The sequence below is a fragment of the Pan paniscus genome, chromosome 4 (assembly GCF_029289425.2).
Source record: "Pan paniscus chromosome 4, NHGRI_mPanPan1-v2.0_pri, whole genome shotgun sequence".
Classification (NCBI taxonomy): Eukaryota; Metazoa; Chordata; class Mammalia; order Primates; family Hominidae; genus Pan; species Pan paniscus.
The window spans coordinates 102,978,555-103,992,944 of record NC_073253.2 but is presented as its reverse complement, the minus strand read 5'-3'; the positions used below and the strand labels follow the sequence as shown (position 1 = coordinate 103,992,944).

The 1,014,390-nt window shown below is 37.7% G+C and overlaps 2 protein-coding genes, 1 long non-coding RNA gene and 2 pseudogenes across 3 annotated transcripts; 1 reads left to right on the top strand and 4 right to left on the bottom strand.

Moving 5' to 3' along the window:
- Positions 1 to 119,529: 119,529 nt before the first annotated feature.
- On the bottom strand, positions 119,530 to 124,039 carry LOC129397800 (small ribosomal subunit protein uS10-like; annotated as a pseudogene).
- Positions 124,040 to 153,084: 29,045 nt separating this feature from the next.
- LOC117980343 (uncharacterized) lies at positions 153,085 to 329,213 on the bottom strand. Its single transcript, XM_063604582.1, has 4 exons — positions 328,551 to 329,213; positions 256,084 to 256,206; positions 237,660 to 237,762; positions 153,085 to 162,256 (listed from the first exon to the last, which is right to left on the bottom strand). Exons 1-4 carry the CDS (start codon positions 329,062 to 329,064, stop codon positions 162,205 to 162,207), a joined length of 792 nt encoding a protein of 263 aa, XP_063460652.1. The 5' UTR covers positions 329,065 to 329,213; the 3' UTR covers positions 153,085 to 162,204.
- Positions 328,861 to 854,215, top strand: FBXL17 (F-box and leucine rich repeat protein 17). The gene is made up of 9 exons (XM_024928895.4): positions 328,861 to 330,251; positions 342,958 to 343,080; positions 345,909 to 346,166; positions 362,373 to 362,504; positions 487,097 to 487,204; positions 524,956 to 525,086; positions 691,795 to 691,871; positions 832,066 to 832,208; positions 851,397 to 854,215. The coding sequence occupies exons 1-9, from the start codon at positions 329,268 to 329,270 to the stop codon at positions 851,535 to 851,537; spliced, it is 2,097 nt and encodes a 698-aa protein (XP_024784663.2). The 5' UTR covers positions 328,861 to 329,267; the 3' UTR covers positions 851,538 to 854,215.
- A 27,977-nt stretch (positions 854,216 to 882,192) lies between these two features.
- Positions 882,193 to 891,893, bottom strand: LOC117980168 (uncharacterized). Its single transcript, XR_004671340.1, has 3 exons — positions 891,759 to 891,893; positions 890,451 to 890,588; positions 882,193 to 882,471 (listed from the first exon to the last, which is right to left on the bottom strand). It is a non-coding gene; the product is annotated as an uncharacterized LOC117980168 (long non-coding RNA).
- A 93,761-nt stretch (positions 891,894 to 985,654) lies between these two features.
- Positions 985,655 to 988,034, bottom strand: LOC100992603 (ubiquitin carboxyl-terminal hydrolase 7-like; annotated as a pseudogene).
- Between the last annotated feature and the right edge of the window lie 26,356 nt (positions 988,035 to 1,014,390).

Sequence of the window (1,014,390 nt, the reverse complement as noted above, 5' to 3'; positions counted from 1 at the left end):
GAAGGAGGTAATAGTGATTCCTGTCATGGTAACAATGGGATCTAGAGAAGAGAAGGAACTCAGGATATGTTAAGAAATATTTTCATAATTACCTTGCTATTGGAAAATAATAGATTCTATTACACATAAACATAATTTTACCAAAAATATTGTAGATTTAATTCAACTCAATCCAACAATGATTGATTACATAATATATCCCAGGTTTTCTGCCTGTTGTATTACTCATACAGTATCCCTGCCCTCCAGAAATGCAGTATTATATTTGTGAAAATATCTGTGGTAATGAAATAATCTCCAACAAGGAAGAATTTTAAAAGTGTATTTTAAAAAGTCTTAAAAAATTAAAAATAAAAATAAATTTATCTCAGGCTATCTTTAAAAGAAATAATGAAACTTTAGGAAAAGGGATCTGTACTTGACTCGCTCTTTCTCTCCAATTGGTTAGCATGTGAAGAGATTCAGATACCTTTTCTTTTTGGTATATTGAAAATTCAGTTATAAATAATCATTGGGAACTCTGGAGTCCAATGTATAAAATTAAAACATAGTATTTCTTAAGCAATCTTTAGAAAGAGGCTCTACAGCATGTTCTGGAAAGAACGGAAACTTGGCAGTACAATATGCTCCCCGTCCCCAAAAAGTTATGCTGTTATGGGCTAAATTGTGTCCCGCCACCCACCCTCCCCCGGCCGGCAATTCATATGTTGAAGCCCTAATTTCTCTACCTTACAATGCGACTATATTGGGATATAGGACATTTGAAAAGGTGATTTAGAGGAAATTTAGATACACAGACTCTAGGGATGCTCACATACAGAAGAAAGATCACATGAGGACACAGAGAAGATGCCCATCTGCAAGCCCAGAGGCCTCAGAGAAAACCAATCCTGCCAACACCTTGATCTTGGACTTCTAGTCTCCAGAACTATGACAAAATAAATTTCTGTTATTTAAGTCACCCAGTCTGTGCTACTTTGTTATAGCAGCCTCAGCTAACTAATACATATACCAAGGCATTTATTCATACTCATAATGTCAGCTCAATAATATTTTTAATATAAAAGAAACATAGTCTTTTAAGATTGGAAGCAAATGAAAACAAAGCAAAACAGAAAAATTAAGAAATGAATGTAATAGATGTGTCCAGAAGTATTAGACCCAGCATCCAAGCCATAGTAACATGATACTTGCAAGAGGCAATGTCAAGGGATGATAACATGTCACTGAAGGAAATTTATCACATACAAGCTAAAATCAGACAATGTTAGAGGCTTAGTGTATTAGAGGCCACTCCAATAGTCTCAGTTTAATTTACTCACCTTTTTACAAGCCCTGTCTCCAAATACAGCCACATTCCGAGGCACTCGGCTTCAATACATGAATTTTGGGAGGACACAATTCAGTCGGTAACGCTTACACCTTGGGAGCTGAAGTATCTTTTTTTGGTGTTTTAATGTTCATGGAAGAACATGCATTTTCTTTGACAAAACTTGTCCTATTTTTCTTCCCTGAATATATAATATTTGCTGCATAGCATATTACCACAAACTTAGTGGCTTAGAATAATACTCATTTATTATCCCATATTTCTGTAGGTCAACAGTTCGGGTAACACATAGTTGGGCCCTCTGCATCAGTCTCACAAGGCTGCCATCAAGGGTTCTACTCAGGCTATGATCTCACTCAAGCTCCAGGTCTTCCATACTCACACAGGCTGTTGGCAAAATTTAGTCCCATGCAGCTATAGAACTCATGGTGGCCTTCATCTTCTGCAAAGCAAGCAGGTAAGCAATTCTCTGCCTTTGAATCTTTGCCAAGATAATGTAATCATGGGAGTGAAATCCCATCATATGCACAAGTTGCGTGCATATTCAAGCGGGGGAGATTATACCAAGTGTGTGTGTCAATTGGGCAGGAATTTTGGGAGCTGCCTTACGTGTGTGGTGTGGTTTGTTTCTTTTTATTTTTTGAGATGGGGGGTCTTGCTATGTTGCCCAGGCTGGTCTCGAACTCCTAGGCTTAAGCAATCCTCCTGCCTCAGCCTCCTGAGTAGCTGGGATTATAAGTACAGTGCCACCCTGGGGTCTCTTGGGGGCCATCTTAAAATTCTGCCTATCACAATAAGATAATAGAACAGTAATTATAATTACAGCATAATACATAATTTCATAATTGAAATTACATAAGTAATTTCAGTGTGATGAGTTTAAAAGTGTGTGTTAGGAATTTTCTAGTGGCAAATATCAGAAACCCAACTTAAGCACCTTTAGGCAAACAGGGCAAAGTATTTGAAAGATGTCGTGTATTTGGAAGAAGTGTGAATAACCACAGTGCTAGAATGAGATACTTAGGGACACAGAAACAACCAAACCAAGGCCTAGCCAGTAGCCATGACTCACTTTCTCTCTCTCCTATTTTTTTCTTATCCCTCAGTTTTACTCTTTCGTATTCTTCCTGTTACATGGCACGTACACATAAACATGCTAACAAACTCTGTAGAACAGTTTCTTCTATGTGGCACTGACAGTATTCAAGTTTCATAATTCATAGATGCTACTATGGAGGAGGGAAAAAATCTTATCAATTCCAGTTTGAAAAATTCTAGAGAAGGACTGTGATTGGCTCCTCTCTCATATATCAAATATCAAGATCAGACCCAGCGCTGTGCCTCACAGCTGTAATCCCAGCACTTTGGGAGGCTGAGGTGGATGGATTGCTTGAGCCCAAAAGTTCATGACCAGCCTGGGCAACATGGTGAAACCTGCCTCTACTAAAAATACAAAAATTAGCAAGGTGTGGTGGGGTACCCCTATGGTCCCAGCTAATCGGGAGGCTGAGGCCAGAGGACTACTTGAGCCTGGGAGGTCGCAGCTGCAGTGAGCTATGATCACTAGCCACTCCAGCCTGGGTGACAGAATAAGACCCTGTCAGAAAAGAAAAGAAAAGAAAAGGAAGGGAAGGGGAATGGGGCAAAGAAAAGGGAAGAAAAGGGAAGGGAAGAAAAGGGAAGGGAAGAAAAGGGAAGGGAAGAAAAGGGAAGGGAAGAAAAGGGAAGGGAAGGGAAGGAAAAGGAAGGGGAGGGAAGGGGAGGGGAGGGGAGGGGGAAATTGAGATCAGTCAAGTGTCAACAGTTGGCAGAATCATGCAAAAACATGACAGCTTCCACTGGAACTACATAGTTGAAGTGGCACAAAAGCACTTCTCAAGGGATGGGTGCTAATCTCTACTGTTGATTTCTGCTACAAGCAGCTACAGGGCTGCTTATGGCTTACTAACACGGGACAGGTAGTGTGGGGATTCTATACAGAGTTTTCTTTTTTCTTTCTTTTTTTTTTCTTTTGAGACAGTCTCGCTCTGTCACCCAGACTGGAGTACAGTGTCGTGATCTTAGCTCACTGCAACCTCCACCTCCTGGGTTCAAGTGATTCTCCTGCCTCAGCCTCCTGAGTAACTGGGACTACAGGTGTGCACCACCACGCCCTGCTATTTTTTTTTTTTTTTTTTGTATTTTCAGTAGAGATGGGGTTTTACCATGTTGGCCAGGCTGGTCTCAAACTCCTGTTCTCAAGTGATCCGTCCACCTTGGCCTCCCAAAGTGCTGGGATTACAGGCGTGAGCCACGTCACCTGGCCCTCTATACAGACTTTGTATTTCAAAACTTTAGTACCCTTCGGCTGCGTGCGGTGGCTCGTGCCTGTAATCCCAACCCTTTGGGCGGCTGAGGCGGGTGGATCACGAGGTCAGGAGTTCAAGACCTGCCTGGGCAAGATGGTGAAACCTCGTCTCTACTAAAAATACAAAAATTACCTGGGCATGGTGGCAGGCGCCTGTAATCCCAGCTACTTGGGAGGCTGAGGCAGAGAACTGCTTGAACCCAGGAGGTGGGGGTTGCAGTGAGCCAAGATCGTGCCACTGCTCTCCAGGCTGGGTGACAGAGCAAGACTCTGTATCAAAAACAAAAAACAAAAAAACTTTAGTACCTTCGATTATTAAATTTTTTCTAAAAGATTGTTTATAAGTTATATTTTCATAATTAAGATATACTAAATGTAGGGCCGGGCGCGGTGGCTCACGCCTGTAATGGCGTGAACCCGGGAGGCGGAGCTTGCAGTGAGCCGAGATCGCGCCACTGCACTCCAGCCTGGGCGACTGAGCGAGACTCCGTCTCAAAAAAAAAAAGATATACTAAATGTACTAGAAGTACTCACTATTTGTAGCAGGTTATCATGGAGTTTACAGTTGGATTTAAGGGAATCCATGTGCCTCAAAACTGTATGGGAAATTGGACAATTATATGATACAGATGCATGTAACAAGGCAGTTTATTGGGGGAAGTGGTTAAGACTCAAAGTTCTGGCTCTAGAGCAACCCTGCTTGGATTAAGTCGCAGCTCAGTCACTTGCTACCTGGATAATCCTACTCAGGTCACATAACCTGTATACTTCAGCTTTCCTCATCTGTAAAATAAGGATAATAATAAAAACAACTCTGAAAGTTTGTCTTGAAAATAAGTACACTAATATGTATAAAGGGTTTAGAATGGTAAGAGTTTAATAAACATTAGCTATTGTTATTTCAACAGCACTCTTTTGATTCCTAGTAGACTCCAAATGCCAAAAAGGTTAAAAATAACAGATTTGAAGAAATCTTTTTGTAAATTCTTTTTAAAATAAACTGACTAGTCACACCCACATGTATCTGTTTTCTGACTCTGGATGTTCATGTACTAGGCTTCAAAACCATGATGAAGCAATAATGACTGTGAAGATTATCTGTGTGAGAAAGACCTACCCAAAACTCTTATAAGCAAGGTTTGATTATAAAGAAGCCAAGGCATTCTTTATAAATCCTTTTCCTTGCAGAGTAAGTCTGAGCTTTTGCTGCCTATTTAATAATGATAATCAATGTCCACATTTAGAAACATCTCTTTAGTCCTTAGTCCATCATCAATGGTATGAAATACACAGAAATTACTTTCCTGATAGCATTCATAGATTGCATTTAGTCACTAATAATCTTTTGCTTCATCTCTTCTTCCTCAACTCTGGGGGAATGACTCAAAAGGTCCAAAGGGGTCTATGGGCCAGTGTTTCACTTCCTTCTAAACAAATGCCAGCTGGGCTTCTGCTTCTTCACAGGCTTTTGTCAAAGAATGTTATCATATGCACTACTGGTTCCTAATAAAAACTAATATATAGTGAGCGCTTATTTTATGCTCAGATATTTAACAACTGCTTTTACACACACCATCTCATTTAAGTCTTATAAAAAAGCCTGTGGGGTCGGCACTGGTATTATCCTTATTTACAGATGTAAAAAATGAGGCAGATAGAGGTCAAATCCATGATTCACAGTCTCACAGCTTTTTAGTGTAGGTATTGTAATTTGAATCCAGGTAATCGAATGCAATGGCCACATTCCTTAACCATTATCTATGCTGCCTTGCCAGCTAGGTCTGTTAATTCAGAAGGAGAAGAGTGATTGTGAGCATAAGGATGACCAACATCCATGCAAAATGACAAAACAGTAGAGAAGATCAGATCTTTTAAAGTAAAAAATAACTTGTGTGATAGACAAACCCAAGCTTGAAAACTTGCTCCACAACTTTCCAGCTACATGACCTTGAGGAAATTACTTAACTAAGTCTTAGTAATCTAGTTTTAAAACAAGGGCAATGACAGCACCAAGTTCACAAGGTGGTTGTGAGGATTAAATGGCATAATGCATGTAAAATGTCTATCAAGGTGGCTGGCATTTAATAAACACTGTATAAGTGTTGCTTACTGTTATTACTATTTTCAGTATTTTATTCTTCTTGGGCTTCTCAGCTTCAGACACCCTTTTTCTTTCTGTCTTTGTGGTCCAAGTACAGAGCTGTGTTGAACTAGGGTTGAATCTTACTAATACAAGCTCCAGGCAACCAGATCTTCACTTTCTTCCTGCAATTCTATTTGCCACCCACTATATCACTACTGATTTAGTGCCAGATTATAGATTTTCATCCACACATTTTAATTTAGAACCTTCCCTTTTATCTGGTTTTCAAGCATATCGTGTTAAAATTCCCAAATGATACCTTTAGAGTTTGCTACAAAGTCCTTATGATAGCTTTTAGAAAACTTGGTTGTTCTTAGGGGAACAATCATTGCTTTCCATTTCGTTACTGAATAGAAAATCTAGAAGAACAATATCAACTTTCAAATGAAATTATATGCCTGGAAAGGGAGTATAGATACAAAAAAAGGAGAGCACCTCATTATCACTCTTTCAAGCTGCTGGAGTGAAACTTGAGTCATTGCAAATTCCAACATCAAAAACTCTCTTGGATATACTAAAGAACATCATTATGCACATAGCGATAAAATGAGGACGTTATTAGAGGGAGCCACTACGAATAAAAGATGGCCAAATCAGATTTCTAAAATGAATAATACAATAAGCTCGTTAATAAGTATTGCGAAATAGCTCTAAAATTTCCAACTGAAACTGAATTCCTTGGAGTTTTTCACCAGCCAGGGGCATCACCTTTTTTTTTTTTCTTCTTCTTAAATTACCCATACCTCTTTGCTGGCCCATGCGAGAATTTTCTACCTATAACTGTCTAAACACAAAGCAACATTTGATTTCGGTATTCATATTTATCAGAGCACTCTTCAAAATAAGTGAAATTAGGCTTCTTTTTAAGCTGGGGAACCTGCAAACAGCTTTTGAATGAAGAATAAGCATATGAAGAAGTCATGCTTCACCATTTTGCTGTAATCTTCTAAACTGCCTTCATGACGTAGAAACTTCTAATTGCAGAACATTTAAGAATTATTGCATGTCACCTCAATAAACCTAATCATTGAAGTTTCTTTTTTAGCTGATAGTAGTACATTTAGAAATACACATACCAGTCAGTTCATTTTCTCTGGCCATTTCCATTTACCTCATACAGGCGTTTCAAGTGCGATCTGTCGCACTCACATTCAGAGATTTTGGCCCTAAGAACTGCTCATGTTTAATGTTTGTAGTTCCAACGGTTTAACTTTTTTCTCTCTCTTTTTTTTTTTGGTGTGTAATTATAAATGTCTGAATTAATTAGTTGAGTAGGCTACAGGGTAGATAATAGAGCTAGTGTTAGATCCTTTTTAAAGGTTTTTAGGCCTCTATGGAGGGGGGGAAAAAAGGCAGGCGGGGAGTCCCCACACCCCACACTCTGCCCAAAGGTTAGGAAATTGCGGTCAGGGGTTCCTTGCCTTGGCTTCCACCACCTGAAGGCGTCTATAGCAATAATTAGAATCAAAACCAAGGAAACAAGAAATAGCTGAAAATAAAACACGAACTAAGAAATGGTAGTTTATTTTCTTTTTGCCATGCAGCAAAGGAGGGTCGAATGTAAAGCTGATACAGTTGCTGGCTGAGCTTTTCCCGCGGCAGCCAGTGCGTGCTTCCTCCCCTTCTTCGAGACTTCTCCGTGCTCCTGCCCCACCTTCCAGGCTGAAGATTCCTGCAGGGCCTGCGCTTAGCCCAGACTCTGGCCAGGCCCGGCCCAGCCCGAAGGTGGGCGGCTCCCGGCGCAGGGCGGCCCAGCCCCAACCACTGAGAGGAGGACCCTCCGGCGTCCTAGAGTGGCCGCAGGCCGCGGCGTCGGGTTGGAAAACCAGGAGAGCATGGAGCTGTTTCGCTGGTACCGCGCGGTCTCTTGCGTTCCTGTAGCGGGCACCTGACTCCCCATGCCCGAGTACTGTCCTCAGGCGGAACGGCGTCTGCAGCGAGGAGCGGGGTTCCAGCAGGCTGGGCTGACGCGGTCCCTGGCATTTCCCGTGCTGGCCCTGGGTCGCCCTCGATGCTGCTTCCCGCTGGGAGCCTCCTTCTGACGGCGGAAAGGAGCTTCACCTGGGGCGGCCGGCGGGGAACGGAGAAGAATCCACCGGGAAAGTGGACGGGGCTGGCTCCCGGGCCTGGCGCTGCGGCTCTCGGGCCGTCAGACCTCCCGCGGGTTGCGTCACTTTCCTCGGTTTTCTAGACAGCAGTTGTGGGGTTGAATCCTTGCCGTGGTTTTGTAAGAATTAAATGAGATAATGAACGCGAACACCAATCATTGCTGTTTGTTGGGTGCTTCCTGTGGGCCTGGCAATATTAACAACACGAGCTCATTCATGCATTCATTCGCTACTCAGTGACTTTCCTATCAATACTGCAAGGTGTTGGAGATGAGCCCCCACCCTTTGGTCAGTAAAACTGCCAAGATCACCGACCTTGTGAAGACATTTGAGGATGAGAGGTTGGTTGGAGCCTGGACGTGGAGACAGACTCTAAATAGTTAACTACAAGACACATGTAATTACAACTTTGAGAGCTTATAGCGGGAGGCCCTTTTGGGAAGGGGGTGGAGATGGAGAAGAGGAAGAAAGAAAGGGCTTCCCTGAGGAAGTAATATTGCAGCTGTGACCTGACAGATGAGGCCGAACCAGCTAGACTCGTGTTTCAGGCCTCGGGAATAGCATAAGGACTCCAGCTGGCTCCTTCCGGGTTGAGTCCTTATGCTGAAATTGGTATTTGGTACACACCAGTAGTAGAACGCCACTCAATGCCTTATTCTCTTCCCCTTCTCTCAGCTCTGTCCCCTCCACATAGTAGGACAATGAAACTGGTAACTATTTTTGGTCCGAATAGTCTTTCCATTATTATCTGTTACAGTCCACCATGCAGGTTCTTCCTAACTCCTTTTGATCAAAATAGATATTTTTGAAAATGTGAAGAAAGCAGTATCGTATCTTGTATGGTTTCTCATTGCCTTCTAAGTCAGATATAAACAACGAACTTGCTTGAAATGTTCTCTATCAGACCAAGGACCCATATTTAATTCCAACTTACACTCTGCTGCACCCTTTCGCTAAATTCTTTAGTTGATGTTAACTGCATTTGGAACCCTGTATTCAGCGTTGAATTGCACATTCTGAAGCAATTGTGTTCTTACTCAGCACACTCATTTCTGGTATCCCAAGTATCTCCCTGCCTCCAGAACATGTTTACTCTTTAACCACTTCCTGATAATACAGTAGGCTACCATTACTCTAAATAGTTGCAGTTATTGAATATAGGCACATTTTTGAATTATAAGAATCCTATCCCAATCCAAGGTACAATTTGCTGATCGCATACTGATTCATTTTCCTCCCACTCCGGGTCCTTTCATCTGCTGTTCCCCCAGTCCAGATGCCAGCCAGGCATTTGAGAACCATCTGATGGTAACAGGATGGAGGCTGACTCAACTTCACTCCACCACCTGCCTTCCTGCCTTCAGGGAGATTTTGTACATAGCTTATCCTTTAAGTTCTTCTGCTTGTTACTGCTCACAGCACTGTGATTCTACTTTAGGCACCTTCTGTACATTAATATTCATTACTTTTTTTCTCCTCTTTCCTGTTTATGGTTAGAAAGGTGCTTCACCAATCTATTTTAGAACCAAAGAAGAGATCAAATTATAATAACATGAGCATAGTATTATGCTATAGGATACTAGTAAGAAACTCAGTTCCTCCTCTTTGTTCCCATAATATTTTGTGAATATGTCTATGATAGTATTTAATACATTGCATTATGACTGGTTGTTTGTGTCATTCTCCACTTATTAATTAGACTTCTTTGAGGATAGAGTTTTTAAATTTGTTTCTTCATTTGTTCTTTTACTTAGCTCAATGCCTGGCAAAAAAACAAATCATTGTTAAATCAGTTTTTAAGTGAAATAGGGATAAGTGGGAGGCTAACTTATCCAGTCTTTGAAAATGCCTAGCGATCCCCTTCAGAATCCTCACACATCGTCATCAATCTTCTTACCCTGTAAATAAATATACTTTTCTCACACATTAAAGATATTTGTAAAATAAATTTATTCAGTTTATTTTTTTTCTATTGCAGTGATATGTGTGTGTATATATGTATATAGTTGTATTTAAACTAAACAGGAGAAAAGGAGCAAGCCTGTGAAGTATTATTTCCGCATTTACCAGCAAGACAGTTATTTCAGAAGATTAAAATGTGAGAGATACAACTAGTGTTCAAACCCTGCTCTTTCTGATGCCACAGTCAACGTTCTTTCTTTGGTAGAAACCAAACTGTATTTTTCTTATTGTTCAAGTAATGTAATTAACTATAGAAAAATAAGAAATTACAGATTAACAAAATAAAGCAAAAGTAAGTAAAATTCATCCATGATTTCATCATTCTGAGCTAATAATTGTTAACATTTTTGTGAATACATATACATACACACACATTACATATGCACAGTTGTTTGGGGTTTTTTACAAAAAGGGAATCACTAATTTCAATCTTTTATAATCTACTTTTTTGCTTAACAATATGTGATAATTCCTTGATTCATTTATTCATTTATTCCAAGGTTTTTCATCCTGGGCACTGTTTACATATTGGGCCAGGTACTTCCTTGTTATGGAGGGTGATAAAAATTCTTTGCTTGACCAAACTTTATTCAGGCTCCTGAACCTTCTCCTAGGCCTGTCTGTATACTTTCTTGTAAAATCAGATTTAGCAACAAACTGTTTAGTCAGTTTAGCAACTGCCCCCCATCACCCGCATCCTTGATATATGATCACCATCAATATGTTCCTCATCCTCCAACATCCCTTAGATGAAATCTAATAACCCTAGCCTGTCATCAGCAAGAATCCTGTTAGGTTGTGTTAGCCAGAACCCTCCTTACCCTTGATGCTTCCTCTTAGCAGTTGTCCATTCACTTATCCTACCCTGCTCCTTCTCTATAAATTCCCACTTGCCCCATGCTATATACAGAGTTGAGCACAATCTCTCTCCCCAACTGCAAAATCTTATTGCAATAGTCCCTATACCTATGGCAATGATCTTGAATAAAGTCCTCCTTGCCATGCTTTAGCAAGTGTCATTGATTTCTTTTACAGGGCCTGTCCTATGCAATGTACAATGTTTAACAGCATCCCTGGCCTTTATCCACTATATGCCATTAGTACTACCCCTTCTTCATTGTGGCAAACATAAATGTCTCCAGACATTGCCAAATGTCTCCTGGAGGACAAAATTGTCCCTGGTTGAAGACACTGATTTATTCTATATTACATTAATCAATTTTCTTTTCTTGACACTTGCCTACCCAATGACTATTAGAAACTCAATAGTAAATGCTTTGCTTTTTGCATTTTGTTCTAGAAATAGTTAATATCAAATTAGCAGAAGTTTTACAAAATTAGATGTTTTAAACTCCTTATTAAACTCTGAAATAATGCTACCAGACTCTGGAATGTTCTCTCATCTTAGAATGTGCCCTCTTTATGACCTATGGATTTGTTGTTTAAAATTTAAAAGTTCCTTTGAGTGAATGAAGCATAAATTATCTTAAAGCAAAGGTATAGTAACATTATGAAAAAGAGTATTAAGACTGATAGCCTTTGGGAGAAGTGAATTTGCTAAATGAGTGACTTTGATCAAATTTTTATGCACAGATATATGTACTTCGTAGATTTTTATCATTGCAATGTCTTTTGTATCTTTGATTTTCAAAAGATTTCTAAAATCAGGACATTCTTACACAAAAAATTCTTGAACATCTTTCAAAGTTTAAAAAGTCAGAAGTTTTTAGAAGCTGTTATATTTTACTTTTTAAAAAATGTTTTTATTGTTAAATGAAAACATATTATAATAATTGCATAAAAACATAAGTATGCAGTTTAATGAATTACTATAATAGGAACACTGTATAATCACCAATCAAGGTCAAGAAGTAGAATATTGGTAGGGCTCAGAAGCACCCCTACCTCCATGCCCATCCCCATCCACAGCTTCCTCTCTTCTTAAATGTAGTCCCTTCCTGACATTTATGGGTAATATGTAGTCACATTTTTGTTCTGTTTATTCTCTATTTTTTATTTTTATTTTTATCTTAGAGACAGGGTCTCAATCTGTCACCCAGCCTGGAGTGCACTGGCACCATCATAGCTCACTGCTGATTCAAACTCCTAGGCTCAAGCAACTCTCCATCTCAGCCTCCCAAGTAGCTGGGATTACAGGTATGAGCCACCATGCCTGGTCCTTTTTTATCTTTTACCACAAAAATGTGCATCTGTTTACACTGGAGTTTAGTTTTCCTTGTTTTTGAAGTTTATATAAATGAAATTATACACTGCGTGGTCTTTTCTCTTTAGCTTAAAATTATGTTTATGAGATTAATCTGTATCATTGCATACATTACATTTTATTTGTTTGCACTGTTGTATTGTTTTACATTCTGTGAATGTATCACTACCCTTGATGAACATTTGTTTGTTTCTGGTTTTGGCTAATGACAATGCCTGTTGATACACATGTGCATACATTTTTGTTGCCTATGTATCTAGAATTAAATTGGTGCATTAAAGAGAACACATTCTACAAATTTATAGCAAAATACCAAACTGTTTCCCAAAGTGGCTCTCCACTTATATCTCCACCAGCAGTCTATGAGAGTTCTTGAATTTTCATATTCTTGGCAACACTTGGTATTTTTAGTCTTTTTTATATATATAGCCATTCTGGTGGGTTTGTAGTGGCTTTAATTTGTATTTTCCTGATTCATAATGAGGTAGAGCACCTTTTCATGTGTTTATGAAAAGATATCCTCTTTTTTGACATCTGGTCAAAATGTATCCTACATATCTGGTCAAGTTTCTCGACCATTTTTCTATTGAACTTACCTTCGATCTTTTTCTTAATATTTTGTAGTAAATATTTTCTCACTATGAGTTAGTTGTGTTTCATTTCACTTCATGACTTGTTTCTTTTTAGTTTTCAACTTTTCTAAGTACTCCGTATTAGGAGTATCTCTTATGCATAACATTTAATTAGATTTTGTGGCATAATTCTTCTGAGAGTCGTTTTGTTTTCATAAGCAAATTTATTGATATAATAGACATCCCGTTTGTGTTTCTTAGTTTTTATCTTTTATTATATGACTGATACCTTTTTATGTTTGTATTTTATATTTATATGTATTCCTTCTAAAAATGTAAAGAATTGCATTCAACATTGTTTTTAGCTAGATGTTCCATAACTTTCTTTTTCTTTCTTCTTTCTTTCTTTTTATTTTCTTTTTTGTTGTTGTTGTTGAGACAGGGTCTCCCTCTGTCACCCAGGCTGGAGTGCAGAGAAGTGATCGTGGCTCACTGCAGCCTCAACCTTCTGGGTTCAAGCAATCCTCCCACCTCAGCCTCCCGAGTAGCTGTGACTACAGGTGTGTGCCACCACACCCAGCTAATTTTTTTTCTTTCCTTTTTCGTAGATACAAGGTTTCACCATGTTGGCCAGGCTTGTCTCAAACTCTTGACCTCAAGTGATCCATTTGCCTCAGCTTCCCAAATGGCTGGGATTACAGGTGTGAGCCACCATGCCTGGCCCATAACTTTCTATAAAGTATTTTATTCTCTATTTCTTTTAAATATGCATACTATGCATATATATATATCTCCCCACTATGAACAATAGGTCCTTTTTATTTCTACTCTCTGCCCTCTAAAACCTGAGTTTAATTAAACTGTATTTTTTATATTCTTCTAATGTTTACTTCTGTATCTTGAAATGTGGTTCTATATTTATCACTTGATCTGTCAGCTTTAAAACCTAACTTTGTAACCTCAGCTGTCACATAGAGAAAATCAACATGTTACATACCTCCCACCTTTTTACCCTTTTCTCCTCTCCTCTTTTGTGAGTTATAAATTTTTCTATATTTACTATAGCCCTCATAGCTGTTTTATTCTTAGTTTTAAGTTAAATGGAATCACTGCTTTCCACTGGTACCGCTGGAAATAATATTAGTGTCCCAGTGTTGTTAGGAGGATCAAATGAAAAAGAATCAGCATTCGTTAAATTTTCCTGAGAATTTAGTGTATTGCAGGTCCTGTGCCAGGTATCTGGGAATACAGAGTGCAACAACATTGTCTCTGCTTTTAGGGAGCTCCCATGTTCATGGAAGTGACAAAGAATTTCAGTCCAGTGTGATAAGAGGTGTGATAGAGATAAGTACCATGTGCTCCACACCAGAGAGAAGGTGTTCCTAACTCAAGCTTGGGGATGGGGCAATGATTGGATTCCTGGAGGAGGTGCTACTGAGTTGTGTCTTGAAGCATGAATAAGATATGGCAGACTAATAAAGGTATGAAAGGAATTCTTGATCTAGACAACAGCAATGGCAGAGACATGAGAAAGAATCATGTTTAGAAATTTGTAGTAATCCTGAACATCTGGACTTAAGCTAGCGTGTGAATGGGGAAAAGAGAAGTGAGGGAACTGAAGAAATAGGCAAGAGGGCATTCATGAGGGCTGTATGGGACCACTGTGGGGTCTTAAGTATCAAAGTGAATGACTGGATTTGTATTTCTGACGAACATTGGCAGCAGCAAAGGTGTGGACTCAGTGAAGCCAGACTGGAGGAATAAGATGAGTTGGAAAGTCACCACTCTCATAATGAGGTGATTCTTTGTAAGACCGACACCAAGACTTTAAATCCTTCATGAGGAGAGACTGAAAATGGACTAGAATGAGATTGGTTCAGGCCAACTTCCACTGAGCTATTGATGTCCCATAAAAGAGGGTATTTAAAATGAAGTTACCCAGACTTTAGGAAATGAACTGATATTGGCCAATGTATTCCGATGTGATTATTTTTGGGAACCGGATCATATCCCTATTTGGATGGGGGGTGAGGGGAGGAATGGGGGATTGAGGTTTTTGTCTACAAGGAATGTCAGTCATACTGAGAATGAAAACTGTCAGGTTTCAACTGGGTAAGGGGAAAATTTCCTCCTGTTTCTGGTGCCAGAGTCAGTTTGGAATAAAGTCAAAAGTATGGAGAGTCCTGGGGCATTTCCAGAAGGGAAGCCACCCCTGGACAGGTAGATACTGGCTAAGAATAAGATCTCTGGGACCTTTGCATGGGTCTGGGCCTGTGTAGGTTGCAAGTAACTACCTCACTCTGCTTCCTTTCTTTTATTCCTAAACCAGCAGTGAAGTTGTGTCAAAAGTTACAGTCTGGACTCAGTTATACTGTGGGGAATTCAGGAAGGGCCTATCCCATGCTTCAGAAAGAAATGCAAAGGAGAGAGCAGTAAACTTCCTCCTTGAGACCAGGGTGTTGGTAACAGAAGTCATCTGCAGAAAGCCACACTCACCTGAGCCATCATTGTGATCTTACAGAAAGATATGGCAGCCTTAGAGCCTTAGATGGCACATGGTCCCTGGAGACCTGCTAAAGAGACCATATGGTGGAATCCTGAGAGTTCTCAGAAGCACCTGGTGAGTCATCTGATGAGGGCTGATTTCTGGAAATTAGTCAGGATTAAAGCCATTATACTTTGTGCAGTAAGAAAAAGTGTTTCCTTATTTTATAACCACAGGATAGTGTGATCTTGCATAGTGGGGTCACACAATCATCCATGAAAACAAGGATGAGGGCCAAATAATGCAGAGGGAGTGATGGAGGAATACTGAAGACGGAAAATCATCAGGGTATGGTAATATTGAAATCTAGGCTAAACATTTGAAAATCACAATCATAGATTTGAAAGTGGAGGCTATAGGTATAGATAATATTGCCAGGAAGACAGTAGTGAGAAAGTACTCCATAAACAGTAAAACATTTTCTAAATGTTAGCAATTAATTTCACATGCTAACAAAGTAGTCACATTATTTTATAAACACATCTCATACATTTTTATTTAGCATGAATATGTATGTATAGATATACGTGTGTGTATGTACATGCTGTTTCTATCTTATCTTTTTAAATCCTAACCTTTTAAAGACAAAAACCTTTAGTAAGTCCATTAAAGCTGTTGATAAATTTATTTAGTGTTAGAAGAAGGTCTCTCAACCTTGGTAGTATTATTTTGGTGTGGGATTGGATAATCCTTTCATGTGGGGGATTGTCCTATGTATTGTAGGCTGTTTAGAGGCATCCCTGGCTTCTCTACCCATTAAATGCTGGTGCCTCTACTCCAACTCTTACTGGTCCAGTTAGTGTGACAAATTAAAATGTCTCCAGACATTGCCAAATGTCCCCTGGAGGGCAACATCAACCCTGCTTGAGAACCATTAGTGGACTATACATTGCCATTAAACAGTGCTAAATATGAGATTAAAAAAAATTATTTTTTTGAGACGGAGTTTCGCTCTTTCTCCCAGGCTGGAGTGCCGTGATGCAATCTTGGCTCACTGCAACTTCCTCTTTCTGGGTTCAAGCGATTCTTCTGCCTCAGCCTCCGAAGTAGCTGGGACTACAGGCTCATACCACCATGCCCGGCTAATTTTTGTATTTTTAGTAGAGATGGGATTTCACCATGTTGGCCAGGCTGGTCTCGAATTCCTGACCTCATGATCTGCCTGCCTCGGCCTCCCAAAGTGCTGGGATTACAGGCATGAGGCACCACGCCTAGCCGAGATTAAAATATTTTAAAACAATGAATTTTATAATGGGAACATCTATTCAACATTGCTGTAATCATTTCTAATTTCATCTGTTCTGTATACAATGCTCAGGCATTAATAAGTTTCAAGCTGAAAGTCCTAAGGAGCGTATTAAAGGTAGTATCAGCAGAACAATTAATTTGCCTCAAAGTGATTTGAAAATTTGTCAGTATTCAGAGGAACCCTAAGTTGAAGTGTGATAATGCTTACTTGGTAAGCCTTTCCTTTTTCAGCAGGTTAAGAGTTTAAACAAGTGACAAGAAGATTATTTTTATTTCTTAACAAAATAAATGTTTAAAACATCTGTAAGAACTTTTGAATTACCATTTAGAGTTTAGTAACAGATATATTAAGCAGAAATCATTCTGTGCTATTCGTTTATAGTTGGACCACAAAAGCAACTCACTTGTAGCTTGATTGAATAATTCTGAATTAGGTTTGAAAATAAGACATTTTGTCAAACATATCACATAACTCAGAATTTATTTATAATTTATTCTGTACTTCTCACAATTACCTTGATTTAGAGAGAAGTTATCATAACAAACAAACAGGTGTTAGAAAAAAAACGGCCTCCTGCTGTGAGAGTCTGCTTGTATTTATGATTTTCTTTTCTTCTAGTTTAACCTCACTTCCAGTTTCCTGCCATTATCCAGAAAAGGAACACCACTAATTAAGAGGTAAATGGCAGTTTTATATTTTCATGGTTAAATAACACAGACTTTTAGTGCTTAAAGGAACTAGTGTTATACCCTTCATTATGAACACAAGAAAATGAGTTCTAGAATAAGTGACTTATTCCAGTGTCCATAGCTTCAGTGCCACATATTAATAGGGAGTCAGAAAGCCTCCTCAGATAACATGTGAAAGAAGTGTGCCCAAACACTACAGAAGACTGGAGAACAGGACTGTCTTGTAACATGACAGAAAGCATGTCAATTTGGGAGGCAGAAGGATTGCAATTCAAATGGCTCTATACCTATTAGCTGGCTCTACCCCTAAATGGCTGGATTATCGGAGGCAAGTTGGTTAACTTATCAGGTTCTCAGTTTCTACATTTGAAAAATGAGGATAGTGACAACTAATTTTCAGTTGTTGGAGAATTAGAAATAATATATGAATAATGTATATTGTAGATCCAAACACTAATCACAGCTGAGTTGTGTAGTAAATGCTGATTAATTTTAAATAGTATTCCTAAGTATAAAAATAACATACATGTAATATATCATATAGATAAAAGCTATATTTATATATAGACAAAAGTTTATATATATTTTGATATATATAAGCTTTTTTATATATTTTAATTTTAATGTAATTGATCAGTATTCTCCTTTAAGTAATATACACATTTGTTTTGTGTGTGTGTAAATTAAATATATTTCTTTTCCTGTTTCAATCTTCTCTTTGGTTTTTGAATTTAAGAAATGGGTTTGAATGTATTTATTTAAGTGGGCTGATGGTATATCACATGTAAACTTATTTTAATAAAGAGAGAACATATGGTTTTCATTCTTTTATAAAATTGTGAAATATATATACATAAGAATGTATGAAATGTATATACACTATATAAATAGAAATAACAAAGTGAACATTAAGTATCTACTGTTTCTGATACAAAATAAAACACTGTCAATAATTTTGTGCCTTTTCCTGAACACCGCTCCTTCCCTTCCCCCACCCCCCGCACCCCCGGCTTCCAAAGGAAACAGCTACACTCACTTTAATGATAATCATTTTCTTGCTTCATTTTAATATTCACTCAACCTGTGTATGCATCCCTAAATGACCGATTGTATCTGTTTTTGAACTGTGTATAATAGAATCATAATGTATATATTCTGTTTTTATTGACTTTTGTCACAATATTTTGTGAGATTCACACATGTTGCTAGATGTCCACTTTGCTTTCTGTATGGGGTCCCATTGTATGAGTATGCCACTACCTTTTCTACTACAATGCATATCTTAGTTATCTCCAGCTTTTCCATATGGCAAACCAGGCTGCCATGAATGTTCCAATGTATGATTCTTAGTGTACATGCACAAGAATCCTTCTAGAGCACATACCCAGGAGGATGAATGAGGGTAAAAGTATGAGTGTATTCAGTTCTATTAAGTATTGCTAACCTCTTTGCCAATGAAATTGTACTAATTAATACTTCTACCAATATGGATAGGAGTTTCCAATGTTAATATTTGATATTGTCAGGTTTGAGGTTTTAATTTGCATCTTTTTGATTACTTGTCAAATTGAGCATCTTGTTTGCATTAGCTTTTAATTTCCTCTTTTGTAAAGTCCCTGTTCTAGTCATCTGCCCATTTTTCTAGTAGGCTGTATATCTTGTTCTATTGTTTAATAGTTCTTTAAATATTCTCTATATTGGTCCCTTGTCAATATCTGACACATTTCTTTGTCTAATTTGTAGCTCGTCTTTTCATTCTCTTTATCATGTTTAAGTATTTTAGTTTGTTTGTTTTTGTTTTTGTTTGAGACAGTATCTCACTCGCCCAGGCTAGAGGGCAGCGGCATAATCGTAGCTCACTGCAGCCTGGAACTCCTGGGCTCAAGTGATTCTCCCACCTCAGCCTCCTGAGTACCTGAGACCACAGGCATGTGCCACAATGCCCAACTAATTTTTTAAATTTTTTGTAGGTACAGGGTTTCACTATCTTGCCCAGGTTGGTCTCAAACTCCTGGCCTTAAACAATCCTCCTACCTCGGCCTCTCAAAGTGCTGGGATTATAGGCATAAGCCACTGTGCCTGGCCAGAAGTTCCAAATTAAATGTAACCAGATAATCCTTCTTTTCCTTTATGATTAATGCCTTTGTGCCTCATTTGAGGAATCTTTCCTATCAAAGACTATAATACTTTTTGCACATTGTTTAAAAAATTTTTTCTTAGGTCAAAATCATAGGATGTTCTCTTACATTTACTTCAAAGTATTCATATTTTCCCCTCACATTTAGGTCTTTAATTCACCTAAAATCAATTTTAGGTGAATTAAATTATACTGTGAGGTAGGGAGTCAAAAAATTTTCCCCCACATGGATAATATATTTTTCCTGCATCATTTATTAAAGTCCATCTTCTACCTATTGATCTATGATGTGACTTCTATTATGTATTAGGTTTCCATATATGTGTGAATTTATGGGCGCTTGTTCTGATTCTTTAGTAATGTCTCAATTATCATAGATTTATAATGAGACTTGAGAATTCTCACCTAAGGATCTTGTACTTTGTTCTTCAAAACTGTCTTGGCATTGTTCATTTGTTTTGTCTGGTTTTTTATTGTATAATTTAGAATCAGCTTATAAAGTCTTATGAAATACTCTTGGTATTTTAAAAAACTGCATTGAATTTACAGATTAATTTGTGGGAAATTGACATTATAAGAATATTGAAACTACTTACTCATAAACACGGTATTGCTCTCTGTTTAGAAAATGTATATTTTTTCATAAAGATCTTACACATTGTTATAAATGAACATTGCATCCCCCTAACCCTCCAAATTCATATGTCAAAACCTAACTTCCATTGTGATGGTATTTGGAAGTGGGGCCTTGGGGAGGTGATTAGGTTATAGGGGTGGAACTTTCATGACTGGGATTAGGGCCCTTATAAGGACAGACATGCTGTCTCTTGGCCATGTGAGGATAAAAGGAGACAGCTGTCTACAAACCAGAAAGAGGCCCCTACCAAAACATCAAATCCGTCAGCACCTTGATCTTAGCTTCCCAGCCCTTCAAACGGTGAGAAATAAGTATCTGTTGTTGAAGCCACACAGTCCAGGGTATCTTGTTAGAGCAGCCCTAGTGGATGAAGACACACATGTTCTGTAGAGTCATTTCTATATGCCCATGTCAGACACCTTGTGTTTGCCTCTGCATGTCTACTCGCCACTCTTCTCTGCTTTCTTGTCTCTGCTTTGTTCTTTATTCTGGGAGGAGGCTTACTTGTAAGGACTATATCCATGGGCTCCTATCCTCTCTGGCTGTGATTGTATTCATCCAAAATGGAGCTTCAGCAGTAAATCAGAGAATGAATAGGAGGAGACTGAGGTCGGTGTATCACTGATGACTGCCTCTCTCACAAGGTTACCTTGGGTTGGCTATGTTCCTACACTGAGGGTTACTTCTCTGAAAGCAGTATAACTCTCTTTTTTGCTGGGTTCTTCTCTTCATCCCTATGGGCGGAATGATAACAGCTTCTTAAAAGATAAAGAATAGAAGTCCAAGGATTGGACATTAAGGGTTATTTAAGGTTTTGTCCCGGAAGAATTAAAAAAACCATTTTTCTTAAGTATGAGATGGTGCCATATTTCACATGATATAGAAATGTAGGAGAAATAAACACATGTGAAAAGCCTCTTAAAATAATAAGAATAATCGCTGAACACAAACTATATGCCTTGCTTTGTGCTAGGTGCTTTACATATTTTATCTCAGTCGATCTTTATGATAATCTTATTAGGTAGGTTTTATTGTCCCTTTTCACAAGTGAGGTTTTAAAAATGATTTCTAAGGTCACCAAAGCTAGTTAGTAAATAATAGAAGCAGGAGTTTAACTTAGGTCTGCCTAATTCCAAATCCATTCTATTAATTTTCTTGCTGTTCTGTGTACATTATACCATTAAATTAATACTCAAAGAATTATGTTCTTTTAGGATGTAGTTTCAGTTAAGTGATCAGGGTGTAGTTTCAGAGGAGTGATCTGGCTGGATGATCCTAAGAGATTAAATAATGAAGTGGCAAGGAAATAAAGATGGTAGTGGCACACCAGTTATTTGATAAATCTAATAATAAAAGGTTGGGGCTCAATGGTATGATTTGCTATTCATCTCATTTTTTCCACAAATTCTATACCACACAAAGTCTAACTTTTCTCACCCTGATAAATGCTTACTGATCCTCCCTGAGGAGTATTCTATCTACATTGTTCTAACAGTGATGCCCCAGTTTTATAGGGGTTTCTTATCCTCATAGGGAAAAAGAAGCTAGACAATAAGCTTCTTGGGGACAGAGTATCTCATTCATCTCTGTGTTCCAATCACAGAGCCTAGTTTGCTTCGAACTAAACATTATGATTTGGGCTGTACTATTTGAGTCTTGCTGCAGGGCTTGTTTATACTCATTAACATTAATACAGTGACTGTCTTCCAGGTCACCTTGTCCCAGCAACACAGAAAAAGATATTTATGTCTGCCATCCTTCTGGCTTTCCTTCCTAATAGCTCTCTTACCTAATATTTAAGTACAGACAGGGGCCATTTAACAAAAACCATTGAAGAAGTTTGGGGGAATAATCAGCTTTAACCTTGGATCACAACTCTCAAAAGAGAGCAATCACTGCTATCACAGGAAACAGAGAAATTCTCTGAGGATAGTAGTCAAAATGTAGAATGAAAACTAGTGCCCAGATTCATGGTGACCAGGTAATGAAATAGGTAACATTTTTTCCTCTCCATCTCAGATGAACAAAGACCAAGAAGAATTTAGGTCAGCCTATCTCTTACTCATGGCAGGCCTCATAAGAAAGGTATGGAACGTCCTAAAGAACAGAACACAGTTCAGCTAACTAAACTCTGCTTATGTCTTTTCATATATTTTTCTTGTTTTTATAGTATTTCATTTTTTTAATTTTTAATTTTTGTGGGTATATGGTAGGTGTAAATATTTATGGGTATAGCATTCTTCCTTCAGCTCACGTACTTTATGTTTTTAACATGTTTCTTAAAAATATCTTTACTGTAGAAAGTCACAATAATAACAGTTTAACAACAATTATTAAATCATGGTACACAAGAAGTGTTATTCAAATAATTGGGAAAAGTAAATATGGAAAATAAGAACTGTGAAGACTATAGTAAAAGTCTACTTGCAAAAGATCACATCTATCCAACTAACAAGAGGGGAAAGGAATCAGCAGAATATAAGTTGTACTTATGAAAGATTAATAATGGTAATAATAATGACAATTACAGGTCAACACTCCTACTTTGAGAATTGAAGTAAATGGGAAGCCATGAAAGACTGCTAAGAATAGAACAAAAATCTCCTATTTCTGGTTTAAACTTTGGAAAGTGAATTTAAAAAATAAAAAAAGAGTGATTTACCATAGCATGGCTGAGAGAAAGTGATGCTTTGAACAAGAACTCTGGCTGCTCGTTTTAGTCTCCATAATTGAATGGCATGATAAAGCATAGTACATGAAGAAAATATGTGATCTAAGTGATGTTACAGAGGTTTTTACAAGATTTAGAAGCCCAAAACTATAAGGTAAAAGACAGTTCAGGGTGAAGTTAGATGTCTTATGTGCTTAATAATAAAGAGAATATGAGCTATTTTTAAGTTTGGGAGAAAGTTTTCCAAGGCTAAGAATGTCTCACATTTCATTTGGCATGTTAGCTAGATGGATTTCCAAATAAGTAAAATATTAGATACTTTGTAATCTGTTTCCTTACTGCAAGCACTTTTTTCTCTTGAAGGTAGCCTGTTAAATTTGGGTGAAAAGATATTTATTCCTAAATAAAAGAGAAGAAAAGTTTAAAATTAATTCCATCTTACGGAAAAAAAACTATTAGTTGGTAAAAATTTGCTTGCAAAATATTGTAAAACTTAGTGTAAATAGTGATAAGGTCTAGTTTAATATAAATTCTAAAACAGTTTTCTTTGCTATTCATCTGGTTCATCTAAATGTTACTCTATTGACAATGTAGTTTTGAATTATAATAGTAGCACAATAAGAAAATTATCACAACAAAATGGAAATGAAAAGTGAATTCACACTTTATAATATTTTACATTGACTTGACCTGACATGATTCTCAATTTTAATACAGAAAAGTTAAAATTAGATCTCTAGTCCAGGACTGGACAGAAAATAGAAGATCATTAGCCAATCTAAAATGAAAATATATCCGATATATAATGTCTCAATGAAAACAAATGACTATTATTCCAAGCTCGGTAAAATAAAAACACTCCTATTTATATATTTATGCTCCCTTTCTCAGGCATTGCAGCCTTTAGCATCTCATAAATCCTAGCTAATTACATGTCAAAAGGAAAGGTTAATTATAAATTTAATATGCTTCCCTTTTCTATCTAATGAATCAACATCACACAATGGAGAATGCTAAGGGACTAGAAGAGAAAGGCAAATACTTTAAAATAGCTGCTTTAGGTTCCATTTGTGAAGAACTTCCTAAACAATGATGCTGCCCCTTAATGGAAAAGGCTGCCTCACTAGGCAGGCTATTTATTCAACAACCATTTATTGAGCGTCAACTATGTTCCAGGCATACTATGTTAGGATCTGGGTTGTATAAGGAACAAATATGCCTAAGACAATATTTTTGCTCCCAAGTAACTCACAACCCTGGAGTAATGAATGCCTGTTTTTGGAGCTCTTGTTCCTGCCGAAGCCTGTATGATACATGACCCCTTAGCTGCTGTCAAAGTAGTCCCTTACTGGAATGGCTGGTTGGGCTACAGACCTTGGGAGTTCCTTCTTGCCAAAGAGTTTTTGGTTTACTTCCAAAAAGAACTGTTAGACTTTTCTAAATACCATAGGATTTTGTAAATTTAAAGCAACATGTAATAAATATATCAAATATGTTTAATATAACAGGATTATAATTTCTTTTTACAATTTGAAAGAGAGTAACATGTCTTTGTTGATGTCCCCTAACTCAACAGAAGATCACTATGTTGTCAAAATTATCAGCATCATAATTTTGGCTGGTGATGCTAATATATTATGCTTCATTAAGCTGTGCTGCTCTAGGAACATCAATTTATCTTTCGTCTTTTTATTTACTTTATTTAAAAGACTATAGTATCAGTATTGACTTAATTCTCTAATGTGCTGTGAATAATATATCATTCTTTCAATGTATTTAAGTATACATCTACCTTCACTGTAGACTCCATGACTGTGTCTCACTCCAGGGAATTTTCTTTTTATAATGTGGAGAAGAAGAATATACATTCCCATAGGGAAATCTTTCACTAAAGATTTAACTGTTTGGCATTGTTGATGCAAAACAAACATTAGCATGAAAGCTTCACATGACACCACTAGTGGAGCTTAATGGCATCTAATTAATGAACCAGGTGCCGAGGCAGCCTCTCCACTGCCTAATTCTTTGTGGATAACATGTTGTATAAAATAATTTGGCTGTGCAATCTTTTTTACATACCCTATCTCATCTTCATAACAACTGTCTAAAATAAACTTTATAATCTTTCTTTGACAGAATAAGACATTTAATCTCCAAGGTAGGTTAAATTGTCCAGTGCTACAGAAAATAAAGACAGTCAGAGCCAGCATTTGAATACAGATCACTCTAAATTCATATTTCCCCTTTCCACCTAGCACTGCCTCTCCAGCAAATCTGTTTTCTAGCTCAAAATGGTAGTTCGACATTCAAATTAACCACCTGAATATTTAGAATGGCAGTCCTTAATAAACAATGAAAATCCAACTCAGTTGAATCACCAGTCTCTTCATAAAGCGACACAAGATAATATTAATAAAATATTCACCAAGATGTCAGAAATCTCTCAGTTCTGCTTTGCTGGGCTTTGAACACAGACCTAATGCAAACTTGTAGCCAGGTAAACATGCTAGAATATTGTGTAGACATGATAGAATATTATGGAGCTATTAAAAATGTCTGTGAATAAGAGTTTTTAATAACATAAGAAAATGCTTATGAGACTTGTAGTGGGTTGAATGGTGGATCCCAAAAGGGTATGTTCTTGGCTCCTCATCCCTAGAACCTGTGAATGTGACCTTATTTGGACAAAGGATCTTTTCAGATGTAATTAAGATCTTAAGGATCTTGAGATCCTGTATTACCTGGGTGGACCCCAAATCCAATGGCAAATGTCCTTATGACACTTATGACAGAAGAGAAGACACAGACACAGAGGAGAAATCAGTGTGAAGACCAGGCAGAGATCAGAATGACATGGCTTCAGACTGAGGATGCTGTCGATCATCAGAAACTGGAAGAGGCAAACAATGGATTCTCCCTAGATCTTCTAGCGGGAGTGCTGTGGCCCTGTCCACACGTTCATCTCAGACTTATGGCCTCCAGAACTTTGAAAGAATAAATTTCTTTTGTTTTAAGCCACAGAGTTTGTACTAATTTTTTTCAGCAACCACAGCGAACCAATACAACATGCTAAGTGAATAAAGTAGGACATGAAAAAGTATTTCCACTATAATTTCAACTATATGAAAAGATATATGGGAAATTTTAAAAGAAACTCATCAATATGTTGGCAATGACTGCCTGTAGGTGATAAAATTGTAATAGCCTTGTTATTTGCTTGTTTATAATTTCTGTATTTTTCAAATTTTCTAGAATGACTGTTATGTAAGGAAAAGTCTTAGGACAACAAGGAGACAACACAGCTTAAAGGTTAAGACTTATGGGCGCTGGAACTAGATGAACTACTTTTAAAAAGACCTGCTTCTTAATAACTATGCATCTTGATGATCTCTTTGTTTCTCAGTTTTCTCATGTGAGGAATAATAAAATCGACTTAAAGATTATTTGAGGATTTAGTGAATAATACTGTATTTTATCTATTCTGAAGAGAATATTTTTTCACACTTTAACTGATATTGCACCATGACTTACAATTGATTGTCTTACAATCACAGAATTGCTGTTGCTTACACATGTAAACTTGGCTGTCACTTTTCTTGTAGTTGTTTCATCAGTTGAATTATATACATTGTGGTGCTATACAATTTGAATTTAATTACCATTTAAAGTGCCTTAAAAATTACATTGATTCACCACGGAAACAAACATTACTGTGTATGGACAATGGCACCGAAGTAGAGCAGGAGGGTTTAAATTTGATATTTAGTAAAGCAAGTATTTGTCCCTGAAGGAAAGACTGCAATTCCACTTATTCATGCAAAACAACCCAAAGAGGAAACTGTGTTATATTTTGTGACTGAGGTATGAGCCTATCGTATACCAGCCAATGGCAAAGAAACTGTGTAATCTTAAGACTATATAAAAAAGAATTTCAAAGTGATGAGAGGCTGGTATGATCAATTCATGCCTTGTGTAGAACCATCATTAAAATGTCAAGCACCAATATGTCAGAAGTTTCCTATTTACTTTAGAAGTTGCTTAACTTTCAACGACATGTGGTTCAATTGGAGAAAAAAAAAATTATGTCTTGTTTGTGTTATAGTTTAGTGAGCAGTTTTTCAAAAAAAGTTATTTCTTAATGGTACATAGGGAAATGGTGCATCTTACAATCAATAACATCTCAATTTCAATGAAACATGATTCAAGGAAATACTTTATCACCATGCCCAAAACTTGGTAAGTACTTCCTAAATTTTAGTTATATAAGTAAGCAGGAAGAAAAGCCAATTATAAAGTTGTATGTGTAACTATCTCACTGTAAAAAAAAATCACCCAAGATTCAGAGGGAATATATAAAAACACAAGTGATATTTTTTAGATTCGTTGGTTGGTGGATGTTTTTTCTTTCTTTTTCAAATTGTTAGACTTATCATTTTCTCGTAATTAAAAAAATTTAATCAAAAAACGTATTTTGTAAACATGGTAAAAAAATCACAACAGTTTAAATTGTACATAGAGAAAATGTAAATCTCTCTCCCATCCCAGACCCCATTTTTGTTTTCCTAGAAGCAATTACTGATTTCATTTTCTTATATAACCTTCTTGAATTTTTCTATGTATAAACAAGCATATGTGTGTATGTATGTATGTTCATAAACACACTTTATTCTTATACAAATGAAAGTATACTTTACATACAATTCTATAGTTTTATTTGGACTGTAATGTCATAAATAGTATGTTGTTCCATAGCCCATATAAATCTTAATTCTTCTTGATATCCACATAGTATTAGTATCCATCAGGATTTAGTATAGGAAACAGAAATCACTCTAGGTATTTCAGATAGAAAGGGATTTAAAACAGGAAATTGGGTACTCACAAAATTGTGGATGGGTTCATGAAGCAGAAGACAGGGGTCTGCTACTGGATATTGATTTTAAGGGCACACTGCTGTGATCCACAGGTCAGCAAATTGCTGCTGCTTCCACTGCTTGAGCCCCACAATTGCCTCAGTTCCCCTGAAGCTGGTGACTAGACACTGACTGCTACATCTAGGCAGATGCCTCCAGGTTATGACAAAGCTGATAACTAGACACTGGAGCGCTGAGTCTAGCTGCAAACACTAATGAGCTGGCAGCTCATACAAAGGAGGCCTCCATTTACTTCCAACTTCCAAATATCGCACATATGTTTCCCATTGGTGGCAGCAATCTTTTTTCACTGGTGTGATTGTCAGAAAGGTCAATAAAAAAATCTTAAAATGTGAAAATGCTTATACAGCTAACAACAGCATGCAATCAGAAACTTAAGAATATGAGAGTTAGGCTCAGGGAAGTGGCTGAAGCCTGTAATCCCAGCAATTTGGGAGGCTGAGGCGGGAGGACCACTTGAGCCCAGGAGTTCAACACTAGTCTGGGCAACGTAGGGAGACCTCCTCTCCACAAAAACTAAACAAAATTATCTGGGTGTCCTGGCACATGCCTGTGGTCCCAGCTACTTGTGGAACTGAGGTGGAAGAAATGCTTGGGCCAGGGAAGTCAAGGCTGAAGTAAGCTATGCACTCAAATCTGGGCAACAGACCCTGTCTCACACAAACACACACACACACACACACACACACACACACACACACACACACGAACATGAGAGATAAAAGCATACTTAAGACATGAATGATTAGTGTAGTTTCCAATATTGGGTGTTACTGAGGAAAAAAACATATTTAATACTTGAATTACAATTCGGACAGGTTTCTTGAATACTATACTAGCTATACTGAATGAATGGCTAAACTCAGACTCCAATGCCTTTAGGCTAATGAGAGGCATTTTTTTCTTTCTGGAATTAGCATGTGAATGCACATGCTTTAGCATCTGAATGCCTTTGTGTTTGTTGAATGAATCAGTTTATTCTTTAGAATGTTTGGAAGAAAATATGCTTGAGAAACTAACCAATATTATTTTTTTCTTTTTATTTCTTTTACTTCTCCCTTCCTTCAGGCTATGTGTTGGTTTGATCGTATGAAAAATGTGGCAGAAAGAGAACTATCCTACGTATCTAGGTAGGCTTTCTCATCGGCCACCTAGAAATAAGATTCTGATGCCCCAAATATGGCACAGAAGTTGCAGAGCTGTGCTAAGCAGCACAATGGACCACTCTGCTATAAAACCAGATGGGTGGACAATTGATATCCAGAGGGGCCCACCTTGATCCTGGGTGCTGAAACTTTGGCCCAACTGGTGAGAGGTAGGAGTTGGAATGGGTCCTAGACTTAGGAAGCAAAACTCCCCCCAAAAACTACATTTGATTGCTGGCAAGATGGCTGAATAGGAACAGCTCTGGTCTGCAGCTCCCAGAGAGATTACGCAGAAGGTGGGTGATTTCTGCATTTCCAACTGAGGTACCTGGTTCATCTCATTAGGACTGGTTGGACAGTGGGTGCAACCCACGGAGGGCGAGCCCAAGCAGGGTGGGGCGTTGCCTCACCTGGGAAGCACAAGGGGTCGGGGGATTTCCAGTTCCTAGCTAGCCAAGGGAAGCCGTGAGAGACTGTACTGGGAGGAACAGTGCACTGTGGCCCAGATACTGTGCTTTTCCCATGGTCTTCACAACCGGCAAACCAGGAGATTCCCTCCCGTGCCTGGCCCGGTGGGTCCCACCTCCACGGAACCCAGCAAGCTAAGATCCACTGGCTTGAAATTCTCCCTGCTAGCACCGCAGTCTGAGGTTGGCCTGGGATGCTGGAGCTTGGTGGGGGGAGGGGCGTCCACCATTGCTGAGGCTTGAATAGGTGGTTTTACCCTCACAGTGTAAACAAAGCCACGGGGAAGTTTGAACTGGGCGGAGTCCACCACAGCTCAGCAAGTCCGCTGCAGCCAGACTGACTCTCTAGACAGGGCATCTCTGAAAAAACGACAGCAGCCCCAGTCAGGGACTTACAGATAAAACCCTCATCTCCCTGGGACAGAGCACCTGGGGGAAGGGGCGGCTGTGGGCACAGCTTCAGCGGACTTAAGATCTCTGCCTGACAGCTCTTAAGAGAGCAGCGGATCTCCCAGCACAGCGTTCAAGCTCTGATAAGGGACAGGCTGCCTCCTCAAATGGAGCCCTGACCCCTGTGTAGCCTGACTGGGAGACACCTCCCAGTAGGGGCCGACAGACACCTCATACAGGAGAGCTCTTGCTGGCATCTGGCAGGTGCCCCTCTGGGATGAAGCTTCCAGAGGAAGGAACAGGCAGCAATCTTTGCGATGTTCTGCAGCTCCGCTGGTGATACCCAGGAAAACAGGGTCTGGAGTGGACCTCCAGCAAACTCCAGCAGACCTGCAGAAGAGGAGCCTATTAGAAGGAAAACTAACTAACAGAAAGAAATAGTAGCAACATGGACAAAACGGACGTCCACTCAGAAATCCCATCTGAATATCACCAACATCAAAGACCAAAACTAGAAAAATCCACGAAGATAGGGAGAAACCAGCGCTAAAAGGCTGAAAACTCCAAAAATCAGAAGGCCTCTTCTCCTCCAAAGGATCACAACTCCTCGCCAGCAAGGGAACAAAACTGGTGGAGAATGAGTTTGACGAATTGACAGTAGTAGGCTTCAGAAGGTGGGTAATAACAAACTCCTCCGAGCTGAAGAAGCATGTTCTAACCCAATGCAAAGAAGCTAAGAACGTTGAAAAAAGGTTAGAGGAATTGCTAACTAGAATAACAAGTTTAGAGAAGAACATAAATGATCTGATGGAGCTGAAAAACACAGCCAAGAACTTCGGGAAGCATACACAAGTATCAACAGCCAAATCGATCAAGCAGAAGAAAGCATATCAGAGATTGAAGATCAACTCAATGAAATAACACAAGAAGGCAAGAGTAGAGAAAAAAGATTGAAAAGAAACGAACAAAGCCTCCAAGAAATATGGGACTATATATGAAAAGATCAAATCTACGTTTGATTGGTGTACCTGAAAGTGATGGGGAGAATGGAACCAAGGTGGAAAACACACTTCAGGATATTATCCAGGAGAACTTCCCCAACCTAACAAGGCAGGCCAACATTCAAATTCAGGAAATACAGAGAACAACAAAAAGATATTCCTCGAGAAGAGCAACCCCAAGACACATAATCGTCAGATTCACCAAGGTTGAAATGAAGGAAAAAATGTTAAGTGCATCCAGAGAGAAAGGCTGGGTTCATAACCCTTAAAGATAGAAACATTTCCCCTCTGTAGGTGGCTCCTAAAACCCTGGACATTTTACATACTGGAGTCAGATTCAAAAATAAACTATTTCCTTATATACCTGCCTCCTTTTTGAAATAACGTTCCTTATTTTTCTTATCGCCAGATATGGTTGCTATTTTTTTCCCTCAATTTGATCATTTGTTTTCCCTCTGGGACATAAAAGTTGTGATGAGGACTGGAAGTGGGATCTATAAACTGAGTAGCACAGAGCCTAGCACTTGACATCCATTCAGTCAGTGCAAAGACAGCTGCATTCTTTCATCAAAAGACCAATACATTTCTATAATACATATGTAAAGAAAGTTTTAACTTTTAAGCCTTTTTTTCACAGCTTGAGAAGACAATATAAATTTTCTTTTTAAATTATAAATAAGAGAAGAACTATAGCTTAAACAGGAAAGACTTTTAAAATCCCACGTAACAAGAATGGTGGTGTAAATAATTATCATGAACACAGTTCTGTGGGTCAAGAGTCTGGGCACAGCAATTGCTCAACTGGGTCTTCTACTCAGGGTTTAGCAGAGCTGAAATCAAGGCATCAGCAGGACAGGGCTCATCTGGAGGCTCTTGAGGAGATTCTGCTTTCCAGCTCATTCAGTTTGTTGGCCGAATTCAGTTTCTTTTTTTTCTTTTTTTTTTTGAGACGGAGTCTCGCTCTGTCGCCCAGGCTGGAGTGCGGTGGCACGATCTCGGCTCACTGCAAGCTCCGCCTCCCGCGTTCACGCCATTCTCCCGCCTCAGCCTCCTAACTGGGACTACAGGTGCCCGCTGCCATGCCCGGCTAATTTTTTGTATTTTTAATAGAGATGGGGTTTCACCGTGTTAGCTAGGATGATCTCAATCTCCTGACCTCATGATCTGCCTGCCTCGGCCTCCCAAAGTGTTGGGATTATAGGCGTGAGCCACTGCACCCTGCCAGAATTCAGTTTCTTGAGGTTATAGGACTGAGGTTGCCATTTCCTTGACATGGTTACCTTAATCTTCAAGTTAACAGCAGCACTTTTAATCCTTTTCATCTTGGAATATCTGACTTTATCTTCTACTACTAGCTGGAAAAATATCTCTGCTTTTAAGAGCTCACGTGATTCCATTGGGCCTACTTGGATAAGCCAATATAACCTTCCATTTTAGGTCAGCTGATTAGTAACCTTAATTACACCTGTCAAGTCCATTCTGCCATGTAAAGTAACATATTCACAGGAGTGACTCCAGAGGGAGAAGGTCATGAGGCCCAACATTCTGCCTACCACAGATGGGTTTGGAATATATTTCATAGGTGGAAGTGGAAAGATTTGCTTCAAAAAGTATTTAACATCATATCTAATGAGACATTTATCCCTTATCTAGAAACTTCTTCTTTTTCTTTTCTTTTCTTTTCTTTTTTTTTTGAGACAGGATCTCAGTCTGTTGCCCAGGCTGGAGTAAAGTGGTATGATCATGATCACGGCTCACTGCAGCCTCAACCTGCTGGGCTCAAGCGATTCTCCCATCTCAGCCTCCCAAGTTGCTGGGACCACAGGTACCCATCACCATGCCTGGCTATTTAAAAATTTTTTTGTGTGGAAATAGGGCCTCCTTCTTTTGCCCAGGCTGGTGTTGAACTCCTAGGCTCAAGCAATCCTCCCACTTCAGCCTCTCAGAGTATTGGGGTTACAGGCATGAGCCACCACACCTGGCCTAGAAGCTTCTTTGAGGCCCCAATCATTTCCTTGAGTTCTCCCCTTCATCAGTCCACAAATATCCTACTTGAGATCTTTGGGTGTGCAGAAAGAAGAGAAAGACAACTATCACTCAAGAAAAAATTTGAATTTGGGAATAAGAATTGTGGTTTGTGAGGCAAAAAAACATGATGAAATGAAGCAGGAATTTGTGAGTGTGGAAGTCACTTTTCCTGTGGCTCTCCTTCTGCCTGGGTGTGCTGGCATGAAGGAAGCAGAAGAAATGAGTAAAGAGAAAAATAATCTGGGACTTGGGGTCATACATGATATGTGAGGAGGAGAAACCAGAAGCATTTCATATTTAAAAAGGTAAAACAGCAAAGAAGATCCAGAAAGCCCTAAGCAGGAAGGGAACAAATAAAGGCAGAGACAATGTTAAGGCCACACAATATCATTGACTAACTTCTTTAGGAAAAAAAAATTATTAATATGTGTACATTTTAAAAAGAAACCATTTTCATAGAAGACATAATCTCACTACTTAGAATCAACCCTGTAATTTCCTAATGATAGTCAAGTATTTACCAAGTTCCTTGTCAAGTACGTTATATGCATATATACATACAAACATTGGAGGGAGGGGCTGTTATTATTTTTTATTTTATTTTATTTGTTTTTGAGACGGAGTTTCGCTCTTGTAGCCCAGGCTGGAATGCAGTGGCATGATCTCGGCTCACTGCAACCTCCATCTCCCGGGTTCGAGTGATTCTCTTGCCTCAGCCTCCCAAGTAGTTTGGATTACAGGCACCTGCCACCACGCCTGGTTAATTTTTTTTTTTTTTTTTTTGTATTTTTAGTAGAGACGGGGTTTCACCATGTTGGGCAGGCCGGTTTCAAACACCTGACCTCAGGTGATCTGCCCGCCTTGGCCTTCCAAAGTGCTGGGATTACAAGCATGAGCCACCACGCCCGGCTGAGGCTGTTATTTTTAGAAGGAAAAGGCCACATTGAAAACTGAGTGGACAGCTTGATAAATCTAAGATAGGAAAATTTTGCTGAACCAAAGGACCTTTTGGAGTGTTCTATTTTTTCTCACAAGCCCAGGACCTCTGCAAAAAACATCCAAAACAACTATAGAAAATGCACATTTTATTCTACTGTTTCTTCCAGCAGATTTGGATTTTTAGCGAGGAGCAATATCACATTCTTGGTCCAAATTTTAAAACTGCTAGGTCACTGTGTAGAAACAGATGACTAGGTTTTGCTTTCCATTGCCTTGGACCAGCTAAAACAATTGTGCCCTCTAGCCTATGAAGTCTGTACTGCAAAGGCCATTTCAACAGTGTTTGCTTCAGGTTTATCCTCAATTTTGGTTCTTGAAATCAAAAGTCATAAAAAATATGGTAGAGATTCACAAAGACCTCTCCAGTTTTCTCTTTCAGTTGTAAATAACAGAATAACTAAAATGAAAACAGCTTAAACAGTGAAGACTTTTAAAACCCCACATAACAAGAATTGTGTAATAATGTAATGGTGTAAGTAAAGCAATTAATCTCACTTGGGTGCATAAACTGACTATTGTGAGGTTCATTTACTTCCTTAGCTCTACCAGAAAAACAAAGTAACTATACTACACTTTTGTCTTCATATTTTAAAAACCTTACCTATTATAGGAAAATATTCCCTAAAATATTGCTAAGTAGGAAGTTATTGATTATTTCCTAATAAAGGCACACGACTAAGCTTATACTGATAAAGTCCGGAAGTTGCCTGCTTGACCTTTATTAATCACCTGGCATTTAGGATACTGATTTTTTTAAAGCTACATTTTAGTCAGTTAAAGCCACCTCAGCATCTTTAAAGAATGCTTTGATTTGATCTATTTCTACTTTTTCTTTGAGGAAATCAAGCTGGGAGTTCTGAGAGCACATTCTGTTTGTTTATTTGTTCCTTTTATCCCTTTCTGTCCTCTCTGCATGCTAGGGCACACCTCACCTTGAAAAGAACTCATCAGCCGCCCTCAAGATGGGAATTGCAATGCCTTCATCTTGAGCCACTTTTAACAGAGTTTCATTTTTTTTCTGCTTTGATTTTGAATAGTGCCTATGTTTGAACACACTAAACACATTTTGGCCAAGTTTCCTTCATAGAGTTGGAATTCAGATTGGTTGTCAGGTTATTTAAAATAACTTTCTGTCTGGATTGGATCACTGTTAATTGCTCTGATCAACTGCAGTACATGGTTAAGGTAAAAAAAAAAATATTGAGAAGAGACCCCAGTCAATCTGATCTTACTTCATAGACACAGACAAATGATGAATTTATTTTAGTTAGGGAGACCAAGGAAGGAAGAGGAGACATCATTAAAGAGTAAATGTTTCCAGCATTAGTTTCTGGGTCATTAAGCCCTAATGATTGATCTTATTTGGTTATTTTAAAGGCTACTTGAAAATAAAATGGAAGCAGTTCAGAATACTTCCTTTGTATACAGAAGATTTTGTTCATGGCAACAGCTATGTGTGCCTAAACATTTTGTGTCACACAAACTCCTGCATTTGACATTTCTATCAGAGAGAACAAATAAAAACCATCCTAGAGCTTTCAAACACTCAAGCCATGTTGGGGCTTTGAAAGATCTTGTCATTTCAGAAGTGAAGAAAGGGGGATGCTCTTAAGAGCAAGGGCAGCTTAATGGATTCCCCCAAAGCCCCAAAAGCACCTTCTCATGAGTTAATTACTCTAAAAATTTCTATTTTTTACATTGCCTAAAATTTTCATCAATAAGAAATCATTTGATTTATTAATACCAAAACCTCATATGAAGATAGTAAACACCTTTGGGATGGTTAAGGTAATCTCACCATTCACAAATGTATGTATATTATCAGATGAGATTGATTTAATAAATCTTTGGGACAATAAAGGGTATTTTTCTTAATTAAAAATTACAATGGAAAATTCAGTATCAGTCATGTTTAGGAGTTCTTCCTCTTCTCTAGTGTTATGTAAGAGTCCCAAGCAGCTTGTGCTATCCAAAAACCTTGGGGAGGAGAGCCTGGTATGAGCTCATCATAGTTGCACTGAGATCCTCATTATTTGTACTTATTACATGGCACTCTGCTGATTGTGGCACCTGCCCCTCTGCACCGAAGTCAGCCACTGGGTCCTCTGAGGAGGCTCTAAAGACTGAGGCATTCTGTGCTCAGCAAACAGGCATTCTTGCACCAGTCCCATCAGACATCCTTCTGAGTTTCTGTGTAGGGGAGGGCGCAAGTGTCAACTACAAGAACCTACCACCCCTTTACTTCTTCTAGGCTCTGGAAGGCATCCATACTTAGAACTGGGTTCTCTCCTCTCTTTCAATCAACAGAGCCCTCCCTATCCATACAATCCTGCGGTTAGAGAGAGGGAGGGAGAGACAGAGAGACAGAGACACAGAAAGATAGAGACACAGAGAGAGGGACAGAGAGAGGGACAGAAACTTTCGAAAACAAAGACTTAACCTTCTGAGCAAAGACAGCTTCAGACCTCCAGGATACCTGCCCTTTTGAGAAAAGAAAGATGAAAGCCCCTATTACGGAGAGCTGTTCTGTTCAAGTTATCTATTGCTATGCCATGAAAGGTAGCTGGGCCTGGGGTCATCTTGAAGGCCCTTCCACCATTTATAGCTGGTAGCTGTACTGGGGAGACTCCAGCAGCTAAGGCTAGAACAGTTGAGTTCCTTGGGTATCTCTCCCTCTATGTTGCCCCCCAACATGGTCTCAAGGAAACCTCAGGGCAGCTGGACTTCTTACTGAGTGGCCAAAGGCTCGCAGAGTGAGTATCCCAGGGGCACCAACCAAGGCTGCCTGGTCTTTTCTAGCCTAGCCAATAAGGGACTCAGTGTCACTTACAGTGTACTCTATTCATTGAGGCAGTCATGAAGATCCACTCAGTTTCAAGAGGAGGGGCCATGGACTTTACCTCTTGGTGGGAGAAGTGTGAAAGAATTTGTGGACATGTTTTGAAACCACCACAAGAGCAGATAAGAAAGAAGGAGGAGGAGGAGGAGGAAGGGAAGGAGGAAGAGGAGGAGGAGGAAGTGAAGAAGGAAGAGGAATAGGAGGTGGAGGAGAAGAAATTACTTGTTTTTCAGTTAGATTCTTTTTCTCCTCTATATCCACCCATGACCACCAGGCTGCTGAGAACTATCTCCCTCGCTTGGAAATCCTCTGTAAAGCTCTCCTGCTCTCACTTTTGGTCCCACTGTCCCAAATCCTGATCATCACTCTCTGCCATGCCCCTTTAGACTAAAGGCAGGTTGGGTTCTGTTTCAGATCACTCTCTGCAGTTCTGTGTACCGGCACCTATGGGCAAGTGATACTATTTCAGTCCTGGCCAGACCATGGGGGAAACCAGGTCCCAGCCGGGGGCAAGAAACAGCTCCAGTTTTCTGGGAGGAAGACTGGGAGGTGTTAGAGGCACTGAGGTTTGAAAAAGAGAGCTGTGCATATGCAAATGGCATTCTTTAATTCAGCAGTTCGCTGGGCTTTCTGCTCTGTGGCCAAGAGTTGGAGAAATGTCTCTATGCTTCCTGTCTTTCCTCTTGGAATCCCATGGTTTCCCTCACAGGACACAGAGTACAGACTGACTCTGTTGGTGCTGACGGTAGTTCCATATGGATTCCCTGTGAGCCTCCACTCTCACTTATAAAATGGACAGCCTTGCAGTATTAGGCATCTAAAACTCCTACTGTGATATGGGTCTGGCCCATATCAATTCTGTAGCAGTGCTTTTTCTTTAGCAAGATGTATCCTAAGCTCTGACCTACCCACTTACCAAAGAAATGGAATCATAAACCCACCATATATTGGATTTTACTTATAATAAGTGAGGGTCTTACCACATTAACACTGATTCAGAATCAACTTGCAGAACAGATTCTTTCTGACACTTCTAGTGAACTGGTTTTTTTTGTTTGTTTTAACAATTCACAAAATTTTGGCAGATTTTATTCATTTTGGATTTTAAAAATATTATTTTAACAAAATTCCTCCTCAAATAAGTGCTTATTCTTTACACATAATTCAGTGAACTACTTCTTTCAGCCTCAATAGGAAAAAAAAATCACGAAAGCAGTTCCATTTCTTCTTCTGCATATAATGAATCTTTTCACATTTCTTGTAGTTAATGTCTTAAAAAATAAAAATGAATGACAGCCTGAAACATGCTTCTCATATTCATCTGGGATGTTGTGTGGTTAATAGTCCAGCCTCACATTTGCATGGGACCAGCTGTCAAAGATGGCACTGCAGGGAATCCACTATAATTTTAAAACATGTTGCAAAGTCACATATGTCCATAAATCTACCTTCACTAGAATGCTTATGGGGACATATTATCATCAGATTTGAAAATAATCCTTTATTGCTTTCATTTTGAACTTCACCCTTTACTTGACTCAAATTATCTTTATCCGGTAATGAATGAGGGGCTTCATCATGAGTGAAGAAGTTTCCAGGAGCAATCTCATTTGCAAAACTTCTTAAAATTCTTGTCAGAGTCCATTTTGGACATAGGGCAATTTTCTCTGTTCCTTTTAAGAAAAATCTCTTTGACCTAGCTAATATCTCTGATATGTTACAGTTAACATGTGAGAAGAACAATAGTCAGAACCATAAATTCATTTAATAAGTGCAGATTAAGAAATTTGAAATCCACATATTGCCAACCATAAAAATATAGTGTCCTCATCTCACACATTGTAAAGATTGGCATACCCTACAAAGCTGTCTCTATCTGCTTAATAAAAACCATCTTTTACTTATATATAAAACATAGCCCTGAAGTTTGTTAAAAGGGAAGAAATGGAATTCAAGTCAAATACTTTCTTATTAGTTCCTAAAAAGTCAATGCAGTTACTATTAATTTATTTAATGATTTAAGATTAGGACAATATAAGTCATAGCCTTTATTCTTGCATATTCCTAAGAATAAGTATAAAATCTTAAATAAGTATTCATTCTCAAAAGAAAGTATAAAATAATATTTAGATGTGATTTAAGCCATCCTGCAGCACACCCACCCCCATTCCAAACCTTGGAAGAGTTTCCTAATATACAAAAAACGAGGTGACTAAAATTTTCAGACCTCTCTCCAAAATCATCCCACCAAATTAAATAGGTATGTATGTGGGGCAACATAATATTTCATATTTCTCCACAAATATATCCAATACTAAAATGAAAGCTAAATCCCAGCAAGGCATATAATTATCTATATCAGACACAGCGAAGTATAACATCCCATTAAAATAAAGAGATCTTTTTATTCTGAAGTTAGTTATGGCTCCTTATGTTAAACTTTCATCATATATCTGTGGAAGTAAATATATGAATACATATATAATTATAAATAATTTCTTCACATGCAAAGATCATTTATCTTAAAAAGTGAAAATAAGTTTCTTTTGTAGTTGAAAAAAAAAGCTAAGTTATGGGAACTTGAGTATGTTCCTTAAACCTCTCTGAGCCTCCATCACCTCATCTGCAAAGTGGGCAGAAAAATACTTTCATGTGGGAGAATTAGACAGGATGCAGGAGTAAGTGGTCAGTTTATTATTTCTTTAACTGGGATAGATGGGTCTTTTTCTCCAGTCCTGACCTTGATTAATCTCTGTGTAGAATAAGTTACCAGCACCCTCTTCTCATTCGCTATCTTTCCATCCCAGATCCCCCTCAGAGCCTGCCATTCCCCTACTCTGTACCTCAGTACTTGTCCAGTTCTGCCAAGGGGCCCCTAAGGGATGTTAGAGAAAACTCCATGTCTGGAATTGCAGATGTGTGGTTCCAGCATCAGAGGAGCCCCACCTCAGCCTTACAGATGGCTCAGCATGCTACTGAGTTCACTCACCATCAGGGGCAATTTCACTCACAACCCCTCTAGATTTCTACTATCCTCACTCCCCATCTCTTTCTCAGCGGATCTTGCCTCTTGTGACACTAGGAAAATGGAGACCTGGCCGGGCGCGGTAGCTCACGACTTTAATCCCAGCACTTTGGGAGGCCAAGGCAGGTGGATCACGAGGTCAGGAGTTCGAGACCAGCCTGGCCACCCCCTCTCTACTAAAAATACAAAAATTAGCTGGGCATGGTGGTAGGTGCCTGTAATCCCAGCTACTCGTGAGAGGCAGAGAATTGCTTGAACCCAGGAGACGGAGGTTGCAGTGAGCCGAGATCGCATCACTGCACTCCAGCCTGGGTGACAGAGTGAGACTCTGTCTCAAAAAAAAAAAGAAAAAAAAAAAGAAAAGAAAAATGGAAACCTAAAGGCAGGTGTTCAACTTCTCACCTCCTCCCTGGCTCCCATCCTAGCTCTGTTCTTCATTTCTTTGATTTTATCTGTTCTCTAATCAGTGTTTGATCTTTTCTTCTTCATTGATTTCTCCTCAGCTTATAAATGTAGCCAAGCTCAGCCAATCCAAAAAGAGTTCCCATCAACCCTGCTTTCTTCTCTAGCCATTTTCAACTCTCAATCTTTTTCCTCTTTCACTGTCAGTATTCTTGAGTGTCCTGGACAATCTTCATTTCCATCCCATATGGGTTTCATTCCAACTATGTTATTGGTGCTGCTATGATTAACAATGAGTGCATTGATGAATTCAATTTCTAGGAATGGAACTAGGCACTGAGGATACAGTGGTGAACAAAGCAGACATAATTTCTGTCTTCATGGAACATAAAATACAGTGGGGTGTCAGTTCTGATCCTTTGAGAAACAGTTCCCAAAGCAGAATTAGATGTGTAAGAGATTTATAGAGGGAAATGCCTGTGAAGAATAAAGGAACTGGAGTAGGCAAGGAGAGCCCTTAGATCACAGTGCAGGTGGGGTACCTGTGAAGAGAGAGAAGGAAGGAAGGGTTGGATGGGAAGGGCCAGAGGCCACAGTTCAGCTCTAAGAAAATCTCACATGTGCTGATAGAGCATCCTGGAGCAAAAGTTGCCTGTTACTGTTGCTATAGAATGAATGTTTGTCTGCCCTAAGTGCCTATGTTGAAATCCTATAGGCTTCATGCTCTTATAAAAGAGACTCTGGAGAATTCCCTTGCCTCTCTGCCACGTGGGGACACACTGAAACGAGAGCCATCTATGTGCCAAAAAGTGGGCTTGCCAGACACCACATTTGCTGGAAGCTTGATCTTGGACTCCCAGCCATCAGAACTGTGAGAAATAACTTTCTGTTGTTGAGAAGCCACCCAGCCTATGGTATTTTGTTATAGAAGCCCAAACAGACTGAGGGAGAAAACTGGCACTGAGAAGTGAGTGTGTTGTAATAAATACCTAAAAATGTGGAAGTGGCTTTGGAATTGGATACTGGGTAGAGGCTGGAAGAGTTTTGAGATGTGTGCTAGACAAAGCCTACATTTCAATGAGCAGATATTTAAAGGCAATTCTGATGATGGCTCAGAAAGAGAGGAAAGCTGCAGGGAAGGCCTCAATCTTCTCAGAGAAGATTGATCTAAGTGGTCATGAACAGAATGTTGTTAGAAATATGGATAGTAAAGCCCATTCTGATGAAGTCTCAGGTGGAAAAAAGGAACATGTTATTGAACAATGGAGGAAAGGCAATCCTTGTTATAAAGTGGCAAATAACATGGAGACATGTTCATGTCCTAGTGTTTTGTGTTTTGTAGAAGGCACAGCTGGTCCTAAGAGGCTGCACATATAGGCATCCATGCGATCTGGGAGAGGGATCCCGGAGCACCTGTGATGAAGATCTAAACCACCTGCCTGTGCAGTTTACTTCTGCCCTCTGGTCTTGCTTCTGGCTGCAGATTTTAAGCAGCACTGGCCAATTTTGCCCCATGGGATGCCATGCTCTATTAATTTTCTCCACAACTCCCTGGAGTCAAGCATCCTTGACTGCCCCTTTGTCTTTGTTGGTCAATACAATAATTGTGGGCTTCTGGCTTTTAGTGGCTAAGCACCACTTCTTGGCTCTATTTGTTCACTTCTTCATTATGAGTCTAGCTCTATGAACGCCTCTCTTACCATCGTCCCTGGCCTGCAGAGGAGGCCACCACTGAATATTCGAGCATTGCTGCTGCCCCTCTCACCAGTACATTCCTGATTGTCATAGCGAATGGCATATCCTCTGGGCCTCTCCATGGAATATCATCCTGTGGCAAGTCTTCTGGTTTCGTATACTATACCCACTCCAGCATCCCACTTTCTACAGCTTTATTACTCCCTCCTCCATCATGCACAGGGCAACTCAGTCATTTCCATTTTGCCTAGCATAGGGTATTATTTTTTCCAGGCTTCTAAGAGCCACCCTAGCTAAAAGTTTGTCCTATTCTTTTGAGTCCTTGCCAGGGTGGTGAATCTCATGTTCTGAGGAAGTGACACAAATTACTGAATTTCTACTTATCCAGTTTTATGTTCTATAATAACTCCCTTTATCAAGCACTCTTGAAATGCACTCCCAAGGGTATTTTCCCAGCTCTTGTATACACATGTTGGTTAATTTTTGCAACTCCTTCAGCAGAAATCTCCTTCCTTCATTTTCAGTTTCAGCATGTCCTCAGCTGGATTATGTTATCCTGACAGCCAGGATGTAGGCAGAATTAACCCCTGAAGAGGGTACCTATTACTTTATGGGGGAAAGACCTTTGCAGTGTCTTTCCTCTGAGGCTGCTAGCTCTTCCTCTGGAGAGATAGGCCCCCCTCTCTAATCTCAGAGGTTTCAGGGGCCTCTGCAGAGGTAAAACTTACAGAAGCATTTCCTAGATGTCCTCATTTCGTTTCAGAAACCAGGTTTTCCCAACCTCAGCCCTTACCTTAACAAATAGACCTGCTTTGGCTGAGCATTTAAGTATCTCTGGAGTTAGGCAACCTCATCTCTCAGACCTTAATTTTGCTCCTCAGCTCTGATTGTTCTACCACTGCAGGAGATAAGGGCCCTTTTGTAAACCATTTAAACTCACACTTAGCCTTTAACTGTTTGTTAACTCTCATTTCTCATTCTCCCCCTGTGAGGCTTCAATACAGCTTAGTAATAACCAGTCATTAACCAAAGTAGGCTTTCTTTGCCCCATATTTTTCAACTGCTTTAATCATCTCGCTGACAAGGGCATTTTCCTTCACTGGATGTTTCCTGTGTCATCACCTTCCCAATGTCATCCCAAACCACCTTTCCAACCTCATCTCCTGCCACCTGCCTTCTCTCATAAGCACTTTAGTCTCACAGTTCTGTAAGCATTTTTTGGGCTGCATCCAGTCTATACGGCTGTGGGGTTGTCTTGGCCTACAGTTTTTCATTGTTCTTCACTTCCTATAATCCATCATTGTTCAATGTTCAGCCCAGGCATTGTCTACTGGAAGAGTCACAGAGAGAACATGCATTTGCTTTACCAGCTCTACCACTTACTGCTGCAAGAATCCAGCAGCTTTCTCAGGATGTAAACCCCTTTGTGAATGCTCAAACTGCAGGCACTGTGAGTTTCCAGGTAAGCCCCAGAGTGCAGATCCAGGCTATGGTAAGGGTGTATTCAGGTGCCCAGATTGGGTACAAATGGGAGATGGATTGGGGTTGGGGCTTTTAAACATGCATCCAAGGATTTTAAAGGCCAAACTACCTCTGTAGGCCTTGGGAAGCCTCAATCAGTCAGAAGAGGTGTGATAGTGACTGCTTGAGTGGTGAGATGTGAAGCAGATGAACCAGTGGCACAAAGCAGGTCTGTTGTTAAGGTAAGGGCTGAGGTTGGGAAAACCTTGTTTCTAAAATGAAATGAGGACATCTGGGAAATGCTTCTGTGAGTTTTACCTCTGCAGAGGTAAAGTCTTAACAGTGGTTAAGAGCCAGAATGGATCTAGATTCAAATCCTGACTCTGCTACTCAGCTGAATGACTGTGCTCAGTTCACTTAAGCTCTCTGAACTTCAGTGTCTTCATGGGAAACCTGGAAACTAAGCCTGGCTGACACATGTAGTAAGGGCTGACTGATAGAGCGCATAGAAATTACCTGACATTCTGTTCACAACATCCTGGATAAAATGAAGAAATAACACTGACCAGTCTACATTCCCGTGCCAGGTGAGAGGCTCTCTTTAGGATAGAGAACCTGCCACAGGTGGCAAAAGGGATCTCCTGAGTGGATTCTAGGCCTGATGAGCCCAGCTGGCCTTCTTTGTCTCTAAAGCTCCTTGCTCTTTCTTTTTTCCTGACCCTTGATCTCCCTCTGTGCACTGGGTGCTCTGTTTCTGCCCAGGATGCTGAGCACAGTTCTCCCAGCTTGTGCCCAATGCACAATCTCATTTATTCCCTTACTTCATCAACAGTTACCTGCTCTGCCTCCCTTTGATTAGGGCCTTGCTGGGCATCCACCTAATTAATCTGGTGAAGCAATTTAGGGCAGGGCATTAATGGCTGATAATGCTGCATTCCTTCTAGGGACTCTGCTGTGTTTTAGTAAAAGTCTCCTTAACTTGATGCAAAGAAGTGACTAACGGGTTAATTTCAGGACACTTTTAGGGTCAACACTAGGACAACAACCTACATACCATCCAACTGGATGACCAAATAGGAGGGTGAGCAGAAGAAGTGTGGCTGAGAACAGGGCTCTACTGTCCCTTAAATCTGGTTCATGCTGCAGAGGCAACAGAGCTACTTCAAGGAGCATACCAAGCTGAACTGTGCAGGGGAGAGGGCCCAGACAAGTGCATTTTTGAGCGACTGCTTCGATCCAGGACTCAGCGTGTCTCACCTGGCCTAGCATAGAAGGCTCTTCTCTGGTCTCCCTGCCTCCTTGATGGGTCTCTCTCTCTCTAGTCTCTTTTCCATACCATTGCTGGGAGACCTTTAAAAGATCCATTCTGGAAATGCCATCCCCTTGCTCAAAATCTTTTGTTGGGTTCCCATTACCTTCGTGGTACAGCCTGAACTCCTCAGCCTGACATGCAAACTCCTCCTGCCAGGCTCCCTTCTCCAGGCTCATCTCCTGCCACCCACGGCACACACCCACACTCCAGACTGATCAAATGACTTACTGTTCCGAAAAGTCCTGAAGACCTAGCATTTGCAGTTCCCAGCACCTAGAGTATCTTCCTCCTCACCCTGTGCCCTGACGCCCCTGGCACCCCGCCTGTCATCTCCTCACTCTCCCTGTCTTTGATTGTCCCATGGACTCCTGTCTATTTTCCAAGATTCATCTCTTATCACATGCTGGTGATAGTGCCACTCTCCTTTCACTCTCACTGCACTCTGGCAAAGTGAGCCATTTTCTCTTTTGCCTACCAAGCATACCTCTGTTATAAAATGTATGCTTTAAAAAATATGTTTTACCCCACATTAGGTAAAAGTTCTTTGAGCATTTGGAAACTGCCAAATGCTTTGTTCGAATCCTGAGCTTCAGAGATTCAAGACAATCAATGTGTTCTGAACAAAATGAATATGGCCACGAATAACCAGAATTTAAATTTCATTTTGTATCCATCACACATAATTTATTTAATCTCTCATACCTCCATTTCCTTTTTTGGCAAAAGAAAATCAAATACCTACCTCTGAGGATGGAAGTGAGATTTTATGTATGTGAAGTGTCCTGTCTCAGGCTGCACACAGAATTGGCTGTCACATTGGGCTGCTGCTGCCACCTTTACCCACCTCGGTGTATATCTGGGTTGAGTTGCAGTACCTTTGAAGATACACCTCAAGAGTCAAGGGAGAAATCAAGAAACTCAGGGAAAACCAGAATTTGCCAGTGTCTTCTGTGTGCCTAGCCTTATGCCTTGGCATTTTACACACTGTTCCCAAGGCCCTTTCTGGGTGTCCGATTTGCTATCTTGCCTCACTGCATAGAGTTGGAGGGTAATAGTGGTTGCTCAATAAATATTTTAATTTAAATGAATGGGGTAGAATCTTTCCTGTGTTGATTAGTAGTCTACAGAGGACCCTTTTCTTCCACTGTACCTTCTTAGTAATTAAGTTACAGATTTTCCTTGAACAACTACTATTATGCTGACAGATTTATATGCCGTTACTGTTGATTGATTGAAGACTAGTCCTTCAGACTGGAATAAATGAGTTTGGCTCCCAGTTTTTGTCAGCTTTGTGAGTAAAGAGTTCAAAGAAATAAATCTCTACTGCAGTTGACATTTTCTCTATTAACAAGTAGAGGGAGTGAAAGAGACAGAGAGGGAGATTACTATATGTGTACAGTTACATACGGAGATAAATATCCCTCCCATTTGATAGCTATTCAAAGCACCCTTCTAGCCTGGTGTCCTGGAATAGCCTATTTGTTAAATGCTAGAAGAATCAAGTAACTCTACAAGATTCAAATTGCTACTGAATGTCAGTCTTAGAAATATATTGTCTGCTCAAATAAACTGACAAGCAAATCTTTTAGAAGCCAGGAGAAGACCTTCTGGATGTAAAAGGAAAAATCTAACAGAGAGCTCTTGGTTATGATACACTTTTAAAACAAAGAGAGGTGACAATAAAATATCATTTCCTTGGCTTTGTACAAATTCAGTCTGTCAGTACCTGGGCAAGATTATTACAGTCCTTCACTACCAGATCTGAATTGTAATATATGCTGTTACTTACTCCTTACGGAATGTTGTCTCTTAAGAAATGTTTCCATAAAAGGGTACTTATATAATGGCATTTTCCTGATATCTAACTTGCATACATTTATTTGTGATTAAGCAATTATTTATAGCATGCCTAGTATGGGCCAGGTGTGCTTTAGATACTGGGGATGTCACAGAGAACAAGACAATATTTACTCTCATGGAGTTTACATTCTGAAGGCTGGTGCTGGGGAGATGGAGAAAACATGGTTGTTAAATTGATGAATAAGAAAAATATTAGAGAGTAACAAATGTTATGCACAGGGAACATAAAAGCATCTACAGTGAGAATGGGCTTGGTGTGTTGAAGGATCAGAAGTCAGGTCAACGTAGTTGGAGTGAAGTGACAAATGTAGCAGTAGGAGATAAGGCGGAGCATTAGATGTGGAAAGTCTAGATACTGAGTTTGGATTTTATTGACAGTGCAATGGGAAGTTGCTGGAGGGATTTCTAACCTCAGTAGTGACAAAATCTGAAGAACATTTAGAAATGTGGTTATAGAACAGATTCCAGTGAGTCAAGAGTGGAAACAAGATTTGCACTTAGAAGGTATAGTTCTGGGTCAGGAAAGACATGATGGTGGCATAGACTAGGGAGATGCTAGTGAAGATGAAACCAGTGGGAAGATGCTACATATAAGTCACATATGGCTTCTGTTAACTGATTGCTCATGACGCTTTTCTAAACAAAATTTTAAGCATGGGAACAAACTCCTCTGTGAAACAATTCCAAACCTGCCAAAAAGGTGGCAAAAAATAGAATATGTTCGCTTTTTGGACATTTAAATGCTAAATCTAAGCCAAGCACCACAACTTACACATTATCTAGTTTAATCATCATTACAACCTATGAAGGAGATGTTATAATTATTCCTATTACACTAAGGATAATTGATGAGGAAACTGACACTTAGAGGACTGATGTCACACAGCTAATAAAGGGTATAATGAGGGCTTGTAATCCAGGCCAATTTCCACCAAAACCAGTGAATTTAACTACCAAACTAAACCACTCTCCAAGAATGAAATATACAAGTGATTCGCTATAAACATCTCCTCTTCCTTCATAGTTTTACTAAGGACTCTAAGTTCTATTGTTGACTTGTATCGGAGCAGGAAGTCTATGGCTGTGACTTTGGATGGAATATAACAAAAAGGACCAAAGAGTTGCCAGATGGATTGTACATTTCTCTTAAGCTCTAGCCTGGGTGCAAGCATCTGGCCAAGAATTTACAGAACAGTTTTCATGAGTCAAAAGCAGCTTAACAACCCAAATTTGTGTTCTAATTTGTGTCTCAAATTTGTGTTCTAATTTGAAAATCTTGTTGACTCTCTTTCAATGCCTCATAACCTTACAGTTCTTTTTCCATAGCCTCTTTTCATATCCTAGTCTAGGCCCTTATCATCTGGTGCCTAATGAAAGTAATATCAGTAGTGCCTTATAATTTACTGCCAAAAGCAATCCACAAATTCAACACATTCCCCAACAAAATACCACGACCATTCTTCACAGAATTAGAAAAAAAATTCTAAAATTCATATGGAACCAAAAAGGAGTCCACATAGCCAAGGCAAGACTAAGTATAAAGAACAAATCTAGGGGCATCACATTATCTGGTTTCAAACTATACTGTAAGGCCATAGTCACCAAAACAGCATGGTACTGGTATAAAAATAGGCACATAGACCAATGGAACAGAATAGAGATGCAGAAACAAACCCAAATACTTACAGCCAGCTGTTCTTTGACAAAGCAAACAAAAACATAAAGTAGGGAAAGGACACCCTTTTCAACAAATGGTGCTGGGATAATTAGCTAGCCACATGTAGGAAAATGAAACTGGATCCTCATCTCTCACCTTATACAAAAATCAACTCAAGATGGATTAAGGACTTAAATCTAGAACCTGAAACTATACAAATTCTAGAAGATAACATTAGAAAAACCCTTCTAGACATTGGCTTAGGTAAGGATTTCATGACCAAGAACCCAAAAGCAAATGCAATAGAAACAAATCTAAATAGCTGGGACTTAAATAAACTAAAGAGCTTTTGCACAGCAAAGGAATAGTCAGCAGAGTAAACAGACAACCCAGAGAGTGGGAGAAAATCTTCACAGTCTATACATCTGACGAAGGACTAATATCCAGAATCTACAAAGAACTCAAACAAATCAGTAAGAAAAAAACAAACAGGCCAGGCGTGGTGGCTCACACCTATAATCCCAGCACTTTGGGAGGCCGAGGCAGGTGGATAACCTGAGGTCAGGAGTTTGAAACCAGCCTGCCCAACATGGTGGAACCCCATCTCTACTAAAATACAAAAATTAGCTGGGCATGGTGGTGGGTGCCTGTAATCCCATCTACTCGGGAGGCTGAGGCAGGAGAATCGCTTGAACCCGGGAGGAGGAGTTTGCATTGAGCTGAGATCACGCCACTGCACTCCAGCCTGGGTGACAGAGTGAGACTCCCTCTGAAAAACAAACATACAAACAAACAAATCCACCAAAAAGTGGGCTAAGGACATGAATAGACAATTCTGGAAAGAAGATATACAAATGGCCAACAAACATATGAAAAAATACTCAACATCACTAATGATCAGGGAAATGCAAATCAAAACCACAGTGTGATACCACCTCACTCCTGCAAGAATGGCCATAATCAAAAAATAAAAAAAACAGTAGATGTTGGCATGGATGTGGTGATCAGAGAACACTTCTACACTGCTGGTGGGAATGTAAACTAGTACAGCCACTACGGAAAACAGTGTAGAGATTCCTTAAAGAACTAAAAGTAGAACTACCATTTGATCCAGCAATCCCACTACTGGGTATCCACCCAGAGGAAAAGAAGTCATTATACAAAAAATATACTTGCACACACATGTTTATAGCAGCACAATTTGCAATTGCCAAAATCGTGGAACCAACCCCAATGCCCATCAACTAACAAGTGGGTAAAAAAAGTGGTATATATATACGATGGAATACTACTCAGCCATAAAAAAGAATGAATTATCAGCATTTGCAGCAACCTGGATGAGATTGGAGACTACTATTCTAAGGGAAGTAACTCAGGAATGGAAAACCAGACATCCTATGTTCTCACTGATATGTGGAGCTAAGCTACGGAATGCAAAGGCATAAGAATGATACCATGGACTTCGGGGATTTTGGGGGTAAGGTGGGAGGGGGTCGAGGAAGAAAAGACTTCAAATAGGGTGCAGTGTATACTGCTTGGGTGATGAGTGCACCAAAATCTCACAAATCACCACTAAAGAACTTACTCATGTCACATACCACCTGTACCCCAATAACCTATGGAAAAATTAAAAAAAAAGATTGTCCTGCAAAAACAAACAACGCCCCCAAAACCAAAACCCTTTCACATATATTACATCAATTCTCACAACATTATGAAATAGATATCACTGCATTTTGTTGGTTTGTTGATAGATATATCTTTCTTTTTCTTAGTTTAACATATTTAAAATTGGAATGGGGTTATACCCAATGGCAACTTACAACTGCTATTGACATGAAGGCAGTTGTGGTGTATTTGTTATTGCCTCTATGAGCTCAGTCTGACATATTTCTCCTGGTAGTGTGAATGGAACTCAGTGTTCTCAATGTCTAGATTTCAATACACTGTTCTGGTTATTGCCTAAAAATGAGTTCTAAGTACGAGTTTTGGTTATTGCCTAAAAACTTTTCATGAACATCTTTGAATATTTTCCAACAACAAAATTTCCAAAATGAATGGAGCTTGAAAAAATATATTGCAAAGACAATAGTGGAGCACTCTTAAAAAACAGTGCATTGCCAATGCATCTATGGCACAGGCATAATGCTGTACACATTGAACATGGATGTGGACTACTGTGAATCAAAGAGTGATCCAGAAGAACTGCAGTATGGATGTCAAGAAGTTTTAGGAATACTTAACCCAAAGATTCTCAAACTTTCTTGGTTGATGGCACTTCTAGTTTCTTAGTACCTTTTTCACAGCACCCTTAGGCCAAGAGAAATATCTAACATTTCCATTTATTAGATAGGTCCAACAACTTAGTAGCCATTTGAAAAAATATTTTCATTTTATCCTTAAATAACTAGAATTACCTATTTATGGGATGGGTGTGCTTCTTGAGCACTGCACAACATCCCAAATCTTGGGATCAAATTGGACATTGCCATCTTCATTTCCTATTCCATTTTGTTTTTGCACTACTCACTTTTTAAAAAAACACAGCAATTGCCATCAACCCAAGCTTCACAAAATATAATGTCATCAAAAGGAATGTAGCCTGATCTAATGTTGGAATTGTCACTAACGTTGAGTTAGAAGTTTCTACCATATCTGAACAGATGTCAAGAATCATTGTGTTAAAAATATTATATCCCACAGCACTCCAGTAAGTGCCCAGTAGCTCCTTGAAGTGCTGTGGTACATGGTTTGGGAACCATGGCCTTGGGCAATCTATTTTGCTCATAGTTCACTTTTATGAATGTATAAGATAAATATATGATAAAAAGCAATGTCTAAATAAGTATAAAAGAGCAATTCAATAAGGATGAAATAAAAATTCCAAAGTGATAAGGAATCATTTTGCCATTGTTTTATTACAATTTTTCTTTCTTTGGGGTATATCTAAGTGCTTCTAATAACTGATGGCAACTTAGATTCTATTTTATAGATCATGCTAATCAAGCATTAGATTCTAAATTGATCTCCCTGCCTCTAGGCACTTATGCTATATTTTGTTACCAGATCAGCTGTCCTAACTCATAATTTTCACTATGTCACTTCCTTTTATCAAATTATTCAATAATTTGCTGTGGCCTCTAAGATAAAATTCAGATTTCTCAATGTGACAAGTAATGGTCTCTGCAATCTAAGATACCTACCTTGTATCCTTACTCTGTCTCTACCTTTCAGAGACAAGAGACTCTCAGCCTACATCTTCTGCTAATGGGTAAATCACTTTTCCACTCTAGGCCTCAGTTTCCCCATTTATAAGATGAGAAGTTGGACTCGATCACTGGTTCCTCGCTTTTTTGAAAAAAAATAATTGGAGACTGACATAGCGTTACTAGGTTTTAGCCTATGATTAAATCTAATATTTACCTAGGTACAGTTGGCCCTCCATATTCATAGGCTTCACATCTTTTGAGTCAACCAGTCACAGATAAAAAATATTTGAAAAAATGGATGGTTGAGTATGTACTGAACATGCACAGGCTTTTTTCTTGGCATTATTTCCTAAACAATATGGTATAGCAACTATTTACATAGCATTTACATTGTATTAGGTATTATAAGTAATCTAGAGATGATTTAATGTATCCCAGAGGATGCGCATAGATGATAGGCAACTACTACACCTTTTTACATATGGGACTTGAGCATTCATGGAGTTTGGTATCTGCAGGGGTCCTGGAGCCAATCCCCCACAGATACTGAGGGATGACTGTAGTCTGTTTTAATCATCTTGTGTTGCAAATACAGTGAATTATATCTCAACATAAATAATAAAAAACTGAATAAAGCTACCTGTAAAAAACTTCAGTCTATTGTCTTGTTGTTTTCATTTAACTATAGACTTCTTTATAGACTGTTAAGCACTGGTTCTTAGAACAGCATTTGGGACCAAAGGGCTAGACCTTTATTACTCAAATTGTAGCCTTAGATCAGGGACATCGCATCACCTGTAAGCTTGTCAGAAATGCTTCATCTCAGGTCCTGTCCTGGACCAGCTGAATCACAGTATGCATTTTAACATGATCCCCAAGTTATTTGTATCCATATTAGAGTCTGAGTAGCCTTGAGCTAGAGGCCATTCGGCACACGCATTCTCTATTATTTGTGATTCTCTTGTACAAACAACATAGCTACCTAACCATGACTTGCACTGTGACTTGTATCCAACTAGTCTTGTATTATTCCTCCGAGTTTTCTATTGCTGGCCTACCTCTGTGACTTCCTCCTATCTATTCTTCAATAGTTGGCTCAGCCTTTTTCTTTGCTTCTCTGTGTTCCAGCTCTGTGTGACTTTAGAAAACTTGATTTTTCAGTAAGTCAATTTCTTTGACCACAAAATGGGGATCATAATATCCATTTCATAACATTTTTGAAAAGATGAAATGAGCTAATAAATGTAAACTTTGTACCATGGTGCTTGGTGTAATAGCCCCTCCAAAAGGGGTAGCTGCTACTGTTATTGTCCTTATTCCTATTACAACGGTAATAATACAGCAGTGTACCAAATAGACAAAATCTCCTGCCCTGTGAAGATTACTTTCCAGTGCGTACTGCTAAATAAATGCTTGTCAGGCACTATAGTCATGCCTTAATTTGCCACATAGTCACTTGTAGGCTCAATGGGTCTTAGAGATTGTTGGAAAGCTAGTTGTGAGATTTTGTATGCCTTGCTTATGATATTTACCATATTATGCTTTGTATTATGGCTATTTAGGAGAGTATTTTCTCACTCATCAAATTCTAAGTGTATTGTTTCTATGTGCAGTCCCATGGCACTTGACAAACAGTAAGTATGCTTAGTGAATGAAAGCACTGAGGAAGCCTTTATCCTTTCATCATGAGACAGCTGTGGCAAAGGCTGTCTGAACAGCCATTGTGGATAAAGGTGTTCTCAGTTCCAATTAGTTGCTGTTCTCTCTGAATTACTCTGCTTGCCCCAGCTGTTTAATGTGGACACCAGTATAGCCTCACTATCTTTTTTTTTTTCTTTTAGAGACAGAGTCTCACTCTGTTGCCCAGGCTGGAGTGCAGTGGTGCTATTATGGCTCATTGCAACAGCAAACTCCTGGGCTCAAGCAGTCCTTCCCTCTCAGCCTCCCGAGTAGCTGGGACGACATGCATGTGCCACCATGCCCGGCTCATTCATTTTTTGTAAAGACGAGGGTCTCCCTATATTGGCCGGCTGGTCTCAAACTACTAGCCTCAAGCAGTCCTCCAACATCAGCCTCCCAAAGTCCTAAGATTACAGGTGTGAGCCACCTTGCCAGGCCCTCACTATCTTTAAGTTGTCTTGTCACAGATGCTAATAGCTTTAGGGAAAACTTCCAGCTAGAAAAAACAATGCTAACCACAGGCTGGTACAGAGTGCACAGACTTTTGATCTATTATACTACACGATGCATCCATTCTCTCTGATTTTCCAATGTGGCCCTTCCTGTAGTGTTAGATGACTATCATAAAAAAGATCTTGGAAACTTTAGTGTAAATATAAACTCTAAACAAATTTCAAGGAAATACAGAACTGCCATAGGGTTCCTTTTGGCCTTGTCTGCCCCATGATGTAATTGATACTCATTCCTTTTCCATTCATCACTCGATTTGTTTTGGCAAATCAAAGGTAAATACAACTTGTCTTCTCCCTATCAACCCTTTGGTAAGGTCAAGGCTGTGTGCTTGTGTGAATCCATTTCCTGAAACTAGCTCAATATAAGCAGAGAAGGCTTGGAAACCAAGGTTGTCTGGTTCACAAAAACAGCTTAAAAATCACCCTCCAACTGGGGTCACTCTCCTTAATGGAGTCTCATCGCCAATTTGCTGAATAGTTTCTCTTTCTATAACAAGCTCCAATAAAGCTGCATCTCTCATTGGAAACACTCATGTTCCCTGCATCCTCAAATCTACTATCTAAATCCAAGATGCTTGGGGACATCATTAATTCAGACATTTGACTGAACAGAGCCCTTTATCCCTTTTTTCCCCCAAGTAGCAAGTTATGCTAAATGCAGGGTAGGAAAACTCAATAACTCATAGAAAAGTCATTCATTTTACTTTCAAATTTCAATCACTAGGGTGAAGGGTCAGAAAAGGCCATGACAGAAATTCTTGCAGAAGAAAATCCCCCTGTTGCCCTGCAGCCAGTCATCTTCCTGCTGCATACATAAATCATTGCATTCTGTGGAATGTCAGTGCCAGCTGTAATCAGACTGCCAAAGAGAAGGGCTTTCTTCAGGGCTTCTGACTGAGACAGTTGTATTTATCTGGGCTTGGACTGACAGCTGAACGGCCCTTTCAAAATAGCAAGATTCATGAAAGAGTTGTTCCTATGCATGCACTTGGCACTGGCCTGGTCCCACTGTGGCAATGTGGAATCCACATTGCTGTGCATGGTCTCTGCCTGCAGCATACTCAGACCCCCTGCTTCCCTCTAAGGTGACCTGAGGTGGCTGTCCATGTCCTCCTGCTTTGCTCCTTTTGGTAGAATACCACAACATTTAAAAGACAGGGAGGATCCAAACTCTTGACCCTAATCTGTAGCAAATGAACAAAGTAGGAAGTCCAGAAAAATGGATTTTTCTCAACCAGATATTGTTGGACTTCTTAAAGCCTTTCCATTCTTTTCTGCTCTCTGCAGAGTCAGGAATGAGACTTATAGGCAGGCTGGAGGCTGGCCTCAGACCTGTAGAGAAGGACATACATTTGGCTTTGACCATCCCGTCCCGCATTTTGCTTCTCTCCCAGAGGGCACCACTTCCTTCTTATCACCTGTTTTCTCAGCTCACTCACACGTGCTCATATTCCCCTCCCCCAGTGCTCCAAGACTTGACTTCTCCCTGTTATGACCAGGCTGTTTCCCACCTTGGTTGGAACGAATGCTAAAATAGTGTTCTGCTTTATTCAGGAAGGCTGGGGGGAGGAGAGTGCAGCTCATGGGTTTGAGAGTTCCTGCTAACTTCTGCTTTCTGCACACCCAGAGCCCAGTGAAGGTCGTCACCCCATTGGGATCAATTCTGTCTACAGGAATCTCAAACTGAGCTTTTCCATGTGATTCTTGCAGGATGAGACAATGTCTGCCCACATTTCCGCAAAGAAAGAAGTTAAAGCACAAGGTGGGACCTCATTTGGCCAAAGATTCTCTAATACTATGTGCGTTGGACCCCCTGGGGTTCCCACAGGCGAGTCAGAAGGAAGGAACCTCACTCTCATGGTGCCTCTACTTATGGGGGAATGAGGTTTCTTTTACCTGCTTTTCAACCATGTTTCATATTTCCATGAAGCATCCGACCTTTGGCACCAGCAAGCATCTGTTTCTTGCCTATGTTGTAGGATCTGAGTGCTGCAAGGCAAGGACTTCCCTCTGGCTCAAAGCAACCACCCTCATATACCTGAGAGAGCCTTTTTTTCAGGTCAGTGATTCTCAAATTTAAGCATACACCAGACTCACTTGGAGGGCTTGTTCAAACACAGACTACTGGTACTAACCTCTGGAGGTACTGATTTAGTAGGTCTAAGGTACAGCCCAAGAATATGCATTTCTCATAAGTTCCCCAGTGGTGCTGATGCTGCTTTTGCTGGGACTACACTTTGAGAACCACGATTTTATCTAAACTGAGTTGTGTTAGTGTAGCAGAAGTTAGTGATTAACCATCAGCGAGGTCCCAGGAAAGGGCAGCCTCGAACAGGTGAAAAAGTCAGATGTTGGCCTTGGGTGTGATACTGTCTTTCTCTGACCTCACCATCAGCATAGACATTTCTTCTGCTCCTGATAAAAGGCAGCAAAACACATGGAGCCAACTTATTTGTTCCTGGCTCCCTCCCTCTTCCCATTCTTCCTTTCTTTTCCTTTTTTCTCTCCTTTTCTTTCTTCCTTTTGAAGGTCGCTTTATTGAGATACCTTGTATAAGAGGTATCTCAAAATTAGATTTACAAGCAAACCAGAATCCCACTTAGCAACAGATTTCAACTAAGGTTGGAAATGGAGGAGAGTCCTATGGTATGGAGGAGAGTCCTGTGAGGAGTGAAGTGAGAAATTCAAGAAGGACAGAAAGATTAAATCCTTCTCCAGCTTCAAACTCCTCTCTTGCAAATTAGGCAAGTTAAACACAATCAGGCAAGTTAAAGACAAAATATTGCTTTTGCACCATACGTATTTTACTTAATCTTTACAACCGTATGAAGTGGTATGGTCACTTAGCCTTTTTTTAGAAGAGGAAATCAAGGTTTCGAAAAGCTAATAACATGACCACAATCACACAGTGACTCTGCCCCAGAGGAAAGATCTTAGCCCATGTCTGGGATGACTTCCTTCACAAGAGCCACCACAATGAATGTGACAATAATGGTGTTGTGGGTGGGGGGTCATGGGGGATGATAATTCACAGAGGAACTATTTTGACAAGTAACTAGAGAATGGAGAATGGAAAGACTTATGCAGACCGGCTAACAAACTCAGAGGATTAGAATATGCATGAGGAATAAAAGGTAAGAAAATGGAAGGAAGAAAAGAAAACTTTCAATTGTTAGGGGAGAGGTCAAGAAAGAATCAGTCAGTTATACAAAGAACTGGTCCAGTACTCTTTCCTTATTTCTGTTATCATCCATAGTGGCCACCTGGGCAAAGCCCACATCCTCGATTTCTCTTTAGTACCTGTAGGGACCCCACATACAATCGCTGGGTGTGAACAGAGAAACCATCCAGACAAGCCACTCTCTGCTCCAGTGGCTCTTGCCCTCATCCTGGCTTTCTGCCTCCTGCAATCACCTTGGTGTTTACTGCTATTATCCTTTTGGATCTGGCTCTGCTTCTGGATTTTATTCCAACTTCATTTCCCAGCTGACTGATGAAAATCTCTACCGAGAGCACCACCTATCCTCAAACTCAGCACTTCCAAGCTAAACTGCTTCACGCCCAGACAACTCCTCCTGACTCTCCCATTTCTCCTGTTAACCGGACTTGAAAACAACAATCATATTTGGTGCCTCATTTTCTCTTCCACAGAATTCAGCCAATAACCAAGTTGATACAAACTTCTAAAATGTCTCCTTAATCCATTGCCCTTCAAATATCAAGGCCACAATTCTAGTTCAGACCCTTATTTTCTTTTCCTTTTTTTTCTTTTCTTTTTTTTTTTTTTTTTTGAGACAGAGTCTCACTCTGTCACCCAGGCTGGAATGCAGTGGTGTGATCATGGCTCACTGCAGCCTCAGCTTCCTGGGCTCCAGTGATACTCCCACCTCAGTCTCCTGAGTAGCTGGGACTACAGGCTTACGCTACCAGGCCTAGCTAATTTTTGTACTTTTGGTAGAGATGGGGTTTTGCCATGTTGCCCATGCTGGTCTTGAACTCTTGAGCTTAAGCGATCCACCCGCCTCAGCCTCCCAAAGTGCTAGAATTTCAGGCATGAGCCACCGCACCAGGCCGAGACTCTTATTTTCTTTTTAAAACATTATTACTGAATCATCTTTTCTGTCGCAGGCACTTTCAGTCCCTCTCAACTCTTATCTGTTCTCTACCTTGGGACCAGATCATTCTGGAACTACTCTAATCATGCTGCTTCTTTGCCTAAAATTTTTCAGTGGCTCAAGTGCATTTTCTTCAGATTGGTTTCAGAGCCTGGTGGGGACACCTGGTGTTTTTTCTACCCAACAGGCAGTTATTTATTTGGTAGGGCTTTAAGTTTCTTTACAGGTACCCATTCCTTCATCCCAGTTTGTCTGGCAATGATCCTTCTTCTTGGCTCTAGGAGTGAACACATGACGAATCCTCCTAGATCAAATAATTGGGTCAGGGATAGGCATAAATTAGTTAAGTCAGATAAATGAATCTCTATTCTGAGGCTTTTGTCTGAGCAGTTGAGAAAGAGCAGCTCATTTTCTGTTGAGGCTGCTAGAAGTCACTATGGTAAAAGATAAAAGTAGCTAGGATTACCAACTATAACACAGAGCCAACAGAAAAAAAAGAGGTGAAGTTTATTAAGCAAAGTGAGACTCCCTGGATCCAGCTATGAGTGAAGCCAGAGCACCTCCTTGACTTTGTGGTTTTTGTTTTTGTTTAGAGACAGGATCCTCGCTATATTGCCCAGGCTAGTCTTGAACTCCTGAGCTCAAAGGATCCTCCTGTCTCAGCCTCTTGAGGAGCTGCGATTACAGTCGCATGCCACCAACCCAGCGTTCTTGACTTTCCAGTTAAATAGGCCAATACCTGCCTTTCTGAGCTTAGTTCGATTTTAGTTATGTTGCAGTCACCTTTAGCCTAAAGAATCCTATAGCTTTCTTCTCTTTTTAAACAGCTCTTTCAATCCCTCTGTCATTTGCTAAACCATTCACTCTTGTCTCCAAGCATAATTATTTTATATATCCGTGCTTTTGCTTGTGTTGTTCTATCTGGGACACATCTGGGAGATGAAGGCATCTCCATCGGCCCAATCTTCTAAGATCTATTTTGGATGTTACTCTCACGTACGATGTCTTTTCTGCCCTTCAGCCACATAAAGTCTTATACCTATTTGAATCCCCCCATACCCTGCTGAGTCTTCTTTGTCATTAAATATTTAACATCTTTCACCAGTGGTCCATATTAGATGCTCAGTAAGCTAGTGTGAATTGAATCAGAGAAAAGGAAAATGAAGCTAATACTTGTTGGATTCAGTTGACTTAAGGTTCTGAGGAAAATAACAGGAAATAGCTGATTATCCTTTCTATATCATACCTAGCTTTCATTTCTTCCAGTAGACAGGTAGACATTTTTACTACTACTTTTTTAATCACATATGATGCTGTAAACTATAATTTTGCAGAATAAAAGCACTTTCATTTGAACCCATGGAACATAGCAGTAAGTCTGGTTATAGGAAGATATTTTATTTACTTTAACATTGGTTGCTTCTCTTTGTACATAAACTTTATTGTTTTTGTTGCTCTTATTCCTCTTTTGGTGTTGTTTTTTCCAAAGTCAATTTTGTAGATTTGTTTTACTAGCAATTTCAGTATTTCCGAGGCTGCTATATATTGCTTTCTTCTTTGGAATATTGCAAAATTCTTTGAGTCTTGTTCAAGTTTTAATGTGACATTATTTGAAAGGAATGTTTAGTTGTATTCAGTGTTATGTAACACCTGCCGGTTTATTCCCTGAGTAATTTACAGCTCCTCTAGGGAATAGGAAAGTAACCACAAGGTAATCTGGCAGAAGAGGGGTTCTTTCTATAAATGCCAACCTGAGTGGTTAAACATGAAAAATTCGATCAAACAACTTGAGCTCTTGTCTATGTGATGCCAAAGACACACTTTTTACCCCCAAGTTAAAATAGTTACTTTGATGTCACATAAACACAACTCATGGAATCAACATTGAATTTAAAAGGCATTGTAGGACTGAGATCCAGACCCTTTCCCCCTTGCTGCCACAGGCTGCATATACTTGAAGGGATGCTTTATAGTGCAGTAGAAAAAAAATCTAGGAGTTTATGTTTGTCTTAGTAAGTGGCTTAGAAAAGGAACTAGAGATAGTTTATGCTTTTTCCCATATTCAGCTCATATACCATTGAGAATTTTTTTTTCCAGATCTGAAGGGTGGGGGAACTTGTAGGTTTGGATTTTATATGTACATGTATGTGAGTTTCTGAATCAAGGTATTTCTGTTTCCACATGCTTTTTTAGCTGGCTTTATAAGTAATACACTGTTTCTACCTGATTTTTCAAGTAATACATATTCACTTACAAAAAAAAAAAAAAAGACTACAAGCCGGGTATGTTGGCTCATGCCTGTAATCCCAGCACTTTGGGAGGCCAAGGCAGGAGGATTGCTTGAAGCCAGGAGTTTGAGACCAGCCCGGGTAACAAAGGAAGACCCTACCCCCAACCTGTCTCTACAAAAAAAAAATTAATTAATTAGTTAAAAATATTCATGTTGTAGCATCTATCAGTACTTCATTTCTTTTAAAAAAGACTACAATAAAATATTATTTTATAGCCACTTTATTAATTAAATTAAGAGATTTGGCATTCCAAGTACTGGAGAGGATATAAATCAACAGCATCTTTTATATGTCAAGAGTTTAACTGGTTCAACTACACTGAAAAATAATTTGGTATTATGTTGAAGAGTTGAGAATTCATAAACCTTATGGCACAACAATTGTACTCCTTAGACTATGCCCAAAGGAACACGTACCAGGAATTATATACAAGAATGTTTACAGCAACCCTGTAACAGCAATAAGTAAACCAACCAACCAACAAAAACTGGAAACAATCGAAATGCCCAGCGACTAGGAAATGTATAAATTAACCACTGAATAATTAAGCATCAGTGAAAATGAATGAGTTATAACTACATGCAACAGGCTGTATTAATCCAAGTAACATACTGCTGAATAAGAAAAGCAAGTCTCAGAAGACTGCATACAACATGATGTCCTTTAGTAAAGTTCAAAAGCAATGTATACTAAACAAGATTTCATTTCAGCATACACACATATAATAAAAAAGAAAAGTAAGAGAATGACAAACCCCAATTTAGGAAAATGATTATTTATGGCAGGAAAGCAAAAGCATGCAATAGGGAAGAGTATATGGGAGGGTTGAATCATTGTTATTGTTCTAATTATTGGATTGTGTGGTAATTTGCGGGTGTTTGTTATGTTACCAAGAAATAAAATGAGACCATGCTATGAATGGGCCAATGATGGTAGCATGCCATTAACCAAGAATGAAGATGAATCCAATTCTGTGTACCTGAAGTCCAGAGTTTAAAAATAAAGGACAGTAATTGTATACAAGCATAATAAGAAAAATCCATATTACCTGAAAGTACTTTTCTCAGTTTTAGGTAAACAAGAACCAGCTTCCTTATCTCTTCTTGGACTGCCATTCTTAGTAGGACTTCCACTCTCAGGAAGGCTAAAGCCAAAGGCGCATGCTGACCGAGGCTATCCTCTTTTAAAAGGATCCTCAAAGTCCCATTTAGCTTCTATGAGGCTTTTAAAAATCTCTGCCTTTATTAATCCTGCTGGTTCCCACCAACTTCTCTCTATTCCCTTCTCTCTTTCACATTGCTTCTGTTTCTTATCTCTCATTGCTTCTGATTATTCATGACCTCAGTATCTTACCTTCTCTGTTATTTGGCTTTGTTCCCAAAACAAATGATTCATTCCAATGCCTTACATTGAGAACTCCTTGGGAGAGATCTATTTGGGAAAAGCTCATATATCAACAACCTAAAATGTCTCTAACCAGTAGATTGATTGCCTGCCCTGATTCATTCACTTGGGACCACAGGTAACAGCAAGGCAACTTTTGGGAAAATCTCGTTTGAGAAGGGCTGTGGGCATGCTGGACATTCCCAAACGTGGCCCATCTAGGACAAGCCAGCTCATAATGTACAGCAACATAGGCAGGAAGAGCATAGAGTGATTAGGAAGAGGGAGGATTTCTATCGCCTTATGGTTTCAGGGAACATTAGCAATTCATTTTAGACTAATGTGTAAAGGATTCTTAGAGGAGGTTTTTTTGTGTTTTGTTTTTTAAAGGAAAAGGAAGGAATTTCACATTGACTTGGGAAAGGCTTAAACAAAGAATTGAGGAGAAAGGAATGAGCCTGCAATGAACAGAAGTGGGTTGAAATATTAGGATGTCTGACATGGTAAGAGAAGAGAGAAAGAGAGTCTGGTGTAACTGGTAGAGAGAGATTGGTGACAATATTAATCAATCCATTCATTCAACAAACATTTGTTTTTGAATAGATACATGTACATGAATTAAAATATGTTAACCACTGAGAATAGTGCCAGGTTTTGTTCCAGGTCTTGCTATATACCAGTAAATAAAACCACAAAAATCTCTGCCCTGTGGAATTTATATTCTATTATTATTTAAGTTGGGTGCTTAAATAACTTGACTCACTTTATCTTCATGAAAGTACTCTGAAGTAGAGTCATCTATATGAGCTTGAGTGATCTACTCTCTGCCAGGCTCCACTCCAAAAGTTTTACACACTTTACTTCAGATACTCCTTACAACAACGCTATGAGTCAAGGTAATGTTATCACCCTCATTTTAGAGGTGGGAAAACTGAAGCATGTGGATAGGTTAAGTCACACAAGCAATAGGTGATAGAACTGGGATTTAACTAGTGGATCTAGCTTCAGAGTCTGTGATTCTTGTTACTTTGTGATGCTGCTTTTCTGCTGTGCTGTAATATTATTCAAGACACAGAGGTAGGTATTAAAACTCAGGTCTGACTCCACACAGTAGGTATTCTGGCTACAGTCATACACCATACAATTGAGACTTTGAACTTGATCTATAGAACCATTAGAAGTTGTTAAGGAGTTTCGTGAAGGAGGTACAATGGCCCAAACAGGGAGAAGTAGAAAAAGAGAAAGAATGAAGGTGGTAGATTCAAGTAGGAAGTTGCAGACATCTAGGTGAGGGTGAAGAGTGTACAGATCAATGACTAACATGGGAATAAAGAGGTCAGAATGAATTGAGTCAATATTAGTTGCCAGGCTGCAGGAAAGTATCATCAACATTTGGGAAATGGCCTGATTTCAGATATTCTAAAAGAAGTAGAATGGGTCAGGCGCGGTGGCTCACACCTGTAATCCCAGCACTTTGGGAGGCTGAGGTTGGTGGATCACGAGGTCAGGAGTTTGAGAGCAGCCTGACCGACATGACCCCGTTTCTACTAAAAATACAAAAATTAGCCGGGCGTGGTGGCGCACGCTTGTAATCCCAGCTACTTCAGGAGGCTGAGGCAGCAGAATTGCTTGAACCCGGGAGGCAGAGGTTGCAGTGAGCCTCGATCCTGCCACTGCACTCCAGCCTGGGTGACAGAGGAAGCCTCTGTGTAAAAAAAAAAAAAAAAAAAAAAGAAAAGAAAAAAAGTAGAATGAGATAAGCACAAGCTTTAACAATATTATATAAATACTGTATTATGAACTTTATGGACATGGCAAACAACACTTAAAAGAGGAAATTATATGAAATAAAAAGTGAATTTATCCTTTCTCTTTCTCCCCCAATACTAGTTTTTTAAAAATACAACTGATGATTATGATCATAACTCTAAATAATTAATTTCTGCATACATCAATTTAACAGTATCTGTTGATGCCTAATAATATGAAATGAGGAAATTAGTGCTCCCACACTATTTCTGCACTTCTGCTATCTTCCCAAATTCTTAGTTTTATCATGGCTTTTACACTGTTGTTGACATTTACATTCTACTTTACAACTGTAGTTGTCTTTCATGCTTTACATAAAGGACAATTTTTTTTTCAAAAATTAGAAGCCAAAACACAAAATGATAAATATTATGATAATGTTAATATTATTCCCTGTATAATCGACTAATGTGACTGGAACCACAGGAAAGAAATGTGGGTTATGTTACAGACTTGTGCCATTCAAAAAATAAATGTTCAGATACAAGGCATAAGTGGATTTTCTTTTCTTACTCTGTACCAATTATTCAAAATAATAGTATATCTAAGTTTGCTTCACACTCATCCTGTGATTTTCTGGTACAGTTTTCTGTTTTTCCTGACATTTTTAGTTGCCTTCCATCATTCTGATTCAATGAAGAAATATGACTTTTTCTATCACACCACTAAGCTTTCTGGCTTCTTTGTTAGTCCTCTTGAAATAGGAGGCTGCTCACATCCAGTTCTGATTTTGTATGATTGCTTTCTAGGATTGCTGCTCAGCTATCTTTCTGATATTACTTTCCTCTTGCATTCTTAGCTTAGTCTGTTCTATTGGATTCCATGTTGCCCTCTTCAGTGAATTCTTACATTTGTTTTTCTGTGGTATATCCTCAAATATTTTTGGAAAAGTAAATGGAAGTAAATTTTTTGAGTCTTTCAGTGCCTAGAAAAGTTTTTATTTTGCTTATACCTTCTTCTTTTAATAAATATTCTAGATGAGTCTAGGTTAAAAATAATTATCCTTCAGAATCTAAACGTATTGTTTCATTGTCTTTTGGTAACCAGTATTGCTGTTGAGGAGTCTGATGCCAATCAAATTTGAATTCCTTTGTAAATGACCATTTTTTCCTCTCTAAACTTTTAGAATATTTTTTAAAAATCATGAGGATGTGACTAAATATGCTTTTCTTTATTAGTCACACTTATAGGTTGTTATGAGAGTGAATGAGACAATCCATGGAAGGCACTTAGTGGATGGTCAACAATGTCAACAATGTTATTCATGCTAGTAGTAGTCATCCTGCTCAGTGGTGAATAAGCCTTTCAATCTGAAGACTTGTGTCTTTCATTAAGGAAAATGTTATTCAGCTATTTCCTCAATAATTTCCCCCATGGCATGTTCTCCTCATTATGCATGCCTTATTAGACAGATTTTAGAGTGCTCAGCTGTATTCTCTGTATCTCTGAACTTTTTAAAAATTTTTATATTTTTCATCCTTTTATATCTTTGTCCTACTTCTGAAAGATTTCTTTTACTTTATCTTTGCTATTTTATTATGTATTTTATTTTGGCAATCATGTTTTGGATTTTTTCTTTTATTATTCCTTTTTATAGCAGCTATTCCTGTTTATAGAAGCTATATCTCACTGGATTGATGCTAATTAGAATTCTCAAAAAATTCCTTCTTCCTCTACCCACCCACCCCTGCTTTTCCCTTCAGTTGTTTATGTCCTCAGCTATTTATTCCTCTGGGTAACTTTTTATTCTATTTGTTTCTCTCATGCCATGGATGAGCCTTGGTTTTCTACTCAGCTTTGTGAATTAAGGAAGAGGTTGTTTAATAATGATCGCTGATACAGGTTTCTCTGCTGCTGTATGGGTCTTTCCCTCACTCCAGGATTCCACTGTAATTTCTAGGTGTGTGGCTCGCATCGCTCCCCAGATGTGGGGACAGGGCACAGGAAGGATTACCCCCAGCCACACTCCTTTTGGTGCCAGAATTTTCAGGGCTTTACTCTGGAGCCACTTTTTCTTTAGAGACCAGCCCTACGGTTTGTCCCAAGGACAAAAATAATGGCAACCACTTCCAGTTTCAGCAGGGAGCAGAATTAAGGGACAGACCAGCAGAGCTGTTCTGAAGATACTTCTCCAGGTTCCATCCTGATTGCTACTCCTGTTCTTGCTTGTCTCTCCTTCTGACTTTTAGTTGGGAGCCTCTGCACACTGGGAAGAGAAGCTCCCACCTGTGCTTCATCCCTCTTGTGCACACTCTTGGCTATCGTTCTTTCAGTTTTAACTTCTCCATCAGTATAATCTACAATTCCATCTTCTAAAAGTCTATAAAAAATCTCTGGTCTGCTGATAGCTGCTCTTTCCTGCTTTCAGTATTATTATGGACTTATCTCCCTTCAGATATTTTTACTGTCATTTCTGTGGGACATGGGGGAAGGTAAATAAATACAGGTTTTCAATCAATTTCCTGAACCAGAAATATAGCTGCTACATTTTGATGGGCTTACGTTCACTTTCACTTGCATCCTTGAAAGCTATATATTTTCACAAAATGAACCTCCTTTTCTGGTATCATAGCAGCATCACAGTGAGCCACAAATTTTAGAAGAGGCGAATTTTGGCAAAGGCAAAGTTCAGCCACTTAAACAGGAAACTGGGCCAGTGAGATAATTTGTGGCCTCACTCTCTGGGGAAGGACACATCCCCTAGAAACTTAGCTAAATGACTGACCATCAGTGGATGTTTTCTGATATGCTTTGTGCCTAGGAAAGAAATGAAGAAGACTAATTCCTAGCCCTCTAGGAATTAATCTTTTTAGGATCAGTTAAAGTTGGCAAGAAAAATCTAGATTCTCAGCTCAGACAGGCCTGCAAATAGCATTTGTTGACTACCTTATTGTTGTCTCTTTTTTTGACTCAGAAGATAGTATTTATGTCATCATAACACAACCATGGAACAAGAAACAGAGTGCCTGTTATGCAATGTACTTAGTATGCAGTAAAATATTTGATTTTCTGGTGAGGATTGTAAGCCCCAGTGCTTGGTTTTCAACACTGGCAGCACATTAAGAACCATCTGCTGGACTTTGAAGTCCTCGCACCCAGCTCAGTAACATCAGACTCTCTGGGGATGGGACAAAGCCATCAGTATCCCTTGAAGCTCTCTGCAGTTGAGAACCATATCCCTAGAGAAATTCACAGCAAGCAAAGGGAAATAATGTCTGGTATGCAAAGAAGGGAATAGGATGTTTTTGGCATAAAAGAAGGAGGAAGACTTTAGAGTGAGAACATGAGCAAAAGTCCGGCTCTGGAACAGAGGCTGAGAGTATTCAGTAAGAACACAAGCTGGACAACAGTAGGATGCTCTTGTCTGAGAAAAGTACAAGCACATTTGGAAAGACAAATTTGAAAGAGGTATTTAAAAGTCAGCCTGCACACTATTAGAATGGCAAAAATCCAAAACACTGGTAACACCAAATGCTGTTAAGGATGTGGAGCAACAGCGTGTCTCATTCACTGCTGGGGGGAATGCAAAATGGAACAGCTACCTCAGAAGACAGTTCAGCAGTTCCCTATAAATCTAAACTCTTACCATACAATTCAGCAATTTCGCTCCTTGGGATTTGCCCAAATGAGTTGAAAGCTTATGTCAATGCAAAAACTTACATATGGAGGTGTATTAGTCCATTCTTACGTTGCTATAAAGAAATACCTGAGACTGGCTCATTTATAAATCGGCTCATGGTTCTGCAGGTTATACAGAAAGCATGGCAACATTTGCTTTTGAGGAGGCCTCCAGGAGCTTTTACTCCAATGTGGAAGACAAAGCAGGAGCAGGAAACTTACATGGCAGGAGCAGGCACCTTATGTGGCAGCAGCAGGACTGGGAGAGAGAACTCACTATTATAAGAACAGCACAAAGAAAGATGATGTTAAACCATTCATGAGAAACAGCCTCCATGATCCAACCACTTCCCAGAAGGTCTCACCTCCAACACTGAGGATTACAATTTGACATGAAATTTGAAGGGTGGGGGACACAGATCCAAACCATATCATTCTGCCCATGGCCTCTCCCAAATCTCATGTCCTTTTCACATTGCAAAATCTAATCATGCCTTTCCAACAGTCCCCCAAAGTCTTTACTCATTCCAGCATCAACTCAAAAGTCCACAATCCAAAGTCTCATCTGAGACAAGGAGAGTCCTTTCTGCCTATGAGCCTGTAAGATAAAAAAATCAAGTTAATTACTTCCAAGATACAATGGGGGTTTAGGCATTGTATTTACACAATGGGAGTAATTCCCATTCCAAAAGGGAGAAATCAGCCAAAAGAAAAACACTACAGGCCCCATGCAAGTCTGAAACTCAGCAAGGCAATCATTAAATCTGAAAGCTCCAAAATAATCTCTTTTGACTTCATGTTTCATATCCAGTGCACACTGGGGCTCCAAAGGCCTAGGGCAGCTCTGCCCCCATGGCTTTGCAGGGTTCAGCCCCTAGGGCTTCTCTTAAGGGCTGGTGTTGAGTGTTTGTGGCTTTTCCAGGTGCACAGAGCAAGCTTTCAGTGGATCTTCCATTCTGGGATCTGAAGGACAGTGGCCCTCTTCTCACAGCTCCACTAGGCAGTGCCCCAGTGGGGACTTGATGTGGGGGCTCCCAATTTTCCCTCTGCACTACCCTAGTAGAGGTTCTCCATGAGGGCTCTGACTCTGCAGTAGGCTTCTGCTTGGACGTCCAGGCTTTTCCACACACCCTCTGAAATCTAGGCAGATGGCCCCAAGCCTCAACTCTTGCACTCTGTGCATCTGCAGGCTCAACATCATGTGTAAACCACTAAGGCTTATAGCTTGCACCCTCTGGAGCAGTGGCCTGAGCTGTACCTGAGCCCCTTTTAGCTGAAGCTGGAATGACTCGGATGCAGGAAACAGTGTCCTGAGGCTGCTCAGGGAAGCAGGGCCCTGGGCCTGGCCCACAAAACCATTCTTCCCTCCTAGGCCTCTGTGCCTGTGATAGGAGGGGCTGCCACAAAGTCTCTGAAATGCCTTCAGGGTCTTTCCCCCATTATCTTGGCTATCAGAACTTGCCTTCCTTTTAGTTATGCAAATTTCTGCAGCCTGCATGAATTCCTCCCCAGAAAATAGGCTTCTCTTTTCTACCACATGGCCAGGCTGCAAATTTTCCAAACTTTTATGCTCTGCTTCCCTTTTAAATGTAAGTTCCAGTTTCAGATCATTTCTTTACTCATAGATATGAGCTATGCTGTTAGAAGCAGCCATGCTGACTCTTGAATGCTTTGCTGCTTAGAAATTTCTTCTGTCAAATATTCTAAACCATCACTCTCAAGTATAAAGTTCCACAGGTTCCTATAACAGGGTACAATCCAACCAAGTTTGCTAAAGCATAGCAAAAGTGACCTTTATTCCAGTTCTAAATAAGTTCCTCATTTCCATCTGAAGCCTCCTCAGCCTGGACTTAATTGTCCATATCACTGTCAGTATTTTTGTCATAATCATTCAACAAGTTTCCAGGACATTCCAAACTTTCCCTCATCTTCCTGTCTTCCTTTGACCCCTCCAAACTCTTACAACCTCTGCCCACTTAGTACCAATTTCCTGTATTAGTCCATTCTCACATTGCTATAAAGAAATACGTCAGACTGGGTACTTTATAAAGAAAATAAGTTTAATTGGCCCATAGTTACACAGGTTGTCCAAGGAGTCACAGCAGCAACTGCTTCTGGGGAGGCCTCCGGGAGCTTTTACTCATGGTGCGAGGCAAAGTGGGAGCAGGCATCTTACATGGCAAGAGCAGGACCGAGAGAGAGATGGGAGGTGCTTCACACTGTTAAACAACTAGACCTCATGAGAACTCACTCACTATCACAAGAACAGCACCAAGGGGGGATGGTATTAAATGACTCATGATAAACTGCCCCCATGATCCAATCACCTCCCACCAGACCCCACCTCCAATACTGGGGATTACAATTCAGCATGAGATTTGGGTGGGGGACATATCAAGATGTTCATTGCAGCTTTGTTCATTTCTTCTAAAATTTGGAAGCAACCAAGATTCCCTTCATTAGTGAATAAACTGTGGTATATCTACACATGGATTAAGATTCAGTGATAAAAAGAGAAATGAACTATCAAGCTAGAAAAAAAAAAAAAACCATGGAGGAACCAAATGCATGTTACTAAGTCAAAAAAGCCAATTTGAAAAGGCTACATACTGTATGATTCCAACTATATAACATTGTGGAAAAGGCAAAACTATGGAGACAGTAAAAAGACCAATGGTTGTGGGAGGGAGAAGAATAGATAAAGCACAAAAGATTTTTAGGCAATGAAATTATTCTGTATGATAATCATGAACACATGTCATTATACATTGTCAAAACCCACAGAATGCACATCAAGAACAAACTCTATACAAACTACGGATTTAGGATGATAATGATGTGTAAATGTATGTTCATTGATTGCAATAAATGTGCCACTCTAGTACAGGATGATGACAGTGAGGGAGGCTGTATGTGTGGGAGAGGAAGGCATATACAGGAACTCTCTATACTTTCTGTTCAATTTTGCTGTGATCCTAAAACTATCCTAAAAAGTAAAGTCTATTTTAAAAATTTTTAAAAAGCAAGTCAGGATAAGGAGTTGAAAGTTTAGACTGGAGCTAGTAGATTGCTCTTATCATTTCTTGAACAGGGAATAACATGGTTAAGAGGAATGTTTGAAGAATGACACTTTCCACAATGTATAGAGTGGATCACAACATCAGGAGGCTGTGGCAACAACACAGATGCAAGGTGATGAGAGAGGGAATGAAGGTTTAGTGATGACCTGAGATTTGGCAATTATGAAGGAAGACTTGATGATTGACAACTCCTCATTGCAAGACCTTTAGTTTTCTTTTAATTATTCCAATAAATGAAAGTAGTAGTGAAGTCATCTAAAAGGAAAGGCAGAAGTATGAATTAGGAGTTGAAATGTGCATTCAGTTCTGAAAAATCTGTTCTTCAGAACAAGGCTGGAAGGCTGCACATGGGAGGCACTTGAGTACATAAAAAAGCTGCTCTGTGAATTATTTTAAAAATCTAATTTGCAAAGGCCACTGGCATTGCTTGGGTGCATTTGTAAATCAGGCACTCGCTTAAGTCATCTTCAACAGCTAAAGTTATAATTTCCATGCAAAGGCTCAGAATATTAAAACGTTAATTGAAAAAGAGTACTTTGAAAATCCTGTTTGCAGAGTTCATTCAGCTGGGCAAGATAGGGTCAGGCCAGTTTTTCATCTGCAGAATAGGCTAAGCCTTTTTGCATGATTTCCCTGGAAAACAAATCCTTCATATGGCAAATGAATGACTCCTTGGTCTGTTTGCTTTATTAAAGGCTATCGTGGTCCTCTTTATTTATTATGCTCTCAGTTTCTGCTAAACTCAAACTTGAATATAAAATGTCCTGCATTATTTAATCTGCTAGCTATTGTTTATCCCCTCTCTTATGAAGCCAGGGCTGGCAGACTCAGCTTTTATTACAATGGCTGTAAAGTGTCTGTGGCATCTGTGACAAGGATCATCCTGGCAGGGCAGGGGTCTGCTGCTCTGTGCTCTTCTGCTGCAGGCTGGCAACTTGGGGTAGTGGGCACAGATGCTCCCCAAGCTCTCCCTTCTACCTCCCAACTGCTCCTGCCAAGCCTCAGATCACCTTTACAGAACAGAGGGTAACTCAATGTCAGCATCTCACGCAAGCTAATCTTTCCTCTGAGGCAGCTGACAAAAGCTGCTGAGAACAGGAGAGTGATTCTGGGTTCCCTCTCTGAAGGTCTTTGCTGATTTCAAGGTCAGGTAGGTAATGCACATGGTATCTTAATTACAGCAGATGCCACATTGTCTGGAATGAAATAGAAAACAGGGATGAAGAGAATTCACGTGCCTCATCTGGTCCTGATACTTTCCCTACATTATCACATTTTATCCCTCTCACATCTTATGAGATAAGAAACATTATTTTCCCTCTCCTTATAGGTGAAAAAAATGAAAGCATAGGGATATAAAAGAACCTGCAGGCAGGCATTCTGATAAGCAGTGATTAGTAAGTGCAGAACTTGGGAGGCTAAGCCAGGCCTGCCTAACTTCAGAGCCCAGGGCTTTTCCCTCCACTGATTCTTGCCTTGGAGTTTTCCAGGCCCACTTGGGTCCCCAGAATTCTGTGCCTCCTCTACCTGTACTTCCATTACTACATTACTTCCAAGTCCTTGCCTGAATGGCAGAACCTGAGGGCTCACCCATAAAGTTACTTCTCTGTCTCTCCCACAGACTGCAGGTCAGTTGGGAGATTTTCATTCTTATCACACACATCAATTTTTGTCAGTGGTAGGATTAATTTAGCCCATTAAGTACTTTCCCATTAGGCCTGTGGCTTAACTGAGGTGTCAAATTTTGATGTCTAATATTTTATGAATTACACTGATATGCTACTTCTTTGATTCCTTTTCATAGTCTGTGTTATGACCATCTGGACACCTCCTTCTCTTGGAGTTTTGGGATAGCAACAAAGCAAGTACAGAATACTGAACAGATCAATATAGTTAAGCACATTACCATAATCCACAGACATTAAAACATCAATACCTCATTCCCCTGACAAAGCTTATATCAACAGAAGGCTCCATGGCACAAGAGATAGATTCATTAGGCTTTCACCTCTGGGAATGGGTTTCAACAAGCTTAGGTCACTTACAAAGATGAGTTTCATGGTCTTAACTTTGCCAAACTTTGTTTATTAGTATTTGGGCTCCAATTATAATCCAATCAAGCCAATAGCTTTTCCTTACGAAAGGGACATTCTCCACATGCATCCCATCAAATGCATAATGTCAACATGAGAATTTATTTGAGCTGTGTGTGACCAGTCTCCTGTTCTACTAAAAATACTTGCAAACATTTAGACTGAGAAGCTTTGCATATAACCACATCAGTATGTTAATCCGAGACATGACGAATCATCATTATTTTATTTTTTTAAGAAGCAGGGTCTTGTTCTGTTGCTCGGACTGGAGTCCAGTGGCACAATCTTAGCTCACTGCAGCCTCAAACTCCCGGGCTCAAGCAATCCTCTTGGTTCAGCCTACCAAATAGCTGGGACTACAGGCACAAGACACCATACCTGGCTAATTTTTAATAATTTTTTTAGAGATGGAGTCTCACTACGTTGCCTTGATCTTGAATTCCTGGCCTCGAGCCATCCTCCTGCCTCAGCCTCCCAAAGCACTGAGATTACAGCCACCACACCTGGCCTCTTGAAGAATTTTAAAACTCAGTGAATATTTCTTGGGCACCTACTGTGTGCCTGGCACTGTTCAGGACACTGGAGACATAGTGGTGTGCACAAAAGACTAGGAGTTTATATTGTAGTTGAGGAGACAGATAAGGAAACATGTACATGAAGTCATCTCACGTAACTAACTATAGATGCTGGGAAGAAAACAGACATGATAATGTGATGTGGGGGCACACGAGGTAGGGTGGTGAGAGAAGTTTCTGAGGAGTTGGATCCACTGTGTAAAGAAAGTGGCCATGCAGGAAGTTAAGGGAAAGGTGCCCTAGATATAAAGAATAGCAAGTGTGATTGCCTTGAGGTGAGAATGAGTTTGTTTATATGAGGAATAGAAATCAGGCCATGGGGGCCTTAAAGTCAGAGAGGTTGGCAGGAACCAGATCATGCAGAGCCTTCCTGGCTGTGGTAAGAGACTTGGGGAGTCACTGGAGGGTTTAAATGAGAGAAGTGGCATTACTATTATTGTTATTTTATTTTAAATTTTACTACTTATCATTATCATTAATTATGACTCATTTTTTAAAAGTAAAAATTGTTCATGCTTTGGCAGGGATTCTAAACAGGGGGTGATTTTTGCCTCCTGGGGACATTTGTCCATGCCTGGAGACAGCTTCAGTTGTCACACTGGGGAGTGCTACTGACATCTAGTGGGCAAAGGCCAAAGATGCGGCTAAACATCCTACCATGTCTGGACTACCCCCTACAACAAAGAAATAGGCACCCTAAACTGTCAATCGTGACGTGGTTGAGAAACCCTGAGCTATGGCAGGGAGAATGGAGAACTGGAGAAGGGGAAAGAGTGGAAGCAGGAGGCTGGAGCAGAAACTCAGAAGAAATGTTGGTTATTTGGACTGGAACGGTAGCAGCAGGGCTGGAGAGAGTGACTCAGGATACATTTTGGAGATAAAGCTGATAGGACCTGTCAGTCAGTTAGCTGTGGAAAGTAAAGGAAAAGGAGTCAAGGGTTACTCTCATATTTTCAGTCGGAGCAACTGGGTAGACAGTAAGGTCATTTACCAAGATGGGGCACAATATGCGAGGAATAGGTTGAGAGGGGAAGATCAAGAATATTGTTTTAGACACATTAAATATGAACTCTGTTAAACTTCCCTGTGGAGATATCAAATAAGGGCTGAATATATGGTTCTGAAACTAAGGGTAAGGGCCAGTTATCAGCATGTAGATTAGGGGACAAAGTGAGGAAGAAGATCCAGTGGTGGGGACCAGGAGAGAGAGGTTAGGAAACCAGGAAACTACAGTGCCCTGGAAGCCATGGGGGAAAGGATTTGAAGAATGGTGCTGTTATCTGTGTTGAATGTTTCTGAGGAGCCAGTGAGGTAAGAGCAAAAAATAACCCCAGAATTTGGGTGTCCTGGCTGGCTTTCACCAAGGCAGTCATGACACAGAATATCGCAGCTTTGTTGGAGTGGACAGGATTGAGTTCTGATTGAAGTGGGCTTCAGAGAGCAAGGGGGTGTAGGAAATGTAATCAAAGAATATTACTTCTTTCAGTAAATATTGATGAAAAGAGAATCAGAGAAATAAGGCAGTAACAGAATTCCAATTATAGAACAACACAAAAAGTGTTATTTTAAAAAACAGAGTTCTTTTTTTGTAAGTCCCAATTTGTGACATTTACTTATGAAATTAACCAATAGAATTTAAACGAATATTTTCGTGGTGTTGCAGGTGTTGGTAAATAACACATGCATTTCATTCAAATTAGAACTCCGTTTTATAAATGAAATTCCAATAAAATTTTCTAGAACCACTGAAAAACCACTAAAACTTTAGAATGGTAATTTTTGGAAGAATGCATTTGGAAAACCACTATACAAAATTAGCTTTAACAGCAAAATTTCATACATCAACCAGTCAGTAGGGTAATAAACTTATACTCACAATAGGCCTTTCTCTTGGCCCTGAAATTATAGCAAGATTTCAATCCTGTTTTTTTTTTTTTTTATCCTGTTTTGTTTGTTTGTTTGTTTGTTTTGGAGATGGAGTTTCACTCTTGTTGCCCAGGCTGGAGTGCAATCTTGGCTCACTGCAACCTCTGCCCTCAGATTCAAGCAATTCTCTTGCCTCAGCCTCCCGAGTAGCTGGGATTACAGGCATGTGCCATCACGCCTGGCTAATTTTTGTGTTTTTAGTAGAGACGGGGGTTTCTCCATGTTGGTCAGTCTGGTCTCGAACTCTTGACCTCAGGTGATCCGCCCACCTTGGCCTCCCAAAGTGCTGGGATTACAGGCAAGAGCCACTGCGCCCAGCCAAGATTTTAATCCTGTTGCTGTCACTTCTTAGCTGTTTGACCTTGAGCAAGTTACTTAACCTCTTGACATGAAAGATTCTCCATTTATAAACCAGTCAAGGTGAGTGTGAAGATTAAATGAAATAATATATGCAAACATGTGTCCGGCATGGGGTCCACCTTCTCCTTCTTTCTGGCACCTCCACTTTAGAACTCTCTGACCAAAGTTAGCCTTGCAATGACTCTGTGTGGAACATTACACACAGCAAAGCTGATCATCATGGGAGGCTCTGGCTCTGGTTTTGTCCTCAGCTCACCTGTGATATCTTTGTACCTCATCTAGCACACATCCAGACCCAGAATGGACTTTGCAAACACCGGATGCCTATTACCTTGAAGCATCTAAATGATGTAAAACCAAGGAAAGATTCGTTTTTGTGGTTTTTGGATTTTGATGTATGAGATATTATAGAAAACTAAATATGTAAGCTGTGACAACTTCAATGAGAGAATGCCACCAAATTTTTAGATTAGGGTTTAGACACAGCCAGGACCATAAAATAGTTACTTTTTCCCAATCTTTCAACCACAAATAGAAGGTTTTTCAAAGGAAGGAAGATAAAAAAGACCAATAATAATAATAATAACTCTTGGATTATTTACACTAGTAGAAGTGAAAAAAGTACTTTCAAATTAAAAAAATTGCACTGACCTAATATTGAGATTGTTGAAGAGAAAAGAACTTACTTGTTGATTTGTGTTCTCTTTTCAGTAATGGGGACTGCTAAAAGAAATCCATACAGGAGACAAGGAAATTACAGTAATGAAATCTTTGTATAATTTAAGCTAAGCAATCATCTCCAGTACACCAAACCACAGGCTTCCCGTACTCATCAGTCCAGACAAATGACATATTCACAAATGTATCATTAGAGTTAGCAAAAGGTTTCTTGTTTTGTTTTTTATTTTTAGACATTGCTAGGGAATATTTATTTCTGTGCAATTCCTAAATTCTGTTAAGTCTTCAACTGATTTAAATGAACAAAAGACATCACTAAGTCATAGCCTAGAATTGGAAGGAAGCTTAAAAAAGCCAGAGGCCCAACTACTCCTCAGCAATGTTCATAACCACTGGTCATCCAGGCCTCCAATTAAACTCTCTAGAGATTTAGAAGTGACTGTCGAACTAGGCAGCCCATGCTGATTCCAGTCTACTCAGATGTCTATAAATTCCATCCTTTAAAGCCACACAGAAACAGGCTAATGCCTTTTTCCAGGCAGGCATTTCCTGTAACGCAACTCAACTCCTCCTAGTAGAGAGTGATGGCTATAGGAGGGAGGGGATGATTAGGAAGCGGTTGCTGTGGGTAGGTCACCAGGCACTGCAGGGCTCTTGCTTCTTGTGAGAGGAGTATTGGTGAGTGAGAGTGGACAATGCTCTCTGTTGACACTGACCATGTTTCAAGATGTAGTTTGAGCCTTACAGACAGACTGAAGGATGTATGCAATTTCAGTCCCAATTATAGCTGTCAACAAGTGAGTTTCACATATTTTCCCCTTGCAGTCCCAATTTCTCCACTACCACTCTGCATTTCTTAGGCTCCAGAAGTCATCTATGTGAATATTCTGGGATGTACTAATAGCAGGGAGATAATACCCCTGGATTAGGGTAGAGGACTGTCTTTGAGATTTTTACCTATGTCCAGCACCCTTCCTGGGCAGCTTCCGTGATGAATGAATTCTGTTTTCAAACATGGAGTGCACTTGGGCTTTCAAAAATATGAACGTCTTTTACTGTCACATGGAGTCAGTGGCAATGAGAATTAATCAGGATCTGATGGTCATTTCTGCCATGCAAACCTCCTTTATGTAAATAGAGAGAGCTTCCAAATTTCTTCAGGCTCAAAACAGGGTGCAGAAACTCCACAGTCCTCCCATATTACCAGCATCCTTAGTGTAAGGTTTCTGATACAGAAAATCTTCAAAGATTCCATTTTCAGGGGACGTTTCTTCATTTTGATCATGCTTTACTTTCCCTCAGTGTCATTTTTATCTGTCTTGGATTCATTTTACTTTCTTAAAAACTCTTTTTTTGAAAATGAGGTCTCACTCTGTTGCTCAGGCTAGAGTCCAGTGGCACAATCATAGCTCACTGTAGCCTCAAACTCCTGAGTTCAAACAATCCTCCCCTCTCAGTCTCCCAAGTAGCTGGGACCACAGGTATGTGCCACCATGTCCAGTTCATTCCTTTTATTTTTTTGTAGAGACAGGGGTCTCACTCTGTTGCCCAGACTGGTCTCAAAGTTCTGGCCTCAAACAATCCTCCCACCTTAACCTCCCAAAGTGCTGACATTACAAGTGTGAGCTGCTGCTCTTGGCCAATTTTTTTTTTTTTTTAAATTTTAGGTTATGTGGGTTACTTTACAGCCCTGAGACAAAGTCAATTAGTAACAATTAAGCAGTGTCTAGATTTAATGATTTTCAGAATTTTTATACTTACAACCCTTTAAAAGTTAAAAATATGTCATGCTTCCCAAAACATTATAGTAGTAGAATATTTAGTAGCCATTGATTGAGAAATTATCTAATGACTAAAGCAGAAGCTTTTGAACACATCCCAGTAGCAACTGAACAAGTCCACAAGTTTGAAAAATTGAATAGAAGTGAGTCACATTAATCCTTTTTAGGTAGTGCTTAGTATGCATACTCTTTAACTCAGTGTCTGCTCAGAAGTTTGCACCCACCCTTTCCCCATGTTCCCTCCTTCCCCCCTACAGACTTCCCCGAAGAATCGATATATTTCTTTAGCAGCTTCTTAATTCATAATACTTATTGGTTTTGCCCGGAATGCAAGCTAAAGCTTCTAGCTTGACCTAATTAGATTTTACCTTAAAACCACAGAAATTTGGAGCTGGAAGGAATAATAGAGGTCATCTAGTTTTACCTCCTTAATTCCCAAATAAGAAAACTAAGACCCCAAGGCTTACAAGCAGCTGCCCTGGGGCACAGAGAATAGGACAGAACCAGGTTCTTCTGGTAGCATTCTGGTCCCAGTCTCTGCCTGGATCTGGTGCACAGAGCTACTAGGCCTGCATCTGGAGCACTGGTCACTCCAAACGGCTAGAAGTTTCTCCAGTATCAGGCTGTGTCCTGCTGCTAGCATATTATTTGTGTAACTCCTCTTGCCCAGAATCGATTTCTCCCCACAATTACTTGGCAGCAATTTAGTTCATCTTCCAGACTCAGCTAGAGTAAAACCTTCCCATGAAGCATCTTTAGACCCTCAAATAAGACACCCCACCTCTTTTGTGCTTCTACTGTAGAAATAATAAGAATAATGGCTAACATTTACTGAGCACTTACTACATGCCAGTAACATTACATGTTACATCTCACTTAATCCTCATATTATGCCATAGGAAGTATTATTTGCCTTTAGCTTAAAAATAAGGAAATGGAAGCTTAGGGATATTGAGTAATTTGTATAAGTGTCAGAAGTGAGATGCTCCCTCTCACAGTGTGAGTCAAGTATCACACACTTAACCACTCTGTTATGTTGCTGTGTGTTGCACAACAGTTGTAGCACAGCATTCATAACATCTGAGCGTACTTATGTTTTGATGTATGTCTTTCATTCCCATTAGACTATAAGCACCTCAGAGAAAGGAATAATATTTTATGTCTTTTTCCTCCCCATACCTAGCAGTTTCTGTCACAGAGTATGTTCTCAATGTATATTTGTTAAATGAATGAATGCATGAATGAAATAATCACTGCATAGGCAGTTTTTAAAGTGCAGTTCCAAAAGAATTCATGCATAATGATCGTTTATAAGTGAGAGGGCAGAACTATTGATTTATCTGCATGAATGATGACTTCCCAAAATAGATACAAACTGTGGCAAAAATGTCAGATAATAGAAGGCTTTATATATTAGCAGAAGCAAATATTGCTATAGGCCAGTATGGAAACTTCAGATTTCTTCCTCTCTCAATCCCTTTCTCTCTCCCCAGGCCCCTCCTTGTTAAGGAAGAACACAGAGGAAGCAGAGAACATGGAAGTAGCATTAGAGTGGAATCAGGAGAGCTGGACCCAAACCCTGCAGTCACTTAGCTTCCGGTGAGACTCTGGCATGTGAGACGACCTGGAAAAACCACTCTTTCCATTTCTTCTAAGCAGGGATATGCTTCTAAATGCTCTCTAAGGCCTTTCAGATGCAAACATTCTGGAATTTGAAAATTCACCAGGTGGTCTGTGGGCTGATCCAAAATGAAAGTCGTTTGAAAAAAAAGTCTGTTATTTTGGGCTTCCCCAAAGCATATATTTTCTATATTGCAGATTTGAAGCCGCATTTTAAAAGACAGAAAATAAAGATTTTAAAAATTAAAACTAAACCTGCCATTCTTTTGCAGGGGCAAGGCCCCCAAAGATTTTGCATTTGTGGTGGTGGAAAGAATTAGAACAGGCTAGGCACAGTGGCTCACGGCTGTAATCCAAGCACTTTGGGAGGCTGAAGCAAGAGGGTCACTTGAGTCCAGGAGTTGCCTGGGCAGCAAAGCAAGATCCTGTCTCTACAAACAAATAAAAAATTACCTGGGCATGGTGGCATGTGCCTATAGTCCCAGCTGAGGTGGGAGGATCATTTGTTTGGGCCAGGGAGGTTGAGGCTGCAGTGAGCCATGATTATACCACTGCACTCAGCCTGGGTGACAGAGTGAGATCCTGTGTCAAAAAAAAAAAAAAAAAAAAAAATTAGAAGAGTTCTTACATATAGGAGGGTTTTAGCCAGAAAAAGCAGGAAAGGGGCTGAGCTAATCCCCTAGCCCATCTTGGTCTACCTGTCTGTCAAATGGAAGGGTGGGAGCTCATCAAAGTTCTTTTCCAGAGCAAACATTCCACGCTTTCATGTGCTCCTGAAATCAACGCAGGATCTCTCTTCACACCACCAGTGAGGGGGAGCCCCCATTTGGAAGCCCCTGCCACTGTGTTACTACTTCTTCCACTGCCTTTCTACTGATGTTGTGGCTTTGGTCATGTCCATCATCACTTTATGACCATTATAAGGTCAAATTCAATTGCTTCTGTTTTTGTTCGTTTGTTTGTTTACTTTGATCCCTATCTATATTTTTTGGGGGGATGCTTGTGAATTATCTTAGGAAAGGCAAATGCTCATGTATGTCATATTCTAGCCATAAATCAAGAGTCTGCACCTATCTCTTACAATCAGAAAAATACAATATGTATGCATTTAACATGGGACTTTAGCCAGGCATGGTGATGTGCATCTGTAGTACCAGCTACTTGTGAGGCTGAGGCAGGAGGATCACTCGAGCCCAGGAGTTCAAGACCAGCCTGGGCAACATAGCAAGACCTCATCTCTAAATAAATAAATAAAAAGGAAAAAATAAATAAACTGGGATTTCCCTTGGAATGAGTATTCTTAATTTTATAAATAAATGATTTGGTTTGACACTTGAAATTATCTTCATTTTTAATTTTCATGATTTTTCTCATGAAATATATTTTGCTTTAAAAAATAATATAGTGTTTGAAATTAGCCATAAATGTCCATGATTTAATTAATATAAGGTGCTATGACATTTTTAGTGATAAACTATGAAAATCACAGCACACAAGTTTCCCATAGATATTTTTGGAGAAATTATGTCAGCTGTTCTTATAAAGCTTCCTTTTATCCTTTACCACTTTCCTTTTTAAACTTGCTATATATATTTACAGAACAGCAAAATTTCCCCACAAGATGTTTTAATTTGCATTTCTCTCAATGACTAATCTGACATACCAGATAGGAGATTCTTATTTTTTCCATCACAGTAAATGCTAACCAAGTATTTTGTTTCTGTGAATTGAGAAATCTAGCAATAATAGACAAGAAATAAAGAGTCCAGTGTTTGCATATCCTCTTTCTCAAGATGGCCATATTTTTGAGATTATCCTTTTTGCAAAATGGTAGTCCACGTTTCCATTTCAGTAACTTTGCTGTAATGGAAAGTCATACAAGTGTTGCCAGAATCAATAGTTTAGATTCTTGTATCTGTCTCAGACAGCAGGGTTGCTGTATACAATGTATTTCCATTTGATATTACCAGAGTTTCTTATTTGTAGTTATCTTTTAGGATAGTGTGATCTGAGTTTACTCCCAAAGTGATACATGATTTTATTTTCTTGTTTTTTTTTTTAAAAAAAAGAAAAAAACACATTTTCTCATTTGTAAAACACTGAGTAATTATTCATTTTTTTTTTGTCTTTGTACCAAGAAGAAGGAAGCACTTACCCATTTCTGTCTTATCTGTCACATTAGTTGGCAAGCTAATCCTCCATGAGCTTCCATTGGATGTTTTTCTCCCAGCTATTTATAGTCAACTAATGGTCACTTTTCAGGAATTTTTGTCTGTGTTCCACATGTTTGATTGTAACAAGGCAGTTAACTGGCAAGAAGTTTCAACGAGGAGGCCCCTCAAAAACTGGCTTCAGCATTTTCCATAACTGTTGCTGCTTAGAAACAGGACTTGGGAAGTATTCATTCTGCACTTGTCACCAATGACAAACTGAGGATCTACAATAAATTGAGGCATCCCCATATGAATGGTAGTCCAGGTTCCTAAATGTAGACCACATGTGTAATTGCACTGTTTCTGCTGGTATTTACACACTTTAAGTAAATCTTGCATCTGGCCAATGGGATACATCATCCAGGAAATCCCTCATGACTGTGAGAATGGAAATCACTAAGTTCAAAGGGTAGCCAGGAGCTGAGGCTGAAGGAAGGCAAAAACTAAAAAAGAGAAAAATATTTCAATTTGTGAAATAAATGAGACAAGCAAATTGCCTGACTTATTGGTAGCTTTACTTTTGAAACAGTCATGAAGATTTCTTGGGAAGGTAGGCAGAAGGACCAGAGACTGAGAATGGGAGCAAGGCAGAGGTTAAACAGACATCTCCAGACTGAGATATGAGTAAAAACCATTTCCAAAGCTGGAGAGTGCAGGACTAAGTTGTCCATTCAGTAGCGTTTATTGAGTACCTATTGAATGTGTCACTGATTATATTACTATGCATTTCCAGCTCACTACTAAACAGATTGCTACTTTGCTGGCATTGCTGCCTTGAGTGGACAGGCATTGCTGTGTCTGTCTAGAACAGTACCCCTTCTTCTCTGGGGAATCATTCTTCACTCATTCCAACCATGTGGCTGTGTTGAGGGAGGCCACTCATCCTCCCTCTATGAGGAGTGGGTACCTAGCTCAGATAAGTCAAGCTTTATACCCATTCCTGCTTGCCACAGTGACTGTACGAGGTTTTATGACCTAGGTCAAGCCAATCAGAGTCCTTTCTCAGAATTTTTCTAACTGCAGCTGGTAGGGCAGATCCCTCTTTCATCCCTTGTCGTGAAATTGTCAGGATGTAAGCCTAAATCTGGCTATCATTAGAGTCTTATAAAGACAGCTGGCCTGGACGACCAAAGCTGACATTCAGAAAGAAGAGAAGTTATTTGAAGAAAGACACGGAGAAACATTGACCTGTTGGCTTTTGAGGTCTGTATCCAATCACCTGTAAGGTCAGATCCCAGGTATTCCATGGCATTATGTGGGCTAATTCACTTCTTCTCCAGAGAGTTAGAACTGTGTCTCTGCAACTTGCAACTGAGAATCTTGAGTATCCATTGAAATTTGTTCTTTTGTTAAGATGGTTGTCATGATAATACTAGAAGAGGTTTTAAATGGGAGGCCGAGGCGGGTGGATCACGAGGTCAGGAGATCGAGACCATCCTGGCTAACACGGTGAAACTCCGTCTCTACTAAAAATACAAAAAATTAGCCGGGCGTGGTTGCAGGCGCCTGTAGTTCCAGCTCCTCGGGAGGCGGAGGCAGAAGAATGGCGTGAACCCGGGAGGCGGAGCTTGCAGTGAGCCAAGATCGCGCCACTGCACTCCAGCCTAGGCGACAGAGCGAGACTCCGTCCCCCACCCCCACCCCCCCAAAAAAAAGGGTTGAAGAGGAAAGGCATATACTGGGAAGATGGAGGCAGAGGGTAGTGTGGAGAACTGCATTCCCAAGTCTCGGCCCCAGGAGAAATCACCAAGCCCTCAGTCAAGAGCAGAGAAGGCAAGGGCCAAGCCACAAGCCAGCGATTATAATCTGACAAAAAGAAGAGATTGCTGGTTTACCATTCAGTTGCTGGATCTGTTCTGAACTAGCGTAGATAATAGCTTATCATGGTTACGCTATTAATGCATTACCAAAGCACAAATGCTCAGGTCTATTTTCTGAATCCTGATTTGATATTTTGTAGTTTAAGAAGTCGCTCTACTCAAATAGTGCCAGCATTTAGCTCATCTGTCTTCTTTTCAGATTAAGCAGAAACCAGACACCAAAAAGAAAAATAGTAAAACCTTGAATATCCTGGAAGAGGCAGGAACAATAGAATGGAACAGATGTTAAGCAACAATGACACATTTTAGGCCTTATATTGATTTAAAGAAAGTAACTAAAAGTAAGTAAATATTCATTGGAAGATTAGTAACTGCAAATAACTGAAAACCCAACTCAAACTGGTTTGAGCATGACAGATAAATTATGCTTTACATCGTTTATGTGGGGGTGTTCAGGTGACATTGACTTGGGTCATATCCCTTTCTCTGTAATTCTCTAGGCTTTTCCAGGTTTTCAGTGAGGGCTTCTCTTAGAAAACACATACTTCACTTTTCTTTGTTTTTGTACAAGCTCTGTTAAGACTAAGCTTGCCTTTTTATTTTATGATCCTTCTGAAGACCACAGGCATTCTAACCCATTGAGTTTTGTCAGGTTTTCTAGTGCTACAGCCTCAGAGGGCATGTGGTCACAATCCCTGTGTTTAACCAGCTGATGTGCTATCACATGACAATGATCGCCAATTTCCTAGACTAGAATAAAGGTCCACTACCTTCTACCTAATTTTCATTCAGCAACCCTGGCAATTTACAGTCTGTTACTTTCAACTCCATATTCTTGGGAACAAATTCTGGGTCCATTAAGATGTATTTGGTTGGAAGTAACAGAACATGCAGAGTAACAGAACATTCAGCTTAAGCACTGAAAGTGCTTTATTGGCTCATGTAATACACAGTTTGGCTCACACTGGTAATACCAGCACTTTGGGAGGCTGAGGCATGAGGATGCCTTGAGGCCAGGAGTGTGCGAACAGCCTGGCAACATAGTGAGACCCAATCTCTCCAAAAATAAACAGTTTGGTGGTCATGTGGCTTTAAGCCTGGTTTCATCAGGGCTCTGGCTCCACTTCTCTGGAGTGCTTGGCTGTGCCCCTTCCCTGTGTTGGTTTGGGTTTCAGGCTGGCCTCCCTCATGGTAGTGGCATGGCTGCCAATGGCTAACAAGGCTACATGTTTCTTGTTTACAAATAATTTCTTTCTAAATTTCACAGTTTTTGTGTCATATTAGTGGAGAGGCAAGGGAGTTCTGGTCCACAACTAAGTTGTAGGTAATAGTTTCCCTTCCCTACATACTAACCTAACAAAATGTAAACCCTTCGCAAAATTAGGAGACAGGAAACCTCAGCCCACTAATTATTTTTTACAAGCATTTTTTTTTAGGGCACCTGACACTAAGCAGGTTTTTCTCTTATTAGACCCTAAGACCCATTTTTAATTCTTCTTGCCCTCAAATAGAAAAATTTTCTTGTTTCCAGATTGATGTCTGACAGCAAGGAGGATGTACGGTGGTTGGTAATAATAGGAAGACCTTGGGAAAGGGGCTGTGAAAGGGGCTGTGTCGTCAAGAACATGCCATTATCCTACTTCTTCCCTTATGGCCTATTATGGGCTAAATTATGCCACTCACTCTCACATTCATATCTTGAAGGCCTAATCCTCAGTACCTCAGAATGGAACTGTATTTGGATATAGGAACTTTAAAGACGTAATTAACTTAAAATGGATTTTTTAGGGTGGGCCTTAGTCCAATATGACTGGCATACTTATAAGGAGAGATTAGGACACAGGTAACATCGACAAAGGAAAGAAGACGGCTATCTATAACACACAACTTTCTTCCTTCTCTCTTCTCTTCTCATCCTTCCCTTAGAATTATCAGTAGAAAGAGGAACAGGTCATTCTTCAGAGGAGAAACAGCTACTGGGACAATGTTACCACCCACCTTACGCACACACCCTGGAATTTAGAGACCTGGTTGTATGAGGATGTCTGCTCCTTCACTTCTATGCCAGCTCTGCAGAGGGTCCCTCGACACCACTTCACACCCAGGATAGTCATATTATAGACTCATAGATCTTGTTACTCTATTTTTGCTAAGGCATAAACACATCATAGTTTTCAAGTTGAATTCAAGCCAGTTCCTTAAGAATGAATTTAGGTATTGGAATAGTTTATGTATAAACCTGTGTTTATTTAGTATGTCCAACCACATGTTCAATTGGAAAGGAAATAACAGGTTATGAGGAAGATATAGTCAGAGGAGTACCTATAAATATCCTAAGGCAGAGGCCTAGCCCTCTTCTCTGTGTCTGTGAAATGTGCAGAAATGTCCAGGAGAAGGCCTGGGGGAAGTCCAGGGAACATGCTCCCTCCTTCCTTAAATAAATTCTGGGAAATTCCCAAAGAAAAATAGCAGAAGGAGGAAAATTTGGAAAAGGCAACATAAATAACTCAGAAGTCACAGCAAACAATATTAGATTTGATGGTTCAAGCTTATAATTCTCTCCCCAAAGTGCCATCCTTTGAGAGCTCACATGGAACTATGTTTAAAACACCGCCTTTTCTGTCACTCTGCCCTTTGTGATTTAAATGCCACAACTAAGCAGAGTACAACCTGACACCACCTCAGTCTTGACAACAGATCAAGGACCACAGCATCTGCTGCTGGGTTGGGTACAGCTGTGAGTTCAGCTAGTGGACAACCAGTCTAAATTGCTCATGGCTGCTGTCTCAGAAGAGCTCTCACTTCTCACCCAGGCAGCTATCCTGTTTCCCAAGCTGCTCAAATGCCCAGCAATTTGATCATGTGATAAATATAAATAAAGTTTTTGGTTTTCCTCATCCTTCTTTATTATGAACACTGGGTGAAGCCAACTTAAAGGAGTAAGTGTTCACGGAAAAAAATAGTTATTGTGTTATCATTGTACAAAAAACAGGTGGGTGCAAATTCCTCACTTAATTGCTTTGTTTGGTTTGGTTCATTTCCTTCCACCCAGACCTTCTCCCTCTCTCCATAATCTCTTTTGTATTCTGCTCATAGATCTAGGCCCTCCTCCCCAAAGAAAGAAAGCTAAATTGTTTTTAGATAAAAGTGTCATCTGCCTCCCTCAAAATGGGAAATTCAATCATACAAATGATCGTACAAATGACTGTGGAGGCTGGTTCTCCATTTCCAATGTGGTGTCACTTAGAACGAGATGTTCCTCAGCATCTGTTGTGCACTATTATGGAGGCTGAAAGCCCATGCCACCAATCATAGCAAAGGACACCCAAAGCTGCTGGACTCCGTCCTCAAACAAATTACTTCAGGCTGTAAAATCTTAATTGTCAACAGCAACCAAAAGAGCAGATTGCATTTGGGAAGTCCAACGTACCATGCTTGGAGTACAAGCCAGAGACAGAAAATGGGAGCAGTGACTTGCTGTGTGGTCAGGGGACCAATGAGTGCCCCTTCTAACTGTGGACTCCTCTGTGAGATGAAGGTATAGGGGATCTGAGAGCCACAAGAGGAGAAGGGTCACAAAGCTTGGTTTCATGTCAGCTGGCCTCAGCCAAACCTCTACCCTCTCATTCCAACAAAATATTTTCCTGCGACTGCTGCCCTTCTCTGTTGGATATTGTTCTTTAGGTACATTTAGAACATGTTTTAAAGGTCTATCCCTTTTAGTAGATGCAGTTTAAGGACAAGTTTAATTTATGAAATACATATATCATACAGTCTTATGATTGAAGAAAAAAGGACTAATGATTTGAGATACCTGGCAGAGAATAATTCAGTGGAAATGTACAACAAAGTCATTCTAATGTGCTCAGATAACTATTATCCCCACAAGATGGCAGAGAATAAATTAAAGTGCATCAGCTTTTTCATTTGGCATCCACAAAGATGGTAAAGGGAAAGGGAATAAATATTTACTGCATATCTGTCTGGGGCCAGGTCTCATTGTAAAAGATCTTCATATACATTATCTCATCAAGTCCTAGAAAACCTTGTTAGGAATTATTATTTCCATTTTTACAGGTGACGATATTGAGGCTGACACTACTTAAATTGCCCAAATTTCTACAAAGAGAGTGAGTGAAGTAGAATCTGACCTAGCTGACTCTGTGTTCTTTTCATTACATATTTCAATTTTGGTTATACGATTTTAAGAAAGTAGATATCAGTAAATCTTTCCTATCTTGGGTCCGTTTGATTTTTAGAGTATGTGCTGTATGGAAATATTATGTCTTTGGAAGCAAATTACTCATAACTCAAGTAATATAAGTTTCTCCTCAGTATTTCCACTTCCACAGTCTTCTCTTCCCTTTTCCTATTCGCATGAGCAAGAAATTTGTAATAATAGAGTAAAATAGTAATGCTAGGAAATATGTGATCATAATCCTCAAAAAAATACTAAAGTTCTAGTCCAGGGGAACCCATGTAATTCCTCCCTTCATTGAAAATCATGAAGATACCATGGGTCATGACAGCAAATGAAAGTCATGAAGAGAAATACCAAAAAAGAAAAACCCCAACACACACACACACACACACACACACACACACATACACACACACACACACCCCTCAGGAAAAACTCTATGTGCCTCCTAGGCTTCCTGGTGAGCTCTGTGTAGAAAAAGAAATGTGAACTGAAGATCTCATATAAGAAGTAAATGATGGTTTGGCTGGCTTGGCCACTGCTCCAATTGCTGGTATGGGTCTGAGGGTTTGATTGAGGGAGCCCAGGGCTTACATAGCTAAGGGACAAACAAGCCAGCTTATGCTCTGCAGAAAAAATGTGGAAAAATCAAGGCCAAAGGGTTAGAGGTAGGATAGAAGTTGAAGGTGCAGAGACAAGTGGTGAGAGTCTGATAGAAGCAGAGATCAAGGCAAGGTCAGGGCAGGAACAACACTGAAGGCAGTGACCACAAACAGCCTTGAAGCATTGGTAAATCTTTCCCATGTTCGGATTGCTCAGTCTTTCAAGTATAGTGTATGTAATGTGGGTTGTATGTGGTGGAGTGGACAAGTACCTAGGATGGAGAGCCACAAAAATTATCCATGCATTCTATATGGAATTCTTCTTCTTGTTTTTATATTATTTTAGGGTGACTCTCCCCAGTGCCAATAACCAACACCTCCATTCTTCTTTGCAGAGAAAGCACTTTATCCTTTTCCTTTCTGTGAGGTTACTCCTACTGGACCTCTTCCTGATGCATACATGCTATTGCACTTCCATGTTACACATTTTCTTACCTTCCATTTTCTGCCATGTTTTCTATTATCTGTATTATTCCAAGTGCGATTTACATTTTTTACTGAGTACTGTAGTCATTCATCTGTCTCCTTTTCATAAAAATCCCTAAAAAAAAGTTGTAATAAATAAAATATATTTTAATAAATAAAATAAAAAATAAACAAAGTATTATTGCCTGTAAAGACAGAAAAACTTAGAACATCAGCATTCAGATAGTCCTGTAGCCATGGTGCCCAATGGAAACCTGTCCTCTTATACAAACATTCCCTTTTAATATTATACAAAAAATCTGGTGTATTAAAAGTCCCCCTGGAAAAACGAAGTAAGCACTACTACAAACTTGCTTTGCAATACCTAGGCAAGGGACATTGTGACTCAACTTTGAATTATAAAACACTGAAGGACAAAAATTGTTGGACCTGCTGTTGCACTTAAAATAAAATAAATGCAATTCTCAAGCTAAAAATCAGAAAGCTGTAAGCCAAAAGTGGGCCTGGCTTGAGGTGGTGTTATGCCCAGACCGTTAGTTCCCCAAAGAAGACCACCAGAGTCCAGAGTCAAAGCCAAGCGGCAAGGATCTTTACTACAAGTTCGAACCTGATCCCTCCATTCCACAGCATACAAGAGGGCCCTGAACAATGCGAGTGTTTGCTTTTTATAGCCTGAAAGTTACAGGGGAACAAAGGAATTCTTTTGGTTCCCGCTCTTTCAGTAAAACTTTGAACGGCTGTCCCCTTATCGGAGACTTTCCTGGTGGTGTTTGTACTGGGCTCAGGAAGTTTGAGAGATATATGGCGATATGTGGTGGGATGGGAGGATGGGATGTGTTTGTACTGGGCTTGTTTGTTTTGAGCCCGGGGCTGAGGAATGTGCCCGGCTCCTTTCAGTGGGAACCCCCTCAGACTATTTCTCCTCATTCTTCACCCCTTGTAGGAAAGAGCCACACTTGGGGCTATGTGTTCTTGGCCAAAGTACTTGCACTCTGCCTAGAGCAAAACACATTTTCTTCAAATAAGTGTGCCCTAAAGGGAATACCATGGAGGCAGAGGAACACTCTATCAAAACTTCTACTCCCTCTTTGCAAACTTCTTCAGAGAATCAGAGAGGTGTCAAGACTCAGGGGTCTTCAACCAGGTTGGTTTCAGCAAACCTCTCAATCAACTCTAAATTGCATTTGGGGTAGAAAACCAGGGGGTGGTATTTTTTTCTCCCTACAGCTCTGGGGCTTGCTTTGATTGAATATCTTGACTCACTAAGGCAGGTCAGACTCCAAGCTTCTTTAGGGTTAAAATGTGCCTGTGAACAGGTTGCCAGCATTCTGAGCCTGATTTTTCTTCTTCTTTTGAATTCAGAACACCTCCTGAGGTTTCTTCACTACATCCTCACACAGTCCCCTTAGCGGACTCATGGTTGGTCTGGTTAAAAGCTAGTCTGAACACTATCTTCGCTATCTGCTGTGGGCTGACAGACTCTAACTTTGTTGTGTTTCCAGATCTTTGTCTCTTACTGTTTGGAAATGGGAATATACAGCTGCAATGTGGCAATCAAAGTGGGGGAGGTGATCCTTTACATTCTAACACACAGAGACTTCCTAGTCAAGGTTACTTATAAATCAAATGGATGTCATTTCATAAACACCCCCAAACAACTGTATTTCATTATGAAAATGTGAAGCAGTGCTGTTAATTGGTATCTAAGGACTAAAATCAATTTAACTTACAGACACTCAGCTGCTACAACAGTTGTGAACATGTCTGAATGTTAATAAACACTGATTAGTATTAATACCATACAAGATTTTAAATGTGGCTGGCATGAAATTCTCAATCTAATGGACAGGGAAGCCTGTTGACAAAGATTTATTCTCTTTAGTCTCTTGTAGACAGAAATTTTCATAGGCTTGACAGCATCACCATCAGTTTCACAAGCGTACTATGGCACTTGGTTTTTTATAGACTATAACAATCTCATGAAAAGAAAGAGGGTTGAAACTCATTTGTCACTCAGACACAACACTGAAATGACACAGAGCAAACTAAGGAGCAGCAAGTGAAATGTGAAAATGAAGAGGAAAGAGAAAGTGAAGATGCACAGGCCATAATAATACAGAACAGCGGTACAGATGAGGGACTGTTCCCCAGAGAAGTTGACAGTAGCCATGACCTCCAAAACAAGTGATAATGCAGAGACACAGCTTACTTTTGTTACCTTTCAACACAATGTAAAGGAGCAAAATGAAAGGAAGAAAAATATATTGATTGGAATTGCAGAGATCGTCTGATTTTAGCAAGTTTCATGTGAACTCTGATTCTCTTTTCTCGCTCACCATTATTTGCCTTGACTATTCTGTATATAAAATGTCTCCACACTCAGAGTGGAGAGGTAAGGTCAGGATTAATATGATTCAGTGGGTTTTACTTGAATAATATCTCTGTTCTAGGATAGTTATATTTTAACTGAACACAGTTAAACACAAAAATATTTCAAAACCACTTCAACTTCCACCAGTCTCCACTGTAGGAAAAAGTATACAAAGAGGCTCAACAAATGTTTCACCTAAAAAAACAGGTGAAAAGAGAACACTACCTTTAAAAATGCAATCAAATTTAAATGACAGTCCATGAAAAATTTTTGTTTTGGAAATTGGCAATCAAATTCTAAAACTTAGATGGAAAGGCAAAGAGCCAAGCATAGCTAAGGCAATCTTAAAGAAAAACAAAGCTGCTGGACTTGTATTATCAGATACCAAGAGCTGTAATAATTAAGACAGTATGGTAGTGGCATAAGGATTGACAGATAGAGCAATGGAAGAGAAAAAAAAGTCCAGAAATACGCCTAAACATATATGGTTACCTGATTTATGACAAAGATGACATTGCAGTGCAGTGGGGAAAGAATAATCTTCTTAATAATTGGTGTTGGATCAAGTAGATACCCAGATGGGAAAAATAAATTTGTGCCCCACCTCTCACCATACAAAAAAATAAATTCTAAATGGGTTGCAGATCCAAATGTGAAAGGTAAAACAAAGTTTCTAGAAGAAAATGTAGGAGAATTTCTTCATGACTGTGACATGGGCAAAATTTCTTAACCATATAAAGAAAAAGATTGATAAATTGAACTTCAAGCACTGTGTATTAAAGGACACCACTAAATGGGTAAAACTACCACCCATGGTATAGGGAAGATATCTGTAATACAGATAACCAACCAAGGACTTAAAGCCAGATTATGTAAAGAATAATGCAAATTGGGAAAAACTCTAATATTTTATGGTGTTTTCTCTGCTCTCACACCACAATAATCATCAACATAGAAGACTTCTGGGACCAAATGTGTGTGTGAGAAGGCTCTCCCCACCACCAAGTGGGCAATCAGTTCCCCAGTGGACAGCACTGGGTGTCCCCCCATTCAGTTCCGACACTATCTACCTGGAGATAGCATCAGATCTCACAGGTTGAAGGCTCAGTCCCCAAGAATATCCACTTTCAGATACCAGTCTCAAGTCCTGGCCTCTGGAACTTCTGACCAACAAGCTTCAAGTTAAGCTTCCCACGACCCTCTCTTTGGGTTTGATTAATTTGCTGGAGTGGCTCACAGAACTCAAGGAAACACTTACATTTACTGGTTTATTATAAAGGATATTACAAAGGATACAGATGAAGAGATACATAAGGAGAGGAGGGGAAGGTGTGTGGAGCTTCCATGCCCTCCCTGGGAGCACCACCCTCTAGGAACCTCCATGTATTCAGCTATCCGGAAGCTCACCAAACCCTGTCCTTTTGGGTTTTTATGGAGGCTTCATTACATAGGCATGATTGACAACTTCATAGACATGTGACTGGACAAGAGTATGATCTCATACTAGAAGACTGTGTGGGGAAACCCAGCAAGACCTGTCTGTTCAGATTCTTCTTGTCCATTCTGTGCAGCATTCCTTCCTCCAGAGTATGGGGTGGGACCCTCTCTGGAATAAGGGTCTTTTGACCCACAATTAGATTAGAGTCCTGTTTTGAGCAGGTAAAAGGAGGCCAGGATAAAATTAGAGAGAGAGAGATTCTGTTTCCTGGGGCCTGCTCCTGAAGCCTAAAACACCCCAAAATTATAACAAAAGATTGTAACAAAGGCTATGGGATTTATGAGACTATAACAAAGGCTAAAGGAGTGATGAGCCAGGAACTGTGGACAAAATACATATTATATATATATAATATATTATATATTATACATATTTTATATAATACATTATATAATTAATATATAATCAACTGTATATTACATATTTATATAATATATAATTTATAGATAATATATAAATTAATGTATATGTAGATTTTTTCTTATTCATTTGTGTGATAGGAATGTATAGATGTATATATGAAAAAGACAAATAACCTAATACAAAAATAAGGTTTTACTTGGACAGAGAATATCCAAGTGGCCAACGAACATATGAGAATGAGCTCAACTTCATCATAAGCAAATGCCACACTGAAGAAAATAAAATATACTTATCAAAAGTAAAAGTTGGGTATTATCACCTTCTGGTACACCTAATAATTGGATGTTCTTTCTTCTAGGTCTTTCTGTTAGTACATATGGCCAACTGGCCTACTCTAGTGGGCAGTATGTACACAGGTAAGGAAAGTTGCACTTTTCTCCTTCTTGGCTTATGTGTATAACCATTTTTCCCAAGACAGGAATAATACAGGGCGATCATAGGAAAATAGAAAATTCCGGGCAGCAGTTTCACATGACTAGCAAAAGCAAACTGCTGAAATAACTGCAGAATCTAGGGGCTGAGAAGATCCTGAAAAACCAAGGTGTAGGCCAAGCTGGCTAAGACTGACTGGACCCACCATGGCACTAGATTTGACCGAGGATTCACCTAGGACTGCATTATGTGCTCATTAGCATACTAAACCCACACCCATCAGTACCATGACAGTTCTGGGAACACTCATTTTTGTTGTAAAAATGAGTGGCACGCCAGGTGCGGTGGCTCACACTTGTAACCCCAGCACTTTGGGAGGCCGAGGCGGGCAGATCACCTGAGGTCGGGAGTTTGAGACCAGCCTGACCAACATGGAGAAACCCCGTCTCTACTAAAAATACAAAATTAGCCAGGCGTGGTGGCACATGCCTGTAATCCCAGCTACTAGGGAGGCTGAGGCAGGAGAATCGCTTGAACCTGGGAAGCAGAGGTTGCGGTGAGCCGAGATTGCGCCATTGCACTCCAGCCTGGGCAACAAGAGCGAAACTCCGTCTTAAAAAAAAAAAAAATGAGTGGCATCACAGTTCCCAGAAATCTCCATCTTTTTCCAGGAATATTCATGAATATTCTACCCTTTGGTTAAAGAAACTCATAAGGATAGCAGCCCCAAACTGCCCTGTGTGTGTGGGAGTATGCCCACACTCCGCTTTGTTGTGTACTTTTCGTTTTGCAATAATCTCCATACTTTCTCTGTTTTCTGACTCATCCTTGAATTCATTCTCAAGGTGATGTCAAGAGCCTGGACACTAGTTGGGGTCGAGGTCCCACTGCCATTTCGGGACCTCCCCGAGCACACTGGTATCACTCCTATCCAATCTATTGATGCAAAGCAACAGGATCTATCAAGCACATATATCTTTGCTTTATAAGTGGGCTTCTGGGGTCCTAGTAATATACTTTCTATCTGGACATTGATTATACAGGTGTGTTCAGTTTGTAAAAATCATCCAACTGTGTACCCATAATTTGTTTACTTCTCTGTATAAATGGTATACACACATTATAGCTGTTATACTTCAATAAAAAGTTTTAAAAATCAAATAACACCTGAACCTAAAATCTTAATGGATCCTTATTCTCTGCTACAACCTACAGGAATATTGAAAGATCTGTTAATACAATGAACACACATACACTATATACTATATTCACCAATTAGTAAAATTTTGCCACATTTGCTTTCTCTCTTTCTCTCCATCCATATACACACTCATTTTATCTGAACCAGTTAGGAGTAAGCTGTGGACATCATTATACTTTACTTCTAAATTCTTCAGTGTATCTCCTAAAAACAAGAATATGACCACACAAACACTTGTAAAAGGAAAAAACAAACTACTTTTTCCTCTGTACTTTCACACTCAACACAGCACAGAATACTTCTTTTTATTTGTTTTAGAAGACAGTTTTAAAACTGTATATATTTATTGTGTACAGCATGATGTTTTGAAATATGTATACATTGTGGAATGGTTAAATCAAGCTAATTAACATATGTATTACCTCACATACTTATCATTTTTTTTTTGTGGCAAGAATGCCAAAAATCCATTCTTTTGGTGATCTTCAAGAATTTGTTATTAACTATAGTCACTGTGTTGTACAACAGATCTCTTGATCTTACTCCTTCTAACTGTAAGTTTTTATCCTTTGACCAATATCTCCCAAACCACCCTGCTCCGCCAACTCCTGGTAATCACCATTCTACTCTCTGCTTCTATTGTGTTCAATTTTTTTAGATTCCACACCTAAGTGAGATAATGTGATATTTATCTTTCTGTGCCTGGCTTCATTTAATGTCTTCCAGGTTCATCCATTTTGTTGCAAACGACAGGAATCTCCTCTCTTTTTAAAGTCTGAATAGTATCTCATTGTGTATATATGCCACATTTTCTTTACCCATTCATCCAGTTGTTACAGTAGTGTAGCTAGTCAGACAAGAGTGGGGCAGGAGAGCAATCCCCCAACCAGGAATGTCAGGTGACCATCAGGTGATGGTTAGGCAGTTGTTAACTCTTGTTAACTGTCTCTCAAAAATAGTAATTGTTCACAGCCAGGACCACGGAAAGGTAGTCTCCCAAAAGATATGAAAAACCTGAATCTGGTGATCAGCAGCTTCCCCAGAAGATCTCAGGAGTTGGTGAAGTGGGCTTACACATGTGCAGTAAGAGAAAAAATGGAGAAGCTTTACTGGTATATGACCTTACAGGAACACTCAACTGGTAAGGGAAGAACGTCTCAAGTGAGCATGCATACAACTTCAGTAAACACACTGCATGCAGCCCTTCCCAGGCGCCAGCAGGCCACTGTACATGTAGACAGCCCACCCCAAGGGAAGAATCAGGGGAGAAGTAACGCGACCCTGGAAGCATGCCAATCTATAAAACCCCAAGTCAAAGGTCAACCTGTGCACTTGATCTCTCAAGTTGCCTGCTTGGCCCTCTTCCAAGTGTACTTTACTTCCTTTCATTCCCACTCTAAAGCATTTGAATAAACTTTCACTCCTGCTCTAAAACTTGCCTCAGTCTTTCACTCTGCCTTATGCCCCTCCGTCAAATTCTTTCTTCTAAGGAGGCAAAACTGGAGGTTGCTGCAGACCTGCACAGATTCGCTACCACAGTGATGGACACCTAAGTTAATTCCATACCATAGCTATTGTGAATGATACTGCAATGAACATGGGAGTGCAGATGTGTCTTGACATACTGTGAAAAGATTTTTTTTTTTTTCTGGAGACGGAGTCTCGCTCTGATGCCCAGGCTGGGGTGCAGTGGCGTGATCTCAGCTCGCTGCAACCTCCGCCTCCCGGTTCAAGCGATTCTCCTGCCTCAGCCTCCCGAGTAGCTGGGACTACAGGTGCATGCCGCCACGCCCGGCCAATTTTTTGTATTTCAGTAGAGACAGGGTTTCACCATTGTTGCCCAGGCTGGTCTCGAACTCCTGAGCTCAGCCAATCCACCCGTCTCAGCCTCCCAAAGTGCTAGGATTACAGGCATGAGCCACCGTGCCTGTGAGAAGATATTTTAATGGTCCAGTTGCAAGGTATGATAAATCTAAGCACTGGCAGCCAGCCTGCGGGCGTAACAAACCGCAGGGCTCATGCACCTAGAAAGTCACGATAAGCGAACAGAATGTAAAGGAGGGGTCAGCCCATAAAAGGGAATAAAGTTTCATTATTGAAAAATCAAAACTTAAGCAGGGAAGGGGACCTGAGTATGATCTTATAAGGGGATAATGAAACTTGGGCGATGTCCGGGAAGATTGTAACCCCATAGTGCTCAACCAATGAGGAACTGGGAGGAGGGACTTGTGTGCTAGGAAATAAATTGCCTGCTGTAACTGCCCCAGGTGTGCCTGCCTACCAGACACCCGATCTTGCAAGACCGTCATTAAAAGTCTCACTTCCGCTATTCTTTGTGTCTCTGAGTACATTGTTTGGGTTTGGACAGGTGAGTGTGTTTCTCACAATACTGATTTCGTTTTTTCATTTTCTTTGGATATATACCCGACGGTGGGATTGCTGGATCATATGGTAGTTCTATTTTGAAATTTTTAAAGTCTTTTTGAAATTTTTGAAGTTTCCATAATGGGTATACTAATTTATATTCCCACCAAAAGTGTACAAGTGTTCCTTCTCTCCACATCCTTACCAATACTTGTTAGCTTTCATCTTTTTTATAATGGCCATTCTAACAGGTGTGAGGTGATATCTCATTATGTTTTTGATTTGCATTTCTCTGATGATTAGTGATTTTGAGGATTTTTTCATTTACTTGTTGGCCATTTGTATGTCTTATTTCAAAATGTCTATTTAGGTCCTTAGCCCATTTTTAAGTTGGGTTATTTGTTTTCTATTTAGTTGCTTGAGTTCTTGTATATTTTTGGATGTTAACCCATTATCAGATGTATGGTTTGCAAAATATTTTCTCCCATTCCATAGGTAGTCTATTCACTCTCTTGATTGTTTCCTTTGTGGTGCAGAAGCTTTTTAGTTTGATGCCATTCAATTTGTTTATTTTTGCTTTGTTGCCTGTGCTTTTGTGGTCATAGTCAAAAAATCTTCACCCAGACCAATGTCATGAAGCTTTCCCCCTATGGTTTCTTTCAGTAGTTTTACAGTTTCAGGTCTTATATTTAAGTCTTCAACGCATTTTGAGTTGATTTTTATGTATGATGTGAGATGAGGGCCTAATTTCATTCTTCTGCATGTGAATATTCAGTTTTTGCAACACCATTTATTGAATAGACTTTTCTTTCCCCATTGTACAGAGCACTTCTGTGACCATATGTGTAGGGATTATTCCCCACATGCCAAGCAATTCTCCAACTCTCTAAATGCCAGCTGGATGTCCTATAATTCACTTCAATTCTGACATTACCTGGAGAGCATTGGATACCACAGGTGAAGGGCTCACTGCCACAAGACTGCTCCTACTGTAGATGCCAATCACAAGTTCCAGGTTGTAGCCTGTGCTTCTGACTGAGCAGCTATAAATTGAGGTTCCTATCTCCATCTTCTTGGGTTTGATAATTCACTAGGATCACTTACAGAACCCAGGGAAACATTTTATGTACATTTATTGTTTTATTATAAAGGATATTATAAAGGATACAGATGAATAGCCACATGAAGAAATGCATAGGGCAAGGTATGGAGGAAGGGGTGTGGAGCTTCCATGCTCTCCTCAGGCATGCCACATAGCACCTCCAAGTGTTCAAGAGGTTTTATACAGCTTAATCTCCAGCCTCCTCACCTCCTCGCCTCCTTGCCCCCTCCCACCCTTTACTGGAGGTTGGGTGGTGGGACTGAAAGTTCCAACTCTAATCTTCTAATCCTTAGGTATTCATGGCAACCAGCCCCTTCACGGGCTATCCTAGAGCCCCACCCTAAGTCACCTCATTAGCAAAAACTTAGGCAAAGGGTGTTATGAATAACAAAGACACTCCTATTACTCAGGAAATTCCAAGAATTTTAAGAGCTTTGTGACAAGAATCAGTGACAGAGACTAAATATATTTTATGTTATACCACAGCACTACGTAACCAGAAGACCACTATTATACTGAAAATATTGAACAGTTCTTATGTAAATTCCATATTCAGATTTCTCCAATTGTCCCAATAATATCCTTTATAGATTTTTGTTTTCCTAAAGATCCGGGTCTCAAACAATTTGTTGTCAAGTCTCTTCAGTAGCAGTTGCTCTCCTTCTCCTGGCTACCTGGTGAGGGAGACATTCTGCATTCTCTATCTTGCCCCAGTCTTCCTCCAAAATGCCCACTGGGGTCTGTGCAGAGTAGCCTGGAAGTGCTTGTAAATATCCCTTGTACCTAAGGCCTCCAGTGGCTCTGTATTTTCAGACTTGCCCATACTCAACTTTTAGCAATTCATTAATAATTTTACCTTAAATCGTACTCACTTGTATAATGACCTCATCTTCCTCTGTGCTCTGCCAAAGGCAACCCACTGCTCATGCGCTGTCTCTTCCTGGAAGCATCCATTTTTAACTTATACTAGTTGCATACACTGGAAAACGTAGCTCTTAGATGGGTTCAAGAAAATGATGCCTTTATACAATATGTAACATTCACTTGATCTTCGGGTTGGAATGACACCTTCCAACTTTCCACATCTTAAGAAGCTGGAACTCAACTTGATTTTAAACATTTAATGTATTCTTTTTCACATTAGAATTTTGAATGTGAAACAATTTGAGCATCAAAATGATACCTTCAAGCTGCCTCTTGTGACATTTTGACATGTTGCCATTCATTCTTGAGCACTTCCCTTCTAGCATAAGATCTTCCATGCTCACACTGTACTTTTTCTGCTTCAGATCTGGAACTGGTCTTGTCTTTACAGATCTTTGGTTCCTTTTAGTGGGAAGTAGCAAGGGGAGACCTGAATGCTAAATGTGTTCATTTCCACGGAGTTGTCATTATTTCTAGAAACTTTTAGTGATAAAGCTAACAAATATATAATTTTAAAAAAATATTAGTTTGTACAGATACTGCCTATTCCATTTCCACACCACATTCCTCCTCTCCTTCTTTATTTCCTTGTTGTATTTTCCTTCCCACAGTAAGAACTCTGGTTCAAACATTGATGAATTTAAATTTAATCATCTGCTCTGTTTTATAACAAAATAATTTTATTTCAGAATCAGTATATTTATACTAGTATCAAGAACAAACCAACTAAGTAAAATCCAAAATTTCCTTGCAGTTCTGAGGGTGTATACTATATACATATAGTGTACTGTGTTCAGAAGTTGCTTGAATTGATTCATTTTTGGTGCTTATGTTAAAATTTGATATTCAAAATTTTAGCTTCATTTGTTTTTGTTTATATTCAATTTTAGGCCTTTTCATCCTTGTAGATATAAGTATATTTCTTAAAATATATAAAACATTACTTCAAAAGTAAAATGTATATTACAAGATATACTCAGGAGGTCTCACTCCCTTCCCTATTCCTTCCATTCTGTTCTCATCCATCACTTGCAGGTAATCAGTTCCATTAGTTTCTGATTTATACACACATTATACATACACACATTTACTTAAAGACCAGTAAAATAAGCAACCGGTTTTGCTAGCAGTTATCTTGGGTTTATGAGTGCAAATTTATTTACAAGAGAGGAAAATTCCTTTTTTTCTCATAAAGATGACAACTGACTTGAGAAATTAAAAGCTTCTTGGCCAGGTGCGGTGGCTCACACCTGTAATCCCAACACTTTGGGAGGCCAAGGTGAGCGGATCACCTGAGGTCAGGAGTTCAAGACCAGCCTGACCAACATGGTGAAACCCTGTCTCCACTAAAAAAAAAAAAAAACAAAAATTAGCCTGGCGTGGTGGCAGGCACCTATAATCCCAGGTACTCGGGAGGCTGAGGTGGGAGAATCGCTTGAACCCGGGAAGCAGAGGTTGCAGTGGGTCGAGATCGTGCCATCGAACTCCAGCCTGGGGGACAAGAGCGAAACTTTGTCTCAAAAAGTAAAAAATAAAAATAAAAAAATAAAAGTTTCTCAAAAATCTTTATGCAGAGAACTATGTTCTCTTGCATCATCTGTCAACTACAATTTTTTGTTGTATTAGAGCATAACAGAAAATATAATTGTTAAAGACTGTGATAAACATCAATACATTTCTTCCACTCTTTTTCCTATATTTTCTTTCCTTCCTCCTTTCTTTTCTTCCTTTATTACATGGATACTCTGTATCCTTCTATGTATGAGGTACAGAGATGAATAATACAGGTGAAACTCCTTCCCTTAAGAAAGTTATATTCTATTTGGGGAGACAGTGAATGAATAGAGCAGTATAAAAAGATGAGCTACCATTTCCCCATATTACTGTAGGCTGGTGACAGCAGCTGAAGTGAAGGATACCTATGAATACTCCGAGTTGTGTTAACATCTCAGTATTCACCTATTTGCCTTCTTCTTTTCCAGGTTGAACAAATAGAAGTTTGGAAGAGGTCATTAATGGTATGAAATTCCTTTTCTTCCCTTTGTTTAACCGGCCAAATTTGCTTTGACATATGTTAGAGATGGGAGCTTTGGGATTAAAGACTGTAAAACAGAAACTCCTTTACAAACTAACTTTGAATTTAGGAGTTTGGAGAGAGACAAACAAAACTATATGTTTGTGTAAGAGTATTGCCTCAGCCCCATCTCAGCAGAGTATCACTGCCAACAGATGGTGTCAGCAGTTACGGAGTTAAATTAGTCATAGGCATAGTGCTGTTTTTTGGCCCCATGACAATTTGTAACATTTGTCCTTCATTTCCAGATCTGTTACCAGATCATATAAAATCCCGTAAATTCAAAAGCATTGAATGTGCTTAAAAAATGATAGAAATCAAAGTGATGTTAGCTCCATATTGATGTTTATACATTGTTCATATAAATGTTACATTGTCCTTATAAATAAATGGACGTAGGATGAGACTTTAAAATCTAACCTGTGTATAACTATAAGAGTTTCTGAACTTAATTATATAAGAATTAATTCTGTGTCTTTACGATATACACCTTCCAGCAGCATTGGGTCCTAAAGTCATTTAGTCAGGAATCCCCTGTAGTCAAAATGGTCTTTGAAAATTCCTAAATGGGTTTGTGTATGTAACTGTACAAAAATTCGAAATTTTGAAGACTATTGAGTTAGTCTTTTAAAAATGAATGAAAATAACCTCTCAATGCATTCAAATCTCAGCATTCAAGTCATTCATCCTTTAAGATAATCATCAAATCTCTGGTTAGCATGGGGGATAGATGAGAATTCTAAGCTGTCTTTGCTTATCTTCAGGATGACTTTATATTTTAATAGCAGAAAGCACATTTATTTTTAACATTGTGGAATTAATGAGATATGTAATATGTGAAAGCATCCAGCCCAGGGCCCAGCACATAGCTGGTCCTCAATAAATAAATAGGGGCTGATTTTGAGTCTAAGATTTGTTTGATCAGGACCACATGCATACTGATTTTAAAAAGTAATAGAGAAGGACTCAGCCACCTGCTGCTTGCCATTTCAAATACGCATTTCTTGTGACTCTGCTGAACTGCTGTCACACTCATGGCTTTGGGAATTGGTGTTAAGCTCCCTTAAGTGGAGTCACAATCACCCAAGGGATAGGTTCTCAAATCAATATGAAAAATAAATGCATTTGGACAGCATGACTAAAGTATAGATGTCCTCTTATCTGTAGTTCAATGAACAATTCATTTTCTCCATCATTCCCAAATATTTGTGTTTCCTTTTCTTCCTTTCTCATCTCTGACTATCAGAGCCCATGAAGTCTTGCAGGATGCCCCTTGCTCATTTTTTAGCATTTTTTTCACAATAGGAATATGCAGACTCTAGGAGAACTCCTTGGCAATTATTTAACTTCCCAGTAATTACACAGAAACTATTAATAACATCCTTTCTTAATTTTACTCACTTGAGTATTAATTAATTTGCAAAGTAGTGTGGATTTTTTTCTGTATCTATATCTAGAGCTTAACTAAATTTGAAATATAGCCTGTTGAGAGAAGTGCTCTTCTTTAAATATTTTTATTATCAATTTTTATAACTAAATTGCCAACATATTCTCTGTATTAAAACACACACACACAATAGAGAAGAATTTAAAGTGAGATATCATAATCCTTATCATGCTGTATTAGTCCTTTTCCATGCTGTTGATAAAGACATACCCAAGACTGGATAATTTACAAAAGAAAAATATTTTATTGGACTTACAGTTCCACGTGGCTGGGGAAGCCTCACAATCATGGTGGAAGGCAAGGAGGAGCAGGTCCTATCTTACATGGATGACAGCAGGCAAAGAGAGAATGAAGAAGACGTAAAAGCAGAGACCCCTAGTAAAACCATCAGATCTGTTGAGACTTATTCACTACCACAAGAACAGTATGGGGGAAACTGTCCCCATGATTGAATTATCTCCCACTGGGTCCCTCCCACAACACATGGAAATTATGGAAGTGCAATTCAAGATAAGATTTGGGTGGGGACACAGAGCCAAACCATATAATTCTGCTCTGGCCCCTGCCAAATCTCATGTCCTCATATTTCAAAACCAATCATGCCTTCCCAACAGTCCCCCAAAGTCTTAACTCATTTCAGCATTAACTCAAAAGTCCACAGTCCAAAGTCTCATCTGAGATAAGGTGAGTCCCTTCCACCTATGAGCCTGTAAAATCAAAAGCAAGCTAGTTATTTCCTAGATAAAATGAGAGTACAGACATTGGGTAAATACAACCATTCCAAATGGGAGAAATTGGCCAAAACAAATGGGCTACAGGGCCCATGGAAGTCCAAAATCCAGCAGGGGAGTCAAATCTTAAAGCTACAGAATGATCTCCTTTGACTCCATGTCTCATATTCAGGTCACGCTGATGTAAGAGGTGGGCTTCCATGGCCTTGGGCAGCCCTGCCCCTGTGGCTTTGCACGGTATAGCACCCCTCGTGGCTGTTTTCACAGGCTGGTGTTGAGTGTCTGTGGCTTTTCCAGGTGCACAGTGCAAGCTGTCAGTGGATCTACCATTCTGGGGTCTGGAGGACCATGGCCCTCTTCTCATAGCTCCACTAGGCAGTGCCCCAGTAGGGACTCTGTGTGGGGGTTCCGATCCCACATTTCCCTTCCATACTGCCCTAGCAGAGTTTCTCCATGAGAGCCCCGCCACTGCAGCAAACTTCTGCCTGGACATCCAGGCATTTCCATACATCCTCTGAAATTTAGGCAGAGATTCCCAAACCCCAATTCTTGACTTCTGTACACTGGCTAGCTAAACACCATGTGGGAGCTTCCAAGGCTTGAGGCTTGCACTCTCTGAAGCCATGGCCTGAGTTCTACATTGGCCCCTTTCAGCCATGGCTGGAGTGGCTGGGACACAGGGCACCAAGTCCCTAGGCTGCACACAGCACAGGGACCCTGGGTCCAGCACACAAAACCACTTTTTCCTCCTAGGCCTCTGGGCCTGTGATGGGAGGGGCTGCCATGAAGACCACTGACATGCTCTGGAAAAATTTTCCCCATTGTCTTGGGAATTAACATTTGACTCCTTGTTACTTATGCAAATTTCTGCAGCCACTTTGAAATTCTCCTTAAAAAATAGGATTTTCTTTTCTGTGTCACATTGTAAGGCTGCAAATTTTCCAAACTTTTATGCTGTGCTTCCCTTATAAAACTGAATGCCTTTATCAGCACCTAAGTCACCTCTCGAATGCTTTGTTGCTTAGAAATTTCTTCCACCAGATACCCTAAATTGTGTCTCTCAAGTTCGAAGTTCCACATATCTCTAGGGCAGGGGCAAAATGCTGCCAGTCTCTTTGCTAAAACATAATAAGAGTCACCCTTGCTCCAGTTCCCAACAAGTTCCCCATCTCCATCTGAAACCATTTCAGCCTGGACCTTATTGTCCATTTCACTATCAGCATTTTGGGCAATGCCATTCAACAAGTCTCTAGGAAGTTCCAAACTTTCCCACATTTTCCTGTCTTCTTCTGAGCCCTCCAAACTGTTCCAGCCTCTGCCTGTTACCCAGTTCCAAAGTCGCTTCCATAATTTTGGGTATCTTTTCAGCAACGCCCCACTCTACTGGTACCAGTTTACTGCATTAGTCCATTTTCATGCTGCTGATAAAGAAATACCTGAGGATATGAACAGATACTTCTCAAAAGAAGACATTTATGCAGCCAATAGACACATGAAAAAAATGCTCATCATCACTGGCCATCAGAGAAATGCAAATCAAAACCACAATGAGATACCATCTCACACCAGTTAGAATGGCAATCATTAAAAAGTCAGGAAACAACAGGTGCTGGAGAGGATGTGGAGAAATAGGAACACTTTTACACTGTTGGTGGGACTGTAAACTAGTTCAACCATTGTGGAAGACAGTGTGGCAATTCCTCAAGGATCTAGAACTGGAAATACCATTTGACTCAGCTCTCCCATTACTGGGCATATACCCAAAAGATTATAAATCATGCTGCTATAAAGACACATGCACATGTATGTTTATTGCGGCACTATTCACAATAGCAAAGACTCGGAACCAACCCAAATGTCCATCAATGATAGACTGGATTAAGAAAATGTGGCATATATACACCATGGAATACTATGCAGACATAAAAAAGGATGAGTTCATGTCCTTTTTAGGGACATGGATGAAGCTGGAAACCATCATTCTGAGCAAACTATTGCAAGGAGAGAAAACCAAACACCACATGTTCTCACTCATAGGTGGGAATTGAACAATGAGAACACTTGGACACAGAGTGGGGAACATCACACACTGGGGCCTGTTGTGGGGTGGGGGGAGGGAGGAGAGTTAGGATTAGGAGATATACCTAATGTAAATGACGAGTTAATGGGTGCAGCACACCAACATGGCACATGTATACATATGTAACAAACCTGCACGCTGTGCACATGTACCCTAGAACTTAAAGTATAATTTAAAAAAAGAAAATTCTTTGTAAAACTATTAGATCATACTTGCAAATTTTATTATAAGTACCATATACCCATATCTCTTTTTCATTTGTTTTTGTCAATGAATTCTGAAAGGAGTAAACTGACATCTTCCATTAAAATTCTGGTTGATTTTTCCTTGTAAAATCTTATTAGTGATTGCTCAACATATTACAAATCTATTTTGTTAAATGCATACATTTTCCTGACTGGTATGACTTCTTGGTGGATGGTAACTTCTTGCTAAAATGAAATTTAACTCTTCATTTATTTTAGTGGATTTCATTTTTCAAATCTATTGATACATATTTTTTTTATAGCACTTGTCTGAACTATCTGTTTTTTCCCTTTATTTTCAGTCATCTTGTGCCATTTTGTTTTCTTGTAAATAGCATGTAATTGGATTTTTTTATAACCCATTCACCATTTTTGTATTACATACTCCAAGTTATTCCTTTCATCTTATGTTTCTATTGACTATGCTATTTTTTTCTTTTTTAAAAAATATTTCTACCATTTGCTGGCTTTACTGAATTTTTATTTTTTCCCTAATATTTCTGTTAATAATTTGGAAGTCACTCATATTGATTGTAGTCTTCTAGAAATTGTTTCTGTATATTTAAAGGCACATTTAAATAACTTCTTTTTCCCCCTCCTCCTTCACCTCTTCCTTCCTTCTCCTCCCTTAACTCTTGTCCTCTACCGCACCTTCTCCTTTTCAAGATATTTTCCATGTGTCTTCAGTTTTATGTCCTCTCTATTTCCCTTTCTCCCTCATTCCTCTCTCCTTTTTCTTTGTGTTCTAGGATATTTTCTAAACTTGATCATTTGTATGTCTGTTTTGTTTTCATCTTGATTCATTTTATTATTAAGCCTTTCTACTTTTTGTTTTTCAAATTACAACAATCACGTTGTCAATGAAAAGAGTCAAATTCTGTAAAATATTTGAAGAGATTTATTCTGAGCCAAATATGAGTGACCATGGCCCATGACACAGCCCTCAGGAGGTCCTGAGAACATGTGGCTGTTAGATATGAGTTCTAAATTTATTTTCAAAGAATTAATATGTCAGTATGTTCAATTCTTTGCCTTCTACTTTTAAACTTAACTTCCTCGTAAAGCAACCTTTTTGGATCACCTACTCCACCTTGACTCATTCTGATCACCTGCTCCATCCTAACTCATTCTGACCACCTGCTCCACCCTAACTCATTCTGATCACCTGCTCCACGCTACCTCATTCTGATTACCTGCTACCTGCTCTGCCCTGACTCCCGCCAAAGCACTCACCCTGTCGTTCTCTTTAAATTAGCCGCCAATTGGAATTAGTTTAGCCTATGCAGTCTAACTCTAGCCAATAGGGGAACAACACAGCAGCAGGGGCCACGTGACTCAGGGATAAGAACCCCTTCCCCTCCTTTGTCCAAATGTGCACTCACCATTGCTCCATCTGTAAGGGCACACCCTTCTATATAGAAGTAACTTGCCTTGCTGAGAATTAAAAAGAAAATTTTATATTCAAGTGCTATTTCTTTTGTGGCACCGAAACTTTATATATAACATGGCCAAGGTGGTTGGGGCACAGCTTGGTTTTACACATTTTAGGGAGGCATGAGACATCAATTAAATACATTTAAGAAATACAGTGGGTTAGTCTAGGGAGGGGAACTCAAATTCCGTGGGAGGTGTGGGGGGCTGAAGGGAAATTTAAACATTTTCTGGTTGACGGTTGAGTTTATCTAAACACCTGAGATCCATAGAAAGAAAATGTTCAGGTTAAGATAAAAGATTGTGGGCCAGGCATGGTTGCTCACACCTGTAATCCTAGCATTTTGGGAGGCTGAGGCGGGTGGATCACCTGAGGTCAGGAGTTGGAGACCAGCCTGGCCAACATGGTTAAACTCCCGTCTCCAATAAAATTACAAAAATTAGCTGGGTGTGGTGGCGGATACTTGTAATCCCAGCTACTCAGGAGGCTGAGGCAGGAGAATCACTTGAACCCTGGGGGTGGAGGTTATAGGTGAGCTGAGATTGCACCACTTCACTCCAGCCTGGGTGAAAGAGTGAGACTTCATCTAAAAAAAAAAAAGATAAAAGATTGTGGAGACCAAGGTTCTTTTGAAGTCTTACAGTGGCTGCCCTTAGAGATGAGATGACAAAAGTTTTCTATTCAGTGCATTAAAAGGTGCTAGACTTTTAGTAAATCTCTTTAGAATTGGGAGATCCTGGAAGAAAAAGATCTAGCTATGTTAATAGAGATTATTTACAGATGCAATTTTTCCCCCACAAAGGACAGTTTTGCAGGGCCATTTCAAAACTGGGAAATGAATGGGAAAGAAACATGATTTGGGGTAAAATATTTTGATTTTCTTCCTTGTCTCGTAATGTTATGCCAGAGTCAGGTTGGAAAGTAAGTCACGATATATAGAGTTAAATAAGACCCATCTGATGAGAATTTAGGGTTTGTAGGACCTGACTACCCAAACCCCTTCGATAGGAATTTGGGAAAGATAAAAATAATCAGAGGTTAGTTCTCAATGTTTTAAATTTAAAATAAACTTTTTCTGGCTTTTTCTTAAAACCAGTCTTATTTTATGAATACAAGATCTTCTTTAGCCTTTCTAAGAATACCAATAATTTTTTTTTTTTTTACAGTTCTTTTCTGCCCTTTGGATTCTCTTTCCTTTCTCAGGAATCATTTATTTTCTTTGTTCTTTTTTTTTTTGTTCATGCATTTGGTATTTGTATTAGTCTGTTTGGGCTGCTGTAACAGAATACCATAAACTGGTGGCTTAAACAACAAGAATTTATTGCTTACAGATCCGGAGACTAAGAAGCCCAAGATCAAGGTGCCGGCCAATTTGGTTCCCCAGTGAGGGCTCTTCTGGCTTGCAGAAGTCTTAAGCTCTGCTTTCTCTTTCTTTTCTTATAAGGACACTAATCTCATCATAGGGGCCATAATGACCTCATGTAAATGCAATTATTTCCCAAAGACCCCACCTTCAAATGTTGTCACATTTTGGGTTAGGACTTGTATGAATTTGGCGTAGGGGGACACAATTCAATTCATAGCGGTACCCTAGGTTATCAGTGCATTTTTGTGACTGAAAACACTAGGTCAAATAATAGGTATTGCATTAATTTTTTATTGCTGCATAACAAGTTACCACAAATTTATCAGCTGAAAACTACACAAACATATCTCACAATTTCAGTGGGTCAGCAGTTGGTATAAGTCAGTTGGAACCTCTAGTCTCGTTCCATCTGGAGGTGGGAGCATGTTGACTTGCTGGTTTTGCAAGTTATCAAAAATAAGGAACTGTGACACTAGGAATGAAAGTCCTTAGGAGATTTTATTCCAGGAAAAGCAGCTTTTCAAATAGGATATTCAATCAACATAAATTCTGTTCTGCCTCCTCTTAACTTCGTACACCCAGCTAGGAACTTTAGATAGGTAGTTCAAATTCTTTATCACACAGATCTTGGGTTTTAACCTGTGATCAAGCATTGCAGCAGCCTGTTGCTGAGGTGGATTGAGTTAGGAGGTCTCACTGGCCCTGCTGTTCTGCATCAATCTCTTTAATTAATTTTCCTGACAGCAGCGCCCCAGGGTCCCATCCTGAACTTGCCATTTGCTCAGTCTGAGCTTGAAGTTTGCTACATCCATCATTACCTCTGAAGGTGTAGTTGTTGCTGGTGGTGGTGGTTGTGGGGTTAGTGGTGTGTGTGTGTGTGTGTGTGTGTGTGTGTGTGTGTGTGTGTGTGTGTGTGTGTGTGTGTGTGTTTTTGAGATGGATTTTTGCTGTTGCCAGGCTGGAGTGCAGTGGCACAGTCTCGGCTCACTACAACCTCTGCCACCCGGGTTCAAGCAATTCTCCTGCCTCAGCCTCCTGAGTAGCTGGGACTACAGGCACGCACCACAACGCCCAGCTAAGTTTTGTATTTTTAGTAGAGACAAAGTTTCACCGTGTTGGCCAGGATGGTCTCAATTTCTTGACCTCGTGATCCGCCCGCCTCAGCCTCCCAAAGTGCTGGGATTACAGGCGTGAGCCACTGCGCCCAGCCATGGCTATCTTTTTCTCCATTTTGTCCCATGTGCTTTCTATTTCCTAGGAATTTTTCACAATTTTTGATCTGTTGATAGCACTTTCAAAATCTAATTTATTTTCTTGTGATTCTAAAGATTTATTCATTGCAAAATATGGTTTCACTTTTTTAAAGGGATTTGAGTGGGAAAAGAGGTAGATGCATGGCTCAGTCCAGCATTTTGCTCTAATCCCTCATTTTTGGTCTTCTAATTTTAAAATATCAAGATTTTTTTTTTACAATTAGGGTTAACTGTCTGCTGGTAGATAATTTAGTCAACTCTCAAGTTGTTTTCCTGCTCATTTGTTCTTTTTATCTTTATTCTTCCTTCCTTAGTTGTCCAAATAAAGAGGACAAGGAGAAGGCAAATACAAAAATCAAATATCACTTTTCCTTTTGTGTTCATTACTGTGAAAAAAGGCTGACTTTGGGTGACATTGCTGGCTGAAATAAAGCCCCTGCATTATTAGTGGGTTTCTTCTATGCCTGAATCCTTATTGGATGTGCAGGGGAGAGATAAGAATTAAGTTGGCATAAAACAGATTAACAGGAGAAAAACTATTTTTAATTACATATGTATGCACAGGAGTCCCACTAAATATCAAACATCAAAGAAGGGCCATATCATTGAAGATTTTATAGTATTCTGAGCCACAGAAAGGAAACAGGTCTTGGGCTTCTGAGAGGTGTTGGAGACAAGTTATGGGAGGGTGAGGGCAGGAAATGTGTGGTGAATAAAGGTTGCCTCATTATGGGGATAAGAAGTCTCTTACGTAATAAAAGTCTCAAGCAGCCCTTTTTCTGGTACAGATATTTTAACAATGTAGATTTATTTTATAGACATAAATTTCTTTTACAAAAGTCCAGCTTTTGAGAGCTACTCCTGCATCTGCAGTTTCTTAAAACAACCTGTTTGAAATATGCCACAAAAGTATATTTTGGAGTGGCATATTCTGGTCTTCTATAGTCATATTTTGGGGAGGTGTGTCCTGAGCCCTAACACATAGATAACTGAGGCATTTTCATTACTTACAAATGACTAGAACATTTTAATGAAACAAGCTTATTCAATAAGCCCTCAAAAGCAAAAATAAAGTGGAATCAACTTAGTAGCCTCTCTTAGGGAACTAATGTAAAAGTACTGAGAGAACCCAACCTTACAGAGAATAATGAAGTTTCCTAATTGGATAACAAAGTACAAAACATCTTGTCAAGAGATAACATGGCATAGTTTAGCCTATGATTTAAGGGAGAGATTTTAAAGAATCAGATTTTGAAAATCATACAAATATTTAAATCAAACAACATATGCAATTAGTATATGTGCAATTACACAAATACATATACAATTGATTGTCCAGCTCACAGAACAAGGTGGTCAAATTTGAACTACATTCAACTAAATCTATAGTAGACTTGTATGCTAAATGTATATAAGAGATCAGAGTATGAACTCAGATCCTGAGAGAATAGTAGTAACTGACATATAGGACAGGGGAGAGCCATTTCACATGTTCTTTCAGCAGAAATATAGTAGAGGGAAAAAAAATGTTTCAGAGAAAGCCATGGGTTGCAAAATGGGCCAGGTGGAAAGAATATTAATTCTAATACACAAGGCAAGCATTCGAGGGTGAAGGACTAGAGATTGTAATCCATCCTTTTCTATGCCAGATTGAGTGCCATCCATGCCATGCCAGGAAAATGTTCTTTTTTAGGGCCATGAACCCAGTGAAAAATTGAGTACCATCTATAAATTCTATTCATTCCTTTTTCCAGATCATTAAAGGCATTAAAGTAGACCAGACCCAACATGGACTCTTGCAACGCCCTACTACACATTGCCCTAGAGTTAATTATGCTATCATTAATCATTTGCCCATTGTTTATAATCACCCAAGCATTTTTAATATAACTAGATTCCTATTCAAGCCTGTTTTAAATTAATTTTGCAAATAAGATTTGGAGGTCCAGATACAATGATCCATTGGCACCTACATTAATCAATTATGCAGCGCTTTCTCTCTCTCCTCCTTAGGTGTTTTCCTGATAGAATATGCTCTCACTGCAGATCTGTGCTTTATGTTGGACATAGCTTCTCTTGTGCTCTAGTTGCTTACAACTTTTTCAATAGCTGCATGATAATTTTTTAATCTGTTGACATAAAACCAACCAGATGATATTGACCCAAATCATACTTATTGTTTAAAATATTAATTACATATCTGTCTTATTCCTTATTCACGTCTCTGCTCATGTCTTTATTTTTAGTAGTTCATGCTAGTTCTCCATTTGAAGTAACCTGTTGATGTATTTCTTTAACATCATCTAGTCCTTTTATGCTTGGATGTGTGTCATATACATTATCCTTTTGGATGTACTAAATGTTTTATTACTTTTTCAGACTAAGTTTTGGAGTTTTTTTTCTCATTACTTCCTACAGACTTTCTTATTTCTTCTAAAGACTTTCAAAAACAATCTTTTATCTTCCTTTTAAAATAAGTTATACATCTCTGCATTTATTACTGGACTCTATTCTTTTCCAGCTCTCTCTCTCTTTATCTTTAGCTAAAAAAATGTAGCGCACATAGCTACACATAGTTTAGAATCAAATAATTTTACAAGGTATGTAAGGAAAAATAATAGTCTCCCATCCCCACTCCAGCATTTCCCTCTTTGAGAGACAACAAATGTCAACACATCGCTGAATATTTTGATATTTACCTCTATGACTTGAATTAATGTGCTTGAATTTCTACCATTTGATTTTTATTTTTGGCATTATCTATTGCCTTCACACTACAGAAGATGGGGATTTTGTCATCTATACCATGCTAAGCCTCACCTGTTCCTACCACATATGTAGTTCCTTTCCTTTACCTCATTCTCTGCATAACTTTTATTAGATTAATATGAGGGTTTATTTTATTATGACTACATAAGTACTATCTGTAACTGAAATAAATTATAAACTCTGATAAGTTACTTTTACTTGATCGTTACTTTTACTGCACAACTTGTTTTATTCTCGAATTAATGATTATCTTCTTCTTTTTGATTTTTGTTTTACTTACCATTCATTTATCCCCTAACTTATGTTTTGATGAACGCTCCCCTCAAGACTGCCAGACTCATTAGATATTATCTTCATTTCATCTTCCTGCAGAAGGCCCTTCCAGAGCCTCTGACATATTCCAGTCTGAAATGGCGGCACTCTAGGTCTGATACTCAGCTTTCATCCTGGGATCCCCCTTCACCACTGTCCTGGGATTCATTTATCTCCTCTTCTGTTGGCTCTCCTGGTCCCTCAGTCTTGTGTTTTCCACTTTCTTGACTTATTCTCTAGGCTTTCTAAAACTGCAGGCATGGGAGGTGATTTTTTGGGGTAACCTTTATGTCTGAAGATGCTATACGGCCACACTTGTCCAACCTGCAGCCCACAGGCTGCCTGTGGCCCAGGATGGCTTTAAATGTGGCCCAACACAAATTCGTAAACTTTCTTAAAACATTATGAGATTTTTTTTTGCGGTTTTTTTTTTTGGTTTTGCTTTTTTATTTTTTGCTTATCAACTATCATTAGTGTTAGTGTATTTTATGTGTGGCCCAAGACAATTCTTCTTCTTCCAATATGGTCCAGGGAAGCCAAAAGATTGGACACTCCTGCAAGTTTACACTATCCTTATACAATCATTGACTGGGAATAGAGATCTAGATTGGAACCATTTTCTTTCAGATTGTTTAAGGCAATACTCTGGTGCTTTCCGTAATAGCTTCCAACATTGTTGTTGAGAAGTCTGAAGCATTAAGATTCCCGCTCTTTTAGTACTTAATGAGTTTTCTCTTTCTTTCCGGAAGCTTCTATTCCCTTTTCACTGTTCTCTGTGTTATGAAATTTTACAGTGATGAACCTTGATATAGATCTCTTTTTATCTATATGTGCTGTAGATTTGGTGGGCCCTTTAAATCTGGAAGCTAGTTAACGCAGTTCTAATACATTTTTACCCGATTACTTGTTGATTGCCTCCCTTCTATTTTCTTTCTTTCCTCTTTTGGAACTCCAGTTATTTGAATATTAACCTGAATTAATCTTCTAGTTTTATTTTCATTTTATTCTCTTTCACTTTCCATATTTTTACTTTTTGCTCTGCTTTCTATTTCCTTAATTTTATCTTTCAACCCTTCTATTAAGCTATTCATTTTTATCATATTTTCAGTTTCAAATATTTTATCTAATAAGTTTAGTTTCAGATTCTAATACATCTAATAGAATGTTCTTTTTTTTAAATGGCATCCTGTCTGGTTTCATTTTTACATCATCTTTTGCTACCTAAGCATATTTTCTCCAACATTTTATTACGAAAAATTTTAAACATACACAAATGGTAAAAGAGTAGTAGTATGATGAATAACCATATATATACTACCCAAATTCAATCATTGTTAACATTTTACTATATTTGTTTTATCTGTATGTATACATGTATATGTATAAATTTTTTGCCAAACCACTTGAAAATAAATTGTAGACATTGTGTCACTTAACCCCTAAATTCTTCAGTGGGTATAGGATGATCAGCTCATCCTGATCTGATTTTTTTTTTTTTTTTTTTGAGATGGAGTCTCGCTCTGTCGCCCAGGCTGCAGTGCGGTGGTGCGATCTCAGCTCATTGCAAGCTCCGCCTCCCAGGTTCATGCCATTCTCCTGCCTCAGCCTTCCCAGCAGCTGGGACTGCAGGCGCCCGCCACCACGCCCGGCTAATTTTTTGTATTTTTTAGTAGAGACTGGGTTTCACCGTGTTAGCCAAGATGGTCTCGATCTCCTGACCTCATGATCCCACCCGCCTCAGCCTCCCAAAATGCTGGGATTACAGGCGTGAGCCACTGTGCCCGGCCCCTGGTCTGATTTTTAAATGGAAAGTCTTGTGTCTTGAGAACTCGTCCACCCCCTCCCCATGTCCTAGCAAACCAGGACAGTTGATCATCCTAAGTGGGTGGCTCATAGTGATGACATTCTCCTACAGACCCACAGGACCATTATCGCACCTAAGGAAATTAATGCTAATTTCATAATATCATCTTGATGCCACTCTACATTCAAATTTATCTAATTGTCTATTATAGCATATATATATGTACGTGTGTGTGTGTGTGTGTGTGTGTACTGTCTCTCCCTCTCTCTCTGACATTGAGAAACCAGACCAGCTACTTATAGAATAATGTTTCAAATTATATTTTGAATTTTTCCAATTATTTCTTCTGGATATTATTTAGCTTTCTCCTCTAACAATGTTGTATACTGCATGCTAGTACTAAGGTCAGGAAGTTGAATAGATTGAGGTTAAATATATTTGGCAAAAGTGTTCCGTAGATTATACCATGTACCTCAGAGCGCATCACAGCAGGAGGTACAAAGTGTCAAGTTTCCCCACTATTAGTGATGTTAAGTTTGAACTCTCAAGTAAGGTGAAGATCAGCAGATCTCTCTACTGAAAATGAATGTCATTTCCTTTGCAGTTAGCAGGTAATCCACATGATGGTTATTTGGGGGCTCTGAAAATATTCTGTTCCCACAACATGATTTTAGCATCAATTAATCATTTTTATTTGGAACATTATTTCGAATGGGGTTACAAAATGCTGATTTGTCTAATTCACTCATTACTTGCAAATTTTTTAGCTGATGGTCTTCTGTAACAAAGAACTTAACCCTGAACTAGAAATAAAATAGAGGTTCTCATAAAGAGGCTCAGTAAATGTTTACTTTTTTCTCTTTCATTGCCAATTTTCAGTCAGGAATGGTGCTATTGCCTCCATTGGTGGCAAATAGGGTCTCTCTCTCTCTCTTTTTCTCTTTCTCTCTTTCTCTCTGTCCCCCCCATATCTGGAATTATAGATATTTTTGTTAATATAAAAGCTTTAAAAATTAGTTTAGTAAGATTTTCTTAAATTTCTGCCACATATAAAAAGATTGATTTTTCCTGATGATGTTAAAATGAACAATTTGTTTGATAATTTTCCTATTGCAGTAGTGTTTAATAAAGTGATTCCTGGCAGCTTATTTTCTAAAAACTCAAAACACCAGATATAATTCTGGGTATGTAAATATCTATCTCTCTACATGCAGTTCCTTTTCCCAAAATGGAACTAGAGTGGAGACATCTATCAATGTCCACCATTCCCAAACACCTTCGCATCTGTTTTTACTGTGTAGCCTGTCTCTGTCCGCTGATTTAAAGGGTAAAGCTGATTGGATCTGGCTAATGGGCATCTGTTTCAAATGCTGGTGAGCCCACCATAGCCTGTGTGTCCTGCCTCAAAAAGAATAACTGGGCCAATTACATTTCTTTCCCAGGAATTTGGCATTGGAAAACTGAGAAACTAAAGCAGTTAGCAGTAACACTGAAGTAGAGGTAGGGCCAGAGAGGCTTTGATAAGCCATGTTAAGCAACAGCCAAATGAAAGGCAAAAGTCCTGGGGAGGAGAAGCTGTAAGCAAAACAGAGAAGGCAAGTCAGGTGGGTCGATGAGCCAGGATAGTGTTTCTCCTGTTGTTCATCTCTGGGAATGGCACCATCAGGTATCCAGTAGCCCCAGCCTAATACAAGACATTGTTCTTGCTTACCTAGAGTAACAGGCTTACCTGCATCCCCTTCAACCATTTTCTTCAAGCTATTCTCCACCAAAAATATAAATCTTATCCTGTTATCACTACTCCCACCTCAACACTTACCCCTATAAATTCCATGAAGGACTTCCCATTTTTCATAAGAGGGAGACAGAACTTTCCACATGGCTTGTTCTGAAGTACTGTATAGTCTCCCCAGCATACCCACTTTGGTCTTCTTGGTGCCTTGTTCTCTCTCTGAGCCATTGGGACTTTCCACATACTGCCCCTTGTTCTTGGAGCACTACCGCCTCTTTCTTAGACAACTCTTATTCCCACTTTGGCAGTAGCATCACCTCTTCAAGACGCTCATTCCTCTCTTATAGCCTCTAATAGGTCTATGAACCCCCTCTTTATAGTGTACAGTTGAAATTGTTTATTTTATATTTGTGCCTGTTTAACATCTCTCTTCCCCATTATTCTAGAACCCCTGTGACCACTGTATCTGGTTATTGCTTACTATTTTATCTCAGTATCTAGCACAGGTATCAACACATGGAAGTGACTCAGGAAATAGCTATTAGACGAATAAATGAGAAGCAAAGAAGCCAGGGAAGAGGGAGAACATGAACTTGTTTCTCTTTCATTCTCTCCACTTCACATTTAATTCATTAGTCAGTTGTGCAGAATCTACCTGTAAAAATGTGGATTCACACCTGAATCTGAATACTTCTCATTACCACCACTTCTGCTAACCTAGTCCAAGCCACCATTAACTCTCATTTGTATTATTCTATTAACCTTCTTCTTGGTCTCCCTTCTACTGTAGGTCCCTATAGAGCAGTCAGAGTGGTCTCTTACAACACCAGTCCCACATGACCCCCTCCAATGCCTCCCATAACAAAGAGAGTCAAGTCTAAACTTTTTTTACACTCACGAGCTCTACATGATCCTTGGCTACTTCCTCCAGTTCACCTCCTCCATTTCTGTCTTCACACTACCCAGTCATGCTGGCCTGTTTGTTATTCCTTCAACATATGAAAACCATTCTGGCCCCAAGAATTCAAACATTTGTATTTTCTTTGCCTGGAATACATACCCCTACATTGCCTCCTCCAATCTTTCAGGTGTCTGCTCAAAAGTCACCTTCCCCAATAGGCCTTTTCTGACCACTCTAATAGTCCACCTGCCATCCTTGTCAATCTATGTCACCTTTTTGTTCTTTTTCTTCATAGACAATTTTACTTTCTCAGATTAAATCACACATTATTTTCTCATCTTCCCCAATGGAATATAATTCCCAGGAAGGCAGACACTGTATCAACGACCAGACACTGTATTGCTATTGTATTAGGCAAAAACCAGGGTCCAGAACAAAGGCACATAGAGGTTGCTTAATAAATATTATGGAATGAATAAATTAAAAAGAGAACTAGCACCAAGACAGTGCCCAGTACGTAGCAGTTGCTCAACAAATAATGTTATTACATTTCTAAAGATACTTAACTTTTGATATCATGAAAAAATTGAGACTAAATTCTCAAATTAAGACAAATATAAATGGCATTTTAAAACAAGTATATTTAATGGCAGAAAGAATAATCTTTTCAATAAATTATGCCAGGACAACTGGATATGTACAGGCAAAAGAATGAAGTTAGATCCCCACCATATACCATATACGAAATTAACTGAAAATGGATCAAGCACCTAAATATAGACCTGAAATCATACAATTCTTAGAAGAAAATATGATTATAAATCTTTGTAACTTTGGATTAGGCAATGATGTGTTAGACATGACACCCAAAGCACAAGCCATCGAAGCAAAAAAGTACATAAATTCGGCCAGGTGCGGTGGCTCATGCCTGTAATCCCAACACTTTGGGAGGCCGAGGTGGGCGGATCACCTGAGGTCAGGAGTTCGAGACAAGAGACCAGCTTGGCCAACATGCTGAAACTCTGTCTCTACTAAAAATACAAAAATCAGCTGGGCGTGGTGGCACACGCCTGTGATCCCAGCTGCTCAGAAGACTGAGGCAGGAGAATTGCTCGAACCCAGGAGGCAGAAGTTGCAGTGAGCCGAGATTGTGCCAGTGTGCTCCAGCCTAGGTGATAGAGTGAGACTCCTTCTCAAAAAAAAAAAAAAAAAAAAAGTAGATAAATTGGATTTCAGAAAAATTTAAAACTTCTTAGATTCAAAGAATACCATCCATAAAATGAAAAGACAATCCACAGAATGGGAGAAAATATTTGTAAATCACATATCTGAAAAGTAACGTTAAAGAAGTATTTATTGATACCTATGTAACCAAGTGTTTTTATCTGGAATGAGTACTGAATTTTTTTAAAAGATCTTTACAGGGCTTTTGAAGATAAGCATATGGATTTTCTCCTTAGATATACTAATATGGTGAATTAGGTAAATAGTTTTCCTAATACTAAATTATACTTCCATTTTTAAACCAAAAATAAAATTCTAAGCCTCCCAGTCATCTGGATGGATCACTCCTCTTGGCCAAGCACATTGCAAAGTTAACTTGAAAAACTAGTTCAGGCCATGATGGGTAGGGGGTGTTAGACATGCCTCATTATACCCTCCTCTCTTTTGGAATTACTGATAGAACAGGCTGTTTAAGTTTGATAAGAAACATTTACAATCTATTCTATCTGAAACCTGCTACCTGGAGGCTTCATTGAAACCTTGGTCTTTACGACCCCTTATCATAACCCAGACATTCCTTCCCATTTCTTCCAGGTCTTCAGATAATAACCCTTTCAACCAATTGCCAATCAGAAAATCTCTGAATCTGCCTATGACCTAGAAGCTACCCTGCTTCCAGTTGTCCTGCCTTTATGGACCAAAATGCATAGAACCAAGTTGTAACCTAACTACCTTGGGCTTATGTTCTCAGGATCTCCTGAAGGCTGTGTCATGGGCCATTGGTCACTCATATTTGGTTCAAAATAAATCTCTTCAAATATTTTAGACTGTTTTGGTTGACACATTCTTGAAGACTAGACTTTTGTAAATTTTCTCTATTTTAATGGCTACATGGTTGATTTCCCTTTGTTCTTCCCAACCTTGTGCATCTGTGTTTTCTTTTTTTCTTCCTAAGGTCAGTAATGTGGGTACTTTGTTGATATTTTTCAATTTATGAGGTTATTTATTGAAATTTTTGTTGTACTGTTTTCTTTTACCATTTCCAAATTTTTGCTTTTATCTTTTTTTAGTTTACTTTTTTCTAAATTAATTTTATTTTTATTTTATTTTATTAATGTAAATGAGGAAATGGCAACTTTTTTTGTAAAGGATCAAATAGTCTATAGCTTTGATTTGGTGGGCCATATTCTTCCTACTGCAACTACTCAATTCTGCCTTTGCAGTAGGAAAGCAGCCATAGACAATATTTAAATGAATGGCATGGCTGAGTTCAAATATAACTTTTCAAAACAAATGGCAGGTTGAGTTTGGCCCACTGGCTGTGGCTTGATGATCCCTGGTATGAGTTGTTAAAGCTATGAATTTTATTTTGAGAACAGTTTTAATTGTATCCCATAGATTATGATATGTAGTGATTTCTTTGGTTTTAGAGATTTTTGCAACATCAGTGTATTTTCCCTTTAACTCAAGCATTATATATTACAGTTTATAACTTGGTCAGGTAAAATGTACTTTTACAAAATTTTATTTCTAATTTTATTGCATTACAGTTAGCAAATGTTGTATTAGTTCTACCTCATGGAACTCATTGAGATTTTCTTTGTAAACGAATATATAGTAAAATATCATTCATGTTCCATAAATGTTTGAAAAGACAATGTATTTCTTATAACCAAGGAATAAAAATTGTTATATTTTCATTATATTTATTTTATGTTGTGCATATATTTGTTTCCTTGACCTGTCTTGAACTGAGTGAGATAAAGGTCTCCTTTTATTAGATATTTCTATTTCTCATTACATTCTTATATTTTCTGCCTTATGCAGCTGCTGTGTAATTTATGAATAGGTAATTATAACTGTTACAGTTTCATTGTGAATTATGGCATTATAAGAAGTCCTTCTTTGTCTTATTTATCATTTATTGCTTTTTTACTTGCATTATTCTTTGTCAGATATCAAAATCACAAACATTGCTTAAATTTTATTTTTATGCTTACTTTTGCCTTATATGTTTTCCCCCTTTCCTTTATTTTTAGTCTTGCCGAATCACTTTGTTTTAGGTATATCACTTTGGTGAGTTAGGCTCACTTATATTTATAAGTAAAATTGATATATTTGATCTGAGGGGTATGTATAATGTGTCTTGTGTTGACTATGTCTTTCAATATGCAATCTTAGCTCTTTTAAAACTTTTGGAAAATGTTTAAATACTTACAAAGGTTTGTGTTTTTGTTTCATGGTAGCCTTTATATTAATAATTCGGTTACTGCTTTTTATTCCCTGCTTTTTCTTATTTAGCTTCTTGTTATCACAAAAACTTTACACAATATGTTTTGATGGCCATCAGTTACCTCTGCAATAGTTAACAAGTTTTTTCTTCTTTCTCTCTCCTGCTTTCCTTAAGTATATGACAATTAATATATATTTATTTTAGTTCTCATATTATTACCTTGTCAGGAGAAATAGTTACATGCTTTCAAATTCTTTTAGAAGAGTTTAGAGTTCTGTATTTTTCTAGTGAACTACTTTTGCATAATAACTGACGTCAAACCTAGTGGTTTAAAAAAGCCTACCATTTTATTATATCTCAAGATTTTGTGGATCAAAAATTCAGACAGAGCTTGGATGGGTGATTCTTCTGCTTTAATGGCACTAACTAATGTCATTACACAGTATTCATTACACAGTATTCAGTTGGCAACTGAGCTGGTCTTAAGGATCCAAGATGGCATCACTTAGATGGCTCATACCATGGCAGGAATGGCTGCAAGGCTGGGTTTAACCCCTTCCTCTCCATATAATCTCAGGGCATCTTTATGAGTTCTTCCTAACAGGGTAGTGAGCTTTTTACATTGTGGCTTTAGGGCCCAAAGACCTAGTTTTTCCAGAGATGAGAAGTAGAAGCTTCCAGTTTACATCCTGGGCCTAAAAATGGACACAGCAGGCCTTCTACAATATTCTGTTGGTCAAAGTAGTCATGGAGCCCAGCTGCAAGAAGAGGTGACTTAAAACTCACCTGTCAATGAGAGAAGGGTCAAGAGAATTTGTAGCCATTTTGAGTCCACCACAAATATTCTCTGAACTATTGCATTTTAAAAATTGTTTTTCTATATTCTTAAAACTTGACTGATAATTTGGCTGGATATAAAATCTTTGACTCACATTTTCCTTAAGTTTTTTGAATATATTTCTCCACTATTGTCTTGCTTTGTTTATTGCTGTTGAGTCATTGATGTCAATTTTATTTTATTTTTTAAGTGACTGGAGAACTCAATGGACATTTAATTTTTAAGGTCTAAGAGTTTTACTAACACCTTCAAGTTTACTAATCTGGGAAAATTTTCCTGGTAAACAGTGGGTTCTTTTATATGTAAATTAAGAACTTTTTTTCTTTCAGAAAACTTTTCTTTAATTATAGTTTGAATATAGTTCTAGTATGTTGTATTGCATTATCTTCTAGGAATTTATATGTACTTTGGATCTTATTTTCCTGTTGTTTTGGTAGTTTTCACTTTTGTCTTCATTTCTACATTTCTTTTGGTTCTTTTACTTTCTAGACCATATAATTCTTACTGTACCAGGTCCTATGTATTTTCCATGGGTATCTTGTAATTTAGTTTTTATTTTAAAAATGATTCTGTCTTTTGAAACAAAAATTATTTCCATGAGTTTATTCAGATTGCATTTTAAATCTTTTTATTGCTTGCCCATTGCTATTCTGAATTTTTAATTTCTGATCTGTGGTGGTCCTTCACATTTGCAGTTGCTTTGGGGATTATACTTAGTTCATGGAGAATATTTTGTTACAGTTTTCCTCTCTTTCATAGTTTTGTTCTTTATTTTCCTTTGCTTTGTTTTTCATTGTTTTAATCTGCTAAAAAGTTTTTATTTTCATTATGTTTTTTTTTTCACATTATAACTTGCATGGATGCTGTTTTTTAATGACTATTTCTACTGTGTTTTTCAAATCCAGAAATAATAAGCAATTCTGTTCTAAGGAGGAGGGGATTTGACTAGTTTATTTCTTAGTGCAAGATTACCTTCTTGGCCAGGCACGGTGGCTCTCACCTGTAATCCCAGCACTTTGGGAGGCCGAGGCGGGCAGATCACGAGGTCAGGAGATTGAGACCATCCTGGCTAACACAGCGAAACCCCATCTCTACTAAAAATACAAAAAAATTTAGCTGCGTGTGGTGGCGGGTGCCTGTAGTCCCAGCTACTCGGGAGGCTGAGGCAGGAGAATGGTGTGAACCTGGGAGGCGGAGCTTGCAATGAGCCGAGATCGGGCCACTGCATTCCAGCCTGGGCGACGAAGCGAGACTCCGTCTCAAAAAAAAAAGATTACCTTCTTTTGTTGATATAATGCAGTTCCCTTAATAAATTATGCTTTAGAAAAATGTTTTCAGCTCTAATTTTTATGTTATATTATTTTAACAGGTCCTTATATTCAGCCACTCCCTTTGCCTTTATTGCCAATTTACAAAGGACATCACCTCCCTCTCAACCAGAAGTGGGGCTTTCTCAAAACTGACACCTCTGGTTTGTTTGTATTTTTAAGAGATGGGGGTCTCTCTTTTTTTTTTTTTTTTACAACTGGTAATCAATTTATTGAAATAGTTGACTTAAGCATCTGCAATGGTGACTTCCACCTCAACTCCTGGCTCAATACTGATGGAAGTAATCTGCTTAACAATCTCAGAAGGACTGTGCAAGTCAATAAGTCACTTGTGAATTCTCATCTGGAAACGATCCCATGTCTTAGAACCTTCACCACAAGGAGTTTTTTTTGTAGTGATTCTCAAAGTCTTGGTAGGCATTCGAACTGGTCCTTTCACTTTGAGATTCTTCTCCTTTGCGCGTCTAATCAAGTCAGCACACACCTTTTCTAGGGATTTTACACTGCGGCTCTTAGGGTGATTCGAATTCGGTGAATTGCCACCTCCGGCTCCACGGGTGTTTTTCCAGTATCCTTAAAAGCCATGGTTACTGCGTGGCTTCCTGACCGACTTGTTCCTCGGCGAGAGCGAACGGCGGTGAGTCAGGAGCAGGAGCGTGGCGACCTGAGATCCACAGCACCTACGACCACGTCCTTCCTTTTTCAAAACGCGGGGGTCTCTGAAAGGTTCAGCCCAGGCTGAACTTGAACTCCTGGGTAAGCAATCCTTCTGCCTCCATCTCCTATGAGCTGAGACTACAGGTGCACGCCACTGCACCCAGCTATTCTGATTTAACACATTTCCCAGCCCCTTACTTTTGATTAATTAGTAGCCAGGTCTCAGATTTGTCTTAGTATTTTCCCACGCAAATGGGATTCTCACCTTTTTGAGATGAACCCACTATACTCTCTTCTCTTCTGCATGATCTCTGCCTGACCATTAAATCTCTTGTGTGTCCTGGAGCTAATTCTGCTCGTCTTGGATATTTGTTTTTTGACTTGTATGTTTTCTCAGTCTCCTAGTTATGATGCAGGTGTGGGCTATGGGTAATTTTACTGCTACTTGTTCATCTGAATATTTTTATTATAAAGGATGTGCAGTGGTTTTCCAAAATAGGTAAGCACCATTTTCACTTAATCATATACTTGTATGTACACACACAGGCACACGCATGAACACTCTTTTTTGAAGTTTCTTCTCCCTGTGGAGTCTCTATTTCCTACAGATTGCTTTCTTCCGTTTCCTTGTTTTGATGCCTTTGTTACGTTGGAGGCTTTTTCCCTAATGACTGGTTATCCATAGAAGCTGGAGATTTCAGCATTCTGTATGTAAAGGTCACTCATTTGCCCTGTTTTCAGTGTTCCCTATTCTACATACCTTTTATTCTCTCCAAGTTAAGTCTTTTCGCGGTGGCTGGGCAGGATCGATAACTTGGCTGTGTGGAATGAGGGAGAGGATATGGCAATCTAACTGTTTCTTAAACAGACTCTCACCCTAGTCCTCATTTTAAGAACTCCTGCGGCTGAGCGCAGTGGCTCATGCCTGTGAATCCCAGCACTTCGGGAGGCTGAGGTGGGTGGATCACCTGAGGTCAGGAGTTCAAGACCAGCCTGGCCAACGTGGTGAAACCCCGTCTTTACTAAAAATACAAAAAAAAATTAGCCAGGCATTGTGGCAGGCACCTGTAATCCCAGCTACTTGGGAGGCTGAGACAAGAGAATTGCTTGAACCTGGGTGGCAAAGGTTGGCAGTGAGCTGAGATAGTGCCACGGCACTCCAGCCCGAGCAACAGAGCGAGCCTCTGTCTCAATTAACAACAACAACAAAAAAACAAAATACAAAAAACAAAAAGAATTCCTGCTAACCCTCTCTTCTACAAATACCTACTACTACCTATTTCTGAGGCTTTTTGGGATTCTATGGTATAAATCTTTCAACTCTCCTTGCTGCTGGCTTGTTATGTCATTTTCTCACATCTACCCTGATATTTAAGATTTATTCATCTGCTTTCTGGCTTCCAAGACATTGTTGCTGTTTTGCTCCTAAACTTCTCTCTATGTTCTTGTAGGTTGATGTCTTTTTCAATCCTAGGACTATTTTTTCATGAGGTTGCAAGAGTCAAAATAAATATATTTCTGTACCATGCCATCTTTATTGTCTGGAATTTTTATCTCAGGATATTTTTAAAAATTGCTTTTACTCTTGCTTACATTAGTTGGTATTACTTCATATGGTTTAATCTGAATCTGCTCTTATAAAATCCCAACTCCCCACTCCCCATCTTTCTGCAAAGCTTTTGATGAAAAAACATATTTCTATACTGCTGCACCCCCCACCTTCTTTTTACCGAATTTCCAATACCAGGATCCTCAGGGCTCCTAGTTGTACTTCTGATCATTACATTGGAGCCTCTTTGTCATATATTATTTTTCAGAAGAATGACAAATGGCTTTATTCTGATTATGATATCATTTGTTAGAGCACATATTTTTTCAAATTTGACACATATTTTTACGACATACAATCAAATCTCATTTCATTTCTAAACTCCATAGAAATTCCTGTTCTCTGACTTATGGGCCTTGGGTCCCTTCTTTTTAATATACTTTATCTGATCAGGAGATGCCCTATGTTTACTCTATCACAGTCATGACTGTGAGCAATGCAACTTTCTCATTACTATTTTAAAATCCACAAATAACGTATTGTATCAATATTCCTGGTTCAAACAAAGTTAATGGAAACAACAGTATGAGAAAGGTCCTTACACTCTCTTGACACCCAAACAAATACAACTTCTGAGTTTCTTACCAACATCTATGCATATGCATGGATACGTTTTTATAGTTATCACAGTGTAGATACAATTTTATGTTTGTTTTTCATTTAATGTCTCATAATAATTTTCCTTGTTGTTGAATAGTCTTCAAAATTTTAAATCTTAATGACTGCACAGTGTCCCCCAAAGATCACTGAAAAAAGCACAGGAGGCTGATAAGAGAGAAACCCATACCATTTCTCCCAAGCAAATCTAAATAATACAGTGAAAAATCTGGATGGAATTGCTTATGGGAAATGTACACTATCATACTTTCTTATGGTCTGATAACTGGCCCATATTAAGCTCCCCATTTTGACCCGTCTCACCTCTAACCACATCCTGACTGTGAACACGCTTAACTTCTTTCATAGCTTTTTGCCTTCATGAAGTATAACTGTAGAAGTCCTGGTATTCAGACACTTCAGCTTTGTCTAAGAAGCAGGTATGCAAACTGGAGCAACCCTCCTCAACCCCAGGTTAGGTTGGAGAATTGCCTCAGAAGATTGAAGGTATAGGAATGGGGAATCCATAGGCCACTAGACCTGGCCACGCTGACCCTATGGCATGGCTTTTCCTTACCTACAACACCACAAGTCCTTTTGTGGTCTCTCCTAGTCAGCTCTCCCCATATCTGTGTCCTCTGTATTGGTCCCTTTCCCCTCACATCCCACATTCAGTGCCAAGTATGTTTATTCTACATCAAATCATGTCTCCCATGATTGTCTCACCATTCTCCCTGCCATTACCCTGCCTCATGCCTTCAGAATCGTATCACTGATATGTTACAAATGCTCCTTACAGGATTTCATTCCTTCCCACGGCTCCCAAACACACACTCGCAAAACTTACACATATACAATGCTCCCCCAACCCCTGCCACACGCATACTCTACTAGCAATATGGCTATGAGTTATTTTTCTTAAGGCGCATCCAAACATGTCACTCCTCTTTATATATTAAAATAGGTTTACTGTGTAGTTATCACATGCCATTTATTATGGTTTACTTTGGAAATACAGAGTGTATTAGTCAGGGTTCTCTAGAGGGAGAGAACTAATATGATAGATATATATACAAAAAGGGGAGTTTATTAAGTATTAACTCACACAATCACAAGGTCCCTCAATAGGCCATCTGCAAGCTAAGAAGCAAGAAAAGCCATTCCGAGTCCCAAACTGAAGAACCTGGGAGTCTGATGTTTGAGGGAAGGAAGGGTCCAGCACAGGAGAAAGATATAGGCTGGGAGGCTAGGCCAGCTTCATTTTTTCACGTTTTTCTGACTGCTTTGTATTCTAGCCACTTTGGCAGCTGATTAGATGGCGCCCACCCAGATTAAGGGTGGGTCTGCCTTTACCAGCCCACTGACTCAAATGTTAATCTCCTTTGGCAACACCCTCACAGACACATCCAGGATCAATACTTTGCATCCTTCAATCCAATCAAGTTGACACTCAGTACTAACTATCACACAGAGATACAAGACAGTCTTGCCCTCAATGAGCATCCCAACTATCACGAGACACAAGTCACTGCAGTGCAATGTGGCAGATCTTAGGTTTGTGGCCCTTTGGAGGGCTACCCAACCCAAAACAGAGGCAGAGAGAAGCTAGAGAAGAATTTTTAAAGAAGAAAACACTTGAGATTTGGGAAGGATATATATGAATATTTAAATGTTCAAGTTTTACAATTTTAGCAAGAGTAATATAGGTTTATAGCTTCAGAAAAGCTTAAACACTACTAAAGACCTTATAATGTAAAGCAACTGTCTCCCTCAGTGGAATTCTCAGTACCCAGGGACAATCACTTTAAATTATTTCTGTTTGTAATTCTCTTAGAGGTTACTGCCATATGTCTAAATAAAACATTTATTATAACTTTTCTTGATTTGTTAGATAGCATCTTTTAACTTTCTGCTCTTATAGATGAAAATTTACCTCATTTTAACTACTTCTGCAGTGTAAAGAAAACTCCTCTCTCTCCTTACCTGGGGGTAATTAAAAATATGTTTGCAAATTATTTAAACTCTTCATTTCAGAAGATAAAATTATAGTCCCCTCTCCTTGAATGTGGGAAGGATTCACTGCTAACAAGTTGTGGTAGAAGTGATGTTATGTGACTTCTGCCTGGTCTCTCTTAGGATGGTTGGTCTTAGAACCTAGCCACCATCTTTCGAGGAAGCCCAAGCAATCTAGAGAGTCCACATGTGAATGTTGTGGCCTATATCCCCAGTTAGGTAGGTCCTCAGCCAATAGCCAGGATCAACTCCACTCCTAGACATATGAATGAAGATTCTAGCCCCACTCCCCTCCACGCCCTTCTACCCCATCTTCAAGCCTTCTTTCTGAAGCTCTGGATATTGTGGAACAGAGATAAGCCATCTCACTCACAGAAACCATGAGAGATAATAAAAGATTATTGTTAAAGGCAAGCCTCTTTAGTGAGTCAAACAGAAAAACACTTGACTCCCCTCTGGGAAGTATACTCAGACTTTCAGAAACACTGTGTTGACCTCCTTTTCAGAAATGAAGATGAGAACAAAAGATGCATTAATTAGCTTATTTCTTATGTCACCATCTGTTCACCTGATCATAACTCCCTGTGTTGTAACTTTGGGAAAATTTAACCAAATGTAGCTTGTACAAATAAATGGAGTTTACTGCTTCAAGTACATGAAAGGTCCAGCATGAATCCTGCTTCCACAACCTTCCAAGTTTAAGTCTAACAACAACAAAATATCCTCTCAGCGGATTCAGCAAAACATCTGAGTACATTTCATTGGCCCTGATTGGGTGTGTGTCCATCTGTGGACAAATACTACGTATCAGGGGAATGGAATGCTCTGATTACCTAGATGTAAGTCACAGGAACCTCCTTGAAGCACATGAATTGAAAATGCAGAAGAAGGTGATTCTGGGAAGGCATCAGAATTTAGTTAAAAAAAGAAAGATATATAGGTGGATAAAAATAACAGTTGTAAAGAACCTGAGTAATCTAACTCTCCTCTGCCATACAATTCCTTAATATTTCTAGTCTTACCACATAACCTGCCTGGGGCTGATGCCATCAGTCATCAAAGACCTGCTGGGAGCATAACCTGGTTTTGTGTCCAGCTCCCTTTCCCAAATCTTGGCCTTTATTTTGTGCTCTACCATTAACCTAGTGGCTCTTCCCATGAGGCTCCTCTTTTTTGGCTCTAAGCTAAATCCTAACTTTGGATATAAATTACAATAAAAATCTCTACAGACTGTAAATTTCCCTATGTCTCAGCCAATATACTTGCTTGATTTGCTCTTTTACAAGTTGAGGCTGGGTTCCAATATAAACAGAATTGAGTTAGCCTTTGAAGGCCACACTGATTGGATTTAACTTGAAGGTTCTTATAAAATTCCTCCAACCAGATGTTTCAGTCTCTGAAATTCTTAACCATATAGGAGGATGAGAGGAAGCCAGAGTGCAATGCAATGACACTTTTTATTTGAACAAGATAATTAAAAAGCAATCTGAGAATTGGGAATTTATCTTTACCACACATAACCTTTTCTCTTAAGAATCTGCTGTACATGGCTAAATTTTTATTTGCAACATTATAGAACTCAATTCAGCACAGTGCTTATTTGAAAGAAGTGTTTTAATATATTATTAATTTTCAATCATTAATAATGAAGGAATTTCCATATTATGACTCCATGAGTCAAAACACACAAGTCTTTTTCTTTCCTTCGAAGGCTTTTTTAATGTTAATTCTGCAATCATAGTTAACAAAAAATATTCTATTCTTCCTTTTTGAAGTTGTTTACTAAGTAGAACATAGATATTTTATCATACATACAGAGAATAACTAGCCAAGGAGTCTATTATGTACAATCATAAATACAGTAGTATAATATTTTTAAAATATTTACCTGCCTCTGAACTGCAAATATGCTTTGCTCAGTACAGTGGTGCAAATAAGATTACGAATCCAATAGAAGAAAAAGGCTTAAGTTTACATGCATTATCCTTTAGGAATTGCATAAAATGTAACTGCAGAAATGCACTTAGAATGATTTACTTTTCTTTGTAGTTGCATTTTAAAAGAATATATTTTTCTAATAGATTTTCTGCACAAATTTTACCAATATTTTATTTATTTTAAAAATGTATTATTAATATTATTTTTAACTGGCAAATAATAATTATATACATTTAAGGGGTACAACATGATGTTTTGATACATGTATCCAATGTGACATGATCTAATCAAGCAAATTAACATGTCCATCACCTCACTTATCTATTATTTTTTATGGTGTGAGACACTGAAATTTACTCTTAGTTATTTTGAAATATAGAATACGTTATTATTGACTATAGTCACCCTGATGTGCAATAGGTATCAAAACCTATTCCTCTTGTCTATCTGAAACTTTGTACCCTTTGATCAACAACCCCCCTTCCCTCTCTCCCCACCCTCTCAGTCTCTAGTCACCATCACTCTACTCTCTACTTCTATGAGTTTTACTTTATTAGATTCTACATGTAAGTGAGATCATGTGCTATTTGTCTTTCCATGCCTGGCTTATTTTGCTCAGCATAATTTCCTCCAGGTTCATCCATGTTGTTACAAATGTCCAAATTTCCCCTCTTTTAAGGCTGAATAGTATTCTATTATGAATACATACCACATTTTCTTTATTCATTCTCTCTCAATGGACACTTTAGGTTAATCCCTATCATGGTTATTTTGAATAATGCTACAATAAACATGGGAGTGCAGTTATCCCTTTGACATGCTGATTTCAGTTCCTTTGAATATATACCCAGAAGTGGGTTTACTGGATCATATGGTAGTTCTACATTTAGGTTTAGGTTTTGAGGAACCTTTGTACTGTACCAACTTACATTCCAATCTACAGTGTACAGGGTTTCCTTTTCTCTGCTTGTTATCTTTCCAACACTTGTTATCTTTCATGTTTTTGACAAAAGCCGTTCAAACAGGTATGAGGTAATATCTCAGTGTAGTTTTAAGTTGCATTTCCCTAGTGATTAGTGATGCTAAGCATTTTCCATGTACCTGTTGGACATTTGTATGCCTTCTTTAGAGAAAGTCTATTCAGGTCTTTTGCCCATTTTCAAATCAGGTTGTTTTCCTGCTATTAAGTTGAGTTCCTTCTATTTTGAATATTAACTCCTTATCAGATGTACCATTTGCAAATATTTTCTCCCATTCTCTGGGTTGTCTCTTTACTCCATTGTTTCCTTTGCTGTGCAGAAGCTTTTAAGCCCATGTGATCTCATTTGTCTATTTTTGCTTCTGTTGCCTGTGCTTTTGGTGTCATATCCAAAAAATCATTGCCCAGATCAGTGTCGTGGAACTTTTCCCTTATGTTTTCTTCTAGCAGTTTTACAGTTTCAGGTCTTACATTTAATCCAGTTTGAGTTGAGTTTTTTTTTTAATACGGTATAAGATGAGGATCTAATTTCATTCTTCTGCTTATGGATATTCAGTTTTTCCAACACCATTTATTGAAGAGACTGTTCTTTCCCAATTGTACACACAGAACATTCTGTGACCAGCTATGTAGAGAATTTTCCCCAATACTCCAAGGAATTCTCCAACTATTATGGATAATCATAAATCATATACTATTTTAAAAATATGTATCAACCTCTGAACTGTAAATATGCCTTATTGAGTACAGTGGTACAAATATGATTAAGGATTCCATAGAGGAAAAAGGCTTAAATTTACATGCATTATTCTTTAGGAACTGCATAAAATGCAATGGCAGGAATATTTTTAGAAAGATTTACCTGTCTTTGTGGTTACATTTTAAAAATACATATTTTTCCAATAGGTTTTCTGTATAAAATTACCAACATTTTAATTATAAAAGTATTTTTTGCTATCAGAAGACTGTTCCTTCATCTTCTATGTGCAGGAACCAAAATAACTTTGAGTTATATAAACTGAGGTTTTGGAGCTTTACATTTAAATTATATAATTCTATTTTAGCAAGGTTAACAAAAAGGAAGGTATGCTTATACCCTGATCGGTTATCTGATGTCACCTATGCCTCATGAAAGTAGAAACAGGGTTCAGCCATAGAGAGGGTGACCTTTTACATTTACCAGTTTGCAAAACCAAAGAAGGATTCTAAGTTGAATATAATTTTACATAGTTGCCAAACACACATTCAAGATCTTTTATTATTGTTGTTGTTGATGATGCATTCAGGGTTATTCCTTTCAGGTTGATGTCTACTGGTTGTCCACTTTTTGTTCTCTGTATGTTGACCCTTCACAACATAGGACACATAGTATTGGTCCTCCATATTGTGGGACTAATAAGATCTATAGCTGGGCCAATGACTGCTATATTGTGCAGGAAATCAAGCAAATCTTCAAATATAGTGGGGAGTGATGTTCAGGTCTCAGTAGGTCATTTGTTTCTATACTCTCTAAAATGATATTTTATTTGGTGGATCAATGATCCCATAAATCAATGTTAAATTAACTAGCCCGAGACCAGAAATGTGTCCTACTTTGACTACCAAACATTTCTGGATGCAAGTGTCAGAAAGGAATTCTATAATACAGATGAATGACCTCTCCCTGTTCTCCTGATGAGTCTGCTTCTATTCGTATTTCATTTTGGTTAGCAATGAAAGGAATTCAAAGGATGCTGTTAAGTATTCTACATATTTATTCTTTCTTCTTTTTAATAAAAGGGTGCCCTGTGTTTTAGCTTGGAACATCACTGCCTAGTTTGAGACTGCATTTCTCAGTCCTTATAACTAAGCGAAGCCAAATGGGATTCAGCATAATAGATTGAGATAGGAGCATACATGTGGGAAATTCTGGTCATTTCCATAAAGAGAAACCACTTCCTCTGGGCTCCTTTTCCCATTCCCAACATTAGGGAAATGGCAACTGGAGGAGCTGCCTTGGACCTACAGATGTAAGCTATGTATTAAGGATGGTTGGGCTGGCCCAGCAGCCTGGATTTTGGATGAGCGTGTGAAGTAGTGACTCCATCATTCACTCTATTTGGGGGTATCTTTGTTATGTCAACTTAGCCTGCATCCTAACTAATGGAAAATCTCTGAAAATCTTTATTTATTTATTTATTTTTTATTTTTTGAGACAGAGTTTCATTCTTGTTGCCCAGGCTGGAGTGCAATGGCATGATCTTGGCTCACTGCAACTTCTGCCTCCTGGGTTCAAGAGATTCTCTTGCCTCAGCCTCCCGAGTAGCTGGAATTACAGGTGTCAGCCACTCCACCTGGCTAATTTTTTGTATTTTTAGTAGAGATGAGGTTTTGCCATGTTGGCCAGGCTGGTCTTGAACTCGTAACCTCAGGTGATCCACCTGCCTCAGCCTCCCAAAGTGCTGGGATTACAGGCATGGGCCACCGTGCCCGGCCAGGAAAATCTCTGAAAATCTTAACCACTCTTAGAACCAGCATAATCACTGCCATTTTTATTGTCCTAATGAAAACACCTTTATCTATTGTCACCTGATTTATTCACTAATTAAATAAACTGCCCATGTCAATATTAGCATATCAACAGTGACAACATACAACATTGTAGGTGCAATACAACACGTGTTGCAGGTTACAATGACAACAGCAAATACGTGTAGGTCTGGAACAGTGCTTTTATGCCAAAGGCAAGTTTGAGTAAGGTATGTGTACAGACGTCACATCTCTTCACCAGACTCTGGAGTATCAGAGAGGTGACATACTACAGATCCTTTGGAACAGGCAGGAGTGCAATCAGGAAACTGGGGAATGGAAAGATGTGACTAAAGTTTGGAATCTCAAGTTGTATCTCTCTTGGAAATGTATTTGCTACTAAGTAACTGGTACTAAAATCTATTATATTTTGAAACTAAAACTGACAGTTTCAGTGAAACTTTAGGGCAAATATACCACTCTTTGAGGGCAAAAAGGCAGAGTATACATGCATCATCTAATTTGTGCCTGTGGGTAAAATTCATCACCTCTTCAGGCTGCCATGACCTATCTTCTGCCCCTCCTCCCTTTTATTCTCTAGAGCAAAGGCTGGCCAAGCAGAGACTGAGGGCAGCTGCAGGCTACCAGGAATTGCTGGCAGTGAAGCTGTCCTTAGGTTTTTCTGTGTTATTAGAATTCTATTTCCAAGGATTTTAATGCAGCAATAGAATATATTAAAATATTTCTATTACTCACTAGTCCTACTTAGCTACACACAAAAAGTTTATTCTATATTCAGGGTCTCTAAGTCTTAGAAGCTTCATAGACAAGAGTATTTCTTTCTATAATCGGAAAAGGAGGTGAACGTGAGAATTTCTCCTTAGAAAAGAAAATAGCCTCAAACATCTGAGACCTTCCTGCCACAAATTTACCCTCTCCTGAGAAGCTCAAATCTCCTCTCCAAATTTATGAATATGTAAAGAGGTTCTTGCCTTTCATGCCTGAGTACATGGGGCATGTACTGCTGAAAATCTCTGAAAAATAGACTTAATTAGCAAAGGAATGTGCCCGAAAACAGTCTTATAGGGACAAATCAAATGATTCTTTAACTTTATAAAGCCTAGCAAACTGAATGTCTCTTGCCCACAGATCTTGAGCAATACAAGTTATTCATTTTTAGTGCTCACATTGACAATTCACATTGGTGAAAATTATCATATTCCAGCAAGGTCAGTTAAATTAGCACTACTCTGACCTCTTTGCTGTGTGTCCCAGCAATCATTCAGTGTGCTAAGTCTCTAAGGGCAAGTCCTTGGGACAGGTCCCTGTGAAGTGAATGTCATCATCATTTACACCATAAAATCAACTGTTACTGTGTGCTATGTTTTGAGTTGAATAGATAGAATAATGACAATTTGGTCCTCTTATGAAACTTAGAAGCTAGTTGAGAAGCAAGACACAAGTATGACAAGCTTAACACTTTTCCTTACCTGCTAAGTAGAATAAGAGGTATACAAAAGTAAATTCTTAATAAGGTACCCAGCCCTGGGCTAAGGACTTTCCATGTACAGTCCCATGTAATCCTTTCTACAGCTTCTAAGGTATTATCCCCATTCTAGAAAACTCAGGTTTAGAGAAGCACTTTGATTAAATTCACACAACTAGTAGATGAGGGGTTTGGGATTGGAATCCAGACCTGTTTTCTCTAATGATTTTAGTGTAGTGGACTGATTAGACTTCTTGGGAGAGAAGTAACCTGATATGAGCTGAATCTTAAAGGACTGAGCATGTGGCTAAAAGAAGGACAAGAGCCTTCCAAGTTGGGTATGAGGTGCTTCAGTCTGGATGTTTGAGTCCTCCTAAAACTCATATGTTGAAACCTAACGTACAGGGTGATAGTATAAGGAAGTGGGGTCTTTAGGAGGTGATTAAGGCATGACAATGGAGCCGTCATGAAAGGGATTAGTGCCCTTATAAAAGAGGTCCTAGAGAGACTCCTTGCCCCTTCCACCACATGAGGACACTGCTAGAAGCACCATCTATGAACAAGGAAATGGACCCTCACCAGATACCAAATCTGCTGGCACCCTGATCTTAGACTTCCCAGCCTCTAGAACTGTGAGAAACAAATCTCTGCTGTTTATAAGCCCCCTAGGTTGTGGTATTCTGTTATAGCAGCCCAAATGGACTAAGAAGGAAAGAAATGACTGGAAGGTAGAAGCCTGAGGCTGGCCTGTCTGTCCTAAAGCTCTCAATCCTGGGGTATTATTACCTTCTTTCCTTTGCTATGGCATTCAGAGAGCTACAGTTAGTTGTTTCTAGAATACTCACTTTCTGCATTTACATTTTCTCTTTGTTTCACTGGTGGTCTAATAGTGTGAGTTAGCTTTGGGGTCAGAAAAACCTGCATTCCATAATTCAAAAGAAAAAAAAGTCCTCAGTTTCTTTCTATAGAACAGCATCTGAGTATTAGCATTTCCAATTGTGCCTAGGAGCCAAGAAATAGATAAACACATCAGAAAGTTGACTTTTCATTATGTCCTTGAGCAGCTCATTGCAATGAAAACTTTAGTCCAATTAGGGTTTATGCTGCAAACCTAAAGTTCCAATAAAGCTACTAAATTTGTAAAGAAGATTCTGTTTTAAACCTGCTGGAAATTTCAAGCTGGTATTTCCTAGGGTTTCTAAGATTCAGTTGTCTCCAAATTGGCCCTTTGTGTTATGCCCTAGGGCAGCACAGCAGAGTTGCAATTGTGTCTAATTAACCTCCTGCTAAACACAAAATGTCAGAAAGGCAAATCACCAAACTAGAGAGAGATGCTGGGTTGTTGTTATTTTCAATAAGGATAGAACTAGCTATCCTGTTTTAGATTTTTGAGGCAATTACTCTGAAATTTGGCATAATATTAGCATGATTTGCATTTCAAAGATGAGATTTGAATAGGTCTTAACTTTGATGAGGTCATATTTTAAAACCAGTGCTGAGAAAGGCATAGAGATTATTATAGCTGAATATTAATTTGGGAGGAGGTAAGATTTTTAAACTAAGTTTTGGATCCATGCAAAATTCTGTTGTCTGCATAACTCAAGGTGACTATCATAGCTGGGTTTTTTCTTTGTTCAATAATGTGGTAGCCTGGCAGGGAGAGCAAAAAACTGCCTTATAATTCAGTCAAGATAAGCTAAAGTATGCTTTAGTAACAACTCCAAAATCATAGTTGCTTTAAATACTAAAGCTTCATTTTGCAACCACACCACATGTCCATTGGGTCAGCTGGAACCTAGCTTAAAGGAGGCTCCATATCTGTGTTGCCACAATTGCCAATTTGTTTTCTATTGCTCTGCATCATATTATCACCAACTTAGCAATTTAAGAAAAAAACCACCTGCTTATTTTCTCACAGGTTTTATGGGTCAGGAATCCAGGTATGGCTTGAATTGGGTCCTTGGCTTCAAGATCTCTCACAAGGCTGCTATCAAGGTGTTAGTCAGGGTTGGGAGTCTCACCTGAAGGTTTTTCTGGGGAAGGATTTGCTTCCAAGCTTATGTGGTTGTTGATAGATTTCAGTTCCTTGCAGGAAGAGAATATGCTAGCAAGATAGAGTTTATAGTTTTATGTAATACAATAATGGAAGTGGCCTCCCATCACCTTTGCCATATTCTATTGATTTGTTGCAGGTCATCAAATCAGCCCACACTCAAGGGTAGGGGATTGCACATGGATGTGAATTCCAGGTGGCAAGGATTATTGGGGGCCATCTGAAAGTCTGTCTACCACTCACCAAGGCACACACACACACAAAAATGGACATAAGAGTTCATGCCCTGACTCTTAAAGACACAACATTTTCACTCCCATTTCATTGGCCACATCACGTCACAAGGCCATATGGCAATATCTGTCTTGTGTGTGGAGTGTGGGAAGGATGGAGGGTGGGAAGGATGGAAACCTACCATATACCTGGACAGAGGAGAAACAGAACATTTGTGGATAGCCCCAGTGACAATCAAATTTTGTCTATGAAATAAAATCACTTTGGTATCTATAGAAAGATTTACCAGTTACAAACATATCAGCGCATAGAAGAAGAAGTTAAAAATTAAATAGTATAATTTACTATTATACTCTTACACTATTGTCTTAGCTTGGTTTCCCTAGAGGCAAACTCTGAGTTGGGAAATTGAGTACAAGTAGTTTATTTGGGAAGTGATCACAGGGGAGTGAAAGTGTGAGGGGGAAGGGAAGGAAGCTAAAAGGAGTGTATCATCACAGTGGTTGTGACAGGAGGCAACTGGTGCTCTAACCCTCTGGGAACACTCCTAAGATTTATCCCACCTATGGGATTAGAGAAGTAGGATATTTTTCTTTTGACTCCCATCTATCATTGGCTGAGGCTATTCCCAGGGGCCTTAATTCTGAGCACTTCTGCCCTGCCCTTTAGACTGGCCGAGAGAGGGCACTCAGGCTAAGAGTTTCATCTGCTTGCAGTAGGACCCTGTCTACATGTACTGGCACAGCAAGTGATGAGGGTTTTTATGGCCTGTGCCCAATAGTATCTGCTACAACCGTTAGACTTGTCTTACGTTGTGCTGAAAATGAAAGGAACTGGATTTCAGAAAGAGGTTTTTATACCACTGAGTAATTTGATATTTGTGTCACTGAAATTCTGTGCTCCTCTCATACCTTGAGCTTGCTTCTAAGTGTGTCTGGAAAAAAAAGGTAGTAAAAAGTTATCCCTAAGCTTCTTAGTTGTAGATAACAATACTAGTTATTCATTACCATTATTTAGTAATAGTGATGAGTAATAACAATAAGCCTGAAAGTCCGTGCATGCTTTTATAATATCACCAGGGGACTATAGAAGAAAGGGGAGAAAGAGGGGGACAGTTTGTTATTATGACCAGTAACTTTCCTGACTTATCTACATATGGCTGTTGATGAGGTATCAAGGTAATAGGGTCAAAGGCATCAGAGGCTGGGGAACTCTGAGGGAGGTGGAGACATAGGAACAGGAAGATAACTTCATGACTTAAGGTAACTTCTGGCCATGTGTATTGGTTTACTGGGCTGCCATAATAAAGTACCATGAATTAGGTGGCTTATAAAACAGAAGGTATTGTCTCACAGTTGTGGAGCTAAAAGTCCAAGATTAAGTTATCAGTAGAGTTGGTTCCTTCTGAAGGTTTTAAGAATCTGTTCCATGCCTCTCTCCTAGCTTCTGATAGTTTGCTGACAATCACTGGCATTCCTTGGCTTGTAGAAACATCACACCAATCTCTGCCTTCATCTTCACATAGAGTTCTCCCTGTGTGCGTGTCTTTAGAGGTTCCCTTGACTGATCCCAACCTCAACTTTTATACTGATGGAAGTTCCTTTGTAGAAAAAGGACTTTGAAAAGCAGGGTATGCAGTGGTCAGTGATAATGGAATACTTGAAAGTAATCCCCTCACTCCAGGAACTAGTGCTCAGCTGGCAGAACTAATAGCCCTCACTGAAGCACTAGAATTAGGAAAAGGAAAAAGGGTAAATATATATACAGACTCTAAGTATGCTCACCTAGTCCTCCATGCCCATGCAGCAATATGGAAAGAAAGGGAATTCCTAACTTCCGAGGGAACACCTATCAAACATCAAGAAGCCATTAGGAAATTATTATTGGCTGTACAGAAATCTAAAGAGGTGGCAGTCTTACACTGCCGGGGTCATCAGAAAGGAAAGGAAAGAGAAATAGAAGGGAATTGCCAAGCGGATATTGAAGCCAAAAGAGCCGCAAGACAGGACCCTCCATTAGAAATGCTTATAGAAGGACCCCTAGTATGGGGTAATCCCCTCCAGGAAACCAAGCCCCAGTACTCAGCAGGAGAAATAGAATGGGGAACCTCACGAGAACATAGTTTTCTCCCCTCAGGATGGCAAGCCACCGAAGAAAGGAAAATATTTTGCCTGCAGCTAACCAATGGAAATTACTTAAAACCCTTCACCAAACCTTTCATTTAGGAATTGATAGCACCCATCAGATGGCCAAATCATTATTTACTGGACCAGGCCTTTTCAAAACTATCAAGCAGATAGGGCCTGTAAAATGTGCCAAAGAAATAACCCCCTGCCTTATCTCCAAGCTCCTTCAGGAGAACAAAGAACAGGCCATTACCCAGGAGAAGACTGGCAACTAGATTTTACCCACATGCCCAAATCTCAGGGATTTCAGTGTCTACAAGTCTGGGTAGATACTTTCACTGGTTAGGCAGAGGTCTTCCCCTGTAGGACAGAAAAGGCCCAAGAGGCAATAAAGGCACTAGTTCATGAAATAATTCCCAGATTCGGATTTCCCCGAGGCTTACAAAGTGACAATGGCCCTGCTTTCAAGGCTACAGTAACCCAGGGAGTATCACAGGCATTAGGTATACAATATCATTTACACTGTGCGTGGAGGCCACAGTCCTCAGGGAAGGTCGAGAAAATGAACAAAACACTCAAAAGACATCCAAAAAAGCTAGCCCAGGAAACCCACCTCGCATGGCCTGCTCTGTTGCCTATAGCCTTACTAAGGATCCGAAACTCTCCTCAAAAAGCAGGACTTAGCCCATACGAAATGCTATATAGATGACCCTTCCTAACCAATGACCTTGTGCTTGACCGAGAGATGGCCAACTTAGTTGCAGACATCACCTCCTTAACCAAATATCAACAAGTTCTTGAAACATTACAAGGAGCCCGTCCCCGAGAAGAGGGAAAGGAACTATTCCACCCTGGTGACATGGTATTAGTCAAGTCCCTTCCCTCTAACTCCCCATCCCTAGATACATCCTAGGAAGGACCCTATGCAGTCATTTTATCTACCCCAACCGCGGTTAAGGTGGCTAGAGTAGAGTCTTGGATACATCACACTCGAGTCAAACCCTAGATACTGCCAAAAGAACCCAAAAATCCAGGAGACAACACTAACTATTCCTGTGAACCTCTAGAGGATCTGCGCCTGCTCTTCAAACGACGACCAAGAGGAAAGTAACTAAAATGGTAAATCCCCCTGGCCCTCCCTTATCATATTTTTCTCTTTACTGTTCTCTTACCCCCTTTCACTCTCACTGCACCCCCTCCATGCCACTGTACCACCAATAGCTCCCCTTACCAAGAGTTTCTATAGAGAATGAGGCATCCCGGAAATATTGATGCCCCATCGTATAGGAGTTTATCTAATGGAATCCCCCCTTCACTGCCCACACCCATATACCCTGCAACCGTTATAACTCTGCCACTCTTTGCATGCATGCAAATACTCATTATTAGACAGGAAAAATGATTAATCCTAGTTGTCCTGGAGGACTTGGAGCCACTGTCTGTTGGACTTACTTCACCCATACCAGTATGTCTGATGGAGGTGGAGTTCAAGATCAGGCAAGAGAAAAACACGTAAAGGAAGTAATCTCCCAACTGACCCAGGTACTGACCCTAGCCCCTACAAAGGACTAGATCTCTCAAAACTACATGAAACCCTCCGTACCCATACTCACCTAGTAAGCCTATTTAATACCACCCTCACTGGGCTCCATGAGGTCTCGGCCCAAAACCCTACTAACTGTTGGATGTGCCTCCCCCTGCACTTCAGGCCGTATGTTTCAATCCCTGTACCTGAACAATGGAACAACTTCAGCACAGAAATAAACACCACTTCCATTTTAGTAGGACCTCTTGTTTCCAATCTGAAAATAACCCATACCTCCAACCTCACCTGTGTAAAATTTAGCAACAATATAGACACAACCAACTCCCAATGCAACAGGTAACTCCTCCCACATGAATAGTCTGCCTACCCTCAGGAATATTTTTTGTCTGTAGTACCTCAGCCTATCGTTGTTTAAATGGCTCTTCAGAATCTATATGCTTCCTCTCATTCTTAGTGCCCCTTATGACCATTTATACTGAACAAGATTTATACAATTATGTTGTACCTAAGCCCCACAACAAAAGGGTACCCATTCTTCCTTTTGTTATCAGAGCAGGAGTGCTAGGTGGACTAGGTACTGGCATTGGCAGTATCACAACCTCTACTCAGTTCTACTACAAACTATCTCAAGAACTAAATGGTGACATGGAACAGGTCGCCAACTCCCTGGTCACCTTGCAAGATCAACTTAACTCCCTAGCAACAGTAGTCATTCAAAATTGAAGAGCTTTAGACTTGCTAACCGCCAAAAGAGGAGGAATCTGTTTATTTTTAAAGGAAGAATGCTGTTATTATGTTAATCAATCCGGAATCGTCACTGAGAAAGTTAAAGAAATTCGAAATCGAATACAACGTAGAGCAAAAGAGCTTCAAAACACGGGACACTGAGGCCTCCTCAGCCAATGGATGCCCTGGATTTTCCCCTTCTTAGGACCTCTAGCAGCTATAATATTGCTACTCATCTTTAGACCCTGTATTTTTAACCTCCTTGTTAAGTTTGTCTCTTCCAGAATCGAAGCTGTAAAACTACAAATTGTTCTTCAAATGGAGCCCGAGATGCAGTCCATGACTAAGATCTACCGCGAACCCCTGGACTGGCCTGCTAGCCCATGCTCTGATGTTAATGACATCGAAGGCACCCCTCCCGAGGAAATCTCAACTGCACAACCCCTACTACACCCCAATTCAGCAGGAAGCAGTTAGAGTGGTTGTCGGCCAACCTCCCCAACAGCACTTAGGTTTTCCTGTTGAGAGGGGGTACTGAGAGACAGGACTAGCTGGATTTCCTAAGCCGACTAAGAATCCCTAAGCCTAGCTGGGAAGGTGACTGCATCCACCTTTAAACATGGGGCTTGCAACTGAGCACACACCTGACCAATCAGAGAGCACAGTAAAATGCTAATTAGGCAAAAATAGGAGGTAAAGAAATAGCCAATCATCTATTCCCTGAGAGCACAGCGGGAGGGACAAGGATCAGGATACAAATCCAGGCATTCGAGCTGGCAACGGCAACCCCCTTTGGGTCCCCTCCTTGTATGGAGCTCTGTTTTCACTCTATTTCACTCTTTTAAATCTTGCAACTGCACTCTTCTGGTCTGTGTTTGTTAAGGCTTGAACTGAGCTTTTGCTTGCCATCCACCACTGCTGTTTCGCTGCTGTCACAGACCTGCCGCTGACTTCCAACCCTCCAGATCCAGCAGGGTGTCCACTGTGCTCCTGATCCAGCGAGGCATCCATTGCCACTCCCAATCGGGCTAAAGGCTTGTCATTGTTCCTGCACGACTAAGTGCCTGGGTTCATCGTAATCGAGCTGAACACTAGTCACTGGGTTCCACGGTTCTCTTCCATGACCCACAACTTCTAATAGAGCCACAACACTCACCACATGGCCCAAGATTCCATTCCTTGGAATCCGTGAGGCCAAGAACCCCAGGTGAAAGACACGAGGCTTGCCACCATCTTGGAAGTGGCCCGCTGCCATTTTAGAAGTCGCCCACCACCATCTTAGGAGCTCTAGGAGCAAGGACCCTCAGTAACATTTTTACTCTCTTCTCCAACCTCTCTCACTATCCCTCAACCTCTTTCTCCTTTCAATCTTGGTGCCACACTTCAATCTCTCCCTTCTCTTAATTTCAGTTCCTTTCCTTTTCTGGTAGAGACAAAGGAGATGTGTTTTATCCACGGACCCAAAACTCTGGCACTGGTCACAGACTCAGGAAGACAGTCTTCCCTTGGTGTTTAATCACGCAGGGATGCCTGCCTGATTATTCACTCATGTTTCAGAGGTGTCTGACCACGCAGTGACGCCTGTCTTGGTCCTTCGCCCTTAGCGGCAAGTACCGCTTTTCTGGGGGGCAAGAACCACCTGACCCCTTCTCTCCATGTCTGTACCCCTTCTCTGCTTTTCTGGAAGGCAAGAACCCCCCAACCCCTTCTGTGTCTCTACCCCTTGTCCACTTTTCTGGAGAGCAAGAACCCCCTGACCCCTTCTCTCTGTGTGTCTACCCCTTGCCCACTTTTCTGGAGGGCAAGAACCCCCTGACCCCATCTCTCCATGTCTCTACCCCTCGTCCGCTTTTCTGGAGGGCAAGAACCGCCCCCCCCACCCCTTCTCTCCATGTCTCTACCCGTTCTCTGCTTTTCTGGAGGGCAAGAACCCCCTGACCCCTTCTCTCCCTGTCTCTACCCCTTGTCTGCTTTTCTGGAGGGCAAGAACCCCCTGACACCTTCTCTCCATGTCTCTACCCCTTCACTTTTCCGGAGGGCAAGAACCCCCCGACCCCTTCTCTCCATGTCTCTACCCCTTCTCTGGAGGGCAAGAACCCCCCAACCCCTTCTCTCCATGTCTCTACTCTCTTTCCTGGGCTTGCCTCCTTCACTATGGGCAACCTTCCACCCTCCCTTCCTCCCTCTTCTCCCTTAGTGTGTGTTCTCAAAAACTTAAAACCTCTTCAACTCACACCTGACCTAAAACCTAAATGCCTTACTTTCTTCTGCAACACCGCTTGGCCCCGATACAAACTTGACAATGGCTCTAAATGGCCAGAAAATGGCACTTTCGATTTCTCCATCCTACAAGACCTAAATAATTTTTGTCGAAAAATGGGCAAATGGTCTGAGGTGCCTTACATCCAGGCATTTTTCACACTTCATCCCCTCCCTAGTCTCTGTTCCCAATGTGGTTCCTCCCAAATCCTCCTCCTTTCCCTCCTGCCTGTCCCCTCAGTCCCAACCCCAAGCGTCACTGAGTCTTTCCAGTCTTCTTTTTCTACAGACCCATCTGACCTCTCCCCTTCTCCCCAGGCTGCTCATTGCCAGGCTGAGCTAAGTCCCAATTCCTCTTCAGCGTCTGCTCCTCCACCCTATAATCCTTCTATCACCTCCCCTCCTCACACCCGGTCCGGCTTACAGTTTAGTTCCATGACTAGCTCTTCCCCACCTGCCCAACAATTTCCTCTTAGAGAAGTGGCTGGAGCTGAAGGCATAGTCAGGGTACATGTACCTTTTTCTCTATCAGACCTCTCTCAGATCAGTCAGCGTTTAGGCTCTTTCTCATCAGACCCCACTAAATATATACAGGAATTCCAATATCTAACTCTGTCCTGCAACTTAACCTGGAGTGACTTAAATGTCATCCTGACTTCTAGCCTCTCCCCAGATGAATGGGAAAGAGTTTTTTCTCTAGCCCAATCTTATGCTGATAACCGCTGGCTTCACAAGCCAGACCTCCAGGAACACATTAGAGCTGTTCCCCGAGAGGATCCCCAATGGAACTGTCAGGCAGATTCCCCAGGTATAGCCAGGCGAGATTACATGATTTCCTGCCTAGTTGAAGGGCTTAAAAAGGCAGCTTACAAGGCTGTTAATTATGACAAGCTTAAAGAAACTACCCAAGGTGAAGACGAAAACCCAGCCCAGTTCATGGCCCACTTAGCAGCAACCCTTAGACGCTTTACCACCCTAGACACAGAAGGGCCAGAAGGCTGCCTTATTCTTAATATGCATTTTACCACCCAATCCACTCCTGACATTAAGAAAAAACTTCAAAAATTAAATTCTGGCCCTCAAACCCCACAACAGGACTTAATTAACCTTGCCTTCAAGGTGTACAATAATAGAGTAGAGGCAGCCAAGTAGCAACATATTTCTGAGTTGCAATTCCTTGCCTCCACTGTGAGAGAAACCCCAGCCACATCTCCCAGCACACAAGAACTCCAAACGCCTGAACCGCAGCTGCCAGAGGTTCCTCCAGAACCTCCTCCCCCATGAGCTTGCTACAAGTGCTGGAAATCTGGCTACTGGGCCAAGGAATGCCCACAGCCCAGGATTCCTCCTGAGCTGTGTCCCATCTGTGCGAGACCCCACTGAAAATCAGACTGTTCAACTCACCTGGCAGCCAGTTCCAGCGCCCCTGGAAGTCTGGCCCAAGGCTCTCTGACTCCTTCCCAGATCTTCTCGGCTTAGCAGCTGAAGACTGACACTGCCCGATTGCCTCGGAAGCCTACAGTACCATCACAGGTGCTCTGGGTAACTCTCACAGTGGAGGGTAAGTCCGTCCCCTTCTTAATCAATAAGGAGGCTACCCACTCCACATTACCTTCTTTTCAAGGGCCTGTTTCCCTTGCCTCCATAACTGTTGTGGGTATTGATGGCCAGGCTTCTAAACCTCTTAAAACTCCCCAACTCTGGTGCCAACTTAGAGAGCATTCCTTTTTAGTTATCCCCAGCTGCCCAGCTCCCTTATCAGGCCGAGACATTTTAATTAAATTATCTGCTTCCCTGTCTATTCTTGGACCACATCTCATTGCTGCCCTTCTTCCCAACCCAAAGCCTCCTTTGCATCTTCCTCTCATATCCCCCAACCTTAACCCACAAGTATAGGACATCTCTACTCCCTCCCTGGCAACCGATCACATGCCCATTACCATCCTATTAAAATCTAATCACCCTTACCCCACGCAACGCCAATATCCCATCCCACAGCACGCTTTAAAAGGATTAAAGCCTGTTATCACTCGCCTGCTACAGCATGGCATTTTAAAGCCTATAAATTCTCCTTACAATTCCCCCATTTTACCTGTTCTAGAACCAGACAAGCCTTGCAGGTTAGTTCAGGATCAGTGCCTTATCAACCAAATTGTTTTGCCTATCCACCCCATGGTGCCAAACCCATATACTCTCTTATCCTCAATACTTCCCTCCACAACCCATTATTCTGTTCTGGATCTCAAACATGCTTTCTTTACTATCCCTTTGCACCCTTCATCCCAGCCTCTCTTCGCTTTCACTTAGACTGACCCTGACACCCACCAGGCTTAGCAAATTACCTAGGCTGTGCTGCCACAGGGCTTCACAGATAGCCCCCATTAGTTCAGTCAAGCCCAAATTTCATCCTCATCTGTTACCTATCTCAGCATAATTCTCATAAAAACACACGTACTCTCCCTGCTGATCGTGTCCAACTAATCTCCCAAACCTCAATCCCTCCTACAAAACAACAACTCCTTTCCTTCCTAGGCATGGTTCGTGTGGTCAGAATTCTTACACAAGAGCTGGGACCAGGCCCTGTAGCCCAAACAACTTAACCTTACTGTTTTAGCCTAGCCCTCATGTCTGCGTGCAGCGGCTGCCGCTGCTTTAATACTTTTAGAGGCCCTCAAAATCACAAACTATGCTGAACTCACTCTCTACAGTTCTTATAACTTCCAAAATCTATTTTCTGCCTCATACCTGACGCATATACTTTCTGCTTCCCAGCTCCTTCAGCTATACTCACCCTTTGTTGAGTCTCCCACAATTACCATTGTTCCTGGCCCGGACTTCAATCCAGCCTCCCACATTATTCCAGATACCACACCTGACACTCATGACTGTATCTCTCTGATCCACCTGACATTCACCCCATTTCCCCATATTTCCTTCTTCCCTGTTCCTCACCCTGATCACATTTGGTTTATTGATGATAGTTCTACCAGGCCTAATTGCTACACACCAGCAAAGGCAGGCTATGCTATAGTACAAGCCACCAGCCCACCTCTTAGAACCTCTCATTTCCTTTCCATCTATCCTCAAGGAAATAACTTCTCTGTGTTCCATCTGCTATTCTACTACTCCTCAGGGATTATTCAGGCCCCCTCCCTTCCCTACACATCAAGCTCAGGGATTTGCCCCCACCCAGGACTCGAAACTCTTAACTCTCTCTTAGAGTAGATAGATGATCTTTGCTGGCAGAGGACCCTCCAATACTTTCACTCTGATGAAGTTCTGTTCTTTACTTTTATACTCACTCTTATTCTCATTCCCATTCTTATGCCACCCTCTACCTCTCCCCAGCTATCTCCACCACACTATCAACCTTACTCATTCTCTCCTAGCTGTTTCTAATCCCTCCTTAGCGAACAACCACTGGCTTTGCATTTCCCTTTCTTCCAGCGCCTACACAGCTGTCCCCGCCTTACATGCAGACTAGGCAACATCTCTGGTCTCCCTATACCTCTGAACTTCCTTTAACAGCCCTCACCTTTACCCTCCTGAAGAACTCATTTACTTTCTAGACAGGTCCAGCAAGACCTCCCCAGACATTTCACATCAGCAAGCTGCCACCCTCCTCCACACTTACTTAAAAAACCTTTCTCCTTATATCAACTCTACTCCCCCCATATTTAGACCTCTCACAACACAAACTACTATTCCAGTGGCTGCTCCTTTATATATCTCTCCACAAAGACCCACTGGAATTCCCTTAGGTAACCTTTCACCTTCTCGATGTTCCTTTACTCTTCAGCTCCAAAGCCCAACTACACACATCACTGAAACAACTGGAGCCTTCCAGCTCCATATTACAGACAAGCCCTCTATCAATACTGGCAAACTTAAAAACATTAGCAGTAATTATTGCTTAGGAAGACACTTACTCTGTATTTCACTCCATCCTTGGCTACCTTCCCCTTGCTTGTCAGACTCTCCTCCCAGGCCCTCTTCTTGTTTACTTATACCCAACCCCGAAAATAATAGTGAAAGGTTACTCACAGGTACTCGACGTTTTCTCATATACCATGAAAATCGAACCTCCCCCTCTACACAGTTACCTCATCAGTCCCCATTACAACCTCTGATGGCTGCCGCCCTAGCTGGATCCCTAGGAGTCTAGGAACAAGACACCCCTTTCAGTACTCCTTCTCATCTTTTTACTTTGCATCTCCAGTTTTTCCTCGCACAAGGTCTCTTCTTCCTCTGTGGATCCTCTACCTACATGTGTCTACCTGCTAATTGGACAGGCACATGCACACTATTTTTCCTTACTCCCAAAATTCAATTTGCAAATAGGACTGAAGAACTCCCTGTTCCCCTCATGACACTGACACGACAAAAAAGAGTTATTCCACTAATTCCCTTGCTTGTCAGTTTAAGACTTGCTGCCTCCACTACTGCTCTCGGTACTGGAATAGCAGGCATTTCAACCTCTGTCACGACCTTCTGTAGCCTTTCTAATGACTTCTCTGCTAGCATCACAGACATATCACAAACTTTTATCAGTCCTCCAGGCCCAAGTTGACTCTTTAGCTGCAGTTGTCCTCCAAAACCGCCGAGGCCTTGACTTACTCACTGCTGAAAAAGGAGGACTCTGTATATTCTCAAATGAAGAGTGTTGTTTTTACCTAAATCAATCTGGCCTGGTGTATGACAACATAAAAAAACTCAAGGATAGAGCGCAAAAACTTGCCAACCAAGCAAGTAATTACGCTGAACCCCCTTAGGCACTCTCTAATTAGATGTCCTAGGTCCTCCCAATTCTTAGTCCTTTAATACCTGTTTTTCTCCTTCTCTTATTCCATTTAGTCTTTCAATTCATACAAAATCATATCCAGGCCATGACCAATAATTCTACATGATAAATGTTTCTTCTAACAACCCCACAATATCACCCCTTACCACAAAATCTTCCTTCAGCTTAATCTCCCCCACTCTAGGTTCCCACACCGCCCCTAATCCCACTTGAAGCAGCCCTGAGAAACATCGTCCATTATCTTTCCATACCACCCCCAAAATTTTCACCACCCCAACACTTTACCACTATTTCATTTTATTTTTCTTATTAATATCAGAAGACAGGAATGTCAGGCCTCTGAGCCCAAGCTAAGCCATCATATCCCCTGTGACCTGCACATACACATCCAGATGGCCAGTTCCTGCCTTAACTGATGACATTCTACCACGAAAGAAGTGAAAATGGCCTGTTCCTGCCTTAACTGATGACATTGTCTTGTGAAATTCCTTCTTTTGGCTCATCCTGGCTCAAAAGCTCCCCTACTGAGCACCTTGTGACCCCCACCCCTGCCAGCCAGAGAACAACCATCCCCCCTTTGACTGTAATTTTCCTTTACCTACCCAAATCTTATAAAACGGCCCCACGCCTATCTCCCTTCACTGACTCTCTTTTCGGACTCAGCCCGCCTGTGCCCAGCTGAAATAAACAGCCTTGTTGCTCACACAAAGACTGTTTGGTGGTCTCTTCACATGGACACGAGTGAAAGTCATGATCCCAGATGTCGCAAGTTTGGCTTGAGGACTTGAGGGTAGCCTGCTGAGCAGCGGTTCTCAAGAGACTGGTACTTTCCTCCAGGATATGGTTGCTAGATTTAGCAAGTAAAAATACAAGACATCTAGCTAAAAAGGAATGTCAGAGGCAATTTTTTTTTTTTTTTAAGTAAAGCTAGATCCCAAATATTGTGTGGGATCTATTTATAGTGAAAAAATTATTTGTGTCTCTGAAATTCAAATTTAAGCATCCTGGACTTAATCTGGCAACCCTATTCTAGGGAGCTTTTTCATAATTTGTGGGGGGAATTTTTGTCATCAAAGTGATGGAGGGATGAGGGATGCTAGATATTGTGCATGTGTTGAACAATCTTACATGACAGAGAATTGTCCCGTAGCCACATGACTTTGCATATCCCCATGGACATTCTTGAAAACAAAGTATTTTGGGTTGGTTTTAATGTACAATGAATTTAACATACAATGGAATCTTAAGAATCAGAATGCAACAACTGTGTAAATTAAGGGATGATTTGACTTTTTGTTTTAGTCATTTCAGCTATTCCTTGTTCCAGAAAATCATTTCACCTATGGCAACAATGCTTGAGGTATTTCAGTTGCCAGTACACAACACCTGAATCATTTCTAGCTGTCACCATCATAATGATTCTATGTGTATGTGCAGGCACCCAGTTGTTCATTACTCTTGTAGTATTATTGAGCCCAACTTCTTACTTACTGAAATATTTGATTATAAATTACTTTTAGTTTATTTCCTTTTTACATTAAAATTAGGGTACTATATATTTAGCTCAAATTATTTGTATAGATGTCACCTGTGAATTTCATTTCAGGAAAGTAAGGGGGTCTTGGGTCTGCTACAGTTGATATCCAATGGTAGGGGGTCCTGATACCTCAGATTTGTCTACTATTTCACATGGGTGAAGTCCAGTAGTGGGGGAAACACTTTGATTGAAAATGGTTCTAAAATATTGGAGGAAAAATCAAAATGGCATGACTATGCAAACATATTGCAACCTCTTCATCTCTTCCTTTCTCACCTCTCTAAATCTCTCAGAGAAGCATAGAAATCAAATCTTCTTCTGCTTTGTTTTAAAAATGCTGTTTTCCCCCCTAAGCTTTTGGACACTAATTACATCATTGAATATCAAACTTATTTCTTTGCTTTAATCAAAGTTGTGTTTTATAAGTCCTGACATTTCTAAATGGAAAAGAAGTTTAAGCCCTGAGGCTGTTTAGGGTTTACTAATACTGATACTTCTATCAGAATAAGTAATGATAATGTTGATTAGAGCTTTACAAAAATTTATTTCTGAGGGAATACATTGTCTCACTAAGTAGAGGACAGACCCAGATCTTGAAGATATCCAAACATAAAGATTACAGTTCACATTTAGGCTATTAAGCAATTTGTCTGACAATTAAATTTCTATATGGTTCCTTGAACCACCATTATCATAATAAATGTCATTTGGGTAAAATTGGTATTGGAGATGCTATGAGGCTGTCTTGGAGAGAAGAAGGGGAAAAAATGGATGCTAGTGACAAGAGAGGTGACTAGGAAGGACAGCAATAATCTTGGATGGTCTGGTTACCAACTACTATGTAATAAACTCTCCCCAAAATTAGTGGCTTAAAACAATAGCTAATTTAATTATATCTCATAATATTAAGGATCAGGAATTCAGACACCTTAGCAATTCTGCTCCATGTGGTGCCCACTAGTTACTCTGCAGGGATATTCACCTGGTGGATAGTTTGGTCTGGAAGGTCCAAGACAGCTTCATGTGCATGTCCAATATCTTAACAAGGAGAGTTAGAGGCAAGGTTTGTCTGGGCTCCTTGTCATCTCCATGTGATCTTCTCTGCAGGGTAATTGATCTGGTTATGTAGTGTCTCAGGGTTGCAAGAGTGATCATTCCTTGAGATGTGAAGCGGAAGCAGCTGGTCTTTTGGCCTAGAAGCTAGTGCAGCATCATTTGTGCTATATTCTACTGGCCAAAACAGTCACAGATTCAGAGGAAGAAAAATGGACCTCACCTTTCAAGAGGAAAAAGATCAAAGAATTTGTGGCCATCCTTAATCAATCCTCCAGATTTGAAGGAAAAAAAGATAAGCCGGTTGATGGACACACATGAGACTACCCCAGGATGCAAAGAACCATGTTCATGCAGGAAAGAGATTGTGAAAAGAGACAGAGGGAAATGGCCCAGTGCAAGATGAAATGAAGTGTGGTGGATGGACAGAAGTACTGCTACCATGGTCCTGAAGAAGTCTGAAAACGGGTTAAATTCACAACATCATGTAGTATGACAGTATCATGCTTGTTAAAACGAAAAGGTACAGCAGGCTAATATTTTCAAATATTATACCGTGCATATTTTATTTCTGGAAGATTACTTCTCCAAAGCCCTCTTGAAAGTGAGGAAAGAACATAGCAGACAAAAGATTAAATGGTTCCATCTGGACTTCCAAGTTCACTTATAAAGTCCATTTCGCCAAAGAGTGTGAAAGTGTCAAGTTGTTTAAAATGAGCCTAAATATCAAGGAATCAAAGAATAGAGGTTATAAAATGGACCCCAAAATAGGAAGGATACAGCTATAATTGCTTTGTCGAGAACTGGGAGATACAACTCCGCTTGAAAAGCTATGTACTTTTTATATGTGAACAATGCAGAGCCATGAGGCATCTGGGTCAGGGAGGAGTTCATTACCAATATAAGCAGATCAACAGCCAGAATAACATTGCAGCACCAGTTCCCCACACCTAGCCCTACAGGAGATAAGAGCCATGAAATCTTTTTATGTGGGTGCCAGGGGACAGGAAACAATGGATTTTCTCCATTTACATACAGTAAAAAACCAACTGCCTCCCACTTCCCTCCCAAAATAAGAGAGGAAGTTAAAAAAAAAAAAACCTTTTGCTGCTTTCTGGTGGGGATGCAAAGGATCCTGGTTTCTCAACTTAACCATTTGGATTACAAATGAAATGTCTCCAGGAGTGTGTTCCCACCTGGAGAGGTCCTGATCCACTCTTTTAATATGTAAATTCCTAGGAGCTAACCTAGACAACTATCTCAGGACAACTGACTTTAGGGGAGATAAGAGAAGTTTTATTATCCTTTTATATCAGAGCTATTAGCTCCATCATTGAGGGAAACATTGGCTGCAGATCTAATCTTCATGGTGTGTGAAAATGTTTCCATGGGAAGTGAGAGCCAAATTTTTTTTTCCTCTTTCTATCAGTTACATTTCCAAGTTTCAGGAGGCTAGTGCATTTTACAAGAGCACTGATGAATTGAGGAAAGTTTCATATCCCCACAATGATACAACAGTAGTTTCCCAAAATGTATGATGGCAATAAAAAAAAACTTGCTACTCTGGGAGGTAGAGATGGGGTTTAAGAGGCTACATATACTTAGAGGCCAGAAGACAAGGATAAATATGGTGCCCAAACTGATCATTTTTTAATGCTTTTAGCTGCATGTACAAGTGGCCAGATCATAGTGGTATAAGTAAATAGGCATTTGTTTTTTTCTCCCCTAAAGAAGTCTGAACGTCTGTATTCAGAGAAGTAATCATCAGTGCAGATTCTTCCTAGCTTCCTTCTGCCCTCTTAGTATGTAGCTTGCTGGTTGCAAAGTGGCTGCTCTACCTCCTTCCATCATGTTTGTATTATAATCACTAAAAAGGGAAAAGAGCAAAGGCAAAAGGTACATGCCAGCTTTTTTTTTTAAAGTCCTTCTGAAAAGACTATCAAGTAATATCCATTTATATCTTATTACCCATCTCCAGCAAAAGGAAGTTCAAAAAGGTAAATATTGGTACTAATCACATTGGTACCATGAAGAAAAATGGGTTTCTTTCAGCAAAGAGAAGAGAAAGAGCTATTAGAAAGGCAACCAGTGATGTCATCCATCACCTGGGCCTCAACTGAGAAAGAAGTACGAGGCTATAAAAATCCCATATAGTTTAGGAGTAGGCTGACCACCCCACTTCCTATCTGGAACTGTAGGAGGAGGCTTCCTCTCAGTGTACTGGCATTGTCACCATGTGATGAAGTTGGGTAGAAAGGTGGAGGGGTGTGTTTAGGCAGAGAGGGGCCTGAGCACACTATGAGGTGTTGTCCAGAAGTTCACTTCCCCAGTAGGGTACTCAGAAGGAAGGTAAGGGCAGTGGACTAAAAGATGCCCCAGTCAGGGGTGAAGAGGATGCAGAAGACATGGACCTTGTCACTAGAGGCTCTGGCAGTGACCACAAACATCAGCATTATATTTCTGTTCAAGCCGCCAAACCAGGTGTGACCAGATATATCAGCAGCATAGAGCAACAGAGGCCAATATCTAAAGAGCCCAGTGAGGAAGACAACAGCAGAGGCCAGGGAAGACCTGCAGCAGGTCTGTAGACCAGACACACTACCCCAACACTATAATGGGATGTAAGCTCCCCTGCCCACAACTGTAATACTGATGCAGGGGTGGGTGGTAGGAAAAGCTATAATTTTTGAATTGTGTAATGATGAATCCTGACCTGAACCTAATAAATGAGAGACTAAATTTCAAACTGAATGTGATTAAATTACCTTTAATTTGCAAAATCAAGGTATTTTCCCCAACATCTGCAGAAATGATGAGTGGGGATGGGGTGGGAACTTGAATTAGTTGAATTTAATTGTGAGATGTAAAAAGTTAACATTTTTGCACACCTGAGCAGTATATAAACTTAAAATTGATGGTCACGGATAAAATTAGGATTATGGTGTAGAAGTTATTAAAAGTTAGAATTAAGTGTGTGACTATTTGTGATATCTAAGTAAAGTTATGAGCTGATTTAGCTAATTGCTTTGTCAATGAAAAGAGCCAAACTCTGTAAAATATTTGAAGAGATTTATTCTGAGACAAATATGAATGACCATGGCAAGAGGCACAGTCACAAGACGTCCTGAGAACATGTGTCCAATGTGTTTGGGATACAGTTTGATTTTATACATTTTAGGGGGCATAAGACATCAATAAATACATTGGTTTGGTCCGGAAAGGTGGAACAACTTGAGGGGCAGTGGGGTCGGAGGCATACATTGGTTTAGTCCAGAAAGGTGGAACAACTTGAGGGGCAGTGGGGTCCGAGGCTGTGGGATGGTGATAGGTCATAGGTAAATCTAAAGATTTTCAGATTGGCAATTGGTTGAAAGAGTTACATAATTATTTAAAGACCTGGAATTAATAGAAAGAAGTGTCTGGGGTAAGATAAGGGATTGTAGAGACCAAGGTTCTTATGAAGTCTTACAGGTGGCTGCCCCTAGAGATAATAGATGGTGAATGTTTCCTATTCAGAACTTTAAAAGGTGCTAGAGTCTCAGTTAATCTCTTCAGGATTGGTGATGGTGGTGGGGTGGGGGCTGCAAGGGGAAAGATCTAGTTTTGTTAATAGAGACGCTTTACAGATGCAAATTCTCTCCTACAAAAGGCTTTGCAGGGCCATTTTAAAATATGTCAAAGAAATATATTGTGGAGTAAAATACTTTGATTTCCTTCAGGGTCCTGCTATCTGTCATGTGATACTATACTAGAGTCAAGTTGGAATTTGGTAACTTACTGCTAGGGAGAATCTGTTCTGTCAGTCTTAGGATCTCTATTTTAATGTTAATGCTGGTCAATTGTGTTCCTGAACTCCAATGGAAAGAAAGTATAATGTGGCATGTCTGATCCCCGCCTGCCCTCTCCTGTAATGACCTGAACTAGTTTTCAGGTTTCTTTGGAATCCCTGTGGCCAAGAGGGGGTCCATTCAGTCAGTCTAGGGGCTTAGAGTTTTATTTTTGGTTTACACCTTTATTCAGGGCACAAACATTGATTGAGCCTCCTATGAACAGATGCCATCCTTCATGCTGATGGCCTGATCTTAAGTGGTAAAGTGGAGTTGCAGAAAGTCTCTGGGGCTCTCTGAGCATAAGGAGGAGAACCCCACAAAGGGGAGTGAAGCAAGACAGCTTCTGCATGTTCAGGTTCTGAGTCCAAGGAGACTCTTGTGGGTTGTTCAGCAGGCTGAGGAATTTTGGGGTAAGTTTGGGAGGAGATTGTGAAAGTTATTTCTGCCTCTTAAGACCTAGTTCCACCCAAAGATAAAAGAAGAGATAGAATGTCCCTCTGTACTTAGTTGTCACTGGAGAATTTGTAAGGAATTCTCAGGAAAAAGTGATAGGAGAGGGTAAGGAGAAGATAATACTAGTAATAAGTTAACTATTATCGGTTATGTATTTCTACCCTGTGGAAAACATTAACATAATTATTTATCTTCAATTTTCACAATAATTTTTGCAAGGTAGATATTTTGATTCCCACTGTAGCATATGAGGAAACAGACTCAGGGAGATTAAAGAACTTTCCCAGGGTCATGAATCTAGTAATGGTCAGGGGTTCAAACCCAGTCCAGGGAGTTTGATGCCAGAGCAGAGCTTGTTTTACTGTGCAGTGTGACCCCAGTACATGTGCCTACTTCACAGGCCTACTGTGAACACTTCTTGGACACTTGCACAAATTCTCTCATTCTGAGAGTAAGGAGAGATTATTAGAGAAAAGGAGTAGGGTTTTACCCCTTGTTCCTAGACTCCCTACTTCCCATTCTGCCAAAAAAGCAGTGGCTGTGGGCCCTTACACTAAGGTCTGGTTCCTAACCTCTAAAATCTGGCTCCATGAGTAGGAGGAACAGGATTGTCAACAGACAGTTTTGTGGTAACAGCAAAAGACTCTCCTGATTCCTACGAGATGTAGTCAGTCTTCTGGGTATAAACACAGTGATCTTCCTGGATTCATAACCAACTGCATTTGCATTTGGGATTTTTCCATTACATTATTTGAACTACTCCCTCTCAATTTCATAACAAGTGATGTCACCCCTGAGGCCACCAGGGAGCACAGGGATTTTATGTCTTAAATCTGTGTCCAGATTACAATAGTGTAGCTAAGTCACATTACAGTAATTGCAAATATGCAACTCATTATTTTCTTTGGATCACTGGAGTACAGCACTAAAAATTCTAAATTTCAATTTTTGGTTTATTTCTCAAAATAGAACTCATTACATCCAGAGTTTTATGAGTCTCTTTAGGAAGATAAGGACAGATCTCACCCTATCACCATGAAGAAAATAATCCCTGAAGGTACTCTGTGGCCTGCATCTCCCATACCTAACTTCCTTCTTTTGCCCAAATTCATAAAGGTTTGATGGTATGATCTTGGATGAAAAGAGGAGGATAAAAATGCAAGACAGGAAAGTTTATGTCACCAGCTGGCTTAATGAAAGATGCTTGGGAATTGATCCTCTAAATATTTTTGAGTTTTTTATATGTAACAAAAAATAATGTGGTATTTATTGGCATGTTTCATGAGTTAAATTTAAAACTTTATTGTCAGAGGCTCTTAACTGAAGTAATTTAAAACCTGGCCCACACTTGGTGTGGATTTATAATGGGAAAGTGTTGTCTTTTGTGTTGCCCACTAGACCCTCAAAAGTGACCCTGCATGAAGAAGGGAATAAGCCCAAAATGGTAGGATCAATGCTGAGTATCAAATCGCAGCAGGACAAGTCACAGCGTTTTAGGAGGCTGAGCATGGGCTTAATCTGAATTGACTCTGACAGGTGAAGTTTGTCAGCAATGGCTGGGTGCAGTGGCTCATGCCTGGAATCCTGGTATTTTGGGGGACCAAGATAGAGGATCACTTGAGACCAGGAGTTCAAGAACAGACTGGGCAACATAGTGAGGCTCTGTCTCTGCAAAAAAAAAATTAAAACATCAGCCAGGTGCAGAGGCACGTGCCTATAGTTCCAGCTACTCAGGAGGCTGATGTGGGTAGATCACTTGAGTCCAGGAGTTTTAGAATGCTGTGAGCCATGACTGCAACATCTACTTCAGCCTGGTGACAGAGCAAGACCCTGTCTCAGGAAAATTTTTAAAAAAGTTTGCCAGCAAGAGTTTCTGGAGCAGAGTGAGGCAAACTATACTTTGCTAGACAAGACTCTAGCCAAATGTGGGGGTAGAGTAGGATGGGTTCAGGGGACAGATTCCAGTCCCCCTGAGAAGGAAATGTAAGACTACATAGAGATTGGGGTAGAGTTCTAGTACCAGAAAGACAAACTACATTAAGAAACCGAAGCAAAAGCCAAGTCATAAGCAATGTATACCATTGGCTGAAGGGGAAAGTCTGAAGCCAGATAAGCCTGAGAATGGCTGGAGGCCTACCAAAGGTACCAGACCCTTGCCGCAGATGGGAAAGGGGTATTTAATAAGCATATGAGGTTGGTTCATGGAGGTATGAGCAACAAGGCTGCCGCATTCTACAACTCTAAGGGCATTTGAAGGTCAGCCCTTGCCACTACCCGGTAGGCACCCGGACAGGGACTCATAGGGAATATCATGTGGAGTTGTCCCATGCATTGACCCTGAGTGGGAGATATTTAGTTTGCACATTTAAAGTCTTTGGAACCTTTAGTCTGGTGCAGATGGAAGAGAGATCACTGACAGCAAATTTCTATGTATTTGTGCATATTTGAAACTTAGATTTAGAAATAATTCTAAAATGTCTTGCTGCAAGTTGAGCATAGCATATTGCTGAATGTGAAGGGTGAGTGAAGCATTTCACCTGAAAGCAAATTTTACTTGTCAGAGGCAAGAATCATGGATTTTTTGATACCTAAGTGCTTTGATTCTCATCTTCAGATTTATTTGTACACGTTTCTCACATGAGCCTGGAAAATGTTACACAGGGAGATCAACAACCATCTAAACCGTGAGGCCAAGCAGGGCCTGAAAATGTGAACCCACAGCATTTCCTTGCCAGAGATTGCAATGTCTGGCTAACGGAACACATTTATTTCCCTCCATTGCTGCATCTTCAAGGTATACCTGTCAGTCACTCCTCACAACAATAAACTACTGTTTTATTCTGGTGTCTGCCCTCCCCTTCCCTCAGATGAGAATGATAAACTATAATCTGAAGAGTTGCAAAGGAGCACAGAAAATAATTCTCACTCATTTTCTTCTAGCAGCTTGTTTGGCCCAGCTATGATTGATTGAGTTCGGTCATGATGACACAAAGCTGGAGCTGTGATCACTCAATGTCCCTTCATCAGAGAAAATAAATCAAAGGGAACAGCGCCATGTGGCAGGGAAGTGAGATATCCCAGAACAATTACTGTGGCAGGCTGGGAGAGCAAGAGTCTCCCACAGAGGCTGAGTCTCTCAATTTTATTTTCATGATCAGGTTAGCTACTTTTCAAAGACGTACTATGACACTCACAAGGGGAGAGCCCGTGTTACCTGGCTTAGTTAAATATACTGACAGTGAAAGGGTTAGGAACAGACCTTCCCCTCTTCTTTCCCTGAGTGAATTGAAAAGCACTTTGAAAATATATTTAGTGTCTTTGAACATTTCTGGGCTCACTGCTGGGTAGTGTTTCTAGAAGCCAAGTAGGGATATAGAAGACTTACTCTCAAAAGCAAGATGAATTGAGTAAAACTCATGATCTAAATATTCTTTCCTAGGTTGGGTGATGAGGCAGGGTGGGATGACAGTGTATCCTAGTTACCAGAAACCTTGGACTCTCCTTTGAGGCCTTCCTCTCCCTCTGTACCCCCTCCAATCCATCACCACACCCTAACAATATTACCTTCTAAATGTCTCTAGTCCATACACTTGTTTCCATCTCAGTCACTAGCACTTGACCTTCATCTCTCACCAGGATCCCCTACCACCACCATCATGCTGTCCTTGCTCCCATTCCTGTGCTCTCATAGTCCTTTCCCCACTTGGCAGCCAGAGAGGTGTTTTCATAACACCAATTAAGTTATACCACTGTCTTAATAAAATACCTTCATTGGCTCACTTTTGCTCTTCAAATGATAACCTAATTCTTGACTATGGCCTTCAAGGTCCTATATTATACGACTTCTCTCTCCCTCTGTTTTCACTTCCTGCAACTCATCATTCATGATCCTCCAAAACACACTGACTTCCATCTTGTTCCTTCTACTTTGCACTTGCTGCACTCTCTTCCTAGAAGGTGCTTCCTTCCAACCTTGGCTTCTTTGTACCATTCGGGTAATCAGATTAATGTCCACTCCACAGAGCATCCTTCCCAGCCACCATTAGATTTTCACTCTCTGCCAAATCAGACACATTTTATAGATTAAACATTCATCCATCATCCATTAATTGTTCATCTTCAACAGACTGAGGGATCTAAGAGAACAAGTATCTCACCCTTGTGTCTAGTAATAACTGGCACCTAATAGGTAGGCACTCAGTAGTGAAGGAATAACATTCTGGCTCTAATTTCCAGCCCCAAGTTGCTGAGTTGTTCTAGCTATTAGGCTACCCTGCTCCCAGTGTTACATTATCTGGATTTCCTCCAGTTCAAGGCACTACAAGAGATAGTTTGATATTATACTCACCTTCTGACCTATTCTGCTTTGACTGAGTTCTGCTTATGAGAGTGGACTTAGCCCATGTCTGACCAGGAATACCAATGATATCTAAGTTCACTAGCAAACAGTGGGAAGGGATGATATGATAGATTAAGAACACCACAAACTCACTAGCTCTCTTCTCCAGTATATGTCTGAGAATATTTATCCACTTGAATCTGGGTCTGCGAATGCTTTGGCTGATGGAATACACTGAGAATAACACTGTTCCAGACCTGAGTCTAGGACTTATGACACTAGTTGCTTTCATGCGCGTCCGTGTGAAGAGACCACTAAACAGGCTTTGTGTGAGCAACATGGCTGTTTATTTCACCTGGGTGCAGGCAGGCTGAGTCCGAAAAGAGAGTCAGCGAAGGGAGATAAGGGTGGGGCCACTTTATAGGATTTGGGTAGGTAAAGGAAAATTACAGTCAAAGGGGGTTTGTTCTCTGGCGGGCAGGAGTGGGGGTCGCAAGGTGCTCAGTGGGGATGCTTTTTGAGCCAGGATGAGCCAGGAAAAGGACTTTCACAAGGTAATGTCATCAGTTAAGGCAAGGACCGGCCATTTATACTTCTTTTGTGGTGGAATGTCATCAGTTAAGGTGGGGCAGGGCATATTCACTTCTTTTGTGATTCTTCAGTTACTTCAGGCCATCTGGGTGTATACGTGCAAGTCACAGGGGATGCGATGGCTTAGCTTGGGCTCAGAGGCCTGACATTCCTGCCTTCTTATATTAATAAGAAAAATAAAATAGTGTTGAACTGTTGGGGCGGTGAAAATTTTTGGGGGGTGGTATGGAGAGAGAATGGGTGATGTTTCTCAGGGCTGCTTCAAGCGGGATTGGGGCGGCGTGGGAACCTAGAGTGGGAGAGATTAAGCTGAAGGGAGGTCTTGTGGTAAGGGGTGATATTGTGGGGATGTTAGAAGAAACATTTGTCGTATAGAATGATTGGTGATGGCCTGGATATGGTTTTGGATGAATTGAGAAACTAAAAGGAATAACAGAAGGAGAAAAACAAGTATAAAAGGTCTAAGAATTGGGACGACTCAGGATATCTGATTAGAGAGTGCCTAAGGAGATTCAGCAGTCCTGCCAGCAAAGATTATTTATTTACTTCAAGAGTTTGTTATGCCCAGACCGTTAGTTCCCCAAAGAAGACCACCAGAGTCCAGAGTCAAAGCCAAGCGGCAAGGATCTTTACTACAAGTTCGAACCTGGTCCCTCCATTCCACAGCATACAAGAGGGCCCTGAACAATGCGAGTGTTTGCTTTTTATAGCCTGAAAGTTACAGGGGAACAAAGGAATTCTTTTGGTTCCCACTCTTTCCGTAAAACTTTGAACGGCTGTCCCCTTATCGGAGACTTTCCTGGTGGTGTTTGTACTGGGCTCAGGAAGTTTGAGAGATATATGGTGATATGTGGTGGGATAGGAGGATGGGATGTGTTTGTACTGGGCTTGTTTGTTTTGAGCCCGGGGCTGAGGAATGTGCCCGGCTCTTTTCATTCCCCCCCTTTCTTTTCAGGTATTTTTAGAGCCAATCTTGGGTCTTATAAGTCTGATTCTGTTTCAGCGTTTATAGGTTGGTATTGGGCTCTGAGGACCATGAGTTGTACAGTGTCAAACCTTTCTCTAACGAACCGCAAAATTCTGTTAACAACACAAGGTTCTACGGGAAGCAGAAATAGTAGACTCAGCAGGGGTCCAAGGAAGGGGGCTAACAGAGAAAACATAGATGAGTTCCACCATTGGTCTGCAGCTGAAGCAAACTGCTGTGTTCTTACTTCTGTGCTTAACTTGCATAACTGTTGGACCCGGTCTTCCACAAGCCCTGATTCATTTATGTAGAAACAAGTCTTCCTTTAGAAACATACACATACCCCCTTTTTCAGCAGTGAGTAGGTCTAAGGCCCTCCGGTTCTGCAAGGTTACCTGTGCTAGGGACGTGAGCTGCCACTGGAGGGAGGCAAGGGACTCAGCTGACTCCTCCATAGCAACGGCAAATTGTTGGTACAGCTTGTTACTTTCTATGAGGGTGTGACCTAGGGCTCCCCCAGCCAGTCCGGCCGCCATGAAGGATGCGGTGAGGGAGATTCCTGCAATGAGGGGGAGAAATATGGCTTGTGCAGGTCTCGGTCTAGGGTCTGGGTGAATAACAGCACTAGTCCAGTTACCGGTATACCCTAGGAACTCGCCGGCAGTAAGTAGAGTTAACCGGGGAACTAATGGGATAGGAAGACACAGTAGGTTGGTAACAGAGGGGCTTGATAGGTTTTTAGATAATGTTCCATTACACCAGAAGAATATGCCTGACGGAGCCCTTAAGGTGATATTAGGGGGCATTGCAGTGATGCTGCAGAGGCTGGAATTAGTTCCTGAGAAAGAGTAGGGAAACTTTTCTTGACTGGGGTTTAGGTATAGTGGCACGTTAGGGATAGGGGCATATGAGAGGTTTCGGTGGTTGTTAGCTTGGGCAGAGGTGGAGGATCCCCATGGCAGGGGGACAGCGGTTAGCGGTGGACGCCCTAGAGTGGCACACAGAAAGCAGCCAGACAGGCTGTGAAGTCCTGTAAGGTTGGCAAGTTCTAATCCTTCTTGCAATAATTTTAACCAGGAAAAAGGACGTAAATCTTGTGTCAGGCGGTTTTCTTGTCGCTGGATATTTCCATGGACCAGGGGCCGTACCTGCACTAGACCCCGCCACAGATAGAGGTGACTGCTAGGCCATGTGGAGGCGGAGGAGTAGTATACAGCCCCGTGTTGAGGCGTGGTCCAGCGGGAGTTCCAGGGGTCTCTAACTATCCATGTATATGAAAGGTCTCCATCTCGTCTGCGATGGAAGGGCCATCTGGGATCTATCTGTTCTTTTCCACCCCACCATTGGTATTTATGGATGTTACAATAGTTATAAGGGCAGCCGGCACTTTGGTGCCACCAATAGTGCTTACAATTGTATTCAGTCTGATCATACTCGAAGCATATTATTGGTGCCACTGGTTTGGCTACTGGGAAATTGGTAAAATTTAGTAAAATTCGGCTATTGCACCCTGAAGAGGGGCAATCTGCACTGGCCACTAGTTTCCCGGGCTTATGAGGTTGCCCAGGGTGGGTTTGGTTTTCATAAAGCCAGAATCTCTAGACAAAGGGATTAGGAGCTGGCTTTACGTTTTTCCCAGCGGCCACTAGGGCGACCAATGTTAGAGTTAGACTACCTAACTGCATGTTTGCAGTGAGCTATGCTGCCAGCGCAGGGTGAGTTTTAAGGGGTTGTTCTTAGCTCTGTCCACAGTCCACGTGTCCGGTGCTTCAGCCGCCGCCGTGATTGGCCCCAGAAGGTCGGAGGTTGGGTCCACTGGCTTGACGTGGGTGTAGTGGATCCATGACGCAATGCCTTCTACCTTCAGGGCGGTGGGTGTGGTCAGGAGTACTTGGAGTGGTCCTTTCCACCTGGGCTCTAGGGTCTCTTGTCCGTGTCGCTTAACCAGGACCCAGTCTCCCGGCTGGTACGGATTGGGTGTCGGTGGGGGACTGGTCTCATATAGCTCTTTCAGCTTGGGCCAGATTTCTTGGTGAATTTTCTGTAAGGCTTGTAAGGAAAATAAGAATTCAGAGACATTTTCTGTTTCAGACTTAAGCAGGTCATCTTTTAAGCTAGGAACCAGGGGTGGAGGTCTGCCATACATGATTTCGTAAGGGGTAAGGCCCAGTTTGTAAGGGGTATTACGGGCCCGGAACAGAGCATAGGGGAGAAGGACTACCCAATTAGCGCCAGTCTCTATAGTCAATTTAGTTAAGGTCTCTTTTAAGGTCCGATTCATCCTTTCTACCTGTCCTGAACTCTGGGGCCTGTAAGCGCAATGTAGTTTTCAATTTGCCCCAAGGATGGAAGCCAAGTCCTGACTTACCTTAGCGACGAAAGCGGGCCCATTATCTGACCCTATCTGGATGGGGAAGCCATACCTGGGAAGGATATCTTCCAGAATTTTCTTTGCTACGACCTGAGCAGTTTCTCTTTTGGTTGGGAATGCTTCAGTCCACCCTGAAAAAGTATCTACAAAGACAAGTAAGTACCGGTACCCGTACTTTCCTGGCTTTATTTCAGTAAAATCTACTTCCCAGTAGATACCGGGCCTGGTTCCCCTGAGCCTTGTTCCTGTTGCAGCTTGAGATTGGGGGTATGCGTTGTTAAGCTGGCAGACTTTGCAACTTGTCACGATACTGCTGGCCATCTCAGCTATATGTCTGATTTTGAGCTTGGAGCGTCTGATCAGGTCTATCATCCGCCGGGCCCCCAGGTGGGTGGTTCGGTGGATGTGTTCTAACACCTGTTGTCCTAATTTTTCTGGTAGGATGGTTTGGTCATTAGTATCAGTCCACCACCCATTCTGGATTTGTTTCAGGGGAAGTTTGTCAATCCACTGGAGATCTTGTTCTGAATATTCAGGGGAAGTTTGTCAATCCACTGGAGATCTTGTTCTGAATATTCAGGGAAATATGGCAAGTCCCGGGGGCCCGGGTCAGGGAGCTGGAGTGCAAGGAGTTGGCTGGGAGCCTTTGCCACATTCCTTGCAGTTTGGTCTGCCAGAAAGTTGCCTTGAGCAGTTGGAGTAGTTAGTTTCTGATGCCCTGGGCAATGTACAATGGCTAATTTTTCTGGCCTCCATAGGGCTGTTAGCAGGGCTAGGATCTCTTGCTTGTTTTTTATCTCTTTTCCTTCAGCCGTCAGTAACCCTCGTTCCCTGTAAATGGCCCCATGTATATGCGCCGTTGCAAAAGCATATCGGCTGTCTGTATATACTGTCAGCTTTTTCCCCGCCCCTAAGGTAAGAGCTTGGGTGAGCGCTATCAGTTCGGCCTTCTGGGCTGATGTCCCCGGGGGCAGGGGTTCCGCCCAGATTACCTCAGTGTCTGAAGTTACTGCCGCTCCAGCGTACCTCTGGCCTTGATGCATGAAGCTGCTCCCATCAGTGAACCAGATGAGGTCGGCGTCAGGAAGTGGGCGGTCCTGCAGGTCTTCTCGAACTCCGTGCACCTGAGCTAGTATCTTGGTGCAGTCATGGAGTGGGGCGTCCAGATCCGGGTTGGGCAGCAGCGAGGCAGGGTTTAAGGTCGTTGGGGGCAGGAAAATTATCCTGAGAGGATTTAGTAGTAGTCCTTTGTACTGGGTGAGGCGGGCGTTACTCATCCATCGATTAGGTGGCTGTTTGAGTACACCTTCGATGGCATGTGGAGTAACGACCCACAATTCTTGCCCCATGACAAGTTTATGAGCATCTTGCACCATCAGAGCCGTGGCCGCAATCCTTCGGAGACAAGGGGGCCACCCGGCAGCTACTGGGTCTAACTTCTTTGACAGGTAGGCAACTGGCCTCCGCCAGGGGCCTAAGTTCTGAGTTACTACCGCCTTGGCGACACCCTTATTCCCATCCACGTATAAGTGGAAGGGCTTGGTAACATCAGGTAGTCCTAGTGCAGGCGCGGAGAGTAGGGCAGTTTTAATCTGTTGGAAGGCCAACTCGGCTTCGTCTGTCCAATTAAATGGCTGTTGCCCCCGTGTTGCCTGATACAAGGGTTTAGCCAGTTCTGCGAACCCAGGTATCCATAGTCTGCAAAATCCCGCCGACCCCAGGAATTCTCTCACTTGTCGGGTGGATTGTGGCCTGGGGATCTGCAGAACAGTTTGTTTCCGGGCGTCTGTTAGCCAGCGCTGCCCTCCCTTAAGCAGGTACCCTAGATATGTTACCTCTGGCTGTAGATGCTCTTTCTGTACCACTGCTGCCAGGACCTTGGTCATTTTTTTAGTGGCCTTAAATTGCTTTTCCTCTGGAGTATCTCTGTTATTGTAAACCCGCTGGGCTATCTGAAGGAGGTCCTGAATCCGCTTTCCCTCCAAGTCTTCTAATTTCTAGAGTTTTCTCTTAATATCTGGGGCTGCCTGATTTACGAAAGACATTACAACAGCTGCCTGACTTCCTGGAGCCTCTGGATCTATGGGGGTGTACTGTGTAAAAGCTTCCATTAATCTTTCTAAGTAGGTAGCTGGGCTCTCTGTCTTTCCCTGCAGAATAGAATATACTTTAGCCAAATTAGTGGGCTTGCGAGCAGCTGCCCAGAGACCTGCCATTAGAGTCTGGCGATAAAGGTGTAGCCGTCCCCTACCTTCTGCCGTGTTGTAGACCCACGCCGGCCTGGTCAGATGAAAGGTTGTGTTTATGAGGTCGGGGTTGGCAGTCGGTTGACCGTCGTCCCCCGGGACCAGCTTTCTAGCTTCTATCTGTATTCTCTCTCGCTCTTCTGTGGTGAACAAAATTCGGAGGAGCTGCTGACAATCATCCCAAGTGGGCTGGTGGGTGAACATGACACTATCTAGTAAAGCCAGTAAATCTTTGGGGTTGTCTGAAAACCGAGCACTCTGAGTTTTCCAGTTATACAGATCACTGGTGGAGAATGGCCAGTACTGGAGCCTGGGGATTCCTGTGTCATCTGGGGGTCCTATTTCCCAAAGGGGTAAAGCCACCGTGGAGTCAGGCAGCTGAGGGGGGCTAGTCCGTGAAGTGCGCCCTCACGTCCTCCCCGCCGGCCCTTCAAAGTTACTTTCCCTTTCAGCGGGCCCGTGTGTGCCGGCCGCCTCCCGTCCGCCTGCTCCCTCCCGCAGCTCAGCCAGGGGGGCTGGGGCCTGGGGCCCGGAGGGGTACGGAGGGGGTTCTGTGAACAGTGGGTCCCCACTGTCAGGTAGAACAGGATGGGGGTGGGGCAGTTGGTTGCTTGGATTTTAGTGGTCGAGCAACCAGTGCCTTACAGGGTTCAGAAGCCAATTGGAAAGGGGACAGCCAAGGAGGCGGGTTCTCAACAAGGTCCTGCCATATGAGGATATATGGGACTTGATCTAAGTGGCCCGCACGCCCAGGTAGGAAAATCTTGGACTTTACCCTAGTGATGACAGCAAGTCGGAAGGTCCCTTCGGGCGGCCACCCCACATCAAAGGCAGGCCATTCGGAGCGACACAGAGTAATTAGCTTTCCTTTCCTGATTTCTATACCAAGATCATGGCCCCTTGCTCTAACTTCTTTGAAATTACTCGTAAGGAGAGATAGAGGAGTGCTCTGGGTATTACCCATCCTGTAATAATTTGTAGTCTCTTCCTGTAAAGGAATGTGGGTTTGAATCCCAGTAAAGGAAATCTGATCTGACTTATTAATGATATCTAATCGCAGGCGCACTTTGGCAGCCCTGGTCAGAGGCAGCTGCTGCCCGCCAAACCGGGGCAGTTCAGATCGCAAGCGCGCACCGGAAGCCCGTGTCAGAGTTAGCTGCCTGGATCGCGGTCGCACTGGGGCAGCCCAGATTAGAGACAGCTGCTGCCTGCCAAACCGGGGCAGCTCAGATCGCAAGCGCGCACCGGAAGCCCGGGTCAGAGTTAGCCGCCTGGATCGCGGTCGCGCTGGGGCAGCCCAGATTAGAGACAGCTGCTGCCCGCCAAACCGGGGCAGTTCAGATCGCAAGTGCGCACCGGAAGCCCGGGTCAGAGTTAGCCGCCTGGATCGCGGTCGCGCTGGGGCAGCCCAGATTAGAGACAGCTGCTGCCCACCAAACCAGGGCAGCTCAGATCAGAGACAGCTGCTGCCCGCCCAACCGGGCAGCTCAGATACGGCTGCTGCCCGCCAAACCGGGGCAGCTCAGATCAGAGACAGCTGCTGCCCACCAAACCGGGGCAGCTCAGATCAGAGACAGCTGCTGCCCGCCAAACCGGGGCAGCTCAGATCAGAGACAGATGCTGCCCACCAAACCGGGGCAGCTCAGATCAGAGACAGCTGCTGCCCGCCCAACCGGGCAGCTCAGATACGGCTGCTGCCCGCCAAACCGGGGCAGCTCAGATCGCAATATAGATCAGATGAGAGCCAGGGGACGTCTCCCACCAGTCTCCGCTGGCCGTCCTATAGTGCGTCCGCCAGGACTGTGCCAGCTCCAGTTTCAGACCTCGCGAGTCACAGATTCGGATTCAGAACAGACACAGACAGACAAACGGAGACGAGCCAGCTCACCTATCAGTAGATCGATCCTAGCAGATCCGTTGACCAGGGGTCTGGTGGGCTTGGGGAATCCTGGACGAGCCCCCAGATGTTATGCCCAGACCGTTAGTTCCCGAAAGAAGACCACCAGAGTCCAGAGTCAAAGCCAAGTGGCAAGGATCTTTACTACAAGTTCGAACCTGGTCCCTCCATTCCACAGCATACAAGAGGGCCCAGAACAATGCGAGTGTTTGCTTTTTATAGCCTGAAAGTTACAGGGGAACAAAGGAATTCTTTTGGTTCCCGCTCTTTCAGTAAAACTTTGAACGGCTGTCCCCTTATTGGAGACTTTCCTGGTGGTGTTTGTACTGGGCTCAGGAAGTTTGAGAGATATATGGCGATATGTGGTGGGATGGGAGGATGGGATGTGTTTGTATTGGGCTTGTTTGTTTTGAGCCCGGGGCTGAGGAATGTGCCCGGCTCTTTTCAAGTTAAGACTGGCAGTTTGGGGATAGCACCAGGAGATATCAGCTTTGATGGCTTGGAAAAACAGTGTAAACGGGCAGTGTAAACAAGAGCAGGGCAAGTATGAATAGTTGAGAATGGTGAATAGGAGTATGACTAGACAGAAGATAGTAGGTATGACAAGTTTTTTGGGGCACAGTCTAAGTTGGTCTGGTGTCTGGAATGAGAAGCTTCTATACAGGAGCTTAAATGGGCTGTACCCTGTAGCATTCTGAGGACCGGCCTGAATTCTGAGAAGGGAAAGTGGTAAAAGTATTGTCCAGTCCCTTTTAAGTTGGTGGCTGAACTTGGTGAGGTGTGTTTTTAAAAGACCTTTAGTCCATTCTACTTTTCTTGAAGATGGAGGACCGTAAGGGATATAAAGGTTTCACTAAATACTAAGAGCCTGAAAAACTGCTTGGCTGATTTGACTAATAAAGGCTCATCTGTTATCAGACTGTATTGAGTTGGGAAGGCTTAACTGAGGAATTATGTCTGACAGAACGGAAGAAATGACTGCGGTGGCCTTCTCAGACCCTGTAGGAAAGGCCTCTACTTATCCAGTGAAAGTATCTACCTAGTCTAAGAGGTATTTTAGTTATCTGACTCAGGGCATGTTGAGTAAAGCTAATTTGCCAGTCCTGGGTGGGGCAAATCCTCAAGCTTGATGTGTAGGGAAGGGAGGAGGCCTGAATAATCCCTGAGGAGTAGTAGAATAGCAGATGGAACACTGAGAAGTTATTTCCTTGAGGATAGATTTCCACGATGGAAAGGAAATGAGAGGTTCTAAGAGGCAGGCTAGTGGCTTGTACTATAGTATAACCTGCCTTTGCTGGCATGTGGCGATTAGGCCTGGTGGAACCACCATCAATAAATCAAGCGTGATCAGGGTGAGGAACAGGAAAGAAGGAAATTTGGGGAAATGGGGTGAATGTCAGGTGGATCAGAGAGATACAGTCATGGGGGTCAGGTGTGGTATCAGGAATAATGTGGGAGGCCGGATTGAAGTCCGGGCCAGGAACAATGGTAATTGTGGGAGACTCAACAAAGAGTGAGTATAGCTGAAGGAGCCAGGAAGCAGAAAGTATATGCGTCAGGTATGAGGAAGAAAATAGATTTTGGAAGTTATGAGAACTGTAGAGAGTGAGTGGAGCATAGTTTGTGATTTTGAGGGCCTCTAAAAGTATTAAAGCAGCGGCAGCCGCTGCACGCAGACATGAGGGCTAGGCTAAAACAGTAAGGTCAAGTTGTTTGGACAGAAAGGCTACAGGGTGTGGTCCTGGCTCTTGTGTAAGAATTCTGACCACGCTAACCATGCCTAGGAAGGAAAGGAGTTGTTGTTTTGTAGAAGGTGCTGGGGTTTGAGAGATCAGTCAGACACGATTGGCAGGGAGAGCACGTGTGTTTTTATGGGAATTATGCCAAGATAGGTAACAGATGAGGAAGAAATTTGGGCTTGATTGAAGTAATGGGGGCTGACTGTGAAGGTTTGCAGCAGTACAGCCTTGGTAATTTGCTGAGCCTAATGGGTGTCAGGGTCAGTCTAAGTGAAAGCAAAGAGAGGCTGGGACGAGGGGTGCAGGGGAATAGTGAAAAAAGCATCTTTAAGGTCAAGCACGGAATAGTGAGTTGTGGAGGCAGGTATTGAGGACAAAAGAGTGTACGGGTTGGGCACCACAGGGTGGACAGGCAAAACAATTTGGTTGATAAGGTGCAGATCCTGAACTAACTTGTAAGGCTTGTCTGGTTTTAGGACAGGTAAAATGGGGGAATTGTAAGGAGAGTTTATAGGGTTTAAAAGGCCATGCTGTAGCAGGCGAGTGATAACAGGCTTTAATCTTTTTAAAGCGTGCTGTGGGATGGGATATTGGCGTTGAATGGGGTAAGGGTGATTAGGTTTTAATGAGATGGTAAGGGGTGCATGATAGGTCGCCAAGGAGGGGGTAGAGTTATCTTATACTTGTGGGTTAAGGTGGGGGGATAGAAGAGGAGAACGCAAAGGAGGCTTTGGATTGGGAAGAAGGGTGGCAATGAGATATAGCTGTAGTCCGGGAATAGTCAGGGAAGCAGATAATTTAGTTAAAAGTGTCTCAGCCTAATAAGGGAACTGGGCAGGTGGGGATAACTAAAAAGGAGTGCTTAAAAGAGTATTGTCTAAGTTGGCACCAGAGTTGGGGAGTTTTAAGAGCTTTAGAAGCCTGGCCATCAATACCCACAACAGTTATGGAGGCAAGGGAAACAGGCCCTTGAAAAGAAGGTAATGTGGAGTGGGTAGCCTCCTTATTGATTAAGAAGGGGACGGGCTTACCTTCCACTGTGAGAGTTACCCGAAGCTTGGCGTCCGCGATGGTCTAGGGGGCTTCCGAGGCGATCGCGCAGTGTCAGTCTTCAGCCGCTAAGCCAAGAAGATCTGGGAAGGAGTCAGAGAGCCTTGGGCCAGAGTTCCAGGGGCTCTGGGAGTGGCTGCCAGGTGAGTTGAACAGTCCGATTTTCAGTGGGGTCCCACACAGATGGGACGTGGCTTAGGAGGAATCCCGGGCTCTGGGCATTCCTTGGCCCAGTGGCCAGATTTCCGGCACGTGTAGCAAGCTCCTGGGGGAGGAGGTTCTGGAGGAATGCCTGGCCACTGTGGTTCAGGCGTTTGGAAGTTGTTATGTGCTGGAGATGTGGCTGGGGTTTGTCTCACAGTGGAGGCAAGGAATTGCAACTTTTTTCTATTATTGTACACCTTGAAGGCAAGGTTAATTAAATCCTGTTGTGGGGTTTGAGGGCTGGAATTTAATTTTTGGAGTTTTATTTAATGTCGGGAGCAGATTGGGTAATAAAATGTATTTTGAGAATAAGACGGCCTTTTGACCTTTTAGGGTCTAGGGCTGTAAAGTGTCTCAGGGTTGCTGCCAAACAAGTCATGAACTGGGCTGGATTTTTATATTTGATGAAAAAGAGCCTAACGCTTCTGATTTGGGATAAAGAAAAAGAAGCATTAACCTTGACTATGCCTTTAGCTCCAGCCACCTTTTTAAGAGTAAGTTGCTGGGCAGGAGGGGGAGGGCTAGTCACGGAACGAAACTGTAAGCCGGACCAGGTGTGAGGAGGGGAGGTGATAAAAAGATTATAGAGTGGAGGAGCAGAGGCTGAGGAAGAATTGGGACCTAGCTCGGCCTGGCGAGGACCAGCCTGGGGAGGAAGGGAGAGGTCAGATGGGTCTGTAGAAAAGGAAGATTAGAAAGACTCAGCGACGCTTGGGGTTGGTACTGAGGGGACAGGAGGGAGGGAAAGAAGGAAGATTTGGGATGAGTTGCACTGGGCACGGAGACTAGGAAGGGACTGCTGTGTAAAAGAATGCCTGGATGTCAGGCACCTCAGACCATTTGCCTATTTTACGACAAGAATTATTTAGATCTTGCAGGATGGAAAAATTCAAAGTGCCATTTTCTGGCTATTTGGAACTACAGTCGAGTTTGTATTGGGGTCAAGCGGCATTGCAGAAGAAAATAAGGCATTTAGGTTTTAGGTCAGGTGTGAGTTGAAGAGGTTTTAAGTTTTTGAGAACACAGGCTAAGGGAGAAGGAGGAATGGAAGGTGGAAGCTTACCCATAGTGAAGGATGCAAGCCCAGAGAAAAGAGTAGAGACACGGAGAAGGGGTGGGGGGTTCTTGCCTTCCAGGAAAGCAGAGAAGGGGTTGGGGCATGGAAATAAGGGATTGGGGCACAGAGATAAGAGGTCAGGGTGCGGAAATAAGGGATTGGGGCACAGAGATAAGAGGTTGGGGTGTGGAAATAAGCGACTGGGGGGTTCTTGCCCCCTTGGGAAGCGGGACTTGCCGCTAAGGGTGAAGGAGAAGGGGTTGAGGGGTACTTGCCCTTGCCCCAGGAAAGCGGGACTTGCCGCTAAGGGTGAAGGGGAAGGGGTTGAGGGGTAGTGAGGGAGGTTGGAGAAGAGAGTAAAAACAGGCCGCTTACCGGATTTGAAATTGGTGAGATGTTTCTTGGGCTGATCGGTCTGAGGACCTGAGGTCGTAGGTGGATCTTTCTCACGGAGCAAAGAGCAGGAGGACAGGAGATTGATCTCCCAAGGGAGGTCCCCTGATCTGAGTCACAGCACCAAATTTCATGGGTGCCTGTGTGAAGAGACCACCAAACAGGCTTTGTGTGAGCAACATGGCTGTTTATTTCACCTGGGTGCAGGTGGGCTGAGTCCGAAAAGAGAGTCAGCGAAGGGAGATAAGGGTAGGGCCACTTTATAGGATTTGGGTAGGTAAAGGAAAATTACAGTCAAAGGGGGTTTGTTCTCTGGCGGGCAGGAGTGGGGGTCGCAAGGTGCTCAGTGGGGGTGCTTTTTGAGCCAGGATGAGCCAGGAAAAGGACTTTCACAAGGTAATGTCATCAGTTAAGGCAAGGACCGGCCATTTACACTTCTTTTGTGGTGGAATGTCATCAGTTAAGGTGGGGCAGGGCATATTCACTTCTTTTGTGATTCTTCAGTTACTTCAGGCCATCTGGGTGTATACGTGCAAGTCACAGGGGATGCGATGGCTTGGCTTGGGCTCAGAGGCCTGACAGTTGCTTCTATTTTTAGCCTCTGGAAACACACTCTCTTAGAGCCCTGAGCCACATGGAAGAAGTTCAGCTATCTTGCAAAGAAGCCATGTGGAGAAGCCCTGAAACCACAGGAGAGGAAGAAGGCCCTGGCTGAGCCTAGGCATCAGCCAACCCAACTAAGCTGCTAGACACATTAAAGAATGCTTCTTGGACCACCATAAATCCGAACAGCCACCAGCTGAAGATAACTTGAACATTGTATTCATTGATTGAGTGGCCCCAGTCAATGCCATGAAGCAGAAGAATTGGCAAGCTAAGCCCTGGCCAAAATTCTAACCTATAGACTTTGAACTTAATGAATTGAATATTGTTTTAAGACATTACATTTTGGGTGGTTTGTTAAATGACAATACATGACAGGACAAGCATGTAGACTGACTTTTGTACTTCAAAGAAGGTATGACTATCTACTCCCTTCCTACTTTGAAAGAATGGTTGCAATTGCCCAGCAATAAGATATACAACAAAACCATAATCAATACTTGGGAATGAAGGGTGGGTGATGAAGGTGGCTTCACACGTGGGGAGCAGATTCCTGTTTTTTAGGATGGTTGATCTAAACCACAATAATATCAAGAATATCTCATCAGGACAGCACATATATGAGAAATACCATTATAATATCCAGTTTAATTCCAATCCAATTTTCCTCCAGACCTAGCTGATAAGCCTATCCAGACAGCGTGTGAGGTGGTAATCATAGGTGTACTTTATCAGGTGCTAATAACAGAATCTGACCATGATTTCTAAGTTTATTTGAGGGCGTGCAACATTCTCAGAGATTAGTCCTAAAAGGCCTTTTGGCACCCTCTACCAACCCATCCACCAAATCCACTAACAGCAAAAAAGAGAAAATCTCAGCAATTTCTTTCCTGCAGAGTCGTCTTTCTTGATATTATCTAAACCTAAAATGCACTAGAATATATTTCTGTTTGTTTTCATCACTGCTGTGTTCTCAGTGCCTAGAACAGGGCCTGGGACATAGTAGACTCAATAAATATTGCTGATAAAATAAATTGTTGCATTAGAAAAAAATAAGACGCAATTCTGGGCAGAGGTGGTCACTCTCTAGAGGTATCAGACTACCAGCATCTCTTCAAGGCCTCAGGCATGTCCAAGTATGGTTCAGAAGAGTATCAGAAAATATTTTATTTAAAAAGTATTAAGTATATTTTATAACATTTAAGAAAAAAGAATGAAGAATAACATAACTAATATCCATGTACTACCACCTGGCTTAAGAGCTAATATATTGCCAACAATGTTCAATTCACCTAGTGTGGCCCTCCCTGGGTGCCTTCTCCATCCTGCCCCTGAAATATAATGACTAGACTTAATTTGGTGTTTATCAATCTCATGTATTTCTTTATAGTTTTATTATATGTATATGTATCTTTAAGCACCAATAGTGTTGTGTTGCATGCTCTAAATTGTATGTGTTATCTTACTGTGTAAGTTCTTCTGTAATCTGCTCTAGTTATATTTAAGTGCACACCTTTCAGAAATTCTATACACATACATGTGCACACGCATATGCAGACATACTGTATATGCTGTTTTGTAACTTCATTTTTTCTTTACAGTTTTTCATCCTAAGACATCTTGCAAATACAAAAAGTAATACAAAAAACCCAAGTTGGACAAAACTTAAGAAATTAAACACTGCACCCTATGTATTCCCTTCCTCCACTGCATTCAGGTCCTCCCCACATAGACATTTATATTTTCCATCCCCCCAAAATATCTAATATTAGTTTATATTTTTTAAACTTCATATTGCATTCTGTTCTGAAATGAAGAGGTGAAATTGTGACTTTTGAGCTTCTGGGCTTCCCGTAGGGGCAACAGTTCCAACTCCCCACCTGGTGAGTGCCACTGCACCATTACCTGGTCTCAGGTCCGCTCCCACCACCTTCCACTCACTCCCCACCATCCCACAGCCCCATTACACCACTATCCTAGTCTCTTCATTCTTCAGATTACTTCAGAGCACACTATGGGTATCACCACCACACAGATTTTTCTCCTCTCTTCATTTTTGACACTTGTGGATTTCCCTGTTTTATTGTGAAATCATCTATGCCTTTTTTTTTTTTTTTTTTTGAGACAGGGTCTCACTTTGTTTCCCAGGCTGAAGTGCGAGGTGCAATCATGACTCACTGCAGCCTTCAACTCCCAGGCTCAAGCTATTCTTCCACCTCAGCTCTGGAGTAGCTGGGACTACAGGCACACATCACCACAGCTAGCTAACTTTTTTGTTTTTTGTAGAGACAGGGTCTCCATGTGTTTCCCAGGCTGGCCTCCTACCTCAGACTCCCAAAGTGCTAGTGTATAGAGCGCCCTTGACATAAGTAACTCCATCTTAGAAAAAGACTCCATCTTACATTTCAAAAGGCACTTTGCCAACAGGGAGCAGATGTTTTGCGTGATCAATAAAGACTGCATCCAGCCAGGTAACAACGTAACCAAGCACACTCTTCCACTATCAGTCCTCACCAGAGGATTCTGTGGCCATAAAAAGAGCAGGACTTCTGCATCTCCTAACACCCATCGTTGCTGTCACTTGTGATAAGCACCTGGCATATGCCGCCGAAGGCTCTGCCCGCAACAAAGACTCCTCCCTGCAAGAACAACAGATCACCTGGGCCAGACCAGGATATTCTTTTTGTCTCATCACTCATGCTCGACTGGTTCACTAATCCTTTTTCCTATCCCCTTTCTCTTAATGTTAAATGTTTGTTGTGGAACATTTAGTCTATAATATTTATACATTGAATAAGTATACTATATGTATGGTTTGCAAAATTGACTGACTTGTGGAGTGACTTGAGCCCGTGTGCCTGTGGCTCTGACTACCGAGTGAACAGGAAGTACTAAGGAGAACTGCCTCCTTGGGAACTCCATGGAGCTCTTGGCTTTTGTAATTGAAATAGCATTAATAAAAGTCTGACATTGTGGAAAGACACAAATGTGCACGGACTTGGTTATCTCTGACTTGCATCCTTCACAATAGCTGGGATTACAGGCATGAGCCACCGCACCTGGCCTCATCTATGCATTTTAAAAGATGTTTATTCTACCATATGCAGTTTTTCTAGGTGTAGCAGGGGAGTTTTTCAGGATAAGAAACCTGCCAAATTTCTGGAAGTGAAAGTCTTGAAAGTTTCCTAAATATTCTAAATATGTATTGTAGTCAGCACAAATAGTAATTTCCCATAAGAATCTCACAATTTAAATAGCTGACAGATATTTATAAAACATCTGCTAGATTTTATTAGGGGTATGTCAATTTAATCTAAACAACTCACTTTGTTTCAGTGTTAATGTGTTTATATAATAATTTTTGTTTTCATAGATACATTTTACAGTTATTAAATAGAGAATAACAATACATGTCTAATAGTTTAAGAAAAAAAGTAACAGAGTTTTCCTTTATTAGAACAAAAATGAAAGGAATTATTTCATAGGCATTAGAATAAAAATGAAGGGAATTCTTTCATAGCAGTGTAGTAAAGAAAAGGGGAGAAAGGTTGTGCGGGGACAATCTTCAAACTGGTTAAGACAAGTTTAGTTAGAAAGAACATTCTGAGTTGGACTGACTAACCCAGATGTGAGGGGGCACCCATTATTTGGTAAAAAAAGATTTTGGTATGACCATACAAGCAAGTATACCCATTAGTTATGACCAGTGGAAAAATGGAACTCTGTAAATTTGGGAAGTTCTGTTCTAGAACTACACACTGAAGATCAAGTAGATATTATTTCATCTGAGGTTCATATTTTGTGGTCATGACTGCTTAGATATTTTTATTTTGCATTTATTCTCTTTTTATATTTGAAATTTCACCCTGACTTAGTAGGTATCCTAGCTAGCTTCTGACTGCTCCTCCCCCATGTTCTAGCCTCTTCCTGCTTCAGCTCCTGGAGGCTCATGCATTTCCACAGTAGTCTGTTGCCCCTGACTTACAATGTCAATGACAGGCACTAGGATGGGTAGAAGGAGAATGAGTTGCATATGAGATGAATGCATATGAGTACTTATTTCCACAGCATGCTCCCTGACAGGTCATCATGGGTTATCTGTGTTTCCCTACCCAAGGTCATGGCTCCTTCCAGGCAATATTTCCATACAGTTGCCATCTCCTGGTTATGGTAACTCTTGCCCCTTCAGGCTTTGAATGGTCCCCGTACCTCCTTGCTACTAGCTCCACACGCCATTGACACTGCCCACCTCTTTATTAAACTCCCTTCAAATTATCTAACTTGATTGTTCCATCCAATTCTTGCTGACTGATACAGTGGATAATTTTGGTGTGAAATGAGGCTGAGGATATTGGAAGGGAACAACCCTGCTGATATGGTCAGATACGTTTTTTAAAAGATTACTCTGGCTATAATAAAAACCAATTGTAAGAAAGCCAGAATGGATGTGGGTAGACCTATTAGGAAATTTTATCAGTTGCCCTGGAGAGACTAATACTATTTGTCATGGATTTAGATGAGGAGATGATGATGATTACTCCCAGGTTTCCAGCTTGCGTAACTGGATAGCATAGCAGCCGTAACATGGAGAACACTGGAACGAACCAGGTTTTCCAAGTAAAGGCAAGCAAGCACAGGGAGCAGCTCATTTATTTTGATTCTGAATATGTTTAGTGGAAGGGGCCTTCAGGACACCCAAGATGAGGGCAAGTGGCCAGCTGGACGTATGGGTCTGGGGAGCTTGGAAGATGTAAATTTGTGAGACATGTAGAGTGATCGGATGGCCTGAGAACAGAGTAAAGAGTGAAAAGAGGAGAGGGCTAGGAATGAAACTTGAGGAATCCCATCATATAATGACTAGTGAGAGGCAAAGTGTACAAATGAAACTGAGAAGGACTAGCCAGAGAGCAAAGAGGAATTCAGCTATCAAAATAGGTCTGAGTCCAACACAAATATCTGATAGCCTGGTGTGAGTTTTTCCAACTTTCAGATTCATCCCACCTGATGATGACAGCCAGTGGTTGCAAAGTCTCACCAGGTTTCTCTCAAACCTTGGAAAGCCACAGAGACAGGTGCGTAGGTCACAGTTTAGGAATACTGGCTCAGAGCCAGATAACCTGGGTTTGCATCGTAATTTCATCTTCTATCAGCTATATGACCTTGGGAAAGTTGCCTAACCTGTATCATTCCTAAAATGGAGATAAATTTATTACTTCCATCTTAGGCACTATGAAAAGTAGACAAAAATAATGTGTACAAAGTCTATAGCACAGTGTATGACACATAGTAAATTTTGGATGTTATTCTCATTTTTCATGAAAAGATTAGGGAATCCAAGGAAAGCAAAACAAAACAAAAGGTAAAAGAAAGAGAGATAAAACATAATGATAGAAAGCCCAGATCACATCTCAGTAGGTTAGAGAGACTGGGGAATGAGGAAAAGCAGGATGAGAACGGCAAGTAGCCCCAGTCTACTGGAATCAACAGGTCCCCTTCCAGCTTCCATACCCTCTAGTGCTTCTGCAAAAAAGCAGAGAAGTACCCGAAAAGGCATGTGGAAGAGGAGTGGGTAAGTGAAGGACTCAGGCCTTCTACCAATTGAATAATTAGGTTTCAAATGATCGAAAGCATATAATAAGTGTTTTTTTCATCATATGCAAATAAGCTCAAAAATGCATTTCTGCAACATCTGTAGAAAATATTGTGTATGTGGCTGACAATTGAAGTTTCTGATTCCAAACATTTTAGGAACCTACAGAGCTATTTCAGTTTCTGAAGTGACGGCTCTGTGAAGGTGACCAACTTGTCATGGTTTGCCTAGGATTTTCCTGGTTTTAGTATGGTTAAGTCCCGACAAACCCCTCAATCTGGGGAAACTTGAGATAGTTGGTTACTCTACTGGTATCTCCCTCTGATACTGAAGAAAAAAAAACCAAAAAACACTTCCCCCAACTAGTCTGACACCAGGAATTATAATTAACTTGCTGTTTATGAACAGAGAAGAGTGGATCCCTAAAGGGTATGATTTAAGAGGGTACCAAAAAATTTAGTCTCCAAGCCAAATTGTTCCTCATTTTTAGCACACTTTCTGCTCCCATTCCATTGATTGACCCTGACTGAAATTCTGAACTGGCTGACCCTTGGGCTGGGGCCACCTGACACTTCCTTGCAATGTCAATGCAGCCTTGGAGAAGCAAGAAAGCTCTTAGCAGGCATTAACATTTTACCTCAATATAATTTATCAAATTTGTCAGTTCCCTGGCCGACACTGGTGGAAATGGATTAAAATGATGTAAGTTTTAGGGGAGTATGTAGCAGGTCAAGAAAGAGTCAGATCATGGAGGAAATTGCACATGCATTGATTTAGATAGGGTACCATTGTAGAAACCTCTAGACTTCTAGACAAAAATTTCCAAATCTTTTTTCCTTGGAACACCTGTCCCAAGTTTCTCTCTGTAAAAGGACTCCTTGGCAAATTATCTTTGGAAAACCTGACATGCCTTCTCTCCTTTTTTTAGAGATTCAATATGCAGAGTAGCACAGTAAGAGCTCTGAGAAGCTCAGCATTAGATAATGCTTTTAAATTTTCTTTAACTCATCATTTTTCCATTTTATTTTATCATTAAGCCTTTTGCAATAGTATCTCTCAGAACTAGTATGCTGCAGAACAGTTTTTAGGAAAAATGCTATAATTTTTGAAGAGAAAAAAAATTCCCTCTGCACACTAGAGGTAAACCGATACTAAAGAAATAAAATAACCAGATAGAAGGGTTAAAAAAAAACTCATCTGCTTCACAATAGGGCCAAGCATGTATTCATTCATTCACTTCACAAATCTTTACGATAACTACATGTGACCACTGACTATGGGGCAGGCAGAGTTTCACATGCTGTAGATACAGGAAAGAGCCAGACAAAGACTGCCTTCATAGAGGTTTCATCCTATAGGGAGACTATACAATTGAACCTAGGCTTTTAATCCTCTTTGAACATGTATGTAAAATAAACCTTCAGACCATAAGGTGAGTTAAAAGTCCCTACTGGGGTTTGGACAATTACCTTGATAACTCCTGACCTTGTGGACCTAGATCTGAATCCCTAGTTCTGTCAGCCCCCGCTTCAACTCCTCTCAATGTCCTTGAACCTCAGCTTTCCTCCATGGAATTATCACTCTAGATGTCAGTATGCTGAGGCATCTTCAGCAGAGTAACCAGTTCCAGCCCATGACTGACAAATGCTAATCCTGACATCCCAGATGGATGGATGAGCCCTAGATCTTCAGGGGGCAGGGTGGTGTTAAAGTGGTAGTGCTGAGGGAGGTATTCAGCAGCAATGATATATATTGAATATTTGAAATGTCACATAAATTCACATAAATTGATGAAACATTCCATTTTATTAAACAGCAGGAGGGAGAATTACTCTAAAACTCAAACATATACTTGTTTCAAAAAGCAAGGGTTCAAGCCATGTCTATCCTAGTTCTTTTCAGATATTTCACATTTACTCCTTTCAAGGTAGCACATCTAAAGTATTTTAATTATTTAGTTATATAAATCTAAACAAAGGCAAGAGGAGATAGAAAATTAATGTTCTAATATGCACTGGGATTTGTAAGATGAAATCATTATATAAGACTCCTGGCTAGTGGCCAAAATAATATGTCAGTTGCAAAAATTAGAGTAAAACCATCTTCAATAGCTATTCTAAAGCTAAACCAAGTTAACAGATAAAGCACTTGACATTTAGTGACATTTTTAAAACTAAATAAATTTTACTCTTTAATTTCCTATAAGCAAAATTTCATTAAAAGTAAGTACAATGTTAATAACTTCCAAAAATGACAACAGGCTCCTTCATTTTAAATTACTAAAATATTTTTCATTTTTCATTTTATAACTTTAGGCAGTAGTGTCCTCATGGAGGTTTAAAAACTGGCTCTTTGGGTGGGGAGGAGGAGTTCTGATTTGTAGCATTTGCCAGTTTCCATGGTGTTAAATACACCCATTCACTGTGGTTGGTTTCAACCTACCAGTGTGATAGCATTTTGGAGCTGAAAGCTGCATATAATTAGCTTTCCTGAGTCAATGCAAGCCAATGAGAGTGGCCTACTGCACATCTGGACTAGATTTTCATATTCTGTGTACAGCTTTACTCAAATCCTTTTCTTAAAATTAAGGGAACTGCCACCAGGTGATGAGAAATGCATGGTTCCTATGTTTCCAGAAATACAAAGAAATTCATGTCATGAATCTTGAATTTTCGAAGTCTACATTAAAGAAAACCCACATCCCAAACTATAGCTCTTTATTAGAGTTGCTAAATTATGTAGAGACACTTAACATTTTTTTCTTAACAGGCAGTATAGCATGGTAGGTAAGAGAGTCGGAGTCCTGATATTGAGTTCAGACTCTGCCCCTCTCTACCTCTGTGATTTGGGGCTAGTTATTTTATTTTTATCTCTTTGTACTATTGTTTCATTACCTGTGAATAATAGAGCTAATTATCACATTAGCTAATAGAGTTATTGTGAGGATCAAATGAGATAGTCTATATAAAGGGATTTGCAACTGTGCATAGCACAGTGAGAATTTAATTGTATTAATAGTATTAATGTCATTGGCTAATTCTAATGAAATACATTCATCAAGTTGTTGATTGAGGGTTGGCTCAGCTGCAAAATATGCTGGGACTTTGGCACTCTAGGGTCAGTGAAAAGGAATGAATCTGGAGACATGCAGAGACTTGCCTGCTGAACAACCAGGGATGGTCTCCCAAGTCCACCACTTAGTGACTTTACCCCTCTATGTCTGAGTTCTCTTATATGTAAAACAGGCATAATAATAGCACATGGCCAGGCGCGGTGGCTCATTCCCATAATCCCAGCACTTTGGGAGGCTGAGGCGGGTGGATCACGAGGTCAGGAGTTCAAGACCAGCATGGCCGATATGGTGAAACCCCGTCTCTACTAAAAATACAAAAATTAGCCGGATGTGGTGGCGCGTGCTTGTAATCCCAGCTACTCAGAAGGCTGAGGCAGAGAATTGCTTGAACCTGGGAGGTGGAGGTTGCAGTGAGCTGAGATCTTGCCACTGCACTCCAGCCTGGGCAACAGAGCGAGACTCCGTCTAAAAAAAAAAAAAGCACCTAATTCATAGCATTGTAATGAAGGTTAGTATATATATATATATATATATATATATATATATATATATAAAGCACTTAGAATAGCATATTGGCATACAGTAAGCACTCGATAAACATTAGTTATTATTTTTTAAGGCATAGACTGTTGAACAGGAAGTGTACTAAAGTTGTGACTTGGCCAAAAGTACAAATGTCATCAAGTGATAGCAGTAGGCTCTAAATATTGTTACTGCTTCCTTGGTATGGATTCAGGAAATGGGGCAGAACAGTATATAAGGACAATTGCTTGAATAACTCATAGGAAAAAAGAAAAACAGAAATAGAGAAATGAGTCAGTGACTGAAAAAGATAATTTGATACCTTTTTCAATAATTTATACTAAATTGTTGTGATACCATAGCTTAATATTTCTCTAGCTTATTCTTCACATTGTATTAATAATTGTCTTCCAACTTGTCTTAAATCATCTCTGGGGATATGCTGCTCCTAGAAACTGCACGGTGCATTACAACCACATGGAGTCATTATGAAACATACTAATGCTTAGAAACTGGCTTAGTTATTCTAGGGTAGGACCTGGACATCTGCATTGTTTTCAAGTGGCCCAGATTATTTAAGTGTGCAGCTGGGCTGAGGACTTCTATCTTAGAAGAAGATGGTTTCAGAATTCAAATCAGTGGCCATTAAAAACCTTCTCACAGCTGCTAGCTTTGAGTATTGCAGCATGATGAATAATTCCTGTGACTATCCCTTTTTCTAACACTCTACTGAAATCAGATTTTAATTTCTCTTTCTTTCATTAAGCAATGGGGGAAAAAAGGAGTAAGAAAGAAGAAAAAATTTTTCAACCAACATTTTTGTCTTTATTCAACCAGTATTTATTGAACATCTGCTATAGGTCAAACATGGTGTTGACTTCTAATGAATAATGTGGATTTCATAGCCTGTTAAAGGAATTTGTGGCCTGAAGTTCAAAGAGTACCTCCTACCTGGTTAAAATTAATTCGCAGATTCTTTCGGTGAAACTTTTTTCTTCGATATTTTTTATTGTGGCAAAATGCACCTATCATAAGATTTACCATCTTAATTATTTTAAGCGTATAGTGCAGTGGTATTAAGTACATTCATATTGTTGTGCAACCATTAACACTATCTATCTCCAGAGCTCTTTTTTTTTTTTTTTCCGAGACTGAGTCTCGCTCTGTGGCTCAGGCTGGAGTGCAGTGGCACGAACTCGGCTCACTGCAAGCTCCGCCTCCCGGGTTCACGCCATTCTCCTGCCTCAGCCTTCCGAGTAGCTGGGACTATAGGTATGCGCCACCATGCCCTACTAATTTTTGTATTTTTTAGTAGAGACAAGGTTTCGGCATGTTGGCTAGGCTGGTCTCGAATGCCTGACCGCAGGTGATCCGCCCACCTCGGCCTCCCACAGTGCTGGGATTACAGGCGTGAGCCACCACGCCCAGCCTACAGAGCTCTTTTCATCTGGCAAAACTGAAACCCTATACCCATTAAATAACAATGCAATCACTCACCTCCACTGCCAGCCCCAGGCAGTCACCATTCTACCTTCTGTGTCTATCAGTTTGACTCCCCTAGGTACCTCATATAAGTAAAATCATATAGTATTTGTCTTTTTGTGACTGGCCTATTCCCCTTAGCATCATGTCCTCAAGGTTCAACCATGTTGTAGCATATATCAGAATTCCTTTCCTTTTTAAGGCTGAATAATACTTCCTTGTATGTATATATCACATTTTGCTTATCCATTCATCTGTTGATGGTCACTTGAGTTGCTTTCATGTTTTAGCGGTTGTGAATAATATTTCTATGAACATGAATGTACAAATATCCCTTTCAGACCTTTCCTTCTGTTTTTGAAATTTTGTTTAGAGTTGGGTCTTGATCTGTTTCACAGGCTGGAGTGATCATGGCTCACTGCAGCTCCAACTCTTGGGCCCAAGGGATCCTCCCGCCTCAGCCTCTGAGTACCTGGGGCTACAGATGCATGGCCACCACACCCAGGTAAGTTTATTTATTTTTTAGAGACGGGGTCTTGCTATGTTGCCCAGGCTGGTCTTGAACTCCTGACCCCAGGTAATCCTTCCACCTCAGCCTCCCAAGTTTGCTGGGATTACAGGCATGAGCCACTGTACCTGGCTGAAACCCTACTTTGAATTCTTTTGGATATATACTCAGAAGTAGAATTACTGGATCATACTGTCATTCTATTTTTAATTTTTTGAGGAAACACCATACTGGTTTCCACATTGACTGTGCCATTTTACATTCCCATGGGCTGTGCACAGTGTTCTAATTTCTCCACATCCTCACCAAACCTTGTTATTTTCTGTTTTATTGGTAGTAGTCATCCAAATGGGTGTGAGATGGTATCACATTGTGGTTTTGATTTCTATTTCCCTAGCGATTAGTGACATTGAGCATCTTTTCATGTGCTTGTTGATCAGTTATGTATATTCTTTTGAGAAATGTCTATTCAAGTCCCTTGTCCATTTTGAATCTGGTTGTTTGTTTTTTTGCTGTTGAGCTTTAGGAGTTTTTTCTATACATTCTGAATATTGATCCATTATTAGATATATGATTTGCAATATATTCTCCTATTCAGTAGGTTGCCTTTTCACTCTGTTAATGACATCCATCAATGCACAAAAGTTTTTAATTTTAATGAAGCCTAACATCTATTTTTTTCTTTTGTTGATTGCATCCTTGGTGTCATATCCAAGAAATCATTGACAAATCCAATGTGGTGAGGAGTTTGCCCTATAGTTTCTTTTGAGTTTTGTAGTTTTAGATTTTATGTTTAACTTCTTGATCCATTTTGAGTTAATTTTTGCATATGGAATTAGATAAGGATCTAGCTTCATTCTTTTGCATGTGGATATCCAGTTATTCTAGCACCATTTGTTGAAAAGACTTTCCTTTCCCTCATTGAATGGTCTTGGCACCCTTGCTGAAAATCATTTGACTATGTGTATGAGGGTTTATTTCTGAGCTCTCTATTCTATTCCAGTGGTCTATACGTCTGTCTTTATGCCAGTTATTTGGGTGAAATTTTGATAGGTGGAAGATTACTATTAGTATCAGTAGAGGATCAAAAGAAATATCAGAGCTATAGAAATTTGGGCCAATAAAATATTTTTAGACTGGCAACATGTAAGCCATATATTTATATAACCCAGCCTCTAGCCACCTCCAGTTTGTACCGGCATCTTTAGAAGGAGCAGCAGCAACAGAAATAGCCCAATACAGTCTCTGATGTCCTCTTTTCAACATTTCTCTTTCTGCATGCCTCTGTGGTTTCCTCCTTGCTTGATCTGCCCTTCTAACAATTCCAACAAGCAGGCTGATAAGAAGGGAAGATTTCTTTTTTCAGGTTTTGAGCTTACATTGGGAGGGATGAAGTAGCCAGTTTGATTATCAGTCATTTATACTTTAGTGTAAAATACAGAATGCTGATGATCTGGGGTACTGAGACCACTGAGACAGAACTACCAGGGAGAAACATCTACTTTGACATCTACTTTGCTGCAGAGTCAGGACTATAAAAACCTAGATATCTGTTCAGCATTTCTTCCACCCTATTGCTTCTTCATGGTGGAGCCAAGAGCAGGTGTTTTCGTAGAAGTTTGGCCAAGGGTTCTCAGTGCTTTGGGCTGGATTGTGAGTGCAAACAATGTGGCAAAGGATGCAAAACAGGATGATACTGATGAAAAGCATTGCCTGCCTTTGTATTTTGCAAACACGTAGCCCTTGATCAAATTCGACTAAGAGAGATGAATTGGGTATTTGGAAATACTGAACTAGTTTCAAAACAGTTGGTGTTTGTCCCATTCTTACTGAAGTTTGCAAGATGCTCTCAGCTATTCAGAGCACTCACACTGAGTACATATTTGAATATCAACACAGGATAATGCTATTCTTGTCCTGGGGATGATCAGAGGGTTTCAGGCTCCCGCTATTTCACATTCTGCTTGCTACAAAAAGAGAGAGGTGAAAATCTCTCACAGCAGGAGAAGCTCTTTCCTTGTCAGAAATTCTCACATACGTTGTTTCTAGTTATTCTCTTAATCACTGTACCCTTGGTTTTCCGATTTCATCATATTTTTGGAAAGTCTTATTATACAAAGGGCATGGCAGTTTAACAATAATGCTGGGCAAGAAAGAAGTCTTTGGTGTATTTGCTATGTAAAGCAGCAAAAAAAAAATCCCAGCTAAATTTACAGAATTAATACATTTTCTTCATGATTCTCCAGGGTTTCCACCTAAGGCAAAAATCAGTACTGAACAAATTTAGGCCAGAAGATATTGTACTTGGATAGCTTACTTGAATTGCCTGACTTGGGAGCTTTTTTGTTCCTCATTTGTGATTTTCATGGGCTACCAATATACTATAAAGTTAGGTATTTCTCATCTGAGTTGGGTGTGGGATTTCTTATTAAAAATGAAGTTATAACAGGAAGAAAAAATGTAATTGTACCAATCTGAGATTATGGCTGGAGTACATTTATTCAAAGAAGAGTTCTTTTAACAGCTATTAGTTATGGTCTAGGGTCAAAATTTCTGTATGCATGCCTTTTAAATCAAGATATTTGAAAGAGGCCTTTTTGATGCTGTGTTGAGTCTTGAAATTGTTTGAGTGCTGCTGCCAAAGACTCTCAGTGCTGAACTTGAAAAGATGTTTCAATGGACAATCATTTAGAACAGTTAGAGGAAATAAGCATTTGAATGAATCATTGACCCAAACAAGAAAATCTTCCATATTATTTAAAATGCATCAGAAACCCTCAAGTAATCATCAGCAAATGTGAGTTCAATAGAACATCCCTAGATCTTTGCTCCAAGAGCAAAATGGTGAATTATCCTTCTAGGGTCCATCAAAAATGAACATTCTTCAAGGCTCCTTTCATAGCACTTACTTTAGGGTGTGTTTTACCTTATCAGAGAATATGAGTAGGCGAGTGTTAAAATATGCAATCTAGCCAGAAACGTCATTATTCCCTACAATTTTCTGCTCCTGTACAAAATACAACTTTTTAATATTACTATCCAAACAATCCTACTAAATAAATGAGAATTAATCAAAATTAAAATGTTAATTGTCTATAGTCTCTAATCTGTCCAAAATGATTCACCTATTTGAAAGATTTATTGTTGAACTTCTTGCAATTAAAAATATGTCTATGAATGCTGAAAATATTATTATATTTCTTATCTGTACATGGGAGTCTTCACTTTGTATGTATATTACACCTCAATAAAATATAAAAATAGGTAATATAAGACATGTTCCATAATAATAAACTTGGAAAAAATATTTGCAGCTCATATCATAGACTAAGGGTTAATTGTCCTAATCTATATATAACTATATATAATTATATAGGCTATATATAAACCTCCTAAAATCAAAATGAAAAAGATCTATAACCCAAGAAAAAAATGTGCAAAGGATATGAACTTACAGTTCACAGAAAAAAGAAGTACAAGAGGGTCTTAAATATATACGATAATGTGCAATCCCATTTCAAGAGAAATATAAATACAACTTTATTGAAACAGAACTTTTTGTCTATCAGATTGTTCAAGGTCAGAAAGATTGTTAACACTATGTGGCAAAATCAAGGAGATCTTCAAGATTTTCTATATTACAGAGAGATGTGAATTGGCACCACTTTTATGGAGGATAATTTGATGATATCTATCACATTTACAAATGGATTTTCTTTGACCCAGCAATTCTACTTGTAAAAATTTAATCTATAGACATGTTCAAGCATTTGTAAGTTGACACATACACAAGGATATGTGTGGCAGCATTGCTTGCATGAGCAAAAGATGAAAAGCAACCTAAATGTCTACCAGTAGTGGACTGGTAAAATAATACTAAAGTCAAACAACAAGATACCCTTAGCCCCAGAAAAGAATGGGGATATTCTTTATGAGCTGATGAAACAGGAAATTTTCCCTGACCACTTCACGGGACTCATGAAAGAGGTGGCTCGTTTACTCAGCCTGCAGTTCTCAACCCCTCACAGGTGGGGAAGCATGCAGGTGAGTGGGTGCAGGGGCCGGCACAAGTGCTTCTGGGCGCTGGCAAGAACAGAACTCTTTGCGGCCCTGCGGCAGCATCTAGGGGGATACCCGCGACCCCTGGAGCCCCAGAGTGCGTGTGTTACAATGTGCGCTTTAGCTTTGCTGTTTGTGGACAGCTTAAGTGTTTAACATCTCAGTGTAACAGCCGTCTGTATCCTGAGCTCTTGCTTGGTGTCAGGAAGAATCAGGTCACACAAACGAATTGAAGATGGTAAACGCAGGAGATTTTATTGCTGATGAAAGTGGCTCTCAGTGGGATGGAGAGCTGGAAAGAGGATGCAGCCGGAAGGTGGTCTTCCCCTGGAGTTTGGCCGTCCCTGGCCCAACTCTTCTCTGAGGTCCCACCGTCAAGCTGTCCCTCTCAAGTCCAGCTGTTTCTCTCTGATATCCAGCTGCTTCTCTTCTCTCCTCTGCTGCACCACTGCCAAGTGGAGGCTGGGTTTTTATAGGTATAGGATGTGGGATGGGGCAGTCCAGGGTGGTTTTGGAAAAGGCAACATTTGAGCAGGAAAAGGAGGATGTAAAGTTCTCATTTTGGGCTGCGGGTCCAGGCTTGAGGGTGGGTCTCTCACCGGGGACCGCCCTCCTCTACCCAGTATTTCCCTGCCTCCTGTCCGTATCACTGACATGGAACGATCTCCAAGATATATTGCTGGGTGAAAAATAAAAACAGGGTACAGGACAGTGTATATAGTACATTATTATTCACAGAAGAGGGGGATATTATATATTAATATCTGCTTATATATGCACAAAATACGCCTAGAGAAATAGATCAGAAATTCATTATTATTATCATTGCTTGTTTTCTTGCTTCCTGTCTCCTAGAATGTCAGGTTGGAGGACAGAGAGATATTAGCACTGCTTTGTTCGGTACACCAATTAGAGAACGTGTTACACAGAGAAGATTAATACTTATTGAATATCAGCACTCAAACAGAAAAACCCAAACACACAAAAACAGGTTTTACACAAACCTCAACATAAGTCAACAGATACATGATTTTCAACAAATGAACTGAGAAACTCATATCATTGATTGCTCTACAGATGGTAACTGGGTGGCTTGGGAACTGAGGTTCAAAGAAGACTTTTCATTACATATCTTTCTGTACCTTTTGAATATTGAACTAAGTGAATATATTATTTCCAAAATAAAAGGATAAAAATTTAAAAATATGCCCATGAATTTCTGTCCTTCCAAGTAAACCTGAGATATCTTGCAAATAGAAATAGGTCAGAAGCATGGTGGGTACACGAGGGATCTTCTCCAGCCTTAAGGGGTCGGCAGGTCAGAGAAGTCAATGCATGTAGTATATTTTAGTTAAAAAAAATCCAGGGATTCTGTTCTGTTTTGTGTTGTGCTGATTTTTAGTGACTGTTCATGTTCCTAGTGAGTTATCATTGTTACTAACAAGGCAAATTATGGCCGGCTGCAGTGGCTCATGCCTGTAATCCTAGCACTTTGGGAGGCTGAGGAGAGTGGATCACCTGAGGTCAGGAGTTCGAGACCAGCCTAGCCAACATGGCAAAACCCCGTCTCCACTAAAATACAAAAAATTAGCCAGGTATGGTGGCATGTGCCTATGGTCCCAGCTACTCAGGAACTCAGAAGGCAGAGGCTTCAGTGAGCCGAAATCCCACCACTGCACTCCAGGGTGGAGGACAGAGTGAGACTCTGTCTCAAAAAATAAAAGGCAAATTACTAAAAAAGCAAAAATTTTGGTAGGGAATTATACAGTCTCTTTCAATACTAGTTCCATTACTCTGAGAAATCCTAGGAATCATTAAAGATTGTGGTTATTCAAATTCTAATTCAATCCTATATTTTTTGAAATATTGCTGTCTTTCTGAAGAATGGCCTTTATAGAATGCCCCAAAGAGAATTCATAGGACACAAGAAAAGACAGTCTTGGCATTAAGACAACCAGCTTGCTGGGTTGGTGTCATGTCTTATTTGGTCTTCAGCAGGTGTCTAACACTCTGTAAAAAATCAAAACTGTTTTTGGCAGTTAATTAGCCAATGGGGGTGCCGTACAGCCAATCTGGTTAAATCGTTAAAGTAGCTGAGAAAAATTAGACCACATGTAGCAATGGCCTTAATTTCTCATGATGTAAGATATATGCTTAGTGAAATTGTTTAATTGTTTCATACTATTGATATGAACAGGAGACAGGGAAATACTAGGTAGAAGAGGGCAGTCCCCAGCAAGGGCCCCACCCTCAAGCCTGGACCTGCAGCCCAAAGTAAGAACTTTACATCCCCCTTTTCCCACTCAAATGTTGCCTTTTCCAAAACCACCTGGCCTGCCCTGCCCCTATACCGTACCCATAAAAACCCCAGGCTCCACTGGCAGCAGCGTGGCAGAGAAGGAGAGAAGAGAAGAAACAGCCAGAAGTTGGAGAGAAGCAGCTTGACTTCAGAGGGATGGCTTGATGGCAGGATCTCAGAGAAGAGGTCCCTCTGAAGTCAAGCTGCTTTTCCAGGGGAAGACCACCTTCCTGCTCATCCCCTTTCTAGCTCTCCATCCCACCGAGGGCCACTTTCATCAGCAATAAAATCCCCCACATTTACCGTCTTCAATTCATTTGTGTGACCTGATTCTTCCTGGATGCTGAACAAGATTTCAGGATACAGAAGGCTGTCACACTGAGCTGCTAAACCCTTAAGCCATCTGTGGACAGCAAAGCTAAAAGAATGCACTGTAACACATGTCCTCTGGGGCTCTGAGGGTCATGGGTACTCCCCTAGATGCTGCCATGGGGCTGCATGAAGTTCTGCTCCTGCGTGTTCCCAGAAGCACTTATCCTGGTCCCTGCACCTGCTCACCTGTGTGCTGCCCCTCCTGCAAGGGATTGAGAGCTGCAGGCTGAGTAAATGAGCCACGTTTTTAATAAGTCCCACGAAGGAATCAGGGAAAATTTTGTTTCACTATTAGGATGGAGAGATCATTTTCAGTGATCACATTTGGTTTTTGACATGGAAAACCTGCACTGTCAGCTTCCCTACTTTTGAGATTTTGGGACTCAGACTGGCTTCTTTGCTCCTCAGCTGGCAGATGGCCTATTGTGGGACTTCACCTTGTGATTGTGTGAGTCAACACTCCTTAATAAACTTGCTTTCATATATACTTCTATCCTGTTACTCCTGTCCCTCTAGAGAACCCTGACTAATACAGACATTGGTACTGGGTAGTGGGGCACTCCTGTAAGGATACCCAAAAATGTGGAGGCAACTTTGGAACTGGGTATCAGGCAGAGGTTGGAACAGTTGGAGGGTTCAGAAGAAGACAGGAAAATGTGGGAAAGTTTGGAACTTCCTAGAGAATTGTTGAATGGCTTTGACCAAAATGCTGATAGTGATATGGACAATAAAGTCCAGGCTGAAGTAGTCTCAGATAGAGATGAGGAACTTGTTGAAAACTGGAGCAAAGGTGACTCTTGTTGTGCTTTAGCAAAGGCACTGGTGCCTTCTTGCCCCTGCCCTAGAGGACACATAGAAATATGTGGAACTTTGAACTTGAAAGAGATGATTTGGGGTATCTGGTGAAAGAAATTTCTAAGTGACAAAGCATTCAAGAGGAAGCAGAGCATAAGAGTTTGGAAAATTTGCAGCCTGACAATGCAGTAGAAAAGAAAACCCCATTTTCTGGGGAGAAATTTAAGCTGGCTACAGAAATTTGCATAAGTGATGAAGAGCCAAATGCTAATTGCTAAGACAATGGGGAAAATGTCTCTAGGGCACATCAGAGACCTTCAGGGCAGCCCTTCCCATCACAGACCTAGAGGCCTAGGAGGGAAAAATTGTTTTGTGGGCCGGGTCCAGGGCCCTCATGCTCTATGCAACCTCAGGACATGGTGCCCTGCATCCCAGCTGTGGCTAAAAGGGGCCAACACAGAGCTCAGGCCTTTGCTTCAGAGAATGCAAGCCCCAAGACTTGGTGGCTTATATGGGGTGTTGGGCCTGTGGGTGCACAGAAGTCAAGAACTGAGGTTTGGGAACTTCTGTCTAGATTTCAGAGGATGTATGGAAATGTCTGGATGTCTAAGCAGAAGTTTGCTGCAGAACCATGAGGTTCCCCTCATGAAGAAGCTCTGCTAGGGTAGTATGGAAGGGAAATGTGGGATCGGAACCCCCACAGAGTCCCCAGTGGGGAACTACCTAGTGGAGCTTTGAGAAGAGGACCACTGTCCTCCAGACCCCAGAATGGTAGATCCACTGACAGCTTGCACTGTGCACAGACATTCAACACCAGCCCATGAAAGCAGCCAGGAGGGGGCTGTACCCTGCAAAGCCACAGGGGTGGAGCTTCCCAAGGCTGTGGGAGCCCACCTCTTCCATCAGCATGTCCTGAATGTGAGACATGAAGTCAAAGGAGATCCTTTTGGAGTTTTAAGATTTTGAAATGGCCTCATTGCCTGAGGTACCACCTGTAGTTCTTTGTCTCATGAACAAGGAAATCAAGGAACACGAACTCCAAGGGAGAGGTCAGAGTAGACATTTAGTAAGTGAAAGAAAGAGAGAAAGCTCTCTGCTGCAGAAAGGGATCCCGATAAAGGGTTGCCGTTTTACAGTTGAATACAAAGGCTTTTATAAACAAGCTAGTGGGGAAAATGTTTCATTTGCATAAGGTGCAAAAAACTGGTTAGGACTAGGTATGTCATTTGCATAAGGTGTGAATTTCTGACCGCCCCCACCCTGCCCTCCTAGTGCGCATGTGGGCTCTTGGCCAGAGTTACTCCATGTTGTTCAACCTCCCTTACTGCACAAATGTTAGGGGGCAGAATTCTTCATTGCAGACATGCCTAGCCTAGTGTAGCTCCTCTTATCTTTGCAGCTGCAGACATGTTCCAAGTAAACCTCTCCCAGTGTAAGCTTCTTTATCTGGGTACATCCAAAAAAGGAAAGGAATGTGCTCACTGAGGCCCCACTGTATATATGTGAAATGTGCTGATTACACAGAAGGCATCCTTTTATGCTGGACCTTGCTTCCTTATCTGTGTGTGAAGTTTAATCTTTCAGGCTGCTTCTTTCATCAGAAAGGAAATTCAACTGAGGACTTTGCTATCTGCCTAACTGGTTCCTTCCTTTCTTCCTTCTCAATTTGACCGCCCTGCTGGATTTTGAACTTGCATGGGGCTGGTAGCCCCTTTGTTTTGGCCGATTTCTCTCATTTGGGATGGATGTATTTATCCAATGCCTGTACCCCTATTGTATCTAGGAAGTAACTAACTTGCTTTTGATTTTACATGCTCACAGGCGGAAGGGACTTGCTTTGTCTCAGATGAGACTTTGGATTGTGGACTGTGGAGTTAAGGCTGAAATGAGTTAAGACTTTGGGGGACTGTTGGGAAGAACCGATTGGTTTTGAAATGTGAGGACATGAGATTTGGGAGGGGCCAAGAGCAGAATTACGTGGTTTGGCTGTGTTCCCACCAAATCTCATCTTGAATTGTAGCTTTCATAATCCCCACATGTCATGGCAGGGACCCGGTGGGTGGTAACTGATTCATGGGGGTGGGTTTTTCCTGTGCTGTTCTCATGGCAGTGAATAAGTCTCATGAGATCTGATGGTTTTATAAAGGGTAGTTCCCCTACACACACCCACTTGCCTGCTACCATGTAAGACGTGCCTTTGCTCCTCCTTTGCCTTCTGCCACGATTGTGAGACCTCCCCAGCCATGGGGAACTATGAGTCCTTTAAACCTCCTTTTCTTTATAAATTACCCAGTTGGGTATTTCTTCAGAGCAGTATGAAAATGGGCTAGTACAGTAAATATTACCTGGAAGCACACAGTGTGCATCTGTCCCTCATGGATGATGCTAATTTTAATCACCTGGTCAAAGTGTTGTCCAGTTTCTCCACTCTATGGTTACTGGGGTTTTCCCTCAGTTGCAATCAATAAGAAGGCAGTAGAGAGGTATTATAATGCTATGGAAATATCTTGCTCCTCACTAAATTTCCTCCTAAGTTTGGCATGCATTGTTGATTCTTGTATAAACCAGTCTTTACCACGATGGTTGCAAATGATGATCTCCCAAATCCAGTATTCCCTTGACATTTATCAGGAAGTCCTCGTCATTGTGTGTTAAGCAAGAGAAGTCACTTATATTCTATTATCTATCTATCCACCTATTTACCAATCATCTATCTATCATTAGTAAATATTCATGAGTTCATATTTTTCAATGACTTATAACTCATTATTTTACTTAGTGATTTTGGTATTCAAATTTTCCCATATTTGGCCAGTAGGAACCTATTCAGCTGGCCTCTGTGCCTTTGTGACATGCCCCTATCATGTTTTTGAATAGTTCTTTACTTTCTGGAATAACAAGATGTTCCTGTATTACCTTGTACCTACCCTGCCCCTGCCCCTGCCCAAACACTGGAAGCCATTTCTCTGAAAAGTCTTTGTTGTTTTCTGTGGGGACTGATATTAGAGAATAAAATCTGGATGCTCAGTATACTGATTGGTACTGGTATGTCTTTGCTTCTTAGCCCTTTCAGCAGTTAGGAAATATATGCATGTATACCCCTACATACATACACATATGTACAAATAAATACAAACACATAAATATATACATGTACCTGTATACTGGCATTATGACAGCCAGCCTCCAAGATGATCCCCAGTGATCCTTGACTCTGCATATTCATAGTCTTAGGTACATACAACATTGGATGAGGTCTGGTCTGTGTGACCAACAGAACATGGCAGAAGTGATGGTGTGTCACTTCTGAGATTCAGTTGTAAAATACATTGGCTTCCATCTTGGTTTCTCTTTCTCTCTCTCTCATTATTTTCTCTGGGAGAAGCCAGCTGCCTTGTTATGATAGCCTATGGAGAGGCTCACATAAGAAAGAAATGAAGCTTTCTACCAATGACCATATCAGTGAGCTTGGAAGTGGATCCTTCAGCATCTATCAGCCTTTTAAGATGACTTCAGTCTTAGTCAATAGCCTGGTTGTAACCTCATGAGAGACAGTGAGTCAGAACTATCCAGCTAAGCTATTCCTGGATTCCTGACCCACAGAAATTGTGAGATAATAAGTATTTTAAGCTGCTAAATTTTAGGGTAATTGTTATGCATCAGTAAGAAACTACTACCACTACTACTACTACTACAACTACACACACACACATTTTGGAAATCGTGAGTACATACCACAAGAAACAATCCTATGGGAAGGGATTGATATCTAATCCATTTTATGGAACTGACCTACTGTGACCACCCCCACAACTGTACAAGTAAAATGTCAAGGTTAGGAGACCTGCCCAAGCATTACCAAAGTACTTAATGCCAAGGTTCTAATTAGAACCAAAGTCTTTTGGTTCCTAGCACTCCCCTTATCCTAAGGATTCATTGAATTTGTTCCACTGGTATGTATTCAATAACTAACTTAAAATTCAGAATGCTTTAAATAGGTTAATCATTTCTCAAGGCATTTATGTTTAAAACTTAAAAAATAAATTGAATCATTTCCCCTTCTTTTTATCTTGAAATCAAATGCTACAGGGCAGATTTTTATTCATAGTTCCTCTATTAAGACAAGGTATAATTTATCACATTTTAGTAACATTTTGATGTATTGCTTTTGAAGAAAACCATTTGCTAAGAGATTAGTAACATGATATCTGGATAAACAGTTGCCTGCAAGTTGAAAAGCAAAGGTTCTTCTCAATTAACTTATATCACATTAGGCATTTATGTCAAGTGGGTACTTCATGGAATTTGACATCAGGACAAACATTATTAATAATAAATCTATCTTTCAAGTACATTATAAAGTATAATTAGTTACTATCTGAAGACTGCTTTGTATGTAGAAACTGCTTTAAAAATTCCAAGTACTATTTCTCATTAATAACCTTGAATGCATTTGACATTAATCAAATGTGAGTTAATTTGACATGAATCAAAATTGGTCATGACCTAGGAGTGGTATAAAAGATGTAATTATAAAACTTGATGGTTCTAGCCAAGTAGGAAGGAATGAAAAATGGAAATAGATATAAACATTTGACAAAAAATTAAACACTAATTCAAAATAATAAAAAAGCAGCTCAGGGCTCAAGAAAAATAATAAAATTGTGGGGCGGGAACAAAATAAGACAACCATTTGACAATTGCTTTGGATTAAAGTGATACTCTTCTCTTGCAGAATTGATCATTTGACTTCATATGAAAACCTGAAAGGAATCAAGGCAGGAAAATAATTACCCTGATAAATCCTTGCAGTATTTCAAGTATTGCAAAATTCAAATAAAATTTTATTTTATTTCAAATAAAAATTCAAGAAATTTTTATTTCAAAAATTTCCAAAGGGTTATAGATGGGCATCTTTTATTTCACTGGGGTTAAGATGAGCTCCTTTTTAAAATGTTGCCCGGTAGCTTAAAGTTAAAACTATTGCTTATAAACTCTTACAGTTCAACAATAAAAAGTCTAATAAACCAATTAAAAATGAGCAAAGGAACTGAACAGACATTATTCCAAACAAGACACAGTTAAGACCTCATTTAATGTGTTTGTTAGGTTCTTGGAAACTGTGACTTTAGGAAAAATGGCATAAAACAAAACCATGGGCTAATTGATAAGAGCAAGAGTTTAAGTTTTTATGGTATATTTCTGGTCACAAAAACATCACCAAAATTCTAAATAAAGTCCAAGACACTTCTTATATTATACATGGAAATAAATGTGAGCTCTACACACATTTAGAAAAGATTAATAAAAACAAGATCATTATTTACCCACTTATTCCAGTTCAGGATCACAGGGGGCCAGAGCCTCTCCCAGTAGCTCAGGGAACAAGGCAGGAACCCGCCCTGGCCAGGATGCCATTCCATTGCAGGACACACTCATACACACACCCCCACTCACTGAGACTGAAACGATGCAGACACCCCAATTCACTCAATGGGCACAGCTTTGGGATGTGGGAGGAAACCAGAGTAGCCAGAGAAAACCCATGTAGACATGGGGAGAATGTACAAACTCCAGGCAGACAGTGGCCCTGGCTGGGAATTGATTTTGTTTTTCTTATCAACATTATAATGAAATGACATTGAATGAAAGAATGTTATTCGAGGATCTGTTATATACAAATGGCCAATAAACACATGGAGAGACATTCATTAGTCATTAAGGAAATGCAAGTTAAAACCACAATGAAATACCACTTTATACTCACTAGGATGGTTAGACCTGAAAAGTCAGGTAATAATAAGTGTTGGCAAAGATATGGAGAAATCAAAATCCTCACACACTGTTAATGGGAATGCAAAATGATATAGCCATTTTGGAAAATAGCCTAGCATTTTTTCCAAAAGTTAGAGATAAAATACTACTCCACAACTACTAGGATGGTTATAAATTTTTTAAATGAAATTAACAAGTATTGGTGAGTTTAGAGAGAAATTGGAACCCTCATATATTGTTGATGGGAATGTAGAAAGGTTCAGCCACTGTGGAAAACAGTTTAGTCATTCCTCAAAAAGTTATAGAATTACCATATGACCCAGAAATTTCACTCCTAGGTGTCTACCCAAAAGATTGAAAGCAGGGACTTAAGCAGATACTTGTACAGCAATGTTTAATTGCAGCATTATTCACAGTAGCCAAAATGTGGAAACAACCCAAGTGTCCATCAACAGATTAACTGATAAACAAAATGTATTACATAGACACACAATGGAATATTATTCAGCTATAAAAAGGAATGACATTTTGCTACATGCTACAACATAATGAACCTTGAACACATTATCTAAGTGAAATGAGCCAGACATAAAAGGACAAATATTATAAGATTCTACTAATATGAGGTACCCAGGATAGGCATATTCATAGAGATAGAAAGTAGAATAGAGGTTACCAGGGGTTGAGGGAAGCAGGAATGAAGAGTATTGGGGAAAATTCAGCCAGATATTGGGCAAAATTCACCCCCGATATTTCAGGTAGGTTCTTTTCTATTTTCTCTAAGCATCGGCCGAGTTGAGAAATAAAGGGACGGAGTACAAAAGAGAGAAATTTTAAAGCTGGGCATCCGGGGGAGACATCACATTTCGGTAGGTTCCGTGATGTCCCATGAGCTGTAAAACCAGCAAGATTTTATTAGGGATTTTCAAAAGGGGAGGGAGTGTATGAACAGGGTCTGGGTCACAGAAATCACATGCTTCACAAGGTAATAGAATATCACAAGGCAAATGGAGGCAGGGCAAGATCACAAGACCACAGGACCGGAGCGAAATTAAAATTGCTAATGAAGTTTCGGGCACCATTGTCATTGATAACGTCTTATAAGGAGACAGGGTTTCAGAGCAACTGATCTGACCAAAATTTATTAGGCGGGAATTTCCTCTTCCTAATAAGCCTGGGAGTGCTATGGGAGACTGGGGTTTATTTCATCCCTACAGTTTTGACCACAGAAGACGACCACACTCAAGGGGGCCATTTTAGAGACCCACCCTCGGGGTGCATTCTCTTTCTCAGGGATGTTCCTTGCTGAGAAAAAGAATTCAGCGATATTTCTCCCATTTGCTTTTGAAAGAAGAGAAATATGGCTCTGTTCCACCTGGCTCACAGGTGGTCAGAGTTTAAGGTTATCTCTCTTATTCCCTGAATAATTGCTGTTATCCTGTTCTTTTTTCAAGGTGCCCAGATTTCATATTGTTCAAACACACGTGCTCTACAATTTGTGCAGGTAACGCAATTATCACAGGGTCCTGAGGCAACATACATCCTCCTCAGCTGACAGGATTAAGAGATTAAAGTAAAGACAGGCCTAGGAAATCACAAGGGTATTGATTGGGGAAGTGATAAGTGTCCATGAAATCTTCACAATTTGTGTTTAGAGATTACAGTAAAGACAGGCATAAGAAATTATAAAAGTATTAATTTGGGGAACTAATAAGTGTCCATGAAACCTTCACAATCCACGTTCTTCTGCCATGGCTTCAGCCGGTCCCTCCGTTCGGGGTCCCTGACTTCCCACAACAGAGGAGTTATTGTGTAATGAGTATAGAGATTCAGTTTGGGGTGATGAAATGGTTGCATAATATTGTGAGTGTAATTAATGGCACTGAATTGTACACTTAAGAATAGTTAAAATTCCATTTTTTTCACATAACCACATTTTGGTCAAATTTTTTAATGCCAAATTTTATGTTATTTACCATAATTTTTAAAAATTAATAATATAATACACCAAAGCCATTAAATTGTACATTTAAAATTGGTGAATATTATATGTGGAGTATATCTCAGTAAAACTATTACTAAAAAACACACACACAAACAACTATGGCTGCTGAAACCAAAAATATCTCTTAAATGTTACTTACACACATGCACACAAATAAATATATTTGTATATTTCATCTCTAATCTCAAGCAAGCTTTCCTAAACCCCTCTAGTCCCATTAGAGTTAATCCTATCCATGCATTTCCTTCATAGCATTACCACAGTTGGAATTACCATGGTTGAAACTAGATGTCTAGCTCCATGAGAACAAGGGCTGTTAATTCATTACTTTTAATTCACTACTGCTTCCAAGTGGGTAGCATAGTGTCTGGAATAAAATTGTTGTTGGATGGATGGATGGATGGATGGATGGATGACTTATTGGGCTTAAAGTCTGCATGAATAGCTGTGAGTCTTGTTGGTTGATAATTTAACACTTGCAGAATTTATGGGTTAAACAGGACAAAGAGAGTTCAAATAAGGAAGTGAATATCACCTGATTCTTAAAATTGCCTTAAGAACTTACCCCAAGAGACATACTTATAAGAATACTGAATACAGTGTGAAACATTATTAAAGAAAGAGTCACCCAAATCTGATTTGAAAAGTAAGGCAAGAGGTTTCTAATGGTGCTATTTTGTAGTTGGATAAAAGATTCATTTATACATTATAAGAAAAATGAGTTTGGGAGATAAAATATTAAGAGGAACTTTAAACTCTAGAAACAAACAAAGATAAGCTATTGATATGAGAGGGAAACTACAGAAAGAGGTCAAGAGATCTGATTTATTTAAAGAAACAACATTTCAAGTAGAAAAACTCTAAAAAAAAAATCTAACTTGAGAGGAAAACAGACTTTAGATTGAAGAGGTCTGAAGAATAGTAAGGCAAGAGCAGAGGGCAAACTCAAACTGAAAATTGGAAAAATATTCCTGGAGCTAATTACAGTCATAAAGTGGAACCATTTCCCTAAAGAGGTAATTATAGTAAACTCAGTAGCGACGTTCAAATGGAAATTAAATGTTTATGGAAAACGTGGTGTTCATTTTTCTGATAGAGGAAGTTCTTCTGGCTGACTCATGAGTTCATTACCCTCTTCATTTTCTTCTATTTTTTTGCCTCTTATAAAGTTTTCCATTGTATCTGAGACTGGGTCTGACAAGTGTTTTACAATTGTGCGCTTGGTCAGTATTTTACATTTTATAGGTGACATTAGTTTAAATACCATATGTAAAACTTCACCAAAAAAACTAGGTCAGTGAAGGTATGCAATATCATTTCTCGGCTTCAATTCAGTGCAAGAAACTATCTCAGGCCAAAGCTTCCCAATCTAAAGGACACTGAAGACTAGTGAAATACTCAAAATCTCTTATTCAGATAGTTCTACATTCTATATTCCGTAGAAAAGTACTACATTTTTATACTTCAAGATACAAATTGTGATTTCTGGTTCAAATAGCAAATTTAGAACTAATGCTTATCTCTTCTCCCTCCCTAGACCTCAGTGAAATGATAGTAAAGAATTAAACCCATATCATATCAGTGGAGGAGAGATTCTGAGACATTTCTAGAAAATGAAAAAGAAAGAAAGTCTGTTGACAGATTGAATAAAGCAAAGACAAGACAACTCTGAGCTGTGCATGTGAAATCAGAATGCTGATATTCTGCAGAAGCTTGGGGAAGCAGGTACTATGAGAAAGTCAGATGGAAAGGGGAACCAAAAAGAGTGAGGGGGTGATGGACCTTGTGCCGCTGAATAGCTCCTCTCCCAGGTTCTTCTCTCTAGGATACCAAGAATTTCATTCCCAGGCAAAAAATCAGGGGGCTCTTCTCTTAGGAATTTAGTCAACTGTCAGAGGAGAATTAGAGTTATTAGAGTACATGTGTGCAGCCACTACCATTCTGACATTTGGAGGCCACTCCTGCGTTATGGCCAGCTCCCTGTCTGCCCCCACTCCCCGTGGATGTAGAGCTCCTGGTCAGCCATCCTGATGATGCTAAAGAACCAATGAGAAAAACAGCAAAGGCACTCCAGGCCAGCTCTTTGGAAATCAACACTGTCAGACAAAATCACAGACAGATTAGGAAACCATCACCATTGAGGGGAAAAAAAGGTATTATACAGATAAAACAAAAATCCTATGAAAACGGAAGAATCAGAAGTGGTCCTTGAGAAAAACAGAACGGATCCAAGACAACAAATAGCAAAAGTAAGGGGAATAGATGTTCTGACATTATTTAAAAAACAAAAAAACAAAAAAGAACAAAAGTAGGCCAGGCGCAGTGGCTCACACCTGTAATCCCAGCACTTTGGGAGGCTGAGGCGGGCAGATTACGAGGTCATGAGTTCGAGACCACCCTGGCCAACATGGTGAAACCCCGTCTCTACTAAAAATAAAAAAATTAGCTGGGCATGGTGGTGGGCGCCTGTAATCCCAGGTACTTGAGAGGCTGAGGTAGGAGATTGTTTGAACCTGAGAGGCAGAGGTTGCAGTGAGCCGAGATCACGCCATTGCACTCCAGCCTGGGCGACAGGGCGAGACTCTGTCTCAAAAAAACAAAAACAAACAATAACAACAACAACAAAACGAAAGTAAATGATTCTTCTATCAAGAAGAATAAATTAGAACTTCAGGGGGAAAAAACTTTGTAATAAAGCAAATTGAACTATGGCCAGATTTGGATGGAAAATATGAAGATAATTCAGGTAGACATATTCATTATAGGAATATTAGTCTTTGAGTGACCCAGGACATGGGTTCTAATTGTTCCATTATTGAAGAGGTTTTGTCTTATAGTCTTCAGGTCAATAGGCTCTATAGTTTGATCATTACTAGACTGTTCTGACTGGCTTGGAACCAAGCACTTTGCCTAGGTACTACAGTGTTCAGGAACTCCCAACTGCATGTATATGCAAAGTGGTGGAGACTGATGTGTGCCTTATACCTATACACCTCCATAATAATGAGTGTGTCACATCACTCTTCAGGTGGCCTCCACCACTCCCAGACTTTACTAGTTTCAGAGAATGTTGTCTTGAGCAGTCCAGAGAAGTAGGGAAACGAATTGCTGTGCCCCATAAAGGATTCTGCGCAATGAAATTTGACCTTTGGCTTTTCCATTCCCAGTTTTCTGTGCCATATAGCCCTATCTTCAAGTATAATTACAAGAGAGGTATGGCCACATGCCTTTAAGTCTTTATAAATGGTGACCTCTCCTGGCTACTAACGGTATGGCACATATACATAAAGCCTCTCTTCTGGAAAAGGATTATCTTAACCCCATACAAAATGTCTTAAGGATCTAGAGGACAAGTGGACAAATCAACAGAAGTATTTATTGATTTTACTCTAGTGTTGGTACATCACGCAAAGCTATTAAAAATACTTTTAAGAATTCTGAAAGATTCCTGCTGCATGATTTCTTGGAATAAACTATTATTATGACATAAACTATTATTATGAAAACCATTCATCTGTGCTTCATAAATGACAGGGAAAAAAGTCCACACTACTTATATCAAGCAAGATCTGACAATTAGGACTTTGTTAGACCAAAAGAATGAAAATGTAGTTTATAGGCTCTGGAGCTGGCAGTTCAGGGTTCGAACTTGATTCTGCCATTTACTGTCTGAGTGACCTTGGACATGTTACTATACCTGTCTGAGTTTCAAATTCCGTAAAATGAGATCACATACACTACTGTGGGAAACCAAAATAGGCCACCCCAAAATACACTTCTTTGGCATATTTCGAGATGGCTGTTCAGAGGGACTGCAGACACAGGAATAGATCTGAAAGCTGTCCTTTTGTGAGGGAGATTTGCATCTGTAGAGGAAATCTGCACTCATGAAGTAAACAGCAGATGCAAACATCCTTTCTCTGAGGCTCCCTTATCTGCCTTATCTGGTTTTAGAAAAGAAAACGCACAGGAAAAAGACTCTAAAGGTCTGGCACTTTAAAAGTTCAGATACAGAAACTTTTACTCCAGCCAGTCTGAGGGCTGCTCCCCAAGGAAATGCATCCGTATAACAGATAACCTTGGTATTTCCTCCCCTCATCTCCCCATAACCCCTGTAACCTGTGGCGACTTCACCCAGGAGCTCCAAGACTCTATTTCTCTCTGTACAGTGTAAAAACTTCAGTCATGTGACCCTTCGTTGAGTCTCATATTTTGTGTGGCTCCCATGCACATGTGCACATTAATAAATTTGTATGCCCTGTCTCCTGTTAATCTGTCTATTGTCAGTTGTTTTATAGACAGAAATTATCAAACCTTCAGAAGCAGGGGGAGAAAATTTCCTTTTGCCTCTACACTATTTACTGCATAGCTTGTGTGGGTTAAATGAAATAACATCGTTACGTAAAAAAACTTAACATAGTCCCAGGCACTTTTTTTTTTTTTGGAGATAGGGTCTTGCTCTGTCACTCCGGCTAGAGTACAGTGGGGTGATCATGGCTCACTGCAGCCTTAAACTCCTGGGCTCAAATGATTCTCCCATCTCAGCCTCCCAATTAGCTGGGGCCACCAGCATGAGCAGCCATGCCCACTATTTTTTTATTTTGTAGAGATGGGGTCTCCCTGTGTTGCCCCGGCTGGTCTCAAACTCCTGGGCTCAAGCAATCCTCCCGCCTCGGCCTTTCAAAGTGCTGGGATTACAGATGTGAGCCATCACACCTGACCTGACCATTCACTTCTATCAGAAAATAAAATTGGATACCGTATCCCCAAAATATTTATATTTCTTTAAAATTATATCCATGTAGCCCAATTTGTTACACACAATCCAAAAAATTAAAACAGAACTGTTTAAAGGATACAATACAGAATAAATATAGATAAAAGTTTTATTACTTTCTTCCTACATCCCAATGAGTTATCTTATGCAAATCCTTGCATACATGTACCCTACTATGGAGACTACTACAATAAAGGCACAAAATGAGAGGCATTTCCCAAAAGATCTAGGTTTGAATCCAAGCCCATAATTCTCCTCTGTAATCTCCTACTATCCCTCTCTAAACTTACCTTTCACTGCTACAAAAGGTAAATCCCATAGCATAAGGAGCTTTCTTTCTGCAATCCTGGTAAGCCACACTCACTGCAATTGAAGGCTCAGCTTCTTGGCTCAGGAGCCCTCCAAGAGGCCCCTTAGTGACCTCCCCAACACATGGGGTCCCATGTTAGTCTTGTCCTGCCTATAGCCAGGACCACGTGAGTATATGCTATCTTAGACTCTGTGATGGTTAACATTGAGTGTCGACTTGATTGGATGGAAGGATGCAAAGTATTGTTCCTAGGTGTGTCTGTGAGGGTGTTGCCAAAGGAGATTAACATTTGAGTCAGTGGACTGGCAAAGGCAGACCTACTCTCAGTCTGGGTGGGCACCATCTAATCAGCTGCCAGTGTGGCTAGAATAAAGCAGGCAGAAGAAGTTGGAAAGAGCAGAGTTGCCGAGTCTTCTGGCCTTCATCTTTCTCCCATGATGGATGCTTCCTGCCCTCAAACATTGGACTCCAAGTTCTTCAGCTTTTGGACTCTTGGATTTACACCAGGGTTTTCCAGGGGCTGTCGGACCTTCGGCCACAAACTGAAGGCTACACAGTCAGCCTCCCTACTTTTGAGGTTTTTGGACTCAAACTGGCTTCCTTGCTCCTCAGCTTGCAGAAGGCCTACTGTGGGACTTCAACTTGTGATTGTGTGAGTCAATACTCCTTAATAAAGTCCCCTTCATATACACATATGTCCTATTGAAGCAGCATCATTCCTCTGGGGTAATACCTGAGGTTTGCTGCCTCATGCCAAGGAAATCAAGGACACAGACACATGTGGAATGAGGTTAACAGCAGAGGTTTAATAGGCAAAGGAAAGAGAAAAGAGAATAGCTCTCTTTCCTGCAGAGAGAGGGGCTCCTGAGTGGGTCTTCTGGTTCTGTGGTGAAATGCGTGGGGTTTAATAGACTAGCTTGATGAGGCAGTGTCTGATTTACACAGCGCCCAAAGATTGGTTGGACCAGGTGTGACATTTACACAGTATGTGAAGAAGCTGGCTACTCCATGCTAATCTTTTATTATGCAAATGTATTTTTACCTGGCTGGTATCATGTTGTCTGCTCCTTACTGTACACATGGTTGATAAGGAAAAGGGAAGATGGAGCCACCATGTTGAACATGCCTGTAGCCCCCAGGTAGACTTTTCCTGTTGTCACAGCTGCTGACATTCACCCACGCAAGCTTCCAGCTTCCTTATCTATGTTTGCAGCTCAATTTTACAGGCTGCTTTTTGTTAGAAAATAAATGATTTGGGGGCTGCTTTTTAATAAAAGGGAAACCTTACCAAGGACTTCCTTTACCCTCACTATCTGCCTAATTTCTTTTTAACTCCTATATCACTATTAGTTCTGTCCCTCTAGTTCTGTCCATGACTAATACAGACTCTTTGGCTTGTATGTCCACATATCTTGTCTCTCCAGCAAGGCTATTGTTACCAAATGCAGGTTCAACCACTCGCAGCTTACAAAACCAACTAGCAAGGTTGAGGTATGGTAGGAGAGTGACTTTATTATAAACCAAAGCTAGCAGTGGGGAAAATGATCCAGGCTTTTGCCTTAATGGAACCGCTTCAAGTTTCCAGGTGAAATGCAAGGGTTTATGAAGGGAAAGTTTTGGCATAGAGGGTATGTAGGGGTGAGGCAGTGCAGGTCTACGTGACTTGTTCCAATGACTTTTCTTGAGTTATTGCCCCATATGGTGAATGGGTTGGCATCATCTCAGGCTCGGTTGGGTTGTAAATTAACTGTAGCCTTGAAGCAATCTCTTGGTGGGGGAGATTTCCACAGGTGCCTGTGTCAGAGGTGTTTGAACCAGAGCACCTCCGTCTTAAATAGGGGCTGCGTAAAATAAGGCTGAGACATATGGGGCTGCATTCCCAGAAGGTTAGGCATTCTAAGTCACAGGATGAGTTAGGAAGTCAACAGAAGATATGGGTCATAAAGAGCTTGCTAATAAAACAGGTTGCGGTAAAGAAGCCAGCTAAACCCCACCAAAACCAAAAAGAGTGACTTCTGATGGTCCTCACAGCTACACTCCCAGCAGTGCCAATGACAGTTTACAAATGCCATGGCAATGTCAGAAAGTTACCCTATATGGTCTGAAAGGGGAGGCATGAATAATCCACCTCTTGTTTCACATACAATCAAGAAATAACCATAAAAATGGGCAATCAGCAGCCCTCAAGGCTGCTCTGCCTATGGAGTAGCCATTCTTTTATTCCTTTACTTTCCTAGTAAACTTACTTTCATTTTATGGACTCGCCTGGAATTCTTTCTTGCGCGAGATCCAAGAACCCTCTCTTGGGGTCTGGATCAGGACCTCTTTCCAGTAACACCTGTAGTGTTTTAAGATAATTAGATACACTAACAATGTGAGGGGGCACCCAGTGGTTAAGTAAACACAGAGAAAAAAAAGAGTAAAACTTTAAAAACAGGGTACTCAGTTGCACTATCAGGCCTGAAGACGAGACCATGTTAGGTTTCTGGTGATCTCTGGCACCCAGATAGTCTGGATACGGAGGAATACGAGATCTTCAGAAAATATCTGTTGAAAACATTCATATGCAATTTATTTGTTTTTAAAAAGTATCCTGATGACTTCCTTGTCTAAAAACTTGTTCCACCACACAAACTAACCATAAAAGTAGAAGTTTCTTGCTACATGTTATCTACTTCTTAAAATCAAAACAATCTAAGAGGTAAAGAAAAACTTTATTTTTCAGATGTAGGAACCAGAATTTTGGGATATTACGTGAATTTACGTGTTTTAAAAATTCCAAAAGAAATGGTCAGAGTTCAAGATAATTCTTGATCAGAATAAAAATGGTTGGAGGGCATAGAGAGAGAATTTGGATATTTTCAAATGAGACTCATTAGGACAGGATAGCCTCCTTCTGTCTTCTTTGTCTCTGCACCTAATTTGTCTATAACTCTAGGTATTATTTTATGTTCTGCAAAAACAATAGGCTTTTAAAATCTGTCCAAAAAGTAAAAGAAAAGTCAACTGCCCTTGTTATATAAGGTACCCTGAGAATTGAACATAAGCAGTGCTAGGCTGTTAGATGACCTAAGTATAAGATGATGACTATCAGATAGAAAAAAATCAATTGCCTCTTTTTCCACACCCCAGAAAGTGCTCTTTAGGGGATAGATAAGTGCAGGCTGTAAATAGTTTATTACTTGGTAGTTCTTTCTAATGGCAGGCAGCACCAAGGCTGACAAGGTAACAAGTAGTCACTCATCCAAAGGTCACTTGCTCTGGCCCAGCAGCCTTTTCACTTGGAAATACAATCTGAGTCTAATGTTGATTCTAAAAGAGAGGTCATTATACCCAGAGCTCCAGGCATCAACTTTCATAAGATTTTTAAATTGTGCTTCTTTTAAAAAATAAGCTCAGACTTGTGGTATTTGTGCTTTATTGCTGGCGGAAAGAACTGATTACCATGGTTAGCGCAACTGCTTTTGTTGAGAAGTAGAAGCCAGGTAGTGGAAAATAAATCTTGTGGCTGTGTGTAGGAAGCCTAAAATAAAATTCATTGCTTTATTTCGCTTTTAGAAAGAAAAGAGATGGGGATGGGGCTCTGGTTCCTTTGGATTTCTGTTGTCCATGCAAGTGGATAGGGAGACATGGTGGGGTCTGAAGGGTGCTGCTGGGGAGAGGGTCACTGGGGATCACTAAGCAAAAGGGAAGGACCCCCAGATGGCTGCAGGCACTCTAGACCAGCTGGAAGCCCTTGTATAGTAGAAAAAGACTAGTTCTGAGCTACCCTGCACTTGGGCAGAAAGGCTAGAACCCCAAAGAATAAGATTTATATTTACAGTTTTCAAAAAAACTCTATCCTCGAGAGTAAACCCAAGCAATTCTACTGGGATGGAGGAAATAAGAACTTACATTAAAGATGTGATTTTCCTCCTAATCAAGGAAGGCACTCTTCTATTTCTGGCTTTAGTAGTAATGTTAGCAACGCTGCACACAGCCAGTTAAATTTCAGTTATTTGGCATTGATTTAGTTTTGACTCTTTGGGACCCAATTAGCTAAAAACTGAATGATGCTGATTATTACATATGGTAAGTTTTTCCTGGTTATGTCCCCTGTTTAATTTCATACACTATTTGTTTACACATTTTGTAATGTCTGCTTGACTATATCTCCCACAACTGTCTTCAGAATCACTCTTAAAATGGAGCTAGACTGGCTGCATATTTCATAATTCAGCCCATATTACTTGCAGAGGGAAAATGACTCAGTCCAATATATTTCCATGGCTTATGATTTGCTTCCATGGCTTATGTTTTGAAACCTAACTATTGGCAAATTATTCTGAATGTTCAGTAATTCCTTTGGGAAGTTTTCTTGATTATGTAAATACACTTCAGAAGTAGGTTATTCAAGCCAGCTTGGATTTGTGTGCTGTCTTTGTAATAACTCCATAATATATTACCCATAATTCTTTCCACTGGACAGCCCCCTACTTATGTCACACTGGAGTAATGCAGCTTTATCTTGGGGCCATCACCACTAAAATCTCTACTTCTCAGAGGTACAGCATTACAAGTCGTTTTGAATCACACCATGCTGAAATCAGAACTGCAGTTTCTGTATCTCCCTGAAGAAAATGTGTTCCTTAGTTTTAAGCTGACTAAAATGAACAAAGGGTCAGTTTGCTTCAAGGAAAAAAATGGAAATTTCGTGTGCCCTTTCTGTTATATCTGCCTTTTGTCACTTGATTTTCAGGAAGCTTCAGAGGGCAAAGGAAAAGTTTTCCTCTAACCCCTATGTAGACTATATATGACCAAAAGAAAAGTATTAAATTGAGTGACATGCAGGGCACAGTGGCTCACGCCTGTAATCCCAGCACTTTGGGGGGCCGAGGCGGGCGGATCACGAGGTCAGGAGATTGAGACCATCCTGGCTAACATGGTCAAACCCCGTCTCCGCTAAAAATACAAAAGATTAGCCGGGCATGGTGGTGGGCGCCTGTAGTCCCAGCTACTCGGGAGACTGAGGCAGGAGAATGGCGTGAACCCGGGAGGTGGAGCTTGCAGTGAGCCGAGATCGGGCCACTGCACTCCAGCCTGGGCGACAGTCAGACTCCATCTCAAAAATAAATACATAAATAAATTGAATGACAGAGCTAGGAAATCATGAGAATTCCAAAGCAAGATAAAGAAATAGAAAATATGAATGAGATATTAAGGGACATTGGGGATAGAAAAATCAGGTCCTATATATATCTAATTAAAGTTCCAGAGAAGGAGGAGACGCAATATTTAAATAAAAAATGGCTTAGATTCTCCAAGAGAATCACCTTGTCTATAAAGAAACATGAGGTATTAAATGAAGGGAGCATGCCAGTTACTGAGGAGAGTAGGTGAAATCAATGCACATCTGACAGCATTGTACTGAAACTGAGAATATTAAGATCACAGAGAAAATCCTAACAGTTACCAGAGAGAAAAGTCAGATTATAGGCTTAGATAACTCATCTCTGATGTGTATCCATATCATAAAGAAAAAAACCCAAAGATGTTACTGGAAATGCTGAGTCCTCTACCAGTAGTTGAGGTTCACAGCATTGTCCGCATATATGAGGGAAATCTATTTCTATATAATTTTGTACCCTACTATTTCACTGAATTATCTCAGTGTTTACATAGTTTTCCAGTTGATTCTCTTGTGTTTTCCACATAGAGAATCATATCACCTACAAATGACAGTACTTTTACTTCCCTTTTCCCAATGTTTATTCATTTGTCTTCTTTATCTTTTCCAATTGTATTAACCAGGACTTCTAGAAGAATGTTAAATAGCAGTAGGCATCCTTGCCTTGCTCATTAGCTTATGAGACCATTTCCAGGGTTTCCAGGGTACAATTTTAAACTAACATGACGTCCCTTTAAGGTGAAGATGTGTTCTTCTTCAACATGATAAAATGTATCTACTAATTCCTATCTTATTTATGGATTGTTTATGAAGAATGGATATTGCATATTATTAAATACATTTTCAGCATCTTTGAACATGATCATATACTTTTACATTTTGTTTTATTAATGTGATAAATTATTTTAATAGTTTTTTTCTGATGTTAAATTATCCCTGTACTTCTAGATAAAATGCCACTTGGTCATAATTTATTATCCTTTTAAAGTGCTGCTGAGTTTTGTTTGTTGATGTTTTATTTAGATTATATCATGATAAGAAAGATTAATCTGCCATTTTCTTTCTTTCTTTATTTTTGCTGTCATATTTAGGTTCCGGTATCAATGTTTTCTCATTTTATGAAAATTATTTGGAAGCTTTACTTCTTTTCCTATGTTCTAGGGCAATTTAGGTAACAATGGAACTATCCTTTAGGAGCTAAGTAGGATTTTATTGTGAGAGCATATGGACTTGATAATGGTTTGGGGGTTGTTTTTTGACAACATTCCATATTTCTCCTCTGATAATTCCTGATTATATTTTCAAATCTTTTCTGAGGTCACTTTTGGTAATTAAACTTTTTCCCATGAAGTCAATCATTTATCAAGAGAGTTTGCACACACACACACACACACACACACACACACACACACACGGCTTAAAGCAATCTCAAACTTACAAAAAGTTGCAAATCAATACAAAGAAATTTGGTTTTCCCGAATTCTTTGAGAGTAACTTGTTGACCTGTTGCACCATCATCCCCAAATATTAGTGTGATTTTCCTACAAACAAGGAAAGTATCCCTTATAATCACAATACAAGGATCAAATTCAGGAACCTAACATTGATATATTACTACTATCTAATCCTCAAACCCATTTAAGTTTTACCAGTTGTACTGAGAATGTCCTTTATAGCAAATAGATCTAATTCAGAATCATGTGTTCCATTTAGTTATCACATCCCTTCAATCTCCTCCAGCGTGGAAGGAGATATTCTATCAGTGACATTGATAATCTTGGCACTTTAAAACATTATAGGGCAGTTATTTTGTAAAATTCTCCTCAGTTTAGATTTGTCTAATATTTCCTTATGATTAGATCCTGATTGTCTTTGGCAGGAATATCACAGAAGTTTTTAAAAAAGGTTTTGATTTTATGTAGTTAAATTTATCACTTTTCTTTTAATTGTCTCTGGATTTTGAGTTATAGTTAGGAAGTCTTTCCCACCCTAATATTAAAAAGGTATTCACTCCCGTTTTCTGTTGACATTTAAGTTACTATAATTTTACATTTAGTTCTCTGAGGAATCTGGAGTTTATTCTTTGGTGTATTGTGGAATCTAATTTCCTTTCCACAAATGGCTACTCAGGTACATCTTTGACTCAGTGATTTGAGATGCCATTCTTATCGTACAGTGAATTTCTGTATGAACTTGGATATCTATCTGGGTTTTCTATTCTGTTTCACTTGCCTTTCTGTCTATTCATGCAACAGTACCACACTGCCTTAATTATAGAAGCTTTCTAATACGTTTTAATGCCTCATAAAAGTAGTCCTCCTTCATGCTTATCTTTTTTAGTGCTGTTTCTTTCCTCTTGGCAATTCTTTCATGCTTGTTTTTATATGCAAACTTTAGTATCAACTTATCTGACTCCATAGCAAAGCTTGTTAGTATTTTTATTGGGATTGCATTAAATTAATAAATTCATTTAGGGTACATGTCATGAGTTTTCCTATTGAAGAATAGTGGGTGTATTTTTCATTTCTTCAAGTCTATGTTTGTGTACTTGAGGAGTGTTTTAATGCTTATGTCATATGGGTTTTAGATATTTCTAAATGTTTGCCTCATATGGATTTTAGATATTTCTTGTTAACTTTATTCCTAAATATTTGTTACTATTATAAATGTGGTTTCTTCTCTCTGCCATTATGTAGAGGACTTTATTTTGAAATGGGACCCAAACTTGCCTCACCTCCACAGCTTCCCCACTTTCTTCTTCTATGTAACATGTTATCTACCCCAAAAACCATCCCACTACATGAACATCCATTCATCCATTCTTTCAGCAAGTTGAGAGGCAGCATGTGCTAGGCACAGGGCCACCATGTATGGTCTATGTAGGTGGTACACTGCCTGACTTCAAAGCACACCATGCACAGTGTGGGCTATGGCCCTTTAGAGGCCTGGTCAGGAAGCCCAAAGCATCATCTTTGATATCCATACAGAAAGGACATAAAAAGTTCTGTAGAGAGTGATTTGTTATAGAATTACATCTGGAAATATCTGACAAACTTTAGATACTTTGTTCTCTGAGGAGCTTCTATATTACTTACCATAAGCAGTTATCACCATGTAGTATGATTATTTGATTATGTGTCCATCTTACCCCATCTGAGTCCCTCTTTGAAAGGAACGAAGTCTCAATTAATTATTTATGGGTTAACCATTTGTGGCATATACTACTAGGTACTCAATAAATGTTTATTGAATGAATGAATGAATGAATTGTATTAATCACTAAAAGTCTATACTCTGAATAAAACATGGGTTGCCTCTTCTCGTGGCATTTTCCATCTCCAGAAAATTCAAAATGGAGAATTTTTTTTCCTCAGAGTAAGAAGAGAATGTAGTGTTTTAGACTTACTATATTAAAAGGTACCATTAAAGTGAGATTTTCCCCTAAAGTAGTATAGAGTATGACCACTCTTCATGGACTGTTAGATCCTCCCAGAACCTCTCTTTAGCAGATGTTTCAAGATACCAAAACCACTGGATTCCTTATGAGCCCTTGGCATGTTTTCAGATGTCACAGGATGTGGACTTGTCACTATCAAAATTCCTCTAGCTAGGAAAGAAGGATTTCTCTCTAGATATAAAAACCAAAGTTGTTTTTTATTTTTTATTTTGAAGAGTAACCTTTAGCTGAAACCCACTGTACTGAGCATAAGTGCATTCTCTCACTCTAGCTTTGCCCCTTCTAAAACCTTAAATTGAACTCACAGTGAATTTTTAAGGCTTCAGAAGAATAGAGTGTTTTCAGACATTTTTCTGGCTTTCTTTTCCAGGTAGAGTCGTTCACTTTTATTCTAAGAGTCATTCAATTTGGTAAATCTCTTCACAAATACCAAAAAATGTTTCATACCTTTTAGAAGCACAAAGCACTTTTCTTCCAAGAATCCTCAGGTAGTAGGCAAACAGCAGCAATATTCTTAGAAATGATTGTGAGGAAGTAAATGCTACTGTTACATCTCTTCTCTCTCAGAGAAAATGAGACATCAGAAGGTAAAGCAAAAAATGGCATAGGTAAAGGAAAGCTCCATGGAATGATCTAATGAAATCTAATCTCTCAAGTAAGTGCCATCAACCTTGCAGAAGCAATATCCTAAAGGTCATTCATCTTCCAAAGGGCTTACATTTTCAGAGTGTGGGGTTGGGAAATGTGAGGGAGAGGGGATTGTGTGATGACTAAGACCAACTCATTCTTGAAGAGTGAAGCAGGTGGCGAACTTTCAGCTCTCTTAGTTGGTAGAGAAAGCCATTGCTTCTCATGAAGCACAAGGAAAGGATATTAGCATGGCAACTCTTGAGAGGGAAAGAGGGGACAGTATTCTACCTTTGTGCTTTGAGAAAATGCACTTGAACTGATGAGATGGGCAACTCCTACACAAAAACAGCAGGAGACTTGCACTGGTGGCTAAAGCCAGGCTGAAGACAACTAAAAAGTGAGCCCTCTGTCACTCTTGGCTCTAAAAAGTATAGATTCTTGATTTTTGTCCTATTTTGAAAAAGATGTTTAAGAAATGTCACTTGCCAAAGTTTGTGGGGATGAACCTTCATCTTCATAATTTGGAAGAGAATTATTACATTTCAGCTCTCTAGAATCAATTTTATCTCTATTCATATGATAAGAACAATTAAATCATGACAATTATCTCCAAATATTAGGGACTAGCTTTTCTATTATTTCAGAAAAAAAGTCAACAAGTTAACAGGTGATCCTAACACAAACAACATGTGTTTAGGTATACAATTATTTCCACAATACTGTTTGAACCAAATATACATTTTTAGTTCAAAATGCATAGTGTTAAGATGAAAAAAGATTATTTTCAGTCTAAGATATTTTAAAACTGTCTGTGTTTCAAAATGTAAAAACTAAAACTTTTCTTCAGTTCTAGGGCATTATACTAATTCTTGAAAAACACACTTCATGAGACTCATTTAATTCCAAGAGAGAGCTGCACAGTCTGAGATCACTAGAGGTTTAAATACATGTAGAGTTGTTGTTTTTTAATTGCCTGCAAATTTAAATTAAGCCTTGATCCTGAGATTAAAGATTATTATAGTCTTAATATTAAAATCAATATTTTTAATGTTGTTTTCATTAATACTTTTTTCTTAGCTGAAAAAATAATTCATCTAGTTGTCTTTTAAATTATTGCAGTCATTCTTTTGACTTTGAACTTATGGTATCAGTGGGTGGTGGACACAGAAAAAATTACCATTTTCTCTGCTGAGATCAATTTTTTAAAACTGCATAACAATAATATGAATGAGTCTACTTTAACATAAATAAAAGTAACACAATCTTAAAATAAGCTTCATAAGGGATCCATAACTACCCCCTTATAATTTGAAAATAAGCAGAATATGCGAGACAACCAAAGAAATTCTAGATTCAAAACCCTTGTCATAACTATTGATTAGCAAAAATTGAACAGGGTATCTATAGCTAAATTCATGTGATTATGGTAAACAACTCTGATATTAGATTGTTTAGATTGTTTCTGTTCACCACTACATAGTCAATATTCTTTGTTGTTAAAAAACAGCTAAACCACCTTTGCCAACTTTAGAAATTCAACTTGTAACTTAAGTTCATGTCACAGCCAGCATCTCTATGATCAACAGCAGAAAACACGCATGTTCTCTGGTAATAAATATTAGCAAAGGGTGTGCACATTTCTGTTCTTCAGACAACTGTGTCAGTTTAATCTAATTTTAGTTCAATGATTTATTCATCTCTGGTTCTGCATCAGAGACAAAAATTACTTTATTTGATTAACCGTGAGGACTGGGAAGAAGTCTTCCATATATCTTAATATTCAATTCTAATGCATTCATTAGAAAGAAACAATTCCATAACCTCAAGTAAATTGTCTCGAATTGGAATGGTCAAAACAAAAATGTTAATACCCAAATAGAATTTAGTGTGTTACATAAGCATGCACAATCATCTAAAATTAAAACTAATCACTTTGTACCAGAAGCGGTAATAAAAGCCAAAGTTCTACCTCATTGTTCTCCAGTGAAGCATGAATAATTCATGATTCAGGTAAGCTTTCCATCTCCCTTGCGTCTTCCACAAGATTTTACCAATTTCATTATTCAAATTGTATCTCTTTAGAGCACTTTCACCATGCTAGAACTGAAATGATGCTAGACATCCAGCCCTCTGATATTATTTGTAGATCTGTCACTCTTGTAAAGCAGAGTATGACCAGGTCTTATGGTTCCCAGTCTTCCTGAATTTGGCCTGGTTCTTTTCCATACTCTTTAATACTCTCCCTGAATTCAAATCTTCTCTTTCTTTCTTTTTCTTTCTTTCTTTCCTTCTTTCCTTTCTCTCTCTCTCTCTTTCTTTCTTTTTTTTTTTTTTTTGGACAGGGTCTTACTTTGTTGCCAAGGCTGGAGTGCAGTGGCATGATCACTGCTCACTGCAGCCTCAATCTCCTGGGCTCAAGCAATCCTCCCACCTCAGCCTCCTGAGTAGCTGGGACTACAGGAGTGTGCCACCATGCCTGGCTAATATGTGTGTGTGTGTGTGTGTGTGTGTGTGCATGCACGTGGTGTTTTTGTTTGTTTATTTGTTTTGTAGAGACAGATTTTTGCCATGTTGCCCAGGCTGGTCTCAAACTCGTGAGCTCTAGCGATCTGCCCTCCTTGGCCTCCCCGTCATGACTACTTCTCTTTTATAGTCAAATGTTCCTCTGCCTCCCTCTTACAGGGAGGCTGCACACAGCCTCAAATCTTTTCTCATTCAAAAGTATGTGGTCCCCTCTATTCTTTCTAGAAAGCTGCTATATGGGAAAATAAAAATTATCCTCTTTTTTATAGCTGAAAACTCTTCTTTTAATAGCATTTTAATAGTGGTTTTTAACTTCATAATAAACACCCATATCCGTAGTGTCACTGGTTTCATCCATCACATATATTTATTCAGCAAACATCTACTGAACTCCCACTGTGGGTGATGTGCTAATGATAGAAGACTCTAACTCTGCCTTCAAGGAGGTGACAGATGAAGTGAACCAAACATTAACATACAGGTGTTGAGAGCTACTATTCCACACAGACAGGAGATGTGGAGAAAGTTTCCCAGACAGGGAGAACTTTCACTTGTTCTTGAAGGATGAGTAGGCGTATCCAGGTGATTGCAGAGGAAGGAGAATGAGAAAAAGAACTCTAGGAGGAGGATATGAACATCTATGAAGGTGGAGAGTTGCAAAAAGGCACAAAAATTTTAGCACAGGGCTCACACACTCCAATGTCTCCAGGCACCAGGCAGACAGTGTGGATGAGAAAATGCAGCTGAATGCGGGGCAGTAGGAACTGATGGGTACTAAGCCGAATGCAGGCCACTTTGAAGGCATGGGCCTATCATAGCCATGTAGATGGATTGCAGGTCCAGAGAGGTCAGATCTTCCTGGCTTCTCAAAATAAGCCAGAAATGCGAATTTTCATATAGTATCTTAAAATTTTTCATTCTTAGCAAGTTTTTTTTTTGTTTTGTTTTGTTTTTTTTTTTTTAAATTACCACTCTGTAGACAAAGTAAAACATGTCTTCTGTGGCAGGCTGAATAATGGTCCTGGAAGATACCCAGGTCTTAATTTCTGGAACCTGTGAATATGTTATCTTAAGTGACAAAAGGGATTTTGCAAATATGATTAAGGAGAAGAATCTTGAGATGGGGTGATTATCTTGGATTATCTGAAAGGGTCCCAAATGTAACAACACTTCAAGTGTCCTTAGAAGAGGGAGGCAGAGGAAGATTTGACTCTAAAAAAGAAGTAGACGTGACATGGAGGCAAGAGATGGGAATTATGCGAAGAAGGGTTCACAAGCCAAAGAATGCAGCCAGGCTTTGTAAACTAGAAAAAAAAACCAAAAAACAAAAAACTTTCCCCTGATCCTTTAGAAGAAACCAGCCCTTCTAATAACACCTTGAGCTTAGCCCGGTGAAACTGATTTTGAACTTGTGTGGCCTTCAGAACTATAAAAGGATAAATTTGTGTTTTTTTAAGACACCAAATTTGTCATAATTTGTTATAGCAGCCATAAAAAAGTAATATATTTTCTGATCTGATTCAGCTCCTGAGTTTTTAGTTTGTAATCTTTGCTTTAAGGCCACAGTTAGAGTTGTGTTTGTGTTTGTGTGCCTATGTGGAGAATGGCTGAAATTAGACTAGAGAGGTGAGCCTAGACTAGACTCCTGGTGTTATTCCTGTTTCCCTATTTTGTAAAAAAACATTTGTTTACATGTCATTCTCCTCTGCTAGACTATGAGTTTCTTTGGGACAGGAACTGTCTTATTCTCTTTGCATCTTAATTGCCTAGCAGAGTGCTCAGCACATGTTCTTTGCTTAATAAATGAATGAAATGCAAGCTTTAAAGGGAATCTGGAGCCAAACCACCAAGTGCTTGTTATTGCCATATCAAGGAATTTGAATTTTATCCTGAAAGAGATGAGGAACAAATGAAATGTTTTAAGTATAATGGGAAAATGAGCAGTTTTGCTTTCTAGAAACTGACAGTAACTTAGAGAATAGTTTAGAAAAGCACAAATGAAACCAGTAGATTGGTTAGAAAGCTGTTGTAATATAGGAATCCTATAAACTAAGACCAGGTTAGTGGCAGTGAGGACACAAAGAAGACTGATCAGATAATGGAGTTTAAAATGACAAGACTTAGAGGCTCCAAAGTTGGGAGAGCAGGCAAAGGAAAAGTCTTGGATGATTCTCAGATTTGGGGTGGTCAAAGTAGGATGGAAAAAAAGGAAGTTTGGGAAAGAAGATGAGTTCATTTTTTGACATGTTGAATTTGTAGTTCTTGTGGGATGCCAAAATGGAGGTGTTCCATTGATTACGTTTTCTTTGGCTTAACAGAGAAGTTTGGGGTAGAGATAGAGATTTTGTCAACCATCATTGTAGTCAAAGCCATGGATTTTGATAATGTACACAGAAAGTACATAGATTGAGAAAAGAAAAGAAGAGGAAATAGAGGAGAGGAGGAGAGAGGAAGGGGAAGGGAAGGGAGGGTTAGGAAAGGAAGGGGATGGGGGAGAGGAAAGGTGAGCCTCAAGGACTAGTGGAATTTATGAAGAGAATAAAGACGAGGAGCTCCTAAAGTAAACACAGAACAAATACAGAGAAAGAAAGAAAAGTCAAGGGAAGGGCATATCACAGAAACCAGAGACACACAAAAAAATACTAAAAGCAGGGACACAGTTATCAGTGTCAAACACTGGAGAATAGTTGAGATAACAAAGATTGAAATTTGTCCAAGAAATTTGGCAATTACAAAGATATAAGTACTCTTAGCAAGACAAGTTTCAGTAATGAGGCACGGTATGTAAGGGTCAAGCGGAAATCACATTACAATTGACTGAGCAGTGAATTCAAGGTGGAAATTTGAAAACAATGAGCAGAGGTGGAGAAATTAGCTCTGGACATAGATTGTAAAATGGAACTGGAAGTTATCTTGGGGGAAATTGAAGAGGTTCCTGCCTGATTAATTCTATTTTGTCTGTTAAGTGGGAGTTGAAATTCTTTCTTGAGAGTAATGGTGGGTTAGAAGACATGAGGAGAGTAGTGAAGGCTTGGAATAGTCACCAAAGTGAGATGGAGAAAGTGAGCTGACTAGGAGAATGAGGATAAATTACAGGCAGTGTGAAAGACCAGCGTATATTGCAGGCCATGAATCTGTGGAGGTTCCATATCAACCCAGTTGTATGATTTTTCTCCATGGCTGATACATGGCTGGTACAGTCAAAACAAGAGGCCAAAAGAGTTGAGGGTATTTATGTGTCATGGATCTCTGCCAGAAAGAAGGAAGTGAAGCCAGGACAAGACTGATGGCCTAAGAGATGATGATGAGATTAAGGGTCAGGGTGCTAGGAAATAGGCAGATGAGAACCAAAATGATAGGATGCTCTAGTCATATAACAACTTGTAAAGGTCTAATATTTCAGAGTTGGAACCAATCTGGTTGAAGGAATAGCTTTGAAGTAGGTGACTAAATGGGAGTAGGCAAAAATCCTTAGAGCCGAGGAGAGTAGAAATCCTAAGGCAAGTGTGATGCTAGAAGAGTATGTGTAGATATTGAGGTAACCCAGAAGGACTTCAGGTGGAGAAGAAGGCAACAATTTAATGAACTTTTGTACAGACCCACTTGTATCAGGTACTGCATTAAGGTATGAGACAGACTCAATATGAACTAAAAGAGCACACAGCGTTGATCAGAGAAAACTGGTAAATACACATATCCCATTTAGTATATGGTAGATAGTAATTGACATGAAATACCCAACTATAGTTGGCATACAAAGGAGAAAGTATAGTCAACAACTTGACAATTTCAGAGATTTCACCGAGGAGGTAACGGGTGCCAGAGTTACTGGGGAAATTAATTAGGAAATAGATAGATAGATTTAAGACAGCCAGTCCCTATGACATGCAAATGACGGATGCAGGCACCAAAAGTGTACAGGAGGAAAATGACATCCTCCTCCAACATCTCTGGCTATACTAAATCCAGGCTGTCTCCAACTAACCCATTAAGCACGACATCAACAGTCTTACTGGCCTTAAATGTCACTTTCAACACATCAGTTTCCTTATCAAATCCTTCCATTTTTTTTCCAGTTCCTACACCATTACGCCTAAACTCCTACATCACAGAGAGATAAATGTTGCGTAGGCTGTTTTACTTGTGCCACATTCCCTGTCCAACAATACTTCCCACCACTTATCTATCATGTACTCCTACAATATGTCATCTGCTTCCCTTCTCCTTGACTCATAAGCACTTATGCTCATTCCCACATTTTCTCCATGTAGTCTCCTCACTTGTAATATTTCTCCCAAACTTCTCGTCCAAATGAAGTCATCCTTCATGGTCTGGCTGAAGTTCCATGGCTCCCGTGGAATCTTTCCTTGAGTATCTCTGAATCACTTTATTGCATATCACTATCTTTAGAACTGTGGTATCTCCTGGTATTCTCTAATGGTTCATGTGTGTTAGACTTGTTTTCTCAAATGAGATCTCCTCAGAGACAGACAGATACATTGTTTTACCTAGACTCTGACAATGGTTTGTATTAAGCTGAACACACAGTAGATATTTGAGAGACAAATTAATATGATAGAAAGTATGTGAGTCAGGAGATCATTTTTCAAGTTCAAACTTTGCCTTTCAGGCTGAATTCTCTTTATTTGGGAATTGAAGAGCCTGGATGCATATCACTCAGACCACTTTTACCTCCTGAAACCTGATTCTACTAGATTCTAATTATTTTAGTTATTTGCCCAGAAGCCATGATAGTGAAAATAATGCACATCATATTGATTTGATTCTAAAATTCTATCACATCCCATGCACTGTATTTAATAGATGAAAAACTAGATATTCAATGTCTTTTTAATTGTAAGAGTTAAGCTCAGTGAAAGGTCTTATGTAGATATGCAATAAATATTTATTAAATTCATTCATTCATTCATTAAGCAAATATTTAATGAGCACCTATTATGAGTCAGCAAGTTTAGACTGTAGGACACCATAACAAACACGACAAACAAGGTATTTGCTCTTTTGGAGTTTATATTCTAGTGAAAGCAGACAGATATAATATATCTGTATAATATAATGTCAGGTGTCAGTAAGTGGTATGAAGAAAAATAAAGCATGAAAAAAGTATAGAGAATCATCAGGGTGGTTTTAGCTAGGACAGTCATCCTTATTTCAATTTCATACAGTGAAGACATGGATATTCTTGTGGACCTGGGCATAGACAAGTGCAGATAAAAACATATAAATAGGTATAGATATGCAGGTAAATATAGATCTAAACAGTCTAGATATAGCATTAATTGTAGTCCATGTACTCAGCTAAGGTGCTTCATAGTCACTAATTTGTCTTATCTTTTCAACAATATTTTGAGATGGGTATTACTTCACATTACCAATGAAAAAACCTGAGGTTTAGAGGCTTAAAATAACTTGCCCAAAGTTACTTAGCTATAAAGCGTCAGTAGTTGAAACCACACTGCATTTGCCTGTTATCTGCATAAGCAAACATATTAAGTTGATTTTCTTGCCCAAAAATATTCGAAATTAGTATAGGAAGGTAAATTGTTATGTATTCTGATTATGAGAAAGGAAATCTATCTTCATTTTAAATACGTCTTAAAAGAAAGCCATATCCAACATCATACTGAGTGGGCAAAAGCTGGAAGCATTCCCTCTAACAATGGGAACAAGACAAGGATGTTCAGTCACCATTCCTATTCAACATAGTATTGGAAGTCCTAGCCACAGAAATCAGGCAACAGAAAGCAACAGAAGGAAGGAAATGAGGAAGTCAAATTATCTCTCTTCAATGATGATATGATTCTACACCTAGCAAACCCTAAAGGCCCCTAAACCAGATAAATGACTTTAGCAAAGTCTCAGGATACAAAATTAAAGTACAAAAAATCAATAGGATTCCTATACACCAATAGCATACAAGCTGAGAACCAAATCAAGAGTGCAATCTCATTTACAACAGCCACATAAAAAATAAAATATTTAGAAATATATCTAACCAGGGAGGTGAAAGATCTCCACACAGAGAACTACAAAACACTGCCGAAAGAAATCATAGACAACACAAAGAAATGGAAAAACATCCCAAGCTCATGGATTGGAAGAGTCAATATTGTTAAAATGTCTGTACTGCCCAAAGCAATCTACAGATTCAACTGTATTCCTATCAAATTATCAATGTCATTTTTCACAGAATTAGAAAAAACTATTCTAAAGTTCATATGGAACAAAAAAGAGCCCAAATAGCCAAAGCAATCCTAAGCAAAAAGAACAAATCTGGAGGCATCACATTACCCAACTTCAAACTAGACTATAAGGCTACAATAACCAAAACAGCATGGTATTGGTACAAAAATAGGTACATAGACCAATGGGACAGAATAGATAATCCAGAAATATAGCTGTACACCTACAAAAACTCATCTTCAAAAAAGTCAACAAAAATAAACAATAGGGAAAAGACTTTCTATTCAATAAATGGTACTGCAAACCATATGCAGAAGAATGAAACTGGACTCCTATTTCTGACCATATGCAAAAATCAACTCAAGATGGATTAAAGACTTAAATGTAAAACCTCAAACTATAAAAATCCTAAAATAAAGCCTAGGCAACACCATTACGGACATCGGTCTTGGGGAATAATTTATGACTAAGTCCTTGCATTAGGCCATTCTTGCACTGCTATAAAGAAATAACTGAGATTGGGTAATTTATAAGAAAAGATATTTAATTGGCTGACAGTTTTGCCAGCTTTACAGGAAGCACAGTGCTGGCATCTGCTTGGCTTCTAGGGAGGCCACAGGAAGCTTACAATCACGGTGGAAGGCAAAGTGGGAGCAGGCACATCACATGGTGAAAGCAGGAGAGAGAGAGAGAGTAGGGAGAAGGTGCCACACACTCTTAAATGACCAGGTCTTGCAAGAACTCATGATCACAAAGACAGCAGCAAGCTATGAAGGATCCACCCCCATAATCCAAAACCTCCCACCAGATCTCACCTCCAGGATTGGGGATTATGATTCAACATGAGATTTGAGCTGGGACAAATATCCAAACTATATCATCCAGCCTCTGGCCCCTCCCAAATCTCATGTCCTTCTCACACTGCAAAATACAATCATGCCTTCCCAACAGTCCCCCGAACTCTTAGCTCTTCCCAGCATTAACTGAAAAGTCCAAAGTCTCATCTGAGACAAGGCAAATCCTTTCCACTTGCAAGCCGTAAAATAAAAAACTAGTTAGTTATTTCCAAAGACACAATGAGGGTATGGGCATTGGGTAAACATTCCTCTTTGAAAAGGGAGAACCCAGCCAAAAAACTGGAGCTATAGGGCCCACGCAAGCTCAAAACCCAGCAGGGCAGTCATTAAATCTTAAAGTTCCAAAATAATTCCCTTTGACTCCTTGTCCCACATCTAGGGGACACTGGTGCAAGGGGTGGGCTCCTAAGGCCTTGGGCAGCTCTGCCCCTGTGGCTTTGTAGAGTGCAGCCACCAAATCTGCTCTCACAGGCTTGAGTTGAGTGCCTGCAGCTTTTCCAGGCACAGGGTACAGGATGCTTGTGGATCTACCATTCTGGAATCTGGAGAATTGTGGCACCCTTCTCACAGCTCTGGGAGCTCTGTGTGGGGGCTCCAACTCCATACTTCCCATTGGCACTGCCCTAGTAGAGGTTCTCTGTGAGGGCTCTGCCCCTGCATCATGTTTCTGCCAGGGCACCCAGGTTTTCTCATAAATCCTCTGAAATCTAGGCAGAGGCTGCCAAGCCTCATTCATTCCTGCATTCTGTGCACCTGCAGGTTTAACAGCACATGGAAGTCACCAAGCCTTATAGATTATGTTGTCCAGAGCAGCAGCCTGAGCTCTACCTGGGCCCCTTTGAGCTGAGGCTTGAGCTGTAGTGGTCAGGATTCAGAGAGGAGTGTCTCAAGGCTGTGTAGGGCAGTGGGGTCCTGGGCCTGGCCCATGAAACCATTCAGTCCTCCTAGGTCTCAGGGCCTGTGAGGTTAGGGGCATACTGAGAGATTTCTGAAATGCCATTGAGGCCTTTTCCCCATGTTTTGGCTATTAGCACTGGCTCTTTTTTACTTATGCAAATCTCTCTAGAAAGTGGTTGCTCAACAGCCTGCTTAAATTCCTCTCCCAAAAAAGCTTTTTCTTTCCTTGCCACATGGCTACGGTGCAAATTTTCCAAACTTTTACATTCATCTTCCCCTTTAAATATGAGTTCCAACTTATTTCTTTGCTCCTACATCTGAGTATAGGTTGTTAGAAGCAGCCAGGCCATACCTTGAATGCTTTGCTCCTTAGAAATTTCTTCTGTCAGATAACCTAGGTAATCATGCTCAAGTTCAAACTTCCACAGATCTCTAGGGCATGAACCCAATACAGCCACTTTCTTTGCTAAGGCATAACAAGGGTGACCTTTCAGTTCCCAATAAGTTCCAGTTCCCAATAAGTTCCTCATTTCCATCTGAGACCTTGGCAGCCTGCATTTCACTGTGTATTACTGTCAGCATTTTGGTCATAATCATTTAACCAGTCTCTAAGAAGTTCTAAACTTTCCCTCATCTTCCTATCTTCTTCTGAGCCCTCCAAACTCTTCCAATCTCTGCATGTTACCCAGTTCTAGAGTTGGTTCCACATTTTCAGGTGTCTTTACAGCAATGCCCCACACCTGGTACCAATTTTCTATATTAGGCCATTCTTGCACTTCTCTAAAGAAATACCTGAGACTGAATTATTTATAAGAAAAGAGATTTAATCGGCTCACGGTTCTGCAGGCTATTCAAGAAAGCATAGTGGCATCTGCATCTGGGGAGGCCTCAGGAGTCATCCAATCATGGCAGAAGGCAAAGAGGGTGCAGGCACATCACATGGCAAGAAGGGAGCAATAGAGACAGTTGGGGGGTGTTCATATACTAAACGACCAGATCTCTCAAGAATTCACTCATTATCATGTGGATAGCACCAAGGGGATGGTGTTAAATCATTCATAAGAAATCCACCCCCATGAATCAATCCCTCCCACCAAGCCCCATCTTCAGTACTGGATATTACAATTCAACATGAGATTTGGGCAGGGATAAACATACAAACTCTATCAGTTCTCAAAAGCAAATGCAACAAAAAACAAAAACTGACAAGTGGGATATAATTAACAAAAGAGCTTCCACACAGGAAAAGAAAGTATCAACAGAGTAAACAGGCACCTAAAAAATGAGAGACAATATTCACAAACTATGCATCTAACAAAGGATTAATATCCAGAATCTATTAGGAACTTTAACAAATCAATAATCAAAAAAACAAATAACCCTATTAAAAGGTGCGCAAAGGACATCAACGGTTCTCAGAAGAAGACATATAAATGGCCAACAAGCATATGAAAAAATGTTCAACATTGCTAATCATCAGAGAAAGGCAAATCAAAACCACAATGGGATACCAACAGCAGAATGGCTACTAATAAAGTCAAAAATAATAGATGTTGGCAAGGCTGCAGAGAAAAGTTAACATGTACACAGTTCAGCCCCTGTAGAAAGCAGTTTTGTGATTTCTCAAAGAACTAAAACAGAACTACCATTTGACCCAGGAATCCCATTAGCGAGTATATTCCCAATGGAAAATAAATTGTTCTACCAAAAAGATACCTGCACTTGTATGCTTATCACAGCACTATTCACAATAGCAAAAACAGGAAACCTATGTGCCCATCACTGGTAGAATGGATAAAGAAAAATGTATATATACACCATGCAATACTACACATTCACAAAACAGAACAAAATTATGTCCTTTGCAACAACATGGATGCAGCTGGAGGCCTTTATCCTAAGCAAATGAACAGAAACAGTAAACCAAATATCACATGTTCTCTCTTGTAAGTGGGATCTAAACCCTGGGTACACATGGATATAAAGATGGGAACAACAGACACTAAGGTCTCCAAAAGGAGAGATGGAGGGAATGGGGCAAGGGCTGAAAAACTTCCTATTGAATACTACTATGTTTACTATATGGGTGACAGGATCAATAGAAGCCCAAACCTCAGCATCATGCAACATATCCTTGTAACAAACCAGCTCATGTACCCCCTGTATCTAGAATTAGAAATTAAAAGAAAAAGTCTTAAGGGATCAGAGACCCTTTGTATATTCAAGAATTATGGTGGAATATAATACAGCCATAAAAACCAATAAAACTGAATATGAAAAGCTCTATCTCCAAGATACATTATTATATGAAAAAGCAAAGTAAAAAATCGTTATATGTCATGCTGTTACTTGTGTTTAAAAGTGGATGGATTTTTTCACATTCTGGTATATGCATAGGATATCTCTAGAAGACTACGAAAAATGCTGGTAAGAGTGGTTGTTCTAGAGATGAATAAAAGAGAGGCTTACTTTTCGCTACGCATACTTTTCATAATTCTTGAAACCTTTCCTATGTCTATGTATTGTTTATTAAAAATAAATCTAAAATTAAAAATGTAAAATTGGAATAATTAATGTCAGTGAGACACCCAAATTGTTGATAGAATAATCTTGTGCAAGTAGATCCTTTTCTTAACAAGTCATACAAATTTTCAATAAGAGAGCTTTCATTAATGTGTGACGACACTGAAAATTGATGTTACAGTAAACTTGGCCTTCTTCAATAATTGTGGAACAATAATTCCATCACAAACAAAAGATTAATGGACAAGTGGATGATAACTGAAGAGTCGGAAGTGAGCACACAATCTGAGCACTACGGTTAATGTATAGGCAGTAATTCTCCAGCAGACATCAAAAAAATGACAGGATCCCAAAAGTTGCTTTAAGTATTAATATAATAGAATAAAAAGTTGATTTTTTAAAAAGAATCTGAACTTTCCTACTATATAGCATTTTCCCTTGAAAGTTTCAAATCTCTGCTGAGAATCTATAAGGTAACGTATTATTCACAAAAAGTGGTGGGAAATAAATGAGAAAATACCAGAAATCTCTTTATATAAAGTTATAAGAATGCCAAATGCAAGTATGATCTTTCATTTAATGTATTTTAAATAAGAAACACAGTTTATACTAATCATTTGCCCTTATGAGTCATAAAATGTAAGTTTTTACATGTAATAGGTATGTCATCTAAAAAAGTTTTATCTGACTTAAATTCATACCTCTCATTAATAGAAGGTAGAAAGCAGAGTACAACCTCTGTGTAATCCCCTGGAAATCAGACCTGTTATTAGCCATCTTTGGGTATCACCATTTGCTGTTCAATAAAACAGCAGCTGAGAAAGCATTTATCTGGCAATAAAAAGCTTTTTATATATTAAATGTGTCAGCTTTGTGTAGTTAGTCATATCTGCAATTAACTTTTCTTTACAATAAGCTTTGTGGAAAGATGTGGGAGTAAAGGTAACAAAATCAGAACAGGTTGATGTTCTGTGTCATTTTGTAGGCTAGTTTGGCCCCAGGAAGAGAAAGGTGCTGGGTTAACATGAAATTGAACATAGCATGATCTTTAATTTCTGAGACATTTACAAATAAATAACTGGTTTGATATTCACCAGTTCTGCATCCATGGAAATGTGAGCCCTTCACTTTGAAACTTCACTCACAGTGATGAGGCTACATTCAGTTTTCTCACTTCCTGATGAAGCAGATGGATCATTGATATGTCTAACTGCACTCAATAGTATACCCATTTATAGCAGAAATTTTCTTAACATAAAACTAATCTACTTGGCCTAAAATGAGGGCTCTGTCATACTTACCATTATTAGCATCCTGTTGTAACCAAACAACCCATATACCATTTAATCTCTTCTCTCTTTTTTAAATTAATTAATTAATTTTTTATTATACTTAAATTCTAGGGTACATGTGCACAACTTGCAGGTTTGTTACATGTGTATACATGTGCCATGTTGCTGTGCTGCACCCATTAACTCGTCATTTACTTAGGTATATCTCCTAATGCTATCTCTCCCCCTCCCCCCACCCCACGACAGGCCCCAGTGTGTGATGTTCCCCTTCCTGTGTCCAAGTGTTCTCATTATTCAGTTCCCACCTATGAGTGAGAACACTCAGTGTTTGGTTTTCTGTCCTTGCGATAGTTTGCTAAAAATGATGGTTTCCAGCTACATCCATGTCCCTACAAAGGACATGAACTCATCATCTATTATGGTTGCATAGTATTCCATGGTGTATATGTGCCACATTTTCTTAATCCAGTCTATCATTGTTGGACATTTGGGTTGGTTCCAAGTCTTTGCTATTGTGAATAATGCCGCAATAAACATACGTGTGCATGTGTCTTTATAGCAGCATGATTTATAATCCTTTGGGTATATGCCCAGTAATGAGATGACTGGGTCAAATGATACTTCTAGTTCTAGATCCTTGAGGAATCGCCACAGTGTCTTCCACAATGGTTGAACTAGTTTACAGTCCCACCAACAGTGTAAAAGTGTTCCTATTTCTCCACATCCTCTCCAGCACCTGTTGTTTCCTGACTTTTTAATGATTGCCATTCTAACTGGTGCGAGATGGTATCTCACTCTGGTTTTGATTTGCATTTATCTGATGGCCAGTGATGATGAGCATTTTTTCATGTGTCTTTTGGCTGCATAAATGTCTTCTTTTGAGAAGTGTCTGTTCATATCCTTTGCCCACCTGTTGATGGGGTTGTTTTTTTCTTGTAAATTTGTTTAAGTTCTTTGTAGATTCTGGATAGTAGCCCTTTGTCAGATGAGTAGATTGCAAAAATTTTCTCCCATTCTGCAGGCTGCCTGTTCACTCTGATGGTAGTTTCTTTTGCTGTGCAGAAGCTCTTTAGTTTAATTAGATCCCATTTGTCAATTTTGGCTTTTGTTACCATTGCTTTTGGTGTTTTAGACGTGAAGTCCTTGCCCATGCCTATGTCCTGAATGGTATTGCCTGGTTTTCTTCTAGGGCTTTTATGGTTTTAGTTTAACATTTAAGTCTTTAATCCATCTTGAATTAATTTTTGTATAAGGTGTAAGGAAGGGATCCAGTTTCAGCTTTCTGCATATGGCTAGCCAGTTTTCCCAGCACCATTTATTAAATAGGGAATCCTTTCCCCATTGCTTGTTTTTCTCAGGTTTGGCAAAGATCAGATGGTTGTAGATGTGTGGTATTACTTCTGAGGGCTCTGTTCTGTTCCATTGGTCTATATCTCTGTTTTGGTACCAGTACCATGCTGTTTTCGTTACTATAGCCTTGTAGTATAGTTTGAAGTCAGGTAGTGTGATGCCTCCAGCTTTGTTCTTTTGGCTTAGGGTTGTCTTGGCAATGCGGGCTCTTTTTTGGTTCCATATGAACTTTAAAGTAGCTTTTTCCAATTCTGTGAAGAAAGTCATTGATAGCTTGATGGGGATGGCATTGAATCTATAAATTACCTTGGGCAGTATGGCAATTTTCACAATGTTGATTCTTCCTATCCATGAGTATGGAATGTTCTTCCATTTGTTTGTGTCCTCTTTTATTTCATTGAGCAGTGGTTTGTAGTTCTCCTTGAAGAGGTCCTTCACATCCCTTGTAAGTTGGATTCCTAGGTATTTTATTCTCTTTGAAGCAACTGTGAATGGGAGTTCACTCATGATTTGGCTCTCTGTTTGTCTGTTATTGGTGTATAAGAATGCTTGTGATTTTTGCACATTGATTTTGTATCCTGAGACTTTGCTGAAGTTGCCTATCAGCTTAAGGAGATTTTGGGCTGAAATGGTGGGGTTTTCTAAATAAACAATCATGTCATCTGCAAACAGGGACAATTTGACTTCCTCTTTTCCTAATTGAATACCCTTTATTTCTTTCTCCCGCCTGATTGCCCTGGCCAGAACTTCCAACACTATGTTGAATAGGAGTGGTGAGAGAGGGCATCCCTGTCTTGTGCCCGTTTTCAAAGGGAATGCTTCCCGTTTTTACCCATTCAGTATGATATTGGCTGTGGGTTTTTCATAAATAGCTCTTATTATTTTCAGATATGTCCCATCAATACCTAATTTATTGAGAGTTTTTAGCATGAAGGGCTGTTGAATTTTGTCAAAGGCCTTTTCTGCATCTATTGAGATAATCATGTGGTTTTTGTCTTTGGTTCTGTTTATATGCTGGATTACGTTTATTGATTTTCGTATGTTGAATCAGACTTGCATCCCAGGGATGAAGCCTACTCATTCATGGTGGATAAGCCTTTTGATGTGCTGCTGGATTCGGTTTGCCAGGATTTTATTGAGGATTTTTGCATCAATGTTCATCAGGGATATTGGTCTAAAATTCTCTTTCTTTGTTGTGTCTCTGTCAGGCTTTGGTATCAGGATGATGCTGGCTTCATAAAATGAGTTAGGGAGGATTCCCTCTTTTTCTATTGATTGGAATAGTTTCAGAAGGAATGGTACCAGCTCCTCCTTGTACGTCTGTTAGAATTTGGCTGTGAATCCATCTGGTCCTGGACTTTTTTTGATTGGTAGGCTATTAATTATTGCCTCAATTTCAGAGCCTGTTATTTGTCTTTTCAGAGATTCAACTTCTTCCTGGTTTAGTCTTGGGAGGGTGTATGTGTCCACGAATATCTCCATTTCTTCTAGACTTTCTAGTTTATTTGCATAGAGGTGTTTATAGTATTCTCTGATGGTAGTTTGTATTTCTGTGGGATTGGTGGTGATATCCCCTTTATCATTTTTAATGCGTCTATTTGATTCTTCTCTCTTTTCTTCTTTATTAGTCTTGCTAGCGGTCTATCAATTTTGTTGATCTTTTCAAAAAACCAGCTCCTGGATTCATTGATTTTTTTGTGTCTCTATCTCCTTTAGTTCAGCTCTGATCTTAGTTGTTTCTTGCCTTCTGCTACCTTTTGAATGTGTTTGCTCTTGTTTCTCTAGTTCTTTTAATTGTGATGTTAGGGTGTCAATTTTAGAGCTTTCCTGCTTTCTCTTGTGGGCATTTAGTACTATAAATTTCCCTCTACACACTGCTTTAAATGCGTCCCATAGATTCTGGTATGTTGTGTCTTTGTTCCCATCGGTTTCAAAGAACATCTTTATTTCTGCCTTCATTTTGTTATATACCCAGTAGTCATTCAGGAGCAGGTTGTTCAGTTTCCATGTAGTTGAGTGGTTTTGAGTGAGTTTCTTAATCCTGAGTTCTAGTTTGATTGCACTGTGGTCTGAGAGACAGTTTGTTATAATTTCTGTTCTTTTACATTTGCTGAGGAGTGCTTTACTTCCAACTATGTGGTCAATTTTGGAATAAGCGTGATGTGGTGCTGAAAAGAATGTATATTCTGTTGATTTGGGGTGGAGAGTTCTGTAGATGTCTATCAGGTCCTCTTGGTGCAGAGCTGAGTTGAATTCCTAGATATCCTTGTTAACTTTCTGTCTCGTTGATCTGTCTAATGTTGACAGTGGGGTGTTAAAGTCTCCCATTATTATTGTGTGGGAGTCTAAGTCTCTTTGTAGGTCTCTAAGGACTTGTTTTGTGAATCTGGGTGCTCCTGTATTGGGTGCATATATGTTTAGGATAGTTAGCTCTTCTTGTTGAATTGATCCCTTTACCATTATGTAATGGCCTTCTTTGTCTGTTTTGATCTTTGTTGGTTTAAAGTCTCTTTTATCAGAGACTAGGATTGCAAATCCTGCCTTTTTTTGTTTTCCATTTGCTTGGTAGATCTTCCTCCATCCCTTTATTTTGAGCCTATCTTTGTCTCTGCATATGAGATGGGCCTCCTGAATACAGCACACTGATAGGTCTTGACTCTTTATCCAATTTGCCAGTCTGTGTCTTTTAATTGGAGCATTTAGCCCATTTCCATTTAAGGTTAATATTGTTATGTGTGAATTTGATCCTGTCATTATGATGTTAGTTGGTTATTTTGCTCATTAGTTGATGCAGTTTCTTCCTAGCATTGATGGTCTTTACAATTTGTCATGTTTTTGCAGTGGCTGGTACTGGTTGTTCCTTTCCATGTTTAGTGCTTCCTTCAGGAGCTCTTTTAGGGCAGGCCTGGTGGTGATGATATCTCTCAGCATTTGCTTGTCTATAAAGGATTTTATTTCTCCTTCACTTATGAAGCTTAGTTTGGTTGGCCACGAAATTCTGGGTCGAAAATTCTTTTCTTTAAGAATGTTGAATATTGGCCCCCACTCTCCTCTGGCTTGTAGAGTTTCTGCTGAGAGATCTGCTGTTAGTCTGATGGGCTTCCCTTTGTGGGTAACCCAACCTTTCTCTCTGGCTGCCTTTAACATTTTTTCCTTCACTTCAACTTTGGTGAATCTGACAATTATGTGTCTTGGAGTTGCTCTTCTCGAGGAGTATCTTTGTGGCATTCTCTGTATTTCCTGAATTTGAATGTTGGCCTGCCTTGCTAGGTTGGGGAAGTTCTCCTGGATAATATCCTGCAGAGTGTTTTCCAACTTGGTTCCATTCTTCCCGTCACTTTCAGGTACACCAATCAGACGTAGATTTGGTCTTTTCACATAGTCCCATATTTCTTGGAGGCTTTGTTCATTTCTTTTTACTCTTTTTTCTCTAAACTTCTCACTTCATTTCATTTATTTGGTCTTCAATCACTTATACCCTTTCTTCCAGTTGATCAAATCGGCTACTGAAGCTTGTGTATTCGTCATGTAGTTCTTGTGCCATGGTTTTCAGCTCCATCAGGTCATTTAAGGACTTCTCTACATTGGTTATTCTAGTTAGCCATTCGTCTAACCTTTTTTCAAGGTTTTTAGCTTCTTTGCAATGGGTTTGAACTTCCTCCTTCAGCTCAGAGAAGTTTGATAGTATGAAGCCTTCTTCTCTCAACTTGTCAAAGTCATTCTCCATACAGCTATGTTCCATTGCTGGCAAGGAGCTGCGTTCCTTTGGAGGGGGAGAGGCGCTCTGATTTTTAGAATTTTCACCTTTTCTGCTCTGTTTTTTCCCCATCTTTGTGGTTTTATCTACCTTTGGTCTTTGATGATGGTGATGTACAGATGGGGTTTTGCTCTATCGCCCAGGCTGGAGTGCAGTGGCGTGATCTCAGCTTACCACAACCTCCGCCTCCCAGGTTCAAGCGATTCTCCTGCCTTAGCCTCCTGAGTAGCTGGGATTACAGGCAAGTGCCACCACGCCTGGTTAATTTTTGTACTTTCAGTAGAGATGGGGTTTCACCATGTTGGTCAGGCTGGTCTCGAACTCCTGACCATGTTATCTGCCTGCCTCAGCCTCACAAAATGCTGGGATTACAGGTGTAAGCCACTGTGCCTGGCCTACCTTTGAATATTTTACTGCATTCTATGAACTAGTAAGTCGGGACTCTCATGGTTTACTCAATTAATGATATACATTTTACTTTCAGGAAGGATTTTTTGTCAGTCTGCTACTTTTTTATTGATATATAATCATTGTACATATTTATGGGGAACATGTGATTTTTGATACATGAATAATGTGTAATGATCAAATGAGGGTAATTGACATGTCCATCACCTTAGACATTTATCATTTATTTGTGCTGAAAGTATTCTAAATCTTCTATTTTGAAATATAAATTATTGATAACTAAAATCACCCTACTATGCTTTTGAACACTAGAACCTTTCCTTCTAACAGTATTTTTGTATCCATTAACCAAACCCCTCTCAGCCTCTAATAACCACCATTCTACTATCATTTTAGATTCCAGAAGTTTAGATCAACTTTCATTTTAGATTCCAGAAAAGTTTTGTTCTTTATGCTAAAAAAAAAAACAAGTGTGAACATGTGATATTTGTCTTTCTGTACCTGGCTAATTACAAATAACATGATGCATCCAGGCTCATCCATGTTGTTGCAAATGATAGAATTTCATTTTTTTGTATGGCTCAATGGTAATCTACTTTATACATATACCACATGTTCTTTATCCATTCACCCACTGATAGACACTTAGGTCAATTCCATATTTTGGCTAACATGAACACTGCTATGATAATCATGGGAATGCAGATATCTCTTCAAAATACTAATTTCCTTTCTTTTGGATATATACCCAGTAGCAGGTTTGCTGGATCATATGGTTGTTCTAGTTTTAGTTTTTTGAGGAACCACCATACGATTTTCCATAATGGCTGTACTAATTTACCTTCCTACCAACATTGCACAGGCATTCCCCTTTCTCCACATCCTTGCCAACATCTATTTTTTGTCTTTATGATACTAGCCACTTTAACTAGAGTGAGATATCTCACTATGGTTTTCATGTCCCTGATGATTAATGATGTGTTGAGCATTTCTTTTTCATATACCAGTTGCACATTTGTCTGTCCCCTTTTGTGAAATGTCTATTTAGATCAATTGCCCATTTTTAAATTGGACTATTTGATTTTTCCTGCTGTTGAGTTGTTTGCCTTCCCTATATATTCTGCTTATTAATCCCTTGTTGGAAGAGTAGTTTTCAAGCATTTTCTTCCATTTGTAGATTGTCTCTTCACTGTTTTGATTGTTTCCTTTGCTGTGCAGAAGCAACTTAGCTTAATGTGATCCTGTTTTTCTACTTTTGCTTTTGTAGCCTTTGCTTTTGAGGTCTTACCCCAAAAAATCATTGCCCAGAGCAATGTCCTAAGTGTTTCCCCTATGTTTTCTTCTAATAATAGTTTCATAGTTCTGAGTCTTACATTTAGGACTTCAATCCATTTTGATTTGATTTTTGTATATGGTGAGAGATAGGGATCTAGTTTTATTCTTCTGCATATGGATATCCAGTTTTCCCAGCACCATTTATTGAAGAAACTGTCCTTTCTCAAGTGTATGTTCTTGGTGTCTTTGTTTAAAATGAATTGGCTGTAAACACATGGAGTTATTTCTGGGCTCTCTATTTTATTCCATTGGTCTGTGTGTCTGTTTTTATGCCAGTACCATGCTGTTTTGGTTACTATATCTTTGTAGTATATTTTGAAGTCAGGTAGTCTGATGCTTCCAGCTTTGTTCATTTTGCTCAAGATTGCTTTAACTATTCAGCTATTTTGTGGTTCCAAACACATTTTGAAATTGTTTTTTCTATTTTTGTGAAAAATGTCATTAGTATTTGGATAGGAATTGCATTGAATCTGTAGATAGATTACTTTAGGTAGTATGGATGTTTTAAGAATATTAATTATTCCAATCCATGAACCTGAGATATCTTTGCATTTTTGTTGTGTCTTCTTTGATTTCTTTCATCAGTGTTTTATAGTTTTCAATGTAGAAATCTTTCACTTCTTTGGTTAAGTTTATTCTTAGTTATTTTATTTTTTGTAGCTATTATAAATGGGATTGCTTTCTTGATTTCCTTTTCAGATTGTTCACTGTTGGCAGATAGAAATACTACTGATTTTTGTATGTTGATTTTCTATTCTGCATCTTTACTGATTCAAGTATCAGTTTCTAAGCGTTTATTGGTAGAGATTTTAGGTTCTTCTAAATATAAGATCGTGTCATCTGCAAATAAGGATAATCTGACTTTTTCCTTTCCAATTTGGATTCCCTTTCTTTCTCTGGCTAAGACTTCCAAAATGATGTTCAATAAAAGCGGTAAAAGTATGCATCTTTGTCTTGTTCTATATCTTAGGGGAAAGGCTTTCAAATTTTCCCTCAGTATGATGTTAGCTGTGGGTTTGTCATATATGACCTTTATTATCTTGAGCCATGTTTCTTCTATAGTCAGTTTGTTGAGAGTTTTTATCATGAAGGGATATTGAATTCTTTAAATGCTTTTTTTGTTTCTATTGAGATGATCATATGATTTTTGTCTTTTATTTTGTTGATGCTGTGGTTCCCTATGCTTTGGGGGCAGCCTCCTTGATGTGCTCAACCACCTATTTCTCAGGGTGTAGGATGTAGCAGGGGCTCAGATGCCAAGGACACAGCTGTACTACTGGGTCCAGACAGCGTCATGATGCTGCAACCCTCTGGGTGGATGTGGGGGGATCTTGGTGGGGTCCCAAGGATGGGGAGGTATAGGGACTATTGGGCCCCAGGGCAGGATGAAGTCTAGTGTTGGCTATTCTTTCATAATGGCACCATCTTGCAGCAGCTTAGGGACCAGAGGTGGTACTCCTCACACATACTCTGTCTGGAGCAGTGTGCAGTCACATGGACTCCAGGCAGCTCTCTATACTAGGCTCAGGGATTGGAAGAACTGAGGGGTTTCACAAAAATTTTATTCATCTCTAATAAATTGTTAACCATGTTGTGAGATTTTTTTTTATAAGACTTGAAATTTAGGTCAAGAAAACCCAAGGGATTTACGTGACTCATTAACAAATGGTTAGAATAAAAATAAACTTCTTCTGAAATATAACAAAAAAAACACCATTTTTTTTCCATCACAGTGGTTTCAAAACAGGAAAGAAACTATTGGAAATTATTCCCTTTGACAAAACATAAAGATTGAGAGGGGAAAAACAGAATTATGAAAAGATGTTCTTTTAAAGTTGAAATTATAAAGGATCCACAATTAGAGAGCTATATTAGTCATATATCTAGACCGCATGTCTGAGACAAGAAATCTTGTGAAAAAAGTGCTTGAGCTAATCTAAAAAATCTATAGGTGGACCTGTTACTTCAACTATCATGTATGAAACTGAATCCTTTGAGCTCAAGTTGCCTTTGAAGCCCTACACAGATGTACATTAGTAGTAAAGGAATTGCTTTTTCCTACCCACTCCTATGTAATGTGACAATTTCCAGACATCTTTATACAAAGAAGGCTTGTTTGAGGAGAAACAAAGATATGTACAAAGAAGGACAAACATTTTTTCTCAAATCACTAGCCATCCTGTCTGCTGTTCTTTCATCCTTGACTGAATAGATGTCATCTATTTTCTACCAGACATAAGACAAGATGATTAAAATAATATAAAGAGGGTGTTAATAACGTCCTTCTCTTTTCTGTGCTGCATAAAGAAGGTAGATTTACCCAGAGCAGATACTAGCATACTTAGAGATGCTAAGCATATATACCCCCAAGTAGAGAACAATAAGTAATAGTATTTGATCAGCCCTCTCTCCCTCAATGCATGAGAAAGTAGTTACAGGTGATTAGAATGGTAAGTGATCCATGTGGTCCAGACTTTGAGTCATGGAAACATTAGAATGTGAGATGGCTTAGAAAGCATGAGAACATTAAGAGAGGTAGGAAAAAGTGCTTCACCTCAAAGCAACAGTTTAAAAGATTGCATATGGGCAAGAGTAAGCAAGGTATATTCAGAGAACAATGATGAGGCCAATGATTGTCTTGGATTGGTTGGGGGGGGATGAGTATTAATTTGGAAGAGCAACCAATACAAAACATAGAATCTAGATTTATTTCTTATTGACATTAAACACCCCCATTGGAAGATCATGAACAAAGGAAAATAGATTATGCATAAGTATAAAGCTTAGCTACATAGAAATTCCCTGAAAATTTAAATTTGTTACAAAAGCACTTCACTTAACCAAAGGTCATATCCTCATCTAGACATGGCTGAGAAAACCAGAAGTAAGCAAAAAGCAGCCTTGAGTATTCAGTGGGGAAAAAAAAATCACAAAACCACACACTAAGGTCACCCAACTAACCATTAGAAAACTCTCAGACTTTCACTTAAAGCTTATTTACTCTTGTTTTAGGGAAAATCTAATTTCCCTCTTCACTGCAGATTAGAAGCAAGAAATTAAAATGGGTAGCTTCTAGACACAGGCATCTGACAGTTGTAATATGTGATAGCTGACAGAATGACAATAAAAAAGGAGGCAGAAAAAGTATTCAATGCAGCCTTAAGTTGGGAGATGTGGGTAACTATTTACTTGAAACTGAGATCAATTATCTCAGTAAAAAAATCTTCATTACATTATTATAATGCCCCATTTTCACTCTCTAATAACTTTGTTCCTGTAACAGAAATTCATATTGTGCAATACTATCTAAAGGAGATAGCTTAAAAATGTGCCAAAAAGGGCAACCTTTCTCTGATTTTCTCACCAATTTCAAATGTTACATCCTTTTTCTTATAATAGTTCCCCATTATAACATGTGGTTTTACTTACACTAGACATGTCTAATATTTGCTTCAAGAGAGCTGAATGAAGGCTATTGTACAGCTACAATGTCTTCCTTGTAATGTTATAATCACATATTTGCAGGGAAATAAAAAATTCTAAATAAAAATGTTTAAAGGCATATGTAGTTTAAGAAAACATCTCTTTCTTTATTCCCTCCCTCCCTCCCGCCTTTCTTTCTTTTCTTTCTTTCTTTCTTTCTTTCTTTCTTTCTTTCTTTCTTTCTTTCTTTCTTTCTTTCTTTCTTTCTTTTCTTTCTTTCTTTCTTTCATTCACCAGGCACATTTCTTGCCAACACAATTCTTTTCTCATTGATTTCGCAGCATACAAACTGGTCTAAGTGAACATATAAAAATAGAAATTGCTTCAAGGCTGAATATAATCCTGATATAGCAGTCATACTTTGTTGTTTTTCTATATTAACTACTAACCCACAAAAAACTGACAACCTTCTAAGGTCTGGTATACAATCTTGCATTTGTACCTTAGGCTGCCAGATCCATGTCCAAATGTGGCTGGAGAAACAGATGAGGATGGTGTCATGGTGTGAGAATCCTGGGTTCCTCTCTGGGGCAATGTCGTGATGTCTAAAATTAATGAGAAATAATATAATCAATGCATTTTGAGTACTTATTATGCCCAGACATTGTTCTAAGCTCATTCCCCAAATAAACCTGTTTAATTTTTTTTTAAAGCCCTATTAGGCAGGACTATTATTATTCCTAATTTAAATATGAGGCAACCATGGCTGAAATGTTAAGTAACTTGGCCACAACCACAAAGCTAGAAAGCAGAGCCTAAATTCAAAAGTATGTCCATCACATGAGAGCAATTTCATACCTCAACTGGGATTTCCCCATCTATTTATTAATTATGGTACCTGTCAACCAACTAGTAAGATTTGCTTTAAGACTGTAGAGCCGACATCACGATGTAGCATGAGCATTTCCCCTAATCAGCACTCTCCACTACTCCAGTTTTATGAAAAGGTTAAAGGACAGAAATGTAGAATTCCAAAATACAGCACCAGCAATCTGCATTTCACTTTCTGATCTTCAGGGATATGCCAGCAATTGATTTCATGGCCCACTCTTCATTATTAACAGAGGTATTCAATATGACTATTTACTATACTATATTTCAATGTGACTATTTACCTATACATGGGAAGGCATGTATAGGTACATAACTGCCCTTGAGATTTAGTTTGTGGTCATGCCTACTGAATTATTCAAGATTCTTTTGGTTGCAAAGGATATAACCCTATCCAATTAACTGAAACTAATCTAAAAAGTGAAGGGTTTATTGCTGGCCTCAAGTGAAGCTAGATCTAGGTGCTCAAACAATGTAGTTTGTATGTTCTTCACTTCCCAGCTTGGCTTTCCCCCATGTTGCCTTCATTCTTAGGCTGACCTCAAGTGGTGTCAAAATGGCTACCAGCAAGTCTAGGCTTAGCTACCACAAAAAACAAAAGACAGTTTTCTTTCCCAATGGTTCCAGCAGAAAGTCTTAAAGTTATGTTCATGGCTGTAACTGCCCTGCTTAGGTCACAGGCCTACTCTTTAACTAGTCTTTATACTCAAGGCATACATTATACTCAACTGTCATGTACCAGTCACTGGCTCCAGAGCGTGGTTTAGCCCCAGTAGTATCATGGGCCTCAACTGAATCGGCGGAGGAGGGTCAATCCCCAAAGGAGTTGATTTTACCTCAATGTAAGGAAACAGATGCTAAGCAGGGATAAACCACAGATGACCATTATATCCATTTTGGCATGCCAGAAGAATAAGTTGCCACCTTGTCATGTGACTTTGAGGAGATTTGGGGAATCTCCATCACCATGACTTCCCTATGGTGAACTAATCTGTGGTGAGTCAAGGCAACAGTAAGCCAAAGAATACTAACAAGGTCTCACTGAATCATATCAGTGCAGATTGTATAGACACAATAATAGCAGCAGAAAACTTAGAGGCTATGGCAATAAGAGATGATGTGGCTATTTGGGCAAAGACAACCTTTAACACAGAGGGTAGAGATATTGCTGCCAAACAACTTTGCCACACAACAATCCACAGACCGAATTCACATGGATAATGCTTATTGTGAAAGTAACTGCAAGTCACGCATGCATCAGCCTTTGTAGCCTTGCAAATACTCAGAAAGCAATACTGTCATCAGTATCTTTAAATGCAAAGAACGCTGCATGAAGATAAGATGTGAAAGAGCTCCAGCAGTCTCCTGCACATGTTATTCTTATTTGATTCAATTTCTCATGCTGCATAGGTTTTCATTCATTGAAATTTGCAGTCACTCAGTTCAGACAGTTCTCTACTTATAAACACATTGTGTTAAGATACTTCATTTGTAAGTCAGTGCTTTTAAAATTGGAGCTCATTTTTACATTGAAAATTTATTATAAATTGTAACTGGATTCTCAGACTAACCTATGAGTAATTTGAATGTGCTTAGTATGATGCCTATCACATTGTAAACTCTTAATAGATTAAAGCTATTATTAGTTCTATGATAAGCATGAACAAAATCATCAAAATAATTTTTTAAAATAAAAAATACAAATTAAGGTAATAGCACTTAGAAAAATGACAGCTAGGAACGCTCAGTAAGGTAATATGAAAAATTAAGTCCTCAATTCCACTTTGAAGAAGGTATTTAATATATTTCAGCTTAAAGATTGTTTATTGTTACTAAAGAAGAATTTACAAAATTATTCTACTATCTTTTAGAATATAATGTTACTTAAATTATTATGTTTTAATTTTGGGATTCTATGTAGTTACAAAACTGAAATATTGGGAGTATAACTAGATCCATACAGATGGGAATAGTATTTAATAAATTGCTTTTTATTTACAAGAAATTTTCAGAACTTCTTTTTCCACATACTTATATCTGGATGCAATTCCACTTATAAATTGAGGACACAGTATACTGCTATTACCATAAAAAGAACTGTAATGGGGACACAGCCATAATTGAATTTACATCTTAATTATTTACACTCTTCTCTGTGCAGCCTGAATATTCTATGCTTCAGAATTGCTTTGCAGACAAAATATTATCCATGATTAGCAAGGCAAACAACTCTTTTGACACAGGTGACAAGTTCTTTTTGGTAACTTACTTCTCAGTAAAATATACTTTATTTAAGAATTAGTTCCACAAATCTATTATAGAATAATCTGATGCTGATTTCAATGTGTTTTCAATTACATAAATGCTAAAGATATGTAATCTCTAACATTTATCTTGCCACTTTTGTTTCAGTGACAACTTTGGGGAGACTTTTAAAAATTAAGTGTCTGTTTAAGAAATAAAAGTATAGGATCATGGGTATCTGAGAAATTTAATGAGCTAGCATCAATAAGACCACTTAATCAGGGCTGGGCTGCTATTTTCCAAGTATCTGCCACACAGCATGTCAAAAGAGATGGTATAGACACATTAGGACTGAACTTTGCTTCATTCTTTCATTCATTCAACAACTTATTGAGTACCTACTATGTATCAGGCATTTTTTGTTTTAGTTCTGGGGAGGTAAGAATAAACAATATGAATTCCAGTCCTCCATGGAATTTATGTACTTCTTGACAAAGACACACAATCAATTATTAGATACTTCTATTCTTCTGAGGGAGAAAAAAGCAGGGTGAGGATAAGGTTGGGAGAGGGGGCAGTGATCAGGGAAGGCCTCTCCAAAGAAGTGACACCTGAGAAGAGACTTTAATGAGGACACAAACTATGCAAAAATCAGAGAGACAATAGAGACGTGCAAAGACCCCAGGTGGGACATGCTCATTGTGTTAAAAAAACATCAAGACCATGGTGGCTAGAACCAAGTGAGCAGAGAAGAGGGAGTATGGTAGAAGATGAGGTCAGGGAAGTGGAGAGGGCCAGATCCTATAGGGCCTTGCAGATCATTTTATGGAGGTTGGGTTTACTTTAGTGGTGATGAGAAGGCATAGGCTGGGAATAGGAGAGTGACATGATATGCACTTTGGAGAAGAGGCTCTACAGAGGCAAGAAGTAGGACATTTCAGCAATTTAGGCAAGGGCCAATGTTATTACAATTTATTTATTTATTCATTTATTTGAGATGGAGTCTTGCTCTGCCGCCCAGGCTGGAGTGCAGTGGTGTGATCTCAGCTCACTGCAACCTCTGCCTCGTGGGTTCAAGTGATTCTCCTGCCTCAGCCTCCCAGGTAGCTGGGACTACAGGTGCGTGCCACCACACCTGGCTACTTTTTGTGTTTTCAGTAGAGAAGAGGTTTCACCATGTTAGTCAGGATGGTCTCAAACTCCTGACCTTGTGATCTGCCCACCTTAGCCCCCAAAGTGCTGGGATTATAGGCGTGAGCCACCGCGCCCGGCCATGTTATTGCAATTTTGTAACATTGACTCTTTACTACCTAATTTTCAGGATGAAAAACAAAAATTGTTTTTGTGCAAATGGTATGTCAGGAACACAAAAATCAGCTGTTTAATTTTTGTGGGGTGGTACAAAGGCAGCTGGAATAAAATGCCTGTTTTTATATTGACTGTAGGGAAAGTGCTTACCTCAACTGCCAATTTACGGAGGATCTCTGTGGATGGTAAATCAGAGAAGAGTGTGAAAGGTAAGAATATCTTGAAACACATCTACTACCTTGTCTCCCGTCCCCTCCGCCTGTTGACAGCCTGACTCAGGTGCCGTTATGAATTAAAAAGCAGGAGATGCACTGCAAGCACTGAACATCTTCCAAAGTAAAATGCTGCCATCTGGAGGCTTCTAGAGTACAAAAATGAGGAAAAAAAAAAATCTACCCCCACAAACACTCTGTTTCTGTTTGATGTTTCTATACACAAAGGATTTTATTTGGAAAAAAATTTAAAAGGTCATTAATTCGAAAGAAACAAGAATGAAATTGCCCAGTCTCACTCCCTTGCTTTGCCTGGCCCAATCTATTAAGTGGAACCTGTTTATGTTGGTTTTGAAACCTATTTAGTAGGCTGTAAATTTACTGTAGGTTGAAAGTTTGTATTCATTTCTTTTCCCTCTATAGCAAATAAGACTAGGCCTGGTCCCTCTGCAAATGGTCTATCTTCTCCATTTCTTCCATGATTACTGATCTATTCAGGTTTTCTATTTATTCCATTTTGATAATTTATATTTTTCTAGGAAAGCATCCATTTTTTCCAGATTTTTAAATATATTGTCATAGAGTTGCAAATAATATACTTCTATAAAATTTTTATTCTCTTATCTACCCACAGTTCCATATAATTTTTAACTTTAATATTATATCCTTTTACTTTCCTCTTTTATTGTAGGATTATGAGCAGGAGAATGACATATTTGGACTATGTCCCAGAGAGACAACACTGATGATAATGAATATAATCGGCTGAAAGAGAACACCAGAACACTGTTTAGAAGGCAACTATAACATCTCAGATTAGTGACGACTGACATCTGAACCATGGAGAAGATTTTCTAAAATAAAACTAGTAGGAATTTGTGACTACTGATGTGTTTATAAGACAAATATAAAAGGTTAGCATGATGCTACAGTTTCTTACCTAGGACGATTGGGATAATCATAACCAAAGGGGAGAGAAAAATAATTTTTTGAGGGGACATTTGACTTTGATGTGTCAGAAGGATAATCATATGTAAATGTCCCATCAGTCTGGAGTTAGAAATACAAGTCAAAGCTAGAAGTGGCAGATAAAGTTGTGAGATCGGCTGGAAAAAAATGTAGAGCAAAAAAAAAATTTGTATTAAGATGTCAATAACTGAAATGTTTTTGTAAAGTCTTACATTTTGGGGCAGCTGAACAAAATCTGGGTGCATATTACAGAAGCCAAAGGAGAAGAAAATTTTAAGAAGGAGAAGGTTTAGGAAAATCATAGCACAAAACAAGTAATACATTAAAATGATGATGATTTATACAACAGAAAGAATAATTTTTATATGAAACAAAGTAACATAAATTGGAAAAATATTTCCAATACATCTGACAGTCATAGAACTAATTTCCTCAATACATGAGCATTTAAAAGTCAATAAAACCCTAAAGGAAAATTTGATAAACTTCATTTTATCAAAAATTAAAACTTTTGCTCTGTGAAAGCCCTGTTAAGAAGATGAAAGAACAGTGTTCAGACTAGAGAAAACAGTCGCAAACCACATACCCAACAAGGAATTTTATCTAGAATATAAAGAACTCTCAAATCACAAAAGCAAAATAAACAAATGATCCAATTAGAAAATGGGCAAAAGATATGAAGAGACATTTTACCAAGAATGAAATAGGAATAACAAATAAGCACATGAAAACAAGTTCAACAACATTAGCTATTAGGAAAATGCAAATTAAAACCACAATGATAATCATTACACATCTATCAGAATGGCTAAAATAAAAAAAGGTGATAATACCAAATACTGGGTAAGATGAGGAGAAACTTTATCACTCATACACTACTGGTAGAATGTAAAATGGTACAACCACTCTGGAAAATAACTTAGCAGTTTCTCTTAAAAGTAAACATGCATTTGCCATATGACCCAGCTGTCACACTCTTTGGCATTCATCTGACATGAAAATTTATGTTCACACAAAAACCTGTTCATGAATGTTCACAGCAGTTTTATTTGCAGCTGCCAAGATTGAAAACAACCCAATGTCCTTCAATGGGTGAATAGTTAAACTCTGATACATTCATACAATGGAATACCGCTCAGCAATAAAAAGAATAAACTTGTATAATAAACAACCTGGGTAGATCTCCAGGCTATTATGCTTAGTGAAAATGCCAACCTCAAATGGTTAAATACTGTAAGGTTAAATTTATATACCATTCTCCAAATGATAAAACTATAGAGATAGAGAAAAGATCAGTGGATGCTAGCTGACAGGGATGGGATGGATACTAATATAAAGTAGCATGAGTCTCCAATGTCCATTATCCAACTCTTTATGCCTTTGCATACCCATAGCTTAGCTCCCACTTATAAGAAATACAGTATTTAGTTTTCTATCCCCGAGTTACTTCACTTAGAATAATGGCCTCTAGCTCCATCCAAATTGTTGCAAAGGACATTATTTCATTCTTTTTTATGGTTAAGTAGTATTCCATGGTTTATATATACCACATTTTCTTTATCCACTCATCAGTTGATGGGCACTTAGGCTGGTTCCATATTATTACAATTATGAATTGTGCTGTGACAAACAGACACAGGCATGTGTCTTTTTAATATAGCAACTTCTTTCTCTGTGGGTAGATACCCAACAGTGGGATTGATGGATTAAATGGTAGATCTACTTTTAATTCTTTGAAAAATCTCCACACTGTTTACCATAGAGATTGTACTAATTTACATTTCCATCAGCAGTGTATAAGTATTCCCTTTTCACCACATCCATGCCAATATCTGTTGTTTTTTGATTTTTTAATAATGGTCATTCTGGCTGGGGTAAGGAGGCATCTCATTGTGGCTTTAATTTGCATTTCCTTGGTGATATGTGATGTTGAGTATTTTCCTTCACATGTTTATTGGCCATTTGGATGTCTTCTTTTGAGAAATGTCTATTCATGTCATTTACTCACATTTTGATGGAATTATTTGTGTTTTTCCTTGCTGATTTGTTTGAGTTCCTTATAGATTCTGGATGTTAGTCCTTTGTTGAAAGCATACTTTGCAAATATTTTGTCCCATTCTGTGGGGTGTGTGTTTACTCTGATGATTATTTCTTTTGTTGTGCAGAAGGTTTTTTCATTTAATTAGGTCCCATTTATTTATTTTTATTTTTATTGCATTTGCTTTTGGGATATTAGTCATAATTTCTTTGCCTAGGCCAATATCCAGAAGAGTTTTTCCTAGGTTTTCTTCTAGAATTTTTATGGTTCCAGGTCTTAAGATTTAAATCTTAATCCATTTTGAATTAATTTTTGGTATGGTGAGAGACAGCAATCCAGTTTCATTCTTCTACATGTGGCTATCCAGTTTTCCCAGCACCATTTACTGAATAGGGTGTCCTTTCCCCAACTTATGTTTCTGTATGCTTTGTCAAACATCAATTGGTTTTAAGTATTTGGCTTTCTTTCTAGGTTCTCTATTCTGTTCTGATCTATGTAACTATTTATATTTTTATTTATTTACTTATTTATATTTATTTTTTTGAGACAGAGTCTCGCTCTGTCACCAGGCTGGAGTGCTGTGGCGTGATCTTGGCTCACTGCAACCTCTGACTCCCTGGTTCAAGGGATTCTCCTGCCTCAGCTTCCTGAGTAGCTGGGATTACAGAGCTGGGATTATTGGCACATGCCACCATGCCCGGCTAATTTTTGTATTTTAGTAGAGATGGAGTTTCACTATGTTGGTCAGGATGGTCTCGATCTCCTGACCTCATGATCCGCCCACCTCGGCCTCCCAAAGTGCTAGGATTACAGGTGTGAGCCACTGCACCCGGCCCTATGTAACTACTTTTATACCAGTATCATGCTGTTTTGGTTACTATAGCCTTATAGTATGAAGTCAAGTAATGTGATGCCTCCAGATTTGTCCTTTTTGCTTAAGATGACTTTGGATATTCAGGCTCTTTTGTGTTTCTATATGAATTTTAGGATTTTTTTCTAATTGCTTCAAAAATGATGTTGGTATTTTGATACGAATTGCATTGAATCTGTAGATTGCTTTGGGCAGTATGATCGTTTTCATGATATTGATTCTTTCAATCCATGAGCACACGATGTATTTCCATTTGTTTGTATCATCTATGATTTCTTTCAGCAGCGTTTTGTACTTCTCCTTGTAGAGATCTTTCATCTCCTTGTTTAAGCATATTCCTAGGTATTTTGTTTTTTTATTGCTGTTGTAAAAGGGATTGAGTTCTTTATTTGATTCTCAGCTTGGTTGTTGGTGGTGTATAGCAGTACTGCTAATTTGTGTGCATTGATTTTGTAACTTAAGACTTTAATGAATTCATTTATCAAATATAGCAGCCTTTTGGAGGAGACTTTAGGGTTTTCTAGGTATACGATCATAACATTGGCAAACAGAGATGGTTTGACTTCTTGTTTTCCAATTTGGATGCTCTTTATTTCTTTCTCTTGCCTAACTGCTCTGGCTAGGACTTCCAGATTATGTTGAATACAAGTGGTGAAAGTGGGCATCATTGTGTTGTTCCAGTTCTTAGAGGGGATGCTTTTAGCTTTTCCCTATTCAGTATGATGCTGGCTGTGAGTTTGTCATAGATGGCTTTCATTATTTTGAGGTATATTCCTTCTATACCTAGTTTGTTGAGGGTTTTTATCATAAAGTGATGCTGAATTTCACTGAATGTTTTCCTCCATCTGTTGAGATGATCATGTGGGTTTTGGTTTTTAATTCTGTTTATGCGATGAATTACATTTATTGACTTGCATATGTTGAACCATCCCTGCATCCCTGGGATGAAACCCACTTGATCATGGTGAATTACTATTATTATTATTGTTGTTAGTTGCTGAGAAAGGGTCTTGCTCTGTCACCTAGGCTGGAGTACAGTGGCACAATCATGGATCACTGCAGCCTTGACCTCTTGGGCTCAAGCAATCTTTCCACCTCAGCCTCCTGAGTAACTGGGACTGTAGGTGAGCACCACCACATGCATCTAATTTTTATATTTTTTTTTGTAGAGATGGGGTTTCACCATGTTGCTCAGTCTAGTTTTGAACTCCTGAGCTCAAGCAATCCTCCTGCCTTGGCCTTCCAAAGTGCTGGGATTACAGGTGTGAGCCACTGAACCTGACTTGAATTATCTGTTTGATGTGCTGTTTGATTTGGCTTGCTAGTATTTTGTTGAGGATTTTTGCATCTATGTTCATCAGGAACATTGGTCTGTAGTTTTCCTTTTCTTTGTTATGTCCTTTCCTGGCTTTGGTATCTGGGTGATACTGGTTTGATAGAATGTGTTAGGGAGGATTCCCTCTTTCTCAACCTTTTGGAATAGTTTCAGTAGGATTAGTACCAATTCTTCTTTGGTAGAATTCACTGTGAATCCATTTGCACTGGGCTTGTTTTGTTGCTGGAAATTGTTTTATTACCGATTCAATCTCACTGTTTGCTATTGGTCTGTTCAGGATTTCTATTTCTTCCTGATTCAAGCTAGGAGGGTTGTATGTTTCCAGGAATTTATCCATTTCCTCTAGATTTTTTAGTTTGTGTGCATAGAAGTATTTATAGCAGCCTCAAATCTTTTGTATTTCTTTTGATCTTTTGTACTTCTGTGGTGTCATTGTAATGTCTCCATTTTCATTTCTAACGGCTTGTTTAAATCTTCTCTCTTCTTGGTTAATCTAGCTAATGGTCTATTGATTTTTTTTATCTTTTCAAAGAACCAACTTTTTGTTTCATTGATCTTTTATATTGTTTTTATGTTTAATTGCATTTAGTTTTTCTCTGTTCTTTGTTATTTGTTTCTACTAGCTTTGGGTTTGGTTTGTTCTTATTTCTCTAGTTCCTTGAGGTGTGTGTTAGGTGGTCAATTTGTGACTTTGCAGACTTTTTGATCTAGGCATTTAGCACTATAAATTTTCCTCTTACATTGCTTTTGCTGTTTCCCAGAGGTTTTGATAACTTATGTCACTATTATTCATTTCAAAGAATTTTTAAATTTTCATCTTGATTTCGTTGTTAACCCAAAAATCATTCCGGAGCAGATTAATTTCCATGTATTTGTATTGTTTTGACTATTCCTTTTGGAGTTGGTTTCTAGTTTTATTCCACTGTGGTCTGAGAATATACTTGATATAATTTGGATTTTAAAAAATTTATTGACTTTATTTTGAGACCTATGATATGTCTATCTTGCAGACTGTTTCATGTACTAATGAGAACGTATATTTTGCAGTTCTTGGGTAGAATGTTCTGTAAATATCATTAGGTCCATTTGTTCTAGAGTGCAGTTTAAGTGCAATGTTTCTTTATTGACTTTCTGCCTTGATGATCTCTGTTTAGTGCTGTCAGTGGAGTGTTGAAGTCCCCCACTATTATTGTGTTGCTGTCTATCTCTTTTCTTAGGTCTAGTAGTAATTGTTTTATGAATCTGGGAATGCCAGAGTTAAATGCATACATATTTAGGACTGTAATATCTTCTTGTTGGATTTATACTTTTATCATTACATAGTGACTTTGTCTTTTTTTACTGTTGTTGCTTTAAACTCTGTTTTATCTGGTATAAGAATAGTATATTCCTTCTCACTTTTGGTTTCCATTTGCATAGACTATCTGTTTTTTTAACTCCTTTACCTTGAGTTGATAAGAATCCTTATATGTTAGATGAGTCTCTTGAAGATGGCAGATATTTGGTTTGTGACTTTTTAATCTGTTCTGCCAATTTGTATCTTTTGAGTGGAGCATTTAGACCATATATATTCAATGTTTAATATTGAGATGTGAGGTACTGTTCCAGTCATCATGTTGTTACCTAGACACTCTGTTTTTTCATTATTATTGTTTTACAGGCCCTGTGAGTCTTTATGCTTTCAAGAGGTTCTATTATGGTGCATATCCAGCTTTTGTTTCAAGATTTAGAACTCCTTTCAGCATTTTTTTGTAGGGATAATCTGGTAGTGACAAATTCCCTCAGAATTTTTCTTGTCTGAAAAAGACTTTATTTCTTCTTCATTTGTGAAACATAGTTTTTCTGGATACAAAATTCTTGGCTGACAGTTACTCCATTTAAGGAGGCTAAAGATAGGACCCCAGTGCCTTCCGGCTTGTAAGGTTTCTGCTGAGAAGTCTGCTGTTAGTCTGATAGGTTTTCCCTTATAGGTTACTTGACACTTTTGTCTAACTGCTCTTAGAATTCTTTTCTGCATGTTAAGTTTACATAGCCTGATGACTCTATATGCCTTGGTGAAGTCCTTTTTCCAGTGAATCTTTCAGGCGTTCTTTGAGCTTCTTATATTTGGGTGTCTAAATCTCTAGCAAGGCCAGGGAAGTTTTCCTCAATCATTCCCTCAAATAAGTTGCCCAAACATTTTGTTTTGTCTTCATCCTCAGGAACACCAGTGATACTTAGGTTTGGCCATTTTATATAATTACATATTTCTTGGAGATTTAGTTAACTTCTTTTGAGTTTTTTTTCTTTATTTTTTTCTGATTGGGTGAGTTCAAAAGGCTCATCTTCAAGCTTTGAAATTCTTTCTTCTAGTTGTTCGAATCTATTGTTAAAACTTTCCCACTGCATTTTGTAATTCCCTAAAATGTGTCTTTCATTTCCAGATGTTCTAATTGGTTTTCCTTTAAAATATCTAACTCTTTAGAAAATTTTTCATTCACATCCTGAATTATTTTAAAAAGTTTTTATGTTAGTTTTCACCTTTCTCTTGTATCTCCTCCAGTAATTTAATAAGTAACCTTTTGAATTATTTATCTGGTATTTCAAAGATTTCATCTTGGTTTGGATCCATTGCTAGAAAGCTACGGTGATCTTTGTAGTGGAGGGGGGCCAGTTATAGAACCCTGTTTTGTCATATTACCAGAATTATTTTTTTCTGATTCCTCCTCATTTGGATACAGTATTTCTTCTAATTATTTTAGAATTTCTTTTTTATTCAACTGTGTTTATTTTTAAATTTCTTTTTCTTTTTTTCCCCTTAAGGATGTGACTTTAATGATTATAGTTTATTGTAACCTAATTCAGCTCTGGGTGCTTTCAAGGGTGAAGACTCTGCATGAGTTTCCTGTTTATAGAGAGTCTTTATGATGGCTTCATCAGATGTTGGTTGTAGTAACAATATGCTCAGTGTTTGACAAGATTCGCTGTCTCCTGTGGGGTAGAATGGCAGAGATCTCTTGAAGCTTATCTCATTCCTCAGTGTGTGCAGTTATTTATTTATTATTTTCCCCCCAGTAGTTTATTTACTGGGTTAAACAGTTCAGGATTCAGGCCAGTAGAAATGGGGTCCATGGGTATGAATCAGCTGTGGCTAAAGCAAGTGGGTAAATGCAATACCCAATGGTGGGCTGAGGTCCCAGTCTTGACAGAGATGGCTGAGGGAGCTCTCAGTGAAACACACTGAGGTCTTTTCACAAGGGAGGGAGGTAGCCACCTCAGCTCTCCTGCAGGCCAGCAGGAAAGCAGTCTGCCTCCCAGTCACACTCCTGACCCAGTGTTCCAGCTATTTAGATCAGACAGGCACCTCTCTACATCTGTAGGAATGCTGATGTTCCATGCAGAGAGGGATCGTGACTCTATCACCTGTGGAAGCCTGAACTGAAGAGCAGTCCTCCTGTGCAGATGCAGTCACACTTAAGTGCTCCAGAAAGTCTGTCTACAAGTGCACCCACACCATGCTCCCACGGGAGAAGCCCCAGCTGTGTCCGCAGTGGTGGGCAAGGGTAAGAAGTTTCTTCTCCAAGACCCTTCATTAGCACCAGGGCTGCCTAACTGTTGGGGTAGAGCTGCAGACTTTCCCCACTGAGCCCAGTACCGCACCTGTGCCTCTGCTGAAAGAAACTTCCCACAAGCAGAAAGTTCTGGGACTCAATTCCAGTCATCTGGATTCTTTTGTCCCATGGAGTGCTCCCTTGGTGTGGTATACTCCCGCTTCTGGAATAGGAGTCCCTGAGGCCCAATTCTGCTGTTCCTTTGGGTCTAGCCACCCAGTGGGACCACAATAATCCACACTGGTGTTGGGAAATGTCTGCAAAGGATCCAGACATGTGAACTGTCCTCAAGTCTCCTAGCAGCAGGTACCAGCACCAGCTCTGATAGGGACAGCAGGGGAGTGATATAGACTCTGTGAGATTCCTTGGTTATAAATAACCTTACAGTGTTGGCTCTCAAATTCCAGCTATAGTAGTAATGAACTGGTCATGTGACAGACTTAGGACCTTCTGGTTATCTAGCCAGGGTGATTCAGGCAATGGTGATAGCTGAGGTCACATACAAGGTTTCTCCTTCCTGGGCACTGTGGTCTTCTGCAGTTTTCCACGTGGCTCATGGTGTAGGCTGTAGTCTGTCACTTCATTCAAAGGATCTGTGGTTTCTTTCAGTTTTCTCGTTAAGTTTGTGTGTTGCTTCTTGGAATAAAGTTCACACTGTGAATCTCTATATACTATTTTGTCTTTCTAAGTGGGACAGGCATGCTAACAATGCCTCCAATCCACCATCTTGAGGGGAAAAAAAGGGAAGTCTTTACCACCAAATTGAGTAGACTATTCTCCTTCCCTCTCCAACTTATGTTACTAGGAGGTAATCAGAATGCCTCTAGAGGGATTCCTAGATCCTATACAGGTGAAAGCTGACTCTTCTCTCCACTGATGGAAGGAAGAATAAAGGAAATGCCTGGTATAAGGAAACACCCCTTTCCTCTGCTTCAGTTGTTCTCCTCTATCCAGAGTGGCCTGGAGTGGCAGTCTAAAGAAGCTCCAGTCCACTGGGCGGAGCTCAGCAGAAATGGAGAGAGAAACTACTAGTAGCCATGGCCCCCATGTACCCCCTCATCCATCCCAGCCTCCCAGGAATTGAAAAAGGGTGGGTGTGAGGTTCTTCTCGCTGTGCATGAAGGGAAAGAGACAGATCTGGAGAAGGGGCCACAAGTCTCAGATGATAGTGAAGACCATCACAGAGACAGGATTCTGGCAGATCTAGGGGAGGCAGGGTCCCCAGGGATATCCCAAGGCCCTGTGGTACCTGATTTCAAAGCAGAAAGGCCCATAATGCTCTGTACTTCTCCTTCCCTTGCAGCGGGTACAGCCCAGCATTCAGAACGAATAATACTGCCTCAGCCGAGTATATTTGAACCCTATAGGGATGGGAGGGTAAGTGCAACTCTGGAAGAGAAAGAAGGATCCCCAGGAACTCTGGGATCCTGATGGGAGAAAAAAGAACTTCATGGGAAAGGGATTTTCCCCTGAGCTCTTTACATACCTTGCTCCTTTCTCTCAGGCCACAGCTCATAGGTCACCTCCTCACTGGGGCCCTCTATACTCCCTGATGAGAACACCCCCCTCCAATTCTTCCAGAATCCTGGCTATTGCCTTCTTTGGGTTCTGATCCCAAATTATCTTGTATATTTATTTCCTTTACTTATTTATTGTCTCTCTCTCTCTGAGGTGATACATGTGTTCCATGAGAACAAGGACCTTATCTGCCTTGTTCCCTGCTGTCTTAGCTTGGTTTACCCCAAAACAGATGCAGATTTGATTTTTTGAGAGGTAATCCTAGAAGTGAGACAGGAAGGAAGGAAAGCAAAGACAGTGTTGATGAGCAGATTACCACTGGGGGGGAACTAGGCCTCAATCCTTCTGGAGATCCTCTCAGAAATTATGGGAGATACTTCAGAATTGTCCTATTGAGGGATAAGGAAGCTGGGGTATATCCAACATCTCCCATCCTCATTGGTTGAAGATCAACCTTATTCAGTTCTGGTTGAGGATCCTTTCAGAGGTGTTAATGCACACACAGGCCTAGAGAACACCCTCAGCAGAGACACCTGAGAATCCATTGGCATGAAAAGGGACCATGTGCAGGAAATCTCTAGAGAAGGCTGAATGGATACGGACCAGGCAAGAACAAGTTATGCCTGTCATAACCTCAGCACCAAGATCAAGCTCTGGAATATGGTACATGCTCCATAAACACGAGCCAAACAAAAAGGAAGATTGAGAAATGAATGAATAAAAGAAAGGCTGAATGGGAGTCTAGTAATTCTATTACCTGAGAGGACTGGTTTTTCTTTCTTGGTGTTGGCCTTAATTTTGACCGAAGTTTTTGACTTTTACATCCTCCCTGTATGTATACTGGGAAGGGTCCATCCTAGTTTTCCTGGCAAATACTCCTCTTCCTTTTCACCTCTGCAACTGCTGTTTCATATTCCTCCTTCATCAGCGAAAGGTGTTTCCTTGTGCTCACCCATCTCTGAAAAAAATCACTTTCAGATTGACTTCATTCCTACTCATTTTTCAGTGAGAAAAACATTGCCAGATTTCTTGGAAATAAATATCGCATTACTTACTGATCCAGTTTTTTTCTGGTATGTAAGCTATTGCCTGTAAATTAGCTGGCCTACTTTTTAGAAGTTGCATTAATTCTTTTGGGGCGATTGAGTGCCCTTTAGTGCACAAACAGCAATAGAAGTTAAATTTACAACATGGCTGACTGGAACCATTACTCTAGATTAATGCATTCTAGGGACCACTTTCTTCTTTCCTCCTTTTTATATAGTTTTCATCTGAGTTATGGATAGGACATCTTGTCCTAAGCAAGTAAGTATTATATATTTGGGACATTTAAATTCTTGATTAATAATACTAAAAATCTTTTAACCTTAAATGAATATTGCCGGTGTGCACATTCTTTTTGCTTGTCACCCAGAGCTCTTGGTTCACATAAGCTTGGCTTAATTTTATTACATTGCAAATACTCAGTGAGAATGAACTTTAGCCATGAAAAAAAAATAATAACCCAAATATTGAAGGTGAGGCCTGGTGGGAGGTGATTAGATAATGGGGGTGTATTCTACCGGTTTAGCACCATCCCCTTGAGAGATCTGATTGTTTGGAAGTATGTAGCCCCTCCTCCTTTGCCCTCTCTTCTTCCTGCTCTGGCCATGTGATGACATGCCTTGCTTCCCCTTTGCCTTCCACCCTCATAGTAAGTTTCCTGAGGCCTCATCAGCCATGCAGAACTTTGAGCCAATTAAATCTATTTTCTTCATAAATTACCCAGTCTCAGGTAGTTCTTTATAGCAATGTGAGAATAGACTAATACAACTATTAAATAAACTTGTTTCTATTTAAGGGTCCTAGGATGGCTAATTTTATGTGTCAAATGGCTAGGCCATGGTACCCCAGTTTTTGGTCAAACAGCAGTATAGATGTTGCTGGGAAGGTATTTTTTAGATGTGATTAACATTTAAAACTATAGATTTTGAGTAAAGCAGATTAGTGTTCAAAACGTGGTTTGGTCTTATTGAATCAGTCAAAGGCCTTAAGAGAAAGCTAAGGTTTCCCAAAAAAGAAGGAATTCTGCCACCACATAGTCTTCAGATTTGAGACTGCAACATCAACTCTTCCCTGAGTCTCAAGCCAACTTGACTGCCCCTAAGATTTCAGACTTATCAACCTCCAAACTGGTGTGAGCCATATCCTTAAAATAAATCTGTGTGTGTGTGCCTGTGAGTGTGTGTAGGCATATTTTGCTTTATTGCATTTTGCAGATATTGTGTTCTTTCACAAATTGAAGGTTTGTGGCACCCCTGCACTGAGCAAGTCTATCAGTGCTATTTTTCCAATTGGATTGACTCAGATTTTGAAAGAAGTTCAGCTGTGGCTAAGATGCTATCAAACAGCATTGCAGACTACAGAGAAATCTCTCATAAAAGGAAAAGTGGGCCAGACGCGGTGTGGGCCAGATGAGGCGGTGGCTCACGCCTGTAATCCCAGCACTTTGGGAGGCTGGAGCGGGCAGATCACAAGGTCAGGAGATCGAGATCATCCTGGCTAACACAGTGAAACCCCATCTCTACTAAAAATACAAAAAATTAGCTGGGCATGGTGGTGCACGCCTGTAGTCCCAGCTACTCGGGAGGCTGAGGCAGGAGAATTGCTTGAACCTGGGAGGTGGAGGTTGCAGTGAGCCGAGATGGTGCCACTGCACTCCAGCCTGGGCGACAGAGTGAGACTCTGTCTCAAAAAAAAAAAAAAAAAAAAAAAACAAAAGGAAAAGTGAATTGACACAGCAGACTTCACTGTGGTCTTATTTTAAGAAATTACCAGCTGGGCACGGTGGCTAATGCCTGTAATCCCAGTACTTTGGGAGGCTGTGGCGGGCCGATCATGAGCTCAGGAGTTTGAGACCAGCCTGGCCAACATAGTGAAACCCTGTCTCTACTAAAAATACAAAAAGCTAGCTGGGCATGGTGGCAGATGCCTGTAATCCCAGCTACTTGGGAGGCTGAGGCAGGAGAACCGCTTGAACCCGGGAGGCGGAGGTTGCAGTGAACCGAGATTGCACCATTGCACTCCAGCCTGGGTGACAGCGTGAGACTCCGACTCAAAAAACAAAACAAAAAAAAAAATAAATAAAGAAAGAAAGAAAGAAAAGAAATTACCATAGCTACACCAACCTTTAGCAACTACTGCCTTGATTAGTCAACAGCCATCAACACTGAGGCAAGACCCTCTACCAGCAAAAAGATTACAACTCGCCAAAGGCTCAGATGATTGTTAGCATTTTTAGCAACAAAGCATTTTTAATTAAAGTATATAGATTATGTTTTTAAACATAATGCTACTGCACATTTAATAGACCAGTACAGTATAAATATAACTTTTATATGCATTGGGGAACCAAAAAAATTTTTGTGACTCGCTTTATTGCAGTGATTTGGAATAGAACCCGCGACATCTCTGAAGTATGCCTGTGAGTGTATTCAGACACACACAAAGTTGAGCATCACTAATCCAAAATCTGAAAAGCTCCAAAGTCCAAAACTCTTTGATTGCCAACATGATGCCACATATAGAAAATTCCAAATATAACCTCAGGATGGGTCACAGTCAAAACACAGGCCCACACCACCATTTATCCAGCATCTCCAAGGAAAAAAGGATCCTTTCAGCCCCATTCTTCATTAAATGGAACCAGATGTCTGACTCCTTACATATGCAAAAAATGTATATCTCATAGTCCATCAGTAAACTGAATGAAGTGGATATTGAAGAAGTTTTTGACATTGATAATGATGCTCCAGGCCGGGCATGGTGGCTCATGTCTGTAATCTCAGCACCTTGGGAGGCTGAGGTGGGTGGATCACCTGAGGTCAGGAGTTCAAGACCAGCCTGACCAACATGGTGAAACCCTATCTCTACTAAATACAAAAAATTAGCCAGGAGTGGTGGGGCATACCTGTAATTCCAGCCACCTGGGAGGCCGAGGCAGGAGAATCATTTGAATCTGGGAGGCGGAGGCTGCAGTAGGCTGAGATCACGCCACTGCACTCCAGCCTGGACGACAAGAGCGAAACTCCATCTAAAAAAAAAAAAAAGTAAGAAAATGAGGCTCCAGTTGTTTGTTCTTTGACTGATGGTGAAATAGCAGAAATGGTTCTGAATCAAGGTGATCATGATAACACTGATAATGACGATGACATTTGTTAATGCTGCAGAAAAAGTGTCAATAGACAGCATGGTGAAAATATGTGATGGGCTTACTGAAGGACTAGAGCAGTCTGCATTCATAACAGAGCAAGAAATAATGTCAGTTTGTAAAACCAAAGAGACAGCCAGACATAGTGGCTCACTCCTGTGATCCTAGCACTTCGGAAGGCTGAGGTGGAAAAATCACTTGAGTTCAGGAGTTTGAGACCAGCCTAGGCAACATAGTGAGACCTCATTTCTACAAAAAATTAAAAAATTATCCAGGCATGGTAGCATGAACCTGTCGTCCCAGCTACTTGGGAGGCTGATGTGGGAGGATCAATTGAGCTTGGGAGGTCGAGGCTGCAGTAAGCCATGATCACACCACTGCACTGCAGCCTGGTGACAGAGCAAGACCCTGTCCAAAAAAAAAAAAAAAAAAAAAAAAAAAATCAAAACCGAAAATCAAATAAAAGCCTTCTAAGCCAACAAAAGAACAAAAGTTGTTAATGAGGCAGATGACTGGAGGAAACATTTTAAAAAGCCATCCAGCAGAATATGCCTCCTCATTCCTAAAGGACCCACTTCCTCATCCCTCAACTGCTTCTGATTGTTTCTTCTCATCTTAAAAAATCATTTTAACTAAAAACACAGCATTCGAGCTGGGTGCGATTGTTCTAGCCTATGGTCCCAGCTACTCAAGAGGCTGAGGAAGGAAGATAGCTTGAACCCAGGAGTTCAAACCCAACCTGAGCAACATAGAGTGATTCCATTTCTAAAAAAAACAAAAAAACAAAAAAAACCCCCACAGCATTGTAGGTGGAGACTGACTGAAAGCCTGCTGTTGTTTGTTGTTTGCGTTAACAGCTGATACAGGTATTCTGGTAGTGCTACTGTGCTGCTTAGTTACCCTGATCTTATTATTTTTTCTCTGTATTAATGTTGTGTCATTTATTTTGCTGTTAAGTGCTTAGGTGTGAATAACTGTAAGAAAATGATTGCTTATCCATAGCATATTAATTCAGAGTCAAGAATGGTGGTGAGGCCAAACAACCGCAGATTATTTACAGGGATGGCTGAGATAATGACATCTTTGCTTTCTGATGGTTCAATGTACACAAATTGTTTCATACACAAATATATTAAAATATTGTATAAAATTACCTTCAGCTATGTGTATAAGGTATATACGAAACATAAAAGAATTTTGTGTTTAGACTTGGGTCCCCTTCCCAAAATATCTTATTATGTATATGTAAATATTCCAAAATCTGAAAAAGTCTGAAATCTAGAACACCTCCAGTCCCAAGCCTTTTGGATAAGGAATCGTCACCCCATATATACCCTATTTGTTTTATTTCTTTGGAGAACCCTTGTTCCTAAATTTCAAAGAAAGTAAATCTTTAGAGGAAAGTCTAATGTGAATTTTTATGTTTAGGAGGATTTCTTCCTTGATCATCCTCCATCGTTTCAGATACCATATTGGGTATTAAGAACACAAAGGAGAAAAATCATGGGCATTGCTCTGATATTTCAACATGATGAGACAACAGCAAAGGTACATGCAAGGGAGGAAGGAGGCTGGGAAGGCTTGACAGAAAAGTCACATTTGAGCTGGATCTTGAGAGATTACTAGGAGTTGGCTAACTGGCAAAGGAAGCAGGGATCTTCTAGACAGGTAGTTCATTTGGGTCAAAAATATAGCAGCGATCTCTGATATTCGTACATTTATTTAACAAATATTTAATGAATGTATGTTTTGTGTCAGAGATGGGTTTTGTCCCTAATTTTGATACATGTTTTTATATCCCCTTCCTCAGACTGGGGAAGATGGATCATATTTATCCTTCTAGATGGCTGCCTCTCATAGTTCTGTTCCCTTCAGAACAGAACATATCCCCAGGGATAAAATGGTGAGCAAAAACAAACAGAAAGGAGATGTTTAGAATTAGTTTTGTCAGCTAATGACAGAAGAACTAAAATAACAGTGGCTTATTAGACAGAATTTTATTGTTCTCTCATCTAAATGTCCATATCAATGATCTAGAATGAAGAGATAGCAATGTGCTTTATTTTTATCTTATTGTTCCATCAACCTCATTAGGCAGCTATTGCTTAGTGATCCAAGACGGCAGCTTCAGCTCTAGTTCTCTTGTCTATAGTATTCTAGCCAAAAGAGGGGGAAAAGGAAAAGAAGATGAGCATTCATCTTCTCTTTAAAGACACTTCTTGGAAGTTCCATACATCACTTTATCAATATCCCATTTTAAATAACTTAGTTCTATAACTAAAACTAGTTTTCATTCCCGCCAAACATATGCCCAGCTAAAAACTGAAGGAGAGACAAATATTAAGAGTCAATGGACTGCATTGCCGAAAGAAGAGAATCAGGTTGAATAACTCTGAAGACCACTCAAACTGAAAAACAGAGTTGATAAGCAGAAGCTAATTGTTGTTTTATACCTTCTAAAGTCTTTACTACATAATTACATTGTCTTAATGATAGCCATTTAGAGTTAGTTGTTTAGAAGCAAAGTATACTTGATTTAAAAAAAAACAGGTAGCCAATTTTTGTCTACATGAGTTAATTGACCCATGGTTATGGCAATTGGTTTTTAAAAGATGAATTTATGCCCAATGTTTATATCTTCATTTTTTAATGTTTTGAATCCTTCATATGATACATGTGAAGGGAAAACACAAGCGCTGAAAACACAAAATAAAAGCCAATAATAAGGTTTTGCTATTAGTTTTTCACTAATAGCAAAAGTCAAAAATGTTTTTAATTATTGTATTCAAACATATCTATGTGGTGGCACTTGAGAAGCAGCACTCAGACCTCCTTTCAAAGTACTTGCTGTGAGGAACATTATTGACTGTCATATCTCCACAAGCTTCACACGGAGGCCACACACTCTCCCCCTGCTCCCAGCCCATGACTAAGAAAATAGTCGAGATACTAGAAAAGTAACCTGTGAGATTTCCAAGCCTAGTCCTCAAAAGGTCTCATAGCTTCTGTTCTCAGTCTTCATGTGCCAACACCACAGGAAGAAGCCCAGGCAGCCTCCTGAAGAATAAGAGACTAAACAGAATAACTCAGTCAACAGCTGACACCAACCACCAGACCTAGAAGAACATCTTGAACCATCTAACTCTAGTGAAATTACCAGGTGACTTGTAACCACCTGAGCAATCCCAGGCAAGGCTGCAGAGGAACTATGTGGCTCAATTCCACCCATATTGCTGACTCACAGAATCATGAGCAAATTAAATTGTTGCTGTAGTAAGCTAGTAAATTTTTGAGCATCATATTAAGCAGCAATAGATAACTAATATGTACAATAAGTAGAAGGCATAGAGTGATTAAAGATTTAAAAAATATACATGACAAATACTAACAAGGTGAAAGTTCAGCTGTATATTAATATCAAATAAAATCAATTTTAATACAAAAGTTACTATTAAAGTTAAAAGGTCAATATAATTCTAAATTATGTACACATTATAAAAAGTTCTCAAAATATATAAAGCAGAAAAAAGGAAATGATGCAACTATAAGAAGTAGATAAATTCAAAATCAGCACAACTGTTTTAGTGATTAAAATAAGTCAAGTAGACAAAAAAATAAGCATAAAGGAGATGTAAGACCCTATACCCTGCGGTGGGCAGAATTCTAAGATGGTCCCCAATATAGCCCTCTGATATACACAACCCATATAATCTCCTCCACTTGAATATGTGCAGGACCTATGAATATGATGTGATAGTCACTTCCTTAATTACATTATATTATATCCAACTCCATCTTGCCAGACTAGAGAGATTCTCCTGCTGGCTTTTGGTAAAGTAACCTGTCATCAGGGAGAGGATCCTTTGGCTAGGACCAGAGTGGGCTCTAGTTGCTGAGAGCAACCCTTGGCCAACAACCAGCAAGGAAATGAAGACATCAGTTCTACAACCACAGGAATTGAAAACAGTTGACAGCGTGAATGAGCTTGGAAGAAGATCTTGAGCTGCAGATGAGAACATTGCTGGTGGATACTTTCATTTCAGTCTTGTTTCCCATGAGCCCATGCCCAGACTTCTGACTTACAGAAGCTGTGAGTTAATCAATGGGTGTTGTTTTAAGCCTCCAAGTTTGTATTAATTTGTTATACAGGAATAGAAAACTAATGCAATAGTGCCTCCTTCTGAGGGGAATACATTCAACAACCCCCCGTTAATGCCTGAAACTACAGATAGTACTGAACCCTATATAGACTATGTTTTCCCTATAAAAACATAGCATGCTAAAGTTTATAAATTAGGCACAGTAAGAGATTAGCAACAATAACTAATAATAAAACAATTATTATAATATATTGCAATAAGTTATGCAAATATGGTCTGTCTCTCCTAGAATATCTTATTGTACTGTACTCTGTTACGATGACTACGTGATGAGATGAAGTGAGGTGAATGACATAGGCATTGTGATGGAGCATTAGGCTACTACTGACTTTCTGTATTCCTGACTCTGTGTAACCATCCCTTACTTGCAGTAAATGGCTTGGTGTCACTCATTTCAGAGGATCATTTGCTGAAGTCTCCATATAGGTTCAATGCTTTCTGGTGCAAACCACATTGCTGCTGATTGCAACACATTTTCTGTTCATGTCTTCTATTCACAAATTTAATGGCTTTTCCATCTTAGCTAAGCACTTATTATGGACTGGGGCTGTAACTTTTTTTTTTTTTTTGAGAGGGATCTCGCCCTGTTGCCCAGGCTGGAGTGCAGTGGCGTGATCTCGGCTTACTGCAACTGCTGCCTCCCAGGTTCAAGAGATTCTCCTGCCTCAGCCTCCTGAGTAGCTGGGGTTACAGGCATCTGCCACCATGCCCGGCTAATTTTTTGTATTTTTAGTAGAGATGGGGTTTCACCATGTTAGCCAGGCTGGTCTTGAACTCCTGACCTCAGGTGATCCACCCTGGGGCTGTAACTTTTACAGTTTAAGTTGCAACAGCAAAACTAAGAGGAATTTATTTTTCCTTCTTCATGATTTCACAGATAGAAAATTCATTCTTACTGTATCTTTTAGCAATCTCAGCAATTTTTTTCTTTCTTTATTAAGTTGAGAACTGTCACCTTTTTATTTCAAGGAAGCACTTTATGGCTTCTCTGTAGCACATCTGAATTACCAGCATCACTACTCTTGCAATTTGGGGGCATTAATAATTAAAATAAGAGTTACTTGAACACAAGCACTGTAATACCGTGACTGTTGATCTGATATCTGAAAGGGTTACTAACTAACTGGTGGGTAGTACATACAGCATGGCTACAATGGATGAAGGAATGACTCACATCCCTAGTGGGACAGCAGGAGATTTCATCACTGCTCAGAATGGCATGCAATTTAAAACTTATGAATTATTTCTGGAAGTTTCCATTTAATATTTTCTGACTGTGGTTGACTGTGGGTACCTAAAACAATGGAAAATGAAACCACAGACTACTGTACACATTCAACAATTAGAGAAGCATATTCTCAACCATGCATGGAATATTTAAAAAATGATCACAAAGTCTTAGGGCAAGTTTCAGCAAATTTCAAATTATTGATGTCATACAGATTATGTTCTCTGATACAGTATGATTAATACTACAATCTATACATCAGTTTCAGGGCATCCAGAAGTTTTCAGTGCTCCAGGGTAGCCTAAAAGTGCTAAGAATGCTATACATGAGCAAAATCCTGACCTCAACAGAAAGAGGCCACCATGAGTGAAAATATTGGAGACAAATAACTGATGAACTCTGCGATGATGCCTGTGCCTGGAGAGTTCACAACATGGCAGGCACTAGCTGTACTTCCAAGTTGCTGGTCCAGGGTCCACAGCAGGAACAGCAATGACTGCAAGGACACTTTTCTCCCAAACATCCCCAGAAATGAGAAAGCCCCTTCCCTGCCACATCTAAAAGTTTCTGGAGAAAAGCAGGTAGGAGGGAAGAGACAAATACTGGTAGTGACCCAAAAGGGAATGAGTATCCCTAAAAGACTACTTAAATGGAAATAAATTGAGATACTATTGATAAGCAAAGTTTAAATATCGCTTAGTTTCCCTATTATGCAACATAGGTGGCTTGTGAGACTTTTTTTTCCACAGCTGAGAGGAGTGTGAGTGACAATATTTTAACACACCACACAATTACACAATTTTCTTTTAAATGAGTTTTAAAGATGTGTGTGTGTGTGTGTGTGTGTGTGTGTGTGTGTGTTTGAGACAGTCTTGCTCTGTCACCCAGGCTGGAATGCAGTGGGTTGATCACACTTCGCTGCAACCTTGACTTCCCGGGCTCAAGTGATCCTCCCACATCAGCCTCCCGAGTAGCTGGGACTACAGGTACATACCACTACACACAGTTAATTTTTTTTTTTTTTTTTTTTTTTTCAGTAGAGATGGGGTCTTGCTGTTTCCTAGGCTGGTTCTTGAGCTCAAGCAATCCTCCTGCCTCAGCCTACCAAAGTGCTGGGATTACAGGCATGAAGCACCATGCCCAGCCTACAAGAACAGTTTTTAAAATCAGTTCATAATATAGCATCTCATGGTAGGTATTTGCTTGTTAGACTTATCTCTATACCAGGACCTCAAACTCAACTGCTTAACAAAGACCAGGCAGGTAACATACATAAATGAAGCAGATTAAGTTTGACAGAATAGGATATGGCGGAGTCTTTGACAAACTGAGGAACACAAGCCCAAAATAAAACATCCCAAATTCTGTGGACTGGTTCTAGTCAATGAGCCACCATTTTTCATCTTCCATAATATGGAATACATATATATAGTTGCTATCTCTATAACAGCTTGATCAAATTGTATCATAATTAAATATTTTTTATATCTGTTTCTCCCATAGTGACAGCCTCCAAATGCTGGAACCTTGTCCTATTCATGTTTACATCCCCAGTATATATATCCTGGCATATAATAAGCCTGCAACAAATGTTTGTGGTGGGAAAGGTGAATGAAATAATAAACGCACAAGGGCCCATAGCAGCAAAAAAAAAAGCAAATGCATTAACTGAATGATAGTAAGGGTAATCAAATCAGGGACATGAACATGAAACAACTCACAAAAGTCTGCCTCTCTGTGATGTGACATGCAAACAGCTGACAGCTCTCTGCTTAATGACAGTCCGTGACCTGAGATTCTAGAAGCTTAGTGTTTGAAAAAGGGACTCATTTCTTTCATTTTTAATTAGGTGACCAGTGATTAGATTATTATTGCTAGAGACAGGCTGATTAAGAAGTCACTGACAGTCATTTGTCCTCCTCAGAGAGCTGTCACATGGGTACATTTACATAATGACAGCTTCCCAGCTGGGAGCTCTACTCTGCTTGTGTCACTTCTGGCGATAAATGCTGGTCCCTCACTGTTTAGGACTTCAGTAAATTTCTCCAAGCAGGCAGTCTTTTAGAGGAAACTTTGAATGAAAAATCTTAGAAATGGAAATACACCCTAAGGGAATTTACTAAGGCTTCTACATTTCTTTTTTTCCCTAGGAAGTTTCCTAAGGTAGTGGTTGTAGAGGAGGGTTCATCATTTCCATTTAAATGCTTGGAGGAATTGTTTAAAAGTATATCACCTTAAAGGTGATGGAGTTATAGGTGAGTGTGTGTATATATGTGTGTGTGTGTGGGTGGGGTGGTGGCGTATGGGGAAGGGGTTGAAAAGTGGGGGATGGGTGGAAAGTTCTCACCTAAATATTGTATCTGAAAAGCAGAGAAAGGCCTTTTCACTTAATAAACGTTTAAAACTGACAATCCCAAGCCCCTAGACTGCCTTATTTTAATTTTTTATTTTTAATTTTCAGAAATGTTTCAAGGATCATTGTGTTTCTCCATTTTTACATAAACAGTTGATTACATTCACAAAATAAAACATTCAATGATATAAGACAAAATGGAAGGGGAAAGGAAAAGGGAGAGAAAGCAGGAGGTAGAAAGGAAGAGGGAGAGAAGGAAAGAGGGGAGAGAGAATTCCTCTTCCGGTTATTTCATATTAGTGAAGCTGGGGTTATTTTCTAAATGGAATTTCATTAATCAAGTCCCCATGTTGAATCATAAAAAAGACAAATGGAAAAACAGAACTTCAAATACAGCCTTCAAAACAGCTCAAAAATATGAAATACTAGCTCATTTGGATTAAGTGTTCTAAATTAAAGAAAAATCCAATTATGCAAAATAAGAAAAACTGGTTTACAATGTTGCCAGCTAGGAGTACTTTTGGACTAACAATGGTATTCTACCTATGAGTCTGAAATTCTCAGAAATAGGTGAAATATTTTTCATGTATTTTATTTACATTATTAATTTGGTAAACCTATTTTTCCATGGGTATGCTCAATACAGTATCCAAATTGTAGGAGTACATCTAGATTAAAAAGGGCTTATTCCAAGAACACAAGGAGTTCAGCATCAGAAAATCTACAAATGCAATTTATCATAGAAACAGACTCAAAAAAAAGCATATTATTTTGCTGGTAATTGGGTAATTTGGGGAGGACTTGGTAGAGATAGTTCATCTCTGCTACACACAGCTTCAGTTGGGGTGGTTCAACTGCAGCTGGGCAGATCAACTTACTTGCTCGCTTACCTGGCAAGGAAGTTGGTACTAGTTGTCATCTAGAAGCCAAGATGAAATTTTTAGGGAGCCTCAGCTCCTCTCCAAAGGGCTACTTGGACTTCTTTCCAGCATGGCCACTGATTTCCAAGAGCAAGTGGTCCAAGGGACTTGGGTGGAAGCTGCAAGGCTTCTTATGGTTTAGTCTCGGAAGTCACAGAACATCACATCCATTGCATTCTCTAGAGTAAAGCAAGTCTCTAAAGCCAAACTAGATTTAAGGGGAGGGGACTACCTAATCTGATTTATGAGTGCCAGCCTTTATAGGAGTTATATGAGAACACTAGCTGCTTACACCTGGAGATCTGGGGGGGGGGGGTCTGTGGGATGGTATAGCACCTCCTCTGTCAGGGGGCAAAAGTCATTGATCCCATGGGAAGCTAAATCTGGATGTAGCTTCTCCAATCAATGGAGGAGGTAAGCTGAGTCTCAGTTAGCTTGTTGACAAGACAACCCATAGTGAGCACCACAATGAGTACGTTAGCCAATCCTCTCATAGCATTCAAGGTTTATTTGTCTACTTTCATCCATTATGCTGGACACTTCCTGGGCCCCTTCAATATTTCCCACCATCAGGTGTCTCTGTTCTCTCTCTCTCGGAATTCCTATTATTTGGACATTGAATTCCCTAGACTAGTCTTCTAATTTTCTTGTTTTTTTCATTCTTATTTTCCATCTCATATCTTTGTTCTGCTTATTGAGGGATTTCCCCCATTTTATCTTCCAATATTCTATTGAGTATCTTACCCTGCTATGTGTTTTTAACTTCGAAAACTTTGTTTTATTTCTTTAAAAATGGTTTAGCATCCAGAGGTATAAAGAGGAGCTGGTACCATTCCTTCTGAAACTATTCCAAACAACAGAAAAAGAGGGACTCGTCCTAACTCATTTTATGAAGCCAGCATCATCCTGATACCAAAACTTGGCAGAGACGCAACAATAAAAGAATATTTCAGGCCAATATCCCTGATGAACATTGATGCGAAAATCCTCAATAAAATACTGGTAAACCAAATCCAACAGCACATCAAAAAGCTTATCCACCATGATCAAGTTGGCTTAATCCCTGGGATGCAAGGCTTGTTCAACACATGCAAATCGATAAACGTAATCCATCACATAAACAGAACCAATGACAAAACTACATGATTATCTCAATAGATGCAGAAAAGGCCTTTGAGAAAATTGAACAGCCCTTCATGCTAAAAACTCTAAATAAACTAGGTATTGGTGAAATGTAACTCAAAATGATAAGAGCTATTTATGATAAACCCACTACCAAGATCATACTGAATGGGCAAAAGCTGGAAGCATTCCCTTTGAAAACTGGCATGAGACAAAGATGTCCTCTCTCAGTACTCCTATTCAACACAGTATTGGAAGTTGTGGCCAGGGCAATCAGGCAAGAGAAAGAAATAAATGGTATTCAAATAGGAAGAGTGGAAGTCAAATTGTCTCTGTTTGCAGATGACATGATTGTATATTTAGAAAACCTCATCATCTCAGCCCAAAATCTCCTTAAGCTGATAAGCAACTTCAGCAAAGTCTCAAGATACAAAATCAATGTGCGAAAATCACGAGCATTCCTGTACACTAATAATACACAAACAGAGAGCCAAATCATGAGTGAACTCCCACTCACAATTGCTACAAAGAGAATAAAATACCTATAAATACAACAGACAAGGGATGTGAAGAACCTCTTCAAGGACAACTAAAACCATTGCTAAAGGAAATAAGAGAGGACACAAACAAATAAAAAAATATTCCATGCTCATGGATAGGAAGAATCAATATCATAAAAAATGGCCATAGTGCCCAAAGTAATTTATAGATTCAATGCTATCCCTACCAAGCTACCATTGACTTTCTTCACAGATTTAGAAAAAATTACTTTAAATTTCATATGGTATTGAAAAAAAGCCCCTATAGCCAAGACAATCTTAAGCAAAAAGAACAAGGCTAGAGACATCATGCTACCTGACTTCAAACTATACTACAAGGCTACAGTAGCCAAAACAGCAAGGTACTGCTACCAAAACAGATATATAGACCAATGGAACAGAACAGAGACTTCAGAAATAATGCCACACATCTACAACCATTTGATCTTTGACAAACCTGACAAAAACAAGCAATGGGGAAAAGATTCCCTACTTAATAAATGGTGTTGGGAAAACTGGCTAGTCATATGCAGAAAACTGAAACTGGATCCCTTCCTTATACCTTATACAAAAATTAACTCAAGATGGATTAAAGACTTAAATGTAAGACCTAAAACCATAAAAATCCTATAAGAAATCCTAGGCAATACCTTTCAAGATACAGGCATGGGCAAAGACTTCAGGACTAAAACACCAAAAACAATGGCAACAAATCCAAAATCGACAAATGGGATCTAATTAAACTAAAGAGCTTCTGCTCAGCAAAATAGACTATCATCAGAATGAACAGGCAACCTACAGAATGGGAGAAAATTTTTGCAATCTATCCATCTGACAAAGGGCTAATATCCAGAATCTACAAAGAACTTAAACAAATTTACAAGAAAAAAACAAACAACACCTTCAAAAAGTGGGCAAAAAATATGAACAGACACTTCTCAAAAGAAGACATTTATGCAGTCAACAAACATATGAGAAAAACTTCATCATCACTGGTCATCAGAGAAATGCAAATCAAAACCACAACGAGATACCATCTCATACCAGTTAGAATGGTGATTATTAAAAAGTCAGGAAACAACAGATGCTGGAGAGGACATGGAGAAATAGAAACACTTTTACACTGTTGGTGGGAGGGTAAATTAGTTCAACCATTGTGGAAGACAGTATGGTGATTCCTCAAGGATCTAGAACCAGAAATACCATTTGACCCAGCAATCCCATTACTGGGTATATACTTAAAGGATTGTAAATCTTTCTACTATAAAGACATATGCAGATATATGTTTATTGCAGCAGTATTCACAATAGCAAAGACTTCGAACCAATCCAAATGTCCATCAATGATAGACTGGATAAAGAAAATATGACATATATACACAATGGAATACTATGCAGTCATAAAAAAGGATGAGTTCATGTCTTTTGCAGGGACATGGATGAAGATGGAAACCATCATTCTTAGCAAACTAACAAAGGCAGAAAACCAAACACCACATGTTCTCACTCATAAGTGGGAGTTAAACAATGAGAACACATGGACACAGTGAGGGCAACATCATGCGCTGGAGCCTGTCAGGAGGTGAGGGGCTAGGGGAGGGATAGCATTAGGAGAAATACCTAATGTAGATGATGGGTTGATGGGTGCAGCAAACCACCATGGCATGTGTATACCTATGTAACAAACCTGCACATTCTGCACATGTATTCCAGAACTTAAAGTATAATTTTAAAAAATGGCTTAGCATCCTTGTCTTCTTTTACAGTTGCAACATTTTATCACTCAGAGGATATTTTACAGATCATTTTTTGTTTTATATTTTCTTTTACCTGGTGTATTATTCCATTTTTGGGCAGCTGATAAAGACATAATCAAGACTACAATTTACAAAAGAAAGAGGTTTATTGAACTTACAGTTCCATGTGGCTGGGGAGGCCTCACAATCATGGCAGAAGGTGAAGGGCACATCTCACATGGTGGCAGACAAGAGAAGAGAGCTTGTTCAGGAAAACTCCCCTTTATAAGACCTCACATCTCATGAGACTTATTCAGTGTCATGAGACTAGCATGGGAAAGACCTGCCCCCATGATTCAGTTACCTCCCACAAGATCCCTCCCATAACACGTGGGAATTGTGTGAGTTACAATTCGAGATGAGATTTGGGTGGGGACATGGCCAAACCATATCATTCCACCCTTGGCCCCTCCCAAATGTCATGTCCTCACATTTCAAAACCAATCGTGCCTCCCCAACAAGTCCCTGTAAGTCTTAACTCATTTCAGCATTAACTCAAAAGTCCACAGTCCAAATGGTCATCTGAGACAAGACAAGTCCCTTCTGCCTATGGGCCTGTAAAATCAAAAGCAAGTTAATTACTTCCTAGATGCAATGGGGTTACAGGCATTGGGTAAACACAGCCATTCCAAATGGGAGAAGTTGGCCAAAATAAAGGGGCTACAGGGCCCACGCAAGTCCAAAATCCAGTGAGGCAGTCAAATCTTAAAGCTCCAAATGATCTTCTTTGACTCCAGGTCTCATATCTAGGTCATGCTGATGCAAGAGGTGGGCTCCCACTGCCTTGGGCAGCTCTGCCCCTGTGGCTTTGCAGGGTATAGGAACCCTCCTGGCTGCTTTCACGGGCTGGTGTTGAGTGTCTGCAGCTTTTCCAGGTGCATGGTGCAAGCTGTCAGTGGATCTACCATTCTGGGGTCTGGAGGATAGTGGCTCTCTTCTCACAGCTCCACTAGGCAGTGCCCCAGTAGGGACTCTGTGTGGGGGCTCTGACCCCACATTTCCCTTCTGCACTGCCCTAGCAGAGGTTCTCCATCAGGGCCCCATCCCTGCAGCAAACTTCTGCCTGGACATCCAGGAGTTTCCATACACCCTTTGAAATCTAGGCAGAGGTTCCCAAACCTCAATTCTTGACTTCTGTGCACTTAAAGGCTCAATATCATGTGGAAGCTGCCAAGGCTGGGGGCTTCCTCCCTCTGAAGCAACAGCCCAAGCTGTACCTTGGCCCCTTTTAGTCATGGCTGGAGCAGCTGGAACACAGCACCAAGTCCCTAGACTGCACACACCACCAGGGCCCTGGGCCTGGCTCATGAAACCATTTTTTCCTCCTAAATCTCTGGGCCTGTGATGGGAGGGGTTGCTGAAAAGATCTCTGACATCTCCTGGAGACATTTTCCCCATTGTCTTGGTGATTTACATTTGACTCCTCGTTACTTATGCAAGTTTCTGCAGCTGGCTTGAATTTCTGCTCAGAAAATGGATTTTTCTTTTCTACTGCATCATCAGGCTACACATTTTCTGAATTTTTATGCTCTGTTTCCCTTTTAAAACTGAATGCCTTTAACAGCACCCAAGTCACCTCTTGAATGCTTTGCTGCTTAGACATTTCTTCTGCCAGATACCCTAAATAATCTCTCTCAAGTTCAAAGTTCCACAGATCTCTAGGGCAGGGGCAAAATGCCACCAGTCTGTTTGCTAAAACATAACAAGAGTCACCTTTGCTCCAGTTCCCAACAAATTCCTTATCTCCATCTGAGACCACCTTATCCTGGATTTCATTGTCCATATCATTATTAGCATTTTGGTCAAAGCCACTCCACAAGTCCCTAGGAAGTTCCAAACTTTCCCACATTTTCCTGTCTTCTTCTGAGCCCTCCAACCTATTCCACCCTCTGTCTGCTACCCAGTTCCAAAGTTGCTTCTACATTTTCAGGTATCTTTTCAGCAGTGCCACACTCTACTGGTACCAATGTACTGTATTAGTCTATTTTCACACTGCTCATGAAGACATACCAGAATGTGGATAATTTACAAAAGAGGTTTAATGAACTTACAGTTCTACATCACTGGGGAGGCCTCACAATCATGGCGGAAGGCAACAAGGAGCAAGACACATCTTACATGGATGGCAGCAGGCAAAGAGAGAGAGCTTGTACAGGGAAACTCCTTTATAAAACCATCAGATCCCATGAGACTTATTCACTATCACAAGAATAGCATGGGAAAGATCCAGCCTATGATTCAATTACCTCCCACTAGGTCCCTCCCACAACACGTGGGAATTATGGGAGTTACAATTCAAGATAAGATATAGGTGGGGACACAGCCAAACCTTATCACCTGGATAGTTTCTGTTCCCTCCAAGTTGCTGTTTTCTGCTAGCTTCTGTCCTCATTTTCTATGGTAGCTTTCCTCCTATACCTGGCAATACTTGACTCATGTCCTTGACTGATTAAGAATTGGGGACTAAAAAGCTAACTAGAAGCTTTGGGCATGTGAATGAGGTCTGTCAAAACTTCTTTATAAATTTATCTGGATAAGCCATTTTGGGAGAAAGATCTGGTGTTGATATCTTTAGGTATTTCCTTCTGGCCTGGTCATATTTCCAAGAGTCCTCTGATACTCTAACTGGAGGGTGAACATCTGACTGTCGTTGTTCTAGAAGCCAAATAAGGGATGAAGCTATGGAGTCTGCACTCAGCATTCGGTTAAGTATATGGTCATTCATTCCCCCTGTTTTTGGCAAAGAACCTATGTATTCTCAACTGTTAATTCCCTTCCCCACCAGTCCCTATGCTTTCTCATCTATAATCAAGTTTATATAACAAACCTAAAATTGCTAAAGTACCATATATCTATGGTAGTTTAACTTCTACAGTTTTTTTAAAGTTCATTGGTGGCATAGTGCTGGGTCCTGGAAACACATTTCATGGATTTGGAAACCTGAATTTGAGTTTTCAAGGTCTCCTTGGCTCAAGCAATCCACCCACCTCGGCCTTCCAAACTGCTGGGATTACAGGAATAAGCCACTGTGCCCAGCCTCAAGTACAAATCCTTAAGATAACTTTTGCACAATATTTATGAAAATTGATCATCATATATATCATTCAAAAGAAAGACCTTCAAAAAAGTTAACACCTGCACTTTCTTTAGTAGGAAAATTCAAACTCATTTATAACAATTTCTAATTCATCCTTACTGACCTTAAACTTCATCAGTTTTACCAAAACTTAGAGAAAATGATACTTTAAATTTTCATTATAAGTTTAATAACATCAATTAAAACCACGAAATAACCATTGCATATGTCAATTTAATAAAGCTAGTATGTTATTAACAGCAAGCTAAGCCCCGTGGGATAATTTCTTCATTCTTTTGGTGACAGGTGAGTGTTTCAAAGAATTACCTCTTTCTTTTGGTAATTAAAGCCAATCAATATTTTTTGCATTTCTACAATGAAAATGAACTTCTTTTTATGTCTTATTGCTTAATTGAAGGATATAAGTCTTCCCTGCTGATAAAAATGTTTTGCCACTGAAAAACCAGCATTGCAGTATCTCTTTTTCATTTTCTGGTTGAAATTTGTCTTTATATAGCATGAAGCAAGAGTGACATCTGGTGATCAATAAGTTTATCACATACTACTATGCCCTTGGAAACATTTCATTTGTGTTTTAAGGCTTCTATAGAAACAAAAACTTTTAAGTGTGTACTTCTATATTTCATGAACTTCAAAAGTTGCTTTTAGGTAAAACATGTAGAAGATTACAAAAGTAGTAAGAGATGGGCTATATAATGAAAATCAATCAAGGGATATTTTCGATTTCACAAGAACCAAAAATGGCAACTGGATTTATCTTGTTTGATTGGTAGGAAAGAAGAAAGCTGCTTTTTATGCTAAAAAAGTATATTGATTCTTCTGAAAATATGGGGATTTTGCAGAAGATTCCTCCCACAATTGTTTTAATCCAACAATAAACAAAGCAAAGTAAAATGACAATATTATCAGCTCTGAACTAAGAGACTGTGTCTAATCTTGTCTAAAAACTCCACAGGTCATTAATAAAGGATAATTCAATTTAGATCAAGGCAAATGTAAATACCAGGGTCAAAAGAGCTTCCTTTCTGGAAAGATCAACGTGTATAGCAAGACACTGAAAAAAAAACAAACTTCTTTCAGTCTGACCATCATAAGAAAACTTGTCACTATAAAAAGAATTTTTAAATTGTCCAGGCATGGTGGTGCACACCTGTGGTCCCACATATTCAGGAGGCTGAGGTGGAAGGATTGCTTGCTTGAGCCCAGAAAGTCAAGGCTGCAGCGAACCATGATTGCACCATTGCACTCCAGCCTAAATGACAGAGTGAGACCCTGTCTCAAAAAAACCAAAAAAAAACCCAGAAAAAAACCCACAAAAAAACCCCAGCAATTACTTTGATGCTCTCCAGTTTGGAAGTACCACATCTGATGACAGGAGCACACTACAAAAAAAGACATGGAATATATTCTTTGGATCCTTAGCCAACATTCTAAGGCAGGAGCTAGAAGAGATACCAAGCCACAGAGGTTTTCTCCTTGACCCACCACAAAGTGGGAGAGAGGTGAGGATAATTCCTGAGGACCACTATCTTGTTCTTCAGTGAGAGTGTCAAGAAAAGGCAGATTAGTTCAGGGATGTAGGAACACATACACATATACACACACAAATGACAAAAAATCTGGTGACTATTCACCAATGTGGTTCACTCATCTTGAAGAGAAGAGCAAAACACACTGAAGATAGTCTGCCCTCCCATTTGGTTAGGAAATACTACATCACTGGCTCAACTCAGCTAGCCTCTGGTTCAGGGATTTCAGCAGAATTATGAAAGAAAAAGACAACAAAGATAAATTTCCCTTCATACAGTTGCCCATAGGCATAGATTTCTTTTCATTCATCTCATATAGCTTCATAATTGGATAGAGAATACAAACCAACAATGTGTAGTCTTCTAGTTCGAGCTCTAAGTGAAGACTCAGTGCACAGGGAAATAGGAAAAGTCGTAAGAATTCATATATAGTATTTTTGGGCAAATAATAATCCTGCATAAACTATCCTGATTCAAAGTTGAGAATAAAAAAACAAATTTTAATAGAATCTATGCAAAAGTTTAGCAAAAGGAAAAAAGAAAGTGAGCACCAGCATCCCAAGAGCATACACTGGAAGAAGTTTACTCCAGAAAATAGAAAAAAAAAATACAAAACACGGCTTAATAATGTCAGAGGATAAAATAAAAATAGAATAGATAGAATTAAGTATTTTAGGAGGAAGATACCTCAACTTAATCTGGAGCAAAATTTACCCTACAGAAAAAGTGAACTTATGACATTCGGACATGTTTAGGATTTCCACACAATGCAGAGGAAAGGGACAAAAGGATAAACATAATGTAGGAGAAAAAAAGATAATAGAAAGATAACAGAAAGCCAAAATATAAATATTTGTTATAAATAGAAGGACAAGCCTGATGGAACAAAAACAATGAAACTTTCATAAAATGGAAGCATACGTATCTGAGTCTACAGATCTAAGGTGATCACTGCATTACAGATACAAATTAATGTAACCAGAATAAGCTACTCCACAAAAATCATCTATACATATGTTTAGTATCCTATTTCTTTCATTTAATTATTGAGTTCCCTAATTGCTTTATTAAAAGGAAGTTCAGTATCTCCCTCTTGATGCTCCATTCTCTCACAGATCTACCCATGAATTCTCATGGCCATTACAATGCCCTAAAATTCAGAAGAAGGATACTCCAGCTTCCACATGTATGCAGGAATAGAATTGCATTATGATCAGCCCATCCTTGTAATTAGTGCAAACCAACAGGTTATTGAAAAGCAGCCCGTTAGGCAAATACACGGTAATAACGTGGCAGGCAAGAATCATAAATGGGTGTTAAAATTAGTGGGCAAAATGTAATGAGAAATAAGACAGTCTCAAAGACTCTCCTTCCAAGATATTTATTAATTGAAAATAGAAAAATAGAAAGTGTACATGGAAAAACCCTGCAGACACCATGTTAATCAGGTGATGAAAGGTAATGTCGTCCCTGGTAATATGATACACTAACATCATGTACCTCATGATATGATTCACTGAAAAGAGCACAAATTCATTTCTGTGGTTTTTGGCCAAAAATGCATAACTCCAAGTAATCATACATAATGAAATACTGGACTAATCCACGCTGAGGGACATTGTTAAAAAAAACAAAAACACTGACCTATAAGAACTCTTCAAAAGTGTCAAAGTCATGAAAGACAAAGGAAGACTGAGGAAATGTCACAGATGAAGGAAACTTGACAACTAATTGCAATATGTATCCTAGACTAGAAAAAGAACACTGGTGAGAAAATGACAAGATTATAATAGGATTGCAGTTTAGTTGATATTGTTCCAATGTTAATTCCCTGGTTTTGATAATTATATTATTATTATGTATATAACATCACTGAGTCCCAGTTGCCCACAGTAGTTACAGACTCTATAATGTATTCTTTTTTGACTTTCTAGCTTGCCTGTCTCACTTTTACCATTTATTCACTTGTACCTATATATTATGCAGGATGTTGTTAATATTAGTGGAAGCTGTGTAAACGGTATATGGAAATTTTCTGAACTATTTTTGCAACTTTTCTGTAAGTCTAAAATTATCTCAGAATAAAAGGGCTGCAGCTCATGCTTGTCATCCCTGCACTTTGGGAGACTGAAACAGCAGGATCACGTGAGGCCAGGAATTCAAGACCAGCCTGGGCAACATAGCAAGACCTCATATCTACAAAAAAAAATTTTTTTTAATTAGCAAGGCTACTTGGGAGGCTGAGGTAGGAGGATCACTTGAGCCCAGGTTTTGGAGACTGCAGTGAGCTATAATTGTACCACTGCACTCCAGTGCCTGGACAACACAGCAAGACCCGGTTTCTAAAAAAAATTATAATAAATTAAAATTTAAAATTAATTTAAAATAAAAGGGTTTTTAAAATTAATGCAATTCATTAGTCTTGAAACAGATCCCTGACCAGGGCACATTGTCTTTTGAATGGGAATGATCCATTCCCTCAATGCTAACCAGCTAAGTTTCTTTTACCCTTGGGCTCCTTGGAGAGAAGCTTTTTGTGCTAGCCCCTTTCATTTCTCATATACAGACACATCCCAGGGTTTCTGTTAAGCCAGGAGTGCTGGGATGGGATTGGTTTCTGGTTTAGGCCTTTCTCACAACATCAAAACCATGTCTGCCTTTTCCCCGCAGAGAATAATCCAAAAGGCAAGCAGCATTTTTTCTTTTTAATTATTATTATTTTTTTTTTGAGACAGAGTCTCACTATGTTGTCCAGGCTGTCCTTGAACTCCTGGGCTCAAGCAATCTTCCTGTCTCAGCCACCAGAATAGCTGGAACAAAATTATAATAGGATTGCAGTTTAGTTGATATTGTTCCAACGTGCACCACCACATGCCCAGCTATTTGTGATTCTTAAAATATAAAGGATCTGATGATTTCCCTTTCTCTGAGTTATTCTCCCATTACTTCAGTCATCTTAGATGTACTAGACATGGCTGCTTTCCCAGCCCATATCCCCTCAATCCAGTGAGTTCACTTGCACTTACTGTAGACAGCTTCTAGCATGCTGAGGTTTTGTATTAACTTTGTATCCTGCAACCCTGCTATAATTGCTTATTATTTCCTGGAGCTTTTTGTCAATTCTTTCAGATTTTCTACATTGACAATCATATCATCTGCTAGGCCTTTTATTTTAACTCATATTACACATTCTATATACCCTTCTTTATGTCCTTATTTTATTTTACCAATAATTTATAAAAAGAGAATACAGGGGTGAAATTACAAACTTTGTTTCTCCAGTCAATTTCTTCACAAAATAGAGTACACAGTCAAACCTTTATTTTATTTTATTTTTTGAGACAGAGTCTCGCTCTGTCACCACGCTGGAGTGCAGTGGCACAATCTTGGGTCACTGCAACCTCCGCCTCCCAGGTTCAACGGATTCTCCTGCCTCACTCTCCTGAGTAGCTGGGACCAAAGGTGCATGCCACTATGCCCAGCTAATTTTTGTATTTTTAGTAGAGAAGAGGTTTCACCATGTTGGCCAGGATGGTCTCAATCTCTTGACATCATGATCCACCTGCCTCGACCTCCTGCCTCAGCCTCCCAACGTGCTGGGATTACAGGTGTGAGCCACTGTGCCCGGCCAAACCTTTTGTTTAATAATTGACGAAACCATGCTTTGTTTCTCCTGAGAATAATCATCTTTAACTGATAATTGATTAGAAATTTTGTTTCTCTAGGGGCTTGTTCTCAAGGAGCTTCCATCTGGGGCAGGAATTTAGTTGCAGGTATAAACAGAAAAGTGAACATGATATCCCTTCAGGAAGGCTTGCTGATCACGCCTGGTCACCATACTCTAGGGTTTTCCCTCACCTTGCCAGGTGTAACCTGACTCTTGCTAACTAACTCTCTAGCTGCTATGATGTGTCCAACAAAGCCAGTTGGAGCTATATGCAGACCAGGTCATGTTCAAAATGTCTGGGACAACTTGGCACAATACTAGGGCCATAAAGGAAAACTTCACAGAGTTTCCCCAAAGCCCCTCTGTGGGGATGACCTCAGCTGCTGCCAACATTGAATCTGCCAGGAGAGCCAACAAAGTCTACTGCTGTACATGATTATGTCAGTTTAACCCTACATTGGAGTCTGGCTGGTGTTCTCTGCTGTCTAGCAACCACAAGTGAAAATGTAGGCCCCCAAACTCCCTGAAAGACCTCAGGACAATGGTTTGGTTTCTGGTTAGAGATGGTCAAAAGAGAAATATGAGAGGGATTTGGAAAGTTGTGAACTTAGAGTCAACAGTCAAGAAGAGGGAATAGCTATTCCTAGATGTTGACACCAGCTCCGTAGGATCCCACTCTAGCAGCTGGATGTGCCTGGCTTCCCCCAAGGTCTGACTTGTCCATATGTGTCAGTGCTTTAGAGCAACTGGTCTTTTCATAATCCTCCAACTCCTTTATTTTCCCCAGAACTTTACTGCCTAGCACTCCTCCCAATTGCGTACTGTCCAATTCCTAAAATAAATCCTTATTCTATATATTCATAGTTGTTCTGTTTTCCTGAATGAGCTTCATGGAAACACCTTCTCTGCAATAATCCATGACAGCAAAATGGGTGCTATGTACCCACTTGTTTCCCTGCATAACTCAGCTCCAAATAAATATTGCAGGAGTCTATATCTGATTAGTGGAATTTAATTCATGTTGGCATTCATGCAAATGAGGAAATCAGAAGTGTGTGGGTTTTGTTTTGCTTTTAAGTATTAAAATATGGAGATGGTATCTGTATCAGTCCTGTTTGGAATAGATGACACCCTTAAACTGGGTAATTTGAGGCTAGTTTAAGGTGTGGGTAGGGTTTGGGAAAGTAACAAGGGATCATTTCCTATACCAGGGATAGTAACCATAGAGATTGGTTATAATCTCTAGGCCTGAGGGGTAAATCCAGGAGATAGATAACATAGACAGGAGATGGGGCCTTCCACAGAGGGACACAGCTAATCCACTGTGACCAGTCAGAGGTAAATATATTGACCATTTTCTCTTCCTGCCTTTTGGACCACCTCTGGTGTCTTCTATGGCTATGCACTCTCCTACCTCAGGGCCTTTGCCCATGCTATGGTCCTCATCCCTCAGTGTAGTTAATTCCTAACTACACTTCTGATATCACATCAACTATTACTTGGATCCGTAATACTTTTTATAGTAGTTGGATGCAGTGGCTCACACCTGTAATCCTAGCTTTGGGAGGCTGAGGTGGGTGGATTGCTTGAGCCCAGGACTTTGAGACCAGCCTGCACAACATGGCAAAACCCCATCTCTACAAAAAAATACAAAAATTAGCTGGGCATGGTGGTGCATGCCTGTAGTCCCAACTACTCGGGAAGCTGAGGTAGGAGGATCACCTGAGCCCAGGGAGTTCAAGGCTGCAGTGAGCTGTGATTGTAACACAGCACTCCAGCCTGGGTGACAGAGTGAGACCCTGTCTCAAAAAAAGTAATAATTTGTAAATAATATTAAAAATAACGTTTCTTTCTGCCACAAAAAGACTTTGCAGCATAACCTTTGAAATAAATGTTGAAGACACTTCAGACACTGTGAAATTATTTACAATAGTAATTTTTAATTTTAAAATTCTACTTCATCATACAACAATGTTTATAAGATACAAGTGAATAAAAAATACATAAAAATAAAATAAAATGCAAGCTGAAATATTTTACTATTCAACAGTAAATTTTTTTGTTAAAATGAGTTTCTTTTTCTTTCTTTATTATACTTTAAGTTCTGGGGTACATGTGCAGAACATGCAGTTTTGTTATATAGGTATACATGTGCCATGGTGGTTTGCTGCACCCATCAACCCATCATCTACATTAGGTATTTCTCCTAATGTTATACCTCCCTTGATCCCCCACCTCCCAACAGGCCCTGGTGTGTGATGTTCACCTCCCTGCGTCCATGTGTTCTCATTGATCAACTCCCACTTATGAGTGAGAACATGCGGTGTTTGGTTTTCTTGTGATAGTTTGCTGAGAATGATGGTTTCCAGCTTCATCCATGTCCCTGCAAAAGACAGGAACTCATCCTTTTTTATGGCTGCATAGTATTCCATGGTGTATATGTGCCACATTTTCTTTATCCAGTCTATCATCGATGGACATTTGGATTGGTTCCAAGTCTTTACTATTGTGAATAGTGCTGCAATAAACATACATGTGAATGTGTCTTTATAGTAGAATGATTTATAATCCTTTGGGTATATACCCAGTAATGGGATTGCTGGTTCAAATGGTATTTCTAGTTCTAGATCTGTGAGGAATCGCCATATTGTCTTCCACAATGGATGGACTAATTTACCCTCCCACCAACAGTGTAAAAGTGTTTCTATTTCACCACATCCTCTCCAGCATCTGTTGCTTCCTGACTTTTTAATGATAGCCATTCTAACTGGTGTGAGAAGGTATCTCATTGTGGTTTTGATTTGCATTTCTCTAATGACCAGTGATGATGAGCATTTTCTCCTATGTCTGTTGGCTGCATAAATGTCTTCTTTTGAGAAGTGTCTGTTCATATCCTTTGCCCACTTTTTGATGGGTTTTTTTTTCTTGTAAATTTGTTTAAGTTCTTTGTAGATTCTGGATATTAGCCTTTTGTCAGATGGATAGATTGCAACAGTTTTCTCCCATTCTGTAGGTTGCCTGTTCACTCTGATGATAGTTTCTTTCCCTGAGCAGAAGCTCTTTAGTTTAATTAGATCCCATTTGTCAATTTTGGCTTTTGTTGCCTTTGCTTTTGGTGTTTTAGACCTGAAATCTTTGTCCATAACTATGTCCTGAATGGTATTGCACAAATTTTCTTCTAGGATTTTTATGGTCCTACATCTTACATTTAAATCTTTGATCCATCTTGAGTTGATTTTTGTATAAGGTGTGAGGAAGGGGTCCAGTCTCAGTTTTCTGTATATGGCTGGCCAGTTTTCCCAACACCATTTATTAAATAGGGAATCTTTTCCCCATTGCTTGCTTTTGTCAGGTTTGTCAAAGATCAGATTGTTGTAGATGTGTGGTGTTATTTCTGAGGTCTCTGTTCTGTTCCATTGGTCTATATATCTGTTTTGGTACCAGTACCATGCTCTTTTGGTTACTGTAGGCTTGTAGTATTGTTTGAAGTCAGGTAGCATGATGCCTCCAGCTTTGTTCTTCTTGCCCAGGATTGTCTTGGCTATGCAAGCTCTTTTTTGGTTCCATATGAAGTTTAAAGTAGTTTTTTTTCCAATTTTGTGAAGAAAGTCAGTGGTAGCTTGATGGTGATAGCACTGAATCTATAAATTACTTTGGTAGTATGGCTATTTTCACAATATTGATTCTTCATATCCATAAGCATGGAATGTTTTTCCATTTCTTTGTGTTCTCTTTTATTTCCTTGAGCAATGGCTTTTAGTTCTCCTTGAAGAGGTCCTTTGCATCCCTTGTAAGTTGTATTCATAGGTATTTTATTCTCTTAGTAGCAATTGTCAATGGGAGTTCACTCATGATTTGTCTCTGTTTGTCTGTTATTGGTGTATAGGAATGCTTGTGATTTTTGCACATTGATTTTGTATCCTGAAACATTGCTAAAGTTGCTTATCAGCATAAGGAGATTGTGGACTGACACCATGGGGCTTTCTAAATATACAGTCATGTCATCTGCAAATAGACACAATTTGACTTTCTCTCTTACTATTTGAATACCCTTTATTTCTTTCTCTTGCCTGATTGCCCTGGCCAGAACTTCCTATACTAAGTTGAATAGCAGTAGTGATGAGAGGTGACAGCGTGCTGGCAGCCCTCACAGCCCTTGCTCACTCTCAGTGCCTCCTCGGCCTTGGCACCCATTCTGGCCATGCTTGAGGAGCCCTTCAGCCCACCGCTGCACTGTGGGAGCCCTTCTCTGGGCTGGCTGAGGGTGGAGCTGGCTCCCTTGGCTTGCGGGGAGGTGTGGAGGGAGAGGCGTGGGCGGGAACTGGGGCTGCGCATGGCCCTTGCGGGTCAGCATGAGTTCTGGGTGGGCATGGGCTTGGCGGGCCCCGCACTCAGAGTGGCCGGCTGGCCCGCAAGCCCCAGGCAGTGAGGGGCTTAGCACCTGGGCCAGCAGCTGCTGTGCTCGATTTCTCACTGGGCCTTAGCTGCCTCCCTGCAGGGCAGGGCTCGGGACCTGCAGCCCGCCATGCCTGAGCCTCCCCTCGCCCCGCTGTGGGCTCCTGCATGGCCCGAGCCTCCCCAGTGATGCCACCCCCCGCTCCACAGCGCCCAGTCCCATCGACCACCCAAGGGCTGAGAAGTGCGGGTGCACAGTGCGGGACTGGCAGGCAGCTCCACCTGCAGCCCCGGTATGGGATCCACTGGGCGAAGCCACCTGGGCTCCTCAGTCTGGTGGGGACTTGGAGAACCTTTATGTCTAGCTAAGGGATTGTAAATACACCAATTGGCACTCTGTATCTAGCTCAAGGTTTGTAAACACACCAATCAGCACCCTGTGTCTAGCTCAGGGTTTGTGAATGCACCAGTTGACACTCTGTAACTAGCTACTCTGGTGGTGACTTGGAGAACCTTTGTGTCAACACTCTGTATCTAGCTAATCTAGTGGGGATGTAGAGAACTTCTCTGTCTAGCTCAGGGATTGTAAATGCACCAATCAGTACCCTGTCAAAACGGACCAATCAGCTCTCTGTGAAACAGACCAATCGGCTCTCTGTAAAATAGACCAATCAGCAGGATGTGGGTTGGGCCAGATAAGAGAGTAAAAGCAGGCTGCCCGAGCCAGCAGTGGCAACCCGCTTGGGTCCCCTTCCACAGTGTGGAAGCTTTGTTCTTTTGGTCTTTGCAATAAATCTTGCTACTGCTCACTCTTTGGGTCCACACTGCCTTTATGAGCTGTAACACTCACGTGAAGGTCTGCAGTTTCACTCCTGAAGCCAGCGAGACCATGAACCCACCAGAAGGAAGAAACTCTGAACACATCCGAACATCAGAAGGAACAAACTCCAGGCACACCACCCTTAAGAACTGTAACACTCACCGTGAGGGTCCACGGCTTCATTCTTGAAGTCAGTGAGACCAAGAACCCACCAATTCCAGACACAGTGAGAGAGAGCAACCTTGTCTCATGCTGGTTTTCAAAGAGAATGCTTACAGTTTTTGCTCATTCAGAATGATATTGGCTATGGGTTTGTCATAAATAGCTCTTACTATTTTCAAATACATTCCATCAATACCTAGTTCATTGAGAATTTTTAGCATGAAGGGCTGTTGAATTTTGTCAAAGGCCTTTTCTGCATCTACTGAGATAATCATGTGGTTTTTGTCATTGGTTCTGTTTATGTGATGGATTACATTTATTGATTTGCGTATGTTGAACCAGCCTTGCATCCCAGGGATGAAGCCTACTTCATTGTGGTGGTTAAGCTTTTTGATGTGCTGCTGGATTCAGTTTCCTGATATTTTACGGAGGATTTTCTCATCAATGTTCCTCAGGGATATTGGCCTGATTTGTTGTTGTTGTTGTGTCTGTACCAGGTGTTGGTATCAGGATAATGCTGGCCTCATAAAATGAGTTAGGGAGCATTCTCTCTTTATCTATTGTTTGGAATAATTTCAGAAGGAATGGTACCAGCTCCTCTTTGTACCTCTGGTAGAATTCAACTGTGAATCCGTCTGGTCCTTGAATTTTTTTCGTTGGTAGGCTATTAATTACTGCCTCAATTTCAGAACTTGTTATTGGTTTATTTAGGGATTCGACTTCTTCCTGGTTTAGATTTGGGAGGGTGTATGTGTCCAGGAATTTATCCATTTCTTCTAGATTTTCTAGTTTATTTGTGCAGAGGTGTTTATAGTATGCTCTGATGGTAGTTTCTATTTCTATGGGATCAGTGGTAATATTCACTATATTATTTTTTTATTGCATCTATTTGATTCTTCTCTCTCTTCTTTATTAGCCTGGCAAGTGGTCGATCTATTTTGTTGATCTTTAAAAAAAAAACCAGCTCCTGGATTCATTGATATTTTGAAGGATTTTTCATGTCTCTATTTCCTTCACTTCTGCTCTGATCTTAGTTATTTCTTGTCTTCTGCTAGCTTTTGAATTTGTTTGCTGTTGCTTCTCTAGTTCTTTCAATTTCAATGTTAGGGTGTCAATTTTAGATCCTTCCTGCTTTCTCTTGTGGGCATTTACTGCTATAATTTTCCCTCTACATGCTGTTTTAAACGTGTCAGAGATTCTGGTATGTTGTGTCTTTGTTCTCATTGGTTTCAAAGAACATCTTTATTTCTGCCTTCACCCAGTAGTCATTCAGGCACAGGTTGTTCAGTTTCCATGTAGTTGTGCGGTTTTGAGTGAATTTCTTAATCCTGAGTTCTAATTTGATTGCACTGTGGTCTGAGAGACTGTTTGTTGTGATTTCCGTTCTTTTGCATTTGCTGAGTGTTTTACTTCCAATTATGTGGTCAATTTTAGAATAAGTGTGATGAGGTGCTGAGAAAAAATATATATTCGGTTGATCTGGCATGGGGAGTTCTGTAGATGTCCATTACATCCACTTGGTCCAGAGCTGAGTTCAAGTCCTGAATATCCTTGTTAATTTTCTGTCTTGTTGATCTGTCTAATATTGATAGTGTGGTGTTAAAGTCTCCCACTATTATTATATGCGAGTCTCAGTCTCTTTGTAGGTTTCTAAGAACTTGCTTTATGAATCTGGGTTCTCCTGTATTGGGTGCATATATACTTAGGATTGTTAGCTCTTTTTGTTGCATTGATCCCTTTACCATTATGCAATGTCCTTCTTTGTCTCTTTTGATCTTTTTGTTTTAAAGTCTGTTTTATCAGAGATTAGGATTGCAACTCCTGCTTTTTTTTTGCTTTCCATTTGCTTGGTAAATATTCCTCCATCCCTTTATTTTGAGCCTATGTGTGTCTGTGCACATGAGATGGGTCTCCTGAATACAGCATACTGATGGGTCTTGACTCTTTATCCAATTTGCCAGTCTCTCTCTTTTAATTGGGGCATCTAGCCCATTTACATTTAAGGTTAATATTGTTATGTGTGAATTTGATCCTGTCATTATGATGCTAGCTGGTTGTTTTGCCCATTATTTGATGCAGTTTCTTCATAGTGTCAATGTTCTTTACAATTTGGTATATTTTTGCAGTGGCTGGTACTGGTTGTTCCTTTCCAAGTTTAGTGCTTCTTTCAGGAGCTCTCATAAGGCAGGCCTGGTTGTGATAAAATCTCTCAGCATTTGCTTGTTTGTAAAGGATTTTATTTCTAGTTCAGTTATGAATCTTAGTTTGGCTGGATATGAAATTCTGGGTTGAAAATTCTTTTCTTAAAGAATGCTGAATATTGGCGCCCACTCTCTTCTGGCTTGCAGGGTTTCTTCTGAGAAATCTGCTGTTAGTCTGATGGGCTTCCCTTTGTGGGTAACCCAACCTTTCTCTCTTGCTGCCCTTAACATTTTTTCCTTCATTTCAACCTTGGTGAATCTGATGATTATGTGTCTTGGGATTGCTCTTCTTGAGGAGTATCTTTGTGGTGTTCTCTGTATTTCCTGAATTTGAATGTTGGCCTGTCTGGCTAGTTTGGGGAAGTTCTCCTGGATAATATCCCGAAGATTGTTTTCCAACTTGGTTCCATTCTCCTCGTCACTTTCAGGTACACCAATCAAACGTAGATTTGGTCTTTTCATATAGTCCCATATTTCTTGGAGGCTTTGTTCATTCCTTTTTATTCTTTTTTCTCTAATCTTCTCTCTTTCTTTCATTAAGTTGATCTTCAATCACTGATATCCTTTCTTCATCTTGATCAATTTGGCTATTTATACTTGTGTATGCTTCACAAAGTTCCTGTGCTGTGTTTTTCAGCTCCATCAGGTCATGTATGTTCTTCTCTACACTGGTTATTCTAGTTAGCAATTCATCTAACCTTTTTTTCAAGGTTCTCAGCTTCCTTGCATTGGGTTAGAACATGCTCCTATAGCTCGGATGAGTTTGTTATTACCCCCCTTCTGAAGCCTACTTCTGTCAACTTGTCAAACTCATTCTCCATCCAGTTTTGTTCCCTTGTTGGCGAGGAGTTGTGATCCTTTGGAGGAGAAGAGGTGTTCTGGTTTTTGGCGTTTTCAGCCTTTTTGCACTGGTTTCTCCCCATCTTTGTGGATTCATCTACCTTTTGTCTTTGATGCTGGTGACCTTCGGATGGGGTCTTTGAGTGTATGTGCTATTCCTTTCTGTTTGTTAGTTTTCCTTCTAACAGCCAGGACCCTCTGCTGCCGGTCTGCTGGAGTTTGCTGGAGGTCCACTCCCGACCCTGTTTGCCTGGGTATCACCAGTGGAGGCTGCAGAAGGGCAAAGATTACTGCCTGTTCTTTCCTCTGGAAGCTTTGTCCCAGACGAGCACCTGCCAGATGCCAACCAGAGCTCTCCTGTACAAAGTGTCTGTCAGCCTCTAGTGGGAGGTGTCTCCCAGTCAGGATACACGGGGGTCAGGGACCCACATGAGGAGGCAGTCTGACCCTTAGCAGAACTTGAACACTGTGCTGGGAGGTCTGCTGCTCTCTTCCGAGCCATCAGGCAGGGATGTTTAAGTCTGCTATAAATCCCAGACTGGGGCTGCTACCTTTTTTTCAGAGATGCCCTGCCCAGAGAGGAGGAATCTAGCAGTCTGGCTACAGCAGCCTTGCTGAGCTGCAGTGGGTGCCACCCAGTTCAAACTTCTGAGCAGCTTTGTTTACACTGTGAGCATAAAACCACCTACTCAAGCCTCAGCAATGGCTGATGCCCCTCCCCCCCACCAAGCTTGAGCATCTCAGGTTGACCTCAGACTGCTGCTGTGCTGGCAGCAAGAATTTCAAGCCAGTGGATTTTAGTTTCCTGGGCTCTGTGGAGGTGGGACCCACCAAGCCAGACCTCTTGGCTCCCTGGCTTCAGCACCCCTTTCCAGGGGAGTGAATGGTTTTGTCTCGCTGGCATTCCAGGCACCACTGGGGTATGGAAAAAAATATAACTCCTGCAGGTAGTTTGGTGTCTGCCCAAATGGCCGCCCAGTTTTTTGCTTGAAACCCAGGGCCCTAGTGGGGTAGGCACCGGAGGGAATCTCCTGGTTTGCAGATTGCAAAGATCTTGGGACAAGCACAGTATCTGTGCCAGAGTTCCTCAGGCTCAGTCACTCACGGCTTCCCTTGGGTAGGAGAGCAAATTCCCAAACCCCTTGTGCTAGCCGGGTGAGGTGACTACCCACTCAGCTTCAGCTCGCTCTCCACGGGCTGCACCCACTGTCCAACCAGTCCCAGTGAGATGAACTGGGTACCTTAGTTGGAAATGCAGAAATCATTCGCTTTCTGAATCGATCTCGCTGGAAGCTGCAGACTGGAGCTGTTCCTATTCGGCCATCTTGCCAGCAATCTCTCTTTTTTATTGACACATGGTCTTGCTTTGTCATCCAGGCTGGAGTGCAGTGGCACAATTACAGCTCACTGCAGCCTCAAGCTCTGGGGCTCAAGCAATTATCCCAACTCCGCCTCCTGAGTAGCTGGGACTGTAGGCATGCGCTACCATGTTGGACTTTTTTGTTTTTTTGTAAATAGAGGATGTCACTATGTTGTACAGGCTGGTCTCTAACTCCTGGCCTCAAACAATATTCCCACCCCAGCCTCCCAAGTTCTAGGATAATAGATGTGAGCCACTGTGCCCAGTTTAAAAGTTTCTTAATGCATATCCTCAATTCTGTACTATCAGTGAATTTCTACCCTGGCTACACACATGAGGGTAAATGTCACCAGGGGATATTTTAAAATATAGTACTAGATTCCTACCCCAGATCAATTACATCAAAATCTCTGGCCTGGAGTGAGTGTGTGTGTGTGCGTGTGTGTGCATTTTAAATTCCTTCATATGAGATCATAGTTGAAAATCAATTACCTACACTGATGAGTTAGCTAAATAAGAGAAATTGATTCTTCTTTTCCTCTAGTTACTTAGTCACAAAGCCCTAAAATTGATTTTTTAATACTAAATTAATGCATTTACAAAATCTTTACATTGAAAAAAACTCTTTTCTTGAGGCATTTAGATTTCAATACCACAGTACATTTAGGAAACCTGTAATTTTGATAGAGTAATTTATTTAATACTTCTTTTTCTTTCTCCAACATTTCTTTTTTACCCTCTGAAGTATTTTATCTTAATTACTGAAGGTACTTGGAAATGGTTTAGAAAATCTTGCATGAAGACCTTTCTTTCTCTCTACTTATTTACTGTAACTTCTCTGAACTTTTTTCTCATGTTGTACCAGCTCTAAGGCCTGTTGCCCTTTCAGTAGCTTAGTTTAAAAGGTCAATGATGGGGCTCAGAACATCCTACCCCAAAATATGATGCCTTGGTATGATGTATATTTTAAACTGAAAGAATTTGAGAAAACTAAAGGATCACGAAAGTCTCTCTGACCTTTTCCCACCAATCTCCCCTAAAGCACGTCATAAAACCTAGGAAGGATTTTCTGACCTTTTCCTGAAGCAGGTCATAAGACCCTCATGTGAGTGATGTCCTCCTATACCTGGAAGAAAGGAGCATCCAGGAGCCAATCATTATCTGGAATGACACAATCCTTAATGCCATAATCCCAAATGCTGAAATCCTAAGTGATTATAATCCTGAAAATATAAGTGTGGAAAAAATAATTTAAAAATTTCTTTAAGAGATATTTATTTACATTTTTTTAAAGGGAATTTATTTAAAGGGAATTTATTTAAAGGGAATTTGAAAAATATATAAAAATGTAACAGAACCCTTCATAGGCCACTTGACACATTAAAATAGCCAATAATAATATACATATTTTTGTAAGCATAAACATTGAGGTACATTAACCACAGTTGCACAGGTATAACAGTTATGGGTAGATGAACCATATTCATAAAGAAATAGGTCAAAAAGGGAACTGTACAAACACATATTACTATGGTTGCTAGTTGTGTGCAAACTGCTTTGTAACTGCAGTTATTTGAAATACCATGACCAACAACCTAAGTCTTTTGACAAGATTGATCAAAAACTGTGATGGGGCCAGGTGCAGTTGCTCACACCTGTAGTCCTAACACTGGGAGTCTGAGGCAGCAGGATCCCTTGAGGCCAGGAGTTCAAGATCAGCATAGGCAACATAGTGAGACCCTGTATCTATGAAAAATTTAAAAATTAGCTGGGCATGGTAGCGCATTCCTGTAGTCCTAACCACTGGGGAGGCTGAAGTGCAAGGATCCCTTGAGCCCAGCAGTTCAAGGCTTTAGTGAGCTGTGATCTAGCCACTGCACTCCTGCTCTTCAGCCTGGGCAACAGAGTGAGACCACATTGCTAAAAAACAACAATGAACAAACAAAAAAAGTACAATGGGTGACCAACACATATGCAGTTGCCCCAAAAGCCAACATCTCCAGAAATTTTATCTTTCACAAATGCATGTGTACAAAACAACATCTCTTCATTTATTGAGGAAGTTTCAACATTTTTATGTATATACACGGTGCTTTCACACAAAGTGTTGTGATAATGCACTTTCATGCAGTCAAATTTGTGAAAAAAAAATGCATAAAACGAATGAGAACTCTCCAAAAGTCTCTACATACTTGATACCTCCAGTATTGGAAATGATGTTAAGATGATATACATAGCATAGCAAATTTCTTTGCTAGGTTTCCAGGTATTCCTTAATTCAGTCAAGTTGACGCCTAAAATTAAGTCCACAAGTCCACCTCTTCTCAACTTGGCACCCATATTCATCTCCTAAAACCGTACTTAATTTCAAAGACAATAAAAAGGTAATAGCTCTGCCTAACATGATGCAACTATCCTGTGATTGTGATTTTGGGGATTTTGGATGTCAGAGATTTTAAACTTTTGGGATTTTAACATTCAGAATTATGGTGTTCAGGATTGTGTCTTCCAAGATTATGATCCAAACCTGGAGCCCCCTTATCTCCAGAGACACAAAGATGCCAAGAAGAATTTAAACAAAGAGGCCTTGCTAAGTTTTCCGCAGTTTGTTACCATTAGATTATACCCGTTTTGTCTCATCATATTTAACTTCATGAAATCTACTATAAAGAAACATTCAGGCCTGGCATGGTGGCTCATGCCTGTAATCCAAATGCTTTGGGGGGCTCAACGTGGGAGAATCACTTGAGGCAAGGAGTTGGAGGCCAGCCCAGGCAACATACCAAGACCTCATCTCTTCAAAAAAAATTTTAAATCAGCTGGGAGTGGTGGTACATGCCTGTAGCCCCAGCTACTTGGGAGGCTGAGACAGGAGGATCTCTGGAGCCAAGGATTTTGAGGCTGCAGTGAACTGTGATCACACCATTGCACTCCAGCCTGGGAGAAAGAGAGAGATTAAAAAAAAGAGAGAAAGAGATTTAACTGTCTTTTTGGGTCTTCATTTCTTCATAAAGGCTCTCTTGTCATGTAAAACTTACTAAGTGAATTTGTATGCTTTCCTTCTACTAATCTCTCTTCATCAGTTTGTTTTTTTAAATTGTATTTTAAGTTTAATATGTTTAATATATTTATTAATATATTATATATAACATATAATGTTTTAAGTTTAATATATTTTATTATATTTTAAGCAGAATGTGCAGGTTTGTTACATAGGTATACACGTGACACGGTGGTTTGCTGCACCCATCAACCTGTGACCTACATTAGGTTCAGTTTGATTTTTAGACCTAGCCAGGGAACCTAAAATTGCTAAGCAAAACCTTTCCTCTTCTACATCAGATTGGTGTAATCCATATCCTCAAACATCTTAGGAAATTTTTACATAAATTTACTCTTTATTTCCACTAAAATTATTCTCTTTGTGTTGTCTTTCATTATTCTATTTATTTACCTGTAGTTTTTCTGGCTTTGTTTTTAAGATGTTTCATGGAGCTTCTCTAATCTCCCCAGGAGTATTTTTATTTCCTCCTACTCTTAAAGACCCAAGACACTATGCTTTTAAGTAAGTTCTACCATTTTATTCATTTTAGCTTTGCAGATCTTAAAGAGTCTTGGTGAAGAATTTAGGGGTTCTGGAAAATTATTTAGGAGAATTTTAAGAAGAAATTATTCTTTCAATTGCCAGTTTTATAGTCTTAATTACCTTAGTTGGTTTTTTTTTAAAATGAGAGGCTTCAAAGTAATTTGATTTTTCTTTTACTTCCTATTTTCTTTCTTGGCAGCCTGACTGTAAAAATAGAAGCTGAAAATTTCAGATGAGGCTCTGAGGAATTCTTTAAGCTGCCCTTGAATCTACTTCTTTCTCTTCTATCTAATAGAGGTTTTCTTCCCGCTCTGGGGTAGAAAGAGTTTTTAATGAAGTTTTCTCCCTCTCCTAGTAGCCTAGTTTTAAAATGAAGGGTGGATTTCTTAAACATGAAAATTTTCCTGAGCACACTTCTTCTTCTTCACCTTTAATAGATGCTGGCTTCTTGTAAAAAATCTGCTTTAGCATCTTAAAGGCACTGGGGAATTAATTATTGAGGAAGTTCTGCATGGAGCTATAGTCTTCTTTTCCACTTCAAGTACCCTGTTCTTTCTGCAAGCCTGAGATGGTGTTCTCTGATGAGGAACAACATCATGTAATGAGAAGTGTTGACTGAACCTAGCTCTGCCTTGTGGTTGTGAAATTGAAGTGAGATGAAAGAACATGGGTTTTAGAGTCAGAATACAGAGTTTGAGTTTTCTATCACAATCACTTGTTAACTGCATATTTATAATAGATTCACTTAGTCTCTTTCCGCCTCATTTCCTTCATCTGTTGCTGAGGGAATCACATCTATTCCCACAGAGTTGTTGGGAGAATTAAATTTTATGATGATGGGGTTCAGGCTGAATATTTTTGGCTGAAGGAATTTGAGAAAACATCAGAAACAGGAAGGTCACTCTCACCTTCCCCTTGCCCTTCTCCCCTGAATCAGGTCATAAAACCTCCTTAGGGAGGTCTGACCTCCCAAAGACCCTCATGTGAGAGGTGTATTCCCTTTACCTGGAGGAAAGGATCATCCTTGTCTCTGAAGACAAAGAGATATAAAAAGTAATCTGAAAAAAAAAAAAAGGCCTTGCTAAGTTTCCCCCAGTGTACGACATAAGATTCACTCTCTTTACCCAGTCATATTTCTCCATGACTCACCATTCTTCATTGAAACTACAATTTTAAAAACTCCGGTTTAACTGTTCCTTTCGGTCATTTCCTTACAAAGGCTCCCATGTCACATTTAATTTGTATTAAATAAAGTTGTATGCTTTTTTCTTGTTGCATATGTCAGCCAGGGACATATGCAGCTCCCTCAAGCTTTACTTTTGCATTCAAAAATGTTGGTTAATTTGGACAATTTGTGTTAAGCTACTTCCTCTTCATCTCCTTTCTTGCCCAATCTTAAAGGAATGAGGAAAGAAGTAGATTTAGTAAACAGCACTAGGGCTGTTCTTTGGAAAAATTGTAAAGTAGGTACTTGTGTTTAGGTTCTTCAGTGACTTTCTGTGCTGTCCCCCAAATTTCCCCATGCCTCCTGCCTCTCCCGGTTTCTTGCTCCCTCTCCAGGAACCAAGTGCCACACCTAGCTTTCTTTTTCAATTTTTAGATTCAGGAGGTACGTGTGCAGGTTTGTTACCTGGGTATATTGCATGATGCTGAGGTTCGGGGTATGACTGATTCCTTCACCCAGGTACTGAGCATAGTACCCAACAGTTAGTTTTTCAACCCTTGTCTCTCCTCCCTCCCTCTTGTAGTCCCCTGTGTCTGTTGTTCCATCTTTATATCCATGAGTACCTGATGTTTAGCACCTACTTTCAAGTTAGAATATGTGATATTTGGTTTTCTGTTTCTGTATTAACTTGCTTAGGATAATGGCCTCCAGCTGCATCCATGTTGCTGCAAAGGATATGATTTCATTCTTTTTATGACTGCATGCATTCCATGGTGAGTAGTACCACATTTTCTTTATCCAGTTCACCGTTGATGGGCACCTAGGTTGATTCCATGTCTTTGCTATTGTGAATTGTACTGCAGTGAACATGTGAGTGTGTGTCTTTTTGGTAGAAATATTTGTTTTCTGTTGGATATATACTTAATAGTGGGATTGCTGCGTCAAAACGTAGTTGTAAGTTCTTTGGGAAATCTCCAAACTACTTTTCCATAGTGGCTGAATTTAAATTCCTACCAACAGTGTGTAAGCATTCCCTTTTCTCTGCAGCCTTGCCAATATCTTCTGTTTTTAGACTTTTTAATCATAGCCATTCTGACTCCGACGTAGCTTTCTAGGACAATGATTCACAATGTTTTCAAACACTTTTGTTTACTTATTCATTAAAATAAATATGAAAATCTATGAACATTCTTGCTCATTTTTGACAACTAAAATTTTATCATGTATTTTTAAAAGTGTATTTATTGTTAATAGAAGATACAAAATCTTACATAGTTTTTACATAAAATGGGATGATTGAGTAAAATTGAAATCAATCTTTCAAGATAGGATTTGATGAAATGGTTCTAAACTACATTTTTGAATAAGTATATCCCATCTGAGGAAGTGATGTTAACTTTTTATCTGTGGGTTTTATTTCAAATACTTGATAGCGTCATGACACATTCTATTTGCATTTAAAGGAATAGGTATCATCATCTACACTACCTATCCTATTCTGAACTCAGAGTATTTCAACATAGGTCAAAACACCTTATTTCTCAGACCAAACTTTACCTTTAACAGACATATGCATAAGACATATGTGCGTTAATTAATCATTGCAAAAGGTTTTCTTGAACAAAATAAACTTTATATTTCTATTTTTGGTTCCTCAGAGATATTTAGGCTCCAGAGTCAACTGTTGTAGTGAGATTTGGGATGAGAGATGGGACATCAGTGTGCCCTTCTTATGGACTACTGGGAAGTCAGGCATTATAGGCAGATCAATTTTAGGAGAAGGTGCTTAGGAAGTTGATATCCCTTATAACTATTCATTTAAGTGTACATATTGTCATTTTTTAAAACCTTACATTTATTTTAAGCTTTACTTATATATATGAAATAAAAGGATTCATTCTGTTTAAAGAAACTTCAAGTACCATCAAGCTGGTGAGTCAAAGAACTTTGGAAGGTACTAGAAGTTGTCCATTGCTGTGGAAATTACTCAGTGATGGCTGTCATCTACTGCACAAAAGTAAGCTTTACCCTAGTTTTAGATTCTTTAGAAAATTCCACATTTAATAGCTTTATTTCTAGACAGACTTTCTGTTTTATTTCTGAGCTATAAAAATTTAGATGTGTTTTTCAGATTTCTTATAAAAGTGATTTTTCTCTTTTCTGTTTTACATACACTCATATTTTTGACCTTAAAAATTAAATACTTTTTTTTGAGACAGAATCTTGCTCTGTCACCAAGACTGGAGTGCAGTGGCGCGATCATGGCTCAATGCAGCCTCAACTTCCTAGGCTCAAGCATCCTACTGCCTCAGTCTCCCAAGTAGCTGGGACTACAGGTGTGTACCACGGTGCCCAGCTAATTATTTTATTTTATTTTTTTGTAGAGACAAGGCCTTCATATGTTGGCCAGGCTGGTCACGAACTCCTGGGCTCAAGTGATCTTCCTGCCTTGGCCTCCCAAAATGCTAGGATTACAGGCTTGAGCCACAATGCCCAGCCAAAAATTATATTCACTTAAGAAGATGTCAGTACATTTTCTTGCATATTTTTGTTTTAAATATATAAGTGAATATGTTACTTAAGAGATTTCAAATGGCAGTAATTTTTTTCTTCTGCCACAAGTTATTATTTCTTCTTCCAGTAGCCTAAAAATAAAAACCCAGTATAATATTGTAACAAATTATGATTTAGACAGAGGATGGCAAACTACAACCTGTGGGTCCAATTCAGTCCAACCCAAGGCTTCTTTTTTTTTATAAAGGGTCTCACTATGTTGCCAAGGCTGGTCTCAAACTCCTAGCTTCAAGCAATCCTCCCACCTCAGTCTCCTGAGTAGTTGTAGCTAAGATTACAGGCGAGAGCCATCACACCTGATCCAAGGCCTCTTTTTGTATGACCCATGAACTCAGAAAGGGTTTTACATTTTAAAATGGTTGGGAAAAAGGGTGGGGCCATGGTGGCTGACTAGAAACTGTCTTGTTTGGAGGCTCCCATCAGAAAAAAACATAATAAGTGTGTGAATCCTTCACTGGCAACCAAGATATCCAGGTTCTCTCATCAAAATTGGCTAGAAGGCTGATGTGACCCATGGAGAGAAGGAAGAGCAGTGTGGTACGGCAGCCCACCTGAGAGCCATATGGGGAAGGGGAACCCCCTCCTCCAGCAAACTGCTTTTTCCACGGAACTGTGCAACCCACGGAATCAGAAGACCCAATGCAACCAGGGCCTAGCGTCTCAACCCTGGAACTTGCAGATTCTTACAGCCTCTCAGCTGGAATCTGCTTAAGCCTACCGAACTCCTTGGAGGAGGGATGACCAGCACCGGCTGTCTGCTGTCTAAGCTGTTTGAGCTCTTTGGGGAAGGGGCAGCAGCCAGCACGGGGACTTGCAATTGCCTACCATGCTAAGCTCCCTGGATGGGGGAAGGGCGGCACCCATTTCTGTAGCTCCAGGCTGTGCTTTTCCCCTGCTGAAACCAGGGAGGTTTGACTTCTTGGTCCCAAGACTTGTCCCCACAGTCCAACAGACCAGCTATGACAGTCTGCAGCCAGAGTGTCTCTTCAGGCCTAATCCTGACCCATCCTTCCTCAGTGGGTGGAGTTTCCCTGCAAGATCTCCAATAACTCCAGCCAGAGGCTCAGAGAGCTGGAGCCTCTAGGGGAGGGGGTGGCAACACTCTCAACACTCTCTGCAGACCAGCAGACTTAGCCTCTCCTACTGGTAGTTCTGAGGAATCCAGGTAGCCCAGTTGAGTGCACTTCCCCCCAGTGAAACACACCCTCTCAACCAAGGGAAAAAGTATTTTGTTAAATGGGTCCTGCTCCCCGTGCCACCCAACTGAATGAGACACTCCAACAGGGATTGTCAGACACTTTATACAGGAGCGATCCTACTGGCATCTGGTTGGTGCCCCTCCAGGTTAGAGGTACTAGAAGAAGGAGCAGGCACCCATCTTTGCTGCTCTCCAGCTTCCTTGAATGACCTCTCCAGGCACGGGAGTGAATCAGATGAATAGGGCCTGAAGTGAACTACCACCAAATTGCAGCAGCCCTACAAAAGAGGGACCAGACTATTGAAAGAAAAACAAACAAGCAGAAAGTGACAACAACAGCATCATCAACAACAACAACAACAACAAAAAGGCCCCCACAAAAACCCCATCCAAGGGTCAACAGCCTCAAAGACTGAAACTAGACAAACTCGTGAAGATGAGAAAAAATCAATGAAAAAATGCTGAAAAACCCAAAAGTCCAGCATGCCTCTTCTCCTCCAAATGATCGAAATGTCTCTCTATCAAGGGCACAGAGCTAGACAGAGGATCTGATGAACGAATTGACAGAAATAGGTTTCAGAAGATGGGTAATAAAAAGCTACAATTAGCTAAAGGAGCATGTTCTAACCCAAGGCAAAGAAGCTAAGAAACTTGATAAAAGGTTAGAGGAATTCCTAACGAGAATAACCAGTTTAGAGAGGAACATGAACGACCTGATGGAGCTGAAAAACACAGCATGAAAACTTCGCAAAGCATATACAAGTAGCAACAGCTGAGTTGACCAAGCGGAAGAAAGGATATCAGAATTTGAAGACCACTTTACTGAAATAAGACATGCAGACAAGAATAAAGAAAAAAGAATGAAAAGGGATGAACAAAGCCTCCAAGAAATATGGGACTTCATAAAAAGACCAAACCTATGATTAATTGGAGTACCAGAAGAAGATGGAGAGAATGGAAATGAGCTGGAAAACACACTTCAGGATATTATCCGGGAGAAGTTCTCCAACTTAGCAAGACAAGCCAACATGCAAATTCAGGAAATACAGAGAACACTATTAAGATATTCCATGAGAAGATCAACCCCAAGACACACAATCATCAGCTTCTCCAAGGTTGAAATGGAGGAAAAACTGTTAAAGACAGCCAGAGAGAAAGGCTAGGTCACCAACAAACGAAAGCACATTAGACTAACAGCAGACCTCTCCTCAGAAACTCTACAAGCCAGAAGAGATTCTGGGCCAATATTCAACGTTCTTAAAGAAAAGAATTTCAACCCAGAATTTCATATCCAGCCAAACTAAGCTTCATAAGCAAACTAGAAAGAAAACCCTTTACAGACAAGCAAATGCTGAGGGATTTTGTTACCACCAGGCCTGCTTTGCGAGAGAGCCTGAAAGAAGCACTAAATATAGAAAGCAAAAACTGGTAACAGCCACTGCAAAAGCACACCAAAACATAAAGACCAATGACACTATGAACAAACTGTGTCAACTAGTGTGCAAAATAACCAAATAGCCCCATGATGACAGGATCAAATTCACACATAACAATACTAACCTTAAATGTAAATGGACTAAATGCTCCAATTAAAAGACACAGACTGGCAAATTGAATAAGGAGTCAAGACCCATCAGTGTGCTGTATTCAGGAGACCCATCTTATGTGCAAAACACACACAGGCTCAAAATAAAGGGATGGAGGAAAATTTACCAAGCAAATGGAACACACAAAAAAGCAGGGGTTGCAAACCTAGTCTCTGATAAAAGAGACTTTAAATCAACAAAGATCAAGAAAGACAAAGAAGGGCATTACGTAATGGTAAAGGGAACAATTCAACAAGAAGTGCTAACTATTCTAAGCATATATACACCCTATACAGGAGCACCCAGACTCATAAACAAGTTCTCAGAGATCTACAAAGAGATTTAGACTCCCACACAATACTAGTGGGAGACTTTAACGCCCCACTGTCAATATTAGACAGATCAACAAAACAGAAAATTAACAAGGATATTCAAGACTTTAACTCAGCTCTAGATCAAGTGAACCTAGTAGATGTATACAGAACTCTCTACCCCAAATCAACAGAATATACATTCTTCTCAGTGCCACATGGCACTTATTCTAAAACTGGCCACATAATTGGAAGTAAAACACTCCTCAGCAAATGCAAAAGAACTGAAATCATAACAAACAGTCCTTCAGACCACAGTACAATCAAATTAGAACTCAGGATTAAGAAACTCACTGAAAAACCACACAACTTCATGGAAATTGTACAACCTGCTCCTGAATGACTCCTGGGTAGATAATGAAATCAAGGCAGAAATCAAGAAGTTCTTTGAAACAAATGAGAACAAAGAGATGACATGTCAGAATTTCTGGGACACAGCTAAAGCAGTGTTAAGGGGGCAGTTTATAGCACTAAATGCCCACATCAGAAAGCTAGACAGATCTCAAATTGACACACTAACATCACAATTACAAGTGCTAGAGAGTCAAGAGCAAACTAATCCAAAAGCTAGCAGAATACAAGAAATAACTAAGATCAGAGCAGAATTGAAGGAGATAGAGACACAAAAAAACCCTCCAAAAATTAACAAATCCAGGATCTGGTTTTTTGAAAAAATTAACAAAATAGATAGACCACTAGCTAGACTAATAAAGAAAAACAGAGAGAAGAATCAAATAGACACAATAAAAAATGATAAAGGGGATATCACCACTGGCCCCATAGAAATACAAACTACCATCAGAGAATACAATAAACACCTCTACACAAATAAACTAGAAAATCTAGAAGAAATGGATAAATTCCTGGACACATACACCCTATCAAGACCAAACCAGGAAGAAGTTGAATCCCTGAATAAACCAATAATAAGCTCTGAAATTTAGGCAATAATTAATAGCCTACCAACCAAAAGAAGCCCAGGACCAGACAGATTCACAGTCGAATTCTACCAGAAATACAAAGAGAGGCTGGTATCATTCCTTCTGAAACTATTCCAAACAATTCAGAAGGAGGGCCTCCTCCCTAACTCATTTTATGAAGCCAGCATCATCCTGATACCAAAACCTGGTAGAGATATAACAACAACAAAAAAATTTCCGGCCAATATCCCTAATGAACATCGATGCAAAAATCCTCAATAAAATACTGGCAAACCAAATCCAGCAGCACATCAAAAAGCTTATCCACAATGATCAAGTGGTCTTCATCCCTGGGATGCGAGGCTGCTTCAACATATGCAAATCAATAAATGTAATCCATTACATAAATAGAACCAATGACAAAAACCACATGATTATCTCAATAGATGCAGAAAGGGCCTTTAATAAAATTCAACATCCCTTCATGTTAAAAACTCTCAATAAACTAGGTATCAATGGAACATATCTCAAAATAATAAAAGCTATTTATGACAAACCCACAGCCAATATCATATTGAATGGGCAAAAGCTGGAAGCATTCCCTTTGAAAACTGGTACAAGACAAGGATGCCCTCTCTCACCACTCCTTTTCAACATAGTATTGGAAGTTCTGGCCAGCCCAATCAGGCAAGAGAAAGAAATAAACGGTATTCAAATTGGAAGAGAGGAAGTAAGTTGTCTCTGCAGATGACATGATTTTATATTTAGAAAGCCCCTTCATCTCAACTGAAAAATTTCTTGAACTGATAATCAACTTCAGCAAAGTCTCAGAATATAAAATCGATGTGCAAAAATCACAAGCATTCCTTTACATCAACAATAGGCAAGCAGAGAGCCAAATAATGAATGAACTCCCATTTATGAGTGATACAAAGAGAATAAAATACCTAGGAATACAGCTAACAAGGGATGTGAAGGACCTCTTCAAGGAGAACTACAAACCACTGCTCAAGGAAATAAAAGAGAACACAAACAAATGGAAAAACATTCCATCCTGATGGATAGGAAGAATCAATATCATGAAAATGGCCATACTGCCCAAAGTAATTTATAGATTCAATGCTATTCCCATCAAACTACCATTGACATTCGTCACTATTTTAAATTTCATATGGAATCAAAGAAGACCCCGTATAGCCAAGATAATCCTAAGCAAAAAGAACAAACTGGAGGCATCATGTTACCTGACTTCAAACTATATTACAAGGCTACAGTAACCAAAACAGCATGGTACTGGTACCAAAACACACACATAGAACAATGAAGCAGAACAGAGACTTCAGAAATAACACCACACATCTACAACCATCTAATCCTCAACAAACCTGACAAAAACAAGCAATGGGGCAAATGATCTCCTGTTCAGTAAATGGTGTTGGGAAAACTGGCTAGCCATATGCAGAAAACTGAAATGGGACCCCTTTCTTATCCATTATACAAAAATTAACTCAAGATGGATTAAATACTTAAATGTAAAACCCAAAACCATAAAAACCTCAAAGAAAACCTAGGCAATACCATTCAGGACATAGGCATGGGCAAAAACTTCATGAGAAAAAAGACAAAAGCAATTGCAACAAAAGCCAACATTGACAAATGGGATCTAATCAAACTAAAGAGCTTCTGCACAGCAAAAGAAACTATCATCAGAGTGAACAGACAACCTACAGAATGGGAGAAAATTTTTGCAATCTACCCATCTGACAAATGTGTAATATCCAGAATTTACAAGGAACTTAAACAGATTTACAAGAAAAAAACAACCCCATCAAAAAGTGGGCGAAGGATATGAACAGACACATCTCAAAGAAGACATTTACGTGGCCAACAAACATGAAAAAAAGCTCCATATCACTGATCATCAGAGAAATGCAAATCAAAACCACAATAAGATACCATCTCACACCAGTCAGAATGGCGATTATTAAAAAGTCAAGAAACAATAGATGCTTGTGAGGCTGTGGAGAAACAGGAATGCTTTTACATTGCTATTGGGAGTGTAAATTAGTTCAAACATTGTGGAAGACAGTATGGCAATTCCTCAAAGATCTAGAACCAGAAATACCATTTGACCCAGCAATCTCATTACTGGGTATATACCCAGTAATATATAAATATACAAAGGAATATAAATCATTGTACTGTAAATACACATGCACACATATGTTTATTGCAGCACTATTTACAATAGTAAAGACTTGGAACCAACCCAAATGCCCACTAATGATAGACTGGATAAAGAAAATGTGGCACATATACATCACGGAATATCATGCAGCCATAAAAAGGAATGACTTCATGTCCTTTGCAGGGACATGGATGAAGCTGGAAACCATCATCCTCAGCAAACTAACACAGGAACAGAAAACCAAACACTGCACGTTCTCATTCATAAGTGGTAGATGAACATTGAGAACACATGGACATAGGGAGGGGAAGAACACACACCAGGGTCTGTTGGAGGGTGGGGGGTGAGGGGAGGGAACTTAGAGGACAGATCAATAGGTGCAGCAAACCACCATGGCACACATATACCTATGTGACAAACTTGCAAGTTCTGCACATGTATCCCATTTTTTAAATAAAAGAAATAAAAAAAATGGTTGGGAAAAAAATAGTAATATTTCATGACATGAAAATTATATAAAATTTCAATTTCAGGGTCTATAAATAAAGTTTTATTGGAACATAGCTATGCTCCTTTGTTCACACATGTCTATGGCTATTTTTATACTACAGTGGCAGAGTTGAATAATTGTGACATAAATTGTATGAACCAAAATGTCTAACATATTTACATCTGGCTCTTTACAGAAAATGTTTGTTGAACTTTTATGTCAGCTAATTATTGTAAGATTAAGAGCATGCCTCAGGGTGGGCACAGTGGCTCATGGGTGTAATTCCAGCATTCTGGGAGGCCAACATAGGAGGATTTCTTGAGCCTAGGAGTTTGAGACCAGCCTGGGCAACATGGTGAAATCCTGTCTCTACAAAAAAGTATGAAAATTAGCTGGGCATGGTGGCATGTGCCTGTGGTCCCAGCTACTTGGGAGGCTGAGGTGGGAGAACTGCTTGAGCCCAGGAGGTGGAGGTTGCAGTGAGCCAAGATTGTGCCACTGCACTCCAGCCTGGGTGACAGAGCAAGACTCCGCCTAAAAAAAAAAAGGAAAAGAAAAAAAAAGAGCATGCCTCAAGGCAGAAATAAAACGACGCATGCATGTGTCAGAGGCATTTGAACCAGAGTGACTCCATCTTGAATCGGGGCTGGGTAAGATGAGGTTGAGAAGTACTCAGCTGCATTCCCGAGGAGGTAAAGCACTCTTAGTCACAGGATATTTATGGTTAAGGGAACAGATTAATAATGTTTACCAAACAGACCCAGGACTTAACAGACCCAGGACTTAACAGACCCAGGAAATGTCTTTATGTTCTGATATCTTAAGAACAAAAGCACTCTTAGTTTAAGAATAGGTTTTGCTTTAAAGATAATAATATAAATTCTTGTGGAAGACACAGTTACACAGAGACACCGCTGATAAGAACAGGATTTAGTAAAAAAGCTGGACAAAACGTGTCAAAACCAAGATGGTGATGAAAGTGACAGCTGCTTGTTATATGTTAATTATAACGCATTAGCATGCTGAAAGACACCCCCACCGGCACCATGACAATTTACAAATGCCATGGCTAAGTCCAGAAGTTACCCTATATGATCTAAAAGGAAGAGGAACCCCCAGTTCCCTGGGAATTCCCTTCCCCTTTTCCAGAAAACTCCTGAATAATCCACCCCTTGTTTAGCATATGATCAAGAAATAATGATAATAACAGCCAACCAGCAGCCTTCGAGGCTGCTCTGCCTATGCAGTAGCCATTATTTCTTTAATTCTCTAATAAATTTGCTTTCACTTTGCTCTGCGGCCTCGCCCTGAATTCTTTCTTGTGTGAAATCTGAGAATCCTCTCTTGGGGTCTGGAAAGGGCCCCCTTTCTGGTAACACAAGGACTGAGTTGATTTTTAGCATTGGTCTTTTTAAAAGCAGGGCCCAGTTTGAAATGGTATTCCTTCTAGTGGTTTCCCACATCATTCAGAATGAATTCTGAAGACATTACTAGAGCTGAAGAAAGTCACTCTTGATATTGCCTGTAGCTACCTCTCAGATTTCTACTATACTTTGCCCTTAGTCACTCTGCTCTAGCCACACTCCCTCCTTACTGTTCTGGGAGTTGTACCTCAGGGCCTTTGCACTTACTGCCCTCTCCCTGGACCCCATCACCTTTCAGCATAATCTGCTCACTCATTGCATTCCTCAATCTGTCCAAATGTTACCTCATCAAGAGGCTTCTGTTACTTACCTTATCTAAGATAGCCCCAGTTCCCAAAACACATACTCTTGTTTTCTAAAAGGTTAGCTCCCTCACCCAACCCTCCCACCCCTCACTGCTCACTGGCCGCCCCAAGAAACAAGCACTTTGACAGCAAAGATTACTCAGTTTTAATAACTTACTTCCTTGGTTTACAGAGTAATAACTGTCACCTATAATATGAAAGATTACTTTTTACCTTTCCTGTTATCTGCCTACCTAGCAGAGATTCTGTGGCTAATCAGAATTTTTTTGTGTTTGCTTTATTTTGATTTTACTATGTTCTTTACTATTTAAAGGAAAAAAAATCTCACTTTTGAAAGAGCTCAGGCTCTTTACAATCATCTTACCAAAAATTGTTTACTGTCTCTTTGATTAAACAGGTAACTAAGTATTGTTTCTCAGTAACCCATGATCCTACCTTAATTAAGTGTCTGTATATCCTCTGACAACTCTTTCGAAATAGATTTCCCAAAATTAAAACCCTAAATTTAGAAAAAAATTATTTTTTATATACCCTGCCAAAATTTATTTTTTATGTACCCCAAAATATATTTCAGATTTCTCAAGGGCTCCTGGAAAAATCACGAAGATTTGGTTTCTCACCATATAAAAAAAGAAAAGCCAGAAATAATTAGGTTTTTTTTGACATACTACTATTGTAAGAATTAGATGGGAAGACTCGTCAGATTAGAAGAGATGTTCAATCTTCCCTAGAATATTAGTGTAGGCAAATGTTATTAATATAACTTTTCACAATGTGTATGCTTTATGGGAAGTTCCTGGAGTTTTGCCAGTGTTCTTGCTATCTATAATAGATTTTTACTCTCAGGGGAAATATTATCAAAACTCATGAAATAGTTTTTTTTGTTTTGTTTTTAGTGACAGTGTCTCACTCTGTCACCCAAGCTGCAGTGTAGTGGCGTGATCACGGCTCACTGGATCCTCAAACTCCTGGGACCCTGAGTAGTTAGGACTACTGGCCTACGCCACCACACCTGGCTACTTTTAACATTTTCTATACAGACAAGGTCTTGCTGTGTTGCCCAGGCTGGTCTTGAACTCCTGGGCTCAAGTGATCCTCTCTCCTCAGCCTCTCAAAGTGGATTACAGGTGTGATGAGCCACGGCACCTGGCTGGAAATTCATGAAATAGTTATGTACTACACCACAATAGAGAATTTTACTTTCTTGTATTATTTTGCAGTAGTAAATAAACCACACCCATTGTCTTTGTTGTAATCTACACAGTTTTTACTTCACTCTCAGGCTTGTCTGAACACTCTAAATTACAGCCCAGAGTTTGTGTCTTTAACAAATAAATACAGTTTTATATACTTTTGGAAAGGGACCACACCAGGTACTTTTAACTGTTGATACTTCAACACACAGACTATTGCCTAGGCTTCTGAACTGATATCACTTAGATAACTTTCAGACCCTATCTTGAACCGAGTCAGAATTTCCAGAACTCTTTTTAGTCTATAAACTGGTGACTTCATGAAAGCAGACTGCTAACCAAGATCCGATAAAACAAAATTAACTACAGAGGACTGAGTGGAATAATGAGGGAAATTTTATGGTGGTTATTTGTCTGGAATATTGTTGTGTTATTGTTCTATTTTCTGGGTATATCAAAAAGCCATTTTCTTCTTAAATAATCTGTAACCCATAATTCAGTTGACTGCCTTTGTATGCTGAAATAAAACATTTTTACATGGTATCCAATTTTCACTGACTCACTCCCCAGAATTTAGAGACTTTTACTAAGTCCCAGTGCTTTTCATGACAATATAGTTATTTATATACATTTGATAGGAATTTATCTGCTTTTATACCAGGATATAATTGGATAGATTGTATAACCAAAGCCTTGCCTGAAGTGTATGATTTCAGAATGATGCTCTTTTAATCAGACATGACAGGTCACTTTTATGAAAAACAAAGGTTGGCTTTACATATGGGACCAATACTTATGAAGCCCACCTAGTAAAATTGGTTTACATGTCCCAGGTTTACAGATGGTTAAAGGAAGATCACATACTGGCAAGACAGGAAATTTAGCCAATTGTGAGGACCTCAAAAAGAGGGGCATTTACTCATTTTCTATAGATATTATAGAAGAAAACTGGTGGAGATAAGTTTTGCGTCTTGATTTCTAAACCTCAAGATAGCAAATAATAGAAGCTTTTAAGATTCCAATCCAGATTCCTTATGACACCTCCCAAACAGAAGTTTATTTTGTGGCCTTAGCACTTAGTGCTTATGTTTGAATAGCAGACCCAAGGTAGCTTATACAGTTTGTTAACTCTTCTTCATAAATTTTCCTATAAAAGGCCAATTAGTAAATATTTTAAGCTTTGTGACAGGACCAGGACAAGGATGAGATGAATGAGATGTATTAGTGCCATGCCAAGCCATACGGGAGTCTTAGGTTATAAGGGAGGAAAAAATACCTTTCCTTCTACCCATGGCTGAAGTCCCCACAACAAAAGACAGATTAGCAAGAGAAAAACATGCAAACTTGTTTAATACAAGTTTTACTTGACACGGGAGGCTTCACAAGCAAATAAAGAATGAAGAAACAGTTAAATATAAGGGTTTTTGCATAGTAAGTTTGATGCAGAGTAAACAGTCATGGAGACAAATAAGGCAAACAGTATGATCTAACGGTAATAAATGGGGAAACTTAGTAAGGTATGTTTGTTGTGATTCTTATTGGCATCTCTGTGCCTTTGGAGATAAGGATGCTCCTTTCCTCCACTCGAGGGAGGATACTCTCACATAAAGGTCTTCTGACCTGCTTCAGGGGAAGGCTGGCAATCATTCCTCATATTACTAAAATAAACTTTATGTGATCATACGGTATAATTTTAGTATGGTACATTCATTTTTGTGAAAGACTTTGAAACTATAAAAAAGAAAAAAATATTACTAGGTGTCCTATAAAATGCTGTATTGTCTAACCTACTCTTTCCCATTTTTTTTATTATTATACCTTAAGTTCTGGGGTACACGTGCAGAACGTGCAGTTTTGTCACATAGGTATACACCTGCCATGGTGGTTAGCTGAACCCATCAACCCGTCATCTACATTAGGTATTTCTCCTAGTGCTATCCCTCCCCTAGCCCCCCAACCCACAGCAGGCCCTGGTGTGTGATGTTCCCCTCCCTGTGTCCATGTGTTCTCATTGATCAACTCCCCTTAAGAGCGACAACATGCGGTGTTTCATTTTCTGATTTTCTGTTAGTTTGCTGAGAATGATGGTTTCCAGCTTCATCCATGTCTCTGCAAAGGACATGAACTCATCCTTTTTTATGGCTGCATAGTATTCCATGGTGTATACATGCCACATTTTCTTTATCCAGTCTATCACTGATGGACATTTGGGTTGGTTGCAAGTCTCTGCTATTGCGAACAGGGCTGCAATAAACATATGTGTGCATGAGTCTTTACAGTAGAATGGTTTATAATCCTTTGGGTATATAACCAGTAATGGGATTACCAGGTCAAATGGTATTTCTGGTTCTAGATCTTTGAGGAATTGCCACAGTGTCTTGCACAATGGTTGAACTAATTTACACTCCTATCAACAGTGTAAAAGCATTACTATTTCTCCACATCCTCTCCAGCACCTGTTGTTTCCTGACTTTTTAATGATTGCCATTCTAACTGGTGTGAGATGGTATCTCATTGTGGTTTCGATTTGCATTTCTCTAGTGACCAGTGATGATGAGCTTTTTTTCACATGTCTGTTGGCTGCGTAAATGTCTTCTTTTGAGAAGTGTCTGTTCATATCCTTTGCCCACTTTTTGATGGGGTTGTTTTTTTCTTGTACATTTGTTTAAGTTCTTTGTAGATTCTGGATATTAGCCCTTTGTCAGATGCATAGATTGTAACAATTTTCTCCCATTCTGTAGGTTGCCTGTTCACTCTGATGATAGTTTCTTTTGCTGTGCAGAAGCTCTTTAGTTTAATTAGATCCCATTTGTCAATTTTGGCTTTTGTTGCCATTGCTTTTGGTGTTTTAGTCATGAAGTCCTTGCCCATGCCTATGTCCTGAATGATACTGCCTAGGTTTTCTTCTAGGGTTTTTATGGTTTTAGTTCTTATGTTTAAGTATTTAATCCATCTTGAGTTAATTTTTGTATAAGGTATAGGGAAGGGATCCAGTTTCAGCTTTCTGCATATGGCTAGCCAGTTTTCCCAAAACCATTTATTAAATAGGGATCCTTTCCTCATTTCTTGTTTTTGTCAGGTTTGTCAAAGATCAGGTTGTAGATGTATAGTGTTATTTCTGAGGCCTCTGTTCTGTTCCATTGGTCTATATCTCTGTTTTGGTACCAGTACCATGCTGTTTTGGTTACTGTAGCCTTGTAGTATAGTTTGAAGTCAGGTAGCATGATGCCTCAAGCTTTGTTCTTTTTGCTTAGAATTGTCTTGGCTATGCAGGGTTTTTTTGGTTATCTATGAAGTTTAAAGTAGTTTTCTCCAATTCTGTGAAGAAAGTCAATGGTAGCTTGATAGGGATAGCTTTGAATCTATAAATTACTTTGGACAGTATGGCCATTTTCACGATATTGATTCTTCCTATCCATGAGCATGGAATGTTTTTCCATTTGTTTGTGTCCTCTCTTATTTGCTTGAGCAGTGGTTTGTAGTTCTCTTTGAAAAGGTCCCTCACATCCCTTGTAAGTTGTATTTGTAGGTATTTTATTCTCTTAGTAGCAATTGTGAATGGGAGTTCACTCGCACTTTGACTGTTTGTTGTTGGTGTATAGGAATGCTTGTGATTTTTGCACATTGATTTTGTATCCTGAGACTGCTGAAGTTGCTTATCAGCTTAAGGAGATTTTGGGCTGAGATGATGGGGTTTTCTAAATATACAATCACGTCATCTGCAAACAGACAATTTGACTTCCTCTTTTCCTATTTGAATACCCTTTATTTCTTTCTCTTGCCTGATTGCCCTGGCCAGAACTTCCAACACTATGTTGAATAGGAGCGGTGAGAGAGGGCATCCCTGTCTTGTGCCGGTTTTCAAAGGGAATGTTTTCAGTTTTTCCCTGTTCGGTATGATATTGGCTGTGGGTTTGTCATAAATAGCTCCTATTATTTTGAGATACGTTCCCTCAATACCTAGTTAATTAAGAATTATTAGCATGAAGGACTGTTGGATTTTGCTGAAGACCTTTTCTGTATCTATTGAGATAATCGTGTGGTTTTTGTCATTGGTTCTGTTTACGTGATGGATTATGTTTATTGATTTGCATATGTTGAACCAGCCTTGCATCCCAGGGATGAGGCAGACTTGATTGTGGTGGATAAGCTTTTTTATGTGCTACTGGATTCAGTTTCCTGGTATTTTACTGAGGATTTTTGCATCAATGTTCATCTAAAATTCTCTTTTTTTGTGGTGTCTCTGCCAGGCTTTAGTATCAGGATAATGTTGGCCTCATAAAATGAGTTAGGGAGGATTCCCTCTTTATCTATTGATTGGAATAGTTTCAGAAGGAATGGTACCAGCTCCTCTTTATACCTCTGGTAGAATTCGGCTGTGAATCTGTCTGGTCCTGGACTTTTTTTTGTTGGTAGGCTATTAATTACTGCCTAAATTTCAGAGCCTGTTATTCGTCTATTCAGAGATTCCACTTCTTCCTAGTTTAGTCGTGGGAGGGTATATGTGTCCAGGAATTTATCCATTTTTTGAAAAGATCAACAAAATTGATAGACTGCTAGCGAGACTAATAAAGAAGAAAAGAGAGAAGAATCGAATAGATGCAGTAAAAAATGATAAAGGGGATATCACCACCGATCCCACAGAAATACAAACTACCATCAGAGAGTACTATAAACACCTCCACAGAAATAAACTAGAAAATCGAGAAGAAATGGATAAATTCTCAGCAAACTATCACAAGGACAGAAAACCAAACACTGCAGGTTCTCACTCATAGGTGGGAACTGAACAATGAGATCACTTGGACACAGGGCGGGGAACATCACACACCAGGGCCTGTCAGGGGCTGGGGGGCTGGGGGAGGGATAGCATTAGGAGAAATACCTAATGTAAATGATGTGTTGAAGGATGCAGCAAACCAACATGGCACATGTTTACCTATGTATAAAACCTGCATGTTGTGCACATGTACCCTAGAACTTAAAGTATAATAATAATAATAATAATAATAAACACCAGCTCCTGGACTCATGGATTTTTTTGAAGGGTTTTTCGTGTCTCTATCTCCTTCTGTTCTGCTCTGATCTTAGTTATTTCTTGTCTTCTGCTAGCTTTTGAATTTGTTTGCTGTTGCTTCTCTAGTTCTTTTAATTTTAATGTTAGGGTGTCAATTTTAGATCTTTCCTGCTTTCTCTTGTGGGCATTTAATGCTACAATTTTCCCTCTAAACACTGCTTTAAATGTGTCCCAGAGATTCTGGTACCTTGTGTCTTTGTTCTCATTAGTTTCAAAGAACATATCTATTTCTGCCTTCATTTTGTTATTTACCCAGTAGTCATTCAGGAGCAGGTTGTTCAGTTTCCACGTAGTTGTGCAGTTTTGAGTGAGTTTCTTAATCCTGAGTTCTAATTTGATTGCACTGTGGTCTGAGAGACTGTTTGTTATGATTTCCATTCTTTTGCATTTGCTGAGGAGTGTTTTATTTGCAATTATGTGGTCAATTTCAGAAGAAGTGCAACGTGGTGCTGAGAAAAATGCATATTCTGTTGATTTGGGGTGGAGAGTTCTGTAGATGCCTACTAGGTCCGCGTGGTCCAGAGCTGAGTTCAAGTCCTGAACATCCTAGTTAATTTTCTGTCTCGTTGTTCTGTCTAATATTGACAGTGGGGTGTTAAACTCTCCCACTATTATTGTGTGGGAGTCTAAGTCTCTTTGTAGGTCTCTAAGAACTTGCTTCACGAATCTGGGTGCTCCTGTATTGAGTGCATATATATTTAGAATAGTTAGCTCTTTTTGTTGCATTGATCCCTTTACCATTATGTAATGTCCTTCTTTGTTGTTGGGAGCAGGCCCCCAAAATCTGGCCATAAACTGGCCCTAAAACTGGCCAGAAACAAAATCTCTACAGCACTGTAACATGTTCATAATGGCCCTGACACCCACGCTGGAAGGTTGTGGGTTTACGGGAATGAGGGCAAGGAACACCTGTCCCACCCAGGGCAGAAAACCGCTTAAAGGCATTCTTAAGCCACAAACAATAGCATGAGCGATCTGTGCCTTAAGGACATGCTCCTGCTGCAGTTAACTAGCCCAACCTATTCCTTTAATTCGGCCCATCCCTTCGTTTCCATAAGGGATACTTTTAGTCAATTTAATATCTATAGAAACAATGCTAATGACTGGTTTGCTGTTAATAAATATGTGGGTAAATCTCTGTTTGGGGTTCTCAGCTCTGAAGGCTGTGAGACCCCTGATTTCCCACTTCACATCTCCATATGTCTGTGTGTGTGTCTTTAATTCCTCTAGCACCACTGGGTTAGGGTCTCCCCAGTCAAGCTGTTCTTGGCACTTTGTCTCTTTTGATCTTTGTTGTTTTAAAGTCTGTTTTATCGGAGACTAGGATTGCAACCCTGCTCACGTTTGCTTGGTAAATATTCCTCCATCCCTTTATTTTGAGCCTATGTGTGTCTCTGCTCATGAGATGGGTCTCCTCAATACAGCACACCAATGACTCTTTATCCAATCTGCCAGTCTGTGTGTTTTGATTGGGGCATCTAGCCCATTTACATTTAAGGTTAATATTGTTATGTGTGAATTTGATCCTGTCATTATGATGCTAGCTAGTTGTTTTCCCCATTATTTGATGCAGTTTCTTCATAGTGTCAATGTTCTTTACAATTTGGTATGTTTTTGCAGTGGTTGGTACTGGTTGTTCCTTTCCATGTTTAATGCTTCCTTCAGGAGCTCTTGTAAGGCAGGCCTGGTGGTGACAAAATCTCTCAGCATTTGCTTGTCTGTAAAGGATTTTATTTCTAGTTCACTTATGAAGCTTCGTTTGGCTGGATATGAAATTCTGGGTTGAAATTCTTTTCTTTAAGAATGTTGAATGGTGGCCCCCAGTCTCTTCTGGCTTGTAGGCTTTCTGCTGAGAGATCTGCTGTTAATTTGATGGGCTACCCTTAACATTTTTTCCTTCATTTCAACCTTAGTGAATCTGGTGATTATGTGTCTTGGGGTTGCTCTTCTCGAGGAGTATCTTTGTGGTGTTATCTGTATTTCCTGAATTTGAATGTTGGCCTGTCTGGCTAGTTTGGGGAAGTTCTCCTGGATAGTATCTTGAAGAGTGTTTTCCAACTTGGTTCCATTCTCCCCATCACTTTCAGGTACACCAATCAAATGTAGAGTTAGTCTTTTCACATAGTCCCATATTTACTGAAGGCTTTGTTCATTTCTTTTCATTCTTTTTTCTCTAATCTTGTCTTCTTGATTTATTTCATTATGTTGACCTTCAATCTCTCATATCCTTTCTTCCACTTGATAGATCTGGCTACTGATACTTGAGTATGCTTCACCAAGTTCCTGTGCTGTGTTTTTCAGCTCCATCAAGTCATTCATGTTCTTCTCTAAACTGGTTATTCTAGTTAGCAATTCGTCTAACCTTTTTTTCAATGTTTGTAGCTTTTTTGCATTGGGTTAGAACATGCTCCTTTAGCTGGGAGGAGTTTGTTATTACCCACCTTCTGAATCCTACTTCTGTCAGTTCATCAAACTCATTCTCCATCCAGTTCTGTTCCCTTGCTGGCAAAGAGTTGCGATCCTTTGGAGAAGAGGCTTTCTGGTTTTTGCAATTTTCAGCCTTTTTGCCTGGTTTCTCTCCATCTTCGTGTTTATCTACCTTTGGTCTTTGACGTTGGTGACATTCGGATGGGGTCTCTGGGTGGATGTCCTTTTGTTGATGTTGACGCTATTCCTTTCTGTTAGTTTTCCTTCTAACAGTCAGGGACCTCTGCTGCAGGTCTGCTGGAGTTTGCTGGCGGTCCACTCCAGACCATGTTTGCCCGGGTATCAACCACGGAAGCTGCAGAACAGCAAAAATTGCTGCCAGTTCCTTCCTCTGGAAACTTCGTCCCAGAGAGGCACCCGCCAGATGCCAGCCAGAGCTCTCCTGTATGAGGTGTCTGTCAGCCCCTAGTGGGAGGTGTCTCCCAGTCAGGATACACAGGGGTCAGGGACCCAGTTGAGGAGGCAGTCTGACCCTTATCAGAGCTTGAACGCTGTGTTGGGAGGTCTGCTGCTCTCTTCAGAGCTGCCAGGCAAGGACGTTTAAGTCTGCTGAAGCTGTGCCCACAGCCGCTGCTTTCCCCAGGTGCTCTGTCGCAGGGAGATGGCTGTTTTATCTAAAAGTCCCTGACTGGGGCTGCTGCCTTTTTTTCAGAGATGCCTTGCCCAGATAGGAGGAATCTAGAGAGGCAGTCTGGCCATGTAGGCCTTCCTGAGCTGTGATGGGCTCCACCCAGTTCGAAATTCCTTTTGTTTTTGTTTACACTGTGAGGGTAAAACTGCCTACTCAAGCCTCAGCAATGGCGATGCCCCTCCCCCCACCAACCTCCAGCATCCCACGTCAACTTCAGACTGTGTTGGCAGTGAGAATTTCAAGACAGTGGATCTTAGCTTGCTGGGTTCCATGGGGTTGGGACACGCTGAGCCAGACCACTTGGCTCCCTGGCTTCAGTCCCTTTTCAGGGGGATTGAACAGTTCTGTGTCACTGGCATTCCAGGTGCCACTGGGGTATGAAAAAAAAAAAAAAAAACTCTGCAGCTAGCTGGATGTCTGCCCAAACAGCCACCCAGTTTTGTGCTTGAAACCCAGGGCCCTGGTGGTGTAGGCACCAGAGGGAATCTCATCGTCTGTGGGTTGTGAAGACTATGAAAAAAGGGCAGTATCTGGGCCAGAGTGCACCATTCCTCAGGGCAGAATCCCTCACGACTTCTCTTGGTAGGGGAGGGAAATCCCCAAACCCTTGCACTTCCCGGGTGAGATGACACCCCACTCTGCCTCACTTTGCCCTCCGTGGGCTGCACCCACTGTCCAACCAGTCCCAATGAGTTGAACCGGGTAACTCAGTTGGAAATGCAGAAACCACCCACCTTCTCCGTTGATCTTGCTGGGAGCTGAAGATTGGAGCTGTTTCTATTCAGCCATCTTGCCAGCAAATCCCCACCCTTTCTCATTATTTGGGACTTTTATTGCTTCTTAGGTATTTTACCACTCTATTAGTTGTAGTAAACTGTTAGTAATTCAAATGACTTTTGATGGTCATGATGCAATTGATTATTTCCCTGTGGAATTCGGAGTTTGATGAATTTTGAATCTATTGAATTCATTTCAGCACTCCAGATTACATCTATTTGTGTCTTCTTTGGAATCTCCTTGATTTGGCTCTTTACCCTTTTCTAGTTCCTTCAATAACTGAGTTAAAACATTCTTTAACATATCTTTATTTTATTTTTTTGTTCAAGATTCATAATTTTACCTTTAAAAACATTTATCCTTTAATAATGAGTTAAGACATACATAATTTATTATAAAAGTCCAGTTATACACTCAGGAAAGTGAGGATAGCTCTGGGATCATTCATGTGATCCAACTATGTGGCAGGGTGTTGGGGATACAATTATGAATATAGAAGACTAGTTCCTTCCTCCCAGAATTTACAACCCAGTGAATTTCCTGGTCCTTTCTATTGATTCATCCATCCACTCACTCTTCTACGCTACAAATGTTTATTGAAGCATACTATTAGTACTACAGCTCAGTCACATTTGGGTTGAATAAACTTTTTCAGTCTAGCCTTCAAGCCTTAAAGACATATTTAACAATGCTGCTGGACCAGGTGTGGTGGCTCACACCTGTAATCCCAGAACTTAGGGAGGCCAAGGCAGGCGAAGCACGAAGTCAAGAGATCGAGACCATCCCGGCCAACATGGTGAAACCCTGTCTCTACTGAATTACAAAAAAACTTAGCCTGGCGTGGTGGTGTGCACCTGTAGTCCCAGCTACTCAGGAGGCTTAGGCAGGGGGAATCACTTGAACCTAGGCGGTGGAGATTGCAGTGAGCTGAGATTGCGCCACTGCACTCCAGCCTGGCGACAGGGTGAGAATCCATCTCAAACAAACAAACAAACAAAAGTTGCTGTAGGAAACTGTGTAATGCATTCCACTCAACATTTTTTGATTAAATAAAAATCTCAGTAACATTTCTCCAGCTTTTTTAAATAGAAGAGGAAAAGGTCCTGCTCTCATAATTCCTTATGACTACAAGACAACTGGCCAGGCGTGGTGGCTCACATCTGTAATCCCAGCACTTTGGGAGGCTGAGGCGGGCAGATCACGAAGTCAGGAGATCGAGACCATCCTGGCTAACACGGTGAAACCCTGTCTCTACTAAAAAATACAAAAAATTAGCTGGGAGTGGTGGCGAGCACCTGTAGTCCCAGCTAATCGAGAGGCTGAGGAAGGAGAATGGCATGAACCCGGGAGGTAGAGCTTGCAGTGAGCCGAGACCGGGCCACTGCACTCCAGCCTTGGTGACAGAGCAAGACTCTGTCTCCAAAATAAATAAATAAATAAATAAATAAATAAATAAATAAATAAATAGTAACAACTTACAAATAAGTTTTTATTCTACTATTTTACTGGGAACTAGATCATCTATGGAATGTATGTACTTATTCAATGATGCTGTTGTTACTGAAAATGTTTCTCAAAATTCTTTGGAATTGCCTTCAAATATACAAGTACACTATTCTGAATACCTCAGTGTAATATTCATCCGTTTAAGGAGGATCCGATTTTAGAAACGGCCAAAAGTCTTTTGGAAGTAACTTTGGTCTCATTTTGCAGATAAGACTCTAAAGATAAAAAATAATGTTTTAGATGATCTTTTTTCTGCTTTCCTTGAGTCTTTTACCACAAGAAATATAGGAATCATCCAAAACACTTTTAGCATTTTAAAGTAATATAAAGTATTAATTATAGAGTGCTAAAAGAAATTTCCACTTGGGTCCTTCCAGTCCTGCCCCCCTGCCTCATTTGCCAGTGGGTGCCACTATTAATGATGTGAAGTATATTAACGCCAATATACTTCATAACATTACGAAGTATATGAAGATACACAGGAGTTTATAAAGATAGAACTATATGTACTAATCACACATAGATTTTTAAAACCTAGAATCGTGCAATACATATTTGTCTATAATTTTCCTTTTATTCATAGCCATTTACTATGGGCTTCTTTTTGGTCAGAATAAGAAGACTATTATTCATTAGTTTTAAGAGTTATTCAATATTTTTTGTAGTGGCAGATCATAGTTTATTCAACCATTTTCCTACTAATAGTCATTTGTTTTAGTACATTGCCATTGCAAAAAAAAAGAAAGATGCTTCAATGGATATCTTTACATTTATATCTGAATATTCTTGTACTATCATTTCTTTAAGATAAATTCGGGGAAAAACCATATAGGCCTATTTTATTTTAATAGATTTTTCCAATTTGCTTTTTCAAAAGACTGTAGAAGTTATTATTCCTCCCAAATACTCTTGAAGAATATCAGAGAATAGCAGTTTCCACACACTCACCAACACTGGATTGTATTAATCTTTTAAGTTTTGACAATGTGATAAGTGAAATGGAATCTCATTGTTACAGAAATTTGCATTTTCCTGACCAATAATGAAGTTGAACACATTTTAATGTATTTATTTTTAGGTTTTTCTTCAAATATTCCTTTTCATATTTTTGCCCATTTTCCCATTTTATGTTGCTTTTAAATTTTTTATTAATTTCTAGAAGCCCTTTAAATATCAAATATCTAAATATCTCTATTAACTCTTTATTCCATGTAAAACATCCATTTTCTCCCAATCTTTTGAGTTTGTTCATATGTGTCACTAGCTATGCACAAATGTGGCTGGGCGAAGTGGCCCATGCCTGTAATTCTAGCACTTTGGGAGGCCAAGGTGGGAGGATCCTTCGAGTCCAGGAGTTCAAGACCAGAAATTAGTTGGGTATGGTGGTGTGCACCTGGGGTCCCAGCTACTCAGGAGGCTGAGTCAGGAGGCTTGCTTGAGTGCAGGAGGTGGAGGCTACAGTTAGCCATGATAGTGCCACTGCATTCCAGCCTGGGCAACAGGGTGAGACATTGTCTCAAAAAAACAAAAATGTTTAATTTTTTAAATACAATCAAATCCATTACTCCCCTCTTTAAAATTATAGCTTCCCGGCATTGCTTAGGAAGCAATTTTTTATTTTCTATGAAAAATAATAAAATACTAATTAGCATGTGAAATAGAACAAAAACTTCAGCTTCTAAGTCAAAATGAGAAATCTTATTTTTAAGCCAAAAAAGTAATAACCAATTCAACTCACATAGATTCAAAAATCTAAAAAAACCTATAAACAAAATAACTAGTAAAATATTCAAATAATACAATATGATCACATAAAGTTTATTATAATAATGTGAGGATGGCTTACTAATTAGAAATCTGTTGATGTAATTTATCACATCAGTAGGGCAAAGATTAAAAAATGTATAATTATTAATATAAATGCCCCCAAAATAATGAAATTGTATCCAATTTCCACTGCTGGTTGTTTAAAAAATACAAAAATAGGAATGCAAGAAAAATAATATTTATCTCAAATAGCCAAAATCACACTTAATTTGGGAAGCACTAGAATCATTAGTTTTTATATTTCAGGTACATGGCACCTTTGCTTCTTTCCTCACTATTATTTGATCTCACTCATTATGCAAATGAGTAAGATTAAGAAAAAGAAATGAAAGTTTCCTTTTTATGAAACTTTATTTATGAAAGTTTATTTATGTAGAAAAATGAGTCAGACTAGAAGATTGGATGATTTCCCACCTAAGAAAATTTTAATTCAAAAGTTATAAGAGCTAATAAGCAAATTCATTCAAGTGGCTTTTTTTTTTTTTTTTTGTAGAGATTGGCATCTTGCTATGTTGCCCAGGCTGTTTTCAAACTCCTGGCCTCAAGCGGTCCTCCTGCCTCAACCTTCCAAAGTGCTGGGATTACAGGTGTGAGCCACCATGCCCAGCTAAAGTGGTTTGTAACAAAATACTTATACAACAAGCACTACATTCCTACATAGCAGTAATTACACTAACTAAACAATATACTAGGAAAAGCACCAATTTCCAGTAGTACAAATGCTATGAAGTAATGAGAAATATTTTCAAATGTCCAGGAAAATGCAATACTTTACTAAGGAACATAAAGCTTTGAGTAAATGTAGAAGTATATCACGTTTCTTAAAGAAATATTACTATTTAAAAATATGTCAGCTGTGCATGGTGGCTCATGCCTGTAATCCCAGTACTTTGGGAGGCCAAAGTGGAAGGGTTGTTTAAGTCTAGGAGTTTCAAATCAGCCTGGGCAACACAGTGAGACCATGTCTCTACAAAAAATTAGGTGAGTGTGGTGGTGTGTGTCTGTGGTCGCAGCTACTTCAGGAGGCTGAGGTGGGAGGACCACTTGAGCCTGGGAGGTCTAGGCTGCAGTGAGCCATAATCCTGTGACTGCACTCCAGCCTGGGCAGAAGAGTGAGGCCCTGTTTCCAAAAATAAATAAAAATAAAACTATGTTAATTTTCTACAAATTAATTTATAAATCTAATTTAATACTAATCAAAGGTCAAATGAGACACTGACAAAATGATTCTGATATTCATCTGAGAGTCTAAATTGATTAGATGAACCCTGAATATTTTGGAAACATATAAATAATAATGACTTGATCTATCAGATATAAAAACATTATAAAATTCTAATAACTAAAACAGGATAGTATTGGCATAGGAACTAAATGATGAATGGAACAAAATAACATTTTCCAAAAATATACGTCCAAATTTGGTATATAATAAAGGTGATAGTTCAGATCAGTGTTATAACTTAAAAGACATTGTCTGCTTAATGCAATGTGTGCCCACAGATTATTCACCTCATTTCAATAATGATCAGTGTAATGGTTAATATTGAGTGTTAACTTGATTGGATTGAAGGATGCAAAGTATTGATCGTGGGTGTATCCGTGAGGGTGTTGCCAAAGGAGATTAACATTTGAGTCAGTGGACTGGAAGAGGCAGACCTACCCTAAATCTGGGTGGGCATCACCTAATCAGCTACCAACACGGCTAGAATAAAGCAGGCAGAAGAAAGTGGAAGAGCAGACTTGCTGAATCTTCCAGCTTCCATCTTTCTCCTCCCGTGCTGAATGCTTCCTGCACTTGAACATCAGACTCCAAGTTCTTCAGCTTTTGGACTCTTGGACTTACACCAGTGATTTTCCAGGGGCTCTTGGGCCTTTGGCCACAGACTGAAGGCTGCACTGTCGGCTTCCCTGCTTTTGAGGTTTTGAGACTTGGACCGGCTTTCTTGCTCCTCAGCTCATAGATGGCCTATTGTGGGACTTCACCTTGTGATCGTCTCCTAATAAACTCCCCTTCATATATACATATATCCTATTAGTTCTGTCTCTTTAGAGAACCCTAATACAATCAGCATACCTTATGTTCCCTCTTGCTTTTATTTTGCAGTATCATTTGAAAGAAAGTTGTAAATACTGTTTCACCTTAAATATTTCAGTATGTGTCTCCTAACAAAAAAAAAGGCATTCTATGTAATCATCATATACTTTTAATGCCTAGAAAATTAACATTAATTATATAATATCTAAATGCAGGCCATATTGAAATATTCCCAATTGTATAAACACAATTTTATTAGTGGTTTTATTGGATTATTTCAGACCAGAATATATTCCACGCTCATATATTTCATTTGGTTATTTTTGTTTCTGTCGTCTCTTTAGATCTAGTTGAGATACCCTACTTTTCTTTCATGACTTTGAATTTTTGATATCTTGTAAATTTTTGTTCTATAATCCTTTAAAGTCAGGTTTATTGAAGTATAATTTATGTAGTGTAAAATTCATCTTTTTTAGTGTATACTTTTATGAGTTTTTACAAATACATTCGGTGATGTAACCATCACAATCGAGATAAAGAACATTTCTAGCTCCCCAAAAAGTTCCATTGTGCCTCTTTGTCATAAACACTTTCCTCTTCTGCAAGATTCTCGCAACCACTGCTTTATTTTTTATCCCTACAGTTTTGCCTTTTTAGGAAAGTCATATAAAGGGAATCATACAGTATGTAGCCTTTTGAATCTGAGTTTTTACTTTCCATATTTGTTTGAGATTTATCCATTGTGTGGATATACCAAAATTTGTTTATCCATTTATAAGTCGAAAAATTTTTGGTATTCAGGTTTTGACAATTGTGGATAAAACCTCTATAAATACTTGTATACAGGCTTTTGTGTAAACATGTTTTCATTTCTCATTGGTAAACAGCTAGAATTGAGATTGGGGAATCATATTGTAACTGTATGTTAACTTGTATAAGAAACCAGCAACATGTTTTCCAAAGTGGCTGTACCATTCTACATTTCCATCATCAGTATATGAGCCTGGCTGGGTATGGTGGCTCATGCCTATAACCCAGTACCTTGTGGGGATGAGGCAGAAGGATCACGTGAGGCCAGGAGTTCAAAGCCAGCCTATGAGATTTTTAGTTGTTCCACATTCTTGCCAACACTTGCTATGTCAGTCTTTCATTTCGCCATTCTAAATAGTTGTGTGATGGTGTCTCATTATGGCTTTAATTTGTACTACTATCATGAACAATTATGTTGAACTCTATGTTTCTAGGTCAGGAAGGGATAGTTTTTAAGCTGACTGCTATTAGAACGACTCTACCCCAGTGAAATATTAAAGTCATTTCTCCATTGTCTTTGTTTCCCCCTTTCAAGCCTTCTCTCTTTTGGCTGAGAAAATATAACCAAGCCCCAATGCATGTCTCAGTCTACTCAGAAGGCTGACAGAATTTTCCTAACACTGATTTTTTTTTAACTTGTGTGGATTATGGTTTCACTACCAAAGGAAGAGAAAGAGTTAGTTAGGAATCATCTGGAATTCCTTGAAAATTATTATTGATGGTAGCAGAAATGATGAGCTCTATTTCTGCCACTCTCACTTTCTCTTTCATACATATACACATACGAATACCTCACACAGTCTAAAAAATGGTGGCTTTTCAGAAAATGTATTCCATGCTCACGTATTATTCCAGAAACTGTTCTTTACCCCATAAACCCTCCCTTCAAAATTTCTTTTCAGAGTAAATATTTTCCAACTTGATCTTAGCAAATATTCCCTTTAATGTGCCTGAAAAGGATTAATTTTCTTCACAGACTACTCCCCAAAACTATATCCATAAGAAAAAACTATGATGCATATTTCAGTATTGTTGAGGTGTAGATAAAAATATAAAGGCACAGTCAGAAATGGGACATTTCAGGAGTGAGAGAAAGCTGGTAGGTAATGAAAGTAGACGAAACAGTATGAAACAGGCAATGCAATTTAAAGTAGGTTTTGGGGTTAACTTCCCTTAGAATTAACTTCCTTTAGAAATAACACATTTTCTCGCAGTTCTTTATGGATTCTTGTCATTTTCCAATGAGTATATGCTTTACAAAATTTTTTCAGTGAAGATTCTGACACACTTTAGTCCTCTTAAGACCTCCAAAGTAAATTTTCCACTTTTTTTTATTTATAAGAAAGATGGGGAGGATATTACTTATCATTTCATGGCTGACATGGAAAACAGCTATATTAATTTTTTAAATAGAGGTCCTATGGATCCACAGCACATGAAAACAGCACCTACCACTAATCTGCAGTTTTGTTACCTATTGATAATTCACCAGTGAACATCTTTGATTTGTAGTGCAATAAAGATTCAAATTATTCAAACTGGACCCAATGCATTAAAGTTTAGAGATGTCAATTTTTACAAATGTTGAAGACAACAGGCAGGAAATATATTGATTTGCCAGGGAAAATCATTGGCAAAACAATGGGAATTTGGAAGAGTTCCTGCCTTAGTATCCTCCCCAAGACACACACACACACACACACACACACACACACACACTCTCTCTCTCTCTCTCTCGCTCTCTTCCAAAGTAAGACTTAAATGAAGATATAAAGCAGTTTTGAAAGAAAAGAAGTTAGCAAGGACAGCATACTACCCATGATAATGGTTCTCAAGCTTATAAAATGAATTGCCCTGGAGGGAGCAAAAGATCCTTACACCCAAATTTTACTCATTCCCATTTTTCAACTGAGAATGGGAGAGGTGACTCGATGACAAGTGTTGCTGAACAAACAAATTTCAGGATACTATGTTTCAGGCCCAGCATGGTGGCTCATATCTGTAATCCCAACACTTTGCGAGGCTGAGGCGGGAGGATCACTTGACTCTGTGAGTTCAAGACCAGCCTGGGCAACATAGTGAGGCCTTGTCTCTACAAATAATAATTAGTGAGGCATGGTGGTGCTTGCCTGTATTCCCAGCTACTCAGGAGGCTCAGGTAGGAGGATTGCTTGAGCCTAGGAAGTTGAGGTTGCAGTGAGCCATGATTGTGCCACTGCCCACTTTAGCATGGGTGACAGAGTGAGACCCTGTCTAAAAATAGAAAAATAAGATGTTTTATCTGTTTTAACAATTGAGTATAGATAGTATTTTTAAATACCTGTCCCCTTAGCTTACTTAACATGTAGTTAGTACGAAATAATGGACCCTAAATAATGGGCCCTAAGTATGGTTGATCCATTTGCATCACAACATACTGTAGGTATGACTGAACACACAATAACTTAAACATGATAAACAAACAATAACATATAACTAAAAAGCAGGTAGAACAGAATCAAAACCTAAGCTCACTCAATATAGCACTGGTGATATGTTGATAAAGTGTCCTGCCAGAAGTTTAAGGGAGTTTATGTAATTTATGAGGCTACAGAGAAGAAAATTATCCACTCCCTGAGTGGTGACAAAAACCAATGCTTCATTACTTTCCTCAGGAGCAAAAAAAAAAAAAAAAAAAAAAAATCTAGGAATTTCTAAACCCAGCAGTATCAGATATATTAGATAGGTGAGAGCCACCTGCAGTGGCTCTGATGAGAGTGATCTCTGCCTCACTACTCCTGCCACCCTTCCTCTGTTGCCCACCTGCCTCAGGAGGGATTACATATAACTTAAATGGTTATTTCCATCCCTCCAGTTTCTGGATTCCCGTTATAATAATTTTACCTCCAGATATAGGGAACGAAATAGGAAAGGGCAACCTGCTACTCATCAGACTCAGGGTAGAGCACGCAAGTTTGGGACGTAGACATTTCGTTATTACAGTAATACAACAAATTCTGAACACATGGAGTTTTGAAGGTGACTTGTCATTTCTGAGTCACTAAAAGTAGATTTAATTATCTGGCTATTGCGTCCAAGTATGTAACCATTTAAAAATTATATAATAAGGGCCAGGCATGGTGGCTCACGCCTGTAATCCCAGCACTTTGGGAGGCTGAGGTGGGCGGATCACCCAAGGTCGGGAGTTCGAGACCAGCCTGACCAACATGGAGAAACCCCGTCTCTGCTAAAGATACAAAATTAGCCAGGTGTGGTGGCGTAAGCCTGTAATCCCAGCTACTCGGGAGGCTGAGGCAGAGGAATAGCTTGAACCCGGGACAGGGAGGTTGCAGTGAGCAGAGATGGTGCCACTGCACTCCAAGCTGGGCAACAAGAGCAAAATTCCTTCTCAAAAAAAAAATTACATAATAAGAAATACAAATGTTATTACATTTGGGAGAAGGCTGGGTGTGGTGGCTTACACCTGTAATCCCAGCATTTTTGAGAGGTGGGTGGATCATTGAGGTCAGGGGTTTGAGACCAGCCTGGCCAATATGGTGAAACCCTGTTTCTACTAAAAATACAAAAATTAGCTGGGTGTGGTGGCACATGCTTGTAATCCCAACTACTTGGGAGGCTGAGGCAGGAGAACTGCTTGAACCTGGGAGGCGGAGGTTTCAGTGAGCTGAGATAGCACCACTGCACTCCAGGCTGGGTGATAGAGTGAGACTCCATCTCAAAAAAAAGAAAAAAAAAAGGAAAAAAAAATAAATTTAGGAGGAAAAACATTTAATGTTAGGGAGACACATGTAATTTAATTCTTTTTTCTATAAGCATTATTTCTGTCAGTTGAAAATGAGAAAATACTAATTATAGAATATAGACACACACAGAATTGAAGGAATATAAATAGTGGAACATCTTTGTGTTATACTAATTCCATCTAAGGAAAAGATAAATATGTGAGTCTTAAGCAAAAGAAATAAGCCCATATCTTTGTCTCAATTATCTAATTTATGCAAAAGTGGGAGAACAACAAATAGTCTGTGCAGGTATTAACTTCTGATTAGTTGTTTCTTTTCATGAGGTTGAATTAATCTTTGAAGTTATGGATAATTGATCATTTGGTTTCTGCTATTAAAACTACATCAAGTTTTGGTATCCATATGACTGTATTTGAATACACACTTTATTCCATGCAAAAACATTTGCATTTGATGCAAAAACGAATTACCAGAAATGAAGTGACTTAAAATAACACATTTATTATCTCGTAGTTCTGTAAGTCAAAAGTCCTGGCATGGGCTCAGCTGGGTTCTCTGCTCAGGTTCTCACCAGGCTGAAATCAAGGTGTCAGCCAAGCTGCGCTCCCTTCTGTAGTTCTGGGTATTCTTCCAAACTCATGTGGTTGTTGGCAGAATTAAGAATCCTGTAGGAAGGAAGGCCTGCTTTCTTGCTGACCATCAGCTAGGGGCTACTCTCAGTTCTTAGAGGCCACTTGCCATTTTCTGCCATATAGGTCTCACTATAACATGAAACTTTACTTCTTCACAGCTAAAGAAAAGCATCTGCTGTTGCTTTCAATCTCCCTGACTTCTCCTTGACCTTCTTTTTTTTTTTTTTTTTGGAGTCTCGCTCTGTCACCAGGCTGGAGTAGTGCAGTGGCACGATCTTGGCTCACTGCAACCTCCACCTCCCAGGTTCAAGCAATTCTCCTGCCTCAGCCTCCTGAGTAGCTGGGACTACAGGCTACCTTTTTTTTTTTTTTTTTTTGTATTTTAGTAGAAACGGGGTTTCACCATGTTGCCCAGGCTGGTCTCGAACTCCTGAGCTCAGGCAATCCGCCTGCCTCAGCCTCCCAAAGTGCTACGATTACAGGTGTGAGCCACCACGCCCAGCCGTTCCTTGACCCTCTTTTTAAGAGTTCACTTGATTATGTCAGGCCCACCTAGGATAATCTGCCTTTACTTATTTATTTGGTTCTTTTTGAGACAGGGTGTCTCTCACTCTGTCGCCCAGGTTCTGGAGCGCAGTGGTGCAAGATCATGGCTCACTGTGGCCTTGACCTCCCGGGCTCAAGCTACCCTTCCGCCTCAGCCTCTAGATTAGCTGGGAGTATAGGTGTGAGCTAACATGTCCGGCTAATTTTTAAATTTTTCGTAAAGATAAGGTCTCCCTATGTTGCCCAAGCTGGTCTCGAACTCCTGGACTTAAGTGTTCCTCCTGTCTCAGACTCCGAAAATCTGCCTTTAAAATTCAGTTGATTAACAAATTTAGGTGCTGGCAATTTGAGAGGAAACAAAGTAGGAATTAATTCTGATGGGAATGATAGTCAAATAACACAGAAATACCACAACTGCGGACTGTGGTAACCGCTGTGAAGGAAATGAACAGGGGAGTGTAACAGAGTGACTGGGGAAGAGCTCTCATGACAGGAGGTGATATTAGGGCTGATATCATCTGGAAACTCAGAATGAATCAGTCAAGAGAAGAGCTTAGGGAAGAACAGGCCAGGCAGCAGCTGAACTTTCATATCATGTCTGAAACAAATTACTCAGGAATATAGATTGTCCTGAAGGGAATTCTCTGGAAACTTGTTTTTCACTATCATCTTTGGCCTTGAGTATTTCAGCAAAAACACAATATAATGTGGAATTAAATTTACTGAACACCTGGGTGTTCCATGATTTTAAGATGCATCAGACAATGTCTTTCTAGGCCATCTGTCACATTTACCACAATTACTGGGATCAATGGCATGTGAACTTTGTTCTCCTTGTGCGTCACTGGTGCTATAGGATGTTTTAGCTATTTACCACAACCACCATTACCCAACTTCAAGCAGCATGAAAACCTTTTACACAAGGCTGTCTTTTTATAAGCAAATGTGAATTTCAAATTTAGTATAACCTATGTTAGCAAAGAAGAAAAAACTTTTCTTTTTACCTTTTTGCCACATTTTAAATTTATATACTGGTTTTCAGTGTGAATCTCAGTATGCCATAACTCAAATCTACCTCAGGTTGGAATATTATTCAAATATGTAACTATTTTACGTTATAGAATCCATTATTTCACCATAAGTTATTCATTGAAATAAATCATAAGAACAAGCAATTTGGGGGTTTTCTCCCTATATTCATCATTCCCTTCCCTCTATCCAATTCAGAATTAAATCCTGACAACTCCACATCAGAAATGTTTCTCAATAACAACCTTACTTCATTATTCCCAGAATGCCTACATTCTTTTTTTTGTTTTGTTTTGCTTTTTGTTTTTTGAGATGGAGTTTTGCACTTGTTGCCCAGGCTGGAGTGCAATGGCACAATCTCAGCTCACTGCAACCCCTGCCTTCCAGGTTCAAGTGATTCTCCTGCCTCAGCCTCCTGAGTAGCTGGGATTACAGACATGCGCCACCGTGCCCAACTAATTTTTGTATTTTTAGTAGTGTGAGATTTCACCATGTTGGCCAGGCTGGTCTTGAACTCCTGACCTCAGGTGATCTGCCCGCTTTGACTTCCCAAAGTGCTGGGATCAAAGGCGTGAGCCATCACACCCGGCCCTAAATTCATACTTTTAAGGCTTCTCTATGGACCCTTTGAACAACTTTAACTGGCCTTCCTTCTAAGAGGTTGCTTCTCCTCTAGTCCGTATTCTACACAGTAGCCTGATTATCTTCCCAAAAACTGAACAAAATCCCTGTCCTCATGGAGCCTGTGTTCTAATTGAACAAACCAACAATTTTTAAAAATGTGATAATGAGCTATAAAGAAAATAAAAACGGTAAGAGGAAAGGGCAAAGGAGGGATTAACTTTAGATAGGTTGGTGACATTTGATAATAACAAATGCTAATTCCCTCTAGTTAAAGAGCAGCAGGAAAACAACTAGATTCAAACCAAGGTGGGTTTAATGTCTTGTTGCAGGCAGGCAGAGAGCAATGAGGAGCGAAGTTGGGCAGGAGCACTCTCAGTAAGAAGGTATTGGTATTGTGAAAAACATTACAGGAATGAGTGTGTTGTTAGGTGATTTTGGGGAAGTGTCAAGGTTTTGCTCTGGATTGGATGCTGGCAGGAAACAGGTGATCCTATAACTTAATATTTTAATATTTGCTATCTAGAAGGCAGGAAGAATGGATCAAGGCTAAGCCTGTAATTGGCCAAGAAACAGTGGTCACTTATATTAACCAGAATGTTTGGTCATTTTTGTGGTTTAGAGACTGTTCTTGTATTTGCTGTGTTCAGACATGATTGTGGAGGGGTCTTATTTTTGTCTTGCCTATTGTAGTCATGAAGTGACTATAACTGATGTTGATGTTTTGTGAGACTGTTTATATTTGACAAAACAATGAGAACTGAGAATGCCAGGACAGCTGCCAGTACCACAAATGCCTAGCTAATAGTGCCAGTCCAGCTCCTGGCTGTCCGGAGTTGGTTTCCACTGCAACTCCACCCTCTCTGCCCCCCAACTAGCAAAGCCATCAGCTGCTACAACTGTCTCTATAATTCTAATTTATGACTCTTATTCATAATTCTGTATCTTTAACATTTACAACATTAGTATTATTATTTAGGGTACTGAGTTCCAAAACTCATTACAGCTCTCCTGATAGTAGTAGTAGCTTATTTAATCACTGATGAACTATACAAGACTCTCTCTGCTATTTGCTGTGGTAAAGAAATAAAAAGAAGGGTTAGAGATAATCCTAAGCCTCAAAGAATCTGAATTTTTTTCTGGGGAGAACTAGTGGTGTGATGATGGTGGGTGATGAGAACAGACATGCAAAATATCTCAACTATAAAAAACAAGTATCTTTTGTCAGCACAGAGTCCAATAGGTAGACCAAAGACAATTTGCTTGTGGTTGAATGGTTTAGGAACTGGGAGTAAGGAAACAAATATTGTAAATTTTAGCAACGACTTCAGAACTCTCAGACTCAGTTGCTTCATCTCTAAAAACAAGAAGTTGAAGTTGGATGGTATGTGTAGTTCTGATACATTTGCATGGTGCCAGGCTGTCTGTACAGGAATCGCATAGGGAGCCTGTTACCAGGTAGCGATTCGAGGGCCCCGTATCCAGAAAGCATAAAACATCCTAAGTTTTTGAGATTCATCCATGCTTTTTCTCTTGTGTTGCTGAGTAGTATTTAATTAGATGAATATATCAGTTTATTAATCCATTCTCCCACTGATGGGCATCTGGGCAGTTTATAGTTTTTGGTGACCATGAATAAAGTTGTTACGGACATTTTTGTACATGTCTTTTTATCGATATATGCTTTTATTTCTCTGGATAAATACCTAGATGAGGGATTGCTGGCTCATAGGGCAGATGTGTATTTAACTTATATGAAATGTATAGGTCGCAATTTTTTTTAAGAGACTGTGTTTCGCTACGCTGCTCAAGATGGACTACAGTGGCTATTCACATGCATAATCATAACAAGCTGGGCTCAAGCGATCCTCACGCCTCACCAGCCCTGTTGTAGTTTGAATGATAGGTACCACCACATCTGGCTCTGACAGGTTCATATTTTTGACATAAAGTTACAAAACACTTTATAATACTCTTGCCTTTTGTGAAAGTGCAGCCTAGTAGAGATGTCAAAGGATCTGTAATAAGTCCTCAAGCACTGCTCTGGGGCCCTGGAAGATTCCCCTACAGGCAAATGGATGAAAGTTATGTGGATTATATGTGTACGTAAATGTAGTTCAGGCAATGCATTTGATAGTGAATAGCGTGTATGTCTGTGAAATCTTTTGACAAATATTTGCTTCTAGAATTCCGCATCACTGTCATTAGGCTCTGAAAGGATCCCTGAATGTGACAGACTTAAGATTGGTCATTTCTGACAAAAAGGCCAGAATTAACAATTGTTTGACAGCATGTTTGAGAGCAGGCTGGGTGGGGCTGGCCACTATAGTGGGAATAGCAATGTAGGTTCCAACAGTGGTCTTCTCCAAGCCACTGGGCCTTGAATATTGCAATACTTCTTCCTCAGTCAGCTCTCTCAAGTTATCCTTAGCAGGTTTTTTTTTAAACACCTGCCACTTCTCTTCCACCCTTCAGCAGGTAACCAAGCTCTATCTGAAGCAAAACAGAAATCAACAGAAAGGAACTCTTTCACCTTCCTGCTAGAAACATCCACCTCTCTGTATCCATCCTTTATCTACCTTTCCTCATTCTCTGTAATCACAAAGAAGAAAGTATCCTTCCTAAAGCACTCTCCATTCCACCTTCTCCTCTTATTTCTCTCACTAGAGTGGCTCATTCCCATGGTATTTGCCTCCTCTAATTTTTCGCTTGTGAAAGCTAACCTCTCCGCACCAGGTACCGCTCTAGCAGCTGCCCTAGCTCTTTAGCCTCGATATAGTCAAACCTTCTAAAGGACTGCCTGCATAGCTGTTTCCTCTTTCTCATCTGGATCACCAAGGTTTGTCATATAGCAGGCACTGCACCGTCATGTTTAAAATATACAACAGACGGCTAGACAGGATTCCGAGGGTGTAGACAATAAAGTGATCTACAGTTTGTAGCCTGGGTGTTGAATGGCTCACTGGGTGGGGAAGCTGTTATCTTTCTGCTGTGCACAGGTAATTTGATATATGCTTTCATTCTGAAATAAAGTTGTGGAAAGGCAGTAGTACGCAACAATTAAGAAAACACAAGTGGGTAAACAGTGGTGCCGCACAACCAATCAACCCCTCACATGACTTTGGTGCGCATCACCCAGGGGCCGCATCTGCCACTCCGCCTGAAGCGCGGTCAGCGCCCACACTGGCCCTTCCGGCGGAACCCGCCTCGCGGCTTCGAAGTGGCCTCGGTTTCCGAGTCAGGGGTGGTGACAGGGGTGGAAGGTGAGGGGAAGAGCCCAGCGGCTCCCGGCCAATGGCAGCTCTTGAACTTACACCTCGAGACGTCAGCGCGGCTGTGAAAACGGATGTCACACAGCTGGCTCGGAAGTGTCTCCTCCCGCCTCAGAAACGCGGCGCACGCCCAGCAGCTTCGGAAAAACCTTAGGCGGTGGGAGGGAGGGGCGTGCGCCGCACCCCGCAAGCCCAGAGCTCCGTGCCCTAGCCGGCCGGCTTCTTCCCGTAGTGCCGGTGTGACGGCAGTCCCGGGTGAGCAGCCGAGTGCCGGCGTCCCCGCCACGAGCGCGCCACCGCAACTGGCTCCGCCCCCTGCCGGAACGGGCCGCGCGCTCCTGCGGCTCCGAGCAGAGTCGCGGGTGCGCGCGCCGGCGGCGGATCCGCAGTTAAAATGGTCCGAGCGGGACCCGGCCTTGCCCCCGCCGCTGCGCTGACTGACTGAGCCGGTTGGCCGGGCCCGGACTGGTCGCCTAGCCGGCAGGCTCGCTCGCTCCCTCCCTCGCATCCCCAAAGCTCGCGCCCATCGTTCTCCCGGCTTCCCTGGGCAAAGCATGTAGCCCCCGTCGGGCACTCCGGCGGCCCGCAGCTGACGCCCACCCCCCACCGTCGCGTGTGTGCCCGTGTGTGCGTGTGTGTGCGCAGGGAGGGCGACCCCGCCGGGGGCCGAGCCAGCGAGCGGCCTGCCCCGCTGCCGGGAGCCCGCCTCTCTGGGTCTCCCTCCCTCCCGTCCCGGTCCCCCTCCTCGGGGCCTTCTATATGGGCCACCTTCTCTCGAAGGAGCCGCGTAACCGCCCGAGCCAGAAGAGGCCTCGCTGTTGCAGTTGGTGCCGCCGCCGGCGCCCTCTCCTCAGGCTGCCCCGCCGGACCCCAGCCAAGGTGCCCCCTCAGCCGGCGGCGCCCCGGAGCCGGGACTGCTTCTTCCGCGGGCCCTGCATGCTCTGCTTCATCGTGCACAGTCCCGGCGCGCCCGCCCCCGCCGGCCCAGAGGAGGAGCCGCCGCTCTCGCCGCCGCCGCGGGACGGGGCCTACGCTGCAGCCTCCTCCTCTCAGCACCTGGCGCGGCGCTACGCGGCCCTGGCCGCCGAGGACTGCGCCGCTGCTGCCCGCCGCTTCCTGCTATCCTCGGCCGCCGCCGCCGCTGCCGCCTCGGCTTCGTCGCCCGCCTCCTGCTGCAAAGAGTTGGGGCTGGCTGCGGCCGCCGCCTGGGAGCAGCAGGGCCGAAGTCTCTTCCTGGCCAGCTTGGGGCCGGTGCGCTTCCTGGGGCCGCCCGCCGCCGTGCAGCTCTTCCGGGGGCCGACACCGTCACCGGCCGAGCCCCCTACGCCCCCCGAAATGGTGTGCAAGCGGAAGGGGGCCGGGGTCCCCGCCTGCACCCCCTGCAAGCAGCCCCGCTGCGGCGGCGGGGGCTGCGGCGGTGGCGGCGGCGGCGGCGGGGGAGGGCCTGCGGGGGGAGGCGCTTCGCCGCCCCGGCCCCCCGACGCCGGCTGCTGCCAGGCCCCGGAGCAGCCCCCGCAGCCGCTCTGCCCTCCGCCCTCTTCTCCCACCTCCGAAGGTGCCCCCACCGAAGCTGGCGGGGACGCTGTCCGAGCCGGGGGCACCGCCCCCTCGTCCGCCCAGCAGCAGCATGAATGTGGCGACGCGGACTGTCGGGAGCCCCCCGAAAACCCCTGCGACTGTCACAGGGAGCCGCCCCCCGAAACCCCAGACATCAACCAGCTGCCGCCGTCCATCCTGCTCAAGGTGGGTCTGGGCGAGAGGCGCAGGGATGCTCGCTTTCCCCCACCCCCGGCCCCCGCCTCCGAGGCTTTCTCTCTCCTCCCCCTAAGCGCGGAGGAGGGGGGTTCCCTGACAGCCTAGGGACGTCCCAAGGGGAGACTGGGAAGCCAGTGGGGCCTCTGCGTATGGCCTATTTTTTGAAGTAGGAGCACTTGGAGTCTACTGAATGTCTTTTAATAGCTTGACTCTATAACCCACCATTCAGGGTTCAGCTATTATTAGAATCCCAACCCAGTGGTTTAGAAACTTCGCAGGTATTCTGTGGAAAAAAAAATTTTTTTAATCGAGGAATTTATACTTAGTGGGTAAAGGCTTTGCATGTTGGTGTTTGAAAGTCTTTAAACATTACTTTCACGTTTGATGGCTGGTAGTTAATGTCAAACGGTTAACTTACTGAGCATTTACCATAATCAGGCACTGCGCCAGACTTTATATATATAATATCCCATTTATCTAGTTAACGCTGCGAGATAAATACTGTTAATATCTTTATTTTATACAGGAAGAAACTGATTTCTCCGTGCTGTGGGCCACGGTTTATAGTAGTGAGTCAGGCAGAAGTGGTCTTTGCTCCTGTGGAGCTGACAGTCTAGTGGGGCTTGAAGTGGTTGAATGACTTGTGCAAGGTCACATACAGAAAGTAAAGGGTAGATCTAGGTCTTGAATGAGGGAATTTAAGACCACCTGACTTAAAAACCTCTTTGTTTATGCTATGTTGTAATGCCCTTCTACATTTTAACCCTTGCATAAAAGCATACAGATTACCAGAGGTAAGCACAGATGTATTTTTTGTTGGGAGATGGGTGTCCTGCATGAAGTTTGTGTCATTTTCAACTACCAAGAATATTTTGCAGTTTTGTCAATGCTAGTGACAAACTTTAGTTACATAATAGAGTTTTTATTAAGTTATTATTAACTTTTTCCCTCCTTTTCTCTCTTCTCCCACCCTACCCTATTTGGAGCTTAATAAATATAAACCATTTTCATTGTGGATGATACTAGAGACTAGCCATAAATAACCTTGATAAGAATTTGGCTACTTTTACTGTTACTGAAGTAACTGTCATTAATTACAATTGTTATTGTCACCAATATAGTTTCTTTGACTAGACTTTTTGCATATTTACAGTACTGTGTGTTTGGGTCTGTTTTACAGTGATATTATTGTTCTTGTGAGTGATACAGCAAGAGGGTGGGAAAACTTACATTTCCTTGTGTCAAAATGTAATGATCTAATTCTTATGGAGGTCTACTTGTTGGAAGAGTAATTGCCTACTCTTTGTGTGCAGAGGTGCATTTTAGGACAAAGGGAACTTTCTTGAGTCCTTTAAATCACTGGATGATATGGATAAATAAAATATCAACAAATATTTGGTATAGAAACTTGATTGCTGTCTTCTTATTTGGCAAATAAGACTGTTTCAAAATGAACCAAAACAAAGCCAGGTACCTTCTGCTTACAAATTATTTCATGAGGTAAAAAACATTTTAATGCCAAGAAAAAAAACGGACATGATCTCATAATAAAGAGAAACTCTAATAGAATAAAATAAACTTATCCTATACCGCGTTGTTCTTTTTCATATTTTTTCCTGAGGATTGTTGAAAACTTTGTCTAAAGGACATATGGGAATTACCATGGGCTTGCCCTATTGTGTGTATTTGGACATGTAGATTTCCATTCCTTGTATTAGAAAATTCTAATAAAGATTCTCTGTCTGAGTCTCATGGTCCTAGTGGTATTCAGCACGAAGTGAGTTGTACTGTCTGGGATGAATTGAATTAGCGATTGTTCAGTGTCTGCCAACCCCAGTTTTTGGGTGCAGCGACTCTGGATTCATAATCTTGTTCATTGCTCTGTCTCCTCCTTTAAGTGCAGTGCCTGGCATATAGTAGCGCTCAGTAAATACTTATGAACGAATGTATCATCAGGTGTTTAGAGTCTGTGCTGAGACTCAGGGTGAATACGCCACACCACGAAGAGATATTTCTAAGGAATGTCCGTATTCTGACTGGAGTTGCTGTTGGAGCCACGGTAGAGCCATGTGGTGGTGAAAGGATTCTGGCTCTGCTGGTAAGGACTGGAGTTGTTTGACTTGGAGAAGGGAAGACTTAAGGAGCTATGACAATTTTTCTTTTCGAATATTAGAAGGGTTGTTGCGTAGAGAGGCACAAGTCTATCATCACTATTGGAAAACATTCTTAGAAATTATGCCCTGTTCTCCTGGTAGGGAGTCAATAGCTATTATAATTGTATTGCTTTTGCTTCATCTTTTATGCTAGGAAGTTACTATAGCTGTAAAAAAAAAAAAAAACGAGGCAGGTAGAATTTGGGAGAGAAATGTGAGGATGTTTAAGAATTTAAAGGATGTTTTTTGGGAAAGCTACCATACTTGCCCTTTTTTTTTTTTTACGGCAGAGGAGAGAAACTAAACTATATGTTGCATCATAGGCTAATTTTTGGCTCAATATCAACAAGGATGTTTCTCTTTTATATAGGTTAATATTACCTGCTTTAAAGCAGTCAAAAATGCATTTTAATATAACAGTTTCTTTAAAAAGTTGTTTACCTTTGGCAAAATATCCTATTTTATGTTTATTACCCACATCTTAAATTTCTTCACTTGGATAAACAAATCTGGATTTAGTCAATGACCTGTGGTTTATAACAGCCATATCACTTTTATAAAAAAGATAATAGCTAAAGTCAGGCATGTTTCAAACAAGATGCTACTTGGTTGCAGTGACCATGCCCTGCCCTACATGTTGATTGTTAACTGACAAATTAGCCCTTTAAGACCACATAGTCCTTTAACCTTAAAAAATGATCTAGGCCATGTAAGTTTTTATTTTCTCATTTATAAAATGAGGAGGACAAGCATAAAAATATCCGCAAGAAATGTACTTTCACCTGTGGCTGCATGAAGAGTTTGGTGAATCCTTTCCACACACAAAAAAGTATAAAAATGGCAGAATTGCCCAAAACTATTTGAACTCTGGAAATCAACCAAAAGCAAAGAAAATCATTGAGAAACATTTATTCTTAGGAAAACTGCTAGAGTTTCAGGTAAGAATAGTGCAAGTCTACAGCATTCTCGCGTGGGCTTCTACTGTGACCTCCTGTCCCAGCACTTTTGGCAAGAATTGTAGTTTGGAAAACCAGCAGCTTTGCTGTCAGAGAGCTGATTCAATTTGGGGCAATGAGTGAAAACCTTTGTCGATAAAATGTACTGAACTTGGTAGGGGAAAACAAGGAAAAACCATGCATTTGCTAGTTTAAGGTTGTAGTGCCAGTTGGGGTGAGTGGAAGAGTAGCTATAAATTAAAAGGCAGACCCTGGAAATGAGAGAACCATAAAGGGATAACCTCTTCACATATCCTGGCATATCGTGAAACTATGCACATGTGTAGGGGAGACCTGAGGTTGTCTAACTGAGAGCAAGGGCCAAGGCAGATGAGAATTCTTGAAGCTTTTAATGTGCCCTTCTTAACCCAGATACAGATTAAAGAGCAGGCTCAAGCTGTTTGAGCATATCTTTGGCATGTACATAGCTGAAAACTAAGCTATTCAGACACAGAATGACTTCTCTAGAAAGCCAGGCTAAAACATATATATGTGAATTAAAATCTGAACAGATGTAGTCACACTGCCCAGGACACAGATTCCACAGTTTAGGGCCAGACATGTTAAAAGGCTCAGAAATATAAAATTCTACACTGGTGGCCAGGTGCGGTGGCTCACGCCTGTAATCCCAGCTTGAACCCGTGGGTGGAGGTTGCAGTGAGCCGAGATCACGCCGCTGCACTCCAGCCTGGCAACAGAGTGAGACTCCGTCTCAAAAAAAAAAAAAAAAAAGAATATACACTGGCTATGTTATCCAAAATGTCCAGTTTTTAACAACAAATTTTAAGACACGTAAAGAGACAGAAAAATGTGACCCATGCTGAGGGAAAAAGAAAGCAGTTAATAGAAACTGACTGTGAGTGAGCCTAGATATTAGACTTAGCAAAGACTTCAAACTGCTATTATAAACATGGTAAAAGAAAGGAAACATTATTTAAATAATTACAGGAGAATATGATGACATTGACCCAACAAATTGGAAATCTCAATAAAGAAATGAGAACTGTAAAAAAAGTTTTATTCTTTTTGATGCTATTATAAATGGAAGTGCTTTCTTAATTTCATCTTCAGATGATTCATTGCTAGTATATAAAAATATTTGCTTATTAGCTCTAAAATTAATTTTTGTGTTTATTCTCTGGGATTTTCTCTATATAAGATCATGACATCTGTGAATAGAGGATGTTTTAATTCCAGCTCCCCAATCTGGATGCCTTTTGTTTATATTCCATGTCTAATTGCCCTAGCCAGAATCTCCAGTACAATGTTGCATAGAAGTCATGATGCAGAAATCCTTGTTTTGTTTCTGATTTTGGGGAAAAACTTTTAGTCTTTTACCATTAAGTATAATGATAACTAGGGGTTTTTGGTAGATGCTCTTTCTCAGGTTTAGGAAGTGTTCTTTTATTCCTATATTTCTGAATGTTTTAATCAAGAAAGGGTATTAGATTTTGTCCAGTGCTTTTTCCTGAATCAGTTGAGATGATCATGTGTTTTGTTTTTGCTTTTTACCTTTATTCTATTAATATGGTGTGTTACATGGGTTTTTTTCATATGTTGAACCATCCTTGCATTCCTGGGATAAATCCTACTTGGTCATGTTGTATAACCCTTTTACTATACTGTGGATTTAGTTTCCTTATATTTTATTGAAGATTTTCACATCGGTATTCATAAGGGACATTGGTCTGTAGTTTTTTGAGATTTCTTTGCCTGGCTTTGGTATCAGGATATGCTGGCCTTATAGCATGAGTTGGGAAGTATTATCCCATCCTCTCATTTTTGGAAGAATTTAAGATAGATTGGTGTTCATTCTTTTTGAAGCATATTACTGGTGAGGCCCTCTGGTCCTTGTCTTTTCTTTGTTGTAAGTTTTTTGTTTTTTATTACATATTCCATCTTTTTACGTGCTGTACATCTATTCAGATTTTCTATTTCCTTTGAGTCAGTTTTTATAGTTTATATTCTACGAATTTGTCATCTATTTCATCAATTTGGTAGCATACAATTATAGTATTCTCTTATAATTGTGTACTTTTTGTAAGGTTGATATTAATGTTCCTATTTTTGTACATGATTTTAAAATTTGAGTCTTCTCTCTTTATTCTTAGTCTAGCCAATTTTGTGTGTGTGTGTGTGTGTGCAGGGTCTCTGTCACCCAGGCTTGAGTGCAGTGGTGTGATCATAGCTTATAGCTATGTAAATGGAAGTGCAACCTTAAACTCCTGGGCTCAAGTGACTTTCCCTCTTGTCAGCCTCCTGAGTAGCTGGGTTCACAGGCATGCTGGCGCATGCCTGGTTAATTTCTTAAATAATTTTTGTAGAGACAGGGTCTTGCTATGTTTTCCAGGCTGATCTCAAAACTCCTGGCTTCAAGCAGTCCTCCCACTTTGGCTTCCCAAAGTGCTGGGATTATAGTTGTCAACCATTGTGCTTGGCCTCATCATTTTAAAGAATAAACTTTTGGTTTTGTTGATCATCTATTATTTTTCTAGTCTATATTTCATTTGTATTAGCTGTATTTTTCCCCCTTGTTTCTGCTTAGTTTGTATTGAGTTTTCTTTTTATAGTTTCTTGAGGTAGAAGTTTAGGTTGCCAATTCAAGATCTTTCTTCTTTTTAAATGTAGTTACTTGTTTCTGTATCCCGTAGATTTTGCTATATGTGTTTGTTTTCATTAATTTCAAATTATTTTCTAGTTTTCTTTATGAGTTCTTCTTACTTGTTGATTGTTAAATTTTCATGTATTTGTGAAATTTCCAGATTTCCTCCTGTTAGTGATTTCCCCTCCTCTTTCCTCACCTCCCTTCTCCTCTTCTCTTTTCTTTCATTTTTTGAAACAGAGTCTCACTGTATCACCCAGGCTGGAGTGCAGTGGTGTGATCATGGCTCACTGCAACTTCTGCCTTCTGGGCTCAAGCAATCCTCCCACCTCAGCCTCTCTAGTACCTTGGATTAAAGGTGCACATGCCACCACGCCCGGCTAATTTTTGTATTTTTTGGTAGAGATGGGAGTTTTGCCATGTTGCCCAGGCTGGTCTTAAACCCCTGGGCTCAAGTGATCTGCCTCCCTCGGCCTCCCAAAATGCTGGAATTATAGGCCTGAGCTGCTGTTCCTGGCCTCTGTTACTGATGTCTAATTTCCTTTCATTGTCATTGGAAAAGATACTTTGTATGAGCTTAATATTTTCAAATTTGTTGAGACTTGACTTGTAGTGTAGTATTTTAGACTTTGGTCTTTGAGAATGTTTTTATGCACTTCAGAAGAATGTGTATTCTATTTTGTGTAGTGTTCTAGAGATATCTGATAGGCCATGTTTAAGTCTTATTCAAGTGTTCAGTTTACTTGTTCATCTCTTGTCTGGTTGTTCTATCCATTATTGAAAGTTGTGTGTTGTAGTCTCCAAGCATTAATGCGGAACCCTTTTTGTTTTTTTTCCTTTCAATTCTGTCAGTTTTTGCTATATGTATTGTTCCATGCTTTTACTCTCAATCTGTGTATATTTTTGGATCTAAATTGAGTCTCTTGTAAACAGTATATAATTGGATTGTGTTTTTACATTTTATCCTGTTATTCATTGTGTCTTTCTTTTTGAGACAGGGTCTCAGTCTGTTGTCCAGGCTGGATGGCACGATCACAACTCACTGCAGCCTCAACCTCCTGGGCTCAAGCTATTCTCCAACCTCAGCCTCCCATGTGGCTGAGACCATAGTTGCATACCACTATGACTGGCTAATTTTGTCATTTTTTTTGTGGAGACAGGGTCTTGCCATGTTGCCCAGGCTGGTCTTGAACTCCTGGGATCAAGTGATCCACTCAACACAGCCTCCCAGAAGTGCTGGGATTGCAGGTGTGAACCACTGTGCCTGGCCCTGGCCTTATGTGTCTTAACTGGAAAGTTTAGCCCATTTACATTTAGTGTAATTAGTGATAAGGAAATACATTTACTATTTTATTATTTGTTTTCTCTATGTCTTATATATTTTTTGTTTGTCAATTCCTCTGATGCTGTTCTTTGTGTCAGATATTTTCTAGTGTACCATTTTGATCCCCTTCTCATATATACATATAATTCTCACATTATATAAATAAATATAACATATCTAAATATATTAATATATTTAGATATATATTATATTTATATTATATATTTAGATATATTTAGATATATAAATATAAATTTAATATATTTAGATATATATTTATATTAATATATTTAGATATATTATATTTATATTAATATATTTAGATATATTATATTTATATTGATATAATATATTTAGATATGTTACATTTATGTAATGTGAGAATTATATGTATATATGAGAATTATATATATAAATAAAATATAGTAAATAATTAGGTGTGTATTTCTTAGTATTTACCCTGGGGGTTATAATTAACACTATTAATTATAACAATTTAGTTTGAATTAATACCAGTTTAGTTTCAGTGGTATATAAAAACCGTGCTCCTGTATTTGTTGTTATTGTCACAAGTTACAGCTTTATGAATTTTGTGCCAATCAATATAGATTCATAATTACTGTTTTATGTAGTCTTTTAAATCATATAGCAAAGAGGAGGCATTGCAAACCAAAGACACAGTAATATGCACTTTTATATTTACCTATGTAAATACCAACAATTATTGGTATCCTTTATTTCTTATGTGATTTTAAGCCACTGTCTGATCCCCTTACATTTCAGCCTGATGGACTCTTTATAGTATTTCTTTTAGGGGAAGTTTACCAGTGACAAACTTCCTCAGTTTTTGTTTATCTGGAAATATCTTAATTTTGCCTTTATTTTTAAAGGGTTGTTTTACCAGATAGAGGATTCTTGGTTGACAGTTTCCTTTCAGCATTTTGAATATGTTATCCCACTGCCTTCTGGTCTCCATGGTTTCCAGTGAAAAATCAGTTGTTGATTGTATTGAGTGTCCTTTTCACGAGTTGCATTTTTCTTGCTGCTTTCAGGGTTCTCTCGGTTTTTATCTTTCAACAATTTGATTATGATGCGTCTTGATATGAATCCTTTTGCATTTATCCTGCTTGGAATTCATTGAGTTTATGAGCTAGATTCATGCCTTTCATCAGATTTGGAAAGTTTTAGCCATTATTTCTTCAAATATTTAGGCCTCTTTCACTCTCTTTTCCTTCTGTGCCTCCAATTATATGTATATTAGTATGTTTGGTGGGGTTCCACATGTATGTTCATCTTCCTTCAGTCCACAGACTCAGTAATTTTAATTTACCTATCTTTAAGTTTGCTGATTCTTTCTTCTTGTAGAGGTTCAAGGGATTTTGATGTTTCTCAAGAAAGAGATATGATTATAAGAGGTGGTAACACACAACAAGCTTCATTTGGTGGCACTTGGACAGGATTATATGAGAGGAAACTTCTTTTACAGCATGAAGCTGTGCAGAGGCTTACAGTGAGGTAGACTGCCATACAGAAGGGGAGGAGGGCAAGGCAACCCCTGGGGGACAGGAGAATTGGAGAGCAGGCTTACCTGTCTAGGTGATGTCACTCAGCAGCATGATGGGATGTGTAAAAATTCGAGTTTGGTACTAGTGGGCTCTTGAGCTAATGAGTCTCGTCCTGCAGTGAAGAAATAACCTAGGAACCAATACACAGAGGTCATCTTTGGCTTATTTATATAACACTTCCACTTGCTCTAATCTGTTTAATCTCTGTAGTGAATTTTAAAATGTCATTACTGTATAATTTAGTTCTATAATTCTTATTTGATTTATTTTCATAATTTCTACTTTTTATTAATATTCTCTATTTGGTGAGACATTTCTATTTGGTTCTCATAATTTCCTTTAGTTCTTTGTCCACGGTTTTCTTTAGCTCTGTGAGCATGTCTTAAATTGTTGATTTATTGTCTTTGTCTAGTAAGTCCAATGTCTGGGTTTTCTCATGGGCAGTTTCTTTTCATTTCCTTTTTTCTTGTGAATGGGCCAGCAAACTGTAGCCCTTCACAGGCCAAATCCACTGCCAGTTTTTGTAAATCGTGTTTTATTGGCACATAGTTGTATACATTCATTTATGTTTTCTGTGCCAATAAAACTTTATTTGGTTATCTGGCTAGAAAGATGGAGTTTCTCTCAGAGATACAGCCACCTGTGCTGCTGTGTAGTTTTGCATGACTGGGGCTGCTTTTATGATAAAATTAAGAAACAGTAGTGGGAATTCTTTGTTTACTTGTTGGACCACAGAGTTCTCTTCCCCAATTCTTTTGGCCAGAATGGTGGGTTTACTTTTGGGGTCTATATTGCAGCTCTGCTACTGACGTAGCATTTGGGACATAGCCAGTAGGGAGAAAAGAGAAAAGGGGAAGAAAGGAAAACCAAAAATCAAGTCTTCTCACATTCTCTGTCTTGCAGAAGCCCATTTTCCTGGTCCTTTGTCCAGAAAGATAGCTTTTTCTCTGAATTTTTGTTGATTTTTACCTCCTGTGCGTTTCTGTACAGGGACCACCCTGAATTCCATACTAGGGGATTAAAGAAAAAAAAACCCAGGAAGCTCATCTTTGTTATTGGCCATTCTTCAAATTTTGGCACCCTTCCACAATTCATTTGTTACTAACTTTTTAGAGTTTTGAGGCAATTGCTTTTAATATATTGTCCAGATATTTTAGTTGTAATGCCTGCAAGTAAAAGGCTGTAGTGGGCTTAATACATGTTTGCTGGCATGGGAGACAAATTCGCTAGTGACTTTGATGATTTTTTTTTTTTTTTTTCCGAGAAGGAGTCTTGCTTTGTTGCACGGGCAGGAGTGCAGTGGTGCAATCTTGGCTTACTGCAACCTCCGCCTTCCAGGTTCAAATGATTCTCCTGCCTCAGCCTCCTGAGTAGCTGGGACTACAGGCATGCGCCACCATGTCTGTCTAATTTTTGTATAATTAGTAGAGATGGGATTTCACCATATTGGCCAGGCTGGTCTTGTACTCGTGACCTCATGATCCACCTGCCTCGGCCTCCCAAACTGTTGGGATTACAGGCATGAGCCACCATGCCCTGCCACTTTTATGATATTCTATACTTCTCACTAGACTTGTTGGAGGAAAAACTGGTTGTGAAGGTAACAGGCAGTTGTTTTCCCGAGGCCCAAGATTTAAACATAGTAGAGATTCTAGCTTATATGTTTATAACTTTTGTCCATATAGAGGTAAGTCATTTTAGGTAATAATTATAATTGAAATCATGTATTACAACAAATCCTTGACTAATAGCCTTTAGTTCAACATCATTTTGTTATAATGTTAATGAGAAAAAAAACAAAACAAAACAATTCGTAGCTGGGCCCACTGTCTATGTAGAGTTTGCATGTTCTCCCCATGCCTGCACATATTTTCTCTGGGTATTCTGGTTTCCTCCCACATCCCAAAGCTGTGTACATTAGGTTTTGTATAAGGTGTGCATGTGTCTAGATGGTCCTGGTATGAGTGAGTGTACATGTGCCCTGTGGTGCATTGGTGTCCTGTCCATTGCTGGTTCCTACCTTGTGCCCTGACCTCTGGTCACCTGCAACCCTGAACTGGAATAACTGGGTAAATAATTATCTTACTTGTTTTTATTAATCTTTCTTAAATGTATAGCTCACATTTGTTTCAGTGTTTAATCTTATTTAATAATTCCTTTAAATTAATATCTTTTATATTCAGTTTTATTTGATTGTCTCAAAAGTATCTTCTTAGAATTGGTTCAATTCTGGATCTCAGTGTGGCCCACACATGGTATTTGTTGATAAAGCTTTTAATTTTCCAAGATTTGTATTGGCCTTCATCCTGACCCTAACCATCTTTTTATGATGTAACTTTTAAAAATTATTTTTTAGAATAGATTTTATTTTGGAATAATTTTATTTTTATATTATATATTTAAAATATATGGTGTTTTGACATGGAATACATTCAGATTTATAGAAAAATTGCAATGATAGTACAGAGATTTCCCCTATATTCCTTATCCAGTGTTGACGAAAGCAGTCAAACTCTGTAAAATATTTGAAGAGATTTACTCTGAGCCACATATGAGTGATAAGTGGCCTGTGACACAGCCCTCAGGAGATCCTGAGAACATGTGCCCAAGGTGGTTGGGCACAGCCTAGTTTTGTACATTTTAGGAAGACATGAGACATAAGATATACATTGGTTCGGTCCAGAAAGGAGGGACAGACTGGAAGTCAGGGCTACTGGGTTATAGCTAGGTAAAAGATAAAAGGTTGCATTCTTTTGGGTCTTTTATCAGCCTTTCACTGAATACTCAATTTACACCTGAGGGAGTGTAGAGGAATAATCACTTATGCCTTAGTCTGACTCAGTGAACCTGCATTTTTACATAAACAATATGGCAGAGGAAGCAATCAGATATGCATTTGTCTTAGGTGAGCAGAGGGATGTTGGAGTTCTGTCTGTCATTTGTCCCATATCTGTGAAGAGAAGCTATCAATTTACATGGTCAGGGTGAAATTCAGCAGAACTGCTTTAGGGTCAAGATCTTGAGGTCCACAGAGAATTTCCTTTTGGTCAAATTGTGAGGGAAGTATGTAGCTTTTTTTTTTTTTTTTTTAAATCCTTGTAGCTATCTTATTTAGGAATAAAATGGGAGGCAGGCTTGCCTGATACAGTTCCCACCTTGACTTTTGTCTTTGGCTTAGTGATTTTGGGGTCCTGAGACTTATTTTTCTTTCATACTTGTTTACTTCCCCTGATTTTATTTTCTTCTGACACTGTGGTACATTTGCCAAAACTATGAAATCAGCATTGGTACATTACTATTAGTTAAACTCCAGTCTTTATGTGGTTTCACCAGTTTTTCCATTAATGTCTTTTTCTGTCCCAGGATCTAACTGGATAACATTAGTTGTCATTCTTTCTTAGTCTCCTCTGAATTGTGATAATTTCTTTCTTTTTTTGTTGTTTTTCATGACCTTGAATTTTTTGAGGAGTTTTGATCCAGTATTTTGTAGAATGTCCCACATTTGGTATATATATTTTGTTATTAGATTGGTGTTATGAATATTTTGGAAAAGATACCATAAAGGTAAAGTACCTTTCTTATGATTTACTTTTGTTTTTCTTTTTTTCTTAAATCACATATGAAAAGTTCACGTGGCTCCAAGGTCAAACTGTAAAACTTCAGAATAATCTCAAGTTTATCACTCGTTCTTCCCTAGTCTTTTTTCCCTTCCCAGAAAGGTAAACAGTTTTTTTTTTATTAGTTTTTGGTTAATGCTTTCAATTCTTTTTTTTTTTTAAATATAAGCAAACACAAAGATATGCATGGACACATGTCAGTACATGCCTGTTCTCTTCCCCTCCTCTTCTTACAGAAAATATAACATCAGTCCGTTTTTAGCTCCTGTATCATAGTTTCTCTTTAAGGTGATCTCTTACGGTGACTTACAATAATGGCCACTTTTATTCAAGAAGGTTTTCTTTTTACAAAGTTAACTTTTTCTAACTAATAAAAACCTTTTCCTGTGCCTTGAAAATGTTTAGCACATATTATATGGTACCGTTTTTTATTCACAGATATTTTCCAATTTGTCACTGGATGAGCGTTGCCTTTCCGCATCATTGGTTTGCAAGTACTGGCGTGACCTTTGTTTAGACTTCCAGTTTTGGAAGCAGCTGGATCTTAGTAGTCGTCAGCAGGTATGGAATCCAATTCTAAGTAACACTCATATGACCTACTCAAAAAATATCTTTATTCCTCTTCAGAAATCTTTACTGTCTTCTTGTTTTTTAAGATAGTTCAAATCACTGTAATCTACAATTTTGTGCTTCTGTAGTTTTTTGTGTATGTGATTTCAAGGTAAAGCTAGATTCTCATAGTAAACAAGATAGTTTTTCATGTAGATTGGCAATTTAGGGTTGCTTTTTAGGTCTTTTTGTCTTTTTTCATTACCTTTTCAAAAAGTTATTAAACTTCTTTCTGTGGGGGATCATACTACAAATAGTTTAATAGTAGAAAATGATGGCAAACATTTCTGTAGCAATGCCTCTGTTGCTGTGTACTGTTCTAAGGGCTTTATGCATACTAGTTCATTTGATCCACCCAACAACTCTGTGAGTATATACTATTATTTTTTCTCCTTTACAGATGAAGAAATGGAAGTAAAATAGGCTAAGATAACCTTTTTTTTTTCTTTAACTTTTCTTTTGGTGGACTTTCTCTCTTCCTGTTGCTTAGCTGCCTAATGTGTTTATATAGGGGCATAAATTAGGAAAAAAGAGTTTGTAGTGTTTGTTGCAAACAGTTTTTTTGACTTGTTAGATTCCATTTTTAAAACTTGATGGTATTTGGCATTAGAAATATGTAAAAATGTCAATAAGAATAGCATTTTATCGAAGTACTAAACCTGTTCTAAATTCTGCCATGGTGTATTACTACTAGTGTGCTGATAAATGTTTAGCAACTGTCTTTAAAAAAAAGCCCTGATTTGTAATATTTGCCAATTTCTATTACATAAATACTCCCACCATGACCAATGTCAAGCTACACGTTATGCCATTGAATGCAGCTTTGAAAAGAGGGGCACACTATAAACTCTTGTGAGGTGCTACAAGCCAACTCCAGCACACTGGTAGTGTATGTGTTTGTGTGTATATAACACACACTTTAACCAAGTTAAGCAAGCTCACGAGGATTTGTGTATAAGTTGTTCCCTTTCTGTTTTTCTCCTTCATTGGTAAGAGGTTAAAACTATTAAGATAATTTGTTATTTACTTGCTTGGGTTCATGACCTTTATATCCAAGGAGAATGGTGAGGGAGTTAGTTGTGGGCAGTAGAATGGAGAGCAGATATGTGTAAAGCAATCTATCAGCTTGTTACATCATTACTCTTGAATGTTTGAGTTATTTATTATGAACTCAGGCTAATAATAGCTTCCTCCCCCACCCAAACCCCCTCCCCACCCAGCCCGCTACTGGTAGTAAGGTGTGGAGATGAAAAAGTAAAAAATAAAAGGAGAGGTATGTCAGAATTTTAACTTTTCCGAGAACTGTGTTTATGCTGTTTCCAACAAGCATAAACGAAGATAGTTTTATCTTTGGCTGTTACTCCAAGTGCTGCTTAACAGTGTAGTTCTTTCCTTCTATTCTAAATTTCATTTGCATTTTCTGTCTCCATTATTTTTACTGAAAGGACTTGAATAACATTAACTTTGTTTTGTATTTTGGAAATGTGGTGATTGGGCACAGAATATGTAGAGGCTGGTTTTAAAACAAAAATTCAGATGGCCATCTGAGTTTTTCACCAGATGAATTGAGTCGTCTGAGAAAAACTTTTTGATGTGGACATTCCTATATAGTCTTTGGTGTTCTGATATGCAAAATGGTGTATTTTCCAACCTATGAATTATATGCGAGGTATTGTTTCTCATAGAAACAGTAAAAGATTAAAAACTTACATGCTGTGGTATCATCTGATATCAAGTGTAAAAGTGAATTTTCATATAACATTATTACTGATGTATACTATTTCATGGGTTACAAATGGAAAGTGAAACATTGAAAATCTCAGTATAGTTTTGTTTGTGGTGAGTTTTTGCTGAATTTGAATTTTCCCACTAAGGATAGATTTTTAGGCTTTTAATGAAACGAACACATATCCTTTGTTGGTGTTTTCTGATACCACTTCTGACATCAAATATGTGGAGTTTTTCCACACTAACAATTTTCTAACACTAACTGGATGTACAACAATTCAGTTCAACTAACTCCCAGAGGTATCACTGAGTTTAAGGGCTCAGTCCCACAAGACTACCCACACTTCAGATATCAGTTGCAAGTCCCAGAAGCCACCTGAACTTCTCACTGACCAATTATAAACTTGTGAGTTCCCTTAATTTCTTTCTCAGTTTTGATAATTAGCCACAACTATTCACTGAACTCTGGAAAATACTTATTATATTTACGGGTTTATTATAAAAGATATAGCTCAGGGCCAGCCCACTGGAAGAGATGCAGAAGGCAAGGTATGGGATATACCACCCTCTCAGCACTTTGATGTTGTTTACCATCTGAATCTCTGTCATTTGAGTTTTTATAACCCAATCTCCAGCTTCCTTCCTCTCCTGTAAGTAGTGCTGAAAGTTATCACCCTCTAATCAAGGGTTTAGTTTTTCTGGTAACCAGCCCCCATTCTGAAGCCATCTAGGCGCCCCACTCTAAGTCACTTCATTAGTATGAACTCAGATATGGTCTAAAGGGCTTGTTATGAATAACTAAAGAAATTCTATTGCTTAGGAAATTCCAAGAGTTTTGGGAAATCTGTGGCAAGAATTCAGGACAAAGAGCAATTACAATATTATTATTATACCAAATTCTTGTTATGCTTCAATGTTAAGACGGTTTCTCTTTTGATTATATCGTTCATGCTATAATCTAATTAGTATATTGTTTATTGTGGAACATTTAATTAAAAAATGGAAAATACGTTTTTATTTTTAGCAAAAGTTTATTGCTTTTTCTCTTACAGGTCACTGATGAATTGTTGGAAAAAATTGCATCAAGAAGTCAGAATATAATTGAAATCAACATTTCTGATTGTCGCAGTATGTCTGATAATGGCGTATGTGTTTTAGCATTTAAATGTCCTGGACTTCTTAGGTATACAGCCTACAGGTGTAAACAGCTTTCTGACACCTCTATTATTGCGGTTGCCTCTCACTGTCCTTTACTTCAGAAAGTGCATGTAGGCAACCAGGACAAACTCACTGATGAAGGACTCAAGCAGGTAAATTTTAGCATTTATAAAGTGATTTTACTTGAATTAATTCAAAATGTTTTCTAGCAACAACATTTTAAATGGTTACGTTAAAAATAGTTCCCAGAGACTCAAGTGAATCATCTTTTTTACCTATTAATGAATATTTGTTTAGATTAGTTAACTAGAGTGCCATGGTTATAATCAGTAAATTAACTGCTTTGTTTTATAGTGAGAGCCTGAACTTCTGTGACCAGCCATTTTATAAATTTATGCTTTTGTTACTTAAATTTTTTACCACATTTTGCTTTGGGCAACTGCGTAGTTTTGGTCAGCATGAGGTTTTAAAAATTAACATTTTAATTCCCCTTTTATTATACTAGATGACATACATGCTTAAATATCTGAATGTTTAAGGGATAAATGGACGTCCAAATTGAAGATTATAAAAGTTACAACAAAGGCCTAATTACCTCTATTTGGTACAATAACTGGGTTAAAAATAGTATTATGCATACCTTCTGTTTATTATACTTCCTTTGGAAATGGCATTTAAGGTTTCTTGGCTTGGAGTGGATTATTTATTCAACAGATGAATATCCTTAAATTTAAACCTTATGTATGAATTAACTGAAAGCTTGGTATGAAAAGAAATTTGGGAAGACTCTATCCTAAATAGTGAGTACTGGGTGTGTCAGTACAACTTATATATTAAGAATGTTACCAACTTATAAGGGAGCCTATTTTGTTTGCAAAGGCATATTGTGCAAAAAGTCTTATTTGTTTTAATATTTTTCTTGATTCATTTCTGCTATGTACAGGATTATTTACTGGCAAAGCATTTCATGAAGTTCTTAAACATATTAAATTAATCTTTTATGAAGAAATATATATTTTGTGTATATAGCATGATTTTATTTACTTTGATGGAAATTTCTCAGCAATTTATTTTTCACAATGAAACATTTTAAAAAGGTGTATGTATTTATTAAGAACTGGATTAAATCTATTTCATATTTAATTCTGATATAACACAAATAGGTAGTAGTTTAGCAGACTTCTTAGGGTATACCTAGTAATTTTTGTGAAAAAGAATGAGATCGTAGTCATGGTTGAAGTAGAGAAGGAGCAACATTTAATATGCCAGTCAAGTATTATGAATTTATCTTATATTTACAACTTTGAGAGTAATTATGTAAATCTTCTCTGGAATGTGAGGTATTTTGGAGCCTGTTACTTAGATGTTTCCTTCGGATATTTATGGTTTCTGAATTATGAATTAGTTACATGTGAGGTAATATTCTGATAAAAATAGCAAAACAAATTTTTTTCCCCCTAGGTAGTTTTCTTCTTAAGTAATTACATAGGATCTCATTGCAGTGTAGAGAATATTTTTCTGTACTTAAGACCGCTATAGCTGGGTATGTCTGATTTCATAATAGACTCTTTCCTCTGATGGAATAGTGTTATGGGTATAGTAGAAAGAGAATGGCTTTCATATATACATAAAATAGAAATTAAGTTTTATGAAACAATACATATCCTTATGTGCAATGCACATGGATATTATCTATTCTGTTCTATACTATTATGTTAAATGTTGGCCTTGACCCACTCACTAAATTAATTTTATGACCTAGTGATATTTCATAAATCCAAATATGGATTTATATTATGGTTTTAGTAAACTGACAGTGTTATGTTAAAATGTATAATAGAGTTACGAAAGCCTAAGAGGGAACTAGCCATAATTGATGATTTGCCTGGGACTGTTATTTTTTCTTGAACTCATTAATTTAGCAATTGACTGAATTGTTGATTCTACAGATTAAGTTGTTGCAGGGTTCTGTTTTTTCCCTCTTCTGTCAGTAAAAATTGAGAAATGTTTTAGAATGATATATGTAAATTTTATTGATAATTTCTTTAGAATATATTTTCTTTATAACTGCTATAATTTCGATTGACTTTAGCGGATACCAAATATGTGTGCCTTTTGAATTCTGTCAGTTTGTTTACAAAAACAGTTGCTTATAGCATTTCAATTTGGAGCTCTAATAGATGTAGACTCTAATGTTTTAACTGTCGGATTCTGCTTAACAATATTTCTTAAGCATGGTGAAGCACCTAAAAAAATCAGGCTGGTTTTGGTTGAATACTATCCTCTTTGTGAAATACCACCCTGAAATATTTATATTTTTATTTTCATAATAGTCACTCAAAATAATTTTACCAGTGGAATGTGTTCCTATTGTATATATCTTTTAAAACTACAATCATGTATCTAGAGGAAAAATCTATTTAAGAATAAAGGACTGTTTCAATTTTCCTAATATTTTGTTATCATCTAGCACTTGCCAGTAAACAAAAGATAATAGTAGTCAAAGTATTAAAATATATCTAAGAAATTGTATGCATTAAGTTACTATATTATGTGACTCAATTATATGCAGTTTTAGCAGTTTAACACTCCAGCTCATGGAGCTCAGTAGAAATTTCTGTAAATAAGTCACTGTAGGCTTTTTTCAGATAAAATGGTACAAAAATAATAAATGTTACATGAGTAAATTTTGATCTGGCTATGCTATCAATTTTTAGGTCTTTAAAAATAACTACTTAGAGTACTATCAGCAAAATGTTGGAGCAGGCAGCTCCAAAAGCCTACCTCTCCAAAAAAACATTGAAAAACAGCCTAAACTGTCAGATCCAACTTTGTCAGAACTCTGGAAACGTCAAAGGTTTATAGCAACCAAAGGAATGCTAGACAAGAAAAATGCAACTGAAAGGTGGAAAGAATGCTTTGTGGGTTTTTTACTTGACTGTGCCTCACCCATTCCCCAGCTTGGCAACAGTCTTGAAGATAGCAGTCCGAGTTCCCAGTGTGGGACCCAGATCCCTGGTTCCGGAGGGAACAGAGCAGACCTTATTTGCAAATTATTCATTTGTCTGATCAACCTACCTGAGAGCTATTTGAAGGGCTGATGCAGGTGCTTATATATCTGTTTTACCTAATTTAGAACCCAGTCAGGGAGGAAAATTAGTGGGCATTGATTGAACACAGTATAAGGCAAATGAAAAAAACTTGCTTTTGGGCAAGCTTCTTTGGGCAATAGATTATGGTGAGACATACAATTGACCTAGGAGAAAGAGCCTGGGAGAGAGTTTGTTTTTATTTTTGTTTTTGTTTTGAAATTAGGACAATCAGCCTCAGTGTATAGAAGGGAATTTAGAAAGCCGCATGCATGCCCAGGGCAGGACACATGTTCAGGAAAGACCTAAGAAGACTGTAAACTTTATCACTGTGTGCTTGCTAGGTCCAGTACAAGCAGGAAGTAAGGGCCAAGGCAGAGTTGTAAATGGTATGGCTAAGTCTTAAAGAAATATCCCAGCACAGAGCCAGTCTGCAAAGACTTGAATAAGTGCTTTTGTTTTTTCTTTTAGTTTTGTTTTTAAGCTTTGGCATCCAAGGAAATCTCTTTCAAAACACTGGCTGAACACAAGCTAAGCCTTGATTAATCAAAAACAGTGAAGCGTAGGGAAGTGGGGAGAATCTAATTTCCCAAGTTACCACATTATAATCTAATATTTTAATATTTAGTTTTCAACAATAAATTACAAGGCATGCAAAGAAAAAAGCATTACCCATTAAAACAAAAAAGAATAAATAGAACCCATTCTTGAGGAAGCCTGGACATTGGATTTACTAAAGATTTTACTAAAGATTTTAAATCCGTTATCTGAAATATGCTCAAAGACATAAAGGAAACCATGGCCAAAGAAATGAAGGAAATTAGGAAAATAATGTATGAACAAATTGAGAATATCAATGAAGAGCTAGAAATTATGGAAAGAACCAAATCGAAATTCTGGAGCTAAGAAGTACAATAACTGAAATAAAAAATTTACCAGAGGGATTCAAGAGCCGAAGTGAGCAGGTGGAAGAAAGAAGATAGGACAATTGAATTTATTGAGTCTAAGAAAGAGAAAGAAAAAAGAGTGAAGAAAAGTAAGTAGAGCCTAAGAGATGGGTGGGACATCCATCAAGCAGAAAAACATTCACATTTTGCTAATTCCAGAAGGAAAGGAGAAATAAAAGGGGCAGGAAGAATATTTGCAGAAATAATGGCCCAAACTTCCGAAATTTGGTGGAAGATACGCATCTATACGTCCAAGAAACTCAATAAATTCAGGGAGGATAATGTCAAAGAGATATACACTGAGACACATTATAGTATAATTGTCAGAAGTCAAAGACAGAATCTTCAAAGTAGCAAAAGATAAGTGACTCATCACATACAAGCACTCCTCAATAAGATTTACAACTGTTTTATCATCAGAAACTATGGAAGCCGGAAAGCTGTGGGCTAACAATATTTAAAGTGTCGAAAGAAAAAAAAGTCAAGCAAGAATTCTTTATTTGTCAAAACTATTAAAGAATAGGGGGGCACTCAAGGGGACATTAAGATATTTCCAGATAAGCAAAAGCTAAAGGAGTTTGTCACTAATAGATCTGCCCTACAAGAAATGCTAACGGGAGTCCTCCAGGATGAAATAAGATGCTAGATGGTAATTGAAAGCCATATGAAGAATAAAGAAAACTGATAAAAGTAACTACATAGAGGTTGAAAGGATGGAAAAAGATATTCCACACCAGAAGAGAGCTATAATAGCTGTTTTATTATCCAAAAAAACCAGGTTTTAAGTCCAAAAGGGATCCAAGAGACAGAATTATTATATATTGGTAAATATAAAATATTAATCTTTCAGGAAGATGTAGCAATTATAACCATATATGTACCTAACAACAGAATCCCTAAAATATATATAGCAAAAATTGAAAGACTTGGAGAGAGGAATAGACAGTTGTACATTAATCATTTGAGACTTAAGTAATTCACTTTCAATAATGAATAGCACAACCAGGAAGAAGATTAACAAAGAAGCAGAGGATGAACAGTACCATGAACCCACTGCACCTAGCAGATATGTACAGTACACTCAACAACAAAAGAATACACATTCTTCTCAAGTGCACATGGAACAGTCTCACAAATAGACCATATGTTTGATCACAAAACAAGTTTTATACATTTAAAAAAGATTGAAATCGTACAGTGTGTCTTCCCTAACCATAATGGAATGAATCTGGAAATCAATAATAGAAGGAAAATCGGAAAATACACAGATTTGTAGAAATTAAATAACAGAGTCTTGTACAACCAATGGCTTATAGAAGAAATTACAAGGGAAATTAGAAAATATCTTGAGATGAGTGAGAATGAAAACACAGCGTTCCAAAACTCAAGGGATATAGCAAAAGCAGTGCTCAGAGGGCAGTTTATAGCTGTACAATCTTACATTAAAAAAGAAGATCTGAAAGCAGTAATCAAAGCGTACACCTTGAGAAAGAAGAGCAGGCTAAACCCAAAGTTCGTGGAGGGAAGGAAATAATAACCAGACCAGAGATAAACATGATAGAGGACAGAAAAGCTATGGAAAAAAATTATTGAAAACCAAACTAGGTTCTTCGAAAAGATTTTAAAAAACTCTGACAAACCTTTAACTAGATTGACTAAGAAAAAAAGACTCAAATTATTAAATCATAAATGAAAGAGTAGACATTACTACTGACTTTATAGAAATTAAGAAGGATTGTATGAGAAAACCATGAATAACTGCATACCAACAAATTGGATAGGCTAGAAGAAATGGAAAAATTTCTAGAAATACAGAAACCAGAAAAACTGACCCAAGAAGTAGAAATTCTGAGTTCCAGCTACTCATGAGCCTGAGGCAGGAGGATTGCTTGAGCCCAGGAGGCTGAAGCTATATTCACTGCACTCCAGCTAGGGCAATATAGCAAGACCCCATCTCTTAACAAAAAAAGAAAAAGGTAGAAAATTGGAATATATTTATAATAAATAAGGAGATTGAATCAGTTAAAAAAATTTCCAACGAAGAAAGACTAAGGACCATAGCTTCGATGGTGAATGTTTTCAAATATTTAAAGAAGAATTAACACCAGTCCTTCTCAAACTCTTTCAAAAAAATTGAAGAGGAGGCAACACTTCTTAACTTATTCTGTGGGGCTAGCATTAGCCAGCCCAAGACCCTACAAAAATGAAACTACAAAACAAACAACAGCTACAGACAAGTATCTTTAACGAGTATGTAAAAATCTTCAAAATGCTAGCAAACTGAATTCAGCACCAGATTAAAAGGATTCTACACCGTAACCTATTATGATTTATCCAAGGAGTACAAGGGTGGCTCAACATACAAATATCAATCAATGTAATATACCACATTAAGAAAATGAAAGGAAAAAAAAAACCAGTCATCCTAATTGGTGTGCAAAAGCATTTGGTGAAATAAGCAGCCTTTCTTGAAAAAGCAAAGCAAAACAAAAACCTATCAAACCAGGAATAGAGTGATGCTTCCTCATCATAATAAAGACCATATGTGACAAACCCACAGCTGACATATTCAGTGATAAAAGGTGGAAAACTTTTTCCTTAAGATCAAGAATAAGACAAGAATGCCTGCTTTTGGCAGTCCTGTTTTACATTGTGCTGAAAGTTCTAAGGAGCAATTTGGCAAGAAAAAGAAATAAAATGCTTCCAAATTGGAAAGGAAGAAGTAAAACTATTTGTATTCAAAGATGACATTATTTTATGAATAGAAAACCCCAGAGAAACCACAAAAAACCCATTTGAACTAATAAGTGATTTCAGCAGAGTGGCAGGATACAAAATCAAAATACAAAAAAATCAGTTGTATTTCTACACACCCCAAAAGAAATAGAATCCAAACGATTTCATTTACAACAGCATCCAAAAGTATAAATTTGCCTTTAAACACTGCTTTTGCTGGATCTCATAAATTTTGATATGTTTTATTTTTATTTTCATTTAATTCAAAATATGTTAAAATTTCTTCTGAAGTTTCTTCTTTTACCCATGTGTTATTAAGAAACGTGTCATTCATGTATACCTATGTAACAAACCTGCACGTTGTACACATGTACCCTAGAACTTAAAGTATAATTTAAAAAAAAAACGTGTTATTTAAATCTCTAAGTTTTTTGGGAGTATTTTCATCATTTTCCTGTAATCGATTTTTATTTTATTTCTATTGTAGTATGAGAGCAGACATTGTATAATTTTTATTCTTTTAAATTTGTGAATGTGTGTTTTATGGCCTGGAATGTGGTTTGTCTTGGTGAATATTCCATGTGCGTTAGAGAAGAATGTGTATTCTACTGGATGAAGTGGTCTCTAGATGTCCATTATATCCAGTCAATTAATGGTTTTATTGAGTTGAACTATGCCTTTACTAATTTTCTGCCTGCTGGATCTTTCCATTTCAGATAGAAGGATATTAAGGTCTCTAATAGTGAAGTTATTCATTTTTCCTTGTAGTTCTAACAGTTTTTGCTTCACATATTCTGACACTCTTTTGTGAGATGAATACATGTTAAGGATTATTATGTCTTCCTGGAGTATTGTCCCCTTTTGTTATTATGTATGTCCCTCTTTATCCCTGATAACTTTTCTTCTTCTGAAGTCTGCTCTGTCTGAAGTTATTATAGCTGTTCCCAGTTTTATTTTAGTTAATAATTGTAATTCTTCTTAAGCATTTCTGAAGGATTGCTTTTAAGTACTTTTTCTCTCAATTTACAACTCTCTTAATTTACAGTTTTATTCACTGTTCAGATCACTTTTGAATTCATTGAAATTTTGAAATTTTGTTTGCTGCCTGATTTTTGTGAATGCTCTTTTGACTTTTAAAAGCCTTTAAAAGAGGAGTTTTGGGTTCATTTCAGAATTGAGAAATTTTGCATATTTCCTACATACTCCTATTCCTCACATGCATAGCCCCTCCCATTATCAGTATCCCTCACCAGAGTGACACATTTATTATAATCAATAAATCTTCATTGATATATCTTTATTTCCAAAGCCCATAATTTATGTTAGGGTTCACTCTTGGTATTGTACATTCTATGAGTTTAGACAAATATATAATGACATGTATCTACCATTATAGATACAGTATAGAGTATTTTCACTGCTCTAAAAATCCTCTGTATTCTGCCTATTTATTCGCTCCTCCCCTCTAACTCCTGGCAACCCCTGATGTTTTTATTGTCTTTGTAAACTCTTCTGGAATGTTTATGATTCCAGTTGGAATCATATAGTATGTAACCCCTTTAGATTGGATTCCTTCACTTAGTAGTATGCAGTTAAGTTTCTTCCATGTCTTTTCATAGCTCATTTATTTTTAGCAATGAATAATATCCTATTGCCTGTTATGTACCACAGTTTATCCATTCAAATACTGAAGGACATTTTGGGCATGTCCAAGTTCTGGTAATTATAAATAAAACTACTATAAACTTCTGTGTGTAGGTTTTTGCATGGGCATAATTTTTTCAGCTTTTTTGGGTACAAACCAAGGTACATGATTGCTGGATCATGTGCTAAGAGTCTTCAGCTATAATAATGAATTCATCTATTTCTCCTTCTAGTTCTGTCATTTTTTACTTCTCATATTCTGATGCTCTCTTGTTAGGTACATATGTCTTAAAGATTTCTAGGTTTTTTTGGAGTGTTGACTCCTTTATCATTAAGTCATGTCCCCCTTTATCACTGATAACATTCTTTGCTTTGAAGCCTGCTCTGTCTGAAATTAATGTAGCTACTTCTGCTTTCTTTTGATTAGTATTAATATGGCATATCTTTCTTCATCCATTTACTTTTAATTTATATATTTCTGTCTATTTAAAGTAGATTTCTTGTAGACAACATAGAGTTGGGTCTTGTTTTTTGATCCATTTTGACAATCTGTCTTTTAGTTGGTGTTTTTAGACCACTGATGTTTAAAGAGATTATTTCTGTAGTTGGATTAATATCTACCATATCCGTTAATGTTTACTATTTGCTGCCCTAGTTCTTTGCTAATATTTTTGTCTTCCATACTTTTTCTGCCTTTTGTGGTTGTAATTGAGCATTTTAATGATTCAGTTTTCTCTCTTTCTTAGCAATCAATCATAGTTGGTTTTTTTTCTTTTACTTTTTAAAGTGGTTATCCTGGAATTCACAATATACATTTATAACCAACTCCACTTTCAAATAACTTTGTACTGCATCACAGGTAGTGAAAATATCTTATAATAACAAAATATTTTAAAGTTTTCTGGCTGGGTGCGGTGGCTTATGTCTGAAATTCCAGCACTTTGGGAGGCTGAGGCAGGTGGCTTACCTGAGGTCAGGAGTTCGAGACCAGCCTGGCCAACATGGCAAAACCCCGTCTCTACTAAAAATACAAAAATTAGCCAGGTGTGGTGGCGCACGGCTGTAATTCCAGCTATTCAGGAGGCACAAGAATTGCTTGAACCCGGGAGGCGGAGGTTGCAGTGAGCCAAGATCACGCCACTGCGCTCCAGACTAGGGGCAGTGTGAGATTGTCTCAAAAATAAATAAATAAATAAATAAATAAATAAATAAAGTTTTTCATCCCTTATATTATTGATACTATTTACTTCACATATATAAGCATATATATGTGTGTGTATATGATGAAATACATCATCATTATTTTGAAGAAATTGTTATCTGCTAGCTTAATTAAGAATAAGGAAAATAAATGTTTTTATTTTACCTTCATTATTCTTTCTCTGATGCATTCTTTCTTTGTATTGATCCAAGTTTTTGACCTGTGTCATTTTCCTTGTTTCTGAAAAACTTCTTTTATCGTTTCTTGCAAGGCAGGTCTAGTGGCAACAAATTCCCTCATTTTTTGTTAGAGAAAGTCTTTATTTCTCCTTCACTTTTGAAAGATAATTTCACAGGCTATAGAATTCTAGGTTGTTGGTTTTTTTTCACTCGAAACTTTAAATATTTCACTCTACTTTCTTCTTGATTGCGTGGTTTCTAAGGAAAAGTTAGATAAAATTTTTATTTTTGCCCCTCTGTAGGTAAGCTGTTTTTATCCTGTGGCTTCTTTCTAGATTTCTTACTTTTTTTTTTCTTTTTTTTTTTTAACCTTTGATTTTTTGTAGTTTGAAAATGATATGCCTAGGTGTAGTTTTTTCTTTGTTTGTTTGTTTGCAGTTTTCCTTCATGGTATTCTCTGAACTTCTTGGGTCTGTAGTTTGGTATCTGATCTTAATTTGGGTAAATTATTAGTCAGGAGTGCTTCAAATGTTTCTCTGTTCCTGTCTCTCTCTCTTTTCTTGGTATTCACTTTTCACTTATGTTATACCTTTTGTAGTTGTTCTGTGGTTCTTAGATATTCTGTTCATTTTTATTCAGTCTTTTTTCTCCTGATTTTCAGTTTTGGAACTTTCTATTATATTCTCAAACTCAGACTTTTTCCTTAACCATGTCCCATCTACTAATGTATCTTTTTATAGTGCCTATTGGTGCTCGCGTGTTGCCTACTTTTCCCATTAAAGCTCTTAACATATTAATTGTAGTTTTAAAAAATTTCTGGCCTGGTAATTCCAACATTCCTGCTGTATCTGACTGTGGTTCTGATGCTTTTTTCAGTCTCCTGAAATTGTCTTTTCCTTGTTAGTATGCTTTTTAATTTTTCATTGAAAGGTGGACACGATGCACAGGTTGAATGTCCCTAATTCAAAATTCCAAAATCCAGTATGTTCCAAGATTGGAAACTTTTTGAGTGCTGACAGGATACTCAAAGGAATTATGCATTAGAACATTTTGGATTTTGGATTTTCAGATTAAGCATGCTCAACTGATAAATGTAATGCAAATATTCAAAAATCTGAAAAAAATCCAACAATTAAAACGCTTCTGGTCCCAAACATTTTGGATAAGGGATACGCAACCTATACTGGGAAATGCAACTTTCATAAATGGGCCTTTAGTAATGTAGTGGTTAGGTGTGGGGAGAGGAGGAATGATCTATAGTTTTAGGATTAGGTTTTAATATTTTGGCAAGTCTGTGCCACTGGGCTACCTTTACCAGTGTTTCTTTTTTTCCCCTTACCCTTAGGTGGGCTGGGATGGCTAGAGAGGGCTGGAGTTTGGTATATCCCTTTCCTTACATGGAAGGCTAGAACTGGCTGCAGTTCAATATTTCCCTTCCCCTAGGAAGGTTAGGCTCTGACAAAACTCCCACAGGTTAGGCTCTGGTAAAACAGTTCCTCCTGAGGACAGGCCTTGTTAAAAATAATAGAATGCTCTGGCATATTTCAAAATGGTTACTTTTCTCCTCTCATTGCTGTATGCATGAGGTGATTTCTCTCCAGTATTCTCCGTGAAGACCTGGTAGAGCTCCTGTAGATAAAACTCACAAAAGCATGAGTGTTGTCTTATAACCTGGTCCCCCTGGAATTTTTAATTATCAGACTTATCCACACTGTGCCTCCAGTATTTTGTCAAATGCAGAGTTCAGGTTTTCCTACTCTAGCCCTGGTTCCCGCTGAGGTTTCTGGTAGTAGTTTCTCTTCTGGTGAGTTGTGCTTCTCTGCATCTGCCTGTCTCTGCAGTTTTGTGGCAGTGGTTTGGTCGTGTCTTCATTTCTCTGATGGATCTAAAAAGAATTGTTAATTTTTCAGTGTGATCAGCTTTTTATTTTTTAGAACAGAGTGGCAACTTCTAAACTCCTTACATGCCAGACTGAAAACCAGAAATCTTTTCTTTTAAAGCAAGCATTACAGTTACTGAATGATCATCCTTGTCTTGTTTGTGTTCCGTTTTATGCTTTATTATGTGGAAAGCCCAAGGTGTTTCCCAAATCCCTCTAACTTGGATCATCTAGAATAGGCCTTATTCTAGGGCATAGTTCTTGCTCCCAAGGTACCATCTTTTTGGTGTCTCAGCTGGACGCCAGGGCACTTCACAGGATTTCTCCCTTTTGACAGAGTAGAGCTCCAGTGTCTCTAGCACTGTCTTCCTGGACAGATAATTTTTTATTTAAAAGAATTATATTCGTCCAGGCGCAGTGGCTCACGCCTGTAATCCCAGCACTTTGGGAAGCTGAGGCGGGCGGATCATGAGGTCAGGAGTTCGAGACCAGCCTGGCCAACATAGTGAAACTCCGTGTCTACTAAAAATACAAAAATTAGCTGGGAGTCATGGCGAGTGCCTGTAGTCCCAGCTACTCGGGAGGCTGAGGCAGGAGAATCGCTTGAAACCAGAAGGTGGAGTTTGCAGTGAGCCGAGATCACACCACTGCACTCCAGCCTGGGCGAAAGAGCGAAACTCCGTCTCAAAAAACAAAACAACAACAAAAAAGAATTGTATTCTATTTCTATGGTTTTTAGATAGAGTACTAATTGTGCTAGATTTAAGGCATCCTAATGGTGATGATTTTGTAAGATTTGGTTGATGCCCTCTGAATGTTTTTCTGTGGGTCATAGATGAATACAACATTGAGAAATTTAAAGACTGTCAGCCAAATTGTAAATATATCAGTTATAATGATTGACTTTACAGTGCTTGGATAGTCTGGAACTTAGGACATTTGTGGATGGCGTAATGGTGAGTAGTGCAGATAGGCACTGATTTGGGTCCGGTCTTGCCGGTTATATCCAGTGATGTCTAAAACAGAATATCAGTTTCTGCAGTGAGATTAAATGATGGTTTTACTCAGTAGTAGTAAATCATAATAGCTTCTCCTGTGAGGCACTGTTCCCCACATCTGACTTTACCTCACATGCTGGTAATTTCTGCATATGCCATCCACATGGTTCTCATCTTTGTGTGGTTATCCACGTGGCCTGTATGAAAAGTCATTTCTTTATAGATAAAGCCACCAAAGCTACTTTTCAATGTCAAAACACCATGTAGTCAGTTTAAATTATTTTCCCAGCCTGCGGCGCTGTGATTTACGTGTCTTAACCTGAGGTTCTACCAACTTGTCCACGCACATTGATGTCTAAGACTTCACCAAAAACCACACTTATTCCTTCTGTTGATATGTAGATTCTCTTCTTTTATTTCTCCGTTTTTCTAGCTTGTGTACTAACTGTTGAGGTCTCATGGGGCCTCCTATTCACTGCTCAGGATGTTATCAAATTGATAAGTATGATGAAGAAATGTGATGAAGGAGCAAGATGTCAGCTTTAGCACTCAGAAAATCTAAGGTGGAGAATGTTGCTTACAAACAATGCTAAATGGGATTGTTAACCTGACTCTGGAGTTTGGCTAACTGACTAGTCATTGACTAGGCTGACCAGCAGAGTGGCCCCAAATAGAGAAATAAAGATTGCTTGCTCCCTGTGTGCAGTTTATTCACAAGGGGAAGAAGTATACATATGAGCTGAAAATATCCAGTTTATTAAATACAGAATAATCAGTGGAGAGACCGGGAATCAGACTAGTTGGGCTTCCTACAGAATGAGAAAACATTTTCCCCTGCCATGTTTGTTTGTATTTTTTAAAAAACTTACTCACTTTTGACTGTTTATTGCTGATTCCTTCTATCAAAGATAAGGATTTAGCTCACTTATACTTCCTTCCCTGTGTCTTATCCTCTCATCCTTCCAACATAATTCTGTTATAATTTTTGTTAAATAAGTATTCAGTATTTACATTCTATAATTATGTACCTATCTTTTTTCTCTAAAGCATTTTGCTTTCATTGGAATTAATAAATGTCTTTTTATTTCTTTACCTAGTTGTTATACTCTTAACACTAATGAAGACCAAAGCTTTCCTCCAGTTGCATTAGTATGTCTATATGTGAATACTTAATTACATTTACTGCCCTACAGCAGATTTGCCTGGGATAGTCTAGTCTGGACTTCTCATATACAAGTGTGATGGCATTAGTGGTCACCTTAGTATCTTACGACCGTTATCCTTAAGATTTTCTTTCTCTTGCTGTTGGGTTAGATCTTCTGTTACCCAGATGTCATGTTTTCTTTCCTTTGGTGTATTCTCGTGTTTTATAGAGCACAGATTCCAGTACCTTCCTGATAAAGTGTATATGGGAGGTAAATCTTTTGATAACTTGTATGTCTGAAAACATCTCTAATTCTGCTTTCACACTTAATTCATAGTCTGAATCCCGAGTACAGAATTCTAGGTTAGAAATAATTTATCTTCAGAATTTGATGGCATTGGACTGTTGCTTTCTTTTAGTTTTGTTAAGAAGTTTGATGCATTTTCATCCTAATCCTTTCTATGAAGTTTATCTAAGTCTGTAGAATCTCTTTAAACTCCTGTTTCTGAAACTTTATGATGATTTGCATTGCCATGTGTCTATTTTTGTCATTTATGCTGGACAAGTGGATAAGCCTTTTCAGTCTGGAAGTTGATATCCTTTCATTCTGGAAAATGGGATAGAAATGTTTCTTTGAATTCCTCCGTTTTCACTGTATAAACGTTCACAAATCCCCATATTTTCAGCATTGTGCTTTGGTTCTCAGCTATCTGTGGTATACCCCAGTCCAAAAACCCTATGTTTTGCTCTCCCCAGAGAAATACATTTTTTTGCCATTGTAGGAAAAAGGGCAAGGTCAGGCTGTGCAGTAATGGGGAGGTGATCTGAGGATTTAACTAATTTTTAAACAGACTTTCAAGAATTCTAGTATTTTTAGCCCCAACCTCAGCCTCACTGCCAGACATATATGTGAGCCTGTTGAGAGTTCTTCAATAGACTTCTTTGCTTTTCCCACTGTTGGCTTTGGATTTAGTTTCCTCAACATTTGTTATAGAAATATATATGCCTCTTTTAATGAATTCAATAAAAATCTGATAGCTAATGAGCATGATGACTACTAATGAAAAATATTTCAAGGTATCTGCAACAGTGATATATGAAATAATCTTTGATTTCTATTGCTTACAAAGTCTCAGGTATTGCTAAGCTACTGTGCTGTTTTTCATATGGTAAGGAAAGGCTAAAGTTCATTTGGAGGATAACATAAAAAATGAACATGCACTTTTAAAAAATCTGCTTTCCTGGAACCCCTGAATTCTCTCCATGGGCCAGTTAGAACCACTGAATTAACTGGAATTTAGTAGTATATGAGGCCAAAATCATGGTTTCTTGTATTTGCCCATTTAAAATGAGAGCTGCTTTATAGTGCATAATCCTGATCAGCCTTTTCATTCATTTAACAAATATTTATTAAGTATCAACTAAGTGTAAGATACCGGGCACCAGAGTTACCTTATTTAACAAAATAGACAAACTGCTGTCTTCATGGAGTTTACATTTCTGTAGGAATATGTTATTGGTTGTAGTGCAGCCTAGATTATAATAATATAGTTTATATCTATCACCACTCCTGGAAAAGTAACTGAACTCACATATATTTCTGATGTCATTACTTGAGACAGAACTTGGAAGTTTTTTTTTCTTACAAAAGCAATGTTTATTAAAAAAATTAGAGAAGATTCATAGGCAGAAGGGAATAAAAACTCACTCATGCGCTAATCAGAATTAACCACTATGAACACCTTGGTATGTATTTCAGTCCCTTTTCTGTGCACAAATACACATGTATGTATTTAAATATGCATAATTTCTTTATAAAATTGGATTATACTATAAAAGCTTACATACATTTTTGTCAAATGTTTCTTCCAATTGTAGTGGTTGTATAATATTCAGTTTTATGAATACACCATAATTTATTCCTTTAAGCATTATATTTTTTTCCTCACTATTAAGACTCAAGAGAGGCTGGGTGCAGTGGCTCACACCTGTAATCCCAGGACTTTGGGAGGCTGAGGTGGGAGGATTGCTCGAGGCCAGGAGTTTGAGACTAGTCTGGGTAACGTAGCGAGACCCTAGCTCTACAACAAAATTTAAAAAGTAGCCAGGTGTGGTGGCACACACCTGTACTCCCAGCTACTCAGGAGGCTGAGGTAAGAGGATCTCTTTAGCCCAGGAGGTTGAGGCTGCAGTGAGCCATGATTGAGCCACTGCACTCTAGCCTGGGCGACACAGTGAGACCCTGTCTTTAAAAATATATATACTGGAGTAATAGATATGTAATTTTGAACTGTTAAGGAATATACATACCTTGGAGGGCTTGTAATATGAGTTGGTTGAAACAGGAGTAAATTAGAAGGTTAAAAATGTTTATACAGTGCTCTTTTAAGTTATGGATTGCTTACATTCTATCTTATTTTACAAGTAACATAAATATTTAACTCTGACATGGTTATTTTCAAAAAATTATATGAAAATCTCACTTGAAATATGTTGCCTTTGTTATTTTTTGAGCATTCAGCTAAATCTGTTTGTTTACAGCTGGGCTCAAAATGCAGAGAACTCAAAGATATTCATTTCGGCCAGTGTTACAAGATCTCAGATGAAGGCATGATCGTCATAGCTAAGGGCTGTCTGAAATTACAAAGGATATACATGCAGGAAAACAAATTAGTAAGTACTTGTTATCATCCTTGTATTGTTCATTTTGTTCCTAACCTTCGAATTCTTTCAAGTTTATTTATAATTTTTTCTGCTTATTTTCTTGTGATGGTTCAAATACTACTTAATCAAAAGCAAAAATCCTTTTAAAGCGATGATTTTATAAATCGATCTTTTAATTGAATAGATGGTGTTTGTGTGTGGTACTTGCATGTTAAAAATCCCTCATTAGCATGTGCCAATGCATCTTTTCTAAATGTGGACAGTGAACTAATACTGGTAAATTGGAAAAATCAAATTTGTTTGCCAAACGTAAGTCTGTGGTTGTGTAGTTCTTTCTGATATCTCTAGGGATTATAATAATTCTAGACAGTTAGAATTTTTTTTATTGTCCAGAAAAATGTACTCTTGTAAAATAGAGTCTTTTACTTAGTATCATAAAAAATGAGATTCAATAAGTTAGAGCATATAATAGGGCAATTACATAGATTTTATATTTTAAGCACATACATGGGTAATGCAGACACATTTAATATATTGTGCTTAAAAATCTTACAATTTTTTTTGAGAGATAATTCACATAAAATACATTTCACCTTTTTAAAGTGTACAACTCATCGGTTTTTAGTATATTTACCATGTTGTGCAGTCATTACCAATGTCTAATTTTTGAATATTTTCATTACCCCTAAAAAAATCCTGTGCCCATTAGCTATCCCTCCCCATTTTACCCTTCTTCTAGTCCCTGGCAACTGCTAATCTACTTTCTATCTCTATGGGTTTTCCTAGTCTAGATATTTTGTATAAATGGAATCACATGATACATGGTCTTGTTTCTGGTGTCTCACTTAGCATGATGTTTTCAAGGCTCATTCGTGTTTATCATGTATCAGAGCTTTATTATGTTTTATGGCTGAATAATATTCCAAAGCATTTATGTTTTTATATGATAGGTACATCATATCAGTTAAAAGAAAAAGTTGTCACTAGGATGCACCAGTAGGAGTTCTTAAAATTGAAAAATAGCGTACATACAGTCATGGGCCATATAACAATGTTTGGGTTAACAGTGGATAGCATATACAGTAGTGGTCCTGTAAGATTATTATACTGTATTTTTGCCTTTTCTATGTTTAGATACAGAAATACCATTGTATTACAGTTGCCTCCAGTATTCATTACAGTGACATGCTGTTCAGCTTTGCAGCTTAGGGGCAATAAAAGCTATACCATATGGCCCAGGGCTTTCTGTATGCTCTAGGTTTGTGTAAGTACATTCTGTGATGTTCACACAACGACAAAATTACCTAATGACACATTTCTCATAACATTTTCCTGTCATTAAGCAATGCATGTCTGTATTTGAAAATGTTGTCAGGGTAGTCCTGAATGTGTAGTATACTACAAAGAAGACTTGCTTTTTTAGTTGTATTTCAAAAATGAAGAGATCTTTTTATTGCCCCTTGGAGTTCATAACATTTAATAATTTTTATGTAATAGTCATTCTTGAGACAGTAGGATTTTGTAAAGAGAAGTTAGGTTTGTGTTAGACTGAATTTTTGAATATTGGTATCCACTCACTTGCATTGTGACCCCGGGAAAGTTACTTGAGTTCTTTACACCTCATTTGTAAATGAGGTTATTGATATCTGTCTATTTGCTAGTTATAGTTTTGACGATTAAATGACACTGTATCCTTAAGTTGTCTAGTACGAAGTCTGACTTACAGGAGATATGTAAAACATAGTAGTTTTTATGGCATCACAACTGTATTTGTTACCTAACTTTTGCTTTTCACTTTACATCCAAGGTAAATTAAAGGATGGTGATCTCAATTTAGAAGTTTTCTATTTCTCAAGCAGTAGGATATTTGTTGACTTTTATTTTTCTTGTTGAGTAAACATAAAGAAATAGTTTTATTGGCAATCAAACAATTTTTAGCCAATGGTTTCCCAAAGAAAGCAACGGTTTATGTTTTTAAGGTTTTTGTTATGTTCACATTAGTTTTTTTCTAGTATTTTGGTACATTAAAAATATGTTATGTACGTAAATGCTAAGGGCATCAGTTTTGTATTTTTTTAATTTAACATTTTCATTTCATTGGAAATTTGAGGTAATTTTGCTAAGTCTTAAAGGCTAATTCACTACAGTTCTTCCCATTTAAGTTTATTACAAAAGGAAATTTAGAATAATTTGAACTCTTTATTGGATAATTGAGATATTGATAACTAACCTCCTATAGGAAGTTTGTATTTTTAAAATTTATGAAATAAAGAGAAATATTTAAATACTTGCGAAGCCATAGTTTTAAGTAATTAGGATGTTTTTACTTTGACACCTATTCTTAGTAATGTAACAACAAATATTTTAAGTTAGCAACTAATACAGGTACGTACGGAGAACACTGTCAGAAAGAATGCCAAAAGAATTTCAACTATGCTTTGACAAATACTGATAATCAGTCAAATTATTTTGCTAATTCTCTTAATAAACTGAATATTCTCAAAAAGAGTATTATAGCTTAATTGCAGAGTCTAAAAATAATCATAGCATAGTTTTCGTATAAACTTTGCTGACTTAAAATATCAAGCTATTTTGGTAGTATTTGAGTATACATACATCTTTTCATATTATATCTTGGCCTTTAGATGGCAGCATTGTCTTTGTATATTTCTGTGACATAGCTTTTATGTCCTTGATGTAACTATAAGGATGTAATGCCTCTATAAGTTTCTGCTGATGGTTTCTGCTGATGTTGTGGTTTATTTTACATTTTTGTTCTTTATGTGACCTTAATGGGAAAATTTCTTCTTAAGTTATTTAAAATAATTGTATCTAGAATGCCACAGGATGAACTTATCATTTTACACAAAGTAGTAAGATAGTAGAACATTTTTATTTGTGGCACTGGTTTAAGTAAGATAAACTTTAGAAAAGGGGAAGGATTCCTGTGTTTATGAGGGAGAAGTTTTATTCATGTGGAAAGTGAGGACAATGATTTGCCATAAATGAGTTATGGTGAAGCAGAGAACTGAGGACTTAGATGTACAATTTTTTTTTCTTTTTTTTTTCTTTTTGAGATGGAGTTTTGCTCTTTAACCCAGGCTGGAGTGCAATGGCACAATCTCAGCTCACTGCAACTTCCTCTTCCCGGGTTCAAGCAATTCTCCTGCCTCAGCCTTCTGAGTAGCTAGGATTACAGGTGCAAGCCACCATGCCCAGCTAATTTTTTTTTGTATTTTTAGTAGAGATGGCGTTTCACCATGTTGGTCAGGCTGGTCTCGAACTCCTGACCTCATGATCCGCCCACCTCGGCCTCCCAAAGTGCTGGGATTACAGGTGTGAGCCACCGTGCCTGGCCTTAGATGTAGAATTTTCCTAAAAGAGAATTCTTTGAGTTCTGTTTCAGTTATTTTTGAGTGAGACAAGTGTCATGTACCTACATAGGTATAGTTTGCATTTGCTGTAAAACTCTTGTGTCGACTATACAAATAGATTTGAGGAGTATAGCTGTAGTGAGGGTCTAGCATATTGTATGTGTCTGTCTCTTCTAGTGATAGGTTTTATATCACTTTTGTATAGTGCATGCCACAAAGCTATTTTTAAGTCATATTTAGTTTGAGCATATAGTCATTATCTAGAAACCTCAGTTAAGTATATTTCCTCTGCTTCTTTAATTTCCCTTTACCAGATTCTGCTTCTCTACTTTTTGGACAGAGAACCTCTTTGGGTGGCTTTTTATTCCATTGTAAAACGATGAGGTCAGATAGATTACCTGCCATTTGTTATATAGGCCAGTGTTTTAAACTACTGGAATTTTATGAGTTATTCCAAAAATAGCTTCTGTGCTATGCCCTATGTCAGAGCATTTTTGATGTAGATCTGTATGCGTTATGTGTGTGTTTGGCCTATTTTTTACATTTTCTACTCTGAATAATTAGGCTGTAAACTATTATAGATTACTCAATTCTCAAGAAAATAGTAATACTATGAATAGATTTCAGAAAGTTATAGGGAAATGATTAAAGTTTCCTAATGGAAAGTTGATTTCCTGAAAGTTAATTGTGACTGTTTACTTTTCAGTCTCTTAGTTGATATTTTACTAGTTTTATAATTCTGTAACTTCTCTTAGAGTCCTTTGACTGCTGCTGTAACAATCTTGTTTTAAATTTCATCCTTTGGAGGCTTACATGAATGATGTAGGATCAAATTCACCTCTCCAGGCTTTCCCCTCTGACCCCCTAGGCTGAAAGCATTTTAAGGGGAGATGGAGGCAAACGCCATTTTTGAGTTGCACTGAACTCAGTTAAAACCTTGATCCTGCTGTTTCTTACTCATGTGACTTGCTTTAGTTATCTTAATTTTTGCACTTTGTTTTCCTTCCTTGCAGAAAGGATACAATACTACTTCATACATGTTCTATTGAGGATCAGACTAAATGAGATTAAGAGGTAAAGCGCCAAATGAGTTTCATTGCCACAAAACACAAGAAAGCTTCAATAAAGGTTTTTTTCCTCTCCTATCAGGAGAGGATAGCGAAGCCTATTATTTGCTTTCTGCAGTTTACTAATTTGAATTGGGCTGTATCAATGTCTAATATCACCTAGTCTGATTTTACCTGTTAGCCACTGACAGTTTAATTTTTTTTTCTCTTTGCTGTGATTTGAGGCTGTTGTAGCAGTTAGGTGAAAAAATTGGTAGCCATGTTGATAATCAACTAGAGTAGTATATAAGATAAACATTTGTGTCAGAGTTTAAATAGCAGTAGTTAATTCAGCATTATGTGAAAGCTTCCATTTCCTGACTCTTACTGTTCACCATAGAGTTAATAAATTAATGGGTTTATATATGAGTTAATATATTAAGGAGATTGGTTGTCCGCACCCTTAGTTCCCCTCCTATAATCTTGATGTCTTATTTCTCAAATACTCCTTGTGAAGTGAGTTTAATTGTAATACCAGCCATAAATAATTTACATTTTTGAGGGATTTTGTACAAAGGGTTAAGTACTCACTTGAGCCTCCCAAATCATCCAGAGTATATACTCGCCTTCAGTGTTCTTTCCCCTCTTAATGGATGGGGCATTTACTTAAACCCAGAATGGTAGTTTCCAGTGAACAGTAATATTTGAATGTGACATTCTAAAGAGGTGATCTAAAGATATTGAACATCATCTTATTGTTGTCTTTGTCCATTTGGGTTGCTGTACCAAAATACTATAAACTGGATAACTTACAAACAACAGACATGTGTTTGTCACAGATCTGGAGGCTGACAAGTCCAAGATTAAGGCACTGGCAGGTTTGGTGTTTGGTGAGGGCTTGCTTTCTAGTTTATAGACACCTTCTCCCTGTATCCTCACATGGTAGAAAGGCAAACAAGCTCCCTGTGTTCTATTTTATAAAGGTACTAATCCCATATATTAGGGCTCTGCCCTCATGATTTAATCACTCCCCAAAGATCCCACTTCCTAATACTATCATCTTGGAGGTTAGGATTTCAACATATGGGTTTTGGGGGTACACAAACCTTTAGACTATAGCAACTACATCTCAGGATTTTGCTATCATTTGCTGGTAATAGAAAATATTTGATACAAGTTATCTTTTATTGAGTATTTTTAATATACCAGGTACTATGCTGTTTTATATAATTAATCCTCATAACTACCACATGAGGTAGCTATTTTTATCCAATTTTACCAGTGAGGTAATTGAGGCATAAAGAAGTTAACAACAGGTGGGTGTCAAAGTCAAAATTCTAACCCAGATCTGTTAAGATTCCCAAACTTCTCTTCTCTAGCCCTTTGGATTGCATGGATACATTACCTGTAATGCTAATCCACACACGTTTGAACCAAATAGCAACTTCCAAAGGACATTATCTCCCTTGAAAACACTTATGGACCAGTGCTGTGAGACATCAAAGGAAGAAGTTAATTATTAGCATGAGTAGAAAATCATTTTTTAGGATGATAATTGATTTCAGGAGAAGCTGCAAGTACCAGCAGAAGTGTATTTAAAAATTTTTCTAGGAAAATTCCTGAAATTATCAAAGAGGAAAGCTAGTATTTAGTGTTAATCTTAATCCTATTTGAATATGAATATAATTAATAATAGAATTGCATATTTTATACAAAATTTATCTGTATTACAGACATAGTGTTTTATGTTTTTGTGATATTTTGATTCAGAAGCTAGTACCATTTGATTTTTGTCCAGAAGATTTAATGGCAATTTTAATGAATTCATGAACTGATAACTCTGTACTCTGTTCCTTAACACTTGTTTCAGATGTTCATTCAGTTCCATTAACAGTTGAACAGTTACTATGTGCCAGGCACTGTGAGAGGTGTCGAAGAATTAAACAAGAGTTGTACTGCCAAAGAGAGAAGATCCTGGTCTCATGATAGTGCTATAGAAACACCAATTGCAAAAATAGTTATTCTTATGTGAGGGATAAGAAAGGAATCTGAAAATCCTATAAATAGTAAGTGACATTTGAACTAAGTTTTGAATTACATGTAGTGATGTGATGAATATGCAAGCAGACATATTTTAGGGTAAGGTAATTGCACTAATGGAAAAGAGCGTTAACAAAGATAAAACATCAGAAAAATATGGGGAATGCTTAATAAGTGGTGAGTGTTACAGTGCCACTAGGTTGATAGGCTAGGTAGTAGGGAAGTATTCATATTTGGTCTGGAAAAGAAAGAAAGGACCAGGTTGTTAAATTTTTTTCAGTGTCATGCTGTGAAATTTGAAAGTCTCTAGGTAATAAGAACTATAGCATGAGATTTTAGCAAGTGTGAAATGTGATCAGATTTTAATTCATGTTTTATTTATTTTGAGAAATTAAGAAAAATATAGAATACAAAAAGGAGTAATAACAGCTGTATGCCCATCACGCATAAATTGACAGTTGTTAACATTTTATTAAATTTGCTGCTGCTGCTTGAATTAATAAAGCAAATAAACTTCAAGTCTCTGTTGTCTTACATTCGTACTGTTGTCCCATTGTTCCCTTCCAGACCAACTGCTATGATGATCTAAAATGCTTTAAAAAATATTTTAATATGTATGTGGATACCCATGATGTGGTATTATTTAGTTTGTGGTCACATGTAATTTATATCTAGTGACATATGGTTAAATATCTGGTCTCACAAAGTATATATGAGTCTACAATTTGCATGTTTACTTTTATTTTTGAGATCTAGCCATAATGGATATAATTCATTCTTTTTCATTGTTAGTATTCTATTATATGTATAAATCTCTGGGTTATTCATTCCCTATTGAAGGACACTTACATTGCTTCTACTGTTTTACTATCAGAGGCAGTATTGCAATAAAATTATTGTATAAATCTCTTGTGCTCATCTTCAAGAGTTCTCTACGGCATGTATGAGAAGTATATACAATATGGTACTAAGATATGTACATTTTCAAATTTTTCTATATCATGTCAAATCACTCTCTACTGGTAATTGAAATCATGTTTTAGAGATGTATCTTGCTGATGGAGTGTCAACTCTTTTGAGGGCCAGGAGTATGTGCTCATCTTTTTATTCATCCCTCCTAGTGTTGGAATATAATAGACATTCAATAAATGTTGGGTTAGGGACAGATGGGTTACTACTGCATTGTGCATGCTTTAAAAAATGTATCACTTCAAATATTTTGGTGACATATTTTATTAAATAAAAGCTTAAAATAGCTTAAAGAGTCAAATGTTTTTTCACTTTTAAAGTAAGTAAATTGTTTTGACCTAGTTAGCACATTAATGATGCCATTCTTTATGTATCAAATTTATCCAGCCAAAGTCACTAATGTACTCAAGGGGTATTTTTTGGCATAATTGTCATTAACAACATGCAGTTCTGATCAACTAGAATGTAATTCTTGTCAGAATTATGTTGACTTGTACATTCTTACTGTTAATAAAATCGGTTTTATTTTGTTTAAGTGGTATTTGAAAGATCCAATTTAATTTAAAACAAGTTTTTTTTTGTTTGTTTTTTTTTAAAGTAGAGACAGGGTCTCACTATATTACCCAGGCTGGTCTCGAACTCCTGGGCTCAAGCGATTCTCCTGCCTTGGCCTCCCGAATTGCTGGGATTGTAGGCATCAGCCGCCATGCCTGGCCTAAAACAAGTTTTTTTGACAGTATAATTTCAATCTGAAGAATAAATACATTTTTACTCATTCTAAATTCTTTGCTAGATCGTATCCTCTTATTCTCTTTTTAGTCTATTGGTATCTTTCTCTTAAGGTTTTTTTTTTTTTAATCACATAGCTTGGCAGGAACATAAGTGGATTATATTCTATCATTTGAAGGCATTGAAAGCAATAAAGAATGAATGTGTATTTTTTCTTTCCCTGTGTGCCAGTGTCGTATGGAAGACAGGCAGTGTCTTGGATGATATCCAAACAATTTTTCTTTGGAATGCATTATTTTTTACCCAGCAGATTTACCTGCTTAATTATATTAGTTTAGCAATATTAAAATTAGTTCACTAACTCTGGGGATTCATCAGCTGATGATAGGAGATGGCCAAATGCAAACGGGATCTCAGGAGGAAGCTAGCTTAGTATTAAAAACTCCGATAAGGATATCCCAGTGTGGATAATGCAGAATTTGTTATGGTTAAAAATGGGAAATTCCAAATAGTATTTAAGTATTCTTTAAAAATATATTATTTTCTGGGTCAAATTTTAGAATGCTTCTTTTGGATTTAAAATTTATAGTTAGTAGATTATTTTTAGTGTAATTCCTTGGCTAGTGCTTTTTTCCCCACATACATAGTCTGTAGTTTAAGTCCTTTATTTTTTATTTATTTATTTATTTATTTTTTTGAGACGGAGTCTTGCTCTTTCGCCCAGGCTGGAGTGCAGTGGCCCGATCTCAGCTCACTGCAAGCTCCGCCTCCTGGGTTCACGCCATTCTCCTGCCTCAGCCTCCCGAGTAGCTGGGACTACAGGCGCCCGCCACCACGCCTGGCTAATTTTTTCTATTTTTAGTAGAGACGGGGTTTCACCGTGTTAGCTAGGATGGTCTCGATCTCCTGACCTCGTGATCCGCCTGCCTCGGCCTCCCAAAGTGCTGGGATTACAGGCGTGAGCCACCGCGCCCGGCCAAGTCCTTTATTTTTAATAAAAATCTAATTTTTATTTGCTTTCTTTTTTGACTACCTGTTAAAATCAGATATTTGAAGCAAAACAAATTATCTCTAAGATACAAGTGTGGAAGTGCAGTCTTGGGCTTTGTGCTCAAGTGTTGGCAACGGGAGATAGTGGGTTGAGATAAAGACTTGAGTCATTAGGCTTAGCAAATAGAAATTTTATAAGGTTAGATGGCAGTGGCATGCTAGTAGTACATTAAGCCTGTCATCTATGAGGATATTTTCCTGAACTACCTTTCTAGCCAGTCAACAAGTGAAATGTATTATTTGGATCTAGGGAGAAGTTTTGGCTTATGTTTTTATCCACAGTAATGAGGTTCTAGGGTTTTAGGATATCCAAGACTTATTCCCAGTTATTTCAGTGACTAAGCTTAAAGGAAGGAGAATTGGAGAATTAGCTTTTTTTCTTTCTTTCTTTTTTAAATAAAGATTTGCCTTTCTAAATATAGTTTACAAACTGTAGTTGAATCTGGCTTCTGGGTAATAGGATGCACTTTTTCCATCATTTTATTGTAGTCATTATCACAAAGATACATTATTGTAAATGTCCTATGGCACTTGGGCCTTTGTCAGGTAACCCTGTCTTCAGGCAAAGATATACAGGTGATGTTCCTATCTAAACCTGTGTGCTGAGTACTGTTCCTATTAGTGCTGCAGATTTTGCTTACTCATATTAGGTAGGTTGTCTTCTTTTGCTGTCTTTCTTGAAATTATTTACAAAGGTTTGAACATAAAGTTACCTGACAGGCAGTAGAAGGATGTATTCATCATGTGAGTTTTGGGGTGGATTCTTTTTGTTGTTGTTGTTGACTATATCATCTAGATTTTAATAGCCAAGAAATTTAAAAGCCAGATAAGTCCATACTGTTTCGATACTTTTTTTTCCCAACCCTTCTTCTCTTGCATCTTAGTTGTAGCCACATCTAGGTTGCAGACTATATCAGTATAGTATTTTTCTTTAGTGGCTGCCATATTTCATTATTTTTGGTTTCTAAAGTATGATGGTAGAAGTACTCAAGTTACTTCAGGAGAGTTTGGGGATAAAAAATTTGTAGTGTCTGTTACCAGATCTTTATTGGCTATTTTTGATTGGAGCATAAAATCTAGATGGTTATCATTCACTTTAATAAAACATATAAATAAATATATTGAGACTCTGTAATACAAAGAAAAGTGTTTGTAAATCCGAGTCCTTCTTACTGAACTATAGTTGGGTGATTTTCTTTTATTTTCATTTTTACTGTATATCTTTGAGAATATAAAGAAGAAGGCATATATTTATATTCATTACTGTTTAAATGTCCAAGTGAACGCCGAGAGGTTATAAAATTATTTGCATCATGTTCTGCTAGCTTTTCATTGTAACTCCTCTGAGAACATGATAAAACTTCTATATCTTTTTAGTAGGTTAATATTTATTCTAAGTATTTGAAGATAATTTTGTAGCTTGCTATTTCATACATTTTAAATTGTTGCAGGACACAATTTAATATATACACATATACTCATTCTATTAATATACTGATAAATCTCTGTTTATCATATATAATTGTAGGCAGTTTCGTCATGTGATCTAGTGTACATTCTATAGTTTTTCATTGTTTTAAGCTTTTTTGTGCGAAGAATTTAATGGAAAAAAGTGTGAAAGGTTAAAGATACATTGTGTATATTCCTCTGAATTCACTCATAAACTAAGATGTTTCTAAAGGTTGACTTTTATTGGTCATATCTACAGTCCAGGAGTGCTCTTTCCAAAATACTATTTTTATCATTTCAGAAATATGTAGTGGCTCATTTCAAAGATTTCTTCAGTTACTAGTCTCTGTCTTATTACTTTTTTTTTTTTTTTTTTACTTTTTGTACTTGTCCTTTTATCATTCTTCTTCTTTCTTCCAGAATGTGTTCATTACTACCTTCAAGCTCAGCTGAATATTATTTTTCGCAAATACTCTTTGAGAATTACCTCACATTTTTTACTTTCCTGTATTCTGTCAGCTTCCTGTATTTAGTTAGTTCTTACTAATCCATTGATAATTTGTTGTAGGTTTGAGAGTTTTAGTTTGGTAATGTCTCCCAGTGTAACTCCTTGGAATAAGAATGAGATCGTTTGCATACAGGTTAAAGAAACCTGTATATTCTTCAGTGTTTTGATTAAATGGATAGTTGTTAGAACTTCTTAAAAATAAAATTTTTTTCAGTGTATGAATTGTAAATTTTCTGAAAGGAACTGCCAGTGAAGATGAACCATTGATATACTTAAGTCCTTTTGGTTTAGTTCTGGGAAAATTCTTTTTTTTTTTTTTAGATGGAGTCTCACTCTGTCACCCAGGCTGGAGTGTAGTGGCACGATCTTGGCTCATGGCAACCTTTGCCTCCCAGGTTCAAGCAATTGTCCTGCCTCAGCCTCCCAAGTAGCTGGGACTACAGGCGTGCACCACCACGCCCAGCTAATTTTTGTATTTTTAGTAGAGACAGGGTTTCACCATGTTGGCCAGGATGGTCTGGATCTCTTGACCTTGTGATCCACCTGCCTCGGCCTCCCAGAGTGCTGGGAGGCGTGAGCCACCTTGCCCGGCCAAAAATTCTTTTTGAGATAAGGAAGAAAGAGTTTCTTTTAAAATCATATTTTAAATGAGACACGTCAGTAACTTTAAACATAACCATTTATACTTTAATATGTACATAAAAGTATAGCTTTTAGGACGTAAAATTCAATTTTTATTTACTGAATTGGTGAAATATACTTTATTCTATAGCAATATCAAATGATTTTTCATTAACAGTCATACAAGAAGAATGGCAATGATAGTTTGAAGAAGTAAAATCCCAAATAAGTGTGTTCTTTTTAAGAATTAGGTAGATTTTAGAAAATGATTTCTTAAAAGTGGATTTTGAAACTTAATGTCTTTAAACATTTTTATTTACTGAATTATTTTTATTATTTTATTACAAATTACTTATATATTTTATTACAGATTACCTGTTATATATTTTCATTCACATGGTTGTACATCTCATTGAAGATATTTGGTTTGTTTCAGTATTTCATCCTTCTGTTTCAGGCAACCCTAACAAAAATCTCTCAGGACTGCTAAGAAGTGTAGTCTCTTTTCTTTTGTCATACTTTAACTACTTGATTCTTGAAAAGATGAAAGTTAACTAGTTGCTTCTGTGGTTGAGTTTGTTCAGAAGAGCTTGACTTTATTGTTGCAATTAGAGGTAGATATTAAATATAATATTTGATAGATACTTGCTTCTTGGTACCAATAAAATGCATCAGGCAGATCTGGCATTAAATTTAGTTCAGAACACCGGCATTGCATGCTTTGAGAGTAATATACCACGCAGAGGTTACACTGGCAAGTGTTTTTTAAAAAATACTCTATATAAAATTTTTAGTTTTTAGTTTCATAAATTCTTCCTGTATATTTTTTCTTTAATATGTTCTAACAATTTTGTAGAATCAAAAATGGGAAAAGAATGTCCAAGAATAAGGATAGATATTTTGTTACAGTAATGCAGTTTGTTTTTTCATTTTCTTGGAGGATTAAGTGACATTTGGATAATTTGAGAGGGGAAAAAATTGGACAAGTGTTGGTTCTGCCAAACTATTGTTTATCCTTGGATTAAATCGTGTTTTTTTTCCCCTCTAGAAGTAATATCTTTTTCTAGTATACCCATATGGCTTTCTGCTATAAAGTTAGTCCAAGTATATAAGAATAATCTTTTTTCATACATTAAAATATATTTAAAACAATCACATTTTTCTAATATACTTTATGTTATCATGTTTTTAGATTACAGTCAAAAACAGGGTTTTTTTTAAGAATGTAATTATGCTAATTGCTGACCAGTATAATAATAGGAGGAATTTCACATCTGATCTTCAATAGTGGTAAATCATTTTCAGTCTAGTGTGTGCATTTGCCTAGTGTCACAGGTTAATTCTTTAGACATGGGTACCTTCCCCCTTTCTGTTAAGGCATACCTTTCTCAGCTATTGTAGAAATGAACTTCCAGTTATTGGAATCAACTTGTAATCACCTTAGTGCTTACCCTCCATCTCTGAGCTTCTATATTAGTACATGTCTAAGGTTATTTGTTTGTATGCATTATAATGCTATATTTACATTAAATTTGCTTGTAACTTATAATCATGCAGTTTCCTCTTCTGGTCCTACTTTTCAAAATTTAAAAAAAAAAGGTATTTTTTTTTTTTAAAGATACTGTCTTAACCTTAAAAGTCATACTATCCTCTAAGCCTGCTTTTTGGCAAATCTCCTTATTGCATGCCTGATAATGAGCCATATATTGTTGTGTGTTGGGGGGGGTGGGGGAGTGGGAGAGTGAAAATATTTATATTCAAGAACTCAAAATGTTTTAATGATAGTTGAAAAATTATGAGTAAAATGATATCAAAATATTTGATCTGATTTTTCTAATTTCTAACATCTAAAAACTAGTACTATCAATGCCTTAAGAAAAAGGTTGTATATATTCACCACATTATTTAAACAAGACTAGTGGAATTTATTTTCGATTTTACCTTATTCTCACACCAATAGTGTAGAATTTGTAATTTAACAATTGAAATGATTACTTCTTGTAAATATGTACGTTGTTTTAGGGGACTTTTCCATTTTTAGACAGTGAATGGCAGTACCCACTAAGTTGTGGTCCGCGTAAGACTTCGGTGGTTTCATTTACTATTAACGTGCTCTTTGACAGCGGGCCTTTACTAATCTCACACCATGGGTTTGAAATTTTTTCCTTAAAGCTTTATACTTGAATTACAATATATTGTGTCCTTTGTTTTCTCCTGGAAAAGGATTTTAAACAAACTTTCTATTGCACTTGTTGAATATGTATTTTATAGTAACCACCATGAAGTTTGCAGCATTTAAGAAGATGAAGAAGCGAAAATAAAAGATACACATTCAAGAAGGCTTGGTTTCACAGTTGGTCATAATCCTTTCTGCTGTCATTGGTACCCTAACCCTCTACCTACCAGAACAAAAGAAACTGAATTGAAAATTGTGGGAGCTGGGGAACATTCTGTTGGCAGCACATCGCATGGCCCATAGGCGTTGTCAGGTCTCAGTTTGATGCCCTTTATTCTTTCTGACAGATGTGAGGTAGGGTCTATGAGGGGGAAGTCATTACTAGAGAGAGGGCAGTGTCAGATCAAAAGTAACCAGTGATCAAACAAGGTAAAGGGCTGTGGAAAATAGGCTCTCTTTCTGGCCTCCACACCTGCCTGATCACTGAAGGGAATAGTCCTTATGTGTCAGGGCAAGTTGATTTTCTTTGATGTACAGTGAATTAGAAGTCAGAGTGGAAGCTTAACTGGAGCACAGAGATTTTCATTTCCTAGTTCTTGGGCAATTTAGGTGTTTATTTATTTTTTAACCTTAATTACCTAGAAATTCTGTTGAATAAAATATTAAAATGTACTCATTCTGACTTTGTTATCACTATATATTTGGAAATGCTACTAATAAGCAATTTCCAATAGCACTGTAGGTCAGGCTTTACAAGTCATCAAACTCTACATTTCTCAAGCTTCTAATTGTAACTTCAGTTAGATCATTTGTAAAATATAATCGTGGATATAAAGTGCATAGTACTGAGCTTGGCATGTAGCAGGTCTCCTCATGGTAAAATTTGGGAAGTTACCTCACTAAGTAATTTTGAATAAATTTGAATTAACTCTTTGCACATAAATACTTATTACTATGTTTTCTTTTAAGATAACCCTTTCTAATCAAGTCAATTGAAAGAAAATTTAAAGAGACAATCTCATTGGGGTTTTTGTATGTATGGTTCTTTGTCCCTGCCCTTTCATCTTTAGAGTATGTGACTGAAGTCCAGAAGGATGATATTTTTGTCTTTTGTTAGCTTCCTGTGTTGATAAATTGAGAATTGACAATTTCTAAAAATTTCAGTTATATTGTTTTTCTTTACATTAAGAGCAAAGATTTGACCACTACTAGATTTCAGTGTCTCAACCTTTGATATTTTAAATACTGCCACATTTTATTCAGGTTCATAAATAGTTAACAGTCATTTTGTCCTCAAAACTCTGGATGTAAGAGTTTTTTTGAAATTACTTCTTTTCTAGTCGGAGGAATAAAGAATCTTAGTACTTTAGCATTTTAAAAGTGATTTTTTAATGTAGTAATTTGTCTGTCCATCTTTGCATGAAGTCTCATGTTTGGTTTTGATACTCTCAGGTAACCTTACATCTTCTTCCTTTATATATTTGGAAATGTCAATATAAAACAATATATATTATGTTGCATTGTCTTCACATTAATATTTGTCTTATAGACTACTGTTAGCTATAAATATATTTTATGCTTGGAAAATTTCAGAATAATCTGTTGAATATATATATATATATATATATACTGATATTTCTGGTTTGACTTAAGCAAAATTTGCTTATAAATTATTGTATGTTTTGCTTCGGCTTTCATTTTAAGGTAGTTTGACTTAGAACTTCTTATATAAGATTTTATATCTATTTTTGAAACTTTTTGAAAATTACAAGATCTTAATACAGATTCATTTCATAATCTTTAACTATAGACTCTTTTTTTTTTTTTTTTTTTGCTTTTGCTTTTGCTTTTCATTGTTAACATGTTTGCCCTGGCCACATGGCTCACGCCTGTAATCCCAGCACTTTGGGAGGCCGAGGCGGTGGATCACTTGAGGTCAGGAGTTCGAAACTAGCCTGGTCAAACATGGCGAAACTCCATCTCTACTAAAAATACAAGAATTAGCTGGACATGATGGTGCACAACCATAATCCCAGCTACTTGGGAGGCTGAGGCAGGAAGATTGCTTGAACCCAGGAAGTGGAGGTTGCAGTGAGCTGAGATCGAGCCACTGCACTCCAGCCTGGGTGACAGAGCGAGACTCTGTCCAGAAAAACCCAACAACAACAAAAAACAAAAAGTTTGTCCTGAACTACCTCTGACGGACAGTAACTTGAAACCAATATGATAGTATTACTCTGATTTAGGGAGAAGAATGATTTTTGTTTTGGTTTTCTCAGGTAATTCCTATAATCCTTCTTTTAATCTGAATATTTGTTTAAAAAGATTGGAGTTGTTGATGTTTTAATATTAATGTTAGGAGGAAGCATTTATAAAAAGTGAATTTCTGTAAGTAAATATAAATTATTTTTTTCAAAATGGACCTTGGCAACATAGAATTTTACTAGTTACAATCGTTGGTTCATGATATACTGTGGTAATTGGTCCAGGCATAATCTTATTTCATTATAAAAGTTAATTGATCAAAAAGCTTTTGAATATTTACTCAGGAATGCTCCATCCATACTATTAATTAGAATATTATCAATAACTTTCATCTACCTATGCATTCCTCCCTTTTCTCATCTTGACTCCCCTTCAAAGGTAACTGCTATCCTGAATTTTATGTTTATCATTCTTTCCATTTTGTTACATTTGTATATATGTCTGATCAATACATTATTTAGTTTTTACTAGTTTTTAATCAAATAAGTTTCTAAGGAGGTCATTGATGAACTGGTTGATACTATTCGATTCTTTTAAGATATTCTCTACTATATTTTCACATCAAATTATTTCAGATCTTTAGATTGAATATGTGGTATCTGTATGTTGGTCCCTTGCATTTGCATTTTCCATTTATAAGTTATATTCATAAATATGGATAACGAGGTCTTTTTTTTTCAGTTTTGATTTGTTGCAATTTTAGCAATTCCTGTGACTTGATGTACGGGTTAGAAGAGTTACTCTGTTAGGTGACAGGTGTAGTTGGTCAGGAATGTCTAGCCATTTCCCAGTTTGGAATGGAAATAAGTGAATTTTTTGCTTACCAAATGACTTTTATGTTTTACTTATCAATGTGTAGTGTCATTAATAAGTTCAGCCATTGTAATTTTTCATAAGGATAAAATGATTGCACTAAATTTCTTTGATTGCTAGAAGTGCTATTGATTTAATAACAGCTTTAAAGGAGAAAAATGGAAAAACCACATTAAATATTCATGTTGATTTTAAGACTTGGATTTCAAAACTACCAATTTGTAAGAAACATTAGTCTTTCTTTTTCTGTAACAGCTTAGTTAATTGGTCAGTAGCTTAGTATTTATCTCGTACACAGTTTTGGTGAAATCAAACCAAACAGAATATTTGCTTTCACTACAGATGGAGTTTTCTCCAGTTTCCATTTTTAACATGAAGTCTATGTAAAATAAAAAATGTGTGCTCATATCTGCCTTCATACTAATGCTAGTCCTTTGGAAATGTGGTTGGTTGTAACTAAGAATAGTCGGTACTCAGAATGGTTAATGATTTCTTGATATTGAGTGAACTAATTGATAAAATTTTGTTGGAGATCAAATTAGCACTTTTTAACATTGACAACAATAGATTTTTTTCCTTTTGAACAAGTTATGATCAATTGTATTTACAAGGTTGTAGGATATAGAATACATTTTTTTTTGAGATGGAGTCTTGCTCTGTCGCCCAGGCTGTAGTGCAGTGGCGCAATCTCGGCTCATTGCAGCCTCCGCCTCCTGGGTTCAAGCGACAGTCCTGCCTCAGCCTCCTGAGTAGCTGGGACTACAGGTGCCCGCCACCATGCCCGGCTAATTTTTTTTGTATTTTTAGTAGAGACGAGGTTTCATCAGGATATAGAATACATGTTTGTACCAGTCTCAATCTTTAGGAGATTTTCATCTAAGTGGAAATCTCATGTGGGCATATGTATGTGTGTGCACGTGCGATGATGTGTGTGCACGTGTGATGATGTGTGTGCACGTGTGATGATGTGTGTGTACCTGTGATGATGATGTGTATGTGTGTATGTATAAAACAATATAAGGTGATAGTGTGAGTTTATTAGAAGGGGAGTTTTTTTTGTTCCCTTGGTACTTTATATTGCGACTATACTTCTTTGCTTTACGAAGTGTTCTAGGAAATCTATATTTGTTGATTTGTGTGTGTTCTTTAAAATATATCTTGGTGAGATTGCTTATGAATTATTAATAAAACAGTTGGCCTAGAAGGTTTTGGGTTGTAGTTTGAGAAATTTCACATAATTAATTGCATTGAAGTTTATTCAGTGTGGTTTTAAACATATGAAGGACCTAAACAGTAATCCCTTGCATACTTTTTAAAACAATATCAAATAATTTTTTAAAGATAAAATGGTATAGCTTATTGGCTTTTCTCAATGTAGATCAGTCATTTGAATAATTTAATGGAGAAAAGTTATCACGTGGTTCATAGCAGTCATTTCCTTATGGTATTTGGGAGAAGAAACAGAGATTTGATAGTGGTGTGACATTATTTTATACCCTAGAAAACTATATTGAAAGCTAGGGCATACATGATTCTGTTGTTACAGGTAGTATGATTCTGGATCCATAAAGTATCTTTGGCTACTTCATGGTTATTAGCTATATGGTTCAGTTATTTTTTTGTAACCCCATATCCTATTGTTCTCTCATGCATTAAGTATTTATTGAATACTAACCACATATGAAGCAGTATGATTCCAGACCCTTTTCCATAGGCCATGCCGGTCTACTGATTTTATAGTAACTTTTAACTAATAGGAGTAATTTCCTATTATGTTGTATTTACCTATCTAAGTGCTTGCTGGGGAAGACAGTAACACCTGGTATCAAAGCCACTGTTCCCGAGCCTGGACTGTTAACCTCTCATATATTGTATACTGTGTTTTAAGAGTAAGAATTTGAAAGGGATGTCACTTATGTAATACTTATTTTACTAATGATAACTTCTAAGTTATTTCATCTTCAAGTGAAATATTTTGAATATTAAAGTTAAAGAAGCTATTTTATAGTATAAAATGTGGTGTACTCATTACAATGACTTGTTCTGATAATTTTTTATAAAGGTATTTTGCTGTTAAAAGACATTTCATTGAGCTATGGTAGTACTTGTTCTGATAATTTTTTATAAAGATATTTTGCTGTTAAAGACTTATTTCATTGAGCTATGGTAGTACTTGGGTAATGCATAGGTACCAGTACTTGAAGAATTAAATAAAGTGAATTGAGTTTTGGCATTATTCTATTGAGCTGTTGTTTATTTATTGTTAAGGACATTGTCCACTGTATCCTATGAGTCCTCCCTTACGAGAACCTGCAGTTAAGTATTCCCCCTGGTCTTAATACTAGGGAAAGCTAGACTTTAAGCAGTTGTTTTCTTTTATTAAGATAATGCTGTGAATTTTATTAAAGAAGTATAGTTGTCCTTTTCCTCTTTGCTTTGACATCTAAGAAACCAAGAAACAAATGGTAGTCCATCTAAGGCAAAGTATTCAGGACTTCCATCTTTATTATAGAATAACTTTTTGGAAAATGCTTCTTTTTCCTTTTTCCTTAATTTTTATTTCTACTTGGGTTTCTCCTGTAGGGTTTATTTCCAGAAAGAGCTGCCTCAATTTCTTTTTGGAAAGAGACAAGATATACCTAAATATAAACAGAAGTTCTTACATAAGTATATTTTAACTTTAAAATACCTTCTTGTTTGCATAGGCAATTATGGTATAATGAAAAGCACCTTGGAGCTTGAATTGGGAAGATCAAAGGATAGATAATTACCTCTGTCTCTTAGTTGAGTGACCCTTAGCAAGTGACTCTGAGGTGGTTTTCTCATTTATGGCATAAGAATAACATTATTACTTTAGGATTAAGTCAGGTATAGGTAAAAGTGTTAGTCCCATGTTAAATGATTAGTTAGAGTATCTCTTCAGTCAGTTACCTGTCAAAACTCTTGATAAATATTGAAAGCTATTCATAATTTAAAAGTATATACTTGGGTTGATTTTACAATATATTGAGATATATAAGAAAGAGGCCCAAATAATCCTTGTTCTCATAAAAAAAGTGCATATTATAAAATTCTAATAGTATAGAAAAGTAGAAAATAAAAACTGAAAGCCTCCTGCTAATTCCTCTGGTGATTATTTTCAGAAAACTTTTAATACACATACCAACATGCGTGTTATCTGTCCCTATTTTCAAAAATTATATTGCATTTTCTCTTCTACAAGACTTCATTATTGATGGGTACTATGGCTCTTTTCATTTTTTCCCATCACAAACAATAGCCATAAATTTTGATGGTTTTCTATCAGAAGAATATATTTTCATATTCTCCTGCCCTGTTTATGTTATCTTGTTGATAATTTTGATGAAACCAAGAGGCATGTCTTTCTACATACTTCTCTTCATCTCCATTCCTAGTGTTTTTGTTTTTTTTTTTTTAAATAATGCCCATGTCTGCTGCTGTCATTCTCTGAGACCACCAAATAGTTTAATACCTGGAGTCAGAGATAAGAATAAACAGGCTTAAGATACTTTAAATAATGTTCAATACTATATACTTGGTCATATCATTAGTGAGCATATTTTTCTTTTGGGAAGTAACTAATGCTTTCCTTAAGGCCAGGCCAGACAAAGGGACACACAGTGACAAACTTCTTGGTGTTTATCCTCATCAAGTGGTTTGTGGGAAGATAGTTTTTGTGTCAGACAGATATAGATTCCAACACCAATATTAACCATTTTACAAATTGCAGGTTCCTTCTTAAGCATTTAAGCTCCTTGGATCTTGATTTTTTAAATGTATAGATTGGAGACAATATAATCTGTTTTGTTGAGAAGATTAAATGAACTCTGTGTATGTGAACTGTCCAACAAAGCATCTTGGGAAATAGTTGTTCACAAATGTTAGCCTCCCTCTTGTTAACTTCCCAACTGCCGTTTTTCTTCTCTCTTCTTCATGACCAAAGGAAACCTGGAATTATTGCCAGAGCTTTGTTGGTAGTGAATGCTGTTCTTACTGAGATCTTAGCAAGGGGGAAAAGTAACCAATGGTTGCTTTATGTATTTGAGGTTCAGTTAGCCTTTCATCTTGGGAATTTCTGGAAGAGTCATATTTAATCTTAGTGTTTGCTTGTTGTTTTCAAAACTCTGCCTACACTCGTTACATCTTTTATATTTTTTACTCCTAGTAACATATCCACAGTGGGTGTTCCAGTCCATTCATTTTTTTTGCTTTGGTGTCTATCATTTTCTTTGCCATGAATCTTCATTCTTTGCAGTTAAATCATCTTACTATTAAATGGCAAATATTGAAATCATTAAATATGAACTACATCATATAATAATCTGTAATTTTCTTATTGCAGAAAACTCAAGTCAGTTTGCTTAAACAATAAGAAGGTTACTGGCTTATAACTGAAATGTGCTGGGGTGTAGTTCAGGCTTTAGGGTTGAGTTAATTCATTGTCTCCACAGTACATTTAGGGAGCTAGTTCTTTTTGACTTTTGGCTTAGCTTTCCCTTATGTCAACCTTAGTCTAAGTCTGGATTTACTTCTGGATCAAAGATTGTTGACAACAATTCCTAGGTGAGTATTGTATGTATATCATAGTTTATTGCTTTTTTATTGCTGAATAGCATTCCATTGTAAGGACATAAAACAATGTGCTCATCCATTTACCTGTTAATGGACATTTCAGTTGTTTCCAGTTTTGAAGTATTTCATATAAAGCTGCTGTGAACATACATGAACCAGTCTTTGAATGGACAAAAGCTTTCATTTCTCTTGAATAAATTTTAAGGAATGAGTTGGCTGAGTTGTTTGGGAAGTGTATGTTTAACTTGAACTTTGTGAGAAATTATGAGTTTTGCAGGTGGTTGTGCCATTTTTTACTCCTGCTAGCAATGTTTGAGAACTCCATTTGGACTACTATGTCGCTACCAACAGGTGGTGGTATTTTTAGATTTTTAAATTTTAGCCATTCTGAGTGGGTGTGTAGTGGTACCTTATTGTGGTTTTGACTCTCAGTGAGTGTATGGTGGTACCTTATTTGATTAGCCCTGTGTCTAATGATATTGAGTACCTTTTAACATATGTATTAGGCTTTCCTATCTCTTCTTTTGTAAAGTGTCTTTTCAAATCTTTTGCTTTTTTTTGGAGACAGAGTCTTGCTCTGTCGCTCTGTCACCCAGGCTGGAGTGCAGTGTCAGGTTCTTGGCTCACTACAACCTCCACCTCCCGAGTTTAAGCGATTCTCCTGCCTCAGCCTCCTGAGTAGCTGGGATTACAGGCGTGCACCACCATGCCCAGCTCATTTTTTTTTTTAATTTTTATTTTTAGTAGAGACGGGGTTTCACCATATTGGCCAGGCTGGTCTTGAACTTCTTGCCTCAGGTTATCTGCCTGCCTCGGCCTCACAAAGTGCTGTGATTACAGATGTGAGCCACTGCGCCCAGCCAAATCTTCTGCCTATTTTTTTTTAATTGGTTGTCTTCTTACATGTCATAAGAGTTCTATATTTTTGATATAAGTTCTTGTGTCAGATGTATGCATTGTGATTACTTTTTCTACGTGTGTATCTTTTCGTTTTAATAGAGTCTTTTGAAGAGAGCAAGGTTTTAACTTTGATGAAGCTCAATTTATTAATGGTAAGGGCTTTTGGGTCTTGTCTAAAATCTTCTGATAGTATCAGTTGTTTTTCTCTGTTATTGTTTGTTTATCCTGTTCCACCCTTAAAGTGTAAACTCAGTGGAAATGGGGAGATTATCTTCCTTGTTCCTTTCTATGTCCTCTGTCTAGAAGAGTGTTGGGCACATGGTAGTTGCTCAAAAGTAATTTTTGAATGAGTAGAGTCTTTTGGTTTTGTAGGCTAGAAAATGTTAGCTATTGCTTATGTCTTGTTCACTTCTATCCCCTGTATTTCACCTGTCATTATTATTGTCTTGTTTCCTTAGGTTGATTCCTTGCTTTTCTGTTTCTACTTCTGACTCTTTAATCCTAACGCTTTTATGTTTTTCTGAACTGCAATAGCATCTCCTTAGGCTTGTCAGATGCCACGACTTCTAGGTGTACCTATAATCCAATTCCAGACAAATAGGGTATTTACTGTTTTTCAATAACATTGCTTTCCTGCTTAAGAACTGATTTAAGCTCTATTATAGATGGTGAGGTGGGACCTGCCATGTTAATATTTCTTTTTCCCTTTCTTCTTATTTTTCAGTTTCTACCTTTGTTTATACTTTTTCCTGAAAAAGTATCCCTTTTTCTCTTGCTAAAATAAATCCCACTTATTTTTCAAGTTTTCCATTTATTCTTAAGATCAAATTTTTGCCCAACTTACCTAGCTGAATATTTCACAGTTACTATTTTTTTGTGGCCTTAGAATTGTTTCCTCCTTGAAATAAGAATTCATGCATTCTACTTATTTGGTAAAGTTTTGAATACAAAGATAATACTTCTTGGTTGATGACTCTTTTCTTCCTTGACTGAATTTGATGGCGGTACATGGCAAGTTTGTGCCTTTCTATCAGTTTTTTTATCTCTTAAATAAAAAAATAATTGTGGTAAAATATATATAACATAAAATTTACCATCTTACCCATTTTTAAGTATTCAGTTTAGTGACGGTGAGTACATTCACATTGTTGTGTAACCAGTCTCCAAAACTCTCGTTATCTTGCAAAACTGAACTTTATACCCATTAAACAACAATACACTGCTTTTCCTCCAGCTTCTTGAAAACACCATTCTACTTTGTGTATTTGTGACTTTGACTCCTCTAGGTACCTATTTTCTGCCTTTCTGACTTTGATTCCTCTAGGTACCTCTTCTAGGTACCTTAATTTCTTTTTCAGATTATTCATTATAATCACACAGCATTGCCTTTTCATGACTGGCTTACTTCATTTAGCTTAATGCCCTCAAGATTCATCTATGTTGTAGCATGTGTTAGAATTTTCCTCCTTCTAAAGGCTGAGTAATATTACATTGTGTATGTGTGTACATGTGCATGCACACACACACACATATATATACATATACACACCACCTTTTGTTTATCCATTCATCTATTGATAGACAGTTGGGTTGCTTCCACTTTTTGGCTATTATAAGTAACACTATGAACATAGGTATACAAAAATGTCTTTGAGACCCTTCTTTCAGTTCTTTGGGGTATATATCCAGAAGTAAAATTACTGGATCTTAATATAATTCTATTTTTAATATTTTTAGGAGCTGCCATACTGTTTTACATAGTGGTCGCACCATTTTACATTTCACCCAACAGTGCCCAAGGATTCTAATTTCTCCACATCCTTGCTGACACTTGTTATTTTCTGTTTGTTTATTTATTTATTTTTATAGTAGACATCTTAATGGATGTGAGGTTATATTTCTTTGTTTTGATTTGCATCTCCCTAATGATTCATGTTGCTAAGCATGTTTTCATGTGCTTTTCTTGGCCATTTACGTATCTTTGGATAAATGTCTCTTCTAATACATTACTCATTTTAAAATTGGGTTATTTCATTGTTGAGTTGTAGGAGTTCTTTGTGTATGTTTCAGATATTAACTCCTTATCAAATAATGATTTGCAAATATTTTATCCCATTCCATAGGTTTCTTTGTCTTTCTGTTGTGTCCTATACTGCACAGAAATTATTAAAATTTTTATGTATTTTAACATACATTTTTACTTCTGTTGCCTGTGCTTTTGGTGTCAAAACTTAGAAATATTGCCAAATTCAACGTTGTAAAGCTTTTATCCTACCTTTCCTTCTAAGAGTTTTATAGTTTTAATTCATATGTTTTAGGTCTTCAGTTCATTTTTAGGTAATTTTTAACATATGGATCAAGGTAAAGGTCCAACTTCATTCATTTGCATGTAGATATCCAGTTTCCCAGCACCATTTGTTGAAAAGGCTGCCCTTTCCCCACTGAATAGTGCCGGCACCCTTGTAGGAAATAATTTGACCTTTTATGCAAGAATTTGTTTCTAGATTGTTTCATTTGGTCTATGTCTGTCTTTTTGCCAGCACTACGCTTTTTGTATTACTGTAGCTTTGTGATAAGTTTTGGAATCAGGAAGTGTGGGACTCCCAGTGGATTCTTCTTTTTCAAGATTGTTTTGGCTATTTGTGGTCCTTAGATTCCATATGAGTTTTAGGATGAGTTTTTCTTTTTCTGCAAAAAATGCCCTTCAGATTTTGATAGGGATTGTATTGAACCTGTATATTGCAATGAGTAGTATAGACATTTTAACAATATTAAGTATTCCAATTCATTAAAACGGGATTTCTTTCCATCTATTTGTGTCTTTAATTTCTTTCAGTGATATTTTGTAATTTTCAGTGTATAAGTCTTTTGCCTCCTTTAAGTTTATTCCTAAGAATTTTACCCCTTTTGATGCTACTGTAAATGGAATAGTTCTCTTAATTTCTTTTTCAGATTGTTCCTTATAAGTGTTTAGAAATGCACCTGATTTTTTATGTTTTTTTTTTATTCTACAACTTTGCTGAAGTCATTTATTATAATAGTTCTTTTGTATGTGGAACCTTTAGGGTCTTCTATTTATAATATCATGTCATCTGTGAACAGAGATAATTTTGTCTCTTCCTTTCTAATTTAGATGTCTTTCCTTTCTTTTTTTCCCCTCTAATTTCTCTGGTTATAACTTTCAGTACTATGTTAAGTAGAAGTGGCATAAATGGGCATCATGTCTTGTTTCTGTTATTAGAGGTAAAGCTTTTAGTCTTTCACCATTGAATATGTTATTAGCTGTGGGACCTTTCTGTCAGTTTTTGTTGAGCACTGTTGGTCACATCCAATGTACACATTATACATTTTCTAGCTATAAACTGAACATGTTATATTGACATTTAATAAGATTTTGGAGCTCGATCTTTTTTTCCAGGAGTCTTGCATGCAGTAAGTTCTCAAATAACATTTTCAGTGACTGTACAGACCTTGATGTACAGTATAGACAGGCCTTGATATTACCTCAGCACCCTGTTTGGAAACATCTATTAAATTATTGATGGAAATTTAATAGATGATTTGAGAGATCTAGAGTAATAGTTTACCTCCAATATCTGGCAAAGTCAATATTTATTATTATTTGTAGAAAGCGTTGTGGTTCAAAAATGTAATTATTTTCAAAAATACAAACCAGGAAGTCTTGCTCCCATCAATCACCATCTTCTCCACTGCTCTCTATGTATAATTAGTGTTTATGAAAATATGAAAAAAATTCTTATATTATTCTTTTCTTATACAAAGAGTAGCTAGTATTTACACAAAGAACAGGATGATATTTACATAAAAGTTAGATTAGTATGTACATCACACTTTTTTCCCCCGCACTTAACAGGTCTTTCATAATTGGTTCATAAGATTGTTCCCTTTTTTTCTCCTCTGAAAGTGTTGTCTAGAATTGGGAGGTAGCTTAATTCTTTCAATCAGTAGCCAGTTGATTGCTAGACACTTAGGATATGCCACTGTTTTGCAATTAAATAAATTATGTCATTTATAAATATACTGTACAAATTTAGGTGTATTTGTAGGAGACAGTCTCAGGATGGGATTGCTGAGTCAGAGTGTACAGGCCCCTGTGATTTTCGTAGATATTGCCAGATTGCCTTCCTTAGAGATTATGCCATTTTGCATTCCTATATGCAGTGGATTGAGAGTGCTTGTTTCCCACACTCTTGCCAGTGGTGTGTTGTTAAGCTATTCAATTTTTGCCATTTTGACAGTCAAGAAGTGGTATCTGAGTTGGTTTTAATTTGCGTTTCTCTTATGAATCTGTTTGGGAATGGTATGTTTAAAAACCGTTTGGGTTTCTTTTTCTGTAACTGTGTCCTTGGCTCATTTTTCTACTGAGTTGCTAATCTTTCTAGGCACTTTTTATAAATTAAAGATATTAGTTCTTCATATGTGATTGGAGTTATAATTTTTTTTCTTGTTTGTCATTTAGTTTTAGGCTTTGACTATATAGCATTTTTGACATGCAGAAGTTTTTTCTTGTTTTTTTTTTTAAATTTATTTACATTTACCACTTTTTTGTTTTTTGGCTTCTGAGTTTTGAGTTATAGTTAGAAAGTCAAAACAGCACTTTTTGAATGGAATGGAATATCCACAGGTAATAGAGCAGTAGCAATGTAAATTTCACAATATGGCATGTGTCCAGGGACATTGGAACATGTTCAGGACAATAGTGTGCAGATTCTTTAAGAGAATAGCATTCTATGCCAGTCTACTGTTCTATAAATCAGTGGCCATTTTTTTTCATGTGAAACAGTATGGAAAGAGCTTCTGGCCATTTTTTCATACCTGCACAAATAAAAGACATGTACTTGATTTGGTCAGTACTTGGAAAGAAGTTGTTTTCTCTACTCTTCTGACCTCAAAGAAGTAGCAGAATAAATATTTTAGAGTTGTGAATTTACCTCTACCCATAGACACTTTGATACTCAGTTTCTTCCAATTCAATATTGTAATATTATTATATACTCAGTAATTAAGGATGTTAAATGTGAACATTTGTTTGGATTTGAACATACTACAGCAATAAGTGCATGTGTGACATATAATAGGTAATAGTAGTAATAATTTCTTACGAGCATCAGCAGTTATATTGGATGTGAAAATTATCATTATCAGAAAAAAATAATTTCTTATAAGCATCTATGGTTAGGCAACATGAAGATTGCTGTTACTAAATATATTGTGGAATACATACTCTTAGAGCACCTCTCCTAGGTGTACTAGTTGGTAATTATTTATTTAACTTCGGATATTTGGCATAAAGTTTGGTTCGCAGATAGGCATTAAACGTGCTTTTTCTTTTAACAAATTTGCGTGATTTTTCCAATTAAAGTCAGCATTATCTATAAATTGTTACAAAGCGAATTTGTTTTAAGAAAACCCTGTTCGAAGATAACCTACTTAAATATGATAATATGCTGAAAATGAAGTTTTTAGAGGCTTACAGAATTACTTTGGTTATTTTCTTAATTGTAAAAATGAGGGTTTTTGTTCTTAACAAATCTAGCAATTACATATTTAGTAACTGATATCTAATTGGAGCAAACATTGTGGGAAGTAGAAAACAGAGTTGAGCCTTCCCTCAGATTTAAATGTTTAAATAAAATGTAAAATTCTCAAAACATTTAAAGTCCTAACTTGTAAAAATTTCATTTAAAACATTTTCATGTTAAATAGACTTGTAAAAGGGATTGAATTATTATAGTCCAATTTTTTTTAGTTCTCTTTTCTAGACAGAAGAGACCAAAAAAAAATTTTTTTTGGATGCTTTCCAAGAGCTGTATGCATTTGCTTGAGAAGTTACAATCACTTGATTCAAGTCTGAGTTTTATTGGACAGGCTTGTCTGGTGGGTTAAAATCCCCTCATGCTCTCCCAGATGATTACTGGCTTGTTTTTCTTCCCTTAAAAATAGTAAGAATTTATTTTTTTATTGCTATACCAGACCTAGTGACATAGGCCACTTTGGGTCTGTATGCTGCTGGCTTAAAGAAAGAATGAAATATGAAAAGACAAAAACAAAGAAGGGCGTAAAAGAAAAGGTAAGGAAAGGAACAAAGCTAAAGGTAAAAGAAAAGGAAAACATGATAATTTTAGAGTGGTGAAATAATTTCTAGCTAGCAAGGAGAGAGAAGTTTGTAATGCTAAATGTTCTAAAGGAGGACCTCATCATCTTAGAAAATGTTTTTTGAGGTAAGAGAATAGATTTTTTTAAAATTTCAAAATTGAGTAATTTTTCATGATGTGTAAGTAATATTCAAGGCAAGTAGTCATTTTGGGACCCTAGTAAACAGTTTCACCTCATATTTTGATAAGTTTATTTTTCACTGCACACTTCTCAAATACACATATTTGAGAAAAAAGATTGCTGCTGACTTTTTGGTGGTATCTAGCCTGAATTATAGAGGTAATTATCCTACTTTTTATAGTAATATTAATAGAAGTTATATAGTTAAAAATAAATTGTTAAATTGAAAAAGTGAAAGTTATCAAAAATGTCGTTTTATTTTTTTCTGAGAGATAATTTTCTCCAGTTAAAATAATAACTTTTAGATTTTTGTTCATTTAAAATATACGATTCCTAGGGTTACATATAATTATTTTCAAAATTAGTTTGTGTTTATTCAAAAATAAAATTTTTAAATTATCTTGAAAGTAGTATTTTAACTGATAGGAAAATATTAAAATCTTCATATTATTTCAAATGTTTTATAAAGTAAATTCTGTTGAAAAATATTGTTTTTTTGTTAATGCATTTGCATTACAGTGCATAGTTAAAATTCATTAAGTATAACCTCTCCCTAATGATAGTTACTTGTCCCAACCAAATTACAAATGCTTTAATTCAAGAAATAAGATATTTAACTTTTGCTGTAGTTGTAATGCCACACAGATAATTTTCACATCCAGAAAAATTTCAGACGGTACATAATTAATGCTGTTTTAATGGGAATGACTTGGTATTTTGCTTTTCTCTAATGTTAATTTTCCCATTCTGCACTGGAATGATCAGTTTCAAGAACTAGATTTCTTCTATAATTTTAACACTATTACACAGAAGATAAATAAGTTTAAGTGGAATGGCTTATTTAAAATAATTTTGTTGTCATTGCCTGTTTGGGTAGAATAAAACCATTGGAAGGCAGTGCCGTGTGTCCCCACCTTGTGTCTTTCAGGGGAGTAGACAAAGCAGAATGCTCCATGTGTGAACTCAGTCATAGTCAGTCATGGTTGGGTTTGGCCTTGATTTGGGAAGTGTTATGACTTATTTTTTTAAATCAATATTTCATTTTCACTATGATTTTTAAAACTGTAAAGTTAACAGAGCTTTTAAAATATTGATTGCAGTTATCCCTTTATAAATATAATAGAGGCTAGGCAGTTGTTTTCATAACCATCACTTGTTTGACTTATAATTTTTAATACCATAGATGGAAATATTAAACATTTCACTATCTGAGAGCATCATATTGTGTCATTACATGCTGTTAATTCTAGGTACTCAAATTCTGGCTCTTAATCCTATAAAATTAGGCTAGTTTTCTGTTTCCTATTTATGATTGCACGGAGTGCCAGAAATGCTTAATGAAATACAGTTTTGATGAGAGAGAATCAAAATATATCCCATATTTGAAATTATATACAAATAGTGAAAGATATTAAATGCTATTAGCCTTTAAAACTAGTTTTCACTTCCCTCTCAAAATTTCAAGGATTTTATATATATTGGTTGTTGAGGAACTTTTTTTTCCTGTATACATGTTTTTTAACAGTATTGGATTATTTGGGATTTATTTGGAAATCAAAATAGAAATAATTATAAATATAGTAACATATAGCACAGTGTAAAGTATGTAATAGGAGGTCAGTAAATACTTATCTGTGTATCTTACTGATTGTTTTGCTGAAGACATAGCAAAGGTAAAAAAACAAATGCATAAGGCACTAAGTTACTGGGTGTATTATTGTTCTGTTACTGAGTACAGTATGCTGGGTATAGCTCATTACTAATTTGTTGATAAACTGGCTGTCGATGATTAAGAATACAAGGCATCTTTGTTGTGCACATGGGTTTTTTTCTCCTTTTATATTAGGAAACATAATGTTGATTTCTTTGGAAGGAAAAATGTTTATAGTTTTTTTTAGCTCTCAGCGTATTATTTTACATTAAATACAGGCATTGGAATATTTTTGTGATCTGTTTCATAAAAGTCATTTTGGGCCAGAACTGTATATAATTTTATAATTATTTAATTATCTGTAAAGCTTTTATGTTAGCAAATATGAATTCTAATAAAAATAGTAGCTTCATTTGATTATTTGCAGATACATAGTGAATGATTGATTCATTATGTATGATTTTAAATCCTTTTGCATTTACATTAATACTTTTACACTAAAGAATACTGTTCCATTTGATTGCAGAAATTCTATGTAGGTCTTGGGATAGATATTTAATCATTGTTTTAAGATAATATTTGTAATATGGCTATACTTAGGATATGCTTATTGGTATAACTTTTTCATGAATTTGGCATATTAAGATGTTTGAAAATTTTTTTTGTTGTACTTACGTAGTTAACCTTTAGTGTATTATATCCTAATTTTTATACCATAACAGAGTATTTTTAGCAGATTATTAATTTATACAAAAATAGTGATAATTAATAATACTATTTTTAAAAATCTCCAAAAATTTTTCAGTCGATGTATAGTAGTTGTACATATTTTTCAGGTACATGTGGTTTTTTTGATACCTGCATGCAATGTGTAATGATCAAATCAGGGTAGTTGGGATATGCATCCCCTCAAACTTTTGTCTTTTCTTTGTGTTGGGACTATTACAGATCTTTTCTAGTTAAAACAAAACAAAAAACAAAACTCAGTAATTTATTGTAACTTTTAATAAAGTGTTCTTTATGTTAGAATTTAAAAAGTTATGAGGAAGATTTTATGTATATGACATTAACAAATGAATATATATGGGTTTGATTTTGGGGGAACTGATTTGTTAACTTTACATGTTTTATAAAACCTTGTAGTGGAAAACATAATACAGAAGAAAGGTAAGATTTAGCTTTGCATCTGTTCTCCTTAATTAGTGCCTGTTGAGATTTGATAGTGGTATAACTCAGAACTAGAAATTGAGACCGTTATGTACAGTTTTTACATGAATAGACTTTGAAATTATTATAAATAACTTTAAATGTGATAAATATACAGATTGATAAATACACAGTTAATTGTACAAAAAGGTATAGTAGATAATATTTTATTGGTTCGATGTTAAAACTTATATTTCATGTAATTAACTGGATGTATAATAACTTACAAAGTTTCCAGTTGTTTAATACTTTGATGTGATTTAGTGATTACTGATCTCTAAAAAAAAATCAACAGTATAATTTCCCATATGTATTATTTATTTTAAGGTTTATTTTAGTATGCTGTTATCTGGTTCATGACTTGCTTATTGTTTTTAGAACATTATTATACTGTTTAGAAATGACTATTTCATAAGGCTAAAACTATATTGAATCTAGTTAGTATAATAATGAATAGACATCGTTAAACAAAGGACATAAGTTTTGTCTTCTGAATTTAAAAATGCTCTTCAGTGTTTTGATATTTTAATGTTAAAAATTTTAGAGTTCATGTTTGAAGATAGCTATTATTTATATGATATACTTTTGAGTGCCTGCCGTGTTAAGGTTCTGTACAATGTTGGCTAGCACTTGTGTTTTAAAAGAGGATTTTATTAATCATAAATTAAGTGTCTTTTAGGTTTAATATTTAATCTAGAACAGAAGTAATTTATAGTTGTAGGAGTAATTTCATAAGAACTTAGAATTTAAAATTGATATTGCCATATAAAAATGGCTTATAGTTCACATTGAATTCTTCCATTGTTGATCTTTTAAAGATATATTTGTCTAGCAAAGTATTTTAATAACAGTTTGTCACTGTTTTTTTTCTCCTTTGAAGTTTTAGAGGGTCATGCAAGCAAGCATGGATTCTACTAAAAGTCTTAATCTTTCTTAAGGGTAGAGTTTTATTAGATTTCATAATATACAGTTTTTCATGTATCATAATACATACTGTTCAGGATAGATCTGTGTGGGCCTCATTCAAAGAGATTTTATTACTGAAGACCTTTGTTTAACAGATGTCAGGAGATAGCCTCATCATCAAGGTATGTGCATTTGCAGGGCAGCATTGCAGTCAGACTCCAATTATGTTTTGTGCCCATTTTGGAATGTCTAAAAATGATAGCTATTTACATAGAGGGTTTATTTTATGCATCAAAGATGATTTTTCTTAACATTACCAGTTCTGAAGTATTTTATAGACTTATGACATGTTAATTGGTCTTTAAATATTTTATGTATTTTAAATGATTGAAAAAATTAGATTTATATCCTAATTGAATTATTAAATGATTTTGATTAGCAAGCCTAATTTCAGTTGTTTTGTTTGGGAATTCTTTGTGTTTTTATGAGAGACTATGGTGCTGAAGTTAAATAAGCATATGGTTGATGCTTTGTTGCTTAAAGGATTTTTTTTCTCTCTTTTTTTTTAACAAGGTTCATTTTTTTGGAAGAGAATAAATTCTCTTGGTTGTATTATAATTAGAAATAACAGTGACAGAAATATATTATCAGATTTGGTTAAAATTATAAAGCTTGGGGTAATTTTTAATGTGTTACTTTATTGACACAAATATTTTGAAATATAATGTAATTATTTACTCTTTAATAAATAATGTATTGATTGCACTTTCACTAAATTTATCCGTAAATTACACATTTTCATCTTGTCGCTTAAAAGCACAAAATATTAAATTATAAATGGAAGAATCTTGATGATGTTACTATTTGTATGTTAAATAACTCAGAAAAAGTAAAACAGAATATGTTACTAAAGCTGATTTTCTTTCCATCTTCTTCTCTGGATTTCATAGATCTAATAGATTTTAAAAAGATAAATGATAATTCCGTTTTTGATTTTTTAAATTACCTTTTTACTTCAGTAATAAAGTGACCAAATTTATATGTTTTTTCCTGAGTTTTGATTGTCTTTATTTTCTAATGAGGTTGTACTTTTTAAAACTCTGGTAATTTATTCTAAAAATGATTAATCTATCATTCTTGATTGATTTTTAGAGGACAGTTCTCATAGTGAAAATAATGGTGTTTGTTGTTTAGAATTTACATAAAATTGTAAATAAAAATGGAAAAAAATTTTAAATTTGAAAATAAGACAATAAATGATCTTTAATAATACAATAGACATAAAACTTACCTACTAAATTAGTATTATGATACCTGTCTTAACCTAGTCTGCAGTGTTTTGTAGGACTAAAATAAGACTATAGATTTTGAAGTAATTTATAAATTATAAAATGTTATATAAACATAGGATAGTAGTAGTATAAATCTTAGGACTTTAGTAACTTTCTTGCCTGATTTTAAAATAATGAAATGAAATAAATTCATCATCACTCTTAGAAGTAGTAATTTCAGACACTTTGATTTTTTTTTCTGGTTGTTCTTATTTTTTTGGCCTAATTTCTAGGTAGTACAGACTAACTTTTGAACACAGTATTAATCTGAATTAAATTTATAACATGGAAGAAGAAATATTCAGGCTAAATACAAAATTTAGAGTTAAAGTGAATAAAGGCATTTGGAACACAGCATATGACAACCATATGAATGAAATGTTAAGTTATAAATTATTTCTCTTATTGTACTTGTTTTCTAAACTGACTTATGGGATAGTCTTAGGAATTTTATGTTTTCACAGAATTACTTTTTTCTTATATATCTAGTCTTTGTAAATATAATTTAAAGACTTTTTGATTATGCCATTTCAATATTGGCCAACAATGTGAAGACCATGATTATTTTTAAGAGCGTATTTCAGTTGCTAGATGCCTTTTTTTCTTTTATCACAGTTCAAGAGAAAATATATTCAGAAGAATGTGGAAATATGTTAGCATTTAAGGCTCCATGAAATATTGGTAGTATTAAAATGTTTTAAATATGATCTTTCTTGCAGATTTGAGTTTAAATTTTGTTTTATTTTGAAGTAATAGAAAATAGAAATGTTGCAAAAATAGCACAAAGAACCCCTATTTGCCTTTTACCCAGATTTAATAATGTTTAACATTTTGCCACCAAATATAATATCTCCCATCATCTTCAATTTTTATCATGAAAGTCTACATTTTTCTGTATGGTAACTAAAGATTCATATTAGTAAGAATTTTATTTATAGATTTGTTTTATCAGGTTCTTTCTTTTTGCCATGTAAACCTTATATAGTAAAATAAATAGAATACTGTATTAATTGTTCAAAAATGTTTTTTAGATATGCTTTGAGACTAGAACTGATGTGCATTAAATGACTACAACGTACAGATATTTTCCTTCTTTCATATATGTGGTACTCCGTGTCACTCAGGCTGTTGAATGAAACAGTAATCCATATCTTAATAATGGGTTGAAGAATAATAGACAATAGAATATCATAATATATAAATGTAAATAATTGAAAGAAAAATCTTTAAACCTGGTACCAGCCTGTGATAATTCTTCTTTTACCACTATCCAACTCTTACTGAAATGTTAATGAGAATAGAAAGGCATATTTTACAGTTGTTGGCTTGCTGTAAATGAATGACAGAACTAGGTCTGTCTGTTTTAATTCTTCCCTCACCAACACAGTGGTGGACTTCTTACATGGCAGAAGGTAGAGTTGAAATTAAATGGCCTTAAGTGTCTGCTTTTTGAAGACAGCTTGGGCTGTTGTTTTAAAATTGAAGTCTGCTCCTAGAGGATGTTTATCCAATCCAGGTGTCCAAGGTTGGATGTAACTATAAGTGGTAGATAGGCTTCTTCCAGAGAAGTTGTGATCACTGGTACTTCTCTGAATAGAATGGATTGTCAGTACTTCAGTATGGTTGGAAAGGTCATTCATCAGGTAGAAACCTGTATTAGATGAATCTCTACTTTATCATCTCTTCTTATAAGTATGTTATTTCTTCGATGGCAAAGCAGTAAAGATGACCCAAGAGCAGAAGTTAGAAGGAGAAATAAAAGCTGCTTGAACATTGGACAGTCAGATTTTTAGTAACTAACATTTGATTATTTGTGAAATTATTTCCCTTTATTTAAAAACATGATGGTAATTATCAGTTGGAATTTGTAATTGATTAAATTCATTTTATTTCATATGAATAACTTCAGTCTAACCTAAAAATAGGAAGTCAGAGTCTCTGTTATTAGCTTATCATATTTTAACTGCTGAAATGATTATGCTGATAACTTAGAAATTATCAGTATTGGAGTAATTTAATTAGAGGGCCTGGAAGAAATATATACATTTGTGAATATGTTACATAGAATAACTAAATTGGCCCTATGGACAATAATAGAGTGAGACTCATTTCTTTGTATGTCCTTAAAGTAATGAAAAATTTGCATAGTTGTGTTTTTAAGGGTAGAAATTTTATTTTTACTATAGTATTACCTTGTCTTGGAAGTAACATTTAAAATTAGAATAGCAGGGTTTTTTTTTTCCTTTGGTTTTAAGGTGCTTTTCAAGTGTAACTTAGGTTTATAAAAGTTTTTTACTCATACTTTGGCATCTGGGCAGTGTCATAACATGTGTGGCTGCTTAAATAGAAGATATGTGTGAAATTACTCTCCCTACTATTGGGGCTGCCTTCCAGCAATGGCTTGGACTGCTACAGTCAAGCAATCTGCTACTCAGGATATGTAAGTTTAGAAAAAAAGAGATTCATTTTTTTTTTAACAGAGAAAGGAAATTGCTTTCTACATGGAAATTAGAAGTATAGGGTAGTTCATGAAATACAAATGAGCAACATTCTACGAGTTAATTTTTTAAAAATTGTGTTTTTTATGGGAGTTGAGAGAGACTAGGGATGCTTATTCTTTCTAGGAATGTTTTATGTAATGGGCTCCTAATCTGTTCTGCAATAGCCTTTTACATAAGCTGTGATGCTGGTGGTATGTATTATGAAACCTAGCCACCTTTTATAAGAATGTTTTTATAGAAAAAAATATCTTTTTGAGTCCTGGAAATGTGTCTCAAAGACACATTTCTGTCTTCTGACGGTAGCTTCAATGACCTGGACAGAATATCAAGCTGTATGCTAGCTGAAGCTACAGGAGATGGGGTCAGGGTCTGGAGAATAGGTTTTCTATAATAGTTTGAAAGCTAAAGGGACTAACTAGAACTCTTCTTACATAAGTACCTAGAACGCTTGCAGCATTTCCTGGCACTGGGCCATTATCTCTCTTCTTCTCTTTCATTGGTTCATTATAAGCCGTTTGTTATTATGCATTCTCTGACTAAGAGCTCTTTCTTCTTCAACTAACAAGACACAAAACAATGTTAATGTTTTTTCCTCTTTTCCTGTCATCAGAGCAAATCTATCTTTTTTTTAGATTCTCCATGAGCTTATGCAGAATGGCAAATGGGGATGTGGAGATGAAATAAAAAGACTCTTAGGGAAGACTCAGTCCAAGGAGAGATACCAGTGGTGGATCTTTGGGATTTCAGAGACCCAAAATAATGTATTGTACATTTGGAAGAATACTGAGACTTCCTTGGAGCATATTAAGAGTAAAGAACATGAAGAGAATTAGTGATAAAAAGTATGTAAGAAGGCCGGGTGTGGCAGCTCACATCTGTAATCCCAGCACTTTGGGAGGCCGAGGTGGGTGGATCACCTGAGGTCAGGAGTTCAAAACCAGCCTGGCCAACGTGGTGGAACCCTGTCTCTACTAAAAATACAAAAATTAGCCGGGCATGGTGGCAGGCGCCTGTATTCTCAGCTACTTGGGAGGCTGAGGCAGGAGAATTGCTGGGACCCAGGAGGCAGAGGTTGCAGTGAGCCAAGATCGCGCCATTGCAGTCTAGCCGGGGTAACAACGGCGAGACTCCATCTCAGAAAAAAAATAAAAATAAAAATAAGAAAAGGTAGGTAAGAGAAGGCTAGGTAGGTTGACTTTTCTGCAGTGGGGAACTGAAGGTAGAATGCAGTGATTTCAGTGATGCTTACTTTTCCCTCATTCCCTTTTCTCCTTCAGCCCCAAATTTTATTTGTGTTGAATTGGTCATGAGTTGTTGTCTATTAGAAGCAAGAATGGCAGTGGCTGTAGTTTTCTGAAGAAGTTTGCTGGCATTTTGGCAGAGGGAATGCTGAGAGGAGATTAAATCTCAACTGGCAACAGCAGGTAGTGAAGTAAAATTGTCTGTGGACTTTCGGTGTTGGGCTGGAGGCAATTCATATGTAGGACATGTGTAAAGAAGGAACCCTGACAAGTCACATATTGCCTTTGATTTAAAATAAAAGAAACTTACATTCCATATTACGATGCTTAAGTAGTGGTGTAATGATTGTCTAATATGGCAATAAGAGAAGGGCCCTGCAGTTTTTAAACAGATTTCCTAACATACATAATCTTAATTTTGAGTAGCTAGCTCTAAGTTATTTCTTGAAACATTTTAAAAAATATCTCAAAGTTCTGATTGAAAATAATTGTTATATAAGTAATCTACTAGAATATTTCAAATTATATATGTTGTATCCACAGCTGGGTTATTTATTTAGCTACACAGTTTAAATGAGCAGTTTCTGATATAATCAAACTTTTTGAGATACAGATAACTTGACGGGATCATTAAGTAGAAATAGTGTGGCCAAATTTGGGACAGAAGATTAAAAACATTTTTTTCGAGTAAAGCAGCTCTTAGAATAAAAACATGTAGTAATTGAGGTCAAGATATTTGGGTAGAAAAGGAACTGTCCATTGGTTATGTAATATTTTAAAGGTCAGGATATGTGGATAGTATGATAGTGCTTTTCTCTTAGCATTGCAGTCCTTTTGCATATATTGAAGATGGAAGTCCACCTGGAGGTCTTACATGTTTTGTGAGAGCTCCAAATTGTAGAAGTGTGATCTTGTATAGGAAATATTATGCCAGAAAATCCTGGTGATGCTTAGGAAGACCTGAATTACCCTCAAATAGAATTATTTAAAGAAAGCTCTTAATGTACAGACATTCACCTGCCTTTAAAAAACCTTAAATATTTAACTTATAGAATAATATTTTGCATTTTGATAAATATTCAATTTCAGAGGAACTTTTGTGATTTTTAGCCATCTAACATAATTTAAACAGAATTGTTTTTATTTGAAGTATTGAATATAGAATATTTGTTGTTGCAAATGTAAGTAGATGAGGGGTAGAGAATCCTTTTATTTCTTTGTTTTACTTTTTCGAATTACAAAATCAGTACCTTCTCACTAAAGAAACCTTGGAAAACACAGTAAAGTACAAATGGCAGAAATCACAGATTACCCATACTCCACCACCCAAATACAAAAATCAGTCACTGTTTGTACCTGAGTGAATATTTTCAGTTTTTTTCTGTGTAAATGTAAGTTGTATTTTATTTAAAAAAGTTATTCTTTATATGTGGCTTCACTTATTAGTACACTTTGAACTTTATTCTAAGATAAATAATCAAATAGAACATTAGTTATTTATGGCTGGGAAATAATGTATATATTAATTTATTTGGTATTTAAAATTTTCTCTTGCTTTCTATATTATGCTGTAATGAGTATTGTAGTTACATCTTGGTAGGCATCTTGATTGTTTCCTTTGTTTTTAAAAAGATGAAAATAGCCTTTTTTTTAATAAAGGTAATGCTTGTTGATTGGAATTTAAACAGTACAGTAATGTGTTTTTAAAAGTGTACTTTTACAGAGTTCTTTCAAACACATAATCTGTTAATAATTTGGTCAATTTCATTTCAGACTTGTTAATACATGTATGTACAGATATAAATGTATGTATTTTAATATTAAAAATGGCTATGCTCTGTTATTTTGGCTTATGCTTATTTACACTATCTCTTACTCATTATTCTGTGTGAAGGAATACAGGTTATACCATCATTTTAAAAAACGACTTTGGTCTTCCATTGTATTGATGTATCATAGTCTATATGACCAATTAATTATGTTTCATATTTAGGTTGTTTCTGATGTTTCAGTATTATAAGTATCCCTGTAATAATTCTCTATTGCCTTGCCAGGTATTTGTTTTTTCTTTTACTCTTGGAATTATTTCCTGAGAACATATTCTGAAAGTGAAATTTTGGGATCTGGAGGGTATTTGCTTTTAAAATTTGCTACCTATTGGCAGATTACCTTTCAGGAAGAATAGTTGTGTCAATTTATATTCTTACGTACAGTGTTTATGAGTGCCCTTTTCCTTGTGTCTATTCTAAACCATATGTTAGCCATTTAAAAATTATTTAAAATCAGTAAATTTACAATTATGCTTTAAAAAATTAATGCTACCTAATTTACTTCAAGTGAAAATAGTTGTCTTATCAACTACAGGTAAAGGATGGAGGAAGTGAAGGCCAAAGTTAATTCTGTTCTGAGCAGCAACCTGATGTGTCACAGTGCTCATTCAGATTATCTTAGTAATTAAGCTATTTTGTGGAATAATCGCTAATTCAAAATCTATGATGGAGGTTTTCTTCCCAAATTAGAATTAATATTTCTATCACATTTTCCATTAAGCAAAACCTGTTTTGACCACAGAATATACTTGTAGGAGTCAGAGTTCTTACTAGTGGTAAGAACTGGTTTGAATTTCCATTCCACCCTTACTAGCCTTGTGATTGTGGGCAAGTTATTTAATATCTATGAACCTCAGTTTTACTAATCTATAAAATGGGAATATTTTCCTTATAGGATTGTTATAATGAGATAATGTATAAATATGCTTTTTATAATGCCTATACATTCTAGACACTCAAAAAATGAAAACCACCATTACTTGTTATTGTTATTTCTACTACTATTATTTTTACTACTACCATTGTTATTTTTACTATTAATACAATAATATTCTTTCTCATTCCTTAATTTTAGTTGATACAAAATTTTTTAAAAAGTCATGATAGTGAAAAACAGCAGTAGTAGGCATTTCTTTGGATAGCTAGGGTAAAAATGGGGACAAGGTCGTGTTTCTATTTATAGGAACAAACAGAACCAAGAACCTGAATCTGTGAGGCAGTATTCATTGGTCATCCAATATGTAAGAAAATGTTCATGTATCATATTTTATTATGTTTTCCGTTACACACTACTTAAATGAAGTTGTTAAATTGTGTATTAAATATACACATAGATAAAACCTAAAGCAAACTGGAATTGCTTATAAAGTTTCTGATGATTTGCCTTTTCCTTATTCTTTGATGTTTTATAACAATGTATCTCAAAAAAAGCAATTTTTTCTTTAGCTGTCTTATTTTAAAGCTATGTTAATGGGTCAAGATGAAGGGTAATTTGTTGTACAGGCTCTCTCATACAAAAGAACATCCTGTCATTCATAGCAGCAAAGTACCTTTGTGCAAAGATCAACTATCAGTAATAGCAATATATATGTTAAAGAAAATCAGAGATTGATATGGTATACAACAAAACAAAATATGGCTGGGTGCGGTGTCTCACACCTATAATCCCAGCACTTTGAGAGGCCAAGGTGGGAGGATTGCTTGAGGCCAGGAGTTCAAGACTACCCAGGGCAATATAGTGAGACCCTGTGTCTACAAAAAAATTTAAAAATTAGGTGGCTATGGCGACACATGCCAGTAGTCCCAACTACTCGGGAAGCTGAGGCAGGAGAATTCCTTGAGTCTTAGGAGTTTGAAGCTGCAGGAAGCTATGATTGCAACCACTGCACTCCAGCCTGGGTGACGGAGTGAGACCCTGTCTCAAAAAATAAATAAATAAAACAAGATTTTACATATACTCAAAAGAGTTAACATCCTAGACTAGATAACTAAAGGTCACTAACTGAAATTTAAAGCTTTTTCTCTTTTTTAAAACAGTTTTTCAAAAATGTCTTCTTAAGGAGAATATATATCAATATAATACAACCTTTTCTTGGTGACTCACATTCATCACCATAAATACCAGTAACAGGTCCTGCGTTACACACATTGATACACTGAGGGAGAAGTGAGAGGTATAGGGGTACTTGACCTGATGATTTCAGACTATTACTTTTTGGGTTTCATGATGGATACCTAAAGATAATGTATATCATAAAAAAGAGAGGAAGTGTAAGAACCAATAAATGGGAGGGATTAAGAGAGGCATAATCAATAAAGTAAATTAGTACATTTAATAGTATGGAGTAATTGCTAGTGTCAATCAATATTTAGAGATAACCCTGGACTTTTTTTAATGTGCTCACAAGTGATAATTAATTAGTGAAGAGAGAGAATATGAAGGTTCACTTTCTTTTTATATAAGACCTGCAGATTGTACCCAAGTTAAAATATGACTCTGTGTTCTGTGGACACAATGATGGAAAAATGCTATCCCCTGTCTTTTATACTGAAGATGATAGAATACTTGACAAACCACAGAGTGAAGAAATACACCTTTACTTCAAAGAAGCTAGAAAACAATTTATCAAAGATAAATTATAATAATAGTTAACATTTGAACCTGATCCTTTTAAAAACACTTTAAATATTTTGTCTACTTTAATTCTCACACTATCTCTGTAAGGTAGTTACTCCATTTTCCAGATGAAGAAACTTGAAGCTCAGGGAGATGACAGCTAGTATATTTCAGGTACAAGGTTAGAAACCGGGTAGTATGGCATCAAAATTCATATTCTTAACTACTACTATCTGTGTAGCAAATTATTGAATATAATGTTGTTTTAGACTACAGTGTGCTAAAAAGTTGCTCTTGGAGACCTATATCCTTTAGTAATTTGTATTAAATGCATAATCACCAGCGTTTCTCATTCACAGCATCATTGATTAAGTCTTTAGGCCTACTTGAGGCAGTTGGAAGTGTATTTTCCCCCATATATCTAAAAAGTAGAATTATAATATCAGTAAGTACACATATGTTTTTTCAAGAAAATGTATAAAATTTACTGCCAAAGTAAAAAAGATCTCCTAAAAATATGCAATTCATGTATTCTTCCATTTATGTAAACAGTTGTGGATAAGATTAAAAATCCAAATGTAACAGCCCTTGGATATTGGGGATCTACTCAGATTACTACAACAGTATCCTAGATCAGTATTAATCTGACTCTACTAATGGGTTTTGATATAAATTTATGAGATCCAAACTGGCATTTTTTTAAAAAGGAAAAGAAGCTATCAGGATGTATCATACAATAAGGGTAAACATTGTTTAATGAAACTGTTATTTTCAGGGGTGGAGAGATAAGACGGATGGATGTTTCTTTCTGTTCAGATTGTTCAAAAACAGTGTTCTGACTTTACTGCCTTTTTGCTGAGATTGTTGAGCAGTTAGTTTTCTTAGTCTTCTCTTTATTTTCAGTTCAAACTGAGCATGCCCAAAACTCAATTGGACTGAACTTGTAGTCTTAGCTATCCTCCTCTGTCACTATATTCTTCTTCTGTGTTCCCATTCTTGGTTAAAGCCCTTCAGTGAGTTTTCCTCTCATACAGGATGGAGATGCCACACTCTTTAGTATAGTTGACAGTGTCTCTCCTGGCCTCACTTCTGCTTAGCAATCCTCACTTCTTTTTTTTTCCCCCTTCAACTTTTCAGTTCCAGAGTACATGTGCAGGATGTGCAGGTTTGTTACTTAGGTAAACCTATGTCATGGTGGTGTGCTGCACAGATCATCTCATCACTTAGTTATTAAGTCCAGCATCCATTAGCTATTCTTCCCTGATGCTTTCCCTACCACCCACCTCCAGTGGGCCCCAGTGTGTGTTGATCCCCCCAATGTGTCTGTGAGAACCATGTGTCTGTGTGTTCTCATCATTCAGCTATATGTGAGAACATGTGGTAGCAAACCTGACTTCTACTATGTCCTTACTAACCAACTCTGTGTTAGCCAAATCCATATGTGGTTTTCTGAACACGCCATATACACTTACTTTTTCCTGCACATAAGTTCTCTTTCCCCTCTTTTCTATTAGGGTCAGACTTGTTGATTTATGACAGCTTTATGAGGTAGGTCTTATATCCTCATTTTTCATATGGAGAAATAGAAGCTCAAAAAGTTTACCTTTCCCTAGCTTCTTCTTTTAAGAATTAGAAATTGAGAAATGGAATCAGTTTCTAATACAAAAGTTTTATTGTAGACATACAGTAGAGTATTGGTCCCTTATGGAAAAGTTTTATGCTTATTTTATTATAGAGAAGGACAAGGAAGAGGTCTTCCTTCCCGCAGGTAGGGAAATAGTTTTTAGTTTTTAATCAAGTATGTACAAGGCTGAAATATGAGGTAACAGAAAAGGAATATTGATTATGAGGGTAGAAATACCAAATGAGGGAGAGAGAGAAAGAGGTTTCTTGGTGCCTAGGCATTTTCTTTCTTGTATTGGTAATTGTAAGAGATTCTCTTTTTCTGAATTTCATTTCAGTTTATTTTTGTTATTGGCAACCCAAAGGGCTTGCAGATAGGTGTATTTATTTTTAAATACAAAATTAAAGCAAATAGGTGTATTTATTTTTAAATACAAAATTAAAGCAGATAGGTGTATCTATTTGTTTTTTTACTAATCTTAGTTTCATTTAAGTAGGGGAAATCTTCACTGAAAGTGATTATATCATTCAAGTTTATTCAGGAATTTTGGAATTCAGGAAACTTTTCATGATAATTATAAATGATAATTATGTTATTTGGTTAATTCATAAATGTTGAATAAACCTTCTGGGTTGAATTACTGAATATTAAAATGAAGTAATATTGGCATATGATTTCTGAAACATACCAGTGATTCAAATTAAGATTAAAATACTTTTTCTAGAATGATGTTACTTGAAGAAAAGCAGATTTAAAGAATTATACAGTAGTAGATAAAAATTTTCATAGAAATTTTGGCTGCTGCGAATTTATTTAAAACAACTATCAAAGTGTTTAATGCCCATCATAGATTATTTGTTTTGAATTTAAAAGTGTAATAAAATTAAAATGGGTGGAGACACATGTCTTTGGGTTGTGAAAGGTAAATTAGTAGGAAGGAACATGGTATAAGATTACCCCACTCCCAGTAAAAAGCTGTATTTGATTTCCACTAGTTCACTGATTCTCAAGCTCTGGTCTGTGGACCCATTATACTCTTAAAAGTTATTTGAGATGCCAGAGAGATTTTGTTACGTTGTTATATCTAATGAATTTTTTTTCACTTGAAATTCAAAATGAGAAAGTTTGAATATACAAGCATACATTCTATTAGTCATCAGAATGATGATGTTATCACAGGTCATGTAGTCTCTGAAAAATTCCACTGTTACTAAGAGAATGAGAGTGGAAAAGGCAAATAATGTGTTAGTATTAAATTATTATTAAAATATTTTTGACCTTTGCAGATACTTGGACAGACCACAGGTAAGAATACCTGGACCAAACTCCGAAAATTTTGCTGTAGTTAAAATACTTCCACTTTAAAACTTTGTTTTAAATGGGAGAAGCCTCTAGTTGAAGTAAAAAATAAAGTCTTCAGAATACATATGTTGTATGTGGTAGTTCAGCAAAGTCATCCCTTTTAAATTCAGAATTATTTCCACAGTGAAAGAGCATAGTTTGACTTGTCTTTATTTGCCTGTAGTCTTAAATTGGAAGACCAACATATGAAAAAGGGGAATAAGTAGTGTTGCTTGTGTGTGTGTGTGTGTGTGTGTGTGTGTGTGTGTGTTTATGCCTGTGTGTTTTGGAGGAAGTTATCTGGTCAAGGGGAATTGAACTGAGACTAGAAATTTGTTCTGGTAGCTCATTAAGTTAACATTTGCGGTGGTAATATATGCATTTTACAGCCTGTTTTTCGTCATACATTGTGGTTTACTATACAGCTGTTACTTGTGCCCTATACTCACTAATTAAGAGTTAGTAGAGGCGCTATATTTTGAAACATTTTTATATATATACAAGTCTTATGATTTTTTTGAACTTTGGGAAGAGTATATTAAAAGTTAAGCATTTTGTAATGTTTGTTGTGAACACAAACTAGATTTAGACCAAGGGCTTAAATGCAATGGTGAAACTATATAATTTCATGTCCAGTTTTCTTAAAATGTGAGTGTTTGCAGGTTTATGTGTTAGGTACTCTACTTAGGAAGTGAACGTAAATTGCCTTTCTGTATCGAATTACATATTCATTATTTGTGACTTTTTGGCTTTAATGATAAGGCTTTTTTTTATAATTAAAAAATGATTTTGAACTGTGAATTATTACTGATTTGTGTTTCAACATAGGTTTTTCTTTAGAAAATGAGGCATATCTGTATGTAAATTTCATAGATTACATTATTGAAAAACTATTAGTGTATACGTAAAGGATAACTGTCAGTGGCTGAACATTTTATATTGAAATATTTAAGAAAATAGAAAACATTTCATTCCTTAAAACATTATTTAAATAGAGTAAAATTAACAGTTCAATTAGGTTAAGGGTTTGATGAGGAAAATTATCTTAATTACAGTTCTTTGGTTAGAAGAAATTTTTCAGTCTTTGTGTGTAGAATTATGTCTTGTAAGTATCTCTTAATTTTCTAAGATTTCTCTCAACCCTAGGCAATGATAGGCTAATTCTTAAAAGTGATTATTTCCTTAAGCTAAAGACTCATTTAGAGAGGCTTCTAGGTAAAGATATAACTCTGTAGAATTAGGAAGCAATATGTATTTCTTTTATTTTGGGATTTTGTTTGAAGCACTCATTCCATAAACTGGAGGTGAACCCTCCCACCCTTTTTTTTGGAAAGAAATTGTTCTTCAGTTACAATATGTTGGTGTATTCATGGAAGTATTTTTGACTAGTGATGACTTTATATTTACTTGGGATAGTCATTACACTATCTTTGTCTTGATTTTAGTGTAAACTTTGTTTATCCTTGGATATATCAATTTAGTTGCATTGGATGACATATGTATTTTCAGAAAAAGTAGCCTTGACCAATTACTTTATTGATTGGTCCACATTTGTGGCATGTTTTTCAGAAAGACATATGATGGGTTGGCGCACAGAAATGTCATATTCCAATCACGACATGAGAAATGGTTGGATTGCCTGTCCTACTAGGAGGTATTCTTAAAATTAGTTATCCTGTTATAGTTTATCAATACATATATCTCCCATTAAGAATGAGACATATCTGGATTTCATTGTTATCAGAGTTAAAAATCATAATAGGCATTTATTGGTGTGATAGGCATCTATAAAATTTATAGAAATTATCATTCTCGGGATTAATGTGCTGAACTTTTTTGGATTCTAAATTTTTGATGGTTGTCCTAAATGGAAAAATCCTGTCTCTTGGTGGATAGTTATTAATACACATCATTTATACCAATGACTGATATACATTTTCCAGGAATGTTAAAATTTTATCACTCACATTCCATCCAAGAATAAGTGTTATTTGTCCAGTGTTTGTCTTTTTTCTTGAGATTAGACCTATGGTACTGCAATTTAAAACAAACAACTGCCCTAGAAGTTAACCACAGTTCATTTTTGTTGCATTCAACTATATGGCAGTTAGCATAGTATTTACTTTTTTTCCCCATTAGAAATGTAGCTGCAAGTGCTGTGTGAGAAAGATGTAAGAATCTTGCAGTATAGATAAGCTGTTGTAAATATATGTAAAAATAAATTTAGTAAAATTACTGACCTAACATCGTTTTGGAATTCAAATGATGCCAACAGTTCTCTATGAAAAAATGATCTGCATTGTTTTTAAAACTTCTTTTTATTATGCATTTTTAAAGCTCTTGAATTCATCTTAGGTTTTTATCACTTAATTCATCTATATACATATGTGTCCCCTCTATCTTAAGACTTGGTAATAGAAAACTGAGCACCAAAGTCCACTGAATTAATAAGTGGCAGGAATAATAAATTCAGAGATCTCTGAGTGTTTTTGTACATTTTCATATGCTCAGAGACAGAAAAAATGTAGTAAGAAGCTATAATTAAAATGCTATAGTAATCACATCATGAATCAATTTGATTTTACAAAATGAAACTTCAGTAGGTCTGTTACTTTTTATTGTGTACATGTATATGTATACTATATTTTATTCTCTGTGATCTAATTATAGACTGCATTTTAAACTACTATTTTAGACTTTAAATATATATATACAGACATATTCTTTAATATTCATTTTATTTTACTATGATCTTTCATTCTAAATCATTTTGAGTCATCAGTTTTTTGGAACGAACAGAACTTTACTCTTACATATATAACACAATTGCATATAGACCTTCATTATATAGATGCAAGGTAATAAAAATATATATCTTTATTTTTTCCTTTTTCTTTGTTACCTTTTTATTTGTGGGTGAATGAGAAAAGCTAAGTGAGTTATTTCATACTAATGAATAATTTTTAGGTCTAGGAGCTGCCCTCCAGGTTTTCTTAAATTGCTACAATAGTGAAATAAAACTATTTCTTCTGTATATAAAACATGGTTAAACTTTCCAGTAGAAAATCTTCATGTGGAGATAAGTAATATAAAAAAGAAGATCTTTTATAGTCATTAGTTTTAAACAGTTATCCAAACAATACCATAGATAATTTGATTCAACCATTTAATTACAACTATTATATTTATTTCTGGAAGCATTTGTTCAACAATTCCAAAAATTGAATATGAGGAAAAAATAATAAATGTTATTTGTTTCTAAATTGGGTCACTTTGAACTAAATATAGAAGTAGAAAAAGTTTGAGTGTCTCTCTGTAGAAAGAATCTTCCATTTTAGATCTTTGACATAGTTGAATATTGAAGGATAGATACATATTTTTTTCCTCGATGCTATATTTTTTTAATCAAGTAAATGGAGTTCTTTAGTATCAATGAGTAAAACTTTTGAAAATTATTTTACTTTTTAAGTTTCTAAAAGTTTTCGAGTCAGAGATATAAATACTAATTCATTTGTATAAGCAGTGATTATTCTAAAATGTTAACAAAAATCTTAAGTGAACTGCTGATATATGATTATCTATTTCTGGTTTTTAAAATTTTATAAACTGAAAATAGTAACAAGAATTGTCCGTAATAATGGACATACTCCTTTTAAACTTTAAGAAATTAATTTTCTGAAGCATTTAAATGTAGGATCTAGATTTGGACATTGAGCTTTATTTACCCATCATTTTAGATGTTCTGGGAAGAAATATCTAATGATTTTTCCATGGCATCTACCCTTTTTTTCAGATTCTCGACTGACATTTTGTCGTGTTATTGTGTCCACGCTATTTAGTTCCTTCTGGAGCCTTCCGAATTTCACATGCACTGCTTCAATCAGCTCCTGCAGAGTGGATAACTTACCTAGGGACCCAGGCCTTACTGGACAAGCAGCCAATCATGAACAGGGGCAGGCTGGCCTTTTTTTTTTTTTAATTTTAATTTTTATTATTTTTTGCATTTTGAAGTATAGGTATTCATTATAGCAATTTATTGGAAAGTAAAACGCCAGGGAGCTTTTCTGGAAAAATATATCTTTATCTAAAATTGAAGGATTATATAGAAATTAGCCCTCCTGTTTTCTTTTCTTTCCTTATTCAATAACTTTTAGATTGTGATTTAAGTACTTTTCTATATCTATAAACTAGTGTGTCTTTGTTTTTTAGTACATATTTGTGTAATGTAAACTTGCTTGTGTTGATATGAAAACGTAGTTTGAAAACTGTACTATGTATGTACAAAATATACTTTAATGGTATCTTGAGGTAGGGAGATGGGTGGGTGAGAACCTCAGGTTTAATTTGGAAATAGAAGAGAGGGATCTGCCCTAACGCTTTAAACTAGGTGCAGATTGGGAATTTATCCTGTATGTATGTCATAAAGGTATAAAGGTCCAACTCTGCCATTTGTTTAAAAGAAAAACAAACTTGATAGAATCTTGACAGATTTTTAACAATTTTAAATAATTTAAAAAGCTGTTATAAATCAGACTGTATTTTAAAATAGCAGTAAACATTTGGGGCTTTTTTGTTCAGATATGTACTCATGTTAAAATGAGGTATCCATATTGGCAGCTAGGTAATAGAGGAAAAAGTGTTATACTCTCCTAATATATTAAATGCTGGCACTATATATGAAACTGAAAGTAAATAATGTTATTTAAATCAGTGTGCTATACTTTTAATGTGGATATGGAAAAAAGGCTCATTTTAAAAACTGCAAGAATAAATATATTTTAAATGCTGACATGTTAGGTTTTTATTTTTTGTTTTATTTTGAAAATATGTATACACTAAATTAGGTTTTTGATTAATGGTTAAGAATAGTGAATAAACAAACATGGATTTAAAAATTAAATTGAATTAGGAATTATAAGACTTTGATACTTTTATTTAATATTCTGTATGAGGAAGATAGTATTTTACTATATCAAAGGATGAACTGTGTTTTGTGTTGATCAAGAACTTTGCTATTAAAAAAAAGATTTATATTTTTTTACAGTTACAACATTGTTTCCCATCTCTCAGACTGAATTTTTGTTGATTTCTCCTTAGCATCATTAGGCAAGTTAGTGGAATTTAATTTTTATAAAGAAAAACTTAGGGCTTTAGATGCTTTCAGTAAAATTTAAAGCCTACTGAAGTTTTGTTTAGATTTTAGTTTAAATCTATGATTGTCTTGATTTATTGATCTTCTTTGACTGGTGGAGTAGAAAGAAATAACTTTCTCTATGCACAGATTTTATACAAAAACGATTTTTCTCAGTGCTTTCTGTTTTATTTAGATGTTTGGAAGCCAAATTCTGTGTGTCTTGTTCACATAGTAGTAAGAAGTAGCAAGAAGACTATAACTTAAATAGACAAAAAGTTATTGTTGGGGCATTGTATATCATATGGAGCTGTACTTTCTAGAATTTCTAGGGTACTTTATGTTTCTTGCTCCCTAAAAAGAAAAACAAATTAGTTATATAATAGTAAATTAAAATTCTATAATATAAGCCCTACATGGGTATTTGTGGCAATTCAGGAGTAATTGCATTATCATCATTCTGTTCAGAAGTAATTGCATTGCTTTTGGTGACTGTAGCTTACATTTAGAATTCAGTCAGTTGGGTCATATGCCATTTTTATAAATGGAGAATATAATGCCATAAACTGTAAATTTTTGAAGATATATGGATTCTGATTTTGCTGAATATTTTAGGTTTTTTGTTTGTTGTAAAAACTGTATTTCTACCAAAGGAATAGAATGTTAAATGCTTACTCAGTAAGAATTCTAAAGCATGAGTTAAGTTGGAATAAATGACTTACAATTATTTCTTAATTTGTTATGAATAAACTTTTTTTGAAGTTTATTTCTGAGTTGCTTAATGTTTTTTGTAGTACTGAATGCTAATTTTGAAAGCAATGTTTCAGAAACATTTAAAAAACAATTTTAGCAGTCTTGTATAGATGATCAGTCAGTATGATTCTTAAAATTCTCGTTGAAGGTATCCAAAATTATTTCCCTCTGCACAGAATAAACAGTTAATGTGATGTTTATGCATTGGATTTTTGATGTTTGAGTCTTTAAATTGCCACATAGTCTGAAAATAATTTTATTTTACTGGTAATGCTTTTGGGATATTTATTCCTATATATATGGAGATTGAGCACCATCTCTTGGTCAACCTGAAGTATATTAATTTGCAAATTCAGCAACAATTGTTAATTAAATTCCTTAATTACTGAGGTTCTATATATTACATAATTTTGTCACAATAAGGTCTTATGTCTAAAGACTGTACTTCTCATAAAATTCACCAGAATGCCTTTACTGTTGTAGATTATAAAATGACTCACTTTTATTACCTTTACTGTTTAAGTTTCTAACTTTGCTATATACTACTGAATTATAAGTTTTCCTTTAAAAGAGGTGAATGGTCTTAATCCTGTGTTAAGAATAAACCCTGTTTATTTATGGAGCTATTAAATATGATTATTTGCTTTAAGTGGAGATTATCCAATTGAAGAAGGTTAGGTGATTTATATATTGTTACCTATGCATGCTAGGTTTATTATTTCAGAAAATGATGCTAAATTTAATATTTAAGATAATAAAATACTTTTTATTTTCCTTTAATATCAATTTGAATGAAAAAAGTATATTATCTAATTGAGCAACAATGGAATTAGGTATATTAATAACAAAAATTACCATTTTTGTTATTAATATGTAATTTTTAGAATTTTGATTTTTGTCATATTGAATGTGTTATTTTGTTTGAAATGGATACCGTCGAAGTGTGTATTAGTAAATGAAGTTTTCATTTTAAAAGATATTTTAATGATAGATTTAATACAGATATTAATAAAGCTACTTATTTTCTCAGAGCAAAGCAAAAAAATAAATATGAAATGACATTTCATGGTTTCGAAGATATTAAAAATGTGTGTTCTTTAAGACTAGATATAGAAGGCAACTGGTACTTCTCTCCATTCCTGACATCAAAGCGAGGCTACAGCTGCATCAAAGTCTTAACCCTCATACATTGATAATGTACAGTAAATAAATCAGTGCTTTTGGGTTTTAGGGAGGTTGATTTTTTAATTTTAGGTTGTACTTTCTAAACATAAATCATTCAGTACTTAGTATTAGATGTATTATTAGCAAGAAAATAGTTATAAATAAGGCCGAAAGAAACAAGTTTAAGAAACTAAATTGGCATTTTATATTTCATAACAGAAAGTCACTGATTTTTTATATGAAAATGAAGACTTGTAGTGTCAGTTGTATTACATTGTTTCAAATCATGAATCATATCCTGATTCCCCTTGACTCCTCTTGCTTTTTCCTTATCCACTTAATGTCATCACTTCTTCCTAGTGTTCTAATCCAGAAACTTGAGACTCAGCCTTGATTCTTCCCTATCTCTTGTCTTTCTCCTAAAAATTTAGTGTTTAAGCTTTGGAAATAACTTTATTCTTTCTTTTCTCCTCACAACTCTCTTATTTCAGTCTTCCTCATCTATTCCAGAGAGCTTATTGTGTAATGTTGACTAATTGAATTACTAATGTTATTGTCTCCAATCTCTTCCCTGTTCCACCCTATTCTTACTAGCACTGAAAGCTTTTTTTTTTTTTTTTGGTTTTGTTTAATTTTCCTACTAGAACACTTGGCTGGTCATTTTAAAGATTCTTTAATGGCTATCTACTGTGTGCTACACAATCGAATCTAAATTCCTTAGAATGTCACTCGCTAGAACTTTATAGTCTTGTTCCAGTTGACCTTAAGCCTTACTTTTTTCCTTTCTCTTTCCCTTTCCTACCTTTTGAGACCTGAGGCACAGGCCAAATTTGTGAAGTGTTACTTTAAGAATTAATCATGCTGGTTTGAGCTCTATTAGCAATTGGATTGTATTACTGGAAGGTCTCTTATTACTAGAAGGTTTGTTGATCATGTGTGTGTGTTGATAGTTGTGAACTCTTTGAAAACAGTAACTGATTTGTTTGTTTGATCTGTCAATTTCAAGTCTTAAGGATAGTGCTTGGCAGGCAGGAGTCTGTATAATAATATAGTAAAAAGTATGGACTCTGGAGCAGACCGTCTGGGTTCAATTCTTAGCTCCTCTACTTTGTCTCCTTGAACAATTTACTTAATTCCCTAGCCCCTCAGTAAAATGGGGATTATAACAGTATTTATGTTATAAGAATACTATGAGGATTAAGTGTGTTAATATACATGTAATGTGCTTAGAACATATGAGAATTAAATGCTCTAATGTTATTTTTTATATTTAAAAAATATTAAAAATAATTTACTATATTTCAAAATTTGGAAAAGTATATGAATTTGGGAGAAAGTTCTTAAATATTTTTTCTTGTAGTAAAATATCACAAATTAATGTTAATTGAAAATATTTTCTTGACTGAAAAATATTTTAAAATTTTACTAGGAATCGAATTGTGTAAAGTTTCAGTAAATAATATATCCTTCAGAGTTAAAAAAGTGTACTCTTATATAAATATTTTTTGTTGTTGCTGCATTGTGTTAAAGTAATGTCACTCTAAATAACTACTAACCAAAATGTGTCTTTTTTAGGAATATAAATACTGTTAAGAACAAAAGTAAATTGACACCTTATCTGTAAAAGTAGACTCTTAAATTTAAAAATGAAGACTTAACATAGGTGTTTTTGTTTTAAATATAGGCTGAATGTAGTAACATTAGTAGATGGCTTTAAAGAACAACTGTGGATATGAAGTAAGTCATTCTGTAACAAGGTTTATTGCAGAAATAGACTTGCTTATGACTAATAATGTCTTAGATTTGTATTTTTTTGTTTTTTTAACTTGTTTTTATATTTGTTGTCTTGATGAGTTTTCTTATCACTTCTAGCCAAGTTCAGAGTAAAGATTTACCTTTATGCAGTTTGCTTTCAGTGGTTTATGGAGGAAGAATATGGATGGATACAAATGTCAAGAGAAGAGAGAGAGAGTTAAATTTGATTTCTTCAGTTTGAGATTTTTATTCTTTGCTTGGCATTGTAAGATGAAGGTTAAAAGCCTCTGTTGGGATATAAACTTCTGAACCTAGACAGTTCTCCTCAAAAATTCATAAAAATATTTATAATGATTGAGAATCACTGAATAATGTTAATATTAGCTTAGATGATAAAGCACAAAGTATTTTTTGGGAGCCTACAGCTATTAGGAATTACAAAAAGTATACATTTCAGACAATAAAATAAGAAGAATTCATCCTTTTTTGGGTTAGAGCCTGTATTTTGAACACTACTGTCAGAAAGTATATATATATATATATTCGGAATATATATATATATTTTTTTCAGTATATATATATATTCCGAATATATATATATTCAGTAAGAATATATATATACCATATATATAGTGTATCTTTTCAAAATACTGTTGATATGTAGTTTTCTTTCTTTGAATGCTTATGTTAGAAATAAGTATAGATTTGACAATCAGTTTTTTTAATATCATGTCTGCTTTGAATTTTTTTATCTTAATGATTGAAATACATTACTTCTCCTTTTTTTTTTTTTTTTTTTGTGAGACAAGAGTCTCGCTCTGTCTCCCAGGCTGGAGTGCAGTGGTATGATCTCGCCTCACTGCAGCCTCCGCCTCCTGGGTTCAATGGATTCTTGTGCTTCAGCCTCCCAAGTAGCTGGAATTACAGGCATGTGCCACCATGCCTGGCTGATTTTTGTATTTTTAGTAGAGATGGGGTTTCACTATGTTGGCCAGGCTGGTCTTGAATTTGTGACCTCAAGTGATCAACCCACCTCGGCCTCCCAAAGTAATGGGATTACAGGCATGAACCACCACGCCTGGCCGAAATACATTACTTCTGAGTGAGATCCTCGTTATTAATAATGTTCTTAAATAATTTCTGCAGTGGTAAAATTAATGACTTAACAGCAGATACCTGTTTGCTTTTTATGGTGTTTCATCTTTTGATTATAAAATATACCATGATTTAGCAAGCAAGTCTGGTTTATTTGGAGAAGTTACTTAAGCATATAATCTTCATTTTAGACTTACAATTTTGAAGCTGTATTTTTGTTTTGGCAATTGTATATGATCCCCTAAAAGTTTTGTGCTCAGAGTCAGGTAGAGACTTAGGGAAATTATACAGGAAACAGAAGTATTCCAATATTATTTTCTAGGAATAAAATTACACATGTCCCCATATTTGAAAATGTCTTTCACTTAATGGAATTCACAGTTTTCACACTTTGTTTTAGATGTGAAAGCTTTCAGTAGTTTCTTGTGAATAGGCCACTAAAATTAGTGTAAAATATTTCAATTTTCTAAAATAACTTATTAGTATTACAATATTTCACTTTATAATGAGAAATCCTTATTGTAAGATGTAATGATTCCTACCAAGAAATATTTAAAGTATCAGCAATAACCATATTTTCAGACTAATAAGAAACTAATATAGGAATACTGTTTCTATTCAACAAGTTTTTTTTTGTTTTGTTTTTTGTTTTGTTTTTTGTTTTTTTTTTTGAGACAGAGTCTTGCTCTGTTGCCCAGGCTGGAGTGCAGTGGCGTGATCTCAGCTCACTATAAGCTCCGCCTCCCAGGTTCATGCCATTCTGCCTCAGCCTCCCCAGTAGCTTGGACTACAGGCACCCACCAGCATGCCCTGCTAATTTTTTGTATTTTTACAAAAAATTGAGACGGGGTTTCACCATGTTAGCTAGGATCTCCTGACCTCGTGATCCACCCGCCTCGTCCTCCCAAAGTGCTGGGATTACAGGCGTAAGCCTCCACGCCCGGCCTCAACAAGATATTTTTACAGTGTCTAATAAATACTGACACCATGCTAAGTCTTGGTATTTCCCAATTAAATATTATTTAGGAGGAGAAAGACATTAATGGAGAATTAAAATGTGATGTTCTAAGTGCTATGTAATAAGGCATGATTGAAAAGACACTTCGAGCATTGCTTAAGTCTTCTTGGGAGTTCAGAGGTTTTTTGTGAGGTCATAATCCCTCAGCTAGTTTATAAAGATTTGAAGAATATTTCCAGGTGGAAAATAGAAAATAAAGAAGGGATTTTAGGTTGAGGGAGCAGTATATGCAAAGTTCTGGTGGACATTTAGAGAGAAAGATCAGGAAGAACGGACTGTGGACCATGAGGCTAACTAGAGATACAGACTATAAAAGCTTTTGGGGGGCCAGGCATGGTGGCTCATGCCTGTAATCCTAGCACTTTGGGACACTGAGGCAGGTGAATCACCTGAGGTCAGGAGTTCGAGACCAGACTGACTAACATGGAGAAACCCTATCTCTATTAAAAATACAAACTTAGCTGGGCGTGGTGGTGTGTGCCTGTAATCCCAGCTACTTGGGAGGCTGAGGCAGGAGAATTGATTGAACCTGGGAGGTGGAGCTTGCGGTGAGCCAAGATCGCGCCATTGCACTCCAGCCTGGGCAACAAAAGCGAAACTGTCTCCAAAAAAAAAAAAAAGCTTTTTGGATGCTATGTTAACAATTTTGGCTTTTATCCTTTAAGCATTGGGGAGGCATTAAATAATTTTGAATAGAAGAGTAACATCTATTTACATTTTTGAATTATTATTCTGATCATTCTGTAGAGGATGGAGATAGACAAATTAAAGGAATTACTGCAATAGCACAGGAAAGAAATGATGACCACCTGAACTGAGGGCAGTGATAGTGAGAGGAGAGAGGGTATTAAGGAAGTAGAGTCAGCCAGCAAGTCTTGATGATTAATTGTACATTGGGTTCAGAATGTTTTTTGCAGTACTCAAGACTGACTGATGGGTCTCTGGCTTAAACTGCTAGTCCTTGACATAGGTATTAATGGAAAGAGGACATAGTTTTGGGAATGGGAGGACTTCAGTAGTAAACATGTCTCATTTGAGATGTCGGAGAACACTTGGTTAGGAATGTCTAGTATGCAGTTGGATGTCTTGAGATCTGGAACTCAGATCATGGTAATTTGGAAGTTAGCATACTGGTCCCAAACTCACTTCATTATTTTCATTTTTTAAGTTTGTTAATATTCCTCTAAGAAAGGGTAAAGAGAATAAGGAGAATTTAGAACTTAGGTTAAAGAACTTTTGGAAAAATAAATGCCTGTGTAGAGCCTATTTCACACTTAAGGCAACGTTTGAGATTCATTTCTCCTGCCAGTAATTTCAATTCTCTGCTACCAGCTGTCTTGTAGGATCAGTGAAGTTGTTTTAAGGAAAAGTAGAGCACATGATGACCTGGCTGTTCTGAATACTTACAAACTTAGAGGATGCCTAACTTTTTAGCATGCCTCCAACTCAGCTAGGTGAACTATTTGTAGTTTTTTTGTTGCATGTATCAGTGTTTCTCTCTGTTGGTGTGAGCAGTTGAGAGTTGACAGAATATAATCAATAAGGTGGGTGACAATAATTGTTTTGATATCATTGCCACTCATATCATTTATTTCACAGTTGCAGAAATGGAACTAGTCCAATATTTAATAGCTCAACATTTTATATGTATTGTATAATATACATGAGTGTAGGTTTTGGATGCTATGTTCTTTCCAGGACAATTTAAATCTGTTCTTTAATTATTTTAAATGGCATTGCATATGTGGTATGAACTTCTTTGTTTCCACTTCTGCAGTTTTAATATTCTGTATATCATGGAAATATTTTTGTTAATTTTTAAATTGTGATCTATATCATCATGCAGAAAACAAGATTAAACATTAGCATTAATTGAATCACCGTATATACTTGAAATTGCTTAATATACCATCAATTTACAGGATGTAATTCAAACATTATTTGCAATAACAACCCCCAAAATACCAAGGAATAGATCCAACAGAAGATACATAAGACCTTTATGGAAAAAAATTATACAACTTTGTTGAAAGATATAGGATCTAAATAAATGGAGATCAGTGTTATGCTTTTGGATGGGAAAACAGGAATTTCTGTTCTATAGTTTCTATTCTGTAATTTCTGTGATTGAATAGAAAGTCCCCCAAAATTAATCTATTAAGTTCAATACAGTCCCAATCAAAATCCCAAGTAGCATGTTCTTTTTACAATATTTGCCAATCTGATTTGAAATTGACATGGGAAGGAATAGCAAGAAGAGCCAAATAATTTTGAAGAACACTAAAGGTGATTAATCTTACCAAATACCAAGATGTACCATACAGGAATGGTAAATTAAAATAGTGTGATCACGAGACATGGGGTAAAAAAACAACTAATGGAACAGTCTGCCTTTTCAGTCTTGCTTCCTAACTCCTCTTTGTGTACAACGACATGCCAGCCAACCTGAACTATATGTGCTAACATTCACGCCCAGTATTGTGTGCCTTTGCTATTGCCATTCTACAGAATTCTCTTCATCCCTATGGACTCTACTTCACTGAATCTAAGATGTGTTATTAATTTATGTACCACTAAGAAAAAATGTTGCCAGTTAAACTGACACACCATCATTGCCAGATACACCCAGCTTCAGAGATGTTAAAACATGAAAATGTGTCTTAAGATTTGTGGAAGATGGTATTTAAAATGCCAGTGTCTCCACTAAAAATATCCCTTGGTTTCTCTTATCTGAAAGTAGATTCTCTCCCTATGAATCTGCATAGCATTTATTTGTGCGTTTTTGTGAATGTTTTACAGAGTAAAATACACTTGCACAAAGACTTTCCCCTGAATTTTTCATTTTAGAAGGTATCTCCTGCAATAATTTTAATAGGACCAAGAGTTACCAAATATTGAGCACATACTGTAAGTCACATGATAGTTGCTTTAAGGATGTTATCGTGGCTGTTAGGCAACCTTCCAAAGCAATTTCTGTTCTTCAGATTTTTACATAGGAAACTGGAACTTAGAGATTAAGAAATTTTCCCCAAAACACAGTTACAGGATTGGAACCCCAGACTGCCTAACTTCAAAGCCATGTCATGTCATGGCAGCATTTGCCTGTTTCCTCTCTGCTTCCCTCTCCTGATTACAGTAAGCTCTTTGAGCATAGACACCATGCATTTTGCATCTTTATAGTCCCCATACCTTCTCATACCATCCCTTGAAACCTAATGAATGGCCAATAATCTGTAGAATGAGTAAAAGTAGAGGAGGAGATCAGGGCACTTCTTCAAACTGATACTTCTTTACATATTGGTCTTGGTCCATTGTTTATTTGTGTGTGAGATCAGCACAAAGGAGGTGTAATTGAGGCTGAGCTATTCCTTTAACACCAAATATTAGAACAAAGAATAGATGTAACTTCCTAATTCAAGGAACGTCTTAACATTTTAGAAAAACATTTTTGAATTAAATTTACATATTCATTATAGAAAAGTTGAAAAGTGGAGAAAAAGAAAATTAATAATAACACATTATCAAGCATGTACTATGAACCAGGTACTTTGTGTGTGTTATATCATTTAATTTACAAAACAACATAATCATACAGGTATTGTTATCTGTATTTTGCACATGAGAAAGCTGTCGCTAAGAGCTTTCATTTACCCATGATGTCATTACTAGTAAGTAGAGGTGTTCCAGTTTGCTTAACTTCAGAGTCCACACTTCCCTCTTTTTGTTGGTTTTCTGTATTTAAACTTGGTATAAATGGCATCGATAGTGAACGTTCTGCGGTTTTCATTTTCTTCCCAACATTTTTTGAGATGTCATCAGCATTGCTTCATGTAGTTTTACTTCATTCAAATATTTAAAAGTGTTTCTAAAAGTAGTAAGTGTACATAGTTTAAAAAGTCAAAGTTATGTTTAAAGTGAAGAGTAGATACCTCTCTCTCCATTTTTAGTCTTCTCCACAGAGACAGCTGTTTTCAACTTTTTTGTTATTGTATTTTCTCTTTCATTTACCTTTGTATTACCCCCACACAAATTTCTCACTGCCATTTCCTGACTTTTAAATTTTAATTACATAATGCCTTTCTACTATGAAAGAAAATAATTTAGTATTTTTCCTCCCTTCCATCATTTTCTGTTTTTTTCTTTTCCCATCCTTCCAATATATTTATATAACACTATCATTACTATGTGAACATTTGCAACAGAGCTACATAATGTACTATGTTCGGTTTTCCCTCCTTTTTGTAACTTGTGGTTGTTTACAAGCATACCTCATTTTATTGTGCTTTGCTTTATTATGCTTCTGAGATATTGTATGTTTTACAAATTGAAGATTTGTGGCAACCTTACATCGGGCAAGTCTGTTGGTCCCATTTTTTTCAATAGCATGTGCTAATTTCATGTCTCTGTATCATATTTTGGTAACTCTCACAACGTTTTTTTTTTTTTCTAAATGTTATCTTCAGCTTTTTTTTGTTGTTGAACTTTTATTTTAGGCTCGGGGTACATGTGCGGTTTGTTATATAGGTAAATTGCATGTTGTGGGGGTTTGCTATACAGAATATTTTGCCACCCAAGTAATGAGCATAGCGCCTGATACAAGGTAGTTTTTCAATCTTCACCCTTCTCCTCCCTTCCACCCTCAAGTAGGCCCTGGTGTCTGTTGTTCTCTTCTTAATGTTCATATGTACTCAGTGGTTATCTCCCACTTATAAGTGAGAACATGTAGTATTTGGTTTTCTGTTCCTTTGTTTGTTCACTTGGTATGATGGCCTCTACCTCCATCCATGTTGCTGCAAAGGATAGTATCTATTCTTTTTATGACTAGGTAGTATTCCATGGTGTATATGTATCACATTTTCTTTATCTAGTTTACCATCAGTGGGTATTTAGGTTGATTCCATGTCTTTGCTATTGTGAATAGTGCTGTGATGAACTTACATGTCTATTTGTCTGTAGGGTAGAATGACTTACATTTCTTAGCTTATATACCCAACAATGGGATTGCTGGGTTGAATGATAGTTCTGCTTTGAGTCCTTTGAGAAATCACCACACTGCTTTTCCCAATGGCTGAACTAACTTACATTCCCATCAGTGGTGTAGAAGCATTCCCCTTTGTCTGCAGCCTCACCAACACCTGTTGTTTATTTTTTTTTAAATAATAGTCATTCTGACTGGGCTGAGATGATATCTCATTGTCGTTTTTCTTTGCATTCTCTAATGATTAGTGATGTTGAGCATTTTTCATATACTTGTTGACCATGTATATTTCTTCTTTTGAGAAGTGTCTGTTCATATCCTTTGCCCACTTTTTAATGGGATTGTTTGCTTTTTGCTTGTCGATTTGTTTAAGTTCCTTATAGATTCTGGATATTAGACCTTTGTCAGATACATAGTTTGCAAATATTTTCTCTCATTTTGTAGAGTGTCTGTTTACTCTGTCAGTAGTTTCTTTTGCTGTGTAGAAGCTCTTTAATGAGGTCCTATTTGTCAATTTTTGTTTTTGTTGCAATTGCTTTTATCTTTGTCATGAAATCTTTGCCAGGTCCTATGTCCAAAATAGTATTTCTTAGGTTATCTTTCAATATTTTTATAGTTTTAGGTTTTATATTTAAGTCTTTAATTTATCTCAAATTGATTTTTATAGATGGTGTGAGGAAGGGATCCAGTTTCAATCTTCTGCATGTGGCTAACCAGCACCATTTATTGAATAGGGAGTCTTTTTTCCCATTGCTTGTTTTTGTTGACTTTGTTGAAGATTAGATTGTTTTAGGTGTGTGTCATTACTTCTGGGCTCTTTATGCTGTTCCATTTGTCTGTGTGTCTTTTTTCTACCAGTATAATGCTGTTTTGGTTACCATAGCCTTGTAGTATAAAGTCAGGGAACATGGTGCCTCCAGACTTGTTCTTTTTGCTTAGGATTGCTGTGGCTATTCAGGCTCTTTTTTGGTTCCACACCAATTTTAAAATAGTTTTTTTCTAATTCTGTGAATAATGTCGTTGGTAGTTTGATAGGAATAGCATTGAATCTCTAAATTGCTTTTGGCAGTATGGCCATTTTAACAATATTGGTTCTTCCTAACTATGAGCATGGAATGTTCTTCTGTGTCATCTCTGATTTCTTTGAGCAGTGTTTTGTAATTCTTACTGTAGAGATCCTTCACCTCTCTGGTTAGCTGTATTCCTTGGTATTTTATTCTTTTTTGTGGCTACTGTGAATTGGATTGCATTCTTGATTTGGCTCTCAGCTTGGATGTTGTTTGTATATAGGAATGATACTGATTTTTGTACATTGATTTTGTGTCCTGAAACTTTGCTCAAGTTGTTTGTCAGTTCAAGGAGCTTTTGGGCAGATGCTACAGGGTTTTCTAGATATAGAATTATATAGTCTGCAACAGGGATAGTTTTGACTTCATCTTTTTCTATTTGGTTGTCTTTCATTCCTTTTTCTTGCCTAATTGCTTGTCTACGACTTCCAGTACTATGTTGAATATGACTAGTGAGAGAGGACATCCTGTTCTTGTTCTGGTTTTCCAGGAGAATGCTTCCAGCTTTTGCCCATTCAGTATGATGTTGGCTGTGGGTTTGTCATAGATGGGTCTTATTATTTTGAAGTATGTTTCTTCAATGTCTAGTTTGTTGAGGGTTTTTAACATGAAGGGATGTTGAATTATATTGAAAGCCTTTTCTGCATGTATTGAGATAATCATGTGTTTTTTGTTTTCAGTTGCATTTATAAGAGGAATCACATTTATTGACATGCATGTTGAGCCACTTTTGCATCCCAAGGATAAATAACCTGCTTAATTGTGGTGAATTAGCTTTTTGATAAGCTGCTGGATATGGTTTACTGGTGTTTTCTTGGGGATTTTTGTGTCTATGTTCATCAACGATATTGGCCTGAAGTTTTTTTTTTTATTTTGTTGAGTCACAATTTTTTAAACCTTTCCATTATTATTATATATGTTATGGTTATTGTAAAGTCCACTGTTTGTAGGCCCACTTATAGCATGGTTTACTGAATATTGTAAGCCCACTGTTTACAAAGCCCACTGTTTTCAAGCCCACATGATACCACATCTGTTTAAAGCATGGTTTGCTGAATATTATAAGCCTGCTTTTGAGACCTATTGCTCAGAAAGAAAAGATTTCTTTCAAAATAATACCACTCATTGACAATGTATGTGGTTACCCATGAACTCTGATGGCATTTACAAGGACATTAATGCCATTTTTATGCCTGTTAACACATCTATTCTGTAGCCTGTGGATTAAGGAGTAATTTAGACTTTCAACTCTTATTATTTAAGAATAAATGTATATTTTGTAAGGCTATAGCTGCCATAGATAGTGATTCCTCTTTGGCAAAGTAAATTGAAAACCTGGAAAGGATTCACCATTCTAGATGCCATTAAGAACATTCATCATTCATGGGAGGAGGCCAAAATATAAACATTAACAGAAGCTTGGAGGAAGTTTATTCCAACTCTCTTGAATGACTTTGAGGGGTTCAGTACTTCAGTGGAGGAAGTAACTGTAGATCTGGTAGAAATAGCAAGAGAACTAGAATTAGAAGTGAAGCCTGAAGATGTGACTGAATTGCTGCAGTTGCATGATCAAACTTCTTATGGATATGCAAAGAAAGTGGTTTCTTGAGATGGAATCTACTGGTGAAGATGCTGTGAATATTGTTGAAATGACAACAAAGGATTTAGAATATTATGTAAATTGAGTTCATAAAGCAGTGGCAGGATTTGAGAGGATTTACTTCAATTTTTACTCCATAGTAGAAAGAAGTTTTGCTGTGGGTAAAATATGATCAAACAGCATCACATGCTACAGAGAAATCTTTCATGAAGAGTTCATTGATACATCAAACACTGTTGTCTTATTTTAAGAAATTAACCACAGCCACCCCAAGCTTCAGCAGCCACTACCCTGATCAATCAGTAGCCATCAACATTGAGGCAAAACTTTATGCCAGCAAAAAGATTACAGCTTACTGAAGGCTCAGATGATCATTTGCATTTTTTAGGACTAAAACATTTGTGTAAATTTACAGGGTACATGTGCAATTTTGTTACACGCATGGGTTGGACAGTAGTAAAGTCAGGGCTTTAAGGGTATCCATCACCCGAATAACCTACATTGTACCTATTAACTAATTTCTCATCATCTTCCCCCCTCCCACTCACTCACTTTTCCAAGTCGTCCTTATCTATCGTTCCACACTCTACATCCATGAGAGCTCATTTTTTAGCATATACTTAGGAATACGAATATGTGATATTTGTCTTTCTGTGCCTGGCTTGTTTTACTTAGGATAATGACGTCCAGTTCCATCCATGTTGCTGCAAAAGACATTTTATTCCTTTTTGTGACTGAGTAGTACTTTGTTATGTGTATATACCACATTTCCTTTATCTGTTGATGGACACTTAGGTTGATTGAATATTTTTTGCTATTGTGAATAATGCAGTAAACATATGAATGCAGATATCTTTTTGATGCAGTAAACTTATGAATGCAGATATCTTTTTTGATTTCTTTTCCTTTGCGTAGATGCCCAGTAGCAGAATTGCTGGATCAAATGGTAAATCTATCTTTAATTCTATGAGAAATCTCCATACTGTTTCCCTAGAGGTTGTACTAATTTACATGCCCACTACAGTGTTTAATGTTCCCTTTTCTCTACATCCTTGCCAACATCTATTATTTTTTGTCTTTTTAATAATAACTATTTTGCCTGGAGTAAGATGACATCTCATCGCAGTTTTGCTTTGCATTTCTCTGATGATTAGCGATGTGGAGTATTGTTTCATATACCTGTTGGCCATTTTTATTTCTTCTTTTGAAAAATATATATTCATTTCTTTTGCTGTCTTTTAAATGGGGTTATTTGTAGTCTTTGGTTGTTGGTGAGCTGTTTGAGTTCTTTGTATATTCTGTATATTAGTCCCCTGTTGGATGAATAGTTTGCAAATATTTTCTCCCATTCTGCAGGTTGTTTCTTCACTGTGTTTATTACCCCTTTTGCCATGCAGAACCCTTTTAGTTTAATTAAGTCACATTCATCTCTTGTTGTTTTTGTTGCCTCTGCTTTTGAGGTCTTAATCTAAACTCTTTGCCTAGATCAATGTCCAGAAGAGTTTTCCCTAGGTTTTCTTCAGTATTTTTATAACTTTGGTTCTTATATTTAAGTCTTTAATCCATCTTGAGTGTATTTTTGTATATGGTGAGAGATTGGGGTCCAGTTTTATCCTTCATATGGCAGTCCAGTTTTTCCAGCACTATTTGTCTTTTTGCCAGTGTTTGTTCTTGTCAACTGTGTCAAAGATCAGTTGAATATAAATATGTGGCTTTATTTCTGGGTTCTGTATTCTGTTCCATTGATCTATGTGTCTGTTTTTATACCAGTACCATGCTGTTTTGGTTACTGTAATTTGTTATCAGCTTACGTGATGTGAGCTTTGTTCTTTTATAACAAAATTATAATATAATTTGATATCAGCTAATGTGATGACTCTAGCTTTGTGCTTTTTGTTCAAGACTGCTTTGGCTATTTGAGTTCTTTTTTTGTTCCATACAATTTTTAGGATTTTTTTTGTAATTGTGTAAAAAATGACATTGGTAATTTGATAGGGATTGCATTGAAACTATAGATTGTTTTAGGCAGTGTGGGCCATTTAATGATATTAATTCATTTGATCTGCGAGCATGGGCTGTTTTCTCATTTTTGTCATCTATAATACAGTTTCTTTCATTAGAGTTTTGTGATTTTCCTTGCAGAGATTTTTCACTTCCTTAGTTAAATGTTCCTAGGTTTTTTTTTTTTTTTGTAGCTATTATAAAAGGGATTGCCAACTTGATTTCTTTTTCAGTTAGATCATTGTTGATATATAGAAGCACTACTGGTTTTTGTATGTTGATTTCGTATCCTGCAACTTCAGTTAATTTAGTTATGTAAGAGTTTTTTTTAATAGAGTCTTTAAATTTTTTTAGATATAAGATTATATCTTAGCAAACAGGGATAATTTGACTTCTTTTCCAGTTTGGATCCTTTTACTTATTTCTTTTGCCAGATTGCTCTAGCTAAGACTTTCAGTACTATGTTAAATAGGAATAGTAAAGTGGGTATCCTTGCTCTTTGTTCCAGTTATTAGAGGAAATGCTTTAAATATTCATCATTTAGTATTATGTTAGCTGTGGTTTTGTCATATATAGCCTTTATTACTTTGAGGTATGTTTCTTCTCTGCCTGTTTTGTTAAGGTTTTTATCATGAAGGGATGCTTAATTTTATCAAATGCTTTTTCTGCATCTAATGAGATGATCATATGGTTTTTGTCCTTGATCCTGTTTATATGATACATCACATTTATTGATTTGCAAATGTTGAACCATCCTTGCATACCTGATACATACAACCCACTTGATCATGGTATATTTTTTGGTTGTTCAGTTGGATTTGGTTTGCTAATATGTTGAGGATTTTTGTGTCTGTGTTAAACAAAGATATTAGTCAGTAGTTTTCTTGTTATGTTGTGTCTTTCATTTTTGGTATCAGGATGATACTGGATTCATATAGTGAGTTTGGGAGAATTCCATCCTCCTCGATTTTTTGAAACAGTTTTAGGAGGATTGTAGTTAGTTCTTCTTTGTACCTTTGGGATAATTTGGCTGTGAATCCATCTGGTCCTGAGTCTTTCTTTTTTGGGGAGTTTTTTATTATTAATATTACTGACTCAGTCTTTTTATTACTGACTCATTATTAGTTTGTTCAGGTTTTCTGTTTTTTCCTGATGCAACCTTGGGAGGCTATATGTTTCCAAGCATTTATCCATTTCCTCTAGGTTTTCTAGTTTGTGAGCATATAAGTGTATGATGATCTTTTGTATTTCTATGGTTATCAGTTGTAATTTCTCCTTTTTCATTTCTGATGTTGTGTCTTCTTTCTTCTTTGAATAGTCTGTGTAGCTATTTATCAATTTTGTTTGTCTTTTTCAAAAACCAACTTTTTGTTTTGTTGATCCTTTGTATTTTTTAAAGTCTCTGTTACATTTAGTTCTGCTCTGATCGTTGTTATTTTGTTTCTTCTGCTAATTTGGGGTTTATTTTATTCTTGCTTTTATGGTTTCTGGAGATGTATTGTTATACTGGCAATTTGTAATCTTTCTTCTTTTTTGATCTAGGCATTTAATGCAATAAACTTCCCTCTGAGTACTACTTTTCCTGTATCCCACAGGTTTTGTTATATTGTATTTCTGTTTTCATTTATTTCAAAAAATTTTAATTTCCATCTTAATTTCTTCATTGACCCAGTGTTCATTCAGGAGTATGTTGTCTAATTTCCATGTATTTGTAAAATTTCCAGAGTCCCTCTTGGTATTGATTTGACCTTTGGTATTGATTTTCTAGTTTTATTCTACTGTGGCCTGAGAAGATACTTGATATTATTTTGATTTTTAAAAATGTGCCAAGACTTGTTTTGTGGCTTAACATATGGTCTATCTAGGAGAATGTTCAGTGTGTTGATGAAAAGAATGTATATTCTGCAGTTGGGCAGAATGTTATGTAAATTCTGTTAGGTCCATTTGGTCTAAAGTCCAGTTTAAGTCCAGCCTTTATCATTTTTTTGTATTGATTATCTGTTTTAATACTGTGAGTAGGGTGTTGAAGTCCTCCACTATTATTGTATTGCTATCTGTCTCTCTCTTTAGGTCTAGTAATATTTGTTTTATGACTCTGGGTGCTCCACTGTTGGGAGCATATATATATTTAGAATTGTTATATCCTTGCACTGAATTGATTCCTTTATTATTATATCCCCCCTCTCTCTTTCTCTTTTTACTGTTTTTAACTTAATGTCTGTTTTATCTAATATGAGTATAGCTACTACTGCTTGCTTTTGATTTACGTTTGTGTGGAATATCTCTTTTTACCCCTTTATTTTTAGTTTTTATGTGTCTTTATAGGTAAGGTCAGTTTCTTGTGATCAGCATATAGTTGGATCATGTTTTTTTTTTTAATTCATTCTGCCAATGTATAGCTTTTAATTGGAGCATTTAATCTATTTACATTCAAGGTAAACACTAATATGTGAGATTTTAGTGCTGTCATGTTGTAATTGTTTTCTAAATTCTTTGGTTTTTTTTCTGTATTTGTTATTGTAGTTTGGTAGTATTCTGTTTTGGTGACATTTCTTTCCCTTTCTCCTTTGTGTGATTACTTTGCCAATGAGTTTTATACTGTCATGTATTTTTATGATGGTTAATGTTGTCCTTTTGCTTCCAAGTTTAGGACTCCCTTGAGCATTTCTTGTAAAACCAGTCTAATAGCAATGACTCCCCCTCAATATTTGCTTGTTTGGGAAAGACTTTATTTTGTCTTCCTTTATGAAGATTAATCTTGCTGGCAATGTTTTTCTTTAGCACATTCAATATATCATCTCATTTTCTTCTGGTCTGTAAGGTTTCTGCTGAGAAGTCAGCTGTTAATCTGATGTAATTTCCTTTATAGGTGAATAGGTGCTTTTTTTCTTTCTGTTTTCAGAATTTGCTGTTTTTACTTTGACTTTAGATAGCCTGATATAATGTTCTATGGCAAAGTCATTTTTGCATAGTATTTGCCTGGGGATCTCTGAGCCTCCTGTATCTGGTTGTCTAAATCTCATGCTAAACTTGGGAAGTTTTCAATTATTACTTCATTAAATAGGTTTTCTAAACTTTTTGATCTCTCTTTTTCCTTAGGTATTCCAATAATTCATAAGTTCAGTTGCTTCACATTGTCCCAGATGTCTTGAAGGCTTAGGTTATTCTTTTTTAATTTTTTTCTTTGTTTTTATTTGACTGGATTATTTCAAAAGAGTTGTCTTCAAGTTCTAAAATTCTTTCTTCTGTTTGGACTAGTCTTTTTAAAAAATTTTTTGAATATATTTTGTATTTCTTTCATTGAATTCCTTAGTCCAGAATTTGCTTTTTTCCCCCAAAGATATTTATCTCGTTGGTAAATTTTTCATTAATATTCTTAATTATTTTTCTGTGTTCTTTGTATTTGTTTTCAGATTCCTCTTGCATCTTGTTGAGGTTCTTTAAAATAAATACTTAAAATTCTTTATCTGGGTTTTGAGAATTTCTTTTTGGTTAAGATCTGTTGGTAGAGAATTATTGTGCTTCTTTAGGGGTGTCATATTACTTTTTTTTTTTTTCCTGAAGATGTGACTATGATGTTGGTTGAGTAGGGCCCTTTGGTTTTGTTTCTGGGTGCATGCAGCACTGAAGTCTGTGTGTGATTGTGAATATTATTATTTTAGCTAAATAGCATTACTGGTATCCGTGGTTTCCTCAGTTTGTTAGGGTGCTGTTGTTTTTTGGAGGCTGTGATGAAGTTGTGCTGGGGTCTGGGATGCTGGGTGGCCTGGTCTTCAAGTTTTAGTGGTGATGGTGGTGGACTAAGCATGCCTTTTGTTCCCAGGGCTTTGAACACTGGCAACTGTGTTAGTGATTCCAGGCATGCTGATTCTTGGGCCTCTAGGTGTCTTTCTTGAATGTTGGTTGTAATAGCAGTTTACTGGCCAGGTGAAGCGGCTCACGAGTCTCTGAGTTGGCTGACATGGCATTGTTGATGGCAGTAACAGTGTTGAGATGCTTTTCTGGGTTCCAAATGCTGTGTGCTTGTGTTGGCAGTGGTTGAAATGTGCAGGCTGGCTTCCAGGCCAGCAGGTGGTGCTTACAGGTAAGAGCCAGAAGCAGCAGGGTGTTTATGTCCAACCTTAGTCTCTCAAGAGGAGTGCTTCAATGTACCAGGTGGTGGATTGGGTTTGTAACCTTTAGGACCCTGGATCTCTTACCCTGTCTTGTCAAAGGAGGTTGGGCAAAGCCAGGCACATCTGGACTGGTCAAGCTTGCACTCAGGACCCCGCAGTGGCAAGTGCATGCACCAGCTGTGATGGGGAGGCCATGCAGTTCTCAGGCCCCTGGCAGAATGCTTGGGTGAGTGGTGGCTACTGCAGCATTGAGGTCCAGCCACAGGGAGGGTGGGGTCAAACCTAGTGGCCAAGGCCTTGCGTCCCACTCATACCCCAGTTCTGGTGGGGCTCATTCCATTTTCCCTGCTGTTGCAGCTGACCTGGCTGTTCTATCAGACCTGGCAGTTTGTGCCTGGCCTGCAACTCAGTCCTGGGCCATTGGAGCCCCTGCCAAGCTCAAGATCAAGCCTCTGCGGCAACTCTCCTCCTGCCTAAGTCCCAGAGACAGTGCCTGCTTCTAGCACTGGGGGCTGCAGCCCATGTTACACTTTTCTTCTCAGTCCTGTTTGCAGGAGTCCACCCCCGACTTGTGCCTCTGTTCTGCATGCAGCAGCCCGAGTTTCTCTAACACCTAGGACTGGTGCAGCGGGTTCCTAGGACTGCACACAGCCTTTTAAGAGCTAAGATTGAGAATAGCATCTTACGGTTTCTTAGGTTTCAGAAAGGGTGTGGAACCCAGGATGTGTTCCTTCCCTGAAGTAGTTCCTTTTCACAGTCTTCTAGCCACTCTGTAAGTTAGATTTGGGGGTTGGAGGGTCAGGGCGTTCTCTGGTGGCCCGGATTGTATAATTCCCTTGTGGGAAAGTGGACCTCAATAGGACCCTCACTTACCCTCTCCCATACTGGGAATAACTCCCAATTCCTGGCTGGTCCCAGCCAAGCAGGCTGCCTTTTCTCCTTTTCCTTCCTAGTTTGCAGTGTTTCCTTTTGCTTTTCTGTTGAACTCCTGTGTTCCCTCTTAGGCATGTATTCACAGTGTGATTGTCTACACATGATTTGGGTCTTCTAAGCAAATGAGGCATGCTTGAAATGCTTCTATTCAACTATCTTGAAAGAAAAGTATTTTTAGTTAAGGTATATACATTTTTTAAGACATGATAGTATTTCACACTTAATAATATAAACACACCTTTTATATGCACTGGAAACCAAAAATTCATGTGACTTGCTTTTATTCACTTTATTGTGGTGGTCTGGAACTGAACCTGCAATATCTCTGAGGTATTCCTTTGTTTTTTAGGGGAAGTTAATGACTTAAACCCGCATTTGCTTAATTTTCTTTGTACCAATTACTGCTTCTTGCTTCAGACTGAGAGAACTCTAAGCTCTTTTCAGAATGACCAAATAAATTAGTGTTTGGCTTTTTGTTTGTTTGTTTTTACAGACATTCCTCCTGAAACCTTCAACCCTCCTGCTTCAATTTATGTTTCTTTTGTCTCTTTTCTGTATTAGATTTCTGGTTTTCTTGGTTCTATATTTTCCTTTTACTTGTTTTACTCTTCAATTTTAATTTTTTCAGTAGTTTCTTGAAAAGGAATGCATGGAGGTTACATTTTTTCCCCCAGAAAGTTTAATAAGTTGATAAGAAGTTAATTCTTTCATAAATCCAATACACTCTCATTTTAAAAAATAATAACAATAAAATCAGATTATTTTCTCTTGGTTCACGAGTTTGGGAGGAGAAATATGGTGAACTGCTAGCTTGTTGAAAAATTTCCCCTCCAGTTCAGTGCTATCAAATATATCAGTTTAGTTGAGTTTAACAAATGATAAAAATGCAGATTTAGAGAAGACATAGTTAACATAACTCTTTATATAAAAGAGGCAATGTCAATTGTAAAGCAGTGTCATGATTCTGTTTTCATTGATAGAATGGCATTTATTTTAAGTAATTTTTGGTTTAAATGGAAACATCTAAATTGTAGTGTTTAAAGGCAATTATAATCTACTTCTCACATAAAGATGTCTGAAGTACAATCTAAATATAGATTAAATGAAAAAAAAAGTCCTCTAATTGCCTAGAGAAAAAATTAGCCAGGGTATGCATTGGCTTATGTTTTATGGTTTTTAAATGGAAATTTTCTGTTTCTGACATTGTAGAGAAAGCTTTTTACATAAATAACCACCCATACATCATTTCAAAATGTCTAAGGGCTTGAATAATAATTTTTTTTCTTGAGTGGTCTTCAAATGACATCTCAGTCATTAACTACTTTAGGATAAAAGCATTTTGCTAATATTGAGCTTCACTCAAAATTCTTAACTTGTTTGGATTGGCATATGCTGTTTATAGTGTTGTATTTGACTTGTTTGTTAGACGTCTTTTTTTCTCCTTAGTAAGAAATTTTACTGCTAGTTAGCTTGTCAGAGATCATTATAAGTAGAAGGATAAAAATCCTGGTGGTAGATTGCAGTGTTTTATACTGAGCATTATTGATCCATAAAGACTTACAATATATTATTCTAAGGTTGTCATTGCTAAAAGGACTGAATAAGGATTAAGAAACTATGTTGACAGAAGTCATCACTTTATTGACAGGCAATTTAGTTTGCAGTAACTGAAGCAAGGAAAAATGCAATCAATCATCACAGCAAGGATTTTCACAAATGTTTACCAGTCTATAATGAATGCTGTGTAGATCATCAAGGTCATTTGATAGTTTCTCTGAAAGTAATGTTTTCATATTCTAACAAAGCAATTAAAGGATTTAAAATAAACTGCTATGTCAATTTCTTAAAGTTCTGTAGTACAGTGAAGGAGTGAAATATGAAGGATTAAAAAGTTAAGAAACATTAAAATAAATCCAGCTAATTAATTAAGCATTTTGTTTCGTACTTGGAGTTAGACATGTTATTTTTCCTCCAGTGATAATTTAATATTGGATTACATTTACTTTCTTTCTTTTTATTGTTTTCAACTTTTAATGCAGTGTTAAAAATTTTATGCTTAATGTCTCTTCAAATTGTTTTCTCCTGGTTATGTTGAAGGGTAAATCTATATGCAATGTACAAATTCTTTCCTACCAACATTCCTCATCCACATTGATTCTGGGATAGTAAATGGGTTGGAATTAGGAGATTAGAGCCAGCAAAGAAAGTTACGTTATGTGTTGTTCATTAAGCATAGCTGAGGCTGCTTCTGGAATCCATGCTTGAGCAAGCTCTAGAGTTAGAGTTCAAATTCAGGCTCTGTCCATTGCTTAGTGGAAGATTTAGTCAAGAGACTTAAGTCTCTCTTTGTCTGCATTTCCCTATCTGCAAAATTTGAATAATATGTTGCTCATGTGATGTTGGGAAGATATATTTCTATATCCCAACTATTCAAGAACTATTTATATAGTTCTTGACACAGGTAGCACTTCATTGATATTAGTTCCTGTTCACCATCACTTCTGTCTGATAGCAAAGATAGTAAAACATTTGACCTATTTAGTGGCAATAGAAGTAGGCAGAAGGGAGTCATGGTTACTATTTTACATTCTATGGAAACATATTCAGGGTAAGTCATAGCATGCTTAGCATAGACCAGGCCACTGAGAAGGTGACAATTGTGGCATTTTTTAAAATTGCTTTAGTAATTTCATACACTGGTTTGACTTTAAATATTTTGTTAAAAACCCCTCCAAAACAATAAACAAAACAAAAAATCTTAACTAGCTCTTTGACCAACTTTTCTGTTGGAGTCTTGTGTCGTAGGCAGTGCCTTAGTCAACCAGACTCTCATTGCAGTCTTAGGGTGAAGGAAGTGTCCTTATCCTCTACTTTATAAGTTGCACATTTGCATTTTATTCAGCATTCATTATAAGTAATCTTATAGGTCATTAAATGAGATTAAATATGTGTGTATAAATTGAATTCTGAGTTAGTTATTTGTGGATGAGCATTCATACTGGTAAGGAACTCTGTTTTGGAGGATTACAACGACTTGGGGTTTAATTCTGTCTTGGTCACTTCCTTTTTGTGGTCCTGAGTAGTTAACCTCTCTGCTCTCCAGTTTCCTTATATGTATAATTAGGATAATAATAGTAATAATTGTACTTACACTTGGGGTTCTGTTTTTAAATATTGTAATAAATGTAAAAGTTGTAACATACAAAATCCTTAATGTTATTTGTTGCGGGAAGTCAGGGACCCCAAATGGAGGGACCAGCTGAAGCCATGGCAGAAGAACGTGGATTGTGAAGATTTCATGGACATTTATTAGTTCCCCAAATTAATACTTTTATACTTATGCCTGTCTTTACTACAATCTCTAAACATAAATTGTAAAGATTTCATGGACACTTATCACTTCCCCAATCAATACCCTTGTGATTTCCTATGCCTGTCTTTAATCTCTTAATCCTGTCAGCTGAGGAGGATGTATATCACCTCAGGACCCTGCAATAATTGCATTAACTGCACAAATTGTACAGCATGTGTGTTTGAGTAATATGAAATTTGGGCACCTTGAAAAAAGAACAGGATAACAGCAACGTTTAGGAAACAAGAGAGATAACCTTAAACTCTCATCGCTGGTGAGCTGGGTGGAACAGAGCCATATTTCTCTTCTTTCAAAAGCAAATGGGAGAAATATCACTGAATTCTTTTTCTCAGCATGGAACATCCCTGAGAAAGAGAATGCGCACCTGGGGGTAGGTCTCTAAACTGGCCCGCCCGGGCGTGGTCGTCTCTTATGGTCGAGACTGCAGAGGTGAGATAGACTCCAGTCTCCCGTAGCACGCCCAACCTTATTAGGAAGAGGAAATTCACACCTAATAAATTTTGGTCAGACCGGTTGATCTCAAAAACCCTGTCTCCTGATAAGATGTTATCAATGACAATGGTGCCCGAAACTTCATTAGCAATTTTAATTTCTTTTTTATAAGGCTTTAATTATTTTTCATTCTTTCTAATAGATATTAGACATTTTTGTTTTCTCACATTTCCTGAATCACTTTTTTATCATTTAAGAAATTCCTGTAAAAGTAACATTTTCATCAAGGTTCTTGTATTCATTAGCCTAGATTTTTACATAATAGTTTTTACTACTTTTTAATGATCACTGTATCTGTTGAAATATAGCTTTTCATTCTAATGCTATATATCCATGGGTTTGCTACATTGTTCTTAATGAAAACAGCAAGCTATGTGTCTATTTAATTCATTATACTCTTTATTATTCCACAGAATCATCTCTTCAACTTATTTTTCAAATGTCCTTTCTGCATATATCAAATCAACTAATTTTGGTATTTTTTCTTTCTCTGATGCTCTTAGGCTTGTGTTATTTCATAGAAGTGAAAATCTTAGATTAGTGACATTTATTTTTGTTAATGAATAATAAAAGCATTTAGGGCTGTACATTTGCCTCTGAGCATAGCTTTGGAAATATTGTACAAATTTTGATAAAAAGAATTTTTATGGTAGCTGCATAGTAACTGAATAGTTTCTCCCTCATTTATCCAAGAGTTATTCATAATAAATATTGCATTTTTTTCTGCATTTGTTTTGTTCTTTAAACTTTTATGTATACTTTCTAGTAATAGGCCTCAGTGGCATTGAGGCCAGAGAGACTTTTATGTTCATTTTCTTTTTATTATTATTATTTTTTTTTTATTATTATTATACTTTAAGTTTTAGGGTACATGTGCACAATGTGCAGGTTAGTTACGTATGTATACATGTGCCATGCTGGTGTGCTGCACCCATTAACTCGTCGTTTAGCATTAGGTATATCTCCTAATGCTATCCCACCTCGGTCCTATGGTCCTGTGATCTCGCCCTGCCTCCACTTGCCTTGTGATATTCTTTTACCTTGTAAAGTACTTGATGTCTGTGACCCACACCTATTTGCGCACTCCCTCCCCTTTTGAAACTCCCTAATAAAAACTTGCCGGTTTTTGTGGCTTGTGGGCATCACGGAACCTACCGACATGTGATGTCTCCCCCGGACGCCCAGCTTTAAAATTTATCTCTTTTGTACTCTGTCCCTTTATTTCTCAAGCTGGCCGACACTTAGGGAAAATAGAAAAGAACCTACGTGAATATCGGGGCAGGTTCGCTGATAGTTATTAACTATGGTTATGTTTTTCATACCATACTCTGCATAGAGTATTTTTATATACATACACATATAAATAATTCATTTTGCTGTAGCTGTATTCATGATGTGACCTTTACAATTAGGACACTAGTCATATATATAATAGGTTTCTGATGACAATAATATTGATTTTATCTTAAGTTAAATGAGAAACCGTTTTATTGGGAAAATGCGGGATCATTTATTATAGAAATTGTAGCTAATGGCCGGGTGTGGTAGCTCATGCCTGTAATCCCAGCACTTTGGGAGACCGAGGCGGATTGATCACTTGAGGCCAGGAGTTTGAGATCAGCTTGGCCAACATGGTGAAACCTGTCTCTACTAAAAACATAAAATTTTAGCCAGGCATGGTAGCACATGCCTGTAGTCCCAGCTACTTGGGAGGCTGAGGCACAAGAATCGCTTGAACCTGGAAGGTGGTGGCTACAGTGAGCCGAGATTGTGCCACTGCAATCCAGCCTGGGCAACAGAGTGAGACCCTGTCTCAAAAAAAAAAAAAAAATTATAGCTAACGTTTGTTGGTTGCTTTTCTTTATTTTTTTATTTTTATTTATTTATTTATTTTTTTGGAGATGGAGTCTCGCTGTCGCCCAGGTTGGAGTGCGGTGGCGCGATCTCGGGTCACTGCAAGCTCCGCCTCCTGGGTTCATGCCATTCTCCTGCCTCAGCCTCCTGCCTCAGCCTGGGATTACAGGCGTGAGCCACTGCACCCGGCCGTTGGTTGCTTTTTATGTGCCACACATTGTGCCAGTGTATTAGCTCATTTAGTCTTCATTACCACCCTATAAGGCCCATTTTAGGGCCTGTTGCCCTGGTAATAGCCTCATTTTATAGATGAAGAAACTGAAGCACAGAGAGGTTAATTTGCTGAAGGTCACATAAGGGAGCCAGAAATTCCTGTTTTGGAGATCTTTCAAGAATTCTTAACGCTTCCTCCCTAGTTCTATCACTAAATACTTGGAAGGATTTTTCCAACTAGATGAAAGCAATGAATGAACATTAAGATGTTACAAATAGATACATAGAGAAATCTTGCATTTATATCTTTCTGAGCATGTTGCTTCAGGTGTTGTTTTATAGTTTATTATCTGTTGGCAAGTATTTCCTAACTCATAAACATGTATTAATCCACCAGTATGTTCTCAAGAAGTTGACTGTATTGGTAGTTTTCTTCATAGTAGCTGCCCATCCTTGATAATGTGTGTTTGTAGGACCTTCCTACTTTTTTCTCCAGAGTTTGAGTCTGTATTGTAATGAATAAAGAGATTGCTTATGGTTTTGCCGGGTGTCAGGAATTCACCAGCTATCTTAACCTGGTTTGTTCTGTGTGTGTATATTCTGGTGCCTCCTCCCAGGTTACTGAATGGGTAGAGGAAGAACAGGAAAAGCATAAGAGAGCTCAGTGATATATTTCACGGAGCAAATCTTGAGTTTGGAGCAACCTCTCTTCTTTGTTTCAGTTCTTCTTATCTTAGCAGTGATCCTTCTAGCCAAGCATAGGGCTGGGAACTTAGAATGGGCTTAATAAATGTGTGATGAGTAAATGTAAATGAATATATAAAATGAATGTTCTCTCTAGCTTGTAGCATTCTTATCACAATCGAACAGATGTTGGGCTGAGAGTTGGGGAAGGATAAGAAGCTGCCACACATAAATATGATTTGGACATTTGTTGGATTAATAGAGAAGATAGGCCTTCTTTAATAGACTGGAAGAGGAAGGGAGCTCCAGTTTTCGTGGTTTATTTCACTGGAGGAATTGAGACCATCATGTATTATGATTTCTACTGTGATTTGATTAGGTATAGGTACCTAATTTTCATTAATCATATTCTCTTCTGTTGCTATTTCTTTTTTTTTTGCATTGTCTTTATTTACTAAATCATTTGTCTTCATCATTTCCACTGCTCTATTGGATGTAATTATTGGGAAAGGAGGTGAATTGCATGCTTACACAGGGAGGTAGGGAATGTGGAGAAAGAGAGGGGGAAAGAGGGAGAGATGAATGTTTACCATGAATAAATGGACTTTTGGAGGAGAATTTCAGCAGTCTGTTAGTCTTTATGTGTATGTGGTTTTCCCCCCTCCTCATAATAGTAAAAAGGGTTCAGGAGAAATAATTTAAAACTGTCAACTCTTCAATTATTTCAACATAATAATTTAAAACTGTTAACATAACTGTCCCCCTTCTCATAATAGTAAAAAGGAGAAATAATTTAAAACTGTCAGCTGTTCAATTATTTCAAGATAATAATTTAAAACTGTTAACATAACTGTTAACATACTTGAAACAAACATCATACTGAGAAAGAAAATCTTAAATGTCAGTTATCCTCAAAGTTTATGGCTAATGGATGCTCTGTTTCTTTGGTTTTACTAGACAAATTTCCTTGAGAACATGTTTTTTTTTTATTAACCTAAGAGTCACCTCCTTTTCATTACAATTGTTGCTAAATATGTGATTTATGTATTTATAAATAAATATATGATGTATAAATTATATTTAATTATAAATATAATTAAAATATGATTCATATAGTTATAAATAAATATGTGATTTAAGTGCATCATAAATATATGATTTAGGTGCATTTCATTTAGATACATGTATGGAGGAAACAGCCTTTCTCAACCTATGAGTGGAATGGATTGTAGGGGAGATCGCCTTCACTTTTTTGTAGGGTATCCACAGACACTGAGAGTTTCTCAGTATTTAAGACTCCTTTTCCATTAAGAGTTTCTACGGTTTTCTTATAATCTAATTTTTTGTATGGCAACATACCTGGCATGTGTACTTTTTACCTCTCCTGGGTGCTTTTAGATGCTGGAGATTGTTTACTTCTTTAGTATCTTTTAATCTACATATTTGAAATCTTAGTTTCAAAATTGTTGAGAAGACCTTTTAGCTTTGATACTTGGTTTGGCTGCTTTTTGTTTTGTTTTGTTTTCTGGTTCTGCTGGGACCTACCTAATCTCCATTGAGGGGATATAGCCACATTCCTGTACCTTGATATTTGTAGCAACAGTAGTAGAGGGAAATGTATTTTAGGGCAGTACCTAGGTTTTATTCAGTGTTTCAAGTAGTAAAGTAACTTGATTAAAAAAGAGAAAACAAACCCTCGTCTAAAAGATTTCAGCAAATTTTCTTTATTATTGAATAGCTTTTTTGTGGTGGCACTGTCTTAGGTACTATGGATTCCAAGACAAATAATACATGGTTCTCTTCTTTGGAAGACCTTACAATCTGTCTAGGTGATATATTGTTGGAAGGAAGGTGGTGGAAGAGGGGCACAGAGGGTGAGGGAGGAGATCCAGTACCCATATTTTAATCTTCTTGCCTTCAGATTTCTCCAGGTCTAGAGAATGAAGATTGTTCTTTTGTGCACCAGTTTTATGATCATGTGGAAAATAAAAATAAAAATTGAGGAATTTACAGATTTTTTCATCTGTATCCAATATAACCAAATTTGATGGCATTAGTTATTGTGTATATTCTTCCCACTAAGTTCTTGAGGTTATACCTTTCTTGGGTTACCCTTAGAGATAATGGTGTCAGTACTGTTGCTGTGATCATGGATGTCATCTAAAACTAAAGATTGAACGCTTGCATAACAGTGTAAGGAAATAATTAAAGAACTTAAGAGCATGCCACCTCAAAATACGCCACTTTGAGTGGCATATTGATTATTTTGAGGTGAAGGCACTTGAAAAACAGTAGGTTCAAGAAGATCACTCTTACCTTCCTCCTACTCCTTAAAAGCACAAGATGGAATTCCTATGTGAAAGAGGTCCTCCCGATATGAAGGAAAGTAACATTCTTAGCAAGGATGGGAAATTGAAGCTGAGGGGAATTTGTACAAACAACCTTATGAAACCAACCCTTATCTTCCTAGTCACTTCTCTGCCTAAAATAACCACCCTAACTGAAGTCCCTTTGCTTTGTTATATTTTCATAATTTTCTACCCTTTGTCTACCTCATTATATGAATATTCACTCTAATAGAGTCTTTGGGTCTTCATTTCTTTATGAAGGCTCTTGTGGCACATAAAACTTGTATTAAATAGATGTGTAAGCTTTTCTCCTGTGGATCTCACTTCAATTTAATTCTCAGGACCAGCTTAAAAACTCTAAGATGGTAGTGGTACAATTCTGCCTCCCCTGAAGAATACATTCCAAGGTAATTCATATAGTCCATTTTAAAGTCCCTTAATTAAAAACCTATAAAAAGAGGATATGTAGTAACTGATATCAACCTCTTTTGAGTAGTATGTAAATATCTTTAAAGAAAATGCATTTCTTTCCTTGCCATTTTTTTTCAGTTTGAATTCTACCTTTTTAGTTTGATACTTAAAAATACATTCAACATAGTTCTGATTGAACAGTTTATCAGGGAAGGAGTGAGGAATCAGGTGTTCTGCAATGACTGAAGTATTGTGCCAAGTGACTGATGCATCTCAGAAGAAAAACATGAGAATTTATATAACCTAAAGTTCTGGTCCTTTTCTGATAACGTTGAACCAGAGCCGTTTCATAGTTACAGATTTGCCTTTAAATCTTACACTTTGAGATAAAATGCTTCGAAAGTAAAAAGAGGAGTGTTAGGTGAAGTTAAGTATAAAAGCCACAGCACATATGCATGCATTTGTGCCTGCAGACACACACACACCCACATCTCTACCTACCTCTTGTTGCCTCTTAGGAATAAAATGAAAATAGAAGTGTCACTTACTTATGATTTATTCATGAGTTGAATATCCACTTTATGGATCATGTAGCTCTTTAATTTCCCTTTATTCTTCCCCTCTCCCCAGTTTCTCCCCATCAGCTGCCTAATGTTTTCTAATTTTTTCTTTCTTATTACTATACTAGAGGATGGGACATGTCCAGGACACACACTTTAAATTATCCAACTTTGTACTTTGTTAGCAATCAACAAAAAACTAAAATTACTTGGAAATTACCTTTTGCATTTTACGTCATCCCTGTTTATCATTATAAATAAACAGCTGATTAATAATAAAATTTAGAAAATACATTTAAAACAAAATAGGCGTGAACATTGGTTTTTCATAATGTCTTAGAGACAGATCTCAGCTCAAATGTCACTTCCCCAAGGAGGCCTTCTTTAATCTGTCCCTACCAAATACAGCAGTTCTAGTCATTTTTAACCCTCGTATCTGACTTTATCTGACTTCATAGCACTTATTTTATTTATTCATCTGCTTGTTCAGCCACCTGTATATTGTCTTTCTTCTGGTTTAGATTGTAAGTGCTGTGGTGAGTACTTTGGTATTCTTTACTTCAGCATAGTGCCTGCCCCAGAATAGGCACAAAATATTTGTTTAATAAACCATAGATGAGGGAAGTAATTTGCTTTGTTTTTATAGAAATGGGAAATTAATACTTAATGATGATAACTTTACCAATGTTACACTACTTATGACTAGTAGGAGTAAGATTAAGTAGCACCCTGCATCTTATACTGAATATTTTGAACATTGATGATTTTCATAATTAAGAATTTCAGACCACCTAAATTTGTTAATGTCTTATATAAACTAGAAGTTGAGTATTTTGTGGTTATGTGAAATTTCTTATTGTAGTTCTTGGATTTCTAGTTCAGTAGTAAAAATTTGGTGTGTTTTCTAAATTTAGATTATATAACAATTTCAAATATACAAAGATTTGATAATAGCATTAGTTTTTCTTAATTCGATTTTTCATTATTATTTAGGGAAACTGGTTCTTTATTGCCAACTAGATTTTTTAATGATGTCCTAAATAATTTTTAGTGATATCCATTATTGGAAAATCCTGAATATATTATGCTAATCCCTTCAAAATTTGACAATATCTGAATGTTAAATACCTTTAATAGTAAAAAGCTTGTTTTTTGAATAATTTTTTTGTAAAATTAAATGCAACTTATGCTATAGAATAAATATAAAATTATGCTATAGAATAAATCTAAAATCTAAATCTAACTAATTAAAAATTATTTTTCATTCTAATAGTTCCCCTTATCCATGAGGGATCCCAGTAGATGTCTGAAACCACAGATAGTGCTAAACCCAACTGCCCTCAATCAGAACACATTTCTGTTGTCTTCCATCTACAAATATAATGCCTTTTCCATCTTATCTAAGCACTTTATTATGCACTGTAGCCACAAATTTTGCTGTTTTGAGGTGTGATGGCAAAACTAGCATAAATTTCTTTTTTCTTCTTCACAATTACACAGATAGAAGATTCGTTCTTACCATTGATTTTAGCAACCTCAGTATACCATTTTTTTCTTAAGTCCAAAACTGCTACCTTTTTACTTAAAGGAAGCACGTTATGGCTTATTTGTGGCATATGTGAATTACCAGCATCAGTACTCTTGCACATTGGGGATGTTATTAACTGAAAAAAGAGTTACTTGAACATAAGCACTGCGATGCCCTGACAGTTGATTTGATAACTGAGCCAGCCACTGAGTGACTAAGGGTGTGTAGTGTCGACATTTGTGGATATGCTGGGCAAAGGAATGATTTATGACCTGGGTGGAATAGAGCAGGATGGCACAAGATTTAATCATGATACTTGGTATTCAGAGTGATATGAAAGTGAAAAATTTATGTATTTTTTATTTCTGGAAATTTCTGTTTAATATTTTTGAACTGTTATTGATCACAAGTAACTGAAACTGTGGAATGTGAAACTATGGATAAGGGAGACTACTGTATTCAAACTTTAAAGTTAGAATTATAGTTTCTGCTAATAATTACTCCTTACTTACAGTTGCATTATGAGATTTCCAGCAAATTCTGGCTATTTTTAACACTTGAAAAAAAAATCGTATATTTTTAGTATGTGCCCCAACTCCACCACACTTACTTGCATATTATAGACATTTTAAAGTTCAGAAATATGGAAGATTTGGAATTAGTTCCCCTCAGTAAGAAAAAACTGAAGGGCAACTAAGTATTTCTGTATATGAAGAACCATATTGCATTTCTGTAAAAGTTAAACTTAATTGTAGTCTCGAACCTTACTATTCAAAGTGTGATCTGAGGATGGGCAGTATACCGGCATTACTTAAAAGTTTGTTAGAAATGCAGGAACTCAGGTTCTACCCCAGACCCACCAACTGAAATAGGATCTGCATTTTAACAAGCTATAGTTTGCTTGCACATTAATATTTGAGATGCTCTGGTTTAGAATAAGTTTCTCAAACAAAAAAGAAAACAGATCCTGATGTGAAGATGATTAAATATTGTTTTCCAGGGATTTTTAAGATATTTAATAATAGTGCAAATTCCATAAGTCTTGGTGAAAGTAAGGATGTTACCGTGTATGTGAGCCCTAAGAACAATGGTTGGTTTCGTTATCTCTTAATGAATGATATAGAGATTAACAAAATACAGTTGAACATTGGAAATCACAGATAGGATGTTTTTAGTGTATGTTGATTTTATTTATTATATCATTATGGAGTGATACTGGGTTGAATATAGTCTAGATCTAATATTATGGGAATTGTTGAGAACAGTAAGTAGTATTTGCAGTGGTGGCTTTTGGTTTCTTGTCATTTGAAAATGTATATGATTAATTGGGTCAGTTGTCTAGATTTAAGAATTGTATTAATATCTTTAAATGTCAAATTGAATTTTTTTTTCCTGAAGATTAGTGCAGAAGATCAGTGCAGATAGTTCTATCCGATTAGGTAGAATGACTGATAAAGTATTTCAGAAAATGAAGTAACAGCTGCCTCAGGTTAGTCATATAATCAAAGCAACTAAAAGGACAATGAAATAATCAGTGTCTATGAAAACAAGAGAAAACTTTTAAATGTAGATAAATCATTGATTAAAGCAAAACTTATAAATTATTCTGTTGCTTCTTTTAAAGATTTTTGTATTCTTGATAATATTAATTCATATAATCTTTTAATATAGAGGATGGATCACAGATAAAAGAAATAGGGCTTTTGACCTATGACAATGCCAATAAAAATTTAAAAACTATCAACTGTCACTATAATGATATAATTTAAAAAACATGATTTTTTTCATGTTTACTGATACTAGATAGCATTAGGAAATGTAAACTAAGGAAGTTGAAAATAATTGACCGGTTTATTCTTTCACTGAAATTAGAAGAGTTATAATTGGCACTTTCATACTAAGATTTATTCAACTGAAGTTATTTTCATGGGCCAATAAAGCTGGCAAGGCTTAAGAGAGCTGATCTCATCTTTGCACTCTGATCTTTTTCAACAACTGGAGATGTATTTAGAAAGGTTTCTAGATGAAAATTCTGAATACTTCCTAATTCATTTATTTCAAGGTCAGAAAATTTTAATTTATTTTTAATTGAAATCTATTTTCATTTTAAGCCTACTTATACCTGTACATTTAAAAAATTGAAATAGTATAAAAGAGCTAGTATAGAGACAGGGACCATCCTGTTATCCTACTTTATATAATGATTTATAAAGTTGACTATTTTTACCTACTCTCTCTTTTTTGGCCAGTTTAAATAATTTAGTTCCTTTGTTGGTTCTCTTTATCTTTTGACCACTTGGGACAGAGCACCTGACTCTTTCAGTGTTTTGGGTGCTCTTAACTTATAGATGCTACACTGGTACAACAGTACCTGTTGTCTTTCTGAATCAGTTAGGACCAAATGATTTCATTCAAAAGAGACGTTTAAAGTAGAGATTTTTTTTTTTTTTTTTTTTTTTTTTTGAGAAAGAGTCTCACTCTGTCGCCCAGGCTGGAGTGCTGTGGCGTGATCTAAGCTCACTGCCACCTCCACCTCCTGGGTTCTAGCAGTTCTCCTCCCCCAGCTTCCTGAGTAGCTAGGACTACAGTTGTGTGTCATGATGCCCAGATAATTTTTGTATTTTTAGTAGAGATGGGGTTTCACCAGCATTGGCCAGGTTGGTCTCGAACTCCTGACCTCGTGATCCACCCGCCTCGGCCTCCCAAAGTGCTGGGATTACAGGCGTGAGCCACTGCACCCGGCATAAAGTAGAGATTCTTTAAAAGAAACAAATACTTCACATTAAGAATGAAATTTGCTGATCATATTGGGTAGTTTGTTCTAATAAGGATAATTTTCTCTTTCTCCCATATCATGGGTTTTTGGAGTGAAGTTTCCTGGACACTTTGAAATGCGGCAATTCTATGGGAACTTTTTCAGGATAATGTGAAAATACATAGATGTGTTTTTTATGTATTAAATAATATTGACTAATTATAATTTTGAAATAATGAACATTAATGCTTTTTTAAGATGTCTGCAACAAATATAATGTGATGTGGAAACACCTTTGATTTTTATTGCTGACAACTGTGGTTTCTTGACTATATTTATAATAGAAATGCTGAATAGAGATTAGTGAAAGTAAAAATGTAATAAAGTTTAGGGAAAGTAAATAGAAGTATTTCATTGAATGTAAACATGTAATTATTTTTCCATCCAAATTTATGGACCCATTAGGGTTTATAGACTCCAGGATAAGAACTCTTTTATTTGGCAACTTCACTGAATTCCCTTGTACTGCAGTTTTAAACATTTTATTGTTTTTTTCCTAGGTGGATATTTATATCATCTAAAAATAATGATAGTTTTTTTCTTTCTATCCAGTCGTTACAAATTTTATTTTATTTTCAATTTAATTTTGTCCAAGACCTCTACAACTGTGTTTGAGTCGTGTTGATAGTAGTCTCTTTTGTTCCTGATCTTAAAGGAGATGCAGACCCTCCATTAAGTGTAGTGTTCATGCAGGTATTCTTTGCTAAGATTACCTGGGGCCTGAAATCAGATGGGGAGTTGGTGTAGCAAGATTCTCAATTAATTGGTTATATGTGGTTCACGAGTTTTGGATAGTGAGTAATGAGAACTGAGATGGTGAGGAAAATTAAAAACTGAAAATTTATTTGAATTAATTTTGTCACTGAGTTCCACTAGCAGGTTTTCAGCTAAGTTCAGATTGAACAGTATCCTTGTATAACCTTTACCAACTTAAGGAAGTTCCCTTCACTGTATAATTTAACACTTTTAAAAATTATAAATAGGTAGTAATGGTTATCACATGCTTTCCCTCTATTAATTGAGCTAGTCATAGATACTGCTGAACTAAGTTTACATTCCAGAACACTTCATGACAATTGTATTTTAATAAAGTATTGGATTTATTTAGCTCTTTTTTTGATGGTGGTTTTTGTTGTTGTTGCTTGTTTTTTCCCATCTAATTCCTAAGTGAAGTGGGCCCATATTTTCTTCTCGTATATTGTCTCATTTTGGAATCAAGATTCCAGTAGCCTCCTATAATGAGCTATATAGTTTTACACTCTTCCTATTTGCTATAACAGCTTGCATTAGGAAGTCATTAATGTTTCTTAAATCCCACTTGTAAAAAATCATGTAGACCATTGGCTTTTTGAGAGGGATGCTTTGAGTACCTTCCAAATTATTTCATAATTTTTGGCATATTCAAGGTCTCTATTTCTTTTGACAATTTTGATGTATATATTTTCTGGGACTTTCTTCCATTTTATGTAGATTTCCAAATTATTAGCCTATACTTACAACACTTTAAAAATATATATTTATCTTTGGGAGGCCAAGGTGGGTGGATCATGAGGTCAGGAGATCGAGACCATCCTGGCTAACATGGTGAAACCCCGCCTCTACTAAAAATACAAAAAAATTAGCTGGGCGTGGTGGTGGGCACCTGTAGTCCTAGCTATTTGGGAGGCCGAGGCAGGAGAATGGCGTGAACCCGGGAGGCGGAGCTTGCAGTGAGCCAAGACCGTGCCACTGCACTCCAGCCTGGGCGACAGAGCGAGACTCTGTCTCAAAAAAAAATAATAATAATAAATAAAATAAATAAATAAATAAATAAATAAAATATGTATCACTTTGTATTCTCCCTTTTCATTCTGTATTTTGCTGCTTTGTCCCATCCCCCCCATCTCCCCATCTCATCCCTAAGTTTGATGAATCTTGAGAAAGGTTTATAAATATTTATTAATATGTTTGGTCTTCAGGAAAGTAACGTTTTAAAAATCTTCCCTATTACATTTTTGTTTGGAATTTTGTTGATTTATTCACTTTATTATTTCTGTGCTGCTTGTTCTTCTTAATATTGTTTAGCGTTTTAGTTCTCAGTTGTGGGTGTTCTTTGTTTTTTTCTTTTTTTTAAGCTTGTGTTTAGTTTATGTTAGTTTTTAAGACAATAACAGGTAAAATGTTGGGTAACCCTTCTATCCAGTATATTTGCATCATCTTCCTGATTTTGTTTTTTATTTGAATACTTTCTCTAGAATGTGTTTAGTTTGGGTCTTTATGGGCAAACCTTCTGTGGCCTTGTATGCCTAAAGCATTTCTATTGTGTACTCATCTTTGTGTGACAGTGTGGCTTGATGTAAAATTCTAGAGTCAAAATTGTTTTCTTCAATACTTAAAAAATGTATTATATTCTTTTACTTATTTTCCAAAGTTTATCTTCTTTCTTTGTGGAAGATTTAGAAATTTTATCTTTTTGTTCTAAAATTTAACCATAATATGCCATGGTATGGGTTTATTTGTCCTATTAATTTTTCCATTCTGAGATCTTTGATCTTTCTTTTTTAGTTCTGTAACATTTATTTTAATTATCCTTTCAAGCTTTTTTTGGTCTGTCAACCTCCCTCTTCTCACCATTTTTTTCTGAGCCTCCCGTTATCTGGATGTTCACATAACTGCTTCTGTTCCTTGCCTTTTCTTTCATGTTGTTTTATATTATTATTTTCTATTGTCTTTTAGGAAGGACCACAGTTTGATTTTCTAAATCAACAATTTATCCTATAACTGTATTTATCCTACTGTTTATCTCTATTGTATTTTAATATTTTTTTACTAATACTTAACATTATTTTTAATGATTTCTTATTCATACTTCACATTGCTGATATCTTTCCTTAGTGCCTTAGCTATATCATGTTTATTTTGAATTATTGGCATGTATTTCAATAATTCTGCTTCAGCACATAAAACCTCTACACAAGACAATCAGGGGATCGCAGATTTTTCAGTTATGTAAAGTGCGAGACTGTGTGATACCGATATTGGTGAAATGACTATAGCAAACTTGTGCAAAAGTCCTGGGAGTTGGGCACAGAGCGGAATCTTTCTTGGTCCCGGCTGTAGTTTGGTGCCACCTAGTGGCCATTGCCTCCTCTGCTCCTCTGGCTTAAAGTTCCACAGGCACAATACAGTTTCCTTTTGTGAGCTCCAAGACAGTGGCAGCAATTCTAAGAATCTCTTGATTAGTTGTCTCTCATTTTGTGGGCCTGATTGGAATGATCGGTCTGGGAGAAATGTAGGGGTATAGGAACCCGTTCTCTTCTTCCCTACTTGTAATACGATGTTGCCTGGCATGGTTTTGCCGTTTCCTCCCTTTCCTATATCCCCCTTGCCTACCGAAAGGGGAAGCCCATTATGTTACATGTTTAGATAGTTGTATTTCTTTAATAGGTAGATGTTTTTATTAGCTGATTTTTATATCAATTCTTATTTCCTGGATATAGCTACCGTGTGTGGTAATGTGAATTGGGAAGGGCGGATGACCAACCTCTGGTCATTGTTATTTGGCAGAGAACGATAGGAACCACCCAATCTCCCAATCTCGCTGATCACCCCTTGCCTCTTCACTACCTATGGTTTTCACCATCACTTCACAAGAGTCCTTAAGCTGCCCCATATTACTAATCGTTAATGCTGACATTAACAACTAGTCCTCTCCTGTCCAATGCCCATGCCGTGGTGAAGATGTATGCTTTACCTATCTTTATAAGAGAGGCAAGAGTAGCATGGAAAAGTTTTCCAACAACCGGTTTCCTCCCAAATTAGGCTGCAGCATCCTGACTTCAACGTACGTAGGTTTTTTTTTTTTTTTTTTAAGTTTCTTATAACTATTTCTCTCACTAAGCTAGTTTCTCCAGTATTGATTTTTATAGAGGAAGCCAGTAGTGGACAGAGTTTACCATCCTGATAGGAACAATAAAATATATTACCTTATAGATAACTGCACATTTCAACTTAGCCTAGGTTTTAAAAACCGTTAGTGCCAAGTAGGTAAATTTAAAAATAATAATCTATTGCTTGCTTTCACGTATTTAAATTTTTATTTTGCTGGCTATTGAAAAAAATTCCTTTTAGATACCCTCTCTATCCTTATGTGATTCTTTTGCCTTGGGACTTCCTTTTGCTTTTTGTTTTGCTTTATGTGCTTACATCTCATATTGTCACATCTTTGACACTGAGAAATTGTCTTGGACTTCTTTAGAAGTTCTCGAATTTCTTTCAAGCAACATTTTTACAAAGCCCTTTCACATATATTAGTCATATTCATTTCTAACTGAGGCTGTGTGGGTGAAACTAAAAGGCTAAGAGAGGTTAAGTGTGTTAGACCTGATAGTACAGCCAGCAGCTGGCAGGTCGGGAATGTAAACAACTTTACTTCCAGGGCTCTCTGTCTGCCTCACTACAGCTACATTGAGGATACATTATGTTTTTAAAACATTGGAATCCTCTGAATGCTTTGAAATCAATTCTCAATTTCAGTTTTCATAATAAAATGAGCTTCATAGTTTTAGCTTTTTAGAACTTTTAAGTCAAAGATTTCCACAAAACCATCATATCCCATATTGATAGACATTTTTTATGGATTGCGGTATATATATTTTTAACCAACATAGTTTCTTTGTACCTGATTTCCTCTTATATCAGATCTCTTCAATTCCTGATTCTCATAGCTTGAAAAACAGTATTGTTTGTGCTGTCTTTTCTTCAATTCTAATTATGCTTTGAAAATAGCTGATAGTCGCCAAAGACTTATTGTTCAAGGGAGAAAAAACCTGCCACTTTTAACGCACAGAAACTTGTTATTTAAATGGAAATTGTATAATTGCTTTCATTATGATCTATAGACTGCCTTGGAAATATGAGGGCCCTGGATAAAGCATATTACAGCTTTTATTATGTCTAGCTTTATGTATTATGTTTATTATGTTTAGTTTTTCTATTGGTTTCTCAGATCTAATTTGGAATTTCTTTTAAATTCTCTGTGTGTTATCACTTCAGCAATATATCCTGGGTATACTCTTCTGTTGACTAGCTTTCCACCAGCTAGATTGTAAGATCCTAGAGTGTTTTAGCAAAAAAAAAAAAAAAAAAAATGTTAGAGGCCATTTATCCTGACTTCCTTAATTAATCTGAGGAAAAAGGTTAAATGACTTGGCCAGTGGGCATCTAGCTAATAAGAGACTGAGCCTCCTTAGAGCCCAGGTTTTTTGACCCAACTCTGGTCTTCATATGCCACTTAATCTCCTTAATGAATAACAAACAGAAATTTTGTATTTTTTTTCTTTGAACCTATTCTACTTCTAGGAATCTCACATTATTTTTCTTTTCAACAACTGAGTGCTTCTTTCGTACCTGTTTTTTTACCCCAACATATGAAAGGGTAGAAAGAAGAAGAAAACTAACTTTGTTCCTTTTAAGTTCATGTTTCATATTCGTCTGCTAAGGCTGCCATAATGAAATACCATAGACTGGGTGGCCTAAACAACAGAAATTTATTTTCTCAGAACTCTGGAGGATAAAAAGTCCAAGATCAAGGTCTGGCAGGGTTTGATTTCTGGTGAGGGCACTCTTCTGGCTTTCAGATGACTGCCTTCTTGCTATGTCATCACATAGCAGAGAGAGCTTCTAAAGCCACGGCCCTGTTGGATTATGGCCCCACCATTATGACCTTACTTAATCTTAATTACATTCCAAAGACCCTATCTCCAGATACAGTCTGGAGTTAGGGAGTTAGGGCTTTAATGTAAGAATTTTGGAGCGGCACAATTCAGTTTATAGTATGCTCTATGTATCATAACCTTGTGATGTAATTTGCATCCCCACAGTTGCTGGCATGCCTGCCTCAGCATCCTTAATGTGATCAGTCTTTGAGATCAAGGTATGACTGGTCTGGGGAGATGCAGGTTGATGCAAACATAATTTTTTCTGCTACCTTTAACAAAGCATACACAACCTCATAGGATTACTCTTAGTTCCTCGGTCCAGGTACCAACAGGTCTTTCTTTCAAAAAAATTATAATACAATATGTATGTGAAGAATTTAAGATCATTTTGCCCATTTAAATCCTTATGGAAGACGTTATCAGGTCGTGACTGAGTCCACCTGGGCACATATTTTGGCATGAGAATTCCTGGTTTCTTGGTTCTGCCACTTTAGTATCTGTGAACCTGGAAAGGATTTAGTCACTGCCTCTGTTTCTCATCTGTAAAGTGGACAAGATTACATCACAGCTGCTGACAATGAGGATTACATGAGATAGCACCTGATAAATAGAAATTATTCAGTTAATAATAATGATAATTATTATCTTCCTTTGCTACTCTTCCTGAACTTTGGAGCTCAAATGACTCTCGCTCATTTGTTCTCAGTATTTACCCTAAAGATCCTCCCTTTGTCATTTACGGCCTTGGTAAGATTTAATCAATTCTGTGTTTCATCATGGTGGATGTATGCTTATGGAATATTTTATCCAAGTCCTTTGTTATCATTAAATTATTCAATGAGTAATCAGAAATCAACTGATGATATTCCCAGTAATCCCTGTTTTATAGATAAGGAAACTGAGGGTCAAAGAAATTAATAACTATTCAGCTAGGGTGAAGCCATAATTCTCTATTGGATCTGTCTGTCTTTGTTGTGCTGTTTTCATTACGTCACATTAAAACAATTTAATACTTTTAAGTGATAGCTAATCAGTGTTAAGTTCTGTAACATCCGAAATATCTGTAACCAATATAAAGCCCAGGTAGTTTGTGATCCAAGCCTAATAGACTCCTATTCAGCCAGAGGCTGGTAACTGAAACACAGTTAAAAACAATTTAAATTTTTATGTTGCTCCTGAAAATGCTAAAGTGACACCACTGTCATAATGCACAACACAACTTTAAAAATATCCTTTAGTGAAGAATTTTGTGTTGAATTCTTGTTACACGCTTAAAAAACTAAGTAAGGAAAACACAGAACAGAAACAAAAAAAAATACACTTATTTACCTCAGGTAAACAAAAACTTGTGCAGGGAAGGAGAAGGAATAATAGGAATAGTATAATAGGAATAATAGGAATGATAAATATAAAAATATATTTTTATATAGTCATAACTAAGTAAAGACTAAATGTGAATCTAACTAAAATTATACAACTACATAGGAAAGATTGTGTATATGTTGGGTCTGGGTGGAGGAAATACAGCTTCATCCTTATTTTCATATTTGAAAAGTCAAATGCCTAAAACTTGAAATCAAGAAGTAGCAATACAAACATTTGGAGATATGGTATTTGGAGATATGGAAGTAAATTCCAAAATAATCATGAAAGAACTGAAAATGTTTACCTCTGGGAAGGGGGAAATAGGGTAGAGGTGGTGTGGAAAGACAAGTCTGCTGTTTTTTAAACAACCGTTTTGGAGTTACTTGATAATTCAAGCCAGGTGCCTATATAATTTTAATAAAATGAAATAAAGAAAAAAATAAACTTTTGCCCAATGATAAATATTTTGACTTGACTTTAGCTGATGTTTTGTTTGAATGTCAAGATAAGCATTGATTTTCTTTAGAAGGCATAGTACTTAATTTGCCTAATATTAATTGAATGTCTGCAATGTGCTAGGCATAGCAGGGAATATAAATGTAAATTAGACAATAATCCTTCCAAGGAAGTTGTGATCTTGTCAGGAGATGAGATATATGCAAATAACCGAAATGGAAGATTCTATGTAATACCTGCCAGGAGAGCAGGCTTTTCTTAGTCTTCTTGACTCTGAGCTTTGCCTCAAGCCTTGGGTTAATAGTACAGCTTATATTTCCACTGATCTTGGTCTTGCTTATGATTTGCAGAATTGGCTTTATTCTAGACCTTTATCTGTTTCTACTCTTGGTGATCTTTGCCCTTGCCTTACGCCTTGCTTTGTTCAGCATTTTCTTTGGTGGATTTCACCTAAGTCGAATCCCAGGTAGAGAAATTCAATTGGCAGGAACAAAACCTTTTCATCGACATTATATTTTTAGTTCTAATTTTCCTCTAATTTCCTCCCCTAATTTCCTCAACAAATGTTTTTTTGAGTACCTGTGATGGGGCAGAGGTGAAACTACTGAAAGGCTACATATAATATTTATGTGAAATAGGAACCAGATCACCTGTTAGAAATGACATCTGCCTTTGTTGCTTGCAGGCAGTGAAACTAGATCATGTCATGGATCTGGTCAGTTTTTCCTTGGACGCAAGCCCAGAGGACTCCTGAAATTAAGCCTAATTATGAACCCAAAAGAATTCTGTTAAATTTCCATAAACCAGGAAAGCCTATTGATGATGAATGAAAAATCAGTTATTAGATTACTTTATTAAAAAAGTGAAAAGAAACCCTGCTATCTGTTCTTCCTCTTTTGTGAATTTAGCTATGAATTGGTCAAAATGTAGGGATCATTGAACAAACATAAAAAATCATGTCAGTTTTTAGATTTATGATTTTGTAAAATACTACAAAGATAAGATAGGAACAACCAAATGAAAAAGTGAAAATCCATGTTACGGTGTATGTATATATTAAAATATGCTGCATGCTGAGCTTTCAGTACACAGTAACATACTTCTATTTTTAGAATAATTATATTCTGCTATGATTATGGTCTATCTTAATCATTTTTTTCAGGATTTGCAAAAAATATATTTTATTATGTTGAAAAATAAACGACAAATTATGTGTGTATGTATGTATGTGTATGTAGATCTGTGTTTGTGTACTTTTCCTCCAGATTGATTAATCTCTTTGATGGAGATAATACTTACTTAATGCTCTTTTCCATCAAGTTGTATGAGCCCTTTGTACACTCACTAAAGTCATACTAAATTATTTCCAGCATCGTAGATACGTATGTAAAGCAATAACTTTATTGTGCAGATTGCACAGTGTCATATTACAGTAAATTGTGATTGAGTGGTGTGTATGTAGATAGGCAGTTTAAGACATTGGGATTAACTTAAACATTGACACTCGATGATTTTTCTGAAGGTCTTAATGCAGTGCTTCTAAGAGCCCTATTAAAGAAAGCAGAGGGTAGGGCTGTCCTTTGTTTTACCATGATTATTTAGCTCACCTTTGTGGGGGAAAATATATATTTGTGTGAAATTATGACTTAAATTATTAAATATTCTACAAATTAGCATATTGTAGCATCCTTGCAATACAATTAAATAGAAATCTATTACTCTTTAATATTACAGAGTTAAATGAGCATCTTGGGAAATTAGAGGCATTTATGATTTTCATTTTCTCCCACTGTTCATTTCATCTCTTGGGAATAAATGATGCCTACAGAATATCCTGATGATGATTTCTGATCCTTAGCAGATCAGCAAACTTAGTCCCAGCAATGACTTAAACAGTGGAGAGAAGGAAAGCATTCGGGACAGTTTTCTGTATAGTTGGGAATTGATAGGGAAGAGACCATAGGCAGAGAATTTTGGAAATTTGCAGTTGCTTTCTTGTCTCCTCTAAAATACCAGAGAATATATGATTTATCCAGTTCAAGCTTGAATAGGGAAATTGCCTTGAATATGTTGTGATTTTGGGGAAAATCTTTATTCATTCTTTCTTTTCTAGAAGCACAGTTTACATTTGTCAAAAGGCATAATTATCTCATTTACCAGTAAGTTTCTTTAGTATATAATGCAACTTGAAAATTCTTTAAATATGAAGTTTAAGATTTTGTAAAACTTATTCATGTCTTAATTGTTTCTATGATTCAAAATACGAGCTTACATAAGAATACCTATACTGTGTGAAAAGGTGATTGCACATCTATTAAGGTATAACTTGTATGTGGATACCTCTTTACAGTTTCTTTTCTTTTCTTTTTTTGAGACAGGGTCTTGCTCTGTGGCCTCCCACTCCACTCACTGCAACCTCAGCCTCCCAGGCTCAAGTGATCCTCTCAGCCCAGTCTCTCAAATAGCTGGGTTTGCAGGCACCCACCACCATGCCTGGCTAATTTTTATATTTTTAGTAGAGATGGGGTTTCACCTTGTTGCCCAGGCTGGTCTTGAACTCCTGGGCTTAAGCCATCCGTCCACCTTGGCCTCCCAAAGTGCTGTGATTATAGGTATAGGCTACTGCACCCAGCCCGCTTTAAACATTTTTAATTATTTGCTATATTTGCATACTTACTTCTTAAATTATTGTTAGTTCTAATTATCCCTGATGGTTAATGCGGAATGTTAGAACCAAGGAGAATGGGCTGAGTAGGGGAGTCAGCTGGTGGCAGGATGTAAGCTAATTTATTCATTTTCCTCTTGTAAAGAGAACAAAGAAGAGAGAGGAATATAATTTTATGAGATATATTGGTAAGACATATGACATTGAAAGAACCATTAAATGATGAATAGTATTCCTGTAATCTGAAGAACTTTGAGTGGAGAGGTGGTATTTCATGCTTTAACAAACATGAGAAAAGATTTAAAAATAATACATTTAGCAGGTATGAATCATTTGGAGACAGTATTCAAAGAACCATTCTACATGCATAAATACCAGAATTACCATTACAGAAAACCTGCTCAGGACAGAAATAAAAATTTAAAAAAAAATCACCTTTTTTTCCTAGAATAAAGTACCTTTTCTGTGATTCATGGAACCTGTCTTACAAGGAAATTTTCATATAGTACAGGTTGGGAAAGCTTTTCTTCTCTTCATTAACTTTAACAGTTACTTTGATCATGCGGTTACAATTTTGAATGTTTGTTTTGAGAATGCTTTATTGATATGGTAATCTGCTTTAACTTGCTGAGGGTGCTTTATTATTGTAGTTCTTTGGAATCTCTCAGATCATTGATACAGAATCGTAAATCCTTTAGAGGATCCACAGATTCTACTTGGGGGCCTCAGAACATCTTCACATCAGCCTTTTCTAAGAGTATAGGTGTAACTGATTCATGTGGATGATGGTCCAGATATGCTGTGCATAATGAGAATTTGAGAATTTTTCAATTAGAGCATAAGGAATGGCAGCAGTACCTTTTACCCAGCTTTGGGGTGAAATAATGTTTGCCTCTCTGCTGTCAGAGAAATTTGGTATCTATACAGCTCTTGTGGCCTATAGTTATTTCTGTGACATTTTGCCCTCAAACCGAAGCCAAGGATGATCTTATATGTGTTCATGTATCTTTCTATGTGTAGTAGAACATATTTAAATGGTATTAGGTTCCTAGGCATATGTGCATTGCCAACTTACAGATAACCAATGACTACTGGAATTCACACCAACTATCTTACTATGTTTTTACCTGATTTTAGTCATTTTGTTTGTTCCAGAAATTTTAGAAGCAATTTGAAAATAATACTCTTAGAGAATTCTGGTTTTTCAGAATTAGTTTTTTTTTTTTTAAACAACATAGCATTTTGTCTTAACAAAGAGGCTGCTGATTTAATTTTGTACGAATGATGTTTTTTAACCTTGTAAAGCACTTTTCTTCAATCATGCATTGGTATGTTTTCCATTGCAGCTTAATTGCTCTGAATACACTTAAGCCAGTTTTACACCTGATAACAAGAAACCCCCCAGTTATAAAATTACAAGACTAGAAGGAATCTTAGTGATAAACTAGTTTATAGTTACAGATGAAGACACTTTACAAGATATTGGCAAATTGTTCTCCAAAGTGCTTATGAAAATTTATATTCTCACCAATATTGGAAAAGTTCTCTTTTCTTTATATTGTCTCCAACACCTGTGCAAAAGCTTCGTTAAGACTCAGCAATTCCACTTCTAGGTACACACATATCTGCATATACAGATCTTATCATGGTTATTGTCCATGTGTTCAAAGAGACATGTCAAGAATGTTCATTGTATCATTGTTTGTAATAAAAATACATAAGAGATTGATAAATCACTGTATATTAAATAATGGGAAGTGGTTAAAATTAATGGAATATATCTACATGTATCAATGAATATGTCTATATCTCAGCCACATAATATTGAATGAAAAGATAAAAGCAAATTGTAGAACTATACAATATGTTATTTATATAAAGAATAAAAACTTATAAAACACAATTTATATAAGATTGATGGAATATTATTGAGCTTTACGAAGAGTTTATATAATGTGGAGAAATGTGTGTTATGTATAACAGGGTAGCAAATTGTCTATGATTATAGCTAAAGGAAAGCTACTGCGTGTTGTGTTTGCAGTCTACATTCTTCTGTTTGTAACCTGCTTGTCCTGTTGCCAACTTCTCTTGGCTCAGTTTCAGGAAATCTTATGAATTTTGAAAACCAGACATTAGATTGTGTCAGAATAATGAAGTCTGGCTGTAGGAAGATTTCTATTAAACTGTTACTTGATTCATCTGATAAGAGGACAAGCATTTAAGTGGCTGTAATCTTTTAAGGCCCAAAATGAAAGGGAACAGACTTAATTTTCCTACTCTATCTACATAAGAAAATAATAATAACTGAAAATACCATCTTGGAATAAATATATGAGAAGGTTTACACCCTTATTAATAATGAAAGAACTCCAAGCAAAAACATCATTGAGGTATTTTTTACCCTGCAGGTTGGCAAAAATAAGTTTGATAATTTCTGGTGATGGCAGGAGCATGAAGCAAGGGACACTCTTTTCAATGGCTGGTATCAATCAGTGCAGTTTTTCTCAAAGACAGTATAAATAAATCTCTCATAATTAAAATGGCCCATATTTTTTAATCTGAGAGTTGGACTGCAAGAAATTATTGCAGATAATTGGCGCTAGTTTTTCAAAATATATCTACAAGGATATTTGTTGAAGTATTTTTTGCAATAACAAAACAAATAACAAAAACAGGCAATAACTTAGATATCTATCAATATGGAATTGATTATATAATTTTGTATTTTCATGTGATAGAATACTGTGTAGCTATTAAATAAATGAGATCTATGCATGCTGATGTGGAAGGTTCCCCAAGATATTTTAAGTAAGAAAAGCTGCAAAGAATGTATCAAGTATGAAACTGTTATGTAAAATCAAAAGGAAAAATAAACAAGTACATATACCATACATGAGCATTTGCATTAAACAATTTATAAGCAAGTACAAGAAACATAGCAGTGTTTGCCTTTGGAGAATATAAGAGAAAGATGGCTTTAACTTTTCATTTTGTATCTTTCAGTACTTTTTATATACTCTAACCCAATACATGTTTTACTGTGTTTATTTTTTAAATGCCACTAGAGTTTGTCAGAATTTCTATCTCTTCATCCTCTACTCTTATTCCTATATTAATTATAAAACACTACCAGCTGCAATAAGAAAACAAATAAAAACCAGCAAGTGATTATATAAAACACAATACAATTATGTTTTCAGTGAGCATAGATGGTCACTATAAAACATCCTTCAAAATGGGTCATTATTAATAATTATTTATTGCCTTGTTAGTTTAAAAAATGATGTAAAGGTCAGAACATTAATGGCTAAAGCCAATTGGTCATTAACTGTGGTAATCATTGACCTTAAAAAGGAGAATTGGTCTTCTGAATGATTTTCTGAAGTTGTTAATAACTGTATTTGAAGATTAGCAGCTATATTGTGATGACAAGCATGCCAAGAGACGTTGGCCCCATTCACATGAAAAATTACGTTTTTAGTGTGTAATTTGCTGTAGCATTCATCAAAATTATGCATTCTTTCTAAAAGGAAAAAATTGATTGGTAGCAGTTGCAGTGCCAAGGTTAGCATTAATGGTACTGAAACATCTAAATTTCCTGGCTTTTAAACATTTTAAAAACCTTTGAAGAGATTTATATGGGCTCTTGGATATGAAACAGTTCTTAAAAAATAATAAGGTCACTTTTTTCTTGCATGCCAAAAATGTGTTGCTTGGATGTAGAGAGCTGTCAGCTCCTTCTAACTATTTTTACAATCTCTTCATTCGTTGCTGTTTACTTTTGGATAAAGGGAAGAGGAGTTCTTTCTCTGTCCTAATGTGGTAGCCCTCAGCAGGACTTTCCTAGTGTGCATATTTTGTTAGTACAAGAATATATCTAATTGTGGTCAGGTAACCTCTACTAGCATGTTCCAGAAAATATACGTCGCTTATGTTTTGTAGTTCTCAGCTCTGTACTGTTTCTTAGAGCATCTTGTTTGGGGCAGTGGAATATGAACTGAGGCCAAACCCAGAAGATAACATTCCCGAAGGCCGGGGTGCAAAACTCCTTTTTCTTTTTGTTACAGTGTAGGCTGTACTCTTATACAAGTGTATGGCCTTTCAAAGGTTGCAGAGCAACAAGCTTCACTATTTGAATAAGTTAAATGTAGAATTGTCTTAATTTATCATCAATGTGCGTGATGCTGTTTGTAATACTGATTAGATATGTTTCTATAAATTAATATGTTGGTACAGAATGAGGCAGTATATTTGTTTGACCAGATAGTAAATAAAACGAGCCTTCACTTTTAATATTTTGTTCCTCTCATGTTTAAAAATAATGTGCGGAGCTCTTATATCAGTCGGATATATTCCTGGCTTGTCTCATACACTCCCTAGCAGGAGCAAAGACTGAAATCTCCCTTTCTTAAAGCTGTAACAGGGCAAGGCATGTCTAGTCATGGTGGTTGCAGGGTCAGAGGGTTAGACAGGTCTCTAGGCCAAGGAATGATTAGTGTACCCATTTTCTGGTGAAAAGGGAAAAAAATGGGAAAAGGAGCATTAACTCTGGGTTGAATCTGGCTTTGAACTTTTCTCATCCTGGACTGACTTGACTGTCTTGATGTCAAACATAATTTAGAAAACTGAAGAGAAGAGGGAAAGTCTATTGTATTAATCCATATTTTTACTTCTCCTGTTGCTCTTTCTTCCTGATGTTTCAAGATTCCTTCTTTAATCATTTGGATTTCATTTCACGAGCTTTCTCTTATACTTTTAGGGTAGGTCTGCTGGGAAAAAATTCTGTAAGTTTTTCTTATCTAATTCCTATTCATTCCTGAAGGATATTTTTTTTCTGGATATAGAACTCTGGCTTGACAGTTCTTTTCTTTTAGCACTTGAAAAATATTGCCCTACTTCCATCTGGCTTCCATGGTTTCTGATGAGAAATCTGATGTCATTCAAATTGTGTTTTAAATTTGAGTTGTAGAGAGATCTTACTGCTTTCAGGATTATTTTCGCCTTTAGTTTTTAGGAATTTGGTTATGTTATTTCCTGACATGTATTTCTTTGGGTTTTTCATGTTTAACATTCGCTCATCTTGAATTTGTAGGTTTATGTCTTTTACCAAATTTGGGGACATTTCTGCCATTTTTTCTTTAAATACCGTTTTAGTCCTATATTCTTTTTCCTGTCTTTCTGGAATTCTGATAACATGAACATTAAATTTTCTGTCATAGTCACATAGGTGTCTAAGGTTATGTTCTTTTATTTCAGTTCATTTTCTCTGTTTTTCAGATTGGGTACTTTTTATTCTATCTTCAGGTTCACTGACTCCTCTGTCTTGCCTTCATTCTGCTGTTGAGATCATCCAATGACTTTTTCGTTTTGGTTATGTATTGTATTTTTTAGTTCAAAACTTCCATGTGGTTCTTCTTTATATCATCTACTTATTTACTGAGACTGTTTGTTTGTTTGCTTCAAGTATGTCTATAATTGTTAAAGCATTTTTATGATGGTTGATTTACAATTTTTGTCAAATAATTCTAAAATCTGTGTTATCTCTTGATTGTCTTTTCTTATTTAAGTTGAGATTTTCCTAGGAACCAGAGGAGCAACAGAGCAATGAATTCTCTGGATTTTCTTTTTGCTTCCTATATTGCAGACTAGGTGCTACATTAGCAGATAACCTGGAAACACCAATGCATGTAGATAAAAAAGCCCCAAGGAAATACTGCTCTTTCTAGCCAAAGAGTCAGAGTCTTCATGTGTTTGTTTTATAAATAATGTCCAGAGGTTTTAGCTGTTCTTAGCAGGAGGAATAGAATACACCATCTTGCCCTGGAACTGGAAGCGTTGACTTGGATGTTAATCCCTGGTATTTGGCTGTTATGGATCATGTCACTCACAAGTATCATGTAGATGAATGATGTAAACCACTAAAAGCCATGGGTACTCTGAAATAAGTTTAAAAGGCAGCAGAATTTAAATGCTATGAGTAAAAATTAAAATATCCTCAAAACTTTTAAAAATAAACTTTAAATATCACAAGTTTAGATTTCTTAATTTTAAAGACGTATTTATATTTAAAATATTAAAACCTGAGGTTAAAAGGAATCTGAAAAAAGTTATGTCTTAACAATAATACCTTACATTTTTAGGAGAATGACCTTATTTATGAGAAAGCCTTAGCCTAATAATCTAATTTCCATTTTACAGATAATAAAACTGAGATACAGAAGGTTAAATAATGTGACCAACTGTTGATAGTGCTGTCTAGGGCAAAGCCAGAATTTGATACCTGCACTTTTTTATTCTCTCATATACTTTGTACATTCACATCTCTGGGCCCTTGTCCCTATTTTTTTTTTTCTTTATGATGGTCCCTACCTCATTTCCATCTCTGGAATTATCTTTGGAAAGGCTGTCCTTTTGTACCCTCTATCTTCGTTTTATGTAGAACCAAATGAGAATCCAAATACATAAAACCAATTGCTTTCTCTTCTTCGAAGCCAGGGCAATTTTTACATAATCGTTTTAGCATTTATCTCATGTTATTGTGGATACTTGTGCACATTAGCCCACCATCACCACCATTGCAAACACAGATATACTAGACAGGGCCTTTATTTTTTTGAAAGTGTGCATTATTATGTAGTTGGTGGTGAACATTTGTGAATTGAATTACATTTAATAGTTACTCCCAGTCAGGCCCTCATTTCACTCATGTATACTCTGAATATAGTGAATTCCACAATATTAGGTAAGTACAAATTACCTAATATTTCAAGAGACTGAGTCTCCTCAACAAAACTAATCCAAATACATCATCGAGCAAATATATGCTTTTCTTGATGCTTTTGTTTCTTAAATGAAATTCTGAAAATTTAGGTATTTCCTCCAGATTAACATATAATCTTTTCTATCTTTTGCCAAATTAACTGATTTAAAGCAATTTTGCCAAGTTTATATTATGTGAATTCTTTACTTGCATTATCCTTGTTAATCCTTACAACTCAATGGGAGATGCCCTATGGCAATTCTGTTTACGAGATTATTAGAGTTAGCAGAGGTTAAGTATGTGACTGTTGGGTTGTGAAATGATTGATTCAAATCCAGTCCTTTTGACTCTGGATGCAAGTCTTAACCATCTGAAGTTGTAGAAACTGTTGTCTGCCCTTTCTTTATTTTTTTGAGACAGGGTGGAGTGCAGAGGCATGATCATGGCTTACTGCAACCTCAACCTCCTGGGCTCAAGTGATCCTTCCACCTCAGACTCCCAAGCACCTGGAACTACAGGTGTGCACAACCGTGCCCAGCTTGCTTGCTTGCCTGCTTATTTACTTATTTACTTTTGAGACAGGGTTTCACTATTTTGCCCAGGCTGGTCTTGAACTCCAAGGCTCAAGTGATCCTCCCACCTTGGCCTCCCAAACTGTTGGGATAACAGGTGTGAGTCACCATGCCCAGCCTCTAGTGCTTGACAGTTTCTAATGTGTATCTTTTGAAATTATGAGGAGCGGGGAGAGATTTGTGCTAGGAGAGTAAAGAAGGACTCTAGGTAGATGGCACCTCTTCCTCGTCCAGCCTCTTGTACTTGATTTTAATTCCTGTAGTTAGAGGAAAAGGGCCAGAAACTGAAGAAACTGTGGGAGAGACAGACATTGTGAGGCACTGAGGTCCAAATCAAAGCACTGGATTGATTTAACTCATTCATGTATTCAATAAATATTTATTGAGTACTTACTGTCAGGCCCTGTGCTACTTACATATGTTAACTTGGACTTGGGTAGAAGAGTTATCATGAAAATACCCCAAAACTTCCTTTGACCCCTCCAGTTGGAGAGATGAATATATGTCTTGGTGTTGTACAATGTGAGCTCTGCCCTTTCTGACCTTCTAATTTAAAAAAGTTAAACAGATTTGTATAAAAGACTTCTTTTTTTCCTCTCTGCCAAAAGTGACAAAGAAAATGTCTTCTGTGCTTTCCTGTTACTAGCATGGTTTTCTTTGTAGAGTTTAAGTGTTTATGCCAAGGGGACTGAGTTACGATGGATGGTGGATTCTCCATCTTACTTCCCATTATTGGAGAACCTTATTTAAAGGAGGTGGGATTTTATAAGCTGTTTGAAGTGTAAGAAAGAACATTTAGTGAGCTGTGAATTTATTTGTCTGACATGATGAAAAATGTATAACCTAATTTTAGATTTTGTTTTTTGATGATAGGTTTTCTTGTTTAAGGAATGTTAACATGAATATGTAAGAAATGTTCTATATTCATACATCAGGGTGTTTGTTTTTTTTTAACAAGTAATTATTGTCTTTCATTTATGATTAAAATACAGATTATTAGGGCTTTATACCTTGGTTAGATTTTATTCATCTTGGGAAGCATTTTCTCCTGTTAAAATATTAAAGTCTAGTCTGAAATATTTTCACAAACACAGGTGACTTTTTGAAGGTCGTGCTCTTGCTTCTGTGCATTTTCTTTTTGCATATTATACATCAGACTTCCAGGGATGGGTATGTTCTTTGTTGTTATGAAATATTATACATTTAAATCAAGTCTATTCATATCTATATGAGTTAAATACCTTAGTGGAAACCTTCCTGATATATTTCCTTTACAAATAAGAAACTTCACTATTTTGCTTATTACTCAAGATTTTGTATCTTTAAGACCATTACAAAGCCTAATTTTGAGTATATACACATTGTTGTGCTTTCCAGAGACTTTAACAACAGTAGAATATGCTTCCATATTCAAGTATCAAACAGTTATTTGGATACTTTCAAAAATTACCTATAATTTTAAATATGTTGCAAAATACAGGTAAACCTGTTATATACAGTTAAACTTGTTACTGATATTTTACTAACTGGAAGTTTTGTTTAACTTGCACTTTTCCCCCCTGATGTATAACTTCAGCCTCGTGAATAAATATAGAATAGGACAGTTTATGTATTGTTGTCATTTCTATTTCTGATGGTTTGGAGAGTAGGTGCAACATGTCATAATGGAGATTTTCATTAAGTGATTTCTATTTTATCAAGTACAATGATATAAATAAGTTAGTGCCCAGTAGTGTTCAAAATGTCAGCTCCATGTAGATAGAGAAAGGAAGTGTTTGTACATTGAATAGTGGGTAGCCCTTGTCAAGCGCATTGTATAGTATACGCATGGCATGCAGGTCTTCTGAAGGAATTGTCACAAGAACCCCTTAGGTTGGTATCTCATTTTCACACTTTTCAGATAATAACTTCCTTAAGGTCACGTAGCTAGTAAGAAGTGGAGCTGGATTGCAACCTAGACACACATTCCAGTAATTTCATAGGGTTATATAAACTTAAATTTCCTTTTGAGATAAATAAAAGTTTAATATTACTGATTTTATATTAATATAAGAATTATACTTAAAATGCTTCCATATTATGACCAGCCAGTTAAGAAAGGATATGAGAATGGGCAAAAGGATTCAGAAGAAATATGAGGAAAAGAGAACTAGTAAATGGAGGTAAAGTGACAGATGGAAATGGAGAAAAGGTGTGAGGACAACAAATGGCATGGAGAGGAAAAGGTATTCAGGAAGAGGCTGAAGAATAAAAACACAGAAAGCAAAGTTACATAGGTAGGAAAAGAACCATAGACAGTTCGAAAGTCTAAATACATTGCCTTTATCATAGCTGGCTTTTCCCTGGTTTTGTGAATTTTAGCATGCCTTTTGAAATACTAACTAGCTCTGCCACTGCTCAGAGCTCTTCCACTGTTCTTTATATGTTACCCTTCTGAGATTTAAGTTCATCTAATCCTTTATGATTAGAGGATTCAGAATTCAAATTGTATATACTATTTCTGGTTTTTCTATTTTTGTTTATAACACATGATATAGCCACACAATCAACTTTTGGTAAGTGATCTGTATGGTGGATTTAATTTAGCCTTCAGTAATACTCTTGTACATTTCTTTTTTAGTCTTTAACCATATCTGTTAATTTAAATATCTTATTTAGAAATGAAATACAGTTTGACAAAATGGAAGAAGGTTTCTTTACTTTCAGAGAGTTAAAACACTTAACCAAATGATTAATTGTTTTTTAATGAAATACCTACTAGGCTCACGTATAATCTTGGGAAGATTACTTTAACTTCTCTCTTTCTTCATTTGTAAAACAGAAATTGCACCTGCCTGTTGATCTCAGTGAGCTACTGTACAAATGTGTATGTGTGTGACAAAAAGTACTTTCTAAACATTACTGCTATGCACACCTATGGCTGTTACATTAGTAGATTACTTTTTGAATTACTTTTTTCATTAATTAAAGATGGAACAGTCAGAGAATAATTATTCTGTTTCATTTGGATTATCTCAATATTAAATTGCAATAAATAAAAGCAATATTAGTCAAAGAAATTTGGTCAGCAAATTGAAGGAAAGTGGTTAAGTCATATTTAACTTATCATAGGTCTTTTTAATAGGGACAGATCTCTGTGTCATTAGTTGTAGACCAGTGTCTTTCTCTTTCACGATACTTTAACACATAACTTATCAATCTCTTTTTATCAGCCAATCTGACTTTTCCAAATCCAGCCTAACACTAAGCAAGATAGAATGAACAAAAATCAGGGAAGTTCAAATAAACAATCGAATTATCAGATTCTCGTTGGATGCTAATAGAGTTTTAAATAGTTAGAAAATGATTAGCTATGAATTCCAAAGCCCTTGTTGACAAAGGGTCAGTTTTTATAAAGTTGTGGTAAAATTTTAATGAGATTTAAAAATCATTCAGTATATTATTAGCTACATAAAACTATTCTTAGTTCCTTTTTCATAAGTTTCACATGAACATTTTTGCTGAATTTTTTTAGATATAATAATGGTATTATGGTTATGTTTTTTAAAGAGACTTATCTTTTATAGATATATTAAAATACTTAAATGTGTTTTGGAAGTAGATGAAGCTGACCATGAAACAAAGTGAGCCATGAATTCGTAACTGTTGAAGCTAAAAGACTGTTGAATGGAGGTTTATTTCACTATTTTTGTCAACTTTCATTTTTTGTTTTTGAAATTTTTCATAATTAAAAGCTAAAATATTTTACTGCTTTGTGCTTCTAGTTTGCTTGATGAAATAATTACATAGGACTAATTTAAAGTCAGAGTTATAGGCCAGACACAGTGGCTTACGCCTATAATCCGAGCACTTTTGGAGGCTGAGGTGGGAGGGTTGCTTGAGATTAGGACTTTGACACCAACCTGGGCAACATATCAAAAACTCATCCCTACAACGACAACAACAACAACAACAACAAACTAGCCAGGCATGGTGGCACCTGCCTTTAGTCCTAGCTGCTTGGGAGGCTGAGGCAGGAGGATTGCTGGAGTCTAGGAGTTCCAGGTTACAATGAGCTATTTCTTTCTTATTGTACTATCTATATCTTGAAAAGTTGTTGTAGTTATTATTTTTGATCAGTTCATCTTTTAGTCTTTCTACTTAAGATACTAGTAGTTTACACACCGCAATTACAGTATTATAATATTCTGTGTTTTTGTATGTACTTACCATTACAAGTGAGTTTTGTACCTTCAGATGATGTATTCTTGCTCATTAACATCCTTCTCTTTCAGATTTATAAACTCCCTTTAGCATTTCTTGTGGGACAGATCTAGTGTTGATGAAATCCCTCAGCTTTTCTCGATCTGGGAAAGTCATTATTCCTCCTTCATGTTCAAAGGATATTTTTGGTTAGATATACTATTCTAGGATAAAAGTTTTTTCCTTCAGTACTTTAAATATGTCATGCCACTCTCTCCTGGCCCATAAAGTTTCCACTGAAAAGTCTGTTACGGACATATTGGAGCTCCATTGTGTGTTATTTGTTTTTTGTTTTTTGTTTTTTTTTCTCTTGCGGCTTTTCGGAGCCTTTCTTTATCTTTGACCATTGTGAATTTGATTATTAAATGCCTTGTTCATTAAGGTAGTCTTTCTTCTTTGGGTTAAATCTGCTTGGTGTTCTATAATCTTTTTGTGCTTGAATATTGTTATCTTTCTCTAGGTTTGAGAAATTCTGTTATCCCTTTGAATAAACTTTCTACTGCTCTCTCTCTCTACTTCCTTTTAAAGGCAATAACTCTTAGATTTGCCCTTTTGAGGCTATTTTCTAGATCTTGTAGGCATTCTTTATTCTTTTTTTTTCTTTGTTCCTTTGTCTCCCGTATGTATTTTCAAATAGCCTGTCTTCAAGCTCACTGATTCTCTGCTTGATCAATTCTGTTAAGAGACTCAGATGCATTCTTCAGTATGCCAATTGCATTTTTCAGCTTCAGAATTTCTGTTCGATTAAAAAAATATATTTTAGTCTCTTTGTTAAACTTGTCTGATAAAATTCTGAATTCCTTCTCTGCGTTATCTTGAATTTCATTGAGTTTCCTCAGAACAGCTATTTTGAATTCTCTTTGAAAGGTCACGTATCTCTGTCTCACAAGGATTGATCACTGGTGCCTTATTTAGTTTGTTTGGTAATGTCATATTTTCCAGGATGGACTTTTGAATGCTTGTGAATGTTCATTGGTGTCTGGGCATTAAAGAGGTATTTGTTATAGTCTTTGCAGTTTGGGCTTGTTCATACCCATCCTTCTTGGGAAGGCTTTCCAGCAATGCCATGGCTCTTGCATGGAGGTGTACCGGCTTGGTGGTCTTGGATAAGATCTGGAAGAATTCTGTGAATTATCAGGCAGAGACTCTTAACTTTCTCCCAAACAAATGGAATCAATCTCTCTCTCTCTCTCTCTGTCTCTCTCCCTGCACTGAGCTACGTGGAGCTGGGGGAGGGGTGACACAACCACCCTGTGACCACCACCATTGGGACTGTGCTGGGTGAGACCTGAACCAGAATAGCACTGGGTCTTGCCCAGGGGCTGCAGTATAATCACTGTCTGGCTACTGCCTGTGTTCAGTCAAGGCCCTAGTACTCTACAATCAGTGGATGGTCAAGCCATCCAGGCTTGTATTCTTCCCTTCAGGGTGGCAAGTTCCCCATGGTCCTGGGCACATCCAGAGATGACATCTGGTGTCTAGGGACTGGAATCAGAAACCTTAGGAATCTACTTGGTGTTCTATTCTACCATGGTTGAGCTGGTACCCAAGCCACAAGATAGTTTTTCCCACTCTTCCTACCCCTTTCCATAAGAAGAGGAGTCTCTTCTCATGGCCACCAGTACCACAGGCCCACAGGGAGTACTGCCTGGCTACCAATGATATTCATTCAAGGACCAAGGGCTCTTTAGTCAGCTTGTGATGAGTGCTGCCAGGCCTAGGACTCACCTTCAGGGCAGTTGGCTTCTCTCTGGCTCAGGGTAGTTATAGAAATGCCATCCAAGAGCTAATGCCTGGAATCAGGGATGCCAATAGACCACTTGTTGCTCTACCCAATTGTGGCCTAACTGGTACCTAAGCTGCAAGATAAAGTCCTCTTTAATGTCTCTTTTCTCAAGTAGAAGGAGTTTTTTTCCCTATAGCCACAACAGCTAGGAATGCTCTGAGACACACGTGAAGCCAGCACTTAAGTCTCACTCAAGGCCCATGGCAAGTAGTGCCTGGGTACTGCTTCTGATTATTCAGGCCCCAAGGGCTCTTTTTAGTCAGCAGATGATGAATCCTTCCAGGCCAAGGTCCTTCCCTTCAAGATGGCAGGTTCTTTTCTCGCTGAGGGTATATCTAGACATGTCATCCAGGCTCTAGGTCCTGGAATATGGGCCTCAGGACTCTGCCTGCTGCTCTACCTCACTGGGGCTGAGCTGGTACTCAAATTGCAAGACAAAGTCCTCTTTACTCTTCCCTCTCTTCAAGCAGAAGGAAGGAGTCTCTCCTGGAGCTGCAAGCTGTGCTGCCTAGGGGTGAGGAAGGGGTGGTACAAGCACTCCCTTGGTCCCCCAGCTCCCGCCAGGTGGTGTCTGCCTGAGTCATGTGCCCTTCAGGTTCACTGGCTGTGAGCCCAGCACAGGACTTGCTTAGGAATTGCAGTCTTTGTGGCATAGACTGCCTTTCAAGTTTATTTAGAACCCCAGAGCACTTCAGCCCACGGTGGGAGGCTTGCCAAAACTCAGGTTTTGACTGCTGGGATGAGAATTCCCCTCTGGCTAGGGCTGGTATAAATGCTTCCTCCATAGGCGCCAGCATAGTTCTGCCTGGTGTTGCTTTCCACTATGACAGGGAAGCACTGAGTTCCAATGCAAGGTCACAGAGTCATGGCACTATCTCTTCCCAAAGCACACAGATTCACTCCCTGTGCCTTGTGGCTGCTGCCAGGGGATGCAGAGGGGTGGTGTTGGCAATTCAAGAATGTCTTTTCAGCTGTCTTTAGTGCCTCTTTCAATGATATGAAGTTAAAACCAGATACTGTGATCGCTCACCTGAGTTTTGGTTCTTAAAAAGGTGCTTTTTTATGTGGATAGTTGTTCAGTTTGGTGTTCCCGCAGGGAGGATAATTGGAGGCAGGTTCTACTCAGCCATCTTGCTCTGCCTCCTACAGTGAGGTATGATCGCGCTACTGTACTGCAGTCTGGGTGACAGTGTGTGACACTGTCTCTAAAAAAAAAAGTCAAAGTTATATTAGTACATATAACTTCTTAAATTTTGTTTTCTCATGATTTCTAAAAGCAACATTTATTTATTTAAAAAGTAATATTTGTTATAGCTCTCTACTGAAATGATATCAGTCATATAATTACAACTTAAAATATTTGAGAAAAATATTTTGTACTAATTTACTGTAATTTTTAGTCATGTGTTTGGCTGCTTTCCACGTTAACCACACATGGAATTATGGCATATATAAAAAGTAACAGTTCAGCTGGGTGCAGTAGCTCACACCTGTAATCTGAAAACTTTGGGAGGCTGAGGCAGCTGGATTGCTTAAGTTCAAAACCAGCCTGGGCAACGTGGTGAAACCCTGTCTCTACAAAAAATGCAAAAAAAAGAATATTAGCCTGGCATGGTGGTGCATGCCTGTGGTCCAAGCTACCGGAAAGGGTGAGGTGGGAGGATTACCGGAGCCTGGGAAGAGAAGGCTGCAGTGAGCTGTGATTGCACCACTGCTCTTCAGCCTGGGTGACAGAATGAGACCCTGTTCCCCCAAAATAAGTAAATAAAAATAAAAAAGTCACAATTCATTAACTAATGCAAATAACCATTTTAATATAGTGATCACACTTGAAATAGATGTTTAACATGTGCCCTTCTTACTAAATTGTAAGCTCCAAGAGGGTAGCCTGTCTTTCTTAATCATTGTATATAGCAAGGTTCTTAGCGCATAACACGAACTCAGTAAATATTGTTGTCTTGACTGTGGTTTAAAAGAAAAGTACTTTAATCTGCTTTTAGATTTCTTTTAAAAATTTACTAGATATGAAGTTTTCATTAAACGAAGAGCACAGTGATGAGTCTTATTGAAATGATTTATAAAGTGAATCCATACCAAGTATTCTGTCACCATATTTAGCTGTTATGTGACAAGTGCCAATGTGTTCTCTGTTTTTGTATTACTGTTTCAAATAAGAAGGCTTCCTGGTGCATTAATAGTAGGTATACATACTGTACCCTGTAAAAGATGTAAATACATAAAAGCAAAGGAAGGTAAAGATAAAAGATAATTTTCGCATGGATTTTGAAGAGTTGAGTAAACAAATGGAAAAATTTTCTTGCGTTCCATTTTTAAGGCTTCTAATAAGTATAATTTATATTTTTTGTGAATTTAAATAAATTTCTTTCATTTGGTATTTCTGTCATCACAGTACTTTATGTACTCTGTAGAGCATCAGATATGGATGTTTACTGACTAGGCCTAACTAAGGTGCCCTGGGGTGTGATATGTTATCATCTTCTGGGTACATGGGGCTTGTTGCATCCATAGCCTCCTGGCCAGCCTCCTTGAGGCCGAAATATTCCTTTAGTTGGTCTTGTGTATACCTGCTGGACTTTGAAGTGCAACTTTCTCTTTATTACCCTGCACTTAAAGCCCTTAATGAATGACTCCATCAGTCATGGACCTGCAATCTGTTGGAACTCAAGGGGATATTAAAGTCCATTAAGCTCATATGTCTCTATATTGCTAATAAAATAGACTCCTTCAGTATAAAGTCACAACCATTCTGCTGGCTTTCGGTCTCCCATAATCTTGTTCTCTCTTCAAACTTGCTTTTGGTTCTAGTCAGAAGTCCTTGGGAAACTGAACTGAACCGAACTGGGATGCAAGCTACAGATTAAAATATTCCAGAGATCTCACTGGTAGTTGTGGGAGCTAGGACTGTTCACATCCCAACCTATTACCTCTGCTCTTGGAGGCAGAGACTGTACCTCATCTTCATACAGCATCAGCACTTAACATGAAGTGTTGTGCATGTAGTAGGTACTTGTATATTTGTTGAATTAAAGGGATTTAGGAGTCTGAGTATACCTAAGTGAAATAAACCCTTCATTAGACACACTATAAATGTGTCTTTATTATTTCAAAGATAATGTTGACTCAGTGGACTAGGGTAGCTGTTCAGGATTGGAGTATATTCTCTTATGGTTCCCTAAACCAGTAACCTGTCCCAATGCCCACCGTTGCTGTCTTTTTTTTACCACCCACTACGTGGCAGAGAGGATAGTCAGACAACCAAACTATCCCACAGACTCCTAACCCGAATCTATATGACTGTTTTAGACTGGTAAATGTCACTGGAACAGATGGAAATAATTTCCCCTTCCTGTATAAGCTTAGTCAGGGCAGAGCCTAGTCTAAGGAGATTACTTTATGCTGGCTTTCTTTTGCATTCAGAAGATGAGGGTACTGTATGGGCCCACTGACCACTTGGCCTGCAAGAGATGAAAAAAGTAATCAACGATTGGTATTTCTCCTGGAAAATGACCCAGAAATTAGCCTTGCTATGCTGTGGGTCTCTGTTTTGCTCTTTTTCATTGAGGGTGGAAAGAAGGTCTTGAATTGGTCTTGAGGTCTCAAGTGAGATTAGTTGTTCACCCCTGGTAATTCTTCCACATTGTCATTGATATTTGTTTGTTTGCTTTTTGTTTTTGTTTGTTTGTTTTGTTTTGTGTTTTTTTGGTTGTTGTTGTTGGTTTTTTTTTTTTTTAGACAGAGTCTTGCTCTGTCACCCAGGCTGGAGGGCAATAGCGTGATCTCTGCTCACTGCAACCTCCACTTCCCAGGCTCAAGTGATTCTCCTGCCTCAGCCTCCTGAGTAGCTGGGATTACAGGCGCCTGCCACCACGCCCGGCTAATTTTTTGTAATTTTAGTAGAGACAGGGTTTCATCATGTTGGCCAGGTTGGTTTTGAACTCCTGACCTCAAATGATCCTCCTGCCTTGGCCTTCCAAAGTGCTGGGATTACAGGCATGAGCCACCCTGCCTGGCCTGTTTGTTTGTTTTTTTTAAGAGACAGGGTCTCACTCTGTCACCCAGGCTGGAATGCAGCAGTATGGTCCAAGCTCACTGCAGCCTCGACCTCTGGGCTCAAGTGATTCTACTGCCTCAGCATCCCAAGTAGCTGGGACTACAGGCATGTGCCACTAATCCCACATTGGTTTTTCAGTTCACTTCAGACATATTGAAGAATCAAAGTATTGCTATTGATTTTTCTGAAAATTCTCTCCTTAGCTTTGTGAAGCCATTTATCTAATTCTTAGCCACTACTTGTGTGTGCCACATGGAACCAATAAAATCAATAGTTCTGTTTTTCTTTGCATCAAAAAATGTATTTCTTCAGTATTGAACCAGCAAGCCATTGGCATGCATCAAAAAGATACTTCATTCATTCATTTTAATTTCTGGAGCTTCTGTTGTACGTGGGACACTGTATCAAACTCTAGGGCTAGAGTAGTGAACAGGATAAATGGAAAGATCATCACAAAGTGATCAAGGAGAGGGGATAGTGGGATGAAATGAATTAGATGAGATAGGATCAGATCATGCGGGGCCTTATAGGTTATAAAAGGAGTTTGGATTTTATTTTAAGAGTACCACTGGAGGATTTTGAATAGCAGACTGACGTGATCTGATGATTTGTGCTTCTTGAAAGATCACTCTGACTTGATGAGTGGAAAATAGATGGTGGCATCAGGAATGGCAGAAGGAGGTCCATTGTGTAGGTTATTCCAAATATCCCGGAAAAGAATGACATATCTTTGGCCATGGTGGGGGCAGTAGAAATGGGCAAAGAGATAACCACAATGTATATTCCAGGCCATCTTTACAGTACTATTATAACGATGGGTCCAGTTAGCCATTGTTACGAGATTTAGTCATGAGACTTTCTGGATCGATTCCATAAGAATCATTAAGAGAAGGATTAGAAGTATATGTTTTCAGGCTCTGAATTAGTAGTCTGGGGTGAAGTCTAGGAAAATTTTTTAGTTTCTAATTAAGATCAAGAAATACTGTTATATTGTTTGGTACATGCATGTAGAATTACACAGATTAGCTCTATAATCCGGCAGTATTAAAATGTCCAAAGATTCATTCCACCTTTTTAGAATTAGTACACCAAATTCCTTTTCATCCCAGATATGCTAGCAATTATTCCCAAAATATCTTTCAGCACAGATTACAAAATTCTTTCATTGAATCAATCTTATTCTGATAAAGATAGATCTGTCTTCCTATAGTCCAAGAAAACTTCAAGTCTTAAAATAAGACTGCATTGCATCTCTTTATTTAGAATCTTGAAATTTATAGAAGAGCTTTCCCTGTCCTTACTTTTTTTTCTTTGTTAATTTTAATCCTTTCTAGATAAAACTGCTTCCTTGGATTCCAGTTACTACTTTTATGGTTTTATAATTTACTACTACTAATGCAGCTTCTTCAACACCTCTGAATTAGATTCCCCTAACTCTCTACTATGCTTCCATCTTTTGGAGCAGTTCTCAGGATATACAAGACTATCATAGCATCAGTACCACACCAATTCTATCTGCAGGAGATGAAAACAGTAATCAAGTGGTAACACTTCTCTCAGAAAATTCCCTAGAAAGTAGACCCATTGTGCCTTGATATCTGCCACTCTACTTCTCTGGAGGTTAAAGGAAGGCCTTGGATTTGCTCTTGCATTTGAGTGAGATTAGTTCCATGAAAGGAATCATATCCTAATTGGTATAACATACAAAGCATAGGTTTTAAAGCCTAAAAGGCCAGTGTTTAAAACCCAGTTTTGCCACCTGCTAGTGGTTTGATTTGGAGGAGGAAGTCAATCTATTAAGTGGGGATAATTATGTCTCTCAATACTATTATGAGGCTCTCAGATGATGGATAGAGAGGACTTAGCTGGGCACATGTTAAGGCCTTAGTAAATGTAGCTATTTTTATTGTCTATTCTCTCTTCAACCCGGTGGCAACTAGTACCCCAAACCTCGGCTGAGTGTGAGCCGTCTAGAGACTGAATCTCCAAGTTTATAAGTAGAGTAATCCACAGTCCCAAATCATGTTTAGAAACAGTAACTCTCCAAGCAAAATTGGTGACCCTGTACTGCCTGTCTTCTCTTTATCCTTCTTCTAGCCAAGAGTTTCTTAGTTATATATGGCCATTTCTGCCACTGTCGCTATTACTGTTGTCCCCCAACTCTGCATTTTTCTAAGCCTATTATTTCCACCTCCTGCAGGGGCTTTTCTTTTGTCCCTACATTTGATCTCACAGGAATCCACCCTCAAAAGATTTCTGATTGAGTGCAGCCCTCAAGAGCTTATGAGAAACAACATTCTCCTCCTTTTCCCTTTTGCACCCTGGGTCTCTGGTTTTCATTTGCCGTAGGTTTAGCAGCTTAAAATTTCTAAACTGAAGCTTTACTAGGATCTTGATGTGTGTTGATACTATGCAGGCTTTTAATGGTCCTTTTGACTCTAGTACAACAGACATTCCTTATCACTAGTGCTTTTCCTGGTGTAACACTAAACGTGCCTACATCCATTTCATGCAGTTATAAAAGTGTAGCTTGGCTTTTAGAATGCCAACTGAAGGAGAAGATCGTTCTTCACCTCTGCCATGTGAATCATGTTGAATCTGAGGGTTATCTTTCTCTTTGTCTCTATCACAGCATTGACTGACTGAAAGATCAAAATGTGCTTTGCAAGATGATCTCATTCTTCCCTAATTTTCTGATGCTTCTTTCCAAATCCTGAGTCACATTTTATCTGCGTACTAATTCTTACCTATTGCCTGGTTTTCCCATAGCCTGTGAGTATGTATGATTCTTCAAGGTGTTCCAGGCAGGAGCTTTAAAATTCCTGTATAGTGTATCGTCTTTTCAACAAATGGTGCTGGCAAAATTGGTATACATATGCAAAAGATGAACCTTTACCTTTATTTCACACCATAAACAAAGATGAACTCTGAGAACATCATAGACCTAAATGTCAGAGCTAAGAACACCATTAAGAAAATTAAAGATAAGGCACAGAGTGCAAAAAAACAATTGTGAAACAAATATCTGATAAGGGTGTTTATTCAGAATATATAAAGAACTCCTGCAACTTAGTAAGACAAATGACCCAATTTTAAAAATTGGTGAAAAATTAAACATACATTTGTGTGACTCACCAGTTCTACTCCTAGATATTTACTCAAGAGAAATGAAAATATATGTCCATATAATACTTATGTGTGATTGATCACAGCAGCATTATTTGTCAAAGCCCCAAATTGGAAACAGTTAAAATATTTATCAACTGGTGAATAGATACACAAGATGTAGTATATCCATACAGTGGAATTCTACTCATTAATAAAATGAATAAACTGTTGTGTTAGGGATCCCTAGAGGGACAGAACTAATAGTGTATATAATACATACATATATATATATATATATATATATATATATATATATATATATATGTGAGAGCTTATTCAGTATTAACTTACACAATCACAAGGTCCCACAATAGGTTGTCTGCAAGCTGAGGAGCAAGGAGAGCCAGTCCGAGTCTCCACACTGAAGAACTTGGAGTCCAGTGTTTGAGGGTAGGTAGCATCCAGCACGGGAGAAAGATGTATGCTGGGACGCTAGGCCTGTCTTGCCTCTTCACATTTTTCTGCCTGCTTTATATTCACTGGCCGCTGATTAGATGGTGCCCACCAGAGTAAGGGTGGGTCTGCCTTCCCCAGCCCACTGACTCAAATGTTAATCTCCTTTGGCAACACCCTCACAGACACACCCAGGATCAATACTTTGTATCCATCAGTTCAATCAAGTTGACAGTATTAATCATCACAAGTCCACCCCTTGCCAACTTGAACCCTCCTGAGATCATACATAATATTCAAATAAAGACAATAATAAGGTCATAATTACACCTAACTTAATGCAACTATCCTTTGTACAACTGGAAACGCACCAATCCCCAACCCAAATACCATTACATAAAGTTAACAATACCTAAATGCTTATGTAAAGTCAATAAATCTTATGTCACATGATGAAGGAAAAGGAAATAAAATTAAGTTATTTTCTTAGCACAAGTGTATACATTCACAAACATGTTTTTAACAAAAGAAGGAGGAAATACTCATGACAGTTACAGTCCTTGTTTCTGTCGCTGGTCACGTGGTCGCAGCTGGTACTGATGACTACCTTCTGCTACCCATTCTGTATTCCTTTGCCTTCAGCAAGCACCTCAGCAGGTCATAGTTTTTTTCCTGGTACAGTGACCCAAACCTTCATCCCTGTGGAGTCTGGACCATTTGTAGTCCTACCTGGATTGGGCTGTTGTAGTTTCCCATCGACCTTAATCGCAGGGCATGGTAATACTAAAAGAAGCCCTAATGGATCTCCTGTACTCCATGCATTCCTGTATCCTGTATGGATCTCCTGTGTTCCTATCTCCTTTATGGAGTAGTAGACTGATTTCATCTTGATAGTCCTGTCAGTCACCCCAGCCAACACTGTAACTCCCTTCTTAGTCTGTTGACTTAAAGGTAGGAGGAGCTCAAGATGAACAGGTGGCAATTTTAACTTCCTGTTTAACGGAATCATTATTGTGTCTCCTGGTGGCAGTGTTTCCTCTGGAACTAAGACCTCTAGGCCAGCAGAATGTAATGTTGTGGGAACAGGAAGCACACATTTTGCTAGTGGATCACTACGGGTAATGGTGAGTGGTGCCACTTCCACAACTCCTGATACATGGACTAACATGGATAAACCTCAAAAACATTACATTAGTGAAAGAAGCTAGAGACAAAAGACTACTTATGACACAATTCTATTTATGTGAAGTTTCTAGAAAAGGTAAAAGTATAGAGATAGGGAGCAGATCAGTAGTTGCCTGTGGGTGAGAGATGTGATTAACTGTATATGAGCATAGAATATAGAGGGAATTTTTTGGGTGGTGTGATGAAAGTGTTCAAAACTGGATTGTGGTGATGATTTTATAACTGTATAAACTTATTAAAACTTGATGAATTATACTCAAAATGGATGGATTTTATGGCATATAAGTTGTACCTCAATAAAGCTGTTTAAAAATTATGCATAGTGCTTGGACTATGGCATAGCCATTTAGTTTTTGCTTCATCTCACCCCAAGAAGATGACATAGTTCTTTATCACTTGAGCAGTATTTCTCAAACTTTAAGGTGTATAAGAATCACCCTAGGATTTTCCTAAAATGCTGATTAAGATTTAATAGGTCTGTGCCAGGGCCTACTATTTTGCTTTTTTTTAAAAAAAAATTTCCATAAGTTATTGGGGTACAGGTGGTATTTGGTTACATTTGTAAGTTCGTTAATAGTGATTTGTGAGATTTTGGTGCACCCATCACCCGAGCAGTATACACTGCACCCTATTTGTAGTCTTTTATCCCTCGCCCCCCCCCCACCCTTCCCCCAAAGTCCCCAAAGTCCATTCTATCATTCTTATGCCTTTAGATTTTGCTTTTTTTAAAAAATTTATTTCCATAGGTTTCTGGGGAACAGGTGGTATTTAGTTATATGAGTGAGTTCTTCAGTGACGATTTGTGAGATCGTGGTGCACCCATCACCCGAGCAGTATACACTGAACCCAATATGTAGTCTTTTATCCCTTACCCCCCTCCTGCCCTTTCCTCTGAGTCTCCAAAGTCCATTGTATCGTTCTTATGCCTTTGCATCCTCATAGCTTAGCTCCCACTTATGAGTGAGAACGTTTGATGTTTGGTTTTCCATTCCTGAGTTACTTCACTTAGAATTATAGTCTCCAGTCCCATCCAGGTTGCTGTGAATGCCATTAATTCATTGCCTTTTATGGCTGAGAAATATTCTGTTGTGTATATATACCACAATGTCTTTATCCCCTCATTGACTGATAGGCATTTGGGCTGGTTTCATATTTTTGCAGTTGTGAATTGTGTTGCCATAAACATGCGTGTGCAAGTATCTTTTTCATATAATGACTTCTTTTCCTCTGGGTAGATACCCAGTAGTAGGATTGCTGGATCAAATGGTAATTCTGCTTTTATTTCTTTAAGGAATCTGCACACTGTTTTCCATAGTGGTTTTACTAGTTTACATTCCTACCAGCAGTGTAGAAGTGTTCCCTTTTAACCACATCTACGCCAACATCTATTACTTTTTTATTTTTTTATTATGGTCATTCTTGCAGGACTAAAGTAGTATCACATTGTGGTTTTGATTTACATTTCCCTGATCATTAGTGATGTTGAGCATTTTTTTTATGTATTCGTTGGCCATTTGAATATCTTCTTTTGAGAATTGTCTATTCATGACCTTAGCCCACTTTTTGATGGGATTGTTTGTTTTTTTCTTGTTGATTTGTTTGAGTTGCTTCTAGATTCTGGGTATTAGTCCTTTGTCAGATGCATAGATTTTGAAGATTTTCTCCCACTGTTTGGGTTGTCTGTTTATTCTGCTGACTCTTCCTTTTGCTGTGCAGAAGCTCTTTAGTTTAATTAAGCCCCACCTATTTATCTTTGTTTTTGTTGCATTTGCTTTTGGGTTCTTGGTCATGAAGTCTTTGCCTAAGCCAGTGTCTAGAAGGGTTTTTCCGATGTTATCTTCTAGAATTTTTATAGTTTCAGGTCTTAGATTTAAGTCCTTGATCCATCTTGATTCGATTTTTGTATAAGGTGAGAGATGAGGATCCAGTTTCATTCTCCTACAAGTGGCTTGCCAATTATCCCAGCACCATTTGTTGAATAGGGTGTCCTTTTCTCACTTTATGTTTTTGTTGGCTTTGTCTAAGATCAGTTGGCTGTAAGTATTTGAGTTTATTTCTGGGTTCTCTATTCTGTTCCATTGGCCTATATGCGTATTTTTATACCAGTACCATGCTGTTTTGGTGACTGTGGCCTTACAGTATAGTTTGAACTTGTAATGTGATGCCCCCAGATTTGTTTTTTGTTTTTGTTTTTTGCTTAGTCTTGCTTTGGCTATGCGTGCTCTTTTTTTGGTTGCATATGAATTTTAGGATTGTTTTTTCTAGTTTTGTGAAGAATGATGGTGGTATTTTAATGGGAATTAAATGGAAGCACATCCCATGCTCATAGATGAGTAGAATTAATTTTGTGAAAATGACCATACTGCTAAAAGCAATCTACAGATTTTGCATTTTTAACAAGCTCCAAAGTGATGTCAGTGCTGCTGGCATGAGAACTACACTTTGAATGGAAGGCATTAGAATTTGTTCATTAGAATCTCCTGCGGAGCTTTTAAAATAAAATTGATGCAGAGCTGTACCCAATAAATTAAATTAGAAATCTTCTTTGGTGATTCTTGTGTGCAACTTGGTTAAGAGCCTTAACAAAATGGCATTCTTTCTACCATAGGGAGTCAGTAACAAACTTTCACCTATGTCTCCCTTACAGCCATCCCATAGTTTAGATTGTAACTGAAAACCCCCAAATTATGATCAGGAGCTCTTGTGATAACCAGGAGAAGAAACTATAATGCTTTAAATACACTCTTGTTGAATATTCTCTTACGCATTTCAACCCTTTAGTCCTGGCTAAGAATCGGAATACAGAAGAAAGGGGAACCTGGAGTGATTATGATAATAGCTAAAATCTATTGAACAATTACAATGTGCCTTGCATTGTTCAAAATATTTTACATGCATTATCTTATTTTACCCTCACATTTTACCCTGTGGGGTAGGTACTGTAATTTTCTCCATATTATAGAATGAACAAAGCGTATAGAGAGGAGAAATGACTTGTTGAAAATCACACAGCTAGTAAGTGGTCCAGTTGGGATTTGAAGCTAGACAGTGAGACTCCAGGGTCCCAGAGAAGCTAGAAGTGAGACTCCAGGGTCCCAGTACCTGCATCCTGTAGTCTATAGTCTGTTTCTTCCAGACCTTCTGCCACAAATCCCTAACTGATCTTCTATCCTTGGGGAGTGGAGCTGGATGCCACCCAAATCTTCAAGGCCCTTTTATTAGTCTCCTAAAACATACCCAAGCCTACTAAGAGTGTTTCTGTATCCTCATGACACAATCTTGTCTTGCTTTCCAGGGCTCTGTTGATGTTAGAGGCTCCTCTGAGCTATCTTATTCTGATTGCTTGAGCTGAAAGAGAAAGACCCAAGAAGCACATTTTCAAACCCCACTTTTTCTCTCTGAATGCTCTGGCCTCTTGGACCTGAGTTTTCTTGTATCCTTAATCCTCATCTGAGTTCTTCTCCTCTCCTCGAAGATGGATATAGGAAAAACTTAATCTTAGACTGAAATTGAGCAGGGTGTTTAACCAACTGACCATGTACTTAACCTCTGTTACCCCTTTTTGTTTTTGATAGTGATTGAGTTTCATTGAAGCTTCCAGCAATTTTAGTGCCTTAAAAATTCTTTGTTAACATAATGCCTTTAGAATGCTAAGTGTCAGGAAAGCCTATTTTAAATTTATCAATGGCACCCTTAGTCTTAATATGCTTAAGCATACTTTACTTTTGAGGGGAGAATTAATCTTTCATCACATGTACCATAGATGCTGTTGGTTTCATTATTTTAGGAAAATGTTCTTATGATTGTTTTAGCATTAATGCTGCTCACATACTTCTTTTTTCCAATATCTGTTCAGCATAGATAAGGAAGATACAAAAAGAGTCACCCATGCTAAAGCTAATGCCAAAGAGATGTAAGTTGCTATTGTTTGAAAAACTAACAAAGATGTTAAATTTGTCGATCTCATCTTGACTGTGAAGAAAGTGAATCTGAAATTAAGCATATGATAGAGAATATTTGGACTTTCTTTTATAAGCTACATCTTTGGGAAACATGAAGAAAATTTAAGCACAATTACAAGAAGATAATTTTGTAAATGGAAATTTTTTTGGAGGTGCGGGAGACAAAAAAGGAATTTTATTCTGCCATTCATTTAAAGCAGGGCTGCTTAGAAATGCAAAACACTGTCAGTGTAACTTCTTTGAAGCACTGGGGGCCTCAAGTTTTCACATGCTTAAGAGTCACTTGGGGGCTTGTTGAAAATACAGTTCCTTGGGCCCCACTCCTTTCAGCTCTGAGTTTTTAATATAATAAAACTTGGGATTGTAATACTCAAGGTATTAGTCATGGTTCTCCACAGAAACAGAACCATTAGGATATTGTCTGTACGTCTGTCTGTATATCTTTCTAGAGATTGTTGTAAGGAATTGGCTTACATGATTATGGAGACTGAGAAGTTCCAAGATCTCCATTTGTCAATCTAGAGTCCCAGGAGAGCCAGTGGTATAGTCTCAGTCCAAGTCTGAAGACCTGAGAAGTACAAAAACTAATGGTGTAAATTCTAGTCCAAGTTTAAAGACCTGAGAACTGGGAGAGCCAATGGTGAAAGTTCCAGTGCAAGTCTGAATCAAAGGCAGAAGAAGACTGATCTCCTACTTGGAAGATAGTCAGGCAGAGAGAGCACCAATTCTCCCTTACACTGACTTTTTGTTCTATTCAGACCTTTGACAGACTAGATGAAGTTTCTCTCCATTGAAGAAGGCAATATGCTTCACTCAGTCTACTGATTGAGCTGTTAATATCGTTCAGAAACTCTCTCACAGGAATACCCAGAATAATGTTTAACCAAATATTTGGGCACCCCATGGCATAGTCAAGTTGATATAGAAAATTAACCATGGTACAGATCAAAGTTGAGTCACTGGTGTAAAAATGTGCCTCCTCCCAGTTCTTTAAAAAAAGACTTCATAAGACACATGAACTATATCAGAAAATAAAGCCACTAGTACAATGACATTTAAAAAATCATATATTAAAATGATACAAATATATCCTTTGTCTAAAAATAAAATAAAGTAGAAGTAAAAGGTATGATGGAGGACATGGAAAGAAGGAAAAAATTCATTTATTTATTTCAATATTTTCTACTAAGTGCCAGGGATTATTCTAGGTGCCGATGGGGAACTAAGTGGTTTTCTGGGTCATAGGACTTTTCAGTGCTAAGACTGAAACTGTCCGAGGCAAATCAGAATGGTTGGTTATTCTATGGGAGAGGGAGGGAAGAGTTATTTTGAGAGGGGAAGAGTGACAAACTAATATGTGAGTAAGTGTGTAATGTGATCAGTAGTGATAAGTGTTATGAAGAAAATCAAAGTGTGGTGAGACACAGAGAGGGACTAGGAGAGTTATTAAGGAGCCATGCAATTAGTTTTGATCACCTAAGGAATGAAGTAAGACGGAAAAGAGAAATGAGCTGAGGACTGAGATGAGGTAGACTCAACCAAGTGACCAAGAGCCAACAGTAAGGAAGGAGGAAAGCCATGATAGTTGATACAAGAAGCAAATGAATTGTTTCCAGAAGAATCATCAATTGTGTCAGATGCTGCTGAAATGCTGGGATAATTGAGATTGACCATTTAATTGATAGGATAGTGACAATGAATGAGAGGGACAAAACCTTGATTACTATGAGATCAAGAGAGAGTGGAAAATGTGTGTATTAGCTTGCTAGGGCTGTTAGAACCAAGTACCACAAACTGAGTGGCTTAAACAATAGAAATTTATGGTGTCACAGTTCTAGAGCCTGGAAGTCCAAGATCAAAGTGTTGGCAGGGCCATGTTTCTTCTAAAGTGCTAGGAAAGGATCTGTTCCAGGCCTCTTGCCTAACTTCTGGCACTCTTTTTGGCAATCTGGTGTGCCTTGGCTTGTGCAGCATAACTGCAGTCTTCACATGGCATTCTCCCTGTGTGTGCATCTCTGCTCCGCCAGTTATATTGAATTGGGAGCCCACTCCACTCCCGTACAACTTCATCCTAAATTAACTATTTACTTCACTATTGGAAATAGCTGCCCCATTTCCAAATAAGATCACATTCTGAGGTAGTGAGGGTTAAGATTTCAAAATATGAATCTTAAGGAGACATAATTCAACCCATAAAAATGTAGTATATCCATACAATGGAATATTTTTCAGCCTTGAAAAGTAAGGAAATTCCAACACATATTACAACATGGATGAACCTTGAAAACATTATGCTAAGTGAAAGAAGCCAGTCATAAATGGTCACAAACTGGTAGTTCTTTTTATATAAAGTGTTCAGAATAGGAAAATCTAGATTGCCAGGCTTGGAGATAGTGGGAAATAGGGGAATGACTGTTAATGGGCATGGGGTCTTTGGGGGGTGGTGAACATGTTCTGGAATTAGATATCGGTAATGGTGCATAACCTTGAGAATATACTGAACTGTACTCTTTGAAAGGGTGAATTTTATGGTATGTGAATTAAATGTCAATAAAAAAATATATATTGGTTGGGTGTGATTGCTTACCCCTGTAATCCCAGCACTTTGGGAGGCCAAGGAGGCTGGATCACTTAAGGTCAGGAGTTTGAGACCAGCCTGGCCAACATGGTGAAACCCCGTCTCCACTAAAAATACAAAACAAAACACAACAACAACAACAACAAAACCCAAAAAAAACTAGTTGGGTGTGGTGATGCATGCCTGTAGTCCCAGCTACTTGGGAGGCTGAGGCAGGAGAATCAGTTGAACCTGGGAGGCGGAGGTTGCAGTGAGTCGAGATTGTGCCACTGCACTCCATCCTGGGCAACACAGTGAGTCTCTGTCAAAACAAAACAAAACAAAACAAAACAAAAAACCCGAAAACAAACCAACCATATATGTGTGTGTTTGTGTGTGTGTGTGTGTGTGTGTGTGTGTGTGTGTGTATATACATATACATATACATGTACATATACATATACATATACATACACACACCCAGGGAGGGGAGAAGGTAAAGAATTGGAGGTAGCCAGTGTCAACATCTCTGAAGAAGTATAAAAACATGGGGTGATAAGAAGTGGATGTAGGGTCAAGAGACGACTTTTAAAAATACAGGAATATTATAGCATGTTTGTATGCTGATTCAAATGATCTAACAGGGCAGGAAATAGTAATGATGCAAGGTGGGGCTGAGAGAATTTTCAGGAGCCAAATCCTTGAGTTCACTGGACTATTACCTTGAATAACTTCATCCATGTCTTTTCCCTAGGTGACAGATCAGTCAGTGAAAGCATTTGCTGAACACTGTCCTGAGCTTCAATATGTAGGCTTCATGGGTTGTTCAGTCACTTCTAAAGGAGTCATTCACCTAACCAAGGTAGGTACTATGGCTGCTTTTCCTTGGTATTTTTGAGTATCATACAGGTGATGAGCCCTAAATTGTTTAATTTACTTGAATAAGGGACAGTCAGACCATTATAGAAGCCTACTAATGTTTGATAAAAGTTAAAATGAGTTGAAGAAAGCAATACCAAACTTATCCTTTCTGAAATGGAATACTCATTTAAACAAGAAGCTTTTTGCTTTTTCATTGCTAATGGCTATGAAATATATATCAAAGAAATATATATGAAAATAATCATTTAAATGTTAATATATTGTGCTTAGAAGATATTTTGATTGAATTTTAAGTGCTCATATATCACTAGATCCTATGAGTATTTGGCTTTAAAAAGTGAATATGGTCAGTGCATATTATCAAGCTGAATATGTAAGATGAAAAGAGAGGTGAATATATGACAAAAATTTACATTGTGGCTCAGAGAGTTCAATAATATAACAATTATATGAAATTTCATATTTTTAGAAATGATCAAACTGCCAGTTCTTTAGTAATCTCTCACTGATTTGTCATCTCTACTGCGATGTGTCATCTCTACTGCTTTCCAGAGCTTTTAAATAATTAAAAGCCAATTCTTACATTTGTGTAATGGAAAAACTGGCTACTATAAAATTTACCTATGTGTTATCTGAAATTTGTTACTGTATAAATTTCAGTTCTATCCTATAGTACTTAGGAAAATGAATGTGATTCTTGCCTTTTCCGACTTATTATAGCTGAGCAACCTTTTCCTTCAACCTTCCTTCATTTCACAACTATTAGAAAGTTGCTGTATTGGCAACACAATGATGAAAAAAACCAGGTAAGATCCCAGGTCTCTTTCAGTTTGATGTCTTCAGATCTCTTTGAGCTTATAGTTTAATGGGAAATAATGTCTTTCTTTACTCCCTAGGAAAAGAGCAAATGTTTATTAGTTACCTAGGACTATGGTAGGATCACACAGTGAATAGGACCCTGGGCGCCATTATAACCTCAGATTGGATTATTGGGTCTATCACTTAGCTAAGTGGGAAAATTATTTTTTAGGGTATTAAATAAGGTAATATTTATAAGGTACTTGATTCAGAATAGAGACCACAGTAAATGCTAAGTAAATTTTAGCTATTAATATTAAAACAGATGCGGGCCAGGCGCAATGGATCACTCCTGTAATCCTAGCACTTTGGGAGGCCGAGGCAGGTGAATCACTTGAGGCCAGGAGTCTGAGATCAGCCTGGCCAACGTGGTGAAACTCCATCTCTACTAAAAGACAAAAATTAGCTGGGCGTGGTGGTGTGGTGGCTGTAATCCCAGCTACTTGGGAGGCTGAGATGGGAGAATTGCTTAAACCCGGGAGGCGGAGGTTGCAGTGAGCCAAGATTGCGCCACTGCACTCCAGCCTGGGCGACAGATGAGACTCCGTCTCAAAAAAAAAAAAGATGCCATAGTATCTAAATTGCTAGAAAATTAGTACAAAGTTTGATTTTAAGAAATCAAATCACTATTCTAGTATAGTGTATCTGAAAGAGAGCCTGTGGTTGTACTATGTCTTAAAGGACTGATTAGCTTTAATTTTATTGTGAGGATCAGAGCCTAAAGCTAGAGGAGAGGATAGGCCTGTTATTCTCAATTATTGCTATATCAGAACATCTTAGTGTAACCAAGACCATATGTAACCATAATTTTTAATTCATTTCCTATAACCTTGGCCTGAACATCTTGGTAGATGAATGTTTTTCTAGTCACATCTAATGCTGTTTATGGTGTAGAGTAAAAATGCCTTTGGTTGAACAGATTGTGCACAACAAGTGTTGTGATGGCCATATGTGGGCTTTTTATGATTACTTGAAATTGTACTCATTAAAGACAAAACAAGACTTATTAGATCAGTAAGTGCTTCCCTCAGCATTTTGAGATGGCCAAAAATTATGGTACACTGGTACTTAAAAGATCACAATTATTCTCTGTGATAAAACACAGCTACAGCAAATGTCTGCATTGGAAAGCTCAATTTGCTGAAATGGTTCTTCTGAAGATTTTAGGCAAGGATTGCTGGTTTGGTCTATCAACAATCAGAATCTATTGGACTTGTATTACAGTTAGTCCTCAAAGTTTTGAGGAACATCTTTGTTCTTCAACAGAGCCTTTTCTTTGATGAGAAAACTGGTGTGTACAACTAAGCAATGAATGTTGCTTAGTTTTTTGGATTCAAGCAAAGGCAAAAGAGGACATTTTATACATGCATCGGTTCTGCAAAGCTATTTTAGCTATTTTAATTGGTTTATCTCTTGAAAACCAAGGGTAGACTCAGTTTTTAATAAAATTAATGCTTTTTATTTTATGATGTTTGCATTCTGGCAGTGTTTTCATACTGGTTACTAAGACATTCACAAAAATGTTTGTAATCATATAAACACCCCTTAAAAAGTTGTGTTTTCCTTATCATCATAGTACATAGTAAATAATCAAGAGGATGTGAGATATAGAGTGTTAAGAGTTATCAGCCTAAATATGTTTTTACATGCTTTAGAAAATCTCTTTAACACATGATGTCACTAAATCCCTGGCTTTCTAAGTTTGCTAAGAGAGAGGCAAAGAGCATAAAATTTCTGTACCTTAGTTTCCTGTCTTTGAAATTATGTGCCTGTATTAGATGATCTGTCTTCAGATCTGCAATTTCTTGCACCCTGAAGAATCTATGAATTTAGGAATTATTGGCCTAGAAGGGACTGTTAGGGGCTCTCATGGAAACTAAGAAATATCAAGTCTAATTTAGTAGGTTAGAAGGGAAAATTGGGGATTTGTGACATCTTGATTTTTAAATCAAGGGCAAGAAAACAGAGGATTGGGAATAGATGGAAGGACATTGATATCCTCTTGTGGTCCCTTTGATTTAATTTTATTTTGATTTTCTCAGGCTTGACTGGATTCCCGTTTACTTTGTAATATTTACTGATGACACGCCATTATTACTTAGATTCTGCTAATCTCAAGCAATATTGGGATAAGAAGCCTTTCTAAGCTGCTATGACTGTGTAAATGAGAGTCCAGAATAACCAGACTGAATGCACACAGGTTGATAAGATAAAGTCATATTTATGGGACTGTTTGGAAACTTAGAGGTCTATATTTAGGAAGCAAAGATAAGAATTTTTGAGGTCTACATTTAACAGTTAAGAGTATTAGTGACTTGTATGTGGGAGAATTGGGTCTACTCTAACACAAGTGTGTTCTTTTCATTGTAGTGTACCTGTTATATAAATATAAAATCTGTATATCTTGCTCTCTCTCCCACTTTTAAAAACAAGTTCAGCAAATGCAAATATATAGTTACCTTCAGTGTTTAGACTGTGGGACCTGCATGTCATTTGCCACTAAAGAGACTAGAAGGAACATGTCGAAGGACCCAAAAGCCAACGTGAAATGGCTCCTACTGACTTAGGCTGGGATATTTTGAGCATTGAAAAGGAAGATTCTGCAATGAATTAAAAGAAATAAAATATATAAAAATGGGTTTATAATGATATAAGCAAAACGAAACTGGACTTCTTCCAGCTTAGGTGGCGTAACAGGGGCCAAATTTACTCTTTCCTGAAACAACTTTAAAAAAACAGACAAAATATAGGAAACAATGGTTTTTAAGACACTGGATATCAGGCAACCAAGGACAATGATCCCTATGATACGGGAAACAAGCAGGAGGAGCTCTGTGATTGTCTCAGTTTAGTGCATTGAAAGAGTTTCCAGACTGCAGCACAGGTTGGGGGGTAACTCAGGTAACACACAGCAGACTGTCTGAGTTGACAAAACAGAACAGAATGGCCAGGGAGACCAAAACAGCCAGATTTCAGAGGACTGAATACTGGAGTGGAGAGAACTGCATAGAAGAATCCCAGGGATTTGTGGATGACCCTCCTTGTGCATTCAATCCTAAATAACCCATGAGTAAAGACAAAATCAAAAGAGAAATTAGAAAGTATTTTGAAATGAATGAAAATGAAAACACAATGTATCAGATTTAGTGTGATGCTACTAAAGTACTACTTAGATAAAAATAATGAAACAAATACCAATATGAGAAAAAAGAAAGATTTCGAATCATGACTTCAACTTCCATTTTATGAAATTTGAGAAAGAAGAGCAAATTAAATCCAAAGTAAGCAAAAAAAAAAAAAAGGAAATAGTAAAGATCAAAGAGGAAATCAATGAAATGGAAAGCAAAAAGAAGAGAGGAAATTAATGAAACCAGAAGCTAGTGATTTGATAAGATAGATAAAACTGATAAATCTCTAGTCACACTGATCAAAAAAAACTTGCCAGTGTTATAGCTCAGAGGGTTGACAAAACTACAGATACTACAGGCATTAAAAGGATAACAAGGTTATATTATGAACATCTTTTTTTTTATTTTAATTTTTGAGATAGAGTTTCAATCTTGTTGCCCAGGCTGGAGTGTAATGGGATCTTGGCTCACTGCAACCTCCACCTCTCGGGTTCAAGCAATTCTCCTGCCTCAGCCTCCCAAATATCTGGGACTACAGGCGCCCACCACCACGCCCGGCTAATTTTTTGTATTTTTAATAGAGACAGGGTTTCACCATGTTAGCCAGGCTGGTTTCGAACTCCTGACCTCAGGTGATCCACCCATGTCAGCCTCTCAAAGTGCTGAGATTACAGGCGTGAGCAACCACATCCAGCCAGTGGACATCTTTAGGCCTATCAATTCAACAATTTAGATGAAATGGAAAATTTATTTGAAAAACACTAACTACCAAAGCTCACTTAAGAAGAAATAGATAACTTGAATACCCCTGTATTTCTTAAAGAAATTGCTTCTGTAGTTAAAAATTTTCCAATACTCCCATCCCAGATGACTTCACTGTTGAATTTTGCCAAATATTTAAGAAAGAAATAATACCAATTCAACACAAGTCTTCTAGAAAAGAGACTATTATTACCCACATTTTAAAAACTTGATAAAGACACTCTAAGTGAAGAAAATTGAACATCACTATCTTTCATGAATATAGGTTCAAAAATTGTAAACAAAAGTTTGGAAAATCATGTCTAACACTATTTTAAAAGGATAATTATGTCATGACCTAATGAGAGTTTATCCCAGAAAAGCAAAGTTGATTAGGCACTCAAAATAAATCAAAGCTAGGAAATCAATACACAAAAATCCATTGTATCTGTATAGCAAAGGAAACAACAGAGTGAAAAGACAACCTATGGAATGGAAGAAAGTATTTCCAAACCATATATCTGATAAGGAGTTACTATCCAAAATATATAAGGAACTCGACTCAATAGTAAGAAAACAAATAACCTGACTGAAAACTGGGCAAGGTACCCAAATAGACATTTTTCAAAAAGAGACATACATGTGGCCAGCAAGTATATGAAAAAAAATGCTCAGTGTCACTAATCATCAGAGAAATGCAAATTAAAACCACAATGAGATATCACCTTACACTTGTTAGAATGGCTGTTATTAAAAAGGGGAAAGATAACAAGTTTTGGTGAGGATGTAGGAAAAGGGGAGCTCTTGAACATTCTTGGTAGAAATGTAAATTAGTATAGCCATTGTAGAACACAGTATGGAAGTGACTCAAAAAAATAAAAAATAAAACTGCCATATGAGCCAGCAATAGTACTGCTGGGTATGTATCCAAAGGATATAAAATCAGTATGTTGAAGAGATGTCTGCACTCTTACTTTCATTGCAGCACTATTCATAGGAGCCAAAGTTGATATGGAATGTCCATTAAAGGATATATGGATAAAGAAAATGTAGGCCAGGCGCGGTGGCTCACACCTGTAATCTCAGCACTTTGGGCGAGCGGATCACGAGGTCAGGAGTTTGAGACCATCCTGGCTAACATGGTGAAACCCCATCTCTACTAAAAAAATATAAAAAAATTAGATGGGCATGGTAGCAGGCACCTATAGTCCCAGCTACTCTGGAGGCTGAGGCAGGAGAATGGCGTGAACCCGGGAGGTGGAGCTTGCAGTGGCCACTGCACTCCAGCCTAGGTGACAGAGTGAGACTCTGTCTCAAAAAAAAAAAAGAAAAAAAAATAGAAAATATGGTATATACACACAATGGAATACTATTCAGCCTTAAAAACAAGGAAATTTCTGTCATTTGCAACAACATGGATGAACCTGGAGGGAGATTATGTTAAGTAAAATAAGCCAGGCACAGAAAGACAAATACTGCATGATCTTCTTACATGTGGAATCTAACGAAGTCAGACTCATAGAATCAGATTAGCATGGTGGTTACCAGATGCTGAAGGGAGGAAAAGGATTGAGGAGGTGCTGGTTGAAGAATACAAAATTTCAGTTAGGGAGCAAGAGTAAGCTCAAGAGATCTATAGTACATCATAGACTGTAGACTGTAGACTGTAGTACATATAGTACATAGTACATATAGTACATATTTACTATAGTAAGTAACTATATTGTATACTTGAAAATTGCTGAGAGAATAAATTTTAAGTGGTCGACCACAAATAATATAATATTGAAACAATGTTGAAATGGAAAGCAAAAAGAAGAGAGGAAATTAATGAAACCAAAAGCTAGCGATTTGATAAGATAGATAAAATTGATAAATCTCTAGTCACACTGATCAAAAAAAAAGTTGCCAGTGTTACAGCTCAGAGGGTTGAGAAAACTACAGATACTATAGGTATTAAAAGGATGACAAGCGTATATATTGTTTCAATATAATATCGAAACAAACTTTTGTTGTCTGAGATAATGCTGGGAGTTCTTGTCCTACCTCCAAGACTATTAAGGAGCATGGTCAAAGGTGAGGTTAGAGCGAAAGTTTAATAAGCAAAAGAAGAAAGCTCTCTGCCAGCAGAGAGGGGGTCCGGAATGGGAGTATCCACTGTGGGGCTGGGGTCCAGGGTTTTTATGGACTGGGAAGGGGAAGGAATGTGCTTAGTCTGCAGGCTGTCTTGGCGAATGCGTGACTCAGCTTGGCCTGGGAACAATCGGGCTGAGGTGATGATTCATAGAGGCCAGACTTACAGTCCAAATAAAGGAAAGTAGAGTGCCTACTGGAACCCACCGGAGCCCACTGTGCCCATGCCCACAAAAGGAGAAGAAACTTTTTCTGGGATCCCACTGACTATACAAAGGACAAAGGCATTTCTGTGCCTGGCCTTGTTCCCTTATCTGAGTTAGCTGGAGGTTTGTGCAAGTTTTTATCCAAATGGGCTGGAGGTTTTTCTATCTGCGCAGCCGTGGGCATGTCTCTAGGTACAACACCCCGTGCTAGTTCCCTTGTTGGTACCTGCCGCTTGAATTTTTTCTCAGGCTGCTTTTTATGTTATGTGGGGATGAGGCACTGACCCACAGGCGGGGGCCTCTCTGGGACCCTTCCCTTGTTATCTACCTAAGGCAAGCTAACTAACTCCTTTCAGTATATGAGGTAAGGCATATATTAATTATCTTGATCTGGCCACTCCACAATGTATACTTATATCAAAACATCATGCTGTACACCATAAATATATACAAATTTTGTCAGTTAAAAAAATTAAAAAGACTTTGAAAAGAAGCATTAAAAAGTTATAATTTTATATGCTGGCAATGAATAATCTGCAAATGAAATAAAAAACCTTTCATTTACATTATTATCAAAAATAATAAAACATTTATAAGTACATTTAACCAAGGATCACTGAAACCCACAAACATTACCGAAAGGAATTAAAGAAGACCTACATAATGAAAAGGCATCCACTATTCATCTTAAAATACTTAATATTGTTAAGATGGCAGTATTATTCAAAGCACTTTATAGAGTCAATGGAATCTCTGTAAAAATCTCAGCAGCTTTTTTTAATGGAAAATCTGATATTGAAATTATTATTGAATTGCAGGACAACTCAAGAGCCGTAACTATCTCAAAAAAAGAAAAACAGTGTTGGAGGACTCATATGTCCCAACTTTAAAACTTACTACAGAGCTATAAGAACCAAAACAGTATGGTACTGATGTAAGGATAGACACGTAAGTCAATGGAAAAGGATTGAGCGTCCAGAAATAAACTCACACATCTATGTCCTATTAATATTTGAAAGGGTGCTAAAACCATTCAATGAGAAAAGAAGAGTCTCTTAAGCACATGGTGCAAGGATATCTGGATATCCGTATCCAAAAGAGTGAAACTAGACCTCTACCTCAGACCATATATAAAAATTAACTATAACATGGTTCAAAGACCTAAATGTAGGAGTTAAAACTATGAAACATGTAGAAGAAAATGTGGGAGAAATCTTCATGACCTTGAATTCAGTAATGGATTCTTAGATATGACACCAAAAGCATGAGCAACAGAAGAAGAAAAAGGTAAATTGTACTTTATCACAATTAAAAATTCAAAGGATACTCTCAAGAAATTGAAGAGGCAATCGACAGAATAAGAAAAAATATTTGCAAATCACATATCTGGTAAGTGTCTTGAATATATAAATAACTCATATCTTAGCAACAAAAAGACAGCCTAATTTTTTTAAATGTGCAAAAGACTTGAATAGATATTTCTCCAGAGAAGATATACTTGGCTGCCAAGCACATGAAAAGCTGCTCAACATTATTAGTTATGCAAATGACTGGGAAATGCAAATTGGAAACCCCAGTGAGGTACAGCTTCGCACCTACTAGGATGGTTGTAATAAAAAATGTGGACAACAGCAAGTGTTGACAAAGAAGTGGAGAAATTAGAACCCTTGTACATTAATGGTGGGGATATAAAATTATGCAGTTGCTATGGAAAACAGTTTGGCAGTTCCTGACAAGTTTAAATACAGAATTATCATATGATCCAGAAATTTCAGTCCTAAGTATAGAATCAAAATAATTAAAAACAGGATTCAAAGAGAAACTTGTACATGAATGCCCATAGCAGCAATATACACAACAGCTAAAATGTGGAAACAATGTAAATGCCTATCATCTCATGTATGTATAAGCAGAATGTGGTATATTCATACAGAGGAATATTATTCAGCCATGAAAAAGAATGATGTTCTGAAATATGCTATAATATGGCTGTAACATGGCCTTGGAAGCATTATGATAAAGAGGATAGCTACAAAGGCTATTTTTCTATATGATTTGTTTATATGAAATGTCCAGAATATGCCCATGTATACTGGGTTTCTTTTCAGTCTAATGAAAATGTTCTGAAATTAGATATTGGTGATGGTTGCACAAGTCACTCAATGTACTAAAAACCATTGAACTGTACAATTTATGAGGATGACTTTTGTAGGAAATAAATTTTATATCAATAAAAAAGTTCTAGAAGAACAGATAGGAGAAAACTTTTGTGATCTTGGGTTAGACAAAGATTTCTAAAATAGGATACCAAAAGCCTGATCAAAATTAATAAATCGGGCCAGGTGCGGTGGCTCGTGCCTGTAATCCCAGCACTTTGGGAGGTTGAGGTGGGCAGATCACGAGGTCAGGAGTTTGAGACCAGCATGGCGAATATGGTGAAATGCTGTCTCTACTAAAAATATTAAAAAAAATTAGCTGGGTGCAGTGGCATGTGCCTCTTGTCCCAGTTACTCGGGAGGCTGAGGCAGGAGAATCTCTTGAACCCGGGAGGTGGAGGTTGCAGTGAGCCAAGATTGAGCCACTGCATTCTGGCCTGGGCGACAGAGTGAGACTCTGTCTCAAAAAAAAAAAGTCAATTAATAAATTTACTAATTAATAAATTACACTTTATGAAAATTAAAATATTCTACTCTTTGACATATACAGTAGTTCCCCCTTATCCTCGTGGGATATATTCCACAACCCCCAGTGGATGTCTTAAACCATGGATAGTACCAAGCCTTTTGTATGCTATGATTTTTCTTACCCATTCATACCTATGATAAAGTTTAATTCATCAACTAGGCACAATATGAGATTAATAACAATAACTAATAATAAAATAGAACAATTATAACAATATGCTGTTATAAAAGTGATGTGAGTGTGGTCTCCCCACCCCTTCAAAATATCTTCTGGAACTGTACCTTGGGTAACTGGTACCACTCGTGGAAAGTGAAACTGCAGATAGGGGAGAGGGACTCCTGTACTGTTAAGGAGACAAGCCCCAGATTGGGAAAAATAATTGAAAACTGCATATCTGATAAACTATGTCTAGAATATATTAAGAACTGTCAAAACTAAGTAAGAAAATAAGCACATGAAAAGATGTTCAGTAGCATTAGGGATTAGGGACATGCAAATTAAAACTATATTAAAATACCACCACACACGTATTAGATTGGCTAATGTTAAAAACACTTGCCATAGATTGCTGGCAAGATGGCTGAATAGGAACAGCTCTGGTCTGCAGCTCCCAGCGAAAATGATGGAGAAAGCAGGTGATTTCTGCATTTCCAACTGAGTCTCATTGGGACTGGTTGGACAGTGGCTGCAGCCCATGGAGGGCAAGCTGAAGCAGGGTGGGGCATTGCCTCACCCAGGAAGCGCAAGGGATTGGGGAATTTTCTCCCCTACCCAGCGGAAGCCATGAGGGTCTGAGCCTGAGGAACTCCAGCACAGATACTGCGCTTGTCCCATGGTCTTTGCAATCTTCAAAACAGGAGATTCCCTGCGGTGCCTATGCCACCAGGGCTCTGGGTTTCAAGCACAAAACTGGGCGGCCATTTGGGCAGACACCGAACTAACTGCAGGAGTTCTTTTTTTCCATGCCTCAGTGGGGCCTGGAACACCAGCAAGACAGAACCATTCACTCCCCTGGAAAGGAGTGCTGAAGCCAGGGAGCCAAGTGGTCTGGCTTGGTGGGTCCCACCCCCATGGAGCCCAGCAAACTAAGATCCCCTGACTTGAAATTCTCACTGTCAGCACAGCAGCAGCCTGCTGTGGCTCGAGCTCGGTAGGGGGAGGGTCACCTGCCATTGCTGAGGCTTGAGTAGGTGGTTTTAAGCTCACAGTGTAAACAAAGCCACTGAGAAGTTCAAACTGGATGGAGCCCAGTGCAGCTCAGCATGGCTGCTGCAGCTAGACTGCCTCTCTAGATTCCTCTTATCTGGTCAGGGCATCTCTGAAAAAAAAGACAACAGCTCCTGTCAGGGACATATAGATAAAACCCCTATCTTCCTGGGACAGAGCACCTGGAGAAAGGAGCAATTGTGGGTGAAGATTCAGCAGACTTAAATGTTCCTGCCTGACAGCTCTGAAAAGAGCAGCGTACCTCCCAGCACAGCATTCAACCTCTGCTAAGGATCAGACTGCCTCTTCAAGTGGGTCCCTGACTCCTGTGTATCCTGACTGGGAGACACCTCCCACTAGGGGCTGACAGACATCTCACACAGGAGAGCTCTGGCTGGCATCTGGCAGGTGCCCCTCTGGGACAAAGCTTCCTGAGGAAAGATCAGGCGGCAATCTTTGCTGTTCTGCAGCCTCTGCTGGTGATATCCAGGCAAACAGGGTCAGGAGTGGACCACCAGCAGACTCCAGCAGACAGCAGCAGAGGGGCCTGACTGTCAGAAGGAAAACTAAGAAACAGAAAGGAATAGTATGTCGACTCAAAGACCCCATTCAGAGGTCATGAAAATCAATGAGCAAAGGTAGATAAATCCACAAAGATGGGGAGAAACCAGCACAAAAAGGCTGAAAATTCCAAAAACCAGAAAGCCTCTTCTCCTCCAAAGGATCACAACTCCTCGCCAGCAAGAGAACAAAACCGGATGGAGAATGAGTTTGACGAATTGACAGAAGTAGGCTTCAGAAGGTTGGTAATAACAAACTCTTCCGAGCTAAAGGAGCAGGTTCTAACTTAATGCAAGGAAGCTAAGAACCTTGAAAAAAGGTTAGACGAATCGCTAACTGGAATAGAATAACCAGTGTAGAGAAGAATGTAAATGACCTGCTGGAGCCGAAAAACACAGTATGAGAACTTCATGAAGCATACGCAAGTTTCAATAGCTGAACTGATCAAGCGGAAGAAAGGATATCATTGATTGAAGATCAACTTAATGAAAGAAAGAGAGAAGACAAGATTAAAGAATAAAAAGGAATGAACAAAGGAACAAGAAATATGGGACTGTGTGAAAAGACCAAATCTATGTTTGATTGATGTACCTGAAGGTGACGGGGAGAATGAAACCAAGTTGGAAAACACTCTTCAGGATATTATCCAGGAGAACTTCCCCAACCTAGCAAGACAGACCAACATGCAAATTCAGGAAATACAGAGAACACCACAAAGATACTCCTCGAGAAGAGCAAACCCAAGACACATAATCATCAGATTCACCAAGGTTGAAATGAAGGAAAAAATGTTAAGGGCAGCCAGAGAGAAAGGTTGGGTTACCCACAAAGGGAAGCCCATCAGACTTTACAGGGCATCTTTCTGCAGAAATCCTGCAAGCCAGAAGAGAGTAGGGGCCAATATTCAACATTCTTAAAGAAAAGAATTTTCAACCCAGAATTTCATATCCAGCCAAACTAACCTTCATAAGCAAAGGAGAAATAAAGTCCTTTACAGACAAGCAAATGATGAGAGATTTTGTCACCACCAGGCCTGCCTTACAAGAGCTCCTGAAAGAAGCACTAAACATGGAAAGGAGAAACCAGTACCAGCCACTGCAGAAACATACCAAATTGTAAAGAACATCGATACTATGAAGAAACTCCATCAACTAATGAGCAAAAGAACCAGCTAGCATCATAATGACAGGATCGAATTCACACATAACAATATTAACCTTAAATTTAAACTGGCTAAATGCCCCAATTAAAAGAGAGAGACTGGCAAATTGGATAAAGAGTCAAGACCCATCAGTGTGCTGTATTCAGGAGACCCATCTCACGTGCAAAGACACATATAGGCTCAAAATAAAGGGAAGGGATGGAGGAATATTTACCAAGCAAATGGAAAACAAAAACAAAAACAAAAAAGCAGGAGTTGCAATAGTAATCTCTGATAAAACAGACTTTAAACCAACAAAGATCAAAAGAGACAAAGAAGGACATTGCATAATGGTAAAGGGACCAATGGAGCAAGAAGAGCTAACTATCCTAAATATATATGCACCCAATACAGGAGCACCTAGATTCATAAAGCAAGTCTTAGAGACCTACAAGGAGACTTAGACTCCCACACAATAATAGTGGGAGACTTTAACACCCCACTGTCAATATTAGACAGATCAATGAGACAGAAAATTTACAAGGATACTCAGGACTTGAACTCAGCTCTGGACCAAGAGGACCTAATAGACATCTACAGAACTCTCCACCCCAAATCAACAGAATATACATTCTTCTCAGCACCTCATTGCACTTATTCTAAAATTGACCATGTAATTGGAAGTAAAACACTCCTCAGCAAATGCAAAAGAACAGAAATCATAACAAAGAGTCTCTCACACCACAGTGCAATCAAATTAGAACTCAGGATTAAGAGACTCACTCAAAACCGCACAACTACATGGAAACTGAACAACCTGCTTCTGAATGACTACTGGGTAAATAACAAAATGAAGGGAGAAATAAAGATGTTCTTTGAAACCAATGAGAATGAAGACACAACATACCAGAATCTCTAGGACACATTTAAAGCAGTGTGTAGAGGGAAGTTTATAGCACTAAATACCCACAAGAGAAAGCAGGAAAGATCTAAAATTGACACCCTAACATCAAAATTAGTAGAACTAGAGAAGCATCAGCAAACAAATTCAAAGTCTAGTAGAAGACAAGAAATAACCAAGATCAGAGCAGAACTATAGGAGATAGAGACAAGAAAAAACCTTCAAAAAATAAATGAATCAAGTAGCTGGTTTTTTGAAAAGATCAACGAAATAGGTGGACCACAAGCCAGAATAATAAAGAAAAAAGAGAGAAGGATCAAATAGATGCAATAAAAAATGATATAGGGAATATCAACACTGATCCCACAGAAATACAAACTACCATCAGAGAATACTATAAACACCTCTATGCAAATAAACTAGAAAATCTGGAAGAAATGGATACATTCCTGGACACATACACCCTCCCAAGTCTAAATGAGGAAGAAATTGAATTCCTGAATAAACCAGTAACAAGTTCTGAAATTGAGGCAGTAATTAATAGTCTGCCAACCAAAAAAAAGTCTGGGACAAGATGGATTCACAGCAGCATTCTACCAGAAGTACAAAGAGGAGCTGGTACCATTTCCTCTGAAACTATTCCAAACAATAGAAAAAGAGGGAATCCTCCTTAACTCATTTTATGTGGCCAGCATCATCCTGTTACCAAAACCTGGTAGTGACACAATAAAAAAAGAAAATTTTAGGCCAGTATCCCTGATTAACATTGATGCGAAAATCCTCAATAAAATACTGGCAAACCGAATTCAACAGCACATCAAAAAGCTTATCCACTATGATCAAGTCGGCTTCACTCGTTGGATGCAAGCCTGGTTCAACATAAGAAAATCAATAAATGTAATTCGTCACATAAACAGAACCAAGGACAAAAAACACATGATTATCTCAATAGATGCAGAAAAGGCCTTCGACAAAATTCAACACCACTTCGTGTTAAAAACTTTCAAAAAACTAGGTATCGATGGAACATATCTCAAAATAATAATAATTATTTATGACAAACCCACAGTGAGTATCATACTGAATGGGCAAAAAGTGGAAGCATTCCCTTTGAAAACTGGCACCAGACAAGGATGCCCTCTCTCACCACTCCTGTTCAACATAGTATTGGAAGTTCTGGCCAGGACAGTCAGGCAAGAGAAAGAAATAAAGAGTATTCAGATAGGAAGAGAGGAAGTCAAATTGTCTCTTTTTGAAGATGACATGATTATGTATTTAGAAAACCCCATCATCTCAGCCCAAAATCTCCTTAAGCTGATAAGCAAGTTCAGCAAAGTCTCAGGATACAAAATCAATGTGCAAAAATCACAAGCATTCCTATACACCAATAACAGACTAACAGAGAGCCAAATAATGAGTGAACTCCCATTCGCAATTGCTACAAAGATAATAAAATACCTAGGAATACAACTTACAAGGGATGTGAAGGACCTCTTCAAGGAGAACTACAAACCACTGCTCAAGAAAATAACAGAGGACACAAACAAATGGAAAAGCATTCCATGCTCATGGATAGGAAGAATCAATATCATGAAAATGGCCATACTTCCCAAAGTAATTTATAGATTCAAAGCTATCCCCTTGAAGCTACCACTGACTTTCTTCACATAACTGGAAAAAACTACTTTAAAATTTATATGGAACCAAAAAAGAGCCCATATAGCCATGACAGTCCTGAGCAAGAAGAACAAAGCTGGAGGCATCATGCTACCTGACTGCAAACTATACTATAAAGGTACAGTAACCAAAACAGCATGGTACTGGTACCAAAACAGATACATAGACCAGTGGAACAGAACAGAGACCTAAGAAATAACACCACGTATCTACAACCATCTGATCTTCGACAAACCTGACAAAAACAAGCAATGAGGAAAAGACTCCCTATTTAAGAAATGGTGTTATGAGAACTAGCTAGCCATATGCAGAAAACTGAAACTGGACCCTTTGCTTACACCTTATACAAAAATCAACTCAAGATGGGTGAAAGACTTAAACGTAAGACCTAGGTCCATAAAAATCCTAGAGGAAAACCTGGGCAATACCATTCAGGGCATAGGCATGGGCAAAGACTTCATCTCTAAAACACCAAAAGCAATGGCAACAAAAGCCAAAATAGACAAATGGGATTTAATTAAACTAAAGAGCTTCTGCACAGCGAAAGAAATTATCATCAGAGTGAATAAGCCCTACAGAATGGGAGATTTTTGCAATCTATCCATCTGACAAAGGGTTAATATCCAGAATCTACAAAGAACTTAAACAAATTTACAAGAAAAGAACAACTCCATCAAAAAGTGGGCAAATAATATGAGCAGACACTTCTCAAAGGAGACATTTATGCAGTCAACAGACATATGAAAAAAATGCTCATCATCACTGGTAATTAGAGAAGTGTAAATCAAAACCACAATGAGATACCACCTCACACCAGATCATTAAAGGCAATCATTAAAAAGTCAGGAAACAACAGATGCTAGAGAGGATGTGGAGAAATAGGGACACTTACAACACTCGGTAGGAGTATTGTTCAACTATTGTGGAAGACTGTGGTGATTCCTTAAGGATCTAGAACTAGAAATACCATTTGACCCAGCAATCCCATTACTGGGTATATACCCAAAGGATTATAAATCATTCTACTATAAAGACACATGCACACGTATGTTTATTGCAGCACTATTCACAATAGCAAAGACTTGGAACCAACCCAAATGTCCATCAATAATATACTGGATAAAGAAAATGTGGCACATATACACCATGGAGTACTATGCAGCCATAAAAAAGATGAGTTCATGTCCTTTGCAGGGTCATGGAGGAAGCTGCAAACCATCATTCTCAGCAAACTATGACAAGAAAACCAATCACTGCATGTTCTCACTCGTAAGTGGGAGTTGAACAATGAGAACACATGGACATAGGGAGGGGAACATCACACTCCGGGGCCTGTTGGGGGCTGGGGTGCTAGGGAAGGGATAACATTAGGAGAAATACCTAATTTAGGTGACGGGTTGATGGGTGCAGGAAACCACCATGGTATGTTTATACCTATGTAACAAAACTGCACGTTCTGCCATATGTACCCCAGAACTTAAAGTATAATAAAAAAAAAACACTTGCATATCAATTGTTGGTGAGAATTTAGAGAAACCAGAATCCTCTATTAATTCAACAGCTTAGATGAATGGAAATTTCATGCAAATTAAGGAGAGAGTCCCTTTTCCCTTATCTGCAGTTTCACTTTCCATGGGTGGTATCAGTTACCCAAAGTACAAAACAAGAAGATATTTTGAGGGGGTCGGGGAGACCACATTCACATCACTTTTATTACAGCATATTGTTATTGTTCTATTTTATTATTAGTTATTGTTATTAATCTCATGCCTAACTGATGAATTAAACTGTATCATAGGTATGTGGTCCACTTACACATACTTGTGGTCCAATTTTACACATTGTGAGAATGTAAAATGGTCCAAAGTGTTTACTTTGGTAAACACTTTAGTAATTTCTAAAACTGTTAAATGTGTACCTGCTATATGATACAGTCATTTCACGACTCGGTATTTACTCAAGATCAATGAAAGCACAGGTACATGCAAAGACATGGATCCATATAGCAGCTTTATTAGAAACAGTCCCAAACTTAAAACCACCCAAATGTCTGTCAGTTGGTGTACGTATAAACAATCTGGTATATTTATACAATGGAATACCACACAGGGTGTTAAAGGAATGAATTACTGATACATACTATCACATGGATTAATCTCAAAATAATTTTGCTGAGTATAACAAGCCAGATAAAAAAAAGAGTTCTGTTTCATCTGTGAAATTCTAAGAAATGCAAATGATTGTCAAGTTACAAAGAGCCCACCAGTAAGGGAGGGGAGGGAGGAGAGAGGAACAAAAAGGAAGGAGTACAATGGAGCATGTGATGACTTTGGGGGATGACATATATTATGTTGGTTGTGGTAAATATTTCATGGTGCATATGTCAAAACTTACCAAATTATACATTTTAAATATGTATGTGCAGTCTTTGGTATGTCAGTTTTTCTTCAGTAAAGATGTTTTTAAAGAAAAGCTCATCGGTCATCTTTGGAACTTAATAAGGCAGCAGTTTATTACTCTAAAAATGAGTAAACAAAATGAGAATCACATATTTATCCTTTTTTTCTTATAGGAATTACAAAAAAGTAACCACATAATTCATAAGGGAAAGTTCTTCTGAATAGGATTCTAGTGACAAATGAAAGAGGAATGATAGAATTAGAAAATTATAATTTTGCAGTTATCTTGAAATAATGGACCGAGGCAATGATCATCATCAATGAAAGCAAAAGCGATTATATGTGGATTGATATTCCCATGTAGGAATATCATAATGGAGGGAAGAAGTTGATAGCATTTAACTCACTGATCAGTCTTAGCATGAAGAAAAGTGAGACAGCAGACCTTAAGTACTCTTGAGGTGATGCAGTAGAGAGTACACAGCATCATTTATATAGTATTCTTGCTACTAAATATACAAAAATTAGCCAGGCAGGGTGGGGAGTGACTGTAATCCCATCTACTCGGAAGGCTGAGGCACAGGAATTGCTTGAAACCCGGGACTGGGAGACAGAGGTTGCAGTGAGCTGAGATCATGCCACTGCACTTTAGCCTGGGTGACAGAGCAAGACTCTGTCTAAAAAACAAAACAAAACAAAAAGCCTGAATCTAATCTGCCTCTATATTTACCTATTTACAGGAAATAGTAGGATTAAAGCATCATATTAAATAATACCACAAAAAGACAATCAGCTAAATCTAGATTTGTCTAAGGCAAATGACCCAGTTTCTCCAAGGAAAAAACATTGTAGAAAAGAAAGAGAGACATTTTTATAGAAAACACTCAAGACAAAACAACTAAATGTGATGTGGAGATTTTGCTTGAATCCTGACAGTAACAAAACAACATTAAAATATATATCCTTGAGATTATTGAGAAAACTTGAATGTGAAGTGGTCATTGAATGATAACAAGGTATTATTGTTAGTTTTGTCAAGAATGATAGTGGTATGCTTGTTAAATTTTTATCAGTAAGAGACACATACTTTATTTACTGGTAAAATGACACAGTATTAGGGATTTGGTTTAAAATATTACAAAGGGACTAAAAACAAGAAAAAGATAAAAGTGCATAGCCCAATAAAGGAAACAAAAATCATGAAAATATTGGGCCAGCGATGTGGTTTGTGCCTGTAATCTCAGATGCTTGGCATGCTGAAGCGGGAGGATGGCTTGTATGATAATAAAGGATGTGACTTTTAGAGACAGGGTAACAAACCCTGTTTCTAAAAAAAAAATTAGAAATTAGCTGGGCATGGTGGCACATGCTATGGTCCTAGCTGCTTGGAAGGCTGAAACGGGGGGATCTTTTGAGCCCAAGAGTTAGAGTCTGCAGTAAGTTTCGATCACACCACTGCGCTCCAGCTTGGGCAACAGAGTGTGACCCTGTTTCTGAAAGAAAAAAAAAATGCAAAATATTGATAATCGAGCTAGGTTTTAAGAGATGAAGGTTTATTATACCTTCTCAATACTTTTGTTTATATATGAAAATTTCCATAATGATTAAAAAACTTTTAAGGGGTAAAGAAATTAAAAATGTTGATGTTAGTCTAACATGATAAAATTGTACTATTCAATATTATACTTTTCAAGAATACATAATGACATGGAAAATGCTTAGGATAATATGTATTAACATATATTATTTTATATGTTGAATAGGCTACCTGTAGAGTCTGAAATGCCAAAAATGGCAAGTTATTTTTACACGTAGTTCAAAGGCAAGCCTTAGAAATGCTGTAACTTCATCAATATAATGTCACAAATCTCTTGTGTGTTTATTTATATCAAATCAGTACAAATGATTTCAATCAGTAGTCAAGAAGACCTTTTTTTAGGGTGGGTGTGTTGGCTCATGCCTGTAATCCTAGTACTTTGGGATGCTGAGGTGAGAGGATTCCTTGAGGCCAGGAGTTCAAGACCAGCCTTGGCTATTAATATAGTAAGACCCATCTCTACAAAAAATTAGCTGGGTTTGGTGGTATATGCCTGTATTCCCAGCTACTCTGGAGGCTTGAGGTGGGTGGATTGCTTGAGCCCAGGAATTTGAGGCTACTGTGAGCCATGATCATGCCACTGCAATCAGCGAGATCCTATCTCTGAAAGGAAAAAAGAAAAAAGAAAAGACCTTATATTAAATAACTATTAAGATGGTAGAGAATTTTTATTTATATTTATAATATTTATTTATCAACAGCTTACAAACATTAACCGAATATTTGGGATGTGTTGCATATGGGTTTTGTTTTATATTGTTTTTTAAAAACAGAGTTCCTTAGAAAGGTAACAGACAGCTAGATAAAACTTGTGATATTTTCTTGTATCATAATCACATTTAAAGAACTTCAAGAAAAGTACATATTTTAAAAGTGCTTATGGTTGGAAATGTTAAATGTTTTTAAAGGAAAAGAAAATTGATTTTTTCAGTTGATTTAACATAAGTAACTGAAAGAATGTTCATTCATGCAGCTAACTCAATTTTCATCCTCCTTTTTTTGTTTATTCAGAGACTAGAAATGAAAAATTAACTTTCTTGCCTTTTAAATTTTCAAACAATCAATTGGTTTAGATTGCCTTACTCTACAGAAAGAACATACGGTTTTACTACTTAAATGGTAATATTGCTGCTTTGTCATAGGTTATCATTTCATTTGTTTCTGATTAATTATAGGTGCTTGAGTGATATTCTGAGATGTAAAAAATATGTTCTTAAATTCATTCAGCTCTGAAATATTCCCCAATGAATATGACCTAGTGAGTACAGTATTATGAAAGGGTTTTGTTGGATGACAATGCTTTTGCTACTTTTTAGCTTTTTAGCAGTTAAGAGTTGAGCCAAAAATCAAGTGTTGAGAATGTAAGCTTTGATTATCTAGGCCTGATGTGATCCATTAATTGATATTTTTTTCTTAGAAGTTTGCCAAGGCCAGCAACGCATTTATTGCAGTCAACAAAGCTAATTGTATGATTGCTGATTGTATGACCTAGGACAAATCACCTAATCTCTCTGCCTCAGTTTCCTCATCTGTAAAACAAGGATAGTAATAGCATCTACCTGCCTCTAGGGATGCATGAGGAAGAGTGCTTGGCACATAACTAAAGAAGTGGTTGAACAATGAAAAAAAAAAAGCTAACTAAAAAATATTCATCATGATGTACGAAAGTTCCTCATAACTTGTTAGTCCTGACGTACTTATGTTCTTTCATTAACATAAGATACAATAATTTTATGAAAATAAAACTTACTTAAAAACTTTATGACCTTTTTTCTACCTGAGTGTCAGTGCTGAATGTTAAGATTAATAACTATGTTTGTTTACTCTTTGTTATATAATTTTTTTCTTTTCCTGCTGACCCATTAAAGGTTGCTTAATTATTTAAGTTAAACACACTGTGTAACTAAAATAGTATTTTCTAAAAAGCGTTTAAAAAACTCATACTGTAGCAATACACTGAATAAGGGGATCCAGTAGATCCCACCATCTGCTGTTTCATTTTCCCAGGTGTCAGTTACCTGCAGTCAACCACAGGCCGAAACTGTTAGATGATAAATTTCAGACATAAACACTTAGTAAGTGTTAAATTGCAGCTGTTCTAAGTAGTGTGTTGAAATCTTGCACTGTCCCACTCCCTCCTGCCAGGGCTATGAATCGTCTTTGTCCAGCATATCCATCCTATATATGCTACCTACCTGTTACTATATAGGAAAAAATATAGTATAGATAGAGTTCTGTATTATTCTCAGTTTCAGGCATCCCCTGGGAGTCTTGGATTGCATCTCCCTTGGCTAAGGGGAAACTGGGATATACTCTTCTACCTTATTATTACTGCCCAAATTAGTGACTTTGATGTTTTCATAAATTAATATAGACAACATCTACATAAGCAATAGAAACTTACCACTTTTATTTTTTCATGCTGTTTAGTCAGTAATACCTGATCAGTGAGGGTACTCTTTTATATTTTATAACTCTATTACTTACACTCTAGTTGTAATGTGTATTTGTTTGTGCTACATTTTCATTTCAGCAACTTCAATGGTAATAGGTATCAGTATCACACTAGTAAAATAAATGAATTCATCTTTCAAATGACTCAGTTTATAAAAGTCCTAACAAATAAAGTGAGTCGATAAGTTTCTTTGTGGCATCTGTCTTTTGATAAAATGGTTGCTTCAGGCTTTAACATAAACATACAAATATAAAATGAAGAGAATTGGCAATTGTTTTTGAAAGAGCCTTTCTTGGATCATGGCTTTATATTTTAAATATTTTGCTTTGCTTATATTATCCTCAGCCCACTCTGAATGTTTATCACATCCTTGTTTGTAAATTGTGGTTTTTGTTGAAAATACTCTTGTAAAAAGGATATCAACTCTATTTTATCTGGTCTCTAACACATGAGGTCAGTCTTTATCCAAGAAAGAGATTATGAGCTGTTGCTTTCATTTTTTTTTTTTTTTTTTACTTTCAAATTCATTCACAGTGTTTTGTGGCAGAAATTTTATTTAAGGATCAGTGTCACTCTACTTCCCCTAGTCTTGTGGTTTATACATAAAGAGTGATATTGAACATGGAAGGGGTCCCATTTGCCCATTTCTAAATCAGCAGAACAGACCGCCCAAATTAGAGAAACCAGGTTTGGAGCTTAATGAGAATAAATTAATAATTTAATTTAATGAGAAAATATACTACTGAGAAAAAAATAAGCATATCTCATTTATTAACTTGAAGTAAGCATGTATTGAGAATTACAGAGTTAAATAGAATCCAATTTATTTTTAAAACATTAATTTAAAACATTTATTAAAAGCATTAATAGTTATAGGCAATTGCTTTGTATATGTATAAAATACTTAACTATATTTTATTTTTAATTAATTAAACTATCTTATTTCAGAACCATTTTTACTGCACCTGGGCAGATCTTGTCTACCACAATCAGCCACAGGGAAGTACCTGTGTCTATACATATTGTTTATTCATTTACATGCATACTTCAACACAGTACATACATTCACACTGTGCCAGTTGTTAATCATAGCTAATCCAAAGAATCTATGTATTATCTTTTTCTTTGCAATTTTGTTTAATGTTGTGTGAAGTCTATACTGATGAACGAAAGTGTTCTCCATGATTCTAAAGGGGCTCCTGGATATTGAAAGCAAGATAAATTATGTTGTGTCTTTATTATAGTTGCATTCTTTAAATATAGGGAATTCATTTTCATAGTAATTCCCTGTTATTAATCGTTAGAAGTTAGTTATTTATGAGACAGTAGAGTGTTGTAAAATTTTAGCTTGGAACCTCAACATTTTAGCAGAATTTGGGCTTACATGTTATTACTCATTATTTTCTCTAATAATTTTGGGATTAGAGTTTGGTTTTGAGCTCCCGCTTCTCTAGACACACTTGCCCAATAATAGAGTCCAATAGAGTACATTGACTAAAGGCAATTGAGCTCTTCACATGTTTGCTCTCTAGCCCAGAGGTATTACAGGCATTTACACAAAAGCTGTTGATCACAGTGTATTTACAAAACCTTCAGGAGCATAGCTGCTTCCCCCACTGTAGACTTCTGTTCAATTGATTGTATCCCAGTGGGATGATTGGCCATCAATTTTTTTTTTTTTTTCAAGAAAAAGCTTCCCACTGGAACTTTCTCTGTTACATTCACCAGAGGAAATGCTTGGTTATTGTGTTTTATCAGAGGCCCTTTTGAACATGCAATTGACTATCAATCTTGAATCTTTAACAGTGAAACAATATTCCTGTGTCTAAGAAAGCAGCTTTCATCTGGCTCAAGGAAGAAAACAAACTTGGTCAGCACTGTGGGTTTCTCAGGCAAAGTACAGGAATACTCTGGCAATTATTCCTGTTTCTGGATTGTTATAAAGAACTCCCGTTAGAGTGACTCTGTTTCTTTTCATTGCTGGAAACCTGTGCCCCCCTTCCTCCTCCTTTTCTTTTGCTTCATGCTGCTTGCCCTCAGAACCAGGCCTCCTTCCCCTCAGAACCTTTCTTCTCTCTAAGCATGCTCTTCTCTATATATATTCTATGGGGGGCTTAACTTTGCAGGCTGCATTTAGTGGGAGACAGGAATGCCACAGGGAGGCAGAAGCTACAATAAATGTTTTTCTCTCTCTCCTTCTCTAACTCAGGTAGCATTTCTGGCAACACCTCTGTCTCCTCCATGGTTCCAGCCCTGGACTGATCTGCAGCTCCAACTTGTGTTGGCTGACTGTGGCTTGTGGGTCCCAGTAATACTGACTCTTCCTTTTGTGTCTTCAGCTTTGGGATGCTGAAGGGATCAGCTTCAGTGTCTTCAGCTTTGGCATGCTGGTGGTTTCCTGCTGTTGCTAAGTTTCTGGCTTACGCTACCATATCCAGTTTGTCTTCTTAGCTGCTCCTTCACCAAAATAACCAATTCCCTTAATGAAATTTCCTTTGTGTAATTTCATATTTATAGTAGTTTCTATTTTCCTAATTATACCTTGACCAACACGTCTTCCTTTCTGTGTCATTCTGGGTTTCTTTCATGAAATCACATTTAAGACAATAGAAATGATATTTATTTTCTTTAAGAGAATATTGGAACAATTGGCATCAAAGCACAAGCAGAGAATTGAACATAATATAAGATTTAAATTAGACCTGACTCTTTCTTAGACTACCACTAACTCTATACTGCCATCCTGAATCCAGAAAAGCTGTAGCTAGAAGCGTAAGCTCAGGCAATTACATGACAATTAAGAATAATAAAGCTACAAGTTCATGATGAATTCCAAGAATAGGGTGGAGTGCTAGCTGCTTAATTATAGAAAGATCATTTTCACACATGCTTCTAGCAACAACAGAGTTGAAATGTTTTCTCAGTGCTGTAATCTATAATGTCAATCTATAGAAGTAAATGTAAAGAAAAATATTTGACTAAAGAAGTTAACTGTTGTGAACTAGTTATTTGAGTTATTGGTTACTAGTTATTTGAAGCTGTATCTTGGATAGTTTTGATTGACAATTAAAAGACAATTCATGTTATCCTGTCTGTACTTGTTTATTTGTTTTAAAAAAATCTTCGTCATGTTTTTGTATTGGTGTGAGAAGGTATAAGTGACCCAAAGTATGCAACATTAAGGTAAATGATAAGTTGATATTTAAAGCCCTACCTTAGATGTATACTAGATATTGTTATTTTTAATTTTATTTCAATTGGCTGAAGCTTTTGAATTCATAGGTGGTTAAAATTGGTTGAGAGAGCAGTTTTACAGATGGACATTTCTTTGTTTCAGAAAGTAGTGCTTTTATATAAATCAAAGTTATAAATTTTTGCACCTCATTTCAAAAATACTTTTATCATCTTTAATAATTTCATATTCCATATTATTTAATATCAAGGAAAACTTTAGAGAGATCTGATTACCATTTCTTACTGATAACTGATATACTCGCTGTAGCATAGTCATTAACCTAGAATTTTAGCTCATTCACTTCCAGCTTATAACACTGAGTATAATTACAGAAGTCAGGAAGTAAAACTTACTAATTTCAAATTGAAATACTTGGTGGACCAAATGCTGTTGCCTCTTGAAACTGTTTATAGAACAATGTAAAACTAAGTAAAACAAATGTGATCTGATTCAGTGTTTGGGGAGTTCTTGACCTGGATTTCAAATATGAATCCTTACTTGCCCTTTAAAAAGTTTGACTCTTCTAAGATTTTTCTCACCTGGAAAGTGTTCATTCCTTCACTATCCATGACAGGTGACTGGGAGCACTTTGGTAATAACCATGAAAAATGAAATCAAGTACAATGCTGAAGATTGTGGAAGAAATACTATTTTTTTCAAATCTGCATAGTTATTTATTTTAGGACCAGAGTCTGTGACTCCTGTTTCACTAGTATGGGTGACCCAATTGATTTATTTTTAGATTATTAATATTAGACTTGTGGCTTTCTTTGCAGACTTTGGAGCATGGGTTGGGGGAGAATTATGTATACATTTTGGAGTTTTTTTTTTTATCATGAAAACGACTTAAAATTAGAAGGAGAGAAAGCTGCTGCTGAATGCCTAGGTTATTTAGTTTCCTCCTAGGTGACTTAGAGTGTTCTAGGTCTATGCAGTAAACCTCTTCTACAGAGAGAAGCCATAGGGACCTGTTGACGGGGGCCTCATGGTGTTTCTCCACATATTAGAGAATCCTTTTGTGATAGTGTAGAAGACCCAAAGATTGCAGGTGGCTCAGCTGATGGTTATCATCCTGTGCACTACAGCTTTTTGGCTCAAAAGACGAAAGTTTCTCATCCACTCTTTGAAACAGTATCTGATCACGGAATAGAAAAACTGATTTCTGAAATTAAGGTTTAGGCATTTTTAATTAACTTGGGGTTGAGACCAATAAATGAGAATGTAAGGCCATGAGATTTTCCATGTGAAGGTGAGTCCCAGTTGCATACTGTAAACCAGGAAAAAAAAGATATTTTATTTGAGAGTGTAGATACAACATTTCTGTAACATTTTTGGAATGCCAGAAAATAAAAATATATGACATAACATTCATTAAGTTAAAAATCATTACTGTCATTCCTTTGTTTTTCAGCTTAACACATTTAGAAATAATGAGTGAAATGATTTGACTGTATTGCTTTAATAGACAGTATAAGATCAAGAGGCCAGTGTACAGGTCACTTGGCTTGGATATGGTAAGCTTTCGTCTTGGGCTAATGGCATTTTAGTTATTTCACTACTTTAAAAAATAAGATTGTAAAACTTTCATTTGGAATATATTTCCAAAACTTTTCACCCTTTGAAGTGTGATCCATGAGTGCAAGTGACTGAAATTGGTTCGAAATTTTGTGAACTGTCTCTTTTTTTTGTAGATCTCTGAACTTGATATGAGGAAATGAAGTACACAACCAGTCCAATTAGTTGAAGCAGTCTTTTCTTGCTTGCATTCACATTTGACTTAATTTACCCTTAATTTACTTAAGCTTTGTTTTGTTTTCTTCTTTAAGTGAAACAGTGTGAATATTTTATTTTTTAATTGAAGGGAAATTTTCATTCTTAGCTCCTGCTGGGTAAAAAAGTGACAAGGCTGCTTAGCGCTGCTAACTTTAAGTGCTGTTTGTAGTTTGTTATGAGCTCTAGAAATCTTATGTGGAGGAAAGAAAGAGATTTGGTGGAAAGAAAAGTCCTAGAAAAAAAACTCAATTAGAGACTGTGTGACTGCCAGAGTGAAAGAGGAGGAGCAGAGCATCCATTCTGAATTGGTATATTGAGAAGCAGAAATCCAATTAACAAATTCACATTTCTGCAGCAGCAGACAGTGATTAAAATTTTGGTGAACTACTCAAAATTCCTGCCACATACTTCAAACTGATAACTTACAGAGGCTCTTAAAAAAAGTTTTGAATTTTAAGAACAAATATGTAAATAGAGAACTCATTATGCTTCTTGTTCTGAAATGACCTCTAATTGTATGCTATGAGAAAGTAGTTTTTTATTATTTAATGTTTACATATTACTTTATGTTCAAATAGAAGAACTTTAAAAGCATGTAGCCGCAGAGCTGCGGATCCTGCATTTGATGGAGTTAAGAGAATGGAGAACTGATTTCTGGAAACTTAAATAAAGTCATATCTAAAGTTTTGATCCTGATTTCAAATTTACTCATTCAGTTCTAAGCATTTAATAAATGTGTTTAATGCACCTAGTACTGTGTTAAGCACGGGTGACACAAAAGTGAATAAGACATGGTCCTGACCTGCAGTAGCTTCCTTTTGACTCTAGTGGAAAGAACATATGCTTAAATTAGACCAGATTATAAAGCAGCTTGGTTAACAACATGGTGAAAGAGTGAGCAACATCAGTGGGTGTACAGAGGGCAGGGTCTCCTGCTCTGAATGCTGGCATCCCAGGTAGCTTTACAGAGGACATGCACTGGGGCTGGGAAGGCTGAATTATGCTGTTATAGACTAAGGAAATGAATTCTGCCTTGTAACTGCCTCGGATGGCCTGGGGGACGCTATTGCTGTAAGCGTTTTTTTTTGGTTTGTTTTTTAAAGAATTGGGCTAGGCTCTTTGTGTTCTATTTTATTACTGTGAGATGTATGCCTGCACATTAATTCAATCAATTAATTCAAAATTTATTCACTATAAATTGTAAGACTACTCTTTGTACCTAGCTAACTTAATGAATTTAACACATTTATATATAATTAATACAATTATATATTAAATGTAGAGGCGTAAATGTCATTTATGTGCTGCTGGCTCCTAAATTTATTTGACATCTCTACTTGGTTATCTAGGCATCTCAAGCATAGCATATTCAAAACAAAACTATCTTTTCTGCCTGCCCCCAAATTGTCTTTGTTAGTTGCAACAATATTTTCTGATTGCTCAAACCAAAACTCTTGGAATGGTCCTTGACTCCTCTTTTTCTCTCATGCCCCATAAGATATTTGTGAAAAAATTCTGTTGATTCTACTTTCAAATACTGTATAGCCAAAATCACTTCATACCACCTCCAACTGCTGTCACAGTGGTCCAAGTCACTGATAACTCTTGAGTGGATTAATTCAATATAGCTTCTGTCTGCTTCCACTCTTGGATCTATGTTCTGAATTCAACACAGAAGCTTGGGTGATCATTTCAAAACTAAATTAGAACATGGTACACTCCTGTTCAAAATCCTCCAGAGGTTCCCCAAATTTCTCAAAGCAAAAGCTAAAATCCTTACAGGACCCACAAGACCCCGTGTGATCTGTCCTTCTTAGCTCTCCTCTTAGACCATGTCTCCTGCTAGTCTTCATTCCATTCACTCTGCTGCAGCACCTTACTCATCTTCCAAAGTGCTGGGACAGTTTCCATCTCAGGGCCTTTGCACTGTCCTAACTCTTGCCCCAGATATCAGCCTGGCTTTGTTTGCTCCTTCATTTCCTTTAAATCTTTGCGCAAATATCATCTTTTCAGTAAGATCATCCTTGACTGCCTGTTTAAAATTACACCCATCTTCCCTCCCTCTCTTTTCCATCCAGCTTGTCTTGCTTTATTTTTCTCTATAGTACTTAACACCTTTTAACATATTTGTTTATTTATTTTATTTATTGCCCCCTCCAACCCCCTAACTAGGAATATAACCATTCTATGGACTGAGATTTTTGCTTTTTTGTTCTCTGCTGTATTTTTATCAGCTGGAGAAGTTCCTGGTACACAATAGCTGCTCAATCAATAGTTATTGACTACGTGAATAATACTTTTTGCATTTTTTAAGTGATTAAAGAGACTAAGCTTTACAAATTATTTTTGTACTTTCAGTAACTGGATTTTTAAAAATCAATTGTGCTGCACCAGAGCAGTGGTTACCAGTCCAGGCTGAGATCAACTGGGAATCTTTTTCAGAAATACTGAAGGCTCGCCCTGTTCCAAGACAATTAAATCAAAATCTCTAAGTATGGGGCCTGGCCGTCAGTCTTCTTTTTTATGTTCCCTGGTTATCCTAACTTGGAGCCAAGGTTAGAGCCAGGTGCTCAGGAAACATTTAAATGAATGTGAATAAATGAATCAAGAGTCACCACAACTGCTACCTCAGAGACTCAGATTAGGCCCAGCTTAAGCATTAAGATTAGATTTCAAATGTTTGTGATGAGAGATTGATCCTGAGCAGCACAGTCTAGGAAAGGCTAGAAGGAGAGAAGGAAGCGATCAGGGAAGGGAGGGTGAAGAGACGGAGAAGTCAAAGAGGGCATTCCTAAGTAGTTGTAGCAGGAAGGAAAGATTGTTACCTGGTTCCTTGGCGACTGTTGCCAATTAATGATTCCCCATTTAAAGAGCATAGATATGTTGGGAACTGCCTAGTTAATAATTTGCATTAAGGCAAGTATATTTCCAAGACTTTTTTTTTTTCCTCTCTATATTAATCAAAAAGACTTTGTGGAGAAGATGAGATTTGAACCAGGTAGTGGAATAAGAGGAAGGGAGAGGAGAACAGATACTTCTAAGTTATCAGAGTAACATAAGTGAAGTGAGAGCAGTTTTAAAATAATAAGCACAGTTCACCGAGCATAGTGAGAACAACTTCTCAAAATCTGGGGAAAGAGATCCCAGTTGGCTTAACAGATTTCAGGGAATAGTAGGGATGGACAATGAAGGGCCTTGATAGGGAAGCTCTGGGATTCCTTTTTGCAGCAGAAATATTTTTGTTCCCTAAAGGCTTTGGAGAAGGTGGGAGATTTGATCAAAGTTGTTTCAAGAAGATTAATCTGGCTAGTGATGTGGCAAAAAGGAGTTAGAAGGGACAGCTTTGAGGAGAAGCGGGCCGTAAAATGTCCTAGAAAGCAAAACAGATTGAATAAAATGGAGAATAATGTCAGATCTAGCAGGAGAATGGCAAAACCACACCTTGGATTTGAAAATAATGCAAAGAGACAAAAGCCCAGTGTGATTAAGAAGGCAGTGGGTGAAAGAGAATACGTAGAGAAGGTGCCTGAGAATTAAGATCATAGCTACTATTAATTCCAAGACCCTGTAAGTCCTATTTTCATAGTACTAGCAATTGCTATTGTCTCTGTGAAGCTTTAAGGCTATTTAGAGCCTTTCAGTTCTACCCTCAGATGCTGGGAAGGATTTGCCTGATGTCCGAAATGAATGTGGCTTATTTAGATTTTTATTACATTTTAATACCCTAGCTGAGATTCCAGCCTAGTTAGTCATACCCCTTGTTCCCTCCCTTGTCCAACCAAGTCCTTCTCTAAGTGTAGATATCAGACCTTCTCAAGGATGGAAGTCTTTCTAGGCTTGGGAACAGAAATTCTCCCTGCCCCTTTTCTTTTCATTCCCAGCAGTCTTAGTTTCTTTACTTTTTTTCTACTTTTATACTTCAAGATCTATTGCTACCACCCCTTTCCCTTTCTCCTTGAGTCACTCTCCCTGTCTTTAATAGGAAGCTCTTCCCAGTTTTCTCATAACTGCCTTTCTCTGACCCTTCTCTCTTCCTCTGCCTTTAGGATCTCCCTTGGTCTCCATCTTTACAGCCTGACAGCTGTTTGGCGGATTAGTGTGTCGTGCTAATCTATGCCCAGCAACCCCTTCATCAGCAAGGCAGCCTGTCTTAACCCTTGACTTTGCTCCCTAAACATTACAATTACTTAGAAACCTGGTCCAATAAAGTCAATATGTGCAGTACTGGCAAGAACTAATTTAGGTACTAATTGACATTTGAACATATTTAACTATATAGAAGTTTTCATTATTTTTAAAAATTAACACTTCCAACTTTTGGCACTTAAATTATCCTCAGAGTCCTGAAGTGATAGAACATCCATGCTGCCTTTGCTAAGGTACTGTGAGTCCTCTTTTGTTAATTCATCCACTTCAGTCAGTCTTTACAATTGAGGGTTTTGTTTCATTTTTAACTTTTGTAAGGTCTTAAGAAAATTTGGAAGCCATTTGAGGTCTGGTCTGATCTTTTCTTTTCTTTCTTTCTTTTCTTGCTTTCATCTCACTCTGTCACCCAGGCTGGAGTGCAGTGGTGCGATCTCGGCTCACTGCAACCTCTGCCTCCTGGGTTCAAGCGATTCACCTGCCTCTGCCTCCTGAGTAGCTGGGATTACAGGTACGCCTGACCATGCCTGGCTAATTTTTGTATTTTTAGTAGAGACAGGGTTTCACCACGTTGGTCAGGCTGGTCTCGAACTCCTGACCCATTTGAGGTCTTTCGATAATCCACCAAGTTTATGTTTCCTAGGTAACATTTTAGTGTCTCATTTTATATTTAAGTACATACATGGCCATACCAATCATTGACTAATTTTAGTCTTTAACATGAATTAATTAGATGTCACTTTTTTTTCTAATAAAAGCAGTATTAAACTGAAAGATGATTACCTACATTCTACATTCTCACTTGGGTTTCTGTTAAAATACCTTACTAAATATTTAAAAATTGGAGTGAAACATTTAGATCTTGATTGTAAGGCTTTGCTTATTCAAATCCTCTGTGATTTGTATAACTCACAACTACCAGTGAATTATAAGGAAAGTAAGTTTAATTAAAATGTCAGTTTCCTAAATGTAATTATCTGTTTGAGACTATGAAGGATTATTTTAGGTAGCTTTTTATGAAACACTGGGGGCACCATTATGAAATTTCCATAGTGAAGGAAGGAGTGTGATGAATTTGACAGAACTGTTTGTGCAGTTTTGAATAAAAATGCCACATCTCTTAGAAGTGCTAGTTTTGTGTCTTGTAATGATGCTGGTTACTGGGGATTCGTCTCTTGGAACTGCCTTTGGATACTGTCATATTTCAAGTTGAGTTGGCCAAAGTGGTTATAGGGAAGGCCATGTGAATGTAGTGACTGTCAGCTCATGAAAAAAGAAGAGTAAAATACTCTTTAAGGTCGCTGTAGAAGCCTGGAGCATAAGAGCTCAAGTAAACCTGTTTCTTCATGTATACATTTGTGCTCCACTGGAAGAGTGAGAAATGTTTTATTTATGGACAGTACATACAGGCAGTAAGAGTCACAAGTATCCCAGTGTCATCCGTCATCTAGTCTACCTTATTGTGAGGAGTAGGCCTGGATGCAAGCTTTCTAAAAGTTCAAGAGTCAAATAGAACTCAAATTTTAGATATTTTTGGATTTTCACAAGTCTATAAAATAGCTCAGATTTGCCAACATCTCTCTATCAAGTACCTGCAATTTGAAAAGTTATCCCAGCCTTGTTGACACTCAGTTATCTTTCCTATGATGAAGGACTGAACTGGCACAAGCAGCTTTATATTTTCTTCTCTACACAATTTTTATTATATGCTCTCACCATCTTCTTGTTGATATGTGATATTTTTATTGTGGTAAAATGTACGTAACATAGAATGTGCTATTTTAACCATGTAAAATGTACAGTTTAGTGGCATTAAGTACATTTAAACTGTTGTGATGGAGAGATAACATTACAATGAAGGAAGGCAAGAGATAGGTAAGAATTCACATAGAAACTCTGTGTCAGAAGCTGTGCTAGAACCCCAAATATGCATGTGTAGGAGATATTTATGTAGCTGGATAAAATTTTTGTGACTTCGAATCTTCCTAGAAACTATGGTAAAGGATAAATTGGGAAAATAAAGTCATGCTATATGTGTATTTTGCATGGTTCTATTCAGTAGTTCACATATGCATATAGCTACAAGTAGCAAAATTAATCCTTAATGTTTATAGGTTTAAGAGTCATATGTCAAAGTATTTACAGGCAGCCCTATGGGTCCATTTAATGTAGTTTATTTCTTATTTTCCTGTGATACCAACATGGGGCTGCTGTCAGCACATGAGCCCAGAAAGCTGCCCAGCATCTGCAGTTCTCAAGGGCTGTCTGGTTCTTTTTACATGTTACAGAACAGTATATTTCCAACAGTCATAAAAACTTTTTGTGTGTGGGGATCAAAAATGCCCTATAAAGAAAGCTAGCTGTAAAGACAATGTGGTTTAAAAAAATGGTGATTTTTAGGTAGAAAATAGAAGTGTGGGGGACAGTAATATTAGGATTATCAAATTTAAGAGTGACTCAGATCCTTGACACATACAAATTCATCTTTGCTCAATCAAAAACAAGAAAACTTGACCAGTGAAACCGTTTTATCCACCTATCTAGCCCTAATGCAAAATCTTGTGAAAAATAAAACTTTAGGGAACATAAAAAGGCAGTTAACCTGTGTTAAGATATATATGGAAGCATGTGACTATTGACAAGTATGAATTGAGTAAAAGCCAGAAGCTGTGCAAGTATTTTCATAAAGTGTTTCCATTAAACCCATCTTCCCATGAGTAAGGGTTGGTTTAAGAAATTTAGGAAGACCTCCCCACTTTCTAGATATCTCTGTCTGTCTCTGTCTCAGACTCTCTGTCTCTCTCTATTTCTCTTTTTTCTGACAAGAGTGGCCACATCATAACTGACTGTTTTCTAGGAAGTATTTTCTTGGAAGCTGAAGACAAGCCTAGAGGAGAAGACTGAATGGACTAAGCCTCTCACTCTGTGCTTTTGTGAGCATAAGTATCTGAAGAGGGACAGAGAGCTTCAGCATTTAAAGTGGGCAAGGATATTCCCCTTGTCTTGAGTGAAGCCTGGCTTTTCTTCAGCAATACAACGTCCCCGCAGCCCTCCTGCATTTGTTTTCTACTGATACACAACAAATTACTACAAGTTTAGCAGCTTAAAACAATGTACATTTATCATCTCACTAGTTCTGTGGGTCAGAAGACCAGACAGACATAGCTTAGCTGTGTCCTCTGCCTAGGGTTTCACAAGGCAATCAAGATCTCAACTGGGGCTGTATTTCTTTCTAAAGCTCAAGTCTTCTTACAAGCTCATGTAGTGGCTTGAAGAATTCAGTTCCTCGTGGTTGTAGAACTAACATCCTTATTTTCTTGCTGGCCCTCAGCCAGTGGCCAATCCCCAGAAGCCTCTCATAGTCTTTTTCACAGCACAGTTGCTTAGTTCTTCAGGACCAAGCAGGATAATTTCTCAGACCTCTAGATCCTTTGTAAGGGCTTAACTGATTATGTCAGGCCCACCTAGGATACTTTCCCTTTTGATTCATTCAGTGTCAACTAATCAGGAACCATAATTATAGCTGCAAAATCTCTTTGCTGTATAAGGAGAATTTCCATCCTAATCGTGGGTCCTGTCCACACTCAAGGGGGCAGGGATTATGATAGAGCATAGGCCATTGGGATCATCTTAGAATTTTGCCTACCATACCTGTTTATTTTCTCACTGTGTTTCTCTCAGGGTCAGGAGGTGGGGGCAAAGATCCTCTTTGCTCTGCATAGCTTCTTTCAGACTATTATTTTCCTTCCTCTCATGAAAAATAACAACAAAAAAAACACTGAGTCTGAGACTTGTGCTTTTTTTCATTACCATTGTCTCTTTCATTTTATTGCCATCCCATCCCATCCTATGAATTCTTCCAGCAACTACATGAGCTTGTAAGAGAACTTCAGCTCTAGAAAGAAATACAGCCCCAGTTGAGATCTTGACTGCCTTGCGAAACCCTAGGCAGAGGACACAGCTAAGCCATGTCTGGTCTCCTGACCCACAGAACTAGTGAGTTGATAAATGTACATAGCCATCTATCCTTCTGGTGTCTCCTGTTCATAAAAGATGTTGGCTTTCCATTTTGCTCCAAGCCCAGCCATGACTGTGGGTGATTTCAATTTCTGTGCCCACCACATGCAGATCACATATTGGAAAGGAAGAAAGCACAGCAAAGAGCATTCATATCAGCCCTTTGTTCCCTTAGGTGAATTCTAGTGAGGTCAGAAAAGTTATAGAAACTTATTTGCTATTTATTTTGTATTTTATTTGTCTGTCTTTTTTATGTACCTTTAGATACTTTAAAAAAAAAGCTACAATGAGAGGTAAGATATAGGAAACGGGCTATGTTTGCAGCAGAACTTTAGAGCCCAAACAGCTCACCTTTGAGCCCTGGGCTTAGTATTGATTATAATTATTTCAGTAAGGTGAACCTTGAGGAAGGGGAAACTGAGGGAGTTGTCCAAGGTTCTGACTGGTCAGTTGCCTGAAGCTGCTGAGACAGCCAGAAAGGTCTGTTTTAACAAGAATGAGTCTGTTCCTGTGTGCTTTGGTTGCCAAGTACCAGTTATGTTCTGATGTTGCTAAAACCCTTAACCTGTGGTTATTGAATAGGAACTTGGTAAGAACCCATTTCTTTGCTTGACCTGCCTCTGTTCTGGAGCATCATTTTGCTGAGTCCCATACTAGACTGGACGTGACTTCCTTGAACATCTTACCTGATAAGCCAATTGCAGAGAGCTTTTCCTGAAGCTCTGCCTTTACTAATGCCTACAACCTAGCCCTTAGAAGAAGCTGGTACATACACTTGCTGTCTCAATTAGAAAGAATTTACCTGCTGTTGTGGACCTTTTTGTGTTTTATCTGTTGCAGCTATCTCTATTTATCTCCATAGTTGGGCAGCATGCTTCAGAGAGCATTGAGTAGTGACTCTATGAACTCTCTCTGTATAGCTTCTCCCATTGGGAGCTGAGGTGGAAAGAGTGTGAGTACTGCCTGGCAATTTACCTCCTACCCTCCCAATGACCATTCTTTTGAGCTGTCCTGTCCAACACTGTAGCTGTTAGCCACATGCAGATATAAAAATTAAATACAAATTAATTAAAATTAAATAAAATTAAAAGTTCAGGTCCCCTGTCACACTGGTCACATTTTAGGTGCTCAGTAGGTACAAGTGATTAGTGATTACTATATCAGACAGCAGAAATATAGAACATTTTCATTGGAGATTCAAGTGTCTAGTCTTATCTTGGAGTTTAAGCTGAACTGACTTAAATTCTCACATGCTTAGCAACTTAAAACAGTACCAGTTTATTATTTCACTATTCTGTAAGTTAGAAGCCTGTCTGACACAGGTCTCACCAGGCTAAATTCAAGGTGTCAGCTGAATTGTGTTTCTGAAGGGAGCATCTGTTTTCTTGCTCACTCCTACAGGTTTTTTGGCAGAATTAAATTCCTTAAGGTTGTAAGTCTGAGGTCCTTATTTCTTCCCGGCTGGCAGCTGAGGGCTGTTTCCAACTCTAAAGCTGCCCATCTTCCTTGACTCCTGGCCCCTTCCTCAATATTTGAAGCTAGTAAAGGTAGCTTGAATGAATTGATTGATTCATTCATGATTGAAACATCTCCTGTTATCTTCCATTACATCTCTCTGGCTTTCTCTGAGTAAGCCTGTGCTTATCAGGGTCTCCAGTGATTACACTGGGACTACTCAGATAACCTGGGATAATCTCCCCATCTCGAGATCCATACCTTTAATCATATCTGCAAAATCCCCTTTGCCTTATAAGGTAACATATTAGAGCATAGGTATCTTTGGTGGGAGGGGTATTTGTGTTATTTGGTCTATCATATGCCTCCAGATTAAGTTTTGCATATTATTAAGCAAAAATAGCTTAATATTTGAAAAGGTAGCTTATTTGAAGAGGATAATTAAGATCCTACCACCTTTATGTAAATATTATCATTAATTTGCTTTAGAGGCTAAACATCAGGGGAAGACAAGAAACTTAAAGAAATAGAAAATGAAAACATGGAGAAGGTGGAACCTGGAGAAATTTTTGCTTCTTAAGCCACATTTTATATCATTTTATGATGAAACACATACCCATAATAGTACAGTTTGGAGTACATTGATAATATATCACCAAGCTATCTCTGAATTAACCATTTAGTCATATTTCATCTTTAAAAAAATAAAAAATCTATACAGAAATGGCATAATTATGAAGGTAATATCTGAAATTGAACAATGTTAGAATTATCTTATCAAATTGTAGGTACTTAATGTAATATATTCAATACCTTGCCTACCTATTAGACAATAGATTGCTAACTTGATTTTTAGGATACTTAAGTAAAATCTACTTTCTTTTTTTTTTTTCTTTTTTTGATACACAGTCTCGCTCTGTTGCCAGGCTGGAGTGCAGTGATGCGATCTGGGCTCACTGCAACCTCTGCCTCCCGGGTTCAAGAATTCCCCTGCCTCAGCCTCCCAAGTAGCTGGGATTACAGGGATGCACCACTACGCCCAGCTAATTTTTTGTATTTTAGTAGAGATGGGGTTTCACCATGTTGGCCAAGATGGTCTTGATCTCCTTACCTCGTGATCCACCTGCCTCAGCTTCCCAAAGTGCTGGGATTACAGATGTGAGCCACCGCGCCTGGCCAAATCTACTTTCTTTTAATGTTTGTTGCCATTCAGATATTCACCGTAGATTTCTATACTACACTCATGCTTAATTTAGTGTATAAAATATTACATATACAATATCTTTAATTAAAAGATTCTAGCCTATCTATTTTAAATATTTTACAGTGATATTCTACCTTGTAATAAACTACATTTGTAAGTTTTGAGAGTGAATGTAGCATTTACCTTTTTCATCTTTCATTTTATTTATCTCATTAGCTAAGAAACCTTTCCAGCTTGGACCTACGTCATATCACTGAACTGGATAATGAAACCGTGATGGAAATTGTCAAGAGGTGCAAAAATCTTAGCTCTCTCAATCTCTGTCTGAACTGGATCATAAATGACAGGTAACCATTGTAACATGTTAAAAATACTTTTCTAGAGGAAAACATTTAGGAAATACTAATTATTATAACAAGGCATGTCTATAACTAAAATTGAATACAGCTGTGCCTTTTCAAATTGTTATGTTTAAGTTTTGAAAACCATCTAGATCTATACTTTTAATGCATCTATTGCTTATAAGTGCAGCAAAGTTTTTAGGTGCTTTAATACAAATATTTGCCTCAACAATTGTAACAATAGTAGGCTGTTGAATTTTTTCTTTGTTATCCATCTAAGACATACCTGCTTTTTGCCATGCTTGTAAGTTTGTAATGATATATTATTTGTCACTTTAACATTTTTGCAACATTTGTGGTTGATTTTAATGATTTGGAGAAACCATCTGAAACATTAACATTTAAACCCTTTCTTAAAGGTGACATTTTTTTTTCAGAGATGGAGTCTCACAGTGTTTCCTAGGTACAATTCCTGGGCTCAAGCAATACTTCCGCCTCAGCCTCCCAAGTAGCTGGGACTACAGGCATACACCACTGCGCCTATATTAGCCCATTCTAGCATTACCATAAAGAACTACCTTAGACTGGGTAATTTATAAAGATAAGAGGTTTAATTCACAGTTCTGCAGGCTGTACAGGAAGTATGGCTGGAGAAGCCTCAGGAAACTGACAAGCATGGCAAAAAGCAGGTACATCTTACATGGCTAGAGAAGGAAGGAAAAGAGTGAAGTGGGAGGTACTACACATTTTTAGACATCCAGTTCTTGTGCGAACTCATTATCAGGAGAACAGCAAGGGGTAAATCTGCCCCCATGATCCAATCACCTCCAAACAGGCTCTTCCTCCAACATTGGGATTACAATTTGACATGAGATTTGGCTGGGAACACAAATCCAAACCATATCAGCACCTAAGGATGACATTTTTTTCTCAGTATATGTATATGTAATTTGTTTCAGAAATGGAAGTCAGGTGATGAAAGCTTAATATACAGTATAGAATCAGAAGTTTTTTCTTACGAATAATGATTAACCCATTTTTCTTTGAAATATTGCAGGAAGGAAGAAAAAAATACAGGAAAACCCTTAAAAGTAGACTATTATAATGAAAACAACAGAGTAGCACTAGCACTACTGATTAGGTAGATTTGTAAATATGAGCATGAGAGGATTCTTGCCCAGTAAGTTTCCAAGAATTTTGTTTTAAAAGATAAGTTTCCAAAAATATTTTCCTTTCAAATTAGAAAGCACTATTTCAGCTAAAATTAGAACCTGTTTAGATTTAAATATTCTTTTAAAAATAGGAGAAATAATTTGTGTCAGATAATGCTTTAAATTTAAGATATTTCCCCTCTTTTTTTTTTTTTTTTTTTTTTTTTTTTTGAGACCGAGTCTTGCTTTGGCACCTGGGCTGGAGTGCAGTCAGTGGCATGATCTCTGCTCACTTCAACCTCCACCTCCTGGGTTCAAGGGATTCTCTTGCCTTAGCCACCCTAGTAACTGGGATTACAAGTGTGCACCACTGGCTGGGCACAGTGGCTCACACTTGTAATCCCAGCACTTTGGGAGGCCGAGGCGGGTGGATCACAAGGTCAGGAGATCCAGACCATCCTGGCTAACATGGTGAAACCCCATCTCTACTAAAAATACAAAAAAATTAGCCAGGCCTTGTGGCAGGTGCCTGTAGTCCCAGCTACTTGGGAGGCTGAGGCAGGAGAATGGCGTGAACCCGGGAGGCAGAGTTTGCAGTGAGCCGAGATCACACCACTACACTCCAGCCTGGGTGATAGAGCAAGACCTCGTCTCAAAAAAACCAAAAAAACGAAAAAACAAGTGTGTACCACCACATCCGACTAAGTTTTGTATTTTTAGTAGAGATGGCGTTTCTGTTGGCCAGGCTGGTGTCAAACTACTGGCCTTAAGTGATCCCCTGCCCCGCCACTTCGATCTCCCAAAGTGCTGGGATTATAGGCATGAGCCATAAGCCACCGTGCCTGGCCTCCCCTTTTTAAATTTCCTTTTATACCTAAAAATAAAACCATGTAGACTCCATTTTCCCCAATTTTGGTAAATTCTAGTGACATTTTCTTAAATTACCCTGAATTACTCTTTATGTGATAGCCTTGACTTCACTCTTTCTTAGTACAATTTTTCTTGAAAAATGTACTCCTCTAGAATGGGTATGGGATCACCATTTATAAAAATTCTCTCTTGTTTTTGAATAATATTCACCATATGAAATATATCAATATCTAAAGAAAATGGAACTGGAGGTCATTATTCTAAGTGAAGTAACTCAGGAATCAAAAATCAAATACCATGTGTCTCACTTATGAGTGGGCGTTGAACTACTGGTGCGCAAAGGCATATAGAGTGGTATAATGGACATGGGAACTCCAAGTGAGGAGGCTCGGAGGGAACGAGGGATAAAAACTGCCTATGGGGTACAATGTGCACTATTCAGGTGATGGGCGCACCAAAATCCTATACCTCACCACTATAGAATTCATCCATGTAACCAAAACTACTTATGCCCCTAAAGTTACTGAAATTAAAACATTTAAGAAAAAGAAAATTCAAATAAATTAAGTTTCCTGAAAACAAAGTTTACAAAGTAAAATTCTTCTCTATAATCAACATCCTATATAGAAAATTTAAAGTAATCTTTAAAAAGCTATTCATAACAAATAATGAAGTACATAAATACTATCTTGTGGTTTTAAATATCTAACATTAGTTTAATATATTACCGTAAATTTCTTGGTAATGCATTGAATTAAAAGTAGAAAACTGGGCCAGGCGTGGTGGCTCATGCCTGTAAGCCTAGCACTTTGGGAGGCTGAGGCGGGCGGATCACAAGGTCAAGAGATTGAGACCATCCTGGCTAACATGGTGAAACCCCGTCTTTACTAAAAATACAAAAATTAGCTGGGCATGGTGGCACATGCCTGTAATCCCAGCTACTCTGGAGGCTGAGGAAGGAGAATCACTTGAACCTGGGAGGCAGAGGTTACAGTGAGCCAAGATCACACCATTGTACTTCAGCCTGGGCGACAAGAGCGAAACTCTGTCTCAAAAAAAAAAAAAAAAAAAAAATAGAAAACTGTTTCTGCAATAAGGTGATTATATTCCACAACAATTTTCTGTATACAGGACATGTGTAGAAGAGTCATTTAATGGGAGATACTATAATTGATAAATAAGATACGGTCTATACATGGTTGTATGAGTTATCTAAGTAAATATTTTGCTTAGGTTTGTATCATTTAAATACAGATGGGAGAGTGGATTTCTAATCTTCTAGTTCTTTAAATGCTTATTTTGTTGTAGCTGGGTAATTTACAAATGAAAATGTCGAGAGCTCTCACTTTGCCTTTCCTTCCCTTTGTTAGGCTTCATGTACTCAAACCTTGTGCTATTTCAGTCATTTTTTTCCTACTTAACTAATGGTTATTTGGTGTTTGATCCTAAATATATGTATTGTAGAGATTTATTTGCAAGAAATGAAAGTGTATTTTTATGTTTTTAATGAAAAAGTTTGGATTAATTAAGAAAACATGCATTTTAATGAGGTTGAGCAGTAGAGTTTTAAAGATCAAGCTCTTTTAGGTTTTAATTACACTACTTGCACTTATCCTGTATACTGTAATAGAAGTTTCAAACATTAAAACCCACTTTGCAGTATCATCTAAATTACTCATCTCATTGTTCTTGCCATGCTATATTACTAAGCTAAGTAATATTTGTAATTATATTGGTATAAATCTAGAACTTCCCATCAGTCTTAATTATAATTTCAGCACTTAGCTGAGATGGGTTAGTAACCTTCCATATAGAGGGCACTGGAATGCACTAATGCGTTTAGCCTATCAATTAATTCTGTTTTACATTCGTTCATTATTATTATCCTCCAGTAAATCAGAAAGCATTTATTAGCCCCCTACTAAATACTTACTACTGTGTCTCAGACTGTGGGGCACTGAGTTCCTGCTGTTCTCAAAGGTCACTCTCTTTAGATGACATAAGACTTAATGATAATAGTGAGCCTTGTAAGGATCGAGGGGACGAAAGTAACCTTTATTACTCAGGTAATTGATAGGCACTTTACACGTGTTCTCATTTAATCTCTTCAACGTCTTTTGTTCAGGGGAAGGTCATACTATTTCTATTAAATTTAGACCATTTCTTTGACTTTCTTTGGCTTTTCAGTGGATGTATTTTTCCATCATCATTGCAGTAAAAACTCTAAACAAGAAAAAGTGAATGGCTAATCAGTCAATTTTCCGTATCATAGCTGGGATTCACATACGATTGACATTTATATATAAAATTCTTAATTTTTTAACTAAGCTCATTATTTTCTCTCATATTGAAAGTATAATGGAACTTTCAGATATTAATTTATATACAATACCTATTACAAAGATTTATCCTGAATGTTGCTAGTTTTAATAAAGGATTTCTCACATTAAGATAAATTTCAGTACTTGTCACAGTCCTTTATATATAACATTTATCGTAGGTTTTAATAATTCTTATCTGTGAACTTTTTAAGTTCAAAATTTTAAAATATGTAGTAATTGAAAGACTTTACTGTTACACTTTATGGTGTCTGTTAGCATTTTCTGGTCCTTGAATTGATCTCTGTGACTAAGACATGCTGCTTTTTATCTTTGTTTTTCCAAAAGCACGTTTTGTGTTTAGAGAGTTAAACAGCGTGATATTTTCTTGTATTCAGAAGGATGGTCTAGTAGTCATTTGACATTTACCATTGCTTTTGAATACAAATAACATCCAAGTGTTTTATGAAAAGAGGACACTGACTATTTCTATCAGTGATTTAAATTAAACATCTGGTTATTACGTCTCATCCACTCCCTGATTCTAAGTTTATTGAAATTTTTTTGTATTTATATCAGTCTTTATTATTTCACATCCAATTTGGTCTACAACATTTTTGTATGTTTGACGCGGAGTCCAAAAGCAGCATGTTTTGGGTGTAACAGCTGATGTGTAAAAAACTGGTCCGAGCGTTGTTATAGCAATATACTTATAATGGTTCTTTTATTCTTTTTTTGTTAATAAGAATTAAATAAAATCTAATTGATTTTAATAGATCTTTACAAAAACTGTTTTCAGTTTTTAAACCATCAAAGGTAATCTCTCCATTTCAATTTTTAACATTGGTCCTGAAAATGAACTTAGTTTATTTAATCTTATGATATATCAAATCATATATTTGATAATGGGGATTATCAAATATATGAGCCTTTCTTTGGCAGTTGACCATGCATGCTCATGAATTAGGAGAACAATATAGAAAAATAATACAAGATAAATAAGATTATCTAACATCCAGTAGCTAAAGTCACAAAGCATAACAAAGGCCAGGGTTGTTGTTAATATCAATTATATTGCCATGATTTGCTGTGTGAATCTTGTATTTATGTAAGGGAAGCTATTGCATCAGTGCACACTCTAAAATTTGGAGAATTTTAAATCTTAGACTGTTATCCAGTTTCTTTCAAGTAAAAAATAAGGTCTACAAAATATTGCTATTTTATTTTATATGTGCTAGAGGTTAAAATAGTACCTATAGATATTTCTCTCTTTTTTTTTTTTTAAAGACGGAGTCATGCTCTGTTGCCCAGGCTGGAGTGCAGTGGCACAATCTCAGACCACTGCAACCTCTGCCTCCCGGGCTCAAGTGATTCTCCTGCCTCAGCCTCCTAAGTAGCTGGGTTTACAGCCCCACCATGTGGGGCTAATTTTTGTGTTTTTGGTAGAGACGGGGTTTCACCATGTTGGCCAGGCTGGTCTAGAACTCCTGACCTCAAGTTATCTGCCTACCTTGGCACCCCAAAGTGCTGGGGTTATAGGTGTGAACCACTGCCCCCAGCCAGATATTTCTCTTTAAAAGTAACTTTTAAATAAGACCATTTGAAGTTGCAAACTTCTGGGCCACAGCTGAGTCTAGTCCACAAAGCTGTTTTGTTTGGCATATACAGTATTTAAAAATTTTGAATTAGTTGCCAGCACTTTAAAAATTGGTAGAGTTCACATAAAGATTCTGAATTCAGGCTTTTGGAAAAGTTGTGGACCCAAGAATACTAGGCCCACATTTTCTCATGTCAACATTCTTTCCAGGATGATGAATGGACTGTTCTCTTTGGCCCCCTTTCCATTTATCCACTCTTCCCACCAAACTGAATTATCCTTCCTTAAAATTGAGATGCAGAGAATTTTAGATATTTCATATTTAAATCATATGGTTCTTTTTAAATTGAGTCTGGTAAAATATATTAAAATATAATAGTTCATTAGTCTACCTAAATTAGTTATTTACTATTTCAGGCACTGGAATGTTAGTCAACAGGTGGAAGTTATAGACGGAGACAGAATGCAGCTTAAAATAAGTTAAAACCTTGATTTTCATCGTCTGCCTTCCAAAATAGAGAATGCACTCTTTGTTAGTGTTCAAACAGAGTGCTGTAAAGGAGTTTCCTGAATTATAAGGAGGGTTGGACTAGTTTATTAAAGTCCCTCAAACTCCACACCTATAATTTGAAGTTGATTATTTTAAAATGAATTCATTGGCAATGTTTAGTGTTTGGTTCATGATTCCTTTGTTTTCAATATTAAGAAAAAATCTTAATACTATTCTCTCTGTCTCTTTTTTTATTTTTGTATAGAAAAAGCCCTCTTTTGTTTTTTTAGGTATATTGAGGTGAAAGTTGTAGAGTGACAGATTACTCCACCACCCCTTTCAGTGAGACTGACAGCACCTTGGCTCGTGTAAAACTCAGTGTGGCTTTATATAAAGATTTTTCTAACTCCCCTGATCTTCTCTGGATGTTTATTCTGTTTCTTCTTTCAAATTTCCGTTGATTCAATAAAAAACGGTGATATTTAGAAATAAAGTTCAGAGAGGATTTGAGCAGGTGTTGGTGATATAAAATATTTGCTGAGTGCCCATTGTGTTTTATTTCCAAGAATTGTTTTGTGAACATATGCTATATATTGTATTTATAAGTGTTCAAGGTCTGGATAGATAATCTACCATCTTCCTGTGAATGTCATGTCACAGTGGACTTAGAATTTTATTTCATTTCAATCCCCTAATATTACTTAATTCTCCTAGAGACTGAGGTTTAAAGATTGCCCAAGGGGAACAAACCTATCCATTAAATCCAGCAGGCAGAGTTGAATTTGAGTTTGAGAATATTTTGTTTTCTTTTACAGTTAAGTGGTGTGGAGGAGAGAAATACTTTTCACCTTGGAGTATTGAGTGTGAAGTTTGAGCAATTTTCTCTCATAAAAGCCTGAAAACTTGGAAATAAAGAGGTGGCAAAAATAATGCTGACTGTTGAAGCTGCTTGGGGGTGGTATTTATAGCAGCATCACCCTGCCTCTATAGAATGCAGAGCAATCTGTCTGCATACTTATTGGTGCCTAATAATGTGCCTGGTTAGGTGAAGCTTTAGTAAAACTGAATTTTAGCTTATTTCTGTAATCCACTGAATAGTTTTGTGTATTGTCTATGACATTATTTGTATTTTTGCAAAAAGAATAATGAAATATATTTTACTGAGTTCTGAGAGGATTATAGAAACAGAATGGAGTCTTTCTAAACTAGTGACGTTAGTTTGAGGTAAGCATATTTTTGACACTATTTTTTTGTATTCACATATTCACAATTATGTGTAAGACCATCCCTAGAAAGATAGTTTGATATTGGAGTAACTATTATTCCGGGCTTCCAAACTATCTTTAAAAAATCATGAGGCCAGGCATCGTGGCTCACCTCTTATCTCAGCACTTTGGGAGGCCAAGGAGGGTGGATTACTTGAGCTCAGGAGTTCAAGACCAGCCTGGGCAACATGGTGAAACCCCATCTTTATAAAAAAATTTTAAAAATTAGCCGGGCATGATGGCACGTGCCTGTTGACCCAGCTACTGAGGAGGCTGAGCTGGGAGGATAGCTCGAGACTGGGAGGATTGCTTGAGACTGGGAGGCAGAGATTGCAGTGAGCTGTGATCGTGCTACTGCTCTCCAGTCTGGGTGACAGAGGAAGACCCTGTCTCAAAAAAAATAAGATACGAAACTATGCCTTTTCTGTTCTTCTATCCATTAGACCTTCTTTCTAAAACCATGATTGGCCATGTAGTGCTAGTGAGGTAATAGTGTGTGTGTGTGTATATATATATATATATATTTTTTTTTTCTGGAGCAAGAGTAATAGCAATAGCTAATAATAGTTACCACTTAATTATACTGTGTTCCAGACACTGTTCTGTTTATACACATTGTTTTATTTAATCTCTACAACAACCCTGAGGAAGGAATTATCCCTATTTTCAAACAAAGGAATTAAGGCCCAGACACGTTGAATAGTTCACAACTAGAGGAACCAAGACTGGAACCCATTTTTGTGGTCTTCAGAGTTCAAGCTCCTACCATGAAGGGCTCACTGTCTTCCATGTCCTTATTCTGCTTCAGACCTAGAGTGACCATATATCCTGATTTGACCAGGATAGTTCCAACCCATGCCTGTTGTTTTGCCATTCTGTCGGGTTTAGTATTTGTGCTGCTGCTGTTCCTAAGTTCCAGAATATTTTACTTTAAATGATAAATTAAATGGTCATCCGACCTCAGACATCAGACATGGTTGATCATTCTGAACATGGTTAGAATGGTACCTTTGCTTTTCCCTATGGGATATCTAAAAGGTGACATGTTTGAATATTTTACTGCATATATCGAGTTGTGGATATTTTAAAAAACAGCTTATTTTTGGTAAAAAGTAATTTTTCAAATTAACCCCATTTGTAAATACTCTTCATTTCTTATGATGTTTCTTGAGGAAAGTAGAAAATTTTGCCCATTTTTGTGTTTTGTACTACACATGGCTCATAGTTGGTCTGAAAAAGAATTTCACTAATGAATTTTGAATAGGTATTTATTTAACTTATAATGATGCACAATTATTTTTACAAACGTGTCACTATCTGTAAATGCTTCCTTGTAGGTTGTAGCAAATACTTAACCATTGCAGATTAAAGGAGACTACTGGTTCTAATACTTTGAATAAGTTGTCTTTCAATTAAAAAGAAGAAAGTTATCTTCATCAAACGGTTCAGTACCTTTGGCAAGAAATAATTGGCAAAATTAATCTCTACTTTTTTAAGTATGTGGGGTTTTTCAAATAATTGATGATATTTTGCTACAACAGGCAAAGTTTTTCTGGTAAAATTATTTGTGCATTTATCCTCAGATGAAGTTCTTAGTGCATTCAAATTTAAATAAACTTTTTCAGTTGTTTGGTAGGTAGTAGTATTAAATATCAGTTCTGATATTGATTCTTTTAGTACTTATAGTTATTTAATATCATTTTTAAGGAAATACTACTTACTATGTAACACCAGAGTATTTAACCTAGTAAAATCACTTTAAAGGAAAAATCTATATGATATGTATATATTTCAGCCTGCTTTGACTTTTAACTTCAAGGGATGAGATGGGACTGAATTTGATGTGGGTGATTTTGGCTTATTGATTCTCCATGTTGACATTATTTTGTCTAATAGAATAATGTGAATATTTATTATGGTCCTAACATGTAATGGTAATTTTTAATTTCTGTGTTGTCTTTGGTTCCTAGTGAGCAATAGTGCATAAGTGAACATTTCTACAAATACAAATAGTAGTAATTAAGAGCTCCCATAGAATCATATTACGGATATTTCTGGATGTGCTACTCTAAATGCTGCAACTGCTTTTGTGTTTTTCAGGCCATAAAAAGCTGAGTAAACAGAGGTACGCATTTAGCTTGCAGTATTTAAACATATTTCCTTGTTGTGAAATCATAATTTGTTTTTAAATTATAGGAAAGAATGAGATACATTTTATATGATGATGAATACGGCGTTATAAGCTCATGGATTTAGGGATATCCTAATCTCAGATCTGTTTTAAAATTGCCAACAATGAAGAAAATCTTCATTTATTGATGAAAATGATGATACCTTATTGACTGCTTGGACAAATTTATACCATCTCCCACTTCTCCCAGGAGTTGTCTTATTCTTAATTCACCAAACCAAAAGTGGCAATTAAAATAACTCATTGTTGTCAAAATTTAAAAATTTGTGATAAATGAAGCCCAGTAAATAGTGAAAATATGAGAAAGGTGATTAAATCTGACAATTTTCTTGTAAAAGACTTGAGATGATAAATATCTCCTGTGATTAGTTATTAATTTAGTGCAAGGGATTTTGCTTCAGCCTAAAATATTTTATGAACAGTGGCATATAGAAATATTTTAGAAAATAGGTACACACATGCTTAACCATAGGAGAAATTGCTGGAACTTGATTGGTAATAATTAAAAATGGCAGACATGACATGCAAGTGTCTGGGCTATTTTCTGTATGACAGTCCTTTCAGAGATTAGGAAAGGGAAGTGTTTCCTGAAGACATGAAGAATGACAGAATACTTTCAGCTTGAACCTTTACGCTTCATGAAAATGGAAAGGTTTTATGTGTATCATTCTTCAACTGATAAAACATTTAATTTAAGACAGTATACAATTACTCCTCACTTACTGAAGTATGAAAAATATCAAAGTTGTTACTTAACAATTATAGTTGCACTGCTACTAATAATTTCCCTTAAAATGAATATGAATTCCATTTAAAGAAAAGATGAAATAATAATGGTGATTGTAATGAAGTGCTGTATCATGTTACTGTCTAGCTGAATCTATAGCGCATGGCTCTGCTGGTGGCATATATTATTGTGCGGATGTGTGACGTTTGGTTTATGAGTCTTTCTCCTTGTGAGGAGGACCTGGATCTTCATCTTGCGCCCTGTGCCCTCACTTCACAGCCCCCCTCCACCCCTGCTTCCAATCAGCACCTCACACACGGCCCTGCTCAGAGGATTAATTTAATACATTCGTGTTGGGAGAATTATAGATCATGCTTTTGTATGATGAATAAATTTTCTTTTAAATTTGGCTGAAACTCTGGCTGAAATCCAGGCAATTGGTTCAGATTCTCCCTTTCTAACAGATTTATTTATTTCTGAATAAAGTTGGTGCTTCATAAAGTGAAAATTTAATGTCATTGTTCGGATTCAGATAGAGCTTGCGTTATGTATTACATGCCATTTGTCTGAAAGCCATAGCCTCATTTTTGAACAAGGAATAGAATTCCAATGTTCAATCAGTGCATTTTGCCCTTTTAATAGGGACTTTGGAATACTTTGAGTGAAGAAGTGAGGAACCAGAAACTTTGCCTGCCTTCCATTTATACCTGTGTTAATTGAAAAGAGGCTGAGGAGACAGTTGCAGCTTTTTTTTTTTTTTTTTTTTTGCTTCTTTGTGTAAAAAGTATAGCTATATGAGAAAAAAAAATCGTATGAGTTTTTCTTTAGCTCTTCTTGTAGTACTTTTAAGTGCTTCTTTTCAAATGTATATTTAGTGTTTGGTTAATTGCTACTATGAACCTAAACACACTGATTAAGGCCAGGTTCACATTAGAACAATTATCTGGTTAATTGCTCTGGTGCAAAAAGAGGCTAAAAAATCATCAGAACATCAAGTTGTGAAAGCACTGGCAGGAGTTTCAAAACCACCAAGCATACCTACTGCAAATCACATCAGCAAAGCAATTAATTTAGGCTAATTGCTTTTCTGTTTGTTCAAGATGCACTTTGGAACTGTCTTTTGAAATGGTGGCAATTAAGATTAGTGAGCAATATAATTTAAAAATGTTAGAACAGTCACTACTTTTTAAAAGTGTTAACTATTCCATATAAACCTGTACAATATATCTCTCATCCATATAGTACTTTGAAATAATTAAACAAAATAAGGTTATTTTATATATTTATAAGATTTCCATAAGAAATAAATTGAGGAGTAGATTACCTATGCCTGAACTATAGCATAGGGTTATCTTTAATCCTAATTTTCAGTTAGAATTATCTAATTTCAGCAATTCATGCTATGATAGCTTGCTGAATGTGGTGAGAAATAGCTAGCCTCCAAAGGTGATATTGGCTACTGGCATTTTCTCCAGTTGAATGTATGTTTGGCTTCTCATATGGCTTCTCATAACATAATCAGGATTTTAAAATACATTAACAACCAGATTTGACACAATTCACATTATTGAGGTTTTCCTTGTTATTAACTATTATAATTTTGGCAGCACCAATTTGTCAAAAATTGTAAGCTACTTAAGTTTCCAGCTGTTTCTCTATGAAGCAGTGTTGTAGCAGGTCCTCAGCTGAAAAGAATGACAATTTTAGGGATCAATTTCTTGTTAGGAAATGTAGAAATACCATTATTGGAGGAATAACCTTTCATTCCCCAAACTGTTTCTCTGTTCACCATATTGTCAAACAAGCAAGTAGCTCTTTCCTTTACCTCTGTCTTTCCATAGAAGCAATTCTTACGCGGTATGTTTAGTGACATATCCTGCCCCATTAAATTGTTCAAAGAAAATAGGTTGTATTGTATTAAAGACTGTGGCTCTGCAAATGAATCTTTTAGAGAAACACGTGTTAAAGGAAGTCCTGGTAGCAATTATCATTTCTTTACTGTAATAAATTTGATCTCTTCATAATTCAGTATGAATAGATCTTTGGACATAGCTAATTAACTACATCACAAAATTAAAATTTTCTCTAGGGATTATTTTCTTTTTTTTATTTTATTATTATTATACTTTAAGTTTTAGGGTACATGTGCACAATGTGCAGGTTAGTTACATATGTATACATGTGCCATGCTGGTGTGCTGCACCCATTAACTCGTCATTTAGCATTAGGTATATCTCCTAAAGCTATCCCTCCCCCATCCCGGGATTATTTTCATAGGAAAAAAGTATATGTGCCTTTTATAAGGATATATTTTTCTTCTTTTATAAACTTCATGTTTTCTAGTAGTGCTACATACTCAATCTAGATTTCTTGGTGATGCTATTTGTTGTGGAATGTTCAATTAGAAAACTGCTGTTGGCCGGGCACAGTGGCTCACACCTGTAATCCCAGCACTTTGGGAGGCCGAGGCAGGTAGATCACTTGAGGTCAGGAGTTCGAGAGCAGCCTGACCAACATGGTGAAACCCCGTCTTTACTAAAAAAATACAAAATTAGCCAGGTGTGGTGGCTCACACCTGTAATCCCAGCTTCTTGGGAGGCTGAACAGGAGAATCGCTTGAACCCAGGAGGCAGAGGTTGCAGTGACCCGAGATTGCACCATTGCACTCCAGCCTGGGCAGCAAGAGCTAAACTCCATCTCAAAAAACAATAAACAAATAAAATAAAGCTGCTCTTGTAGGTAAAAATATCCAATTAGATGGAAATGTATTGATTAGATCAAATAGAAAAGTGTTGAAGGCTCTTAAAACACAGAAAAATCTCCCAACCAAGCAACTTAAATGATGGTATCAGACGTTGAGTCTGGATCTTGGTCTTCTGTTGAAATCTGTGACTGAAGCAGCAGAGTAATATTACTTCATGTTGGGGAAAATGCAAGCTAGTACCTACTTTTGTCCTTCAGAGCTTCTGTGATTATTTATAGTTGAAAATATAGGTACTATAAAAATGTCTGTATTTTGTAGAAGATAGAAGATGTCAAAGTATAGACACAATTTCTGGCTGTATTTTTATATATGCACTCTTTTGTGCAATATGACGTTGCCTGTCCTCCCATCAAAAGGTGGAGTCTTTTGCTTTATCCTTCTATCCTCTTACATCTGTGCTGGCTTTGTGACTTGGCTGTGACTGATAGAATATGGTGGAAATTTCGTTGTGGGCCTTCTGAGCTTTGGCTTCAAGAAGCCTTGCAACTTCTGTTCTTGCGTTTTTGGAATACTGCCACCAACATGTGAATAAGCTCAGAGTGGTCTCTCTGAGAATAAGAAATCACATGAAGATGGAAGTCTAAACAACAGCCAGAACCAACTGTCAAACATGTGAGTAAGGCCATCTTAGACCATCTATATTAGTCTGTTTTCACACTGCTGTTGGGGACATACCCAAGACTGGGCAATTTACAAAAGAAAGAGGCTTAATTGGACTCACAGTTCCATGTGGCTGGGGCCCTCAAAATCATGGCGGAAGGCAAGGAGGAGCAAGTCACGTCTTACACGGATGGCAGCAGGCAAAAAGAGAGAGAGAGCTTGTGCGGGGGATCTCCTCTTTTTAAAACCATCAGATCTTGTGAGACTTACTCACCATTGCAAGAACAGCATGGGAAAGACCTGCCCCCATGATTCAATTACCTCCCACCAAGTCCCTCCCACAACACTTGGGAATTCAAGATGAGATTTGGGTGAGGACACAGCCAAACCATATCACTATCCAATCTTAGTCAAGCCTTCAGATTCCTGCAGTCCTTTGTAGTAAAACCAGCAGAATTGCTTGGCAAAGCCCAGTTCAAATAGCCAGTCCACAGAGTTGTGAGCAAGTAAGAGTTTTTTTTTTAAAGCTACTAAATTTTGGTGTGGTTTGTTTTACAGCAATAAATGACTAAGATACTGACTTTGTAGCTGCCCTATGTGGGGAATTTTATATTAAGTCAGGCTGAGAGTTTTTCATTCATTAACTTATTTAATTATCACATTAACTCCATGACATAGGTATCATTATGCCCTGTTTTATAGATAAAGTAAAATGGAGCACAGATAGGTAGAGTGTCTTGCTGAAGATCACAGATAGCAAGTGCAGAGCCAGGATTGAATGTAGATCTGTCCGACCTCAAAGCCCCCACAATATCCTAGCTGTTAAACTGCCTCCAACACCTTATTCTGAATTTAAAAATATAGTTGGTTGCAACAAGCAGTTAAACTTACCTTGGAGTCCCTGAAATACAAGTGCTAGCTAATAACATTACAATAAAGTAAGTATTAAATAAAATAAATATTACAATAAAATAACATCCATTTGCAGTTTCCAGTACTGCTATTTAATCTTGAGTATTCATTTAGAGAATGCATGGAGAAAAAGGCACCTCTTCAGGTCTCATAAGGGCCTGAGTCTGAAAGGGAGAATGTGAAAACAAATTTTAAAATATATAAATATAAGCCCTTGACTTTATATACATTAAAGATAGTTTTGGTATTTCATGGTATTAAATATCTGTGTTCTTTTCTTCTCTGTTGTTGAATTATGGAGAAATTGAGAGGGGAAAGAAGACCCTTCCTTAGAATAGTTGTTACTGTGGCATAATCACCACTATATTTATGCCTTCAACATCTACGTCTTTTGATAAAAAGTCTTACAGTGCTGGGCACGGTGGCTCATACCTGTAATCCCAACACTTTGGGAGGCCGAGGCGGGCAGATCACTTGGGGTCGGGAGTTTGAAACCAGCCTGGCCAACATGGTGAAACCCTGTCTCTACTGAAAATACAAAAATTAGCCGGGCCTGGTGGCAGACACTTATAGTCCCAGCTACTTGGGAAGCTGAGGCAGGAGAATTGCTTGAACCTGGGAAGCGGAAGTTGCAGTGATCTGAGATGGCACCATTGCACTCCAGCCTGGACGACAGAGTGAGACTCTTGTCTCAAAAAAAGGAAAAAAATAGTCTTATAATAACATAACTTCTATGGTATATATGTAATAATGGTACTAATATCTACCAAAAACTCCACATACAGAAATGGGAATCTTTATTTTTGAAATTCTTCTAACTAATACCTTAGTGACAGTACATCCATAAACTAGTTAATATTAGTAGGTGATTCTGACATGTATATAATATCTTATCATACCCATTTACCATAGTGACACACTAATCAGACCTGCCTCAGATTTTCTTGCTTGTTAAATATTGATGTCTGGGAGCATTTCCTCCATGATTTATTATGGTATTTTGAGAGCTATTTTCATTTGGGAAATATGATTTCCATTTGTTTTCCTTTTAACTTGAATTTAAACTGAATTCCTATTTTTGGTGTTGATATAATTTTTTTTCATTAATAAATTACCAATGATTTTAATATTGTATTGTGCACACATGCACATAAATATTTTGCTATGTGTGAATATATATTTGGAGAATCTTATGTTTGGGGAAAGAAGGGAGAGAGTAAGTTACATTTTTTTCTTTTAGTTTTAATTTATACTCAGATGGATTATAAGTTTTTTAGAATGTTACATTGTTAACAGCATGAGAGTTAAAACTATAGCCAGGAATTGTGACTTTTCCACAATCTTGGGCTTCTAAACAGAAGCTCACTAAATGCATGTTGATGGATTGATTGGATAGCAATCAAACCTAGTGAATATAAGCCTATGTTCAAGGTAAGATAAAAGAAAATTGACCTACTCAAGTTGAACAAGATAGAATAAGTCAAAATAAGTCTGTAAAAATCTTCAAGTTCATTTATTGGGGGTAGACACGGCCGTTAAAAATACTCTGTAAATGTAATGGAAGAGTTAAAGCAGCACTCACTGAATTCTCTAGCATAGAATGGTGGCTTATCTGTGAGGTATGTGGATTCAGTTTTAGCCTAACTGACAACATGTTAACCTTACTAGATTTAAAAAAACTAAATACAGGGGGATAAAAATGCTGGAGAAACATAATATTCTTATGGCAACAATTTATTTGGAAAAGAGATGACAAAATATGTCAAGACAATGCCCTGGCTTTCTTCATTACATTTAGTAAATGAATTTGAAGGAAACCAAAACAACAGTTGTTTTCTATAACATTTCTTTCTACAGATGTATAGACATTTATGGAATGACTATCTTTGAGGAAATAGATATTACTTACATAGAGTTAATATTTTGGATATTATGATCTTGTTGGAATTAGAAGCTTTCAGTAATTTATATCCTTAAATAGATTTCTATCTTCTTTTTATTTCCAAGATTTTTCTCACAAGTTTATTCCCGGTACAGAGACATCATTATGTTGTAGAGGAGCTTTTTTGTGTGATAGCTCTTGGCAGCCATCCATCTGTAAGTAGGACATAACAGTGAAGCTCGTTAGAGGGGGAGAAGTGTAAAGTATTACCAAGCAGGCCCTGACAGGCATTTAGACATCCACGCAGACATTGCTGCTGCTTGATGGCCGTCTTCCATTGTGACAAATGTAGCTGTTTAAAAAGGGACAAGGTCAGAATAACTTTACAATGCTACACTCCTGTTGTTTATGGGATGCACATATATTTTACTCCTGATTCTTTCCCCAGTGACAGTATTTTCCTTATGTTTAATTTGAATGGTTTTATTTTTCTTTACTAACTTGCCACTCTTAGTTGTACACTATATTTCAGTCCTCTAAATGGGTTCTCTATGTACGTGTTGCAGTTGGTAAAGCATTTAGAATTTGTGATGATCCACACTGGTTTTCTTGGGGGTATGCATGGGAGAGAACATGGAATAGTAATGCAAAGTGGTAGGAAATCCTAAATCGCAACTGTCTGTGTTTTATTAATGCTTATATTAGCATTGATTTCACTTCAGCTAGGTGTTGGGAGGATGATGTCCTGCAAGCATTTAGATAGAGCAAACTGCCTGGGATTCCACCTAGGTAGATTCATCTTCAAAACAGTTAATCCTTAGGCCATTAATGGAAAGTCTACATATGGGTTATTTCAAACGTTCTATTAAAGCAGTCATTTGGAATGGGCCAATCATATATGTATGAAAATTTCAGAGTATACAAAAAATATATTCTATTCATCAGTAATGAGCTGCAGTCATTCTTTGGATAATCATATTTGTAAGCTAGACCCATTTGAAAGAAAGATCTCTAGTCTTAGTGTAAAAGTAATTTTCTCCATGAGATCACCCTTCCCCTTCCCCTCTCTTTTTTAAATTTCAAGAGAGTAGGTGTATTCAACTGGGTTGTTTGACTTTAAGTATTTATATAAGTGAAACTTACTTTCAAAGACTGCAAAGTGGGAAAATCAACAACTTTTGACTTTCTATTTTAAGGGCAATTGGAGTAAATTTTGTTAAATTTTTATTTAATTTGCTGTGACTACTTTTGACATTCACAAATTATGTCATTCACTTTGACACACAAATAGGAAAGTGAATAACTTTGGGATTCAGATGTGACAAGCTCCTCACAGGTGCCTCCCATCTCCTCATTCCTCCTTTCCCCAGGAGCAACGATATGATCTCTAAAAGAGATGTAGTTTTTCCACCAGCTTTTGTAAAATGAGTCTTTCCGTTTCTGACCCTTTAAAGAACATTTGTTTCTTGGATAATTTTTTCCCCCTTTAAGTTGTGTCTTCTTCCCTTTCTTAAAGCTGTGATCTGTCTACTTTTTTTCTGATGACATTTTCTCAGGTTATTTATTTCCCCTTTAATATGGATCTTCTTCACTTTCTTAAATCTGTAGAATATTTTCTTTTATTGTTGTCAGTGTCACTGATGACATTTTCATCTGATTCTTGACATATTCATTTTATAAAACATGGCTTTGTAAGGAGTTTTTTGGTCACTGACATTTTGGCAAACACTTGCCAGTGGCCACCAGAGAAGGTCAGTTAGACTCAGAGCAATTACATAAATTACCCTGAAAGACTTCTTCAAATACCTGTGAATAGAGCTTGCAATGGGAGCTAGGAGACTGAGGTCCTTTATGTTTTTGTTTTTGTTCCAAAATTTTATCACTGGGTCATTCACTAACCTTGCTAAACTTATTTAAGTTCTGTTTTATGCTTGTGGTAATGGGAACCCACCTTAGTGAAATGTTTGGAGGCTTAATCATGTTTCAAAAGCACCTTGAGCATGAATCATTAGTTCATTATTAGAATGGTGGCTTGGGTGGTGCCATCAATCATCGATGCTTTATCACATCTTAGCCTCATGGTTTTCTGCAAATTGACAGTGAAGGTCTTAAATCAAACTTTGTAAAGACGCTAGCAGATTCTTGAAGGTTACTTATTGCTTATGGTATGGTAGCACTGAAGTGTGCACAATTATCTGAAGAAAATAGGACAATTATAGTGTACTCATTATACTACCTGTTTTCAGATTAAATGGACAAAGTGCATTCAAATTCATAATAGAGATTTAAAAAAAACACAATGATCTCTACTTATATTTTATGCTGCCATAAAATAAGATCTCTTAGTATATAGCTATTTTACATTTTTGTGAAATGCTTTTCACTTGGATTTTTCATCCAAACATATTTTAATGAGTTACATTTAAAAATATATATTTTAACATTATCTGCACATACACATCTAATGGATTAATAGGAGATTCAATGAAATTCAAATTATTCCAGGAATCATACCTTTTAATTTCTAATTTCTAGCTCAGTTGAGAAAATGATCTAGTGACTGAAAATTAACTATTTACTTTGAGTGTTTATATTTAATTTTGAACTTGATGTATTCCAAGAATCAAAGGATCTGATTGGAAGTAGTGTCAAAGGTCAGCTAATTTAGCCTTCTGCCAGCAAGCTCTTGACTCTTTATCTATTGCGTATAGCTTGTTGTTTTTTGTTTTTCATCTTTTTACCATGTTTTCTTCATATATCATCTGGGTCCACTTTGTTAACATATCAAATCACACTCTGTCTGATGTTCAAAATGCTTCTTACAACTAACAGATCAGCACTGTCTTAGAGTATTTTTTAAATCAGGTTATTTATTATCAGTTTTTTAAAAAGACTATAACACATCATCTTAACTTTAGAGCTTAGAAACGTCTATGAGATATGTTAAAATACAGAGGTGTCTCCCTGGAGCATGTGTTTTGCAGGAGTAGAACAAGGAGGGCACTGTGGACTGCCAAAGGGCAAACTGCTAGAGGTAAGACACCGGCAGGTGCTGATTTTTCTTTGCTTGGGTCTTGCTCTGTTTTTCCAGGTCCATGCATGCAGGTAAAATGCTAATGCTGTTTATTCCATTTTTATTGGCAGCTCTCCAAATTTGATTATTGATATATCTGAATTACAGTGGAATGCAACATCAAAGTCTCACTTGACTCTTTCCTTAGATATTTGTCAGTAGAATTGTATATATACCTCAATGTCAGATAGATCATATGTACTTTTTAATCTGTATGAAAGTGAAATGTTATAAGGGAACTGTGAACTGCTTGAAAATGAGCTTTTGGTGGGATAGTGAGGTGTCTCACGTGGGTTTCTTCCTTTGGTTACTATATTATTTCACTCCCTGAGGAATAATCATGTTTTCAATAACAAGCACTTAAGTGTGTTTGTGGATTTTCTTTGTTGTTCCCATTTTCTGTGCTTTGGTATTTCATATCTTGTACAAACTGACTACAGTGTAGATTAATAAGCAGCAGATTAATAAACACTGCCACTTGTGACTGGTAGTGGATGCAGGAGTTTTCATGTTCCTACATGCTCTTTTTGAAAATTTTAACCACAGACACTCAGAATTGTAAAGAACTCCCGAGCAGGACAACCCATCTAACACCTATATTTTGCTATTTTGAAACTGAGGCTCAAGGATAATCTGTGACCTGTCCAGATTCATGCAGCTAGTTAGTGATGAAGGTGAAGCCTGTATGCTGCTTTCCATTAATTGTGAGGCTTTTATATCCCACTATGCTCAGCTACTCCCTTGCCTTTCTTTATTAGTAATTTATTTGTCACCAGCGTTTGTTTTCTTTCATGGTCTAGAATTGACTGTAGTCTCTAGATTGTAGGCCCTTGTATTTCTTTTATGTTCCTTTGAATGGAAAATAGCATACACACAGTAGATTTTTAGTAAATATTTTTTAAAAGAAAAGACTACTTAAAATCCCACTATTCAGAGATTTCCACTGTTTACATTTTGGTGATCATCTTTTCAGTTATGTGCATCTCCATGTGTAACTTACCCACTTCCTTCTGTAATTACACTGTCTGTAATATTTTGCAATTGGTGCCTGTCACTCAACTTCTTTTTGTTTTAATAACTATAGAACTATACCACCATTTATAACAGGTTAGTGGTAAGATTTTAGCACAGTGTATTTAACAAATCTCTTATTAATAGACATTCTGACTAGTTCCAATTTTTACTCCTATAAATAACTGTATGATAAATATTCTTATTTCTATATCTTTGTATACTTTTTGTTGTCTCCTTAGGAATAATTTCATGAAATCGAATTTCTATGTCTGTGTCTCTTTCTCCATACCTATGCCAATTGTGGATGCTATCATCAGCTATTTTGGAGCATTTAAAAATGGCTTTAAGGTTTAATAACTGACAAAACTTGGAATAAGTTACTTAGGCACAAGTGTATTTTTCACTAAGGGGCAGAATACTGTAGTAGATACGAGCATCAGCTCTGGAGCCAAACCATCTGGATTTGAATCCTGGCTGTGCCACCTTCTACCTGCTTGTCATTGCGCAAGTTACTTAACTTCCCTGTTTCTCGTCTGTAAAATGGAGACAGCAGTAGTACTTACTTCATAAACTTATTGTGTGATTTAAATGTCATTGTACATGTGAAGTACTTAGAATAGTTCCTGGCACATAGTTAACTACTTAATACATATCAGTTATAATAATGATAATTATTATTATTATCAGTCAGTGAGTATTTGATTTCTACCTACAATGATATTGGAATGTGGAATTTGAAAGGAAATTTGAGACATTACCACCACAGTGTTCAAAAAAATACCTGCCATATACTGGAGGAAATAAGACGTTAAGTAAATGAAAGTTGCATAATTAGGTTAAATAAAGCAGAACTACAGCCTAAGAAGAGGCTTGGGCTAAGACATCGTTAATTACCAAATGAGTGATATATTCATGAAATAGGGTCCTCTTGTAATACTTGGAAGGGCAATAATGAAGTTTGTTCTACTTGTTTTTTATTCTAACAGGAACAAACCTTCTGATTTAGAGTGATCATGTTTCTCACTTGGTGCACCACAGTCCTGGTTCGTGTATGGCTTAATGTCATGGTTGGATAATAAATTAATTATATGCTTATCCTATTTCCTGTTGATATTTTCTTTCTGTCAGTGTCCTTGTGATGTCAATTCTTGCTTTGGCTTAAGAACTATTTTGATTACTAAGGCATCTTTGCTCATTTGTTCTATTTCGGAGTAATTTTATAGTTTGATTTAGAGGACAATCTTATTTTCAGGTGCTCAGGGAAAAGCTCATACTTGCCTATCTTGTATTGCTTATAAATATCAGGAGATAAAATCTGGAAAAATAGTTTATTGCCAGGTTTTAGATGACCTAGCATGTTGCGTTAAGATAACCAATAAAGACTTTATTTTTCTGAAATTAAAGAGAGCAGTATTTCAGGCAATTAGGTGGAAAGTTTTAAAACTATAAGTAAAACAAATCCAGTGTTTCTTAGACCTCTAACATATAATTTTGCACAGAAGTTTGCATGTAATGCTAAACATATTTTGACGAATATGTAGTTCTCCATATCTTCAGTACGGATTTTAAAAAATGTTTTAAGGCCAGAAGCAGTGGCTCATGCCTGTAATCCCAGCACTTTGGGAGGCCGAGATGGGCGGATCATGAGGTCGGGAGATCGAGACCATCCTGCCTAACACGGTGAAACCCCGTCTCTACTAAAAACACAAAAAAATTAGCCGGACGTAGTGGCGGGCGCCTGTAGTCCCCGCTACTTGGGAGGCTGAGGCAGGAGAATGGTGTGAACCCGGGAGGCGGAGCTTGCAGTGAGCCGAGATCGCGCCACTGCACTCCAGCCTGGGCGACAGACCGAGACTCTGTCTCAAAAAAAAAAAAAAAAAAAAGTTTTCATGTCCTGCATTGTTGACATCTTAGCCCATTTTCGTGTATTTGTCAGTTGAACCTTCTTATTTCCTTGCCTTTGGTGTCACAATAATACATTTAAAGGATTGAGAGTTTAGTCTTTGAATTATGAATAAATGGTAAGGAGAATATAAAGGAATAGAGGTTGACTCTCTGATGGGCCCTGGCAAAAATGAAACATTTTAACCTCTTTCATTGTAACTGTCTTCTAATTAGATATTATCAAATGTTAGAGGAAAATGCTTGTCACATTTGAATTTATTATGTAGGAAATTTATGCTCTGAATCATAATGGTACTAGATGACTTTTTTCTGATGTAGTTAAGAATATTGTAATATAAGAGTTTGATCCAGTACAATTTGTATTTTTTAAAATCATTTTTAATATGTTAGGCACTGTGCTTTGTACTGGTGAAACATAGTTGAATCAGAAATGGGCTCTACTCTGAGCGGTTAATAAGACCTAGGGATGGCTACTTAGGATTTCAGAAACCTCTCTGCACATCAATACAGAATAATACCAATAACCACTAACACTTCCATAGCACTGATTCTGACAGTTACTATTCCAAATGTTATATGTATATTAAATTTCCAATAACCCTGTGAGGTGATACTGTTATTGTGCCCAGTTTTCAAATGAGAGAACCAAGGCACAAGAGATTAAATGACTTGCCCAGTGTTGTATAGGTAGAAAACAATTTTCTATCCCAAGTGAGCTATTTTGAGAAACATTATTCACATATCACTGTTTTGTGCCTTATAAACATTATGAGAAGTAGTTGCTAGTGCAGTTCAAGAATGAATATGTGGAAATTACTGAATATAATTTCATTAATTCATTTACCAGATTTTTGTATGTTTGTTTGTTTGTTTTTTAGAGACAGAGTCTTGCTCTGTCACCCAGGTTGGAGTGCAGTGACATACGTCACTGTAACCTTGAACTTGTGGGCTCAAGCAATCCTCCTGCTTCAGTCTCCCGAGTAGCTGGGACTACAGGGGCACACCACCACCACGCCTAGCTAATTTTTACATTTTTTATGGAGATGGAGTCTTACTCAGGCTGGTCGCAAATACTTGGCCTCAAGCAATCCTCCTGCCTCTGCTCCCAAAGTGCTAGGATTACAGGCATGAGCCACTGCACCCAGCCCCAGGTGTTTATTGAGCTCCTACCTTGATCCAGCATTTGGAATAAAGCAGTGAGTAGAACATTTGGGTTTCCTACCTTCACATAGTTTAAAATTTAACATGAATTTGCCACAGAATTAATAATTTAGCAATATTTGCCTCATAGAGTTTATAATTTAGTAATAATTGTATAATGCTTTTGCCGCTTTACGTTTTCATAATTTCTGTTTATCCCTTTTAACGCTGCTGAGCATGCTCTGAAACCTTATTTGCTGTTCCTATAATTAATGGTCTCCAATTTGTATATGTGGACAGTTTTTAATTACTGTATATTGTACTTTTCTTTAACCTAGATTTTCACACATTATACAATAAATTCCTTAACCTGCCTTTTATATGTCTAACATCATTGCTCTTGCTGATGAAAGATGGTCCCTGGTTCTCACTTAGGTTTTCTAACTTACTTTTAGGAACTACTAACAGGGATATAGTATTTAACTAAAAATTCCTGTTGCAATCAAATTTCTTTACATATGTGGAGAAAATGAATACGCTTTTATTATCCTAATGAGAAAGTAATCCTGGACCCCAAGTTGATTCATTATTGCCCAGTGGTGTGAATGCCTGCTGGTTATTACAGCTGATGAGGAAGGTCTAACCTCTGTGGAGATCTTGGGATGCAAATGGGTAGCAATTTGTGAAAAGAATCAACTTACTGGTTGAGTTTGTGTGGGTTTTTTTGTTTGTTTGTTTGAGACAGAGTCTTCCTCTGTCGCCCAGGCTGGAGTGCAGTGGCACGATCTCAGCTCGCTGCAACCTCCGCCTCCCGGGTTCAAGCAATTCTCCTGCCTCAGCCTCCCGAGTAGCTGGGACTACAGGCACACACTGCCACGCTTGGCTAATTTTTTTTTGTATTTTAGTAGAGACGGGGTTTCACTGTGTTGCCGAGGCTGGTGTTGAACTCCTGAGCTCAGGCAGTCCGCCCACCTGGGCCTCCCAAAGTGCTGGGATTACAGGTGTGAGCCACTGCACTGGGCTGGGGTATGTATGTATATATGTATGTATGTATCTATTTGTTAATTAATTATTCCCAACATGCCACAGTTTTTTCTCCCGGGACTCTCTTAACAGGCTACCATTTATGCATAATCTTGGATGTTGAAAAATAAATTCTCTTCCCCTACCTCTCCTCCAGGAACCTAGTGTTTCCCAATGTGGAGGCTTAAAGGCTTGGGAACTAGTTGACCTTCTCAGAGGCCCAAAAGCAGGGTGAAGAAAAGCGTTCTTGTTCTCAGCAAGGGAAATGGCTCCCTTCACAGCCTCAGCCATAAATCCTCTGGGTTGACGGCAGCTAACTTTCCAATAAGGCCCTTGTCAAGACTCTTACCTCCCCACAAAGTTATGTGGGCCCAAAAAAGGTGCATGTGCATGGACCACAGTTTGGTGTTTTAAATCATTATTATTTTTAGATCTTTGAGAGTAAACTTCTCTCTTCTCTAGTCCTTTCTCTAACTGTCTTAAATAATAGCTGAATTCAGTTTTTGACTTTAAACCCTGTTTTTAGGTCTAGTTTTAGTCTTCAGGGTGGCTGCCTCTAGTATATGAAAAGGGCTTCCCTATGGAATTTTTGTCTGTAGTTCAGATATTCAACTAAACATAGGACATAATTTATGAAAAACTATTTTTCTTATTGGTTGCTCATTTTGCCCCAGTAGAATGCCAACCCAGTTCACTCTGTATTCTCAAAGCTACTAACTGAGAACTTTCTTCTTCTTCTCTTTGTTTCACAAGAAAGTAGTGGTTTGTCTAATTACTATACTGTAGTTACAATTATAGAGAAAAGGTCAGTCTAGTCATTGCCAATTAAAGTAGGAAAAAGCTACATTTATAACCACTAAGAGCCATTATGTCAATTTAATGCTGTTCATCAGTGTGTAACCCGTTTTCTAAGACATATAAATCTAATCGTGGTATTATACTACACTTACCCTATTAAAGGCCTTTGGTGCTGCAGAGAAGAGATTATTGCAAGCAACCTATATTAACTGTATGTCTTTTCATTGTGGCTCATCATAAATTTTAAGATCTGGGTTTTGTAAAACCTGGCCAACGTGAGTACAAATAGGTCCTCCAAATCACTGGTTAGCCCTTTTATTTTTAGGTATTTGACAAAGCAAAATAATCTGTTGAGATTAAGGTTTTTCTAATTTTTTTTTTGACAGGGATATCTATGTAATCATGCATTGTATACTATTGCAATCATATTTCTTTTTACATATAGAGAAAGTATATAAATTTTTACTCTCCTAATGAGAAAATAATCCTGGGACCTAAGTTGATTTATCATTACTATTTCTGCTTTTATATCTTCATGTAGTATTTAGGGGATTTTGGCTCATAAAAGACATCGTGGATTTAGTACAAGTTAAGAAAATATGATAGAAATGAGATATTTTCATTAATTTCACCCATTATTTAAAGTCTATCCGAACACTTTTGAATGTATCTTTATACGATGTTTTAGTCTATTCAGGCTGCTATAACAGAATGCCATAAACTGTCTTATAAATGACAAAAATTTATGTCTTACATTTCTGGAGGCTTGGAAGTTAAGAACAGAGTGCCAACATTGTTGGGGTCTGGTGAGGACCCACTTCCTGGTTCATGGATGGCACCTTCTCACTGAGTCCTCACATAGTAGAGGAAGGAGCTACCTCTTTGGGGTCTCTTTGATACGGTAGTGAATTCCATTCAGAAGGACGCTGCCTCTGACCAATCACTTCCCAAAGGCCCCATCTCCCAATACCATCACCTTGGTGGTTAGTGTTTCAAAATATGAGTTTTCAGGGGACACAGACATTCACACCGTAGTATATGCTATGCAGGTTGTATCACACTATCAACGGATTATTACAGATCTGAAAGGTTGTCTTCCTAAATTGTCTTTTGCTGTAGGATTTTTATGGATCAAATTTCATCGTGTTTTGAAGTAAGAAAAAGCGAAAGGAAAGTCGTTTGGCTTAGATTTTTGAGGGATATGAGAAAATACCTACATCTTGATATTGAGTTGTAGATTTCTCTGTTTAGAGTAACTGTCTGTAGTAATAAGGTCAAGGACATTCTGATCTTTATTCTCTGATACCCGTCTAAATCTAAAAGATTGCTTACTAATTGAAATACCACCACTCACTTGTCAGAAACATTTATATTATGCTGGTTCCCTTTTCCTTGTTCCAGTGAGATTCCAGGTGTATCTTCCACTTTTTGAAGCTCTCCATAGCTATATTTATCTCTTCTGGTATCTTCTACACCACAGAGAAAACGTAAAACCAAAAAGACTCATCAAGCTTTCTTTTATTGTTTTAGCTTCCAGATGCTATTGTCTTAAATTCCCTAATCTGAATATTTCATGGTTGATTACCTTAAACTTCCTACTGAGCCTAGTTTGCTGTAATTAAAACCGGAGTTAAGACATTCCACTTATCTGCATAATCAGTGACTATTATCCTGATTCTCTACAAATCAAATTTTGGATGAATTTATTTTAGGATCTTTAATCCTTGGTCTGTATGTCACCAGAATAGTGCCTGGCCCTGTTCCTTCTGCTCCAGTCTCTCTATTTTTTTAATATTTAAATAATGTCAGCCTCTACCTCCCCTCACCCTGGGCACATGGATGCACATGTGCAAATGTGGATGCACACACACACACACACAGACAGACACACACACAAACATACACACACACACCCCACTGTCACTGCTTTACAGTTATAGTTTTATTTGTGGAAATTTGATATCTTTAAAGTATTTTAAGACACACTACTTCCTATTTGCTTAAGCCCCTTTTTTGAGGTTTTAATTTTCTTATTAAAATTTCTGTATACTTAATGTTAAATTTACTTTTATGTATCCAATAAGTTTTTGGCTATTGTGAATTATATTGGTTCAGTGTTTTCTAATTCATTTTTGGTAAATGAGAATATACTTTTTGTACATTTTAATATACTTATGGATGCTAATTTTATAATTGATCATCTTTCTGAACTTAATAATTTCAATAGTTTTATAGATGAGTTTTAATAGTTTTATTGATGAGTCTCTTGAATTTGAAAGTAGACAGTTACATCATCTGAAAATAAGGATAAATTTGCCCAGTCTTCTCTAGGATTTTTACCTTTTATTTCCTTTATATACCTGATTGTATGTTCTAGATATTCAAAAGGCAAGTTTTGTAAGTAAGTTTGATTACTTACATCTACTTCTTGCTTTTTCTGTGAACTTTCCCTCTTTTCTTTTTCTTCTCTATTTTTTAAGCAGACACATTAAATGAAATAAAATGGCAATGAGTATTAATGGAAAGTTACCATTGTCTGGGAAGTTAGGGTTGAAAGGTGGTATATAGATAGAATTGATGCATTCATTCTGCTTAACATTGAACTTTTAAAAAGCTAAACTGGGTTACATTTTTGTTTTTAATTTCTATCAAGTAAAAATTAGTGGTTCTCAGTTTTTTTTAATATTTTCTTTTTCTCAAGTATTTGTATTTCTTAAAATATGGCTCAGCTCAAACAGTACCATTATATGAATTTATTTTGCATATAATATGCTAAATAATAATTTACCTACAGATTTTAGTTTTAGTTTTTTTTTTTTTAAAGAAAAATCAAAGTTCAATTCACTGGTTATTGAGCCTTCACAGACTGTTTCTAAAACTGTTCGTAGAATACAGCAAACATGATCTTTTGAAATAAAAAAGTTTTATTTGTGAGTTTTCCTATATTTTCCCTTTAAAAAAACGAACCTTCCTGTAAGAGATACTTTGACATGTTTTCATGACTAGATCTATATGAAATAATGTAATTTAGTAGTGATTTAGAATTTTAGGACATTTGTTCACGGAATGTGTATTAATACTACTGTGTTGTCAAAGGAAATGAATTATTTGCAATGGAAAAGTCTTTTGGACAGAAACCTTTCCCCTTTCATTTATTTATTTAATTTTTTTCTCTAATTATATCACATTTGTATGTTTTCCCTAGCCTAGTTTTTTTTTTTTTCCAGTTTGTTCAGTGCCATAGATAGGAGTGCATGAACTGGAAAATCGAATACTAGATGATGCATATTATCAGATGGTAGGTATTTGCATATCTAAGAGCTAGATCTAACTCTTGTGTTTTGTTTCATTGTATAAAATAGATTTATTGAAATTCTTATTTTTAAATATGGAAAATATAGATTATTTAAAGAATGATTAGAAATAAAGTTGTATAACTTAATTTTGAAAGACTGTTAGTTTAGTCCTTCATATAACTAATTGTCTTGGCCCTCACTAATTTAATTGTTTTAATTTTTCTGGTGTCTGTTTGCCATGCAAATGTGCTAACATATTTGCATTAGAAACAAATTATTATTCTTGGAACTTCAGATTAGAACACGAGTTTAATTGCTCCTTTTAATTTTTTGTTTTATTTTTATTTGATATATAAAACTAAAAATATATTTCAAGGAAAAGCAATTTTAGATAGAGTCGCAAAGTGATTCCTGAAACTTGCTTTTATGAAAGAAGATGAAAACTTATTTATACCAAATATTTTTATAACAACACATTTATAATTTCTTTAAGTAAGGAAAAAGCAAAAACAATTAGGGATTGATTCCTAATAGGATGCTAAAATTTCCACAAACTTTGATACTTTCTTTACTCCAGGAAATTTTAACTCTCAACATTGTAAAAATGACGACTTAAAAAAAAATACTTTGGTTTAATATGTCTAAGATATATAAATAGGATTATGTAGTTACAACCCATATTACTGTACATGTTTCCAGAAATTATTTACTGATATCAAATATATTGATTTTTTTCCTATGTTGAGTATATACAATTTACATTTCATAGAGGATTTTGTCTTCTCAGTTAATTTTATGAACTCAAGTATATATATATGTATACTGAACACCTAATATATTCTGACACTGTGCTAGGTGCTGGACACAAAAAAGTAAATAAATAACGTGATCTCTTATCATATGTATGAACCAATAACTAAAGCGTGATCTGATGCCTATTGTAATAGAAATCATGAGAAGGAAAATTAAAAATAAGAATAATTCCCTATTAGGGTTATAGCAAATATTCTTCCCAAGTTTTAATAGTTTATGTTGGATAAGACTGTCCTCAGCTAATCTGAACTGTTTCTAGGTTGCTTCTTTGAAATTAAAATTAAAGTTACATTTTAGTGTCTTTTTTTTCCAGCAAAAGGTAGCCTTTTTATTTATAGTACTCTAATTTTCCAGGCAGCATATAAGAATTATGTAGTTTTGATATGCTATAAATTAAATTTTAGAAGCAAAATGCAGAGAAGGATAATAATTAAAATTGAAAATAACCTTAGGGCATAAAGTGTTTATTGCAAGACGGATTCCTTAAGGAATTCTTATTTTTATTTTTGTTCTAAATCATAATTTATTCTAGGACTAATTTATATCTGAACTCTGATGGCATTTTAGGTGTTTACAGAAAATCAGTTTATGGACTAGGAGCTAGAGAAATTAGGAAGGCACACTTGTAAGTTCATCAGAAATCAAAATAAATTCTTACTAAGCATTTCAGGGATCTGCTAGTCAAAATGTTGCTCATTGTTCAAAGTTCAGAGAGTTTTACCCCTCCTAGGTACTTGGGGGTTAATTGTAGAGCCCACAACTAAAATTTTTCTTTTTTTTTGAGACGGAGTCTTGCTCTGTCACCCAGGCTGGAGTGCAGTGGTGCAATCTCGTCTCACTACAACCTCCACCTCCTGGGTTCCAGTGATTCTCCTGCCTCAGCCTCCTGAGTAGCTGGGATTACAGGCACGTGCCACCATGCCCGGCTAATTTTTGTATTTTTAGTAGAGACGGAGTTTCACCATGTTGCTCAGGCTGGTCTTAAACTCCAGACCTCGTGATCTGCCCACCTCAACCTCCCGAAGTACTGGGATTACAGACGTGAGGCACCACGCCCAGCCTAAAATTTATATTAATCTCTCATTGGAAACCACAAACGGCTGTAAGAACCTGCTGTATGTATTATAATATCTCAGTTTTTTCTGTCCAAGAAACTTCACCAGAGGTTTAAAATGTGTATATATATTGTATTTGAGTTTATATGTGTTTAATTTGTTCCCTACTTGGTTACAAAAGATTTGATCAGCTTATCATGAATATTAGTTTTATTAGATTAATTTTACTGGTAGTTAGTTAAAGTGGCAAATTAGGTTATTTTTTCTTATTAAGTCTGAAGGGTGGCCTGATTTCTTGTTAATCTCTAATCTGTTCGTTCAATTTATGGAAATCCCGTTTCTTGACTTCATTTTTTCCTTCCTGCTTTCAGAGCAGTCTATAAGGATTAGGTCCTTCCTAATTTCTTTGGTGTTCATTGGTCTGTTCAGGGGTAATGGTTGGCTGGGTCTCCTTCATGGTTCCTCTTTTCACCCTTTTCATTCATCTTTTTAAAAATGTTTTTGTCCTCTTTTTTCATATATATACATATATATACACATATACATATATATACACACACATACATATATATACACATATACATATATATATATACACATATATATATATGTATTTTTTTTTTTTTTTGAGACCGAGTTTCACTCTTGTTGCCCAGGCTGGAGTGCAATGGCACGATCTTGGCTCACCGCAACCTCCGCCTTCCAGGTTCCAGCAATTCTCCTGCCTCAGCCTCCCGAGTAGCTGGGATTACAGGCATACACCACCACGCCCAGCTAATTTTGTGTTTTTAGTAGAGACGGGGTTTCTCCATGTTGAGGCTGGTCTCGAACTCCTGACCTCAGGTGATCCGCCCGCCTCGGCCTCTCAAAGTGCTGGGATTACAGGCGTGAGCCACCATGACTGGCATATCTTTTTTTTTTTTTTTCAGCTGTGATCCTTTCCACACTGTTTTCTTTTTTTCCTCCTCTGAATTTACGTATCTCTATTTTCTGTAATATCCCTTTCTCTCCTCTCTCTCTCTCTCATTCTCCCATTTTGAAGATAATCTTGTTCTTCACCATCCAAATTCAATGTTTGCTGTTTGATGGAAGGTGGAACACAGTTGAGTAAAGTAACCCACCATTTACCTGATGTCCCATTTAGCAGATTTGAGGAGTGGGCTCATTTGGGCTATTTGTTGGCAGATTTGAGGCAGATTTGTTGGCAGAGTGAGCTCATTTGGGCTATGTGACAGTTCCTACATAGCCACAAGAAAGAAACACTTCCTGCAAGAAGGAAAATTGTACAGGTTAATTGGGCCCTGGACACCTAGTTGGTTCATAGATACAGGTATAAACGGTGTTTGAGCATTTTGGATGTTTTAAAAACAGTTTTTAAACAGAGTTTTACACAATAATTAATCATCTGTAACCAGTCCTGACAACAGTGTAGAGAGTGTTCTCATGGATTGAACCCTGTGTCAGAGGATGGTTCTGACTTTAAATGAAGCTCCATGTTCAAGAAGGCAAGCTGGCCCAACCTTGATATTTTTTTTAATGAAATTTCCTGACTCTTAGTCACAGATGTTATTGTCCATGGACCAAGTGCTGATCATGGAACTGTGGGGTTACCACCTAGTAGATCAGCAACGTGAAGGCTGGTCTCTACAATAAAACTTTATCTTAAATTCTTATTTTCTCATTACTTATACCTTGTAATTCTTTTTCACAAATATTTAATATCAGGTTTATTGAGCCTACCAACCCTGCAAAGTATGCAGAACAAATTGTATCATTATATTAAGTGGAAAAACTAAATTCAAAGACGTAGCTTATCCAGTGTTATCCTGCTAGTTGGTGAATTCACTTCAGTGCCATGTATCATAATGCTTCCTAGTTGAATAGTAGTTTCCAAATAATAAAATAGAAATTTTTAGTTTAGATCCATATTTCAAGATTCAATTTATATGCTACCATTTCAGGATTGCCAGATAAAATATAGGCTGCTGTATTAGTGTGTTCTCACACTGCTAATAAAGACATACCCAAGACTGGGTAATTTATGAAGAAAGAGGCTTAATTGACTCACAGTTCCACATGGCTGGGGAGGCCTCACAATCATGGTGGAAGGCAAAGGAGGAGCAAAGTCACACCTTACATGGCAGCAGGAAAGAGAGAGAGAGCATGTGCAGGGGAACTCCCCCTTATAAAACCATCAGATCTCATGAGACTTACTGTCATGAGAACAGCATGGGAAAGACTTGCCCTCATGATTCAGTTACCTCCCACCAGGTTCCTCCCACGACACATGGGAATTATGGGAGCTACAATTCTAGATTTGGGTGGTGACACAGCCAAACCATATAAGATGCCCAGTTAAACCTGAATTTTACATAAACAAGAAATACTTTTTAGTATATCTCATGCAATGTTTGCATTTTTATTTACTAAATATGGTAATCCTGTATCACTTCCAGGGGTCCTTTTCTAATTTTCATGCTTCTCAACAGAAGGATACATGATGCTCCCGGAATTCCAGGATATTTTTTTCTTTCTATGGTACTTTGTATTTCACTTTACTTTTTGTAAAACTGACTCTTCATTTTTATGAGACTGAAAGATCCTGTAGTAGAGGCATTTAGTTTTAAGTATCTTCATGCTGTATCAGCTGACAGACTGAATCCTTAAATCCAGTATCCTGCTGAATCATACTAGAGCCCAAGGCAAAAATATAGAAGAAAGTATGCCTGTATATGCACTTAGCAGTATATCCCCTCATATTTTGTACCAAATGAAAAAAGTTAATAAAAGCTCTACAATAAAAAATACTGACTATATAGAAAGATCCACAATGCCCGACCTGTTGGACACCATTGTGTCCTTCCAAGTGGGGGACTCCACCAGTTGAGTAGAAATGACTGTTCTCATTGCATAATAGTGGAGGATTATCAAATAACAGCAGCGTTAATTTAAAATGTTGATATTTTGTCCATCATATTGCATTAATTTTTATCTTAAAAAATATTGTACTAAATTATTATCTTGACTTTTGAGTGTTTTGGTACCCCCTTAAATTTTGTGCTTCTGGTTAAATCTTTTGAGAGAGTGCATGGAGTTATTTCATTTTAGTATCTACTTAATGTTTTTATGTCTAAGTCACCTATGTATTCAGGTTCACCAGCGATTCAAAATCTTGAGGACCTATTGAGTTCTTTTTTTTATAAATGAAGAAACTGACCACAATGGCAAGGTTGAGACCACAATTTCTTACTTGCTGTGATTTCTGCTGACCACTTAGGCTTTCCTGTGGAAGAAGGAATCATTTAACTCAAGCATTCTTGTTGCCTTTGATATCAAAGTTCTTAAGAATAAAGAATGTCATTGGAGCATATTGTGTTCATTATTAGAACCATTAATGCGTGTCGATCATCCCTAGATCACTTCCTTTGAATGTCTGCCAGGTTTTTCGCAGAGGTAAAAATGTAAATGGAAACATAGGTGTCCTTATGTAAATTGCCTTTCCATTTTGCGTAATAGAAAGATTAGTTTTGATTTTTATGGGTAACATTTGAGCCTAGGTCAGTACTTTCTCAAAAAGTTCCACTATTATAATTATCTGCTTTAGTAAAGTTTCTTTTGGGTGTCTACAGATGGCTGTGCTCTGCCTTGAATTGCCCTCTTGACTTCCGATTTGGGAATTAAGATTTTGATAGAAACCTTATCTCACCTTTCTATGTAGTTTGCTTCATTAGAGCTGATAAAGTAAGATCCACAGCAAATACAGAACACTGGAGATGTGACAGACAACCTTGTAAAACTCTTTTTTGGGACAAATTAGGAGTTTGATTGACAAATTGTCCTGTAATTTTGTGAAGCAAAGAGAATTTTCTTATTAACCAATGAGTCTGATAGGCTCAAATGTGATGGGTTTAGTTTAGTTCTGCTTGTATTTGGATGACTTTTTTCTTTCTTTCTTTTTATAGAATGTAAGGCAAGCAGATATATCAGAGTTTGTCCTATAGGAGCCGTGAAGCAAGTATTTTGGAAAATACTGTATTTGAAGCTCTAATTCAGATAAAGTTCTAAAGATTTAGGGAAAAAAAGAGACTCTTTATACTGAGTACTTCAGCAGACTGTTATGCTAAAACTATAGGCCTCACGAAAGAACCTATGGTGCCATTACTTAAGTAAGCATTCTGAGAAGGACAGACTGGTTAATGTAACAACCAAAAGGAGTAAGAGACCCACACAAAACTAAGGTTGTCAGATTCATCTTGATAAAATGACCGTGTGGAAAGCTGTGGAAAAGATAATTTTGTAGTCTCAAAATATTAGCTCACTAATTATTAATTATGTAAGGCAAAGGTACCTTTACAATAGAGAAATCCAGCAGATAGCACCTTAATCAGTTGATCAGATATCACCACCAATAATGCGGAAAATCGTTATTATGTGCCTTCATATGTGATCCTGTGATCCTATGGGAAGTACAGCACCTCTTACAGTATTCTTGACAAAAAATGTTTAATCTGAATTTAATCACAAGGAAGCAATCAGACAAATCAAGATTATGGATGTCCCACAAGACAACTGATACAGATTCTTCAAAGTTGTCATTGTGATGAAACACAAGAGCAAAAATTAAAGGAAAATGACAATTAAATGCATTGCATGATCCCTTGTTGCATCTTGGATTGAAAGAAATCTGTTAAGAACATGATTGGGGGCCAGGCATGGTGGCTCATGCCTATAATCCCAACACTTTGGGAGGCGGAAGCCAGAGGATTACTTGAGCTCAGGAGTTTGAGATCAGCCTGGGCACCATAGGGAGACCCTATCTCTGCAAAAAGTAAAAAAGTTAGCCAAGTGTGGTGGCGTGTGCCTGTGGTCCTAGCTACTGGGGTGGCTGAGGTGGGAGGATCACTTGGGCCTGAGAGATTGAAGCTGCAGTATGATTGGGACAAGTAGAGATAGACTGTATCTGAGAAAAAAAAAGATTGTATCAAAGTTAAATTTCTTGGGTATGATAATGATAATGTGGTTTAATAGGAGACTGTCCTAGTACTTAAGAGATGCATGCTGAATACTTAGGGGTAACATGTTATGATGTTTGAAATTTACTTTCAAATGGTTTTGCAAAGAAAAATGTATGTTGAGAGACAGCAATGAAGCAAATGTGGTGAAATGTTAGCAATTGATAAATCTGAGTGAAACATTCATGGGTGTACATTCTACTCTTTCTTTTTTTAGTATGTTTGAAAATTTTCCAACAAATAAACATTAGGTTTTTAACCACATATAAGGTGGAAAGTTAAGGGGCCTAGAAACAGGAGAAGTCTCTCAAGAATTCTCTGCTGTCAGCTTTTGCTCTCTTATGCATTGGATTTAGGAGCAGAAAAATAATCAAAGTAAAAAGGAATATTTTAAAAACATAAGCCATATGGGATGTAAGAAAACACAGAGAGAGAACATGGACTATCTTAAAGTTAGGGCTATTTTTTTCCGTTCACAGTAAATTAATGGATAATTAACTTAGACTTAATAATGAGAAGAATTGAATATAACTTACTAAAAGTACCAAGATTGGTATGTAATGTAAGGTGGTTAAGATAGCAGAAGAGGCTTCATAATGCCCAACTGAAGCCACTGTACAGACTGTCCAAAGAGACTCATGTGTCAAGGGTAGTTAAAATAAAAGAAGCCAGGACTAGAGCCTCGCTCTCTCATGCTTAACACATGTGTAACACACTTCAAAGTGAGACTGAGGAAGCTTAAATGTGAGATCTACTTAGGGGATAATGAGAAATGAGAGTAATGAGAAACTGAGCAGTCAGAAGCTATCTTTGAAGGAAAGAATTTGTAGCTAAGATATTCTTCAAATGACAGATAATTTCTCTAAATGTATGTAATGATAAATTTTAGTTTTGAAAATTAAATAAATTAAAAGATTTTTCTCCTTACATAATTAAGTCTTTTTAAAAATTGAATGTTTACTTTGAAGGATACAAGAAAGATAAATCTGATATAGAGCCCACCCTCAGGGAATTTATATTGTTGAATTATAATATATATGTCTATAAATCATTGTCATCCTACAAGAGACACTGTGTACATTTCACAAAACAGTGGTGGAAAGAGAACAGGCTTTGGAGTCATATAATTAGAACCTGTCATTTGCCATGTGCTTTGTAACCTTGACAAAATAACTTGTCTTGCATTTATTGTTAGCGAAGCAAGGGGCCTCTGTTTTGCTTGAGTCATGAGGACTCATAATGTTTTACATAACACAGGACTGACATGTAGTTAACATTTAAGAGATTATAAACATGATAATATTAGTGATATTGTTGTGACATACTTTTATATAGTTCAGCATTCTTTGTTTTTTCCAGAACCTGTAGCATGAACTGCCACTTAGTGGCAGCCATCAGAATTACATATGCTACTGTAGAGGATGAAATCACTTGGCCTGATGTGTCCTGTGAGACCACCCTGAGATATTAATCTGTAATCTTTGGATGTGGATATTCAATTTTTCAGAGTCTTCCTCACTATACTTTTAGGTTGGCACATTTTAGCATAGATTTTGTCACCTGTGTAATTCTATATAATTATGTTTTGCCTATTTTTGTTTCTTTATATAGATGTAATCATACTGTGTGTATTCCTCTATGACTTGCTTCTTTTGTTTGATAAAAGATAAATTGAGGCACATTAAAAACTTAGAGGATTTATTTAGACAGACAGTGATTCATGAACCAGGCAGCTCCAGACCGTAGATGGTTTGGGGCTCCGCTAAAGGGACACGAGGGGAAGATTTTTACAAGGCAAATGCAGAAGCAAGGCAAAAGAAATATTTGATTGGTTAAAGTGGAGCACTAGCCTTATTTGGATCATCTCAGTGGAAAGTGTCAGTGGAATATCAGGATTCCCTGGCACTTATTTTTTTCTTTGTTTAGCAGTTATATACTCTTATTATCTGATATTTTAATGATTACACTCACTATTTTAATATACACATTTAACAAAATATACAGGTAATCAATATGTACTCTTTTGTCAGACTTACTTCTTTTCTCCTATCAGAAATAATTGTTTTATACAATCGATGTTTACAGCTACCCGTATATATACAAGTGTTTTTGCTTGCATCTCTGTCCTTCCATCTGAGATAATTTTCCTTGCTTCTCCATTGTGTTCTTTAGAATTTTCTTTAATGAGAGGCCTTTTTCAGTTTTTTTCCTTTGCCTATGTTATTGTTTTTTATTGTTTGGGAAGATAGTTTGGCTGAATATTAAATTCTACATTATGAGTTTTTTTTTTCAGCTCATTGAGGATACGATTTTACTGCTTCCTGGTACTCTTTCTTGCTATTAAGAGGTTGTTATAAATCTAATTAACATTCTTTCATAGGTGATCAGCCTTTATTTTCTGGCAGGTTTTAATATCTCTTCTCTATCTTTGGTATCATGCAGATTTGTAATGAGACATTGAGATGTTTAATTTTTATTTATTATGCTTTTAATTGAGCTCCTTAAATTTGAGGATTGGTGTTCATCATTTCTCAACATTCTTAGCCAGTATCTCTGTAAATTTTTACTTTCTCATATGCTGATGTGTTCTTCTGGAATTCCAATTACATATGCGTTATTTCCCTCTACATATATTCTACTTAATATCTTGTAACCTATCCGTCATTTTATTTTTTTATTTCAGACAGGATCTCATTGTGTTGCCCAGGCTGGTCTAGAACTCCTGACCTCAAGCAATCCTCTCACCACCTCTGCCTCCCAAAGTGCTGGGACTATAGGCATGAGCCACCGTGCCTGGCCCATGTTTTACACTTTTGATGAAAGGTCATCCAAATTTTATTATGCCAATTTCATCTAAACACAGTAGTTTCCATTGACTATAAGAGTGGGGAGAGAGGAGATAGCAAAGGAGAGACAGAGAAAGACGTTGTTGCCTCAACTTTTATTTTTTCTGCTTCGAGTTTATGCTGGATGTTGGGAAAACTCTGAGTTCTTGCTGCTTGCTATGTTCTGAATGTTGTTGTCCTGCCAAAAGTCAGAAGTTGAAATTGAATAACCACTGTAATAGTATTAAGAGGTAGAGACTTTTGGGAAGTGATTAAAATGATGAGGGCAGAGTGCCCTTTTAAAAGAAGTTGAAGTGAATGCCCCTGTCCCCTTCCACCATGTGAGGATGCAACAGCAAGGCACCTTCTATGAAGCAGAGAGAGAACCTTCATCAGATGTTGAATCTGCTAGTTCCTTGATCTTGGACTTCTCAGCCTCCAGAACTGTGAGAAATAAGTTTCTATTTCTTATGAATTACCCAGTCTAAGGTATTTTGCTATAACAGCAGGAACAGACTAAGACACTGCTCTTCTGGCCTGTGCTAAATAAGGTTTCACGATCCCTTTTTGCTGAAACCTGTCTGGGGGGTCCCTAGCCTGTGATTTGAGTGTCCCCACCCCCAGGATACAGCTTCTCTGAATGTTTCTCTCCTCCTCTGTGTGGAGATAGTTTAGATAGTTTTTGACATGTGAGAAGTGACTGACTCTCCAGGAGTCTTCTAGATCTTTGGGTGATGGCATAAGTTATATAGCTTTAGTCCTTAATGCTTAAAAGCCTGTTTGTTATAACTCAAAAGCCTGGGTAGGGTTTATAAAACTCAAAGAAAGATTTGATTCTTATTTTCTCAGGATCACTTCTCTGAGGTTGTGAGGTAGACTTTCGTGGCCATTTTGACTGGGGGAAGAGGATATGGCATTCCAAGAACTGAGCTGGGAGTGTGAAACCCCTGTTAGTATATCCTGCTATAGTGATAGTGAAAGAGAAAGTACCACTAGAATTACCATGGAGCCCAGGAATCAAATTAATCCTCGTTCGAATATGGGGATTTATGCTTCGTTTTTTTTTTTTTTGTACCAAAGTTGTGAAAATTAATATACATTCTGAGATCCTGGTTCAGTTTTGGTGATGAGTCTTTTTTTTTTTTTTGAGACGAAGTCTTGCTGTGTCACCCAGGCTGGAGTGCAGTGGTGCCATCTCGGCTCACTGCAAGCTCCGCCTCTTGGATTCACGCCATTCTCCTGCCTCAGCCTCCTGAGTAGCTGGGACTGCAGGTGCCCGCTATCACGCCCAGCTAATTTTTTTGTATTTTTAGTAGAGATTTTTAGTAGAGACAGGGTTTCACTGTGTTAGCCAGGATGGTTTCGATCTCCTGACCTCGTGATCCGCCCGCCTCGGCCTCCCAGAGTGCTGGGATTACAGGCGTGAGCCACTGCGCCCGGCCTGATGAGTCTTAATATCTTATGATCACTGCCGTCTTGTGCATTTCTCTCTCAATGTCGGTAGTGATTATCTCTACATTGTAATGAATTATTATTATTATTATTATTATTATTATTTAGGCAACCGAAAATTTAGTGCTATATTTTGTAAGAAAAATGGTTCCTTTGCTGCCCTTTAAAAATGTCCTTTGGGAACTGACCTAGCCACTTAAAGTTCTGATTTCAAATAACTCTTCAAAACTGACCTCACTGTTGTTTAGAATAATTCTCACTATCTGATAAGTCATTTTCTTTATTTGTAGAACTGGGACTAAAAATGTAACCTGTTTCATATCCCTGACTTCCCCATAGTAAACATTGTAAGACACTTCTTAACATTTCTGCGTTAGTAAATGAAAGTAAGTGGGAGAAGGAAGGAAATTGGCTAGTTATTATTGCTTAATGAGGGAAATTATTAAGTAAGCTGGTTTAGTGGGGAGATAAAATGGAAGATGTCTTTACCTATCTGGTGTTGGATTTTATGAACTTTAGAGTTCTGTCTGATTCTAGCAGTTCTGAGAAGAAATCTGTGATGCTCTTGTGTTCAGGGAATACAGTTCTGCTTGTTACCATGTGATCTCTACTCATTTACTTTTATTAAGTTCATTGTTTTGTTTCTGATGTATTTTTCCTACAAGTACTTCCTTACTTGTAATGACAGAAGTAGAAAATTATCTGACCAGTAAACTTCATGTATGCTTTTTTAATCTAAATTATATTCCTCAATCCATCATTGGCAAGTGTTATAAACTAGAGTTTATCAAAGTATATGGAAAATTTGATCCTAATTTACTATTTTCTTAAAAATTTTTGTGAAACTGATAGTGAAGCAACTGCTTTCTCTACTTAATGCCATTTTTTCTTGGTTCTAGCAGGTTTTGATTGAAAATGCATAATCCTAAAACAATGTGTTTAAAATGTTATTATGCTTCTCTATCACATTTGCATTTTTAAATATAGAAAAGTTAGCAAAATTATCAGTCTGTAAGTCTAACTAAATTACTTGAATATTAAACGTGTTTATTTTCAATTTATATGGAGATTCAGAGTCATGAGCTCTATTTTACTGGTTCCTCCAGGTAAAATAGGCCAACTAAAAGATTTTGTCAGTTTCATTCCTATTATGATTTAATTTAGTTGGAGAATTTCAGTAGATTATATGTGTTAAAGAAGTTTCTGATAAGAAAAAGTATGCAAAATCTATTAGACATACTGTATGAGGAATGTTTATGAAATAGTTTAAAATATCGACAGTACAGAATTACTAGGTACAGTTTTTTGCCTACAGCAGTTGACTATCAAATGATTAGAAATGTTGGAACACATGGTATATCTTTGAAAGAAAAATCTGCAGAAGTCGGTATCTACCCTTGGCAAGTAGCCAAATCCATGTATTATGGCATTTTAATATAATTTTGTTTTTATATCAGATTTTTAAATATTTTTAGCTGTGGGAAATTGCTTTCTCCAGTTGACACATGATTAAATGAGGGCTTTTTCATGTTAGAAATAATTCCAGTATATTTATTTTGGTCCATGAGAAAACCTAAATTTGGCCCAAATAATTTACCGTTTATCATATCATTTTGGGTTCATATAGAATTGGTTTTTTCAGCAACTTTTAAGAATCACTTTCCCTAATAGCATGAGTATTAACTCCTTGAGGGCATTAGAATGTGACCTGGAAGGAAACAGTCTTCTCCTTGGTTTGAGAAATGGTTCAAATAGAAAACCTCTTTTTAAGTTAAGATTCTTTTTAAGTTAGTCTAAGTGTGTTAGAAATACCAAAGAATTATGGAACCAAAGTAAAGTTTCCAGGGATATCACCCTTCCTTTGTTCTGCCATCATCATATAAATGTGAGTTGCTATTGTGTTTTTTAAAAGCTGCAGATAAGGAGATGCTATGATAGCTCTCTATAATTTTTCAGTTATAAGTTTTTTCCATTAGGTTAAGTTTTTTGAGTTTTGTTTTGTTTTTTAAATCAAAATCTCTACCAGCTTACTGGGACATAGATTAAGAAATTAAAGAATGTGAGTTGTGTTTTCCTTGCCAAAATGGAGTCTTTTCTCAAATTTACATGGAGCCAAATTGCAGACACATCCACAGACAGGATGAGTATCAGTCTAAGAAAGCAGTCTTGGGTCCTTTTTTTTTTTTCTTTTCCCCGTGAAAACAAGCAAGTTCACAAGTATGAAGAATATAGAAGCACCTTTACCTCAGCTAAGGGGCTCAAGGAAGGTTTATTGGATGTGACTTTCTTGGAGCTATCTGGGCTTCAAAATATACTTAAATATTCATATGCATAAAAGAAGGTGGGGGAATTTTAGCTGCAGATGTTGGTAAAGCAGAAGAGAGGAGAGAGCCAGGTAGAATCAGAAGACTGAGTGTTCCAATGTGACCAAACATCTGTTGTAGAAAATCTGGTCATGAAGAGATACCTTGGGTTACACTTCATGTTCTTTATAAAATACTACAGCAGATGAATAAATATGTTAATAGCATGTTATTTGTATATGTGTATGTGTGTGTGTGTGTGTGTGTGTGTGTGAATGCTGTTCTTCTGGTAAAACATGTTAATTGTCTATGTTCATTTATTGAAGAATGTGTTTAGTATCTGAATAATTTTGCATGGTGGGATCTGTAATGTTATATTTTCTCCTTTAAGCATTGAAATTCATCATGTAAGGCAGTGGTCCCCAACCTTTTTGGCACCAGGGACTGGTTTTGTGGAAGACAATTCTTCCGTGGACTCGGGGTCGGGGAGCGGTTGGTTTCAGAATGGAACCGTTTCACCTTAGATCATCAGGTGTTAAGTTCTTATAAGGGGCATGCAACCTAGATCCCTCACTTGAGCAGTTCATAACAGGGTTCATGCTCCTGTGAGAATCTTTTATTATTATTATTATTATTATTATTATTATTATTATTATACTTTACGTTCTGGGATACATGTGCAGAACGTGCAGGTTTGTTACATAGGTATAAACATGCCATGGTGGTTTGCTGCACCCATCAACCCGTCATCTACATTAGGTATTTATCCTAATGCTATCCGTCCACTGTAAGAATCTTATGCCCCTGCTGCTGCTGCTGATCTGATGGGAGGCTTAGCTCAGGTCATAATACTTGGTTGCCCACTGCTTACCTCCTGCTGAGTAGCCTGGTTCCTAATATGTTGGGGACTCCTTGTGTAAGGACTTTTTTACAGTTTAAAAGAAATCTGTCTAACTTCTCATCAACATTTCTTCCCCTACGGTTTTCCTTATTCCCAATTGGTTTTCAAATGCAATGATAAGTATTACTAATTAATATTATTTATGTAGGCTCTAGGCGAAAAAATCAGTTAGCAAATTGATATTTGTTTATAAACAACATTTTTGGGCAGAGGTGCTCTTGTGAATGCCAGAGCACTGCTGCTTTGAGTTGATTTAAGAAAATAAATAGTAAGGAGCATCTAGAAATTCAAGTCCAACTGATTTACCATTTACTCTATTATTTTGGGTCTGTACAGATTTAGCTCATTAAACACCTTTTAAGAATCTCTTTTTGCTAAAAGTAGATGGAGAAAAAAGTACCAAAACAGTCTTTGAAAAAAATTACTATTTGCAAAAAAGATTACAGAAGAAGCAAAACACTGAATTCAAAATAATTATAATTTGAGTGGAGCCTCTTATAGTTTCTGAAGTACCAGTGCAAAATGATAGGAATAGAGAGAGAATATTTTAAGTGTAGACAAATTAATGCCAATCAAAGTGAGTTAGAATGTGTTTGTGTTTTTTGTTTATACATGCTTATCTTCTTATTCTGCTAGCATGTGAAACATGCTTTTAAGTGCCAGGGATTTAAAGATAAATGTAACAACCTCCATTCTGAAGGAGCTGACATTCTAGTAGGAGAAACACATTTTTAAACCAATAATTAAAACACAGAGAGTGAGTCAAACGTATTGAGCTCTGCTGGAAGTATATCAGAGAGCAAGTCAATCAACTCAACTTGGGATGGGAGTAGTGAGGTCAGAAATGATTCACAGAGGTGTGAGGTTTACACTGAAGCTTGAAGGATAAGGGGGACTTTCCCATGTGGACACTGGAGGAGAGCAGTGCAGGCCTGGGGCACAGAACAACGTATAGTCTGATTGCTAGAATCTGACAGGAGGATGAGTGTTAGAAAGTGACTGAAGCAAACAGGTTCAGGTGGGTCTTACAGAGATTAGGATGCCATCTTGAGGTGTTTGAAAATTTCTGCAGAGGCTCCGCATTGCCTTCAGATTAATTAGGCAAGTAACCTGCCCAGATCTGTTTTTAGAAATAGAACTCCTGTAGATGTGTAGAAGAGTGATGGGAAAGAGAAAGGACTGATGTCCTTCTTTTCATTGAAAAAAATATTGTTTAGGTCCTACAATGGCTTAGGTATGGTTTGAGACTCTGGGGTTACAAAGCAAAGAAAACCTGGCCTCTGCCCTGCTCAGAGAACAGCAGGGATACAGCATGTTAGCAAATAAGAATATAGTGTGGAAAGGTCTGTAGTCAATAGCAGTCATTTTGACAATAGGAAAAGGAATGTGTGAAACTTCTGGGTCTGTGTGTGTGTTGGGGTTGGTGGGTCAAGGGAGGGGATCCAAAGATGGTTTCACTAAGAAGGGAAAAACACTGGACCTGAGACTTGAATGCAAGTAGAATTTTGCCAGGCAGATGATCTGTTCTTCCAGGTAGATAATCCATCCTGGGCAGACAAAACCAGGCTGTAGAAGGAACACCATGTGTGGAGCAATAGAAATATCTCATTGTTACTGGAGTATAATGCGTGCAAGAAGCAGGCAAGGTAGACAGGGGCCACCGTGAAGGAAACTCTGAATAGGGGAATGATATCATCACATTTCCATGTTAGGACAAATAGGAGAAGTTTAATATCAAGATGTAAGAAAATTAATGGAGGGAGACAATTCAGGTGTTCCAGGCAAGGGATGACAATACCTAGTTTGGAGGCAGGGATAAGGAGAAAGTATTAAGGGAAAATAATTCAAAATTAGAAGGAGATAGAATTAATGATTTGATGTGGGGAGTAAAAAAAAAAAAGAATGGCTGAAGTTTCTTGTTTGTGTAATTGGGTGGTACCATTCAATGAATAAGCAATCATCTTGAATTTTGGAGGATATCCTTGAGTTTATATCTACCTGGCTATTGAATGTACGGAGTAGAACCTGGGAGAGAAATCTGAGCCAGGCATTCAGGATATGTCAATCTATAGGTGACTGTTACAGCCTTGGGTGTGGATATATTCTCAGGATTGCTATGGCATGAGGGCCCAGATGTAACCCCAATAAATGTCATTTGTAAGGGGTAGGCAGAGGAAGCAGAAACCCTAGAGAAAATGAAGAAGATGGATCATTTGAAAAATAGGCAAAGTTGTCACCTGAGGCCAAAGGAAGAGAAAATTTCAAGCAAGAGCTTGCCAGGTCCTTCAGAGAGTTATGAAGGTTAAGGACTATGGGAAGCAGTTTGCATTTAGCATTAGGAGGATCTTGCAAAAGAAGACTCTTTTCTTAGCAAAAGACATGGTGGGTTGCCAGGCGCAGTGGCTCACACCTGTAATCCTGCATTTTGAGAGGCCGAGGCAGGTGGGTCACTTGACCCCAGGAGTTGGAGGCCAGCCTGGGCAACATAGTGAGACCCCATCTGTACAGAAAACAGAAAAATTAGCTTGATGTGGTGACATGTGCCTATAGTCCCAACTACTTGGCAGGATGAGGCAGGAGGATCGCTTGAGCCCAGGAGGCAGAGGTTGCAGTGAGCTGAGATGACGCTACTGCACTGCAGCCTGGGTGACAGAGTACCCTGTCTCAAACAAACAAACAAAAAATGATAGGGTGGGGGACTAAACCCAGATTATAATATACTGAGGAGTTTCACTTTGTTTAGTCTTTCAAAGTGAGAGAAACTTAAACGTGTTTAGGGGCTGAGCCAAAGGAGATAAGAGAGAGATGTAAGTGAGAGGAAGGAGAAATTCATGGAAGAAGTTCAGGAAGAATTCAGAAGGCATGCAAATTGCACACTGAATCACTAGTAAGTAAGTAGTTAAGAATAAGGTAATATCAGAAGGAATTAACCTGAAGGAGGCGGGGAGTAGATGACTTCTAGCTCTAAGAAAGAAGATGGATGGTGATTAAACATTTCTAAGAGTTTGTGGAGTGTTAGAAGCTGAGAGAATGCAGGCTTGAGATCCTCTAATTATTCTTTGAAGCCAATCAAATTGTGAGATAAAAACCTGAGCCAGAGAAGCAATTGGGTAGGGCCCTTGGGACAGGAGCTAAAATTTGGAAGAGCTGCTATTAGAAGTGGCAGAGGGAGCTGACGAGCAGAATGTAGAATTGCTGAGTGGTTTTGAGAGCTTGGAAACTATAAATTTGTAGTGGCATCGGTCCACATGATTGTTGTATTTCCTCCAGCAGAAGTCAGCAGTCCAGTTATGAGAACTCAAAAAATGCTGATTGAAACTGAAACTGGAGGGGCTGTGACTCCAAGATGGTATAAGACACCTATCAAATTTCATAAATTCAGATTTGTAGATGACAATAGACTGAATTATTTTGTGATTTCTAAAATTAGCGAATGCTGTATCTCAGGTGCTAAATGGACAAAACTTGTTTTCTATGTAATGTTTCCTATCCAGGAATATCCTCCGTTACTTAAACACTGTAATCACTACCTCCATGCCTTGCCCTTTCCCCAGTGGTCCCCCTTTCCCCTATGGTGAGTGTGCACACACACACATACTAAATATGGCATGATCTTAATTCTTCCACTGCCTACTTTGTGCATAAAATATTCTTATTTCAGTTAGATCATTTCATCTGAGTATTAAAGATTTCTCAATTGGCCACATATGAATACAAGATTACTCCTGATAAATGATTATCTTGCAGGGAGATGAATGCTCATTCTCAATGAGTTACTAAATCTGAGGCAATTCTTACCCAAGTTTAGTTCTTATGTGGCTGTCTCCGTAAAATTTGTCATAAGCTTTTATTTTCCCTCTTAGATAGGCAACTTGATCTCCTCTTTATGCCTCTTTTTCATATTTTGTCCATATTGCACTTACCACAGAATTTCATGGTTCTTTTTATGCAATTTTGGATTCCATGAGAGTGGGGACTGAGTCTTACTCATCTTTGTATTTCCAATGTCTCCCTGTTGCCTAGTGCCAATTGCACACTAAATCAGTAGTAAGTAAATGTTAACTTCATGAATGATGCATTACTTCTTCAAAATAAAGGCTACGTGTAAGTGAGGGGAAAAATTAAACTTTCTTTATGACTACCTGTAATTTATCTTTGTCCCCTCTTCCCACCGGCAATATCTTCTGGTTTACCTTTTTAACCTTTGACCAATTGAAGAGATGTTTATCTCTTGAATAATATCAGGCCCAATTGTACTAGGCATTGGAATAGGAAAGAAAAAAAGGTATGATATCTACACACAATCCAAAAGCCCACACAAAATCTTTTACCAATGTTATTGATAAGCAAAAAGAGAGAGAGATAGAGTTTTAAATTCTCCATGCTTAAATTCTATGGATAATGCAAATTTAGAGTGAAGCCAGTGAAAAATTGGCCAGATGTGTGAGAGAAGGAGAAAAAGGGGAGAAGTAAAGAGTTTGTATAAATATCAGTAATCTTGACATTTGTAGTCTGAAATGTATTTTCTTGGTTGACCTTGTTTTACTTTTGTTTGTAAGATATCTCCAATTAGCTAGGGTATGTTTTAAAAATAACTTTAGACAAATTACTGAATAACACATTATCCTACCAACAATCTTGTCCTTTTGATTTAGAATCTTTAAGTTATCTTTGCATTTATAAAGTCCTGGTCCTGAGAACTTTCTTAGGAAGTTACAAAAATAGACAAAAAATTGTAGAAAACTAAAACGAGGTAACTTAAAATCCAAGTAGTATACAGTTACAAATAGTTTTAATAGCTCTTGAGTATTTATCTTGGAAGTGTTGTGCCCAGATTATTGATAGTCTAGGCATAGATAATGTATTTCTTAGCAACTCATCCAGTTCGTACTGGACCTAAAATTACATGTAATGCTTCTCTTTATCCCAACATTTGAGGTTTCATTTTATTCAAGAAACATTGTATGAAATAAATGTGTAGGTGGTCCTGTTAGATCATTTATTTTGAGGAAGAAGGGTGCTACTAAGATACCTGTCCAGGAGTATCTTATCAAATTGATTTCATGACTTTCTCTTGAAATATATAATTCACAAGTACAGTACATTTTCTGAAGCAGGTAATTGCTGGACAATGATAAGCTCCAGAATAATGACATAATCTCATCAGTGTGCAGTTATCATCTATGGCAGCTTTTCCAAAAGTGGCATGCCACTTTATTCTCATGCATGATTACTAATAGGTGATCATGCCAACATTCAAAAACACAGTGTTTTTGGCTGATGTATCTGATTCTGTGAAGGTGGGTGGTGGGGAGATAAGGAGCAACATGCCATGACGTAGAGGCAGAGATCAGGGAGGAGGCTCTTCCAAATAATGCATGAGAGAAAGCAGTGGCTGATCCTCTTACCTCCTCCTACAAAAAATACAGCCTTGGCTTGCCAGCACCTGCTATGTATTATATGCAAATAACCAATTTCCATAGAGTTAGAATGAAATAATGTATACTTATAAGAGATTACACTGAATGTAATTATCCGTCTTAAAAACGCCAAAGACATTTCAAGATTTTTCCATGTTTTGTGATTAACATTATGATTATCATCTTAAAAGAGACATATTTAGTTCATAGAGAATTAAGTTATGGCAACTTTGATAATACTATAAGTTAATATAGCATTTCTGATAACTCTAATTTTTAAATGTTATTACCCTTTGAAAGATTGGATGATGTTATCTAATCATCAAAATGAGTTTCTTGGAATTTGAATTTAATGTTACCTTTTCTTTAAATATACAATTTTAAGTTATAGTTTTGAAGTAATTAATAAGTTAAAATCTGGTTTCAAAATAACATCAATAATATTCTGGATTCATCAAATCTTCCTTTTTTCTATCTTAAGAAAATGTGGAATGATCAAAGCGATTTTTCATACTAACAGAAATATGAGGTTTCCTGTCGAGTTTAGACCACATTCCTTATAATAGCCACTCACAGAAATTTCTGGGATTACCAAGCTCTCTAAGTTTTTGCAGTTGGGCTTTATCCACAGTGCAAATTTAATATAATTATGAACTTTTTTCTGAAGAATCAGTTTTATGTATTAGTATGTATCTTTTTTGGTGTAAGGAAGGTACCACTAAGTACCACATTGTGTGTTTGTATGGATTGGCTGCAGAAGCTATTCAGCTATTTCTTTGACTGTAGTCCTTTGCTTCATATTGCTTGACTGAGCAAGAAAAACTAGTTCTTACATCCACAACCCACTTTGGAGCAAGAAAAATCATTGTTTAAACTTGGTGTTGTAGCATACCCAGAAATGTATTACAGAAACTTGCTATCATTGTGACTTGTTGGTTTTGGATCTTTTATTTGAATACCTAATTTTTTCACATTTACCAAGCTAAAGTATGTTTGCCATTTTCCTTTTTTGTGAGAATAAAGGAAAGTTTTTCAGGATAAATGAGTGATTCAAGGAACATTAACCAGTAGTAATTTGAATTACTTAAAGAGTTAAGCTCATAAATACAAAAAGAAGGTTTAAGGTCTTCCCATCTCCAAATCTAAAAGATTTGACCTATCTGCATATTTTTCTTTTACATATAAACAGCATACTTATATACATATTCATATTTTCAGATGACAAAAAATATTTTCTTCAAAAGTCATCTTATGTTGTTTCTCCCCCAAAATAATTCAACTTTTTTCCTCCTATTTTGAAACAGCAACCATTGTTGCTCATTCATTGATGATTGAAATACCCCTTATACTTGCCGTGGCCCATAAAAAACTATGTTGGAGGCCTTGACGTCTGGATAGTGTGAGGAAGAGATGAATATTTTAGAACTTACTTCTTTGCCTCCATTCTGATGCTTCCCAAAATAATTCACCTAAAGAATTTCATTTTATGGGAGATCAGATATGGTCCAACTTATTATAAAGTTTAGAGTGATTGATTGGAGAGGAAATAACCATCTTATCCTTCTGCTTCTGAAGTCCATAAGCCCTACATCGAAAATTAAGAAGAACAGGAATGCCAAATGCACATGTCACCTTTTAGAACAAAGACCTTTTTTCCCCCGCCTTTTCTCTGGATTTTCCAAAATTCCATGTGTAGCCTAAGTTCTTTGTTGTTTACTCAGTAAGAAATTTTTAGGAGTGTAAGGAATTATGAAGCAAGATAGACACAAAAATCTAGATTTGTTCACTTCACTACAGATAAGTGTACTTTAAGATGTTAGTGGAGTACTGAATCTCTTATAAACATGGTTTCATTCCCAAGGATATTAGTTAAGGTGGTTTCTCATCAGGATCCAGATGCTTGCATAATTCTTACCCTTTTACATGTAAGGGTGAAATTACCAGGAACAGAAACAGCACTTGGGAGTAAATATTCCCCTTGTTCCCACCTTCACTCCTAGTTCGTATTGAAAGTTTTCCCCTTTAAATATGAAGGAGCTGTTATAAGGAGTGTTTTGTGGGTCTTAGCCCCTCTCAGAACTACCACCAGCTTTTTTTCTCCAAATCTATGCTAAATAAACAGATGACTTATAAGAGCTATGGGCCAGCTATGTCAGCACAGCAGTAAGATGATATCCATTGGTACTCTTCCTTCCACCTGATTGATGTCCCCAGATCCCTTCTTCAAAGAAATTCTGAAGCTACCACTACATATATTACTACCCTTTTTGAGGCTGTGAGTTTCTGATCAGATTTCTTTGGAACATAAGGGATAACAGCAATACTTTTTATTTAAACATATAATGACAAAAATATATTTAGATGATGTCATTATTAAAATACAAATTTATTAAACACTACAAATTCCATAGCAGCTGTTTTTGTCAATAAGGAAGAGAAAGAAAAGCAAATGCAGGAAGGACTTAATTTGTAAGTGGGGGACAAAGCATCTTCATCTGAGGATTTCTGCAGAAGAAGCTGCCAACCTGTGGGGAATTCAGGAGCCTGGAGGATGTTGGAATTAGGATTGGAAACCAGCGGATACATCAATATAGTACACATACTACACATACATATGGTTTTCAAATGTTCTACTTCATGGAAAATTTCTTCCAATATTTACTCTTGTCACACTGTTAGTCCTCTGTGGTATCTCTCCTGATACAACTGGTTTTCTTTCCTTCGGTACACTGAGCTGGGCCCATTTTGGAAAGAGAACTCTGTTATTATCCCAGAAAGAGTGGCTGCAGTTCAGATACGAGGTTTTGGGGGAAAAATTAGTTGGATTTTTATGTGTCTTTTTCTGAAATTATATCTATCTGTTATTTAAAAACTTATGGTTAGAAATAAAACTATGTCCCCGGTTTAAGAAAACCTCATGTATTAAATTATAGAAGTAAAAACCAGACAAAGTGAATAGGGAATTATTTGCATTATGAAATAATTTCTTAAAACAAAACAGAGGATTCACTCTGGCTCTCCTGATGGATTCTCTCTATTTACAACTCCATATATGTTCATATGTTTGCTTCAATTTTGAGATGAAATACAAGAGTTTGGGGGTTTTTTGTTCACATAATTTCCCTTTAGTGGAATATTGTGGTCTTTTAGCAAATACTAGAGTTGTTTGCCATTGGCATTATCTTGAGAATCACTATTTATTGTTTTTTGCCATTTTTGGAAAAAATGAAGCTAGATTTTTGGGCTTTTCTAAGTAATGGTAATATATCTTCAAAACAGCTAATAAGGACAGCCAATGTTTAACCTTACCTTACTGCCAGTACTTAAATTTGTAGTATTAGAACATTACAAATTATTTAAAAATATATATTCTTCCAAGTGTACTGAGGCATTAATAGAGCAGCTGGTATTTACTGAATACCTACTGTGTATTGGACTTCTGCTGAATGTTTTACGTGTGCCAACTCATTTGACTCATTTTTACAGACAAGGAAATGGGAGCATAAAAATTAAAATACATTTGAAATTTTACGGTCAGTAAGAATAGATATGGAATTCTAGCTGAGATATTTGACCCCAAAGCCTACATTTTTTTGTCTTTTCTTCTTTTTTTATGTTTTTCTCTTCCTTTTCTTTGCTTTCCTATAGACCAACGTTTTTTCCTTCCTTTCTTCTCAGCTCTCCATTTCTTTCTTTCTCTCTTCCAGCAGATCTCTGCATGCTGTCTTGATTCCTGTCATCATGGTAGGCACTGATAATTCAGTGCTGTTCTCAGGGAATTTAAAATTCTGTCTCCAAAATGCACTGTTCATTTGTGCTCTGATTGAATGACTGAATGGAGTAAATAAAATAAATACTTCAGATTTCTCTCATAATTTCAAATAGTTTATTATTGCTGCTTATAAGTAAGGCTAACATGGCACATAGAATTCAAATGCATAAACTATGAATATTTAAATACAGTGTACTAATATCTCATTCATGGCCACTTCTCCCATGCATAGTACTAGTTGGAGACCCCTGAAAGAAAAAAAAGAGCCAAACTTGATATAAAAAATTTTAGATACACAAATAGAAAAAGATAAAGAGGAGGTGGTTTATGGGAGAAGTTTAAAATTTACTTCAAAAATTTCACTATTTTTGATGCTTTTCCTTCATCTTTTACGAATAATGCTTTTAAAATTGTCATCATAGTGCTTGTACAGTTTTACTATTTGCCTTCGTGTTCCTCTAGAATCTTCAGTGATCATATTAATGACGATTATTGTTTCCCAATATTGCGTTGGAGTGGGTATTTATCACACTTTACTTAACCATTTCCATTTCTCTCTTTGAAGGCCCTTAAAATTCTTATTTTTCCCATTGCTAATATGACATTCCTTTCTTTTGGTTCCATGTTTCTATGCCAGGTTAGAGGTAAACTGATGCAGAACATCCAAATGGAGATGTTCTTATGCATATTTAGAAATATGGAGTGTGAGTGAGAGCTGGCAATGTAAACTTCAATGGTCGTAGTGATGTTTTCACAGCCTGACCTGGGAAATCAGATACTTCTTTGTATGGTAAGACCATCATTATTACATAGTTAAATAAAATGTCTGTCAAGAGGAAGTAATAATGAAGGCAAAGGTGTTTTGTAAATCATTGTTTACTGAAAGCCCACTGAAATGCAGACATTTTTGTACTTGCTAATCAAATCCATTAGAAAATAAAATTTCTCTAAAATAATTTTTAAGGAGAAAATACTATTTACATACTTTTTCAATGTTTGTTATACATACAGCATATTATATAGAGCAAAATATTATTTATTCCCTTAAAAAGAACACATTTTCCTAAATAGTGTTCATTTTGGTTAATGTCTATTAAGAAGAGAGCATTAGTGTATTAAGTAATTAGGGGTTTCTGTTCTTTTATACATAACACTAATAACAAACACAGATTTTGGTCTATTGTGGTCATTACTGTCTGTAAGAGATAATTTTGATTTAACAGAGCTGTGTGAATTCTTCACACTTTTGCATTTCTTAAAAAGGACTTTCAGGCTGGGCACGGTGGCTCATGCCTGTAATCCCAACACTTTGGGAGGCTGATGCGGGCGGATCACCTGAGGTCGGGAGTTCGAGACCAGCCTGACCAACATGGAGAAACCCCGTCTCTACTAAAAATACAAAATTAGCTGGGCGTGGTGGCACATGCCTGTAATCCCAGCTACTAGGGAGGCTGAGGCAGGAGAATCGCTTGAACCTGGGAGGCGGAGGTTGCGATGAGCCGAGATCATGCCATTGCACTCCAGCCTGGGCAACAAGAGTGAAACTCCGCCTAAAAAAAAAAATAGGACTTTCTTCAGTCAAGGTTAATATAAAATAATTCATTTGGGAAGGACTCATGGTTTTCCTCCTAGTAGAATACTAAATTGAATATGATTGTACATGCAAATTTATGTGTCAATTACTCTTAAATAATTAAAATGAGTTTATACAAATAAAACCCTGAAATTTAGCCTTTACATTTATTGAGATAATTTTTAGAAATTATAAGAGAAAGCTATAAGTTATAATGAAACCATAATTACTGTAGCCATATAATAATTAGCATTCATAATTATAACAAATACTATAATAATTATTTTTTTCTTACTGATCAATCAGTGTTTGAAATTTCCTCTGTAGTAAAGATTTGTATTTTGATGAAAAAGTGGTCTCTTGCTGCTCTGAGAATATAAGGGAATACACAGTGGTGATTAGTTGGTAAGAAGTAAATCCCACCCTGTTTTTTATCCCCCAATGGAATGTTTTATTAGAATTTTCCTTCTAAGGTGTAGGTTCTCATTATTAAAACCAATAATGCCCATGTAAGTTATCTTTTCATAGAAGCATCCACCTCACTGCAATTTTAAATCATTTATAGTCATCCTATTAATGAGGACTCTGGAGGTCTCTTCATTTGTGATTTTGGTAACTGAATTGTTGGGCTGGTTGCAAATTTTTCACAAATCACTCTTATAGCAAAATATTATTACCAAACAGTCACAGATTTATTTATAAGAGAATTCAGAACTTCCACTGGTGAATAGTCAAGGAAACACGTTTATTAAGATTCATTAGATGCTCAAGGAGCCTTTTAATGTAACCAGGAAGTAATAATTTACTGGGGTTAGAAATAACTTGAACAAAGAAGTTTGTGTCAGAATAGATATAAAACAAGCATAGATTTAAACCTGCAAATTGTTCCTATTCCTGTTTGAAATATGTTATTTATTTCAGTAGCAGAGTTGAGAATTGCTTAGAGATGTATATGAAAACTATGTTTCTTGAGTTTTGCTATTTTTCTAAAATTTGAAGGTTTAGAAAGACTTGAAAAATTCAGAGCAATGAAAAAAATTACTTATTCTCTCTTCCTTTTTCAGAAACAAAATCTAAATGAGAAATATATTAAAATGAGGACCAGAACTTCAAAGTCAGTCTTTTAGATTAGGACACAATAATATAGTGTTATTAATTGAACTTACAAGAGCTATCCTAATTAGGACACAATAATATAGTGTTATTAATTGAACTTACAAGAGCTATCCTAATCTCAGCACACCTGGCTAATGTGGTTGTGCCATCTTTGAGCCCATAAATCTTATGCAGTTAGAACACAATTGACAGTCTATAAAAGTTAAAAAAATAAAGTAGGATATTAAAGCAGACATTCTTTAACATTTATCAACCTAGAAGTTAATAAATGTTCTTTTAAGGCAGCATTGGAAAAGAATTGGTTTGAGATATTTTCAGCATACAGAAAAGCTGTCTTTACAAATGAGCTTGTTCTGGGTTTTTACATTTTTACTACCCAAGTTAAAATCTTGAGAAGATACTTTTCGTTTTCTTTATTCATTTAAATTGAATTGTATATAATAACAGCCCCTGACATCTTATTCAAAAGCGTAGTAATCCTTCTATTTAGAGGCATGTCCTAAAATTATATTACTATATCCAGATACTTTTGAATATCATTATTATTTTCCACTCCCACTCAGAGCTTCTTGATTACTAAGATTTGAGATTTTCTGTTAATTTTAAGGTTTATGCGTCTTGGGTTAGAATTTAGAGTTCGCATGTGCGTATGAAAGGGAGATTTTTTTTTTCCTGTCATTTCTTTCCTAATCCAAGTCTCAGTTTTGACTTCACCAAACCTGTTTAATGTTTTCTTTCTCTCCCACGATAAAAATTATATTTTAAAAGTAAATTATATTTATTATTATGTTCATGGTTATATAAACGTGTATGACAAAGTCTTAAAGGAAACATTAAAAATAAAAGCAGTTTATGTATGATTATTCTTCCTTTGAAACAATTTTTTCTTTTAAAATGCTCTTTTAATAAAAGTCATAAAAAATGTAATTGTTTATAGAGACTTATTGGAACTTGTATAGATTATCACATTGGTCACTTTTTATTAGATTATTAAGTAAATGTGGTTTAAAAATGGGTTATTTAGATTAAAAAAAGAACTGCAGCAGCCTCTTGAAAAACCTTATTTAAAAATGGTAATTTAACCATTATTTTAGATGTAAAAGATCTTAGTTTACCTGCCAATAATTTTTTTTATTTATTTTGAAAATCTTTGTTCTATTCAGGTTTTAGAATTGATTTTAGCAATCTATTATGGTAATGAATTACTGCTATAAGGAATGCAATTTGATATATTCTCAGGAGTTATGTAACTACCATGACATATTTTTACTCAGTAATTTTCATCTCAGTAGAGACATATTTAAATAAGTAATGTTATTCAAAATGATTCTTGAAGTCTTTTGACTCGTTTTCACTGTATAGAAAATATTAAGGTTAAATCTGCAAAGTGATTGAAGCTAAATGGGAGCCTACTTTGATTCTAAAGGAAAATGATATTCAATTAGACAATTTCATACCTGTGAGACTTTTCAACAGATAGTGGTAGGTTGTCTATTTTAAGAGTGTAAATCAGACTACAGATGAATTCCTTAGAAATATGTGTATGCAACCCTGCTTGAAGATGCATTCCCTTAATTTACAATACTGTCATCCTGTGAGTGACAACTAGTGAATACATTGCATTGATTTCATAATACTTGACAGCCTATACAACTATAGAACAAATTGGTAAAATCCCAGTTCTTGCAAAGACAGTGCTGAAAGAACCTTTCTTTTGCTTTCCTCATTTTTAATTCACGTTCTCCATCAGGATGCAATAACAGTAGATTGATTGCTTACCATCAAAAGAAAATACTTAAATTCAGATTTTCCACTAATGATAGTCAAGACTGTTGAATGAGTTTTTAAGTCAACCTATTTGATACAATTCTCTGAGTATGTAATTCTCAGTCATAATTGGTATAAAATCTACCTAAAAATCATGTCAACCAAAAAATCCCATTTAAATAGTTAGGGAAGTGAATTCCTACATACCATGAACATAAATGTAGTAATTGAGCTTGGTTGGGCTCGTTATTTTGTTGCACATATTTAAATATCTAGTTGTTCCTGTTGAAGTTATATATACTTTTGAAAAGTTTGTTTTCCTTACAGTATATTTCCTATAGAAATATACATGGGTAGCTGTACTCCCTGGTGTTTCCCAGTTGCTTTCTTTAGCTAGTGTTGAGTGATCTATATCTCATTAAAATTTTAAACTTCTTGAAATAAAATTGTGCTGTAGATCTTCACATAATTTTTAACTGTGTTTTGTAGACTCTTGTTGAATTTGATATTTTAATCAGCTATCATGACAAATCATCAGAAATGTGTTTAGGAGAAGGTCTCTTGGTTGCTGTTTTTATCATAGAGTTTCTATGTGCCCCAGGACAAGTTATAATAAGGTGACAAATTATTGTTGGTATATTAACCCTTTCACTTTTCATCTGTTTTATAACCTTCTTTTGTAATGTAATAGCATTTTTGGTACTGAAACTGAGGTAGGCTAGTTGACTAAAAAATCCCTAGTAGCACAACTGACTGGTCATATTAGAGAAAATGATGCCTCAAATGAGGAACATTGGCCTCCATCACAGATGGAAATCCAGTGAAAACAAAAAATAATTACTGAAAGATGGTAACATTTTCTGATAAATTCAGGATTAAAGACAAATTCTTTTTTTTTTTTTTAAAGATGGAGTCTTGCTCTGTTGCCCAGGCTGGAATGCAGTGGCATGATCTCGGCTCACTGCAACCTCTGCCTCGCATGTTCAAGCTATTCTTGTGCTTCAGCCTCCCCAGTAGCTAGGATTATAGGCATGCACCACCACGCCCAGCTAATTTCTATATTTTTAGTAGAGACATGGTTTCACCTTGTTGGCCAGCCTGGTCTCAAACTCCTGAACTCAAGTTATCCACCTGCCACAGCCTCCCAAAGTGCTAGGGTTATAGACATGAGGCACTGCACCCAGTGAGAGATTCTTAATAATTAACTGATATGTAGAGAAAACAAAAAAAGTATTGTTTCATGAAAATGTACAACTCTGATTTGAAAATCCTACCAGGGGGTTATTATTCAAAGATTTTGTCACTGTTTGGATGGATTTATACATAGCATATTAAAAAATTAATTCTTAATTCATGCTTGTTTTTTATTAGATTAATTTCATTGAAAGCTATCGGCATTTGGGAAGTTTTCTTTTAATGTTTAAAATTATGCTTTCAAGTTTACATCACATTACCTATAGATTTTTTGAAGCAGAATTTTAAAAAATCTATTAAAGATTTTTTTAATTGGAAACAATACCATGCTTCAGAATTTCCCCCTTCCTAGCTCCTTCCATGTCCTAAGCACTCTCTTTTCTCATCATCTTTTTAATATAAGCACCTCCTTTTCCCCAAGAAAGCAACCATTATGTGTCGATAATCTTTGAAACCCAAAGTCCTGTCAGTTATGCCAATTTGACTGTGCATTTTATTTATATGAGTAAGAGAAGAGCACTAATGGTAATTTCGAAAAGGGAATAAAAAATGCATAAGCCCCTTGTGCCAGCACAGCTTTTCTACACCATTTTCTTTCTTACTATGTTTTGAACAGGACAATGACAGTGGTTTGATGTTAATCATCATTGTAGTTCTTGAGTATCAGAATTTATCACTGTGGGCCCCATCATAGCCTTAATTTCTACTATAGTGAGGATGATAGGCAATTCGAAAGCACTTCTACAAAGACATAAGTGTTGGTGTCTTCCAAATTTATAATTACTTTCTTAGACAAAACTGGCTTTAGAAAATTTCATATGCATATCTTTCTCCTTATTCTTGTTTGCACAAGCAAACTAAAAAACAAAACATACACATAAACAACAACAATATCAAGTATAATATACAGAAGCAAAGACAAGATTGAAATTGTATTAGGAACCCAAGGGTTTCTGGTGACTTTAAATGGAAATTTTTTGATGTTTATAGTAGTATTCAGTGAATACTGAGATTTTTTCTTTTATTTTTGCTTTTACTTTTAGTTGACACGATATTTTCTTTTGACTCTCAATGGCGTTTTTTTCTTCTTTTTTTTCTTTTTTGCTAAATGTATCTTTAGGTGAATTAAAGAATAGACTAAACCTTTTTATCAAAAATATTGTGCTGTGAAAGCTTTTTAAAGTCAGTGAGCTTTGTCATCTGACCCTTCTTTTAGAAAATAGGCCTTTAGCTGACTCATGTTATATATGTATATATATATATAGAGAGAGAGAGAGAGACAGGCAGAGACAGAGAGATAATCTTATATAGCATGAGTTGCTCCAAGAATTAATGATATATACACACATATATAAAATAACCTATGCCTGATGGTAAAAATATAAACTGTCAATTTCTTCTTTTAGGGTCTTAGCTATCTAGAATGTTAATAAAATCATGTTTAATCTGAAGTAAATATAGTCTGATTTGAATTGGATGAAATTTTTAGGTTTATTACTTTCACAGGCGATTTTTAAAAAAATGCTTAGTGGTTTAACAAAAGAAACTGAATCTTAAATGAAAATAGAGGGAAGTGAGTGAACCTGATCTAGTTTCACCTACAAGACCTCCAAAATAGTTTCTAAGAAAATGTGCCTTTGGACCGATGTCTCATATGCCAGGTTCTAGCCTAGTGCCCAATTTTTTTTTTTTGCCTGATTTTTAAACTGATCAAATTAGAGGCTAAATTATGCTCTGTATTTTAGTTAAGCCATGTGCTATTAGCAGGGCACCTTAGGACTATCTCTAGTCTACAGCTGGCCAGAAACTACTTGCCTCTGCACCTCTTATAACTGCACATGATTGCTCTAGAGGAAATTCTCAAAAGCCCCATTCCATCAGAGCAATCTAAAATTAAGGAGTTGAGAAATAGGATTTTTCCACTTGTGGGCTTTTAGAATTTTTGTTGACTCTTTGGGCCCTTTGGACTGTAAAGAATATACAGGTGTTATGTTTCACTTGGTTACTTTATCAGGAAAATAGAAGGGCATATACGACTAAAAATAGATTTTCTGGTTCTTTTTGGGGTTTAGATATATTTTGAATGATAATTGAATATAAACACAAATGAATATAAACACAATAACTGGATATAAACACATCCAGCTTAAAAAGGATCATCTCCTCCAACACAAAACTATAACATAGTTCTGGTAACACTAATGAAGAGCATATGTAAATATCAACCCAAATTACTATTAACATATCCCACCCAAGCTACCACGTTCCATCAAAACTATCTGCCATTTATCAAAGATCTAAAACATTTCATTATCTACTCCTTCCTTGCCACCCTCCATAGAATACTCCTATCGTTACTAATACATAAAATACAAATTCTAAATATCTCATTTAGGTAGTTCTTATTTCAGGATAACCTAAATTCTAGCTGATACAAGTGTTAACCATTTTGTTCAGTTTTGATCGTGACCTACTTTTATTGATTCTTCTGGAACTCTTAAAAACTTTCAATCCTTCCAAGTTTATTTTTATGTAGCTTTATCTCATCTTTCTGTATAGTACAAGCAGAGAAAGCCCTAATGTTTACTATCCCTTACTTATTTATTTAATTTTTACAGGTACATAGTAGGTGTATATATTTATGGGGTACATGAAATATTTTGATATAGGCGTATAATGTTTAATAATCACATCAAGATAAATGGGGTAAGATTGCTCATTTATGTTGCATTACATTTTATTTTTATAGTATGTTGCTTAAATTTGTATGTCTTTGGTTTCAAGCATTCTTTTTTTTTAATAAAATACAGAATTTTGTAGTTTCTGGTACCTAGATAACAAGGAGAAGTAGTGTTAGCCAGGTTTTCAAACTGTAGCCCTTTTCCTTGAACAACTAGTTAGATAATTTCAGGGATGGTTTAGTTGAACATGGATTTTTATATTTAGGATATTGCCCTAGTCGTTTTCCTTTCTTGAAAAGGGGATATTTGATTGCGGTTAAATTGTGAAGTTGTAAAGCTATGTTAGCTAAATTTTTTACTATGTCAGCAAGCAGAATATTGTTTGCACTTCTTTGCTTTTTAAATGCTGCTCAGGGAGCTGCGTAAGTTATAATTGATGCACAGAAGAGATTTCAAATTTTATATGCCTATAAATTGGCATTGCTACATAGACTAGAAAGATGAGATTGGAGAAGTTATTTTCCCGTGAGAATGATACAAATTACTGTCAAACTGTTTATGCTTGCTGTAAAAATATTTTCAATGTACAGGTATTTGCTTACTATCTGGGTAGCACTCTTATTAAAGTGGAATAACATTTTGAGCCAAAATGAAATGTTTTCAGTACTATTGCATATTGTAGTAGTCTGGTTTAGTCATTCCTGGGCTTAAATGCCTGTAATTATGTTTGTTCTTTAAAATTCTTGAATTTGCTTAAGTTTGGAGTTTTAGAATTTTAAGTAATTATAAACACTATAGTGTTTATAACAGCCTGGCCTCCTTATTTTACATATGAAGAAACTGAGGCCCAGAAGTGTTAAAAAATATGCCAAGGTCAAAGGCCTAGAAATTTGCATGAATGGAATTAAAATAAGTTTTCCTGCATCACTCTGGTTCTTTTTTTTAACATATTTCATATCTTATGAAATTGCCATGCTTAATATATATTCATTTCAGGAATATAAATGCCTTTTCTTCTTCCAGTTTACATTTAACCTCCAGATGACCTGAAATTTGCAATGTTTAAGATGAATTTGTAGGACTCATTTGGTGAAGTTGGCCAAAACTTTAAAAGCATAGACTAAATTAGGCATTAGCAAATATGCTTCTCTTATTTTGTTAAGACAGTTTACTAATGTCAACAACAGGAGTGTGAAGTGATCCTTTACCCTAAATAAACTGCCAGTCACTGACTCAAACTTATTGTATCTTTAATACATTTTCAAAAAGAATGCTGGTTGGTAGGTGATCTTTAGTTGGGATCAAGAGAAGAACTCTCAGCCGTAGGTTCCGTGGGAATTAAAATTCTTCATTTTGTTAGTGGTGTCTTATGTTTTCCATATGAAAGTACTGATTTTGGCGGATCATTTAGGAATGTTAAGTTTTTGTTTTACTTTCCCATTACTCAATAGCAGAATCTAGGAGATCTCATATTTTGCAGTGATTTTTTTTGTGTGTGCTCCATTGGTTTATAGACAAGAACACAGAAATAGGGAGTATCAGCTAATGAAAGGTGACAATGAGACGACAGTTTGAGGTATGCTGAAATAAGATGAAACTAAAGTTTGCTTTCATTCAGATTGCTGTTTTTTTTCTTTCATCCTAGAACGTAAGCTCTAAGGAAAAGACTCGGTGATATCTTTACTAAAGATTTAGTAACATGAAAACACTAGAAAATAATTTGTTTATATTAAAGCTTTCAAATGGAAATATCAACATAGTAGCTGAATATATTTCAGTGCCCACAGTGACATTTATTTTAAGATTTGTTTTTAGGAATTGGCTTGCACACATGATTGCTGATCTTTGAGTAGTTTCTCTCAATTATTTTAAGAGTTGCTCGATCTTGCTTTCAAGAGCTTTGCCTGTGTTGGGGGCAAATAAAAGGTGGGAAGAGGGAAACTGACAGTCTAATGCACTTCTTTCAGGATAAAACTGTATTGAAAATAGAGATATTTGAGCAATTCTTGGGGAATCTTAACTTTCCTGTAAATGGTTTTGCCAAAACTGTGTAGTGGCAATTAAAAAAAGCAAAAGACGAAAAACTTACCCAAGCACATGCACAACCACCATCACACAACAAGAAAAAGAAAAACTTTTCCTAAAAGATCTAGTATGGAGAAGTAGGAGATTTTATATGCAGCCAAAGAATAAAAAGTAAAAATCACACTAGAACCTGAGAAATAATGCCTGTATCACTCAGCCCTAGCCTTTGGCCACAGATTAAGGTCGTGTGTTGGCGGTATTAGAAGCAGATGCTCTTATAAACTAAATGTTAGGCTAATGAGTGCGATAGCGCTGCCAGTAATCAGAGGTGACTGCGAGGAACATGTTGTTTTCTTGCACATGCTTTTCTGAAATGCTCTAGGAATGAGAGCATACTATAGGAAGAGGCAGAGGCAGTGCTGTCTGGGCAGTTCCTCGTGGGCATTTTCTGTAAAGCTTTTTGCAGATAAATAATTCAGTAGACAATATTAAGAGTCATTTGCATTTGCCTCCCTGACTTTGAGTATATGTTACTCAATGTCTTGCTTTTGTGTGAATACACAATTGGCATTCGTTTTACATTTCTGTAATGTTGGTTTTCTAATTATACTCATTTCTCTCTAGAGATTATTTCTGTTTCTTTCCTGCTGTATGCATTCACCTCCCATTCATGGTAAAATAAGTTACCATAAAACATAAGTCCATATTTTAAGGGAAATTCATAAATGTATTTATTAAAAGATTGTAAATTATCTTTACATTTTGTAACAATATACTTAATTTGTGATATTTTCACAAAAAATTAAAATGTATTTCTTTATGAAGTATAGCACTGTGGTTAAGAACATGAAATCAAGAGCCAGACCCTGAATTTGAATCCTGGCTTTGTTATGTATTAGCTATGTGACCTAACAGCATGTTATTTAATATCTGTATGCCTGAGCTTTTTCATGTTTAAAATGGAGACTATCCCATCTACTTTGTAGGATTCTTGTGAGAATCAAATATATGTGCATTGTACTTAGTACTTCATAAATTATATAAAAACTATATATTTTAATATTATGATATATATAGTACCTAGTATAGTACCTGGTACATAATAAGCCCTTTTCAAAATGTGGTTTATAATTTAGAGAATAATATTTCATTGCCTTTCAAAGATGTTTTTAATATTTATTAATTTGATTCCATCTGTTTTCTAGTGCCTAGAATTAGTCTTTCAAATAAAAGCAAAATTTTGGGGTTGGAATAGATGTTAAAAATACAGAGTAACAAAGTATCTCTTGTCATCCTCTTTAAAAATAAGATAAAGAAAACTTTTAAATTGTAAATATATTTTTGGGCCGAGCGCGGTGGCTCACGCCTGTAATCCCAGCGCTTTGGAAGGCCGAGGCAGGCAGATCACAAGGTCAGGAGATCGAGACCATCCTGGCTAACACAGTGAAACCCCCTCTCTACTAAAAATACAAAAAAATTAGCCGGGCGTGGTGGCGGGTGCCTGTAGTCCCAGCTACTCAGGAGGCTGAGGCAGGAGAATGGCGTGACCCCTGGAGACGGAGCTTGCAGTGAGCCGAGACCGTGCCACTGCACTCCAGCCTGGGCGAGAGCGAGACTCTGTCTCAAAAAAAAAAAAAAAATTGTAAATATATTTTTGTATCAATTAGATTTATGTAGCATTTTCCTTCCACATAATGAACAGTTATATTAAAATATGCATGGACTCATTCTGTATAACTTAGAAAGATTTTCTTCCTTGCTTTACATTTTTGTCAAGACTTTGTGTGTAGAGCATATAAATGTGTGCTTCCTATTTGTTGTCATTTATGTATTCCATTGCCAAAAAACATTAACAAGATTTTCTTTCTTTTTTTTTTGAGATGGAGTCTTGCTCTGTCACCAGTCTGGAGGGCAGTGGCATGATCTCTGCTCACTGCAACCTCTGTCCGCTGGGTTCAAGTGATTCTCCTGCCTCAGCCTCCCGAGTAGCTGGGACTATGGGCATGCGCCACCGTGCCCAGCTAATTTTTGTATTTTCAATAGACACAGGATTTCACCATGTTGGCCAGGATGGTCTTGACCTCTTGACCTTATGATCTGCCCACCTCAGCCTCCCAAAGTGTTGGGATTGCAGGCATGAGCCACTGCACTCGGCCAAAAAGATTTTCTTAACAGTATAGCCTGTTTACTTAGAAATTATTTAACGGTGAAGGACTGAATCTCAAATTCCTGTATTCTTCTGAGCTTTTAAACTTTGTTCTGTTTTTGGTTCTTTTTTTATAAAAAAAAATACATATTGTGATTAAGGATAGGCATTCATTCATTCAATCAGTATTTGAGTGCTTCCAGGCACTATTCTAGGCACTAAGGATACATCAGTGAAACAAGTATTTATTTAGAGACAGAGTCTTGCTCTGCCTCCTCGCTGTCTGCAACCTCGAACTCCTGGGCTCAAAGGATCCTCCTGCCTCAGCCTTCTGAGTAGCTACGACTACAGGCACATGCCACCAGGCCTGGCTGATTTTTATGTTTTTTTGTAGAGGTAAGAGTCTTACTATGTTGACCAGGCTGGTCTCAAACTCCTGGCCTCAAGTGATCCTCCTGCCTCCACCTCCCAAAGCACTGAGATTATTCATGTGAGCCACTGCACCCAGCCCCAGTGAAACTTTTAGATCAAACTATAAACTCATAATTGTATCAATTAAATTTTTCTCAATGATATAGGAACTTCATGGTCTTAATTGTTGATAGCATCCAAGTACACATTCAGTAAACAGAGCTTTTCTGTATCTGTGTCATGCAGTTAAAATGGTTTTTTATTGTTTTCTATGAAATATCTTAGTTATATAATGGTCAAACTGAAACATCATCTCTTACAAAGGTGAGATTAAACACAATAGAATTATTTACAGAACTTCCATCTTATAAGCCACTTTTTCATTAAATTTGGATAATAAGTGGTGCTTTGCTACCTGATTTAAACTAGTTTTATTTAGGCTATGAATCAACCTCTTTGTTCCAAAACACTGGAATAGGGGAATGTTTTGCATTTCCCCTTCCCCACAAGAGTTTGTTTTCCTCTAAGTCACATTAAGATGCTGTTCTCAAGCCAGTTTCATTTCACCTAGTGCCTAGTTTTTGGAGTGGGAATGAAGGTAGGCAAAAGTTAATTGTAGACCAACACAAAGAGCACAAGTGCAGCTTGTATTTGCAATAATAATGAATGCACACTATGAAGCAAGTCTAATGCCAGGGCCTGATCAAGCAGTGCTTTGGAGCCAATGGGTGACCCATCAGATACCACTGGTTGTGGGCCACCTTCTTTATTTCCTGAAGTTCTGTAACATGGAAATTCAGTCACAGGTTAATCTTTACTAAATTTTGTTCTACAGAATTATTTAAAATCATAGGGAAATGATCAGGAATTGCTATTGTTATAATATAGTGGGATTAAATAGGTTCAAAATGAGTAGATTGCGTATTCTCCTTACATAGAACCTTGTGCAAAATGTCTAATTAAAGTAACAAGTTACTATACAGCTAATTCCTCCTCATTAGAGTATCAGATGTTCTTATTTAATTTTCTGACAAAAATATGAATGCTGCAATTTCATTGGTGCTTAAGGCCTATATTCCAGAACTTTCTTCATTGAGTTTTAGAGAAAGAGAAATATATTCTTTCTGAAGTTGAGGGTCCTGATTTTCTGTTAACAATGGGCCCTATTATGCTGCTTCCAACTGAGCAAGGCTAGGAAGAACTTCACAGCTGGCTGGGCACCTGACATGCCCAAGGCAGGTACTCTGACCTGCTCATATAGCCCTGGTTCCTCCTGGGGAGAATAGCAGTTTCCATTCCCTGAAGTGCCTAATTTATTCCAGGCTATGAATAGAACGAGCTTGTTGATTTGGGACTAGTGGCATTCCCCTTGCACAACCTCAGGACATGATTATCCATGCCAGGGTCAGGCAGGAGCTTCCCATCTGACCCTGTGCAGTCCTCACCCTGAGCACTTAACAAGAGTAATAAGAGGCTATTGGAATGTCACATTCTCTTGAATTTATTTATATTTTTAATAAGATACTGGCATCCTCTTTTGCCTTTATCTAAGCCTGACTTTCTAGAAACTTGATTACAAAAAGTCTATTAACTCAATGAGTTGTTAGATGAAATATATTAATACATGAATCAGGAAAATCATAGTCCTAGAATATTTCCTTTTAGAACACATGTGTTTTTTGAGTTCGTAAAATATTCAGAGCACTGCATTAGGTTCTATCAGTGACACAGAAATAAAACAGGAAATAATGGTCCTGCTCCTGAGGCAAGACAATAACTAGAGACATAGAGAAATTCAACAACAAGTAGAAGGACGCATATTAGTGAATAAAATTGTGAGTACAGTGGTATAACCAAACACTTATGTTTTATTAAAACACAAAGGACAAATAACAGAGAGAGGGTGATTAGGAAAGGCTTCTTGTAGGTAGCAAATTATACTGAATCTTGGCATGTTTAAATAGGGCTCAAAAGAATGAAAGGCTCACTGTCATGAGTAGTTTTTGCTAGGTAGGGAAAACTGGTATCTTCATACCTGGGGTGACTACTTTGTGGTTTCTCAGTAAATTTTTTTAATTGAATCAATTTTCCCCCTAGAGGAAGAAGGACTAAGGCCTCTGACACTGTCAGAAGAATCATCCCAAGCACCTCAGGTCCTAATGTCCTTTAGGCACATGGATTTGTGACCAGAATAGAAGGGACATATATTAAAATTAAGACATTTGGAACTTGACTGTATTTTGTCATTTAATTATAGAAATGGGTAGGAAAAGATAGGAGGAGACATTTATCATTTACTACTGGCCAATTTAAAAAAAAGAAAAGAAAAGTTGAGGAAATAAGATAGTAAGATGGACATTTCTGATGGAGTTTCTAAGGGAGAATTAGACAAAGAAGGAAATGGTCAAATTATAAGCTAGACTTTAAAAAAATAGAGTAATGACTTAATTTGGGTACTATGCCAAGTATTTTTCAAAGATTTTAAAATATCTGGAAAATACTCCATGTTGTTCCAGTCTTAGTGGGTATGGCAGCTATGTAAAGCAAATAATTGCAGCAATTTGAAATGAGTGCCTTTTGCATATATGAATAAAATGTGGTGAACTAAGCCAGAAAAAAAAGGAAATATGTAAAGGATAGGAGAAGCTTCCCAGAGGAGGTGGCATCTCATTTGAATCTTCATGGATGAGTTAGGAGTTTTTTGGGAGAAGAGAATATAGTAAGGGTGTTCTAGGGAAAATCACATGTGTAAAATAGATCTGAAGGATCACTGTGTGTACTTGGAAGTGCGAGAAGTTGGATGTGTCCAGAACATAGCATAAGCCTGGAGGTGATAGTGAGAGAGGGGTCTAGAGAGGTAAGTAGGAGTCAGAGCATGAAGGACTATGGATATTATGCCAAGAATTTAGAATATTATATATAGATGATGGGGAAACATTGACTTACACTAAAAAACAAAATTAAAAACACCTGCATACAATGGACTACAGAGGAAGATCATAAGAAGGATAGTCTACCAGAGAAGATTGCAAAGGTCCAGGGAAACAAATTATGACGTCCTAAATGTCAGTAGTGAAAACCAAAATGGAAAGGAAAGGATGAACTTAAGTGTGATCAAGGATGTGTTGCAAAAGATCTTACCCATGTGGAGGCTGAGGGAGATGAGGGACTCTAGAATTTTCTCAAGTTTTTAGCTTGAGCACCTGGGTAGATGGGATACTGTAACAGAACTGTGGAAAGTTGCGGCACAAACAACTTTTGGATGGAAAAGAATGGACCCAGTTTTGAACATGTTGAATTTGAAGTTATTGTAGGTCCACCAGGCAGGGATGTCCCTTACTCAGTTGGGTTTGAATCTGAAGATGGAAGTCAGGGCTGGAGATAAGGATTTTGGAATCATCCAGGATATAGGTTATAGTGAAAATCTTACATATGCATGGAGTTTTAAGAAGAGAACAGGCTCAAGTGTTATACTTAGGAAAGCACAAACAGTGGCTTTGGACACTGGGAATACATGAAAAAATCCTGAGGTAGAACTATGCCATATCATTAAGTTAGCCCACCTGCCAGGTATTATGTGGTAATGCCAAATAATGGAAACTTCAACCTCCCTCCATCTCCTGCTTTTTTCATTCCTTACGGTTTCTAGTATGCTGACAAAGAAGAATACTTGAAGGAGTTTTTTCTCAGCTATCTAATGTAGGGCTTCCCAAACTGTGCTTTCTAGAGCATCCCTGGCAGTTCTGCAAGATGTTAATAAGCATCCGTGAACTCCTGTGTCAAAAACTGAAATATGAAACATTTCTTAATTGCAGGCCTTCTCAAAACCTTTATAATATAGGCCAGGGATTTCCGAGAGGGGGTGTAGTTAGTAGCTCCTTCTTGAGCTTTTTTTCCCCCCAAACCACAGACCCCTTTTCCTCATGGACTACCTATTAAGACCTCAACGTTTTTTGAAAAATACTCATCTTTTGATTGGAGAAATTAATGTCATCTTCATAGTCATTTGGGATTTTAATCTTTGAGGGTCTTTTGTACGTGAAAGGCATACTCATAGTTACTGTGTTGTAATTAACATTTTTAAAAATTTTAAATTATAAAGCCAAGTTTTCATAAGCCTTTAAGCTCAATTTATAAATCTTATTTTATTCATAAATCTAGTAATTTGGGGTTATATTTAAAGCACTCTTTTTCATTTGTTCCTTAATTAGCAATCAGCTTATACGTTTGACAGACTAAATTCTATTAAACATTTCACATCATTTTCAAACTTGATTAATTGCATTCCTTTAGACTTTTCAAATTGTAACCCCCAATATGCTTAATTTTCCCAAGCACTCTCAATCTCTGGGAAGGCAGCCTTACAAATCTAATGCAAGTCTTCCTGAGCACTTAAACACCACTTTCACATGAAAGCCAAATGTATGCATTAGTCAATCAGTTTTTAAACACTGTATATAAACTTAGTCAATCAAACTGTCCTTAAGTATTTAAAATTAAAATGTCAAGATTACTACTAGTGAATCGCTTTAAATATTTTAAATAAAAACTACAAGCCTTAAGTTGATTTCCCAATGTGTCAGATTCTCTTAAACGTTTCATACACTTGAAATAACAAATGAAATATCCGCAGCCCTAACAAAATTATGAAAATTATTTTCACCAATTTTTTTTTTTAATGTATTCTCTCCCCTTTTCTGATTGTAAAGTCACCTACCTGTAGAGCAGAGAATTACCCTCTCAGTCCTGCTAAAGCTGAGGATACAAGGCTGCTGGCCAGATTGGGAATTAAATACCTGGGTGTTAATCCCAGGATGGATCTATCTGAGCTGTTTTTTTGAGTGATAAGAAATTTTTGTGCACGTAATTTCTTTTGAAAACGGTATTATTCATCTATCATCCCATTCTTTATCTTATTAACTTGTTTTATTATTATTATTTTATTATTATTATTATTATTTTTGAGACAGAGTCTTGTTCTGTCGCCAGACCGGAGTGCAGTGGTGTGATCTCGGCTCACTGCAACCTCTGCCTCCCAGGTTCAAGCGATTCTCCTGCCTCAGTCTTCTGAGTAGCTGGGACTACAGGCACATGCCACCACGCCCAGCTAATTTTTTTTTTTTTTTGTATTTTTAGTAGAGACAGGGTTTCACCATGTTGGCCAGGACAGTCTTGATCTCTTGACCTCATGATCCACCCTCCTTGGCCTCCCAAAGTGCTGGGATTACAGGTGTGAGCCACTGCACATGACCCTGTTTTATTATTTTTAATTGCCCGATTTGAATTAATAATATTCACTACCCTCCCATGGATTGCATATTAACCTCTTAACTACCTAACTTGATTCTCCACCTGCTTTATATTTTGTTATTCTTTCTCCTAGACCACTATTCTTTAGTAATTTTATGTATATAAGGCAGAGAAACCCTTAACTATGCTCCTTATTATATGCTTTCTTAACTTTAGTGTTTTTCTTGTTTCTGTTTTCTTTTTTGTTTACTACATTCTTTCTATGGGGATTTTGTTCACTGTCAGTCACCTTTATTTCAAAATTTTTGTTAGATCTTTTCATCTTTTTTCAGGCCATGACTTATTCAGTAAAATTTCCAAGCCAATGGTTATTTAGCTTAAAAACAAACAAAAACAGTCATGGAAGGTGGTCAGCCTGTTATGTTATTTACTTTCAGTGTGATTTTGGACAAGCTCATTTTAATCTCTTTGAGCCTTGACTGCCTCAGCTTTTAAACTAGATGAATATCTTACCTGTCTGCAGGCAGGGGGCCAGATGAGAAGATATCTTGGGGCCTTCTCTTTGATCTCTGATAGCTCTAATTCTTACTGCTTTTCATCTTGCTCAGTTGCTCTTTACTGACATGGTGTGTGTATGTGGGTCATTTTGTAGAACTACTCAGAGAAATAACTTTTTCAACCTTTAATTAGTTGTAAATATTTAAAAACTGGGAGATTTTACTCTTCTTCTTTTTTTCTTAAAGATGGAAAGATGTGAAAATACTGTGTCTGCATTTCTCCTTTCCCCCAGCAGCTTGAGCTGAGTGTTGACGACCATTTCTATCTAGTGTCCTGTCCTTTTCAATTTGCCTCAGTGCCTACCTCACCAATTTTGTAATGAATTGAGCCAATGAGATTTACATAGAAACAGTTAGTGTAAAAAATAAGGTCAGTTCTAGAATTTAAGGACTAAGTTTATATATATGATAGCGTGAGCTTTTTAAAAAAAAAATTTAAATACTATAATTTTTTTTTGTATCAGCTTCAACCTACATACATACTCAATTCTCATATTTTAAAAACTGACTTAGGCTTAAAAATATAGTGAATAAGGCCCATGCTTCTCCTGTTTCTCTTTTTTTCCTCCTAGTTTGAACATTCTGATTTTCCTCTGGGTACTAGGAAGAGGTGAATACTTTTGTTTGCCTTACTTGAGTACTTACTGTTCTAGCAGTTTATTGCACTTGGACAATAGACACCTTCCTATATTTCCTAATAATCATTCCTCAGGTTTTCTTTAAATACGTCTTGAATTTGCCCAATTGTCAGGTAATTGATGCAGTCATTTAAAAAATTGCTTGGGGATTATGATCTTGTATACACTTAAAAGAGTGCACACCATTTTGAAATCACTACATTTTTTGGACTACATTTCTGTATAGGATTAGAGACACTGTTAATATTCCAGATAAGAAATCTGCGGCCGGGCGCGGTGGCTCACGCCTGTAATCCCAGTACTTTGGGAGGCCGAGGCGGGCGGATCACGAGGTCAGGAGATCGAGACCATCCTAGCTAACACGGTGAAAACCCGTCTCTACTCAAAAAAAAAAAAAAAAAAAAAAAAAAAGAAATCTGCAACATGTTTGTCATTTACCTTGTTTCTCTGGACTTAGGACATGAAATTCTATCCAGCAGCTTGAGAGCAATATTAAAAAATGATGTAGCCTCACAAGCCAATGATAAATATGTTCACCCTAAGAATTTAAATGTGGTGAATAGATGCAGTAGTGTGACTGGCATTCAGTGGCCTATCTCTAATTCTCTTTACAGGCATTGAAAAGCCAACCAAGCTTGAAGCATTTTCAATGTGCCAAGCATTTGTGTGCTCCACTCAGTATCAGGGTAAATTTTGCCCATTTGAATGTCTTTCTGATATACATAGTTTGAAAAACAAATGTCCACAAATAAGAATATAAAAGTCACTTAGTATCCTACACCATCACAAACAAAGAATGTGGGGCTACTGAACACACAACAACTTTATTTCTCATTATTGGCTATAAAATTATTTTCTTGCCTAATTTGTTTGAATCAGACATTTATTGATGTATACCTAATTGTCTTTCATTAACAATAACGCTCAATTAATATAAATGATGATTTATGCTTGATGTCATACTGAATTTATAATAATTTGGAAACAAGAGACAACTTATAGGGAATTGAATGGAATAAACTCACTAAGATACAAATCAGAAGTACTTTAAGAGTAAGCAAATGGTTACTATGCATAATAAATAAACAATTGTAAAGTTCTGGGAACTGGATTATGTAAAATATGTACATGTTATGTTCGTACAATGGAGTATAAACTCTTCGGGAGGGGTACTTTCTTGTTTATTTATTACAGAATGATAATGAAGATTAGCTTCATGACCTTCATATACAGCACTGCTGTGTAATGCAAATAGTCTTTTTGTATAACTGAAAGAGACATACAAAGGATTATTCTGTTTAAATGACTCAAAATTAATAATTATACATTTGTTCTACGTGTAAAAATTCTAAAAATAGAAGAAACTGAAATGGATATTTCTTAATTAATTATGCCTTAATTCTGATGCACATTTTCTTTTGAAAAGCCAATTTTCTGAAGAACAGTTACACACAGCTTCATTCCTGGCATGACTGTTTCAAGTGTAGTGTTTAGGGATTATGTCAGATTAGATGGATATATGGTATAGAATGATTCTGGGGACAGACTTTCCAGATTAACAAGAAAAGAGAATTTTAAAATACCTAAATTTAAGTATTTTACCAATTTAGGTATACCTAAAATTGGACATTTTTAATGTGAGGAGTGTTTAGTTCAATGGGGACATTTCTCAGAGAGATTTACTACTTTTTAATGGTGCCTCTGAGAGTCCCTCAGTAGCTGTCCTCCGTCGGAGAACATCTCAGAATTACTTTTTTTCTGTCCACTTGCCCATATTTTTCATTTACTTTACTGGATTTGCTCACATTTATTACCCCCATTCATATTTCCTTCCATTCTTGATACACTGGAAGAAAAATTTATTTATATATATATGTGTGTATAGCATATATACACGTGCATATGTTGGAAAATTTGTTTTTTTAAATATATACACATAATGCAAGCTTAGCATAGCATCTATCTCTCTTGCATATTAGATTTAAAGGCTCAGTAGTTAAAGTGTGTTTTAAAATTGCAGATTACATCCCATCTTTTAACTTAGAAAATAAAGAGACTGAGATCTAGTCAGGTTAGCCACATGCCCATGTGGTCTTCAGACAGAGGCAGAGCTCAGATGGGAATGCATGTCTCTGATGCCCTGCCCATACCTTCCCTGCAATACTGCCAAGTCTGGATAAAAGTGGTCTGGGTGTAAGTAAGAAGTATGAGAAAGACTGGGTGAGTTATTAGCAAACTCTAGATTGCAGTCAACTTGATCACTGTATGCTAGGCAATTTTAGGAGTATGACTTTCTGTCCGTAAATGGAGGCAGAATAGATGAAGAATATTAGAAAGATTAATTAAGAATATGAATGGTGAATTAAGAAAAAGTTTGGGACCAGTGAGATGTGACATAATGTCTACTCCCACTTTACCCCTATTTTAGAGTTAAAATATCAGAAGATATCAGAGGAAGTAAAGTTTTATGAAAATACAATATTTGTTAAATTTATAATATTTTGACCTTGAAGCATATTAGCATACCATTTCATCTGTAGAAGTTTGATTTGGATCTTGTTACAACTTTCATTTCACTCTTGATCATGTTCATGCATTCCTTCTCCTTCTTGAGCAGTAATATAGTTTAATACCTGATTAAATGCCTTGTTCACTAATTCTATCATCTATGTCATTTATATGTCTATTTATATTGACTGTTTTTTCTCCTCATGGGATATGTTTTCCTGTTTCTTTTCATGCCTAGTAATTTTGACCAGATGACCAACGTTGTGAATATGACGATGTTTGGTATTGGTTTTTAAAAAATTCTTTAAATATTTCTGGGCCTTGTTCTGGGAGAATTAAAGTTACTTGGGCACAGTTTGATGGGTAAATCCTGAACAGTGTTTAGTCAAGGGCTAATTCAGCCACACTAGTGAGGCATTGCCCTTCTGAGTCCTTGACTCAATGCCCTGTGAATTAGCAGGTCATTTCTATCCAAGCTCATGGAAGTATCAAGTACTCCCAGGCCTAAGCTCCAGATATTTCCCACTTATTCCTTAATGATGGTTCTTTCTCTGGCCTCAGTAGTTTTCTTTTTTATATGACCAGACCAGTATTCAACCAAAGACTCAATTGGACTATGCCTATCTCCAGAGCTTGCTCACTTGCCCTTTCTGTGCATCTACCTCCTTTCTGGTCACCTTGGTGTCCTAGAGCCCTAAACTCTGTCTCCTAAACCAAGCAAGACTGTTGGGCCTGTTTGGGATCTCCTTTCCCTTGCCGCATCCAGAAACTCTCTCCAGGCATTGAACGTTTTACTTATGTATATGGCTGTCCTCATTTGTCTCCCTTCTCTCAGATATTATTATGCAGCATTACCCCTTGTTCAATGTGTGTCAACAGATTTATGACAGAGTGCTAACATGATCTATATACTGGGTTCTCTGAACACTGCTTGAACTTCTGTAAGCTCAAGGGCAGTGACTAAGTAATCAATCCATTTGTAAACATTTATTGAGAGTTAATTATGTAATAGGATTTTATTAATTATTGGAAATACAGAGATGAATAAAGTGTGGTCCCGTAGCCTAGTTGAAAAAGCTAGCGTGTACAGACAGTTTTTTACACCGACTGAGATTAAAAGATTATTATAATTGGAGATTATCCTGAGAGATCAGAAGGTCTTAGAAACTTTGTGTTTGCAGGATGTAGCATGTAACTAGATCTTGTATACAGCATTCAATAAATACTTAAGAATGAATGATAGTGTAGCTAATTTATAAGCATATTCTGCTAAGAAATGCTTACAGCCTTTTTTCTTAGTTCCCAAGATAGCTTAAATAAATAAGAATATGATGATGTGTGTTTTAGAGAAAAATAATCTGACTTTAGTTTGAACTATCATGAATATTATTTATTGACAATTCCAAAAAACTTTAAATGTAACATTGATATCTAAATTATATAGTCTTGTTTTGTTTCCAATTATCATATCAAACAATTGAAAAATACCAATCCAATCAAACCTTTATTTGTAACTGCTGCTCCCTCTTTCTTCTTTTTCTTTTCTTTTCTTTCTTTTTTTTTCTTCTTTTTACTTATTTCTGTTCATGTTTTGAAAAGCAGGGTCTGCAGATAGTTATTTATATGTATGAATTCACTGGTTCATTCTAGTGCGAAATAGGTCATTCTGGAACAGTGAGAAATGTGATTGCTGAATTTCAAGCAGTTTTTGCTGCTCAGCTGGAGCTGTAGAAAAAGGAAAGGGGTCAGGCCAGCACTTGTTGAAGATTTCTTGTTGCCATTGTCCTAGTAAAAGAGACTTGATGCTGGTGAATGTGGACTATTCAATGTATTAGGGAGGAGGAAAGGGAGGCTTAGTACCTAGTTTAATAATTATTATGATATTTTAGTTTAACCACTCTTTAGATGGTTAATACAAAAAATCAAATGCCATCCTAATAAAGATGTGCAGGGCTTTTTCTCCTTAAAAAGAAACTAGGTACAGCAAATAATGGCACTGTGAAAATTTTGAGGCACAAATTCGCCCTTTTTTTTTTTTGCATGCTAATATACTGAAAAAGAAAGAAAGCTGCAGTAGGATTGGCAGGTTATGATTCTCGTAAAAAATAACAAATTTTTAAACAAGAAAATAAAGAATACTTTGAAAAAATTGTACATTACTCAGCATCGAAAAATGGAAATCATTTAATCTTGTGCCTTCTTTTCCTCTGTGGAAACTAGGGTTCTAAATAGGAAACTACTTTCAAATGGTAAACTGTTTACAAATTTGATAAAAAGAGCCCATTAATTAAAATCTGATTCCCACATTTAAGTGACAATTTTCTTTATGAGTACATGCATTAATTCATAGGTTTTTCTGTTTTGTATGACATAGCTGTGATGTACCGCAATTATTTCCATTAATATGTAGTTAAGAAATTTCAGAAATTCTATATTTAGAAATATGTACTTTAGTCTATTTCAGTTGTTAATGTAAATAAATAGACTATATTACTGATGAATTTCTTTCAAATTAAACTTGAAGAGAGGATATTATAAGAGATTAATTCAAAATTATGCTCAGATTCTGCTTGGGTGTTCTTGAACCCAGTAAACCACTGGATTTTAAAACAAGTGAGTGAGAATGAGTACTGACAGAACAGTGAGAGTTTTGCTTGGCTGGCCAAGGAGCAGGTGTGAGCTACGGGCACACCCTTCCCATTTAGAAGCTGTGTGGTACCAATAGGCTATGATCTTAATCACTTATTTACCTGTAACCTAGAAGAGAATGAAGGTATCTGACTCAGTCATATGGCAGACTTTTAAATGGAAATATTCATTATAAGGAAAAGGAATTCTTTCTCTGATTTTAATAGAATGGAAGTGTTCTCTCCCTCAACCCCATGACCCCACGTTCTGTGGACTGAATGAATTTGATGTTTGAAAAGTGATTCAGATAAAATGTAGTATTGTGATCAAAGATGTCTCAGAACATCTTAATCATGTATTGCTCTTGTATTGATATACATTGTTTACATTGAGCTAATGCAATAATGTAATTAAAGATTCCCATAGTACAGTATGGGAATCTGGGAGTGGGGCACTAACTGGTATTCCATTCTGTGGGGGAAAGAAATTTCTCTTCTTATCCCTTACTAGGTTCATGGCTCAGACCCCTATAACAAGACAGATTATCAAGAAAAAAAACATACAAATGTATTTAAATATAAGTTTTATGTGACATAGGGGCTTTCATAAGGAAATTAAAACCTAAAGAAACAGGTAAACCTGTATATTTTTTATGCTAGGTTTGATGAAAAAGTCAGTCAATACAGAGAAGTGTGATTGGACAAAAGGGTTATGATCTAATGGTAATAAACTGGGAAGAACTTACCAAGTCTTGTCTGTTGAGATTCTTCTCTGTGTCCCTGTATCATCAGACATGAGGATGTTCCTTTCTTATGGATATAGAATGGGCACCTCTCACATGAAAGTCTTATGACCTGCTTCAGGGGAAGGTCAGAAAAAGGATGTGGGGAAGGTGAGAGTGACCTTCCTCCTTCTGCTATTTTCTCAAATGCCAAGGTACCATATTTTGGGGAAGTGGGTCCTGACCCTCATCAGTTCTCTCCATTACTCTTTGTCCTTCCTTTTGTAAATCTCAGGTATTTCCCTTACTGTTCTCCTTTTTACTTTCCCAATAGGTCTTTGAAAGTGTGAGTCTTGGCTGGGTGCAGTGGCTCACGCCTGTAATCCCAGCACTTTGGGAGGCCGAGGTGGGCGGATCACCTGAGGTCAGGAGTTCGAGACCAGCCTGACCAACATGGAGAACCCCATCTGTACTAAAAAATATGAAATTAGCTGGGCGTGATGGTGCATGCCTGTAATCCCAGGTACTTAGGAGGCTGAGGCAGGAGAATCGCTTGAACCCGGGAGGCGGAGGTTGCGGTGAGCCGAGATCACACCATTGCACTCCAACCTGGGCAACAAGAGCGAAACTCTGTCTCAAAAAAAAAAAAAAAAAAAACAAAGTGTGAGTCTTTGGCCCACTGGGGAAACATATAATGGGGGTGCTTTTCCTAACTTGCCTTGTTTTAAGTAAGGACGCAGATCCAGGATTTCTAAGGAGTGTTCTACTTAGTGCTGAAAAAATTGGAGAGGATAACAAAGTATTTTTTTACAGTAGAAAGCTAAAGGAAAAATTAAGAAATCTTTAGTAATTGTTACCCATGTCTTTATTTAAATATATAGATCTATCCTAACATGATTATTCTTAGACATAACAACTTCATTCATTCATGAATCTATCAAACCTTTAAACATGCTAGATATGCACCCCTAAGTGCCCCAAATTGACTCCTATATCTAAAGAGCTCATGATACTTTATAGTTTTCTAAACACTTTCATTAAGGTTCATCTGATTGTTTATCTACTTTTTTAACAAATACTGTTGATTTCCCTATTGTTAGCACTGGAGTTACAGCAGTGAATAAAATAAAACTACACTGTCTTTGTGGGGTTATATTCCAGCAGGAAATGGATAATGGACAAGTAGAAATATTCTTTACATCACATAGTTGGTAAGAAAAGTAGAAGAGATTAAATGGATGTAGAAGGTGGGGTATATGTTTGCAGTTTGAAATACAGCTCATGGAGGAGCTATCACTGAAGGAGAAACTTAAGTAAAATCAAGGAGTAAGCCACATGGATAAATGAGTAAACAGTACGTACAAAGTCCTTGAAGCAGAAACACACTAGTGTGTTTGAGAAACAGAACGGAGGGCAGTATAGCCAGACCAAATCAGAGAAGGAAGGAAAGGTAGCAAATAAGGTTGGGGTGCGAGCCAACAGGCAGATTATATTGGGCCTTAATAGGTCATGCAAAGGGGTCTGGATTTTATTCTAGGTGCAATGGAAAGCCATTGGAAGATTTTGAACAGAATGAGAATGAGGTTTCTCTTTTCTTTTTCTTTTTTCTTGTTTTTTTTGAGACAGAGTCTTGCTGTGTTGCCCAGGCTGGAGTGCAGTGGCGCCATCTCGGCTCACTGCAAGCTCTGCCTCCCGGGTTCATGCCATTCTCCTGCCTCAGCCTCCTGAGTAGCTGGGACTACAGGTGCCCGCCACCATGCCTGGCTAATTTTTTGTATTTTTAGTAGAGATGGGGTTTCACCGTGTTAGCCAGGATGATCTCAATCTCCTGCCCTCGTGATCTGCCCGCCTTGGCCTCCCAAAGTGCTGGGATTACAGGCTTGAGGCACCGTGCCTGGCTGAGATTTCTCTTAAAGGAATCTAACAAAGTGAAATTGTCAAGCCTCAAAGGAAAGTGAATTATAAATTAATGACTGATCATGTAGACACTTTGCTTAACAGTTAAAAAGCATTTGTGTCGTTATTTCATCTAATTAACAGAAAACACCAAAATAATATACTTTTCGTAGTTGTATTTAAAATTCAGAGGTTTTCACTTTGGGAAGCCAAGGTGGGCAGATCACCTGAGGTCGGGAGTTCGAGACCAGCCTGACCAACATGGAGAAACTCTGTCTCTACTAAAAATACAAAACTTAGCCAGGCGTGGTGGCACATGCCTGTAATCCCAGCTACTCGGGAGGCTGAGGCAGGAGAATCGCTTGAACCCAGGAGTTGGAGGTTGCAGTGAGCTGAGATCTCACCACTGCACTCCAGCCTGGGTGACAGAGTGAGACTCTGTCTCAAAAAAATAAATAAAATTAAGTTCAGAGATTTTTAAGGAGGAAATTTTACATAATTGATTTTTATAATATTTTCCATTTTTCTTGTTTTCTGAGCATTTCCTTTAATTTTTTTCACCTCTTTAAAAAATAACTTGAGATGTAATTTACATACCACAAAATTCACCCATTTAAGGTGTACTATTCCATGGTTTTAGTGTATTCACAGTGGTTTAGTATATTCATATTTAGTATATTCACAGTTTAGTGTATTCACTATTGCTACTATCTAATTTCAGTAAATTTTCATCAGTCCCAAAAGAAATTCTGTAACCCATAGCATCACTCCTGATTTATTCCTTTTCCTCAGCCCTTGGCAACTACCAATCTACTTTTTGTCTCTATGGATTTGCCTATTCTGGACATTTCATATAAGTGGAATACTGTAATATAATATGTACCCTTTTATGTTTGGCTTTTTTCATGTAATACAATGTTTTCAGTGTTCTTCCATGTTGTAGCACGTATTCACTTTCAAACTTTCTTTTTATTTCCAAATAATATTCCATTGTACTGATACACCACATCTGTTTATTAGTTGATAGACATTCTGGTTGTTTCTACTTTTTTGCTATTGTGAATATTTGTATATACATTTTGGTGTGGACATATGTTTCCATTTCTCTTGGATATATACCTAGGAGTAGAATGGCTGGGACGTATGGCAACTTTACATTTAATATTCTGAGGAACTCCCAGACTCCCTTCCAGAGTGGTTGCACCATTTTATAATCCTGCTAGCAGAATTTAAGAGTCTAATTTCTACACATTCTTGCCAACACTTGTTATTATCTGTCTTTTCAATTTTATTTTCATTAATGTTCACATTTAGAGGAACTAGAAACCTGTCCTGCTTGCTTGTTCTACATGCTCAATTTTTCCCTGCTATAGACTGTGGTGGAGATGGTACCTCTGGTATAGTAGAAAGAGCCCTAAACTTAGAAGAATTGGTGTGAGTCCCAGTTTAGCACTTACTGCTTGAATGACCTTGAATAAATCATTCTCTTCTGTGAGCTTCAGTTTCCCCCTATTTAAAATAGGATTAACCCTTGCTTTCCGGCGATGATCCAGTAAAGCAATATGTAAAATATATTAGAAGATCAGATTCTTCCTCCTGTTCCTTTTCAGTCTCCCTCCGTTTTACTCTCTCTTTGATGCATATTTCTTAAGTAAATAAATAAGGAGAGATATTAAATAATTTTGCCTTAATGGCCTTTCCCTAATAAGATATAAACCCTAAACACGTTTTAAATTTCCTTTCTGTCTTTGTAATGGGTAGTTAATGTTAAAGTTAGTTGTATCAGCAGAAAAGTTGAAAGCAAAAGCAAAGTTTGTCTTCTGGTCTGTTCCATTTGGGAGGAATTTTATAATTTGTCTAGGATAATAAATGAAGTAGATAATCGACATACATGGATAATTAAGAGATGACTATATGGCTCTTTTTCTTTTCTAGTATTTAAATTGTTTTTCCACAGTTTTCTTATTTATTCTTATAACTTGAGTATGTATCCAAAGAAAGCTGTGTTTTCTCCTTTACCTTCTTTTCAGATAAAGGCAACTTTGAGAACATATGCAAGATCTAATATCTTCAAAACAGCATGTGGCCAAAGCCTTCACTGGTTTACAGCAGCCAGACTTTTCTGCCACAGTTTTGCCTGAATCACCTTTTGAAGCCAAATTGACACAATTACAATCTTTCACAAGTGCCATCAACTTTCTTTCCATTGTGTTTTTCCCTCTTTGTGCCACTGGCCTGGCCCATTATTCTTGTCCAGCCCCCAAGGTCCACTTCAGTTGCGCCTTCTCCAAGAAGCCTTCTCTTCTCTTTCTTCATTCATTAGAATCCTTTTTATTTACTGCTATTTTTTGATACAAAAAGCAATTCATACATTAAAAAAATCAGGGCCAGGTGTGGTGGCTTACGCCTGTAATCCCAGCACTTCGGGAGGCCGAGGCGGGCAGATCACAAGGTCAGGAGATCCAGACCATCCTGGCTAACACGGTGAAACCCTGTCCCTACTAAAAATACAAAAAATTAGCTGGGCATCGTGGCGGGCACCTGTAGTCCCAGCTACTCAGGAGGCTGAGGCAGGAGAATGGCATGAACCCGGGAGGTGGGGGTTGCAGTGAGCCGAGATGGCACCACTGCACTCCAAGCCTGGGCAACAGAGCGAGACTCCATCTCAAAAAAACAAAACAAAACAAAACAAAAAACATAATTGTGTACTCCCCAAAGTACTCTATGTGTAACCTTCCAGTCTTTTAAAATATATATCCAAATACATTTTTGACAAAATGAGAATATCCCATATATGTTGTTGTGCACTTGCTTTGTCAACAAAACTGTGGATCATCTATTGCACTCACTGAATGACTCACTTTTTATTTGTTTTTATTTAATGTTTTTATGTGGATTAGTCTTACTTGTCCAATTAAAATAAGACACATCTTGGAGGACAGAGACTATATCTTAACTCTTAAACTTTTGTTCTTCTCCATCAGGAAGACACAGAGCTCTGCTCTGTAGGAGGTACTCAATAAGTGTTGTTGGTTAAATTGGACATTTTGAGCCTATACTTAGTGTGATGTTCTATAAATTCAAGAGAAGTCTTAGAGGATTGACTTCTTTATTTTCACTATAGGTAATCTTTCTAATGAAAATAACATTTAGAAGTACAATTGCATGTAAAATTAATATTTGTTTGCAGGGCTGGGCACGGTGGCTCATGCCTGTAATCCCAGCACTTTGGGAGGCCAAGGCAGGCAGATCACCTGAGGTCAGGAGTTCGAGACCAGCCTGGCCAACATGGTGAAACCCTGTTTCTACTAAAAGTACAAAAAATTATCCAGGCGTGGGTGTGCATGCCTGTAATCCCTGCTACTCGGGAGGCTGAGGCAGGAGAATTGCTTGAACCCAGGAGGTGGAGGTTGCGGTGAGCCAAGATCGCGCCACTGCACTCTAGCTTGGGCAACAAGAGTGAAGCTGCATCTCAAAAAACAACAACAACGACAACAAAATTGGTTGCAGAAAGAATAAAATTGATGTCAGAAATTTGAGAAGACCCAGCATAAGGCATACTGTCTGGCACAATTTACTTTGTAAAATGAGGGAAAAGGATAGCGGGTAGAGGGGAATAAAAAGGGTAAATCAACAAAAAGTTTAACAGTGACTTGGTTGGGGACTGAGAGAAACGGTAAATGAAGGGAGACTTTTTGAGAAGCCAAATACATGTAGTCAATACAAAAACTACGGAAGAGACCTTTTATCCTTTTAACTATAATAAAAGCCCTACTGGCTTCCCAAAATACCTATTCCATCAAGGAAAAAGATAAGCTTTGTGTGTAAATGAAAGAGAATATCTCTTCTTTGTCCTGAAACAGTTGAAAAATAAAAAGTTTTACTACAGGAGTATGAGATTGCCTGAAAAATACATGACATAAAAGCTAAAAATTAATCTTTTGACATATATTTGTTTACTTTTGATTCTCACAAAGACTGTTTCATTTTTTCCTAAATTAGATTAATAGTATTTTATACTAAAGGTTCACATTGACGATAGCAGCGATAGGATCCACTGACCAAAAGATTATTTTTAACAGTAGCAAATAAATGTATTGTTTTTGAAAGAGGCAATGATCTGACTTTGTGAATTTTCTAATGAATGCTATTTGAATGTTAAAGTTCTTTATGCCACTGGAAAGCAGAATGGCTGCAGCTTAAAACCATAAGCTGCAGGAAGTTTCCTGAACTTTTAGAAATTGCATTACTGAATACAGGTTACCTTTTGCATAATTGTATAAAGCTGATGAAATGGGTCTCTTTTGCTCTGATTGCTTTCCAAATTCTACCCAAGTGAATTCACAGCTGATGGTTTTAAGCAGAGCAAAGACAGATTAACTGGCTCACATAAAATAAAACCTTTAGAGACAGAAAAATGGAATAGTCCTAAAGCTTCACAAGATGTTATACATATTTTCAAAGTACCCAGTAATTCTTATGGCAAATATCGTCCCCCACTCTGATTAGCTTCACTGTGATGTTTATAACATATTTTACCTTGTGCTGTTAGTTGATGTTATATCTTTTAGTTTGTCAACTATGCTTTACAGTGTTTAGAATAATAAATGTTATTGGCAGAAAAAATGCCATGAGAAAATTGCTTTGTCTTAAGATTTCTCTATCTTATAAGATATATTATTTATATATTTATTCTGCCAGGAATTCTTTAGATGGTTAAACATTAATGACACACATGGAGGCATTATTTCTGAGTGTGTGTTTGCAGAAGTATCTTTTCATGAAGGTTTTTGTCTTGCATTGATTTTGTACTGTATATCTACACACACCATTGTGCAATGGTGAACTTAAATGAAAGCAAAACAAAAGAGAAGCCAAAAGTAACACAGTTGCTGTGGTCTGGAGCCCTTCTGACCAACAGAGTAGCCTAAGCTAAAATGGAGATACCCCACCCCACTGCTACACACACTTTAAATGCAATAATGTAGGCATTATTTTCATTGTGTAAATAAGGAATCGGTATCTCACAAAGGTTTAAGCAATTTGCCGAGATCTCAGTTAGTGGTGAAATCAGAATTAAAATTCAGGTCTGTTTGATTGGAACCATGAATTTGGCTACCTTCCAAACTCATGGTTTGGCTACCTCAGTTCTAAAAATATGATAGACATAAAGTCATTTTTAGTAAAAGAAAATTAAAATTTGTAATAAGTTATATTCTTAATTTGATACTGAAAACAGATACGGAACTGAAGATTTTAGCATTTAAAAATAGTGCTAATCACTTCTGAGTTTTTGTTTTGGGACCAGGCTCTCCTGTGCCCTCTGTATCTCTCCAGATTCAGACTCCATGAATCTCTCTCTTTGGAGACAGAAACACTTTAATTGCCATCTCTCTCTCAGAGCTGTATTTAATCCTTCTTTCTTGGGGCAGAGTACAAGCTGCCGAAACGAATTCAGCTCATCTCACTTGGGCCCCAGCCACTTAAATTCCCTGCCGCACCAATTGCCCTAGTCCTGGAGTGCAGCCACCCTGGGAACCTGTGAACCCATTCACACAGGTCTCTGTCAAATGTGCCACTTTCTCAAGGAGTTTTTTGCTTCTGTGATGTCTACTTTGAACTTTTTGCAAAGTATATCCTTAGCATTTCTCCCAAACTTAAGTGGCATGCCCTGTACAGTCAATTCTGTATTTTTAGTAGCTTTGAAACATTTTTGTTAGTTAAAATAAAAGCCACAGATTAGTGTAGGTGGTAATTAAAAGTTGGTACTTTTTGTCCAATACTTTTCCCTGCCCATGCACTATTGAGAAGCGTGGGAGAAGATTGCTTGGGAAATTACTATCACAAAGTATATTTTAAAATGGCTAATTATAAACATTTTCTCCTCTTTTTGTATCTCTTAGTGTTGAAATAAGGCACAGAGGTAACTCAATTTAGTTCAAAAGCCATTTTCTAAATGAGAGGAATTAGCTGAGAACTGTTACATTAATAGACATTGCCAGTGGCTGTATTCTGCATACAAAACACTTGTTCATGTTTTCCTTGACCTCCTTTGATTGGGCCCAGCCCTAAGTTTATACTGAATGGGCTCAGTCTGGTCTTTGGCAAGCATCAGGGAGTAATGAATAGTGGAACATCGAAAGGCTTAAATGTCCTGGCACAGGCCCTGTGTCAGTATGATGAGCTAACCATGGCATTGTTCAATGAGAAGGCCCTGTGTTCCTTTGGAAATAAAATCTTGGCTTGTGGACAGAGGTCTATGTACACACACTGAATTTCTCTGTCTTCCTGCTATGCTATTCCATTCATAATTAAACTTTGAAAGCAAAGCTCTGAAGAGGTTCTTCAATGCCTCTCCTCTGAGTATGCCCAGAAACAAGTGGCTGATGTAAAAATGGCATAGCTCTACTCTTTTATTTGGGAGCTCTCTGAAATTTAAGTCCAAAGACTTGAAGAGCAAACTCTTTAAGCTGGACAGCAGTGTAGACATTCACTGTTTCTCCCCTCAAAAGGTCTTCCCTCTGAAAGCTGTGGTAATCACAATTTTTTTTTTTGCTGCAGAATTTCTGATGTTCTGATCTTTTTTGTTTACAGCTCCATCTGTATTTGTAGTGAAATGTCTAAATTTGTCTCACTACATCTCAATTCCAGGAATGAATTGATCTTCTTATGAGCAGTTCCCCCTTGAAAGCAAAGAAAAGGAGGAAAACTAAACTCTAGAGATCATTAAAGCTATGACATTATAACTTGCCTTTTCTAATTTTTACTCTTAAAAACAGAACAAAAATTTTATAGTCCGAGTCTGCCAGAAAGTACCTGAAGAAGCCAGGAATATTTGGGTAATAGAAACATATGCTGTTGATATTGTAAATTATCAAGAAGAGTCTCCTAGGAGTTCTTCTAAAGCATATTTTAATTCTGTGTTGTAAAACCAGCCTCCTGGTAGGGTATAAAGAGTTAAATAAAATGATCAAGAACCTACATTATGCAAGTATTTAAAATCTGAAGATCTTTTAGGAATACATGTTGAAATACTTACATAATAACAACATAATTTTTGGGATTTGCTTAGAAACAGTTTGATGTAAGGATAAATAGGTCAGCATGTAAAGGAAATAAGATTAGCCATGAATTCATTGTTGACCTGGGTGATGCATACATGCACATTCTTATACTATTCCCTCTACTTTTTAGATGTTGGAAATTTTTTATAATTAAAAGTTAAAAACTTTTTTCTGATGGTTCAGAATGATGGTTTCATAGGATGAAATGTTTTCTTGTTAAAGAAACAGAGTCCAAAGATCTAAGGTACTTTAGAATCTTTAAAAATTTGTATGCTATGCAAATAATACAATTGTAAATAATCTATTTTTACTCCAGTGATTGCATTTAGAATGCTAACTGTGAAAGTGGATATAAAAATCATACTATAAATAGTATGATACCTGAAATGCTTAGGTCATTGAGATAATTGGGATAGTTTAATTTCTAATATAGGTTATTCACAGGCAAACAATGCTAAAAACATTACTATATTGGAATACATAGCAGTAAACCCACACCAGACAACCTAATTTCTGTGAAAAGATCAAGAGAATGGTTGGATTCTTATGGTTATGATTTATCATACCATTGTGGTGTTGGAAACATTTTGATTAATAAAGTGTCAGTTAAGAGAATGAAAGATGAAGCAGGAGTTAAGAATATGCCATCCTCAAACATGCCATTCTGGCATATTAACTATTTTGAGGTAAAGGCACTTGATAAACAGCAGGGGCAAGAAGATCACTCTGACCTTCCTTCTGTTTTGTAAAAGCAGTGGATGAAATTTCCATGTGAAATATGTCCTCCCTCCCTATACCAGAAGGAAAGTATCATTCATATCTAGGATGGTAAGTTGAGGCCAAGGAAAATCTGTACAAACATGAACCTTCATCTTCCTAGTCCCTTCTCTACCCAAAACACTCTAGCCCCAAGCCTCTTTGCCTTGTCACATTTTCACAGTTTACTGCTTTTTGTCTGATTTTTTCTAATCTTTTGTCTATAAATCAATACCTAAGTGTTCAACTCTAACTGCGTCTTTGGGTCTTCATTTTCCTATGAAGTCTCCTGTGCCATGTAAAACTTATATTAAATTAATTTGTTTGCTTTTCTCTTTTTGATCTGTCTTTGGTTAGTTTAATTCTCAGGCCTAGCCTAAGAAAACTAAGAGGATAGAGGCAAAATACTGCCCCCCTACAATGTTCTATGTACCCAGTATCACATTATCAGCTATTTTATACTTCTTCTTTGGCTTAGTTCAACCATTAATCAACTATATTAAAGTTCAGGTTTTTAAAAAAAATGTAGTTATATTATTGCTTAGTTGGGGGATGGGCATATCTTGGTGGATTCCCACTGGAAAAGCTTTACTCTAATGAGGCCATTAATGTTAGTATTCTAGGCAATGGGAATATAAAGTAGTTGCTGGTAACTATTGAGTAAGCAGGATGAGTCTTTAATGACTCTGCTCTTATCTATTGCTACTTTTAGTATTTTCTTGAATATAGCAATTCAGAGCCTAAGTAACTGATCTTATATTCTCTGAAGAATGCTACATACTAGCTAAGAAGTTATTAGTGATGATAAACATCATATCAACATGTAAACATGATATATTCATGTTTACAGTCATTTACTTCTGCCATATGAAAACGTTTAAAGTATATATTTTTTTCAGCTTGGAAAGTTTGATGGCATTCCATTTGAGAATTTTTTTTTTTTTTTTTTTTTTATGAGACAGAGTGTCGCTCTGTCGCCCAGGCTGGAGTGTAGCAGCACGATCTCGGCTCATTGCAAGCGCCGCCTCCCAGGTTCACGCCATTTTCCTGCCTCAGCCTCCCGAGTAGCTGGGACTACAGATGCCCACCACCACGCCCGGCTAATTTTTTGTATTTTTAGTAGAGACGGGGTTTGACCGTGTTAGCCAGGATGGTCTCGATCCCCTGACCTCGTGATCCACCCGCCTCGGCCTCCCAAAGTGCTGGGATTATAGGCATGAGCCACTGCACCCGGCATGAAAAGTATTTTTTTAATACTGCTTTTTGTGGCAAGTTGACCCAAAAAGTTGAAAGGAGGTGAAATCAAAGCCTTTATTTTTATTTATTTATTTTCAGATGGGGTCTCACTCTGTGGCTCAGGCTGGAGTACAGTGGCATGATCATGGCTCACTGCAGCCTTCACCATCTGAGTTCAAGCTACCCTTCTTTAAGAAATCAAAACATTTATTAGGAAAAAAACTATGATTCATAGACTGTTGCAGATAGACAGGAAAATCATCTTTGCAGTATATGATAGCCCAGATTAGATTTGTTTTTTTTAGAAGATGATCATCAGATATTTATTGAAGTTTTACTGAAGTCACTATGTTTCCATCCATCTGACCATATGCTTGTCCATTTGCTCATTCATTATTCATTTAAGAAGTGTGTACTATGAGCTTCTTCTAGGAGATCTAGTAGTGAATAATAGACAAGCTTTCTGCTGTCATGGAGCTTACATTATAGGGGTTGTGGACAGATAAATATAAAACCTGTTAGACAATATAAAATGTTATTTGGATAGATAAATAAGAAACCTGTTAGACGGTATAAAATGTTATTCAGAGAATTATGGTAGCATGATGTTATGGAAAGAGAGACACTAGGTAGTCAGGAAAGACACCTCTGAAGATATAATTTTTTTTTTTTTTTCTGGAGTCTCGCTCTGTCTCCCAGGCTGGAGTATGGTGGCATGATCTTTTCTCACTGCAGCTTCCGCCTCCCGGGTTCAAATGATTCTCCTGCCCCAGCCTCCTGAGTAGCTGGGATTACAGGCGTGCACCACCACGCCCGGCTAATTTTTGTGTTTTTAGTAGAGACGGGGTTTCACCATGTTGGTCAGGCTGGTCTCGAACTCCTTACCTTGTGATCTGCCCACCTCCACCTCCCAAAGTGCTGGGATTACAGGTGTGAGCCACCACTCCCAGCCTGAAGGTATAATCTTTAAGTTGAGATCAGAATAGCAACAAAGAGTCAGTCATGCAGAAATGAATTGCTTAGTTCTTTTGTTAAAAACTAGAATGTTAGAGCTATGTCCAACTTTCATAGTGGCAGGCTTTTGTCCAAATAATATATATGTATTAGTCCATTTTCACAATGCCAGAAAGATACTATCTGAGACTGGTTAATATATAAACAAAGGATGTTTCATTGACTCACAGTTCCACACAGCTGGGGAGGCCTCAGGAAACTTACAATCGTGGGGAAGGTGAAGCAGGCACATTCTTCACAAGGCGGCAAGAAAGGTAGAGAGAGAGTGTGAACACACAGGTGAAACTGCCGTTTATAAAACCAGCAGATCTCCTGAGAACTCACTATCACGAAAACAGCATGGGAGAAACTGCCCCCATGATCCATTCACTCCCACCAGGCCCCTCCCTTGACACCTTGGGATTACAATTCGAGATGAGATTTGGATGGGGACACAGAGCCAAACCATATTAATATATGTATAACCTTAGTTCTACTAGGCCCATCAGTAAACTAGCTAAATGCCCCCTGCATGTGCCTTTAAATGTGTACCACTCTTTCACTCTTCAACACACCATAGGGGACTTTTAACTTCCAGTGCCAAGCCCAAAGCAGGATGCTTATGTTTGACATACTTCTCTTGCCTTTCATCCATTCTTATGAGGCCTGCCCTCCTTAACCCAGAGCTTCATACTGTCCTCCCATTGCTCAGACAGCTCCTTATTTCTTGATCCTTTTCCTTCCATACTCACTGGCCATCCAGGCACATTTGTTGCATGTGTCCCACACCCCACAAATAAGAAAAGCTGATCTTATTGTTTTTGTCTGCTTAATGCCAAATTCTTGTTCTTCTGGAGTTTACTTCTGGATAATTTGACTCATCCCAAGTTGAGCCAATGAGTGCAAGAAAGCTTGACTATATTCTCCTTCTCTGTGTCCCATTACACTTTCCCTTGCTTGTCAATCATGTTCTCTTACTCCAGGGTAACTAAGCACATTTTCCAGTGGTCTTTTGGGGCATCTCCCATACGTTTGGTATTGATTTTGAACTGCCACCAAAGACATTCTGGAGAAAATGGGCCTTGTAACACTAAGATCGTCCTATGTGGTTAACTGCCTAAATTGAGAGCTGTTCTGTTCATGTCTGAAAAACACTACATTTTATATTTGCACAGGATCAATGTTATTGATAATGAATTAATGGCTTCTTACTGAGCTGAAAAATCATTTTGCTAATGCTCCATGTGTGGACTCTTCATGCCTAAATAAATTGCCACTTCAGTACATATGCAAAGGATAACTAACATTTATGAACAAAATCAGAGTATTTTGTGTTGCAGTAATGATTCACTTTTTTTTGGACTCCTTAGCTTTATGGAATTGCAAACAAGCGTATAACAGTTTTAAAACACTGAATCTATATCTAGGAAGATAACTAGATTGATATGGTAATCATGCTGTTTAAACAGATTTAGAGCAGTTTTGGCTCCTTAGAATTTTAAACTTACAGAACAATTTTATCTATGTTTTTAGAAGTTGTGTTTTGGCATAATGAGTATGTCCATGTCTTGCAGTGATCTTACCTGTCTAGGAAATTGATTTATCAGTTTTTCTTACTTCTGAGAAGACAGTTCTCTTCATAAAATTTCTTAGTTCTTTTCAAACAATCGAATTTGTGTCATTTTGTTCTGTTGAAAACTCTGTGAATGATGCCATTTATCATCATATTAGTTCTTATTATGAATAAATTGTAAGTAAATTTGCCATTTATTGTCTCTAATAATAAAAGTGCTAAATTGTACATAATGGGTTCCTAACACATTATATGTTACTAATACACCAAATATTGTTAAGATTTGTTGAAGAATCAAAAATTATCTAAATTGTCAATAAATTATCAAAACAGATGCTCGAAAATATTTTGTTAATTTATTTAATTAGCTACTCAACTGATCTACCCTATACAGTATATGAGGTTAGGACTAGAAGAGACTTCTTCAATAATTTCTTCGTTAATAGCTTACTAAAATACTTTATTTAAATTTTATTTAGATTGAGTTTCTCCACACAGTGGACATAAATATCATCCCCTCTCTTTCTTCCTGTATGGTAAAGGTTAAATAAATACCACATATTAAGTGAGAAAGCATCTGAGGTTCCCACCGATATCTGTTCTCAGTTCTTTATTTTCATATTGTAGGTAAACTTTTTTTTTTTTTTTAACCATTTGATGGTATTTATAAAAGTTGATTTGGGACTTTTAAAAGTAGAATTCTGATGGACAGATGGAAAATGCTTACCATTAATAGGAAGAAAAATTCATGAGCCCCCCTCAAATGTAAATATATTACGTTCTGATTTTTAAATGAATGTTGTAAATGGCTTATTTGCTTTTTAAGAGGACTCACTTATATACAAAGTAGAAGAGCTAAATATATCACTTATCATATTTGGCCAGAGAAGCAAGTTTTTTCCTCAGTGTGATGATTGCTTCCCTACCAATTTTGAAGTGCTCTGATAAAATGCATAAGAAATAGGCTTGCCAAGATAAACAGTTGATTTTTTCATAGAAGGTCACTCATTTATTTTTTTTTTTTTTGCATCCTTGTTCCTGTCAATTTTGATATAACCTCTCAAAATTTAGGCTTCTAAAGTCATTTTTGTTTTTGCTTCAGCCTCCGTGAGATTTCTAATCATAGTAAATAATGTAATAATTAGTCCCAGAAATGGTTTAGACAATAACATTTTTAGAGCAGACTATGAGGGCCCTTTGCAGATTTGGAAAGGAATCTATTTTCAATTACAAAAAGACCTTTCTTTCATAAAATAGTAGGAACACATTTGCAACTTTATGTTATTTGTCCACAGACCTGTTTTTGTACATGAATGGGGAAGTTGTAAATGTTGTTCATGTGAATGAGCAGAGTGAAGTTTAAAAATAGTTTCAGTATTCTTTAAATATATTGGAGAGAGATGGAATGGATGTGAATATGGAAAAGTTTTCTGGATTTCTTCTCCAAATAATGCAAAACGGTTACATGGTGTTCAACACTTGTCCTGCTGGCATTTGTATGAAGGAAACCTGTTCACCTAATAGTCACCCCTCCTTTGTATACCAGAGTTTGAACAAGTTTCTGGATATAAGGTGTACAAAGATACATAATTAATTTTGTCCCTTTTTATCAGAGTGATGATTTCATAATTTGTGCAGAAGAGCTTTTCCCTCATGTTCTACCTTTGCTTTTTGATTAACTAAATGGTCAAGGGAGCTTAATTTGCACAAAACAATGACTGAAAAGAGCACACGCTACTATGAGCTATAGATTGCGTTTTGTGCCTGTGTTCCAGTAAAGTAACCATTTAAAGTTTAAGAGCCCGAGACTTTTCAACTGTGCAGCATTCAGAGAGCACACTATGTGGAGGTGCAGATTTTGATTTTTAATCCATAGACTTTATGCTATTATTTTAGAACATCAAGTGATCAAGAAACTACAAAGGTGAATACAGACGTCTAAAATTAAGGCTTATAATAGTACATGCAGATGTGTTCAAGCTCCAACATCCTGAATCTGTGGTTTTCTAAGTATTTAATGACTTTGATTTTTAAAAATCACACTGTTTCTTTGTACATTATCATACATTTACATTACATCTTGAAATAAATTTAAGCATTAGAATAAAACATAGACACCCCACTGAGTTAAAGATTTTAAATCTTATTCTATTGTACTTACCCTTAGATCTACCCACTTAATTCTGAGGTCTGCATATAATCTTTGCCGATATAAACGCAATAAAATGACTAAATCAGAAGATGTTAAAAACTGTCAGTGTAGAATTGTGAACTCGAATAGGTAGAAAAGGAAATTCTTCTAAGACAGTAAACACTGTATGATAAAATACTTTTTCATTGGTGACCCTTAGGGAATATCTAGTAGTGTAAATTACCTTTTCAGCTTTTCAAGAGCAGTTTCTTATTAGAAATTCAAAGGAAATCTTCTTTAGTAGTAATCGTTTTAATGCTCCACATCAGTGAAGTCAACTATGGTTCCTCATAAAGTTTTGTTTTTCATTGGTAATTTACTGACAAAATGCAGTGAGGGGTGGTGCAGGACTGAGTTTTCTTATAGAACTCAAGGGGGCAGTAGTTCCAGGGGAACATAACCGTCTGCACCAAACTACTCTTTTTTTTTTTTTTAAGTAGATTAAAATTTTTAGTGGGAACATTATCATAACAGTAGGTTATGGCACATAAAATACAGAAAACGGCATTTTTAAATAGTAAACTAATTACCAGCTTTTATGTTAATTAATTATAAACATTGAATTTTAATATATTCTCTGGAAGGGTGCTTGGAAGTATGCATGATGCATGTATGGGGAGAGGGATAGAGTGGTGAAAAAAGAGGTCTGCACAGGTATAAAGTTAAAATATTAATTGTTAAATTTTGTTATTGGTCTAAGTGAATGGTTTAGAAATGTTTTATTCTCCCTCTCTATTGCCAATTTTCTGTGTAATTATTTCACACATTGATTATATGTTTATATAATATAGGAATCAAAGAGAGTATACCGTAGTCACTCTCTCCATTCATTGTCCTTTCTTTCCTCAAAACAAAACAAAAATAACCAAATTCTGAAAATATGTCATACATCTTAACAGTATGCACAAATTCAGTAGTTACTGCTTATTTTCATTCTGTTCCCTTTGGGAAACATTCATCCCTCAGGTGTGTAATTGAAAAGGGCTGCTTGTGTTCTCATTTCGGGGAAAGCATTTAATGAGACCTATAAATGATTCTTGGCAATAGAAAACAACTCCAAATTTTGTTAATTCCATATTTACATAAAGATACACCCACTTGCCAGGCACAGTGGCTCAACGTCTGTAATCCCAGCAGTTGGGAGACTGAGATGGGCAGATTGCTTGAGCCCGGGAGTTTAAGATCAGCCTGGACAACATGGCAAAACCCCATATCTACTAAAACTACAAAAATTAGCCAGGTGCGGTGGCACGTACCTGTGATGTATGTGAGTAGGAACCATAGTTCCTACTCGGGAGGCTGAGAATCATCTGAGCCCAGGAAGTCCAGGCTGTGAGCCATGATCACACCACTGCACTCCAACCTGTGCAACAGGAGTGAGACCCTGCCTAAAAAAAACTAATAAAGAGACTCATTCAGCTCCAGCCTCACTCTCTAATTTCTGAAGGCCAAGTGTTATCTACTCTCATTGTGTCCACCTTTCTCTGGATTGCTAAGGGTCGTTTGAAAAAGTCCAGATCTCCACTGGTCCAGCATACTAGGAGGAGGCTTTGAAGAGCTTCTCTGATCTTTAATTACAACAATGACACTAGTTAATTTTTGGTGGTGCAGTCCATTAAGTTTTAGTATGTAAAGTAATATTTTCCTCAGCCTGGCAGATTGCAGGACAGCGCCAAAGCTAATGCCAGAAAATAAACAGAGGAAGGATATTGTGTTTACCAGGCAAAGGTGTATAACACCTAAATTAACAAAGAAAACATGCTGTTATATATTATTTTACTGTTACTAAAACTAAATATTTCATTTTGCTATCCACATATTATTCTAATCTACAACATAATGTAAAGATTACAGCATATTAAAAATTTACAAGAATTCTTACGTGTACCTCAATTTCAGTGAAATGCATTTAAGCAAAATGCAAATTTAAGGAATTCACAAATTAAGTTAAAAATTCACTTCTGTAAGCAGCAGTTCATTTCCTAGGGTCCTGCTCTGCTAAGCTTTGTTTTAGTGGAGTGTAGAGGGTATGTGCTGTGTGTGTAAGAAGTAGGGGGAAAGTATAAGGCCTGATTCCCATTCTCAAGAAACATATTTAACAACCTACTTAGAGAAAAAGCAAGGTTCATATAAAACAAACAGCAGAGAAGCAAATAATAAAAAAGAAACATGCAATAAAGAAATAATAATAAGAAACATGCAGTAAAGTACCCAAATGGGTGGTGTATTAAAGGAAAAAGTAAAAGCAGAGCTCCCTTTCCAAATCAAAGTGCGTGCACAACACCAACATAGAAAACAGAGAAATGCGATCTTTTATTACTGTAATTTTGTCATGCAAGTTCAAATGTATATAACATTTACTCAAGAAATTATTCAAGAAATGAGGCCGTTTTTAAGTAGCAAAGGGACTGGTCTGTGGGAAGGACTCAATAAATGTTAAATACTGTTGTTGGTATTACTTATATATTACGTGCTTTGGATAGCCATGGCAACATGTTATTAGCCTCAGCTTTCGGTTTGTTTCTGTATTTTGTTCAGGCTGCATATTGTAGAGAAGAATTTTGATTCACACAGATAAGTGGTTGTATGTTGTAAGGTTTTGTTTCATTTTAACAGCTTGCTCTGCTAACGTCACATTGTGATAGTCTTCAGTTAAATAAGAGGGCAAGAAGAGTTTCTTTTAAGCAGCACCCCCACGCACACCCAACAGAGGAAACAACAACAACAAAAACTTAGTGGCACAAGTTAAATAATTGGTTATTTTAGTATACAAAAAGAGATGATAGTGACTATGTGTTTTGTATTCATGTTTAACCTATAAAATACAACCAGGCATTTGAAAACCCCTTAAAATATCCTCAAGTAAAACTGACTTTCCAAGGTATGTGCTCTGAGAAACCCCGGTAAGTCTTGTGAGATAGAGGGTCAACAAACCACCTAGTCCATTGGCCAAATCTGGCCAATGCCTGTTTTTGTATGGCCCATGCTAAAACTGACTTTTATATTTTCAAAGGTTGAAATAAATTTTTAAAAAAGAAAGATAACTTATCATGATATGAAAATTATATGGAATTCTAGTTAATTACCTATAAATTAAATTTTATTGGAACACACCCATGTTCATTCACTTACATATTGTTTACAAATGCTTTTCTGCTACAGTGGCTGAGCACAGTAGTTGTGATAGAGACCATATAGCCTGCAAAGCCTAAATTATTTACTATCAAGCCTTTTACAGAAAAAATTTGCCAACCTCTTCCATAAGAAATATTATGGTGGAAAAAGAGGGGGACCATTAAATGCTGAAGCCAGGGAAGGCATTGTGAAAGGGTGGTCTTGATTCAGGCTATTTGGGTAGGCTAAGGAAGGTCCACACAATGAAGGGAAATACAAGGGAGAAAATGTGGAAGACTGAGGGTGAATGGCTCCCATGTGGTATGCCATAATCAAATTCATACATGGGAAGCATTTTTAAGATGTCTATAATTTGTCAAAACAGGAGATTTTATCTACTCAGATTATTTAGTGGTGATACATGTTACTAATAATTTCTTTATGTTATGATTAAGCTTATTAAAACATTCGATTTTGGCTGGGCATGGTGGCTCACACCTGTAATCCCAGCACTTTGGGAGGCCAAGGCGGGTAGATTGCTTGAGCTTGGGAGTTCAAGACCAGCCTTGATCAACATGGCTAAACCCCATCTCTACAAAAAATGCAAAAATTAGCTGGGTATAGTGGCACACACCTGCAGTCCCAGCTCCTTGGGAGGCTGAGATGGGAAGATTGCTTGAGCCCAGGAGGTCGAGTCTACAGTGAGCCGTGTTTGTGCCACTGTACTCCAGCCTGGGTGACAAAGTGAGACCCTGTCTCAATACAAAACAACAACAACAACAAAAGCATTTTACTTATATTTATTTAACTCTTTGGTCATTCTTTTAACAAATATCTCTTGAGTGCCTATTGTGTATGAGGCAGTTTGTCAGAAACCTCAGTTATAATGGTGAACAAAACAAAAACTAAACAAGGGGAAAAAAGCTGTGGGTCTCAGCCCTTTTAGGAACTTACAGTCTATGGGGAAGAAGGAGGTTTCTCAAATAATCACAAACAAATACAGAATTTTCCTAGGAAAGCCTATAATTGACATCAAGGATATGAGCAGGTCCAGAATCAGAGGACCATGAGGATCTTCCCTGAGGAGGTAGAGATTAAGAAGAGATTTAAGGAAGAAGCAGGGGTTATTCTGGGGATGGTATGGGAGAGTGGTGAGCATTTGGGTTAGAAGGAAATATAGGTGCTAAAGGTCCATGGTAGGAGTTAAGAGTGAAAATCAGCTCCTGTGGCCAGGTATAGGAAAAAGGAAGAGATTAGTGTGGATGGAAATTGAGGCAAAAGCCAGAAGATGTCTGGCCTTGTAGCCATATTAAGATTTTTGGTCTTTACCCCAAAAGCGGCAACACTGCAATGTTTTAAACAAGGGGCACAAATTCTAACTGGCTCGCAAGACCAGTTAGAAGGCCATTGCAGTCCAAGTAAGAGATGAGAGCATTTCGTTTTATGATTGCACCAATAGGGATAGGGAAAAGTACATAAATTCAGAATACCTTTTGGAGGCTGTGCCAACAGAACTTGATGGATTTGAATATGGGGAGACAGTGAAGGAAAGAGAGATTTTACGTAAAACTATTTGGTTTTGGTTTTTCTTTACAGGATGAATAGGAGCACCATTCTCTGAGATAGGCAATTTGGGAGGAGGCCTGTCAAAAGTTCACTCTTTGGCAGGTGGAATTTGAGGTGCCTTTGAGGCATCCATTTGAAATGTTATGTGAGTTATCTGTGTATAAGTGAACTATGCTTATCTGTGTATTAGTAATCTGTTGATAAGTGCTGCTTTAGAGCCATGAGTATGGCTGAGAACACCAGAGATTGCTAATAGAGTGAGAAGGGATAGAGGCCTTGGACCAAGATATACAGGTATCTTTTTTTTTTTTTTTTTTTTTGAGATAGAGTCTCGCTCTGTCGGCCAGGCTGGAGTGCAGTGGCACAATCTCGGCTCACTGCAACCTCCACCTCCCAAGTTTAAGCGATTCTCCTGCATCAGTCTCCTGAGTAGCTGAGACTACAGGTGCATGCCACCATGCCCAGATAATTTTTTGCATTTTTAGTAGAGATGGGGTTTTACTGTGTTAGCCAGGATGGTCTCGATCTCCTGACCTCATGTTCCCCCCGACTTGGCCTCCCAGAGTGCTGGGATTACAGGCATGAGCCTGGAAAGTATACAGAGGAGAAGCAGAAAAATGGGAATAAAACTAGAAAAGTTTAGTGTGGTAGAAGTCAAAGGAAGAGAAGTGTCAAGGGAACAATAATGCTTTAGAAAAGTCAACAAAAAGAGATTGATGAATGTCCATGGATTTTGTGAATTGAATGTCTTTGGTGACCACAGCAAGAAATGTTTTGATGAGGCAGTGAGACTAGAATCCCTAAATTATTATCAAAGTTATTTATACCTTTAAATATATTAGTTGTAAAGAAAACCTACAATCCCAGGTGTGATCTTTTCATTGTTCAATTGATCTCCAGGTTTATAATGGCAGTTAATTAAAAATGGATTCACTTAAAAGAAATTTGCTTCACAGCAAATTTTGATTGAAAATATCTATTTCCCATCATCTATGTATTTAAATCTTACCCAGATTATACATGAAATCTCCTTTAATAAAAACGGGCAATAATAAGAAAAAGGTTCTTGTTCCAACATTTACAATTTTTGTTTTTTAAAAAAAGCAAAACTGATGACTCATGAGAAATACATTGCTCAAAGCCTTTTCAATTTTAAGTAGGTTTCCAGCAAACTTAATTGTATTACTTCAATTTATTAAATAATGCCTTTCTGCCTCACCAACATTTGTTCTATATGTGGCTAGAGTGTTATCAAAGGAGGGTTGAAAAGGGGAGAGATGGGGCATTTTGTTTGTTTACATGTGGTTTCTCATATGTATTTAATTGCTTTTTTTTCTGCTTATGTTTTTATAATGTGAAAGTGTGTTATAATGTGAAAAAGGACAGAGATGTTTTGTTACTGTTGGATTCTTTGGAAGCAGACACTGAGATCGAGATTGGGGTATAAGATGTTTACTAGGCGTCAACCTCCATAGAAGAAAGTATGAAAGAAGGAGGATTGAACAGAGGTAAAATTCAAACTTTGATGCGGTCACAAAGATGTGTTGGCCAACCCAACAGGAGCCCTCAAGCATATATTCCCTGTTGGAGTGTCCTGCTTTGGGTTGACATGGATGGATGTTTATGCTCCACCTCACTCAGTGGCTGTTGCAGGCTGCTGTTCGGAATAGGCTGGCTGCTGCCCCACCCTGTAGTTGGCTGCAAGTCCTTACTTTGAAGAGGGATCTGAGCAGTGCATCTGTCTCTACCACAGTATATTGTAATCTTCCAAGTAATTGAGTTGAATACCTTGTATACATTTAAATTGGTTTGGATCTTTTATGTTACAAGTAACAAAAGCAACAACTCGCACTTACCAAGTCAAGGCCTTGATAGGCTCATATAAACAGAGGCCCAGAGGTTGGGTAGGTTTCAGAATTTCCTCAATCCATCAGCTCCAGCTCCATTCACCAGAGTGTTCTGGACCTTGTCCTATTCAGTGCATGGACAGTGTATGGAAAGCGTATGTCCTATTCAGTTTGCTCTTGCTGCAGGCCGGCCTCTCTGTTGGTAGCAAGGTGACTGAGGCCCCACATCTGCATACCAGCCAGTCCAGGAAAGGAAAGACCATCTGGTGGTATGCCACGGTAGTGGTGAAAGGGTGTGATTCCTTTCCTCACACATTGTAAGAGTCACAGCTGGCCGGGTGCGGTAGCTTACACCTGTAATCCCAGCACTTTGGGAGGCCGAGGCGGGTGGATCACTTGAGGTCAGGGGCTCGAGACCAGCCTGGCAAACATGGTGAAACCCCTACTCTACTAAAAATACAAAAATTAGCTGGGTGTGGTGGCATATGCACCTGTAATCACAGCTTCTTGGAAGGCTGAGGCAGGAGAATCACTTGAACCCAGGAGGCGGAGGTCGCAGTGATCGGAGATCATGCCACTGCACTCCAGCCTGGGCAACAGAGTGAAACTCTATCTCAAAAAACAAAAACAAAGACAGTCACAGCCAACATTCCTATTAAAAAAGTCAGGTTAACACGAGAAAAAACAAATTTATTTAATCAATGCTTTATGTGACATGGAGCCTTCAGAAATCAAGACCCACAAACCCAGGGAAAACTGTCTATTTTTATGCTTAGGTTTGATGAAGAATAGACAGCTATGTTGAAATGTGATTGGACAAAAGGCTATGATCTAATGGTAATAGATGAGAGGGTAGGTGGACCCACCAAGGCCTGTCTGTTTAGATTTTTCCCGGCCTCTTTGTGTACCATTTTTTCCTCCCGATTATGGGGCAGGACTTCTCTGGAATGAGGATCTTCAAGGGAGAAGGGAGACTGTGACCTTTCTAGGTTTTTACTGTCTGGGATTGAGGAATTATGGGGCAGGACTTCTCTGGAATGAGGATCTTCAAGGGAGAAGGGAGACTGTGACCTCTCTAGGTTTTTACGGTCTGGGATTGAGGAATTCCAGTTTCTATGATCTTCCATGGTGGAAAGAAATTCTGATTTCTATGAATGATTTTGGTAGGGGCAGAAAAAAGGGGCAGGGGATATGAGAAGGGAAGAAAGTCAGAAAGACCTTGCTTCTAAGGCTCTTCCAATGTTCTTTACTATTGTTATTATTATTACTGAGACAGCGTCTAACTGTGTCACCCAGGCTGGAGTGCAGTGCCATAATCTCGGATCACTGCAGCCATTGCCTCCCAGTCTCAAGTGATCCTCCCAAGTAGCTGGGACTACAGGCGCATGCCACTACATCCAGCTAATTTTTTTGTATTTTTTGTTGAGACCGGGTTTTGCCATGTTGCCCAGGCTGGTCTCAAACTCCTGGACTCAAGCCATCCACTTGTCTCTGCCTCCCAGTGTGCTTGGATTACAGGCATGAGCCACCACACCTAGCCCCAGTGTTCTGTTGTTCAAAGTATTCAGTATGCCAAGGTACCATACACTGAGGTGTCATGTTCTGAGCCCCAACGGCACACAGTGTTCAGGGACAGTCCGGAGATAAGCTCAGCCTGGACCACATGGGGTTCAAATAGTGGCAGAGGTAAAGAAGAATAATTAGCTTAGCCTAGGCTCAGCCATCTATTCTTGGAGCCACCAGTGGAGTCAACTTTTCCTGGAATCCCTTGGTTTCCCAGTAAAAGTCAGGGGCTGTTGCATAGGGAGGGGAGGCCACCAACAAACAATGTGAAATGGATTTTTGGAAAATGCCTCTGGCTGTGTTCTTGTCAGATAATAATCAGTTTACCTTACCTGTATGGGCAGAACTCTAGACCAAGCTGCAGACCAAAAACTTAGTTACTAAAAACCAGTTATCTTTGTTCTTTGAACTGTTACTTGTGGGTAAAATTAAACTTATAAACACTAAAGCTGTCATACAGTTGGACATCCAGTGAAGGGAAGGAGGAACTATGCAAGACTATGTAATCAAAATTTGAAATTGATATGTTTGACTTTCATCTTGTCTTTTTTGCTCTGGTTCACCTCTGGGTGAAGATAATGAGGAAAAAAAGTGAAAGAATCAAGGAGCTTAGATAATTCAAAAATGTAAACCCAAGTTAAATCACTGAAAGCTTTCTTTTGGGTTGAGTTACAACTCCAAAGAGAAAAGAAAAACGAATAAAACTGGCATATAGGAATTGTAAGTGTTAAAATATTTATCTACTTTAAGAAGTTTCTAGTCCCATCTGGGACACCTATTGTATTGATGGGAAGTAGACCCTATAAAAATTTCATTTTCTTGGAGATTTTATTAGGTTTTTTACAAAACATCAGCATTTGATTTCTCTGCCTTTACTAAGTGGTTGAGATTGCAGGCTGACACTTATTAATTATACCAGATTTCTAGTTTTAATTAGAGAATCTCTTCTGAGACTAAACCTTTTTACCATTAGACTGTTTGAAACCTATGAGATAAAAAAGGAGAGTTCTTTCAGAAAATTATTTACATGAATTTAATTAATGATTATAATCTCCATGGTCATTTTTGCAAAAGAGCATTTAATCCCTTAACCAGTTTTCATGATTTGCATTTTGCAAAAACATGTTGGCCCTGCAGGCTTATTATCTCTGAGTGGTGTGTGTTTTCCAGATGAAACTTATTTTGGGTGAGTTTTATTTTGCTACTGCTCCTAGCCCCGTTTCATACCTTAACACCTGTTTCTCATGCAGAGCAAACCGATTGGTAGAAAAGTAAAGTTTGCTTCCTTTTGCCAAGACAGAACATAGCCCTTGGCAAGGTTACCTTTGAAAACAGTTTTTCATGCAGAGACCGTATACAAGTAGCATTGCTGTTGCCAAGATCCTCTGACTAATGAAGGGTCGGAGAGATGGTGTATTCTTTTTCATTGCTTGCGGCACGTATATGTAGCATTGCTTCTGAGAAAAGGCACTCTAGCGTTTCAAACACAAGCTAGAAGTTTAACCTTCCAAGAGGAAGGTCAGTGTTAGTTTTTACTGATAACACAGAAGAAAGCCATTTTATAAGAATATGAAAGATAAATTCTTTGCTAAGTAAAAACAGTTAAACACACTGAGCTTTCCAGCTTTCTTATGAAAATCAGTCGGAAACTATTTTACATTTTCAAAGTTTCTTTTGTTTTCCCTCCTAGCTTAGGTGTCAGTCAGATCCTTCATATTGATGATGCTGAGCACCAGTCTCCAAGCTGTGGAGACATAGTAAGGATTCCAGGCCCAGGTCCCTGTATACAGCTGTCTGCTCTGTTTTGTTGCTGTTATGCCATATGTTTTTTTGGTCATGTTTAATCATACTTTATGAGAACATTTACATTTCCAGTATGCTTTAAGCCATCTATAGTTTAATGGTTTCATAAACTCTGAGACTGCCAGGCATGGTGGCTCATGCCTGTAATCTCAGCACTTTGGGAGGCCAAGGCAGGTGGATTGTTTAAGGCCAGAAGTTCAAGGCTAACCTGAGCAACATGGTAAAACCCTGTCTCTACCAAAAAAAAAAAAAATTAGCCACAAAAAATATGGTGGGATGCACCTGTGTCGCAGCTAATCAGGAGGCTGAGATGCGAGAATGGCTTGAGCCTGGGTGGCGGAGGTTGCACTGAACTGAGATCACACTGCACTCCAGCCTGGGTGACAGAGCAAGACCTTGTCTCAAAACAAACAAACAAACTCTGGGATGGATGCTTTGTTTCACAAGTTGGAAAACCCTAGAGAGCAGTGTTTTGTGAGTTTACATGGAGCTAAGGAAGGAATGGAAAATATTTTATTCCTCTGTGCATGATAAAAGAAGCTGCTGTCTTAATAAATCTGTCTATCTCTCTGTGTGTGTTTGTGTGTGTGTGTGTGTGTGTGTGTTCTGAGGTGAGGGTGAGGGAGAAGCCATGGAGATGAATTGTTTCTTGCTTTATTTTCCTTGTATTAGGTAGATATTTTTCACATTAAATATTTTTACTATTTTACACCTTCTTAAATATTGATTATTTGGGGGTTATAATTTTTCAGTTTTCTTATATCTTCCCCTCTTCAGTCATGGACAACAGCAAAATAATGCATTAATTCTATAACATTTCAGCAATACTGCTACACAACGTTGCTTTCTTAAACAAATGTAAATAGCTGATTGAAAAGTACATTTCTTTAAATTACAAATTTTATTATCCAACTCCTACTGAAAGGCTCCACTTACCTCCAGTTATTGGAAGAATTCAACTATTTTCACTTTAGTTCTACAATCGTTTTATATCTCTTTTGGCCAAACATATGATCACAGCAAAGTTCAGTCTGTTCAAAGATGAGGAAATAAATTCTACAAAAGGGACTGGAAACAAAACAATAATGTTATAATTTTTTGATTATTACTATTATTATTATTTTGATGCTTTAAAAATGGGATTTGTAGATGATCACTCTGGACTGTCATTGGGGTTCATGTTCTACCACACTTTGCAGTTATAAAGGATTATTTCCAGGACTGGAAAAAAGAAAAGTTGAAAAAACAGAAGAGCCTGCTACTTTGTAAAATGTTGTCTACTGGGAAATAGAGGCAGCATGTCAGGTGGCTGCTTACACCTGTATGTCACTGGAAATTTTTAGAATAACAATGACAATAACAAACATATATTGAGCACTTGATATGTGTCAGCTGTTATTCTAAGCACTTATTGATAATATTGACTCATTTAATTTTTATAACAATGCTGTGAGGTGTATCACCATGCTAGAGAGAAGAAATCAGAGACCCACAGTCATATTGCTAGGAAGTGATCTAGCTGAGATTTAAACCCAGGAGATCTGAGCCCACTGTCCTTGGTTCAACTGCTGCTCTTTCCACATTACAGCATTAGCATTTTTTTTTTTTTTTTACCAGAGGGGATTTAATAAATCCTCTGTAATAATCCTTCTTATTTTTCATGTATCCTCGTATGTAAATATATAACTGGCTCAGAGACACTGAGTAACTTTCCAAAGGTCATAGTGTCAGGATAGAGGTAGGATTATAGTTGAGCCTGTGCACTTCTTGGTTCCATGTTTTCTCAACTACTAGGCTTCTGCCCTCGTAACAATATTGGAGGCCTTATCTATGCTCTATGAAGAGTTGAGAGTTAGGCTTAACTCTTTCCTTCTTGATGAACTTGCAGCCCAGAGTAATGGGCTTAGGTGATGTTCAGCTGAGTCAGCAGTCTAGAAATTTACTCGGAGAGAGTAGAAGCGGGAGGGAAGCTGGATGAGAGCAGGTGGAGTGGGGCTGGAGGAATGACTTGGACATTTATTTGTGAAGCAAAGCTTGAATAATATTTGAACATGTGGTTGTAAGGAGATCCTGTTACTGGCTCTTATTTTTTATTTATTTATTTTTTGAGACAGAGTCTCACTCTGTCGCCCAGGCTGGAGTGCAGTGGCACGATCTCGGCTCACTGCAAGCTCCGCCTCCCGGGTTCACGCCATTCTCCTGCCTCAGCCTCCCGAGTAGCTGGGACTACAGGCGCCCGCCACCACGGCCGGCTACTTTTTTTTGTATTTTTAGTAGAGACGGGGTTTCACCGTGTTAGCCAGGATGGTCTCGATTTCCTGACCTCGTGATCCGCTCTCCTTGGCCTCCCAAAGTGCTGGGATTACAGGCTTGAGCCACCGTGCCCGGCCTACTGGCTCTTATCTTAGAAGAAGCAGTCTTAATGGTAAGGAACCCTAACTTCTCAAAATATAAATGCTGTGTTCACATTGTAAAATGAAAAATAAAATTCCAGGCTCCCCAACCAACTGAATCGATCCTTCCTTTCCGCCAAGGAGATTCCAAAGTAAATCTGAAAATCTAATTCAGGCTGTGATGGGAAGGAGGAGTCCGATGTGCCTCATTATACTCTCCTCCTTTTGGAATTCAGGCACAACTGACCAGCATTAACACTAAAAAAGAGATCTTAAGACTGAAAAAACTGACTCTTTGTTGCAATAAGATACCAAATTCCAAACTGACTCTAGTGTAGAGTCAGTTTGACATGACAGTAGCAGGGCTTGGTCAGAATTTTACCCCAAAATATATTTCTTTGACGTATTTTGAAATGCCCTTACAAGGCTGTCTCTTATGAAGAAAATCTGCATTCTGTAGAGAATCTCTTTCCCTTTCCAGGTTTCCTTCTGATCCAGGAGAGATTAACTAAGAGTCTGGCACCTTTTTAGGTCTGGTAAGAGACATTTAGCGTCTATTTTCTCTGAAACCTGCTACTTGGAGGCTTCATCTACATAATAAGAACCTTGGTCCCCAGGACCCCTTATCTTAACTCAGATACTCTTTTCTACTGATTCCATGTCATTAGATAATAATTTAACTACTTCAACCAATTGCCAATCAGAAAATATTTGAATCCACCAAGACCTGGAAACCCCCACTTCCAGTTGTCCTGCCTTTTCAGACTGAACCAATGTATGTGTACCTTACATATATTGATTGATGTCTGCCTGTAACTTCTGTATACACTCAAGCTGTAACCCAGCCACCTTGGGCACATGTTTTCACGACCTCTTGAGACTGTGCCTTAGACCTTGGTCACTCATACTTGGCTCAAAATATATTCCTTCAAATATTTTACAGAGTTTGACTCTTTTTCATCAATAACATGAATTTTGGTATATGACTCTACTGATTACAGATCTCGCCTCTACTAACAAAGTGCATGACTTCTGAACAAGATGGGAAATGTAAATGCTGTTGAAACATAAGAATTGTTTCCGTGATGGCAATTTGGTTGAAAACATTAATTTCAGAGGAAAATTCTATTCTTACTGCAGATATAAATAATTAATAGAACAGATTATTATCCTTTGTATTTCTATGTGAAAATTAAGTTTTTAGGTGTAGATAGGCTTTTATTTTAAAAAGCACCAAAAATTTTGCTGTAAGGTAAATTTATCTGGTTGTAGTTCTTTGCTAAGATATTTGCTTTAACTCATATTCATGGGTTTCCATCAGCCATATTCACAGTGTCACAGGGATACACTGAATAAATCTAGTGCCTGCAGACAGTAGGTGGTGGTGTTCAATCCTATACAAAAGCACTGTGTAATACAGAAACACTGTGCTTAATATCTGCCTGCCTCCCTGCCTTAATTCTTAATTGGATCTGTGCTCTAGGGGGCATTAGGTTGAAGTGAACAAAAATGTAGAAACAACATTCCAGTTTTGAAGCCAAGTCAGTTAATCACACAGTGCATTTCAAAAGAGTAACTTCTAAGAAATTGTTGTGTAAATTAGGCCCATTGCAATTGCTGGGTAGTTAACATGAGACAAGCCTGTTTTATGCAACCTAAAATACTTCACAATTGCTACTTCTAAACCCCCTGTGAAATAATCCTTAAAACCTCATTGCTGGCACCCACAAAATAACCATACAAGTTTTTTATAACTACATTGGTTATGTTTTCCCAGTGAGCCTATAATTACACATTTAACTTTTTAAGCAGAGGTTAATAATGGGATTTTTTAAGTTTGAAGGTATTTTATTTTTCTCCAATACTTCTTCTGGTCCTTGTATAATACAGAGGATTAAAACATATGTAAAGTATGTTTTGTCTTTAACAGTATTGAAACTCTACCCAGTGTCTTTCATCATATCATACAACCTCCAATACATTATTATTTCTAATTTTATTTTAATCAGTAGTCAGGAATTGTATCTTCAGACGTCCTATTTCAGAAATATGTCAAAAATTCTGAAAAAACCCTTGAGAGAGTTTCAGGATCACTTTGCTCCATTATTACACAACTATTTTTCAGCAACATAGTCTAGATACTCAGTAAAAGTTTCCCACTGGTCTCATTAAGAATCACCTAGCTTTCTAATAAGCATTTATAGGGGCCTTCTTTTTCCTCTGAAGGTTGGCTAAAAAAATCAACTCACAAAAGGCAGATTAATAAAAAAAAAAAAAAGAGAGAGGTTAGGCCTGGTGACTCATGCCCATAATCCCACCCCTTTGGGAGGCTGAGGCAGGGGGATCACTTGAGCCCAGGAGTTTGAGACCAGCCTGGACCACATAGTGAGACCCTGTCTCTACAGGGAAAAAAAAAAATTAGATCGTTCAAGGCTGGAAGATTAAGGCTGTAGTGAGCTGATTGTGCCACTGCACTGCAGCATGAGCAACAGAGTGTGATCCATCTCTAGTAATAAGTAAATGAACAAATAAGAGAAAAGGCATACAGTTTATTAATCTGGACACAGGGAACATCACACAGTGATTACCTAACCCCGTAGTGGAGTACAGAAGCTTATATACTATTAATATCTTGAGGTTACAGAAAGAATGGAGGCTCAGAGCATAGCCAAAAACAAGTAATGGTGATAAATCAGGTCATAGTGGCAAGGCAGGTTGTGGGAGGGAGAAAAGAGGAAGCCTTAGCTAGCAAAGGTAGTCTTTTTATATAGATGAAACCTCACAGATAGCAGCTCTCGGAGAAAATAGAGAGTAAATGCTTCTTTCAGATCTTTTTTTTTTTTTTTTGAAGGGTGAGTAAGGCAAGGTTTTATTGGGTGAAAAGGGAAAAGAAGGGATACAGAGACCCTCTGCAAAGCCAGAGTCCCTGCTGGTACGCTTCCCGCCTCGCAGTTTGAATCTCACTTTCCACACGGGAAGAGGTGGGGCCAGGCTCCTCCCCACTGCAAACTGCAGGAACTTCTGGAGGCGCCATCCCAGTGAACTTTCCTCCCAGCGTGCAGGTCATGGGAGGTTCTGTCAGGGAGCCCTTCCCACCTGGCTATCTCAGTGAGAGATAGGGGTCTACTTTGATTGTTTGGTATGTGGATATCCAGTTTTCCCAGCATGGTGTGTTGAACAGACTGTCCTTTCTCCTATGTATGTTCTTGGAAACTTTGTTGAAAGTGAGTTCACTGTAGATGCATAGATTTATTTCTGGGTTCTCTATTCTGTTCCATTGGTCTATGTGTCTGTTTTTATGCCAGTACTATGCGGTTTTGGTTGTTATAGTTCTGTACTGTAATTTGAATTCAGGTAATGTGATTCTTTTCAGTTTTGTCTTTCAGATCTTTAAGGTGTCAAACTCTGGGTTAATCTTTCCGAGATCCCAGCAAGAGAAGGCCCGCTGGCATCAATGTAGATTCTCTACAGATGCAAATTTCCCTCACAAAAGACAGCTTTGCAGGGCCACTTCTGTTTGCTGGCTTTCTGACAGTCATCTCAAAATATGTCAAAGAAATATATTTTGGAGTAAAATATTTTGATTTCTTTCAGTTCCCACTTTGAAACTTTAAAAAGTTTCACATATGACAACCAAGCTGATAGCTTTGGAGAGATTTGGGTTAGAGGTTGTTAGAGATGGACAAAGGAATGGGAAAACAACTTGAGATAAGCAAAAAACAGCAAATTTAAGTATATCATCTCATATCTTCTTGAATCAGTCTCTTACTCCTGAGCATAGATTAGTTCAGTTGAACAGCTGTGTCCCAGTCCAGGTGGTGGCATTGCAGATGGGCGAGGCCTGTATATATGATGTAGGTAAACAGATTTTTAACAAGAGGCATTTCTGTAGAAACATAAGAAAAACAAAGGTTAATGTCTGGAGTAGTCTATAGACTAGTTTTTTTAGCGCCTCTGAAGTATTTTTCTGGATTGTAGTTTTAATCAGGTGTTTAAGTGAACTTTCTGAGTAGCCTATACAGCAACAGACATGAAGGCTGCTTATATGTAAGTTGGTGTGCGTTCTCCTGAAGTTCATTTAAGTTGTTTAGCTTCCATTTTCAGGGCTTTAAGAAAAGCACAGTTTTAATTTCTTAGTGATTCTTAGTGATTCTAAGTTAGAAGAAATGGAAGAAAAATTTGAAAATGTTAATTTGGAGACTTGTACCCAGGAAACAATTCAGGATTCAGTCCAAATTGTAGACAAATAATAAAAACTCAAAAACAACGGACAATCCAAAAATGGGTATACTATCATTTTCATTTTTTTTTTTTTTTTTTTTTTTTGAGATAGGATCTTGCCTTGTTAACCAGGCTGGAGTGCAGTGGTATGAATATGGCTCACTGCATCCTCAACCTCCAGGGCTCAAGGGATCCTCCTGCCTCAGCCTCATATGTAGCTGGGACCATAGGCACATGCTACCACATCTGGTTAATTTTTTGATTTTTTGTAGAGATGGGGTTTCATTTGTTACCTAGGCTGGTCTAAAACTCCTGGGCTCAAGTGATCCTCCTGCCTTGGCCTCCCAGTGTGCTGGGATTACAGGCATGAGCCATCATTCCTAGCCTATAATTTTCTTTTGAAACACAATTTTTTCCTCCAGCCCCCCCATTTCTACCAGAGAAAATCATAGTAGGATTAACTTATTTGCAAAATAAATTTTAGTCTTATCATACTTGGCCTATTTGCATCAAGAATATTGATTGATCATGTGGGCTCTTTTAAATCAGCTTTACTGAAAGATTTTCATAAGGAAAATGCGTAAGGAATCTCAGATTAGACTTTTGATATCAGTGAGGCTAGGAAGTCAAGCCAAGTATTTACCATCAGACTTTGCTTGCAATACCTGTATGAATTGGGTGAATTCCTCTTTTTTTGAGGTCCCAAAATAACTTGAGGTTCCTGGACCTGTCAGAAAGTGATATTCTGTACTTACCTTAGGTCTGGAACCTTGTAAAAGAACCATATAGACAAGGCACCAGACCAGTCTTTCCAAGGGGTTTCTTATTGGCTCCATAAAGTCAACCTCATTTCCTTGAAGTAGTTCGTTTATATTTGAATATGTGCCATTCCAGTCAAAGCCTGAGTAAAATAAGAAGTCTGGCTAGCAAAAATGCCTTCATTATGTAGATGAAGCCTCCCTCAGAGGGAATAGGTGGTAAATGTTTCTTTTCAGACTTTGAAAGGTTTCAGACTCTCAGTCTCTCTGGGATCTGGGGAAAGGTGTAGAAAGGAGAGGGGACATTGCCGTATTAAGGTAGATTCTCTATGGCTGCAAATTTTTCCTACTTAAGGTAGCTTTGCAAGGCCACTTCTGCCTTATGCCCAAGCAGCAGCCATTTAAAAATATGTCAAAGAAATATATTTCAGGGTGATATATTTTAATTTTCTTTAAAAAAATCACATTTTATGCTTTTTAATAACCTTTCTTAACAAAAACAAATTTCCTGTACTTTATGTATAGAATTGTTTTTCTTATGTATAGGAGTTTTAATTTATATACTTATTATAATGTTAACTCTTAATAACACTTATTTTCAGTGAAAAAGATATAAGTAAGCCATTTTAATTATATAACAGATACAAACTGTAGGATAAAGGACAGAGCTATGAAGGCAATGCCTGGACAATCTGATTCCTCCTAGCATGGCCAAGATCCACACCCCAGCCAGGGAAGATAGGGCCTGGGTGTTGTCCCCAGGCCTTACTATGGTCACTTGTCTAAACCTCAGAGTTGGAAAGCTCACATCCAAAGATATAAGCTCAAAGACAAATTAAGCAGGTATGAGAAATATCACAGACACAACAATACTGTGACCTTAAAACATCTAGCAGAGATAGTATAAACCTGTCTCACTAAACAACCCAGCCTAAAATGTTGAAATTCTAAAGACATTTCTATTTTATTTTACCAACACTTTTAAAACTACCTTTATTTACCAAAGATTACTACAATTATTGGATTTGAAAAACATTTGGGATCATTTCTTTAATTTATGAATACTCATTTGTTTTGTAAGTCGATTTGGCGTCATAAAGACAATATGTAAACATAGATGTATACACATATATGCATAGAAATACCGACAAACACAAATAATGACATGATAACTTCGACTTTAAAAGTTTAGCTGTGAGAAAGGTAAAACTCACTAGTTTGAAAGGACAGTTGGGGTCAGATGCGGTGGCTTAAGCCTGTAATCCCAGCACTTTGGGAGGCCGAGGCGGGCAGATCACCTGAGATCAGGAGTTTGAGACCAGCCTGGCCAACATGGTGAAACCCCATCTCTACTAAAAATACCAAAAATTTGCTGGGCGTAGTGGCGGGCGCCTGTAATTCCAGCTACTCAGGAGGCTGAGACAGGAGACTTGCTTGAACCCGGGAGGCAGAGGTTGCAGTGAGCCAAGATCAAGCCATTGCACTCCAGCCTGGGCAACAAGAGCGAAACTCCATCTCAAAACAAAACAAACAACACGGGATTCAAACTGTGCTTTTGTGTAACTGGAAAAAGTAAAGTTTATCTGTTTCACATGATTGAAGCCCTTATGGAATTTTAGAGAAAACAGTGGCAAATTTACATCTCAAAGCACAGAGAGTGATGGAAAGTTTAAGCTTAAAGATGATTTTGTGTTAGTTAGAGGAAGATAAAGAATGATGCTAAGGTAGCACAAAATCACAGGAATTTACCATAGGGTTTTGTAAGAAGACCAGTTTCATTTAGACAGGTAGCTTTTAATTTGATCTCTTTCCCAACTGGACAACTGAGCTCAGGGTGGAGTCCATAAAGAAACAGAGCCAACAAAGTATTTGCAGTTTTTAGGGCCTAATAATGTAAACATGTGAAAAACATGCACAGCTGGAAGGCAGACCGTCTAGATCTTTAAAAAATAAAGAATTTCACTTTTACACGGAATCCTGGGTTCCCCACAAAAGGGAACCACCATGGGACTGGACAGAGCAATCCTTTCACAATGAAATTTGCTAAAAAGACATTTCTCTAAGTGTTTAAATCATGCCTTTCTTATCTAAATGCACAAAGAAAGGAGTAGCCTCCTGTAGTAATAACCGTTTACTGTAAACAACTGCTGTCAGCTACCTCCAAAACTGCAGCTCTCACCAGTGACTTGTCAGCCATCACAGATACAAAGGTCAAGTGTTCTCTCATAGTACAAAGTAATCTCTGGTACCCACAAAAGCCAAAGCGATCGGGTAATGTAATACAAAAGAGAGCAGAGTTTTAGACCTGAGATGAATCTGTCCATGACTTTAGACTCCTCAGGAAGACAGAAAAGGCAGAAGAGAGGTGAGTGGTGCCTTTTTAGTGTGTTCCTTAAGGGGTTTGAGTCATTAGATGTCCCCTGTAGATCCTTTCATGTGTACTTTAAAAGGCAAAGAGGAAGAAAGAGTAGAGATAAATAGAATCAATGGGAAAACAATTCATAAAAAAAGGAATCAAACAGAGGGACCAAACACGTAATTTTAAAAATGTTATTTGGGCACCTAAAAAAATAAAAAAATCCCCAAAACAGGATCCAAAAAGAGAAGAAGCAGAAAGTCCATTAAATACATATATTGAAAACTAGCTTTTAATTAAGCTGACTTCTGACTGTAGAGCTCCTTAAAAAAAAAAAAAAATCTTTTCAAATCTCTTATCAGATTTTAGCTAGGACAAACTGCCGATATCCCTGGCTTTTAAATTCCTTTTTATGAAAGATATTCTCTGAAGTTAAATGGGTACCCCAAAATATCAAAGGTCACACAAATATCAAACCAAAATGGACCGCTCATATTAATGTGTACACTGGGAGCATCACAGTCCCCCAGTGGGGTACAGCTTTTATACATTCTTGAGGTTACAGAAAGAATGGGGGCTCAGAACATAGCCCAAAACAGGTAATGGTGGTAAATCAGGTAATAGAGGCAAGAGGCTATGGGGGAGAGTGGAGCCTTGGCCAGTGTGTTAGTCTGTTTGCGTTGCTATATAGGAATACCTGAGACTGGGTAATATATAAAGAAAAGAGGTTTATTTGGCTAACAGTTCTGCAGGCAGTAGAAGCATGGCACCAGCATCTGCTTGGCTTCCGGTGAGGCCACAGGAAGCTTGCAATCATGGCAGAAGGTGGAAAGGGAGCCAGTTTATCACATGGTGAGAGAGGGAGCAAGAGAGAGAGGGAGGAAGCGCCAGGCTCTTTTAAACAATAGATCTTGTGTGAACTCTTGCTTATTTATTTATAAATATGACACTGAGTGCTTTCCATGACAATGACCTTAACACGTTGGATTTTCAGGGAGACTTGTTTATAGTGTACTGTAAAGCCTCGTTATGTTTGTCTTATTATCTTCATCTGATGAGCCTTCCAGATAGAGCAGGTTAATTACTTGCTGTATATTTTTATTTCTATATTACTTGCTCTAGTTTTTTAGTTTTGGTTATTTTTCGTTTCTTCATGTGTAATATTTTTTATGGTTTTTTACTTCAATTTGGGTCCTTGTAGATAATACCTTATAATTGTCAGTAATTAAATTCATGAGTAACATTTTCTTTCTTTTTACTTGTGTCTCAAGTAACAAAATGAAACATGAATCAAGTCATGTTTCTTTTCAGAAACTAAGCAGGGTGTTAATAAATATTTAAAATATGTATTCTCTTCACCCCTTGTCCCCACTTTAGCGCTAAATTTCAAAACCAATGTGGTTCAGATTTTTATCCATTAAGAGTTGTTTTGGTTCCAATTTTTATCCATTAAGAGATGTTTCCCAGTAGATTTGGTGTTACTCAGTTTAGAAGTATAGCCAGAGTTTTTCATTTTTTATTTTGTCCTCTTTACTGTGTCTTTTATCCAACTATTGCTGTAGAATATTGTTAAAATATAGCCTTTCTGACTTCTGTAACTAGACATAGGACTAAAGAGTTTTCATCCTGAGGTAAAAATATGTGTAAATTTTAAAAGGCTATCAAAAAATAAGCATATATATTTCACTAGTTTTGTGGTCATGATCTCATATACTTTTATCTTTTTCATCTCAGATTTAGTCCTTTTATTTGTGTAACTATAGGACATCTTTCTGCTAAGAACAACATATTTCATATCAGAGAAGGTAAATGTATGTTAGCCTTCTTTTAGGCATCTGAAATGGTTCTAATGAAAACGCCTTAATGAGGAATGAGATAATAAGTGTTGTGATTGGTTGAAGTCAAGATATGGTTGAGGATTTCCTTTCTGTACTTTCTTTTTTTTGAGACAGAGTCTCACTCTGTCTCCCAGCCTGGAGTGCAGTGGCGCAATCTCGGCTCACTGTAAGCTCCACCTCCCGGGTTCACGCCATTCTCCTGCCTCAACCTCCCAAGTAGCTGGGACTACAGGCACCCGCCACCACGCCTGGCTAATTTTTTAAAAAATATTTTTAGTAGAGACGGGGTTTCACCGTGTTAGCCAGGATGGTCTCAATCTCCTGGCTTTGTGATCCACTCGCCTCAGCCTCCCAAAGTGCTGGGATTACAGGCGTGAGCCTGCTTCTTTCTGTACTTTCTAAGGAACGTTTCTGTCGATTGTGCCCTGTAACTGTTAACTGACTTGCTATTGCTCATACTTTAATTTCTGGTAATAACTATTTCATTTTTACAATATTTTGTAAAGGCTTGAGATGTTAATAAGGAGCTTTTTGGGTATTCTTTCTTACTTCTTTACACTCTGTTACCTGAACTATCTAAAACTTTAGCTAGGTATAGTTAAGTATGAGGAAGATAGACATGTGGAATCTCAGTTGAATTCCATGTAGATAAGTGTTGCTGGCATAAACATAAGAGCAAAGATCAGTACTCAGAATGCATTTGGAAATCATTCAGGCAAAGTGAAGTACCCATCACTTTGAATAAATGAGGTTACCCAATTCAAGAGTGCTGAGGAAACATCACTAGCTTTATGTTAGGAAACTAAGAAACAATCCGGAAGATAGAGGAAGAACCAATCTGATGCTGCAGAGAAGACAGTTTCATGAAGGAATTATTTGGCATATTATATTCCACAGAAGTTGTGCAAATGAGATCCTGTGCTAGGCCTTTGATTTAAGAAATTTTGTGATTTAGGTAATTTTGTTGGAGTTGTACTCTAAAATATAGGGGATAGAAACTAGATTATAACATACCAGTGAGTAAGTGAAATATGTAGAAGCAGGGATAGCAAGTGTAAATGATTTGGCCTTTACTCATGAATGAAAGGGGAAAATGCAATATTCACTTCACGATAAAGTAGAATAAGGGAAGTGTGTTTTAGGATTTGAAAAACTTGAACATGAGGAAACAGAGAAACAGACTAAGAGAGGGGAAAAGAAAGAGAAAGAGAGAAGGAGAATGAAGAAGACGAGAAACAGGAGGAGAAGGAGGTGGGAAAGGGGACAGCAGGGGAGGGAAGTGACACGGAATTAAGTTGGTTGTCAACTTAGATCTGGATTGAGATTGGCCCAAAGAGGAATCCATGCACTTCAGTGAAGTCATCCTCACAACTGGAGATCACAATCATGACATGAATTTTTCTTTCTAATTTCAAGTCCACACATGAGATGTGACCCAAATAGAGCTCTTGATTTTTCAACTGTTCTTGAGGCCTGAAGCAGATAGTTACTGTTTACAGATTATGCTCCATTGCCTTAAACCTGGAAGGTCAAGTGTAGTAGGGTCATGAAAATCTTAGTACTCACATTTCTACTGCTGAAACACAATACTAAAGTGCACATTTTGGCAACCAAGCCAAGAGTTACACTTTGAGAATTGCAGTGTGACAACCGAGTTCATCGCAGCAATGCAACCTGTACCTGATAGTGCCATTTGTATCTCAGTGAACATATACTGTTGTCACAAATTGTTCTTTTATTTTATCTCAAGGTGCTTTGGATTGCAGTTAGTTGAGATAGCTTTTTCTCCATCAAGAAACTGTGTTTATTTGGTTTTAAAAATGAAAGTGTTATGGCAATGTCTTATCTGCTTCATCTGCAAAATTCCTGAATTTAAAAGATTTGTAGAACTAAAATAAACTCTTTTACACCAAAGAGTTTCTTTAAAATCCTGCTGCAAATTAAAATTGCAGTTCCCAGTGGTAGTTACATGGTAGTGGGTATTCTGGGTTTGGGCCTCTCTATTTTAGAGGGCCTTTATGCTCTGCTGCACTCTCGAACTATTCAGCCTTAAATTATCTTAATCTCACTAGTCAAGATAATAAGGACTAGGGTTAGTAAAAACTGTCCAAAGCAAACTGTGTATTTTTAATTAAGTGACATTAACTTGGATATCTTTATATCTATGTTTTCAGAAATGCTGAGATCCTTGCAATTGAGGTTTGGTTTACCCTAATGAGTTTACACTAATGAGTACTGTTTTAATTTATGCAATGGAAACAACAGTAAGAAAAGCAGATGCATCTTGTGAGGCAGGTTTGAAGCATTCGTAGTGATAAGGTATACCCTTATTAAGTAAACCCTGTTGGGGACTTAAAACAGTATAATTTTTCAGTTTTCATTTTATAGCAATTTAGTTCTTCATGGTATTATTAAAAGGTCTTTGCATTTGCCAGTATGAAATATAAGATTTTTAGTAATAGTGAAAAACTGTTGAAAATATATTTAAGAGTTAATGCCTCTGAACCTAACAGTGGTTTTTAAAGACTACCACACTTTGTGTAGATTAATGCAATCCTGAAGGAAACCATAATTAACCTGATCAGAGCCTTAAGATTACATGTTAGTGGATCTTTTGTAGAATTAGGCTTTGCAGAACATTATTGGTTCTAATGGAATGATAGAGTGAACATATTAATTTTTGATGAGTTTTCTAACATTCACAGGCTCATTTACAAATCTGCTACATGAAGAAATACTTCTACTTAATATGATGTTTTAATGCATATTATTTTAATTTGAAATATATGCCATGTGTCCAGAGAAACAACTTAGGACAGCAATAGAGGAAGAATCAACCAACTAACTTAGATAGGTAATTCTCTTTGTAAGACTGTTTCTACAGATTAGTTTTGTTATTTGACCACTGGAGTGCTGTCTAGCTTCAAAATAATTACAGCTAGTAGTCTGGAATATAAAGTGAAAAAAAATCCGTTATCAGCACTATAGAACTTTGTTTCAGGCATCTGCATGAGGAAGGTTTTGAAATTAGAAAGATATATGTAAGGAGTTGTCAGCTCTTATTTCTTCCTCCAGCTGTGTGGGGCATGACACCCTTTGAAACCAAGAAAAGTTAAGACGTTTTCTTCACCAACTGTAACCAGGCTATGGGGAAGGAAAATTTTCCTTTCTTCCCTGGATCAGCAGGAAGTTTACCTCTATGATTTCCTGACTTGCAGGTTATAGAATCATGCTTTTTAATGAGTATAATTTCCTTTGTGACTTCTTCCTGTGAGTTCTTACTTTTTATTTATGCCTACTGTTGGCCTGATGCATACACACAAAAACACATTAACAGAGATAACACAAAATTATCCTTTAAAAATGATTGTTCCTTATTGTTTCATTGCACATAGATAGCACTCATATTCCATATGTTGTTTGACTTAAAAATAGTATATCCTTAATGTTCCTATTTTTAAAATAAAATATGTATTCTAGAGTGGGCTTGCCGTAAGCCAAATTGTTGAATCAAATGCTAGTCTCCTAAATCTTTGATATCCACCTTTTCAATACAGTGCCACTTATTTAGAGGGGAAAACAAATGATATTATGGTTTCAGTTGACAAGATTCAGTTGTAAATTTTAGGGCATGTTCTCTGGGTAGTTTTTGTTATTTCTCCTAGCTCTGCCCCCAAAATAACATGTCTCATGGATCAAAATATTTCTTCCTGTAGACTGTGAGGGGTGTGTGTATGTTTGTGTGTGTATGTGTGTGAAAGTGTTACACTCACAACTTCAAGCACTTGTTTTAACAGAATTATCTTATGATCTTGTTTCCAGCCAAATAAGATGTTCTCTAAATGTTTTCTTACATCAATTCCAAGGCCAAGAGTATTCTAATCACCCCATTAGCTAGCACTGCTGTACAAGTTTGATGTTTTTTCCTTCATTTTTGTTTTAAACTGTGTCAGTGTTTCCATTGTAAATGCTATTTTACAGGCATCCATTGCACACTATAGGTTGTAAACATTCATTTTGGGCTAACACTTGTCAGAAAAAGTCTGTTAGAAATTAGGAGTATTGGCCGGGCGCGGTGGCTCACGCCTGTAATCCCAGCACTTTTGGAGGCTGAGGTGGGTGGATCACGAGGTCAGGAGATCGAGACCATCCTGGCTAACACTGTGAAACCCCGTCTCTACTAAAAAAATACAAAAAATTAGCTGGGCATGGTGGCACGCGCCTGTAGCCCCAGCTACTCAGGGGGCTGAGATGGGAGAATCGCTTGAACCCGGGAGGTGGAGGTTGCAGTGAGCCGAGATTGCGCCACTGCACTCCAGCCTGGGCAACAGAGCGAGACTTCATTCCCCCCGCCGCCCCCCCCAAAAAAAGAAAAAAAATAAGAAAATAAATTAGGAGTATTTAGATTTTATGGGTATAAAGAGTACTTTTTGGGGGACTAGTTTTAACAAAGTTGTCTTTGACTCAAAGTTTTTGATGATGGTTTTCTGAGAAGTGACTTTTGATATTCAGTAGAATAAGTATGTAAAAATATTTAACTGAAAATCAGTGTTATTTGTGTATTTTAATTACTGTACACTTTCATGAAACATCTTAGATCCATAAGCAAAAATTAACAACTTTGTGATAATTTCATATACGCAATAAAAGGCAAAGTTTTTTTTAAGTAAAGAATCTAAAAAGTGATAGTCTATTAAAGCAGCTGGATTTTTTTCAAATACTTTAGGCTATCTGAAAGTATGAGTGAATATGAAATGTCAATACGTGAAGTTTAAAAGAGTGAAGTAGTGAAGCAGCTGTTAACTGTCAATAAATGTCCAAGCATGATGACCAGAAAAGAAATCTGCAATTTGAGGATATGTGCTGATACATAATGGAGATCTCACCACACGATTTGTTAGATGATAAAATGTATTTAAGAATGATGTGCTTAGCCTGTAACTTAGAATTGGCTATATTTTTATTTTTCAACAGGGAGTGACAAATATTTATGAATGTAAACTAAACCTTTGTTACTTGTCCAAATGTTGGATCAGTTTCAATTCTCCTATTAAGCTATGCACAGTACAATAGGGAAATATGTAGGAGCAGATCCAAGTTTATTGGGCCTTTCACTTTTATACTTGCCCTCCACCCCTTAAGAAATCATATAAAAAACTACAAATACAAAGTTGGGTTCTAAACGTGCAGTAGTCTTAATTATAGTTAAAATATGAAAAATGTACAAACACAAATGACCATGTGAATCCAGTGCTAGGACTTCTCTCAAGCCTTAGAAATAGCCCGCACAATCTAGAGGCCCTCAAGCTCGTAGATTATAGAAACTGACTTTCTAGTAAATATATTTATTCTGTTAAGTTTTTGTTTTCTAGTTATTTATAGTAGTAATTTGTCTCCTTTTAACTTTAGGAGTGTTTTTTGCCTGTTTGTTTATTTACTCATTGTTTATTGAACTCCTCCAATTTGTGAGGTTCTATGCTTACTAATCGGAACAAAATGATATAGTGCCCAGAAGGAAGATAGAAGTATACATATAACAACAACAACAAAAATACGAAGTAGATATTAAGTCTGTTTTACATGTCTCAAATAATACCATATACTGTTAGGGTCATTAACAAAGCCCATATTGTTACGATAACAAGTTTTCTTCTATGTTGTGTAAATTATTAATGACATTCATCACATTTCCTTTAGAATATTCATTCAACAAACAAACTACATTCTAGAGTATGTCTTTCAGTACATTTATTTAAAACTACTGTAGATTCAGGTTTATATAGTACTGTGACCTTGCTTTATTATAAATATAAGAAGAAAATTAATAGTTCATTTTCAAAAAATTTTATTTGTAGAATGTATTTTTGCTTTAAATTTTTATTTAGCTTTTACATCTAAATGCTTAGTGCCCATTTTCAATATTCAAAGACTTTAATTTCAGATAGAATTTTCTCATATTTTTATAGACATCAGAAATTCATACTGTAAAGGCACATCTATTGTATTTCGAAGAATTGAGAATAAAAGTGAGTAATTAATATATCCCATTTCAGGTAAACATTATAATTATAAAAACAACTGATTTTAAAAACTTGTGAAAATATGTAAGTTTATAGAAAAGATAAAATAATAAAATGGAGGAAAATTATAATTATTTTCCTTCTAAAATGATACATTATGAAAAGAACGTTTTAATGTTTTGGCTCTGCCCTCAAATTTAGGTACAAATTATACACTTGAAACCTATTTTACATGTCCTGCATTAGTTAGAAAAATTCACAAATAGTTAATAAAAGAGATAGTATTATAGTTCTCAAGAATTATGTAAGTTGTTTGAAGTCATTTATATTAAAATTATAATAATTTTTATAAATTCTTTCATTTTAAGTCTTTCAATAAAGGCAATAAGGTTATATACATGTATTAGTTCATAACAAGTACATATCCCAAACTTTTTATGTCAAAAAAGATACAATGCTAATGTGTGCGTTTAGTTTATATGTTATAGAAATGAATATTAATAGTCGTTGTATTCTGGATATTTTAAATGTCCTTTCTTTAAGCCAACATAGTGCCATGGTTAATAACAGTACAAATTAGCTGAGTATGAATAATCTCTTAGATTTCATGACCTTCTTTATAATCAATGTCATGATGTCTCTTTTGTCCCCAGTAAAGGTATTTTGGGTTAGGATTCTGACATTTGAAAGCCTAGGTCTACCCACTTACTCTTCCCTCCTTCCTCTTCTTAGCTTTTGGAGAATTTCTTATCAGGAGGGGAGTCCATGAAAATCCCTTCCATAAACCTAACCTTCGATAGTCCCCTATTCCCTTATGAAGCCATTTCCTTCCCCAGGTACTCATGTACCATTAGTTTTGGGGGTTTTGTTTTGTTTTGTTGACAACCATCGCTTTCCTATGTGAGACTCTGTTGGAAATTTTAGGATTTCCGGTTCAGATAGTCCTGGTGGTTTTATTTTACTCTTTTTACAGTTTCTTTTTGTCTCATCAACTCTTGCTTCAGAGTTAGGCGGACAGAAATTTTGCCTGGAAACTCCAAGGTTACTTGGGAAAGGAGACTCTTTTAAAACCCAAGTCCAAAACATTTTCTTTCATGTTGGACCTAATTCATTTCTTGTTTTCTCATCTATCAAGCAGTATACTCCATGTGACTGATGGTCTTATTTTCTAGGGATCTGTAATCAATCATACACCTTGAATTATTAGCCTTGAGAATAAGAAGGCAACTAGAAGCAGAATTTATTAATTTTGAATTGTCTTCCCTTCTGTAAAAATTCATGGTAAATCATTCCATAGTCACAACGTACAAGGGATTAATCACCACGTTGTGATTGTGAATCCAAGTTTTTACCACTGATAAAATGTGAGAACAATTTGGTAATATCTTTCCAAATAAAAAGTGTACACTTTTTGACACAGAAATTCCATTGTAGCTGTTTAAACTCCTACATGTGTAAAATAATATTTAAGGATACTTCCTGTATGTGCTTTGTATGTCCTACGTACATGTTAAAACTTAAAAGTTCTATATATGGAAAGTTAAGAAGCAAAACGTGAAAACAGCATGTATGCTATGCTCTTATTAAAGGGGAGACAAATTGTATATATACATACATATGTACATATCATACCCATATACATACACACACATACATACACACACATGGCATATATTTGCAAATTCACTCGTTGCCTCTGAAAAGTCATTTAAGAAATTGCTAATAGGGTAGCCTCCAAGGAAAGAAACTGAGCTTCTAGGGATAGAAGAGGGAGAAAGGTAGACTTCATTTTCATTCTCTTAACTGTTGTAGCTTTTATATGTAATGCCTATCTTAATAAAAAAATAAAATGTCTAATAATAAAATTAAATTTAAAAAGCTAAAATTAAAAAGCAGTGGCCCAGATGAGATCCTCTGCTGGAAGGAAGCTGCAGGAAGGCTGTCCTAACTGTTTAGCCTAGGAACTGTGAGATAAAATCATCAAGCCCTTTAGTTCTAACTCTGCCCATCAGGCAAATTCTGTACTATAAATTTCTGAGTGGGTGAGAATAACTAATCTGACAAGACTAGCAATTCAGCTTGCATTACAATAATGTTTTATTCTAAAATTATAAAGTCACATTATAAAGGAGTTTGGTTTTCATGAGTTTATCCCAGAGAGGCTTCTCAATTTCTCTATAAGAGCAAAATCATTTCTGGAGTGCAGAGGTAAGACTAGGCCCTGACTGTAGTGACCTGGATAAGTGCTGCCATTGAGAGGCTCTGCAAAGCTGCTGGCCAGCACCCTCCATTGGCATCTCCATCCCTGCTTGTAGCAGGGATGAATATACATGTTCACCACTCATCATGGTCTCCCCTACTTTAGATTTTAGTTTCTTTTCTTCAGTTTTTATTTCACAGACTGAAATGAGCTCAAATCCCAAGAGAAGTGGGAAAATGACTGCTCATTATCTACATTACAAATTGTGAAATTATTTCTCAGAAAGTGAAACTTGATGGACTCATAAAAGAAAATTATCTTTATGCAGAATAACTCAGAATAGAATAAAAAGCACAGTAAGTGATTGACTGACATAAATATAGGTGTGCCTGCAATATATATTAATAAACAGGGCCATAATGTTAAGGGGTCAGAAGCTATTTCATTTTTAAAATATCGAGTGAAAGTTATATTCATAATTATGAATATTTAAACAGTATTATTGCTTCTCAATATATAACACATGCAAACATACCACATCATTTTTATTACCAAAAAGGAAAAAATAATTAAAACTATAAAAAGCTGTTCTGTAGTGTCATGTTAATGTGTCTTTGTTATTGCCATTTATCTCCAAGAGATAATATGAAAAAGAAGTTGAGAAATAATGCATCAGCAGATGATAAATTTTATTCAAAGCAAAATTTTTTTAAATCACTGTTGTTTTTCATCCAAGAAAACAAAAAACAAGAAAGATACATCTATTATAAATATCTGTTTTGTATTGATATCATTTTAAAAATAAAAGCTTGCATTTCCCCCCGGATTTTCAGTTTAGCTTACCTTTTTATATGATTTCTGTCTTACTTGATTTTTTAAACATAAGGAAGATTTTTACTCATTTTAATGAATGTATATATGAAGGACTGTCTTCCTTTCCAATATACACTTCTATGTTACTTCCCTTGTGAATCTGAGAAATTCAGAATAGTAGTTCATAGATTGGGTTTCTTGTTTCCCTACATGGTAAAGGTATTACAGCAGGCTGAGGGTGGGAGAGCTGCCGCAGAGAGAGATTGACAGTTCTGGTTTTTGAAAGCCACGTTAAGGTTAGGTTACTGGATCGTTATGATCTTATACTGTACTTGGAAATACCCAAGACTTTCCTGTAACTAATATGAGACCAAATCCTTGGATAGTTGACAAGGTTAGTTATTGGCTTCTCTGTAAGTTTAGATACCAAGACACTATGGTGTCTCCTTTTCTTGGAGCACTCCAAATAAGACTGCCGCTATCATTTCTCACCATTGGGAACAGTCTGTAGGACAAATATTGAGTCTCTGAGTTCAACAGTGCCTCCTCTTTGTACATTTAGGAATGTCAGCTTTCCATTGTGAGAGGTTACAGAAGTTTTAAGAAGACAAAAAAAAAATGAACTTAAAAAAGAAAAACACATGCTTGGGTATAAAATACTTCTTGACATAAGTGAAAAGAGCATGATATAATATTGTATTTTACTATAATAGTGTATGAGATAAAAGTGAGAAAAAAATACAAAAAGAAAACAGTAAAAGTAAATATATAAGAAGGGACCAGCAACTGCACTAATACTCATAGTATTATTTGTTCTCTCTTTTCACTTTGCCGAACTTCAAATTTTCTTTTGTGAACCCATATTATTTACATAATAATGAGGTGAAAGGAAAGCTCTCTGCTTTGGAAATCTGATAATTTTATCTTGTTTATGTTTTTGCAGTTACTTCTTTGTGCAGTTACTTCTTCTGATACTCTGTACATTTATGGATTATATGTCGAAAAGACAGAAAAATAAGCCATAGAAATGAAATAAATACAAGAAAAATTTTTAATGAATAGTTTATTCTCCAAAAAAGGCATGAAAATTGCTTTAGCGTTTAAATTCCTAGGTTTAAAAACTGTTAAGTTTTATTAGAGTAGGAAGTTTATATATTTAATATGTTTCCTATAGTGTAGAATTCATTTCACTCCCAGCTACAATTGTTGGTGATTATTATTTATGACTTCCTTTAGAGATTCTCTCCTCATTGCTTTCTTTTCCGTGCTTAATAGAATAGTCAACTATAATAGTTGTTGGAAAAGTTTTGTGTTCTTTTTAATTGATATCTATACTATTAAAGATATGAATTTTGCATGGATGGATTTCTAGCCTCATGTTAGATAGTCCTCATATCCATGACCACAGAAGCATGATGTCTATATGCTAATATGCTTACTTAATCTTTAATACATTATATTTTAATAATATAGGAATGCCAAGCTACGGAAGAGCAAATGAAAAGGTCATTTTTTATTCATGTACTACTGAATGTACCTTCTGCTTATAGCTCATTGTAAAAGCAGTTGAGCCCAACTTTTTAAAAGTGGAAAGCATACGAAATTAAGCCGCAAGTTTCGCAACTGATGTTCCTTTTGTAAAAGGAGTCCTCTCCATCTTTTCAATTTTATTTATTCTGACTGCTTGTTACTCATTTGTGCTTCTCTCTTCTCTGTTATAGTCAGAATTTGTAATCCCATTTTAAGCAGAAGGCTGCCACTTTTCATCAGAGGAGAGGCAATAAATACGCATCACACTTATATATGCGGGCTTTCATCTGGGGAGCTCAAAGTGTTTTATGCATAAGTAGTATTTCCCCTGGCTTTTTTTTTTTTAAGTACAAAAAATGAAGCCTAGAGAGCTTAAATCACTAAAAGAAACCCAAACCTGTAACAACAAAAGTCATGGTTTTAATTAAATATATATACCTGTGAAAATACTCAGGATTCTTGGACCTAGATATCAGTTTATATACTTCTCTTGACGAGTAACAAAATTGTGGAGAGTAGAAATAGGTACTAGTGCATTCTTGTCATAATCCAGTTACGAGTAATGGTGGCATAACAAAAATGAGCTCTAACAAAGCCTAATTTTACAGACCTGACTATTCGTTTAATACTTTTAAATATCAAAATTATAAAAATATCGAGTGGGAAAAAGTGTTGTCAGGGTCAACTTTTGAACGATTTGTGACTGTGGTTGAGAGGGCCAGAGAAAGGGCAGCCTGTGGATGGGGTCTGGCCAGGGCAGCAGGAAAGGCTGGTTCTGGCAATGAGCCTTGTGCTCATTTTCTCTCTTCTCTTCCACTTCTCTTTTGCCAAAGGCATAAATCATCTCATTGGTACTAAGAGAAATGTGGATAATTATTTGTAAGAGCTTGAGTAAGAGATTAATAGGAAATAAGGAATTTTTTTTTTCTTTTTTTTTGTAATGGGGTTTGGCTCTTGTTACCCAGGCTAGGGTGCAATGGCATGATCTCAGCTCACTGCAACCTCAGCCTCCCAGGTTCAAGTGATTCTCCTGCCTTAGCCTCCCGAGTAGCTGGGATTACAGGCATGCACCACTATGCCTGGCTAATTTTTGTATTTTTAGTAGAGACGGGGTTTCTCCATGTTGATCAGGCTGGCCTTGAACTCCTGACCTCAAGTGATCTGCCCACTTTGGCCTCCCAAAGTGCTGGGATTACAGGCATGAGCCACCATGCCCGGTCAGGAAAATTTTTTTTAATTAAAAAACCCAGATCCTCTTGCTGGCAAGATGTCTGGTTGTTGGCCTGTGGTTCTCCCCCTGCATTACACTGCATCTGTGGGGAAGGGCCCCAGGGATGTAGAAAATCAAAGGAATGGGGACTAAGAACATCTTTTTTCCACTTTCCCTTTTGGTGGTGGTGTGCGGATTGATTTAATGCATGCATATGGAGGTGGGGGTGAAAGGACTCTGGGAAGTTTGGTTTACACTGAGAAGGGAGGCCATAGGATTGTGTGTGGGAGGGGGGGATGGAATGAGAAAAGTTAAAACCAGGGAAGACAGGGTCTGAGAGAGAGTTCTATGGGAACTGAGAGATTTAAATATACTGGTTAGAAGTTGTTGATTTTCTAGGATGAATGGGACTTTAGGAAGATCACTTTCTGAAAAAGGTTTTTTCAGAAGTGTAACTAGACAATAAGAGACTAGTGGCTACATAAAGTACTACTTGATAAGAGATTACTGAACTCACTGGCATGTGACACTTTTTGCCTGGTGTAAAAAATATATCAAAAAGTGCTATATGTCCCATATACTAATTTGAGATGGCTGGTTGAGAACAAATGACATAAAATAATAAACAGATTGGCTGAACAGCAGAGGGATGGTGACACAATCTCACTCTGCCTCTTTACCATGTGTAATCCAACCAGAGTAATTTCTTAAATAATATAATTACTTAATCAACTCTAAAATAAACTTTCTTCTCCATTTAGCTGAAAAATAGTATGAAGCAGAAGTAGTAATACCAATCAATATATTTTTAGTGGTGATATATCTATATCTATATCTATATATATATATATACACATATGTGGAATAGAGATATTTAGATAACATGTAGATTTGTACTTAGTATAATATTACTACAAATATAGAAACTTCAAATGTCCTGCTGAATATATATATTCATATGTTTTATGTATATTCAGTACATGAATATGTAAATATATATATTCAGGATATGTATGTTTTTATATATATTCAGTATATAAAAACATTCAGTGTATATTTATATATATTTATATGCTGAAAGTGTATATATAATTTATATACATTTCCACTAGAAAAACCGCTTTAAAATCACTCTCTATGTAGGTATGATGAAAAACACTTAATTTTCCCCCCAAATTATCCATATAAAATTTAGAAATACTCCTGAGTGTTGTAAATGCCTGTTAATACAGTAGTTGGGGTAAAATTGTACGTGTATTAGCATGGAAACATAAACCTGCCTGGAATAAACTGTAAACCATGGAATATCAGACACCTGCCTGATATTCTCACTACAAACATTTCGTGGTCAAAATTGTCTTCTGACGACGATGGTCATTTGGAGAACAAAAACAGCGAAGCAAGAGGAGAGAACAAGAGTATCTTGAGGCGGTCTCCTGCAGTGCTCATAGCTGTTCCTCCTTAGCCTTCCACCTGGTGGCCCTGGACTAGACCTCCAGAGAATTCCAGGTTGTGCAAGATGGGTTGCCTCTGAAATGCCATCCTGCTGAGGCACCATTGCCAAGTCTGGTAATGAGAGGGCAGCAGGACAGCCACTTTCTAAGATCTTATGATCTTGGAGCCAGTTCTCAATCCCTGTAGACTCTAGCTTCTTCATATGTTAATGGAAAGAGATGATAACTCCTAAGGCCTCTGCCAGGTCTAATATTCAGAGATTTAGTCTTATCCTCCTTGGAACTGTTTCTTGTCTATACCTTTAGAATAATGTACCACAGGTCTGAACCTTGAGAAAAAGCAGTAAAGGTTTCATTCACTCTGTGGTAATTGTTGCACAGGAATAGCACAGTGCAGTCCGTACTCAGATTATTTTCAGAGTCAAGTCTGAAACATCAGAAGTTGTTCTATGGAATATTAATAGGTCTTATACTTGGGAAACACTCAGTCAAACCAAGTGAAACGAGCCTTTGTTCCGCAATATTGCTCAGAGCTTTTTCTATGCTCATATATGCATTGTGACCCAAGGATCTGAGGGTTCCAGAATGATTTGAATGAAGTCTACCTTTTTTGTGCAGAAAGTCTCTACATTCTGGGAAATGATGATTTGGGCTCTTCTCAACCCACAGACATATTCAGCTAAACAATCATCAAATATACTGAGTGTTCCTCTTGCTAAAATCTGCCGTTCTACTAGCTTGCTTTAGCTTTGAGGGGCAACTTCTGTAGAAGTACCTCAAGGCATTGGGCTATGAATTCAGTGTTAGGAAGAAGTGTAGGAATATCAGAATAAATAATTACAGTACAGACCTGGCCCCAATTCACCTGCGTTTCAGTTTCATTCTCCTTTTCTTTCTGAAACTCCGTCTTTACTAAAATACAAAAAATTAGCCGGGTGTGGCAGCATGTGCCTGTAATCCCAACTACTCGGGAGGCTGAGGCAGGAGAATGGCTTGAACCCAGCATGCTGAGGTTGCAGTGAGCTGAGATTGGGCTACTGTACTCCAGCCTGGGTGACAGAGCAAGACTCTGTCAAAAAAAAAAAAAAGGAAAGAAAGAAAAGGAGAGAGAGAAAAAAGAAAAGGAGAGAGAGAGAGAAGAAAGAAAGAGAAAGAAAGGAGAAAGAAAGAAGAAAGAAAGAAAGAGAAAGAAAGAAAGAAGGAAAGAAAGAATCCATGTAGACTGTAGAAAATAGTAGGAGTGTGTATCTTGGCTTTGAAATTCTTTCTAAATCTAAGATGTTCCTCTTCGAGAAAGGAACTTTGCAATCACATTTACCTCAGTTTAAATCTGCCACTTAGATATAATAAATCAGACCACTATCAAACCGAACCTCTGTTTCTGTGGTTGTAAAACAGAGATGGTCAAATGGTAAAACAGACTGATATTGTGAAGAATTAGCTAAGTAAATACTTAGCAGATTACCATTACTACAGAGTGTTCACTAATGTTAGGTAACTTTATTCTTTCATTGTCTAGCAGGTGGTCCTAGAATTAGGAATCTAGTAACTTAGTCTCATTCCTTTACTAATTCATTGCTACTTTGCACAACATAGAATATTGTTGGCCTTGGGACTTAAGTTCTCTCTAACTCAATTTCTTCATTCGTCAAATGAAGATAAAACCACCTCACATGGTGTTTTTTATGGATAAACTGAAATAACAGATGTGTAATTAATTTTGAAAGTTTCAAAAAATGTGCCAGTTAATCACACTTATTCTTAGTAGTGGTAAAATTATTATTGACTATTAGTCTGACAGAGGGACTTTTTGTTTCTAGTAAAATAGCTATTGTAATGGGATTGCTGAAAGAGCACACTATTTGAACAAAATCCCTTAGGATGGATTTAAGAAAAAGTACAGAGCCTCTTGTTTTCCATCTTACATGGGAAGGTTTATATACTTTTAAACATTTGTATACAAGTTCTTTCATCTTCAGCTGCACAACTGTAAGAGATTTAGAGTTTTTGAAGATTGTGCATTTAATTTGTAGCTGAATTGTGTACAGATCAAATCCATGCATCAGAAAGGCTCCAAAAAGAAAATTTATAGAGCTTGGGGAGATGGAGTTAACCATTTATAAGTCTTTGGGACCCTTAAATGGGAAAGATGTGAAAAATGTGTTTTTGAGAGGCTTAAAAACTACATTTTTAGAACTCTGGGAAACTGTCTTTAAATTCCTACATGAAAATCATACTGTTTATTTCTTCTGTCATGCTTAAGATATGTCATTAAATCTATTAATTTCACAACACAAATATATTATTGGTATTACAGTTTTGCTCTAGCTATTTTAATGTGTTTTCAAATTAATTTCTGATGTGAACTTTTAGTAGTTTGGCCCAAAAATTTAAGGCATTTTTTTGTAAACTAGATTATTCCGAGACATGTATTATATTTATCTTACATTATATCAAACACTTTTTACTTAAATTTTTCATTTAAATAGTTAACCTCTTTGAATAGAATAATGTTTTTGAAGTCATTTGCAAAATGCTTTTGGATGCAAAATGCTTTTGGATGCTTTTTGTTAAATCTCTATTCTTTTGAACATTTAGGAGAAAGATCCAGATTACTGGGCTATGTCTCTAACGACCTGGCTGCTTATTCTGTCTATTGCAACTGTCTATTCATAGTTCACTTTCCAAGTGAGAATAGTTAGGTAGGCATTTTATAATGTCCTGTAGGAGTTAAGTGTGTATGCAGAAATGGTCTTAAAATTGTATTTTTAAGGAAAGCTGTGCAAACATGTAAATTATTTTCCCATCTAAGATGTGCTTAAATTGGTGACATTTCAAAAGTTCATGGACTAGGTGTCTATTTTTATTCCATTAATGACGGCAGAGAGTGCTCCTTAGCTACTTTTCTAGGAGGTCATCATAGAGTATATGAACTTCTGTATTGTTTCATTTGTAGTCACAGCACTATCTCAACACTGTGGCTGCCTACATCTCACTGAGAGGTCATCATTTCTTATCTGCATCAATATATTAGGGTTGACTACTTTATGTATTTGTAAAACTCATCACCAGTTGGCTGGGGTGATAGACCCAGCATATGCACTAATCTTGTCTCAGATCATATTAGGGTTTTCTATTTTGCACATAACCAATCACAGAAAGGGAGTGAACAAAACTAGAAAACTGATTACAGACAAATTATTCCCCACTACCTGTTGTAAGAAACACAAGCTTTTGTAGTTCAAAGACTTACTTTCACTGCAGGTGTGTGCTGTTGTGCAACTCTTTGTAACACTTGAGAGGCAAGTCTCTGACCAGAGGCTTTGGCTTCTCTCTGATAGGCAGTTGCCAGGGAAATTATTAGTATTTACATCCACAAGGCAACTAAAGGACCATCACAGACACCCACCTACGAGTCAAGCTACCATGGCCTTTACCCCAAAGGAATGTGTGTAGGGTATAAAAGAATTAATAGGAATATTTTGACTAGATAGATAACTTTATGTTGGATAATCAGTCATGTTGAAAAATGCTATGATATATATAAATAGTTTTAGAAAGCTACCTCTGGTTATTTTCCATGTATTACATCAAAGCCAGTGGCAGGAAGGTATGTGATTCCATGTAGGTCTTAGTCTCTCTATAACCTTGATCATCATGAACTTTTTATTATTTTATTATTATAAGTCTTTACTTTCAAACTAAGCTAAAAATGACATGAGGACTAGACTTTTTTTTCTTTTTTCTTTTACAGAAGAGAACTAGGAAGTGCACTTGAAAATCTTATAACAAGGGAGGAACTTTTTAAAGATTTATTTCTCCAGGTGAAGAATAACAAAAGATAATTTTTAAGGCTGAATGTCCAGTTCTAAATTTTAAAAATTCATTTTTTTCATTATAGTTCATATACCTTTTATTTTACAAGCATGTGGAACCATTTTTATTTTGAAGGGTTTTTTCTCTCTCTTTTTTTTTCTTTTTTTTTTGAGACAGAGTCTCGCTGTGTCGCCCAGGCTATAGAGCAGTGGCACAATCTTGGCTCACTGCAAGCTCCACCTCCCGGGTTCACGCCATTCTCCTGCCTCAGCCTCTCGAGTAGCTGGGACTACAGGGGCCCGCCACCATGCCCAGCTAATTTTTTGTATTTGTTAGTAGAGACGGAGTTTCACTGTGTTAGCCAGGATGGTCTCAATCTCCTGACCTTGTGATCCGCCCGCCTCGGCCTCTCAAAGTGCTGGGATTACAGGCATGAGCCACCGTGCCCGGCCTGAAGTGTTTTTTTTGTTTTGTTTTGTTTTTTCTAAAAATTCTATGTCATTTAAAAATCTGTCACCAGCAGTCTAAATTTTAAAAGTCATCTTGGAGAATACTCATCTGGTAATAATACAGTAGCATATTATCAATAATAATGTTATTTTATTATTTAAAAAACAAGAGGAACAATATTGAATTTAAAAATTCATATCGTTCTGTTATTTTATTGAAGATGAAAAATTTTTTTAAACCCTTGGAATTCAAATGACATTATTACATGCTTGGCATTCGAGAGTTTTCAGTGTCTTTGAAACTCTATGACAGACTTATACTTTGAGGAAGATAGAATAGGCATACTTTTTCCTATTACCTCCACTAAGTACTACTAAAATCCCAGACATCACCTATCAAACAAACATAAGAAGACTCTAAATGGGGAAGAGAAGAGGCAGACTAACTAGGGAACTTGGGACCTGATGAACAACATGGTGGTAAGCTCCCTGGATTTTCTTTTTGTTTCATATATCCCAAACTTGGAGGTGAATAAGCTGGCAATCTAGAGACAGCAATGGGCACAGACAGAAATGCTCCAACAAAAGCCTGCTTTCTGTAGCCAAAGGATGAGGAAAGGACAGCCTTATAAGAGAAAAATCTTTTAGATAATAACCACTCTATTCCAGGCAAGCACCACAGAAAAATTGTGACCCTACTCTTAACCCATTCAGCAAAGGCTGACTAGGAGCAAAGCTGCAATGGGAAACCTCAGTTAACCCCACTGTGGTTTTAGCAGAGAAGGCCAAACAGGGAGTTGGAGCTTCCACTTCTGCCAGCTAGCAACTATCTGCCATACATACCCCACATGCAGAGCTGTCAGTGGAAACTCTGTGAGGAGTCAGGCTCTATAAGGAGCCTGACTTCCACCACTGCCCAGCAGTAATGAGGTGACCCTCCTTTTCTTCCTGGAGTCTTATCGGAGGAGGTCTAATGCTAAAAAAACCCATAACTGTCAACTCAGAATTTTATACGCAGTGAAAACACCCTTCAGGGATGCAGAAGAAATAAAGACTTTTTTTTTTTTTTTAATTTTTATTTTACTTTACGTTCCGGGATACATGTGCAGAATGTGCAGGTTTGTTACACAGGTACACATGTGCCATGATGGTTTGCTGCACCTATTGTCCCATCCTTTAAGTTCCCTCCCCTCTCCCCACATCCCGCAACAGACCCTGGTGTGTGCTATTCTTCTCCGTGTGTCCATGTGTTCTCATTGTTCCACACCCACTTATGAATGAGAACATGTGGTATTTGGTTTTCTGTTCCTGCGTTAGTTTGCTGAGGGTGATGGCTTCCAGCTTCATCCATGTCCCTGCCAAGGACATGATCTCATTCCTTTTTATGGCTGCATAGTATTCCATGGTGTATATGTACCACATTTTCTTTATCAAGTCTATCATTGATGGGCATTTGGGTTGGTTTTATGACTTTGGTATTGTAAATAGTGCTGTAGTAAACATACATGTGCATGTACCTTTATAGTAGAATGATGTATATTCCTTTGGGTATATACCCATTAATGGGATTGCTGGGTCAAATGGTATTTCTGGTTCTAGATCCTTGAGGAATTGCCATACTGTCTTCCACAATGGTTGAACTAATTTACATTCTTCCCAACAGTGTAAAAGTGTTGCTATTTATCCACAGCTTCACCACCATCTATTATTTCTTGACTTTAATAATTGCCATTCTGACTGGCATGAGATGGTATCTCATTGTGGTTTTGATTTACATGTCTCCAATGATCAGTGATGTTGAGCTTTTTTTTTTCTGAGCCAGAGTCTCACTCTGTTGTCTAGGTTGGAGTGCAGTGGCGCAATCTATTGAGCTTTTTTTCATATGTTTGTTGGCTGTGTAAATGTCTTCTTTTGAGAAGTGTCTGTTCATATCCTTTGCCCACTTTTTGATAGGGTTGTTTTTTTTCTTGTACATTTGTTTAAGTTTCTTGTGGATTCTGGATATTAGACCTTTGTCAGTTGGGTAGATTGCAAAAATTTTCTCTGATTCTTTAGGTTACCTGTTCACTCTGATGGTAGTTTCTTTTGCTGTGCAGATACTCTTTAGTTTAATTAGATCCCATTTGTCATTTTGGCTTTTGTTGCAGTTGCTTTTGGCATTTTGTCCTGAAGTCTTTGCCACTGCCTGTGTCCTGAATGGTATCACCTAGGTTTTCTTCTAGAGTTTTTATGGTTTTGGGTTTTACGTTTAAGTGTTTAATCCATCTTGAGTTAATTTTTATGTAACGTGTAAGGAAGGGGTCCAGTTTCAGTTTTCTGCATATAGCTAGCCAGTTTTCCCAGCACCATTTATTGAATAGGAGATTTTTTTCCCCATTGCTTGCTTTTGTCAGGTTTGTTGAAGATCAGATGTTTGCAGATGTATGGTGTTATTTCTGAGGTCTCTGTTCTGTTCCATTGGTCTATTTGTCTGTTTTGGTACCAGTACCATGCTGTTTTGGTTGCTGTGGCCTTGTAGTGTAGTTTGAATTCAGGTAGCGTGATGCCTCTAGCTTTGTTCTTTTTGCTTAGGATTGTCTTGGCTATACAGGGTCTTCTTTAATTCCATATGAAATTTAAAGTAGTTTTTCTAATTCTGTGAAGAATGTCAATGATAGTTTGATGGGAGTAACATTGAATCTATAAATTACTTTGGGCAGTATGGCCACTTCATGATATTGATTCTTCCTATTCATGATGATGGAATGTTTTTCTATTTGTTTGTATTGTCTCTTATTTCCTTGAGCAGTGGTTTGTAGTTCTCCTTGAAGAGGTCCTTCACATCCCTTGTTAGCTGTATTGCTAGGTATTTGATTCTCTTTGTTGCAGTTGTGATTGGGAGTTCATTCGTGATTTGACTTTCTATTGTTGGTCTAAAGGAATACTTCTGATTTTTACACATTGATTTTGTATCCTGAGACTTTGCTGAAGCTGCTTGTGGCTTAAGGAGTTTTGGGGCTGAGATAATGGGGTTTTCTCAGTATAGAATCATGTAATCTGCAGACCAAAACAATTTATCTTCCTCTTTTCCTATTTGAATACCCTTTATTTCTTTTTCTTGCCTGATTGCCCTGGCCAGAACTTCCAATACTATGTTGAATAGGAGTGGTGAGAGAGGGCATTCTTGTCTTTTTTCTTTTTTCTTTTTTTTCTTTTTTTTTGAGACGAAGTCTCACTCTGTTGCTTAGGCTGGAGTGCAGTGGCACGATCTCGGCTCAGTGCAAGCTCCGCCTCCCAGGTTCACGCCATTCTCCTGCCTCAGCCTGCTGAGTAGCTGGGACTACAGGAGCCCGCCACCAGACCCGGCTAATTTTTTTGTATTTTTTTAGTAGAGACAGGGTTTCACCATGTTAGCCATGATGGTCTAGATCTCCTGACCTCATGATCTGCCCGCTTCAGCCTCCCAAAGTGCTGGGATTACAGGTGTGAGCCACCGCACCCGGCCAATTTTTTGTATTTTTAGTGGAGATGAGGTTTCAATGTGTTAGCCAGGATGGTCTCAATCTCCTGACTTTGTGATTTGCCCACCTCAGCCTCCCAAAGTCCTGGGATTACAGGCATGAACCACTGCACCCAGCCTCATCCTTGTCTTATACTGATTTTCAAAGGGAATGCTTCCAGCTTTTGCCCATTCAATATGATATTGCCTGTGTGTTTGTTGTAAGTAGCTCTTATTATTTTGACATATGTTTCATCAATATCTAGTTTATTGAGAGTTTTTAATGTGAAGGGATGTTGAATTTTATCAAAGGCCGTTTTTGAGCATATTGAGATAATCATGTGTTTTTTGTCTTTGGTTCTGTTTAGGTGATGGATTACATTTATTTATTTGCATATGTTGAACCAGCCTTGCATCCCAGGGATGAAGCCAACTTGACCGTCGTGGATAAGTTTTGTGATGTGCTGCTGGATTTGCTTTGCCATTATTTTATTGAGGATTTTTGTATCAATGTACATCAGGGATATGGGTGTGAAGTTTTCTTTTTTGTTGTTGTGTCTCTTCCCAGTTTTGCTATCAGGATGGTGCTGACTTCATAAAATGAGGTAGGGAGGAGTCCCTCCTTTTCAATTGTTTGGAATAGTTTCAGAAGGAATAGTACCAGCTCCTCTTTGTACCTCTGGTAGAATTGGGCTATGAATGCATCTGGTCCTGGGCTTTCTTTGGTTAGTAGGCTATTAATCGCTGCCTCAATTTCAAACTTGTTATTGGTCTATTCAGGGATTCAACTTCTTCTTAGTTTAGTCTTTGGAAGGTGTATGTGTCCAGGAATTTATGCATTTCTTCTAGATTTTCTAGTTTATTTGCACAGAGGTGTTTCTAGTATTCTCTGATAGTATTTTGTATTTCTGTGGTATCGGTGATATCAACTGATATCATTTTTTCTATTTGATTTCATCAAATATATTTGATTTTTCTGTTTGATTTGATTTTTCTCTCTTTTCTTCTTTATTAGTCTAGCAGTCTATCTACTTTGTTAATTTTTTCAAAAAACCTGCTCCTGGATTCATTCATTTTTTTGGGGGGGAGTTTCGTGTCTCTTATTTTCTTCAGTTCTGCTCTGATCTTAGTTATTTCTTGTCTTCTGCTAGGTTTGGGATTGGTTTGCCCTTGCCTCTGTAGCTCTTTTAATTGTGATGTTAGGGTGTCTATTTGAGATCTTTCTAGCTTTCTGATGTGGGCATTTAGTGCTATAAATTTCCCTCTTAACACTGCTTTAGCTGTGGCTCCAGAGATTCTCTTTTTTCTCATTGGTTTCAAAGAACTTATTGATTTCTGCCTTAATTTCATTATTTACTCAGGAGCCATTCAGGAGCAGGTTGTTCAATTTCCATGTAATTGTTTGGTTTTGAGTGAGTTTCTTAATCCTGAGTTCTAATTTGATTGCACTGTGGTCTGGGAGGATGTTTGTTATGATTTCAGTTCTTTTGCATTTGCTGAGGAGTGCTTTACTTCCAATTTATGGTCGATTTTAGAATAAGTCCCATGTGGCACTAACAAGAAGGTATATTCTGTTGATGTCTGTTAGGTACACTTGATCCAGAGCTAAGTTCAAGTCCCGAATATCCTTGTTAATTTTCTGTCTCATTAATCTATCTAATATTGACAGAGGGTTGTTAAAAGCCTCCCATTATTATTGTGTGGGAGTCTAAGTCTCTTTCTAGGCCTCTAAGAACTTGTTTTATGAATCTGGGTGCTCCTGTATTGGGTATATGTATATTTAGGATAGTTAGCTCTTCTTGTTGAATTGATCCCGTTACCTTTATGTAATGCCCTTCTTTGTCTTATTTGATCTTTGTTGGTTTGAAGTCTGTTTTGTCAGAGACTTGGATTCCAATCCCTGCCTTTTATTTTTGCTTTCCATTTGCTTGGTAAATGTTCCTATATCCGTTTATTTTGTATAGTGTGTCTTTGCATGTGAGATGGGTCTCCTGAATACAGCCCACTGATGGGTCTTGACTCCTTATCCAGTTTGCCAGTCTGTGTCTTTTAATTGGGGCATTTAGCCCATTTACATTTAAGTTTAGTATTGTTATGTGTGAATTTGATCTTGTCATCATGATGCTAGCTGGTTATTTTGCACACTAGTTGATGCAGTTTCTTCATAGTGTCATTGGTCTTTATATTTTGGTGTGATTTTGCAGTAGCTGGTACCAGTTTTTCCTTTCCATATTTAGAGCTTCCTTTAGGAGCTCTTGCACGGCAGGCCTGGTGGTGACAAAATCCCTCAGCATTTGCTTGTCTGGAAAGGATATTATTTATCCTTCACTTATGAAGGTTAGTTTGGCTGGAAATGAAATTCTGGGTTGAAAATTCTTTTCTCTAAGAATGTTGAAGAGGCCAGGTGCAGTGGCTCACACCTGTGATCCCAGCACTTTGGGAGGCCCAGATGGGTTCAAGACTAGCCTGGCCAACATGGTGAAACCCCATCTGTACTAAAAATTAAAAAAAAAAAAAAATTAGCTGGGTGTGGTGGTGGGTGCCTGTAATCCCATCTACTTGGGAGGCTAAGGCAGGGGAATTGCTTGAACCTGGGAGGCAGAGGTTGCAGTGAGTCGAGATCTCGCCGCTGCACTCCAGCCTGGGCAAGAGTGAGACTCTGTCTAAAAAAAAAAGAATGTTGAATATTGGCCCCCAGTCTCTTCTGGCTTGTAGGGTTTCTCCTGAGAGGTCTGCTGTTAGTCTGATGGGCTTCCCTTTGTAGGTGACCTGGGCTTTCTCACTGGCTGCCCTTAATATTTTTTCCTTTATTTCAACCTTGGAGAATCTGATGATTATATGTCTTGGGGTTGATCTTCTCTTGGAGTATCTTAGTGGTGTTTCCTGAATTTGCATGTTGGCCTGTCTTATTAGGTTGGGGATCTTCTCCTGGATAATGTACTGAAGTATGTTTTCCAGCTTGTTTCCATTCTCCTCATCTCCTTTAGGTACTCCAGTCAATCCTAGGTTCCGCCTTTTTACGTAGTCCCATATTTCTCAGAGGCTCTGTTCGGTCCTTTTCGTTCTTTTTTCTCTAATCTTGTCTGCATGCCTTACTTCAGCAAGGTGGCCTTCAGACTCTGATATTCTTTCTTCCACTTGGTTGATTCAGCTATTGATACTTGTGTATGCTTCATGAAGTTCTCATGCTGTGTTTTTCAGCTCCATCAGGTCATTTATGTTTCTATTTAAACTGGGTATTCTAGTTAGCAGCTCCTCTAACCTTCTATCAAGGTTCTTAGCTCCTTTGCATTGGGTTAGGACATGCTCCTTTAGCTCAGCAGAGTTTTTTATTACCCATCTTCTGAAGCCTACTTCTGTCAGTTTGTCCATCTCATCTTCTGTCCAGTTCTGTACCCTTGCTGGAGAGGCATTGCAGTCATTTGGAGGAGAAGAGGTACTCTGGCCTCTTGGGTTTTCAGCATTTTTTCGATGATTTTCATCTTCATGAGTTTGTCTAGTTTCAATCTTTGAGACTGCTGACCCTTGGATGGGGTTTGTGTGGGGACTTCTGTTGTTGTTGTTGATGCTGTTGTTGTTGCTTTCTGTTTGTTTGTTTTTCTTTCAATGGTCAGGTTCCTCTCCTGTAGGGCTGCTTCAGTTTGTTGGGGGTTCACTTCAAGCCGTCTTCATCTGCTTTGCTCCCATGCCTGGAGATGTCACTCAAGGAGGCTGGAGAACAGCAAAGATGGCTGCCTGCTCCTTCCTCTGGGATCTCTGACCTTGAGGGGCACCAACCTGATGCCAGTAGGATCGCTCTTTTCTAGGGTGTCTGACAAGCCCTGTTGGAGGGTCTCACCCAGTTGGGTGGCATGGGGAACAGGATCTGTTTAATGAGGCACTTTGACTGTTCCTTGGTGGAGGGGTGTGCTTCGCTGGGGGGAACCCCATTTGTCTGGGCTGCTTGGATTCCTCAGAACTATTAGGAGGAAAGGTTAAGTCTGCTGGTCTGCAGAGACAGTGGCCACCCCTCCTCCTAGGGGCTCAGGCCCGGGGAGATCTAGGTTCTGTCCCTGAGCCTCTGGCTGGAGTTGTTGGAGTTCCTGCAGGGAGGCCATACCCAGAATGAGGCCTGAAGAGGTGCTCTGGCCGCAGTATGCCACAGCCGGTGTGTTGAGCTATGGGGGACACCTCTTGCAACCAAGTTATCCAGCCTCCCTGGCTCCAGCAAGGGAAAAGCACTGCCTGGAGCTACAGAGATGGATGCCATCCTTCCCCCACCCAGGGAGCTTAGCGTGTTAAGCAGTTATGAGTGCTAGTGCTGGCTGCTGGCCCTCCCCCAGGGAGCTCACAGGACTTAAACAGCAAGCAGCTGCAGCTTTGGTGCTGGTCACCCCTCCCCCTGGGGACCTGGCAGGCTTAAGCGGATTCTAGCTGAGAGGCTGTTGAGAATCTGCGTCACTCTGGGGTTGGGACCCTAGGTCCCCGTGGTGTGGGTTCACGACTGGGATCTTCTGATCTGTGGGTTGCACAGTTCCATGGGGAAAGCACAGTTTCCCTAGCTGGGTAGCATGCTTACTCGCCACCTCTGTTGGATGAGGGGTGGCTCCCCTGCCCCGTGTGGCTCTCAGGTGTGCCACCGCACCATACTACTCTTCCTTCCCCTCCATGGATCACGCCAGCTGGCTAGTCAGTTCTGTTGAAAGAACCTTGATACCTTGGTTGCCAGCGTAGGATTCATATGCTAATTATGGTTCTTTTCCATGGGAGCCTCCCATTGTCCCTTCTTGTAGTTGGCCATCTTGGCCCCACCCAATCCAAGACGTTTTTCAGATGAAGGACAAGTAAGAGTATTTGTCACCAGGAGACCTACCCTAAAAGAATGGCAAAAGGAAATTTTCTAAACAGAAAGGAAATAATAAAGGAAGGGACTTTGCAGTATCAAAAAGAACATGGTAAGCAAACATGTGGGTAAATACAATAGTATTTTATTTTCCTCTTGAGTTTTCTAAATTGTATTTGATGGTTGAAGCAAAAATTATAATGCTGCCTGATGTAGTTTCAAATATATGCAGAGGAAATATTTGATTACAAATATGGGGAGTAAAGGGATGCAAAGAGAAGTAAGGTTTATATACTTCACTCAACCTGATAAAATGACAACACCAGTAAACTGTGATAAATTATAGATATATAAGATAATACCTAGAGCAACCATTTAGAAAGTTATATAAAGAGATACTCTTAAAAACAAGATACAATTCTAAAAAATGTTCATGTAACCCCAGGAAGGCAGGAAAGAGAAAACAGACAAATGCAAAACAGAGAAAACAAATAGAAAACAAAAATAATAAAACTGCAAACATAAGCCTAACATATCAATAATTATATTAAGTATAAATCTCTAACTATTCCAATTAAAAGATACAGATTTACAGAGTTGATTTTAAAACATGACCCAAGTATATGCTGTGTTTAATAAACTCACTTGAACTATAACAATATAGGCAGGTTGGAAGGTAAAGGATAGGAAAAGATATATCATGCAAACATAGAAAAGCAGGAATGGCTACATTAACATCAGATAAAGTATATTTTAGAAAATTTCAAGAGACAGATACGGACATTATGTAATGATAAAAGGATCAATCCACCCATTAGACATAGCCATCCTAAATGTTTATGCAGCAAACAACAGAGCAGGAAAATATATGAAGCAAAAACTGGTAAAATTGAAAGGAGAAAGATAAATCTACAGTTGTAGTTGGAGACGTCAGCACTCTTTCTCAACAACTGTTAGAACAATTAGAAAATATCAGCAAGGAAACAAATGATCTCAGTAACACTACCAACCAACAGATTTAATTGATTTTTATAGAACACTCCAAGAACAATATTTCACATTCTTTTCAAGTAACCATGTCGTATATGCCAAAACACACTATATCCCGAGCCATAAAACAAACTTCAAATTTAAAAGAATTAAAATCATATGGATTGTATTGTCTGACCACAGTGGACTCAAACTGGAAATCAAAACCAGAAAGATATCAGAAAATTCTCCAAACACTTGGAAACAGAAAAGACTTCTAAATAATTCATAGGTGAAAGAGGAAGTCACAAGAGAAATAATTTGAAAAAATATATTGAACTAAATTTACATGAAAATACAAAATACAATTTTCTAAATTTGGTATTAGAAAACTGCTAAAATAGTGCTAAGAGGAAATTTATATTTTTAAATGCAGATACTAGAAAAGAGGGAAATTTTAAAATCAAAAATCTAAGCTTCTATATCAAGACACTAGAAAAAGAAGAGCAGTGTAAAGCCAACACTAGCAGAAGGAAAGAAATTATTATTGTTATTATTATTATTATTATTATTTTGAGACAGAGTCTTGCTCTATCGCCCAGGCTGGAGTGCAGTGGTGCGATCTGAGCTCACTGAAACCTCTGCCTCCTGGGTTCAAGTGATTCTCCTGACCCAGCCTCCCAAGTAGCTGGGATTACAGGTGCGCACCACCATGCCCAGCTAATTTTTTGTATTTTTTCATAGCGACAGGGTTTCACCATGCTGGCCAGGCTGGTTTCGAACTCTTGACCCCATGATCCGCCCGCCTCAGCCTCCCAAAGTGCTGGGATTATAGGCGTCAGTCACCACGCCTGGCCGGAAAGAAATTATAAAGATAATATCAGAAATCAATGAAATTGAAAACAGTAAACAATAAAGTCAATGAAGCCAAGAGCTGGTTCTTTGAAAAGATCGATAAAATTGACAGACCTCTAGCAATACTGACAAAGAACGAGATAAGATACAAATTGCCAATGTCAGGAATGAAACGAGATATTACTACAGACCTTGCACACATGGAAAGATAATAAAGAAATACAATAAACAATTCTACACACATAAATTTGACAATTTAGATGAAGGAGACCACTTCCTTGAAAAACACAAGCTACCACAACTTATCCAATACAAAACAGCTAAGTTTAGCAGCACTATACTTATTAAGGAAATTGCATCGATAATTTAAAAAAAAATCCCCCAAAATAAATCTCCAGGTCCACATAGTTTCACTGGAGTATTCTACCAAACATTTTAAGATGAATCAATGCCAATTCTAGACAATATTTTCCAGAAACTAGAACAGAAGGAAACATTTCCCAATTCATTTTATAAAGTTAATATTACCCTGATGAGCAAAATCAGAAAAAAATACACTTCAAAGAAGTAAAACTGTAGAACAGTGTTCCCAATGAATCCTTTACAAATGTGAGCAAATAGAATTCAGGACCATATAAAAAGAATCATGCACTATGGCCAACTGGAATTTATTCCCGGGATTCAAGGCTAACCTTTGGTGTTCAAAAATCAAAAGATCACATGATCATATCAGTTGTCAAAAAAGCATTTGACAAAATTTAACATCTGTTAATAATAAAAATTACTTGCAGAAAGACAGAAATAGACAGGAACTTTCTCAACTTGATGAAGAGTATCTACAAAAAAATCCTGCCACTGACATTATGCTTAATGATGATAGATTGAATGTTTTTTTCATTATGACCAGGAACAAGGTAAGGATATCTGCTCTCACCACTCTTAATATACTACTGGAAGTTCTAGCCAGTGCAGTTGGCCAGATAAAGTAATAAAGGCATACAGATTGGAAGGGAATAAATAAAACTGCCCCTATTTACAGATGACCGGATTGTTTTTGTGAAATATCCTAAGGAATGTATAAAAACATTTCTAGAACTAGTAAACAAGACTTTAGGATAAAAGATAAACATACAAAAATCGATTGTATTTCTGTATACTAGCAATGAGCATATGGACACCAAAATTAAGAACACAATACAATTTACATTCACTTTATTAAAGAAGTAAACCAATGAAAACTTGTATAGGGATTGTATGCCAGAAATTGTACAAGCCTTGAAAATCAAAGAGCTAAATAAATGGAAAGGTGTACTTTGTTGATGGATTGGAAGCCACATAGGAGACATGTAATTTCTCCCCACATTGATGCATGGGTTTAATGCAATTTCTATCAGAATCACAGAAAGTTTTTTGTAGATATAGATAAGACTATTCTAAGACTTACATGGAAAGTCAAAAGAACTGAACAATTTTAAAAAACAGTAAACTTGGGGGAATACATTTACTCAATTTCAAGAGTTTTTATGTAGCTACAGCAATGAAGACTGTCTGGCATTTGTGGAGCACTAGACATACAGATTAATGGAACAGAACAGGAAACTCGGAAAGGACTCATGTAAATATGCTTATGTGAGTTTGCCAAAGATGCAAATGCAATTCAATGAAGAAAAGATGGACTTTTCAATAAATGGTGCTGGAAAAATTGGACATCATAGGCAAAAAAATGTGAACTTCAACCTGTCACATAGCTTATATAAAAATGAACTCAAAAAGGATCACAGATTTAATTGTAAAACATAAAACTATAAAACTTGTAGAAAGAAACCTAGGGGGGAAAAAACCTTCAGGGTCTAGGGCTAGGCATGTAATTTCTAGACTTGACACCAAAAACATGATCCATAAAAGGAAAATTGACAAACTGGATTTCATCAAAATTAAAAACTTTTGCTATGTGAAAGACCCTTTTAATAGGATGGAAAAGGCAAACTACAAAATGGGAGAAAATATTTGCAAACCATGTATCTGACAAATGACTAACATATCGCATATAGAAAGTACTTTGAAATTTTATAATTAAAAACAAGCCAGTTAGAAAATGAGTAAATGACATAGACATTTCACTGATGATATACAGATGAACAAAAATTAAGTACTTGAAAAGATGTTCACTGTCTTTAGCCATTAGGGAAATGTAAATTAAAACCACAATTGAGATTTTTACTACAATCAGAATGGTAAAAAAAGATTGTCACAAAACCAAATGCTGTTGAGGATGTTAAGAAACTGATCACTCATATATTGTTAAAGTGTTAAAGAGTGTAGTCACTGGAAAATAGGCACTTTCTTTAAAAACTAAACATGCAAGTACCGTATGACCCAACAATTGCACTCCTGGTCATTTGTCTTCGGGAAATGAAGACAAAAGTCTATACACAAATATTTATAGAAGCTTTATTCAAAATAGCCAAAACCTGGAAATAACTGTCCTTTAATAAGTGAATGGGTGAACAGAATGTGGTATGTGCCTATCATGGAATACTACTGAATAAAAAGGTACAGACTATTTGTAGACGCAGCAACCTTGATGAATCTCCAGAGAATTACACTGAGTTAAAAAGTCAGTCTCCCCAAATTATATACTATATGATTCTATTTCTGTGGCATTCTTGAAATGATAAAATTGTAGTAATGGAGAACAGATTAGAGGTTACCAGGGGTTAAATAAGATGTAGGGGTGGGAGGAAAATGGGTGGGATATAGAAGGACACCATGAAGAATCCTTCTAGTGATGGAAATGTTCTGTGTGCAACTGTATCAATGTCAATATCCTGCTTGTGATATTCTACTATAATTTTACAAGATGGTGGAAACTGGGAAAGGGCACATGGGCTCTCTCTACGTCTTTCAACTACATGTGAATCTACAGTTCTCACAAAATAAAAAGTTTGATAAAAAACTGAAGGCCAGGAGCGGTGGCTCACGCCTGTAATCCCAGCACTTTGGGAGGCCACGGAGGCAGATCACCTGAGGTCAGGAGTTCGAGACCAGCCTGACCAACATGGAGAAACCCCCTCTCTACTAAAAATACAAAATTAGCCGAGCATGGTGGCACATGCCTGTAATCCCAGCTACTTGGGAGGTTGAGGCAGGAGAGTCGCTTGAACCCAGGAGGCAGAGGTTGCAGTGAGCTGAGATTGCACCATTGCTAGATGGGAAACCAGCGAAACTCCATCTCAAAAAAAACCCTGATTTATAGAATGGATAGATGAATATGAGTATGATAGAAGAAATATAGTAAAACGTTAGCGGTAGACTCTAGGTGGTAGGTATAACGGTGTTTACTATAAAATTCTTTCAACTTTTTTGTATTTCTCGAAATTTTCACAATAAAAGGAAGAAAATGGAATTTGAGAATTTGGGGTTATTTAAAGAAAAGGGGCTGAGTACAGTAGCTCACACCTGTAATCCCAGCACTTTGTGAGGCCCAGGTGGGAAGATCACTTGAGCTAAGGAGTTCGAGATCACCCTGGCCAACATAGTGAGACCTCGTCTCCACTAAAAATTAAAAAAATTAGCCAGATGTGGTGGCATGCGCCTGTAGTCTTAGCTGCTTGGGAGGCTAAGGTGGGAGGATCACTTGAGCCCAGGATTTCAAGGCTGCAGTGAGCTATGATTGCGCCACTGCTCTCTGGCCTGGGTGATAGAGTGAGACCTTGTCTCAAAAACAAAACAAAACAAAACAAAAAACCAAAAAGGCAATTTGCTTATTGTCAAAGGTAAGCAATTCAAGGTTCTTAGCATGATTTTGGCTTGACAAATGCCTTGTAACATGAGAAATCCTTTCTACTTAACACCCAATTGTGAAGGTTGGTTAAACCTGAGCCTCCTTTGTTAGAAGGGGGAACATTCTCATGTTGTGAGATGGAATATAAAATACTAAAGAAAAAAGCCCTTAACCATTTTACAAATATGTATTTTCTGATTTAGAAGTATTTAATAATAGTAGCTACCAATTAAAATAATTGAACTCAAGAATATGAAGCACTGTACATATATTACAACATTTAATATTCCCAACAATCCCATGAAGTCATTATCTCCATTTTGTTATTAAGATGATAGGATCACAGAGATTATATAACCTGGTCTGTGTTCATACATTACAAGACAGAAACCAGACTCAAACCAAGGTCTCTGATTCCAAATCCTGTGCCATAATGCTTCCCATTTATGATACATTATTATGATTTTTATAGCTGTTTTATTGCCTGATCTAAACCAAATCATTCTTACAATGCCAAAGCTGCACTCCACTTTTATCTTCCTACATATTTAATGTCTCTTAGTCAGCTTCCACGGTAAAAACCTCATGTCCACAAAGCCTCAGAAATTACCTCTTTATTCCTGCATATCATTTGGCAATTAACTTACTGTTTTGAAAAGGATAAAGATATTAAATTCAAGCCAGTTTAAGAATATGTAAGAAATATAAAATAATTATGCAGAAAGGATTATATTATTCATCCTGCTTCTGACTTTCTTTTAAAATCCAGCAATATTTCTTGAAATCTTTGCATGTCAGGGAAAATATATATCGTCTTATTAAATGCCTGCATCTGGATACCATAATTTATTTAACCTAGTCTATTTGTGTGTGCAGAAATAGAATTTCTGGGTTACAGGACATAGTTATTAAAAGTATTCTTAGTTTTTTTAAAATCATATATCACTAGAATCTAGTATAACCTTAGGTCATATATGGTGGTCTAGAAGTATATACATTAAGGAATAAATAATGCTAGACCACACTCTAGAATGGTTTTGCTAATTTATGCTGCCACCATGTACGTGTCTTTTTCCCCAGATCCTTCCCAAAGCGAGGCATGAAAGTTGGCAACTAAGTCCACAAGTCTCTTTTTTACAAGTAAGCTGTTTGTAGAGTGAAGGTAGAAACTCCAAATGATTAGAGGCTCGTGTTAGTGACTATGTTTAGGGTGACTCCCAAACAGCAAAAATGCCCACAGCATTTTTGAAAAGGCGCTTTCTGATTTCTAAATTCTTACTGTCAAGCCAAGATCTAATTATTATACCCAAATATTTAGTTTTTATAATTTGGGAAGTTTGGTTTAGAGAAACTATAATATAAACTTTTCTATTTTGTTTCCCAAGATCTAAAGTAATGTGCTTCAACATTTTTACTATTTTTAAATAAATGCCAAACGATATCATTTTAAAATGTATGATGAAGAATTCTGGCAGGGAACTTTAGGCACTAATTATGTATTAATTTTATTCTGATTTGCTGCTTTGTTACATTTTCTAACATCTTTGAGATGGGGGCTATATTAAATTAAACCTATAACAAGGTATGTCTTATTAAGATTAATTTTTTCTACTTTAATGGTCAGGATTTGGGTAGCCTTCTGTGAATTCGCTGTTGTCCCCCAAGAGTATGAATAAAACTCAGAATTATGCTTGAGCTGATATCCAGTTATATACTATGAAAACTGATAATTTTAACAAGTGATATTTAAATTCTGGTACTTATAATATTGACTATGAATATTTTACATAACTTTGCTTTGGGAAATAATTTTATTTTAGGCATTTATTTTTTACAGCAAAGTTCAAAGGCATCTTATTTTTTTACAACTAGCTTGTATAAACACTTATTATCAATTCTTTTGTTAAGTAGGCAGAATATAAATAAATAACTTGTCACAGTTATAGTATTTACTAAGTCTAGTTGATATATTTTGTCTTTGATCAAATGCAAAACATAGCTTTTGGAACAGCCTCTAGCTTCTAGGTTATATTTATTGAAGCTACAGTTATATCACATAGTCTTTATTATTAAAACTGTAAAACATCATTTCCTCAATCTATACTGCTTTAATTTTATATTATTAATTAAATACTTGATTTACATAGTTGAAACACTATTTTCAGCAGTATTTTAAAATAGAAATAATCTTTGCACTCAACAAGGGATCTAAAAACTTCATTAAAGAACAAAAACTTGTAACGCAGTAGAAGGCCCTCTTTTCTGCCCTGGTAGGAATTAGTATTTGTTCATTTAAAGAGGTAAAGCAAGAGGAAGATTGTAAAATAAAATATTTTAAACATTTGTATCTTTAAAAATTATTTAAATGTCCATTTATTCACTAGTCTTCTACTTAGACCTGAGACCTTTTATCTGCATCTAAGTGTACTGTTGGGAGTTTCATGTTTTCTTTCTAATACAAACCACACCCCGAGTACATCATCAAGGATTTCCAGTTTTCAGTACATCATGGTGAGGTTATCACTAAGATACTTGTGAAGCAATTTAAGTGTAGAAACCTTTTAAGTTTTACCAACTTTTACATTCTCTAAATTTTTACAATTATCTCACTCACACCTAATTCAAAAGCATATTTTTTTGTGAATTGCCTTTATCAAATATATGCATTCAATGTAGTTTTATAGAAATAATTATCTCTCTTTTGTGTTCATATTTATTCATTATAATATAACATTTAATTAAATTGCTCAAGTAAAGTAACAAATATGATAGGCATATAAACAAATTTAAGGGCAAACAGAAATGTTAAATCCACAAGATAATGAATTTGTGAAATTTCACATTTATTGTGGAAAGTTTCAAACACATAAATATAGAATCATGTAATGAAACCTTGTGTACCCATCACCCAAACACAATTGCCAACATTTTGCCATTGATATTTCATCTTCTGATCCCCTAAACTTTGAGGGATTTTTTGGAGTATTTTAACATAAATCTCAAAAAAATTTTCATGTATAAATGCTTCAGTTATCTCTATCAGATGGGTTTTTTGAAAAAATGTACACATACAGTCCTATTATTACAACTAACAAATGTAATAATAATTTCTTAATATTATATAATATGGAACCTATGTTAAATTTTTCCTGTCTCAAAAAATGCCCTTTTCAGCTTACTTATTCAAATTAGGATCCAAGTTAGGTCAAGTGTTTCATTTGGTTGATATAGCTCTTAGGTCTTTTTAAATAACTAACATCCCCTTCCCTATTTTTGCATGTCATTTATTTGTTGAAGAACATGAATCATTTGTCGTGCAAAATTTCTTTCATTCTCTATTTAGCTAATCATCTTCTTATGGTGCCATTCCATATGTTTTGCTGCTTGTCTGCTTCCCTTACATTTCTTGTAAATTGATAGGTAAATTAGAGGCTTGTTTAAATTCAGTTTTTTTATTTTGGGGCAAGATACTACATAGATGGTGTGGGGTATGTCTTGTTATATGAAATCAGGAGGCACATAATGTCTAGAGATAAGGGAAAATTTAATTCAAGTAATAATAACTAACACATGTACCAATGTATCCAAGGCATTATTCTAAACTCTTTACATATAGCATTTATTTTAATTCTTACAAAAACCCTTTGAGGTAGATCTTATTGCCCCCACTGTAAAAATAAGGAATGTGAGACACTAACTTGCTGAGGTCTCCAAGCCTGGATTTGGTCCTGGGAACTCAGACTGCTGAGTCTGTGGCTAGAGCACCCTGTCATTCTGCCTATTAAAGCCACTGCCACTTCTGAATTAAACTAAAAAGAGTTAGGTATGTTCCAGGTACCTCAAGTAAACATGTTGTCTTAATTCTATAAGTAAATAAATGTTAAGAGTATTAATAAAATGTACTTTTAAACTATATTGTTTACCTCATCTACCTTCTTTGAAAATAATCGCTAGCAAATCCCATATTGTCTTACTATGGTATTTACTCTCACATTGACAAATTGTGATATTTTCCTTGGCTTACAGTGGAAATTTTCATGGAAAGTAAATTTACCTCCCTTAGGTAAATGTTTCTTTTCCAATATCAAGAAGTGTAAAGTGAGTTTCTTGAAATTAATGGCACTTTATAATTTTCAATACCCATAATATTGTCAAAAATTATTATAGCTTCTGTTGCTTTTTTGCTTACTGTAAAATAAATATCATGGTGTCTTCTCGATCCTTTTGTCTTACCTAGCATAGGAGATATGTTTACTGAGAGAAATTCAGCAGAAGCTACTTTATGTTTCATTACATATTCTTACCTTATTATTTATATTTTAAACCCTAGGGATCTACATATGCAGCCTTTTCTCCTTTTAAGTCCCTTTGTTTTGTTACTACAAGCTTTTCATCCCTTTTATTAGACAAGTTTTGCCTAGGTATTTCTCTTCCTAACTATAAGCAAACCAGTCCTCATGCCTAAAAATAATGCCCTACTTTGTTGAAATATTCTTAACAAAAGTAGTATTCTGAATAATAAAAATTATTCAAATGCTAAGTATATAACAGTATGACTTGCCTTATTACCGTGCATCAATTCTTCTCTCATTCGTTCAACAAACCTGTTTTGAGTATCTAATCTAAGATAAGCATGAGCCCTGCTGCCAGTGGGTATGTGATGAATGGTAGCCGGACAAGTCAGGCCAGAACAGGAGGAAGTCGGGTCAGCATGATGACATACTTCATACAATGGTCACAACAGAACGAAGGGAAACTAGAGGTTAGGAGCAATGGTCACTATGAGAAGAGACAAGTGCTTGGGTCTGAATTATGGGTTTCAAATTCATGTGGAGGCAGTGTATATGGTATTCGTAGGGGTTGCGAACTTAAATTTCTGTGAGGGCCAGATATGGAATGTAAATGAAGAAAGTGCATCAAATGTAACATTAGGGAATGCTCAAGACTGTAACAACTGGAGAGTGCACATCTGATCTAAAGGTATCCATATTCAGAAGTTTATTTGACACCCTGACTCAGCCACGCAAAATATGCCTGAGATGCTTCCTTGTGACTCTCATGGAATCTAAGTGTATGAAAGGTTTATTGTTTTGAGAAACCATCTTTGTAGTAAATATGTCCAGTGGACCCACAGACAAAGTTATGAAGAATATATGAACCAGAAGTCAATATCCAGAGTTTCAAGCTACATTGAAAATAACAGATGGGGGCCAGCATTTGAACAGCAACAAAAAAAACTGGCACAGTCATCTCAATCCATAAAACAGGAAAATAGACTGGTGCCAGTACGGTCAGCATTCACTTTCTACAAACTCATTCTTTCTCCTGGATTATTGTTAGGCATACCAGGCACAGCCTTAGTGTATCAGCATGACGAGAGCAGCATAAACAATCTGAAAAAAATTAGACTTTGGTTTTCCTTTTATTAATTGTACAATTTAGTATTTTCATTGTTATTTTTCACAAAACTAGAGGGAAAAGAAACCATATTTTTTTCCCAGGTCTTCATGGCCTCTCCACACCTTTATCTGGCTTGGATCAGGCAATAATATCTCAGATTTCAAGGGTAGAGTGCTTTAAGTGTTTGGCTGAACTCTAGACTTGAGGTGGCTGGGCATGGGCATTGGAAACAAGGCTCAATAATAAATATGGTGGTACTGCATTTGTGTGAATACAAAGCTGGCTGGCCATGTAAAAATTCTTCCTCTCCCAGCCGGATGTGGTGGCTCACGCCTGTAATCCTAGCACTTTGGGAGGCCGAGGCAGGTGGATCACCTGAGGTTGGGAGTTTGAGACCAGCCTGACCAACATGGAGAGACTCCGTCTCTACTAAAAATACAAAAATTAGCCGGGTGTGGTGGCACATGCCTGTAATCCCAGCTACTTGGGAGGCTGAGGCAGGAGAATTGCTTGAACCTGGGAGGCAGAGGTTGCAGTGAGCCAGGAACATGCCATTGCACTCCAGCCTGGGCAACAAAAGCGAAACTCCATCTCAAAAAAGAAACAAACAAACGAACAAAAAATTCCTCCTCTCCCACATAATTCTGAATGTCTTTTTATAATTAATGTTTGGCATTTGTTATGCTAGCTATTATGAGAGATTTTTCAACTCACAGATTTGGACTCTGTATTAATTTTTGCAATAAGTATGCATTTATTCTCCTTTGCAATTATTTGTAGACATTGATTCTAATCATTGTTCTTAGAAAAAAGGTATAAACATAACTATTTATAAAGGTACATAACTATAAAGGTTCATAACTACACACTGAGAGATCAATTTCTTTAAATTTGAAAACAATTGAGTAATTTGGAGTCACTTTCCATGGCTTTCTGTATTAGATCATTAGTAGAAAAAAATTATGTAATGTTTATTGGGGGAAGGGTTCCTGTGAATAGTCTTTCATTGCTTCAAAATGCCAAACATTATAAAGAACAATGAGAGAAGATAAATTACCCTTCATGTCAATAAATGAAAACCTTGAGGTTGATAGTAAGTTTACTTTAAAAAGAATTAGGTTGAATATTCTGAAAATTATGTGGCATAATTGAATAGTGTAACAGTGTAAAATGACTTTTAAAAGCTTTGATACAGTTTTTAACTTTGCAATTATTTCTCAGTGGTTTCCATTTTTAAAACATTAATCTTATGAAAAATAATAGTTTGTCTCTAATAATACAAAGCAACTTTATGTTCATTTGAAAGCTTCTAAGGTTTTAGCATGTTTCAGTGAAGATTTTTATTTCATATACAGTATTCATAGCTATGAAAATACATAACTGCATGTTTCTTAAAATTGAGCAATTTACTTAAGTATTAATTAGAAATAGTAAAAGAAAAGAAATTCCTTTTTTATTTTCAGTGATTTGAAGAAAACTGCTGGGAGGTACATGGTTTCTAGCTTTACTATTTGCTGGCTAATGCCAGAGTCCTAATCCAGTTTCTGGCAACACAATTTTAAGAATTCTTTCGGTGATATGATAAGCAGTGTACCTTTTAAGTTACAACATTATGTAAGGTCTTCCATCAAGTATTCAGTTAGAGTAGAAACCTTAAATGAAAAGCCTGATGCTAACAAGGATGACAGTTTGGGGCTGATTTTAAAATTGGTTCCCAACTTCCAATTCAACTCATGAGAGATAAAGTGGAGAACTACATGTAATATAGTGTTGAGGGCTATATGCAATGACTAAAGGTTTGTGTCCTGAAGTTATCTGGTCGTTGTTGGATATGTAGGTTGCTTGGAATAAAGGTGATGAAATAAATAGAATTAACCATGAAGATATCCCAAAGAACTAGCATGTGAAATGTTATCTGGGCCCAGAAAGCTATTGCATGGGGTTTACAAGTATTGCCTGTAAAATGCATTAATTATATGACACATATATATTTTTATGTCTTGTACACTTTTTCAAAATTCAGGAAGTATATGAATTACTTTAGAAATATTACCCAATTTTTAGTTACTTTTTGTCATTGTGTATTTCCTTAATGAAAAATAATAAGAGTAGAATTGTTATTATGGAATCTTTAAATTTTTTAATGTTGAACTGGTCTTTACGAACTCACCAGAATGTCTAAAATTTGAAAGCCTGATAACATCTATGTTGTTGAGGATGTGGAGCAACTAAAATTCTACAAGTGTTGGTAGGAATATAAAATGGTATAACAGCTTTGGAAGAAGATTTGGCAGTTTCTTATAAAACTAATTGCACACCTACTATGTGTGTACTACTAATACTCTGTGACTCTGCAATTTCACTTTTAGGTTTTTACTCACAAAAGAAAATGGATAAAACTAAGCTATTGTAAAATAAAACAAAGTAACAAAAACATCTACAACGGTAGTTGCATTTGTGAGTGGGAATGGGCATTGGGCATGAAGGAACTCGGTGGTGTTAGGAATACTCTAGATCTTGTTAGGGGTTCGAGGTAGACATATATATGCATTTGTCAAAACCGATTGCTTTTAAGATTTGTGCCCAAATCACAAATTTCACAGTGAGTAAAATTTACTTAAAAAATAACCATTAACAAACATTCATCTGTAGTTTATGATGTGTATGCTAAAGTGTTTAGGAGTAAAATGTATCAATGTCTGCACTTTGAAATGCATAAAAAATAAGATAAATTGATGGATGGATACAGGGATGAATAAAGAGATAGATGGATACATCTGAGATAAAGCAAATATAGCAAAATGTTAATTATAGTATCTAAGTGATGGATAATGGGTTTTTTACTGCACAATTCTGTCAACTTTTTCCCTTGAAATTTTCCATTATATCAGAGGAAAATGAGTCTTTATTCTAAAAAAGTTTCAAGTTTTAAATACATACCTTTTGGAATTTATTCTAATTCAGGCTGAAGATATGGTAGCATTCTCTAAGTATAGGTTTTCTTTTTTTGTCTTTGTCACAACAGCTTAAAATTTTGTTCCATCCAATCACATCATCTTAATTGCCATTAACATGTTACCTTTATAAATCAAATTTCTTGGTGTTACACATGTAATCCAGTGATTAATATCATTCTTAGACACTGTATTAGTTTCCTGTGACTACTGTAAAAAATTACCTCAACCTTGTAGTTTAAAAACAATGAAAACATATTCTCTCACAATAGTGAAGGACAGAAGTCCAAAACTAGTTTCCCTGGCCAATATCAGGGTGTCATCCTCTGTCTGGAGGCTCCACGGAAGAATCCAATCCTTGTCTTTCCAGCTTCTGATAGCTACTGGAATTCCTTGGCTTGTGGCCACATCACCCCAATCTCTGTTTCTGTAGTAATATTGCCTTCTCTTCTCTGTCAGTGTCAAATCTTCATTTGCCTCTCTCTTGTGAGTATGCTAGTGTTTGCATTTACAGCCCACCCAGATAATCCAAGATAAAATCTCTCCATCTCAAAATCATACCTGCAGACACTCTTTCCACGGAAGGTAACATTTATTGGCTCTGTGAATTAGGACCTGATGTCCTTGGGGGTCACCGTTCAGCCTACTACAGGTATTTTTTAAGTGTGCCAGGTTCCATGCTAGGGCCTAAATAATGATAAATAACATTTAATTGCTTACTGTATGCTAGGTGCTGCTCTACGTACTTTACATTTGTATTTTTGCTAAATAAAAAAAAGGACTTGATTTAACATAAACTTACTGTTTCTTGCATATGTCAAATATTAAAGCCCCAGAGTGCTAGTTTTCTGAGAAATGTACCTGAGGAAATACTATTTTGTTCTAAATAACCCTGCCTTATTTATGTGGAGGATATTTAAAGTTGAGAAGATTGTGAATTCCCTTTGGGAAGAGATTTATCTGTCTTTGTATCCAAATAATTAATGACAAAGTAGATGTTAGCAAATGTTTGTTAAATGACTAAAAGTGTCTTTGCAAACGTTATGAAATGTAACCTTCACAAAATCCTTGGAGGTAGATATTATAATTTCCATTTTATAGAAGAGACTTAGAGAAGTTGAATTTAGTTCCCAACTTCAGTACCATGTTCTAAACACACACACACAGAATTTTGGCAGTCAGCATTGCAGGTGCATTTCCATTATCTATAACCAATTGATTTTCTACCTGAAGTGTTAAAATTCAGTAAAATACAGGTGCAGTGAAGTATCATCTCTGTTTTATTACTGTATTATGTTGCTAACCATGTACAATAATACTTTCTGATTTTTAAAACTTTTTTTTGAGAGACCAGTTTCTCATGGATTAAGTTTACAATGCTATTAAGAAGTGGGAGGAAATTTTCTAAATGGATGCAGAATATTTTGAACTTTCTTAAAACTTCAGCCTTCCACCAGAAATGCCTCAAGCATATCTAGCCTTTTTGTAGCTTCTTTTGAACATCTGATTTTTTTAACTCCTATGATATTATGCATAAATTACCATGCTTCCCTCTTTCTTTGGTTCTTTGAAAGCTTGAAATTTTATCCCACTTGTAGAAGCTTTCCAGGTCTGAATTATATGAATGCCTTCAGGATGGGTATATCCCAGATTTTATTACTTTTCTACCTATTTTTTTACCCTCGTTGCCTTTCTCAAATATTTCTTTTATAGTTTTATATGAATTTCTAATGGAATACAGCTAAATATAAGTAAACAGCTAAAATAAATTTGGGCTCCTTAGTAATTGTGCAAGATATGAAGTATTATTTCTTTTCTTTTTCCCCATTACAGTGTTCTCTCCACAAACTTAAATTACTAACTCAACTAATGCTTCCCTGAGTATATATCCACATTCACTAACTTGCTTATACTGTTACCTTTTATAATTTGTCACCTTTTTCAGAGTGTGATGTGTCATTGAATTGCTCTTACTTTTCCCAGAGCCCCAAATGTTGCCAAATGGCCTAATAGTATTGTGAATCTAATGACCCTGTCTGTGCTTACCTTTCAATAAAAGATCTCCAAAAAATGAATTTATGCTCTAACTTTATTTTTTTCTATAAAATTCTGTCATTACCAGGATGGAATTCATGATGCCCTCACGACCTATAGAAGCACAAAACTGACCAACTGACTCCAGGCACATTTACCTGCCATCTCTTTCAAACACCTGCCATTGCTCCCCTTCCTTATTCCACTAATGACTTTTGAAAATAATAAACTATTTCTCCTGAACTCTCAATCTTTCTTTCACAGAATGCCAGAATGTTATGCCTTTATTTAGTTGGGTACTTGAAAGGAGTGCTTTTTGTGTAGAGCAGAAGTTTTTAATACAGTTACTCTCTTTTGCTAAATGGTTTGTTGATTATGCAGACAGAACAGTAACTGTATTAATTAATAGTAGATCATTTCAAAATATGCCAAAGAGATGCACTGTTCATTTTGGTTTATCCTTTAAAATAACGCAAATCTGAGTACTGGATTGGGAATGTTGGTTGTTTCTGCTGGCTGTCAGACATGTGTTGCCTGCAGAGGTACCTACTGTTTGAAACAAATAGTGAAATGTGCCTTCTCCTTTCTCCGTGTTTACTTACTGTCTTGCTTTTGCAACTTTCTGCAAGGAGAAAATGGGTAATACTTCCTCCCTGTGGTCTCTATCAGTCTTCCACACTGGTTTCATTAGCTTTCCACCACTCTCCCTATGAACAAAGAGATGTGTTTCTCTTCAGAGGGAATAGACTGGTGACTAATCCATGCAGAGCAACCTGGATTTTTGTGATTATGGTATTTCAGAGGTTAGGCTGCTAAATTATTTTATTTAGTGCACACACAACAACTATGTATTTGTTGATTTAGTGACAATATTGATAAGGAAAAAATATATTTGTTAAGAGTTCTCTTCATAAATGTATGTACATACATGTACACGTATACTACATAGTCCTTTGATTATAAGTTATTTATAACCAAGTTTTTGCATTATTAAACAGTTTAGAAAGAAATCTCTAGAAGTATATTTATTTTACAGACAAATGGACTTTTTAACGTTAGGAACCACTGAAATGGCCTGATAGCCTGAGAAGCTACATAAGATTCAATAGCCTCTTCTGGAATCTCGAATTCTAATCCTATAGCATTTACTTGAACATTAAAAAGGAAATGTGGAAGACTTTCTCTATCCTTCGGTTAAAAAAAAAATAACCAAAATCAGCTATCTTCCTTTCTTTTGGATTAAAAAAAAAACTACATAATTTTTATAGAGAATTATTGGTTGATGCCTTTTATTGTCACATTCTTTTTTAAATATAGTCCACATATTTCTATAAAGAAAAAGAATTATTTTTTAAGTAAAAAGTTATCTCTCTGCATAAACACAATGCACCAAAACAACTTAACATGACCTGCTACCTCTTTCTTACAAATGTTACAGCAAAGATGATTTGCCTCTGATGTGAACATTAATGTGCAATTATATGGGAAAAATGAGAGTAAAGCAATGGCAGTCCCAGAGCTTTGGAAGCAGGTTTTATATATTCAGTGATGATCCTTGAGACTCAAAGGATTCAGAGTACAATCTGGCTAAGTATCAATAGTGTCAAATTTATGTAGGTCCCTGCCTTCCTCAAGCTTGTGTGATTCTTCTCCTTTCTTATTTCTGAATGAATATATGGGTTACTTTGTTCCCACTGCCTACACTTTTTCTGCTCCCTAATCTACAACTCCTTCCTCATTCCTTCCCTTTTAAAAAATAACAAGAAGTCATGACTATCCTATTCTGCCATCCTGCTTGCAGGATTAATTAGTTTTATATAATCTCTACGTAAAATCTCCTGTAAAATTTTTTTATTAGTTTTTGATCAAACCAGAAGTTGCCAGGCTTAAAAATTAATGACAAAGTGCAGGCTTCCTGGTTATGAATGTTTAAAGCATACGGGAAACATTTGGAATGAAGATGTTGACCTGCTTTCCTCTGTATTTGATTATAGCTATCTAATTATAAGCTTTCAAAGGCATCAAATTAGGTACCCTCTTCATTGCATTTAAAAGAACTAAACTTTTTTTTCATATTACTAAAACCATTTTTGAACAAAATTTTGAGTGATACATTGGGATGCTTAGAATCATTCTTAGCTCAAGTGAGAAACCATTCCTTTAACTTTTATAAATTATCTTTACCTCCTGTGTTTTATAGTCTTCTGAGAATTTGGCTTATCCAAAAAGAGATTCTATGCCTTCCCAAATGAGAAGGAAACCTTTTGTCAGCATCTTGTCTGAGTTGCCTCCTTGGCTACACAGGTCATGGGAGGTCTATGTTGAACATCAGTCTTTGGCTGTAGCACAAAACTAGTATTGAAGCACAGGCCAACTCCCAGAGCACAGGGGTTAAAGAGGCAATTAGTCACTACAAAGCAGAGTTGTGGCTGTCTTCTGGTGAGGAAGTGCTTAACTCTTTCATGAATGATGCCTGAAATCTCATCTTCTGAGTGCTTTTATATTCCACTAAAATAATTTAGTCTTAGCCATTTTAAATTAAAAGTAAGCTTAAAATACATGCTCTGTTGAATTGAGACTTTCATATCAATACTTATAGCAGTTAAGATAAAGGGAACAGGCTGGGCAGAGAGATTATCGTCAATTATATGTTTAATATTTCACCTAAATTTCACGGTATCCTTTTTAGCTATTTGGAGCCCTGACAAATCTCTTTACAATGTTTCTAGTTTTCACTATTAATGTTTTTGTGGTGGGCATCAGTTTCGAGTTGCAGAATTTTGCCTGACTCTTTTTCAGGACAAGAATGGTCTCTAAAGAATTACAATTCATTAACCTAGATTGTAGTTTTAAATGTTTTAGTATTTCTGCTTTTCTAGGGTCCTGAGCTTTTGTTTCCACATGGTAAATCCTTGTTACATGTAGGGTGACAAAGTCTTCTCTTCTGCTGTCTGTATTAAAATATGCCAGAACACCATAAAGATAGCACCAGTCTTAACTATATCAAAATTTTACAGTATCTGGATTCCATTAGAGTTACGGATTATGAATTAATGGAAACTCACAAACCTTAAAAGATGGAGAAGGTTTCTTAGCATTTCCTTATTCAAAGTAACTAACTACATGTGTTTCTACCGAAGAATGAATAAACTGGTGAATTAGGAAAGCTTGACTTTAATTTTTTTTCTAGCGTTTCCTTTAGTCCTGAAATATTTTCTTTACAGGACTAAAGGAAATGCTGACCTTCAGTTGATTTTTAATAGTTATAGAGATAGTAATATGACTTTGCTGCTCCTAGGTATGAACATTAATATCAACTACGGTCACAAAAAATAAACAGTATTTGATCCATCATGGTTATAAGTATTATGTTCATCATTTTATAATAATGTGGCTTTTGATTATATCTTTTAGTATTTCTAAAACATAGTTTACACTCAATGAAACATTCTTGAATTAAGTAAATTAATTAATAAATGAAGCTTAGCATCTTTTTTCTGCTTCTTGCATATTCTGAGGAATGCTTAGAAAATGTTAACTTGTTATGTAAGGTTTAGTTAGTTATGGTAATGGATGGAACAATGGCTAAAATTAAAAAGCAAGACTTTTGGTTAAATAGATCTGAAATATTAAAGCCAGAGCCAAGTTTATTGCAAGTTTGTTACTTCAATTTCTGTACCTGCCCCTCAGAAAAACATTTAATCGTCTTGTTTCTTAGTAGCTTAAAGAAAATGTGCATTTTAAAATATTGCAGGCTTTATTCTGTCTAAAATACATTTTTAAAGTATTCTAAGAAACACTCAAATTAAGTTTAAACATTTTACTATATAAATGAAGAAAAATGTATTTTCATAACAGCAGGTTTGTGATGGCCATTCCTAAATATATGAAAGATATTATTTTGTTGGTATATTACTTTTTCATTGCTAAATCCTGTTCTCCAATGAGAAAACCTATTTAATGTCAGACACTCAAGGAGAGAGTGGTCCAGAAAGAATCAGCAAATGACATCTGCTCTGCCTCCTTTTCCTTAAAGGACACCCTCTGTTGGCAAAGATGCAAACCCATAGTACTTAAGTTTCAATAACATTTCAGTTTGTAGGCCACCTCTTGTGATGTGTCTCATTAAAACGTAAATAACAAAACACTGCTTTTCTAATTTTGTAGCCTTCCATTACTTCTCAGTGTGACAAAATGGGCATCGGTTTGCTATTGTTTAAGTAGCAAGAGCTTAAATTAATCTCAGCCACACTAATCAGATATTGGCTTTCTAGAGAATAACATTTGGTAGTGAGAACTTAATGAGTGTCCCGAGATAATTGTTGTTAACTGGTGGAGTTGGTGATATTTTGCATGTCACTCCTAGTCTTTGCCCCTGTGGTATATTAAGAACGTGCTTTGAGCAAATGCTCTCGCATGTTAATTGCAAGTCAACCTTTAAAAAAGAATTTTTCTTGCGGTAAACATCTCTTCTATGAGCACATCTTTAGAAGTTTACATGAAAAATTGACTTAGGTGTATATTTGGTATTGTGTTGTCAATAGGATTGAATAGAAGAGTGTTTACAAAAAAAGTATACTGTAAAATACAAAGTGGATTTAACATATCACCTTGATACCATCTGTCATGTTCCAGAAATAATCTTATGTTTGTCATTTATGTATAGCTGTTTAACTTGAAGATTTAAAAAAAAACTATTTCATGCCATTTCTGCAAGGTTAAGATGTCCTATTACTTAGAAAAAGTAACTATAAATATAAGACTCATAAATGAAATTGTATTCAAATGTATTAAGGGGAAGCATACTATTAATAGATTCTTGATTACTTCTTGGCCTTTTGACTGAGATCAAGTGTATTAATAGATTCTCGAATTGACTCATCTTGTAAAAGTTTACTTGTAAATTTACCTCTTTTGTGCATAGAAATCTTTTATATTGTGCATTTTCTGAAAGCAGAGTAAACCTATAAATTATACCCATTCATTTACTGCACTGGGATTGGATTATTCTTCAGTAAAATCTGATTTGGAGCTTTAGAAAAATCAATCAGTTATCATTATTCTTTCTGTAAGATACCAAATTGTGTTTTGGTGACCTCTGCTATCATTTAAATGACCCACGTATGAATTAGTGGGGATGAGCTTCTGCAGCATGGAATTGGACTGTTTGCTCTCATTACTCTCTTTAGATCTCGTAAACACTTTTTACTCCTTTCGTGTGGGGCCTGTGTGTGTGTATGTGTGTGTGTGTGCGTGTGTGTGTGTTTGTGTGTGTGTGTGTGTGTGTGTGTGTGTGTGTTGTAGTTACTTAAGCCCCTACCCACTTACCATCTATGTAACATAGGTTGGATTCTTGGCTTGTTTAGTTTCAAGAAATGATGAAAATGAGGTTCTATTTCTAAAACCCCAAATAGATCACTTTTATGATTTGTTTCAGGAGTTTTGAGGTTTGATCCGCTTGTTTATTCAACCTAAACATACCTAGCTCCCAGATGCACTTATTTGCCAATTACTTTACGACACTCTTCATAGTTCTTTGTTTTAGATCTGTGGGGTTGTTTTTGTCTTGTTGCATTTGTGTTTCACTTAAAGATATATCTATTATTCAAATATAAAAGTGACTTAGGAAAGAACATCCTAAAGTTTATTTAGAAATTCACCAAGCCACATACTAATGCATCTCTGCTGGGGACATTTCTTTTCACACCTCTGAGGTGATGGAGCCTGTCCTTTAAAGTGAGATTTGCAAACCAGTGTCTGGCAGCTCCAATTAGCTTCTTTAGGGTTTGAAGCACATCACAAGCAGTAACAAGGTCTCCTAGGACACTCCTATTGCAAGCGGTGTAGTCATATTTCCTCATTAGTTCTTTTCAATTGTCACTAATGCCATGTTCTAGCTTTTGAGTAGGAGACAAAAAAACATAAAAATTTGGTATGTATGTAGAATGGGCCATTGTTTTCCATAATTCAAGGCTCTTTTGAATTCCTTTGATAGTTTTGAAGCTTACACAGCTTAATTCATTAACCTTTACCCTTCACATAAATCATATGATTAGGAATCTATTGCTAAGGAGACAGATTTTCCCTCCACTGAAAGTAAGTAATGCCTTCTCATCTTTGAAAAAAAATCCTATCTAGCTTACCAAAGTAACCTTTCTGTTGCTTTTCATATTTCATCAAATGTTTCAGGTGCATTTTAGAACATTATCAAAACCAAGTGAGCATAAAATTACATTATTATCAAAAATAACTCTGGATGCTTAGGATACTTTGGAGCAGGTTTTCTGGCCCTTTCTCTGTATTCCAAAAGAGTTTATATATATGTACTCAACAGCTGTTACTCAAGAATTTACAATGGTAGCAATGTCTTTTTTTTAATTCTCTTCAGACCCCTGCCAAAACATAAAAGCAGGAAAATAAACTGAGGGTAGGCAATTCAGAATAAATTAAAGTATATTTAAATGAACCGAAGACATTTGATTTGGATAACTTTTTCATATGGAGTTATCTTGTAGAGAATGATGATATAGGGCTCCAAAAATGTACGTGATTGTTCTGTGATTCCCTGGAGGTAAGACTAGAATGTCTTTTGATTCTTTTATTCTCTCTTGTTAAGACAGATCTCTCCTTAGGGTTTAGTAATCTTAATTGTGCTTGACATTCATGAGCTACTTTAAAAGTATTTGATATTCCTCAGCATTTATCCACTATGCCATTTTCCCATGTTATGAATTTTTCTTAATTATCTTATACATGGTTACTTTCTGTAAGGAGACAGTTCTTTTTCCAAATTTTATAACTCCTTATGTTGTCATACATGAAGTGGGAAATCTTTGAACCTACTGATCCATAGAGAATGGCCATGTGATATTCTGAGCTTTGCCTATAGGAGTGATGGGGACAAGGGGTTGGGGAAAAATAGGAATAATTTGAATTCTAGATTCTGAGTTTAGAGACTCATGGCTTGCTCCTACAGACCAAACTAATTCATCACTATGATTAATGAATGTTCTTCTATGTAGTATCTGTAAGAAAGGTGATGAAGAAGTAAACATTTTAAATGTGGTCTTTGGTTCTATCACTCTCCTTCTCACTTCAAGATTATCACTTTGCACACATTTCTCTCTTTTATTGGTATCAGTTTATAAATGCCTCTTAACTTGCTGTACCTGTAGTCCATACTAAGATTTATGACTTTGTTTTTTGCATACATACTATACAGTGAGCTGGGAATTGCTCTGATTTTAATACATCAAAGGTTATGACTAGAGCCAAGATTCTTTGTGAAACAGTGGAATTATTTAAAGTAAGTATGTTCACAGACTTGTGTTATGTACTACTTGTAAACATGTTATAGAATGGACTCTAAAAGTTTCAGGTGAAAAGGATAGTCACCACCCACAATCTCTCATCATGAACTGCTATCACCACATGCTGCCAGGGAAACGCGACATAGGTGGATTACGAGACTTTAGACACTAGCCGGGAACATGAGGTGGTGTTCCATTTCCACCAATTTGTAGTAATGGGATAATACAAACCACTTCCATTTTCAATTCTTGAAACAACAGCTACTTTATCTACCTATTTCAACCACTCAATTTTGTGTCTCAGTATATATGATGTTTATGTCCAAAATCACAGAATTTGGGGTTTCTCTTTTCAAATGTAAAATCCATAACAGATATAAAATTAATATTTTGCTATAAGTTTTCCAAGGAGTATGGTTTTGTCTCCATGAATTTTTACTTCAGGAATAATTTTATGTTGTACATGACTTTTAGCACACTGGCTGTGATCAAGGTAATTAAAAGTATTTGGAAAACTTTGTTTACCTGAACTTTCAAGAACAGCAGAAATGCTAGGTGATTCTTTATAAAAATCAAATTGCTTTTCTCTTATATTTCTCCCTTTTTTATCTGAAAGACACTGCTCACTCTTAATCATGTGTTGTCTCTTGGCCACTGTATTGCCTCCTGAGTATGCTAAATGATTTTATAATACGTATTCATAATTGTCTACACCTCTTGAACTTTTCTCTGTGAATAGCGGGGAAACCTGATGCTCATGACCCTTTATCAGTTTTTAGGACAGTCTTTGTCCAGTGATTGATCATCTTATTTTATATAAATGTTGGTTCTTGTTGCTTATGTACTAACATTTGACTTGGCTTGTACAGTGAAGTCAATTTGTGTCATTTGCTATTTGTAGTCATCTGTATGTCTTTAATGTTCATATGTGCTTATAGCATATTTAATGTAAAATCAAGTACAAGGAAGATAAATAGGATATTGCACTTGTTTAGAGCATAATCAAATATGAATCAGGCATTTTGAACTATTCAAATAGAGCATGAGAACAAACTACAATTAATGATTTTTGGTGGCCACACAAAATATTGGATCTGTTAGTTTTTTTGGTAGGCAATGGAAGAGGACAGTGAGATATGTATATTTGATTTGACAGAAAGCCGTCAGATTATTTTTTAATGATTTAGGATATTATAGTCTAGGGCCTTTATTTGTACTCTTAGCGTGTAAAAATAGTTTTTACCATATAAAATGTTGTTATTGTTGGTAATGTTTCGTTTCTGTTTTTATTCTTTTTTAAATGAATTTATTTAAATATTATGTTATAACCAAAGGATGTGGAATTAGGCTTTAAAATTTCCCTCACAACCTGTATCAATCATAATTGCATTGTGTTGCTGTTTTAAGTTTCCTGTTTTAGACATGGAAAAGTTTATCCATTTTTTTATAGATCTTTTTTTAATAGGGGAAGAAAAAGAATGTTTATTCGGTTATTCTGAGGAAATTTGAAATGTTTATCATTCCATTAAAACAAAATTCCATAAAAAATTTTTAAAAAACATATGTCTTCTCTATAACTAATTTAACCTTCAATAATGAATTATGTGAAGTAAAATTGTATAAAGTTTCCTGACATTTTATGAAGATTCCTACAAATAAGCCAGACAGCAAATAAAATATAGGAAAGACAGAGATGGATACTGAGTAATTTTTTGATAGATTATGCACACAGGTATCAAATTACTTGATCCTTACTTCCTAGAAAAGGTTAATGACTCTTTTTGCTTTTACCCTTTTACTTAGCTGTTATTTATAAAGATTAAAAGAGGGACTGCATTGAAGGGTGCATTTGCCTGTGTGTCTGTATGACTACACAAATTTTTCTGATATTATAGGAAACTGAGCCACAAAATGGATAATATTGTTAATCATTACTTTTAAAGTTCATTCGAATCTGTATACAACTTCCACTAGGCCTATTAGAGCAGAGTGCACCATTAAAAAAAAATGAAACTTAAATGAAACCAGAAAAGACAGTCTTACATATCTGTATCTATATTGTTAAAATGGCCTAAACCTTTACAACAAATTACTTACAATATTAAGAATAAGATACTTCAAAGTAAAAGATTTTAAAGTTATGCGTGTATATTTTCTTTCATCTTTAATCTGTAAAATTATAGCTTTTTAGAATATATTTGATATTATGTTGAATAAAATTTTGCAAAAAATACTATTTCAGTGCTACCTAATTCCATCATTAATAATTGAACCATGAGCATATAACCATCTACCTATAATAACGATCTATCTATATTCTACAGTTCTATTATAATAAATTATTATTTAATTATATAAATAATATATATTCATTAAATAGCATATGTTTACTAGTCTTTTATTACCAAATGTAACATTACTCTTATGGGAATATTTCTTTCTAAGCTGTTTGGTTTTAAAAGATGCACTAGTCATAAATGTATTTAAATAAAGTCATTTAGGTATGACAGCACTTGACTTTAAAGCAGGGAATATAATACCTTTCCTGAAACACCATTAAAGAAGCTGTGGCATTCACCAAATACTGACCTCTTCCTATTATATTCAAACCCCTGCTAATTTAACTTGAAACGCATTGGTATAACCACTTTTTGTATGTTTCAGGTGTGTGGAGGTCATTGCAAAGGAAGGACAAAACCTGAAAGAGCTATATTTGGTGTCCTGTAAAATCACAGATTATGGTAGGTAATGAACCATTTTCCTAATCTTTTCTAAGAATAAAAAGTTACAAAATCATTGAAAGTTCTTAAAAAGAAATCAAGAACTATATCACAGAGACTGTCTATCGTCATTTATGCTCGTTGTGACCATACCAAAAAATAAAAATAAAAAAATTATGAGCTAAGAACCAGAGTAAAATGAATATGCATATTACTTCATTGCCACATGCAATCACACACACACGCACACATGTACGTTTGCACACACACACTCACACAAAATTAAAAAGTATAGCTAAAAGAGGTATACAATGAAAATAAGTTTAACAATAAAATGTTGAGCATAATAAATATAACTAAGAAAATTATTAACATTGAGTTTATTTGCTTAATGTAATATCATATCAAAGGCATATCTGCTGACATTCTAAATGCCAAACTTCTTAACGCTTTAAATTCTGGAAAGCATTGGGAATGTCCATTTGTGGATATAGGAAGTAAAGGGTATACATTTATATGCAACATTTTAAATTATCTTACTTTTCAATATTCTTTTAAAGTGGTGAAAAGCAAGTTGTTTTCTACAATTATGAAAAATATGAAGTCATATTGTCGCAGTAATAAAGAAAAATAACCTAACCCTTCCTTTTTTGTTTAATTTTATAAATTTTTTGTTAACCATTTGTGTATTTAATCTAATTACAGAGTTTTAAGCAGAAAATATATTAGGCTTTATAAGAGAATGAAATGGTTTTCGTTTATTTTCTCTGACTTTTGGATTTTTTCATTTAAATTTGAGAATATTCTTTCTACCTTGAGGGAAGTTAATAATCCATTAAGTTTTTATTGTTAGCTCTGACATATAATAATAAATGACTCCAGTCCTAGGATGTCACACTGACCATCTGCCATGGATGGGAGAGTTGTCTTTTATTAGCTACTAAATTCATCTTTTTGAAAAACTTTACTAAACTCTACTGAAGCTATAATTTTAAAAATAATCTAATTTTTTTTTTTTACATTTAGAAAAACACCTAATTTCAGTTTATCTTGGAGAATATGTCTTATAATGTTTCTGGGTTGTGAGTTTTTTCCTAATTTTGCCTTGTAAAAGTAGTGTTTTGATATATTTTTCTTTACTTACGTTGTTTGTTTTCTGGTTTGGCAATTAGATTGCTACTTAGACATGGTTATCTCTCTAAAACTTCTTATGTCTTGCATTGTCTAGACCCTAAAGAGTTCTCCCTGACCAACACACGGCATATTGAGAGAGAGAGCGAGAGAGAGAGAGAGTGTGTGTGTATGTGTGTATTATATATGTATATTGTATATATACCCATGTAGATTTGTTAATTAACTAATACTTTGATTTGTTCATTTGAAACTTGTCATTACCTGCTCTTCCAGTCTTTTTGTATATTTCCCCCTTTTTCACTGCCAATTGTCAGGTAGCTAATAGCCAGGAGTTATGGATAGTAAATCCCTTATAATGAACTCTTCTGAGATTCTGCAGTGTAAAATGTTGTTAAAGTCACACTTTATCCTGAAGGCCTAGAGATACTTCATGTCATAACAAAGGCAGTGCCCAGCACCTACTATTAAGTTATCAAGTACAAAAAGAAATGTTCCAGAAGATAATTGAGAAGGTAAAAGCTCTGGAGTTGAGACAGATCTGGGATCAAGTTCTGTCTTTGTTCTTTGACCTTAGGGAAGTTCCTTCACATATAGGACACTCCATTTCCTCAGTTGTAAAATGGGGAATTAATGTCTGACTTCATGCTTCTGTATGTATCTGGTACCTAACCTCGTGAGTAGCACAGTGTACACTGCTAGTAAGTGTTGTTTTTCTACAGGAGTGGGATAAAAACAAGATTCACTTAGAATTTTTCTGCCACCTTTCCTTTCCTAAGTCTTAGAAGAGGTTTATGTTAAAACCTTACCAATATGGTTTACATTTATTTGTGTCTCTGAATTATTTTAGTTCAGTGTTTCTCAACCCTGTCTGCACATTAGACTGTCTGAAGAGTTTCTAAAACATATTGACGTATAAGCCTCACCTAAAACTAGTCAAATTAGAATTTCTATGAAATGGGGCCCAACCAGTCATTTTGTAAAACTTGCCTAAATGAAGATAATGTCAGGCAAAGTTGACAACTGATCTTGTCCATTTGAGCGGAATCAGAAGTGAAAATTTTGTGGACTTTCCTCTCCGTGGTGATAAGAAATTGATCATGATTTTTCTTGCACCTCAGTCCCTCCAGCTCTCAAGCTCTCTGCCCCATCTTACCTTCCTTCTTCATTAGGATTTCAGGTATTCAAAAGGTTCATGGTGAAAGTTTTTGCATCTGTTGATTCTGTTCTCCAAAATGTTGGGGCACAATTGAGGAAGAGAGGGAAATATTGATAGGTTATGAGATCGTACTACAATAGCTATTTGATTATAAAATTAAACATATTACTGAAAGCTCATCTCATCTTTTCACCCACTACAATGCCAATGCTATATGAGTAATTTTTGTCAAAGAGGCAGCAAAAAGATTATTCATTGTAACCAGAGAAACAGCATGTTATTAAAGGTAACTGCACTGCTGGAGAGACTGTGTCCCCCCTACCCTATTATTACAAATTCTAAGAACAAAAAACAGATGCCCTTTTCCTTCTTTGACTGGACGAGTAGAAACATATTCTATAGGACTTTTTGATTATTGAAGCTACTTAGAAATTGTCAAATTTGATGTACATCTGATACAGCGGGAAATTCATCCTTTAAGAGACTACCCCATGATTCTGCTTCCTATTGCTTTACTCGTATTCAAGCTGGTGAGTCTGTTTTTGGCCTCCTCTTTCTATGGTGGTGGGTATGTACATTCTTTTAGTACAGTATACTGAGATTTTTAATTTTTTTTACAGGCTTCATTGATTCAGGAACAGCTCCTCACCTGGCATATCATTTGTAATTTTTGTCAAGATTCTCACAGGTGTTAAATGTAGTATTATAGTACTTGGTAACACCTGGCCAGGCTGTTACAGAGTTATGTTTATTTTAATTGATATATGATATAGTTGTCATAAAGAAAACGATCATGCTAATAGGCTTCTTACTCCCCAAACTGAACATAGATATTTATGGTAAAGGGTAACAACTATAAACAAATCAATAATTCAGACACAGCTAAATAGAAAATACAGTCTTGGGAAATTGCTCCCTAAAGAGAAATATAATATTGTCATTCCTTTATCACTGAACAAATGTATGTCATTGGCAGTGTTGTGGGAAAAAAATCAAACTTAGGTGTTAGAGAGTTCGGTTAAAATTCCAGCTTTGCCACTTATTTTCTTTGTGACCTAAAGCAAGTTACTTAACTTCCTAGTTTTGCCATCTGTTAATCCACGTGATGATACATGCCACATACGTTAGTGAAAATCAATATAAAACACTTGTGGAGTGCCTGGTGGCATAGTCGACACTCACTAATTGGCAGTTCTTGTCATACAGAATCTTCTTTCTCTTTCCCTCTGAAGAAGAATTAGCCTTCTCCTCTTCCAAATGTGACTTTTCTGTTTGTGGAAATCATTATTTAGAAATTTGACCTACATTAGTCTATACCTGCCTACTTGATCTCCAGAGCTAAGCTAGCTAAACAAGATTATTAGTAGGCAATAGAAAAAGATACAGCAAAAAGTCTAAAACCTTTCATTTGCCTTCTTGTCGTAGATTTCTCACCTATCTCTCCTTTGTGCTACTTTCATTTTATGTGGATAATTTTCTCATTGCTCCCCTTGTGCTTTTCTTTGTTCCTGGAACAATTTGTCAGCAAATACTTCCCAACCTACTTTTTTGCTCAATTTTCTTTTGAAAATTTACTTCCTTCAAGGCCAGGCATAGTGGCTCATCCCTGTAATCCCAGCACTTTGGGAGGCCGAGGTAGGTGGATCACCTGAGGTCAGGAGTTTGAGACCAGCCTGACCAACATGGTAAAACCCCGTCTCTACTAAAAATACAAAATTAGCTGAGCGTGGTGACGCATGCCTGTAATCCCAGCTACTCGAGAGGCTGAGGCAGGAAAATTGCTTGAACCTGAGAGGCAGAGGTAGCAGTGAGCTGAGATCACGCCATTGCACTCCAGCCTGGGCGACAAAAGCGAAACTCTGTCTCAAAAAAAAAAAAAAAGAAAGAAAGGAAAAAAGATAATTTACTTCCTTCAGGAAAGTGTGTCCTTGGGATTAAGAAGAAGACAAGAAGGAGAAATCAACCTGTATCACTCAGGCCTGTGGAGGAAGTGGTATTTCTCTTGGGCCGCACAGCACTTCATATGGTGTAATAAATGGGATGGATGAATAAAGCGCTTATCTCCATTAGTGTCTCCACAGTGAATATTACCATTGTGACCCTTGTGTCAGGGGGCAGTTGTAAAATGACCCAGGTTTCTTTCTGAGTTATCACATTCTTTTTTCACTTTAGCACTCCTGTGGGCCCTAGAAATACACTCTAGAGATATTTTTTTGTTTCCATTTTAAAGTAGTAAAATAATCTTCAATTAAAGAGGACTGGAAACACTCAAATACTGACATTGTTGTTTGGGGGCATACAGGTTGCTGACAACCCACAGGCTCACTCAGTACCACTCCACATCCTTCTGTGTGGTTTCCACAGACCCGTGGACTGCTCTCCTGAGGCTGTCTTTGGCTGCCCTGTATTCTTGATCGCAGTACTGATCTGGGACTTTTTAACATAACCATGTGGCTTGACAAAACTTTTGAATTGCTCTGGGCAAAAGGTCTTCCAAGTCAAGGAGGTCACTTTGTCCATGATTATGATTGGAGATGTCATTTTAGTTGGGCTGCCGTATGTCAGACATGATAAAAAAATTTCATTCTGTCAAACATAATATTCTGTCAAAAAATATTGAGTCAGCACCCACTGTGTACTGGGCCATGTACTAGATACAGATGTTTAGTTTCTGCATTCCTAAAGGGATAATGCTGGTAGGATCCAGAGGACAGTCTAGCCTGCTTATTAAAAAAAAATGCATCTTGTTTTCCAGACAAGAATAGCAGGGAGTGGCCTGGTGACATTATTCATTGTTTTGGTGTAACCCACACCTCACCCCAGCCTTGTTGACCTTCTGATACTATTGGAAGATTAAAAGGTTATACCTTCCCTACCTCTCCTTGGGATACCAACCCTTTTAAGCTGTTAGTTAACCCAAATTAGGATCTGGGATACATCATCAAAGTAAATACACTCATGAAACAAAAGAAACCCCAACAAGCATTCTGGGTTACCCCGGTATCCCTTTTGTTGCCAGACTAGCACTGATAAATTATTCAAGAAAAAAATTTCTATGCCCAAAATAATTTTGCTCTTTATTATGTTATTTTATGTTTTATGTTATTAGGTATGCATTACATGTAATGATCTCCCATTTTAAATGAAATTCCTGTTTTTTTCATTTTATATTTTGTTTCATTTTTAAATAGTATTTTAAACTGCTCCAAGATTGCTAGGTAAGATTCCACTCCTTTTGTCAGCAGGAATAACTCTAATAGTTGTAAGGTGATAGAGAAGAATGTTAGAAAAGACATTTGTAAATCAAAAAGAATGTCCTAATGTTTACTGTTGATTATTCACACTTTTTTTTCCATTCTATTATTTAAATATAGGTAACTTTTATTGTTTCTAACAAAATAGTACTAAATTGCTAAATCTATGCTTGCAAATTTCCCTTGTTTTTATGTTCATCTTAAAAGTTATTTCTCTCCATTTCTAAATTTTCTTTTATTCCTGTAGTTCCCCATTACCAGATTTATATTCCTACTGTTACATTTAGCAGGTGTTATGTTCTTTTTCTTAGTAATGTGATATGGTTTGGCTGTGTCTCCACCCAAATCTCATCTTGAATTGTAGCTCCCATAATTTCCATGTGTTGTGGGAGAGACCCAGTGGGAGATAGTTGAATCATAATGGCAGTTTCCCCTATACTGTTGTCGTGGTAGTGTATAAGTCTCACGAGATCTGATGGTTTTATAAGAGGTTTCCCCTCTTCATTTGGCTCTCATTCTCTCTTGCCTGCTGACATGTAAGATGTGACTTTTGCCTTCCACCATGATTGTGAGGCTTCCCCAGTCACATGGAACTGTGAGTCCATTAAAGCTCTTTTTCTTTATAAATTACCTAGTATGGGGTATGTCTTTATCAGCAGCATGAAAGCGGACTAGTATATAATGGAAATGATTTTTCACCCAAAATTTGGTATTTAATTATTAATCTTTTCTCCTTTCTCCTTTGCTCTACAGCAAAGAAATTGTTGACATTCTTTCCTATTGCCTAGGTCATCCCAAGACTGCAGCTAAGTAACCTTGAAATAAAAGACTGAGCAGTGACAACTCTTATAACTGTGTCTTGCTAGAATAGACTACAAATGTCAAATCTATTGAGAAGGACTTCTTAAAACATTCGTTCAAGAAAATACCACCACAACCAATTCAAAGATTAACTCTAGCTTCACATTTAATCGTTTTTTTACATTAAGAAACATTCTAGCCTTCATTTAAAAGACAAATGAACCTGTTTTTGTGTGCGTACCCCTTAACTTTCTTACCCTTTGAAGTACATGTATGTTGTTCCAAATTAGTTTTTAAGCTAAGTAATAAATTTACATATTTAACCATTAACTGAAATATTAACTTTTTATCTTTTCTTTCCTCAATTCCTGTTAGCATTTCTGAAATATATTGTCTAATTTTTAACTAGCTATTTTTAACATTAGTCTTTGAAACAGTCTTCTATAGGTATAGGAAATTAGTCCCAAATCATATAAAGCATCATTTTTTACAAAGTTCCTATCTTTAACCCTCACTGCATAGTACTCTTGGATATACAGACTAAGCATTGTTTTCCAAGTACTATCTAAAGGTATATATATAGAATTATTATTGATGATTATCAGTATTATATCACTGATGGATAGTTCTAAATGGAGCTGGAATGAATACCATGATAATTGCAATAATGCTAGACTTCCAGTATGCCAAACAAGAAATGACTTCCTAATGTTTAAAACTTCTTGAAAATAGATATCTTGAGTGGTAGTGAGTTCTCTATTACGAGAACTATTCAAGCAGTGATAATATCTGAGGGAGGATGTGGAAAGATGAAAGCATTGGGTAGGAAATCAGCCTTTATGATCTCTAAATTCCATTCTAATCCTGGGGTTCATTCTAGACTTTTTTTTATTTTTGTTTCATTCAGCAAATGTTTACTCTGTGTGTGCATGCTACTGGCAGGGTGCTGTGGAAAATACAGAGATGGATGGGAAGTACTCTTGTGTTGAGAAAGAAGATGTAAACCATGTAAAATTTTCTACCTGTGACATGTTGGGGCTCAAGAGAGGACAGAATCATCATAGACTGCAATATTTGGGGAAGGATTTGTGGAAGAAGAGACATGGGAGAACAGAGAGGAGAAGGAAGGGCATTTGAGGTAGAACAACCCTTGGAAAGGCTCAGAGCAAGAACAGGTGTCTGAATGGATGCTTTTGTATGCGTTGGTTATTCTAAAGAAAGAATAGAAATCATCCAAAGTGATTACATGCAAACACGGACAAATTTTTGAAGAAACCTTATGAAAATATTCTAGTTGAAAATTCAGGGTAAGTTCCAATTTTTGTTGTGACTTTTCCTGTCTTATTCAGCATTCCCATGGTAACAACTTCCATTAACATATATTATGTAAAAGGAAATATTACTTTGGGTTATCACTACTAATCAAGTATCCAGTTAAATTAGAAATAAGTGAAATAAACTTTCATAACAATAATAATAAAGATAAAATAGATAAAATGTATTGGATGTTTTCTGTGGGCATTATTCATTTAATTTTATTAATATTCCACTTTAGGTAGGTACTTTTTTTTTTTTTTTTTTTTTTTTTTTTTTTTGAGACGGAGTTTCGCTCTTGTTGCCCAGACTGGAATGCAATGGTGCAATCTTGGCTGACGCAACCTCCACCTCCCAGGTTCAAGCGATTCTCCTGCTTCAGCCTCCCTAGTAGCTGGGATTACAGGCATGTGCCACCACGCCCAGCTAATTTTGTATTTTTAGTAGAGACAGGGTTTCTCCATGTTGGTCAGGCTGGTCTCAAACTCTCAACATAAGGTGATCCACCCGCCTTGGCCTCCCAAAGTGCTGGGATTACAGGCATAAGCCACCACACCCAGCCAGGTAGGTACTATTATTAGTTCAAGTTGTAGACGTGGAAACTGAGACCTGGATAGCTTCAGGTTTACATAATTTGTGCGTAACACTATAGTATGCATTCAGTATTAAGTCAGTGTCTTGCATAATCACTCAGAGGTCAGAGAAGTGTTGTATTTATTATTAGCAACACTTTTCTTTCCAGTAGGATTTTTCCAGATGTCAGAGCCTTAAAAATATAACTAAATCCAGACAGCCATATTTGTTAATCTGCATATGAAAAAACAATGTCATAAAGCAGCTACCCCATGAGATCTAATTATATTCTTCTAGAACTTAATAGGTTTAATTTACTTATTCACTATAACTTTGCCATGCTGATACCAAATGTAAGTTGCGTGCCATGATTAAGTGTTCTGTAGCTGAAAGGGGGAGATTGTTATTGATATTCAGTATGTATTAATATATTCAACAAATGTTTTCTTAAAATGATTTCAAAAGTGTATATAATTCTTCATGAGTTAAAATTTTTCTGAATCCTCTTTTAAAATTATTATAACTAACTTATGAAAGAAGTAGTATTACCTATTTTCAATAGATGAGGAAGCTGAGGCCTGACAGGTTTTAATTAATTTGCAAAACAAAAACTAAAATTTCCCCATTGCAGATGACTTCTCAAATTTCTCTGCTTTTCGTATAAGAATTATTCCTTTATTTAAGTAGTAATTTTAAAGCAATTTAAGACAACATTCAATGAGATACTTTCATAGTAGCTTTAAAGTGCAGATATTTCTAAAGATACATAATTTTACTATTCCTAGAAATGTAAGCAATTGCTTTCTTGAATTCCTTTCTTAACCCTACACTCAGAAGTTCTCAGGCCTCAGTGTCATCATTCACCCTCAGTTGCCTGTTAACTTTTTGTTTGCTTGTTTGTTTTTGAGATAGAGTCTCACTCTGTTGCCCAGGCTAGAGTGCAGTGGTGAGATCTTAATTCACTGCGACCTCCACCTCCCAGGTTCCAGTGATTCTCCTGCCTCAGCCTCCCCAGTAGCTGGGATTACAGGCACGTACCACCATGACTGGCTAATTTTATTTTATTTTATTTTTTGTATTTTTAGTAGAGACAGGGTTTCACAATGTTGGCCAGGCTGGTCTCGAACTTCTGACCTCAAGTGACCTGCACTCCTTGGCCTCCCAAAGTGCTGGAATTACAGGCATGAGCCACTGCACCCAGCCCCATTAACTTTCTTCTCCTGAGAGAGCCTCTCCAAGAATGTTCTCTGAGAAGTAAAAAATCAAATCCCTCTTCAGTGTGGCTTTGTGTTCTACCTACTTTGTTCTCTTTAGCTTTAGTGTTCCTTATTTTCCGAGATACAATGAAAAGTAGGAAGAAAAAGGGAGAAAAAGCCCAAGAGCTACATCCCTTTCTTCTAAAGTATCAAACCATATGTCTTCTATTCCCAAGTGCTGTCTTATGGTTTTACCTGCTCTTCAAGATAATTTTGTCCTCACCAGCTGATGTTGGACTAGATCTACTTCACTACTTACTAATTAGCCTACTAATGTTAGACACGTAACACATGATTTATTTTGAAGAAAAACAAAACAAACATGTCCCAACTTTCCTATTTAGAAAGTGAGAGTAACACTGAAAACACAATATAAATTTAACATTAAAATAATTCATTATATTGTATGTTTATCACAGATTAGAGTCACATTCTTGTATCCACTAACATAGGCATAGTTAAGCCTCTCCAGAAGGTCTTTCCCTTTTCATCTCCTAGCTGGACTTCTTTAGATAAATATCAACTTTCCAGTTTACCTGAGTTCAATTTATTTAGGAAAGGCAGGAATAGTACGTAATTGTTTTCCTTTATTTTCCAGTTTTTAAAATATTCAGTGGTTTTGCATCATCCCATAAAGGTGATCAGTGAAGAACTATTGTTGTTTAATTATCATTTTAAACTCAATGATCCATTGCAATTTTTTTTTATTGATGCTCAAATTGCCCTATTTTTGATAGTGGAAGCTTCTTCATTTGATTCCTGTTTTCTTTTGACATGGACTCATTATGTCAAGATACACCAGGCTCTTCTTATGCACGTTATGGTAGAGACATGGGATAATCCATTTTTCTAAAGAACCGTGCTTCCTTTGATTGAATTTTTCTAAGTCTGTGCTACATCCCGAATCTTACATCACTGTATTTTATGTCTTTTATTCCTCCAGCTTAAAACCTATTATATTCGTCATCACAGGTCCAGCCTTCTCATTACAACTCAGCAAAGTCAGCCCCTCCACACAGGTTTTAAAGCATCCTCATTCAAGGACTAAAAGCTTGTAGTTTCTTGTATCCAATACTCACTTAATCCCCAGACACATTTTCTACTTTTGGAGAAGTTAGAGGTGGGACTTGGTAAGAAGTAATTTTACATTTTAGCTAGTCCATCAACTTGCTGGGTATTACCTTCTGATTTTGTTTGTCTCAAATTTTCTGCATTTGTTTTAAGTATTGAAAATAGACCTCTTGGACCCAGCCATTTGGAAATAAATAGAAAAGTGTTCAAGACTGTATGGTATTACATTCATGGGCTTTCAAACTTCTTTGTCCTGCAGTGAGAAATCCATTTTGCATTTGAAGTGTTTGTTGGACTCTCAGTAGATTAATTATGTCACTTAACACAATGACCAGAAGTTTGAAAAATACTGGTCTAGTTCAACTTCTCTCTCAATATATAAGTAAGAACTGGATCTGTCAGTGAATGACCTGCTAGAGGGTAGAAAACCGGTAGATTTCCTTGGTACAAAATGGACACTATTCTCGAGGTAGAAGGTGCCAGCCTTCCCAAGCTCATCAGATCCCACACGTTGATCTTATTAGCTATAAAATCGGGTTAATATTCTTTCCATCTCATATTTTTTGGAGGCAAAGAACCAGACAGATTGATGATTTCACTGTAGGATAGATATTAAATGGAACTTTCTCCTTAGGCAAAAAGACCGTTTTGTTCATCTAATTTCCTAATTAAGTAAATCAAACTTACTTTTAACTTAAATATTAAGCTGTTAATTTTCACCCTTATCCTAAAACATTCCCTTGGGCTTGTAAAGACTCAGTCACCTAGAATTTATCTGTCAAATGTGTTTCTTTCCTTGGGTTTATCTGCATGACATTAAATAAATACTTTGAACTTTTCAACTTTTCAAACAATTGTGTTGAGTTGACATGGCTGATCCAGCCTCCGTGCCTCTGTGCTCTGTGTATGCCAAGTGACTGAAAGTGACTTGGCTTTCATTGAAAATGACTGAGTGAGGGCAGAGAAAAGATTTTAAAAAACTAAAAATTAGGAATAAACAGAGAAAATTCACTTCATCTTCAGGAAGTTATGGTACTTTTCTATTCACCATATATATATATGAAAAACAAAAGCAAAACTATATATATATATATATATATATGTATATAGTACAGGGAGCAACTCACGACCAAGCTGCATATATATATATATATATATATGCTTTTCAAATGAACTATGTTCATACTGATATAATATACATTTTGCCTGCCAAAATACTTTCATATGGTAAATAATTCTTAGAAGCAGAGAAAAAAAATTGTGTGGAAAACTAGCTATGTACTGTTTGATGATTGATACTTGTGTATTTTTAATCATCTCTATTTCTTTCTTAGGTTAAATTTCCCTTTTTTTCTTCCTACTTACTATCTCTTTCCTCACATATGGCTCTAGGAGCCTCTCCAAGAAAGCAGTTTGCTTTGAAGATATTTTATTTCCGCTCATAAAGGATTCTTCTGTTCTACTATTAGAAATAAAATCACAATAAAATCCTAATAGGATCCAATCCCTTCCTTTCCCTTTGTATGTTTGGAAATCTCTCCGAAGTCAGCCTTATGAAGTCAGATTTGGAGGTTTGAAGTCCAGAGATGTGTCTCTGGTGTTCTGAGGAGCAGGCACTTGTATAGGGAGCAACTCACAACCAAGCTGCGTGCATCCAGAATGATATTTTCTGAATATGCTAGAAGATGGTATATTTGAAACTTTAAATTATTTCTATCTTACAGTAACCAATTAACTTTTAATGAATAATACATATTTTTACACACATTTATATTATAGTAGCATACCTATATATGTGCATCAATAATCAATAAGATTTAAGCTGCCAATTTTGAACAGCAATAAGGAACTTAAAATTTCTGCCCTACAAAATAAATGAAGAGTTTGAAATTTAATCAGTCCTATTTTATGTTGAGGCAAAGGTACTTCGGCTTTTTTCTGAGAATCATCCCTTCTGCTCTGGTTTACATAAGAAATTGGTTGAAATCCTCTAAAGCATTCGTTTTCAACTTTGCCATTATAACACACCTTGCATTCAAGGTTTGCAAATGATTAACTTTCAAAAAAATTATAAATTGGAACAGATTAAGTGATATCTTCTTTTCACTCTCTTGGACCCTGACAAAATTTTAAGTGCTAGAAACAGGGATGAGGGTATCAAGCATGTTGATATTTGCACATGATTTCTGGTTTCTTTGTTGTCACAGCTTTTGATGCTTGTACTTACCAGTGTACGATTTATTAGTTATTTACATGCCTGTGAAGTGTATTATTGTTATAAAGTCTAGTCCCCTATTCCCCTAATGCATATTCCCCCCACATTTCTGTCACGTTCTTTTATTTCCACAATATTTTGGGGCTACAGAAAATTCAGGGAATGCGCATGACTATGTGCCGCACATGTAAACATTATCCATCACATTCATCATTCGGTGGAGGAACATGCTGATTCTAGAGCTGGAGGAGGTCCTTGAGGACAAATAGGACACCAAACAGCACAAACCTGATGACGCTCTCACATGCTCTACATTACGTGGAAAGGTACAGCCTTTCTATCGTTATGCTGTCTTTTGCATGAAGTTCATGCTTCATCTTCGTTCCTAGACTTCATTTGAAATCTACTTTCTCAGATTTATGAAAAAATATACTTTTTAAATATTGTTCATAAGTGTGGTCTTGATATTTAGTAGCCTACATACCATATACTTTTAAATTAGTTGTTTTAAGATACGGCATTTAACTTAGAAACCTACTATAATTTCCCAAGTTTTTCTGGTAATGGGAAGGTCCTTTAAGACATTTTTTACGTGCAGTGGGCTCTACAAATATTTACTTTTTTTTTTCACCTTTAAGAAACCGGTTGAAAATTGTAGAATTAGACTTTGAAGCTGTGTAGTGTATTTTTGGACTATTACAAATCTATCTAAATCTACAACCTGCTAGGAAAGATCGGATCCCTTTCAGCTTGTGATTGTAATATATGATTTGTGTGGACTCTAGTCTGTCTCACAAATGCATTTAGTATTTTCTGAACTGAGCTTCTGTTGTGTGCCAGGCAGGTTTCTAACTGTGCGTGTTCAGTCCACTGATTGACTGACTGAGAGCCAAATTATTCTCACTAACACATACTCAATTCCCAACTACTACAGAAAAGATGGACTCCAGGGCCTAAATTGGACCCTCACTAACAAAGCTTGCTTTCTGCCAGTAGTCATACTTACACAGTGAATGAAAATTCAGTGACCTATATTCTTCCATTTAAACCTTAAAATTTTAAATTAAAACTTTGTCAACAGTAATTTTAACCATACTGAGGCAAAAAGAGCGTTCCCTGCAATCTGGCAGCACTAAATATAATTCATAACTATCAAAAATCCGTTTTCTCTGCATAACTTTTAAGAACGCTCCTGATGTCTTCAAAATTCCATGCAATTTTCTTTAAAAGTTGGTTTGGAATGCCACTGTGCATCTTGAAGCCCACATACAGTGAGTTAAATTACAGCAATAGCATATTTCTCAAGCACCATATAGTTGCAAATCCTTTATCCTGAAGTACATAGTAAAGGATTTTCTCCTTGAACAGTGAAGAAAGTTGAACTTTGGGGTTGTTTCAATTTAACACATGATATGCTGCTGCACACTTAAAGCTGTGTTTTGACTTTCCTACTTTTTCTTCTTTATTCATCCCTGCTTCCCATAAAAAGAGGTAAGTATGTAATACTGATTATAAAACTGGATCCACATTATCACTGTTTTCAAAGCATCATATCCCTGCACTGGCTAATGTAAGTACTTCCTTTTCAGTAGGTTAATCTAAATGCAGAATAGAAGGCTGTTTATTCTCACAATCATTTCTATCACTTCATCATAACCACTACTGTTCTTCCCTGTGTAAATGGCATCACTATTCACCTTTTTACTTGGCCAAAACTTTGATCTCCCTGATGCTACGCTTTCTTTCTACCTTTCATCACATCCATTTGCAAGCCCGGTCAACTCTATCCTCAAAATATATTTAAATAGAGCCAAATCCACTGATAACTGTGCTAACCACTTAACTGTATCCCCTATTTGTCTTCTTCCTATCTTATAATCTATTTATCACAGAGTGGCTTCAATGAACATTCTACAATTTTTTGAATGAATTAAAATGTTATTTAAATTAATTTTTTTATGACTTTAGCAATATGGTGTTTATCCTGGGTTACATATAGACCTAAAACCAAAAGAAACATTAAAATTTAAACATTCCAGTGCCTTGCCTCCCATTTAGTTTAGATTCAACTACATATTTAGACATTTAGCCACCATAGGCCACCCTTGGCACAGTGTGCTCAGCAAGACAAGAGCCTTAGCTTGCCAGAGGGCAGTGTCAGGCGGTCAGCTTCTGTAGGAGACCTTGTGGTAGTCCCACGTCACGGTTCACCCAGCAGTCAGGAGGCTCTTCTTTCACCCACCAGATGAAGGCTCAAGTATAAGGAGGTAAGATCCACATAACATAGATACAGGCATTACCCTGGCTTAGAAGCTTCAAGCCCCCACCACCTAATATGTCTTGGAACAGTCAACAGGCATAGCTTCTAGAATTGCCACACGTTATAAGTCCAGTTATGTCAATGATTGCATTCAGGTAATCGAAAGCAATGGTGTCCCTATCAGGTACTTATAGTTCTCTCAAACCAGACAGATGCTATTTATCAATCAGGGGTCATTGTTACAATAAGCAATAATAGTTGCTTATAATAACATGGTTAAGATACCATTTTAGAATTGCCGGAGAACAGATCTGGGAAGTTAACCAAAGGTCAGATTTTCATGGGAAAGGTTTCTTAGCTCTTACCCACTGTAGGAATTTTTAAATCAGCTTCAGATGTGACTTTAAATGTAAAAACGATTCTATATGTATTAGAGGGCAGATATTTAACCACCATCCATACCACATTTTTTATTTCCTCTGCCCAGCATGCTTTTTAAGAGAACATTTATTATACTCCTAAAATTGAGACAGAGGAGGTAGGGCATATGAAAGGATGACAGTGCTGTTTCTGAAATCCTCCCCTCCAGCCTCTGGACCAGCCAGTCCTGGCCTCACCTGGGACTCTGATACTTTATGTATCGTCCAGACATAGCCACAGGAATAAGTACCATTAGATTCCTATTTTATTTTTGCATGAGGGAGGAAAACCTAGCTAATACGAGGCAGCAAAATCACCCAGAATCTTGCTTGTGCCTATTCAGTCTGGTCTCCAAATGACAGAGCAAAACAGAAAAAAAAAAAAAAAAAAAAAGTCATTGAAAATTTGACACTCTAGCAATTTGCTTTGCTACTATTGGGAACACTGGCAGACAGGCACCCAGTATCCCCTAACTAGCGTATAGTGTTCTTGGCAAAAATTTGTCAGTTTTGCAAACATCTTTTAAAACAAGTATTTCTATTATCTAATTTCTTAGGGTTGGGGAAATGAGGAATCAGAATGGAAGCTTCCTAGCTAATATGAATATTTGTGGGAAAATATTGCAAGAATGTATTATATAATATGCTACGAATTCTGTCTAGAAGTATTTCCCACTAGTTTGATTATTGGTTCCGAGATTATGAAGAAGTTTCAGTGGCATCCTACAGAATTTGGCTAAAAATTTTTCAAGCTTCAGAGCTATAGGAGCTGTGAGAAAATGCTGATTCCTCTGAAGCCTCCATTTTCATTCAGAAGAAAACTGAGGCCTGGTTTTTCCCAGCTCTAGAACCAGAACTAAGCTCTCCTCGATCCCAGGCTGGAGTACTTTCCCTCCCATTGCTTAACTATGGCACTTTTTCCTCCTCTTTGCCCAGGAACTTTTCTGTGAGACAACCAGGCATACCTTTACTCAGTAGTATTGCAAAGGGGGTAGAAAATATGAGTATTTTCCAATTAAATCATGTTATATGATAATGCAATATTATTTTATTTCTATTGTGTAATGATTTTAGAAATATTTTTATTAATTTCTTGCATAAGCTTTTTCAAATAAGATATAATTTCTTACCTAATTATTTAGAATAAGTAGGATTACATTATTACTTTTTATTAAAAAATGGGGAAAATAGTGTTCGTTAACTGAAATGTATGAGGCTTTCACACACAAATATCTGTTAAAATATCAAAACATAGTTTACCCAGGTTCTTGAATAATATTTAATTGGGTATACAATTTAGGAATTAAATTTTTTGTGTGTATTTTGAAGATATTATCCCACTGTCTTCTGGCTTGCATTATGTTGAAAGAGCCGCCAATCATTATTCCTTTGTTAGTAATTGTCTTTTTTCTTTGCTTGCAATATCTTCTTTTTACTTTTAATGTTGCGCAGCTTTTCTGTTATATCTCTTCCTATGTGTTTCTTTTTATTTATCATGTTCAGAATTTATAGATCTTCCTCAACTCAAGAACTCAGTTCTTTAATTAGTTTGGGGAAAGTTTCAAGCCTTATTTTCTCAAACATTGCCTTTTTCCCCTTTTCTCTATTCTGGACATTTAGCCATATATATTAGACCTTCTCATGCTATATTTTTAATCTATTAATCTCTCTTTTATTTTATCCATCCCTATGCTATAATGTGTGTTATTTTCACATCTGCTTACGATTTGCTGATTTTTCCATCAGCCCTGTCCAATTTTCTCTGTAAGCTATCTGTTGGATTTTTAATTTCAGTGATCATCTTTGTACTTTCTGGAAATTATGATTCTTTTTCATAAATCTGCTTTGTCTTTTTTATAGTAACATGTTACTTGGTCATGTTTTCAGTTCTCTTTCTATTTCACAGTTTGAATGTACTTTTACTACATTTATGTCTGATAGTCTAAAATCTGAAGTCCTTTAGGGTTTTATTATTTTCTTTCTTCTTTCTTCTGGCTCTCATTCATAGTGAATTGGGTTTTTTGTTTTGTTTTGTTTCTAATTGTGAACTTCTATTTGATCTTTATCTATGGGAACCCACTGTGACCTGTGTTAATGGATGTGCTTTCAAAGATCTGTGTTTGCTCCACCAGGAACTCTGGTACACTACCAGTTTGGACTACTTTCAGTTTCTTGGGCAGTTTGGACTACTTTCAGTTTCAGTTCTTGGGCAGGGGTTTCTAAGAGCAGAAAAAAGGGTAACTCACACTCCATCTTCATGTGATTGGCCTGTGACTTTGATTCTCAGAGGAGATATTTTTTCCCCTTATCACACATGGCCATTAAATTCAAAAGGCCACAAATATTAGCAAGCTTCCTCAAGGAAGCTGTGGCATTCATACTTAATTTTTGGGTCCTTAACTTTTTACGTTTACTTTGTTTAAACAGCTTTATACATTATAAAATTCATGCATTTTAAGTGTACATTTCAATTATTTTAGTAAATTTGCAGAGTTGTGAAATCATCACAATTCAGTTTTAAAACTTTTTTCACTCCATTAAGATCCTCTTCTCTGTTTACAGTTAATCACTGTTCCTGTTCAATTTCAGGCAACTAATAATTCACTGTCTATATAGATTAGTCTTTTCTGAACATTTTGTATGAAGGGAATCAAACAAGATGTGGTCTTCTGCATATACCTTCTTTCTCTTAGTAAGTTTCTTGAGATTCATCTATGTCGTGGCATGTATTAGTATTTTGAGATTTGTCAATGTTGTGGGATGTATTAGTATTTTATCCTTTTTATTGCTAAATAGTATTCCATTTTATGGCTATACCACTTTTTTTTTATCCTTTCACCAGTTGATGGACATTTGGGTTATTTCTACTTTTTCATTATTATAAATAATGCTGCTATGACCTTTCTCATTCAAGTCTTTCATTTGAACACGTGTTCTCATTTATCTTAGGTAGATACCTGGGAAAAGTATTACTGAGAAGCATCATAAGTTTTTTCTTACTTTCTTACTAAGTCGGTTATGTATTTTAAAGAATGCTTGTTGTATTTTATCCAGCATTTCTATCTCTGTTGAAGTGGGAAAAAATTTTGGTAAGTCTGGAGCACAAGAGTTTTTGAAAGAGAAGGGGTTTTTTTTGTTTGTTTTAAATCTATAAGAGACGGCTGGGCACGGTGGCTCGTGCCTGTAATCCCAGCATTTTGGGAGGCCGAGGTGGGTGGAACACCTGAGGTCAGGAGTTCAAGACCAGCCTGACCAACAGGTGAAACCCCGTCTCTACTAAAAATACAAAAAAAAAAAAAAATTAGCTGGGTGTGGTGGTGTGTGCCAGTAATCCCAGCTACTCAGGAGGCTGAGGGAGGAGAATCCCTTGAACCCGGGAGGCAGAGGTTGCAGTGAGCTGAGATCGCACCATTGCACTCCAACCTGGGTGACAAGTGAAACTCCATCTCAAAAAAAATCTACAAGAGAAATTTGCAATTTGAAATTTATGTCATTTGAAAATATTCACTTGCAAGGTAATGATCATATTTTTGCATGTCTTTTTTTATTTTTAGTTATTAGAATCATCAAGATTCTTTAATAGCACAAGAGGGAAAATTTCAATAGGATGTTTAAAGTATTAGCCCAGGAATTTTTTTTTTTAATTTTGAGATGTCAGAAACTAACCTTAAGAAACTAATTTTCCGGCTGGGCACGGTGGCTCACACCTGTAATCCCAACACTTCGGGAGGCCCAGGTGGGCGGATCACGAGGTCAGGAGATCGAGACCATCTTGGCTAACATGGTGAGACCCCGTCTCTACTAGAAATATGGAAAATTAGCTGGGTGTGCTGGCAGGCGCCTGTAGTCCCAGCTACTTGGGAGGCTGAGGCAGGAGAATGGCTTGAACCCAGGACGCGGAGCTTGTAGTGAGCCGAGATAGCACCGCTGCACTCCACCCTGGGCGATGGAGTGCGACTCTGTCTCAAAAAAAACAAAACAAAACAAAACAAAACAAAAACTAATTTTCCTTCTGCATTTTCAGCCAAATAAATATATTTTTAATTTACTCAAATATTTAAATACAGAGTACTTAAATTCTACCTTTATTATTTTGATAATTAATTTGAGACATTTTAAATGATGAAGCAATTTAATTAGGGATTAATTCCATTTTGCAGACATGGTTTTGACTTGTGCTTTCACTAAAAACATAAAAACATTCACACATGTCATTCTTATTTCTCTGTTTGGGGTTTTCCTTTCCCTAAATTGGATCAAAACTATTGAGTAGTTGAAGGTGTTTTACATATATATGTATATGTATGTATATATATAAATTACACGGCTAGCAACGTGTACTACCACATGTGAAGATAATTTTTCTTCTTTTTACCTTTAGGTTATTTAGGGCTTTGAGGTCAACATTTTAGTATTATTAGTTGCTTTACAGTTTTATATTTGCAGATCATTTTAATAAGTGCACAGCTATTTTATAATTTCCTGTGTACATTGAAATTAAAGGGAGCACAGGTGTGTTTAAATGTTTATCATCTATGAGCACTTAGGATTCAAGGGCATCTGCTGTATTCTACTTCACTAGCCAAATGCATTAAAATAATTTATTGTGCTATGTTCCTCTTTTTCTTTTCAACAAAATCATTTTTGCAAGATCTTTTTAAATGGATGTTGTTTTCATTCATGGAAAATTTCAAGAACGGAAGGTTGATTTAAATGCTTTTAACCAATCATTTAACATTAATGCACTGAACATTGTGGAGATGCTGAAAGCAATTTGAGGTTCTGGTATATGATACTCTCTAGTGAGATTTTATTGTCTTGAGATTCTGGCATATCTATCTTAATAGAAAGTTGAAGATAGAGTTTTTATTCAGTGTATGGATTACATTAGTATAGGATGTTATGAAATTTATTTTTCCATCAAGTATATGTATTAAATTTTTGCAGTAATCAGATATCTATTGTCATTTGTAAAATATTGTTATTGCTTCTGTGTGTGCCATCTAAAGAACAGACTGGATTTTCCTTGGTAGAGTCTGTAACGAACAAACAGAAAAGGTGATTAACATGCAGCTCTAAATAGAATTCAGTTTTTTATAGTACTGCTGCAAGGAACCTGTCTTCATCTTCTCCCTGCATACTTTTCATTGCCAAGTGTACCCACATCTTTCTATTTTCACCTTGGCCTGGTGAAGCCTTAGCAGTATGCGTATAAGAAGCTTCTGGTTAGACTGGAAGTCAGCTCATCTTCAGGGTTGCCAGGGTGATGTTGTTATTGATATTATTATTCACATATGCATACAAACAACAATAAAAACAATACAGCTTTCATTTATACAGCTTACTAGACACAGCAGATCTAGAAGGGAGGAGGCATTATCCCATTTTACAGATAAGAAAACAGGAATCCAGGGAAGTTAAGCAAATTGCCCAAGATTATACATCTAGAAGTAAAACTCATTCACATAACCTCTTTTCCCAGGATATCCTGACTTTTTGGTTCAGGAGGATTTCCTAGTTTCTACCCACCTTGTCTTTCTTGCCTTTCATTATCGCCTTTCTACTTGTTCTTAATTGGTGTGTCCATTTGTTTCTTTGCCTTGAATGTGGTATATGAATGCATCTCCACTTCAGACTGCTGAATAGATCACACTTACGCACCAAAGAACATGTGTATTCACTTATCCATTCATTCAATCAACCAGTAAGTGTTTGTTGAGTATTTATTATGTGTAAAGTCCTATATTTGGAGGAGCATAAAGATAAAGATAGACCTGCCTCCTTTTGCTTATGTCCTCTTTGAAAGCAAGGTCTGAGTTGTGTCTGTGTTTGTGTGTGTATGTGTGTGTGTGTGCATGTGTTATTTAGAAATATGAGAATGAAGGGAAGAATTGCAAGAAGCAGCTAAATGAGTTGAAAGTGGTGGGGCTTTGGGAATGTGGAGGCATACAGCATGAGACTGCTAGTTGTAGTATTTGACTTTAAAAATTTGTATGTGTGTGTGTGGTGTGTGTGTGTGTGTTTCTGACAAAAGTAAAAAAAAAAGTAAATTTCAAAAAAGCATCCCACACTTTAGTAGAACGGCAGTGATATAGGTCCAATTTTAGATATTTCAGAAACATAAGAGTCTTGCATGGCTAGTGCCTAAGATATGGAGGGTAAAAGGCATAATGCTCTCAGTCAACAGGTATTTGTCGAAGACCTAGTATATGCCTATCCCTGTGCTAGATACTGCAGACACAAAGATAAAATATCATTATTCTTATTTTCATCCTACTCACTCTGTCTCAAACTAACCTGGGGTGCAATAGACCTATATAACATAATATGACAGGTGGAATATATGATGATTTTCATCTACCAGATACCTGGAAAGTATAGACAAGGTCCTCCCAAGTCACCTGGAGCTGGCACTGATGGCAAGGAGAGATCGCCAGCAGACCTGGAGGGAAATGGGCAGGAGCACTGCTCAAGCTTGGACTGATTGGGAAGGGCATGGTATTCGCCTTCAGTATTTAGACTATATGGTGGAGAATTACCTGAGATGAGAGTGGAAAGGGGGTTTGGAGTAAGGTGTTGTCAAGCTTTAACTCTGAGTTTAGACTCTATGCTATAAATGTTAGGAGTTGTTGGAGATGTTTGAAGAGGCAAGTGTCAAGTCAAATTTATCTTGCAATGATAGAACTTTAGCAATGGAGGATGGATGGCACTGGGAAGAGCTTCATGAAGAAATCAACAATAAGGAAGATGTTAGAGTACTTGAGGATGAGAAATTTCAGGTTTCTCGGGTTTTTGCTTTTGACTTTCTGACCTCAAAAATTTTACATACATATATGTTGAAATCTGGTATTCTAGTGACACCTTATCAGTGTCACTGTATATATTTAGAATTTATATTTATATATTAGAAATTATATTCAGAATATATATATTTAGAATTAATTTAAATCTTATCTCTGTAGATTATAAACTTAATGGCCAAATATTTCAGGTAGCACTGTAACATACTAAATACCTACTGTTTAATATCACATGAACGTCTGTGACTCAAAAAACAGTTTGCAAATGGAATTCTTAATGAAGTTTAACCCTTTACGTTTGAGTTGAAGAAAGTAATTGCTATGTATTGTCACTTGCCTAAAATGTCTTTCATTCTTATTGTTAGCAAATACTGTCCAATGGAAATTTAATGGAAGCCACAAATGTGAGCTGCATAGATAATTTAAAATGTTCTAGTAGCCACATTGAAAACAGTGAAAAGAAACTAGTGAAATTTACTTTAATAATATACTTTATGTAATACAGTATAATCAAAGTATTATTATTCCAGCATGTAATCAATTAAAAAATACTAATGAAATGTTTTACATTCTTTATTTATAGTAAGTCTTTGAAATCGGGTGTGTATTTTACATTTACAGCACATCTCAATTTGGACTATCTATGTTTCCCGTGCTCAGTAGCCATGTGTGTCTTTGGACAGTGTAGCTCTAGAATAACCTTCTGTAGTGTTAAAACTCCACTTCAGGATTCATTCTAAATTTATTGAAACGTGAGAAAATGGCTGTCAGTGTGGACTTTAGTTTCTTTCTTTGTGGCAAATATGCAATCAGTCACTGAACATGAATTTTATTTTGTTTATTGTCTTAGTGACTCAGGGTGTTGATTTATCCATCTAGTTAACAGACCTTAAGTTCACCTCCTACCTCATCCTTCTGAGGCTTTTCCTTTCTTTTTATAATCACATCCTTTTGTTCTCAGCCTCAGTCGCATTTATAAATAAAGCAGACTGTTCATCTGACATCTTGGAAGACAGACAAGAACATCAGACAGAGAAAGAAAAAGGAAACCGTCTCCTTCGTAACTGCTTGCCCTCTTGTAATGAAACCTGCAGTATTTGATATGATAATGAATTCTTGAAATTGTTTTCAAGATGCCATCTCCCTAATTCTCTTGGGTAATGAATAGTGAGAAGCACTGTTCCCTCATTAAGATGCCTGGAGAGGGGTCTTGGACACCCATGTGGAGAAGAGCCACTGTAGAGAACATACATCTGAATTGTGGACTTTGCTGTGTGACAGACCCCTGCAAATGATGACGTGTCACTAGAATATCAGAGTTCAGCATTTCAATTTTACATATAAGTTAGGATGGAGCAGAGAGACCAGCTCTAAGTATTTTGTTAGTCTTCACAGTTATCAACCTTCAATATCTGTATTATTAGTATTATACTGATAAAGAAATATACCTAGAGTATTTGCCTATGTTGCCTAAGGATACAATGTAAATAGTAGAAACAGGATTTAAAACCAGATGTCACTGACCCTAAACTTTCCGCTACACTGTACTGCCTACTTAGATAAAATCTCTCATCTCGGAATACTCCATGCTGTAAGTTTTCAGTGGGGCATGGTGCAAAGGGACCAGGAGACAGTTTCCAGTCTCAGCCCTGATATTAACTGGTTATAAGAACATGTGCATATTCCTCATCTTCCCTCTAATATTTTACATCTGCATCTGTCACAGGCAACATGCTAAGAGTAGTGATGTTAAAAATTCAACCAATTTTTCCAGGAGAGGTACCATGATGAAATCAAATTCTCTCTGTCTTCCAAAATTACTATCTGCTTAAAGGTATAAGCTTCAATGCTTTGGAGGCAAGCAGGCCTAAGTTCAAAACCCAACCTTGTGTCTTAATATCTGTGTGAAGACAGGCACATTTTTAAATCTCTCTGGATCTCAGTTTCTTCACTGTAAATTGGACTGTGGTAAAGAATTAATGATAAAATATAGTAGATATATTTTATTCTTTGAGAGTTTTACTTGTAAAACATTTCTTATATAAAAGTTAAATTATTACTGTTAGGTCAGGCGTTGTGGCTCATGCCTGTATTCCCAACACTTTGGGAGCCCAAGTGGGTGGATCACCTGAGATCAGGAGTTCTAGACTAGCCTGGCCAACGTGGCAAAACCTTGTCTCTACTAAAAATACAAAAATTAGCCAGACATGGTGGCACACACCTGTGGTCCCAGCTACTCAGGAGGCTGAGACATGAGACTCACTTGAACCCAGGAGGCAGAGGCTGCAGGGAGTTGAGATCTTGCCACTGTACTCCAGCCTGGGTAACATAGGGAGACTCTGTCTCCAACAAACAAACGAACAAAAAATAGTGTCATAGGAATTCAGAGAAAGACAAAGATAATTTAAGAGCTAGAATGTTATCAGGGAACATTTAAGAAAAAATGAAATTTTAGGCTGGTAGAGAAAGGAAGGGAGGATTTGGACAGGAGAACTCAGCAAGGCAGAGTGATATTGTATGAAATAAAGGGAAAAAAATCAGGCATGGCGTGTATTAGGAAATTTGACATTTGTCATGTTTTTTGAGCATTTAGACATGGTCCAAGTTGTTGAGTTTTTGGTCATAAGCTAACCATAAAATTAAGTGGTTGCTTCTGCCTGAACATATAGCTGTAGCTTTAAGAAAATAAAAAGAATAGATCTGTTGAGGTGGATTGTCCTTTATAGACTCAGCTACTGCACTGTGTTTCATCAACTGCAGATTCTGATTTTTTGGGCTGCTTCATTGTCTCATTTTTCCATGAGTGTATTTTTCCATTTTTCAAATTTACTGTCCTCAACTTTCACCTTCTTTTAGAATAACAGCTTTGTGCTTTTTATTAGGTTTCACAGAACTAATTTAAATGCTTATTGATTTAATACTACTTATTTAATTTATTTAATGTTATTTATTTTTATTTCATAACATCATTAAATGAGGCCAGATTACTTGAATTTCTAAGTATAAATCTCATGTACTTTTCCAAAAGAAGTATTTTAAATATACTGAATAATTTATAAAAGCCTTCAGAAATTTGAGTTGATTTGGCTTTGGTTATATTGATACACATACACATACACACAAACTCTTATAAAACATTTTTTTTTCTTAAAAGTAAGGGAAAGTTTGTCTTCCCTCAAATAAGTCCTACTAGAATTAATGAAGACTGTATCCTGGCTTTTTGATTCTTTTGGTTCACCTGATAGAGTTTAAATATCCTATAGGAAAGAGTTCATTTAGCCATGTTTGCCTCTCTTAATGGGAGCTAAGTCATATGCAAGATTATTCCAAATTTTTCAAACAGCATGTGTTTTAAATAAATCAGGTTAAATAGGAAATAATTGACTTGTAAAACATTGAATCATTTCTGTATTTTATATGTATTTATAAATGTGAAAATATTTTTCTAATATGTAAAAATTAAGAAATAGCAGAATGGTGTAGGAGATACAGTGTTAAAATGCTCTAATACCATTTTAGTTCTTTTTCTGCTTTAAAAATCTTTTTATTGATGTAAATATAGAGAAAATTGCACACCTATCATAAGTACGCAGTTCAGTGAATCTTCACAAACTGAATACACTCTGTAACCAGAATTCAGATCAAGAAACAACATTTCTATTATTGCCACGATGCCCCCATGACCCTTTCCAGTCATTACCCTACCCCGAGGGTAACCAGTATCATTACTTTTAACCACGTTGATTAATATTAACTTATTTTATACTTAGAAAACATTTTTTAAACATATGTGACATTATAGAAATATCTGTATAGGTTTTTTTGTTTTTGTTTTTGTTTTTTGAGATGGAGCCTCACTCTCTCTCCCAGGCTGGAGTGCAGTGGCGCAATCTCGGCTCACTGCAACCTCCGCCCCCCGGGTTGAAGCGATTTTCCTGCCTCAGCCTCCCAAGTAGCTGGGATTATAGGCACCTGCCACCGCGCCTGGCTAAGTTTTGTATTTTTGGTAGAGATGGGGTTTCACCATCTTGACCAGGCTGGTCTTGAACTCCTGACCTCATAATCCACCCACCTCGGCCTCCCAAAGTGCTGGGATTACAGGCATGAGCCACCGTGCCCAGCCTTGTATAGGTTTTATAGTATGTTTATTGCCCTTTATGTTTATTTTTTTAAATATGCAGTTTTAATGCTATCTTCAGCCTGAAGATAAACTAATTTTTAATTAATTACCTGTGGCCTCAAATAAGAGGGAGACTGATACACGTGTGCATATATACACACACACTAAAAAGATTTTGCCCTACCACAAATTATTCTGATTCAAAGCAGTGTATTAGCAAGAAAACATGTTATCAATGGTAAGAAGAAAAAAAAATTATTCATTTAATTTTTTTAATATTTGGAATTATTTGGCATTAAAACAGAGGATTTTATTTTTATAATCAATATTTGTGATATCATGTCACTAGGCTTTAATGGAAATAAATTAGAAACTTCCTAGAATGGTAGAGGAAATAATCTGGCTTTATGAATCAATATGTATTATGCCTTTTCCAAGCCTTCTTAATTAATGAAACCATTTTCACCTTAAATTTTTATTTTAAAACATGTAGAATTAATAATAATTATAATTTTAGTATGATTTTAACATTATTTTGAAAATCTCTTATCAGCTAATTCTAACTTTTTAACTTCTATACCACAGCCCTGAGAGGGACACTATGAGGGGAATGTATATTCTTAAGAAAAGGATATTAGTCTGAAATGAGCTTGATCTGGTAACATAGGCTCTATTCAAAAATTGGTTAGCTGTGGCATTATCAGATATAAATTTTGGTTTGCTACATATTTTGTTTTGGTATTGCCATGACTTAATTATTGGGGCTAGCACCATGATACCAAGGAGTGTGATTTGACAGGAAAATTCCTGAAAAATGATAAAATGTGTACCTTCCTTTTAAACATAAAACATGTTTAAAGTAGACATCAGATGTAAAAATGGAAAACAGTAGGAAAATGTATATTAGATTAAATGTTTTGAGAAAAATATAAGAAATATTCCTATTTGTGCAGGTCTTGGCTTTTAGATATGTGAAAAAGCAACTGCCTAGACTATTTATTGCTTAGTCAGCTGAATGTAAAAATGGAAGCTTCACTGACATTCAACTTTCCTAATTTATTAGAAATGTCAGAAAATCATTGTATTTAGTAGCTTTGCTTAGAACATATTTGCACGTGGGGGTTTAATAAATCCCTGTATCTCTAATTTTTTACCTAATTATTTGTTTAATAGACTCACAAATTATATATCAGAAATACACATGGATAAAGAATAATCACTCATCATCTTACCATAACAGTATGAGAGTCTTTCTTTTTACCCCTTGCAGGCTTATAAAAGCATTAAGACATGAGAGAAAAAAATTAAGGAATAAGAAAAGTACAAGTGATAGGACTTAGAAAAGAAAAACAGGCCGGGTGCAGTGGCTCACGCCTGTAATCCCAGCACTTTGGGAGGCCAAGGTGGGTGGATCACGAGGTCAGGAGATCAAGACCATCCTGGCTAACATGGTGAAACCCCGTCTCTACTAAAAATACAAAAAATTAGCCAGGCGTGGTGGCAGGCGCCTGTGGTCCCAGCTACTCGGGAGGCTGAGGCAGGAGAATGGCGTGAACCTGGGAGGTGGAGCTTGCAGTGAGCCGAGATTGCGCCACTGCACTCCAACCTGGGCGACAGAGCAAGACTCCATCTCAAAAAAAAAAGAGGAAGGAAAAACAAAAGTGTAATCATTGTTATGCTGGGTAATGGCTTAATTAAATGAACCACCAAAATGATAGGACATGCTATTTGGTATTTGCTGTAAAACAATCAGCCAGTGTATCCACAGAATAAGGGAAGTAGGTAGGGATATATAAAAAATGCTTTTGTTTATGGGTTAATTGTTGCAGCTAGGTGTTGGATACATGAAAGTTATTATACTATTTGTCTACTTTTATTTATGTTTAAAATTTTCCATGATAAAAAGAAGTTTTTAAAATGTGTACCCCAAAGCACACATAGAACTTACTTAAGTAATTCTTCCTGTTTCAGTGACACAAGTGGCATCAGTTGCCTTTTTCATCATGTAGAAGGACAAAGGGGGAAATCTGCTTAGTAATGGCAGTGTTTTTCACATTAAATAAATAATGACAGAAATTGGGAGACTTATAGCCTTTTTTATATGACTTTTTCAAGGCCAACATTTTTCTGATTGTAGTTCCAGTTTCAAGGAGACAATGTATTTTTTTCTTCTGATACACCAAATTAGAAAATTTACCTTAGTTCTGTGTTTAATACTATACTTTTCATGTTAAATCAGGGTATTTGATTAGTGATATATTTTCTTTCCATAATAGAAAGTTAGTTCCATCCTAATTTGACTCAATCTATTGATCATTAAACTCTGTAAAGAGAGGCAGTTCTTACCTGATTCTTATTTATCATAAAGAAAATTACAACATTAAATGATCACCTACCTGCCCCAATTTTATAGATTTAGAAGTCATTTTACACACACACACACACACACACACACACACAATTAATATGATATGTGTGTGCATGTATAATTTTTATCTCAATATTTTAGATGTGAACAGGGAAAAGTCATAATCCGTTGGTCCCCTCACTTCATTTGAAAGAAATTCTGATACTCTGATTTAAGCAATTAGTTTTTATTTTATTAAATACTATGATTAAATCTCTCTACCTTAAGCAATGGAATGATATGCTTACATATTTTTAAGTGGATTTTATATAGGGTACTCCTGAAAATAAATTCTGTTGACTCCTCATTTTCCAAGCTAATGAAAGGATATTATAAAATAGCAGATTAAACCATGCAGGATTGTTCTTCTCCCAGCATAAGCAGTATTTAAATACCAAAGATAGAGATAAAATAGCAAGAGAAACTTAGATCTGAAAGGGCAGGTTATTTCTGGAGAATAGGAGGGATGAATATAGCTAGTCTGCAAACTGTCGTGGCCACCTTCTCTCTCTGTTGTAGCCTGCCTGGGCAAGAACACAGTAACTTGCAAGGCCAATACAATCTTTCTTCCTGACACTCCAAAACCAATATAGGCTCTAAATATAGTAGAAGGGAAACAGTCTCAACTGAGAAAGGGAATGGAGTGAAAGCAGTAGAGAAATCCTGTGCATGGGCATGGTATGAGCTCTTAACTATAGGGACTAAGAAACAGGGACTCACTCAGGCCACCTCTTCCCACCTCAACCCCACCCCCGAAAAGAGGATATATTTAAAGGCAAATAACCTAGGTGTGAAGCCGAAGAGGTCTAGGGAACTAAAGCAGCTCTCTTGTGGGTTTCTTCTCATGAGGGTGCTGCTGCATTCAGTATCTCCTCAGTTTCCTCCAAACTTCTCAACATCTAAGCGAGCTAGTTCTCTGCCCCTGTAACCACTGAAAATTTCCATCCCTTCAGTCCCTTTGGTTGTCCATCTTTAAGACTGCCCATATCCTTTATCTTTCTGGAGGTACAGTAACAATAATCTAAGTAGGTCATTTTGACATTACCCCTACAGTTTTCTGTTTCCTTTTTGATGATGCCACACATTAGTGTTAGCTCAGAACCTCTGCGTTTATGTCTGTAACTAGCCCTTTTCAAATAAAAACAAAAGATTTTAGCTAGTGGGCCTCAGACTTGGTCCTGGCATCATTCTGAGAGTCGATGTTTGTTATAAGGATGAAATTAGATGGTTATTAAGATGGTACTTCGCCTCCGGAAGTCTGAGACTGAGACAAATCCTACCAGTCTCGGAGAAGATGTCAGTCTCTGAGAAGATACGTACACAAGACACCATGAGATAGGTTCCCTGGGGACAGGGACCTTGTCTTTCATGTTTCTGTTTGCATCTTCTGTTGCTTATCAGTTTGCCAAATAAGACTAACATTATTTCTTATATTAAATAATTATTCATAATAGTAACTAATATTTATTGAGCACTTGCTATATGCCAGCCCTGTTTTAAGGATTTCACATTTATTAACTTAATCAAGTATCACAGCTCTTCTGCTAGGGATTTATTATTAGTTGTTATTGTTATTATTTCCATTTTACAGATAAGAAAACTAAGGTATAGATAAATTACATAACCTGCCCAAAATAATGCAGTTTTTAAGTGATGGAGCCAGAATTCAAATTGACAGAGACCAACTCCAGAGTTGGCTCTAATCATTATTCACTTAATAATCAAATGATAAATGAATAAATGATGATAAACATCTTTTACCCCAAAGCTAATGCAGATCTCTAATTTTAAAAACACATGGTCCTTTTGCCTTAAGGACCAAATGAGTTTCTGCTCCCAAACATCAATCTTATAATTAGTAACCCTGTTGAAATAAAAAGCCATACCCATCCCTACTATCCCAGACCTTGTCTCCCTAGGGCGATAGCCCCAGTTCTGTATGCCCCAGCTGAAAGAAAAAGGAATGTTAGGGATCTTGAATTTACCTTACTAGTTTCCTGTCATAGGAGGATGCCAGAAGAAAGCAACAACCACAGTAGATAAAGAAAAGCTCTTACCTCTTTCTAAAGTTTCATCCCTAGAACATGTTGCTCAGTTACTATCCCAGAATCCAGTTTCAGATCTGCACTCCTCCTCCTTTGAGAGAAATGAAAAGGGGTTAGGGGAAGAGAAGAAAAGAACTTCACAGCTTTCTTCTAGAGCCCAGCAGTGGTGGTCCTTTTCATGTGGAAATCCAGGAACAGTTCCAATCAGTAAACCTGGTGGAGAAATTGACCAATTTTATATTTGTCTTAATTCAGGAAGTCACAATATGTTTTTTTTATTTATGTAGAAATATTACAAGCTGCAAATACACCCTTATTTAGATGTTCTGATGAAAACACCTTCTTGGGGAATGTAAATTAGCACAGCAACTATGGAAAATAGTATGGAGGTTCCCAAAAAAAACTAAATGTAGAACTACCATATGATCCAGCAGTCCCACAGCTGGGTATATATCCAAGAGAAAGGAAATCAGTGTTTATCGAAGAGATAGCTGCACTTCTATTACTATTGCAGCACTATTCACAATAACCAAGATATGGAATTAACCTGTGTCCATCAACAGATGAATGGATGAAGGCATGGTGCATATTCACAATGGAATATTATTCAGCCATAAAAAAGAATGAAATCCTATTATTTGCAGAAACATGGTTGGAACTAGGAACTAGAGGACTTTATGTTAAGTGAAATCAACCGGGCACAGAAAGACAAATATCACATGATCTTACTCATATGTGGAAGCTAAAAAAATTTGATCTCATAGAGGTAGAGTAGAATGGTGGTCACCAGAGACTGGGAAGGGGGTAGGGAGAGATGAAGAGAGGTTGGTTAATAGGTACGAAGATACGTTAAAATAGAAGGAATACATGGTATTGTTTGATAGCATAGTAGGACAACTATAGTTAACAGCAATTTATTGTGCATTTCAAAATAGCCAGAAGAGAAGATTTGGAATATTCCTAACACAAAGAAATGGTAAATGTTTAGGGTGACAAATATCTCAATTACCATGACTTAATCATTACACATTGTATGTATGTATCAAAATGTCGCCTGTACCCCATAAATATATACAATTATTATCTATCAATAAAAAGAGAAAAAAAGAAAATGAAGACATCCCCATGGGCAAATAGCCATGATATGAGTTAAAGTAGTCGTTTGGGATTATGCCTTTCATTATCAGGTACAATTAAGAGTTGGCTTCTTTGTACAAGATTCTTTCTTGGCCAAATTTCAGTACTGTCTATTAGAAAATTTTGCCTTGGACTTAAATTCCAGGGTGGGCAGTTACTTGCATTAAGCTAAACAAAACATCAGATCATCATGCTGTTATTCACTTTTAATTAATGGACCAACAAATTTAAAGATAGCACTATATCTATAATAAAAGAATTTCATCCTTTTAATTAACTTAAGCAAGAGTTTTACATTTAAAAACTATCATCCAAATTTGATCTATTATCAATAGAACCCATTATTTGGATCTTTGATGTTTCACTTATATGTGGTAAATAATATTTAATTTAAATGCATTGCCTTCATTTTAATAGAATGATTTATTTGGTCCTTTGCAAAAATACTACTCCTAAAACTAAACGTAGAAAAGGGCTATTTGTAGCAGCCTATATATTCAACTCATATCAAATTTTCAGTGCTCTAAAGGTGTTGATTTTGCTTATGAAAGTGTTAGCACTCTGTATGACATCTTCAAGAGAAAATGATTGAAAAAAAATTTTAATTGCAAAAGTGGAGGGAAAGTGTTGACCAGTAAGTTCCCAGATTAATCTGTTTCTGCAGTAGAAAAAACGTGGTAATGAATTGAAAGGAGATATCTTGCTAGACTCTTAGATATAGAATTACTTGGTTTCAGACTAATCACAGAACTCAGGATATTGTAACTGTATTATACGCAGGATATATTTGAAGAGGACTTCTGAATATCTCGTCACTTGATTTTTATTATTTTAATTATATTTTTTAAAATGAGAAATATTTTAAAATTGAGAAAACCTGATGACATTCTTGTTTTTAATTGGTGATTTACAATTATCTTTGGTAGATTTTGTGTGTTCGTTTTCAAACATATCTGTATAAAAATAAAATAAATCCAACAGTACTCTTTTAACCAATATTTAGACAGTAATATCTAACTGATTTACAAAATAATCGTCTCAGCTATCAGCATCAATTCAGTTTCATCTAATGCATCCTGTAATGAATTCAACATGGCCAAAGAATTATATTTTATTATTAAAATGGTACAGATGTATTCATTGTTTGGCCTGACCAGAGCTTCTCACTTCATCCTAAGGGTATTCAAAAGCTCTTTTCCAATTTTGTCATACCCAACCAGGGTTTCATAGCATCTATTCAACATGTGCTAAATTACACTAGATTTCTTGGTTTTGAATATCTTTATTATAAACGTCGATTAAAAACCTCTTCACAAAGAGGTTTTATCTTCTGGACACATAATATGCAAAGAGCATGAGCAGGGCTCATGCCAGGCCACTGAAACTGTCTTACTAGTTGTTTGTCTTGAGCTACTTGAGCCTTTTGCTTCAACTGAAAAAAAACTGAAATATTTAGGAAGGAGTGCACACATGAACTTATAAAAAGCACCCAGCTCAACAAGTTTCATTCTGCAAGTGATAGTTATTATTATCTTAAAATAAAAATATTATTTTCAAGATCGGCTTTAGCACCAGGGAGGTAAAATTCATTCACCTTCCTGACCATTATGAATTTGAAATTTCTTTTTACAAAAAGGTGATTGTTGGTTAAAAAAAAAAAAAACAAGCAATAGCAGATGTGAGAAGCTGAAAATCCATACTACTAATGTGGTTTTGGTTTTTGCATATCAATTAGAAAATATTTTAATGCTACTTTTAAAAAATAATCAAAGGACTGTACAGAAAAGATAACTCAATTTTATGTGCTATATTATACTTTAAATTCCCTCTCTTGTGTTTTCCTATCTCTTTTCAAAGGAGCTAGTTCATTTTCAGCCATTCTTTCATAAATGCCATTGCTCAAAAATGTATGAAGGTTTCAGTTATGTGACATTTTTGTCCTGAGTTTATTCGTATTTTCAGTTTAACATGTCAATAAATTTGTATAAACTTTTGGAAACTACAGTAGCATTAAAATTAGAAAAAAAAGTGATCAACCATATAAACATAGTTTTCCCAAAATTTATCTTCCAGGTTAAAATTACATTTTTTGTTAGATGTTTCCACCCTCAAATCTGATTCTTAGAATATATTTTAAATTTTCAGTGACTAATGGTTTTCAAAATTGTCATTATAAATAGGGTTGTACAGTTGTATGTCATTCTACTAACTAGAAAGTTATAGTGCACTATTGTAAAATCTGCTTTATCTTTTAAATGAGAATATCAAGTTCTTGTTAAAATAATTTGAATAAAATATAATTTAAAAGAATATTGTACTTTAACCTTACAATTTTAAGTGATGTGATTTAGGTCTTTTTAAACAGTTTACTTTATTTTAGTAGGTATCCCTGTTATATTCAAGAGATAAGGAAGATATGACACATTGGGATTTTAATTCTGTAGTGTAAAGTAAGATACTTGCAATCTTACATTGCAAACAAAATGATAAATATATATTAATATAAATTGCTGTTAGGTTTGTGTTATGTTGTTCTAACATTTGTTTAAATTGCTTTTTTCTTTATATTTAATCTTATAATTTTTTTAGCCTTAAAAAGATTAATTTGCTAGGGTTAGCATCATTTGTGATTGTAAGTTAAACATGCTAGCAAAAGAAGTCTATTAGAATAATTGTTTATTTCAGGTTTTCTTATAGTATCTTTGTTATGGTTGGCATAAGAAGGCAAGAAGTATATTTATCAGTATAAAAAGTTTATACCTGTATCAGATATTAAAATACCTACCTCAGCTACAGATATGGGTTATCTCATAAATTTATTATGGTTGGCTGTGTAGAGTAGATTCAATTACTGATAATCTAATAGATTATATCTCTAGTCAAAAGAGTAGACTTATTTTAACCACATATAATATTATTATAACTTTTCTAAGTTGTTAGGTTTTGTGTCTTTAAACTGTTTTTATAATGTAATTTTTCAAACATTGACAATAGTCTACAGAAGACTATAATGAAACCCTGTACACATAGCCCAGCTTTAACAGTGACCAATAGACAGCTAAACTTGTTTCGTCTGCACTCTCACCTTCCCTACTTTCTACCCACACACTGGATTATTTTGAAGCAAAACCAAAAGAGATTATGACTTATTTAAAATTAGCAATTTGTATTTATAAATAGTTGACCGTTTGCCTCTTGCATGGTGTTATTGTTTTTTGACAAATAGAAAACATTAAGAGTTCCCTTTGGGAGTAGTTGCCATAGTTTAATATGAGATCATTCAGATGTATATAGATCATAACAAAGGTGAGAAAAGGTATGTGGATATAGATGACCTGATAAGATGATCAAAGTAATTTTATGTTTCTCAGCAGTGTAGAAAAAAATGAAGTAAACAAGAGACTAATTTAAGAAGGTCCACTTAGGGCAATCTGAAAACACACATCATAGGCATAGAGAGAATAGATATCAAACTCTGACAAGCTTTCAGCAGAAAAGACAGAATGTTCTCCAAGGTAATCCTGGAATAGCTACACAGTCTGCATCACCTCCACTGAACTTTTAGCTTCCTCTTGAGACACTTGGCCACATGCCGTATCAGCCCAATGCCAGCAGTACAAGGACTAATCATCCTTAGATGTGGCATGCTCTGAAGGTGCATATAATTCTTTCAAAAACTGAAATAGGATCACAAGGCTGAGGCATCTATTTCCAATTAATTTGGTCACAGGAGTTTATCTGTCATCTTTGTTCTGTCACAGCAGTTTGTGGTAAACCTGCTTCACATGGATTATCAAATGTTAAGAACAGTGGATTGCAGAATTTTCCCCCCAGTCAGTTCCTATTTTGTCACTTTTGGTTTAAACTAGATGAAACTAGCCATGGGTTTAAAAATGAACTTGACATTTTCAAACTTCCATGAAAAGGAATTGGTCAAACTTCTGGCACAATGACATAGTAGGTTATTGTATACACCATACTAATTCATTCTGATTTTCTACAAAAGGTAGGTATAAAGTTTTCACTCTAGAAAAGTATACACAACTTCAGCAACAAAAATACTCTTGTCCTTTTTGCCCCAAAATGCACATATAAGGATTCTATGCACAATATCCTTATTGTGTGCCAAAATGAATGCTGGCTTTCTGAATATTTTCTAGTGTTCTCAGTATTTAATAGTATTTCTCAATATTTAAATATATCTGATCTATCTTAAAAGCATAACAAATTATTTTTTCCTCTGTGGTCATATAATGCCAGTGCAAAACAAGTAGGAATTTAGGTGGCATGATAGCCATTTTTAATTTTTATTTGACTTTGCTTCAATGGTTTCATTCTATTTTGGTTTCAGGAAACAAAGGCGTGCGTGGGTTTGAGCAAGTAAAGGGAGAGGACATTAGAAGGATGCTGTGTATGCTATAGCAAGTAGGTACCAGGAACTCATAGGCATCTGGGAACTGAAGTTGTGTGGCTGGCTTGCTGTACCCTGGAACTAGATCCCAAGTAACCTTGAGGACCTCATCAGCATCAGCATGAGAGACTAGACCTTTTTTAATACTGTCATTCCAACAATATGTGCTCACTTGTTAATAGTAATATACTCTGTATGAATTTTGTAAAAATGAAGTACAGTTTATGTTACAAATTAACATAATTTAATAGCTTGAAAGTTTAGGGAGAGGGAAATGGGACTGTGACTCTTTGAAGTTTTTTAAATACCTGAGCTTACCTTTATAACAGCTGTGGGAAGTTACTAATATTACCTCTATATAATTTGTCCAATTTGATGCCACCAGCTCATAAGGAAAAAAGCTGAGAATAAAAAACCTTACCAGTACAAATCCCCAAGGCCGAGCTTGCTCACTAGATAGTCTGCCTGTGATAGAAATTAATAGAATATAAAGAATTTACAAATACAAGAAGACTTATAAAAATCACTTATGTTTGAGGAGCAGACTTGGCGACCCCATTTTCTTTTTTTTCTTTTGTTTTCTGGGCGTCAATTATTTTTCTTCACTGCAAAACACGTAAAACCAATCCAGGATACCCTCCCCACCTTTGTTCTCACTGTGTCCTCCTGTTCTTCCTGTCTCCCTCCCTCTATTATTCCCTGCCATGCCTAGTCTCTTCCATTTCTATTTATGATGTGTGTTAATGCAGGTGAAGTATGATGCATCTACCCGAAATAATTTGGGGAATACAGCAAAGATGCCAGTTTCCAGTCCTCTCCGGACTTTGCCCTTCTGTCCTGGCTTAGGTGTTCTGACTTTCTTACCACTAGAAGCACTTCTTTGGGATGGACCCGAGAGGATATGGTTTTATTCTCTGAATTTTCTGGTAAATTTGTCTCTGTTTTGTGGAGGGAAGTTCCACATCAACAATATCCCCCTCTCTCTTTGCTATCTCAGTATTTTTTTTTATGAAGTTCATTCCTTGTTATGCAAAAGAGAAAGAATGCTGTGTGGGGGCAGTGGCTCATGCCTGTTATCTCAACACTTTGGGAGGCTGAGATGGGAGGATCACTTGAGCTCAGGAGTTTGGGACCAGCCTGGGCAACATAGCAAGACCTTGTCTCTACTAAGAAAAAAAAAAATTAGCTGGGCATAGTGGCGCGTGCCTGTAGTCCCAGCTACTCAGGACGCCAAGGCAGGAAGATCACTTGAGCTTGGGAGATTGAGGCTGCAGTGAGCTATGATCCTGCGACATAGTGAGACTCTTATCTCAAACAAAACAAAAACTGACAGCATGCAACTCAGACACTGGGCAGTCAGGTTTCATTTGGAGGAAACAGCAGGGCAACACCCCATCTGGGTAAGCAAATAGCATCAAAGAAAAGTCGTCAGGTCTAGGCCAGATGAAGAGAATAGGACTTCTATGAATTAATAAGAAAGGGGAGAAGCAGAGGCTGACTGAAGGGGCTACAAAACCAGGGGAAACAAAAGGAATGACTTGATAATGGACTGCTAAGAAAATCTTAGCAAACTCCCCAGCTTTTATTTCTGAGAACAGCCTTCTAGGTGTGGTCCCCATGGCCAAAGGTAGCAGTGGGGCATGGGAGGAGCACTGTAGTCAGAGCCAGGAAACATGGAAACCACTCCTTTTGTTTCCAATCTCAAGTCTTGATTATAATGGAAATGCTGCCAGACCCTTAATTATGAAAGTACAACAGGGCATTAATATAATTCATCACCTGTTAGAAGGAGCACTTCTGGGCTATTTACTAGAAATCTATTAAATATGACATGAAGACAGATTGCACTCCATTTCTTAACATGACATTATAATCAGGATGTATGCTCAGTAAAATGGTTTATAGAACTCTTGGCTGTGTGTCCTATCAATTAACCTAAAATCTCCATAAATGAAGTGTAGCTAAGCAGCACCTTTAGCAAATGGTTACATGTTTTTCCTCTGGTTCTCAGTAGAGGAAAGTTTTGTTGTGAAATATCATTGTTATTTTTATAGCAAGTTCATTGCTATGTGTTTTTTGTTTGTTTGTTTGTTTTTAAAGCATTGAGAAAAGCCTCATAAAGCAAAGAGTACTCACTTCATAGTTCCGTTACTGAATATTGAAGGATTTGTTTTTAAATGAACCTGGTACATTTCCTTGACATCCTAATATAAAAGCCTTTTGTGTAGATAAGGTCAATATTGATGGCCCAGTACTGTAATCCTATAAAGTATGCCTGATGTACCTTAAAGTACAGTTATCCTTTTAAGCTTTCAGTTTACAAGTGAAAGAAAATTTATTTATGTACTAAAGACAAGACTCTCTTTTACTTTAAGTGGAGAGTACTGTATATTCAAATATCTTTTACCTTTGTGCTTAATATTCATCTTTGCCTCTTTTTTAACCTTAAGATATTATATGAAATTGCCCTCATTAAGCTATCATTATATTCATAGTTAGGTCCCTACTCTTTGAGACTACATATTATATTAGAAATGCTGCACAGTGAACTAGCAATCATGTATAATATTTTTCACAATCAGCCTTAGTTTAGACCTCTTTGTACATTTTTCTGTAATAAAGTTACATTCATGGTTTTATCCATAGGGAGGCATTGTGTTTTCAGTTGTAATGAAGGGAAGTGGTAGAAAAGGTAAATCAGCATGGTGGGGTAAAAAATTCAGGTAGATGTGGCTCTAGAATCAATGCTGTTTTTACTTACTGTGTTTGTTCATTGGTTTTTCTCCCCTCCGCATGCTGGCAAGAATATCAAGGAGAATGTTTTTTTTCTATAATGTTCCCTGCCCTGGTGCCATAATTTGTTAGATTTTAAAACAGAAACTGCGAAAGCCAACTGAGATTTCTTTAAAGAGAAAATGCTTTCTTCTGGGCAGAACGGAGAAGTGTTCCGTTAGACCAGTGGGACACTCAAAGCGGAATGGAGTGGGTGGGTGATGTGACCTCGTCAGTCCTTCCTACACCATTGCCTGTCCTGACTGAGTAGCTTCCCACCTCTGCTCTTTCTGTTCTGCTCCAATAAGGGGCTACTCCCCTAGCAAAATCTGTATGCTGTGGAAATGGAGAGGAGCACTGACCCACAATTGTGGTCACTCCATGTAAACATCCTCCTAGGCATAACCGTGACCAGCACAGATGTGCAGAAACAGTAAAGAAGAAAATGTTAGGCTGATACCAGAATTCTGACTTACAAGGCCTTTAGCTTTGAACAGGATCCAGTCCATAGGATTCATTTTCACCCCTGGTTCTCCATGTACTTAGCGTTATCTCCAACTTCTTTCTAGCATGGACTCCTGCTCAAGCCATGCTGAGCTCCTCCTCACTCTCTCTTTAGTGTCTACCCTCAGCCCAGTTTCTGTGACGTTGCCTGTGTCTCAGATGCCCTCCCATTTTCCCTCACAGTTGTGTCTCATCTTCTCTATGAATTATAAGCTCCCTAATGACTAAGAAGCACTTACTCACTTTTGTATACCTCCCAGAATTTAATACAGGATATCGTACTAAGGAGATGTAGTAAATAGCTGTTGTATTAAAAAATATTATTTTGGCCGGGCGCGGTGCCTCATGCCTGTGATCCCAGCACTTTGGGAGGCCGAGGCGGGCGGATCACGAGGTCAGGAGATCGAGACCATGGTGAAACCCCGTCTTTACTAAAAATACAAAAAATTAGCCAGGCGTGGTGGTGGGTGCCTGTAGTCCCAGCTACTCAGGAGGCTGAGGCAGGAGAATGGCGTGAACCCGGGAGGCAGAGCTGACAGTGAGCCGAGATCGCGCCACTGCACTCCAGCCTAGGCAACAGAGCAAGACTCCATCTCAAAAAAAAAAAAAAATATATATATATATATATATATATATTATTTTATTGGCCAGTCATGGTGGCTCAACGCCTGTAATCTCAGCACTTTGGGAAGCCGAGGTCGGTGGATTACTTGAGCCCAGGAGTTCAAGACCAACCTGGGCAACATGGTGAAACCCTGTCTCTACAAAAAATACAAAAATTAGCTGGGCATGGTGGCATGAGCTTGTAGTCCCAGCTGGGCTGTGGTGGGAAGATTGCTTGAGCCCAGGAGACCCTGTCTCAAAAAAAGAAAAAAAAAATCTTAAGTAAAATTTGTGGGTGGTTTTAGATCTGTAATACCTGTAGGATTAAGTTAATTGAAGGGTAGTCATGACAACTCTTTAAATAGAAAGATGATTATTTTATCCCCTTTCTGTCTTTTCTCTTATAGGCCAAGCTTCATCAATTCCTTTTATCATTTTGTTCATAATAAGATTTTCACCATTCTAGGTGCCTTACCACTTTACTTTAGCTGTAGTTTTTTCTCTGCCTAGCTTCTGCAAAATGAAACTGGAAGCTCTCTCCCTTTAAAAATTTCCGATAATGCAGTTTAAGGTCTTTTTAGTTCATTCGAAAGCCACATCCTACATAGGTTCACGCATGTGGTCAAGTGACACCTCTTGGTCTATTTCAAATAAATGACTATTTCTTCCACCAACAAAAAAGGATCAAATTTAAAGATTTGTCAGAGCATACCAGATGCATTTATATTTAGAAACCATTATTGTTAAGGATTATTTATTTATTTCTTAAATCTCTTTTCCTTTTCTTCATATACTTTAAGTAAACAGGATATATTTCTTGAAATCTAAAGGCATGAAAATAAACCTTTCAGTTTGTTTTGTTGTATCACATGCATCTAAAATTGATGTTCTCTGAAGGATCACTCAGGGTTCATGATGAATATTTGTTCAAATAAACAGTAAAAGTCCTAGTTAGATGTTAGCCCCGTAATAGAAATGGTCCTTACCAATAATCAAGCCCCTATAATAGATTCATACTCTTTTTAGAGAAGACCACATTTGCTGCCTCATTTCCAGAGGGAGCTTGTGAGAGAACCAGCGCCGGAAGTCACAGCTGTCAGACTCTGGAGTCTCAGCAAGGGATGCTGGCTTGGAGAACCAGCTTTCCAAAGGGTCAAGGAAGCAGAAACTGATTTCTCACACACCATTACGCAATTTAACTAACATAACAAATGCCAAATAATTACTGGCACTAATGGGTAGGTGGATGTTTACTTTGTGTGGTTACCATGGATTCCCTTAACATTGATGGTTCCGCTTTGATTGAAATGCTGGAACTTTAAGGAAATAGTAATGATATGATTAGCTTGACTCAATAATTTGAACAGGATTTATTTATCTGAAAGATGATTAAAACTATATTATACCCAACTTGCTTTGATTTAATATATTATCCTATTCTGTGGGAATTGTTTCAGTATTACATAATTCCATTTACTCCAAGGAGACATGTATATATTTTATGTATAAAGCTTATTGAGCTATTAAGTTTATTGACTTATACATAAAGTTTATAGAGCTCTTAATGTATGTCAGGAACTGGAGTAACCGTTTCACATGCATTATCTCTTTTAATCTTCACAAGACATATTTATCCCCATTTTACAGTTAGAAAACTGAGATAGAAGTTAACTTGACAATGATCCCACATCTGGTAAAACCCAGAATTTAAACTCCATTTGGCACCAGAGCCTATGTTTCAGCCCTTATATGTGGTTCTGTAATCTCCTGACAAATTCTTCCTGCCCCCTGCACAAACAAAACCAGTTCACTGAGACCGTGGTATTGCAGTAAAGAAGGAGTTTAATTAACGTGAGGCTAGCCACATGCAAGACAACAGTTATTACTTAAATCTCAAATATTCAGCCAGTCTCTCCGAAGGCTTGGAGATTGGGGTTTTTCAAGGATAGTTTGGTGGGCAGTGGGGTAGGGAATGGGGAATGTTGATTGGTTGGGAATGAAATCATAGGGATGTGGAAAATGGTCCTCATGCACTGAGTCAGCCTCTGGGTCAGGGCCGTAGACAGATTGAATCACAAGTTTTAGGTCCAGGTAGAATCAGTCAGTGGCCAGAAATGTAAAAGTCTGAAAAAACATCTCGAAAGGTCAATTTTAGGCTCTACAATAGTGATGTTATCTACAGGAGTAATGGGGAAGTTACAAATCTCATGAGCTCTGGAACAATGGCTGGATATCATTTAACTGCAAATATATCTTAGCAGAATTCAGGCCCCTCTCATAATCCTAACCTTGTGGCCTTTCATTAGTTTTACAAAGGCAGTTTCAGCCCCCAAACAAGGAGTGGGAGCAGTTTTAGGGAGGGATTGTTATCATCCCTGCTTCAAAGTTAAACTATAAACTAAATTTCCTCACATTATTAGCTTGGCCTACATCCAGGAATGAGTGAAGGCAGCCAGCGTGTGTGGCTAGAAGCAAGATGGAGTCAGCCATGTTAGATTTCTCTCACTGTCATAATCTTTGCAAAGGCAGTTTCAGTCCCCTATCCAGCAGTGTCAGCATTACCTGGACACTGAGAAATGCAAATTCCTGGGTCCCACTACAGGCTGACTGAATAAGAAATGCTGGGAATGGGGCCCAGCAATCTGTTTTAACAAGCCCTACAGGTGATTCTGATCATGCTTCATAAAGTTAGAGATCATGGCCTTCCACTGTTCCCTTCTTAGGCATGGGTCTCCAGCTAGCTTTCCTAACCTACATCTGCCCAGAGAGCTGCAGCTGATTTCTGCCTTTCACTTCCCATCCTCCCAGCCCCTCCTTTAACCACGTTCATGCCTTTAATGAATCCAGCCATACAAGAAATGTTATTTATGTTTATTCAAAGAACAAACTATGTGCCGGGTTTCTTGAACAAGCACTTTATCTAGTCATTATCTGATGAAAGTTATGAACTTCCTGCCCAGAGAAGTGTACATTATGTATGTTCATGTAGATTGTGTTCATCGTGTTTGCCTGGAGCCAATCCATTGAAAGTCCATAGATTTCAGGGGAAGACTCTCAGGCAGTGACTGTAAAGAATGCCAAGATTATACCCAAGACCCATATATGCCCCTCACAGCAACAATAATAAAAAGCCCATCTCTGTTCATTAGCATTTTTCTTGAAAACAGTCTTGCCTTTGACAATTATCTATGTGTGAATTTAAGCAAGACTAACCTTTTCCGAGCCCCAGTTTTTTCTCTGTAAAGTAGGAGTAATAATACCAACCTTACAAGATTGTTGAAAGTTTAGCAATAATAAATGTAAAGTTCCTAGCATTATAGTAGGGCACTTATTAAATTACATGTGTGTGTGTTCCTTATCATTTTGAAAATACAGAAAATTACAAAGAAAATAAATGAAAACCCATAAACAAAATAAATGATAACTCAGAGATAACCACAATTGCTTCTCATTTTAAAAAAATTGGAACATGTGCAGTTTACTAGACCCTGAACTAAACAGTTCTTTGTTAACCCTCTCAGGAAGAGTTATCTCCAATGAATAATTTAGTATAATACATGAATAAAACTTAGCTCCTGCTTGCCTATACCCAACTAGATATTTTTTGCCCCATAATAGTGGCAAGGGATAAGCATATTTTTAGTTTTAATTTGGTACTTAAATAGCAGATATTCCCAACCCTATTCTCCAGTCCCAAGCCAACCCAATCATATATGAGCTTGGAAAGAGAGAAGGGAGTGAAAGTGAATGGGATTTAAAATGTATCTCATTGTCTTAGTATATTCTAATACTTATAATTCCCCCTCAACTCCTGTGAGACTAGAATCAGCCATCTTTTATCTCTAGCTTATATGGCTTGAGACCTTAAACACTGTTTATTAATATATTGAAGTCTGTCATATATGTTATTGTCTTTTCTTTTTTTAATCCAATTGATTCTATAACATGAAATGTCCCAAAAAGCAGGAGGAAAAAATAATGTCATTAAAGCATTTTTAAAAAATGAAATGTGTTCCTTTTTTCTACTCATATCTCACATGGTTGATTCTTCATTGTTGTTTAGAGCAGGCATTCCCAAATAGTCAAACTGTAAGCCTAAACTAGACAATCATGAGAAGTCATGGGCAGACAATTCCTGCCTTCAGGTTTCTGCTGCCAGTATCACCACCACTCAGTCTTTGTGTTTATGACTCCTTATCTCTGAGTGAGAAAGGGTAGGATCCTTTTTTCTTCTTTTTTGTCCATTATCTAAGTCTATATAAAATTAACAAATCTACCCAATAACTCTTTGTTGACTGAATATTATTATCTATTAGCTTCAAATAATCCTAACAATTCAAATAATTTCTTTCCTCCCTATTTCAGACATTCTTATACCTACTTCAGTAATTGTTAGTTTGAGGGAAATCCAGGGATGAGATGAAAAATTGCAGATAGAGAATCCTAGATTCTTCTGTTTTTGTAATACTTAAAATGTTCTTTATACTTCTTATAACCAGTAGACATAAGACAGACTTTTAGGCCAGGTGTGATGGCTTACGCCTGTAATCCCAGCACTTTGGGAGGCAGAGGCGGGCAGATTACGAGGTCAGGAGATCTAGACCATCCTGGCCAACATGGTGAAACCCTGTCTCTACTAAAATATAAAAAATTAGCCGAGCATGGTGGTGCTTGCCTGTAGTCCCAGCTACTCAGGAGGCTGAGTCAGGAGAATCACTTGAACCCAAGAGGCGGAGGTTGCAGTGAGGCAAGATCGCACCACTGCACTCCAGCCTGGTGACAGAGTGAGACCCTGTCTCAAAAAAAAAAAAAAAAAAAAAAACCCTCTAATTATCATAATAAAAGCAAAAGCAAAGTGTCAAATTTACATGTAGATTGGTTTAGATTCCATGCATCCTTTTTTTCTTTTGCTTTCTGGAATTCTTTGTGTCTTATTGAAGAAAACAGTAAATTCATCCTACCCATTTCAATTAATAAGTCAAATTATGCTAATCCTAATGCCATTACAATGAAAACCACACTATTTTTATTATCTAAATCCCAGACAATGATACATTTATTTCAGGTACTTTTTAATATAATAGAGTGTGCCAAAACACATTTTAAAAAACACATTCATTTTAAGATTTCACCTACATCTTTAATCTTGAATACTGTATAGAATAAAAAACAAATATCAGATAGCTTTTAATGGAAATACATTATAAGCTGATGGTATGTGAGATGTGAAAATACATATTATGACATTTCTGTATGTAATCTGTTTACTTGCCCTTGGACTTAATCCTAGTAATTAAACATATATTAAGAACATTATGTAATGAAAAATAAGATAACTGTAGAGAAGTCAATTTCCAGAAGTTTTTGGCAAGTTTTCTAAATTGGTAGATTTGTGTCACCCAGCCTGTCTTATCCTGGATGTGCTAATGAGCAGTCAAAGCCAATACATGAAAAAAAGGAAGGAAGAGGAGAAATATCCGAGCATATTTATAGGCAATTCATAGCTCAATGACTAGACTCTGAGTATCTAAGAATTGATTTTATAAAATAACATATTTTAAGAATGAGAACTTTCTCAAGTTATTTTACTCCCAGAACAAAGACTATAATCTTACTATATTTTTAGGACTCTCGTCTAGGGCAGGCTTTTGATATAAATAAATGATGCATTAACATTATATGAAGACAGAAGTGTATGTGCCAGCAGAAAACTAAATGGGGAGAATTGTATGTTTATACAACTCCAAGGTCAGTTCACTAACTCCTTCCTGAACATCACAGCTCAGATTTTTTTCTTCTTTTGATACATGTTCCTTTTTCTGTTAGTAGATGTCCCTTTATCAAACATTCCATAAATCTGAGTCTAGTGAGATAATTTTTTATTAACTCTCCCTTTACCTATTTCTGTGCAGTTTTGTAAATATCTAATAAGCAGTTGCATAAAACAACCTAGTAATCTGAAAACACTGGACCTAAAACTAAAAAAAAAAAAAGAAAATAATCAACTAAGAGACTATATGGCAGTTGAATTTTCAGTCAATAAATATTGTTGATTAACCGAACACTGTTCCTTAAGAGCATTGCTGTTAATTGTCTCTAGGTGTGTTATTTAGATCCTTTGGAGACTGCAGCAATGGTGAAAGAAATATTGTCTGATGGAAATTGCTCTGGATCACATTTTTGAGTGGAAATTAAATTTACTTACCTACTTAAAAATTGCCAGTGAAAAAAGTCTTTATAAGTATTAAGACATAATTGCCTTACTCTTTTTTGTTTAACTGTATAATAGGGTATCTAGTTTGAAGTCTAGAAGGTAAAGGAATTTTTTTAGAAGAATGCATTTCACAATACAGTTATTTTTTACTAGTGTTTTCCTCTCTATGCAGTTACTCAGTACGTACGTTGTTGACTATCACAGTCACCTAGATTGATGAGGTCTCTATCTTTAACTTCTTATATTGACTTAAACATCCTTTTACATTTTAAAAACTATTAGATTACTGATGTTTTAAAAGTTCCACAGTGACAAGAAACAGTGTAGTGAAGATCACCCTTTGCAAAACCTTGCTTATAATTTTACTTTCTGCTTTGCAAATAGCAAATCTACCCAAAATGGTATAATATTTTTCTGTGATGAAGTATTAACTTACACAGGCTAAAGGAAAGCAACGGATGGAATTGTTATCAATTTAGTATCACATTAATTCAGCCCCATAAGTTGCTACTCTTTATCACTAAATAAGATTTTGTCTAACTAGAGCCTATCACAATTAGTTAAGTGTACTTTTTTTTTTTAGATTACCCCCAAAGTCTTTACCATAAGCCAATAGGGGCCTGTTGATTGGAGATATTCAGGATTCAGTCCTGGTGCCTGTGTTGGTTCCATTCTGCATTTTTCATTATTTCCTGGGTGACGGAATTAAAGGCACACTGATTAAGTTTGGAGATTACACTAAGCTAACAGGAGTTACAAACACTTGGAATGCTAGAACTAGAATTCAAAATGATCTTAATAAATTATATAAATCACATTTCAAAATTGTGGAACAAATTCAAGGTTATATCCTGAGAGAGACAGAAAAACTATACTGTCAGCAGAGGGAAGAAGATTTTCTGAGTGCAGGTATGACAGTTAGCAGAGTGGTGCACACTCTCAAAAAGGGGTGTCCAATCTTTTGGCTTCCCCAGACCACAATGGAAGAAGAAGAATTGTCTTGGGCCACACATAAAATACACTAACCCTGACTGATAACCGATGAGCTAAAAAAAAAAAATTACAAAAAAAAATCATGTTTAATTAAGAGAGCTTATGAATTTGTATGTAGGTCACATTCAAAGCCATCCTAGACTGCGTGTGGTCCACAGGCCACAGGTTGGACAAGCTTGCTCTAAAACAAGGCTGAAAAGGCTAGCTTTGCTCTGCATAAGGCACGTTTAGCTCCTCTGTGGCCAGAACTACAGAAAATTAAAATGAAGTATACCCTGAACAGGCTCCATTTCCTGAAGCCCCAGTTCAGTGAGCTGGTGAGGGCAGACCCAGAGAATGTTGCATGCATTGAGGGCACCTTTGAACGTTGTCCATAGAGAAAGTGTGGGTGCCAGGCCCTCTTCAAACACCACCCATTCAGGGAGCGCATGAGGACTAACAGGGATGGAGATGGGGTGAGAGGTTGTTGGCTATTAGCAAAGCATGCTATAAAACTCATATGATACTGGGATTTAGGGAATTAGGAAATAATTATTTGTTATATTTGGCATTGTATAAGCTTTTATTAAACTATTTTGACAACTTTGAGTTTCTACATTTTAAAGTTAAGTGTGAAAATTGGGAAAGGTCTGTAAAAAAAAGTGACAAATCTTTATGGGATGTAAAATAGATCATATGGGAAAAGATTAAAGGAGTTTGGTTGCTTAGCCAGGAAAATAGAAAGCTAAGAGGTGACTTAATAACTGTCTTATAGTATACTTATCATAAGAATGCTTATAAGAATAAGAATAACATGTAAAAATAGAATGCTGACCAGTTCTCCATCCCTGTAGAAGAAAGAACAAAAGAAAATTAGTTTAAAGTAGTAAGGGGAAGCTTGATCTTACATTGGAAGAAACTTCTTGATTATAAAATATTATTAAGCCTGTCTAAGGCTACCAAGGAACATAATATAGACTTTGAAGATGTTTAAAATGGAATGAACACTTACCTAGTTGGGAGGCTTAAGAGTTGACTGGATGGTAGAAACGAGCCAGACAACCTCTTGAGGAAATCTAACAGTTCTACCCTTGTTATAAAATATGAGTCATCTTCCTTTCTTATCTACCTATAAAGATACATTTACACCATTTACATTAAGACTTCATTTGATAAATTCAACATACAATTTTGCTTACTGTTTGCCTCTCTGTAAATAAGTACACTTTTTGTTTTCTCTTTTCTTTTCTTTTCTTTCATTTATTCAGCAAGTATCTTTTGAGTGCCTGCTCTGTGCAAAGCACTGTGCACAGGGCTGTGAGTGATACAAAGAAGAACTGGACATTCCTTTATTCTTCCTTCACACACATTTGCTGGGCACCTCCACTCTGCGAACACTGTGCTACATGCTCAGAATTCAAATACATGTTCAGAGAGGGCTCTAAAGAGCTCACAATCTAGTGAATGAGTATAATAAGTACACAGAATTGCAGTGCAATGTGGTGAGGCCTTTGCCAAAGGTATGAGCAGGAGCTTAGAAACACATGGGATACAGTGGAGGCATCTAATACAGAATTGGGGTGAGGAGTTAAGGTTTGCTGGGGGAGATGGCATGTGAGCTGAATTGGAGTGGGGTGGGAAGTGAGCCCAGTATGCTCTAAAATGCCAATAATCATGTGAACTTTTTGTTCCTACCTAATAGGCTATATACTAGCAGTAGACATGAAAACGTTTGTTTCACTTTATCAACTAAAATGTTAGTGATTCTGTCCTCTGCCCTTTGTTTGCTCTTTAATAAAACAATGAAACCTAATTTACTGTCAGTTCTGTTATAAAGTGACAAAATCATCACACCACGCACCAAATTGTAGCTTATGAGAAAAGAGAATCAGGAGCGAACACTCAAGAACTTTATCAGGAACACATAAAATTTTTAAAGGATGGGGACCTCATAAAAAATAGCATAGTTTTACATGTATTAAGTGGTTAAGAAATACATGCTAATACCACAGAACTACATATATACTACAATCAATGTGGCAGTGCGCCTTGAAAAAGACCTTAAGTTTACGTGTGGAAGTTGGCATCAGAAGGTTATGGTGACATGGTGGAAGTAGAACTATTTGAAATCCCATGTAAAAATGTACCAGCAGATGTGGAGGGGTGTGGCTCATACATAACACAGAATGAGATAGCTGGTAGAAGTTTAAGATGTGTGCTTGTGTGTGCTTTGTGAATTTCATCTCTCTAGCCCAGTTCTGCCTGGTGAAGTTTTCCATGTTGAACTGGTGTTTTCCAGAAAGAAACGGTAAGCAAATGTAATTTGCATTATGCTCAAATTGTTCCCTCATATATCAATCCCTTTGGAATAAATTTGTGACTTCAAAACACGTTTTATAGAAGAACTGACTACATTGTTGCAAATTAAGTTTATAATTTTTTACCTCACTTCTGAAATTTCTAGCATACTGTGTCTAGATTCTGTCGGGCATATCATAATTTTACATAAATCCAGTTTTCTACTTAACTAACGCTCACATAAGCAACTTCCATTTCTTCCAGAGCAACATTTTTCTCTGGGCTTTTCTAACACGGGGAGCACCTGCAGGGAACTTGGCAAAACAGGTGAAGGCCGTGGGAGCACAGGTAGTTTTTCTTGCAGTCAGAGCCTCCATACCTGCAGCAATCCTTGGGGAGGTGTGGTAACAAGGGCAGCAGGTCTTTTTCCGCTCTGGCAAGATAAATGGCCAACGTTTCAAAGGAAAAATCACAGGAAAGTGGGACTTTGGCCATGATCAGCCTCTACTACCAGGCATGCAGAGAGAGCCATGCATGCAGGAGCAAAGTGTTGCCTTCTAGTAGAGTTGATAGGTCTAAAGAACAGGCCTTTTCTTTCTGCTCTTATTTTTGGCTTTGGTCATAGATTCTGGCCTAAGGGATAGAAGAAAACCGCACTAGACGAAATTAAAGTTAAGGGCAGAAGCGGTAGCAGCTGTGGGGTTGGGTAGTGTCCCTCAGTGGGCACCTGTCCTTTTTCTGAAATATTTTTCCCACAGAAAATATTTAAGGGATGTTTTGCTGTATATGCAATGTGGTGGTCATTTTTTTCATCTAATTCAAGTGTTTCTGCAAGTAGTGCAGCTCTCAGTTATATTACCTAAGGCAGGAGAGAAGAGAGTTTTGAACTTGCGTTTGGTAACAAAGAGAACCATCACAGGTCCTCTTGTTCATGCTGAGCCCTAGAGTCTCCAGCCCAGAAAGGGAGTGGAAAGTTCTATCTGCCCAACTCCCAAATTAAACAGCCATTACATAAAAAATGGAGAGCTGAAGGGTTAACACACACCAGATGATACAATCCTTACATAGCCTGAAGCAAACATTCAGCTGACAAAAATGTTATTGTATGTTCTCTTTTGAAAGCCTTAAGATATGCTTGGGTTAATTAGATTTCCAAATATGCAAATATGCCCTAGTGAGGTTTTTCTGAAATGCATCATTTTAAAATTATGTAGCATGGCATTAGTGTTCAAAATACTGAATTGTAAGATGATGCCTGAATAGCTTACTAACATATCATATAAATTCATAATTGATCAAACCCATTTATTCCCCACTGTCCACATTATACTGTTCAAATTGGGTTAGAAAGTTTTATGGAAATTAGGTTCTCTAGTATGCTTTAGGGGAAGATCAAGCAGTAGTTTAAATTGCAGCTGTAGTTCTTGAAAAATGCCAATTCCCTTGTCTAATATCAGTGTTTCTAGTGTGCTCAGTTTAGGCAACACGAGGCTTCTACAGTCCTGAGACTGTGGATCACCTGAAGGAAATTAGAAGAACACAAACTTTGATCTTAAGGGGAAAAAATATTTTAACAAGGGCATCTGAATTGACTTAACTTTGTTCACCTGCTTCTGCCAGTGAATAATTTTGGGATTTCAACGTCTAAATAGTTTTTTTTAGAAATATGAAGAAAGATATCTTTATTTGGGTGTTCTATATAAATGGGTTTCTGGTTAATTGAAATGTTTAGGCTGTGTCCATTAAACAATAATGAGTCATTTTTTCTGGAAACTTTTCTAAAATGCATTGCATTTTTCAGAGATTTGTTAAAGAGTGTATACTAAAGTGTACTAATCATAAACGAACAATTTCTGTGTGAGTCAAATGTGCCATGTCCACAGTACCCCGTGCGGTATGGGAAGCTATTTATCCATGCTTTCAGTGACATAGACCACGGTGTTGACAGCCTTTTCTGCAAAAGGTCGGATAGTAAATGTTTTAAGTTTTCCGGGCCACCTAGTCTCTGCTGCTGCCACTCCACTGTGTCATTGCACTGGGAAGGCAGCCATAAACAATATATAAGTGATGAACATGGCTGATTTCCAGTAAAACTTTGTCATCAAACAGGCAGTAGGTTGAATTTGGCCTGCAGGCTGTGGTTTGACAACCTCCAAGTTATGCTTGGGTAATTTTGGGGAGTTCTTTCTTTCTTGGGTTTTTTTTGGGGGGTCATCATGGCCATTTTTGATGTTTTAGTGTTCTTGTATTCCTTTTAGCAATATATCCTTTCTGTTTACTTACTTTGATGTGCTTTATACTACAAGGAAAAAAACTAGCTTATCAGAATTGTTTCTAAAATAAGAGCCACTAGACTCCAAGCAAGGTTCATAAGGCTTTCCTATAAAGAAAGTACAGAGTGCATTTGATATGGCATTCCTTCTCAGTGCTTATTCAGAGGCAATTTTTATTTATTTTTGGATTATTCACCTAATTGTTGGCATGTAAACTAAGTTTTATATTAAAATAATTTTGTTATGATTCATTAGGTTTTTGTAATGATTCATCACATTCACTTAAAAGTAAGAACAAAATTTTCAACTACATTTTCATGGGCATAGTTTAGTGTTTCTCATCCCATGTTTTCCATATTTATGAATGGTTTAGCAAGAGTAACAGATGTGTCTACTCTAAAAGAAGAGACTAAATTGCCTTTTACAAATGAGAAGAAATTGCCCTGCCCTCACCATGATCAGTGTACTAGAATATTTTATGCTTACATCTAGGTTTACTTTATATACATAAGTAAACTTCTTTTTTTGAATTTTCAGGAACTCTTTAATCTGCACACACAGCTTAGTTGTTGAGAGCACTGGATCTGTGTTCAAATCCTAGCTCTATCACTTATAGCTGTGTCATATTAGACAAGTTACATAACTTTTCTGAAAAAAAGAGCTCTTCCATCTGAAAGTAGGGACTCCAAGGATACCCACCTGAGAGCATTGTTTTCTGTTTCTTTGATGCTGTTGCCCTTGTTATTCTTTTCCTCCTCCTTTCTGCCAGTGACACTCACATCAAGTCTAGTTTTAAAACTTAACACATAATCAAAACATCACATTTATACCTTTAAATATGTACAGTTTTGTCAGTTGTACCTTAGTATAACTGGAATAGCTTTTTTAAGCTGAAAAAATAATGTGCTATTTTCAATACCACCCTGTTAAAGCCAGTTTATCATTGAAGCAGATAATAACTAACATTAGATAAAATTATTTGTCCCACCTTAAAATCGGTGACCACATGATACATGGAATATAGGAAGTTAGTATTTGTAACATAAAAAGCTGCATCCAATTACAGAAATTTTTTTTACCCTTTTTGCTATTACATCATTAAATATTTAAGCTGTAATTTACATCTAATTTGGGATGCATACTAGGTAAAATATTGAAAATGTTGTTTTTTTCCTATTCTTTTTTTTTATTATACTTTAAGTTCTAGGGTACATGTGCATAATGTGCAGGTTTGTTACATATGTATACATGCACCGTGTTGGTGTGCTGCACCCATTAACTTGTTGTTTACATTAGGTATATCTCCTAATGCTATCCCTCCCCCCTCCCCCCACCCCATGACAGGACCCGGTGTGTGATGTTCCCCTTCCTGTATCCAAGTGTTCTCATTGTTCAATTCCCACCTATGAGTGAAAATGTTGTTTTAAACGGGTCCTAAAATATAGACTGCCAGCTCTCGGAGAAGGGTATATAAACTTAGCTGTCAACATTGATCAAGTTCTTCCATGCCTGCACATCTAAGCAGTTCTAGAGATTTGATTCTGATCTTCGATTTCCTACTTACTGTCACCACAAGAATTAGGTAGATCTAGTTTCCTACTGAGCAACTGTCCAACAGTTAGTGTTATAATAATATTTACAGAAACATCATTCTCAATCTCTTTGGTATACACAATTTAAAACGGTGTACAAGAAAAAGAAAAAAAAATTGAAATCCTAACTCACAAGGACTCCAATAATGATATGAATAGTGTAGTTGATGGAAGGTACCTTGGGTAGATAATTAAGCAAATTGGGTTTTAATCTTGTCATGCCACTGATTCACATTGATAGCCAGATCAAGTTACTTAATCATTCCAGGCAAGAGTTGTCCCATCTTTAAAAGAGAAGATGGTACTTTGGTTTTATGATGACAGAATAAAGATACTTCTGCATTCTTCTCTTGAAAAATTATCCAAAACAAGGAAAAAAGAAACACGCATTTCAATTATTATTAAAGTAGATCACCGTACTCCTAAAACACAACCTGCAAAACAGGAAAGCAGATGGAAGAATAAAAAAATGTTCATAATGATGGGGAATTTGGGAACTAGATGTGGTGATAGTTGTACAATAAGGTAAGTGTAATTGATGCCACTGAATTGTGCACTTAAAAACAGTTAACATGGCCAATTTTGTTGTATACATTTTACCACACAAATTTTGTAAAGGAATGGTAAGGATTTAGTGAGAGAAGTGAGGTCGAACAAAAATGCTTCCAGGTTGAAAGTACCAAAGAGCAGCTACCCAGTTTACCTCCCAGAAAGGTCTGAGAAATTGGGAGCCAGGTAGTGAAGGTGTGGGTAGTGGAAACAGGGATTGCTTGAAAAGTGTGTGTAAGTTACAACTGGATCTCCTGATCTCTCCTTCCTCGAAACATTCTCTGTCACTGGACAAATGACCTCACCACTTCCATCCTGGCAGGAAATGATGCTCTTGGAAGATTGAATTAGAGAGCCTCAGGACTTGGAGACTGCAGGGTCTCAAGAGGGTGAGATCAGTCTGAAAACAGGGGTGAGAGTCTGGTACTAAATGTAATATCCCAGCGCCTTCCCCTGAGTAACTCCAAAATACAGATAGTCAGGGCTTATCCCTTTGAGCCATTTCTGATTTAAAAATATGGAGATGAAGAGCCAACGCAATGGCTTGCAAGAGTTGAAAGTAGTGTCTGGAGAGGAGGAGGGGAAGGGATAGGGCAAATACCCCAAAGTTTTCAACAGGCTTTTTATTATTGTTTAATTTTTATGCCTGTAATACTCTGGTTTTAAAATGATTAAAATAAATTTACAAGGTGTAAAATCAGGGAAAATTTCTAAGAGCCCATTCTGCCTTTTGTTTGTTTTAGTCAGATTCAATCATATTGTCTTTTATAGACAAAAAACTGTTATTAGACTCTTGATTTTTTTTCCCTAAGGGGAAAAATATCACCAAAATAGCTATTTGTAAGAAGTGCTAATTGGTGTCATCATATTTTATGTGTAATTCATATTTGTATTGGGAACATATTTTTCCCTCCAGTAATTATGTATCTGTACACTAGACTATGTCTATTTCAAGGTCACTAAATTGGTCCTAATTCAGAGTGTCTAACATTATAACCTCAACTGGCTATACCTCCATGTATAATTTTTCCTGTGAAGAAAGCATTTGCTAAATAATGGAACAGGGTATGTTTAAAAACATATTTGAGGGAGAAACATTCTATCTAACATCCAGCTGCTTTGCATTTGCATGGAAACTGTGTGCTAGTTTCAAAGGATCTTATCTATACCTTGGAGAAGGTCTGGGATTTTCTATTTTACAGCATCTTATTTCCATATAGAGATATCTCACCAGCCTACTCACTCATTGACCTCTATTTTAATTCATTTTTATAAATCGAAACAATGAATTGATTTAACAGACATTGTTATAATAGGTATTTTTCAGGAGAATTCTGCAATTGATTTCTGCAGTTCTTTATGTTTGATCCCATGAAAAGACCATTTTCATCTTTTGTTTTTATTTTCCAAACATACAAGCGTTGTTAAACCTCTTTAGAAACTGCTTTTGAATAGTCATTCTTTGTGTAGAAAAACTACAGTATATTCCTTAAGTGAAATTCAATCAACTACTTTTATGGTAACTGGGCTTAAAAGACATCAGTGAAAATACCCACACAAGCTCTTAAGATCAAGGCATTTGTTTCAGCTGACTTTAGTATGTACTTACCCATTGTGCATCAAATGATGAGCAAAATAGCCAGATTTCTAATAAGCAAGTACAATATAGACAAAAGAGAACACTGATTTAGGGTCCTGGTGTCAAATGCGGTAAAACACTCTGTTTATAGCAGGTCAGGCTTGGGTTTACAATTAGCACTAATTACTGAGAAAAAAATCAAAACCTCAGCTTTAAGGAAGGACACTTTTCACTGCAAGATCAAAGCCAGTCTCTGCAGAATAGGGAAGCCTCTACCACTTAATTGCACTGAAGTGCTAATTGGATTGTAAGGTACTTTCATGAGTTTCCCCAATTAGCCAGCATCCCTGACAAAATCCAAAAAGAAGAGATTATGAGTTCTTAGAGCTTTTGTCTATATAGTTGTGATTTGTATACCTGGGTGAATGTAGCCTTGCCTTCTTTTTATGTAAATTGAGGTCTTTGGGGTCTCAGTTATTAGCTTGCTATAAATAGCCTTGAAGGTAAAGCTATCCATTGTATATAAAGTCTTAACTGTGTACTAATGATAATGGGACAAAATTTAATGGGGACTATCAGTTCTATTAAGATTCTTAAAGTATGAGAATTAGGTACAGCTTCTTGGCTCAGGATTTTTATCTTGTGTAGTTATGATCCAGTTTGGATATTTGTGTTACATTTTATATTTGTATTACATTTTATTACTCTTCATTCTGGGTAATTTTTTTTAAAGGAACAGATAATCAGTAATTTCGTAATGTTTATTCTCTAAATAATAAGTTTTATCCCTGAGAATAATCGATGGCTCTAATTGTACTTTGCCTATACACTGCATCCCCTGTGATTTTTATTGTTGTTGTTTGATCATATAAGGCAGCAGCAATTCTGCCAGCTCACCACATGAAAGCTCATATGACAAAGTGATCTCTTTGGGCAAAATTATCCATTTGGATAAAGAAAATGGGAACCTTTGGTTGATGCCAGGTCTTCTCTACACAAAATGAAGTAAAAAGTTGCCAGCTGTGCAGTGAATTCACCTGTCTGTACTAGAGTGGAACCATAATAAATCTTATAAAGCTCCCACTGACATAAAAACTATGCTACTTTATTCATATTTCTCAAACTTTGTTTGGACATTTGCCTAAGTGATAAATGTGTTAGGTCTCCATTGTACTGGTAAAGCAAGATGAACTTCAGAAATATTTAAAGGATTTTTAGATGTTCTGAATTATCTGATGATTAACCTCATTAATTAGAAAAGAATCTATTTCCTACAATTTTTAATTTCTGTTTTATAAAGCCTAGAGTGAGTTTTCAAATAATAAAATTGTTTATTTGTTTCTCTGAAGTTTGAGTCTGACATAGAGAAGCAACATGATTTTCCATGCTCCCAGAGGTAAATGTGCTTTCTGCTCAGTTATTGTATTTTATAGTAAATGGAGGTATTATGATAATAATAACATCTACTGTGTATGCAATTTATACTATTAAGTATTTTACATACTTTATCACTAACTCTTACAATAACCCTAAAAGAAAAAGTAGTGCTATCCTCGTTTTAAAGGAAATAAAACAAGTTTAGAAAAGTTCAATAGCACAGCCATTAAGAAACACAACTCCTAACTAGAGAATCCACCATTAAAACCCATTTTTTTTCTGACTTCAAAGCTTTTGCTTTTGTCTCATTAAAATTAGTGGCATATGTAACTAACCTGCACAATGTGCACATGTACCCTAAAACTTAAAGTATAATAAAAAAAAAAAAATTAAAAAAAATTAGTGGCGAATTAGATCCCTCCCCTCATGTTTAGTCTTAACACCTTCCTGTACATTTATTTTATAGGACTTATTATAATTATGTATAATATACACATACACACAGAGTTTTGTTTAATTTCTCATTTCCCATTTTGGGAGCAGGGGACTATGTCTGTCTTATTCATCAGTGCTAACAACAGTACCTGGCTCACAATAGGCCCTCAATGTATGGGTGGATGGGCATGCCAGTATCAGAGCCATGGGCTTCTAATACCTCGACTAATCCCTTAAATACTCTGTCTGGTAAAGTTCTTCAGTTTATAAAATATGTGTACTTTAGTAAAAGATCAGGACACCAGAATCTTAGAAATAATAAAAAGAAAATATCTTTGATCTTTGATAGTATGAGATTAGCACCTCCAAATATTTTAAGTGTTTTTTTCCTTCACTGGGAACATATAACTTTCAGTTTCAAATGAAAACGTTTCCTAATGGAGGATGGGTTTTGTACCATGAAATTACTCATATAACTTTTAAAAATTAGATTCGGGTGGTATGCATTGTATAAAATAACTGTCTTCTCTATCAGACCTTATACTTTTGCCAAATTTGGGCACATCTACAAAGACTTCTATATAGATCATGAAATAACTGAAGTCATTAAAAGAAATGTATCAAGCAATATAAATTTTTTGATATCTACTTCTCCATTCTAATTTTTGAAAAAAATTAGCTTATAGATAGACATGTCTCCTTCAAAATGAAATCAGATTTGTTCATTAAAAAAAAAAAAACTTTTAATGCTTGCCCTGTTATTTAATTCCAGAAAGACTAGCTCATAGATAACTTTTAAAATGCATTTAATAATGTAATAAGCAATATCAATTTAAAAATTTCCCTTGGCATGCAGGATAGTAGCAATAATATCCATGTATGTTTTTTGAGTTTTGTATGTAAATGGTATTTTCTATCCCAGTAATATGTATTTGTCATCTTTAAAATGAAAAAATACCAATATCCAAGTTATACAATACATGTGTTGTGTAGCTGGTCTGACACAGAATGGATGGGTCAATGATTGGTAGCAAATTATATACTAGAATGTTATGGTCACAGTGAAAGCATAGATTGCTAAATGTCATTAATGCTGTTTTACTCTACATAAAAATTTTTATACTACAAATTATAACTATCATTTTATAGGTTTAAATAATTTTTAACTGGTGAGGTACACATAACATAAAGTTTACCACTTTAACCATTTTTAAGCGTACGGTTCAGTGGCATTGAGTACATTCACAGTGTTGTACAACCATCACCACTATCTCCAGACCTTTTTCATCGTCTGAAAGAGAAATTGTATAGATATTTTATTTTTAATCTTAAAATGGTTCTTCCTTTCAAAGAATTATACAATAGAAGTATATTTAACAGATCTATAGTGAACATAATTTTGTGCTCACATTTGTTATTCCAAAGGCATTTCACTGTCTGATGAGTCACATTTACAATTAATTTCTTATTGTAAATATAAATAAAAGTATCACTTTAAAAATGTTAACCTTTTCTTCTTCAAACCCCAAGAGCCTGTCTCCTAGCCTGTGTTCCCTCCCACCTATCTGCACAGACGTAGACCCTATCCCATGATCATTTGAAATAAAAAAGTTTAGCTGAGAAGCCCATGCAACCATGAGATAGGCTGTCTCACATTGAAATGCAAGCATTCTTGAATCAGGTATCTTTTAACAAATAAAATATTTATCAGGAAATACATTTTATGATTTTATGTTCCATTTTATCCAAATCATACCAGGTTTTGACTCATTTTGTCTTAATCATGAGTTTGAATAATTCATAACTACTTCTCCTGTCCTTGCCCCTTGCCCCACTCTTACTGCCTACTCCCACTCTCCACCCCCATCACATTGGTTAATCAGAAGTTGCCTGGCCAGATGTGGTGGCTCACACCTGTATTCCTAGCACTTTGGCAGCTCAGGCAGGTAGATCGCTTGAGCCTAGGAGTTAGAGTCCAGCCTGGGCAACATGGCGAAACCCTGTCCCTACCAAAAAAATTACAAAAATTAGCCAGGCGTGGTGGTATGTGCCTGTAGTCCCAACTACTTGGGAGGCTGAGGTGGGAGAATATCTTGAGCCTGAGAGGTCAAGGCTGCAGTGAGCCAAGATTGCGCCAGTGCACTCCAGCCTGGGCAACAGAGCGAGACCCTGTCTCAAAAACAAAAACAAAAAAAAAAAAAAGAAAGAAAAAGAAAAAGAAAAAAAGAAAGAAAAGAAAAAAGCAGCTGACAGCACCTGAAGTTCCCATGTCTGTGCTTCTTGCATGTGTTGCTTATTCTACCTGAAGTGTCTCTCACCAACCTGGACCCCCACTTCTTTCCAGCCAGCCTGCTTCTCCGTATCACTTTTTACTCAGCTTAGACCTCACTTTATCAAGGAAAACTTCTCTGGCACCCATCCTACCCGCCTCTCCTCAGCTCCCCAGTAACTTCCTGTGCATACCCTCTGGTAACCTGAGTCACACTCTACTGAAAATGTATACTTACTTCCCCTTCTTTGTCTATCTATTTGGAACTCCCTACAGTTTGGATTGTGACTTACCTGTATCTCGATTTCCCAGCACAGTACCTGGCATGAAGGAAAAGGCAGTCAGTAAATAGTTATTAAATAAATGTTACAGTATTAGCATTTTTTTCAGTTGTAGTAGTAGTAGTTGTAGTCAGACCCAAGAACAATGGATTGCTGGATTTGTATTTTTTATTTATTCAGAAACCTTTTTGAATTACTTTGGGACAACATGGATTAACCTATGGGACATTATGTTGAGTGAAATAAGCCAGGTACGGAAAGACAAATACTGCATGATCTCATTTATATGTAGAATCTATATTGAACTCCTATACAAATCTAAAGTAGAAATCTAAAGTTGAACTCCTGGAAGCAGAGGGTAGGCTGGTGGTTACCAGAGGCTGGGAGTGGGAGGGAGCAGAGAGTTGGTCAAAGATACAAGTTCCAGTTAGAGAGAAGGAATATGTTTTTGAGGTGTGTTGCACAGCATGGTGAATATGGTTAGTAATAATGTATATTTTAGAATTGCTAAGAGAGTAAATTTCCAATGTTCTCACCACAAAAATGATATATGAAGTTATTATTCCATAGTGTATACATATCTTAAAATATAACATTGTACACCTTAAAAAAAGAGAAAGAGTAGATGAATGAGTAACTATTGAGAGACTTAGTGAGGACAAACTGTGTCCTAGAACCGTGGATAAATGAGTAAGCTTTAGTCCAGATGAAAAGCAAGGTAACTAAAGGAGCAAAAATAAAAAGGAACTGAGAACCAATAGTAATCACAGAGTTCTCCGGATTTCTGTCCCTATCATTCCTGTTCTTGATTAATCTGAATATCAGTTTCCACAACAGAGTAAGGCCCTGGGACTTCTGTGTCACATGGGAAGGAAAGTACATAGATTAATTTTAGTCACTGAGAACAGATCTACTGAAACATCCCCTGAAGGTAGTATGGATTTTATTACAAAGTGCCGAATAAACCTCCCAGAGCTTTTCTTGCCTTTGTGAGACTATGTTAGTTCAACAGATGAGAAAACAAAGTTTCAAAGAAGCAGAGAGCTCAGAGGTTGTTTCTGACCACAACTTCAGCAAACTTCTTTAAGCCCTATTCTGTGTCAATCAAGGCCAGGTTGGAAAAGACCTGAAAACTGTAATGTTTTTAGTAACAAATGTCACACTTAGTCCCCATATTATAAGAACCATTATGACAAAACTTTATACATTGGGGATGTAATAAAAGCCACTCCTATTAAAATATAAACAAGATGTGGTGGTTAGCATGCTTTTCACAGTGTGACCATTGAAATGTACCAAGCAAATAAACCGGTGAGTTTGATGAGTGAGCATAAGGGGGCGTGAGGTTGATTAGAACCAGGTGAAGGCAGGTGGGGCACAACACAACATATGTACAGAAATAAAACATGTTTCAATAATAAAGTGTTGCCTGTGTGTGTGTGTGTGTGTGTGTGTGTGTGTGTGTGTTTATAGCAGCCCTGTATGTTAAATAATGACCATGACTCAAAACACTTTAGTTTTCTGTATTACCAAAAGTAAATTGAAAATATATAAGGTACTTCTAAATTATTCTTGACTACCCCTCTTTACACAAAGTGTTCCTTGTACCCTGCTAGACCCAGGGCTCTGTGACTGATAATTTCACCCATCAGCATTCCTAAATTAAGGTTAATGGCCAGCCCTGAATGCAGAGGGCCCCCACCTATGAGGAGAACAATTCCATGGCCTAAGCACTCATCAGAAATATCATGGCGTGTGATGCGTGTAAGAGAAGGCCCTCTGATGTAAGCACCAAGGCTGTTACCATGGAGACCACATGATTCAAGTCACTTCCTGATGCTAACGCACCTGATCTTCAATTCTTCACTAATTTCCACAGAACCTTGACCAGACTTGACTTTTTAAACTCTAATATGCCAGAATTTATTTTAAGAAAATGAGTGATCTATATACAATTTAGAACATGATGTAATTTTTCCATTATTTTCTTCTCAGCATTATGACAGGATTATTTTCCATTTAATTTCGAATGTAATTCTTTTAACTTAGATATTTCTGAGAAAGCACAGGCCTGCCTAATACATGAAAAATGGGTCACAGGTATTAGCTGGCAGCCACATTATCTGGGAAAAGGCAGGGACTGGAAGAAGAAACTGTTGTTTTAGGGGCATGCCAGGAGCACCTATATACATGTTCACTTGACAGCTCTTGCACCATTCCTTGACGAAGTGAGGCCACAGGACAGAGGAGCACATAAGAGCTATCTATAGATTAAACAGCTAAGTCATCTATGTTTCAGTGCTTTTTAAGGACAAGTTACCCTCTGGCTGGCAAACTATAGAAGGAAAGATAATTTAAGCTTTTCTTTCTTTTCAGAAGGAAGTAGGAAAAACTATATGAGATGTTGATTCTCAAATTTTCTAGCTGGCTGCAGTGCAGATTACTCTGAGGTCCATATAGTACATGTTTAGTTCTGAGATTAAAGATTTTATATTAGTCCATAAACTAAAAAATTAGAACTAAAAAGGGGGAACATTGATGGCCATAAAGGGAAAAGAGATATTTAAACCTATGAAAAAATAAAGAAGCAGTTTTATATCTTCACGTGCTCTAAACAGCCACCAAAAAATAAATAAATAAATAAAGACAGAACCTGAGCTATCTTTTCTCCTTTTCTGTTTACTCATGATTCTTTTTTTTTTCAAGCTACTCCATTTCTGTGTACCAAAGTTGACTCATAATCATAAGGGAAATAATCGCGCTGTTCACCTGTATTACATGGCCATTGAACTATTTCAACTTAGACCTTTTCTCTGCCGTGTCAACAATTAACGATGTATTACTTGGACACTGGGCCTCACTCCCTGCACAGAATGCTTGGGCCAGAGACTGCTGTTTAAGGATACTTTGCCTGTGTTGATGTCTGCTCCCCACAGAATTGACCAGGTCATCTTAAAACTGCTCTGTGAACATGGAAAATGGAGATTCATTTTTCAGCATTTTTGTTTTCTTCCTCAATCCAACTGAATCACTGGGAAGTTTCTACCACAATTATATTTTAAATATGTACAAATTATGGCCTAGGCAGTCAAAGTACAGTTGAAAGTGCTTACTTTTTCTATATGTGTACGTCAGTATGTGTTTGTGCAGTGTTTGGGCATGCAAACCAATTTAGGTTAAATCTGAGGTGATGTGAGCACAGAACTGTATAGGTGTTTTAGTTGGAAAAATAGTATGTGCTGCAAATTTAGAAAGCATATGTCACCAATGAGTTAAAATTTGTATGGAGATCTGAAAGATGATGTCAACTCTCTGTTCACTAACATCATTTTTGAGTGTAGTCCTTTTTAAATAATATATTTCTAACTGTGTATTCTAAATAAGAATTAAAGCTTCTCTTCTTGTTGAGTGATTTTTTTTTATAATTCGACCTGGAGCCAGTTTTTTCTAACCAATGGGGGAAAATCTTGTTTCCTTTTTCTCCATTCCAGTGTTAGAACTGTTTATTAGCATGTTACTTCCTCATCACACTAATTGGCTGAGTATAGTGAACAGTCGGTGGAACCAGATGTTGTTTACACCCACTCTTCCTGGGTCTCTGTCCCTATTATCCTCACCTGGATTGCTTACAAAGCTAGGGCCCTTTGTCCTGTCAGCTATATGCTTCTGGTATAAGGAATCTTAATCAGTGACACCGAAAGGTTGAGAAACCACAAAAGAAAGAAAGGAATAATCAGGAAGTGACTATATTAAGTAAAGCAGTGAAGCCATGTAAATCTAAAATTAAAGGAGTCAACCTCACAGTACTGAAGGTGGCAAATTACATCCTAATTTTAAATGTGAAATCGTTGCTAATTCACTTGCTACCATCTCAACACTATCAGTGCCTAGAGTTGAGCACTGAGAAAACCCAAAAATTTGTCTTTATTTTGAAGCAAGTTCTTTTTGGTGCTTCTCTTAATTTTTTCCTAAGCTGTCCAGTAAGTATTCTCTCTTCTGCCCACCCACTGAAAATTAATTTTATGAAATAGTAGTACAAATTTTCAATATTTCTTGAAATCAGCTTGTCTTGGGGAGTTAGGAGCACACCACCCCAGAGTAGTCAGTTTCTTTTATTGGCTGCTGTTCTGAGGTACATTCTGTGGACCAGCTGCAGAACCAGTTAATTGTCACTGTGGGGATTGAACTAATTATACTATCTTTGAAAGCCTCCTGTGTGTCAGACTCTTAACATAAATTTTCTTTAATCCCTAAAACATCTCTATGAGATATTAAAATTTTTACTTTCAGATGAGAAACCTAAATCTCAGAGTTTAAGTAACTTGCCCAAAGTTAGATTATAACGGGAAAAACTAGAGTTGGTGCCTTTGGTGTATCTGAACTCTGATCACTACCCCTTACACTTTTAGAAAGCAAGCTCTATGTTACCAGCACCATCTTGTATACAAGTGAAGTGGCAAACCAAGTTTTTCTATAGCAGTGGTTCTGAAACCTCGTGCAAAATAAACACCTTGGAACATAGTAAAATTGCAGGTTCCTTGACATACTCGCAGAGATCTCAGGAATCTGAGGTTTTAACAAGTGCAAGGTAATTCTGAAGCAGATTTCTATTTTGAGAATCACTTTCTAAAGATATTAATAAAATTATTTCTATTATCTATACATTCATCCATTGTGTGTGTGTGTATATCTAGAAGTTTCCATAATAATTTTCACTTGAAGGAAAAAGAAATTGACTTTTACTACACAATGATTATGTTTTTGTTGGTTTTATGACAACCCCTTTGCCATTGATAAGATTCCTTCTGTGTCCACTTTCTTCCTCCCAAGAAAGCTGAAGGGTTAGTTTTGCTTTCTTCAGATGAATTAGAGGTAATTGGTTTTGAGGTAATTGATTTTTTAGCAAGTAACGCTAAAGATGTTTTTATTTTCATGGGATCAGAATTTATTTGAGATTGATATCTATTAGTATTTTGAGGAACCTTTCTTTTGACACTTTTAGCCATAGACATGATATTAATTGGTAGACACAACTTATTTTAAGAGATGTTTGAGAGGTGGGCTATTCTGAAACCAGATATAAAAGCAGGCTACCTTGAGAATCTCTGTCTCTGAGCATTTGGAGGAAAAATAGGTGTAGCAACACTTTTTTGTTATGAGACAAATTTTTAATTTACAAAATTAGTTTTTCCATAAGCCAGTGCATTTTTCATGGAGAAGGGCTGTTGGTGACACTTACTAAAGTGCTGTAACATTTTGCTAATTTAAAAAAGGTCTGCTTCAGATCGATTGCGACCTTATCAATAGGATGATCTCATTCATCTCCTTTGGAGGCTCTTGTCACAGCGCACTGCAATAGCTCTGAGCTGCCTCTACTGTGATTGCAAAATCAACATTAAAGAGGGTTTCAGATCACTTTGTGGTAAAGTGAAGCATCTTTCTGATGTTTCTTAGTTATTGGTTTTTAAAAAGTAATCTTTCTTAGTTTTTTTGTTTTTAAAAAATCTCAAACTTATGCTACTCATGTTAGACACTCTAATTTTTTTTTGTTAAGACTAAGAACTATTTAGGTGAGAGAAAGAACTATTTTGTGATGTGTGTTGAATTTATGGTCCTTTGGCCTAGTACTTACTCCTAGTTAATGTTAATTTACTTATAAAAATTATTCTATTATTTCTTGCAATCTTTTAAAAAATCAAGAAATAAAAGATGTCATCCTTTCTAGTTTACTAGCTTTTAGCATTTTATTTTTCTAAGAAATTGTTTTATAATTAAAACTGATCATTTCCTTTCCTTGAAGTTGGGTAAAACTTAAGACAGTCAATTTTCAAAGTGCTTTACATATTCCATACTTAACATCTACGGGGTGTCAGTAAATTAACAAGATTGAATTTCCTGGGTGGCTTTGGAAGTAAATCTCTGGCTTTATGAGCATGTTTAATATCAAAATAGAAATTGTGCAACCTATAGTTCTTAAGCCTCATTTTATAGATAGGAATTTCCTATAACCTTCTTCCATTTATTTTCTGCTTTTTATATTTATTAATTTTGTTCTAACTTTTCTAATATTAATTTATCTCAATTGTCCTTCATTTATAGTCATCTGTGATCAAAACCACTTTCTTTCCATCTGCTGTCTTTTCATTCATCTCTCCTTTTAAAATCTGTTTCCTCTCCTGTAGACTCATGAATATGCCATGGTATGTCAACTTCTTGGACTAATTAGGAGGGTTTTTAAAAAGAATTCTCTACTTTGGAGATTGTCATTCCTCCTGTGTACCAGTCTGAACAATTAAAATCAGCTGTCTTTGCCTACTAATGATTTCTTAAAGGAGAGTGTTTCCTTTTGAGGTCCCTTGCACTCTGTAACAGTGCTCCTTCCATGGCCTACAGGCCCACTGACTGTGGTTCACTGCATGATTCAGCCTGCTTTCTGAACTGCTCTTTCCTAATGAGATATCACTGGTCTTTTAAAGTCATTGCTATTTTAAATTATTTTTGTGTGATTCAAATAGGTAAATGTCAGCAAAAGTATTTATTTAAATGGCCCCATTTTGGTAATGTACATAATACTTGATGGTTATTTTATATCCATTTTATTTTGTGCATAACTTTTCTCATACTTTCTTTCTTCTCACTTGGAATTAGTATATTAAATAAAATGTTCTTTTAAGAGGAATATTTATTCAGAACTCAGTTTCTATGCTTTTAATATTCAAAACTATCAAAAATATTTGCAAGCATTTTATTCATATTTTAGAGATATGTCAGCCAATAACAAGTTATAAAGAAATGTGATTCAACACAGTGAGAATTTATTGAGTACCTACTAATCATAAACTTATCTAGGTCTTACGAGAAATACAAAACAATTTAGAGTTTAGTCATTAGTGACACAGTAAGATATATGATTAAGTATCAGAATAATTGGTGGATTCAATCAATGATGTATGATTTTAGAGGAAAGAGAAATTAACATGAATTAATTACTTTGCAGGGTTTGATTGAAGAGCTGGCATTTGCACTTGTTCTTGAAAGATGGATATAATTTCAATGTACTCGCTATACCAAAGACTTATTGATTATATTTAGAAGGTAAAAAGGAAGGAGTCAAAGATGATCTTACGATTTCATGCAGGGATTACCTAGAGAGTGAGACATCATTAGTGAAGAAAGATGTCATGGGAACTGGCTTGCAAGAGAAGGTGAAGACTTTGCTTTTGGACATTTGAAGTGTGCAGTCTAGTAAGAAGGCAGATATACAAGAGAACAAATGAGATACCAAAGCTAGAAAGGGAAGCAGTATTGTATGATAGAGAGCAGCACATAACTGGAGTTTTGGAGACCTGTGTTCTAGTTCCTTTCCTTACACCAACTAGATGGGTAAATTTAGTCAAGCAACTTCATGGATTCCATCTGCCTTTTTTTTTTTTTTTTTGAGACAGAGTCTCGCTCTGTCGCCCAGGCTGGAGTGCAGTGGCGAGATCTCGGCTCACTGCAAGCTCCACTTCCTGGGTTCACGCCATTCTCCTGCCTCAGCCTCCCGAGTAGCTGGGACTAAGGCGCCCGCCAGCACGCCCGGCTAATTTCTTTTGTATTTTTAGTAGAGACGGGGTTTCACCGTGTTAGCCAGGATGGTCTCGATCTCCTGACCTCGTGATCCGCCCACCTTGGCCTCCCAAAGTGCTGGGATTACAGGCGTGAGCCACAGCGCCTGGCCTACATCTGCCTTTTTTTAAAAAGTATGAAACAAGAGTCTTGAAAAGACACATGCACACGTATGTTTATTGCAGCATTATTCACAACAGCAAAGACTTGGAACCAACCCAAATGTCCAACAATGATAGACTGGATTAAGAAAATGTGGCACATGTACACCATGGACTACTATGCAGCCATAAAAAACGATGAGTTCATGTCCTTTGTAGGGACATGGATGAAACTGGAAACCATCATTCTCAGTAAACTATCGCAAGAACAAAAAACCAAACACCGCATATTCTCACTCATAGGTGGGAATTGAACAATGAGATCACATGGACACAGGAAGGGGAATATCACACTCTGGGGACTGTGGTGGGGAGGGGGGAGGGGGGAGGGGTAGCATTGGGAGATATATCTAATGCTAGATGACGAGTTAGTGGGTGCAGTGCACCAGCATGGCACATGTATACATATGTAACTAACCTGCACAGTGTGCACATGTACCCTAAAACTTAAAGTATAATAAAAAATTTAAAAAAAAAATTCCTTCTACCTTTAACATACTGGAAATAAACATTTCAGAGTTCTCCACTCAAAAGCAATAGCTGAATCTACAAAAGTACATCTGACCTGTGAGAGGGGAGGAATATTTGGTGGGAGTAATGGAGGAGGACTGAGCCTTGAGGAATACTGTAGTTTTAAATGTAAATTATATAGATATAGATTTCCCCCTAGTTATTTGGATTGAATATTTATATATTATGCATCAGGAAAGTCAAATTAACTTATTACCTATTCTAAGAAAAGCTGGACTTCCTTAGTCCAAACTATATTCATGTACACTGTATAGTTTAATCTGAATGTGTGACTATTTCAACATGCCATTTATGCCATTTGAATAGTTCAGCTAGCCTTGCTTCAATCTCTGATTACTTACTCCAGGTCTACATTTTGGAACCATGCCAATATTTGAAATGGAACCACTGAAAACGTCATTTGGTTATCTGAGCTTTTTGATGGTATATAAAAATAAGACAATCATATTTGTGCGTTCAAAATGTAACATACATCAGAGAACCTGTAATTCAAACAGTTCCACGAAGACCTAACAATACTTTCTTTAAGATTTGACCCTTTAATAAGAAACAATTATGTTAAAATACTCATCATTTCTAACCAACTCTGTGACTGAAGTCTGCAAATAACAAGTAAACTTTATCCCTAAAGATGATACTGAAATAGTTTCAGTTATAGTGGAGGCAGATGTAGAAAATTGCCAGCACCTAATACATCCACTTTAATTTCAAGACTATTAGCGATACAAAAAAATTCAATTTCTATTCTGTCAAGGGAAATAAACCATAGAAAGATCATTACAGAAGAATACAAAGAGTAAATGTAAAAATATTTGAAAGAGAGGAGCCATCAGTTATTTATTTTATGTTTTTGCACATAAATTGGCATATATGTGCCTACTTGCACAGTTGACTAAAGGAGTTCTTTTTAATGCTTGTGTTTTCCTATTGTCGATGTTCTGCAAGTGTTAAAATAGTCAAAATTTTCAGAAATTAATTGAGCTTATATATGGCAAGAAATATTCAGATTATCATTTATTCCTATGAGAATTTACTGTTTTGGGACAGCTTTCTTTTAGACAGTTGTGAGAAAAAGCTTTGAAAAGCCAATTAGAGTTTTGCTTTTTTAAAACTGGTTTTGTACAAGTAAAGGTTGTTTGCACCCATCTCACAGGTGCTGTGCAGAGAATTTTTGTTGCTACTGTTGATCTATGAAAATGTATTTGATGCAATAAACTGCCATTTTTAGCACAATTATGTACTAAATGCTTTAATACACTATTTAATCCTCACAACAACTTGTTTTCATTCTTGGAGAGAGAACTTGAGACAGAGAGCTGACATCATTGCCTGGGATTACCTAGGCTATTAGATGGCAAAGCCAGAGTTAGATCCATTTGCTTAGCTCTCTCATATACTGCCCTTGATTTCTTGGCCATCTGCTCAGGGCACCATGCTCAGTGCCAGGTACATCAAGATAAAAAAGACTTTCTCCCTCACCTCATGGCATTCAGTCTAGCAGGGTAGGTGCATTGCAGCACCAGGCCCACTAGGCCCTGCCAGAGTATGTGCTTCCCCCAGTTATCAAGTGCCATCAGCTAAGCACCTGTTCTGCCAGAATGCACTGGCAGCTTTTTATCTGAATGCCAATGTGACGGTTGCTGAAAGTAAGCTCTACACATAAATAAAACGTTTTAATTGTTGTGACACTAAATTACTAAATTACAAGTACTTTTCAAGTCTTCTGATATTCTCTCAGCAGAAAATAGGGAAGAAATATTGCAAGACCAAAATTAAGCAGACATATTACCCATATGCATTGAAAATGTGTTTATGCCATGTGCATCAGAACTCTCAGGCACATCGAACCCTGAGACTGAGCCAGTAATGAGACTTACATTTTTCCAGCACCCTGTGACCTCCTGCCTAGCCAGTCCATTATGACAATGGCAGCAGCAACTGTGCTCAGCTCACCACATGATGACAGCCTTTCTAGTGTGTGCCTGCCATTTATTAGGACATTAGTGGCAGGCCATCGTCCAGATGCCCAGCCATGACTATCACACAAAGAAAACATTAGCTTTCTTGGATGTTGCTATTATAATTTGAAAATTAGTTTTGCCTTCATGGCTGCATCACATTTGGAATCTCTCTGTGATGTTGTTATTAGTTCGTGCTCATGGTGTTCATGATAACTGTCACACATTAATCACGTCCATCATGTGATTCTTAATTTGCTCTATTATGACAAATGGATTTAGACACAAACTTGCAATTACCTATTTTGAGGTTAATAGCAGATTTGAGATTGTAAATTGGTTCCCAAATATTCAATTTAGGGAAATTATTTCTCACCCAGCTCTAAAACATGTTCTAAGTGAGCAAATTGTATTTTTTACTATCACTGCAAAATTGTGCCAGATGAGACCATATGAGACATCTGAGTGTAGTACTATACCCAAAAGTTTCTAACGGAGTGGCATATTTGTACATTCTGTGGGGCGTTCTGCTTTTTGCCATTACCTCATTTATCTACCCCATATTTATATGTATCTCAAATTATTCCAAAACATTTTCTTTTACAACGCTGTCTTTATGGGGAATATTATATAATGATTATTCTATATTCAGAATATTCGCAGTGTTAATAACTTCCAATTAAACTTTTTTAGTCTAATGGCAAGAAGATATTTGTAAAGATTACTATATATTTTTATTTTCTCTGAGATCCCTTTGTTAAATAGGGATCAAATATTGTATATTTAAAATAATTGTATATCTAAAGTGATCCTGGAAATTTGCTTTCTAAATGAGCAGAGAGGTCTCCTATAGGGTCCTCTCTGGTTGCAGGGACTTCTGTCTTTTTCTTGGAGGGTTTGCATAGGCTAATGTTCCCCTTCTTCAACAACCCTCCCCCTTTCATGTGAATTGCTGTACATTTCCAGGAAATCGTACACTTTCATCTATTCAGAAAAACTTTCTTTTCTGACAAATCTTAGTAACAGGAAATTAAAGGCATATGGGACAGCAGTCATCAAAGTGACTGCAGAAAGCTATGTGAGATGGAAATATGGAAATTGGAGGTGGGGGACATTCACAAATCATCTGGTTTAGAAGTCGTGTAGAACGTAAACTAATAGTCGAACTCAGGAACCAAGCAGCTTGGATTTCGCTCCTGTTTCAGCTACTTCCTGTTGGACAGTGGGCAATTCACTTAACCTATATCAATTTCCTCATCAGTAAAATGGGAGTATCTATTTCTTGGAGTTGTTGTGAGGATTAAATGAATAATTTTGTAAAGCTCCTAGCATATCATTAAGTGCTTAGTAAATGTTAGCTGCTCTTATCTAGTCTGTGCTTCTATCCAAAAGGAAATTCTTTTCACATGGTTCTAAAAGGGTGATCATTCAGCCTGTACTTAAAACTTTCCCTGTGAAGAGCCATTTGCTCCTCTCCCAGGTATTTTTCCCCTCATTTTTGGATAGTCCTAATAATGAGAATGGAAGTCTTCCTTCTTGTGATTTCTGTGCTTTGGGTCCAGCCCTGCTCATTAAAACATGTAGAATGTGTTGTCTGTAAAAAGATTTTTCAAATATTTGAAATATCTTGTCTATCTACTCTTCCAGATCTTTTCTTCTCAAGGGTAATTACCCAGGTCCCTTAACTTTCGTATATAACATTCTTTGCAGGCCCCTTACCTCCCTACTTGCCTTAAATTGGTCATTAATGTCCCTATTAAGATATGGTACCTAGAATAAAACCAAATATTATCTGACCAATGTAACATGTTACTTCTCTTGTTGTATATATAAGTAAAATCATGGTCTAAGATTTCTTTCTTTCTTTCTTTTTTTTGTGAAGTGCATTGACAGATGTGGTGTGGAAACCACTGTGCTCTTAGCTACTTGCCATTCACCTAAAATCCTTAAGATCTTTTCACACTAACTGTGAAAATGTCCTAAGCCATTTTTGGTACTATTGATCTTTGACCCCAAGTGCAAGACTTCATATAGTTACTAGGAATCTCCTTGTTGATATAGTGATGAGAAAAAGATAAAGGTTGAGAGAAGTTTTAGAAAGGCTTCATTAGTTTTTTTGAAGTGCCTAGCTTAGTGTTACACACAGAGCAAATGCTCTGTCTTTATTGACTATTAAATTTTCAAATAATTAACACTCATCGAGCACTTGCTATGTACCAAGAGCTATCTTAAGCACTTTATAGGCAGGATCTGCTTCTTAGTGGCATTTTATAGCATGAAATTTATACTGTAAAGAGAGGTCCTATAACTTTCTCAATCTCACATAACTAGTTAATAATGGAAAGGAAGGCAGGAATTAAATCATGTATGCCTTGAAGGCCAAGGAAGAAATTTGGGTTTAATTCATAAGCCATTGATATGACATTGAAGGGTTCCCTGGGGAGTGGCACAGCCAGGTTTATGGATTTGAAAAGACGGCTCTGGTTACTCTCTGGAGAGGAGATTGGAGAATAGCCAGAGTGCAAAGAGGCCACCACAAGGCTATTAAAAAGTATAAGCAAGAGATGGTTAGGCCCGGGAGAAGAACAGCAGAGAAGTACATGGTTCGAGGTCTGTTACAGAGTTTGAATGTTCAGGATTTGGTGATGGAATGAATGTGTGGGCAAGGAAAGGAAGGAGTCCAGGGTGACTCCCAGGTGTGCAATTTCAGTCACACGATGCTGAATTATTATAGTCACAATTATTATTAAAAATACAAATTAGATAAGAATTAATTACATGGTTATGATAGGTAAATACTCAGAAAAAAGTGAGTGACTAAATGTATAGATTATATATGTTAAAGTTAAAATAAGAGACTACTTTCAAAAGGTTTATTTCTCTATTACCTCTCATTCTTAGGGAAAATTATATATGATAATATCCTTATGAGAAAGTGGAGCCTATTTTTTTTTTTAACCATAGTGCCTTGAGAGATGTTTCTCTCTAAAAGAAAATGCCTTTTTCCCATGAGGAAAGTTGGCGGGCAGCAAGTCCCATTTGTTCCTTTAGGTTTCTGAGGCTTTATAGTCTTCTCTGATATATTTCTATGAGATTAAATCATGGGTACATGTATCTAAACCCATCTTCTGTTCAGAGTATCTTTTAAATGTTTAGGTAGAAAAGGAATAGAGTGGAAGGAGGTAAAAGGGAATTTTTTTAAAAATAAGAGAGTCATAGAATTTTAGCTCTGTAAAGGAACCTTACAGATAATGTCTACTAAGCCACTCGTTTTAGAGTTGACCAGAGAAGTTATTCTTTATTCAGCCTGGAGCCCTAGATCCTCAGTCTAGGGTTCTTTCCACTGTTATGATTTTCCTGGAAGCTATCTACTAGAACCCTGCTCTTTAGAAAGGACCAGTAGATAAAGAAACAAAATTACAAGTTAAGGAAGAAGTAGCTTCCATCTAATTGGTAGAAATGATCAGAGCAGAAGAATATATTTTAGTGAGAACTTCTCATCTTAGGAATTAGTAGGTTTGGCAGGTGAGAAAAGGGGGAAAAGAGCTTACAGTGGATACTCCAATGATAATTAGCAACACATAGTCAAGGTCAGCCAAGATAATGAGCCAGTAAGCACCCACAAACCTAGGGGTCAAGGTGAGCCAAAGTTGCCAAGTGGCCTGGTGGGCATATTTTAGATACTCAGAAGAAACTCAGGCACCTCACAGCCCAGGCAAGGCCTGTGCCATGTTACCTGCCAGAGCTTAAAGCCCATAGGAAGGAAGAGGCATGAGACATTTCAACTCAGAAGCTAAAACTAAAGTCTTAATACACAAGAAGCTGAGACTTTGAAATCGTCTCCATTGCCCATAGCAATGCCGCGGTAAAGGCCATTGTACTTTACCTGTCAGGATCTGTCAGCCATCATTTTCTGATCAGCCCGTGAAAAAAGTCATGTTGGTGTGATCAGAAGCTGGAACTGGAGTTCATTGAGAGAAGTAGGTGAGAAAAATAATACATCTTTCACAATAGAGGAGCTAGATCAGTGCATCTTACAAGGGCTTTCTTTTTTAATTATTTAATTAACTTTTGAATAGGTAATACCTTTACATGGTTTGAATTGCAAAAAAATAAAAAGGTATATGAAAAAAAAATCACCCTCCAGATGTCACTGTGCACTACCCAGTACCCATTCCTGCTAATTGCTAAGCATGGTTCTTATGTATTATCCATTCATGGGTATTTTTCTCCATATGCAAGCCACACAAATATAATATTCTCATTTCTTTTTATTTTTTACAAAGTGGTACTATAATATATACACTATTCTGCATATTACTGTTTTCATTTGATAATTATGATTATTTTCTTAATACAGAGTCATCTCCAGCCCAAAAATTATGCAGGGGCTTCTGTCCCTGACAAAAGTTTCAAGATAAAAGATTGTGATTCAAGATTAAATGAGATTAGCTGGAAGCTGTGGCCCATGCCTGTAATCCCAACACTTTGGGAAGCCAAGGCCGGAGGATCACTTGAGGCCAGGAGTTGGAGGCCAGCCTGGTCAACAGTTTGAGACCTCATCTCTACAAAATAAGAATAATAATAATAATTGACAGGTGTGGTGGCACACACATGTAGTCCTAGTTACTCTGGTGGCTGAAACAGATCACTTGAGCCAAGGAGTTTGAAGCTGCAGAGAGCCATGATCATGTCACTGCACTTCAGCCTGGGCAACAGAGCAAGACTCTGTCACTTACATATATATATATATATATATATATATATATATATATATATATATATAATGAGATTGATAAAAGTAATAATACTAGAACAACTTTGGGCATCGTGCTTAGAATGCCTTAATTTAATTACACTCATATGTCTGGGGTTGTAGCAGATGGGGTCTTAACCCTGTTACTAGCCAATCTAATAATACTGAGTGATTAAAGTAATTATTCCATTTCCTTATTTGCAAATAGGAAAGTGGTAGACTGGTCAGACTTTAAGGTAAATTCTAATTCTAAAACTGCTAATACTGTGTACTTTAAAATCTCTATTTCAATGCACTGGAATATGTCTGGCTGTTAGATTATGTTATAGGGGTACATGCTCTATAAAACTTCCTCCAAAAATAATTGTCTTAAAAGTGAGTTTTCAAATTGTGAAAATTCCAGATATTCAGCAAAACATGGAGAATAGTATACAATCATCAGTATACCTTAGCTTAAAAAATAAATGTTTACAAAGAAAATTGAAGTCCCTAATTACATTCCTGTCTCTGCTCTCCAAAAGTAACCAGCCTTCTGATTTTAGTATTATCATTCCCTGGCACATCTTGATACCTTTGCTTCATTCATATGCAACTGTAAACAATGTATATCATTCCTTTGCAGATTTTGAAATTTTATGTAAATTGTATGTGTACATTCTTCTGCATCTTGCTTTTTTTGTTTGTTTGTTTCTTGGCATTATGCTTTTGAGATTTATCCACATTGTTATATGTGGTCCTAATTATTTCACGTTTGCTCTTACATGTTATACCATTATATATAACAACCCCAACTTAATTTTCCATTCTCACATTGATGGGCATTTAGGTTATTTTCCACTTTTATATTACAGTGCTGCAATGAATATCCTTGTGTATCTTCTTGTGTCTAAGAATAAATATAGGAGTACATCTTCGACTTTACTAGATATTGCCAATTTGCTCTCCAAAGTAAGTTGTGCTAATTTATACTCTCACCATCAGGTATAACATTTCTCATTGCTCAATATCCTTGCCAATGATTGACGTTGCCAGACTTTTTAAAGTTTGCCAATCTGATTGCTGTGAAACTGAATCTCCTTAAGGTTTAAATTTATATTTACTTGATTTCTGATGAGGTAGAGCCTTTTTAGGTATGTGTATTGAATCTTCAAGTTTCCTCATATTTTAGATTGTCCATTCATATCTTTTTTTTTATTTAGAAGATTCAATTTTTTTCTATTGATTTGTAGTTATTCTTAGACAGTCTGGATGCTAATCTTTTGTCAGTTATATTTTTTACTGGTATGAATTCTCCAAATTCATGGCTTGACTTTTATTTTATTATGTTATCTCAATGAACAAATTTTTCATCTTAATGTAGTTGAAGTTATCTTTTGCTTTGTTCAGTTTCTTCTATTTTGCATTTTTAAGGCCTTCTTTATTCCAACTTTATAAAGATAATTTTCTCCTGAAAGTTTGAATTTGCTTTTTATATATAGATCTTTTATCTACTTGAATCCAATAGTCTTTTAAAAAATTGGATATACGTTTATTGAGTAGTCCATTCTTTTTTCAGTGTGATTTAATTGAATGAACAAAAAAGACATTCCAGAACATGTGGCAGTCTCATCAAAGTTAATAGGTTAACAAAATTATTTATCTATTTCAAGATGGTTGTCATTGCTCAAAATATTTCTAAAATTATCTTTTCAAAATTACATCCAATGTCTGCTGGTCCTTACTTAACAACTACCAACATTGGTAAACTTTTTCCTTTAAGGGCAGATTTGATTTTTTGAAAGATTCAAACTCCTTTAGAACATGCTTGCTGATGAAGCTGGAGAGTAATGTTTTGGTTTAATTTAAAATGAAATGTTAACTTTGAAATGTTAAGATGGCCTTTCTTGAATGAACATAAAGTGATTCTGAGAGCAGACACGCAGAAGAATTTCTCAAACTATTTTGAAATAAAATTGACCTTGATATAAATAAGGGCATAAAACCTCCATTACATTCATTTGGAAGTTTATTCTTGGTATATTTAAGTCAGGTCCTCATAACTTAGCAAGACAACCAGATGTGTAAATAGAAGAATGAATGAATGAAATAGTGATAAATGCAAAATAGACAAATGTATAAAGTATATGGAAATAAGGTATGTAGGGAGGATCTCACTGTTGAGAGGAGTCAAGGAAGGCTACATGGTGATGACATTTGAACTGAATCTGGGAGGATGAAAATGAATTATTCACATCAAGGGCATGGTATACAAAACGCACAGCATATGCAACAGCACAGAAGGACAAAGTTGACATCAGTGTACAAGGCACCTTCAAGATCAGGGGTTTATTTAGTGTGGCCAGAAGTGCTGCATTTGGCAGTCACAGATTGGTACCTCACCACCTAATGTAACTACCAAAGTCTTTTAAGCATGGAAGCAATGTGATCAGATTTGTATTTTTGATCAGAATCATCCTGGCAGTAGTGGGTTGGACAAACTTTCTCTGAAGGGCCAGGTAGTAAATATTTCAGGTTTTATGGACCGGTACAGTCTCTTTCACCACTGAAGCACAAAAGCAGTCATTGATAATACATAAAGGAGTGGGCAGATGCTTTATATACCAAAAGCAGCAGGCCAGATTTGACCCTGCACCATCATTATTTGACCAGTGGAGTAGAGGATAGCTTGGAGTGAAGATGCGTTGAAGAAGGGAAGATTAACTACAATGATTGCAGTAGATTGGGTGAAAAAAAAAAAAAGATGAGGTTCTAAACAAAGACTATGAAAGTTGGGATAGAGAGAAAGGAATGAATGAGAAAAATGTTGCAAAAGAAATTTGGCAACACTGCTCTGGAATGTGTGGGGCTAGTGGTAAGGGAAAGGGAAGACCTAAGTTAACCAAAAGGTGGTTGGGGATGGCTTCAACTAAGGTGGTAAACCTAGGAGTAGATGAATGGTGTTTTCTGTTTGTGGGGGAAGATGGTGTGAGGGAAGGAGGCTTAGTGAGGGAGCTAAGAAAACAGGATGTATTTCAGTTTTGGCATAATGAATGGAAAGGGCTCACAGGGAGATTTGGTTTATTGCACTTATGTCTCTAAAGCTTAGGAGAGTCTGGGACTCAAAGTGTAGAGTTGATTGAAGTCTGCAGGATACAGGAAGTGTTGTGTAGTGGGAGTCAAGCAATGGCAGAGCCTGGGCTTACCTACATTTACGTGATACCAAGGCAAAGAAGAGCCAGCAAGAGCAAGCAAATACCCAGAGAGGCAGGGCAAGGAGCATTCCAGAAAGGAGGGATGAACAACTATGCCAGCTGCTACCAAAAGATCAATTCAGTGAAACGAGGACTTGAAAAGTGTCCATTGTATTTGGAAAAGGAAATACATTGGTGACTTTTGTCAGAGCAGTCAGCATGATGAGGCAGTTGCCAAAATACTTAGAGAAGCAAGTGGAAGGTGAGGAAATGGGGAAAGAATTCCACTTAGGTAAAGTATGGTTGAAGAAATCAGGTAGGTTTTTTTTTTTTTTTCTTTTCAAGAAGGGAGACAATTGTGCATGTTTGTACACAGAGAATGGGAGATTGTTAAAATAAGAGGTACTAGGGAGAGGCATTGTCAATGGGACAAAATCCCAGAGTAGTAGTCATGAGTGCACTGGAAGCACAGGTGAAGAGGTTGGCTGCATATAAGGGGAAGATGGGTAAAGGGATTGAGTTAAGTGGAAAAAGCTCCAGCCAAATGTCCTGGTTCTCTCCCTTGGAAGTCATTCAAAGCTAATGTAGTGGGCAAATCTTCATGGTTCGAGTGAGCCATTTGTGATTAGATAGTGAGGAAGAGATAGGTGTGTCATCAGTAGTTATTTGTTGGTAAGAATTTGCAGATCAAGTTCAGTGATTGCTGAGAAGGCCCATTTAATTGCAGCAGAGGTTATACAAAGAGATGAGGAACACACACATTTGAAAAAATGGCTGTGGAACCTGCCATTGGGAAGCCTTGAAATGTCATGGTCTCTCCCCTCCACCTCTGCTCTGAACTTTCTAAGAGGACAAAGTTTTGTTTTTCCTTTAGAGCCTTGCACGAGCTAAGGAACCATGGTGGTGGGGAAGGACCAGTGCGGGCATGTTAGGCACTCTGAAGATGGTCATGGGGCTTCAGCAGATGTGCTGGTATTGCCTACATCCAGCTGTGTACGCCCTCAGCCCTGTGCTGAGAGGTAGAAGCTCTACATGGGAACATCTGTGCCCCTGGCCTCCCATGGTCAGGGACCAACATGGTACCTTTGAGTTGGTGGCAGACATTATCACATGCAGCTCAGCCCTTAGCCATTTGAGAGTGAACAGTCAGAATCTCCACAGGCCAAGTGCCAGTAGTTCAGTAATAGAACTTTCAGCCACGACAGTCACGGAAGGAAGCCTATGAATTCTGTCACCTTCTTTTCTAACAGCTGAAGTAATTTAGTTATATTCTGCCACATGAGCTCTATTGGAGGAAGGGGGATGCATAAGATGCTGAATTAGGTTCGAATTGAATTATTTAGTCCTCTTGATGCTGAAAGGTTCTTCTTATCTTTTGAAATGTGAGTGCTAACTTGAAGACAGTGAAGAGTTTCTCTTTCTATATCTCTAACGTGGGATCAGGATTATATCCGTCCTTAGTCACCAAGTCTTGTGTTAATGGAACTAAAACTCTCTGGGGAAGCATCCTAAACCTATTTAACGTTCCCAAGCACTAAAGTTTGCATTAGAACTTTTACATGAGCTAAGGTGTCTATAAAAATACATGCTTGCAGCCAGGTCCCTAGTGGCTTCACATCCGAGGAAACTGTGGAGCATCCGTCATTCTACCTGAGGGTTGGAATAACTCACTGTTGCAGATACTTCCATTATGTAACTCAGCCGAGGGTATTCTGCACTTGTCACAGCAGAGGTCAGCCATGATTCTGTAGAGTAGTGCAATGATTCAAGTGACTTTTAACTATTGTTGCCCAAGATGCAATGATAGAGAATCATGGAGCTTTTAAGATGAGTGGTTGATTTCCTTTTTACTCCATTAAATGCCATGGCTTTTCAATGTTGCATCATCATCTAGTTCTGTAACTTAACCCCTCAGCACCCTGGCACACACCTTGCTAACAAACCTGTAACTCTGAAATGTAATCACAGAAAAAAGTGTATCTGGGTTTTTTTTTTCACTTGATTTAGCCGTAATTTTGTTTGAGACATTGTTTAGAATCATATCTTAGGTGAAATATCCTGAATTACTAGTTAAGTTTTGCTGTTTGTGTGGCAGATGTTTAATAAAGCACTTTCTTCCCCCATAAATTAGATATTAGAAGCCAAAAAGCTGTGGTTCTCAGCCTAGGCTACCTATTTGAATTACATAGGAACCTCTTTAAAATACTGATGCCAGGCCCTCCCACAGATTAATTGCATTTGATTCTCTGGGGATGGGGTCAGGCCCCCAGTATTTCTTTCAAAGTTCTCCAGGTGATTCTAGTGTGTAGCCAGGTTTGAGAATGCCTGCCTTTTAAAATGCAGATCCAATCATGTGTATTAGTTTAAAACCTTTCCTCAACAGCCTAAGTCTTAGCCTCCTTACTAAGGAGCAAGGCATTTAAGGTCCTTCCTAGAACGGACCCATTACCCTCCCAGATAAGGTCATGCTACTCTCCTGTACACGCCCACCCTCCAACTACTTCATTTTTTCTAATAGGCAGTCCTACCTTCCATCTCCATGTGTTAGCAAATACTTTGGAGAAGAGACCATATCCTTCCCCACTAAAGTATTTCCATTTTTAAACATGCCCCTGAAGATCACCACCTTACTTAACAAGCCTTCCCTGATTCTTCCAGGCAACATTCACTCCTCTCTGTACCTTGCATGCTGACCACCTTGCATATACGCCATCTCACTGTTGTTGTTTGTCCATGTGTCCCCCTCCTCCAAAAAACTGAGTTTATGTGGTAGTTGGATTCATGCCTTACTTTTCTTTGTATTATTCACAGTGCCTAAGACATAGGAACTACATGAATGGATGAATGAATGAATGAATGAGTGAATGAATGAATAAAATTTATTCTAAAAATGCATTATATGTAGCAGTAGGTAGGTTCTGGAGTCAGACTTCCTGGGTTCAAATGACAACTCTGCCACTTACTGGTTTTGTGACCTTGAACAAGTTATTTCATGTTTCTAGTGTCAATTTCATTATCTATTAAGTAGAAATAATACTGTTGCCTACTTCAGAGGCTTGTGAGACTGAAATGAGACGCTAGTCAGAGTGGCTAGTACAGTATTTAACACATTAAGCACTAAATGCTCAGTGTTATTATTCTTATTACCCCTCAATTGATTTTCATCTGGATGGAACTGTAAGAATTATTTGTGACAGGAATAGAGCATGAAACAGGTGAAATATAGTCAATGAAATGTGCATTAGCCTGGTCTGGGTCGGCTGAGCCCTCCTGGTCTTCTCTTCCAGGGCCTTCATTGACTAATCTTGAGACAGGAGTACACAAGAAAGAGCTAGTAGACTTCGGAAGACAGAGAGAGGATTCTGTCTTTTGAAAGGATATGCTATAGCAAGAGAGTGAAATAATTCCGATTGTATAATATATGCACAGAATTATTCTATACAGTGATTGAAAATAGGAAATACTGGAGACAGGGTGATCCTCCGTACTCTGACATGAAATAATGAGAATCTACTGAGGGTAGAGACTGCCTCTGAATTCCCCACTATACAGCAGCCTGACATTAAAAGTTGGATACACACTAATACTTCATGGCTAGAGTCACCCACCCAGAGGCATTTGTTGAAAGCAGATCTGCATACTCCTCCCTGACCCGTGGCCCGAATCTGTGGAGGTTCTAGTAGTTAAAAGGAAAAGAAGGAAGATTGAGAAAGAGGACAGAGAGGAAATAAAGAGGTCACTTATTTACTCTTTCTCATGTTGCATGCCCCAGAAGCACGAGGATTGTCAAGTCTCAGATGTGCAAAATCATGACTGTGATAACGGAGAATTATATGAATTCAACCTGAAAATAATGGAGCTGTAAACATTATTACGACATTTTTACCTACATATTACTTGTAGGTAAAATGAAAAACGATACACTATGTCCAATAGCATAATACCTGGCACATCATATGTATTCAGTAACTATAAACTGTTGTTGATATTATAAGGATGTTAATGATCATTCGTGACTCATTCAGCAAATCATCCCCTTCCAGAACATAGTCAGGAATGTTGGTTTGGACGATGCGCTAAAATTCACGCTAAATTCTATTTCGTCTGAATGGCAATAATATTCTATCTTGATATTCAACCTTAAGAGTTTTTGTATTTTAGAAAAGAAGTTTGTAAAGGTCCTAGAAATACAATATTATCAATAACTGGGTTTATATTCAATACATTTTAAAATAATTGTTTTCCTATTTAATTACTATAAATATTTCAAAACCTATGGAAGAGATAAGACCAAAGGATAAAGAAGGGCCACTATTATTCAGGTATAAAAGTGAAGCATCTGGCTGTTTTCTAGAAGATATGTTTATGGAAATATAACATATGGGCAACATATGGAAAAAATCGGGTTGGAAGCTCTCTGGAGAGTATACTAATATATCACCACTAAGCAGATGTAAATTGCAGTGCCTTAGTCACCTACTGACTTTCTCTCTTAGCAATGAAAGGAGCTTTTCAATAGCTGAAAGTGAAGTTGTTTTTAAAGATAAAAATCATTTAGACACCTATTTACATACAATGTATTTATTTTTATCCTTAGTATTTAAAGTTCATGCTACTTCTTCTGACTACAGTTTGTGAAGACCGATGTCACTAAAAGACAGATAAATGACTAACAACCCCTTTCACCCTAGGTTCATAGAAACTAGTGACTTTGATGCCTAGAACCATGTTTTCCCACATAGTTTTTTCTCAGTATGAGCTACCCCGTTTTTTGATTACTGATAAGCAAGTTGATCTCAGCTTTTCTGTTTTCCCAAGATTTTTTTTTTTTTTTCTTAAACAGCTTGGCTGTATCATTTTGAACAGTACTTCACTGGGTTCTTTAAAGCATTTCTAACACTCATCCGGCTTACGTTAATCCCATTTCAGGTCACCATAAAGCAGTTGTTTTCATGTCTAATCAGCAGGCTTGCATGATCCACAAGAAGCCTGTCGTCAAGTGCACGTCTTCAAGCTGGTAAATTTGCTGCATTCTGGGATTCTGTTGTTTGTGCTCCTCTCTCAGTGTTTACTGTTATTTAAAGTATTACTCACATGTGATGCTGATGAAATTGTGCAGATAATCAGATGTGGTCAGTTCAGGTCTCTAGCCATGTAGGAGAAGGTTGGAGATTCATCACTTTGATCTTGACCTTGTTGCTACAGTGAGTGCACACCCTGTCTGCCGACTCAAAGGTCATACTGGCCTTCTTGATTTGATTTTCTACTCTGTCAGTCAGTATGCCATTAGGCAGAGTGCTGCCAGTGACCCCTGTAATCTCAATATTGCCAGTGAGAGGTGTGTAGGATTCTGCCGATGGGGGCAAGTACGTGATCTCATGCTGTAATTCAATTCAACATGTATTCACTGCACACCTACCATTTGCCCAGAAATACACAAGATGCCACAAGAGAGAAATAAAGGTACAGTTTCTACCTTCAAGGAGCTTACAGTATTATTGTATTATGATGAAAGTTCATCTCATGATTAGAATGGAGAGACAATAATTGCTATCGGAGGTCAGAGTAAGCTTATCAACATTTTGGCCACTGGATTTACTCTGCAGTAAGATCCGTAATCATGGCCTGTTTTTCTGTGTGTACGTTTTGAAAGCTCCCATGACAACCTACAACAGCAGCCCTTGAATGACTGCCTCACAGGCTTTTAATGATATTCAGAGCTGTTAAGTGGAGTTTCCCAGAGGACAAAAATCAGTCTAACACTGGCTTCTGAGTCCTTTATTCCACCCTCAGAGAATGCTCACACAATAGATTGAATAAGATCAGGCTGATTTGCATCCCTGTTTCACCCATTGGTGACTGAGCATCTCACCCTATTTATGCTCAGATGATTATTGGATGTTTCACATACGTTGTATAATATATTTTTGTCACTAATTCACATCCTTTTGTGTTTACAAATGAGAATATGGATTTCTTTTGTTTAGTAATATGACTTATTTATTACCCAGGTTTTATCTTGACTTGCTTTTTTAATTTAAAAAACATTTTTCAAGGCTGACATTAGCCATTGTGTTTTTTCCCATCCAATTTTTTTAATCCATGGTTACTTTCAGTGATGAATTGTTTAATCTAATTTTTGTTCTTTTTTGAGTTTCTTTATACTACTAGTGAAACTCCTGCTAGACTGCTTAATATACTTTAAAAAAGTGTGAAAGACAAGTTTATGGTGGGTAAAGCTGTTCATCTTGTTTCTGTTGTAATTTATAATCCAGAGAGTTTACCATTGTAAATATTTTAAAAAGTCGTCTTGCCACCCAGCCTCATATTTACACATGGGATTTACTGGTCCAATGTTAGGTCAAAAGTCAATATGAAACAGGAATGGAGGCTCTGATGTCTTGTCCCTTGGAAATGTTTTCAGAAAATTCCACAAGCAGATCACTGTACTGTGAAAATAATGGGCTGCTTAGCACATCTCCAGTCTTCACCTACATAGGGGCCTTTGTGTAACACATCAGTCATTCTAATGTAGCATCATCAATAGTTTCAAATTCAAGAAAAGTAGGACAAAAGAATAGTTGTTAAATCTGCCAAGGTAGAAGGTGGTGCAAGGGGAGGAAGAATAATTAGCTAGAAGGTAAAAGAAAAGCAGCAAATGTATGAGGATTCTCAGCCCCTGGGAATTTTTTTTAAAAAAATAAATAGTAAATTAAGTAACTTACAAGCATTTTTGACCCCATTTAACAGTAAATTGAGTAATCTTGCCACCCAAAACAAATAAATGTAAACAGAGAATTGATACCTTGCCTTTTTCAGCTATTAAGAATTTGAAAAGATTTGAGTGTAAAACAGTTATATAAACTTTGAAGATACATGATGCCTTAATGAGAGATTATAAAATTATTGAATTTGAAAAATTAAGTTAATTTTCAAACTCATCTCATATTGCAATTGAATGCAAACTAAAAAGAAACTATCAATACAACTTTAGAAAAATGGATACCATACTCCTAGTAATAGCACAAGGAAGTAAGATTTCTTCAAAGCAGATGGTGTACTGCAAAGTGGCTGATTTGAACTACAGTATTATTAATATATGGGTGTTGATGATTTGACTGAGTGTTGTAAGTTTAAAAGAGAATTCCCAATTAAGTTTTTCTGTGTACTTGACCCTACAGCCCCACTCAGATTCTCCAGGATTTCTTGAGCTTGCAAACAGTTCTAATTGATTAGCAGGTGGCATGCAGTTTGCTGTCTTCCCCCACCCTTTCAGGTTGCTATGGTGATACAATCTTTGCTTCCCCTCCATTGCTTCCATGTTCCAACTGATCTATGGAATGAGATCTTGTGAACCTATTGGACAAGCTGGTGCTGGCATTTCTATTCAGACTTGTTACCTAAACGCTTCTGTTTGGCTTAGTAATTGGAAAATGGCCCTTTATACCAACTTACGTGCTTACATCTTGCAAAATGGTCCAAGAAAAAATAATGATGTAATTCTGTTTATTACTACCTCTCTATTGTTGCTCCTAAAGTACAAGAATGTAAAATGTTTTGAAGGCAAACCTTGAAAGCACATTCGCCTTCTTTCTTAAAGATTCTTAACTATCACTGTGAAAAGTGTTCCTTTACCACTGACAACACTTTTTTTAATAGACGTTAAAGACAATATTTTGAGATAAGGCGTGCACACACACACACACACACATATATAAAGAGAGATGCCTCTTTTGTTTAAAGTTATTTTGAAAATCAAGAGCATTGTTTCATTTGTTTTCTTTGGTGTGTTTTTACAGAAAAGCTTAGGCATAGCAGTAACACTTAGGTACTTTTGCTGTATTCTCCTTCCAGTGTAAAAAGGACAGCAGTCACTTTCAAATCAATTCTTAAGAGTCCTTGATTCTTGAAGGCTGCTATTCACACATAACAACCAGAATCTAATATAGGCAAACTTTGCATCTTCGGTAAGGAAATAGACATTTAATACATAAAATATGACTTCTTATTTAAACAATATCTTATGTGTGTAAAGTGCAAAAAAAAAACAAAAGATACCATCTTGTTGATCTACAGACCATTCTTTTCTGTAGACTAATGGCAACGATAACCTTAGAACAACTCATTTCACAGACCACCTGACTTGAAGTCCACATTTTCAGAACACTGATTTTATTCCCAGTCAAAAGAATACTGTGTTTTAGGCCAGCGGTTGTCACCTACATGTTTAATATGACATTATATTCTTTCCAAAGTACATTAAAGTATGTGACAAAGTTTGTGTCATTAGGGCAGTAGTTCAAAATGCATTACCATACTTTTACAGGAAATATAATACATAGTGAGAGATTCCAGCTCTTGTGACCTCCTGAAATGGCCTGTCTGAAATGCAGTCATAGCAATCGCTGGGATTCTCCCTCTCCACCCGCCCCCAATAAGGACTTAAGGAACTACTTTTCAGATCTGGTAACTAGAGCTAGTCTGCAAAATAAAGTGCCTAGTGAGAGAACGAGAAGAAAATGAAATTAAGAAAACTTTACAATAGGAAAGAAAGTAAAAAAGTAACCTTTAAAGTTGGGAGTGTACTTCTAGTTTTAAAAAGAAAAAACACCTTTGGTGACATTATAGTACTTCAAAGAAAGGTTCAAGGTTTGAATGAACTTTTCAATAATTTTACTTTTTAGGAAATAGTTTTAAAATATCAGAATATCATGTCTGCTTATTCTGTCATATTGACCATTTTGAAGCCAAGAAAAAGATCAGTTTTATTTATGTAAAATGGTCATTTATGCTATTGGATGACAATCAAAAATGATTTTTAACTAGAATTGTTCTCAAAGTTCACAGTGCAATATATGCAATTAAATATGCCATTTTTGAGATAGAATTTCGGTCAAACTTTACCTTTAGATTATTATTATCCACAATGAAAATAATTTCTTTCCCAAAGCCTAGATTTGTCATGGAAAGTAAAAAAGGTAAATAAAATTAGAGTCAATTATGAGAGAAGTATTTCAGATACTATAAAAAAATAGAGTTTTTCAGATCTCACAGTGTAGCACCTGTGATGTCAAAAGACAGGTAGGGCTTAAAGGCTCCTGAGTCCATGTTATATGGCAGTACAGTAATAATGCCTTATACTCAAAAGGAGCCACAATGGTCATCTCGCTGTAGGAATTCAGACGGCTTCTTTTATATAATTCATGTTTGAAGCTGATCATGTGGGATATGAGTTCACATCCTTTCCTTCCCTTCCCCAATCCCTATCTATTTTTTTGTTTCAAAATTGTCAAATGAAAAGAAATGTAATGGTCGAAGTCAAAACAGTTAGGGAGATATATCCTAGAATAAATCACAGATTTTTTTAAAAATTCCTAACACTACCTCACACTTTGCAAAAGGAGGAATGGCAAGCCAAGATGAAAACTCATAAGCAGAATCAAAGACAAATTGGTAAAAAGAAAGGAAATAGAATTGTATGCATTTCTGTGACTACATTTAAGTCTATTCAGGGAACAGGGTATTGTTTAAGTCTGTATACTTACCATAAATTCCTTGCATGTTTGAAATAATTAGGAAGACAAGAAAGAATTTAGATTTTCCATTTCTTTGCGTTCCAGCTACCTTGATGTAAAGAATACTTGAGAAGCCTATTAACTCATATTGTCTTAAGTCCAATGTAAGTGACTATTTATTGTTTGTAAGTCGTAAGTAAAAATTTGCCTACTGGACCAAAACAAAGATAAGTAAATAGAAAATATTTGTGATGCACATACCCAGACCGAATGTGTGGAGTAATCAGTGAGGAGGTGAATTTTGAGCAGATCTGTGAAACTGGATAGAATGGCAAATGCAGATGTCTCCCAAGTTCCATCTCATTCTTTACCTATAGATCCTAATTCTGTGCTGCAGTAATGGTAACTCAATGATATCAATCAACCATTTACAAGGCACTTTAGCATAGATTATAGCATATCCTCAGAATAAACCTGTAAATTCAGTACCGTTCCATACCTCAAATAAGAAACCTGGAACTTTTTTAAAGTGACATGGCCAAGCTTCCACTGCTGGACCTCAAACTTCCTTTCCTTACTGCTGCCTTCACCCATCTTCCTATACAATTCCATTTTGTCTTTCCAAACCACATATATCTCCTTTTTCCTCTTTCATAATAACCATGACCTTATATCCAATTCCTAAATTTCCTAGTTTATATCCAAAATCAACACTGAACGAGACATCTTATGTATTTCTTAGCTGGCTCGTTGGTTTTGGCAGTGATGGATTTTTTAAGCTTAGAAGTAATTTGGATTCTAAAATCTGTTTTAGAGATAGTCTATGGATTTTTTTCTCCTTCGCTATTCTTTCCAGTATCTCTTTAAACATATTTTAACAGGTAATAACTCTTATTTAGAAATAAATCATGTTCATTTTGAATTTTTTAAGAATGTCTTTGATTCTTGAAATTTTTTCACCGTATGCTAAAGAAGAAGAAAGACTGTTTAGTTCAGTGATTTTACATACAATTGTGCTTTTAAAACAAATGACATTTGTTTTATTATATCTGTTTGGGCTAGAAAGTTCAGTGGACAATGGTCAGCACTTTATTTCAAACTATTTAATCAAATTGCCCAAATAGATTGAGTAGTAAAGAGCACTTTCCTCTTCTTTACAGTAATTCTACCTGCTGCTAGCCACATGGAGGTCATTAAAATATCCAACCTCATTCTATTCCTAGAAAATTTTAAACACCAACATATTCTTTAAATGTAGTCTTTTCCTAAAAATCTAGTATTAATTAAGAGTACTACTAAGAAGATAAATTATACCAATGAGAACATTCTATTATATGTCTCATAAAATTATAAAATAAACTTTCTATTCACGTGAACATTTCATTCAGTGAAATTTATTGATGCCTATGCAATGCCAGGTAATGTGCAAAGTACTAAATGAGACATTAAAATGAACTAGACAAAAATCCTTCTTCTAAGAAGGAAAGTCTAGACCAGTGTCTTTCCAAGGGTATGCCTCTGTCTACCAACATCCAAATCGTCTGCAGAACTTGTTCAAAATGCAGATTCATGAGCCCCACTCCAGATCTACTGAATTATAATCTGCAAGTGGGATTCAGGAATCTGTACTTTTAATAAGCCATCTTATTATATAAACCAGTGATTAATAAGCTAGTGATTCTGAGGCTTATTAATTGGAAAGGCACCTGTATGTCAAGAAGACAGACATGAAAAGATATAGAAGTATAATACCGAGTGGTAGTTATGTTAATAGAAATGGCATTGATAAATACTTGAATTTATGTTTCTAATGAATATAAAATGTGAATATGTGACCTAACATATGGAATGAGCACCTGGATAAATATTTACCTATATTTCTATGCCTTAGGTGTCTTTAACTTTTAACAGAAATTAAACATATTCTCAGAGACTCTGTTTTGAACTAGATATGTCAGAATGAGGTCATGTTTGCAAAAGTTAGGAATAAATCTGCTATGCAATAAAGTAGAAAGATACCTGTATAAATCACTCAATTAAAAAAATAATTCTCAGCCTCATGCCTGTAATCCCAGCACTTTGGGAGGAGGCTGAGGTGGGCAAATAGCTTGAGTCCAGGAGTTCAAGACCAGCCTGGGCAACATGGGAAAACTCCGTCTCTATAAAAATACAAAAAAATTAGCCAGGCGTGGTGACACACACCTGTAGTTCCAGCTACTTGGGAGGCTGAGGTGGGAGGATCACCTGAGCTTGGGAAGTCAAGGCTGCAGTGAGCCGAGATTGCACCACTGCACTCCAGCCTGGGCAATGACAGTGAGACCCTGTCTCAAAAAAAAAAAAAAAAAAAAAATTCTCTTTAACACGAACAGCAATAAAAATACTGAAGAGGTTTTGACTTCTTACATGTTTCCTAGCAAAAGCAACATCAAGTCAATCTACTTGAGGCCAACAGTACATACAAACTGGTCGGTTCAGATGTGCAACTGGCAGCATCTCAGAAATGTCCATCACTTGGGTTTTATTGTTCTGCTCAATTCAACCGACTGCTCAGCACAACCGAAAGTGATAGTTCACACTGGTCATAAAGGCTGTATACATAGCCCCAGGGAAAAAATGTCTTCATTTACTTTTTATCCAGTACTTCAAAATGGTAAATAGAACTAACTTCCAAAAGATGCTGAACAATCAATAGAAAATGTCAAAGTAGGAAATATTGACAAACTAGTATAAATAAAACTTTTCAAAAAATTGATGTAGCTTTCCAGTATTTATTTTAAAAGTACTAATTCCAGTAAATCAATCACCTTCATAAATATGCATGCATAATAGTTTGTCCTGTAGGTCATAATTACATATAAATAGGTAACACAACAAAATGAAATATAAAAGAACTTCAGGAACCTGCTAGATCCTCTATTCATTTCACTTCTTTTCTTTTGTGTTCTTCCGTTTAATAAATGCTTACTAAGTGATGTTGCCAGGCACTGGCATGGGCACTGGGGCTGCCACGTAAAATGAGCACACATAATCATTCCTTCCACTTGGGGTTTATGTACTAGTTGGAGAGGCAGTTCATGAAAACTTGAACAAATCAAGTAATAAAATAGTGCTTCAGGGAATTTACAAGACTTTGTGACAGAAAAGAACAGGCTAGGGGCCTAACTTTACATAGGATTGTCAGAGAAGGCTTTTCTTGAGGGAAATAGTCAAAGTACAGGCCTGAAGATGAGAAGGAGTTGGCCACAAGAAGAGCTGGGTAAAGAAACTGAGAGAACAGTGGCCACAAAGGCCTGTCAGAGGGGAGAGAGTTTGGTGAGTCGAAGGAAATGATGGAAGATGAACACAGCCCCAGAAACAGGGGGAATGGACAAGAAGTTGGATTGGTGGACTGGGACATAACTCATATAGGCCGTGGTAATGTGCTTGGCTTCTATTCTAAATGCAACAGGAAGCCGTTGAAGGGTGTTGTACAGAGAAATAAGATCAGAATTACTGTTTGAAAAATTTACTTTGGCTGCTGTGTACAGAATGGTTGGGGATAGGAAAAAGACCAGGTAGGGGACTGTTGCTATGGCCTGAGGAAGGGTGACAGTGGCCATGGAGATGGACAAAAGTGAATGGATTCATGGTTCATTAGATTTTCTTCTGGAATTTACTTGAAGTTGCTAGGAGCATCATTTTCACGAAGACTATATCCAGACTTTATGGGTGTAGAAGTGTAGGGAAATAGGGTATAAAAATTTTGCAATTGCTAGCTCCCATCTCTTCTCCCGTCCTAGACTCTGTCCTTTTTGGAGTGGTCATCACAGAACCATTTGCCTTTGTATATACAGATGGGGGAAGAGATGGAACAGGTGATGCTCCTACAGGCTTTCTCCCTTTGATTCCTCCCACAGAGATCTAACACATTATGGGGTCCTCTGGATACATCAGCAAATATTTCTTGGAATCATTGTTTCATAGGTATCTGACTCCAACTCCAATTTTTGCCTTTTACACCAAATTAATATTGTCAATAAATCAGCATTTTAGATTTAGAGTAAACCTGAAGCTTTTAGAAACTCTCAATACCAGAATAAATTACATATATTATGTGTGTGCTTAAGTATTTTTATTTTACTATTGCACACACATATATCCTATCCTGGCTAAACACTGTTTTTATAAAAATTTACTATGTGTTCCCACTAAGTAGTAGTAAAGGTAATTTTAGAGCATTTAGGTTAATTTATCAGATTTAATAATGCCAAACAAATGTGGCTCTTTTAAGTAATGAGACCAGAGTAGGAAAGAAGCATCAGGACAAATCTGAAACCACAGAATAATTAGATTTAGGCTTTCAAAAGCACTTGGCTCCATATCCTCCATCCCACCCACAAGGAAATAAAAGGACAAGGCATTTAAAAATGAATTATTCTCTGAAGACTTTCCCTATTGTGTCTGTTTAGTCTTCACAGTTTTCAATATTGACAGTGAGTTTCTTTTCACCACGAATATGGCAAGTTCCTTTGAGATAAAGAGAGATTTCACCTTTCATTGCCTTGTGTTATTTCCCCTCTACTGAACTATGTAAAGAAAGGTAAATGGTAAAATGGCAGTGCATGAAATGGAGAGCTTTGGACTATTCACTCCTGCACAAGAAGATTGTTTTCTTTTTTATGGTGTCAGTTTATATTTGGAAAAAAAAATCTGCTTTAGCAAAGAATTCTTTTTCCAGAGAGGTGATGAGGAAATATGTATAACTTCTGTTTTAAGGGCATGTTTTCTACAAATGGCTGCTTACACTTAGAGACACTGATAATTGTGTAATTGTAGGTGAGCCCACAGCTAAGTAGCAAGTGAAAGACTAGGACTCAAAAGATTAGGGATACATGCCTTTTGCTCTGCTTATAGTAATAATATAGTAGATAATCCTGTTAAAACCACTATCTCTTTCTCATCAAGCTCTCTCCTTCCCCCCAAAAATAAATTTTTGAAGCTATCGATCAGTGAATTAAATGTGCCAATTACTTGTCTTTCTCAAATCTGAGCATATAAGATTACTTAGAAGTAATATTACCAGGTTGAGTTTCTGTATGTACAATTAAATGTAATATTATTTCAAAATACAATACAGCCTCTTTCAAAAAGAGTAACTAGGGAGTATTTGGGGTGGGGGTCATCTTTGCTGACTTAAAAAAAAAATCAAAGTATGTAGCTTTTTGTCTCTTGGAAAGAATCCTAGAGCCAAACTCTCTTAAGTAAATAAAGGTTTAAAAGAATAAATGTTTCTCAACTAATGGTGTGATGGATTGCCACTGTATATGTATTTCCCTGCAAAGCTAGTCAAAGTCTTTTTTCTCACTGCCTCTTTAATTTTAGTGAAAAACCTTTCCTTAGAGCTTGAGCAGGCCCCATAGGAGTCCTATTTTTTTCTTTGTGTGTTTCTACATGCTGCTTCTCTTTACCAGATTTTAAGATATACTTGTTTCCTACACCCATGTTCAAAGAGAAATTGTATTTTCTCATATTAATTATTATTTAGAATTTTCTTTGTTATGGCAGGGATTATCCAAGAACCTCCTTTCCTAGGGTAGCCTTAATATTTTAAACAGGTTTTCAGATGGTGAGAAATGCAGTCATTTTTAAATATCATTTGCCATTCTTAAAATATTTGGATATTTGGTATCTAAATGCCAGAGGAGGTCAGTTATAAGAGGAGGTGAATTTAAAAGAGTAATTGCCAACATGATCTGAAAAAAGCCATGTGCAACCTCGTTCACTCTTGCTTCTTAACTTCTTGGAACACATGTAGAATACCAGTCAGCATATGGCAAGAAAAAGAGTTGGTTGAGTGTCAACTTATCATTATAAATCATCAAAAAATTAAGATTTTTTTTCCCCCTTGTAAAGAATGCTGCTTGGAAATTAAAGAACCTTTTCTACGGAAGAAAATTACTATGCTAGTGACAAATACAATCTTGTGATAGATAATAGGCTCTTTTATATCAAGTTTATTTACTAGAGAATCATTATGTGTTCATAGTAGCCTTATGAGAGCTTATTAATTGGAAATTTTATTTTCTATATGTTTTGGTTTTTACATTTGGCTCATACTCCTTTATGTAAAAGAAAGTGATTGTTCCTAGCTATTGAGCACATAGGCTGCTCAAGAATCAAAGTCATTAAAGCCTTCTACCAAAGAGTCTTAAACATTTGCTCGGCCCTCTACAATATCCACTTCTTTAGGAAAGTAACTCTAGAGTCAGAGTAGCCATTGCATTTTTCCCTCATACAGTTAATTGCCTACACCATTGCATGCAACATGGCCCTGAGCCATTATTTAAATATTGCTATTATATAATGTAGTTACAGTTCTTATTATTAGAGGCCATTTATTATTTATAACATATCACTCTGTCATGGCTAGTTCACCAAAATAGATTAACCTTTAACATTTTAAATATTTAAGAGAAATTGATTTAGCATTTATTTTCTATTTAGTGTTTTTATTAAAAGTCATAGGACTTTAGGGGATTCATTTTAATAACCACTGAGACCTGTTCTGTATATAGCTTTAAGTTTAACTTTTTTTCTAAAAACTTGCTCATTCACTTATGCAATTTTCAATTATTATTTTTAGATACATCCCTTATTGCTTTATTTCATTTAAATGTTTAACCGGTAATTTTATTGTGCTTTGTCTTTAAACAAAATTCAAGTAAATAGTCCAGTAAGAACAAATGTTTCCAACTGAATGGGCTAGCAAAATCATAACTTACTGGAGAAATCAGTTGTAGATAGCTCCAAAATGTGCATTAGTAACTGAAAAGAATGTATGTTTGAAGTACTAAGTGTTCCTAATTTATTTTGAAGCAGAAAATAAATATTGTCACTACCACCTTCCCAACTCTCTTCTTCCATATTATCTTTTTTAATGAAAAAAAGGAAGCATTTACTTCTTTCCCTATCATAGGCTAGCTAATTATTCTGCCTTCCTAACTTTTGACCTGAGAACCAGCTACTAGATGAGTAGGAGGTTTGCCAGAGATCATGACACACATTAATCACCAAATTAAACATCAGAATATTCTCACCATACACAAGGGCATAAACGTGAATTTACCTACTCAGGAGATGCAAGGAAAAAGAATAGGAAAGGATGCAAGTAGCCAGAAGGATTATAACTAGTATAATCAGAAAATGAAGATGCAAGTAATACAGGTTTGATGGGGAGGACAAATATCTTAGCAACCCTACCTGTTACTTAATCTCTCTGTAATCTCTGTCAATGCACTCCTACCTCCCCTTCCTCATCTCGATCATTGAGAATAGTATGGGGTTAAGAGCTTCAGCTCTGGAGTCAGCTCTCCCAGTTACAGCTGCAGAACCATCAGCAAGTTACTTACCTTTTTAAGCCACTATTACATCATCTGTAAAATTGGATTTATGCAACATATTTAGTGAGTGCCTGATATGTTTAGGTACTTTTCTAGGAGCTAGGGCTTAGCAATGAACTAAATAAAGTCTGTGCCTTCAGTACTATCTACCTTATAGGGCTGTTGGTGGAGTCAATAGGATATAAAGTTTGGCACAGTGCATTGTGTAGAGAATGTGCTCAGTCGATGTTAGATGCTTTGTTTATCAATGCCACAATTTATGTGCAAAAACATTGCATTAGGTGTTACAAGAAATGCAAAAAAGTCTGTGAAAGCATGAAACCCTTCTTTTAGTATTAGTAGTCTGTTTGCATATTAAGATATTGATTACTTTAGTTTGTAATTCCCTAAAGTAGACTCTGAGGCAAGGATTTGAATGTATATAGTTTATTTAAGAGGTTATCTCAGGACATACTGGTAGGGGAATGGGGATGAAGGAAGAGTCAGAAAAATAATAGCCATTAGAGAGTACATTAATGAACACATTACTACTGTGGACAACTGGCGCTCATTCCCGCTTGGGGGTTTCTGCAAGAAGCAAAGCACACCTCAGAATTGTCTACCCAAAGGAAAAAGAAACTGGGATATTTATTAGCCATTGCCTTTCTGTCATTGGCCAGGGGCTGCTCTTGGGCAGATAATTCTGTGGCATTTCTAGCCAGCACTATATTCAATCCAGGCATGCTGTGGGGCCAAAACGTGCTGTCAACAAAGTCACAGACAGGTACTTGCAACAGGAAGCCATTGGCCTTTTCACAAACAGTGATCGTTGAAGGAATATGGGAGGGCAATGATAGCATCAGCTACATAGATCTTCACCCAAAAACTACAACATAAAGCAGGATGTGGCAAGATCAAAATACATAGAAACATAAGAGAAGTATAACTGTGCAAACATTGGGTTTATAATTCTTTTTTTAGAATAGAGATGAAAACAGTATGGAAACACAACACCTGTGTTATAGAAAATAAATATACTTGGGAGTTTTTCTTTCAAGAACCATTACAGGTAATTGTTTGGCACTGAGGAACATTTCAGAATGGCCACCACTATTTGATCAGCTCTTTCATCAAATTAGAACTTAATTATATCACATCTATATGAAAAATCAATCTGTTTTTTTAGTTGCTGAAGCACTTGGAGACTCCAAAGTAAATCAAATCTTTACATCAATTTTCCAGGAAAAGGAAATGATAAAAATCTTTGTGCTTGAGGTTCCACTTGACAGGGTCAAAAGCAATTCTTTCATTGCATTATACCATAACACAAATGAGAAAATGCAAAGATTTCAGAATTGCTCTATTTCACATATTAGCTTCTTAGTTTGCCTCTGCAGCTGAGCAAGTGTTATTAGGCACAAGAAATTTTATTGAATTCTTAAACTGGTCTCGAGAATTTCGTGATGGATGGTTTACTCAATTTAAAACAGATCATCTGGTGAAATTGCTTTCAGTTAAAAGGAAGGTTCCTAAGATTATTCTTAGGGCAGATCCTCACAATTACCTGGTTAAGTCCAGAATTGCTAAACTGTAGAGTATAAAGATGCTGGGTACATTGATAGTGAATATGACAAAAAGAGAATTCTAGATGGAGACTAGGGCAGCCTCAAAGCCAAACCTTGTCTTCTTTAAAGTTTTATAGAGGATTAGTACTGGCCTGACCCCTTATTTACCATTTTTTAACCCATCTTATTCTGAATAATCTAAACCTTCATTAATGATGATTAATTTGACATGAAGTTCTATGCAAATGCCTAGATACCATCTGGAGTATTCTACCCAGTTACATGTAATAAATATTTTCTAATAAGACTCCTTGTACCCAGTTAGAAATGTGTATGGCTCTCTGCCATGAAGCTTAATTTTTAATGGAACCTAAACCACATTAATGCAGACAAATAAAGTGATCTTTTATGTACTTCCTTCATATTTTTGGTATTTCTTGGTGAAGGCTGCAAGCTAAGGTCTGAAAGGAACACTCTCTCAGAAGACAAGTCTTGCAAAGTTGGGAGTAGTGGCTCACCCCTGTAGTCCCAGGTATTTAGAGAAGGCTGAGCCCAGGAGTTCAAGTCTAGCCTGGGCAACAAAGTAAGACCCCATATCTTAAAAAACAAAAAAAACAAAACAAAAAACAAAAAAAAGCACTAAGCTCATATGCCACTTCTTTAGGCAGAACTTCTCTGGTTACTGGATCTAAAATAGTAGCCCCCTATCCTGGCCCCTCATTGCCATCACTTCATCCAGTTTAGTTGTCTTCAGCACACTCATCACTCCCTGAAGTTCTTGTTCCTTCATCTGTTTGTATGTTTGTCTGACACCCTCCATTAGCATATTACCACTTTGGAGGAAGAGAATTGTCTGGCTTGTTCGTAATATCCCAGTGTCAAGGACAGTGCCTCCCACAGTGTGGGCACTCAATAAATTTGTGTTGAATGAATCAGTGAAAGAGTGGGTGTTAAGAATCCTGTGCCCTTGAAAATGAATGTAGCATATCAAGTACCCTAGTATTTTAGGGAACAATATTGACCCTTTCTAGCTTAAAAGTGCATTTCATTTTACTACAGCAATAACATAAGCTTTAAAAAGGAGCAGCTTTTCAGGAGTAGAATGCTGAGCCATTGACCATGGGTTTTCTGAAAAGGAGCACTAAGTGCAGGGCTTGAGAAGATGGACAGGAGAAGATGCTCTTGGCCATTGTGCCAGGCAGCTGTGGAACTGTATTTGGGAAGTATTTAGGAGTTAAGACTACATGAATTGGCCAAGACCTAGGAGGCTCAAAGAAACCCTATTTTCTTAGGGCCTATATCGCAGCCATTCCCTAGTTACCAGGGCCTATTTACCAAGACCGGGAAAGGATGAAAACGCCATAACAGGCCACCAGAGGAAAGGACAGGCAGAGTGTATTGGAGGCAAGCACACCAGGGGTCTTCAGAGCACTCCAGTTTGTGCTTTCCTGAAATGACAGGTCATTTATTCCTTTAACAAATATTTATTGAGCACCTTCCATGGCCCAGTACTATTTCAATATTTCAATTCCTGCCTTGTTTTTTCCTTCTCCTCCTCCCCACAACATACTGGCATGCCCATTGCTACAGAGTCATTCTGCTTTTGACTCTATTATTTATTAGCCTTTCATGAAAAATTTGATTTTCAGAAAGGGCTTTGCCACTATAACAAGTCTGACAAGCTTTCTCTGCACACCTTATTAACACTGGTAGGAAGTGCTTTAGGCACTAGACAGAAACACCTGTTCCAAAACACAGAATGAAAGAAAAAATTGTAATGCTTTATGACCCACTACAGTGTTCATTCCTGCCGCCCAAGAAGTTGAGAGGTCTCTGAGCTTATTCTTTATACCACATCATTTATGTGCAGGCCTGTTTCTTTGAAGGTGGCAGATGACCCTGTGCCTTTTGGGTAATTGAGATTGAAAGTTAGGTTTCTGCCTGTTATATTAACCTCACTCTGGTTTCTTATTTGACTGAATATGAAGTAGCCGGGCTTTAGGATTCCTTCTGTTTTATTTCCCAAGATGTGAGTGTGACAGGAAATTTTATTTTAAAACAATTTATGATCTACAGACTTACTGACAGAAGATGTTGGTTTAAAAAACAAAGACAGTGTTAATCTTAAGAAATTGGGTGCAGCTACACTGACAGTCAATTGCTGAAGATATCTCATTCTTATTCATGGAGCTTCCATGGAGGGTTTTTTAACCTATTATGTTTTCAAGGTCCATACAGTCTTCTGCCCAGTGGGCCATTACCCACTGGGATTGAGCCAGTTAAGATCCTTGCATAGACTCAACATCTTCTTTACCAAAATGAAAACAATCTCATGTTGTCTTTTGAATCTGTTTGAAGGGAGCAGTATTTTTAGGAAAAAATAAAAAAGATAATTGAAAAGCTCTGTATTCATCCTTCTGTGCCCTAGGACATTGATTTTTCAGACATTGTAATGTATTACATGAAGAAATAGTCCCATAGACTTTCATACATATTAGTGACTCTAGTGCCCACAGCATTAGAGCACACATTGCAAACCATCCGCTTTCAGAGATTCTGCATGCCTCGTGGTATTTCTGTCTGAGCTTAATCCATTTTGGAAATGAAATGTTCCATACGCTAAGGGAAAAAGCAGGTCTTATTGGCCTCTCTCTGTCTTTCCCAACATCGCTTAGTACTTGTGTAGGGAAGCCAGCAGCAGGCATCATTGTTCAGAATCTGTCAGGTGATACCCAGGTCTCTGCCATTAGCTTTGGTATCCACATTTCAGTCTGCTGGCTCCCAGCAATACTGCCCCACCCATGTGCGCAGAGAAAAATGTGAGCTTTATATTCAGCAAGTGCTGAATAGTCATTGAAATGGAATCAGGATTCAGTAAACCTGGGTCAAACCAGGTTTGGGTTATGTGACTGTACCTTCCCTGGCTTTCTAGACAGAGGGAGGAGCAACCAGCAGTGCTCAGAGCAAGAGCTTCCCAAGGGGAAGCCCAAGTGTTGGACTGTTCACCTTGGGCAGCTCTTGCTGCCCCTTCCTGGTTTCCAGCAGCCATCATGACAGCTGGCTTGGATTTAACTCTTCAAGTTGTATGTGGAGTTGGTTTAACAGTAAGTAAGAAAATGTTGCCTTGTTTTCTCCATTTTCTACATTCCTTTTTACGACCAGCCCCTTCCTCTATGCCATGCCACCATCTATGCCCTGTGCTTTGCCATACTGTTTCCTGCTTCTCAATGTCATTGCCTTCAGCTATGAAAAATCTACTAAAGCGGCTCATTGATACTCAGTTTTGCATTACTGATTTCTTAATACTTTACATGCAAATATATGGAATGTATGGGATATATGCACACAGCCACTGCCCTTGCATCATATTTGGCACACTAAATGAAGGTGGCGGCTGTTTAACTTTACAGAATTTCTGAAGAAGCCTCAGGGACTACACTAGAGTCATTGAGCTGCTAGTGTGTAAATAATTAACTTTTCCACTGGTTGGAAATAAAAATTCAATGACCAGCTCCCCCATTCCCATTTAAATCTGAAACCTTCTATTCAAACTGTTGTGCCTTGTTAGATGAACAATACAATGTTATTTTTTACTCAATTTATTATAGTCAATGTTAGTTTTTAAATCATTTACCCTTTGAATTTTCATGCAGCTATCTATGTTCTGTGGCTTTTATAATGTATATAATAGCATGTATTTTTTTTCAACAAGCCATAAACAAGGAAGTTCTATGAAAACAGAAATGCATTGTAAACCATGGTCCTGACATGAGCAACTTAGTTCCTAGTGAGATTGTGGAGCAATTTTCACAGCTTTTAAGGCAAAGCAGAAACTTGTAGTGGTGACAAATTATACCGTGGAGACCTCTTAAACACTTAGCCTTGGTGAACATTAAACCTGTCTGTTCAACAGGTTTATTGCAGGATTAGGTACTTCCTGGAGAAGGATTCACTCTGCCTTTGACATTGATGTAAATTTGGCTTCTGCTAGATTTATAAAAGGTGCTATACAGAAGTCATTCAATTTTCTCAAAAGTTCACTTATGAATTTGGGGTGTGGATTTATTCATATTACAGACATCTCTTCATTATCCCTTGAAGTTGACCACCTAAGAAATATTCTCAGATTCATATTGAGTTAGGTTGTTGCAATCCCTTCTGATAATTCATGTCTACCTAGAAATTGTATTAACTCTTTCTGGCCACCATAATTTTGCTGATTAAGTGACAAAGGCAGTGTGCTACTAAGATTCGGAATTCCTATACTAAGATTCACATCCTGGCCAACGTGGTGAAACTCCATCACTGCTAAAAATACAAAAATTAGTCAGGCATGGTGGCAGGCGCCTTTAATCTCTGCTACTCAGGAGTCTATGGTAGGAGAATTGCTGGAACCCGGGAAGCAGAGGTTGCAGTGAGCCAAGGTCGCGCCATTGCACTCCAGCCCAGGTGACAACAGCGAGACTCTTATCTCAAAAAGAAAAATAAAGATTCACATCCACAGTTTCAATATGAATGTGATTGGCCCTGTCACTTTGGTTCTCAGTTTGCAGATTTCTCAAAAACATACTAATATGGCATTTGAAATGTCTAATTGCTGAAGAGGAGTCACAACACTGAATAACTTTGCTGTTTTGCTTAAGTTTTAAGTATGCATTTTGCAACTGTGGCATAAAACTAGATCTTAGAAGGTTGCTTGGTTGCACTATATAGTCATCATTCAATTCATTTGTTCTGTATTTAGTGAGTACTATACCCCAGGAATTGTCCTAGTTGCTGGAAATAAAGCACTGAAGAAAAGCAAAAATTCTTGCCCTTTTGGGACTTGCATTCTAGTGTCAGTAAATGCTGTAAATACAATCAGTTGGTAAGTGATCTGGAGAAAAGTGATGCAGGGTAGGGAGGAGAATGGGTGCAAGTGGCATTTTAACAAGGGTAGTCAGGAAAGACCTCATTGAGAAGAGAACTGTGTAAGAAAGATCTGAAAGATGAGAGAGTATGAGCCATGAAGATTTGGGAATGGGAGGATAGAGCATATCTGGGGGATGGGACAGGAGGATGATTCATTTGTTGGTGGAACAGGGATGAGAGCAGTGTAGCTGGAGTGGAGTGAGCAAGAGCGAGAGCAGTAAGAGTTGAGTTCTGGAGGTAAAAGACACTGGAGCGTGTAAAGCCTTTATGGCCTTACCCTCAGTGAGGTGAGAACCCACTGTGAGCAGAGGAGGGACCTGAGCTGATACACTTTAAGAGGATCACTTTGGCTGTTGATGAGAGTAGATCTTCCGGAGACAAAGGAGAGGTACCTGTCAGGAGGCTGTTGCGATCCATCAGTAATCCAGGCTTGGACCCAAGTGGGAGCAAAGGAATTGGGGAGAAGCTGTTGGATCCTGGATCGATGGAAAGCGGAGCCAACAGGACATGCTAATGGATCAAATATGGGTGTAAGAGCAAATGAGAGTCAAGATGATGCCAGCGTTGTCATCCCAATTATTTATTATGTAGCCAAGATAAGGAATCCAATCTTTACTTAGTCAGGACCCTGCAATGTTTTTTCTTTTTTTGACTCAGTGCATAATCTGTTTATCTGTCTTTAAAAAGAACATGATACTGGTAGTATTTTTTGTAAAGTAAACAAAGTTTTACTATGGTGTAACAAAATAGAGATACTGCTTGAGAATTTATTTGCCAGACACCCAGGTTCATCACACAGCCCCTCCCACAAAGTATAGTCCACTAGCAATGCAAGCCAAGAGAGGGTTAAGATTAAAATATAATGAAAGCAAGAGCTCATGCATGGCTTCCCTGGATCTACAAAATCCAGAAGAGGGCTGAGCAAAAGCTGGTGGTGTAGTTACTCAGCAAAGCAGCAAGGCTAAGCATTGGGAATCAACAACAGAATATGACACATTTCTTGTCTTTGAGGAGCTTAAAGTCTCATGAAAGCACTGTCTATCATAATTCAGTGGAACACTAGGATTTTATTTATGTCATTTACAGAGATTTGTCAGTAAGGTAACTATTTCAAATACAGATACTGATATTGATATATATAAATATTTCAACATGTTTTTATGTATATAGAAAGCAGTAATATAGGTATGTGAATGCAAACTTATCCATATTCTTGTCCCATATTTTAGTATTCAGAAATTGTTTGGCTACCCTGATTAGTAAAACAATAGTAAACTAAGAGTTTATACAAGCTACTCAAGTTTTCTGTCTATGAAAAAGCTGTTTGGATAGTACCCAAATTAATCAGAAGATACTGATCAAGATTCCTTTTAAAAACTCTCTGTACATTTGAGTAATGTAATCTCAGCAACCCTAGATTTGCCAGTTCCCAGCCAGCCCTTAAAGTTACCCTTGACTGTCCAAGGAAGTTGGAGAGCAGTTGTGTGCAGACTGAATCACTTCTGGTTTTGCCACCATAAGGGCCGCCCCAGCCCCACAGCCTCCAGGGAGCTCAGCCTCTCTTCACAGCAGGCCCCCATTGCTCTGGGTCTTCTCCCACATGGGAGCTGAGGGAGCTGCCTGCGTTCCTGAGGGTGAGTAGATCTGCCTGGATACTCACCAAAAGTCTTCCTCAGCAAGGAATGAGGGGACATGGCATGGCAAGCCAAAAATGAGGAAGGTAGAAGGAGACCTTCACTGAGGATTGTTATTAACGTTTCAATGATTCTGTCCTGATTCTGTAATAAACATTTAAACCATTATTTCTCAGTCTGCCCAGTGGAAGGTAAATTCAATAATCTACTTCTTTCTGAAATTTTCTTGTGAAATTGTATTGCTGCTCAACTCATGTAAGTTATTGAGTTTGTTTTTTCCTTTTTCTTCTCCTAGATTTAAGCTTTCTTTAACTCATTTTGGAATAAGCCAAAAAGAAACAAAATCATAAATTCTAAATCAAGCACTTAAAACGGAACTGGTTCATTGATTAAATATGAAAGGGAGCATCTTTAGCAAAATGAAAGCCAAGCTTTTAAATCTTCACTGAACATTGGTTAATCTTAAACCGTCTTGGCACTAGTTTCTTCATACAATTTTGCATATCAGGTGTTTACAGACTAAATAGTAGATGAGCTCCAAGTACACTATGTCATTTAGTGTCAATGAGCTAACCCTGTTTATTCGGTTCTGTGCTTAGCAATTGAAATCATCTGCATGAAAGTGCTCAGTATGCTACAATTAAGAAGCAGACTTGTGGAAGGCACACTCTTGGTTCATTTTTTAAAAAGACCATCTGTTTCTTGGTATGCTACTTGTGCAGGTTTTTCTTTCATCTTTCACCTTCTTTAAAAAAAAAAGCCCACAGCTTTGTAAAGCTTTTGATATTATTTCATTCTTAGGTTTTATAGAATGCTCATTCTCTGGATTTTCAGCTGTGGTTTTACCAGCATCCTCACAAGATCATTTTAAACCCTCAGTAATCTTAGAAATTAGAATAGAAAAATAAAGAAGGCTTCTCCCACCCCATTTGCTCTCTTCTAGCAAGTTAACAGTTGCTGTCAGCAGCCAGTAATAGTAACTGTAATTGTAATAGTAGTGGCGGTGGTAGTAATCTATTAATATTTGCAAGTTAACAGGGTAAAAGATATTCAAGGTTTACAAAGTGAACTTTTACTAGTTTCTTTGAAAAGTCTTTATGAAGGGATAGAAATATACTGACAGGCTATGAAATAGGAAATCCTAAGTAGGATTCTTCACCAAAAGTTGCTATGTCTTAGCGATACACCTTTGATCATACTCAGAGACTAAATTTTTAGCATGTTACTAAGAAAACGGTTTCTACTTCTGAGTATTTTTAATTCCGAAAACAAAAATTTTTAACCACATATGTTTGAGGCATTTTCTCATTCAATCTGTTCTGAAGGTGAACTATGTACATTATTTTGTGGAAGATGAACAAGATAAAGGGAAGAAGTAAAATATTCTTTAGTTAAATAGCACATTTTATGCCCAGGAGCCATGGGAAGTAGGACAGCTTATTTAAGAAGTTTATTTTCTTATATAAGAAAGAAGAAATATATTTGTATAGCCTGTGCTCTGGAATAAAAATAGCAAATTTTAGGCTTGACTTCATTTAAAATGATTAAACATAATGTCTATTTATTGTTGAATATCTTTGAGGAAAGAACAGCCTTTTCTGAAATTGTATATTCCAAATACCTTTATTTAGTTTCATTTTTATCTCATGAAACTGTATTTACAAAGTTAAGCAGGAGGTGATGCAGCTTTGAGGAAAACTATAATGTCAGAAAAGACATTAGAGTACATGGGGTAGCCCTCCTCCCCTACCCCCATGCTCAAGTAGAATGTGTATAAGGTTGGGTTCTTACAGTGATTTTAGTCTCAACAAAGAGCATTCCCAACCTCTGTTGTAAATTTTGTTTTAGACTTTAAAAGCATGACCTTAACCATGTTTAGATGGCCTTACATTTCATAAAACCTTGTGAAAACAAAGGATTGATTATTGTAGTCCCAAACCACCTAGTCTTTATTGAATAAATATGGACATAACACTGGGGATCTGGACTTTATGTTTACTGCACCATGTACACTGCCTAGCAGTGGCTTAGGTAAGGTCTGTGCTACACAGAAGATCTTTAAGCAACCAGGTTATATTCTTATTAGACTGCCCCATCAGAAGAAGAAAAATCTATTGTCTGGAGCAAAGAAAGTATTAAATGAATCTTTATACAGTGAGAGAAAATATCTGCAAAAAGAAGAGAAGTCCAAGGTGCCTACTGGTAACATACAGATGCGGCACCACGCATCCTTTGTCTGCTGGCAGATGTGTAAAGTTCTTTGAACCAATAGATGTCAGCCTGATTGAACACAGACAGGGGGAACAGCGGGAACTAGCAATAACGATGAAATGTTTGGGAAGTCAAGTTTGGATTAAGGTATTTGGTTCTAGCAGTTGAACAAGGCAGCAGACGAGGCTAGAGCAAACACAATCCTCCTGTTTAGCTGTTGATTTATTATAAGTACCAAAATTACTTTTACTTCTACATGCAAAAAGGTACATTCAGCTTCTAAAATTATATGTCCCAAGACTAGATTACGCAAGAACATTGTGGCTCACTGTAAATTTCTTAGAAGCTAAGGGGAAAACATCTCATTACTTTCATAAGTTCTTGCAGAAAAGAAGACTGTTGTGTATTTTTTCCAGACTATTGGTGGAAATTTTTCTTCACATATAAAGAATAAACCAGTCCCCTATCCCAGCCCTTACCCAGTCTGGGAAAACGTTCTTATGAAATAGCAGTTCTCTAAAATAAAAACACCAAAGACATATTAACTACGGTTCTTTTTTTTATTGTTGGCATTGAATACAAATCAACATTAAATCTGAGACCATTTTTAGTGTCAGATTCCCAGATCTAAAATAGGGTATACAAATTTTAAAAATTGGCAAAAATGTTTTACTTATGTTTTATGCAGCTTGTAATGGTTGAGACTCTTCATTTAGAATTCAAACATCCCTCTCCAGATTCCATATGGAATAAATTTTAGGGGGTGCCAAAAATAATGAAGAGATGCTTGGGTCTAAGCAAATAATATATTTTAAAATTTCAATTATAGTAAGAAAGTAGATTTTCTTTATACAAAAGATAGTTTATTATCTTCTTCATCAAAGACTAAAGTGTAGTTCGGTGTTCTATCCATGTTTATTTTTAAAACCATTAACTAAATGGAGTATTTTCAGGAATCTTTTGGTTGCAATTAGTAAAAACAGCAACTCAACTGATTTAAACAAAGAAGGGAGGTTTATTAGCTCATGGAAATTAAGAGGTAGTTCTAGTTATATGTAAGGTTTGGAGCAACAGTTCACAGTTCTCAGGCTTCAGCTCTGTTTTTCTCCAATTCCTTCCACTTTGTCTTACTCAATATGTTGGTGTTATTCTCAGGCAGACTTTCCTTATGGTAGCAGAAAGGGCTACAATAGTTCTAGACCTTACACCTCATAAGTACCATCCTGAAGAAAGAAAGAATCCTCTGAGCATTCCCAGCAAAAGTCCCGGGGTCACTTGGGTGGGATTGACTTATGTCAAATGCCCACCCACCACTGTGGCCAAGTGGATGGAATACACAAGTGTGCTTTAGCCAATCAAGGCCTAACCCCAGAGTTGAGGATGGCTTCAACCACCTAAGTACAGTTAAGAATTCAGGATGGCCTGATTCTTAAAGGAAAATTTAATAATTTGGTGGGCAGCAGCAAATATTCCTTGCACCTGTGGACCTAAAAAAGAATACAGACTAGATGCTTAAGCTGAAATGAGTTGGGGAAAGTTTATCCTGCCCATCATCCCCTTTACCTTTCAGCAGAGAGAACTCATAATTTGGGTATTTCCAGGTAGGGATATTGCAGCCTTATCTTTTGGAAGGAAATTCACTTTTCAAAGGAGTAGTGTAATCAGTACATAAAGGAGAGTTTTCCCCCATGACTCTAGTAACCCATCAATCCACTTAAATTGACTATACTCTCTGATTTGAACCACTGTTCTCGTTTCAATGAACTACTTGTAGGGTTTAGAGAAAAGTTAAATTTGATAGGAATCATTTCACCAGTTTTACTGAAGGTTTTTAAACTAAATCTATAATGAAGTATTCCTATAGAACTAAATTTTCATATCATAAACTCATGGTTGCATTTTATACTTATATCATTGTGTGAAGTGCCTCCTGTTAAAAAAAAAAAACTCATAAAATGAAACCTAAAGTCTTTCCCCTTTATTTTTCCTGCCTGTCTACATAATATCATCCAAATATGCCCATTTCAATCCCGTGTGGCACATGCTCTTGTACTGTTTTTCACAGCTCTAAAATTGCCGTGGTTTGGCCCTAATTTGGATTTGACTTTTCACCCACAGCTGATAGTTTTTGCAGAATAAGCAGTGACGCTATTGCCCTGAGCAGATAGCATCTCTTTCATATTGTTGACGAAGCTAAGCCCCAAATGCTGTTCTTAGATGTTACAGGGGAGGAGTCTAAGCGTTAGAGTGTGCTCCTTTCTCCCTCCCACCCACCCCCCACCCCTCATCTCCAGGATGCAGTGCAGTCAAGAGTTGGTGGACCTGCTTCACTTAAAGTTCAAAAATTCTCAGGGGAGCTCTAAATCTTTTGAAACTAAGTAGCACTCTCTGAGGATCAAGGGAACATAAAAAGTGACACCATCATCATTATCATGATCATCACTGTCATCTACATCACCACTATCTCTTCATGGTTCTTCTCTTCCTACACTCCCATATCAGAAGCAAATGTTACTTCTCTTAACCCGACCATCTGCACATATACTTCTCTCATCCCATCTCCTCTGCCCTACTCCAAGACTTGACATGCCATTTCTACATTCTGCCTACTTGGAATGTAACTAAGGCAGCAAAACAAACCTCTCTTCCTTCAGTCTGTCAGTTCCACAAAAATGCCACCTTCTCATTGCCCTTCATGGCTACTGTCTTGGTGGTAAATAATGTAGTCCATACCAGCTTCTTCAGCTCCTTCTACCCTCCCCATGAACTCATATATTCTCCTAAAGTCTCTCTAGCAACTCTACATATGTATTGTGAGCCTATTGTGTAAAAAGCTAATCATTGTTAAGATAAAAAAAAAAATATGATCTCTACTTTTAAAGCACTTATAATCTTATGTTAGCTATTTCCCACCCTAGTTAAGCCACTGATATCCTTCAAAGGGTCCCCAGTGCCCACCTGCACATCAGACCTTAGCTCCTCCCTAAGTCTTACACTATACTTTTTCAGAACATTTGATTCCTTGGCCAAATATGGAAGTAAGTGGCAGAGCTAAAATTTGAACCCAGGTTCTTGGGGCACCAAATTGTGCACTTTCCTTATTATTACATTTGTAATTGCACTGATAATATATGAATACATTGTCCCGTAAAAACCTGTATGATGCTACAGATAAAACTGAAGTTCCTTTTAGCTACAAGTCTCCCTCCTAATCCTCTCTTCTCTTCCTTAGTGGAAAACACTTTCGTAGTGGTCATACTTCCAAATAATTTTATACATATTTATATGTATGTACCCATCCAAAATTTATGGTATTTTGTTTTTATTATGTAAATAGTATCAGAGTGTAAATATCTGTCAATAACATGCTTTCTTCATTCAACAGTATTCCCTGAGATTCATCTATATTGATACATATAGATGTACTTTGTTCTTTTAGCCACTTTGTGTATACGTTGAAATGAATATACTGTGCTTTATTTATATATTCCCATGTTGGTAAACATTAAGCTCTTCTTCATTTTTCACTATTATAAATACTTCAGTGAACCTCTTTGGGTGCAGTGAGCAATATACTTCGCTGGTTAAATCCCAGCTCTGGACTTACTAGCTATGGGACCTTAGAGGAGTTCCCTTAACAATCTGAGTTTCATTCTCTTCATCATGGAGTTGTGATAAGGATTAGATGAATAATGTATTTAAGGTGTGGAGTTACATGCTTGGCACAAGGTAAGCACTCCAGATAAAGAAAGTTGTTAGTATTGTAAATGTTTGGGTCCTGAGCTGTATTCATTTTCAGTTTAATTGCTACTTCCAAATTGTCCTCCAGATTGGCTACATCGATTTATACTCCCCTCAGCAGTATGAGAAAGTGTCCATTTTCCTAATTCTTGCCTACACCTTGTATTATCAAACCTTTTTATTTGCTGTTCTGTCCAATGATAAAGGTCCTTTCAGTGACATTTTAATTTGCATTTCCCTTATTACTAGTGAAGTATAACATTTTAATGTATTTATTGGCCAGTTTTATTTCTTCTGTAAATTATTTGTAACCATTGCCCATGTTTCTATTTTTGTAGACCTTTGTAAAATTTAAAAATATATATTCTTGACCCTATTTTGTTACATGCTACAAATATTTTCTCTTATGCTGCCACATAAATTTATCTTGGCTTAAAATGTATTTGGCTTTTAGAAGAATTTAATTTTATGAAGCCACATTTTTCAATCTATTCCTTTATGTGCTTTAGGTCTCAACAGTTGGGATTTGAATTCCAACTCTGTCACTTACTGACTGTGAGGTCTGGAACAACTTCATAATCTCTGGATGCCTTCATTTCCTCAGCCATAAAATGAGAATAATAATAGTATGTACCTTATAGATTGCTGCAAGGTGTGTGAGTTAATATATATAAAGTACCTGGCACAGAGTAAACACCACATAAGTGTTTTCTATTATGAAGTAACACCTCTGCAACACAAAGTCAGATATTCTCCTCTAGTATCATAATTATTTCAGTTTTCTTTTAAGGTTTAAGTCTTTAGTCCACCTGGAATTTGCTTTTTATATGTGATATTGGCATCTGTGTATTTTAATACAGGAAACATGAATTTTCTCTACATCATTTATCAGTATCCTTTTTCCTCTGATTAGATATAGCGCTTCTCTTATAAAAATTTTCATATATCCACAAGTCTGTTCCTGGAGTCTCTTCAGCTAGTTGTCTATTTTGACATCAACACTATACTGTTACTACTGCAGCTTACATAATGACTGTGTATCTAGCAGATTCATCCCACTCTTAACTACTTTTTAGAATTATCTTACTTATTCTCACATAATATTCTTTCATATTAATTTATGATCAATTTCTTAAACTTTTCTTAAAAATCATGTTGGTATTTTTAGGGGATTACATTGGATGTAGTTTTGCACAGAATGATTTTTCTGAAGACAAAGGACGTATTTATAGCATTAGATTTTCCCATTTTTAAATTTGGTACAGCTCTCCATTTCAGGTCTTCCTTAATGTCCTTTAATAAAGTTTTATACTTTTTTCAACAAAGCTATTTCATATTTTGTTAGGTTTATTCCTATATAACATTTTTTTGATGTTTTTTCTAATGTCAGTGGAATCTTTTCTCTAATTCTAACTGGTTCTTGCTACTGTATTGGAATACAACTGGTTTTCTGGATCTTGTAACTAGCTAACATACTAAATTTTAAAAAATATTTTTAATAGTATATCAGTTTGAGTTTCTTATACTTTTTTAGGTAAGCAATTATATCCTTTGGAAATCCTGATCATTTTGCCTCTTTCCAATTTTTATGCCTCATATTTCTTCTTTTTTATTGTAATTATCTAGGACCATGAATACACTGGATATTGGGAATGTTTGAGGCATCTCTTAACTTGTTTATGGCTTTAGTGGATACTTACACTACTGGACCATCAAATCTGATGCTTGCTGTCAGTTTCAGATGGACACTTTTTAGTGAGAATCTCTGCTACACCATGCTGTTTCTCATTTTGTTGTTTTGAAGACCAAAACAATTAGTCTTAAAATTGTATGTCAGCCTTCTAGAAGTCCTAGTGGATGTATTTATAATTTATCACTCATTAAGTTTTTAAGAGTATAAGATTTTTAATTTACTTCATTTGCTTCCTACTTAGTTTTCAAAATAGGCCCAATTGTATTCTTTCTTTTCTTGAATTGCTTGAATAGTTTGTCCCCTAATCCCCCATGGCCAGGCCTTTACCCACCCCAGATAACCTCCCTCCCCAAACCCCCATCCCACACTGCAAGCAAATGACACTGGAGATTCTGAGTTGCATTTATTTGAGTGGCTTGTGGTGAAGTCACTTTAGTTCAGTGTATGTAGCTCTCCAAGAATAATTTAGTGACTTTACTTTTCTAAAGAAGCCAGGTTTGTAGAACACAACCAAAGTGTATCATATACATTCAGCAGCAATAATAGTAAGGTAAATATAAATATATTTGTTTGCCTTCCTCAGGACTGACTTTTATTCCTGAAATGTTTAAACCTCCTTGGAAGTAGAGGACTGCTCTGGTCTGGTCCCAGTGCTTCAAGAGTGAGGCTTGATGCATTCTGACGGCCTGGCTCAATCTTTGTGCTCAGCCCTTCTGCTCACCTCTCTTGTGTCTGCACTGGAGCTTTATATTTTATTTAGAGTCTCAGAATTCACTGGGTGAGGATGTGAAGAAGATGCTGCCATTATGTTTTCTTGAAAAATCCCTCAGGCAAAAAGGCCTCAATTAGTGAGAAAAGTAAGATTTTGCTATTTAAGCTTACGATGCAGGATAGGCTGAAGAAATATTTTAGTTTAGGGGCAAAATGTTTCAAAGGCCTCCAGAACTAATAGCTATTCTTTGTATTTCCATCATTCTCATTGTTGTTCAAGGATCTTAAAGACAATTTCATCCAACCACCTTCCTAAAGTTCCATGTGCTCATTAGGCAAGGCAGCTAATTATGGTTTGAAGCTCTGTTAGTCTAAAGAATATGCAAGTTATGTGTAGCCACTGAGCAATAAACACTGTTCACATACAGTAGGTATCATTATTTGAAGCTAATTTGACAGTCTTGAAGCACTGTGCACAAATTGTGGCTCTTTCCATGGAAACTTGGCTCAATTGTTCTTTCTGAAGTACTCAGAATCCACTTAAATGAGTTAATAATGAGCCTTCAAAACGGTCTGACTGGAAATACTCCCTTCACTGTGTTTTTACTCAATCTACATTGATTCACCATATAGAATTCATTTAATTTTGTTCATTTTTTACCCAGAATCTCAATATAGGTTGCTCTAAACATCTATTTATGTTCATTTAAGTGTACAAATGAGACTATCACAGGTTCAGTTAATCATAGTTAAGATGGGGCACAATCAATCACGACAGCCACTTGCTGTGCTGCAGCCAGCAAAGGTGTGCACTGACACGGCAGATAGAACCATTTCAGAAGGAGTTCACTGTCCCAGATCCATAAGCCTGAGGCTTTGGGGGCCGTTAATACAGTTCAACTTCTCAAACTGGCATTTAACATTTAACACTGTCCTCAGAAGATCTCAAACTACATTTCCCACCCTGATGCTGGCGGTTTCTTTCCAGAGATGTAAAGGCTCCCTCATATGCTCATTGAACTCCATTCTACCACGAGCATTCCCACCCAAGGGCCTTTGCCCCGCAGTCCTCCTGTCACTTTTCAGCTGTCTTGTGCTTCAGTGGCCCTGCTCATAGCCCACTTCTCCTAAGTATTCTGACTACTCCAGCACATATGAGATACTCCAGCACATATGAGATTATCCCTACCTATAAATCCATAGCTCTTTATGGAGAATTAATTGCATATAGGTTTTTGGCCACATATCTCAGTTTTTATGTATGTCGTTTTCTCAGATGAGCTCAGACTTCCTTTAAATTTGAATATATGGATATTTTTGGCTTTAAATGATATATTTTAATGTCTCCCACTCAACCTATTCTTTTGTATTCCAGTGCCTAAGGATTGTGCCTGAAACTTAACCTAGTATATCTGTATTATCATTTGTTGAATTAAAAAGTGGATTCTATGCATGTGAGAGACAGTATTTGAATATTGGAGAAATTAGCAAATAACCTAACTTGACTAAATAACCAAAATACATCAGAATTAGTTCTTAGCCTACTGCCAGGTAGAATCATGTTGGTTATTTGTTTGCTTTTTTGTTCTTGCGATAGTTTACTGAGAATGATGATTTCCAATTTCATCCATGTCCCTACAAAGGACATGAACTCATCCTTTTTTATGGCTGCATAGTATTCCATGGTGTATATGTGCCACATTTTCTTAATCCAGTCTATCATTGTTGGACATTTCGGTTGGTTCCAAGTCTTTGCTGTTGTGAATAATGCCGCAATAAACATACGTGTGCATGTGTCTTTAAAGCAGCATGATTTATAGTCCTTTGGGTATATACCCAGTAATGGGATGGCTGGGTCAAATGGTATTTCTAGTTCTAGATCCCTGAGGAATCGCCACACTGACTTCCACAATGGTTGAACTAGTTTACAGTCCCACCAACAGTGTAAAAGTGTTCCTATTTCTCCACATCCTCTCCAGCACCTGTTGTTTCCTGACTTTTTAATGATCGCCATTCTAACTGGTGTGAGATGGTATCTCATTGTGGTTTTGATTTGCATTTCTCTGATGGCCAGTGATGATGAGCATTTTGTCATGTGTTTTTTGGCTGCATAAATGTCTTCTTTTGAGAAGTGTCTGTTCATGTCCTTTGCCCACTTTTTCATGGGGTTGTTTGTTTTTTTCTTGTAAATTTGTTTGAGTTCATTGTAGATTCTGGATATTAGCCCTTTGTCAGATGAGTAGGTTGCGAAAATTTTCTCCCATTTTGTAACTTGGTTGGCTCCATGTTTTTTGTTTGTTTGCTTTGCCTCGTTTTGTTTCATTTTGTAGAGATACTACTTTGCAGCTGCGCTGAGCCAGGCACTGTGTTGAGAGTTCACAGGTGCTTAGTTCTGAGCCCGTATGTATGTGTTTGTGGCTGCTGAATAATTTCATTCTAAAAGCACAAAGGATGCTTATAAAATAATGTGACTGATCTTTAACCAACATAACTAGAGCTTCCCCATTTAGATCATTGTCACTGCCTTCAAATTAGTCGTCTTTTGAGACTACTCCTTATTCATTACAGTGTAGTCACACTTCAGAGGTCTTTACAAGGTCAATGTGTGAAGTGTAAATGGATGGTATGGTCAAGGAGAGGTAGAGGACAACAGGGTAGGAAGGTGCAAATTAGCTATTAATATTTTGCTCCATTCATCAATGAATTACTATATATGTCATGGGAGTTTTATCTATTTTACGAAGATATTAATTGTGATTTGAAAGTTTGACTATATTTCTAACTCTGACTAGAAAACGTCTGCCCTTGCATTTCAGTATCACATTACTTTCCATGCGGAATGGAAACTCCTCTAGAGATATTGCCTAATTGAAAGAAAATTAAGTTTAATGTAACAGTAGTATTATAAGCTACCTAAATATTGCATAATGTTAATGAATGTGTAGTTTCTTTGTTTTGTTCAGACTGTTTAAATGAAACGATATTCCACTCCTTAGTTGCTTTTAAATCTCTTTGGTTACTTTAGTTTACTATTCATAACAATTTGCAGTTATTAGCCCTCTTCCTAGACATGTCCCCCCACTCAAATGTTTTTACCTTATGTCCTTTTTTCAGTTTTATCTGATTACCCAGTGGTATGAGGTGAGATGTTGGGATCCTGTATGGTCAGACAGACCTGGACTCCAGTCCTGTCCCTACTTCTTATTAACTGGGTCCTTAAGTTGCTCAGTCATCTGAAATGTAGCCTTCTCATTTAGATGATACAAATAGCATCTACATCACAAGAATGGGCTGAGGATTAGTTGGTAAATGTACATGAAAGCACTTAGCATGATGTTACCACAAAGTAAATATTCAAAAACTGTCGTTCCTTTTGTTGTTGTTATGTTCAAAGTGCTTTTCATAACAGTGGGTGCTATATTGTTTTCCCTCTTATTTTACTTATATTTAAAATAGTTTTTATCAATTAAGCATTAGTATATGAAGCTTAAAGTAATAAATACTGGATATATTTTATTCACATTTAGCATATACATATAAACATAACATCTTGAATCACTATGATGTTTAAGGAACATGCCTTTTAAAAGTATGTATTAGTAGAAATTATTCTGACTACTTGGCTGGCCTGTCATCTAGTTTCCAAGAAAAGGTCAAAATATACATTTGGATCCAGGGAATTTAACCAGATTTGCTAAACTTCTTGAGAAAAAAAAAAAAAAGCTTCACTCTAGGCATGTAGTCTGCCTCTTTTCCTTTTCAGTTTCTTTGGGAATAATATTAGATTGGTTCCCAATGTGGTCATGCCCTTATATTCCTGCTGAGTTTGACTATAGTCCCATACTTCATTCTAAGAAATGTTGCCCAGAGGCACAGATGCACAAAGGTAGACACACAAATTACCACGGGAGGCTGTAGCTGCCTGAGGCAGGTGAGGCCCAGAGAAAATGTGAAACATATAGAATTTATTAAAAGGGAATCTCCACCCCAAAAGTGTGATATGAAATTCCACTATGGAAATAATTCCAGATGGACAAAGTCTTGAAAATAATCTTTTAGTGTGGGTGAGTTATAGCTTCATCTGTATATCCAGAGAGAGAAGATATATACATACATGCACATAGCACATACATTGTGATCATATGTATGCTCAGAATGACCTGTTGTTGGCTGTATTTAACTATACATGTCTGTAATTGAGTGTATTTGATGTATTTTGAAGTGTCATTTTTCACAATATATACTCAGTATATGTTATTTCACAAATAGCAAACAAATATCAACATGAATGTCTGAGGAGGTATTCCATACACCTTGTTTTAAGGTTATTCTTGCTTAACAACAACAACAAAAAAAGTAGATTATATGAGAAATCAAAGCAAAAGGAATTAATCAGAACAATGTTGGATAAAATCTTGAGTTTGGGATAAGCTCTTTTTAGAAATACATCAGATATTTTATAAACAGAAAATGTTTAAGAAGGCACAGAATAGTTTTATATTTCTGAAAGAGGAATTGGTTTTGTGTTAATGATTAGTTACAAACTGTTTTTATGTATATATACAATTAGTTGCTACACACTAAATTGAAATTTTTCTCATCTATTCAAATTTTTCTCCTCTCTTAGACTATAGAGCAATAATTTTAAAATTACTATTTGAAGCATTATTATTCTTTTATTATTAAGTTTTATGAAGATCCACAATCCATATATATATATATATATATATATATATATATATATAGCAAAAAAGTTCAGTTGCCCTGTTTGAGTTGGAAGCAGGAAGCTAGGAATCTCACTTATTTGGGATCTTCCTTTCCTCTTCCCTCCTCTTCCCTCTGCTTCCCACCTTCACCCTCCTCCTCCTGCTTCACCCCTGGAAATCAGGGACCCAGAGGTCCTGCCACAAAATTGGGGGTTCTTCAGCATTGTGTCAGAATGTCACTCCTGGAGTTAAAAAATCTAATAGCAATTAAGCATATGTTATATTTTCTTAGAATGATAATATATAAGCGTGGATATTATTTTACACATTTGGTCCTTTAGCAAATTTATTTAAGCAAAATATATTTTTGGGTTTTGTTATTACATTTTATTATTAGCATGAATAAATATTCCATTAAGGAGCCCAACCTGTCAGTGGATATTACTTACCTGCCAAAACCTGAGTTATCTAGTGTTTATGATGTCTATGCTTTTGGTCTAGGCCCCAAAGCAGGCTATTTAAGGAGAGAAGGTGGTTTTTCATCTTTTAAATATGCTTGGTATAACTAGAAACTAGATATAGTTATATATCAGATGATGTAACAGAAAGTTTCCTTTCTAAGAAAGCTAGATTGGAGTGGGGCAAGACTGGAGTCAAGAAACCAGTTAGACTTGGTCATTGACTGGGGAGAGCTGATGAGGATCCAAATAGAGCAGAGTTAGTGTGGTTGGAGATGCTGAAAGAGATGGTAGAGTTATTTAGGTGACAGGATCAATAGTGAGTTACTGATTTGAACGTGGAGGCCAGTGGCAGCGGGAGAAGGGGGTGTCTCTCCTGGCTCTGATCTGGACAAGTCTGTGGTGCCATCGTGAGATAGGAAATAGGAGGAAGAATAGGTTTAGAGACAAAAGAGTGAGTTTATAAATGGACATGTTGCTTTTGAGTACCTCTGGAGCATCCAGGTGAAGCCCCGGAGGCAGAAATGCAGTGGAGAGCTCTGGAAAGGGGATCTAGGCTTGGAGTCATTAATATTTTAGAAGTCTGTTTGTTTTGTAATGAATTATGCAAATATCAAAGTCAAAATGTAATTCTCATAAATATGTAACTATAGATATTTTAGAGAAATTGATCGTATAATCAATACTTCTCTCTTGCCAACCAGTGACATGGTGCTCTAATGGCCTCAAGAAAAAAGCACTTGAGAAATGAAGAGCAGCAGAGGAAAATTGATTCTGAAGTTGCACCAGTAAAGCTCAAATCATGGTGTAAAAACGAATGTCCCAATATTTTGCATTTTGTGTTAGGATGGTTTCTATTTTTCCTGGTAATTTTGGCATTATTATTTTCTCCCTAAGCAAGTTATAAATCTCCCGTAAAGACCTATCTTTACCTTTTTCCTTTTATTCTGTCTTCGCCTATCAGCAGATGTCCCACCACAGTTCTTTGATATAAGAATACAGGCTTTTGGACCAGGCAGACCTCAGTGTGAATCTTAGCTTTGCCGCTGACTGACTGCATGACTGTAAACAAATCATTCCACCTCTCTTTACTTAGTTACCTCTTCTGTAAAATAAGATCTATGCTAATATTACTTATTAACTTGAACCACTTGAAATTGCTGATGTTTGGACTATAAAAACAGCATTTCGTTGTGGCTTACCTTAATACATTGCAGTGTTATAGTGAGGATGAGGTACTGTTTCAAGTACCTTGAAAATGCTCAATAAATACATTTTTCATTAATTATTGTATGTCTGACTGCTACTAACTCTATAAATATACCTCATTAATTCTTTTTCAGCGATAGTTTATTTTAAAGGTGTATCAAGTAAAGCTAATATTTAAATTGAAAATCAAATTAAAAAATAATGTAGAATGACATGTCTCACTGTTGTAAGGTCTGTAAAATATCAAATATTTTCCAGAGTTATGTTGCCGAAGTCTTTTTGTTGTTTTTGTAAGCTTAGATTACAAGTCAGGTTACAGTTACAAAGACAAAATCTAAATGATTTATTAGTTTTCATTTTGATCATATAGAGGTCGATGAATACACAGGAAAGTTCTTCAGTCTTATAAATGACTAACTGAGACAAAACACAAAATTTCTATTCTCTTCACTTTTTATTCGGTCGGTGTAGTGAATGATGATTTTTATTATACAAACTACAGTAAAATTTCAGTTGTCTGGAGATCAATTATCAACCAACTTCAACTAGAACACAAACCAAAAGCCTGCAAGTTATTAAAAAAAAACACTTTGTGCAATTAAAATAGATACCACAAAGTGCATGCATAAAATCTCTTGTACTTTTGTTTTTAAATTTCCATAATAAGAACTTTTAAAAAATAAATAAAGGCAGATGGGAAGAAAGTACTAAAAGATATTTTTAGATGGTCTCCAAGAGTACATCATCTTCAGGTAGCTGCTTTACTTAACGGAAGGAGGAGAACAGCCTCTGAGATACCCATGCTTTGCTTAGGTCTGAGGGATAATCCCAATTTACCTGTTTGAAATCTTGCAGTGTTAACAATTTTGACCGCCGCAACTCCTACCCTAATAAAGGAATGCTGTGGTAGGATAATAACACATGGCAACTGCTCTTTCTTACCTGTGTCTCTGATACTCTGAGCTGCATTAGTAGATTGTCAGTAATAAATATTTCTTTAAAAACCTGCTGTGATGATGTATTGGATAAATTAATGTATTGATTTAATGTATCAATAAATTAAATCATTTCAGAGAAATCTCTTGTCCTTTCCTCCCATATAAGCCTATTAATTCCAACTTTATATACTGTTGTGACAAGTGTGATGATCTGATTTCTCAAAGTATCCAGCTAACTTTGGAACCACTGAAAAACAGCTATGAAAACAAGGGAAGAGAGAGAAATACACAGAAAAACTAAAAAACCACAGCATAGTACGGAAACAATTAGAACAGAGATTCCAAACTCCATGGGCCATATTCAGCTCACAAACTGGTTTCGTTTAGCTCTCACGACGTTCCTCTACACGGTGTTTTTCTTTTGTCTTGTTTTGGTTGCTAGCAGTTAAATATCAGGGAATTCACATTTTTAAAAGTCTATTTCAAGTCTCTCTTGAAGAACTGAAGATCTAGCGACACTGCAGCTACATTCCTAAAAGGTATTCGTTCTTGGGAATTTAAACTGACTGCACTGTATGTGGTTCCAGTTTACCACAGCCCCCACTTTCACGGAGGGCATTTCAGTATTCCCAGTGCCTACCTTTCCCCATTATCTCCCCAACTCGGAGGCCCAGTGTTGGTTGCCATTTATCTTTGTGTGTTTTTGAAAATACTCTGGCTGAAAAGAAACCGAACAATGTACTTATTACATCTGAGTCACCATCAAAAGCGAGCAATAGGAAGGCAGGCCTAAAGGAATGAGTGGCAGATACAGAAAGGGAGCAAGTGTGTGTCTTTATGGAGGAGAAGTATATTTCTGTGTGTTATGTGCAAACACAGTGTGTCCCTGTCAAAATAATGTATTAAAGCACCTTCACCTGTTGCCTTTACCGACATGGGCCCGTTAGGCATTGGGGTTTAGTAAAGATCTCTTCAGTAGTTCTGAGCACAGCTTCTTACTACAGCAGAGTGAAATCATTATCATTAAGTAAAAGTTTGCCTAGATCTAATAAAGGCTATTTTAAAAGATAATCAAGAAAGTAAAAATTTCCAGAACTATTTCTACCCAAAGTAGTTATTAATAAAATGAGAAACCTTTGGTGTATAAGCTGAGCCATTTGAAATTGTCCGTATTTAACAATTTTTGACCCACAAAAGTGTCAATTTCACATGCAGTAACCCACTGTAAAGTAGTAAGATTGTGCTATGTGTTTATTTCACTTTATGGAACTCTTTCTTTTCCACAATACCAAATAAATGAAACAGTGCTTTATCCAGGTTAAGAAAACTTATAGTATACTGAAGAATCGTTACAAATATTATGTAACTCTTATAAAAGCGATCAAAACACTAGATCATGCTTCATTGCAGTCTTAAATGCAGCTTATGTTCATGGATGTGATGATATACTCAGTAAAATCATTAAAAATATTTTTCAGTTGATAAGCCCTCCATTATGAGCAGATAGTGGTTTTACAAATCCTCTAATCCCCTGAAATGTAATACTGTCTCTGGAGAGGCTTACTATATTTAGCATCTAATAAAATCTGTTCAAGAAATTAAGTACATTGCACTTTGTTAGTTCTCCTCTGTGGATGCAACTTGCTGCTTTTATAGGGTTCGCTTTAAAAAGAGATTGTCACCTAAAATTCAGTAGCTTTTACTGTATTAGGAGCTTCAATAAATTCAAACTACTTAAGTAGAAGCTTTTGGGAATGGAATTTTATTTGAAATCTTTCATTACTTGTTGTCTGAAGAGTTCTGCCAAGTAATGCATTTAATGCACACAAATAATTTTTAAGCACATAGTAGTTACTACATGCTGTAAGCATATCTAAAAAAAATGTAATCATCAGTAGAGAGAGAACTACATTGTCTGATATTCTTTAGTTAGAACAGTTTGTTGTTGAAAGCATAAAATTTTAGAGAACTAAAATGTTAAATTCTGCCTTTTAACCTTCAAAGCTATTATCACCAAGGATAAATTGCATTTCTTAAACTAATAGTTTGTTTATAACTGTATATATAAATATTTATGATATTACTGATTTGGGAGAACTGTCAATCATAGTCTGTTTTCTTGAAGACATCTCTCTTGACCTGAAAAATAGTTGGCTGAATGTAATGACTATTACATATATTGTGGGTAGATGATAGAAGTAAATGGAAGCATAATACTATTTCATCAAGATTTGCTTCAATTAAACCAAGTGGAATTAACCTTACTAAAAGACCAACTGAATCAAGTCTTGTTAATAAACTTATTTTAGCAAAAGCAATCCTTACTGAAAATACTCTTTTACAAAAAATATCAGGTGTTTACTTGTTTGTTTTCATATATCTTGAAATAAAAATATTTAGTATATGTAAGGTGCTGGTTACATCAGAAAAAAATGTTTCAAATATGTTATAAAGGAAAGATTCAAATTATAGAAACTATTTCTTAAGACTATTTGGAAAAGTTTCAAGTGTCCAAAATTTACTTTTTTTTAATATTTAGGGGGTACAGTACAGATTTCTTAAAATGCATGTGTTGGGTGGTGAAGTATGGGCTTTTAGTGTACCCATCACCTGAATAGTGAATATTAGACCCAACAGGTAATTTTTCAACCCTCACTCCCCCTCCTCAGGATTTAATTTTAAATATTATTTTACTCAATGGTAAATACAGTTCTCCAGTTGATAAACTACATCTAGATGTATACAACTTACGTTTAGAAAATCATCCATTCATTCGTATGGAATAACCTAAATTTAAGTACAGTGACCTTTGAACAATGTGTAGGGGCACCAACCTCCCATGTAGTCAAAAATCTTCTTTTAAGAGGACTGGAGTGCAGTGCAGCAATCATAACTCACTGCAGCCTTGAACTCCTGGGCTCAGGTGATCCTCCCACACCAGCCTTCCCAAGTAGCTGGGACTACATTTGCCTGCCACCACACCTTTTAGAGTTTTGTAGAGACAGGGAGGGTCTCACTATTTGTGCAGGCTGGTCTCCAACTCCTGGCCTCAGGCTGTCCCTCTCGCCTCGGCCTCCTGGAGTGCTGGGATTACAGGTGTGAGCCCAGCCCTTACAACTCTTTGATTCCCCCCAAGTTAACTACTGATGGCCTACTGTTGATCAGAATGCTTACCGATAACATAAACAGCCAGTTAACACATATTTTTATGTTATATGTATTGTACACTGTGTTATTACAATGAAGTAAATAGAGAAAAGTCATTAGAGAAATGCAAATCAAAACCACAATGAGATACCATCTCATGCCAGTTAGAATGGCGATCATTAAAAAGTGAGGAAACAGCAGATGCTGGAGAGGATGTGGAGAAATAGGAACACTTTTACACTGTTGGTGGGAGTGTAAACTAGTTCAACCATTGTGGAAGTCAGTATGGCAATTCCTCAAAGATCTAGAACCAGAAATACCACTTGACCCAGCAGTCCCATTACTGGGTATATACCCAAAGGAATATAAATCATTCTATTATAAAGACACATGCACATGTGTGTTTATTGCAGCACTGTTCACGATAGCAAAGACTTGGAACCCAAATGCCCATCAATGATAGACTGGATAAAGAAATGTGGCACATACACACCATGGAATACTATGCAGCCATAAAAAAGGATGAGTTCATGTCCTTTGCAGGGACATGGATGAAGTTGGAAACCATCATTCTCAGCAAACTATCACAGGAACAGAAAAGCAAACACCACATGTTCTCACTCGTAAGTGGGAGTTGAACAATGAGAACACATGGAAACAGGGAGGGGAACATCACACACCGGGGCCTGTTGCGAGGTGGAGGCTAGGGTAGGGGTAGCATTAGGAGAAATACCTAATGTAGATGACGGGTTGATGGGTGCAGCAAACCACCATGGCACATGTATACCTATGTAACAAACCTGTAAAATATAATAATAAAAAATGTTAATAACAAAATCATAAGGAAGAGAAAATATATTTATTATTCATTAAGTGGAAATGAATCATCATAAAGGTCATCATTCTAATCATCTTCACATTGAGTAGGCTTACAAGGAGGGGCTGGTCTTTCTGTCTCAGCGGTGGCAGAGGAGGAAGAGGTGGAGTACAGGTAGGAGGCAGGAGAGGCAGCTACACTCAGTGTAACTTTACAGAAATACAGCATAATTTTTGTCTGTTTTCCTTTTTCACTAAAAGTGTTTATGGTACCAATTCTTCTTCCACCATTTGCTTTAGTTTCAGTGCCCACTTCATAGAAGGGTCCAAGTCATTAAAAAAGAAAAAAAAGTCCAAAACCATCTTGAGTAACGGGAACCCTTCTGCCAGATTGTCTAATGTCTATTTGTTTCCTTTACAGCTTCTTCTACATCTTCATCCTCATCATCTGGCATTGGTTCAGAAGTACTACTTATCTTCATTTCTGTTAATTGCTCTGGTGTAGTGTCTATTAGTTCTTGAATTTTCCCAGGATCAGATCCTCATCTTGAAATCCTCTACCCCTCACTTTCTTTTTCTTTCTTTCTTTCTTTTTTTTATCATATCCACAATCTCATTCATGATTTTCTTGATTGGCCCTGTCATAAATCCTGTGAAGTCATGCACATCTGGACAGTTTTCTCCAGCAGTGATTGTTTTCACAGCTTTTTTTTTTAATAATAAGAATGGCATCTTCAATGGTGTCATGCTTCCAGACTGTTACATGTTGTATCTGGGTTCTCTTTCACAGCATTGATAATTCTTTTCAAAAAGTACCATGTGTAATGAACCTTAAAGGTCCTTGCAATTTCCTGATCTAGAGGTTGAATTAGAGACATTGCATTTGGAGGCAAGTAGACATTTTGATGCCTTTGGTGTTAAACTCATGGAGTTCTGGGTGGCCGGGGGCATTGTCCAATATCAAAAGAACTTTAAAAGGCAGTTTCTTCCTGGCAAGGTGCTTCTCGACTTCAGGGACAAAGCATCCAAGGATCCAGTCCAGAAAAAGGGTTGTCATTATCCAGGCTTTCTTGCTGTACAACCAAAAGACTGGCAGCTGGTATTCATCTTTTCCTTTCAAGGCTCATGGGTTAGCAGCTTTATAGATAAGGGCAATCTTGATCATGAATTCAACTACATTTGCACAAAACAGAGTTAGCCTATCTCTTCCTGCCTTAAATCTTAGTGCTTGCTTCTTTTCCTTACTAATAAAATTTTTTGTGGCATTTTTTCCAAAATAGGGCACTTTCATCTACATTAAAAATCTGTTCAGACAGATATCCTTTCTCTGGTATGATTTTCTTAATGACATCTGGGAACTGCCGCCTCTTGGTTGACAGAAGCTGCTTTTCCTATTATCTTGGTATTTTTTTAGGCCAAACCACTTTCTAAAATTATCAAACCATCTTTTGCTGGCATTAAATTCACCATATTTAGATCCTTCATCTTTCTTTTGCTTTAATTTGTCATTTACTGTAATGACTTTATTTTTTTCTTAAATTATACTAAAGTCTATAGGTATGCCTTTCTTAAAGTAATCCTGTACCCACATAAAAGCTATATTTTCAGTACGAGATAAAAATGTGTAGTATTTCACAAAAAAATGCCAAATTTTCATGCCTGCTGGCCTAGCTGCAATGACAGCTTCACAAATTCTCTTTTCTTATTTTCAATGGTCTTTACGTTGGATTCATTTATTCTGGTATGGCAGGCAACTGCAGCTGCAGACCTCAGTCTATAGTATGTATCAAGCAATTCAACTTTTTCTTGTAATGTCATGGCTTTTCTCTGCTTCTTGGGAGCATTTTCAGCAACACTAGTGGCATGTTGTATATGTCCCATGATGTTATTCCTGGTTTGCAGTATTGCATTAAACATGATAAAAAAATAGACAAGAACTGCAAGAGATCACTTTTTACTATGATGTGCAATTTACTGAGAGATGTACTGCTCACGTGGAGATGAGTAGTGTCACACAGTATTTTAAGTGGATGCTTACAATACTCACCTTCTAGTTGGCTCAGCAGTGAACAGTATTTGCACAGTCATAATAATATAAGTATCTTCTATTTTATTTATTCTCCTGCCACACTGAAAGTGAAGACAAGGACTTTCTTTTACTCATCTTTTTTTTAATCTCCTTTATTATTTTGCATGAAGTAATCATACAACAAATATTAGTCAAATTAGCCTAAAGTTTAATAGTTCATTGCATAATTTCTCAACATCACTGACTCTCTTTAACTTCATAATTCTTCAACAAAATAATGATGCGGGATACTTCTGGTTAACATACAAGTGAGTATCCCCATCCAGAAAGGCACATCCAGCAATTCTTTTTTACAGTCATGACTCTCCAGTAGTATACCAGTCCCTGAAGAGGTGAGAATATCTTTAAAGAGTCCCAGTTTCACACCCCAAAAATGTCAGGGAAGAGGGATCCGATGGACAGACCATGTTGATGAGCCATCTACATTGTCTGTCACCTTGCCTCCAAATGGAGGAGATTGCCAGAAGTGAAGGGGGCAAAAGAGGATGACAGAGAGAAAGTGCCAGAATTCAACACAAAAACGACTTAAAACATTGTTATTAATACCATGTAACCTCTTGAACATAGAAACCTGGGAGGAAATGTGTGCCTGCATAAAGGAAATAATAGGTTTTTGGTAACAACACTGGACACACAGACAGCTCTAGCTCATTAATCACTTCCCCATATTCCCAACAGATAACCAACCCCGGTCAATCAAAGAAGAAACAATCTGAAAGGAACAAACATAGGATCATTTACAGTACCTATTAACTTGCATTTTATTTGAGAGCATCATTTGCAGAAAAGCGGGGATGGGGAGTGAAGTGAGACCAACAGAACAGGAGTGATGCTTGTGGATCTTGTGTCTAAAGGGTTTTGAATCTATAAAAATTAAAAGAGCTTGTGAAGTTCCAGTTAAATAAATTGCTACAGAACAATGAAAACATGTCCTGATAAAGGTATTGACCTAAGATACAAAGGAAGAATACAGCTTCAGACATTAAAAGCTAGATACATAAGAAGGGTAAGAAATCATGTTGGACTTAGACTTCTTTGCAGCAAACTGATGCACCTATCTATAAAGCCTCGAAGGTAAAATTAAGATGATCCCAAAATTTACTATTTAGCCATGTTGTTCCTTCCCAGGCATGAGGGTACCAGTCTTCCTCAAGCATACAAGAACTTAGGGAATATATGATGAATCTTTCTTTAAAAAAAAATTCTTAAAGGTAGTATCTAGCCACCAGAGATTAATCACAATAAAGATCTCAAGAACTTAAAAAAAATTGTGGATAAAAGTATGCTAAGTGTAGAACCAGAGGAAAACAACCATGAGAATTGTGGTTACAAAAGACAGAAACATTAAAACCTGATAATATAAAAATAATAATATTGCTAACAAAAATAAAAGGAGGAAGAGGGAAAAGGGAGAAGTGCCTGCCAGTTTTCTCATCTTTCCTAGAACTGATTCCTAAGAGATTCTGTCGAATTTAAAGTGCAGAATTTTTTAAATGACTCCAAATTATTAAAGGTTTCATAAAATTTTGTCTTAATTGATGTAAATTCTTTTAAAAATTATTATATTTTATGGTAAAGAAATAGCTGAAATTCTGATTCTTGTAGTTGCAATTCAGTCTCTTTATTTTGATTAAATTTATGTAAAAACAAATACATTTTTAAAAGCATGTGTAATTATATATATGAATGAGATTTATGTATAAATCTCACACATGTATAATTATATATAAGAGTGAGATTTATATATAATGTCCCCCAGGATGGATCAGCTCCAGCTGGTTTTCTTCTTAAGTCATTGCAGGCAGGATTCAGATTATTTGCAACTGAGAATGGTTAGTCAGGTTTGGAACACATGCCTACCCCCGGCCTGAAGAAGGCAGGGAATCTTGCATCATATGCCCCAAACTGCATCCTATGGAAAGGAAAATTGAGGGTTTGTTGTGAGAAAATGAGAATTGATGTCAGGCAGGTAAAAACCACCAATGTCCCCCATCTTTGCCTCACTTTAAAACTTGCAGTAGAGTAAGCTTCTCTCCCACTCAGTATGCCACTAGAGGAATTAGCTGATTTAGTTTCTTTATCAGATCTGTTCCTTCATTCCTTTCAAAGTAATTACAGGCTGCTTCTTCCCTGTCTCATGACACTGATTATTAGCTAAAGCTAATTCATCAGCTGGATATAGGTGAAACACCTTTAGCTATCTTTCAGGAAAAGCTTAGTAAATTATTTGTCATTCTTCAACCCAAGAAATGTTCTCCCTGTAAGTAAAAGTTTATTAGATACCGTGAGAGGTCTTTGGGTTCAGCCATTTTCTGTCCCAGCTATAATTAGAAAGCTAGGCAAATTATATCAACTCCTAGGGAAAAATCCACACACATACTCTTTTTAATAAATCTAATTTACTCTATTTGCTTGGTATTAACAACTGTTAATGTTATGTCCAAATTCCCTTCCTTCCTCGTTGGAAAGAACTATATCGCTACAGCCAGTACATACAAATGGATAGTTAATTACTCGGCACAGAGGGTTATGTGATTCATCACTGCAATGTGGAAGTGAATGTTGCCAATTGTCAGCTTTTTCCAAACTGCATAGTGTTATATGGTTTATGTCGCAATCAATGGTGGCAAAACTCCAGAAAGAAATACCACCTAGGTGTCAGAGACTCATTAAAGTGATCAGTCTGTAGTCCTTCATCAGTGATTTCCAAACCTAGCTATGTATCAAAATCACTTGGTGACATTTAAGAAAAAATAAAAATAAAAGAAGACAGCATTTATCCCCAAACCCACTGGAATCAGAATATTGTTGGTTTTGGGTCAGGGACAGATTCAAGATTTTGTAGTGCCTGAGGATTATATAATATGTAAGCTCTCATTAAGAAAAAGAATACAACAGTATCTTGTTTTTACAGACTTTTCAAAACATATTACCATGTGAACACACTTCTAGGCCCTTCTAATGTATAGGTCCATGTAAGTGATAAACCCTGAAGCTCAACCTTCATTAGCTTCATGCTGAATCTACCTGTGGGTTAGGGCCTAGGGATAAATGTGTGTGTATATTTGTGTATGTATATGTGTGTGCACATGTGAGCAGTGTGCTTTTGTGCATGGTTTAAGCTCCCAGATGAGCAGATCCAGAACCAGGCCTCTCCCTTCTGTAGCATCCATCCTGTTTATTCTATGCACCTCAACTGTTTTCTCTCAATGTCTTTCCTTTCCCTCCCTGCTTTGTTACTTCCTCTTGTGCTTTCTTTTTCTACCTCCCATTCCTTTGATTGTGTCCCCTACTTTTTCATTAGTTCCTAACCCTGACAATGATACCCACAAGTCCCATTGCTGGATTTTTGAATTGAAATAATTGCTGGACTTGAGAGATAGACAGGTATATTAGACAGCAAACTGGGAATGGAAGAGGCCATTGATAGGAAGATAATAGAGAATATCGAAAACAGAATATAGAAAATGTATTATTTGCTGTATTCTAATCTAGTTCTCTACTAAACTATCAAAACTGGAAATGTTTTGAATTTCATGTTTTTGTTTCCTTTGCCTTTCTTATGGCAGAAATGCCCATAGCAAAAATCATTGCAAATATCTACACTAATCCACACTCGAGACAACAGCCTCTGAGTTACAACTGTACTGGTTGCAGTTAGGGAGAAACAGTTGTGCTACATTTTCCATGTTTAGTTTTAGTTTGTAAGTAGCTTTATGCTTTTTTTTCCACATAATTTTACATGATTTTAGGTGTTGGATTTTGGCACCAGTAAATAGCTTTGTTTGCCTTGGGGAGCACTGGATTAGAAAGAAAACTCACTGTAAGAAATGTCAAGTTCTTAGTTTTACTCTGGGAAAATTAAGTGATCTATTCAGTAGAAGCCTTTTAAAAATGTTTTTCTTTTTACTTTGTAAAAATAAAACTTGCATAATGTTGAAAAATTTTAAATACACAAACATGTAAGGAAAAATATGTATTACCTGTAATCTCCCCCAAGCAAAGACATCTCAGTGACACAATCATCACAGTGATTGACATACTTGTAGCTACCCAATAAATATTTTTAGAATAAAAGAATAAGTGTGAACTCTTTAAACAAGACCCCTTTCTGATTTTTCCCCTAAGTGCTTATAATTGTGATAACTAATATGTACACATAGACAGCCCCTAGCTTATATTGGTTTGAGTTATGATTTTTCAATTTTATGATGGTGTGAAAGCAATACACATTCAGTAGAGACGGTACTTAGAGTTCTCATACAGCCATTTTGTTTTTTCCTTTCAGTATAGTATTCAATAAATTATATGAGATATTCAATAACTTTATTATAAAATGGGCTTTGTGTTAGATGATTTTGCCCAACTGTAGGTTGATGTAAATGTCTGAGCACATTTAAGGTGGGCTAGGCTAAGTTATGATGTTCTGTAGGTTGGGTATATTAAATGCACTTTCAACTTACGATATTTTCAACTTACGATGGGTTTATTGGGACATAACCCCATCGTAAGTTGAAGAGTATCTCTATTTAAACAAATGTATATTGAATAATAAGAAAGACTCAGCTAGTCAATGATGACGCAAAGATTAATAAGAGTGGTCTTTGCCCCTTCAGTGGAGTTTATATGCAGTAGAAGAAATCAGTGTATTCCTACTAATCCAAGGACACTTAGACACACAAGGACACAAAGAGCAACTATGTAAAATTCCATGTAAGAAATTTCTTCAAAATCTAAGAGCCAAGAAATTTTTTTTTTCTTTTTACATCCTTGAGTCCTCTTTTTCTCACTCCACATTCAATCTATGAGCATATGCTGTTGGTCCTATCTTTAAAATTGATTCAAAATTCAACCCCTTCTCTCCATCTCTATTATGCAGCCCTAGGCCAATCCATTATCACTTCTTGCTTGGATAATTGCAATGGCCTCCTTATTGGTCTTCCTGCTTCTGTTCTTACCTCCTTACAGTCTGTTCTCAACCCAGAAGCTGGAGCAATTCGTTGAAAGTTTAACTTAAATTATATCACTCCTGTGCCCCAAATATTTCAGTCGCTTCCCATTTTATTTAGAGTGAAAGCCAATATTGTTAAAAATGGCCTACAAGGTTATCTTTCCACCCTCTTTTCCATTAACTCCCTGTTTCTCATCTCAACGGCACTCCATCGTTTTGGAACAAACCAGCAGTCTTCCTACCTCATGGCTTGGCACTAGGTTTTCTCTGCATGGAAAGCCTTTCCCATAGATATCTTTATGGCTTACTCCCCCACCGTTTCAGGTTTTTGTCAGATGTCACTTTCTTTGTGAGGCCTTCCCTAGCAGACTTCATTAAAACTGCAACACTCTCATCCTGGTCTCTGCTTTATTTTTCTCCAAAGAATTATTGCCATCTGAAAAATTATATTGTCTATTTATTTATTTGTATCCAGAATACAAGCTCCACAAGACCAGGAATTTGATCTTTTTATCCCCAACCACTGAAACATTTGCCTGACACATAGTGGGTACTCAATTTGTATTTGTCGAATGAAAGAAAAGATAATCTATTCACTCTGCCATTATCCCCCATGTTCTTCCCTTTTCCTCTGTTTTCCTTTGCTTCACTATCAAAATACTTTTACAATGTTTATTGGTCAGCCTGACAACATGTATGTTTTCACCAACCTTGGTGTGTTTAAGTGGTGTTCACTGAAATCACATCCTACTCTGATACATGGTAGGTTAGACAATTTTTTTTTTTTTTTCTTAAGACAAGGTCTCGCTCTTTCTCCCAGGCTGGAGTGTAGTGATGTGATCTTGGCTCAATGCAGCCTCCACCTCCCAGGCCCAAGCAGTCCTCCCGCCTCAGCCTCCCCAATAGTTGGGACCACAGGTGCACATCACCACACCCAGCTTATTTTTTTTTATTTTTTGTAGAGATGAAGTTTTGCCATGTTGCCCAGGCTGGTCTTGAACTCCAGGCCTCAAGCAATCTGCCTGCCTTGACCCCCCAAAGTACAGGGATTACAGGCATGAACCACCATGCCCAGCTTCAGACAGTTTTTTTTTTTTTTTAATCTGAGACCAGCTTAAAACTGACATTCGGTCTTTACAGTGGTCTGAAAAACTCAGTTTAGGGAGTTGGACAAGGCAGATGTATGACAGAGACACTAATGTACTTTCCCATCTCTGCAAACTAACATATTTAAACCCAGAATTCACTTCTCATAAAGTGAGGAAATCTAATGTAATGTCAGGATTTTGGAAAGGATACATAATTCTTTGATAAGTAATATATGTATTTATGCAGGCTGGAATAAAAAAGAATCATTGAACCAGGGACTTTAGGTTCTCAGCGAATGTTACAGTTGTAAGGTTCTTTTTCTTCCTCATCTTTAATTTTAAAATTTAATAGGGGGATTGTCAGGGGAACCTAACATTCTACTCAAAGGGTTGGTTCCCACCAAATACAGCACCACTGAAAACCAGAGCAGTGGATCAGGTTCCTGTTAAATATATGTTAGTTCTAAATATGCCCCTTGTTTTTGACATTTTTGGAAGTCACATAATAGGAATCATTTCTACATAATCAAATTTTTGTCTGTTTTCAAAATAAAAATAAATAAGAAGGGACAAGGGATAAATGCTTATCCTTGCTGCTGCTGCTGCTGCTTAAGACATTTGTTTAAAAAATTCTTCACTTGAACTGACTTTTCCACCAACTTGTTCATCTCATAGGAAGGAAAGCAGATGCAACCTATAAATAAGGCTTGCATTACCATTTCAGGAGTTACAGGGCAGGAGAGCCTCTTCCCAGAAAGGTCAAGGGCCACAGCTAGCTTGCTCCCTTTGTGAGTCAGACAATACCTACGTGTTGCTCTTCTGAATTCAGTAAGCAGAGTTATATAAAACGAATGCCCCTGTGTACAGCTGCTTGAAAATGCTAGCACAATTCAAATTTTTAGTCTCTAATGTTATCTACCATTGATGGGCAATCATTTTTATTATTTGTGTTTTTCCACTTGATTTTCAGGGATTCAGAGTTTCTAAATAAAAAGTGCTCCACCATCTTTAAAATTTTCACAAACAATTGAGCATTTGCAACATTTTCTATAACCTTATTTATTCCTGAATTTACTTAAGTTTCACGTCTTCAGATTACATGGGAAATTATCTGGTGTTTAGAAAGCTATTATTTGCTGTAATCTAATAATAGAAAAATTATGTGCCTTCCCATCATTAATTTAATGTGATAGATATCTACTAAGTATTACAAGGGTAGAGGCACTCTGCTAGAAATTTTTTTAAAGTGTGGCACCATGATAAAGATACACAATACCATTAATCCTTAGGGAAATGGAAATGAAAACCCACGAGAAGGTACTACTACGTACCCACTAGAACAGCTGTAATCCAAGAGAGACACATTACCAAGTACCAAGAATGCAAGGGAAACTGGAACCTTGCATACATACTGGTGGGAATGTGAAATGGTACAACCACTTTGGGAAAACACTTTAGCAGTTTTTTTTATAAAGTTAAACGTAACACTTACCATGTGACCCAGAAAGTCCACTCATAGGCAGTTACCCACTTGAAATGAAAACATATGTCCACACAAAGACATGTATGCGAAAGTTCACAGCAGCATTATCTGTAATAGCCCCAAGGCGGAAACCACCCAGATGTCCATCAGCAGAATGAAATATTATACAGCATTGAGAAATGATACCAGTATACATAACACTACCAGTAATGATACCAGTATACATAACACTACCAGTATACATAACAACGTGGATGGATCTCACATGCATAATGGGCAGCTAAAAACCCAGAAGAATGTTTGGTGTTTGACTCTATATAAAGTTCAAAACAGGAATGGTAATGTGTGTGATTGGAAGTCAAGATAATGATTATCCTTGTTGGGAGAATAGAAGTGACTGAAGTGGGGATGAAAGACCGCAGGCGTGCTGGGCTTGCTCTGTTTCTCAGCCTGGAAACTGTCACACAGCTGTGTGAACTTTACTAAAATTCATCAAGGTGTACCCTTCAGACATGTGCAACTTTCTGCAGTTAGTTATGCTTCCAGAAAGTTAATTAAAACTATGAAAAATGAGTGACACTTGATTTTCAGACATTCAGAGGTCCTAGATAAAACACACTCCATATTCACTGCTTCAAGGATTTTACAATCTAATGGGGAAGACAAACATGTTGATAAATAATTTTAACATGAAACAAACTCTGGTAAGTGCTACATTAGAAATATAAAATAAGTACAATGAAGAAAAGGAAAATGTTTACAAAATATTGCAAAAAAAGAACTATCTGGAAAAATGTTTTAGAGTGTGGTCAGTGTACAGTTTACTATAGATAATAGGAAGAATATAATAATGTATAAAAATGGATGGAAAGGACATAAATTAGAAGTAAAGAGATTTAAAAGTATTGGATTATATACAAAGTAACTACCGTTTGAGAGACCAAACTGTTTTAAAGTGTCAGAACACATTAGCTATTTATATCCTTAAAAGGGAGCTCTTTTGTTTTCACTTGACTGACTTTGCCCAAGCTGTAGGTTATTCTGTTCCAGTGGTTCTCAGCCCTAGCTGCACATCAGGATCACAGAAACTTTTATAGCTTCTCCGGAATCAGATTCTCCAGGGGTGGGACTCAGGCGTCTGTACTTTGAATAGGCACCTGTGATTCTCCTCAACAGCCTGAGTTAGGAACCATCCCTGTAGTCCCTGCGGGGTGGAGGGAGCCTTCGCAGGGACCATCAACGCAACAAATGATTCTGAAAGTGTCATTTCTTTGTTTTTGGAGCTTCTGTGGCTTCTACAAAGAAGAGCACGTTTCATATTTATCTCTTTGTAACCGTGCCAAGAAATTTCTTTGCAAATGGCTTTTATCGAAGTATTACATGAAAGATGTTAATCCTACTGTTAAATTTTAACCCTAATTCTTTCAAGCACTAGGGCTTTTCTTCTGATTTTATTACAGGTACATAGATCCATAGCAGAAGATAGAACTGGAAAGGACAAAATGGCACATGCAGGTCGTTTGTTAATGCACTTGTATGACTAATCTTCCTTCTATTGAGGAGGAAATGTATTTTTAGTTCTCACATTTATATATCCGAGGTTCCATTGTGAAAATGTTGTCACTTAGAAAATTTTAGTCCTCTACTTAATTCATTCACTTTGTTATCTATTCTTAGCTTATCCATACTTTTTTTACTCCTTGTTTTGAAATCATTTTAGAATTACAGAAAAGTTACAAAAATAGTAGAGTTCACGTATGCTCTTCACCCAGCTACCTCTAACTTTAACAACCTCTACAACCACAATACGCTTATCAAAACCAGGAAATTAACACTGAAACAATTAAATTAAGTGAACTACAAGTCTTATTTAAATTTAACTAGTTTTCCCTGATTTGTCTGTTCTAGGATCCAACTCAGGACCCCACATTGTGTTTAGTTGTCATGTCACCCTAGTTTCCTCCAATTTGTAACAGTTCCTTGTTCCTTTTTTTTTTTTGTATTTCATTACCTTGACCCTTTTGATGAGGACTAGTGAAATAATTTGTAGAATGTTTTTCACTTTGGATTTGTGTGATGTTTTCTTCTAAGTACATTGACGTTATTCATCTTGGCAAGAATATTGTAGAAGTGATCAGGGAGTATATATAGTGTTAATATGTTTATATTTATCTGATTATTTGTATCAGTATGGACTTGTGGATACTTACTTTATGAACTATAATCCATACTATCATTATTTATTTTGATGCTCAGATTTTTCCAGCTTTGGTCACTGGCAGCTTCTTCTGATTGGATCCTGTGTCCTTTTGAAATGCTCCCCATTGTTTTAAAAGCTTTTCTTTTTCTGATATCACTAGATGTTCCAGACTCATCTTGTACTTTCCCTGCTCCAGTCCTGGAATCAGCCATTTCTCTACGAAGCTCTGATTCCTTTCACTGGAGAATGATATTTAGAAACCAAGATCTGAGTGCTGCTAGGGTGCCGTTGCCCTCAGTTCCTCCCAGCAGAAAGAGCTAGGAAATAGATGTATGTATACTAAACCAGGAATACACATACACAATACTTATTACTCACTTCTGTAGCTATCTATGTATCTGTGTATGTGTGTGCCTCTCCTATTTTCTTATTTGTAACTTGTTTCACTAACAGTGAAAACACTAGCTGTCATTATTTACAATCCTAGATTGCACAGAGTAGTTACTGAATTCCTAACTCATACTCCTGTGACAAATTTACTTGCTATAGTACAGTATTTGTTTGCTTACAGTTCTTTTTGGTTTTCCTCTTATACAGTCAACATCATGTTTCCAAAGTGACTTAAATTCATTTTTAATTCCTATCCCCTTTGGCATAGTTATATTATTCATCTGGGTTATGCTGTTTATTTGGGTTCATTTGTTACTGTTTGTATTCCTCTTCAGATTCTTACACATTTTTTTTTTATTTTGGGAAGTGTGTAAGGCATTACTATGGTTCAGAGAGTCAAAGCTATATAAAAAGAGCTATTACAAGAAGTATCTTTTCTTCTCTCTCTTCTTCCTCACAACCCCACCCCCACATCTTGTGCCTGCTTCTTTATTTTTTACCAACCTTTATAGTTACACAGTATTTTGTGGTTTCTGGTTTATGCTTCTCCTGTTACTTGTGCACAGATGAGCAGATTAATATGTATTTTATTATATTCCCTTGTGCTTTTTACGAAGGGTGGTAGCACATCATATAAACTCTTTTGGCCTCTGCTTTTGTTTTACTTAATGATTTGAAAATCATTCCAAATTAATTCCTAGGGATTTTGCTTATTCATATTTTTAGAGTGGCATAGTATTATTCAGTTGTGTGGTTATAGCATAGTTATCCGAGCACTCTCCTATGTATGGATATTTAGGCTGTTACCATTATTTTGCAATTACAATCAGTGCTCCAATAAATAAACTTGTATATATTGAAGTAATTTTGCACTATTAGAGGTATATTGTCAGAGTAGATTCCTAGAAATGGAATTTCTTGGTCAAAATTAAGTGCATGTGTGCTTAAGTCTTTTAATCACTCTGTCATTTGTATGTCTATGGGAATGACTATTAGGGGGTTAATGTATATCCTTCATCAACACACAAGTTACTGAACTACAGCTTTTAATTTGTGTACCTTTTTTAAAATTTAACTTTCTTCATTAGTTGCACTTAGCACATTAAAAAGTATATTAAAATTGCATTGGAGTTAGGAATTAGTCTTGCATAATTTATCCCTTTTCAAGGTTCAATAAATACCATTGTAATGTGTCAACAGCCTCTAATGAAGGTAGTAATGATACATTACATTTACAGCCCTATCAGCCCAGGTACAGATTAGAAGTTTATGATCACTGATAGAGAGTAGGCAGTTCAAGACTCTAGCAGTGACATAATGACTAAGTATTTATATAATGCTATCATTTGCCCAGAGTTTTTTATTTTTTGAAATTCTTTCAAGTCTTTTCATTTTATAGCAACTACACAACTGTAGGATGGATTGGGGAAATATCAAATAAATCATGACATTTATGTAGTGCAAAGTCCCTTACATCTGTCATCTCACTTGAGCCACAGACCAACCTCGTGAAGTAGACAGGACAAATAATCAACCTCCCCATTGTCCAGGTAAGGACGCTGAGACTCAGAAAAGTTAAATGTGATCCCGATGTCAAACATCTACTAGGTAGTAAGCCTAGAACCGAACTTGAGACTAGACCACACTACAGGTTTTATAACTAGCTTATGAAACAACAATGAAAAACTGTCCAAGGACATGATATAGTCAAAGAGAGGCAAATTACGTGCTGTATATTTTGGAATCAGAAGATTCCCTCAGGCCTCTTGGACATAGGGTACATACTTGGCTACCTGAGTGGCAAAGAGAAATCCGTTCTGACCATATGCAGGGCTCTACTCCCACCCTAGGTGCTGCTGTTGCAACAGAATAAGCACTGGCCTTGGAGCCAAATAACCTCAATTTGTACCCTGGTTCTGCCACTTTATTAGATTTTTGGGCCTTGGTGAGCTGTTGAACCTCTGTTTTCTTACCTCTGAAATGGTTATTGTTCTGCAGAGCTGTTGGAAGAATTAAGAGTAACTTCATCAGAGAGACCCTCCCTGAAGCCCCCAGCTAAATGTTGTTCTGTCCTACAGTGGTCAGTCCATTTCCTTCAGAGCACTTGTCACAATTTAGAGTTATGTTTACTTTCATGTTTATTTGTTTCACATCTGTCTCTTCTGCTAGACTATAAACTTCATGACATCAAGGACTCTGCTTGGTTTTGTTACTCTGTGTCTCTTATACCTACCCCAGTGCCATTAATCACTGAATAAATCTCTCTGAAATGAGTCTTCCCACTTTCTTGTACTGTTTTTACTTCAGCCACGTAGAATACCTGCAGCTCACTTGTCCTTTCTCATCTCTACTTTCACACATGCTGTTTCCTTTGCCCAGCATACCTATCCTTGCTCATTTGTTTATCTGGAAAGCCATTACTCATCCTTCAAGACCTAACTCAGCTGTTCTGTGAGGGCTTCTGATGTATCCACATTTCCCTGAAGCGTGAGGGGGCTCTTACACCCCCTTAGCATGCCTCTATTACAGTTGTTGCTGTATTCAATGGATATGTTTAAGAACCTTCTCTGTACGAGGCATGTGCTAGGTGCTGGGCATTGACAGCAGTGAATAGGAGCTGTTGTTCTAATGAGGGAGTGGGCCACAAAGAAGTAAACAAATAATAACATTCCCAATAGCAATAAATGCTAGGGTGATCAGTTCTGAGAAGTTGACCTTTGACCTGAGATCTGAAAGCTAAGGAGTTGGGAAAGGGAACAGATGGGGGGTAAGCCTTGGATTGTGACTGTTTACTAGGCTGTTCCTTATTTCTACCCCACCTCGCACCCACCCCCCAACCTCCACTCAACTGGCCTCTGAGCTCCATGAATCTTATATTCCCAGTAGCCAACAGAGGCCCAGTATGTCACACTGCAGTTCCACCACTGGTGGCATGGCCTATCAGAACTACCAGGTGCCTTGCCCCATGATTCTGCTGGGAGCTGGCTCCCAACTTAAAATCCACTCCCCCACTTACTATCTTGTGACACTAGGAAAGTTATTCAATCTCTCTGTGACTCCATTTCCTGATTATTAAAGTGGAAATAACAATAAGACTTAATAGGGTTGCAGTTAGTAATAAATCTGACAATACACCTGAAATTCTTAGCCAAGGGCCTGGCACGTAGCATGTAGTCAGTAGATGTTGGCAAAAATGCTCTAGAGCTCACGAGGTGCTTATTAAATAAATGAATGAGTTAAGAAATAAAAAAGTTTCATTCTAACTTCAGTAAATAGTACTAAGTCAAAAGAAAAGCCTTCAAACATCAGTGATTTTACCACCCAGAATCAATAGCTATTGACTCTTTATCTGCTTATAAAGCAGGCTGTGATAGTCCAGGGCTTTTCTGGATAGCACTGGGCTTTCGTGTTCTAGCCTCAGACCTTAATGAAACAACTGCACAAAATCTACCAACCTCAGGCCATCCTGCAAGTGGTGCTTTGTCATCTTTGGAAATCATAGTTTGAGCACTTTGTATTAAAAGGGATTTATTTTATGTATCCCCTACTTCATTTTTCTTAGCAGATCTTCAGGATATCATAACCAATGAAAGTCATGATGATACCAGAGAGAACAATTTTCTTAGGTCAGAGACACCAAAATTAACCTGGGATGTTGCTCCTTCTATACAAAAATAGTATTCATACCATTTCTGCAAACTTTTAGTAGTTGGCAAATCCCCCAAACCCTTTGGAAAACTTTAAATATCAAAACAGCATGCACAAAGATGAAAACATTAACAAACTGGTACATAAAGAACTTTTTTAAAAAAAATTGTCTCTCTATTGTATTTTCACTGGAAAACACTGGGATCATGATTGTTGTTTTTATAAACATTAAATATCTGGCTACTTGGGAGTGCTTTCCTACTGGAATGTACGGACATGGGTTTTCTAGTAAAAAAAAAAAAATACTGAGGTAATTAGCAAAGAAAGATTTTGCCAAATATTCTCTTCTGTGAGCTGTAGGAGTAAACATTTGTTAACATGAGTACTTAACTCTAAATTATCCATCTAGTCAACACATTTTGGGAACTATCATTCACCTTTATTGTCACAGAAATCAACTTATGCTATCTTAGAATGAGGAAATTATCAGAAAACCATTTCTCTTTTCTTTTTGATATTTGTGGCACTGTTTTCAGGGTTTTGATTCACAAACCAGTGCACCATAAACTGGTGCTGGGGTATTGAAATTTGTTTTTCTGCTCCTTAAATATAAAGATGGGCACATTTATCAAAGTCGGTAGAAAAGAGCCACATTCACCACTTGGTCGCTGTGATGGGGTGATGGGTTATGGGACTTTGCAGTGATTAGTAGTGCACATCATAGATTATGGGATAAGTGTCTGCACTTTAGTGGTGGTACAATGCTAAACAGCCAAGAAGACTACAGATACTCTCATAGTTTACAGACGACAGGCTTCATTTTGTATGTTAATAGAAGGAAGACTTCTGATAGGATGAGGAAGTTCACCATAACAAATGCATTCCCTTTACTGCACTCTAGCATGGCACCAATTAAAATCAGCAGTATGTATGATGTACTCTTAATTCCTAACAGTCCCAAGAAGCGCTAATGTGAAAAATATTTTATACTTTTACATTTTACAGGTCATGAACAGATGGAAAAAATTATGCCAATTGGTAAAGACATTCACTTGCAGTATAACACTCCTCAAAATGGTGTTTACGTGGGTTCTTCTTTAAAAAAAAATTAAAGTTATCTTGGGTAAAATTAAGTTAGTACTTGGGTTTTTTTAAATGTTGTATCTGTAATACATTTTAATTTATTCCTTCTGCAGAGCTGAATGTTTGAAAGTACAGGTAACCTTGTAATGAATAAAACTGATAAAAGGTTGTGTCCAATGAAAGGGAAATTATGGAATGATTATTCACTTTGCAAATGGTTTTGTCATAGGGAAGCTTTCCTAAAGCATTTCAAATTTAATTTAGTTTATAAAACATTCATTTACACACAAAATTTCAGGAACAAATTTAGTGAGGAAATGAGATGAATAGTCATAATAAGATAGAGCTCCCTTACACTGCTAACATTAATGCTTTCTCTGCGTCCCTTCTTGCAGCACTGATAGCCATTGGGCGATACAGCATGACAATAGAGACTGTGGATGTTGGATGGTGTAAAGAAATCACAGACCAAGGAGCCACCCTGATTGCACAGAGCAGCAAGTCTCTGAGATATTTGGGGCTGATGAGATGTGATAAAGTAAGAGTTGACTATCAAGTTGTTTGCTTTCTACATATCAGTATAGTTAATAGCTTGATGTCATATCCTCTCTCCTTCTCTATCTCCACTCCCGTGTATTATATATTATATATACATTTTATATATATATACAATTATAGCTATGCATTGTTTGCCTGCTTTTGTAAACTAATCTGAGATTATCTTTGTATTTTCCCACTTAATAATGAATTTTGTGCTTAAGTAGAAAGAAAAAGTAATCATATACATAGTCAACTAGAGTTTGGCATCCTATTCATAAGTCCATGGACCAAAATGTAAAAGATTACATGACAAACTGCAATTTGCAGGGTCTAACCGTAAAATTGTATTCTGGGTTTCAAGTTTCCAGCAACAGTAAAGGTGGAAAGAACAGTGCCAAATTGGTTTTTCACAAGTGTGTAATTTTGGTACTGAACATCTATGTATTCTGGCCATTCAGGACCAACAAAGGGCCAGTAAGGGGGTATGTGGGAATTTGCATCTCCCCATACATCAGATGCCACTCCCAGCACATGATAAGAAGTGGTTCCAGAGGTCCTGGTGGAAGGCCTGTAGAACCAGCCAGGGATGTGAGCATGAGTTTAGGAAATGGTGTAGCATTTAATGTGGGACCCTTTGAAGACTGAGAAAACAGATAATAAAAATCTATACTGACACCTGTAATCCCAGCACATTGGGAGGCCAAGGCAGAAGGATCACTTGAGCCCAGGAATTTGAGACCAGCCTGGACAACATGGGAAAATCCTGTCTCTATCCCCCTCTCCCCCAACAAAAAAAAAATAGCCAGGCATAATGGCACACACCTGTAGTCCCAGCTACTCGGGAAGCTAAGGTGGGAGGATCACCTGAGCTCAAGAGGCCGAGTTTGCAGTGAGCCGTGATTGTGCCGCACCACCTCAGCCTGGATGACGGAGCAAGACTGTGTCCCAAACAAACAAAAAAACCTATGCTGGACACCAGGCACTCCACAGGTGTTTTCTTCTTTGTTTATTCCATGTTTTTCCTATAACAAGTCTAAGAAATAGTTATTTGCATTGTGAAGGGGAGAAAATGGAGGCTCAGAAAGACCAGTCAGTGGCCCAGGGATACTCTGGCAAGACTTCATGCCGGGTCTTTGGAGTCTGTATCCAGTGCTGCTGGCACAACCCAGGGGGCAGTCTGTGGCCACGGGGACTGCTTCCCTTAGAAAAGGTCCAGTTCAGATACTTGCTCAGAAAGTGCCGCCATCTTGTACTAATTTACACATGTGTGCTACTTCTGTAAATGGTGATTAGAAACAAATCTAGCAAAATAATGTGAAACTAAATAGACACGCCATTCAAAGGGCATGCATCTTCTAAATGTAGCAAATGTGGGGGCAAATGAAGTATGGCCCAAAGCCCTTGTGTCCTTTGTGATTTTTTGTTAATTGGCTAATTCTTTTCTCCAAACACTTTAGAATCCCAACTTATACGAGACCTTTGCCAGCTAGTTATGTTTAGAGAAATGTTATTATATATTCTCAGCCCAGCCCAGAAGCGACTTACTTTGTAACTAAGCAACAGCACTGAGATCCGGGGCTTGCGAATCTCCCACAAATCTTTCTACTAACCAACCTAATGCCGCTGCTAACCCTGCCACTTTAAAATGACTTCTTTTAAGACAAGTTAAAGGGTCCACCACAGGCAGAGTGCTCTAGAAACAGGAATCAATGACGGCAGAACTCCTCAGCTTCCAGCAGAAGGAACTGCCACATGAATGCTAACTAAAGCTACCAAAATGTACACATTCATACATATGTGTCCACAGCCATTCTCAGAAATTGCCATATTTCTAACCTGTAATCTTTAGATGGTTAAGATCAGCTCCATCTTCGGAGATACACTGTAGAAGTTGTATGTTACAGTTACTACAGGAGAATATTATTCCAGACATATTTGCTGACCAGCATTTTGCTGATTTTTAGTTAAGAAATGGGTTATTTTCTACCCAAATGCAAATTAGTCCAAAATTAAATAGAGACAGTGTTCAGATTAGCTGTATCCCTGAGGGTTTTAGCCCTTTTCCTGGGCTGCCTCTGAATCCTTTCTCTAACCAGAGAGCCACTCTGAGAACCCATTGGCTCCAGCACGACGCCGTCTGGTCAGAGCCTGCTGCAGCGCAGCCCAGGGAGATGCTGGACCCAGCCTTGCTGTCTGGCTTCCTCAGACTTAAAGCAGCTCAGAGCCAAACACGAGAGGCTCTGTGAGGATGGAAGACAGTTCCAAACCACACACAAAGCACAAGTAAAGCCTTGCACAGAAAAGCCTGCTTGTTGGTTTAGTTGGATGGAAATCTAAAGTAGCTATTCCGTTTTCAGATTTTGTATCATGCCATCCATCTCCAGATTTTAAGTTACCATCAAGATTCAAAGGAAGATATGAGTAACAAAGAAAAGAAATTAGTAGCAAGGGTATGGTCTGCGGAGAGCCAGAGTTCAGGTTCAGATCTGGGCTTTGCACTTACTAGTTGTGTCACCGCGGGCAGTTACTAACCTCTCAATGCCTGTTCCCTCGTTTGCAAAATGAGGATGATACTAGTACCTATCTTGTAGAATTGTGAGCATGTGAATGAGTTAACATACGTAAAGCACTTAGAATAATGTCTATTGTATATAAAATGCTCTGTTACTGATTAGTCTTATCATCGATATCATTATATTAACCTGTGTTGTGATACTGGAATTTCCCAATGAGAAAAAAAAAAATTATATTGCCTACTATCCCATTTTGAAAGACAATTAAAAAGAAAGGAAAAAAATAAATTCAGACTAGAGAATGCTTTGCCTTTGTGCTTTTTCCTCACCTAAATTTAAAATTAAGACTATTTTTTATACAAAGATGTCAGTAATTACACTTTCTACACACTTTGCAATGGAAAAACTAATGCCTCCGTAGGACACTTAGTATTTGGTATGAATTTATTAACCATCTTACTCCAGCACAGGGATGCAGAAAGATTTGCAGTGGGAGAAAAGGGTGAGTTGAAGATAAGACTGTTCAAGTACTTAGGGAAACAGAAAGTAACAAAATAACAGTGAAAAATAAGAATAGAAACAGGAAACATAAAAACTATGATTAGGGAACGGAGAAGAAGATACACCATCTCCTGGCAGTCTGTGATCATCTGTGCCAGCAAAGCATTAAAGAACAAAATTAATTTGGCCCTGTCACTTTTCTCCCTACCTTAACCAAATCTGCTAACCACCAAGAAAACCCATTAGAGTTCTCCTCTTGTTTCTGCACACCAGTGGAGCCAATGGAGGAGGCAGGGAACCTCAGCATCTACTCAACAAACCCCTTGGTCAGGAATGGTGTCAGTAGGATCCCTGCACTGGAGAGAGATGTGGTTTGTGAAGTCTGTGTGTCCTTGTGCTGGCATTCCGTGATCCTGTGGTTCTGAGAAAGAACGTTCTAGTTGCATGTTCTTTCACAGTCAGTTTTACTGAGGGCCACTTATATTTAATTTGGAGGCTATACTTTACCAAACTGATGCTTTTTTCCTCATTTCACCTTTTGAGGAATTGCAAGAATAACAAAATGCATTGTATTTGTTGTAGGAAAACAGTGTTTCCCCCCACGACCCCCACCCGCCGTCTCTCTTGGTTAGGTTAGCAGAGAACAAATGGGAAAAGTTAAACATACTCGTTGCAGATGAAAGCAACATGTACTTGGATTGTCAAACAAGGGCTAAGCTAAACTGCAGTAAATATGTTTGGCTGCAACATTGGTGATTCCTGGGGAGGAGTCCTCCAGTTGTGCAACAATGCAGCATTCCCCATGCAGTTGTAAAGTCAGGAAGTGCATTAAGAAGCCCCTGTTTGAGTAGCTTTTCTGATTCCTGGATGGATAAGCATGTTAGAGGGTTTTGAAGCTGACGCCACTTAATCTCCTAAACTTTAGTGCATTGTAAGAACCAAGAGAAGAAAACGCTGTGTGAGACGGCTTTGATGAATTGGGGTGAGCTTATATTCTTAAAGACTGTTCAAAGGCTTACTTGACCTTGGGAATTAGAGTTGACCCGAAATCACCTATCAACTTAACTCACATTTATCTGGTGATTTACTTAAAAATACTTGTGTAATCAACGGGACACTCTAATAAGAGCAGTATGTTCCCTCTGTTTTCCGCAATTATAAACAGCGGCTTTGGTCGTAGAAATTATTTTTGTGACTTCAGTGAATTCTAGATTCTCTATAGATCTGTTTCTTATAATTGTATTATATTTTCTTTTTCTTATAAGGCAGTTTGGATGGAGAACAAAACTAAAAAGGACCAAAAAAAATCATGATAAAGCTGTAGGGCAAATGGAAATGCAGTGTTCAAGGTTAATGAAAAATGTTTGGGGTGACAAGGTTGATGAGAAGGGAGGAGGCACCGTGGCCTGGCACTGGTGGAAAAAACAGCCCTCACCGGAGGCAGGCTGGCTGTTTGCGAGGCCTAGGTGATAAAAGTGTCTTGGTGGAAACCTCTGCAGTGTGTGTTAGTACAGAAGTTTGGAGATGCAGGCCTGAATTATGAGCAGTGAATAACATCATAAACGTAGCAATTCTCAAATGCCAAACCCTTGTGAAAAGCAGTTGGATGGAGAAATGCTGGAGCTTTTAAAAGCTCCCTTTCACTTTCTATTTTTTTTTAACTTCATGCAGAACTAATTTTATACACTGTTCATTTGATTTGAAAATGCCAGCGTCTGGGGTATCATTAAAGAGCGTTATTGAGGGAGCCACTCTTGGCAAAGCATTTTGCTTAAAATGCTTGGTTCTTATGTCCCTGCATAGTTATAGATGGGAAAGAGAAAGTGTGCCTCGGTTTACCTAACCCCACGCCTCTGCCATGGCCCGGAGCAGATGGCTACCCTTCTGCTGGGAGGTTTTTTCTCCTTGGCCAGTAGAGGCACCTGGAGGGCTGTGAGGGCCACGTTACTTAAGGAACAGACATAAATAGATTGTGAAAGGTCCACCCTAATGTCCTATGACCAAAGCCTCTTGGAATTTCTTTGATTTCTAGTTGACATAAATTAGAATTACACAGGCGTGAAGAGCCCGCCCAGAAAAGATGAGAGAGGCTGCTGGGGAGGAGAGCCGCCTCTGTGTGAGCCTATTGATTATCCAGCTGCCTTCAGGCCAGGGGCCTCTGTGGAGGCCGACTGCTATTGATCCACACCATGAAAATAATCGAATTAATTCATTTCTCATCAAACTGACATTGCCAAGACCTTTCTCCTTACCTGCCCCAATTCCTGAAGTTCTTAGTTGAGGAGTGAAATAGTGATTTCTTTTAGTAAATATTGCTGTATTCTTCAGGACATAGGAAATCGTGGCTTTCACATGGAGTTCCACATTTTTAAATGGGAGAGAGATTTTTTAAAATCGAATTCACAAGAAGCCAATACAGAAAGCAAGTAATAGAAACCAATCAGCTCTTTCGAGCCAGGAGTCTGCTTTACCACCTGAAAATATCTAGGGCCAAGTTTTGGGTGCCCAATTTAATGTAAAAATATTCAGGAAAAATTGACCACTGCATATTTCAGGAAGTAATTATGGTAAGAGAAAGCCTCAACAACCTAAATACTTCTGTGGAGAAAATGGAGTTTTTATCAGCTTGTTTAGGAATCATGAGCAGGAAAGCCCTACGGGGAAAATAATATAGGACTCTGTAACTAATGTACAGAACTAACTGGAAAAATCAGTTTCAGAGAAAAATAATTTGAGGGCACTGTGTCCAGGACTGTTTTGGTAGCAATTCAGCCATGAAACAAAGCGTATACCTGCAGGGACTCTCCTCTTCCCTGCCTTGTCTGCACAGCTGTTTCCAGGTTGCCCATAGCCAAAATGTAAGATTTAAAATTGATGCCATATCAAAGAAAATAAAGTAAAAAAAAAAAAAAAAGAGAGAGAGAGAGAAAGAAAGAAAAGAAAACATTCTATCCGAATAAGGCAGGAGTATCAGACTGTGCAGTCCTCTGTTGTGGGTGACATAACCCTTACTCAGACAGCCCACATGACATGTGCCCCAAAAGAAAGGGGCGATGAGAAATGGTGAGAGTGCAACTGGGGCTCTAAAATCTGAACTTAAGTCCTTCACTTGAAGCATCAGCATCTTGTTCCTTTTGCTGATGAAACAGTTTCTCCAGGTGATTTTCACATAGGAGCACTTCAAAACACATTTTACAACCCTCTCCTGATTATTCCTGGTAATTGAAACAGGGAAAAACACATCAGCTGAAATTCAGAGGTTACCTTTCAACCTCATTTTAGTTAAGTGTTCCCATCTCCTCCTCTTCCAACCCTGTTCACCTGAACTTCTAAGAAGTGGTAACTAAAAGTCCTTTCTGGTATTTAAATATGAAACCAAGAAACACTGATGTGGACCTTTATAAAAGAGGTGAAATGGTTGAGCACTAGTGTCAAGTTGCTAGGTTTTCAAATTCTACCTCCTTCATTTTACTGTCTCTGGGACCTTGGGCAGCTTAATCTCTAAAAGCCTCAAATTCACCAACTGAAAAATGGGGATGATAATGACATTTATCTCATAGGGTTCTTACAAAATTAAATGAAATATTGTGATAAAGCCCTTAGCCCGAAGTCAGGCACACTATAAGCACTCAATAAATGTTAACTACTATTAGCATTATCATTATATTTATTCATGTATACATAGCTGCTCTGGAATCTTGTATCTGGTATATTAATCACCTGTCCAACAGGTGATTAATATTCTAGCCATAAATATAAATTCACAAGCTCAGATCTTCATAGGAAAACTAGCCTCCTGAGACTAAGGCAGCAATTCTTGAAAATGATAGAATTTTTTTTTTTTTAATCATTAGGACTCACTAAATTACAGCCAGACTTACAGAGAAAGAAGAAACCTGGAACCGGTAGGAGTCAGTCCTTTCTTTTGAGCAGAGAGTGAAGACCTGCCAAGTCAAACAGCCAGTCAATATCCAGGCTGAGATTTGTTTGGTTTGTTTTTTCAGGAAAATCAACATCTGTGTAGAACCTTTTAAGGGAATGTGCTGCAAGTAGCTGCTTATGTTTTGCTGGCCTCTGTTATGGGATTGATGGATAGTGAAATTGTTTGCTTTTAAAAGGGGGAAGGAGAGAGCCTACTGTTCCCCAAATACTGTAGGGTGAATAGATTGCTGTGTTGAAGTTTGCCTGAAGGCACCCTGGAGCATCATTGCTTTGCAGTAAATAATCTCCTTGGAGCTTTGATTTGGTTTCAGTAATTATATGAAAGAATTAGATTGTAGGATCATATTATTTTTCGAATTTAAAAATAGAATAGGTAGCAGCAATTCCTCAACAGACCTCAGATGAGATCCCAGAACTCTTAATCGCCTGACTTCACCAAGTAGCAACAAGACCAGCCTGCAGTGACCAGGTGACTGAGGGACTACTGCAGGTGGAGAAGGAATGGCTCAGCCCACATGCCAGGCCTGGCCATCCAGCAGCAGCAGGTCTTCAGGGCCTACCATGCTGTGCCTAGAGAAAATCCTGTTCCTGTTTGCAAGGAATTTTTCAGAGAAAAACTAAGCCTCTCCTGCCTCCAATTTTTATCATATATTTTATTAATAGTTTATTTTTTCAAGAAATATCTATTGAGTGGCTTACTGTATTCCAGTCACTGTGATAGGTGATAGGTCAGAAAAAACAGTGAACAAGATATACTCCCTACCCCATGGCGCCTGCAGCCTCTTGGGAGAGGACAAGCAAATGGGCAGCTACGGTACTGTAAAATTGCTGATTATTTATTTTTAAATGACAGCCAAGGTTATGCTTCTTCTGAACAAAGAGCCTCACTTTGATCCTACATCAGCTTTCACCTGTGGTCCTCTAAGCCTCTCTTCTTGCCATTCTATTTAATTTCTGAAAAGGATTGTCTAGGAAGTTTTCCTTACTTTCTTGCCACCTGTTATGATCTATTTCCATCCCCACCATGCCACTGATGCTGCTCTTTTCAAGGTCAGCAGTGGCCTCTGTGTCACCAAATGTTGTGGCCATTTTTCTCTTCTCACTTCTCCCATCTCTTGGCAGCAGCATCCATATGGTAACCACTCCGTCCTGCCAGAGAGTGCTTGTCTCTTGTCTTCCACTTCACCAGACTGCCAGCTTTGCTGCTATCTCTGCATTCGCCATCGTCTCCCTGTGCCGCCATTCCCTCATCTGTAAAATGAAAATAATAGCATCTGTCTCACATTGAGAGAGTTGAGTGAATTAATCTGTGTAGTGTTCCTCCTATGAAGCAAGCAATAAATGTTAGCTCTTGTTGTGGTGGTGAATTTTTACCCTTCCTACCTTCATCTCTTTCCTTCTCCTTACTAGAATATAAGATCTGTGGGTTTCTCCTTCTATGTTATATTACCAGGACCTACCACAGTGGCTGGTACATACTAGTTGCTAGACAAATATGTATTGCATGCTGGATGGATGGGTAGATTGGATTGTGTTTCTCATCTGCATTCTCTTCAACCAGAGCAGCCCCATTCTTACTGCTTTATGTATTTGAAATCTACAGTTTTGGTTTGTGAAAGTATTATACAGCTAAAAGTAAATTTGAAAACCATCAGATCCCACTGCCTCTTAATAATTTAATGGATTGTAAAACGTACCTAGACAGAGGGAAATAAATAAACAAGTAAGAAAGCTTCCCCCCTTGGATTTCATATGAATTCTGTATAGCTGGGGAGTTGTGACGGCAGCTGCAAGCCCCTGGGGATCAGGACATTCAGATGAGCTCAGCATCTGCTGCATGGTTGAACTTGGCATCTTTCAGAGCCCAGCCCTGCAATGCCCTGATTTATGTACAGTTCATCTTCTGAAAACCAAGAATATCACTTATTTTCAGGTTTTTGAATCTATGGATTTACCGATCACATTAATGCAGAATAAATTTTTGCTGATCATAAATTTGTCTTAGGAAACAGGTCAAATTCATAAATTCTGCATAATGGAAATGGCAATTTTAGAAAGATTTTTTTTCATCAAGTGTGCACTTGCTGATTACCACTACCTTATCCTTTATGTAAGAAAGTAATAACTGAAACCAAGAAAGCCATTATGCACAAAACAGACTTTTAGTTCAGAGAGCTTTCCCCCTCAATTATGTTTTTCAACTTAACTTCATGAGTTTAATTTAGAAATACGCAGATGTGTTCCATAAATACATTGCACTTACCACTTACTTAGTGACTATATTAATTATCTTATTAGGGCCTAGTTGTTTTTTTTTTTTTTTCAAATTGCTGATCATTTGCCGAACCATTTGTAGCACTGCAGATGACTCCCCCAAGCAACTTTCTCCATCCTGGTGTCCCACATATGTATGTTCTGGTTCTTATCTGCACCACACGTGCATATGCATAGATTTGAGCATGGCCAAGTCCATGGCCAGTGGTTTGTGGCCTTAGAGCGGCCAACACATGGTTGTGTACCTGGAGCTTGCATGCACTTGGCTGGAAACATCTTTCTCAGTGGAGGATAGCTTGGTGATACAGGGAATGAAAATGTCACTAATTTTTCTCTCTGACAGTCTGGTTGTTGGACTTCCTGTCACACTAATCTTTAATTAGAGGCTTCAGGTTAGCAAGCCCCAATTCTCACTTAACACTGCAGGCGTTTCTGTGATCCCCATCCTCCCAAGCTCTTTGCTGCTTTCTCACTGTGCTAATTCAAGTGAATAGAAGCAGTGCTAGTGTTAACAGGCAACACACATTTCATGAAAAAGAGACAGCATGAAGCCAGGCCTGTTGTGATATTGACAGAGCATAGCACTTCCAATCATTACAGATTCTGAAATGGAATGACTGCGTTTGACAAAGTTGACTGAATTTATGAGCCTGCCTCTGTCAGGTTCATTGCATTCTCAGTATCTGTCTTACTGTATACTTTGGGATTTTTAGATGAGGTGTTTTTTTTTTTTTTTTTTTTTTTTTTTGCCACCCAAGAGTAATATTCTTACCTCTGTATGAAAAACGCATCCTTAAAGACCCCAGGCTACCGGTATGAGGTTCATGCATGAAGCGTTGTATGGATGTTCTGTGGTCAGCTTACTCCCATATTTAGCAGGTCGCTTTTAGGCTCCAGTGACATAGTCAACTTTTCTTCTTAAAATTTCTTTTCTTAAAATTGTATTAACCCAGCACTTTGGGGAGGCTGAGGTGGGTAGATCACGAGGTCAGGAGATTGAGACCATCCTGGTTAATACAGTGAAACCCCATCCCTACTAAAAATATAAAAAAGTAGCTGAGCATGGTGGCACGTGCCTGTAGTCCCAGCTACTTGGGAGGCTGAGGCAGGAGAATCACTTGGACCCAGGAGGCGGAGGTTGCAGTGAGCTGAGATGGCGCTGCTGCACTCCAGCCTGGGTGACAGCAAGACTCCATCTCAAAAAAAAAAAAAAATTGTATTAAATACCTAATCATGAGTACCCTCTCCTTCCATATCATGGGTTTTCCACTGAGGAAGCACTGGGTCCATGTGAGAACTGGGGATAGGAGAAATTTTTTTCCTTCCCCTTAGCTGCTGGGAAGATCAGATGGAAGCCACCTTTGGCTTTGCCTAATTAGAGATCTAAGACTTGATGCTGAAGGAGAGGAAGCCAGTCCATTTTTACCACATTCAAAGAATACACATTTTGTTTCAGACAGTGATGAATATTTGAAAAAAGAAGGGCTAATAAGCTATAGTAGCAACAGTTCCTTTTCCCCAGAACCTCTAGCTCAGAGGTGTCATGTCATGGGAAGTGGGCAGGTGCTTAGTTCAGACCTTGCCTTCAGATCCCCAAGAACAGAAATCACCTGTGCCTTCTAGGAGCTTTTCAGTCCGTGGCTTTAAACCAGTAGTTCTCACCTGATCTATGTTTTGGACTCTCCTGGTAGCTTTACAAATATTGATGCCTGGCTCCCTCTCCACCAAGACTCCAATATAACTGCTCTAGGATATGGCCTGGGCATTGGGATTTTTAAAAGATCTTCAGGTAATTCTAATGAGCAGTTGGGTTGACAACCACTTTATTCTTGTTTGAATCTTGCTTGCCATTGTAGACACAGTTTAATTCATCCCATGTCAGTAAACATTTATCATAAGTTTGCTATGTATGAGTCACTGTAGGGTTTATGGCAGAAGGCCTTGGTTTGTCTGAGAAAGGAAGAGGGAAGGAAGGGAATGTGAAGCTGATCACATGAGAGAACAAAGGATCCAAGTGCTAAGGTAGGAAGTTTAGCCTCTCCACTGAAGAGAAAGAGGTGAGAGATTGAAAAGCGGCACCGGATTCCTAGTTCCCTGCTCTCAACATAGCAAACCTCAGCAGAATGTGGCATGTCACCCAAACAGGGACATGCGAAGTCCTCCTGCAAAGGGAGAGAGATAGAATTATAAAAATCTACACAGGCCAGCAGAGAGCAGGCACATGTTGTCAGCTGTGCAGGATCCTGGAAAAATCAATATATCACCTGCTCTTTTTTTCTTTTCTTAGTGTCCTATTTAAAATATTTTAAACTGCACTTAGATGACTCACCTCATTTACATGCAAATTTGGGGTGTTACTAAAATTCACATTACCCTGATTTCATCCTTTTTAATATGTGCCCATCTTAGAGTCTGTGGGTACCAGCTGAAAGCACATTAAGGTCTGTTTGAATATGCATTGTTCACGAGGACTTTTGCTGGCACCTGGTGAATACCAGGTTCCATGGATATCCGCTACAGTTTCCCAGAGAGCCAAGAAACGCGGAGAGAAGCAGGCTCCGGAGGCGTATTGTCCCAGAGACAACACTCTGCCTCTGGGCCACCAGGAGTCAGCCTCTGGGGCTGTTAGCAGTCAGTGACATTGCCCAGGGAGTCTGTGAAGAGTGACAGACCAGTGTGAAGTCCCAAGCCCTGAATTAGGAGGCAGGCGCTGAGTGTGCTATTTGTGATGCCTTCACAGATATACTGTGGGCACTTTACTTTTCCCACCTGCAAATAAAGGGGTCCATCTTCTTCACCCCTCTCTTCCTCAAAGCAGAGCTATTTCACACAAGAACTTACTGCAGGTATACACTTGAGTTTGTTGGATGGGGTGAGAGAAACATTGCATAGCTTACAAAGTAACCACTGATGAGTTGTTTTATTCTAGCTCATGAGCTGGTTTCCTTTCTTCTCTGAAAAATATGTGCATATTTTGTGCATGTGGTACACAGGCTGACACCTCTTTGTCCTTCAGAAGTCCACTGAAATATCACTTCATTTGGAAAGCCCTTTCCAGCCCTCAAGGAACAGGTGAGGTGCCTACTGCAGGCTTCCTTCTGCAGCAACCTGCACTTCCCTAGAAACCACTTCTCGGGCTTCGCTGTTGGTGGTGTCATTGTTCCTCCCCTGCTAGGTTATAAGCTACAAGAGGGCAGGGACCATATCTGGCTTGCAGGCCATCCTACCTCTGTAACAAGGGAAAGTGTTTTTATGGGTGAGAGACGGGAAAGGAAGCAGTGCCCTTTTCTGGTGTAGTCACGGATGGCCTATCCAAAGGCCCGTGGTCAGGCCTGCAGCTTCATCGCATTTCCATCATGCTTCAAAGTCTCATGCAACCCACAGCTCCACAACAGACTGTTCTGCAGGCCAAGTGAGATCCATTATAATTTACATTTAGAGCAGCCATTTTGAAAACATTATCAAGGACTTTGAAATGTATTTATATGCAAACTGCAATCTCTTTTATGTTCAGTAAAAAAACGAATGTCAGTAAACATTTTACAGGGCAGGAGATCAGCTAGGCCCCAGTCTGACACTTTCCACACCACACCATCTTACCTAAGGGGCCAGGCAATGTGGTACAGTGCAAAGAGCACTGTGTGTTGGGGTCCTGAATTCAAACTCTAGCTACCATTTGCTAGCTGTGTGAAATAGGAATTCCATCTGAGTAGGGGTATTCATGCTTAGATGTCTGGGAAATAATAGATGTTCATTGAATATTATTCCTTTCCTGTCTTCCCCGTCCTTACCTGAACAGAGACATACTTTTATTTTGCCTTGGTTATTTGAGTAAAATATTAACAAATTGTTTTCAAGTATTTTGCCAAAATAAACCATGCTGAAGAGAAGCGTTTGATTGTCTCTTAACACACGAAAGCCTAATACTACGTGTTTAGCAGTGGGAGCATGGAGCAGTTTTGGTGACAGAATTTCTCCTTATCTGAGATTGCCATTTATTGCATGCTTCTGAGGCACCAGATACTAAACACTACCATGACAGCAGGACCAACCAAAAAAAGATAGACCTTCACATTCCCACTTGCCACCACATAGGGGTGAAGGCATACCAACTCCCAAAGACCAAGAAATCAGAAGATAGAAATGGCATTGCTTTGAGTCAGGAGACCTGTCCACAATTTATTCTTTGCCATCAGATAACTATGACATTAAAAGGGAGCTTAAATGTCACAAAATTTCCAAATCGTCTGCCCTCCTGGGCCTGCCATCCTGAGCAGGCTGCTGATGCTGTAAACACCAGAGTCAAATCCTCTGAACTGTGTGGGGTTTTGCCAAGTTTTGGAAACTGACTCATGTCCAGGATCATTAGCATGCCTTTTAGTCTACACACTTGGTTTAAGAATGATCTCCAGTATGGAGGGTTGCCATCAGGTTATCCAAGGTGTAGCTTAGTTATTTTCCAAGTACTCCCTGACAGCCACATGACCCAGCAAAACTTGTTAAACTACCATCATGAGCTGCTTTGGTCTCCTGTGCAAAATTATTAGAAACTCTAGGGAAGATATATCCAGAAAGAGGTATCTGGTGATGTCAGATGGAAAAGACAATAGCCCAAAGAATCACCATGGGTATGAACTTCAGAGGATTAAAGGAGTTTGGGGCTGCCATATTATCAGGACTTTAGAGACTGCTACCACTCTAGCTGAGCAGTCTGGGAGCAAGGTGAGCTTATCTCTACAATTTCTGGTACAGTACTATTTGGTGCTTTTTTAATGTACTCAATAAATATGCATTGAACAATCCCTATATGAATTTAGCCAGCACATATTTATTGAGTATATACTATGTGCTAGGGATTTGACAGTGAACAAAACCAGCAAGAATATCTGTCTCACAGAGCCTGTATTCTAATGGGCAAGAATATACCAGACAGTGCCTATAGGACTAACAACAAAGAGATGACTGAAATTCTCCTTGTTGTCAGGAACTTTAAGTGGTTTAGTTTTAAATGTGATTTTAATATACTCAGATGTCAAATATTTTCCCCCATCATAAATATGTCTTCTCTTAAAACCTGAGTCAAAAAGGAAGTAACCATCATTTAATGTAAATGGCTTCTTCTGCAAATTTTATCAGAAATTACTTTTATTGAACAGTAGGTATCATTGAGGAGATAAGTCAGGCCTGGGTTTACACTTATCTGGAACTTTCTGCGGAAATTAATAAAGGGACTGTAATGGCCTAGATAAATTGGTTACACCGACTCTCTGTAACTCTGAAGTTTCTCTCCTTACCCTTCCTTTAAGAGTGGCAGCCATATCATGAAACTGTGGTGTGATTTACCTTCATTAGCATAGCAATTTGCCTCACATTTTCACAAAGTGCTAATAGATGTTAACTCAAAATAGATTAAAATACCAGACAAATTGCTACCACCTTAAAAAGAGTTACAACAATTTTGAAAATGTAAATTATGGTTATGCAGCATTTGGAGAGAAGTATAAAATCCAGTCTTTCTTATATTAAAAAAAAAATTGTGGCACATGGTTTTTTCCCCTTTAATCACAGTAATTTCTTCCAATGACAGTGCAGCATATTTCTTTAAGAAGATACATTGCATTTTTTAAATCTCATGTGTCATATTGGAGTTGCCATTGATAGTTTTCAGCAAGAGGAAAAGAAATTGAATACAGAAAACCAGGGATCATGGGGAAATTAAAAAAAAAAAACTTCATCTTTAATGTTCCCTTTTTATATTACATATATTTTATGAGTTGGACAGAGAGAGGTTCTTTTCATTCTAGCAAGTGGAGTTGTGCATGACAAAATGTCTGCAGGAATGTGCATGTAGGCATAACGATGTAAAAGGATTTGGGCTCTGCTGGTGTCTTACGCTGAATCCTCTATGGCACCAAAGCACTTATGGAGTCCATACAAAGAAAAGGTGAGCATAATTTGTACTTCTGTGGAGTAAATGAACATAACTGTAGTATAATATTTGTCACACTATTGCCAGGAGAGATTATAAGTAAAATAACCCTCCCTAAGTAGGAGCCCATGAATTTCCCCTGAATAACTTCTACGCAACAGAGCTCTAAAATGAAATATTTGCATTTTCCCCACTGCTTTGTTTCCTAGAATTTACAGAGTACAGTTAGCAAAAGGATTGCTTAGAAGATACATTATATGCACAGAGGATTACTGGTGCCATTTTTCATACAGTTACACAAAGTCAAATTATTGTCTATTCTTACCCCAAACCTATGAAAGCCAGAGAACAAACACATCATCATCTATATTCTCAACTACAGATGTATTTTACTTTGTGCCACCAAAATAGGTAAATTGCATTTTGGGAAATCAAAGGATATATAAAATACACTTGGGGGAGCTGGCAAAATAAATTAACCCTACCATGAAATTATTTACTAAAGTGAACAATTATTTTCTAATTTGTATACTTCATAAATCCATATCTTCATGTATCCAGTTTGCTTAAGGTGAATTATGTGCCTTTTCCTGGAAAACAGTTATCACATAGAGATATTTTCTATTTTTAAATTAATTGGCCCTCCAAAACAAATTGCCTGTCAACCCTAGGTACAAAACTCTGTACAAACCTGTGTATAAATTGGAAAAGATGTACCATAGAAAAGAGTTCATATCGTTAACAGTGGTTTTGAATGTTTTCTCTGCTCCATTCTTTTCTCATTTATTTTTAGTTAGTACTTCCTTGAATGCCAAGTGGCTTGGACTACATTTACTTCTTTGCAATGTGATGCAGATTTTCCAAGGTTCCTCTCTGACGAAATGACTTCATCTCTTAGTGAAACCTGCATGCTTTTGTTTGTTTATGGCAGAAGGAAGCCAAGTCATCTAACTGCAGCATGGGGAACATCTGTTAAAAAAAAAGGAAAAATTTCCTGGCAGTGATGTATTAGTCTGTTTGTATTACTATAAAGGAATAGCTGAAACTGGGTAACTTATAAAGAAAAGGGGTTTAATTGGCTCATGGTTCTGCAGGTGTACAGGAAGTGCAGTGTTGGCATCTGCTTCTGGTGAGGGCCTCAGGAAACTTCCAGTCATGGTGGAAGGCGAAGGGGAGCAAGCATGTCACATGGTGAGGCTGGGAGCAAGAGAGAGAGTTGGGGGAGGTGCCACACACACTTTTAAACAACGAGATCTCGAGAGAACTCCCCCACTATCTCGAAGACAGCACCAAGCCATGATGGGCAGACCCCCATGAACCAAACACCTCCCACCAGGCCTTACCTCCAACATTGGGGATCACATTTCAACATGAGATGGGAAGGGGACAAATATCCAAACCATGCCAAAGTAGTTACTTAAAACCTGGACTATGTTATTAAGGAGAGTTCTGGAATCTGCTCAAGAAACCATTAAGAAAAAATAGATTCTTCTTGTACATGGAGAACATTCTAAAAGTTATTCCTTGCTTGGTGATTGATTTATTTTAAACATTACAACTAATGTTAACAAGGTTTATTTTATGAGATAACTTAGAGGTGGAACAATATTGATTAATGCTATAGAGAATTGGTGGCCCTAAGAGATCATGAATTAACTCTTGCATTCAGTGACCATTTACTGAGTGTCTCCTTCAATAGTGAGAGCTACTGTATGGTGGGCTTTTTATATCAGTCACAGTGCGAGGCATATTATTACATTTAATCGCTATAACAGTCCTATGATACGTACTTTTATCCTGTCTTTACAGTTTAGAAAAACCAAATCTTAAAGAAGTAACATGCCTTGGTTCTCTATTTTGAACAGCCCAAAGATAAAAGGCAATCTTTAATCTCCATAGGCTTTTATTCAGGTGGAAGAGATAGGCAAGTGGACAGATAATTGTAGTACAGTGTGAGAGTGCTCAAAGAGAGGACATACCTTGCAGGGTGCCTGCCATGGTGCACTGGGAAGGGGTGCCTAACTCAACCTTCTGGGTTGGGTTGCTTAGGGAGGGCTTCCCTGAAGGAGGAGATTCTTGAGCTGAATGTGAGTTCCTCAAGAAATCATTAGTCTTCTTGATTAGTATGTTAGTGTCTGGCTTTGCCTTATTCTTGGATTTCTATTTTTTATTTGTAGTTTGTATTTGTTTTAGCATTCACTCACTAATAACTATTCCTGGCTCATCATAGTTCTTATAGATCTTAGATTGGAGCAAGAGAAATAGACATTAAACTAAGCAATCATAAACTTAGTACAATAATAAGTACTATGGGGGAAAAGTAGGGAGTATTGAAAGAGTGAATGATCTGGAATACTTATGTAACTTAGTGAGGGGAGCAGAGATAAGGCAGTGATCCAGATTTGCTGGGAAAATGACATTGAGGCTAAGAACTCAAAGATGAGTAGGAAGTAGGCATGTGAAAGGGGTCATAATGGATAAGTGGGGCAAAAAGTGTTCCAGGGATGTGTAAAGATCCCAAGACCAGAAGGAACTTGAACAACTTAATAAACTGAAACTAGGCCAAGTGGCTGGATAGTATCAAAAATATGCTAGAGGAATAGGCAAGGCCAGATGATACATGACTCCTAAATGTACTGTTATAAGCTGTCTGAACTCTAGACTTAGAGCATGCATTTAAATTATATTAAATTCATCAGTTCATATTTCAACTCCGATATGTGTATCAGTTTTCCTTTTTTTATTCAAAATTATTTTAGCTTTTGAAAATAAAATGTTATAAATCATAGCTTTATCGCAAAAGGAATTAGTTATGTGGCTTGGTTAAATTTGGAATAAAAGTTCACTTAAACACAAGCAAGTCTTAAGTAGAGAAATGCTCTGGGAAAGATTTAGTATCATCAACACAATGGTGAAATATCAACTCTCAATAATGTAAAAAGAATTAACAGATAATGTAGTTTTCTAGATCACTTAGAAAACATCATGCTATTTCAGAAAAGTGCAGATAGCTGAATTTCATGATCATCATACTTCTAAGCAGGCTTTCAAAGCAAACAGCAAGGGTTTGATGTTGTTTTAGGTTTTTCCTAGTGGTCCTGATCTTTTCCAATAATGGACATCAAGAGGTGTGCTCAAAAATGTGTATCACAAGTCCCTTTTTTCAGACTAGCTTACTCGGTATAAATGAAATATTGATGTATTTGAAAATGCTCAAGTGTTCAATAAAGATTTTAAATAAAGCTACCTAAAAGTTGTGGTTCTTAGGTTAATCATTTATTTATCTAAAGGATGAAGAAAACTGTCTACTTCTGTGATATGAACTGCAATCAGCTTAAAAATAATTGACAAATTAATCCCTTCACAGCACAGCAATTGTAAAGGTGTTAGTTTTAATTAGGCCTGTCTGATTGCCTTGTCTAATCAAGAATCAAGGTGGTATCTTTGATGGTTAAGGTCTATTGGGGCCATCTCTGACCTGCCAGCCATGTATGTTTTAATTATTGATTCCTCACATTTCAGCCCTTTTCACAAAGGAACTTGAAGTTTGCCGTACCTTAACATTTAAAGGGAAGAAAAATAAACATCTTCCCCAACACTTCTGTCTGGAATCTAGTGTGTCCTCTCCGGCATTCCACAATTTTTGTCCTAAAAAGGCTGTCGGGTTGATGATGAAGTCAAATGCACATTAGCTATCTTACTGCTTCTTTACCTCCCAAGCACTAGATTTTCAATGGACATTGTTAAGATCTTGACAAATCACAGTCATTTATGCTTCTAGAAAACACTTTTGATTTCTTGATGTTACATTAAAAATCCCTAAGGGCAGGTGTGTTACTGGGAGATCAGAGAGGTCAGATGAAATGGGACACACATCTTCTCACAAAACCCTTCCTCACATCGCTAGGAGGAACAAGGCGAGGGCTCTTCGTGTCACAGTGAGCCAGCTGCAGCACATCAGTGAGCGTGGGCAGCAGCGTGGTGTTGGTGGTCTCTGTGCGTGATGGTGACTCTTCTTTGTTTGCAGGTCAACGAAGTGACGGTGGAACAGCTGGTGCAGCAGTACCCCCACATCACCTTCAGCACCGTCCTGCAGGACTGCAAGAGGACCTTGGAGAGAGCCTATCAGATGGGCTGGACCCCCAACATGTCTGCCGCCTCCTCCTAGCGCTCCTGCCTCGCCTAGACCACTGGGATCATTCAGCAGAGCAGAGGAGAATTGTACATTTGGGGAGCTGATCTCTCGGAAGGGTTTTAACTGTCACCTGTCTGTGTGTGTTCAAGTATGTGTATTTGTGTCTTGTTTGCATACTGCATACCAAAAGTGCAGTTGTCATTTGTTCCCAAGTGAGCTGGCTTTTTTTCTTAGAAATTAAAGATTATGAAAGCCACAAACTTTTTAGTTTTTAACTTCAAAGGCTTCTTTCTCTTTAAAAAAAAATTATTTTTAATATAGAGTCAAAAAATTGGATGTATTATTTTGAGCTTCTAATTGCTGCCACTTGGAGATGTCCAAGTAAGAAGGCCTTCTTTTTACATGGGATGAATTGTGCACTTCTACTGATGATGACTACAGCAGAAGTGATGTTACACGTACAGGCACTTACACTCTCTCACATATTCACACGTGTGCACATCTACACCAGGGCTCTGATCTACTCTAGATTGTTTCCTGACAGAGAAGCCTTCTTCCAGGCCACTAAGGTAGCATGTTATCCACTGTGGCACTGCCTAACTCCGTGTATCCTCAGGTGGCCAACTTGCTATCTGGTGGGTGACTTGGGGACTAGAAAGAATAAAGCCTTTTCTAAATTTGTTATATAGAGGCAACAGTCTGAACTCCCCTGGCCAGCTCACGAAAGTTAATTATACATTATTCTACAAATGCATTCTGTTGAGCACTAAATATTTTAGTTGGTTTTATGTTAACATTGTGTTAGCTTTTATTTCCTGGATAGTAACTGGTCAGGATATATTTTAATGATATTTGAAACTAATCTTAGCATTGAAGCCACCAATGTAATTAATGGTGTGCAGTTATTTTAAAAACTACAGATCATTTCATTATTTTCTTAATTTTGGTAATTATTAAAGTCTATTTCTGAGATACGAGAGGGTAGTCACATTAATAGAAGATTCATGAGTGAGATATAAGTAGACAATCTTTCTACTGTTGTTGCTCTTTTTGCTTTGCTTTGGGTTCTTGAACAGGTTTTTTGGATATATGCATGTTGTCATTTTGGACTAGTTCTCATGCTACTGCAAAGATCTATTGCTAGCTAATATATGAGTTAAGAAAGAAAATTAGAAAATCTGTTCATTGAAATTCTGTTTACACTTGTCAGAAATAAGCATTTCTTTGTTTAATTAAAGATTGCCAGCTTCAGTTAAGACAAGACCTATCAGTAAATGAATATATGTTTTGATTTAACACATCTTTACAATTAATTCATAATAGGGACTCAGGCTCAAATAACTGTTCCTGTGTCTAGATTTATAATGAGGACATCAGGGAGCCTTTTTAAGCTAAAGAGTGATTATCTTTCACAGTAGAACTAGAAACAAAACCCTAACTTGTGAAGTTGCTATTTATTTTTCCCTGAGTGAATATAACTGTTATTTGGTCTTTAACAGATATACTGAGGTTTGAGTTTCACTTTGTTTAAGTCTCACATTGCTAACATGACATTAGCTGTAAGAAACAAGATAGCTTTACATTTGAATGCCATTTACTGATTTCTAATGATTCTCTTTTTTTGTAAACAACTGTTTCCTTTGATTATGTCAACATGTTTCTGATGTGGCATTTTTGTTTTAATCCCAATCAGTTAGGAAAATCTAGTCAGTAAGCACCATGAGTATTCTTCCCATAACTAAATGGGTTTCTAATTTAATTTGAAGGGAATAAAATTTGTGTAAGAAAAAAGCTGTTTAACATTAATAAACTATATTTCTTCTTACACATTGAACTGTATCATTTTCATATCCACTTCCCCACCACTGAAATATCTTATTTCACAATATTTTAACTGATTTTTAATCCAAAACTAATTTATAAGACAGTATGTATAGTAATAGTAGCTTGAGTGAATATGCAAAAGTTTAATTTTTATATATGTCATACTATATTTTAAATAGTTAAAAAAGACAAAAGAAGGGAGAGCCATCTATGATATAGATGGTACCATTTCAGTTCAAAGTTGTAATAACCTTTGGAGTGTTACAGTTTGGTTGTCAAATGGTTTCAGAATGTATAATTGATTTTTTTAAATGTTGCATTGTTTGAATCTAAAGTACAGCACTATAACATGCTTTAGCTTGGGGGGGTGGGGGTGGGGTGGGGACTTGCACTTATTCTCTAAAATGTTGACTAATCCAGAAAGCCTGATGCAACATAATCTGGAAAACTGCTTTGGTACATTTGTAGAAATCCATAGAAATACCATATCCAGCCTCAAAGCATTAATCTCAAAAAAAAAAAAAAAACAGCCAGAAAAAAGCATCACCTTGAGTGGTCCTGTGATGGTTGTTGAATGTGTTCTCATTAGATGCTTTGAAATGAGGCTTAAAATAATTTTTCTGGGCAATATAGAGTTTCTTTTTTTTGCTTAGAATGTCGTAAATACATGTGAACACGTTTAATGCAGGGCTTTTTATTCTCTCCAAAATGTCAACAGTATTTTCAGAATAAAGACTATGAAATATATTGCTGTAGTGGAAAATTCTGGTCCTTTGTCTTTAATGTCTTTTGAGTGGATAAAGAAAATTCACCCGGTTTGTAGTTTCTATATTTCCGTGAATCTTTGACCTTGCAATGGGTTGCAATAAAAGAGAAACAAAACACTGTGTCTTTTGTTTTATTTTAGAGACAATAAATGACCTCCCCAATGCTGGTTGGGTATGATGCATGCAGTGGTCTGTGTATTTGTGTGTTTCACTACAGACTTATGTAGGTTTGACTAACCCAGAATAATAAACGAGACTGAGTTTAGGAGGTTCTAATTGGGCTGGTGATTATAGAGATAAGATTAAAATCTCAAGGATTTACATAAGTGTGTATTAGTCCATTCTCATGCTGCTAAAAGGGTATACCTGAGACTGGGTAATTTATAAAGGAAAGAGGTTTAATCGACTCACAGAAAACTTAAAATCGTGGCAGAAGGGAAAGCAAACAAGTCCTTTTTCACAAGGTGGCAGGAGAGTGAAGAATGAGAACCAAGCAAAGGGAGAAGCCCCTTGTAAAACCATCAGATATCATGAGAACTTCCTCACTATCACAAGAATGGCATGGGGGAACCACCCCCATGATTCCATTGCCTGCCACTGGGTCCCTCCCACGACACGTGGGGATTATGGGAACTGCAGTTGAAGATGAGATTTGGATGAGGACACAGCCAAACCGTATCAAATGAGTTGTTAAAATCCCATTTCCTAAATAGTCATCATTTATATAGCCATATATTCTATTTTTCCAAAGTAAATAAATTCATAAAACATTTATTGAGTGACAAATATGTATAGACACTGGAAATTTAAAGATAAATGAACTCACTCCCACTCTCAAGTTACTCACAGCCTAACAAGGGGACATTGTGGGGCACTAGCAATAACAGTGGAGTACAATAGATATAATGATGGGCATAATTATGGGGAGCGCATCTAGGGCCGAGCAGCAGCTTTGGGAAGGGAGAGCTCCACAGAGGAGGAGATTTTCACGAGGGCTAGAGAAGTAGCGGGAATTTACCAGCTTTGCTTGGGGGAAGGAATGGAAGGCAACCTGGAAAATAGAAGAGTATGTGCAAAGGCATGAGGGAATGAGATAGCATGGAAAGAGCAGGGCCCTTGAGGTTAGGAAGGTATGTTATATAGAGGCAGCAGGTGGGAAAGGTTCCAGGAAGAAAACAAGGGCAAATCATAAACATTTTATGGCCTACTAAAGAGACTGGACTTGTGGGAAAAATCAGATCTGCTAGAAAAGCATTGCCCTAAATTATTCAAACAAGTAGAAATTTAAAATGCAGGACTTCCACTTATAATGATGTAATGGAAAGGAGATCCTGAAAGATTTTCTGCTATGTAACATCTAAAAATGTTCATTAAAATATATTTTAAAAACCTTCTTAAGTGACCAATATACCTGCGAGAAAGCAAAAGAAAGCTCCTGTGGCCCGGGACAAAACGCGAACAGCAGTCTAGAACAGGGATCAGCAAAGAGTGGACCCTGGGTCAAACGTGGCCAGACACATATCTTTGTAATAAGGTTTTCTTGGGGCACAATCATACCCATTTGTTGTTGCATTCTCTATGGCTGATTTCATGCTACAACAGTAGAGTTGAGTGGTTTCCACAAAGGCCATGTGATCCACAAAGTCAGAAAGATTTACTCTGGCATTTCACAGAGAAAATTTGCCAATCAACCTAGTCCATAGAGTTGGTTCTCAAGTATAGCCCCCAGATCAATCACATCAACATTGCCTGGGAACTGAGACACACAAATTCTTGGGCCCCACATGAGACCTACTAAATCAGAAACTCAGAGAGTGAGGTCCCAAAATCTGTGTGCAAATCCTCCAGGTGACTCTGATGCATGAGCTAAACTTTTATCTCTATAGAGACAAGCCTGGAAACAATCAGAACGTGGGACTATATTGATCACGATAGCCTAGAGAACTTGTGGAACATTTAGGGCCAGTGAATAATTGAGAGTCATATCTACCTCACGGAAAGCCTGGATCCCTGAAATGCTCTACCCTTTTAAAAACAGTGAACTACAATAAATCAAAAAATCGAAGAGGCAGATAGTGAGGAAAGTAACCATTCTCAGCCTGGGCTATTCATGGATTTTTTTTAAGGGCTCCCCTGCAAATTAACAGCTACTGGCTAAAAACATTCAAATGGGTTTAAGCCAAGTGTGGTGGCCCATGCCTGTAATCCGAGCACTTTGGGAAGCCGAGGCAGGAGGATTGCTTGAGCCCAGGAGTTGGAGAACAGCCTGGCCCAATGTGGCAAGACTCCATCTCTATAAAAACTCAAAAAACTCAAAAAAAAAAAAAAATTAACCGGGCATAGTGGTACGTGCCTGTAGTCCCAGCTACTTGAGAGGCTGAAGTGGAAGGATCACTTGAGCCTGGGAAGGCGAGGCTGCAGTAAGCCATGATTACACCACTGCACTCCAATGTGGGTGACAGAGCAAGACCATGTCTCAAACACACATACACACACAAAACAGATGGAGTTAGTAACTGAATCTACACTGTTTACATAGTTTATATGGCTGATCATTGTATTTTTAAGAGGATTCATGTCAGTAGTGCTCAGTGTCTGACAAAAGCAAACAAAAATCATCCCTGGAGAAAGAAAGGTACCCTCAACCCAGTCCTCAAAAGAAACCGCAGAGATAGCATGCCAGCAAATATAAACCCACAATCTAAAATCACAGAGAAATGAAAAGGACATAACCCAGGATTAGCAGGGCAAGTCAGTAGAAACAACAAATAGATCCACATCCTCAAAGACTTCAATATTACATTTTCAGATACATACTACAAAATAAACGTGTTGTATTAAAAAGGTGTTTAACACGTATAAGAAAAAAGAAACTACCAAAATGAACAGATACTTAAAGAAAAAACTAAATAAATAGTATAAAATTTTTAAAAGGCCCGGCACAGTGGTTCACACATGCAATCTCAACAGTTTTAGAGGCCGAGGTGGGAGGACCACTTGAGGCCAGGAGTTTAAGACCAGCCTGGGCAGCATAGTGAGACCTGTCTCTAAAAATTTTTAAAGTAGCTGGGCGTGGCACCTCCTGTCCTAGCTACTCAGGAGGCTGAAGCAGGAGGATTGCTTGGATCCAGGAATTCATGGCTACGCTGAGCTATGATCACAGCATTGCACTCCAGCCTGGGCAGTAGAGCAAGACCTTGTATCAAAAAAAGAAAAAAGAATGTTTACTATTATTATAACTTCTATTTAACATGGTAATCAGAGAGCTAAGCCAGCACAGAAATATCAAAATAAAAGAGTAAGAGCCATAACGGAAAGGACAAACTGAATTATACACAGCTGACAAGAATATAGACATAACAGACATAGACAAGCAAAACCCCAAAAGAATCTAGAAAATAGAATTAAGAGGATTTAAAAGTTAGTTGATGTAATGTTGAAATATAATACCTATTTACATTTCTATAACCAATCATGAAGTAGAAAAATGTAATTCCAAAAAATACTTTTTAAAAAAGCAACAAATACGCAAAGTAGCATTCCTTTTATGAGTCAATTACAAAACTATATTAAAAGACAGAAAAAAATGTAGACAGCAAACATCTTCATGGAAAGGAAGTCTTAATATTCTACAGATGTCATGTTGAGAGACATGTCTCCATAGGCATCTTGCATTTCTGCACATCTCTCAAGCAGAGATTGCTTACTTACGTGCTGCCTTTGCTCTGGATTATCTTTTCAAAGATGTCCTTATGGTGAACAGCCTTTGAAGACAGGGATAGTGTCTCCCTCTAGAGCAGAGGGTAAACATACTTGCTGTTCCATATAAAATACTTATTTTCTATGCTCAGTGTTCCTCTCCTGTACCACAACCCAGTACAGACACAGGGGTCACCCACCCTCTTCACATTTCCTGTGGGAATTGCAGCTTCAGAACCTTCAGAATCAGCATTTCAGGAAAATGCTGGTACTCTGGCTACTGCCATTGCTGTGGGTAATAAAGTCCTTTGTCTCTGATTCAAGAGTCTAGCGTCTTCTGCCAGCATCCCTGAAACTAACGGACTGATGTAAATTTACAAGTAGAGTAAAATCTCAAACCTTTCACAGTTCTTAACCTGATAATTCTCCCCTGATTAATCTACTAATATCATGCAATTCCAAACAAAAGCCTAATAAGGTTTTTTAAAAATCAAACTCAACAAGCCTTTTCTTAAATTTGTATCGAAGAACAAACCCAAACTCATTTGTATTTAGATAAATGCAAATTAAAAGATACAAAGTTTATGCCCAAAAAACTAGCAAAAAGTGAGTCTTGCATGATTAAGTTTCGGCAAAGATGTAGAACAATGAGAACACTTACACATTGCTGTGGAAATTGGAAAAGATTTTAGCATTATCTTAAAAAGGTAAACATGCACATACAGCAATTCCCTTCACAGGTGTATACCCCAGAGAAACATTAACACATGTGAACCGAGAGACGTATACCAAAATACCTGCATAGCAGCATTATCACAGTAAAACCAGGAACTTTTACATATTTAATTCAATTAAACAAAGTAGTAAAAATGAATGAATTACAACATATCTCAATATGTGTGAATCTTAGAGACAGTTGAATGAAAAGGGCTAGTCCTAGAAGAATGCAGAAAGCTGTACATCATTGTATAAATTCAAAACCAACAAAATTAAATAATCTGTTATTTAGGGATGCAAGTGAATTTAGAAAAAAGGAAAAAGATAGAAGGAACAATTGCAAAATTTCAGAGTAGTTGTTATCTATGGGAGGACAGGCAGTGCGCTGGGATTCTAAGACCACAAAAAGGCCTTCAACCAAATTCATAGGTTCTATTTCATAAATTGAAGGATGGCTTTACCAACATTTGTTTTATTAATATAAAACATATTTTAAGTTAAACATATGTAACATTACATTATACAAAGCATTTAAAATATGTAACAAATTATTTTGCATCCAATATTAAAATTTTAAATTAAAAATGTTTTATACCTTATTTAAATCGATTGACTGACCATCAAGAGTTGTTAAACCTAGACACAAGCTTGCCCACCTATTTGGTTATGGAGGTTATCTCCGCATGATGCAGAGCTTACAGAATTCCATATTTAAGCAGGTGACAAGAGATGGGAGAACCAGTAGTCTCACCCTTCTCCTGTGCTGGGAGCATAGCACTGTGTAAGTTCCTGGTTTTTAGCTGACCCTCATTGGAATTCTAAGTGGAACAGCTGTTCATGTTGTGCCGAGACAGCTGTGAGAATTCATGTGGCATATCTGTCGTGTCATTACCATAGAAATCAAAGGACCACTATACAGGTTTTGTAAAGCAGTGGGGGGCCCTTTCATTATCACTTCATTTTTAATTATGCCAATAAATCTGGTATCAAAACCTCTTCGAAGAATACAGAGACTCATCCGATAATGTGATAATCTAGAGTTGAAATGGAAATTCAGTTAGGGTCAAGCTTATCCCTTTTATTATATGAGTATATCACAATTTATTTGCCCATACTACCGTAGCTGGATATTATTGGGGCATAATGCTTATAAAAATTCATTCTACTTTCATGAGCTATTTAATAGATACAAATGCAGTTAGAGAGGCTTCCTCAATCCCTGAAATGCAACCATCTCCAGGAAATAAACTTCAGAAAACTAAAATCATCTAAGCGTTAGCCCTTCAAAGCATCCCCTTTTCCTATGATTTTCCTTGACTAATAAAACTATGTGTGGATGCCAACAGCCCAACAGAAAACAGAAACATTTGAAAGGGCAGGCATTATTTGATTCAGCTCTTCTATTCACCAAATGATGGAAGAGACGGTCATGCATTTGTCGAATTTTTTCCCCACAGTTTGGCATTACTTGAAAGATTTGGAGATGAGAGGCGTCAATGTCAAGTGGCCTGAGGATATTTGGCAAAACCAGTCCGGTGGGCACTCACTGAGTTCATTTCTGTAGACTGAAATCTTCCAATGGTGTGGCTTGGGGTGTGTGTGTGCACGTGCTCACGTGTCCGTGCACCATCCCACCATGAATACCGCCTACCAAATGCAGTCTATTCAGCCCTCTGTGGTTAACATAATGGAAAATGAAAAATTAGTCATTAAATACAAGATTTTTAAAAAGAACAGTCTCACAAATAGATACTGCCTTGATGGGCCTAGTAGCTACTGACAATGGTGAGCTTTATAAATAATGCTGAAAGGAATGGAGAAAGCTTAGCAAGCTTGATTTTGTTGACAGACATGATTCTACTGGATTCTTAAGCAACATCTTGCAACTGAATCATTTACTAAGTGGAAAAACAGAAATCTTGATAATTGGTTTTAAATAAAGCTTTTATTAAAGTGTTTTTTCAATTTCAAATCAAAATTGGATTACAATATAGAATTCATGGATGTAGAGAGGCAAATACTGGGAAAGACACTTGTAGATAACCTAAATAATTATGCTTAATGTGAAAATTAAGCTACTGGCACTCTGATTATTAGATAATTTAGATGAATTAATTTGCTCCGAAGTAAACTATAAAATAGAGAACATACTTGTCTTAGAATAAATTTGTACTGATGGGTGTTTAGTCCACTTCCCTACTCTGTAGCTGCTGTTGAATGTTACTGTTCCCATTTCTTCCCAGTCCTATTTCATTCTTAAAATTAACCAAAGAGACTAAGAAAATTAGTGATTAGAATCTTCATGTCTCTTAGAGTGAACGAAGCACCTGGGCATGATCTTCAAACAAAGAACTGGGGAGAGAAAGAGATGGTGGTGGCAGGGAGAATTAGATGAATTATATAGAATGCTCAGTGATGTTGTAAAACATTATATCATGAAATATGACACAGAGAAAATATGTAACACATATGGGCACAGTTGTAAAATGATTACGAAGCAAACACCGTGCAAGCACCACTCAGGTCAGAAAGGGAACATCACCGGCACTCTGGAAGTTCTTTCCTCATACGCCCCTCCCAAACCCAGGCATCTTCCTCGCTCTACATGTAACCACTCTCCTGGCCTCTGTGGAAATAATTTTGTTTTTATTTTTGTCTTATCAATATAGTATGCATCCTTTAAAATGTAGTTTTGTTTTCCCTGGTTTTGAACTTTATAGGAAAGAATCATGCTGTGTGTATTGTTTTGTGGCTTTTTTTTTTTTTACTCAATAGTGTTTATAGACTCCATCTATTTTGTTGTGTGTAACTCTAGTCTATATAGTTTCATCGCTATGTAATTGTCTTAGTCCATTCAGGCTACTATAAAAAATGCCATAAACTGGGTAGTTTAAAAACAACAGAAATTTATTTCTCATAGTTCTGGATGCTGGAAAGTTCAAGATCAAGTCTTCAGCAGATGGATTGTCTGGGGAGAGAGGGCTCACCTCCTCATAGAGCATTCTCACTGTGTCCTCACGTGGTAGAAGAGGCAAGACAGCTCTCTGGGGCTTCTTTCAATGAGGGCACTAATTCCACCTAATCACCTTCCAAAGGCCCCACCTCCTAATACCATCACCTTGGGGGTTAGGATCTCAACATATGAGTTTTGGGGGACACAAACATTCAGACCACAGCAATAATATCCCATTGTGTGGATATGCCACTATTTATTCATTATACTACTGAAAAGCATTTGGTTTGTTTCCTTGGTGGGACAATTATAAACCTAGCTGTGAAGAAGATTCTAGAACATATGTCCTAGTGCACCCAGGTACATATATCTCCAGGATACATACCTAAAAAATTGATTGCTAGTATTTCCACATTTTCTATTTTATTAGGCGATGCCATACCATCACCTAATAAAATTTCAAAGAGGTTGAACCAATCCACATTTTAACCTGCAGTATATGGAAGATCCCATTGATAGCCAATTTGCTTCTGATTGCCATGTAGTGGTGTCTTATGATTTTAGTCTGTGTTCTCCTGAATATTTAAAAACTGGGTATTATTTTGTATGTTAGCCGGCCACTTAGGTTATAATGTTTATAAATTCCTTTAAAACAACAATTTACTTTATGTTGCAAAGAAAGAAATAATATAGACAGGAAAGAGTTAAAAGGATTGCCATAATTTCACTGTGGATTATAGCTATTGGAGCAAAAACTATGCAAAAAGGGCAAGGAAAGCAAGGGACTCTTCAAGAGGTTTAAAAGTTTAAAAGATGAAGCTTTCTTGCCCCTTCACCTTCTTCTGACTTTGTAACATCTTGATGTATGGAAGGAGGTTATTACCTTGAGTTTAAATGAGAAGCTACAGGGATCTGAGCCATGCTTCAATGCAAGATTGTATCGTTATTGTGATAATGTAATTTAATTGAATATCATGTAACCCAATGAAATAAGAATGAAAAAAAGAGAGTTGTCATTCCTCTGCTATGAAAACAAAGTTGAATGCTTTGGAAATCTAGATGAAAGGCAAGTCACAAAAAAATCTGTCAAATTAATTGTAGGGCACATAAGACATAGGATGTGAAAAAATGTATAAAAACCTAGGAAGATTTTCCATTTATATTGCTTCAAGAATGCTTTAATTTCTTACTCCTTTTTAAAGAAATTGAGACTAGAAATCATAGATAATACGTTACAGAGATGGTTTATACAAGAATGACAATGTGGAACACAAATCAAAAAGCAAAGGCCTTGGCCATATATCAAAAAATTAGCAATGAATGCATATATATATATATATATATATATATGCTCTTGTATGAAAGATAAAATATTAAAATATGTGTGTACATATATACCTTTCTAATGATTTTTAGTTAGCTTTTAAAATTAAATAACCAACTAGCTGTTCTGAGCATGCTAAAAGGAATTTTACTGCATCTACTTAGGCCAAAACATATACCCACATAGTAGAAAAAATAATGTCTTAAAAAGTAACATCTTTTTTCAGTTGTGGTAAAATTTACCTATAGTAAAATACACATATACTACAGTTCTCTGCATTTTGATGAATCTATAGATTTGTGTGATAAACACCCCAAACAAGCTATGCAACATATATAAAACGAAGAATACATCGTATGTGTGTATGTGTGTGTGAATACACCACCCCAGAAATTTCTCTAATTTCCTTGTGCCACCACAGGCAATCATTGTTGTGATTTCTATCACATGTTTCTTTTGTTTGTTATTGAACATCTTATAAATGAAATCAAACAGTATGCATTCTTTGTGTGAGACTTCCTTCTCTCATGTGATTTTTTTGTTCTATCAGTTGATGCTGAGAAGTATGCCATTATATAAATGTATCACAATTTATTTATCATTCTCTTGTTTATAGACATTTTGGGTTGTTACAAATTTTTTTTAGTGGTTACAAATAAAGCAGCTATATGTATTTTTGCATAACTCTTTTTATAGGATATAAGTTTTCTTTTCTGTTGGGTAAACACCTAGGAGTGTAATTCCTGAGTCATAAATATGCATATAAATATAGACCTTTATAAAAAACCAGCAAACTTGTTTTTAAAGTGGTTGTTCCATTTTCCACTACTAGCAGTACCACGAGTGAGAGAGTTCCAATTACTCTACATCTTCACCAGCATTTGGTGTTGTTGGTCTTTTAAATTTAGCCATTTTAAAAATACATGGTTATATCTCAGTGTAGATTTACTTGCCTTTCCCTGATGACTAACGATGTTAAAGCCCTCTTTCAGGTGCTTATTACCCATCCCTACATCTTCTGTGAAATGTGTGTTTATGTCTTTGATCTATCTTAAAGTAAGGTTTGCATTTTAGCACCATGTATTAGGTTGGTGCAAAAGTAATTGTGGTTTTTGCCATTACTTTCAATGAAACTAAGTTTATATGCATATCTATGACTCAGGAATTCCAGTCCTAGGTATCTACCCAAGAGAAAAGAAAACATATCCTACAAAAAGGGTAATGCAAAAATATGTATAGCTACTTTATTTATAATAGTAAAAAATTTGTAACAACCCAAATGTGGTTTAATATTTCTAAAATCAATCATGTTGGCAATTTTTTTGTAAATAAGTTGACCATATATTTGTGGATATATTTCTGGGCTTTCCATCATGTTCTAGTCATTTGTTTGTCTGTTCTATGCCAATATCACATTGTCCTGATTACTATAGCTTTCTAGCAAACCTTTAAATCAGTAGCATGAGTCTTCCAACATTATTCATCTTCAACTGTTTTTTACTAAACTAGGTCCTCTGAATTTCTATATAAATTTTAGGAACAATCTCTTTTTTAAAAATAAAAAGGCCCATTAAAATTCTGATTGAGATATGCTTCAATGACTAGATTAATTTAGAGATAATTGACATCGTAACAATATTAAGCCTTCTAGTCCATGAACAAAATCTATTTCTTTATTTATTAAAATCTTCTTTAATTACTCTCAGCAATGTTTTATTCACAGTAGAGGCCTTGCACTGATTTCATTAAATGTATTCCTATGTATTTTGTGCTCTTTGACGCTGCTATAAATGTAATTTACAATTTTTTTGAAGTTGTTTATTACTAATATATAGAAGGGAAACTTGTTTTTGCATATTGTCTTTGTATCCAGTGACCTTGCTAAATTTACTTATTAGTTCTAAGTAGTTATTTGAAAATTTCTAGAATTCTTTAATCTAAAAACTTATGTCATATACAAAGACAGTGCTTATTTTTTCTAATATCGATAACTATTTTTTTACTTGCTTTATTGCACTGGCTATGACCTCCAGTACAATATTGAATAGAAATGGTGAGAGCTGACTTGCTTATTCCTGATCTTAGGAGGAAAGCATTTAATTTTTCACAATTAAGTATGATCGTAGCTGTAGGGTCTTGTAGATTACCTTTATAAAACTAAAAAGATTCACTTTTATTTTTAGTTCGTCCATGGTTTTTATTATAAATGGGTGTTGCATTTCATCAAATGTTTTCTTAGTCGTTTAATATCTATCATATTTCCCACTTCTGGTATTCTTTGTTACTTCATGTTTATATAAGTCTCTTCTAATATTTTTTTAGTCCCGAAAATTTTCTTCTTAGTATTTCTTGAAAGTGGATTGACATGATCATAGAGATTCTCTCACTTATTTTCTTTTGTTATAGTGTGGCCTCATAATATTTCTGTATTTTCTGAAAAAGTTTATGTAAAATTGGTAATTTATCTCTTAAATATTTGAAAGAATTCCCCAGTGAAATTACGTGGGCCTGGAGTTTATCTGGAGGCAAGTTTTCTATTGTTTGTTTTCTGTTGTGTCAGTTTTTCACTGCATCTGAGTTGTAGAATTTATTGGCATAAAGTTGTACATAATCCCTTATTATCTTTTCAATATTTGTAGAATCTATAGTAATGTCACTTATATAGCACTGTCTTCAGATATGGCATAAGTTTTTAGATTAAAGAATTCCAGAAATTTTCAAATAATTACTTAGAACTAATAAGTGAATTTAGCAAGGTCACTGGATAGGAACACAATATGCAAAAACAAGTTGCACTTCTATATATTAGTAATGAACAACTTCAAAATAAAAAATTTGTAAACTACATTTATAGCAGCATCAAAGAGCATACAATGCAAAGGAATACATTTAATGAAAGCAGTGTAAGACTCTCTACTGTGAATAAAACATCCTTCTTTGGTTATCTGTGGTTTCTCTCTAACAACACAGAGAACTAAGTCTTCAAAAGTTTAAGATCATCAGCCAATAATTTAATTACCTGATGGAAAAAAGTCAACAGTATACAAAGGAAGATAACAGAAACCAGAATCTCTTCCAAATCCTTTGTACAATAAAAAAAAAAACTACTAGATATGTGAAGGAAAAATCTGACCCATTTTCAAGAAAAGAAAAGTCAATTGAAATAGACCTGATATGATCTAGATGTTGGAATTATTAGACAAGTACTTTAAAGAAACTATTATAAATATGTACAAGTACTTTGAGGGAAAAAATGGTCATAACAAGTGAACAGATGGGGAATCTCAGCAGAGAAATTGAAACTATATTTTTTTAAAAAAAGGAAATTCTAGAACTGAAAAGTACAATATCTGAAATAGAAAATTCATTGAATATGGGCTTAAGAGCAAATGCAAGTTGGCAGAAAAAAGTGTCAGTGAATGTGAATATATAGCAGTAGAAATGATCCAATCTGAAGAATGAAGATTTTTCTTAAAAAGCTGGGGGATGAGGGAAAGAACAAAGCCTCAGTAGTCTGTGGTACCATATCAAGCAGTCTAATATATGCACAATTGGAATCTCAGACAAAGAGGAAGAAAAGAATAGGGGAGAAAAATATTTGAAAAAATAGTAGCCAACCCCCTGTTACCTGGAGGAAACTAAACCCCCAGCTCTTGCTTGCCAGCATCTGCAGAGCTGAACTACATTTTAAATTTTTTCAGCCTTCCAATTGCTGCTTCCACCAGGCTCTCTATAACCTCCCCCATGCATGCACAGAACAGGAGGCAGCAAAAGATTTGTGGGAAGCTTATATGCAGATTCTGATTAGTCTCTAATTTCTAGGATTTTCCCCACCCAATTTCCAGCCTCATGGACAACCCCAAATCCATTCCCTGACCCTTCAAGTCTGTAAGATAGCAGCATTCTGCTCAGGTTCTAACCTTCCCAGTACCTTGTAGACTGGGGAGTACCCTCAAGGGAAATGCCATATAAAAGTTGATCTCGCCCAATAAGTGTGGCTCCTTTCTTTAAATGGTCGAATCCCCTTCAATAGCTGCTCACTTTTTGTTGTTCTCCAGTGACTTCAAGAAGGCCACCCCCACCCCCACACCACCCCCTGCCAGCAAACTGTTGAATTGTTATCTATGGAGGGTTAGTCTAATACAAGCTGCCAGAACCATATCCCTGATGTATTGGTTTTAAAGATGCCAAACCCTGGTGTTTTCAGTACTGGATACACACTGTCTACACTAGCAGAGGTAGGTAGCTCCTTGCCTCCCAATACCCATATTCTTTTTCTTCTTCAGTGAAAAAACCCATATTTGATGTAGAGCCACAATGTACATTTCTTTTGGCAACAGGTAGATTTTTGTCTTGTTCCAGCCACTATTAATAGTAGTTTATGCTAATCCTAACTAATTTAAATGCAAGGAGACTCTCATATAAGTAATGTAGCAGTAAATACAGGTATAGCCATCATGTTGGACTTTTCAGGGAAGAAAGTGGTGAAGTAGACAGGCCATTAGCCTGAAAACCGGAGGACATGCATTCTAGTCCTGCTTCTTCCAACTAGGCTACATATTTTGGGCAAGTCCCCCTCTCTGGGGCCACTGTCTCCTCATCTGTGAAAATGTTGCATTAAATTAAATCGTCTCTCATTTTTCTCTCCTCATTCCACTGAACCTCTCCATGATGCAGATAATATTTTCACTATCTTAAGGAGTTACAGAGCTTGTAATTTTCAAAATTCTGATCATGAATCTCTGTTACAAACAAAACCCCCTTTATCCCTCATTTTAAAGGAACATTTTGTGACCCCAGTCAGAGTCTATGTTCCCACTCATCTTCATTTGTTGACCTTATGTTTCGAATGGAAAGACATCAATTTTTTCAAGGTACCTCTCTGCTCACAAAGATTTCCCTAATTTTTTAAGAGGCTGGAAGCAGTCAATGGTACAAATAAAACACATTTTCGACAGTGCTGAGGCTCAGAACTGTGGTTGAGATGATAAAATGGTTTTATTTTCTAGATGACTATTTTTCAAACTAGAAATATGTTTTGCATCAGTGATGTGTTAAGGTCAAGTCAAGAAAAGAGACAATATGTCCCATGTCACGGAGACCAGGATAATGAGAGTGTTCTCTGGGAGATGGCTCAGAATCTGTTCATTTCACCGGCAAAAGGTTATACCAGACAGATTGTTTCTCATTTGATGTCTTAAATTAAACTGCTGACATGGCCTGCCTCAAAGTAAGAAGCATACGTGTTTGCCAAACAGACCCTAAAGAAAATCCCTGTTTGAGAGATTTGGTTCCTTTTTCTGCAACCTTTGAGGCTTTTCTGTGTTTAAGGTATGCTTAGGAATTAAACCAGGTTTTCAACTACAGAGCAGCTCCCTAAATGTTCATGAAGGAGGCTTGGTGAATCTGAGACTTGCTGTTTTGTCAAAGTGCTGTGGGATAGAAGCGAGATAAATGCTACTTCCTATTTGGAGTTTAGAAACATCACACATGCAAGATGCACGAGATCATAGAGGAATTACAGAAGATAGAAAGGACCTATGGAAGATTCGCTTTAGCCATTGCCCTCCACTCTGGCCCTGCTTTCCCTTAATGGCCATTTTCACCTACCTCAGAGCTCAAAGAAGACCAAATTGGCCAATGTCATGGTGAATGGTCTGCAGACCAGCAACATCAGCCTCACATGCCCTATCCCAGGCATCAGAATCTACACCAGAACAAAATCTGCAGACGATTCAGCAGGACTGATCCTCAGTCAAAAGAGGATCAGCTAGACACAGTTCTAGGTTTGGGGGATACAGTAGGGAATAGTAGTCCTGCTTGTGTTGCATTTACATTTTAATGGGAAAAGGGGAAAAAGCAATAAATAAGCAGACAGGTAAGTATTTGAGTTTCTGATGGTCATAGTGTTAAGGCAGGGAAAGAAGGGAAGGAAGCCTGGATGTGGAGTGAGGGTTACTACTTGTACATGGTAATCAGGGAAACCCTCACCAAGAGGGTAAAATGTGAACAGAGATATAAAGGAAATAAGAGAGCAACCCAATGAGTGAGTGGTCAGAAGACCTGAATTCCAGTCCCCAGATCTCCTTCTTCCTGTGTATTGCAACATTTTGCAAGCTACTTAAACTTCCTGACCCTGGGTCTCCTTAGTGGTCTACTACGAATAAAAATACCCATGATAGCTAATTCATGGCTGATTTGTGAGGATCAGATAGGATGCCTGTATGCACAAGTGCTGTTAACCTTGTCTGTGAGGCTGTAGTCTCCTTGGCCCTTTGCCTCCAACTCACAGGGACCAAACTGGGGTGATGTGAAGTTGCAAATTGAAGTATAAAGAGTTGAGGTTTGTGTACTTAATCTAAGCCTTCCTTGAGCACCATATACAACTCGTGACCTCACTTCCCACTATGCAACCCACGCGCCCCCCTCCCCACACTTCCTCCACCGTGGACCTTCCCTTACCAATGTCCTACCTGGACATCCTCCCTCACTCCTCCTCCTTCTCACACTCTCCTCCCTATGACCAGTCCTTTAATATCCCCTCTCCTTTGACAGCTCTTCACCACCTTTTGCTCAGATTCTGGTCCTTCCCCAGGGTGAAGGCTCTCTCCAATTTCTTCTATTGGAGAGTGTTCTTCTCAATGCAGTAGCTCTTACAGAATTTACATAAGAGATTCATATCCTCCTTGCTCTCATTTGGTTTGGGCTGTACAATGTGTTGGTGTTTCTGTCTCCTTTATAGACTCTTAGACCTACAGGATAAGCCCTCTTCTAAGAACAGAGACATGGAATGCTCAGTCTCTGTCTTGATTGCTGGGTCAGCAGGTAAAGTGATGGCAGTGCTGCCACCTGAAGAGTGTCCACCGACACAACGTATGACGGGAGAGACCCTTGGCAGGGCTGTGCTGCCATTGATGTTGTGGAGTTTGTTCCTCACTAACAATGTTTTTTTCTGGTTAATTTGAGAGAATGTCTGTATTTGCTGTTTCTGTAATCTTATTTTGTGTTTCAGTTGAGTAAGTGTTGCTGAATATCTGTAGAATGTGTGATAATTTTTTGTAAAAAAAAAACTCAATAAAAGAAACATTAGCATAGAAAAATATTTTATGTTGTGTAAAACACTTGGCTGAGGAAATGTTTTAATGCATTATATCAAAATGCTACAGACTCTCAGCAGTTAGATTACAGGAGACAGCTCTGTTTGGCACTGAAGGAGACCCCACTCAGCACTGCCAGGTTGGGAGAAGGGCACTGAGGGAGCGAGGATCAGAAATAGGATTGAGTATCAAAGGGTTCCCTTCAAGGAAACCAGCATTTGGTCAGCACCTTCAATGCAAATCATTGCTCTAGGTTCCTTGGAAGACACATTAATTAAAAAGACATCCAATCTATCTTCCAGTAGCCTACAAGCTAGAGATTATCTGCGTATAAACATTAATTCATTTGTCCTGTCTTTATGAGAGTTACTATGAGCAAGGGACTGTGCAGGATGTCAAGAAACAAAGATAAAACAGATGTGGACCATGCCCTTAGTTCAGTAGTGGTGAAAAGGCATGTTCATGAGTCATCCTAAGATAATGTTAAATATGAGTGGTAGATTTTGATATTAATGATTTTATATTATACTTTGAACACAGTATTTCATAGCACTTCACAGCCCTGTTTGACGGGCTTTTATTCATAGAATTTTGGTGATTTACAGAGTTTCAAAGGTCATGCTTCCCCTCTGTTGCTCATGCTGCCAACTCCACTGACAAGCCCTTCTCACCCCTTGAACCTCTCTCTTCAGCTGACCTCACGGGCACCTTCCATAGTAAATGCTCAATAAACATTTGTGCATGGAATGAACTGGACCTGCTGTGTGCTTGCTGAATTTTATGCTAGTATGCCCCTCCATTTAGCACACGTTGTGGTCCCCTGACCTTAATAACAACTTGAACTGCCTATAACCCACACTATGGAAAGAAGTTTAATAATAGCATCCCCTCCACCTAGGAGGACAAATTGCCCTATATTGAGACTTCAGTTAAAGTCTCAAGGCTTCTCTTGCAGAGGCCACAAACTGGCAGAATCCAGATCACAGACATAAATCATGTTTTATTTCTTTGAAAACATTTAGTTTCAAAAGGTTGAGACATTTACCACCAACTCTACTTCTAGCACCTCCTTCTTTTATATTACCTGACTGGAAACTGAAGACATTTGTGCTGTCAACTCTGAGGGTCAGCAATCCCTGACTCAACACATCTTCATGCAGATTCTGAATTTTCAGTGGCATGTGGACCATGGCTGCTCTAAGTCCACACCATTCCCATGACATGAAACTTAGAACGGCAATAATCTCTACTCCCAGCTCACTGGAAAAAACCTAAACATCTTACCCTGCTTCTGAAGGGTCACTGATCCCCGATCTACAAAGTGTAATAACCATCGAGAAAATGTTGGGAGAGATATAGAAGGGGGGGCCTAGAATATTGGAGTCTTAATGTGCCATAATTGAGGCTTTAAGAAAAAAATCCTGTGACTTAAAAGCACCAGTTTTTTTTCCATTTTGCATAAAAATAATCTAACATTGGAGTAAGAGAAATAGGAAGTATATCAATTTTTAATAAATACAAGCCACAAAATAAATTTAATAAATTATAAATGATAAAATTATTGAAAAATTAAATATTAAACATTCTCACATAAAAATGTAGAACATTTATTAATTAGGGAACATTTTCAGAGTAATACTTGCACTTTAAATGCTCTTAACTTTTTAAGCATGCAACGTTGTAGACCTGTTGAAAGTGGTCTTGGTGTGTTTGCGTGGCTGGTCACACTAAAGGGATGACACAATGGGTCAGTTCCCTGCAGGATGGGCCGTGGGGGGCAGATACCAGATGGTCAGGGGATTAGGCGGGAAATGGAGCCTAGGATGGGATTCCCAGGGCTGGCATTTATAGAAAAGTAATAGATTTCTCTTTTCCAGCTTTGATTTCAAATACAGGGAAGATCAATCATGATTTGACTGAACATTTCTGGCAGAAATCTGGAAGAAAGATTAATACAGATAGATCTGAGTCTATTCCAAGAAATTTAGGGGAACTGAGCCCTGGTGTTCTTATTGTGGAGTTTGGACTGAAAAAGATGGGAAGAAAAGACAATAGAAGAGATATCTGGAAAGGGGCAAGCTGTCATTTTTCTTCCTAGGTTGTTGTGTGCTTTTATCTTTTACCCTCTAATTTACACACAATTATTCTTTGGGTCTTCCCTGCCATATTCCCCCTTACCACATAGTGGGAACACAGAGGGCTCAATTTGTCCTCCTAGGTGGAGGGAATGACCACATCGGATCCTGTGCAATGCCATTGCCCTGTTTCATGAGGTCTTCTGAGTTGTCTGAGGAGAGGGAAGGTGGGCGGTGTGGAAATGTGCTGTGCAGACCCCCCTTCCCAGAGGGACGTAGGGCCAGCTGCAGAGAGTGAGTGAAGCTAGCAGCCAGTATCAGCTCCAGCATCAGCTTCAGCTGCAGAAGCCACTTCGCTGGTCTTGCTCCTCCAGGGCAGCCTGCAAGAGACTCTGATAGGGAATATTCATTCCAGAATGCCCTGCCAGGTTAGCCAAAGCTTTGTGGGTCTGCGTTGCTGATCACCTTCTTCCTCTGACCAATCCTGTCTCTTCTCTCTTCCTTTTACGGGTATTAATCGCTAATAAGTATTGTGCTCCCCAAACTCTGTGTCAGTGACTGCTTCTAGACAGCCAGGCTTGCAACAGTTGGCAGTGAGAGGAGGGCTGAGAAAGCTGGTGGAGATAAGACAGAGTTTGAAGTTGAATCACTCACCACCTGCCTGGCAATTAGGGCCTGTTTTTCTGGTGATAGGTGGAGTACTGACAGCCCCTGCACCAGGTGGTGGTCCTGTTGTTAACACTTTCATTAGTTGCGAATTGGGATGGTGTGTTAGAAGAAGGGAACGAACTAGTGAGAGAAATCTACAGGACGCTTGACACTTAAGAAGGTGCAGACATAAAGAGAGTAGGATTGGATGGCTATTGCTAAGTGTCATTGATCCTCTCCAAAAAAATAATTCACAGCTGAAGATGAACAACAGGCAACTGAAAGCCAGAATGCAAGCCACAGGGACTCTTCAGTTACATGCAGTGAAGCTCTCATCACCTCCAGCTGGAGGATTCGGAAAGTCAAGGACCACGCCCAGGACTTTAAGTCAGAGTGGCTGACGCGACCGAGACAGGTCTGTTAACCCAAGCTCAGGGCTCTGGTTGGGAAAACCTGGGACCTTGACCCATGGAATAAGGACATCTGGGTGGATGACTCAAAAGAATTTATGGCAAACCCCAGTATCGCTTCTCAGCCTTTTGGCTAAGATCAAGTGTATAGCAAACCCTGGTGGGAGAATAACAATGCAGGCTTCTGACACTCTGCAGCTAAACCATGTTATGCTCAAAGGAGAATCACACACCTTTTGAAATAGAACTCCTGGCGTATTAACTAGGCCCTACTAAAGACAGAGTTTCTGACCAATGCATCCCGGTTTGCCCAAGATCTTCCCAGCTTTTCCGGTTTTAGCACTGAAAGTCTGATGTCACAAGAAACCCCCCAGTTCTGTGCAAACTGAGGCTGTTGATCACAGTAAGCACAAGACACTAAGTGACCATGCAGCCTGAGCCACCCATCATGGTTTGGGTCCTGTAGACCCACCATATCATAAGGTCAGGCAGGCCCAGCAATAAGATGGGAGTGACACATCTGGGATCAAACACAGGTGGGACCAAATACTCAAGCAAGCTGCATGAACAGGTAGCCCAGATCCACGGCACCCACCACGGTTACACAGTCCCTGCCTTGGCTCCTGCTTATGAGTGTGTGGGGCATAGTGTGTAACCAGCTGAAAACAGAGGGAAAGGCTGAGTTTGCTTTACAGATGGGTGTCTCAGTGTGTAGGTGTAAGCCAAAAATAGATGGTGGCTTCAATATAGCCTCATCAGCAGTGGCCTTGAAAGACAGCGTCGAGGGACAATTCTCCCAAAGGGCAGTTTCAAGGGTCATACCTGGCATCAACTTGTGCAGAAAAAGAAATGAGCCATGATTGAAATAGACACAGAATTTTGGGCTCTAGTGATGTCCCTGCTCTCTGGTCATGCATTTCAAGATCCTTGTATCCAGGGACCACAGGGCACGAACAGAGGTAGAGGTGACTGACCCCGATGATCAGCAGAGAATGGGCTGCTGTTTCACCGTGGGAGCAGGAGAAATATGTGAGAAACCCACTGGGTGCTTTTTTACTCCCTTGCCCAATTGTAACTGTCAGTGGACAGGGTCAGCAATCCTGGTCTGAGAAGGACATGGTGACCAGAGGCCCTGCCCCCCTGGAGAGGATGATCTGGGCCCAGCCACAAAGGTGCACAGAGGTGGGACCTGAGAGTGAGTGGAATCTAAACTGAATAGTGGAGGAGGAGTCAATGATGGTCACCTGTGGGTCCCAAAAGCACCTCCCTGCCCAGACAATCACATGGGTGCTATAATTATCCATGAATTTTCCTTTTCTTTTCTTTTTTTTGAGACAAGGTCTCCCTCTGTCACCTGGGCCAAGTGCAGTGGTGAGATAGTAGCTCCCTGCAACCTTGACTTCCCGGGGTTCCAGGGATCCTCCCGTCTCAGCCCCCAAGTAGCTGGGACTACAGGGTCTTGCCACCATGTCTGGGTAATTTTTGAAAGAATTTATTTTATTTTATTTTTTGGTAGAGACAGGGTTTTGCCATGTTGCCCAGGCTTGTCTCAGACTCCTAGGCTGAAGCAATCCTCCCTCCTTAACCTCCCAAAGTGCTGGGATTGCTGGTGGGAGCCAGTGTGCTGTACCGTGAATTTCCCTTTTCTAAGTTTCTCCCCAGGAAGAGAAGTCCATGGAAATCCTGGGAGAGTTGTTTCCTGAACATATATGGAGAAATGAATTCAGGTGGTCCAAAGGGTGGGCTGTAGTGGACAGATCCCTCTGGGTGGAAGGACAGAGATACACCTCCCAGATCCTCTTTCAGGGAAGGACTTGCCACCCAGCTGTGGGCAGCATAGTGGACAGATGACTCCCCTGTCACTTTTGTTACCATCCAGCCAAGATGCAGAGCACTGCTTGCTTGAGGTCACAAGCTCCCAAGACAGCTCTCATTGATGACAGAGTAAGGCAGAGTAGCATGAAGCTGGCCGTTTCAGCCAAACTTGGTGCACTCCGATGGGCAGTACCCTCTCCAAAGCACCCACTGGCTTGGCTGAGGTCGGTCACTCCTGCATCATAGTTCTACTTCTCCCTCTGCCTAATTCTGCACTGTATGTCTTCTACTCATGGCTATGATTCCCTAAAAAACATCTTGCACCCCAAATGCCATCTAAGCTTCTGCTTCTGGAGAATGCATTCCATTGCTATCTCTGAAAGAATCTTTGGCCCCAAAGCCAGGCATCAAGGGCAGGAGATAAAGATTGCCTCCCCATGCTTGTCGTGGATGCTTAGGAAGTCACCTTGCAGGCCAGGGTCTGTCCTGAAGCAACCACTGGTTAGAAATGATTAAAGCAGTGCTATCATGTGGCAAAGTAGAGCTTTAAAGGAAAGCTTCTAAGGCATCTCAGGGCATCAGTCTAGACCTAAAAAAGAAAAGCTACTTCCAGGGCTGAAGGATCCTTGGCTATGAAGGTTTGGAGCATGCAGGACCGGCATGGCCTGCTGACTTGACATCACATGACAACCCCCATCCACCATAGATGCGGTGGGTATAACAGTGTCCAGAGAGAAGGCAGGGAGAAGCTGCAGGGCGTCTGCAGGTCACAGTTGCACACCCGTGTTCAGGTGGCCTGTTGATTTGTCTGTCTTTCTTGACTGCCTAATGCCCACCTGTCTGTGTTGATGGCAGTGACTGTGGTGTTTCCTGTGGTCACTGTAGTGCTAAGCATAGAGCCTATCCACAGGAAACATATTTGTAGAAGGACTGAAAGTACTCAAGAAAGGAGGCCTCATACCCCAGAAGACCTCCAGCTTTCCAGCACTGCCTTAGAAGAGTCAGTGTGGACTCCTGGAGGTGATCAGTAGTAAGAACAGCACTGATGACCTCTGGGGAGATCTGGTGGAGCCAGAGTTCCAGGAAATCTGAACATGGCTGTAACTAAAACTCTGGGAGTTTTTTGTTTTGTGTTGTTTCTCATGGCTGGCATGGCCTAAAAAGCATGTGTTATACTTTTTTGTCACATGAATATATGGATGGATGGAGGCACGCATGGGTGAATGAATGGAGACAGAGAGAGTAGGAGAGAGGCACTTCTGGAGTGTATCAGTTAGAGTGCTTTTCACTGACAGTAACAGAAAATCTGACTAAAAGCAGCATAACAATGAGATGATTATTATCTCACAGAAGTTTGGTGACAGAGTCGTCGAGGTTCAATTCCCTGGTTCAATGATGTTACCAAGAGCCCTGTTTCCTCACGTTTTGGTGCGGTGGTGTCCTCCTCTGACTTGAGTTGATCCACAGTCTGTCCTCTTGTGGTTGCAAGATGGCAGCATCAGCCCCCAAGTCATATTTAGGATAGGAAAAGAGGCTGTTCCTTCTTGTATCTCATGTCTATTTTTAAGAGTAAGAAAAGCTGTATCAATCACAAGGACAAATTTATGCCATAGTGACAAATAACCTCCAAATCTTAGTGTCTTAGAACAATAAAAGTGCATTGCTTGTTCTTGCTCCATGTCTTAAAGACTCGCATGCTCACCATAATGGACCCAGGCTAATTGAGACTCTCATATTAAAAAGAACTTCAAATTTAGTGGTGGCAAGGGAAGAGAAGGCTAGATGGTTTAGCCTCTGCTGTTAAATTCTTTGGCCTGAAGTGATACATGTAACTGTGTCTTAGATTTTGTTGACTAGAATTCTACTATGGCTGTGCCTAATTTCAACGGCATGGGCAGGTACAATTTGCCAGGTACATAGAAGTAGACCAGAACCAGATTACCAGTGAACATGAGCAAAGACTTCAAAAACAGCCTTTTATAGAAATCCCAAGCCTCTCATATCTCTATGGCCAAAATTAAGTCACATGATCATAACTAAATAAAAACCCTATCCAGGGGGAATGGAATCAATATCAGCCTGTGGGCCAAAGAAACATTTGTGGATTGATCTTGGTAGGCAGAAAACAGTATCCACTGCCTGCTACAAGAAGACGTATTTAGCAATGTGAGTTCATTGAAAAGGTCCTTTTCAATGTGAGTTCATTGAAAAGGTCCTTCATAAGAGGGTTTCCTTTAGATTTAGAAGATAATGGCTTTGATGGGTTAGGATCTTACTCACTGACAGTTCCTTAATCACCACGGGAGAGTCAGATCAAAATAGATCCTGCAGTGGGTACTATGAAGGATTTCACCTTCATTCCCTAACAGCTTTGTGGGATGAATAATGAAATGTAAGCAATAAGCAAAGCTCTGGTTTGTTAGGCTTTCCCCCCAACCAAAATAAATTCAAGCAAATGACCAAATAAAACGTCTTTGAAAGAAGTCCATTCATTCTCTTATTGAGAGTTAATGAGGGAGACTTGAACTCAGCAAGTCCTGTCAGTTTCTTCCTTCTCCCCTCTCTTTCCACCCTCCAGCCTCTCATAAAACAACATAAGGGGCCTGTGCCCTATTCTGCCATAGTGTTGGTCATCAGATGTTTATGATTTTGTGGCAGTGTACCGGCAGTTTAGGCAAACAATTGGCATAGGAGGGGAGGATTGCAGCAGATGGTTGAAATTCCAGAAAAATGCCCCGGCTAAGTCAGGCTCAGCACACCTCCCACCCCACAAGGATTAAAACTGCTCTATTTCTGGGGGGCTACAAACCTGGAAGCTTTTTGCCTCTAGCCCCTTTGAAAGAAAAAACAGAGGGTGAAAGAGGGAATCCAGTCTGTATTACCAACTTGATCCCAGCCCCCAAACAGGCGTGTGTGTGTGTGTGTGTGTGTGCGCATGTGAGCGTGTATGTCACATATGGCAATTTGAAACAGTTAAACATATGAAGAACTTTTTCATTCACAGATGGCAAAAAAAGGCATTTATTTTTTCATATAACACATTCTTGGGATTTGGAGCCAACAGCCTCCAGGGAGGATCACAAATCCACTCCGTGCCCTGGATGACTTGGGTTTATGTTTGAAGGTCTGCTCCAGCTGAAAGATGAGTAAAACCGTGGATAAGTCAGACAGTTCCCTGTTGGCTACTGGGGCCTAGGGGCACTGGTTATTTCAACAAGGCTATATGAAAAAGTCCAATTCGTAACATTTGCTTCAGATGGACCCACCTGTCTGAGGCAGCCGAAGGAACAAACTTTATCCATTGGGCTAAATCCTTCTCGTGGTCCTTGGCTGGCACCTGGTGCCATAGCTCTTCTGGGAGGGCTTCTGGGGCTGCTAGGGGAGAGTGGAAGTAGATTTCCTGTGCAACTGCCCTGCCCCCCTTCACCAGTGAAGCAAGCATTGCTGCTTTCCAAGGTTCTTGCCTGCTGCTATGAGAGCAAATTGGGATCCAGAGTGCCCAGCCAAGGCACCAATGCTCTGTACGACTTGCAAAGACAATTGTTCCACTGCAGCTTCTGACAGTGGGAAGGGAGAGTTAATTAAATCTCATCATAAAATTAAGTAGCATAACTATATATTTTAGAGCCAGTGTAATTATGCCTTATCTTGGAGTCTTGTAAATTCTTTGTGACTGTGATGTATTCTTATCAGAAATTTTTATAGAATTCTAGAACTAAGGGGGTTTTAGAGATCACATAGTTGGGTGACTTCATTTTATAACGATGAAAACAAACCCAGAGAGATTATATGACAGACCAAAGCCTACAGTAAGTCACCTGACTCAACATTGAGTACTCTTGCCATTTCATTTGATTTGTATTTTGCACAGAGCTGAAGTCTACACCAGGTGAAAATAGCAGAGGGTCAAAATAGCCTCTGAAAATCTCTTAGGAAGTCACTATGCTGGAGATGAACACATCTGTCATTGAGTCCAACACTGTCAAGTTTGCCTTCAGAGTCAATGCAATCGTTATTTCTTAAGTTGCACACCAAATGAAGTGGCGGGTTGGGGTTTCCGGGGCCTGCTGTGTGGAAAATGAGTCTTTAAAGACCCACAATCTGTAAAGTAGCTTCTACCAGGAGAGGCACCCAGAACTGAGATGAACTCATGGATCAGAAGAGTCTTTAGGTGAAGACTCGAGAGATAGTAAATTCAGTTTCTCTTCCTCCATCACAGCTGAAAGTGGAGATCTGGTAGGTGTGTTGTTATTTTGAAGGTCACTGTCAATACCTATCTCAGGAGTCTCCCATTTTGCACTCTGCCAGCACCTCTTTTCCTGCCCTGCCAATGGAATTGTTGTCCAACTTTTGGATTTTGTCAGTCTCCTAGGGAGAAATGGCATTTCGTATAGTTTTAATTTGCTTTTTTCTTGTAATGAGTGACACTGCTAATCTTGATGTATGTTTGACATTTGTGTTTCTTTTTCTACTGTTTGCTCATGTCTTTGGTTCATTTTTATATTTGGGTTGTTAGTTGTTAGTCTTTTTTCTTTTCTAAGAGTACTTTCCACAGATAAATTAGTGCTTTGCCTGTATATGAGCTGCAGTTATTTTTCTCTTCTGACTTTCTTTCTACATTGAGAAGGAGTTTTTTTAATGTAATTGAATTTATTAATTTCTTTTTCTACGGATCCTGAAGTTTTAGTCATAGCTAGAAAGGCCTTCCTGAAACCAAGATTATGAAAGAATTCTCATGTGTTTCCTTTGTACTTTTATGATTTTACTTTTCACATTTAAAACATGGATCTTGTTGTATAGTGAAAAGTATGGATTCAATTTTATCTTTTATCACATGACACTCAGTTGTCTCAGTGCCCTGTATTAAAAAGTCCATCTCTATCGCATGCTGAATTCTATGTGTATTTTGTTTTTCTATTCTGTTTCAATGGTGTACTGATATGGCACACCACAGTCTTTAAATATTTAGGTTTTATTAGTATGTTCTAATATCTACTAGAGCTGATCTCTAATACCCCTGCTCTTGCCAGTTTTTCTTTAGGAATTTCCAGGTTATTTTGTTTGTTTATTTTTCCACATGAACTTGAAAATCAGCTCGTTTAGGTCCAGACTAGGACATTCATGCTTTTATTGGAATCATGTTAAATCTGTAATTCAGAGGGAATCGATGTTAATGATGAAAAGACTTACCGACTAAACATTTTGGGACCCTTCATTTGTAAAAGTTTCAAGGAGATTATGTTGGTGTCTGCACACTGACCTCCACACTCAGCAGTGAGTTCTGCTGGACCAGTATTAGGACTGTGTTTTACTTGAAGGCTGAATCACCCAGAAAGCCAGAGCTGGAAAAGGTCAAATGTTTTTCAGTGTTTTCATGGGAGTTCTGCCTACATCATTGTTAATAATGTGGAATATATAAGAATTCTCAACCAGCAGGTTATTCTGAATGACACCTCCACATAGCTCAGCAAAGCCATTTCATTACCTTTGGATAAGTTTTGCCCTATGCAAAAATTGTAAAGCGACCAATTTTGGGAACCTCACCCTTCCCTTTTTTAAATTATTCCCCCAACACGGCATCCCCGTCCCTTCTCTGAAGCTGTCAATAATAACTCCACGCTGTCTCCTATTTTCCTTTCATCAAAATCTATCCCTGGGAAAGAATCTGGTATCAGTCATTTACACCTAAGAGATTCTTTCTGTCTGACAGTGGAAAGAAAGATTGCATTTATTTAAAAGAGTTTTGAGCACCTGGGAGCAATTGGAGGAGGCAGGCAAGGAACCTTCCAGGTGTCCCTGAAATATTACCAGGTGGATCTACACCTTCTATACTACTTACAGGCTGAAGAGGCCCCTGCAGACCTCAGTAGATGCTCTTATCATCTTCCTTCCCACACTCTGAATCACAAAAGAAGACAAGTAATTTCATTGTGACCGAAAATTGAAAGGAGGCCATCCAGAAGGAAGACATTTCCCTTCCATGCCCAGGCTTGGCATTACGCATCCAGGATCAGAGTCCTCTCTCTGTAAGCCAGAAGTGGTGTGATTAGAAGCACAAATAAGAAGTGCATCACATGCAACTGCTCTCACAACACACGCAAAGCAATCAATCTTAACCTCTGGCAGCCACACCAGGGAGGCTGTCTTTCCCTCTTTATTTATTGACTTGCCCTTGACCAGCCCTTAACGTATTTGTTTTTGTCATCACAAGGTTTTTGCTTAAAATCCAGCCAGCCCTATTTCCTTCCTGGGATATAGATGGCTCATCTGTCAGCTTCTTTCAGCATTAGTGACCGACACCCATGCCATATTGTAAAATAAAGCCCACTCGACTGTGATTCAGTATCATGGAAATTTTTGGCTCAACAGTTCAAAGTTTTAAAGAGCAGAGGGTCTCTGCTTTGGAGTCAGGTTCTCCCTGGCTCCAGAGAGTCTGAGTCCCCCACTCTTCTGAGGCTACCTTCTAGGCGCCCCCCACCGACGCTGCTTGGGATCTGGCAAGAAAACCTTGAGGTGCCTCAGGCATCATTCTCCATTGCTACTGCTTTGGAATGAAAACTTTGTCCCGTCTCTAAACACGGCATTTGAACACTTAAAAAACCCAGAGCTTCACCCTCAGGTATAAGGAGAGTCTTTGGAATAAATGTGAAAGGAATTTGTTACTGAAGTTCCTGAATGTGAGGCACTGAGAGTTGAGAACTGCACTTCATTTTTAAACACCGCAGCAGAGTGACACTGCTTCAAGAGCTAACTGTGGTGCACAATATTAAAGGCCCCAATTCCCTCTGACATTTCTTCTTTTCTCTCAGCTTCAAAACTTAAACAGAACTGGAAGTGAGACTTGGGATGACAGGGAGGAGGATGCAATTCCGACTATAGGAGACCGTGTTGCCTTGTCCTTGTTCTGGCCATTCTCTCTCAGGCAGGCGGTCTGGTTTTTATCTCTGGACTTTTGATTAGGATTTCATAAGAATGCATATCACAAATCAGCTGTGCAATAACTACAATAGTTTATTTTTCTCTAACTCTGGCTAATTTATATTCAGCCCTGACTCTGCTGAGGTAGAGGAAGTGTACCCTCTGTTGATCCAGGGTTCCCCCTCACCTCTCTCTCTGGGATGGCATTTGCTGTGCAGGCACTTACAGAGGGGAGAGGAGGAGTGTGGAAGGGGGTATGGGAGGCGATACTTTTGATCGCAGAGTATCTGCCACTCAGGTTTCGGCTTAGTAGTCTACCAGCCCTTCTGCCTGTGTCCTCAGTTCTTTGCTCCTGTTCACCTGGACCCCGAGGCCAAACATCTCTCTCAGCTTACCAGGGTCATGCTTGACGAGTCATCATTTTGATCCTTTCATGCCACATGTCCTGCTGAACCATGAAAATCTCCAGAAGATGGTCATGAGTACTTCCCCATCTGCCCAGATTCACTGTAGAGCCATTTCATCCCTTTGGGAAAGGCACAGGTGCCCTGTGGTATTGGATTTTGGAAAGCACTTTGGGTTTTCCTGCTTCCACGGGGCTCAGCACAGAAGGCAGAGTTAGAGATACTTCTATTCAGAAGACACTTCTAACCATCTATGAGCTCATGGATTCTTCTTGTCTCTCTTTCATCTTCCCAAGCCCAGGAAATTTTTTCTAGTCTGGTAAGTTAAAGGTAGAGAGGAATGAATTTCTTCATTTTCCCATTCAATCGCCAGCTCTCAAAATTTTTGTCACTTTATCTTCTAGGGAGATTCAAGAGCCAAGGGTTTTGGAAGACAAAATCCAGGAACGCAATTTTGCTTTCCACCCTACGTAGCATTCTTCCCCTGTAGAATGACCCTAAAGTGGCCCAGCTGCTTGAATGAGTATAAAACACATTAGTATTTCAAAGATATTATTCTACCACAACGATAAAATAGCATAGTATGCAAAAATCTCTCCTTGAAAAGTCCCCACATTTGCAGCTCCTAATGCCTGCTTGCTAAGGGTAAAGTGAAGCAATAAATCAGAATGAAGAACTCCAGCAAACTCTGTGAAATTTAGTGTTAGTTTTCCAAATATGGCTACTTTTAAGCACACTGATGTTTATTTCTTCTTTTTGAAATAGTTGTGTTATAATGTCTTAACTTAGGCAAAGGACTTCAAGCACTCTCTAAGACCATATTACCAATATGGTGGTTAATACCAGATCTCTTCCTAATTTGTTCTCTGCTGCCCTTGTTCTGCTTGGTATAATCTGAGGGCAAAATTTATATAAAAATGGAGTGTAACATTCAGTATGATTTTGTTATCTTTCTTTTCTCTAACACATCCTCTAAAGGTATTTTCTTTTTAATCTTTCCCATTTAGAATTCAATTTTCCTTAATGTGTAAATGAGTGCCTGTAAAACACTATTTTTCATATGGTTAATTTTTGAGCATGTTGCTACTCATTTAAACTTCCTTTTTAATTGTAAGTTCCTTTTACAGATTTTGGAGTCAACAATCCCACTGTAAAAGGAATATTTCTTTTTATTGACTATACCAACTGGAAATAAAAATAGCTATATAAAAAGGAAGATTATTTTGAAATTATTAAAGGTAATGACAGCAAATATCAATGTAGAGCTCAATATTCAACATTGTGCAAATAAAGACGTAAATCCACATATATGCACGAACACCTATATAAATGTAAAGACATATTTAAGAAGGGGATAATATAAAGATAAAAAGTTGGTAGACTATGGAGCAGAAAAGAGAATGGTACCTAGGAGGGAATAAAATAAAGTAAATTAATATTTAGAAGGTTTCTGCTACATGCCTGGTACTTCTTAAACCTGTGATGCAGACATTATAACCTCTATTTTGCATAGAAGGAAACTAAGACTCAGGAGGGTTAAGTAACTTGCCCAAAGTTACATGTCTACTTAGCAACAGACCTGGCCTTGAATTTAGGTCAGCAGGACACCAAAACATCCTCTTTTTGCAATAATACTTAACTGTGGTCAGTTCAGTATCCACAGGGTGCCAAGAAAGGTGTTTGGGTATACTTACCTTGTGTTCTTTATATTTACAAAAATCCATGCCAAAAGATTAGTTAGAAGGAATACAATGGAAGAAGATGGCCAACCATCCATTCTTAAACAAACTATATCGATTTCACACATTGAAAAATGGTTGGCTACAACCAACCTTGTTGAAGATATTGATTTGATCAGGCAATCTTTCAAGATATGATCCAGGTCTTTGGCAAGAGCTATACCATTTTTGCAATCCATGGAATGGTGACAGCAGTTCACTTCACACCATCACAAATTTCCCACGAGAGCTAACAAAAGCTTACAGTTTGGTAACATGTGGCAAAGTGCAATATTCAACTCACAAAGTAAAAGTAATATGTCATCATTTCATGGTACAGTAATAAACTATGTATATATTATAAGTGATGTGGAGTCGGGCAGAGGGGGCAAGGGTAAATCTTCATACAGAGGACATATTGTGAACTTAGAAATAGCTGGAGATAATGCATTTATGCAACCAGACACACATTCACTTCTAACACTCAGTCGAACAACTTGGAGTATAAATGCCTTTGTTTGTTTCCCTTCAGCATGGGACTAAAATTCAGGTGTTTTAACTTTAAAATCGGTTCTTGCAAGTGCCATGTTTTTGGTGATGCTTTTGGTCCCTTTAGACTCCTTGGTCCCTTAGGAAAAAAATACAATTGACTTCAGTCTAATTTTCTTGAAGACCTAATCTTTTAAATAAAATTCTTGGTAAAATATGTAAACTTTGTATAACTAATGCCTTAATAAGTGCCTTGAGATGTTTTTACTCTTTCATTTAAACCAGCCAGCCAACCAAACAAAAAAACCCCTTAGATGACCTATGTCCAAACTAAGCAGGACCAATTTTTACAAGCTTATCTTTGTATTTTAGCAGCAGTTCCCTTCTCTCTTTTCTGATTAATTATTATGTTGGTTTCCAAACTGGCCACTTAAAGGGGAAACTTTTTTTTAAATGGTTATTACAAATAAATAGAACCAACAAATAATAAACTTAGTAATAATATATGGTTAATGAGCTTCTCATCCACTGCCAGAAAAACTGCTTCAGGATAAATTTATTCTTCTCTGAGGTAGATTTACTCTCAAAGTCCCAAGGAAGAAATCAAATATCCCAGAAACATAGGAAAATTCAAGGTGAACTTTTTTTTTCTAATTTTAAATAAAATTCAATGCTTTGGCACGTCACTTGAATTAGCCCAGAGATATTCTGAGACAGTCTCAGGTAGAAGGAATAACATGGGCTCCTGTGCCAGAAGCCCGAGTTCCTGTCCCTGAACCACTACTTCTTAACCAGCTGATCCCTAGGGAGTTGCTTGCAACCCCCCCACCCCCACAACCCCCACCAAGCCTGGTTTCCTAACTTATAAAAACCAAGATCAATAAGTCCATTTTCTCACGAGATGAAACAAGGTAATATTTGAAAGTGTTTTTTATACTCTGAAAGTTAGTACAGATTTTTTAAAACATGAAACTCGTATCTGAAATGGTACATATTTACAACAATGCAATTACCTTTGAACTTTTCTTTACCATTGTAGGGAATTGCGACCACGTTAGGAGTTAAACAGGCTTTCATATGTCCAGGCTTGTAACTACCACCACCATGGGAAACTTTTCTTTTTTTCCTTTACTCATCTTCCTTCCTTCCCTTCCTTCCCTTCCCTTCCCTTTCCTTCCTTCCTTCCTTCTTTCCTTCCTTCCTTTCTGCTTTCTTTCTCTTTCTTTCCTTCCTTCTTTTCCTTTTTCTTTTTCTTTCTTTTCTCTTTCTTTCTTTCTTTCTTTCTTTCCTTCCTTACTTCCTTTTCTTTCTTTCTTCTTTCTTTCTTTCTTTCTTTCTTTCTTTCTTTCTTTCTTTCTTTCTTTCTTTATCTTCTTTCTCTTTTTTAGACAGTGTCTTGCTCTGTCACTCAGGCTGGTATGCAGTGGCATAATTATGGCTCTCTGCAGCTTTGACCTCCTGGGCTCAAGCAATCCTCCTATCTCAGCCTCCCAAGTAGCTGGGACTACAGGTGCGTGCCACCATGCCTGATTAATTTTTATTATTTTTTGTAGAGATAGGGCCTTGCTCTGTTGCCCAGTCTGGTCTCAAACTCCTGGCTTCAAGCAATCCTCCTGTCTCTGCCTCTCGAAGTGTTGGAATTACAGGCATGAGCCACCATGCCTGGCACATTTTCTTTCACAGGGAAAAGAGTGAATTGATTTCCAATCAAATAATTAGCACCTGACTCACCTCTTTATTTCTTCTTAAAATAAAGCCAATTTGTTGGTTGAGGATGCACCTATTTAACAAGTATTCTGCTTAGTGCTGCCTGGAATTCAGGGTCCTGCTGTGAAGGAATGTTAAGGGACTCACTCACTATTCCACCAGCTTTTAAAGAGCAGGGACTATCTTTGCATCTTTAACACCAGGCGCTGTGACAATTGTTTGAATTCAGCCGTTGAAATGAATGCAGTGTAATAAGGAGAAGCCATGAGCTGACAGGTGTTGAGTATTAATGCTGGCCTGGAGATAGTCTGCTCAAGGGCATATCACCCATCAGAAAACAAGGCCCGTGGCTGAGGTGTGTTTGTGTGTAAAGGTGGAGTGTAATTCGGTTTCCTCTGTGAGGCTGTGCATACACTTTTATTTGTGTCATGTGTAGATAGATGATGGTAAATGAAAAGAAAATTGTCAGAATTTAGATGGCCACTTCCATGTGCAAGTCCGTTGATGCGACATTTTGAGTAAAATCTGCTCTTTAAAAATAAATCAAGTCCTTCCTTTCTCTAGTTCTAAAAGTTAGTCCACTTTGCCTTTTCATTCTGACTTTCCAAATAAAAGGCTTATTTTACTTATTTTTTCATTTTAGTGTAGCTTAACTTTTTTTACATAAAAAAGGAACATGTTAATAGATGAAGAAAAAAAATCAGTCTATTTGTAAATATATTGGTGTGTTTCACTTCACTCAGATGTCTCTCTGGTCTGAATTAGGCTGTAATGGGGCCAAACACCAGGTTGGTTTTGTGGGGAAAAGCCAAGTAGTCCATTTTAATTACTTGTTGCCATATCTTTAAACAATGCACCAAGCGTAGAAATGTTCAAAATATCTTTCCTTCTGTCTGATTTCACTTTAGTCAATCCAAATTTGGCATCACTGCTTTCTGAAATATTTTTGATTGTAGAGCAGTTGGTGATTTTAATAATTTAGTGTAGAGAAAGAATGAAGAGAAAGAAATTGGAATTTAAAACACAATGGCAAAAAAGTTAATTTAAAGTGATGTTTGGCTAGAAAAAAAAAAGGTTCCCTTAGCGATGCTGTTGTGTAATTGAACGGATTAAGGGAACTGACGGGAACTTCACTGGGTGTCTCAGAGGAGGCCTCTGGGGTCAGCCCTTGGCTCTTGTGCCCCACGTTAAACAAGTTTGTCAATTTTCCATCAGATTGATTTTTCTCACAGGTCTGAAGGCCTTGTCTTATTTCGCCTCATTTCCACAGGGGTTCTTAACATCGCAAACATCCATTTACTTTGTTTCAAATTGTGAAGAGTGATTTTTATCTCTGAGAGATTACCAAAGAAGAAACCGCTGGAATTGGGAGACCTTGTTTAATATGTAGACTATGTTGGTCATCTACCGTTTTCTTTCATTATTCTTTTCTTTTGAAATGAAATACCCTTTAAGGACAATCATGTTTACCTAGTTTACCTAGAGTTCTCTTCTGCATTTGATTTTTTAAAAAATATCTGCTTATAGCAGAGGTTTCTGAAGATCAGATGGGTTGTTCTTTCCAAGACAAGTTCAGTCTAACTATGAGCAGATTCTAAATAGGCTCCTGGGAAATACACATACTTGCTAATGTTTAGGAGTTGGTCCACCTGGCCCAAGGACATCTGCAAGGACTCAAACACTACGTAAAGAAGCCAACTCCTGGCTTGTAATCCTTAGTTTCTTCATGTTAAATATTGGATCCCTCAGGTAGTTTTTCTTTTAATTGTGTTCTGTTAGTTCCAAAAAAGAAAAATTGCTTTTACTCCAAAAAAAAAAAAAAAAAAGTTCCTTAAAATGACTTTTAGTCTTATGACTTCCTTTTGAGTTTTTTGGAAAGCTTATAAGAAAAACACCACATTTACATAAGCAGAATCAATTATATCTTCCATTGCTGTCCTTACACATGCTTGGCTATTTCTTATTTAAATAGGAAACCATGAAAATATATACATCGTGCATTTCTGTTTTCTTAAACTTTCAAACATTGTCTTCACATTCGTGATCTCAGTTTCTCCTCCCTATGGTGCTGTGAATTAGGGAGAATGGATATTGCCATCCCCCATTTACAGATGGCATGAGTGTGTCCTGCCTTAAGGCACACACTAGTAGAGGCAGTGTTGGATCTAGAACCCAGGTCATTGGACTCTTCAGTCTCTGCCCCTTCCACTGCATCCTGCTGCTTGAAAGGGCTTGTCAAAGACTGTGAACCCCTTGAATAGATTCTCTGGCAATTTTTCCTTTCAAAAAAAAATGGAAATCGGTTTCTCATCCTCAAGATTACAATCACTTCATCACATTAATATTAATCTTTCATTTGGGGAAAATTTCTCATTTCCAGACTCTTGACAAAGAGTCCAGTGAATAAATGAACCCTGCTCTCTTTCCTACCTGTTAATTTATTATCTGTTTTAATATTAATACCCAGGGCCAAGCTTGGAAGAAGGCAAAACAGGTGTCCGTGATGTCTGAAATTCTACCATTGTCACACCTTTTTCTTTACATGCCTTTGTCCCCAATGAAAATGCAAATAATTCTCAGAGAATCATGAAACAGTGATTGAAATTTTACTATGTGCTTATCTCTGTGATTATAATTATAAATAATAATAGTTAATATATATTTAACTCTTATTGCCAGGCTGTGCTGAGCACTTTTCACATATTATCTCATTTAACTACAAAACGACCCTGTACATGGGTCCTATTATTCTTCTCATTTTACAGATTAGAAAATTAAGGCTTCAGTTGTTGTGTTAGTCTGTTCTCACACTGCTACAAAGATGCTACCTGAGACTGGGTAATTTATAAAGAAAAGAGTTTTAATTGACTCACAGCTCCATATGGCTGGGGAGGCCTCAGGAAACTTACAATCACAGCAGAAGGAGAAGGGGAAGCAAAGCATGTCTTATGTGGCAGCAGGAGAGAGAGAACAAGGAAGTGCCACACTTTAAAACCATCAGCTCTTGTGAGAACTCCCTCACTATCATTAGAACAGAAGGGGAAAAACCGCCCCCATCGTCCAATCACCTCCCACTAGAGCCCTCCCTTGACTTGTGGAGATTACAATTCCAGATGAGATTTGGGTGGAGACACACAGCTAAACCATATCAGTGGTTAAATAACTTGTCTAAGGCTCGTAGCTAAGTAAAGAGATAGGGAAAGGATTTTGAACCTAGTTGGGTTGGCTCCTAACCCTTTGCTTTTAATAATCATGCTCTAGGAATTATATTTTTCTACCTGTGAGAAATCCATGGTCTAGTCAAGGAGAGAATGGTAGAGTGGGAGCAGAAAACCATGGGAATACAGAGGAGGGAGTGTCCCACTTTATCTATAGCAGAGAAGGCTTTACAGAAAGGAAGTTGGAGCCTAAATCTAGAAGGATGGGTAGAGTTTTGCAGGATGTCACCAGCATAGGTGAGGTGGAAATGGCATTCCAGGGAGAGGAAACAGCCAGGACAAGAAAGAGGAACACAAAAATTGTGGTGTGCTGGGCAATTGCAAGTACTTTGGTGTGGCTGGAATAAAGACATTTAGAAGTCTGAGCACTCACCAGTTGTGGTGGCTCTTGCCTGTAATCCTAGCACTTTGGGAGACTGAGGCAGACAGATGGCTTAAGTCCAGGAGTTTGAGACCAGCCTGGGCAACATGGCAAAACCCTGTCTCCACAAAAAATTAAAAAAAAGAATTAGCCAGACATATTTGTGCATGCCTGCAATCCAGCTACCAGGGAGGCTAAGGTGGGAGGATTGCTTGAACCCAGAAGGTTGAGGCTACAGTAGGCCATGTTGGTGGCACTGTACTGTAGCTTAGGTGACAGACTGAGACCCTATTAAAGAAAAAAAAAAAGAAGTGGGAACACAGATAGAAAATAGGTTGAAAATCTCCAGGTAAGTACCAGATGACCAAAGACCTAGAATGTTCTGTGCTCCATTTCAGAATTTATCTTTTGGAGTAATAAGGGATCATAAAATATTTTTCAGTGAGGTGAGTGCGATTGACTTTTTGGCAAGGAAAAGTAGCAAGCAAGTTAAAGGAAATAAGGATACCATTCATCAGATTGTTATAATACTCTAGAAAACATAGGACTGCTGTATTAGCTATCTATGCTGTGTAACAAATCACCCCTGAACTTAGTAACTTAAAACAACAAACATTTCTTATCTCCCTTTTTGTGGATTGGGAGTCCAGGCATGGCCTAGCTGGGTATATCTGACTCAGAGTCTCTCACAAGGCTGTAATCAAGGTATCAATCAGGGCTGCAGTCATCTCCAGGCTTGACTGGGGGAGGGTTCACTCCTAAGCTGACTCACATGGCTGTTGGGAGCCCTCAGAAGACCCACCTCCAAGCTCAATTGCGTGGCTCCTGGTAGGCCTCATGTTCTCATTGGATGTTGGGCAAGACACGAGTTCCTTGTCACATGGGCCTCTCCATAGAACTACTCACAACATGGCAGCTGGCTTCCCCTGGAGCAAGGGCTCTAATAGAAAAAGAGAGAGAGAATGAAGGAAAAAGAAAACTAGGGAGAGACAGAGAGGGTTAAAGAGCAAGAGAGGACAAGCAAGACAAATGCTAGAGTCTTTGGGCATCTAGCCTCAGAATTCATATCCCGTAAGTTTTTGTCATACTCCATTTGTTAGGAGAAAGTCTCTAGGTTCAGCCTTCTCAAGAGCATGAATACCAGGAGGCAGGGTCATTGGCAACCATCATAGGGAACACCTAACACACTGGCCTTTTGCAATGTTGTTTGAGCTGCCTATGAGGCCTCAAGATGCTGATGGCAATTGGGTCATTTAAAACAAAGATTTGAAGTGAAAAGGAAAGTTGGGCCAAACAACAATTCTGTGTGAAGCAATTTTTTTTTTCCAGAGAGCTCTATAGCAGCTGTGTTTGAGAATGGGGCATGCCCTAGATACATTCTCTTTTACTTAGTAAATATCCAAGCACCCTCTGTGCATGAGACACGATGTTAGGCCTTCAAGTAGTACTTTGGATGTTGCTCTTCTGTTTCTTAATGGAAGCTCTACCTCTTGTGGCCTTGTAGTAATTAAAGCCATTATAATCGTGTGAAAATTTAAAGTCACAAGCCCTCATATCCTTGTAGTAGTGCCTAACATGACCAGAGGAAGGGCTAGGCCCTTGGAGTGATGACCTTGGCAAATGAAGCAGCTCTAGATAATCATCCCACGTGAAAGGCCAGGCTAAGGAAAGGCAGTGCTCAGATATGGTTGAACTACACTGTGTGCAAGCTGATCTAAACAAGCCACCCAGAATGCAAAACTGACTGGCACAGGAGCCCAAGCCCACTGCTGCCTTCATTCAGGCAAATCTGGAAAAAATTATTTTGCTAGAACCATAATTTGTGGCAGAGTTCATGTTCTGCAAACTCAAATACATTATTGATAGGGGCATTTTCTGCTTATCTCTACTCAAGGTGGATTATATACTTAAAAAAAAGAAGTAATCATTTCAGACCATTTTTTAAGGTAATTTAAGCAGGTTAAATCTGATTATAACAGACACCATTACAATGATAACAGCCTATAGAGATCTGATACCCAAATGATGACTCACTCCTTACAAACAATATTCAATATTCAAAGTAATTAGGACAGCATGTTAAAGTTTGTTGAAATGGGATTTTACCTACCTCCAGATAATTAAGATGAGTCAGTGGTTTTCTTGAAATCTCCAGATAATTGCTTCCCTTGCCCTCTTGGGGTATATGTGAATAACTGAATCCCTGTGCAACCCAAGGCAGAGTCCCAGGTGTCTAAAAGAAGCTGTAAGTACCTCACACTTTGGTACAGAATCCAGTTCATTATTCAAGAAGCAAAGAAAGTACAGCAGTTCTCAGATAATTAAATGCCCAGCCTGTCAACACTCAATGTGATACATGAACACGTGAGAAACTACAGTGAACTACAACTTTCGGGAAAGATATATGACTAAAGCTGTCCACAGCCAAGATTGGGGAAAAAATATCACCAGAGCCCAGGAAATAATATCACTGTTCTACTCAAATATGACTCAAGTTCTTCCATGCTGCTAATTTAATTTCTATCCTGTTGAGTTATTCTTTGTTTCTCTACTCAAGACTGCTGAGTCGTGTGGCATGTAATGGAGCCGTGACTCCACTAGGGAAGGGAGAGTCCCCTCTCTATGGAGCACATGTCACCACACTGGCTCTTTGACTTCACAGAACCTTCCAAATGTCTGGCCTTGCTTCTTTCTCCTCTTCCATTCTCTTCTTTCTTCATGTCCATCCTTCTCCAGCTTGATTTGCAACATGCCCATGGTTGAGGTTATGGTTAGGACCAATGCTTTGTGTCTCACAAAAACCCAGCAAGCAGTTAAAGCTGCCCTATGCACCTCTATGTATTTACCACACTAGTATATTTGGAATATTTGAACTAGGAACCCACCCTGACTTGAAATATGAATATCATAATCATCCCTTATATTTGCAAAGCGTTTTGTACCTTTCCAAGCCTCCAAATCTTTATAATTTTATTTTTACAGACACACAAAGCAAGTACTTTTGAGTTTATATTTTCAATGAAGAAACAAATACAGAAAGTTGAGTCACTTATCTAAGTCCACACATGTTTGGTGACGGGATTGGGATGATATATTATCCTTTCCAAGGAAACTGGTGAAAATAAAATCTTAATACCTCTCCTCCCTGTTTTCATCAGTTGGTGCAGCAAGCATAAGCCCCGTTGTGCATGGATTCTCCACAAACTTAGACCTTCACATCCTCCTTAACAGCTCTACCACCCCTGGTGAGGTTGTTTTCTTCCTTGCTCCTGATCCAGCTTCTTGATCTCAACCCAGCACCATCAATGCTTTTACCTGGCTGCTTGGACTCGCCATGTCCCAGCAAACCAGATCTATACTCTTTTCTCGGGGTGCTCTTGTTAGCTCTTTTTTTGAATTGACACCTGGGTCTTCCCCAAGGCTGCAGCCCTTGCGTGTCTGACCCTTACTCTATCCCATCCAGTATGCTTCATGGGTAGCAGGAGATGTCAGGTCTTCTCTGCTTCTGCTTCTACTTGACCATAACAGCCCCACCTCCTTTCTCTCTGAGTCAGTTCCATCATGAACTAGACCATTCGGCTATATGACCCTGCCCCATTTCCAACTGATCCATCCACTGACCTATGGGTTCCTCTTCTCTACCTTCTTCCATTGTTTTTGTATCCAGTATAGACTCCTTGAAACATCTTTTCAAAAATACATTCATTGAAGTACCTTCAACTCTCTAATACCTCTATATTTTCCTTCATGATGTCTTCCCTGACCATCTGAACCCATAAACACTGTTTACTATTAAACTTTACACCAGTCACCATCACTACTATTATGACTACCACTAATACCACTTCCACGACCACTACTATTGTTACAATTACTACTACTTGTATTATCACCACCATCTATCACTATTGAGTGAATACTCTGTGCCAGCCTAGTGCTAAGTGCTTCACATGAATTATCTTTTATAATCTTCAAAATAACCCTGCGAGGTAGGTCCTACTATTATCACCATATTACAAATGGGGTCTGGAATTTAGCAAGACTTACTGCCTGTCGCACTTAGTTTATACCTATATGAATAAAACTCCTACTTTAAAGCCCCTTGTATAGGCCTGATCCGCTTTCTCAATTAAATGACAAGCTTTTTGTGAGTGGGAACCCTGCCTTATTCACCTTTGCTTCTTCAGAGCATAGATAGAATAGTGGCCGACACTTCACAGCTCAGTTAGTTGTCATCAACGAAGGTGACTTCAATGACATTCAAACATTTCTTTGAGGATTAATTATACCAAACACTAGAGATACAATGATAGACAAAACAAATATTGTCCCTTCAAAATTTATGGTAAGTAACACGGTAAACACAGACAATTAACATGCAATTGCAGTCAGCCCTACTTATATTTTGGGGGCCAGGACAAGAGTACAAATAGCCCACATAGCATATGCCTAAATGTTTAAAACTAATAAACTGTTAAACAAAATATGTACTATTTTCCTTCCTTGACAATTATATTTCATTGAGACAAATTGAAAAGTATGAGTGAAAGTATGGCCTTTCTATGAGTTAAAGTTAGCAAAATGTCAAAAATGACTAAATTAATTGTTATTGCATATGTGTGGGTGTTTTGTTGAAAAGCTGGAGATGTTTAAATGAGTAATAAAATAGACATACATAATTCATGAACTATTATAGATTCATTCCATACAATTTATTTTTTCCTTCATTTCAATGAAATCACTACTTAAGATATCATATTCAACATTTTTCATACAATTTGTGCTCTATTGAGACTAATGTCTAAAGAGTTAAAATATTAAGATACAATTATATTCAAATACATATATACAAAATTTGAATTTATTTTCATCAAAATGTAAATTAATGCTTAAAAATAAATTAAAAGTGTCATATGTTTTCTAAACCAATTTTCTTTTAACAGAAAGTAGAATGTGGTTGCCAGGAGCATGGGGGAGGGAGAGGAGTTATTGTTCGAGGGGTATAGAGTTTCAGTTTTGCAAGATGAAAAAGTTCTAGAGATCTGTTGTATAGCAAGGTGCATATAGTTACCACTATACCTTAAAAAGTACTATATGCTTAAAAATGATTAAGATGGTAAATTTTATGCTGTGTGTTTTTTACCACAATACAAAAAATTTTCTTTTGAAATATTCAAAATGATCTCTTAAAATTAAAAGGCAAAATATAAATTATAATTAATAACTGTCAAATTTTTAAATAAAGAATATTCTAATAAAGTCCAGATATTTAGTTTTGTAAACATGTACATTTTTATTTTAAAAAGCCCTGCAGCTCTAGCATTAAATGTCTATCTAGCTGTCTGTAAAGAATCAGTATCATGCTTCACTCACGTTGCATACAGACCTATGTATAGATACACACTTCAGAGTGATTTCCATTAGCAGCTATGTGTAACTGTTGGGACTGTCATGTTAATATGTTGTGTACCTTTGGGACCCCCAATTGGAGAAAGAAGAGAAGCGAGCAAATGGACATTTGGCATCACAGGGAAACGGTGCTTCGTTATGCAAGAATCCACAGCATTCATGCTTTGTGAGAGGAAGAATATGACAAGTTAATTAATTTGTCCTTGTTCTTACCTAAGCACTTCTGCTGATGAAATCCTCCCTGTATTCTGAGGCGGAGTCCATCCCCTCCATCTCCCACCTTAGCAGATGACACCCCATATAGCTTCATGGCATTTGGATGTGGTCACCATTTGTTTTGAGAACCTAGGGCAAGAGATGTGTACAAGTGTTTCCCTGGGGTTTAAGGGCGTTGTTCAGGAGAATGGATGTTTAGAATTACAGATAGCCATGTGCTCGCATTGAACTTAGGATCTAGAGTGATCGAGGAGTCCACAGAATTGCCAGGTAAATACAACAGAGCATCTCCTGGGCTTCCCCACCTCCATCTCTGGAGCTCCTTCCTTTCCTTTCACAGCACTGGGAATCCAAAGCTTTCCACTGACAGCTCACTGTGGCACGCCTCTTATTAAGGCCATGTGCCTTCTTCCTTTCCCCTTACTTTCCCCTCATTCTTACCCCACAGCAAAATTTCTACTACTTTTGGTGCCAAGTTTGGAGTTCACCTACAACTTGCTCTCTCTATAATAAATATCCCTTTCCTAAGAGTAGACCACTTAAGCAGGTTCCTTTCCAGATTATATTCTTGAGTTTGATCAGTGCCTTCTGGATCCAACACCTTTTCCCAGAAGATCAACTTCAGTAATCAGAATTCAGGTCACTATAGCCTGAACATAGGGGACTGGTGGGTGGACCTTAGGATCGCCAAAACCTTTTTATTAAAATGTCACAATTGTGAACTCATTTTTCCCCAAATATTTTTCATTCAGTAACCACTTTTCCATTATTTTTGGTCTTATTCTAATCTCATTTTCAAGGGTCAGAGTGATGTTTGCTTTTAACGTACCACAAGAAATCTCCCTGTGTTTGGTGTTCATTCCTGCTGAACAGTTGCTTCTTCAGAGATGTAAAGAAAATTAAGAAACTGGTTGGTTCTTTGATTAGCCCCTGTATTCTAATTCATTAATTTGATAAATTACACTTTAAAGTAGTCTAGAGCATGATACATCACATGTTCTTTAAAGTCAGGCTTTGCAAGAAACCCTACCTCACATGCCAGTGACCTTACGTGACAGCAATAGCCATATTAGTGATTGTTGAAAATGCCATTTAAGGATGGCAAGAAAACTAAAATCCTTATGAAAGGCAGTGAAAGTTAATTTCCATAGACACTTTTCAAAATTAAATAGTTGAGACACCTTACATTTTTCTCATAATTCTAAAAATAATTAGATCACAGTGTGGATTAATTTCTTGTCACATTAAATTTTTTAGACAAAAGCTGTTGTTCAATTATGAGCATCACAAAGAAAAAAAATCCCCAAATGATACCATTCAGTGTTACTTCCCATTTTTGCCCTTGCATTTTGCTGTAAGAACTAAAGTTGAGGCCTCCTAGAATTAGTATTGCAGACCAAGATTGGATATGTAGTCTGAGTCTTATTTTCTAAAAAAGTAATAAGGCCATTAAACAATCAAATTGTTGATTAAGAAAGAAATCTTCACATTAACTCCTCATGACATTTCAGGTGATAGATTTGACTGTTCAAAAATCTTATTCTCAATGCCAAAAATATAAAAAATTATACATATAATATCCTGGCAGCCATAATGGGCTATTACCCCAGGATACGCTGGTTGCCAGGATCTTTGACTCTACATTAAGAAAGATCTAGGCTCTCACTCCAGCTTCACCATTCACTCCCTGAGTGACATTGAGTAAGCGCCTTCGCCCCTCTGAGGCTTGGTTGATTTGTCTGTAAAACCGTGAGGATGAAATGAATGCATGTAGAGTGCTTAGCACAGGTTGAAGTTCAGTTCATTTTAAAAAGCTACACCGAGGAAGCCATCCCGACTTTGAGAACATTACAAATTACTGTCCATGTGGCGTCAAAGTAAGACTTAAGGGTAACAGAATAGCTTTGAGATGGAGAAAGAATCAGACTTGCTGGGGACCATTTGAATTCCCAGGCCCTCAGGTTTTGGGACACTTCCGACTTAAGCTTGTGGAGACAGCCTTAGTTAATGTCATCACCTCAATGTCCTAGGAACTAGCCCAGCACCTGGCCTCTCGCCTGTCGTGGAGAAGCTCCTGAGAACAGGACCTAGGTGAAGGCAGCAGCCAGGAAGCCTGCGGGTTTGCTGGAAGGCCCTGCTGTGGAGGGGATGCCTGAGGAAACGTTCAACAGCTTCAGCTCAGCAGTGAGCGGCTGGAAGACCAGTCCACGTGGGCGGGCAGCATCTGTTAAGGATGTCCAGCCTCATTCACTCGCTAAAATACTCCCTGAACAGCTGAAGCGGAGGCGATCTAGCAGTGATGCCAGAAATCTGGGTCCCGTAAGCTTAAATGGGAGAAAGGATCTCCCCACATCCCTGCCCCCAGAGCCACCACTTTCTCTGCCTTCCTTGTTCTGGGCCACTCTGGTTCCTCTTCTGCCACCAGTCCTGCCACATGGCCTCTCCCAGACTCAACAGTCAGACTACCAGAGTTCAAGCCCCACTCCACCACTCATTAGCATTTGGCAAGTCACTTAATCCTTTGAGTCTCCGTTTACTCATCTGTAAAATGGGATTAATTAATATTACTTATTTCACAAGTGGTTGTTGAGGATTAAATGGTAGAATACAAAATTCTCAATAAACATTAGCTCTTATAATCCTTCAAGAAACAGTTATTTCCTGAGTGTCTAGTGCGTGCCCAGCAGGGTGCTGGAAACAGGGGATTCAACAGAGAGCAAAGCCAATCTGCGGATTGTGCTCTAGGAGAAGAGAACAGATGTCAATTAACAACCATACAGTGACAAAGGTAGTATGCAGAAAAGGTTCACAGTTCCATCAGAATATGTAATAAAGGGCTGGGGAAGGTGTCCCTGAGAGTGTGATGATTTGGCTGACCTCAGAAGAAAGCATACTCAGCTTCTGCCCAGCCCTGTCTGCCAAATCCCTGCTGGGCCCCACTAAATCCTCAAAGACTGAGGCTGCCCCTCCCCAGCCTCAGGACTCAAGCCCTGATCTTTCCCAAAGGAAACCACTAACTATCTCTGGTGGTCTGTGTCCTCCCTGCCCTCTGGCTTCAGCCCTGCCGGTGAAATATCCAGATGGTGGTGTTAACCCCGGAGGGGGTCCAGGTCTAGCACTGCCAGGGCAGAACTTTGGAACAATTTGTGCAGGGTCCCTCAGTGGCAGCCACAACTATGCACTTCCTGTGAAATGTGCGGGCATGTTGGGAAATGCTTGAGGGGTCCATGGTTCAAGGATGACTCTTTGATAGGAGATTTAAACTATGATCTATTTGAACATTCGGATTAGGCCGGGTGCGGTGGGTCATGCCTAATTCCAACACTTTGGGAGGCTGAGGTGGGTGGATCATTTGAGGCCAGGAGTTCGAGACCAGCCTGGTCAACATGGAGAAACCCCTTCTCTACTAAAAATACAAAAATAGCCAGGCTTGATGGCAGGTGCCTATTGTCCCAGCTACTTGGGAGGCTGAGGCACAAGAATCGCTTGAACCTGGGAGGCAGAGGTTGCAGTGAGCCAACATAGTGCACTGCACTCCAGCCTGGTGATGGAGTGAGACTCTGTCTCAATAAATAAATAAAAATAAACTTTCAGAATAGCCTATGTGAGGAGAACCAAGAAGGGGTGAGTTCTTTAGGTGACAACTGAGATCTGAAATTTCAGCATTAGCTTGTGGTTACTGCACACTTTGTTCAATGGTTTCATCTTCTCATGTCTAAGTCCTCTTCCCCAAGCCACATGCCCACTCCAGCACGCTTGAGCAGGTCCCCGCCTCCCACACTATACCTGCTATGCCAGGGGGACCTGTCCACTGTTTCTTAGACCTGTGGGAACGCGGGCATCTTCTTGCCTGAACTCCTGCTATTCCTACAGCCTAGATTGTCCTGTGTCCTCTCTGTAGACTTCCACGACTCTCTACCCCAAAAGCAAAATTGACCTTTCCACCTTCTACAACATCTACTGGCCTTCTACTTGTCTGGGCTGATCAAGGCTGGGGATAACTCTGCATTCCCTGTGCCTAGCACATAGTGGGCACTCAATAAGTTCCCGTGAAATTGACTTGACTCTCTGCCCATACCTGCAGCTATAATACCCTATCAGCTAGAGCTTCTTTTTTCATGAAAACCAACAATATTTAGAAACAAAGCACCATTTCTGTTTTATTATCTTCTTATCATGTATTGGCTTCCAAATCTTTAATTGTTTCCTGTATTTTCTTTATCCTAAATCCTACCCTCATTTGAACTCTGAACACATTGTTGGAACTTTGTAAAAGTTAATAATAATACATTTCATCCTATATTTATTTGTCCAAAACTATTTTCGAATATGTACATATATAGTTAGAAGCATCACGGAGTCCCACAGATATTTATAATGTTTGACTCACTCCAGAAAGATTCCTGGGATTTTTGCTGGGTCAGCCATCTGGCCGCTGTACTGTGGGCTGCCTGGTATCTCACTGTGGTGTCTCCCAACCTTCCATTCCCCTGTTTACTTGGGTGGCAGTTTGCTTCAGTGGTCAGATCCAGCCCTCAGCCTGCTTGATCCCTTCTCCCATGGAAGTCAGTCCCTGGCTGGTTTCAGTGGGCATTGTTGAGGTGGCGGCCATATGTCAGAGGTAGAGAGTGGAGAGGAGAGAAGAAGAGAAAAGGGGAGCTCCCAGCTGCATGACTGTCAGGGGCTTCTAGTGGGGGATTCTGACAGAGTCAGGAGGTGAGAGGAGGACCAGCTGCTTAGCAGCTATTTATAAGACTGTCATATGCGGAAGTGTGTCTGGCCGGCAGAAGCGAAGGGGGGTGGCGGACTGAACTGGCTCCTTATTTAGCTTTATGACACACACGCAGCCCAACTGTGAGAACCCACTCTGTGTGGAGACACCTGGTCAAATCTGCCTCCGCCAGACGGTGGGAAAGAACATTGACATTTCTCAATGGAATTGAAAAATGGCAGTGCAATTGGGTTTTCAGTAAGAACAATAAACTTTTTTCCACCTTGCTTTCCTTCCTTGCTGAAACTCTTAGGCCTCCCATCAAATAGACTAGTGTTACCTGCAGCCACTGCCCCAGGGGTGCAGGCTTCCACCAGAGAGCCCTGCAGTGTTAACCAGGAAAGAGCAGAAGTGGAGTTAGACCCTTCTTTCAGCTGGGCAGGAGCAGTCAAAGGCTGGAGATTTCTATAAAACCAGCTAAGCCGTGGGAGACAGAGTGACTGCTGGTTTCCTGGAGTGGAGAGAGGTTAATAGTGTGGTGCATTTGGGGTCTGTATGGGGACCAATGTTATTTAATGTGTTTATTATTGATTTGGAAGAGCGAATGGATAATAAGTTAGTGAAGGCTGTGGAGGGCACTAAGTTATTTCACTTAGTAAACACCACAGAGAGTTGTGGAGAATTCAGGAAGGATTTTCCATGGAGTTAAAGAAATTAGAAATAAAAATGTCTCGTTAGATGATGTACTCTGTCCCACTGGGCCAGCAGAGAATTGTTGCCGACAAGAGAAAATATTTCCTAGAGTTTAATTCAACCTCAGTTTTTAAATGCCTTCAATGTGCTTACCTTCTTCTGGGAATATGGAAGTTCTGTCTGTTTCCTAATGCCTGTCTCAAGTTTTTCTTTTTAAATTCCTCCTATTATGACTCACAGTTATACCACAGGGACGGGCTCTCTTTGTGGCTTCTCAGTATTTCATTTTCTGTACAACACCATGAAGGCAGGCCATTAACATTTCTTCTAGCCAATTCTGCTCCAAAGTAGTTCTTTCATCTTTTCTTAAACTGTTTTGTCATTATTCATTCTTCCTAGTTCCCAAATCCTGGTAGCTGCCATCAGCCCCCTTTCAGATTCAGAAAGTAGTCTGATTCCTAGACCTGGTAGATTGTCCTGATGGCCCTAAAGGGAAGAATATTATAGAAATATAGAGATAGTAGTTAGACATTTACCTATTCACATGTCTGTCCAATAACATGGCCTGTGGTTGAAGCTCAAAGTCGTAAAAATCATGTTTGTCAAGTGATTGTATTGAAAACCCATTTCCAACTTGCCATCAGGCTCATTACCAGCATTCTTGAGTTCCAAGTATTGACCCCTAGCTCTAACTATTTGTGTTTCAGCCCTACTATCCCCCATCAAACTGTTTTGCTGCTTTCAATTTCCAGAACAGGGAGTTACAGGCTCCAGTGAAGCTGTATGGAGCATTTCTTGATGTTTAAAATATTCTTGAACATGCCGAGAGATGGAGCAGCTTGATGAGAGATGGCTCTTTACATAAATGTAAAATGAAAAACTTAATTGGCGCTTCTCATCCCGATTGTTTAACAAAATCAGGAACATGGATGAACATGATTTAAGGATGAAGTGTAATTTGTATACAGCCAAGACAATGGAGGAGGACCCCAATGTTTTACCCAATTTTCAATAACGTTTTTCTTCCCCATGGCAGTATGTTCTCACTTGCACTCCTTTTGCTGTTGTTTAAAAACCACCTATTTATTCCCTACTCCAATGAGTTTGGAGGAGGAAGAGATGACATAGCTCCAGCAACTCACCCTTGAGTAGGACAGTCAAAAAAATACTGAACAAATGTAAATAAAAGAACTACCACATTCTTAGTAGTTGCAGTTCGATGACAAGTGGAACCTGCCAACTTGTTTAAAATGTGTAGTAGGAGAGCTAGCCTCACTTATGTCTCTTATCAAAAATCAGATATCCTCTCCCTGGAAATGTGCCCTCTCGGCTCAAGTGTGCAGGCTTGGGAGGTGACATACAAGGAGCTTTGGGGCAAAAATAGGATTCTAGCCCAGCCAGCAAGCTGAGCTCAATCAATGCTGGTAAGCATGGAGTGACAGACGTTGCAGCCAGATTATTCTTACATCAAATATGAATAAAGAAAACCATTGTCATGAGCAAATTTATTTATGGGTTAATAATAGAAAACAAGTGACTTCTTATCTTTTTCAGTACTTCCCGATGTGAATTCTTATGTCTATTTCTGCAGGATGCTCTGGTGGTGCTGTGACATGCCACCTGCACCCTCCTCCTTCAGGACAGACGTTCTCATTCCCATCCTCATTCCCCAGCTTCTGGGAGTTGGGTGAAGGTGGTGACCGGCAGCTATCAGCTGATCCACTCTCCAGGAATTGGCCTAAGGTTGGTCACTACTACTTGCCCCAAGACACATCTTCTCCTGGGGGCAGCCAATGACTGGCCCATTTCACCCCAACAATGGTTTATCTGAGAGCACTCCCTAGCAAATTTCCTATACTCTCCTTTTCAGAATCTGTGACCTAAGATAGATATACAGGACAGGAATTATTACCTCCTTTACAAAAATAGAGAAATGGAAGCTCAGAGCAGTCACATCTTCCCTTTCATAGCACTTACCGTATTTTATTGTTTATTTATAACTCCCTCCCACTACAATGAGAAACCACCAGAATCACTGAAACACTTTCTCAAAATTCACATGCTCGAGTGGTGCCCTGAAGATGCTATGCAGCTCTACTAAGGCCTGGCTGGGGTCTCAGTGAGAGCATTTTGAAAAGCTTCCCAGGTGATCATGAGGAATGTCCTGGTTTGAGAACATACGGGAAGAAGGGCCCAGTCCTCCTTGCACATCATTTTATTCCCAGCACCTAGGACAATGCCTGGCATATGGTAGCACTCAATAAATGTTGAATTAGTGAATGAATTCCCTAAGATCACAGGCTGGTTCATAACAAAGCCCTGGAACTCCTGGCTCATAGCTTTCACTGCTGGAGGTATTAAAAGAAACAAAACTTTCTTAGCAATATCTTAATCATCACTCCTTTGGCAATTGTTTATTTAACTTCTTAAAATTCCTCCCAGCAATGGCAACAAAAATAAAACCACACACAAAAAAAGCTGCATACAAATGGGCTCTCTTAATAATTTTACCACCAAAGTATATCGTACAATCTTCACTGCCATCCCCCACTTTGGAGTCATCTGTGCTAGAAAGATGATGGATACACATATTAGTCTCTGGTTGTAATGAACACATCCATTATAAAAGCAATAGTAACTGCAACAGGGATTATGTGCTTGGTGAAAACATCTCCAGTGCCTTGTAAACACCTCAGCCTTCTGGCAGCCCCCTGTGGGCCTATTTACTGCCTCTACGTTGCAAGGTAGCTACTGTCTAATTATACACAACTGGCTTGGTTAATCCTGCATAATAATAATTAAAAACAATTCATATTTTTTTCTTTTACTCTCTTTATTAACTTTAAACTTTTAAAGCCTCAGAGGTCCCTGTAGAATCAAAAGCTTATTAAAATATCAAGACATGCGAGCCTTTTCAAGTGCATATTATTACATTTGTTTTTGTTAACATGACAAGGCCCAAAAGAAACTCAGCAGATTTTTGTAGATCAAAGCAAAGGCACTGTGAGAGAAACTGGACCGCCTGTGCCATGTCACCCATAGTCATGAAGAAAACAGCAGGCCCCGAGGAGCCTCCCTCAGCAGCAGCCCAGATGGGCGGGGCAATGTCGGGGGAGAGAGGACACAGCAGGGAGAGCTGCTCCACCTGACTGCATGGAGCCTGTGGCATTTGGGCGGTCCTTAGGGAGGCCCCCTGGACTCCAGGGCTTTTGGTTACCTTGGTTACCCGGCTCTGTAGCCCTGGTGTCAGACCTAGCCTGTAGACAGGAGGATTGGAGAAAAAGTGGGGAAGGGAGGAGGAGGCGGCACTGTTCCAAGCCCTGGGCTGCTGGAAGACTCAAAGTGAACCAGGTGAAGGAGGTGTCTGGTTGGCTTGTGGGAAAATAAAACAGTAAGTCTTACCTACTTACATAAACCCATGTGCACACTCTGGGAGCACACATGCAATGAACACTAAATCCTGTCCATGGGCCACAGGGAAAGCAGTGGGCCTGGCCTCCAGGCTGCACACTTGAGGCTGCCCTTCCTTGATTTCTTTCCCCTTCTGGAAACTGCTCTTTGCCTTATTTCACCTCAACGCTGGGAGAGTTGGGACTCAGTTGTGTATGTGGTGTGATTGGGCTGCTGGCTTCCCCAGGGTGGCCTCAGGCCCTGAAGGCTCTCAGATTAGCCCAGGTAAGCCTCGTTACTAAGTTCTCAAGTGGACCCTTCATATTCCCTAACCAAGGAAGAAATCCACACATTCTATGGAGCAACAGAGCATTAGCATGAAATGGTTGGAGTGGTGGGGAAAGGAAAGATTCCCTTGCTTATCCATTCCAACTAATGAGCACTAAATATTTTAATTGGTCTCAAGAAGCAGAGGAGAGTGTGGATCCATACAGGCCACACAGAGGCAATTATTATTCTAGCAAAAAAGTGTCTATTGAGCCCCTTCTGGGGTCAGGCACTGGGCTTAGATGTTTTGCAAATTTGTAACCTCCTATTTAAGATAGAGAATTGTATGCTACTCAAATTCAAGTACCTAGTACAATCACTACACTTAGTATGTATTTATTAAATGGGTTAACTCATTTATAATCCTCACAGCAACCTCACATGAAGAATTAATATTCCCATTTAGCTGATGCAGGAAGTGAAGCTAGGGAATTCACCTGAATCCCTGCTTCACACACATTCTTCTCTTGGCTATCAGGGCACCACACTTTCTTGGTTTCCATCCTACCTTCCCCTCGCTGGTTCTTCCTTTTCTCCCTGATCTCTTCATTTTAGCGTGCCCTCTTCTCTAAATTTACTCCCTTGGTGATCTCACTGAATCCTATGGCTTTAAATACTGACAACAGTCTCATTTATATTTCCAGCCCAGACGTCTCTCCCACACTCCAGACTTGTATATCCAACTGCCGCTCTGCATCTATCATCTCTGTTTGGAGGTCTATTGGATATTTCAATCTCACTGTGTCAAAAATTAAACTCCTCATATTCCCTCACGTGCTGCATTCCCCAGCTCAGCACTGACAACTCCACCCTTTTTGTTGCTCAGGCCAAAACCATGGCACTATCCCTGACTGCTCTCTTTCTCTTAAACCCTATCCATCCTCTATCTTCAAAATAGACCCAGTTTGGGACCTCTTGTACATCCTCCAGCATTGATATCCTGGCCTGAACCTCTCTTATCTCTTGCCCAAATGACTGCAGCAGCTGATGGGTCTCCATGCCTCTATCCTTGGCCCCCTAACGCTGCAACTAGATCCTGCCACTCTGCTCAAAACCCTACAATGCACCCCATTTTACTCAGAGGGAAAAAACGGCAAAATCTTTAACAGTCTTACAGGGCCCAACATGACCTACTGCCCTCTCTTACAGGTGAGATTTCATCTTTAATTATCCCCTCACTCCCTGAGATCCAGCCATCCTGGCTCTTGCCTCTGTTCTAGCTGTTTCCTCTGCCTAAAATACTTTTCCTCCAAAAATTCACAAGGCTCTCATACCTTAAATCTTTGTGCTAATCACACTTTCTCAATGAGCCTCTGGGACAGTGCTACTTAGTCAATTGAGATAAATACAAAAATGAAAATATGTAAAACTTTTCCAGTAACTTGACATTGCCCTGACATCCACGCATGTGGCTCTGGAGCAAGGGGTAGGCCAATCCAGGTATTGTTGCACTTGAGGGTGAGTCATATGTGGTGTGAGTTTACACACTAGTCATCCACAGTAGAACTGTAAACTAAGTCCACAACAGATTGGAATTTAAAAAACTAGTTCTCTGCCATCATGAGTCTGAGAAGAATTAACTTCTAGAGAGCACATGGCTGTTGAGGAGGTTGTTCAATGTTAAATTGGGACTTGGAGATTGGGGAAGAATTTTCTCCATTGTCTCCAGTCCACCTGACACTTTCATGCTCATACAAATTCATTCCTCCTTTTTTCTCTCAATTTATCGAGGACCTTTATTGTCTTTCTCCCCTAGAAAGTTGTGTGCGATCCACTCCGTTAACTTGGTGAGGGAAGGGGGAGAGGTAGAACTATAGAGACAAAGAACACAGCTGCTGATCGTGACAGCTGCTGCTTCTGTTACTGAAACTGGGAATTAACTGAATTGGAGAGATTGGATAGAATTAGCAAGCTGTTGGATGGATCCTCTGGGAATAGGTTCCCAGAGAGCTGGTAGGGAAGGAGGTTTGGGGAGGAGGGATGAGGTGGGAAGCTCCCTGAAGAGCCTGTGGGTGAGCATTCGCCCTGGTGCAGCTGGAGCTGCAATGAGCTCTCTCTTGAGCTGAGGGGGCTCAGTTTCCCCAGCTTTGCCCCTTATCAGAATCATTACCTACCCCCCACCCCCAAGAGCACACATTTTCCTCCTTTTCTTTCTATCACCTGTGGCAAAGTAGTTATCTTGATCAGGGAAGCATGAAGGGCTCTGACATTTTAATTATCATCTGTCTCCTTGAACAACAAGAATAAGAGGAAAAACAAATCCCCTAAGAGTTACCTGCTGGAGGGTTTTGCCAGGTCTCATTTTACCCTAACTCTCTTTATCTAGTTAAGCAGGATCTGGACTGAGAGTTACAGAAAAGAGGACCTATGAAAATGCAATACCATGGCGGCCAGCAGAGTGGAGTTCAGATGGGCTCCAGGAGGCGGGGCCGGGCAGTGTGAAGAGGACTGCACCGTCCTGGATCTGCTACTTAGCACTTCTATGAATCGTAAGCAAGTTACATAATTTCTCTTTGCCTCTCCTAATCTGAAAATGGGGCTAATACCAATGCTACTAGATTGATGTATGGATTATATACCTAAAAGCTATATAAGGCCCTGAACACAGACTCAGATCTCTCATAGTGCTCAAATAGTAGGCAGTGGTGGCAGGTGCTTTTGGTGAGTAATGTTAATGTGAATTTTACAAATTTCTGTGTCCCTTTTTTCACTTTTACTCTCTGTTTCACTGTGGAAGACAAAATAAGCCCCTCCCCCCAAGGTGTCCTCATACTAATCCCTGAAACCTGTTCATATAATTTGGATATTTGTTCCCTTCAATTCTCATGTTGAAATGTGACCCCCAATGTTGGAGGTGGGCCTAGTGGGATGCATTTGGGTCGTGGGGGAGGATACCTCATGAATGGCGTGCTGCCCTCCCCGAGGTAATCAGTGAGTTCTTGCTCTATTAGTTCACACAATGGCTGATTGTTAAAAAGAGCCAGGCACCTCCCCCTTTCTCTTGCTCCCGCTCTTGCCATGTGATATGCCAACTCCTCCTTCCCATTCTGCGTAATTGTAAGCTTCCTAAGGTCCTCGCCAGAAGCAGATGTTGACACTATGCTTCTTGTACAGCCCACAGAACTGTGAGCCAAATGAACCTCTTTTCTTTATAAATGACCTAGTCTCAGGCATTCCTTTCTAGCAATGCAAGTGGACGAAGACACCTGGAGATCTGTTATGTTACATAGTAAAGGGGAGTGAAGGTTGCAGATGTAATTAAGATTGCGCAAGGCAGAGGTTGCAGTGAGCTGAGATTGCGCCACTGCACTCCAGCCTTGGAGACAGAGCGAGACCCCATCTCGAAAAAAAAAAAAAAAAAAAAAAAAAAGATTGCTAATCAGCTGAATTTATCGTGGATTATCCAGGTAGGCCCAATGTAATCACAGGGTCATTAAAAGCAAAAGAAAACGGCAGAAGAGAAGGTCAGAGTGATGCAAGGTCAAGTCTCACCCTCTGTTGCTGGCTTTGAAGATGGAGGAAGGAGGCTACAAAGCAGAGGATGTGGGCAGCCTCTAGAAGCTAGAAAAGGCAAAGAAAGGTATTATTCCCTAGAGCCTCCATAAGGAATGTGATCCTGCCAATGTCTTGATTTTAGTCCCATGAAACCCTTTCAGACTCTGACCTCCAGAACTGTAGAATAAATTTGTGTTGTTTTAAGCCAGTAATTTTGTGGTCACTTGTTACAGCAATAGGAAACTAAAATATATCTCACTCTATTTGGTATGTATAGATCTCCAAGAAGGCAAAGTTCTTATTTAATAGTCTTTTAATGTTGAGTGCATGCTCACTGTGTTCCTGGTATTTATAAAGTGTTGTTCTAAGGTTTTGGGGAGAGTGGAAGGAATGTAAAACTGTCTGTGAGGACTTACCATCTAATTGGAGAAAATAGACACGTACATATGAAATCCATGACACAAAGTAGTTTAAGAAGGGGGCATTCACTGTGGGGCTGTGAGTTGGAAGGGATGGCTAGGATTGGGTTTGGCACTCATATGAAATAATCATGTATGTTTCATCATGTAAGTATGAAAGGATGCAGCCAGACTTTGTGCCTTTGTGATTGGTAAAGACAGACAGCAGTGCAGAAGTGAGGATGTGTCCTAACTCAGTTGCTTCTCAGATGGCAACCCTAGGACACATCACTGTAACTTCTTCATTGGTAAAATGTAGAAAGGACTCAGAGGATTTTTATAAGGATTAAGTGAGACATGACCTATGAAAGTACTTTGTAGAGTATAAAGAATACATTAAAATAAGCTTTTCTTCCCTAATCTCTTTTGTAAAAGTTGATAGTCTATATCCAACTGGCATCCTCAATTCTTAAGCATAAAAGCTGATGCAAGCAACCTCTGGCTTAATCCAGAGACTGCCAGATAAAAACCAGGGGTGCTTTTGGGAAATTGCTAATTACAAACAGACAACTCTTCTTGTATTGACAGGCATCTCTATAAACACCAGAACAGAGCAACTTCTAGAAAACCAATTCTAGGAAATAGAAACCTTTGCTTAGGATCACAGGATAAGCAAGGTGGCAGGAAATGGCAGGTCTTTCATAATTCTTTCATGATTCTGTCTAGATAGAAGGGATTGATTTCAGATGTTGGAGCATCAGGGTAGGGTTCACTCTGCATAAAACTCTCTGTGGGTACAAGGATATGTGGAGAATTAGAGCCTTGGGGTGGTATTGACAAAGAAGTACAGATAAATTCCCAGAGAATGGATCCCAAAGCAGCATCTTGTCTGACACCCATTTCTACTTCTTCCCTGGTCTGAGACCATACAGCTCCATGGGCCAGCAGTCGCTCTCAGACCTTCCCGGTCCCAGCCCACCCCGTAAGCTGCAAATGGGTTGAGGCCTGCAGAAGTTCTTTGCAAACTGGAAAGCAGTGGCTCTCAAAGTTTGATTCTGGACTTGGCAGTGCCAGTAGCACCTGTTAGAAATGAAAATTATTGGCTCCCACCCCATACCTACTGAGTCAGAAACTCGGGCTGTGGTCCCAGCACTCTGTTTCAATAAGCTCTCCAGGGGATTCTGGTGGCTGCTATAGTTTTAGGACCACTGCTACCCAGTTACAGCATTATTCCTTTCCTGAAGGGTTTTCCAGCATTTCTCCTTCCCTACCTTGGGATGTGTGACACTTTCCTCTGGGCTCCTAGTTAAGGGGACAAACAATCTCAGTATTACCACTAAGAGGCTGTGATCCCAGAAACTCCTTAGTCTGAGGCAAATTTAGATAGTTGATCACTCGAGACAGGATTTCATTCTTTAAGAGAGAGCTCATCAACCGATGCCCATGGGTCCAGCTGAGCCCATATTTGCAATCTGCAATTTTTAAAAAGGTAATTAAGGGATAAGCATTTAAAAATCAGTAGATTTTACCTAAAAATCAGAATTCCTGGCTCCTCTTACAAAATTGGGCATTCTGGTCACACAGGGCACACATTCCCATATGGAAACGCTAGGGTGGAACAAAAGAGCCCTTCCTCCTTTAGAGATGAGCAGTGCAAGATCTTTAGTCTACGGTCTCTCTCTCTCTCTAGCATCTTTCTTGCTGGCCCCTCTGTCCACTCTCAGTACCACAGCCCCAGTTTAGGCCTTTACTGAGCCTGTTCTGGCCTATTGAAACATCTTCCAATCAGCAGAAGGCTAAGAACATGAGTTTAGCATCAGGCAGAGCTAATTCAACATTGCTTCCATCCATCCATCCACCAATCCATTCATTCATTCATCTATTTGTTCATCTTTGTCTATACCCTACAACAAACCCTTATTAGGCAAAATGTGACAGATACAGATATAGAAAGCGTAGCAATTTACGTAACCAACTGTGTCTGATCTTTCTCCTCTGTAACTTAAATGAGAATCCTAGCAACCTGTTCATAGAGCTGTGAAGATAAGATGAAATCATAGATTAAAAGCCTTACCAAAGGCCTGACACACCAGGAAATGCTGGTTCCTTTTCACATTATGTCTCACCTCTCCAATTCCTCCTGCCACATATGCCACCATAGCCAGCACTGATCAAGTCACTCTGCAGTTCAAAGACCTCCACAGGGCTCCTGCCATTTATTCAACCAAGTGTCCACTCCTCAGCCTTGTATTGATGGTCTTCCCCTGTGCTTTAGACACACCCTATAAACTCATTGATCCCCACATGCTCCTCCAGTGTTTGTCTCTTCCTCCTGGAACAAATCCCAGGCTCATCTTTCCTGTAAAAACCTTCACACAATATTTCAGATGTCGATTTCTCCAATAAGTCCTTCTTAATCTTCTTAATTAAACTTGAAAATGGCTCTTTTAAATTTTCATCTATTATATTTTAATGTCTTTTGGGAATATATTATATGTATCCTAGCATCCTTGTAGGACCTGGCACAGGGTAAGAGATATATACAAGCCTGTGGGTGGCAAGCACATTCAGAGATTATTGTATTGTGACATGACAAGCACGATGATAAAGAATCATATAGGGCCCTAGGGGTATGAGGACACCAGACTTGTCTTCAGAGGGGCAGGGAAGCCTTCTGGGAGACGAGGACACCTAAGGCTGGGTAGAGTTTTTCCAGCTGAAGGACATTGGGGTACATCCTAGTTTCTATCATCAGGTAGTTCGTGAGGCTATTTCATCTATTCATGCCCAAATTAGTGGTTTGGGCCATGCACTCTCTGAGGATGGAGACAATTCAAATGTCTACCATTGTCAGGAAGGTAACACAAGTGTGTGAGACAGGAAAGATGTGAGGGACGTACACTATAGACTGAAGACTGCTCCCCTCTAAAGGGGCAGGGCTCCTCTGTTGCAGCCTAGCATTTCTGGGCAAGAATGCATGCCCTGTGTGATCAGGTTGTCCAATTTTGTAAGAGGAGCCAGAACTTCTGATTTTTAGGTAAATATCTACTGATTTTTAAATGCTGATCCCTTATTCATCTTTTTAAATAATCCAGATCCCAAATATGGGCTCCATTGATGAGCTGTCTCTTAACTTCCCGTTGGTCTTTTCAGGCCAGTGCTTAATGGGATCCTTCACTACCAGCACTCAGGCTCCCATTGCTCCAGCACCCACTCCACTGAGGCTCTTTCTAGGAATTGATGTGGTTATTTACTGAGCCTCGAGAGGGCTTACTCTGATACCACAAGGATTTGGGAAAGTACAACAGATTTTAGAGCCAAGAGAATATGAGTGGTCTAATTCTCCTTACCACTGATGATAATGATATATTTTTTTCTTGATTGTGACTAATTATATGATTTTTTGTGCATATCTGATACATGTGTAAGTAATAGGTAACTTAATTTTGATAACATACATTTTAAGAAGAAAGCTATGTTAGAATCATGTTGTAGCAAGAAACACTGTATGAAAAGGTAGTGCTATTACTGAACTTAAAGGTAGAGGTATTACTAAGATAAAATTACTCAAATTTTCACCTTTAATCACATTTTGTTTTCAAAGTGACATTATGAGACAATTAAAACTTGCCCTGAAATGTACCCTGCTCTCACCAGATATCTGTGCACAAATATACATACACTCATAAACTTGCACTTGTGCATGAAGAGATCGTGGGTTCTGTTTGCCTGAGATTATTTTCTGCTCTCTGCTACTCTGATTGGCTTTCCTTGAGATCAAAGAAAGCACTCAATACCTCATGTATCTTAAGTGATTAAAATTACCTCATAACAGAAATAGTGCAATTTTCACATTGGTAGCTGTGAATATGAATTAATATCTTTGCAAAGGAGTACAAAAATTTTATTTAAACAATGTTACATGAGGATGTTTATCCCTATACAATTTTAGATTATGTTTATTGAAATATCAGTCAAAAACTATGTGAGGCTTATGAAAATAAGAGTTGCTTTAAATTCTGGTCTGTTTATTTTTGTCAGAGAAGTTGCTTCTCTACAGAGACTGCTACTGAAAAAAGGGGTGAAAATAGGCCAAGAAGCACCATGAAAATTAACAAAAGCCCAGAATGTTCTTGTTAATAGACATTATCTTCTGTGTTTCCAGAATGTTCTCAAATTAATGTACCTAGTGTTCTATAAAATGCTGTCATTCACTATTTCACTTCATGAAGACTTCTACACAGCAAATATATTCTCATTATTTTGGTGAAATTGTTACTCATGTAACTGATTTGAACTAGTTAAATTCTGTATAGAATAAACATGCAGCTTACTTCGAAGAACAGGGGAAAAACATAGTTCTAAGCCACATTTACTTTCCTCTAGTTTTGAAAGATTTTCCAGCTTTTAAAAAATGAGAATTAGCGTAAAGTATTTCCTGGGCATTTCTTAAGGCTGAAAACTAAAGAAAATTGAAATAATGGCCCCTGAGTTTGGCTTCCTTCCTCCATAACTGAAAGCTCTTCCATATGTTTGCTGTCTTACCCCTCCTCACCCTCCACTCAATAACTTTTTGATTTCTAAAGTGACTGATCTTGTCTTCCTGTTTCTCTGTTTTGGCTGTTATTGTCTGAGAAAGGTAGGAGATCCAAAGAAATCGCTCTCTGATAGAAGCAAAATATCCCTCCTTGTTGAGATATTGTGCTTTGTGTCAATGAATTAGATCTCTCAGAAGTTGGAGCCTCAAAACATTTACATGGGTAAAGAGTGCATTTTATCATTTGCACCCTGAGGTTTTTAACGCTCCTCAGATTTCCAAAAAGTCAAGGAAAAGATCAGGTTTTTTTGGCTGTGGGCTGCCACAAATGTGGCTCCATGCAAGAGCGATGAGCTAGCACTAGAGCCATTCACGGCCAGACCTCTGCAGGGCTGCTATTATCATTGACAGTAATGCATTGACTGCTTCCTCTTTGCGCTTAGAACAGTGGACGTGTCACTGGGGCAACAGCTCAGACTAAGTCAAGGACAGTGAGTTGATCACGCCCAGGCACCTGGCTCAAATTAGAGCTTGTTGAGGGGCATCTGGGAACCATATTGACTGGACTCACCTCACACCAGAGATTATTTAATGCTGAGAGCCATTTGAGCTCGTTATTTCACCCAGAATCAGGATATGCATTAGATTTTAAAACTCATAGGCTAGCATGGTGGGTCACGCCTGTAATCCTAGCTCTTTGGGAGGCCAAGATGGGAGAATCACTTAAGGCCAGAAGTTCAAGACCAGCCTGGGCAACACAGAAAGACCCTGTCTCTAAAATAAATAAACAAATGAATAAAAGCTAAAATAAATAAATAAAATCTAAAATAAATAAATAAATCTCTATCAACTCACTGTGTAAGCTCCTTTGTGAGGGCAAAGACCATCTTTAAAATCTCCATTTCAAGTTTAATTCATACGTCCAAAAGCAAACTACATAAATGCCATTCTGTGACGTTTTCTGTACCTATTGCTTACTAACTTTTCTAGTCGGTTGATTTTCTTTTCTCCATAGTGTTTATCTGTTGTCCCCCCCTTCCTTTATTTAAAACTGTCCTCAGGAGTGATCTGGAGTCAGTCATTTCTACCTTAGTGAGAATTGGAGTATGTATGTCATTTCTCCCAGATGAATCTATTTGTCTGTAACAATAAGCACTCCAGGAAAAATTTTAATGATAAGAAGTTCTAACATTCAAACAGGTTGGGAGTGACCTCAGATGTGTCATAAACATTTCCCCATGCAGTCTTAGTTGGGAGCCTGACATCTTCTTCCCTTGGTGAAATAGATTTGAATGATCAGCCATTAGCATGATTACTCTCCTGCTACATCTGGATAACCATTTAGAAGTTCTCTGGTATTTCCCACATTCCTCCCTAGGAATCCTCTCCCCTGCAATATACAAGTTAGGTAACTTATGTTCTTGAAAAGCACTGAGAAAAACTTAATGTTAAAGAGGTCTGAAAGTCAAGGAGCTAAGATTCACAAATCTTGTCTCCTGCCTTTATAAAATGTGGGTTGCCATGGTGATAGAAGGACGGGAAGTAGGAAGAGATGAGGATATGTTATAAAACTTTTGTGAACATTTTCTCCTATGAATCCGGCCTGACAGTGATATTGCTTGCTTCTCATTGTGTGAGGAAAGATGGTCAGAAACTCACCTGGATACTTTGTCTCATGATCTCTGCCTTCTCTGCTATCCTGGGACCTTCATAGGACCAGTGCTGCCAAAGGGCTTGTTTTCTACAGTTGGCATTTGAAGTCTTCTTTCTCATTTTGGAATGGAAGAGTTGGAATTTCAAATCTCATCACGTGTGGGATGATTTTGGTAAGGGCCAAGGAAAAGAGCATACAGTTGAGGTTGAACTGTACACTTGAGTGAGGTAGACCCTGTTGTTGCATCCTCAAGATTCATAGCAAGAGAGGAGAAGAGCACGGTGAGTCTTCCCTTGTCTTTTCCTAAGGAGTTCAGGAATTATGACTTTCAAAATATGTCTCATTTACTAAGCACTCTTAGTTGAGGTCCATGAGGCTCTTATGTAGGGAGATGACCCTTGGTCACCAACTCTTTGACTCTTTCTTTATAGATACTACAGGTTCACAAAAGAAATTCTAAACAAACTGACATTTCCTGACTTGAGAAATTTGGGCCCAGAGACCTCCTTAAGGTCCCTGGCTTTGGAGAGCTGGACTGGATCTCAAGTGGCTTTTGTCCCTTAGGCTCAAGTTCTATGGCTTAAGTCTGTTACACACAAGCTCATACTAGTGTTGGCCCCACAAGCTGTACCAGTCAGAAGGCAATAAAGGGCAGAAAATAATAAACACAAGAGCAAGAGAGAGTGAAATTCTCCCTAAAGTCTAGAGCATGTGGAGTCTGCCACCCACTCCCTATGTCCTGATACCTGGACCCCGTGTTGGACCCACTGGGCTCTCTACAGGGAGAATGAGAGAGAAGCAATTGTCTTCACACATTGGAAGAGGTCTGGCTCCTCTCATCATACCAGTTTTGTGAGAGGGGACAAGAGGGACTGAGGGAGAGAGACAGGTGCCTACAGAGAAAATCCAAAGAGACTATTTGTGTAGACAGATGAGCTTTGAACTTTGTTGTCTGCTTATGTCCCAGTGGTACTTGGGACCTAAGGAACTATCAGTACCTGTGGTCTCAATCAACATCGCTACTTGTCTTCTTCCTCCTCGAAGCTCCTCCTGGACTTGGGCAGTTTATAAACCCTAATGCCTATGTGATCCAGGGCAGTAACCTCAATGTGTGAAGGGGGCCAAATAGGGACAATGGGCATAGCTACTGAAATACAGCTGATGACTGCCATGAGAAAATGCATTATCAGATATTCCTTTTTTTTTTTCAAGTGAAGCTAGGAATTCAGAGTTTATGTGAATCACTTGTTCTTAGAATGCTGGCTCAGTTAAAACAAAACAAAACAAAACCCCACTTTATACCAGATATAGCCAGTAGATGGCCAGTTACCAGTTTTTGCCTTAAGGCTTAGACATTGAAACATTTTCCAAGGTTTATTTTTTATTTTATTTATTTATTTTTTTGAGACAGAGTCTTACTCGGTCACTCAGGCTGGAGTGCAGTGGTGCAATCTTGGCTCACTGCAACCTCTGCTTCCCGGGTTCAAGTGATTCTCCTGCCTCAGCCTCCCATGTAGTTGGGATTACAGGCATGCGCCACCATGCCCAGCTAATTTTTGTATTTTTAGTAGAGACAGGGTTTCACCATGTTGGCCAGGCTGGTCTCAAACTCCTGACCTCAGGTGATCCACCTGCCTTGGCCTCCCAAAGTGCTGAGATTACAGATGTGAGCCACAGTGCCTGGCCTCCAAGGTTTATTTTCATGAGTGTTACATGAAAACATATGGTTGGGAAATTCAAGATAGAGTGAGAAACTAATACACAGCAAAGGGAATGCAGTAAGTTATACTCTGGGAAAATCAGATATAAATAAAGAAGAGTCTCGAAAGAATATATCCAGACTTCAATTGCTTCTTCCCACTTTCATTGCTTATGCCCTGATCTAAGCCACCATCATCTCTTGCTTGGATTACTGCAATGTACTCCTAACTCATCTTCCCGTGTCTATAATTGTCCCCTACAGTTTATTCTCAACATTGCAGCTGGAGGGATCCTTTTGAAACATGTCACATCATGGCTCTCCTTGGCTCGAAATCCTGCAATGGCTCCCATTTCACTCAGAGCCAAAGGCCAGGGCCTTACAATGGCCTTTAAGGCCCTCTGTGCTGTGGCCCTGTTCCCCTTTGACCTCATTTCCTACTCGTTTCTCCCCTGCTCACTCTGCTCATGCCCTCCCAGCTTTGGGCTTCTGCACTGGCTGCTCCCATGGCCTGGACTACTCTTCCCCCAGATATCAATGTGTGCTTGACTCGCTTGAATGAAATAGCCACTCTAGCGATATAGTTTGGATGTCCTCTCCAAATCTCATGTTGAGATGTAATCCCCACCATTGGAGGTGGAGCCTGGTGGGAGATGTTTGAATCATGGGGCAGATCCCTCATGAATGGCTTGGGTCATCTCCTTGGTGGTAAGCTCTCACTGTGAGTTCACGAGACCTGGTCATTTAAAAACGTATAGCACCTCCCTCCACCCCACTCTCTCTCTCTTACTCCTGCATTCACCGTGTGAAGTGCCTGCTTCTGCTCTGCCTTCTGACATGAGTGAAAGCTCCCTGAGGCCTCCCCAGAAGGCTAATAGATGCTGGTGCCATGTTTGCACAGCCTGCAGAACCATGAGCCAATTAAACCTCTTTTCTTTATAAATTACCCAGTCTCAGGTATTTCTTTATAGCAATGCAAGAATGGCCTAATACACCTAGCATTCTATTCAACGTTGTCATTGGTGTTTGCCCCTGGCACTATCCTATCCCCTTTACCTTGCTTTACTTTTTCCTGTCATCCATAGTACAACATATCCCCTTCAACAAAAAATGTAACGTATTCATTATAGTTATTGTTTATGGATTTCTCCTCCCATTGGAATGTATGCTCTGTGAGGATGAGAACATTTGTCTGTCTTGTTTACCGACCTATCTCAATGCTTATGCTAGTGCTCGCACAAAGCACAATGGGAGTGCTCACCATGTCTTTGCAGTGAATGAATGAATGAATGGCATTATGCATGGAAACCCATCTCTGCAGAAGCCCCATGCCCTAACAGTTCTTAATGCTGCGGAGGACAAGGCCTGCCGCTTGTGGCCTGTGGTGTGGCTGGATTGAGTCTGGAGATGGAGTGGCAACTTAATGTCTCAGGCACTGCACACAGTGTGTGCGATAGAAAACAATGGGCTCCTTTGGTTTTGCCTCTGAAGCTGCTACAGGAGCTCATGAGCCTGGAAGTGGTGGGTCTGACAGAGCACACAAAGAGCAGAGCCCCTGGCTCCCACTGCCTTTTCGAAATCTGGTCTAGAATGACATCTCTTTGGCAAAAGCTTAGTCCCCATAGCCCTGACTAATGTTCCATTAAGACCTTGAGGTAGCAAAACAGTTTCTCCTAGGAGCTCGAGTGAGCCGTGGCAGAAAGACAGGCAATCCATCTCTGTGTGCTGGCAATTGGCCTTGGCTCAACATCTGTTCCTTCATTTTTCCTGTTACCACACACACGCCAATTAATTTTCAATTCCATTAATGCAGATTTCCTACCACAGCACCCACTATCCTCACCCCTTCTCAGAGAGCTTTCTGCAGGCCCACTCTCAGCAGAGGAGACATTCCCAGGGGCGTGATCCTAAGTGAACTTTAATGAGGGAGTTGATGTATCAGTGCGATATTATTTCAACCTTGGCCCATTGCACACTTTTTTTCTCTTCAATGCTTTACAAATATATTTTTAAGTATTTTATTCAACAACATTACATATTTTCAGCAGGAGGGTTGGGTAAGGTAACCTAGCCTACCATTACTGGAAAACGGAAACTGAAGTTTAAGTTTTTTTTTTTTAACTTTTATTTTAAATTCATGAGTACATGTGCAGGTTTGTTACATAGGTGAACTTGTTTCATGGGGGTTTGTTGTACAGATTATTTTTATCACCCAGGTATTAAGCCTAGTACCCATTAGTTATTTTTTCTAATCCTCTCTCTCCTCGTCTGCTCCATCCTCTGATAGTTCTGTGTCTGTTGTTCCCCTTTGTGTCCATGTGTTCTCAACATTTAGCTCCCACTTTTAAGTGAGAACATGTGGTATTTGGTTTTCTGTTCCTGCATTAGTTTGCTAAGGATGATGGCCTCCAGTTCCATCCATGTTTTGCAAAGGACATGATTTTATTCTTTTTTATGGCTGCATAGTATTCCGTGGTATATATGTACCACATTTTCTTTATCCAGTCTACCATTGGTGGGCATTTAGGTTTATTCCATGTCTTTGCTATTGTACATAGTGCCAAAATGAACACATGTATACATGTGTCTTTATGATAGAACAATTTATATTCCTACAGGTATATACCCAGTGATGGGGTTGCTGAGTCGAATGGTAGTTCTGTTTTTAGGTCTTTGAAGAATCACCAAGCTACTTTCCACAATGGCTGAACTAATTTACATTCCCACCAACAGTGTATAACTGTTCCTTTTTCTCCACAACTTCACCAGCACCTGTTATTGGTATGAGATGATATCACATTGTGGTTTTGATTTGCATTTCTTTAATGATTAGTGATGTTGAGCTTTTTTTCATATGCTTGTCAGCCACATGTGTATTTTCTTTGAAAAGTATCTGTTCATGCCCTTTACCCACTTTTTAATGGGGTTGTTCATTTTTTCTTTGTAAATTTGTTTAAGTTCCTTATAGATGTTGGATATTACACCTTTGTCAGACCCATAGTTTGCAAAAATGTTCTCCCATTCCTTAGGTTGTCTGTTTACTCTGTTGATAGTTCAACAAAACTATCTTTTTCTGCATTGCACACTATTTAAAGGAAAGCTGCACCTAGTACATCACTATATGGGCAAAACTTTGAGGTTGGGTGCATGAATTACTTACCGTAGCAAAAAGGCTCTAACCCTGACTAAAACTCCCCACCCATCATCTGCCCAACCCTGTCCCGCTTAGAGGAAGCTTAGTTATTATCACTACCTGGGGAAGGGCCTGAAAGCCAGCCAGAGGCTAAAAATCCAGGGGAAGGAGTTTGCAGAGAGCTATCCTGTGAGAACTATGGACATTCCTTAGTTACCTTGACAGATGAGGCCTAAGAGGACAGCTGTCAGCCTCTGGAGCTCCTGAGAGTTAGGAAAGGAACCAGATTGAATTACTTTAGTAGCCCACTGGGAGAAGAAGTCAAGAGCTTTGGGGTTGGACTGGGTTGGGCTTTTTAGTTGGGCTGGTCTACACTTGCCCCAGTTTGGGTCACATTTAATCCTTCCTTCAGGCCTTGGCTCACCTTATACTTTTACCTTCCAACCCAATCCCATCCATCTTAAAGGCCAACCATATAGCTCCCTCTTTTATGGGCCCTTCCTAATGACCCTCATCCAGTAAATCCAGCATCTGGAGAGTGCCTTGAATCCCCAGTTCCCTTACCACACAGCTCACATTCCATTGCTTTGCGTTATTTCAGACATATTGATTCTTTTATCCTACTGCTTTATCAAATCATATCCTCTGGACCACAATGCTGTTACAATAAGGTTATAACAGTGAGGGCCTCAGGGTAGATGGCATGAATTCTAGGTCAGCAGGATAGTATGACATTAAGGGACTGGGATGTGGTTTCAATGTGAAGAACAATCATATCCACACTGGAGGTGTGTACCCCAAGGGGTTTACAAGATGATCCCCTCAATTAAGAGAAGATAGTGTTAGAATTCCCATTTAGATTTACTTTTAAATTTTACCCTCTGAAGATTTCTATTGAGAATGTGATTTGTTATATATATATTATATTAGTACAGCAGTATACATGTGCACATTTTATAAATTTATATATACGTATATATACATACAGTCATGCATTGCATAATGATGTTTTGTTCAACAACAGACAACATATATGACAGCATCTCCATAAGATTATAATGGAGCTGAGAAATTCCTATCACCTAGTGATGTCATAGCCATTATAACATCATAGTGCAATTACTTTATTTTTTATAAATTTAGCCTAAGTGTACAGTGTTTATACACTCTACAGTAGTGCACAGTAATGTCCTAGGTTTTTACATTTACTCACCACTCACTCCCTGATTCATCCAGAGCAACTTCTAGTCCCGCAAGCTCCATTCATGGTAAGTGCACTATATAGGTATACTGTTTTTTATCTTTCATGTTGTATTTTTACTGTACCTTTTCTATGTTTAGATGCACAAATACCATTGTGTTATGATTGCCTACAGTATTCAGTACAGTAACATGCTGTACAGGTTTGTAGCCTAGGAGTAACAGGCTTTACCATGTAACCTCGCTGTATAGTAGGCTATATCATCTAGGTCTGTGTAAGTACACTCTATGATGTTCACACGATGATGAAATTGCTTAATGATGCATTTCTCAGAAATGTTTTAAATGACGCATGACTATATTGGAGAGGCTAAGTCAAAATTATTTCAGAGATGGAGTAGGCAATTTAAAAAGCTTTGAGATTATTGGAATAGACTTCCAAACAGAAAGTAAACATCTTAATCTGTCTACATATGCGTGAATAAAATGAAAAGTGATCATCTGATTTTTAGAGGAAACAGTTTGATACATTTATCATAAAGAGTATAACCCCAAACCACTGACATTTTTTTGCTATGGATAAATTCTATGACTTTTGAGGAATCTTCCCTTTTAAAAGCGTTTGGTTCTGAGATTCCAAAATAAAAACGAGCAGTTTATTGGTATTTACTAATTGTGGGACTAGGGATAGTGAGAATTAGATGCTAGGTAAAGGTACTCAATGAGTTGAAGCTGGAGGGATCCTCTCAAGTCCTTAATTGCTAAGTGTAGCTTTATGTCTGTGAGGGTAGGGGTGAAGAAGAGAAAAGTAAGTGCCTAGATGAGATAGGCCCAATGTTTAGATTCAAGAGATGGTACCAATTTCATCAAATCCGATTGTACAGTAAAGGGTTAACCAGCATGCCTGGGTCATTCAAACCATTTATATTCCAAAGAAAGGATTGGTCCTTGACTGTCTCCCAGAAGATGTCATCTAAGTTCTTGAAAGATCCTGCCCGATAAGAGTATCTTTGTATACCTGGGATCTAGGGCCTGGCTGTATTAGTTTGATCCTGGGAGGGATTAGAGACCAAATAACTACAGTCAGCCATGTGGGTACTCTATGTCTACATGAAAACCCCCCAATAAGAATCCCCAGTAAAACCCCTTACCACCAAGAGGTGAGGGGTCACCAAGGCTCAGGTGAGCTTCCCCAGTTGGCAATATTCTATACATATCGTCACATGTTGTTGCTGGGAAAATGAAGCACTGTTCATAAACTCCACTGCGACAGGATAACCAGAAGCTTGTGCCTGGTCTTCCCTGGACTTCGCTCTATGCTCCTTTTCCCTTCACTGATTTTAATGTGTGTCCATTCATGGTATTAAATCATACCACAAGGAACACAGTTTTTCTGAGTACCGAGTCCTTTTAGTGAATCATTGAACCTGAGTGCAGTCTTAGGGAACTCCAGCACAGTGATGAGTATATCTGTGATGTAAATCAGACCCTATCAGATGATCCTATTGCATGGAACATGAAGCTCAGAGAGGTGAAGTGACTTGCCCAAGATTGCAGAGCTGGAAAACAACAGAGCCAAGCATCCAAACTAGGACTGCTGGATACTAAAACTTGTACTCAGATTTTCTGAAATCAACTATCAGCTCTTTCAGTTACTAGCTGTGTGACCTTGTCCAAATTATTTAACATTTCTGTGTCTTTAGTTGCTTCCTCTGTAAAGCAGGGATGATAAAATGATTGCTTCCTGTATAAAGCAGAGATGATAAAAACAGCCTCAAAGGGCTATTGTAGTTATGAGGATTTAATGAGATAGTGCCTGTAAAGATACGTAGAAGAATGTCTGGCATACAGTAAGCACTTAGCAATTATTAGTTTGTGTAATTACAGTGATGAAAGCAGTACTTAAGACCAGATTTATTCTAAACTTGAAGAAACAGGAGGCTAGCTATATTACTGTGTGTGTATGTGTATGCATGCACACATACACATACATATACATATCAGCGAAATCTCATCCCTGCTTCCCGTCCACACAGCCATTTACTTCATGTGCTGTTGGCTCAGACGGACCATATTATACTGAAGACAAAGGCCTGGATTTTGTGTTCCTTCTCTCTTCTGTTGGATGTAGCTCCATTGTCAATGGCATCCATCTTTGCTTTAGGTTATCCTGATGCTGATGATAGAGTAGAGAGAAAGAAAGAACTTCAGTGCTTGATGATATTCTTCAGTTGCTCAGGTCTTGGAGTTTGCTTTTCTTTTGCACTTCTGGTTATAAGAGATAATATGTTTGATTACTGTTTAAGTCACTTTGAGTTAGGGTATGTTTTGTAACTTTTTGTAACAACCAAATGTATTTTAACTGATACACACTGATACTTGGTTGATTGTTCACTTTGCTACCCTCTCTTGGAAAGTCTAAAGGCAAGGAAACTCTTCTTCCCTTCTATCAGTTGAAGTCCTTCAGCTACAGGAAAGAGAAAACCAACTCAAACTGACTTGGTCAGAAAAGGGGTTATATTTATTCACATAATAAGAAATTCGTGACCTTCAGGTGTGCTTTGATTGGGGCTCTAGTTCCATGTCTCTATGTTTTTAGAGCTCTATCTTTCTGTCTGTGCCAGCTTCATCCTTAGGCTGTCCTTGTAAGACAACTAAGAGGCATATTCTGTCTGTTCCCCTTCCAAAAATGATTTCCTACCTGCTGGTACCTCCATGCTAGGTGGAGGCCTACTTCTGTTTAGTGTGTGTCTTAGTCTGTTTGGGCTACTATAACAAAATACCATAGATGGGGTGGCTTGTAAACAACAGAAATGTATTTCTCACAGTTCTCGAGGCCGGGAAGTTCAAGATCAAGGTACTGGCCGATTAATGTCTAGTGGGGGGCCTGCTGCCTGCTCATAGAGAGCAATCTCTTTCTTGCTGCATCCTCACATGGTGGAAGGGACAAGGGAGGTCTCTAGCAACTCTTTCATAAAAGTACTAATCCCATTCATAAGGACTCTACTCTTATGACATAATCAACTCCCAAAGATCCCACCTCCTAATATCACCTTGGGTGTTAGGATTTCAACATATGAATTTAGAGCGGGTGGACACAAATGTTCAGTCCATAGCATTCTGCCCTTGGCTCCTAAAACTTCTGTCATTCTGAAATGCAAAACACATTCATTCCATCCGAATAGCCCCAAAAGTCTTAACTCATTCCAGTATCAACTCAAAGTCTAAAGTCCAAAGTCTCATCTAAATACCATCTAAATCAGATAAGAGTGAGACTTAAGATTTGATTCATTCTGAGGCCAATTGTTCTCCAGCTGTGAACCTGTGACATCAAACATGTAATATGCTTCCAAAATACGATGGTGGGACAGGTATAGGATTAACATTCCTATTACAAAATGGAGAAATAAGGTCTTGAGCAAGGCTGAAACCCAAAAGGGCAAATCCTTTAGATCTTAAAGCTCAAGAATAATCCTCTTTGGCTCAATGCTGTGCCCTCCAGGCCCGCAGTGGCAGAGGTCCCGCCTTTTGAACCCACTGGGATGATAGTTCTGCCCCCTAAAACTTTGCTGGGCAAGAATTGGGCCCTCGCAGCTCCAGGCAGCCCTGTCCCCAAAGCTATGCTGGGTGCTGACCATGCTGCGCTGAGGCTACTGGTTCTGCACCTGGGGCAGCCAAGGAGCATGGTGCTGGAGTGTAGGGAACAGAGCCTGTGGTGTGAGACAGCATGGACAGCACTCATAGAGGTCTTGTGGGTTCAGGGGGCCTCTCCTTTGCAGGTGGCCCCTCTTAGACAATAGCTTCTGCCTTTTTTTTGAGATGGTTGACAATCTTATCAGTAGTTTTTTTTTATTTTTTATTTTATTTTATTTTATACCACATCCTTAGAATACTCACCTGAACAGTCTTTCTTTTCAATATGGATAGGCTGAGAATTTTCCAAATTGATAAAGTCCACCTCTCTTTTGATGAAAAACTCCGTCTTTAAGTCATCTTTCTCTTCTTCCATTTTACTACAAGCAGTCAAAGAAGCCAAGGGGCACCTTCAACCCTTTGCTTAGAAATTGCCTCAGTCAATTTTGCCACTCACAAGTTCTACTTTCCACAAAAGCCTAGAACATGAGCAAAATTCAGCCAAGTTCTTCACTACTTTATAACAAGGATCACCTTTTCTTCAGTTTTCAGTAACATTGTTCCTCATTTCTGCCTGAGACCTCATCAGAATGGCCTTTACCATCCAGATTCCTACCGACATTCTGTTCAAGATTCCTTAGGTATTCTCTAGGAAGATTGAGGCTTCTTCTTAGTGCTCTTTTCTTTCTGGGCCCTCACCATAATTATCCTTAAAGATCAGTTCATAACAATGGGGCCTTTCCTAGTATGCGCCTCAAAATTCCTTCAGCCTGTATCCATTACCCAGTTCCAAAACCACTTCCACATTTTTAGGTATTTATCGCAGGAGCACCCCCTTGTCAGACCAGTTTTCTTAGTTTATTTGGGCTGCTTCAACAAAATACCACAGGCAAGGTAGCTTAGAAACAACAGAAATTTATTTCTCTCAGTTCTAGAGGCTGAAAAGTCTAACATCAAGGCAGTAGCAAATTTGGTGTCTGGTGAGGGCTCACTTCCTGATTCATAGACGCTGTCTTCTTGTTGCATCCTCACATGGCGAAAGGGGCAAGGGGCCTCTCTGAGGCATTTTTTATAAAGGCATTAATTCAATTCATGAGGGCTCCATGCTTATGACATAACCACCTCCCAAAGACCCCACCTTCTAATACCATCATCTAGCAGGTTAGGATTTCAACATAGGAATCTGGAGGAAAGCAGACACAGATATTCAATTCATAGTAGTGTTTAACAGAGATGCCCCCATCTCAGAGAAGGTGGGCTCTCGGTCTGGTTTAAAGGTGGGTATGCAAATCAGTTCTGGACAAGCAAATAGCTTTAGGAGTGTCTATGAATGACACATTTCCATTGTTAACGGGAGGAATGTATGTGAGGAAAAATGGTGCCTTGTGCCTTTTGTCATCTCTGCCTATTGCCACTGAATATACATGTGTGAGGATGGAGCTGCTGCAACAAAAAGACCAAGCAAATCATGGAGACATTGCCTCAAAACCACTGAATCAATGTCAGTAAACTCTCATTCTCCATCCTCTTGTTCTTTCACAATAACAAATCACATTAAGGAGGGGTCCTTTTGTTTCTTTTGGCTAAAAGCATTCTTGACTAATACAGAATACCAGCAGTAGACAGGGTTACATCCTTCCTCATTTACACTCAAGGAGAGAGAAGCTACCATTAACAGTAACCACTGACTAAAAGTCCTAAACTTCACTCTTCTTCAACCATCTCTGCAACAATCACTATGGCACTAGGGATGACCTAACTCTGATTACCTAAGTCCAAAACAGGGCCTATCTCTTTCATACTAGAAAGGGAATGCAGGATGGTGCCTTAGTCATTTTGGGCTGGTGTTACAAAGCACCATAGACTGGGCAGCACATAAAAACAGAAATTAATTTCTCACCATTCTGGAGGCTGGAAGTCAGAGATCAGTTGCCACTATGGTTGGGTCCTGATGAGGGCTCACTTCCGGTTGCAGACTGCCTTCTTCTTATTCTATGCTTACATGGCAGAAAGAGGGCAAGAGAGCTCCCTGGGTCCCTTTATAAGGGCACTAATCTCAATGATGAGGGCTTCACCCTTATGACCCAATCACCTCCCAAAGGCCCCATTTCCTTATAATCACTTTAGGGTTTTGGATTTCAATATATACATTTTGGAGAGATGCAAACATGCAAACATTCAATCCATTGCAGGTGGTTTGGGAGGAAATAAACACAATGTCCACTATACACCTTAAATCACATGGGCAAATGTTAATAAGCACTGTGGTGGCCATAGAGGTGTACTGTATGGATGTCTCTTTAAAAGAGCTTTCTGTTGTGTGCATATTCAGCTGACAGCCTCCAGCAGTGACATCCGTGGACCCACCGTGGTGTTCAAGGCAGGGTTATTAGATCCAGGCCATTCCTGCTTACTGCAGGATCCCTCTCCTTCCAGTCTTGTTCTTGGGCTTCCCATTGGCTTGGCTGAGACTTTCCCAGAAAGCACTGCGCTCTGAAGCTGCTCCTAACCAATCTTTGTCACTCACTCTATTCACAAGGGTTGAACCTGTCTATTGGTCTGATGCCCCTTGGCACCCCCCATACACAACTCCTCCTGCTCCTTCTCTGCCTTATCTTCATAGGCATTTCCTCCAATACGTCTCTAGCACAACTAATTTTTTCATTGTGTCTGCTCCTCAGAGGCCCAAACGGACACCAGCATCTCCTGCACAGTTCAGTGCTTCACATGTTTGAACACAATTACCCTGAAAGGGAATTCCTCTTTAAATTTTGCACCCTGGGAGCCTCACTTGTATTCCTAATCCCAGCCTTGTGACGTAGTAAGCATTTCAGGCTTTGTGGACTATTTGGTCTCTGTTATAATCGAACTACTCAACTCTGTCATTGTGAAGCAGAAGCAGTATTAGAAAATACGTAAATAAGTGGACATGTTTGTATTTCAACAAAACGTTATTTATGAAGACAGACAGTGCGCCAATAGGGCCTGTGGCTACAGTTTGCCGACCACTTATAGAAAGGATTGATTCGAGGTAAAGGGAAAGTAAAGAGGCAAATAAGTAGTTGAGATGAGAAATAATGATGGGCTGATTGTAACAGAAAATGAATAAAGAGAAACTTTTAACTTTCTTCATATCATAAAAGTAATATATGTTATTTGTTAAGAAGTGACATTTGTAGGAAGAAATGCAAGGAAGAAAAAAATTGACCATAACTCCTCAACCTAGAAAAAATCATGGCCACTTTTTCTTCCGTGTATATTCCTTTCAGTTATTTTCTATGTACATGATGACAAATTCTCTATAGTTATGTATTATTTTTACTCAATATCATTATATCATTAGCAGGTCCCTATACCATTCAAAATTATTGTAAAAACTATGTTTGATGGCTGTACAATATTCTACTGTATAGCTATTGTGCAATTTATTTAATTAGTCCCTCACTGATGTGTTTAAGATTGATTCCAATACCTAGATAGAAAGGGAACTTGAAGATTAACCTGTTAAGATCTGTTTTCAGAAAGTCACAAAACATATTAGCATATAAAAAGTCATGAGAATTCTGTGGTAAAGAATAAAGGCCTTGTTTTAACAGAACATTTTCCAAATACATTTTTCTCATGAAATTCTACCTCTTCTTTTTATTTTGGCTAAAGACCTATTATATTCTGTCTGCAGCATTCTAATACTTCAAGGAATCCAGCTGGAAAAAGGCTGCTATTGGGTTTTCCCATTGCAATTTGAATCTTAGAAGCAAAGCAGTGTCAGGAGAATATAGCTTTGTTAGAAGTACAAGTAACTTGGTGGCTATAATGGGTAATCCTTCAGTAATACAATCAATGACTGTAAATATAATATTTATAAAAACCTAGTTGTTTTTATTATTTCTAAAGAATCTTTTTATTGTAATTAGGGAGCGGATCAAGAATATGTCAAATAAAGATTGTAGATGACCACTGAACTGAGGCAAGAAACTAATTTATTAATCCTGCTACAATTGCAGTCTCAAAGAAGATGAAAGAGTTAGAACTCGTTGGGTTAAGAGTTATAGATTTCTATAGTTAGAAAGGAATGATAAATGATGAGAATAGGTAGGATAATTTCAGAATGGAATATAACTGCTGAATATTATTTATGTTTTATTATATATCAAGAGCATTGCAGTGTTAAAATTTCATCTTGAAATATAAATCTAAAGATATATTAATCTGCACACGCATTTCTGAAATAGTGGAATCCTCAGATGAAATTGGCACTCTGTGCATTTGTTGGTTCATTGATACTCTTGTCATTTTGTGGAAACAGAGAAAAGGAAATGAACATTTTCTATTTTCTAAAGAGTTCTGCTTCTTTTTTTTCCCATGAACTTACATTAGCAAAAATCAGTTGAATATTATTTTGTTGGGTACAGTGATGTCAGTAGCTGTCTGTGAAAGGAAATAACTATTTTGTAGCCAAGGACAAAAATTAAGTTTTCATTCCTAAATACATGAAGGCCATATAAAACACCTTAACTCCAGACTATATCCTATTTAAACAACTTCCAGACTGTCATACTAAGAGAATGAGGGAGGCTTTATACAGTTTGAATTAAATATCATCAGCCTTATAAGTGGGATCAAAAACTCATAAAATATTTCTAATTTCAAAACTAGTCATCCTTATCATAAAAAAAAATGAAAGAATTGCTTAGTCTTAACTCGTATAGTGTACTTGCCTTAGATTGTTAGACAGGAAATAATGAACAGGAAAACTATATGCATGTTTTACAAATAACACATTCATATTTATATACATGCATATATGCACTGGTTTGGTTGATACCTCAGCAAAAGGGTCTGTGCAAAAGATTTTTCCCAGTAATACTTTCCTATTCCTTCTCACAGCAGTAAATGCTTAGTCATGATCTCAACTCTGTCTGGAAGACTCAGTAATAGTTAAATCCACTGTAACACACATTCCTTCTGTCATTCTTACTAACTTACTGCTTAATCTCTTTCAAGACAAATTCTGAACCCACTCACGTTTCTATTAGTGGTAAGTTGGGCTAGGCTGCAACATAATTATATTTATGACTTCAATTTACCAATCTTTTTCTAGATCGTTTTTACCAAATGTCTCTTTTCTATACAAAATGCATTCAGTTCTCCTTCCTCCAGTTGGACCAGACCAGTATTTGTAAGTCACCAGGTCCATGATAGGAAGTTCCGAGATTATTATGGACATGGAAACTACAAGTTTTCTAATTATTTTTAAGAAAAAAAAGGAAACACCTAGATTGAAAATCATTATGGCCTTTTTTGTCCTGTTTCTTCCCTTGATCCTCCTTACCCAAATGCCATCTGTCAATATTTGAGCGTGGGCCATTGGGTCCCTATTTCTACATTTCCCTTGTCAAATGCACATGTCATTATTCTCCTTGTCAGAAGAAGAAGTGAGGTGTTTCTTTCAATATCATACACTCATCTTATCTGGGGCTGATACTACAATCTCCTTGAGTAAAGTTTACTTTCAAGTGAGCTATAAAGGAGAAAAAAACTAATGCTTCTTAGTAATAGAACAGATTCCAAATATATGAAGTTGATGGGATATTGGGATTGGTTTTCTAAATTAAAATTATATTGCCGTAGATTCCTGTAAGAACAGGATATCATATGTCAGCATTTTCTCTCCTTTCCTCTATGTAAAAGCACAAAGTAAATAAAGAAAACTTCTGTAAACATTATTTTCAGTGAGAAGATAGGAGACAGATATAATCAACGAATTCTAAAGTACACACAAAGGCTATAAAGCTTCTAGGGAAAACATGTCAAAATATTTTTATGACACCAGAGCAAGAAAAGATATTTTTTAGGCAGGACACAGAAAGCACTATCCACAAAAGAAAAAAATAATGAATTAGATGTCTTCAGAGTTGAAACTTCTGCTTATCAGAAGACACTTAAAAATAAATAGGCAAACCGCACAGGGAGAAAATGTTTGTCTTATATATATCTGGCAAAGTGCCTGTATTCAGAATATGTAAAAAAAATCAATTATTTAATTTTAAAAAGAAAAAAATCTCTTTTAAAATGGGCATTCCCAGAGTTAGCCAAATTGCAAGGTCTGAGGGCATAGTCTTCCACATAACCACCTTCACTTCTGATACCAACTTCAAGTTTAAGGAAGCCCAAAATCACCATCAGTCTTGATACTTGATTGGAAGTTCTCACAGAACTCACTTAAAATTATTATTCTCATAATATGGTTAATTATAGAGAAAGAATACAAAAAAAACAGCCAGCAAAAGAGACACTCAGGGCAGAATCTGGTCGAGTTCCCAACATGAAGCTTCCATTGCGCTCAGGACACATTACCTTCTCAATGTCAAGGTGTGACAATAGACATGAAGTCTTGTCAACCTGGGGAGCACAGCAAGGCTAACGGGTCAAGTCTCCTAGAAAGGCAAAAATTAGGCTGGCTTCAAATCTCTCCAAAGAAGTTTTCAGCACCTCAACAATTTAACATGCTTAAGGAAAGAAAAGTGTAAGCCAATCATTTTATATTCAGCCAAACTTTTATTTCCAGCAAGTGTAAAGATGACAGACAAAAGTTTTGAACGTGTAAAACTTGCGGAATAGAGCAAGCACTTCTAAACTGGCAGAGTAAGAACCTGACAAAATCTGTTGTATATAAAAGCAATTTAAAAACTGGCCCCAAATGGCCAAAATTAACCTTTTCAGAACTTTGGAAATTAACCAAAGACTTGCAACAATTAGAGAAGCATTTATTCAAAAAAAATGGCTAAACTTTGATAAGAATAGTACATTTTGTGGTGTTTTAACTTGCTCCATTCCTGTTTTCCTCTCTCCAACTATGTGGTAGCTTTGAAATCTGGGAGCCTCACAGTCATGGTGGCTGTGAAAACCAAAATCCTGGCAGCCACTGAACGGGGCTGGGTTTGGATCTCCCCCAAAAGCCTTACATGGAGAGAATTACCACTGTTTGATCTGTCAGCTCCCTTAAAAAAAATTAGAAACATTTTCTTTATTTGACCTGACTCAGAGTTCACTCCATGAGAAAAGCTCAATACCCAAACCATTTGTTGAAAACAGTCAGTGGCAATTGTTTATTATTGCAGCTGCATGAAGCAGTACTCCAAGCTGGGGCAAACAAGAGGCTAGCCAAAATAATTAAATGGTAAGTGTGGGTCATTAGAGGTCTGTAGGAGATTTTGAAAAGTTTTGACATACTCCTGGGAATCTAGATAGCCATGTGCATTTGCAGGACTGTGTGTATGATCAGGAAAGACCTGAAGAGGCCCTAATCTCTCAACTCTAGCTGAGAGTTAGTTCTGTACAAGCAAGAAGTGAAGACTAAGGCAGAGTTGTGAACTTCCCTAGAATTGAAGGTGTGTCCCAACACATACACACACACACACACACACACACACACACACACAGCCTCTCAGCAAAGTGTGGGAGGGAGATTTATTGGTCCTGGAATTTAAGCAAATGTCTGTTCAATCATTAGCTGACCACTAAACTAACCAAGTAGAGACTACATGGGCAGCACACAACAAAGAGTACAACTGTACGAATTACTTCAAGAAAGTCATTAAACAAACAAATAGCCACAACAACAAACCCTGGGAAAGGGATGTACTAGAGTTCTACAGAGAAACAGAACAAATAATATATATCTACAGAGAGAGAGGGAGAGAGAGATTTATTATACCAAATTGGCTCAATAAATTATGGAGGCTGACAAGTCCCAAGTCCAAAGATTCACAGTCAGCAAGCTAGAGACACAGGAAAGCTGATAGTGTAGTTCCAATCTGAAGACCAGCAGGCTCATGACCCAGGAAGAGCTGTGTTTCAGTGTGAATCTGAAGGCAGGAAAAAAAACAATGTTCCAACTTAAAGGTAGTCAGGCAGGAGTTCCCTCTAACTTGCTTTTTATTTCCTATTCAGACACAGAATATTAATACTGTGTCTATTTTTATTTTTATAAAAGTAATTGAGCTTTTTATTTTTTAAAAGTAAATTTTACAGTTGACTTTATCTTTTAAAGTTTTCTTGGAATTTTGATATTCTGGTAATTGTCACTTATTAGAATTTGCCTTTTCATTTTAATATATAACTTTTGACATTTTAGAATAAAAATAACTTTTGAAAAATATACAAAAACTAATATTAATTTTTTGTTGGATTTAAATTTTGACTTAAAATTATATTCAAATGTCATATACTTTTCTGTTACCCTTTACGTTTAACATTTTATTCTTGGAAATAGAACAAAAGTTATGTGAAACTCTTAATTATTACAATAGAATTTTGCATGTGACTATGAGGGCTTGGGGAGAGGGAGAAATGGAAAGTAAGTGCTTAACAGGTCGGGGTATGAAAATGTTTTGTAAGTAGATAGGGATAGTAATTGCACAACACTGTGAATATCCCAAATGATGCTGAATTATTCATTTTAAAATGATCAATTTTATGTTATGTGAATTTCACCTAAATAAAAAGGCAAGGCAAGACAAAATTTTAAGGGGCAAAGGAAAGGAAGGCAAGACACAATTTTGAGGGATAAATATATAATAATTTATGAATTATATGTGTCTTTTTTGTTATTTATCCAAACATCAGCAGCACATCAACAAAAATCAAAAAATAATTAAATTTTGTCATCTTTTGTATTTTGCTGACATTCAGTCATATAAAAACATATTATTTTATAATATACAGATTATTCTTTATATGTATTCTTTATACATATTTCTCCATTTTGTTGTTATGAACCTATATTTATCAAGGTAGATGAAGAAAGTATATTTTATTGGCAGTTAGCTTCAATGTATAACTTTTATATTTGTAGATATAATGTCTACCTTTTACATATTACGACATATGATATACTAACCTACATCTGTACTCCTGCCTCAAGCCCCGCCAGTGTTAAGGATAGGCCTGGTCTGCAGTGTGTGATGCAGCAAAAGACAGTGAAAAAGATAAAGCTCTGGATAGTTCTTGCAGCTGTTCATCCAGTAATGCATGGAGAATGTGAAATAACAGGACATACTTACTAAGTGCTATTTCAGGGTAAATGATGAAATTCTCAATTAGGAATTAAGTGTTCAATCTGATTTCCATATGTTTAATCTGTATGATTCATTTAGTGATATTTAAAAAGACAGTTTACAGAGAAAAGGAGACTTTAGAAGTTTATTACATTAGCAATATCATTCCAAAGGACTTTGCCAATCTCTTAAAAATATACATTAACATATATTATGAAAAGCATTGATCTGAATATCAGTACTTAAAATAGATGATTTTTTATCCATCGAAGGTTTGTAAAGGTTTACCTACCCACTGACCTCTTAGATATATCCAATAAGATATAGTTGGAGAAAAATATGAGGAAAACACCAAATAGGAGTTTATTTACAAGGCAAGTATGTCCCTTAAATTAATATATATGGCACAACAAAGACCTACACACTATACAGCTGCCAGTGAAAAGCTAAATGATCACTGAGCAAATTTCATCTAGAGGGGTTGGTGTTATGTAGAACTCCATCTAGAAATGGCCTTGGCCAAAATAATATTTTTTCTTGTGTAGTCATTATACCCAGTCTTACCTTCATGAAATAATCTTAAGCACATGACAAATATCCTCTGGTAGCCCCATCTGCAAAATAATTTTTATTCTCAGTCCTTCACAGAAAGTTAAAGGCTTCAGACATTATGAAGGTCAGGAAAGTGATCTGCATTTCTTTTGTAGCTAACCTTCAGCACTCGTGACTGCAGCTGTTCTGAGAGCTGATGTCACATGACAATTCTAGGAGGGTTTGATTGACAATGCTGCATGATAGCCCAACCAAAAAATTAATCCGTGTTGAAAGCATTGAAGCACCCTAAAGACAGTCATTTGGGTCTTTTTCACTTTTTCTTAGAGATAGTAAGGATTATAGTGATTCTTCTATCCTTGAGGAAAGGTAACAAGCAGACATCTGCACAGCATCTTAACGTGTGTATTTTCAGCAGGTCAGCCATCTAATCTAGGAGCTTTAGTCTTCTTCACAATCATACTGAAATGTCAGTTTGTCAGAAGATAGTATCACATCAATGCCAAATATCTGAGTGGTGGGGCCGCATTGGGCCATGGCAACACTATCTATGATGATGGAAGAGCTTGAAAGGTGATCACAGAGGCATTGTTGTTATGTCCAAAGGGTCCTCCCTTGTCAGCTCTTCAGAAACTCCTTCGTAACCATGGAGTTCAAAATAATCTTTCATGTGAAACACTTCAAAGTGTCACATTACAATTGTTATTCTTCCAGCTAGCATTGAGTTTTCATGGTGCAAAAAGAGCAAAGAGAAGAAGTGCTTTTGAATGTAAACCCTGAGAAGGCAGGGAGCAATCCTTCTTCATATTCTGATAGCTATTTTCATCTCAAAGATGCATAGAAAGATCTGAGTTTAGGCAAGACATAACTTCGAAGTTCCCATAGCCTAAAAAATTGGAATGTCCTCAAAGATGAAATTTTACCCCAAATCATCATGCCTGCTATTTATTTTCCCCATTCCCTTCAACCTGCAACTGCATCCACAGTCTCCAACTTAATTAGTGACCTTTAGAATCAAAGGATAAATTGGGTCTTCCATAAAACCAAAGTCACAACTCAGTGGTTCTACTTCCATTTCTCTTCCTGACTCTGATACCTCTGTGAATGGAAGACTTGCCTTAGCTCATCTCTTGCAAAATACAAAGGAAAATATCTTTGAGAAGAGGGGAAAAAAAAAAAAAAATATATATATATATATGTGTGTGTGTGTGTGTGTGTATGCATATATGTGTGTGGTATATATATATAAATAGAGAGAGAGAGAGAAATAGTTTCAAAAGGCCATGTAACAGAAAGGGGTTTGTTCCTTTCTCCCCTGAACTATCAGAGAAATGATAAGAGAACAGATCTTGAACACAATGCCTTTAGGTTGTCAGGCCAACCATGCACTCTGCCACTGGAGTTGTGAATGTCTTGAAGGGAAAGATCACAGCTATTTTACTTACCAAGAGATAAAACTACCATGTGTAGAAGAGCTAGGCCTGAGAGCTGTCATTTCCCCTCTGACTTCTGCTTGCTGCAGTCTGCTGAAAGATGTTATGGCTGACCGACCCTCAAAAATAGACACTGTGATGGTGATATATTGTGGCCCTTGAAGAATTTAATTGTCAAATTGACATTTATCAAAAGCCTTAGTGCATTTAAAAGATAAATTGTGCAAGTTTGGTTCAGATCAAAGAGCCCCTGTCCTTCTCCATTCATAGCACAGGCCGGCTTCAGCAGGCAAGTCGTGTGTGAAAAATGATCCCCTTCCACTCCCAGCTCCTTTAAGCACTGCACTGGTGACAGATAATCAGAAATTTAAATGTTAGCCTCCTCTTCAGAAAGTTCTTAAAATAATGGAGGACCCATTGAGACCATTTGTATTTGAAAGGAATGCTAAATAATTTAGTGTGCACGAGCAGGATGCACTGTGCTGGGCTGATAAATGATGAAACCCCAGCACAGCCTCTCTTCAGCAGTTGCCACACTAATTACAGATCAATTACTTCCCAGTTGTTTGCAACCTTATCAAAGAATGGTAAATTTACTGAGAGCAAAGTGTGATAAGATGACTTTTCATTATTACAGTAGATTTGTTGAAACAGCTCCGACACTGAGATTAATAAGAGCTCGCCCAGGGGTAATAGGATCCGTGCACATATAGGGAGAATTTAAGAGCTGAAAACAGGATGCTGGGCACTATCATAAAAACCCTTCCTCTCATTAATTGTTATCACTAGTGTGTTTATAATGCAGAAGTAAGGTGGAGAAATGACCCATTCACTGAAACTGGCCTAAAACAATGTAGCTCTTTACTTTCAAAAAGGCACGTGGAAAATCAAAGGAAAGTAAAGGCATTTTGGTTTGGAAGCAAGAGAATTTGTGTGTGGGGGCGTGGAGAAAGGGTATGTGCATTTGTATGTTCTAGCTGAGGTCCATTTTCATTAAGACAGTCACAAAGAGATGGTCTGTTCAGTGTCACTATAAAAAGAACTCTCATGGTTCTTGAAGAGCTAAGACCAAGTTTGAGGGTAGCTGCTAGGGCCACACATAGCAAGATCCCTCTTGTAGAGCAGAGGCCTGGGAGGAAAACTAAGGGTTCATAGTGGCTGGGAAATGTTTCAGGTAGGAATAAGTAATGTGCGATGTTCTTAATACAACATATATAACTATGGGACCCTATTTCAATTTTTTTTAATTGAGAAATAACTCATTGAAAAATACTTACATTGGGTGAATTTTAAGACCCGTAAACCAGTCTACTAGCCTTCGTAGGCCATTTCCACATACATCTCTCCTAATAACCGCAAGTCTTAATGGGTACTTGGAATACCTGTGGAATTGTTTATTCCAATTTGCAAGCTCTTGCTATTTTACAATTTCTGGACGCTGGGTGCAGTGGTTCACGCCTGTAATCCCAGCACTTTGGGAGGCCAGGGTGGTAGGATCACTTGAGCCCAGATATTCAACACCAGCCTGGGCAACATGGCAAAACCCTGTTTCTACAAAACATACAAAAAATTAGTTGGGTGTGGTGGCACACACCTGTCGTCCCAGCTACTCAGGAGGCTGAGGTGGGAGGATCACCTGAACCCAGGGAGGTCGAGGCCGCAGTGAGCCATGATCTAGCCACTGTACTCCAGCCTGGGTGACAGATAGAGACCCTGTCTCAAAAATAAGATAAAATAAAATTTTGGTCTGGTCAGAGGAATATGTGAGAAATGAAGAGAAAATTCTACCATGACTTGGGTAACCAGAGTCATGTTTAAAATCCCAGTGAAAATGGGGGAAGAGAGAAGCTGGGAGGCAGGAGCCAGCTTTTGAGGAATATGCCATCTTTTCTAAGACATTTTAATAAAGTCTCTCATTTTTCCTGACTTTTAAAGGAAATAAGTAACCATAGGGTAAAGATCAGATCTCTTCATGAATTGAAAACCAGCTAGGAAAGGAAAGGACTTGTGGGCTTGCGAGGCAGCGTTTAGTAGCAGCACATCAACCCCCACCCTTGTTGAGTGCTGCTTATGGGAGTAGGAACTGAATATGCTTTTCCATAAATTACGTTTAACTTCCTAGGAAATCTATTCAATTAAACTCTATGTGAGTGTCCTTATTTTTTGAACATTCTCAAATAAGTAACCTGAAGCCCAAATACAGATAATAGTGTCTACCAGATTTCTTTCTGAACCAAATTTGAAGCCTAGTTATGGATGTTCAATGCCAGTAATTCTCTTCCTTCAAGGATAAGCAATGGCAAATTTGAAGACATTTTAGACACAACCAAGCAAATTGGGAAAGAGGGCAGACAAAAGGCATGTAGTATTTAATTTAGACAAATGAAAGGAAAGATGCTAATGACTGGGGAAAGGCAATATGAAGTTTGCCTACTTCAAACTTGTTACATATACACACAAACTTAATTCATACACATCCCTGTGGAAGGGTCTTCAAAATAGTTGTTAACCAATCAGTACCTTTTTCTAGCAACATGAACCACAGACACCAAGAAAACAATGTGAAAAAGCAACTCAACGTGACATCAATAGTAATGGTTATTTTTGTGTGTTCACTTCATGCCTTTTTGCTACTACAAAGAAACATAAGCAAAAGCTGTTTGAGAATAATAAAATATCTTCTTTAAAAACTTCCTCCGTTAAGTCCAGAAGAAGGTAGTAAAGCCATAAAAACAAACATTTGTATCCATTTCTTCTCAATGGGCATACGTTAGGCTGTTTGTAAGGTGATAATAGAGAAAAGAACGCTCAGAAAAATCCTTTGAAAATCACACAGTCAAGTCTCAGGCTTACATTTCTTTCCTCTTCCCTCAGTTTAATTCACTTTTGATGGTTACTTGGACATAGCAGCATACTGCTTTGCACATTCTTGTTGCAAATTTGTTTTCCTTCATTTAAAAAATCAGGCTGGGAAAGCTACAGTGTGTGTATATCGTGAGCTGCTATTACCCAAAGGGGAGAAGAGAGGAAGGGAGCTCGTGTTGTATATGAATTACACATGTTGAGAATATTTAGCATGGACTATCTTGAAGCAGATGTGTTTGATGTATTCAAACGTGCATATTCAAAAATCATCAGAGGTGTTAGGAAAGTTGATCAGTTGTCACCATACTTCCTGCCCAGAATGTTAGAACAAAGGATTGCTTGATGAAATTGAAGGACAAAGATTTATGAGGGGAGGGGGTACAAAATGAAAGGAAATTCCACTTTGCATTACATTCATTCAACCTTCTGAATCTGCTTCCATGGAAATCCCTGATTTAATAATGTATCAGATTTTAATAAAGTTAATTTTCCGACTGATTGTACCACTTTTACAAGGTTTAGCTGAGATTATGGTAAAAATAATAAAATCTCATCTTTGGGTTGTAAACCATCCCTGGAATGATGAACTTGATTCTGTGCAGAGTGTGGGCAAAGCTATTCAAGGGAAGAGTTGGATTTATTTTTCTTCCTTAGAAGCTGAGTTTTTGGATCATTATGGAGCTAAATGAACCTTTTTGCTTTAGAAAAGCTTGTTCATGACAACCTGAAATGCACTTTGTTGAAGAGACTGCTTCATTTTGGTGTTAGCTGTCATTTTCTAAAACATATTTAAGTTTCATTTTAAGAATTTATACTTTTTTCATTATAAAAGTAAAACATGCTCATTTAAGAAAATGCAGAAAATTAAGGAAAAAAGGAAAAAGCTGGTATCATCCAGACACAGAGCTACCATTAAGTTTTCAGTGAATTTCCCCCTAATCTTATATTTCCCATACAAAAGATTTTTTACTTGCTGGCTGGCTGGCTTGCATAATATATAATCATGCTTATTTGGAAATTTGTGTCTTGCTTTTCTGACATTTTAGCATAAGTATTTTCTCTGTTATTGCACAATCTTTATAATCATTGCAATGGTTCTATAACATTTCACTGACATCATAAACTGTGCTTTACTTAAGGATTTCACCATTATTGGATATTTAACTTGTTTTCCATTTTTTGCTATTGTTTAGAATTTTTTCCTTGGAATAAATTCCTGTAAGTGGTGTTACCAAGTCGAAGAATATTAATATTTAAAAAGATCCTACTAATTTGAAATGCAAATAACTAGGAAAAATAGATCTACAGCTTTGAGTCCATATTTTACTATTCAAATAATAGGGCACCCCTTTATGTAGGAGGATAGCAAAGACATGAGTTGTAAGCCTTTTGGGTAAACTGATGTCTGCTCCATCATAAAGACAGGACCTGCAGTCCTCGCTGGGGTCCAGCGCCCTTTAGTCCCACCCATACCATGCCAAGTGGCCATCATTTTTGTGGTACACCAGCTTCTAAGCTGGTTTGTTGACTCTTTCTAGCAACCTTTTTTCATTTTTACATAGCACAGTCTCAAATTCCCCTTGGGAAAAACATCTACAATTGCCCCCCTGGAGCTTCTTGATGGTATTTGCCTTTCACTACTTATGTAAAATTAAATCTGCTTTCTTTCTGCCTCTTAAGAAACTAAGTAAACTCACCCAGGGACACTCAAGGGCAAATCTGCTAACACAAATAAAGGGAGTTGGACTGGATTACAGAAAGAATATCTTAGAGTGGGGAAAAATGTTTTAGATCGCATTAAGTGTATTTTTAAGAAAGGACAATGGTACCATATTCAGATCTCTTACCTGTAACTTCTACCCTAAGTGCTCTCCTGTTATAGACACAAGCATTGCACTGAAAAGCTTCTGGGTAGGGGCTGCAGCAATGGGTCCTGTTCATCCTTGCAGTCCTGGGAGACCCACGACATTATCACAGCAACAGGATGAGGAGGTCAAAGCACCACTTTCTGTCTACGGCAAGAGCAGGATTGTCCTCGTTCTACCCCTGCTCCAAGCCCCTGCTCATCTTTGCTCTGGATATGCTGAAACTTGTGATGTGATGTAATGTCAGCATCTGTGCCAGCCAGCTCTGTCACACAGGCTTCCTACGGGGAAGGAGATAAGTAGAGGGAGGTATGCTGCAGAGCTCAGTGAGGCCAGGGATTGCAGGAAAAGTTAAGGAAATGGTTGCCCTTGATAAGGGGGCCTTTTGGTAGGAAAATAAGGTCATGCTCTAAGGCAGCCTCTAGACAAGTTTTTTCAGTTCAGCGTTGTTAAATTTTTAAATAAATAGCGGATCTCTAAAAATTGGCAAAATTCATAGAAAAATTTAGGTCTTTTCTTTCTTTTTAACAAATCAGAAGGATAATACTGGACTGCATTTCCATAATGTACCAGTCTGAGTAGCAGCTTCCCCCTTGCCCTGTTACACATTCTTTCCTGTTCACCATGGTTCCTACCATCCCCTATTCATTTCTCACACCTTCCCACTTCAGTCACTTGCTTCTCCTAGCCAGGTAGGCACCTGAATTTGCAACCTTCAAGATGCAAGAGCATACCTGGGGAAAATTGTGGAGTGCAATATCCTCTATTAAACATGACAATAACTTGCCTTTCTCATGGATGCTACAGTCTTTGTTAGAGGCCAGTGTCACTGGCTATTCTAACTCCTTTGACCTTAGTGACACTGTGAAGAGCTGTTTGCATTTACCTGTACAGATCCTTGGTTGTTCACCTGCACAATCACATAAACAATACTGTTCACATTAACAGTGAACTTTCACATTTTCTTAAACGAACAGCATGGGAACTTTTCCTTTTTCATTCACAAAAATTCTGTGGGATGTTTCGCTCACTGCAATAGTATGATACGACTTCAATGAAAACTGGTGTCTATAAGAAACTGTTGGCCATGGTTATTCAATCCTAGGAAATAAAACTGAGGTCTGCAATAAGAGAAGAGAGAATTCCTTTCCATCACATCACATTTCACAGTGTACTGATTTTTTTTTCAACACATCAACATGTAATTTTCATTTACAAAAGCTAATGTTTATTTTTAAATAACATAAGATGACATGGGAGAATAAACTTAACTTTAAATAAAAAGGGTACAATATTATGTATACAGCAGGATCTCAGTTTTGCAAAAAGTGGTATTTTATGTGCATATTAAAAGTCTGAAAAGGAATCATTCACAATGTTGTTTGTGATGATCTCTAAGTGGGGAGATACAAGCAAATTGTTTTCTTTATATATTTATGGGTTATTAAATTCAGAAACAGTTATATTTTTAAATTATGTTAAAATGTCTAATTTCAGAATGAGAATAGATTGGCTTGTTTGAGCCTTCCTTTCCTTGACTGTTCTATAATGTCCAGCCCCCTTAAAGTACATTATGTTTATTATCTTTGGGTCAGTGCTATTTTATGGGAGAATGCTGTTCTGGAGCTTCTTACTCATAATTATACAGATTAAAATAGCATATCAAAATCTTTTTACAAAAAGATATCAGTTGTTGTTATGAGACTATGTTGTACATTAATAATATATGTTCAGATCAAATAATTAAATGTCCATTTATTTCTGTCTTTATAATAAAAGGAATCATACTTATTTTTATATCTCCGAGTCTGATCTTAGGCCAGCCAATTTCTCAGACAACACAACTGAGGAGATGCCAGGAAACGGGGACCAGAGCAGGTAGACAGTATGTCTGATATTTACTAGCCTGGGATACTTTTCAGCTAAATGGTAATTCTACCTCATTCTTTTCTTTCTGGATTCTATGGTAGAGGAATGTATAAAAATGACACACACAAAATGTTGAACATAAGTCATTCACTGGTATGGAAGGTGAACACTGTCCCTTTTATTGCTTTTGCCATGTGATCAAGTATTTCTGACAAGAAAGTGAGAATCTGGGATGCAGATTATGATGAGAACATTGTCCAAGTGTGGATATTCTCATATGGAACATTTTTCATGTTTTGTTTTATGAGGAAAAAATAGGCATTGCATTAATTACAGTTTTTCACTTGGAACTCTTATAAATAGATGTTAAATATTATTTATTAACAGGACAACCAGACATCAGATTTTTAAAAAAGTGAACATCAAACTAACCATATTCATAGAAATAACTGAGTTTTATATTAATAGGCAGAGATCTCAAAAGGGAGAGTGTTCCAGAACTTTTCACTGATTTATTTATGTTACTAAGAGAAAGAACTGCATTGGATCAAAGTTAAGCTAATTACCAGAATGTATTTAGACATCCCTAAACAGAGGTTGGGATCTTTATAAACATCGCTTGAATTCTTGTCTGGAGATGAAACAGGGATATACCATTTAGAATACCATGTAAATTACTCTTACCAAATAACTAAGCAAGTTTGAAATGGCTTTATAGAAAAGTTTTTCCCTCAGGCGTCACTCGTATCTTGGTGCCCATAGAGCCTGATCGGCCTTTTGGTTTTCTCCCGGACTTCATCTTTTTCTCAACCCCTACTTCAAAAGCAGATGATAAAGGCCATTCTCCCAGGCATATTTTCTAGCTGCAACTATTAGCATTTTTTTCTCATTCTTTTTTGCAATTAAAAAAATAGTACTCTTTTTTCAAAATTCTTGCATTCCTTTCAGCTGCAGAGAGGGCCACCTGCAAGTCACTCTGCTCACCCTCCATTTCCACAGAGGGAAAAAAGACAGGCATTGTGTTCTCTGCCCCATGCCTTCTCATCCTTATATCTATTGAAGGACACCCCAGAAACATAATTGTCACATTTCAAGCAAGTGGATAGAAAGTGAGAATTAGAAATTTCCAACCTTTTATTCTAATAAAGGAGCATTCTGTTGTTCAAAAGTGTCTGGGTCTGACAAATATGTCTCCCTTTGTGGCAGGGAGGCCCAGGGTGATGCGAAGACAGACAGAGATGGGCCGGAGCTGGCTTGTTCCTTCGTTAATTCAATGACCATGAAAAGTAAACTTTCCTGACATAGTTTTGTGGTTCACTGCTTTTATTTCCCCTGTCCTCGCTGAGCACTGAACAACTTTTAACTCTACCTCAATAATTAGTCAAGCTCAGACAGCTGAAATTTAAGTCCCTCTGAGAGGTGGTAAAGACATTTTAAAGAGCTATGACTAAAACCATTAGCCTGTACCACGTTTTTTTAGAAGCCCCTGAAATCCCTTTTTTCTTTCAAAATTCTACTTTGACTCTGAAGAAACCGGAGTAATAAATACTTAATTCTTGATACCTTAATTTTCTCAGCATAACCTGTAAATAATCCAGCCTACAAAAAAGATGAACCACTTGCTCCATTTACTTTGCCTGTTAAAAATGTAATTCTTAAAAACATTAGATGTTCAATATTTTCCCTAAGATGACTCTATTCCTCTCAAGCAAAATGCCAGTCATTGTACTTAAAATCCTGAAAAACAGATTGGTGATCAAGACAGAAACAACGGCTAGCATCTGACGTTGCACTTGCCCCACAGGTGAAGGCTGGCTTCTCATGCAATCTGTCAACTGTGCTTTAAGTGAACTGGTATAACACTGGTGAATTTCAAAATCAATAACAAAGACAACTTTGGGGAGAACCTGTGAAGTAATAAACCCCTGTAGATTTCACCCCTACTCTATTTTTCTTTTTCAAAAGCTCATCTCCTGGGTCTTTTTCCCTAAGACAGCACCAAGCACCCAGGACCCAGCACCCCCAGGCTCCCTGGCAATTCTTCATCTGGTTTTATAACCCCTGCTCCAGACCTACTGCTTCTGTCTCTCTATTGCTGCTGAACTCTCGGCTTCCCCCACTTCTCTTGAAACATGCCCAAGAGTCCTGAGAATCTCCAGGTGAGGTTCTTGGTACAGATTATTAATCTAAGATGCTAATCCTAGTGCAAATTCAAGAAGAATGTCTGAGAGAATCTATTGGTTTTTAAAACTCTCTTAGAGATAAAAATCCTGGGGCCCTTAAGAATAATGCTAAATCTACTCTGCCTGTTTTCTATAAATGGAATAACAAAGCCTGGATGACAGCATACCTGTTTATAGCAATTTACTGAATATTTTAAGCCCACTGGTAAGACCTACTGCTTGGAAAAAATATTCCTTTCAAAATATTACAGCTCATCGAAAATGTACCTAGTTGCCCAAGAGCTTTGATGAAGATATATAAAGAGGTTGATATTTTCATGCCTGCTAACACAACATTCATTCTGTACCCATGGATCAAGGAGTAGTTTCAACTTTCGAGTCTTATTGTTTAAAAAATACATTTGGTAAGGCTATAGCTGCCATAGATGGTGATTTCTTTGATCCGGGCAAAGTAAATTGAAAACCTCTGGAAAGGATTAACTGTTCTAGATGCCATTAAGCATATTTGTGATTCAAGGGGAAAAGTCTAAATATTAACATTAATATTTAGAAGTTGATTCCAACCCTCATGAATAACTTCGAGGGGTTCAATACTTCAGTGGAGGAAGTAACTGCAGATATGGTGGAAATAGCAAGAGAACTACAATTAGAAGTGGAGCCTGAAGATGGGACTGAATTGCTGCAATTTCATTATAAAATGTCAACACATGAGGAGTTGCTTCTTAGAGATGAGTAAAGAAAGTGGTTCCTTGAGATGGAATCTACTCCTGGTGAAGATGCTGTGAACATTGTTGAAAGGACAGCTAAGGACTTAGAATATTACACAAACAGTTGATAAAGCAGTGGTAGTGTTTGACAGAACTGACTCCAATTTTGAAAGAAGTTTTACTGTGGGTAAAATGCTATCAATTGGCATCACATGCTGCAGAGAAATCTTTCATGAACAGAAGAGTCAATGTGGCAAACTTCATCGCTGTCTTATTTTAAGAAATTGCCACAGCCACCCCCAACCTTCAGGAACCACCTCCCTGATCTATCAGCAGCCATCAATATTGAGGCAAGATCCTCCAGTAACAAAAAGATTACATATTGCCAAAGGCTCAGATAATTGCTAGCAATTTTAGCGGTATTTTTTAAATTAAGGTATGTACATTTTTAAAAGACATAATGCTATTGCACACTTAATAGACTACAGTACAGTGTAAATGTAACTTTCACATGCACTGGGAAACCAAAAAATTTGTGTGACTCACTTTATTGCGATATTCATTTTATTTTGGTGGTCTGGAACTGAACTCATGATATCTCTGAGGTATGCCTGTACGTGCGTAGAAAATCAAATTGAAATTAGTAAACCTAGTATTTACCCTGACCTGAAATTATTCACTTGGAGGTCCTATTGATGCTTCTTTCGTGTCATGCTTTATAAACACAACTCTCTAAACTTATTTATGCTTTTCCTTTTTCAGCTACAAGGACCGTTCTCAACTGCACTCACTCCGCATATGTGTCATGATCAGTTGTGAGATGTCACAAGAAATTTGTTACCAGTAATAGTTTCTCTGAAGCCTGCAAAGTATTTGCTTTCCTTTTTCTAAGACGAGAATTTTCTTGGCTATAGCAACCATCTCACTGTCTGGTTACAGCTGGAATAAACCTGACAGAACCCTTGGGAGTGGTTGCATATGTGAAAGCCATCTACCATGGATGATAAGACAGAAAAAATGTTGACAAACTCTGTGCTACAGCAAGGGATCTAGTAATTGAATGTTAGGGAAATTATTGGATCATATACGCTAATGGACTCCTATTCAATTAAGCCAAATACCTAGAGGAGCAAGGTAGATGATCACAAGAAGGAATAGGGCAGGATGTTGATTCTGTGACCCGAAGAACACACCAGGTAAAAAGAGGCAGCAGATACCCTCCTCTGATTGACTGCTATCATGAGAGAAAGCAAGCCTAGTATTGCCAGCACTTCCAATTTTTCCAGAGAAAGTAGAAATGCAGATTTTTCACGTGGAATCTCTTCATTTGTAAACATGAGTATGTATGCAAAACAAAAAACCCAATTCACAATTTGTTAAACTGTCTTTGGGACAATGATACGCGACCAGCCAGATCAGTCTGTAGGCCACAGTTTGCAATCTCTGAATTAGATAAAACATTAACTAGCAAGACTCAGCTGGATGAGGTTTAGCATTCAAAGATGAGTGGGACCCAGTCCCTGGCTGCAAGGGACTGATAAGTGAGAAAAGGAAAGCACCAAAGTTAGGTAACATTAGGCAAAAAAAAAAAAAAAAAAAAAAGTAAACTGCCTTTGGAGAAGCAAAAAATACTATTTAGCTAGGAAGAAGAACAAACAGATTTGAGAGCTCGTATCTTAACATTTCTCGGCAACTTAGCTAGGCTTTAGTAAAGTCTGGCACCTAAGCTGTGTCTCAACAGATAAGCATTCTTCAACAGATCCACCTCCACCTGGGATTCAAGAGCAGATGGAAGACTTCTAAATCAGAGTCACCGTTACATCAGGAGACTTGTGGATGCAGCCCCACATGCACAAGGGTTGAAGTGGATGACGTATTCACACAGAATAGGGAAAAAGACCTCTTTCTCTAGGCACTTGCAAACCCCATGACAGGATGCATCGCTTGGCCAGAAGACTGGCATGGATTTCATCCCCCAGCTATGCCCTCAGCTGGGCCCCCTTTTGCAAGACACAAAATGCTGGGTATACTTACCAAGCTGCCCAGCTCCTTCCCAACGAAGGTATGCATCTCCAGATGTGCTTTTTTGGAGCCTAGTAAAATGTAAACTGTGTTGAAAATTATTTTTCTGCCGTCTTCCTACCTGTCGTGTGGATGGAAATCAGGAGCCCTTGGGATGTAGAGCTATTTAAAAATAAATGTGGCATATGTAACCATAACAAGTGATTATATCAATTCTAAATGGACTTTGCCCTAAGAAAAATAAAAAGCCAAGCTTTGGGGTTTCATTTCATTTACCAGAACCCAAGTGAATTGAGCGTGATTGAAGTGCCTGTGTTTGGCTGGGCTCCTCTATGTAATGCTGGCTTGTCGGACTGGTTTGAGTGGACCCAGCTGTAAAACTAAGAAGCCCCTCTGGACATAACCTCTTCCCAGATGCAAAAAAATACCTCCTCTTTGAGAAGCTGGGGGAATAATTCTGCTCCAACAATAGGACATTCTTTCTTCTTGAAAGTTTTATTTTTTCAGGGAATAGGAATGGAGCAGGAGGTTATTCTCTGCCACAAGGCAATGCCCAGAGCAGGGACAAAGTCCTAACCTAGTTAGGAGAACTGGAATTTGATCCAGCATCCCAAAGAGAAAATTGTCCTATGTTTCTTGTTAGATACAGCACCCGTGTTTCTATGGCTCATCTGCTGTGTATGTGTGTGCACGTGCGCACTCAAGCACATGTGTCAGTGTTGCCAGATGGGAACAAGAATCACTAAGATTCTTGGAACCTGACTTTGTTTTTATTTCAGAGGGCATCTCACTCACAGAGTTCTTTCAAAAACCCCAGCGCTAAAATATTTCACCAAGCCATATTACAACAACGTGGATTATGCTGTGTAGGAGGTGTGTACATTCTCTTCCTACACATTGCTTTGTGGATCGTTGTGAAGCCATAACCTCTTGTAGAAAGGTTACCCCTCCTTTATTTTTCTCTCAGGGTGTACTCAGCAGTTCTCCCATACAACCTTGTAAAACGGATGTCTCCCAGTTTTATTTTAGCTCACTACTTAGTTTGAAACTCTCGCTTCTTGATTCAATTTGAACAACTGTGAGAGTTCAGATTGAAACAAAACAAAAAAGCATTACCTCTCTGTCTGATGTTGACTTTCAAATTGGCTAGAGGGCTCCTGGGATTGAACAGAAGATATTTGGTATCTTCTTGTAAGGAGCATTTTTTTCCCCTTTCTTTTTAATAGAAAATTTCTGACGGAGACAAAGAGGCCAAGAGAGTGTGTTGAAAAATCAGAACACCTCATGTTGCTATTCCAATGGAAAACCAAAAAGAAACATAAGTCTTGTACAGCACCTCAGTCCCTAGGCAGGAACCATGAACTCATGAAGTCGGGAATGGTAATTCATCTCACTGGAGTTCTAAAATAGTTAAATGGGCATTGGAAAGCCTAACTCTGAATGGATTTAACTGTCGCTGGGGATGTGCCATCCCTTCCTTGGGAAGAAGGTGAAAATATGCATTGCAACGGCAAACAAGAAAGCTTTCAATTTGATTCCGTACTTCTTTATAGCATTTGCTACTTTCTGTCTGTCATATTTGAGTTTATCTTCCTTTCTCTAGCAATAAGGAAGCAGTGTTATAGCTTGTTATGTTGAAGTTGTGAAGGAAGTATGTACCTAGCTGAAGAAAGCATGTCATTATTTTTCTTAATTATTTCAGAAATGTCACCTTCGATACCATCCAGTCTTTTGTAACTGTGAGGAGAAAATTGAATAACCACCCATTTCCCAAGAACCGCTTTAAAAAGTTTGCAGTCAATTTTTTCGGATGGCTGTGAAACAATTCAGTGATATGGGTAAGCTTGCAGGATGATAGGAGACCCATTCCATGTAATCAGGAAAAAAATATTATGGTGTATACAGGCAGACGGTTTCACATAGTTCAGTTAGTTTAGGTTAAGAAATGTTTTCTCTCAGGAAATGCCTTTAAACCAGGGCTACATTTTATTTAATGATGTGGAAAAATTCCACAAAATATCCTTATGAGAAATGTATTTAATTTTCTCTTTTTAAGCCAGTCAGCAAGTAAAGTGAGCTGCATATTGCTCACATTACTAACACCACCTGGCAGAGCATATTGAAATATGCCTGGTCATGCACATTCAGAGGTAATGTTAGTTGGGAGCCCTTGGTATGGTTGCTTAGCACTTTCCAGAAATTGATTGACTTCAGCTGCTGAAAATTTTTGCCTCGATTTTGACATATGTTGAAATTCAGAGTAAACTCCCCTTGCCTTTTTTTGTCCCCAAGTACAAAGAAATAAACAGAAGTACATCCTGGCATCACTAAACAGGATCCTCACCTTCTTCCATCTTTAATGACTGCATTGAAGAAAGAGCATTTATGCCTTGATGTAAAAGAGCAGCTATTAATCGTGGCATCCTCTGGGTAGCTGGGGGGATTAAAAGGTTCAGGAAATATGACTGAACTCTAAGTGTGCACCTTATTTCCTCCACTCTGGCCACTATCCTAACTCAATTTATCTTTTTTGGGGTTTAATCACAAACAGGTCACTCTCTGTTTGTGAGAGTCCTTCCCTGGGTCATTCTGTTTCTTTCTCTGACCTCTGGTGGAGGCAGGCTTGCTCCACTCTGCTCTATAAACACTGCCAGGCAATAATGACTTTCTCGAAATATGTGGAATTCGGTTATGAAAACCACTGGGTTGACAGTGATAAAACAATGTGCTAAATTTTCTTGCCCCCCTCTATTTACAATTTGCAGACTGTAATTTTTACTCCAAGTAAAAAGTAAACTATAAAGATAGGCAGATTTTTGATAGAGGTAAGTATGACAGAAAAATTCTTGGTGCAAAATGAAATGTATCTGATTTATTTAAGATTTCCTCTCTTATTTAACCTTCACTCTTGCTTCCAGCTCAAGGATACTGCTTGAACACTACAAAGAGAAAGTGTGTTTTTCAGAAGTCAGATACACAAAGAAAGATTGTATGGGGAGGGCTGCTTAGGCATTTTAATTCTATTAAAGCAGTCACAGGACATTGTGTCTTTATAGAATCAATTTCTACAAATTTTAAATATATACACTGAATCTAAAGTCCCTACATGATCAGCAAATTAATAGAAAATCAACATACTAAGGTTATGAGCACAATAAAACGGTAGTCCTAGTAGTCCTTGCCCTTGGTAAAGATGCTGATTATGTTTACTCCATCCCCTATGGTTAAATGTTGAGAGTTTTTGATGTGATAATAGCCTTTAAGGAGGATGTCAGCTATGAGTTAAAAATGAAGCATCATTGTTACGTGGAAAGAGTTTTTGCCCTCCAGACTGCTGATTGACACTAGGCCATGTATAAACTTTGGGGTATGTGACTTGTGCAGCAGTTGCTTGAAGCCAAGTGTCTGACCTTATCTTAATCCAATGGGAACAAAAAGGAACCAGTGTCCTGCAACACAGTATATCCTCTCTTTGACCTGGAGACAGATGTTATCTCGTGCTGAGTAGAGGTTATTTTACACACAGCTTTCAGTTCCCTGGGAAGTATACTGGTCTTCCCGACTGAGGGCTAGAAGCGTCTCTTAAAGAAAAATATTACAAGACAAAGATCTCCCATGAATGGCCAAATCTTTGGTCTCCCTCACCAGGTGTCTTGTTTAATTAGTTGCCAGTAGCTGATAATTCCAAAATAAATTGGCCATGGGCTCCATATAATGCAATAACCAACGGGTATGCATTCCAAGGTGACATTATTGAGTAAGGGAAATTCTCTATTGTAGATAATTAATATGCTATTGCTTTTGATAGCTTCAGATTACCTATAAGAGAGATTTATAGAATAATTTTTTATGCTTATGGGAAAAATATAATTAATAATCATAAAATATATACTTCTGTTATTTTTCTACTATAATATTTGACCCTCTATTCCATACATTAGCTCTATACAGGATAAAAATATTAATTCATATCTTTTGCTAATTTTCCTAATTAATTGCATACAGTGTCCCTTTTTACTCCTTAGGACAATTAGGTAAAAATGTCTAGTTACTCAGATTTCACTGAAGGTTTGAATAGCTCAATAAAGGCTCTAATAATTTTTCTCTATTTCAGAATAACATAATGCAAGACTGTTCAATTTCATGCCATGTATTTTTTTTTTTTTTTGAGACAGAGTCTTACTCTGTCACCCAGGCTGGAGTGCAGCAGCATGATCTTGGCTCACTGCCACCTCTGCCTCCTAGGTTCAAGCGATTCTCCTGCCTCGGTCTCCTGAGTAGCTGGGACTACAGGTGCCTGCCACCATGCCCAGCTAATTTTTGTATTTTTAGTAGAGACGGGGTTTCACCATATTGGCCAAGCTAGTCTTGAACTCCTGACCTTGTGGTCCGCCTGCCTCGGCCTCCCAAAGTGCTGGGATTACAGGCATGAGCCACTGTGCCCAGCCTGGACGTTCCATCTTACAGTGTCTGTTTGGAGTCCCAGCCAAGAGTGGTTGTCTTAACTCTTACTATGCAGAGTTGTCCTAGATCTTTTTGAGTAAAGTCACCACAATTAATTATACTCTTTTAGGTAAATATTTCAGGACACATTTTAATATTGGTATCTTACAGTTATTTATTTCAACCAACTTTCCTGACTATAGACGTAATACATATGCATGATGGGAAATTTAGAAAAAAACCCAGAAAAATATGAATTACTTTCAGAAAGTAATGTTAGTTATTTTCTCCCCATTTTATTGTCCTTCCCCCAAAACAATTTAAATTGAATATTGATTTTATTTCTCAATTGAGAATATATCAAGATTATAACTGCATATTGATTCAATTGGTCTTTGAAGCAAGTGTTTTTAGAATTTAAGAGGCACAGAGGTTTTTAATTTCTTGTATCTCCTGAGGACAGAACACCTTTCTAATTTCCCAAAATAATTTGTCTGAACTAATAGATGATGGGACCCAATTCTCCAACCTTTATTTGAGGAAAAATTCCCAGTGGAGCCGGATCTTAAGAATGTGGCAGTGAGAGTGTATTTCATGTCCTGACCAGTCCGATGGCCATTCACATGTGAGTCCTTCTGGGATCTTACAATGCATACCATCTGGCTTTGGAGATTTGAAACACTTACATGTCTTCAGTGCTATGTAACGACTTCCTGGAAGACTTTATTCTCCATCAACATTGTACTAAAAATGATTGCAGGAGAAATTTTTGTTTTACTTTAAACTTCTTTTGTTGAAACTGCATCTCTTAAATTCTCGGCTTGGTGTCAAATTCTTTGTGAAATCTATCTTTGGCAACAGAGTTTTTCATCCAGCTTCTGAACTACCATATGTAGTTTTCATAAAGGTTTTCAACAATTTATTTTGTGTACCCTCTGTTTATCTACCCCATCCCATCTGAATTTAATATACACATTTGATAGTTCAGTGGGTATAATTATGTCCAGGTAGACTTTCCTTTACTACAAGATATTTTATTTTAAAGAATTTCTGTTTTCTCTCCGAAGAAGTAATTTCTCTGCTTCATCACACAGGAATTGCTCTTTCTTGCCCTTATACTTTACTTTTCAAAAGTGTAGTGACCTTCAGTGCCTTCACAGGCTTATACAACCTCAAGGCTGATTCTAGGCTGCTGGGGCTTTTCGTGTTTGTTTGTTTGTCTCTCCTCTGTATGAAATTTGTCCACTGGGTTGCTGCTGCTGCTCACTTGTCGAGAATGATAAAATTGTAGACTCTCACTCACTGTTGAACGGCTTTGCTAAGATTCATCTAACTTAGTAGTGCTTAACCTTTTGTATTTTATGTCCAACCAACGTGACTAAATTGTAAACTTATTGAAGGCAGGGGCTATGGCTTATTAATATTAATCTAAACATCCCCAGTGTCTCGCACAGTGTCTAACATATGTGAAGTACTCTGTAAGTATTGGATCAAAGAAGATTGAGCATCCCTGGACCTCACCATGATTTAAAACGCTGACTTTTTCTCAAGGCTGACTCTGACTTTTGTTAGTCTACATAAAATATGTATCATCTATGGACAGGTCTAAAGATATTAAAACGGCGGAAGTACTTTTGGGAGTGAGTTTTGATGTTTTTGCTAAAACAAAAATATCTCTAGAACATAAAAGTAGTCATGATACTGTTGCCATTAGAAATACAGATGGCAGAGAATAAATATATAATTGTTCTGACATCCTGTGTCTACGTGTACTACTCCTCCAGCCCATGGGTGGCATGCAGCCTACCAGCTGAAAACCATCAGTCTGGTGCCATCAGCGAGCTAGACCTGCTTCCTCTCACCAGAACTTCCTGCCTGGTGTATCCAGGCATCTGCTGGGACAGCTCCTCAGAGTGTACAGACCATCAATCAAGGCTGTCCCTCCATCGCCAGATCTATCAATAACGATAATAACAACAACTACAGCTGCTGGGATTTATTGTGTGCTTAGCACATGCCAGACGATGTTCTAACCATTTTAAAATGTCTAGTTCATTTAATCTTATGATACAATTCGAAGATACTACTCTTAATGTCATTTTTCTGATTAGGAAACTGAGGCACCAAGAAGGTAAATAATTTGTCTAAGATCAAACAGGACTGAGATTCAAACCCAAGCAGCCTTATTTTAAACACTATGCTCTTATTTCTCATGCTGTTTTACTTTCTGGAAAATTCCTTCTTATATTGCTTGCTCTGAAATCTACTTCTTGTAACATTCACCCACAGTGCCTACTGTATATCCACAGAAGTGTAATTCTTTTTCACATGATAGACTCTTAAATATTCAATGATGAATATCATATCTCCCTGAATTGCCTCTTCCCATGGTTCAGTATCATCGTTTTTTTCCTATCAGATCACAGATGGCATGAGATTGGGCCTTTTCATCCTCTGAGTTACTCTACCCCACTTTGTAAATGTCTTTATCATAAATGGAACCTAGTTTGACAGACGAATGGGATGGACTATAGGAGTCTCATATTTTAGTGATTATGTTTCTCTTTGTATATCGTGAAACTAGATAACTTCAACTCTCTGTTGGCTGGGTTTGAATTGAATGAATGCCTTCCACAGCTCTGAGGTATCTTGCAAGTAAATTTTAGTTTGTCTAACCCTGTCTCTACCATTGCTTTTAAGTCTCCCTATTCAAACTTTCTTAGCTGGTGTAAACACCTCTCTGCATTATGATCTGCCATCTGCAAACTAAATAACCTCCTTTCATGGCCTTTGTCGTGAGGCCCCACAGTTCATACTATGTCCTCCTCGCTGTGGACTAGTTTGATCCTCACTCATCCCTTCTGTGTTCCTCTTGTGCACTCGGGGAAAGCCCAGCTACTCCCCTGCACCAATCTCAGAGAGACTCAGGGCACTCAGTTGGCATTCACCTTGCAGACATGTTAATTATACTATTCCCATGCCATGGTGGTATGAAAAACATCCACAAGACCCCCACAATCCCAAGATTTGGGGAAAAAGAGGAGAATAAAAAGCAGCTCCTTCTTATAAAGTGATAGAAACCTGTTACTCATTTTCTAGGAGATGTCAGGGTGTCACTGGGGTCACCACAGACCAGGACCTGTGTGGAAAATGACACATCATCCTCTCCTATTGCTTATTTTATTGATCAGTAATAGTAGTGCTGGCTTATAAGGAAATTAAAATGCTGAATTGATGTAAATGTACTTTAAAATGTACAAAACATTCAACAACTACTATATTAGGTACATCTCATCCAGCTATCAGTCCCCGTGAGGCAGCCAAGGATGCAGAGAATTGCACAGCGGTTGTTTCCTATATGTCACCAGGGTGTGTGAACAGAGGAGTCCTTGAGATGCAACATGAGTATGAGCCTATTTTATTGAAGAGACCTCAGCCTCAAAAATTCTCCAACATTTCTGTAAGTTGAAGTTTAATTAAGAAGGTTCTGTTTACCAAGGAAGTGAGAGGATGTAAACTATATGGTGGGAACTGTGCCTTATCCACAGTATAACTAGCACCTTCCGGTAAGAAAGGCCTTCCCTGAGAAGCTGATTCTGAGCATTGTACAGCACCCCTTCCTCCCAGCATCCTCAGTGGTTCTCCAAGTGTGGGCCCCAGACCCACAGCACTGGCATCATCTGGGATCTCATTAGAAATTCTAATTATCAGGCCCCACCCAGATTTACCGAGTTCAGTCTCTCATCTGTCCACCTATTATGCCAGAAACTCTGGAGGTAGGACCCAGCAATCTGTAGTTTAACAAGCCTTGCAGGTGATTCTGGTGCAGAACTAGTAGTTTACATCAGGGAGAATTACAGAGGCTGCCCTTCCACAACCCCATGACTATATTTCAACGGTTTCATATTGAGTGAAAATGCTACACAACATTCCCCCACCTAGTGTCAAAAGGGCATATCCTGAAGTTTCCTGAACACTCCTAGAACTTCTAGCCTCTTATGTTGTTCTTTCTTTCTTTTATCTCCCTTACTTCTGTCTCCCTTGTTTGCCTGGACAATTCCTACTTGCCCTGTATAGTCCTGTTCAAGTATCATTTTCCTTGTGAAAACTTTCCTGACCTCTTTCTCCTCACACCAACATCCCTGACAAAGTTATTTACACCCTCCTCTGTACAAATTTTATTCTTTGTTTTTTTTCAGAACTATAGACATTGCTCTAAGTTGTTCATCAAAGGCCTCTTTGGGTTTCTTTTCTTCCTCAGTCAACCCCCAATTTGTTGGTAACCTCAGGGCTGTCTCACTTGTGTTCTCTTCCTGGATGATCTCATCCATTAGCATGGTTTCAACTACCATCTTTTAGCTGATACTGCTAAAATCCATATATCTAACTGCTATTGTTTGAATGTATTTGCCCCCTTCAAAATTCATGTGTTGAAACTTAATCCCCAGTGCAACAGTGTTGGGAGGCAGGACCTTTTGGGAGGTGTTTAAGTCATGAGATCTCTGCTAATTCCCTGTAATAATTCTATAAAAGAGCTTGCAGGAGTTATTTGTCTCTCTTCTGCTCTTCTGATATGTGAGGATATGGCATTTCTGTCTTCTGGAGGACATAGCACTCAAGGCACCATTTTGAAAGCAGAGAAACTGGGCCCTATCCTGCCAGCACCTTGATCTTGGACTTCTCAGCCTCCAGAACTGTGAGAGAATACATTTTCTTCTTTATAAATTACCTAGTCTTAGGTAGTCTGTTATAGCAGCACAAAATGGACTATGCCACCAACCTAGACCTCCTCTCCGAGTTCTAGACCCATATTGCTAATGCCATCTGTACATCTTCACCTCAGGGAATTACAATGACCCTCATATTCAACGTGTCTAATATAGAATGAAACATCTTATCTCACCCTTTCCTCTCCCAGTCTCTCATTTGCTTCATCTCCTCTATTTCCTCTCAAAAGTGGTCACTGCCATTTACCCAGGGAACATGGCTGGAAACCTGGAAGCCATCCTGGACTCCTTCCTCACCCTTCCCCAATATCTAACCATCACCAACCAATGGCGATTCTATAGATCTTAACCTGTTAAGTCTCTCACGCGGACGACTGAAATCTTTTCTTACTGGTTTTCAAGACTGAAGTTAGTTCCTATACCCATGCCTACTATTCACCCTGTATACTTCAGGCAAAGAGACATTCTAGAGTGTAAATCTGATGATAGCATGCCCTTCTGAAAACCTTCATAGCTCCCCATTCTATACTCAATGGTAGGACCAAACTCTCTTCAGGGTTTTGGCTACCCATTTAGCCTTAACTTCTTTTTCCAGCAATTTGTTATAAAATGCTCAAACACACAGAAAAGTTGAAACAATTTTACAGTGAACACCTACAGACACTTTATTTAGATAATGCAATTAAAAATTTCCTATATGTGCTTTATCATGCAACAATCCACCTATCCATCCCTTTATGCACCCATCAATCTAGTTTATCTTTTGATATATTTCAAAACCACTTTTAAACATCAGTACACTTCTCCCCAAATATTTCAGCATGCATATTATTTACCAGGGTTCAATATTTGTTTATAGGGTTGCTTTTACATGAGGTAAAAGTTACTTATAATGAAATGCAGAAATCTTAAGTAAACATTGGCTGAGCTTTGACAAATATATACACTTGTGTAACTCAAACCCCTATCCAGATACAGATCATCACTAACACTCCAAAGAAGTTTCCTCATACCCCTTTCCAATCAACTGCTGTCCTCCTTAGCCAGTCACTATTCTGACATTTTCACCATAAATTAGTTTGGCCTGTTTTAGAACCACTCTAACTGGAATCTTTGTGTAAGGATTCTTTCACTCAATATTAAGTTTTTGTGTTTCATCAGTGCTCCTGTAATTGGCAAGTTTTTTCCCTTGTATTGCTGAGTAATATTCCATTATATGAATAGAGCACAGTTTATTTTTATGTTATTAATAGACTCTTTCTGGTTTGTAGGTATTATGAATAAAGCTGTTATGAACATGATTGTACAAGGTTTTGTGAACACATATTGCAATTTCTTTTGGGTAAATACCTAGAAGTAGCGTTTTCGGGTCATAAAATAGCTTGCACATCCTCCAGGTTGTACCATTTTTTTTACCTCTACCAATAATGTTGGAGATTTCTAATCACTCCATATTCTTGCCAATTTTGGGTGCTGCCGAGTCTTTTTCATTTTAGCCTTCCTATGGATACATGTTGCTATTTCTTTATGGTTTTAATTTTTATTTCCCCGATGACTAATGATGTTAAGCATCTTTTCATGTAGTTATTGGCCACACATGCATCTACTTTTGTAAAGTGTCTGTTTAAATTTTTGCCTCCTTTATTGATGGATTATTTGACTTTATATTACTGAGTTGTGGAAGTTCTTTATATTCTGGATACGAGTCTTTTGTCAGGTGTATGCTCTGCAAATAGTTTCTCCCAGTCTGCAGTTTGCTTATTTATCTTGTCAGCACTGTCTTTTGATGAGAGAAACATTCATTTTATGAAGTCTAATTTATCAATGTTTTTCTTTGATGGTTAGTGCTTCTTTGTTGTACCTAAAGAAACTTAACTTATCCCCAAATCATAAAGATTATCTCTTGTGTTTTTTTCTGAAAGCCTACAGTTTTAGCTTTTTTGTTTTGGTCTATTATTCATACCAAATTAATTTATGTGTATAATGTATGGTAGGTGTATTAGTCTGCTCTCACGCTGCTATAAAGGACTGCCCAAGATGGGGTAATTTATAAAGGAAAGAGGTTTAGTTTGACTCACAGTTCCACATGGCTGAGGAGGCCTCAGGAAACTTACAGTCATGGCAGAAGGGGAAGCAAATGCACCCTTCTTCACATGATAACAGGAAGGAGATGGGAGGAAGGAGAAGCACTGAGCAAAAGGTGAAAATCCCCTTATGAAACCATCAGATCTCATGAAAACTCGCTTACTCACTGTCATGAGAACAGCAGCATGGTGGTACTGCCCCCATGATTCAATTACCTCCCACTAGGTCCCTTCTACGACATGTGGGGATTATGGGAACTACAATTCAAGATGATATTTCGGTGGGGAACAAAGCCTAACCATAGCTTTCTGCTCCTGGCTCCTCCCAAATATCATGTCCTCACATTTTAAAACACAAGCATGCCCTTCCAACAATCCCCCAAAGTCTTAACTCATTCCAGCTTTAACTCAAAAGTCCAAATCAAAAGTTTCATCTGAGACAAGGCAAGTTTCTTCTATGAGTCTGTAAAATCAAAAGCAAGTTAGTTACTTCCTAGAGACAATGGGGCCACAGACATTGGGTAAATAGACCTGTTCCAAATGGTAGAAATTGGCCAAAAGAAAGGGGCTACAGGCCCCATGCAACTCTGACATCCAGCAGGGCAGTCAAACCTTAAAGCTCTGAAATGATCTCCTTTGACTGCATTTCTCACATTCAGGTCACACTGATGCAAGAGGTGGGCTCCCATGGCCTTGGGCAGCTCTACCCCTAGTTTTGCATGGTACAACCCCCCTCCCAGCTTCCTTCACAGGCTGGTGTTGAGTGTCTGAGACTTTTCCAGGTGCACGGTGCAAGCTGTCAGTGGATTTACCATTCTGAGGTCTGGAGAACAGTGGCTGTCTTCTCACAGTTCCACCAGGCAGTACCCCTGTGGGGACTCTGTGTGGGAGCTCCAATCCCACATTTCCCTTCTGCACTGCCCTAGCAGAGGTTCTTCACGAGGGCTCTGCCTCTGCAGCAAACTTCTCCCTAGACACCCAGGCATTTCCATACAACCTGTGGAATCTAGGTGGAGGTTCCCAAACCTCAATTCTTGACTTCTGTGCACCCACAGACTCAACGCCACATGGAAGCTGCCAAGACTTGGGGCTTGCACCCTCTGAAGCCACAGCCTGAGCTGTATCTTGGCCAATTTTAGCCATGGCTGGAGTGGCTAGCATGCGGGGCACCTAATCCCTAGGCTGCACAAAGTAGCAGGGCTCTGGGCCCAGCCCAGGAAACCACTTTTTTTCTCCTAGGCCTCCAGGCCTGTGATGGGAGGGGCTGCTGTGAAGTTCTCTGACATGCTCTGGAAACATTTTCCCCATTATCTTGGTGATTAACATTCAACTCCTCATTTACTTATGCAAATTTCTGCAGCAGGCTTGAATTTCTCCTCGGAAAATGGATTTTTCTTTTCTGTTTCATTGTCGGGCTGCAAATTTTCCAAACTTTTTTGCTCTGCTTCGTCTTGAATGCTTTGCTGCTTAGCAATTTCTTCTACCAGATACCCTAAATCATCTCTCTCAAGTTCAAAGTTCCACAGAACTCTAGAGCAGGGGCAAAATGCTGCCAGTCTCTTTGCTAAAACATAGCAAGAGTCACCTTATTCCAGTTCCCAACAGGTTCTTCATCTCTATCTGAGACCACATCAGCCTGGACTTCATTATCCAAATCACTATCAGCATTTTGGTCAAAACCATTGAGCAAGTCTCTAGGAAATTCCAAATTTTCCCACCTCTTCCTGTCCTCTGAGCCCTCCAAGTCTCTAGGAAGTTCCAAACTTGACCACTTTTTCTGTCTTCTTCTGATCCCACCAAACTGTTCCAACCTCTGCCTGTTACCTTTTTGGGTATCTTTATAGCATTACCCTACCCTCAGTACCAATTTACTGTATTAGTTAATTCTCACACTACTATAAAGGACTGCCTGAGATTGGTAATTTATAAAGGAAAGAGGTTTAATTGACTCAAGTTCCACGTGGATGGGGAGGCCTCAAGAAACTTACAATCATGGTGGAAGGGGAAACAAACATGTCCTTTTTCACATGATGGCAGGAAGGAGATGTCAGGAAGGAGAAGTGCTGAGCAAAAAGGGGGAAAGTTCTTTATAAAACCATCAGATCTCATGAGAACTCACTCACTATCACAAGGACAGCAGCATGGGGGTAACAACCCTTATGATTCAATTACCTCCCACCAGGTCCCTCCCATTACATGTGGGGATTATGGGAACTACAATTCAAGATGATATTTGGGTGGGGACACAGTCAAACCACATCAGTAGGGGTCACAGGTCACTTTTTATGTGGATATTCAATTTATTAATATTTATTTAGTTTATTGTATGCAATAAGAATTTTCTTTTCCTATTGGATTGCTTTGGCACCTTTGTCAAAAGTCAAATGATCACATAAGTGTGGGTCTATTCTGGTGCTCTTAGTTCTGTTCCATTGTTCTGTCATCTTTATGCCAGTGCCACACTGTCTTGATTACTATAACATCATAGAATATTGAAATCAGGTAGTGTAAGTCTTCTACCTTTTTTTTCTTTTACAAGATTGTTTGAATGTTCAAGGTCTTTGGCCCTTTTGTATAAATGTGAGAGTCAGCTCACCAATTTCAAACAAAAAGCCTCCTCATCCAGCCTCAATTTTTGGTGTGTCACATTCTATCTCCATTGTCTCTGCAAAATAGAGACAGTGAAGAAACTGCTCTTTTTAGTAAACTCTTAGCCATATAGGGTTTTAGCCAAGGGCAGAATTTATTTTTAAATGGCAGATTTGAAATGTGTTCTTAATTCTTGGCTAAAAGGATCATTTTTTTACTCTGACAAAAGGTATACAACCTTTTAATTTTGCGACGAATAATTTTCTGCAAAGACAAGTAAAAAACGCACCTAAATGCTTCACTATAAAATATTTTGTCCTCGGAAGGAGTGAGAAGATTTTTCTCATTTTATCATCAGACAATTGTTTCCTCTATTGAGTGCTTTTTACAAATAATATAGATGCAGAGTCTACCTGATGTTTTTCTTCTTTATTCCCTTCCTCCTCATCTGCATCACCTCCACCCTCAGCATTATCAACACTGTAGCTGACATTTATTGAGCACTTATTCTATTCCCCTGATCCTATGCTAAGGGCTTTATTTTATGTCACTGAAATCCTCACATCCCCATGTGATTGGCCTTGTTATTGTCTTCACTTTGCAGATGAAGAAATTAAGCTTAGTGAATTGAAGGACTTTCCCACAGTCCAATAGCGAGGAAGTGGTGGTGCTGGGGCTCAAACCCAAATTTTTCTTCTTCCGCCAAATGTTGATGTTTTAAACATCTTCTATAAAAGAATGCTTTACTGAATCTAATGTAATAGTACTTCCTTTGTCCATTCTAGGATCATTTAAAACTTTGTCATTATTGTTGCTCTTTCTGATGCAAAGTATCAGGCACATCCTGAAATCATCTTCATATACTTCTCAAAATTCTGCAATTATGCAGTTCTGAAGACATCTGGAAAACAAAGTTGGTTCAGTGGGTTTTTGCATTACATGTGGTTTTATAGCCAAAGTAATTTAACCTTCCCTTTTTCTCTTCACAGTGGTAAACTATTTTCACAGTGTCTCAGGATTTCTTTATACACTATGCATGTCTTATTCAAGTCCTAAGATACCTTTATGTATAACTCAAAGTAAAGATTGTCATGCCCCACTGATTTCTATCATCCAAACATGTTGCTGAACTTCCAATTATGATGGCTTTTTCTGATTTAGCCATATAAATTCAAACCTATGGTTTGGATTTTTAAATCTCACTATTAGCATAGAGAGAGTTATTAATATATTTTACATTAAGCTATATCTAACACTTGGTACTGAGCTTGTTGTTTTGCTAGGAATAGAGCATATGCCTCATTATCCTTGCTCCTGGGAATACAAACTTTTCTTTAAAAAGGATACACAAATGCGCGCACACACACACGTAAACTCTGATACAAGTACATATGTAACTTTAGCATCCTGCACATTTAACTGACTCTCAAAATGGCTTTTGAGAAAATGGCTTTTTTTCTGAAGGTAAATTGTAGAAGAAGAAAGGAAGGGGCAATGACCCAGAGGAAAATACACTCTGTATTAACCACTGGCTACAAACAGACCCTCTGTCACAAGTTCATCAGGTGATGAGAAATACATTATAGCTCAAATAGAACATGAATATATTAGTTGATATAAATATTGTCTTGAAGATATGAAATTAAATACCAGAATTTTCTTTCCTGTATCAATTCATTTTATTAAACAGACACCATATTTGTGAGCTTGGTGGCTTTGGTTGGAAGCATAATGAAAAAAGATTAGTACATTCTCAGTTTAATTTGATAAAGATCACATAATAATGGTGACAGGTGGAGCCACGTGGGGGTGGAGGCAAATTGGTCTTCTGTCCCAGATGTCAAAGACGTGCTGCAGACATCAGGGAAATGTCTCATGGTTGGGAAAGGTAAGGGAACTCAGCAGGCTGATCTTTGATACCTAGGGCTTTCATTTTTAATTAAAGAACATAACTCTGGTGAAAAGTCATCATATCATCCTATTTTATAGAAGCCTTGGATGACTGCTCTGTGAAGGAAATAATGATTGGGAAAATGCCTAACATAGTGCCTAGAAGGTGCTATATGTCTAATAAAATAATAAAAGTTGACATTTATCGAGTATCATCTCCATGACTACTCACATCTCTATTATCGCCAGTTTGCAGAGGAGGAAACTGATTCTTAGAGCAGTTTAAAATCTTTCCAGGGTCACAAAGCTAGGATGTGATGATCCTGGAGAAGCAACCAAACTGTCTGGTTTCAGACTGTGCATCTATCCACTCACAATGCCATGTTCTCAGAACCTTCCTTTCTTCTTTAGGTGCAGATCAGATAATTAACTTACATTTTCTGAAAAAGCTGTCTCAATACTGTGTGATAGAATGAATCACTTCTTTCCCTACATGTAGGATCTCATTGGAATAGATAAAAAGCTTGAATAAGCCTCATCTACAGCATCTTTTTTCCATGCAGGATACCACCCTGACCCCCAGTGCAGAAAGATGTCTTTTTCCCTGCATTGACAACCTGTTATCATACACCACAATTTTACCAACTTTAGAGTCTGAAGACTTTTCCTAATGCCTTTTTGGATTTTTTGTTGCAATAGCCCAAAAGCATTTGTCCTGCTCTAAGTAGGAACATGAAACAGCTTCTCACTGTCACTCACTCATATAATAGTTTTTTTTAAGATACTCAGAAACTAATTGCTAATATTTTCTGCCCCTGCATTTTCTTTTCTACATCAAATAATTCCAGTTCCAGCTCCTTTTCCTCCTCCCTCTTCTTCTTCCTCCTCCCTCTTAATATATAAATTACTTCCACAAAGGGCCTATTTCCAAAAGTGCTAATCATTCTAATTCCCATCCTCCAGATTTTTCAACATCTGAATATTCAGTGGGTGTCATGAAGGCATCATCATAGAGTACTGAAATTACGGCATCTGGGAAAAATTTTAAACAAGTCCACAGGAATATTTTCTGTTGTTTTACAAATTACAGGCAAAAACCTAAAGAAAATTATAGTTTTCCCAATTCTCAGATGGTATTTTGTCTAATCTAATGCAAGACAAAAAATGGAGTAGTTTATATTGTTTATCTTGTATTGGAAAGATGTAGTTATTTTGGAAACAATATTACATGCTCTAAATTTAGTAATTATTCACACTTGTGTATTTGAATGCATAACATAAGGCCATGTCAATGGGCTATAGGAATTCAGAAGAAAGAAGTTGCCCTCATTTAAAGGAACGTGGCAAAGCTTTGAAGAAAGGTAACATTAGTGAGGGATATTAAAGAATAAGTAGTATTGTGACATAAACAACTTGGAAGGAAGGAAATTCTAAATGAAAAAGTAGCATAATCCAATGCTTGAAGAAATGAAAACACCTTGGAGAAGAGGAAATGGTTCCTTGTTGTGTCATTCACTAGTTGGCGTGTCAAAAAAAAATTAGACAGTAGGTAATAAGGCTGGAAATAAATATTGGAGTTAGATTATTTAAGATTTTTCAGCAAAGGTTGAATTTCTTTTAGGAAAGTAGTTCCAGCAACAGAGTTTAAAATAGACAAAGAAACTAGCAGTAGGGAGGTCAGTTTTAAAATTGATGAAATTGTAATCACTGGGATTGAAATACATTGAGTACTTTTTGCATGCCCAGGGGAAAGTCAGGAGTACACATTTTAACATAAAAAGGACAGGGTTCCATAAGGATGAGAAAATAAGAAAAGATCTTGGGATCTGTGATTAGATCATCGACTGGCTTTAAAGAAACTTTATTAGAAGAATGGAGGAAAGTGAGCAGAGGTGGATCAACAGAAGTGGGACATGGGAAGAGGACATGATGGTCACAGCATGTTTTCTTGTTGGTTGGTTTTTGGGATATGAGACTTATATAGCTAATGCAGAGAGACAGATTAAAGAGAAAAATAAATGGGATCCCTAAGTGGGATGGGAAAAAATGACAAAGATGGAGACATGGTCTTAGAGGAAAGAGTAACAAAGTCAAATTACAGAGAGATTTTTGAGGTAGAGAGGAGGAAAGTTCAGGGATCTCATATTGTCTGACAATTCTTTTAGTCCACTGGATGTGGAATCATTTATGGGGAGTGAGGGGAACAAATGGTGCCTGAACTTATAGGAATGAAGAAGATTTGGCATAATCTTCATGGAGAGAGGAATAAAGGGTTAAGAAATAAATTGCTGAGCAGCAGTGAATGTCCAACCAGGAAGGGTAGATAGCACAGATGTGTAATAAGCATCTGCAGGATGTTTGATGTAATGACAGCAAAACATCTGATAAATTCTTCATTTGCCTTGATGATAATTTCGTTTTTCAGATGTAGAGGAATGGATCAGGGGATTAGTAATCTCTTCTTAATTCTGATCAACAAGAAGGGGAAAATATTGCCAATAATGGGAACTGTGATCATTTTACCTGAATGTGTGTAACACAGATAATCTGGATATTAGAAAAGTCAGTGCTGGAAAGTTCTATGAACTCCACAATGTACGCACACAAGAAGGCAAGAGGGGGCCATAACCATGGTAAATATGAAAGAGAAGCAAAAATCTATTTAAAGAGTAACACAAAGACCCAGCTAAGAATAAATTTGGGCAGACATGACAACAGGAGCATAAAGGAAAATAATTTAAGGAAATTGACAGTATATCTCTTATATCAGTGATACGATGTGGTCAATGTGAACTTTGACTGCATACCTAAAAGGAGTGTGTATGACAAAGAGCCATCTTATTGGATTGAGTTTTGGTTGCCATGTCTAAGAAGATGTTAAATGTGACTTCTGTGATTCTCAGATTTTTGCAACAGACCCCAAACGCCATGAATAATACAAGAGGTATCAAGTCCTTCTACATCCCAAATGGAAATGCTAGATCACTTTTGTGGAACAGCTAATGGACAGTAAATCGGTTTTGTTTGCATGGGCCTATCACTCACTTCAATGGGAGAGAAAAAAGAGGAACATTCTCCACTCCTTAAATCAAGAGAGGGAGGCTTAGAACTCCCTGAGAGCTTTGTTCTTATCTCCTGGAGTTTGGAGCAGAGACGCTTAACACCTGCCTCATCCCAGAAGTGTAAGATGGACAACTGGGTTCAGGGACCTCTGAGAAGTACAGCAGAGAGGAAAGGATAATGTTAGGAGGAAACTGGGAAAAAGCTGTCGTGTCCTGCAGTTCACCTGTGGGCTCAGCTCACAGGAAAACACAGGCCTAGAGGTGCAATGTGCCCCCAAACCCAGGCCTTGTAAGTGACCAGCCAGAGGATAAACCACTATCTAGATCAATGCTTCTCAAACTTTAGCCTGCATTAGAATTACCCTGGGAACCTGTTAAAACAAATTTCCTCAGCCACACCTCCTGGAGATTCTGATTCCTTACGACTGAGGTGAGACCCAAAAATGTGTATTTCTAACAAGCTCCTAGGTGATAATAATTGTGTAATTTATGGACTATACTTTGAGAAGAACTGGTTTAGATGTCATCAGCAAAGCACCTCAAAGAACATATAATGGTGTCATGTAAAAGAGAGAATCAGCTTTGTATATCCATTATACTTCGAAGGCATCAGCACTTTTAACTGTGTCAGCCACGTTCCCACAGTCTCTTCTTCCTCAGCCCAGCACTAAGTCATGGGAAACAGCAGCCAGTGAGAAAAGGAGAAACAGCTATGAAACAATAAATATACAGTCATACTCTGTCCACCAACTCCAGGCTTCTGAGACTGGGTCAGATCTTGGCAGGAGGGGATAAGCCCTAAACTGGACATGTATTTGGAATGTTGAGCAAACTGGGATGGACCGAACTGGAGTTACAGAGTTATTAGTTTTTAAATGTCTAAAAGGACTACTCTTATTTCCCACAATAGAAAAGCTATGGGGTCTCTTTCAAATTTTGGACAAAGGTAGAAACAGAACTGGTTTGAAAACAATGGATAAACTAATAATGTTGATTAATCAGCTTATTGAATCAACCAATTGCAAATGTCTTAATAATAGTAGACTCTTGGCAGGTCCACAGAAGTGCAGCCAGTATGATAACACACTGGAAGCCTCAGCAGAGAAGCACCCATGCCAAGAAATAAGGAGCTCCAGCCTGCAGAAAATCTAGGAGACATAATGACACACTGAAAGTACTAAAGGGTTTTTTTGTCAACAAAGGATTAGCCTGCGTGGCTGCAGAGGCTGCAATTAGCTTAAGTTAGTGGAAATTAAGGGAAGGGTCTGCTTGGAGTCAACATAAGAAGACAACAGCTAAAGGCATATTATTAACACCTGGTCATGGCCACTTGCCTGCGATGGTGAAGAGAGCTTTCAGCGTGGCAGAGGGTACATTTTGGATGCCATCTAAGAGCACATTAGTTTCTACAGCAATGTTTTGCAACTTGGAGGCAGTTATACATATATTGAGAGGTGGGTTTCCCAGGCTGGAGTCATCAGAACCTAACTAGCTCCCTGTCCCCATATTCTACCATGTACCCCAGCTAAGATGTCCAGCTCTCTACTCCATCTCAGCCCTGCTTGGGCTCCAGGACTACTCCTAACATGACAATGGGGACTCGGGGTTCTGATGAGGGCAATACACATGGTTTTAGTCCTGGTTAGTTGAGATTTGATAAATAGGCCTTTGCAATCAGTCCTTTCCAAGACAAGGTTACAAGCTAGTCAGAGATGGCTGGATCTTGCCTGGCTCCTGCCAGTTCCTCTCCCTGTCCTCCTCAGTCTGGCACTACAGCAACAGCTCTGATGAAATAACTGACTGGGAGTCTAGGTATGATGGGGAACCAGGGAAGTTAGAGACGGGTGAAAAGCATGGAGAGTAAAAGTGCAGATAGGGAAGGTAGAAGGGTGATGAGTAAGTACAACACAAAGAAGGAAGGAGAAGAGGAGGAATCTGCTGCTCTCCCTGACTCTGAAATGCAGACATGTGCTTGTTAGGCCTTGTTTGGACTGTCACCAACAGGAACAGTGATTAGTTGTGCCAATCAAAATTTTGAGCAGACAGAAAGACATTGTGTCTCTAGCTCAAAGGTTGACATATAATAATCTGGAATCAAGAAATTCTTAATTCTTCACTGCAAATAGCTTCCAAATGTCCTCAGGGGCAGAGAAAAATATTACTGGGGTCAGGTGACCACACGATAGTGATTGTGACAGCTGCAGGCCTTCGCATTTACTTAGTGCAACAATTGGCTTTTAAACAATGTCTTTCCAATTTGTTTTCAACATTGCAGCCAGGGTGCTCTTTTCAAAACACAAATCTGATCATGTCACCAACCTGCTTAAAATCCTTGAATGGCTTCCCACTGATGTTGGAATAAAGACCAAATCTTTAACAAGGAGCTGCCCTGCTTGGCCCCTGTGGAGGTTGGGAGTGGGGGTGGGGTTCACCCTTGTGCAAGCTCTTCTCAGGATCTGGGATGCTCCCCCCACCACCCACCTGCTTCTTGGTTAGCTTTTACTCAGCCTTGTTCTTTAGATCTAAGCTCAAATAGCCCATTCTCCAGGAAGCCTTCCCAGGTCTATGCCCCCCACTCGGAGTCCTTTGTTGTTGCTTCTTAGAAGTCTCCATTCTTTTCCATTAAAGCACTTATCTCAGTTTGTAATTATACATTCATCAGTGCCATTATTTGTTTACTTCTTTCCCCCTACCCCCACTAACCTCTCAGCTCCATGCAAGTGAGAAAGACCTTTCTGTTCACCATCTTGTCCTAGAGCCTAACACTGTGCCTGGCTCATGGGAGGCCCCCCAGTGCCTTCTGGTTGAATGAGTGACGGACTGCCTAAATTGTGTTTTCCTACTGCAATTTTGAATTCTGTAAAGGGAGGAAAGTGTTAACTTGACATGAGAACAAAATTCTTAGTTCTATTTCCTATGCTTCTATGCAATGATTTATTTTAAAATATAAAACCCTATGAGCTGTAATCTTCCTTCATATTATATAGAAATCAGTTCATCAAAATAACTTTCTAACTCTACCTGGTATGCTCATTTATTCCTTATTTTCTCTGGGATGAATTTAAGTAGTCCTTCTTAGGGTTCATCTTCTTTTGGGGACTTGTATACAGAACATTTCATTTTAGGTTAATTCAGTTGAGATTTTTATTTAAAGGCACCCTAAGTTACATTGACAGGTAAATGTTTATGAATATATATACAGATATATATATCTGTATATCTGTATATGTATATCTGTGTGTATATATATATATATATATCTGTATGTGTGTCTCTCAATACATCTAAAAAATAAGTATTTTCATGACTTGAAATAGAAAAGATTAGATTTAGGCAAGGAAAGCATTGCAGTGCAAAGTTTCCACCCCCAGACTCTTACCCTCTCCAGCTAACTTCTGCAGGATTTGGTGGAATAAGCAGGCAGTCATAATTTCCTGATGACTGACTGAAGGATATGTACTTCCCCTCCTAATGAAATCCTCAATAGTGAGTCATGGTGCCAGAGGCACTGTTCTCAAGGCTCCATTCTGCTTATTCCTAATCCAAATTCTGAAAAGAGCACACATCTAAATCCAACCCTTTAGATCTCTGTGTGGGACTGGAGTATATATTTCTTTTCCAACTTCTCTCTCTCTTCCTTGTATCCTCTGCAGCAGAACTGACAGCCACTGGGCAGGAGTGGTCAGCTTTAGTAACCATGATGGCAACAGAGAGATAAAGAATCCATTATCATTGCTGACTGTGCTGTGATGGTGAGTGTCTCTTTCATAAGGCCACAAAAATGGACATTTAATCATTTACTGAGTCGCGGAAGACCCTGGGCCAAGTAATTTAGGTGAACAACTTCCGGTATGACTACCTACAAATGGCAAAATGTTATAGAAATCTGGTTATTTCCTTTACGAGTGTAAATCTGTTACTTCTGCCTCCTTGGAAAAGACATTTTCTTGAGGTACTCGGAAAGAGAAAACAATTTCTTATTTTATTCTATAACACCCTCTAGTTATTGTCATATTTCTCATCATCCTTTCCCTTCCAGATTGCTAAAAGAATGGGTCTTCAAGCCCTTCCTCTTTTTCCTCACCACCTATTTTTTTCCTGAACTCCTGATTTTTCTTCCCACCAAACTAGAACCAACAAAGTTTCTAGTAGCCTACTGTAATAGCTTTTTAATATTTGTTTCCTAAATTAATTTTAGGAAGTTGGCCATTCTCATTCTTTCTGTCCTCTCTACGGCTTTTAGTTTCACAGAGGTCAGCCTGGCTTGACTCCAGGCTTCAGTGTCAGTGGTCTAGGGAGATTTTCTTTTTCATGAGAAAGGCTTCTGGATTTTAGCTGCCTGTGTCTAAACTCCACCAAACTCCAAGGTCCAACCTTGTCTTGATTTTTCTCTCTAACTTTCTCCTTCAGGGTTCTCATTCATCTTCACATTTTCAATCACCACCTGTTACCAGTGATTCCCAAAATGTTCTCTAGCACTTAACTTTCTCCCAGAGGATCAACCTCACAGCTTCATCATCTAGTTAAACATCTCTACATCAATGACTGTCTTGCTAACATGTTCATGTCATGGTCCCTGTTTCCCTCCAAGTCAACTTTTTCCACTCACTGAGACTTTAAATCTTCCTTCTCACACGATCTGTATCCCATAGCTACTAAAGTCTTTTCTATATGCCTCTAATGTCTGCTCTGCTTCCCACATCCACTGCCACCAATAAGGTCCAGAATCTTTTTACATCACATGTAGATTGTGGCCATAAGCTTCTCATTGGTTTCCCAATAATGCCTTCCCCACCTGCCCCCCTACAATCCATCTTGTCCCCTTAAGTTAGAGAATCATTTATACATTTGAAAACATCATTGTCTAAAATAAGAATTCTAAGCTTCTCATCTAGGTGTGGCAGGAAGAGTCTTGAGATATTAATTAATAGGGGATACCCAAATGCTACCCCTACCCCTCTATTATTAATATCTCCTATCCCATTTCTCAAAGGTGACCTAGTTTTTTGAAGATAGCGCTAATGTCTTTGAAGGTAGCTAGAGGTGAGAAAGGATGATTGCTACAGATTCAGAAAAAAGATAGGGAATACAGTGTGTCTTCCATGGCAATGCCCCCCAAAGCAGGTAAGACTTCAGAAGCAACGGCTTTAGGGTCTACCCAAGAGATGGGACCATATTCACATTCTTAGCAAAGATTCCCAGATGCCACTGTTCAAAAAAAAAAAAAAAAAAAAACAGCAAGAGAGTCACAGGACTTCAAGGGGCTGTAAAGGACTTCAATGAGCACAGTAAATAAGAATGGTCAGCATCTTCACATTGGAATAGGCAATAGAGATCTGATCCTTTATTTTTCTGAGATTCAGACAAGTTTTCCAGACTCTAGTGTATTTTGGAATGGCAGACAGCAAAATAATAACTAAAATGGACTTTCCCACCAGGCTTAGTAGAAGTATGCTCAGAGTGGGATCTAATTTGGAATAAAATTCATATCCTTTACTCAAAATCCAATGCCCTCCAAAGTCTGCACCCCTTCATTTAGTCACTCATCAAAACTACACTGTGTGTTATGATTTGAAGGTGTGCCCTCCAAAATTCATATATTGCCAATGTGATAGTATTAAGAGGTAAGGCTTTTAAGAGGTGATTCGTTCTTGAGTGCTCCTCCCTCATGAAAGAGATTAAGACCCTTTTGAAAGAGTCTTCACACAGCCTTCAACTAGCTTGCCCTTCTGTTTTCTGGCATGTGAGGATGTTGCAAGAAGTCCCTCCCAAGACAGCAAATGCAGTGCCTTGATCTTGGACTTCCCAGCCTCCAGAACCGTGAGAAATACACTCTTTATAAATTACACAGTCTGTGATATTTTATTATAGTAGCACACGTGGATTAAGATACTGTATATGTATTATGCTGCCCGGAAAGACAAAGGTAAAATAGGACACTTTCTGACCTCAAGTTATAATAGTGAGAAACAGGCAAATTCTCTCCTTTCTCTTCTTCAGGGAAACCTTCCCTAGCCTTCCCTGATCTTGGTCATATACCCTATGTGCGTTTTTAATAGTATGTGTTCCTGTGTTAAATGCTCCCAAGAAGAGGTAATTTTACATTTATTTGAGTGGTTATTTTATTAATTTCTGTCACCCCCCCAATAGACTAAATTCCATGAGTACAGGGGCTGTGTCAGTTTTTGTGCAGTCAGTGTTTGTAAGGGACAATGCCTGCAGTGAACACTTCCTTTTCCAACATTAATACCTTCTCCACTGTACTTCACAACCTCTGCCATAGTCTCACAGGTCTCCTGTGAACACGTCATTGCATTTTTTTTGCCTTTAAGCCTTTCTTCTACCATTCTCCTTCAACTGAATGCCAGTCCCCACTCTCACTATCATTCTCGAGGCACAGGATATATAGAGTCTGACATTTCAGTTATGCTTTTCTCTGTAATTGTCCTGTCTCTCCAGTTGGTTAGCAAGCATCTCAGTTGTCAGTACTGTATTTTATACTAGCCCCAAATAAGGTATACTTAGTGTGTACTCCACTAGAGACCACTTTGCATATGCTTTGGGGATTGCATTCTCTGCAAGAGACTTCTCTGATGGTTAAATATGCATGGTAGCACTAATTAATTGATATTTGTTGAATGAATATGGTCCAAAGCAGGACATCTTTGTGAGGCTCATTGCACTCAATTCATTTCAACAAGTTGATTCATTTCAACAAATGTTTCTTGAGTTCCTACTATGTGTCAGGAACTCTTCTAGGCAACTGGCATACTTCCAAGAATAAAACAAAGATCATTCTTTCCCTGGGGCTTATAGTTTAGTGGGAAAAACATATAGTAAGCCATAAATAATAAAAGTATGAAAATTAGAAGATGGGAAATTCTATAGGAGAAAAGAAGAGCACAGGATGAATGTTTGGTGAAAGTTAACTTCTTGCCTCCAGATCTGGTCTAGTTCTTGTCATGTCAAAAACGAAGGTCAACCTGGAGTAGGTCCTTATAAATCAGGTGAGGATCAAATCACCCCTCATCTAAAGGACTCAGAAAGAATCTGGAACAATTTGGAAGCCCAAGTGGAGTTAATTGACCATAACTAAGGCAATTAGGCAGGGAAATATTCAATGATAATACTAAGAAATTGCAAGCTGTGGCACAATAATGTTCATTTTGTAACCACATTAATCAAAGTTAATAGGATTATTTTTATTTCAATGATAATAATTAACAAATACTTTTGAGAGCCAACTATGGACATTGTACCTAGCTTTTCTTACATTATCACTGTAAATGTTTACAAATAATGGACTATGCATGATGTGTGGTCTATTATTTCTTCCATTTTGTAGATAAGGAACCACAGACATAGAGACTTTATGTAAGTTGTCTAAGGTAACACAAATAGTGCATGACAAGGTGGCGATTTGGAGACAGCAGCCTGACTCTTTAGTCATACTCTCAACTGCCACACCCTACAGCCTTGTGTTGATAAGAGATTGGGAAGTCAACCAATGGGAGGTTTAAGTACTGAGTCTACACATGTGCAACAATAAATAATTAGGAAATTACATGGGTAAATACAACTAAAATATAGTGCTATTGTTTCCATCAGGCAAAAGAGAACATAGGAGAAAAGAAATGCTCAAAAACAAAGGTATTCATTATACCAAAACCATGGTCTTAAAAGCAAATTAAAGACTCTTCATTCATTTTTTTCACAACATGGACAGAATCTCTCATTCAGATACATCCAGAAGGCCTGGTACTAATCAGTAGGAATGCTTGTAAAACTTAGTAAATGTAATTTTATCTAGCTACTTGTCTTGACTGATTTTGATTAGTTTAATTCAAACCTCAATACTGTGGTTGTGGAATACTCTTTGGAATTTCTCAAGATATTCACTTTCCTTCTTTTAAATACGGTATATGTTTCCATTTTTATTGGATTGTCTAATGCACTAATATATTTAATTCCCTGTGATCTTTTTTATATAAGGGAGTTATCTTATTCTACTGATGTATCTGTTGGACAGGCTGGGCTGCCCTCCAGGTGCCAATTGCCTGGTTAGAGGTCATCTGGAAATTGTACGGGACATCTCACTGGCCATCCCCTGAGCAGAGCTCTGGTGGGATCTTTAGAAAAATACATACCCAGTTCCATGAAACACATCTTTTCTAAGTTACGAAGAGCATTCCCTAGTGATCTTTTAAATCCAAAGAGCGCTCCTACTGCATATTTGAACTGAGGCACTCTTTCTGTGATATCACATGTGGGTGCTTGCAAGTTGAGGCCAAAAGATAGCCTTGTCATTTTCTTTAAATTTCAACTCAAAACTCCAAAAAGTCTTCCTTAATTAGCTTCCTCCACTTAGCATCTCTGCATATAGCTTGATAAATATTGTCATCACACATTAATCTTGGCTATTTAGTTCATGTATGTGTGCTTTGAATATCTTCCAGGTGATACACATCTTGAGGACTGGAATCATGCCTTCTTTGCCTTTTCTATTTCTAGCTTTCTTATTATACCTCTCTACCTAAGTGCTTAATGGAAACTTGTTGAGTTGAAGTGAATGGAGCTGAACCCTCGAACTGACAACTATATATCTAGATGGTTCTGTGCAGCCCCAATGCAGATGTACATCTCAAAGCCCTTTTAGCTTCAGAGCACTATAGTCTCCATGTCTTCTGCATATCTACAGCATAGAGAATTGTGCAGCCTCAAAGGTTCAGAAAGCGGCAGGAGAAGAAGCCACATATCCAACCGGGTTTTATTTTTTCTTTTCCTAAGTAGGTGCTATTGATTGTTTGGCCTCTCATAAAATACAGGTTTTAGTCAGCTAGCTGCCTACTCGATTTTGTTCATTTTTATTTATGCCTAATGAAAGCTTTCCAAGAATGTTCATTTACAATCTAGAAATATTTATTAGGTATATATGTTTTTGTGTCAGAAAAATTAAATCCAGAGGAAAATCATTCCTTGTGTAATACGGAAAAAGAACAACTCTAAAGACAAAAGTCAACTGTATTTGAATGAATTACCCATTCATGTTGGGCTCTGTCTCCCTACTCTTCATTAAGAATTTATCAATTTCTTAGAAGGAAAACCTACTATATGGTGACTCTATATCAATATTTAATGTAATAGTGCCTGGAGCACTGGATTGACTTTCTTACTGTGAAAATGGGAAAGAAAATTAAGACACTGCTCTATTTTCTAATGGTGAGACCCTTAGATAAATTACATTTTGGTTGTTGTTCTATACATTCTAGGAGTGATAATGATCAGGTTCTTTGTGTTCATTGATATGTTCTTGCTAGTTTCATTTTGTTAGACTTAAGTGCAGCATTTAATGTTATTGATCAGTGTGGAAAGTACCAAAATGCTCTAACACTCCCATGGCTATGTGGCTTGGCTCAACTTTGTCAAGAAAAGGTGGCTTATTGGCCTTCTTTCTTAGGTTCCTGAAATACCCGCTTTTTTCTCTACTTTCTCTGAGAGTAATACCTCACGTGCTAATAAGTATTGCATATTAACAAAAATCCCAACAAATTTTTGCGTTCATTTTTACATCTAGTACATTCAGGCCAAGCTTGATTCATTTGTGACATTGGCAATCCTCTTATTTTTTCTCTGCTGCCTACCGATCTACCTTTCAGTGTCAGATATGGTGATTCTGTCACTGCCCAGGTAGATGTTGACTCTGATGCAGCATCAAGTTCACCTAACACAAAAGACAGGACTCCATGTAAAATAAGAGCAGGAAAGAGGCAGACATAAACCACTATGAGGTATTACGTACCAACAGAGGTATATAACTCAGGCCAAGGTCATATTGTATTGTTGGTGGGGGTGGTCACAGGGGAGCGTGGGGTCCTGTCTTTGTTGCTGTTGGCTTTCCTTCTGGGACACCTGACAGTACAGAGATGAGAAAGCTAAGGATAGAGTGGGAATCAATATGGTGACCTCATCAGGCAGTCATACCTGAAGTGTCCTCACTTTGCCATTGAATTTGGCTACAAATGGTTCTTGATCAATCCCATGAGATAAAGGTTCCCAAGATTTTCTCCTCCAAAGCGTCCTCTCAAAGTGTTCCCTAAGAGCTCTTTCATCCCTGTATTTTCCCATTACCGGATTTTTGCATGGTAAAAAGTGAAACTTCTTTCTCCATGGACTTGAATGTGATTGGGACAGATTAGGGCCTGGGAGAATGCCTTGGTGATGAACGAATTTGACCATTATTAAGTGCATTTGGAGAATCCATCTCTGAAAAAGCAATTTTCAGCCCCAGATTCCCCAGATTCTGATAGTTATATTGAAGCCAAAGTATAACTCTTGTTCTTATATCTCTCAACTCTGGTATTTCCTGTTGCTTTAAGACCACTATATTTTGGATTGTGATTACCATTGCCATCCAAATGAATCAGGACCAGGAAATTATCACTTCATAGTAGAACAGTTCACCACAGAATGCATAGATGATACCCCACCTCTCATCTGTGGACAGGCTCTCTTGCCCAGATTTCTGTGGTGAGTGAGTTTGAAGTCTGTTGGCCAGCTGCAGAATGGAGAATACTCATTACTCAGCCCTATAGAAATAAACATCTGGTGATACCTTGTTATCCAAGCATAGCATGCTTTCAACTGCATAATAACTAGAGATTTTATATATGTGCGTGTATAGACATTATTCTGTATCTATACATATATATGGTTGATATATGTATATAAATACATAGAAGGTAATTGGTTATATAAATATATAATGTGAATAATCCTTGAGAAAAACAATATGTTCAGAAGATACTGTGGAACCTACACTGAGAGGTAAAACATTTTTCTTGAATATGGAAAATATCTGTTCATTCTTCTTCTTTTGGTATCTGTGAGCCTTTTAAAAATAATCTGTGAGTTTGTATAATTTGGGTAGAACAGAGTGCAGCTCCATCATCAAGGGCAGGCATGTGACCCAGGGCTAGCCACTCAGATTATCCCTGGGTTTGGTTTAGAGATGGCTCATGATCTAGTCAGGGACAATGCAACTCAGTTCTAAGAGGTTAGAGGAGCTGTTGGGGAAAGAAGCTCTCTAGCTGGTGTAGCCATCTTGGCTCTAAGAGTGAAGAGGCTGCATAAGAATGGGACTCATGCACAGGGTGGTAGAGCCTAGAGGCAGAGACAGCCAGTGCTCTGGAGGATAGAATGCACAGTTAGGTGAACCTATACATTCATCTCTTTTGCTTAATTTAGTTTAACTTGAAATTCATTTAAAATTGAAGTTGAACTGAACTATACATGGGTTTACTACTCAGGTAGGTCAAGGAAATGCTGCAAACATAGTGTGTTAGCCTTTTAGCAAAGCATCTGACAGTGTTTCTCATGAAATCCTTGTGGATAAGATGCAGAAATTTGGAGTGGATGCAAGTAAAATCAGGTGACTTCATCAATAATTGAAGGATCATTTCCAAGAATGCTAATTCCATGTCAACCTGAAGGGAATTTTATAGCTGTGTGCCTCAGGGTTCTTTCCTGGGCCCGTCCTTTTTGACATATTTATCAAAGGTTTGGATGAGCGCACTGATGGCATTCCTATCAAATGCTACAGATGACAAGATGATTGGAGGACTAGATAGTATGTTGGATAACAGAGAATCATTTCTAAAACTATTCATAAGCTAGAGTATAAAAATGGAATTTTAAGAAGAACGAATGTAAAATCTTTGAATTAGATCCAAAAACTAATTATACAAATAACTGGGTAACACTGGAAATTTAGTCAAATGTAATTTTGAAATGTTCAACAACATGATATGGCTGCCAAAATAAATAAATAGAGTTACATTGGACTGCACAAATAGGATACAGTAGTGATGGAGGCAGATGTCATGTTGCACATATCATAAGGTTAGGTTTGCAGGGTAGAAAGACAGAGAGCCAAAGAAAGTAAAGTTTTCAAATATTTCTACCTGAATATGTAATGATCTTCCCTCAATGTGCCAAATCACATTGCAAAAAGGACAAAAATTACCAATGGAAATATTCACAGCCCTCTCTCTGCTCCCACCTGCTATTTGTATATTCTACATCCCCCTTCCCAGAGAGGGTTTTCTCTGAGAGACAAGCTACGTTATGCTACATAATAAAGGATTATTAAGTGTGGGAAAGAAGGATGGGGTAGAGGAAGACACAGAAAAGCCAGTGAGCACATGTGAAGAAAGAGCTGGGTGGCACATGTGAAGAAAGAGCTGGGTGTGTTTAAAGACAGAAGGGTCTGGTGCGGTGGCACACGCCTGTAGTACCAGCTGCTCAGGCTGAGGTAGGATGATTGCTTGAGCCCAGGAGTTCTGAGCTTTTGTGTGCTATGCCAATTGGGTGTCTGCACTCAGTTTGGCGTCAATATGGTGACCTCATGTGGGTGGAGGATCACCAGGTTGCCTAAGGAGGAGTGAACCAGTCCAGGTCAGAAATGGAGCAGGTCAAATCTCCAGTGCTGGTTAATAGTGGGATGGTGCCTGTAAGTAGCCACTGCATCCCAACTTGAGCACACAGCATACCCGGTGTCTTTTTTAAAAAAAAAAAGAAAGAAGAGCTCCAGGGTATGTTTTAGAATAGGAAAGAATGGGAGAGAAAAGAAAGGGCGGAAATTTAATTTGGATTATAGTAATCACTCAAGAGTAAACCCAAAATGCATTTTTAACATAATTACCTGGCTTTAGTACAAGGAATCCATGGATTTGTGTTATCAAAGACTTTTCATTTACCTGCATTTCATTTCCTGCCACATTCTGATCCCACCCATTTTCCCACCACAGGCTGATGGAAGTCTTATGGGAAAAACTACCACATTCCTAACCAAGAGGATATGTGGTTTTATACCACGATATGTTTGAATCTGAATGCTATTGGGTGAACATAGTACTGGAGGTTTGGTCAATGCAATCACATTGAAGTAAATAACATTTGGAAGAGAAAATTTGCCATTGTTTGTAGGTTACATAATAATTTACTTAAAAACAGAAGCAAATCAACAAACTATTAAAAGTAATATGAGAGTTCAAGTCAGCAAGGTAGAGAAATAAAATATCATCAACCAAAGAGAAATAATATTTTTTACACTAGCACTAACCACTTAGAAAATACAATAGAAAATAAAGCACTATTTACAATAACACAAAGCTATGAACTTCCTAGGAAATAACCTAATGAAAATCTTTACAGGGGAAGTTTTAAGATTCAACTGAAAGAAGATAGATTTGAGTAAATGGAAAGTTACACCATATAAATGGATGTGATTGTTTTACAATGTAAAGATGTAGACTTCTGCAAATTGATCTACAAATTCAATGCACTTCAATAAAAATTCCAGCAGAATATTTGCAGGGAACTGGATAAACTGATTCTAATTAATATGGAACAATAAATTAATTAATTAATATAGAACAACTAAGGCAATTTTGAAAAAGAAGGGCAAATAAGAAAACTGCCCTAGCAGACACTAAGAAATACTACAGATATTATGACAAATTATACTAGTTAAAACAATATACTACTGGTGAAAGAACAAATGACAAATACAAAATAACAGAGTTACAAAACAGTTTCGTAGGGTTATACAGAGTTTCAGGGCAACCTTTGAAGCCTCAGGGCAGAAAAGTATGTCTTTAAGTAGAACCCCCAAGGCATAATCCATAAAGAGATAAGGACTGAGTTGGACTACATCAAAATAATTCAAGTTTCCTATTCCACGAGGAATACTACACACAACATTAATAAATGACTTGTAGACTGGGAGATCTTCACATAAATAACAGACAGAACATTAGTTTCTAGAATATCTAAGAAACTCTCAAAAATCTTCAAGGAAAGGACAGAAACCCAGCAGAAAATGAACAGACAAAAGGTATGAATAGGCAATTCATGAAACTCTAATGGTGAAAAACTGTTTGAAGAGATGCTCAGTCTCACTAATAATCAGATAAATACCAATTAAGACTATCAGGATATATCACTTGATACTATTCACATTGGCAAAATTCAAGCATTAAAGGTATCATCAGCTGGTAAGAATATAGAGCTATAGGAACCCTCATGCAAACCAGGTGGGAGCATAATCTGGTACATAATCCATTTTGGATTGCAATTTTGCAGAATTTTTTTTTTGAGACAGAGTTTCGCTCTTGTTGCCCAGGCTGGGGTGCAATGGTGCTATCTCAGCTCACTGCAACCTCTGCCTCCCAGGTTGAAGCAATTCTCCTGCCTCAGCCTCCCAAATAGCCGGAACTACAGGTGCGCACCACCATACCTGGCTAATTTTTTGTGTTTTTAGTAGAGATGGGGTTTCACCATGTCAGCCAGGATGGTCTGGAACTCCTGACCTCATGTGATCTGCCCACCTCAGCCTCCCAGAGTGCTGGGATTACAGGCGTGAGCCACTGTGCCCAGCCAATTTTGCAGAATTTAATGGTACTAAGTATTCGTGTATCCAGTGATTCAGAGACTCTGCTCCTGGCACAACTATGTACAGAGAGACACACAAGGAGGTGCATTGCAGCATTGTTTTTGGTATGGTGAGTTGGAGGCAGTATGTGTGTCTTTCACTAGGGGAATAGGAAAGTATGATAGAGTACTTGCCTAGGATGGAATAATATGCAGTAGTCAAAAGAAATTAATTAGATTGCCATATAGTAACATGGCTAGATCTCAAAAACATACTGCTGAGTGAAATAAAACAAATGAAACTTATAGCACACAATAATTGTGAAAATTCCTCGCCTCATTCAAATATACCAAAGAATATTTTTACAAATACACATAGATACATCTTAACAAATTTACAGAAGGTAGTTTGGAAGAGCTGACATTGCAAACATAAGAATGAAGACTCGTGAGAAAATGGGGAATAGGATCAGAGATTTGGATGAAAGAGGAAAGTAAACTAACAGGAGTGGCCATGCACAGACTAATGAAGTGCTATGAACCAAAGAGCATGATTCACTCACTGCTATATAGGCAAGGACCAAAAAAATAAAAAATGAAGAGGGGCAGGGAAGGTTAAAAAAGTGACTTCTTGAAGGATATCAAACCAGGATGTCTTTTTCCCTAAAAAAATTAAATGAGGCTTTATTATTTAGATTTTAGGCAAAAGCTGTTTTTAAATGATCCATAAGAGGAAATATCATTTTGCTCTGAGGTCCTAAGTTTCAAACTGTCTATACATCAAAAGAAATCAACTTAATTTATAAAATATGCATCCTTTCTGTCCTTTCATATTTTTATCTATCTAGTTATAACCTAATGCCTAACTGTTTACATGGTGTCATGGTATATAAACCATTTTCATGTGAACTGTAACATTTGATCTTCACGAAAATTTATAAAGTAGATGACTTAGGTATTAGTTTCCCTTTACAAATGAAGGGATAACAGTTTATAAATGCTCACTGATTTACCAAAATCTTATTGGCAGGAAGGGCCAGAGCCAGGGACTGAATCTGATCATTTCACACAAAATTTCACGATCTTTCTACTATATCCACTGTACATAGGTGAGTGTGTCCAATACACTATTTTCCTTAATAGTTAGAGCATCTCTGGAAGGAAGGGACCATTGCAAAATGAAGAAACTGTAGCTCAGAAAATTTTACTCAAAATCAGGTAAATCATACCTGTAACCCTAGCAATTTAGGAGGCTGAAGTGGGAGGATCACTTTAGGCCAGGAGTTTGAGACCAGCCTGGGCAACATAGTGAGACCCTGTTTCTACAGAAACATCATAAAACTTAGCCAGGCATGGTGGCACACAAGAGTAGTCCTCGCTACTCAGGAGGCTGAGGCTGGAGGATTGCTTGAGCCCAGGAGTTTGAGGTTACAGTGAACTATGATTGCACCACTGCTCCAGCCTGGGCAACAGAGTGAGACTCTGTCTGTAAAGAAGATAAAATAAATAGACAATACATTTTTAAAAATGGGCAAATAACAAGTGCACCCTGCTTCTGTGCCTTAATCAACAAAACGCCAACACTGAAACAACATCTATCCAACACTTTCTAAGAAGTGGAATTTTTTTTTTTCTTTTTTGAGATGGAGTCAAATTCTGTCACCCAGGCTGGAGTGCAGTGGTGCGATCTTGGCTCACTGCAACCTCCGCCTCCCAGGTTCAAGCAATTCTCCTGCCTCACCCTCCTGAGTAGCTGGGATTACGGGCACGTGCTGCCACACCCAGCTAATTTTTGTACTTTTATTAGAGATGGGGTTTCACCAGGTTGGCCAGGCTGGTCTTGAACTCCTGGCCTCAGGTGATCTGCCCACCTCAGCCTTCCAAAGTGCTGGGATTGCGGGCGTGAGCCTGTAGGATTCTTAAAAATAGTAAGCCAATGCTGGAAAATTCAGTAGCAGTTCTGCTCTAAGGACTGATTTTTCCTGTTGAGCTCTGCAGAGGCTCCTGCAGTCTCCAAAACTCAGCTTTGATTTGCAGGGAAATGCTGCCAGCAGTGGAGCCAGACTCAACACCATGCCACCTTCATGTCCATGTATTAAAAGCTAGAGATCAGGGTAATGGTTCCCCTGTATTATGATTGACCAAATTTGATAGACAGGCATGATGTAAGGAGAATATGTCCTAGTTCCTCTGTACAGACAACATCCCTCCCAGGGTAAACAAAATCCTCTGACTAGTTCTTAACTTTTCAAACTCTCTTGGAACATCTGTAATCAAACTCAGGAACTGTGGTTCTCAATCCTGGTTGGACTTAAGAAGCACCTGAGGAACTTAAACAATGATGTCTGAGCCAATTAAGTCAGAATCCCGGAGAGTAGAACTCACATACCAGAATTTTGTTTAAAAACTTCCTAGATGGTGATGAAAATGTTCTGGAATTATATAGTGGTGATGGTTGCATAATTCTGTGAATAAAAAGAACCACTGACTTTAAAAACGTATGCATGTTAACAGGGTAAGTGTTATGGTATGTCAATTGTATCTCAGTTAAAAAAAAAACACTTTTCCAGGTAACTCTAATGTAAAGCTTGGGCTAAGAACCACTATGACACTAGGCAGTATCCCAATCAGGCCTGCACATTAGAAACTATAAAGGAACTTTAAAAAATATTGAAGTTTAGTCATGAGCACCATAGATTCTAATGTTATTGGTCTGGGTTATGTTTTGGACATCAGGTGTTTTAAAACCTCCCAGGCAACTGTAATGTGCAGCCAAGGTAGAGACCATTGGTCCAGAATGGTGGCCTCAATGGGTGCCCCCTGATGAGCAGCATCAGCATTACCTAGGAATTGTTAGACATGCATGTTCTCAGCCCTACCTCAGACCTGCTGAATCAGTAGGGCCCAGCAATCCATCTTAACAAGCCCTCCAGGTGGGTCTGATGCACACCAGTTTGAGAACCACCACTTTAGCACATAGGAAAATTACCTTCCAACCCAGTGGTTATTCTTAAATTTCCCTAATCCCTAAGAATGTGTGTAGGGTCTGTCCCATACCTAGAAAGAATTTCATACTTAGCACTATGCTAGGCAATAGAGACTGAGGAGCCAGCTGGAGATCCACCCAAGTGGAACAAATTAGTGAGAGAAAAATATGTAAGATGCTGGGTTATATACATTTCTTCTATACATAAGACTGTTGATTTTAGCTCTCACTCAAAATCTTTGAAATTATAATTACAAAATACTACCTATGTGGTCTGTTATTTCTTTACTTCCTGCATTTTCAAACTCCAAATGCATTTTGTAATCTCAAATCCTTCCTTAACCTTATCCTGTTGAGCCAATGATTTTGTTTTTTTCTTGGTTTTTGATCAATAAATGATTCTTCTTTTCCCTTTCTGCAGCCATTTGAGAATGTTATTGGAATATCTATGACATTTTAGAGAATATATTGTTTAGAAGTTTGTCTTCTAAAAGTTTGTAGTGAAAAGACTAAATTTAAATATATTCTGAAGATTTTGAGATGATTTTTTATATGCTAGCTTACAGTTATGAAGTAGTTACTGCATCATTAGTTATGGACTCTTAATGAAACGGGGTTTCCTAGATTTTCAGCATCTATGGGGTTATCCCTTAACAATATTGATCTAAAATTAGGCTGTGAAGGAATGGCTGGATTATTTGTCCTATGCTAAGGCACTTTGATATAACTAAATTGCTAATAATTATTCCCCCCAGCACTAATTACTCTGAAACTACCCCTACAAATAGATGACTCAAACCAATGTTAAGCTTAATTTATTTGAGAGCATTATTATATTACACACACATATATGTCTTCAGGTTCATTAACACAGATGACACAGCAATATTTCTGGGGCCTGAATTTTGACTATCTTTTTATCAGAATAGAGATATAAGCTGCAAAACCAGGATTTATTTCTTTGAAATAGTGAGTTAAATTTGGCTTCCAAGGTCTGTCAGCATCAGAATATAGCTTTGTGTACCTTTATCTCCTATTCTTTTGCAACTAAGAGGACTTAAACTCATTCTGCCAGAGGTATGCCTCACCCCTTGGGCACTACCCATTCCCAGTAGGGCCCTGCTGTGGTACCCTATCACTATGGTGACATTCAGACATCCCTCAAGGGGCCTGAGCAGGTGAGTCAAAGTAGGGAGCTCATTATCCCTACAGAGTCAGAAGAGAGAGTGAGGCATAGAAAAATAGTTGGCAATCATGGAAGATAGGTAAAAGAGAGTTATTAGGACCATTTGTGGGAATTCTTTGGAGAGTAGACAATTAAGTAAAATCAGAGAAGAATGGGGTTGGAAATAATTGGAGGTAAGGTCGACAAGTTTGGTATGAAGGAAGTGCTCTCTCTCTCTAGTGGAGAATGAAGTCTTGAAAGATTGGGTGGTCATTTCTAGAAATATGTTGGGAGTTACTTTTTTAACTTACATGTGAAAAATATCTCAGTGAGTTGTTAGACTCTTTCGGCCTTGCAGACCCTGGCAAGTCCTTTTAACGATGCTCCCTCACTGGTTCCCAGGACTTCCCAAGTCTTGAGAATCGATTTCTCATGGAGTTTGTTGTTCAAATCTTATTGGTAACATTTCAAAAAATTGCAATCATGGAAAGTGACTGATCCATTATCTTTCACTCATAACATAGCAATAATCATCCAAAGTAGATAATTATATCATTATTTGGAACATGATCTCTGAATAGAGCAGGTGCAGTTAGAAGGGGGCACAGATTAGTGTAACAGCAGAAGATCTGCTCAGGGATCAACATTAAAAAGAAAAAAATGCCTACTTCATAAATATTACCACCTGCAGATAATCAGAAAAATATAGCCAATTACATCCATTATGCTCTATTTCTCTTCTGGTACTCACATTATTTCTTCTGTAATGAAAAAAATTTGTTTTGGTTTATATAACCAGTCTAAACACAATGTATTATGTATTAGCATTAACGTGAAATTACATATACTTTTATTTTCATGCTAGCCTAAATAAAAGATTAATGAAATAACTATTAGGACATATTCTTTTTAAAGCCTCAATGGAAATACCCAAAAGCTATATTTTAACACAGGTAATACAATATTTTTCTCTCTAGAAATCTAAACATCAGAGAGGATTATATAAAACTATGAAATTGAAATCTTCTGTTACAATGGAAAATGGTGTGTATTAACTCTCAACTACCATGAGAGAAAGAGGGTTTTTCTGTATTTCTGCCACAAAGAAAAGCATTGACCAAGGTTCATAAAATGAGATCCAAGTGGTGTTAATTATTCTAAAAGCAACTGAATAAAACAATTTTTCTCTAGTTTTCATAGTTTAATGTCTAAGGAAGTTCTAAATGTGACTGTGAAAATTGGTTTATGTTTTCTGACCCTACTTTAAAAAAATAAACATTATTTTTAGAGTGGTTTTAGGTTCACAGAAAAATGGCTGCAAAGTATAGCGAGTTCCCATATAGCCCCTCTCCCTACACACGCACAACCTCCCCTACTATGAAACCAACATCAGAGTGATACATTTGTTACAACTAATGAACTTACATTGACACATCACTGCCACCCCAAATCCATAGTTTACATTAAGGTTAACTCTCGGTGTTGTACATTCTATGGGTTTTGACAAATGTATAATGACATATGCCCATCATTATAGTATCATAAAGAATAGCTTCACGGCCTTAACAATTCTCTGTTCTTTACCTTTTCATTTCTCCCTCCTGTCCAACCTGTGGCAACCTGATCTTTTTATTGTTATCATTTTCAGTGTCATCTTTCTGAAATACTATGATGTCACCATCCATTAGTTCATCAAGGGCTTTTTCAAGAGACACGTCTTAGTCCTGAATTCTCTCTGTTAAATTCAGTTTAACTTCCTCATAGAGGATAAGGCTAGTATCTTGAATAAATCCTGCTCTGTTACACATAACTGGGAGCAAGTCACGTATTTCACAGGATATTGGTGTGTAGATACGCCCACAGTAATTCAAGCTCCGCGTTTTGGGATCATACATCTTCAAAAAAAACATTACATCATGAGCTTTATCAAACTTGGGTAAGGTCACTCCACTAGCAGCCAGCTCGAGATCGACTGTTTCCAGGAATATTGTCCAAGAGTTTTCATTATCACTGACCTCAATCATTGCTTTATTGCCATCAGCTTCATTATCTAACATTGCTGGCCATTTTGTTCCATTACTCCTTGCTTGCATGGGCCACAATTGAATTTGATCTTGTGGAAATTCCATGATCTGAGAGAGGTTCTGAACAAACTCAGCAAGTGAGGAGTTCTTCAATACTTTGAACACAGTATATTTCACTTTTTCTTCATCGTACATGTCATTTCCCTGGTGGCCACAAAACTGGTCCTCTGAGGCTACCTGCACTTGCATATAGAGATGGACTTCCTGCCATTCTGTCCACCTTCTGAGCCTTGATCCTTTTCTCTTCTTAGAGTCGTTCCACCAACTGGAATATCATGGTTGGTGACTACCTGTAAAACTTCCACTCAGTTTTGATTCCCTGATATAGGCTAACACGTAAGCATTAGTGCAGTGTGGGACAGACAGGTTGTCATCATGACCCCCATAATTGTGCTCAATTACTTCCTTTTTAGTACACCTTGACACCACATCATCATCAAATTTACACCATTTGCCATCCCCTTTGGGGTTTAGATAAACCACATAATGTCTACCATGATTATCTCTACTATGAACCAGGACTGCATGAAGAATATAATTTGCAGGGTCCTTAGGATCTGTTTTTTTCAAAAATTCATCAAATGGTAACTGCTTTGGGAATTCACACCTATCATTGATCTTGATATTTTGGTTCGTCTGAGGGTCATACATAAATCTCATCAGTTGTAGATGTAACACTGGTGGTGATGTTAGAAATTTCACCTTTCTCTGCTTCCTGTGAGCCATGTTCCCCAGCTTCCTATTTATTGTCCCCACTGAGCTGTTCTTCTGCCATATAATCCACAAATGATTCAAATATATTTTTCTTTCCTTCGATACTTAGCTGGATATCATAATAATCTTCTCTTCTATCAGACCGATAGTCTACTTCTTTATGCTGGATATAGGACACCATTTTGCCTCAGAATCATCTGTGTATGGTGCCCTCTACACAGGTGCCTTTCACCTTCTTTTCCACGTTATCAAGCAACACTCCACAAAGCTGCTGAGCATCGTGTTGCATGAAGCTGTCTAAAATTTCCCACCCAAATGACTTTGTTAGCTTTTTTTTCCTACGGGTTTATCACTGCGCTGTAGTTCATAGAACACTCTTTGTAATGCTTAAGGGACGCTTTTAGGCGAATCACCCCCCTCGGTTTGCATCATGTACACAGCCTTTCGTAGCTGATTTGTGAAAAAGAATGTCTGTAGCAGGCTGTTTATGTAACAAGTCGCTCCCTGATTCTTCAAGCCAACATAGCCTGTCTGCTTCTTTGAATCCCACGCAACTTCATCGGGAGCATCCGCCTGTACAAAGACTTCAATGGTTAAACTTTGTCATCTTCTATAAATCCTTTCTCAGGATCAGTCACTTCACTCCAGGCCATAAAATTGGAAAATCCCCAATCGTTTTCTTTATGGAAGAACAAATGACTAATATGACGACTGAACGATTTTTCATCATCTCCATAATTTATTATCTTCAGCATCGCTTGTGCATGACAAGTCCATGACGTGGAGTCAGATTCAGCATTGCTCTGGAGAAAGAATCCTACACTTTTTTGGTGTGGTCTCTCTAGATAAAAGCGTGGCACACCATAATCTTCCATGGCAGATTTCGCACAAAACACGGAGGACTAAGGACCGACTCACTCAGTCTGCTGAAGAGCTCCACAGTGAACTGAAAGGTCGCCTCGGAGCGCTAACTGGTTTCGTCCTCCATGCCCTTCTCCTTGTTGTTGTGTCCCTCACTCAGGGCCACGTTCCCATTGATCACAGGGTTCTGAGTAATTCTTCATGGGTCATCTGTATCTCCAGCTTCCATCTCCACGTCCTCGGGCTCGCTCAGCTGCTGCTTGCCCACTTTCTGCTGCTGCTGCTGCTGCTGCTGGTTCATGTTGGCTGCCGCCGGCCGGGGGCCGGGGCTGCGGGCGGGTGGGCGGGAGGCGGCCGCGGCGGCGGGGCGGCCTCCTCCTCCTCCTCCCGCGCGTCATCGGCAGCAATTTTATTGATCTTTTCAAAGAACCAACTTTCGGTTTTGTTGGTTTTCTCTGTTGATTTTCTGTTTTCAATTTCATTGATTTTGACTCTAATTCTTACTAGTTTTTCTCTTCTGCTTACTTTGGATTTTATTTACTCTTCTTTTGCTAGTTTTCCAAGGTAGAAACTTAGATTATTCATTTTGAATCTTTCATCTTTTCTAATATCTACCTTTAATGCTATAAATTTCCCTCTACACACGACTTCCACCACATTCCACAAATTTTGATAAGTTGTGCTTTTGTTTTCATTTAATTTAATATATTTTTAAATTTCTCTTGAGATTTCTTCTTGACCCATGTGTTATGTGGAAGTATGTGATTTAATCTTCATGTATTTTCAGATTTCTCAGTTATCTTTCGGTTATTAAGTCTGAGAGCAGACATTGTATGATTTCCATTTTTTTTTTTTTTTTCTGAGACGGAGTGTCGCTCTGTTGCCCAGGCTGGAGTGCAGTAGTGGCTCTATCTGGGCTCACTGCAAGTTCCGCCCCCTGGGTTCACGCCTTTCTCCTGCCTCAGCCTCCCGAGTAGCTGGGACTACAGGTGCCCTCCACCACACCCAGCTAAATTTTTTTGTATCTTTAGTAGAGACAGGGTTTCACCATGTTAGCCAGGATGGTCTCGATCTCCTGACCTCGTGATCCACCCGTCTTGGCCTCCCTAAGTGCTGGGATTACAGGCGTGAGCCACCAGGCCTGGCCCATTTTTTTTTTAAGTCGTATTTATGTCACAGAATGTGGTCTATCTTGGTGAATGTTCCATGTGCTCTTGGAATAAATGTGTATTCTGTTGTTGAAGTGGTTGATAGATGTCAATTATATCCAGTTGATTGATGGCGGTATTGAGTTCAGTTGAACTCAATCAGCATGTCCTCAATGATTTTTTTGCCTGCTGAATTTGTTTATTTCTGGTAAGGTGGTGTTGAAGTCTCCAATTATAATAGTGGATTCATCTATTTCTCTTCACAGTTCTACTAGTTTTTGCCTCACATAGCTTGATACTCTTTTTAGGTCCATATACATTAAGGATTGTTATGTCATCTTGAAATCTGTACCTGTTTCTCTTTTTTAATGCCTCTATTCTTGATACCACTGTTTGTTGTGAAGTCTGCTCTGTCTGATACTAATATAATTACTGCTGCTTTCTTTTGATCATTGTTAGCCTGATATATTCTCCTGCATCATTTATTTTTAATCCATATTTATCTTTATATTTAAAGTGGGTTTCTTATGAACAACATATAGTTGGGTCATGATTTTTAATCCATTCTGACGATCTCTCTCTTTTAATTGCTGTATTTGGACCATTGATGTTTGAAATGATTATTGATATATTAAATTAATGTCTATCATATTTGATATACTTTCTGTTTGTTGTCCTCATTTGTTTCTTTTTAATTTAACTTAATTTGAAATTCACAGGATGTGCAGGTTTGTTACATAGATAAATGTGTGCCATGGTGGTTTGCCACACCCATCAACCCAACACTTAGGTGTTTAGCCCCGCATGCATTAGCTATTTATCCTGATTGTCTCACTCCCTCTGATCCCCTGACAGGCCCCAGTGTGTGTTGTTTCTCTCCCTGTGTCCATGTGTTGAGCTTTTTGATGTGCTGCTGGATTCAGTTTGCCAGTATTTTATTGAGGATTTTTGCATCAATGTTCATCAGGGATATTGGCCTGAAGTTTCTATTTTGTTGTATCTCTGCCAGGTTTTGGTATCAGGATGATGCCGCCCTTATAAAATGAGTTAGGGAGGAGTCCCTCCTTCTCAATTGTTTGGAATAGGTTAAGAAGAAATGGTACCAGCTCCTCTCTGTACCTCTGGTAGAATTCAGTTGTAAATCCATCTGGTCCTGGGCTTTCTTTTGGTTGGTAGGCTATTTATTACTGCCTCAATTTCAGAACTTGTTATTGGTCTATTCAGACTCCCACACAATAATTCTTCCTGGTTTAGTCTTGGGAAGTTGTATGTGTGCAGGAATTTATCCATTTCTTTTAGATCTCCTAGTTTACTTGCATAGAGGTGTTTATAGTATTCTCTGATGGTTGTTTGTATTTCTGTAGAGTCAGTGGTGATACTCCCTTTATCATTTCTTATTGTGCCTATTTGATTCTTCTCTCTTTTCATTATTATTCTAGCTAGCAGTCTATCTATTTTATTAATTTTTCAAAAAAATAGCTCCTGGATTTGTTGATTTTTTGAAGGGTTTTTCATGTCTCTATCACCTTTAGTTCCACTCTGATCTTGGTTATTTATTGTCTTCTGCTAGCTTTGGGATTTGTTTGCTCTTGGTTCTCTAGTTCTTTTAGTTGTGGTGTTAGGGTGATGATTTGAGATCTTTCTACATTTTTGGTGTGGGCATTTAGTGCTCTAAATGTCCCTCTTAACAATGCTTTAGTGCAGCTAAAATAGTGCATCCCAGAGATTCTGGTATGTTGTCTCTTTGTTCTCACTGGTCTCAAAGAACTTCTTGATTTCTGCCTTAATTTCATTATTTACCCAGGAGTCATTCAGGAGAAGGTTATTCAATTTCCATGTAATTGTGTGGTTTTGAGTGAGTTTCTTAATCTTGAGTTCTACTTTGATTGCACTGTGGTCTGAGAGATTGTTTGTTATGATTTCAGTTCTTTTGCATTTGCTGAGGAGTATTTTATTTCCAATTGTGTGATTGATTTTAGAGTAAGTGCCAGGTGGTGCTGAGAAGAAAGTATGTTCTGTTGTTTTTGAGTGAAGAGTTCTGTAGATATCTATCAGGTCCACTTGACCCAGAGCTGAGTTCAAGTCCTGAATATCCTTGTTAATTTTTTGTCTTGATGATCTGTCTAATATTGACAGTGGGGTGTTAAATTCTCCCACTATTATTGTGTGGTAGTCTAAGTCTCATTGTAGGTCTCTAAGAACTTGTTTTATGAATCTGTGTTCTCCTGTATTGGGAGCATATATATTTAGGATAGTTAGCTCTTCTTGTTCAATTGAACCCTTTGCCATTATGTTATGCTCTTCTTTGCCTTTTTTGATGTTTGTTGGCTTATTAAAGTCTCCTTTGTCACAAACTAGGATTGCAACCCCTGCTTTTTTCTGCTTTCCATTTGCTTGGTAAATTTTCCTCCATTTCTTTCTTTTGAGCCTATATGTGTCTTTGCATGTGAGAGGGGTCTCTTGAAAACAGCACACCAATGGGTCTTGACTCTTTATTCAGCTTGCCATTCTGTGTCTTTTAATTGGGGCATTTAGTCCATTTACATTTGAGGTTAATATTTTTATGTGTGAATTTGATCCTGTCATCATGATGCTAGCTGGTTATTTTGCAGACTTGTTAGTGTAGTTGCTTCATGGTGTCACTGGTCTTTGTACTTCAGTGTGTTTTTGTAGTGGCTGGTACCAGTTTTTCCTTTACATATTTAGTGCTTCCTTCAGGAGTTTTTGCAGGGCAGCTTGGTGGTGACAAATTCCCTCAGCATTTGCTTGTCTGGAAAGGATTTTATTTCTCCTTCACTTATGAAGCTTAGTTTGGCCAGATATGAAATTTTTGGTTGGAAATTCTTTAAGAATGTTGAATATTAGCCCCCAATCTCTTCTGGCATGTAGGGTTTATGCTGAGAGGTCTGCTGTTAGTCTGATGGGCTTCCTTTTGTAGGTACCTGGCCTTTCTCTCTGGCTGCCTTAACATTTTTTTCCTTCATTTCAACCTTAAAAAATCTGATGATTATGTGTCTTGGGGTTGATCTTCCCATCAAGTATCTTACTGGGGTTCTCTGGATTTCCTGAATTGGAATGTTGGCCTGTCTTGCTAGGTTGGAGCATTTCTCCTGGATAATATCCTGAAGTAGGTTTTCCAACTTGGTTCTGTTCTCTCCATCTCTTTCAGGTACCCCAATCATTCACAGGTTCAGTCTTGTTACATAATCCCATAGTTCTTGGAGGTATTGTTCTTTCCTTTTTATTTTTTTTTAATCTAATCTTGTCTGTTTGTCTTATTTCAGCAAGAGAGTCTTAAAGCTCTGAAATTCTTTCCTCCACTTGGTCTATTCAGTTATTGATACTTGTGGTTGCATTGTTAAGTTCTTGTGTTGTATTTTTCAGCTCCATCAGATCATTTATGCTCCTCTCTGAACTGGTTATTCTGGTTAACAGCTCCAGTAATGTTTTATCATGGTTCTTAGCTTCTTTACATTGGGTTAGAACATGCTCCTTTAGCTCAGCAAAATTGGTTATTACTCACCTTCTGAAGCCTACTTCTATCAATTCATCCATCTCATCCTCTGCCCAGTTCTGTGCCCTTGCTGGAGAGGTATTGGAATCATTTGGAGGAGAAGAGGCATTCTGGATTTTTGAGTTTTCAGTGTTTTATCATTGATTCTTTCTCATCTTTGTGAGTTTATCTAGCTTTGATCTTTGGGGTAGCTGATCTTTGGATGGGGTCTTGGTGGGGACTTTTCTGTTGATGTTGTTGTTGTTGCTTTCTGTTTGTTTGTTTTTCTTTTAACAGTCAGGCCCCTCTTCTGTAGGGCTGCTGCAGTTTGCTGGGGGTGCACTCCAGACCCTATTCATCTGGGTCCCTCCTGTCACCAGCAGAGGCTGCAGAACAGCAAATATGGCTGCCTGCTCCTTCCTCTGGGAGCTCTGTCCTAGAGGGGCACTGGCCTGATGCCAGTGGAAATGTTCCTGTATGTGTCTGGTGACCCTTGTTGGGAGAGTGTCACCCAGTGAGGAGGCATGGGATCAGGGACCTGCTTAATGAAGCACTCTGGCTGCGGGTTGGTGGAGGGGGTGCGTTGCACGGGGGTCGGGGGGGATCTCACTCATCTGGAATGCCTGGATTCTTCAGAGCCAGCAAGGGGAAAGATTAAGTCCACTGATCTGCAGCCACTGCAGCCCTGGCTGGGGTTGCTGAAATTCCCAAAGGGAGGCCCTGCGTGGTGAGAAGGGATGGGTCAGGGTCTAGCCTAAAGAGGCTGTCTGGCCATAATCTGTCACAGCCACTGTGCTGCACTGTGGGGAATTCCTCCTGGGTCCAAAGTGCCCAGTCTCCCCGGCACTGGCAAGGGAAAACTGACAGACTGGAGCTGCAGTGATAGCTGATGCCCCCCTCGCCAGGTGCTCAGTCTTCTTAGGCAGCAGGCAGTTGCAGTGATAATGGTTGCCCCTCCACCTGGGAATTTGGTTATCTTAGGCAGCCGGCAGCTGCTGTGATGGCTGCCACCCCTCCCCCTGGGAGCATAGTCATCTTAGGCAGCGGGCAGCTGCAGGGAAAGTGGCCGCCCCCCACCACCCGAACTCAGTCATCTTAGGCAGTCTCCAGCTGAGTGGCTGCCAAGAATCTGCACAACTCTGTGCTTGGGACCCAAGGCTCTGGTGGTGTGGCTCATGAGGGGGATCTCGTGATACTCAGGATGCACAGATCCATGTACAGAGTGTGGTTTCCTGGGTGGGGTAGCAAAATCACTCACCACCTCCTCTGGCTAGGGGTGAGCCCTGTGCAGTTCCCTGGTAGGCTGTCACTCCATCCTGCTTTTCCTTACTCTCCATGGGTCACACCAACTGCCTAGTCAGTCCCAGTGAGAGAACCTGGGTACCTCAGTTGCTGGTGCACAATTCACTTGCCATTTACCTTCTTCTCTGTGGGAGCCTCCCACAGCTATTTCTAGTTGGCCATCTTGGCCCCTCTCCAAGTTATTTTGCCCTTATTTTTTGTTTTTATTTTTGTGTTCCATAATTTCCTTGCCTTTTGTGGTTTTAATTAAGCACTCTATATTATTTTATTTTCTGTCTTTTCTTACCATATAAATTATACATTTTAAAAACTTGTTTTAGTGGTTGCCCTAGAGTTTGCACTATACATTTACAACTAATTCAAGTTCATTAACAAATAACAATGTGCTACTTCATGGCTAGTACAAGTACCTTGTAGTAACAAAATATTCCCTCCTACCCCTTGAATCACTGCTGTCATTCATTTCATGTATGCACGAGCAAATATATATATATAACATATATATTTTATATAGGCATATGTAATCAAATACATTGTTTATATTATTTTGAACAAACTTTTATCTGTTAGATCAATTAAGAATAAGAAAAATAAGGTTTTTATTTTACCTTCACTTATTCTTTCTTTGACACTGTTCTTTTTTTAAACATAGATCCAAGTTTCTGATCTATATCATTGCCCTTCTCTCTGAAGAACTTCTTTTAACATTTCTCACAAGGCAGGTCTACTGGCAACACATTCTTCCACTTTTGTTTGAGAAAATCTTTATTTCTCCTTCCCTTGTGAAAAATTATTTCAGAGTAGTCTAGTCTAAGTTGGTGATTTTTTTCTCTCAACACTTTAAATATTTCACTCCATTCTCTTGTTGCTTGCATAGTTTTCGAGAAGTCAGACAGAATTTTGATCTTTCTCCTCTATAGGTAAAGTGTCTTTTACTTCTGGTTTCTTTCAAAATTAAAAAAAAAATTTTTTTGATTTCCCAAAGTTTGAATATGATATAACTAGGTGTAGGAGTTTTGAGCATTTATTCTACTTGGTGTTATCTGAGCTTCCTGGATCTGTGGCTTGATATCTGACATTAATGTGAGGGAAATCCTCAGTCATCACTGCTTCAAATATTGTTTCTCTTCCTTCCTCTTTTTCTTCTCCTTCTGGTATTCTCACTACATGTGTGTTATGCTGTTTTAGCTGTCCCATTATTCTTGGAATTCTTTTTTTTTTAAGACAGAGTCTTGCTCTGTCACCCAGGCTAGAGTGTAGTGGCACGATCTAGGCTCACCGAAACCTCTGCCTCCTGGGTTCAAGCAATTCTCCTGCCTCAGCCTCCTGAGTAGGTGGGATTATTGGTGTGCACCACCACTCCTGGCTAATTTTTATATTTTTAGTAGAGACGGGGTTTCACCATACTGGTCAGTCTGGTCTCGAATTCCTGACTTCCTGATCCACCTGCCTCGGCCTCCCAAAGTGCTGGGATTACAGATGTGAGCCACTATGACCAGCCTATTCTTGGAATTCTGTACTGGCTTTATTCAGTCTTTTTGCTCTTTGCTTTTCAGTTTTAGAAGTTTCTATTGTTGTTAAGAGATTCTTTCCTCAGCCATGTCGAGTCTACTAATGAGCCCATCAAAGTTACTCATTTATTTTATGTTTTTAATCTTTAGCATTTCTTTTTGATATTTTCTTTTTACGTCTAGCATTTCTCCTTGATTTTTTAAATCTCTCTGCATACGTTATCTATCTGTTCTTGCATGTTGTCTACTTAAATCCATTAAATCCATTTTAATTAAAGCATATTAATTATAGTTGTTTTTTAATTTCTGGTCTGATAATTCCAACATTCCTGCCATATCTGACTCCAGTTCTGATGTTTGTTCATTATCTTCAAGCTGTTGTTGCCTCTTTAATATGTCTTATGATTTTTTATTTATAGCTAAACTTCAGTGATGTAGTAATAAGATGTTGGGGGAGAGGAAGTGTTCTATAGTCCTATGATTAGGTTTCAATCTTTTGGTAAGTCTGTGCCTTTGGGCTGTGAACTTCATGGGTGCTTCTCAGTTTTTTACCCCTTAGGTGGGACAGGATGGCTAGAAGGGGCTGGAGTTGGATATTTCCCTTCTCCCACATAGAAGGCCAGAGGGAGCTGGAGCTGGGTATCTCCCTTCCCCCAAGTCAGTTAGGTTCTGAGAATACCCCAGAAGGTTGGGCTGTAGTAAAATACTTTCTCCTGAGGGCAGGCTATGTTAAGAAGAACAGAATGCTTTGGTATGTTTTGTATATGTTTTTTTCTCCTTCCCTCCAGAAGCACCAGGGGATTTTTCTTACATATTTACCATGAGAACCTAATAGAGCTCCAGGTGGTAGGACTCACAAAAGTGTGGGGCTTCCCTGTGATTGGGTCCTCCTGGAGCTTTTTAACTCTGAGGCTTGTCTACACCAAGCCTCCAGCATTTCATTGATTACACTTTAGGTTTTCCTACCCCAGCACTGCTTCCTACAGAGGCTCTGTCTCAGGTAAGTTGTGATTCTCTGTGTCTATCTTTCTGTCTCTCCAGTTCTGGGGGTAGCAGTTTGCCCTGTGACCTCATTTCCCTGATTAATCTAAGAATTATTGATTTTTCAGTTTGTTCAGCTTTTTACTTGTTTGGACAGACTGGCAACTGCTAAGAATCTTACATAAGTGATGAGAAACTTCCAGTTTTGGTCCTACTTTCATGGGGAAATCTAGAATTGTCTCTAGATAACGTTTAAGGGAAGAAGGTCATGTTTTTATTTATTAAAGGTAAGTGAAGAACATTTTTCAGTCTTGTATTCCTAAAACATGTACTTGCAAAGGTGCCAAATTTCGTGTGTATTTTTACATCCTGGTGAATATGATGGCTAATAACACAGAGGCCTAACTCTTCCTTTTGATTGCAGATGTAATATGCTTATAGGGACTTATCACTGTGACAGGAGAATTTTATAAATGTATCTTTTTTCTTTCCAGCTGATGTACAGTTGGATTCATTTCATTAACATGCAAATTATATAGCATTTCAGTGCATTTTGCTAGTATGTACATATTTTATGTAAAATTTTAATCATAATTTGACATACATGGAAAAGAATGTACAGATCATAAACATACAGCTGAATAAATTTTTGCAGAGCAAACAAACCAATTTAACCAGCCCCCACATCAAGAAAAAAAACATTCTCAGAAACACAAAAGCCTTCCTGGGCTTTCTTGACCCTTCCTGTGCTACTCTTTCCTTCCATTTACAAAAGTAACTACTATTTTGTCTCCAAATAGCTTTGGACTTGTTATTATGGAAGCATACTATATTTACTCTTTTGTCAGGCTTCTTTTTCTCAGTGTTACATTTATGAGATACATTTTTGCTGTTAAAGATAGTTGTAGTTCGTTCATTTTCATTGCTATATAGAATTTCATTGTATAAATATACCAAGGTTTATGTGTCCATTATACAAATGACATTTGGGTTGTTTCAAGTTTGGGGCTATCACAAATAGTGTTGCTGTGGATATTCATTTACATACATTTTGAAAACATATGTATGCACTTTTATTGGGAATATACCTAGGAATGAGAGGGCTGGGTCATAGTGTAGGCCTTATACACTGTTTAGCTTTAGTAGATATGACAGTGGAGTCTTTTAGTCTCCCAGAAACTCCCCCTGAAAACAAAGCAGACTAATTAGGATTGTAGGGGGAAAATTATGGATGATGTATTCAAAAAACTGGGAAAAAGAATCCCTACATATTTCAGAATAGAAGGGAGCATGCACAAAGCACCAAGATAAATAATTGTGTGGTAGGGCTGGTAGGGAAATAAAAAAGATGTCTACCAACGTATCGTACAAGCCAGGGAAATAAAAAAAAATCATCAACACATACCCCCCAAAAGAGGGGACACTATGCTACCTGGGGGAAGGGTCTGACAACAACCAGCAAAAGTGAGGAAAGTCCTCACAGGATTCAAATTGTAAGTAAATGCAAAAAACTGCACAACCCTGGGAAGATTCCACCATGCTGTGTCAGGTTACATCTTCCAGAATTTCAGGGATACCTGACAAATCTTCCTTCATGAGTTTTCAGGATACACTAGGAGGAATCAAAATCAAATTGACTAGAACATAAATATTAGGGACAAATAAAGAGAAAAGTTTCCGATAATAAGGGAGGAGTGTTGCCCTGGAAGCACATCCCAAAATATACCACACAAGCAAAATAAAAATCTAAAGCTGAGAGCTCTGTGGAGCTAAATTCAACACTTTCCAGACTGTAGGCTGTAGATCTGATTGTGTCCTTAACCAGATGTGCCATCATAGGAAGTTCCGTGTCCTCTTTCACCTCCAATTTCCAATGAAAACAGTAATCATTTTGTTATTTATCATTTACTCATGAAATTTGTGAATTTGTTGTAAAAATGTAATGTGGTAATGCTTGTCAAGTGTCTACATACTCCCTGAATGTAGCAAGTACTATAATTAATGGCTATGATTACTATTGTCACCTTACTGTACTTCTTAGTTGCATTGGATATTGTTGTCTATTTTCTACTTCTTAAAATACTTGCTTCTTCTGGCTTCTATAATGCCATTTTCTAGTCCTTTTTTCCCCTTATTTCTACATTTCTATGATTATCTTTATGAGTTTCTCTTTTCATGATTTAAAGTCAATATTCCTCAGGGTTCTGACTTTGACCTTTCTTATTTCTGTATATGTGTAACAGTGGTTGACAACCTTGATTGATTGTTACAAGCACTGGGGAGCTTTTCCAAATCCTGATTCCCAGGCTATACCCCAGACCGAGTAAATCAGATTCTCTGGGGAGAGGAACCAGACATCAGTATATTTTAGAGTTTCCAGGTGATTCCTTTATGCAGCCAAGGTTTAGAACCACTGCCATACAATCTCTTTGGATGATCTCATCCACTCTGGTAGGTTCGATTACCATTTATAGCCATGGTTTTCAATCCTGGCTGCATATCAGGATCACCTGGGGACAGTAGTTTTTTTTTTTGTTGTTGTTGTTGTTGTTTGTTTGTTTGTTTTAAATCAAGGTGTTTGTCTCTAACCTCAGAGCTGCTGATTTATTTAGCCTGAGGTAGAGCATTGAGTGAATGTGTCTGTTATAGTTGTGGAAACCAGATTATCAAGTACAAAAAAAATGCATTTGAAGAGCAAATAGGCATTTCATGAGAACCTGAGGAATTCTCCAATAAATAAAATGAATTTGTTAGTGCGTGAATTCTTGACATATAATTTGGCTGCTAAGAGCTCTAATTTGCTTTCTTTCTAACAATTGTCTATATGACTTTGAAAGTTTGACTGAATGGATATTGTGCTTTAAAAAACATTTTATTTTGAAATAATCATAGATACACAGAAAGTTGCAAAATTAATACATAGAGTCTCATGAGCCCTTCAAGCAGTTTCTTCCGGTGGTGACATCTTATATAGCTGTAGCACAATATCAAAACCAGGAAACTGACATGGGTACAAAACATTCAATAGACAACAGACTTTGTTCAATTTTCACCAGTTTTTAAATGCACTCGTGTGTTTGTGTGTGTGTGTGTTGTTCTATGCAATTTTATTTCATGTATAGATTTCTATAACTACTACCACAATCAAGATACAGAAGTATTCAAGCAACACAAAGAAAGTCTGTCATGCTATCCCTTTATTAGTCACACCTACCTCCACCCCTAACCCCGACAACCACTAATCTTTTCTCCATCTCTTTGTCATTTCAAGGAGGTTGTACAAATGGAATCATAAAGTATATAAACGTTGGGTTGGCTTTTTGTATTTAGCATAATGTCCTTGAGCTTCACCTAAGTTGCTGCATGTAATACTATGTTTTTAAAATCAGAAAATGCAAAAGAGATACAAATTGAGTTTGAACATTTGGAAAAAACTTCTTTTATCTAAAATACATTGACTTGGGTCATTTAAAAGTCTGTATTTATTTAAATAACTGGGATTTATTCATTTCAGCTAATGATTTAAAAATGTAATTTAAAATTCAGGAGAGGTTAATTTTTACCTTGTTGGAGAACTATTAATGAGAGTTTCAGGTATCATTTGGAATGAAACATAAACTCAGATTGTGCAGTTTTGAAATTATGCCCTGCAACTTGATATATACTTTAAATATAAAAATTCACAAAGTGAACTCAATTTGCCAGTGCTACAGACTACTGAGGGCCAGTAAGTATTTTATTGACTGTTATATTTGGTGGAAATATAACTCTGGTAAGACTGATTTGGGATTTTATTTAATTTGAAGAAAGTTTTCTAGATTTTACTATTACTGAGGGGTTTTTTTTCTTGTCTGCCATAGCCTATTATTATTGTCACCTCTCTACAAAATGCTATTATGATTCCCATATTCAAATGCATTTTCAATTTTATTCATATTTTTGAGCTACTGACAGCTATCAGTCTTGTGACAGGTAGTATTTATGGTAATATACTCAAAAACTGTTTGAAAGAAGAGAAAAGTGAGTGATTTACGTCTTGGGTTTAAGAGGTTACATTTGATTTCATTGTAATAAGACACTTTGAGACAGACTTAGTTTTGCTGCTGTGAGCCTGCTGGAGTTATTATGCCATATTGAGCAAAAGCTTTTATCCATGTTTAGCCAAAAGACATATTCATTCCTGAAAAGAACAATTTCCATTGTCGTTCAAAGAATTGACTTCTTAGTAGGTTTTTGGGAGAGACTTTATCCTGTTAATGCCTTGCTTATGTAATACAAACGTAGGAGAGACTCCCCAAAATACATTTTAACTGTAAGAACAATTCTTCCAGACTTCTGCTTTTTGATTTAGTGATGAACTCTTCGGCTATGTTTTTCAAACACAGCCATGTTCAAAGTAGTATATGCTTCCTGTTAAGCCTTTTGACCCTGGTGTTTTCACTTATCTTTCCATTCACAAATGTTCCTTCATGTTGACATGTATAATTTGTTAAACAAACAAAAGTAACAACAAAAGAGGAAAAGCGTTTGAAAATTGTTTGTCCTGATATGCTTAATTTATTAAGTTTTTACACATTAATAAGAAAAAGAGAAAAAAAAACCACAATTGAAACTTGGGAAAACATCATGAATGGGCAATTCATAAGAGGAGGACATAACATGGCCAATAAATATATGAAGAAATGTTCAACAATATCAGAAACATAGAAATTCAAAATTAAAAACCAACAAGTTACAATTTTTTTCCTTTTGATTGTTGAGGATTTTGTAAAAATGATAATTTCCTTGCTTGACTACAGATCAGTAAAACAGCTACTTTATGCAGCACCTAGTGTATTTGTGACAACATTTCTAAAGGCAATTTGGCAATAAGAGCCAAATACTTTAAAAATGTGCAAATATTTCACATTGTTGTTATATTTTATATCATTTATCATAATTTTTAAATTGAAACAAATTTAGTGATTAACAATAATAGAATGGCAAGTAAATCATGGAGGATCTATATGATGAAATATTATGCATTAAGGGTGATATTATGGCCAGGCATGGGGGCTCACTCCGGTAATCCCAGCACTTTGGGAGGCAGAGGCAGGTGGATCACCTGAGGTCAAGAGTTCAAGACCAACCTGGCCAACATAGCAAAACCTATCTCTACTAAAAAATACAAAAGTAGCTGGGCGTGGTGGCATGCACCTGTAATCCCAGCTACTCAGGAGGCTGAGGCAGGAGAATTGCTTGAACCCAGGAGGCAGAGGTTGCAGGGAACTGAGATCATGCCACTGCACTCCAGCCTGGGCAAGAATGTGAGACTCCATCTCAAACAAAAAAAAAAAAGTGATTTTATAAATCTACACTAGCTACATAAGAAGAGATCCACAATATACTATTAAAGGAAAAACATTTACTTAATTTTTCTGTATGATATCAATTTTGCCCTCCAAAACGTGTATATGGTGACAGAGAAAAAAGAACATAGAATTCTTAACTATCGATAGTAATCATCTCTGTGCTGAAGAATCATGGTTGATTTTTTTCTCTGTGTCTTACCATATTATCCAAATTTTTATAATGTACAATGATTTATTTAAGATGAGCAGAATTGATTTTGAAATGATAACATGCAATATTTTTAAATGGATCAATACAGAGGGTTAAATGATAATAAGTACTGTGACATATCAAAAGGTCTGGGTCAAACTATTCCCACTTCTCTTACCATTTTATTTTTGTTAACCACCAAGGACCATATTTGTTATGTTCTTTCTCAAATAGACCATCTTTTGAAACTTCATCTACCAAATAAAAGTATGTAAAAGTTAATGAATATGTTTTCTCAATTTTGTTCAAAAAATTATAGTGGCCAATTATAGGTGAAGAAACAGTTGTTATGAAGTGTGATGAATGAGTATATGCGGCATCTTGACTGGGCCATAAGGTGCCCAGATATATAGTCTAACATTATTCTGGGTGTATCTATGAGGGTGCTTCTGGCTGAGATTAATAATTGAATCAGTAGACCCAGTCAGGCAGATTTGCCCGTCTCTCCCAGTGTGGGTGGGCCTCATTCAATCAATTGAAGGTTTGAAAAGAATACAAGACTGAGTAAGAAAAAGTTCTTTCTCTCTGACAGTTTTCCAGCTGGGACATAGTTTTTCTTCTGTCTTTGCACATGGATTCCAACTAACACCAGCAGCTCGCCTGCTTCTCAGACCTTCAGACTCAGATGGAACTACACTATAGGTTCTCCTGGGTCTGGACTTCTCAGCCTCCATAATCATGTAAGCCAGTTCCTTGTAATAATCTCTCTCTCTCTCTCTCTCTCTCTCTCTATATATATATATATACACACACACATATGTATGTGTATATAACTATATATAGTGTATGTGTATACATATATACATATAAACGTATATCTAAACATGTATGTATGTGTATATGTATAAACATGTACACATATATGTATATATGTATAAACATGTACACATAAATGTATATATGTATACACATACATACTATATGTATATATGTATACACATACATACTATATGTATATATGTATAGCATGTATACACATACACACACATATACGTGTATGTGTGTGTGTTTGTGGTTCTTTTACTCTAGAGAAATGTACACCAGCCAGGTGTGGTGGCTCATGCCTGTAATCCCAGCACTTTGAGAGGCTGAGGCAGGAGGACTGCTTGAGCCCAAGTCCCAGTCTCTACAAAAAATAAAAGAAATTAGCCAGGCATAGGGGCGCATGCCTGTGGGCCCACCTACTTGGGAGGCTGACATGGGACGATCTCTTGAGCCTGGGAGGTCAAGGCTGTAGCGAGCCATGAGCATGTCACTGCACTCCAGCCTGGGTGACAGAGCAAGACCATATCTTAAAAAAAGAGAGAAAGAGAGAAAAAGAAACATACACCAGGATGAGTTGACAAAAATGGACCAAAAAACACATCGATAGTATTGCAGCACTCAGCAGCCTTGTTTTGGGATAATATGCGCAAGTCCTTTGCAGGGTTAGAAGAGTGAAATCATCAGTGGCAAGGACTACTGTGACATGTGATAAGCATGTTTGCCTGGAGAAACTAAATTTTTAAAAAATCTAATTTTTTATTGACTATCTCACAATATTTTTTCTGCTTTCTAGATAACTTTAACTTTATTTTATATGAAATGTTTACATTTTATTTATCCCTTTTTAAATAACTATCTCTTGTTCTCCATGTTTTTAAAAAAAATTTCACTATTTCATAGATGTCATATATATAGCCTCTTGACTCTGTGAGAAAAATAATTATTGTTTTATCTGTGTTCTGTTTTAGAGGTTTTCCTCAAATGTGTGATGACCTTAGCTGACCATTTTTTTTTTAAAAGAACTTCTAACATTTTTCATTAAGGAGTAAGTAATGTATATTCATTAATGCACGATGATCTTAAATGAACAGTTTGATAAATTTTTGCATATGTATAAACTTATATAACAATAGCCAATCAAAATATAGAATATTTCCACCACCCCAGATAATAACCTCCAGAGGTAATCACTATCCTAACTAATAATACCATAGATATTTTGGGCTTTACTTAAACTTCATATAAACAAAACATAAAATATATATGTTTTTATAAGTAGTTTTTTACTAAAAATGTTGCCTGTGAGATTTATCCATGTTGTTACATGTAGTAATAGTTGATTCTTTTTTTAAAAATTGTAATTGTGATTACAATTACTATTATTATTCTAAGTGCTGTTAATTTAATAACTATTGTATAACTATTCCACTGTGTATACATGTTATAAATACTTTATCCATTTTCCCATTGATATTTTGATAATTTTCAATTTGAGGCTATTATGAAAAAAAATACTATGAACATTCTTTTACCAAGTTTTGGTAGACGTATGTACCAAATTCTCTTGGGTAAATACCTAGGAGTAGAATTCCTGAGTTGTGTGGTAGGTATGTGTTTAGATTTGGTGACACTGATGAACAGTTTTCCAAAATAGTTGCATCAATTTATGCTCACACCAGGTAACAGTGTGTAAGAGTTCAAATTACTCCAGATCTTCCCCAACACTTGATGTTGTCAGTTTTTTCAATTTAAGCCATTATGGTGGTTTTATGGTGACTTCCCATTGTCATTTTAGTCGTATCCCTGATGACCAATGTTAAGTGCATTTTCCTATGTTTTTGGACATTTCCGTATACTCTTTTGTGGTATTTGTTTTCAAGTCTCTCACTCATTTTTACAAATTAGGCTGTCTTTTACTTATCTGAAGGAGTTCTTTGTATGATCTCATTAGCGTTTTGTCAGACATCAGATATTTATTACAAATATATCCATCCTATTTGTGTCTTTAGTTTTTATTGTGTTAATAATATCCTGTGATGAACCAAGTTCCTTAATTTTAATGAAGTCCAACATATCAATTTACTTTTTTTTTTGGTTAGTGCTTTTCGTGCCCCTTAGGAAATTTTTCTACTATAGGATCATGGATATGTTCTCCTATAAATTCTTCTAAACACTTCTTTTTTTATAATTAGGTGTATGATCCATCTTTAACTAATTTTGTGTATCTTATGAGATAGAGGTAAAGGTTTACTTTTCTCACATACATATTCAAATGATGTTTTCCTCAGTCTCCATTGGTCTTCTGCACACCCTACCTAGCATTCAATCAAAGATAATAAGACACAAAAAAGCAAGGGAAAAGCAACCTACTATCAAGAGATAAAGCGGTCCACAGAAATAGACATCAAGAGTGATGCCATAAAATCTAATTGGAAGTTCTCTGTACATGGATAGGATGTGTAGACAGTTAGGCACTTTGTGGGCTTCAGGTATTCAGCTGGCTTTTATATAGGAACCCATGATGTCAGTTAGTGCAAGTATTGTTTTAAGGAGATTCAGTTTCTGCCATAAAGAATCTTCCAATCCTCTGCCCCACTTGAAGGGGTAAAAGGGAGCTAGTAGCCTGTGTTTTCTTTCTAGTCTTTCACTCTGTTTTAGTCCTGTCAATCACTCCTTCTACCTTCCAGTGAAAGTGCCCCCAATTACAGAGCCTTTTCAAGGTTTGGAGGGGCAATTTAGCTTGTTTGTCATTGATACTCCCCTTTGTATAGCCGTGAGAGTTAGATTCTCTGGATTTATGTACCAGTTCTACCACTTAACAGCTTTCTTGTGAACTCGCTCTGCCTCAGCTTCATCACCTATTAAATGGAGATAATGTTACTTACCTCACAGCATTATCATAATATTAACTAAAATAAATTATGTGAAGCTTTGTAATAATGCTTAGCACATAATGAATGTTCCAAAATTGTTAAGTATTATCAGCTCTTTCATTCAGCTTATTTATTTACTATTCCATTTGCTTTTATCTTCCAAAAAATGTGTAAGTGTGTGTCTTTAGTATCTCCTCTCACATTTCTTTTGTTTTTTAAAATTCCTTTCCTATAATTTTTAGAAGATTTATAAAGAAATTTAATGTAAAAACATGTTCAATACACATATTTAATGAAAATTTATTCAACTGACAAATTCAAAAGTTTAAATTGCTGCAAAGACTCTTTTTATAATTATTCCAGACCATGACTGTAAAGTCACTGAGCTACATGATCTCTAAGGTTTGTTCCAGATTAAATTTTATGAATGAATGGTATAAAAAGTCATGCCCATGAAAACAGTGAATTTCATACTTTGAAGAAAGCTAAAATCATTTGTTTACATTTTTCTCTGTTTTCCGAGTACTCACATTCCTACCTGATTGGATATTGGCTGGTTGATTGACAGGTGTGAAAAACACTTTGGGGCAGCTCTTTGGAAAAGACATGGAAAGCTATATAAATTCTTTGATCAAATTTAAATACCCTTAAGCAACCTCCATTAACCTTGAATACCTCAAGCTGTTCCCACAGGCTCTCAAACTTACTCAAAGCTCAAACCATATTTAGTGTAAGAACAAGTCCATCCATAAAATTATATATATATGTGAGTCAGTGTTGTTTCAATGGATTTAAAAAGTTTGAATAAAATATTTTTTATAAATATGATTATGGTATTAGTACCATATTTTATATCTATATTATTTATGCTAATTATGCTAAATAGATTATAGTTAATATAATACTATATTAAAAGATCATATTATTTTATTCATGTTAGAAAATATTCACAAGCAAAATAACATTTAGGTTTTCTCTTTGTTGCCTCTATCAGTTTTAAAGCAGTAGGTTATTGATGTTTTTGTGATTTTTAAAAAATCAATGAATGATCTAAAAGTTAGGGGCCTTTATTAATTTTTCTCATAAAACTTTTCTTAAAAAAATCACATTGTGGCTGCATAACATTTTCTAATTGTGTGTGTATGCATGTGAATACGTGTGTGAATGTATGTATGTTTGTTGTATGCATATGCAAATATTCGTGTGTGTGTGTGAAAGAGAGTGAGAGACATAAACCGAGTCATAATGACCCAGCCTCAGCTGGGTTTAGTCATTTTGTGTTGCTCATATGCACTTAAAATTAAATTCAAATAGTTTTAAGGTGAGTCGGGGAAATACAAAACAGAATAATGGAAATAAGGCAAAGAAAAATAGGAGGGGGGATCTCCTAGCAATTAGCTATTTCAGACTCTGAAATGATATCCCAAGAGAAGCTGAGAAGGCTCGGTCACTTGAATCATTCAAAATTGGACTGGACCAAGCCTGGAAGAATATTCCACTGGGAGTAATCATGCTTTGACAGAGAAAGACTGAAAGATCTTTTCCAATTCTAATTGCCATGATCCTGTGTAATTCAATTTGAAATGGCCTCACTATTCTAATTCACAAAGATCCTATTTTTACTAACTCTTTCTTTTTCATAATCCTGCTTCTGATATCACTACTCCTTTAAAAGGAAAAAGAAACCCTCGAGCTTGGTTTCCAAGTATTCATTGAATTACGCCCCTTATTTCCTTTTTCTTTTTTCTTTTTTTCTCCAGACGGACTGTTGTGCAGACTCAGGCAGCTCACTCGGGGCTGGGCAGCAGACAGTGATTATCATCACCTCCTGCTTTCATCCATTACGGCGGGTGTTAGCAGGTAAGGGTGAGGGCTGACAAAGAGGTTTTCAAAACTGGTCAGCATAAATGCTTCCAGGAGGCCAATTCAGGATAATCTATTGAAATATGGATCGGAAATATGGCTAGCCCAGGCTGAATACCTCTATCTGTTGCATTTAAGCCAAAGTAACAGAATGCTTTCATGGGGGAAAAATAACAAAAGCCATAATTACATGTGGAGAATTGTCTGTTCATATCGTTTGGGGTTAATTTCGTGAAATGGTTGCCATTCTGTCTGGGTCCAGCGTCTGTCTCAGCCACTTTATTTGTTTTGAGATGCTTCAGGGGTAAGGTCCCTGGAGACTTGAGTCCTGGAGGCCTTCTGGTTTCCAGGAGCCAATTTGTGACAAGATCAAAGGGGTCTAAAGTCCCAAGAGCCTGAATTACACTATGGAATTTACTGGTATATCTCATTTTACAGAGCACTTCCATGTTTGAAAGGTATTAGGGAGTAAATTTTAGTGAATCGAATTTTATTAACCCACTAACATACTATACTTCCCATTGGTAATGGTCCCTGGACTCTAGCTTTCATTTTTCCTTGTCTATCTAGTAATTAATGATCAAAATTGAAGTGGAGCCATGCAGTGAATTTCTTTATAAGCCAAGAATGCTTTGTAACATCAGTGTTTTCTTTCATATATAATTTTTATTAAACAATTTGAGGAAATGAAGAACTAAAACAAAAAATATTCTGAAAATTTGAGGTAGAATTTCCAAACACTTCCAAAACAGTAATAATAATACCTTAAAATTCAAACAATTATACACAGATAATATTTAAATTCCTGGAGTGAAAAAAGCATGCTACTAATGCTAATTTTTTATCTTGAAATATTTCAAACATATAGAAAAACATCAACAGTAATATAACAAATGTGTATTACATACCATTAAGAATTTTAATATATGAACAGATTTTCTTTATTAATTAAAAAAAATAAAACCTTGTACTTAGAGTTGAAGAATGTTTAATCTCTTCCCTGGTATTATTTTTCCTTCTCCCTCTCTAAAATAACTTCTGTCCTGAAGTAGAAGTATATTCTGACCATTTATTGTCTATATTTTTACTATACTTATATGAATCCCTAATTGGTATATAGTATTTTTTGTGAGAATTTTATTTTCTACATCTTATTTTCATTCAATATTTTATTTTTAAGATCTACCCATATCAATACATGTGGATTAAGATTTTAAAAAATTTAATAGATATGGAACATTCCATTACTATTGACTTATCCTACTCCATTATTATTTACTTATCCATTATTTTAATGATATGCATTTAGGTTGCATCCAATTTTTCACAGCTGTACTGTGCAGCATGTCTCCTTATGCATAAATGTTCAAATTTCTTTAAAGTCTATAACAAGAATTAGATTTTCTGGATCTAGAATATATGCATCTTCACCTTCACTGTATACTACCAAATGCTCTCTAAATGTATTGCTCTCACCAACAATGATGTAGTCAAATTGATAAATATTTCCCTTTAAGATTTATGCTTTCTGTGTTTAGTTTAAGAAATCCTTCCATCCCCGAATTATAAAAATATATTTGTTGTGTGTTCACATTTGTGTCTTTAATTCATTTGGGATTTATTTTGGAATACGACATGAGGTAGGGTTCTAATTACATTATTTTCATATGGATAGCAAAGTTACTTACAACGCCCACTGTCTTTTAAGGTCTCATCTGTATATAGTGAGGTCTGATGTAAGAGCAGGTTCTGTGAATCCATTTATGGATGTGTTGACCCTCTCCTAACACCACATTATTTTAGTTGATAAAGTAGTACACGAACTCATGATATCTAATGGAGTGAATCCGTCCTTTTTGTTTCTCTTCTTCAAATTTGTCTTGGCTGTCCTTGGACCTTTGTGCTCTTATATGAATTTTATCAGTTTTTAAAAAAAATCTTCAATACAATAAATTGGTAATAAAAATGTGTAACATCTATCCTACTTATATCAAACCACTAAATCTAATTTATTGGTCATTCATCAATATTAAAGATATCCTGCCATGTCCTGACACTTAACATCTTTGAAAAATAAGCTTATCATATTCCCTTTCCTCTACAAATAATTACTTTCTGTTTCAGCAATTTTCATGTGATTGCCACTCTCTCAATTCATGGGCCTCTAATATCCATTCTGCACCAACTTTAGAGATCCAGTCCTTTCTGTTGTGCCACCGGGAGATTACTTTGTAAATGTAACTTCTTTTCAATCCTCTATTATTTTTCACTTCAATCAATTCTACACAGAACTGGTAAAGCAATTGCTTTACTGTTTTAATCATGCCACTTTTCTGCCCAAGCATGTAGATTCATATTTGCCACAAGGCTTGAGTGACTCTCAGAGACCACACATCCTATCTCATGGATGAATGACTTGAGTCCCAGAGAGGATTTGCCCTGCCCAGAGTGTCACACAGCTAGCCAGGAGAGGAATTAGGACCCGGAAGGTAAAGCCTAGTCTAGACTTCAGGTCTTCTGATTCTTGAACCAATTCTCTTTTTGCCTTTCGCACTGCTCTACCAAACCTTCGGATAGCATTCCCTACATTATAACACTGGATCAACTGTACTTCATATAAATTCCTCAAATGAAATTCCCTTTCTTAGTCTTACCTCAAAACATTGACTTGTTCCTTCCTACTGCCTTGGAAATACAAGCTTCCATCTTGAAAGCCAGCCTCCTTACTTTCCACTGAGTTACGTCTCAACTTCTTGGAAATGTGCACATTTTTCAGGATGTAACTACTGATGCTACTGCTACTACTACTCTTAACAACTGCAATACGACCCTCACTTACTGTACTTTACCTGGCTCTTGAAAGACATAACCTCAACTTTCCTCATTCCACAGATGTGGGATTTGAGACCCAAAGAAGTGAAGTAACCTGCCCAAGTTTACACAGCTTGGAGTAGAACCCGAGTTTCTATGGACTCCAGAGCTCATGAGTTCACCACTTCATTCTGTGCCTCCTAACTCTGAAAGTATTTGGCACTCTTCAACTCCAGATTGCTCTTGAATTCAGTTGCCTTTACTATTAGCTGCTTTGGGTATGTGCTGAACCTTTGTCATAAATGTAGGCTCTAGCCTTGCAGCTAGACAGTCTCTCCTCTGAATACAGGATCATTGAAAACTTTCTTTAGATTGTCTAGCTCCCCTCAGGGCAGCTATGAAGCCCTGCTCTGAGCCCTCCTCTGACTGATGAGGGTTTAATTAGCCTAGAGATTCCTCTGTGACAACCAGCCAAGAAGCTTCTATGTTGAAAAATCTCCCATTGTGCCAGAGACTAAAACTGAGACTTATATATATATTTTTATAACAAGGTGAATAGAATGCCACTGAGAAAACACACTTACTGTATTTCAGCATAATAATTTCTTTGCTGTTGCATAAAGACCAAGAAAAAGCTCTCTCATCATAAGTTACTGTTTCTCTAGCTAGTATTATATACCATTAATTAGAAACCCAAATTCTACCTATCGTGTAAAATGTATTACAAAAATTATGAGGAAATATTTCTTCAAAAGTAATTCTGTGAGAGTAAAACATAAAAGCATATAAAATTGCTGAAATGAAGAAAACACAAAATGTAATGCAGTGTGAGGTCCACTATTTGCAGTACTCCAATTCTATTTTCCAGGAGCTTGGATGAGAGTGCTCAGTGGCCAGGCTTGGACAAGGAAGGAAGTTCTGTCCTCATTCCACTTCATCTTGGGCAGTCATCTTGCAGCAAGGAAGGGCAATGAGCAATGAGGCTCAGTTCCCAAAAGCCTGATTTAAAGGACAATTTTAATACTGTTGGGGTTTTTTATTGTAAAATTTACAAAACAGATTTTTAAACTAATAGACTGTTTTTAAAAACTAATTGATTTTTTTGAAAAAATTAATAGACTTTCATTTTTAGAGCAGTTTTAGGTCTATAGAAAATGTAAGTGGAAAGTATGGAAAATTCCACCCACACCCTCTCCTACCTCACCTTACAGTTTCCCCTATTTTTAACATCTTGCATTAGTGCAGTACATTTATTATAACTGATAAACCAATATTGATACATTATTAACTAAAGTCTACAGTTTACATTAGGGTTGACTTTTGTGTTGTACATTTGATGGGTTTTGAGAAATGTATAATGAAAGGTATCTACCATTACAGTATCATCAAAACAGATTGTAAGCTAACAAAATTTCACAAAAAGAAGACTAAAAGATACCATGTTGAAACATTTAACTGTGCTGAAACACGTTAAATCAACTAAAACTCAACCCAAAACTTAGTGAACTTATTTATAGTTCCTTTCAGACAGAAAAGCAATATAGTAAAAATTAAGTAGTCTTTTCTTTGAAAATTGTACTTATTTTGATAAACAGTGCTGTCAAAACAGAAATATGAACACCACATACTCTAGTTCATTCTCTTTCCTGTGCTGCCCTCATGGTTTGGTGTGAATACTTCATAGTTAAAGTATGTCTTCCCTTGAGGATCACACAGCCATTTAATTTCTGTTCTGGCATTTGACCTATTGTGTTTATGAGGTTCTATTGAGAAATGGAATTGATGATTTCTTCCATAACCACAAAGAAAAAATTGAGAGTTACTGATTTCAAACCACTATTATAACCTTTCAAGTTTTTCTGGAAAAATGTTTTCTTTCCAAAATGAAAAGAAAAGGAACTCCTTATTAAATGTCTAACTTTTCTGTATCATCACATCTTTCAATATGTTAAATTCACCTCAGACTTGGCTGGAGGAAAGTTGGAGTTCCTCATCTGTAGTTTGGAATCTACCAGGAGATGTCACTGGCTGGCCTAATCTCTATTGGTTCCTGCTTGTTCAGGCATTATTTTCAAGGACAAGAGTGGATTTTCCATCTGGGGCCTACCCCTCCTGTCCTCCACAATAACTTTCTTGTCAGTATACATTCACTGTTAGTGCTTCAAAGACTGTCCTTCTCAACCCCCAGGTGCCGCTGAGGACTCAGAAGAAGCCAGTGCTAATGCTTTCTCCAGTTTCTCTCCTCTTGTGTGAACTGTGTGAACTGCCACTTTAAGACTCTCTTGGAGAATCATAATCCAAGTTGCGAAGTCCAACAATTCCTCTGGAGAAATGGTCCTCAACTGGGGGCAAATTTGGGCCCCAGGAGACATATGGCAATGTATGACAATGTTTTTTTGATTGTTACAAACAGGTTGGGGAGAGAGTCCTGCTAGCATCTAGTTGGTAGAGGCCAGGGATAATGCTGAACAGCCTGCAGGATACCCCGAACCCCATCAAAAGATTCTCTGACCCAAAACGTCAATGGTACTGAGGTTGAAAAACCCTGGTCTGGAGTTTTAATCAGTTGGCCATTTTTGCCATCCCATGTTGAAATATTTTTATTTAAAACATTACATCTGGTTTATTTTTTCAAGATAATGTCCAGTGTACAGTGGAAAATGATGTGTTTTCCTATCACTTTGCTCAAGAATAAAGCTGTAATATTTGCAAAATAGATAACCTTAGTTGTCACTCAAAATGTAAACTGTCATAATGGATAAGAGATTAACTGATTTCACTGTCAACCTTTACAGTGTCATTATTTTTCCCTGTAACTGTCTGCTTGATATCCTTGCTGACGAAGATGTTTTAAAATGGAAGACAATTAGAGGCTTTATGTTTATGAAAAATGAAGTGTTCACACACAAAAGAATGCACAGTGGACCTTTTATGGGATGTTTAAAATATCCTTTCATTAAAAGATTTTCTTAAGTGGCTGTTTGTCACTTAATAGGAATCCCCGTTGTTGCTACTGTTGTTTTCATGCATAAATACCAGCATCTGTAGGTTTCCGGGGTGTTCTTTAGAATTTCACACCACTTGACTTCATGTTGGGTTGCCTCAGATGATTTTTCAATCTTAAAGTCACATCACATAAAAGCATATCTTTCAATACACTACAAAGACCACTGGAAACTGGCAGCCAGAGAACAAGATTCTACTCACTGATTAGTTTTGTTTAGCTAGGATGGAATTCAAATCTTTTTAAATGAGTTGCCAATATTCTTAAAAATTAGTAGATTGCTCATAAGAATCTAAATTATTTTTCTTTTCTGAAAAATGAAAAGATCTGGCTTTTTTGGCCAGCATTCCTCCATGGCAACAGTCTACTACAGGAGAATGTATGCTTTAGACAGGTCTGGCACCTGCCAGCTTGCTCTAGTGTGCACCCAGCCTATTGGACACCTGTGGGTCTGCCCACTGCAGTCATTTAAGGGGATAGACCCCTGCTCCATTGCAATTGAGTTCTGCAACTGCAAGTGCTTGTTGGTAAATGTAACCCAATCCTTGCTGCATAAACTAATAGAGCAATTCATATGAGAAGGAGCTGAGGTCATTTTGGAGGATGGGAGAAAATGCGCTGAGAGTAGAGATTGAGCTGTGACTAAATGGAAGGGAAGGAGTCAAGGGAAGAGCCACACTATAAAGTAAAAGCAGATTCAGAGGCTCCAGTCTGCTTCCTAGTATCACCCCTGCAGAGAAATCTGAACTTTGGTGAGTAGAGGACAGACCAGGTAGTAAAAATGAAGGAAACTCGACTACATTTATAACCATGTCAAAGGCTCTTTGCCATTGAATTAGACTGTGCATCATCTTTGCCCCAAGTGGTGAGTTCTTAGTCCTGGCCTATGTTCTTGAGAAATCACCACAAATATAAATGGAATCCAGGAAGAGCTCCATGAGGTAGGCATCAGTCCAAGCTGGTGGTATTATTAATACAATGTGTGGGAGTTAGGACATGAAGCAAAGGTAGAGAAAATGCAAACCCAGAATCAAAGGGCAAGAAATATCAGACACAGGCTTTTGGATTGAAAGTACAGAGTCCAACTCAAGGAGAAAGGTTGAGATCAAAACCTTACAGGGCAGGTGGGACCAATAAGGTGGCCGTTTCTGGCCCCTGCATTCCTTTGTGAGAAGTCTGTGATTTCACTTAATCTAGAAGACCCATGGGTCAACTTGTTCCTCTGTTGGTAGTGGTCTGAGGCTCACACTTGGCTCAGTCTTCATTTGACAGTGCCTGATTCGCTCGTCAGCCATAGCACATTTC

Bases quoted from the DNA above. Each gene is read 5' to 3' on its own strand.
- LOC117980343 (XM_063604582.1), bottom strand. From the start codon at position 329,064: ATGCTTTGCCCAGGGAAGCCGGGAGAACGATGGGCGCGAGCTTTGGGG. The intron at 237,763-256,083 runs GTATGCCCCACC...CATTAATTTTAG, and splicing joins CCAGGTGGCTGGAATTACAG to ACATCACGACATTGCCCCAG. The intron at 162,257-237,659 runs GTACAAATGCAA...TTTCCTTACAAG, and splicing joins CATGGATCTGGCAGCCTAAG to CCTTACAGAAAATTCACCAA.
- FBXL17 (XM_024928895.4), top strand. From the start codon at position 329,268: ATGGGCCACCTTCTCTCGAAGGAGCCGCGTAACCGCCCGAGCCAGAAG. The intron at 343,081-345,908 runs GTATGGAATCCA...TTTCTCTTACAG, and splicing joins ATCTTAGTAGTCGTCAGCAG to GTCACTGATGAATTGTTGGA. The intron at 487,205-524,955 runs GTAGGTACTATG...TTATCTCATTAG, and splicing joins GAGTCATTCACCTAACCAAG to CTAAGAAACCTTTCCAGCTT.